Source organism: Ambystoma mexicanum, chromosome 8 (assembly GCF_040938575.1).
Source record: "Ambystoma mexicanum isolate Mex_15411 chromosome 8, UKY_AmexF1_1, whole genome shotgun sequence".
Classification (NCBI taxonomy): domain Eukaryota; kingdom Metazoa; phylum Chordata; class Amphibia; order Caudata; family Ambystomatidae; genus Ambystoma; species Ambystoma mexicanum.
This window is the reverse complement of record NC_090929.1, coordinates 754,869,704-756,023,136: the sequence shown is the minus strand read 5'-3', so window position 1 is coordinate 756,023,136 and position 1,153,433 is coordinate 754,869,704. Positions and strand designations below refer to the sequence as shown.

The following is a 1,153,433-nucleotide window of genomic DNA, read 5'->3' as shown; positions in this document are numbered from 1 at the left end:
TTTGGAGAAAGATTTCAAAAACTTTCCTCGCGGTTGAACGAAACGGACAACCGGATGTGCACAGTACCTTAAAACGGAGAGGGAGCTGTAGCTGAGGCGGACGTTCCTGGTGGTTCCTGCAGGCTCACGGTTCCTGAAGCGACTGTCGGACTGACACGAAGTAGGAAGACTGGAGGGTCCTGCGCCACCCCGGGAAGAAACCAGCAGCAGAGCAAAACAACAAATAAAAGGTGGGCTCCTTAAAACAGAAACAGGGTCCGACCTTCCTGGCTATCCGGCCCACTGTAGCTCTGTACAGCAAATCCGACCAGAGGAGGGGTCCTGGCTAGTAGTTTGGGCAAACTGGTTGGTCCCACCAGCTCAAGGGAAGAAGTTTCCTGGAGTATCTTCTCTGTTGTCGGATTCTGGCGATTCGGACCTCCAGCAGGGCTTCACCGGGCGGTTCAGTCGTGGTAGGGGTCCTCTTCTTCCAAATCCTCTTGGTTCTTTCGTTCCAGTGGCGACTCTGCTCTTCCAGTCCCAGAGACCTGCTTCTTATGAGGTTTTCCCCCATTCATACAGCCTGGCTGGCAATCACACAGCAGGGTGACTGGCCTGGCAAGGCCAGTCCCCTTAGCCAATCAGACAAGAGTGCGACTTAGGTTACCAAGGGAACCCATGGCAGGGGTCCGAAGATCCCTCCCTCACATCCTGCCTACCTAGACTATCAGGCGCCTTAAGGAGAGCTTCTGTGCAGAAGCCTGCTTAAAGACAGCGAACAAAGGAGTCAACCCCGGTTTGGCGCGCAGACAGAAACACGAAAAAGACTTTAACAAAAAGAAATGGTGAATAAACCCAGCCGGAACCAAAATAAAATGTATTTGATCAAGCGGGTTTATGTTTGAGGTTAATATAATAGCCTAAAACATTACTACGTTTATATCAGATAATCGTGGTAAAAATGTTAGGGTAGATATCACTGCCACCAGCCAAGTCTTAATGTTAAGGGAGCAAAACAAGGCTCCAAGAGGCACAGACAAAAAGGGATAGGAGTTAACCCTTTCCAATACTCCATGTAAGATGGGGTGTACTGTGTCTGTGGTTTAAAGTGACCATATAAAGTTAATGGCAACTTTATCTGTTTCTGGGGGACAGTAGTCAGCCCCAGAAAAACGGAGTATGTGGGAAGTCTCAGAGACAACCCTGTGTCACTGCACTCAGGGTGCTGTGTAACACACACAAAAAGTGGTGCACATGGAGTAGGTGAGGCTCCAGTGCCCAAGATCACACAGAAAGTAGAAATACACATAGCAAAACACATGTAACAGTGGGAAAAATGCTCACACTCTTACCAGGTGAAAACAAATAAACCCTAGAAATCCAGCAAAGCTGCTGAGGGACTCAGTAGGTAAGGGAAATTAGCCATTCTGGAGAATTCTCCCTAACAGACCTGGCTCACCAAACTTCCATAATGTGAGGGTTATATGATGTTCATGACCCCAGCTATCACTGCTACCAAAGGCCGTCCTAGCTGTGGTCTTTTGACGCTTTGGAAAATTGAGGCCAATTTCGATTATATCGAAGCCTTGTCTCCCAACAACTGGTTCCAAATATCTATACTTCAACAGAATTTAATGGAAAAGCAAGACAACTTTAAAACTAAAGAAGGATATCTACTTGCTTTATTCAACATCTATTGGAGCCCCTCTATTCTAACCAACATCGAATTCCTAGATGAGATACTGACCTCCATTGATCGTGTATACATAAAATACAAACAGCTGTATCTCATCATGTGTGGCGGCCTAAATCTCCATTTATTTCAAGCGGATGGAGTCAATATCCCGGATCCAAAAATAACCCCTAAAGCCAAGCTTTGGTCTGAAGCGATGCAGCTACGTAACCTCACTCTTCTTAATGGAAACACTGAAGGGGATAGGCCAGCAAGGCCCACATGGTATAGAGGGAATTCCAGTGCACATCTTGACTATATATACTCTTCATCTAGCTTGCTCTTTAATACCATCAAACTTGAAGTCATGGCGGACCCTCATAGAGATCATGCCAAACTCCTCACTTCCTGGAATGCCCCTCACTGTCGCATGGATAAAATGGGAAACCATCAGATCAAAATGAATGCTGGGCTAAACAGATTACGCATTCCCGATGAAAAAATGGAACGCCTTGAAGACACCTTTACAACATCTAAAATGGAGGATAAAGACAAGATCAATTATGAATGGATACTTGTCCCCTTTCTACAAAAACAACAAGGCTCCATCGGTAGAATGTGTCACGCCCGCGCTCACTTCAAGGAAATTGCATTAGCGAAGAAAGAGCTCAGGAAATCTATAAGAATAGCCAAGAAAATGAATCAATCTGAGAAAGTCAAAGACATTAAATAAATACACAGAAATTGGCTCAAAAACATCAGAGCCTCTATCGCCCAAAATGATGCAGAAACCATACTTACAGGACTAAAAAAAAAGAAACACCACTGATCTTGTGGGCCATGCTGAATCCAAACCAAGTTCTAGAAAACCATTTGATCATGGATGTGGCTGAAAACGACTGGATCAAGCATTTCCATTTGCTTTCTAATCGCACCCATGAACACGTTTGCAATACCAATACTACCAACACTGAAATCCAATCGTGGTATAATTCATGGGACTAGAATGAAATCCTTACTCACATCAGAAAGCTAAATCCCTTGCGTGCCCCCGGGCCTGCAGTCTCAGCAACAACATCATCAAAAGACAGCCGGAGGCCTGGGCTAAACTCTGCATCCAAATCTTTGATCTAATTTCTAAATACAAATGTCTACCCGATACCTGGAAAACAGCAGTCATAGTTTCTGTTTACAAGAAAGGTGAAAGAGGGTTGCCCACTAACTACCTACCGCTGGCGATGCTTGACCCAATAGGCAAAATATTCACCTCCATCCTAGCCAAAAGATTTAATGAATGGGCCAAACCTAACAACAAGCAAGATCCTCGCCAGACGGCTTCACCAGTAACGTAGGAACCAACATAAACCTTCTGATTCTCAACCTACTTAAGCATGAATCAATTAGAACCCGGACCAATGTCCACGCTATCTTTGTCTATCTTCAAATGGCGTTCAACATCATCAATCGAAATAAGCTGTGGAATAAACTTCAGCAAGAGAACTGCCCCAGCGAGCTGATGGCACCGATTAAAGCACTCTATAGCGACACTTCCATCTGAATTTGTTTGACCAACCACCAATGGTCTGAAATAAGGGTGCCCTTTGGCCACCATTCTCTTTAATTTCTACCTCCTCGACTTTGGCAGAAACGACTTTGACATTTCCACCAATCCTCTGAGACTGAATGCGATACCTGTCACATATATTTTATATGCAGACGATATCATGATTATGGATAAAACCAATGTCAGTCTCCAAAAAAAATTAAATAACCTTGACAACTATATAAAAAGAAATTATATGAAGATCAACTCAGGCAAAACTCAAGTAATGTCATTGGGCCACTGCACTAGGAATTCATCTGCTTCCCTCAAGATATACCTAGATGAGAAAAAACTTGAAGTTGTGAATGAAATCAAATACCTCGGTATAGAACTCAATCAGTCCCATGTGGAATAGAATTGGACCACATATTTGAAAAGCAAAGTTCTCAGTCTTGCAAGGCAAGGTTTGATTGTACACAGGAAATATGGCGCCTACACAATGAAACCTGTGATAGCCTTCTACAGGCAAAAGGTGACGGCCATTTTACTATATGTAAGCAAAAGCCAAATCAACATCTCTCGTAATATATGGCCACTGGTGGAAGGACTATTTTGGTGCGCAAAGTGCTTTCACTATCTCCCTCCTTTCCCTTAACAAGACTGCGATACGAATTGGGACACCAGTCTCTTGAATCTATCAGAAACTGGCACCAAGTAGACATCTATCGCAAGTTAATCAGCGATGATTGTACACCCGCAATACAGATTCTGAGGCAAACCAGGGACAAACCGATATCCCTGACGATGATCATATGGAAAGAAGCATGCCAAACCCTGCTCACCCTGAATGAAACCTAGTCTGAAACTTTGATCAATCGACCCTTGAAAGTGAAACAGAGAAGAACCACTATATGAACACCAAGAGTAGACTGGCCAAATACGCTTACGCCCCATCCTCCCTGGCCCCTCCACAGGAAGTAACAATGGCAACAGATGTCGCCGAAGCGGGGGCCGCTGCCACCAAATTGGACATTGCTGCACTGGTATGTGAGATAAAGAACATGGGCGCCAGCCTAGGTGGCAAAATCGACAGGATCACCCAAAGAATGGACAATTTTGAAGAGAGATTGGAAGGTGTCGAGAACAACCAAGCCTCGATTGACACCCTTGAAGCCCAAATGGATACGAGGATACATAACATCGAAAAGAGGGAGGAGGAGATACGCCTGAAAATGGACAAGATGGAAAACAGACAAAGAAGGAATAACCTCCGATTTTTGGGAATTCCGGAGTCCGAAGGAGAAACTGAAGACTCACTCAAAACCACAATACATAACATCATGAAAATGTTAATGGCAGATGAAGAGATAGACAAACCCAAAACTGAACGGATCCACAGGGCAGGTAGACCCCCCGGTGGTCCACATTCTGTCCTCGCAAGATTCCACCGATACCAGGACAGAAATAGGATCCTGGCGAATGCCAGAGCCGGAGACTCGCTTACAATGGGAGGAGCCCAAATTATTATCTTCCAGGACCTATCATGGCTCACGCTGGCGTTAAGGCGCCTGTGCAGTCCCCTGACGAAATGGCTCAAAGAGCAGGGCACAAGATATAGATGGGGTACCCCTTCTCCCTCATATTCGAACACGGCAGCACAAAGGTGATCCTCCGGTCCGAGGAGGAGATTAAGGACTGCATTGCGGACATTCTTGGAACAGCCCCAAGAGGAGGCGAAAGAGGCGAGAATGAACACGCCGGGATGCAGTGGGAACGTCAGGGCCCTAGACGAAAAAGAGTGAAAGGTTCAAGAAAATATAGACGCCCAAACAACACGCCTGAAAACGGAAAATGAAAAGGTGTCTCATGAACCTTGTGAATCAACGGATTGAAATCCACGATTGAAATGTTCAGAGGCAGTCACCCATCAATCCAGAGCAACATGAATGCTGTCAGGATGGCAGCGCCCGGCCGCAGAGCCCCCCCCTGAAGTAAGGGGGGAAACAAACTTCCGAAGGAAAGGCCGGAGAACGAACGTATCATTACACCTTTGTTTCTTCTTATTGTTATTGTTGAAATATATGATGTTGGGGGGGGGGCAATGGAAGAAGGGGGCTCAACTGTATGTTATGTTATACTCGAGCAGGACCGTGAGGCAACGGTCCCCACTGGTGGTCCGATACTGGACTGAACATTTTCACCAAGTCCGAGTCGGAACGCCGTCCAAGTCCTGAAAATGGCAAAACTTCAGGTCTTGGTTCACTTGAACGCCATCAACTCGGGGAGGGAGATAAAAAGGGTTGCAGGGGGGAGAAGAGAAACTTGGGAAAAGTAGTAGCACCATCTGAACAAACTTGCAACATCAACAACAATGTGAGACTGAGAGAAGAGACAATTGTCTGGCTGCTTGAAGTTGGCATTGCCTCAATGATACCCAATGATGGCACCACCTGATGAACTCAAACTGAGGGACTCACTCAGAGTGGGGACTGTCAATGTGAAGGGCCTGAACCCACCAACCAAGAGGTCATTAGTGCTCGGAGAATTTCGTAGATCCAATATTGACATACTCCTCTTGCAGGAGACCAAGTTTGCCAAAGGGGAGGAGCGAAGCATCCTGGGGAAGTGGGGAGGCCTAGAGTTTTGGGGCTCAGGCCCACTCAGGAAGGGAGGAGCCGGAATCCTACTCAGGAAAGGAATCAAATTTGAAGTAGAAAAGACATGGTCCGACGTAGGGGGTCGTACTCTCCTGATAATGGGAAAAATAGCAAAAGTAAAAGTAACTATTGCCACAGTATATGCACCCAACACTGGACAGACCGCATTCCTTGAGAAGACGATCCCTAAAATAATGTTAGAGGCCACAGGCCATATCATCCTGGGAGAAGACTTCAACCAATGGGCGGACCCGGACAAAGACTGGAAACCGGGTAAACCCAAAACGAGAACTCAATATAAGGGAGGGAGCACTGAACTGGCTGAAATAATGGAACTGTATGACATGAAGGACATTTTGGAGAATTCTGCATCCCAACGAAAGAGGATATACTTTCTTTTCGAACCCCCACCACACATTCAGGCGTATTGATTATATATATTTCACGAGCGACCTCACAACCACTACACAACATGCAGACATTATTCCGATAACCTGGTCGGACCATGATATGGTCCTAGTAGATATCACTTGGGTGGATCTTCCTGCTATGGGAGGGAAGTGGCGGTGTAACGAGACCCTTTGGAAAGACCAGGTTTTTAAAACCGTCATGGAGAAGGAAATAGATCAGTATTTTGAAATGAACAATGATGGGGAAGTTTCCAAACAAACAGTCTGCAAAGCTGGGAAGGCCACATGGAGAGGTATTTTAATACGAGAGGGGTCCTCCAATAAAAGGGAGCAGAAGATCATAGAACAAAGGCTACGGTCTGAAATACGTCAACTAGAGGGAGAGTTAAAGAAAGACCCTAAAGTAGACCCTGATAGAATGAAAACAGCCCAACAAAAAAGGGATAAATTGCGGTTGTTGGAACACGACCAAGTAGTACGCAAACTGCGGTTCCTAAAACAGAAATATTATGAAAAAGGGGATAAGGCGGACGCTCTATTAGCCGCCAGACTTAGAGAACAAAGAGCAGACGCAGGGTACACGAAATATGTGAGTAATCCACCTCCCCTGCCCATACCCCCCACACTATCCCAGAATCCTTTGCCAATTTCTATGAGAAGCTATACACCTCTGAAAGAACCCCTGGCCAGTCAGATATAAAATTCTACCTAGCTTCAATCATCATGCCCACTATAACGCAGGTAGAAACCAAGCTCCTCGACTCCCCAATTATTGAACAGGAGATCCAAGATGCAATTAAAAGGTTAAAGCTGGACAAATCCCCGGGGGAGGATGGTTACACTGCTGGTTTTTATAAAACTTTTACTAAGCAACTAACGCCTTTCCTAACGGAACTATTTAACGAAATATAATAGAGACAGGCGTAGCACCGGACTCCTTAAAAAAAACACTGATTACAATGATCCCCAAGGATGGGAGAGACCCTAAATATTGTGGATCATACCGCCCTATTTCCCTCCTTAACCATGATGCCAAAATGTACGCTAGGGTACTGGCTGCCGGACTGGAAACGCTTATGCCCCGCCTGATCCACCCGGATCAGGTCGGGTTTATACTAGGAAGACAGGGAGCTGACTCCATGCGTAAAACACTACACCTCATCCACGCGGCCCACAACCTCCCCAACGACCCTGTCCTATTGTCAATAGACGCAGAGAAGGCCTTTCATAGAGTAGAGTGGGAATTTCTGGGAGCAGTTTTACAGAAGGTTGGAGTAGGCCCAAGAACTAGGAAGGGGATACAAGCGATATACACGTCCCCCGAGGCATAGATTATTTGTAAACGGAGAATACTCCAGATGGTTCGAACTGAAACGCGGGACAAGACAGGGATGCCCCCTCTCTGCAATCCTATTTGCACGTTCATTAGAACCCCTGGCACAAAAGATAAGAGCTGACCCGTTGATAGAGGGGATGCGGCTAGGGCCAAAAGAATACAAACTAGCTCTCTATGCAGATGACATTCTCCTTCACATGACTAACCCCTCAGAGTCCATCCCTCACGCACTGAAGCTAATGGACGACTATGGCCAATTCTCCGGGTTCAAAGTAAACAGGACCAAGTCCGTTTTGTTCTCCCTCCAAGGAACGACAGAAGGGAATGACATCAAGTTTCTCCGCTGGGCCTTAAGCTTGAACATACAGCGCTGCAATACTTAGGCATACAGATCACCAAAACACTGAGTGATCTATTTCAAGCAAACTTCCCTCCACTCCTCCGGCGATTCGAAGCCGATCTCAAAAAATTGATTAAACTCACAATCTCATGGCTCGGCCGAATTAATGCAGTCAAGATGGTCTGCCTTCCCCGTTTCATGTACCCCTTCCAAATGTTACCAGTTGAGGTACCGAAAGAGTTCTTTATTGAAGCCAAGAAGACGATGGTAAAATTCATATGGCAGCGGAAGAAAGCAAGAATCCCATACAATACATTAACACTTCCTAAGAACAAAGGAGGGGTCGGGCTCCCCGACCCGAGAACTTACTATAAAGCTGCTCAGTTGCGCGTCCTAATCCCACACCTCAGAGATCATTAAAACCTCCAATGGGTCCAAATGGATAACCACTATCAGAATGGCTATGGACTCCACACAAAAAGGTACTACGGAAAATCAAAGGCCATCCCATCATGAGCACCATATGGAGTATGTGGCATACAGGCAAAGAAATGCGCAAAATCACCACCTGGCCGTCCCCGCTCAGTCATTTATGGTCGCCCGGCATAAACAATAACATACCCAATGTGGGTAGGTTTCAAACATGGTATGAGGCGGGCTTGGAGAGAGTGGGTCAGCTGCAGAAGAAAGACTCGTTCATCACTCTTCCAGAACTGACTGAAGCACTAGGTATAGGCTCCCTATCCACATTCCAGTACATCCAACTGAAAGGGGTCCTAACGAAGGCAAAATGGAAAGACAAATTGAACAGAGACCTGACCCCATTTGAGAAAATCCTAGAATCTAAATCCGAGATGAAAGGCCTCATATCCATAATGTACCAAGAATTAATAGCGGCAGGAGACAGATCCACAGAACCCCTGATATTGAGATGGGAAAAAGACTTTGGGGAGGAAATCCACCTCGACCAATGGGAAACAATGTGAAGAGCGGCCTCCAGAACGTCTATATCCAGCCAATACAAACTTCATGCAATCAAACTCTTACACAGATGGCAATACGACCCCTTTAGGCTTTCCAAAATGTCCCAAACAATGAGCCCAACATGCTGGAGGAAATGCGGAGAAATAGCCAGTTGCTGGCATATGTGGTGGGGCTGCCCGCACATTAAAGTATTCTGGAACGAGGTCCTGGGGTGGATCAAGGAAATAGAAGGCATTCAAAGAGACGCTGACCCCTACTTAATACTATTCAGCCTAGAAAGAGAGGAAGATGATTGGACCAGAGTGAAGGGTTTGACCCCCCCACTTATTATTGGGGTCCAGGGCCCTATTGGTGATCAAATGGAAATTCGCAACGGTGCCTGGAAAGAAAAAATGGTTCACTTTGGCCACAAACATTTACCTAATGGAAACAATAACTGCCTCTCTGCACGGCAAAGCCGCCCAATGTGAAGCACTATGGATGGACTTCAAAAATAAACACTTCACAACAAACCCCGAGTCCCAAACGGAGTAGCTTTGCGGATCCTGACGGAAAATGCAAAACCCAACTGACAACGGTGGAAGAGAACTCATAATAGGTGGCCACAGAGCGTCCAGACAACGGAAATATGACTAATATCTCATTGATGTTCCCACGTTTCTAGAACATTCAATACATGTGCGCTAAACCAAGAAAGGGAGGGGGGTGGGAGTGGGGAATTTTTTTTTGCGTAAGATAAACACAGCCTGAAATAAGCAATGAAACATATGCTGCGTATGTCTTTTGGCACAATGTGCCCTGTCTCTATCACGCAACCAATTGTTGGCAACAGTATATTGTATAATGTGTATTTTATCTTTCTGGTTCTCTGTTAAAACTAATAAAAGCAAATGAAAAAAAAAAGAAAGTGAAACAGAGGATTAAAGAGTATGACTGGATTAAAACAATCCAAGATAAAGCTGCATACAAAATGAATATAATCCCTGAGACCGAAAAAAGGGCCCACAGTGAACTCCTGCCTTATCAAGAAAGATTTCCATAGAAAATTATTTGAGATCTATACCTATTACTTCGTCTTAATATCTTACCAACCAGAGAATACCTTGCAGTGACCAAATAAATACCTAAGGAAGAAAATCTATGTCGATTTTGCAAACTTGACAACCAAGAAGAGACGGTCTACCATATTCTAATGGAAGCCCAATCTTAACAGAGGGCAGGATCCAATTTGCTAGCACTATGAAACATCAGTGAATGAGCCACAGTGATGACGAAATGTGGTTCCAGATAATTTCTGGAAAAAACATAAAGCTGATCATAATGGTTATTCAATTCTGGACATTCACTTTGAAGTCGGAAACTTGAGATTTGAACGACGCACTCTGCAACAGATATTTCAATTTTATAAGGAACTAAAGAAATGCAATCTCAACAGGAAATATAATGTAAAAGTTTATCACCAAACTCACACATTTAATAAAAACAAAAACCAAAAAATAAAAAAAGGTACATCAATGATTGGTAAAGGTTGCAGGGGAGTTCAAGGGGCATCTGAAAACTGGTCTTTTGGTACAGGGCACAATTAAGCACAACATTTTTCACATCAGCATAGATTCCTGGCCAATATAAACGACTTAATAATTATGCCTGTGTCTTAGCTGTTCCTAAGTGACCACCTGTTAAATGAGAATGAGCAAGTTCTAATGCCATTCTTTTGAGGCTTTTGGGCACCAGTATCTGAGATCTGGGAGTACCATAAGGACTAAGATCTCCCCCATAGAGTAGTCTGGTTTTTAGAAAAAAAATGGCCCCCCTTTCTACCTGGCCTCCTTTTCATGAAACACATGAAGGAAAGCTTGTGCAAGCAAGGGATCATTGCTTTGGGTGAAGGGTAAATCCAGAATAATCTGGGCTTCCTCCCCAAGGGCTTTAGATGGTACTGCCTCTGAAGTAGTTGGGGAATCTGTGTCTGCCTCTCCAAAGCCTTTGCTCCCCCTCTCAGTTTCTTAAGCTTTCTTAACTTGCTCAGACTTTGGAAACAAGGCCCTCTCTAGTATCCCTTCAGCTATTTTCTCAGCAGCCTTTACTTGGTATGCCTCTTTCCCACTGTTCTGAATGAGAATCTTTTTCTTGCCTCTGTAGTCAGGGTCTATGACGCCTGCTAAGATGTCTAGGCCACATCGATATTTGGGCTACTTGTTTTTGTTTACTGACATTATGAGGCTAGTTTTTTGTTTTTACTGACAATAAAAATGTCCAAAATTTGGAAGGTGCTATATATCTACACATTAACCTTTTTATATGCTCTTAAAATACTTTCCTTAGAGTTTAATCTGAGCTCATAGTGTACATACATGGGTGTTAGGACAGTTTTCCTGAAGTCCAACTAAGGGCTTAGTAAAACCATTCAACTGAGGCAGTACAAGACTCCACTGTACCACCAAGTATAGGGTAGAGTAGACAGAGCAGCCAGGCTTATCTTAGGAGGGAGAGAGGGCAGTAGACACAGTACAAGTGAAAGTGTAATACAAATGATCCAAAGAAACACTGAAACACTATGTATTGTAACAATAAAGGATTTATTTAAATACAGGTAGGCCCAGATAAATCTAGGGGTTAAGGAAGTACTAACACATTATATGAAATCACAGTATAAAAACACAACACTATACTTGAAATCCATAGACCCAAGTATAGACCTTATTTGGAACACCTAACAGTAGTTCTAGGGAAGTCAAAACCTTGTTATACACATTTAGTATAGGTCAAGCCTATTCTTTGGGAGTAAAAGACCAATGGTTACTTTCAGATTACATTCAGTAATACAAGGGCAGTAGGCCCTTCCAGTTGTACAGTGACCCTTGGAACAAATCACAAAAACAGTCAACTGGACTATATACTTTTGGTGAATAGTGAAACACTTATCCTAGGTGCAGTAAAAACCTATAACTACTTTTGTCATAACACACAGTTATACCAGGAGAGTAAAACCTAAGGATGTAATATACCATTACAGATGCTTTTGAAATCAGGGAACCCCGGATTGAGGTAAGCAATAACTCTGGTAACTTGTTTTGGATGGCACACAGCTAACACAAGGTAAGTAAAACCCCCATACTTTAACTTCACAATGAAGGGGAAAATAAAACCCAATGTCACACTTTACTGAACAGTTATTCTAGGTAGGCAGCAACCTAATGTAGACGTATTAAGGACAGGCTAGCAGCAAGTCAGGGGAAGCAAGACCCAGTTGGGGGACACTCATACAGTTATCCTAAGAGGACTAACCTGGTGGTACCAACAGTTGTAGGACACTCCTACAATTACCCTACAGGAATAATCTGGTGAAATCAACATATTACTTTTGTAAAGAGGCACAACCTAATCACAGGAGAGTAAAATACCTTCACGTCTATTTTCTATTAGACTGGCAACACAGTGGCTAAGGAAGAAAAGATGTTAACCATACTTTTGAGAATAGTGCATCACACATTCAAGATCAGTAAGAACCTTTGTAACTGTTCACTCTTGGAATTACAGTTACCAACCAACTCTTTACAAGTAAGTAAAACACTTGATTTCTTTTCTAGGCAGAAGTCCCAATCCCTTCAAAGTCTTTCCCTTATTCTTGGAGCATGAGTGTTCTCAGTTGCAGAAGGGGGGTCACTAGGACTAGTGACCAACAGGCAGTGTTAGAATAAGTTCTTTAGTAGCAAAAGTCAGAGTTCCTTAGAAAGACTGGGCAAACAGGTGAGTACTTTACTTTTAGAGTTAGAAGAGGGTCCAGGGGCTTCACAGAAGACACCCCAGCAGGATTCTAGCAGTGCGACTGGGTGCACTGGATGAGGGACCTCCCAATCACAGAAAACACCCCAGGACTACACAGAAATCCCAAAAGGCTTAAGGTAAGTATATACCCAAGCCAACACAGTACCTCAGCAATCAAGAAGAGATTGCAGCAGGAGAACTTCAGGGACTGCAGCCAAATACCCGGTCAGTGGATTCCTTGTCCGGGAGACTGAACACAACACCTCAGAAGGTGTTTTGCAGCAGGGATCGATAAAGAAGGCTCTAGGCAAGATTTCCCTCGTGGCTGAATGCGGTTCTGCAGATTTGGTGCCTTTTCAAGGAGCACAGAAGAATACAGAAAATCGTGGTGAATTCTCATTGTTTTAAAGGTCTTACTCTTGTGAGGGGACTTTTCAGACTCGATTTGTATCTCTGGAGATACACCAAGATGCCCACGAAGTTTCAGCGAGACTCAGAATACGGAAGACCATGCACCGCACAGTGGCTGGAGGTCACAGGCTATTGGGGTATTGCTAGAACATAAGGTCACAGCAACCCGTGGGATGGCGCAAAATGAAAGGTCTTCTTGAGTCTAGTGGGTTTCACCAGGCTCTGGGTTCAGGTCGTCATTTTCGGAGACCCCAGGTCGATTGGAAGGAAGGGCTGCAGCAGGCTCCGGTTACACAGCAGGCTCTCTGGTCGCTGGAAATCATCTCTGCCGCTTTTCATTTGTCATCCTCTTCGGTTTTCTGTTCCAGTGGTAGACATGACTTCAGCTTCCAGGTTTCCAGTATTTATCAGGAACTACAGCACAACCTCTGCATTCTCTCCCCGCATTTTACAAGAAAGGGGCGTCTGGTTGTCCAATCAGGACAGCCAGCCCCCCACTGGGATTTGTCCCAGTTAAAGCAAGGCATAAGACAAAGGATGGGGAAGTTTTGGACTCCTCCCCCATTTCCTGTGCTTACAGACTGACTGGAGCCTGGGCGGGGTGTCCAGGGGACTCGCGCCGAGGACAAAACTCATTCGTAGGAATTTCCCACCCTGGATGTCAGGGGAAGGAACAAGAAACGACAAGAAACACTAAAATGTCAGAAAAAGAAGACAAGGGCCATTTTGGTAAAATAAGCACCCTTAGGTGCCTTTACTGCAGCTGTGATCACAGCCCGCGGTAAAGTGCGCCGAATTAGTAAAAGGTATCACTGCCACCAGCCATTACAGGTAAGCTTGTCACTGTAACAGAATTGTTACAGTATTAGTGTGAAAGGGGATAACTGTAAAAAGGGATCCAAAGATCCTTTCTACCCTTGGGAACTGTAGTTCACTCAAGGTTAGCACAAGAAAATTAAATGGGGAGCCCCTAGGGCAACCCAGCAACAATAGGCACTTATTGCCAATAAGTTGTTAAACATGATAACTTTAAAAAGACACTATGGAGGGTCTTAAAAATGACACCCATAAAAAGAGTTAAAGATTAGGGGAGTGTGGAAAAAGGTTCCCACTCACTGAGGTATTAATGAAAAATATCCCACTAGAAAAGCAAAATGTTCTGGGGTTGAACCAGGAAAGGCAGATTTACTAGCTCTGTGGCAATCTTACCTAACAATGGGGCAATAAGCACACCTGCAACAAACAATTCATGTGTGTACATGATGATTAACTCGAATGTTATTATCATTTGTTGGTGCTGTTGTTTCTTTCTTCCTTACTTTGGTTTCCCTCTATGTGCCTATAATTTGTATGCATTGTGCATTTTTTTTTATTTGTATTTAATCGTGATTAACAATTTTTACAAACTTAGCAGTTGTTTTCCTTTGTTGTCCTGTTTCGTTTTATAATTAAGAAATGTGTCCTTGCGATACTCTGCCCTCTTCACTTAGATATTAATCTGCGGCCTTTCCGACTAAATCCAGATCGTACAAGAATTTGGCTGTCGCTAGTGTCAGCGATGTGGAATCACGCTCATCATCTGGTTCCACCAAACCTTGTCAGTTGTCGCCTGATCTTTAAGTCTATGTGGCCGAAGATAGATTGTTCTTAATTTCTCTGTTCCTGGGCAGAGAAGAAGTAGATGTCGCACTGTCTCTGTATTTTGTGTGTCTGAGCAGTAACAACATTTTTTGTTTTCAGCTTGTTTTCAGAGAAATAGAACTTCATTTGTCTTTAGGACGTTCAGACGTGCTCTTAAGAAGGTCGATCGCAAGTGTTTGTTCAGAAATTTCTTTAGGTAAGTTCTTACTTCATCTATTTTTTGTGTGTTAAATGTCAGATGTGAAGAAGATATATATTCATTTGCTTTATCCAATGTATCGATCCAATCTTGAGTTTTCAGTCTATCTTTGATTTTTCCAGGGATTCTCTCAATGTCCCATTCCGAGCACCCAATTTTTCCTGCCAGGTCAAGTTGTTTTTTATACCAGGCGGTCAGCATCTGGGTCTTTTCGCTTTCCATTTCTCTGTGCATTTTTATACGAACACAAGTGTCTGGTAAGTTTTCAATTGTTACCTATTTATTTCATGTTTAACATTACTCGAAAGTCTGATAAGATAGCATTTATTATTTCACTATCCAAAATTACCAGATTAGAAATATTGTACTTCTATGGTGCATGCTGCAGCCATTGCCTTTGTGTGTGTGTGATTACGTTCCTGTATTAGCAACAACACTCCAATATAATGTTTTGTTCATATGAGTACATTTTTCAATACATTAAGAAGCTTGTCTCCCGATCACCCATAACATCTTAGTTCCACCATTATAATTATAACCCCTTGTAGCAACTATTCATCAAAATTAATTTTAAATGTGATGTCATCAGTGATGTCAGCAATTGCACCTGTGATGCCAACTTTGATGTCCTGGGTGTTTGTTTTAGCAGTGCACGGTGGTGGCACAAGTTATGGTTGCTTAGCTTACCAAAACTAGCAAATTTCTGAGGTTTTTCGGTTTTACTTGTAACCATAATGTCCCTTTAACAAAGTTTTTTCACTGAATTTCATAGGTTTTTATCAGTGCAACTTAACCATAATGTCCCTATAACCATGTTTTTTCAGTGAATTTCATGGGTTTGTAGCATTGCATGCTAATTTCCTACAACTTACTAATATCATACTTACCCCACTATAGCAACATTTGTGTCAACTTTACAAAGTTTCACATTAAACCTCTGCCACTTCCTACCTTCTAGCACATTGTTTAACACTTGTATAAACTTTTTGCAACTTCTTCCACTGTTTTTGCATTTGTCGATGTCTGCGAACATCTGACGTCATTGCAGACTTTTCAGGCAGCGTCATGTGACCTTGCGTGCGCACCCAGCATGATGACATGTCCACAAAAGGGTCCACACTTTGCGATTGGGTCTGTGCTTCGTGAACAAATTGCAACAGCATTTTCTACTGATCTAGGAACTTTCATGCTCAAAGTCTACCCTTGCACAGCTCGTACACCTATTCTTACTCATTATCCATTAACAATCTAGCACAGAGCACATACTTGGAAGAATATTAGCAAAACTGCTATTTATCTTAAAAATTACATCAGCTATTGCCATCCCTCCTCCCCAAGAGTCACCACCACCAGGTCGAGGACCTATAAAACAAAAAAAGCGCAGTGCTTCCAAATACAATGAAGAGGACCGAGAAGATGAGGTAGAGGGAGTGCCTACCTCTAGCACCCAGAGATAATCATGGATGTGGCAGTCCTTTACAACTGTTGGAAATGTATCAAAGGCTAAAGCCACCAAAGTGATTTGCACTGAGTGCAATGTTGTACTCAGTCACAGACTACCAGGACAGTACTCCTACGGTACCAGCTCCATGCGCCGCCACACCAACTCCAACCACTGCAATGCTCTGAGAAAGGTTGCTCCTTTCGTAGCAAGTAGTAGGCTGTCTTTCTCCACCTCATCTTCCTCAACCAATACTGCATCCACACAGCCTACTTCTGTGGAACACAAAATCCCACAAGCTACCTTGCAAGCGATAAAAGAGGCTGTTGATCCATAACTTTCAAAGACAACAGTACTATGTATATACTGCAATACACCACTCTGTGGTGGGAGCAATTTCGAAGTGCTTTTGAAGCTGTAATCAAGAAGCATGAGAAACACTGCCCCCTACCTTAGATGTAACACACACCCAACATCTTCCCCTGTCCACCTTCCCCTCCATATTAGTGATTGGTGCTTTTTCACTCATTCCCCTCCCCACCTTACTTTCTGACCTCTCCTACAAAAAAAACACAATAAAAAAACGACAATTGCATTCATTATGCATTCATAACTCTTCCCCATTCAGGTTAAGAGATGCCTATATAAAATAAGATTCACACATACCTCAAGGAACAAAAGAAACACTTGGATATGATTTTTATACAGGCATGTCTGTAGTTGTATAAGAGTCACAGAAGTCACAGGGCACTCGGGAGCCAGTGACCAAGATGGCCACTGTCGTCTGAGCTCTGTACTGTGACCTGAGGAGCGTGAGGGCTGTTAGCTGCTGGTGCCCAAAAAATACGCTGCCCGAGCTGCTCAGCTGCTGCAGGAAGCATTTCTGTGCTGTGTGAGGGGGGCTGCAGTCCATGTCTGTAGTGCAGGGCTGCACTGTAGGTGCTCGTATTGCTTCCCCTCCTCGTCATCCGGCATCTTGGGCTGGTGTTCGGCAGCCGGGGGCAGTGTGAGGAGGAGCAGTGAGGCTGGGTTATGCTCCTGAAGGCTGTGGGACCCCCGCCGGCGGAAGACCTACTGAGGTGGGGAGGAGCGGCAAAGTCTGTGCCGGGGAAAGCCGGGCTCTAACTTGTGGCTTTTGGAGGCGAGTGGTGGCGTGCGCCGCCCCGGCATGTGAAGGTGAGCAGGGCGGGCATCGCCCTCGCAGCAGGAAGAGGTGACTGCGACTTTAGGCAGCTGTTGTCAGGGCAGCCAGCCACTGAGGGGGAATAGCTGCAACACCGGAGGTGAGCGGACCAGTGGGGGAGCTAAGCCAGAATCCTGTGAACGCGCAGTGTCGGGCCGCGCTCACTCATCACAGTGGAGTGTGGCACCTGCACCTAGAAGCTTTCAGAGAAGGAAGTGCAGCAGTCACTGTGCACACACCAGCTACTCCTTGAGGCTCTGCTGATTGTGCAAAAATGTATACAGCTGGATGTAGGGGATACCAATGAGGCCCAGCACATCACGGTCAACCTTATTTACATGGGACATATGAACAGATTTAAACCTCACCATCTTCAGAAACATGAAGTCAAAGAGCATAATCCGGTTCCGCCATGATTTAGTGTGCACTGATTCCATTTTTGCAGTGGGGGCTGCTGCATGCTCAGGAAGAGATTTATTTGAGTGTGGAAAAGACTGTGTGTGCAGAAATACCAGGCAGAGGCTTGGTTCTTCCTGGAGTTTTACCCACTTCCATTTACTGCTTTTTCATCAGCAAGGTTGTGTCTGGCGGTCTGAGGTGAAGTGAAGAGCTGGGCACTCATGTTGGGCTGAGGATTTAGTTGGGTCACCAGGGGCCGCTGGGCAATGGCTCTGGGTTTGGCAGGTGGTGCTCCTGTGCTTTGACCCTGTGCTGGTGCGGCCTAGTCCCTGAGGTGAGAAGAACATTGCACTAACTGGTTGGCATCATGGTGGCCGTGGTGGGGTGTGTTGCAGCTTGGGTAAGGGCAGGCACCTGCGGAGAGCACGTTTGCAGTTCCAGTGTTACACCGGGTGGCAAAGGAGAACAAAAATCAAGGCCACCTGCAATTCACTCAGAGGGAAGGCCTTGCGTAACACAAGGGCACTATGGCCTCTCCGAGACCGGGGGAAGAGGTTGTTGGAATGCTGCCTGGGACAATGAACGCACATAGTCAGGTGAGAACAGTCAGCCATCCAAGCTCAGCCTGCTTCTAGCTGAAATGAAGACTGACTTTGTGGCAGTGAACACGAAACTGGACTGAGTACAAAATGGCCAGGATACAAGAAAGTATAGGCTTTTGCTTCCATATAGTGATGAAGTGACAGCGGCCATTCGTGGTCTACAAAGGGAAGTAAAGGAAAGCTGGGAGAAGAATTAGGACCTGGAGGCACGATCCAGACGGAACAATGTTAGGGTGGTGGAGATACCGGAGTCAGTCTCGACACACAATATGGAACAATTTATGTAAGCATTTGTCAAGGAGATGCTACAGGATGCCCCATTTTCCTCCCAATTCATTTTACAGAGAGTGCATCGTTTATCAGGACAGGTCCCGTTGCCGGGCCAAAATCAACGCCCGGTTATCATGCGACTGTTCAACTACCACAACCAGGATGTCATTCTATGCAGGGCCCGGGAACTGGGGCATCTACATTACAGCGAGGCAAGTATATGCAACAAGCAAGGCTGTCATTCTTGGTGGCCAAGTGTATGTACCGTGAAAAGTCAATACAGTATGTAATGATGTACGCTTCAAAACTGAGAGTTGTCCACAACAACAAAACTATCTTTTTCACGAACACAGCAGAGCAGAAGTTGTTGCATTTTTTTAATCCTTACCTGCGCCTTGCTGCGGGCGGGGTGGTACAGTGGGTGGGGTTCTCAAGCTGTTGATCAATGGGAGTTTCTTTTGTTGGATGACTGAGCGTGAGATTGCATAGATGGGAATGCTGGCTCAAGGTTTTGTAAGTAATTACTGTAACGAAATGGGCCATTTGCTGATCATAGTGTTCTAAGAGAGCCCTCTCCCGCAAGGTGAAGAGCTGATGAGGGTCGATTAGGCTAGGTTGCTGTGTCCGGTGCCACGGGGTAGAAGCATTCAAGTTGGGTGTTGGTTGGAGGGGAGAGTTGGAGGGGGGGTATGTCACTGCTGTGAGGATATGGGCATTGTGGGTGGGAGGGAGCGAGGGTTGAGCAGAGAGGGGTGTTGGGAGTTGCAACGGTGTGGGGGGAAGGGGAGAGGTGGGGGATTTGAGGGTTATTTCTTCACAAAAACGGATTCACGCCCTTTGATGGTGGGAAGATGCAGCACTCAAAGTCAGAGACTATGGGAGGCATGCCAGATTGCGATATTATAAGCTGGAATGTGCGGGGACTGAACAACCCACGTAAAACCAGAAAGGTAATTAACTATTGTGAGTGCCATGGAGCCAAAGTGATAATGCTACAGGAGACTCACTTAGTTGGAGCGGCTAACAAAGGGATAGCCAAATCCTGGGCTACTAATAAATACTACACATCCTACTCTAATTACTCTGCAGGGATCATGACACTGATGCATAAATCTTTACGTTTCCAGCTGCTGGATAAAGTGGTGGACCCGAGAGGTAGATTTGTTATTGTGTCTGGGAGCTGGGCTCACTCTTCAGTGATGTTTGTTAATATATACAGGCCGAATGTAGACACCCAGGCTTTTTTGAATCCCTGCTCTCCAGTTAAGTACATGCACACGAATATTGTTTGGGCTGGTGATTTGAATGTCATGCTGAGAGCACAACTGGACAGGTCTGTAGGGAATGCCCACCAGTCACTCGGTTGGCAGACCTGTATGCAAGAGTATGCTGGTGTTAGGCCTGGTGGATGTGTGGTACGTGCTGCACCCAGGAGTGAAAGAGTTCTCTTACTATTCAACTGTCCATGGTACATCGTCCAGGTTGGATTACGTGTAGGCTAGCCCATGTCTGATGAGAATGACGAAATATTGTGTGCTACTACCAAGAACGTCATCAGATCATTCCCCAATTCTGTGGTCTTTGGAGATGGGGTGGGAATCGACACCCAGGCCCCAGCGGAGGTTCAAGGCATCAGCCCTGGTGGATGTAGTGTTCCGCAGTGAGGTGGTAGATGTCGTGCGCTCATATTTTGAAGAAAACGTGGGCTTGGTAGCTTCGAATGGCTAGCATCTGGGAGGCCTTTAAAATGGTACTGCGCGGTAGGTGTATGTCCCTGGAGAAAGGCATGTTGAAAACAATCAGGAGATAGTTGTTGAGCTTGGAGGGGGAACTTAAGCAAGATGAGTCTGCCCTGGTGGGCTCCAGCGATGCAAATGCAAGGGCTGAAATGCAAACGAAACTGAGCCACTTTAATGACCTAGCTGAGAGGGAGGTAAGATATTTGGCACGTCCGGTGATGGCACGACGGTATCGGGAGGCTAGTTGTCCTGGGCGGTTACTAGAGGCTATGCTGCACCTGGAAAGATGCTCCCCAGACATTGTGGCAATTCGAACGTCAGATGGGATAGTAGTGGCAGACTCTGCTGCGATTCTGGGCACATTTGCACAGTATTATGAAGGGATATGTGCGTCTAGGAGACGTGTGGCGTTGAACGAGATGAGCAAATATCTGGAAACAGCTGTATTGCCCTGATTAGATCCAGAGGCGTGCTTGGAGCTGGGTAAGCCGATCACGGAGGTGGAGATACTTGCAGCGATACAGGCTCTCTCTTTGGCTAAGGCGCCTGGGTCTGGCGGTATAGTAGCAGAATTCTATAAGGAAATGGGGCCGGTAGTAGAACACATGGTGAATAGGTGGGAGGAGGCATTGGAGTCGGTGGTAATTCTATTGCTGAAAGAGGGCAAAGACCCCCTGGATTGTGCATCGAACTGTCTGATTTCTCTTTTGAATTTGCATGCTAAGAATTTTGGTAAGGCACTGGCAGATAAATTGCTCCCTTTTGTGTCAGGCAAAATCCATAAGGCTCAATCAAGCTTTATCCCTGGGAAGTCAACCTTCCTGAATCTCCATAGACTTTTTTTGTATTTTGGCTTAGATTGACCCAAAGGAATAGCCCATAGCGGCCCTGTTGGATATGGAAAAGGCCTTTGACTTGGTTAAGTGGGGCTAATTGTTCGAGGTGTTGAGAGTCGTAGGTCTCCCAGAATACGTCCTGTCTGCCATGAGGCTATTGTACTCAGGACCGTCGGCTAGGATCGGCTTGTTTGGGAAGCATTCAGACTTGTTGACCCTGGAGAGGGGTACAAGGCAGGGTTGCTTGCTTTCTCCGCGTCTTTTCACCCTCGCTATAGAGCCCCTGGCGCCTAGGTTGCAGAGGCTTCATATCAATTGAGGACTGGCAATGGGAGGGATGAGAGAATCAGTGTCTTTATATGCAGATGACACAATATTATATTTTAAATACCCAGAGGCTTCTGGGTAAACTGGTCCAAGTCCATTTTGTTTCCCCTTAATGAGATGAAGGTGAGACCTGCAGACTTGGGAGGGTTTCGGTGGGAACAGACCACTATGAAATATCTGTGTGTGAGGGTTAGTAAGAGCCATCAGTCTCTTCTGACGGACAACCATTTATCATATATGGAGGTCATATATGGAGGTCTTGAGGCATAAGGCAGAGAAGTTGTGTTTGCTTCCCTTGTCTTTACTGGGGAGGGTTACCATTGCCAAGGTGGTGGTGCTTCCCAAAATACTGCACATGTTCCAGAATGACTTGACTGCATCCCAAACCCCCTCGGATTAGTTGGAAAACCCTTGTTCTTCCGTGGGACCAGTGGGGGCATATGTGCGCCGGATATGGAATTATATTTTCTGGCTGCGTAGCTACATTTTGCCTCATACTGGATGCTGGGCTCTCTGCAGGTGGTCATGTGCGGATAGAGAAGTGCTCTTTTCGGCCATAGGCTTTAAAGGGAGTCCTGGTGTCAAGGAAAGTGTCTGATAGGTGCAAGCTTGATCCAGTTGCCTGTATAGTGCATGCTTCGAACAGGGTCCTGGGGAGGTTAGGAGTGGACATTCCCTTCGACTCAGGACTTCACCTCTGGAGGATTGAGTGCTTTGGCCGAACGTGTGATGGTGCGATGGAGCTCGAGTGGAAGGGGCTGGGAATAGGCATCTTGGCAGATTTATACCTAGAGGGGAAGTTTGTGTCACAGGAAGTGTTTGTGTCTAAAATGGGAGGAGCCCTGCATAGGAGACTCCAGTATTTCTGTATTAGAGCAGCGTTCAAAGCATGATCCCCTTCATTTCCCGACCTACCCCCATCCCTCCTTCAGTATCTTCTTAACTTGGCTGCCGCTAGAAGCTTGGTCTCCTCCATCTATGGTTTGATCCATCGGGACTCCCCGAGAGAGCCAATGAAATGTAGGAGTGGGTGGGAGAAAGATGTGGGTTTCCAATCACTGATAGGCAGTGAGCACTGTTGTGTTTAAAATCTAATATCGAAGCATTTAACACTGGGTTACAATTGATACAGCTTAAAATTCTTCATAGAGTCTACCTGATACCCGCTCGCCATGCCCGGTTTGACCCATCTAAGAGTGACAACTGCCAGGGTTGCTGGGCAGCATTCGCAGACACACCCCATATGTCATGGTCATGCCCACAGCTGGGGAAGTATTGGAGGGGGGTGACGGACACTCCTACAGCAATGCTGAACTATTAAGTCCCCTGCCTGCTAATGTGTTGCATGTTTGGCTGGTTCTCCGGGGATCTGGGTCAGAATCTGCTGGCTACAAGTATGATAGTGGCCTGGAAATGTATATTACTGCGGTGGACTAGCTGATATCCCCCAGATGTCAATATGTGGTTAGACAGTCTGATCAGGCTGTGTGATCATGAGAAGGAGTATGTGCTCTTGTGTGGCCAGGGTCAAAGCCTAAGGACATATGGGGCCCTCTGGTGTCCTACCTTTTGGCACAGTGACCCGCTGAATAAGCAGAGGCCCCGAAGCTGTAGAGGCTCTCAGCACAATGTTAAGATCTGGTGGTCTGGTCATGCGCAAACGCTGGTCTGTATTAAATGCTTGCTTCAGAGCTATGTATAGTATTACTGCATCAACCAAAGTATAGATGTCAATGTTTTGTTTTCTGTTGTGACGTGAATCCATTTCAATAAATAAAGTTTTTTTTAAAAGAGTGACATAAGCCACAAAGTGACACTAATTTAAGAATATTACATAATTCTGCGCATATGCTTGGATTTTGTGATGCTGACATTAAGGCATTTATTATAATCCATCACTTATATGGAACTTTCGCAACGCATTTTACATAAAACACTCATATAAAATGATTACCCGGCAACCGAAGTATTCAAGGTTTAGTAGACTTTGCTAGGATTTAAACCAATGGCTCGCAGATCACTCATAGATCCCAACACTAAGCACTTAATCCACCGAATTATTGTCCCAGCCATTCATTTAAAATGTGCATAAAAGAGCGTTCAGTAATGCATTGGCTCTCGGGGTTGCATTCCTTAATAATATAATACTTATTATTACAGTGCTTAGAAGCAGGGGGAATATGTCATAGCCCACTAGTAAACATGATAATAGTAATGCTATATTCTGTTTTAAAAAGGACTGCAGGGGGCAGGAGAGGCTTATGAGTAGGTGTCCTAATAAATATTTATTTTTAACTACACAGTTGATTAAACAGCATACTGTGGCGAAATCATGTAGCTCAGGAAGTTAAAAACACAACTCTGACACGTACCTGCCTTCACTTTCAAAGTTCATATTTCAGCAGGGTGAATCAGCCCTACATTTGATAGTAATATCTCCTATCCAAATTTTTCAGCGATTAGAAGAGGGAGGAGGAGTCAGATATGAAGTGTTATACATAAAGATATGACATAATACCAACTATTTTACATAGTTACGGGCAAAATTTAGGGTATAAAAGCATGGAGCATTTTTGCATTAAGTGATAAGCCTCAGAAACATAAAACAATCACGTTGACTCGAAAAAAAAATCTCTAGGTCTGGGGCATCCAGTTTGCCTGCCCTATATAGCCAAACACTACTCTCCACTTGTGCCTTTGTGAATATAGCATATTAGAGACTGCCAAAACACTCTTAAAATAAGGACGGCTTCTGGCAAGGAGTTATTGTGATGGAGTGTCATATTGCAGATCTCATTAGTAGCAATGTGAACAGATTTTAGCTGACTAAAGTGTACAATATAGGCGTTTGGTTCATGACCCTAGATACTGGTGGAAGATGACATATGATGGACAGCCATGACATGATCTTTGAGAGATGTTCAGTCTGCAGAGTTAATTTACAAAACCTTTTGATGGAAAGTGCAATGGAGCAACAGCAAGATTTTAGCGCAGCCCTTCTGCATCCAGAGGGCCTCATCAAGAGATCTATGGCATTCATGTAAAAACTCATAGGGGGAGCTGGAGTGTTTCCTATGCCCTGCGCTGCTGGCCTAGTGCAAAAATAGCAAGTTGGTCTCACCAAATTCTTTGCCCTGGGCCTCACCCAACCCTTTGGCAGTCCTGACCCTCCACTCCCCTATGACCTCAGAAATGGAGTGTGTCACCTTTCCTAGAGTTATGCCCATTTTTTTCACTTCTGTTCCTGTCCTATGGTGCTCTCTAGTATTGTTGCTGTTGTCGATTTCCCTTGTTCTGGTTCACCCACTTCACGTTTGCTTTCTTCCTGAGGCATGTAAATCAGTCAGTCCTACCACCTGCTGCTATATCAGTGGCATTTGCCATGATGGCAAAGTCCTCTGTCTAACTCTGGTGACATCTAGTGGGGTGGCCGAGGGGTGCCTCCTCCAGCTAATGGATGATGGGCCAGGTGGTGCTATGGGGAGAATATCCACTCACACTCAGTCTTCATCTGATTACTATGTTAAATGGTTTACCTTACTGTCACCTCTCAGGAGTCAAAAGAATTGTTTTAGTACAAGCTGAAATGGAAAGACAAAATGCTAGACGTATAAAAACGCTTACAGTGATATGATGATAATGAAAACTTTATTGTTGGGTTCTTTTTTTAATGAACAGGACTTACGACGATTGAAAAAGACAAAAACTGGCCCGGGTGAATATTCCAGACACAACCAGTGCAAATGTTCTTTTTCGTAGTTCAAATGAACTAAACAGTCACACCACTAATGAGATTTCTCACAGGCATTATTTATTTGTTTGCATTTGTATAGCGCACCTACAGCCCAGAGGCATCGTGGCGCTTGTTACAAGAATTTTTATAAGCATTTTCAGTAGGCCGGGTTACATGTGACCGAGAGGTCTCTTAGTTACAGGTACATTACTCATACATTACTCATCACAGATTTTAGTAACACATAAGAAAACAGAGGATTAGTTAGATGAAGAGTTGTGTTTTGAGTGCTTTGCGGAAAGCTTGGTGGGACTGAATCATTTATAGGTTAGGTGTTAGGGCATTCCATTGTGTAGCGGCTATCGTGGGGAAACTGGATCCCATTGCAAGGGGCCTTTTTGGTTTTAGGCACAAGGATAAGGTTAGAGTACCCTTCCAAAGAGGTCTTGTGGCAGTGTGTTTGAGAATCCTGTGTACATGGATGGAGGGGCTGCATCATGGAGGCATTTGTGTGCCAGGGAGAGAGTTTTGAAGATGATTCTCTGTTTAACCGGGAGCCAGTGGACCTGTCTCCTGATTCCGGAGATGTGTTCTTTCCTAGAGGTCCCCATGGCTGCCCTGAGGGCATTGTTTTGCGCTAGTTGTAGTTTTTAAAGGTTTTTGCATTACGTCCTGGATAGTAGGGAGTTACAATAATCTAGTCTGGAGCCAATAATGGCATTGGTGAGGAAATTCTGTTGAGATAGGAATGGTCTGGCTGCGTTGATGATTTTCGCGTAGTAGGCTGATGAGGTGGAAATAGCATTCACTTGTCTGTCCATGATGAGGTTTGAGTCTAGGTAGACGCCAAGTGTTTTGACATAGTCAGATACCTTGATGGGTGTGTTGTCGATAGTGAAAGAGGAGTATTCATGACTGAGGTTACCCAGGGTAGTGGGTGAGCCGATAAGTAGGAGTTCCGTTTTTTCCCTGTTTAGGCAAAGCCAGTTGTCTGCCATCCAGGATTGGATAGTTGAGTAGATAGCCGTGAGATTAGACATGTCCGTTTTTTAGTCACCAGTGAGTGGGATTAACACCTGCGTATCATCCGCATAATTGGTGTATGAAATGCCCAGGGAATCCAGGATGCTAAACAGTGGCCTAGTGAAAACGTTATAGAGCGTTGGCGCTATGCAGGATCCTTGTGGGACTCCACATTTGAGGAGGCCGGGGTGGCAGAGGCTGATTCAGAGAAAACTTTCATAGCCCTGTCTTGGAGAAAGGAAGTAATCCAGACGCATGCTTCAGAGGAGAAGTTAGCTGCAGAGGCAAGGTGAAGGCACAGGGTGTTGTGGTCAACCAGGTCGAATGCAGCTGATAGGTCAAGGAGCAGGAGGAGTGCAGGTTTGCCTACATCTCCAATGTCATCCATTTGGTTCTTTAAATCAAGGAGGGCTGATTCAGTGCCAGGTCGTTGGCGGAAACATGATTGCCGCAGGCCTAGGCGTTGGTTCTCTTCCAGGTATTTTTGTACTTGCATATATGCAGCTTTGTTGAGAATTTTTAGCAGGAATGGGACTGTGGTGATAGGCCTATAGTTCCCGGGGATGGTGGGATCGAGTGAAGGCTTTTTTATTAGTGGGCGTACCCAGGCTTCTTTGAGATCTTTGGGAACAAGACCTGTCCTGAAGGAAGCGTTGATAAAGGCAGTGAGAAAGGGAGCCAATGTGGAAGCAGAGTGTTTGATGAGTTGGGCTGGACAGGCATCACCTTTGCAGTTGGAGGGCTTAATGGATTTGAGCAGGGTAATGGCCTCCGATTCCGTGATGTCCCTGAATTCGAAGGGGGCAGGGGAGCTGTGCAGGTGGGGTGGGCGATTTGCTGTGCTGGCTAGCTATAAGCTTTTCAAGCACTTTTTGGTGGCCAATGATTTTGGATTGAAGTATGTTGAGCTTGTCTAGCATTGCTGATTGAATGCTGTTGCACCAGTTTGCATCCTTGATGAGCGGGGGTGGAGGGTTTTTCCAATTCTCTAAAGATAGAGAATATTTCTTTGGAGTTAGATTTGGCGTCATTAATCCTTGAGTTAAATGAGAGGGCCTTAGCTTTGAAGACATTATTTTTATATGACTTGGAAAGGGTTTTGAAAGCCTCCCTGCTTTGGCGGTCACACGTGGTCTGGTGTCTGGTCATGGCATGACTTGAATATTCGGAACCAGCCTGCAGCTTCTCACTGTCCAACAAAGTTAATTCTAAGCCATGTGCAGTTTTCTTTAAGGGGGCACATTGTGATGCAACCACTTGTTTGCGATCATACATAGCGTCTGCGGGATTTGGAACCAAAACGCGACCAGCAAATGTTTTGCAGCCTCTGTTTTTGCAACAGGAGATGGGAATAATGCACATTTGGCTACTAAGAGCTCTTGTATGTAAAATGAGTCAAGTGGGAAAATCCTGATTCAGTGTGGCTGGGACAATGCAGCGTCCAGATGCAACATAAAAATGAATAATGTACATATTTAAGTGTATGAGACTTAAAAAATAAGATCTCAAAAAGAAGGCCTAAAAAGACTATTTAATGGACAACACATGTGTATCAGTACACAGTAGTCAGACAGAATGAGAGCATTAAACAAAATCAATGCAGAACAGATAGATTACTGCTTCTTTGGGTCATTGTAAGACCATGGGGCTGTACCATGTCCTGTAGTCTTGGACTGGCCTATAGGACAGTGACCGAAGAGCCTGTCCGGCTAGTTTGATGACTTTCTGTACTATTCAGCAGGTAGTCATACTGGCCCAATGTACTTTAAAATGCACAATTTACCACATGTTTTCATAAATGACACCCCATGCTCTGCTCGCCCAATTTGTTGTGGAAAGTCACAAAGTGTGATTTGGATATGTGGTCTATTTGCTGTCCCAGCCTAACCCTGATCGAAGTGTGCTACTGGTAGTAATGTCCCGTGACAAGCATGTGCAGCAACAGATAGAAGACACTAAAGTCAGCAGACAACCAGGAATGAACGTGGATTGTGTGGTCATGCATGAGTTCACATATTCCCTGCAAGTGCTTGAGAAGGAAAAACATACGTGTATTTAATGTATGTATTTATTCCGTTTTCAGGGCATTTCCCTTTCAGGAGTGTTGCAGTCCTGGAAAGGAATGCCAGTACTCTCGCCCTCTAGGAAATACACAATGCAGGTCAAATAAATAGTCCGATGCATGACTTTTCTGAAGTGCTGAGATACTTTATGATCTGTTATTTATGTAGAATACTTGTATGTACAATTATTATTAACCAACTTCAATTGGTACTCATTTAGAGACCTTAGAAAGAAGAATGGGAACGTGTGCCTTTATGGGTGTCAAACCTTCGACCTGCAGCTCCCAGCAGCAAGCACTTAACCAACTGAGCTATCTAACAAGTGATAAGCAGAACAAACATAAGTACGTAGAGCTGCATATCTCAAATCGTTGGAACATTGCTATTACAAATGTAATTTACAGATAGGAAGAGTCCGGTTCTTTCTTATTCCAGCAACATTTCCGACTATTATGCATGGAATCAAAAAAGCCGCCCCAGGGGCATTTTTCGTGACTCAGACACTGAGAAAAAACACGTTATTAGTTGTAGGTGTGCCGCACAGGGAGTGCACATATACTAAAGTTTTCAATACATTCCCAGGTCAAGCGAAGCACAGTGCACCGGACCCTTCGCCCTGATCAATTTTGTAGGATGAGAAAGCAGTGCCATGAAATGCTCGGCACGGACATTCATTGTGCCCTTGGGTCGCTGAGAACATGTTCACAATACAAGCCCTCCACTTCTATGGAGAAACGTGGATGCATGTGAAAAGAAAACGGTTGCAAAGCAAACTACAGAATGCCCAGACAGAGGCAAAACCATCAAACTTCACTGATTGTGCCAGGTAGCATACCCTGCACAACAAAGAAAATGAGAGGAAAGGACCTGTACAGGCCTACATTGAAAGCTAGGTGACACATTACATGGAAGTCATGAGTGATAATGCTGGGGTTAGGGATTTAAAGCATGTATATTTTTCATAAATATTTAAACTTGTATGTTAGTGCTATATGTAACATAAAAAAAAATTGTCAAAATGCTCTACAGAAATCCCTTCAGTGTTTTGTCTGTTTTGTATTGGCACACAATATGATAAGTAAAGTCACTTCAATGCAACCCCAATAGAGATGAGGTACGAGTCAGTCTTTCTTTCTCCTTCACTTTCACCCTGTGACTGAATTCCTCCTTCAGGTTCCCTTCGATCCCCACTCTTTTATCAGAAACTTGCCATCATGCAATCAGTCTGACACTAACTGCCCTTCACTGGAACTGGTGCTGGTGGCACATGCACCAGGCCGGAGCCCAAGTTATTTTGAAACAATTTAATGTTGTTTCAGTCACCAGAACAGCGTCTGTTGGAGGGCTTGCGCAGTTGGATGACACTGGTTATAATTACACGCATGCTGTGTTAGGTGTAAGGGGAGTCTTTCCTTGTGCGAGGGCGAAGCTCCCTATTTGTTGGAACACTGATGCCAACTGTCACGTTGACACGGGTGACAGTGCGTATCATAACATCCCATCCAACCATCACAAATGGAACAACAATTAACCCAACATATTATTAACTCAACATCTCGAGCACTGTACTTCTCATAAGGCCATCCCTATGTAGAGAAGGAGCCTTGTACCCCCCACCCAAAAGCATCTCGCTCATTTTGCCTACATGTTGGGAACGAGAGTGTGAAACACGTGCAGTACCCGTGAGAATACAGATACCAGGGAGAATCTTGGAAGCAAGGTTCCCATTGAGAAAGCCATGCCTGCATACAAGACAGTATGATGACCATTTGAATGAAATCCCAGAAAAAGCATGAAAAAAGAGCAAAAGAGCAGATTGGTGACGTAACATGTAGTAATACTGATGCACCTAGAAGAGATGCAGAGACAAGAGAATGTAGATATTCTATAAGGCATCAAGAAAGTATCAAAGATAAGTGACATCTCAGGCTCAAAATGAAGAGGCTTATACTACAGAAACGATGAAGATATGAAGTTATTTTACACCTGTACAGATGAAAGGAAATGCAAGCAGACAAAATATTCTTGAGGCTAGCTAAGTAGTGAATAAACAGCAGCAAGTGCCAACGTGTATATGTATATATATATACGAGTAAATAAAGTGTGATGATTCCACTACGTGTTATAGCAGAGCTGGACCAGAAAAGGAAGGCCTTTTCCCCAGTGTGTCGTAGTTGAAAAGCAATTGAATTACAGAAGTGAATCTTAGAAGGGCGAGGCTGGACCAGCCCCAAGAAGCCAAGGCCATGTCGGGCTGGTATGATCAGACAGTAGTTACAATCGTGTGGAAGAATGAAACTCCTGTTAAAAAAATGTGAACGAAAACAAGGAATACGTCAGAGGTTCATTAAATAATAGTATTTTATATGCACCAGAGCTAAAATTTGTGGTCTTCAGTCTATTGGAAGGAGGGAACTAGATAAACATGATGAACCAGACCTACGCAAGGAGACAGAGCGTGCCTCTAATCCCTCGTATTCTCCAGAGCAAAGAACATTTCCAAGTCCAAGTTCAAAGGCTTAATTGACCTGCAGACCACTGAGGTTATGATAGATGATATGCTAATTGGTAGGAAGCTATGGTTATGACCAGCCCACCAGCACCTGGAACGTCCAGCCTGCATGCTGCTAACGTGGGTGGAAAAGTACTGACGGATGTAAGGGTGCCAACCAATTGTAGGGGGCCACATGGTTGAGAGCCCTATAGCTTGTCTAACCAATAGGACGTCATGTATTTAGTGACGTTCATAGTGACCTGTTTCAGGGTATTGCTTAGTTGCCCCACCTGATGTTAAAGACCCTATCACTTTCTTAGACTAGTATAGAACGTATACCTAGATGTTATGATATGATATGTTATTTATAATGCGCTTAATACCCAGAGGTTTTTAAGCATGTGCCCGGGGATCGAACCCGTGTTGCTTTGTGTCGTCTTGCTTCCAAGGCAAGCACATTGCCCCTGAGCTATACTCCCATTCCCTCTAAGCCTATCACATTTGCCACTAGGTTTTTGTAGTTTGCCACATAGGATGACATGAGCAAACACGTAGGTTGACGTCGGCAATGACGAGTTTTTGCTATAAAAGTCATGTTTTTTATGAACTTCGTTGACATCCTGCTGTGAGAGGTCCTTTGATGTCATGTCCGTTGTACTCCGTTTTAGATAATTGACATTAGAACAGTCAACTTTGCCAACTTCTTGAGTCGTTTTGATTATTGATGTTTGAGTATTTTCTGCATCCCCATTCATCTGAAAATATTGCTGCCTCATCTTAAACGGCTGGGTTGGCTGTCCTGGTTCACGTGGTAGCAGAGAGATGATGGTTAAAGAACGTCGACCTAGTAAGCTTTGGGGTCCCGGTAATATCGGATGTCCTCTGTCATTCGGCTGTAAGGTTGTGAAGATCGCTGTAGATAGCGGAAATTAGTTTAAAGCAAGGCTTGCAAGCATAGGTGAGACAGGTCCCTTGTTTTCAGGCAGAATACCCTCCCAATTTCTACAGGAAGCTGAACGGATTGAAGGTTGAAAAGGCTGGCTGAAGAGGCGATGATCCAGAGAGTCGGAAGTCGAAAAAGCAAATGGTGAGTACAAACTGAGTGAGATGGCAAAATTGCAAATGGGCAGTGAGTTGAGAGAGTGATAAAGGGAAATAAGCAACAGAGGGAGGTTGGGGTAAAACAACTCGAGAAGATGAGCGTCGAGTTATTAAGTAATTGACTTGAGATGAGGATTGGCAAGCAATTGAGAAACTGTGAGACGAAGAACGTCACAGTAGAGTAAACCTAGTGTCCTGTGTCATAGCACGTATCAGAAGGAGTCATATCCAGAGTCCCAACAGCGGATGACGTAGGCCACAAACATGTTTAAAGACTGTTCAAAGGAATGACTCAAACTCCATAGGAGTATTTTTAGGGGCATCACGAAGATCGTGAATGAAGTTATAGGGCCTCATTACACAGTAGGTGCTAAGGGATTACCGGTCCCGGTAAAGTCACCGGTGCCGGTAATCCCTTAGCGCCCTACTACGAGGTCCCTCAGCGGGTCCCGTCCTTAACGCCTGGTCTGACCAGGTGTTAAGGACGGGACCCGCTAAGGGACTTCAGAGCTAATAACGGTACCGCAAATTGCGGTGCCATTATTAGCTCATACCCCATTCCCATTGAACCCTATGGGGGCTCGAATGGGAATGGGGAATGGTATTTGGCATGGGGACTTACCGGGTCCTCCAGGGTTGGAATGACCCGATAAATCCCTATACCGCCTATCCTCACCCGGTGTGCGAAAAGGGATGTTACCTCCCTTTTCGCACACCGGGTGAGGATAGGCGGTATAGGGGATGTTACCTCCCTTTTCGCACACCGGGTGAGGATAGGCGGTATAGGGACTTATCGGGTCATTCCAACCCTGGAGGACCCGGTAAGTCCCCATGCCAAATACCATTCCCCATTCCCATTCGAGCCCCCATAGGGTTCAATGGGAATGGGGTATGAGCTAATAATGGCACCGCAATTTGCGGTACCGTTATTAGCTCTGAAGTCCCTTAGCGGGTCCCGTCCTTAACACCTGGTCAGACCAGGCGTTAAGGACGGGACCCGCTGAGGGACCTCGTAGTAGGGCGCTAAGGGATTACCGGCACCGGTGACTTTACCGGGACCGGTAATCCCTTAGCGCCTACCGTGTAATGAGGCCCTATAACTTCATTCACGATCTTCGTGATGCCCCTAAAAATACTCCTATGGAGTTTGAGTCATTCCTTTGAACAGTCTTTAAACATGTTTGTGGCCTACGTCATCCGCTGTTGGGACTCTGGATATGACTCCTTCTGATACGTGCTATGACACAGGACACTAGGTTTACTCTACTGTGACGTTCTTCGTCTCACAGTTTCTCAATTGCTTGCCAATCCTCATCTCAAGTCAATTACTTAATAACTCGACGCTCATCTTCTCGAGTTGTTTTACCCCAACCTCCCTCTGTTGCTTATTTCCCTTTATCACTCTCTCAACTCACTGCCCATTTGCAATTTTGCCATCTCACTCAGTTTGTACTCACCATTTGCTTTTTCGACTTCCGACTCTCTGGTTCATCGCCTCTTCAGCCAGCCTTTTCAACCTTCAATCCGTTCAGCTTCCTGTAGAAATTGGGAGGGTATTCTGCCTGAAAACAAGGGACCTGTCTCACCTATGCTTGCAAGCCTTGCTTTAAACTAATTTCCGCTATCTACAGGGATCTTCACAACCTTACAGCCGAATGACAGAGGACATCCGATATTACCGGGACCCCAAAGCTTACTAGGTCGACGTTCTTTAACCATCATCTCTCTGCTACCACGTGAACCAGGACAGCCAACCCAGCCGTTTAAGATGAGGCAGCAATACTTTCAGATGAATGGGGATGCAGAAAATACTCAAACATCAATAATCAAAACGACTCAGGAAGTTGGCAAAGTTGACTGTTCTAATGTCAATTATCTAAAACGGAGTAAAACGGACATCAAAGGACGTCTCACAGCAGGATGTCAACGAAGTTCATAAAAAACATGACTTTTATAGCAAAAACTCGTCATTGCCTACGTCAATCTACGTGTTTGCTCATGTCATCCTATGTGGCAAACTACAAAAACCTAGTGGCAAATGTGATAGGCTTAGAGGGAATGGGAGTATAGCTCAGGGGCAATGTGCTTGCCTTGGAAGCAAGACGACACAAAGCAACACGGGTTCGATCCCCGGGCACGTGCTTAAAAACCTCTGGGTATTAAGCGCATTATAAATAACATATCATATCATAACATCTAGGTATACGTTCTATACTAGTCTAAGAAAGTGATAGGGTCTTTAACATCAGGTGGGGCAACTAAGCAATACCCTGAAACAGGTCACTATGAACGTCACTAAATACATGACGTCCTATTGGTTAGACAAGGGCTCTCAACCATGTGGCCCCCTACAATTGGTTGGCACCCTTACATCCGTCAGTACTTTTCCACCCACGTTAGCAGCATGCAGGCTGGACGTTCCAGGTGCTGGTGGGCTGGTCATAACCATAGCTTCCTACCAATTAGCATATCATCTATCATCACCTCAGTGGTCTGCAGGTCAATTAAGCCGGCGGTAAGAGCGCACATTTTCCCCATTGAGCCCAATGGGTAATGGGGCATTCCCGAATGGGCTCAATGGGGAATGAGGAATTACATTACCGCCGAACTAGTGATCCGGCGCTATTAGCGCCGGAGAGTTCGGCAGTAGGGCTAATACCGCCGGCGGTAATACCGCCGGCGTTACCGCCAAAGTCATGATCAGACCCATAGTCTCGAGGAGCGTAGACTGTGATATATGGGGGCCAGCCGAGTTTGTTAGTTTGTCCGTTTGTTTTATGTATTATATAACATGTATGTGATGCAGAAATAGTGAATAATTTAAGAGACGTAAAAAGGAAAAGCATGAGAATTGGAAGTTAATTATTTGTTTATTTAATTGAATTAATGGTGTTTAGTGAAAAAGTAGATTGTAGTAAAACGTGATATAAAAGGCTTGGAGCTGCGACGATTGGGGCACGCTCATATTGTGTTATGTTTCTGAAACCTATTTTTGAAAAGTGCAAAGAGTAAAAGGTGGGTATTTATAGTCAAGTGTGATGAGTCAAAATGGAGGATATTACTCTGCTTATACATCTATGCAAACAGTTACCAAAACACGCACCCAAGCTCAAGCAGTACAGTGCGGAATGTGTTAAAGGCACGGCAGATAAGATGTTCATGCCATGGCCACAAGGGGGATCACTATCAAAGGCAGTTTTGCAACACATGACGACATACTTGCACGCAGCATACACGGGAATACAGTTAGACATAAGGCTAGCAAGCTCAGAGCTCTGGAAAATGTACCAGGAGGAAAGGGAAGAGCCGCCTCCTGAGGACTGGATACTTAATATATGCAAAGTGGGGGGTGATGAACCTTCTGCTCACCCCGCGGCGCCTGAAGTAAATGGCAATAGTACGAAGGGTGACGGAGTGTACCCATTGAGAAAACTTAAGGCAGCGACAGAGTACAGCAATCTGGCATATGAGTTGCCTGCACATAGCAGCAACGAAAGTCCAGAAAAGATTCCTGAAAGAGAGGTAATCTCTAAAATCCTGAGGGATAAAGAGAGAAGGGGCAAGGAAAGAAGTGACCGACTGAGTACATCCTTAGATATAGACGGGAAATAAAGAGATGGAAAGGAGAGAAAGATAAGGCTGATGAGGTAGCGCTCATACAGAACGAATGGATGGTTGGTCAGTTTCTGCTCAAACTTGATGGGAAGAGCATTGAGGCAATAAAGCGATAAGAAGATCGAGAGAAACAATATAGAGAACAAGAGGAACAACTGAAAGGAGATGGGGCAAAAAAGAAGGAGAGACTAAGAGGGGGACAGTTGTATGAAGATGAACAACTGAAAAAGCAGGGAAGGGCAGAGGAGCAAACAAAATAAGATAATAGACAGAGGGCAATCGTAGAATGAGAAACACTAGAGAAAGAGAGAGAGGACGAACAGAAATTGCGAGATAAAAGAATGCAAATATATAGAGACAAAGAAATACGTAGGGCAAATGAAAGAAGAGAAATGAAAAGAAAGGAAGAAGAAAGGGTAAGAGAAGAAGCAAGGAAGCGAAGAGAGCTTGATGATGAAATAGAACATGAAAGAAGGCAGAGAGCACTAGACATTGTTTGTGTAGAAAACTAATTAATGGAGCCTAATCCAGTAGTAGCATGGGAGGATATAGAAGAATTCTTCCCGACACATGAACCCATGCTAGGTCCGTCAAGAGCAAATCTAGAGGATGAGTTTGACTCTAGGAGCATTGGAGACACAATCGATAAAGTCTATTATGATATGAGGACTAAGAAAGAACTGAAAGGAAAGGGTAAAAATTATCGACCCAAAGTACGCAGTTGTACAATAGAGAGGGCGGCTCGTGTAGTTTTGAGCCTAAAGAGTTGTCTTTAGATAGGCTAACTCTGCACAGAGACGAAAAGGAGGGAAGCCACACAAACTGGCGATAGGATATGTCTGACGAAGATAGAGAAATCTTCTGTGAAGAAAAGGGAGATAACGCATGTGGTCCTGAAGGAAGTTCTCCGATGGACAGAGAAGTGAGATGGTCAGATCTAGATCTTCCCAAATCGCGGGCGTCAGAGTCTCTGACGCAACTAGATCGACCCGGAGGGCGATCCTGTAGTGAGAAGGGAGATTTGCCACCTTACGTGAGCAAGTTAAGATCGCTACCAGGAAGAAAGCGGTGCGGATCCATTGTCCCTCCTCCGGATAGACAGATGATGGGGGACGAATGTGGGTTTGGAAACTCGCAGTTTCCCTTGTTAGAGAAAGGAGGAGCCAACCTGCAGTATATAACATGGCCACATATGGATAAGGATAATTTAAGGTGCAAACTTCTGAGTCTACCTCTGGTGCTGGGAAATGGATACATGAGTTAGAGAAAATGACAGGAAGAAAAACATTAGCTATAGGAGAGAACTGAAAGGAAAGGGTAAAAATGATCGACTCAAAAGTACGCAGTTGTACAATAGAGAGGGCGGCTCGTGTAGTTTTGAGCCTAAAGAGTTGTCTTTAGATAGGCCAACTCTGCACAGAGACAAAAAGGAGGGAAGCCACACAAGCTGGGGATAGGATATGTCTGACGAAGATAGAGAAATCTTCTGTGAAGAAAAGGGAGATAACGCATGTGGTCCTGAAGGATGTTCTACGATGGACAGGGAAGTGAGATGGTCAGATCTAGATCTTCCCAAATCGCGGGCGTCAAAGTCTCTGACGCAACTAGATCGACCCGGAGGGCGATCCTGTAGTGAGAAGGGAGATTTGCCACCTTACGTGAGCAAGTTAAGATCGCTACCAGGAAGAAAGCGGTGCAGATCCATTGTTCCTCCTCCGGATAGACAGATGATGGGGGACGAATGTGAGTTTGGAATCTCGCAGTTTCCCTTGTTAGAGAAAGGAGGAGCCAGCCTGCAGTATATACCATGGCCACATATGGATAAGGATAATTTAAGGTGCAAACTTCCGAGTCTAACTTCTGGTGCTGGGAAATGGATACATGAGTTAGAGAAAATGACAGGAAGAAAAACATTAGCTATAGGGGACATTAAGGGTCTTATAGCTGCAATTCTTGGGGAGAGAGTAGATGGCATTTGGTTGAGAGCAGGATACTCGAGTGTCACTATGCAGAATACCGCTCATGATGGAGCGCAATTTAATAAATGTAGAGCTGCGGTCTGGAAAGCACTGCGAGTACAGTATCCAAAAACATCAGATATTGGAGCCATAATGGCAAGAAAGATGGAAGGAAGGGGAGGATCTTCTTGTTTACATTCAACATTTCCAAGAGCAGTGGTCTTTGGAAATTCGTGAGCCGTGGGGGAAATCTATACCTGTATTTTATCATATACTATGCCAGGGGCTGCCAGACCCAGTGCAGAAGCAGGCCAAGATGTTAGTAGGCATAGAAGGGAAACCATGGTCGGAGATACAGCTGACCATCACTCACTATTGCAGATTATTGCACATGAAGAATCAAAAGAAAGATGGCGCTAGGAAACGCGAGGAAGCGAAATTAGTGCAGAAAAAATTGTCAAAATACACCATAGAAGGGGCGATGTTGACTAACGGAGAAGGACCAGGATCGCAGAAAGCAACAGCCATGAAACAGGTGAATAACCAAAGGCAGTTTGACCCAGGTAATAATGGATTCATACCACGAGGAAGGGTACATTTACGAGGTACAAGCTTCCAGAATAATCAGGAAAATTTCCAGAATAATCAGAGGGGGTTTCAAAACATGCAGAACGATAATCAAGGCATGCAGGGAGGGCAAATTAGGAGACCTCCTGTATGTTGGACATGTCGAATGACAGGACACATTGTACGCATGTGTGGAATTCAAGGGTTCGTGCAAAACTGGCAATTCTCAAGAGGGGGGCCACATACCTGCCCGCATAAACTTAACAAAGTGGAGAGGGGTTCGCCCAAATCAGACAGTGCAGCAAACACAAGCGCCAAGAGTGCAGCAATGTTTACGAATACAGCAGACAACAATTAATCTGCCGCAAGGGCTTTCACAGCATTCACCCATGCAGATACTGCAAGGCACAAGTATGGGACAGTTAATGACTCCTAGGATAGGTGATGTCACTGACAAGGGAGAGAATCCTTTCAAAGGTACATGGATAAGCATGTACCCACAATAGGACAGCTTACTGGGAGACTTGATGTGTTCATTTCTATCTGTGACCCCCAATCCTCAAGAGGAACCGAGGGTTGACATCACTATAGGGGGCAAATCTTTTTCTTTTTTAGTAGACACGGGGGCAACACACTCATGTATACAAGAGGGGAAATTTACATTATCTGTGAGTGCCATGAATGCTGAAGATTTCACATGGCCTACAAGTAGAGTTCCTTTCACTGAATGATTGCCAGTGTTAGACTCCAGGAATGCATTATTTAAACATGAGTGAATTTATTATGGCATTTACAGGACAAATGGCCATATGAGGAGTACCGTTAGAACCAGAGGTCTTCCACTATGGGGTAGGTATTTTGTTAACATGGCTACCAGGTTTAGTGGATAGAACTATGATAATTCCTGATGAGTGTTTATTCAGGCCAAGGATACCTATGGATAAAGAGGGAGGACGAGATGTTCCCTTTGAATTAACAGCAGCTATAGCGCGAGGGGAGTTAGCTATGCTTGATGGAGTTGATTATGAAGGCAGACAATGGAGCACAGTGATTGCCATCTGGGAGGGTTACAGATTGACTGATGTCACTGACGAGGATATGTTTATAGACCATCCGTCAGATGACGAAGTAGTATTTGAAATGAGTATCACTTTTTGGGTGAGGGCAATAAGACGTGAGGTTCCTCAGAAAATTATGTCAGCACTAAAGCATCCTGGGTTTTTTGATGAAGACATGGCAAAAGTTCCAGTTTCATTATGGACAACAGGCCCCTATGACGTAGGCCTATTGAAGGGGGCTGAAGAAGTTAAGATTAAACTGAAACCAGGAGCAATTCTTCCTCTAGCACGACAATATGCCATGTCTCGAGAGTCAGACAAAGGTATTTTTAAGACGATATCCCCCATGATGGAACAAGGTATCTTAGTGACGTCACTGTGCAATATGTCAGTGTACCCTATCATGAAATCGAAGGGGGGGGTGGTGTTTAATTCATGATTTACTGCTGATTAATCAGATTGTAGAGGCTGAGTTCCCTCTAGTTCCTAATGCAGTGATAATCTTATGTAGTATCCCTGTTGAGGTGCGATATTTTACAGTGATTGATTTGAAAAATGCATTTTTCTCAATCCCATTGCATAAGGATTCTCAACATCTGACATCATTTACGTTCAGACAGACTAAGTTTAAAAGCACGAGATTACCTCAAGGGTACTGTGAGTCTCCATCGATTTTCAATAGAGCTCTGCAGATGGACTTAAGCAATATCCATTTGCAAAGTGTTGTGTTGCAATAATAAGTAGATGATATATTAGTCTGTAGGACCTCAGAGGAACAGTGCAGACATGATTCAGTTCAGCTAACGATTATTCTCGCAGAAAAAGGATATAAAGTAGACAAGGAAACATTGCAGCATTATCAAGAAGAAGTGTTGTACATAGGTCAATTAATTTCGTATGAAGGAAAGAAAGTTACTCCTGAAAGAACTGAAGCTATTTTAAAAACAGCAAAGCCTCACACAATAAAGCACAAGCAAAGATTTTTGGGACTATCTAATTATGTGAGAGCATGGGTCTTTGATCGCAGTTCATATATAAGGCCCTTGTTGCGGGCTCTGAAGAAAGCACAGGCAACTCAAGAAAAAATTGTCTGGACTGAGGACACGGAGGAAAGATTTGATGAGTTAAAGAAGGCAATTTGCACAGCTCCAGTTTTAGGCATCCCCAATTATGCTGAGGATTTCTTCTTATTTTCGCATGCGAATGGCACAGTCATGACAGCAGTACTCGCGCATTGAACCATGTTGGAGTACAAACCTCTAGCATATTACAGTGGGATTCTGGACCCAGTGATGAGGGGTCACTTTCCTTGTGAACAATTTTTGGCAACCGCTGTGTTCACCATGGAGAAAGCTGCCAGCATAGTAATGGGGTGCTCTATGACGTTATTTGTTGAACATGCTTTGTTTGCCATTTTGGAAAAACCTAAGGGCACATTGACTTCTCAAAGTACGTCTGCCAACGAGGTTGTCATATCATATCCAGCGATTAAAATAGTCCGATGCAGAATAGTGAACCCTGCCATTTTTATAACAGGACCATTGGCAGAAGACGAGCATGCACATGATTGCTCAAACTATGAGGAATTCTATGATGAGATCCCCAGGGTGAAAGAAAATGCTTTGGCCACCAGGGAGATTCTCTTTGTTGATGGTTCTTCTAGAATCGATCAAAATGATGGGCAGAGGTATACAGGTACCGCTGTAGTGAAGCACATCGCCAATGGGGAGTTTGAAGTATTGATAAGTGCACGACTACCGTCTCACTTTTCAGCACAGGCTGCAGAATTAGTAGTGCTGATTTTCGCGCTTGAGAAAAACACGGACCAGGTAGTAACCATGTACAGTGACTCCGCCTATGTGACATCGACAATACACGCAGGGCTAGCATGTTGGAAAAGGAGGGGCTACCTCCGAGCGGACGGCACTCCAGTGCAACATGCCGCCTTATTGGACAGACTCATTAGCATACTACAGCTCCCAGTAGCCATCGCAGTTGTTAAATGTGCAGCTCACTCTAAGAGAGCAGACTTTATCTCATGCAGAAATCAAGCCTCAGATGAGGAAGCGAAACGTATTGCGTGTTCAGAAATCATTATGAAATTTGATACGTCTGAAGTGAATGAAAGCATGGTGGTGATGATGAGTGTGTCTGATAGTTTTAATAACTTGTCTAAAGTTCAGCTGATGGAAAGTCAAGGGGAAGCGCTGCAGGATGAGAAAGACCTGTGGACGTGCAGGGGGTGTTCTTTATCCCCCTCCAAAGCATTGTGGCATCAAGAAAGCACTGGTAAACTGGTGATGCCTGTAGCCTTATTAAGGGTGGCCTTGGAACAGCTGCACTACCCTGCGCATGTCACTAGAGAAAGCCTCACAGCAACTTTTGCGGAGGACTGATTAATTCCGAACTTGTTAGAACACGTTGCATTTTATGTAGTGAACTGCATATAATGTCAAATGTTTACTGCTTGGCACACACTTCGTAGAGTTAGAGGAGTTAACCCGTGATCTAATGGTCCTTTTCAGCATTTACACATCGACTCTGTTGATATGCTGCAAGTCTGTAATGGATACAGATATATGATTGTAGTGGTATGTCTCTTTTCAAGGTGGATTGAAGCAAGTCCATGAACACACCCTGATTCCACCTCCGCAGCGTACTTTTTAGTACGAGAAATATTTCCTAGATGGGGAAAATGTGAAGTATTAAGATCAGATAATGGCCCTCATTTTGTTAATGAAGTGAAATCTTTGAGCAAATAATCTTGTTGCTCAGTATAAAGCACAAGTTTTCATTGGCTTATCACCGCAAGCGAACGAAATCTGTGAGAGACTCAACGACCTGCTTAAAGAAAGGATAGCAAAATTGAAGCTTACATTGAAGAAAGGATGGTTGCATTGCCTACCACTGGCATTGTATGCGTTGAGAAATCAACCAGGTTCCGACCACCATGTTACGCCCCATGAAATAGTGACATGGAGGCGAATGAGGACACCCCTCACTCCTCCATTTAGAACTAGAAGTGATGCCCAGACGACAGCAGAATTGTTAGGAAAGGAGTTACATGCTTATTTAACGTGTATGACTACATGTATCTCTGTCATTTCAGATCAGCTCAAACGGAAGGGATGCGGGGCTCAGAACACAGATGGAGACCATTCAACAACCTGATTTAAAGAACTACGTCTTCCCAAACTTTTCCCCGGTGATCAGATCCTGATCAGGAATTTCACGAGGAAGTGGCACGAGCTGCTCTTTAACAGCCCGTTTGTCGTGGAGGACATACCGCTGTCAGCAGTGAAAGTGCTAGGAAGACGTGCGTGAATATTTCTCAGAGACGTAAATATCTATGCTGGAGAACCCCCACCGGCATGCAACAGGGCTGTTGTCTAGCTCCCTTACTGTATGCAATCGTAAATCGAACTCCTGGCAATAAAGCTTTGTCTAGATATGGAATGGACTGGGATCTGGAAAGCGGATGCGCATCATAAAGTCTGCCTATGTGTGGATTATATATTACTATATATCAGCAGGTTGCCACGCTCCCTAACCAGAATCCAAACAATATCACTATAATATGGGCCAATCGAAGTCTACCATGTTAACTGCGACAAATCTGTGGTCCTGCCGCTGTAAGCCGCTATACCATGGGATCCCGTTGGTGTAGCGCCCTTTCGGCTGCAGAGCCACCACATTAAATATCTGGGAATTAATATAAGTGCAAGTCTCTTGGACTTAGGTGACCTAAACTACCCCTCAGCACTGCAAAATATAAAAGCAGATCTTGATAGATGGTACACACTACCGGTCTCCCTCACTGGCCGATTTACGCTATGAAAATGAATTTGATGCCTAAACTTATCTATCTTGCCATCATGTTCCCCATGCCCTTGCCACAATGTCTGTACAATGACCTAGATAGATCAAACTTAAAATGTATCTGGCAAGGCTTAAACTCAAGTTTAAAGAAGTGTGTCCGCCTGGCCTCCAAGACCAACATGGACTAGCACTCCTGTTGTCCAGCGCCTACTACAGGGTGGCAAAGGTTTCACGGGCCAAGGATTGACTAAACCCTGAGGTCACGACTAGCTGGACAACCATTGAACTACAGGTATTGCTACCGTTCATGCCTCAGGAAGCTATGACCATTACGCCTAGGTGGCTTCCGGACACACTTAAGACTCATCGCATGGTAGGCACCACTATGATATGATATGATAGCTTATTTATAACGTATTTAATACACAGAGGTTTCTAAGCGCAGACACGGGGATAGTACCCATGTTGCTCCGTTTCGTCTTGCTTCCAAGGTGAGCACATTGCCGCTGAGCTATCCTTCCGAGACAATGACACAATGGCTACACGTACGCATGATAACTGGCTCCAAAGTCCATAAAATCCCACCCTGGATTAGCCTGAAAGCCCTCTTATCACTGTGGTCCCCATAGAGCTACATACCCGACAAACATCGGCCTGGAGTGACATCAGGCTAATGGACAAATGCGAGGATCAGACAGTTCTTCCATTCTCTGCCTCTAAGGGAATACTGGGCCTTGCCCACCAAGACTGGCTGGTATACCTCTCCATCCAGTTCATCATTACTAAAATCACTAAAGCAGAGTCCAGAGCTAGGGAACCATCCCTCTGCAAGAGAGAATACAGGTGGAATGTTATAGAGTTTACCAAACTACAGACATTCTAAAGGCAGAGAAGAAGGACATAAAGTCATTATGGCCCCAAGAGTGGGCCAGAGGGACAGCACCTCTTCACAGTATTTTAGTTCTTGTTTTTGGATCTCACCGTCATTGAACCTGGCTTTTCGGCATCAAACCAGGAGTCTGTGTGCTTTCAGTGCCTTGCCATGGTCGAGTCATGCAGCAGCAGCAACAGGTTCTAATGTTGTAATGCGGTTCAGCACTGACTTTGGCTTGCAGATCCAAGGCACTGGGAATAGACAGTTGTATCGGGTCTGCGGTGCTGGAATACTCAGTGACCTCTGGGAATGGGCAGTGAGCAGGCTCAGCTGGCTCAATGTGGCTTCGGGCCACTGCAGCAGAATCTGATCTGAGCTTGAAGAAGTTGGTGACCAGGAAGCAGTTTTGGGTTGGGGAAGCTAGAAGGCTTGCAGGGTCTCAGATGTGGAGACAGCAGAGATTTGGCGACAGCTTCGAGCAAACGCAGAGATGCAGAGGTGGCTGAGCGTCAAGGTCAAGCATGACTCCAACTGATCCCATGCAGCAGTTTGGATGGCACCGAAGATGCTCAAACCAGTGTTAAAGATGCATGTGCCACCAGGCATACAATTATCAGAATTTAGGTCAGAGGTGCAAACAATTTAAATGTCACACCTACGTACAGGGACTGTGTCTTCCTGTTGCTGTCAGGGCTGCACAGGGGACCTCTAAACTGGATCTGTGCCACAGCAGAGCTGGCACTATAGATGTCAGTAGACTGCTTACAGCAACGAAAATGTGTGAACTATAATTTCTGCATGGGGCACTTATGAAAGGGGGGCCTGATTAGCAGGCCGCCCATTAAGAAACCGGATTATCTGCATCATTTTATGTGCATGAAAACCAAAAAGCAGGGCTTTCACACTCTCGCAGATGGCAATGTTGTATGTACACTAAGAAAGGCAAATGTACGACACCCTAAAATAGCGATGGACGATGCAGTAATAGAGGATGTAAACCAGTTAATTTTAATAATGTTTCTAAATGAAATCATCAACTGCAGAAAAGCCTTTTGGTGCTAGCCAGATCTAGCGGGGCAAAGAAAAATAGTCCAGTCTTAGAAATGTATAATAAACTGGCCCTACCTGCAGCGGCAAATGGAGTGGAGATCTGGGATCTAAGGCCCTTAACTCAGTTGGGATGAGAAGAAAATGGCTTTCCAGAAAGTTTGATATGTCTTCCAAGAAGTGCCTCCAACATCCTGGTTCACTTTGAACTTGGTCTTCAGAATATTGAGCATATCATACAATTGGGCCAGCTTTTGTATTGGGTTCTGTCTGTACCTTTCCTGATTAAAATCGATGCTGAATTATTGGATGTGAGGAATCACCCAGGGGATAAACAATTACCATGGGCAAGATTTGGCATATTCAAAATGGATGCTAAATATTTGGGAAGACCCATCCTCAATGAATAAATGCAGTGTAAAAGATATTAAATTGGCTCACGCTATTAAGCATACTGAAATGTTTTTAGAAAAATATATCTCAGCACAATTTCATATTCAATATAAAACAGATCTGGGTTTTCAATACTTTTTTTAACCGTTTTATGCATGTATGTTATTTAATAAGTTTACTATATTTTTCCTATAGCAAATGCCATATATTCATGGAAAATGGCTAGATCAAATAATTGATTTTCCTGCTGTGATCAAATAGAGACTATACAACTTTTCTGGCCAGGTGTTTCTCATATAAGGATTTAAGAACAACAAATCTAAAACAAAGTTTACCAAAATCATGCTTTGAGAGCCTTAGCATGTATTGTATTGTATTTTATTGTTTTCAGCATTTATATAGTGTCCTTTCATCATTTATATGGCCTCAATGCGATTTGTGGTTGAAACGCCCTTGGTGACCACAGTCCATGTTTAGGAGGTTTTAAGAGTTTAAATTAAAAGATGCTTGTTTGCATTTGTGCCGGGTTAGGACATAGGTGGGATGGCTAGGCTCCAGTAAGCAGCCCGGAGGTCAGGCACGTGGGTGGGTGCTGTTGGTGGTTTAGGATACAGTGTTAGTGGTGAAGTTTCGATGTGTGCCCAGCTAGACCGAATTATTTTCGCTGGTTGTCGCTGTATACTAATGGCAGAGTTGTTGAGGTACGTCAAGGGTTTCAGTGTGGACAGCTATGTGTGCTGCTAGACCAGAATAGCATAGCCATAGCTGAATTCTGGGGTGCATTGATGGGTGACCGTGCCTGTGACCTGTGTCCGCAGACATGGTGTAAGGTATAGGTAAGGTACGCTTGGATGGAGTTCGACTGCAGTGTTCTTTTTCTTGGTCCAATGAGATTGGCTGTTCTCGCTATTCATGGTCTACCTGGAACTTAAGTCTGAGCAGTGGGAGAGAGGCCCGGAGGGATGACGGGGTGGAGGGGGGAGGATGATTGTTTGTAACTGTGTGCCTCTGAGAATGCTGCCGACATCTGTAGGGTATTGGTGGGTAGGAGTGTTGTTGTGTTTGGGGAGGACATGTTTGTCACGGTGTGCCGCTGCAAATGCTGCCGGCATCTGTGATGTATTGGTGGATAGAAGTGTTGTGTTTGGGTCAGCGTTTCTGTGCGCCTATCAAGAGTGTAGAGTGGGGGAGGGTTTCATGAGGAGGGAGAGAAAATCCAGGTTTTGAAGGCCTTTCTGAATGCCAGGCGATCATCAATTTTGCAAATGTAAAGGGGTAGGGAGTTCCAGATGATCGGACGAGAAATGGGATCCACCCAGTCTGGAGGAGTTGTAATGTGGGACAACTAGGAGAGATGCTGTGTGAGATCTGAGAGTCCTTAAGGGGTGGTAGCGAGTGATTTTGTCTTGAAGGAATTCCTGTCAGGTGTTGTTAATGGCCTGGTGGGTGATGCACATGGCTTTGAAGGTAGTGTGTCAACCAATAAGGGGCCAAATGGAGGATTCTGAGTGCAGGGGTGATATGTTCTCTGGGAGGTAGGTTAATGAGCAGGCGGGTTGCAGCGTTTTGAATTCTTTGCAGTTTCCTTAGCTGAAATGCTGGTGCGGCTAGGTAAAGACAGTTTTCGTAGTCTAAGTGGGAGAGGATGATGGAGATGATGGCAGAGAAATGGTGAGGATAGGTGAGGTAAGGGAAGATATGCCTGAGGATGCATAGGTGGGAGAAACAGGTTCTGGATACAGAGTTCATGTGTTGGGAGAGGGATAAGTCTGTGTCCAGTGTGCATCCGAGGTTTTTCACTGAGGTGGAGGTTGCTGGTGGGGGGCCTAGGGATTAAAGCCAGGGAATAGGTTAAGGGAGAAGCAATATTTTATCACAGACTAGGATTTCAGTTTTCCCAGGATTAACAATGAAGTGATTGGTCGTCATCCATTAGTCAATATCCGAGCGGCCTGATGACAGATCGGACCCTCCATTGCTATCCTCACTGCTAGGAATGTAAAATGATTGTGAATGGCTACCCGATACCCTCACCTCACTCCCTCAGTTTGTCCCAATGCCCCACACACTCTACTACCCAGGGCTCCTGCCTTCCGACCCCATTTCCTCTCAATCCACAACCACAGCTGCATGAAGCAGTTTTCCACACTATATCACCAATCTAATAAGTACATTTTTGTGAATTCATACGCTGGTGGCTTTCACCACTAGTATGATTAATTAAAGATCTGGAAGGAAGCTCCTACCCATCCTATCATGAGATAGGATATGATATGATGTTGCATTTATAACGTGCCTGTATACAAGTGTTTCTAGGCACGACAAGACAAGGACGGAGAAACAAACGGAGGACAAAATAACGATCTTACTAGGTCTTGTGTCGTTCAGCTCTTGCAAGTGCGGGGAACAGGGAAGGGGAGAAGTGCCAGGGGGAGGCGAAGGGGGAAGTGCAGGTAACTCACAAGTGCAGCCAGCAAGTGGCTCATAAGTGCAGAGAGAAGGGACTATAGAATTTCAGATACACACTCTTAAGTGCTGGGGAGCCCACTGGCATTGTGAGGGCAACTGGACATGCATGAGCTTGTGCACGAGTTGAGAGGGTGACCAGGTGACCAGTACATGGAGCAGTTAGGTGCATCAGCAGGTGAGAGGAAGAGAGAAAGCGGAAGCGAAAAGGAAGGTGTTGAGTTACACACACAGACTCGTGTGGATCAATTTGTTACAGCTCCATTGGCGCACCTGAGATACGCTATCTTGGTCAAGACTCCTTGAGAATCCAATCCCACACAGGATTTCAAGACCATTTCCTCCTCACCCCCCGTGATGAGGTAATGGATGCTATTTCTGAATGTTTTCATCTGGTACTATACTGGTGTTCTATATATGAATACCATGCCACTTCTTGGTTCCTGTACTTCCGATATTTTCCTGGCATTAGGCTTAAACAAAATTGATCATTGACAGAGTAGCACAATTGGGAAACTTATTTCTGGCTTAATCTTATTTTTAGTTTTAACGTTTGGGTTGCCCCATCCGGCAATGTCTGCATCCCCCTTGATTACTTTATGTGATACTATACCATTTCCCCACAGCCTTCATGGTCCTGGCAGTTCTTTCTTCCTCGATATCCCGTCCGCACGCACAGACATCCATAGCATATAGGCGTGGACCATTTGACCGTACAGCAATGAGTTTTTACACACTCTCTACCCTGCTCACTATCCCCTTGACTTCTCTTAATCTCTTTTCAACCCTGCACTTATCCCTCCCCACCTCCCTCTTGGAACCTAGACACAAACACTCGCTGAGGACTTCACGACAAACCTTACCACATTGATTCAATAGTTGGTATATCACTTCCCGGGTGTACCTTTAGAGATCTTCGCCTTCGAAATGGGTTAATGTTTAATTGCTCCATTTCCACCACTCTTGGGTCTTTCTCACCAAGACTGGGGTCTCTGTTCCTTGATTATGACTCCTATACGAGTGGGCATCTTTTTTTTAAATCAAATATTTTTTATTGATTTTGCACATTTAAAAATAAACAATACAACTTCTTAGGGGGATTGCCTGGATGGGTCCCTGCTCCCATCCTTTAACATCCACCATACAATGAATAAAACGCATAACACAAAGGGGTCACAACAGCAAAGATAGGCAACATTATTGTACATTGTCACAGTGTTCTTTTACACAGTCATTGCGCATCCTCAGCAACAGGCTGGATGGGCAGGTGCAGGGCGGGCTAGCGGCAGTCTTCCCATTTCTGCCAGATTTTGTTTGCCTTGTCTGGGCAACCTCTTGCTGTGTATACTCTGTGCTCCATTGCAGCGATTATATCGATATCAGTGGCCCACTGTTCGAGGCTGGGTGGTGTTTCTGATCCCCATAGTTGCGCTATGTTGCGCTTACTCACTGGCGGTTGTCAGAAATGGTTTTTCATACCGTGATAGTTCAATCTCGTCTTCCACCCCCAGCAGTAATAACTTTGGTTTCCTGGGAACTGTTTTACCCAAAGTTCTAGACAATTTGTCACAGCATGCTTGCCAGTATTGTTGAAACCTGTCGCATTCCCAGAGTATATGAAAGAAGGTGCCTTCTTCGCGTTTGCAGCGCAGGCAGTGTGGGTCCGGTGCCCTACCCCAGCGAAAGAGAGCCACCCTTGGGTAATATATTCTATGGAGGATTTTAAGTTGAATAAGTCTGAATCTGGATGAGATGGCTATCTCGCGTGGGTACATCAGAGCAACTGTCCACTCTTCAGGCTGAATTATTCCACATTCCGCTCCCATTTTGCTTTCAGGCCCGCCAGTTCGGGTGTGGCGAAAGAGGTGATGGTGCTATACATCACTGAGGTGACTTTATGTTCGGTTTTTGGGGAATTAGGTTGCGTTCCATAGGGGTATATTCAGGCATATTACTCACTGCATGAAGGTGAATCTGCAAAGCATGACTTGGTTGAGTGTAGTGATATCGTTCCGTGGGGGGAAGAGTGAAGCGGGTTGCTAACAACTCAAATTGGACCATGCTGCCCTCTTGTATTACATCCTCAATTTGTGTTATCCCCTTCATCGTCCTAAGCAGTTTGTTTACTTCTGGTAGATTCCTGTTGTTCCATAACGGCTGTATAGGTGTTAGTTTATCCTCCCATCCCATGTGTTTGTGTGTTTCCACCCATATTCTTGTCATGTGCGATATCAGGGATGGGGGAGCCGCATGGCTCAGCTTCCGATATAGGTGTTCCATGGGGACTTTTTCAGGGTCGCTCGTGTCAATCGCTCTGATATGTGGTAGTGATGTGTCTCTGTGTAGCCAGTCATTCATGACTGCCAATTGGTTGGCCCAATAATATGTTTGTAGCCTGGAAGGCCAATGCCTCCTTCCCAAATTGACCTTTGGAGTGTTGCGAGTGCAATTCGTGGGTGACCCCCACCCCATAATAGCTTCCGGAGGATGCAATCAATTTTGTGGAATTTACAGCCTGGAATATGTAGTGGAGCGTTCTGCAGTATATATAAAAAGTGCGGGAGAGCCATCATCTTGAAGAGGGCTGCCCTGCCAAGTAGGGTGAGTGGTAGGGAGGTCCAGTGTTGTACGTCCTCCATGAACCGTGCCGTGATCGGGTGCAGGTTTATAGCTGTGTAGTTTTTAAGGTCTTTCATGATTTGTATGCCAAGGTACCTGAATTGTTTCAGTTCTATATGGTATGGACAGTTTGTTGATATTGTTTCGTTTGGTGTTCCCATTGGAAAGAGTATGAACTTGGTCCAATTGACTCGTAGGCCACTGAATGCCTCATACCTCTCTAGAAGATGTGTTACAACGGGGCAGGAGTTGATCGGGTCCTTGAGGTATATTAACAGGTCGTCTGCATACAGTGAGACCTTGTCCTTCCAGTTGTCCGCCCAGCGGAAACCACTACAGGCTTCGGTGTCCCGCAGCAGTATCGCAAGGGGTTCAATTGCTATGGCAAAGATCATGGCCGATAAGGGACAGCCCTGCCTTGTTCCCTTTCCTAATGCAAAGGAGTCTGAATGCCATCTGTTCACCCTCGTCACTGCTGTTGGGAGTCTGTAGAGGAGTCTGACCCATCTCATGAATTGGGGACCAAAGCCCATGCGCTGCATTATCTCCCTGATTGCTTCCCAGTGCACTGAGTTGAATGCCTTCTCAAAATCGACAGCCAATAATGCCTTAGGGCTTCGGAGGTCGTCAGCTTTTTCTACAACTGAATGGAGTCTGTATATATTCATGCGGGTTAACCTCTGTGGCATAAAGCCGCACTGGTCTGGATGGATGAGGGACGGAATGACCTGTTGTAAGCGGTCAGCTAGCACTTTCGTCAGAATCTTAGTTTCACTGTTTATGAGGGAGATGGGCCTGTAGGAGCTGCATTGGTCAGGGGGTTTGCCTGGTTTGGGTATTACCACTATGGTGGCTTCTCTTCTCTGGTGGTAGGAGGCCTTGGTCACTGGCATTTTCGAACATGCGCAGCATATGCGGGGCTAACTCTCCTGCGCCTATCTTCTTCCACAGTTCCACGGGGAGGCCATTTGGTCCCGTGTTTTCCCCGATTGAAGACCTGACATGGCTGCTACTACCTCTTCCTCCGTGATCTCTTTTTCAAGAAGGTCTTGATCATTAACGTTTAGGGTGGGGCGAGTAATCTCTTCTAGGATAGAGATATCAGTGGGGGAGTCAGGTGCCCTGTATAGGTCTGCATAGTACGCAGCAAAGCCCTCTGCTATTTCCTGATCCGTCACCAGGGGGTCAGAGTCCCTTGGGTGGAGTTGTCTGACTTGTCTGTGCCCCTCGTCTCTTCGTTCTAACCAGGCTAGCATTTTGCTGGCCTTATCTCCGGTTTCGTACACTCTGGCTCGCATCGCCCTGTGCGCTTGCTTAGCGTTGTCCAAGGCTACATTTTGGAGGCGCTTTTGTGCGAGCAGCAGGGCGCGTTGTGTTTCTGGTTGGTCTCGGGTAAGGTGGGCTTCCTCCGCACTTCGCACCTGCCTTTTGGCTTCATTCACCGTGGAGAGGTGTTCCTTTTTATGAGCAGTGGTCCAGGAAATGATTTCGCCCCTCAACACTGCCTTATATGCTTCCCATAGTGTTCCCGGATTGTCGACTGTCCCTGTGTTTATTTCAAAGTATGTCTTCGTGGCAGTTTGGATGCTTTCCTCTAGTTCCGGGAAACCCAGGTAGTAGTTGTTAAGCCCCCATATGGTGGGGGCCTGGGCCTGGAGGTACAAAGCTCTAACACAATGGGGGAGTAATCCGAGATCCCTCTTGGGAGCAGGGATGCTTTCTGTATCTGGTGTGCCTCTACCACTGGAATAAAGAAGTAATCTATTCTTGAGAGCGAGGCATGTGCTCCTGAATTGAAGGAGTATTCTCTGTCATTGGGGTGTAGGACTCGCCAAGCGTCCCGCAGCCCCAGGGCGTCAGTGAAGGTGGCGAGTTTGGTGCGGGTGTTGGGATTCCTGCCGCGCAGGTGTGTGCGATCCATCTCTATGTCCATGACTTTGTTGAAGTTGCCTCCTATGATAGTGATGTCTCTTGTATCGTTAGTAATCAGGGGTGAAATGTCTGTGAATAGTGGGGCTAACAGGGCCGGGGGGGCATAGGTTGCTAGCATTGTGATTATTTGTTCCCATAATGTTCCTGTTATACATACATATCTGCCACTCGTGTCTTGGGTGACGGTAGACAAATGAAGAGGGAGTGCCTTGTGGATTAGTATGAGTACCCCACGTGAGCCCATGGTGAATCCAGCGTGTATTGCTGTTCGATAGTTTGTGCTTCTGAAAGGGTTACATACTGTGCCCGCAAGGTGAGTTTCAGTCAGGAAGGCTACATCCGGTTTGTGTCTATTTAGAAATTGCGTTACCAGCCGTCTTTTAATACAGATACACAGTCCATTGACATTCCATGTCATGAACCTAAGGATTCTAGTGATATTATTTTGTATTTTGTGGTACCATGGTGTTCTAGAGCTGGTGTGTCACGTGTGTGGGTATATCTTGTAGAGTAGCTCATGTTTTCCAATTTCCGTGGCCATCTGTGTGGATGTAAAGAAGCAGGGGTTTTGATTATCTGGGATGTTGCCACTGCCGATACTGTGTTCTGTAGTGTCACTGTGTCCTGATCTCAGTTCTTGTGGAGCGTCATGCCTATCTAATCCCTTATTAACAAAACTAACAAAACCCTGTTGCACCCCCCACCCTACACCCCACCCAACCCGGAGCATCTGTCGCCCGAACAACAAGTAGAGGCCGTTAACTATGCGGCTTACATATATTATAACTTTTAACTTATGCTGGTGTATTTCGAACACCTGCTGTGGTGAACAAAACAGTTAACCAAGAGTTCCACACTCAGTCGTTCCTTCGCTCCAACCTACATAAACAGTTGCAGACTGGAGCACCTGGATACCGGGGGCGGGGGAAGAGTTTCTCTTTCTCCCAAGGGCCGCTCAATGTTGATTCTATGTGTGGCGTTCGTATTTGCGTATTGTGTCTCTGTTGAGCTGGCAAGTTATTGTAGGCCAGTTTCCGGTGGGTTAGAATAGTTCCTCTTGGGGCTCTCAGCGATTGTCCATCGGCTGTGGTGGTGAGTCAGGCTCTTGCTCTATTGGTTGCAGGATAGGCAATCTCTGATCGAGCACTGGTCTGGGTCTCCTGTTATTTGCAGCCCTCCCTGCAGCCCAGTCACCATCAATGTGTTGTTCTGCCTATCTCCATGCCTCCTTTGGGTCCGTGAAATGCACTGTAGTGCCCTGGTGGGATATTTAGAGCTGTGCCAGGAAGAGAAGGCCGTATTTCACGTTCAAGGTTTGGAGGCGTTTCTTGAGTTGGTCAAAAGATTGCCTGGCCCTCTGGACCTCCCTTGTGTAATCCGGAAAAAGGCAATGCGGGATCCATTGTGTGTGATTGTTCCCTTAGTGCGGGCCACTTGAAGTAGCGCATCACGATCTCTGTAGTTTAGTAATTTCGCAATCAACATGTGTGGCGGTGCGCCTGGTTTAGGTGGTCCGGACGGCATGCGGTGGGCCCGTTCAATGGAGAAAAATTTAGAGAATGATTTGAGGTCAAAGAGGTTGGATAACCATTGTTCTAAGAATAATTCCATACACTGACCTTCTGCTTTTTCTGGCAGACCCAGTATATGGATGTTGTTGCGCCTTGATCTTCCCTCTCCCTCGTCGACTCTCTCCTCTAATGCTTTAAGTCGTGTCATGGCATGGGTCATGTGTTATTCCATGGTGTGTAGTCCATCTTCCGTTCCAGAGATGCGCTGTTCGGCTTCTCCTGTGCGTGAGGTCAGTTTTTGCAGGTTGTGTCAGAGGAGGGAGACGTCCATGCTGATGCCATCAATTTTTTGCTCCATGGATGCTCTTGAATAGGCGATTGCTGGCATAACATATTTCAGAGATAGGGTGCTCTCAGCCTCGGTCGTGTTGTGCAGCTGGTCTTGGTCTGCGTAGGGGGTCGCCGGTGTTGTCGTGTATTGGTCAATTCTGCTTTGGGTGACTGTTTTTCTTGCTTTGTCCTTACCCATCATGTATTCGTAGGACGTCTGCCCGCGCCGGGGCCGCCACCTTTATATGCGGTAGGTGGACACCACAGTGGGCAGCGAGATACGGCAGGTGTGGCTTGTACTTGGTTGTAACGCACTGGTATCCGCAATGCGAGAGCAGCAATGCAGTTGCAGGGTTTGTTTGCTTGCAGTGCCCTGGGGCCGGTTGGATCCGGGTTTCACAGCTCCTTTTTTTCTGTCTTGTTTACTGGCAGTCAATCCAGACTGAAGATATCGGCATAGAGTAGTGGATAGGTAGGGGGTGATGCCCGTGTGTTCACCATGGGTCAGTTTGTTGCCTTGTTATGGTGTTAGAATCCATATGGTGGCACTTTATCACAGTAGGGGGTGCTTATTTGCCCAGTGCATGGCTTAGAGGGGTTGCATGTGTTTTGCCAGTGCTCACCCGTGGGACTAGAGTCTAATGCCGCCTGCTATGCTGCAGAGGAGTCTGTTCACTGGGGGGCTGTAGATGTGCAGCTCTACTTTTATTTTTTAGGGGGGAGAGTTTGGTCTATTAGGCTGTTTTTGGCCGTAGAGTGCGGGAGGGGGAGGGCACCGTTCCACTCCTGCCGAGGCAACAGTTCACTGGCACTTTCTTATGCTGTTAATGCACTCTGCCCAAAGTGGGGCAATCACCGGACCAATTTATATACGGCATGCTGATGTGTTCTGTACTCCGGGTGTGCCTCCTTGTCTCGCTGTCACATTGTATGCCAGGGAACGCTGATTGTAGGGTGCCTGCGCCCCAAACCCCAGGTGGCAGGCAGGCGCAACTCGCTCCTCGCGTTATCTCCTGGGTCGTGGCCACAGGGGCATAACGCTCTCTTATGGCATCACCCGGAGGGGGGACAGACTCCCCTCTCACAGATCCACGCTACCCACACCCCACAGAGCACCGGGCCGTATTAGTTCTGTTGTGTTTCACTCACCGGAGCAGCTTGCTCCGTATCACGGTTCGCCTTCACCCCGCCGGGCATTCCGGATCAGAGCGGGTGACTATCAGGCCGGGTGTTTGCAGCTTGGCCCTTTCGGGAGACGGTAGTGACGTTACCTTCTTGATGAGCGGTCCGGGTACTCAGGATGTTCCGGGAGACAGATGCCCCCTCTTGCTGGGCGTCGTCAATGTCTCCCTGGGGCTCTCTCCTGTTTCACAGTTTAGCGATACACTGGACAGGGTGGGCGCCTCAGGGTCCGTTCATTGTTGTATCCTGCAGAGGTGGGCCACGCTCTGCGTTCATACGGAGCGATCTCTAGCAGGGGCAGTTGCGGGCTTGCACGCTCACCAGGTTCCACGCCATGTGGGCATGGCGGTTCAAGCAGCTCCCCTCCTGGGCGATTGGTTAGGTCATATGGGTGACTGCCTTGCTGGATGTAGGGATCACTCCAGTCCTGTTTTTGTGTTGTTGCTGCCTTCTAGCCTCCAGACCTCGACCGCCGTGTGCGGCGCCCAGGTTTCCCCCTCCGCACACAGGTTAGTAGTGTGGGTGAGCCAGGCAGTTCATACGGACGCAGTCGCCGTGCCGTCTCAGGTCTCACCTTGGCAGGCAGTGGGTGGTTTGGTAGCCGCAGAGCTTCTCGCCGTAGTTCGGAGCAATTCTCAGTTCCTCTGATGCAGCAGGGGTTGCAGCTCAGATGTGTCCCTCGGCTCTCTGCCCACACACAGCGTCACATGCCCTGGTCGCGGACCGCGGCTTCTTGTTTCTCGTGCGCCGTCACCTCCACAGATCTTCTCGATAGTCTAATTCACGCCGGAGGACAGTTCTGGTGTTTATTTTCTGCGCATCCACTCGTTGGGTGTGCCGCTCACAGCAGAGTTGTTTTTGTGAGCAAGTATCATGCAAATAGCAGGCTGTTTATTAGGATATGTGCGGTGGTCACGGGAGCTCCAGGGACTCATGTCCGCATTGCACAGCAGCTGGCCACGCCCCTCACAAGTGGGCATCTTGATATCACTGGATAAACTTTGCCCTATACTATGGCTTGATCGCTCTGCTCTTCACCATCGACTGAGCATCCTATTATCTACACTGTTGGAATATCGACTTACTGACATTGAAATGTACATTGTTTTCTCTGTTTCCTTGAATTGTTAAAAACAGTCCAATTTGGCCCTTTGAAGAAGAGGAAATCCTCAAAACGCTTCGGCTACTTCACAATTGGACACCGCTTTTTGCACCATTTGTTGCTGCTTCGCATTGCAGTATGTTAATTGTAACAAATCTCCCTTTTTAATTGTAAACGCCTCTGGGCATTTTTTCCATGTCAAATAAATTGTTACTTTCAAATATACATAACATTTATATGCCTATTTGTTTGAAAGCCCTTTGTGGCATCTGTAATTAGTGTGCAGGGGACGGGAGGGCCCCAATTCTGGGTCCTCTTTCCTTTCTCTTGACTAATTTAGGCTTTGTGCCAAGGCCTTTCCTATCCCGCACCTTTAAACCTTTGAACCATTGCTGGATTGTGTTCTACTTATTGAAGTTTGCTTTTATTTTTACTAGCTGTGCACCACTTATCTTCCCCTCTTGTCATGCATGAGCCTGTGCCGGAGTTCAGAGGGTGACCAGGTGACCAGTGCGTGGAGCAGCCAGTTGCATCAGCAGGTGAGAGGAAGAGAGAAAGCGGAAGTGAAAAGGAAGGTGTTGAGTTGCTTCAGGAACTGGAGGTGGGTCTGCTCAAGTTTGAGAAAAGCAGGGAGGTTATTCCAGAGGGAGACCCCAGCCGAGGAGATAGATCTGCCCCCAACTCTCTGCTTGGAGAAGCGTCTGACCCTCAGAGAGTTGGAGGTGGATGAGCAGAGAGCTCAAGAAGGAAGATATTTTGGAAGGAAAATTTGGAGGTAAAGTGGTCCCAGGCCCCAGAAAGCCTTGTGGATGACGCAGGGGGTCACCCAACCGCCTTCCTGCATTGCAACTGCTAGCTTCAGTGCAGAAAAACATTTATTTTGCTGTTGATTTAGTACCTACTATTTCAAGACTGCAAAGGTCTGCAACGTTTGGCTCACCAGAAATGTTGGACTACAACCTCATCGGTTTTAGCAAGTATAATCAGTGGTGAGTGATCATGGGAGTTGAAGTCCAAAACATCTGGAGAGCCACAGACTGCAGACCCCTGCTTTAATGAAATGTGTCAGGCGTCTGCAACTATCCGCTCACAGATCAAGGAGAGCTGCTAAAATAACTGAACACACATGTACTTTTCCAGAGGTGGATGTCTGAGTATATGCCTAGGAACATTAACAGAAAACTGCCCTTGCACCATGCTGGAAATTTCCCTTTGAAATTCTGAAAACTACAGATACAGCTACCAAGTATCAAGGAATTTCTACCTGCATCCACGCTGCTAATTGTAAGAAGAGGCAAGCCTTGAAAGATGTGAAGGCACACCTCTGAATGCTCACACCATAGAGAATGCAACCCGCTAGGGAAGAAAGGCCCAAGTCGATCTGCTAAGGATAACAAGTTGTAATCTCACATAAAAATGAGAGCAACAGCAAAGAACTCTGCTGCTAAGAATGTTCTGCTGGAAAAGGGTTCAAGCAGAAGCTCAAGAAGAGACACATTGTGATGCAATACATACAGTATAATCCTGTGCCGTTAGTTGTTGTGCGCTTATAAAGGATCCGCCTGGCCCATAAGGGATGCCAGATCATTGGTTCCAGCCCAGTCCGTCCGTCTTCCATCACGTGGGTACTGCGGAGATCATCTTCTCATCGACCAAAGTCAAAGAACAAATTAACTACACTGCAAACACTATGATACTTCATCATTATACTGTGCACCTGGCAGGCTTTAAGACTGGCACAAAGGAGTTTCTGGGGCACTGTGACCTCCTTACACACATTTCACTCACTCTCCTTTGTGCCATCCGGCTCCAAGGTCTCCACTCTTGTTTTGAACTATAATGTATCCCTCCCAGTACCTTGCAGTAAAAACCACATGATTGTATCTCACAGACATGCAATGTCCATTCTCTTTGAACATTCAAGACTTGTTACTTTAGGGGTAATGGTCGAAGGTCACCTGGTGTCATGGGATTCAGGGATCTTGAGGCTTAGTCAGATATATACGCCATAACTTGTGGTTGCCTGGGGGTGGGCCTGGTCAGACTTTGGCCAGTGCCAAATATAGCATGCACACCAGGAGCCATCTATGATTGCAGCATTGTAGGGCACATTCCTTTCGGGTAGGAAAACACCTTTGCAACACTGTTAGAACAATGAATGAACTTTATGATGGTTAGGAGTGTGGGTTGTCCTCATGGGAGCTTGGGCCTGGCTGGAGATTTCCCTCGTTTCGCAATTAGTGCCTAGTGCGTGAAATGCTGCATTTGCAGCGCAGGCCTTGTCTCCTAATCATGATTGCTAAGACCTACGCAAAATGCTCTAACAGCTACACAAAATGGCAGTCTTCTTCATGTCTTGGGCTATACTATGTGAGTTGATTATATTGGGGTGGGGTCCTACCACCATCCCCCTCCCCCCTTGCCCATCATAGTGCTTCGAAATGCAGTTTTCCATACTCTAAAGTGCTTAGAGGGGTGGGACGGGGCCACCCCCTTCCCAACATCCGCCCCTTTTGTTACGTCTGCAGTAACAAACTCCTTAATACCCCTTTGCTCCCGCTGTCTCCTCTCTGCTTCCACGTATGGCCATGTTCCCTTTATTGGCATCCAAGCCCTGCATACTGACCGCTAACTTACCCCGCTACACGTGTATTGCTCAGGTGAGCAAGTCATATAGTTGCATCCCATATCCCCAGCCAGGTCCACCCACACCTCTGTGTAGTTCTCTAAATCTGGGGGTGGAGTAATGATAGTGTGGTGTAGGTGGTCAACGTCATTTCCATAAGGGATGTGGAGCATTTCATACTTAGGGCCACTTTATGGGATATCAGTCTGTACTTCACTATCTTTTGTCTTGAAACCCCAATTGATGCCATAATTATTGTGCTATTGGGAGCCGCGTTGGCACAACATTGAAGGCCCAGTTGGCAGGTGCAGAAGATAACAAGGGTGAACACAATAATTGCCATCAACATCTTCATGATCGCTCCGAGCCAAGACGGGGCCCAGTCAAATACCAATATGAACCTGTCATTCTCCAGTAATCCTCCCTCCTTCTTCATGCGAACACCTAGGTCATGCAGCTGCAATGATGTGGCATAACAACGCGTTCTCTGCATCTTCTGAAGGCAGAAATTTGCAACAGGAATCACCAAACGTTTTGCAAACCACGCCTTCAATTGCTGTTAACACGTCCAGCACATAGTGGTTTTGTATCGTCATAAGTCTCAATGCACGCAACTCAACCTTGATCACATTGAACCCATTCTCTGTGTCATTCGTGAGCTGTACCAGCTCCCAGTGCACGATTTGCAGCCATTTGGCAATTACTATGTCCTGCGTTCCTGGCAACAATAGAGATGCGAAAAAGGATTCTGCTGAGCTGAAGAGTCGGTATTCCTCTAGTATTTCAGCAAGCAATGCAGAGGAGTCTTTGGATAGATAATTTGATCTTTTCTTCCTCTTTAGTTGTTGAAACTGTCCTTTCCCTGGCAGGATGTGATGCCCTTGCGTGGTCAATGGGTTCTCTACTTCTTTTCGAAAATGGGGGGGGCCAGTTGGTTACTTTGCAGGCAGTGTTCCCCCTTCAGGTGTTCTTCTGGGATCACTACTGGCTCTCATTGTAGCGTGGCTAGCGAACAACAGCCCCTCCATGATTGCGGGAGGTGCAAGTAAGCTTGTTGGCCACAGACCCAGTAGTAATCCATTACAGCTGCCGTTACCTTCTTCATGTCTGAAATCAGGAGAGTCTTATTGCAGCGCCCGTTCGAGCCGACAAAGACGGTACCCTTGCTGTGAAAACAAAGTCCATATACTTCTTCCCTGTGCACTCACACCAGCTTTTCCTTTGTTGCAATCCACGTCATCTTTGTGATATGATCTGTTCATATTTGTGCACAGAACGTGTCCACTCGCACTATCGCTTCCTTGCCATAGGTTACCAGTCCTTCTACCAGGCAAGGTAGCGAAGTGTCCCGCCATTTGTTATTCACAGGTTTATACCCTTTCACCATCAAATAGGGTAGCTCCACACACTCAATGTTCTTTGGATTGTTGCTGCACATCACCAGATCTGAGCCCCCATTTGCATTTGCCAACTGTGTGCCTGGAACGTTCCTTTTATTCTGCATAGCTCAAGATGAACTAGGCATTGTGCCTTTATAATTGGGACTGCTTGCGGTACTAACACCTTGGGAGCCCCTGATGAATGTGGAATGAGTGAACACACATAACAGCTTCCATTCACAACATTTCTTTCCTCAACACTCATGTTAGTATATCAGCTGTTGGTAAACACGGGATGGCGTATGTCCTCAATCACATCCAAACCCAGCCCTTGATAGGTAGCATACTTCTTTCGTGCTTCCCTTTTCATTATTCTATACACGCTCTCAGGGGTGCAAACTTTAACAGTGCTATCAAAAATATCATCATATTGGTTTGAATTATTGAACAGTCCTTGACTTGCTGGAAACAAACTCTTTACTATCACCCTCTTTACTATCACTCTTTACTCTTTACTATCACCCTCATGGCCCTAATATTATTAACATTTATATGTACTGTCCCGTTTAAATATACAGTCCCATTCTCCCACCCCTTTATAGGACCTCCCAATATAACATACTCTCCCCAATTATCCCCAACAATACCATCAATATCATACATAAACCTGCAATAACGGTTATTCCACAGTAATAGGCATAGGCCGATATATTGTCATTTGTGCATCTACACATTGGATCCCTACTCCACGAACAGTTATTTACATTGATGAGGTTCATCTTCTCTCCTGAAATGAAAGCAAAATACACAGAACAAGGAAAGAGAGGGAGAGAGAGAAAGAGCTCCCAAAAAAAGAAAAATAATTGAGCTAGCAGCTGAGCTTCTGCCCATTATAGGAGTGTGACACTGCACACTTTTGCTGTGCCTAAACAGGCCGATGAGGTGGATAGGGCGCAGGTACTACTGCCATTCCTTCAAGATAACTGAAGTGCTGACATGTTGTCTGGAGGTGCACTGTGGATGTTGGAGAGGTGGACCCAATATCGCAAGCCCAGCACATTTGGCATCCGGATGTGCACAAGGCCCTGCTTTCACCTATCTTGAGAAAGGGCAAACCACGACTATGAGATACCTGGAGCCATTGCATCACTCGCCCATGTCGGCGTAATCTATGTGTAATTCACGTAACGGCCCAGTAGGGTGGGGCAATGTACACCGTAACATCCGTAGTGTCATCCCTGTACTGAAACTGTGACATGTAGTGCAATGTACGACCATTTCTGTGATGCTCTCCTGGATGTTTGGTATAACCCAGTCCTCCTGTTTATCTGCTACGACATGCTGCTTCAAACTGTGGGATGGATGGTGTAACTGTTCAAATGTACTGCTAGCAGCTCCTGTGGCATTACTGTCTTCCCAGAGCTCTCTTGTATCCCGAATAGATATGTTGGGGATTGCTTGCATCCCCTTCGTAGCCACAATTCCTTCTCCCTTTCTGGTACCCTATCCTGTAAGTCTATTATCTGAGAGATAGGCAATCCTGTGTAAGGTGCTGGATGTTCTCTTGCTGGTGGAGTGGTCACAATACCCTCCACCTCACTAGCAATACTAAACCAGGATCACAAATTATCCTACTAGGGAATTTGAACCTTGGTTTTCACGATGTGAAGGATGCCAAGGCAACAGCCCTTGCCAACATGATCACAGAACTGGGCTTTTTGCATTGCATCTTTGAACCTACTCATAACAAAGACAAAACTCTAGACTGGCTAGCAGACTTCAATTGTGGCATTAACATCCTCGCTAACACACCATGCGCCTGGTCAGACCATCACCTTATCACATTCACGAGAAAGGAATGGAAGCAGAGCAACCACCATAACCTTGCCCCAACGATACGTATGAGGAATAATCGTAACAAAACAGTGGAGAAACTGCTACCCTTACTACAGCTGATCACTAGCACCACCACCACCAAACACTCAACCATACCTTACTCAATGCCATTGATACAATCACACCTCTAAAATTGCACAAGGCCAAACCCTGCGCGCATTTAAACTTGTGGTTCACTCCATACCTCAGATCACTACGTAAATTCAAAAGAAATGTAGAAACTCTCTGGAAGAGTCATCCAACATCCCCAACAAAGATACATTTCTTATAGCCTCCCTTAACCCAAGTACCAAAGAACTCTTCAATATACTTAGAGAGTTGGAATCTCCGGCCTCACCACCAGACACCTGCAGCAAAGACACCACATGGTGCGCTAACATTCAGAAAGCACTACTGGACAAAATAAAGATGCTACAAGACAAAATAGAATCCAAAACACTTAGCCTCTCCGCTGTGACAACCCTACCTACCTCATCAGATCCACTCCCCAAAACCCACACCCTATTTAACTTCTCTCCTCTCACGACGAAAGAGGTAGAGGACACAATCACAAAACTAAAACCATCAAGATGTCAGGGAGACATCTGCCCTACGCCCATCATTAAAGAGGCAGCCAAGGAACTGGCTCCTTTCATCACCTCCATAATCAACTCTTCATTTGAAACAGGCATAGTCCCTAACAACTTAAAAGATGCATGGGTCCTCCCACTACTAAAGAAACCAACTCTAGACCCTAATATCCCTACCAATTATAGACCAATCACCACGGTTCAATTTTTACTGAAAATTCTTGATAGAGCAGCCTACCTGCAGATTCAAGAACACCTAGAAATAAACAATCTTCTTTGCCTAAGGCAATCAGGCTTTATACTCAAACGCAGTATAGAAACGGCCTTGATTGACCTTAAAACACAAATTGAAGAATTAAAAGACAACGGCAAACTTGCCCTCCTCCAACTATTAGATCTGTCGGCTGCAAATCACAAAGTAGCATCTAACCTCAGCAGCACACTTCTCTGATAAAGCCAATACCTGGATCCAATCATTCCTTGATAACAGATCAATGAGAGTCTTTGCACCATCGGCCGCTGCTGAGCCTGCACCAGTCACGTGTGGAGTCCCACAAGGATTGTGTGTGTCCCCAACGTTATACAATGTGTTCACAAAACCTCTGTTCGATGACCTTGACTGTCTGGGTGTCACCTATACCAATTATGCGGATGACACCAAGATACTCATCCCCATTACCGAAGACTACGAAACTGACACCAAAGCACTCAATGACATCATACAGGCTTGCATGGCTAAGCACAGACTCTATCTTAATGACGATAAAACAGAGTGACTCCTCATAGTTTCCCAACCTAAACTCAACAGACTTGACAAAATGTTTGACTCTAGATGGTAACACCATATGGGTCTCCAAGGATGTGAAAACACTTGGCATCTATATTGACTCCGCTCTAACTCTATCAAGACAAATCAATGTGACAGCCTCCACTACAGCTTACACTTGTAAATTAATTACGGCCTGCAGAGCACTCCTCACCACACCCAACTGCATCTCCATAGCCAGAGCTCTAGTACTATCAAAACTAGACTACTGTAACGCTCTCTACCTAGGAACCAACCAACGGAACTTAAAAAAGATGCAAGTTATCCAAAACAACGCCATTAGGTCAGTGCTGAACATCCCTAGATCACAACAGAATCTAGACCAGAGGTCTTCAAATTGTGGGGCGCGCCCCCCCCAGGGCGGCACGGCCGCCTCCTAAGGGGGGCGCCAGAGCCCAGTATGAAATGTAAAAAAAATATATATATATTTATTTTTTTTTAGATTGGAGGAAATGGGAGGGGGCAGCTCACATGGTCATACTGGACCATAAAACGGTCTTGGCCACCAATGAAAAAATGGCCAGCAGTTGCAAATGGATATTCAGTCCTTTAGTCACAGACTGTTTGAATAGTACCCAAGGGGTTGTTTTTTGTTTAAATGTAAACAAATTGTGATATTTAAAGAATATTTATTCAGCAACAATGGTCAAAACTACTAGCTGCATAGTGAAGTAACTCCTCAAACTGGCCCACATTGTCCAAAAAAGTGGCCCATTTTGACTGGCCTACACTAGCATTTTGCATTTTTGGTATGGTCATCGCCCTATTGCCCTATAGGACAGTCCAAGCCTGCCGGCCCCTCCATAATGGGTGAGGGGGCATCCACCCACTGGATGACTGGGGCACTGCATGTATGTATGTGCGAGGGGATGCTCCTGTGCCTCCACGCACATACGGGCAGAGCAACCTGGAGCGGGGCATTTTAGCAACCACACGCAGGCCCCTACAGAAGGTACGTTTATGGTGATTTATTCTTTATTTAAATGTGTATGGATGTGTGTATGCTTGTGTTTTGGCACTGTGGTGGGAGCAGGATGGACGGCAGCACTGGGATAGTGGTGGGAGTAGGGTGGGGAGAGCCCAGGGTCTGTACTGGGAATAGGGTGCGGTGACGGCACGCAAAAGTTCATAGCGATTTCTACATACTGTCCATCTGGCACTTTTGGGGGGGCCGGGCCTGCCCAAACTTTGATCAGGGGGGGCCCAGGCCAAAAAAGTTTGAAGAACACTGATCTAGACATATCCTGAATTGGTTATCGGTCAAGTAAAGGATGACATTCAAATCCCTGTCACTCACACATAAGTGTCTTGCGAATCTAGAACCAAGATACCTGACCAATAACTTCTCACACAACACCTCTGATCGCCCTACCAGATCTGCACAGTCACATTGCCTCAAAATCCCTAGGTTCAAGTTACAGAAGGCAGGGGGTAGTAGCTTTCCTGCCCTAGCATCGAAATTGTGGAACACCCTACCCATACATTTAAGAACAGAACCTTCCTACCATCTATTCAGGAGAAATGTAAAAATCTGGCTCTTTGCCCAAGAGATTTAGACACATCCTGTCTTATGCCTTGTCACAACTTAAAACCTGCTGTATTTCACAAAAAATGTCTGTAACTATGCAACTGCTACACTTTACTTAAATATGTAACTATGTTAATGTACAGTATGTAACCTATGTATATGAAAGAAATGCGCCCAGATGCCTTCGGGCTTGGAGCGCTATACAAATAAATAAAATACAAATGTACTCATCAGGCATTTTATTTGGCAGATACGCCACCATTTTAGCTGCAGCATCGGCAGCTGGGTACCCGATTGATATTTCGGCTGTCCCGTTAGTGTGGGCAGGGCACTTGATGACCGCCACAACAGATGGCTGGGATAATGCTCCTATCAGTGTTTCTAGCAATGCCGCATGCTGCACTGGAGATCCATCCACCCTCCAAAACCCCCTCCTCTTCCAGCAGGATAGATCGGATTGCACAGTGGTCTTGACATATGGTGAGTCTGAATATATTGTGACATGGAACCCCTGGGATGCTCTCGGTGCTTCAATGAGCGCTATGACATCTGCCACCTGTGCAGAATAATGCATGGGCAATCTTTTCATAACCACTGTCTCGTACTCCCCTTCCTCAAGTCGTACCACCACCGCCCCTGCATGTCTCTGTCCATCCACATGGTCAATTGTGGATGACCCATCAACGAAGAGTATCTCACCCTCCAATCTTTTGCTTTGGGGATGTCATCCTCCTCCCCCTCGTAGTTGGCGCAGTCGTGCATCAATAGATCTTTGGCAGTGGGCATATCTGATAGGAAGGTGTCAGGAATCACTGTCTTGCATCTATCCACATGAATGTGGGGCTTTGAAATAATAATCTTGTACATCGAAGATCTTTGTGTAGTCAGGATGGATTTTGACCTTTCCAGGATGGCGAATAGAGAGTATTCCACATACAACATAACTGGGCACCCTATTACAATAGCAGAACTTTTTTCTATTGCAAATGTAGCAGCTGCTAAAGCTTGCTCGCACATGAACTGCCCTTGCATCACTGAATCCAGTGGGCTGCTCTAATAGGCCAACGGTTTATGGCCCATAGTGCTCTTCTGTGTCAATACTATGGTCATGAGCTGGCCATCGGAATGTGAAAACAAGTAGAAGTCCTGTGTGTAGTCTAGAGTGGCCAGTATTGGTGCTGAACTAGTGACTTCTTTTAGATCGTTGTACTGTTTGATCATATCTGCAGTCCACTGTAGTTTATAATCCTTTGTTTTTTGTGCTTCCTTAAGGGCTTGCAGGAGTGGTCTTGTGTATGCCACATAATCTAAGATCCATGCCCTACAGTAGTTGCACAGCCCCAAAAACCTTTGTATTTCTCTAACTGAAGCGGGTCTGGGGGTAGCGCGTACTAACGCTGCCCTATCTAGTAAAATTCTTTTACCGTTTGCTGATATGAACTACTGTCCCAGATAGAGCACCTCCTGTTGGCAATATTGCAACTTAGCCTTGTCGGCCTTGTACCCCTTATAGGCCAGCAATTGGAGGAGTGTAATGAAATCCATTCGACAGTGCTGCTCACTGTCACTACACACTAGCAGATCATCCATGTATTGGATAATCATGCTGGGTATCTGAATGTTCCCTACATCAGTGTGTAGTATTCTGTTTTAGATTCTTGGGCTCACACAGTACCCCTGAGGTAACCTAGTATGTTCAAAACGCATCTGGCCCTGTGTAAATGCTTGAGGTACCACGACTCAGGATGGAGTGGAATCGAGAAGAATGCATTTTTACAAAAAATTGAAAAGAAAAACAAATCTTAAATATATTCATCAATTTTGGTAAACCAAAGAGGCTTAACTTCCTTATACTTAAGATTTGTTATTCTTTTGTATTTTTTAATTAAATAACTGCTTGTGTTCGCTGATTGTATTGAATAATTGTTCTTTTTCTGAATGAACTGAAGTTTTGCTTTTCTCTTTTTTATTCACTAATTGTTCTTGTCTTATGAATGAACTGTGGATTTATGATATGTAGTGTTTTATCTTATTTATTGCATTGATTGTCTTGTCCTTCCGTAAAAAAAAATGCATGCCACCAATATCCTTTGAACTTGTTTTAACAATTAAGGTATATATATATATATATATATTTTTTTTTTTTTCCAGATCAAACATGACCGCGTTCATTGAGTTTTATGATACCAGATGTGACATCATGTTGCTGCACGTTCTTTCCCTTAAAAATAACTAGATATTGAACAGTGAATCATTCTGTACAGCGTGGACTATATATATACCCTTTGTGATAACATTTGACCCCCACCACGACTGCCAACAGGGGCATCCCTTTGTTGCTATATTGTCTGTATTATCAACATTGCCCCTATTGTGCACATCACAGGCGTGGAGCAAAATGTACCGCGATCTGTAAATTATATTGTCATGTTTAATTTGCTAAACTGGTCCCTGTCCAGCCAATTGACTGGGGACCTTTCAGAATATATTAAGGGAGCCCGCACCACCATCCCTCCCACCTTTACGTCCAGCTCCATAGTGTATGGAACTGTAGAAATACCCCCAGATAATCCCCGTGTGTCAAAAAATGTTCCTCATAATGGGAATTCCCCTCCATGATGCATGATTTTGTTGTACCTGAGTCCACCATAAATATGAACTGCTTGTTTCCTATCTCCGCCCCCACCAAGGGTTCCTCCTCAGGGTGGATGCTCGTTGACAAGACCGGACATGCAAGTGCTCTCTGTGGGCTGTCCTAATCAGGATAGGTATTTGTTTCAATGAACAAGAAGGGGTTACCCCCATTATTGTTGCTGCAGCAGGTGCCATACCTGTATATCATATGCTTGAAGCTGCTGTTTATATGTCTGGGGTCGCCCCTGTAGATACCCTTGATTCTGATACCCTTGGCCCTGTTGTGGATACCCTAGTCCTTGGGGCCCTTGAGGCACTTGGGGTCCGCTGGGGCCCTTGGCCCTGCTGCTGTGACCTGTAATTATACCTCATTACAGATATGCTCCTCCACTCCTTTCAAAATGCCCCACCCTCAAACAATTCCAACATTGTGAGGTCCAAACCCATCCCCTCTGGGTCCAAATCCCCCCTCTTGCTCCTTGGAAGCCCCCTCTTCGTCGCTGCGGTCTTCCTTGCTGTCACTGTGTGCTGGGATACTGTTGCCCTGCTCCACTACCCGTGTCCTCCTTCAGCCCAGAGCCCAGTAATGGTGGCGCTCATAAGCTGTTGGGTGCTCTCTGTCCCCTCCACCGGTACTGGCATCGACACAGATGGCTGGAAACAACTTTTGCCAATTTCCTTTCTACCTATTTCACTTCCTCCATTTGACATTTTCGGGCTGTTCCCCTGTCCCGCTCCTTGATTCTTTTACAACGGCGCACTATTATATTCTGTATCTCCGGCCAACCCTTTGCTTTGACACCACAATCTTATCTAACGCCTTCTGCACTTTCTTTGGCAAGACCCTCTTTACAATAAAATACAAAAATGGTATTGAACGATCCCACGGTCCTCCCGTTTCCGCTCTCCACATCTCTTGTAAATTAAGAATGAATTTTGATGGGTCCTCATCATTGCCCGTTGTACACTGCATCAGGGACTGTAAATCGGGGGTGTCTGGGAAAACCCTTCATAGCGCATCCCGCACCTGTGCTCTGATTCTGTTGAAGGATGCTCCATCGTGTGCATCGTGCCCCAGGGTTATTCCCTGATACCCAGCTTTCACCCACATATCGCCTGCCTGGTCCCCAATTATAGCGACCATCAAGCTCTTGACATCACCCACTGCCATGAGCACCCCTGCTGTTTGCTTTTCAAACTCATATATTCACTTTCTCGACCCTGCTGTGAGCTGAGCTGTGGGAGAGCCTTAATCAAGTTGTTTGTATCCACCTGGGGCCAGGGCACATATTGTGTCCTTTCTGCCCCCTTATTTATGAGGGGCATCTGCATCTTCACCCCACTTCCCACACCCTTCTTCATAATACCCTTTTCCTTGCTAACGCCATCCGGCCAACCCTATTCCTCAACCTGCCCCCTCCACAAGCCTTCTACTTGAGGGGTACTCTCTGCCGTCTCTTCAGCCCTTCCTTCTTCTTTACCCTGTCCCTCATCAAACATGCCATTGTCTTCCTCCCTCTCATCGTTTCCCAACACTGTATTCTCTTGTCCAAAGAGTGTCCACTCACCCTTACTTCACTCCTTCTCAACACATATGCTTCTTATTCCTTCATTATCCATCCTGAGCAAGAAGTCCCCATATTTCCATTCCCCTGATCCTTGTTCCGACACCCTTACATCCCCCACTTCTCTTGACGATGCCTATATGCTGTTCAGCTCTGCTAGCAACTCTGCCAACCTATCTTTGTACTCTCTCGACCTGACACTCGCGGATGCTGATACTTCAGGCGAGTGTACATGTGGGTGTGGGGGAGTGGTAGCCTGTGGTGTTGCTGATGCTGAAGTGGTCCCTATCACAGTGGGCACATATGATGGATTTGTGTACCCGACTCCGGGACACGTTGTCAAGTGATATAATACCCTGCGTTCTGCTGGCATCCCACCCTCTCCTTCTCCCCTCCGGCACTTTCCATCTTTCTGTATCTGTGCCCCCGCTCCCTCCCCTTGGTTCTCAGTGTCCTCAAACATTTGCCAGAGGTCTAGAATTTATTTTCTCTTCTGTAGCTATTTCCCTTTATACTTAGCTACGAAAAATGTGGACATGTGTTCCAAAACACTCTTACTGTGGGAGGCCTGCTCTGGCCACGGTCAGGGCAACCCCCCCTCCTCCGGTCTCTGCGATCCACTGCTTATAGTATTTCTCCACCCTGTCACGATACAGTGGCAGGGCCTTGTACATGTACTCTATTGGTGTTCCTGCCCCCATGCTGGTGATATCTATGTCTTGCTAACCCCGCAAAGCCCTGCTAATGCGCGACTCTACTGCCATTGCTTGGAACAAAAGAAGGAAAATCAACATCCACTCTTTTCTGTCCCCCTCCATCCCGCACACACACTACTTCACGCAATCATTCGATGCAACACCATGCCGCGACACACACAATTAATTCCCTCCTAGGGCCTGCTCTTCATCTAATAAAACATGATTACAATGAACTAAAATAACAAGCTAAAATAACAACCACTACTTATTCCAGGCCTACTACTTATACAAGACCACTACTTTTATTTTCATATTCCTCCTTTAAATAATATATTTTATCATGGTAGCACCTTCCCTCCTCTTCCGAGGAGGGGCTCCCTGCCTTACCTTAGCCTTACCTTTGTCTTACCTTATAATGCCTTACCAAAATAATCTCTTTACAATACAAACACCAATAAGAAATAACACAAACCATAACCATGTCACATCAATTACCTCGCTCTCCACATGTTCACACCTCTCACACTTCCCCATGCATCTGTCCCCTACTTGTTATCGCTTACAAGAGTCTACTCACATATGCGTGCTCACCCGAACTCCTCTGTCACAGGGTTCCAACATCGGCCTGCACTCTCCTCTGAGCCATGCCCCAATTCAAAGAGCAGAGAGGACTTCTCTTAAAATGGCTCCTTCTAAACCACTCAGCACACATGTTTTTTTGGGGCTGGTACCAGTAGGTGGGCGTGGATCCTCCTGGAAAAGCAGCCGGGAAGCCTCCGCAAATATGGGGGGCAATGGGATCACGTCGGGTCACCAATTGTAGGCATGCCCCTGAACGCTCACAACAGAGAGAATACAACCCGCTAGCGAAGAAAGGCACAAGTCGATCTTGTAAGGATAACAAGTTTTAATCTCACACAAAAATGACAGCAACTGCAAAGAACTCTGCTGCTAAGAAAGTTCTGCTGTAAAACTATACAAGCAGAGGCTTAAGAGGAGATACATCATCTTTGTGATGCAATACATACAGTAAAAACCCATGCGACTGGTTGGTGTGCACCAATACAGGATCCGCCTGCCACATTAAGAGATGCCAGATCATTGGTTCCAGCCCAGTCCCTCCGTCTTCACACATTTCACTCACTCCCCATTGTGCCATTCGGCTCTGAGGTCTCCACCTTCATTTCTAACTATAATGTATCCTTCCCAGCACCTCGCAATACAAATCACATGATTGTAGCTCATAGTCATGCAATGTCCGTTCTCTTTGAACATTCAAGACTTGGTACTTTAGGGGTGATGGTCGAAGGTCACCTGGTGCCATGAAATTCAGGGATCTTGGGGATTAGTCAGTTATATGGGCCATAACTCATGGTCGCCTGGGGGTGGGCCAGGTCAGGCTTTGGCCAGTGCGAGCCAACATGCACACTATGTGCCGGTCTATCATGGGGGGCACATTCCTTTCGGGTAGAAATCATCTTTGCAACACTGTTAGAACAATGAATTAACTTTATTGCGGTTGGGGGTGTGGGTTGTCCTCATGGGAGCTTGTGCATGGCTGGAAGTTTCCCTCGTGTTGCAATTAGGGCCTAGTGCATGACATGACGCATTTCCCCCGCAGGCCTTGTCTCCTAATTATGATTCCTAGCATCTATGCAAAATGCACTAACATCTACACAAAATGACAGTCTTGTTCGTGTTTCGAGCTATACTATGTGAGTTGATTATATTGGGGTGGGGTCCTACCACCGTCCCCCCTGCCCCTGGCCCATCAAAGTGCTTTGAATGCAGTTCACCTTACTCTAAAATGCTTAGGGGGGTGGGGTGCGGTCATCCCCCTTTCCAACAGATCTTGCTCATCCTATTGACTGATAGTGTTCTATTTGCATTCATAATCATTGCTAGACCAAGCAGGGACACTGTTAAATGCTTTCAAACATTAGTACGAAGATCGTAAAATTGTCTTAAGAAAGATTGGCAAACTGTTAACACCACAGACATAGTCAATATATAGGATACAGGAACTGGCAATGCTGGCGAATGTTGTGGGCTGTTTTGTGCTAGGGTGGCAACTGTGAGACTGTTTCGTGGTTTTGTGTTTTACAATATTATTTAAGGGTTCGTACTGCTTCAGCTGAATGTACTGTTCTCCAGGTTTCTCCATGATTCTATGTTTTTCTGTCAACTGGATCTCTGATGAGCGTTATCACGAAATGCTGTCTGAAACTACCCCTAGCATACCCAGTCAGCCCACAAGCAATCCCTACAACTACTACCCTTTATACTGCTATGGTGTATACTTATGAGATCAAATGGCCTAGGCCCTCTCACATGAATGACTTAATGTTATATTGTTCTGTTTTTTATATTTTACAAGCAAAGGCAAAAGGCACCAAAATCAATCAGAAGTCACACAGATGCTGAAGTAGTTAGTCTAGTCAATGAAATAGCTAATGACACATGCCCCAGGAAAGTTTCATTTTCCATTGTATTTATGTATATAAGTATGTGATTTATAAAGCGCAAACCTAGCTTGGAAGCAAAGCAGCGCTGTACAAAGAGGCTGCACCCTCGGAATTACAAGTAGTGTGCAGGGGTAGCAGAGGAGCTTTGATGGGTAGGGGAGCAGTGGATGGGGGATCTCCAGAGTGACTTGAGTGGAGTGATCAGTGATTGGAGGAATCTTATTTTAAGAGTAGGGTCTTCGGGTCCTTCCTGTAATGAAAGATGAAGGGGGCCAGTCGTATCTGCATTGGTAACTTGTTACCTTCCACTCTCTTGAAGAATAGACACAGTACCACCTCTGGTAGTTGTGAGGATAATGAAATGATGGGCCTTATAGTGTTTTGGTATCACACCTAATATATAATGATACTTGTAATGAGGCAGTATGTTCACATTAGCTCAGGAAATAATGTGTTGAAATTCTCCCAGTTTTAGCACACTGTCCAATATTCCCTCTATGATACTTTGAATGTGACGTTTTTTCAGAGTCTTACTGCTGTGGTAAGTTAGAATCAGGAGACGGATAAGGTGTCATTTTGAGTTAAACATTCTTTATTGGAACACCCAAAACCTATGCCGTCCTTATGTTTCTTGGCCATCCTCTAAAGAAAAGAAAGGAGTCAGATAGAGTGCTCGTCAGGATGTCCGAGAAAGTAAACAATGGCCAGCACCCTGAAAACTCTAACCTGATTACTGTCCCTACCACTGTGAAGAAAAAGAACTTAACTTTAACAAAAGTAGAATAAGTGCTTCTTCCCAAAAGAAAAGAATGGTAGCCATTACCGACCACAGTCAGGTGTTTCTTTATCAAAACAAAGGGGCTCCTTTCCCTGTGGCCCCATTCAAATTAGAATGCCAAATGTCTATTCAAGCTTTCTCTCCCAGAGGTGCGTGTCAGTCTTTCATTGATCTCTTTCTCCTTGGTTTTGTCAGACACGTTTTCTCAGGTTCTGATTTTCTTCTACCTTTCGAGATCGGCAGGTTCCTAAATCCACAACAGCTATTCTCCTTGGTCTGCGCATCTTCATGGCACTCTCCCCAGTGACTTTTTATCTGGGTTTTACCCCTCTCTGGGCCTCGGATAGCACACCCCACCTTGTGGGTTGGTTTCTCTCACCCCACCTTGGGGTCTGGTTTCTCTGACTCTACACTTTGGGGTCTGATTTCTCTCACACCGTCTTGGGGTCTGGTTTGGTTTTCCACTCTCCCTCCGGTTCCCTGGAGGGACTGCATACCTTCTGTCTCTGTGTGGTGTTCCTACAGGCTGGCATTCCAGTAAGCAGACACCGCTTTTCTCTCTGATGTTCCACGTCTTACAGAGCTAGTTTCCCACTGTCTCCCAGCAGGGTTTCGGCATAAATTCTTCATTGGGCTGCTCGTCTGCCATGAATGCATTCTCCACTGCTTAGAACTCTAGTGGGCCGGGCTTCTCCATTCAGTGTTTTGGCAGAGTTGCCGAGCGTTCCGCGGGCTTGACTGTGGACTAATCCACCAAGCCGGGCCTGCGCGTGCTTCCCCTTGCCATGTACTCATCTCCTCCTGTGTAGCAATGCCGATGGGGTCTTTATCCTCCACACAACTAGGGGTGGGTCTATTCTCCACTATCTCTTCTGAGAGGTGGATGGTACCTGAAAAATCCTAAGGGTATGATTCTTCCTTGGGATTCTCCTTTTCAGTTCATTCCACACAATTGATTTCACTTGACGTTGCCTGGTATACTCTCCTGCCAGGGCTTGGTCACAGTTCCAAAATGTAAGTTCCTCCCTTTGGTTTGCCTTAGGAGGAATGATCATCTTCTCCTAGTTCACTCCAAATCTTACACAGCCTGGTTCACTAGCCGCACAGTCTTTCTCTCTTCTTATTCACTCTTTCGTTCAACCATATCTTCATATCTCTCCACATTCGGGCTAGAGCCCCTTTAGTAGCAAGGCTTGTACTCGGATTCCCTTTGGCTTCTAACAAGTGAGTCCCTGAACCTTGTTTAACACTGTTTGGTCCTTCAATCTCGATGCAGCTTTCACCCATAGGTGTTGCGGTACCCCACTCGCTCTCAATGGGCTCACTGCGCAGTACGGGTGCTCCTCACATATGCCCTTACTCCTCCTTCGCTAGCTCGGTGGGCATCCAGTGAGCCAGTTGGCCTTTGCACCACCTGCCTCTGCTTTTCGCTGCTTCCTCTGCATGCAGGCATTCACCACAGTGTTTCTGTCGGCTCGGTCACCATGCTCAGTCTCAGTGAGAGCCTTTTCACTGTGTTCCCTGGTTTGCCTGTTTCCGGGATGCTGATCAGTGTCAGACTTAAGTTGTGAGGTTCTCTCCCTGGCCGCTGTATTTCTCTGCATCTCCGCCTTTCGTGTTCCTCTCAGCATTAGCATACGTTACAGAGTGTCTCTCTCTCTCACTCTCCCTCCCTTGACTGTGTCCACTTTAAACTTCCTGGCACTGCTCAATAACTTGCAAACACTAGACGATGTATTGTCTTGCCGCTTCTGGCTCTCTTCCTTACTCCATCCCTCTTGCTCATCTCAGGTACTTACAAAGTATAAGTATAGAAAGATTCTGTGAGGAGAGTTGGCAAATTGTTGAAGGGGATTGCTACAATATGCCATCATGACTTGAAGAATGGAGGGTGTATCCTAAAAAGGGAAAAGGGGATACCATGTCTCAGCTGATGATGCATGTCCCCCCCTTGAGGGCCACCTCCACTCATGAGATCCTCCCTTGCATAGCCACGCCCAGGATCAGGTAACGGCTGCCGTCCCCTGGCCACATGAGGAGAGGCTGCCTCCGGAAAGGAGTGATGACATCATCAGATTCATCACATACCTTTCCCCTAATGCTGCTGGTTCTGTCAGCATCTATTGGGAAATGGGAAAGGAAGTCTACATTGCCCCGATCTCTTCCTTTTTTGTGTTCTACTATGAAACAATAGGGCTGCATATCCCTGAACCAGCGAATGACTCGTGCATTGGTGTCTTTACAGAGGCTCATCCACGTCAATAGAGGATGGTTGATGACCAGCCTAAACTTTCTGCCAGTGAGATAGTATTTTAAGTATGAAACTGCCCACTTTATGGCTAGGGCCTCAAGCTCAATTGTGGCATAGTTCTTTTTCCTGGGCTCTCATTTCAGACTAATATACAGAATCAGATGTTCGATACCATCTTGATCTTGGGAAATAGCTCGGGAGGATAGCTCAGGGGCAACGTGCTCGCCTTGGAAGCAAGACGACACGGAGCAACACAGTTTCGATCCCCGGGTCCGCACTTAGAAATCTCTGGGTATTAAGCGCGTTATAAATAAACTATCATATCATATCAAAGAACAGCCCTTAACCCAACATGTGAGGCGTCCGTTTGTACGATAAATTCTCTGTTCCAATTAGTCACTTTTAATACTGGCTCGCTGCACAAAATTTGTTTAAGTTTGTCAAAATCTTTTTGATCTTCTGGTCTCCATTTTATCTTTTGTGGAACTGTGTTTTTAAGCTTATCATTTAGGCGAGAGGTAATAGAGGAATGAGAGGAATTACTGGGAATGAACCGTCTATAATACCCAATCAACCCTAACAAGGCTATCAGATATTTCTTTCTCTTGGATACTGGGGTTTCTTGCACAGCTTTCACCTTTTCACTTTGGGATTGAACAAGTTCATTCCCCACAAAGAAACTGAGGTACTTGCTGCTGACTGTGCCAAATGACATTTTCTTGGGTTGCCAGTAAGGTCGGCTTTTCTCAAGGCTTTGACGACTAAATACACGATGGTACATATGCTGCTTACACTTCCTACTATGTATGATTATATCATCAAAATAAGCTCCACAGAAAGAGTACTATTGCCAAATGACTTGCTCCATTAACCTTTCAAATGTGGCTGGTGCCCCATGAAGTCCAAAGGATAACACCTTCAATGGGAATAGTCCAATAGGGGTTCAGAAGGCTGTTTTCTCCTTGTCTTCCAGATTAACGGGTACTTGCCAGTAACCTTTTGTCAGATCAACCGTGGTGAGGAAAACAGTGTCTCCCAATTGATCAATCTAGACCATCTATCCTTGGCATAGGGTAACTGTCGAATTGGGATACCGTGTTCACCTACCTAAAATCAATCCAGAACCTCCATGATTGATCTGGCTTGGCAACGAGTACTATCACAGAAGACCAAGGACTCTGGAATGGTTCAATAATATCAACATCTTCTCCACTTCATGTATGACTATTCTTTTACTTGCTTCAGGGATCCGGTATGGATTTAAATGGACAACCTTCCATGGGAGTATGCAGATCTAGTGAAAAACCCCTTTTACTCTTCCTGGTTTATTTTTAAAGACATCTGGAAACTTTTCCAATAAGTATTGTGGATCTTGTTTCTGGGACTGTGGTAGATGGGAAGGAATCAAAGATGTTTCCTCAGATTTTTCTATTAAGAGAATAGTCAGCACCACTCTTGTGGTTTCTACATGATCCTCTCTCCATTCATTACTGAGGTTTACATGATAGATATGGGTTACGATTTGTATATCTAGTTGGGAGATTCGATAGTTGTATGACCCGGTTTGTTCAATCACCTTATAGGGCCCATGCCATCTAGACAACATCTTATTCTCAGATATTGGCAAGAGAACACAAACTTTCTGTCCAATAGAAAAAGACCTAAGCAGAGCTTTTTTTATCATGAGAGATATTTTGATTTTCTTGGCCGTTAGCCAGGTGAGCTTGCACTATCTCTCTTACAGTAGCCATGTGTTCTGTTCCCTATGTTATGTTATGTTATGTTATGTTATGTTATGTTATGGGATTCTATAGAGCGCAGCATTCACCAAAGAAGCATCTTGGTTCTTATCAGGAAAGAATAGGATAGACAGCCTAAAATAGATGGGTTTTTAATGCCTGATGGAAGGAATAATTAGTGGAAATTGCCTGCAGTGTACAAGGGAGAGAGTTCCACAGGGAAACTTCTGCAACAGAAAAGGAGAGTCCACCACACCAACTAGATTTGATAATATCTTACTCAACTACTGCTGGAGACTTTGCACTTTCAGGTACAGGAGGAAACGCTACCTAAAGGAGCTTAAGATCACTGCCACTCCATCCAGCCTGGGGAGTATGTTATAGTCAAAGAGCAGCAGCGGAAGTCAGCTCTGGCTCCCAGTATCAGGAACTGACACAGATTTCAGTGGTATAGATCGTACACATGACAGACCTTCCTTCTGAGAGCACTGCCTTTGTCGGTCAAGGTATACACAAGGAGAGGAGGGCTCAAGTGAAAGGTCAGGAGAAATGCGGCCCCGCTCACTCCGGGGCTGAAAAAAAAAACAGATCAATAGGTTAAACTTCCCAAAACAATCAAATAAACAGGCATACCTTTATGCTAGAATTCAGGCAGGCAGGAATTGGGGAGAGCATGAAAGGTGGACTGAAAGCACAAGCACAGCAAAAGAGCAGAGATGTGCTCCAGACAGTTCCAAGGGGAGAAAACATAGATCCAAATGAACCACAGAAATACAGCATCCAAAAAGAATGGACAACAAAGTTCCATAATACAGGCAGGGATCAAAGGTTTCAAACCAGCAGTCACAACTAGAGGGGAATCTGAAGGCAATCCACAAGGAGAGACAAATCAAAATTCCAGAAAACAGTCATAAAAAGAAAATAACAGGCAACTAAATACAATGAGGGACGAAGAAGGCAGATCATAAGTACAAAACCAAGGTCAGCAACAGGAATGCAATAACAGACACCAAAATGCACAGTTTAAACGGAGAACTACTCACAAAACAACATTGAGGAGCAGCAAGCTGTTAATCATGTAACACCGGTCTTTCCATTGAGTCCTTTCAGGCTCCCTGTGTGACCGTGTATCAGATGCGACGTGAGTTGACCGCAGCAGCATGTGAGGGAGGCTGGGAAATATAGTCCATGATGCCCACGGGCATTGTCTCTGTGACACTATGGCAGCCTCCAACACTGGGGAAGCAGCTGTCCTGACACCTGGTGATATGGCACCACCCATTATTTGCAGTTAAAAACACTGCTATAGCTGGCCACCAGGGGGCGCACAGACAGGCATGCTCTGTGCGTGAGCTCCGTTGCCACGGTCCCCCAAAGTGGATTGAGCCGCCACTAATGGTCCCGCCAAAATGAAAAATCGGACCAATGCTGTCGGAAGGCCCCCCCCCCCCCACAGGCAGCGAAGACCTGGGCTCAAAACGGCAGAGGAATCATTAAGAAACTGCCTTGCCGAGATAAGGCCAAAACAAAAGTAAAATACGCGAACTAAGGAGCATCGGCAGGCCCACTCGCAGCGACGCGCAACAGATAATTAAGAAGCCGGTGAAGAGCCTGCAGCTGAGACCCCGGGAAAAGACAACACAGAGAGTGTGCACCTCTCCACGACCAGCGATCGTCGCTGTGAGCGGGCAGACTGTGGCAAGAAGGACCCGGGAGTTGAGGCCGTGTGGTGCGACGTAACGCAGCTGGTAGAACCTGGCCTCTGAACACTGCCGCAGCTCTGGACACCGTACGAGGACCAAGCCCCAAGTGGAAATAGTGGCATAAACGGACCTGCAGATCCCTCGCGGGTAACATCCCTTTCCCCACAGACTTTAAAGAGCTTCCTGCACCCCCGGAGGGCTGCTTGCCCTGCTCTGGAGTGCCGGGGGGGGTGCGCAGCACCCCAGCCTGTTGCGGCCGCCGTCGGACGGCGGAGACTGGTGGTTACTTGCACACCGCGGCCTGTAACGGCTCCCGCCGCGGCAACGGCACACAGCCATTGCCCACCAAGTAGGTGGGAGGGGCACAGTCAATAGGGACTTGACTGCCCCCAACCCTGGTGGAAGCACGGATCACCAAAATATACTGAAGGTACACAAATAGCACTCCACCAGGGCCCCGCTCCACCTACCCAACCAAATGTGTATGACAGAATACACAATAAACCTGTAATAGACATTTACAGGGATGAGTTAAAAGACGAAAAACAGTGTTTTCCTTGCTGAAGAGAGCGCCCTCATGAAGGTGGAATCCACCTAACAGGATAATAGCCCCCATACTATAGCACACCCTCTGGGCACCCACTGGACCTGATTGACTCCCAGGTGTCCCATCACCAACAGAGAACTCAGACTCACCACCAGGGACACAACAGTCTCCATGATACTAACCCAGCTCTAAACCTGCACCGTCCCGAAGACCTCCGTGACTCCATGAGCATTAAAGAAAAACTAGCCCCTTTCGCCTATACCTCCTCGTCCTCTGGGACCACCGAAGTCAACATGGCAAACCAAACACAAACACCATGACAAGTGAATCAGCAGCTACCAAAGGAGACATTGCTGCCTTGCTAGGAGAAATAAAGAACATGGGAGCCAACATTGGATGCAAAATAGAAAAGATCACAAATAGCCTAGACACCATGGAAGAAAGGCTTGAAGGGGTGGAAAATAACAAAGCTTCCATAGATACCCTGGTGGCACAGCTCGGCCAGAGTTTGACGGAACTAGAAAGACGGGAAGAAGACTACAAACTTAAACTTGATGATTTTGAAAAGCGGGAAAGACGTAACAACATATGCATTTGTGGCATCCCGGAACGAGAGGGTGAGACAGAGACCGACCTGAGAAATACCTTGCACGACATTATTAAACTCCTGGTCCCTGACGATTCGATTGATGAACCCAAAACTGAAAATATACATAGGGCTGGGGGTCCCCAGGGTGCACCAAGATCGGTGCTTGCCTGATTCCATCGCTTCCAGGATAAAGCCAGAGTCCTTGAAAAGGCAAGAAACAGTGACTTGATCACCCTGAGGGGTGCACAGATTTCAATATACCAAGACCTATCATCCATGACGCTTGCTCTCCGGCGGATGTGCGGCCCCCTCACAAAGCACCTCAAAGAAAAAAGCATAAGATACAGATGGAGCTACCCCTTCTCCCTCTCCTTTGAATATGATGGCAACAAAATAAAGCTGAGCTCAGAGAAGGAAATCAAAACATGCATCTCCAAACTTCTCGGACCACGCTTAGCAGAAGTCAACCGGGAAGGACCACGACGAGATGACAGGGGATGGCACATACAAGGACCTAGGAGGAGACGTGTGAAGGGCTCGAGAAAATACCAAAGAGGTAACGCCTCCCCGGAGATGGACAAATGATCATCCGCGAAGACGGGTAAGATGGCATATATTCCAATATAAAAGATATAGAACTGATTGAACGCAAAACTTTCTTGTTGGTTAGCAATAAGGTCAAGACATGAACATGAAGGGGGAGGACACAGAAGGCCCAACTAAGATTGAGATGTTGTATTAAGCAAGGGGGCGTGAAGTAATGGTCCCCCAAAGGTGGTTTGATGCAGAACCAGGGTAATCAGCTGGGTGCGATTGAACGCCACCAACTCAGGGAGGGAGGGGAAGGAGTGGGAAGGGGAAGCAGATACCAGGAAAAGGTCGCAGCAGCATTGGGGTCAACTCAAAAGCCAAAAGACAATGTGGGACTTGATAAACAACCAATCTCTTGGTCATGGAATATGAACAACCGCCCAATAAAGACCAATAATGGCATTACCTAATGAACCGAAGGGGAGGGACTCTCTTAGAGTTGGGACACTCAATGTGAAAGGCCTAAATTCACCAACCAAGAGGTCACTGGCAGCTAGAGAATTCCGAAGATCCAAAATTGACATTCTTCTATTGCAGGAGACAAAATTTGCAAAGGGCGAGGAACGATGCATCCTTGGGAAGCGAGGAGGGCTGGAATTCTGGGGCTCTGGGCCACTTAGGAAGGGAGGTGTGGAAATTCTACTTAAGAAGGGAATTAACTTTGATATAGACAAGACATGGTCTGATGTGGGAGGACAAGCTCTCCTGATAGTGGGGAAAATTGCAAAGGTAAAGGTAACAATTGCTACGGTATACTCCCCCAACACTGGACAAGCCAAAATTCTTGAAAAAACAATCCCTAAAATAATGTTTGAAGCTTCAGGCCATATCATTCTGTGAGGCGACTTTAACCAATGGGCAGACCCGGCCAAAGATTGGAATCCAGGTAACCCTGAAACGAGAAACCAGAATAAAGTCAACCGCACTGTACTGTTAGACATGATGAACATGTAGGAAATGAAGGATGTATGGAGAATCTTGCACCCAAATGATAGTGGATACACTTTCTACTCTAAGCCGCACAACACACTCAACCGTATCGATTATGTATTCCTCGCAAGAGACCTTCTTGACGCCACAACGCACTCAGAAATCACTCTGATAACATGGTCAGATCATGACATGGTGCTGGCAGACATTAACTGGGTAGACCTACCTGTCATGGGAGGGAAGTGGAGGTGTAATGAGAGCCTCTGGAAAGATGCTGTTTTAAAACAGAAATGGAAACTGAACTTAATGAATATTTCAAAATAAATGATAATGGGGAGGTATCCAAGCACACAATCTGGGAAGCTGGGAAAGCCACTTGGAGGGGCATCCTGATACGTGAAGCGTCCACTAAAAAAAGGGAGCGAAAGATCATAGAGCATAGACTCAGGACTGAAATATGGGACATAAGAAAGAACCCTGGGGTAAATCCTGTCAAAATGAACACTGCACAACAGAAAAGAGAGGAATTACGACTGTTGGAACATGAACAAGTAGTGCGTAAACTATGATTCCTTAAACAGAAATTCTATGAAAAGGGGGACAAGGCTGATGCCCTATTAGCCGCCAGACTTAGAGAACAAAGAGCAGAGCGTAAGGTGGAAGAAATAAGTGAAAACGCTACCTCCACGACTCACACTCCTTATACCATCCCGGAATGTTTCGCCAATCTTTACGAGACCCTGTATACCTCGGAAACGGTACCCAGCCAACCAGACACACACTCCTACTTATCCCCAATTAATATGCCCAAAAAAACACATTCAGAATCCGAGCTCCTAGACTGCCCAATAGTTGAACAGGAAGTCCAAGATGCAATAAAAAGATTAACCTTAGGCAAATCCCCGGGGGAAGACGGATACACGGCTGGCTTTTACAAAACCTTTCAAAAGCAACTAACGCCATTTATGCCAGATGTATTTAATGAGATACTAGAAACAGGAGAAGCCCCAGATTCCTTCAAAAGAGCACTGATAACGGTAATTCCCAAAGAGGGGAGAAACCCCAAACATTGTGGATCATACCGCCCTATCTCCCTTCTCAATCTTGACGCTAAAATTTACACGAGGGTGTTAGCGGCTATATTAGAAACACTAATGCCCCACTTAATACACTCGGACCAAGTTGGGTTCATATTGGGAAGGCAAGGGGCTGACACTGTGCGCAAAACGCTCCACCTCATACATACATCGTATACCCTACCCGGCGATCCCGCCCTTGTATCAATAGACGCATAGAAAGCTTTTGACAGGGTGGAGTGGGCATTCCTGAGGGCGGTCTTGAGAAAGGTAGGAATAGGACCGAAATTTAGAAAGGGAATACAGGCAGTATATACATCCCCAAAGCATCAATATTCGTAAATGGAGAATACTCCAGATGGTTGGAATTAAAACGCGGAACCCGACAGGGCTGTCCACTCTCTGCAATTCTTTTCGCACTCTCCCTAGAACCCCTAGCACAAAAAATGACAACCGACCCCATGGTGGAAGTGATACGATTAGGTCGAAACGGAATATAAAGGGGCACTCTATGCAGATGACATACTACTACACATAACTAACCCTCTTGTATCTATCCCCCGAGCCTTCCATATATTGGAAGAGTATGGGCAACTCTCTGGGTTTAAAGTGAATAAGAATAAGTCGATCCTGTTCCCCCTTCAGGGATCCAAAGAAGAAAATGAAGACAGATTCTTCCCACTAGGCCTTAAGATTGAACATTCCACATTGAAATACCTAGGCATACAGATTACCAAAACCTTGACCCATCTATATGAGGCCAATTTCCCTCCCCTTCTCCAGAGATTTGCCGCCGACTTAAACAAGTGGAACAAACTTACGATTTCCTGGTTAGGACGGATTAATGCCGTCAATATGGTATGCCTACCCCGGTTCCTGTACCCCTTCCAGATGCTCCCCATTGAGATACCAAAAGTATTTTTCATCGAGGCCAAAAAGATCATGTTGCGGTTCCTCTGGCAGGGGAAGAAGGCGAGAATCCCTTACAGCACACTAACTCTCCCCAAAGACAAAGGTGGAGTAGGGCTCCCAGACCTACAAAATTATTATAAAGCCACACAACTCCCCATCCTAATCCCACACCTTGGAGACCACAAAAATCTCCAGTGGATTCAAATGGACAATCATTACCTGTCACCAGCTACTGTATCAGAGTGGCTATGGACCCCGTATAAAAGGCTCCAGCGTAGACTCAAAGGACATCCAATACCAAGCACTATATGGAGCATATGGCGAAAAGGCAAAGACACGCACAAGGTGACCATGTGGCCATCCCCGCTCAGCCATCTATGGTCACCTGGCATAAACAACAATATTTCCAATGTAGGAAGATTCCAATCATGGTACGAGGCGGGCCTGGAGAGGGTGGGGCAATTGCAGAAAAAAGACTAATTCATCTCACTCCCGGAGCTGAATGAGGCCCTAGGGATAGGACCACTGTCCATCTTCCAATACATACAGATAAAAGGCATCTTAACAAAACCAGAATGGAAAGATGAATTCACAAGAGACCTTCCCCCATTTGAAAAACTATTAGACTCTAAATCCGAAATGAAGGGCCTGATATCCGCAATGTACAAGGAATTTATAGAAGCAGGGGAAGGATCCGAAGACCCTCTGAGAGGCAGATGGGGAAAAAGACATGGGGGATGAGATAATCCCCGATCAGTGGGATACGATGTGTAAGGCGGCATCCAAAACGTCCATATCTAGCCAATACAAACTTCATGCCATTAAATTATTACACAGGTGGCAGTACGATCCACTTGGGCTCTCTAAGATGTCCCAAACAATGAGTCCAAGATGCTGGAGAAACTGCAGAGAAATAGCCGAATATTGGCACATGTGGTGAAGTTGCCCACATATAAAGGTTTTCTGCGATGAGGTCTTGGGTTGGATCAAAGAAATAGATGGTATACAAAGAATCCCCGATCCTCACCTGATCCTATTCGGACTGGAGAAGAACGAAGACGATTGGATCAGAATCAAAGGACTGGCCCCCCAACTGATACTTATGACTCGTGCTCTACTTGTAATGGAATGGAAATCCAGGACTGTCCCCGGCAAAAACGAGTGGATAAATATAGCTTCCAATATCTACACAATGGAAATGATCACAGCCTCCCTGCACAACAAAGCTTTGCAATGTGAGACTCTATGGATGGACTTCAAAAACAAACACCTTGCATCAACCTCCTAGTCCCAACCAGACGACCACCCATTGACATAATCCAAAATGAAGGAAACAAGGCATGACCAAAGACAACAGCGCAGATCTTTTAACTGAGAACTCACAACATCAGTAGAAACATGACCACCCTTTTTCCACACAGATGTAACTTTTGTTAGATGTCTGCTCGACCAATGGGGGAAGGGGGTGGCCGAGGGTAATGTTTTTGTTAACTGTTATATTCAGAGTATGAAGACACGTTTGACAAAATTAGAAAGTATAACACTGCTATTAGTTCTTCTCTCATAATGTAACCATGAACTATAATATATGTATTATATAATGAGAAATTTTTATTTTTTTGTTTTTTGTTTGATAAAATCAATAAAGTCAAATAAAAAAAATTAAAAAAAACACTGCTATAAAGTTCAGGGAAATATCTGTCCGGGTCCACACCACACACTATTAAAGGAGTGTGACACCCAAGAAAATAGGCCTGGTTACTAGTAGTTAGCTTCATAGTAGGACTTTTGTATTTCTCTTTGTTCTTTGAAGAAAACAAGTCTGACTGAACTAGAGTGTTTAATTAGGAGGTTAAGGAGAATTAATTTGACCAACATTATCAAAACCTCTGAAATACAAGCCTGGCCCCGGTACCACAGAAGTTTTGTCGTGCCATGGCAAGGAGGAACCTGTGGTCTGGAGAAACGAGTAAATGTGGAGTGGATATGCTCATAGGGTTTATTCTGCCACGTGTGAAGTGTAAAGAGGACAGATTGTGTACCCTTGCTAGTGTCTTCCTAACTGGCTTTCAGGTAAAGACTATGCTAAAGCAGTCACTGCAACTGAACCTCTGCCAACTGCAGCACCAATTCATTGTTCTCCCATTCATGTCATTGTTGTTGATGAGCCAACCGAAACAAATGGGTTTAGCTAGCCTAAACCATCACATATTTCTAACTTGCATCTGTATTGTGTTTCTATTTCTTAGAAAAAAATGAATCACAGAACAGTTTATTGTGTGAAAGCAAAATTACATTGTACACGTATGGGACATAACGCCTTATGTTGTACACCAATCTGAGACTGAGTGTAGATTTACCCAAAGCAGCGGACATGGTGGTCATACCAGGTTCTTGTGAAATAGATAAGGAAATAGATAATTGCAGTGGTCCCTTCTGTTATCTATTCACTCATTGACCAAAAGAGTTTGCACAAGTAGGTCAAGGCTATGTTGCTTTCACACATGTGGTTCAGATGAGTTTTCATGTTTCGTTAAATTCAATTCAATTCAAATCGGCTTTATTTTGTCTGTACACAATAAAATCAGAGCAGAAAATTATACATTCAAATAGATAGAATCACACAACATATTTTTGCACAGTTCAATCCAGTTAGCATAGATATTGGATTTCCCAGACATATCAATAGCTTAGATTTTCAACATCAAATTTGATCAATACTTGGACACAACTGTCTACACACAGAGAACCCAAAGGAACTGCCGTTTGTCCGAACAAGGACCACTTCTTTTTTAAAAGGCCCATTATCTAAAGATTGTTTAGAAATCTCTCCCTCTTTTTAAAAGCAGTAAATAAGAACATAGAGACTGCATTGAAAGATCAGGGTGTCAAACATAATTTCATAACTGCAAGAGTCTGTAGCCTAGTATTAATCACACCTGAGCTTAATAATGACTTCAACCACTTGCGTTCAAATTTGTATACAATGGACAAGAGAGCATAAAGTGCAATTCATCTTCCACTAGGGGAGAACATAGTGGACAAAACGCAGTCGATCGTTCCTCTATTGTTGCGTAAATTTGGCAAGGGGAATGATACCCAAGAAGAATTTAATAAACAGAGATTTCCTCTTCATTCCCACTTGGTAGTCTAGATGTAGTGTAGATATATCTCCATGGCCAGGTCAGATTTAAACAATAGATAATTTGCCCACAATCAACCAATGTAGCAAATATCTAGTCTGGTCTCCAGAACCCAATGATAGAATTTCCCCTCGAGAACTGCTTTTGATTGTGAATTTATGTTGGAAGGATCAGACCACAAACAATGAAGGTCCAGCACCATGAGCAGAGTTTTGACATGTTTCAGCCAGAGCAGTGTCTTTGCACCATTCATGGCGAGAGCATCTACCATGCCCTTTCTATATGTGGCAAGTTCATCCAAAGACCGGATCCTGATCAAGTACAACAAGGGCTAATTCATCACCTTATATTTGATTTCTACATCCCCTACTTCAAAGCCAATGGTGCAGAGGGAGCACTGCCAGGAAGGCACAGGAGATGCTTCAGAAATGTGTTTTCTGTTATCTGAAGAGGGAAAGATGACGTGTGTTCCCACAATTCTTCTCCATAGATTATGGCCGGAAGAGATTGGGTCAAGTATACCGTCATGGCCGAAGAAATTTGTCTACCTCCAAATCGGGCTGAGAAGCCAGCCACCACAACCACTTGCCTGGTAGCTGTTAAGTTACTTTTCTCAATCTGTTGAGCCCATTTCAAATTGTTGGCAGATGTAATTTCTAGCTACTCAAAACCCTCAACAGACGTCAGCTGAGGTTGTTCAGATAAAATGTATATTTTGCTCCTGGTGGGCAAGTTGTAGGGCGACACGTCATTACCTTCTTTTTAATTTATTTATGGTTAGGCCTTTAGAGCACAGAGTGATCCAAAGGTCATCAATGAATGTTGTAAACCTACTGGGCTCTTTGACCTACTGGGCATCATCTGGAAAAAGTAGTAGGCTCCACTTGGCGGGGCATCCAGAGATAACACAGACATGTCATTAGCTAGACTGTTAATACATAATAGAAACGTGAGAAGGGTCAATAGGCATTCCTGTCTTATGCCTTTGCTAACTGGGAATGTATTTGATAATTCACCCCCTTTGTTGCATCGAACTTGCACCTAGTTGCAGGAGTACAGAGTCTTAATCGGTTCTCTAAGAGAGGTAGGAGCCTGCAAATCGTTCAAGACCTTCCACAGTTTGTTCCTGGGTGCAGTGTCGAACGCCGCTTGGAGGTCAACAAGTTATTCAGACCTCTGTATCTCATGTCATTAACCCAGTAAAATGTGTCACCATAGCTGCTGGAAACTATAATAAATAGGTCTGAGTATAGGTATACCTTTGTTAATGCATCTTTAGGAACTATAACATTTGTATTGCCTCTATTTGCATTCCAGGTAACATCACAATTTACGAACTGCTCACAGGTATGGAAATGGCAAGTATTGATATACCAAAGGAGTATGGGGGATCTGGAGAAACACGTGTGAAAAGGAACAAATACATCCCTTGTAGATTGGAACCTGTGAAGAATCTGATGATGTCATCACTCCTTTCCCAGAGGTAGCCTCGCATCATGCGGCCAAGGACCGGCAGCCGCTATGTGATCCTAACTCTGTGGCTTGCTGAGCGAGGGAGGATCACATGAGGGGAGGCGGCCCACAGAGAGATGGACAGGCATCATCAGATGAGACATGTTATCCCCACTTTCCTTTTAGGGCTATCCCCTCCATTCCCCATGCCTTGATGGCATAAAGTGACAAACCCCTTCAAAATCCTGAAAAATCTGCTGACAGAACCTATGAACATTTTACACCTAATAAAACAACATGTTGTGAGACGAGGAAGTGGACTACCATGAGGAAGAGTGTGAACCGTAATGTGCAGTCTAGTGTTGTGAAGAATGTGATTGGTCCAAGACATTTTGGGGTTTAAATCAACTTCTGTCAGAAAATGGAGAGAGCTTTCTTTTCCAAGTGTCGGCTTGGAGACTGAGGAGAGACGCAGGTTGCAGTGCAGAGCAGATGGTGTCCCAATCTGGGAGCGATCCCAGAAGGCAGGTCATCTTCATCGTCACAGTACTTTGCCATAAAGTAACTTGGGGAAGTCCCATATCCCTTGTACTGAATGAGAAACAGAGATTGCAACATAAAGTCCGGGCAGGAGAGTATACCAGGTGTTTTGCAAGTCAGGGGCCCACACCTAAAATGTGTAAAGGAACTATACAGGAGAACCTGGCAGGAGAGCATACCAGATATTTTGCAATTCTGGGACTCGCACCCAAGTTGTGTTATCTTGGAAAGAGAATCCTAAGGAAGACTTGTGCCCTTGGGATTTGAATGGTATTAAATGTGGAGAAAGACGTGGTGAAGGGAGTAATTTCCCCTGGAGAGAATTTCAACACAAGAGGAGTGAGTTATCCTGTTGGGCTATAAAGAAGAACTTGGTTATCCTATGAACTTTTGTTTTGGTGCAGAGATTCCTGGGGATGGGAATGCCCTTTGGAACTGTGAACATTACCCATTTGGAACTTTTGTTAGAGTTATACCTTTTGTTGAACTTGAACATTTGCACACTTTCTAAGTCAAAGACAATACCCTTAACACGTTAAAGTCCGTTTTAGAATGCAAGGGCTAGTATAGGATTTCGGATACAGGATATTTTTGCTTTGAACATGTTGACACTTGACAGACCTTTAGTTCTCGTTGAGGTAGAGAAATACCTCATAGATTAGGGGATAGTGAGGCATTTTCACACCCCTTTTTTACTTAATAAAAGTGTGTGCCAATCATCAGGAGTCCTCTGTGTCCGCGTCTCATACCTGGTTCCTCACAAATCTTTATAGATTCCAGTCTCTGAGTGACTGTTTGGGTCATCTGGAAAAGGCGATTGGACTTATAACTGGGGCACAACTAACAACTTCTGTTGCAAACATTGGAGAACTGAAAGTAATCTGTGCCCTTAGCACTGTAAAAAAGGAACTGTTATCCATCTTCATTTGGAAATTCATCACAGCTGCAGCAACATTGGGATGGAACTTTGCCTGTTAGGAAGTCCAGGATCTCATTAATGCACAACTCATAATTGTCCATGATGATCTGCAATATCAAGTCTGGCCACAGAGCTCACTGCGAAATTTGGAGTGCCTGCTGAGCTGTGGACCTGGAGAATGATGTAGAAGTATGTTGTGAATGTCATTGGATGCTTTTCTCAAGCCAATGGGCCTATGGATAGAGTGTCAGGGTTCCGTTCAGCTCTTCCTCATCACGTCTTGGGCCATGTACACACAAAAGAAAACATCCCCATACCCACAGCAAATCTGCCTTTATTGCTGAGAATTTTGGACTCAAACGGCGATTACAAAGCCCTCAGAAAACACTTTCATCCAGAAGCGTACGTTCCTTCAGAGAACGCTATGGGTTGCCGTGGAAACGCTGGCTCCCACTGCATAGACGTATGCCTCCTGGATTACGGCAGCGCGTTCTGCGTGCAGTCAGCTGTTCCTAATATAAACTCCACCCAATCTGCACGGCGCTGCTTCTGAATTTGTTCTGAAAGCTTAGTTACGTCTTTGGTTACCTTGAGTTCCTGATCTGTCTTTTGGCTACTCTTGCTTCGTCTCCTGATTCTGCTTAATGTTGTTTACCTGGCCGACTCGGAACGCTTACTGGATTGTCACAGTTCTTCCTACTGTACTTCTCCTGCCTGTTGCCGACTCGGAATGCTTACTGGATTGTCACGGTTCTTCCTGCTGCACTTCTCCTGCCCGTTGCTGACTCGGAACGCTTACTGGACTGTAACGCTTATTCCTGCTGCGCTTCTCCTGCCTGTTGCCGACTCGGTACGCTTACTTGACCGTCACGCTTATCCCTGTTACGCTTCTCCTACCTGTTGCTGACTCGGAACGTTTACTGGATTATCAAGGATTTGGAACTTTCATCAGTTCATCAAATCTTGGGTCTGAATCTTTCCGCTTGGGACCTTCAAAGAACACTGGGGTCACTGGTGCAACGGCCCAAGGATCAAGTACTTTTGTTTAGGTGTCCTCGTACCGGCGGGAATAGATGAAATTTGTTACTTCCGGAACTAACACTCCTATTGCTGCAATCTTCCTCCAGGAACACCCTAAGGCGCATAACATTTGTCTATATGTAAGCAGACTGCACTGCGGCAGTGTTTGTTCTTTCATACTTTGTGTTCCCCCAGTAATTGCTACTTCTATTTTCCCTGGGTTACTCATCATACTAGTTTGGAATACATTAGTCAGGCCGCTCATTCCTTGATTGTGAGTAACAACTTCTATCACTGTTTAGCTTCATTGTTGCTCTGAAAAAATATATTAATCCTTGGTTTTTCTTTGCAGCCAGTTGTGTGTGTACCAGGGTGTACCAAATTTTCAGGCAATACTCACCTCAATCTGTCCTTTTGTACTCTTCAGGGGTATATTGTCAGAAAGACTCAATTGCTTCACGACGCATCAAGCCACCACTTCTGATTTTAGCCCTTGGGCCTAACATAGAGTCTGTGCCCTAACCAGTCAAGTTATTCCGGCCGTGTGGGCCAATGGCTCTGGGACTGGGTGAAACACACAGATATCTGGCAAGTGCAAATTCCCTGACAGCCAACCCGGTTCCTGTCTAGTGCCTGGCTTTAACTCCGTATTTGTGGGTAGGTTAGAAACATATTGGTTATTGTGGCCTCTTGAACCTCCCTAACTGCAATCTCTAAGCACTTTAGAGTAAGGTCAAGTGATTTTTAGTAGTACGCTGAATTTGTTTGGAGGCATGGGTTACAAGTACATCCATACAAGGAACCAAGTTGTTCAATGCAAACAAGTTGCATATGGGTTAGTGGGACACCCACTGTAGAATATATACGTTTTCTGCTTAGTACACGCATCAAAGTACATAACATCTTCTGGCCAGTGAAGAGATCCAGGCTGGTAAGTTTAGAATATGAAATGTCCCTAGATTTGCCAAAATTGTTTCTGCACAGGTTTGAAAAATCTTCTAGAACATTTGCCCTGTGTCTATTGTCTGGCATTAACTCTGGTTGTATGGGTAAGTTAGAAACATGGTGGTTGTTATGGCCTACTGAATCTACCCATATGCAATGTCTAAGCAAGTACGAATAAGGTCAAGTGATGTCAGTAGTAGGCATAATTTGTTTGGAGGCATGGGAGGCATGGGTAACAAGTACATCCATAGAAGGAACCAAGTTATTCAAGGCAAAACAAAGTTGTATATGGGTTAGTTAGTGGAACAACCTCTGTAGAATACATTGTTACAGCTAAGTACAGGTGCCAAGGTGCATAGGGCCTTGTTACGAGCTTGGTGGTAACTGGTGGTACTTTAGAAGTATATCTACCAAATTACCACCAAACTTAATTGCATGTATGGCCACTTTGTCCTGTGGAATTACCACGGTATTAGAAGTGGTGTAGGACTCCATGGGAATTCTTGGCGGATTTACCCCTGGTGGATTTAACATATGTTAAGTCCAACGATTATTGCAGGTAAAGTGGAGGATTTTCCTCCAGCAATGAGCTGGAGGTGAATCTGCAACTTTTCCTCTAAACAATCTGCGGATTTAACACACGGTAATACTGCCTGCAGTAATTTACCTTGAGATTTACCTTTAATAGGAATGTTATCCCACTAGATGGAACTTCTCTGATTATAAGTACTGAAAATTATGTGCACAGGTTTTAGAATTGTACTTTATTGGACTATTGTAACAGCCTCTATCTAGATCTACCTGCCTCTACACTCCGCCCCCTGCAACTTATCCAGAACAGGACTGCAAGACTTGTCCTTGGCCTCAAGCCCAGGGATCGTATCTCTCCAGGACTGAAATCTCTGCCCTGGCTCCCAGTGGCTGCGAGGATTAAGTTCAAAACCCTCTGCATTGTACACAAGGCCTTCTGGTGTCTAGGGCCACAATACCTTCAACTCTCTCTTCCTAAATATCTTCCTTCTTGAGCGCTTTGCTCATCCGCCTCCAACTCCCTCAGTGTCAGTCGCTTCTCCAAGCAGCGAGGTGGTGGAAGATTACTCTCTTCGGCTGGGACCTCTCTTTGGAACAGCCTTCCTGCCTCCCTGAAACTCGAGGAGAACCATCTCCGGTTCCGGAAGAACCTCAAAACCTTCCTCTTTTCCTCTGCTTTCTCTCCCCCTCTCCCGTGCTGATTTTCTGACTGAAACTGCTTGGGTTACCTGGCCACCCTTTCTGATCTCTGGCCCAGGCCCCGTCAATTTGCCCACTTGCACTGCCTCCCTGGAACCCCTGCACCTGGGGACCATTCTGTATCCCTACAGTCCCCCTACCAGCACTTTTTGTCTGCACATCCTTGCACTTGCCACCAGCTGGCCGTTTATTTATTCTCTGATATATTCCACTCTTTTCCATGTACTGCACTTTCCCCTTTCCCTTCCCCGTGCACTTTTCCTTTTCCCCCCTTCCATGCACTTGCGCGATCTGAATGACACTTGGCCTAGTAGGATCGTTGTCTGTCCCCCCCTTGTCCCCCCCTTCCCTCGTCGCGCCTTGAAACACTTGTGATAAGGCACGTTAACAATGCCATATCATATCATATCATTGATGTCTAGAACTTTTTTGAATCTTTTTAGAACACTACTACAGAAATCTTTTTAGGATGCTAGAGGCCATTTGATCAGTTGCAGTACCTGGGAAACGCCTTGGGGTTGCTCGCTTGTGCAGCTTGTGTTAAATACGGAATACCGTATTATATATCTCTTTTTCTTAAGGACTGGAGTAGACAAAGAAATAACCACAAGGATTCACCAATTCTCTTTCTCTCTCTCGGTTCTGCCTCGTTCCCGGCGTGATCCCGGTTAGAAGCGAGTTATAAGTAAGGAATATCCCTGGTATCCCTCCTCCACTCCCAGCGAAGACGCTCAGAAGTGAAGAGAGACTCCAGGGAAACCCTCTGGGGAAGAAAACCCTGCATTGTCGTCTGCTGGACCGCTGCTGTCAGGTGGAGACGTGCCGCAGATTGATCTTGCCGGATGTCACACAAAGGAGTGTGATCAAGAAAGTAAGAGAGAAAGGTAAGTGTTTTGAATGCAAGACTGGATAGAAAAGAGAATAGTAGAAAAGTCTACAGTTACCCTTTGAGAGGACTGGAGTTCCTACTGTGTAGTTTGTAGAGGAATGATTATCCGAAAAGCTCCCTATATAAGTGAAGGGTTCGTTAATACAGATAAAGAAGCAAGGAAAGAATGGTAGGAAGTAGGCAAGATTTATTACTTGGGGAAGGGAATGTATTGATTGAGAGGTTCCTAGGGCGGTTTTGTAAATAGGAGGATTGCTGCAATAAGTTTTCCAATCTACCACTACTGTATAAACAAAAAGATAACTGCCGAATGAATTCTCCGCCGTGAATCCCAATTTATGTAAGAGGTAAAGACTATCGTTCGTACCCGGCATTCTGGGTTGAGAGGACTGGAACGTCCGCCCAATGGGAACCCGACCGGAACCTATGTGAGTGTGTATTCGCAGAATGGATAGGGCAATCGGGGAAGGTACGCGAACCTCGTGACAGTATCTGGGGAATTCTGCAGATAGTAAATGTAGATTAGGATAAAGGTTTGGATAAAGAGAAAAGTAGAAGAAATAAGCAATCTAGGGTTTAAACTTACGAAGCGCTGATAGTACGGAGTAGCAGCGCGTCCGCGCGTTGCCGACAGGATCAGATATGCAGGACGCTGGAAAAGGGGGCGGAGCCTGCCTCTCCTTCAAGGGCTCACAAACTAGCCCGCTACCGTCAAATTCCGCCACCATCTTGGAAGGAGCAATGGATGACACATGTCTATGAGACCAACAATGCCAAAGAGACCAATGCTTTCTGAGGGGCGTGACAGTATGCCCCTTCCGAAGGGCAGAGGCACCAGGCTTCCCAGGATGACTCAGATAGAAACGGCGGATAAGAGGCAGAGCATATGCCGCTGAGGCGGGTTCCCATGAACATTCTGCCTCCGAATAACCACGTCAATCGACCAGGTATTGCAGCCGATCTTGGTGAAAGCGGGTGTCGCAAATGCCAGCCACCTCATACTCAGGACCCAATGGAGTGGAAACAGGAGGAGGACGAGCATTGCGATGTCTAGAAAAATGGTCCTTCACATCTTTCTTGAGTTGGGAGACGTGGAAGACCGGGTGAATCCGAGACCAGGATGGAGGAAGTTTAAGATGGAAGGCAGTTGTCCCCAGACATTGTAAGATAGGGAAAGGTCTGAAGTACCTTGGGGACAATTTAGAAGGTACCAGATGTCGGGGCAAAAAACGAGAGACCAACCACACTAGGTCTCCTGGTCTTAGTTGAGGAGTAGGAGTGCGGTGTCTATCAGCCATTCGTTTGACACGTTCTTGTACGTTCCGAAGTGAATCCCTAGCAGTTCGATGCCCTGCTTGAATGTCCAAGGGTAAACTGTCCACATCAGGGAATCATGAAGGCTATGTAAGACCCGTAGGGAAGCAGGTAGGGTGGTATCCGTAAGTGCAAAAGAAAGGACTGGAATTTATGGCAGAATGGTGAGAGTTATTATAGGCAAATTCGGCCAAGGGTAGTAAAGCATACCAATTGTCTTGAAATCCCGCAATATAACAGCGTAAGTACCCTTCCAGAGTCTGGTTGAGGCGTTCTGTCTGGCCATTGGTTTGGGGATGGAATCCAGAACTCAGAGCCCGGGAGATATTTAGACTCTTACAGACTTGACGCCAATATTGCGAAGTATACTGTGGCCCACGGTCCGAAACAATGGTCTCAGGGAGACCATGCAGAGTGAAAAATATCCGAGAGATAAAGATTCTAGCCATCTGGGCTGCTGTGGGGACTTGTGGAAGAGGAATGAAATGGGCCATTTTCGTAAAGTAGTCTATTGTAACCATGATCACTGTACAACCTACGGAGACAGGCAATTCCACAATAATGTCTGTCGAAATCATTTGCCAAGGGCGGACTGGGATAGGCATTGTAGCAAGGAGACCCAACGGGCCGTATGTGGAGATTTGGTTTGCAAACATATAGAACAGGCTGATACATAATCCTGGATGTCACGAACCATCTACGGCCACCAAAAATTACGTTGAACCAGTTCTCTGGTGTTAGCAATACCTCTGTGTCCGGCCATTAGTGAATCATGACAGAGTTGCAGAACAGATTTCCTTAATTCAGCAGAAGGAATGAACAGCTGTTTTCCATGATAGGCACAACCATGTGAGAGGACAAGCCCCCTTGTCTCAATGACCTTTGGATCAAGTCGTAGAAATGGTGAAGTTGCTTCTGTTACCAATTGAAGAAAGGTTGTAACCACTTGTAGGAATTGGGCTCTGGGAAATTGTAACGCTCACCTGACTCCCACGGAGGCGCTGGCCTGGTTTGGATTGCTGTGGCCTCTTCTAGGGTGATGCGCAGGACTCGGAAGATGAAATGGACCGGACCCCCAAATCTGGCTTGTCTGGCTCAAAGAAATATCCTTCTGTGTGTGAAAAGGGAGTATTAACAATCTGCGGGATAATGCGTAGGCCTCCCACTCCCCTTCTCACCCTCCACGAAACCCTTCTGTGATTCCCTGTGAAGTCTCACCTTAGGGTCTGAAAGGACAAGCTCTCCATCCTGCTTCTGATGCAGGGGCGCGTTGTTATCCAGTTACTTCACTGGATCTCGGATTGGTGAGAGTTCAAGTTCGCTTGACTTTTCCGGTAAGGTATCGTAAGAATTATGTTGCAAGTTCAAGCTTTAAATAACCATTGTCTGTTTTCTCTATTTCAGGTGCTGAATGAAGATTCCGAGTTAGGGAATGGAACCGTCGAAGGAAAATTCTGGTGAGTTTTTGATGAGTGGTTCCACTAGTGTTGTTGCATTAATGCACTAATGCTTGTGTCTTTTTCCCCTTAGGGGCAGGGGTTCGGAAATGCCGAAGATACGGCGCCGACCCGAAGTGAGAAGAGATGTCCCAATAAATATCAGGTAAGTCTTTGATGAGCGTTCCGCTAATGTCCTTGCATTCGCTCACTAATACTAATGTCTTTTTCCCCTTAAGGGCCAGGGTTCGGAAATGCCGAAGAAACGGCGCCGACCCGAAGTGAAGAGGGATTGACCCAACAGGTAAGTCTTATGGTGGAATTTAAGCCTTTCTTATTCTCTTCCCTAGCTCACCTTTGTTCTTGTCTTTTTCTCCTTTAGGCGCTGAAATGCGGCAGAAGATCCAGATGGTCGCTGATGGGCAAGAAAGCGCCTAGGAAAGGTGAGTGGAATGCTGCGCTGCAGCGAGCTATGCGATGTGCTTTTAAAAATGAATGTCTTCCCTTTAGGATCGTCAGCGAGATGACTCTGGAATGCGGATTAAGCAGGTAATGTCTCTTCTTTCTCCTGTTCTCCTCTCTTCTCCCTTTACAGGTGTTCCAGGATGCTGTCGGGCGTGGCTGGAGTCCGGATGCAGGAGCAGACACGGTGAGCGTCCAGCTGCTAGGTGCAGAACAACGCGAAGCGTGAGTTGCTGCTTGGGCGTGGCTTAAATAGCCTTCAAAGTAGTTCCAGGTATGTATTCTTCCTATAAGATATGTATTCTTCCTCTGGCCACACCCGTGTGGTAAAGTAGTCCCATAGGTAAAATAGTCCCATTCAGGCCTCTAGGTGGCCTGGATGTTGCAGCACGGTCTGCATCAGGTAAGTTCACACCAAGCACTTCTTAACACAAGTCATCCTTTATGAGCCTGGGGCCTATGGCGCCTGGACTGTTGTCCAACATGAGCCTGGCGCCAAAGGCGCCAGGACTGAGTCAAAGGGCCCCTACCTGGGGCCGCTGGGACTTCCCTCAGGAACATGATGTCTGCCTCTGGGGTTGCTGGGCCCGGTCTGGCTCCTTGGGGGTAGGCATCATGACAGAAATAGAGGTTCTGAGCGAAAGGGAGGAGAAGAGGTGTAGTATTTTCTTGATAATGCATCAGTCTTGAGTTTAACACGTTCAGGGATGAATGTGAAGACAATCTCATATGGGTAAAAAAATGGGCCCAACGAGTCTGTCTGCTATTCCGGGTCTGTGCATACTGTAATGCACGAAGATTGCTGTGATCTGTTCTAACTTCAATAGCATGCCTGGCTCCCAATAGCAGGTGTCTCCATTCCTCGAAGGCTCATTTGATAGCGAGCAATTCCTTTTTGAGGACGGTGTAGTTAATCTCGGAGGGTGAGAGCATTTTAGACATATACGCAACTGGGCATTATATCCCCTGATCATTCTCTTGAAGAAGAACTGCCCCTAGAGCGTGGTGAGATGCATCTGATTCCACTATAAATCACTTTGTCTGATCGGGAGTGAGCAATATTGGTCCGGAGACAAAGCGTCTTTTAATCTTCTCGAAGGCCTGATGGGCATCCTTTGACCATTAGAATTTCGCTTCTTTCTTGAGAAGAGCAGTCATCAGCAGTATCTCTTTGGAGTAGTTGGGAATAAAGTGGCGATAAAAATTGGCAAACCCTAAAAACCTCTTTAAATCTTTCACACATACAGGAGGAGACAATTCGATGATGGCAGAGCTTTTCCTCTGATCCATGGCTATGCCCTGGGCTGATAAGATGTACCACAAGTAGGCCACCTTTCCCTTGTGAAATTCACATTTGTCCAATTTTCAGTAGAGATGGTTAATAGACAATCTTCGAAGAACTTCTTTGACATGTTGAACATGGTCGGTAGGAGAAGTAGAGAAAACCAAAATATCATCCAGATAGACGATAACCGTGTGAAGAAGGATGTCAGAAAATATATGATCCATGAAACGCTGGAAGACGGCTGGGGCATTGGACAACCCAAAGGGCATTACTCTATATTCGTAATGCCCGAAAGGAGTACGGAAGGCCGTCTTCCATTCATCTCCAGCCTGAATACAGATAAGATGATAAGCTCCACTGAGGTCCAATTTAGTAAAGATGGTAGCTCCTTTTACTGTCTCGAGGATGTCTGGGATCAAGGGCATTGGATAACGGTCTGGAATCGTGATCTTATTCAGCTCGCAGTAATCTATACACGGTCGGAGTTCTGTCGCGTCCTTCTTCGGGATGAAAAATAATGATGCCCCTACTGGGGATGTGGATTCCGTTATGAGACCATTACAGAAGTTCTTTTGCAGATATTCCTTAAGGACTTCCTTTTCTCGGGAGGATAAAACATACATACCCCCAAAGGGAATAGGTGAATCAGGGACTAGATCTAAAGAGCAATCATCCCTCCGGTGTGGAGGTAATTCAGCAAATTCGGCATTAGAGAATATTGTATGAAAAGAGGGATAGGCATGTGGGATGTCTTGTATATTGTTAAGCACAGCTGCCTTTGTACTATTCTCCTGACATGAGGTCCTAGAATGGAAACCTAGGGCTCCGTCAGCAAGACAGTTCACCAGACAATGTTCTGAGCCCAGAAATATGGTTCCTGCCGTCCAATTGATATATGGATTATGGGCTCTGAGCCAGGGTAATCCAAGTATCAAGGGATAATGAGCAGTCCGGATGACATTGAATATGATTGTTTCTTTATGTGATGCAATGTTCATCCGAAGCGGCTGTGTTTGATCCTTGATGGGACCCGAAACCAATGGGCTTCCATCCACTGACTCTACAGGGATAGCTATAGGCTTTACCGAGCAAGGTATCCCCTGTTTAGTAATCTAGTGGGTATCGATGAAATTGCCAGCGGCCCCGCTGTCAATTAAGGCGGGAACAACTACTGGGTCAGATGAACCCCACGATAGAGTGACATGTATGACGATCATCGGGAGTTCTGGAGTCTCAGTATTTTGAGAGGACAAGTGTAATGGTGAGGAACCTTTCACTGATTCCCTATCCGCGGTTACCCGTGCGGTAGGGAGCGAGCGTTTCCCTGTCTCTTAGTAGGTGTGAGAGGGCAGTCCTGTACTGCATGATCCTTGGCCCCACAATACATGCACAACCCTTGTATGCGACATCTGTTGTGTTCTTCAGGGGTCAGCCGACCCCTTGCAGTTCCTATCTGCATCGGCTCCTCAGTCTGGGCTTTAGCTGAAGGTGGAGTGTACCCCGCCTCATATTGTGTAGTTCTAGGTCTGCGTCGTTCTCTATGTCGTTCCTGCAACCGGTAATCCATTTGCATCACCATTGTAATTAGTTCTGCCAGATTGGGCGGACGTGGGACTCTGGTAACCTCGTCTTTCAACTCCTCGTTCAATCCTCGCCGAAACAACGTTATCAGGGCATCATCCGCCCAGGATGTTCCAGCTGCAAGCTGTTTAAATATGGTGATATAAGACAGTAAATCCTGAGATCCTTGTCTGAAGTCCAACAAATGTTCTTGGGCTGATACAGTGCTCTCTTGTCTGCCAAACATGGTTCTGAGGCTATTCAAAAAAGCAGGATAATAATACAAAAGAGGATTGTTCGTAGTGACTAATGGCGTAGCCCACGCCAAGGCAGGTCCTGTTAAGTTAGATATCATATGCCCTACTTTTTCTCGATCATTATATAAAAAAGCCATCTTAAATGAGAATTGGACCGTACATGCCTCTATAAATGCTTTAAGCTTATGAGGATTTCCGTTGTATAATCCCCCCGAGTATAGGTCCAGGGGGTAATTCTGAGCAACTAGGAGCTCTCCCCACCTGTTGTCGCAGGATGGCATTTTCCTGTTTTAGAGACTGTACTTCTGCTGTTAGAGATTGGACAGCTTTAATAACTGTTTTTGTTGTGCCGGATTCATGTCTAAAATGGTAGGCTGTTCCTAAGGTAAGTGCTTAAGGTGACTTCCTAGCCTCTCCAGCCTTTCATTGGTTATTTATTTAAGGTTTTAGGCATTGCTAACTGTTAAATACTGAATACTGTATTATATATCTCTTTTTCTTAAGGACTGGAGTAGACTAAGAAATAACCACAAGGACTCAACAATCCTCTTTCTCTCTCTCGGTTCTACCTCGTTCCTGGCGTGATCCCGGTTAGAAGCGAGTCGTAAGTAAGGAATCTCCCTGGTATCCCTCCTCCACTCCCAGCGAAGACGCTCAGAAGTGAAGAGAGACTCCAGGGAAACCCTCTGGGGAAGAAAACCCTGCGTTGTCATCTGCTGGATCGCTGCTTTCAGGTGGAGACGTGCCGCGGATTGATCTTGCTGGATGTCACACAAAGGAGTCTGATCAAGAAGGTAAGAGAGAAAGGTAAGTGTTTTGAATGCAAGACTGGATAGAAAAGAGAATAGTAGAAAAGTCTACAGTTAACTTTTGAGAGGACTGGAGTTCCTACTGTGTAGTTTGTAGAGGAATGATTATCCAAAGAGCTCCCTATATAAGTGAAGGGTTCGTTAATACAGATAAAGAAGTAAGCAAAGAATGGTAGGAAGTAGGCAAGATTTATTACTTGGTGAAGGGAATGTATTGATTGAGAGGTTCTTAGGGCAGTTTTGTAAATAGAAGGAGGATCGCTGCAATAGGTTTTCCAATCCGCCACTACTGTATAAACAAAAAAATAACTGCCGAATGAATTCTCCGCCGTGAATCCCAACTTATGTAAGAGGTAAAGACTCTATTGTTCGTACCCGGCTTTCTGGGTTGAGAGGACTGGAACGTCCGCACAATCTGAACCCGACCGGAACCTATGTGAGTGTGTATTCGCAGAATGGATAGCGCAATCGGGGAAGGTACTTGAACTTCGTGGCAGTATCTGGAGAATTCTGAAGATAGTAAATGTAGATTAGGATAAAGGTTTGGATAAAGAGAAAAGTAGAAGAAATAAGCAATCTAGGGTTCGAATTTACGAAGCACTGATAGTACGGAGTAGCAATGCGTCCGCGCATTGCAGACAGGATCAGATATGCAGGGCGCTGGAAAAGGGGGCAGAGCTTGCCTCTTCTTCGAGGGCTCACAAACTAGCTCGCTAGCGTCAAATTCCGCCGCCATCTTGGAAGGAGCAATGGATGACACATGTCTCTGAGACCAACAATGCCAAAGAGACCAATGCTTTCTGAGGGGCGTGACTGCTTGATTAATTGAGCTGTGCCCGCTCTGAACTACACTTCCCAGCATATTCGTAGTTCTCTTCTCCTCTTCAAGACACATCAGGCGCGTCAGCGCCGGCGCGTCAAAGCTGGTCTGTGCCGGCTTTATAAGCTGAGGGGAACACACTTTGGAAAGATTTACCATGAATAGGAACGTTATGCCACTAGAATGAACTGCTTTGATTATATCTACTGACAATTATCTGCCCGAGTTTCAGAATTGTGTCTTATTGATGTCTAGAATGGCTTAGAAATGTTTTTGATTATCTACTACAGAGATCCTTATAGGACACTAGAGTCCATGTGATCAGTTGCAGTACCTGGGAAACGCCTTGGGGTTGCTCGTTCGTGCGGCCTGATTAATCGAGCTAGGCTCGTTCTGAACTACACTTCCAAGCATATTCGCAGTTCTCCTCTCTTCTTCAAGACACATCAGGCGCGTGAGCGCTGGTGCGTCAAAGCCAGTTTGTGCGGGTTAGTGCATGCATAGTCACAAGCTCTGCTCTCATCAGCTTCACTGCTTGTCTATGTACTTTAGGCACCAGAAACCCTCTATTTATCTGTGGGCGCTTCTACAGCTCTCACTTTGTTCACCTGCTGCATCTTACTTTCAGCTATTCAAAGGAACCGAAAGGTAAAACTCGCCGGCCTGTCAGAAGATGCTGTTTTACAACCTGCTACTCCTTTATCCCCGGTCTCAGCCTGCATTCATGAAATTAAATGATATCTTATTTATATCGCACTCATACACAAGTGTTTCAGAGCGGGACCAGACAAAGGGAGGGGAACAGGGGAGAAACAAAAACAAAAACAACGATCTTACTTGGCTCATTAACATCAAGAATGCGGAAGTGCATAGGAGAGGGAACAGGGGGAAGTGCATGCAAGGGGGAAGAAGTGGAAAGTGCAGAACAGAGGAGAGAACAGAAAAAATATTAATAAGTAAAATAAATAAATAAAGGTGATAAACAGTTGTAGTGCAGCCAGCTATCGAACGGGAAAACATATTATACCCTCTAGATCGTGTGTATATATATATATAGGCCTAGGCCAAGTGGCTCTGCGAGGAAATCCACGTTGCAAGGTCCTGACCTTAGATCTGTATAGGCCGCCATTTCAGGTTCATCCGCCATTTTCGTTTCTCTCTCTAAAGTCACCCTGTGTTCTAAGATGGTGGATAGTGTCATTTTGAATGTAACATGGCCGTCTTGACCTCTGTGTACAAGTTAATGTCTACACTGCCTGCAGGCCAAATGTTAGGGTCATGTACTGAGACCTTGTCCTTCGTTGACCTGTGTATAAAGGATTACGTGTACCAACGAGACTAATCCATGAATGTATATCGTGCACAATACTGTTTGAGCATTTTATGTGAACACTTGTTTTACTATATTGTATAAAGTTGTGTACAGATGCTCAACGCGAAATCCGAAGACTCACTGTTGCTATTGTAACTTGTTTGCGAATATGTTAAGGATAACCCCTAAATGTATAGCTGCATAAATTAGGTAACGAACTCGGCACGAACCCTAGATCCTAGATTCATTAACCTGCAAGTGGGTTGGACATCATGTTTTGGAGTGTATAAAAGGTGCGACTATTCTGATGTACACCCCCACTCACGTCCCACACCGAACGGGCTGGTTTTCACTGTGGTGAACTGAGGGCCTGATAGCTATCCGATACTCTGTTTCTTTGAAAACTGTTCAGTTACTTTGAATAAAGATCTGTGTATCTTTATAACCTGCGTTTGGTGTATTTCCTTTTGAAGGTACTCAGCCTCAATATCTTCTTTTGCTTTCACACAGCAAGTACCAAGTGCTAGGTTAGTCAGATAGGGAATATCTGATAAGTGCAGAAGAAGAGTGGGTGGGGGACTGTATGGGTACAGATACAGACCCCAGTGGAAGTGGCTGCCCTGAGGCCGTGCAGGAGGGTGGCAGGGTGAGCAGGTAGCTGGGCCCGAAGGACAGAGGGTGGCCAGGTGCACAATGGCGCGAGACAAAAAAAAGATCAGCAGGGGAGAAGAGGGGAAAAGGCAGAATCGAAGAAGAAGGTCTTGAGGTGCTTCTGGAACCGGAGATGGTTCTACTCAAGTTTCAAGGTGACAGGGAGGCTGCTCCAACGGCCCAGCCGAAGACAGAGATCTACCCCTGCACGTTTCTGTGAAAAATGGCTGACCCTCAGGGAGTTAGAAGTAGAGGAGCGAAGGACTCAGTCTAATCTGTATTGGATAAGTCTGATCTGGTGGCACACCCTCCCTGCTTACTACTGTTCCAGATAAGGTAGCTGCTTTGACTACCTTGTTGGGGGCAGAACGACTGTAGTTACCAATAATCCTTCAAATCAAAAATCTACCATGGTGTGAACGGCAGCAGTGTTAAAGTGTGTCTTACTCAATACACGTTCCCTGGTGTGTCATGCAGTCAAACTGGCTGACTCGGTTATTGAAATGAACTTAGACTTTTTGGCCAAAACTGAAACATGGCTCCATAAGGCTGCTCTTCGTGGCTATGATTTTTAATAAAAATCTTAATTTCTATATCTCAGACAAACCTCGACTTGATCACTGTGAGTCCATGCTACTCAACCTGAACATCAATCCAGTTAGCACTCTTAGTATTCTGCTACTGGATTGACCACCTATAGTGACCCCCATGTTTGAGGAACAACTCTTAGCCCTTGTCACGGTTCATGAACACGGTGTCCGCTTTCTACATAAGCGGCACCATTCCCCGAAGCGACTCCAAAGCTTCTGGTGGTTGCCGAGGCGCTTGCACCAATGCCACCATTTCACTCTACGCAATGCACATATTTATTTATTTATTTATTTATTTATTTATTTATTTTGCCATTTGTATAGCGCACCATAACCCTGCGGTATCAAGGTGCTTTAGCGTAAGAATATGGTTACAGTTACATAAAGTGCTATAGATCACAAAGTTACAATGGCAGATACATGGTGCCAGCCACATGTTGCACTGCGGCAGCTACACACATAAGCATGGTCAAAGTTAGTGGGCAAATACATGGTGCCAGCCACATGTTGCACGGCGGCAGCTACACACATAGGCATGGTCAAAGTAAGTGGGCGAATACATGGTGCCAGCCATGTGTTGCACAGCGTCAGCTACACACATAAACATGGTCAAAGTAAGTGGGCGAATACATGGTGCCAGCCACATGTTGCACGGTGGCATGGTCAAAGTAAGTGGGTGAATACATTGTGCCAGCCACATGTTGCACGGCGGCATGGTCAAAGTAAGTGGGCGTATACATTGTGCCAGCCACATGTTGCACGGCGGCATGGTCAAAGTAAGTGGGCGAATACATTGTGCCAGCCACATGTTGCACGGCGGCATGGTCAAAGTAAGTGGACGAATACATGGTGCCAGCCACATGTTGCACGGCGGCATGGTCAAAGTAAGTGGGCGAATACATGGTGCCAGCCACATGTTGCATGGCGGCATGGTCAAAGTAAGTGGGCGAAAACATGGTGCCAGCCACTTGTTGCATGGCGGCATGGTCAAAGTAAGTGGGCAAATACATGGTACCAGCCACATGTTGCACTGCGGCAGCTACACACACAAGCATGGTCAAAGTAAGTGGGCGTATAAATGGTGCTAGCCACATGTTGCACGGCGGCATGGTTAAAGTAAGTGGGCGAATACATGGTGCCAGCCACATGGTGCACGACAGCAGCTACATACATAAGCATGGACAAAGTAAATGGGTGAATACATGGTGCCAGCCACATGTTGCACGGCGGCATGGTTAAAGTAAGTGGGCAAATACATGGTACCAGCCACATGGTGCATGGCGGCAGCTACACACATAAGCATGGTCAAACTAAGTGGGCGAGTACATGGTGCCTGACACATGTTTCACGGCGGCAGCTACACGTATAAGCAGGGAAGCACATTTGTTTGTACTGGTGGGGCCTCATTACGACCCTGGCGGTAATCGCCCGTCATTACCGCCATGGCGTAATGAGCGTTTACGCCGTGGGACGATGGCGTAAAGAGCGCCACATTACGACCCATCGCGCACGAGCATTACGCCATGGCGGTAATGCAATTAACGCCATGGCGGAAAAGGCCCCTACCGGCATCGTTAAGCGAGCAAGGTGCACTTACGCCACCGTAAGTAGCGGCCACCGTAAGTAGCGGCCACCGTAAGTAGCGGCGGCCGTAATTAGCGGCGGCCGTAAAAAGTCGAACCGGAAATAGCGTCATCGCGCCGGAACGGGAAACAGCCCGTCGGCCATCTTGAAAAACACAATCCATCGCCATCCTACCAAACAACACCAGACCCAACCCTGACACCTGTCCCAACCAATCACCCACTCTACCAAGTACCCGAAAATGCCTAAATGTGTGAAAAAGGCATGTGACCGCCAGCGCCAGGAGAGATTCAGCCGGGAGGAACTCTGCATGCTTGCGGAGACCCTGCAAGACAACGCAGGTGTCGTTTTCTCCCCGGACATGACCAGGACAGCGATCGGGAAAAAGAAGGCCATCTGGGCCCAGGTGGCTGAGCGCGTCAGCGCGATGGGGACCGTATCCCGCACCTCACAGCAGTGCAGGAAGCGCTGGGATGACCTACGCATACGGGTCAGAGCCGTCATCTCAGCAAACCGCAACCTTGCCCTGGGTACCGGTGGAGGGTCGGAATCCCCCCTGAAACTCCAACCATGGGAGGAGATCTGTGCAACCACGATTGGCATGGAGTCCATTGAAGGCGTCGGAGGGATGGAAAGGGGAGCTCCGACATCAGGCGATGAAGGTAGGTGCCTCAAACAAGACATGCCATAGTCACGGCAGTCCAATCATGTGTAGCACAAGGTTGCCCTAGAGTGTAAATGCAACACATATCAACACTGCCCATAGCCACATGCGAGCACCACCCTGCATACACTGCTGGCACCCGCATACCTGCATCCACATTCCACACTAAAAGGAGACAACCTGCATGGCACTGCCTGAAATCTTCCTCATCCACTGACCACAATAATGTCAAACATTTCATTCCAAAGTCTGCAGACCCATCAATAACTCCCTCCCTCCTTTGCTCCACCACAGGCACAGATTCACACCCAGAGGACCAGGACACCCCTGCGCCAAAGAGGGCCAAGAAGGCCATCAACAACGTCCCTGCACCCTCAACCTCAGTTGCAGTGAGGCAGACCCCACAACAAGCAGGTCCCACTGCAGGCATACCGGAGGTCCCACCGGCAAGCACCCCTGTCGGCAGCAGGCCAGCAGCAGCTGCTCCACCTCCACCGACATTGCCTGCCACAGGAGGCAGGGGGTCAGCGGCCAGCAGCAACATCGGGGAGACAGCTGCAACAGCTGCATGTTCAGACTCGGACATGGAGCACGAGGTCAGAAGCCCCACTGACCTGCTACATTCCCCCTGTTTCTCAGACGCCAGCCCCCATGAGGGTCACTCACAGGGGCACACAGAGGTAGAGGAGTGGCCATCCACCCCATGCCCTGTCCACACTCCACAGGAGGGGAGCAGCCCCTCCATCACTCCACCAGCACTGGCCATGGGCCAGCACGGCCAGCAGTCCCTCCAGGACATCACTCAACGGCAGCATCAACTGTCCGCAATGCTGGATGAGCATGCCGCGGAATGTGTGGGGGCTAGGTCTAGCATTGAATAGGCCACGGAGACCCTAAGGGCCGAAGTGGCGCAGAGCACTGCCACCCTGAGGGATGCCATGCAGGCCATGTCCAGGGACATCTGTGCAGAACTTGCGGCCTTGCGTTGTGCGGTCACTGGCCTCACCCACACACAACAGGACGTGCATGCACAGGGGCAGCCAGGGACATCCTCCACTGCCAGTTCTGCGCAGAGCAGCCCCGTGCGACATTCCGGTCGTAACCTGCGCTCCACAGCCAGGGGTGCCCCGGGGGCCGGGAGAGGGGGCTTGTGACGGCCTGTGGCCACTGTCACAGGCATCTGTTGACACCTGCATGGGGTGTGTTGGGGTGTGCAGGGGGGAGGTGGGAGGGGGTGTGTTGGGGTGTGCAGGGGGGAGGTGGGAGGGGGTGTGTTGGGGTGTGCAGGGGGGAGGTGGGAGGGGGTGTGTTGGGGTGTGCAGGGGGGAGGTGGGAGGGGGTGTGTTGGGGTGTGCAGGGGGGAGGTGGGAGGGGGTGTGTTGGGGTGTGCAGGGGGGAGGTGGGAGGGGGTGTGACACGACAGTTCATAGTTTCAATACACTTTTTTCTTTCCAAAAAAGAAATGTGTGGACATTTTCATTGCGTATGTGTGCTTTATTGGTGTACAGTCCACAGTGTGCATGTCCCAGGGACACACAGTGCCCCAAGTGCAGTCTCCATGCGATAAACACCAGCCGTGTGTGCTAGAAGCAGTGGTCGATGATACTTTGGCGCATGGCACGCCCCTCCTGTGCTTCGCCTCCTCCATGGGGTGCCGCCCCATCTGCACCCTCCTCATCCTCATCGTCAGGTGGTTGCAGTTCTGCGTCAGGGGGCAGGGGCACATTCCGTCTGACGCACATATTGTGTAGCATGACACATGCCATGACGATCTTTGCCACCTTCTCATGGCCATACAGGAGTGCCCCACCAGACCTGCTGAGGCTTCGGAACCGTGCCTTCAAGAGGCCGAATGTCTGCTCTATGACCACACGAGTACGTGTATGTGCACGGTTGAAGTCCTCCTCGTGCTGGTTCTGCGGGTTCCGGACTGGTGTGAGGAGCCACCTCTTCAGGGGATAGGCTGCATCACCTGTATGTAGGCGAGAATGTATGTGTCAGTCATGTTGTCTGATCAGGAACATGATGTTCCACCATGGCTCGCATCCAACTGTTACTTTGGCTCACTTCTACATGCACTAATTGATTCACACAATGCAACCAGTATGTGCTCATGGCTCCCATGGCCTGTTTTGCATGCCATCACCCAATGTATGCAGAGGGGTTGTGTGCATTGTGAGTGCCCTTCCTCTGACTCCGTTCCCTGTGTTACTCACAGCCAGGTGGAGTATGCATCATCCCCCCCCCTTTCTGCCAGGTGGAGCATGCATCATCCCCCCCCTTTCTGCCAGGTGTAGTATGCATCATCCCCCCCCTTTCTGCCAGGTGGAGTATGCATCTCCCCCCCCTTTCTGCCAGGTGTAGTATGCATCATCCCCCCCCCCTTTCTGCCAGGTGGAGTATGCATCACCCCCCCCCTTTCTGCCAGGTGGAGTATGCATCATCCCCCCCCTTTCTGCCAGGTGTAGTATGCATCACCCCCCCCCCCTTTCTGCCAGGTGGAGTATGCATCATCCCCCCCTTTCTGCCAGGTGGAGTATGCATCATCCCCCCCTGGTACGTCATTCACCTGCCCACTTCCATGACATTGCACTCACCGAGTAGCCAGGATCTTGGCCCTGCATGTCGCTCCATGTAGCGTGGTATTGTGGAGTTCCTCCGGACCATGGAATCATGGGTTGATCCGGGGAATCGGGCACAACAATGTGTGATGATCTTGTTGGAGTCACAGACCATTTGCACGTTGATTGAGTGGAACTGTTTCCGGTTGCGGTACGGTACCTCCATGGCACGTGGAACCACCAATTCCACATGGGTGCAGTCGATGGCACCAATGCAACCGGGTATGCTGGCTAGTGCATGGAAACCCACTTTGGTGTTTGCAATCTCCTGGGCAGTCCGTGGTAATGAGATGTGGTCGTCTGTGTGCTTGAGGAGGGCAGCGAGCACTTGGATGAGTGTTCGTGAGAATAATGGTTGTGAGATGCCATGCAGGTGCCCCACTGTGTGCTGGTAGGTGCCTGTGGCCAGGAAGTGGAGTACGGCCACTACCTTCAGTAGGGGGGGATGGCGGTTGGACTTTCTATCATGCTGACGATGTCGTTGTGTGTCATGTCTACGATGGCGGTGATGGTGTCCCGGTCCAAACGGTACAGGGTGTGGATCTGCTCAGCAGTGAGGTTGAATGGATTGGCTCTGATGCGTGGGATTGGGGGCTGCCTGCGTGGTGGCACTGGCTGTGCTGGTGGGGCTTGCTGGGCCTGCCTTGCCCTCCTTCTCCTCCTGCGTCTCCTCTGTGCTGCCTGTTGTTGTTGTTGCTGTTGTAGCACATGCATTGCTATCAGGTCCTCCAGCCCCAACATTGCTAGTCGTATTGGTATCATTGTGGAGTGTGACTGGGTGTGGGAAGGGGTGGGGTGTGCTCTTTTTGTACTCCCCTGAGTCTGTATTGCCTTCACCTGTGCTGTTTCTGTGCACCTGTGGCAGCTGCATTCACTTAACATGGCCCTTTACGGTTGGTTCGCGATGGCGTTATTTGCACCATGGCGGTAAGGTACTTAACGGCCTGGGTGATGGCGTTAGGTGCATGTCCGCTTGGGTCGGCATTTGCGTACCTTTCCGCCATGGCGCTAAGTACGGTGTGGGCGGTCGCGTGCGCGCACCCTTAGCGCAGTTAGCGGCAGCGTTAACTACGATGCCGCTATTGGCTTCGTAGTTAACGGTCACGGGTCATGATCGGACCTGGCGGAAAACGATGGCGGTAACCATTTACCGCCATCGTTTTTCACTTAGCGCCAGGGTCGTAATGAGGCCCGTGGTATGGCCGGACGGTGTGCAATAGATAAGATGAGGACGTGGAATAGAGTCAGGCATAAGGTTATTATCGTAGACCAAAGGACAGGCAGATTCGGTGAGCGTAAAGGTGCAACATATAGTCATGGTGAAGAAATGATGGAAGCGAAAAGTTGCATAACAGTCTTAGCCAGGGGGGCTAAATAGGTTAATGAGTAGAAATGTACTTATTGCCGTAGCAGAGTGGAAATGTCCATTGTGTTTGGTTCGATAAGTAGCGAGAGAGAGTTCTTTGTATAGTTGGGGGAGAAATGGAAGAAGCCGAGAAAGGATTGAATGACTATTCGGCAAACAATGAGGAGGGACGGGAGCATAGATAGGTTCTGCACAGAATTTCACATTAAAACAAACCATTCATACAGGAATCCAGACAATGGGCCTCATTACGTGGTTGCCGGCACCCACGAAAGGGCAATTCACGGGTCTGGCAGGGTCAGAATACCCTGGTAATTGTGCATTTGCGGGTGCCGGACTTTCATGCCTGTATGGAGGCACCCTTGCCACTCTTACCGGCAAGGCTACCTCCAACCTCGTAATGAGGCCCATTGAGCGTGTGGACTGCAGAATGCCTGCAGCTGTGGAAATACAGATCATGCTAGGCTTACCATACGAGAGACTCGAGGGAAGCTTAGGGGAGAAGAAGGGAGGCTTTTCATGCCAGAAAGGTGTATGTAGCAGTTAGAAAGTGGGGAAGCGGAGGGAGAAGGGATATCCAGCAGAGGTGCGCCGCTTACCTGAGAGATGGCAGGGTGCTGCAGAGCGCGTGCAGGTGTCGTGCATCTTCTGAGCGTCTCCAGCATTGCTAAGGCTACGCAGCACCCAACCAATACGTGGCGCAAACATACACATCACTACGTCAGGCACAGACAACACAGAAGCATAAAGAAGCGAGAACTCCATTCTGCCAGCGCTTCTGATTAATGTAAGTCCTTTTTGTCTCCATATCCCCTATATCTATTTTCTGCCCTTACCTTACCTTACTGACCCCTGTTTTGTGAATTACGACCCGTCCTGGATTACGATTTTGTACTTTGCTGACTTCCTGATCAAACTGACACTTTTCTGCTCCACAGATTGCCTATTGGATTTTCCATTGTCGGATTTGGCTTCTTGTTATCTGCCGTACTAACAGTGTGCTCTGAACTTTGGATGCTACGCTGATTCATCAGAGTGCCTTTTGTCTAACATTAGAGGGCTCTCGTGCTGCCCGGGAAACAGGTCCTTACTAACTATATTAACTCCCTTTTACTTTCGACTAGGCCTGCCCCTGCCTTCTGTTTCCGGTTCTATGAGCGCGGTTTGGGAAACCCAACAAGAAACCTGATCCAAGTTAAGAGTTTTTTTGCCACCAGTCATCCTCCTTACATTGAAGCCCATTCCCAGTGAGACTCAGGTTAGTACCTTATCGCTTTGTTTAATTTATCTCTATAAACATACTCCAGTACTAAAACTGGGTACACAGTCTTTATAACGAAAATGTAATAAAGAATGAATACATAACGAAAAATATATAACGAAACATATTACGAAAATGTTTGTGGGGTTGGGGTAAAGGGTTAAATCTTTTGGGGAAGCAGTTGAGGTGGGTTTTTAGCCTGGGGAAACAGGGATTGGGGGGGGACCACCCAAGTAAAAAAGAAGAAAATAATTACATTTTTTGTTGTTATATATTTTTCGTTATATATTTATTCGTTATTACATAATTCATTATAAAGACATGTAATCTAAAACTGTGCTCTGTTTTCTTGCAGCCTGGTGAATACCCAGTGGTATTTGTGCTCTTTCATGTGAACCTCTGCCCTGTCCATTTTAGTTTTAATGGACAGGGTGGTGTTTCACATGGAAGGTCGCCCTCTCAGAGGAGACCCACAGTGGGCTGATCAACTGCAATTCATCCAATGTCAGATTCTTCCCTAATTTCTCGAGGATTCAGTGTTCCTACACCTTGGTAATGTAAGTATTGACAGCCCTCATTGGCCTTATTCCCAAATCACATACGCCTTTGCTGATTTTGGGAGATTTTAACCTATGGGCTAAGGATCCCTTGGACCACGATGCAGTGTCCTTATTAAGTATTTTGGAAATGATTGGCTTTAACTAACATGTTAAAATAGCTACACATTCTGGCGGCAACACCCTTGATTGGATTCTGTCCAGAAATCAGGAGCTATTTATTATCAACCACTGCACTAACCTGCACATGGTCAGATCATTACCGTCCTTTCTTTGAGCTTCCTCTCTCCTCCTGTATTATGAAATATCCCCAGCCAACTAAACAACCCACTTTTATTAGGAACTCACAGAAGTTCACCACTGAGGCCTTTGTTGTTGCTGTTGTAGCACATGCTTTGCTGACTTCCTGATCAAACTGACACTTTTCTGCTCCACAGATTGCCTATTGGATTTTCCATTGTCGGATTTGGCTTCTTGTTATCTGCCGTACTAACAGTGTGCTCTGAACTTTGGATGCTACGCTGATTCATCAGAGTGCCTTTTGTCTAACATTAGAGGGCTCTCGTGCTGCCCGGGAAACAGGTCCTTACTAACTATATTAACTCCCTTTTACTTTCGACTAGGCCTGCCCCTGCCTTCTGTTTCCGGTTCTATGAGCGCGGTTTGGGAAACCCAACAAGAAACCTGATCCAAGTTAAGAGTTTTTTTGCCACCAGTCATCCTCCTTACATTGAAGCCCATTCCCAGTGAGACTCAGGTTAGTACCTTATCGCTTTGTTTAATTTATCTCTATAAACATACTCCAGTACTAAAACTGGGTACACAGTCTTTATAACGAAAATGTAATAAAGAATGAATACATAACGAAAAATATATAACGAAACATATTACGAAAATGTTTGTGGGGTTGGGGTAAAGGGTTAAATCTTTTGGGGAAGCAGTTGAGGTGGGTTTTTAGCCTGGGGAAACAGGGATTGGGGGGGGACCACCCAAGTAAAAAAGAAGAAAATAATTACATTTTTTGTTGTTATTTATTTTTCGTTATATATTTATTCGTTATTACATAATTCATTATAAAGACATGTAATCTAAAACTGTGCTCTGTTTTCTTGCAGCCTGGTGAATACCCAGTGGTATTTGTGCTCTTTCATGTGAACCTCTGCCCTGTCCATTTTAGTTTTAATGGACAGGGTGGTGTTTCACATGGAAGGTCGCCCTCTCAGAGGAGACCCACAGTGGGCTGATCAACTGCAATTCATCCAATGTCAGATTCTTCCCTAATTTCTCGAGGATTCAGTGTTCCTACACCTTGGTAATGTAAGTATTGACAGCCCTCATTGGCCTTATTCCCAAATCACATACGCCTTTGCTGATTTTGGGAGATTTTAACCTATGGGCTAAGGATCCCTTGGACCACGATGCAGTGTCCTTATTAAGTATATTGGAAATGATTGGCTTTAACTAACATGTTAAAATAGCTACACATTCTGGCGGCAACACCCTTGATTGGATTCTGTCCAGAAATCAGGAGCTATTTATTATCAACCACTGCACTAACCTGCACATGGTCAGATCATTACCGTCCTTTCTTTGAGCTTCCTCTCTCCTCCCGTATTATGAAATATCCCCAGCCAACTAAACAACCCACTTTTATTAGGAACTCACAGAAGTTCACCACTGAGGCCTTTGCTTCTACAACTCTGCCTCTACTACCATCTTTGGAAAGAGATATTCTGCTTGCTGACCTTATCTGCTGTTTTAGGAATGCTGTCAATCAGACATATGAATCCTAGGCCCCATTGAAACATTCAAGAATAAAAAAACTGATTTCACATAATGTATGGATCTCACCGGAAGTGTTATCTGCCAGGACCGCAAAACGTAAAGATAAATGTTTTTGGCAAAAACATCCAACCGATGCATCCCTTCTGGCCTACAAAGTCACTGTGGCCTTTAAAACATTTTGTTCAAGCCAAGGAAACTAAATTTAATGCCAGAATTGAGGGGGCAAAATCTAAACCGAGGGAGCTGTTCGTAATTCTTCAAGAACTAAAAGGCAGTCTTGTGGAATCACTTCCTGTACTTAATAACAATTGGTGTCAGATGATTCATGACAGTTTTGTAAATTCATTTGCACCACCAATGCATAGCGAATCAACTTATTTCTCTACAAACCTCTGAAAATGTGATTCAGTCTACCTGTAATACAACCAGTTTTGTGTCCCCTCTTTTCGCTTTCCATGAAATATCGGAAAGAGAGGTGACTGATATAGTGCTTATGCTGAAACCAACGTCGTGCAAAGAGGACAGCCTTTCTGACACCTTGTTTCAAGTGTTTCTGAGCTTTCTCGTGCCTTGGGTGACCACTTTTATCAACCGCTCTTTCTCTGAAGCCTCCGTACCAGATAACATCAAAGAGGTATGGATTACACCTTTACTAAAAAAGAGAATTTAGATCAATTGACCCTGGAAAGTTCAGGCCGATTACAAATGTCCCCTTTGTGCTGAAAATACTTGACAAGGTGGCATACACACAATATCAAAACTTTGTAGAACAAAATAATCTCCTTGCCCCAGGACAATCCAGATTCCGTGTGAACCACAGGACCGAAACTGCACTTTTGGAACTTAAATCTAACATAGCAGGTATAATTGAACAGGGCGGCCTGGCACTGTTACTTCTCTTAGATTTGCTAGCCGCTTTTGACTTGGTCGATCCTGCTCTCTTGGCAGATAGGCTAGTCAAGGTTGGCGGCTGTACCACCTCTGCGGCATGTTGGTTCAAATAATTTCTTGGACCTAGAACTGCATATGTGACCATGGATAGTGCACAATCGCAAATGGCCTCTCTTTTGTGTGGTATGCCTCTGGTCTCTTACCTGTCACAACTTTTGTTTAACGTTTATATCAGGGCATTATGTGATTTACTATCTTCTCTAGGGGTACGGTTTGCTAAATATACAGACGATACCCAGATTGAGCTCGAACTATTAGGCAGGCACCTACAGTAAAGACCTAGACAGGATGATTAAAGTTTTCAAGGCAATACAGACCTGAATGGCCATAAACTCTCTAGCCCTAAATAACAAGAAAACTGAGCTGCTTATTTTAGGCACTCCACACAAGTTGAATCAGTTGGATGCATCATACAACAGCTTTTTTATTGCAGGTAACGACATCAAGGTGTCGGATTATGTCAAAACATTGGGGCTGTCTTTGACTCTGACTTGTCTTTTAAAAAACATGTTTCCCACCTCAAGTCTTCTTGCTCTTACTTCGTTCACTTGTTATGGCAGATTCGTCCTTATCTATCAGAGTCTAACAGGGTTATGAGCACGGCAGCCATCAATAATTCAGAATTGGACTACTGCAATAGCCTGCTGGTCGGAAGATCTCGAGCAAACCTGAAAAGCCTACAGGTGATTCAAAATGGAGCAGTACATGCTGTCTGTGGTCTCAGTTGTCGGTCCCATGTGTTTGAGACGTGCAAAAAACTACATTGGCATTCGGTTAGCCAAAGAGTTCAGTTTAAAGGAACCATTATGGTGTTCAAATGTTTGGAGGAGAAGCCCCTATATATCTCTCATCACAAGTCTCAAGGATTCCCTTCAGGAGGGAGCTATTCTCTAAAAAAGGCATCTTAATCCATCAACCCGATTTCTCCTAAAAACGATTGCTGGCTCAAACTTTAATGAATGGGCACCAAGTCTCTGGAACTCACTGCCACCTAACCTCAAAGGATGCGTGTCCACCGCTCAATTCAAGAAACATCTAAAAACTCATATTTTTACACATGTACTGTGAGAAACCTGAAGGTGTCTCCCTAGCTAGTCCCCAGGGATCTGTCATCCAGGTGGCCAGGACACAGCCATCACTATTGGATCCAGTTCTTGGGGGTGGACCAGTGAGGGAGGATCACCTGGATGGGGGGTCCTCGGGGAGTGGGACACCAATGGGTGAGACACGGTATTCCCCTTCTTTCAATAACTTTTCCAATCCTACCACATAGGATATTCCGAAACACTGCAACCCCCCACTTTTCTGAAACAGACACTTTTGCACAGCATGAAAGAGAACGACTAATACCAGAGCCGTTTATCTGACATGTCCCAATACAAGGGTCAGGCAAAGTCAAGCAATTTCCCTTCCCCACATGGATAAAAGGATGAGCACGAGAGCACAGAACGAGTAAGTCAGACCGCATGACGTGAGAGGTATCTCAGCATGGCAGTTCAAGAGGAGGCGAAAGACGGTGAATACCGAGAGGGTGATAAGGAGAGAAGAGACCTTGCCCTTTCTGATCAAGGACTGTGAAACCTCTACAGTCAGAAACATAAGTCTGTGTAAAATAGCCAGCGTGTGCTGCAGCAGATGTCTACGGTCCATGAGACCCTTCTCCGCTGATAACCAAGCCGGGGGGGGAGACACAGGTCTCTGTGGTACCAACTTTGACTCGAAGGAGAAGAAAGCCAAGCAGTTCATCACAACCGGTGAGTCAAGGGAAAAACCGATAAGAAACCAAACTGTGTTGAACGGTAAATAGCCAACGGCTAAATTGAACATTGAAAAACTAAAGAGGGGGAAAACCAGCAAAAGAGGAGGCCAGCACTGTGTGGGTGCTCAGGCAGGATTAACTCTGGGTGATTACCCAATGGTACAAACAACCACATCAAAGTGGTCATACAGGGGTCTTGTAAAATCCTCTGTGCCGTCAAAAGTCTTTGACCAACAGATGATTATGAAGCTAAGGGAAATAAGCCCCGTTTTGTGAAATGAGCATATGAACAGTGTGTTGTAAAAGTTGGCAAGAGGGAAGTCGACAAAAGGGACGAAGCCTGAAGAACTGTTTAAAAAGACGTTAAGATTCGTGAAAGTAAGGAAAGCCACAGTGAAGCCAAAAGGGAGGTGAATATCTGAAAGGGGTCCAAGCCCTAAAGAGAGTGATCCGGGGTGGAAAGTTGTCACCCAAAGTGCATCGAAAAGGAATTGTTTAATCAATTTGTTGAATACGATTTTGAGAAGGGTCTATGCCCGCAAGAGAGGGACCCAGGGGTGAAGCCACCACCCAAGGTATACGTGAAGCATATCTTTGTGTTTGTTCATTTGTTGGACACATCAAACCTCGAGGGCAAGAGACTTTTTATTGAAAAGAGACTTGGCCATCGAAGAACCTGACAGCTGATGCAGAACTGTCGGTTCGTGCTGGGAAAGCTTGAGTATGTGCTGTGCTCAGGAGATTCACTTTGTCCAGTGCTCAAAATGTGGGGAAGGGAGACCGCCTGGAAATCATATCCTGACTTATTATTTGTGAACACTTTGTTCTTTATTGAAACCCTATCCCAAATTATTTCTGTAATTAGTTGTAAAGATTTCCCAATTGTTTTTTCGAGTATACTCTCTTTTATTTGACACAACGCCGCTAGGATTGCCTTATTTTTCATTTGATGTTCGATGCTTGCTCCCATCTTAGATTTAGGTTTAGGTTAGGCTTTTTTCCACCCCGCATTCATTGTTCCATAAATACCCTTGAACTGTGATCACTTGTGTCTGTCTTTACTGTTGCCACCATGAGTTCCTTACAGTAGAGGCTAAATCACCTTCATCTCTGGTCCCGTCAATGCCTTGATTTCAGCTCTTTTTCATGTTTTTTGTTGTTTATTGTCTTGAGAGTGCCTTGAGGCCTTCCGGTGAATGGTGCGATAAAAGAAATATATAGATACATCTATAGATAGAATTACCCTGCAGTAAATCTGCCGATTTTCAGAGGTAAAGTGGAGGATTGACCTCCTGCAATAAGTTGAAGGTGAATATGCCACTTTTCCTCTGAAAATAGGTGGATTTAACACATGGTAATACCGCCGGCGATAATAAATCTGCCAAAAATAATCATTTGGCAGTGCAGAAAAAGGGACGGTGATGGGATTGCCGCCACTTTTTCCCCACACTGCCAAACTTGTAATGAGGCTCATAATGTCTTCTGGTTGATGGAGAAATCCACATTGGTACGTTTAGAATATGAAATGTCCCTAGATTGGTAAATTGCTTCGCCATAAGTATGAAAATCTTCTAGAATGTTTGCCTCACGTCCAGAGAATGACCATTCTAATGAAACAATTTCACATTTTAAAAATAGTGTTTGATGAGGAAAAGGAAGCTTACCAAGTCACACACTGGTATGCCTCTCTGTGCACTCTGTCTGATGTAATATTTATTGTAACTGAAGAGTCAAAGATAAACCTGCCATTGCTGCCGTTTGTGGCAAATAAATGGTTTTTGTTCCTTCTCTCCAAGGGTGAGTCATCCCCATTGAGACTAGGGAGGTTAGTCCACAACGTAAGACCATCCCTAGGGGTTTGGGCAAGTGGTATCTCAGTGGGAGTGACTCCCTATTAGGGGAAAAGGATTCACAGTTTTTTTTAAAAATCTCCCTCAAATCCCATTTTCTCTGCCTGTATAGGTGCCGAAGATGTTGCCAAAGTGATAAAGCCTTTTTTTCATGTCTAATGTTAATGCTGGTCGCAACTCAAGTCTGAAACTTTCTAATCAACGGAACTTCATCTCTCATTACAGAGACCAATATAAAGACCTTCCAACCTTTACCTGGAGAAGGAGACCAGCTGACGTAGTGTCAATCAGCTGAGGAGGAGATGCGCAGACCGGATGCCGCCAATATGGCACAAAATCAGCGCTGCCGATGAAATATAGGGGAGGCAAAGGTTATAAGAATCCTAGTAGCTGACCCCATACAAACCAAGGACCTGTAGATGAAAAGATATCCAAGATGGTTGTAAGCCAAGGGGCAAGAGGGCTCAGTCAAGTTGTAAGTCGAACAAGCCAGGATACAGAAAACAAGATGGGCCAGGAGGTCTCTGAGAGAAAGTGGACCATAGCACAAGACTGTCTACAAGCCTGAGAAGATGCGTTTGTGTCTCTGGAAAGGGCCCATCAAGATATATCCCAAATATTATGAAGGGGATGAGAAAAGTAACCATTTTCTGCTTCAGTGAAAGTTCTAAGTTTATAAAGCACTATAAAAGAAAAACAGCTCATTTAAAAAGGATTAGGAAGTGAATTGCATTTTCAGGAACTGCATCAAAACTGAATGGGGGTCATTCCGAGTATGGAGGTAAGGTCCAAACCATGCCGGTAATGATTTACCGGCATGGTTTTCCGCTCCATGCCATTCCAACCCCACAGACCGTAAAATACAGCACCGTAAATTACAATGCCGTAATTTACGTTCCTGGGTCACGCGCGCCCCCCACCATGGCAAAATTAACGGCATGGCGTAAACCGGAGCTGATTCCAAGTAAGGAGCACACGTAAATTACGGCCTCCTCAAGGCCGTAAAGTACCTTACCGGCATGGAGTACATACAGGCATCTCAGAGAAGGAGTAAAGAACCCTGAGCAGTGGGACCCAGAGCCACAGGTGCACACATGCAACACAGACAGAGGCAAGGAGTCTGCCACAGCAGAAAAGGAACACACCCACACACCACCCCCCTCCCACACCAAGACGACACCAATCGAACAAGCAAGGCCACAACCACACAAACCCCTACAACAACACCACGCCCCCCGACTGAGGAGACACAGGGAATAGAAGGAGGGGGGAGACAGGCCCTGCATGCAGCACCAGTGCAGCCTCCGTTACCACCCCAGCAGCCCCCATGCACACGCAGCATGTCTGGCCGCTCTAGGAGAAGTCCTACCAGATAGACACCCCTGACCACCTAGACTGTGACACCGTCACCACCATATTGCGCCACAGACACAAGAAAAGCGAGCACTATACAAATGTACAGTGCCAACCCGGCACAAGTGATGGTGTTGCCTGTGCCCCACACCCATGCCAAAGGCACCCACCAGCACACAGTGGCATGTCACAACCGTCCTTCATGCAGCCACATATACAAGTGACGTTACACCTCCCCAAGCACACAAGGGTCCACCAATCCCCAACATGGACCACCCATGAGATACACAACAGTAAAGCTGGACCTAATGCAAACGGAGGCATGCCAAATGACAATGGTGCCCCTGACAGCACCCATAGGTCGTATGTGGACCAGCTTGGCATGCACGTTGCGGATAGCAACTGCAAACAATACCACTCCCCCTACGTGCAGATGGAATGCAACGCTACCAAGAACCGCACACATGGGTGGGCCCGACACCAAACAACTACACATGACTCAAAGGGCCAGCTGATCACCACACCACCGCGCAACATGGCCCAACATGCAGGACGACCTGTCTGGCTGGCTGTTGAGTCGTCTGAGTGTGTCATGCAAGTGCACTGGTGCCACGGGGTGGGTGCCCGCATGAACCAACTGCGTTGAAACGATGAAGCCATTGTACGGTGTTCACCCCGACAACAAACCTGCCACAGAACCAGTGCAACGGCACATGTGAACAGATTCCCACTTTGCCAGAACAAGGCACCCACATCACACTACATCTCCACCAACTGACAAGGGCTAAGCAGCACACTACACCAGCACCACTCATTGGCGGACACCACAACCGTAAGCGCATATCGGAGGACACACTGTACATGCACAATGTGGCATCCCCCAGCCTTGCACCACATTGGAGACCCATCCCTGGGAGTGGAATTCACGGAGGGCAGCAGGGGTACGATAACACGTCACTGGCATGGCACCCCCATAGGAGTGTTGGGAATCACCATAGAATGGATCAGAGCAGGATGAATACCATGCTCCACAGACCACAGCCATCACACCACAATAAGAATAAACACAGTACACAGCACCACAATGATCCGACGCCAGGACAGCAGCATGCTGTCATGCCCGCGCCGCTGGTGCACGCATTTGCAACCATCATGGACTACTTGGTACTCATTTATCCTCCTAATACTCCTTGAACAACTCCTTTTCATGCCTTGGTCTTTTATTTCCATTTGCTCAACTTTGGTTCCTTCTTATTTTATTCAATTAACTACATTTACCATAATGCACCTGGCTGCAGTCCTCAATTCCTGGCTATTCTCATTCATCGTTATTGGGACCACAATCCCCAGAAGCCCTAGCGGCCAGTGCTGCTTCCACCTGCTCAGGACCAGAGAGGGAGGAGGCAGATTGTCTTCAGGTGTGCTGCTACAGGTGCTGTCAATTAGCCTGCCTCAGAACAGGGCAGGGCTGTATATAAGCAGTTGCCTGCAGGAGCACAGTGTCTTGCTTCTTGAGTTCTCCCCGCTCCTGTTTGCCTTGACGCTTTACTTTGTATGCTGTTCCTGTTGCTGCTTTATCCTGTTCCAGTGCCCTTTCCGGGCTCCCTACCTTGCAGCCGATCACGCTCCGCTGCCTTCTACCTACAGCCCTTGTCCTCTGGGCTTCCAGCCTTGCAGCCTGCACCTCTTCGCTGCCTACAGCCCTGCTCCTCTGGGCTCCCTACCTAGTGGCCCTATTCTTTTGGGCTCTCTGTCTGTCGCCTACTACTAATCTCTCTCTGTCCTGTTCTTCTGGACTCCCTGCCTTTCAGCCTACTACAGTCCTCTGCAGTCTAATACAGTTTGACTGCAGACCTGCTTCCTACTTTGCAGCCTTCTGTTTTCCTGACTGCTGCTCCTTGTTCTCTTCCTTGAGTCCGCTGTACTCCACCTTAGGTTATCTATTTCAGTCTAACTGCCTTTCCTTCATTTCCTTCTTCTAGATTGCTCATTGACTGCCTTTTCGCTGGATATATCTGTTCTTGTCTTCTCATGTGTCTTATGTAATCCCTTTGTACAGAGCTTGCCTGTTGGTTTCCGGCAGGCAACCTCTGCCCCTTCCCTTGTCCCGTTTTCAGTGTTACAGACGCCCACTGCTGTTGTTCCCAGCCATGAGCATACAGCGTGGGCCTCTGTTATAGCAATCAGTGCAGAAGGCTGGAATTTCCTATGATTCGTGGAACACTCTTTCCCATTTCGGCATACACCCCAAGAGGGAATCCAGTTTGTTTGTACCTTTGTATCTTTTGCCCCTTTTGGCTCACAGCTACTATTTCCTATTCTTCTTTTTTGTTGAACTTCCTGCTGTGTGTGCTTATCTGCTACCTCACCTCAGCACAGCCAGCCAAACCCTACCTGGGTACCCTGTGCCACTCTTGACAAAGTGCCATTCCTGACACATGCAACAAAGGAACATGTACCTCAAGATGTCCACACCATCGTTCACGGACCATCATGTAGAGACAACACCCCACTGCATTACATTTCATCGTACACATATTTGTGTCCCTGACCGTGCCCAATACATCCATGGACATGTCCAGATGGCCATCATAGAAACCCTGCCATTACATCCGAGTACTGTCCTCCACCATGACAGTCTACACACCAACCTCATTTGGCGACACATGCAGCTGTTGTTGGCTGTCCCTTGACAGCAAGCCACATGACCCCTCTCATGAACCCCCTTAACAGGGCCATGGGGCAACCAGACTATGGCCATACACGTGCATGCTTGTAGATGAAGCAGTCACCAGGCTTGCGTGATGCACATATGTGCCGGCGAACCAGGACTGGTGGCTGACCCCTCCAATGATATTTGGTGTCAAATGGGCCCATGCCATATGTGCAGATGGACAAAAAGTGCATCCCTACGTGAGCGGCTATCACCCCTGACATGGTACTGCTACAACCACAGGACGATGCGGTAAAGGCGGAGGGTGAAGTGCCAACAAAGGTCCATTGAGGCTGTGCACTTGAGGGCCATGTAATGCTCTGTACTTACAGTGGACAAGGTCTCCAGGACACAAGTCAGTAGAGGGTGTCATGACATGGGCACACAGGGCAAGGGATTCGTGCATACTTGTACACCATGCACTGGCAGTAGTCATTGAACAAATGTGCAATGATGAATGTCCACAACGGTTGAACTTTGCAACACCAATTGTGTATTGTGATAAAAAAAGGAAAACAAAATAGTGCTTCCATCAGCAACTGTCCATGCCCCCTCCCTCCTCCCCCCAACTCCAGAACAAACCATCACCCACCTCCCCCCCAACTCCAGAACAAACCATCACCCACCTCCCCCCCCCAACTCCAGTGCAGTCGTCCCATGTAGGGTGTGGGGCCCACATGTGGCAGGATTGGCGAATGGCTAATGTCTCTTGCCCCCCTTGTCTGGGGGAGGCAAATCCCGGTGACGCAAGGAACGCTGAGTGCGTCTCTCCGGGCTGCATTGCGTGGCCTCACTTGTCGCGGATGTGCCCTCCTCGGTATTGTTTCGGCCTGCCTCAAGGGCATTTGCAATGCGATTCAGGACATGCCATAGCCGGGTCGTGTTGTCCATCAGGGAGTCGCACAATCTGGTGGTGCAGTCAGTGAGGGACTGCCGCATTTGATTTAGTTCCTCATGTAGTTCAGTCCGGGCCTGGCGATTGTCCTCAATATAGTTATCAATGAGATTGCTCAACTGGCGCACTTGGTGCTGGTCATGGGAAGGGGGACCATCTGAGGATCCACTGGCACCAGCATGCCCTGCAGAGGGTGGTATGGGTGGACTTGGGGGAACGACGTCATACCCCTGCGGGTCAAGATCAACACTGTGCACAGGTGATTGTGCATCCCCGGAGTCACTGCATGACGCAAGGGTCACGGGGCATGGCTCCGGCATGTGCATGCTGCCGTGGTCGTCCTCCAACATGGGCCCCTGGATGGGTGGCGGGCTGGGCTCCCACTCATCCGGTGCGGTAGCAGCAGCCTCCCATGAGACGCTCGACAGCCATAACCTGGGGAACATTTATTTTTCAAGAACTGCTAACAGAGGAGGGGGTCAGCGCAACCCAACCCTAACAGGCGTTTATTTTAATTAGAATTTGCGTTTAGTGGTAGGACCATAGTTAGATTAGGTTTCGGATGGAGGAGAGACTTTTTATTTTGACACTACCGCCTGACGAGCACCTTAGTCTTTTCAGTTGAAGATAAGGAATGCCACTATAGCTGTAGGGCCAGGTAAGGTATTTTTTTATTTTACGTTAATAAACCCTTTTCTGTTAAATCATATCAAGTGGTCTGACACTTCTGGTTCCCCACACATTACAGGTTTAACACTTATTTCTGTTCTATTAACAGGACTGATTATTTCCTTTTTTAGATGTGTCAGTAGGAGGGGCAATGTAAGTTTCTATAAAACCAGACCTCCAGTAACTGTTGAAGGCAAGTTGTTTTATTTTGATAATAGGAAGAGATGTGTGTGAAAATGACAGTGAAGTACAAAAAGAAATTGACACCCTGGTGAATAATGAACTATAGATTGTATAGCGAGAATTAATAATGATCTGGCCACCTAGGCACAATTCTCATGAAACCCTTGACTTTTTAACAGGGTGAGCAATAGTGTAAGGGTTTTGCACATTTAGTGCAAAAGGGGGCAATGTGAAAGTGGATTTATTTTCTTTTGTTGTTCTAATTCCTTTTATGCAATTTGTTAATCAAATATTTGAAATCATCCTTATAACCCTTTCCCTCCTGGCTAGTGTTCATGGATTTAATCAAAATGATTCATTTATAATTGTATCGCTCTCCTGCCCTTAATTGTCTTTATGGACCTCTTTGTATTGCATAATCAAACATAGAAGCTACTCACCAAGCCTTTTGTGCAAAGGACTGCTTTAGGGGGTCATTTATTTATTTATTTTATTTCAATTTTTAGAAAGCGCTGCACGCCCGTGGGCCTCAGAGCGCACAAAGAAACAAAAACAGACAACAGGTATGGATCTCAGGGGTTGGCGGGGGGAAACCAAGAGGAGACAGGCACTAAGTTCAGTCAGGGTTCTGGTTGAAAAGGAGTGTTTTAATTTCTTTTTTAAAAAGAGCCAGGCTTTCAGTCATGCGTATATGTCCTGGAAGAAGATTCCATAGCAAATGTGCTTGGACATTGAAGGTGGTACCCCCAAAGTGTACACATTTATACCTGGGCTGGACGAGTGTAGAACAAGCGGAGGAGCGAAGCTCCCTACTTCCTACCTTGCGTTTTATTCTGTCAATAAGATAGATAGGACACACATGTGTTTGGCATTTAAAGGACAAGGTCAAAATCTTGTGGGTAATCCTATGTCCAACAGGTAACTAGTGAAAGGACCTTCTGGCCTCTGAGATGTGGGCACATGCGGGTAGTCCCTGTATAGCTCGGACCGTGTTGTTTTGTGCGACCTGCAGAACTTCAATATTGGCTCGCAATGTGCCTGCTAGAAGACTATTAGAGTAGTGTAACCTGGAGTTGACTAATGCGGTGGCGAGCAAGGCACAATTGTTGGTGGAAAGAAAGGAGTGAATATAATTAATTTACTTTGTGATCAGGCTGCAGGATGATCGGATAAAGATAAAGGCGACGTGGGGTCGCATAGATAGCTCATCATCTAGGATGACTCCCAACGTCTTTACTTTCTTCAATACAGGGATAATGTTTGAAGCAATAGTGAAGTTGGCATAGGTAAGGTCAAGTCTGCTCAGGCAGACTTTTGATGCCACAATTAAAAGCTCTGTTGTTTTGCAATTGAGGGCAAGCAAATTGGTGGCCATCCAGGCCTGAAAGGCTTTATAGATGGTATTAATGGCAGCCGAGTAATGCTCATAGTTACCACTCAACTGGAGGACGACTTGGGTATCATTGGCATAGTTGGTATACCGAACCCCTAGTGCGGCCAGCATGTCAAGGAGTGGGCGAATATAAATGTTAAACAATCTTGGGGGCAAACAAGACCCCTGTGGGACCAACAGCCACTTGGACAGTACAACGACCAAGAAATGATGAGATCCACTCAGAGGCGAGTGGGAAGCAGTTGGCCACCTCCCTCAAGCGTGTTACCAGGAGTGTTGACCAAATCAAAGGCCTCAGAGAGGTCCGGAAGCATCAGGAGAGTGGTATGATCATTATCCACCATGCTGGCCAAGGTGGATTTAAGGTCCAGATCTCAGTCACGAACCTAAAAAGGAAAGATCATGTGATGTGAATTGGCTGAAGTCAAAGACTTAAGTAGAAACTAATCTAAAATGATCACCATGTGTAAAGAGGATGCTAGTGATCCTGGTGTCGCCATTCAGCAGGATTTTCTAGACAGATTAATTTCAGGTGATGAACATGTAAGAGACATCTGCATCAAAGACACCCATATGGACACCTTTATGAACTTACAGTGCATGCAAAGTACAATTGTTTTGAGGTGATAGGTGTTTTGCCTGTAAGACCTATATTATGGTCTCTCAACAGATTGGTTTCTGAGTGACTTGTCCTAGAAGAGCGAGTTCACACAGAAGCAGCTTTTTCCTACAAGTTGCTATTGTCAATGCTATGATAGGTTATTTATGTGCTTAATACCGAGAGGTTTCTAAGTGGGGATCGAACTTGTGTTGCTTGTGTCGTCTTGCTTCCAAGGCGAGCACATTGCCTCTGAGCTAACCTCCCGAGACAGTATGTTCCAAAGGTTATTGATTCACCATAAGCCTATCTCTACTTAAAGAGTTCTTGCATGCATGAGCAGTTAACTGACTATTATATATATAAATAGGAAGACAGGATGTACTTACCTAAAGAAGGGAAACACTAATCCTGAAACGATTAGTATTAGCAAGAGGACACTGGACAACTCCAATGCGTTAAAGAAATACTCCAGCATGAGTACACTGTCTTATTGTATGAAGTTACAGCTGAAAGACCATTTTATTTACATTTCAATTACTAGAATATGTATAGAATATTGCTCTATTGTATTATACGGCTATGTTATGTTATGTTATGTTATTTTGCATTTGTATAGCGCCTTATGTATCATTGGTATGATCTCAAGGCGCTGGTAGGTTGAACGCCCTCGGGAACCGCAGTTCAAGTCAGTTGAGAGAGAGAGTCGTAAAGTGCATGGGCGCACCAGGTATGTGTGCAGCTGGTGTGGTTGTTGCATGATAGCTGCTTCTTAGCGGTAGGTGTGGTGCTGAGGAGATCAGTTGAATGTGTTCAGTCTGGAGGGTGGGCATCCAGACTGAGTTCTGGCTGCGTTAGGCCTGAGGAGACGCGTAAGTTAGCTGGTATGTGCTAGCTTGATAGCTGTGTTTTATTAGGATGATGGGTAGTTTGATGAGTCATGTTAGTATGAGAACAGCTTTACCGAATGTGTCATAGTTCTGCTGTGTTCTAGTTGAATGGTGGTGTATAGGAGAGAGTAAGCGTAGTAGTGTGATATTGTGGTAATCAGTAAAGTGTATGCGACCAGGCACACAATGGTGTTGGGAATACCTTCTAAATTCAACTTTAACACAGTGATGCTATTACGGAACACTTTTTAAGTTCAACTTTAGCACAGTGACGCTACTAGGGGACACTTTCTAAGTTCAACTTTAACACAGTGACGCTATTAGGCACACTTTCCAGATTCAACTTTAACACAGTGATGCTTATTAGACACACTTTCTAAGTTCAATTTAACACAGTGACGCTACTAGGGACACTTTCTAAGTTCAACTTTAACACAGTGACACTATTAGGCACACTTTCTAAGTTCAACTTTAACACAGTGACGCTATCAGGCACACTTTATAGATTCAACTTTAACACAGTGACGCTATCAGGGACACTTTCTAAGTTCAACTTTAACACAGTGACGCTATTAGCCACACTTTCTAAGTTTAACTTTAACACAGTGACGCTATCAGGGCACACTTTCTAAGTTCAACTTTAAAACAGTGACACTATTAAGCACACTTTCTAGATTCAACTTTAACAAAGTGACGCTATCAGGCACACTTTCTAGATTGACCTTTAACACAGTGACACTATCAGGGACACTTTCTAGGTTCAACTTGAACACAGTGATGCTATTAGGCACACTTTCTAAGTTCAACTTTAACACAGTCACGCTATCAGGGCACACTTTCTAAGTTCAACTTTAACACAGTGACGCTATTAGGGCACACTTCCTAAGTTCAACTTTAACACAATGACGCTATTAGGGCACACTTTCTAAGTTCAACTTTAACACAGTGACGCCATCAGGGCCCACTTTCTAAGTTCAACTTTAACACAGTGACGCTACTAGGGACACTTTCTAAGTTCAACTTTAACACAGTGACGCTATCAGGGCACACTTTCTAAGTTCAACTTTAACACAGTGACGCTATTAGGGCACATGCTTTTTATCACAATTGTGCCCAAATGTGGTACATGCTATCATTCACAAAGCACCCACGTGAGGGATGTGCTACCAGTCACAATTCCGTCTGAGTGCGATGTATGCCATTATTCACAATTCAAGCCAAGAGTGGGACATGTTAACATTGTTCCACCTGTCTCAATGTGGGTATTTTTTACTAATGTCTCTGGGGTGGCACTAGTTATTAATGCATGTATGTTAGAAGGTTATGCAGGACAACATTTACAGTGATGGTGCATTGAATTAGTGCTCGGATTTCTCTACGTGTGCATGGTGTAATTATTGGCAGTGTACGTTATGGGGAGGTAAGGTAGAGTGGCAAGGGTATTTTGGAGTAGAATAATTGCTCTACACCCCACCCATGCCACACTTACAGTTTTGCTGGTGTCTGTTCGCTGCTGGCTTCCCTTGCTGACACCTGCAGACACGTCTGGAGTCGCCAATGTAGGAGCCGCCCTTTGCCATGGGGCCCTTAGCCGCAGGGGCTGCCGGGCAGAGGGCGGCCCTGGGAGGACTGGTTATGATCAGTTGGGTGTGGCAGAGGCACAGTCAATCAGGGGTGGGGGCAGGACGGGAGGCTGACCAGGAAAGGGTGCCGGGAGATTCCCAACGCACGCTGGGCCTGGGGGCACTTATACACACGATTTAAGGCAGTAATGGGGTTGTGGGATGGCACAGGGGTCGTGGGTCACAGCTACACTCACCTGTGTCGGCAAAGGACACATCTTTTTAAAAAAAAATTAATTCAATTTGTGCCAAAATGGAGGTCGCAATGAGGGCAACACTCACCTGGGCGAGTTGCAGGCAAAGGAGGCAGGAAGGCTAGCGTGGCGCGCTACACCAAAACACTGGGAGCACACTGACCAATCAGGTCGTGGGGCGGGCTAGGGAGGCGGGAGCAAGTCGGAGGCAGGAAGCAAGGGAACGAGGGATGCGGGCAGACGGGGCTCTGGATATCTTTTTTTTTTCAATTTGGGCCAAAATGGAGGTCGCAATGAGGGCAGCACTCACCTGGGTGAGTTGCAGGCAAAGGAGGCAGTTGAATTTATGTACATTTGTGTTCATTGGTGAAATTCAGGTGATATCTTTTTTATGTAATACATGTATTGTGCATTGAACAGCACCCTATGTGGATTCATTTATTTCAATAAATACTGTATTAATCAGAGAAAGATACACAGAATTTAAAACAAAATACACTTTAGAATCTTATTTTGTTGGGGCATCCTCACAGGAGTGCTTGTGTATTTTTTTTTGTTATGTTACATGGTTATACAATAAACTTTAAGATTATGAAAGGAACAAGTTACATTTCCAATCGACAAAGAAATATATAAAACCAGTAGGGTGAGACCTCCTCCCTTAGACCTAATGGTTGTGTTTAGTTTCCTGGAAGAATCCTGGATAGTTTTGTGTGTGTCATGAGGGCTTTTCCTATAAAGGTTGAGGTCTGGTGCGTGTCCCAGTTTGTTCAGGGATTGTTTCCAAAAAGTCAGTTTATAGCTCTATTGATTGTCTTGCAAAACAATAAATATAGCTCTGTTTCTCTTGCACAGGAAGCAGATCATCATCCGAGCGGTTGTGTTGGATATGGTTAGAAGTCAATCCATAGTTTTCTGCAAATACGTGACTGTTCATTTTTATAAATGCTAATTGTTGAAGACAGGGCAACAAGAGGCTTCTCCCACAGTTATAGACAATGGTCCAGCCACAATAAAAACTCTCCCTGTCATGGTCATCAGGTGAACTGTCCAGTAGATGGGTTTTCGAAGGTTTTGCACAACACTAATGGTGGTACCAGGCGCTCACGTGGCTCTGTAAGAGACAAGAGTGGGGTGTGTTAGTGTGAATAGGGTGATAGGATAGGTTCAGAAACAGGAGGATCTGGCATCTGTGACTGTTGTCTTGCATGTGGGAATTGGTTTGAGAGACTCTGCATGTTGTAACTGTATGCGTAGGACTCAGTGCCTCGGGTGTGTGCTAGAGTTTGTGTTGGGTGTGTGTGTGTCGTATGACATTTAGGGTGGATTTTCGCAATTGTGCGCACTGGCTAGTTGTATCTGTATGGGATCCAGAGTCACGGATGACTGTTAGGTGTTGATTGTGTTGTGTAGGTATGCATTTGTGTAGTGTTGATGGATTTATGGACTATGTACGAGGGTGTTGGGTGTGAACATTAGATTAGTTCTCAGTGTGTCTGTGTGTAGTGTGGCTAGCCCCGAGTCGTGTATAGTGGCATTGGAGGAGCAGGAAAGGGGGAGATTGGTTAGTAGATAGGTTAGTTTGACAATGCCTTTGACTTGCATCTCCGGTTGCTGCTTGACGGAACTTCCAACGATCTTGGTTGTGGCCCATCGGCCAATCCCACCTCCTCTGAAAGCATGGAGGCTGGCTTCCCCTATGGGTGTGAGGGATGAGGATTGGTGGTACCAATGGCACATGGACATCTATTATTACAAATGGGTGACTACCAGTCTTACTATGGGCCGGCGTTAATTTAGGCTATTTGTCTGTTGTCTGAACAAATGTCCTTAACAGACACAATCTGTTCATAATTTCACATGCATACAAAAAAAGATAGGATAGGGAAGGACAGCTGAGCAGGAGACACTGCTTTTGTGAAATATTGCCAGTGTGTGATTGGACTTCAGAAACTTTACTTCGATCAGCTTTGTGATACACACAAAGACTACGAGTGGTCCCTCTTCCATCCCTACCATCGCTGTGTTCTGCTGAGAAAGAGGAGGGCCTTCATTTTCCTTAAATACCTGGTTCAGGCGTGAAGCGCTGCGAAGGACAGGGAAGGACAGTTGAGCAGGAGAGACTGCTCTTGTGAAATATTGCCAGTGTGGGCTTGGACTACAGAAGCTTTACTTCGATCAGCTTTGTGATATACACAGGAACTACCAGCGGTCCCTCTTCCATCTCTACCATTGAAGTATTCTGTTGAGGAAGAGGAGGTCCTTGAATGTCCTGAAATACCCGGTTCTGGCGCGAAGCAGCGCAAAGGACGGGGAAGGACAGTTGAGTAGTTGAAGCGGGGGAAGCAAAGGGCAGGCCGCATTTAAACACCGGAAGACGAAGAAGACTTTGATTGAACAACAGCTTAGTCTGGTGAGTGCGAATTTTGAAATGGAAAATATTACACTCAATATGAAATTAACTAAGCAGTTCCAAGCACTCAGAAGAAGTAAGCGCAATCACAAGGGAAATATTAGCCCCGATAAAGGAGGACAACCAGAGAGCTTTACCCACTAACAAGAAAGCTAAGCTAGGCTTAAAATAGTTGCCCCCAATGCTAAAGCAAATTTTAATTCCCTGCGTCTACTGAGAAATGCTGAACACAGCAGGCATAGCTCTTTGCTTCTAGACAATACTAACTTGCTTTTAAATGTATGTATAAGCCTACAAAGAGACTCACTTGGGGGTATGTTAATAGTGATTGAAGCAGAGGAATCTGCATAACATAATAATACTATCGGTACCACCCGGTGTTGCCCGGGTCTGTAGCGGACATGCACTTGGGGGTCTGCTATAGCCTTGTGTATGTTTTTTATTGTGTCATAACTGCCTATTCTCGAAAAATAGCATAATCAGCAATCTCCCGTAATCACCTATACTGATAGCGCACGGTCGAAGACCACTCCACCTCTGTGCAGGGCGAATGGGTGGGGTTGGTCACATTTCACTATCGCCAGTACTCCCCAGACTGGTATGCTGACCAGGGGCCAAACTTTCAGCCGACCAACTGTTATGGGGCTAGAGCCAGCCCTGAACATACAAACTTTCACAAATATATATAGAGAGAATTGGAAATAATGACAGGGAATGAAAGTGCAAACAGCATAGGCACAAATCAAACCACCAATGCTTCTAATGAAGGCTCAAACCTAACTGCTATAGCTGTTAGTGTGGAAGCAGTATTTGCATTAGTGCCCACCATGGCAAAGGATCAAAGAGATCTTAAAATAATATTAGGACATGTATTGGTTATTATACTTGCTAATAGTGATGAACAATAGGCCAAAGAATCATGTACATTCTCCTGGGATCTATTTTATCATCTGCACCAAGCTTACTTTGTTCAAGAAAGTAATACAGCGTTAGACATTACTTCTCAAGAAACAATGGCTGATACACCATTAGTTAATAAACCGCCACAATGGTGAAGGTAAATAAAGCCCCCCAAGAAGGATTATGAATAAAACAGAAAGGAAAAAGAAAACAAAGGAAATACCGAAAACGGCTAGCAATACCGCAAGCTAAGAAAAAATTAAGAAGTACAAACTGTTATATCGTGCCTGAGTGTGTTTGTAACGTTTATCAGAAAGGAAGGAGATGTGTTGTGATGTGCTTGTCTCTGCATGTGAAAGCTGGTGATGTCATGTGGAGTGTTGCCTTGTGAACGTCAGAATGTTTACCCAAGGATTCCACACCCAGCCAGTTAGAGCTCCCCAGCCTGGGTGATGGGAGCCAGTGTTATGTCCTGTCCACTTATGTATATAACTTCATGTAACTGTGACTTAAGTACTTGTAATAAACATATAAGTAATCCCAAGAAGCCTGGAAGTCACTTTATAACACAAACATTGAAAAGGGGAACTTCAAACAACCAGAATACTACACAGAAAGCAAGAAGAAAAGCAGTACTTGTGAGATCAGAGTCCATATTGGGGAGTTCCTCAGTTGGCCTGGTGATATAAGGTACATTGGAGAAATGGGTCCAATTTAAAGGGGAAGGAAAAGAAGGAAACACTAATGCACAGGGAAACATTCATACATTAGAAATTGAAGACTCCACTGAAAATCCTCATAATGGATGAGACTAGAAGACCACAAGGTCCATTAAAAGTTAAGACTGCACAAATACCATCTTTAAGTCCCATAAGGAAAAATAAATCTCAACATACAACAAATGATCTTCCGATGGGAAAATAGGTTGAATTAGTTGAACTACAGCCTACTAGGGAAAGCCTATTTATGAACAGGTGTTTCAAACTCCACTTCCTGAAGCAGATCCTGGCTCTAAAATCCATAAACACCAAGGATATTGAACATGTGGAACTACCACATATTGACTCTGAAGAAAACTGAGCACTCATAAGAGTTTGTGTCCTCATTGGTGGAGGAACTCCTATGTATAATGATTATGCCATACTTGAGAAAGGTTCTAGCATAGTGATCACCATAAGGGAGCCCATGCAGGACATATATTGGAGCGAGCTAATCGATTATCCTGTGTAGTCAAAATCATCCCAGTGGAAAGACCTATAGGGAAACAGGAAAAATGGACCCCAGAATCATTGGGGGATGAGAATCCATGATATGTCATAAAATGAAAATGTAACCTGCTATCTTGGAACTTGACGGGCTATTATTTGTTTCTGTGAAGTAAGCAAGGGCTAAATGAGCTTATAACAAAAGATATATTTGCCTTACAGGAAATGTTTCTAATTAGAGACTTTGTGATTGATGGTTATAATATAATCCAACAACCAGCTATTGAATAGATTAGAGATAGACATGTGGCAGTATTATGTATAGGAGTAAAGACCTACCTTAATGTAACTAGATTGTTGCTTGGCAAACCATGCATTTATGTCCTAGTGTTGTGGTGGATTGTCTCCCCATCTTGGGTAAAAAGGTATTGATCATAAATGTGTATGATCCCCCAGGAAGGATTAATACCAGAAATATCCAAGACAAAGTTTGAGCACTTATAACAGGTTGGCAAGCCAGAAGTAAAGCCAACAAAAACATAATTATTGTAGGTGTTTTTAATGACAACGAAATCATGAAACAGGTAAATAATTATGATGAAGAGGAGTCCCATTCTTATATGGTTTCGTCAAACCCCAATGCGGATAGGTTTGATGGAAAAAGAGAGGATGAAGTTTATAGTTGGACGGAATTGCTCTCCCCTTGGGACTTGGGTGTTATGGAAATGAAAAATGAGAAGAACAAGAATGAAGTTTAAACCTGGACCAATGCGAGGTCTAACTCCTGCTTGGACTATGTATTTGTTAGTCTTCCTATAAGAAAACTAGGCACTGTTGTTAGCAAGAGACATAATGGATTGATTGACAACGCAACATTAACTTTGAACATAGAACACGCTGGAGGAAAACATATCCCTACCTTTGAAACTAGAGTGGAAGTAAGCGCCCAAGGAAATAGAATAATATGGAGTTCCTCTAATGTGGATAGATTTAACACATATAATCTACAGTTATGGGCCCATAGCAGATCAATTTATGAAGAATGACTGGAATTTAGGTAAGCTTGTAGATACGGCTGTGATTGGATCAAGGGTGGGCAGAAATAAAACAAACATGAAAAATCAAAGACTGAGCATATTTGACATAGAAATCTCAAATAGGAAAAAAGTACTTAAAAGCGCAATTCGTAAAATATGACAATGTAAAACATTTTCAATAGAGGAAAAAACTGGAAGTATATCTCGCTTTCGTATCTTTTATAAAAATTGGGTGAGACTTCACAAAACTAGCACATCTAATGCAAATTGGAAATGTTTGTTTATCCTACTAAAATCCAATGACAGCTGTAAATTCTGGTATACTTACCGAAAATATATTACATGAAACTCCTCAGAATCGGAATTCACTGTCAGTAGAGGCATGGGCTAATTACATCACAGGAAATTATTTTATTATGGAGGACGTCTTAGACCCTAAAAATCAATATATAGCTCAAACTAATATCAATGGCTTTGAAGGGATGGACATTTGAATGGCCATCAAAAAGATTAAGTGGTCAAGGGCTCTGGAACCTGATTGTTTTAGCAAACATAGTTTTTAAGAACAATCCAGATAATGATATGATATGATAAGATATGGCATTTATAACGCGCCTCTACAAAAGTGTTTCAATGCGCGACGTGGCAAAGGAGGGGGAACAGACAACGATCCTAATAGGCCAGGTGTCATTCAGATCGTGAATAATAGGTCACAGGTGCTGACAGTATTGTTTTCAAACATTTTGAAGACCGGAAAATTGCCTATTAGTTGGCGTAAATCTATAATTATTCCGGTTTTCAAAAAATGAGACAGATCTAATCCAGGGTCCTATAGATTATTAGCGATGTTGGATTCCAGTTATAAAATCTTTGCGGGTTTAATATTGAGTACATTTAAGGTGTGGATAGAGGAGAAGGACCTGCTGACATGCTATCAAATTGGGTTCAGAAGTGGTTTTAGCACCATTGACAATATGTTGGCCATTAACTACATAAAGGCAAATATAACTTGAAATCCGGCTAGGAAACGCTATCTATGTTATGACGATTATTCTAGGGCTTTCGATAGAGTCTCCCAACCCAGACTATGGAATAAATTGGAGAGCTGGCACATAAACTCAACACTGCTTCACTTTACAAAACTACTTTAAACAAACAATACAGTATCAGTGCGTTTGGATGCTGATGGATTACTAACCAAACCCATAAGAATAAATATAGGACTAAAGCAGGGATGTGCTCTGTCTCCAGTACTCTACACAATATATACGACAGACATGGACACCAGAATGGGATCAGTGAATAATTTCCCGCTGTTAGGAAAGGTTTCTCTTTACTGCACCTTTCCTTCCATCTTTATGGAACCCCCAAACATTTTGCTTTTATTTTTTAATCTGACCTGTACTTTTTACAGTGCAGTGAAACCTTAAATTTCACAGCACTGGCTTTTGCTTATATGTCATTGGGAAACTGACACGTCCTTCAAACTGTCAGTACTGGCAAACCTTGTTTTGCTTAGTTGTGTTACTGTCTATCACTTGTGGTAACCTTTTATCATTGTACAATGCAGCTTACACTGCAGTACAATGGGATACAATTTTGTTTTGCCCTAGACTAACACTCAGAGGATTTTTGGTTACTCTATGTGTGCTAAACGGATAAGCTGGTGGCAGGAGTGACTTTTCCCACTTTTTGTGAATTTTCGTTTTTAGCCTTACCGCATTTACCGCTTTTGGCTACTAACTGTGGCTACGGGTCAAACATGGCCGTGCTACGAGATTTTTCGCTTGTTCTTGAAGTGGGAGAATGGAACAAAAGGCTCCCACCAATCCCCTCACACCCATGGCCTAGAGGATTGCGGCCCAGACACCCGCCACGAGAGGAGTTTGCCCACCTACCAGATGACCAGATACCCTGGTACAGGAACATACGGATGTGCCCACCGGCCTGCCCACCAGCCTGCCCTGCCCATGCCGACACCTGCGGCATGGATGAACTCAACTGAACCATTCAACAGTAAATGAACACATCGTTAGAGATGCCATGACGACCTAGCCAACGGTCAGCACACCCGTGCAAACATGCACACTGGACACTCCCACACCAATTCACACGAAGAACAGTGCTATGACGTAGGTGACGGACACACCCACTGATGCGCATCTTTATTATTTTTCACATAGGTTTTTCAAAATGCAGAAACACAAGACGCACAATGAACTCATCTAAAATGCTTGCTCACGCTTCTTCTAAACCCATGCATTGCAATGAGAAGTATAACGAAGACATGATACTGGGGATAAAGCAATATCATACCATAACCTAAAGCGCTGTGCATCAAACGTCTCTACCTATGCACCAGGCCCAAGTAGGCGGCAAGCAAGAGCTTCCATGAACATTGAATGAGCAAGAGTGCAGTTGCTGACCCTGCAGAATGAGCCCGGCGAGAGCAGACAGTCAAGGGCACAATGTTGCAAACTCGCATGCCGCAAGCCGACGCCAAGGTCACACCTGCAAATTAAGCCAGGCACACAGTGGAAAATGTAATATTAAATGTGCAGAATTCTGCCTCAACCACGGTCTCACCTCACGTGACCAAGCCGAACCTGACAGGGTGCCAGGCCCAGGAGGAGGGAGGCGCCTGGATCCCACGTTTCAAGACACAGGCAGATACAATTAAGCGACTCAATGGACATCTGTGGCGGTGGGAGTAGTCTGCCTTCCAGCATATGAACAAATCCTCACATTGTCTGCACATACCCATAGTGATACATTGTTGCAAATGACAGGTGCACCGCGAGCTGGGAACAGCGATGGTCCCAGACTGGGGGGCTTGCGAATGGACCAATCAGAACATGGGGCTCTTATCACTGATGCCATTAACATTAGCCAATCCTCAGGGGTCTTCATGTAACAATTTTCATGTATCAAATTGAAGGAACAACCCAAATATACCACCTGACTGACCCTCAACCACTAACAACGCTCTCTATACATATGCTATACTAACCCTACCACTCGAGGAACCAATCCAGAGTGGCGATAGGTTTTTTGCTAACTTTCCCAGGTGACGCAAGTAGCGCGTCATACTAAGGTAAAAAGGGCCTGCGTGCCCCACGATGGAAGAGAGAGTGTCAGGACAGACGCGTACGATCCTTGACCCATCCCTGCCGTTTTGTTTAATAAACAGCAGAATCACCTTGCTTCTTGCGTGTGCCTCATACTCATTTTTTGGGATACACGGGAGGAGTTGGGGCCTCCCTGCCCGGAGGTCCGCGGATGGCCCAGCCGACCCCGGGAGAATTTCCCCCCGACAAGTTGGAGGCACTGCTGAGATCTGTTTAAGGTCTGCTTTTATTTTATTTTTCCGAGTACTCCCGTTGCGAGAAGGCCCGGCGGCGCGGCCCCCTCTGCCGCTGCCCCCTTTTGAGGACTACAGGACCATCGCGAAACTGCGAGAAGACCGGACAACGCAATCCGGATATTGGCCTTCGGGAGCCGGTTTAGAAGTATCCCGCCCGCAGTTGGCGAGTGTCCAGACGTGGTCCAGACGAGGGGAGGTGGCGAGCCGCTTGGAGGGGTGCACGCAGTCGAGCGGCCCCGCATCAAGAGAACTTGGTGAGTATGCCACGCACAACAAGCAATGTGAAATTGTGAGGGACGGGGGAGGAATTGAATACGGGAGGCGGGAGGTGTTACACAGGTGCGCGGCGAAGGTTGATAAAATTAGTGTTGACGGTGAAGTGAATGGTAGCTGGACAAGTGCGAGAGCAGTCCGCTACGTTACGGAAGAGGAGGGGGCGGAGCACGAAAACATCACGTGCGGCCGCTCGTAGACACTGATTGGCCCAGGTCGCGACCACGTGTAAGGGTGTGTGTGTGTGCGACTTCCTACGATTTGGTGATTATTGATCAATGAGTAGGTGAGGATCCCTATTGATCGAGCAGGAAACTCGATAGATAGATGACGTTTCCCTGTAGGTGGTAGCTAGCTGGTTGCCTAATACGGAAGATAATTGGCTGGTTAAGCCCTCCTGTCGAGGGGCGTATCACACGCGAGGCGACGCAGCGTGCGCAGTCCGATTATATTGTTGATTACCTTGTTCCAGGCGTGACAGGAAGACAGCTGTGGGGTTAACGGGGGAAGAGTGCAAGCGTATTTCGTACTTTTAAAAACATGTAAAGAACTTACCAGTAGTTTTTGAAGAGATCGGTGACGTCACCAGTAGGGCTTTCATAGGATATTTCGAACACAAGGCATTTTTTCTTTCGGAGAGTGGTGGGGAAGAGAATTATGGTAAGGGAGTGGAGACGGAGATAAAGGGTAACGAGTTGATCGGGGAAGGGTGAAAAGGGGGAGTGGCTGCGCACGGAGAACGCCGGCAACGGCAAGTGAAGAAAGAGGAGGAGGGGTAAAAGAAAGTGGGACGGCTGTATAAGAACGTCACACGGGGCACGCAGCCGCAGGGGGCTACGTGCGCCTCGGCCGCAGGGGGCCGTAAAGGTGTTTGGTAAAGCAAGAAAAGAAAGAAAAGAGTATACAAATGCAAATGCTATATTTTTCTATTTTTCTTTAGCGGACAATCGCAAGTCCCCAAAATTACGGGGCCAGGTAAAAGATCTAAGATTGTATAGTGTACACTGTTAGCAACATAACCGCTGCCAACTAGGGGTAGGATAACAAGTGAAGTGATACTATGTCATACGGGACAGGATCGGGAGGGTGGAGGAACACCCTCACTACCCCGCTACAGCACATATGTAAAACACTGTCTCCCCATAGGGAGAAACTGATCAAATATAGCATAGAATGGACACAGGGGACGGACAACAAAATGACGACACCATGGCCGCCTAATGGCAGTTTCGATCCATATACCCAACATTCACTGTTAACTCATCTGCATAACACATACAAGGGGAAGAAGCTGATACACCACGTGGAGGTGTTTAATTTGTGGAGGATGTTTCAAGGGTCCCGACCAGGACCAAACGGAATGTTCATTATGGGGGAAGCAACGGAAGAGGAGAAGATTAAAGAGGAAGGAGAGAATGGGGAAAAGAGAGTAAAGGCACACAGAACACGGGGAACGGACGAGAGGGAGGAGAAAAGAGTAACAACCTAAACGAAAAGGAAATAAAAAAGGAACAGAGCAACGATATGCCCCTAGCGAAGGTAGTGAAAAAGGAGGAAGGGGGGGTTATATCCTTTGACAGAACTACAAGAAATAGTACAATTAAGGGCGGCCGAGGGGTACTCGAACCCGGCATACAGCCCGCCACCATATACAGCTACAGGTGGCCACACGGGAGGGGAGCAGACTAGTACGACGGGATCAGCTCGTACGAAGATGCCCGCAGGGGAGGGGAGGACTGACGAAGAGCAGGTCGCAGAAATAGGGCATGATGAGTGGATAGCTGCGCAGGTACTATTAAAATTACGAGGTTCATTAACAGGAGAAGAGAAGGAGGCAGTAAGGAAAGTGGACAAGGATAATACCAGGAAGAGTGAAATGAAAGGGGAAGAGGGGAAAAGAAAGGGGGGAGAGCTGTTAAGAGAAAAGGAAGAGATTTTGGAGGAACGATTAGCAGAATTAAGGGATGAGCAGAATGCACTGATCAAGCAGCTCGAGAGAGAGAAAAGAGAGATAGAGCACGGGAAAGGAATGAAAGCAAGAATGAGTTGGAAAAAATGAGGGAACGAACTGAGGAGCAAAAGAGAGAAGCAGAAAGGGTGAAGGCAGTAGCAGAAAGGGTATCCAGAGCAGCACTGCGTGACAAGAAAAGAGAGGAAGAAGAGAAAGAAAAGGAAATGGAAATATGGAAGAGGAGATTACTATCAGAAACGACAAGGAAATACGAAGAAGGGAGGATGATAGAGGGTATATTAGAGCGGGAAAGAGCGAGATGGGAAAGGAAGAAAGAAGAAGAAAGGATAATGGAAAAGATGAATAGTGAAGTAATAGAGGAATTGAAAAAGAAAAGAGAGGAAATTGGTAGAGAAACAGCGGAGAAAAATGAAGGGGAAAGAGAAGATAGGAGAGGGGAGAGTGAAGTAAGGAGGTATATATACAGAGACACAGAAGTAGCAACAACGTCAGCACAAAGGGGAGCAATTGGTAAAGGAGAAAAGGGAGGAACGGATCTAATAGACTTAAAAACAGTAACGATTAAGGGGAAAAAGACAGATTGGGGGTTGCCATTCCTGAATGACTTTTGCAGTGAGGAAGGAGAGGGAATGGAGAAGGAAGGAAGAAACAGTGAAAGGGAAAGTTTAGATAAATTATACATCACCCGGACAAATAGAGAATCACCATGGATCTGCAGGAGACAGGAAGGACTGGAGGGAAGTGAGGAGGAAGAGCAAGGAATGGAGGAAAGGCAGGCACGTGCAGCTACACCCTCACCACCCCGTCCAACATGCTCCACTACCTCACGCTCATTACGTGCAACATGCCCACCTAAACTTGCACCCTTCCCCCACAAACTGACACCCTATGCAGGCAGGCTTAGAGACCTCCCTGGACGCAGGCAGGGAGAACGAATACACACGCCCACATTAAATAAAGGAAATGATAAGAGAAGGGGAAGAGATGGAGGAGAAACAGTTACGAGCACGGGAAATATGGACCCAATTGACGATGTAGAAGAAACGGAAGAAGAGGAGGGGTGCACAGACTCGATTTTGTGGAACCCAGGGGGTCAAACAGGACACAACTTAATGCCGCTTCTGGAGAGGGGAGGGGTTAGACCACAATACGTCCCTTGGAAGCATGCAGACAAGGAAAATATAAAGTGCAGGCTCCCATCATTAAGTGGAGGTGCGGGAAAATGGATATATGAAATGGAAAAACACACCGCAGGACAGAAACTGGCAGTGGGGGATGTAAAGGGCCTTCTAATATCAATATTGGGGGATGCAGCAGATGACATCTGGAAGAGAGCAGGCTTCCCTGGAGTCACAATAACAAACACATCACACGATGGGGCACCATTCGCAAACTGCAGACATGCATTATGGCAAGCGCTGAGGGTACAGTACCCAGACACATCAGACATAGGAGCAATTACCTCACGCAAGATGCGTGAGAACGAAGATCCTGTTGATTATATCCAGGAAATTCAAGAGAAGTGGCGTATGGAAACTAGAGAACAATGGGACAAAACACCAGCAATATTCTATCATATACTAATACAGGGGCTCCCAGAAGCAGTTCAGAAACAACTGAAGAAGGGGGTGGGGATGGAAGCAAAAGCATGGCCAGAAATACAACTGACGATAGTACATCATTGTAGGACATGGCAAGAAAAGATGAAACAAAAGGAAGAGGAAAGAAAAGCGGAAGAGGCTAAATTGGTACAGAAAAAACTTACTAAATACACGATGGAAGGTGCATTAATAACTACACCTGCAACAATGACCCAAAACCCCACACAAGTAGTGGCTGCACAAGATCCCTCCCAAATACAATCATCACAGATTGTAACACAACAGCTGCCGCCACTCCAACCATACACGACTAACATGGGAGGAGGATACTCAACGCCAGGAGCTGGATATTATAATTACAACAGGGGAAGGGGAGGAATGATGAGGGGGAGGGGATACGGATATAACACACAACAGCAAGGGGGAGGATTTAGAAATTTCTATCCCACCGGGCAACCAGTATACCAGGACAACTCAGGAAGCTTTCCATGGCAGAACAGGGAACCACCGGTGTGTTGGATTTGTGGATTAGTAGGGCACATGTCACGCACGTGTAGAGTGAGACCATCATGGGGAGAACAGGGACAACAAGGGCCTACACAGGAACAGCAGGGCATCCAGCAACAGCAGGCATTGCAACAGGGAAATGGGCAGCAACAACTAGTAACACAACAGCCACAGACATATTCACTGCCACAACAACAGGTAGCGATAACACAACAACCCCAAGTACAGCAAGTACAGCAACCTGCCCAAATTCAAGACCATAACATAACCTCTACCAATACACAACTGCAGCAAACACAACTGGGAAGGGTGACGGTCCTGGGACACAACCCTTACACAGGAAGTGGTCAATCATTATACCCACAATAGGACAGCCCACAGACGGCCTTGGTGTGTCCCATCCTGTCGGTAACACCTAATAGTGCGGAGGAACCACGCATAGAGGTAACGATAGGAGACAAAAAATTATCATTCCTTGTTGACACCGGGGCGACCCGGTCTTGCATAAGGGAAGGTAAATTTAAGATGTCAGGTGAAGCCATGAACGCCCAAGGATTCTCTGGGGCTAGGGGGTTGGTTCCCTTTACTGATAACATTCCCTTATCAATAGGGGATTATGACATGTCAGTCCCGCTTTTATATTCTAGGGCCTCACCAGTAAACATACTGGGGAGAGATTTAATGAGCAGGCTGAATATGACGATCTCCTTTATGGAGGACGGCATAATTTGCTCCACTCCAGGAATAAACATGCTCACTGCACGACAAATTATGCAAGCATACTGTGGACAGACAGTGATTAGGGCTGAGCCGGTAGATGGTGAACTGTTCCAGTATGGGACAGACATGGCATTTGCATGGATGCCAGGGATAGAAGGAAAGATCTGGAGGAGGCCAGCAGCCTATTTGTTTAGACCAGAAACACCAGCCAATGAACAAGAAGGAAAGGTGATTTCAGTGAACATAGAGAGCATTATAGCAGCTGCTGATTACATCGCAGTACATGCCCAAGACAGAGAAGGAAGAGCATGGAGGGCAGTGATAGCCCTAGCAGAGGGATGTAGGCTCACCCAGGTGTCAGACGAGGAGCTCTTCTCAGAAGAAAAGGAAGAAGGTGAAATGGTATTTATGATGAGTGTAGAAATATGGCTAAGAGTGACATACAAACAAGTGGCACAGAAAATGGCAATGGCACTTGAAGCACCCACATCTACCCCAGTTCCCTTCTTTGAGGAGGATATGGCAAAGGTACCAACATCATTATGGACTACTAGTCCCTATGACGTGGGGTGCATAAAAAGTATAGGGGGAGTAAGAAAATTGAATTGAAAAATTGAAAAAAGGTGCAATACTCCCCAGAGTGAAGCAGTACCCACTATCAAAAGAGGCAGATGAGGGCATATATGAAACAATAACGGCCCTTATAAATAATGGCATATTGGTACCATCAGAATCACCATGTAACACAGCTGTATACCCAGTGCGCAAAGCTAAAGGGGGGTCTTGGCGCTTCATCCAGGACCTCAGGCCCTTGAACAACATAGTGGAAGCAGAATACACCATAGCAGCAAACCCGGCCACAATATTGTGTGGCATTCCAGCAAAGGCATCACGATTTACAGTGATAGACCTCAAAAATGCCTTTTTCTCAATACCCCTGCACCCAGACTCACAAGATCTGACGAGCTTCACGTACAGAAACACAAAATGGAAACACACCAGATTGCCACAAGGATACTGCGAGTCACCCTCAATTTTCAACAGAGTAATACAGATGGACTTGGGTAACATTGAAGTGGAAAGCACAGTGTTGCAGTATGTTGATGACATAAAAATTTGCAGCACAAGCGAAAAAAGATGCAGAGAGGACTCATTGAAGATGCTGACAATATTGGCTGAAAAGGGTTACAAGGTAGACAAGGAAAAGTTACAGTACTGTCAGGAACAGGTACTTTACATTGGTCAGCTCATATCCCAATACGGAAGAAAGATTGCACCACAAAGAGCACAGGCCATTTCAAAATCGCAGCTGCCCCAAACAGTGAGGGAACTGCAGCAGTTCCTGGGACTGTGCAACTACTGTAGAGCCTGGGTATTTGATTACAGCTCATACATAGGACCCCTACTTGAGGCATTAAAAGAAGCTAACAAAGGGGAGAAAAAATTGGGGTGGACAATGGAAATGAAAGAGGCCTTTGATGAACTGAAAGACACAATATCAACTGCTCCGGTACTGGCCACCCCAGATTATGAACGACAATTCTTTATATTTTCACATTGCGACTCAGCAGTAATGAAAGCAGTGTTGGCGCAAAAAACAAGCATGGGTTACAAACCAGTTGTGTTTTACAGTGGCCACTTGGATCCTGTGATGTTAGGACATTTCCCTTGCGAACAAGGTCTCGCCGCAGCTGCCTTTGCGGTAGAGAAAGCATCATCAATAACAATGGGGTGCCAAACCACGCTATTTGTGGAACATGCACTATTTGCAATATTGAACAAGCCTAAGTCCACACTAACCACGCAGAGGGCGTCGGGTTATGAGATCATCTTATCCAGACCAGAATTATCAATTGTTAGATGCAGCACAGTTAATCCTGCAAGGTTTTTAGCAGAAGTAATTGAGGAAGGAGACTATGCACATAATTGTACACTGACTACTGAAATGTACTCATGTACTAGAAAAGTTGAAGAGGACGCACTAAATGGAGGAGAGCTCTTGTTCATTGACGGGTCATCAACAATAGACCAAAGTGATGGGATAAGGAGAACTGGGGAAGCAGTGGTAAAAATGACAGAGGAACCGGTGTGTGTGGCGGTGAAATGCGTACAATTACCACAGCATTACTCCGCTCAAGCAGCTGAATTGGTTGCACTGATCTTGGCATTGAAGGAAAGCTTTGACAAAAGGGTGACTATATATTCTGACAGCGCATATGTCACGTCTACTGTCCACTCAGGATTGTCCAAATGGAGGAGAAGAGGGTTTAGGAGAGCTGACGGCACCCCAGTGCAACAAGCTCTCTTATTAGCTGAACTAATTGAAGTAATAAATGACCCCCAAGAATTAGCTTTGGTCAAATGTACCACACACACTAATGGAGAAGATCATATCTCAAAAGGAAATGCAGCAGCAGACGCACATGCGAAGTATGCTGCATATTTTGGTGAGATATGGAACCCCCCAGAGTTAGAGAGAGGGAGAGGGAGGGGGATAGCTAAAGAGATGTTGATAAGAGAGGGGTACACCCATCTCCCAGCCACACAGATAATGGAGCTACAAGCGGCTGCACCAATGGCAGAAAAAGAAATATGGGTAAAAAGAGGATGTACAATGTCACCAACTGACGCACTATGGCGCCAGGGTAACACTGGAAAGATGGTAATGCCATTGGCACTATTGAACACCGCCCTGAACCAACTCCACCACCCAGCCCACACAGGCAAGGAAGTTATTGCAGCACGAATTAGGGAAGATTGGTTCTGTCCCGAGTTAAATTCCCATGTGACAAATTTTATCAGCATTTGTCTCACATGTCAACAGTTCACGGCCGGTCACACGCTGAAAGTGATAAAAGGTACTATACCCCGGCCAGAGGGACCCTTCCTGCACATCCATATTGACTATGTTGACATGATCAACGTATGTCAAGGAAATAGGTATATGATTGTAGTAGTATTCCCATTCTCCAGGTGGATTGAGGCAGGACCCTGCTCACACCCAGATGCATTTAGAGCAGCTAAATTTCTAGTGAGGGAGGTTTTCCCCAGGTGGGGAGTGTGCGAGGTACTGCGGTCGGATAATGGCCCGCATTTCGCTAATGAAATGTTCCAGCACATCACATCCTTACTGAACATCAAGCATAAATTTGCATGTGCATATCACCCGCAGGCCAACGGTATATGCGAACGCCTGAATGGCCTACTGAAGGAGGCAATTGCAAAGATACAGCAAACTACAAAGAAGAGTTGGTTGTATTGCCTTCCGCTAGCTCTATTTGAGCTGAGGAATAGACCAGTCTCCGACCACCACCTCACTCCTCACGAGGTGGTGACCGGACGTCAAATGCGCCTTCCTCTAACGCCAACATCAAGAGCATTAACAGATTATGAAAACACTGCAACTGTTCTTGGTGATGAAATGTACCAATATGTGTCTTCTTTGATTACTAGTGTAGTGTTTGTGTCTCAACAGCTCGAGCGCACGCGCGGCGGGTCTAAGAGTGATCAACCAGAAGACGTGGATAAGGATTTGGAAAAGGAAAAACTGTGCAAAATTGCTAAAGGTGACCACGTGCTACTCCGCAATTTCAACAGAAAGTGGAACAGCCCACGCTTCACTGGCCCCCACCTGGTAGAGGAGGTATCTACGAGAGCAGTAAAGTTGCAGGACAAACATGCTTGGAATCACCTACACGACGTAAAGATCTGCAAACTCCAGACCCGCCCTAGCGTCACCGACAGGGCCATTGGAAGAACAGCAACAGCGACGCACACAGAGAAAGAGACTTCTACCACAGCTGACGACCTAAGTGTCTCCATACCCTACCACCCCCCAGATTCCCCAGAGACAACTACTGACATAGAAAGGGGTAATTCCCTTACCGCCCACCCCATGGTCACACAATCAAAGAGTAAACAGACTTCCGCCAGTTGAGCCCCTAACCCTCTGCCCTTCAACCCCCTACCCACTGCAGTAATCACACAACTGAAGGACATTGTTTTGCACATATACACATGTAAACACTTGAATGTTCTCTTTTTTTTTTCTCGCACATGCAGGTACCGCATATTATTGTATTGCTAAAGAAAACAGATAACTAACAAAGTTCATTGCCCAGGAGTAGATGCTACCCCCAGACGATAACTACCCTGAAGAGCTATCACACCAATTTGTCTATCACATAAAAAGGCCAAAGTACCTGAAAAGAAGGAGGGTGGGTGTCTACTACACAGCATTTCTCTTGGCCATAGAACAATCAATGCCCCATCTTCACCAACACTTGCCTGCCATAAGAGATAGATCGCTTAGATTGGCGTGGGAACAGCTCTTCGCCTGGGCACTGAACGACTACTTGATAGGGAGAGCTTGAAAACAACAACTAACACTAATAACAAGCATATTGAGAATTTTCAGGCGGGCAACTTTAACGTCGCAAGAATAAGCTGCCGGACTGCAGCAAGGTAAGAGCAAAATGCTGGTGAGACTAGCATCTGTAATAAAGATGATAGGGATTTTGATGATCACCGGGTTTTTGGCTGCCTCTGTATGGCAGAAAAGTTATGCTATCAATATTTTGGCTGCACCTAAACCTAATATACCCCCACCCACGGCTGCAAGAGGTGTTACGTCAGTTGGTACTTACAAAATTCCACACAAGGGAAATAGAGTTAAACGCAGCACACACTCAGATAATAAAGGTATTGACAACTACATACAAGATTCAGCACACGTCTCGAACAACATGTGGTACCAACACATGACCCAAATAGGCAAGCAGACAAAAGAAGACAGCTGCTACGTCTGCTCATTGATCCCATACGCCATGAGCGCTTCTCGAACTTTCGTTGCCACGGAAATAGATGAAAAGACAGCACGATGTATAGTATTTTTGGCACTGTTCCAAACGAGAGGGAGATTTCAAGGGACGGTGGTGCACCTGGTATGGAAAGCGCTAGACACATATCCATACGAAAACAACTTCCTCAAGACTTATTTGAGTTACCACAAGACCAGTTTGCATGCTGAAGCATTCAGATACATGACACGTGGCCCTGAAAAAGGAGAAACAAAGAAAGTAACACTACAATACCTACCATGTGATTGGTACGCCACTGAAGTTCCTAGTAAACAAGGATGTTGGGAAAGACCACTGATAACAATAACAGGGAAGGTGTACCTGGACAACAAATGGGACACAGGAGTGGTTGGCAGCAACATGGTAACGAGAGAAACTATTACAACTATTGCTGAACACAATGACAGATGTTGGATGACTTGGGTCAAGTACGTACCCATGCTAACGTGGATAGAGAAGGATGAAGACCCAATAACAATACTGCCGTTGTCTGCACCTACATTATGCTACCAACATAGAGGAGAAGTGGACGTGGGATACAACACCAACTGTGCAAGCGTGATGGAGTTACCTCAGGGGGGAGCAGGAACAGCAGTATTAATGGACCATTACTGGGCCTGCGGAGACAAGGCATACCACACACTGCCCCCTCTGTGGAATGGTGTTTGCACAATGGTACACGTTAATGTACCATCACTAGTGGTGCCCCAGAAACATGTGAATGTGGCGAACTTCCCTAAAATGGATGAAGGAAACAAGAGGAAGAAGAGATCTGTACAACCTCAGAAGGGGCCAGAGAACCAAAACAACAGCAACAACACTGTCCTGAATAGAAAGAAAAGACAAGGAGAACCTCTGACAGGAAATTACCTATGGGGAAGGTCGGAAACAGCACTCACTTCAATCCCACCAGAACACAGACTATTCAGCAGAGCAGCAATGTTCTTCTCCTCAATAATACATCCGGGACTACAAGCTTACGCAAACGCAAAATGGCTCCAGATAACTCGATGGGAACTAATGATGACAATTAATTCTACAGTAAATGGATTCAATGCAATAAAAGAGGAACTGTGAGCAGTGAGAATGGTAGCACTACAGAACAGATATGTACTGGACCTCCTCACAGCAATGGAAGGAGGAGTTTGCGCAAAGATAGGACAATCATGCTGCACATTCATTCCTGCTAACGATGCTGACAATGGTATACTGACAGAAGCAGTATCACAACTGGCCCAGATGCACTCCAAAATGGTGGATGAAAGTAAAGGAGTGAAGAAGGATGACAGCTGGTTTTCACTATTATGGTCATGGATGCCATCTTGGCTGTCGGACGGACTGAAGATTATAGTTGGATGCATAATACTGGCTGGAGCTGCACTGATCATAGTTAGATTTTGGAAGGCCCGGAAGGCACGCACCACAGATGAAATGATCGAAATGGTTGGTATGCACCCCTTGATGCCGGCAGATGATGGCCAGCACACAGGCACAATAATAAAAGAGAGAGAAAAACTGCGCAAACAGATCATCACCAACCACCTGGACCCACCATCTGTGAAGCTCGAAAACCCAAGAAACCCAAGGAGCTACATAGGGAAATGGGTATACTGCACACCTGCAGGAACCTGTGTATATATGTATTGGTCATTTGAAGACCATGTCAACCACTATGGTCATTTGGGAGGAGTAACTAAAATATGGAGAGTGAGAGGAGATAAGGAAAAGGATATGTTTGTGGTCGACAAGTCGACCAGAGGGGGGACTGAAGTGGGAGAATGGAACAAAAGGCTCCCACCAATCCCCTCACACACATGGCCTAGAGGATCGCGGCCCAGACACCCGCCACGAGAGGAGTTTTCCCACCTACCAGATGACCAGATACCCTGGTACAGGAACATACGGATGTGCCCACCAGCCTGCCCACCAGCCTGCCCTGCCCATGCCGACACCTGCGGCATGGATGAACTCGACTGAACCATTCAACAGTAAATGAACACATCGTTAGAGATGCCATGACGACCTAGCCAACGGTTAGCACACCCGTGCAAACATGCACACTGGACACTCCCACACCAATCCACACAAAGAACATATTCAGTGCTATGACGTAGGTGACGGACACACCCACTGACGCGCATCTTTATTATTTTTCACATAGGTTTTTCAAAATGCAGAAACGCAAGAAGCACAATGAACTCATCTAAAATGCTTGCTCACGCTTCTTCTAAACCCATGCATTGCAATGAGAAGTATAACGAAGACATGATACTGGGGATAAAGCAATATCATACCATAACCTAAAGCGCCGTGCATCAAACGTCTCTACCTATGCACCAGGCCCAAGTAGGCCGCAAGCAAGAGCTTCCATGAACATTGAATGAGCAAGAGTACAGTTGCTGACCCTGCAGAATGAGCGCGGCGAGAGCAGACAGTCAAGGGCACAATGTTGCAAACTCACATGCCGCAAGCCGACGCCAAGGTCACACCTGCAAATTAAGCCACGCACACAGTGGAAAATGCAATATTAAATGTGCAGAATTCTGCCTCAACCACGGTCTCACCTCACGTGACCAAGCCGAACCTGACAGGGTGCCAGGCCCAGGAGGAGGGAGGCGCCTGGATCCCACGTTTCAAGACACAGGCAGATACAATTAAGCGACTCAATGGACATCTGCGGCGGTGGGAGTAGTCTGCCTTCCAGCATATGAACAAATCCTCACATTGTCTGCATATACCCATAGTGATACATTGTTGCAAATGACAGGTGCACCGCGAGCTGGGAACAGCGATGGTCCCAGACTGGGGGGCTCGCAAATGGACCAATCAGAACATGGGGCTCTTATCACTGACGCCATTAACATTAGCCAATCCTCAGGGGTCTTCATGTAACAATTTTCATGTATCAAATTGAAGGGACAACCCAAATATACCACCTGACTGACCCTCAACCACTAACAACGCTCTCTATACGTATGCTATACTAACCCTACCACTCGAGGAACCAATCCAGAGTGGCGATAGGTTTTTTGCTAACTTTCCCAGGTGACGCAAGTAGCGCGTCATACTAAGGTAAAAAGGGCCTGTGAGCCCCACGATGGAAGAGAGAGTGTCAGGACGGACGCGTACGATCCTTGACCCATCCCTGCCATTTTGTTTAATAAACAGCAGAATCACCTTGCTTCTTGCGTGTGCCTCATACTCATTTTTTGGGATAAACGGGAGGAGTTGGGGCCTCCCTGCCCGGAGGTCCGCGGACGGCCCAGCCGACCCCGGGAGAATTTCCCCCCGACATTCTTTTGCCATCTTATTCTTTAGCCTTATTCCTGGCCTGAAAGGCCAGGAAAATCCTTATAAGGACTTGCAGTGCCTGGGAAAGCAGAAGCTTTTGGCGGGCTACTGGAGGGCTGTATGTGTTTGCTGGCAGGATGTGGGCTGGGACTGTCTGGTCCCAATACACAAACTGGTTTTGGTGTGTCTGAGTGGTATGCATGAATGGTCCCACCAGTGGTCCTGATTGGACCACTGCTGGGTGTGTGTGTGGTCTAATCCTGCTATTGGCTAGTGAGGGCAGCTGCTCTTTCCTGGCTTTTATGATAACAAGAGGTCCCCTGCACCCATTCTTCAGAGATCCTGGAGAAACCTGAAGGAGCCAAGTATCCTCTCCAGCTGGGAGACCTGCAAAGAAACTTGAGACCAGACTGAAGGAGGCCTGGCAACCAACTTCTGCTGCTGTCCTGGAGGAGACCTGTCTTGCTCGTGATCTCTAGCAGTCCTGCGAAGGAGCTGCGACCCATGGAGTGGAGGGACCATCCATTCCTTACATCTGCTTGGTGCCCTGCCAAAGGAAGCCTTACAAAGTGCCCTGAAACCGTCCTGTGACTGACCAGCTTTGTTTTTGGGCAACTGTGCTGTTGGTGTCACTTTACCGAGTTTTAGCCTGAGGGATCTGCAGCAGGCCTTACGAGACTGCCTCCTGCGGGATTTCAGCTCCCTAGCATCGAGGGGACCCGAGATAGGAGGGAAAGTATGACTGCAGCTGCTGGGTCCTTTTACGTCACCGTGCTGTGGTAACCAACGTCCGAAATAGCTTACCTGGCCCTAGTCCAGTCCTAAGAGGGGTCCTGCATCAAGTTTTGCTGCATTCTTCAATCGAGAGTCCTTGCAACAGTGAAAGACACCAACTGGAGAGCAGCTCGAACCTGCAACCCCTGTGAATCGAGGACTGTGACATTTGGTGGGAAAAGCAACAGCGGACACTCTTCCTGTGTCCTGCCAAATCTGGGGAAGAATTGGAGTATGGGGGTTAAGTTACAGGGCTTCTTACCTACCCCTATACTCCCATTATAAGTCAATGGGCGTATAATAAACCTTAATTCTAACATTATTGGCTTTGTCCTTGCTTGCTTGCGTAAGACATCTGACTGTTTGGGCTGCTTTTGGGCATTAGTCTAACTCGTACCCTAACCCTAAGAATACTTCACTGGACCCCAGAGACCCTACCTGCATTTGTTCCTACTTCATAACGTCTGTGGAGCTTTTACCTGAACTATTGGGCCAAAGGCCTCAGACAACTAAGGGCTGGACAATTTTAGTTAGGGATCCTCTCTGTGGACCATAAGTGCATAATACTATTCTAACCTTTCGTTTGCAGGAGATTCTGATGTGTATTATGCTCTATAACAAAGTGAATCTATATATGTATTTAGTTTATTAGTCTTGTGTGATACCTCTACTTGCTAGTAATCATTCTTCATAGTGTGTTTTTGGCCATAAATAAATAACTGTATTTTTATACATCCTGTCTAAGTGTAATTTGTGATTCCCATTGTGTGACCTCATTGTGGACCCTTTACAAGCTTTACCACCTCTGAAGATCTTAGCCTAGACCGCCTGTCACTGCTACCAAAACTGGTTTGGCTACAGCTTCCCAGAGTTGTTGCTGTCACAATATAGGTTGGCCTTCTATACATCTTTCCACAGGCCAGAGTATAGAAAATCAGTCCTAACAAATTGGTGTACAGCCGTGGGATGACCCTGTCCACATAACATCAGGGTGTTTTGTTAAAAGGATCTGTATTGGGTGTTTGATGGCCTTGTAGAAACAAGTCGCCTACTGTACTAGATATAATGGAAACAATCCCTTTCACCACTTTAAGTGCCTCAAAAGTGGATCAGTTAAGATTGTTGTGTACAGACAGTCTCTGGCACTAAGGCAGAGATGGTTGTGAACATTCTGGACATTGAAAGAAATAAGGTTGTGCATAACTTAGCAAATGGTCCTGATGGTGGAGCAGGGGCTGGACCCAGCACCAGTAATGTAGTCACTGCCACTGCAGTTTCAGATTTTGAGGATGAGGAGGAAGAAAGTGCATGCTCTGAACGTTTGGCTGTCACTACCTCAGATACAGAGACATTGTTCAATTCGAAAAAGTAGAAACATGAGCTCAAAGAGAAGGGGCTTGAGTTTAATGTGGCCAAATTTGAATTTGAGAGGGTTGAAAGGCAGAAAGACCAGGATAATCAGCTCAAGATATCTGACTGTTGGGTCTACTTCTGGGCATTAGTCTATCTCATACCATAACCCCAAGAACCCTTCACTGAACCCCGGAGACCCTACCTAAATTTGCTCCTGCTTCATAACTTCTATGGGACTTTTACCTGAACTATTCGGCAAAAGGTCCCAGACAACTTAGGGCTGGACAATTTTAGTTAGGGATCATCTCTGTGGATCATAGGTACATAATACAATTCTAGCCTTTCCTTTGCAGGAGTTTCTGATGGGTATTATGCTCTATAACAAAGTGAATGCATATATCTATTTAGTCAATGTATTCTCTGAGAAACCAGAAAGAGTGGAAGGCACTTATCAATACATCAGAACACCGAAAGGGAAGGTGGTCCATATGAAACCATATAGACTCCTGGAAGCTCGTAAACAGACGGTGGTTGAGGAAGTGAATAAAATGCTAAGGGCAAATATCATTGAACCCTCTTCAAGCCCATGGTCCTCCCCTATATTATTGGTCACAAATTCTGACCATTCCTGGAGGTTTTGCATAGACTTCCACTAAGTTAGTGCCATCTCCGACTTTGATGCGTATCCCATGCCACGCATCAAAGAATTAATTGATAAACTCAAAAATGCCACCTTTCTATCAACCCTAGACTTAACCAAGGGGTACTGGCAGGTCCCAGTGCATGGACCTGATAAGGAAAGACCGCTTTCTCGACACCCCTGGAACTATTCCAGTTCAAAGTCCTCCCTTTTGGCTTAGACAGGACCCCCGCCACTTTCCAAAAACTTTTGGATAGACTATTACGGGCCTACTCTGATTTCTGTGCAGCTTATATTGACGATATAGTCATTTATAGTAAAACTTGGGACAACCATCTTTTCCAACTCTTTACTATTATGAGAGCCCTCAGAGAAGCCGGCCTAACTGCCAATCCATCAAAATGCAAGCTGGCTCAATCTGCCGTGAAATACCTGTCAGACTCCGGTTCCACCTCCCCTTGCTCCTCACCTGATTCTTCGGAGGCTTGTTTCTGGAGATGGGACTTAGTCTTGGGAAGCTTCTTCTTCTTACTTGCAGTCTTGTCTTTAGGAGCATGAACCTTCTTCTCGTGTCGATAAGGTCTCTCCCCTCCGGAGGCCACCTTGACAGTGAAGGGTACATGTCTTGGGGGCCCCCAGGGGGTCAGCCTCACATTCAAGGAAAAAGCCCAAAGGCAGAAAAAACCCTGTGGATCTTGATTGTAGGAATCAGAAGTACAATCCTTAGGTTCCAAAGGTGAGTGATAGAACACCTCTTGATAGCAGGAAATCGAATGAAGACACAGAGGGTGGTTGCTGATATTCCGATGGAAACAATATGCAGGAATACAGAAGAGGACTTCTTAATAACGGCAAGGAACAAAGAACCCTTCAATACAGGGAAAAGAAACTATACAAGAGAGGCTCCTTAGAATAATAGCTAGAAGGATAAACAGCAAGTAAAACAGAAGCAGTGATAGATTAATAGTCCAAAGTACAGAAATGAGGACGACACCCAAGTGGAAGAAAGGAGAACTGGATTTAGGTGCAGAAATGGCCCTTATAGTTAAGAAGGGAAAGACGCGTTCCCAGCACCGGCAGCGCCAGCGACCGCAAGGAACGCAGAAGTAGCGGAAACGAGCCACAGAAGCCGCACACAGCAGAACGGCCACGGCAGTTGGGAAAGGAACGGCAGAGCGGCCGAGAAGGAGAATACGGCGAAGCCGAGCACCGGCTGCAGTGTCGCAGTGCGGAGCCGAAAAGGCAAGAAGATAAGCAGGTAAGGCTAGAAAGGGTCTGCGTACGGAAAAAGGAATCCGCAGGCAGAAAGGAGGAACAGCGGAGACGCAGAGACGAGGAAGTAAACAGGGCAGAAAAGACCGAAGAGGGAAAGACTACAGAAGGAAAGTGAAAGGAAACCTGCGACCGTAAAAAGGCGGCTCAGGTAGACTTCAGAAGGTGGTACAAACGGGAAAGCCCGAAGGAAAAAAAACAAGACTAGCACTGAGAGCTACGAGCATTTAGAGTGAACAAGCACAGATACAACGCACCGATTTAGGGGCGGGGTCAGCATTTATAGAATGCTCCGCCATGTTAGTTGAGGACTAGAGCGTTAAATACAACTGCTAGTACCTCCAACGGCTCCATAGCTTCCACCCCTGATTCCTGACATACCTCTGCTTCTTTGTAGGGAATGGTAGTGCCCAACCTCAATGCGAGAAAGTGAAGGCTATCCTGGATACCCCTACACCTAAAAATAAAAGAGACCTCAGAGCATTCTTAGGGTTAATCGGTTATTACCGTAGGTTTATCCCTAACTTCTCGGATAGCACAGCTAGGCTTACATACAAATCAAATACTGCTGTACCCCTGAAAATTCCTTGGAATGACGAGGATGATGTATGTTACAACAACCTAAAATAAACCCTGTGCCAAACCCGATCCTGAAGGTAGTAGATTTCTCAAAGGAGTTTGTGTTGCAAACAAACACCTCCCTTACAGGGCTAGGAGCCATCTTGTCACAAATTTGCGTCGGATTGGAACACCCTTTCCTATTCACTAGACGCAAACTCTTCCTACATGAAAGAAATTACTCTGTGCGGGAATTAGAGGTCCTTGCCATCAAGTGGGCCATTACCCACCTTAGATACTACCTTCTAGGAAGACAGTTCACACTTGTCATGGATCATTCTTCATTAGTTTGGATTAGCCAGCTGAAAGATTCTAACCCTCGAGTCACGCAATTGTTCTTAGACCTGAAACCCTACTGTTTCACTGTGGAGCACTGAAAAGGCAAAGATAAAGGAAACATAGATTTCCTTTCTCAGTTTTCTTGTGAAACAGATGCTGCTACACCGCATAGGGGAAGGGTATGTGAGAAACCTGAAGGTGTCTCACCCGCTAGTTTCAGAGGATCGGTCATCCAGGTGGCCAGGACACAGCCATTGCTTTTGGATCCAGTTCCTGGGGGTGGACCTTTGTGGGAAGATCACCTGGATGAGTGAGGGGTCTTCAGGGAGTAGGAGTGGGACACTGAATGGCGAGACGCGGTATTCCCTTCCCTGTAACACATTTACCCCATCCTACCAGATAGGATACTTAGGAACTCACTCCCCCCTTTCCCAACACAAACACTTTCTCACAGACAATTTGCTATGAGAGAAAACGGATTAAACCCCGAGCCCTATACCTGACATGTCCCAATAAAATGGTCAGGCAGGGTCAGGCAATTACTGACCATTACACACACCTGACTTTCATTACATTTCCCCACATGGATAAAAGGCAGTTTAATACGAGGTGAAAGACAGCAAAACAGAAGGGGAATTGTAGAGAGCGAAGTGCCCTTGACCTTTACAGCAAGAAACTGTTACTTTCATGAACCTTCGAGAATAGAAAGCATAAGACCAGTAAACAAGGCTGGTGAATCCTGCATTGTGTGTCGGAGGTACCCGGGGTCCTCCCGCGTCGATAGTCAAGGTGGGGAGAATCACTTGCCGTCGTGGTACTGTGCTTGGCTCCTACAACAAAGCAACGCCAGTGAAGTCAGCACAGCCGGTGAGTTGGAGAGACTGATACCAGACCACTCTGTACTGAAGCCAAGGTTGCAAGCAGCAACATTGTATGGCGAACACTGAAGCGAACAGTGTATGACGCGCATGTGATAACCAACGTGAGTAAAATTGAGCAACAGATGAGTGATTGAACTTTGAAACCAAGATACGATACCTTAGACCGAGTGGTCTGGCACTGTGTGGATGCTCATTCGACAGTCTCCGTAAGGTATCCAAATGAGATGTGGCAAAAGCAAAAGAATGACAAAGGATTGAGAATCGAAGTGGTCCTGCAATGGATAAAGCAAAATCTTGTGTACATTTGAAATTCTTCAATGTTGATAGAGTAAAGAAAGTTGATGATGAAGATGTTCCCGAGCCCGAACGAGGGAGATCAGGTGAGAGCTTTTGGATAAAGCAAGAGTATGTTAAAGTTAAACTGAAATTGGTCCAAGCCTGGCAGAGGGAGACGGATTGAACATTGTGTTGAAACAGATCTGAGTCTGCTTGAGGGAACAGTGAATCACCCGAGAAATTGGACACATGAAAATCCTATCAAGTTTGTATCAAAGGGGATCTGAGCCCGGCTGAGGGTGATCTAAGGTGAATTTTTTTTAAATGTATTTATTGCATTTGATTATACACCCAAACCCTTGGGTATCACGGTGTAGTTAACATATATCTTCGTTTTCAAATCAGTGTTACATACATTTTAAGTTGCAGAAACAAAACACTCATATATACATATAGGCAATCATATGGTGTAGAGGTAATCAAGTGGTTCTGGGGGTTACAGTCTTGGAGGAGGCGCTTAAGAAAGAGTTTTAGTACTTGTTGAACAACCAGGTTTTTAGTTTTTTCTTTTACTTAGGTAGCGTGGTTTCATTGGACAGATGGGGCGGAAGAGAGTTCCAGATGCGGGGGGCTGCAATGGCGAAGCTGGCGTTGCCTGCTCTGGTGGTAGTAAAGCGGGGGATGTGCAGCTGGGTATTAGCATTGGATCTGAGATATCTAAGTGATGCTTTGTGTGCAATGCATCTGTTGAGGTAGGTGGGAGCAGTGTCAGCTAGACATTTGTGGGTGATGGTGAGTGTTTTGTGGAGGATTCTGGCCTGGACTGGGAGCCAATGTGTGTCTCTTAGGTGTTGTGTGATGTGTTCTCTTTTCTTAATGCCCAAGGCTGCTCTGAGGGCTTTGTTTTGTAGGAGTTGGAGTTTGGTTAAATTTGTTTTTGAGGTGCCTAGCAGTAAGATGTTACAGTAGTCTATTTTTGTTAGGATGAGTGCTCTAGCGAGTGTCAAGCTATTGACAGGTGATAGGAGAGGCCTGCTTAGTGTGATGAGTTTGGCAGTATAGGCCGTTGAAGAGGCGAGGGCGCTGAAGTGACTATTCATAGTGAGATTAGAGTCAAGATACACTCCTAGTGTTTTGACTTTATGGGAGATATTGATGTAGTGTATAGCATGAGAAATTGAGTATGTGTGAAGTTCCGAGAGGAAAATAACGTATTATTTGTTTGTGTCATCAGGCCCTCTGAGAGAAGAGACTTTGAAAGGCAAAGAGACTTGGCACAGAAGACCCTTGTGCTAATGTTTGAACTGTACCCTCATTCTAGATACGCCAGAGACTGTGCTAAGCTTGAGTGTATCACCTTGTCCCATGCTGAAAACGTGTGGAAGGGAGACCAATGGCCTGAACATCCTGACATATTATTTTGTGAACACGTCTTTCTTTTTCACGTCATGGTTTCCCACACTATTTGTATTTAGAGGTAAGGATTGGCAATAGATTTATTAGTAAAAGCACTTTTATTTTGATAAGACACCACTAGGACTGCGTTATTATTATTTGATGGTCGTAGCTTGCTCCCATCAGAAGATTTAGGATTAGATAGGCATTTTTCAAACTGCTTTTGAAGTTCAATTAACACCCTTGAACTGTGGTCACTTGTGTCTGCCTTACTGTTGATACCATGCCTTCCTTAGAGTATGCAGCCACAGATTTGATTGCATTCACGTGTCTTGTTAGACAGAGTGAGGAGTGTAAATAGACCCCTAGCATCTTTAATTCTTTAGAGACTAGGATGGGGTTCCCGTCTATGACAAAGGACTTATAGCTGTTGTTAGGTAAGAACTGGTGCAGTCACACTGTGTGAGACTACATAAGACGTACCTGCTTGGTATTAGGTAACGCACCTTTTGGTAAAGGTCTGTACTACACAAGTTGGTAGTGTGACTGAGCAGCCAGTCCTATATCAGAGGGCTAAATCTGAACTTCAGAGCTGTACAGATGAAATCAGTCCCCTCAATCAATCTTGTCCCCTCGTAGGTTGTAATTTGTTGAACACCTTTACTGCTGTGAAAGGCTTAACCAGATTTCATTAGAGGATTTAAACTGTATTTGTGTTATAAGAAAGTATGTTCTAACGTTTCTATTTCACTAACCCTGCCTTCTTGAATGCCAGATACTAAAAAGTATATTGGTGTTTAAGTTAAATGCAATACTATCCTTGCTATTGAAGTCACTTCAGGGTGTAGGAGAAATGTATTAGCATACCCAAAGAGTATTCACCAATGTTATCGTCTTTGTAAAGTGATTCCAAAGTTTGCTTGACTGTTACAAACAATTGCCCTTTTTAAAGAATGCTTAACTAAAACTGATGTGTAAATAAATAAATATATATTTATAACTGAAACCTTGAGAGTGTAAGTGTTACCTGGTTCCTTGTATTGACATAATTAGTGTAGGAAACACCCTGCTCGTCCAATACGTCAAACAGGGACTTGTTGAAGATATTATACAGTATTGGGGAGACACTGGAGCCTTGGGGTACTATGCAAATTACTGGGGCTTTAGGGGCCACTGCAATATTGAAAAAAACCCTTATTGCTCTGATAGACAGGAAGGAGTCTATCCAGGTGGTTGCTTTGGGCGAGAAATAGGCTGCAAAGGAGAGGTGTCGACATGGGATTTTGTGGACCACTATGTCGAACGCCGCCAAGAGGTCAAGTAGAAGTAGGATAGCCAAATTCCCCTTGTCTGTGATTTCATCCATTTGGATCTGTAGAGGAGCAGCCGAATGCCTCTACAGGAAGTCCCACCCCTATTTTGCATATATGTTGGAAACCGGAAAATGCGACATGTGCAACTCCAGTAATTATACCTATACCGCGAAGACTCTTTGAGACAAGGTACCCGATGAGAAAACCCAATGAGAAGTAGCCCCAAAAGGCTGATGATCTCCTAAGAAAAGCACCCGAAGAAGTATGAAAAGGAGACTTTGGTGACGTCATGAAGCATGAGAATGACGCACTGAGAAGGATGACCAGAAAAGAGAATGCACAGGTGATATAGAATCTGATGGTGAAGTAAAGAATCAATAAGACTTTCATGTGCGGAATGAAGACTGCACGAGTGTGAAGAACACTGAAGAAAATGTAAGCCGTTCAATAACTGTACAGACGCTGTAACGCAAGTAGCTAAAGTATTCATAAGGCTGGCTATACATAGTATATAGACTGCAGGCAGTGCCGCCAACATACATGCATATGAAGATCTAGACATTTGATTATATATTTTAGTAAGTGAGTCTCCATGAAGGAAGATGGATTTGAAGCTATGTGTGTCACAGCAAAGAATAGACTTAAATTCGAAGCAGAATCAGAAAGGCTGTCTGGCTTGATGTCAAGGAATGGAAGCAGCCAAGAATCGGTTATCAGCATGTGAAGAACAGTACATGTGAGAAGCCAAGGCATCCCTTATTAAAGTTGCAAAGAAGTAACACCATGGATGCCAGGTTTCTTCATTAAAGATGAATAAATGCTATAATACGAGCAAATTCATGGTCTCTGATCACGTGAGTTGAGGATGAAAATAGATGAAGAGTATGGTGCTGCAGATAGCAAGTGCTCGCACTCCCATATATTCCCAGAGATGAGGAGCTACTGCAAGGCCAAGTTCAAAGACAATGTGAAAGGCAGGTGGCATGAGTGATGAGAGATGGTAGGCTAATTGGGTGGGAAGATAAGGTTGAGTCCACCCACCAGCATCTGGGGTACTAGCTTACATGCTGCTAGAGTCTCAAATGTTCCAGAAGGGTACAAGCGTGCCAACCAATTATAGAGGGATGTATAACAAAGAGCCTTATAGTTTAAGAACCAATGAAGTGTTGTGTTTATAAATATTGTTGAAGATGACTTGCACGAAGGGAGGGCATGATCGGCCCACCTGATTATAGAGACACAATCATAGTCCTATCGCCTACAGAAGTATACTTAGATGTTCCCCTTGAGCCAACCACAATCCCACGTAGGTTTTGTTAAATTGCCACATAGTATGAGGTCATGAATGTCGTGTTTTTGCTATAAAGATGTGATTTTTTGCAAAAGTTGTTGAGATCATGCTTTGCGATGTCTGTTGTACTCCCTGTTTTAGATAATTGTTAATAAAACAGTGTTATTTGCCAGCTTCCTGAGTCAGAATTTCTGCGTAGTTTGAGAAGTTATTCTAGGTCCTATTCATGGTACGTGACATGTTACCTTGAGTAAACTAAGGGGAATGGCAAATTGAGGGAATGGGATTGTGGTCAAGTTTTAAAAGTAACGGGGGATTTAGAAAACAGTGAAGAAACAGTGATGAGTGATATTTTTTGTATATGTAGATAAGAGATAAAGAGATAAGCCCAAGAGTACTGGTTCAAGAGAATTACAGAAGAAGTCATTATACACTTCAGTTGAAGTAAATTAGGCAACACAGAGGATAGATCCCTGTAAGATAATGACTTAAACCCCTATATGGGTATATTTAGGGGCAGGAATAGGGAATAGAGCACTGAGGTTTAATGTGAAAAGTTGACTGTTCTTTCTGTTTGTTTATATGTCTGATTTGAGGTGTCGAAGAGTGACGATTTTGTGAAAAAAGAGTTTAAAAAGTTAAGTAGATATCGGGCCCATTACGAGGTTGGAGGCAGCCATGGCGCTACTAGCGCCATGGCTGCCTCCAAACTCGTTCTGACTCCGCCCTGGTGAATGGAGCAATTACCGGTCCATTCCAAGGTTGGCGGGACCGGTAATTCCCCATTCACCAGGGCCAATCCCCATTCCCATTGAGACCCCATAGGGCTCAATGGGAATGGGGAAGGCGCTAATAACGGTACCGCAAATTGCAAATTGAGCTACTGTTATTAGCTCCAGAGTCCCTTTGTGGGTCCCGTCCTTAACGCCTGGAAAAACCAGGCGTTAAGGGAGTACCCGAAAGGGAACTCGTAGTAGGGCGGTAAGGGATTACCTGTGCCCTTACCGGTGCTGGTAATCCCTTACCGCCCACCTCATAATGAGGCCCGTAGTCTAGCTAAAGAAGTTGCCAGTACTGACTTATAAACTAGGCTGAGGACATTGAGAACTTGGAGGTTTTGAGTGGCAATTTGTTGGAGCATGCTCATATTTGTTGTTTTATAAATGTATTTGTTATAAAGCACTAGTAAGCATTGACAGTCAATTGACACTTGTCACAATGGAAGATGGTACTCCTTTGATGTATCTGTGCAAAACCTTGCCAAACACATGCCCAAGCTCAAAGAGTATAGTGCGGAATGGATGAAAGGCACGGCAGATAAAATGTTCATGCCATGGTCACAAGGAGGATCTTTGGCAAAGGCGGTATTGCAACACATGACCACATACTTGCATGCTGCGTACACAGGAAATAAATTAGAAAAGAGGTTAGCTATTCTAGAACTTTGGAAAATGTTTCAGGAAGAGAGAGAGGATCCGCCACCTGAAGATTGGATGCTTGATCAGTGTAAGGTGGAAGGTGTTGGGCCTTCTGCTCCACTTGCCTCGCCTCAGTTAAAAACCGTCAGTACAGAAAATGAAGGATTGTATCCATTAAAGGAACTAAAAGCGGCGACAGGTTATAGTAATCCAATATACAAACCTCCTGTCTATAACAGTGACGATAGTCCAGAGGAGGCTAGAATGAAAGAAGAGACCTTTAAGGTCGTACAAAACACGGAAGAGAGAAGTGAGCGACCGAATATATCAACAGAGATAGAACAGGAAATTAAAAGATGGGAGGGAGAAAAGGATAATGATGAGGTAACGCTCGTACAGGGCGAATGGATGGGAGGACAGATACTGCTTAAACTGGATGGGAAAAGCATCAAGGAAGTTAGTCAAAGGTAAGATCAAGATTAATAAAATAGGAAAGACAAGGAACAAGATAAAAGATTACAAGAAGATGAGAGGAAAAGCCGACAGCGGCGAGAAGAGCTGTATCAGGAAGAGCAGAAGAAGAAAGAAGAAGGGGAAGAAGAACAAAGGAAGTATGATAACAGATGCAGGGAAATAGAAGAATGGGATAGACAGGAGAGAAAGAAAGAAGAAGAAGCACAGGAATTAAGAGATTAAAGGATACAGAGACAAAAAGAAGAGGAAAAGAGAAGAGAAGAGGAAAGGAGAGACGAAATGAGAAAGAAGGAGGAAATAGTTAGATGGGAAGCAAGGAAGCGGAGAGAGGAAGACGAAGAATTAGAACGAAAAAGGAGACAGCGAGAATACGAGATTAATAGCATTCAGAATTAATTAATGGAGCCAAGACCAGTGATACAATGGAGAGATACAGAAGAGTTTCTCACATTGCAGGGAGCAATGTCAGAACCATATACAGTTATATTAGTTGAGCATTTCGATATATAAGGCGCATTGGAGATGGGATTGATAAGGCTATCAGGATTTAAGAGAAAGAGACGAATCGGTAAACCGAGGAAAGAGAGATCGATCTATACTCTCCCATTCACGAGGTGAAGAGAGAGGCTCACTCGGTTTTGAGCATAGAGCCCTGTCTTTGAGCAGGCTAACTTTAGACAAGGGTGAAAGAGAAGAAAGCTATACTAGTTGGGATCTAGACATGTCCGATGAAGAGAGAGAATCCTTCAGTGGGGAAGGAAGGAGTATGTGTGCCCCTGGAGGAGGCTTACAGGCAGACAAGGCGGTAAGATGGTCTGATTTAGAAATACCTATGGATTTGACAATAGATCCTATAGCATGCCCAGACTACCCTAAAGGACGATCGTATAGCGAAAGGGGAGAATGGCTACCTTATGTAAATTGGTTAAGGTCTCTGCCAGGAAGAAGGTGACCAGGAACTATTGTTCCTACCACGGATAGACACACGATGGGAGTGGATTGCAGAATAGGATTCCCACAATTCCCGCTGTAAGAAGAAGGAGGGCCAAGACCACAGTATATTCCATGGCCACAAATGGACAAGGATAATTTATGGTGTAAACTTCCCAGCTTAATGGCGGGTGTGGGAAAATGGATTTATGAGTTCGAAAAAAAGACAGGAGGAAACACCTTAACAATAGAGGATATTAAGGGTCTTTTAGCAGCTATTCTTGGGGAAAGAGCGGGTGACATTTGGATAAGAGCAGGCTATTTGAGTGTCACGGCACAAACCACTTGCACAATGGAGCACCATTTAATAACTGTAAGGCAGATGTTTGGAGAGCCCTTAGGGTACAATATCCTGACTTGTCAGATATGCGTGCAACTATGACACGACAAATGAAAGAGACACGACAAATGAAAGAAGATGAAGATCCGCTTGCTTACATTCAGGACATTTAAGAACGCTGGTCTCTTGAATCGCATGAGCCGTGGAGTAAAACGGTGGCAGTATTTTACCACATTTTGTGTCAAGGACTGCCTGTGCCAATACAAAGGCAGCTCAAGAAATTAGTGGTAATGGAAGCAAAGCCATGGCCTGAAATACAGTTGAATAAAAAAAGGACGATGCTAGAAAAATTGAGGAAGCCAAGTTACTTCAGAGAAAATGGTCAAAACACACCATAGAGGGAGCGGTATTGACTAGCGGAGAAAGGCTAGAAGTACAGCAAACAGTGGACACATCACAGGCAAATAGTCCACACAGAATGAATCAAGGAGGAAGGGGTTTATACCCAGAGGCAGAGGCATGGTTTACAGAAGAAAGGGTGGATTTCAGAATACTCAAAGTGGGTTTCAGAATGGGCAGAATGAGAATCAGAATGTGCAAGGAGGATTTAATCAAGGAGGGCTAATTAAACATAACCCTCCTATATGTTGGACGTGTGGAATGACAGGACACATTGCACGCACATGTGGGAGCCAAGGGTATATACAGAATGGTCAGTACTCTAGAGGGGGAGGCAGCTTACCCTCCAGCATACAGCTCACAGGCTAGGGATGAATTTGCCCAGGATCAGATAGTGTATCAGGCATAAGCATCACAAGCGCAGCAAATACAGCAACCACAGCGATCACAGCAAGCACCCTTGAACCCACCGCAAGGGCAGTCACAGCACGCCCCCATGCATATAGAGCATAACGCAAACACAGACAGTTATTGACACCTAGAATAGTGTGTGTCAAAGTAGTAGGAGGGAATCCTTTCACAGGTACAGGGGATTGTATGTATCCACAATAGGACAGACCACAGGGCGACTTTATGTGTTGAGTACTATCAGTGACACCAGACCCCCAAGAGGAACCAGGGGTTGATGTGATGATAGGAGGCAAATCCTTTTAATTTTTAGTTGACACTTGGGCTACTCTTTCGTGTATATGAGAGGGAAAATACCCAATGGCGGGAAATGCCATGAATGCTCAAGGATTCTCTGGAGCTACAAGCAGAGTTCCTTTTACTGATAAATTGTGAATCTCCATAGGAGAATATGATGTGTCTGTTCCATTATTGCATTTGCGGCAGACACCAGTTAATATTTTGGCAGGAGACTTAATGACAAGATTTAATATGACGATTTCCTTTACCGATGAGGGAATAGTGTGTTCCACTCCTGGGTTACACTATATGAACGTGGGTGAATTTATATTGGCATTTACAGGGCAGATGGCTCTGCGAGGTATGCCGATAGAACCAGAGGTTTTCCTTTATGGGGTGAACATTCTGTTAACGTGGGTACAGCTGCAGGGTACAGCTGCACGCTGACCCCCACCAGTATAATCTCCCCAGCACAGGCCGACGCGGGAGCACGTCCTTGCGGACCTGGAGGGAGAGCAGGCAGGCATAAAGACATATGCAAGGTGAGGAGGCGGTGAGGAACAGCCCTCTTTCTCCCCGGGGTGTGACTGGGGGCCCGCTCTGGCCAACTGTGGGTAGCCTCCACCTGGGGGAAGGGACGCACACCTAGGATATCAGTGGAACCCAGCTGGAGGGGGATAAAGACTGTGCAGTGAGTCATTGGGGGAACGCCTAAGCCGGGGGTCCTCGGTCTCTGGGGCTGTGGTCACCTAACAGGGCCACCCACCTAGGGGGAACATTGGGTAACACCACAGAGGATTACACGGAAGGAAGGGTGCAGGGCAAAAAAACAGCAGCCTGAGACCCAAGAGACTACATGAGAAGCTACATGATGCCCAGTGGACAATGGAGCTGAGAATGCAGCTAACCAGGAGAAACACAGCTAGTCATAACGCAGCTAGTCACAACAGGGGGTCAGGAGGCAAATAACAGAGGGACCAAACGGAAAGAGGACCTCCTACCCGAGACCCACGGGAGACGCACCAGGAATATCCACAGCTCACCAACATCTACCAGGGCATTACTTGAACAGATTCTAACCTGGAAGTGTAACAGCCTGTTTCCCCCCGTTTGGACCACACGACTACCGCGTCCCAAGAGGCTACCTTGTGCCCAAAGATCTAATGTCCTGGAACCATCTGGAGACACTCAAGCACAACTATCTCGAGAGACAACACCAAAAACTATGATCCCCCTATCGACGGAGCACAACAGCCTTCCACTAACACAAAGGCAATGCCCCCCACCCCCTCCCCTTGGTCACAGCGTGAGTGAATGTCCCCCACCCCCTCCCCTTGGTCGCCAGTGTGAGTGCATGCCCCCCTCCCCCTCCCCTTGGTCGCCAGTGTGTGTGCATGCCCCCCACCCCCTCCACCTGGTCTCAGCACAAATGAATGCCCCCAACCCCCTCCCCTTGGTCGCCAATGTGAGTGCATGCACCCCACCACCTCCCCTTGGTTGCCAGTGTGAGTGAATGCCCCCCACCCCCTTGGTCACAGCGTGAGCAAATGCCCCCCTCCCCCTGGTCTCAGCACGAATTAATGCCCCCCACCCCCGCCCCTTGGTTGCCAGTGTGAGTGAATGCCCCCACTCCCTCCCCTTGGTCACAGCGTGAGTGAATGCCCCCCACCCCCTCCCCCTGGTCTCAGCACAAATGAATGTCCCCCACCCCCTCCCCTTGGTCGCCAGTGTGAGTGTATGCCCCCACCCCCTCCCCTTGGTCGCCAGTGGGAGTGTATGCCCCCACCCCCTCCCCTTGGTCACCAGTGTGAGTGAATGCCCCCACCCCCTCCCCATGGTCGCCAGTGTGAGTGAATGCCCCAGTACGTCTCAAACTCCCCCTGCTGCCCCCTGTATGTCTTACCCCCCACCGCACCCCTCCTCTCCCCCCTTCATGTCCCCACTCTCCACCCCCCACCTGCCCATGTTGGACCCCACCCCCTTCACCTACCCACTAGTCATTCCTTCCTCCCTTCTCCTCCCACCCCAGTAAGTGTATGTAGAATGCCCGCCATTCCATGAGATTTGCTCTAGGCTAGTGCCCGTTGATTTAAACCTATGTAATAGTATGCACTTGCCACCGTCCATTAAGGGACTGGCCCCATGCTATTCTATGGGCCTCATCACGAGTTGGGCAGTACCGCCGGCGCTATTAGCGCCGGATCACGGGTTTGGCGGAACGGGAAATCCCCATTCCCCACTGAGCCCATTCGGGAATGCCCCATTCCCCATTGGGCTCAATGGGGAAATTTCGCGCTCTTACCACCGGCGGATTTCCCACCGGCGGTAACAGCGCGAAATTTCAGCGGATTTCCCCCCAGCTAAGAGCTGGGGGGAAATCAGCCGAAGCCGTGATTTGGCAGACCCTTAAATGCGGCGGTAATAGTGCTACAGTCGCATTTAAGGGTTACCGCCAAACTCGTGATGAGGCCCTATGTATGAAACCAACCACGCACCTATCTGTAGCTTTTCTCCTATGTATCTGTGCCGGTCACCATGCACTTGCCCATTGAACATGACCTCGCATTCATGAGATGCTGCTGCCATTCAACCCTTAGGTAGCACTAATGTATGCATTCTATTCTTGACCCCGCAACTGTTTGTAGCTGCCGCTATGCAACATGTGGCTGGCACCATGCTCTTGCCCACCGAAGCTGACCCTGCAACTTTATGTAGCTGCCGCCGTGTAAGATGTGGCTGGCACCTTATACTTGCCCACCATTCTATGTAATCACTGTTATGCTCTTACTGTAATTGTCTGAAGCTATCATCTATGTATGTATGCCTTCTAACTGCACTTATGTAACTAAGCAAGCATTCCTAACAGCTCCACGATGCTCAAGGGCAGTGGGCGCTTTACAAATTCAAATAAATAAATAAATGAATAAATAAATAAGGATTTGATGGGAAAAACTATGAGGATTCCTGATGAATTTTTGTTTAGTCCACAGGTACCTTTGGATGAAGAGGGAGGACAGACGATCCCCTTAGAATTAGATGCAGCTATAGCACGAAGGGAAATGGCAATGCTTGAAGGCACTGATGACGAGGGTAAACCATGGAGAACAGTAATTGCCATTAAGAAAGGGTGCAGATTGAATGATGTCACTGACAATGACATGTTTAGAGATGATCCATCAGATGCTGAAGTGGTGTTCTTTATGAGCATCACGTATTGGATCAGAATAGAGAAAAGGGAGATTCCACAGTGCATGGCAATAATGCGACAGGGCCCAGCATTTTTTGATGAAGACTTGAAGAAAGTGGCAAGTGTTTTATGGACTACAGGCCCTATGATGTAGTCCTGTTAAAAGAAGTAGGAGAGGTCAAAATAAAGCTGATAACAGGAGCAATTTTACCTCGAGTAAGGCAATATCCAAAGTCTCGAGAGGCAGATGAGGGCATTTTTGAAACTATTGTAGCATTGATGAAGCAAGGTATGCTGGTACTGTCAGAAATTAAAGGGAGGGTTGTGGATATTCATACAAGATATGAGACCGATTGTGATGCCGGAAATGCATCGGGGGGACAGGGCCTCTGTATCCTTGTCCTTTACTGCTTCTTATCGTGTGTTCTGTCGTGTTTTCCGCGCAGGAGTTCATGTGGGACTCCTGGCGGTGCAGCTCTCTTTCTTTTGGTTTGGTGAACGGACCCGTGGGATACCGTTATGGCACCCATGGGTGGGGTTACAACCCTGTGCCCCTAGTGTATGTTTTTGGGCACCTGTGGGTGGCCCACAGAGCAAGGGTATGGGCTGGTGGCAGCTTCATGCTGAATTTGACAGGTGCGCGGAGTATCCTCCATTTTGGGATACCCCGGCCCTGCCATTGGGATCAGTTGATTCCTGATGGAAAACAAGATGGCCCCGGTGGCCTCTTGCTTTCTATTAACCATTACCTTGTTTTCCCAAAGTCCTGGGAAGCCCTGACTCTGTCCCTTCCCCCTGACTGGCTCTTGGATGGAAGTGCCAAATATGGTGTTGTTGTGATGGCCCAGTCAGACTAGCTGGAGCCTTCCCGGTGATGTATGTTGTGCGTACCTCCTGTGGGTGGGACCTGGGTGAATAGAATGTGTGACGAATATACATTCTGTGTTGTGGGTGTCTAGTATCTGGTGGTTGACACAATGACTGAGACAATCCTGCCCGAAACCGGTATGAATGCAGCTTGGAGTGTTAAATGGCTCGGTACTTGTCCCAACATAACTTGTTGTGAGTGTCTGGAGAGAAGTGAATGGCCTGAATACCTCGTGTGCCTGATTGGCTGCCTGCCTGCATGAATGCCCGTAGTCGTGATTGGATGCTTGAGTGTGACCCAGCGGAATGAATGGGAGATCAACAGTATATCTGGGGACCTCTCACTGCTAGGAATCGTGTTCAGAAGCTGAAGTCCACTACGACGAGTAACTGGATTAACTGACGCTTGACCTTGAAGCCCTGCTGGACGAGAATAATTGCTGTTGCTCTCCTTCACAATCTGAAAGCTGCTATGCCTCCAAGGACTGACCCAGAGAGGACCTGGTAAGGCGCCCTCTTCCCGAGCTACGAGGGACCATCGTGCACAGCTGATCTTTGCCAACGCTCCCTGGTAGACAGACCTTCGACAGGTTGCCGACCCGATACGGGGACTGCTGCGGAACTCCAAGGAGAAGCACTAGGACTGTTGTCCGCCACTGTTGACGACTGCCGTCGCCGACCGGAGCCGCCGTGCTCCCGTTTGCCTAAGAACTTCCATTGATCATCGGACGCTCTCGTCTGCATCGTCATCCGCTTGTCTCCCGCTGGGGAAGGCCCGACCATCGACGCGCCGAGGAGCATCCACTGGTGGGTTTCCCGCCACCTACAGACCGCAGAGACGCGACGACTCGACGCCCTTGCTGGGCCACAGTCCTTCATCATCTCTTTGAGGTCCAGAACTATTGTCACCGAGGTGCCCCGCACGCCTCTTCCTTGCAGGACGCCAACGCTCTGTCGTCGACGAGCACCACTAGGAACGAAGCAGCCACTTCCCTGCCATAGTTCACCCTGTTCACCGTCGGACGTTCGACGACCCGTGACTCCTGCCTTAAAGGGAGGGCACTCAAGAAGGGCCGTCGATTCCCCAACACCGAACGCCAAGTTCCCCGACACCTCTCGACGATCCGTGGCTCCCGCCTGAAAGGGAGGCACTCAAGAAGGATCGGTTGGCGCATCGTCGGAGAACTCTACTCCACCACGTACATTGGGGGGGTAAAACCTTAACAGGAAGAAGTAAGACTATTGAACATTTGGACTGGGCTTGTACTATATATCTTTATCTACAGGTTGCCAAAGTGGGGGGATCTCCACACAGAACTGTGTCTAGGTAACGGGGCCAGCATTCTGCCTATTGTTTCAACCAGTTTACATTCCTTCCTATCTCTATTGCTGGTTTACTCGTTATTGATCTGTGTGACATTTTAACCGTACAGTTGATGCACTTTAATGAGATTTGATAACATGTCATGATCTCTGCTTCCAAAAGGTCAGGGTTTTCCCAACTCCCTTGGAAGCAGATCCATAACCCAGGTTCCGAGTGCCAACCAGTCCCAATTGGGACCTTTTGGACCCAGTCCTGGCGCCGGTGGCACCAGGCTCATAAATATGCCCAGTCCCAGCGCTGGAAGCGCCGGGCTCATAATGCTTGGGTGGATTTACCTGCAGCAGACCATGCTGCTTACTTGCCTGCCAGTTGAGCCTCTGATCCTCTTCTGTTTGGAACTACTTTTCCTGTTGGGTGGTGCAGGAGCCACTCCCTAGATTCAGAACACTGGAACTCTTCTGGAAAGCAGGAACTCTTTTCTTACCTAGGCGTGGCTGTGGAAGGAGACACCTAAGCACTACAGGAGGCTATTTAAACCACACCCGATGGATGAATCTTGCTTTGCGTTATTCTGCATCCTCTGCAGCAGAACGCTCATCGTGTCTTCTGCATCTGATCCTGGGCCTAAGGAAAAAGGCTTACCATCCTGAATCCAGTCTTCAGCAACACCTATAAAGACAAGAAAGAACAGGTTAGCATTACGGTCTTCAGTGACAGCTCTTCACTTACCTGGTCCATCGGCTGTCACCAACGCCTCGCGCTGCATTCCGGCATCTGAAAGACAAAGGCTTACCTACTCTTCGTGCGCTCCGGAGGTCTTCACACTGCATTCCGGCATCTGAAAGACAAAAGCTTACCAACTCTTCGCACGCTCCGGAGGCCTTCGGCGCTGCATCCCGCATCTGAAAGACAAAACAAGGTGCGTTTAAAGACATTGGGGAACTTTAATACTCACGTGCCATTACTCCTTTCCACATCTAACCCAGTGGGTATTCCGGCACCCTGCAGCCGCTCCGAACTTGTACCTGCAAAATAAAAAGACAGTTAGAGCACATCGTGAAGCAGGCAACAAGCGCTTACTTACGTGCTTCCAGGCGCTTCTATTCATCACACGGGCTCCATCTTCAACTCACTTCAGCCCGTCATCCGCCATCGCCGGAACCCTGCAAAACAAGAAACATCATTACTAAAGTCTTTAAAGACATTAGAATTACTCGAAACTTACCGTTCGTGCAGTAAACGACGGACAGCAGTCCTCTGAAGTCAAGAGGCCTGCTCCCCTTATCCAGTGAAGAAACGGGTTACAGCACCCTGCCCCGAGGCAGATGGAGAGCACGGCGTTCACTTACCTAAGGTGGGAGCGTTAACCTTTGGGGTTCTACAGGAGAAGAGAAAGGGAAGAAGAGAGAGACATTCAATAACCCAGTTCCTTAATCCCATATTTTCTATCTGCAGACATCTTACCCTTCGAGCCAGACATACAGTGCACAGAGGTCCAGCCCAAAGAGCCAGCCGTGTGTTACACATCACCTTTGAAGATACGGTATACGCCCAGTCAAGACTGGCGCCTCTACGGGAATCAGGTGAGCGTTACAGAATGCAAAGCCACTCACAAAACTCCCGTCCAGGCGCTATGGAAACCTCGGATACTGACCAGCTAGCCCAGTTACTTGGGGAACTAAGGGCAGAAGTGCATGCAGCCCGTCAGGAAACGAACGCTCTAAGAAGGGAACTGATTATTTCCAAGGAGCGAACAGATGATCTCGCTAGACAATTGCTACAGTCACAAGCCGGACAGACCCCGTTACCCGCATCTGGGGGAAATCTTCCTTCTACATCCTCTATGAATCCAGTGCAGATCAACCTACCTGGGAATGTACCTCTGGCTCCGCCCGAACGGTTTTCTGGTGACCCAAAGAGGTTTGCAGTATTTATCAATCAGTGCCGGTTGCATTTCTTATGCTGGCCAGCAGCCTTTCCAACTGATCAAGCTAAAGTAGCTTTCGTGCTTTCGTACCTTAGTGGCAATGCGGCAGACTGGTCGATCCCTCTAGTAAATCAAGATGATCCGGTCCTCCATGATTTTCAAGCTTTTCAGCTCAGTATGGAAAAACTGTTCGCAAGACATTCACATGGGCAGGCCTTGGACAATGAGCTTCTTTCGTTGCGACAAGGTAATCAAGATCTTTTGGCTTATATTGCGTCTTTCAACAGACTGATAGTGGAAACTCAATGGCCTGAGGACAAAAGGATTACGCTGTTTTATAGAGGTCTACGTGGAGAGCTCAAAGATGTGTTAGCCCAAGTAGTGAATCCCCCACAAGATTGTTCGGACTATATAGACTTAGTCGTTCAAATAGATCACAGACTGCAGAACAGGAAGGCCGATCATTCCAAGTTTGATGCTCGAGTATTTTCCAAACCGCCAACTCCTTCCAAAGGAGTAGACTCCGGGGAACCCATGCAAATAGGGGGTCTGAAAGGTCCTCTAACACAAAAGGAGCGGGAAAGGAGAAAACAGTTGCAATTATGCCTCTATTGCGGAAACTCAGGGCACTTTCTTCGAGACTGTCCGGTGAAACCTGCCAAGAAGGCAGTAGGAGCTGCAGTTACCAAAGTTACAAACTCTGAGCAGGGAAACGACCTCGCCCGACAAGAATAGAGGTCCTTTTGCCGAGCGTGAAAACCAGTTCCGTGACCTCGCATTTCGTGATACCTATGGTCCTCATTAGCCCTGATAATCCGGATCGATTACATGCAATTGAAGCTTACGTCGACATCAGTGCCATCGGCAATTATGTGGATCATGAAATGGTTTTGAGGATGAATCTAACTCTTTGTCCCAAGGCTGTAAAGGACGTCATTACTACGGTGGATGGTACGGAGATAGCCTCCGGGCCAGTAACGCATACCACTCAAGAGGTGACGCTAGTAAGTCAAGATGGACACCATGAGAAGATTGTGTTCGATGTGATCAAGGCCCCTCAGTTTCAGATTATTCTAGTAATACCTTGGTTAGAGAAACACAATCCTCAGATCGATTGGCGAGCAAGAACGGTCCAGTTTCCAGAATGTGTCTCTACTTGTCACCCTCCACCTGGTGTTGCACTGGCAGCAATTTCTTCAGAGACTCCCCAGTTACCTCCCGAATACCTAGAATACCAAGATGTTTTCCGGAAGGATTAGGCTAACTCTCTACCTCCTCATAGGTCTTATGACTGCCAGATAGACCTGATACCTGGATCTACTCCTCCTTGTAGTAGAATTTATGCCCTCACCGAGCCTGAGAACCTTCACCTTCGACAATACCTGGATCAATACCTGGCAAATGGGTTTATTCGTCCTTCCAAGTCCCCTGCTTCTTCAGCTTTGTTCTTCGTTCCAAAAAAGGAAGGAGACCTTAGAACTTGTATAGATTATCGCTCCCTGAACCAGATCACCGTTAAGAATAGATATCCGTTACCTTTGATCCCTGAACTCCTGGACCAAGTCAGAAAAGCGTGCATAAATACAAAGCTGGATCTTAGAGGAGCTTACCACTTGGTACGAGTAAAAGAGGGCGATGAATGGAAGACGGCCTTCCGCACCAAGTATGGGCTATTTGAATATCAGGTCATGCCCTTCGGACTTTGCAATGCCCCGGCCGCCTTTCAATATTTTATGAACGATGTCCTCAGAGAGCTCATAGATGTGTGTGTTGTTGTTTACATTGACGACATCCTCGTTTATTCTTCAACGGAATCTGAACATCGGAAACACGTGAAAATGGTCCTCGAAAGATTGCGTCAACACAAACTTTTCGCTAAGTTGGAAAAATGTGTTTTCAACGTGACTGAAGTTGAATTCTTGGGATTCATATTATCACCTGGCGGAGTGCGTATGGATTCAAAGAAGGTCGATGCAGTTCTCAAATGGCCATCACCATCCTCCCTAAAAGGTGTGCAAAGCATGTTAGGCTTCGCTAACTTTACCGCAGGTTTATCCCCGAATTCTCTCGAATAGTCCAGCCCATCACTGCCTTGTTAAAGAAAAACAAACGTTTTGAATGGTCTACCGAGGCGGAACAAGCTTTCCAGGATTTGAAGACTAAATTTATCTCTGCACCAATCTTAAAACACCCTCACCCCGAACTCCCCTACATCGTGAAAACTGATGCTTCAAGCCTTGCCATGGGGGCAGTTGTATCACAAAAGGACCCGGTAACCAATCAGTTGCATCCCGTGGCATTTTGGTCCCGCAAATTCTCGCCTCCTGAAATCAATTACACGATTACTGACAAGGAACTTCTGGCTATCAAGTCTGCCTTTAAGGCTTGGCGGCATTATCTGCTGGGGGCCCGACACACCGTTACTGTGATTACGGATCACCGAAACCTGCAATATTTGAAAACCGCAAAAGCCCAATCCTCTAGACAACTCCGTTGGGCATTATTCTTTGCCGAGTTTGACTTCATAATTACCTATCGACCTGGTACAAAGAACGGTAAAGCTGATGCCCTTTCTCGGATGGGAGTGGAAGAACACTTGATCAACCCTAAACCTGTAACAATCATTCCCGAACAAAGAATTCTGGGTGTAATCGCCACAGAATCCATAGAGGAAGTTAAGGATAAAGCCAGGCAACTTGTAACTCCAGCAGACATACAGAATTGGCATCTGCAGGGAAAGGACTTTGCAGTAAAGGACAACTTATTGTATTTCCAAGAACGATTATACCTACCCAGCACAGATTTACAGAAAAAAGTAATCTCTTGTTATCACGATTCTTTAATGGAAGGACATCCCGGTATGGCCAAGACCTCAGAAAAGATCAAGCGCTACTTCTGGTAGCCGTCTTGGAAAAAAGATATCAGAGACTTTATAATGTCCTGTGGAGTATGCGCCCAAAACAAGAGTCAAAAGGAAAGACCAGCAGGCCTCTTACGCCCTATTGACATCCCACCTCGCCCTTGGCATACGCTTTCTATGGACTTCATCACCAATCTACCTCCATGCTCCGGATACAATACGATTCTAGTAATCGTGGACTTATTCTCCAAGATGGCGCATTTCATTCCGCTCAAAGGCTTGCCAACAGCAGCAACTCTGGCCCGTGAATTGCTCGAAAACATCGTCCGACTGCACGGTTTTCCTTCGGTTCTAATTTGGGATCGAGGTAGTCAATTTATTTCTCATTTTTGGCGAAGTTGCTGTCGGTCGGCTCAAATTGATGTGAGACTATCGACCAGTCACCACCCTCAGACCGACGGACAAACCGAGAGGACCAATCAAACTCTGGAACAGTATTTACGCTGCATGCTGCAACAAACTGAAAAAACTTGGAAAGACATCCTTTGGATAGCCGAATATGCCTACAATAACTCTGTCCATTCGGGAACTGGGAAAACCCTGTTTTTTCTTTTGTACGGCAGTCACCCTCGAACCTCGGAGTTGGATCCCCTCCAAGATCTTGAAACACCAGCAGTAGACTACCTGCATTCTACAATCACCCAAGCCTTTAAGGAAGCTGTTTCTCACCTTCAAAGGGCTAAAGAACAATACAAGAAAGGAGCAGATCAACATCGGAAGGAAGCCCCTCAATATCAAGTAGGGGATCAAGTCTGGTTATCCACCAAATATATACCTCTAAAAGGGCCACGCACATTCAACCCAAGATACCTTGGTCCCTATTCCATCACTACCATAGTAAACCCAGTAGCGGTCAAGTTGGACTTGCCCCCGCACATGAAGATACATCCGGTCTTCCACGTCTCTCTATTAAAACCTGTGCAACCTCAAACCCGACTAACTAAATCTCCAAAACCTATCCTAGTTGATGGAGAACTCGAGTTTGAAGTCAAAAGCATTCTGGACTCCAAGATCTCCAAATCTAAACTATTTTACCTAATTGACTGGAAAGGCTACGGCCCCCAAGAGAGATCCTGGGAACCTGCTGAATATGTCCATGCTCCTCGCCTAATCAAAAGATTTCACCGAACATTTCCTGACAAGCCAAAACCCCCGGAGAAGCCCGGTTTGGGAGGGGCCTTGAGGGGGGGTACTGTCATGATCTCTGCTTCCAAAAGGTCAGGGTTTTCCCAACTCCCTTGGAAGCAGATCCATAACCCAGGTTCCGAGTGCCAACCAGTCCCAATTGGGACCTTTTGGACCCAGTCCTGGCGCGGTGGCACCAGGCTCATAAATATGCCCAGTCCCAGCGCTCGAAGCGCCGGGCTCATAATGCTTGGGTGGACTTACCTGCAGCAGACCATGCTGCTTACTTGCCTGCCAGTTGAGCCTCTGATCCTCTTCTGTTTGGAACTACTTTTCCTGTTGGGTGGGGAAGGAGCCACTCCCTAGATTCAGAACACTGGAACTCTTCCGGAAAGCAGGAACTCTTTTCTTACCTAGGCGTGGCTGTGGAAGGAGACACCTAAGCACTACAGGAGGCTATTTAAACCACACCCGATGGATGAATCTTGCTTTGCGTTATTCTGCATCCTCTGCAGCAGAACGCTCATCATGTCTTCTGCATCTGATCCTGGGCCTAAGGAAAAAGGCTTACCATCCTGAATCCAGTCTTCAGCAACACCTATAAAGACAAGAAAGAACAGGTTAGCATTACGGTCTTCAGTGACAGCTCTTCACTTACCTGGTCCATCGGCTGTCACCAACGCCTCGCGCTGCATTCCGGCATCTGAAAGACAAAGGCTTACCTACTCTTCGTGCGCTCCGGAGGCCTTCGGCGCTGCATCCCGCATCTGAAAGACAAAACAAGGTGCGTTTAAAGACATTGGGGAACTTTAATACTCACGTGCCATTACTCCTTTCCACATCTAACCCAGTGGGTATTCCGGCACCCTGCAGCCGCTCCGAACTTGTACCTGCAAAATAAAAAGACAGTTAGAGCGCATCGTGAAGCAGGCAACAAGCGCTTACTTACGTGCTTCCAGGCGCTTCTATTCATCACACGGGCTCCATCTTCAACTCACTTCAGCCCGTCATCCGCCATCGCCGGAACCCTGCAAAACAAGAAACATCATTACTAAAGACTTTAAAGACATTAGAATTACTCGAAACTTACCGTTCGTGCAGTAAACGACGGACAGCAGTCCTCTGAAGTCAAGAGGCCTGCTCCCCTTATCCAGTGAAGAAACTGGTTACAGCACCCTGCCCCGAGGCAGATGGAGAGCACGGAGTTCACTTACCTAAGGTGAGAGCGTTAACCTTTGGGGTTCTACAGGAGAAGAGAAAGGGAAGAAGAGAGAGACATTCAATAACCCAGTTCCTTAATCCCATATTTTCTATCTGCAGACATCTTACCCTTCGAGTCAAACATACAGTGCACAGAGGTCCAGCCCAAAGAGCCAGCCGTGTGTTACACATCACCTTTGAAGATATGGTATACGCCCAGTCAAGACCGGCGCCTCTACGGGAATCAGGTGAGCGTTACAGAACATTAGTGGTACCACTCTAGACGTGTATATATTTATCATTATTGACTTCCAAGTACAAAGTGTTTTATTTTGATCGTGTACATACCTTTGAATATTAATTATATAAAGACTGTGTTTTCAGTAATACAGTGTGTGGACATTCCTTTGTGGGGGTTCAGGGACTACACTGTACTTAAGAACCAGCCTGCATCACCTCCTGAGAAGCTATGCCTTGATTGCTCGTCCACTGCTAACGTAATAGAGAATCTCGCTGGGGTCTGCTGTGCCTCTCCTCTACCATATAGAGAGCGGAAGTACAGACACCCCCTACCGGTCTTTACACTGGTGGCAGCGGTGGGATGCTTATGGTTTTAAGAATCAGTGTATAACCGTGCCACTTACAAAATACCCACACTTTATTCGATTAAGGTTTGGGTGTGTACAAAATAACTGCATTACAAGCAATGGAGACTATTGCGAATGGTAAATTGACTCGGATGAGCTTAGAGGCTCTCCAGAGTGCTTGTGAAGCCAGGGAGTTAGACTTTGTGGATAGGTCTAGGGCTGAGCTGATAGCTGCCCTGGTGGACTACCAGACCGATGGTGAAACTCTTGATGAGGGGGGAATGCAACCAATGAGGACTCTGCCCCTGGGGTTTCTACTGAATCTGTTTCTGGGAATGCCGCCATTCCTGCTGCCTCTGTTCCGAACCCCAGCAATACCTTGGAGCTTGAGTTATTAAGGATGAAATTGGCCTTTGAATATCGCAAGTTGGAGATAGATGCTGAGCTTAAGAAGGAGGAGTTGGCTCAACAAGTGGAGCTCAAGAATAGGGATCTTGAACTCAAGAATAGGGATCTTGAACTCAAAGACAAGGACACTGAATGTCAGAGAATCCAGCTAGAGAAAGCTCGAGTGGAGACTTCAGCGAAACCCAGTGAGAGTGTCAGGTCCCCAGCCACTAAATTTATGAAGGATTTGGTTGTTGTGTTTTCGGAGGGTTCTGATATCCTCCAATGGATTGAAGCGTTTGAAATGGCTTGTGCAATTCATGATGTTGACAAAAGAGATTGGGCTAAGTGTTTGCTAAGCAGAGTGCCTCAAACTGGATATGACTGTATTCTGAAGCTGAGTGTGGAAGAACGGGGTCAGTATGAGTGTATGAAATCTGCTTTGATTGCCAAGTTTGGCAAGACACCTACCCAATACCTTAAAAGGTTCAGGGATTTTAAGAAAAGAGAGAATGTGTCTTCGGTTGACTGGGTGAGTGCTGTGCACATGAATATGATGGGGTGGATTGACGGTTACAAGATGAAAACGTTTGTTGAATTGTCCCACCTGTTGTTTTTTGAGCATTTTTCTGAAGCCTGTTCACCGGAGCAGCGTCAGTATATTGCTGACCAGAACCTTTTGGATCCCTTTAAACTGGCTAGGTTGGCTGACAAGTGGGTCTCCCACCGGGTATCCCCTAAGGACTCCAGTGGGAAGGACAAGGACAAAGAAAAGGGGGCCTCTCAGAAAGCTGAGGAGTCCCAAAAGCAGTCACAGTCGAATAAACCTCAAGCCTCCTCTCCTAAGACCCAAACATCTAGTGGGGATAAGTCATCTGTGGGTGTGAATAAGAGTAGTGGTCCACCTGCTGCAAAGCAGGCTCCTGGTGGTTCCAGTACCATACCCCGCACTCCCGGCACTTGTTGGGACTGTGGGGCTCTGGATCACAAAAGCGGTGACTCCAAGTGTAAAGGTAAGGCACTTGGAGTACAGGCTGTCAGCCTGACCTACCCTTACCCCATGTCTGAGGTGGAGGCCACTGTTTGGTACTCCCGTAGAAATTTCATTAGTGTTCCTTGGGGCCTGGGACCAGTATGCGGAAGTACTGGCGACTAGCCCACTGAACACCCATAGATTTTTGAGAAGTGTCCTCCTGAATGGCCAGCCTTCTACTGGTTTGAGAGACACTGGGGCAAGCATGACAGTGGTGGACAGGACCCTGCTCAAGCCAGAGGACTATGTAGATGCTCCTCTGAGAACCACCAGGTTAGCTGGTGGGCCTCCCAAATTATCGTCTGTAGCCCGAGTCACACTCGTAATTGGAGACAAGACAGCAAAGCTTCCTGTCCTGGTTCAGGACAACGTCCCTGCTAACATTCTGTTAGGTAACGATCTAGTCGAGTTGGGATTGATCGCGGATGGTCTTCCCATGACTGCTGCTGCGGTCACTAGGTCACAGGTGACACCGGGTCTGGCTGTGAGTCAGGTACCTGAGCCGAAGGCACGGCCTAAGGCACGACGAAGGAAGAGCAGGAAGGCCACCTCTGTGGAGGGAGCCACTTCTCTTCCTGCTGTTCCTACAGCACCCATTGGGATCCATGCTCCGGACGGGCTGGGTCCAGTGGTGAACCCCGTCTCAACTCCTGTGGGAGAAGAGCCAGAAGACTCTCCTGTGGGAGAGGTTCTCAACCCGGAGGATCATCCCGATCTTCAATGCTTGTTAGCTGAAGGGGGACCCTCCTGGGCAGACTTCTGCAAAGGACAGAGAGAGTGTCCCTCTCTCGAGGGTCTGAGGAGACAGGCCCTGTCCCTGGCACAAGGAGAAGTACCTAGGATGTTCCAGATTTATTGGGAGGGTGAGCTCCTTGTTAGTGAGCCCACTAAGCCCGAACCTGGTGCCCTCAAGAGGCTGGTGGTACCCCAGGCTTACAGGCCCTTCCTACTGCAGTTGGCTGGTCATCTTGGTACCAAGAAGCCTAAGCGAGGCTCTCTGCCCATTTCTACTGGCCCCGGATGGGAGTAGAAGTGGAGTCCCACTGCAGGACCTGCCCAACTTGTCAGTTGTCTGGCAAAACTGGAGGCAGTGTCATTGCCCTACTGCAGCCATTGCCCGTGGTGGGCACACCATTTGAGAGGGTGGGCATCGACATCGTCGGTCCCCTTGACTCTCCCATGTCAGGTTGACATCGGTTCATCCTGGTTTTGGTAGATCATGCCACCAGGTACCCTGAGGCTATACCCCTTCGGACTGTTACTGCCAAGGTGGTTGCCCGGGCCCTCCTGGGCATTTTCACCCACGTTGGATTCCCCAAGGAGGTTGCCTCTGACCGAGGATCCAACTTCATGTCTAGTTACATGAAAACCATGTGGAAAGAATGCGGGGTAACCTACAAGTTCTCCACTTCTTACCACCCTCAGACCAATGGTCTGGTTGAGAGATTTAATAAAACTCTCAAGGGTATGCTAGGTGCTTTGGAAGAGCCCCTAAGGAGGAAATGGGATCTCCTCCTGCCATGCCTGCTGTTTGCTTACCGAGAGGTACCTCAAGAGGGTGTTGGTTTGAGCCCTTTTGAGTTGCTCTTTGGACATCCCGTGAGGGGGCCCCTCGCCTTGATCAGAGAAGGCTTGGAAGCCACCCCTCCCGGTCCCGCCAAGCAAGTGGGGGACTATGTGTTAGGCCTCAGACGGAGGATGACACAGATGATGGGACAAGCAACGGCAAATCTCAAGGCCAGCCAGGAATTGAACAAATACTGGCATGACCTTAAAGCATCGCAAGTGGAGTGGACTCCGGGACAGGAGGTCCTCGTGATGGAGCCTACCCAGCCTCGGGCATTGGCAGATAAATGGACTGGACCCTTCCGGATAGTCTCCAGGATGGGCGAGGTCAATTATCTGGTTGACATGGGAATCCCAGGGGTAGCCCCTCAGGTATTCCATGTTAATAGGCTCAAGCCATTCCACAGGCGAGCAGAAGTCTCATGTCTCTTGCTAGCTTCAGAGCAAGAGGAGGATGAGAGTGAGCCCCTTCCTGATTTGCTGCATAGCAACCCTCAGGATGGCTCAGTGGAGGGACAACCGAGCAGCAGAGGGCCTGCAGGACTTTGCTCCAGCAGTATGCCTCTCTGTTTTCGCTGACGCCAGGCCTTACACTCTGGTGTAAGCACGAGATTGACACTGGTGACAGCATGCCTGTCAAGAGCAGGAGCTACCGAATGTCGGATACGGTTAAGAACCACATCCAGGCTGAGGTCGCCAAGATGTTGGATCTGGGTGTTATTGAACCCTCAACCAGTCCCTTGTCCAGTCCAGTGGTCCTTGTCCCCAAGGCAAGTTCCCAGGCCGGTACCAAGGATTGGAGGTTCTGTGTGGACTACCGAGGAGTCAATGCCGTCACCAAAACTGACGCGCACCCATTGCCCAGGGCTGATGAGCTCGTGGACACCATAGGTGCTGCCAAATTTGTGAGCACCTTTGACCTCACCTCAGGCTATTGGCAAATAGCTCTGACGGACCATGCCAAGGAAAAGACGGCGTTCTCTACACCAGAGGGACTCTACCAGTTTAGGGTCATGCCTTTTGGGTTGAAGAATGCCCCTGCCACCTTCCAGAGATTGGTCAATCATGCTCTCAGTGGGCTGGAAGCCTTTTGTGTGGCTTATTTAGACGACATTGCCGTCTACAGTTCCACTTGGGAAGAGCACTTGACACATCTGGGTAGAGTGCTGCAGGCCTTAAAGAGGGCTAACCTCACTATCAAGGCCACCAAGTGCCAGATAGCTCAGGGGAGAGTCACGTATCTTGGTCATGAGGTAGGAGGGGGTCAAATCCAACCTCTCCCGAGTAAGGTACAGGATGTACAGGACTGGGAGACTCCCACTACTCAAACCCAGGTGAGAGCCTTTTTGGGTCTCACTGGGTACTATCGCAATTTCATGGCGGACTATGGAACCATAGCTGCACCACTGACAGCTCTGACTTCATCCAAGCAGCCTAGGAAGGTCAATTGGACTGAAGACTGTCAGAGGGCCTTTAAAGGCTTGAAAGAAAGTCTGTGTCGGGCACCCGTGTTGTGTGCGCCTGACTACAGCCGACGCTTTATCGTCCAGACGGATGCCTGCGACACCGGAATTGGAGCTGTCTTGTCCCAGTTAGATGACAAAGGGAGAGAACATCCTATCATATTCATCAGTAGACAACTCAAGGGTAGAGAACTTAGGTGGGCTACTGTTGAAAAGGAATGTTTTAGTATAGTTTGGAGCCTTGGGTGTTTTAGGCCCTACCTTACGGGGTCTAACTTCAAGGTCCAAATGGATCATAAGCCCCTAAAGTGGCTTATGCAGATGAAGGGTGAGAACCCGAAACTGCTCATGTGGTCCTGCAAGGGCTAGACTTCACCATAGAGCACAGACCATGGAAGAGTCACGATAATGCAGATGGCCTTTCCAGAAGGTATGTTGACCGTCTGGATGAGGGTGTCTATCCTGTGGGAGATTAGGCACCCTCCACCTCAGTCGGGAGGGGCGACTGTGATGCTGGAAATGCATCGGAGGGACAGGGCCTCTGTATCCTTGTCCTTTACTGCTTCTTATTGTGTGTTCTGTCGTGTTTTCCGCGCAGGAGTTCATGTGGGACTCCTGGCGGTGCAGCTCTCTTTCTTTTGGTTTGGTGAACGGACACGTGGGATACCCTTATGGCACCCATGGGTGGGGTTACAACCCTGTGCCCCTAGTGTATGTTTTTGGGCACCTGTGGGTGGCCCACAGAGCAGGGTATGGGCTGGTGGCAGCTCCATGCTGAATTTGACAGGTGCGCGGAGTATCAAGTAGGGATCAAGTATCGTCTTTCTTTGATTTTCAGACACCACTATTGTGTTGATATCGCTTGACTTTTTCATACTTAGTTCAGAACTATTGAAACACACGTGGGTGAATACCAAAATATCTGAGTCGTGAGACTTCCTCTAGTTTAAATATGGCTGCCGACAAAACCCGCAGTTACGATGATAAATACGTGGCGGATTTACTGGCCCAATCCTCACTTTTTTCTCAGGACGGGGATAGTTCCCCCCTTACGAATATTAGCAATTGGGATGAATTATTTCAACTAAGAAAGAGGTCAATACGTACCGAACTCCACGGGACAATAATGTTAGAATATTTACGTAATGGTGTCCTACCACAGGGTCTAGTTGTGCGGAATGAACCGAGACTATTCCTAGATAATAAAGATTTCATTATAAGGTGGAGTTACATTGCTAATAAATGTGGATGTGACTGGCTCATCCTTATAATAGACACTGCGAAAGAAATGTCAGTTAAACAATTGGAGGAACTAAAGAAATTGGAAGAAGCTATTAAAAAACTAGTCCCCCTTGAAGTATATACTAAAAGATTGGACGAAATCATAAAAGAGATGAACGATTTCAAGGAATCTACAGTTCGCGACCGTATTAGGCACTTGAAGACAGACATTACTGATTTCTCCCATGAAAAAGCTTTTCGTTACACCCAGGAAGGGTATGTACCCGATCAACATTATGATGGGGCACAGAAACAACAGCAACAAAAAAAGAACGTAAGGTTTATAAATACATCGTTTAGTTCACATAGTTCAGACGATGACACCCAGACCAACCATTCGGGAGGTAGATATCAGAGATGTGGCAATGCCCGTGGCCGTGGTAATTCTAATAGACGCAGGCCACAGAATTCCCGCCCCTTCCAAAGAGGGAGAGGACAAACAGTAGGTTTTTTAGACCAGGACCTACAGAACTGGGACTACAAACCACCAGTGACAAGAAGCAGCAGAGCTTACTAATCAACTTGTCGAATTTTACACCTTGAGACGTTGAGATGACGGTCATTGAAAAGGGGTTCGGATTTGTCCCTACAGTCCCTTATGATCGGTTTAGCTCAAGAGTTGAGATTGAGGGTTTGTTTAGAAAGATTCATTTAAGACAGTTTTTTCATGAGAATCTGTTTAAGGTAGAAGAAACTAATAGTGGTCTACATAACCCTTCATCTTTCTCGCCTCCCATTACGAGCCATAGCCCAGAATCTGTGGTTTTCGAAAGAACGGTGTTGGCTGACTTAGCAGGTCTAGAAAAGACCCATTCCCCGCATGCATTTCAAAATTGTTCTGCAGCTCAGAAGAAACTTCGAATCACTTAAAAATAATAAATCTATAGTCATTCGAAGAGCTGATAAAGGCGGTGCCATTGTTCTTCTGAATCGCACGGATTATGTGAAAGAATGTCTACGACAATTGGCAGATACCACATTCTATAAGCCTATTACATTGGATCCTACCACCCGACTGAAGAGTCTAATATCCCTTAAAGTAGAGAAAGCTCGAGACAGAGGGTGGATCACAGGCAAAGAAGCGGATTTTCTTGTTAAACATGATCCTAGTATTCCCCTATTTTATATTCTCCCGAAAGTCCACAAAACACTGACAAATCCCCCGGGGAGACCTATTGTTTCTGGAACTAATTCTGTTCTGGAACCTCTGGCTAAATTCGCAGATTCTTTTCTTAAGGGATTTGTAAAGGAGATGCCATCTTACATTCAAGGCTCGATGTCAGTAATTAATTTAATCGAGAATTTTCCTTTCAACTCAAATGAAGATATCAAGGTGACTTTAGATATCGTCTCATTGTACACGAAGATTCCCCAAACTGCAACACTTGATGTAATAGAGGAATTACTTTATACAAAGCGAACTACAGGCATGACGCCTAACTCGTTTATTCTATGGTGCACTAAGCTCTCACTGATAGACTATTTTCAGTTTGTTGGACTCTTTTTCCAACAGGTCCATGGGACTGCTATGGGGTCGGCTGTAGCTCCTTCCCTGGCTAACCTATATGTAGATTTCGTAGAGCAAATGAGTATCTACAGTGACAACAACATCTATAAACACCATATCAAGGTATGGAAGAGATACATCGATGATGTGCTAATAATTTGGCACAGAGATGAAGTGACCCTTCTAGCTTTTTTTCAGTGGCTAAATGGAGTTAATCCCTTTCTTAAATTTACTATCAATTATCAAAAGAATTCGATAGACTTTTTGGATTTGACAATCATCTCTGATCAGTCCACTCGACGATTAACTCTTAAACCATATCATAAGGCTACAGACCGGAACTCATTATTGAGATATGATAGCTTCCACCCTAAAGAACTGAGAGACAATTTACCGTTTGGCCAATTTCTCAGACTCAAACGGAATAGTAGTAGTAAGGAAATATTCCAGTCTGAAGCACTTAGTCTGAGCCAGAATCTGATCCACAGAGGCTATCCAGCCAAAATTGTAAAGAGGTCTTTTAAAAGGGCATCGAACAACCATTGCAATGCTCTTTTGTAATATCGGCCCAAGATTGTTTCCAACAAGACTGACCCTCTAGTTTTTGTTAGTACATTCAATCATTTATCCAACCATGTGGTTAAGATAATAAAAAAAAACATTGCCATTTACTAGCACAGGCCAAAATACCTATTCCAGTCCCCCGTTGTGCCTTTAAACGGGGTTGTAATATCAAAGAACTGATCAGTAGGAATGATATTAGCATTAGAGACATTGACTAAATGACCATCACTCAACAATGGGGTATGTCTAAACCTAAAGGGCATGCACCTTGCGGGGCTTGTGTATGCTGTCAGTTCACTAGTCGAACCACAGAAGTTGACATTGGGTTACCTAGACCATGGGAACAGAAGATGTTTTCCAATTGCAATTCCCAAAATGTAATATATGCTACATGGTGCCCATGTCCGAAATTATACATCGGCAAAACAGAGCGAAAAATTAAGATTTGTATCAATGAGCATAGGAGCTGTATTAGGACTAAGAACCTTACGGCTCCTATGGTTGGTCATTTTATGATGCGTGACCACAACTGTAATGACCTAAAGTGGACTGTGCTAAAGAAATTCCCTATTACCAATAACAGATCTGCTGATAAACAAACCCCATACTGAGAGGAACTTAAACTCATCTATATGAGTAACAGTTATGTGGTTGGCCTCAATGAATTAATCAATTGGAATATTTAATATACACCATTTGAATATTTCTCTATATCTTTCTCTGAACAAGAATGACTAGATTATTATTCTCAATACGAACATTAGTCCGATATATACTAGGTTATGATACTCACCAGTTACGATATAAGGGGCTGTATATTTATGGAACGTTGTGATCCCGTTACATTGCTCGTCCGTGCCTTTGTTTCACGTGCAGGGATCGGAGTGCAGCTCGGGCCGTTTGACGATAACATTGTGGAAGGGATCGCCAATGCTCTGTTGATAATGCTAGAGAGCGTGGTTGGTCGGACACCGATGTTGGAAACGCACAAATTACCATGCATTTGTTGCCGATCCCTTATAGTAAACTACGTCTGATACGCGGTGGTCATGTGACTATACGCTAGACCATAGAGCGTATTTATAGCCCTAGTACTGACTTGCAGATGGAGCCGGCGATCCATAGAGCCACCGAATAGGGACACAACAGACGCTTATTATCGGTAAGTTTACTTACAGATTATGGAATTACTGATACTTCTGGATCGAGAATGTATGTTCATCCAGATCGATCCACAATACTTATAGTCATAGCGTTACCGGGTAATAAGTATGACTTGTAATGGAATTTAAATGTAAAATAGTTGGAGTTTGAACTTTCCAAACTAAAATACAGTTCCCGCTTTTTTGTATATACAGATTGGGTGCACACTGTTGAACGTAACATGAGGAGAATACGTCCCTTTGTTTGCTCACAACACCTAATTGTTGCGTCGACGCTCTACACAATGAAGATTGCTAGTATTGATTACTGTCAGTGATAAGGTGGGTACTTTCAAGGCCACCTTGTTAAGATTGAGAGAGAGATTGTATTAATAGTACACCCTTGCTGTACACTCTTTGAAAATGAAACTCGATACCATAAAAGGGTTCTAATGTCTTTTATGTCATTTCATTGTTATTTTATCTTTATTGTAGAGTTTGTCCATAGTATATTGGACACTCGGGACTTCCCATTACGAGGGGCCTGATAGCAGCTACATTTATTTATAAAATAGTAGACTGCGACTGACTGGTGCTCAGAGACGAAATGAAAACTTGACAGAATTGGAACTGCTCTTAAGCTGTGAGTTCCTTATGCTTTCGAAGTATGTGACACATTGTGTTTTACTATCCACCTTTTGGTTTTTTTCTAATATAGAGCCACATCCGGTGACTGGGTTATAAAATAGTTGTCTTTTCTCTCTTTCCTCAGTTTGGGTTACAACAGTGGTTATGAAAAATTATTGACACTGTTGCAGTGTGTTTAATAGAACCATATAGTCTTGGTGGTATGGTTAAGTCTGGCGGTGATCACAATCATGGTAGTATGTTAGGATTAAACCAATTGAGTTGGTCTCCTAGTCACTTTACCGTCTGGTAATAGCGACCCCTTCTGTTCAGAAGACGATATTAGAGAGGTTAGAATTACCTCTTTAGTTGTGCACTTCGCCCATTAATAGTACGAAGTTAGCATATATCAATCAGTATACTATTGCATTTTGAGCCTGATTGAACGTGTTTTTGTGTTTGTGTCCCATAGGAGAGTTATTGTTGCTGTTCGTTGGTCTACATTGAAAAATATCTCTGCTTTGAATATACTGGATATACTTAACCCCTGATGAATTTCTGCATAATAATCCGAGTACAGAAAGAAACATGTCGGGTTGGGGAAAACAATCCTGTTTTGTATATCATTGTTAGTCAGATCATATCACAACGGTAGTAATGATTTAAACCTCAGAAGGTTGCTGATATGTCAATATTTCACTATTCTGAATGATATTGAATTGTGATTGTATTTTAGACACTTGTTTTATATAAAACAATTTGATATAATTGTTTAAATTTGAATGTATTAAAAATGAGAAGGTTAGAATGTTTGAGTGTGTATGAATGAAGTATGTCTGAGGTATTCTTGCTTTGAGATATGATATTTGTGTGGTACCTAATCAGTTATTCTATCACTAACCGATTCTAGATTTGCACTGTTTGAGGTACTTCTGATGAATTTTTGAATTTTAGAACTATATAATTGATTTTTATATAGGTTTTTTATACATTGTTGATATGTGAATAAAAAATATTTATGATTGTATTGTGTCCTAGTGAATAGAATTGAATTTTTTCTCCTTACACATTGTTGTGAATTATGGACATTTGGTCTTTTCATTTAGATATAGGTAAGAAATGAAGGTTTGTTAACCAACTGCACACTTGAACTCTCCAACACAGATTCACAAGTTTTATGGTCTTTGATGTTCAAGTTAGTATAAGGTTATATACAGGCCAGACCATAGTACTGAGATACACCTGTTATCCCTTGTTACTCCTGTTAATTGTTGGCGCGGGGTATCCTCCATTTTGGGATACCCCGGCCCTGCCATTGGGATCAGTTGATTCCTGATGGAAAACAAGATGGCCCCGGTGGCCTCTTGCTTTCTATTAACCATTACCTTGTTTTCCCAAAGTCCTGGGAAGCCCTGACTCTGTCCCTTCCCCCTGACTGGCTGTTGGATGGAAGTGCCATATATGGTGTTGTTGTGAAGGCCCAGTTAGACTAGCTGGAGCCTTCCCGGTGATGTATGTTGTGCGTACCTCCTGTGGGTGGGACCTGGTTGAATAGAATGTGTGACGAATATGCATTCTGTGTTGTGGGTGTCTAGTATCTGGTGGTTGACACAATGACTGAGACAACCCTGCCCGAAACCGCTATGAATGCAACTTGGAGTGTTGAATGGCTCGGTACTTGTCCCAATACACATAACTTGTTGTGAGTGTCTGGAGAGAAGTGAATGGCCTGAATACCTTGTGTGCCTGATTGGCTGCCTGCCTGCATGAATGCCCGTAGTCGTGATTGGATGCTTGAGTGTGACCCTGCGGAATGAGTGGGAGATCAACAGTATATCTGGGGACCTCTCACTGCTAGGAATCGTGTTCAGAAGCTGAAGTCAACTACGACGAGTCCACTACGACGAGTAACTGGATTAACTGACGCTTGACCTTGAAGCCCTGCTGGACGAGAAGAATTGCTTTTGCTCTCCTTCACAATCTGAAAGCTGCTGTGCCTCCAAGGACCGACCCAGAGAGGACCTGATAAGGCGCCCTCTTCCAGAGCTAAGAGGGACCATCGTGCACAGCTGATCTTTGCCAACGCTCCCTGGTAGACAGACCTTCGACAGGCTGCCGACCCAATACGGGGACTGCTGCGGAACTCCAAGGAGAAGCACTCGGACTGGAGTAGGAGTGGGACACTGAATGGCGAGACGCGGTATTCCCTTCCCTGTAACACATTTACCCCATCCAACCAGATAGGATACTTAGGAACTCACTCCCCCCCTTTCCCAACACAAACACTTTCTCACAGACAATTTGCTATGAGAGAAAACGGATTAACACCCGAGCCCTATACCTGACATGTCCCAATGAAATGGTCAGGCAGGGTCAGGCAATTACTGACCATTACACACACCTGACTTTCATTACATTTCCCCACATGGATAAAAGGCAGTTTAATAAGAGGTGAAAGACAGCAAAACAGAAGGGGAATCGTAGAGAGCGAAGTGCCCTTGACCTTTACAGCAAGAAACTGTTACTTTCATGAACCTTCGAGAATAGAAAGCATAAGACCAGTAAACAAGGCTGGTGAATCCTGCATTGTGTGTCGGAGGTACCCGGGGTCCTCCCGCGTCGATAGTCAAGGTGGGGAGAATCACTTGCCGTCGTGGTACTGTGCTTGGCTCCTACAACAAAGCAACGCCAGTGAAGTCAGCACAGCCGGTGAGTTGGAGAGACTGATACCAGACCACTCTGTACTGAAGCCAAGGTTGCAAGCAGCAACATTGTATGGAGAACACTGAAGCGAACAGTGTATGACGCGCATGTGATAACCAACGTGAGTAAAATTGAGCAACAGATGAGTGATTGAACTTTGAAACCAAGATACGATACCTTAGACCGAGTGGTCTGGCACTGTGTGCATGCTCATTCGACAGTCTCCGTAAGGTATCCAAATGAGATGTGGCAAAAGCAAAAGAATGACAAAGGATTGAGAATCCAAGTGGTCCTGCAATGGATAAAGCAAAATCTTGTGTACATTTGAAATTCTTCAATGTTGATAGAGTAAAGAAAGTTGATGATGAAGATGTTCCCGAGCCCGAACGAGGGAGATCAGCTGAGAGCTTTTGGATAAAGCAAGAGTATGTTAAAGTTAAACTGAAATTGGTCCAAGCTTGGCAGAGGGAGACGGATTGAACATTGTGTTGAAACGGATCTGAGTCTGGCTGAGGGGGATTCGGGGTGAACAATGAATCACCCGAGAAATTGGACACATGAAAATCCTATCAAGTTTGTATCAAAGGGGATCTGAGCCCGGCTGAGGGTGATCTAAGGTGAATTTTTTTTAAATGTATTTATTGCATTTGATTATACGCCCAAACCCTTGGGTATCACGGCGTAGTTAACATATATCTTCGTTTTCAAATCAGTGTTACATACATTTTAAGTTGCAGAAACAAAACACTCATATATTCATATAGGCAATCATATGGTGTAGAGGTAATCAAGTGGTTCTGGGGGTTACAGTCTTGGAGGAGGCGATTAAGAAAGAGTTTTAGTACTTGTTGAACAACCAGGTTTTTAGTTTTTTCCTTTACTTAGGTAGCGTGGTTTCATTGGACAGATGGGGCGGAAGAGAGTTCCAGATGCGGGGGGCTGCAATGGCGAAGCTGGCGTTGCCTGCTCTGGTGGTAGTAAAGCGGGGGATGTGCAGCTGGGTATTAGCATTGGATCTGAGAGATCTAAGTGATGCTTTGCGTGCAATGCATCTGTTGAGGTAGGTGGGAGCAGTGTCAGCTAGACATTTGTGGGTGATGGTGAGTGTTTTGTGGAGGATTCTGGCCTGGACTGGGAGCCAATGTGTGTCTCTTAGGTGTTGTGTGATGTGTTCTCTTTTCTTAATGCCCAAGGCTGCTCTGAGGGCTTTGTTTTGTAGGAGTTGGAGTTTGGTTAAATTTGTTTTTGAGGTGCCTAGCAGTAAGATGTTACAGTAGTCTATTTTTGTTAGGATGAGTGCTCTAGCGAGTGTCAAGGTATTGGCAGGTGATAGGAGAGGCCTGCTTAGTGTGATGAGTTTGGCAGCATAGGCCGTTGAAGAGGCGAGGGCGCTGAAGTGACTATTCATAGTGAGATTAGAGTCAAGATACACTCCTAGTGTTTTGACTTTATGGGAGATATTTATGTAGTGTATAGCATGAGAAATTGAGTATGTGTGAAGTTCCGAGAGGAAAATAACGTATTATTTGTTTGTGTCATCAGGCCCTCTGAGAGAAGAGACTTTGAAAGGCAAAGAGACTTGGCACAGAAGACCCTTGTGCTAATGTTTGAACTGTGCCCTCATTCTAGATACGCCAGAGACTGTGCTAAGCTTGAGTGTATCACCTTGTCCCATGCTGAAAACGTGTGGAAGGGAGACCAATGGCCTGAACATCCTGACATATTATTTTGTGAACACGTCTTTCTTTTTCACGTCATGGTTTCCCACACTATTTGTATTTAGAGGTAAGGATTGGCAATAGATTTATTAGTAAAAGCACTTTTATTTTGATAAGACACCACTAGGACTGCGTTATTATTATTTGATGGTCGTAGCTTGCTCCCATCAGAAAATTTAGGATTAGATAGGCATTTTTCAAACTGCCTTTGAAGTTCAATTAACACCCTTGAACTGTGGTCACTTGTGTCTGTCTTACTGTTGATACCATGCCTTCCTTAGAGTATGCAGCCACAGATTTGATTGCATTCACGTGTCTTGTTAGAGAGAGTGAGGAGTGTAAATAGACCCCTAGCGTCTTTAATTCTTTAGAGACTAGGATGGGGTTCCCGTCTATGACAAAGGACTTATAGCTGTTGTTAGGTAAGAACTGGTGCAGTCACACTGTGTGAGACTACATAAGACGTACCTGCTTGGTATTAGGTAACGCACCTTTTGGTAAAGGTCTGTACTACACAAGTTGGTAGTGTGACTGAGCAGCCAGTCCTATATCAGAGGGCTAAATCTGAACTTCAGAGCTGTACAGATGAAATCAGTCCCCTCAATCAATCTTGTCCCCTCGTAGGTTGTAATTTGTTGAACACCTTTACTGCTGGGAAAGGCTTACCCAGATTTCATTAGAGGATTTAAACTGTATTTGTGTTATAAGAAAGTATGTTCTAACGTTTCTATTTCACTAACCCTGCCTTCTTGAATGCCAGATAATAAAAAGTATATGGGTGTTTAAGATAAATGCAATACTATCCTTGCTATTGAAGTCACTTCAGGGTGTAGGAGAAATGTATTAGCATACCCAAAGAGTATTCACCAACGTTATCGTCTTTGTAAAGTGATTCCAAAGTTTGCTTGACTGTTACAAACAATTGCCCTTTTTAAAGAATGCTTAACTAAAACTGATGTGTAAATAAATAAATATATATTTATAACTGAAACCTTGAGAGTGTAAGTGTTACCTGGTTCCTTGTATTGACATAATTAGTGTAGGAAACACCCTGCTCATCCAATACGTCAAACAGGGACTTGGTGAAGATATTATACAGTATTGGGGAGACACTGGAGCCTTGGGGTACTATGAAAGTTACTGGGGCTTTAGGGGCCACTGCAATATTGAAAAAAACCCTTATTGCTCTGATAGACAGGAAGGATTCTATCCAGGTGGTTGCTTTGGGCGAGAAGTAGGCTGCAAAGGAGAGGTGACGACATGGGATTTTGTGGACCACTAAGTCGAAGGCCGCCAAGAGGTCAAGTAGAAGTAGGATAGCCAAATTCCCCTTGTCTGTGATTTCATCCATTTGGATCTGTAGAGGAGCAGCCGAATGCCTCTACAGGAAGTCCCACCCCTATTTTGCATATATGTTGGAAACCGGAAAATGCGACACGTGCAACTCCAGTAATTATACCTATACCGCGAAGACTCTTTGAGGCAAGGTATCCGATGAGAAGACCCAATGAGAAGTAGCCCCAAAAGGCTGATGATCTCCTAAGAAAAGCACCCGAAGAAGTATGAAAAGGAGACTTTGGTGACGTCATGAAGCATGAGAATGACGCACTGAGAAGGATGACCAGAAAAGAGAATGCACAGGTGATATAGAATCTGATGGTGAAGTAAAGAATCAATAAGACTTTCATGTGCGGAATGAAGACTGCACGAGTGTGAAGAACACTGAAGAAAATGTAAGCCGTTCAATAACTGTACAGACGCTGTAACGCAGTAGCTAAAGTATTCATAAGGCTGGCTATACATACTATATGGACTGCAGGCAGTGCCGCCAACATACATGCATATGAAGATCTAGACATTTGATTATATATTTTAGTAAGTGAGTCTCCATGAAGGAAGATGGATTTGAAGCTATGTGTGTCACAGCAAAGAATAGACTTAAATTTGAAGCAGAATCAGAAAGGCTGTCTTGCTTGATGTCAAGGACTGGAAGCAGCCAAGAATCGGTTATCAGCATGTGAAGAACAGTACATGTGAGAAGCCAAGGCATCCCTTATTAAAGTTGCAAAGAAGTAACACCATGGATGCCAGGTTTCTTCATTAAAGATGAATAAATGCTATAATACGAGCAAATTCATGGTCTCTGATCACGTGAGTTGAGGATGAAAATAGATGAAGAGTATGGTGCTGCAGATAGCAAGTGCTCGCACTCCCATATATTCCCAGAGATGAGGAGCTACTGCAAGGCCAAGTTCAAAGACAATGTGAAAGGCAGGTGGCATGAGTGATGAGAGATGGTAGGCTAATTGGGTGGGAAGATAAGGTTGAGTCCACCCACCAGCATCTGGGATACTAGCTTACATGCTGCTAGAGTCTCAAATGTTCCAGAAGGGTACAAGCGTGCCAACCAATTATAGAGGGATGTATAACAAAGAGCCTTATAGTTTAAGAACCAATGAAGTGTTGTGTTTATAAATATTGTTGAAGATGACTTGCACAAAGGGAGGGCATGATCGGCCCACCTGATTATAGAGACACAATCATAGTCCTATCGCCTACAGAAGTATACTTAGATGTTCCCCTTGAGCCAACCACAATCCCACGTAGGTTTTGTTAAATTGCCACATAGTATGACGTCATGAATGTCGTGTTTTTGCTATAAAGATGTGATTTTTTGCAAAAGTTGTTGAGATCATGCTTTGCGATGTCTGTTGTACTCCCTGTTTTAGATAATTGTTAATAAAACAGTGTTATTTGCCAGCTTCCTGAGTCAGAATTTCTGCGTAGTTTGAGAAGTTATTCTAGGTCCTATTCATAGTACGTGACATGTTACCTTGAGTAAACTAAGGGGAATGGCAAATTGAGGGAATGGGATTGTGGTCAAGTTTTAAAAGTAACGGGGGATTTAGAAAACAGTGAAGAAACAGTGATGAGTGATATTTTTTGTATATGTAGATAAGAGATAAAGAGATAAGCCCAAGAGTACTGGTTCAAGAGAATTACAGAAGAAGTCATTATACACGTCAGTTGAAGTAAATAAGGCAACGCAGAGGATAGATCCCTGTAAGATAATGACTTAAACCCCTATCTGGGTATATTTAGGGGCAGGAATAGGGAATAGAGCACTGAGGTTTAATGTGAATAGTCGACTGTTCTTTCTGTTTGTTTATATGTCTGATTTGAGGTGTCGAAGAGTGACGATTTTGTGAAAAAAGAGTTTAAAAAGTTAAGGAGATATCGGGCCCCATTACGAGGTTGGAGGCAGCCATGGCGCTACTAGCGCATGGCTGCCTCCAAACTCGTTCTGACTCCGCCCTGGTGAATGGAGCAATTACCGGTCCATTCCAAGGTTGGCGGGACCGGTAATTCCCCATTCACCAGGGCCAATCCCCATTCCCATTGAGACCCCATAGGGCTCAATGGGAATGGGGAAGGCGCTAATAACGGTACCGCAAATTGAGCTACTGTTATTAGCTCCAGAGTCCCTTTGTGGGTCCCGTCCTTAACGCCTGGAAAAACCAGGCGTTAAGGGAGTACCTGAAAGGGAACTCGTAGTAGGTCGGTAAGGGATTACCTGTGCCCTTACCGGTGCTGGTAATCCCTTACCGCCCACCTCGTAATGAGGCCCGTAGTCTAGCTAAAGAAGTTGCCAGTACTGACTTATAAACTAGGCTGAGGAGATTGAGAACTTGGAGGTTTTGAGTGGCAATTTGTTGGAGCATGCTCATATTTGTTGTTTTATAAATGTATTTGTTATAAAGCACTAGTAAGCATTGACAGTCAATTGAGACTTGTCACAATGGAAGATGGTACTCCTTTGATGTATCTGTGCAAAACCTTGCCAAACACATGCCCAAGCTCAAAGAGTATAGTGCGGAATGGATGAAAGGCACGGCAGATAAAATGTTCATGCCATGGTCACAAGGAGGATCTTTGGAAAAGGCGGTATTGCAACACATGACCACATACTTGCATGCTGCGTACACAGGAAATAAATTAGAAAAGAGGTTAGCTATTCTAGAGCTTTGGAAAATGTTTCAGGAAGAGAGAGAGGATCCGCCACCTGAAGATTGGATGCTTGATCAGTGTAAGGTGGAAGGTGTTGGGCCTTCTGCTCCCCTTGCCTCGCCTCAGTTAAAAACCGTCAGTACAGAAAACGAAGGATTGTATCCATTAAAGGAACTAAAGCGGCGACAGGGTATAGTAATCCAATATACAAACCTCCTGTCTATAACAGTGACGATAGTCCAGAGGAGGCTACAACGAAAGAAGAGACCTTTAAGGTCGTACAAAACAGGGAAGAGAGAAGTGAGCGACCGAATATATCAACAGAGATAGAACAGGAAATTAAAAGATGGGAGGGAGAAAAGGATAATGATGAGGTAACGCTCGTACAGGGCGAATGGATGGGAGGACAGATACTGCTTAAACTGGATGGGAAAAGCATCAAGGAAGTTAGTCAAAGGTAAGATCAAGATTAATAAGATAGGAAAGACAAGGAACAAGATAAAAGATTACAAGAAGATGAGAGGAAAAGCTGACAGCGGCGAGAAGAGCTGTATCAGGAAGAGCAGAAGAAGAAAGAAGAAGGGGAAGAAGAACAAAGGAAGTATGGTAACAGATGCAGGGAAATAGACGAATGGGATAGACAGGAGAGAAAGAAAGAAGAAGAAGCACAGGAGAGAAAAGAAGAGGAAAAGAGAAGAGAAGAGGAAAGGAGAGACGAAATGAGAAAGAAGGAGGAAATAGTTAGATGGAAAGCAAGGAAGCGGAGATAGGAAGACGAAGAATTAGAACGAAAAAGGAGACAGCGAGAATACGAGATTAATAGCATTCAGAATTAATTAATGGAGCCAAGACCAGTGATACAATGGAGAGATACAGAAGAGTTTCTCACATTGCAGGGAGCAATGTCAGAACCATATACGGTTATATTAGTTGAGCATTTCGATATATAAGGCGCATTGGAGATGGGATTGATAAGGCTATCAGGATTTAAGAGAAAGCGACGAATCGGTAAACCGAGGAAAGAGAGATCGATCTATACTCTCCCATTCACGAGGTGAAGAGAGAGGCTCACTCGGTTTTGAGCATAGAGCCCTGTCTTTGAGCGGGCTAACTTTAGACAAGGGTGAAAGAGAAGAAAGCTATACTAGTTGGGATCTAGACATGTCCGATGAAGAGAGAATCCTTCAGTGGGGAAGGAAGGAGTATGTGTGCCCCTGGAGGAGGCTTACAGGCAGACAAGGCGGTAAGATGGTCTGATTTAGAAATACCTATGGATATGACAATAGATCCTATAGCATGCCCAGACTACCCTAAAGGACGATCGTATAGCGAAAGGGGAGAATGGCTACCTTATGTAAATTGGTTAAGGTCTCTGCCAGGAAGAAGGTGACCAGGAACTATTGTTCCTACCACGGATAGACACGCGATGGGAGTGGATTGCAGAATAGGATTCCCACAATTCCCGCTGTAAGAAGAAGGAGGGCCAAGACCACAGTATATTCCATGGCCACAGATGGACAAGGATAATTTATGGTGTAAACTTGCCAGCTTAATGGCGGGTGTGGGAAAATGGATTTATGAGTTCGAAAAAAAGACAGGAGGAAACACCTTAACAATGGAGGATATTAAGGGTCTTTTAGCAGCTATTCTTGGGGAAAGAGCGGGTGACATATGGATAAGAGCAGGCTATTTGAGTGTCACGGCACAAACCACGTGCACAATGGAGCACCATTTAATAACTGTAAGGCAGATGTTTGGAGAGCCCTTAGGGTACAATATCCTGACTTGTCAGATATGGGTGCAACTATGACACGACAAATGAAAGAAGATGAAGATCCGCTTGCTTACATTCAGGACATTTAAGAACGCTGGTCTCTTGAATCGCATGAGCCGTGGAGTAAAACGGTGGCAGTATTTTACCACATTTTGTGTCAAGGACTGCCTGTGCCAATACAAAGGCAGCTCAAGAAATTAGTGGTAATGGAAGCAAAGCCATGGCCTGAAATACAGTTGAATAAAAAAAGGACGATGCTAGAAAAATTGAGGAAGCCAAGTTACTTCAGAGAAAATGGTCAAAACACACCATAGAGGGAGCGGTATTGACTAGCGGAGAAAGGCTAGAAGTACAGCTAACAGTGGACACATCACAGGCAAATAGTCCACACAGAATGAATCAAGGAGGAAGGGGTTTATACCCAGAGGCAGAGGCATGGTTTACAGAAGAAAGTGTGGATTTCAGAATACTCAAAGTGGGTTTCAGAATGGGCAGAATGAGAATCAGAATGTGCAAGGAGGATTTAATCAAGGAGGGCTAATTAAACATAACCCTCCTATATGTTGGACGTGTGGAATGACAGGACACATTGCACGCACATGTGGGAGCCAAGGGTATATACAGAATGGTCAGTACTCTAGAGGGGGAGGCAGCTTACCCTCCAGCATATAGCTCACAGGCTAGGGATGAATTTGCCCAGGATCAGATAGTGTATCAGGCATAAGCATCACACGCGCAGCAAATACAGCAACCACAGCGATCACAGCAAGCACCCTTGAACCCACCGCAAGGGCAGTCACAGCACGCCCCCATGCATATAGAGCATAACACAAACACAGACAGTTATTGACACCTAGAATAGTGTGTGTCAAAGTAGTAGGAGGGAATCCTTTCACAGGTACAGGGGATTGTATGTATCCACAATAGGACAGATCACAGGGCGACTTTATGTGTTGAGTACTATCAGTGACACCAGACCCCCAAGAGGAACCAGGGGTTGATGTGATGATAGGAGGCAAATCCTTTTAATTTTTAGTTGACACTTGGGCTACTCTTTCGTGTATATGAGAGGGAAAATACCCAATGGCGGGAAATGCCATGAATGCTCAAGGATTCTCTGGAGCTACAAGCAGAGTTCCTTTTACTGATAAATTGTGAGTCTCCATAGGAGAATATGATGTGTCTGTTCCATTATTGCATTTGCGGCAGACACCAGTTAATATTTTGGCAAGAGACTTAATGACAAGATTTAATATGACGATTTCCTTTACCGATGAGGGAATAGTGTGTTCCACTCCTGGGATACACTATATGAACGTGGGTGAATTTATATTGGCATTTACAGGGCAGATGGCTCTGCGAGGTATGCCGATAGAACCAGAGGTTTTCCTTTATGGGGTGAACATTCTGTTAACGTGGGTACAGCTGCAGGGTACAGCTGCAGGGTGACCCCCACCAGTATAATCTCCTCAGCACAGGCCGACGCGGGAGCACGTCCTTGCGGACATGGAGGGAGAGCAGGCAGGCATAAAGACATATGCAAGGTGAGGAGGCGGTGAGGAACAGCCCTCTTTCTCCCCGGGGTGTGACTGGGGGCCCGCTCTGGCCAACTGTGGGTAGCCACCACCTGGGGGAAGGGACGCACACCTAGGATATCAGTGGAACCCAGCTGGAGGGGGAAAAAGACTGTGCAGTGAATCATTGGGGGAACGCCTAAGCCCGGGGTCCTCGGTCTCTGGGGCTGTGGTCACCTAACAGGGCCACCCCCCTAGGGGGAACATTGGGTAACACCACAGAGGATTACACGGAAGGAAGGGTGCAGGGCAAAAAAACAGCAGCCTGAGACCCAAGAGACTACATGAGAAGCTACATGATGCCCAGTGGACAATGGAGCTGAGAATGCAGCTAACCAGGAGAAACACAGCTAGTCATAACGCAGCTAGTCACAACAGGGGGTCAGGAGGCAAATAACAGAGGGACCAAACGGAAAGAGAACCTCCTACCCGAGACCCACGGGAGACGCACCAGGAATATCCACAGCTCACCAACATCTACCAGGGCATTACTTGAACAGATTCTAACCTGGAAGTGTAATGGCCTGTCTCCCCCCGTTTGGACCACACGACTACCGCGTCCCAAGAGGCTACCTTGTGCCCAAAGATCTAATGTCCTGAAACCATCTGGAGACACTCAAGCACAACTATCTCGAGAAACAACACCAAAAACTATGATCCCCCTATCGACGGAGCACAACAGCCTTCCACTAACACAAAGGCAATGCCCCCCACCCCCTCCCCTTGGTCACAGCGTGAGTGAATGTCCCCCACCCCCTCCCCTTGGTCGCCAGTGTGAGTGCATGCCCCCCTCCCCCTCCCCTTGGTCGCCAGTGTGTGTGCATGCCCCCCACCCCCTCCACCTGGTCTCAGCACAAATGAATGCCCCCAACCCCCTCCCCTTGGTCGCCAATGTGAGTGCATGCACCCCACCACCTCTCCTTGGTTGCCAGTGTGAGTGAATGCCCCCCACCCCCTTGGTCACAGCGTGAGCAAATGCCCCCCTCCCCCTGGTCTCAGCACGAATGAATGCCCCCCACCCCCGCCCCTTGGTTGCCAGTGTGAGTGAATGCCCCCACTCCCTCCCCTTGGTCACAGCGTGAGTGAATGCCCCCCACCCCCTCCCCCTGGTCTCAGCACAAATGAATGTCCCCCACCCACTCCCCTTGGTCGCCAGTGTGAGTGTATGCCCCCACCCCCTCCCCTTGGTCGCCAGTGGAGTCTATGCCCCCACCCCCTCCCCTTGGTCACCAGTGTGAGTGAATGCCCCCACCCCCTCCCCATGGTCGCCAGTGTGAGTGAATGCCCCCGTACGTCTCAAACTCCCCCTGCTGCCCCCTGTATGTCTTACCCCCACCCCTCCTCTCCCCCCTTCATGTCCCCACTCTCCACCCCCCACCTGCCCATGTTGGACCCCACCCCCTTCACCTACCCACTAGTCATTCCTTCCTCCCTTCTCCTATAACCCCAGTAAGTGTATATAGTTGCATGCCATTCCATGAGATTTGCTCTACGCTAGTGCCCGTTGATTTAAACCTATGTAATAGTATGCACTTGCCACCGTCCGTTAAGGGACTGGCCCCATGCTATTCTATGGGCCTCATCACAAGTTGGGCAGTACCGCCGGCGCTATTAGCGCCGGATCACGGGTTTGGCGGAACGGGAAATCCCCATTCCCCACTGAGCCCATTCGGGAATGCCCCATTCCCCATTGGGCTCAATGGGGACATTTCGCGCTCTTACCACCGGCGGATTTCCCATCGGCGGTAACAGCGCGAAATGTCAGCGGATTTCCCCCCAGCTAAGAGCTGGGGGGAAATCAGCCGAAGCCGTGATTTGGCAGACCCTTAAATGCGGCGGTAATAGTGCTACAGTCGCATTTAAGGGTTACCGCCAAACTTGTGATGAGGCCCTATGTATGAAACCAACCACGCACCTATCTGTAGCTTTTCTCCTATGTATCTGTGCCGGTCACCATGCACTTGCCCATTGAACATGACCTTGCATTCATGAGATGCTGCTGCCATTCAACCCTTAGGTAGCACTAATGTATGCATTCTATTCTTGACCCCGCAACTGTTTGTAGCTGCCGCTATGCAACATGTGGCTGGCACCATCCTCTTGCCCACCGAAGCTGACCCTGCAACTTTATGTAGCTGCCGCCGTGTAAGATGTGGCTGGCACCAGTAATCACTGTTATGCTCTTACTGTAATTGGGCCTCATTACGACCCTTGCGGAAATGGAAAAATGATGGCGGAAATGCAATACCGCCATCGAACACCGCTCGTTGCGATCATGACCCGTCACCGTAAAGTACGATGCCATTAGCGACACCGCAGTGAACGGCAACGCTAACTGCACCAAGTACGCGCACGCGCGCCTTGCAAAACCGGAATCACCGCCATGGCGCAACGGTACGCGAATTCTGACCCTAGCGGACATGTACTGAACGCCATCAAGCACGTCGTAAAGTACCATTCCGCCATGGCGAGAAATACGGCATCGTGAACCAACCGTAAATGGCCCACTGAGTGCCTGTACTCCACTCCCTGGCCACATTGCACAACTCCTGGCAGGCGCAATGTACCCACACTATGCAACCAGTGAAATCTACAAATCACCCATGCATGCCAACGTAGAAAAGCATGCAGGGGCTCAAAGCGCCCCGTGAGTGGGCATCCATGTACGGCATGTCACCATAGCCGTACTGACGCAGCACAGGCATGTGAAGGTACAATACATCAAAATGAAAATCAAGAACACATGACACAAAACAACAGTAGTCCCCCATCGCTTGCCACCAGCGCAAGGCAACATCCAAAACAGCATCCTGAGGGGGATTGCACCAGCCCTGTACTCTTGCCAGTAAACAAACCAACCATCAGCAGAAGCATGTACCACACAAGTTGGCAGAGTGACTGAGCAGCCAGGCTCATCCCAAGAGGGGCCGATGGGAGCTGCAGGGCACAGATGGCATCAATACAGAAGCTATTCCAATGGACATGACCCCAGTCCCCCTCCAACAAACGCACGCAAACACAGTCACCTGTGACCAGCCACATTCTGAACATCCCATCATTCCACCAATCGACCTGGCTGACAGGCACCAGTCGGCCAAAATCCAATCCCCCGCCCCTGAACAGCACATCATGTAAACAGTCACAATGGCAGCCCCTATCCGTGACCATACTGTGCTACGTAGGCAAACGCGGCCAGTACTGTACCACACAACTCAACTCAGAAGGCGGAACACAATGCAGATCATCTCGCAATACATACCGCCACAAAGCGAAAATCGCCACATCACCTGCAAAGAACAACGCAACACGACAAATATCGGAATACAATTTAAATGCACATCCAAATGACAAAGGCCCCACAGCAATTTGCAAAATAACACCAAAACAACCATCATCACCGAGGGCTGCATCTGCAATAATTGACCAGCTTCCACTTGTGTGACGCCCTGTACCATCATGGCACACAGGGCCTACATCAACGTTCCAAAAGGCAACATGGAAGCGGCAAGAACCGCAGGTCCGTCCCATGAGGCAGGCACTAGTCGAGCTGAAAGGCCGAAATGTTGCACCTAGCCACCAGTACAGCGTAAGGGCATGTGGCCCATTGGCGATCGTCCCATAAGATCGAAATGGTGCTCCACTGATTCACCCGAAGCTGCAGGAGTCGAGAGTAAAAACCATCTGGAGGAGTGGCGTAGAGATGGCATCTGCAATAGGGCAGGAGATACCTGTCACCCAAAAGAAACACAAATTAACCAATTGCATTACGGGACTCATGATGCATTACAATCTTCATTCAACACACCAAATCCACACCCATATGCATGCTAGCCCACTCCAAAGGAATATACACAACCCTAAATCAGTATCGAATCATAACGAAATCAATCGAGCTAAATACACCATTGGCAACGTCGGTTACTGTGCATGCGTCCGTCAAGATAGAACCCATGACATGGGATTAGTAACGTGCCTAGAGACAAGTGTATGAAGGCGCGTCGAGACAGGGAGGATCCGACAAGGGCAGATAGACGAATGTCCCACTATGGCAGCCTTGCATCACATAGCGCAGGGGAAGGGGAGTGATTCAAAAAACCCATGTACATGGCAGACCCTAAACGGAATCATCAGTCCATGCATCCATTCATCATTCCCTCATCCCGCAATGAAAACGCATGAATATTCACTCACATTATATGTGAAACTTCCATCGCGTCTGTGCGTAATGCAGTCCGCAAAAACCACTGTGCCCCTGGCCGGATCTGTAGTGTTGTGAAGCAAGATGGATTTGGGAACGTCCTGCCTTATCGTCCACTACGCTATTGCGCATCCCATTCAATTCATATCATTCATTGCCTGCTCGTTATGGGCCATGTCCCAAGGACATTCTACAATAGAACGTTACATTTCCAGCCAGACCTGTGGGCGTATCCTCGCCGCTACTTCAAAACCAAAAATGCTGGCCTTCGAATTCCTCACTTGCAACATTACGTCGAAAAGGCTTCTGTGAACGCTTGCATTCACAATTACATCAATGTGGTGCGGCTGTGTGTCATAATGCTAACTGGCTGCAATCACAAATGGGACGCCACGCCCGTCGGTGAAGTACGTTACTGTGCTGCATGAGGGTCGGCCATCGATCGAGCCCTACATACCACTGACTCTTCACAGGTATGTAAGCGGCTGCAATCGTAGCATGTGTAACAATGGGAGCATAGCATGAAAATCAGTCAAAGTACATCACACTGCCATCGGGATTTGATACATGATTCCAATCCCAAGATGCCATGCGGCCAAATGCAGCCTTACGTGCGGGACGTGCTCGGCCAGAAGGGATAGCATCTGCCACAGATTCATTCAATCAGCACAGGTGGAGGCCATACAGGCCGACAGCACATATATTGCAGACCCAAACCCCTCCCACAACCACTCCCACTCCAAAATGCTACCGGCAGGACTAGCGATGTTGGGCCTGGGGGACCAGATAGCACTGCAAGTGCTACAACTACAAGAAGACGACGAACAACAACAGGTACAACAACCGGGCGCACAGGGGAGACGGAGGAGAAGGAGGAGGAGGAGGGCAAGGCAGGGTCAGCAAGCCCCACAAGCACTGCCACTACCACCACGCAGGCGGCCCGCAATCCCACGCCTCCGAGCCGATCCGTTCAACCTCACTGCTGAGCAGATCCACACCCTCTACCGTTTGGACCGGGACACCATAATCGCCATTGTGGACATGACACATGCTGACCTCGTGAGCATGATAGATAGCCCAACCGCCATCCCACCCCTACTGAAGGTGGTGTCTGCACTCCACTTCCTGGCCACAGGCACCTACCAGCACACAGTGGGACAGTTGCATGGCATTTCACAGCCACTGTTCTCACGGACACTCTTCCAAGTGCACGATGCCCTCCTGAAGCACGCCGACGACCACATCACACTACCACGCACGTACCAGGAGATTACCAACGCAAAAGTGGGATTCCATGCACTTGGCGGCATCCCGGGTTGCATTGGTGCCATCGACTGCACCCATGTTGAATTGGTTGTCCCACATGCCATGGAGGTCCAGTACCGCAACCGGAAACAATTTCATTCAATCAATGTGCAAATGGTGTGTGACTCCAACAAGATATTTACGCATTGTTGTGCCAGATTTCCAGGATCTACCCATGATTCTATGGTCCTGAGGAACACAAGAATACCACGCTACATGGAGCGACACGCAGGGCACAGATCCTGGCTACTCGGTGAGTCTCATTCCATGCATGACAACGTGGCCCATTTGATGCGTCAATGACCTTGCAGGAGGGGGGGGGGGCTACTTAGCACTATCATTCCACTGACACCCTTTATTCGTCTCATACAGGTGATGCCGGGTATCCACTGAAGAGATGGCTCCTTACACCAATCCGGAACCCACAGAACGAGCATGAGGAGGACTACAACCATGCCCACTCACGTACCCGTGTGGTCATTGAACAGGCATTCGGCCTACTGAAGGCTCGTTTCCGCAGCCTCAGCAGGTCTGGCGGGGCACTCATGTACAGCCATGAGAAGGTTTCTAAGATGGTCATGGCATGTGTCATGCTGCACAACATGTGCATACGTAGGAATGTGCCCATGCCCCCTGACGCTGTACTGCATGCACCTGAAGATGATGATGATGATGAGGGTGGGGATGTGGAGGCACCTCAAGGAGTCCATGAGGCACAGGATGCACGTGCAATCCGACAGAGCATCATAGATGCATGCTTCTAGCAACCACGCATGGTGCCCATTACACGGAAAGGGGACCTGTGGCACTGTGTGTGTGTAGTACAGGCACATTGTGGACTGTACGCCTATGGAGGCCTCGTACGCAAATATCAATGTCCACACATGTCATTGGATGATTATGAGATGCTGTATTGTTAATGTGATTTGATTTATACACCCTATGGACCCGCCACCCAGTGAAGCCCAACACACCCCCTCCACCCTACTACCTCCCCCCCCAACACCAGTGTCCAAATATGCATGCTGTCCGTGGTTGGACGCTATTGCAAGCCCCCTCTACGGGTATCAGGGGCACCCCTGCCCGTGGAGCGCAGGTTCCTGCCAGATCTGCGTTGGGGGCTGCCCTGGACGGAACTTGCCACGGATGATGTCTCTGCCTGCTCGCGTCCATGCATGTCTCTGAGGGTTTGTGAGAGCTCCGAGAGCACACGGCGCACAGCAGCAAGTTCAGCACAAACGTCTTTGGACGTCGCATGCAGTTCCCCCCTCAGGCTCTCGGTGCTTTTCTCCATTTGTGCTCTCAGGCTCTCGGTGCTTTTCTCCATTTGTGCTCTCAGGCTCTCGGTGCTTTTCTCCATTTGTGCTCTCAGGCTCTCGGTGCTTCTCTCCATTTCTCCCCTGAGGCTCTCACTACTTTTCTCTATTTGTGCCCTGAGTGTCTCGGTGGATGTTTCCATGGCTGCCCTGGAACCCCCGCATTCATTTGCATGGTCCTTGAGTAGCGTGGACACTTCCTGCTGTTGCTCGATCAGCAGGTCGAGGGACTGTTGCCTCTGCTGGGCCATGGACATTTGCGGTGGTGTGACAGGGGGGCTGCTCAACACATGTTGCCTTGGCACAGGACTTGTGGGGGTTGGCCAGTCGTCGTCTTCAGGGTGCCCCTGCGTGGTTTCGTCATGGTGTAGGGGATGGGACATGCAGGGGGATTGGGAAAGGTCATGGATGGTATCTACGTCGCCAGCACTGTTTTCCGTGTCGGAGCATGCTGGCATGACAGCTGTGTCACCTATGGTGCTGCTACCACCAGAGGCAGTGCCATCAGATACGTTCTTTGGGGGGACCTGTGGTGCTGGGGTTGTGGACTTGCTGGCTGCTGGGGTGCCTGTTGCAGTCCCCTCCAGTGTGCTGCAACTTGATTCCTGCTGCTGCCGTGTCTTGATCCTTGCACCTGAGGTGGAGGCTCTTGGGACGTTGGTCCTGGCCCTCTTTGCAGGCGTGCTGGTAGGGGTGTCCTGCAGCTCGTCGTTGGTATCGGACCCTGTGGTGGAGTAAAGAGGGGCGAGCGTTAGTTATGGGTCTGTCGGATTTGGAATGGCAACGTATCAAATGCATTGGGGTGGTACATGAGGCTGATTTGGGACTGGGCCTTGGAGGTGGTCTCATTTTCGTGTGGATTGAGGATGCATTCATTTGGCTGCCTGCAGTTAAGGGGTGCATGCTGCACATGTAGGGGTTGTTTATGGCATCTTGATTGATTAGTTTATTCATTCTGACTTTTAGAGGGCGCTGTCAGGGCAAAGTATGTATTGCACTATGGGGTCACATGGTACTGCACATGTTCGTGGTTTGTGGATTTCGCATTGTTTCTCTTGGCCAACCTACCTGATTCTCCGGATGTCGGCACTCCTTTCTCCATCCCTCCGACTCCCTCTATGCTCTCCATTCCTATGGTGGAGGCGCAGATATCCTCCCAGGGGGTCAACTTGATGGGCGACTCTGATCCCCCCCCGGTAGCTGTGGCGATGTTCCTGTTCGCAGAAAGTATGCTGCGTACGCGGATCCGCAGGTCGTCCCACCGCTTGCGACATTGCTGTGGCGTGCGGGGTGTTGTCCCCACCGCACTTACGCGCTGTGCCACCAGGGCCCATATGGCCTTCTTGTTGGCAAGGGCCGTCCTGGTCATTTGACTGGAGAAGACGACGGCGGCATTTTCCTGGAGGGTCTCGGTGAGCACGGTCAGTTCCTCTCGGGAGAAGTGTACCTGCCGCTTGCGGTCACACGCTTTCTTGGCTACCTTTCCCATATTTATTTTTTTAACTGGGGTTGCTAACGGGTTGGGATGTGTGTCAGGGCCGGATTTTTAATGGTTGTGTTGGGATTCGGTTTTTATAGTTGTGCGGCGTGCTGTTTCCCGTTCCGGCCACATGCTTTTACTTCCGTTTCCGTATATTTACGGTGGCCGTAATTTGCGGTGCCCGCTCGTTACGGTGACCGCTCATTACGGTGACCGCTAAGATGGGTGGCGGTATTGCACCTGGTGCAGCGTACGGCGGCGGTAAGGGCCGTTTTGGGGTCATTTCCGCCATCGCAGCCTTTCGGATTCCGCCATGGCGTAATGCTCGTGCCCGATGGGTCGTGATTAGCCGCACTTTGCTCCTTCGTGCAATGGCGGAAACGCTATTTACGCTGTTGCGGTCCGGTCAGTCACTTTCCGCCAGGGTCGTAATGAGGCCCATTGTCTGAAGCTATCATCTATTTATATGCCTTCTAACTGCACTTATGTAACTAAGCAAGCATTCCTAACAGCTCCACGATGCTCAAGGGCAGTGGGCGCTTTACAAATTCAAATAAATAAATAAATGAATAAATAAATAAGGATTTGATGGGAAAAACTATGAGGATTCCTGATGAATTTTTGTTTAGTCCACAGGTACCTTTGGATGAAGAGGGAGGACAGACGATCCCCTTAGAATTAGATGCAGCTATAGCACGAAGGGAAATGGCAATGCTTGAAGGCACTGATGACGAGGGTAAACCATGGAGAACAGTAATTGCCATTAAGAAAGGGTGCAGATTGACTGATGTCACTGACAATGACATGTTTAGAGATGATCCATCAGATGCTGAAGTGGTGTTCTTTATGAGCATCACGTATTGGATCAGAATAGAGAAAAGGGAGATTCCACAGTGCATGGCAATAATGCGACAGGGCCCAGCATTTTTTGATGAAGACTTGAAGAAAGTGGCAAGTGTTTTATGGACTACAGGCCCTATGATGTAGTCCTGTTAAAAGAAGTAGGAGAGGTCAAAATAAAGCTGATAACAGGAGCAATTTTACCTCGAGTAAGGCAATAGCCAATGTCTCGAGAGGCAGATGAGGGCATTTTTGAAACTATTGTAGCATTGATGAAGCAAGGTATGCTGGTACTGTCAGAGTCATTGTGTAATACCGCGGTGTACATGGTGAAGAAATTAAAGGGAGGGTTGTGGATATTCATACAAGATATGAGACCGATTGTGATGGTGGAAATGCATCGGGGGGACAGGGCCTCTGTATCCTTCTCCTTTACTGCTTCTTATAGTGTGTTCTGTCGTGTTTTCCGCACAGGAGTTCATGTGGGACTCCTGGCAGTGCAGCTCTCTTTCTTTTGGTTTGGTGAACGGACCCGTGGGATACCCTTATGGCACCCATGGGTGGGGGTACAACCCTGTGCCCCTAGTGTATGTTTTTGGGCACCTGTGGGTGGCCCACAGAGCAGGGTATGGGCTGGTGGCAGCTCCATGCTGAATTTGACAGGTGCGCGGAGTATCCTCCATTTTGGGATACCCCGGCCCTGCCATTGGGATCAGTTGATTCCTGATGGAAAACAAGATGGCCCCGGTGGCCTCTTGCTTTCTATTACCCATTACCTTGTTTTCCCAAAGTCCTGGGAAGCCCTGACTCTGTCCCTTCCCCCTGACTGGCTGTTGGATGGAAGTGCCATATATGGTGTTGTTGTGATGGCCCAGTCAGACTAGCTGGAGCCTTCCCGGTGATGTATGTTGTGCGTACCTCCTGTGGGTGGGACCTGGGTGAATAGAATGTGTGACGAATATGCATTCTGTGTTGTGGGTGTCTAGTATCTGGTGGTTGACACAATGACTGAGACAATCCTGCCCGAAACCGGTATGAATGCAGCTTGGAGTGTTAAATGGCTCGGTACTTGTCCCAACATAACTTGTTGTGAGTGTCTGGAGAGAAGTGAATGGCCTGAATACCTCGTGTGCCTGATTGGCTGCCTGCCTGCATGAATGCCCGTAGTCGTGATTGGATGCTTGAGTGTGACCCAGCGGAATGAGTGGGAGATCAACAGTATATCTGGGGACCTCTCACTGCTAGGAATCGTGTTCAGAAGCTGAAGTCCACTACGACGAGTAACTGGATTAACTGACGCTTGACCTTGAAGCCCTGCTGGACGAGAAGAATTGCTGTTGCTCTCCTTCACAATCTGAAAGCTGCTATGCCTCCAAGGACTGACCCAGAGAGGACCTGGTAAGGCGCCCTCTTCCCGAGCTACGAGGGACCATCGTGCACAGCTGATCTTTGCCAACGCTCCCTGGTAGACAGACCTTCGACAGGCTGCCGACCCGATACGGGGACTGCTGCGGAACTCCAAGGAGAAGCACTCGGACTGTTGTCCGCCACTGTTGACGACGGCTGTCGCCGACCGGAGCCGCCGTGCTCCCGTTTGCCTAAGAACTTCCATTGATCATCGGACGCTCTCGTCTGCATCGTCATCCGCTTGTCTCCCGCTGGGGAAGGCCCGACCATCGACGTGCCGAGGAGCATCCACCGGTGTGTTTCCCGCCACCTACAGACCGCAGAGACGCCGACGACTCGACGCCCTTGCTGGGCCACAGTCATTCATCATCTCTTTGAGGTCCAGAACTATTGTCACCGAGGTGCCCCGCACGCCTCTTCCTTGCAGGACGCCAACGCTCTGTCGTCGACGAGCACCTCTAGGAACGAAGCAGCCACTTCCCTGCCATAGTTCACCCTGTTCACCGTCGGACGTTCGACGACCCGTGACTCCTGCCTTAAAGGGAGAGCACTCAAGAAGGGCCGTCGATTCCCCAACACCGAACGCCAAGTTCCCCGACACCTCTCGACGATCCGTGGCTCCCGCCTGAAAGGGAGGCACTCAAGAAGGATCTGTCGGCGCATCGTCGGAGAACTCTACTCCACCAGGTACATTGGGGGGGTAAAACCTTAACAGGAAGAAGTAAGACTATTGAACATTTGGACTGGGCTTGTACTATATATCTTTATCTACAGGTTGCCAAGGTGGGGGGATCTCCACACAGAACTGTGTCTAGGTAACGGGGCCAGCATTCTGCCTATTGTTTCAACCAGTTTATGTTCCTTCCTATCTCTATTGCTGGTCTACTCGTTATTGATCTGTGTGACATTTTAACCGTACAGTTGATGCACTTTAATGAGATTTGATAACATTAGTGGTACCACTCTAGACGTGTATATATTTATCATTATTGACTTCCAAGTACAAAGTGTGTTATTTTGATCGTGTACATACCTTTGAATATTAATTATATAAAGACTGTGTTTTCAGTAATACAGTGTGTGGACATTCCTTTGTGGGGGGTCAGGGACTACACTGTACTTAAGAACCAGCCTGCATCACCTCCTGAGAAGCTATGCCTTGATTGCTCGTCCACTGCTACCGTAATAGAGAATCTTGGCTGGGGTCTGCTGTGCCTCTCCTCTACCATAGAGCGGAAGTACAGACACCCCCTACCGGTCTTTACACTGGTGGCAGCGGTAGGATGCTTATGGTTTTAAGAATCAGTGTATAACCGTGCCACTTACAAAATACCCACACTTTATTCGATTAAGGTTTGGGTGTGTACAAAATAACTGCATTACAAGCAATGGAGACTATTGCGAATGGTAAATTGACTCGGATGAGCTTAGAGGCTCTCCAGAGTGCTTGTGAAGCCAGGGAGTTAGACTTTGTGGATAGGTCTAGGGCTGAGCTGATAGCTGCCCTGGTGGACTACCAGACCGATGGTGAAACTCTTGATGAGGGGGGGAATGCAACCAATGAGGACTCTGCCCCTGGGGTTTCTACTGAATCTGTTTCTGGGAATGCCGCCATTCCTGCTGCCTCTGTTCCGAACCCCAGCAATACCTTGGAGCTTGAGTTATTAAGGATGAAATTGGCCTTTGAATATCGCAAGTTGGAGATAGATGCTGAGCTTAAGAAGGAGGAGTTGGCTCAACAAGTGGAGCTCAAGAATAGGGATCTTGAACTCAAGAATAGGGATCTTGAACTCAAAGACAAGGACACTGAATGTCAGAGAATCCAGCTAGAGAAAGCTCGAGTGGAGACTTCAGCGAAACCCAGTGAGAGTGTCAGGTCCCCAGCCACTAAATTTATGAAGGATTTGGTTGGTGTGTTTTCGGAGGGTTCTGATATCCTCCAATGGATTGAAGCGTTTGAAATGGCTTGTGCAATTCATGATGTTGACAAAAGAGATTGGGCTAAGTGTTTGCTAAGCAGAGTGCCTCAAACTGGATATGACTGTATTCTGAAGCTGAGTGTGGAAGAACGGGGTCAGTATGAGTGTATGAAATCTGCTTTGATTGCCAAGTTTGGCAAGACACCTACCCAATACCTTAAAAGGTTCAGGGATTTTAAGAAAAGAGAGAATGTGTCTTGGGTTGACTGGGTGAGTGCTGCGCACATGAATATGATGGGGTGGATTGACGGTTACAAGATGAAAACGTTTGTTGAATTGTCCCACCTGTTGTTTTTTGAGCATTTTTCTGAAGCCTGTTCACCGGAGCTGCGTCAGTATATTGCTGACCAGAACCTTTTGGATCCCTTTAAACTGGCTAGGTTGGCTGACAAGTGGGTCTCCCACCGGGTGTCCCCTAAGGACTCCAGTGGGAAGCACAAGGACAAAGAAAAGGGGGCCTCTCAGAAAGCTGAGGAGTCCCAAAAGCAGTCACAGTCGAATAAACCTAAAGCCTCCTCTTCTAAGACCCAAAAATCTAGTGGGGATAAGTCATCTGTGGGTGTGAATAAGAGTAGTGGTCCACCTGCTGCAAAGCAGGCTCCTGGTGGTTCCAGTACCCTACCCCGCACTCCCGGCACTTGTTGGGACTGTGGGGCTCTGGATCACAAAAGGGGTGACTCCAAGTGTAAAGGTAAGGCACTTGGAGTACAGGCTGTCAGCCTGACCTACCCTTACCCCATGTCTGAGGTGCCACTGTCTACCCCTCCTCTACAGGGATCACCTTTGGTACTCCGGTAGAAATTTCATTAGTGTCCCTTGGGGCCTGGGACCAGTACGCGGAAGTACTGGCGACTAGCCCACTGAACACCCGTAGATTTTTGAGAAGTGTCCTCCTGAATGGCCAGCCTTCTACTGGTTTGAGAGACACTGGGGCAAGCATGACAGTGTTGGACAGGACCTTGCTCAAGCCAGAGGACTATGTAGATGCTCCTCTGAGAACCACCAGGTTAGCAAAGCTTCCTGTCCTGGTTCAGGACAACGTCCCTGCTAACATTCTGTTAGGTAACGATCTAGTCGAGTTGGGATTGATCGCGGATGGTCTTCCCATGACTGCTGCTGCGGTCACTAGGTCACAGGTGACACCGGGTCTGGCTGTGAGTCAGGTACCTGAGCCGAAGGCACGGCCTAAGGCACAACGAAGGAAGAGCAGGAAGGCCACCTCTGTGGAGGGAGCCCCTTCTCTTCCTGCTGTTCCTACAGCACCCATTGGGATCCATGCTCCGGATGGGCTGGGTCCAGTGGTGAACCCCGTCTCAACTCCTGTGGGAGAAGAGCCAGAAGACTCTCCTGTGGGAGAGGTTCTCAACCCGGAGGATCATCCCGATCTTCAATGCTTGTTAGCTGAAGGGGGACGCTCCCGGGCAGACTTCTGCAAAGGACAGAGAGAGTGTCCCTCTCTCAAGGGTCTGAGGAGACAGGCCCTGTCCCTGGCACAAGGAGAAGTACCTAGGACGTTCCAGATTTATTGGGAGGGTGAGCTCCTTGTTAGTGAGCCCACTAAGCCCGAACCTGGTGCCCTCAAGAGGCTGGTGGTACCCCAGGTTTACAGGCCCTTCCTACTGCAGTTGGCTGGTCATCTTGGTACCAAGAAGACTAAGCAGAGGCTCTCTGCCCATTTCTACTGGCCCCGGATGGGAGTAGAAGTGGAGTCCCACTGCAGGACCTGCCCAACTTGTCAGTTGTCTGGCAAAACTGGAGGCAGTGTCATTGCCCTACTGCAGCCATTGCCCGTGGTGGGCACACCATTTGAGAGGGTGGGCATCGACATCGTCGGTCCCCTTGACTCTCCCACATCAGGTGGACATCGGTTCATCCTGGTTTTGGTAGATCATGCCACCAGGTACCCTGAGGCTATACCCCTTCAGACTGTTACTGCCAAGGTGGTTGCCCGGGCCCTCCTGGGCATTTTCACCCACGTTGGATTCCCCAAGGAGGTTGCCTCTGACAGAGGATCCAACTTCATGTCTAGTTACATGAAAACCATGTGGAAAGAATGCGGGGTAACCTACAAGTTCTCCACTTCTTACCACCCTCAGACCAATGGTCTGGTTGAGAGATTTAATAAAACTCTCAAGGGTATGCTAGGTGCTTTGGAAGAGCCCCTAAGGGGGAAATGGGATCTCCTCCTGCCATGCCTGCTGTTTACTTACCGAGAGGTACCTCAAGAGGGTGTTGGTTTGAGCCCCTTTGAGTTGCTCTTTCGACATCCCGTGAGGGGGCCCCTCGCCTTGATCAGAGAAGGCTTGGAAGCCACCACTCCCGGTCCCGCCAAGCAAGTGGGGGACTATGTGTTAGGCCTCAGACGGAGGATGACACAGATGATGGGACAAGCAACGGCAAATCTCAAGGCCAGCCAGGAATTGAACAAATACTGGCATGACCTTAAAGCATCGCAAGTGGAGTGGACTCCGGGACAGGAGGTCCTCGTGATGGAGCCTCCCCACCTCGGGCATTGGCAGATAAATGGACTGGACCCTTCCGGATAGTCTCCAGGATGGGCGAGGTCAATTATCTGGTTGACATGGGAATCCCAGGGGTAGCCCCTCAGGTATTCCATGTTAATAGGCTCAAGCCATTCCACAGGCGAGCAGAAGTCTCATGTCTCTTGCTGGCTTCAGAGCAAGAGGAGGATGAGAGTGAGCCCCTTCCTGATTTGCTGCATAGCAACCCTCAGGATGGCTCAGTGGAGGGAGTACCGCTCTCTCCAGATTTGACAACCGAGCAGCAGAGGGCCTGCAGGACTTTGCTCCAGCAGTATGCCTCTCTATTTTCGCTGACGCCAGGCCTTACACTCTGGTGTAAGCACGAGATTGACACTGGTGACAGCGTGCCTGTCAAGAGCAGGAGCTACCGAATGTCGGATACGGTTAAGAACCACATCCAGGCTGAGGTCGCCAAGATGTTGGATCTGGGTGTTATTGAACCCTCAACCAGTCCCTGGTCCAGTCCAGTGGTCCTTGTCCCCAAGGCAAGTTCCCAGGCCGGTACCAAGGATTGGAGGTTCTGTGTGGACTACCGAGGAGTCAATGCCGTCACCAAAACTGACGCGCACCCATTGCCCAGGGCTGATGAGCTCGTGGACACCATAGGTGCTGCCAAATTTGTGAGCACCTTTGACCTCACCTCAGGCTATTGGCAAATAGCTCTGATGGACCATGCCAAGGAAAAGACGGCGTTCTCTACACCAGAGGGACTCTACCAGTTTAGGATCATGCCTTTTGGGTTGAAGAATGCCCCTGCCACCTTCCAGAGATTGGTCAATCATGCTCTCAGTGGGCTGGAAGCCTTTTTTGTGGCTTATTTAGATGACATTGCCGTCTACAGTTCCACTTGGGAAGAGCACTTGACACATCTGGGTAGAGTGTTGCAGGCCTTAAAGAGGGCTAACCTCACTAGCAAGGCCACCAAGTGCCAGATAGCTCAGGGGAGAGTCACGTATCTTGGTCATGAGGTAGGAGGGGGTCAAATCCAACCTCTCCCGAGTAAGGTACAGGATGTACAGGACTGGGAGACTCCCACTACTCAAACCCAGGTGAGAGCCTTTTTGGGTCTCACTGGGTACTATCGCAATTTCATGGCGGACTATGGAACCATAGCTGCACCACTGACAGCTCTGACTTCATCCAAGCAGCCTAGGAAGGTCAATTGGACTGAAGACTGTCAGAGGGCCTTTAAAGGCTTGCAAGAAAGTCTGTGTCGGGCACCCGTGTTGTGTGCGCCTGACTACAGCCGACGCTTTATCGTCCAGACGGATGCCTGCGACACCGGAATTGGAGCTTTCTTGTCCCAGTTAGATGACAAAGGGAGAGAACATCCTATCATATTCATCAGTAGACAACTCAAGGGTAGAGAACTTAGGTGGGCTACTGTTGAAAAGGAATGTTTTATTATAGTTTGGAGCCTTAGGTGTTTTAGACCCTACCTTACGGGGTCTAACTTCAAGGTCCAAATGGATCATAAGCCCCTAAAGTGGCTTATGCAGACGAAGGGTGAGAACCCGAAACTGCTCATGTGGTCCATTAGCCTGCAAGGGCTAGACTTCACCATAGAGCACAGACCAGGGAAGAGTCACGATAATGCAGATGGCCTTTCCAGAAGGTATGTTGACCGTCTGGATGAGGGTGTCTATCCCGTGGAAGATTAGGCACCCTCCGCCTCAGTCGGGGGGGGCGACTGTGATGCTGGAAATGCATCGGAGGGACAGGGCCTCTGTATCCTTGTCCTTTACTGCTTCTTATTGTGTGTTCTGTCGTGTTTTCCGCGCAGGAGTTCATGTGGGACTCCTGGCGGTGCAGCTCTCTTTCTTTTGGTTTGGTGAACGGACACGTGGGATACCCTTATGGCACCCATGGGTGGGGGTACAACCCTGTGCCCCTAGTGTATGTTTTTGGGCACCTGTGGGTGGCCCACAGAGCAGGGTATGGGCTGGTGGCAGCTCCATGCTGAATTTGACAGGTGCGCGGAGTATCAAGTAGGGATCAAGTATCGTCTTTCTTTGATTTTCAGATACCACTATTGTGTTGATATCGCTTGACTTTTTCATACTTACTTCAGAACTATTGAAGCACACCTGGGTGAATACCAAAATATCTGAGTCGTGAGACTTCCTCTAGTTTAAATATGGCTGCCGACAAAACCCGCAGTTACGATGATAAATACATGGCGGATTTACTGGCCCAATCCTCACTTTTTTCTCAGGACAGGGATAGTTCCCCCCTTACGAATATTAGCAATTGGGATGAATTATTTCAACTAAGAAAGAGGTCAATACGTACCAAACTCCACGGGACAATAATGTTAGAATATTTACGTAATGGTGTCCTACCACAGGGTCTAGTTGTTCGGAATGAACCGGGACTATTCCTAGATAATAAAGATTTCATTATAAGGTGGAGTTACATTGCTAATAAATGTGGATGTGACTGGCTCATCCTTATAATAGACACTGCGAAAGAAATGTCAGTTAAACAATTGGAGGAACTAAAGAAATTGGAAGAAGCTATTAAAAAACTAGTCCCCCTTGAAGTATATACTAAAAGATTGGACGAAATCATAAAAGAGATGAACGATTTCAAGGAATCTACAGTTCGCGACCGTATTAGGCGCTTGAAGACAGACATTACTGATTTCTCCCATGAAAAAGCTTTTCGTTACACCCAGGAAGGGTATGTACCCGATCAACATTATGATGGGGCACAGAAACAACAGCAACAAAAAAAGAACGTAAGGTTTACAAATACATCGTTTAGTTCACATAGTTCAGACGATGACACCCAGACCAACCATTCGGGAGGTAGATATCAGAGACGTGGCAATGCCCATGGCCGTGGTAATTCTAATAGACGCAGGCCACAGAACTCCCGCCCCTTCCAAAGAGGGAGAGGACAAACAGTAGGTTTTTTAGACCAGGACCTACAGAACTGGGACTACGAACCACCAGTGACAAGAAGCAGCAGAGCTTACTAATCAACTTGTCGAATTTTACACCTTGAGACGTTGAGATGACGGTCATTGAAAAGGGGTTCGGATTTGTCCCTACAGTCCCTTATGATCGGTTTAGCTCAAGAGTTGAGATTGAGGGTTTGTTTAGAAAGATTCATTTAAGACAGTTTTTTCATGAGAATCTGTTTAAGGTAGAAGAAACTAATAGTGGTCTACATAACCCTTCATCTTTCTCGCCTCCCATTACGAGCCATAGCCCAGAATCTGTGGTTTTCGAAAGAACGGTGTTGGCTGACTTAGCAGATCTAGAAAAGACCCATTCCCCGCATCCATTTCAAAATTGCTCTGCAGCTCAGAAGAAACTTCGAATCACTTAAAAATAATAAATCTATAGTCATTCGAAGAGCTGATAAAGGCGGTGCCATTGTTCTTCTGAATCGCACGGATTATGTGAAAGAATGTCTACGACAATTGGCAGATACCACATTCTATAAGCCTATTACATTGGATCCTACCACCCGACTGAAGAGTCTAATATCCCTTAAAGTAGAGAAAGCTCGCAAAAAAGCGGATTTTCTTGTTAAACATGATCCTAGTATTCCCCTATTTTATATTCTCCCGAAAGTCCACAAAACACTGACAAATCCCCGGGGAGACCTATTGTTTCTGGAACTAATTCTATTCTGGAACCTCTGGCTAAATTCGCAGATTCTTTTCTTAAGGGATTTGTAAAGGAGATGCCATCTTACATTCAAGGCTCGATGTCAGTAATTAATTTAATCGAGAATTTTCCTTTCAACTCAAATGAAGATATCAAGGTGACTTTAGATATCGTCTCATTGTACACGAAGATTCCCCAAACTGCAACACTTGATGTAATAGAGGAATTACTTTATACAAAGCGAACTACAGGCATGACGCCTAACTCGTTTATTCTATGGTGCACTAAGCTCTCACTGATAGACTATTTTCAGTTCGTTGGACTCTTTTTCCAACAGGTCCATGGGACTACTATGGGGTCGGCTGTAGCTCCTTCCCTGGCTAACCTATATGTAGATTTCGTAGAGCAAATGAGTATCTACAGTGACAACAACATCTATAAACACCATATCAAGGTATGGAAGAGATACATCGATGATGTGCTAATAATTTGGCACAGAGATGAAGTGACCCTTCTAGCTTTTTTTCAGTGGCTAAATGGAGTTAATCCCTTTCTTAAATTTACTATCAATTATCAAAAGAATTCGATAGACTTTTTGGATTTGGCAATCATCTCTGATCAGTCCACTCGACGATTAACTCTTAAACCATATCATAAGGCTACAAACCGGAACTCATTATTGAGATATGATAGCTTCCACCCTAAAGCACTGAGAGACAACTTACCGTTTGGCCAATTTCTCAGACTCAAATGGAATAGTAGTAGTAAGGAAATATTCCAGTCTGAAGCACTTAGTCTGAGCCAGAATCTGATCCACAGAGGCTATCCAGCCAAAATTGTAAAGAGGTCTTTTAAAAGGGCATCGAACAACCATTGCAATGCTCTTTTGTAATATCGGCCCAAGATTGTTTCCAACAAGACTGACCCTCTAGTTTTTGTTAGTACATTCAATCATTTATCCAACCATGTGGTTAAGATAATAAAAAAAAACATTGCCATTTACTAGCACAGGCCAAAATACCTATTCCAGTCCCCCGTTGTGCCTTTAAACAGGGTCGTAATATCAAAGAACTGATCAGTAGGAATGATATTAGCATTAGAGACAATGACTAAATGACCATCACTCAACAATGGGGTATGTCTAAACCTAAAGGGCATGCACCTTGCGGGGCTTGTGTATGCTGTCAGTTCACTAGTCGAACCACAGAAGTTGACATTGGGTTACCTAGACCATGGGAACAGAAGATGTTTTCCAATTGCAATTCCCAAAATGTAATATATGCTACATGGTGCCCATGTCCGAAATTATACATCGGCAAAACAGAGCGAAAAATTAAGATTCGTATCAATGAGCATAGGAGCTGTATTAGGACTAAGAACCTTACGGCTCCTATGGTTGGTCATTTTATGATGCGTGACCACAACTGTAATGACCTCAAGTGGACTGTGCTAAAGAAATTCCCTATTACCAATAACAGATCTGCTGATAAACAAACCCCATCCAGAGAGGAACTTAAACTCATCTATATGAGTAACAGTCATGTGGTTGGCCTCAATGAATTAATCAATTGGAATATTTAATATACACCATTTGAATATTTCTCTATATCTTTCTCTGAACAAGAATGACTAGATTATTATTCTCAATACGAACATTAGTCCGATATATACTAGGTTATGATACTCACCAGTTACGATATAAGGGGCTGTATATTTATGGAACGTTGTGATCCCGTTACATTGCTCGTTCGTGCCTTTGTTTTACGTGCAGGGATCGGAGTGCAGCTCGGGCCGTTTGACGATAACATTGTGGAAGGGATCGCCAATGCTCTGTTGATAATGCTAGAGAGCGTGGTTGGTCGGACACCGATGTTGGAAACGCATGAATTACCATGCATTTGTTGCCGATCCCTTATAGTAAACTACATCTGATACGCGGTGGTCATGTGACTATACGCTAGACCATAGAGCGTATTTATAGCCCTAGTACTGACTTGCAGATGGAGCCGGCGATCCATAGAGCCACCGAATAGGGACACAACGGACGCTTATTATCGGTAAGTTTACTTACAGATTATGGAATTACTGATACTTCTGGATCGAGAATGTATGTTCATCCAGATCGATCCACAATACTTATAGTCATAGCGTTACCGGGTAATAAGTATGACTTGTAATGGAATTTAAATGTAAAATAGTTGGAGTTTGAACTTTCCAAACTAAAATACAGTTCCCGCTTTTTTGTATATACAGATTGGGTGCACACTGTTGAACGTAACATGAGGAGAATACGTCCCTTTGTTTGCTCACGACACCTAATTGTTGCGTCGACGCTCTACACAATGAAGATTGCTAGTATTGATTACTGTCAGTGATAAGGTGGGTACTTTCAAGGCCACCTTGTTAAGATTGAGAGAGAGATTGTATTAATAGTATACCCTTGCTGTACACTCTTTGAAAATGAAACTCGATACCATAAAAGGGTTCTAATGGCTTTTATGTCATTTCATTGTTATTTTATCTTTATTGTAGAGTTTGACCATAGTATATTGGACACTCGGGACTTCCCATTACGAGGGGCCTGATAGCAGCTACATTTATTTATAAAATAGTAGACTGCGACTGACTGGTGCTCAGAGACGAAATGAAAACTTGACAGAATTGGAACTGCTCTTAAGCTGTGAGTTCCTTATGCTTTCGAAGTATGTGACACATTGTGTTTTACTATCCACCTGTTGGTTTTTTTCTAATATAGAGCCACATCCGGTGACTGGGTTATAAGATAGTTGTCTTTTCTCTCTTTCCTCAGTTTGGGTTACAACAGTGGTTATGAAAAATTATTGACACTGTTGCAGTGTGTTTAATAGAACCATATAGTCTTGGTGGTATGGTTAAGTCTGGCGGTGATCACAATCATGGTAGTATGTTAGGATTAGACCAATTGAGTTGGTCTCCTAGTCACTTTACCGTCTGGTAATAGCGACCCCTTCTGTTCAGAAGACGATATTAGAGAGGTTAGAATTACCTCTTTAGTTGTGCACTTCGCCCATTAATAGTACGAAGTTAGCATATATCAATCAGTATACTATTGCATTTTGAGCCTGATTGAACGTGTTTTTGTGTTTGTGTCCCATAGGAGAGTTATTGTTGCTGTTCGTTGGTCTACATTGAAAAATATCTCTGCTTTGAATATACTGGATATACTTAACCCCTGATGAATTTCTGCATAATAATCCAAGTACAGAAAGAAACATGTCGGGTTGGGGAAAACAATCCTGTTTTGTATATCATTGTTAATCAGATCATATCACAATGGTAGTAATGATTTAAACCTCAGAAGGTTGCTGATATGTCAATATTTCACTATTCTGAATGATATTGAATTGTGATTGTATTTTAGACACTTGTTTTATATAAAAAAAATTGATATAATTGTTTAAATTTGAATGTATTAAAAATGAGAAGGTTAGAATGTTTGAGTGTGTATGAATGAAGTATGTCTGAGGTATTCTTGCTTTGATATATGATATTTGTGTGGTACCTAATCAGTTATTCTATCACTAACCGATTCTAGATTTGCACTGTTTGAGGTACTTCTGATGAATTTTTGAATTTTAGAACTATATAATTGATTTTTATATAGGTTTTCTATACATTGTTGATATGTGAATAAAAAATATTTATGATTGTATTGTGTCCTAGTGAATAGAATTGAATTTTTTCTCCTTACACATTGTTGTGAATTATGGACATTTGGTCTTTTCATTTAGATATAGGTAAGAAATGAAGTTTTGTTAACCAACTGCACACGTGAACTCTCCAACACAGATTCACAAGTTTTATGGTCTTTGATGTTCAAGTTAGTATAAGGTTATATACAGGCCAGACCATAGTACTGAGATACACCTGTTATCCCTTGTTACTCCTGTTAATTGTTGGCGCGGGGTATCCTCCATTTTGGGATACCCCGGCCCTGCCATTGGGATCAGTTGATTCCTGATGGAAAACAAGATGGCCCCGGTGGCCTCTTGCTTTCTATTAACCATTACCTTGTTTTCCCAAAGTCCTGGGAAGCCCTGACTCTGTCCCTTCCCCCTGACTGGCTGTTGGATGGAAGTGCCATATATGGTGTTGTTGTGAAGGCCCAGTCAGACTAGCTGGAGCCTTCCCGGTGATGTATGTTGTGCGTACCTCCTGTGGGTGGGACCTGGTTGAATAGAATGTGTGACCAATATGCATTCTGTGTTGTGGGTGTCTAGTATCTGGTGGTTGACACAATGACTGAGACAACCCTGCCCAAAACCGGTATGAATGCAACTTGGAGTGTTGAATGGCTCGGTACTTGTCCCAATACACATAACTTGTTGTGAGTGTCTGGAGAGAAGTGAATGGCCTGAATACCTTGTGTGCCTGATTGGCTGCCTGCCTGCATGAATGCCCGTAGTCGTGATTGGATGCTTGAGTGTGACCCAGCGGAATGAGTGGGAGATCAACAGTATATCTGGGGACCTCTCACTGCTAGGAATCGTGTTCAGAAGCTGAAGTCCACTACGACGAGTAACTGGATTAACTGACGCTTGACCTTGAAGCCCTGCTGGACGAGAAGAATTGCTGTTGCTCTCCTTCACAATCTGAAAGCTGCTGTGCCTCCAAGGACTGACCAAGAGAGGACCTGGTAAGGCGCCCTCTTCCCGAGCTACGAGGGACCATCGTGCACAGCTGATCTTTGCCAACGCTCCCTGGTAGACAGACCTTCGACAGGCTGCCGACCCGATACGGGGACTGCTGCGGAACTCCAAGGAGAAGCACTCGGACTGTTGTCCGCCACTGTCGACGACCGCCGTCGCCGACCGGAGCCGCCGTGCTCCCGTTTGCCTAAGAACTTCCATTGATCATCGGACGCTCTCGTCTGCATTGTCATCCGCTTGTCTCCCGCTGGGGGAAGGCCCGACCATCGACGCGCCGAGGAGCATCCACCAGTGGGTTTCCCGCCACCTACAGACCACAGAGACGCCGACGACTCGACGCCCTTGCTGGGCCACAGTCCTTCATCATCTCTTTGAGGTCCAGAACTATTGTCACCGAGGTGCCCCGCACGCCTCTTCCTTGCAGGACGCCAACGCTCTGTCGTCGACGAGCACCGCTAGGAACGAAGTGGCCACTTCCCTGCCATAGTTCACCCTGTTCACTGTCGGATGTTTGACGACCCGTGACTCCTGCCTTAAAGGGAGGGCACTCAAGAAGGGCTGTCGATTCCCTGACACCGAACGCCAAGTTCCCCAACACCTCTCGACGATCCGTGGCTCCCGCCTGAAAGGGAGGCACTCAAGAAGGATCGGTCAGCGCATCGTCGGAGAACTCTACTCCACCAGGTACATTGGGGGGTAAAACCTTATCAGGAAGAAGTAAGACTATTGAACATTTGGACTGGGCGTGTACTATATATCTTTATCTACAGGTTGCCCAGGTGGGGGGATCTCCACACAGAACTGTGTCTAGGTAACAGGGCCAGCATTCTGCTTATTGTTTCAACCAGCTTACGTTCCTTCCTATCTCTATTGCTGGTCTACTCGTTATTGATCTGTGTGACATTTTAACCGTACAATTGATGCACTTTAATGAAATTTGATAACATTAGTGGTACCACTCTAGACGTGTATATATTTATCATTATTGACTTCCAAGTACAAAGTGCGTTATTGTGATCGTGTACATACCTTTGAATATTAATTATATAAAGACTGTGTTTTCAGTAATACAGTGTGTGGACATTCCTTTGTGAGGGTTCGGGGACTACACTGTACTTAAGAACCAGCCTGCATCACCTCCTGAGAAGCTAGGCCTTGATTGCTCGTCCATTGCTACCGTAATAGAGAATCTTGGCTGGGGTCTGCTGTGCCTCCCCTCTACCATATAGAGAGCGGAAGTACAGACACCCCCTACCGGTCTTTACACCGATTAACCAGATTGTAGAGGCCGAGTTTCCTTTAGTTCCAAACCTGGCACGATACTATGTAGTATCCCAGTAGAAGCGCAATATTTTACAGTGATTGATTAGAAAAATTAGTTTTTCCTCAATTCCGTTCAACAAAGACTAGCAAGACTTATCTTCCTTTACCTTTTGCCAAATTCGCCTGAAACATACTAGGCTGCCCCAAGGGTACTGTGAGTCCCCATTGATCTTTAACAGAGTCCTGCAGACGGACCTTGGCAATATTGATTTGAAAAGCACTGTGATACAGTACATGGATGACATTTTAATTTGTAGCATGACAGAAGATGAGTGTAGACAAGACTTGATTCAATTAATGAATATCCTTGCAGACAAGGGATACAAACTATTCAAGGAAAAGTTGCAGTATTGTCAAGAAGAAGGGTTGTATATAGGTCGGTTGATCTCACATGAGGGTAAAAAGGTGACACCTGAAAGGGCTGAAGCGATCATGAAAACTGTCGAACCGCAAACGATAAAGCAAATGGAATGATTCTTGGGATTGTACAATTATGTAAGAGCGTGGGTTTTTTACTACATCTCATATACAAGACTGCTTTTGAAGGCTTTGAAGGAAGCACAGGTTAATAAGGAGAAAATAGAATGGACTGAGAAAGGGGAGGAAGGATTTGAAGAGTTAAAAAAAACAATTTGTACAGCTGCTGTAGGAATTCCCAACTATGCGGAGGAATTCTTCTTATTTTCATACACTGATGGCACATTTATGACAGCAGTGCTAACACAGAGAACTACGTTAGGTTATAAACCTTTGGCATATTAAAGTGGGATTTTAGACCCAGTTATGATGGGGCATTTTCTGTGCGAACAGTCATTGGCAGCAGCCGCTTTTGCAAACGAGAAGTCTGCAAGCGTTGTAATGGGTTGTCCTATGACACTATTTGCAGAGCATGCTTTGTTTGCCATTTTGGAGAAACCTATGGGTACATTGAGATCTCAGAGGGCTTCTGTGTATGAAGTAATTATATCTAATCCAGTGATTAAAATTGCCAGATGCAAAGTGGTGAACCCTGCCACATGTGTAGCTAAACCAATGGCAGAGGGTGAGCATGTGCGTGATTGTGTGAATTATGAAGAGTATTATGATAGCATGCCACGCGTTAAAGAAAACACACTGTCAGGAGTGGAGATTCTGTTTATTGATGGTTCTTCAAAAATTGTTCAGACAAGTGGTGAATGGCATTCTTGCACTGCTGTAGTGAGGCATAGCGCAAATGATGAATTTGAGATTGTAGCAAGTGCAAGACTATGGGCCTCATTACGACCCTGGCGGTAAGGGGTTAGCGCCAGCGTTAGCTGCGCCGACCCCTTACCGCCAATTACGAGGTCCCTTAGCGCCATGGCGCTTTTAACACCTGCTTTTAGCAGGTGTTAAAATCCATGGCGCTAAGGGACCATGGAGTTAATTACGCCACCGTAATTTACGGTGGCGTAATTAACGCCTTCCCCACTCCCATTATACCCTATGGGGCAAAAATGGGAATGGGGAAGGGTAAATGGGGATTGGGGACTTACCGCCCCGCCGACCTCGGAATGGGGCGGTAAGTCCGCCAACCACCATGGCGTAAACGTAGTTTACGCCATGGTGGTAAAGTCACGGCCCAGGCGGTAACTTACCGCCTGGGTCGTAATGAGGCCCTATGTCTCACTTTTCTGCACAGGCGGCAGAATTGGTAGCGCTTATTGCAACGCTTGAAAAACACGAACGTCAGGAAGTGACGGTATACAGTGACTCTGCCTATGTGACGTCAACTGTACATGCAGGGCTAGCGCACTGGACGAGGAGGGGCTATCTACGAGCAGATGGCACTCAGTGCAACACGCATCCTTATTGGATAGGCTTATTAAGGCACTACAACTCCCAGTAGCCATAGCGGTCATTAAATGCGCAGCGCATACTAAGCAAGCTGACATTATCTCTCGCGGAAACAAAGCCGCAGATGGAAAAGCAAAAAAAGTTGCGTACGGACCAGATATTTCAAGTTTTGATGCCACAAATGTTAAGGAAAAGGTGGTTAAAATGATGGTGGTATATGAAGGGTTTAACCATCTGCCCAGAGCCCAGTTAATGGAAATTCAAGGCAGTGCGCCATAGGAAGAGCAAGAGTTGTGGAAGCAAAGGGGGTGTTCTTTATCTCCCACAGAAGCATTATGGCGGCAGGACAGTACCGGAAAGCCAGTGATGCCAGTAGCGTTATTAAAGGTAGCGCTTGAACAGCTGCACTACCCAGTGCTTGTAACTAAGGAGATTCTCGCTGCAGCTATTGCAGAAGACTGGTTTGTACTGAACCTGTTAGAGCATGTTGCAATTTATGTAGTAAATTGCATCTTTTGTCAAAGGTTTACTGCTAGACATAGACTGCGAATAATTAGAGGAGTGATTCCTCAACTGAATGGTCCATGTAAGCATTTACATATTGATAATGTTGATATGCTTCAAGTATTTAGTGGATATAGGTCCTTGTACACACCCTGACACCACTTGCACAGTGAAGTTTTTAGTACGTGAAGCCTTTCCAAGATGGGGAATGTGTGAAGTGCTGAGATCCGATAATAGGCCACGTTTTGTTAATGAAGTATTTGAACAAATAGGATTGTTATTAAATATTAAACACAAGTTTTCTTCTGCTTATTACCCGCACGCAAACAGAATATGTGAGAGACTCAACGGCCTTCTTAAGGAGAGAGTCGCTAACCTAAAATTGACACTGAAGAAGGGATGGCTGTATTGCCTGCCCTTAGCTTTATATGCCCTAAGGAATCTGCCTGGTTCAGACATCACCTCACACCCCACGCACTAGTGACTGGAAGATGAATGAGAATGCCTTTGACTCCTCCATCGAGGAGCAGAAGTGATGCCCAGAGCTCTGCAAAACTGTTAGGAAATGAATTAAATGAATATTTGACATGTATTACTGCTTGTATCTCTGTCATTTCAGATCAACTCAAGCGCAAGGGGGCCGGTCTCAGGACACAAATGAAGATCATTCAGCAGCCAAAATTTGTGAACTATTACCAGCACCAAAAAAACATTTGTTGGAGTCATTGTGCTGATTCGACATTTCACTGGGAAGTGGCACAAACCTAGGTTTGTGGGCCGTAATAATTGTGGAAAAGGTTCCTCCTACTATAGTAAAGGTTCAAGGCAGAAGAGCCTGGATTTATGTCAACGACGTTCTAATTTACAGTGGATCGGCTGACGCCCTCCCAATGATCGATCTAGAAGCAAGACAGAAAGAAGAAGTACAGCATGTGCAGATTCGATCGATGAGGAGGTGCAAATGTCCACTTGGACTCTGGCTCCCCTGAACACTCCTTATAGAAATTTTAGCAGGCATGCAAATCTATTTCTTGAGCCACATAGTTCTTTGAAAATGAACTTTAGAAAGTTGTTGACATTGTAGATCTGATTGGGCGACAACACCTAATAAGAAATTGGAAGCGTGACCAGTACGCTGATTCTTTTTTTTACAACGCAATTGTTTGGTTGAACCCATGGTTTTGACAAACGACGATGTCCATAGGATCTTACTTGCTGTTTTTGTATATATACTTCAAGCTTATCCTGCTATTATTTGGTGCAGCGTTAGCATACCTATTTATCTGCATGATCCTAAAGATGGCCCTCCGATAAGAAGGCTGCTTAAAGCAATAATTCAACAGATTCTGCAGTTACCCGACTTACCTGAATTGCCTGATTTGAAAGGTTTTTTCCTTCCTTAAAGTTAATATACAGGCATGATGAGGAAACTTGAAAATAGCACGATTTCAGAGAATGAGCAAACTCAATAAATACCGGAATTGCACCAATGGTGTGGATTAATATTCTGGAGTATAATATATGCATGTACACTGTCTATTTTTAGTTTTTCTATTTCTTCTGGTTCACACATTTTACATTATTCGTTCAGGAACAATGGAAGCTCCTTTGGTTCTCCCTACTTTAGGAACTCATGCAGACTTGTCCATTTTAGACAAGCCTGGGTCTCGAGTGCTTTCTGCCCAAAGCAGAGCTGCTTTGGAGTTGTTTCCATGAGCTGCAACCATTATGTTCGGAAGACGCAAGAGAAATGCAGAGGAAGATGATAATGGCATTAATACATATTTAGATAGTACAGCAAACTTGGGTAATAACATGTGTATAAGAACATGAAAAAGGTGGGTGAAAGAGCATCTAAGGAAGGTTGCTGCGACTGCTCTCTCGTACCTTATGCCATGAGTACTGCCCGAACTTTCATTCCTAGAGAAGTGTCAGAGTATGATGTCGGTTGTCTCGTTCCCCTTGCTGCATGCATGACCCGAGGACAGTTTCAAAGACATTGACCCACTTTGCGATGGAGATCGAAATGGGCATTTGCGTTTCAGGATGATTATATCAAGACTACACAGATTGAGAAGGAGCCTGCCTGGAAGAGCAAGATGCTAGGGCAGGACAGGATGAAGTAGTTATAGCAGAAATTAAGAGAATGGACTGTCCAGAAAAAGATGAATTGGCCTGAATGCCTGGATGCTGGGCAGATGCTAGTCTATGGACAGGTAAGGACCAAAATAGGATTGGAAGGAGGATTTATGTCCTGTGCAGCTCATTGTAAAGACATCGAGGGGGGTATCTGTACTCCTGCCCTTTATATGGCAGAATAGAAGCACAGAGCCCCCCAGCCAAGATTCTCTATTTGGTAAACGTGGGTGAGCAATCAGGGCTTAAGCTCTTAGGAGGTGATGCAGGCTGGCTCCTAAGTATAGTGTAGTCCCCAGGCACCAACAAAGGAATGTCCACACACTATGTTAGTGAAAACACAGTTCTTTATATAAATAAGGCTTTGATTATGTACACATACAATAACACACTTTGTGCTCAGGCAATTCTAAAATGGTAAATATATAGGCCCTCATTACAAGTCAGGCGTTAAGGGTTTAACGGCGCAGTTGGCGCCGTTAACCTTTAACGCCTGATTAAGAGGTCCCTGGTTTTAACGCCTGCTTTTTGCAGGCGTTAAAATCCATGCCGCAAAGTGACCTTGGTGCTAAGTACTGTGCCGCAATTTGTGGCACCGTACTTAGCGCCTTTCCCCATTCCCATTATGCCCTATGGGGCAAATATGGGAATGGGGAAGGGCAAATGGTGAATGGGGAATTACCGCCCCACTCACCTTGGAATGGGGCGGTAATTCCGCCATCCACCATGCCGGAGTCCGGCATGGACCATGGTGCTAATAGCACCATGGTCCAGCGCCAGACTTGTAATGAGGGCCATAGTCTCTATTTGGTACCACAATTACTTCTTTGATTCCATTAAAATGCATCAACTGTAGGCAGTTTCAAAATGGCATAGAAATCAATAAATAAAGTGAACCAACAATAGACTTGAGGAAGAGTCATGGCTTATGGCCATGTGAGGAGGATGCAGCTTTTGGGAGCTCCCGTGATCTGTGAGACAATAAGCTACAGAACATAAGATTATAACAACTTAAATGGTACCCTAGGGAACGCACGGACGTCTAAAGTAATAGGGCACCTCTGTGTGAAAGGACATGGCTTGCGCAAGCTGCATTTCAGGCGAATTACCGAAGGACAGCAGTGCTGAGCAAAAGGATCAAAATGGCGGTTGCCAGGATGGGACGGTGTAAGCGCTGAGAAGGGGGTGATCGTCGAGGAGCAGTGCGAGCTGCAGGATAGAAGAGGCGTCGTTCGGATTGCCTGAACTGCGGTGGCTGTGTACCCAAAGTAGAGGTGACGGTGGAACAGGCGTGGAGGAGGCTGAATACAACAATAATGAGGTAGAGGTGGATCCGCTTAGAACAAAGTAAGTGCGGCTTGGGAAGTGACACCACCACAGTATCCGAAAATAGCAGATGGCTGGCTGAGACCTGGTGGGAGCCATGTGGGATCGGAAGTAAGAAAGCACAGTGCAGTGTCTGGCCCCCGAAGTAACGCTAGACGGCAGCGAGCAGCGGACGTACAGAAGAAACCAGCTGACTATTGGAGGCTGAGTCTGGCCGGCGGGTGAGGCATGTGAAGAAGACTGAGACCTGCAGCAGACGGAAAGGAGCTGGGTGGAAGTGGGGGCCCTGCACAAACGGAGGAAGTGACTGATAACACAGCGGGTCCCCCCTTCGCTCCCAGTAAATAAGGGGGAGCCCTTGTTCCTCTCCCCCTGCACACGATCTAGCCCGTTTACGGCTCTAGGACCGGACGGACATATAAAGGACACGGCCGGCGAGTTGCAAGGCCCAGCTGGGAGGCCTGGACATAGGAAGCAGGGCAATACACAGCGGTCCGCGAGGCACAGCGTCCAACCGGCGTGCATGGTGTGGAAGGAGTCCACAGGCAGCTAGAAGGTGGAGAGTGAGGGTGTGGGGTCCCTGATGGAAATATAACGGAGCGCCTATAAATACAAAGGGCCCCCCCTGCCGCTCCCCGAGACAGTAGAAGGTTTGATCCCCTCCCAGCACATGAGCACTCAAATTAGGGCCTGGAGCAGTGCTGGGCCAGCAAATAAATAACATTACTGGTGAGAGCTGGTGGCTGGGGGAAGAACCTGGCACAGATGTCGGAGGAGCTACCGCAAGGGTGGCAGTGGATGCTGGGGGGCAGAGTCAAGCACACTGGCCGGGCACAGGCAGTGGTCACCAGAAACAAGTGGGAGCTACCCTAATGAAAGGGTACTAGCGGATGCGAGCTCGGCTCGGACGCCCCAGCACATTGTATAGCCAAGGACAGGATACAGTGTGGATCCAGGGGCAGTGGCAGGGACAGAGATGCATGACATAGCTCAATCGAGCGTCCACCCATGTAAAGCCTGATTGGGAATCAACAGCACCGAAGTACTCGCTTAGAGTGAGATGCTAAGCCATCATTGAGTCAAACACTTGGCGAGACAACAAAAGACCGGACCCCGTAAATTCTGGTGTAAAGAATTTCCACAGGACTCAGGGAGTGTGAGAACCCTACAGGCACCAGAAGGAAAATGACATCTAAAGGTGGCAAAGTAAAGAATAGGCAAACCACGATAGAAACTTTTGCATCAGGCCAAACGTCTCAGCGAGAAAAGGTTGATGACAAAACGAAGGAACAGCCATTGACCCTAGAAGAATCGGAACCGGGAAATCGGCAGATCCTGGAGGCGATTGCGTCACTACAAACTATTTTGGAGGGCAAGATAGATGCTGTGGCAATGGATTTGGCACTACTGCACCAGGATGCACGAGCAATTACGGACCGCACAAGTAAGCTGGAGGAGCAAGTAAAGGAAAACACAGAAATTAGGGCACAGACGACGAAAGATGTGGATGCCCTCATGCAGAAAGTGAAACTACTGGAAGACAGGGCGGAGGAAGCGGAGGGACGGGCCCGAAGGAACAATATACGCATCATTGGCCTGCCAGAAGGGATTGAAGGAGCGGACCCAACCACATATGTGGAAAATCTACTGCTACAGGAAATTGGGGCAGGTTAACTCTCTCAGGGGTTCACAATAGAAAGAGCGCATCACTTCTTCATCAGAAGACCGCCCCTGGGCACTCCGCCCAGGCCAGTAATAGCAAAGGTGGTCAACTATAAAGTTCGAGAAAAGATACTGGCTTTCTCCAGAGGGGTGGTGGGGGGACAATACAAAGGGACTCCGCAAAGATAGCAGTGTACCCTGACTACACGTTCCAAGTACAGAAACAGAGAGCACAGTTCATCACCACGAAAGCCAGACTACGGAAAGTGGGACTCAAGTATATGCTGATACACCCAGCGAGGTTGAAAGTGATTCATAATGGCAAGACTCTCTTCTTCGAAACTCCGGAGGAAGCGCAAGAATGGATGGAAAGGACACAGTTGCCAGACGAACTGGACCCCAACCAAGGTGCCAGACAATGCAGATAGAAGTGGTGCGAGTTGCTGTCATAACTGCAAGCAGCGAGTAGCACAGACAGGATGGGGTGCGCAACTATGCTAGTTATGGGGACAACTAAATACAATGGCTAGATATGATAAGTCAAACTGGTGGGAGTAAGACAAGGCACTGCGGAATCCTGGTAGAGGCACAGCTAAAGCAGACCCTATACCCCCTCTTAGGTAGTTAGGGGCCGATATATGAGACCTGCCCGTAGGGCACCAGGAATCTAGTCTTGCGACCAGGTTGAATGGAGCAGAAACAGGATTTTACTAGCATGCGTAGCATAGCGGAACGAGTTAGATTTGCTGTGGGTTATGTGTGTGAGGGGAGGGGGGGCAGGGAAATAAGGGGGAGCCTACCAAAGTTATTTGTAGACTGCATTAAACTCCTACGAAGGCTGACCACAGGCTGGCGTCCCCACTGATGCTCTTGGCAGGATCTATCATGGCAGATACGATCAGAATTATGACTTGGAATGTCAGGGGCCTTAACAACTATGTGAAACGCAGGAGAGTGCATATGTACATTCGGAAAAATAAGGTTGGGATAGCGCTGTTACAGGAAACACACTTAGATGCGCCGAAGCAAAAGAATCTGCAAAGAGCGTGGGGTGGGGTGCTGGTGGGCTCGACATACTAGACATATGCAAAGGGGTCCTTATCTGGATAGGCCCCAACATACCATTCAAGGTGCTGAAGCTAAAAACTGACAATGAGGGCAGGATGGTCATGGTGCATGGGCTCTAGGAGAACCGCGAAGTTTATGTTGTCAACACCTATGCCCCAAACCATGATGCCACAGTGTTTTTCAAATCGCTATACGCAAGATTAGGCCCATACAGAAGTGGCACTTTCATTTGGGGTGGGGACTTCAACTGTACGATAGACCCAGCCTGGGACAGGTCTGATACCAAACATAAACGGACATCCTCACCAGCCAAGGTGCTGAACTCGCTGGTGGAACACTTCCAATTGCATGATCTGTGGATGGCCGAGCATGTGGAAACAAGGGGGTATTCCCATTACTCAGCACCGCATAGCGTATACACCAGGATAGACACAGGAGTGGAATGCAGGGTCGAGTTCTCGGAGTCAGAGTACCTAGACAGAATATTATCGAATCACTCACCATTGGCAGTAAGATGGAGAGTGTCCGCCCCCAGAGCACCCATTCCCACGTGGAAATTGAGAAGTGAAGCGCTGCAGGATATGGCATTTGCTGAGCAAATCAGGAAAGGCACTGTGGAATACATTGAAGTAAATAAGGGAAGCATGCCAAAGGTGGGCACAGTCTGAGAAGTGTACAAAGTGGTCATTAGAGGAGTGATGATAGCGGAATCTGGAGGGGTACAGAAGGTCCTGATGAGGCAACTGAAGAAGACGCAGGGGGAATTGAAGAAGCAGGAGGGGGAGGCCTTGACAAGCAAGGAACACCTGGAGGAGATAATTACATTGAAGCAGGCGGGCTTGGCACAGTGGGACAGGTTGGGGAAGTTTAATTATGCAAAACACCTGGAGAGGAGTCATGAGCTGGGAGATAAGCCAGGGAGGGTGTTGGCGTGGCTGTGTAGGCGTGAGACCACCACAGCTCTGATTTGCTCCATCAGGAATGCAGATTTGGAGGAGGTGTGCACGCAGGCGGGGATAAACAAGGTGCTCGCGGAATATTAAAAGGCATTATATGCCGCTCTCCGAGGCGGCACTGATGAAGATATGCAGGACCGTCTTGCGCAGATAAATTTACATACATTAGATGGTCCCCAAGTGGGGTCACTAGAGGCGCCCATAACCCCGGAAAAGGTGGTGGTCACTATTAGATCCCTGCCGACGGGGAAGGCACCGGGCACACATGGGCTCCCAGTGAGTTTTACAAAGCCTATATTGACATATTGGCACCATTGATGAGCAAGGTGTATAATGAGGCTTTTACAGACAACATCCTGCCCGACTGCATGAAAGAGGCCCTGATAGTGCCGCTGCTTACACCAGATAAGATAAGCACAGATTGTGGACCCTTTAGGCCTCTATCCCTGCTAAACCAGGATGGCAAGATCCTCACAGACATTCTGGCAAAAAGACTGTGGCGGGATCAGACAGGGTATGTACCTGGGAGAAACATCTTGGAGAACCTGAGACAACTCCACCATGTGATATATAGCATAGCGGGTAGGGAAACACAATGCGCAGTTGCCTCGTTGGATGCCACTAAGGCATTGGAACTGGTTGTATGCCACAATATCAAAGATGGGAATTGCCCCATTGTTTATGAGACGAGTTGGATATACACGGAACCAATGGCTAGGGTCAAGACAAGAAGTGAGTACTCAGTGGCATGGCGTATATACAGAGCGGCTATACAGAGGCACCAGACAAGGGTGCCCGCTGTCCCCGTTGCTATACATTTTGGCGGCAGAGCCCATGGCAGCGTACTTGAGGCAGGAATATGGGGATGTGGGCATAGACATAGATGGGGTGAGACACGTGATATCTATGTACGCGGATGATATACTGTTATATGTGCGTGATCCTGAAGTGTACCTGCCATACATACTGGAGGTGCTGGATAACTCTAGCAAGTTCACGGGTATTAGAATAAATAAGAAGTCATGTTTGTTCCTGCTGTCGGCCACTGCAGGGAAGGAGGAAGAGGACTTGCCAGGACTCTCCATACTCTGGAGCAGGACCTCCTTTAGATATCTGGGGATTAACATACATCGGGACCCCACCCGAGAACATGAAGAAAACACAGTAGGTGCCAAGGCTGGGCTGGTCGCGTCTATTGGGTTCTGTAGTAAACTCTCTCAGTCGATGATGGGGAGGGCGGCATTGTTAAAGATGGTGGCCCTGCCACGGCTCATGCACTGCTTTGGGGCTGTCCCATACAACATTCCGAAGTGTTTTTTTTTTAGAACTGGAGAAGTTGTACAGAGGGTTCTTGTGGATGAATGGACGGAATAGGGTAGCCCTGTCCACACTTCAGAGGCCGCACGACCAGGTTGGGTTACGGGTACCGAACTTTGAGCTGTGTTTTTGGGCGTGCCAACTGAAGCATGTGGTGAAATGGATGGCCGATGATTTCACGATAGAGACGGCATTCCTGCAGCCCGCTCTGCGGTGCAGTCACCTGAGAGACCTGCTATGGATTCCCGCCAAAGAGCAACAGGGGAGCCCCTATCTAGTGAAACTGGGCATCCGAATCTAGCACAGAGCCTTTGGGGTGGTGGGGACGGTGGACCCGCTTTCCCCGCAGATACCAATAGCAATCCTAGAGGGCAGGAAGGTAGACAGGGCCACGATAGAATCCAGGTGGGAGATGTGTGGGGTGGCCACAGTGAGGGACCTGAGAAAAGAAGGTGGGTGTAAAACATTTGAGGAGTTGCGAGAAGGAGTAGGGATACAAGCGGGTCAGTACCTGTTGCACAACACAGTCATGAGTGTGTTGCGGAAAAGATGGCCGAATGTCACGGAGGGGGATATTGGCAACGAGGATACCGAGATGTTGCTTACAGTGGCGGAGGGTGGACACGCCATCTCAACACTTTATGAGACCCTGATAGGCTGCACCTCATGGACGGAACTGAAATGCAAGAGCAAATGGGAGCGGGAATTGGGGAAGACGTTTGAGGAGAAAGAATGGGGAGAAATAACACTATATCACAAGAATGTATCCAGGAACGCCAGATTACAGCTAATACAAATGTATATAGTCCAGAGAGCATATCTAACACCTGCAGTTAGCTCCACCTTTAAAGGGGCCGGGAGGCAAGAATGTCCCAAGTGTAGCGGGGAGGAGGATGGGCTTATGTATATGTTCTGGGGGTGCCCGGTGATACAGGGGTTTTGGCAGAAGGTAGCAGACAAAGGAGCCCAAGGAGGCATCGATTTATATGTTAAGACGCCAGGGGCATGCATGCTGGGTCGGTATAAGAAGAATGTGAAGGATAAACAACTAAATAAATTCAAATATTTGATGTACATAATGACTAAGCACAGCATAGCCATGGGGTGGAAGGACACGAGGGAACTGATTGTGATAAGATGGTGGAAGGAATTGGAGAAGTGGCGTACAGCAGAAACATGGGTGTGGGAGAATGCACTCAGAGCGCAAAATGCAGAATCAGGATTAGACATGCAAAGATGGATAGTGCTGACGAAAACATTGTTCGCTAATGTACGGGATGACGGGAGCACGCAGCAGATGGAGGAAGTTGATACAAGTAATATAACTGAGTGATTGGTTAGTAAGTAGGCTAAGTGGGGGAGTGATATGTAGAGGTAGTTCATGGAATAGATGGGATATATGTTTAAGTAAATGATGCGTATTATATCAGAGCCTGTTGCTTTGCGTTGTTGTTTATTGTTATGTCTTATAATACTTAATAAAAACGGTTTAAAAAAACAAAAAACAATAGACTTGAGGAGGAAAACAAGCTGGTTAAACAATTGGCAGAATACTGGGCCCTTGGCACAAGGCACAGTTCTGTGTGAGGATCCCCCCACCTGGGCAACCTGTAAATAATATGATAAACAAGCCCAGTCCATATACGGTTCAGTAGAGTCGTATTTCCCACTACAAAGGCTCTACTACCCCAATGTACCTGGTTGAGCAGAGTTCAACATCGGGTCGTCGACTGATCCTTCTTGAGTGAACTCCCTTTAAGGCAGGAGCGACGTATTGTCGAGATCCCTCTGAGAACAAGATGAACAATGGCATCGAGGCAGCAGCTTCGGTCCTGACGGTGCTCGTCGACATTCGGTCGTGGACGTCCTGAGACGATGAGGCATGCGGTGCACATCGACAACGATAGTTTGTTGCCACAAAGAGTCAATGAAGAACTTTGGCCCAGCAAGCGCGTCGGGTCTTCAGCGTCTTTGTGGTCTTCAGGTGGCGGGAAACCCACCAGCAGATTCTCCTCGGTTTGTCAATGTTAAGACGGATTTCTGAACTCTGCCCAGAGGTTCTGGTGCGCAGAGGTTCATAAAGCCAGCCTAGTTTCTTGGAACAGGGTAACCTTCTGGACAAGCCAGACCAATCAAGGTAGCATTGGCGGCGGTCAAGACTAGGTATCAGGAGGGGTAAGGGTGACTGAAAGACTTCAATGAGCACACAGAGTAAAGGACACTTACAAATCACTCCCAGTCAGGTCTATATATATTAAACATACAAATACATTTATTTCAAGGCCTTTGAGATTCAACACACAAATAAACTCACAGTAATACTACTGAGCCAACACAATCCTATCAATATACATATATACAAGACCAATGGGGTCTAAAGGGTCAATGCACGAAATGGGTCCACAACCTAAAAAGGGAAGGAACCAAGTAGGCCCTTCTGCATCAAACACAATCCTAACTGAAAGGCAGTCCAGTCCCTAAGAAGAGTGGAGCCTATTGCTGAAATGTACTTTCAATGCTGGCACACGCGGTAATGCAGATGGGCAAAACGGGTTCTGCTGGAGGGGCTGTACCAGCTCAAGAAGGTGGGTGAGGTGATGCAGAAAAGGTTCTCACTATTCATGGAGGGTCTCCCCAACAGGGCAGAGCAGGTTCCAAGACTTGGGAATAGTTTGCTAGTTCGCACTAGCAGTGGAAAGGAGAAGGGCCCCCAGGGGCAACTTGTGCTTAAAAATGGATGGATGCTCTAGAGGCCACTGGTTAAGATTGCAATTACTCACCGGCCCCCGGTGCACTCCGGACAAAACTTCGCCAGTCGAGTCCACTTCGGTTGCAGGTTCAAATGCAGCATTCTCGAGGCTCTGCGGCTTTCAGCGACAAAGTTACAGCGTTGATTCCCAAATGGGACAGGGGCGATTTCTCTGCTCCTGGTGGATGGAACAGGCCAGTTCCACTGTAGCAGGCTTCAGGGCACATAGGAGCACAGCTGCAATGAGTTTGCAAAGTTCATCACCACGGCTGGGTGACACGGTAACCGTGTGTACTCCGGTTCGGGCGCTCTTTCTTTACTCCAGACCTGGGAATGCCAAGTATATGAAATCCGGTGTGAGAGTGCCGTGAACACAGAGCTTGCGATGTACCAAGTTTCAAGGTCCTCCTCAAAACGGTGGCGGTATCAGGGCAAAGGTCCTGCGCAAGCTGGTCACCCCACTGGTAGGCCCAGGGACACTTCTGAAAAGGCTTACTTGCAGGTTTTGATGAAGGTGCCGAGATTAGGTGGTCCCACTATTCCAATGGGTCACAGCGTCTTCGCAGACCTTCTAGGACGACCAGATGCAGAGGGGTCCAACCGGGACGACAGCGGGATCAGGGTGCCAAACCTTCCAGTGGGTCACCAACGGTTCCTTGACTCGGCTTCTTAGTTTCAGGATACTTGGATACTATCCTTAGTCCAGTGAGAACTCCAGAGATCGACATTGTATGGGTGTTTGGAGATTTCTCTTATCCAAAATCTCCTTCGCACCAAAACGAAGGGGACCCAATGGGAGATCTGCTCAGATACAGGCATACCATTCGTGGACCAATCATAGACCAGGTTGGTCTGGTCACAGGCATTCACAGCATACCAGACTCTCTGGCACCCAGGATGTGTATTGGAACCAGACAGTCCAGCCCACATCCTGGAAGCACACATACAAGGGATGCAGAAGCCAACGAAAGCTTGCCGTTTCGACCTGGGGATTGTGAAGGGGCAAGATGGCCAAAGGACAGGACAAAGAACCTCGTGGCATGGCCATTTTGGAGCCAGGCCACCTATTTGTGCCAAATGCGGTAACTGCGGTTTACCTGGCAGCAAAGGGTTAAAAATACATGTAAAGATAAGCTGCCGCCAACCCTGTCCAAGGCACACCTGCACTTCTCCTAAAAGTCCTTTTAGAGTATCTAGGGCCTTTAGAAATGACGAGAAGACCCCAGTGCACTGTATTGTAAGGTACATGGTGCACTTGCAACATGTTGCAGAAAAGTTGCAACATTGATAAGGACTAAGGGAAACAAAGTCTCCCAGTACTGACTGTCTTTAAGGGCATGTCAGATTCCCCATAATAAAGTGAGCAAAAAGCCCAGGGGAGTGCAGCAGAAGGCTGTGCTCCTCTGGCAAAGTCAGACTATGGAGTTTAAACAAAGCAAAAAGTTGGGGGGGTACACAACTGGAGAGAAAATTACACACGCATTGGAAATCTTTCCTAACACTCGAGGCGTGCCGTGCCCCTCGATGATGATAGTTTGTTGCTGCAAAGAGTCAATGAAGAACTTTGGCCCAGCAAGGTCCCCGCTTCTGGGTAACATGGCTTCGACAGGCTTCCAGCGGTTACGGCGGTCCTCCGAACCCTGGCCGACGACGGTGGACGGATGTCCGGGCCCTTCTATTCAGTTTCCTCGGCGGCCTCCGTCTCCGGTCGACAGTCTTTCGAAGGCTGACTTCCATGGAGCCTTGGTGAAGGTTAGCTGGTGCACGATGGTCCCTCGTAGCTCGGGGAGAGGTCACCTAGCAGGGTCTCTCTTGGATCAGTCCTCGACGGCTTTTAGATTGCGTCGAAGAGAAACATTGGTTAACCTTCTTCTTCCGGCTCGGCTTCGAGATCAAGCGTCAAGTTTCGACTTCAGCTTCTGAATGATTTCCATCAGTGAGAGGTCCCCAGATACACTGTTTGGTCGCTCATTCATTCTGCTGGATCTCACTCAGGCAACCAATCATTCAGAAGGTCATTCAGGCAGGCAGGCAGCCAATCAGGCTCAGAGTGCATTCAGGCCATTCTTCTCCATTCAGGCACACACAACAAGGAATGTGGATTGGGACAAGTACCCAGCCATTCAGCACTACACACTGCATTCATACCAGTTTCGGGCTGGGCTGTCTCAGTCTTTGTGTCACATACCAGAAACCAGACACCGATCACATGAAATGCATTTTGGTCACACACTCCATTCACCCAGGTCCCACCCCAAGGGTGTACCCACAACATACAGTCATTGGAAAGGCTCCAGCCAGTCTGGCCTGGACTCCTCAACAATACCATATATGGAACTTCCAGTTAACAGCCAGTCAGGGGAGGGGACAGAGTCAGGGCTTCCCAAGAGTTTGGGAAAACAAGGTAACAGGCAATAGAAAGCAAGAGGCCACAGGGGCCATCTTGTCTCCTATCAGGAATCAACTGATTCCAGTGGCAGGGCCTGGGTATCCCCAAATGGAGGATACTCAGAGCACCTGTCAAATTCAGCATGGAGCTGCCACCAGCCCATAACCTGCTCTGTGGGCCACCCACAGGTTCCATAAACATACACTAGGGGTACAGGGTTGTACCTCCACCCATGGGTGCCATAAGGGTATCCCAAGGGTCTGTTCACCAAACCTAAACGTGGAAGAGCTGCACTGCCAGGAGTCCCCCTGGACTCCTGTGCAGAAAATAACACAGAACATACATGATAAAAGGAGTACAGGACAGGACATGGAGGCCCTATCTCTCAAATGCATTTCCAGCATCACACTCATCTTTTAAAGAAATAATATGTATGAGAAGTACAAAAGGTGAATAACAACTGTTTAAAGTCATGGGACGAACATGCCAAGCTGCTGACATGGGTAGAAGATGAATCAGGACTAATGTTTGTAATCCCATTGACGAATTCGACGTTGTGATTTCAGCTAAAAGAGAGAAGACATGTGGGAGATAACATAGGTTGCTAGACTATAGTTGATGTTTGCAGTATGGGAGCAGGAACAGCGGTTGTAATGGCTAGGTATTGGTCATGTGGACCTAGAGCTTACATGAAGTTGCCCATGGATTGGGGAGGAACGTGTTCCTTAGTGCTTGTCCATGCTCAGGGGTTGGTGATTCCGAAAAGTTACCTGAATGTTGGTGAATTTCTGAAGGCAGATGCCCATTTAAGGAGAAGGAGATCACTCGAGTTCCTCAACCGAACAAGGAGAAAGAATTACTTTTCCGCAAAATCGATTGAAGCGTTTGATGCTATTCCATATGAGCACAGGTTGTTTAGCAAGACTGCCTCAATATTCCCAACTATCTTTATGCCTGGGATCCAGAGGATGGCAAATGCCAAATGGCTACCAGATTACCAGATAGGAACTCTTGCAGACGATTAACACCACCATCAAAGAATTCAATGCGATCAAAGAAGGACTTTTTTAAAGAAAGGATGTCGAGATGTGGAAGCTGTGGAAGCTGATAAAGAAGTTGTCGATGAATCGACCAGAGAGGGTATTGTAGAGAAGCATTCGAATGCCTCTACTGGAAGTCCCACCCCTATTCTGTCTACATGTTGGAAACTGGAAAATGTGACACGTGAAAAGCCAGTAACGATACCTATATCGCAAAGACTCTTTGAGACAAGGTATCCATTGAGAAGACCCTATGAGAAGTACCCCTGAAAAGCTGATGATCTCCTGAGAAAAGTGCCTGAAGAAGTGTGAAGATGTGAAAAGGAGAAATTGGTGACGTCATTAAGGATGCGAATGACGCACTGAGAAGGATGACCAGAGAAGAGAATGCACAGGTGATATAGAATCTGATGGTGAAGTAAAGAATCAAGAAGACTATCATGTGCAGAATGAAGACTGCACAAGTGTGAAGAACACTGAAGAAAATGTAAGCCATTCAATAACTGTACAGACGCTGTAACGCAAGTAGTTAAAGTATTCATAAGGCTGGCTATATGTAGTGTATAGACTGCATGTGGTGCCCCCAACATATATGTATATAACGATCTGGACATTCGATGATATATTTTAGTAAGTTAGTCTCCATGAAGGAAGATGAATGTGAAGCTATGCGTGTCGCAGCAAAGAATAGGCTTAAATTCAAAGCAAAATCAGAAAGTCTGTCTGGTTTGCTGTCAAGGACTGGAAGCAGCCAAGAATCAGTTAGCATGCAAAGAGCAGTACACGTGAGAAGCCAGGGCATCCCTTATTAAAGTTGCAAAGAAGGAACACCATTAAAGACGAATAAATGCTATAATACGAGCGAATTCACAGTCTCTGATCACGCGAGTTGAGAATAAAAATAAATTAAGAGTATGGTGCAACCGGACTGGAGATTGCAAGTGCTCACACTCCCATATATAACCAGAGACGAGGAGCTACTGTGAGGCCAAGTTCAAGGATAATGTGAATGGCAGACTGCATGAGTGATGAGAGATGGTAGGCTAATTGGGTGGGAAGATAAGGTTGAGTCCATCCACCAGCACCTGGGGTACTAGCTCACGTGCTGCAGAGTCTTGAATGTTCCAGAAGAGTACAAGCATGCCAACCAATTATAGACGGCTGTAAAACGAAGAGCCTTATAGTTTAAGAGCCAGTTAGGTGTTGTGTTTCTAAATATTGTTGAAGATGACTTACATAAAGGGAGGGCATGAGTGGCCCATCTGATTATTGAGACCCAATCATAGTCCCAGCCCCAATAGAAGTATACTTAGATGTTCCCCTTTAGCCAACCATGAGCCCATGTAGGTTTTCTTAAATTGCCACATAGTATGACGTCATGAATGATGTATATTTGCTAGAAAGATGTGATTTTTTTGTAAAAGTTGTTGAGATCATGCTTTGCAGCGTCCATTGATGTCTCTTGCACTTCCTGTTTTAGATAATTGTTAATAAAACAGTGTTATTTGCCAACTTCCTGAGTCAGTCTTTCTGCGTAGTTTGATAAGTTATTCTCGGTCCCATCCATAGTACAACATGTTACCTTGAGTAAAAGGGCCCAAGGGTTCAGTTCTTTAAATCCAGTAGTGCGGACTCAGTTCCATGACCCGGTCAGAAGCCTGATTGGCATAAGCCCAGGAGGTTGTTAATTTCCAAGAATTTTTGTGTTTGCAGGTATGCTGCTCTATCCAGTATTTTAAGTAGGAAGGGCACTGATGTGATGGGGCCGTAATTAGTGGGGATATTCAGGTCTAGAGTAGGCTTCTTTAGGAGTGGAAGGACCCATGCATCCTTTAGGTTGGTGGGGATGTTGCCAGAGGAAAAGGAATTGGTGATGAGATATGCGATAAATGGGGCGAAATCGGCCGCACAGTCTTTAATAAGGGATGCTGGGCAGATGTCCCCTTGGCATCTAGTTGGATTTAGTCCTTTGATAAATTTTGTGACTTCTTCAGTGGAGACTGGGTTAAATTCGAATTGTTCGATGGATTGTGGGGGTGGTGGCCTGTGGTATTTCCGTTAGTGATAGCTTGTTTTTTTTGTCACAATTTTAGTTTGCAGTAAGGTGATTTTGTCCAACAGTGCATTTTGAATATTGGAACACCATGTGGTGTCTTTGTGACAGCTATCTGGGGGGGCAACAGGGGATTTGAGTTCTGGCAGGATGGCAATGTGCTCTCTGGGGCCCAAATTGGCCTTTTGTATTCGCTCATTGTAGGTTGAGCTTTTGGCTGAGATGATGGCTTGTTTGTAGGATTTGGCTGAAGAGATAAAGGCCCTCGTTACGAGTTCGGCAGTAACCATGCCGCCGAAATCGCATTGGGATCCGTGTCCTCGGAATGAGGACTTACCGGGCCATTCCGAGGTCGGAAGGCCAGTAATTCCTCCCTCCAAGGACCAGTACACCACCCCATTTCAGCCCCCATTACGAGATGGCCCGTTGTTTGCTCCCTCTTCCCCTCGCGGGACCCGGTAAGCACGCCTGATTTTCCCAGGCGTGCTTCCCGTGTCCCGCGAGGGGAACTCGTAATGCGGCGGTACGGAGTGAACGGCGCCGGCACCTGTTTACGGCGCCGTTCACTCCGTACCGCCAGGGTCGTAATGAGGCCCAAAGTGTTCTATATTGGTGGCTAACTGTGACTTTTTCCACATGGTCACAGCTGCTCGCTTAGTTGAACGTAAGGTTTTGAGATTAGGGGTGTACCAGGAGTTTAGGTGGGCTAGTGGTCTGGGTTTGCGAGTCTGCAGGGAGGCAATCTTGTCGATGGCTGGTAGGAGTGTATAGATGTATAGTTCTAACATGGATTTGGGGTCGCTGATTGAGTGCTGGAAGTTCAATATAGGTTGCAGCAATGAGAGCATGTTTGGAGGAGTGATATTGCATGCATTTCTTGAAAGGGAGGCTGAAGCCAGTTGCTGCGTAGCGCAAATTTGGTTTATCTTTCGGGATGGTAAACGAGATGACATTATGGTCCGACCTGGAGGTCTCTAGATAGTGTGAATGGTTAGTGTGATGGTGTTAAAGAGGGATAGTTTGATATATAGTAGTTCTCCCGACTGGAATGCTTATTTGTTTTTCTATTTTTTTTTTATATAGCAATACGAACCCTCAGGCATCTGAGCGCTGGTTATTAACCACAGTGTGTGGTGCTCATTTATCGACCTCGGAAGGATGAAAGGCTGAGTTTGGCACTGCCGGGATTCAAACCTGCATGGGCAGGCTCTGCACAGATGTCAGAGTCAGTGCTCTACTCGCTGTGCTATCTGACCGGCTTGGTTAGGTATTTCTCTGATAGCCATGTGATTCTTGGCTATGATGGCTACACCATATCCTTTCGAAAGCAGTCTGTCTTTCCAGAATATGGTGTAGTTGTCTGGGATGGCACAGGAGAGGAATGGTCCTGCAGATGTGTGCATCCAGGTCTCTGTGATGGCTATTAGGTCTAGGTTGTTTGTCGTGATGAGATCAGATATGTCAAGGTCATGGGCCAGGAGGCATCTAGTATAGATAATCGCTCCTCTAAGGTACATTGTGGGTGGATATAAGTCAGCCTCCTTTTTTTTTTGTAAAGTTTTTTATTAAATCCAACAAAACAATACAAACCAAACTGGCAGTGTGTATATCATCAGATCCATTATACATTTTACTTCAATTCACTGGTCCCCCTGCCCCTCCCCCCCCGTCCGAGCCTAACCATCTTCACATTTCGTAACTGCATCCTGTGGCAGTTTCTCCCCCTCTGTGGGTTCATCTGGATCCGGAATCGACCCAAACAGTTCTGCTATTAGCGATTTCCAGGCCAGCAGGGACTCTGTTCCCTCCAATCCCCCAGCACTACTTGCTTCTTACCACACCATGGTTTCTGCCTCCGCCCATTTCTGCAAGTCTTTCCACCACACCTCCACCCTCGGTCTATGACATGTCTTCCATCCCATGGCTATTCTTCTTTTTGCCAACACATATGCCAAGTCTTTCAGTTTGCTCGCATGTTTTAGTTTTTTAGATCTTGGGAACCCCCCTAACAAACAAGCCCACACCGTGTCCACTACGAACTTGACCTCCTTCTCAGCCAGTTTATGTTCCACCTCCCTCCAAAAGCGCGCAATGACCGGGCACAACCAGAACATATGTACCATGCCCGCATTCTCCTCGTCACACTTGGGGCATGCCTGCCGTCCTACATTCGCAAACCTCGATATCCTCTGAGGTGTCATATATGCCCTATGCGTGATATACAGTTGTATCTGTTTCAACCTAGCATTTCTGGACACCTTCTTATGATACCTTTGCACCCGTTCCCACATCCTGTCCTCCATCGGGGTCCCCACTTCCGTTTACCAATCCAATCTCAGTTGGGTAATCTCTTTCCCCACTTTGAGCATCAACATCTCGTATAATCTAGATATTTCGTGCCCCCCTTCCGCTATGTCGTAGATCATATCTACTATGGCATCTGGCTCTCCCTCTAGCACGGTTTCTGGCCACATTCCCCTAACCCTTTGCACCAGTCTGTAGTATGTAATATATTGACCCGGGTGCAGCCCGGACACATACCGCAACTCCTCATAGGCAACAATGGAGCCCTCTTGCCAAATATCTCCCAAGGTTGCTAGCCCTACCGGCTCCCAGTGGTTCCTGAGTATCCTCCTTAGCTGTGCATCCGTCCCCGTTAATGTAACCAATGGTATCTGTGGCGAGCATGGAGTCGAATTCTCCAACATCTTGCACGCTCTGCGCCACATCTTCCACCCCAACAACATCATCATGGGACGCCCTTTCAGTTCTGCCCTGGGTACTCACATCATTTCTTTCAAATAAAAGGGTGTGCAGTCTTGCCCAAACAACCTGGTTTCAGAGGTCTCTTCATCAGAAAGCCATTTGGCGACATACTGCAATTGGCTTGCCACATAATACACCTCGTAGTTGGGCAATTTTATCCCCCTCTTTCATGGAAGTTCTGTAACTTCCATAATGCCACTCTGTTCCGCGTGCCATGCCACAGAAAGACCCTACACATACCGTTCAGCTTGATCAAGAACTAGGTATCAGATATGGTATGTTCGCAAAATAATGCAGGAGCCTAGGCAGAACCTCCATCTTGAGCATCGCTCCCCTCCCCATCATGGCTAAGGGCAACCTCACCCAGAACCGCATGCAATTTTCAATTTTTTTTAAAGCTACCTCCGTGTTATGCCTATGCTCTTCTTCCACCGTGTGGTAAATGTCTATCCCTAAGTACCGGAACGTACCAACCGCCCATGGCACCAACAATACAGGTAACCTCTCCACCGGAATCCCTGTATACCTGCCCAACGGGAACATGCTTGACTTCTGGGGGTTCACCGCAATACCAGAAAGACCCGCATATCTATCCATTACCTCCAGAATATGTTGGAGATTTTGTTCCGGGTACCTCAAGTACAGCAACATATCATCTGCATATAGAGAAATCAGATGTTTTTCCCCTTTCACCTCAATGCCTATTGTATCATATTGTTGTCTCAGATATATCGCTAGAGGTTCCAGGGCCAGTATATAGAGCATTGGAGACCACGGACACCCCTCTCTGGTACCCAGGCTGAGTTGCCACCTTTCCGATATCACTGATCCTGTCTTAACCCTGGCCAGCAGCTCCTTATACAGTATCTGCGCCCACCGTACATATCCAGGCCCTAACCCATACCCTTCTAGGGCAGCCATCAACCAAGGCCACTTGACCGAATCAAAGGCCTTTATTGCGTCTAAGGACACTATGGTCATTTCACCTGCATGTTCGTTACTATCTTCAATAATTTGCCGGAGTTGCCTGTGATTATTAGAAATATTTCTGCTTGGGACATATCCCGTCTGATCAGGATGTATTAATCTGCTAATTACCCTTTTTAATCTATTTGCCAACACAGCCGTCAGTAGTTTACTATCTTGGTTCAGAATCGACAAGGGGCGGTATGAGCTATAGCTGTGCCCAGGCTTATTGGGTTTGGGTAGCGGTATTATAATCGCTTCTCTCAATGACTCTGGAAGGCTTCCTACCTCAAACGCTTCTTTCAACGTTTCCAACAGCGGGGGGAGGATCTCCGCCGCGTATACTTTATAAAATTCGCTCGGGAGTCCATCCGTCCCTGGAGTCTTGCTAGTAGGTAGTTGTCGCACCACCTCCCCCAGTTCCTCCAAGGTGATTGGTGCATCTAGCTCTTCTCTTTCCTCCTCACTTATCCTGGGCAACCCAATATCCTCCTGTGTTTCCATTATCAGGTCTCGGCAGCTTTCCCCATGGTATGCATATAATATCTTATAGTAGTCTACAAACTCTTGGTTGACGTCATCTTGAGTATCCGCTACACTACCATCCTCTCTTGTAATGGTCCTAATCGTAACTCTGGGGTCTTCGCTCTTATATGACCATGCCAAGAGTCGACCTGGTTTATCCCCCCCACGTGCTGCCTCTCTACATATTTTTTATAGTTCAAGTTACACAATCTGTCCCAGTGCTCCGCACATTTCTGCTGCAACGTAAGTATCAACTCCGATTTCTCATTAGTATCATCTTCCCCCCTCAAAACCTCCTCTAGTTTCTCCTCCGTCTCCTGTAGGTCAGCCAAAATGCCGCCTTGTAATCCCTTGGATTTTGCAATGGCTGCCCCTCTTATCACCACTTTAAAGGCCTCCCACAGTGTTCCCGCTGAATGCATGCTACCTGTATTTTCCTCAAAGAAATTCACAATCTCCTCCCTTATATCTTCTCTAAAGAGGGGATCTCTCAGTGCCTCCGCTCGCAGGCGCCATGTCAGAATCCTCGCTCTCAGAGAGCTATACCGCCAGTTGAGAATCAGGGGCGAGTGGCCCGAAAGAACCCTGGCTTTGTATTCTATTTGTACCAACTCCGCTAATACTTCAGACGTAGTAAGGAAATAATCCAGCCTCGTGTGAAGCTGCTGTGGGGCAGAATAATGTGAATATTGCCTCTCCCGGGGGTGACACTTTCTCCATGCGTCCACTAGCCCAAAATCATTCAACAATGTCTGTAGTGCTTTGGCCGCCGGGACAGGTCTGTCTATCTTCCCATCTGACCTATCTACCCTTGGGTCAAGGACGCAGTTGAGATCCCCCCCCCCCAAATCACAGCGCTGCCCACACACTTGCTCATGTTAGTACACAACGTCCTGATGTATGCCGCTGTGTTCTGGTTCGGGGCGTATGTATTTACTATGCTTATTTCTCTATTTTCCACCAGCCCCCTCAGAATAACCATCCTCCCATCTGCTTCCGCAACCTCCTGTAACCGTTGGAATGGGACATGCGGCGCCACCCAAATGAGCACTCCCCTAGCATAAGCAGAATATGATGAGCTCACCATCACTCCCTTCCATTTCCTAGCAATCGTATCCGCTTTCCCGCACGTCAGGTGAGTCTCCTGTACCAGTGCAATGTCAACTTTTTGCCTACGCAGGTAGAGCATGACCTTATTTCTTTTCAAGTAGCTATTTAGCCCCCTTACATTCCATGTTATAATTCTAAGGTCACCCATGGCTTCTCCAAGTGCCATTCCACATCCCACAGGTGCAGTCCAACTCTAAGGTCCATACTCTTCTACATAGGCTCGTTCTCCAATCCCAACTCCCTTTAACCATAAACACCCCAAACTCCCCACTCCACCCCCCCACCCTTCCCATTCCCCCTGTCCCTCAACAAACCACTGCACACAACCCCTTCCCTCCCCCTTCCCCATCCTACCCCAAAAAATGCCCAACTCCATCCCTGGATCTCAGGCTCCCCCGCGTTTGGACCTCCCCTGGAACCTCAGGCCAAGACCCCAGCAGGGTGTCACCACACTATTGATGACCTAACTAATACTATAAATCGGGTGGTAGTGTGCTCGCCCTGCCACTCCTGTTCGCTTCAGTTTTGCTACGCCCAGCTGCGCAGTTTACGCGTTCCTACTTATTGCCATATTTTAGCCCTCAAGGTTCATTCCAGCTAGAGGCATCTTGATAAAGTGTTGACAACACATAGGCGCATCCATGAGTGTCAAACTACAGTTATGCGTTACTGCTGTGCTCGCGCTGCGCCTAATAAGCTTGCACACAATGTACCAGTCAATTATCATGCCCTTCTTGTGTCTTCTCCGCGTCTTGTTCCGGGCAGCCCTGCAGGTCCAGCCATGCTGTAGCTTCTTCAGGCGAATCAAAAAAATATATTTTACCCTTGTGCATCACCTTCAATCTAGCGGGGTACAGAAGCATGTATTTTACGCCAGCCGCTCGTAGCCTCCTTTTGATCGGCACATAATTGTACCGCTGTCTTTGGACCAGCATCGTATAGTTAGGATACGCTGTTACCGTGCTCGAGGCCCTCTCAATCGTCCCTCCTTTTCGAAAAAACTCCAGTATTTTCTCGCGATCTCTGTAATTCAGAATTTTGGCAATAATCGGTCGGGGTGGGGCCCCGGGCCTGGGTTTCCTCATAAGGGCTCTGTGTGCGCGCTCTACTACAAATCCCTGCGAGAGTTTCTCGGCCCCTATTTCCTGCAAGAGTAGATACTCAATGTAGTCCGTCGGGTCTTGTCCTTCCTCTCCCTCCGGCAGTCCCACCACGCGAATGGTGTTCCTTCTCGCCCTTCCTTCCGCCTCCTCCGCTCGAGTCTCCAGGTTAGCTACCTGCTGCTTGAGTACGTGGATCTCCTTCGCATTGCTAGTGCTGGTGTCGGTATTGGTTTTAACCGCACTTTCCAAGTTGCTCGTCCTCTCCGCCAGCCCCCTGACGTCTTGCCTCAACAGGGTAACCTCCACACCCACTGCGTCTATTTTAGCTTCCAGGGAAGTGCGCAGGTCTGACATAGCTGTCCCCCATGAGTCTCGCAGCTCCGTTATGGCCGCCAGTACTTGATGATTGTCAGTGACTGCGACACTCTCCCCTGGCGCTGTAAAGCCTTTGGGCATTGTGGCTGCCGGAGATTGTTGCCCTTTGGCGAATGTCTCCAACGTGGGTTGCTTGTTCTTGTTTTTGGCCACGGTCCCTCGCCCCAACATCTCGCAGTCTTTCTCCTGCCCCAGGGGCCAGTTGGCCTTAGATGTACGACCTCGCCTATCTGCGTGAGCTCGACGCAGCGCACCCCCCCAGGTCTGAGGTGAGCGACCCAGAGGTGCCTCAGCGTAAGCTTCTATGTGTGAAGCCCCAAGTTCTGTACTCCTACTCATCAGGCATCACACTGCATCCTGGGGGCCACACTATGCTGGTGTGGTCACTTGACCTCCAAACTCTTTGTGCTCAGCAGCCACCGCTTGTGTTCGCAGCCAGCTGGACCCGCAGTGCGAGCCTTGCTTGCCGTGGTGGCAGCCCTCGTGCCTCTTCTGGGCCTACTGGTCACTTCCAGCAGAGCCTGTTCAAAGCCTCTATAGTGAGTTCCACAATCACTGTTGCTAGGCATCTGCCTCATTAAATATGCATTTATTCACCGTCGTGCTGCAAGCGCCACTCCTGCCAGTCATATTGAGATATGAGTCCGTAGTGTCGGGCCCGTCGACATGCAGCAGGCGAAGTGAGCCAGGAAATCCCCCCAGCCACCTGCCGCGGGTCCTCATGCAGACAGGGGCCTGCTAACTTGCTGCCCGGATCTCTGATCCTTCCTCCGTCGGCCCATTCACGCACACGAAGCCAAGGCCCCGCTGCACACGGGTGGGGGTAGCACAACCCCGTGTGCCAGCTCTCCCCGCTGCGCGCACCCTCCGCTCCCGGGCTCCCACCTTATACAGTTCGGTCCACGTCGCGGGCCAACAGCCTTCCAAGGCCGCCTGCAGCGTACCGTCGCGGGGGCCTCAGCCTCCACCCGCACGCCAGCGGCCCGCTCACAGTCACTGGGACAGCTGATCGTGTGCTGCCCAGTGCTCGCTGCCATCCACAAACTCCTGCAAACTCTACGGGGCCGCTTCGGTGGTCCTAGCTCTTCTTCCTTTGTTGGCGGCCATCTTTGATACAATGTATCACTCGGGCGCAACTCTTTCGTAATAAATACTTGCGGATAGCAGCAGCTGGATACCTTGATTGTCGCGCTGTGCACAGAGCACACGGTCCGACAGCAGTAGCGTTATTATTAAGAACCTTGAGGCAGTTTTTCAGCATAGTTTCAACGGATCATTGTGGGATCCTCCGGAGCTCCTCAGGACGCGCGTCCTACACCATGGCTGTCCAAGCCACGCCCCTCAGTCTCCTTGTTGGCAGGGTTAGGCTTGCTCTGTGCATAAGGGTGGAAGGCAGGGGCAGTTGTGATGAGTTTACTGGATGCCTTGTTGAGTGCTGTGGTGGCGGATTCTGGTGAGTATGATTCATCGGCGGGGGCAGTGGATACTCTGGCGCAAGAGGTGGGAATGGTAGCTTATATTGTGGGTGCAGCTTCTTTAAAGTAATTTACTGCAGCAGCAGTGGCGTGTATTGTGGCTTCAGCATCATGAAAATGATTTACATTGTCAATTCTAGCATATATTGTGGATGCAGCATCATGAAAGAGTTTTACAGAGGAAATGATGGCATATGTTGTCGACACATCTTAAGGAATGTGATATGAAGTGCCAATGCTGACATATTTTGTGGGCACATCTTCATGAACATGATTTACAGTGGAAATGATGGCATATATTTTGTTTGCAACATAACTAGTATGATTTACTGCCATTGTTATAGCTTCCGAGCTCTGTGGGGTGTAAGTGACTCCAATCAAGCAATCCCACTAAGTCAGTGCCTTGTGTGGGATGCCCAAGGGAAGCCTGTATTTATATATTTTTATGGCAAGTTATAATCTGGATGATGAACCCTTGTATAACACCCCTCTCTTAGAATCCCCCTGACCCCACTGAACCAAGAAGTAGATTTGTTTTGCAAATTTAAAAGGTTTATTTGAAAAATTAAACAATATATATATATATAAATATATATATATATATCACACTTCTATAAATAAATTGATAATGGATAGCACACTTGTGAATATGAGCAGTAATCAGCAATAGGTAATGCTACAGTAGCACAGTTCTTGGTTACTTATGAATAGGAAAAGAAAAATAAGGTGGTAGAGAATGCCTTTATGGTTTCAAGGACAATGCAATGATGAATGAAATGCCGTACAGAAAATAACTGGATATGGATTCAACAAAAGACAATGTAATCACTTTTCCTTGACAATTCACTCCCCCCCTTTATGCAATATAAGGAGATGGAAAGAAGAGCACATAGTTCTCAGGAATGCACTCAAATACAATACAAAATTCAGTCCCCCCCTAGCAAGCTTAGAGAAAAACAGGTATGATTTTAAAACACAGGCCCAAAATGCTTTGAATGTGGTGGCAATGAAGTGAAATGATGCTAAAATTGATTTTAATTCCCTGTAGAGGTTCAGGGTGAGTGATAGCTAGTTGGTATTAGTTCAGGCTCACTTTAGCAATGCTCTATGAGTAATTAGCAGGTTAAAAACGAATTTCAAGGATGGAAGCAAAGGTTCCAGAGTTCCAGAGATACGGACGATTTTGTGAAGGTAGTTTTTCGGATTTGAAATTTAAAAGTTCAAAATGGCAGATGACAGTTTTGGAAGCTTTAGAATGACAGAATGACACGATTTCTAGGAGGCAGTTCTAATTAGGTCAAAATAGTTTGAATTAGATTATTTTAAACTAAGAGTTTAGTTCTGGCACAGTCCTAGCTGGGTACTCACACTATATTTTTGACAGGAATGCGACTTCGTCACGGATCGGGTCAGGATTGGCTGCAGTCCTTTCGCCACTTGGACTGGTTCTGCGCACAGCACTTCACAGCGATCTGGTCTGGGTCTGCTAGCAGCACTGCACAGCTGTCTGGATCTATGGTTCTGGCAAAAGTCTTGGAAAAGAATTCAAACAGCTCGCCCGCCTGTTGAATAGTTTGGTTGGTTTTGAGGCCTGCTGAAGAGAACTCAGCTTGTGGTTTAGGCCTTTGCTTTAAGTTCTGAACTTAGAGTTCTAAGTTCTGGTCTCTGTCTTGCTTGGAAGTCTAAGTGCTGGATCTCTGGATGTGAAGTCGTCGGTCAGCGTGCTCCGCAAGGAAATGGAATTGAATGTCCCTACCTGGGTTCCAGTGGCTCTTTTTATGTGTTTAGAAAGTGGGTGGGTGCCTGGGCCTAGCTAAGCCTGCCCCTCTCACTTATCATTGGCCAAGCTTTCCTCTCTCCCATGATTGGGGGAAAGAAATGGAGTGTCAGAGTGATGCTGTAGGTTTATGGTCAGAGGATCCTCCCCTTGTCAAATTGCACACAAATCTATTTCTGATCCAAATACATATTTCCTAGATACACAATTTGTTGAAATTACATGTACATATTACAGATTCCTTATGGTCCATGCTTGTCCGACTCTGATCTTCCTGGGGGCTTGCATTAACAAATGGCAACTTAATTTCGTTTTTAGTGGGTTTTGCAACATTGGTTTTTCATCAAAAATAACACAAATGTACACCCTCCTTCTACACACATTCCAGCTATTTACTAGGTTTCTAGCATAAACCCGGTGTCTGTAATATCAATAAATAGCAGGGTTCGGTCTTAGAACACCGTAGAAATTGGAGTTTGGACTCAAATCGTGAGGGCATTTTTCATACTAAGGATCTCAAAGTTGTACATTTCTGTCATTTGGTTACAATAAGTTATCAGTGTTTCTATAAAATATGTATTTGCTGCAATAGGAATCCACACTCAAGTCTGGCCCGCCCCTCGAAGCTGGGTGGGTCAGGGATCACATGTCTCTGCTCCCAGGCAGAACTCTGTTTACAGTCAACATTCAAAATTAACATACCCCATTCAACTGAAAGAGGCTATTGTCTCTCTCCTCCAGGCTGAAGGGGAAACCCCCTCCCTCTCACTCAGAAGGGCCATGTGATATCCTGCCTCCTGTTGTGAGTCTCTGGGGTGTTAAGAGTTCTCAGGCAAGTCCACCCCTTTGAACTTTAATTAAATCAGACTCTTTTTAATCAAGGCACAGTTCTGCAAGACAGCTCTCCTGTCCGAGTATAGACCGCTAGCGCTGGCTTGTGGAAATTGTCGGTACTGCACCTATTTTTTAGGAGTTGTCTTGAATTTGACAGGAGAATGTTGCTATTGTTTTGATGGGCATCCTTACAGTAGAGTGGTGATGTGGAACCCCCCACAGGAAGGTTGAATCTTTGAGTGGTCTTGTGCCCATGATTTTAGCAACTTTTTGACATCAATAAAAACGGATTTTGAACAGAACCACCTTTCTTTGCACTGGTGGGTGGCAGATTAGGTGACCATGTTGGTGGGTGCAAACTGCGCGGTTCTCCTGGATTCTGGCGTGAATGTGGGCGGTGACAGCTCATCCCCACATCTACCCAGTCTATTGATTCAGTTTCGTTCTGGGATAGAAAGATGGGCGGCGACAGCTCAGCCCCACATCTACCCCGTCTTATAATTCAACATGGGTCAAAACCCTTGACAAGCCCCCCGCCCGACTGCGCTTTGATTTCGAGTCGAGGGGAGTCGGGTGCAAAGGATGTTTTGATCCACACGCTGGTATGTCCGCATCATCTTCTTCCAATTCCGTAGATGGCACAGTTCAGCATCTTTTCCTCCATCCGGTTGGATCGATCGGTTCTCCCGCCGGTCCTGATGGGAATATTGGGCGGTACCCCGGGCCCCTCGGATCTCTGCTCCCGGTCCCCGGTCATCCTCCTTGGTCAGTCTCCATGGTTTCATCTCTCCTAGGATGATAAAGCAAAAGCGGCAATACCTATTCATAGACATTTTTCCACCACTATTGATCTAGTGGGGCGGCATGTACATTTTACAACTCAAGAGACATAGCATTCTTATTTTGAAAAACCAGATATAATATGAAACAATTCTTTTTCCAATCATAATATTTTAGAGACTATATGTGGGATATTTTAGGATGGGAACTGAATTAATCTGGAGCGGTCCCCTCTGGTATTGCAGAGGACTCCTCCAGTTGCTGCAGAGTGTGCCTGGGATGGCAACACTTTAGCTGATTTATATGTACCCACTTGTCTTCCCCTTCCGCCAGGCTACCTTTGGGGATGCGGATCTTATAGGCTACAGGGGAGATTTTGTCTATAATTTGAAACGGTCCCTTCCACGTAGGCACACATTTTCGCTGTTTGGCCTGGTTGCTTTGGAAATTGTATAGATAGACCCGGTCCCCCACCTCGTATACTTTCCTGGTGGTTTTCAGGTCGTAGTGGGTCTTCATGCTATCAGCTGATCTTTCTAGATTCTGCTGAGCATAGGCAAAAGCATGTTGGAGGTGTTTCCTTAAATTCTCCACATACTCATGAGTTGTGGAGGCATTTATCAACGTTTGCTCTTGGGTTCTGTAGAGCAAGTGCTGGGGAAGCACCATCTTGCGTCCAGTCATCAACTCAAATGGTGACATTTTAGTTGCAGATGAAGGGTTAGATCTGATGGCCATTAGGACCAGAGGTAATCGGATATCCCAACTTGGCCCAGAATCTGCCACAAACTTTTTTAATATGCTCACAATGGTTCGGTTGTATCTCTCTACTGCTCCAGAAGAAGCTGGCCGGTAAGCAATATGTAGCTTCCTTTTGACCCCCAGTATCTCCCACATCTTTGTCATTACCTCGCTGGTGAAATGGCTACCTATGTCTGACTCAATCCTTTGAGGTAGACCAAAACGGGGGAAAAGATGTGGTTAATCATCAGGGCAGCTGCTGTTTCTGCCTTGCAGTTTGGGGCCGGGAGACATTCCACCCACTTGGTAAACAAGCATGTGACGGTCAACATGTACTTGTTTCCTCTAGACGAGCGAATTACATGGCCTACAAAGTCGATTTGCAAATCTGACCATGGCAGTGTCATTCCCCTCTTTTGGAGGGGCGCCCGGTGTGTGAGGGATGTTGGCTGAAATTGTGCACACACAAGACACCCCTTCAAGTATTGGTTGAGGTCTTGGCCCATATGTGGCCAGTATGCAATCTCTCTTAAGATTTCAAGTGTTGTATGAAACCCCCTATGACTGACGGTGGCCACATCATGGGCGTGACTTAACATCAGGCTTCGGAATGAGGTAGGAACCACCCACTGATCATGGCCAACTTGGGATTTCCTTACCAACAAACCATCTTGGATACGGAACCTTTTTGGACATTTCATCAACACTCTTAGGTCCTCTTTTCCAATGTAATCGGTATCCGTCAGGGGAAAGTTCTCAGGGTCCTCAATGTGTTGGTAAAACTTACCAATTATTGGATCCCCTTTCTGAGCTGTAATCAAATCAGCATCAGGGGTCTCCTTACTCCATTGTGCAGTTGAAAGATCATTGTGAGCATTTGTCTGGGACCTAGTGATAGCAGTGACCTGATTTCCCCCAACAGGGACTCTATTTCTATTAGATCCCCTTGGATGGCCCCGGTTTTGGCCAGCTGATCAGCTAAGTCATTTCCAGTTTTGTCTGGTCCCTCTACTTTGGAATGACCCTTGATCTTTTTCCAGTAGATGGTCATCCCATTCGATGTGACCAGATCATTAATATTTTGGATTGACTTCCCATGTTTCAGGGGTTTGTTATTAGCACATAACATGCCTCTGGTTTTCCAATTAACCAGGTGCTCCACGAACCCGTTCCGTACATAATCCGAATCTGTGATTATGACCAGTTCGTGGAGTTGATGTTGGACAGCAGTGAGGATGGCCTGATGCACATCCATCAATTCTGCCACCTGACTACTTCGGGGACCAATTTTGTATCCAGCGGAGGGTTCTGGGGACTCATTCACCCATTCATTCCCTACGCCGGCCACCATTTCTTTCTCCCCGTTGTTGTCAACATGGTAAGAGCATCCATCCACATAGACAGTGGGCATTCCCTCACACTTGTCTTCTTCGAAGACTTTGTGTGGGGAATTAAGGTATGCCTCCATGTTGTCCTTGATTTTTAGACTTTCGTCCTCGAGACAGTTTTCTCTGGCACAATCATGCAAGTCAGCCAGACCTTGCGCGAGGGGACTCTTCTTGTTTTGGCCATATCTGACCTCCACAGGAAAGCCTTGCATTGACAGAATCCAGGAAGTAATTCGGGAATTACTCACATTTCCGGCCCGGATTCTGTCACTTTGGAGATATTGCAGAGGCTGGTGTGGAGTCCCCACTATGATGTGTTCCCCCTGGATAAACGGGCGGTAATTCTTCAATGCCCACAACGTTGCCAGGAGTGCCTTCTCACAATCGTTGAATTTTTCCTCTACAGAGGATAAAGTTTTGCTGGCATAGGAGATTACTTTATTGACCTTGTCATGCTTTTGGTATAATACTGCCGTCAAGCATGTATTAGAAAACCCTGTCTCCAGGAAGAACTCCTTGTTTCTGACAGGGTAAGCTAGGCAAGGCGCTTGTGAGAGGCTTCTCTTGAGTTGTCTTACTGCCTCGGATTTTTCTGGACCCCATTCCCACTTGACCCCCCCCTTCAAGAGATGAATCAGGGGTTGGGTGATCTCTGCGTAGCCCTCAATGAACTTTCTGCTGTAATTAGTCAGTCCAAGCAGGCTCCTTAGTTCCCGCAGAGTTGTGGGATCCTTCAGTTTCTGAAGTGCTTCCACTTTCTTTTCTTGGGGACAGAGACCCTGAGGAGTAATCTCATGCCCCAAGAAATTAACACGGGTTCTACACCACTGTGCTTTCTGAAAGGAAAGTTTTGCTCCGGCGGCCCTCAACTGTGTCAGAACATAACGGATCTCTGCTATGTGTTCCTCCACAGATGAACTTTTGATGCGGACATCATCTACATAAGCCAGGTTACCCCTCGCACCCAGGTCGGGCCTGGCCTTATGTAGGAAAATGTTGAATTCATTGCCGGAGTTGAGGTATCCGAAAGGAGTTCGGGTCCATGTGTACTGCTGGCCCCCAAAGGTAAAAGTCAGTTTGTATTGGTCCTCCCTACTGATAGGCACGGTCCAGTATCCATTGGTCAGGTCTATTGCTGTGAATACCTGTGACCCCTGAATCTGGGCCAGCCCTTGGTCAATGCAGGGCAGAGGCCATCGGGAAGTATGGACCCGTTTGTTGAGCTCCCTAAGGTCGGCGCAGAGTCTCCACTGGCCGTTTGGCTTCAATATTCCCAGCACGGGATTATTGAAGGTGCTGTGTACTGGACGGATTATTCCCCGGGACTCAAGGTTCTTAATTATTTCAGTAAGGGACTCCATGGATGCGAGAGGCAAACAATATTGCTTCACAAACACTGGAGTCATTCCAGGGTCCGTGGGAATTGTTGTGGTGTGGATGTCAGTGCGACCACAGTCATATGAGTCTACCGCAAAGAGATCTTGGAAATACAAGAAAACTTGTTTCAACTTTTGCTTCTGTTCCAGAGTCACACAGGCATCAGCTAGGTTGACTCTCTCTTCCACCATCTGCCTGAAGCCTGGAAAGACTTCTGGTTTGGCTATCTCAGCGGCCTCCTCCAGCTGGGTGGAGAAGTCCCTGGTCAGAGTGCTGATTCGGACTGGAGGCTTCAGGTGGGAAAGGCAGCCCTCATGGACCCGGAAAATCACCTCATCCCTCCTGAAGTCACAAGTCACATCTTCCTTACCATAAGGGCAAGAAGTGTACACCAGGAAGTTCCCCCCATGCCGGGTGAAAATCCTGTCTGGTGTTGTATTGTCATCACTGTCACTGTCAAAACAGTCCTTGGGGATTGGTCCTAACAGTTCATTTCCTAAATCAATGGAGAAATGTAGGTCATCAACCGCCATTCCAATAATGGCGCCTGCGGCTAGAGTAATATTCTTTAAGTCGCTGTTATCCACCTCTATTGGAATGGTGTCATGTTCTATGTTGACTAATGGTGTTGGGTTTACCCCTAACCCTTGCTGTTGGAGAGAAGCATTTAGATGAATATAAGCATCAGGGTTTTTCAATTTTTGTCCTCTTTTAGCTTTCACCTCCAGGGAGAATTGTCGGGTCCTTTCCGGGATGGTGACTTCCTCTTTAAGCTGAATTTCAACTGCATAAGGTAGCAATTGAGCTGACCTAAATGCTTTTTCTTGATCATCAAAGCCCATAGGATTATCCGCTAATCGGGAACAAGCTTTGAAGTTTATTAGGTCCAAACTAATGGCGAAGCGATTGAGAATGTCACTGCCTAAGTAAAAGGCGGCAGTGACGTCTCGCACGACCCAACAATTATGGACTATGCTCTTGTTGCCAATGGAGATTCTAAGCATACACCTGCTTGGCAGGAGATGTTTGGAATTGGGTGTTTCCAGATCCATTTCCCATTTGTCTATCAGTTTGAATGTGGGAATGGCTGGATCTTTTGGGAGTTGGCGGAACATGGCTTCGCTGATGAAGCTCTTACCGTTATTCACACACAATCGAGCGAGAACAGAGTCCTTCCCATCATTTAACTGAACAGGGATGAACAACTGCTCTCCAATTTGCTGAATATCAGCCAGGCTCTGAGCTGATTTCACATCTTTCTGGACTATAGGAGTGGGAGTGTCTGATTGTGGATTGGTAAAGAATTTCAGAGTGTTTCCTTCCAGTGTAGAATACCACCTTAAACTGGAAGGAAGGTTGATTTTCAGAAATAGAGAGGACCCCTCACCACCAGTCTGTTGTCCTACTGCTATTACTGTCACGTCTGGAATTTGGTTGTTCTGGAAGTGAAATTCCACTTGGTCTGATTTTTGTTCAACCATGTGGCAGGTGCCGTTTAAACTAACATGGTTGACACTGTTTTAATTTTATTGGTCGGCTAGTCTGGGTCCAGAGGACCTTGTTTACACAATCTATTAGGGGTGACAACCTTCTCAGGAGGTCATTCCCTAGTAAACAAGGGGTGCCCTCTGGAGTCACTACTATGACCAGGTGTTTCACCTTGTGTTGCCCAATTTTGATGTCCAAGTCTGCAGTCCCCTCGACGGGAATTTCCTTCCCGTCAAAGTTCTGCAGTTGTCCAGGAAGAGAGGTGAGAGGAATGTGGTGATTCTCCCCCCTTCCTGCATTCAGTTCATCAAAGGCCCTTCTGGACAGGAAGGTAGCTTGAGATCCAGTGTCCACCAGCGCCAAGATTGTACCCTGCCCCTGTACTTGTACCGGGGCATAGTATCTTCCCTCCTTCTCCTCAAGGGGGCACAGATAATGCACATTTTTGGACAACTGGTGGGCTAACTTTCTGGTTTTTGACATGGCGAGAGAAGAGATTTGGGCAGAATTCTGTGGAGAGCCTGGGGAATCTGAAAGAAAAAGTTAGCAACTGGAAATGGTTTTGGATTCTGGGCCGCCCCCCCCCCCTTTTGGAGGCATTCATCAGGATGGGTTTGACCCATGGGATTTTGGTATTGTTGGTTCTGGGATAGAATGATGGGCAGCGACAGCTTAATCCCCACATCTACCCAGTCTATTGATGCGGTTTTAGGTTCCCCTGGTTCCGGTTCTGGGCCACCCCTGCCTTTTTGGAGGCAGTGACCAGGATGGGTTTGAACCAGGGGTTTTTGGTATTGTTGGTTCTGGGATAAGATGATGGGTGGCGACAGCTCAATCCCCACATCCACCCAGTCTGGATTGGAATCTCTTGGGACCCATTTTTCCTTGGGAGGAGTTCCCCATTCTCTGAAGGATCCCCTGAGGATCCTTCTCCCTCAAATTGGAAGACCTGTACCTCCTCCACAAAGTGGGTCTGTTTGGGTCCTTTGTTTCTCCTACCTCCTCTCTGCTCCTTGGGTGGCAGCCTTGGGTGGCAGGTAGGAGATTTTGGTTCTGCTTCCTGGTTTTCCAGGGCTGTTTACATGTTGGGAAGGAAGCTTCCTCCAAGGCTTTACACCCCCCTTCCCCTTGTGCCTCCTCCCTGGGAACCAGTGGGTTATCGGGGTGCTGCCCCGTCATTGTTCTGGAGCGCCAGGTCCAGAGTTTGGGGCATTCTGCAGTGGCATGCTCATTTAAGGGTTCTGTTGAGCCCTCAGTATGTGACCCAGATCCCGTGCCATATTTTGGACCTGGCGCTCAAGTTGGGAAACCCGCTGAGGTTGATACGGGGTTCTGTTTTCTCCCCTGGGCTGATCCCAGGAAGGGTAGCTATCCCTTCTCGGGTAATACCCCGGGTTGGGAAGATTTGGGTACCCCTCCACCCTTGGCCTTCCCTCTCCCGGATTAGGTTGTCTGGGCTCAGGGAATTGGGGAAAGAAGGATGGATGGTTTTGGGGCTGGAAACCTTGTGGATATCTGGGAAAAAAGTTCTGCCCAGTGTTTGGGGAATTTCTGCCCTCCTGTGGGAAGTTAGGAGGGAAGTTCCCTGGGTCAGGTGCTTGGCTGGATCCCCCCCTTGGGCTGGAGGAGTCCACACATAACCCAGGATTGGTCGGTTTCCCTTGTAGCGGGGACTTACATAGTCAGGGGAGCGGGGGACCCCATTGGTGGGACTACTTCCTCGACTCCCTGTCTGTGACTGGCCCGAGGGCCTTCTGGGCTGTGAATTATTTGGTGCAGGCAGGTTTTTAGGCCCCCATCTCCAAATCTAAAACGGGGGCAACCTTTACCTCTGCCACCTTGGCAGCAGCAGGGGTGCTGTTGGTTTTGGGGTTTTTCTGCGCATTACTTTTATTTTCTATGGGTTTCTGCACCTCATAGATCCGGGTAGCCTGTTCAATGACGCAGTCTAGTGACCTCTTCTCATGAAAATCTCTCACTAGCTGGGTCATGATGTATTTGGGCAAGGCATGGAAAAAAGTATTGACAAATTCTATGCTTTCCGTGAGCTCCCTTCTGGTGGTCTGCGCAAAGGCACGCTTCAATTCTCGCACAAATTCTTGTGGGGCCTGATCCTCCCCACATTGCAAATTATAGGCTGCCTTGCGAGCCTCTTGAGGATTTCTATGAAAAGAAAAATGTTTCAAGATGGCCGCCCTATATGCAGACCATCTTGAATGGTTTTGGTCCTCCAGCCCTGCAAAGAAACTGGAGTATTCTGGGGAGAATGTCCATTTGACGTACTGGATGCAGCTACTGCTGTCCTTCAAATGGAAAGTCTCCATCATTTGCTCATAGAGCTCCAAGTGTTCCCAAACAGAATACTTGGCGTTCTTATGATAAGGCGTGATGACACTCCTTATTGCCTTTATTTGTTTCAATGGGTCCTTAAGCAAGGCCCTTTTTGCCTTATTGGCCTTTTTGGTTCGGGTTACCCTGGTCCATTCATCCTCTGATTCAGAAGCACTGCTCCCAGAGGTGCCCGTCTGATCTTCCAGGTTTTCACGGAGTCTGCGAGCCTGAGAATAGCTGGCAGAATGTGGGGACCTGGTCTCCTGTGTCCTGTGATGCTCAGAGGAGTCTTCAGATCCCTCCTTGCTACCAGGATTTGATGGGTACCCCCCCCAGTGACCTAACTGGGCAGAGGTTTTTAGGATGCCCTTAGGGGGCCTAATTTCCTGGGGTTCCCCACTAAATTGCACTGTACTTAGGTGCCCATACCCCGGTGCCCGCCCATCCATTCCTGGGTGGTACTGGCCTATGAGCCCCATACTTTTGGCTGGATAGTAATCTGCCATTCCTGTGGCCCTGTGCTCATGCGCGCCAGGGGACATGGGGGTGGCAGAGTCCAGGGACTGAGAGAGATGAAGGCCTCTGGTACTAGGGCTTCTGAGGTTATGCTCAGGTGTTTCCCTTTCCCAGCGAACTTCATCTCTGTCAGCCCCTGCTCCCTGTTGCAATGCAAGAACTTGCACCTTCAGTTCCTCAGTTAAGGCCTTACTAGACTCTATCAGTCTCTCCTGCATCGCTACCTGTTGCTGGAGCCTATCATTGTGCTGGCAGAGATCCTCATTCTCTCTCTGTGCCTCCTGATTGGTCCTGGAGTACTGGGCCAGACTTTGCTGCAGGAGGGTTACCTCCTGAGTCCCATCCCTACTGGCCTGCTCCTTTCTTGCCAGAGCCTCTTCCACCCTCCTGGTGTGCTCTAACAAGTTCTGATGATCTTTTTGAAGGTCACCCAGCCCCTGGAGGGCCACGTGATTTTCTGCAGTTTTTCTTTTTAAATGGCAGTCTTCCTGGCCTAAGGTGTCCCTTTCCTGACTAAGAGTCTGCATCTGTGCCGCCAGGTCATCCCTTTGCCTTTGGAAGGCACCAGCTTTCTGGCGCTCCTGATCAAACTCTGCCTGGGTATCCTGGTCTTTCAGAATCAATGTATTGCTTTCCTCTTTCTCTCTGTCTAATCGAATTTGCAGGGTGGCTACCTGCTCTGTGCATGCTCTGTTGAAGTCCAGTTGTTGCTCCAGCTTTTTCTGGCTTTGCAATAGGGAGTCCAAACCTTCTTGGTACTCCTTCTGCAAGGCCAGAAATCTGGTATCCTGGTCAGCCATTTCCTGTTGCAGCATATCCATATCCTCCTTTATGTTAGTGATGTACTGTCTGCTGTCATTTTCTGACTCCTGGCTCCTGAGCAGCCTCTGCTCAGAAGAGTCCAGATCAGATTGGGCCTTCTCTAACGCAATCTGTCGCCTATTTGCCAGATCTTGGCCTTCAGCACATTTATCCTGCATGGCTCCCATATATAGATACAGATATGCCGCTATCCTAACAATCTTATTGTGTTCATCTTTGGCTTTAGGGGCCATATATAATTCACTCAGGGCCACATGTAATGGACCCTGATCTCTCCATACATCTGACCCTGTTTCAGTGAACTGTTGCGCGATTGCCTGCAACCAGACCGTTTGGTCCTGATGAGTCCACTCACCTCTCACAAATAGCTTATGTAAGAAGTGCTCTCTGGCTATTTTGATGTCTACCAGTGTCGTAATTCTGGAGATTTGAGTTCCTTCCTGACTTACCGAAGTTTGTATTTTATTTTGCAAAACAGACCTTTTCCTTAGAGCGTCCCTTTGAGGAGTGCTTTACAGCGTACCACAGCGTGGTGATCCGACCGGATGTATGTATCCCGTCAGTTAGCACACTGTATTAAGCTGCACAAGTGGTAATTCTAACCCAGAATTTCCCGACTACGAGCCCCCACTTTGTAAGTGACTCCAATCAAGCAATCCCACTAAGTCAGTGCCTTGTCTGGGATGCCCAAGGGAAGCCCTTATTTATATATTTTTATGGCAAGTTATAATCTGGATGATGAACCCTTGCATAACACCCCTCTCTTAGAATCCCCCTGACCCCACTGAGCCAAGAAGTAGGTTTGTTTTGCAAATTAAAAGGTTTATTTGAAAAATTAAACAAATATATATATATATCACACTTTTATGATAAATTAATATCTGATAGTACACTTAGACATATGATGTTGATCAACAATGGGTAATCTGGCACTAGCACACTTCTTTACAATCAATGAGGAATTAGTATAGGATGGATAAAGTAGCAAAAATACTTTTATGATTTCAAGGGAAAAGCAATGAGGAATAAAATGCAGTACAGAAATACTTGATATGATTTTAGCAAAAGATAAGATAATCACTTTCTCTCTGGCAATTCACCCCCCTCCCCTATGCAATGTAAGAAATGGAAGGAGATGGAAAGAGGAGCACACAGTTCTCAGGAATACAATCAAATATAATATGAAATTCAGTTCCCCCCAGCAAGCTTAGAGGAAACAGGTAGAAGTTTGAAACACAGGCCCAAAATGCTTTTTAAATGTGATGGCAATGGATGGGAAAATGTACCAACTGATTTTAATTCCCTCTAGAGATTCAGGGTGAGTGGGAGATGCGTGTTGGTATTAGTTCAGGCTCACTTTAGCTATGCTCTATGAGTTATTACCAAGTTGCAAACGGATTTTAACAAAAGAAAGAATGGAGCTGCTATTTTGACAAGTGGAGAAATTGAGCCAAAATCGCAAATCGCGGTAAATTTCGCGAGTGCGTAAATCGTGATTGCGGAAAAAGTACAAGGAGTAGGCTTGTTGGAAAGCTTAGATTCTAAGCTTTCAGAGGAAAGTTAAATCTCGTTCCTAGCCCAAACGGTTCCAGAGATACGGACGATTTAATAAAGGTAGATTTTCGGATTTAAAGTAAACTCAAAATGACAGGTGACAGCTTGCAGCTTCAGAATTGACAGGTGACAGTTGTGCAGCTTTAAAAATGACAGATGACACGATTTCTAGGAGGCAGTTCTACTTAGGTTAAAATAGTTTGGATTAGATTATTTTAACTAAGAGATTGGTTCTGCACAGTTCTGCTAGGTACTCACAATATAAATTTGAACTATGCCTCGTCACGGATCTGGTCAACACGTCCGGCTGCGGTTCTGTCTGCTCGGCGGGTCAATCAGGCACCGGTTCTGCTCACAGCGATCTGGGTCAGCTCTGCTCTGCTGGTCTAGCCTCTCTGGATTCAGCGGCCTCTGGTTCTGGATACTGCTCTGCTTTCCGGTCTGGATCAAGTGGATTCTGGATGTAACACTGCTTACTGGGTACTGGCAAGAGTTCTTGGCAAAAGAATTCAGACAGCTCGCCCGGCTGTGGAATAGTTTGCAAATGATTTTGAGGCCTGCTGACAAATACATTTGCTTGCAGTGGGCCTTCTTGGTTCAAAGTTCTCTAGTCTCTGTTTAGCTTGGAAGTCTAAGTGTTGGATCTCTGGATGTGAAGTCATCGGTCAGCAGCAAATGGAATTGAATGTCTCTACCTGTCCCAGCAGTCTCTTTTTATGTGTTTTGAAAATGGGTGTGTGCCTGGGCCTAGCTAAGCCTGCCCCTCTCTACTTGTCATTGGCCCAATTCTCCCCTCTCCCATGATTGGGGGAAGGAAATGGATTGTCATCATGATGAGGTCTGTTTATGGGTCAGAGGATCCTCCCCTGGTCAGTTTGCCCACAAATCTATATTTGATTCAAATACATCTTTCCCAGATATACAATTTGTTGAAATTACATGTACACATTATATATTCCTTATGGTCCTTATGGTCCATGATTGTCCGCCTCTGATCTTCCTGGGGGTTTGCATTCAGAAATGACAACATTTTGCGCTTTTTAACTGGTTTTGCAATATCCGACATTTACCCAAAATTACACACATGTGCGCAAGGAGTATGGACATTAATTGATGAAGTGTCAGCTTTTTAACATGCAGACATTTGGAGTGAGACCCTATTTTCCGCTAGCAACCCCCCAGAATACACCACAGGGTCCTAACGCCTCTCAAAATGTTCACAGAAAAATCACAGAAATAATGATATTACTTATATAATTCTGACAAGTCCGCACTATGAGTTATCTATCTTTTTAAAATTATGCCCTGGTCAAAAAGGGGTGTGGCTTCCCACCTCACAGGGTGGAATAACTGGTTTATCCACTTCCCCCAAGCTCAGCTGCTAGCAGAGGCACTGCCCCTCCCAGTTTCCCCTAAGAGGAAGCCACTTTACAACGCCCCCAATATAACATTTGCCTGAGTCAAGGGAGTTGCATTGTTCTGTTCCTTCCAGTTTCCAGGTGCTCCACCCCTAATCTAATCAGAGAGGTGACAACTCCTTTTGGCAAGGGGCAGCAGGATGTAGCTATGCCTGGGAAGAGAGGCTGAACAGGTTTCTCCTGTCGGGGGTAGTTGTCAGGCAGAATCCAGTTTCACTAAGCCAGGTTTCAGCTAAATGTCACTTTTTGTTCCCAGTTTTCTACATTTAAATCAAACTGACAATTTGTACCTATACATTAAATAATTACTTCCTTCAAGCCATTTCAAAATATGGTTTTACATTCTTCCACCTCTTAGCAAGTCTTTCCTTGGTCTGGTTTTGTTTCATTTGTGCAGTTTTACACAACAGTCTGGTGGTTTTAAAACGCCAGCTTTCTGATAGTGGTGAGTACTGGTAATGCAACCATTTTTGGGATTAAGAAAATGAATTCCCCACAGTTCTGAGTTGCTTTTTTGGCAATCAGCATTGCCATTCCCAATGGTTTCAGGCTACTGTGTGTGTAGCCCAATGGTGGTTTTAGGCAGTGCCCTCCTGTGCTCACAACATAGGCAAAAATGGGTGGCAGCCTATTCTTCATGTTTTCCCTGTGCACTCTCTGGGGAGTTCTGGCCATCATGATGTTTTCCATGCCAGTACTGCACAGTTTTATCGTAGGGCTTGCATGCATGGGTAAAAACATCCCACAAGCCCCCCCTCTTGCGACGGTCATTCTGTCCTTTCACTGATGGAACTCGCAAGATCTGGGATGTTCGCCTCCTCTTCTTCCAATGCCATGGATGGCACAGTTCAGCATCTTTTCCTCCCTCCAGTATAACAATCAGTTCTCCTTGCTGGTCCTGATGGGAGGATTGGGCGGTACCCTGGGCCTCTCGGGTCTCTGCTCCTGGTCCCCGGTCGTCCTCCTTGGTCAGTTTCCATGGTTTCATCTCTCCTAGGATGATAAAGCAAAGCGGCAATACACATTCCTAGACATTTTTCCACCACTATTAATGGTATGGCGAACATGTACATTTTATACATCCAAATGCATTTTGCAGTCTGATTTTAAAAACAATATATAACAGGGCACATTTGCATTACGTTACTATATTTTTAATATGTGGAATATTTTAGAGTTTGAACTGACTTACTCTGGAGCGGCCCCCTCTGGTATTGCAGAGGACTCCTCCAGTTGTTGCAGAGTGTGCCTGGGATGGCAACACCTTAGCTGATTTATATTGACCCACTTGTCTTCCCCCTCTGCCAAACCGCCTTTGGGGATGCGGATCTTGTAGGCCACAGGGGAGATTTTGTCTATAATTTCAAACGGTCCCTTCCATGTAGTCAAAAATGTTCGCTGTTTGGCCTGGTTCCTTTGGAAATTGTATAGATAGACCCGATCACCCACCTTATATTCCTTTCGAGTAGTTTTTAAATCATAGTGGGTCTTCATGCTCTCGGCTGATCTTTCTAGATTCCGCTGAGCATAGGCAAAAGCATGTTGAAGGTGTTTCCTTAAATTCTCCACATACTCATGAGTTGTGGAGGCATTTATCAGTGTCTGCTCTTGAGTCCTGTAGAGCAAATGCTGGGGAAGCACCATCTTGCGTCCAGTCATCAACTCAAATGGTGACATTTTGGTTGCAGATGAAGGGGTAGATCTGATGGCCATTAGGACCAGAGGTAATCGGATATCCCAACTTGGCCCAGAATCTGCCACAAACTTTTTTAAGATGCTCACAATGGTTTGGTTGTATCTCTCTACTGCCCCAGAAGAAGCTGGCCGGTAAGCAATATGTAGCTTTCTTTTGACCCCCAGTATCTCCCACATCTTTGTCATTACTTCACTGGTGAAGTGGCTACCTCTGTCTGACTCAATCCTTTGAGGTAGACCAAAACGGGAAAAGATGTGGTTAATCATCAGGGCAGCTGCAGTTTCTGCCTTGCAATTTGGGGCTGGGAGACATTCCACCCACTTGGTAAACAAGCATGTAACGGTCAACATGTACTTGTTTCCTCTAGACGAGCGAATCACAGGGCCTACAAAGTCAATTTGCAAATCTGACCATGGCAGTGTCATCCCCCTCTTTTGGAGAGGCGCACGGTGTGTGAGGGATGATGGCTGAAATTGTGCACACACAAGACACCCCTTCAAGTATTGGTTGAGGTCCTGCCCCATGTGTGGCCAGTATGCAACCTCTCTTAAGATTTCCAGTGTTGTGTGAAACCCCCTATGACCGGCGGTGGCCGCATCATGGGCGTGACTTAACATCAGGCTTCGGAATGAGGTAGGAACCACCCACTGATCATGACCAGCTTGGGATTTCCTTACCAACAAACCGTCTTGGATTCGGAACATTTTTGGACATTTCATCAACACTCTTAGGTCCTCTTTCCCAATGTAATCGGTAGGGGGAAAGTTCTCAGGGTTCTCAAGGTGTTGGTAAAACTTACCAATAATTGGATCCCCCTTCTGAGCTGTAATTAAATCAGCATCAGGGGTCTCCTTACTCCATTGTGCAGTTGAAAGATCATTGTGAGCATTTGTCTGGGACCTAGTGATAGCAGTGACCTGGATTTCCCCAACAGGGACTCTATTTCTATTAGATCCCCTTGGATGGCCCCGGTTTTGGACAGCTGATCAGCTAAGTCATTTCCAGTTTTGTCTGGTCCCTCTACTTTGGAATGACCCTTGATCTTTTTCCAGTAGATGGTCATCCCATTCGATGTGACCAGATCATCAATGTTTTGGATTAATTTCCCATGTTTCAAGGGTTTGTTATTAGCACATAACATGCATCTGGTTTTCCAATTAACCAGGTGCTCCACGAACCCGTTCCCTACATAATCCGAGTCTGTGATTATGACCAGTTCGTGGAGTTGATGCTGGACAGCAGTGAGGATGGCCTGATGCACAGCCATCAATTCTGCCACCTGACTACTTGGGGGACCAATTTTGTATCCAGCGGAGGGTTCTGGGAACTCCTTCACCCATGCATTCCCTACGCCGGCCACCAGTTCTTTCTCCCCGTTGTTGTCAACATGGTAAGAGCATCCATCCACATAAACAGTGGGCATTCCCTCACACTTGTCTTCTTCAAAGACTTTGTGTGGGGAATTAAGGTATGCCTCCATGTTGTCCTTGATTTTTAGACTTTCGTCCTCGAGACAGTTTTCTCTGGCACAATCATGCAAGTCAGCCAGACCTTGCGCGAGGGAACTCTTCTTGTTTTGGCCATATCTGACCTCCACAGGAAAGCCTTGCATTGACAGAATCCAGGAAGTAATTCGGGAATTACTCACATTTCCGGCCCGGATTCTGTCACTTTGGAGATATTGCAGAGGCTGGTGTGGAGTCTCCACTATGATGTGTTCCCCCTGGATAAACGGGCGGTAATTCTTCAATGCCTACACCATTGCCAGGAGTGCCTTCTCACAATCGTTGAATTTTTCCTCCACAGAGGATAAAGTTTTGCTCGCATAGGAGATTACTTTATTGACCTTGTCATGCTTTTGGTATAATACTGCTGTCAAGCATGTATTAGAGAACCCTGTCTCCAGGAAGAACTCCTTGTTTCTGACAGGGTAAGCTAGGCAAGGCGCTTGTGAGAGGCTTCTTTTGAGTTGTCTTACCGCCTCGGATTGTTCTGGACCCCATTCCCACTTGACCCCCCCCTTCAAGAGATGAATCAGGGGTCTAGTGATCTCTGCGTAGCCTTCAATGAACTTTCTGCTGTAATTAGTCAGTCCAAGGAGGCTCCTTAGTTCCCGCAGAGTTGTGGGGTCTTTCAGTTTCTGGAGTGCTTCCACTTTCTTTTCTTGGGGACAGAGACCCTGAGGAGTAATCTCATGCCCCAAGAAATTAACACGGGTTCTACACCACTGTGCTTTCTGAAAGGAAAGTTTTGCTCCGGCGGCCCTCAACTGTGTCAGAACATAACGGATCTCCACTATGTGTTCTTCCACAGATGAACTTTTGATGAGGACATCATCTACATAAGCCAGGTTACCCCTCGCACCCAGGTCGGGCATGGCCTTATGTAGGAAAATGTTGAATTCATTGCCGGAGTTGAGGTATCCGAAGGGAGTCCGGGTGTACTGCTTGCCCCCAAAGGTAAAAGCCAGTTTGTATTGGTCCTCCCTACTGACAGGCACGGTCCAGTATCCATTGGTCAGGCCAATTGCTGTGAATACCTGTGACCCCTGGACCTGGGCCAGCCCTTGGTCAATGTAGGGCAGAGGCCATCGGGAAGTATGGACCCGTTTGTTGAGCTCCCTAAGGTCGGCGCAGAGTCTCCACTGGCCGTTTGGCTTCAATATTCCCAGCACCGGATTATTGAAAGTGCTGTTGGCTGGACGGATTATTACCCGGGACTCAAGGTTGTTAATTATTTCAGTTAGGGACTCCATGGATGCGAGAGGAAAACGATATTGCTTCACAAGCACTGGAGTCATTCCAGGGTCCGTGGGAATTGTTGTTGTGTGGATGTCGGTGCGACCACAGTCATATGAGTCTACCGCAAAGAGATCTTGGAAATCCAAGAAAACTTGTTTCAACTTTTGCTTCTGTTCCAGAGTCACACAGGCATCAGCTAGGTTGACTCTCTCTTCCACCATCTGCCTGAAGCCTGGAAAGACTTCTGGTTTGGCTATCGCAGCGGCCTCCTCCAGCTGGGTGGAGAAGTCCCTGGTCAGAGTGCTGATTTGGACTGGAGGCTTCAGGTGGGAAAGGCAGCTCTCATGGACCTGGAAAATCACCTCATCCCTCCTGAAGTCACAAGTCACATCTTCCTTACCATAAGGGCAAGAAGTGTACACCAGGAAGTTCCCCCCATGCCGGGTGAAAATCCTGTCTGGTGTTGTATTGTCCTCACTGTCACTGTCAAAACAGTCCTTGGGGATTGGTCCTAACAGTTCATTTCCTAAAATCAATGGAGAAATGTCGGTCATCAATCGCCATTCCAATAATGGTGCCTGCGGCTAGAGTAATACTCTTTAAGTCGCTGTTATCCACCTCTATTGGAATGGTGTCATGTTCTATGTTGACTAATGGTGTTGGGTTTACCCCCAACCCTTGCTGTTGGAGAGAAGCATTTAGATGAATATAAGCATCAGGGTTTTTCAATTTTTGTCCTCTTTTAGCTTTCACTCCCAGGGAGAATTGTCGGGTCCTTGCTGGGATGGTGACTTCCTCTTTAATCTGAATTTCAACTGCATAAGGTAGCAATTGAGCTGACCTAAATGCTTTTTCTGGATCATCAAAGCCCATGGGATTATTCGCTAATCGGGACCAAGCTTTGAAGTTTATTAGGTCCAAACTAATGGCAAAGCGATTGAGAATGTCACTGCCTAAGTAAAAAGCGGCAGTGACGTCTCGCACGACCCAACAATTATGGACTATGCTCTTGTTGCCAATTGAGATTTTGAGCATACACCTGCTTGGCAGGAGATGTTTGGAATTAGGTGCTTCCAGGTACATTTCCCATTTGTCTAGCAGTTTGAATGTGGGAATGGCTGGATCTTTTGGGAGTTGGCAGAACATGGCTTCGCTGATGAAGCTCTTACCGTTGTTCACACACACTCGAGCGAGAACAGAGTCCTTCCCATCATTTAACTGAACAGGGATGAACAACTGCCCTCCAATTTGCTGAATATCAGCCAGGCTCTGAGCTGATTTCACATCTTTCTGGACTATAGGAGTGGGCGTTTCTGATTGTGGATTAGTAAAGAATTTCAGGGTGTTTCCTTCCAGTGTGGAATACCACCTTAAACTGGAAGGAAGGTTGATTTTCAGAAATAGAGAGGACCCCCATCACCAGTCTGTTGTCCTACTGCTATTACTGTCACGTCTGGAATCTGGTTGTTCTGGAACTGAAATTCTACTTGGTCAGATTTTTGTTCAACCATGTGGCAGGTGCCATTTAAACTAACATGGTTGACACTCTGTTTTAATTTTATTGGTCGGCTAGTCTGGGTCCAGAGGACCTTGTTTACGCAATCTACTAGGGGTGACAACCTTCTCAGGAGGTCATTCCCTAGTAAACAAGGGGTGCCCTCTGGAGTCACTACTATGACCGGGTGTTTCACCTTGTGTCGCCCAAATTTGATGTCCAAATCTGCAGTCCCCTCGACAGGAATTTCCTTCCCGTCAAAGTTCTGCAGTTGTCCAGGAAGAGAGGTGAGAGGAATACGGTAATTCTCCCCCTTCCTGCATTTAGTTCCTCAAAGGCCCTTTTGGACAGAAGGGTAGCTTGGGATCCAGTGTCCACCAGTGCCAAAATTGTACCCTGCCCCTGTACCTGTACCGGGGCATAGTATCTTCCCTCCTTCTCCTCAAGGGGGCACAGATAATGCACATTTTTGGACAACTGGTGGGCTAACTTTCTGGTTTTGGTCATTGCTAGCGAAGAGATTTGGGCAGAATTCTGTGGAGAGCCTGGGGAATCTGAAAGGAAAAGTTGGCAACTGGAAATGGTTTCGGGTTCTGGGCCACCCCCTCCTTTTTGGAGGCCGTCCTCAGGATGGGTTTGACCCACAGGATTTTGGTATTGTCGGTTCTGGGATGAGATGATGGGCTGCAGTAGCTTAGTCTCCACATCTCTCCAGTCTGAATTGGCATCCCTTGGGACCCATTTCTCCTTGGGAGGAGTTCCTCCATCTCTGAAGGAGAAGATCCTTTTCCCAGGATCTTCTGAGGATCTCTCTCCCTCAAATTGGAAGACCTGTACCTCCTCCACAAAGTGGGTCTGTTTGGGTCCTTTGTTTCTCCTACCCCCCCTCTGCTCCTTGGGAGGCAGGCTTTCAGGGGCAGGAGATTTTGTTTCTGGTTTTCCAGGGGCTGTTTACAATTTTGGAAGGAAGCTTCCTCCAAGGCTTTACACCCCCCTTCCCCTTGTGCCTCCTCCCTGGGAACCGGTGGGTTATCGGGGTTCACCCCCATCATTGTTCTGGAGCACCAGGACCAGAGTTTGGGGCATTCTGCGGTGGCATGCTCATCTGAGGGTTCTGTTGAGCCCTCAGTATGTGACCCAGATCCCGTGCCATATTTTAGACCTGGCGCTCAAGTTGTGAAACCCGCTCAGGCTGATACGGGGCTCTATTTTCTCCCCTGGGCTGATCCTGGGAAGGGTAGCTATCCCTTCTCTGGTAGTACCCCTGGTTGGGAAGATTTTGGTACCCCTCCACCCTTGGCCTCCCCTCTCCCGGATTAGGTTGTCTGGGCTCAGGGAATTGGGGAAAGAAGGATGGATGATTTTGGGGCTGGAAATTGGGTGGATACCTGGGGAAACAGTTCTGCCCAGGATTTGGTGAATTTCTGCCCTCCTGGGGGAAGTTAGGAGGGAAGTTCCCCGGGTCAGGTGCTTGGCTGGACCCCCCCCCTTGGGCTGGAGGAGTCCACACATAACCCAGGATTGGTCGGCTTCCCTTATAGCGGGGACTTATATAGTCAGGGGGGCGGGGGACCCCATTTGTGGGACTACCTCCTCGACTCCCTGTCTGTGACTGGCCAAGGTCCTTCTGGGCTGTGATTTATTTGGTGCAGGCAGGTTTTTAGGCCCCCCCATCTCCAAATCTAAAACGGGGGCAACCTTTACCTCTGCCACCTTGGCAGCAGCAGGGGTGCTGTTGGTTTTGGGGTTTTTCGGCGCATTATTTTTATTTTCGATGGGCTTCTGCACCTCATAGATCCGGGTAGCCTGTTCAATGACCCAGTCTAAAGATCTTTTCTCATGAAAATCTCTCACAAGCTGGGTCATTATGTATTTGGGTAAGGCATGGAAAAACGTATTGATAAATTCTCTGCTATCCGTGCGCACCCTTCTGGTGGTCTGCGCAAAAGCACGCTTTAATTCTTGCACAAACTCTTGTGGGGCCTGATCCTCCCCACATTGCAAATTGTAGGCTGCCTTGCGAGCCTCTTGAGGATTTCTGTGAACAGAAAAATGTTTCAAGATGGCCGCCTTATAGGTGGACCATCTTAAATGATTTTGGTCCTCCAGCCCCGCAAAGAAACTGGAGTATTCTGGGGAGAAGGTCCATTTGACGTACTGGATGCAGCTACTGCTGTCCTTCAAATGGAAAGTCTCCATCATTTGCTCATAGAGCTCCAAGTGTTCCCAAACAGAATACTTTATGATAAGGCGTGATAACACTCCTTATTGCCTTTATTTGTTTCAATGGGTCCTTAAGCAAGGCCCTTTTTGCCTTATTGGCCTTTTTGGTTCGGGTAACCCTGGTCCATTCATCCTCCGACTCAGAAGCGCTGCTCCCAGAGGTGCCCGTCTGATCTTCCAGGTTTTCCTGGATTCTGCGAGCCTGGGAATGGCTGGCAGAATGTGGGGACCTGGTCTCCTGTGTCCTGTGACGCTCAGAGGAGTCTTCAGATCCCTCCTTGCTACCAGGATTTGCTGGGTATCCCCCCACTGACCTAACTGGGCAGAGGTTTTCAGGATGCCCTTAATGGGCCTACTCTCCTGGGGTTCCCCACTAAATTGCACTGTGCTTGGGTGCCCATACCCAGATACCCGCCCATCCATTCCTGGGAGGTACTGGCCTATGAGCCCCATACTTCTAGCTGGATAGTAATCTGCCATCCCCGTGGCACTGGGCTCATGTGCGCGAGGGGACATAGGGGTGGCAGAGTCCAGGGACTGGGAGAGATGAAGGCCTCTGGTACTAGGGCTCCTGAGGTTATGCTCAGGAGTTTCTCTTTCCAGGCGAACCTCATCTCTATCCGCCCCTGCTTCGTGTTGCAATGCAAGAGCCTGCGCTTTCAGTTCCTCATTTAAGGCCTTACTAGACTCTATCAGTCTCTCTTGCATCGCTACCTGTTGCTGGAGCCTATCATTATGTTGACAGAGAGCCTCATTTTCTCTCTGTGCCTCCTGATTGGTCCTGGAGTACTGGGCCAGTCTCTGCTGCAGGAGGGTTACCTCCTGAGCTGTGTCCCTATTGGCCTGCTCCTTTCTTGCCAGAGCATCCTCCACCCTCCTGGTGTGCTCTAACAAGTTCTGGTGTTCTTTTTGGAGGTCACCCAGTCCCTGGAGGGCCAGGTGATTTTCTTCCATTTTCCTTTTTAAGTGGCAGACTTCCTGGCCTAAGGTATCCCTTTCCTGACTAAGATCCTGCATATGTGCCGCCGGGTTGTCCCTTTGCCTTTGGAAGGCACCAGCTTTTTGGCGCTCCTGATCAAACTCTGCCTGGGTATCCAGGTCCTTCAGAATCAATTTATTGCTTTCCTCTTTTTCCCTATCTAGGTGGCTTTGCAGGGTGACTACCTGCTCAGCACATGCCCTATTGAAATCTAATTGTTGCTCCAGCTTTTTCTGGCTCTGCAGTAGGGAGTCCAAACCTTCTTGGTACTCCTTCTGCAAGGCCAGAAATCCGGTATCCTGGTCAGCCTTTTCCTGTTGCAGCACATCCATATCCTCCTTTATTTTAGTGATCTACTGTCTGCTATCCTTTTCTGACTCCTGGCTCCTCTGCAGCCTCTGCTCAGAAGAGACCAGGTCAGATTGGGCCTTTTCTAACACCATCTGTTGCCTATTTGCCAGATCTTGGCCTTCAGCACATTTGTCCTGCATGGCTCCCATATATAGATACAAATATGCCGCTATCCTGGCAATCTTATTATGTTCATCTTTGGCTTTAGGGGCCATATATAGTTCACTCAGGGCCACATGTAGGGGACCCTGATCTCCCCATATATCTGACCCTGTTTTAGTGACCTGTTGCGCGATTGCCTGCAACCAGACCGTTTGGTCCTGATGAGTCCACTCACCTCTAACAAATAGCTTATGTAAGAAGTGCTTTCTGGCTATTTTCATATCTATCAAGGTCGTCATTCTGGAATTTGAGTTCCTTCCTCACTTACAGAAGTTTGTATTTTATTTTGCAAAACAGACTGTTTCCTTAGAGCGTTCCTTTGAGGAGTGCTTTACAGCGTAACACAGCGTGGTGATCCGACCGGATGTATGTCTCCCGTCAGTTAGCACACTGTATTAATCTGCACAAAATTGAATTGAAGAAATTGAGCCAAAATCGCAAATCGCGAGTGCGTATAAGGAGTAGGCTTGTTGGAAAGCTTAGATTCTAAGCTTTCAGAGGAAAGTTAAATCTCGTTCCTAGCCCAAACGGTTCCAGAGATACGGACGATTTAATAAAGGTAGATTTGCGGATTTAAAGTACACTAAAGAACTAATATGGAACAACAAAATGGGGCCTCCTGACCCGCCCATAATAGTGCAGGTGGGTCGACAGGTATGGAAAAAGGTTAGCTCTATGCTGGGACTGCAGCACCCGTACTCACCTGAGATCCCCATTCTAGCTGACATATGTAAAGTCCCCGGTGACCTTCCAATAATGAGGAGATGGGAGAACTGTGGCACCTACACGTGGGGAGACATGTTCAATGAAGGGCAATTCAGAGACTTTGAATCACTGCAAGGAAACGACGGGCTCACCCCGAGCCACTACTTATGGTACCAAAAGGTGAAATTTATCGCCAAGGAGAAATGGAATGTGTGGCCCGAGGAGCCTGAAACACACGCCCTGATCCAGGAGATACACGGAGTTAGCGACGGTTGGAAACCAACATCAAGGCTATACACCCAAATAAATGACAAGCCTAACCCAAGAAGCACACGTTTGAAAGAGAAATGGGAATCCGACTTGGGGACCGAAATCACGGAGGGAGAATGGTCTAGAGCCCTAGCATACCCGAAGGAGATACCTAGGAACGCTAGATTCAGGCTAATACAACTCAATGTCCTCTATAGGACATACATGTCCCCACATAGAGTATCCACCTTCAATGACAGAGTCAGCCCGACATGCCCATGGTGCCCCTCTGACCATGCTGACATGATCCACATGTTTTGGACCTGCACTAAATCTCAGAAACTATGGTTTGCCGCTGAACAGACCTGTAGGAAAGCTGGCCTAGAGATATATGAATGGACACCGAAAGAGTGCCTCCTAGGCACCTACCCGAGGCTGAGCAAAATCAAGCACTTGGTGAAACTAATGGACATAGCATGTGTGCTGATAAAAAGAACGATCGTAATGGCCTGGAAATCCTCAGCAGGCCCCAGGTACGAACCTTAGATCAGGGAGATGGAAAGATGGACGGTAGCAGAAACTAGAGCATGGGAGGAAGGAAGTAACCGGGGTGGGGAAGACTCGAGCACCACACTGGAGGCCTGGAAGACCCTTCTGAGAGACATGATCTTCTCGTTGACCTATAAACCCCCCTGAATCAACCTCCCACAGATGGCACAACGGCCTAATCCACGCACTGTAGCATCCATTCTACACACACTCCCCCCCGTGCACTACGAAGACCAGTCAGAGCCCAATGGAATAGAGACTGGGGTTCGCCTACATAAACAAAGACCGCAATAACTCAGAGATCAAGGACAGTCACTGTTACCACTGTTACTTGTTTTGTTTCTTTTCCCTTTCCCTTCTTGTTTGTTCTGTTTGCTATTTAATGCTAATCGTACCTTATAAGGCATAAGTGATATGTAATTCATACATCGACATAAACCATGATTGTAAGGGTTTGAAATATAACCGTAAATGCCAAATGCCAATAAAAACATTTTAAAATAAATAAATTTGAACTAGGCCTCGTCACGGATCTGGTCAACACGTCCGGCTGCGGTTCTGTCTGCTCGGCGGGTCAATCAGGCACCGGTTCTGCTCACAGAGATCTGGGTCAGCTCTGCTCTGCTGATCTAGCCTCTCTGGATTCAGCGGCCTCTGTTTCTGGATACTGCTCTGCTTTCCGGTCCGGATCAAGTGGATTCTGGATGTAACACTGCTTTCTGGGTACTGGCAAGAGTTCTTGGCAAAAGAATTCAGACAGCTCGCCCGGCTGTGGAATAGTTTTCAAATGATTTTGAGGCCTGCTGACAAATACTTTTGCTTGCAGTGGGCCTTCTTGGTTCAAAGTTCTGTAGTCTCTGTTTAGTTTGGAAGTCTAAGTGTTGGATCTCTGGATGTGAAGTCGTCGGTCAGCATGCTCTGTAGCAAATGGAATTGAATGTCTCTACCTGTCCCAGCAGTCTCTTTTTATGTGTTTTTAAAATGGGTGTGTGCCTGGGCCTAGCTAAGCCTGCCCCTCTCTACTTGTCATTGGCCCAATTCTCCCCTCTCCCATGATTGGGGAAAGGAAATGGATTGTCATCATGATGAGGTCTGTTTATGGGTCAGAGGATCCTCCCCTGGTCAGTTTGCCCACAAATCTATATTTGATTCAAATACATCTTTCCCAGATATACAATTTGTTGAAATTACATGTACACATTATATATTCCTTATGGTCCATAATTGTCCGCCTCTGATCTTCCTGGGGGCTTGTATTCAAAAATGACAACCTTTTGCGCGTTTTAACTGGTTTTGCAATATCGGACATTTACCCAAAATTACACACATGTGCGCAAGGAGTATGGACATTAATTGATAAAGTGTCCGATTTTTAACATGCAGACATTTGGAGTGAGACCCTATTTTCCGCTAGCAACCCCCCAGAATACACCACAGGGTCCTAACGCCTCTCAAAATGTTCACAGAAAAATCACAAAAATAATGATATTACTTATATAATTCTGACAAGTACGCACTATGAGTTATCTATCTTTTTAAAACTATGCCCTTGTCAAAAAGGGGTGTGGCTTCCCACATCACAGGGTGGAATAACTGGTTTATCCACTTCCCCCAAGCTCAGCTGCTAGCAGAGGCACTGCCCCTCCCAGTTTCCCCTAAGAGGAAGCCACTTTACGACACCCCCAATATAACATTTGCCTGAGTCAAGGGAGTTGCATTGTTCTGTTCCTTCCAGTTCCCAGGTGCTCCACCCCTAATCTAATCAGAGAGGTAACAACTCCTTTTGGCAAGGGGCAGCAGGATGCAGCTAGGCCTGGGAAGAGTGGCTGAACAGGTTTCTCCTGTCGGGGGTAGTTGTCAGGCAGAATCCAGTTTCACTAAGCCAGGTTTCAGCTAAATGTCACTTTTTGTTCCCAGTTTTCTACATTCAAACCAAACTGACAATTTGTACCTATACATTAAATAATTACTTCCTTCAAGTCATTTCAGAATATGGTTTTACATTCTTCCACCTCTTAGCAAGTCTTTCCTTGGTCTGGTTTTGTTTCATTTGTGCAGTTTTACACAAAAGTCTGGTGGTTTTAAAACTCCGGCTTTCTGATAGTGGTGAGTACTGGTAATGCAACCATTTTTGGGATTAAGAAAATGAATTCCCCACAGTTCTGAGTTGCTTTTTTGGCAATCAGCATTGCCATTCCCAATGGTTTCAGGCTACTGTGTGTGTAGCCCAATGGTGGTTTTAGGCAGTGCCCTCCTGTGCTCACAACATAGGCAAAAATGGGTGGCAGCCTATTCTTCATGTTTTCCCTGTGCACTCTCTGGGGAGTTCTGGCCATCATGATGTTTTCCATGCCAGTACTGCACAGTTTTATGGTAGGGCTTGTATGCATGGGTAAAAACATCCCACAAGCATCATCTGCGTAGTTAGTGTAGGTGATACCGAGATGATCCAAATCATCGAAAAGGGGCTTGGTAAATATGTTGTAAACTGTGGGGGAGACACAGGAGCTCTGAGGTACACCGCAGGTGATGGGTATGGGGTCAGCTGCCGCCATATGAGAGAAGACCCTCATGGTTCTACCGTTAAGGAAGGATCTGATCCACGTGATGTCCTCGGGGGAGAAGTGAGCTGAGGTGTGGAGGTGTGAGCATAGGACAGAATGATCGACCAAAGCAGCCTGACCATCATCTCTGAATGTGCCGATCTGTGCTTTCAAGTCAATGAGTGTGGTTTCTGCCCCGTGTTGGGGGCGGAACCCAGATTGTCTGGATCCTAGGAGGTTCTGTTCCTCTAGGTGCTTCTGTATTTGTAAATAGGCAACTTTATCCAAAACATTTTGTAAGAAGGGAACAGTCGTTATGGGTCGGTAGTTGGTCGGTATGGCTGGGTCGAGTGTGGGTTTTTTCAGTAATGGAAGTACCAGGATTGTTTTAAGTTGATGGGGATGGAACCAGTGGTGAAGGAGGCATTAATCAATTTTGTGATGAAAGGGGAGAGGTCATGGGCTATGTCTTTAATGAGCTGTGCAGGGCACAGATCTCCTTGGCAGTTAGAGGGGTTCAAAGACAGGATAATTTTTTCAACTTCAAGTGTGTTGACTTTGGAGAACTGGAAACGTGTCAGATCTGTAGTCATGGGCTTGTCCGGAGTTTTAGTTTGGAGGGTGTCGTTCAGGGAGGCTCTTTTGCTGGAGATTTTGCTTTGAAGAGTCGCGATCTTATGCGCTAAGGCGTTTTGAATTTCAGAGCACCAGTTTTTGTCTTTTGTGCAGGTGTCAATGGGTACTATGGGGGTTTCTATTTCTTTAAGGATAGTGAAGTGTTCTTTCATGTTAGATTTAGCTTCGGATATGCGGGAGTCGAAGGAGGCTTGTTTGGCTAGGTAGATTTCTTTTTTGTAAAGTGCAGCAAGTTTGGAAAGTTTGAGTTTGTTTGGGACTGAAGGTTTTTTTTCCCATATGGCCTCGCAGTTTCTTTTTTGCTGCCTTAGATTTTTAAGGAATGGTGTGTACCATTTTTTGAGGTGTGCTTTTGGTTTACTGGATCTAAGTTTCAGGGGGGCATTACGGTCAAGCGAGGAGGCCAGAATCTTGTTATATTCTTCGACCAGGGACTCTGGGTCCAGGTTGTCAGAGAGTGAGTTAAGTGTGGGGAGAAGGTTAGGGATGAGTCTTTCTGCTGTCATTTTCTTTTTATTCCTTGTAAGGGTGGGTGGGGCCTTGAAGGTCGGCGGGGGTGGAGGTCTGTCAGTAAAGAGCATGAATGATACCAGGTGGTGGTCAGTCCAAGCTAAAGGGTGAGATATTTGTGATGTTCGCTAGGCAATTGGAGTCGGCTACCAAGTCGAGTGTTCTCCCTTTCACATGCGTGGGCACCGTGCATTTCTGCGCAAAGCCTAATTTGGTAAGAGTGTTCACTATAGTGCTAGCGTGATGATCTTCCGGGTCGTTGTATCCCAGATTAAAGTCTCCCAGGGCAAGAGCTTGAGTGGAGCTTTTGAGGTTACTCGATAGAATGGAGTTGAGGTCTTCATCGACGGTGCTGATGGGGTCTGGCGGGCGGTAGATTAGGAAGATATTGAGGGTTTGGGTGTTAGTGAGCGGAATTTTAACTGCTAATCTTTCACATGATGGTCCGTCAGTGGGGGTGGCAAGTCTCATAGTAAGACTGCACTTGTGGCCGATGGCGATCCCCCCTCCTCTGGAGAGGAGGCGGTCTTGTCTTAAGAGTAGTTATCTGGGACTGCCAGCATGAGCATCGGGCCTGCTGCTGGGTGTAGCCAGATCTCAGTAATGGCAAGGAGGTTGAGGTCCTCTGAAAGGATTAGGTCTGCAATTTCTGTGGCAGGTGCTACTAACGATCTGGCATTGATCAAGGCTCCCTTGATTTTGGGGCTGTCTATATTTTTGGAGGTAGTAGTTAGGTTTTTAGAGGTAGTAGACTGTTGCTTGTCCTGAGTGTGTGCAGGAGTACCCTGGTTGGGGGGATTATGAAGTGTTGTGGGGTGGGGGTTTTGTGGGGAGTTGGTGGTTTGTGTGGAGGAGTTGGGTCGGGGCAGCAATGTTCTAGAATTCAGAGTGGTAGGCGATGAGCGGGCAAGGGGCTCGTAGATTTTAGCTAGTCTGGCTCTGAGTCCTAAGTTCCTCTCTATAGTGGTGCGAGGGAGACTAGTAGGTAGCAATAGCTGCGGAGCGTTTGAATGTAGGAATGGTGCTTGGTTGTTAAGTCTGATAGCGGCTTGCGTATTAGGTAGGTGTAGAGCCATCTTAGACGGTAATTGTTAGGCAAGATTTCGTAATTGTAGGTAATTTTCCTTCCATGTGGCAACCCCTAAACTTTTTGCTGTTGTTTTTCACCTTGTTCTCGACTTTGCCAGGGAAGTGCAGCCTTCTGCCACACTCCTCTGGGCTTTCGCTCCTTTCTTACGGGGAAACTGACATGCCCTTAAGACAGTCAGTACCGGGAAACGCTGTTTTCAGTAGTTTCTTTTATCATGTTGCGGCGTTCGTGCAACATGACACAAGAGGTCACTGTAAGCTAAGTTACACCTCTCTTGGGTCTCTAGCCTTCTACAGGCCCTAGATACTCGTTTAGGATTGTAACTGATCGGTGCAAGTGATTCACGGAAGGGAATGGTGGCAGCGATCGTTTCTTGTGTTTTGAGCTCCTTTTGGCGTTCTAAGCGCGTTTCTCGCGCTTATCCCAAAATGGTGGCCTGGCTCCCAAAATGGCCAGACCACGAGGGTCCTTTTTCTTGTCCGCTGACCGTCTTGCTCCCTTCACCTTCCCCAGGTCGAGCCGACCCGGGGCCTTCCTTATTTGGGCATGTACTTTCCTGCGAAATACGGATGCTTTCGCAGGCTTCTATATGCCTGGTGTGTGCCTCCAGGATGTGGGCTGGGATGTCTGGTCCCAATACACATCCTGGGTGCCAGAGAGTCTAGGGTGGTGTGAATGCCTGGGACCACCGTGGTCCGTGATTGGTCCACAAATGGTGTGAGTGTTGATGAGCGGATCTCCCATTGGGTCCCCTCCGTTTTGGCGCGAAGGGAACCGTGGATAAGAGGGGGCGGGAAACACCACTACCATGTCGATCTCCTGAGTTCTCACGAACGAAGGAATACAGGAGCCAAGTATCCTGCAACCAAGAGGCTGAACCGAGGAATCGCTGGTGACCCGCTGAAGGACTGCTCCTCTGCACTGCTGTCACCTTGTGAAACCCTTTTCACCTTTGATCGAACCAGAAGGCCTGTACTGGTACTTCGATCCTTGGAATAGCGGGGACAGCTATTCTCGGCATCTTCACCATCTCCTGCTAGTAAGCCTTCGGAAGCGTCTCTGGGCCATCCAGCAGACTGACCAGCTTACACCGGAGTCTTGCTCTGTAACCGCCGCCAGGTTGTGTAGTATTTCGAGTCCTTGTCACTCTCACACGCTTCGTACACTTGGCGTTCCCAGGTCTGAAGTGAGTAGTGTACATTTGGCTCAGATACACACAGCCGCTCCGTTGCCCTGCTGTGGTAACAAACTGTGCGGGTTTCTTCGTTTGGGACGTCTTTTACTGAACTCTGCTGCTGCAGACTCAACGCGACGACGAGACGCTCCCTGCTCTTCTGAACCTGCCAGCTACTGAAACTGACGCGGAGAAGCCTGGGTCTGTTTGCATCGGGGACCGGTGAGTAGCATAGCTAGGAACTGGTCGCCCTCCTGCAGGAACCCATAGCTTTTCCCCGCTGTGTCAAAACAGCACCCTTTTCCGTACTCGCGCTCTGCTTCTGCCCACAGTGGAGGCTGCGCTTGAGTCGCAGAACTTGTTCTTCTTCATTTGTGCACTAAACTGAACTGCCTGATTTCCCTCGAAGCGACTCCCCTTTTGCCGGTTGGCACCAGCGTGTGCAGGTACTTTTGAGCACAAGGCTCCACTCTTCGCAGGGCTCGGACTTCCTTTTAGTTAGGTGCCTCTGAAGGCGGACTGGGTCTAGGCATTATTTCGCACTGCCTGTTTTCCTTCCCTTTTAGGTGGACTACACATTTAGTGCATCTAACGCTTGAGACTTGTTGATTTGTATATATATTGTATTGGTATGCTATGTGTTGGTTTACTAGAGTTGTATTGTGATTTCTCGCTAAGGTCATTGTTTTAAAGGCCTTGGAATAAATGTGTATATATGTTTAATATAACACCTGTTTGGAGTAGTTTGTAAGTGTCCTTGCTTTGTGTGCTCATTGCGGGCTTTCAGTCACCCTAACCCCTCTTGAGGCCTAGTCTTGACCGCCTCGATCGCTACCTTGATTGGTCTGGCTCGTCCAGAGGTTACCCTGTTCCAAGTAATTAGGTTGGCCTTCTGAACTTCTGCGCTACCAGGACAGAGTTCAGAAATCCGTCTTAACAAATTGGTGTACAACGGTGGGATACGACTGAAGGTATCCAGTGTTGCGCACGAACTAAGGCAGTTCAAGTTATTCCTAACAGGACACGTAGTGAATTGTTATAGTATAGCTTTAAAAAGGCCATAGTCCTATCTAACAGTATGGAAACAAATACCTTGTTAACTTTAAATGCTTCCAAATCAGAAACATTGAAAAAGATGAGTGCGGAGAGAGGTGTTTCCTCTCAAGGCACGAAATTGGATATGATCCAGAGAATCGTGGCGTGGGAAGAAGCGCAGCTTGACGCTATAACTTCTGAGGACAGTGCGGAAGGAGGTGGGGCTGCTCTCACTGGTAGAACCGACGGTTCTGCCGCTGCACTGATCCACCACGACCACGAGGACAGGGAGGATGAGATGTCTAATGTTTCCTCTGCCAGTGCTGATGGGGAGGCTATGCTTGAATTCAAGAAGCAAGAGCTGCGGTTTAGGCAGAAGGAGCTTGAATTCAGCATAGCCAAACTAAAAATCGAACAGGCAGAAAAACAGAAAGACAGGGATCACCAGTTGGAACTGGCCATGCTTCAGGTTGCAAATGGGTTCAAGGGTCCTGCACATGGGTCTGGGGCTTCCTCTCTTCCACGGCTTCCGAAAGATCTGCTCAGTGTGTATGAGGAAAGGAATGACATTATGGACTGGCTGAATGCGTTTGAGTATGCATGCGAAGTTCAACAAGTTGACAATGCTGATAAGATTGCCTGGTTACTCAGCAGACTGCCCCATTCTGGCTGTAGTGCCATTATGGAAATGTCAAAGGCTGAGCGAGCTGATTTCGCAATGTTAAAGCAAACTCTCATTTTAAAGTTTGGGAAGACTCCGGCCCAATATTTGAAACGATTCAGAGAGTATAAGAAAAAGGAAGGTGGTACTTGGGTATCTTATGTCACTGAATCCTTGAAAAACTTAACTGGCTGGGTCGAAGGTTATAAGGTTTCAACCGTCGAAGGCATGATAAATCTTGTCATGCTGGAACACATTTTTCAATCTTCTTCCCCGGAGCTTAAGCAGCATTTGGCCGATTCGAAGGAGATAGATCCTAAGAAGCTGGCCATTGCAGCAGACTTATGGGTGTCACATCGAGTGTCCCATAAGGACAAAACTCATCCTGGTAAGCAGGAGGAAGGGAAAAAGTCCAAAGATAAGGAGGGTGGGGAATCTGATAAATCTTCTTCCCAAAAGGGCCACAAAAAGAAAAATAAGGGTAAGACACAAGAGAACTCACAGGGTAGTGGAGGTCAGCCTCCGAAACAGAACTCTGGTTACAATAAGCCTCCCTATGTAAACAGACCCAATGGATCTTGTTTTGCTTGTGGAGCAACTGACCACGTGAAGGGGGATCCCCGGTGTAAGGTTAGACCTTTGGGGGTCCACTCCGCTAATCTGGCCTTCTTCTCCTACGAGGAAGAAGAGATTACAGGAGCATCCTTCTCCTCAGACTCATTTCCCAGCGGGATAGAGGCTGAGGTAGTTTTAGTTTCCCTGGGTTCCTGGGAGCCTAAAGTCGCAGAGGCTTATGCTAGGATTCCAGATAATACCAAGCACTGCTTTAAAGACAGTGTGCTGATCAATGGAGTAGATACTCCAGCTCTTAGGGATAGTGGGTGCAGTCGAACTGTAGTGGATTCTACCTTGGTAGACTCAGAGGAAGTTGCCAGAGCTACTCTGATGCACACTAAGTTGGCTGACGGCCCACTCCGTATGTTCCCAGTAATACCTGTAAATCTTACTTTAAATGGTACAGCAGTCAGGATTCCAGTGAGCATTCAGAGAAACGTCCCAGGAAAGGTCTTGTTAGGTAATGATCTCAGAGCTTTAGGGCTCGTAGGAGACACTGCCGAAAGACCCTACACACGGTCTCAAGCACGGGCAGCATTGGCCAAGACCAATACGCCGCCCCAGCCGAAGGGGAAACCCAAGGCAAAAGGAGTCGACAAGTCAAGATGAGGGAAAGAGAATATTCCCCCGAGCTCGCCTATCACTGCGGTGGAGGAAGTTGGTCAATCGCCCGGGCCTGACGAGGAGGTGGCGATGCCTGAAGTATTTGACCCCAACGACCATCCTGAACTAAAAGACTTGTTAGTTGAAGGAGGTCCTGATAGGGACGAATTCAGTAAAGGCCAACGTGAGTGCCCATCTCTGGAAGGCCTAAGGAGACAGGCCTGCTCCCAGCTTGAGGGTGAACCTCCTGGGACGCATAGGATTTATTGTGAAGGTGGACTCCAGTATAGTGAGCCCACAGAGTCTACAGAAGGAGACCATAGGTTCCCCTTGCTGTAAGGCCCTTCCTCCTGCAGTTGGCGCATGAAGTGCCCCTTGCTGGTCACCTTGGTATTAAGAGGACCAAGCAAAGGTTATCCATGCACTTCTACTGGCCCAAGATGGGGGTGCAAGTAGAAAGTCACTGCAGGAGTTGTGCCTCCTGCCAGTTATCTGGTAAGGTTGGCTCGACAATCCAAGCTCCTTTGGTACCTCTCCCAGTTGTGGGGGTACCATTTGAAAGGGTAGGGATTGACATCGTTGGTCCCCTTGACCCGCAAACATCCTAGGGCAATAGGTTTATCATGGTGCTGGTCGACCATGCAACCAGATATCCTGAGGCCATCCCATTGAAAACTGTAACTGCCAAGTCAGTTGCAAAAGCTTTACTTGGCATATTTACTAGGGTTGGCTTCCCTAAAGAAGTTGTGTCGGATCGTGGCAGCAACTTTATGTCGAAGTATATGCAGGCTATGTGGAAAGAATGTGGGGTCACCTACAAGTTCTCTTCTGCATACCACCCCCAGACCAATGGTCTGGTGGAATGTTTCAACAGAACGTTAAAAAGCATGATTGGGGCTCTGGAAGAACCTCAGAGAAGAAAATGGGATCTTCTTTTACCATGCTTACTGTTTGCCTACCCAGAGGTACCACAGGAGGGTGTTGGCTTCAGCCCCTTCAAACTTCTGTTCGGTCATCCTGTACGGGGACCCTTAGCCATAGTCAAAGAGGGATGGGAGATGCCCATTCCCCCTGTTACTACCAATGTAGTTGATTATGTGCTAGGGCTCAGAAAACGGATGGTACTTCTGATGGGCTTGGCTAGTGATAAATTGAAGGCAGGACAAGCGCTGGTGAAACATTGGTACGACCAGAAAGCTTCCCTCATCAACTTTACACCTGGTCAGCAAGTCCTGATCATGAATCCCATAAGGCCTCGAGCTTTACAGGACAAATGGTCAGGCCCTTACACAGTGGTGGAGCCCCTGGGTGAGGTCAACTATTTAGTGGACCTTGGAAGGCCTGGACAGGCTCCAAAAGTGTTTCACGTGAATAGGCTGAAGGCTTTCGTCCCAAGAGTCGAAATCGCAGCACTGCTACTGGCTTCAGATGTTGAGGAAGAGGAGTCGGAACCTCTCCCTGACCTGTTCCAAAGCGGTCCTTCAGATAGCTCCTTTGAGGGTGTCCGAGTGGCCCCTCACCTGACTTCTGATCAGCAGGCTGAGGTGAAAAGTTTGCTTAGGCAGTTTTCTCCCCTGTTTTCACAGTCGCCTGGTTTGACACCTTGGTGCAAACATAACATAGACACAGGAGACAGTGTACCTACCAAAAGTAGGGGATACAGGATGTCAGACAAAGTACGGTCTTATATTAAGACCGAGGTCAACAAGATGTTAGACCTTGGGGTGATTGAACCCTCTAGTAGTCCTTGGTCCAGCCCTGTGGTTTTGGTTCCAACGGCAGGCACTTCTGAATTGAGGTTCTGCGTGGATTACAGGGCTCTGAATGCTGTCACCAAGACAGATGCACACCCCTTGCCTCGAACAGATGAGCTGGTGGATACTTTGGGTGCCTCCAAGTACCTCAGCACGTTTGACCTCACTGCTGGCTATTGGCAAATAGCTTTAGCAGAACATGCCAAGGAGAAGACAGCATTTTCTACTCAAGGCAGCCTTTACCAATTCCGGGTAATGCCGTTCGGGTTGAAGAATGCACCTGCCACTTTCCAGAGGCTTGTGAATCATGTTTTGAATGGGTTGGACGAATTCTGTCTTGCATAGCTGGACGATATAGCAGTTTTCAGTGCCACCTGGGAAGACCATGTGAAACACCTCGGGATTGTGCTCCAGGCTCTTCAGAAAGCACACTTGACCATAAAGGCTAGTAAATGCCAGATTGGACAAGGCTCAGTGGTTTACCTTGGACATGAAGTAGGTGGAGGGAGGATACAGCCTCTTCCCAGTAAAGTACAAGCAGTACAAGACTGGCCTACCCCCACTACACAAACCCAAGTGAGAGCCTTCTTAGGACTCACGGGGTGTTACCGCAATTTTGTGGCAGACTATGGCACCATAGCTGCCCCTCTGACTGCCCTCACAACTCCGAAGAAACCCAAGAAGGTAACTTGGACCGACGAGTGTGAGAAGGCCTTCAATGGCTTAAAAGACTCCTTGTGCCAGGCCCCTGTCCTCAGGGCCCCTGATTATCAAAGACCTTTTATCGTGCAGACGGACACCTCTGACACTGGGATAGGAGCTGTACTATCACGAGTAGATGAGAAGGGTAAGGAACACCCTATTGGTTTTATTAGCCGCCAGTTTAAGGACAGAGAGCTCAGATGGTCCACGGTAGAGAAAGAATGTTTCTCTGTTGTGTGGGCCCTAAGGAAGCTGAGGCCCTACCTCTATGGGACCCACTTCACTGTGCAAACTGACCATAAGCCCTTAAAGTGGCTGATGAACATGAAGGGGGAGAATCCAAAGTTGCTTAGGTGGTCCATAAGTCTACAAGGCTTCGACTTCACTATTGAGCATAGGCCAGGTGTCCAACATAGCAATGCTGATGGGTTGTCCAGAATGTTTAACCGACCTGAACAAGAGACTCATCCAGGGGTGGATTAGTTCCCCCTGTCCATAGTCTGGGAGGGGCGAATGTTAGGAAAGATTTCGTAATTGTAGGTAATTTTCCTTCCATGTGGCAACCCCTAAACTTTTTGCTGTTGTTTTTCTCCTTGTTCTCGACTTTGCCAGGGAAGTGCAGCCTTCTGCCGCACTCCTCTGGGCTTTCGCTCCTTTTTTACGGGGAAACTGACATGCCCTTAAGACATTCAGTACCGGGAAACGCTGTTTTCCGTAGTTTCTTTTATCATGTTGCGGCGTTCATGAAACATGACACAAGAGGGCACTGTAAGCTAAGTTACAGCTCTCTTGGGTCTCTAGCCTTCTACAGGCCCTAGATACTCGTTTAGGATTGTAACTGATCGCTGCAAGTGATTCACGACGGGAATGGTGGCAGCGATCGTTTCTTGTGTTTTGAGCTCCTTTTGGCGTTCTAAGCGCGTTTCTCGCGCTTAACCCAAAATGGTGGCCTGGCTCCCAAAATGGCCAGACCACGAGGCTCCTTTGTCCTGTTCGCTGACTGTCTTGCTCCCTTCACCTTCCCCAGGTCGAGCCGACCCGGGGCCTTCCTTATTTGGGCATGTACTTTCCCGCGAAACACGGATGCTTTCACGGGCTTCTACATGCCTGGTGTGTGCCTCCAGGATGTGGGCTGGGATGTCTGGTCCCAATACACATCCTGGGTGCCAGAGAGTCTAGGGTGGTGTGAATGCCTGGGACCACCGTGGTCCGTGATTGGTCCACAAATGGTGTGAGTGTTGATGAGCGGATCTCCCATTGGGTCCCCTCCGTTTTGGCTTGAAGGGAACCGTGGATAAGAGGGGGCGGGAAACACCACTACCATGTCGATCTCCTGAGTTCTCACGAACAAAGGAATACAGGAGCCAAGTATCCTGCAACCAAGAGGCTGAACCGAGAAATCGCTGGTGACCCGCTGAAGGACTGCTCCTCTGCACTGCTGTCACCTTGTGAAACCCTTTTCACCTTTGATCGAACCAGAAGGCCTGTACTGGTACTTCGATCCTTGGAATAGCGGGGACAGCTATTCTCGGCATCTTCACCATCTCCTGCTAGTAAGCCTTCGGAAGCGTCTCTGGGCCATCCAGCAGACTGACCAGCTTACACCTGAGTCTTGCTCTGTAACCGCCGCCAGGTTGTGTAGTATTTCGAGTCCTTGTCACTCTCACACGCTTCGTACACTTGGCGTTCCCAGGTATGAAGTGAGTAGTGTACATTTGGCTCAGATACACACGGCCGCTCCATTGCCCTGCTGTGGTAACAAACTGTGCGGGTTTCTTCGTTTGGGACGTCTTTTACTCAACTCTGCTGCTGCAGACTCAACGCGACGACGAGACGCTCCCTGCTCTTCTGAACCTGCCAGCTACTGAAACTGACGCGGAGAAGCCTGGGTCTGCTTGCATCGGGGACCGGTGAGTAGCATAGCTAGGAACTGGTCGCCCTCCTGCAGGAACCCATAGCTTTTCCCCGCTGTGTCAAAACAGCACCCTTTTCCGTACTCGCGCTCTGCTTCTGCCCACAGTGGAGGCTGCGCTTGAGTCGCGGAACTTGTTCTTCTTCATTTGTGCACTAAACTGAACTGCCTGATTTCCCTCGAAGAGACTCCCCTTTTGCCCGTTGGCACCAGCGTGTGCAGGTACTTTTGAGCACAAGGCTCCACTCTTCGCAGGGCTCGGACTTCCTTTTAGTTAGGTGCCTCTGAAGGCGGACTGGGTCTAAGCATTATTTTGCACTGCCTGTTTTCCTTCCCTTTTAGGTGACTACACATTTCGTGCATCTAACGCTTGAGAGTTGTTGTATTTGTATATATATTGTATTGGTATGGTATGTGTTGGTTTACTAGAGTTGTATTGTGATTTCTCGCTACGGTCATTGTTTTAAAGGCCTTGGAATAAATGTGTATATATTTTTAATATAACACCTGTTTGGAGTAGTTTGTAAGTGTCCTTGCTTTGTGTGCTCATTGCGGGCTTTCAGTCACCCTCACCCCTCTTGAGACCTAGTCTTGACCGCCGCGATCGCTACCTTGATTGGTCTGGCTCGTCCAGAGGTTACCCTGTTCCAAGTAATTAGGTTGGCCTTCTGAACTTCTGCGCCACCAGGACAGAGTTCAGAAATCTGTCTTAACAGTAATGCAGTGTAGAGGTTGAGCAGGAGGTAGGCAAGCAAGTTAATAATGAGTAGACACATACTGAGTGGTAAGGTCTATGAGGTAGTAGGAGTACTGGAAACAAGTGTAAGCAACTAGATTCGAGATGTTGCAGTTGTGCTAAAATACATGGATTCAGTATGTGAAACTTTGTCTAGAAGCAGGAGTGAGCAGCTAAATTCAAATTATGGCACTTTGACTAAAAACAAGAACATCTGAATTCAAAATAAGGCACTTTGACTAAAGACAAGAATGAGCAGCTGAATTCAAAATATGGCACTTTGACTAAAAGCAAGACTGAGCAGCCAAATTCAAAATATGGCACTTTGACTAAAAACAAGAACAGCTAAGTTCAAAATATGGCACTTTGACTAAAACAAGAACAGCTGAATTCAGAATATGGCACTTTGACTAAAAGCAGGAGTGAGCAGCTGAATTCAAGGTATGGCACTTTGACTAAAAGCAAGACTGAGCAGCTAAATTCAAAATATGGCACTTTGACTAAAAACAAGAACAGCTAAATTCAAAATATGGCACTTTAACTAAAGACAAGAACAGCTGAATTCAGAATATGGCACTTTGACTAAAAGCAAGAGTGAGCAGCTGAATTCAAAATAAGGCACTTTGACTAAAGCAAGAGTGAGCAGCTAAATTCAAATATGGCACTTTGACTAAAAACAAGAACAGCGGAATTCAAAATATGGCACTTTTACTAAAGACAAGAACAGCTAAATTCAAAATATGGCACTTTGACTAAATACAAGAACAGCTAAGTTCAAAATATGGCACTTTGACTAAAGACAAGAACAGCTGAATTCAGAATATGGCACTTCGACTAAAAGCAAGACTGAGCAGCTGAATTCAAAATAAGGCACTTTGACTAAAGCAAGAGTGAGCAGCTAAATTCAAATATGGCACTTTGACTAAAAACAAGAACAGCTGAATTCAAAATATGGCACTTTGACTTAAGACAAGAACAGCTAAATTCAGAATATGGCACTTTGACAAAATACAAGAACGGCTAAGTTCAAAATATGGCACTTTGACTAAAGACAAGAACAGCTGAATTCAGAATATGGCACTTTGACTAAAAGCAGGAGTGAGCAGCTGAATTCAAAGTATGGCACTTTGACTAAAAGCAAGACTGAGCAGCTGAATTCAAAATATGGCACTTTGACTAAAGCAAGAGTGAGCAGCTAAATTCAAATATGGCACTTTGACTAAAAACAGGAACAGCTGAATTCAAAATATGGCACTTTGACTAAAGACAAGAACAGCTAAATTCAAAATATGGCACTTTGACTAAAGACAAGAACAGCTAAGTTCAAAATATGGCACTTTGACTAAAGACAAGAACAGCTGAATTCAGAATATGGCACTTTGACTAAAAGCAGGAGTGAGCAGCTGAATTCAAAGTAGGGCACTGTGACTAAAAGCAAGACTGAGCAGCTAAATTCAAATATGGCACTTTGACTAAAAACAAGAACAGCTGAATTCAAAATATGGCACTTTGACTAAAGACTAGAACAGCTGAATTCAAAATATGGCACTTTGACTAAAAACAAGAACAGCTAAATTCAAAATATTGCACTTTGACTAAGGACAAGAACAGCTGGAGTCGAAATGTGGCAGTTGTGCTGAAATACATAGATTCAGGTTGTGGCACTTTGACTGAAAGCATAAATGAGCAACTGGGTTCATAGATGTGGTAGTTCTGGTGAATACTTAGGTGAGCAGCTACGTTCAAGTGTGGCACTTTAGCTAAGACGGGAATAGGCAACTAGATTCAGGATATGGCGCTTTAGTTAAAGACATGAGTAAGCAACTCAATTCAAAATGTGACACGTAGTTCCTAGAATGAGTTGGACAGTAGTCTGGTGCATAATACGTGGTATTACGTCGAGTCATGTTGTGGATGGGTGGTGGCCTTGGGGTGTGCTCAAGAGTTCCTAGGAAATGCAGGGGCTTCTACCTAAGCAATCACGAGGAGTGCCTCCTGCTGTTAGTCAGAGTGGATTCAGGTAAAGCTGAGACCACTGATGAGATGTCAGAGCCAGGAATTGGCTGTGTGCAGAATGAATGCTGGGGAACACACAGAGAGATTGACAACATTATCTTCCTCACCTGAGCCACACCAGACTGGCCTGTGGTGTAGAAAATAGAATGAGTGCTGCCCTTGTATGCAGTGAATTGGTAATAAAGCCACTAAAATGCAGTACGATAGAATACATTTACGGACAAGGCTCTAAAATCATACATGGCAGACTAGCTAAATCCAAGGAGACATTCACATAGCTCTCAACTCACACCCTTTTGGCGGGTGTCACCCGCCAAACCTCCTGCACGCCCATTCATTTCAATGGGCGTCTCACCCGCCAAAAAAAAAAATCGGGTGTTTTCACCCGCCTATGCGACACAAATGGTTGAGAGCTATGCATTCAACATCCAGGGAAGCTGCCCATTATAAAGACTGTATGCAGAGACTGTGTGGCACGTTAAGCAAAGGCTTTGAGGTGTTCTTGAAAACCTAGGCCAAACTATTTCCAATGGAGCAGGAGAGGGCACTCTTTCATGTATTCCACTGGTAGCAAGGCTCTGAACTGGGCTGCTTGAAAGTTCTTTTGAAAAACCTTCAGGATTTGAGGAAGGGCTTGGAAAAACATCTGGGAGTTATAGCTCCTGATTTATATGAAAGTCTTAAACAATCTCATAATTCTCAATTCACAAGCTTTTGGCGGGTGTCATGCACCATGGAATTAATTCACTTACCTGCGAAGCCCCTACCTCTCCTTTTCCTTCAATGCGCTGTGACCCATCAAAAACAAAATCCTCTATTTTCTCCCATTTAGGTGACTGAGTGGTTTATAGTCATAATGTCGACAACAAAAATGTCGACAGTCAAAAAGTCGAAAAAAAAATGTCGAAAAAAAAATGTCGACTTTTTTTTTCAATGCATTTTTTTTTCGAAATGGGGGGGTTCCCCCCCCCCAGCCTCCCTTTTTTTTATTTTTTTTTATTTTTCCCTTTTTTTTACTCCCGAACCCCTAAAATAAATATATAATTAAAAAAAACGAAAGTCGACATTTTTTTTTTCGACATTATTTTGTCGACATTTTTGTCTGTCGACATTTTTTTTCGACATTATGACTCCCCACCACTCAAAAGTTTGAGAATTACACAATCTTCCAGCAAAATATTAGGAGTGCGGAGAACCACTTTTCTTTATGGACAATCAGAAAAGGATGGTTGGCACAGATCATCTAGAGCAGTGATCCCCAACATGTAGCTCACGAGCAACATGTTGCTCTCCGGACCCTAAAATGTTGCTCGCCAGTTGCTCTGGGTCATTGTGTGGAGGCTAAGAAGATGGACATTCAGGGATGAGACAACAATGGCAGTGTACCCTGAGCCAGAACTGTACAGGAAGGCTAGCCAATCAGCCTACTCTATTTGACAGGCATGACATACTGTTAGTTGTTGAAGCTTTAGCTGTGGATGCATCAGTAGAGTGGTCTGAGTGGTGGGGCAGGCCAGGTGGGTGCAGGGAGCAAGGGGGGTGGCTACAGAAATTAATCCCTTGGGGCTTCAGATGACAGTCCCCAGTGATTGAAGAGAACCTGAAGCACAGAAACTAAGCTGGCCTGGCCATCCATGTGAATACCCATTGTAATGCTCGAAATTTCCTTCTTAAATAATTTGCTTATGACCGTTTCTTTACATGTGAAGTTTGTGTTTGCTGGCCCCATGCATCATAATTGGCACAAATGTTACATACTACTTGTATTGCAGTGCCTGATGGGAAAATTCACATTGAATGATGCTTTGCCTACATGGCATTTGACTAATGGGTTGCTAAGGGGAATGAACTACAAATTGTGCACAATTAATTAGTGTAGCTACCAATTGCAATTCACTTACGTTACTGAAAATAATTTCTTAGTGACAAAGAAATTATTTTTACTTTAGTGTTTCTTGCTAGATTCTTCCTGCTTCTAAATTCTTTAAGAACGGATAATACCCAATGTAATGTACTGAATTCATCAACCTCGAGCGATGAATGGCTAAGTCCACCCTGCCACAGGTATGAACATGCAAAATGCAAGCTGACCCCATGTCAAGAGAGTGCACTTAACAAGTGAGATATACAACCACAGACATGTGTACAATATGAAGGAAGAATCCCACCCCTTCTGTAAAGTGGTCTTCAAAAGTTCCAATTTGTGAACAATGTTACTTGCCCACTAGCATGCTTAAGAATGCACCACTTACAACTATATTTCCCAGGGGATTGCTTGGGCAAAGAGTACACAAATCCATCAGAAATAGTTTTTTTATTCCTAATCACTTGTCTTAAATGTAACAGACCTTGAGTGCTTTAAAAAGCACTATTTTACGCTAGATTTCTTAGGTGGATAACTCTCCCCTCACACAAAGCCTGGTTGAAATGTTCTTTAAATTCTACCATATTATGTCCAGTGTTACTCATCCTGTTCTCCTAAAAATACACAATTTGCCCCTAAAGATCCTGACAATCCCTTTGGAGGGATAGATGGGGCAGCACCAAAATAAGCCTTTATATTTTGGAGTAAATGCTACTGTTAAAACGTGCTTAAAAAACATTTGCTATTAAAGCGCTTGAACATTTCCTGGGAGAGAACTCCAAGCACTCAAATATTTTGTTACATCCTGCAATGTTTTTGCCTAGAAATGCACTGTTTGCCACTTAATTTACCAATTTAATGTCAAATGATGTTTAAGGCCATTATGAATTGCGTGGACTAGGCTTACACCTGGATGAGATTACTGTTAATTACTAATAATTAACAGTGCTATTAGCATTATTGAGCTTAGTACAGTTATGATGTGTTCCAATCATTTTACCACTGACTGAATGTCGATAAATTACATCAAAGTGCTGAAGTTGCTCACCATTTCATCTGACACTCAAATGTTGCTCATTGCAAACACAAGGTTGGGGACCCCTGATCTAGAGCTCACTGACCTTTCTAGTCAAAAGTACCTTAAACCAGGAAAGCAGTTTTCCATGAGACATGAGTTTCTGCTGAGGCCCTGAACCAGAGGGCTTGTACATACGAGCTGATAGATCCCTGAAAGCCCGACATGCAGTATTTAAAGTATTTTAATGACCGGATTCAAGAGTGAAAAGTTGCAAGAACCCTTAGAAAGGTAGGCACGGATTGCAGACAGGTAGGTCCTACAGGAATAGGACTTGATGCCAGTTTCTGTCAGGTGAGGGATGAATTACAGGACATCATCCATCACAAACAAATATAAAACATCTAAAACAAAACATATACATAGAATACAGAGTATTATAACAGAATATATGTAAGAATAAATAATATAAAAACTAAACAAAACCATATTAAAACGAATTAACTCTGTTTGCAGATATTATGTGAAAAGTGCCCAAATCACATACATGCCAACACTCCCGTTGTATGCGGGGGACTCCCTGTTTTTCATTTAAACGTGTGATTTTTCACTTTCTAATTCCTAAAATATCCCTAACCTCAATACGATTCAAAGGGAAAATTCAATTCGCTATCTTTCCTCAAATCCCTCTTTCCACCATAATAAAATAAATTGACACATGCCTAGAATCTTAAATAAATATGTTAAAAGGGCTACCGTAGCTATTTTATATTCACCAGCTTGAACTGAAGACAAGTAACAGGCAAATGTTTTAAATCGAAAAGAAATATGTGTTAAAGGCGTTATGATTGTCGTTTCATTTTCTCCATCTTGAATGCAAGACTCCAAGATCCATCAAGCAAAACCACGTGAGCATAAAAAGATAAAAAGCCCTTTGGGATTTTGCCACGTACTTTCAATACACAGCAACAGATACTGTGTCATAATTGTTTGATAACCCCTCAACATGGACACGTAACACCGCCGCATGAGATTGGGCTATATTTGGGCTACTTTTCAGCCCTGTTGGGCTATAAGCTGGTTTCCAGTTCTAGCAATCCTGTCATGAGGCAAGACTGAATGAAATGAAAAAAGTTCGCGCCAGTTGCGTAAGAGTCTCGCGGAAACGTTTGATCTCGCGCGGCTTTTCTGGGCAGTACGAGTTGCGTGGCGGGTAAAATAAGAGAAGAAGCTTGGTGCTGAGGGATTGTTTCGCCAAGTGTCGTTCTCTCAGAAAGACGCTGTCAGGAGGTTTCAGCCTTCTCGGTTAAGGGTGCACAACAGGTCTGCTCCGTTCTTCGCTCTCCCCCACACCCGGTGCTAACATGCCAGTTGAGCAGCCACGCAGCCCTACAGGTAAGGCGTCTCAGCCGCTGTGGTGGGAGTGCACAACGCCGTGTCAATACGTCAAGCAAGAAATCTCGGCGCGGGTGGCTTGGCATGTGTTATTTGTTATGGACTTGTCGCGTGTAAGTCTGAGTCCACTATTGAAACCTCCATTATGGGTAATGCTGCTAGGGAGGGTTTATGGAGAACTGGCCTCTCATTGGCCCGCAGGGAAGAGAAACCCGCCCTATCCCCAACCCTATGGTAGCAGCAGGCTACCACATTTTGGTAACTGATGGTGGTTGCGGTGACATGTGGTTGTCCTTTTCGACTGCAAACCGCCTCAGTTTTGTTTGCGAAGACACTGGAACCGGGTGTAGTAGGGAGACTAGCGTGACTTGGAATTTCTGATCGGAGAATAGTTTGTCTACTGCAGAGGTTCCTGAGGGTGCAAATGAAAGCACTGGTAGAAGCAACTTTTTTTTTTTTTTGGTACTTTTTAACCTTTTTTGTATTTTTTTTTTTTTTTTTTGCAACCTTGTACAAATTGCGCCCTGATGCCCCCGGGCCTGATGGAGTGCGCGTCATAAATAAATACAAAGCCCTCGTGCTGACTTTCGTAGTGTCGTGTGTTCAATTGTTTGTGCCAGTCTCACTTCACGTGAGATCATGAGTAGTTTATCTAGCGACTAACACGCACACACTACGTATGTTGCGCCCTTTAAAAAAGATGTAGTAAACTTATCTTAATGTGTTGGGAAATAAACTGTTGAGGGGGTAAAACTGAGACGTAAATTAACCACAATGCCGCTGATGGCGAAAGTGAACTCTCATGCCATTGGTATGACGGGAAGTGTCATCACAGGACCTTTGACCCTGACCTCGGAAAATTATGATCTTAGGCTCCAGTAACAGCAAACGTTGTAGTAATGCATATAATTAACTTGTTTACCACCCGTCCCTTTCTACAAAGTATATTAAACGAGGGACGATTACAAGAATAAAACTCGTACACGCTAGTCCTACTTAAGCAAATTGCGGACGCATATTAATCGGATGTTGCAATTACAGGCAAATAAAGCACCCCACGCAACAATCGTTGTTAATATGTCATTGCAAGTGTGATTGTGGAAAATGTTCAGTTTGCTTGTGCTAAGGTGACATATTCGAAAAGCTGGAGATCACTCCACTGTCAAAATCCAATGATTATTTGTGCTTTTTTCACTGACTGGCTTATCACTTTTAAGGCATGTGTGAATGGCAACGGGGCTGGAGTCACAAGGAGAATGCCAGGGATAGAGAAGCTGATGCCTCTTGACTAACACCATGGGGGTGTAAGCACTTTTTATTTTTAGTTCCTGGTTAAAGTGACAGCCAGTGTGAAAAGATAGCAGAAACAGTGGCCTTCTACCAGCTTTGATAGATGCAGCCCTATATTCCAAACTGCCTGTGACCCTCAAGCCCAATACTCAAGTTGCTCTGTTTAAATTAAACGACACCCACCAGTTCTCCAGCAGTAGGACATTCTAATGAGTATGTTGATTTATACGATTTAGTGCTAGCCGTATTGAGCCCACTCTGCACCACCACTGAATCTCCCTTTTCCTGAACTAGCCAATCTTGCCAGTGCTGCGTATTCCTGTTTAGTGTCCCCACCCAGGTTAATTTTGCATTTGTAAGACCCCTCTGTGCAATTTGTTGTCCTTGATTTGGCCCATTCTATTCACACGCTCCCTTCTCGACCCTGGGCTATTGTACTACACCCTTCCTCGGGATGCCTGTCATCTTTTTAAATTTGATATAGGTGATTTCTCAAATGGACAAGCATGTTCTTAAAGTATATCCAAATACCAACGGGCCTGATTGTTCTCACAGTCGAAAGAAAATAGAGTGCAATACCCCCGTTGTATCAGTGCTTTTTCGATTACATTACTAACAGTATTACTCAAACAAAAGCAAGGTGGTGTATACAGGCTATGATCGGGCGCTAGCTGCAAATTTGGACAAAATGTTCACCTATGCTCTGACTAAGTATATTTTCAAATGTATTTGTGTTGGCCTTGCTCATTTAAACTGATTAGTAAGCATGTGGATACAAAAAATCCTTTCTTTAGGAAAGTATTTGTGCGCCAAACAAGGTGTATTTAATTATGTACTGAAGGGCAGCAAGTTTTGATTTAGAGCTTCTCCAGGGCCTAATCAAACGTATTCTACCAAGTTTACACTGGTTCACAAATTTGATCACGGTACTGGCGTCATCTTGATGGGATTACTGCTGTTCAACTTGCTAATGGGTTATTGTTGTAATGTGTTGCAGGCGCGTGTGGAATGTTGATGGGTGTTCAGGCATTGAAACACTTGTGTGTAGGCGCGTTATATAAATGCCATATCATAACATTCAACACGGGCCAGTTGGTTTCTGGATTCCCTGGCGGCGGCTCGTCTCTAGGGTCCACACAAGAAAGACTTATACATCACTAACCCGTGTATGGATTTCATCACTGGCGACGAGGACGTGTGGACCCAATCTGTATCCACGCGTGTGGCTGCTGTGCTCCTGCTGTCTTCTTTTTCAATGAGTTGCTGAGCCGTGGTACTCTCCCATCCCTGTGAGTTTGCTCGGCTGGGCCCTCGGTCCTGGAAGGATTTCAACGTATCAAGGGTCCACGTACCTGGCAGTGTGCGGCGGCTCTGCATATCGGGGGCTCGACCTGTGCCGAAAACTTTGCTGCAGAGTATTACAGGGCTGCCGGCACTTGGTTGGGTGCTGCAACGGTCGGCGCACCCCTGCAGTCGGGAGTCTGCTGCGCTGCTCCCAGCCTTCGGCAGCTGTTAGGCCTGGCATCGGCCCTTGGGAGAGCCGAGGCTGTGCAGAGGTTGGAGGTAACCCGCAGGTGGGGCCGGCTCTCTAATCCAGTCAGCTGTTTGGTTGGTAGCGGTCCCCCGTGAGGGCCGGAGGAAGCCCGGAGGCGGGGCTGGCTCTCCTTTCCGGTTCCGCTTTGCCTGCTGTAATCTGACAGTGTGCTGCCGTCGCAGGAATCCAGGGGGCGGGGCCAGCTCCCCAGTGTGTCCACATTGGTTTAGGAAAGGAACCAGCGCCGTTTGCTGCTGACAAGTTCCTGTCAGCTGTTGAGGGCGATACCGTACAGCGATCAGCGGCTGTCCTGGGCGGCACCAAGTGTTTGGCGCTTTTCTGCAGTGGCTGCTCATTGCGGGGAGCGTGGACAGCGTTGCCGCTGTAAACTGGTAGGTTGCCTTTTCTCATTGCCATCGTCTGGGTGGTTCGCCAGGAGTATCGGAGTGATCATCTCCTTCACGGATTGCACGTTTGCGGATTGTACGCTGCAACTTGACATTGGCTGTACTGAGCTAACCTCTTCTGGTGGCGCAAATTGGATTTGGTTTTTGGGCGTTACTGTGACAAATTGACATGTATTCCATTTGAGGTACTTCTCTAGTGCCGACTACTGAGCTGGGAAGGGGATCTGGATTCTACCTTGGATTGGCATCACCGGGGATCTCTGCACACTAACGTGGGTGTGGATTGTGATACCCTGATTTGATCATGTTGCACACAGCTGCCAGGCCTCGCCCCCCCCCATCACCCACTCCCCCTTCCCCACCTTTTTGCCAAACCCAGGAGAACCTACTGCTGCAAGGGATCAGCGGGTAGACGCCTTTAAAGTGTATTTGAGGGCTGCTGGCGGGGCCAAATTCAACAGTGATGAAAAGGAGGCTGCACTTCTCAACTGCATTGGTACTGAGGGGTTGAGGGTCTTCCATCACTTGCCTGGAGAGGATGTGATGGTTCTAGGTGGCGGTGAGGGAGAGGTAGTCATAAGTGCATATGAGACTCCCTTAAAGAAATTACAGGCTCGTTTTGGCAAAAGAGTTAATGTTGTGCTGGAACGATATAAATTCTTTTCTAGGGCACATGGATCGACGGAATGTATTGATGCTTGCGTTACGTGCACTTATGGCTATGTAGGTTTTCTGGTAATTTGGATGAATACATCAGGGATCAAATTATGATGCAGACATGTAATCAGAAAATCAGAGAAAGATTGTGGATTGAAAGCGATCCACCCTTGGATAAAGTTCTGGAGATTGCAAGAGCAATTGAGGCCTCCAGGACAGGTGTACAGATAGTTACTGAGGGGGATGTGTCCAGGGATGATGATCATGCTGTGTTACCAAGGAACAAAAAAGGGATTGATGGGTCTAATAGCCAAGGGAGCAAGTGGCCTAAAGGTAAAGATGTGTGCAAGAATTGTGGTTGGTCTAGCACTCGGCTGATTCTAAAACGTGTTCCACTGGTAATGTTGAATGTAGGAAATGTAAGCACATTGGTCATTATGCACGTATGTGTAAAGTGCAGATTGTGGCTAATGTGACTCCGGACGATTCTGCGTTGATGCAAGAGGGTGCCTCTGGTGGTAAGCCTGAGCAAGGAATAATTTTGCATGTGGATGGAAGCGTGCGCAAGGGCCCTTGGGTTTCGATATTGGTTGATGATCATCCTGTGGAAATGTTGGTTGATTCAGGGTCACCCTATACCTTGGTAGCTCCAGAGGTGTATCATGGAGAGTTGGGGAAGCAGATTTCGACTTTGCTTGCATCAGACATTGTGCCTACGGGCAGAATGCTATTGATGTCCTGGGTTACGGTTGGTCAAATTTCTCGTTCAATGGTAGGCAGGCTTTAGGAAAGCTGTATGTGGCATTTAAGGGTACTAGTATCCTGTGCTGGGATGAGCAAGCAACCTTTGGCATGCAGATACAGCCTGGTAAGAACGTTCCTGTCCTCAGCATTTTGGAGGGGGGGTGAGGATAGTACCACGCTTACTCCGGCTTTGCTCATGACCAAGTTTCCGGAAGTATTTTCCGACCCTCTCGGTAAGCTCAAGGGTTTTTCTCATCGTATTGTATTCGGCAAGGGAGGGATTGGAAGCAGAGTTGAACAAATTACAAAGGGCAGGCATAATTTAACCCATTTGAGTCATCAGAATGGTTGTTCCCGGTGGTCCTGGTCAAGAAGGGTGATGGCGGTATCAGAATGTGTGTAGACCTCCGGGAACTCAACTCCAGTATTTGGGTGGATCGGCACCCCTTGCCGAAAATTAATGTGTTATTGTTGACATTGGATGAGGCAAAGTATTTTTCCACCTTTGATTTGTCCATGGCGTACCATCAAATTGATCTGCATGCACATTGAGTCCAGGCCTCTCGCATCATTTGTGACTCCTTTTGGGGCATATCGTTTGTCGCATGCCATTTGGGCTTGCTTCGGCGGTCTTTCAGCGTTTGATGCAGGAAATGTTTGGCGGGTTGCCCGTCATATCTTATTTTCAGGATGACATCTTGGTGTGCGGTGGTAGTAGGGAGCAACACGATGTCAGGGTTAGGAGTGTGATGCAAATTCTGAAGAGAGGTCTGACTGAAGCTGTCTAAATGTGAAGTGGGGGTGGATAAGGTTTTAGAACATACCCTGAGTTCGGATGGTGTCGGTCCTAAGGTTGAGTTGGTCCAGGTTATGAGAAACACACCTGTTCCAACTAACAAGGATCAGTTGAGGGCTTTCTTGGGTCTTGCAGAGTATTACGTTAAATTCATACCCAACTATGCAGAAAAGATGGTGGCTATGAGGGCCCTGATGAAGAAGTCAGCCAAATTTGTGGGGTCTGAGGAGTGTGAGGCGGAGTTTAAGAGGGATGTGGAAAATGCTCCGTGCCTGAGTTCATTTGATCCTAAGAACAAAACTATACTTACGGTGGATGCCAGCGAAGTAGGCTTGGGGGCGGTGTTGGAACAATTGTCTGAAGGGGAACGGAAGACTGTAGATTTTGCTTCAAGGACTTTGAGAGAGGTGGAGAGCAGGTACTCGGTGATCGAAAGGGAGGCCTTGGCGGTGTTGTGGGCGTCGAAGCATTTCAGGACATTCCTTTGGGGTGTTGGACCATAAACCTTTGGTTCAGGTGTTTTCTACCAGGGGTGTGGTGGAGGTATCCCCAAGGATATCGGTGGCTGGTTGAGCCACAGGATTACAATTTCAACCTGCAGTATTTTCCAGGGAAGCTCAATGTGGTGGCAGACTGTTTCCACTGCTTGCCCACAGTGGATGGTGGTGGTCATGATCAGGAGGTATCGGAGAAGGAGGACTTGCAAGGGTGTCAAGTTGCTTATATTGCATCTGCTGTGGAGAAGTCGGTGTGGGACGTTGAGAGTGAGGCTGATGTTGAATTGAAGTGGATCAGGGAAGGGCTGGCAGGCAGTTAAGGACAGACCTGAGGGAAAGGGCTATGCATGAATTGGCTGTGGGTCCTTGGGGTGTTTCTAGAGGTGTGAAGTTAATACCTCCCATCGGCCTTAGAGGTAGAATTGTGGAATTGGCGCACACTGGACGTTTGGGTCGTTCTCTGACCAAGAGGAGACTTGGGGAGGATTATTGGTGGCCGGCGATGGGCAAGGATGTTGAACAGGTAATGCAGGAGTGTCCAGCTTGTGCCATCAGCGTAAAAGCAAGGTGTTGCATCCCCAGCCAGTACCTCCTGTAGATATCCCCAAACATTTCTGGTCTAAATTGGCTTTAGACATCATCAGCCCCTAGCCCGAGTGTAGGTTTTTGTTGGTTCTAGTTGATTATACGTCTAGGTGGATTGAGGTAGCAGCATTTGGAAATGTCACTACTGATTCGGTTATTGCCTTCTTGTGGAAGGTGTTTGACAGGGGGGGGGGTTACCGGCTAGCTTAGTAACAGATAATGGCGTACAGTTCACATCCAGAGCCATGAAAGAGTTTCTGGATCAACATGCCATTGCACATCATCGTACTGCTTTTATGTAATCCGTGCGCCAATGGTCTTGTTGAGAGGGCGAATGGTACAGTTAAGGCTGCCATACAATTGACCTTGGCTAATGGTCTGGATTGGCAGGAAGTTTTGACACTATCTAGCAGCATATCGCAGGACTCCATCTGTTGTCACAGGAAGGTCCCCATTTGAATTTGAGGGGCAGAAAGGCAGGCAGGCACCATTCTGAGGACTTTGGCCTTGTGGGGTGGTGGTCCATGTGAGTTGGACTTGGAAACCATCCATTGCAGTATTTTGGCATGCCAGGAAATTATGGCTTCTTCTCAGAAGTCAAGGAAGGAGTTACAGGTTATGCCTGGGGGATACTGTGTACATAAAAATCCTAGGTTTGTTCAGAAGGGCAGCAGCACTTTTCTGCCTACCAGGAGGGTGGCAAAGACGGGTAGGGGTCATGTGCAATTGGAGGATGGCTCCATTTTGAGTAAGACGAGTGGTGGTGGATGGAGTTGCCAATCCACGTAATGGGGAAGAGGGGGAGCCTGTTGCACTAGACTTTAATCCGGTGAGTTCCCAAGTAGTGGTTCATAGGCATGAAGCTGATGTTGCTCACGCTCCAAGGGCAGGTGTGAATGTGGAGACTCGGAATGTTCCTATTCAGGAACATGAAGTGGGGCATGAGGTGCGTGTGGGGCATCCCTCTAGGCGGTGTGGGCCGCCCATAAAACTTAAGACTATTAACTTTTTACACCATTTCTAGTGCATTTCTTTGCTCTTTTTACACCATTTCTAGTGCAGTCTTTTCTTTGCTGTTTAGACTACCTTCAACAATTGTATTCGTTTTTGCATGAAATGGTGTTACCGTTTTGCTTAACTCTTCCAGCCTCAATTGAATTTTTGTTCTTTTGCATTTAGCTTGTTAATGTTTAATTGGTTATGTAATGGAAGAGGATATGTTGTAATGTGTTGCAGGCGCGTGTGGAATGTTGATGGGTGTTCAGACATCAACATTCCACACGGGCCAGTTGGTTTCTGGATTCCCTGGCGGCGTCGCCTTGTCTCTGGTGTCCACACAATAAAGACCTATACATCACTTACCTGTGTATGGATTTCATCAGTTATCCTACTCTTTGTGCTGCGTTTTGAAGTCTAAATGTTCAAGTCTTTTTATAACAAGTAATGCAACGTGTGCAACTTTATTGATTGATACAGGTAAATCTATAGCTCGCCTCCATTGCGTGTTAATTGATGCAAAAATCCCTTTTATTGGTTTGTTCCTTGCGTACCTTTTTTCTGTAAAAATCTTATTGAGCATATGATATGATTTTTATATACCATGGTGTTACCTGAGGTACTTATCAGTTTTGACTCGGTGCAACTAACAATGGTCCGTAAAGGAACACAGTATGTAATGAGCAAACCGCCATGCCTTAATGATAACTGGCCATTAATGGAAGCGGCCACAATTGTGTACCTGGGCATGTCGGTGCTTGCCAAATATCGACTGCTGATGCACAAGCCAAAACTACTGGCTTCACCAATGCTCGTTAAAAGGATTCCAGTTAAGGACATGGGTACTGCTTATAAATCAAGTGACTGAAAGCACACTTATTAAGGTTTTTTCATTACATCGGTAGTGCATTTACAGCTCAATTTAAGCCATGGGTCTGCAACCTTTGTCTTATTTACCTCAGAACGGGGTTGGGCAGCTCGGCCCCTTCTGGGTTTGGACATGTGAACATGCTTGTTCCACAGATTTGTTCCCTAGGTGGTTTGCCTCTTGAGGTATGTTGACTTCAAAAAAGATATGCTTTAAACCACTCCCGTTCTAATATTAATGCTCAATGCAAGTCAAAGAGGGACACAGTGGGATGTCGGTGCTTGTCTCTGTAGGTAAGAAAAATTAATTTTGAGTACTCTGCTTACTTTATAGTACCTGGACATGCTACTATAATCAGAATAGCAGTGTGCAGGTAATAGTATGTTGTGAGAGCTCCATTTATGCCTCACGACTGGGATAGGAGATGATACTGCAGGTCTGGATAGAGAGGTATATTGTGAGACTCTGGATGTCCCACTACTGAGACTTAGAAGAGCGTCTTGCAGGTCAGGCTAGAGGGGCATTGTGTGAGCTGTTTGAAAGACTCAGTACTGATAAAGTGGTACGTTGAAGGAGAAGCTAGAGGTGTATTGCGAGAGCCTGGTGGATGTCTGTGTGCTTGTGTAGCAGTACATGCCAGATCAAAGCAGATGCATTGTGAGAGCCCTGTGTAATCAAGTTCTGTTTACAAATACAATGTATGCTCAAGGAATCATTAACTTTGAGCACCTGTGCGGGCCTGGACAATAATGTCATTTTGCCTCTGTGGATATTCTGCAGGTTTGTCACCAAAAATGAAAACAAAAGTTGTTGGTGCTCTGCTTTTCATTCACTTGGCGGTGCAGGGTTGGCCCCTCCCTCTTGCTGGGCTGAGACTTAGTGAAGTGTTAGGAAATGTGTTCTCCTGGACCCAACAAACTGCGATGCCCATTTTGGCAGTAATTTGCACGGTAGGGGGGATAGGAGATGGCTCATTCTCAGTCCTTAAGTGGGGCTTCATATGTGAAGAGAGACAACTAGGTGTGTTCTCATGCGCCTTTTTCATGGCCCCATGCTGTCACCTACATTTGCTTTATTGTTGCACCGGCCCTCATGTAGTCCCATATCACTTAATTTGACAGGCAGATAGTCTCACCATCCATTCATACCAGAGAGCTTTGCATTGAGGACTGACTGTAGCAGGGCCAACTTTACTTTTCTGCTATATTTTTTTTAAAATCAATTCTTCCTTTAGGACTTTAAGCGCAGTCAACAAAGTATGCTTTGACCTTCATCATCCTTGTCTAAATTCTGTGACTTGGTATAGGTGCATGCCACAAAGTTAATATTCTCAGGAATTGCGACTAAGCGGAACTTTGTGTGCTCAATTATTTTTAAAACCATAACATGTTGAAATTCTCCTCCAATTACATTGCACGTGCAGTCTCAACACAAACACTTGTTGAAATCATGGATGCAGAAGTAGGCAGACCATCCAACGAAAGGCAGAAGACTTATCATTTTCATCAAAGTGGGAGACGTATTTCTTTTTCGCAAGCGTGAAAGGGAGGTGTTTAATCTGCAGCTACAGTAATGTCGAGAGGCATTTTGGGACAATGGATACAATTATAAAGAATTTTCCTAAAGGAAGCTGTCTGCGATCTCTTAAATCTCTTGGTTTTTTCCCAACCAGCAAAGAAAGCAAATGCTGCAACAGAGGCCTCCTTCAAAGTTGCAAATTATTACACAATGTACTTTAACAGATGGTGCAGTTGTGAAGGTGCGATCAGTTTTTAGACATTTTAAAAATGCCCTGAAATTGTCTGCCATTTCAGATGTGCAGTTGGGTGCGAAGGAGGATATCTGCACTACCAGCCTATGTGATGGGGCAGTTAAAAAAAAAAAAAAAAAAAGATTTGAGCATATGCATTTTTTGATTTTATTTTTTTTTCAGTTGATGCAAGTGATACTTCCCAGCTGGCACTGCTTGCTCGAATGGTGTTTGAATACTTCACCAACAAAGAGGAATTCTTGACCTTGTTGCCTATCCAGAGGTGTTATCTACAATGAGGTCAAGAATTTTTTGTCAAAACAAATTCCATTGAACAAGTTGGTGGCAATAACCACTGATGGTGCACCTGCAATGACTGGGCACCAGTCTGGATTTGTTGCATGTTGCAAAGCAGACCCCGATTCCCTCCATTATTGCACTACCGTCGCGTAATCCACCAGCAGGCAATTTGTGCAAGTGATAGGGTTTGGTAATGGCCCCTGATGTGCGAATTGTTAGTTCAATGTGTGCAAAGGCCAAACATCACAGAATGTTCAAAATATTCCGAAGAACTATCTGCTGCACATGTCTATTGCTACATATGAAAATATGATGGCTTAAAAAGGGAACATACTACGTTCTTTCACTTTTGCCAGAAATCAGACTTCATGGGGTCAAGAAATGAAGACCTCAGTCAATTAGGCGGCATTTCTGGCAGATGTTACTGAAATTAAATACCCTGAACTACTGCAAAGCAAAGGTAAAACCATTGCTGACATGATGAGCGCAATAAAGACATTTCACTTTTCAGTGAACAAATGATGATGAAAAGGAAAATGCATAATTTCCCTTCTGTAATTCAAATTCTGACTAAGAATACAGTTAGCCTGAACTCCTGAACATTGACTAATGCAGCAGTCTCCTGAGCAGACTCGAAGAGTTCAGTGACCGGTTCAGGGATTTCGAAATGATTGAACCGTGTGATGTTCATCGCAAACCCCTTCATGCAAGTTAATGTTTGTGAAGTTGCAGAAGGAAATGGAGATTGTTGGCCTACAAGGGGACATTCAGTTGAAAAGCAGAATCTCGCACCAATTTCTGGAGCCTTGTTTATTTCAAGATGTACAGTAATCTTTGCACAGCAGCATTAACCAACGTCTGTTTGGTTCCACCTATCTCTGTAAATCTGCATTTTCAGATATCCTCAAATCGAAATTTTGAACCTGGTTGACTGATGGGCATTTGAGTGACTCCATCCGAGTTGCTGTATCAAGTTATATACCCCAGCCTACAGAGCACTGGTGGATGGAATGCAGTGTCAACTTTCACACTGAATGTCACAATATTTTCCTACATTGTGAAGTCTTTGAGACAGTTTCTAATAAAAGAAATATGCAATAAAGAGGTCTTTGAACTTGTTATTGTGAAGGTGCATGTTCCCTCTATAAGGGAAAATTAACAGCAAAAAAAGTACAAGTTCGAATGTTTATGAACAGCCCCTCCACATCGCCCGCCAGTAACTCTCCACTGTTGGCCCTTCACTGAAAGTAGCTCAAGCCAATGCAAAGGTTGGAGACCCCTTCTCTAGCGTCATTATTAATGTCAACCTCCATGGTACCATCCTTTTACTTTTTAATAGGTGCTTCCCTCACCTCAGCTTCCTTCTGCAACCTCTGCTGGCCCCTCTGCCACCTTCTCCCCCTCCCCCCTTAGCTATCCCCTCGCTCCCTTGCCATCGTCCTCCCTGGCTCCCTTGCCACTCTCTGCTACTTTGGCTCCCTTGCCATCCCCTTCCCCCTACTCTGGCTTCCTTGGCTGTCCTGGCTTCCTTGCCTGATGCCGCTCTCCTGGCTACCTCGCCACCTCTCTAGCCCTGCTGCCACCCACATCTTCCTTGGCTCCTCTTCCTCCTCCCTTCCAGTGGAAACCCCTGTACTCCTCCCCAGTAGTCTTTCAAAAGTGGCAACCTGCTGTTCACTGCTTAACTGTCACTCTGCTGTCAAACACTCCCGACGTCTGCCACCTCCTTAAACGTCTAGATCTAGATGTTCTCACCCTCACCAAGACCTGGTTTAAGGCCAGCTCTGTCATGAGTTTTGACACAATTCTTCCTCGGGGGAGGGGGGCATACAAAATCCTCTGAGCCCAGGCCCAGAGGTGAGTGCTCCCGATCTTTCCTGAGCGGATTACTGTCTTCATCATTTCCACTCAAGCCTACTCCTCCTTTGGATGTCTGGTCTGCAGGCTCCATTTCTCCTGGCTCCTCTGACCTTGGTTACTTTCTACCACCCACCTGGCCAGGCCACCCTCTTCCTCTCTGAATGGGCTCACCTCACTTCTTCTCCCTTCTCCCTTCCAGCTTCCACTCCTTGGGGATCTCAACATCCACCTGGACTCTCCTGACTCTGCTTTTCCACACCCTTTGCGACTCTTTCCATGCTACCCTCTGGCCCGACTCACTCTGCCGGATACACCTTGGATGTCGGAGGTGATCCCTCACTAATCCTCTCTCCTGGACTGATCACTTGAAGCTTCCTGTTCTCCTGGCAATGGCCCACCCAGCACTGATACCATCCTTCATGGTCCTCCAACCCATGAAGGGTGTCAGTGGTAGCCTTTGCCTCCAGCTACTCCTGGACTGACCCAGCCCTCCAACTTTCACCTTTCCATCTCTAACACTCTTGACCTCATGAGGCTCCACCTGGCGCCTAACACAAAGTGTCATTCTTGATATCTGATCTGGCTGCCCTGAAATCCAAGTGCAGAGCAGCTGAACAGAAATGGAGTTTCGGGTTCACCCACAGACAAACTGGCCTGCAGCCTACTTCAAAGGCAATATAGACTTGTCTATCCTCTCTAAAAAAAAAAAAAAAAAAAAAAATTAAAAAAAAAAAAATATCTCCAAAATAAAAAAGTATACATCTCCGTGGCAAATAACACGGCCAAACTTTTTAAAATCTGCAAGAGCTGGCCAATCCTACTGCAGTATCTTCGTCTACTACACCCACAAGGCCCTCTGCTCGGCCCTGGCCTCTCATTTCACCACAAACTCTGGACATCCTGCCCTCGCTCATCTACTCCCTTACCTCTCTCAGGCCCTCCTTGGCCACCCCTTCCCCTCTTTCTCTTCCTCCTGTCGTACCTGATGAGGTTTCCAGATTGGTCTGGTCTATGAAAGTCTCATCCAAACAAGTGTCTCCCTGCCTCTCGGGAACCATTAAGGACTACATTGACTCTCGCGCCAGCCTTGGCTGATTTCTGCAACCACTCCTTCGCCACTGGAGACACACCCCCAACCCCTCTCGAGCACTCCGACTGCACCCCCTGCTCCTCCATCCTGGCAAACTATCACCCAGTTTCTATTACTCCTTTCTGGGTAAACTCCTGGAGAAATTGTCTTTCGCCCAACTAATCCTCCACACTGAAGCTGTTGTGTCCATGACCATCAGTCTGGATTCAGAGCAGCCAGAGGCCTGAAAACCGCCCTTCTGAACACCTGTGAGGACTTGCTCTCTAACCTTGATTCTAACACTCCCTCTGTCCTCGTCCTACTTTACCTTTTCTTTTGCCTTTGACACAGTGAACCACAACATCCTGATCACCTGCCTCGAGATACATCATGGATATCTGGCGTGGCTAAGGCTCTGGCGTGGCTATCTTTCCTCTTTTACCGACCTTCCCAGGTTGAGCTTGGGTCCTTGCGCTCCATGTGGTGGTCCCCAGGGATCTATCCGCTCGCCCTGGTTCTTCAATGTCTATCTGGCTCCCTTGGCCCAGCTGATCTCTAACTTTTTACTTAACTTTTAGTGTTATGCGGTTCTACCCTCTGCCTCTTCCCCTCATCCCTGACTTTTCTTTCTTTATTCAGGCATGGTGTGCTTCTAATGATCTCTGCCTTAATGCCAGTAAGCCAGAGATCCTTCTCATTGGGACCTCTGCTCCAGCCTTTCCCCTTTCATTGTGGCCAGCCTCCCTTGGCCCTGCGCCCTCACCCTCTTGTGAGGCTAAAAACCTCAGTTATAATCTACTCTCCTTCTTTCCACACATCGTAGGCGTTTCAAAGTCCCATTTTCTCTGCAGGTGCCTCCCTCTGGAATGGCCTCCCTTTCATGCTCTGCCTTGAGCCGGACCTCCTTAAATTCAGGATGCTCCTCAAGACCTTCCTTTTCTACTCTTCCTTCTGTCTGCCTTTCTCCTGCTAACCTTTCCCCACCTTCCCTTTTCTCTCGCCTTCCCCTCTGCTATCCCTCCCTTCTTTCTGCTATTGGGTTGACTGGCTGCTCCTCTGTGTCATATAGGACACCTTTCCCCCCACCCAGTCCATAGCACTTGCCTGTGGGCCCTCCTGCACTGCCACATGGCCTTCCTTGCACTTACTGGGCATGTTCCCTTGAGTCCCTGCCTTCCTGGGCTTATCCCAGGACACTGTTTCACTGGGTGCACGTCTGAACCTTCACTTCTCTACACACTTGCAGGATCTAAATGATACTAGGCCTAGTAAGATCATTTGTCTTGTCGGCCACCTGTTTTCCCGCCTTGCCTCGTTGCGCCTTGAAACACGTGTATAGGCGCATTATCAATCATTTAGTTGGGTGCTGTGAAGTGTCACTTTGTGATGGTTTTAGGTTTCTGCTACAGTTGAGGTATGTGTGATTTAGGGGGTGGGGGGGGGGGGGGGGAGTATGTATGATATCTGGAAGTATTTAGCAAAATTAGTTGGTGATGTCAACATTATGTTGATCTGGCAGGGCTCATACTCTTCAATGGTGGTTTGTGTTAAAATGCGTATTTTTTTTTTTTTGCGCTGTCCAGATTTTGGTTCATTAGGTTTTGGGTGTTTCTCTTGTGGTGTTGGCTGTGTCCCTTTGCTGCCCAGCTCCTCCCCACCCCATCCCAGTTTTTATCTTGGTTATTGAGATCCATGTTTTTAGCAATTTTAGGTGGGCTTTTGTTTGTATTTCCTTCTGGGGTCAGTTCCTGATTTTAGCTGAGATACAGGAGAATGCAGATCCATGAAATGACTTGTATAGATTTCTTTTTTTGACTGGTAGCCAATGTAGGGTTCTCAGTGCTGAGGTGATGTGTTCTTTTAGTGAGTTGAGTCTTGAGTAGTTGTCTTGCTGCTGCATTCTATATTCGTTGTAGTTTTTTGGTAATTGTCCGGCATTCCAAGATGGATGCTGTTGGTCGAGTTTGTTTTTGACATGACGAGGGAGATGATTGCGTGTGTTCTATGTGGGAAGGTGAAGAAATGTAGTGTCCACTTGAGTGCGTGTAGGTGGAAGAAGCACTTCATTACTACTGGGTTGACTTGTGGTTCGAGTTAATTAATATAGTTTTTCTGGGGGGGGGTGTAGTGTGGCCTGAGCTCACGCAGTGAGGCTGTTACTGTACAGGGCTGCCACTGCATTCCTTTCCTGATCCTTATTTGACACGGCACATGACATCAGAAGATCATCTTTCTGCAGGGGAAACAAGCGCTCTGCTACCCAGCCAGCTTTGTCCCAGCAGTATTCGGAGCTGTGAATCTGGGGAGAATTTGCTAAACTGTTCCAGGTGGATCAAGATGGCCACTGCAGCGTCTTTGTGTAACTGTCTTGTGGGCGCAGTTGGGCTGGGCTGCTTAGTGTTGGCCTACCCTATGATACTTCTCACATAGAACTGCCTGATGAGGTTGGGGCTGCTGCTGTTGTCCTGGAAGATTCTGCCACTTCTTGCCTGAGGCTGCAGGGCGCGCAGGCTGGGAAGTGTGCTCTGCCCTCGCCTGAGACGCTATGTATCCTTCACTCGCCGAAACACCATCAGACACCACTTGCCTGCAGTGTAGACTGCCGCCCTGAATCACTGTGGGCCGGAACATTGATGCACTGGGCTGTCTGGTGCAGTGTCCACGCTAAAGGCGGGCTGTCCCGACAGTCGCCTATGTACTCCTCCTGCTGCTGACTGGGTGCCAGCCGACTCGCACCCTCTGATGCTTTTGTTGCAGCATACGCTCTGGCTCTCCTCCTGTCCATGTGCCCCACCTTTCTGCTGATACACTTGGACCGTGTGTGGCTTGTGGAAGGTTTACCTATCTTTGGGCTCCCTCCCACGTGAGCGCCAGTGTGATCTCTCACTGGGACTGTACCCACTCTGCTGTTGCTTACGGAGTCTGCTTATGTAAGTTGGGCCCCACCTAATCCCTTTGTGCCAGAGAACTCCTTTTGTTGTTCCAGCAGCCTTTTTGAAGAACTCTTCCTGGCTTGTGGGGGTCCTATCTATTAGCAATGGGAGAGCTAATATGCCCTGTGTGGCTGAGGCCTAGGTACCCAATCCTTACTGTCTGTAGAATCTCTGGTCACGTGGCGAGGCATGTATTCCAGCCTGTCCTGATTGCTGCTCTCAATGTCGCCTACCAAGAATAGGGCAAATTAACCATCTTGGACTCGTTTTTGCTGGCCAAACGCAAGGCCCCTCCAGACTGTGGACACTGCACAGGCTGAGCCGTGTACCCCGGCAAAGAACCCTGAGGAGGACTAGGTGTTTGACCTCTCCAGCGAGAACCAGAAAGCAGCAAAGTTGATGTCAAGTTACTCCGGCAGGACGTTAGACAACTGGCACAGGGGGTCGCAACCAATGTTCCCTCTAAACATTTTTCTCTAAGTGCAAAACTGGTTGACTTTCGTGCACACTTTATTTTCCATGTGCACAACTGACTCACGAGGTAAGCCATTTTGTGAGCATGCATAGTTGGTGAGCTACCATCTCCGAAGAGTTTGGAAAGGAATTGCCACTGAAATTCTTACTAATCTGCATAAAAGGTACATTTTGCAATACTTTTTCCAAACACAGGTTTTAAAAATAAATATTTTAAGTGATCATAAAGAGAAAGCATCAACCAGTTCAAGACCTCAAGATATGCATAAGGAAGATGGCATAAGTACTCCTGCGCAGAGAAAAATGTGTACTTTATACCACTGGAAAAAACATGTGTAATATTGCTTTTCATAACTGATGTGGCTGTCAAAAATCAGACCGGATACAATAAAGGGCAGATGGAATAAAGGCAACTAAAAGGAATGTGTCAGAAAACAATGCCAATAGTTCATGTGTAACTTTAATGAAGTAATTCAAGGGCCTTGATAAAAAAGCCTCTCTGAATATGTGTATGATGATGATTGCATCAGAATAACTGCACCAAAGAATATGATAATCAAAATTCCCGGGCTTCTGCTTACTATCATTATGTTGTTCTGTGAGTTACTCCAAACCAGCCTTACAGCTAAGAGACATATACACCATCCATTTTTAATCCTTAAAAACTGAAATAATTGCCCAATAAAAATGGGGAAACCATGAACTCATAGGAACCAACCCCTGGCTTCTGCCCAAAAAGCTCCACTGATACGTTTCTAATCAGTGACCAGCAGAGCAGTGGCATAGGATGGAACTCTGATAATATTTCTGACCAATCTCAAGACCAATTTCTAGGGCAAAGAACATCTTTTTTTAATAAGCATGAAGTATCCCTGTTGGCAAAGCTAATAAATTTTTTTTTTTTTACTCCCTGAAATCATTTCACTCTAGTAGGAAGCGCATTCTTATTAAAGCCCTGCTTGTAACCATGACATGGGAAGTAAAATGACAGGCCACATAATAAAGCCTATAGTTTTGCTCACCCTTCCCCCACCACAGCCTAGACAAAATTCAACAAGGGATTTACTGAGGTTTCTTAGAGACCTGTTGAAGTGAATCGTATGATGTATGCCTTTTAGGTTAATGGCAATACTCAGAGGTACAACAGCTTGAGAGCCTTCTTTTGTTACTAGGCTTCCCTCTGTAATTCATCGTTATCAATTAAATGGTTTGCTTGGGGGATGCTACAGTCAGTAAACACAGAATACACCTTTAAATTAAAATGCCCTCAGCAGCTGAGCATAGAAAGAAACAAAGTGCAGTACTGTAGACTGTTATTATTATAGTTTCCTTCAGCAAACACATTGTCTACTCTGTAGATTTGTTCCTCACCCACAAGGAGTGTTCTTGTGCCCTTTCACCTGTACCCTTCCCCAGCTCCTGTGTTTGCCTCCAATACTTGTTGACAGGATATTGTAAAATATGAGATTGTAGCAGTGAAACACTCATTGGGATATTTGCATACCCATAATACTTTGTAAGCAAAACATATTTAGTGCCTCGCCATGATGTTATATTCATTTTAAGAAAATGTAATGAATCTGCAGGTAAATAATTTATTTTGCAGTGTGCACAAGATCGTTTGCAACTTATTCCACCCTTATATTGGGTAGTATTATACAACTGATAAGTGAAATCATTTTTGTATAGCATCGAGTTACAATATAATTTAAGGTCTGTGCCCAATGCAACTCTGAACACTTAGACTGCTTTTCCCACAATCTGCGTCCTTTCTGTCTGAATATCCATTGCCCTAATAATGAGTAATACCTGGCATAACCCATGCCCATTATCCCTTGCAGGCCAAGTAAATGACATTGTAGTGTTGCTCTCCACTTATAGAGTAACGTCAGTAATGCTAAAGTAGGAGACTGAGTATGACCTTGATCTTCTCAAAATCCTTAGAGGGCAAATTCATATTTGAGTTTTCTAATGTGTTTACATGTAAGGGACCACTTCAAAGTGATTGCATGACATGTGTACTAAGAATAGGAAGCCTGGGATGAGGTTATACATCCAAGTAGCCCGTTTACCTACAGTCAGTATCTGATATTTGACATGATAATTAGGTTAGATAGTGTGGGTGAGCGCAGATCTGGCTTCGGGAATCAACAGAGTACTTTCCAATTGTAGCGGGAAGAACGCAGTGAGTGAGGCAGAGAAAAAGGGAATGGGAGCAACGGGGTAGAGCAACAGAGGTTAATTTGCATCAAAGGATCTACAAGCAACCAGGGGAGGGAGACTGTGTGATGCAGATCAGAGTTTCGGGTACAGTGGGGAGTAGTGTGTGTGTGGGTGTGGACCCATGTGTCACTTTAAGAGGAAGGTCTTGAGCACTTTCCTGAACTGTAGCAGCAATGGGGTAGGTCTGATGTCGATGGTAGGAGGTTCCAGAGTCTTGGAACATAGACATAGAAGGATGTTCTCGCTTTTTCCTTCCTGCACCGTCCTTACTTCTGGTGGATTGTAGGCCTCTGGAGATGCTGAGTTTCTCAGCGAGGTCGGGGTGCCAGCCATGTAGATGATGCAACAGGATTTGAAGATGATACACGCTTGCAGCCGGAGCCAGTGCAGTTGGAGGAGGGTTGAATTTCCAGTCCTTTCATGAGTCATGCTGCAGCATGCAGGACACCCCTCTGGGTGCCACGGTATTCGCTGAAAGGCCTTCCAAATGAACATTTATAAGGCACCATGAATAAATGAAGTTCTGTATTTGAATGTTATTCAAAAACATAGTAAGGGGATGTAGGTACATGTCTGGTTGGTAACCTTTCGCAGAGCCAAGAGAGGAGTCAAGATTGTCTGGTAATATCAAAATATGTTTTGGAGTAGAGGTTGAAGTAAGCGACTGGTAGACTAGCATAGGAGTCATGGGTGGGAATAGAACAGTTAATGTGTGTAAGCATGTCTTAGATTTTTCTGTTCATGGAGCCACTTACCTCTTGTGGCTGTATTTTGTTTTTGCGGTCACGCTTGCATAGTAGGGTAACTTAAACGCGCTACACCAGAATATCACGATTAGTTATTTTAAGAGAAAAAAAGTCTAATTGCTGTGGCTTGTGCCTCATTACATTTTTGTAGCATAGGTGAGAATTGCCTGTGTGCGCTGCTAAAAATCTTCGTGGCACCCAGAAGGCAGCTGGGAAGGCACACGTGCCACAGCTTAGAGGGAACATTGGTCACAACTGCTGAACTGGGCACTACTTACGATTGTGTGGTGTGCGTCAAAGCATTGGCAATGAGAAACACCACTTTGGAATTAGGCGCAAAAGATGCTAAGGGCAGTATGCAGTGCTAACGGAAGAAACGATAACAAAATTACCACCCTCCAACATAAAGGACTCTCTGCCCTTCCCTGATCAAAAACCACCACTACCTACCGAGCCTAATACTATCCCTCCCTTCAGCTTCAAAACTATCTCCACCATTGACACAAAGTCCTCCTCTCCTTGAAACCGTCCAATTGTAAAGGCGACAGTTGCCCAGCGCAAATAATAAAGGACGCAGCTAGAGACTTAGCCCTTTTTTTTTTTTTTTTAATCATTGAAGCTCATAAACCCCCTACTCAAAAAACAAACCCTTGAGCCATCCATCCCAACTAACTACAGACCCATCACTACTGTGCCTTTCCTTCTCAAAATCATCGACAGAGTGGCTTACTTACAAATCCAGGACTATCTGGAAGCCAACCACCTGCTAGGCTCTCGACAATCAGGTTTCCGTCCCCTCCATGGTACCGAAACAGCCCTGTTAGACCTTAAGACTAAAATTGAGGAGCTGAAAGACAGTGGAAAAATGGCATTGCCACTTCTACTGGACTTGTCTGCAGCCTTCGACCTGGTGGACCACGCAGTTCTATGCAACCACCTTAGGCTCGCCGCCAATTTCCCTGGGGAAGCTATAGCATGGGTCCAATCCTTTCTTGCTAATCGAACTATGAGGGTCTTCTCAACCTGCGGTGATCCGATCCAAATAACATGTGGAGTCCCACAGGGATCTTGTGTCTCTCCCACCATGCCACTGTTTGATAAGTTGGATAGACTGGGCGTCACCTACACAAATTATGCAGATGACACCCAGATCCTCATACCTCTTTCAGGTAACTATGAAACTGACCTGGCTTTGGTGAACAAGATCCTCATTCAGGCATGGATGGCGACTCATGGCCTCTGCCTGAACGACGACAAAACTGAGATACTGCTCCTTGGATCCGACACTAACCTAAATAAACTATGCATATTTTTAACATTGACAACATCATTACAGTATGCCTGTAGTAAAAATACTAGGTTTCTATCTAGACTCCTCCCTTACCCTTAAAAAGCAAACCAGCTCCCTCGCCTCCACAGCAGCTTACACTTGCAAGCTAATCCGTGCTGCCAGACCATTCCTCTCCAGGGCCAGCTGCATCACCATAGCCAATGCTCTAATCATGTCCAGATTAGATTACTGCAACGCCCTATACTCTGGAGCCAACAAATATGTCACTGACAAACTGCAAAACAATGCCCTAAGAGCAGCGCTGAATATCCCAAATAGAGACCACATCACGAAATTCAGGAAAGAGACCATTGGCTAAAAATAAAAGACAATCTTCCTAAAAAACATCTCAATCACATCTATATGCCAACAACCTAGTTCCCTCTTACCAAGTGGATAAAATCTCGGAGAACTACAACCTGACCCACCAGATCTGCCAATTCATTAATGCTTGAAACCTCTTGATTCAATCGGACTACGGCCGGAGGAACCAGTTTCCCAGTCAAAGCAACGCAATCCTGGAACTCCTTCCCTATTGACCTCAGACGCCCACTACCGTACGTCAGATTTAGACACAATGCTATCAAGTGGCTCCGCACTAATGACCTATAATCTCCTTGTCCTGTCTCTGACACCCTACTATCACCCTATACTAAGACTATGTTCAGAGCTGATCCCGATCAGCCAGATCCTGTATTAGACACTGTATCCATATGTATGCACACTGTATGTATACCCTGTAAGACCCAATCTGGTCCTGATTTGCACCTTGACTAGCTATATCTTGTATCATATTTGTATTATACACTGTATTATATTGTATCGTTTGCACGTGTATGTACCTGCCTGTAACTAAGCTTCGAGAATTCCTGTACTGTTGCGCCCGTCTACCTAAGGGTTTGGTGCGTATTAACAAATTAAAAAAATGAATTTAATGGAATTCGAAATGATGCTTTGTCTTTAAATGTGTTTTTTTTTTAATGCTTTGTTCTGATTGTTCATTTGGTGTTCACGTATGTGTTTTGGCATTGTGGTGTAAACCGATGTTTTCTGCCATTTTTTGGGCTCCTTTCCTGGATTATAGATGTTTTTGGCTTCTTTTGTGGATTATGGGTGTTCTGATGGATTTTTTTTTTTTGGCTTTTCTGGATTAGGTTGTTTTTTTGATGGATCTTTGGGGTACGTAAACATTTGATCAATTGATACTTTGGCATGCTTTCCTGGATTATGGACTTTTTTGGGATGCATTCGGTTCTGCTGGTGTACTTTCCTGGAATTTATTTGAATTGCAGTGAACCTTTTGGCATTTAGATTTGCATTGATTAGCTTTGTTCCGTCGTCAAAACGAAGTAAATGTACATTTTATTAATCCTGCCTTTTTTTTAATTTTTTTTTTTTTTTACTACTTGCAATATCTCTGTATTTGTTGCAGTGAAATTGGGTTTTGCCTCCAGATAATGTTTAGGCGATTTGCAATTCGGTGGCTTCCATGTGAATGGTTTCACTTCCGTTTTGGCTTCTTTTTTCTACCTAGCTGGCAACCATCTGTAATGATTGGTATTATTTTGCACATTTACATAGGTATCTATGAATTTTTTATTTTGGTTTTATTAAAATTACATGCAACCGCTGAGGGCAGGTCCCGCAGGAACAATACATGTGCTGGGGTCTTCCCGAGGGGGCGCATGCCCCAGGCCCGACCTTGTACATTGAAAACCTGTCAGTACAGGAGATTGGGCCTGGCAAGCTGTCACAGGAACTTTTGTGATGGGGGGGGGGGGGGGGAAGGGATCCTGAAATATTATAGGGAGGCCGGCGAGATAGATTATACACATGCGGTCCAGAGGGCTAGAAACTAATTTGTGCCAGCCAAGGCAAGACTCTGACAACTGGGCCACAAATATAAACTCATGTACCCTGCCTGCTAGGCTAAATGGTAGGTCACACTACTTTGATAGTCCTGCTGTGGCGACCATGTGGTTGGAACACAACAATTTGGCTATCAAGGACGGAGCTGCCACTTAATCTAATTCCATCCACCCCTCTAATACTTGCAGATTCGGGGTGGTACTTGATGTGGGGTTGCAGGCTACCAGGAGATGCACGTATTGTACTCATTTGTGCCATTACATTTGGGGTGTGCCTCTGAGTGACTCTGCATTACAATGACTGGAAACCGCTTACGATGTCTTTCTTTCAGTGTGCAATGTCTAGTTAACCACTCTTAAGGCAGCTTTTAATTTAGGAGACCCACCTGGTTGGTGATGAACAGGAGGCGGATTTGAACCGTTGGGGTGGGACAGGCTATGTTGCCACATACGCCATGAATGCCAGGGGGAGTGCTTGGGTGAATGGGTGGCTGAATGGATGGTTCGCTACTGTTCCAACTGGAAAGGGACAGTATTTAATGTTACTGGGTTATCTTGACCACAAAGTCTATCGCTAACTCCTACTTTCCAAATCACAATATCCCGACCCACGTACACACCTTGTGTAACGAGATTACGTCTAGGCGCAAGGGGTTTCTTCTATGGGTGTGGGGTGACTTTAATTGCATCAGATGCTGTGCTAGACAGATCGTCCCCTCCCCATGGGGGGAGGTCCAGCTCCGGCAACTGTTGCTCTGAATACAGCGCAAACTGATCTAGGTTTGGTGGACGACTGGGGTGACCTACACCTAGATGTTAGAGGTAACTCATTTTACTCATCTCCCCACAAACTATACACTGGCATTAATTATTTTTGGTTGGGTCGGTATATGTAGCTGAACTCTGTAGTACTGAATATATGGGCCGCTTGATATCTGACAACTCCCCCTTGGTGATTGAATGGAACATTAGGAGCCCTAGACTCCACCCCACACCCCTACCCCAAACCCGACATGGCACATACTTAGCAGTGCTTTGACGGACGGCGCTTTCCAAAGAGTTGCAAACCTCTGAATTTTTAAAACATAATGTTTGGGGGGGGGGGGGGTGGGAGAGGGCAGAGAAACTTTCTGGGAAGCCATGAAGGTGGTGATCAGAGGCAAGGGTCTAGAAAGTGCCTGGGGCATTTGTTTGCCGGAGGAGGAGATCTGAACATGGGAGGCTTGTCATACAGGCCTGCGGTTGGTCAGGGGGGAAACTAGCTAGACCCGGTCCTGTTGCCTAGAGGCATGGGAGAGGTTTTCCAAATTTGATTGTCACACAAACCACTCTGGCACATGAGGAAGGGAACAAACCACAAAACGTCTAGCATGGCTTTGGAAACGTGAACACCCTAGGCCCCTAACCACGCTACTTTGTGACTAATGCGGGGCCCTATGGAGATCCCAACTTGCGATCAATTACATTTTCACTGCATACTACACTGTTAAATAGCCCTGACAAACAGGTGACGTGGCTGATCTTTCACTAATCTCACTCCTGAAGCTTACTGACGCACAGCGGGCCCTTTTAGACCAGCCCATCACAGTGGAGGAATTCAGTGAACTAATTGCCTCTACTAGTAAAACGCCCGGGAGTAACTGCCTCCCCCTGGAATTATTTGAAGCATACAGCTCTACTTTAGCTTCATTGTTGCTGAAGGTCTTTGCGAAAGCCTATGTTAAGGGTGTGATCCTGGCTAGTATGAGGGAGACCTTGTTAATGCCCATACCCAAGCCTGGGAAACTAGCAGACTGATGCGACTCATATCACTCCCTGGCTATGATAAATTATGATGTGAAAATACTCGGTGCTAGCGGTGCGACTTCGTAAAGTCCTCACTGACTTGATATATATGGACCAGTTTGTGCCAGGACATAGTACCACCATGAATTTTCATAGGCTGCAGCACATTGTTGATGAAACCAATTCCTGCGAGGAGCATTATGTAGTCGCGTCACTTGACACAATCCAGACTTTTGACTCTCTATTTGGAATGGTTGTTGCATTTTTGGAATGGAGTTTTAGTCCAGTCTTTCCCATTTCGGTAGGCCATGGAATATGCTGTTGTGTCGACTGGCCATTGGGCATATTCAAGATTATTTGGCCTTGGTTGAGTTTAAGGCTGTTGGTACTCTTCCAATGGTTTTATTTCTGTGAGGCAGTTGTTATGGGCTGGCTCTTTTTCGCGATTGGTGTTTTTGTAGATTGTGGGCGACTGTCTGCATAGTTGTAGCAAGTGAGAACCATGCCTTTTGATGAAGGATCATGTAGATGTTGGAGCTCCCCAGGTGGTTTTGCGAGGTGCTGAGTGGGGTTTAGTCATGTTTCTGTTCTTTGTGCTAGGAAATAATAGTAATGCTGTGATTTAGATCATACCAGAGTTGGAAAGGTGCCAACATTTTTTACAGGAAGTTTCTGGTTATCAGTCATTGTAAGCGCATGTCAATGACAACGGTAGTATGAAGTCTTGGGGAGAGAGAACTGCTGTCCTTTCTTATGGAGCTCGTACCCTCTAGCAGGAGGTGGGCGGGGGTGGCGGCGGCCTCCTATGGGATACTACTTACACCTATCCCCTAGGGGATGTTTACTTGGCTGGCCTACATCCCCAGTTCCAAAGGGGGGGTGGCACCCCCAACCCACCTTGTGGAGAGGGGATGAATTCCCTGGATTTAGCACTGACTACTCCTAGGCCATGCAGAATGGCGTAGGGACTCTTGCACTGTTGGGCACGAAGATTCCTTGAAGATGCAATGGCTATATTTGGGGTCTAATTTTGATCTGGCTCAAGAGTTATTCAATGCTCCGGTGGATGCAAGACACTACTCCCATCAAGACCCTCTTCTGTCTGGAGAGCAGCAGCTCAAGAGTTGTTCTTGTACCACAGTCGGTGGCCTGCAGACTTTGTCTCTAGGTCGAGTTCTGGACGGCAGCAGACCTGCTGTTGGGAGTTCTACTAAAGCCCACCTATGGTATGACTTCAGAAGACTTGCTTTTAGATGTATGGAGGTTCCAACTCTTTGGTGTGACCTCCTACCCAGAAGCGTTTGGTAGCTGTGGTCGAGCAGCCAGGTTTAGTTTAGGAAGGAGGGCTGTAGTTGAGTACAAAGACCTGAGTACACCTAGTCAAGGAAACACTTGCACACTGTAGTTATACAAATATGATTCTTATACATACACCTAATGTTAAACTCAAAATACAATTCAAGTTTCATACATGTATACAGTAGGACTTTGTCATGATCTCTGCTTCCAAAAGATCAGGGTTTTCCCAACTCCCTTGGAAGCAGATCCATAACCCAGGTTCTGAGTGCCAACCAGTCCCAATTGGGACCTTTTGGACCCAGTCCTGGCGCCAGTGGCACCAGGCACATAAATATGCCCAGTCCCAGCGCTGGAAGCGCCGGGCTCATAATGCTTGGGTGGACTTACCTGCAGCAGACCATGCTGCTTACTTGCCTGCCAGTTGAGCCTCTGATCCTCTTCTGTTTGGAACTACTTTTCCTGTTGGGTGGGGCTGGAGCCACTCCCTGGATTTAGAACACTGGAACTCTTCTGGAAGGCAAGAACTCTTTTCTTACCAGGAACTCTTTTCTTACTTAGGCGTGGCTGTGGAAGGAGACACCTAAGCACTATAGGAGGCTATTTAAACCACACCCGGTGGATGAATCTTGCTTTGCGTTATTCTGCACCCTCTGCAGCAGGACGCTCATCGTGTCTTCTGCATCCAGTCCTGGGCCTAAGGAAAAAGGCTTACCATCCTGAATCCAGTCTTCAGCAACACCTATAAAGACAAGAAAGAACAGGTTAGCATTCCGGCATCGGAAAGGCAAAGGCTTACCTACTCTTCGTGCGCTCCGGAGGTCTTCATACTGCATTCCGGCATCTCAAAGACAAAAGCTTACCAACTCTTCGCACGCTCCGGAGGCCTTCGGCGCTGCATCCGCATCTGAAAGACAAAACAAGGTGCGTTTAAAGACATTGGGGAACTTTAATACTCACGTGCCATCACTCCTTTCCACATCTAATCCAGTGGGTATTCCGGCACCCTGCAGCCGCTCCGAACTCGTACCTGCAAAATAAAAAGCCAGTTAGAGCGCATCGTGAAGCAGGCAACAAGCGCTTACTCACGTGCTTCCAGGCGCTTCTATTCATCACACGGGCTCCATCTTCAACTCACTTCAGCCCGTCATCCGCCATCGCCGGAACCCTGCAAAACAGACATCATTACTAAAGACTTTAAAAAGACATTTGAATGACTCAACTTACCGTTCGTGCAGTAAACGACGGACAGCAGTCCTCTGAAGTCAAGAGGCCTGCGCTACCTATCCAGTGCAGAAACTGGCTACAGCACCCTGCCCCGAGGCAGATGGAGAGCTCGGCATTCACTTACCTAAGGTGAGAGCGTTAACCTTTGGGGTGTACTGGAGAGGAGAAGAGGAAAGAGATGGGGACACCCCAATAACCCCAGTTCATTAACCCCATATTTTCTATCTGCAGACATCTTACTCTACACGCCAGGCATACAGTGCACAGAGGTCCAGCCCAAAGAGCCAACCGGGTGCTACACATCACCTTTGAAGATACGGTAGTCGCCCAGTCAAGACCGGCGCCTCTGCGAGAATCAGGTGAGCGTTAGACGTTTGCTGTAGCAATGGTCGCTGCAAGAGTAGACCTTTAGATGAGCAACTTAAGTATCGAGAGTAGCTTTCGGTTAGCAAATCATTCAACCAATATTTACTAAATGGCAATACTGGTACATTTTTAGTTGACTGTGTGTAGACCTGAACTTCTTATGAAATTGAGTCCAACCCTATCTGGGCAATGGGTCTCAAAAGTCAGATGGGGGGCAGTGAGGGAAACTGGTGACCTGTGGGCGGCAGAACAATGGGAAAGCAGACTCGTTGTTTGTCACGTTTATTACGCAGCACACGCAAGCCAGGGAATGCCTTCCCCTGTAATGAATGTGGCGCCCAATAAAAGGCTTTCTTTTTCTTTGTTATACTACAGATTCTCTTTGAGTAGGCCTCCAACCTGTCTCGCACCAAACCTCCACAAACACCCTGTGTCACAATGGACAAGGAACCAGGCCGGTGTTTATCAATAAGATATTTATTGTCAAAAGGAAAATCAACCAATTACCACAGCCACCAATGTTGGGGCAACACAAAATGCAATCTCTACAAAACAACCAAGTTAAGATATCCTGTTGGTTACTTTCTTTCAGAACATAAAACAATTTACCACACAAAGGTAGCACTAGTGTTAAGCACTCCCTCCATTCCCCCCCCCCCCGCCTCCGTAACGCCCAACCTTCAATTTGACTTGATTCCTTTGAATGGAAGGCAGTGGCAGGGAGTAAGAATACAGGGGGGAAAAAATCTGTTTTGGTATGGTACCCACACAATATGGGGAGCCAGCAAAGTGGGGGGGGGGACCTGTTTTTGGGGGCACCAACGGAAGAATGGGGTTTTTATTTCTCACAACTGCAAGGGGACAGAATAGAACATTCATACTATGACACTTAGACGGGCAGAGTTTTGGAGAACTAATCGGCACACCAGGGAAAATAGAAATGGTGTAGGAAAGTCTGTTTTTTGGAGAGTCAACATGTGGGCAATGAAAAAGAAAAATGCAAATGGGAATTTTTCACTGATGCTGACTATGACTGGCAAGTTCTGAGCAATGGGGAAACTCACAATAGGAACATTTTTTGTTTTGTTAAAATGACAGGTACATAACGGGTAGTCTCTGAGCAAAGGAATGGCTCACAAAAGAAGAATCTGTTTTAGGATTAAAATGACAGCAAATGGAAAATTTATCAAGGCCCACTTTAAACACAGACACATTCATTTCTCAGATCACAATGGGATTTTGGGGCAACACTTTATAACTAACTATAAAAATCCACAAAAACACTTGGAAAAAGATTGCTGGTTCATTCCACCAATCCTGATCCCATGAAATTCAATGGGGGAATTAATTGATTTAATTACAAAATACACTAAGGATTTACAGACAAATGAGGGGTTTTTCAATGGGATTTGGTAACCTAAACAGGCAAACGAGATTCTTCAATGGGGAGAGGACTGAAATGTACTGGCAATTGGGGTTTTCAATGGGGAATTTTCAGTGGGGAATTTTAATGCGTTGCTAAAAGAATTAGGGGCTTATGCAATTTTGGGCTGGGGTTATTGCTGCTTACATAGCAAGCCTTTGTTTAAGGTTCAGCTGCATCTTGGGGACCCTCTGGAAAGATATGCTAGGTGTCTGGTCACTCCACTCTCAAAGATGGTAAGTTTCAGCAGCCTTCTCTCTGTCGTCCTCCTTTTTCTGTCTCCCCGGATTTGTGTCCTAGTGCAGTCTCCCTTGTATAGCAGAATTTACAATCTAGGGGAAGTACCGTGCAATAATCCCTGCCACTAGGATTGGACAGTTACCTTCTCTCTCCAGTCGGGATTTGTTTAGGGGTTTGGAGCAACATCTGTGTCGCCATCCTTTTGTTCTCGTTCTCCTTTCATCTTTTTTGAAAAAACGAGTTATCACCACTTCATAATTGTGCTAGCCACTGCCATACGAAACTGTTTTAGCTGATCATGGGGGAATTAGACAAGCCGACCACCAAATCCGTACGATGTAGCATGGCCCTATGACACATTTTTGTCGTTTTCATAAAATGTAAAACAGTTCTGAATAATTTTATCAAGCATCCTAATTTAATTCTCCCCCTTTTCACCCAATCTCACATTTGTAACATAAGATCAGCCAGAAACCTAGTTTACTGTCCTTAGGTTCCTAGAGTCACTTGTAGATGCATTTTCTACTCCCAAAACCGCCTAGAAATTGCATGAAAAGTGCTGTAAAAATGAAATCTGGTTGCGGCACAAGGACTAAAATAAAGAAGTCTTAAATTAATTGAGTGTTCCTGGGCAGCAAAGGGGGGAGGGCTGCTTCATCCCCCCCACAACTGTCTCCCTTGGGCCAGTCTGGGACCAGAGGTTTCTGAGTCTCTTTGAAGTTAGTGGGTGCAACAAGGATTCACACCTTTAGTCATGCTCTAGCCAAGGATGTCTTTCTTTTGAAGTCCCTGCTTTCGGCAAGTCTGGAGCATACTGCAGCCCCACATTTTATTGTGGGGTCATTAGATGCTGGATGTGACATCCAGCTGGAAGTGGAGTTTTCCTTTGAAGTTTTTGCCTTCAGCCAGAACAGGTTTTTCCTTGAAGACCAAGTGTCCCTTCACATGTCATTGGAGATTTGGTGGGTGAAACCTAACATACATTGCTTTGGTCAGCCCACACCATGTTTTGCTTGCCTGGCTTCTGTGAGCAGTGATATCTTTTCCATTGGGGTTTTTAAAGCATTTTTTTATTTGCAAACCCATGTGCAGGCCATTTTTGCTTTCAATGTTAAAATCCTGTTTTCCATGTTACAGGATTCTTTGCCTCCTTTTGTAAATCAAACTGCTGCTTGCCCGTTGATAGGTAGGCCCCTTTTCCACATGGGCCACCAACTACATGAAGCAAAAGCCAGCCTGTTTTTGTTGCAAGCTTTAAATGCTTGCCATTCAGGTGATTGGGACGTCAGTTTGGGATCTTTAAATGCATCACACAAGTTGTCAAATCCAGATTATGCTTTTCGTCTCAAGTAATGCAATTTGATTCAATGGGTCATGGGGGTGGGGTCTTGGTAGGTCACCTGGGATTTCTGCCTCTTGGGCAGATGTTCTTTGGCATGGGAGAACTCAGTTGGGTTGTCCACCCCAAGTGGCTCAGGAGCAAACCGCAACACAAAACCTGCCTTGGTAAGTACCCAGGACTAAGACAGGACGAACAGCAATGTCACCGCCAGGTCCCCAAGGTAAGATGATAGCAGCTCTGGTTCGGGTCTTTGACCTTGGCAGCTGGAAGTGTAACTTTTGGCGCAAGCAGCAGCCCTGTTGCCTCCACTTGGTTGTGGAGGCTAGACATCAGTTCTGTAGCAGTGACAGTTGTCACCCGGCAGACTCATCTTCCCCTCGGTCCACAACTCGGCTGAGCGGACGTCTAGTCAGGATGGAGTCTCTGTAGGCTCAGACAGATACCCACAAGTTTGGATCTGGAACTGGGCTTGACGAGACCATGCACTACAGAAGTCCCAGGGTATTCGGGTATTGCAGGCCTGGAAGGTAGCAGTACTTCGTGGGATGGCTCAACCGGTAGCTGGTCTCGCGACTGGTTAGGACCGGTCCAAGGGAGGAGGAAGTGTGGTCTTGATCTTCCCTGTTTCAGAGAAGGTCACAGAAGAGGGCTGGAGCAACAGCAGTCGCTGGAGGCCCACGTCCTTCTTCGAAATGAATCTTCCAGTGGTTGAGTCTGACTTCAACATAAAGACCCTTGCCTTTTACGCCGGAACCCAGCCAATCGGCATGCATGCTACATTCAAACTTTGATTGGTGGCTGTCGGAACTGGTTCCATGCAGACACTCGAGAACAAAGACTTGAGGCGTTTGTGTCACCTCCCAGACACACTGGCACCTACAGGTGGGCTTCCCAATGGGAGCCTGGTGAAGACCAAGGAGTGAGCAGAACTCCCATCCAACCTTCTCTGCCAGGTCAGCATAAGGCTTAAAGGACAAGTTGTGAGTTGGCAAAAAGACTGACAATCATTGTGGTGCAAGGGTGCCCCATGTGTCCGAAAATCATTCACTGCCACCAGCCACCTTCTTGTCATTAACTAGAAAGTTACAGGAGCAGTGGAAAAAGGATACATTGTGTCTTCTCAGCACTCCACAACAAGTAGGATGAAAAGTATCCCCCTGTCCTTGGTAACCTTTATCAAAAGCTCAAGGAGCTCCCAGCAACACTGCAGAGTGCTGTGTGCTGCAATAATAAATTGCAGATGGCGTTAAGTTGGGGGAGGGGGGGGAAGCATGACTTTGAAAAAGATCAATCAAAAGGGTTGGAAAAGGTTCCCAAGGGTAGACTAAAAGGATCCCACTAACCCGGGAGAGCTGGGAAAAGTCTAGTAAGAAAGTGCTGGGGGACTTGCATGGGGAGAATTGCACCCCAAATAAGGAAATTCTTCCCAACAGATGAGGTCAGACCGCGATGGTACCAAAACCCCCTTCCGATGGTGGGGATTTGGTGCTGGGGTCCTTTTTCTTAGTCTTTCTACTTTGTTGCGTCTTTTGGAAACATTTTATCAATTCGCAAAGTATGTTACTGTACCGTGCAGTGGGGTCCAAGTCATCCACTAAGGATTTTCTGGTGATTGCATAGTGTACCTAGGAACAGACTGGTGGCAACAGACGCTCTTTCTTGTAATTTTACAACATTGTACTGAGCCATACTGTGTTTTGCTCATTGTGTCCGTCATGGCTGTGCCAGGTTGTTTCATCCATTGGCCATTTTATGCTCTCTACCCCCCCCTCTCCCCCCCGTCCTTATTTGGGCATGCAGTTGCCTGCAAAACCACCTGCTTGTTCATGCTCCGGCAGGTCATGTGTTTGGTTACCCAGGAAGGGGGTTGTGGACTGCCTGGTCCAGTCCCCACTACTGGTGCCAGGCTGTCTTTTCTGCATAAGGACATGAGAACCCCAATGGTCCCTGTTCGAACTGGTGTGTGTGGGCCAGATCTCCTCATTGGCTAACCGGATGCAAGCACTCGCCAGATGTGTAGATTTGAGGAGGGATCCTGAACGCAGTCCAGTAACTGGTCCAAACCGACTTGCAGATGGAGCAAAGTATCCGGAAGAGTTGAGCAGAAGGAGCTATCCTGAGATGTGCAGAGGAAGGTTGGAACCCTGATCCTGCTGTTGTCAGAGCCTTGCTTTGCGCTCTCTGACAACCTGCAAAGTGGTGGGAATAATCTCTGCGCTTCCTCGTTGCTGTGCAAAAGAACTTGTTTGGAAGTGTACCTGGGCCATAAAGTGGACTGTCCAGGTCAAACCTTGACTACTGTGCAGAAGTGTTTCCATGTTGCGGTTTGACTCCAAACCTTTGGGAAGCCTAACTTTCACCGTAGTGTACATTTTTCACCAAATTTGTCGCCCCAGCTGCTTTGGGCTGCGAGACAGCTGCATCAGATCGGGAGAGTTGGCTGCCCCTGCGTCGTAGGCAGCTTTCCTGCATTCCTCCTTGTGCCCTGAGACGAGCTGCATCAGCTTTTTCTTTAACTGAATCAAGAATTGCAGCTCCTGTTGCAAACCGGACCTGTATCTGCACCCGCAGCGTCTGTGCACTTTGAAGCTGAACCGAGGGTGGGAAATTGACCCTCTTACGACCCCTTCCAGACCTGCCAAGTTTGGACCTAAACTGATAGTGTGGGGAGTACTGAAACCACTTGCCCCTGACCCCTTGTTCATCCATAACATTTTACTCCTAGGGGATTCCATGTGGTTCTCTTAGGCTTGGGTAGGCTTTGCTTCCTAAAGTTTTCAAAGTTTGAATAGCTTTGTTCATTGCAGCAGTGTCTTTAAATCGGTGGTTTCCATCTGGCCCCCTGGAGGCAGGTCTCCAGCCTCCTACAAAGGGGGCTTCTAGGGCTGGACCTAATAGTGTTGTGAGTGGAGCCCAATTGGAACTGCTTGTGTGTAAGCGCTGTACAAATAAAGTGCTTCTAAGCGCTTCAAGGTGGGAAGGGAATACAGTTGGGTTTCCGAATACAAGCTAACTAGCGTACCAGGCCTGACTGCATTTCTGCTAGTGCATGAAGTACTTTAGGCGCAGCCAGATTAGGAAGTGGTGACAATGGGGGGACAATACAGAACTTACTAGGCTTAGTAAGTTCAGGTCATGCAAGTGTACAGGCTGAAGTGCAAGTGGGAGGGAGGGGAACCCGTGCTTCCAGCAGGCCCCTGGGTAAGTGCAGAGAAGTTACCCCCGCCCCTCTCTCATGAAACGTGTGCAGTAGTGCTGAACATACTGCCGATGCAAGTGCAAAGACTGGCGGGGGAGCCTGGGACTGGTGAGGCTCTGGAGGTGAGCCAGGCGACCAAATATTCCAGACTGATACAAAACGGACCGGGGCCACTGAAAAGCAAATTGAAGGACAAGCCTTCAATTTTGCTTTGGCTGTTCCTAAAGCAAACTAGGTGTGGTTTTCATATATCACCACCATCACTTTGCCCACTGAGGGCAGTCCATGACTGGTATTCTTTTCAGTTCCTCTGTCTGTAAAGTACATGTCTCTGCCTTCCATGTTTCAAAACTACATGTCAGTTGCTGGAATGTCAGTCTGGGTACATCAAAGGGGACCCATGTGCACTACGTTTCAGCATAGAGATTTAAGTAATTTATCTGTTCTCTGTCGGAGACACTTCCAGTATATTTTGTATAACAAAGCTCTGATTGCCTACTGTTAGGACTGATTTTCTATACTCTGGCCTAGGGGACAGATGTATAGATGGCCAACCTATATTGTGACTGGGACAACTCTGGGCGCTGTAGCCAAACCAGTTCAAGGTAGCAGTGATGCATGGTCTAGGCGAAGTCTCAAGAGGTGGTGAGCTTGTAAAGGGTCTACAATGAGTACACAAAATGGGGACTCTCAAATTACACTTGGAGAATGTCTATCGGGTAGAAGTATCCCACAACACTAAAAATGGAATACCTATTGTTAGGGAGAATTCTCAAATTCCTTTCTACCTTAGACCCCCAGTTCTTTTGCTGGACTTTATGACTTTTACATTTTATCCTGGAGTGAGACTCGTGCATTTGATTTGAACCCTGTTTCCTTTGGTTTTGGAGTCTGACACTCTCCATATGCATCATCTTTTTACATTGACACACTGCACCTTCAGTGCAGTGGCACAGGGAAGTCCTTTCCCAAAGGTTTAAATATCATCTTCTCTTGGTGAAACTCTTTCCAAGAGTAGTAAAGTGAAATTGACTTTACATACCTTTTTAGAACTTTGTAGACCCAGCACACACTATCTTCCATAGTGCTGGAGCGGTTACTTGGTATCCCCTTTTTGTATACTTTCTCAAGCAACATTTTTATGTTGCTCTTTCTACAATGGCTGGTGGCAGTGATTTACTTTTTCCTACAATTGTGTGTTTACCGCGTGCTGTGTTTGCAGCTGCAATATAGCACCCATGGGTGCCCATCTTGTCAAAATGGCAGTCTTCTTTTTTCTTTGCCATTTCTTGTTGTAATGGTCCTTGAGATTTACTCTGCACACCAAACCAGGTTTGGTCCCTTTGTGTTTGTCTTTGGCTGATTCACTGCTGAAGCCTGCCTCTAGCTCTGTGTTCGGGCAGGACAGGGCAGGAAGCAAGGGAGGTGCCCGACACTCCCTGTGCGCTTCGTCTCCTTGGTTACAGGAATGCACCGAAAAGGTGATTGGCTGGACAGCCACCCTGCTGTGAGTGACAGCTAGGCTGCGAATGAATGGAAATGACTTGCATAAAAAGCGGTCTTTTGCAAGGAAGGCAGTCAACCACTAGACTAGAAATCCGAAGTAGAACTTGAAGAAGCTTATTGAAGCACGGAATTCAACTCGACTAGAGAAGCCCTGCAAAGGACGACTTCTCCCCTTGGGTTGCTGGGACCAGATCAACCTGACCGGTCCGTTCCCGCCTATCCACCCCCCCTCCTCACACCCAGAAAAACCTGGCTGGAAGGCCTCCCTGCTGGCTGTACTTCCATTGCTGCTGCAGGAACCGAGTGCCAGGGGACACGAACGGCAGCCGGACCAGAGCTCCAGGAAGATCCTCTGGGCTCTCTCAAAGCAGGGCTGAGCCACCTCAACAGTGCTGGACCCCAGAAGCAAGGAAAGACCACGAGGTGGCCAAGACCCGCTGTGGTGATATTCGCAAGAAGCTGAAACAGTGAAGTGCCACTGCTCTGAATTGTGTCCATTGCTGCCACCGACCTTCGATTCGTACTGCAGGAGTCCCCAGACATCCCCCCCTGACTGAGGCCCAGGATCTGCAGGACTACAACAGGAACAGAAGTCGGCTGGAACCATTTCTTCAGACCGAAGGTACTGTGAACTAAGGGGTACTTATCTCTTGTTTTGCTTGCTCTCAGTTGAGACTTGGATTGGTTGTTCTTTGCAGAGTTGCTTGCAGCTTTGCCAATCACAAGCCTCTCAGCTTGTGGCCCAACAGTGATTTTTCTTTTTCAACAAATTCTCTAACATTGTATGTTATGTATAGCGCCTTAAATACCATTGGTATGGTCTGAAGGCGCTGGTAGGTTGAACGCCCTTGGGAACCGAAGTTCTGGTCAGAGAGTCCAAAGGTGCATGTGCAGAATTCGTGTAGTGGCTGCTTCATAGCGGTAGGTGTGGTGGTTGAGGTCAGGAGTATGTGTTCGTTCTGGCAGGATTTAGCCAGGCCGAGTGTGGCTGCGTTAGGCCTGAGGAGAACGCCTGGGTGGGGGTGTGTAACCAGCATTGTTTACATAGAGGGATGGCGTGAGCAGGAGATGTTGATATGAGAACAGTTAGTATCACTGTTTTCTAGTTGAGTGGTGGTGGTGGTGGTGGTGGTGGTGTAAGGAAGAGAGTAAGCGTGGGGTGTGGTATGATGGGATGTGTGCTCTTTCAAATGTTCTCTGCATTCCAAGGCATATTATGTACGTCACGCAATTCTATGCGATCAAGGCCGTTCTATGCACTTTTATTAGTATCGGGCGTTTCACTTGTCCGCTCTGTGTACACTTGTCCGCTCTACACGCTCATCCAATCGGATGCAGATGTCCGTGTGATGGTCACCCTTTCAGTCCACCAAAACAAAGTGGCTGGGGTTTGAATTTGAAATTCATGGAGAGAATTGTCCACAAGACTTAAGTGCCTCAGCTCCCCTATACTTTGCTCAAGTGACATTGGCTGTCCTGGCTCCCTGAAGACTCTTAACCTATGACTTTGTGTTATCTCTCCAAGTCATACAAACCTTACTTGTATAGCTGGGAAAGGGTTAATCTACATTGCATTGGGGGGGTGAGGGGAGGTTCCATTGTTTCCTTCCCTAACCTTTTCCTTTTTGCCACAACTTCAGTATTACTAGCGTGAAAAGTATTAATGTCCAGTGTCCTAACTATTCAAGTCGCCTTCAGAGTGATCTGTGTGCCACCTCAAAATGGTTACTTTATTGAACTGAAGGAGGGTATTTTGGTGTGTATTTTGATTGTTGCCAATTGCGCCCTTCTAAATTAAACTGACTGTTAAATTGATAACCCTTGAGTATAAGTGTTATTTGGCTACTTGTCACTGTGAAACTCTGTTGCAATCCTACAGCTCACATTGACCCCTCCGAGGTCAGCCTGGCTGCCCAGTCACTATACCAACTTCTGTAGTACAGACATATGCCAAAGGTTGGGTTACCTATTGCCAAGAGGACAAGGCTGGTGTCTCCCACATGGTTATTACATACAATCATACATCACACATATACAGTCACTAGAGTAGGGCAGAAAACAGATCAAACCGCTGTAAAGGAAAGTACAGATTGGATTATGCACTACAGGTCCACAACGAATTAGCCCTAGCTTCAAAAGTCCTCCCCCAAGTTGTCGGGGGCCTTATGCCCAAAAGTTCTGCAAATGTTCGTACGGTTTGTAACGCTGGAAAAAATGAAGGTATGGTCTCTGGTGTCCAGTGAATGATTCCAAGGGTTAGTCGATAAGTTATATCAAAGTATCTCCCACTAACGTAAGGCTGGTGCAAGCGAGTGTTAAAGTTTGTATAAGTTAGCAAACAGGAGTTTAGGGATCCAATAAGAACCACTGTAACTCCACCCCGCTGCACCCCCACCCCCCCTCCCCCCCCCCCTTGCCGCACCACCGTACTCTGATTCTTCATAGGACTTTGCAGGTCGATGAAAGGTCGGGTCACATTTCCCGCTGTCGACCTCCACCCTTGATTCGCATGGCTGCGGGTTCGAGCAAATCTCCGGCCAGTGTCTTTGGCTTGTGCAAGGACCCCTCTCGGGAATGTACTCAGCTGAGCGGTTTCGAAGGGAGTAGCTTGTCAGTCAGACTTCCCCTGCCTATCTCGTGTCCCCTTGATGCTAGGGCTACAAAATGTCACTGAGCTAAGTCTTAAGCTCAGGATCCCTCCCCCCCCACCCTTCCCCCTGAAGTTCCAACTCTGAGCATGGTAGCTCAAACCAGCGCTGGTCAGCCACAAGGTGGTCCTGGGGCTCTTTTTTGAAGGCTCTTCTTTGAAGGGTACTGAGTAGACCTCGGGAATCTGTTCCCTCCACGGGTCGCAGCTCAATCGTACGACCACTGGAGAGTGACGGCAAGGCTTGGCTCTTCCAGGACAGCTGCAGAAGTTGGTCACCAGGCCTCCTTCAGACGGGTCTCCAGTCTCCTCACAGGGTCTCATAGCTGGACTGGAGTCTTTGCTCCTTCAGGTTTTTCCAGGATCTCTCCAGTGGGTGAAGGGGTCCTCTTATCCCAAAAGCCAGGTAAGAGTAGTAACTCCCACTAGCAAATAGTAGAACTAGCCCCCACACCTCCACAGCAGTTATCAGATCAGGACCACTGGCGGGAACACTCATGCGTATCATACTGAAGCCTGTTTGTGGATTGGGACCAGACCATTCCAGCCCACATCCTGCCAGCAAACACACGTAACCCGCCAAGAGCCTCTGCTTTCTTGGTCACTGGAAGTCCATATAAGGATTTTTCTGTCTTCTTGGGCCAGGAAGAAGGCCAAAAGACAAGATGGCCAAATGACAAGTGAAAAACCTTGTGGCGTGGCCATGTTTGGTCACAAGCCACCATTACTAGCCAAACGCAGTAAGGCTAAAACGAAGAGCACCAAAAAATGGTACGCTGCTGCTGCCACCAGCTTGTCCCTTTAGCACACCTCGAGTAACCAAAAATTCTGAGTGATAGTTTAGGGTAATAACAAGTGCACCCCATTGTAAAATGCATTGTACATGGTAAGGTACCACAAGTGATAACCAGTTACTAAAAGTAGTAACAAGACTAAAAGCAATGTTTCCCAGTAATGACAGCCTGAAAGACATGTCGGTTATCCCATAGACAATGAGCAAGAGGCTATGTAGGGAAGCATAAAGGCTTCACTGCACAGTAAAAAGTACAGGTCTAGATCAAAAATAAAAGCAAACGGTTTGGGGGTCCATAGAAATGGAAGGTAGGGTGCACTTAACCATGCAGATGACCGTGTGATGGTGACCCTTTCGGTCCACCAAAACAAAGTGGCGGGGGTTGGATTTGAAATTCATGGCGAGAAATGTCCACAAAGTTAGCCTACACATTACATGGATTGTTTCAGTGCCCTGCCTGTACCCAATGCATGCATTTGCCGAGCCATTTAGGTACAGAAGAATTGGTGTGATGGACCACAGCACAGGTTACTTATTGTCAGAACTTATCTTGGGGCATCCAAGGGCCTTTGAGCAAAGTGGGATGAGGGGGTGAAGGAGATGAACGCCAATTAGCGTCGTGGTGGTGCGCAGTTGGCTGCTTTTTTGGACATTGGCGCTGTATTAAACCTTTTTTATACAGAAACCCTGCCCTTCCAATCTATTGGTAGATTGTTACCAACGTTTGGCTGGGTTGGCGTAACAGTTTATCTGTGGTATAAAATGTATTTTGATTAGGCTGCAAAAGTGGCAGTATGCTTGGATTGATGGGTATGTTTGCCGCAGTAGCATAACTCATCCTTTAGATCCCTGTTCCTCCGATTCGATTCTCTAGAGAATACCAGCATTCTTTGGTAATGTTTTGTTGCATTGGAATTGCTGGGGAAACAAAGGTGGGCGAATTTCGGAGGAATGTAATTTAATCTTTTATTTTTGCAGAAATGTCTGCTGCAGGAATGGACTTGCAATTGGATGAAGGGCTCATAACTCCTTCTATGGTGAAGGAGGAGGAGCAGTTGGAGAAGGCGGCAGAGGAAGAGGAGAAGCAAATGTTAGCGAAGGTAAGGTTTACAAGGCGAGTTACCATTTAATAGTATGCTAAGAATCTGTTTTGCAACATGAAACGTAGCTGGAGGGAGCAATATCTGACTTCCCTTGTATACATGAGCGGATTTGGAACCGGTCTTCCCTTGTGAAACACTTCATCGCACATTAGCTTTGACATATATTGGACGTTTTTAGAGGTTCTAATAACGCACTACAAAGGTGATGGAATCTATTTTTGAATTTAGTAATCTCTTTTGACCATGACTGCTTTATTTAACCTGTAGTGGCTCGACTTTTGTTTTTCTTCTGCCCAACGGAGCAGTTGCAAAGACCTGTTTGGAATGCAGATAGATTTTAGTTATGCTGTTACCAGTTGAGCAGCAACAACTCTGATGCATATTCTGCCATGGAACAGGCTTGCGCACACTGTGGATGCGCATGAAGTGTTGCACAGGAGTGAAATGCAATTTAGCCATCACATATGCTCATTTAGTGTTCTCAACTTTGCGCCATACTTTTGCTTAAATATGTTCACTTGGTCTTGGCTACAAACTCGATGTCTTGTAGCTTTGACACCGTTGAGACTACGTGCTGGGCTACTGAGAGTTGAGTCCAACATCTGGAGAGGCAAATGTTTCAGACCAAGAGGTCTGTTTGGCCTTCTGTGCTCAACTCTTCACACCCCCCCCCCCACCCCAACCCCTCCCTCTACTGCCACAGCTTCCTGCAGCTTCTGGAGACCCTTCGTGTCATTGGGAAGGTCCCCTGACTCTAAGGAATCCAAGCGTTTCCTTATGTTAGCCAGAGGCCTGAAATTGATGTAAATGGAAAGATTTTCTAACTTTCGCTAAATCGGGCTTTTGGGAGCTAGTTGATCCTTTGGTTGTCCCAAATAGATTCAAGCTTTATTTCTCGGAGTAGAATGCAAACCTATAATCTTGGCCATTTATGACCCAGTGTGCTTTCAAAAAGAGATGTTGGTCCCAAATGCACAGTTGAATAGATGTCTGTTTTCGGCATCCGCTGGTCTCGGGAGCCTAAAGTAGCACCTGGTAGCTGTTGGTGTGAAGCAAACTAGCCTGTTTCAGGCTTCTAGGGGGGGGCTAAAAAAACTCCAATTTTTCGAACCATGCAAATGTCACTTCATGGCCCACTCTAACCATAGGAGTACCAAGCCAAGAATACTCACGGTGCACCTGCATCTTGGATATTATTGCTGCTAGGCTAGGGCAGATTTGCTGGAAAAATGGTGCATGTAATGCGTTGCCATTTTATATGCACTAATTTAAGTTCTCTTCCAAAAAAAGCCACTAGATGTATTTGTGTGATGTGTATTTGGAGCTTGGGGGACCTGGCATCTGCACGTGCATTTGGAGGTTCTTTACTTGCATAGTCGTCATACTGGTGTGTCCCAAGGAGACTACTAGGTTCTGGATACTGTTACTACTTAAAGTGCCACCAAGCATGTGCATTAAACCGTACCTTGACACTTCTGGCTTTGCCCTACACACTTTCAGGGGGCATTTGCTTCAAGGCTCTTTAACCTACTTCAGGTTCTTTAGGTCACTAGAGTTCGTTCAAGAATAAGTTTCAGCTTGTAGCCAAAACCAATTCTACAGTAGTCTCCAAGAGCACCACAACTAGATAGTTGGTATGTGGGTGTTGGTGACCTTGCATCTGTGGATCTTGCTGCATTATGGAGAGAAGTGGCAACCGGGTGCTACACCAGAGCTGGGAAAGGTTTGCACTGGTAATGTGTATGTAGCTGGTCTCTTTATACATTGTTATCTAATCATTTTAAGACCAGATGCCTTCAGTTATCCTTAGTCCTTTTCTCTTCCGTCTGTCCTGACAACCCTGCTGCTGAAAAGGGCAAGTAGCTCAGATGGGTACTAGCCTTGCAAGCGTAAACATTGGCTAACTTGGGAGACTGTTCTCATTGTGTCTGGCCATGAGACTTTGGACTGCTAGACAGTTGGCCCTGTCCCTTTTTATTGCCCAGCCCATCAAATGGGTGACCGTCTAAAAACAGTTCCCAGAGATTACTGCTATTCAGAGCAAGCTGGGTGGGTTGGGTTAAAGGTCCCTCGAATGTAGAAACCAGTGGTACTTGCTATAATCTTATAAGGGGTGTGATTGGGTTGTCATTGGTGCATTTTTCTTTTTCATATTTTTGAATTACTTCTGAGTGTGTGATGTTTTACTTTAGGCTCGCAAATCTTGGGAAAGAGACTCTCGTGAAATACGATACAAGAGACTTCAGCACTTGCTCGAGAAAAGCAATATCTACTCTAAGTTTTTATTGACCAAAATGGAACAGCAAACGCTAGAGGTGAGTTTGTGCTGAAATTAACTGTTTTCGTTGTTTGGCACTTTTGGGATACTAACATTCCTGAAGTGAGTATAATTTTACCAAGTGTGCCAAACCATTTTCCTTGTTTCATTGGTCGTATTTTAGGTGATGTATGCATGACGTCCATAATCTTATTGGTTTATATTGTGCTTTGCATACAAAGTTCTACAACAGAGCAATTTGGGGAGGGGGTGGATGGGACAGGGAGGAGATGGTGAATATATGTAACCTGGTTTGCTTTGTGCTAGTAGGTCTAGTAATACGAGGTACTACTTGTATCATTCCCAACATTCCACTTGACATTTATGACCTCATGCCAGCCATCTGTCAGTAGTGAAGCTTTATTGGCCTGGTCCACAAGCCATACTAGGGGTTATGGATCTTGTTGAGTGCAGCAAGGGCATTTAACAAGTTTTATGGGATGACACCTGGTATGACCAGTGGGTGGAGTTAATTAAACAAGCCGTCACACTTCTATTAAAAGCCAATAAAATCGTAAAGGTGAACGGTTAGTCGCGAGATACCACCTTTGCCTTTTTGTGATAATGTGGGCCAAGGGAAGATTAAACTCTGAAGAAGGGTGTGAATGTTGTACAGTAGTAACACAAACTGCTAAGTCCAAATTAATGTCCAGTGGTCTATAAAAATATACACTATAAACACATATACAATAACTAACTAGAAAAGCACTGCTCAAAACCTGCCCCCGGAGAAAGAACAAGCAATAATAGTAGATGTAGCACTCTGGGTGTGGCTGTTGGTACAGGTACTCCCCCTAACCCCCCCCTGTCCACTGCAGCATTTTTGCGAAATGTCCCCACCTCCTGCATGACCGACACTGCCCTTGTCCTCCGTATCCTTCCCTTTGTCCCTGGTACCCACCTCTCCTCGTGTATCTTCATTGCCACTTGGGTCCCATGTATTGTTGATCTCCTCCCCACTGCTCTTGCGTGTTGGCCCATGCTGCAGCCATCCTGGCTTGTGTGGCTATGGGGTCCCTCCTGCTCCTTTTTGCTCTAAGGGGCGGCATTGTGGTTACTGCCCCGACCTTCAATAACTAGCTCTGTACCAGTTTTGGTTCTTCTGCTAATATCCTATGAGTTGTTTCCTTATCCCTCTGATCCTCCTGCAATGGTGTACTATAATGCTCTGATTTTCTGGCCAACAATTGGCTTCTATCCCAGCTATTTTATCAACTGCCTTCTCTACCTCCTTTGGGAGGCCTCTTTTAATGATAAAGTAAAATGGGGAGGTGACTTGGTCCCATGCCAGTGCGCCACATCTCCTGCACCTGAAGAATGACCTGCGCAGCATCTTCCTCATCCCCCATTGTGCATTGAATTATATCGGGGGTATCTGTGAAGGTTCTCCGCAGGGCATCCCAGACCTGTGGGCATACATTATTAAATGATGCCCATCATGTGCATCCTTTCCCGTGGTAACACCGCTTTCACCCACACCAAGTCTGCTTGGTCTCCCACTGCCGACACAAGACTTTCAATATCCACATGGCCAGAGGAACCCCTGCAGTGTTTTTTTTCAAATTTGTATATCCATTTCCCTGCACCCACTGTGAGCAGGGGGAGGGATTTGAGGTTCTTTTTAGCAATCGGTGCCCAGGGCATGTAGTAGGCCGTGCTGCTCCCTTGTGAATAAGGAACATTTGTAATTTTTACCTTTCAACGAGTTACCTTTGCTCCCTTCTTTTTTGCTAATGCTATTCTGTTCCGTAGCCTGTATTCCCTGTACAGCTCCCTCATTCTTGAAGTCGCTCCAACATTCTTCATCCCTCACTGAAGCTACCATATCATAACCTACACTTTCTGTCTCTCCCCGCTTTCCACTCGCACTGTTCGTATAGGAGCACTATCTATTCTAAAGAGTCCCCCAATTTCCATTCATCTTGTGGGAGAAGAGGGGCTTTTTATGGGCGGTAGTGGTGGGAGCCATCCCCCGGAGAGTTGAGCATAGTGCTCTTAATCATGCTAATTCTGTTTGGGTTGACATTAATGCTACTTCTAGATCTTGAGTGTATGGTCCTAGGGGAAGGGGTGGGTGGGTCGCAATTATCAGAGGGACATAAGGCAGTGGGGTTACTGTACCAGGTGGTGGTGGCCTGCTTCCCCTTGGTACATAGGCTGGGTCTGAGGATCCCTCTGCAGGTCTCGTGAGCAACTGGTATATTTTCTTGGGTTCTTCGTTCCCTTTTTCTATCTTCTCACCTTACTTTACCTCTGCAAGCACCCCCTTCCTTTCCTCTGCTATGCACAACCGGTGTTTCCTCGAACATTTTGCACAAATCTAACACCTCCTGCTTCTTCCAACACTCACATCACCTCTGGGCCTACATCCCATAATTAAACACAAAAATAAGCCAAGGCAATAAACTAAAATAACCACTACTTTTTCCCGAGCCGACTAATTATACAAGGCTTTTTTTTTTCTTTCCACTTATTATCCGAACTGGTCTGGACAGTGCACTGCAGTGCTGCCTTCTACCCCCTTTCAGAGCTAGGTTCTAGTTTCTCCTCGTTTTCAACTTGTCCTTCCTATATATATATATATATATATATATATATATGAAAATAAGCGCTCCTTTTTTTAAATGATATATATATATATATATATCATTTAAAAAAAGGAGCGCTTATTTTCACTCATCCTACTCATTTAACACTATAGCCTGCATGTTACCCTCCCTGATTATGCTCCACACTTTTTTTTTTCCCCCACTTCCTCTCATTTGGATTCTCTTGATATTAATACTCACTTGCCCGTGTTCTTTCAACAGCCTCTGTTCGCGTTCTATCCACAAATCCTGGGCCTCCCCCCTCGTGACCGCACCCGGCTCAGGCGAGCAGTTGGGTGTTTGCAAAGCCAGGACCCACAAAAACCTCTTCTGTGTACATGTGGTTCTCGCCGCAAGTGCAGGGGTCTTGAAGAATATCACGCAAGAGTGGTCACCAAATGAAGGCTCGCACGTAATATCTGAGACCAAATGGACACTCTGCCAGGGAATGAGACCAGAGATCAATTGCAAGTAAAACAAATTTATATAAGATAAATTGACCTCTGGTGCCCAAGACCGCTCTGCCAACAGATACATGGGCAGCACATTGAAAAGGCACCAAGCATCTGCTGTGATATCACATATAGATAACAAAATTAATTGGCTAGGTACGTATACTAATCACAGCTCCATATGGGATGACTGGGTTCCATTGGTTGCTGTCTCTTCATTAGTCACAGTGCACATGGTCAGCTGGGCTCATCGTTGTGGTGAGGTCAGGGCAGAGAGGCGCTACAATGCTATATAACTAAGCTAACCAGGAATGGATTGCATAAGAGTAATGACGGACATCATTGGCAGATATATTGGCATCCCGACGCCTGCACCCAGGGGTTCATAAAACACAGGGTTCCACGCCCAGGTGCCTCCCCATGTGTGTTTGATTAACCTGATGCTTCATGATATGGACATGTGTTCGTTTTGGGGAGGATATATTGGTGCATAGGATTAAGGCTATGGTGGGTGTCCTGTTATGTTTACTGCGAGGGGCCAGATGCGTATCTACATCAAAGAGAAGAGGATTGAGGGACTGGTGGACAGTGGCCTGGAGGGGAGCATGGGCAGGTTAGTGGGGGGATGAATTGGGCACATGGCCTGCTCTGGTCTCGCAGCTCAATGAGCTTATGTGACATGAAGGATACTAAACGTTGCAACAATGAATGGCTGGACTTCCGTGAGAACAAGGCTTGTGTGGAGCTGGCAGGAGGGGGCTTGGGCTGTCTCTGCCCGATGCTGGGGAAGGGAGAGCTGCGACTACTGGCAGATCCTTCTTGGGCCTAGTAAAAGATGGTGTCAAGTGTGACACAAAATGGAGTAGTTAGTCTATTACTTGGTTATTTGCCTATCCATAGGTGTGGATGGTCGTCACGGGGGTGGGGCATTTCTCTCCTTGGCTCACACGTGGTTTCTTTGCTGTAGGAATGGTGAGGGGGTGCGAAAATGGCCACCTCGCCCCAAACAATGAAATGGGATATGTACTTGTGAGCAAAAGGGTTCCAAGTGACCTAACCAGTCTGGCGGGCCCAGAGATTACCCAATGGGGCAGTTAGCAATACCTGATTTGCAGGTCTCAGTGGTTCGGCAGCGCTGAACCAGATTTCTTGGTGCTGTGTGAAGATCGGAAGAGGGCAAAAGGCAGCAGCAGGAGGTTGCTGTTGTGAACAGTGAAATGCAGTTCCATGGTGAATAACACTAGGATCCAGTCTGTCCTAGTTCTCTGGGTGCTGTGAGTTCCAATCCAGGGGCTCAAAAACAAGATTAGTAATTGTCTTGTGCTCCCAAACACTGGGGCCGCTGGCACACAACTGAGGCTTTCTTGACCCTCCGTCCACATATCCCACTCTCTCGCCATGACACTGGCTATGGGCTCTAATCACTTTCTCAATTTGGCCTTGAGTACCCGATATACTGTGATCATGGTGCTCCATTAAAGTTGGCTATGCGCTGGTACTGGGAGGGGGTGGGGGGGGTGTTTGCTAAGACACTTGGCGTTGTATGCTGCAATTGATGCTCACTGAATTGCATGGCCAGGGGCATTAGACGCTCCAGGGGCCATTGGCGGATCAGTGGCCATGGGTTTATTCACAGCAGCTGGGTCGGGGCAGTCGTCCCTCTCCAAGAAACAAGGAACCCAGTTCCACCAATTTGGTAGAGCATTCTAGGGGTGGACATCGGGGCCACTTAGCATCGGGCAGGATCAAGGGGGGGGGTACGGAGGGGGGGAAGCCTCTCCTTTCCTCTGGGCAGCTATCGACTCTAGTAGCATATCCAAACGGAATGCTCCTCCTTTTAAAAAAAAAATACATCTGACATGGACTGGGTGACCTGTACGGCTGACTCTGGAGGGGGAGGGCCTACATTTGGGTTAAGCAGAGAACTGGTCTCTGAGAACTGGTCTCTGGGTACTGCAGGTGAAGCTAGGAAGTACTTGCCTTCAGGTGCAAGCTCAGTCATAGTCTCCATGTCCACTAAATCAAAGGGGTTCTGGGGGTGCATTGCATGGGAGGACCGAGGTGTTGGTGATAATAAGGCCTACGTGGAGGGTCCTGGCAGGTGCTCTTGAAGGGGGGCATAGAAGGCATTATCAGTCTCCTGGTTTGGCAAATCCGCAAGCAGGAGTGGGCCAATGCAAGCACTGTAGTAGCCAAGAGGGAACCTTGAGTGAAGGCAGGGGGACTCTATCCGAGTGGGCTCCTGCTGGGGGAGCTGGGTTTACAGTCTGCAATTGGTAAACCTCTTTGGTCCGTCCCCTGAAAAGTTGAAGATGCTGCTGTACTTTTCCTTCTTAGCAGCAGCACAAGCTCCCTCAGCAACCGGTGGGCAAGCCCCTTGACGACTTTCCAGTGCCAGGGTTCTACGCTTGGGCTTAAGCTCCAATTGGTCTTGCGGCACAGACAGAATGTGCTGGTTACTGAGGGGGTGGCAGATGAAACAAATGGTAGCTCGGTATGAGACCACGATATCGGTTGCCACAGCTACTGTCACCGTGGTGGGGCAGGTAGAAAAAATAACAGTTTGCAGAACAGTCAACAGGCCCAGGGGAATATAGGGAACAGGCACAGATAGTCGATGGGCAGCAGCGTGCCAGCAGGGCAATGGCAGGCGGAATCCTCATTGACACCCGTCCCACCCAACCCGGGCACACTCCTCACCTCCTCCAGGATCTGTGCTTGATGCCACCCCTCCAACCCCCTCCCCCCCCAGCCCACTGAGAGGCCTGGCTCTGTATGGGTGTGCTTCTTGGTACCCGTTTCCATGCCAGCATCTTGAGTGGAATAGCTGTCCTGATGGAAAGGGCTTTACCTTCCCTCTACAAAGTAACGCCGCTTTGGTTAAAAGCGCTATATAAATAGAAGGAATACAATAAATACAACGGGAAGCAACCTCCCCAAGACTAGTCCTACTTCCACAGCTGAACTGGGCCCACGGGGCGGACATGTGCAAAACCAATGTAATCTGGCCTGAATAACGGGAGATGCTGGCCTCCATACACTGGTATTTGCAGTTTTTTTTGTGCCACCAGGGCAATAAAATGGTTTTTGGAACAGGGGTGGAGGGGTGAGAGGTGCATATTGACTTTGGTTTCATTGCTTCTGTCAGAGGGCACATTTGGCCTTCAAACCTGCATGTTCCACTGGGAGTCGGTGCTGCGAATCAAGATACTGATGCAGCAAGGCAAGTACACCGTATGCTTTTTGGCATGAAGCTTTTGAAGGGTAATCTGTTTAGCAGATTTTCCTTTTTAGGGATGGAATTACCAGCATAATTATATTTATTACACATTAAAAAGCCAGGGATTTCATGCCCTTGCCAACAGGAAGTAAATTTCTCGTGCATTTTGCCTTTCACTGCCTGCGGTAGTGGCCCCGTAGTTATGGTTAAATTGCTGAACCCATAGGAAGAGCACTTGTTGGGCAGCTTAACTTTGCCCCCACCCTCTTGGACAAATCACAAAACTTTGCAAAAAATAGTATATGGCCCCGTCGGATTGATCCTGCTAAGCTTGATGCTTCATGCGGGGGGGGGAGAAGAGGGCGGCTCCATGCAAAATAATTTCCCTAAAACCCAAACCGCTGGAATGATTTTCACTAAATTTGCGCCAGGTCCCGAAAGCGTGCTTTTGTAAATCTGTTCTTTTTTTATTTAAACAGCCAATAAGTAGGTAAAATAAAATTAGTGCTGACTGGGTTCGGTCCACGGACTCGCTGGTCTGATTGGTCCAGCGTGATGTCCGGACAGCAGACTCACCCAATGATTGGCTGGTGAACAGATTGAGGTGTGATATTTTTGGGAAATGCTAGCCATGTTGGATTCGCGGACAGCGCTGTTGGCGAGCATTGCAGTAAAAATACATTAAACAACCTCCACTTGTCAAACTAGTCTCTGGTGAGATAAGGGGTGATGGGGATATGGCCGTAACTTTTTTCTTCTTTCATCACCACATTCCGGATGTTCAGGTACAGTCCTGTGATGATCGAGAACATCGCGGATGTTTGGGGACATCATGACCATTTTTGATTTACAGGTGGGTAAAGCAGTTTTTGGATGGCTTATAACTTTGGCACCACTTGCTGGAACATTTTGCAATACCATTCTAGACCTGACCCTGAATGAAGTAGAGGATATCCCAAAATATAGGCTTAGAAATCTGGTGACATTTGACGAATCTGCAGAAGTTTTGTCAAAAGGGAGCTCAACATTTTTAGATGGCTTATAACCTTGCCATTTGACAAATCTGCACAGAAGTTTGCAGAAACATTATAGAACGATGTATGTGCAAAGTCTGAATGGATTTTGTCAAGTGGGTTATGACTATTTTAAATACGAACATTTTGACACTTATTTCAAACTACTTGAAGGAACCGAAAGCATGTGTCCACTATGTCGTAATGTAGGTACACAAAATAGTGATCTACCTTGGAGGTATAGCTTTTGGGCAGTGGCCAGATTGTTGGGTCATGGCCTCTGGTCATGACCAAAAGGGACCCGCAATGGGGTTAAAGTGGTCATGGCCCCCAGGGACCAGTTATGTGTTAGTTTTTCGGTATAGGTTTGAATGGGAAAAGTCTCCTTGTGGTTACAGCCCACGTGCTGGACAAGATTGCAGCAAACAGTCACGTGGAGCAGCAGCAAGGACCTCCAAACACGGTTTTGCTAATCTGTCCTGTGTTTTCTAAAGGGTAAAAATGGAAGTAAAAAAAGTGTAACTTTGGTGCCTGGGCAATGGGGCTGGCCCTGAGCAAGGACACGTGTACTCTGATTTGCCCATTGGGGCATGCAGCATGGCTGAAACCCGTGCCCCATGGATTGTGGGTCTGGCAATGGCTGCTAGCCATGAGCACTGGTCACATTATGCGGGCATAGTGAACATTGAACTAGGATGCAGGTTGGGTTCAGTGGATAACTGGTGTGGTTTGGGTCCTAGTCGATCCTCATGCCGAACCATGACTTGCATGCGCTGCTGAGAACTAGTATGCATTGCAAAACAATTGTTAGTTTACAGTTCTTATGTTAAGAGGAATTAAGAACTTGTATACAGTGAACATTTTTCACTCAAACGATGAAATTCACAGAAGCGCCTTGTTAAAGGGACGCTATAGTTAAGTTGTACTAACAAAACCCATGAAATCCAATGAAAAAACGTTGATGTAAGCTAAGCAACTATAACTCCAGTTCTCTGTGCTTTGTTGGGACTAACAACCAGGATATCAAAGAACCTCACAATTTTCACCAATGACCTCGCATATGGCTTTAATTTTGATAAAGGCTCTAAAAGGGGTTGTAGCTTATAATGTTAGTAACAAGATGTTGGTGATCGGGAGACCTGTCATGAACTAAATGTATTAAATAATGTACTCATCTGAACAAAACATGTTGAGTGTTAATACATAATACAGGGACCTAATTATACATGCACATCGGCAATGGCTGCAACATGCACTATATAAGTACACCATGTTTAATCTGATAATTTTGGATCGTAAAATAATGAATGGTACCTTAGAGTTTTGTGTAATGATGAACATGGAATAAATGGCTAATAATTGAAGACTTAAAACGAAGACCGCAATGCATACAAATTAGAGGCACATACAGTGAAACTCGCTGTAAGGAGGAAAAACACCACCAAAAAAGGCAGTTACAATAGACTTTATAATGAAGTACACAAATGAATTGTCTGTTTGCGGCTTGGTTATTTTCCCATGTATGTGCACCATGAACTGAGGTCAAATTTTAAGGTAAGTGCCTTAACATCATGATGGCCATCGACAAGGTGTTATTAATAATACGATCCCTAGTGTGATGTCTACTGTACCCATGGTCTTTCATGCATCGAGGTCCCTCGGTTTTCTTACATCTAATTCTGTCACAAATGCAGTGTTCCCTTCCAGGCTGATGCTTTTGATTAAATAAAGTTGCACTTGTAGACTTATTTTCTGTTCGCCTTGCCGCACAACTGCTCAACGGCTCCTGGCGAACACGCACATCGATCGACCAGACGCAGCCTTTACGGGGCTTAGCACATTACAGTAGGGAAAGAGCGGGTGGCTTCTTTATGCAGACTTCTTAGAGAATGCTTATCGCATCATCCCCTTTCTTACATTTTTACCTATCTGGTTGTTTAAAATATAATTGACAAACGCCGAGGAAAAAAAGTCCGACCCTACAAAATGACTGAAAAATGCTACCACCAAAGGTTCGAACACCAAAAGTTTGAACCTTTGGTGGTAGCATTGCAGATAAGTAAAACAGACTGCGGGGGTGTCCCCCGCAACACCCCACTCACTATACTTTACAGTATAGTGAGCAGGGATTGCAGGGGGAGGGTGGGGAAACCCCTGCAGCCCCCGTAGTGTGTTCACATGAGAAAGGTGAAAACTTTTGGTAGTTCGCATGAGAAAGGTGCGAACATTCCGGCCTTGGCAAAATCAGCCGCAGCTGGATTACTTAATCAAATTTTGCCCCGGCTGCCACTGTAAATTCCAGTGGAACGACATGTGCATCAGGCTACCGAGGGATCATGCCAAAAATCTGCTTTTCCAGCCTAAACCCCTAAATGATCGGCAGACGAAATGCTGGGCCGCTCACGCCATGTAGGCCGAGGCCTCCATAGAATTAACAGAAGACTCCGGCGAGGGCAGTTTCAGGATCATGACTGATGCCAAGGGCAAATGGGGTCTGTCGGAAACCCAAGTGCAGGCCCCTGTTTCTGAGAAGCAGGCTGGTGGTCCTGTGAGAAAGAAGACACCCGGCGGTCAGGTGGCACGCAAACAGTAAGGACGGCCGACTTTGTGACATTGTCGAGGCCCATGCGGTGACCGGGGATGAGGCCTCTGCTTACTCACTGTCCTCTGGGCCATAGCGCATGCTTTCGCTTCATGGCAGTTCCCAAAAGCGAAGGGCTGTTCGGACACCGCATATAAAAAGGCCCTCCTTTCGCGTGACGGAAGGCAATTTGGCGCCTCACAAGAAGGCAGAAAATACAAGTAATTAATAAACATGTCAGTGCTTCACTACTTGAAGCAAGGTTGCCAAAAAAGATTTGATGCCCTTGAGCTGAAGGGACACCAACAGTTGTCTAACCTCAGACACCCACTCGGGGGCTAGGCGCCATAAAGTTATCATTCTGTCCCAGCCCACCTCTGAGGATGTCACTCCCTCCCAGGCCCCTGTCACTTCGAGCTTCCCGCCCCATTACGTTTTACACTACAACTTTAATAAAGTTGTTTCATGAACTTCATGGACAAATACCCCAACCAATTAACAGTTCTTAGATGCCCCACAGCCAGGGGCATCGGCAGAGCCACCCCCTGCCAGTCTCACCTTGAGCCACAGCCAAGCACCTCTGCTCTAGGCAAACCGGCCTCTGCATTCCAAAATACCTCAATACCAAGCCCCCTCTCGGACTCATATTATGACCACCAAGCAGACCCAGGGTCTCGGCAGGTGGGGGCGGGGGGGGAAACCCTCTAGGGCCAAGACCAGTTTACAATGATGAAATTTGCATAATAGTCACCAGACTATCGGGGCCAGCCTGTAGCAGATTTGCCAGTTGATCAACTCCAGTACAACAAACTGCTACTAAAGGCGGCGCAACATTTCAATATCGACACTGAGCGAAGCACAGGTCGACAGGAGTTTGTGGAAGATAACCTGGGGACAAAGTCTGACACCCTGTTTACTTCTCCTGCATCAGTACAGAGACTTATCCAGCCATCCCTACGAACGCCTACTCTTACGAAGGTGGTCATCCCGAGAATAGAAAAGCTATTCAGACCCACGCCCACTGACCCCATGTATATTGGGGATTGGCTCAAAACACAGGTTCCCTAGTGGCTGCCACCAGAAAAAGGGCAGGCACTCCCCTGGCTACGGCAGAAGCCCTACCACACAGAGCAAGAAGATGTATACGTTTGAGAGCAAGGTTGCCTCCTCTGCAGCATAAAAATCGCTAACAATAATACACTTAGCTAGTTACGGCTGCCACAAATGGGATGAGCTGGAGTGCCAAATGGATACTGTCCCAGAACCACTAAAGGATCAACTGCTTAAAACTATCTGAGGGCAAGCAAATCTCGAACTGCACCCTGAAGAACAAGCTTGATGCAGCAGATAACCCAGGACGCATCATAGTGGAGGGAACGCTTGTTAGGTAGTTTGTATGCAGTACCCTTTGGGACCAATACACACAACTATTCACCTGGTCTATTGATATATAATATCTCATTATACTATTTAGCGCATTTACCAGTATTGTTTATCTGCTTGTACTGTATCCTCTTGTGCAGCCAACTGCTAACCTATTATGCCCTGCCACCATTTAGCCTCTGCCTGCACCACTTAGAAAATCGAATTTAGGCATTGTATTTTGTTGAATTGTGACCTGCCTCTGAACTACCTAGCACTAGTCGCACAATCCCTGTGTCATTTCTGTCACATACCAGCAGCACACACAGCCACTCTCCACGATCATGATGCCCAAGAATGCACCTCCCAATCATAGCATAGTTTCACGCTCCCTGCCACACTCCGCTCAGCCAGCCTAACCGCCATCCTTATAGCCCTCACTATAATGGCCTCTACGCCTCCCCACATATTCCAGCACACCTCACCCAGCGCCCAGAACTAAATTAACATGCTGCAGCACCAGACTACATCGCACAGTCTCTGCCGCCTAGCCTCCGCAGTCTCAGAAATCAATCACTTTCTAGGTGTTTACTCTGCTCACCCACACCCATCACGACTAGAAACACCAGATTAGGCACCCGCACTGCACCACTACCCCATACTAAGATGAGCATAGGCACTGCCCCTTGCCCCCCCATCCCAACATGCCTCTACAATACTTCGCACCAAGCCCCTCTACCGCACACCACAAGCACACTTCACCCCATACTAGTACAAACAAAAACATCAAAGGCACACAACACCCACCTCTTAAATGTGCACTACTGAACGTACGCTCCCTACCTGCACATGCCCTCGAGATAAATGATCTACTATCCACACTTAATCTGGACTTTGCATCACCGAATCCTGGCTCAATGATGCCTCCTGCCCAGCCATTGCACTAGCCCTACCCACAGGCTACACCATCCTTAGGCAAGATGGATGTGTTACGATTGGAGGGGGAGTCGCCCTTATCCACAAACTCACTATCCATCAGATTGGCAGACCATAGTACATGGGGTGGTAATGCTGATATCCTATCAGCCAAGCTTACGCTCTCCCCAATAATCTAATCGACATCCACATCCTATACAGACCTCCCGGACTCCCAGCGACTTCCAAGAGCACCTCTCCCATCGACTCAGCAACATTAAAAAGTCCTCCGATACTTCTATTAGGAGACTTAAATTTAGGATACAATGATCCTAAGGATAAATCCACTGCAACCCTAGCTAAAGAACTCGCAGACTTAGGTTTCTCCCAAAGAGCCCTCACCCCTACTCACTCCAAAGGCTGCACCCTTGACTGGGTCATGGATCACAACTGTGCATCCAACATTACATCAAACACCGCCCTTCCTTGGATGGACCACACATGCATCGAATTTCTCATCCCCACCAACCCTCAACCTAAGACTCTCACCCACGCACCAACTGCCACAATAAGCAGTTCTAAAAAAACTCAACGTAGACAACTTGCGTCCCCACCTTAGAAGCCCCTGCCTAGCACCACCTTTCTCTCAGGACCCAAATATACGATCAGCTACCTTCAGTGATACTCTCACCAATGCCATAAACGCTATACCCCGACTTGAAAGCAAGAAGGAAAAAAAATCATTTCACTGCAACTCTTGGTTCTCGGAAGAACTCCAAACCCTCTGCCAGTTTTTAAGCGACTGGCGCTTTTGAGCTCAAACGGATCCGAGTGATCTAAATAAGAGCCTCTTCAAACAAATGGCCCTCCAATATAAAAAAGCCATCTTAGCAGCAAAATCCAACTCCTTCAATGATAGGATCTCAAAGGCCAAATCCCAAGCTAAAGAACTATTCGCAATCTTAAATGAATTAGTCACTCCTCCGGCTACCGCTGACGAGATAACTGAAGACAAAGCCTGGTGTGCCAGCATTCAGTCCGCCATGCTCAACAAAATTAAACTCCTCCAGAACAAAATCCAAAACCACTGCAAAGCCCTCCCAAACAAAAAAAAAACAACCTCTACACAAGCAGCGTAGTAGTCTCAATCACGCTCAGTTCTCCTTCAGAAACGTCACTGAACCTGAGGTCCTTAATCTCATCAAAAACCTCAAACCATCCCTCTGCAAAGCAGACATTTGCCCTCCCAAAATCATCAAGGAATGTGCCAATGACCTAGCACCCCTGATTACTGCCTTCATTAATGCATCTTTCCAAACAGGAACTGTCCCAAACAATCTCAAGGAAGCCTGGGTGCGGCCACTTCTTAAAGGCCACACTTGACCCAGCGCTTCCCAATAACTACAGATCGATGACAGTCCCGTTCCTCCTAAAAATCCTGGACAAAGCAGCTCACATCCAGATCCAATCATACATAGAAGCTAACTCCATACTAGGCAAAAGACAATCTGGCTTATTAGACCTAAAAAAAATCAAATCTCACAGATCGTGGACAAAGGCAAACCTGCCTTGCTCCTCCTCGATCTATCCGCTGCTTTTGACCTGGTAGATCACCAAACACTCACCACCCACCTCACCCATGCAGCCCATTTCTCTAATCAAGCAGCATCCTGGATCACTTCCTTCCTTGAAGGAAGAGCCATGAAGGTCTACTCCGACACAGCTAACGCAGATCCTACCACTATAAACTGCGGTGTCCCCCAAGGATCTTGTACAGCCCCACCCTCTATAACCTCTTCACAAAACCCCCTCTTCGACCTACTTGACGCCATGGGTGTTGCATATTCAAACAATGCAGATGACACTCAAGTACTTTTACCCCTATCTGGACTCTATCACCAAGACGCAACGGCACTTCACAACATCTATGCCACTATACAAGCTTGGATGGCAATCAATGGCCTCTTAACAGGGAGAAGACCTTAACTGGGCCAGACAAACACATTATCGAAAATAAGCCCCCAATACAACAACGTCAACAGACAACTCAACCATCTCTGTATCATACTCTGTCAAGACTTTAGGTGTTCACATTGATGAACAAACCAGTCGGCGCCATAGCCTCTGCATCAGCACCAGCTCATCAATGCCATTAAACCATATTTATCCACCCCAACCACTTGGCCATAGCTAGAGCAACTATAGGAGCCAAACTCTTATTGCAACGCCCTTCTAGCTGGCACCTCTGCCAAAAACATTCACAGACTGCAAACCTCACAAAACAATGCCCTCAGAGCCGCCATGAGCATCCCTAGAAGAGACCATATAATCCCACGGCAGACGTGAAGCCCGGTGGCTCCAGGTGAGACAGTATTACAAAATCCTCACCATCACTCACAGGTGCATCAACAAAACCGCTCCAGCATACCTATCTGAAGCAATATCAAGGACCACATCCACTCGCCCCACCAGAGCTCAGTACACCAACCAGCTACACATACCACGCATACAGAGAGCCACAGCGGGAGGTCTAGGCTTCTCCTATATTGCACCGAAACTCGAATTCCCTCCCTGCCACCCTTAGAGCTGAAACTTCCATCTGTCTTCCGCAACAACCTCAAGGCCACTCTCCTCAACTAGCAAGTGAAGGACTGCCTCCTCCACGTCTGACATGTATATTGTAATATAACACAAGTAATATAACTATATTGTAACCTGTATATGTACTGCTAATGACCATGTAACTAAGTAAGCTTTGTACTGTAACAAGTGCCACAATGTCCTCAAGCTGTTGTGCGCTATACAAATACGAATAAAACAAACAAAACCAAGCAATGTCTACAGGTGTAGGCAAACCAACCTTTGGAATAAGTCTCTACTACATAGTTTTGGTAGTGGGGATGAGCAGCCAGGTTTCTCAAGAGGGAATCTGAGCAGTAATGATGTTACACAGGTCTACAATCACAAGTGTCCAAATAACCTTACACTCAAGGTTTCTTTGATAACTGACAGATACATTAAGTATTTATCAAACATTCATAAGAAAGCAATTATATAACACACATACCTCAATACAATTTCAGAATGCTTTTCAAGAGGAGTAAAAGACAAAGGTTATTAGAACATGAAATGTTACAATTATTCTTAGACAGTATAGCTATTGAGTTCACCAGAAGTCATTCAATAGGCTAGGCCAAAGTCAATGGGCTAAAGTCTTGGCTAGGACAAAGCTGTTTTGGTAGTTCAACTGAAAAGTTCTGCACAAGTTCTTAGAAATAGTTTGTAAAAAGAAGAATCATATGTTGGGTCACAAGCTGATTAGGCCTGCAAGTTGCACATTTTCAAGCACTTTCACCGCGAGAGGTAAGTACTCTGTCTTGTTTTACAGTACCTTACAATGCAGAACAAGATGCAGCTGATCAATTCTGTTCCTGCAGATCTCGCTGTTCCTGGGCCTCAGATGTTGGGACAACAGGGAGGACGTTGTGGGGGGGACTCCTGCACTAGGACTGGCCAAAAAGTAGCAACTGGCAAACTTCGGTTCCGGTAGCTGCAAGTAACGCACACAAACTGGCGTTACTCTCCCTGGTTATTTGGTTTCCTGCAGCACTCTGAGGAAAATGCAACCAGCTCAGAGATTGGTTTCCAGGTGGCTTACTATCAAGTTGATTGGTCCAACCAACTCCATGGGAGAAGTCGTCCTTGCAGGACTTCTCTGTCGAGATGAACTTGGCGATTCGGTCCTGCAGCAGGGCTTCACAGGGCAAACCAACAGTCCGGGAGTTGCAGCAGCTGTCCTCTTCAGACTCTCCTTTTATTCAGTTGTCTCCATTGCATTCTAGCCTAGCTGCCACTCACCCAGCAGGGTGGCTGTCCTTGCCGGACAGTCAGCCAGCCAATCACCAGAGTGCATTTGGGTCTCCTAGGAGACTAAGCACAGGGAGTTTCGGGCACCTCACGCACTTCCTGCCCACCCCAGACACCCGGGCGCCAGAGACGGTCTTCACTCCTGAAGCCTGCCAAAGGCGATGGAACAAAGGGACCAAACTAGGATTGGCGCGCAGAGAAACTCGAAGGACCTTTCCAAAAAGACTGGGACCGGTTTTTACAGATGGGGCTCAGATGCCATCTTGATAAACATGGCTCCTGTGATTTAGCATTACTGGAGCTACGGGTAGTTTGCGGTCGGGGAAAAATCATAGTAGTTTGTTTTTAAAACCACTGCCACCAGCCATTCTGAGAGGAAAGGCTAGCATTTGACTGCTACATAGGGATACTGAGTAACCCCCTCCAGCACTCTATTGTAAGATAGGGTGTGCTGGGACTAGGAATTTAAAAGACTAGTAAAGTCAATTTCACTTACTCTGGGAAACAGTAGTTTATCCCAGAGAAGGTATTTAAACCTTGGGGAAAGCCTGAAGGGCTTCCCTGTGCAACTGCACTGAGGGTGCTGTGTGACACAAATGAAAAGATGCCTATGGAGTTGTCGACTCCATACCCAAAGAAAACGCATGTGTATAAAACACATCAAAATACGAGAATGGGCAGGGGGGTGGGGGGTGGATCCATCTCTCCAGGCAAAATAAAAATTAAGTCCTCAAAATCCAGCAAAGTTGCTGAGCGTCTCTAAGGTGAAGGGAATTGGCACATATTTGAGAATTCTCCCCAACGCTCATTAAGCGGTATGCCTGGATTAGGCAGTCAAGGTTTAAGCGAGACTCAAGCAGCCCTCTGAAACATGCCAGTGGAGCCAAATGTATTCTTAGAGGACACCCTCAAGAGTGCCAAGGAGGAGTTTGACACTAATCCCTTGGGCAGTTAACTAACAAATCCTATGCCCAACGGGGTTCCACCACACTCTAGGAGATTTCAGGGCCAGGGTGCACAACGCTCCTCGGACTACTCTCGGAGGACTGTCCTCGTCCTGGGGCCAGTCACAAGGACAAGTTTCATCGTCCAACTTTCAAAGAGGGAATACAAGAGTCTGAGTTAGGGGCAGAACCTGGGAAAGGCTCCACCCTTCCCAAACAATGACCTGCCATTTCAGGTCCCCTCCCATTGCACTCCAGCAGGAGGCCGAATCTCTTAATTCACCCACTCGTGGGAGGGGGATAACCTTGGACAAGTGGGTGTTGTTCACTGTGGCAGGTGGCTATTGTATTGAGCTGGTACAAAGACCACCCTACTGCCCAGAAGAGCAAAGAATACTGCTGAAGGATATAAGAGCACTAGTCGACAAGGACACCATAGATTGTCCCAGTAAACCAGGGTATGTATTCAACGTAAAGAACTTACCATGCACTCAGTACTAGATCTGTGCCCTGCAAACAAATATGTCAAACCACAAAAGTTTTGTATGACCACGCTCCAGGAGGTGATTCCATTCCTGAACAGGGGACTACATGGCAACATTGGATATGAAAGCTGCATGCATTCATATTTCAATATACTCTGTTCAGAGTACCTGCGTTTCAGGATGGCTGGAGTACACTACTTGCTCAAATTACTCCCATTCGGCATCGCCTCACAAGAGTATTCACAAAGGTGCTTGCAGTAGTGGCTGTGCAGAAGGTCCATCACAGTATACCCTTATCTGGATGGCTGTCTAATCACCAGGGAATCTTCTCAAATGTACAAATTAAATACACCAAGAACAATCGACCTTCTCTTCAATCTGGGTTTCTCCATCAACTAGAAGAAATCGAGGCTAGTCCCCAGCCAAATAAAACCATTTTCTAGGGGCTACCTCTAACAGAAGAGGAGCTGGCTTTCACCCTGTAGAGAAACTCATTTGAGGGGGGAGGGGGGTCTGTACTCCTGCTCTCTGAGGAGAGGCACAGAGGAACCCAGCCAAGTTTCTCTATAGGGTAGCTATGGTCGAGTAAGCAAGGCCTAGCTTCTCAGGAGGTGATGCAGGCTGGTTCTAAATTACAGTGTAGTCCCCAACCACCCACAAAGGAATGTCCACACACTGTATTAGTTAAAGTCTTTATATAAATAAGGCTAACGTTATATTCACAATAATACACTTTACTCCAAAAATTCTAAAATGTTAAATCTATACAGTTCGAGGTGGTACCACAATTACTCTGATTCCATTAAAATGCATCAACTGTGCTCTGTTCAAATAGCATGAGTATCAACACAGCAAAATATCAACCATAGACTTGGTAGCAAGACAAGTTGGTTAGACAATTGGCAGAACACTGAGTCCCTACCAACCAAACACAGTTCTGTATGATTCCCCCCCCCCCTTCCAACCTGGGCAACCTGTAAATGAACCTGCACTACAAGCCCAGTCACATATTGTCTATTAGCCTTCTCTTCTATAGTTCTGCAACCCAAATGTACATGGTGTTGTAGAGTTCGTCTGGCCCTTCTTGCTGCACTCCTTTTCAGGCAGGAGCCACGGGTCGTCAAACTTCCGAGATGAAGAAAAGGAGAACGTTGTCGTTGAGGCAGCAGCTTCAGTCCTTGCGGTGCTTGTTGACGAGTGATTGAAAACGTCCTGCAACAGGGGAGCCGTGCGATGCACTTAAACGATGATGGCTCATTGCCGCAAAGAGTTCGTGAAGAACTTTGGCCAAGCAAGGGCATCGAGTTGTCAGCATCTGGCGTCTGCGAACGGGACGTGACAATGGCTGGCTTCAGTATCTTCGTCTGTGTCTTTGGGTGGCGGGAAACCCACTGGGGGATTCTCCTCAGTCATCGACAGCCTTGACTTTCTCTGGCAGGATGAAAGCGGTCGACTATGATGACGTCCTTGATCAAAATGTTCTTAGGCAAGGGGAGCACGGTGGCTCCGGTCGGTGACTGTGGACGGGTGTCGGGTGCTTCTTTGTTCTCCTCGGCTGTTCTCTTCTCGTAGGTCTGTCTACCAGGGAGCTTTGGCAAAGATCAGCTGGTGCACGATGATCCCTCATAGCTCGGGGAGAGGTCTCCTTACCAGGTCCTCTCGGATCAGTTCTTGAATACACAGCAGCTTTCAGATTACACAGAAGGGAACACTGTTTCACCTTCTTCCAGCTCGGCTTCGAGAGGAAGTATCCAGTATTCAACTTCAGCTTCTGAATGACTTCTAGCAGTGAGGCCCCCAGATATACTGTTGATCTCCCATTCATTCTGGTGGGTCACACTCGGGCAACCAATGACTCAGAAGGGCAGTCAGGCAGCCATTCTTCTCCATCCAGATACTCGCAGCACAGAATGTGGATTCAGACAAGCGCACTGTCATTCAGCACTACACTCTGCATTCATCAGGGCTGACCCGGTCATTGTGCCAACCACCAGATACTAGATGCCCATAACACAGAATGCATATTTGTCACACTCATTCACCCAGGTCCCAACCTACGGGCGTACCCACAACCTACAGTCGTTGGGAAGGCTCAAGCCAGTCTGGTAAGCACCCCCTCCTGCCCCCACTACAATATATGGACTTCCACCCTACAGTCGGGGGGGGGGGGGGGCATATAAGTCCATATATTGTGTTCCCAGGAATCCAAGCTAACAGGTGATTGAAGGCAAAGGGCCACGGGGCTAGCTTGTCCCATCAGGAATCTACTGATTCCAATGACTGTGCCAGGGCATCCCAAAATGGAGGACACTCGGGGTACTTGTCAATTCAGCACAGGGCTGCCACCAGCCCGTACCCTGCTCTGTGGGCCACAGGTGCCCAAAAACATACACTAGGAGTACAGGGACATACTGGCACCCATGGGTGCCATAAGGGTATCCCAAGGGTTGATTCACCAAACCAAATACAGGAAGAGCCGCACCGCCAGGAGTCTCACATGAACTCCTGCGCAGAAAACAAGTCAGAACACATGATAAAAAGCAATAAAGGACAAGGATTCCGAGGCCCTGTCGCTCTGATGCATTTCCAGCATCACACCCCCTCTTATGCCCACTGCCACCTTAAACGAGAGTACAAAAATATGCTGTTGCAGGTACCGCACTACAAGGTTGGTTGCCAGATAATGGTATGCAAAGCAATAAGCTTGCTTGCCTCTTGCATTAGTTTGGTCCCTCGCGCTAGTGGTTGTTTCGCTAACCCTGGTTCAGGCTCTTCGCTGGTGGTCAAAGGACTACCTGTTCAAAGGAAAACTTTTCTGCTCTCCACCAGCACAAGCGATCATAACTACAGACCCACTTGCCGGATTGAAGGGGCCAGGGGAGGTGGGGGGGGGGGGGGGAATTGTCACTTGCACCACCACACAGCCCATGGACAGTGGACAGCCGGCCAATCAGCAGTGCGTGCAATCTGGTAGCCAAGGAGACTAAGGACTGAGTTTCTGACAACTCCCTCACTTCCTGCCCTGCCAGACACTGGAGCCAGAGGCAGGTTTCAGCACTAAAGCCTGCCTAAGGCAAAACTAAACCGGGTTAAGCCTGGTTTGGCGTGCAGAGAAACCCAAGAACTCGCAAGCAAGAAATTGAGAAAGACCGGGGGCAATTTTGACAAGTCATGAGGGCAACTGAACTTTTTTTTACATGCATAATTAGGAAAAAGGGATAGTAAGTAACCCCCAGTACTTCCACATAAGATGGGGTGTACTGGATCTACATAGGAAAAACAGGCGAGTAAAGTCAATGTCACTTTACTACTCTTGGGAACAGTAGTTCACCCAAGAGAAGGTATTTAAACCTTAGGAGAAATCCAAAGGACTTCTGTGACATTGCACTGAAGGTGTTGTGTCACCAAACAAAAGTAGATGCCCATGGAGTTTGTCAGACTCCAAAAACAAAGAATACAGAATCCAAATCAGATCAAAAATACACGAGGGAGAAAAAGGTCTCTCATTCTAGGATAAAAATAAAGTCGAGCAAAAGAGCTGGGGGTCTCTAAGGTTGAAGGGAATTAGCACAGAAATGATTCTCCCTAACAATCCTCTCCTAGTGAGACCCCCTCCCCCGCACTTTTACTGGACATCTAATTTTTTTTCTTCAATTTTGAATGGGTAGAGGCTTGTTTCATTCTTGTGGGCTCAGTCTGGAACTGTTTGCATTTTTCATAAATGAAGTCTGTCTGCTCCCTAGCTCTCTATATTTACTACTCACAGCTACTTATGGCTAGTGTCGCTGGGGACCCTTATGGTCCTCTAAGATTTTTATTCTGTATCCTTGAGTAATTACAGTTGTTAAGGACAGATGCTTAGTTTATCTATCAAAACTCAATGAGAGATTGGCACTCCCCTGAAGGTGATCTGGGCACCAAAGGGATACCTAGTATTCCCCCCCCCCCCCCCCCCCCCCCTGCTCTTGTGACTTTTTTTTGTCATAGACAATCGTCTAGTTATGACTGATGGCAGTGGATGTGTTCTACCAACTATTGTGTATTTGTTTTTATTTTAATATCGTATGCTATGTCCATAGCCTTGGTTATGTACAATAGTGGCACCCAAGTACCAACTATGGCCGCTTTTTTTTTTTTTTTTGGTTTTTATTTTTTTGTTTTTGCCATTAGTGGCATATTTGTTCTTTGTTGGCCCTTCTACCATTCTGGGAGGGCAAGGTCTACGTCTGTGTTTTTCCTCTGGCAGGAACCAGTAAGTATCCCTGCCTAGGCTCTGATCAGGCAGGAAGTGGGGGAACACTCTTCACCCTGTGTGAAAAATCTATTGTAGAACTCTCAATGAATCTCCAATCTGGCTCTGTCAATACCAGGTTAAGCAGCTCACTAAAGGGTTAATTATGGCTTTCGGCTGAAGGGAATATTGACAGCTCTAATAACCATCACTGGCAGAGATTCAAGTGTTTACAACTCTTTGTTTTCCTGTCGTTGCTTGGAGGCGGAAGATCGGGAGACAGAAAACGACAGTTGTGATTGGGCTTACTGAGAGCCTTTTGAAGAAGCAGAGGTTGAAAGAATATATATAAATTAAAGTTGCGATGTTGCGCTTATCCCACGTTATTTTGCCGGTGTTTTGAAGCAATCTACCAAATAGTTGTTATTTTGAGTTCGCTGCGGCAACTATCAAGTAATTGACGTGACACCGTGAGAGGTGAGAGAAGGAAAGACGTCACGTCTGTATGGATGAAGAGAGACTGAGAAACTCCTGAAACGCTCGACCAGACGATCATGTCGGAAGCCGACAGGGGAGAGCAGCGGGAAGTTCAGAACTCGCCGCTCTTAAGCTTCTTTGTGAATGGCCAAATTCAGTCGGAGCCGCTGAGTTGAAGACAACTGAGGTGAGGGGTGGAGTTCATGCGGAGCTGCCGAGTCGCGGTTAACAGCTGAGCGGAGGAGCGGCGTTCCCTTACAGCCGCAGAGTTAAGAAATACAGCTGAAGCTGAAGGGCGGAGACCTCTGCATACGAACAAGCTGATGGGTTGGTTGAAAGAAACGCTACAAACGTAATCTGACGGCGAATACTAGAAATAAACAAAGGTACGTGTGAACGTTGGAGAGTGAAAAGACAAAGTGAGAAGGAAAGTGCAAGTCGGATTTGAGAGAGAGACTAATAGTGTTTGAACCATATACAAGATGGAACTTAATGACTAAAATTATTAAACGTGATAAAAAGATAGAAGAGGGAAAGACCAAGTAATTGAAGTATGAAGAAAAGACATTTGGATTGAGAATAAAGCACAAGTACTAGTTAGGAGGAACAGAGACCGTATAATCAAAGGAGATGAAGACATGAATAAAGTGTAGTAACAAGAAGAGTTAAAGGAGCTTAAAGAGATCTGAGCTAACAAACTGTAAGAAAGACATTGAGAAACCTTCTTAGACTTGCTTGAAAGATCCAACTGCGTTGCCTAAAATTCAAGTCGAGGTCGTCGAAAGAGTTGAAGACGTATCCTTTTACCTAAAAGCAAAGGAAGTTAAATTTAATAAGTTGTTTCTGAAACAGAATAACACCTACTTCCGGTCTCAGCATACTTATTTCATAGCATACATAGAATACATGTTTACACCTCCTCAAACCCCCCCTGGTCCTTTGTCTGTCATAGTGCCTGAATAGGTCCAGCTCCCATTGGACAGCCAAACGCCCCTATCTGTAATATGCTGAGAGATTGCAGAGGAGTGTGCTGGAACTGTATAAAACGTGAGGCTTCTGGGAGTATAAAGCAAGTTGAGCACAGGAAAACTAAGTAACCAAAGAAGACCACCAGACACCTGCAGACCTGTGTTGGGTATGAATTGATGCAGTCTCACTGAGTACACAATGCTTACCTTGGTATTAGGTAACCACCTTTTGGTATAGGTCTGAGCTACACAAGTTGTTAGCGAGCAGCCTCTGCCGATCTCAAGAGGGGTGAATGGAAGCGGTACCAAGTATTCAAGTAACACTGAAGGTTTCTGTTATAAATGGTTATTTAACATCAATTCTTGAATTGTCCTTCTTTAATAATGCAATTCGTGCAAGCATATAAATATACTTAAAATCAAGACAAGTTAGTGGCTAATCTTTGGATATGCTTCGTACACAATTCCTACAGTCTGAGTTGATTTCAATCACAAGGACAGTAATGGCATTTATATATCACACTAATTATACTTTGCAGATTCTGAGGTTGCATAAAGAAAAGGTAAAACAGGTTCTCAGTAAATGTGAGGACCACTAAATCGTCCAATGAAATCTAGACGAGCCTTTCACAGCGGTAAGTCTAGCTACCACCTATGAGGGACAAACCATATCAAAGTCAATGGGCTAGAAGGGTTTTCTGGGAGCCAGGGCAGCCAACATCAATTTGAGTCTATGGAGCTGAGGCTTAGAATCAAAGTCTTGCTCAAAGTAGAGTGTTAGAAAATCACTTGTAGGGTCACAAGCTGGTAAGCTTGTGAAAAGAGTTGGAATAAGTAAGCCACTGCGACTCTGTGTAAATGCTTGCACCTGCTTATGTGCAATTAACTCTATGGAACTGCAGGGTCCCCTGAGGGACCAGACAGCGCCATACATGACTAACCTATGGATACTATAGAACAGCACAAACCGTCTAGGAACCACGCCATGGTTCAGGCAAATCACATGTAGGCCACAACTGTCTCGGTGAAAGCTAAGCTGAATTCAGCTCAAACACCATCTCTGGACACATGACAGACCAAGCCGACGATTAACTGAAACCTAGCAGCTGGGAAAGCGAAGCAGTCTCGCAGAGCCAGTCAATGGCTTGCAACAAAATTGTTAGAAGCAGAGTATTGCATGATAACGGGCACGCTCAGTCTCTGGTGGTTCACACAAACAATCGCAGATCAGGACCCTAGGAGTGGGTAGCCATGGGCCCTGACTAATGATCGGACCCTCACACTGCAACATTGTAGAAGTAGAATTTTTGAGGGATGGTCCAGGCCTGACACCTGACATGGGAGAGACCGTCAACTAACTGCTATGGGGACTGCCATAGGGGAACTACCACTCAAAACACAAGCAACACACTTGATAGGTTTTCTGGTAAAGGGACCAGATTGTGATATCACTGACATGTCACTACAGAACTGCCCTGCGAGCCAGGAATCTGAGATGTGACTGGATTTCTACTGTGTACTGATCCCTGTTAGTGTTGGCTGTAATAAACCACAGTTGAACTCGCAATTTGTCTGGGGCTGCGTAGTGAAGGAGTTAGGCCTACCCTGTTTGCAAACTCCTAGCACTCCCTCGATCTGCCTAGGAGTTCCATCCCAACTCTTAGTGGCAAGGGCATAACGCGTTACCTATAGCCCTAAGCCCTGTTGTAGTTCAAAATCAGTATTCCCTATTCTTTGTGGTGTGTTCTCCACCCCTTCTGGTGCAGATTCTGCTCCATTTATTGTAGACCTCTACTTTTCTGTAATTGGGCATGGTGAAATCCCCAGTGCTTAATTTGTGGTTAAAAAAAAAAAAAAAAAAATTTGGCCCCAAATATTTTCGAGCACACTTTTGACACTGGGGGTGGACAGATCCCCGCCCCCCCTCCCATGACTGCTGCCACCACACATAGCTGCTCCCCAGTGTCTACATATTTGGGGTTGCATTACAGCTTGCACCTGATCATGGCAGTTGATGGATGCACTGACACGCACCACTTCATGAAGTGAGTCTGAGACAGTAGGTGCTGGGGGCTCAAAAATAAATTAAGCACTGGAAATCCATTTCTTTAATAGCCCTCCACCCCCTGCCTGAGGTGCAGTTGCTGCCTTCGCACCTCACTTGGCAAGACTTGTGGCCCAATGACTAGTGTATGGGACCTGTTTCAGGTCTCACCAGGCTACGTTCTATATCACAGATCATAAATGTATGTAATCACACAGTGCATTTATTTATAGTACTGCCATGCAATCTCATACTGCCTATTGGTCTGAAACCTCTTACATCCATTGTTGGCGAATTCTCATTTCTGTGCTAATTCCCTTTTACATTAGAGACCCCCAGCTCTTTGCTGGACTTAGAATTTTTTTATTTGAACTCTGGAGGGAGACATTTTTCTCACTCGTATTTTGTTTTCACTTTCAGTGTTTTTGGAGTCTGAAAAACTCCATAAGTATCTTTTGTATGGTTCACTGTTCTTAAAGGCACAGGTTTACCTCACTGATGCCCAACAAGACTGAAACACGTGCATGGGGTTACTGTTGGTACTCTTTCAGAGGGGAATTGCCTAGAATTTCGGCACTGGACTGCCCCTGGGCAGGACAAAGGCTGATATGTGGGGAATTGTCTTCTCTGTGAAAGGGACAGTGAGCTAAAGACTTGGTAGTCTCTCCCAGGGGTTATTCACCCAAGAACATGTCATTGGGCTGTGTGCATGCTGGTAGATTCAGACACCCTTTGTTTTGCATTATCTTTTGTATGGTGACACACAGCACCTTCAGTGCAGTGTCACTGGGAAATCCTTTTTATGTCTCATAAGGTTTAAATTCACCTTGTGTACCTCAGCGAACAGACAACTGTCTTCCAATCAGCCGGTATCGAGAGCCGCGAGGAGGCTGCTGCCGGTGCCCGTGCTTCCTGGAGGAGGCGGGGCCCGCACGAGCCACGTGACACAGCACGTGACTTTGACCCAGCATAAAGCTCCGGCCCACCCGCCCGAGGGGCGAATTGTAAGCATTCAGTGCACACCTTGTGTACCTCAGCGAACAGACAACTGTCTTCCAATCAGCCGGTATCGAGAGCCGCGAGGAGGCTGCTGCCGGTGCCCGTGCTTCCTGGAGGAGGCGGGGCCCGCACGAGCCACGTGACACAGCACGTGACTTTGACCCAGCATAAAGCTCCGGCCCATCCACCCTCGCGGCGTTAAGCCCGGTAGGAGACAAGCCCGTCTGCTGTTAGGTAGCTGTTTGGTAGAGCTGTGCGTCCGAGGGGCGAGCCAGCCTAGTACAGCCCGCTGCAGACGAGGAGTCGCAGCCGAATGGAACCCGAGGTACGCCCCCAAGAAACCACTCTAGATCTGAAGGCCCTGAGAAGGGACATATCAATCCGAAAAGACAGGCTGCAGTGGAAAACGCCCAAATCCGGACGTGGAGAGGAGAGTAGCCCAGGTAGGATAAGGAGCAAGTCATACTCGGCAGGATCAACTCAGAGCATGCCAGACACACCATTGATCCTGGAGCTCCTAGCGCCCAATGGCCAGGGGAAAGCCATTGCTATATGCGAAAGTGGCCCTGTGGTGACTTGGGGTCAAGACAAGCCAGCTACACCTCCAGCAATACAGGATTATATCGAAGCACCATCGGTGTTCCAGCCGGTCCCCGGCCCTAGGAGTATTCTAGAAGCGGAGAGGCGAGGGGAATTCCAACAAGAGGAACAACAACCGAGAGAAAGGGACCACCTAGTGGAGCTAGACAAATCGCCCCCCCACATCCATCTCTCCCGCCCCCCCTAGGGGACAGGAGAAAACATTATGGTCAGGTCGCCCCAAATAGAGAACGAGAAGCAGCATATCTTAAGGGGAGCAGGTCCGGAAGGGGGAACTTGGAGAAAGAGGGAAGAACTACCCGTAAAGGAAAACAGAGACAACAAACGCCCCACGGCACAGGCCCTCCCACAGGGTCTAGTCCCCATTTTTGAAACATGGAAAAGCGCTGCGCCCAATTGTACTATACCAAACGGAGGCACATGTGGAGGGAAAGTAAACACGGAATTATTTAAAATAAATGAAATAATGACTATCAGCGAGCAAAGCGAAACTTCCCCACAATGCTCGACATCTGAAGCCAGCAGGAGCCGTAAGGGAGAAGAGGACAAGTCGGGATCCAGGAGTACATTAAATATGGACCATCAGGTCCAGTTACCTAATTTATCCAAAATCAAGGTAATGCTACACGAGATACACGATGATGGGAAGACCTTTCCCCAAGACGAGAGCATCATTCGACCCAATTCCACAAGTAGTGTTAGGGTCCTTAAAGAAAGAGACGCAGGCATAGATTTCGGGAGCGAGTCGGAAGTCGAAGGACAGGTTACCAATCCGGAAAATCAAACGGAGGGAGATTTCGACGACTCCAACAAAGAAACTGACGGAGAACAATTGAAAACAGGAGTAGGAGGCACAAGAAAAAGAGAACTAAAACTACGTCTCTGGTTACAACGAGACCACAAGAATCAAAGAAGAGAGTAACCATGAGACCTAGAAATGCAACGGGATTGGGGGAACAAAAACCTACTAACGGCAACAAAGGAGGCCGTACTCTAAAAAGGCGGCCCATCCCACTGACATCTTGCCCGCTAAGAGCCTTCTTCACTCGTCATAATAAAAGAAAACAAAGTGTCGATACAGAAATATCAGATGCAGAGATGCTGGAATTAGTAACCGACCCACAACCGACTCAAAAACACAGGAGAACGGAGCCGGGGCTAGAACCTAAAGATACCTCACTCGCCACGGATGGGAACTCCCTAGAAATACACAATGAGCCTACAAAAGGACAACAATCTAGTGAGGAGATTGTGATAATGGTAGATGACAAAGAAGATGAAAAACAACAGAGAGCAGGGCTAAAGAGCCCAGCGAGTCAAACCCATCAATCAATAAAAAGCAAGGAGGACCGCCGGGCCTGGACCAAACCTCATCTTAACAATGGACAACAACAACCTATATCGAAACCAAAAGTGGTGCATCCCATTCTAAACACAGTTAACGAGGGGAGGGATAGTGATTCGCCCAGAATGGGTAGGAACTCCGACGGAGCCCAAGGAGAGACAGAAAAAAGTGTCAACTTTGAGGCGGTAGCCCAACTGAGAAGATCAGAGAGAATTCCAACCTCACCAAAAAAGAGAAGACTCAGTGAGATTGCAGTTGCACTACAGAACGAATCCCCCAACAAAAAACCAGAAATGATTGCTATCATGTCAGCCATGACTATCGTGTTAGCACCGTTTTGTAAATTATGAGTCAATTAAGGGGAATGTACAGGACAATTCGGCGATTCTAGCAAACACCATGGATAGGCTGACAAAGCTAGAAGCAATTCTCCTAGCGACTGAGGGAAAAAAAACACAATCTACACAACCAGTGGATAACGAAAATAGATACAATTGGAAAAAAAGTGGAAGTCATCTCTAGCCAATTGGGAAAACCACCTCAGACGCCAGCCGGACTGGGAATTCGGCAGGACCAATCAACCCAGAAGTCATTCTGGGAAAAAAAATAGAGTCTGGAAGCAAAGATCGAGCAGATGGAGAATTGGAACAAAGAGGTGCAAAAAACAGTCATAAGGGAAGAGGTGGCTCCAAAACCACAGAGAAAAGAAAACATCGTGCTGGTTTTGAACCAAGGGAATAAGGAGGACCCACAACGGTCCAAGACGCATATGCCTATGAACTCATTGAGGAAACATCCTGAAAGTAATGCCGACACAAAGAAATCTGCAAATAGGGCATCGGTTCTACCTGCGAGAACGGAGGAAGAGGAGGATCCCGAGCATAAAAATGAACCCCTCAACGTCACTCAGGTGAATTCCCCAAAAACAGTAGAGGAGTTCCTAGAATCTATGGATCTAATGAATATCTCTACATACTCGGAAATGGAGGTGCCAGAGTCCCCGGAAAAAAGTTTGGGAGACCAAGCCAAAAGGGGCGAACTAGGAAGCGAGGAACTTGTGGTCGCAAAGCCCAACAGAAAAAAAGAAGGGCATTCCAATCCCGAGGACAATAAAAAAAATGTTAAAGGTGGGGTCTGCACAAGGAGTTGACAAGGCTCCCAACCAGAGAGACTCAGTTAGAAGGACGCAGCCTACCACCCCAGTGGCTAGAGTTAAGGACAGGCAAAAAAGCCCACCTAAAGATGGCCGAAATGAAGACGAGCGAAAACATGGAAGAGAAGGCAGAAAAGACACAAGAGTATATAAATTGGAACAATTAGTGTCTGGCAAAAATCCAGTAATTCTGAACAGACCAACAGTCCTGCAACTCACAAAAAAGGTGAAAACCCTGAAGCACATCACAAGTGACTTGGTGCTTGTGGAACCGTACCACAGGGAGGACAAGGCAAAAACGTACCTCCACATGAAAGAATCAGCAAGCAAACATATGGATGATAAGGTATACGAAGAACTGGCGCAGATGGGCCTTCGTTTAACGGAAATAAAGACGAGGAGACCCAACCAAGAGAGGGTAGATGTGAAAGCTGAGATCGATAAACCTCGCCACCATTACATATCAAGAACTGAAGAACTTTACCGAGATAAGATGAGTGGGCTAATTGATCAACTCTATGCAGAATTCGAAAATATCGAACTTATTATCTGCGGGGATTTCAATGCCAAGGTTTCTGAACCACAAAAAGATCTCGAAGATTCTACTGTCCTGGAGGGAATTGAGGACCCCGCAACCAAAAGAGGGAAGGCATGGAAGAAAATCCTATCCCCACGAAACATCCAAAACGCCGCAGCCCTATTTCCAAACCAAATTAACTTACCAACGTGGGAGCGAAAGAATTCAAAAGCAACCCTGGATTATATCTTTTTATCAAACGGGCTCATAGACGAATTGGTAAGCTACAATGTTCTACAAACTATCAATAGTGACCACAACCTCTTGAAATGTGAGTGGCACACGTCCAGGGTAACACCTAACGGGTACGAGTGGCAGATGGAAGCCAACCTCCAACAGACCCGACTCCGCCTGAAGGACCAAGACATTGAGAAAATCAAATTAGGCTGGGAACTGAAAGGCGGGGATGAATCGTCGAGGAGCCCAAATCCACGCCCCAACTACTTGCCCCTGCTACTGGCCTTCCAAGTAAAGGGAATGAATAACAAAGAGAAAAAAATCCATACGTCTCACACATACGACAAGGAGCTGGTGAACAAAAGAAAATTGGTTCGCCGAGCACGAAGATTAGCGAAAAAAACCAGTACGAAGGAAGACTGGGAGAACTGGAGCAGTGAGCAAAAAAATATAAAAATTGGCTCAGACAACATAAAGCGCTCCAATATCAAAGAGATGCAGAGGAGATGTTGGCAAAACTATCTGCGAAAAAACAAAGCGAATTTTGGGCACTGATAAAAAGCGCACGCCCACAGCCACCATGCTAAATGCGGTAGCCGAAGAAAGATGGGTCGATTACTTCACGACTGAATTCGACGAAGTGCCAGGAAATAAGGAAGAAACGACTTCCACCCAGGAAACCCCGTGGGTTGATCTATCCGAGATCCAAGACATTGAAACCGCAATACGAAAGTTGAAAACTTCCAGAGCCCCAGGCCCGGACGGGCTGACCAATGCAGACTTAAAATCAGCTCCAGCGGAATGGGCGGAGTGGATCGGAAAGATATTCGCACTATGCGCCAGAACAAAGTTGGTACCAGACTCCTGGTTAAAGGCAGTCATAGTTCCTATCTATAAGAAGGGCCCCAGACAAGAACCAGCAAGCTATAGGCCCATAGCTTTGCTAGACGTCTTGGGCAAATTATTTGCCACTCGCCTCTTGGAACACTTTCGAGTCTGGGAGAAAATTAGTCCGGCACGAGATCACCTCCAAACCGGATTCCAAAAAAAGGGTTCAACAACAATCAACCTCATGGTGCTGAATATTCTGAAAGCAAGAGTCAAAGAAGGAGCACCGAAGATCTTTTTGGCTTTCGTTGACCTCTCCAAAGCCTTCGACATGATCGACCGCAATATCCTGTGGACAAAGTTACAAGGGTGGCAATGTCCGGGATCCATTTTGGAACCAATAATGGCCCTTAACAAGGACACCACTATGAGAGTAAAACTAAACCATCAAGGTGCACTGTCAGGAGAAATTCAGGTGAAAAGAGGAGTTAAACAAGGATGTCCACTGGCTCCAGCCTTGTTTAAAGCCTTTCTAGGCGATTACAAAGACACTGAAGCAAAAATGCGTGCCTTTCCCCCCAAGATCGGGAAAATGCAAATTCCGCGTCTATTATATGCAGACGACGTCATCCTGGTCGACCAGACTAAAGTGGGCCTTCAAAGGAAACTACGTAACCTCGAAACCTACATCGAGAAAAACCACCTGGCGATCAACAAGACCAAGACTAAAATCATGGTAATGGAGAAAGTAACTAGCAAACGAATTGCTAACCTAAATTTTTACCTGGACAACACAAAAATTGAAATCGTCAATTCTTTCAAATACTTGGGGATAGTGTTGGACAATTCCAAAATGGAAAACAGCCTTCTAAATCAGATATGGGAGAAAGCAAAATGTCTTACAGCCCAAACCAGAGCCATTGACCGGAAATTCAGTAAATTCTCTTTGCTCCCAGCGATTACATTCTACAAAGCCAAAGTGGTGCCGGCACTAATATATGGAACCGAGACCTCCCTCTACCTCCCTCGCAATACCTGGACCAGGCTGGAAGGGCACATATGGAAGGCCGTTTTGGGTCTTCCCAAATCTACCTCCATGCCAGCCATTAGGAGAGAACTAGGGCTATATTCCCTCGCCTCAATGGTAGACAAAAGTGCATTGCGCCTATATAGAAACATCATCCTGGACGAGGCTTTGCCGATCATGGCAGCGATGGCTGAGGAAATTGAATCGGGGAAGTGCATGGCCTTGAATCACTGGGTAAAAAGGAGAAAGGAAGATCTGACAAAGATCGCATGCTCGGAGATAGAGCTAAAAGAAAACCCAGACAGAATTAAAAAGAAGGTGGAGGATCTGGACTGGATAACAACCATCGAAAAAGCAACCGGTAACAAATTACTAGCCCACCTCCCCCCGACCTTCAATAAGGCAAAAGTCCCACTCCAGTACTGCATAAAGTTCCCGGAAAAACGGCTCAGGACGACGATCATGAGGGCAAGGCTTAACCTCCTACCCACCAGGGAGATTATAACCATCAGAGGAGACGGAAACGAGAAAAAGTGCAGATTATGCAAAAAAAGCGAGGCGACCGAATCCTTGAAACATCTGGTGATGGAATGCACTAACATGGAAACACAGAGAAACCAGTACCTCCCCTCGTTAGAGGACAACCTATGGATCTTCGATACGAATGAGCTATGGAATAGATTGATCTCCGGGGAAAACAACAAGTGGTCACAAGCCCTAGCAAAACTAATTGAAATGGCGTTTGACCAGATCAGACAATCGGATAGCAATAAGGAGCAAAGCAATTAACCCATTTCTAGCTACCGGAGACCGGGGGGAGGTTCTATAGAAACCTGCGATATCAATTTGACATGGTGTAGGATGAAAGCGTGCACCATCGTCTAGGACCCTCAGCTATTTTTGACAAAACTCAGTTTTTACCGAGTAATAGTTCAAAATAAAAAAAAAAAATACCTTTTGTGTGAACTACAGTGCCCAAGACTAGTAAAGTGAAATTGACTACTTTTTCTCTTTGTACGCCCAGCACACACCATCTTATGTGGAGTGCTGGGTGGGGGGGGGGGGGGGGAAGGCTACCTAGTAGCACCTTACCCTACATTCTCATGTACCATGGTTATGTTATCCTCACTACTTTAAATGACTGGTGGCAGTGGTTTACGTTTTCCTGCCATTGTGCTTTTCTACCAGAGGCTGAGCCCTCTGCTGCAGTACAGCAGCCATGGGTGACCATTTTGTCAAAATGGCCTGGTCGTTTTCTCTTTTTTTTTTTTTCACCAATTTCTGTTTGAAGTCTTTCTTGGGGCTGAGACAGGTTTGAGCCCTTCGCTTGTCTTGCCTTTGGCGGGCTTCAAAGCTGAAGCCCACACCTGGCTCCAGTGTGTCTGGAAGGACCGCATGTGAGGGAGGGTCCCAAAACTCACTTGTCCTTTGTCTGTAGGAATACCTGAATGCAACTGGTCCTGATTGGCCAGCTGTCCTTTCAGGACAGCCACCCTGCTGTGTGATTGACAGCTTAGGCTGTGCATGAATGGGAGAACCCTGCTTAAACAGTGAGGGTTTTGGGACAGGCAGTCGACCACTGGGAGAAACGCCAAATGAAACTATGAACAAAGTTTTCTGCAACCTCCTGGACATTTCAATTGCCCAGTGAAGCCCTGCTGCTGTGCTGAAAGCTCCGGATGGAAAGACTTCTCACCTTGGGTTAGTGGGGCCAACTAACCCTGAGACTAACTCCACTGGACCACTATCCCCGACTTGTTGTGCCTCTGTTGCTTCGGAAGCTCCATGCCAGAGGTAGTGACCATAGTCGAGTGAAAACGTCTGCCGCGGTAACAAAACCGGCTAGACTCTCCAGGAGCCTCAGAAGCAGAACCTCCAGATCGAGTCCCCTCAACAGATTGCAGGAACACAGGGGTGAAGGAAGTCCAACCGTTATCTGTCATCTGCATCCGTGCTGTTTGCTAAACATTGAAACTGTGAAGTTCGCTGAACTGAAAAGAGCCCATAGCGGCTGACTGGTATCCAGTTAATATGTCGGAAAAAAAAATTCGAATGTCAAACATGTTACTGAATTTTTTTATTTACTTTTTTGTTTGTTTCACAAGTAAAAAAAAGGGTTAAAAAGGAGGGGTTGGGGGAACCCCCATTTCAAACAAAAATAGACATTCAATTTTTTTTTTTTCTGGCATTCAAAATTATGTAGTTCGAAATATTCACTATAAAACCTGCTGACTATTTCCCAAGTGCCACCACAGGAGTCTTCCAGATGTTCTCTTGTCCCCATGTCTGAGGCTCCGGAACAAGGGTCTGTACCACTGTAGCAAGACAGAAACCAGCTGGACGACTCTTCTAACCAGAGGTACTTATGCCTCACTGCATGTAGCCGTGCTGTTCTCATTTGGGAATTGCATTGGCTTACCTTATTTTGCATTGATTCCAACTCTTTTCAGCTTGTGACCCTACGAGTGATTTTCTACCACTCTCTAACTTTGCAAGACTTTGATCTAAGAAGTGAATAAGGTCATAGACTGTCCCACATGGCTGTCCCTGAAGACTGTTCTAGTCCATCGACTTTGATACTCTTGTCCCTCATAAGTGGTAGCTTGTTGTATACTGTTACTGCTGGGAAAGGCTCATCTAGATTTCATTGGAAGTTATCTTCACATTTACAGAGAAACTGTTCTAACCTTTTTACTTCCCTAACCTTTTCCTTTCTACAACCTCAATCTGTAAATGTTTACTAGTGTGATATATAAATGCCATTGCTGTCCTTGTAACTGAAGTCACCTTGGTGTGTACGAAGCATATCCAAAGATTATCCACCAACTTGTTTTGATTCAGAAAAGTAAAATCCACTTACATTGTTACAACAAATTGCCTTTTTTAAAGTGCTCATTGAAAATTATGTATAACTGAAACCTTGAGTGGTGTTACTTGGCTACTTGTATTTATGGATTTAATTTTTATAGCTGATTTACCCCCCTCCCCCCCGGCTGCTCAGTCACACTATCAATTTATGTAGTACAGACCTATACCAAAAAGTGGGGTTACCTAATACCAAGCAGGTAAGTGTTGTGTAGTCTACACAAATTCTTACCTAACCAGTGCCCAGTGTTGGGGAAATATTCTTCTAGTGCACCTTTCCTTCCATTTCTATGGACCCCAAACATTTAAAAAAAATTTTTTTTTTTTTTTTTTTGGTGGCCTGTTCTTTTTACAGTGCAGTGAAGCCTTCCGGTTCACTGGCTTTTGCTGGTCTGTTATGGGGAAACTGATATGTCCTTCAGGCTGTCAGTACTAGGAAGCATTGGTTGCCCTGTCTTGTTACTTTGTTACTACTTTTACTAACAGGGTACCACGTGGCAGCAGTGACTTTTAACCTTTTTATTTGTGTACATTTCGTTTTAGCCTACTGTGTTTGGCTACTGACTGGCTAGTGGTCAAATATGGCCATGCCGTGAGATTTTTCGCATGTCCTTAGGCCAGGAAGAAGGCAAAGACAGATGGCCAGTCAGGCCAGGAAAATACTGATGTCCAGTTCCCAGGAAAGCAGAGGCTTTTCGCACTCTACTGGAGGACTGTTTGCTGCCAGGAAGTGGCTGGTAATTGTCTGGTACCAATCCACATGATGGTGCCTGTTGGGTAAGAATTGGTGCAGTCCAACTGGTGAGACTACACAAGACATCTCTTGGTATTAGGTAACCCATCTAATATAGTCATGTACTACACAAGTTGGTAGTGTGACTAAGCAGACAGACTTACCTTAAGAGGGGGGGTGGGGTAACGTGAGCTGTAGAGCTTTACAATTGAAATCAGAAAGTACAAGTAGCACTTTGTATACATATTTAAAATGTACACAAGGTTTAAATAAGCAGTCTTTTAAAAAGCTTTATCTACTAGTAACATTCAATAAAAGTTTGGATTTAGTTTTTAAAGACTCTTATGCTGACACATGTTCCAACACATGTAATGACTTCAGTATTGCACTTAGTCAATTTTATTGGGTTAAAGGAAGGAAAGGTTGGAATAAGATTAGAACTTAGTTTCAGCAGTTTGTAGAACAATTGCAATCTCCTAAAGGGAGGCAGGTAAGCTTTTATCTCATCAATAATAGTATCAACAATTATAACCTGAGGGAACAAGTACTGCCTAGGCCAGTATGTTCAGAGGAGTGCCTTAAGGGAGCCAGGACAGACAATGTCAATAATTCTGATACGGTTGGCAGTGCAGGGGCGTTGAGATCAACTCCGAAAGTACTTTGCAAGATGGGAAGCACATGGTATGGCTAAAAGGTGGAAACCCCAAGCCCCACAGTACCTGTGATTTGAATGTTGCAGCTGGATTTCTCCTTGCTACAGCTTGGCAGGCCCTTATTCCTGGACCTTGGTCGTGGTGACGAAAGGGAGGACATCTGGCGGGCTCCTGCAGCAGTACTTGGGAGAGGGACTCTTTAGCAATCTATTTGTTTCAGTGCCAGTTTAGTGTTTTGGCCCCTTTTCCTCGGCTTAAATGAAGAACAAACTGGTTGGAAGCAGCTGGCTCCCTCGGTCCTGGACTCTGGTGAGGGGGACTCTAGATCACGAGTTCCTGCTTCTACAGGGGTCTCTGGATGCCCACAAAGATTTGGACTGATTCAGACTTGTCAATGGTCACAGGACCCCGGGCATTGGGCTTCTGCTGCTCTGGTGAGGCACAAAGTCTGTTTCACCAAATGGAAGCTTGTCTTTAGGCTAGTTGGTCCCAATAGCCTAAGGGAGGCAGTCGTCCCGAATGGGTCTTCCCAGTTGTTATGAAAACGAGGTTGGCACAGCTTCACTGGGTACTTCGTGGTCCAGGAGTGTGCTGCTGCCTCGTTATGGCTTCTTTGGATGTTCCTCTCCAGTAGTGGACTCTGCCTCTAGTCCCAAAAATCTCACTTATTTTTGCCATTTCCCTTCACAGCATGTGCTGTCAATCGCACAGCAGGGTAGCTGTCCTTTCAGGACAGCTAGCCATTCAGGACTAGTTTCACTCGGGCACCTAGAGGGGGGGGGGGGGGAGGGCAGGGAAGTTTCGGGACCCTCCCGCACTTCATACCGTTCCAGACATACTGAAGCCTGCCAAAGGCAAAACGCAGAAAGTACTCAAACTGGTTTCAACTAACGGAGTAAAAGCCAAGAAAGAACTAGCAAACAGAAAATGGCGAACAAAGGAGACTGGGCCATTTTGGGAAAAGTGGTCACCTGTGGGTGCTGTACAACAGCTGAGGGTTCAGCCTGTGGTAGAAATGCAAGAAATGCACACGGGTAGTGAAAGTAAACCACTGCCACCAGCCATTAAGTTTGTGTTGGGAGAGGGAATTAAGTAGCACCACCGCATTCCACATAAGACTGGGGATCATCTTGCTCTTTTTGGGAACAGTAGTTCACCCAAGAAAAGTTGATTGAACATTAAGCAAAGTCCAGGGAACTTCTTGGTGGCACTGCATCTATACAACAAGCAGATGCCTATGGAGTTTGTCAGACTCCATAAAACCAAACACACCCATCCCAGTCGGAGGGGGGGGGGAGAAATACGAGGGTGAGAAAAAGGTCCCACTCACTCAGAAGTAAAAAATTTCAAGTCCCTAGTCCAGCAAAAGAGCTGGGTTGGGGGTGTAGTTTCTAAGGTTGAAGGGAATTGGCACATAAATGGAACACTGACAGTGTCTGGGTGGAATGAATGAGTTTTGCCGCAAGTGGTCCTGATTGGACCACTGCTAGGGTGTATCTGGGTGAGATATGTCATTGGCTAGTGGGGGCTGCTACTCTTGCGTGGCTTTTATAAGAGGACCCCTGCACTCACTGTAGAGATCCTGGAAGAAACGCAAGTAGACCAGACGCCTGTCCAGCTACAAAACTTGCAAGGAGACAGTGGACCCGCCTGAAGGCTTGGTGACCAACTTCTGCTGCTGCCCTGTGGAAGATCTCCAGCAATCCTGCAACCCGTGGAGGGAACATCCATTTTCGAAGTCTGCTAGGAGTCCTGCGAACCGCCCTGTGGCTGACCAGCTCTGAGTTTGGGCTACCATGCTGCAGATGTCACCGTTTCGAGGTGAGGTCTGGAACCTGGGGATACTCTGCTTGTTCAACAAGACTTACCTCTGCGAAATGTTGTGGTGCTAGCATTAAGGGGACCTGAGATGGGAGGTAAAGTATGACCGTGGCAAGTGAATCACTGCATCAGTGGCAGTCTGCAATTGTTTACCTGTCTATTCTTGTCCTGAGAGGGGCCCTGCATCGTGTTTGCTGCATTCGTCCACAGTTCTTGAACAAGCATCAGACTGACCGGAGATGTGCTCGATCCTGCAACCATTGGGGCTCCAGGCTGAGTATGACGGCGGGGGAAAAGCAACCACAGACCACCTTCACCCGATTTAAGTCTCATGAATCTAAGTATGGAGGGTGAGTTATAGGGATACTTAACCTTCTCCCCTAACTCCCTTTACAAGTTTGATCACTTTTTTATAAAACTTTCTAACACTTTGGCTTTGCCATTGCTTGTTCACACAAGCACTCTAGTTGGAAACACGTTAGTTTAACTTTTCCCCTAACCATTTGAACTGATCACTGGACCCCAGAGATCATACCTTCATTTTTTTACAGCTTCACAAACTGCAGCTTTTGGGCACAAGGCCCAGTACATCAGAAGGATAGACTTCTGAAGTTGGGGTTGCTTTTTGTGTACTTGTAGTACTAATAGTAATTTGTACCTTTCTTTTCAGGGGGTTGATATATATCAACAAGCAATTGTTCAAGTGTCTAATATTAAATATTGTATACCTGTTCTAGTCGTTAACTGTTAGCCAAAAGTCTGGTATTTTTTATAACGGATTGCCTAGCAATGTTCCTTAGCCTCTTTACTCATTGTGGAACCCTTACAAGCTCACCACCTCTTGAGACTTAGCCTACACCACTTGCCTTGCTACCTTGAACTGGTTCGACTACAGCTCCCACTATACATCGGTCCCAGGCCAGAGTGTAGAAAATCAGTCCTAGCACCCAGCTGTAAAATGCTGCATATTCAGGTACAATGGTGCACTCTGCCATGGTACATGCATGAAACTGGTAGCATATTATTGTGCAGTCAGACAGGCATTTTGTGCGTGTTCTTTGCATGTTGGACCTGCTGTAGTGACTAATCTGTAACTTGATCACCATTTAAGATCTTGGCAATTAGTAAATGAAAAATTACTATCGTACTGTAGTGTTCCATGGTAACAATCAAGTGGTAGGTTTTGGGAAGATTTATTCTCAATCTCCTCTCCTCTGGAGACCCCCAGCACTTTTAGCCAGACATTTTCTTGTTCTCCTGAATGAGTGCAGCCCCCCATCTCCTTGCCATTCAGTCTATCTTGGTCCGATCATGAGACCCCTGAACAGCCATCACCCCTCCCCCCTCCACCCTCTTCTGTCAACTAAAGGAGTTTGAAGAGGAAGTGTGAAATCCCGAGGCAGAAGAAAAGTCGACTGCTGGAAGAGAAGATCTGAAGAAGACTACCGGAGATGGTTACGGCACCTTCCATTAACCGTGAATAAATAGCTCCGAAGAGGATGACTCCTCTCCTTTGGCTGGTGGGACCAACTATCCATAAAACCACCTGCAGTATGAGCCATCCCCGATGTGGTGACCTTCCAGGGCTGCAAACCGCCGATACCAAGGGGGACCTCTGACCCAATTGCAGTGAAATATATATATATTTCTGAGGCTTGTGGAATCTGCTTAGATCACATGCTGTGCATAGGCCGACATCTAGTGGAAGCTGCGGAGTATTACAGTTTGTTTTTCGAAAGTCGAAAATGGGCGTCGACACAGGCGTGCCAGTAATACTATCCCTAGTGTGACGTCCACTGTACCCAAGATCCCTCACGCGTGTAGGATCCTCAGATTGTTTTTTTCCGCCATACTGGTCGGAAGCATCTTGCGGAGTTCCCTGGCCTTAGCCATACTTTTGCTGTTATTATAATTTTAATTCTTATTCATTCCCTTCCCCACCCCAACGTCGACCCTCAACCTCGACGACGGCTGGAGAAGTCATCGACCGTCGACTGCTGCACGACGGATCTGGGCCTCGGTAGGCCGCTGGCCTCGGCCCGGGCCTAGTAGGCCGCTGGCCTCGGCCCTTACAAGTAGGGAGAGTGGGGGGTGGTACATACTCTTCACTCTTGATATATAGTTACATTTATATATATTCCTACACTTAGCAGCCCGCTGCCTTAAGGTGCGTATGGAGGGTACCCCTTTTCAATTCTGCCCCAAGTGCAATCGCAAATACCCTTGGGTCGACAGGCACGCCACGTGCAATCTCTGCTTGCCGAGGGATCACCCCGAAGCGAACTGCAGAGCGTGTAGTAGGTTTAAACCTAAGACACTTAAGGACCGTTCGACAAAGCGTTGGGCCCACCACGCCAGGCAGGAGGCCATGGCAGCGGAGGGCGCCTTCAGCGATGGCAGCGACGCCGTACTTTCGGACGGCGAGGGCATTACGGCGTCGAAAGACAGCCGACGAGCGCAGGTCCCCGACCTCGGAAGGTCGTCCGGCAAGGCGGCTATGGGGAAGACCCCCGGCGACGCAAGCGCTACACACCTAACACACACTAAACACACTAAGACCAACCGGACCTCGACGACGTCGACTTCCCGGAAAGAGGCACAAAAAGAACGGTCCGACTCGGTGTCCTCTGGGCGCTCTCGATCGAGATCGCCTCACGACGCAAGGCAATCATCCACTCTTGCCAAGAGTGCCTCGCTACACACACTAACGGAAGTTCGATCGTCGGGAGACGAAGACGACTTCCACCCCCAGGCCGCGCTCCAAGATACCGAGACCGCGGTTAACATCAGTGAGGCCCCACGCCCGAAGCACACAGATACCTCTCCAGACCCTCGACGCCAGGCGTCGAAAGTCTCTGGGGCCCCCAAGGGACAGGGAAAACATTTTTCCACGCACGGAGAAGGGGGGAAACAGCGGAAAGCACAGCCTTCCACCCCTGTAAAGCCTAAGCAGACAAGCAAACACAAGTCTACCCTTGAAAATAAATCACCTGCTAAAGTAATACCCTGTTCCAGGGAATGGTCCAGTGAAGACATAGACAGGGTTATGTCTAGGATGTCTTCCTTGGCTGATTTTTATGATAAGAACCCAGAACACTTTCTTTCATATAACCCTCAAGGGGCCACACCCTCAGGCTCCTCCGATCCTATCCCGCTAAGTAAAGAGCCCCGGGTCGAAAGACCTGAACCCTTCAAGGTTCAGCCTTACTCCACTCCATATTCTACTCCACTCCCCAGTTATCAGGGACAAGTTTTCCCTGAAGAGGACCAGGAGTTTGCATTTATGGAAGAACAAACCGGGACAGATTACTATGCAGAGGATGAGGACCTGGAGGAGGGAGAAGATGAGCAGGAAATTTACAGAGTAGATTCCCCAGTACAAAGCGAAGCCCCAGTTACTGACTCTCCAGTTGATAACCAGCCCCTCCTTAACGAGGTTCTCGCTCGAGCAGCGGAACACTTCCACATCGACACCCACGGTGTACAGGAGGAAAGGGACTTCGCGGAGGAGTTTGTAGGAGAGAGAAGACCGGTCGCTCAGACCATCCCTATCCTCAAATCCATCCAACGAAGAATAGATCCTTCCCTGGTGAATCCTAACCTCACCAGAGCTGTCAACCCCAGAATTGAAAAGATTTTCCGGGCAGCCCAGTCTGACCCTCTGTATATAAAGGGACATCTTAAACCAGATTCCCTAGTGGTGACCAACACTAGAAAGAGGGCTGGCACGCCCTTATCTTCATCAGAAGCTCCTCCCGACAAGGAGAGCAAAAAACTTTACGGGTTTGGCAGAAAGGTAGCCTCAACGTCCGCCTACCAAGCAAGGATTGCGAATTCCACCACCCTGTTGGCTAGTTACAATTGCCATCAATGGGAAGAAGTCGCGGCGCTCATTGCCTCTGCTCCAGAACCGTTAAAGGGCCAGCTGGCTCGGATCTCGGCAGAGGGGAGAGCCGTGTCTGGTTGCATTTTAAAAGCAACTTTCGACGCCGCTGACAACGCAGGGAGATTGATAGCAGAAGGTACTGTTATCAAGAGACATGCGTGGTTACGGCAGTCGGGATTCAAGACAGAAACCCAGGCTTCTTTAATAGACAAGCCAGTGGAACCCGACCTATTGTTTGGGAAAGCGGTCGAAGACGCACTTAAAAATGCCAAAGATGAATATGAGACTCTCAAATCCCTTGGCCAGCTTACCAACAAACCCGCCCAGTATTGGACTTACGGCCTGCCAACAAATATGTCAAGCCCCAAAAATTCCGTATGACCACGCTACAAGAGGTAATCCCCCTCCTAAAAAAGGGGGATTACATGGCAACCTTGGATATGAAAGATGCTTATTTTCATATTTCCATGCTCCCAGCGCACAAAAAGTACTTGCGCTTCAAGGTGGACAGTCGCCACTACCAATTCAAGGTACTGCCCTTCGGGATAGCTTCAGCACCAAGGGTATTCACCAAGGTACTGGCGGTGGCGGCTGCACACCTACGCAGGGAAGCAATCCCGGTGTACCCTTATCTGGACGACTGGCTCATAACGGGGGAAACCCCAGGAATTTGCAGGTCAAACATTCAGAGGACTATCGACCTCCTCCACGAATTAGGCTTCTCCATCAACGAGAAAAAGTCAAGTCTGGTGCCAAGCACCTCAAAACAGTTTCTAGGAGCTATCCTAGATACTCAGAAAGGATTGACCTTCCCTTCGGAAGAGAGAATTCGGAATATACTTCTGCAAATTCCGCATTATCAGTCAGGTCAACAGATAACAGTACGCAAAGCTATGCGGTTACTGGGCATGATGGCGTCATGCATTTACCTGGTCCCCCACGCGCGTCTGCGCATGCGTCCCATGCAGGAATGGTTGGCGAAACAGTGGTCTCAGGCAAGTGGTCATTGGGACGATCTAGTGGTCGTTTCGCCAACACTCGTACAGAGCCTACACTGGTGGACAAGAGAGAATCTCGCAAAGGGGAAACCCTTTTACGATCCCGAAGTACAAGCCGTGGTGACTACAGATGCATGCCTGACTGGGTGGGGAGCTCACCATCTCCACCACACAGCTCAGGGTCTCTGGTCTCACTCAGTAGCCAAGAACCACATCAATCTGCTAGAGCTTCTGGCAGTATTCCGAGCGCTAAGGGCGTTCGAGCCCCATCTACTGAACTTGTCGGTGCAGATCAGGACGGACAGCACGACAGCCATGTTCTATCTGAACAAGCAAGGGGGGACTCGTTCGCCAAATCTGTCCAAGCTTGCCCAGAAAATATGGATATGGGCACTCAGACGGAACATCTTCCTGTCATCGCAACATGTTCCAGGGGAGCTCAATTCCCTAGCGGATGCTCTAAGCAGAAACTCCCTCCCAGAAGAACACGAATGGGTCCTTCACAGAGACGTAGTAGAAGATCTCTTCTCTCAGTGGGGTTTCCCCACTATAGACCTATTCGCCACAAGCGAAAACAAACAATGCCCAGGATTTGCATCCAGGTTCCCCCAGCCGGACTCCCAAGGGAATGCCCTGTGGATGAACTGGTCAGGGATGTTTGCGTACGCTTTTCCACCAACTCCTCTCATCAGGAAGGTGGTGTACAAGATGAACAAGGAATCTATGACGCTCATCCTAGTTGCTCCCATGTGGGCGAGACAACCATGGTTTCCACACCTACGCAGGATGGCGGTGTGCGAACCCATCAGACTCCCAGCCTGGTACAACCTACTGTCCCAGCAACAGGGTCAAACAGTGCATCAGGAACCCAACTCTATGAACCTAGCAGCATGGCTCCTGAAGTCATAGAGTTTGGACATCTCAAATTACCACAGAGGTGTATGGACATTCTAAAGGAGTCCAGGAAACCAAATACAAGGCACTGTTACTTTGATAAGTGGAAAAGATTCGTTATCTGGTGCCAGAATAAACAAATCAACCCGGTTGATTGCACTCCTTCCAACGTTGTGACATACATGCTCCACCTGCTGGATGCAGGGTTGGTTTTTAACTCGCTGAAAGTACACCTGGCAGCCCTCTCGGCTTACACCACATCCCATAACAAGGTCTCGTGGTGGAAAGTACCAGTGGTTAAAGCCTTCATGGAAGGAGTAAAGAGACTTCACCCTCCTATTTCGAACCCACCGCCAGGATGGGACCTCAACGTGGTGCTAGCTAAGCTCATGGGACCCCCATTCGAACCCATGCATAAAAGTAGTCTCAAACACCTGACTTATAAAACGGCCTTCTTAGTAGCCATTACCTCCATAAGAAGGGTCAGTGAAATTCAGGCTCTGTCAGTGCAGGATCCTTTCTTTACTATCCACAAGGACAAACTGGTTTTACGCACACACCCTAGGTTCTCACCTAAATTCATATCCAAGTTCCATGTAAACCAGTCCATCGAGCTTCCGGCTTTCTTCCAGAACCCGCAAAGCTCGGCTGAGGTGAAACTACACACCCTAGATGTGCGTAGGGCGGTCCTATACTATGTAAATAAAACCAGACCGCTAAGGAAAACAGATCAACTGTTTGTCTCCGTAGCTACAGGCAGAGAGGGGGATCGCGTCTCTAAGGGCGCTATCTCGAAGTGGATTATCAACTGTATACAGCTGTGTTACTCTCTTTCTGACAAGACTCTGCCTTTTACGCCAAGGGCCCACTCTACTAGAGGCATTGGTGCCACTCTGGCTTTCATTGCAAATGTTCCCCTCGACACCATTTGCAAAGCGGCTACTTGGAGCTCTATTCACACTTTTACTCAGCATTACTGCATTGACACTCATTCCAAGACAGATACACAAGTGGGACAAGCGGTTCTAAGACACCTGTTTGCTCATGACCCTTCTCACATCCCACCTCCTTCTTCTGGTACTGCTCGCTAATCTATGCACAGCATGTGATCTAAGCAGATTCCACAAGCCTCAGAAGGGATACATTACTCACCGTAATCGTATTTCTGATGCTTGTATCTGCTTAGATTCACATGCGACCCACCCTTCCTCCCCTCCGAGAGAAGGCGCATGATTGCTTGTAGTCTTACCTTTTCTGTCTATCTGCTTGGATTATCTGTACTCACGCTACTCCTCATGCTTCCTCATGTCAGAAAAAATACAATCTGAGGATCCTACACGCGTGAGGGATCTTGGGTACAGTGGACGTCACACTAGGGATAGTATTACTGGCACGCCTGTGTCGACGCCCATTTTCGACTTTCGAAAAACAAACTGTAATACTCCGCAGCTTCCACTAGATGTCGGCCTATGCACAGCATGTGAATCTAAGCAGATACAAGCATCAGAAATACGATTACGGTGAGTAATGTATCCCATATCTATCTCATGCTTGTACAGAGGTGTTTCAGTGCAGCGTCTTTCCACTAACTAATCCTCCCAGAACTTTGAGCTCCAGTTGGACCTCACAAGATTCCCCCTCCTTCCTTGCCAGAGTGTGCAGGGCTGCAAAATCGAGGCAGATTGGCTGGCCGGTAACACTTCATCCTTGCAGATTGTAAAAAGGCAACAAAACTACAGACCGATGTGGGAATATGAAGACCAACAAAAGCATCCTACTCACGAGTAAGTAAAGTGTGGAACTTATTGTTCTGCTGTTGTACCCTCCCCAACTGATTTTGAGGAACTCTGAACTAGTTCAGGATGGACTGCTAAACTGATCCTTCAATTATTACAAGTAATTGAAAGTAGTGGCTTACTATTGATGGTGCTAAATAACCTTTTTATTCCTACAACAGAACATTTTCTGAGTGCACATAGGAAGTGACTCTTGCAGTGAACTGTTCAGGATCTGTATTCCTTCCTATTGGGATGTTAGCGAGAATTCTCGTAGGTGCCAATTCCACCTTGGAGCCTCCATTTCATTTGCTAAACTTTGGGACTTTTAACTTTTCAAATCAATGTGTTTTCTGTGTTAAACAACTCCATAGGCATCATCTTTCATTTGTCAAACATCACCCCCAGTGCAGTGGCACAGGGAAGCCTTTCAGGCTTTCCCAAGGTTTAAATACCTTCTCTGGGATAATCTACTGTTTCCCAGAGTAAGTGAAATTGACTTTACTAGTCTTTTTAAATTCCTAGACCTGGCACACCCTAACTTGCAATAGAGTGCTGGAGGGGTTACTTAGTATCCCCTTGTCTAGATACTCATGTAGCAGTCAAATGCTACCCTTGCCTCTCAGAATGGCTGGTGGCAGTGGTTTTACAACAAACTACCATGATTTTAGCCAACCGCAAACAATCCGTAGCTCCGGTAACGTTAAATCACGGGAGCCATGTTTTTCAAGATGGCGTCTGAGCCCCCTCTGTCAAAACAGGCCCCAGTCTTTTTTGCCATCTTTGTGGAAAGATCCTTCTAGGGTTGCTCTGCGCGCCAAACCAGGTTTGGTCCCTTTGTTCATCGCCTTTGGCGGACTTCAGGAGTGACGACTGCCTCTGGCGCCAGTCTCAGGTGGGCAGGAAGTGAGGGAGGTGCCCGAAACTCCATCCTTAGTCTCCTAGGAGACTCGTTGCACTCTGTGGTGATTGGCTGACTGTCTGGCAAGGACAGCCACCCTGCTGGATGAGTGACCGCTAGGCTGGAATGAATTGGAGAGAACTGAATAAAAGTCTCTTGGCTTGGAATGCAGTGGACCACTGGAATGAAGGAACCGAAGACTAGCTGGAAGAGGACTGCTGCTGCAACTCCTGGACCGTTGGTTTGCCCGGTGAAGCCCTGCTGCAGGTTCGAATCGCCAAGTTCATCTTGACTGAGCAGCCCTGCAATGATGACTTCTCCCTTTGAGTTGGTGGGACCAATCAACTCGCCAATAAGCCACCTGCATACTTATCTCAGAGCTGGTTGTATTTTCCTCCAAGTGCTGCAGGAAACAGAATAACCAGTGAGAGGACACCTGTTTGTGTGCATTACTTACAGCTACCGGAAATGAAGTTTGCCAGTTACCACTTTGACCAGTCCCAGTGCAGGAGTCCCCGCTGTCCTCCCTCTTGTCCCCACAACTGAGGCCCAGGAACAGCGAGATATGCAGGAACAGATGTCACCAGGTACAAGTCATCAGCTTCATCTTGTTCTGCATTAAGGTAAAACAAGACAGAGTACTTGCCTCTCGCGGTGAAAGTGCTTGAAACTTTCGCAACTCGCGGGCCTATTGGCTTGTGACCCAACATATGATGATTCATTTTACAAACATCCGTTGAATTACCAGAACCGCTTTGTCCTATCCAAGACTTTAGCCCATTTACTTTGGCCTAGCCTATTGAATTGACTCTTCTGGTGAACTCAGGTCTGCACTGTCTGAATAATTGTAATCTTTCATGTTCTAATAACCTTTGCCTTTTACTCCTCTTGAAAAGTATTCTGAAATAGTATGGAAGTATTTGTGTTTATATAATTGCCTCCTTCTTATGAATGTTTCATAACTGACATACACAAGGTTTCTTCAATAAATGCATATTAGTTTAAGAGTTTATTTGAACACTTGTGATTGTAGACCTCTGACATCACTGCTCACATTCCTCTCTTGAGAAGCCTGGCTGCTCAGCTCCACTACCAAAACTGTGTGGTACAGACTTCTACCAAAGGTTGGTTTGCTTACACCTGTAGTCATAGTTGTGTGTAGTGGTCCCAAAGGGCACTGTATACAAACTCTGGATAATCACCAGAACATGCTAGTGTTCTAGTATGTTTAGTCTAAAGAGTAGTTATACACAGGCAAAGTTATATTCGGGTTAATATCAAATGCGTGTCTATTGTACTATATCTAGAAGTGTGTAGGTGTTTCTTTGGGCCTATGTATTTACTGAGTTCATTGTACTTGCCTACAACTCGCATCCTCCAGGAGGAGGATGCGAGGATGCTCTGCCATTCTCACAAACCTTTGGGGTAGTAAAGGCTTGTACTAAGAGTTTTGTGTGTCTCTGGGGGGCGGCTGTATACCAAGGGATAATTTTATAGTCTTACCTGTGGGTGGACTTTAGCAAAACTCCCTTATATGCGTTTTTCTTTCCTTATTTTTCTTTTCTTGGTTGGGGCATATAAAGTGTCAAAATTAATGGTAATTGTGTGACTTCATCCTTGATTTGGATGGAAACAAAGTTTATGGTTTTGTTGCAGAAGTATGACACTGTATTTTGAAAGATCCTTTCGCCGGACCATGATTGTATCCTGTATTAATGCTTACTGAATTAGTGCATAACGATTTGTTTGTGGTTTGCAGGAGCTGAAGAGGAAGGAGAAGCTTGAAAAAAAGAAACAGAAAATTACCAAGGAAACAAAGGTTAACCCTTGTCCGTTTTGGGCTTCACTTTTAAATGTCAGTTTATTTGCATGCAACCTTGCAAGGTTTTCTGTTACCTACAGCTGAGCTCGAAGTACACGTGTAGGCAGTGCAGTATCCTGCTTTCCTTGCCATATAGTTAACCTGGTGCCCTGTCTGTACCTTCAGCCCAGCAATAAGAAGAATGCACATACATCATGGCATGTAGCAGTGGGCAAAATGGTTTTGCCTGCAGCCATGCCCAGAGGGTCCATCTGGTGATTGTTGCTTTCACGGCTGTGCTCTGGTGTATTTCCCTACTGGTCTTTGAAGTACCCAATGACAATATCCATGTAGACCCACTCCAAGCTTCTGTGTTTTTTTTATACAAACTGCCACAATATTTATGATTTGGACTGGCCTATATAGACTCCCTCTGTATTGGCCTTTGCAATATATATATAAATCAGATATATACTGCCCTTAAGATAGACTTCCAATCTCCTAAGTTTCTGTATGGATTAAAACATTTATATGAAGGGAATCTGGCAATGTCTTTATTTTATTTTTTACTTCACACTTTGACGTTTACACTTTGGGTATCATTGTTTTTTATGTTGTCTTTGTATTTATAGGAATGCAACGCAGAAATTGTAGATTGCCTGTGACATTATCCCAGCCATGCCCTTGTCCAGGAGGAGAGGTGGTGACTTTGGGCAAAGTGCACTAGAATGTATGGTGTGCATTTGTAACATTTTATGCTGCACCAGTTTTGTATTTATAACAAGCTCTTCCATGTGCAGTAACACACTTGACATGTGCAGTGATGCCCATATAATGCACAGTTCCTCTAAAGGTAAACCTCCACAGCACAGGCTATTCAAGGTCCTCCAAAAATGCATTGCAGCACTTGGCTCTTGCTTGCGTAGCACTACAGTCTGGGTGGAGTATTTCTTGCAACACAACACACTAACCACAGGTGCATCATTTTAGCTTACTCCAATATGCACTCAGCAAAGGTCCTGCTTCACTATATCAACATCCCCGTTTACCTTTTGGTTGGGTTTCTTTTGATGTGCGCAATATTCAATTGTGCGGTGTGTTAATGGTATATCCTCTGAATTGTTATACTCCATTTGAATAAATATTCCTTCCTAGAAGGTGCTATTAAGTCACTGAGGCAGATATGAAGCTTTAGAAATGCTTAAAGGTGTCTGGCTCTTCATGTTTTGGTTCTATCAACCTGTTCAGATCCTGTTTGCTTTCAGTGACAAATTATGGTATAGTGTGCAACAGTGAAGGACTGACTATTTGCATCTGTTTTGCAGGAAGCAAAAATCGTTGAGCAAGATAAACAAGGTACTCTACATTTTTTTATGTTTAAAATTACTTTTTTATGGCAGTCTTTAAAAGACTCTAAAAAATATTCTCTTGTAGCTGTGAAAAAGAAAAGGGCAAGAGAAGATTACCAGATTTCAGATGTCATGTCAAAAGAGGTAACTTGTTATATCTTGTGTTTAATGCTAAACAATGTTTAATCTAAAGCATGATTATAGTCGTGATATGTTTGCTGATGGGGGAAATTGTGGCTAGAACGTTTATTGTAATTGTGCCATTGCTATTCCACTGTTTTTGTTTCGGGGCACTGGCTAAAATAGCTTGTGAAGCTCTTCTCTTCTGGACCTTTTCAACAATGGTCCTGTAGTCTCCATAACCTAGATGTTGGACATTTAGCAAATGGCTTTGCATATGAATTAAATTGAGATGGGTCTGTACAATATGCATAGTAATGGGTCCTTTTTCCCCCTTATGTAAATACCATTTCACCTCACAAAATGAGTCTGAAGACTGATCACAGCACATTTTAAACAACCAGAGCCATTTAATGGCTTTCACCCTTAACTGTCAAAGCCCATCTGGACTGCACGCAGTTCCCTTTTGCAAAGCTAGCAATTGCCATTTCTCTAGTAAACTCAGGTTTGATTCTCCATCCAAATGTCAGTATCCTCAATCTCCACGCTTGGCTACTGAGAGGATGGGGTGTAAACTATTGGTGTCTTCTGGAAGATGTCATGAAGGTGTTGCTTTCGGCACAAAGGCGAGCAGCAAACGCTTTTACCCCTGCCAATGGAAGACATTTTGCATCTGGCGCAGTGCCAAAGCTTTTGCTCGTTTATCATGTGACATTGCCTCAGTACTCTTTTCTGTTGCACCTTGTGAGGCAAGGAGTTCAGATGGCCACCTCCAAAGGGGTACTTGGCAGTACACTCCGTTTTTGAGAATGCCAGACCCAGGCTCTTATTTATTGTGCCTCTGATCATGTAGTTCCTGAAGGGGCTGCTAAATACTCACCTTTTATCAGAGAACTACTTTGCTCATTGCAAGTTTCTCCTCCTCTGCCATGACATTCCACATGCTACATTTTAAGGACTACAAAAACACAATTCCAACAAGGGTTAAATTAAAGTCCAATCGTAATATCTTAGTGGCCAATCATTACGCTTATATTAGCAAATTTGCATATTCTCCTGTGTTTGCACATTTGCTATTTTGCACAACCTACTCACAGCTGTTCAGGAACCTACTATTTGCATTTATGGACCATCATGCATATTTTGTACCATCTAAAGGAATTGAGCTGATAAGCTTGGTGTTGATGTTGGTCTGAAGATACATTTGTGTCCTAATTGTCAAACGAAAAGCGACCAACTCAATCGCCCCCTGTGCAAGGGCACAAAAGTTTGTTTAAATTAATCAAACCAATTGATGTTAATGTACTGATAACTGAGATTAAGTATTTGCTCTGAGTCATTGCAGCTAGCTGCAAAGTGTAATAACAGTACCGGCTGGTCAAATCCTTAAATCGAACTGTAGTATGTCATCGCATGTATTGGATTTAGTGTCCACAACCAAGGCCACTGAGGAGATTTGCAACACTGGTAGCACACGGTTTTGGGGATGCTAAATCCAAGACATGTAGACCCGTTGGAGTGTTTAGGGTTACTAATCCCCCTCCACCCCCCCCCCCCCCCACAGACCCCCATGATCGGGGTGGCGAGTACTTCTTGATCCCAGTCTCTGGTGATATTTTGGCTGTCCCATTGAATGCAACCCCGTTCCGATGTCAGCCCGACTTATTAAAGATGGCACCAAAGGGGGAGGGGTGGGGGGGGGGGGGCTCTTAGTGAAAGTACGTTCACCTGAGTTGAGCCCACTTGGGTGAAGTAGTCGCTCTGCTCGGGAAGCCCCCATTCAGGCGCATGATAAGCTAGGTGTATGTAGCCAAGATATCAGCTCAACGTCCAGTTTAAACCTCAGTGCGTTTACCCTTCCCCTCAAACAGTTTAGGGATTCTTAATAACTAGGTATTAATACAGGAGGGGATGTGGAGGAGAGGGGTTGGACTAAGGTTTGGAGAAAGGATGGGCAAGAAGGGAAAGTATGCCAACACAGTGGTTGTACAAGTCAAGCTGATGGAGCTTACGCCCACGAGCCCTTCAGGATACAGTAGCTCCACAGATGCAGCTTGTGTCTGTAAAGTTGGGGGGTATATAATGGGTGGTCTAAAAGTCAATATACAGGAATTGGTGAATCTAAAAGGTGATGTGGCAAAATTGGTGATAGCTAATAATGGGGTAATAGGTCAAATTGTAAAGGGTCATGGAAAGGGCAAAATTGCTGAGGTCGGTAAGGTAGCAGTTGACGATGGAGGCAGGTGATTAACAATTGCCAGGTGTTAGGGTGCACAATCCAAATTGACTACAGAGCATGAAGTCCTGCATCCAGCAAGGATGCCCAATGACTATCCTGGCTCCCTTAGGAGTAGTAGAGACCAAACTTATGCTGCTTTCCAGCCATTAATGACTATCCGATCAGTTGGTGTGTTTATAGGAATGAAGCAAAGTGTAGGGGTCCCGTTAGCCCACAGAGTAAGTTTAGGCAGCACCCACCTTTTTATAATAGAGGGCTACGTTTTGTCGACGCGAAGTGGTGTATAGCAAGAGATGTGTTTATGGAGGATGTTCCCCAGTTGAAGGCAAACTGCTTTGAGGATCAAGCGTTGTTGGATTGGGAGGCAGACCTAAAGGGTTGTCTGTTGGTACTGGTCAGCCCAACCCTGACTATTAAACCCCTTGAAACGGGCACAGTTGACTAGTGTCTGAAGGTGATGGGCCTTAATGGGAAGCACACGCTGATATTTAATCTACAATCGGTCCGCAGGGAGCGTTCCCCTGGATAGCCTCCTACAAATGTGTTCTGTGCTCAAGGAAAATCGAGTGCCAGCAAACCACCACCCCTTGCTATGGGAGATTCCAATGTACAGTTATAACCTATTGAACTAGAGGGTGCCTGGGATGAAGCATATACCATCCCTAGAGTGGAAACTGTTAGTCCGTGCAGGTGCCACTCTGGGGCTATTGAGGCTGCAAGGTGGATTAAGGATGGGGGGGTGTGGGGGTGAGATGTAGGACTGTGCCCCCTAAATGGGAGGGTTTCCCTGACAAACCAGCTGCTGCCAATTTTGCAGGGCACAAGGGAGATGCTTGTATAGATTACATCTTGATCAGTGCATACATTGGGAGGTGGCCGTTAGAATGAAAGTACTGAAGCGGACAGACAGCAACCACTTCCCTTTGAGTTGAATTTTGTAACTTGTGTGGGTAGTAAAGGATAATGTCCGAAGTCTGAGGGGGTAACGGGGTGATTACATTTGAAGGTAACTCAGTGATTAAATGTAGATCAGTTGACCAGAATGTCTCCTTGCCTTACATTTATGCAAGTATAGATTCCCATATAGCAGTTGTTTGATGACCTCCTCATCTCTAAATGGACTACCACATCTCTTTAAATGTGGGTGAACTGTACAGAGACATGGTGGAAACTTGTCCTTTTTAACACCAGTAAGTAGGATCAGAAGGTGCAAACCATCCCCCAAAGGGTGGTTGTTAGGGTCTGTCGGCAAAGCAAGAGTTACTTAACTACATTCAGAAAGTGACTGGTTGATTAGCTCCATTTGAGTGTTTTACGGGTTAACTACAAGGTGGTGGCTGCTCGTAAGAAGTTTGGGCTTGTTGGGGAGAATTCTCATTTCTGTGTTAATACCCTTCAACTTTATAGACCCCCGCACACCCCCACCCCCAGTTTTTTTGCTGGACCTAGACCCTTTTTAAATTTTTATTTTACATGATTTGGATTTTGTTTTTACGGTTTTGGAGTCTGACAAACTCCATAGGCTTCTGCTTTTTGTATGGTGACACACTGCACCTTTAGTGTAGTGTCGGAGAAATCCTTTTAGATTTCTCGTGAGGTGTAAATACCTTTTGTGTCAACTACAGTTCCCAAGAATAGTAAAGTGAAATTGACTTTACTTGACTTTTTCTCTTTGGTGGTCCAGCACACACAATCATATGAGTGCTGGGGGATACCTACTAGCCCCTTATCCTACTCCCTCATGTAGCATTTTTGATACCCTCACTACTTTAAATGGCTGGTGGCACTGGTTTACTTTTTCGTACAGTTCAGCTGTCAAAATGGCCCTCGTCATGTCTTTTCCCCATTTTCTGTTTTAGGTTTTTCTTGGGTTTTAATCTGACAGATTTGAGCCCCTCGACTTTCCTGCGGCGGGCTTCAGCCCTGAAGCCTCCCCCTGGCACCAGTTTGTCTGGAAGGACCGGATGTGAGGGAGAGTCCCAAAACTCCCCTGTCCTTTGTCTCTAGGAATGTCTGAATGCAACTAGTCAGATTGTCTGGCTGCCCTTTCAGGGCAGCCACCCTGTGACAGCCTAGGATGTGCATGAATGCAAGAAACCAGCTTAAAAGGCGAGGGTTTTGGGACTACAGGAGAGTTGACCACTGGGAGAAACGCCCACCGAAGAAACCGTGAACGAAAGCTTGCTGTAGGACCTTTGAATTGCCTAGTGCAGCCCTGCTGCTGTACTGAGCTCCTTTTTCACCTCCACTGAAGTTCAGGACGGAATGACTCCCCCCCCCCCCCCCCCCCCTTGGGTTAGTGGGAACAACTAACCCTGAGACTAACTCCACTGGACCGCCATCGCCGACTTGCTGTGTCTCTCTCCATTGCTTCGCAATCCCATTGCCAGGGGTCGAGTGTCTGTAGTCCAGTGCAATGTCTACTGTAGAACGAATCCGACTAGAAGCTCCAGGAGACTCCTAATGACCCTCCAGAAGCAGGACCTCCAGAGTGCAGAACCGAGGGAGCAAAGTGTCCAACCGGTATCCAAGATCTGCAACAGTGCTATTTGCTAAGCGCTGAAGTCGCAAAGTGCAGCTGAACCAAAAGAGCCCGTAGCTGCCAACCTCCCAAGTACTGCCACAGGAGCCCTTCAGACGTCCTCTCTTCTTCCCACGACTTATGCTCAGGAACAAGGGTTTGCACCACTGTAGTATGACAGATTCGAGCTGGACCACTCTGCTTCAAACCAGAGGTACTGTTTAGGCTTGGGGTTACTTACATTATTGCCATTTAGCTGCGCTCTTCTCAGTGGGAATTGCATTGGCTTACTTTATTTTTTTAGTTCAACTCTTTTCGGCAGCGTGACCCTACAAGTGATTTTTCTAAAGATTCCTTTTTGGCAAGAATTGGATGCAAGTGCATCAGATCCATAGACTATTTCCCAAATGACTGGCTGTGCTGGCTCCCTGAAGACTCCTAGTCCATTACCTTTGATACTGTTTGTCTCTCATAGGCGGTAGCTTATTACTGCTTGGAAAAGCTCATCTAGATTTCATTGGAAGATTTAGTTGTCATCACATATACTGAGAAACTAACCTTTTTCCTTTCCTTCCCTTCCCTTCCCTTTCTGCAACCTCAATCTTCAAAGTATATTGGTGAGCTATGTAAATGCCATTACTTTCCTTATGATTGAAGTCACCCCAGGGTGTAGGAATTGTCTAAGAAGCATATCCAAACATTATCCACCAACTTTTTTTGATTCTGGAAAGTAATCGAAAAGTATATTTACGTTACATGAATTGCGTGTTTTTTTTTTTTTTTTTTTAAAGAACACTTATTTAACAATTGATAATTGTGTAAGTGTTACTTGGCTACTTGTATTTACGATGTCATTTGTATCGTGAGATAGGCCTGGCTGCTCGGTCACACTACCAACTTGTGTAGTACAGACCTATACCAAAAGGTGGGTTACCTAATACCAAGTAGATGAGTGTGGTGTAGTCTGTGTTATTACATCAATTCTTACATATCCGGCCCCTCTGCTTATGCAAATGTTCGAACAGGGGATATCCCTCAGTCCTGGCGCAAAGCAATCATAATCCCATTGTATAAAAAGGATGATTACACACAGGGAAACTATAGACCAATCTCCCTGCTTGATGCAGTGGGAAAGGTCTATGCTAAGGTATTCCTGGCACGCCTTCAGTGCTGTTCTGAGGGCAATCGCCTGCATTATCTACAGGCTGGTTTTCAGGTGAGAATAGGCTTTGTGGACCAATGTGTTTGATTGCATGCAGTCCTGTCCAAATATATCACCCTCAAACAGGATCTATGCTGTATTCGTGGATCTACATGCAGCATTTGACCACAGCTTACTTCTTGAAACTCTGTTCGTGCTAAGAAGCAAGTGTGTCCCTGGGTTATTGTACATTATACAAGCACTATACTCTAAGAATGGAGCATCTGTAAGGTGGGTATTAGTGGGGAGACCACTGAAACCTTCTCGGTAGAAACAGGGGGGGGGGGTCCATCAATGCATACTGGCCCCCCTTTCATTCTGTTATGTATCCGTTTAATACTTGGAATCGATAAATCTAAGCCCTTTTTTTTTTATAGAATTTGATTCAGTGTGATCTACAACTCCCATGGGTTTAAGGTGCAATCTGAACATCTTAGTTAAAAAAAAAGTAAACCGATCAATGGAGCTGAACACATCAAAAACAAAGGTAATGGTGCTTGGCCGCAAGCATAATAAATATCTACTTCCTGCTTGTAATCGATGACTGTATTAGATCAGCTCTGTTTTTACAATTACTTGGGGTACGATTTTCAGAAGACTTAAAATGGACCGTGCATTGTACAAAGGCTGTGACTATTCCGGAAAAACAGCTGCGCAATTCGTCACTTCTTTGGTACACATGGGAGAGGTGCCAATTCTCCTGCATTAAAATTGTATCAAGCAAAGGGATGGTCGTCAACCCTTTATGGGGTCACTATGTGCTCTCAGATTAAGGTGGTTGACAACTAGTTCCTGAGGTCTTTGATTTGCAGCCTAGGAGTGTTAGGTAAGAATTGATGCAGTCCCACACCAGTTGGACTGCATCAATTCTTACCTATTTCCTGGTATTGGGTAACCCACATTTTAATATAGGCCTGTACTACACAAGTTGGTAGTGTGACTGAGCAACCAGGCTTACCTTAAGAGGGGTAACGTGAGCTGTACAATGAATCTGTAAAATCGGTTATCTGTTCGGAGACAATTCTTATTTCTGTGTTAATTCCCTTCAACCTTGGAGACCCCAGCTTTTTTGCTGGACTTAAGGACTTTTTTAATTTTAACCCTGAAGTGAGTGAACCTCACTCATGTGTTGATCTGATTTGGATTTTATATTTCCTTTTTGCAGTCAGACAAACTCTAGACATCTACTTTTTGTATGTTGACAGTGCAGTGTCACAGAGAAATCCTCTAGATTTCTCTTAAGGTTAAATACCTTTTCTTGTGCGAACTACCGTTCCCAAGAATAGTGAAGTGAAATTGACTTTACTTACTTTTTTCTCTTTGTAGGTTCAGCACACACAATCTTATGTGGAGTGCTGGGGGCGGTTACTTAGTTGCCCCTTTTCCTACTTACTCATGTAACATATGTTACCCTCCCTACTTTAAATTGCTGATGTCGGTGGTTTAATTTTCCTATCATTGTGGTTTTCTACCGCAGGCTGAATCCTCAGCTGCAGTATAGCACCCATGGGTTACCATTTTGGCAAAATGGCCCTGGTCTTCATTTTTTCACAAATTCTTGTTTGAGGTAGAGGTATTTCTTGGGTTTTACTCTGTGCGCCAAACCATGTTTGAAGGCCCTCCCCCTGTTTTGGTCTTTGGTGAACTTCATTGCTGAAACCTGCCTCTGGCTCCTGTGTCTGGAAGGGCAAGAGTCGGGGAGGTGCACAAAACTCCCCAGTCATTTGTCCCCATGGTTACCTGAATGCACCCAGTCCTGATTGGCTGGCTGTCCTTGCAGGACTGCCACCCTGCTGTGAGTGACAGCTATGCTCTGCATGAATGGGAGAAACCAGCTTAAAGGCGAGTCTTGGACTGAAGACAGTCAACCACTGGGAAGGACATCCCGACAAAGAAACCGTGGACAAAGCTTGCTGCATCCTCCTGTACCGTTGAACTGCCTGAAGCCCCGCTGAAACTCCATTTTCTGATTGACAAGAGAAGCTCCGAATGGAACAACGTCTTCACTTGGATTAGTGGGACCCACTAACCCAGAGACTAACTATGCTGGAAGCCCCCCACCCAACTGGCTTTTTCTGCTGCTTGAATAGAGTTCCAGGGGATGAGAAATCCATAGAATGCAACAGCGAAGCCCGTCAAAAGCTCCTCGTTCAAGTCACCTCACCCAAATGCTGGACTCAAAGTGAAGGAAGCCCAACTGGTGTCCAAGAGCTGCAGTGGTGCTATTTACAGAGCGCTGGAACCACAAAGTGTCGCTGACCTGATAAAAGCCTGTAGCTGCCGCCGACCATCAAACTGCTGCCCAGACGTCCCCACAACTGAGACCCAGGAACACAGGATCTGCAACACTGCAACCAGGAGGTTTGCTGGATCCTCTTCTAACCAGACAGGGGAGGGGTGGTAGTTGCCTCTTTGTAGCTTGCTCTTCTCAGATGAGACTTGCAGTAGCTGTGTTTTCTAGAGTTGATTCCAACTAACTTTCACAAGTGTAACAGCTTGTGGTTCAACAGTCATTTTCTACAACACACTCAAACTTTGCAAGACATGTTTGCTATCCATGTGCCTCAGCTTCATATACTTTGCTCCAAATTTACTTTTGCTATCCTGGCTCCCTGCAGACTCATAGATGATGCATTGTTTGTTTAATCTAATATTATTGGGAAAGGTTTTTATCTAGAATTAATTGGGAGATTTTACAAGTGCTTACATGCTCTGAGAACATGTTAAACCTTTTGCTTTTTAACCTTTCCTTTCTGGCAATCTCAGAATTTACGAATTACAAGTGATCTATAAATGCCAATACTGTCCTAGTTGGTGAAGTACCCTCTGGGTGTAGGAAGTGTGTATGAAGCATCTGTAAAGAGTATCTACTTGCTTTGCCTTGATTCTGGGAGAGTATTTTGAAGTGTGTTTTTTTTTTTTTGTTTTTTTGTTTTTTTGTTTTTTTTTTGCACATTGCCCTTTTTAAAGAGTGCTTTTAAAACTATTACTAGAAAACCTTGACCGTAATGTTTGGATACTTGTATTTGTGAATTTCGATGGTGCAGCTCTACAGCTCACATTTACTCCTTGAGGTCTGGCTGCTTAGTCGCACTAACTACTTGTGTAGCCTATACCAATAGGTGGGCTACCTAATGCCAAGAAGACGAGGGTTGTGTAGTCTCCCACAGGGTTACTACATTCATGCTTGCCTCACAGTATCCAAGTAAACACTTATACGCAATCTCTCTGCTGCCTTCAACAAGGTGAACCATACCACCCTGCTCAACCGTCTCCATGACAACCTGGGTATCACTGATCAGGCTCTGGACTGGCTGACCTCGTCCTCTCTGATCGACCCTCCCAGGTTCATCTTGGGTCCTTCCTATCATCTATCATCTCTACCTGTGGTGTTCTCCAGGGGTCTACCCTCTCGCCCTGGCTTTTCAACCAATACCTGGCAACTCTCACCCACTGCATTGCCATTTTCTTCTCAAATTTCCAGTGCTACGCTGATGACGCAACTCAATTTCAGGCTGCCCTCGGCCACCTCCTCTCCTTCCCTCATCTCTGATTGCCTAACTGCCATTTACTATTGGTGTGCCACCAATGATCTTTGTCTAAATGCCTACAAGACTGAGATCCTCCTAATCGGTACATCTTCACCATCCCCAGCACCATCCCCAGCCTTTCCTTACTCTGGCCAGCCTCCCCTGGCCCTCCCACTCCTACCTGCAAAGCTAAGAACCTCAGGATCCGCTTTGATTCCACTTCTCCACCCACATCTCTGACAACTCGAAGTCAAACTTCCTACTGCACCTCCTCAGAGGTACTCTGCCTTTCTCTCCCCTCCCTCCACCACTCCAGAAGCTCATTGTCTTTCAAGCACTGGTTATCTCTAGGTTGGGCTATTGTAACAGCCTTTCTAAATCTACCTGCCTCTACTCTCCGCCCTTTACAACTAATCCAGAACAGGACTGCAAGACTTGTCCTTGGACTCAAGCCCTGGGATCGTATCTCTAGCTCTGAAATCCCTTCATTGGCTCCCAGTGGATGCAAGGATTACATTCAAAACCCTCTGCATTGTCCAAGGCTTTCTGGGGTCTGGGTCCAAAATACCTTCAACTATCGAGTCCTTTGCTCCTGTATCTCTAGCTCCCTCAGGGGCAGTCATTTTTCAAAGAAACAAGCTGTGGGTAGACCGGTCTGCGGCTCGAACCTCTTTGGAACAGCCTCCCTGCCACTCAAACTTAGAACCATCTCTGGTTCCGGAAGCACCTCAAGACCTTCCTCTTTGCTTCTGCCTTCGCCCCACCACCCTCTCCCCTGCTGGTCTGTTTCTCTCTCGGCAGTGTGCACCTGGCAACCCTCTGTCCTCCGTGCCCAGGTACCTGCTCAACCTACCACCCTCCCGAACTGCCTCTGGTCCACCCCTGGCACTGGGGTCTGTATCTGTACCCCTCCCCAAACTCTGTTCTTTCTGCACTGATCAGACATAACCTGTCTGCTGCCTTAAACCCAGCACTTGCCACTTGCTGGCTGCACTACTATTGCCTCTATTTTATTATGATTTATCAATTTCTCCTCTGCTCCGCAGTTCTTCCCCCTTCCATGCACTTTTCCCCTTTCGCTTTCCCATGCACTTACGCGTTCTCAATGTCACTGGGCCTAGTAAGATGTTTGGTCTCCCCTTTCCCTCCTCCCCACTTGCCTTGTCATGCTCACGAGCGCGATATAAATAAAATATGATCGTATCACTTAAAGTTATAGTATAAATATTTACATAATCACAAAGATATTTAAAGCATTCTTTAAATAGCAGCAACTAATGGTAACATAAATCACAGGTCAGGATTCAATTAAAGTGAAGAATAAAGCAGGTGAGTAATTCTCTCATGTTAGACATTTTCCAGCACATAGTGACATTATTTGAGGACAGTAATAACATTCATGTTGTATCATCTTTGTAGTATTGTTATAAGTGAGGGAAGCATACTGGTAGTCTACAAAAACAATCTCCCAGAGGGATGCAGGCAGTCGTTTATCCGAGCAATAATGGTGTTCAACAATTTAAAACCTGTAAAGTCCTGATGGATTTCCAAATGGGAAGTGCAAACAGTAATGCCATTGGCCGTGTGACCGCGTTCGCGGTGTTTATCCCTAGCATCCTTTTCTACCTATTCAAGGTTATACTTATTACTCTGGCTATTCATATTGTCAAGCGTATTAATTACTGTCTGCACTTCCCATTTGGAAATCCATCAGGACCACACCAGGGAAACTAAACCACAGATGTGAACACTTTTTGAAATTTGGAACGGCTAAACCGCACCCTATTACATGGTTCGAGATTGTCATTGTATTCAACAAATACTCAATCTTGCAAGGAAACAAGACAGCAGCCTATCCGAGCTGGCCTTGAACGACCAGGTGGTCGAAACACGTGTCTGCTGTACATCACAGAAAATTAAACTCAATTTCACATTGATTTGTCAGGGATGGATACTCCCAGCATTACGTAGTTCTACAATTGCTAGTGGTTTGAGCACGAGTCACCTTCCCGGATCTCCAATTCACTGTTTTACTTTTCAGAATGGCAGAACATTTCTAAGGTAAGAACTTTTGTAACTGTTCACTCTTGGAGTTAGTTACCAACTCTTTTACAAGGAAGCAACTTTTCACCTAATCTCTTTTCTAGGCAAAAGGCCCAATCCTTTAAATCTTTCCATTCTTCTTGGAGCATGAGTTCTCGGTGGCAGAAGGTTGGGGGGTGGTCACTAGGGTCTAGTGTCCAACAGGCAGTGTTAGGATAGGTTCTTGAGTAGAAAGTCAGAGTTCCTAAAGAAGACTGTTCAAACAGGTGAGTATTTTAGTTGAGGGCCCATGGGCTTCAGACACCCCAGGAGGATTCCAGCAGTGGGCCTGGGTGAACAGGATGAGAGGACTCCCAATCACAGAAAACGCCCCAAAACTACAACAGAATCACAATTTAAGGTAAGTAAATACCCAAGCCAGCACAGCCTCGGCACAGAAGAGTTTGCAGCAGGACTTGGGATCTGCAGCCAAATACCTGGTCTGTGAAGTCCTTGTGACTGAAAACAGGACCTTGGAAGGGATTTTTGCAGCAGGGATCAACTAGGAAGGCTCTAGGCAAGATTTTCCTCGCAGCTGATTGCGGCTCTGTGGATTTGGAGCCTTTTTCGGGAGCACCGACAAAGGCAGAATATCGCTGGTTGGATTCTCATCGTTACAAAGGTCCAGCACTCTGGTGAGGGGACTCTTTGGACTTGAATTGTGTCTGCAGTACCAGCAGGACGCCCACGAAGTTAATTCGGAAGACCGTGCACCGCACAATAGCTTGAGGTCCCAGGGTATTGGCGTATTGCAGCCCTGCAAGGTCGCACCACAACATGGGATGGCTCAAAATGCAGGTCTTGAGTCTAGTGGGTCTCGCCAGCCTCTGGGTACTAGTTTTCGGGGTCCCCAGGTCGATTGGAAGGAAGGGCTACAGCAGGCCACAGGCTCCCCAGTCACTGGAAATCTAGGCTGCTTTTCCTTAATCATCCTCTTCAGTTTTGGTTCCAGCGGTCGATTTGTCTTCCACTTCGAGGTTCGGAGTATTTAACTGGAACTACAGCACATCTGCATTCACCCCTTGTTGTAAAATACAGGGAGAGGTCTGGTTATCTAATCAGACCAGCTCTCCACCCCCCCCCCCCCCCCCCACTGGGATTTGTCCCTATTCAGGCAAGGAGGAAGAAAAAGGGCTTTGGAGTTTTGGACTCCTCCCTCGCTTCCTGCCTTCAGATAGAAAAAACAGGACTGCTCGTTTTGGTAAAATGAGCTCCCTTGGGTGCCTTTTCTGCAGCTGTGAACACAGCCCACGGTAAAGGTTGACCAAATTGGGCATCGCGTCCACCAGCCATTAAAGTTAAGCGTGGCCCTGTAACAGAATTGTTTGTTTCAGTGTGAAAGGGGATACATTGCACCTCCTCAGGTGAGGGGTGCTGGGTTCATCAAATAAAATGTAAAACTGATCCAAAGAGCCCTTCTACCCTTGGGAACTGTAGTTCTGTCAAAGTTGGTCAGAGAAGGGGAGCCCCCAGGGCAACTCGGCAACAAAAGGCACTAGGAGCCAAAAAATAGAGGATCACTTTTAAAAGGCACTATGGAGAGTCTGAAAAATTACAGCGTAAAAGATTTTGTGTGGAAAAAGGTACCACTCGCAGGTATAAGGAAAACTAATCCACCAGTAAAGCAAAATGTTCTGGGGTTGACACAGGTCGGGAAGATCTATTGTTGCAATGAAAATCTTGGGAGAGAGGGAGAATTAGTGCAGTCCAACTGGTGTGGGACTACACAAGACATCTCTTGGTATTGAGGTAACACACCTTTTTAATATAGACCTGTACTACACAAGTTGGTAGTGTGACTTAACAGCCAGGCTTATCTTAAGAGGGTAATGTGAGCTGTAGAGCTGTACAATGAAATTGGTGAACTCAATTGTCCAAGTAAACATTTATAATGCATTATTTATACACATATTAAAGCAGTAATTGGCTCTAATATTAATCCCCGTTATGCACTGTTTGTATACAGTACCCTTTGGGTGCACTACAACCACTCTGACAACAGGTATAGGAAACCCAACCTTTGGTGTAAGCTTGTACTACACTGTTTTGGTAGCGTGTTGAGCAGCCAGGCTTATCTCAAGAGGGCTCAATGTGAGCTGTAGGGGAGGTAGAGATTCAGTGCCCAGTATTCAAATAAACTTACACCCAAGGTTTCTTGAATAAACAAGTGTTCAGTCAGAGTAAGCCTTCTTCAGAAGGGTGCAATATAATAGTAACACTCAATACACTTCAGAACACACACTTAGTTTCTAAATCAGTAAAGACCCTTTTGGGATGGTCCACAGACCATACCTACACCTTTGGGTGACTTGACTAGCTAGGGTGCAGGGGACATTAATATCTTACTGTTGCATTTAGAATACTTTAAGAAATTGGTTAAAGGAAAAGGTTATTTGAACAAACGAGATCACAAATATTCGTAAGCAGGCAAATACTTTTGGATCTAGTCATTCAGTATAATGGGCTAAGCCAAAGTCAATGGGCTAAAATCTTATATAGGATGAAGCACTTCTGGTAGGTAAGTAGAAGTATTTGCAGAAAAGAAGAATCAAATGTCAGGACACAAGCCGATTAGACCTGTGAGTAGTAGAAGATGCAAGCAACTCTACAATAAGAGGTAAGTTCTCCCAGACTTTACAGTACCTTTTTTATATATTGAAGAAAAAGTGCAGCAGATTTCTGTTTCTGTGCAGCTCTGCAGATCTCTGTTCCTGGGCCTCAGTCGTGGGGACAAGAGGGAGGACGTTTGGGGACTCCTGCACTGCAATGGGGCGGTCACCACTTGCAACTGGCAATCTTTCCAACAAGTGGCACTTCGGTTTCAGCTCCTCACGACTACCTCAAATGGCAACACTGCGGTTCCTGGCTATTGATGGGGACTTACCTTGCTTCTAGGGCCCTGCACTCTGTGGGTGCTCAGGCTTGGTCAGTCCTTCCTGGGAGTCCGGAGGATCTTCCTGGAGCTCTTGGCCAACTTAAAAGCAACGCACACAATCTGGTGTTCCCCTTCCTGGCTATACGGTTTCCAGCAGCAACTCTGGAAATTCAACCAGCTCCGAGAAGGATGTCCAGCTGGCTTACTTTGGAGTTGATTGGTCTCCACCAGCTCAAGGGGAGAAGTCTTCCTTGCAGGGGTTTCTGTCAATACGAATTTAGAGTTTCAGCACAGCAGCAGGGCTTCACCGGGCAAACCAACGGTCCAAGAGTTGCAGCAGGTACTCAAAGTTCTTTTTTGGTTCCTTCGTTCAGTGCTCGACTCTGTCTTCCAAGCCAAAAGCCTCGCCTTTTTATTCAGTTATCTCACATTCATTCCAGCCTAGCTGTCTGTCACCCAGCAGGGTGGCTGTCCTTGCCGGGCAGTCAGCTGGCCAATCACTAGAGTGCATTTGGGTCTGCTAGGAGACTAAGCACAGGGATTTTCGGACACCTCCCTCACTTGCCCACCCCGACACCCTGGAGCCAGAGGCAGGCTTCACTCGTGAATACCGCCAAAGTGGACAATGGGACCAAACCTGGTTTGGCGCGCAGAGTAAATCTAAATAAGGACCTTTCCACAAAGAGAAAAAAGACCAGGGCCAAGGCTAACATAAAAATGTTACATGAAAGGCTAGACAAAGGGGATACTAGGTAACCCCTCCAGCACCCGATTTTATGAGTGTGCTGGGTCTAGAAAGTTACAAATATAAGTAAAGTCAATTTCGCTTTGCTACTCTGGGAAAGTAGTTTATCCCAGAGAAGGGATTTAAACCTTTGGGAAATCTGAAAGACTTCCTTGTGTCACACAGCACCTTCAGTGCAGTGGCACAATGTAAAATATGCTGCCTATGGAGTTTGTCAGACTCCACAACCAAAAGAAACTGAGTTCAAAATCAATTAAAATAAGAGATTGGGGAAAGTCTTGCTCTCTGCAGGTTGAGAAAAATCAAGTCCTCAAAATCCAGCAAAGCTGCTGCGGGGTTTCTAAGGTGGAGGGAATTGGCACATTTCTGAGAATTCTCACTACCGCTCCCAAGGTAGGATTCCATTCAAAAAGTGAACAAGAAAGCACCCGAGTAATTAATTCATGTTACACATTTTCCAGCACTCAGAGGTGACGTCCGTATAACATTCATATTGGTAACACCTTTGTAGTATTGATTTTACGGAAGGAAAGGTTAAGGTTAGAACGGACTCGTAGGTTCTCCCAAAGGGATGCAGTCAGTCTATTCCAGCTTTGAAGTGTTCAACATTTAAAACCTGTAATGGAACAAGCACTGCCAAAGCAAATGGTTTCAGGAGGCCTTTAGGGAGCCAGGACAGCCAAAGTCAAGTTCTGACGCTCTTCGTAGGGTGTCATTGGTCAAAAGAAGTGACAGCAACTCCAGAGTCGCCGCCTTTGGCAAGCACAAGCTGCAAGGCCAGTGAAGGTAAGTTGAGATCAACTTAGTGTATGGTTAAATCGCACTCCCAAAGATATGAAGCACCCCCAAATGGCAAATATATAATGCTGCACCCCAAGCCCGCAGTACCTTTTTGAAATGCAATTGTTCCAGCTGGTTGCCTTCCCGATGCAATGCAGTAGAGCCTTGTTCTTGGTCGTGTTGACAGGAGTACGTTTGGTGGGCTCTTGCGGCAGCACTCGAGAGGTACTCTGCAGAAATAGATTTGTTGATTCAGTGGCTTTGGGGTATTGGTGGCTTTTTTTCTCGGCACCAAAGAACAGCTATGGTTAGGATTTCCTTGATCCCTCGTTCCTGGACTTTGGTGAGGGGACCCTGGGCGTGGATGTCTTGCTTCTGTAGGATCCTCTGGATGCCCCCGAAGATCTGTCTGCGTTCGGACTTCGGAAGACAATGCACTCATAGGTGGTCTAGGTACCTCGGGTATTGGGCTTCTGCAGCACTTGGAAAGATGCAGCAAGTTGGGGGATACACCAATAGTTTCTCGAGGCTAGTTGGTCCCACCAGCCTAAGGGAGAAAGTCCTTTACAGGTCTTCTGTGTCGCTCCGAAAACTGGGTCAGCACAGCGGCAGGGCTTCACCGTGCACTTTGTGGTCCTGGTGGGTGCTGCTGGTGTCGTCTCCTGCTTCGGATGTTATCCTCCAGTGGTCGACTCTGCTTAGTCCCCCAAAAAACCTTGCTTTTTATGCAAGTTCCCAGTCAGTCAATCACACAGCAGGGTGGCTGTCCTCCAGGACAGCCAGCCGACCAATAGGAACTGGTTTCACTTGGGCACACCTAGAGACAAAGGACATGGAAGGTTCAGGACCATCCATGCCTGCCTTTCTAGACATGAGCCTGGGTGGGCTTCAGGGCTGAAGCCTGCCAAAGGCAAGACACAGGACTCAAAACTGATGCAAACAAAGAGTAAACGCCCAGAAGAAACTAACCAGAAATGGCAAAAAAAGAAGACTGCCACATTTAAATAAATGAACACCCTTGGGTGCAGCACTGCAGCTGAGCTAGCCTGTAGATACACATCACTCGATAGTAAAAAAAGAAACTGCCACCTGGATGGCAGCCAATGGACTTTGTCTCGACGGAGAGAAAACCGAGATCCTTGTTGTAGGCACCAAAGAAACACTAAAACTCTTGCCACAATACAACACCTTTTAACATCGACAATACCACTATCGCAGTATCCTCAGCATTAAAAACACTAGGGGTATACTTCGACTCCTCCCTAACCATGACCCGACAGGTTAATGCCATAGCCTCGTCCTCAGCACTCACCACAAAAACCGACGCAGTCAGACCATTCCTATCTATACAAAACCGCTTATCCATTGCTAGAGCCAATGTCGGTACCAAACTGGATTACTGCAACACCCTCTTCTTGGGCACTTCTGCAAAAGACTTGCACAAACTGCAAGTGATAGAAAACAATGCCCTGAGCTGTTAAGTATCCCCAAAAGGGAACACCTATCTCAAGCAAGAAAAGACGCACTGGCTTCCAGACAGAGCGCATTGTTTTCAAAACAATGGCAATTACACACAAGTGCCTCTCACTAAATGCTCCCCTACCTCTCTGAAAGGATGACCCCCAACCCCCCTGCACATCCTCCAGACCCACCAGATCTCACCTCACCAACTGGATCTACTTCCCCTCTTTTAAAAGAGCCAAAGCGGGGGAACCAGCTTCCATCACTTGGCACCAAAAAACTGGAATGCCTTCCACACGGCCCAGATAAATTAAAAATCATACTGTGTTCAGGAAAATGCTCAAAACCAAACTGTTTAAGTACTCTGCACAACTGCCTGAACTGTTGCCAAACCACTGTTCCACTGTAACCTGAGGGGAGGAGGGGGGCGGGAGGTGTTAATCTGTACTCCTTCCCTCTATGGCAGATTAGAAGAATAGCGCACCCCATCCAGGATTCTATATATGGTAACGTTGGGCGAGCAATCGAGGCTTAAACTCTCTGGAGGTGATGCAAGCTGGTTAAGTACAATGTAGTCCCCAACCCCCCACAAAGGAATGATAACACACTACGTTGGTGATACGTTTTTTTTTAATATTAATAAGGTTCAAGTTATATACACACAATAACATACTTTGTGCTCAAGCAATACTAAATGATAAATATGTACAATATCTGTGGTACCACAATTCTCTTGATTCCATTCAAATGCACCAACTGCTGACAGTCTCAATGGCATACAAATCAAATGCTAATGTCAATAGACATAAGAGGGAAGACCAGTTGGGTTGAGCTGGCAGAATACCCGGTTCCTACCTAAGACGCAAGTTGTGTGAGGATTTCCCCCCCCCCCCCACCTGGGCAACCTGTAAATGAACAAGCACACTCGTATATTTAGTTAGTCTTGCTTCCTTCTAAAGTTCTACCCCAATGTACCTGGTTTAGCAGGTCTTTGATGGATCCGTCTTGAGTGAACGCCCTTTAAGGCAGGAGCTACGGATCATCAATTCCTCGAGGAAAGGCATTCATTAGGCAGACCCTCACAACAAGGAATGTGGATTGTGGCAAGCACCCAGCCATTCAGCACTCCACACTGCATTCATACCAGTTTCGGCCAGGGCTGTCTCATTGTGTGTCACACCCATAACATGTAATGTATATGGTCACACACTCCCTTCAACCAGGTCCCACCTGAAGGGTGTACCCACAACATAGTCACTGAGAAGGCTCCAGCCAGTCTGGCCTGTACCTCCCCACAATACCAGAAAAGGAACTTCCACCCAACAGCCAGTCGGGGGAAGGGACAGCGCTAGGGATTCCCAGGACTTTGGGAAAACAAGGTAACCGGCAAGAGGCCACAGGGGCCATCTTATCTCCCATTAGTAATCCACTGATTCCAATGTCGGGGCCTGGGTATCCTAAAATGGAGGATACTCTGAGCACCTGTCAAATTCAGCATGGAGCTGCCACCAGCCCATACCCTGCACTGTGGGGCACACAGGTGCCCAAACACACACTAGGGGTACAGGGTTGCACCCCGACCCATGGGTGCCATAAGGGTATTCCGAGGGTCTGTTCACCATAACCAAAAGGAGGAAGAGCTGCATTGCCAGGAGTCCCTAATGGACTCCTGTGCAGAAAATAAAACCGAACCCACATAAGCGTACAGGACAAAGACCTGGAGGCTATGTTCCTCCAATGCATTTCCAGCATCACACACCACATAGGGTGGGGTGTGCTGGACCCACAGAAGAAAAGGTAAGTAAGACAGGAGTCCTCTTTCTGTTCTTGGGAATAGAAGTTTACCCAAGAAAATGTAGTTCAAGATTAAAAGCTCAGTGGTACTGGACAAAATGTGGTGTCTCAATCCAAAAGCAGATGCCTATGGAGTTTACCAGACTCCATTAAACACTTAAGACACAAAAATCCTAGTCAGAAAAAACACGAGTGAGAAAAGTCCCACTCGCAAGTTAAAGCCTTGAATTCAGCAAAAGAGCCCCAATTACTTTTTTACATTTGGGAGTGTGATTTGATGCCCCTTTGTAAAATTGCAGGTATCAAACCCCTTTTGGCTCAGACTGTGGTGTACTCCAGAACTGGCAAAATATAAGGAAACTAATCCACTTACGGAATATACCTGGGGCGGGAGCTTTGCCGTGGTTAAGGAATATCCGCTCAGGATTCACAGATTTGGAGATGTTAAACCTCGGGGTGAACCCTCTAGCTCTTGCATTCGGATCAAAACAAGTGGCTGAAATAAGCTGTTAGTGATGCAATAAAAAATATGAAAAGGGCATCTGCTGCTCTAAAGACGGGTGTCTCATTCTTATTGCTGAAGCAAACGGAGGGTTTTGAACCCTATTTAGATTGTATGAGAGCGCACTGTATTTTCAGCTACGGACTTATACACTCAAGGTAGCTGCTGTCGCGGCAAGATGGACTAAATCCCTGGACCCTCTATGTAAGGTTTGTGATTAACATGAGGAAACATTAGAAAATGTCTTGCTCCTTTGCCTGGGATGTCTGTGCTTTAGGTGTTATTTGGTTCCTCTTTTGCACATAGAAGCCCTACTCCTAATGTGAATGAAGTAATTTCTTTGCAGGGCTTGGTTAAAAAGAATGACATTGACTTTTGTTGTGCAATTACATTTTATAGGAAATTTCTTTTTTAATGGTGCATTTTTATGTATGGCAGGTATTTTAATGTCTTAGTTGATGCTTTCATGGTTTTCCGACTAAAGCTTGTTTGGACACAGTAAGGCTTACACTTAGGAAGGTAGCCTTGGTGAAGAATACAATTTCTGATGCTTGTTAATCTGTTTAGGATCACATGCTGTGCATATGGTCCAACATCCAGTGGTAACCGCAGAGTATTGCATCTGGTCTTTCGGGGACCGAAAAGGGACATCGGCATAGGCGTGTCTGAAACACTATCCCTATCGTGACGTGTGTAGTACCCAAAATCCCCCACTCACCGAGGTCCCTCAGATTGGTTTTTTCCGCCCAGATCACTGGTCGCCCTATAGCGGAGCTCTTCATGAGACATTGTTTATCTTACCGAATTGTCGGTTTATCCCCGTTAAGTCACTTTGCCCATCAAGAACATCATCGACAAAGACTACGGGGGAATCGTCTACGGCTGTGGGTTCCGAAGCCTAAGATTCGACGTTCGGACTTCCATGTGGTCGCGACTTCTGGCTGACCTACACAGTAGGGATTGTGGGCTCGGGGTTTGCCATACTGTTATGTCTTACCTCTTTTCCACTGCTTTCCCTTTTGGTCTGGTCACCCTTCCCTTCTACTATGGAAAGGACTCCATTTAGATTCTGCCCTGTGTGCAGGGTTCGATATCCGTGGAAAGACGAGCACACCTCGTGTAACGCTTGTCTCCCCCTAGAGCACGACGAATGGCGGTGTTCGGCGTGTAAACTCCTTAAACCTAAGACCCTTTGGGAGTGCTGGTTAAAGCGGTGGGCCGCGTACGGCATGTCACGCGTGGAGCCTCCTTCCCCTACCGCGACACCAGCCGAAAGTGACGGGGGCACGTCGGATGACCAAACGTCCAATGCGGACGTTGTAGACCTTGAGGCGGACACTTCTATGGCCGGCACGCCCGTCCCCGACCCTTCCAGGCTCAACTCCGGTCTTGCTACAGGGAACACACCCGGCGACGGGGGCGTACAATCGCACCGCACCAAGCACACAACCCAAACGCCGTCCTCGACATCGTTGAAGAAGGCGAAAGCGCCAACGTGCCTGCCGGAAATTTCGGCAGTGCCCAAGGATCAGTCAGGTCCAAAGCCTTCCCCGCATCCGCAGCAGCGCATGACTGGGCATAACAAACATAACAAGTGCGCTACTCCCCAAACTACATGCGCCGAAGTTTCAGAACTAGAAACTTCGCCGGATTCCAAGGTTTCAAAGGCCCGTACAGGCCCGAAAACTAAGAGTAGGCCTCTACCCGAGAAGCCATCCGCTGGCCCTTCTGGAGCCGTGGAGGACATTTCCAGTGCCGACAACATCGGAGGCGTTGTCTCCCGAAGATTCGGTGACTATCCGTAAGAGTATCAATAGGATTGCTACGGCGGTGGGCCTAGTACCGGTTCCGCCCACAGTTATGGGCCAATTCGCCGAAAAATGTTTTCCACGGATTTGGAAGACGATCCCGAAGATGCTTACGAAGGTACACCTCTCAAGCACCCTGAGGAGCTCACCTCAACGCTGTAGGGCGGAGAATATGGTTCCTACTCAGCTAGGTCCATTTGGGTCATCCAAGTGGACCACGGAACAATTCGACGAGTGTATGGATCGGCTGGTGCAGTTTTTCAGGGCTTCTGATCAACCTCCGCTGAGAAAAGCTTGGGTAGACCCTAACCCTCCAACACAAGATGTCCAACACCAAGTTGACTATCAAGAAGATGTCCAGATGGACACGTATAGAGACATCTATACAGAAGAATAGTCCTCTTTTCTGGACAATTATGGGGAAGATCAAGGAGCAACGGACAACTGGGAGGACACCCAGCAGGACTATCGCAACTCTGATATCGTTTGCCTCGACTCTTCACCCCATCCACCCCGATTCGACAAGCTTCCCCGGTGGATGATCAAATGGCTTTCAACATGTTGCAAAAAGCAGCAGAATTCTTTAAAATTGCCACTCTTGAAGCCTTGCCCGAACAAGATTTCGCAGCGGACATTATTAATGAAAAGCCCCCGGCAAGCCAGTCTATCCCTCTCGAGCTCTGTAAAGAGACGATTGGCCCCTTCCTTACTCACACCCGCTCAGACTAGGGCTGTGAACCCAAGGGTCAAAACTTTTCCAACCCTCCCCCACCGACCTGCTTTATATCCAAGGACACGCAATCCCAGACTCACTGGTGGTGACCAACACTCGCAAGAGAGCAGGGGTTCCCCTTGCCACGGGAGTCACCTAAGGAGTCCAAAAGGTTGTATGCCTTAGGCAAATGGGTTACGGCGGCCTATACCGTCTGGATTGCCAATAACACGTTACTAGCAAGCTACGTCGACGCCCAATGGAACCTACTCCAGGAAGGCCTTCAAGAGGTTCCGGAACCAACCAGAGCCAAGGTTCTCACCATTGTCTCGGAGGGCTAACTTGCCAATCAGAATGTGGTAAAGCATACCCTGGACACCGCAGAGACAGCAGGCAGGTTTCTCGCAGAGGGTACTCCTAAAGTGGCACGCGTGGCTGCGCACGTCGGGCTTCAGGCCTGAGACCCAGGCATCCATTATCAACAAACCCATCGAAGAGGCTAACCTCTTCGGGAAGGCAGTAATTGATGCGTTGGAGACAGCCAAGAAGGAGCACAAGACTATTAAGTCGCTGCACCAAATTTCCCAGAAACCCTCTTCACAGAGGGGCAGTAATTCTCGGCGGTCCTTTCGAGGACAAACCCGCGCCGCTCAAAACAATTTCGGCATGGGCAACTTCAACTCAAGTCAACCTGCTGGAAGTCCCACTTACTACCCCCAGAGGGATCAGAAGCGCGGAAAGAATAGAGGCAGAGGCTCCAATTCCAGAGGAGCGTCAACTTCGGGTCAGAAATGACCACCAAGTCAGGTCCCCTTCCATGTCTCCCCGGTCGGGGGCGATTAACATCTTTCCTCAAGGCATGGCAGGGGATAACTTCAGACCAGTGGGTCATAAAGACGGTCGCCCACGGTTACTGTGTGGAATTCGCCCGTCCTCCACAGTTCAGACCGCCGAAACATCGACACCTTTCACCAGAACATCTGCAGATCCTGATCCAAGAGGTGGAAGCGCTGCTGGGGAAGGACGCCATAGAAGCCATCCCGATTCTTCAGGTAAGCAAAGGTATCTATTCAGTGTACTTCCTTGTACCCAAAAAGATCTCACCATACGTCCTGTTCTAGACCTGCACCCAGTGAACAAGTTCATAAAGCCCCAGAAGTTTCGCATTTTAACACTGCAAGAGGTGATAACATTGCTAAAACAGGGACTTCATGACAACATTGGATATGAAAGATGCATACTTTCATATTTCAATGCTGCCAGAGCACAGAAAATTCCTAAGGTTCGTGATTCAGGACAAATACTACCAGTTCAAGGTACTCCCCTTTGCATAGCCTCGGCACCAAGGGTGTTTACCAAGGTCCTGGCAGTGGCAGCGGCACACCTGCGCAGACTTTCAGTTCCAGTTTACCCTTACCTCGACGATTGGCTCATCACGGGGGACTCGTTCGTTTGTTTTTCGAACACCCAAAAAACAGACCTACTGTTCAGGCTGGGATTTTCTATCAAAGAAAAGAAATCCAGCTTAGTCCCCAGCCAAGTAAAACAGTTCCTGGGGGGTGGGGGGGCTCTAATTCGTACGGAAGACGGTCTAGTCTTCCCTTCCAGTGAGTGGGTTCAGAACATGTTCTCTCAGGTTCCTCAGTATGTAGCCAGTCAAGAGGTGACGGTACGCAAAGCTATGAATTTGCAAGGGATGATGGCGTCATGCATATACTTGGTTCCCCACGCGCGGCTGCACATGCGTCCGATGCAAGAGTGGCTCAACAACCAGTGGTGTCAGGCCAGCGGACAATGGGAAGATCTGTTAGTTGTCTCGCCAGCCCTCGTTTTCTCTCTGCAGTGGTGGTCGAGGGAGAACCTCTTGAAGGGGAAAACCTTCACCACCCCTGCAGTGGAAGCCACTCTCACGACAGACACATCTCTCTTGGTTCGCGCACCTGATGGAAATGTCCCTCTCCCCACCAGTCAAGCTGCCCTGCCCGTACAACATGTCTAGGACAGGGGGGGAGACTCTGCACCCATGCTCACAAACTCTGAACTTAGCAGCCTGGCTCCTGAGGTCATAGTTTGGACATCTGCAACTCCCTCAAAGATGCATGGACATAATGAGGGAGGCAAGAAAGCCGAACACGTTATTGCTATGCCAGCAAATGGAAACGTTTTGTCATCTGGTGCAGTTCCAAAGGTGTCAATCCCACCGATTGCTCGCCTTCACACATTGTGTTAGATATAACCCATCTGTTGGACTCTGGGTTAGTCTTCAATTCCTTAAAGGTTCACCTAGCGGCGTTGTCAGCCTACACCACGTCACAGCAGAAGGTGTCGTGGTGGAAAATACCTGCGATTAAAGTCTTTATGGAAGGGGTTAAAATGATTTATTCCCCATCACTGCCCGTGGGTGGGATCTAAATGTGGTTTTAACTAGGCTCATGGGACCACCTTTTGGGTCTATGCATAAAGCTAGTCTGAAAGACCTGACTTACAAGACAGCCTTTCCAGTAGCTATCACTTCTGTTAGAAGAGTTGCCGAACTACAGGCACTCTCGGTTTTGGACCCCTTTGTTACAGTCCACAAAGATAAGGTAGTTCTGCGCACACATTCCAGATTTGCGCCAACATTTATTTTGAAGTTCTATGTGAACCAGTCAATCGAACTACCCATGTTCTTCCAGAGACCTACTAACATGGCTGAAAGAAGCCTTCACACACTAGATGTGCGCAAGGCAGTAATGTTCTACATGGATAGAACTAAACCACTGAGGAAAACTAAACACTTCTTTGTTTCAGTGGCAGCTGGTAGAGAAGGGGACCCTGTCTCTAAATTAGCAATATCAAGGTGGATTGTCAAATGCATCACACTGTTACTCTTGCAAAGAGAGAACTGCCCTTCAAGCTTAGAGCACATTCTACTCTAGGCACTTGGGCATCCATAGCATTCATTGCAAATGTTCCCCTAGAGTCCATTTGCAAAGCGGCAACCTGGAGTTCTGTACACCTTTACAAAACACTATTGCCTAGACACTCATTCTAGGTCTGATTCTCAGGTGGGACAAGCAGTACTAAGACATTTTTTTTCTACTGTTCCTTCTCACAACCCACCTCCAACTCCGGGTACTGCTCGCTAGTCTATGCACAGCATGTGATTCTAAGCAGATTAACAAGCATCAGAAGACATGCATTACTTACCGTAAAAGCATTTCTGATTGTATCTGCTTAGATTCACATGTGCCCTCCCTGCCTCCCCGCTCGGGGTGGAAGGAACATAGACTTCTTACTACTTTCTCTCTTCATGTACTCACTCACTATAGCCTTGGGCTCCCTTATGGCAGAAAAAATACAATCGGACTGACCTCGGTGCGTGAGGGATTTTGGGTACTACACACGTCACGATATGGATAGTGTTTCAGACACGCCTATGCTGACGTCCCCTTTCGGTCCCCGAAAGACAAGATGCAATACTCTGCGGTTACCACTGGATGTTGGACCATATGCACAGCATGTGAATCTAAGCAGATACAATCATCAGAAATGCTTTTACGGTAAGTAATGCATGTCTTATGAAGGCGAGCGTCCCCAGATAGCACAACCCTCCCCGAAATGAGAGGCGAGCATGGACCCTCCCACGAATGGGATTAAGGCTAAGACCTAGTGCGGGTGAGCTTAAGGGAAGCTTTAAGTCAAAATAGGGCGTGCAAAGAACTCTAAACTCCGAGAGCGTTCTGTCTGACAATAGCAAAGACAGGCGTTTTTAGTTACAAAAAGTATCATAGGCATCTACACACTAGAGGGGGCACATGTACATGGGGATTGGGTGGCGTCGACTAACTATATGTGCAGCCGTGATGCATCTCTCCGTGGTTGGTGGACACCGCCGGGTGCCAACGTGGGATGGGCAGGTCAGCTGGCCTCATCCGGGAGGCGCTGTCCGGTCAGGCGTGGTCAGTGTCATTGTGGATGACTTTCTTGGCTTTCTGCCCCAAGGGCCAGGCACACCCCATTCATTCAATGCTGCAATGTTAGTTGTCCTGTAAATCCTACAATAGGTTATTCTAAAGGTTAATATAACACAGGAAGAATGCACATTAGGTGGGGTACTTTGGCGATACATCAATACAGGGTTGCTGTTATCCTGTTGACTAGGTATCATAGGCCACAGGGTCGGGTCTCAGGGCATGGGGTAAGCTATCCAGGCCTTGGGTCTCGTTAGAAGTCATGACGGATGCTTTTACACAATGTTGGTGCAATATTAGGTGTCTTCTTTTACAAGTGTCATTAATCTGGGGTGAACTGATGGGTTGTGGGACCTATGAGGGGGCACCTCTGGCCTCTGGTTATTGCCGTATTTTGCTGCTGGGCTGTAAATAATTCAGGTGGCTGTTCGTGGCCATGTGAGCTGCGGGGGAATCGTGAATGCCTGAAACGGCTCCAGCCGAATTGGGGGAGGTGAGGCAGTGTCGCTCGGGCCTTTGCTTTCTCTGGCAGGCTTCAATGGAAAGGGAGGAGAGGTGGCCTTGGATATGCCCACAATGATAGTCTTCTAGCAAGCTGCAAACTGTAAAACGAAGGGATTCGCATAATAAAAAATGGCTAAGGGGTGTCACATTTATAGCATTTACAATAGTATATATTCATTTCAGAATTCATTAACTATATCTACAACTCCATTAGTCACTATAGGGTAAGTATTTGCAATATTAGCAGTTTTAGCATCACACTGTAAACCTGATACGCGAGGTAGCATTAGGGTTGGTGGAGCACGCAGGAGCAACAGACCAACACGGTTGACAGCAGTAATACACATTAAACCTGTACATTTGCACTTGATGGCATTCTATGTATCTTATTTACATGAGCTCACAATACTGTTGCGCTTGTCTTCCTTTGCACTCTAGCAGCATCAGGGTAGTCATGACATAAGGACTTGGTATCATTCACTTTACATTACCCCTAAAGAGGCACATAGTAGGAGGCCAGGGACCCTGAGTGTATTGTGCATACTGAGGGGATTTGGGTATTGTGAGCATGTGGTCGCACAATGACACATTCTTCGGTTCGTACAGGGTTTGTAGATTTTTGACACGGAAGTCGTGCTTGAGGGATATCATTGGAATGCAATGTATGCATATATGTATTGAGCAGTTTCCTGGTGTGAGATTAAGGCTTTTGTTTCATCGAGGGCGGTTTAGTTATTTTCCAAGCCAGCCTCGCTGCCCAGTCACGCTGAGGATAATGATGCACTGCGGAAGGTGAAAGATAGTGTTTGCTCGAACACTAGCTCATGTCTGACTGGTCGTGGGAACGGGCTTTCAGCGGATCTGCCAGGGAGCGGAGGCAACAGGGTAGACGAGGACTCTCTAAAGGTGGGGGCCGTGCTGCAGCGCACAAGGAGTCATGTCTTAAGATGGCGTTCTAGTTTTCAAAATGGTTTCCTGGGCTTGGCCTAATACAGTATGTTTAGTCGATGTGTCGGCCAGTGGTCCACCCATCACCTGAGCCCTGGTGGCAGGGGGGCCCCTGATGAGTCATGGACATCACAAGGAGGGGACTGCAGGGGAGGGGGGGGGCATCTCTTTGACCTGTCCTCCCATACATTCCCCCCCCCTTTCGTTAGTTAAGTAACAAATACCGTAACTCCCCCCAACCTCTCACATTCTTTTTCATCAGCCACAGCCTCATCCCACGCCGGGGTGCCATTTATTGGCATCCAAGCCCTGCATACCCCCTCAGGCTCCCCCCCCCTTTTAGCATATTCGTCTGGGGTACAAGTTACATATATACAATCCCTAGTTCCCTCCAAGTCTACCCACACCTCATACCATTCCAGTTCCCGGGGTTCTCTAATTGTTGTGTGCCATAATCTATCTACTATATCCCCATTGCGGTATACCGGCACTATCTGGTATTTAGGCCCCGGCTCTTCACCTGTTTGCACTTGAGTTTCCTGCATAGCTTGCACTGTTGTGCCTCGAGCATTGCCCATTGTCACCATCATCAATGTACCATTTGGTACTGCGCCTGCACAGCATCGAAGGCCCATCTGGCGCACACACAAAATTAGAAGTAAAAACACTACTGTTGACATTAGTAGTTTAACAGTCAATCCCAGCCATGATGGGGACCCAGGAGAAGAGGTTATCGAACCACATGCTTGCTTCTGTCCCGCCTTCTGTTTTCATTCTTTCTCCAAGGTTGTGCACTGCTGCGATCACGTGGGACAATGTACCATTATCAGCGTCTTCAGAAGGTGCGAACGTGCAGCATGCACTTCCAATTTTTCGGCAAACTCCTCCGTCCATTGCTGTTAATAGGTCCAGGACATACCTATTTTGCATTGTCATTAGCCGCAGGACTCTCGATTCTACCTTGATCACGTTGAAACCTTCCTCTGTATAGTTTGCCAACTGGATCAGCTTCCAGCGTGTTATTTGGAGCCACTTAGCATTTGCCCGTGCCTGGATGCTTGGAATGAGTGATGCGAAGGTCGTCTCTGCAGAGCTAAACAATCTTATCTGTCTGGGATCTGTGCCAATAGCTCTGAAGCTGCCTTGGATATGTAGTTAGATGATCGTCTGTTTCGGGACAGCATTTCCTCCTTGTTGCCAGAGGACAAAACGTACATCTGCGGTTCTTCTGTCGGTTGGGCCTTATTTTCACGGGGGGCTTCTTGCCCCTTCCTGACCGCGCTGATGTGGCTCTCTGGTATCACCATTAGTGCTGAATGTAGTGTGGCCAGTGAGCAACTGCTGCTCCATGATTGTGGGAGATGCAAGTATGCCTGGTGGCCACACACCCAGTAGGTGTCCATGAGTGATGCTGTCGCCTTCCTCATGTCTGGGGTGGTGAGAGTCCTGTTGCAATCTTTGTTTACCCCTATTGCGGTCTTTGCTTCCCCCTGGAAGCATAGTTCATATGTTATTTCTTTCTGCAGTTTGAACGGTTTTTCAATGGCAGTCACCCACGTTAACTTTGTGATGTGCTCTTTCCAGATGGGTGTGCATGTTTCGATCCACTGCATTTTTTCAGTTGACACTACCCACCGTGCCTCTGCTTTACATGTAACTTCTTTGTCTTTCCATCGGTTGTCTGTGAATGTCCCTTTTTATTACAAAAAATGGTTCTTTCAGGCATATTACTCCTTCCACTTTCGGGTACCATGTTTTCTCGTTCTGCAGCATGCAAAGTTATTTTGTGTGCCTGAAAGGTGTTCTTAATTCTACACAGCGTAAGATGAAGGAGACATTGGGCATTTATCAGAGGCAATTCTTTTGGTAGCAACACCTTTGGTGTTCCTGAGGCATGGGGGATAAGAGAGCAGACATAGCAGCTTTCATTTGTTGTTTGTTTAGCAGTCGCGCTCATGTCTGCATACCATTTATTAGTCTGGTGAGGGTGTCTTGGGTCTTCCATCTGATCCAAGTCCAGACCATAATACTCGTCATACTTCCTACTTCCACCTCCCTTTTCCTCCTATTCCTTCCAAGATATCTCGCAGCTTCATGGGCGATGTGTGCTCTATACCCCCCCCTTTTCCTGCATCCCCTTCTGTCCATTTGTCATACAGAGATGCAAACTTTTCTGCCATCTTTTTGTTCTCTTCAGTTGTTCTATGATGTAAGGTACTGGCTACTGTAGGGGTGGTTACTTGTGTGGGCGGGGTAGTGTGGGTATTATAAAGCCACGATATGACTGAAGGGTTGCAGTCCTTTAGACTGGGGGCATTGTAGTTAGACATTTGGCAGGGGACTTATGCTAGCATTTATTTCAGCACTGCTTTTCTTTGAAAGGTTGGTTGTTTTGGGCGGTTTCGTGTTGTACCCCCACACAAGCTGTATCCGTTCCATACCAAAAAAAATCACCACCTTTTGATTTTCAGTTATATTTTCATTTGCAATATTACTTCTGTTCCCCTCATTCATCTCGACAGATCAATGCTATGAACCAATATGTGCTTATACCAAACAGTATCACAAAAAATATGATAGTCAATCCACATTCATACGAATATCTACAACTTTCTACTATAGCATTTCTATATCTCGTTATTCTATTGCTCTCCGTTGCGGGCTGCTTGTTGGTTGTCATGGTTGTTCCTATTTGAAACAAAGTGCCTTAAGTATATACATGTAAACATTTTCATTTTGTACAGTAGCCACCATACAATTATAATGTGAGAGAGGGGATGGGTGTAGGGAGAACGATGCATATTCTATCACTTTTTCCATTTTTCATTTCATCCCTTAATGTTAGTTTATTTCTTTCTTCTACCTGTAAATCAATTTCTTTGTTAGAATATTAATATACCTGATGCACTTATTTTTAGCTGCACCTTTTTCATTTAACGTTTCAATTTTTATTGTTTGCTGTTGTCTGCACCTGCTCATCCACTTCCTCCTCAACATTATTGTAGGCCCTTCGTACGTCTGTTAAATGTATCCAGTACCTCAGCCCTTTAACTTTGACTGCTGTGGGAGTACAAAAAACTACCTCGTATGGGCCATGGAATCTTGGGGCACTCGATATGCGCACAAAACCTCTAACATAAATCAAATCCCCTGGCATTAATTGTCCTTGGGGGGGCCTTGTTCCACAAATGACCGTTTGGTTTCCCTCTTCTTTTGTAAATGGAGGTGACAATTGTCTTGAGATTGCACGCGCTGCTCTAGTCAGTTTTTTCAGATAATCAGTAAACTCCTCTAATATCGTCGCGCTTCTGTGTGCATCTGAGTGTCTGCGCAGTGCAGAATGTGTTGTGTGCATTCTTCTCCCCGTCACAATCTCGTGAGGGGACAAGTGGTGGTCCTTACTTGGCTGGTTTCTCAACTCGAATAGTGCTAGGGTTAAGCAATACACCCAGTTCTTTTTGAGTGAGAAGCATAGTTTGGACAATCTTCCTTTTAATAGGCTGTTCTTCTCCACAACGCCATTGCTTTGAGGGTGATAAATCGAGCAAAGCTTGTGTTTGATCCCCAAAAATGCAGTAACTTCCTTGAACAGTTTATTCACAAAATGAGTGCCATTGTCTGAGTGAATCACGTCGCAAATTCCCCAGCGCGGGAATACTTCCCTCACTAGGAACTTTGCTGCGCACTTAGCATCTGGACGTGCACATGGACCAGCCTCAACCCATCTTGAAAATGGACATACAAATACTATCATGTAGTGTGCCCCATTACACCTTCCCCCATGTCTGCGTAGTCAATATGTAGTTCCCGGAAGGGCCCTGTTGGCTTGAATTAGTGTCCGTAATGTCATCCCAGAATTGTATATTTGACACGTTGTGCACTCCATTGCTAACTTAGATATATGTTCCTGGAGCCCTGGCAGGCACGAACCAATCTTCCTGTATCTCTGCTGCTATGTGTTTGGCATTGTGTGCTGGAAAGTGCCATTGCTGGAACGCTACCTCCATCAGTTTAATGGGCATCACCACTTTACCTGTGGTGTTTTGGCGCTATAGTAAATCTGTTGCTGACTGGCTGCAACCCCTTTTTTTCCCCACAAGGCCTTTTCTTCGCTTGCTTCCTTCTGTAACTCAAGTATGTGTGATATGGGCATGGCATTGTACCCTTCTGGTAATTCCTCACTCGCTTGTTGCTGCAACATGTACTCGCCTGTCATTTCCTTTTGGAAATGACGCCTCCTTGGCGGCAGAGTCTGCTGCCGCGTTTCCCAAAGATACAATATCTGTATTGGACGCATGTGCTTGGCACTTGACGATTGCCACCATTGTAGGTTCTTCAAGTGCCTCAATTAATTCCTGTAGCAACTCTGCATGCTGTACTGGGGTTCCATCCGCCCTGCGAAAACCCCTCCATCCCCACCGGGCCAGACCACTGTGTACCGTTGTAGTCATGTATGCTGAATCTGTATATATTGTGACTGTGCATCCCTTGGCTGCACGTAAGGCTTCAATTAGGGCAACAAGCTCTGCTGCTTGTGCAGAAAAGTGTGATGGTAGGCGATCTTGTACTAGCACTTCGTACTCACCTTCCTCTAGTCTCACTACCACCATTCCTACATGTTTTTCACCTGTATCCATGCTGATCCATCTACAAAGTACACCTCTCCTTCACTTACCACTGTGCCCTCACCCTCTTCTCCTGTGTATGTTGCACAATCGTGTTTTTGCATGTCTTCTACTGTTCATGGCTCTGATGAATGTCGCTGGATTTACTGTTCTACACCTCACTATGTGAATGTTAGCGCTGGATAATATTATCTCGTACGCTGTTGCTCGCTGTGTTGTTGGTGCGCTTTTTGATCTTTCCAGTATCCCGAAAAGCGAGTGTTACATATAATGTAACGGAGCAGCATCCCATTGCTATGGTGGCGCTTTTCTCAATGGCGAACGCGGCGGCAGTGAGAGACTGTTTGCACGCAAAGTGTCCTTGCATAACTGTGTCTAGTGTGCCACTGTAGTAAGCCAATGGCTTGTGTCCCATGGATGTCTTTTGTGTCAGAACAGCTGTCATTAGTGTTCCCTTGCATGAGACAACAGGTAAAATTTGTGCTCCTAGTCTGGGTTTGCGAGCACTGGAGCGCTTGAAATTAGTTGTTTGAGTGACGCAAATGAGTCTCCTCTTTTGACCATTTTATTTCTTTATTCTCCCGCTGGGCCTCTTTGTGCTTGTAGTAAAGGTCTTGTGTATTCTGCGTAGTCTAGTATCCATGCTCTGCAATAGTTGCACATTCCTAAACTTCTGCATTTCTTTTACCTTTTTTGGCTCTTTTACTGCTGTGATTGCCTCAACTCTGTCAGGTATTATCTTTTTGCCATCCTTTGATATCAGCTGGCCCAAGTATAATACTTCTTGTTGGCAGTATTGCAGTTTCCCTCTATCCACTTTGTACCCCTTGTGGGCTAACAGTGTTAGGAGTGTAACTGAGTCCTTCCTGCACTCTTCCTCATTCTGTGCGCAATTCATCTACGTACTGAATGATTGTACTCTCAGCAGTCAAATTTCCCAAGTCTTCATGGAGGATACGATTGAATATACTGGGGCACTCACAATAACCCTGTGGTAACCTGCAATGCTTATCTTTTCCCCCCTAGTGTAAATGCTGTCAAGTATCTGCTCTCTTCTGCCAGGGGAATGGAGAAAAATGTGTTTTTCAAATCCACTACTGTGAAATATGATGCGTTCTTTGGGGTACTGCAAAGTATTGATGCAGGGTTCGGGACTAGGGGAAACTCATGACGTCATTTAGTGGGCGTAGGTCCTGGATCATCCTCCATGCCCCTCCCTTTGCTTATTTTGATCAGGTAAATGCAAGTATTACATGGGGAATTTGAGGGTACTATTATTCCCTAGGCCAATAAGGCACTTATCGTTTCTTTTATCCCTTCCTCAGCTTCACGGGACAATGGGTACTGTTTGACTCGGGGCACGATTGCTCCTGGTTTTAGTTTTAGCGTGACTGGGTTAACTACGTGCAACAACCCTACATCATGGGGACCTGTAGTCCACAAGTTGCTTGGCACTAATTTCATGTCTTCAAAGAAGGAAGGTGGTGCTCCCACCACAGCCATTAACTGTACAGGCACTTGTCTCGTTTGTATGAAGATATCACATGGTATTGCTATTTCCATTATTATTTCTCCGTCACTTTCTGAGTCTGAAAAGAGATCCTCATCTGATAGATCACGTAAGGCAATGTCAGCATTGATGCACAACACAGTGCGCCATTCACACCCGTCTATGTCCATACCAATTACTGCAATTCTTTTGGCTGATATCTGTACTGCGTGCAAATCCAAAGATATCACTGACCCCGGTGTAATGTCTGTGCGTACTATTGGGCGGAAGATGAATTCTGCTGGTATCCTCCATTCTAACCTTTTTAGCTCAGGTACTACTCGTGCTAGAGTTTTCAACCCTTCAATGAACACGCTCCTCTACCGGCATGCCACGTATCTCTGGTGCCGTTGCTCGCGCATGTAACACTAGCATTACACGCAGCGGGCATTTTCCTGGGGTTGAGCAAACTATCCCTCCTTTCTGTGAAGGATATAGTCATATTGAGCTTGCTGAGAAGGTCCCTTCCGAGCAAGTTTATTGGGGAGTGTTCGTAATACAGTTGGGGCGTCCTCACTGTCTTACCCCCTCCCTCCCTCCCCCCCACGGTCACATCCAACTCTTCTGTGTAAGGAACTTCGATGACAGCCCCAGAGAACCCCTGCGTCTCCAACCTATGGTTAGAAAGCGGAAACTGACCCTCACGTATGCATGACTTTTCGGCTCCCGAATCCAACATAAATATGAACTGCTTGTCCCCTATCTGCGCCCCCACTAATGGTTCCTCTGCTGCATTAGGATAGGACGGGACACGCAAGTGTTGCCTGTGGGCTGTTCTATGCTGGCTGCCTCATTGCTCCCCCCCTGACTAAAAACATTGCCTGACACAACCGCCACACCGCTATAGGGGGCTGGGGCAGGTGCCCCGTTCGCAACTGTGGCGAACGGGTTTCCTGGTTTGTAGTGCATAGGTTCGTCGTTCTGTGGGTGACCCTGTGTTCTGCTGTGTTGAACGTGTCTTTGGTCTACATACCCTTGCTCCTCTGGCCTCTTTTGGGAGGCCATATGGGCTCCCTGGGTGGGGGTTACCGTATTGCTCCACATCCTGAAAACCGTGGTTTGGTCTGTTTCTACGTTCTCGTGAGAAGTGCCCCCACCTCCGGCAATTCCAGCAGCTCCCTGGTGCACCTCTGGGGTCTTGCCACCCATATCCTCCATTACCACCATACCCCTGCCCCCTCCTCTGCGACCCCTGTACCCACCTCGTCCCCCCGCGAGGGGCCCAAACCTGCCACTGCGGACCTTCGTACTGCTCCTGTCCGTTCCACTGTGCTTGTCCCGCTCCTGCCCAATTCGTTGCCATCCTCCTCTGTATTGCTACCAGCCCCTAATCCTCGTGTCCCTCCCTACTATGTAGGAGCGCCACTTCTGCTGCAGCGACCTTCACCAGTTTCGTTTGTACTAACTTGGCTTCATCTGCCAATCTTTTTTGTGCGATTTCCTTTTCTCGTTCCTTTATTCGTTTGCAGTGGTGTACTATTATACTCTGTATTTCGGGCCACCCCTTTGCTTCGATTCCTGCAATTTTGTCAAGTGCTTTTTGTACCTCTTTTTGGCAATCCTCTCTTTATTATGAAATAAAATAATGATGTTAACTGTTACCAGGGCGTGCCCTTTTCCGCTCTCCACATCTCCTGTACCTGAAAAATGTAATCCATAGCATCCTCCCTCTCGTTCACTGTGCATTGCATAACCGACTGTAAGTCTGGTGTGTCTGGAAATGTTTCTCTTAATGCGTCCCGTGCTCGTACTGTTAAAGGAAGCACCATCATGACGGTCACAATCTAATGTTATCCCCGGAAAACCGGCTTTTATCCACACTATCTGCTTGGTCCCCAACCGCTGATACTAGTAGGCTTTTTACATCCCCTACCGCCAGTGGGACCCCCGCTGTGTTCCTCGAATGCATATATCCACTTCTGATGTTTGTTAATCTGCTTAGAATCACATGCTGTGCATAGGTCCGACATCCAGTGGTCACTGCGGAGTATTGCATTTTGTTTTTCGTAGTCGAAAAGGGGACGTCGACAAGGCGTGTCTGAAACACTATCCCTATAGTGACGTGCATTGTACCCACAATCCCTCACGCGTCGAGGTCCCTCAGATTGTTTTTTTCCGCCCAGCTTCTGGTCGCCTTCACGCGGAGCTCCTCGAGAGACATTGCAACTCCTCGACCTCTGGTCGTGTTTTCTCTAATATTTATAATCCCTCCCTCGACGCAGTTGTAAGCTGTTCTCCGCCGAAAAGAATCTTCGACGGAGGGTCGAGCGGAAGAAATCCTTCGGCGCTGCCGAACACGTGGCCTGGCCTCGCAGGCCATATACAGTAGGGAGAGTGGGGTCGTGGGACATCTCTGGGTCTTTTCTGAGAATGCCTTTCCCTTTCCCCTTCCTTTCCCTTGGTGTTTATCGCGATTTATTGCCTCGGCTATGGAGAGGACACCGTTTAGGTTTTGCCCACTTTGTAAAGGCAAATTCACTTGGAAGGACAAGCACTCACGGTGTAACCGCTGCTTGCCCCTCGATCACAAGGAGGAAAGGTGCGCGGCTTGTCGGCTTCTTAAGCCTAAAACTCTAAAAGACCGAAGGGTTAAAAGGTGGGCGGCCTACGCGATGTCGAAGGCCGAAGGTTCACCCGCCGCTGCTACCACCGACAGTGACGAGGAACGCGATAACACGACCTCCGCTACGGAAGTCGAAACCCCCTCTAAGGAGCGCTTACGCGCTTCGTCGTCTGTCCCTGGCCCCGACGGGCTCGGCTCACGCCCTGCTTATGGGGATGAACACCCCGGCGACACAGACGCACACAAAGATCCACATAAACACACAACCCACGGCTCTTCTTCGACGAAGTCGAAAAGACCTTCGGCGCCCAAGGAGACGCAGGTTCCACCGGCGGCCTCCTCGGACTGTTCGGGTTCGAAGCCCCTCTCGCAACCGCAGCCGCGACCTGCGACTGGGCTTTCGGCAAATAAGGGCGCTGCCACCAAACCATCGGCCGGTGCGCATCAACAGAAAGCGCAGACCGCCGTAGAGCGTTCGATACCCATAGCGTCAAACTCAAGCTTCCGCCGACAAACGAGTCGCCGACAAGCGAGTCGCCGATAGCTTAGCAAGGATCGCTGTAGCCGACGCCCAAAAGCGTACGCCGAAGATTTCGTCGAGCGTTACGCATAAATTAAAGGATACGCCGAAAAAGCCCGAAGGGAAGCAGGGACTACCCCCTTCAGGCAGGGAGTCTCCCGACACACCAGAAGGTTTTTCGGAGGGCGACGGGACACTTTCCTCGACGCTTTGGGAGAGGTCGAGCCATTTCGAGTTAGATAACCCTATGTTTCCCCCGCCAGACCGCTCTGGGGTACCCCATGAAACTATGGAAAGACTCCACCTCTGTATGGAGAGGATGGAAAAGTTCATGAGCACCCAGGCCTCTCAAACACACAAGAGGACCAGAGAAGGGCCTCAGGACGACCCCAGGGCCAAAAATCCGAGGCTAGTCGATCCCCAGCAGGACACAGCCTCAGACTTCCAAGATGTATATGACCTCACTGGGGAGGAGCAAGACTTCGAGGAAGAAGATGATTTCATGGACAATGAAGAACAGAACCAGGAGGAATGTCTGGAAGACAGAACAGACATTATAGAAGAAGGCTTCGGGGTTAACCCAGAAGAGGGACCTTCACACCCCTGGCAATCACCATCAGTGTATTCCGACACTGATGTCCTAAACCTAACTCCTCCGGACAATTCTCCAGTTAGGAACACGTCTCCAATTGACGATCAGCCGACGTTCAATGCACTGTTGCGCAGAGCAGCAGCGCATTTCGAACTCGACACCGGGGAACTCTCTCCAGAATTGGACTTTGTAGAAAGAGTGATTTAAGGAAAAACCCCCGGTCAGCCAGACCATTCCACTCCTCGCTTCAGTGAAGAGAAGGATCATACCTTCGCTGTCCACTCCCGCTATGATCAGAGGGGTCAATCCACGGATTGAAAAACTTTTCACTCCTTCACCCTCAGACCCCCTCTACATTAGGGGACATTCCATTCCTGATTCCCTAGTGGTTTCTAATACTAGAAAGAGGGCAGGGGTACCACTTTCCACCAGTGAGGCACCCCCTGACAAGGAGGGCAAGAGGCTATATGCCCTTGCAAAAAGTTACTTCCTCGGCTGCCTTCTCAGCAAGAATTGCCAACAACAATTCCTTGCTTGCAAGCTACGCAGACGCGCAGTGGGCCAAACTGCGAAAAGACGCCGAGGAAGCACCGGAGCCTTTACGTACGCGCCTACTGTCAACTATTGGCGAAGGAACCCAAGTGAACCAGAGCATTGTTAAAAACTCTCTGGACGCGGCAGAAACAGCAGGACGTTCCTTGGTACAAGGAATACTCCTAAAGCGCCATGTATGGCTGCGCAACTCAGGCTTTAAACCAGAGACACAGGCGTCTTTGATAAATAAACCTGTCGAGGACGCTAACCTCTTCGGAAAAGCGGTAGATGAAGCCCTAGAGATGGCTAAAAAAGAGTTCGACACTATCAAGACTCTCAACCAGATCTCTAAGCCCACTACCAGGCGCGGCTATGGCAACAAACGCTTTTTTTGTGGCCAACGCCAACACCAACAACAAAATCAACATCAGCAATACCCTGCCACCAATTACCAAACCAATAGTGGGCAGTACAGCCAAAGAGGCCAACGCCGGGGCAAAGGGAGGGGTCGGGGATCCACCCCAGAGGCTCCCAAGCCCCCAACAACTCCAAGTGACGCGAAGATTCGCGTCCCCTCCCATGCAACACCGGTCGGGGGCCGGATAACATCCTTTCTTCCTGCATGGGAGGAGATAACGTCAGACCGTTGGGTACTGTCCACCGTAGCCCACGGATACTGTATCGAATTCAACAGTTCCCCATCCTACAGACCCCCGAGGGGACGTCGCATGACACCGGAACATCTTGCCATCCTTCTCCAAGAAGTACAACAACTACTGGAAAAAGGAGCCATAGAGATCGTGCCTCTATCTCAGGTAACGGAAGGTATTTATTCAGTGTACTTCCTTGTACCCAAAAAGGATCTAACCATGCGCCCTGTATTAGATCTGCGCCCAGCGAACAACTTTATCAAACCCCAAAAGTTTCGTATGGTAACCTTACAGGAAGTAATCCCACTGCTTTCTCAGGGAGATTACATGACAACATTGGACATGAAAGATGCATACTTTCATATTTTAATGTTGCCAGCGCACAGAAAATACCTCAGGTTCATGATAGAGGGCAAACACTACCAGTTCAAAGTGCTACCCTTCGGCATAGCATCAGCACCAAGGGTATTCACGAAGGTGCTGGCAGTGGCAGCGGCCCACCTGCGCAGGTTGTCCATCCCAGTTTACCCTTACCTCGACGACTGGCTCATAACAGGGGATTCTTACGAAACATGCTTCTCCAATACTCAAAAGACAGTAGACCTTTTGTTCCAGTTGGGCTTCTCCATCAACGAAAAGAAGTCCAGTTTAGACCCCAGTCAAATCAAGCAATTCCTAGGGGCTCTAATTCAAACAAAGGACGGCCTCGTCTTCCCCTCCAGAGAGAGGGTCCAAAACATGCTGTTTCAAATCCCTCAATATGTGACCGGTCGAGAGGTGACGGTACGCAAAGCAATGCGCTTGCTAGGAATGATGGCGTCGTGTATTTATTTGGTACCTCACGCGCGCCTGCGCCCAATGCAAGAGTGGCTCAACAGCCAGTGGTGTCAGGCCAGCGGACTATGGGAGGATCTAGTTGTGGTCTCGCAGGCCTTAGTTCTCTCGCTACGGTGGTGGACAAAGGAAAACATGGAAAAAGGGAAACCCTTTGCCACACCCGCGGCGGAAGCCACTCTAACCACAGACGCATCCCTCACAGGATGGGGGGCGCACCTATCCCATCAGACTGCTCACGGAGTGTGGACTCCGAACGTAGCATCCAAACACATAAATCTACTGGAGCTACTAGCTGTGTTCAAGGCGCTAAAAGCCTTCCAGGAACACCTACAAGGCAAAACAGTAATGGTCCTTACAGACAGCACCACAGCCATGTACTACATCAACAAGCAAGGGGGCACCCACTCTCCAGGCCTGTCCAAGCTGGCCCAGAATATATGGAAGTGGGCTCTCAAACAGAACATGTTCCTACTATCACTACATGTACCCGGGGAACTCAATCTGCTAGCAGACAGCCTCAGCAGAGATTTCCCCCTGCCCAAAGAGTACGAATGGCGCCTGCACGAAGACATCGTCTTCGACGTCTTCACACAATGGGGATTCCCAGAAATAGACCTGTTCGCAACCCTGGAAAACTCACAATGCCTAAGTTACGCCTCCAGGTACCCCCAGAACCAATCCAAGGGGAACGGTCTGTCGATGCAATGGTTAGGGAAATTTGTTTACGCTTTTCCCCCGACTCCCCTTCTCAACAAAGTGGTGCACAAGATGCACCAGGAACAAGTGACCATGATACTAGTGGCCCCAATGTGGGCACGACAACCATGGTTCGCTCACTTGATGGAGATGTCTCTATCCCCCCCAGTAAAACTCCCCTGCCCGTACAACATGCTGTCTCAGGACAAAGGCAGGACGCTGCATCCATGCCCCCAGAACATGAACTTAGCAGCTTGGCTCCTGAGATCATAGAGTTCGGACATCTACAACTCCCGCAAAGATGCATGGACATCCTCAGGGAAGCCCGAAAACCGAACACTCGCCACTGCTATTCTAGCAAGTGGAAAAGATTTGTCATCTGGTGCAGGAGTAAAAGCATCAACCCTATTGACTGCTCTCCCACACATGTGGTCCTATACCTCACCCACCTATTAGATTCAGGTCTAGTGTTTAACTCCATTAAAGTCCACCTAGCTGCACTTTCTGCATACACCACTTCCCAACTCAAAGTGTCGTGGTGGAGGATCCCTGTTATAAAGGCCTTCATGGAGGGAGTAAAGAGAATACACCCCCCGATAGCTGACCCAGCTCCCGGATGGGACCTTAATGTGGTACTCACCAGACTCATGGGCTCTCCATTCGAACCCATGCACAAAGCATCTCTTAAACACCTCACGCTTAAGACTGCTTTTTTAATAGCTATCACCTCCATCAGGAGAGTAAGTGAACTTCAGGCTTTCTATTCTAGACCCCTTCGTTACAGTTCACAAAGATAAAGTGGTTCTACGCACTCACCCTAGGTTTGCTCCGAAATTTATTTCTAAATTCCACGTAAACCAGTCTATAGAACTACCAACGTTCTTTCAAAATCCTTCCAATTTGGGAGAAAGGACTCTGCACACACTAGATGTACGCAGAGCGGTCATGTTCTACATGGAAAGAACCAGACCACTGAGGAAGACTAATCAGTTCTTCGTCTCGGTGGCAGCAGGAAGAGAAGGAGATGCAGTTTCAAAATCCACTATTTCTAGATGGATTGTTCAATGCATCACTCTCTGCTATACTCTTGCTAAGAGAGAACTGCCCTTTAGGCCAAGAGCACACTCTACTCGAGGCACGGGGGCATCCATAGCATTCATTGCAAATGTTCCCCTTGAGTCCATCTGCAAAGCGGCTACCTGGAGTTCTGTGCACACCTTTACAAAACACTACTGTCTAGATACACCCTCTAGATCTGACTCCCAGGTGGGACAGGCAGTATTAAGACACCTTTTCTCTACTGTTCCTTCTCATAACCCACCGCCAACTCCGGGTACTGCTCGCTAGTCTATGCACAGCATGTGATTCTAAGCAGATTAACAAACATCAGAAGAGAATGCATTACTTACCGTAAAAGCATTTCTGATGGTTGTATCTGCTTAGATTCACATGCGCCCGCCCTTCCTCCCCGCTCGGGTGGAAGGAACATAGACTTCCTTTATATATCTCTTATATATCTCTTTTCTGTACTCACTCACGTCTAGAAGGCTCCCTCAGGGCAGAAAAATACAAACGGAGGGACCTCGACGCGTGAGGGATTGTGGGTACAACGCACGTCACTATAGGGATAGTGTTTCAGACACGCCTTGTCGACGTCCCCTTTTCGACTACGAAAAACAAAATGCAATACTCCGCAGTGACCACTGGATGTCGGACCTATGCACAGCATGTGAATCTAAGCAGGTACAACCATCAGAAATGCTTTTACGGTAAGTAATGCATTCTCTTACTTGCCCCTCCAGACAGTGGTGGTAATAGTTTTAACAGATTGGCCTTATCCATTTGAGCCCAGGTATGTAGTTTGGTCTCCCTCTTCCCCTGTGTAACTTCCCCTTTGTTGCTTTGCTTGTACTCACCTTCGTTCCCTTCCTTCCTAGCGGGCCATTCTCCCTAGCCTGTTTCTTAGTCGTCCATTCCTCATCCATTGTTCTCCCCAGATGTGCACTATCCATTCTCCCACTCTCTCCTCCCAGTGCCACACTTAATCTCCCACTTTCTTCATAGTCCTCCACATCACACCACAAGTCCTCTCTTCCCCCTGTAACCAAAAGCTCATCTGCATGCTCACTTGCCCCGTCTATTTCTATTGTTCGCGTGGGCTCTTCTATTCTGAACAATATTTCCTCCTTCCTCCACCCCTCCTCAATCGTCCTGTCATTGTTTTGTGCCCTTGGTGTTTGCTCTAGTCGGGCAGCTTTCGTCCCACTTTGCTCGCAGATATTTTTAATTATAGATAATTCATCTCTGGCTAACGAGAGCCTTGAATCTAAATCCTCTTATCTTCTCTATCTACTGTGGGTGTACATATCTGTCCACCCTGTCTATGACCCTCGTATGGCGGGGGTGCAGTCGGAGCCATGTGTTTTTGTAGCTTGAGTTGAGGGCACATATGTGGGGTCACTATACCCTTCTGCGGGCACCGTTTATTAAGTATAGGGTACAACCGTGTCACTTCACCTGGTTTTTTCTTCCTCAGTCAGTTCTTTATCGCTTTTGGGTATCAATAACTGGTTGTGGTAGATGGCAAATTGGTAGTCGGCGCTATCTTTTTGATGGGAGGCACCTCTTCAAACAATTGCCAGAGATCTAATATCTCCCTCCTATTGTGGAACTGTTTCCCCTTATTTCATGAAAATGCATGTAGCCACCATGTCTAGAACATTATCAAAAGATCCTCCTCCGGGTCATATTTGGGGCAGACCTTCTCCCTTTAACTCTGTGACCCACTGATCGTGGTACTTTCTAATGCGTTCAACATATCCAGGTAAACTTAGATATGAGCCAGGGGTGTCTCTGTCCCCATTGTATGTGGTTGGCTTCTGTAACAATATATGTATAGATATGTATCTCTAAAATTCTATGCTTTTCTGACACCTTGGCAATAAGGGGGTGTGCGGTGGTGTACTTTATACTAGAAATTACTTAGGAGGCACATAAAAGAGCAAACCACCTTCTGCACACTACCAATATTTCCAGCACAAATATTCAAAAGACACAACTTAATTCATTGGGCTTACCACCTTATGTTGTTTCCTGGTCACACTTACCATGATCATGCACATTTTACAATCCACTAAAATAATCATAACGTGGCTTTGTGTCAACACATATAATGCATATACAATGATAGTCGGTACCCTGTTGGAAGGTTAACCTTTAATCTCTCCCCCCCCCCCGCTCCCTTGTTTCCCCTAACCTTTCTTTATTTGTTATGACGTCCCCCTATTTCACGCGAATCTTTGGCTTTACTAAGTATTTCGCCAAAGAAAAGCGTTTACTAATATATTCACTGTCTTCTTTTTCTACCAGACACTTTTTTTTCTTATTCTCCACTTGTTCATATATTCCCAGTACTAGACAAGATTGCACTATGCGGCGCCGCCTTCTACCCCCTTGCAGAGCTAGGTTCCCGTCTCTATCTCTTTTCACCCTTTGATCCTAATGGCCATATGCAAAGAAAAAGGAAAGAGGATAGTATTGATTCTAGTGATCCCCACTGTGTCCCCCTTTTTAAATGACCTCATTTTTTATTTTTTTTTTAATCCTGTTCCCTTCCCCTGCTCCCTGTATCCCTTATGATCACTCGCACTTAATACTCACGTGCCCGTCTTGAACCGAGAGTCTCCGAACTAGGTTCTTCTAGGCGGCACTGCCTCATGCTCAACGTCCAGCCCCAGCTCCGGCGAGCGTACTCAAAGGATTTTTTTAAATGGGATCCCGTACCCATTCTCTAATGAGTGCGCACTTCTGAGCGTACCAGTCGCCGTAGGCGGGTAGCTTTCCGGGGCAGGCGTTCCGTGCGTCTCCCCTTTCGACCGGAGATTTTCGTGCCAGAGGGGACGGAAAGGACGTACCAGGAGATGTAATCACGCAATCGGGGTCAGCACTGAAGGCGAGCGTCCCAGATAGCACGACCCTCCCCGCAATGAGAGGCAAGAATGGACCCTCCCACGAATGGGAATAAGGCTAAGACCAAGTGTGGGTGAGCCTAAGGGAAGCTTTAAGTCAAAATAGGGCATGCAAAGAACTCTGTAAACTCCGGGAACGTTCTGTCTGACAATAGCAAAGACAGGCGTTTTTATTTACAAAAAGTGTCATGGGCACCTACACACTATAGGAGGCACATGTACATGGGGATTGGGTGGCGTGGACTAACTATATGTGCAGCCTTGATGAATCTCTCCGTGGTTGGACACCGCCGGGTGCCAACGTGGGGTGGGCAGGTCAGCTGGGCTCATCCGGGAGGCACTGTCCGGTCAGGCGTGGTCAGTGTCATTGATGGATGTCTGTCTTGGCTTTCTGCCCCAAGGGCCAGGCACACCCCATTCAATGCTGCAACGTCAGTTGTCCTTTAAATCCTACAATAGGTTATTCTACAGGTTAATATAACACAGGAGGAATGCGCATTAGGTGGGGTACTTTGGCGATACATCAATACAGGGTTGCTGTTATCCTGTTGACTAGTTATCATAGGCCACGGGTTCGGGTCTCAGGGCATGGGGTAAGATGTCCAGGCTTTGGGTCTCGTTAGAAGTCATGACGGATGCTTTTACACAATGTTGGTGCAATATTGGGTGTCTTCTTTTACAAGCGTCATTAATCTGGGGTGAACTGATGGATCGAGGGGGCACCTCTGGCCTCTGGTTATGGCTGGATTTTGCTGCTGGGCTGTAAATAATTCAGGTGGCTGTTCGTGGCCATGTGAGCTGCGGGGAATCATAAATGCCTGAAACGGCTCCAGCCGAATTGGGGGAGGTGAGGCTGTGTCGCTCGGGCCTTTGCTTTCTCTGGCAGGCTTCAATGGGAAGGGAGGAGAGGTGGCCTTGGATATGCCCACAATGATAGTCTTCTAGCAAGCTGCAAAATGTAAAACGAAGGGATTCGCATAATTAAAAAAAATGGCTAAAACATCTCTAGCATTTACAGCAGTATATATTCATTTCAGAATTTAACTATATCTACAACTCCATTAGTCACTATAGGGTAAGTATTTGCAATATTAACAGGTTTAGCATCACACTGTAAACCTGATACGCGAGGTAGCATTAGGGTTGGTGGAGCACGCAGGAGCAACAGACCAACACGGTTGACAGCAGTAATACACATTAAACCTGTACATTTGCACTTGATGGCATTCTATTTATCTTATTTACACGAGCTCACAATACTGTTGCACTTGTGTTCCTTTGCACTCTAGCAGCATCAGGGTAGTCATGACATAAGGACTTGGTATCATTCACTTTACATTACCCCTAGAGAGGCACATAGTAGGAGGCCAGGGACCCTGAGTGTATTGTGCATACTGAGGGGATTTGGGTATTGTGAGCATGTGGTCGCACTATAACACATTCTTCGGTTCGTACAGGGTTTGTAGATTTTTGACACGGAGTCGTGCACGAGGGATATCATTGGAATGCAATATATGCATAGATGTATTGAGCAGTTTCCTGGTGTGAGATTAAGGCTTTTGTTTCATCGAGGGCGGTTTAGTAATTTTCCAAGCCAGCCCCGCTGCCTGGGTCACGCTGAGGATAATGATGCACTGCGGAAGGTGAAAGAGTGTTTGCTCTAACACTAGCTCATGGGAACGGGCTTTCAGCGGATCTGCCAGGAAGCTGAGGCAACAAGGTAGACAAAGACTCTCAAGGTGGGGGCCGTGCTGCAGCGCACAAAGAGTCATGTCTTAAGATGGCGTTCTGGTTTTCATAATGGTTTCCTGGGCCTAGCCTAGTACAGTATGTTTAGTCGATGTGTCGGCCAGTGGTCCACCCATCACCTGGGCCCTGGTGGCAGGGGGGCCCCTGATGAGTCATGGACATCACAAGGAGGGGACTGCGGGGAGGGAGGGGGTCCCTTTGACCTGTCCTCCCATACACTTACTAAGACCAGTGAACAATCGCTCAACCGATACAGTACACAACTCTCTCAGCTGGTTGCATCAGAAGGTAATTCAACATTTAACAAATCGACTCTTGATTTTTCGAAAGGATCCACCAATTTCACTCTAAAAATAGCAGATCATTGTAGAGCATTACTTTTGTGAGAAGGGAAGCATTCTGCACATATGACCATAGAGTGTTGGTTTTAAGGCATTGTTTTTATGCATACTAAAGTAGAGCTTAAGCCTATCCCTACTCAAGGGGCAAGCAACCACGTTTCTGGTTTAGTTCAGGTGCAGTAGATTAATAGGGGTTTAAAACAGTCCTGCCCAATACTTCATCACCGTATATGGTAGCCTTGGGCTGACTGGTGCCCCCAAATAAAGGAGTTGAGCAGGTGACTGATAAACTAGAGTGGCTTTACTCAGCCAGGTTTCCAAAACTGATAAGCAGGGGGGAGTCCATTACAATATATAATGGCATAGCCGCAACAAGAAAACATTCATTAACCTATTCAATTCCATGCGCTTAATGAGTTTACACCAAATGAGCCAAAACCACACGATTACCTGAGAAATGTATGTGACAGTTTGAGGTGGCACAAGCCAAAGATCCGGGAAACCAGCATTCTGTGATGTATATGCTCACATCCCAACACTCAGTGGTACAAGGCATGACTGGGGTCTGCAGATGTTTTGGATCACAAATTCCATCAGTCCTAGCCAACATAGTCCACAGTGTGGTCATGGGAGTCATATGCCTAAACTCCTGGAGAGGCGAAGGTTGCAGAACCCTGCAGTATGACCGCTCTGGCCTTTGAGGGATAAACACTCCTCCTTTTTGGGTTCCCAGAGGAGTCTAAAAAGAACACCCAGCTAGGCAAAAATGCTGGGCATGTGAAGGCCATTTTACACAAGGGAAATTTGATGCTAGCCTCAGCCACATGACGGAACAGGGAGAATGAATCCTCTTTAGTGGCACCTCCTGCCTTCAACTGAAGAGTCCGAAGGCAGGGCACACAGGTACAGTACTACTCCCCATAGGCTTTAGATTAAGCTTTGCTGGGAGGAAAGTAAAATCGCAGAAGCCAGCTAAAGTAAAATACTATGGGTTTGGCTAATGAACACAAAAAAAATGAATTCCTGCCTAACACCAATATTGCCACAAATCGTCCATTTGGAGCTCCAAGGATTTTCTGTATCTGCACCTAGCGTTGTCACCGCCGATCTGTGCTTGCCCATGCTAGAACATCAACCATTGGCTATATTGACAAGACACCGAAACGTATTGGTAAAAATACCACTGAATACCCTAGAGGAGCTATCACTGAGGAATCATTTGACCCAGTCAAAGGCATTTGGGGAGAAATTTAAGTGATAGTAGGTTGTGATCCAAAGGCTGCAGAGCGGTCTAGAAGAATGGCTAGGTTACCTGAGTTGCAGATAGTGTCTAGTTGAATTTTGAGGTCTAGTAGTACTGTTTCAGTGCTGTTTGGGGTGGAATCCTGATTGAGCATCACCACTTTCTAGGTACTAGGCAATGTAAAGCTGTACTTGGTAATAGGCCATGTGATCCAGGAGTTTTTAAGAAGGGTACCGTGGTGAGGGAAGGGTCCAGCCAAGGTTTGGGGATGGGTGTGACCTAGGCAGCTTTGAAGCTAGAAGGGACTGTTGGTGGCAAAGGAGGCATTGATTATCCATGATGATTGGGTGGTGGACAGGGAGAGGGGAGAGTCTGTGGTTGCAGTTTGACGATATGGGCAGAACGTGTCACCCTTGCAGTTAGAGTGTTAGGGTCAGGATAGTGTTAGGACTGATTTTCTATACGCTGGGCTGGTGGTCAGATGTATAGAAGGCCAACCTATATTGGGACCATGACAACTCTGGGGAGCTGTAGCCAAACCAGTTCAGGTAGCCGTGACGGGCTGTCTAAAATATTCTTCCTGAGGTGGTGAGCTTGTAAAGGGTCCACAATGAGCTCGCACAATGGGAATCACAGATCACACTTAGACAGGATGTTTACAAATAGTTATTTATTGGCCAAAATCCACTAAAGAAAATGGCTACTAGTAATCCCACAACACTAATAAACAATAGATGCATATATACATTCACGTATAGGGCATGATATATCTCAAACCTCTGCAAAGGAAAGTTACTGTTAATATTATGCACTCAAGGTCCACAGAGCATGATCCCCAACTGAAATTGTCGAGCCCTAAATTGTCTGTGGCCTTTGCCCAATAGTTCAGGTAAAAGTTCCACAGGATCTTTGAAGCAGGAAAAAATGATGGCAGGATCTATGGGTCCAGTGAATGAATGGTTCTTATGGTTGGAGTAAAAGTTAGACTAGCTAACAGGAGTAGCCCCAACTTTCAGAAGCCTTGCGCAAGCAATGGCTAAGTCAAACATTTTAGAATGAAGGTTTATTATAAGCCCATTGACTAGTATCTGGGTAGGTAAGAAGCTCTAGCCCCCCTCCGCCCCGTACTCTGATTCTTCCCCAGACTTGGCAGGACAAAGGAAGAGTGTCCGAGGTTGCTTTTCCCTCCGAAGTCGCAGTCCTCGATTTGCAGTGGTTGTCCTTCACTGTTGCAAGGACTCTCAATGGAAGAATGCTCTATGCAGGACTGGACTCTGGTCAGGTAAGCGATTTAGGATGGTGGTCGCCACAGCACGGTGACGCAAAGCTGCGGTCCGACTTCCCCCTCCTATGGCGGGTCCCCTTGATGCCAGGATGATGAAATTACAGAGGTTAAGTCTCGTACGGCCAGCTGAGGATTCCCCAAGTTCCAGGTCGAAACTCTGAACAGTGATTCCGGCAGTACGGTAGCCCCAATTCTGAGCTGGTCCGCCACAGGACGATCCCAGGACACTTCCGAAGGCTTTTTGTTGCAGGGTACCTAGCAGACATCGGGAATGGATGTGCAGCTGCTTTGCAGGACTGTTAAAGATCTTTAGCAAGACCAAGCTCCTCCAGGACAGCAGCAGAAGTTGGTAGCCAAGCCTTCTTCCGACAGGTCTCTGGTTTCTTTGAAGACTTTGCAGCTGGATAGGATTCTTGGCTCTTCAGGTTTCTCAGGATCTCCTGAAGAATGGGTGCAGGGGTCCTCTTATCCTAAGCCAGGTAAGTTCGGATGACCTCATTAGCCAATGACTGGACTAGCCTACACACCCCAGCAGTGGTCCAATCAGGACCACTGGCGGGAACATTCATGCATACCATTTAAACACACTGAAACCAGACAGTCCCAGCCCACATCCTGCCACCACACAGCCCTCCAAAGGATTTCCCTGGCCTCTCAGGAAAGGAAGAAGGCTAAAGAAAGATGGCAAAAGGACAAGCGAATAATCTCGTGGCATGCCCATGTTTGACCAGTAGCCAATGCGGTGAGGTTAAAACAAATTCCCCAAAAGTGGTAAAGTCACTGCTGCCACCAGCTTATCCTTTTTGCACACATATAGTAACCAAAAATCCTCTGAGTTAGTCTAGGACAAAACAAAGTGTACCCCCTTGTACTGCAGTGTAAGCTGCTTTGTACAATAAGGTACCACAAGTGATATAAAAGTAGCCAGAATAAGACAACTAGGGGAAACCAGGTTTCCCAGTACTGACACTCTGAAGGACGTGTCAGTTTCGGTGTCTAGTCAAATGGTCGACAGACAAATGGTCGACACAATTTGGTCGACAGGACAAATGATTGAATTTATTTTTTAGTTATATAGATTTTTTTTAGGTTTTCGTTTAGGGAAAAAAACGGGATTAAAAAAAATGTGAAAAACAAAAAAAAATTCTATCATTTGACCTGTCGACATTTTGGTGTCGACCATTTAGATCCAACCAGTTGACCTACAACCGTCAGTTTCACCATGACCTATGCAAGCCAGTGCGAGGACACGTCTGATTCAAAAGCAAAACGTTTTGGTCTTCCATAAAGATGGAAGAAAGGAAGAAAAGGTGCAGTACAGGGATTTCCTAATGGATGGTTTTGCAGACCTTGGCCTGGTAGACTTGGCGAAGTGAAAAGTTTGGAGGAGGGTAGTTGCTGGTGGGTGGGAGAGTAGCGGCGTTTTGCTAAGGGGGGGGGGGGTTGTTCGCAAGTTCTTTCATTGTGATTTTGTCTCTTAAGGTGACAATTTTGTTGGTAAGCGCACTTTGGATGGTTGTGCACCATGCTTTGAGCGCGCTTGGAATGTGTCTGGACAGGGTCCTCTACCTCTTTGAAGATGGCAAAGAGTTATTTGGCATTGGAGCTGGCGTTAGTAATGCAAGAATTGTAAAAGTTTGCTTTGGATATGATCAGGGCATGTTTGTGTGCGGTGGGGAGGCTATTTAAGTTGTCATGGGAAGGGTGTTTCCACAGGTGTTCATGAGCTAGCCATTTTGCGTTGTTTCAGTGTTGGCAGGCCATGCAGATCCATAATGAAGTGAAGGCTCTGATCATAGTGGTCAGACTTTGAGGGTCACTTTCAAGAGGGACCAAGGGAGTGAGTAAAGGCTGTACGGTGGGCCCAAATGTCATTTTGGTAAGTTTACTAATTAGAATGGCCATGGTTGGGGTATGCCGTGGATCACTGGATGAGGGAGAGGGAAGGTGAACTAAATCGTGGAGTGATCCGACCACAGAACTGGGTCAATGGCAAGTGTCGATTGGTGTAGCGTAACCAGTTAAGAATGAGCTTTTTTTATTATGGGTGGGAGAGGAAATGTGCTGTGAGCTATCCTTTTCGGCGAGGGCAGTAGCTTTGATGTTGGAGGGGTCATTGAAGCCCAGGTTAATGTAACTTGGGATTATGAATTTGGTTAATGGCTTGTTAAGTGACGTTAGAAGTAGAGGTAGCTCAAGCTCAGGGTGGCTTTGGTGTTTGGGTTGCTGGTAAAGCACTAGTAAGTTGTATGTGGTTAGGGGGTTGATGGAGCATTAAGTGAGGAGAAATTAACCAGGAGCCTTGTGTAGCCAGGATTCTGTGGCTAAGATGTCAAGTTGATGGTCCAGAATGCAGTCATGAATGTCTGGCGTGGGCTCTGAGGGAGCAGACTTTCAGTAGCACACACTTGTGGGATGTGTCCGGAAGGCAGGGGGATCAGTAGGGCTTCAGTAATGGGATTGGCAGAGGCGGAGGCAGGGGCGTTGGGTGTCTGATTATGCCTTGATGGGTTAAGTGAGGCATTGTTTCTCAAGAAGTTCTAGCAGTTTTAGTAGTTATTGTGCCCATGTGCAGGGCAGTGCTTTGTACGTGTCTCACAAGTTAGGGGAAGTTGGATAAGGAGTGGTGGAATGGGTGGGGAGGGAAGTCTGCCTAAGCAGGGGGAAGATGGATAGGCTAGGGGCCGGTTCACATGAGGGTACTCTAGGTAGTTTGGTGGGGTAGTAGTGGCTCAGTGTATTGGCTGGGGGTGGTAGTTGGTGCATACAATCTAGGAGGGATGCCCTGACAAGGTAGTCGTATAACCGGAAAGGTGATGATTGATGTGGAATTGAAGCATAGAGGTGACAAGAAGGTGGGGTTAGGTGGAGTAGGAAGGACGGAGTGTTGGGAGAGAGTTCTGGTTTCACTATTTTGTACTGGCCAGCACACAGTTGTGCATAGGGAGGCTCACCAGGGGATGAACTGGAGGCAGGAAGGCAGTGGGGGAGTGGAATGTGGGGAACTGGATCCGGGTGGGGATAGGTGGTTGCATAGCTGGATGCAGAGCTCTCGTTACCTTGCTGTGCGGTGTGGATCAAGCTGCTCATTCCAGCTGGAAGTGCTGGCTAATTTGAAGGTCGTGGATTGGCGAGCATAATGGAGAGAATGGGTTGGTAGGCTGGGATCGCAGCAGCGTCCTGCATGCTCTGAAAGCGGTGCCTGGCCTTCAAGTGGGCCCTTGAGTGGAAAGTCTGATTGTTGCTTACCTTAGAATTGTGTTCTCCTATTCTGAAAAAAAGTAACAGTTTAAGAGTTTATTACCAATAGGGTTTTACGCTAATTGAATTGTCGCTTTCCATTCTAAATGACTATCCGGAGTTATTACTTATCCGTGAAGTGCATGCGGCCTCTCTGAAAAGTAATTCATAAGTTCTTGCTTACCTTAGAATTGTATTCCACTTTAATGAAAAGTAATGTTGGTGTATGTTTTGCAAGTACCTACTTGTAACATTGTTGATATAACTATATTATTCCTGAAACGGATCTAACAAAGCTTATTAACAATAGGGGCTGCTTAACTTGATTTACATACTATCATTCTAAAAGTGTATTAATGTGGTTTTACTCCCCTTGTATAGCATACTGCCATTCTAAATGTCTAACACTAGGTTTTACTTATTTAGAATAGCAGAATGCAGTTCAAGTTAAGTATTGCTGGTTTTATAATTGTTTATGAATGGTACTAGTACTTCCCAAAGAGTTCTTTGCACGTCTGTATAAAAAACCAGTATTTTTACAATACATAATTGTATACATTTTTCCTTGGTCCATTTGTATACTACAGGTTCTCTGTACCCATCTACAGCCCTCTCCCGACTAAGGTGAGCCTCACTGCTCTGTCCATGCTACCAATTATGCAGTGGAGGTCTATACTAGGAGGAACTGAACCCTATCCTAACGTGCCTACAGCTGGCTTCTAGAACACTAGGGTATCCTTTTGCCTCTTAGAAATCTCATGCCCTACAATAGGGAAGGACTTTAAGGCTTCGGTCTTGCAAATCATAAAAGTGGGAAAAGTACTTTTTTGCTAAAGAAGTTAGGGTGGTCTATAATAGGCAAAGTTGCATTTCCTGATGTTTATACTCTTAAGTTGCTCCTTTAAAGTATAGAAGTGATTTTACTTACTTTGAATGGTTTCTACCCCCTTCTGAAAAGTAATAAGTAGGTACTGTTTTATCATTTCTAAAATGAGAAGTTTAAATGCTTATCAATAGGATTTACCTACTCTTGGGCAGGATTGTAAGCAGCACCCTGTGGGAGACTGCACCAGCCTGGTCCTCTTGGCAATAGCTAAGCCAACCTTTGGTAGAAGCATGTACTACACCAGTTGGTAGAGTGACCGAGCAGCCTGGCTTATCTCAAAATGGGTTACTCTCAAGGTTTCTTGATTACACATTATTTATTAATTTAACAGTCAATTGTATAAGCCTTCTTTTGAAAGGAGCAAATATATTTAACACAAATATACTTCAAAATACACTCAGTTTCTTTAAATCAGTAGAAGCCCATTTGGGATGACAGACGATTCTTCACCCTGAGGTGACTTAACTAGAACACTGTGGTCATTGATATATCACTGGCACATTTAGAGCAATACTGAGGTTGGTGTCAAAAGAGAAAGATGACGGAATAAAACCAGGGTTAACAAACAACAAATCTTCTTAAGCAGGTATGTACTCTTTTAACCCTCCAATGCAAAGTAAATTAACCCTTTCACAGCTATACAAGTTCTCTAATGTGTCTTTTGTTCAGGGATTGTTAAAGCACAAAATCCGAGGTAAGGGAGTCTTTCATGGAGCCAGGACAGCCAATGTTAGTTGAGCAAAAGAGTTGAAGCACTTTTTGCAGGTAGGTAAAGTCTTGCACAATGTTTAGAAGTATTTGTAGAAAATGAAATCACTGTTCTTCTCATTCCGGAACAAAATTAAATGCTGGTTATTCTCACATTCTAACTAATAATCACCCTGCTATATCGTGATTTACAGACCCTTTGCTACCCTCTCGACTATGCCTATAGGTTGCAGGTCCGTACCCCAGGCCCTACAGCCAGCCACTTCCCCATGCATGCTCTAATGTATGAACATGCCTTGTCTGTATGTTCTGTAAAATTTGATCATGTATATTTTTGTAAATGCCTATTGCTGTCTATATTCCAAATGTATATGTACTATCTTTTATCATATATAATTCTGTAACATGTACTTTGGCTGCTTTTCTTGTATACCTTCAGGCTTGATGCGCTATATAAGCAAATCAAACAGTAGGGCCACAAGCTGGGAGGCTTGAGGGGCAAAGCTACGAGCATCTCTGTAAAAGCAACCAAGACCAGGATCAACTGAGAGCTAGCAAGGCTACACAACAAGAGGTAAGTATCCCTTGGTTTACAGTACCTTAAGTCTGAAGAAATTGGTTCCAGTTGGCTTCTGTTCCAGTTGTAGTGTGGCAGATCCTGTTGTTCCTGGGCCTCAGTTGGGACAAGAGGGAGGACTACAGTTTGAAGGTCGGCGGCAGCAATGGGCGAACTTCAGATTTGACGGTTTCAGATTCTGGCAAATGGCACAACTGCGGTTCTTGGATACCTTATGGACTTTTCTCGCATCTGGGGTCCAGCACTCTGTTGTGGCTCACGCTGGTCAGTCCTGCTTCATGGGAGTCCGGAGGATCTTCCTGGAGTTCGGGTCTGACTTAAAGATGACACACTCGATCCTGGTGGTCCTGTCCCTGGCAATTGGTTCCTGCAGCAGCAGTGGAAGTACAGCCAGCTCCGAAAGGATGTCAAGACTAGTTTGCTTAGGGGTCGATTGGTCCCACCAACCCAAGGGAAGAAGTGGTCCTTTGCAGTGCTTCTCCAGTCGAGGTGAATTCCGAGCTGCAGCAGGGCTTCACCGGGAAAACCAACGGTCCAGTAGTTTCAGCAGGCATTGCTTCCAAGTTCTTCTTTGGATTCCTTCGGCCAGTGGTCGACTCTGCCTTCCAAGCAAAAGACCTTGCCTTTTTATGCAGGTTTCTCCCACATTCGCAGCCTAGCTGTCACTCGCACAGCAGGGTGGCTGTCCTCCAAGGACAGCCAGCTGGCCAATCACCTTTGGGTGCTTTCTTGGACCCAAGGGGATTAAGCGCTTCCTGCCCTGGCTGACACACTGGAGCCAGAGGTGTGCTTTAGCAGTGAAACTTGCCAAAGACCAAACAAACCAAGGGACCAAACCTGCTTTGGCATGCAGAGTAAATCTCAAAGACCTTTCCAATAAGAAATGTTGAAACAAACTGGGAACATTTTCACATAATGGGTGCTTTACTGCAGCTGCAATTGCAGCCCGCTCACACAATGGTAGGAAAACGTAAACCGCTGCCACCAATTGTAGAAAGGGTAATGTAAAAATGTTACATGAAAAACTGGACAAAGGGGATACGAAGTCCAGCACCCGATTGTGAGATAGTGTGTGCTGGGTCTAGTAAGTTACAATGGAAGTAGTCAATTTCACTTCTGCTCTTGGAAGCGGTAGTTTCACCAAGAGAAGGTATTTAAACCTTTGGGAAATCTGAGACTTCACTGTGTCACTGCATTAAAGGGACTGTGTGACACAATGTAGAAAGATGATGCTTATGGAGTTTGTCAGGCTCCAAAACCAAAAGACTGTTCAGATTAAAAAAAAATACACAAGCGTGGGAAAAAGAGCTCAATCTGCCAGGACAAAAATGAGTCCTAAAGTCCAAAAAAGAGCTGGGTCTCTAAGGTAGAGGGGAATTGGCACATTTCTCCCTAACACCTACCTTGAAAAAAAACAGATTCTTACAGTGTACTATTGGGATTTGCTTTCCCCAATCTGCTGAATGCATTTCTAAAACAGTCTGAGTTAATACTGAATTGCTTGTAACTCCTCTGGAAAGTCTATTGGTCCTTACTTACCCTACACCTGAAACATTTCCTTGGTATATCTATCTATTCAGTGTAGTGTTATGGTGGAAATATCAATGGGTTATACTGACCTTCAATAGCTGTTTCTCTTCTTAAACAGTAATTGGGTTATGCTTTCCCTGAAGTGCTTTAGTGCACTTAAAATACTTTACTGCGTTCATACTTATCACTGAGTTGCTTAAGGCCCTTCTAGCAAGTATGGGAGTTGCATTACCATCCCATATAAGGTAATGCACTTGCTCTGGGAAAGCCCAAGCTTTCAAGGGCTAGTGGTCCCTTTGTGTGTGGCTTAGGCAGACTGTCTGGGCCAATTCCACATCCTGGTGCCCGACTCTCGGTGTGGGACATGAGTGAAACCAACAGTGGTCCCTGATTGTCCAGCTTCTGGCTGTTTGAATGGCGAAGATCCTTACCACTGGTGGGCTTGGAATGGTTTCCAGGTTCGCTTTTGGATAGGACTGCAGGCATTTCTTCAGATCAGCATTGCAGTCAAGAATCCTGTGTAGGACAGCAGTCTGAAGATCCGAAGAAGACTCCTGAAGAGGCCCATCATCCCGTCCTACATAGCCCTGTTGGACTACCTGATCTGCAAATGCCCTGTGTGGTTTTCAACCCCTGGATTCTTGGGACCTACCCAAGGATCCAGCCGTCCTGAGTCTTCAGAAGTGTCCCTGGACCACTGGGTGGATTGACCAGCTCTTCAGTGGGCTACCTTGCTACAACCGTCGCAGTTCCACATTTGCAGCCGGTACTTCGGTGGTCGCTAGCTTGTAGTGCAAGACTTCCTGCTTATTTCAGCCTCCCCGCTTCAAGGGATCCTGTTCTTGAAGGTCAACTGTGACTGGAAAGACTCCTGCCGGCTCTGTGGTGGCCATCGCTGGAACACTTTCGTGTCACTTCACAAGACGGGAAGGTTTGCATCAGTGCTTTCTGCATTTATCAATCACCAAGGTTTGCACTCTGCTCCTGGACCCGTCTGGAAGAATCCTTAAAACCACAGCAGCTCTTGGACACATTCCCTTAGACAGTCGACCCATCTATTACTTTGGGTAACATCTGGGGTGTGTGTACGTGGGGGAGCTTGTAAGTAAATGCAAAGCATTTGTCTGCCCTGGTCCTCCATTGAGAAGTTTCTTTTGTATCCTTCATTCCACTGCGTTTTGGTTGTCCCACCTGAGCAGCTATACCCAAAAGATGAGAATACGGATTCATTTAACAATAACTTTGTTACATCTCTTCCCTTAAACATTTCACTAACACAAGCTCATCCTGCATCAGATGCATTCTAGGGAGAAGCATTGGAACTTCTGGATGCAAGCCCCACACTTCATAGGGATTGGACTTCTGCTTGAATGCATACATATTGTGCTATAATTACCCAGATGCTAAAATGGGGGTGATAAAGAAGCAGCCATGTCCTAGGAACAATATGGGCTACTGTAGGAAAGTATGAAAAAGGGTTGCATTGGTAGAGGGGGGGCTTCTACTTAAGTAGCTATGGCCACAAAAAGATGGCAAATCAGTGAAAATCAAGAGTGGATAAAACCTGCTGCCCCATTAACTAGAATAGTGGGACCATCAAGATTGGAACTCTGCCCTAACACCTGCCACCTTCAAAATGCTGCATGTCCATTAACAGCCTTACTTTGTGGAGGCATGCCAGGATTCGGCTGTGTCCTAGTGTACTCATAACTGGACCTGTGGGGACCAGATCCTGGGGTTGTAGCTAGAGCCATAATTTATTTGAGACTGATGCTCACCACCCCTTCTCTTGTGCCCCTATGTTCCTGCTACTTAACGGACGTTAACCTGACTTCAGCCCTTCCACAATGAGTATCCTCCAGAACAATAGCTAGGAATTCCTAAATTACTGTCTACAGCCCCTTCCCGAGTATGTTGGCCCTTCCCAAGTATGTTACTTTTAGTCCTAGCAAGATCCTATTCAAGTCAAGCAACCTAGGATGAGGGAGGGGGGGGGTTTGCAGGGTTATCAACTGTGATTGAGAAGGCTGGACTGCAAGTAGTGAGAATTACGGTTTAATAATTCTTACTGGTCAGTCCTTTTTAGTATGTAGTAGGAAGATCCTTGCCTGAAGGTACAAAAGATGTACAGACAATACAAATGCAATTAACACTGTTTATTGGCCCAACTGCCAACCTATGTAGAATACATTCTGAATTGCATGTAGCAACTTTCTAAATTTTACTGAAGACTCTACGCCTCAGCTAGAATGAACCTGACCTGTAGGTTATATACCACCAACCTAGTATGCAGAGCATGTCCAAATGGATTCATTGATCTGTGTCAACAATTGAGCAACCAGGCCCGTGCAGAGCATCTTTTTTGCCCTAAATTAGAGGGACCACTTCAGGTCTTAATCTAGGGTCAGGCTTAAATACATCCCTGGTCCTAGACCAATTGTTCTTTTCCTAGCCTTTTACCTGGGGATATGTCTAGCAATTTCTGTTTGCAGTTTTAGGAATTTCTTGCAGAGGTTCAGTGCAGGATTCTGTATACATTTGTAATGCCATGTAGACGTGGAGGATTGACTCTGCGATTTGTATAACTTATCACTGGAGGTACCAATTGGCAAATTGTTGGGTACTATCTTGGCCCTAAAAGAGTCCCATTGACCACTCATAGTAGATGAAAAGGTTTAGAGTACCCCCACTCCAATTTAGAAATTCTAGGATCATTTTTTGGGGGTTGACAATCTTTAACAGATTGGCACGTTGCACCATAACTGCCTGATCTTCAAAGAATACAGCCTTCTGAATTGTGCATTGCCTGGCTACCTTAAAAGAGATGCCGCAGGTTGGCTCATACTTTTCTGAGAAATCTGGTTGGTGGGGGCGGGGGGGTGGTGCAGCCGGTGACACACCACAAATGATGTGCCAAATCAAACGCCTGCAATGCCAACTTGCACAAGGACTCGTTTTTGCCAAGGAGGCTGTGCTGTCCTACAACTTGTCAATCTTATCTTGTGGAATTCACTTTCAAAGCAGCTGTTGTTGGGTGACATCATATTTTGCACTTTAAAACAGCAGTAGGCCAATATCCAGTATGTGTAAAAAGCTACCCTTACAGATGTGATATCAACCATTGAAGCCAGTAACTTGGTGAACATTAATGCCGCGGATACCAGTCAAAACTGAAGTACCTTGAACTGCCCACCAGTTGTAAGCAAAACGGAGGAAACACTAGTACTTTTGTGCATCTGGGATGTTACGTATTTGGGACAGCAACAGGTCACATGGGTATGATTGAAGGGGTTGCGAGGGTCTTATTATTTTGCCTTTGGCTGCTACCCCAGGATCTGGTCACCATGTCCACGTGGGAGACCAAAGTACACCTGGGCAGAGTAGAATCCAGGTATGCCTCCACACATTAAGAATAGGTTGTTAAATTGTGCTGTGACAGTTTTTGAAGGCGGCTGATTTTTAGGTCAATTTCACCGCACTCCATTTACCCTCCCATCCTCTGCCCCCGCCTGTCTACCTCCCACCCTCACTCGCTGCCACCTACTGTCTAGGTCACACCCTCACTACTTCCACAAAATTTCTGTTGTGGAGCTTTGGGCTTTAATTTGGCTCATGCGTGTAACCAGAGTGGGACAAAAAGCAGTTACTAAGCATGCAAAGAAAGTTTTAATGAATGTTAAAATCTAAACATTTTACATGTTTAATTTGTGCTTTTATGTGCTTTCTTTTCAGGAAATCTTGTCAGTTGCCAAGAAGAGCAAGGTAGAAACTGAGGTAATTATGTGTCTTTGTGCTGCTTGTGCATGCATTGTTAAATTGCGTGATGGGTCACCTGCACTCGCCACTAGTTAGTTCTGACACGGATTGGCCCATTGCTATGCTTTGTGTTCACATAGCTGAAAAACAAGTGAAGTATCACTTTTATTAACCCACTCCACCAAGAATACAGGCTTCTCATTTTTCTTTATAGTCCTATAAATGCTGAAAACGTGCGTGGCCTGTTTTGGCTCTATGCTCAGAACGTGACATACATCAAGACTGCATAAATGTGCTGCAGTGGGAGTGTGCAGGGTGGGGGTGGTTAAAACATTTCTCATTTGAGTTCTGGTTTGTTTTGATATTCTACCAGGTGAAGCTCCTTTGTTTAGCACCTTAAGCTATTTTTTGTCGGATTTAGGTATTTAGTGTCATTTCCTAGCCCATTCCACATCGTGTGGATATTGTGAGGGGTGTTGAACTGGGGGAAGAAAGCAGAATGTTTTCAGAAGAATAGTTATAGTTTGAATCAGATGTACATGTCCAGTGTCTTACTGGCAGGATGCTGATTGGTGACCAGCTACCACCACGCCCACTGCATCGCAGCACAGGCCTATCTGCAAACCTCTCCTGATCCGTACAATCTTTTTTTCCTGTGGAGGGTGTCTTCACTTTATCGCTTCAGCTCAGCGGTGATCTTGCCCAGATCGTTCTCTAAGAAATCCCTCGGGGAGCTACCAGATTAGGTCCGCCTTCTATATGCTGCTCACTGCTGCATTCTCCCTCCCCTCCCCCACTAGTTTGTGTATATACAATTCTTTACTTTCCTGATGGCATCAGGGAGACTCCAATTGTATGCACCGTACTTAATTTCGCAAATCTTGCAACAAAGGCTTTCTAACTAATTTCACAACTATAATTGGTTACAAAACGTGACTAATCAAGTTGTCTACATGAGGTGGGATTTTTCTGTACAAGCAACATTCTTTGATATTTGTCTTCAGCTACTTGGGCCCCAGGTGGGTAGGTACGCTGGATGCAGGATTTCCGTTGCATCAAGATTAACACTGGTGCCAAATGGGAGATTGTTTTATACAGGTATTTGGTGAGGGATGTAAAACCATGAGTGGTAAAGGTTTCAGTTTAATGGACACCAAGCACCCTTTATGCATTCTCCCTAACATGAATTCTTTACATCGTTTTTCTATTTCTTTCTTTCACATTATCAATGGAAAACCACAGGAAGTACCACACTAAAACATTCACTACTAATATATATGCATGCCCCTTTATGTGCTCTAAGGTCCCTAACCGTACTCTGAAACTGATTCCAACTGAGGTGTTTCAAATCAAGTGAATAAAGAAGTAGAACCAGGTAAGTAATCAATACTTTCAGAACTAAGGGGAATAATGGAGTTGGCAAATCCCATACAAAACCTTAGAAATGAGGTACTACTAGCCTGAACAACTCCGTTAGCAAGAAAAGAGTCCTAGTGCCTGTTGGGGAGAATTCTCTTTTCTGTGCTAATTCTCTTCAACCTTAGACCCCCCAGCTCTTTTGCTGGACTTTGACTTTATTTTCAACCTGGATTGAGTGGCTTTTTTCTCACTGTCTGACCTGATTTGGATTAGGTTTCCTGTTTTTTGGAGTCTGACAAACTCCATAGGCATCTACTTTTTGTATGGTGACACACAGCGCCTTCATCTTCTGTGGTGTGCTGGGAGGGGCGGGGGGGGAGCGAGGGGTTACCTAGTAGCACCGTATCCTACATTCTCATGTAACATTTTTGTTACAATCACGAATTTAAATGGCTGGTGGCAGTAGTTTAATTTTCCTACCATTGTGCTTTTCTAACATAGGCTGAATCCTCACTCAGCTGCAGTATAGCACCCATGGATGACCATTTTTGTCAAAATGGCCCAGTATTTTTTTTTCTCGCCATTTTCTGTTTGCCTCGACGCACAGAGTAAAACCCCAAGGAAAGACCTCCATAGAGTTGAGCCCTTTGTTTGTTTGTTTTGGCTTTGTGGGCTTCAGCCCTGAAGCCTTCCTCTAGCTCCAGTGTCGGAAAGGCAGGATGTGAGGGAGGTTCCCGACTTTGTCTCTAGGAATGCCTGAATACAGCCAGTCCTGATAGGCTGGCTGTCCTTGCAAGACATCCACCCTGCTGTGTGATTGACATGAATGGGGAAAAACCTGCTTAAAAGTAGAGGGTTTTGGGACTAGAGGCCGAGTCAACCACTGGTAGAAACACCAGGCGAAGAAACGCTGAAAGAAGCTTGCTGCATCTTACTGGACCTTTGAATAGCCTGGTGAAGCCTGTGCTGGAACTAATTTTTCTAATCGACAAGATAAGCTCCGGAAGGGACGACTTCTTCACTTGTGTTAGTGGGACCAAATAACCCAGAGACTAACTCCACTGGACCATCTTCCCTGATTGGCTGTACTAGTTCGCTGCTACAAGAACAGAGTGCCAGGGGGCTCGAGTAATCTGTATAGTGCAATGTCTGAAATGCAGCCAGAAGCTCCAGGAGTCTCCTAGGGACCCTCCAGAAGCAGGACTCCCAGTAAGTCCCCTCACCAGAGTGCAGGACCCAAGGAGTGAAGGAAGCCCAACCGGTATCCGAGATCCACGTGGTGCTGTTGACTGAGCGATGAAACCACAAGTGCTGCTGATCTGAAAAGAGCCTGTATTTGCCGACCTACAAATTGCTGCTGCAGGAGGCCTCAGACCTCCTCCCTCTTGTCGCCTTTACTGAGGCTCAGGAGCCCAGGGTCTGCACCGCTGTAACAGGACAGAATCCAGCTGGACCACTGTTCAAACCAGAGGTACTGTTTAGACTTGGGATACTTATCTCAGTGTCTTTTGAGGTGTGCTTTTCTCAGTTGAGACTTGCAATGGCTTACCTAGAGTTGATTACAATTCTGCTTTTCACAGGCTGAACAGATTGTCACCCTACAAGTGATTTCTACAAAATTCTCTAACTTTGTGAAATACTTCTATTATCTACGAAGTGCCTTGGCTCCGTAGACTGTGCTCCAATTGACTCTGTCCTGGCTTCCTGTGACTTCTAGACTATTGACTTTGCTATTTCTGTCCCTCATAGGTGGTAACTTGTGTTAGACTGTTATTGCTGGGAAAGGCTTGTCTAGACTTCATTGGAAGGTTTAATTATACTCTCATACCCTAAGAACATGTGTAACCTTTGTTTACTTCCTCTTTCCTTTCTGCAACCTCAATCTGCAAAGCATAACTAATGACACATAAATGCCATTACTGTCCTTGTGAATGAAGTCGCTGCCAGGTGTAGGAGTGTAAAAAGCATTTCCAAAGCCTATCACTAATTTATGCTGATTTTTGAAAAGTATTTGGAAGTAGATTTGATTGTTACTTATCTTGCCCTTATTAGAGAACGCTTATTTAAAAATGTATGTTAAATAACTATTTGAAACCTTGAGTGTTCCTTGGATACTTGTATTTGTGAATTTCATTGCTACAACTCACATTTACCCCTCTTGATGGGCCTGGCTGCTCGGTTACACTATTATACACCAAAGGGGTGTCTGATTAAAGTCACTGGTCCTCCAGGCGTAATATAACAATAAATCTAATATTGGACCAACAGAACAGGAAATAGCTATTCATAACATTTATTTATCAATACCAGTAAATGTTCCTTCCATTTGTTGATTTCTAAAAACATTTATTGACATATCAAAATTTCATAAAGTATAAAATCAAACATTTTCACAAAAAAATATCTGCATCACGCATTCACACTGATTCACTCCTACCACTTTCTACTTTTTGCTTTATCACCGCATATAAATCTTATTGTCTCCTGGCCTCCTTCATGGACGGCCTTTGTTTACATTGATCAAAAAAAAGGCCTCTCATGTACTATGATGGTACTATCTGCGTGTTCTCAATCACACAGACTTATGTCTACACATGTTTCGGTGTCTTTTCGGGACGTCCACATTCGTAGCCCCTTTAGTCTTGCAACCTTCTTCAGGACGGAAATTCGGGACTTATCTTATTCCCGTAAGCATCAAGTAGGGTGAGTGTCACCACCTAAAATACAATATAGAATATCAACATACCTTGCTAAAATATTGCTCCATCAATCATACATTCTATTTCATTAACAAAAGCTATTCCCTCTTATTTGTATCACAATAAATAATAAAATAATAATTTGGCATTTATATAGCGCTACAAACCCTCGGGTATCTGAGCGCTGCTTATTACCCACGGTGTGTGGTGCTCCTTTATCGACCTCGGAAGGATGAAAGGCTGAGTTTGGCCCCGCCGGGATTCGAACCTGCGTTAGCAGGCTCTGCACGGATGTCAAAGCGAGCGCTCTACTCGCTGTGCCACTTGACCGGCTATGTGTGGAAAAACGATTCTGATCAGTAATCATTATATCAATTTTTATGAGTGATAAACTCTAACACCCATTTAATTGATTCTCGGATTAATCCTATCTGCATCTCTGCAAAATGGCCACTTTACTCTGTCCACATCCAAGATGCAAATTACCCCACATTTTAACATGATTTTGTTCATGTACTTATTCAGATTAATTATGTTGCTGAATTCAAAAATCAATTGTATTCATGAATTAGTGTAATTTCTATGGACTCATTCAAGAGGAGTTCTTCATGATTGGATCCGGCCATATGATTGAAAATGGCTCTTATAGGGAGAATTGGTAATAGTATTAATATTGGCAGTTACTACATACAGGAGTAGTGGAGCTATTTGTTGCTGGTGAATAATCGGGATACTTACACCATACACCAGTAATGGCGTTGAGTATCCTGAGGGATGTTTTTATCTGTAACCACAGAATGCCGCTCTGAAAGTGATCCTACAGCGGGACCAGAAAAACAAATTGGGGACAAAAACTGACAACTTTCATCGCCAGATTTAGACCTTTCTATTATAGCCTTATACAGCCCTTCCAAGTTTTTGTTCACTACTAACTTTCATTACTAAAGGAGCCCTCCTTTGCACTCATGGTTTCAATTTTAAACTACCAAAGTCTTATCTTTAAACATCTGATATCGAACAAACTCCTTCTATTCACTATTCCACTCCTTTCTTCCCAAACTGTCATCCAGCCTCTCCTTCTTACCTTGTGTCTTTTAAGAGCCTGTCTACACGCCGTGTCGCATCTATCCACCAGCGTTGGCTCAGTGTGTTTCTCACGCGTTTATTTATACTCTCGTATCCGTCGAGCACGAAAGAGGACTGTCTCCTCTTCCGTGTGTAAACACTAAAAAGGGACTCGGTGGTAAACGACAGCGGGGGAACACCCCAGATCTGTTGACACAGAACCAGGACTACTTGTTGGTTTCTGATTTGTTTAGCAAGCTTGTCTCAAAGTGTCTTAACTCTTTCAACCTTAAATTTGGAGGCATTATAAATATCAAACTATTAGCCTCGCCTCAAAATAAATGTAATCGAACAGCCAGTTCTGTTGGTCCAATATTAGGTTTATTGCTCTGTTACACCACCAACTTGTGTAGTACAGACCGATACCAAAAGGTGGGTTACCTAATACCAAGCAGATGAGACTTGGGTAGGCTCAAAGGTTTACTACTCATTTCCTAACTAACATTGCGCTTGTAGTTACAGATTAAGTCTTTTCAGGAGTCCTTGTAGGACGTTTGAACCAGTTGTAGCTTGAGGAAGCAAGAACTGTGTTTCAAAATACAGTAAACTGTCATTAACAGACTTTTGCCAATCAAATTGGAGATCTAGGGTAGGATACCATCCAGAACACCACTGTCCAAGACTAGGCAAGGGAGAGATGGGGCTAGACACCTTTACAATTTTATGATGAGGGAGGGTGTTGGGTAAGGTTTTCCATTGTAATATTCCTGACCTTTTAACCCCAGTGCTTGCACTTGTAGTAATTTTTCTTTGTCCCAAGTGAAGGGGAATCGTTCCCCCCACCCCCCCTCACCTAGTATTTTTATGGATGACATTTTTATGTCTCTCCATAGTGTATGATTGGAGTTGGTTTCCAATAACGTAGAACTGACTGTAAAGTAGTTTGGCAGCACACTGCATTTTTAATGCAGCGGCTTCTGTTTAGTTCTAATGTACTTGGGTGAATTACTGTTCCCGTGGGGTAAAGTGGGCCTGCTGAGAAGATGCAATGTATCCCCTTGCCTACTTACCTTGTAACATTTTTGTTACAATTGCAAATTCACTTGCCTGGCTGGTTGCACTGAAACTAATTTTGACTATTACTCGGTGTCCATTCCTTCAGTCTCAAGACCAAGAACTGGATCCTGTACTTTTCTCCTAAGGTACTGTGTTGGCTTGGGTAATACTTGCCTTAAGTCTTGTGTGCATCCTGTGAGGCTGAGTGGGTGATTATCGGAGTCTGCCCATGCCACCTGCCCAGGCCTAATGCTGGAAACGCATATAGGAGCCTTCTCTGAAGTCCCCAAACACTTTAGCTAACTCTGAAGCTGCTACTTACTTGGATATCCTCTGGACCTTCGACTTTCCTGCTACTGAACCCTATCTCAACCTGCCTACAGCTGGCTCCTAGACCCCTAGGGTCCCTCTTCTGCCTCTGAAAGAACTCATGCAATCGACTAGGGAGGGACTTCTTGAGACGGATTCTGTCTTGAAAGTATAACGAGTGTAGAAGGACTTAATAAAGAGTTTGTGTTGTAACTGAATCTCTGCAATAGAAAAGTTACAAAGTGTCTAAAAGTTATTACTTACTTTTAAGTTGCTGGTTGCTCTCACATTCTAAAGTAATGAGTTGGTACTGTTTTACCATTGTTAGAGGAGATTTCCTAAAGTCCACTTGAGCGAAGACTACATAAAACTATCCCTTTTGGTATAGAGGTACCCGACTCTTAGTATGTTTGTACTACTCAAGGAACCTGAGTGGCAGAGCAGTCAGGCTTATCATAGGAAGATGTGAGATGTAGGGAAGTACACTGAGCCCAGCAAATACAATAGTCCAAAGAAACACTTGCACATAAAATGTAATGTGAAAATATATAATGTATTATTTTTACACAAAGGTAAATACTTAATTCACTAATCAGCACACAGAAATTCTTAATATTTTTCAAAGGCCATTTTTTTAATGGTAGTTGCTTGCGGTTACAATTACACTCATGACAGTTCTCCCGTATTATCGATACAACGGTGCACTTGTGTTGAGACAAAGATGTATGTTAATTGTATTTAGTTGGCAATACCAAAGGTTGGTTAATAACACAGCAGCAGAGCTTCACGTTCTAGACTCACTTTTCGGGACAAACTAACGCTTTAAAAGTCCAATCCCTAACTACATGAAAGTCAGTTGGGAGTGGATTCAAATTCTTAAGCAGTATAACAGCAAATGTTCCTCAGGATACTTTGTCTCCATAATATTATTTGAAGGTAGCGCAACAAAGGGGACCCTGCTTAAGGACACGTTAAAGGGACAGACTGGCAAGCCTGGGTCGGAGGTGGTGGACACCTTTTCACGCATTGCCCACCTCGATTGACTTCTTGGTTCAAGGTAAATTCTACCTTTCACCCCACAGTACCTTTTAAAGAAATGATTGTCTCTGGATTCTCCTCTGTGCAGCAGCGATTGACGCTGACTCCTTGGTCTGGTGACGAAAGGAAGGACTTTGAATGGGTTGTCTCAGCAGCAGTCTCGAGAGGACATTTGTGAAGTTTCCTTGGTGATTGAGATTTTTGGCACCTTTTTTCTCAGCACCTACAAAGCACTACTTGCCCGGTCATTCTTCGATTCTGGAGTCCTGCATTCTGGTGAGGGGACTTTAGATGTGTCGGATCATGTCTCTAGAGGTTCACCAAGAGCTCAGCAAAGACTTGGGTCTGATTCGTCCTTGCAAAGACCATGCGTTGCAAATGGGTTAGGGGTCGCCTGGTATTCGCAGTCTGCGTCTCTGGATAGGCACAGCACCTCGGAGATGGCTCAATTTGTAGATCACCTTGAGGCTAGTTGGTGCCACCAGCCAAAGGGAAGGAGTTGTCATCAACAGAGGAGCTCTGAAGAGTAGAAACCGGGGTCAGGACATCAGTGGTTAGATCAGTTACTGGAAGGGTCTGCAGGCGACTCTGGTCGTCTTCAGCTTCGGAACTTCTGTCCTTTGATAGACTTGCCTTCTACCTCAGGAACGTCAACTTCTCCATCATGGGGTCTGGCTTGGATTCACATGCTCATGAATATTCCCTGTCGTCGGGCTGAGGATTCCTAGGTAAAGAAAAAATCTGTTTAATTTCTGAACTGTCTTTCTCCTTACAACCAATCACTGCTCTCTGGGTCATACTGCCCCCAGCCAATGACTGCCCTCTACCTAAGCCCCTCTGGCAGCCATCTTCAGATTTTTACAGCACGTTCAAGTGTTGTTGGGGGGGGGAAGGGGGGGCGGTCGTTGTGCTATAGCGCTAGAGCTTTAACTGCGTTTTGCGTTTTCCCAAAGAGTTTACTGCCGAATTACACTTCTTGGAGGATTCCGAAGACCTTTGAGGCCTACCCCGATTTGGACATGGCCCAGGACAAAGGAGATTCAACGCCTACTGGATCCAAACTGTTAAGTAACTGCCCAGGATGTGGACTGCAGAACGTCTTTAAGGAGGAAAACCACTCCCGGTGCCTCTACTGCCTACACGCTGACTTTGCACGTGGAGGACTGTGCGTTCTGCAAGAACATGTCTGTCCGGACCATGAAGGACCGTCGTAAACGTCTTGCTGACTGGCTGGAGGCGAAGAGCCCAGCAGCAGGTGAGAAGTCTGAGTGGTCTAAGACCTTTTGAGGGTGCTCCGTGCCAAGCAGGGTGCAATAAGTGGAGTCTACTTCCGGGCCTAGAGTTTCCCTGCCACCCCGGAGGGAATCCTCTTTCCAGCCTATCAGGAAGACACCTGTGAAACCCTGGGGGGGGGGGGTGCATGGTAGTCCTAACTGACAGATACCACCTCTGAGGATGAGCTGGTTGGTGTAAAAACTATCCTGTACAAGAAGTTCGAGGCCTATGGGAAGGATCCCAATGAGGTGGACGTAGAGGGCAACGGTGGAGCCGAGGAGCAGCATGCCATGGAGGAAACGGAGGACCCCGCGCCCCAGCCGTCGCAACCAATGCCTTCAGGACAATTCGGGAGCAATCTTGATGACTTTACAGACCCTGTGTACGGAGATGAGGACAAGGTTGCCCTTACCCCCAGTGGACAATCCAGCGGCGCATGGCCCGTCGGAGCCCACCGAGCAAGCGAAGGCGAATCAATCCTCCCCCCCCTCATCTCATCCTTCATCTCCATCTCCTCCACTGAGGGATGAGACTGGAACGGAGACGGCGACGACTGGGACGGACGACTGGACGGATCTCCCATCACCCCCTGCCTCCCCTCGAAATTGTCTCCTTTCATGCCATGATTGCCAGGCCATCAGAGCTTTTCCAGCTATGCCCTGAAGAGCAGAAGGCAGGTTTCCTCTACCAACGACAGGAGGCCAAAAGGAAGACTGTCTTCTCAGTCCCATTACTGCACGACATCTGGGACGAAGGACTGCCACTGCTGATAAACCTGTCCACGGCCCCTGCGAAGAGGGACCGGTACGAGAAGTACCGGGTCCCAGACCCCGCTCCTATGTGCCTCAGGGCACAGCTGTCCCCGGATTTGGTGGTCTCCGCGGCAGCCAAGAAGAAATCGGCAGGGGCGACTGCATCAACATCCACTTCCCCACCTGACGTGAGGGGAAGAAGCTGGACTCAATGGGACGACTTATGAAGGCGGCCAACGCCCTCACAATCATGGCGCGCTATGGCAGGAAGCTGTGGTTGGATTGCTCCCCTTCTGGACTTCCTCCCAGACAAGAGGGCAGAAGCCCTTGAAATCCTGCAGGAAGGCGAGGTGGCTTCGGACCATTCCATCACGGTGGCCACGGACATCGCTGACACTGGCTTTCGCCAGATGGGCAACAGCGTTTGCCTTCGCAAGCGCTGTTGGCTCAGGGCCAGCAATTTCCGTCGGGACATGCAGACCAGGGTATTGGACATGCCCTTCGACAGGAACAACTGTTCGGCAAGGCAGTGGACGAGTCACTGCAGGCCATCCAGGCGGACACCGAGACAACCGGAGCTTTGGGTTCTCAACGGCCGTCCTTTCGGACCTCCAGAGGCAAGTCGCAAGGTGCCTTTAAAGGATTTGGCGGCAGTTCCTCGTACCGCCAGGCAGCCCGCGCCTCGTCACAGGAAGCCTATAGAGGCCGCAACAAGACCGTAGGACACCGTTGCCAAGATGGGAAGGACTCGGCCAAACAAGACTGAACTGGCTGTGACGTCTGGCCCCCACCCGAGCACCCCGGTGGGAGGCCAGCTTGCAAGTTTTGTCAGTGTGGGAGTCCATCTCCAGAATATTGGATGCTAGATGCCCTGGCCCATGGGTACCACTCTGGAGTTCGAAAGAAAGTGTCCCCGTTCACCACCCGTGGCCAGGAAGGAAAACCACGTGTCAAAACTGCTTCTGGAGGTACGAGCGATGCTAAAAAAAAGGGCATGATGGAACTCGTCCCGAAAAGAGGCTCCAGAGTGTACTCTCAGTACTTCCTTGTCCGAAAGAAGACCGGCGGCTCTCGACCCATCCTAGACCTTCGCCGCCTCAACAAATATATCAAGTCCCAGAAGTTCCGGATGGTCACCCTTCAGCACGTGCTGGGACAACTGGAGGAGGGTGACTTCCTGTCGTCATGGACTTGGAGGATGCCTAAATCCACATCCCCATACACAAAGGGCATCGAAAGTTCCTACAATTCGTGGTCCAAGGGCAGCACTACCAGTTCAAGGCCCTGCCCTTTGGGTTGAAGTCGGTGCCAAGGGTCTTCAAGTGCCTGGCACCAGTGATGGCGTGGCTGCGCCAGCAGGGGATCCACATATACCCCTACCTGGACGATTGGCTCATCCGAGCAAATTCAAGAGAACTCGCCGTCGATCACACAGCGAAGACCGTCCGCCTGCTCACGGATCTGGGATTCTTGATCAACTTCGCAAAGTCCCACTTGGTACTGTCGCAGGATGCCCTGTTCCTGGGAGCCAGACTCTGCACAGTGGCACAGTTGGCTTCGCCGTCTTGAGAGGACTAAGGCCATTCTGGGCAAAGTACAACGGTTATTGACCATGGAAGTGGCCAGGGTGAGGTCCATAAAGTCCCCGCTCGGCATGATGTCATTGTGCGTCTGTGCAGGTTGCGGATGTGGCCACTGCAGGAGTTCCTCAACGCCCGTTGGATCCAAGTGGCAGGCAGCTTCGAAGACCAGATCTCCCTCAATGAGACTTTCCGTCAAGCGATCCGGTGGTGGGAACCCGCGTGATCTTGCGGTGGGCATGGACTTCCAGACCCCAGCGTATCAGGAAACTGACGGATGCCTCCAGCGAGGGATTGGGAGCTCACACCGGAGATCTCCGCACAAGAGGCCTTTGGCTCCTAGAGGAGAGGTCCTTGCACATAAACGTCCTGGAACTCTGGGCCGTGTTCTGGGCCCTCAGATCTTTCATTCCGTCCCTCCAGGGCAAAGTGGTAAGGGTCTTCACCGACAACACCACCACAATGTTCTACATCCGGAAGCAGGGGGGCACCAGATCCCCCGCCCTATCCAAGAAAGCGCAGGATCTGTGGCACTGGGCTGTTACCCAAGGGATGTTCCTGGTACCCTTCATCTCCCAGGAATAAAGACCATCGGCGACTCACTCAGCAGGGAGCTGCGCTCTTGCCATGAGTGGGAGCTTGGACAGGATCAGGTTGATCTCCTATTCAGACGATGGGGCAATCCCCCAGATCGATCTATTTGCAACAAACACCAAGTGCCGGAGGTTCGCCAGCAGGTTTCCCCAGCTGGGGAACATGGGCGATGCATTCGCATTCCCGTGGGACGGCCTGTTCCAGTATGCGTTGCCGTGACTCATCAGTCAACTCAGACCGTCCCAGTGCAGGATGAGCCGAGGCGTGGCTGAGGCAGATTTGGTTCCTGAACCTTCTGGACATGTCGGCATACTCCCCTCCCCCCTTCTGTCCCCCCAGTCAAACTGCCGACAGATGCTGATCTTCTCGCCACGGAAGGAGGTGCCATCCTGAATCACGACCCAGGATCGCTGGACCTGCAGGCCTGGCCCCTGCAGCACTAGAGTTCGGAGGGTACGATATCCCAGTGGACTGCAAGGAGGTGCTTGCAAAGGCGAGGGCGTTGCTATTGACATAAATGGAAGAGGTTCTCTGTCTGGTGCCGTGCACAGATCAACCCTCTGCGGATCATGGGCCCTCAAGTGCTGCTGTACCTGCTGTCGCTGGCCAAGGAGGGGCTGGCTCGTGCCTCCAAGATCCATCTGCCGGCGATCTCCCGCTACACCAGAACTTCGGGGCGGTCGTTGCTGTGGTCTCATCGCCTGGTGGAGGAGTTCATGAAAGGACTGTTCAGCTTGTGCCTGCCGGTGAAGGCTGCGGCCCCAGCGTGGGAACTCAATGTGGTGCTGACCAGCCTCATGGGGCCTAAATTCAGCCGCTGTATTTGGCACCGTTGAAGTTCCTTTTGTGGAACACAGCATTTCTTGTGGCCATCACCTCCGCACGACGAGTGGGAGAGATCCAGGCCCTCACCTGTAAACCTCCATAGCTGACATTCCACGAGACAAGGGTAGTGCTGAGGACTCGCCCCCTCCTTCATGCCCAAGGTGCCGTTGGACTTCATCTCAACAAGCCCTTGGTGTTACCTGTTTTCTTCCCGTCTCCTTCGTCGCCGGCTCAGAGGACTTTGCACTTGCTGGATGTGGCTAAAGCGTTGAAGTTCAACTTGGACTGCACGAAGAGTTTTCAGAAGACATCACAGCTGTTTGTAAACTTTGGCCCTGTGAACCAAAGGAAGGCCTTCTCAAAGGCTTCCATTTCCAGATGGCTCTCCGGCTGCATCATGCACGGTCACTGGTTGGCAAACCGACCGTTGCCTGGCCGTCCTAGAGCGATCGCTGCTACGGGTTCCTGTCTGGTGTGCCCCTGCTGGAGATCTGCAGGGCTGCTACGTGGAGGTCAACATGCACCTTCACGAGATTCTACTGCGTCGACTGGGATTCCAGGGAGTAGTCCAGAGTCGGGCAGGCAGTGCTGCGCAACCTGTTCGCTTGAAGGTGAGCCTGGTGAGGAGGTAAGAGATGCTTCATGTTGAGTTTTTGAAATGCTTAATGTTGAGCCTTGCCACCTCCCGTGGTTGTGCATGTGTGTACTGCTATGTATTCTTGTATTCATGAGCATGTGAATCCATGCCAGACCCCATGCTGGAGAAGTTACAAGTTACTTACCTGTAACTGTTCTCCAGCATTGGTTGGCATAGATTCCCATGCGAACCCTCCCTCCAACCCCTCTGCAGCTCTTCTTGGTCCTACTGCAACTTTGTGCTACCAAATCTGAAGATGGCTGCCAGAGGGGCTTGGGTAGAGGGCAGTCACCAAACAGATTTTCTTTTTTTCTTTACCGAGCCCGACGGGGGAATATTCATGAGCATGTGAATCCATGCCAGACCCATGCTGGATAACGGTTACAAGTAAGTAACTTGTTCTTTACAGCACATTCAAGTGAGTCCTTGTGCTTAGCTCTCGAGCTTTTACTGCGTTTTGCGCTTTTTCAAAGTTTTTTTCGGTCAGTTAAGCTTCACCCTCAATCGATCTACCTTCTGATTAACAGATACCCATTTTTTTTTTGATTCTTAAGCACCCCTCAAGGGGCGCGTTTTGTTTTTCTTCATGGAGGATTCCAGAAGATTCTTCAAGGCCTACGCCCGCATGAAGGATTCGGCTTTTTTTTTTTTTCTGACTGCGGCTTGCGGAATGTCTTCTCGGACGACAAGCATTCCAAGTGCCTCTACTGCCTGTTGAAGGATCGGCATCAGCGGTTTAAGGAGTGACTGTAGGCCAATGCCCCTGCTCTGGGCGGGTCCCAGCAGCATGTTTCCCCTGCTACCAAGAAAACTGAGCGGTCTTCTAAGACCAAGGCGCTCCTCCCACGGGGGCCCAACAAAAGGCCAAGCACTGCAAGTCCACTGTCAACGGGAGCGCCGTTGCGATGGGCTCCTCTGCGGCCAGTGGATGCAGCGTCTCCAGCGGCTTCGATCACCAGCCAACGCTCTGGATCTTCGTCAAAGAGTAAGTCGGACCATCCGGGCAAGCTCAAGGAGAAGCCCAAGACCGGCCTGCCGGAGAAGGCCAATGGGAAGTGGGGCACTGGCATGCCCCCCTGCCCCCCCTCTAAGGAGAAGGCTCCGGGTTCGACCAAGACCATGAAGGCCCAGCCTTCCATTGAAGGGGTGGTGGCGTCACTCACGAAGACGCCATGGCGGACCCGCAGGACTCTGCCCAAAGGCGCGAGTATCCCTGCCTGCCGGGAGGGAGTACTCTTATCAGCCCATTGAGAAGACACCAGAGAAAATGCCATTCATTTCACAAAACCGTCCCCTATGGTACTGCCGTATTTACTGTCCTTGGCCAAGGCTGGACTAGCCCATGCCTCCATCGTCCATCTGGTGACTATCTCCCCCTACACCAGATCTCCGGGACGGTCGTCGCTATGGTCACACCGTCTGGTTAAGGAGTTAGTCAGAGGACTGTTTAATTCATTCCGACGTTGGGAACTCAATGTGGTTCTGACTAGGCTCATGGGGCCTCCGTTCGAGCCTATGCATCCGGCCCATTGAAGTTGTTGTGGAAAACAGCTTTTCTTGTCATCACCTCCGCAAGACAAGTGGGAGAGATCCAGGCCCTCGGTTACTTTACATTCCACGAGACGAGGGTAGTGCTACGGATGGACCCCTCGTTCATGCCCAAGGTGCCGTTGGACTTTCATCTAAACGAGCCCTTGGTGTTACCTGTATTCTCCCCGACGCCTTTGCTGGCTGAGCGGACTTTGCACTCGCTGGATTTGGCTAGAGCACTGATGTTCTATGTGGACCGCACAAAGTTCGGAAGACATCACAGCTGTTTGTGAACTTTGGCCATGTGAACCAAGGGAAGGCCCTCCAAGGCTTCCAGGTGGCTCCCCGGCTATATCACCCATTGTCACCGGTTGGCAAACCAACTGTTGGCTGGCTGTCCGAGCCCATTCGATCAGAGTGATTGCTGCAACTACGGCGTTCCTGTCTGGTATGCCTTGCTGGACATCTGCAGGGCGGCTACAAGGAGGTCGACTCACACCTTCACGAAATTCTACTGTGTAGACAAGGATTCCAGGGAGGAGTCCAGAGTCGGACAAGCAGTGCTGCGCAACATGTTTGAGGGTGAGTCTGGTGCGGTGGTAAGAGATGCTTATGTTGAGCCTTAACCCCCTCCCGTGGTTGTGCATGTGTACTGCTATGTATCCTTTATTCAGGAGCATGTGAATCCATGCCAGACCCCATGCTGTAACTGTTCTCCAGCATGGGGTCTGGCATGGGTTCACATGCAAACTCTCCCACCTACCCCTCTGCGGTTCTTCTCTTGGTCCTATTGCCACTTTACGTGCTACCAAATCTTAAGATGGCTGCCAAAGGGGCTTAGGTAGAGGGCAGTAATTGGCTGGGGTCAGTATGACCCAGAGACCAGTGATTGGTTGTTAGAAAGACAGTTCACTTTTTTTTTTTTTTTTTTTTTTTAACCAAGGATTCCCAGCCTGAATATTCATGAGCATGTGAATCCATGCCAGATCCATGCTGGAGAACAGTTTCAGGTAAGTAACTTGTTCCTTATATTCCAACTTCCCAGATCACTCCCCTGTAAACTCTCGGCATGTTTACAGAAGGGCACAGGTTGCTGTCCAATCTAGAAAGCCAACGCCCCAGTGCGAACTGGTTCCATTCAGGCACTCTAGCAGACAAAGGGTAGGGGAGTGTCAAATGCCACCCCTGCTTACTATCCTCGCAGGCACACTGGCGCCTAGGGTGGTACACCCACAGGTTTCGGCCAAAGGCAAAAACACACAGATCGCCACCTCTGAAAATGGTAGAAGGGCAAGGACAACCATGCGAGAAATGGTGAAAGAGCCAAGATGTTAGAACATAGGTGACCCTATTCTGCATAGCCGAGTGTGTGAAGGCGGACTGCAGTACAAAATGGCACAAACATTGGTAGAACACGTCCACTGCCACCAGCCAGAACTGTAGGGTTGTCACTGTGACTAGAAAGACACAGGAGCAGAGACAAGGGAATGCTATATCCCCTTAGTAGTCCACATAAGGTGGTATTTTAATCTCTCATAGTAACAGTAGTTACTTGAGGATAGTAAAAATCTTGCAGAAGAACCCAAGGGGTCCCCAGCAACACTGTCCTGCAAAAGTAACGCTGCCTTTTTGATATGGAGCAAAGCAGACTCCGTAGGAAAGGTCAAACCCAGGAAAAAGAGTTCCAAAAGTCAGAGCAAATGAGCATGAACGAGGTGGGTGGAGGGGAGGCTCTCATCATTCAGGATAAAAAGAAAAGGGTACAGAAGCCCAGCAAAAAGTACTGGGTGGCCTCACTAGGAGAGGTATACAACTTCAATCTGCCTAACATAACATACAAAACGTAAGGAAACATGTTGGAGTAATACAGGTGTACAAATGCCATTTACACTGTTGGAATTCTACCACAGAATAATGGGGACACCTTAACAGCAGGTCCAATTGAGTGAAATGCTACGTGACTTCCTCCTTATTTTATAATGTAGTTGCATAACCTTTTTGTTGCACGATTCAGCTTCAATATTTGGTAAACCTTTTCTTCATATAGGTTGAAGAAACTACTCCCAGTATACTGAGTAAAGAATATCTTGAGACAAATGGCGATTCCAACACTGCTATTAAAGACCGGCTTTCCCAAACTGTTCGTCACAATGCCAAACATTTGCTAGATCCTGTGAGAAAATTTGATGGGAAGCCTGTCCCCTATCAACAACCAAAGTACTTCACTGGAGGGATCATGCGCTGGTATCAGGTGGAGGGCATGGAATGGCTCCGGGTAAGTTTTGTCTTAACAGGGATGTTTGCAATCAATGGCTTTGGACAAAGTGGGAACGTCTGTCTACCCACATATTTGCAAAGCGACATTTAATAGGCTGTTATATAATGCACCAAATCATTACTGTAGTTTCAGAGCACCTAGGCATGCCTGGGTTGGCCTACTGTGCCATTTGCTAAGGGTATCCTTGCCTCTGGCTGCTAGAGGACAGAAAATGAGCAAGGAGAAGAAATTATGTGGAAAGTGGTAAAGAAGTGCTGAGGGGGGTGGGGCCATTGGGAAATGCCATTACATGGGTCCATGTCAGTCGTTTTAGGGTGGACCAAATGTAAGCACAAGGAGGAGGCTATGCCCTAATGTGTTGTGATAATTGGGATGTTTCTGTTTCTCCAAGGCAGGTTTGAATTATATTAAGTTGGTGCACTAAGTAATGGTGCATTCTTAAGGGGCTAGTGTGCACTCGTGGAAGTTTTGTGACTGCATATTTTTCTGAAGATGTATCCATTCCCCATCAAGGTAAACTAGCTAGTGGCCAGGGGTCTGCATGACTCTACAAATGGTCTGGACTATGACTCCCATGAGCTCACCATTTACTATGCTGGCACTAGTTAAGCTGGGAGTTGTTTCAAAAAATGTGGAATGGCAAAGGTTGCCGACCTCGGCAAGTCTGACAACTTTGAGTTTAGTTCTTTCTGCTGAGATCTAGTAGACTTGCTACTTATGGGTTTTAAACCTTGTAGGGAAGCCTGCTTTCCACCCTTCAGATTTGTGGAGTTGAATGTCAGCGTGGCTGGTGAACGACTAATGGTATTTGATAGGATGGCTGGAGTTGCATAGGCTGTTAATGCGTTATCTACTCTGCCAAGACACCACCTCACTAAGGGGTGGAAGCCGTGTATTAGGTGCAATGTGGATGGGACCTTTTTGAGATTTCCAGAAGAGACTGCTGTTAAGAAATGGACTACTTGTATGGAGAGGAGTTGGATTGGAGAGTAGCAGAGAGCAAAGCACATGGCATAAACAAAGCAGTAGATTGGCCTAGAGGTTTAGCATTCCGGGAAAGATTGTCCATTTTCAATGCATAGTCCTGTTTTTGTATTCATTACAGATTCATAAAGCTTCAATCCATGTGATGACAAAGTACATTCATGGAACAATCGGTATCTCTCATACATGATAGAGAACCAAATGTGATGAACAGAATAGTGCAGGACTTATGCTCCCTTAAGTACAGACCTTCTCCCTAGTCTACAGCATTATGGGTGGGCATCCTCTCAGTGCGGAGCTATCGGCAGAGCTGTAGTTGCACACTTCCATTTTAAAGAGCCATACATTGGGGAGCAGCTGCTGTCCATGCACTCACCCTACCTGGTTCTGCTGTTGCCAGAAGGTCCAGCAAGTCCGGCGTGGTTGGGCGAGTGCAGAGATACAAGAGCAGTTTGACACTGTGCTCTGACCCATTTGTATGTTGTCCCAATGTCTAGTGCATTGGCAGCCTTGCAGGTGAATAGCAAGCAGGATAGCAGTGAGGCTGCCACACATGGTGCTATGAGATGTGGTCCCGAATACCGGATTTTGTCTGCATACCCCCCATAAACTGTGTGGCCTTTGGTTCAGTGATAACCAGGAGGGAGTTCTGTTCCCACTTGCCTGCTCTATTTAGTATTTCTGGGGCATGGTATCCCTGTTAACTGTGGAAAACGGCCATTCAAAGTGGCATGGAGCTACTGAGCCATAGTGCTGGTCCTTCAGATTCCCCAAATCCCACATGCAGTATTTTGTCAAACTAGAAATTGAAAACTAAGCAGTATGTGGTCATTTTAAAGTTTTACATGTCAAACTGCGTTTCTTTCTTAATTTGTAGATGCTTTGGGAAAATGGTATTAATGGAATCTTGGCTGACGAAATGGGTTTAGGCAAAACAGTTCAATGTATTGCCACTATTGCAATGATGGTGGAGCGAGGAGTGCCAGGACCGTTCTTTGTGTGTGGTCCGCTGTCCACACTTCCAAATTGGGTATCTGAATTCAAAAGATTTTCTCCACAGGTATAGTATACATTTTGTTGCCTCAATTATTTATCTAACATGTAGTAGGTGTCTTGAAGATGATTGTAACTTGTCATAAATGTAAATGCGTACATTCATGCAGGAGATGCACATCTATTGGACACTATTCACTTCCCACTTACCATTGAGTATCTTGTCTTTGGTCACCCCAGACCATTACTTGCATACAGTTTAGGTGGCGTTTCTAGAAGTGATGTATTACTTTGTCCTTTGACCACTACGTATGAAACAAATGACAATAGTAATGTATCCAAGACCACAATAATGCCACCCAGTGAGCAATGCATATTGTTTTAGCTCCATAATATTGGTGTAGTTGGTCATTTAGTGGATTGGAATGTTATGCTTGTTCAGTTTTGCTTTTCTCGGGGATGTGTAATTTTTCTTTGTTTTGAGAATTGGGAATAAGCACTTGCTTCTCTTTAGATTCCCATCCTGCTGTACCATGGGGATCAACAGACACGTCGTAAACTGGCACGTAAGATTTCTAAACGCGAGGGAGTGTTGCAGACTCATCCAGTGGTGATAACCTCCTTTGAAATTGCAATGCGGGATCGACCAATACTGCAGGTACAAAGAAGTAAACCATGTAAAGGTTTTGTGCAAATATGTTTGTTTGGCGTTTTATGAACCTACAAATATTGGCACATCTACATTTGAATTGTAATGAATTATTTTAACCTGCTTGTCGATTCAAAATCCAGGAAAAGACCAGCGTGTTGGCCAAAGCTCTTTGATGACGAAGTCTAAGACTTTGTGCAGCATTATAAATTCTAGATTGGAATACACAACTACTGTGGTCTGCAGCAGATCCAGACACTGAAGAGGCTGAAACCTTGTTATTGGATGGACTGCTTCAGCGACTTAACTGTTTAGCAGTGGCAGCAAATGCATTTGCGCACAACTGGAGCTACGTGAAGGGCAACTCCCAAAACAAACTTGGGCATATTGTATTGGGAACTCTTTCCATAGGCATGTTTTGTTCACATGGATGCTTGCCCACCAATTGAAACTTTTCAGGTATGGTATCCTGGCCAACGGACCCTTTACCATAAGGCGTAACTGATGTTGCCCTTGGCATGCTTAGTGTTGGGTTACTGTAGAATCGGTCACTGTCACCTTTCTGCATACTGTTGGGGAGAATGTTCATTTCTGTGCCAAATTTTAACTTCTGAGTGAGTATCTTTTTTCTCACTCGTGTGTGGGTATTTTTATTTTCTCCCTAGGATTTGTTTCTTACTGTTTAATAGGTGTTGGGGCGAATTCTCTTCAATGGCTAATTACCCTTACCTATAGAGTCCCCCAGCAGCTTTGCTGGATTTGAGGGGATAATTTTTTTTCCCTCCTAAGAGTGACGCTTTTTTCCCACTCTTAGGCAGATTGCTACTGTGTGTTAGGCTATCTTGTGTGCTTATGGTCTATGGGGTTTTTCTCACCCTAATAGGAATCCCCTTTTTCATGTGTGGTACACAGCACCCTCCGTGCCGTACCACAGGGGTGTCGTAGCGACTCCCCCAAACATAGACTCCATACCCTGGGACTGACTACCGTCTCCCAAGGCATGTAAAGTCCCCATTGACTTTACTAGTCAAATCTTATGAACAAAACCAGTACAACCCATCTTATTATGGAGGTACTGGGAAGGGTTAATAGTTTTTCCCTGGTGTTCATTTTCGAGGGGGTACTGTACAGACCCTCTCTCAAACGTTTCTGGCTGATGGCAGTGGTTACTACCGCAAATATTTTCCTATGGGATTTTCCCATTGTTCGAGGCTACCACTTTTACTGACCGCTTCTAACATACCGCCGGTTTATTTTAATATTAACTTTACTCCGGTAGGTTTTTATTGCCAGAACTTTGATTTAATTTCTTTCTCTATAGTCCTAACCCAGGTCGGGGATCCTTTGTTCGTCCTTTTGGTGGGGTTCTGCACAGAAGCCCTCCTTTCGGCGCCACCGAGTCTGGGGTAGGCAGGATGTGTGGATGGAGAATAGGCACCTTTGGACAGCGTTGCCTACGCAACCCAAGTCTCCCTCTGCCCCGATAGGCTGGGTGGTTCTCCCTCCAGGAGAGCCACCCCACTGTGAGAGTGACAGCTAGGCTGTATGAATGGGGGGCCCTGCTGTATAAAAGCAGGGTACTGAGGACTGGAGGACAAGACATTGCCACTGGAACGAAGAAGCCGAAGAGGAGAAAAGCCAAAGACGTCTGCAACAACTGAATCACCGGTGAAGCCTCACCACTTTTCTCCAACGACTCGAGGATCTTATCCTGCAAGAGTCGTCTTCCCTTGGGCTGGTGGGGCCAACCAGTTTGCCAATCGCCTTCCTGGACCTGCTGTGGTCGAATCGCCAGTGCCAAGCACTAGGAGACCAGATAGCCAGGCGCCAGTCCACCCCGACCGAAATTTAAGGGAGCGTACCTTTTAATTTCGTTTGGCAGCACCGCGGCTGGTTACATCCCTGGGCAGTGCAGTAACTCGAACCTTCCATGACGAGAGCCTCTCTTCCTCTGCTGGATCTCCCGAACTGCAGGAACGACCGCCACCGCAGGAGCCTCTTGTACATTTTAAGGTACATTTTTCCGCCAGGCCTCCATTTCCGTTGGGTACTGCTAAAGGTGTTTTTAGTCCTTTACCTACCTACTGGGTTGGCCGCCCCTATCTAACATTGTCTTTCACCTTCTGCAACCACCTTTTCGAATCGTTTAACAAAGACTTGACTGCAACTATATTTTGCTCCTGGGCACTTTGCCCAGTATCGCTGACTCTGGCACAGGCCTATTGACTCTGGCTAAATCTGTTACAACTGCCTTCTCTAGATTGCTTCTCACCGAGAAATGGGTTTCTGCACCGGACTCTTATAACCACCTTTTCCCACTTTTTAAACTTGTGAAGTGCCATTGTGCTTGGTTTTCACCTCCAGTATTATACATGCTAAAGTACTGCCTTGCCTAACTTGTTAACAATTGAAGTGTTGCTGGTGTGTTTAAGAGTATATTCCTGTATAACTTGGCCTTTCCCTCCCTTTTGAGAAATTGATAGTGCCATTTCTGCTTGGTTTTCACTCTTGCTCAAACTTGTCTACAATTTAAATAGGGAGTTGTGTATACTTTTCTTGAATGATTTAATTTGCTTTTATAATAGTCATTTGTGTGTGAACATCAGAGTGTTTAAAATAAATACATATGTTTGATACCAAGCTTTGTGTCATGATGCCTACCTCCGGGGACCCAGACCAAGTCCAGCAACCCCTGAAGCATGCATCAAGTTATCCTAAGCAAGCCCAATAACCCCTGCTAGGGGCTATTTGGGTCCAGTCCTGGCGCCTATGGCGCCAGGCTTGTATGGAGAGTCAGGCTCATAGATTAAAACTTACCTGATTCAGACCATGCTGCAAGAGCTCCAAGCCAAAGGAGGTTTGGAAGGGACTACTTTACTTGGGGACTTTTTTTTTACTCGGGCGGGGCTGGGGAGGAATACTTATCTGCGACTATTTTGGAGGCTATTTAAACGACGCCCGAAGAGCAGCACACGCTTTGCGTTATTCTGCATCCAGCAGCGTAACGCTCACCGTGCCTGCAAGTCTGCATCCAGCCTTCTGCCACGCCCGCCTCGAGTTTGGAGCTCTTAGAAAAAGGGAGAAAGAAGGAGAAAAGGTTAGAACAAGAGCAATACCTTTGATCCTTACCTGAATTCCCGATCCATTGCGCCTTCGACCTGGAAGAAAAGTTATTTTATGCGCCTCGCCTGGTGCAGCGCCACACTCAACGGCCTTCGCAGCATCTTCACATTCCCCCGCATCCTCCTGCATGTTCCCGCTGCACTCCGGCACCTAAGAAGACAAGAACAGCAAGGTGAGCCAAGGGAATACACAGAGGAATATTAGTTATCACCATAGACTTACCTGATCTTACCACCGGGGGTACTATTCCTCTTCACGGGTCGGCGCAGCTTCCACTGCATCTTCGCCGAACCCCGGCCCCTAAAGGGAAACAAAAGGACAGCAAGGGGAAACAAAGGGACTAACAAGGGGAACCCTCCTCACCGCAATAGACTTACCTGATTTTACCGCCAGAGGTATTATTCCCTGAGACTTCATACTTTCTCTCGGCGCCTGAATAAGGGAGAAAGCAACAGGTTACATATTGACATTATTTTATCGAACTGTGTTGGAAAATACAAATCCTTACCAGAATACTACCGGTTGCCATGATGAACTCTTCATTAGGGTCCAGCTGCAACCTGCAAGGAATCGGACAAGACTGAAAGTCGGGCATTTGAACTCTTACGAACTTTATACTTGCGGCGTCTTGCCGGGAACCTCAGCGTCAATATTCGGGAACTCACCAATTCCTTCGAGCCAGTGAAGCAACTGGTTATCAACGCGCCCCAGCACTCAAAGCAGGATGGAGAGCTCATCTTTTCAAACCATCAGAAGAATATTCATACGGGCCAAGCAAACGAAGCGAGGTGGGCCAGTCCAGCCCGTCATCTCGGCCCTACGCGTCACATTGGTGGAGACCGCAGCTGTCCAGTTCTGATCAACGCCTCTGTGGGAGCCAGGTGAGCGTAACACTTTGGTCAGCGTTTCCTTATTCCATAGTATTGTAGTCCTAATGCGTAAACCCTGAATACTGCTAATCTCCCTCTTGAGATGTCTGACTGCTTAGCCACAGCTACCAATTAAATCTTTGTGGTACAGACTGATACCAAAGGGGATTTATTGCTCATACCTGTAGTCTTAATCTTCTGTAGTGCTCCCTAAGGGAACTGCACAGGATTCTGCCTAACAATGGGGTCTAGTAAACTCCATAGGCATCTGCTTTTTGCATTGTGCCACTGAAAGTCCCTTGGACTTCTCTTAATGTTTAACTACATTTTCTTGGGTGAACTACTGTTACCAAGAATGGTAAGAGGACTCCTGTCTTATTTGGCTCATCTTTTGTGGGTCCAGCACACACCACCCTATGGAGTGCTGGGGTGGGATTACATAGCTCCTTTACACCATTCCTCATGTAACATTTTGTTACACTAACTCACTTAAATGGCTGGTGGCGGTGGTTTCTTTTTTACCACCTAGTGACCTGTATCTGCAGGTTGATACCTCAGCTGCAGTGCTGCTCCCAAGGGTGACCATTTTCTCAAAATGGCCCCAATCATTTCGACATGTCCTAGGTTCCTTCTGGGCTTTAATTCTGTTTGCATCAGGTTGGAGTCCTTTTTGTATTTTTGCCTTTGGCCCAGGTTGCAGTGTGTGGGAAGGAAGTGAGCTGGCATATCCTTTGTCTCTAGGTGTGCCTGAGTGAAACCAGTTCCAATGGATGATGGCCACCTTGCTGTGTGATGAATAAATGAGAGCGTGCATAAAAAGCGAGGTCTTTGGGACTAGAGGCAGTGTACTACTGGAGGACAACATACGAAGCAGAAGACAAGAGTACGCTAGCAGCACCCTCCTGGACCGTGAACTGCCTGGTGAAGCCCTGTAGCTGTGCTGACCCCATTTTCAAATGTTCAGGGAAGACCCGTAATGGACGACTTCCTTCCTTAGGCTGGTGGGGCCAACTAGCGTTGAGATGGACTATTTTGGTGCAACCCCCGACTTGCTGTGACTATCAAAGGCTGCATAAGCCCAATATCCAGGGTACCGCGACCATCTGTGAGTGTTGTCTTCTGATTTCCGAATCTGGCCAGATGGGTATCCAGAGGACCCTACAGAAGCAAGAAATCTGCATAGAGACCCCTCACCAGAGTCCAGGATTGAGGGATCAAGGAGATCCTAACCAGAGCTTTTCGTTCTTTGGCACCACAAAGCTGCATACTCTATGGAAATCCATTGCTGCCGAGGTCACTCTCTGCAGGAGCCCACCAGATGTCCTCCCTTTCATCACCAGGAACAAGGGTCTACTGTCAAGAAGGCAACCTCCTGGAACAACTTAATTTCACAGGTACTGGGGGCTTGGCCTACATGATCCTTTTGCCATTTTGGGTGCTTCCTATCTTTGGGAGTGCGATTTAACCCTACACTAAGTTGACCTCAACTTTCCTGCGTTGACCTTACAGCTTTCCTGCGTTGACCTTACAGCTTGTCCTTTCCAAAGGGGACTCCTCTTGAGTTGCTGTGATTTCTCTTTTGAACATATGGTCAAAGAATAAGAGCACTCGAACTTTGACTTTGCCCCTTGACTTTGGCTGTCCTGACTCCCTGAAGGCCTCCCTCTGAACCTATAGGCTTTGGCAGTGCTTGTTCCCTTACAGGTTTTAAAAGTTGAATGCTTTAATGCTGGGATAATAGACTGCCTGCATCCCTTTCGGAGAATGGAGAACTTATCATTCTGTTCTAATCTAACCCTTCCTTAAGTGAATACTGCAAAGGTGATAGTATATAAATGCTATACTCCTCAAAAGACTTCCCCCTCTGGGTGCTGGAACATATTTAACATATGAATTAATTACTCACCTGCTTCTTCACTTTTTTTATTTGCTAATTGCTGCTTTTTAAAGAATGTTTTAAATATCTGTGTAAAAGTTATGTAGAGTGTGTACGTGTTTAATTGGATACTTATATTTACTGATTTCATTCTACAGCTCACATTACCCCTCTTAAGATAAGCCTGGCTGCTCAGTCACACTACCAACTTGTCTGGTACGGGCCTATATTAAAAGGTGGGTTACCTAATGTTTGTTTGTAATGCGCACCTAACCCGAGGGTAGCCGGGCGCAAGAGCAACAAGAGGATTGTAGAACTTGGGTTACATTTGGTGAAATGGATGAAGGCCAGATATGGTTACAGTACTGGACACATCCGCATCATTGAAGAGTTACAATAAAACAAATTTACAGTATGTATAATATACAAACGTTAGAAGATATAGCTGAGCATGTAGGGTAGTAGATGATAAAAGCTAGTATGTTAGTTGTCGTGTTCCTTGATCTAATATGATGTCTTGTGTACTCTCACCAGTTGGAATGCACCATTTGTTACCCAACAAACACCTTGTGCCCTTGCACCCACACTGTCTGTCAACTGACGTAACCAGTGTAACTGCAAGCGACTACTATTGAAGTAATGGCTGTTTAAGTATTGAATACTTATTCACTTATCTACCTTTTTCTGTAAATAAGAATAAATGTATATTTGAATATAACGTTTGTACTATTGTGTTTTTGTCTACAGTGCACATCCTCCTATACCCCTGACTGCTCTCCCATTTGTCAAGATCCTTTGGGTAGTACCGGCTTATACTAAGAGTTGGGGACCTGTACACCTAGGGATAGTTTTTTGAAGTCTTGTCTCAAGTGACCTCTCCACAAACTGTCTCCCCCAGCATGGACTTCCTGCGCCTGTATCTCCCCACCATCTGCAACATCCCAATTGCTCCTCTCCGCTGCCCTCATTTCATTATGGGCTCCATATGTCCATATAATTTGTCACCTAAATGTTGTACATGGATCACATGTAAGTGAGGTAGCACTCTGGAGCCAGGTAGGTACAAAAAGTTACTTCATTGCTTGAAGGTCGCAGCTAAGGATAGGTCGGAGAGCAGGGTGAATGCATCCGTCTAGCTGTCTCCCATCCCAAGTCCCCAACGGTCATACTTGACTTCAGAGGTTCCCAGATTCCACATTCTATATTGTATCACTGCTCATGCACTCAAGCAAACACAGGCAAGTACGTAAGATACAATTTTTCTAAAAAAAAGGCATTCATTTCCTGCATCGATCTGGTATATTAGGACAACACGACCCCGGCCCTGAACCACTCAAAGCCTTAACCGACCAGGGTCACACTAGATCACCTGAGAATAGATATCACCCACCCAGTCCCACACATGAAGATTTAGATTCAGACGCACCCACCAAGCCAAACTATACTCAATAGGCTACAGTTGGATCAGCGCAACACCACCAAATCGAGTCGGCCCACAAGGAACCAGCAACATCCGAATCCACAGGTATATGAGAAGTACCTCAACCAGGATACAGAGCCCACTAGCCCAACCCTCAATCTTCTGCATACTTAAACCCACACAACCACCCATCTCCCATCTCCCATCACCCACAGCACTCGAGTCCTTCATCCGATACTAGCAACAAAGCCCAGCACTCGGTGTATACCGAGCTGAAGCTGCCAACAGCACACCACTTCTCCCACTCTCCTCCTCCCCTCCTCCAGACTAACCTTACCCCACCCTTCCTTTTTACAGATCCGCCAGAGTGCCTGGGGACCAATTCCGTTGGTGACGGTGCGCTATACAAGTGCCGATAACATATTTGACAGTTATCAAATGTAAAGTAGCATGTTGTATTTAAAATGTTTGGACCACAGATGTGTAGATTTTTCTACAGGACAAATGGGTTAAAACAATTCCACGCCCCTGAAATTCTTTTAAATCTTCTCAGAAGTGAATGTATGTTGTGTGACAATAGAGGGTTTGTTGCTTGGTGTGAATCTTAAAAGGCAAACCATTTTATATTTTTGTGCTTGCCGGTCTAACTGGAATTATTGGAATGCAGGGTCTCGTTGTAGCTCTGGACAACTCGCACACACTACCGAAGTGTAAGCCTTGCTACCTATATTGGTTTGGCTAGACTTCCGTGGCTTTCTATTATAATTCGTTGGCCTCGAAATCCACCAAGGGTTGATTTCTGAAAAACTATCTTTAATGTGGTTAGTATAAATTTTAAAAATAGTATTGTTGCAAGTAGGGTTCATCCTTTGCTTACCTATTGGTCAAAGTCCCAAACAGCCACCTTTTCCCCATGCGGTTCTCCTAGACTGAAACCATCTTCTTATAAATTCATTAACACATCTATTGCGTGGTCTTTTAGGATGTGCACGTATGTAAATTAAATTGGGTAAAGTATTAAACTGGTTATGCAATGATCTATAATTTTTTCTTCCAGAATTTCTACTGGAAGTACCTGATTTTGGATGAAGGGCACCGGATTAAAAACATGAACTGCCGCCTCATCAGGGAATTGAAACAGTTCAGCTCTGACAATAAACTTTTGTTAACTGGCACTCCATTGCAGAACAATTTAGCCGAATTGTGGTCTCTGCTGAATTTCCTGTTGCCTGATGTGTTTGATGACTTGAAAAGGTATGCCTTTTTTATCATACCAAGCATGGTTTCTTATTTGATTGCATGACTAGTTGTTCCCAGATATAATTCTAAAGTGTCCAGTCCCAGTTGGATGCATTGCCCTAAGAAGCACAGCTGTGCAGATGGCGGGCTGGGCTGGTCCTCTGCTGTTCTTGGCCGGGAGTTTACATATCTTGCGTGGGGCTCAGTCTGAAATGGACAGCTGTGGGATTGGTGGCTGTTCTGTCTTGCTGTGTGGTTTCAAGCAGCCTGTGACTGGTTCCATTGGAGCTAACTGGCTTGCGCATTGCTCCCTGTCTACTACAATAGTACTTTTTGATCTCTGTATACTAGTTTGGCTTTGTACAGCATCCTCTGCTACGGTGCGTCTTGTTTCAATACTGTTCTAACATGTTGATTTATTTTTGAAGGATGGTCGGGACTGGGAATGCAGGGTTTTTCTTTGAGCTGCTCTGCCTAAATTGCACTTGCTCAGCATTCCTTGGTATCTGTATATTTGCCTAAATGTTTTTGGCTGTTCGCCTTTTTTGGTGACTTTTTCTACAGCTGGACTTTTCTGCAAGTTGGTTGATATTGGAAAAGTAGGTGGTTACTGTGGGCATAGCCATTGAGCTACTTCCTTCAAACATGTGCACCTGTGTTTTACGTGCATGCACTTTAGTACCATAGTACCTGTTTGGTAAGATCATGTTTGATCTTCATGATCTTTCAACCCAGAACCTTTTGCTTGGATTTGGGGATTATTTCTCCTTGTCCCTAGGTGAGTGGGAATCTGTCCCACCCCCCACCACACAGCCTTTTACTCTTATGGGTGACCTTTCTAGGTCTCTACATAGTGTATGATTGGAGTTGTTTTGCCCCTTTCAGCTTCCATGCACATTTCTATTAAGTGCACTTGGGTGAACTACTGTTTCCATGGTGTGAAGATGTATTTTCACCCCTTTTCCTTTTATATAGTTAGCCAGCACACCCCACCTTATGTGGAGATTTTCTTAATTAAATGTTTTACAATTGCAAGTTACTGAAGGCTTGTGGCAGTGTCAACTACATGACTTTTAGTCCTCATTACTCACAGGCTGTTAAATCAACCTTGGCAATGCACAGAAGGGCCACCATTCTGCTAGAATAGTGGGCTCCTTTTTTTGCTGTTTCTCGTGTTCTTGTTTCAGAGGTCTTCCCCCCCCCCAACCCCCACCCTGCCATTCTAGGCGGTAAAGACCTCGGTGGAAGTAGTCTTCAGAGGGAATCCTTTCAATTCCCTGCCAAGGCTCCAGAGGGTCTGCTAAGGCAGGAAGTGAGGGAGGAAACCAAAACTGTGCAGCCCTTTTGGCTAACGCCTTGCCTGAAAGGAACCATGGCTCACTTGGGAGGGGGCATTGTTTAACAGCAGGGAGAGTTTGCAGAAGTTGTGCTGTAGTTCTGATAAATACTGAGCCAGGAAACTGCTGACAAGTCGACCACTGGAGCAGAAATCAAAGTGGAAGATGAAGAAAAGACGTGTGATGTGATTTCCAGCAGTCGAGCCTGCTGTGTAACCGAACAACCCTTCCCATTGACATGGAGGTCCCTAATGCAACGACTCCTCTAGTCTCAAGAAGACATGCATTTTGAGCCCTCCCTTGACCTGCTGCCAATACCCAGTGATTTCAAGCCAGTGTGCAGTGCATGGTCTTTCAAAGTCCAAATCCTGCTGAAACTTTGGTGCACTCCTGCTGGATCTCAAGAGACACAATTTGCATCCTTTAAGTTACTCACCAGAGTGCAGGACCAGATTACTGAAGAGAATCCGACCAGTGATATTTAATCTAGTACCTGTAAAAAGGTGCCAAATACAGAGCTGTGTAGAAACCTTTGCTGGAAGCCTCCTGTGACGGCTGCTGCAAGTTCCTGTCTAGTTTGTCTCCAAGCCAAGAAACCAGGGACTGGGTCCTGTGCTGATGCATCCTGAAGGCATCCATTCCCATGCTGTTCTTTTCTCCTACGGTACACATAGGTGTGTGTGTTCTACATTAGGTGGCATGGGGAGCTAAAAGTAGCTCCTGATGCCTGTTGGTGTCCAGCTAGCCAGGCTAGACTAAGCCACAAGCTGGATCTAAATGGCTCCCAGCTCCCCGCAATGTATTGTAAAAACAGTTAATTGGTGTAGAAGTGTTTCTTTGGACCATGTGTGCTAAGTGGTGTCCCTTTCTACAACCCTCTCCCTAAAACGAGCATGGCTGCGCTGTCATTGCTACCATAATACTAGGTGGTACAGGCATGTACTGAGTTAGTTTTGCCCAAGGTGTAGTTTTTACAAAGTCTTACTTGGGTGGACTTTAGAAAAGCAAACACCTAGAACATTGTGGTCACAAGCTTGTGCCAAGTCACTGCTTCCTGCATTTTCAGCATCCCAACATAAATCAAACCTATCCTGGAGCTGCTCTTTTCACTGCGACTGGAAGGATGCTTGTAGCCTGCCAACTGTGACAATCACCGGAATTCACTGGGTATAAGGAGTGTCCTGAAGAGGGCAGCATCAGCATTTATTCAGACGCGGCTTGCATCTTGCAGTTGCGTCAAATCGAAAACATTCCAACCTGCAACACCTGGCACATCTCAACCAAACGGAGTACTATATAGTAGGAATGCTAGAATGGGGGCCGAGCATTCTCTGTGGCAGCAGCCAGATTGTGGAAAGCCCTGCCACCTGCATTAAATCAGATCGCAGCTCATCTGAAATGTAGACTGTCCCTGAAAACGTTTCTATTTTGGAGCAGAATGATGTGAACCTTATTGTGGTTTCCTAGCGCCAAGATGCCTTGTGGCGGTAGTGCGCTCTATAATTCCTTATAACGGGACTGAAGACCAGTCTCTCAGCAAAACCCAGAAAATCCATCCTGATCCGTGTGAAAATCGGAGGTTGGGGGGAGGGAGGGGGGTGTAAGTAAGTATGCCTGTCTCCTACCCCCATTGCCTCACGTCTGCCATAGGATAACATTGGCTGCAAACCCTTTGTCTATCTTACTTTTTGGGGTCAAGTATTCTACCCTTGGAGTCTGAAGAGTTTACCTGTCTTCTGATGAGAAATTGTTGCTGAATTTTGTAAAATTGTTTGAATCTCCCACGTCTGTTGCATAGAACATCTTCCTGTAAGATCTTGTATTGGCACCTGTGACGTTTAGTCCAACCCTAAAATGTAGGGGGCTGAGTGACCAAAGTATAGGGAATTTTACTAGTGACTGGTTCTAACCATTTTTCCTACAAGTATTTGCCTGTTTTATCTGCTGGTTAGTTATTTAGGGCTTTTATTGTAAGTGAACCTACTGTTGAATGTGTAATTTTTTTTTAATGTTGTGATATTACTTCCTGCTTTTCATTCCTTGTGCTCCAAGTCCTAAAATAATAAACTATTTTTAGAACTGTCTAATCTCAATTGTTAATCTGCGGACCCATTGAGGGTGCTGACCACACTCGCACTCCGGAGACTAAACCTTGACTGCGCTCCAATGCTTCCTTGATTGGGTTTTGACCAGGGTAGATGACCTCGGACCTCCAGGATTGATTTAGGAAATCTATATTTGCACTGGGAACAACTTTTCGTCCACCTGGATCGTCACTCGTCCAGGGTCAAAGTTCCTGGGTAGCAGAGCCTTAGCCCAGCTCTGCGGAAGAAACCCTGGCCTTATCACATTCTCGTGGAGTTTCCGTCAGATTACTCAATCACTGGCACATTAAGTACTTGCCTCTGGGTGGACATCATGAATTCACTACAGGGGTCCCATTGGTCCAGGAGTAGTGGTGTTGCAGGCCCGGCTCTGCCGTGGAGCACCATTGACTTGTATTACTCCGCTTGATCTGCCTTCTCCAAATGGCTCGGTTGTGAATGCGGTCTGTGTTCCCTTGGGCCGGTTGCCCTTTGGCTCTACCTGGGGGTAAAATGAGGACTTGGGGCTTCCATGTTCAATTTGTCCTGTTAAGTTATTAAGAATCTTTTTTTCTTTTAAAGGTTACTTAACTGAACTGACATTTTAGTACCTTTTGGGCCTTTTACAAAAGGCTTAGGACTTCTCACACATGGGACACAGGGCTCCAACTCTTAGTATAGGCCTGCACCACATATGTTTTGTTGGTAGCAATGTCTGAGAAGCCAGTCTTATCTTACTGCTTATTGTTTTTACTGCATGCAGCTGCAGTAAAGCAACCATTGGTGCCCCTTTTGTCAAAATGGCCCGGTCTGTTTCACCATTTCTTGTTGGAAAGGTCCTTCTTGAGATTTACTCTGCATGCCAAACCAGGTTTGGTCACTTTGTTTCGTCTTTGGCAGTGTTCACGGCTGAAGCCCGCCTCTGGCTCCAGCGTGTCTGGCAGGAAGCAAGGGAGGTGACCCCTGTGCTTAGTCTCATTGGTTTCAGGAATGCACCCAAAGGTGATTGGCCATCTGGCTGTCCTTGCAGGACAGCCACCCTGCTGTGCGAGTGAAAGGCTGCCAATGAATGGGAGAAACCTGCATAAAAGGTGAGGTCCTTTAGACGGAAGGCAGTTGACCACTGGGCGAAGGAATCCGAAGAACTTGGAAGAGACGCTTGCTGCAACTTCTGGAGCATTGATTTGCTTGGCGAAGCCCTGCTGCAGTGCTGAATTCGCCTCGACTCGAGAAGCCCTGCATAGGACAACTTCTCCCCTTGGGTTGGTGGGACCAATCGACCCCAAGACAACTCATCTGGAAATCCTCTTGGAGTCGGCTGTACTTCCATTGCTGCTGCAGGAACTGATTGCCATGGAGAGGAACACCAGAATTTAGTATCGTTTAAGTTGGACCCCCAGATCTAGGAAGATCTGCAGGACTGAGCATGCCTGAGCCACCTCAACAGTGCTGGACCCCAGAAGAAAGGAAAACTCACAAGGTATCTGAGAACCACGGTGGTGCTATTAGCGAGACGATGAAACCGCGAAATGCTGCTGGTCTGAAGTTTGTCCATTGCTGCTGCCCTTCGAATCATAGTGCAGGAGTCCCCAGACGTTCTCCTTGTCCCCATGACTGAGGCCCAGGAACACAATCTGCTATACAACCGGCATGGAAGCCAGCTGTAACCAATTTTTCATACCAGTACTTACCTCTTGTGTAGCATTGCTAGCTCTCAGTTGAGACTTGTCTGTTTTTGCAAAGTTGCTTACTGCTTTGCTCATCACAAGCCACCTAGCTTGTGACCCAAGTTATTTTCTTTTTCAACAAACGCTCTAGTAAATTGAAAGACTTACTTGCCTATTTTATTTGTATATGGTTTACATAATAAGAACAATGTCATCATTAGAAAAATACATATAAAAATGTATACTGAACATAGAAAATCAGTGCAAGAGTATACAAATTCAACATGATTAAAGATGAGAATAAATTCCAAATTCATGCAAAACGGCATTACGGGCACTCCTACTTTATAAATACAGCTTAAATAATAAGACCAATTCTCAGAATGGAGAAGCATTAGGCTGCACCCTTAAAAGGAGCATGAAGCAGTCAAATCAAGGGTGCATAAAGATCTAGAGATTTGATAAAGCCAGCAACCGCAAGGCCCTCCGACATTAGAAATTGAAAGACCTCTTGACCAAATAAACCTATCTGCCCCCAGAAGTCTCAAGGTGTTGACTTTTCCCAGGTGGAGAGCCCTAGGACCTTTCAATTCACACAATCTAGGAACAAATGGCGAGCAGTTTCAGTCACCCCTGTCATGTGGCAAAAGCGACAGAGGATATTGGTGTCTTTATAGAAGGAATGCGATTAAAAGAACTTCCTTGGTGGGAAGAATATTCCATCTAAGTTTCAGGAGGAGGGAGTGATGGCGATTAGGGAATTGTCATGAAGGACAGGGTTCCTCTCCTTGTGTTCAAATTTTAAATCACTAAGATGAGTGACATTTTTCAATTTTACTATTCCAGTTATGGGAATAGTTTTTCACCTTATCCGGATTGGTCATCAGAGTATCCCTGTCCGTGCACAAATCCAACAAAGTCCTATCACAGAGGTCTCTAAACTTTGAGAGATCTAAATTGCGAACCAAGCATCCCTGAATTTTGCCCAAATCAACATGGAGAATCCTCTTTAGGACAAAGCAAGGAACGGAAAAGGGCTAGAGCCCACCTGTGGTATTTAGCTCTGAGACACGAGGCCGAATTCGAACCTTATAGCCATGGTTGGAATAATGTTAGGGAGTTTCATGACCTTTAATCCAAAAATACCCTCTAAGGAGTCCCTTAAAGTACAGATATCCAAAAAATGGAGTTCCATGCTATATATTAGCTTCGGAACAACCTTTCCTTCAAAGAAATTTACTGGTGGCTTAAAGGAAAACCTGCCATACTTATTGTCCAGCTTACTGGTCTGGGAGATGAGCGGTAAGGCCTTATGTCTAATAGACCGTCTAAGTTCACCGACCGAAGGTTGAGCCAAAATCAAAAAACCCAGACCATTTTTTGTGCTCTAATCGGTTCCCCACCAGTTTTCCACACTTGTTTGTTCCCTTTTTTCCTTTCAAAAACACCATTGTGCGGGTTTTGCTGGGGTTAATTTTCAGGCCATTCATTGCAGCATATTGATCAAACTTCTATATTAGTCTTTGTAGACCGACTTTGGTGTGATCAAAAAGGAGAAAATCGTCAGCATAGGCCAACCCCGAGAACCTGAAATCACCCCAATTTTGCGCTCACCGACCCTGCATCCCTGAGGAATTTCCCAGTATCTGCCAAATATAGGATAGAGGCAGGGAGTCAGAGGGCAACCCTGTCTCATACTTATTTGTGTTATTATTCTTCTGGAAAGAGTCCCTTCCAAGCTAACCCTTGCATGAATCACTGTATTATCATAAATGGCCATGATGAGTTTAAGTAGACCTACAGGGAGACCCCACTTGGAAGGTTTAGCCCAGAGACGAGACCTAATGAATAAGTCAAAAGCATTTGATGGGTCAATTGGGGCAACATATAAAGTACCCCCAAATTTGCTCCATGCTGAATCTTGGAGAGCGGTTAGAATAAAGCCATTTAAGTTGGTTGAATGTCCGGCCCTGAACCCTGTAGGATATGGTTCTCTTTAATCCAATCATTCACATGTGAGAGTAGCAAGGAGGCAAATAGCTCGCAATCCGCATCGATAAGAGATCGGTCTGTAATTCTTAACAAGAGTCCGCTGACCTCTTAAAGATGGGAACTATGTGGGCAGTTTGCCAACTAATGTGTATAATGCCAGTTCTCACTACATTTTGGAAGAGCATGGAGAGTAACTAAGCCCATATTTCCGGTAAGGCTTCCACTGTGTTCGTCAAACCATTAGGTCCTGGTGCCCTTATTCTTAGCTTTGACAATTGGTCTGAATACTGTCTCGTAATCAATAGGCTCCCATAAGGTGTTATGTACAACCTCCCCAGTTGCAGGTTCTTGGAGTCCCTCTTCCCCTTGCCCATAAAGCTCAGTGAAGAAATCTACCGATTGAACCTCAGGGATAGAATTTAGTTTATCAGTAACTGAAACATTCTCTTGAGAAGAGCACCCAAAAAGCCCTGAGATCCCTTTTGACCAGGACATGGAGCATCAGCGCAGCATCGTTTCGCAGCAGTCTGCATTTTTTTTGCTAAACAGTAGTTTTTGTATCTTTGCCGTATTGATATGATAGCATTATCAGACTGGTCAGTAGCGAGATTTCGGGTATCTGTCAAACCTGTGGACATGGTCTTTTAGAATGTCACTTTCTCAAATTATCATGGACACTACTATGGAGAACTTTCAAGAATCTATCATAGTGTGGTGTGTTGAAAACCACTGGTTTCCATAAAAAAGAGGTGTGATTCAGGGAAGACAGAAGTTGGACATTGAAGAGATTAATATGTCCAGACGACCAGCGTACCCCGTGCCTTGTCCCACATTTCTCAAATTACATGGACCTCCAGTGGACACATTTTCGGTTGGGAGACTGAAACCGTTAAAGTCCCATGATCACTCCGATTATTGAAGTGTACCTGGACTTCAGAGGAAGGAGAGAATGACCCACAAAATAATAATCTATAGTAGAAGTTGAAAGACCTCCCTGCCAAGTAGGGAAAAGAGGGTGGGTGGAGTCAAAGATGTAAAGAGTGGACAACAGTAGAAACCCTTGCAGCAACAGTTTTTATACACTTAGGTCCCAGGTCAGCCATAAATGGGGCAGATGGGGTAATGGTGGACTGTGGGCAAGTAGGGCCAATTTGAATAGCATTCAGTTTCATTATCCACTTCACTAACGGGGTGCCCCCTAGTGGAGCAGCCCCTGTCACCCAAATTAAGGGCTAAAGTGGCTGCTATTCTCTTCCTGAGCATCGATAGAAATATCATGATTTCCATTGAAAATACAACTATTGTCTCACATTGTGCGTGGGGTAATGGCGAAGGTATTAAAAACCTCAATCCTACCCTGGGAATGCATTTGGGCGTGGACAACACTTTTTAGTGCTATACCTAAGGGGCAAAGATTTGGAATACTGGAGATTTTTCTGGGGAGTTCTCATCTTTGCCTAGAAGGGCAAAAAAGGGGAGGTGGGCTAAACTACCTTCCTTAGAGTATGGAATACGAGACTCATCCATAGACTTCAGGGGGTCAGAAGTAGCCACCATGGCTGACTGGCTCCTGAGACCCTTGCATGTCATTTAAGAAAGGCCACAAAAAAGACTCGAACCAAAGGAGCAAACGGAGCCCAAAGAAGATTAGCAAAGTGACGGGGGCAATAACTCACAGAAGCATAAAAATCACAGAATTCATGTACAGATAGTTAAAAAATCTTGATAAAAATGCACTGAATAAGAGAAAATAAATGGCAGAATCTGAACAAAAATATTCGTAGGCCTGCATCTATAATGTACAAATGGCGACCAGAGTCTACTGTTATAGTAGAGTACAGCTTCCTAATAGGAGGTCATAGTTAATAGTCGAGCAGAGTTGGGCACCAGATTTCCTTTATGGCAGCTGAGACGTCCAAACAAAGTTATATATTCCCAGGTTACAGGGTAAGGCATGCCCAACAGCTGAAGGAGCTGCCAGAGTCCGACCCTCCTCCCTCACCCTGTAAACCTGAAGAGAGGAAGTAATAATGGGGGATGCCCCGTAAAAAGCACTCCGATAATCGATTATCTCGGGGTACTCGCACATTCACTTCCGGGAGCATATAGTATGCTTGCGAGCCTCAAGCAGAGCAGTTTAATGAACAATGGGGCAAGTGCACAGGTCACAGCCAAACAGCGGCTCCAGCCCTTACAGCTCCAGGGCTTAACGCCGCAAGGGCGGCTGTGTGAGGAATAAGAACTTCGAGTCACATGACCTGACATGTGACCGGCAGGGGCTCCGCCTTCCACAAAGCAGCAAGAGCGGAACACTCAGTGCTGCCTGACAGCTGATCACCAAAACAGAATTAAAGTCCAAGCACGGGCATCAGAGGGACTTCAAAGTAGTGGAGCTCAACTTGCCTTCATAAGAACTCCAGCTCCCCTATCCTTTGCTAGGCTGGCTCCCTGAAGACTTTTCTAACCTCTGATTTTGTGTTTTGATCTGTCCCTCCATAAAGTCACTGACTTGTGTAGCTGGGAATGGGTTAATCTGCATTGCAGTGGGGGGGTTAAAAGTGCTTACCTGTTTGAGTAACTTGAGAAACTATTTTCTCTTAACCTTTTTCCTTTTGACAAAACTCAGTATTGTTCTAAGTGTACCAGTGATATATGAAGTCGCCTCGGGGGTTAGGAAGTGTCTGTGTGCCATCCCAAATGGGTATCTACTGATTTATTGAAACTGTTTTTGAAGTATAGCAGCTTTACATTTTTGCTCCCTTCTGAAGATTTATTCAAACTGACTGTTAAATTAATACATCATTGTCAGGCAAGATTTATGGAAGACTAGGGGAACTGAATATCTGGGTCACCCTAAACCAACTAAAAGATCCATTCCAATCAGGCTTTGTTGCAGGCATAGGTACTGTACACAACATTCTATGTCTTAAATATGGTAAAAATGCAATACGCTGCCTGAGGTCACTCTATATTTGGCCTTCATTGACTTCCGTGCCACATCTGACTCAATTGATCGGGTTCTCCAGCATGGGGTCTGGCATGGATTCACATGCTCATGAATATTCCACGTCAGGCTGGGAATCCTCAGTAAAGAATAAATTGGTATCGGTTTCATTTCTTATCTGTCTTTCTTAGTAGTAACCAACCACTGATCTCTGGGTCATACTGCCCCCCGCCAATGACTGCCATCTCCCTAAGCCCCGCCTCTGGCAGCTATCCTCAGATTTTTACTGCACGCTCAAGTGTTGGGAGTCCTCGTGCTTTAGCTCTCGAGTTTTTGCTGAGTTTTCGTGCTTTTTCAGGAGATTTTCTCATTTTTCGGTTTAATCGAGCTTCAAGCTCCACCGTTTCTACGTCCGATAATGGGGACCCGTTTCGGAATTCTTCTACGCCCCCTCAAGGGTGAAGTTTTCGACAAGTTTATGCTTCTTGGAGGATTCTGGAAGATCTGCGGTCTACCTCAACGGACATGGCCCAGGACAAGGGAAGCTTGACGCCTGGATCCAAGCTATTCAGGTGCTGCCCTGGATGCGGATTACAAAACGTTTTCAAGGAGGACGAGCATTTGCAATGTCTCTACTGCCTTCATGAGGACAAGACGCACCTGTAGAAGGACTGTGCGTTCTGCAAGAACCTTTCGGAATGGGCCAAACGGCTGAAGAAGGGCACAGCAGGTGAGAAGGCGAAAAAGTGTGAGCGGGCTTCTAGTGTGGGCGCCCCGGCGACGGGGGCCCAACAGAAGGCCAGAAAGGGCGGGCTCTTCGGCTGCCAGGCAGGGCGCATCCTCCCCGGCGCCATCAACCACGAGCCAACGCTCTGGCTCGGGTAAGAGGAAGGCCGAGCACCCGGCGAAGCTCCTGGGGGGACCCCGGTCGAGCTCGAAGGCCCCATCGGAGGGGGAGCGAGGCAGTGACCCTCCCCCCAAGGAGAAGGCGGTGAGTGCACCTCAGGTGGTGACGGCCTTAATCCATCCGGCCAAGGCCTCTATCGATACTGTCGCGGCGGCCCTGGCTCAGCCTGTGAAGGCTACACCAGTGGTGGCGACCTCGGGGCCCATTGTCTCCCTGCCACCGCGGAGGGAGTCTTCTTTCATGCCCATCGACAGGACCCCTGTGAAACCTCCGACAGAAGAAAAAGGGGGGGGGGCAGGAGGTCGTCGTGGATTCGGCCTCAACCTCTGAGGAAGAGCTGATCGAAGTCTTAAGCCACGGCGTTGGCGTGGAAGACCAGCCCGTCGGGAGGGACCCTGACTTAGGAGACGACGAGCACGTCGAGGGTGCCGACGGGGCTCCTCTCCGCCTGTCGGACTCCCCTCAACCAGTGCCGCAAGACAACTCGGCGGCCATTTTGTTGGCTATACAGTCCTTATGCTCAGAGATAAGGACGAGACTGCCGTTACCACCAACGGAGGAACCGCTCCCGACGGGGGACCCGGAGCCAGGCCCTTCTGGGAGCCCTCCCCCGAAGAGAAGGATTCATCCTCCACCTTTTCAGCCATCGCGCCCTGTTCAGCCCTCCTCCACGACACGTGGGGATGATACGGGGACTGACGATGAGGATTACGACGTGGATCTCCCGTCCTCGCCTCCCACCCGGGCTTCCCCGCCCGACGAGATTGGATCGTTTCACTCCATGATCGCCAGGGCATCCAAGCTTTTCCGGCTCTGCCCGGAAGAGAAGGAAGGTTTCCTTTACCAACGGCGCGAGGCCAAGAGGAAGACGGTCCTCACTGTACCTCTACTGGACGATATTTGGGATGAGGGCCTCGCCCTCAAGAACCCATCCACGATGCCGGCTAGAAGGGATTGGTACGAGAAGTACCGGGTCCCGGATGCGGCCCCCTTGTGCCTTCGGGCACAGCCGACCCCGGACTCAGTCGTCTCCGCGGCGGCCTGGAAGAAAGCAGGGGGGAGAGGGGGTGCGGCCTCTAAGTCGACCTCCCCGCCGGACGGCGAGGGAAAGAAATTACACACGATGGGACGCAGAGTCATCTCGTCGGCAGCGACGACGATTAAGGCGGCCAACGCCTTGGCTATCGTAGCCCGCTACGACAGGGAGTTTTGGTACAAACTGGCCCCCCTGCTGGACTTCCTGCCAGACGACAAGAGGGCGGAAGCCCTAGAGATCTTGCAGGAAGGAGAGGTGGCGTCGGACCACGCCATTATGATTGCGACGGACATCGCTGACACTGGATTTCGCCAGTTGGGCAACAGCGTGTGCCTTAGGCGGCGTGGATGGCTCAAGGCAACTGACTTCCATCAGGACGTGCAGACCAGAGTCTTGGACATGCCGTTCGACGGAAACAACCTGTTTGGGAAAACAGTGGACGATTCCCTTCAAGCCATCGAGGCGGACATGGAGACAGCCCGGGCTCTTGGGGTTCTCCAGCAACGGCGGCCGCCCTTTCGGAGCGGCGGAGGCAAACAGGGTGCCTCCAAAGGTTCCAGCGGCGGATTTTCCACCTACTGTTAAGTGGCCCGTTCGTTGTCACAGGAAGCTTACAGGGGACGAGGCAAGTCAGGCGGACCCCGCCATCGTTGCCAAGGAGGACAAGGCGGCAAAGCCTTGTCGAAGCAGGACTGAACCGGCCGTGGGGTCGGGCCCCCACCGAAGCACCCCCGTTGGGAGGCCGGCTGGCGAGCGTCGGCGTGTGGGAGTCCATCTCCACCGACCATTGGGTGCTGGACGCCCTAGCTCAGGGTCACGCGCTCGAGTTTCTAAAGAGGTGCCCACGTGTCCCCCCTGTGGCCAGGAAAGAACATCACGTCCCTCAACTTCTCTTGGAGGTAAAAGCGATGCTCAAGAAGGGCGCCATCGAGCTCGTCCCAAAGAGGTTTCGGGGCTCCGGAGTTTACTCAAGATACTTCCTCGTGAAGAAGACGGGAGGATGGCGTCCCATCCTGGACCTACGACGACTGAACAAATTCATCAAGGCACAGAAGTTCCGGATGGTCACCCTCCAACACGTCCTGGGTCAACTGGAGGAGGGCGATTTCCTGTCGTCGTTGGATTTGGAGGATGCCTACTTCCATATTCCCATCCTAAAGGGACACCGAAAGTTTCTCAGGTTCGTGGTCCAAGGGCGTCACTACCAGTTCAGAGCCCTTCCCTTCGGATTGAGGTCGGCACCCAGGGTGTTCACCAAGTGCCTCGCACCGGTGGCGGCGCAGCTGCGCCGAGAGGGGATCCACGTCTACCCCTAACTGGACGACTGGCTCATCTGAGCAAAGACAAAGGAGCTCGCCGTGGAGCACACGGCAAGGACCGTCTAACTACTCACAGACCTGGGATTCTCCATAAACTACACCAAGTCCCACCTGGTGCCCGCGCAAGATGCACGGTTTCTGGGAGCGAAGCTCGACAGTGTCGCTTCTGGCCTCTCCGTCGGAGGAAAGGACGAGGGCCATTTTGGGCAAGGTGCAGCGGATGCTGGTTGCGGACGCGGCCAGGGTGAGGTCCATCAAGTCCCTCCTCGGAATGATGGCTTCTTGCATTTATCTCATCCGCCTGTGCAGGCTCCGGATGTGCCCGTTGGAGTTCCTGGACGCGCGCTGGATCCAGACGACGGGCAGCTTCGAGGAGAGGATCACACTCGACGAGAGTTTCCGACGAGCGATCCGGTGGTGGGGCACCCGCGCGCATCTGATGGCGGGCATGGACTTCCAGACCCCCGGCCACCAGGAGACAGTGACCACGGATGCCTCCCTGGAAGGGTGGGGAGCGCACACCGAAAATCTGCACGCGAGAGGCCTTTGGCTTCCGACGGAGAAGTCCCTCCATATCAACGTCCTGGAGCTCCGTGCAGTGTTTTGGGCCCTCAGGTCCTTTCTTCCGTCCCTCAAGGGCAAGGTGGTGAGGATCTCCACCGACAACACCACCATGTTCTACATCAGGAAGCAGGGCGGAACCAGGTCCCCAGCCCAGTCCAAGGAGGCGCAGGATCTGTGGCATTGGGCCGTTGCCCAAGGGATGTTTCTGGTGCCGTTTCATCTGGCAGGGATAAAAAAACACCATCGCCGACTCGCTCAGCAGAGAGCTGCGCTCGTGCCACGAGTGGGAACTACGACGGGATCTAGTGGACCGCCTCTTCCGAGGGTGGGGCACACCCCAGATCGATCTGTTTGCGACGGCGACGAACTCCAAGTGCCGGAGGTTCGCCAGCAGGTTTCCCCAGCCGAGGAGCATGGGCGATGCTTTCTCGTTCCCCTGGGAGGGCCTGTTTCTATACGCGTTCCCTCCATTGCCATTGCTGATCCGGCTCATCAACCAGCTCAAGAGGTCACGGTGCAGGATGATCCTCGTCGCACCTGTGTGGACGAGGCAGATATGGTTCCCGGAGCTTCTGGACTTGTCAGCGTCCCCGTCAATCAAGCTGCCAGTGGACGCAGATCTTTTCTCCAGGGAAGGAGGCGCCATCCTCCATCACGACCCCAAGTCGCTGAACTTGCAGGCCTGGCTCCTGCAGCGTTAGAGTTTGGAGGATACGGCATACCGGCCGACTGCAGAGAGGTTCTTGCAAAGGCCAGGGCGTCCTCAACTCTTAAATGCTATGGACACAAATGGAAGAGGTTCTCTGTCTGGTTCCACGCACAGAAGATTAACCCTCTACGGATTACGGCTCCCCAGGTGCTGCCGTACCTCCTGACGCTGGCCAAGGCTGGACTGGCGCACGCGTCCATCAAGATTCATCTTGCTGCGATCTCCCGATACACCCGAACCACGGGGCGGACGTCTTTGTGGTCTCATCGTCTGGTGAAAGAATTCATGAAGGGACTGTTCAGATCGTTCCCGCCGGTGAAGGCTCCGGCCCCGACGTGGGAGCTCAATGTGGTGCTGACCAAGCTCATGGGACCTCCGTTCGAGCCTCTGCATTCGGCTCCGTTGAAGTTCTTGTCGTGGAAAACAGCGTTTCTTGTGGCCATCACCTCCGCACGAAGAGTGGGAGAGATCCAGGCCCTTTCCTGCAAGCCCCCGTACTTGACTTTTCACGACACGAGGGTAGTGCTCAGGACGCACCCCTCCTTCATGCCCAAGGTGCCGTCGGACTTCCACCTCAACGAACCCTTGGTGTTGCCTGTTTTCTTCCCGTCGCCTTGTCGCCGGCCGAAAGGACTTTGCACTCGCTGGATGTGGCTAGAGCGCTGAAGTTTTTTACATGTTTTCGGAAGACGTCACTTTTTGTGAACTTTGGACCTGTCAATCAGGGGAAGGCTCTCTCGAAGGCCTCCATTTCCAGATGGCTCTCCGGCTGTATCTTGTACTGTCATCGGTTGGCAAACCGACCGCTGCCTGGCCGTCCGAGAGCCCATTCCACCAGAGCGATTGCAGCTACCACGGCGTTCCTATCTGGTGTGCACTTGCTGGACATCTGCAGGGCTGCTACGTGGAGGTAGACGCACACCTTCACGAAATTCTACTGCGTCGATCGGGATTCCAGGGAGGAGTCCAGGGTCGGCCAAGCAGTGCTGCGCAATCTTTTCGCCTAAGGTGAGCCTGGTGAGGAGGTAAGAATTGCTTAATGTTGAGCCTTTGCCACCTCCCGTGGTTGTGCATGTGTGTACTGCTATGTATTCATTAGCATGTGAATCCATGCCAGACCCCATGCTGGAGAAGGAACAAGTTATTTACCTGTAACTGTTGTTCTCTAGCATGGGTCTGGCATGGATTCACATGCAAACCCTCCCGCCTACCCCTCTGCGGCTCTTCACTTGGTCATACTGCCACTTCACGTGCTACCAAATCTGAAGATGGCTGCCAGTGGCGGGGCTTAGGTAGAGGGCAGTCATTGGCTGTGGTCAGTATGACGCAGAGATCAGTGATTGGTTACTACTACGAAAGACAGATCAGAAACGAAACTGATAATGATTTTTTTCTTTACCGAGGATTCCCAGCCTGACTACGGGGAATATTCATGAGCATGTGAATCCATGCCAGACCCATGCTGGAGAACAGTTACAGGTAAGTATGGGGACGGACGACGACGCAGTGGACATCCCGTCACCCACCCCGGGGGCTTCTCCAGCCAACGAAATTGGCTCCCATAACCAGGGCATCCGAGCTCTTCCAGCTCTGCCCTGAAGAACAAAAAAAGGAAGGGTTTCTTTACCAACGATGAGAGGCCAAGAGGAAGACGGTCCTCGCGGTGCCTTTGCTCGACGACATCTGGGACGAGGGGCTTGCTGTCCTCAAGAACCCTTCCACGATACCCGCCAAGAGGGACAGGTACAAGAAGTACCAAGTCCCCGATGCCACCCCCCCTTGTGCCTCGGGGCCCAGCCCACGCCGGACTCTGTCGTCTCGGCAGCAGCTAAGAAGAAAGCAGCGGGTGCGGCGGACTCAACTTCCACTTCCCCGCCGGAGAGCGAGGGCAAGAAGTTGGACTCCATGGGACGACGAGTCATCTCGTCGGCGGCGACGACGATTGAGGCGGCCAATGCCTTAGCGATCGTGGCCCGCTACGACCGGGAGCTCTGGTTCAAGATAGCTCCCCTGCTAGACTTCCTACCCAACGAAAAGAGGGCGGAGGCCCTACAAATTCTGCAGGAAGGCGAGGTGGCGTCGGATCACGCCATAACGGTGGCAACGGACATTGCTGATACTGGATTTCGCCAACTGGGCAACGGAGTTTGCCTCCGGCGATGAGGATGGCTCAAGGCGACAGACTTTCGCCAGGACGTCCAGACCAGAGTGTTGGATATGCCGTTCGACGGCAAAAATCTCTTTGGTAAGGCGGTGGACGAGTCTCTCCAGGCCATCAAGACCGACTCAGACGGCCCGGGCCTTAGGGGTACTTCAACAACGACGGCCCTTTTGGAGCTCCGGAGGCAGACTGGGTGCCTCCAAAGGATCCAGCGGTGGCTCTTCCACATACCGCCAGGTGGCTCGCTCCTCTTCCCAGGAAGCCTACCGAGGTGGCGGCAAGCAAGGGGATCCCGCCGTCATCGCCAAGGCGGCAAGGCCGCCCCCAAGCATGACTGACCCGGCCGTGTCGTCGGGGCCCCCACCGAAGCACCCCGGTGGGAGGCCGGCTGACGAAGTTCGTCAGCGTGTGGGAGTCCATCTCCACTGACCGGTGGTTGCTGGACACCCTGGCCAACGGGCACTCGCTGGAATTCCAAAGGAAGTGCCCTTGCATTCCTCCCGTGGCCAGGAAGGAGAATCGTGTCCCCCCAACTGCTGTTGGAGGTAAGGGTGATGCTCAAGAAGGGTACCATCGAGCTCGTCCCCAAGAGGCTCCGGAGTATACTGAAGATACTTCCTCGTCAGAAAGAAGACAGGCGGTTGGTGCCCTATCCTGGACCTGCGTCGGTTGAACAGGTACATCGAGGCACCGAAATTCAGGATGGTCACCCTCCAGCGCGTGCTGGGACAGCTGGAGGAGGGCAACTTCCTGTCGTGGGACCTGGAGGATGCTTACTTCCACATCCCCATTCTAAAAGGGCACAGGAAGTTTCTCAGGTTCGTGGTTCAGGGACGCCACTACCAAGTCAGAGCCCTACCCTTCGGATTAAAGTCGGCACCCAGGGTATTCAAGTGCCTGGCACCAGTGGCAGCGCGCCCGCGCCTGCAGGGGATCCACGTCTACCCCTACCTGGACGATTGGATAATCCGGGCAAGGACAAGGGAACTCGCCATTGAAAACACTGCGAGGACCGTCCGGCTGCTCACGGAACTGGGGTTCACAATAAACAACCCCAAATCCCACCTGGTTCCGTCGCAAGTAGTACTGTTTCTGGGAGCGAAGCTCGATACGGTGGGGCAATGGGCCCCCGTCAGAGGAGAGGACGAAGACCATCCTGGGCAAGGTGCGGCGCCTGCTAGCCACGGACGTGGCCAGGGTGATGTCCATCAAGTCCCTCCTCGGGATGATGTCCTCATGCATCTATCTGGTACCACTTTGCAGACTTCGGATGCGTCCGCTACAGGAGTTCCTCAACGCCTGCTGGTTTCAGGCGACGGGCTGCTTCAAGGACCGGATCCCTCTCGAAAAGGAGTTCCGTCGGGCGATCCTATGGTGGGGTACTCGTGCTCACCTCACTACAGGCACTGACTTTCAAACCCCAGTGTTTCAGGAGACGGTGACAACGGACGCCTCTCTGGAGGGTTGGGCGGCCCACACCGGAGATCTTCACGCAAGAGGCCTTTGGCTCCCAGAGGAGAGGTCTCTCCACATCAACATTTTGGAGCTCCAAGCAGTGTTCTGGGCGCTCAAGTCGTTCCTTCCGTCCCTCAAGGACAAAGTGGTGAGGATCTTCACTGACAACACCACCACGATGTTCTACATACGGAAGCAGGGGGCACCAGATCCCCAGCCCTATCCAAGGAGGCCCAGGATCTGTGGCACTGGGCCGTTGCCCAGGGATGTTTCTGGTTCCCTTCCACTTGGCAGGAATAAAAAACACCATTGCCGACTCACTCAGCAGGGAGCTGCGCTCGTGCCACGAGTGGGAACTACGTCAGGACCAGGTGGATTGGCTCTTTCGACGATGGGGCAAACCCCAGATCGACCTTTTCACGATGAACTCCAAGTGCCAGAGGTTCGCCAGCAGGTTCCCGCAGCCGAGGAGCATGGCCGATGCTTTCTCGTTCCCCTGGGACGGCCTGTTGCTATACACATTCTCTCCGTTGCCGCTCTGCCTCATCAACCAGCACAAGAAGTCCAGGTGCAGAATGATCCTCATTGCACCGGCGTGGCCGAGGCAGATCTGGTTCCCGGACCTTCTGGACTTGTCAACGTCCCCACCAGTCAAGCTGCCGACAGACGCAGATCTTCTTCTCTCCAGAGAAGGAGGCGCCATTCTCCATCACGACCCACAGTCGCTGAACTTGCAGGCCTGGCTCCTGCAGCACTGGAGTTTGGAGGGTACGATATCCCAGCTGACTGCAGAGAGGTTCTTGCAAAAGCCAGGGCGTCCTAACTCTTATGTTATGGTCATAAGTGGAAGAGGTTCTCTGTCTGGTGCCGTGCACAGAAGATTAACCCTCTGCGGATTACGGGCCCTCAAGTACTGCCGTACCTACTGTTGCTGGCCAAAGCTGGACTGGCGCACGCCTCCATCAAAAGGCATCTAGCTGCCATTTCCCGATGGCCGGGCGTCCTTGTGGTCTCATCGCCTGGTGAAGGAATTTATGAAGGGACTATTCCAATCGTTCCCGCCGGTGAAGGCTTCTGCCCCGGCGTGGGAGCTTAATGTGGTGCTGACCAGGCTCGAAGGGGAGGGGTGGGGGGTGGGGTGGGGGGGAAGGGGGGGGGGCCCATTCGAGCCTATGCATTCGGCGCCTTTGAAGTTCCTGTCATGGAAGACAGTGTTCCTCGTGGCCATCACTTCCGCACGACGAGTGGGAGAGATCCGGCCCTATCTTGCAAGCCTCCATACTTGACTTTTCATGACACGAGGGTGGTGCTGAGGACGCATCCCTCCTTCATGCCCAAGGTGCCGTCGGACTTCCACCTCAACGAGCCCTTGGTGTTACCAGTTTTCTTCCCGTCGCCTTCGACGCCGGCCGAGAGGACTTTGCACTCGCTGGATGTAGCTAGAGCACTGAAGTTCTACGTGGACTGCACCAAGAGTTTTCGGAAGACGTCATAACTGTTTGAACTTTGGGTCTGTGAATCAAGGGAAGGCTTTCTCGAAGACTTCCATTTCCAGATGGCTCTCCGGCTGCATCATGCACTGTCACCGGTTGGCAAACGGACCGCTGCCCGGCCGTCTGAGAGCCCATTCGACCAGAGCGATCGCTGCTACCACGGCGTTCCTGTCTGGTGTGCCCCTGCTGGGCATCTGCAGGGCTGCTACATGGAGGTCGACGCACACCTTCACAAGATTCTACTGCGTCGATCGGGACTCCAGGGAGGAGTCCAGGGTCGGCCAAGCAGTGCTGCGCAACCTGTTCGCCTAAGGTGAGCCTGGTGAGGAGGTAAGAATTGCTTAATGTTGAGTTTTGGATGCAATGCTTAATGTTGAGCCTTTGCCACCTCCCGTGGTTGTGCATGTGTATAATGCTATGTATTCTTTTATTCATGAGCATGTGAATCCATGCCAGAACCCATGCTGGAGAAGGAACAAGTTACTTACCTGTAACTGTTGTTCTCCAGCATGGGTCTGGCATGGATTCACATGCGGACCCTCCCGCCTACCCCTCTGCGGCTTTTCACTTGGTCATACTGCCACTTTGCGTGCTCCCAAATCTGAGGATGGCTGCCAGAGGCGGGGCTTAGGGAGAGGGCAGTCATTGGCTGGGGGCAGTATGACCCAGAGATCAGTGATTGGTTACTACTAAGAAAGACAGATCAGAAACGAAACTGATACTGATTTTTTTTTTTTTTTCTTTACCAAGGATTCCCAGCCTGACGACGGGGAATATTCATGAGCATGTGAATCCATGCCAGACCCATGTTGGAGAACAGTTACAGGTAAGTAACTTGTTCCTTCTGCTATATGAAAAATTTAAAAAACATAACTGTCCATCGTCTCATCATTGGTGATGACGCTTTCAGAAACAATGTAAGTGCGATTAACACTTGATGGCGCCCTCCCAGCCCCAATTGATATCAAAAGGGGTGTGAAAAAAGGATGTACATTAGTATGAAAACATTTAATGGGAATGACGCTAGACTGGGGGGGGGAGAAATATTCACCAATACAGTATGCGATGCCCCTAAATTGGGAAACGGGAAAATTAGGCCTATTATATGCAGATGACCTGGGGATGTTCTCAGACGCCAACAGGATTGCAAAATATGCTACACACGTTGGATATCTATGCGAGGGGAAAACAACTATTTAATAAATACTAGCAAATCACAAGTGTTGGTATACAAAAACCACATCGAGTTTGGAAACAACGCATAGAGATGGCGGTTGCAAAATAGATTTGCCAGTCCTGGACTATAAATATTTAGGGGTACTACTGTCAAACTCCAATAACCAGAAATCTCAGAAGTGGGAATTACAATGTAAACTACAGGCCTTAACCTCACAAGCTAAAATACTCGCACACAAATTTGGCAAATATTCACTTAAATTTTTCCAAATGAAAGTAACACCAAATCAGACTTATGGCATGGAGGTGTTTTTTTTTCCCGGGAACTCCAGAGGAGTGGAACAAAATGGAGTCCAAATTTTGGAAACTGGTCTTGAATTTACCCAAATGTACTCACTTACCCATGATACGCTTAGAGTTGTGGTCATTGTCCCTGTACTCGCAGGATTTGTGGAAGATGTGCTCATTGATTTGCAAATGCTTAATGTGGGCACAAATGTCTAACAACATCCTGAGTGTAGTAGCTACTCGCCTTTTGGCCTCCACCAGCAATTTCTCTAGCAATTGGTGTAAAACCACATTTAATGCCATGGCTGATGCGTCCATAGATTGTTACGCTCACCTGGCTCCCACAGGGGCGTCGATCGGAACTGGACAGCTGTGGTTTCCATCCACGTGACGCGTAGTGCAGAGATGACAGACTGGACTGGCCCACCTAATTTTGTCTGCTTGACCCATAGAAGTATTCTGAAAGTGGAGAAAGGGAATTAGCCACCCGTGGATTTGAGTGATAAACCCCTCCCCTTCCCCCCCACTGTTCTCCCCTTAAATCACCTCTGATGTCTCCTTTTATATTCTACCCTTAAGTTTTTAAAAGATGAACTCTCCATCCTGCGTAAAATGCAGGGGCGCGTGGATAACCAGTTACTTCACTGGTCCGAAGGAATTGGAGTTCCAGAACAATATTGACTCGGAGGTTCCTGGCGAGGAGCCGTAAGTATATAGTTCGTAAGAGTTCAAAATGTCTGACTTTCACTCTTGTCCGATTCCTTGCAGCTTGACCTTAGAGAAGATTGCCTCGTGGCAGCTGGTAAAGTTCAGGTAAGAGTCTGTATTACCCAACACTGTCCGGCAAATGACACCTGTATTACAGGTGCAGAGTGAGAAATTATGGCGTCTTGAGGAATAATGCCTACGACGGTAAAATCAGGTAAGTCTATTATGGTGAAAGAGTCCCTTGGTTTGTTCCTTCGGCTCACCTGGCTGTCCTTTTTGTTCCCTTTTAGATGCCGGAGTTCAGCAAAGAAGTGATGAAGACATAGGTGGATCGTGGAGGTGCTGCGAATGCTGGTGAGTATAGTGCGGCGCTGCAACAGGCGATGCTACGCGCATCAAATAACATCTTTCTTCCTATTCGATGGTGCGATGGATCCAGAATCCAGTGAGGAATAAAAGTATTCTTGTTCTAACCTTTTTCCTTCTTCCCCCTTTTTTCTAGGAGCTCCAGACTCAAGGCGGGTGTGGCAGAAGACTGGCTGCTGACTTGCAGACACGGTGAGCGTTACGCTGCAGGATGCAGAATAACGCGAAGCGTAAGCTGCTCTTCGGGCGTGGTTTAAATAGCCTTCAAAGTAGCCCCAGGTAAGAAGTTCCCAAGACCACACCCGAGTAAGAAAATAGTCCCTGAAATAAAGTAGTCCCCTTTCAGACTTCACATTGGCTTGAATGCTGAGTAGCATGGTCTGCATGAGGTAAGTGGAAGCAAATGAGCCTGGCGCCTATGGCTCCAGGACTGTACCCAGATAGCCCCTAGCCAGGGCTGCTGGGTTTTTCCCAAGTTTCTGGATGCCTGCTCCCGGGACAGATGGACCTGGCCGGATGCCCGGGGGTAGGTATCATGACATAGATCTAGACCTCGTAATCAATCACCCAACACGAGCAAAAACTAAACTTTTTCGAAATGATTGGATAAAAAAACTACAGCCTGTGACTAGTACAAAGATTTTGATGTTCCTCTTTGGGAGGAAAAAATATCGAGTCACGGTGGAATATCTGATGAAATGTCCAGCAACCCATGTTAGAAGGCAATATAGGCGCTTCAAGCTAAATCTATGGCACACTCGAAGTGCTGTACACAAGTTCTCCAAGATCATAAGCATTGTCGTTACTGCCCAGACGAGCAACAGAATGAAACATTAAAGCATCTGTCATGTACTGGCTTGAGCTCACTCCGTTAAAAAAAAAATATTTTATCATGTCTTTGACTTGAACACTGCGCTAGATCATGAGGAAATATGGTGTCTAATCTTTTCAAGCCCGAGATTGGCTGTGAAGGCTGCCATAGTTCACTTTCTAGAAGCAACAGTGACAGAAATTGAGCCTGACGAAAAAGAAGTTAGCTGAAATAACTACAGGTTGACGCAAACCTGAACTTGTGATCCTAGCTTATTTATTTAGATTGTAACCATGGTCATTTTAAGCTTTCTTTGTGTTTCTTTTAGTTATCCATCATATGATTTTATTAGCGAAAGCTTTGTCAAATAGGCGTTATTTTATGTTTATATAATTGTTAAAATTTCTACTTGTTTTAATCCTATATTTCAACTTGAGTGAACTGAAAGAAATTAGTTTTTCTATTTTGCATGATATTTGAAAAGGTTTCTCAACTAAACAAATAAAAAAAAATACATAATTGGTTAATCAAACCTTAACAGATTCACAGTGACAGGTAGTCAAATAACACTTAAAACCCTACAGCTCACATTGACCCCTCTTGAGATGAGCCTGGCTGCTCAGTCACTCTACCAACTTGTGTAGTACATGGTTATACCAAAGGTTGGGTTCACTATTGCCAAGGGGACACTGCTGGTGCAGTGTCCCACAATGTACTGCATACAATCTTGCCTAACGGAGACCATCGCAGAATGCACTTTTCCTGGGAGCCAGACTCCCTCAGAGGAGAGTGGCGGCCATGCAGGGGAAGGTGCAGCGGCTTTCTGCACTGAGTACCACCACAGTGTGGTCCATTAAGTCACTGCTTGGCATGGTGTCGTCTTGCATTTACCTTATTCAGCTCTGCAGGTTACGGATGCGACTTCAGGAGTTCCTACACTCTAGATACAGGTGACCGGAAGCTTTGTGTCAAGAGCCCACTTGATGGAGTTCCGTTGAGCGATAAGGTGGTGAGGTTTCAAGCGGGAGCCACGGGTCGTCGAACTTCCGAGATGAAGAAAGGGTGAACATTGTCCTTGGGCATTGAGTCGTCGGCAAGCAGAACGTGACCACGGCTGGCTTTAGTAGCTTCGTCAGCATCTGAGGTCTTCGGGTGGTGGGAATACACCAGCGGATTCTCATTGGTCATCGATGACCTTGACTTTCTCCGGCAGGACAAAAGCGGTCGACTAGAATGAACGAGTCCTTGGATCAAATGTTCTTAGACAAACTGGAGCACGTCGGCTCCGGTTGGCGCTGGCGGTCGTCTACGGTGGATGGCCGTCCAGTGCTTTTCTTTGTTCCCCTCGGCGGTCCCCTTCTCTGGTCGGTAGCCTTTCGGAGGTCTGTCTACCTTGGCAAAGATCAGCTGGTGCACGATGGTCCCTTGTAGCGCGGGAAGAGGTCTCCTTACCAGGTCCTCTCTTGGATCAGTTCTTGAAGACACACAGCAGCTTTCAGATTTCACGCAAGGGACCAGCGGTTCTCCTTCCGGTTCTGCTTCGAGAGTAAGCATCAACTTCAGCTTCTGAACGATTTCTAGCAGTGAGAGGACCCCACATATACTAGTTGATCTCCCATTCGTTCTGCTAGGTCACTCGGGCAACCAATCCCTCAAAGGCATTCAGTCAGCCTATCGGGCGCACAGCGCCTTCAGGCCATTCTTCTCCATCCAGACACTCACAACAGTGTGGATTCGGACAAGTACTCTGCCATTCAGCACTACACACTGCATTCATACCAGTTTCGGGCAGGGCTGTCTCAGTCATTGTGTCAAACACCAGATACTAGACACATAACACAGAATGTGTATTCGTCTCAAACACACCATTCACTTAGGTCCCACAGGCATACCCACAACAGGTCGTTGGGGAGGCTCCTGCCAGTCTGGTCGGCACATCCCCACACTACCGTATATGAACTTCCACCCCACAGCCAGTCTGGGGGAAGGGACCGAGGCGGGGCTTCGGGAAAACCAAAGTAACGGCCGATGGAAGGCAAGAGGCCACAGGGGCCATCTTGTCAATCAGGAATCTGCTGATTCCAATGACTGGGCCTGGGCATCCCAAAATGGAGGACGCTCAGGGCACCTGTCAATTCAGCACAGAGCTGCCACCAGCATGTACCCTGCTCTGTGGGCCACACACGTGCCCAAAAACGTACACTAGGAGTACCGGGTCGTACTCTCACCCATGGGTGCCATAAGGGTATCCCAAGGGTCTGGTCACCAAACCAAGTGCAGGAAGAGCCGCACTGCCAGGTGTCCCACATGAATTCCTGCACGGACAAAGGCAGAACATGCATGATAAAGTAATAAAGGACAAGGATTCAGAGCGCATGTCTCTGGATTTCCAGTATCCCATATGCATTTTCTTTTTAGACGATATCAGTGATTTATTGGACTTTAGTAATCCCTACATTATTGGCCATAGAAATGTATTGGTGTTAACTGTCTAGTCTTGCACAGTCATCTGTGGGCCAGAAAAAATCGCTGTTTAGGCCTTGTGCTACCTACTGCCTAAAGTTCTTGGAGGGGGACAGCCTTGCCAATTGCCTGTAGTGTCTTTACCCCAATCATTCGGTGGATGCCTGTGAGATCTGTCGTGGATTTACTCAGAAAACTCTGAAAAACTGCAACCTGCCGGCTGATTTGTTGGCTCAACGAGGGCACTTGACTGGGTTTGGAGGTTTCGTCATGGAAGCAAGTCTTCGGCTCCGGTGATGAAGGCGTCTACGCAGCAGAGGGTGATGTCTGCAGAACCCCCGCCAAGAAGCAACACATGCAGGTGCCAGCGTCTGAGGTGGGGAAAGGTGGTTCCTCTGAATCTAGGTTGCATCGGTCCAAAGGTGCAAGTAGCTCTTCGCTCTCCAAGTTGGCGAGACCGGACAAGTCCAAGGGGTTGAGTGATGGGCCCGAGAAGTCGGCGAAGAAGTCTGCGTCAGTGGAGAAGGTGAGAGTCCTCTTCGAAGCACTCGTCTAAGGACCGGCATAGGTCCTCTTCCAGCCGAGACTCATCCAAGGACCGTTCTGGCACTTCAAACACGCGGACGCCAGAGAAGGCCAGGCCTGTGGAGGCCTTGGTGTCAGTGACTGGCTTGTCATCGGAGGTTCCGTCGACTATTGTGTTGCAATCCTCACTCCATTCGTCGACGAGGGTATCGATCTCTACGGCCGTGACTGTCAGTGGCCCGCAATTGCTGTCGACTCAGCTGGAGGCGGTTGGTGGGTTGTTGCCGACTGGTGATCCGTGGCAGTCTGGGGCTGGCTTCTTCGGGCTCTTGCTCCCGGTGGACATTCTTCAACAGGATCCGGCTTCGTATTCGCCTCCAGTGCGACTGACATTGCCATCACCGGTGGGGTTGGGCCTTCCGAGAAGCCTTCCAGAGGAAGGGGAGCTGGTTGATTCAGATCAGGAGATGAGGCCTTGTGACACATCCTTGTCGCCCAGGAGAGATGATACTGTTGGAACCACCTAGTAGGCCAGCCGTCTCCCCCGGACGATAATGGGGCGTTTCACACAATGATGGCGAAGGTGTGCCAAGAATTTGTCCTTGCTCTTGAGGAGGAGCAGAAAGACTTTCTTTTCGATCACATAGGGAAGCGACAGAAGGCAGTCTTCTTGGTCACCATTTTGAACCATGTGTGGCAGGAGGGCCTGCGCATGATGCACCTTCTTTTTTTGGAACCAGCCGTGAAGGGACGTGGCGCCTGATTCAACCCCCAAGTGCCTCATGTCTGTCTCAGCCCACGCCGGAGTCAGTGGTTTCGGCTGCAGCTATTCGGAAGGTGAGGAGCCAACACAGTAAGGCCAGAAAACGAGATGCTTTCGGGAAGGTCCTCGCGGTGGGCCCTACGACATTGAAGGTGACTAATTCCTTGGCCATTATGGCCAGGTATGACTGGGAGATGTGGCACTGTTGGTCCCACTCTTGGAACATCTCCCGAAACAACGCAATAAGGCTATGCTTCTGGTTCGAGAGGGAGAGGAGGCCTCCAACCACAGCATCAACACTACAGTGGACTTGGCGGAGTCAGGCTTCAAACAAATAATGGTGTTCTCTGGAGGCTGGTGTGGTTGCGCTGCACGGACTTTCGTCCAGCATAAAGTCGTGGATATGGCCTGTGAGGGGGAGCAGCTCTTTGGCGAAAAATCAATGAGGCGCTCAAGGGCATGAAGGAAGACTAAGACAGCGAAGTCCCTGTGGATCTACAACCGGCAGTCTTGTGGCCCCTTTTGGGTGTTTCGAGGGGCCTCTGTTAATGCCAGATTTGCAGCCTCCTGTGACTGAGGTTAGTCGCCCTGGTTACTCTTCCCAAGGCTTCAGGCACTCGTTCCAAGCAGCGCAGAAAAGCAAAGACTATCAGGTGCAGCTTAAGGAGAGTCCTGCCTTCTCAGCTGCTAACGGACAGCATGTTGCTGCACGTCGATTACTACGGACCGCTGGGTACTGGATACGGTTCGTCTTGGCCCCTCGGAGTTTCGCGGTTCTCAACTCCCAATTGCACGTAGTGCAGCCACACCTGCCTGTCTTGTGGCAGGAGCTCGAACTCATGTTGGCGAAAGGGGATGTCGAACCAGTCCTGTTTCGAAACTGGGCCAGGGGGTGTACGCCTCGTACTTTGGCATCCAAAAGACCAATTTCAAGTGGAGGCCTATTGTAGACCTTCGGCTGTTAAGAATCTGCAATGCCTCAGGTTGAAGATGCTTACGCTGTACGATGTGATCCCGAAGGTGCAGCCCAGAGAGTTCCTGGCATCGTTGGATTTAGAGGACGCTTACTGACACATCCCGATGAGGCCAAACCATTGCAAGTTCCTGCGCTTTCTGCTCGTCGACAATCCGGTTTGGGCTGAAGTCTTCGCCCAGAAGGTTCACAAAATGCCTGGCTCCAGTTGCTGCATCATGTGTACCCATATCTGGATGACTGGTTGGTACGGGGGCTGTCGCCGGAAAGGGTGTTCTCCAGGCGTCCATGAACCTGTTACAACGGCTAAGCTTCGCAGTAAACTTTGCAAAATCCTTTCTGGGATTCAGGGAGTTGGTTTTTCTCGGTGCACAGTTTCTCACACAGGACAGTCTGGTGTAGCTGTTGGTAGAGTGGTGAAGTTGCAGTCCAGAGCGGCTGAATGGGGCCAAGGAACGGTGGTCTCGGTCCGCAGTTACCTGTCACTGTTGGGGTCCATGGCGTCCTGCAACTGTTGCTTATTCATGCGACCAGTGCAGGAATTTCTCGCAGATGGGTGGTTGCAGAGTTGAGGGTTATGGTTGGACAAGGTGGTCCTCCAAGGGACTGGTGGAAGCCCTGAGATGGTGGGCATGCACAGACAATTTGGTACGGGGCATGCCAATGCTGGAGACTTGATTTTCAGTTCACAATAGTGTCGGACTTCCCCCCCCCCCCCCAGGTGGGTTGGTTGGGGGGGCACCCACTTCAACTAGTCGCAGGTCCACGGCCTGTGGTCTCGGGAGGAGGCAGTATTGCACATCAAATTACTGGAATTGCAAGCAGTGAACTGGGCCCTGAAATACTTTCTTCCTCGCATCCAAGGCGCAGTGGTTTGAGTGGTGACTGACAATACCACCACAATGTTCTATTTAAGGAAGTGGGGGGGGGGGCACACATTCTCTGCTCCTGTCTAGAGAGGCTCAGGAGGTGTGGCATTGCACCATTGCTCTGGGAAGTCACATTATGGCTTACCATCTGCCGGGGGTCCAGAATGTGCAGGCAGACGCTGTTGGCAGAGACTGGAGCAGTTGCACGAGTGGACGCTGAAGGAGTAGGTGATTAAGAGCTTCAGGAAGTGGGGGGTTGCTCCCCTCTTGACCTGTTTGCCATGCCAGAGAACAAGTGGTGCCCATTGTTTTCCAGCAGAGTGGCTCCTCAAGGGTCAAAAGGAGATGCGTTCTCGTTCCCATGGAAGGGTGTTAGGCAAGATTGTATGCAGTACCATTAGGGTGCACTACAACAACTTTGACCTCCTGGCAGTAGTAACCCAACCTTTGGTTTAAGTCTGTACTACACAGGTTGGTAGTGTGGTCGAGTAGCCAGGCTAGTTTCAAGAGGGGTCAATGTGAGCTGTAGGGGAGTTAGAGGTTCAAGCAGTCACTTACACAGGGTTTCTTGATAACACAATTAATTTACCAGTCAGTTAATATAAGCCTTCAGAAGGGAGCACTGTAAAACACCACACATCTACTTTAAAATTATACACACTCAAGTTCAGAATCAGGAATCAGTAAATACCCATTTGGGATGGCACACAGCGACCAATAAATAAATAAACAAACTAAACTAACCATACTCCCACAGGTGACTTCAATTGCTAGGGTGCTGTTGACATTAATGTATTACTGTTGGCATTCAGAATAGTTGAGAGCAAGTAAAAAGGCCAAGATTATTCGAGCAAACAATTTATCACAAATATTTCTGAAGCAGTCAAATACCCCCCCCCCCAATAAGCGCCATTCAGTTCAAACGGGCTCAGCCAAACTCAATAGGCAAGAGTCTAGATGAACTGAAGCACTTCTTTGAAAGTAAGTAGAAAAGTCTTTGCACAATGTTTCAAAAGTCTTTGAAGAAAGATGAATCAATGTAAGGCCACAAGCTGTTAAATTTGTGATTACTAAAAGATATTTTAGTTCTATCACGCTCGTACACAAGTGTTTCAGAGCGTGGCAAGGCAAGGAAGGGGAACGGGAGAACAAAACAGCGATCTTAATAGGCCCAGTGACATTGAGAACGCGCAAGTGCATGGGAGAGGGGAGGGGAAAAGTGCATGGAAGGGGGGGAAGTGGAAAGTGCGAAGCAGAGGAGAAACAGATGAATAACAATAAATAATAGCAACCAACGGTGGTAATGCAGCCAGCAATTTGTAAGTGCTAGGTTTAAGGCAGCAGACGGGGTAGGTCTGATAAGTGCAGGTAGGAAAAAGGGGGGGGGCTGTATGGGTACCGATAGAGACCCTAGTGCAAAGGGTGGCCCGGAGGGTGGCAGGGTGAGCAGCTACCTGGGCCCGGAGGACAGAGGGAGGCCAGGTGCACGGTGACAAGAGAACAGATCAGCAGGGGAGAGGGGAGCGAAGGCAGAAGAAAAGAGGAAGGTCTTGAGGTGCTTCCGGAAACGGAGATGTTTCTCAAGTTTTAGAGTGGCAGGGACGCTGTTCCAGAGGGAGGCCGAAGACCGATCTACCCCCAGCTCGTTTCTTTGAAAAACGTCCCTGCCACTCTAAAACTTGAGAAACATCTCCGTTTCCGGAAGCACCTCAAGACCTTCCTCTTTTCTTCTGGAGGAGCGAAGAGCTCGAGAGGGAAGGTATTTGCGGAGGGATAGCTGAAGGTATTTTGGACCCAGGCCCCAGAAAGCCTTGTGGACAATGCAGAGGGTTTTGAATTTAATCATTGCATCCACTGGGAGCCAATTGAGAGATTTCAGAGCTGGAGAGATACGATCCCAGGGCTTGAGGCCAAGGACAAGTCTCGCAGAGTAGAGGCAGGTAGATTTAGAAAGAGTGTTAGAATAATCCAAGCTAGAGAGAACCAGAGCTTGGGATACCATGAGCTTCTGGGGGAAGGAGAGGAAAGGCAGAGTACCTCTGAGGAGGTGCAGTAGGAAGTTTGACTTTTTAGAGACCGCAGATGTGGGCGGAGAAGGAAAGGATGGAGTCAAAGATGACCCTGAGGTTTTTAGCCTCGCAGGTGGGGTAGGAGGAGGGCCAAGGGAGGCCGGCCAGAGTGAGGGGAAAGGATGGTGAAGGTGTGCCGATGAGGAGGATCTCCGTCTTGCTGGCATTCAAAGATCATTGGCGGCACACCAATCTTGAATGGCAGTTAAGCAATCTGAGATGAGAGCGGGAGAGGACTTGGCAGAGGGCAGCCTGAACATGAGTAGTGTCGTCAGCGTAGCACTGGAAATTTAAGCAGAAAGTGGCAATGCAGTGGGTGAGTTTCCAGGTTGAATTGGTTGAAAAGCCAGGGCGAGAGGTTGGACCTCTGGGGAACACCACAGGTAGAGAGGAAGATGGATGAAAGGAAGGACCTAAATTGGACCTGGGAGGGTCGATCTGAGAGGAAAGAGGTCAGCCAGGCCAGAGCCTGATCAGTGATACCAGGGTTTTCATGGAGACGGTTGAGCAGGATGGTATGGTTGACCGTGTCGAATACAGAAGAGGGAGCGAGGACACATGGAATGTTAGAGTCAAGGTTGGAGAGCAGATCTTCACGGATGTTCAGGAGAGCAGTTTCTGAACTTCTGGCAGCTCTGAAGCCAGACTGGTGGTCATTGAGACAGCCAACAGAATTGGAATGAAGGTTAAGCTATCCCCAGTGGACTGGATAAACTGATTCGCTCGCCCACCCACACCCCTCACACCTTGCCCTACATTTCTTAGAAACACAAGACTAGGCTCTCGCCTCCTTCTACCCACTACCGCCTTCCTGATTGCAGCCCCCCATCAAGCTTAGACACGCGAGACTCAGCCACCGCACTCGCCCTAGCCACAAATTCGCTAGAATGATCACCAATGAGACTAAGAACCATACGCAGCATACTCCGCATATCGACCCCACAGCTAGCCATAATTCCACAACACCCCACACTCCACCAACCACGAACCCTACATCCATTTCCATTAAAGGTGCTCATCAATGCCCGCTCCCTGGTAGCCCACGCCACCGATGTTGCAGACATTATCTCTGCCAACCACCTAGACTTCATCGCTATCACTGAGACGTGGCTCCACCTAGCAGCTGGTCCTGCTTCAGCCTTAGCCATACCTGACAACTATAACCTCATCCGTGCTGACAGAAAAAACAGAATAGGAGGAGGTGTGGCATTTATTGCTAAGTCTAACCTAAAGATTAGAGAAGCAACTAACACAACCTCAGCCGAACTCCTATCTATTAAACTTCCGTTATCTAACACCCAAACCATCCTCCTATACATTATATACAGACCTCCAGGCGCCTTATCCACCTTTGAAGAGGATATCTCTCTCCTACTCGCCACAAACACTAAATCTAAATCACAAATAATCATGGGTGATTTCAACCTGGGACTCAATGACCCTAATGACAATCACACCACTTCTCTCAATGACACCATTACTCATTTAGGCCTCACTCAATACATTAAACCAACACATACAAAAGGAAGATTCTTAGACTGGCTAGCGGATGCCCACTGCAACCTCAGACATCACACCTTGTGCTTGGACCGACCATCACCTTATCACCTTCTCTCTACCCAGAACTGTACCCATAACGACACCACCTTCCAGGACACCACAAATCTCCAGAAACAATCACAACATCACTATAGAGAACCTTAGACCACTTCTCATGCCCATCACTAAAGCCAACCTTCCCTCTCAGAATGACAACACGTCCTCGCTTGTAGACCTGTACAACACACGAACTAGCTCTCAACCAGATGGCTCCACTTAAACAACGAAAAGCCAAACCCATTGCCCACACCAACACATGGTTCTCAACTTGTGTAGTACAGGCCTATATTAAAATGATGGATTACCTAATACCAAAGTCTTGGAAAGTCCCACACCAGTTGGACTCTACAAATTCTTACCTTGGTTGTTCTCACCAGCCAAAGGGAAGGAGTCCTTTTTTGGAGCTCCTCTGTCGCATGGAAAATGGGGTCAGGACAGCAGTGGTTGCTTCAGTGTTTTAAAGGGTCTGCAGGCATCTCTGGCCATCCTCTTCGCTTATTTCAGTGTCTAGTGGGCGACTTGCTTTTCCCTCCAGAAGCTTCACTTTTTATACAGTTCCAGCACACGCTCCTCTGCAATCGTTAAGCATTTTATAGAAAGGGGTGTTTTGCTGTCCAATCAGGACAGCCAGACCCCCTGTGTAAGGTGGTCCTATTCAGGCAGTCTGCCAGACAAAGGACATATGGGGGTGGGGGGGTTGGAAGACTCCTCCCAACTTCCTGCCTGCCCAGACACTGGAGCCTAGGTGAGATACCCAAGGGTTCTCACCAAAAGTGAAACGAATACACTGACCTCCCCTCCCAGAATGGTAATGGGGCGAACCAAGGTCAACCACGCTAGTAATGGCGAAAAAAGAAGGGAGGGCCCCAAGCCCTTATTGCGCACTACTGAGGCGATGGTCATGGCCTGTCGTATAAAAATGACCCAATAGTTGGTAGAACACGTCCATTGCCATCAGACATAACTAGGAGATTGTCGATGTGACTAATGTCACAGGAGTAGAGTAGGGGAATACAAAGTATCCCTTTTGGCACTCCACTAAAGGTGGGGTGTGCTAATCTCGCAATAGTTTAGTAACTGTAGTTACTTGAGGATAAAGAAAAACAATCTTAAAGGAGAACCCTAAGGTCCCCAGCAACACTACCCAAAAGGAGTTGTGTGCTGCAGTAGTAAAAACACAGATGCCTTTAAGAGCTATGGAGCAGCCAGACTCCATAGTACAGGAATACAAAGAATAGAGTTCCAAAAGACAGTCCACAAGAATGAATGAGTGCAAAAAGGCCCCACTCATTCAAGATTGCAAGAAAAAGGTCCAGAGGACCTGGTGGTCTCACTGGGAGAGGGGATGAAGCATACAAATGCTGAATCTCCACCAACAGCTGCTGTACAAGCTTTTCATAGGCTAGATGTTAATTTGAGTATACCATTAAATAATTGTCATAGGGTTGTCAAAACTGTTTTTCTTATGAAACTAATACATTTGACATGGGTGCTTACCGCAAAAATATGAAACGTGGATTGTCAAATGAAGGCCTTGTAATGGGTTTATGAAATGAAATTAATTTTGCCGCTTATTAATCTGGACTGTATGAGTTTCTTAACACAAACTAAACCCTATTGCCAGCCTATGAAAAGAACGCAACTGGACTACTGGTGTTTGCCATGCAAGAATGGAAATGTTCAAAGCCAGGTTTGAACAGACGGCCTGTTAGTTGGGGTTGAACAAAGCTCCTTCATTGAGAACATAAGTGAAAATGTGTAGGCTTTTAGTCAATGATTGTTAGGTGACCATGCCAATGTCATTATAAAATATTAGAACAATGTGTTCTGAGAAATATGCTCCAGAGGTCTTGTGATTCTGACTGTAAAAATGTTATGTTCAACTGTAGAACTTTCATAGCTGTCTAGTCTTCATAATCTGTTGGTCCCTTCTGAATGTTTCACTAAACTGTTTTTTATCTTCTGTCTAGCTTTGAGTCGTGGTTTGATATCACTGCAATTTCGCAAAATGCTGAAGGTATTGTAGCCAGTGAACGGGAGCAGAACATTCTGCACATGCTGCATCAGGTATATGCTTTCTCAAACTATTTTGAGCAACCCTTGGTACACTACTTTTGCCCACAGTCCACCATGTCTCCATGAAGGCACAGCCTTGCATGAAGGATTACTAGCTTTTAAAATTTTGCAGTGAGGACATTTATTTTTGCATTTATAGCAGCGCACCAAATCTTCAGGTATCGGGGCGCTAATTACATTAAGTGCAAATTAACACACTTCAAAGTGCATGCTTTTAGGGAGAATACTAATTTCTGTGCTAATTCCCTTAGACCCCAGCTCTTTTGCTGGTCTTTATGACTTTCTCACTCATGTGTTTTTGACCTGATTTGGATTGTTTCCACTGTTTTTGGAGTCAAACTCCATAATTGTATGGTGACATACAGCACCTTCAGTGTTGCAGAAATCCTTTACATTTCTCATAAGGTTTAAATTAGTTTTCTTGTGTGAACTACTGTTCCCAAGAATAGCACGTGAAATTGACTATCTTTACCCTTTGTAGGTCCAGCATACACCATCTTATGTGGAATGCCGGCAGGGTTACATAGTAGCCCCTTATTCTACATTAATGTAACCTTTTTTTTGTTACCCTCGATACCTTAAATGGCTGGAAGTGGTTTATTTTTCCTACCATTGTGCTTTTCTACCGCAGGCTGAATCCTCAGCTGTAATACAGCACATAAGGGTGCCCATTTCCCCAAAATGGTCCCATCTTATTTTCGCCATTTTCTGTTTTTGTGAGGTCTTTCTTGGGTTTTACTGTGCGCGTTGAGTCAGGTTCGAGCCATTTGTGTGTTTGGTGGGCTTCATCCCTGAAGCCCGTCTCTGGCTCCAGTGTCTGGAAAGGCAGGATATGAGGGAAGTTACTGAAACTCCCCTGACCTTTGTCTAAGCAAGGAATGCCTGAATGCAACCAGTCCTGATTGGCTGGCTGTCGTTTTAGGACAGCCACCCTGCTGGGTGTTTGACAGTCTAGGCTGTGCATGAATGGGAGAAACCTGCTTAAAAGGCTAGGGTTTTGGGACTAGAGGCAGTCGACCGCTGGGAGAAAACCCGGTTAACAAACCGTGAACTGAGCTTGCTGCATCCTCCTGGACCTTTGAATTGCCCGGTGAAGGGCTTGCTGCACTGCTGAAATTCACTTTACAATTCGACAGAAGCTCCGGAAGGGAAGACTTCTTCCCTTGCGTTAGTGGGACCAACTAACCCTGAGACTCCGACTGGCTGTACTACTTTGTTGCTGCAAGAACCGAGTGCAAGGGGTCGAAAAATCTGTAGTCTAGTGCAATGTTTGAAATCAGCACAGCTGCAGGGCTTCACTGGGCACTTCACGGTCCAGGAAGCTGCTGGCATTTTTGTGTCGTCTGTCCTCCTGTGGTCAACTCTGCCTCTAGTCCCAAAACACTCAAGCAAGTTCCATTCATTCACAGCCCTAGGCTGTCCATCACCCAGCAGGGTGGCTGTCCTCCCAGACAGCCAGCCGGCCAATCGGAACTGGTTTCACTCAGTCACACAAAGGACTGGGAAGTATCGAGACCAACCCTCACTACCTGCCTTTCCAGACATACTGGAGCCTGGGCGGGCCTGAAGCCCGAGGCCCACCAAAGGCAAAATACACAAAGGACTCGAACCTGATTCAAACAGAATAAAAGCCCAGACGAAAGCAACAAACAAATGGCGAATAAAGACTACAGGACAATTTTGAGGAAATGGTCACCCTTGGGTGCTCTACTGCCCCTGAGGATTCCGCCTTGCAGATACATGGCACAAGGTAGTAAAAAAGAAACTACTGCCACCAGCCATTAAAGTGAGTTAGTGTTACATAATGTACATGAGTGGGATAAAGGAGTTACTATGTAACCGCCCAGCACTCCAAATAGGGGGGTGTGCTGGACCCACAAAGGAAAAGCTAAGTAAGACAGGAGTCATCTTACTATTCTTGGGAACAGTAGTTCACCCAAGAAATTGTAGTTCAACATTGAGATCCAAGGGACTTCTCAGTGGCACTGCACAAAAGGTGCCGTCACAATGCAAAAAGCAGACGCCGATATTAGCAGACTCCATCAAACAGTAAAACACCAAAATCCTAGTCAGGATAAACTCTGAAGTAAGAGTCCCTCTCACTCAGGAGTTAAAATGTAAAAAGTCCTCCGTGGAGGGTGGTCTCTAAGGTTAAAGGGTATAGGCACAGAATTGAAAATGCCGGGAGAGAATGCAAAGGTTGTGCTGTAGTTCCTTTTTAAATACTGCAAACCTGGAAGCTGAAGAAAAGTTCACCACTGAAACCAAAGAGGTGGATGAAGGAAAAGTGGCGGAGACCATTTCCAGCGAGCAGGGAGCCTGCTGTGTAACCTGAACCTGCTGTAGTGCTTTCTTCCCATCGGCCTGGGGACTCTGAAAATGACGACCCTGAGCCTGGTGAGACCCACTAGACTCAGACCTGCATTTGAGCCATCCCACTAGTTTCTGCCACCTTGTGTTGCTGCAATACCCTGGGACCTCAAGACACTGTGCGGTTCAGTCTTCCGAATCTCGCTGAAACCTCGTGGGCATTCTGGTGGATCTCCAGAGACACGAATAGTCCAATAAGTCCCCTCACCAGAGTGCTGGATCTTTGTAACAACGAGAATTCAACTGCGCTTTTCTGTCTTCTGTGCTCCTTTAAAAAGGCGCCAAATCTGCAGAACTGCATTCAGCTGCGAGGAAAACCTTGCCTAGAGCCTTCTTCATTGATCCCTACTGCAAAGTTCCTTCTGAGGTCTTGTTTTCGGTCACCAAGACAAGGAATCCACTGGCGGGCTATTTGGCTGCAGACCCTGAAGTCCTTCTGCTGCAAAATCTTCAATGCTGGGGTACTGTTGGCTTGGGTATGTATTTACCTCATGTCTTTTAGGGTTTCTGTGTAGCTGTGGGATGTTTTCTGTGATGGGGATGCCTCTCATCCAGTGCACCTAGTCCCACTGCTAGAATCCTGCTAGGGTGTCCTCTGTGAAGCCCCTGGACCCTCTTCTTTTAAAGTACTCACCTGTTTGCCCAGCCTTCCTTAGGAACTATTACTTTTGCTACTTCTATCCTGACACTGCCTGTTGGTCCCGAGATCCTAGTGACCCTCCCACCCCCTCTTCTGCCACTGAACACTCATGCTCCAAGAATAAGGGAAAGTGTTTTGGGATTGGGACTTTTGCCAAGAAAATAAGTGTCTAAAAGTTACCTAAGTGGAGTTGGCTGCTAGCTGTAGCAAGAGTGAATAGCTTGGATGTGTGATGCACTATTCTTAAAAGTATGGTTAAAATCTTTTCTTCCTTAAACTGTTTTGTCATTCTAATAGAAGGTAGATGTGAAGGTGCTTCTTCCCAATTGGTTTCGTCAGATTAGTCCTATTAGGATAATTGTTTGTGTCCCCCAAATTGGTCTTGCTTCCCCTGACTTGCCGTTAGCCTGTCCAGAATAAGTCTAATAGTTGGTTGCCTACCTAGAATAATGGAGTCATTCAGTGAAGTGTAACATTAGGGTTTAGTTTCCCTGTGCTGTCTAACCCAGAATCTGGTTCCTACTGTCCCTTATCAGTCACTTGTATAGTGGGGAAAGATCTAACCTGGACTCCTTGCGAGATATGAAGAATATGGGGTTTTCTTAACTGGAGTTAGCTGTGTGCCATCCACAAATAAGGTACCAGAGTTACTGTTTATCTCAATCTGTGTTTCACTGATCTCAAAAGCACCTGTAGTTGAATATTACATCCTTGGTTTTACTCTAGTAGAACTGTCATTACAGGTTTATACTGTACCTGGAATAAGTATTCCACTATTCACAAAGTATATTGTCCAGCTGACTGATTTGTACTGTGAGTCACTGTACAACTGGTAGGGTCTACTGCCCTTTGCATTACTGAATGTAGTTGTGAAAGGCACCTTTTGGTTTTTACTCCCAAGAATAGGTGTGACCTATACTGAATGTGATTTTTTTTTTTTCACTTCCCTAGAATTACTGTTGGGTATTCCAAATAAGATTTATACTTTGTATCTTCAAGTATAGTGTTGTTTTATAACTGTGATTTCATGTTAGTGCTTATTTCCCCTAGATTTCTGTGCCTACCTGTATTTAAATAAATTATTTATTTTTTACATAGTGTTTCAGTGTTTCTTCGGACCATTTGTAGTACAATTTCATTTGTACTGATTCTACAGCCCTCTTTCCTTTCTAAGATAAGCCTGGCTGCTCTGTCTATGCTACCATGTACTCGGGTGGTACAGTCTTATGCTAAGAGTGGAGTCTTGTACTGCCTCATTTGAATGGTTTCGATGAAGTTGGTAGCACTTCAGAAACTGCACTAACAGCCCCAACTGCGCACAGTCTCCCTACCCCCGAGGTGGGATGCCTCGGCCAGGGTGCTGGGGAGGACACCGGAGAAGAGGCCATCGCGAAGCCCGAATCTGACCCCTCGGGAAGCAAAAAGGAGGGGTGTGGGGGGGGGTAGGAGGGGGAAGGCCGGGAAGGCCAGCGGCCTCGGCAGGCCATACTCCAAGGCACGGATGTTTCTTCTTTGGATGAGGAAGACCAGGCGTTCTTACACACGATCCACGAGGACGTGGGGGAGGACTATGGTAGAAAGTCGACTGGGATGTCGGTAGAAGGGCAGATAACGCGGGGCCTAGTAGGCCTACTGCTACAACTCTGCCGAGAGATGTATCGCTGGACATCCTTTCGACCCTGCCCACATTGGAGTTGGAAATTCAGAAAAGGATGCTGCCAGCCCCGGATCAGCCTTAGGCGAAAAAGAGGAAGCGCCACCCAACGCTCCTGCATCAACCACAACACATGCCGTCTCCTGAGAGGGACCCAGACACAGCAGATGAGGTGGGGTAGTGTCATGCCATGGTCGTCCATGCTTTTCCAGCTAACACCTGAGGAGACCAACAAGGAAGGTTTCTTTTACCTGAGGCACAAGGCTAAAAGGAAAACCATCATGGCAGTGCCTCTCCTGGACAATGTTTGGGAGGCAATCCTGGTCCTGTTGAACCCAGCCAAGCGGTATGGGCTGGAGAAAAAGTGCAGGGTGCCAGAGTCTGCATCCAGGTGTGTACGGTTGCAACCATCGCCGGACTCTGGTGTCGGTGGCTGCAAGGAAGAAGTCATCCTTGTCATCCTCAGCCCATCCAGACAGCGAGGGGAAGCGCCCGACGCACTGGCAATCCTGGCCAGGCACGACTGGGAGCCGTGGTACAAGCTGGCCCTGATTCTAGAGTTCCTACATGGTGGCCCTGGACATCCCCGACACAGGTTTCCGACAGATGGGGGGGGGGTGGGGGGGCAGCGTCTGCCTCTGTCATCGAGGCTGGCTGAGGGCCACCAACTTCTACTAGGTCCAAACAAGGCTACTGGACATGCCCTTTGGGGACAACCTCTTAGGGAAGATGTCGATGAGTCTTTACAAGCCATAAGGTATGATAGACAGCTTGGGCTCTCCAACAACACTGTTCTTCTGTTGAAGCCTCCGGCTGAAAGTCCAGCAGATGGAGGTGTTCGGTGGCGGTTCCTTATACCGTCAGTCCTTCCGTTCCACGACCCAGGAGGCCTACATTGGCCGTCCCAAGGCTTTCGGTGGAAGGGGCCAGCGCAGTCTCTCAAGGCGGAACAGTCTCCAAAGCAAGACTGAACTGACCAGGACATCGGGCCTCCACCCATGCACCCCAGTGGGAGGTCTGCTTGCAGGATTCGTCAGCGTGTGGAAGATCTACACCGACAAATGGGTGCTGAACGCCAGGGTTGGACTGGGACATGAAATAGGCCCGGACACCCAAAAAAAGTGGCCCATCCCACGGCTTAAAAAAAAAGTGGCCCTCAAACATCTGTGAATCGCGTCAATTCACGACTTTACAGAAAATGCTACATTACAACACAACTCATAGCATAACTGCATACAGTTCTCTGACCGGGTCCACAGCTCTGAGACTCAGGAGTGGCATGAACACTACCTTTCACCCCTTGACAAAACATAGTGGCATCAAATGGCATTGTTCCTAAGTACACTACGAAAAATATGGTTATGATTTCACTAATGGGATATACATTTCCTACAAGAATGGATCACCATAGGTATCAATATCTGTGTATAGATCCATATTGTCAAATTACTGTGAATGCAAGCAGATGCCCAAGACCGAATGATATGTTACTATATAGCACTTACGTGTTAAGCTTTTTTTTTTTATAGTTTCCCTGCACTTGCGTGATCTCAATGTCACCTGGCCTAGTAGGATCATTCTGTCTCCCCATGATGTGACAGTGGCAAGCATAACAATGCTTGACCATTTTCCAAAGCAATGGGACAACTATGGATAATAAATACACGCTCCTTGTCATACGTTCTCTTATTCAACCACAAAGACCTGTTTAAAATGGGGGAAACACTGCACAAAAAGAACCCGGAGGCAGAGTGACCTACCTTTTGACTCCTCCTGGCTCATGAGGCAGCTGCTCTGTGCATCCGGTCTCGCTGTCCTGCTCCATGCTGTCTTCCATCACGCTGATCGGAGGAATCATGTTTGTTCCGTTAGTCAACATTCTTGCAGATGCTCAGAAAAAAGCAGCAAAAGATACCACTTGTCACGACTGCATCCTTGTATCTCTATCAGCACAGCATGCACTAGCATTCTAATCTTAACTTAGCTATACAGAGAGGGCTACTACGCCAGTGGCACCCCGCTATTTCACTGTCTCCCAATACTCCACCACAGTCACGTATGTGCACCGGTCAGCAGGTGCGTGGGGGGGGCGGTGTGTAAGGGCTGTCACTGCCGCCTGTGCGCCTCAGGGCTGCAAAGTGCGCAGGCTGGCTGTCCTCCCATCTGATGGGAAGGAGGGAGCGGGAGCAGAAAGCCAGACCCGCTTCCACACTAGACCCAGAGGAGCCGTGTTATAAATGCCTGGGATGGCTTGCATGAGCGTGCAGTGCTGTCATCGCCAGCAGTCAATTGAAGTGCGCACTGGCAATGAATGGGAAGCCAACGACGCATACACCCTTAAATTAAGTTTCCGTAACGGGAGCAGGGCTGCCTGCATGCACCATTTATTCTATGTGGATGGCATTGGCAGTTATTGAGTTTGGGAGTTACAAAAAAACCTAAATCTGCTACCAGTTTATGTTCTAGTATACTACACTGAAAAGAACGGTTTCAACCTGACAGCGACATGTAAACTGACCTACCTGTGCTTCGAAATGTCCAACATAAACTGAAAGGCAGCAGGTCTCTGCGCCACGATCATTCCTTGCAAGGCACTGCCGTGTCTGACAGAGGCTACCCAGTGCCCACTGAGCGACAATGGATATCATCTTTGGTAAGATTAAGACTCGCAGTGGCCATGAACTCAGCATGGCAGCCGCCGTTCGTGTGTAAAGGAACCATGCCTTCTGGACAGCAGTAGTATGGCATCTTGAGGGGGCAATGCAGAGTGATTGCATCAAGAGTCTGTAATACAAAACACGGAGGGAGCAGGCCGGGCTGAGGCAGCCTCGCCCAGCCCTGCCGCTTCCTCCCAGTGTTTTGGAACACTTACTGCTGCTGGCACCAGGGTGTCGCGGACTGCAGCAGTTGGCCGCTGGCCGGCTGCATTTATCAAAGAAATGTTACCTTTCTCTGCCTCTGCGGCGGGCTGGCGGCGACGGGGCTGCAATTACTTAGTTAGATACTTGCTTACAGATCCTTTGCCTCGCTGCCGCCGGACAGGCGCAAGTTGCAGAGGCCCTGGGGGCCGGTTCCTGAAGTGTGAAGGCACAGTGAAGTCCATGCCTGGGCCGGAGACCGGCCCAGCGTGGGCTTCAGGAGCCGGCCCCCCAGGTCTCCATGATTTTGTATCAGCCATGGGCCGATTGGCCGACGGCTCAATTCAACTCTGCTGAACGCTCTCGCCCACGGATGGACCCTGGAGTTTCAGCAAGTGTCCGCGGATCCCTCCAGTGGCACGGCAGGAGCAGCACATCCCTCGGCTTCTACAGGTGGTACATGCCATGCTAGTAAAAGGGCCGATGGAGCTAGTTCCAAGACGACTCCAGGGTCTACTCCAGATACTACTTGGTCAAAAAAGACCAGGGGCTGGAGGCCATTCTAGACCTGCAGCATCACCAGTACTTAAAGACCACAAAAATTCAGGTTTGTCCCATTGCGGGACGTGCTCTTCCAACTGGAGGAAGGAGACTTCTTGATTGTCGGACGATTACTGATGGGGCGTCCACTGAACGTAGCCTGGGGCTTAGGGTTTCAACCCCCCCCCCCCCCCCAACCCCACCAACACCAGGACATGGTCACCACAGATGCTTCCCTGGAGGGTTGGGGTGTCCACAACGGACGTCTGCACGCCAGAGGCCTGTGGCTGCCGGAGGGGTAGGATCTCCACATCAATATCCTGGAGCTGCAGGCAGTGTTGTGGGCCCTAAAGTCATTCCTTTTGTCCCTGAAGGGCAAGGTGGTGAGTATCTTCACGGACAGCACCACCACAATGGTTTACATCAGGAAGCAGCGAGGCACCTAATTCACAGCACTCTCCAGAGAGTTGCAGGACTTGTGGCACTGGGCCGTCGACCAAGAGATTTCCCTAATCTCCCTTTACCTGGTGGGAGTTAAACACCATCGCAGACTCACTCAGCAGGGAGTTGCAATCCTGCTACGAGTGGGAACTTTGGCAGTATCAGGTGGACCGCATCTTCAAGTGGGGCAGACTCCAGATCGATCTGTTTGCAACGGCGGCGAACTCCAAATGCCAGTAATTTGCCAGCGGGTTCCACCAGCCGAGGAGCATGAGGGACGTGTTCTCCCACCCGTGGGAAGGCCTGTTCTTATACATGTTTCCTCTGTTTCCTCGCCTGCTGCGAGTCATCAATCAACTCAAATTGTGCCACTGCAAGATGAAATTTGTCGCCCCAGCGTGGCTGAGGCAGATATGGTACCCAGACCTTCTCAGCCTGTCGCATCGCCTGCCAGTGGTTCTGTATCTTCTCACCACAGAAGGAGGCACGACCCAGGATCGCTCAACCTGAGGGCTTGGCTCCTGCAGCCTTGAGGTTAGAGGATATGAGTTGCCTGCAGACTGACTGCAGGGTGGTCCTTGCCAAGGCCAGGGCGTCATTGACTTTGAAGTACTACAGGCCCAACTGGAAGCATTTCGCTACTTGGTGCTGGTCTCAGAAAATTACACCTGAGGGTCACGGCCCTGCAGGTCCTTCCATACTTGCTATCCTTGGCCAAGGTTGGTTAGTTGTATGCTGTTAGTTTTTTTTTTTTTTTGGTGCTAAATTCCTCCCGGGTCTTTTTGCTGAACTTTGGGACTTTGTTCATTTAATTCTGTGTTTTCTGTTCATTTTGACATTGGAGTCTGACAAACTCTATGGGCATCATCTATTTACATTGTCACCAAGCACCCTCAGTGCTGTGACACAGGAAGTGTTGGGCAGATTTTGTATGCAGTACCCTTTGGGACCACAACACACAACAATGACTACAGATGTAAGCAAACCAACCTTTGGTAAAAGTCTGTACTACAGTTTTGATACCAGAGGTGAGCAGCCAGGCTTATCTCAAGAGGGGATTGTGAGCAGTAATGTTAGAGGTCTACAATCACGTGTTCAAATAAACTTGTACTCCAGATGTCTTTCTTTATCCGTCAGTTATAAAACCTTCATAAGGAGGCAATTATAAATATACTTCATTACTATTTCAGAATACTTTTCAAGAGGAGTAAAAGGGAAAGGTTATTAGAACATGAAAGGTTACAATTATTCTTAGTGTAGATATTTCGAGTTCACCAGAATAGTCAATTAAATAGGCTATGCCAAAGTCAATGGGCTAAAGTCTTGGATAGGATAAAGCGGTTCTGGTAGTTCAACAGAAAAGTCTCTGCACAAGTTCTCAGAAGTAGTTTGTAAAAAGAATCATATGTTGGGGTCACAAGCTGATTAGACCTGCGAGTTGCAAAAGTTTCAAGCACTTACACCGTGAGAGGCAAGTACTCTGATTTCACAGTATCTTGCAATAAAGAGGCAGCTGATGACTTCTGTTCCTGGGCCTCAGTTGTGGGGACAACAAGGAGGATGTGGGGGGGAGGGGGTGCAGACACTCCTGGACTGCACTTGAACAGTCATAAGCTTGCAACTGGCAAACTTCGATTACGGTAGCTGCAAGTAAAGCACACAAACTGGTGTCCCTCTCCCTGGTTATTCGGTTTCCTGCACCACTGAGGAAAATACAACCAGCTCCGAGATTGGTATCCAGGTGGCTTACTGTCGAATTGATTGGTCCCACCAACTCAAAGGGAGAAGTTGTCCTTGCAGGGCTTCTGTCGAGGTGAACTTGGCGATTCGGACCTGCAGCAGGGCTTCACCGGGCAAATCAATGGTCCAGGAGTTGCAGCAGCCATCCTCTTCAAGCTAGTCTTCGGTTCTTTCGTTACAGTGGTCCACTCTGCCTTCCAAGCCAAGAGACTTGCATTTTACAGTTCTCTCCCATTCATTCCAGCATAGCTGCCACTCACCCAGCAGGGTGGCTGTCCTTGCCGGACAGCCAATCACCAGAGTGCATTTGGGTCTCCTAGTAAACTAAGCACAGGGAGGTTTGGGCACCTCCCTAAATTCCTGCCCACCCCAGACACTTGGGGCGCCAGAGGCGGTCTTCACTCCTGAAACCTGGTTTGGCGAGCCTAGACTAACTCTAGAAGGACCTTTCCACAAAGAAATGGTTAAAAAAAAAAGACCGGAACCGGTTTTTACAGTGGGGGCTGAGACGCCATCTTGAAAAACATGGCTCCAGCGATTTAACGTTACCAGAGCTACGAATAGTTCGCAGTCGAACAAGTATGGTAGTTCGTTGTAAAACCACTGCTACCAGCCATTCTGAGAGGAAAGGGTAGCATTTGACTGCTACACAAGTATGTCGACATGGGGGGGGGGGGGTGTGAGATACTAAGTAACGCCTCCAGCACTCTATTGTAAGATATGGTGTGCTGGGTCTAGGAATTTAAGACTAGTAAAATCAATTTCACTTTACCTTCTCTGGGATAAACTATTTCCCAGAGTAAGTATTTAAACCTTGGGAAAGCCTGAAAGGCTTCCCTGTGCCACTGAGCTGAGGGTGCGCTGTGACACAAATGAAGATGATGCCTATGGAGTTGTTTTCTTTGGTTATGGAGCTTAAATGAGTAAAATGCACATCAAAATACATGAGTGGGGAAAAAGGGTTGCTCTCTCCAGGTCCTCAAAATCCAGCAAAGTTGCTGGGGGTCTCTAAGGTGAAGGGAAATTGGCACACAGTATCTAGACCCAGCACACCCTATGTTACCATAGGGTGCTGGAGGGGTTTCTTGGTATCCCCTTTGTCTAGTGTCTCATGTAACACTTTTGTTACCCTTTCTGCAATTAGTGGCTGGTAGCAGCGGTTTACTTTTTTCTGCCTTTGTGATTCTACCGCTGGCTGCAATTGCAGCTGCAGTAAAGCACCCATGGGTGCCCATTTTGTCAAAATGGCCCTGGTCTTTTTTTCGCCATTTCTTGTTGGAAAGGTCCTTTTTGAGATTTACTGTGTAGGCCAAACCAGGTTTGGTCCCCTTTGTCCGTTTTTGTCTTTGGTGGGATTGTTGGCACTTTTATGAGAACTCTTCCTAATTCCCTTTCCTTGGAGACCCCCAGCAACTTTTCTGGATTTTGAGGACTAGATTTTTTTACATGGAAAGAGTGAGCCCTTTTTCCCACTCATGTATTTTGATGTGCATTTTACGTGTTTTCTTTGGTTATGGACCTTAAACAACTCCATAGGCGGCATCTTTTCATTTGTCACACTGCACCATCAGTGCAGCGACGCAGGGATGTCTTTAGACTTCCCAAAGGTTTAAATACCTTCTCTGGGATAAACTGTTTCCTAGAGAATGTACAATGAAATTGACTTTACTAGTCTTTCCAAATTCATAGACCCAGCACACACCATCTTACAATGGATTGCTGGAGGGGTTAAAATATTCATGTAGCAGTCAAATGCTACCCTTGCCTATTGGAAAGGCTGGTGGCAGTGGTTTTACAACAAACTACCATGATTGTTTCCCGACCGCGAACACCGGTAGCTAAAAATCACGGGAGGAATGTTTTTCAAGATGGTGCCTTAAGCCCCTTTGTTAAACTGGTCCTGGCTGTCTTTTTTCGCAGTTTCTTTTTTCGCAGTTTCTTTTTGTAAAGGTCCTTCTAGTATTTGTCTCTGCGCGCCAAACCAGGTTTGGTCCCTTTGTTTGTATGCCTTTGGCGGGCTTCAGGACTGAAGACCGCCTCTGGTGTCTGGGGTGGGCAGGAAGTGAGGGAGGTGCCCGATAGTCTCCTAGGAGACCCAAATGCACTCTGGCTTGATTGGCTGACTGCTGGGTGAGTGACAGCTAGGCTGGAATGAAAGGGAGAAAAGTGTTAAAAGACGAGTCTCTTGGACTGGAATGCAGAATAGACCTCTGGAACGAAAGAACCGAAGACTAGCTTGAAGAGGATGGCTGCTGCAACTCCTGGACCGTTTGTTTGCCTGGTGAAGCCCTGCTGCAGGTCCGAATTGCCAAACTCCATTTTACAGAGAACCTCCTTCAAGGACGGCTGCTTCCTTTTGAGTTGGTGGGACCAATTAACTCATAACGCACATGGATACTTTTCTCAAGGCTGGTTAAGATTAACCCGGGAGAGGGACACCATTTTGTGTTCTCGAATCCAGAGCTCCTGGAACTGAAGTGACTCCATCTTGTTTGCTGCCTTCAATGGTCCAGTGCAGGAGTCCCCCGACGTCCTCCCTCTTATCCCCACGACTGAGGCTCAGGAACAGCGAGATCTGCAGGACCTGCCAGGAACCACGACTTCAGCAACCTTTGTGTTCTTCGTACAAAGGTACTGTGCCAACCCGATTAAGAGAACGCCACTCTCGCGTTGCAAGTTCTTGGAACTGTCTCAACTTGCATGCCTAATCAGCTTGTGACCCGACAAATGATCCTTTTACATCTAAACTACTTCTGAGCACTTTTGCAAAGACTTTACCATTTGTAAGTGTCTACTTGAACCACTGTGATTTAAAGTCCTCTGTGTAACTAATTGTACTGCTCACATTCACTCTTGAGATGACTGGCTGCTCAGCTTGCTACCAAAACTGTGTGGTACAGACTTCTACCAAAGGTTGGTTTGGCTAATGCATGTAGTCCTAATTTTGGGTAGTGGTCCCAGAGGGTACTGCCTGCAATTCTGCCTAACGGATTCACTGGTGAAGCCTGCCTCTGGCTCCAACGTGTCTGGCAGGGCAGGAATCGAGGAGGTGCATGAAAACCTCCTTGTGTTTAATACCCTTTGTTACAGGAATGCGCCCAAAAGTGATTGGCCGGCTGGCTGTCATCAAAGGACCCTACTGTGTGATTGAGAGCTAGGCTGCGAATGAATGGGACGAAACCTGCATAAAAGGCGGTCTTTTTTGCTTGGAAGGCAGTTGACCAAAGGAAGAAGGAATCCAAAGAAAAATTTGGAAGACGCTTGCTGCAACTCCTGGACCGTTTTTTGCCCAGTGAAGCCCTGCTTCATTGCTGAAGCTCTGAATTCATCTCGACTAGAGAAGCCCTGCAACGGGTGACTTCTCCCCCTGGTTGGTGGCACCAATCAACCCCAAAGCAAACTTGTCTGGACATCCTCTGAGCGGGTTGTACTTCTGCTGCTGCAGGAACAGATTGCCAGGGAGAGAAACACCTGAATTGAGTGTCGTTTTCAAGTCTGAAAAGACCTAAAGGAAGATCCCCCGGACTCATCCAGCAGGACTGACCAAGCCTGAGCCACCTCCAGAGTGCTAGACCCAGATGCGATGTCCATAAAGTGATCTGAGAACTGCAGTGGTGCTATTTGCAAGAGCCACGAGAATTGAACCGCAAAGTGTAGCTGATCTGAAGTTTGCCCATTTCTTGCCCACCGACCTTCAATTCGTAGTGCAGGAGTCCCCAGACGTCCTCCCTCTTGTCCCCACGACTGAGGCCCAGGAACAGGATCTGCAGACCTACACAGTAACAGAAGCCAGCTGGTACCACTGTCTTCAAACCAAAGGCACTGTAAAACTAACAGGATTTTCCTCTTGTTGTGTAGCCTTGCTAGCTCTGTTTAGACTTGCCTTGGTTGCTTTTGCAGAGTTGCTTGCAGCTTTGCCCCTCACAAGTCTCCCAGCTTGTAACCCTACAGTGATTTCATTTTCTACGAAGACTTCTAAAACATTATGCAAGACTTTTTTACTTAACTGCAGGAAGTGCTTCAGCTCACAGACTTTTGTTCAATTAACTTTGGCTGACTCAATGAAAGACTTTCTTACCAATGACTTTGCTTTACCTTTCCCCCAGGAAAGGTTTAATTTACTTTGCATTCGATCGTTCAAAAATACTTGCCTGCTTAATTGTTTTATTCCCTCAAGACCCGAACATCAGTATTGCTCTAAATGTGCCAGTGATAGATCAATGTCCAGGAGAAATCGCCCAGCCAGTGCCAACCCCCTGCTACTTGACCACGCACCCTACTCCGGAGAGTTTGGTGGTGCAGGCGGCTACTGCCCCGGCAAAGCAGGCGTCGTACCCTACCATCCCTCCTGATGGGGACTACAAACGTTTTGACGGCTGGGCGAAGAAGGTATTTTCTTCTGGGGTTATGGCGTTTCAGCCTGCCAACTCCGTTTGTGCCTTGTCTTGTTTCACGCACTCTCTGAGGAATTGTATTTCCCTAGCGGATGATCATATTCCCGAAGGGGAGGAACGGGATGGTTTCCTTGGTATCGTGCAGGATGGCAAGGATGCAATGTGTGAAGCCGTTCAGTCTGGACGTGGTTGATTGCGTCAGCCGGTCCATGGCGGCGAGCACCATAATACACAGGTTTGCGTGGTTGCATAAGTCTGGTTTTGCTCCTGATGTGCAGGCCAGGCTCCTCAACATGCCCTTTGATGGTGACCATCTTTTTGGCAGCAAGGCTGAGAGTCTTGAGGTTGCTGACCTCCAAAGCGTCAGCGAAGTCGTTGGGTGCTGCAGTTCCCCAACCTCCACCTTTTCGTCCTAGGACCGGAATGGAGGGGAGGTTCCTTTTGATATTACTCGTCCTTTAGTAAATCGAGAGGAGCTGCAAGTCAAAGGGGCAACTGTAGGAGTGCCAGAGGTGGAAAACAAGGTACTCGAGGTGCCAAGGCCGCAAGAGCAGTAGCCTCTTTGCCTTCTGGCACTGCCGCAGCCACTTCAACTCAGTCATGAGGCCCATGCTTCTCCGGTTGGGGGGGGGGAAGGCCGGCGCAGCATCTTGTAGAATGGCGTGCCATTACTTCAGATGTGTGTGTTCTGGATATCATAGCCCACGGCTACTGTCTTTCCGGCAGAGGCCTCACGACAATCCACCAGGGAAACTTTTTGAAGAGTCTGGATCCGCTCCTTGCGCAGGAATTCAATCCCTGCTGGAGAAAGGTGCCATGGAACTGGTGCGTGTAGCGGAGAGGAACAAGGGATGGTATTCCCCCTTATTTTTTGATTTCGAAGAAAGACTGAGGATTGAGACCCATCATGGACTTGCGGGGTTTGAACAAGCTCCTCAGGAAGGACAAGTTCAAGATGGTTACTCTTTCTCAAGTCCTCCACGCCCTTCAACTTCAGGACTGGTTGGTGTCTCGACCTCTAGGACGCTTATTTTCATGTGCCGATCATCCAAAGCACAAGTACCTGAGGTTCGCGGTTGGCGACTCGCACTTTAAGTTTCAGGTCCTGCCGTTCAGATTGACCTCGGCCCAGAGGGTCTTCACCAAGCTCATGGTGGTTGTGGTAGCTCATCTCAGGAAAGGGGATTCGCGTCTACCCCTACCTGGATGATTGGTTGATCAGGGCACGCTCTCCCGAGCAAGTCCTGGATTATCTGTCACCTGCCACTCCCTTCACAAGCTGGGCTTCTCCCTCAACTTGAAGTCCCACTTGACGCCAACATAGCGGCTCCAGTACATCGGAGCGGTGCTTGACACATCCCTAGGACAGTGTTTCCCTCCCCAGGTAAAGGCTCTTCACATTCAGCAGATGGTGCACAAGTTTCAACTTGCCCAGACGCTCCGGGGTTCGAGTTCTTGAGGTTGCTCGGCCTCATGGCGTCCTGCATTATTCTGGTGCCAGAGGCCAGGTTGCGGATGAGATCTCTGCAATGGGCCCTCAAGCTTTCAATGGTCCCAGTCCTCCGGCAGGTTGTCGGACCTCGTTCAGATGCCGCCCTCGGTCGCCCAGGACCTTCTGTGGTGGGCCGTCAAAGGTAATCTGATGAGGGGGGGGGGGGCGGCTCCATTTTGGCTGCCCTGGCCGAAGGTGACAATTGTGATGGACGCATCCCTCACGGGATGGGGAGCTCATGCCAACGAGCTGACAGTCAGCCGTTGTTGGTCTCTGGAGTCCAGACTCCACATCAATCTATTGGAGCTGTGGGCCGTCAGGCTTGCCCTGAAGGCTTTTCTGCTGACTGAGCGAGGGAAGAATGTCCTGATTCTGACAACACAGTGGCCATGCACTACCTCAACAGAAAGGTTGGGGGGATGGGGGGCAGGAGTCACTTCCTCTGTGCAGGGAGGCGATGCAGCTCTGGTTCTCGGCCATCCAGCAGGAAATTTCGATCTCTACAGTTCATCTGGCTGGAGACGAAAACAAGACGGCAGATACTCTGAGCAGGCAGAGCGCGATCTCACAAGTGGGAGTTGGCTCAGGAGATTCTCCTGGAGATCTTCGCCCTTTGTGGGGACCCCTCTAGTGGATCTCTTAGCCTCTAGTGTCAACCGAAAGTGCGAATTCTGCTCGCTGGAATTTCCTCCAAGAGGAGCCTTGGGAGATGCGTTCGTAGTGGATTGGTCCTTCCCATTGCTGTACGCGTTTTCTCCCGTCCCAGTCATCCCGCAAGTGCTGCGGAGGTTCGGTTCCCGGATGATGCTCCTTGCTCTGGCATGGGCATCGACGACGTGGTACCCGGACCTTCTCGACTTGTCCATCTGCCCTCCACGTCGTCTTCTCTACCGAGACTATCTGCTCTCACGTGGGTAGGGGGGTGTCTGGTTCGCCATCTAGAGGTCAGATCCCCCAACCTTCACGCTTGGCTTCTGAAAGGTTGAGGTATAAGGATTGGGACCTCCCTGAAGACGTGATGGAGGTGTTGCTTACGGCCAGATGGCCGGCAACAAAGTCCCTGTACCGTTGCCGTTGGAGAAAGTTATGCGACTAGTGCAGGGTTAAGAATGTGGATCCTTTTTCATGTGACATTCCTGTGGTTGTCTTTTTTGCTTTCTTTAGCCCACAGCGGCTTGCAAGTGGGTACCATTACAGGTTACCTGGCGGCGCTGTTCATATTTTTTTTCTTTATTTTTTCCAAACTTTATTTCTTATTTTCAACAAGAAACATATAGTACAAAGCAAATGTTACTAGGCCAACAGGCTATCATCCAGGTAACAACATAAATCTGAATCAAAGAAAACAACCTCGAAATGCATATTAACCGCAACACACTTAAAAACGTAGCCATGAGCGGTGGCCTGACATTACCAAACATAACAGACAACACAAAACAAGAGAACATAACACAAGCACCCCCAAAACGTATCCATTAGGCATGATGCAAACCCATTCTATTACACAATTCCGATCAAGATGGTTTACCCATAAAAATCATTGAAATTCCCCCATTGTTCATCATAACGTGCTTCTTTGCATTGCTTATAAAACAGTCTTCCCATATTTAGATAGAACTTGCACATCTAAAATCCAATCCTCTATTGTTGGTTTCTTGTCTTCCAGACCTTTAATATCTGTTTAATAGCTACTAACACAACTTTGGCAATCCAACACGATATTACCCAATCATATTTGCAACCATTCCTTGGTAATTACAAAATGATTGCTAATGGATTCCGTGGATAGGTGATGCCCCAAACATGGTTAATCCTATCAACCCCATCTCTCCAGAAGTGTCACTCTTTCACAACTCCACAACATATGAAGCAAACTACCCCTCTTTCCCACAACCCCATGTGGCGCTGTCCATATTTAAGCGCTCGTCTGAGGAGTGTTCTTATTTTGAAATCCCTTTTTCTCAATTTCTGAAAGGGCTCACTAATGTGTTCCCTCCGTCATCTTTCCAGGTGCCCGGGTGGGATTTGAACCTTGTTCTCAAGTTTCTATTGGGAGCTCCATTTGATCCTTTACATTCTTGTCCTTTGAGACTGTTAACCCTGAAAACTATTTTTAGTTGCGGTCACTTCCGCTCCCAGAGTGAGTTACAGGCACTGTCTGTTAAGCCACCCTTCACTGTGTTTCATAAGGACAGGGTTGTCCTTGGAGTTCATCCTTTTCTTCCGAAAGTTGTTTTTCATTTGAGCCAGGTCATTCTGCCGGCATTTTATCCTCATCCTGGTAAGGACGAGGAGAGGCTCCATAGGTTAGATCCTACGAAAGCTTTGAGTTTCTCCATTTCACGCATGTCCTGGGTCAGAGTGGACGATCAGCTCTGTACGCTGGAAGGCGTTTGGGACAAGCAGACTTTGTCTAGATGGATTATCTTGGCAATTTCTGAATGTTACCACCTGGCGGGTAAGGACCCTCCAGTAGGCTTACAGGCCCATTCGACTAGGGGTATGGCTGCTTCTACTGCCCTGCAGAGGGGTGTTACTATTGGTAACATCTCTGAAGCAGCCCCTGGCGCTTTGGTGTAAAGACTGAAGGGGAGTGTCTGTACTTCTGCTCTCTATATGGTAGAGGAGAGGCACAGAGGACCCCAGCCAAGATTCTCTATTGTGGTAACAATGGATGAGCCGTCAAGGCCTAGCTTCTCAGGAGGTGATGCGGGCTGGTTCTTTAGTACAGTGTAGTCCCCGAACCCCCACAAAGGAATGTCCACACACTGTATTACTGAAAACAGTCTTTATATAATTAATATTCAAAGGTATGTACACGATCACAATAACTCACTTTGTACTCAGAAATCAACTATGATAAATATGTACAATTCTAAAGTGGTACCACCAATGTTATCAATCTCATTAAAGTGCATCAACTGTATGGTTAAAATGACACACAGATCAATAACAAGGAAACCAGCAATAGAGATAGGAAGGAAAGCAAGATGGTTGAAACAATAGGCAGAGTACTGGCCTCTACCCTTAAGCACAGTTCTGTGTGGAGATCCCCCCAACCTGGGCAACCTGTAAAATAAAGATATATAGCACAAGCCCAGTCCATATATTGTTCACTAGTCTTCTTTCCTCCTAGAATGTTTACCCCCCCCCCCCCCCCCCAGTGTACCTGGTGGAGTAGAGTTCGACGGATCCTTCTTGAGCGACTCCCTTTCAAGCAGGAGCCACAGATCGTCGAGGCGTCGAAGATGGTGAACTACGGCAGTGATGAGAAGTTCAAGGGTGCCGAGACTACGACGTCGATCCAGGCGGTGCTCGGCAGCGACGTCTGCGGGAATGAGGTGTGCAGGGCACCTCGGCGATGGATTGTTCAGGACTGCAAAGAGTTTCAGAAGAACTGTGACCCAGCAAGGGCGTCGAGTCGTCTAAGTCTTTGTGGCCTTCAGGTGGCGGGAAACCCACCGGCGGATTCTCCTCGGCGCGTTGGTCGTCCTCGACTTTCTCCGGCGGGACAAAGCGGTCGACGTTGCAGACAAGGGAGCCGTGGATTCAAATGTTCTTGGGCAAAGGAGTGGGCGGCTCCGGTCGTCGGCGGCACAGCGTCAAGCGGTCCCCCACGGCTGGGCAACAACTTCAACGGGCCTCCAGCGGTTACACAAACCTGCGAACCCTGGTTGACGGCAATAGACTTAGACAGCGGCGAAGTCCGGGTGCTTTGCTTTGTTCTCCTCAGTGGTCCCGTCTCGGCAGCCTTTCGAGGGTCTGACTTCCAGGGAGCTTCGGTGAAGGTTAGTGGTGCTCGATGGTCCCTCAGAGCACGGGAAGAGGGCGCCTTACCAGGTCCTCTCTCGGATCAGTCCTTGACGAGTTCGGCAGATTTCAGATCAGGTCGAAGCAAATGCAACAGTAAGTCTTCTTCCAGCTGGGCGTAGAGGATCAGTTCCAGTTACTCCAAGTGTAGACACAGCTTCTGAACAATTTCCAGTGGTGAGAGGTCCCCAGATATACTATCTTGTCTCTCATCCACACTGCTGGGTCACTCTCAGCAGCCAATCGTAAAGAAGGGCATTCATGCAGTCAGTCAGCCAATCAGGCACACAGTGCATTCAGGCCATCCTCCCGCCCTCTCAGACACTCGCAACAAGGAATGTGGATTGGGACAAGTACCCAGCCATTCAACACTACACACTACATTCAGGCCAGTTTCGGGCAGGGCTGTCTCAGTCTGTCTCTCATACTAGAAACCAGACAGCCACAACAAGAAGTGCATTTTGGTCACACCATTAACCCAGGTCCCACCCACAGGGCGTACCCACAACATACAGTTACTGGGAAGGCTCCAGTCAGTCTGGACTGGACTTCACAAAACCACCATATATGGAACTTCCACCCAACAGCCAGTCTGGGAGAAGGGACCGAGTCAAGGCTTCCCAGGACTTTGGGAAAACAAGGTAACAGGCAATGGAAAACAAGATGGTACCCGTGGCCTCTTGCTTTCTATCAGGAATCAACTGATGCCAATGGCAGGGCCTGGGTATCCCAAAATGGAGGATACTCTGCACACCTGTCAAATTCAGCATGGAGCTGCCACCAGCCCATACCCTGCGGGCAACCCACAGGTTCCCAAAAACATACACTAGGGGCACAGGGTTGTACTCCCACCCATGGGTGCCGTAAGGGTATCCCATGGGTCTGTTCACCAAACCAAAAGAGCTGCACCGCCAGGAGTCCCACATGAACTCATGCGCGGAAAACACGACAGAACACACAATAAAAAGGCAGTTAAGGACCAGGATACGCATTTCCAGCATCACATTTGGTCCATGCTTTTGTACGTCACTACTCCCTAGATTCTATCCATGGGCAGGATCTGGCCTTTGGCAAGGCGGTCCTTTAATCTGCAATTTGATTGGGCATTCTAAATGTGTATATTCTAAATTCTTTTCCCACCTCCTTACGTTGGTACTGCTTTGGGAGTCTGTCATAGATTACGTCGGAGGACCCAATCCCCTCGAAGAACAAGTTACTTTTACCTGGTAACGTTCTTGCGATGGGATGGTCCGACTTATTCCATATCGCTCCCTCCCTGCCTTCCCCGCTATAGAATTTCTTATGCGATTGCAGCTTACGTTTCCGCAAGGCTTTCTGTGGTCATACTGCCAGAAGATTGGTGCCACACGTTCTGGGGGAAAAAATGACAACTTGGGCTACGTGCGTCCTACTTATAACATCCGGTGACGTCTGCTCGACTCAGGCCCTCGAGGACGGCGTATTGACGCAGGTCGCAACGCCGAAAGACTTTCCGAAGCAGCACAGCTGTGGTGATTACGGTCATAGATATGGAATACGTCGTCGGACCATCCCATCGAAAGAATTTTACCAGGTAAACTTTTTCTTTCACTTAACTGATCTTGGAAACAGTAGTTTATCCAAGAGAAGGTATTTAAACTATGGGGAAATCTGAAAGACTTCCCTGTGCCACTGCACTGAAGGTGCTGTGACACAATGTAAAAGATGATGCCTATGGAGTTTGTCAGACTCCACAACCAAAGGAAAGTGTTCAAAATCATAACAAAATACATTAGAATGGGGGGAAGAAAGGGTCACGCTCTCTCCAGGTTAAAAATAATCAAGTCCTCAAAATCCAGCAAAGTTGCTGGGGTCTGTAAGGTGTAAGAATTGGCACATTTCTGAGAATTCTCCCCAACAGAAGGCCCTGGCCCCAGCATGGGATCTCTACGTGGTTCTGACGTGGCTCGTGGGGGGGGGCCCTTCGAGCTTTTGCATCAGACCTCGGTCGTTCCTTTCGTGGAAAGCGGCTTTCCTTGTGGCCATCACCTCTGCCAGGAGGGTAGGTGACATCCAGGCTCTATCTTGCAAGCAACCATACCTGACTTTCCACGAATGGAGGGTGGTGCTGCGTGTGCACCCCTCTTTCAGGCCGATGGTTCCGTTGGAATTCCACCTCAACAAGCTTTTGGTGTTACCTGTTTTTCATGAAGCTTTCGTCACCGGCTGAAAGTCCCTTGCACTTGCTGGAGGTTGCTCATGCCCTGAAGTTCTGTGACGTGCACAATTTCTTTTTTTTTTCTTTTTTTTCTTTTTGGAAGACTTCACAACTGTTTGAACTTTGGTCCTGTGAACCATGGGAAGGCCTTAGCCAAGGCTTCCATTTCAAAGTTCCTCTGGCTGCATCACGCACTGTCATTCGTTGGCGAACCAACAGCTGGCCGGCTTTTTTGCGAGCCCACTCAACCAGAGCAGTCGCTGCGACTGCGTTCCTGTCGGTTCGCCACAGCTGCAGGGCTGCGACGTGGAGGTCCGCGCACACCTTTATGAAGTACTGCTGCGTCGAAGGGATTCCAGAGAGCAGTCCAGAGTCGGTCAAGCGTTTCTACGCAACCTGTTCGCTTGACCGGAGTCTGTTCCAGAGGTAAAAGTTATTGTTTCTGTTGAGTCTTGCCCCTTTCTGTGGTTGTAATGTTGTATTGAAATGTATTCGTTATTCTTGAGCATGTGAATCCATGCCTGACCCATGCTGGAGAACAATAGTTACAGGTAAGTAACCTATGTGTAGATAGGCTGGCGTTTTAGGTTGTGTTTGTGCACACTGGCTTGTTGTATCCGTAAGGGTAGTGTCCAGTGCCTGGGGTTTTGTTGTATGCAAGTTACTTATGTTTTGGAGTCTTTGTGTGTAGTTGGCTGGCTCAAACATCGTGTATAGTACTTGGGAGGTGTTGGAGGGGAGCAGGAGCGGGGTTATTAGGACATTGGGCACTCGTTTCATCTAGGTGGCTAATCGTGGTTCTTTCTAAAAGTGATGCAGGGTTAATCTTAACATATATAAACATTCAGGTTGGGAGAGCCCTTGTCTAGGCACTACTCTGGCTATAAATGTGCGATTTTGTTTAATACTGTGCATTATCCTCTAAAGTATTTATTTGTCCTGATAGTTTTAGTTGTCTTTATTAAAATATATTTTTTTAGTAGATCAGTGCAGTGAATATTCTAGATGTGTAGACTAAAGGTAGCCCATGCAGATTTACTATTTAAGAGTTTATCCTTATTGCTCTGACCACGCTACCAGGCTTTAGTTTTGCTTCTTTCTTGTCTGGTGTTTTAGCCCTCACTCTAGGGTTGATTGAATCCTTCTCCACAGGCGATGGTAAAACTGCCTTAACAGTTGTAATAGCAAGGGTCCTCTGTACGTCCCTCTGGCCACCAAAAAGGTACACAGCTCCAAAAAGGACTCTGTTGTCCTGTACCTCTATTCGACCTACACCTTCATCTGAATATACCTTCTAATTTTGTTGTGATGGAGTTTGTATAACTGACCTCGATTATGAATTCTGAATTGTGAAATGTTTTCATTTTTAGATCTTGACCCCTTTCCTGCTGAGAAGATTAAAATCTGATGTCACACTAGAGGTGCCGCCCAAACGTGAAGTAATAGTTTATGCACCTTTGACGAAGAAACAAGAAGCCTTCTACACTGCAATACTAAACAAGACTATTGTCAAAATGCTTAAGCTGGATAAGGTTTGTGTTGTATTTTCTTCCATTTTTTTTTTATACAATGCCATGCAGATTCCAAGAACAGCGTCTACATTTTAAAAATGCTGTTGGCTTGCACATGTTTAGTTGTCCTAACTCGGCCTGTGGGCAGGTTTAGAGGCTACCCAATTAGTGAACAGGGTGTGTGACTTGTGTGTCTAGACACAATCACGGTAGTGTGTACTGAGCAGTAGAACAAACTTCAGAAGATATGGGTTTGGTGTAGAAGAATAGTGAACCACACCGAATAGGTGCAGAAGACAAGCGTACGTTTCAAAGTGCACCTCTGAGGTTTTTTATACAAAAGAATTTGAACACATATTGGTAAAACATAAGTGTTTGTCTCTTAAGAAGGTAACAATATTGTTGAATTACTAACATGTATTTTGAGCAGAACTCTTTCAGGGATATAATGAAATTATCTAGTAGTTCTAGTTCCTGATAAGAACTAACCAACTCATTTGCAGTGCGACACTTTGTACTCAACTTGAATGTGATACGCACAATGGCTTGTGATGAAACCAAACAGCTGCATTCCTTTGTTAGGGGATTTGCAGCACCAAAGGATTTCATCTTGCGTGCAGTGAGTGTTACGATAGGCTATCTCATTCAAGTTGCGCACCAGTAAATGGTGTCCCACTTGAGTTGAAAAACGGTCCAAGCAATTCAAATTAAGCATTAAACTGTGCAGTAAAAATTACAGTGCTGTTAACTCAGAATCATGCATTGCCATAGAATTATAAGACCACCTATGACGCAAGTCCTTCCCTGTGCCAATACTAAAAGGTTTCTGGTAAGTACCTGTGCAGGCAGCAGGGAGTCTTCATGCCCACCTTGAACTATCCTTTACCATTTCTTTCAATTGTCTTTAAAGTGGAGTGTGTCGAGTGCTGGGAGAAAGCAGTTGTAGGCAGACCTACTGCTCGCGAGTGTGCGTACTGAACCCGTTGTTCTCAACTGTTTCCACGGTGTATTTGATAAATAGTAACACCAGCAGCCTTTAAACACTGGCTGAGCACAGCCTTGCAGAGTGCGTCGAGTGCTGGACAAAACAGTTTGAGCCAGTTGGATGTGCTGGGGCGTCTAATGTGGTAAGATATTAGTTACGCTTACGCATCCATGTCTGTTCTCGGGAGCCTCTGCCTACTTATTCCACAGTTGAAAACGCTCCCCTTCTGGTGTTCTTTAAGGATTGATATGCTGGCTATTATGCACTGCAGTTTCAGTTTATAGCTATATTGGGCACTTTTTGTTTTTGTATGGATGGTTGGTCCGTTAATATAGTGCCATAGCCAGTGATCATCCTGTGTTTTGTTGGGGGGTGGGAGGGAGGAGGGAGGAGGGGGCAGGGAGGGGGAAATTGGCGTGTTGCTCTTTTCACAAAACCAACCGTTTTGCTGGCTTCCTGGTGGCTGTGTCTCAGGCATACGAATAACTGAGTTTACATTATGCCGCTGTTAAATTTATCATGTTTATGATTCAGTCACACGCCTAGTGAGACACAACCCCCCCACCCACCACCACTTTTTGCAGAACTTCTGGACCTTTTTCTTTCAATCCTGAATGAGGAGCATTTTTCCACTCATTCAGTCTTGTGGGCGCTCTTTTGGAACTCCATTCTTTTTTTACCTTTACTTCGGAGTCTGTCTGCTCCATAGCTCTTAAAGGCGTCTGTTTTTACAAATGCAGCACACTCCTTATGGGCAGTGTTGCTGGGGACCCTTGGGGGTGGGGAGGGTCCTCCTTTAAGATTATTTTTCTATATCCTCGAGTAACTACAGTTCTCAGGGATAGAGATACTTGGCATCTCTCCCAAAAATCTAGTCTGAGATTGGCACACACCACCTTCAGTAGAGTGCCAAAGGGATACCTCTGTTCCTGTGACTTTTTTTTTTGCTTGTATGGACAATCTCCTAGTTGTGGCTGGTGGCAGTGGACATGTTCTACCAACTACTGTGCGGTTTTTATCCCGCAGGCTATGTTCTTAGCCTCGGTCGTGCACAATAGCTGCATCCATGTACCAACTGGGGGGTGGGGGGTGGGGTAGGTACAGGGGGGTTCTTCGGCTTTACTAGAGTGGTTGTTCTTGGTTAGTCCGAGGATTCTGGTAGATGCCTGCAGACCCTTTGCAACACCATGAAGCAAACACTGCTGCTGGCCTGACTCTGTTGTCTGTGTGCCAGAGGAGCTCCGAAGAGGACTCCTTCTTCCCTTGTGCTGGTGGGAACAACCAGTCCCAAAACTAATCTTTTTAATTGAGCCAGCTCCTGAGGTCCTAGGTGTTTCCAGAGCTACAGAACCCCAATACCAGGAGACCTGCTGCCCATTTCGAGGGCATTGTCGTGGAAAGGCCGAATCTGTTTTGATATTTAAAATCATAAGGACACTCCAGAGATCCAATACAACTAACCCAGACTCCCCTCATCAGTGTGTGGGACTGCAGGAAGCGAAGATGATTGACCGGGCGAGCGTGTCATTGGTTGGTGCGGCAGAAAAGGCACAAACCGGAGAGCTAGCCAAGAAGTTGCTGAAAGTCGTGCCCCAGTTCCTCCCTCGAGACTGCTGCTGAGATACCATCCATTGTCGTCCATTCAATCAGACCAAACAATCCGGAGGTTGGGTCCAGAGCAGCAACATCACAGAACATCCAGCACAAAAAAATTCTAAGCTACTGAGGGAGGGAGGGGGGGAGGGGGGGGGGAAATGGTATTGCTTAACAGATTCCAAGAACGCTCTCCAGAGCGTTGGAGTGCACCTAGAGGTGTCCACTATCACCCCTCTTACCACACTCGAGCTGCTGCTCGTGTCCCTTCGAGTCCTTAACAGGTCTCCCTTAGTTGTTAACTTGCTGCTTCTATAACACTGGAAGAAATGTACAGGAACTTAACGTATTCTGCTTGTGTAGACTTTGTGCCCTCTCAACTGCCTTTAGCTAGGGTTGCGTTTTTGGACAAGAAAGACTTAATGGGTATAGAAAAACTCTACAAACTTGAACCAAGCTAATGTTACCCTAACCATTTTCCTCCCTTTATGTGATTTTACTTTGTGTTTGCTGATTAAATGTATTACCTTATGAACTGTTATGATCCGCAGGTGTGCATAGTAACAATACGTTAATCTTGCCTTTTACCTTTCTAACATGGCTACAAATGTAACCACAAACTAACACAAGTGAAAGTGCCCTTTGAAGTGTATTCTCAAGTATTCCATGTTTAGTGTAAACGTTGAAAGTATTTAAAGCTGTTTGTGTATATATTTCTGGAGCTTGTGGATCTGCTTAAAAAATGTAATACTCCGCGGCTACCACTAGATGTCGGCCTATGCATAGCATGTGAATCTAAGCAGATGCAAGTGTTGGAAATAAGCTTACGGTGAGTAATGTATTGTGTATTTGTAATGATTATGCAGAGAATGTGATCTAAGCAGATCCACAAGCGCCAGAAATAGTCTGACATCTAGTGTAAGTCGCAGAGGACTACCAGCGCTTTGAGGTCATACCAATGATATATAGCGCACGAAGTAACATAACATTACAAGATTTGTTTTCGAAAACATAGTAATTCCTTTAACCGGTTCCTCATGTAACATTTTGTTACTGACTTGAATGGCTGGTGGCAGTGATACTACCCAGTGACATATATGCAGGCTACATCAGCTGCTGTGCTGCACCCAATGGTGACCATTTTCTCAAAATGGCCCCTGGGTTCTTTTTTTTAACAGTTCTTCTTTAATTTCTTCTGTGCTTTTACTCTGTGTGCATCAGGTTTGAGTCCTTTGTGCGAATTGCCTTTTGCAGGCTTGAGCCCTTAAGCCCTCCCAAGCGTCGGTGTGTCTGGAAAGGCAAGGGAGTGAGCGAGTGAGGGTCCTGAAATTTCTGTGCTTTGTCTCTACGTGTGCTTGAGTTAAACCAGTTCCTATTGGCCGTCTGGCTGTCCTAGAGTACAGCCACCCTGCTGTGTTTGACAGCCTAGGGCTGTGAATGAATGGGGACTTGCATAAAAAGCTAGGTTTTTTTTTTTTGGGACTAGGAGAGTCCATCAATGGAGACAACAACCGAAGCAGAAGACTGGATGACACCAGCAGCATGCTCCTGTACCGCGAAGTTCCCGGTGAAGACCTGTAGCTGTGCTGACAGGTTCAAATCGACGCAACAGGGAAGACCTGTAAAGGACGATGTCCTCACTTGGGCTGGTGGGACCAACTAGCCTCGAGAAACACTATTTTGGTGCAACCCCCGGCTTCTGCGACTTTGCAAGGCTGCAGAAGCCCAATACCTGGGGTACCTCAACCACTTGTGAGTACATTGTCTTCCGAAGTCTGAACCCGGCCAGATCTTCGTGGGCATCCAGAGGACCCTACAGAAGCAAATCCACATCCAGGACCGAGGGATCAAGGAAATCGTAACCAGAGCTTTTAGTTCATTGGCGCTGTGAAAAAGGCACCAAAACCACAAAGAGCTGCTGAATCGATGGAAATCCATTACTGCCGAGACACTATCTAGAATGCTGCCGCAGTAGCTTGCCAGACGTCCTACCTTTCATCACCACGACCAAGGACCAGGAACAAGGATCCACTGCATTGCATCGTGAAGGCAACCAGCTGGAACAACTTCTCAATTTCAAGGTTACTGTGGGGCTTGGGGTTGATTTATCCTTTGCCATTTGGGGTGCAATTTAACCAGACACTAAGTTGACCTGCACTTACCTGCACTTGCCTTACAGCTTTTGCTTTCCAAAGGTGACTCATCTTGAGTGTATGTGATTGCTTATTTGAGCACTGACTATTTAAGGACGCATTTCTAAGAGCATCAGAACTTTGGCTTTGTCCATTGATTTTAGCTGTCCTGGTTCCCTAAAAGGACTCCTTCTGAACCTATTGGCTTTGGCAGTGGTTGTTCCTTTACAGGTCTTAAATGTTGAACACTTTAATGCTGTGATAACAGACTGCCTGCATCCCTTTGGGAGAATCGAACTGTTCTTAGAACCAATCAGTCTGTTCTAATCTTTCCTTCCTTAACTCAATATTGCAAGGATGATTTTTTTTTAATTTTATTTTTATTTTTGTCAGCACAGACCTTTAAAAAAAATCGAACATTTACAGCTCAAAGTAATTGGCATTCCATAAACAAAGATCAATGAAAAAAAAACAATAGTATAAGGATTTAAACAGGCAGTTACTACACAGCAGATCAGGAAAAAGAAAGGGAAAAAGGAAAGGAAGCCAGGAGATCGCAAAACATGGAAAGCATGCAAAGAGGGGTGTGTGGAAAGATGAGGCAAATGAGAATAGCCAAGTTGTATCTACACTGCCAACTATGCCTTAATGACTGCAGTTGCCGTTTCTTTGCTATTCCCAGTCTGTGATGATAGACCTACACATTGTTGCCCCAAGATTAGTTTGCTGCCAACCCCCAAAGTTCCTTTGCTTCCACTGTCAATTTGTGCCTGCGTTAAATCCATTTCCTGTTGGAACACTACAATTTTTACTAGAACCTGACTCACTGCTATAGTTATGGCAGTGTTATGTCCTGAAGTCATTAGGTTCCAGAAGTTTTGACATCAGCCATTCTATTTTGTCTACAAATCTATGGAAATAGTTGACTCTTGCATCCTATGTCCCTTTGCACTCCTGGAGAAGATGAAATAGGCTTTGCTTAGATGGCTCTGCACAGCTATCACATAAAGTGGTGGCTTTAGAGTGTTGTCCCTGTATACTTAAGATTTCTCCTGTATGTATTAAATTTAGGCGAGTCCTCAAAACTGTTTCGTGAGTCAATACTTGGGTGTTTTTGTAGGTATTTCGGCGGTTGCCCCAGCTTTTTGTCCATTGTGAGGAAACTATTTTTAGATTTTATTTGCCTCATTTTCGCCCCTGTTCTAATCCAGTCCAGTGTTTTTCTTTTTTTACTTTCAGGGGGTTGACATCAACACTTCTGTCGTAGTATCCACTGCCAACAGAATTTCTGAAACTTTCGCTTATAGGTAGATGCTGTATAAATGCTATACTGACCAACTGACGTCACCTGCGGGTGCTGAACATGTGTAATAAATATATGAATGAATCACTCGCCTGCTTTATTGTTCACTTTTTAAATTGAATCCTAACTTGGGATCAATGTTGCAGCTAATTACTGTTTTTTTTTTTTTTTTTAAAGAATGCTTTAAATAAATTTTTTTTATAAATAATTTAGAATAACTAAGTGTTTTTAGTTGGAAAAAGGGCTGGTGTTCCCCTCATTCCGAGGCACCTCCCAATAAGGAATGCAAGCAGCTGTATAGCCTAGCGGAGAGAATCCACTGGAGCATATATCGCATGAATTGCATAACGCACAGTGGGACAAGCTACCCAAAACATCTGTGTGCTTGAACCTATAAAGTCGCACCTTGTAATCCCCACAGAGGGAAAACCAGTAGCCCAAACATATTAAAATAATATTTTGGACTGAGTAATTGCTGAGGGGACTCTGCTTAAACGCCATTCATGACTCTGCAATTGCGTGTTTAAACCTGAAATTTAAGCAATGTTAATGAACATGCCGATTGAATATTCAGTCCTTTTTGGAAAAGCAGTGGATGATCAGCTTGACACCACAAAGGAGCACACAACTTAAATACATTAGGCCAAGTCTCAAGCCTCCTGTCCAAAGGGGCACCTTCAACTCACGGCACACTTTTCACAGCCAAGGCATTACAAGATAAATCGATCTGGATTTGGAACATCCACCCTCTTACTACTACAGTACCCAGTGACCATAGTCTTATCAATTAAACCACCAAAGAGAATTTCATAGAGGCAAAGGTTGGGCAGAGTTGCAGCCTTGAGAGGCTCAGCTGCCACTGCCAACAAATGATGCTCCAATTAATGTGCGTCCCATGACGCCCTGGTAGGGCGTCTCATATCATTCACCCGCACATGGGAGGGGATAACGTAAAATTGCTGGATGTTCATTGTTGATTTGTTTTATTCTTGATCCCCCTCTCCTAGTGAGACCCCAGCACTTTTTGCTTGACTTCTGGACCTTTTTCTTGTTCTCCTGAATGAGGAGAGCCTTTTTCCCCCTGCATTCTTTCTTTTCTGGTCCAATCATAGGAACTCGGTTTTATAGGTTTACTTCATTTTATGGAGTCTTGCGTTCCTTTTTAAAAGCATCTGTTGCACATTTGCAGCACACTGCACCCTATGTGCAGTTTACCTGGGAGCCTTTTGGGTTCACATTTTTATTTTCCTTATCCTGTTCTTAAGGATAGGGGGGGTACTGGTTATCCTGCCTATCTTTCTTTTTGAGATCGGCAGCCACCACCTTTGGAATGCTGAGCAGATACCTGGTATCCCCCTTCTCCTGTAACTTTTTGGTTAAGGTGACAACCCTATAGTTATGTCTGGCAACAGTGGATGTGTTCTACCAACTTTTGTGCAATTTTCCATCGCATGCTGTAGTCACAGGTGCGGTTATACTCAAGATGGTCAATCATGTTCCAACATGGTGGCTACTTTTATTTTTAGCCATTTCTTGTGTGGTTGTTTTTGTTAGCCCTTCTGCCATCCTGGGATCGTGAGGTCTTTATGTGAGTTTTGTTTTCGGCGGCAACCTTTTGTGTAGCCCGCTGAGTCCATTTGTCTGCGAGAACAGGAAGCATGGGAGGATCCTGAAACTCTGCTATCCTTTGCTGAAGTGCCTGAATGGAACCAGTTCCCACTGGAGGGAGGTTGGGGGGGGGGGGTAGCTGTCCTGATTGGACAGCCAACTGACCCTTTCTGTAAACTGCAGTTTGCAGAGGAATGAATGGGGAAATCCTGAGGTTCCTGAGGCAGAAGACCAATGAACCTCCAACAGAAGATCTGAAGCAGAAGTTTACCAGAGACACTGGCAGACCCTTTCAGTAACCACGAAGAGACTGCTGCTGTCCTGACCTAGTTTTCAAATCGACAGGAGCCCCGAAAGAGGATGACAGTGCTGTGGCCTTCCCGGACTAAAGACCGCCAATACCACAGGACCTCCGACCTAATTGCAGTGCATCGTCTTCCTTGAATGAATTCCCCCCCCCCCCTCCCTCCCCAGAACTTTGAGGGGGTGGGGAATCTGATCTGTGGAGGTTCAACTGGAGAATCGAGGTTGATTGACGGGGTGATAATTCACTGTCGGAGCTTGTAAAAAGGCACCAGTAACAGACCGATGTAGTACGAAGAATTCCTTACTGAGGGACCTTTCTCGTGCCTGTTGCAGCAACATCCCTTCCAGAGTCTCCTTTTGTCACCACAACCAAGGAACAGGAGACCGGGTCCATGGCTGCTGCACAGGAAAGAATCCAGCTGCATCTTTGTCCATACGGTATAGCCAGGGTTTGGGTGTTCACCCACAGCCCATGCCTAAAGCTTGTGCACCCATATGGAGTCCTTGATTAGTTTTTTTATTCCACTAAAGCTTGCAACTTGAAGTTCCTGGAACTTTGCATTTTCTGCTGCTGCACTTTACTATGCACAACGCCTCAACTGACTGAGGAACTCTGTCGGGGAGAATTTTCATTTCTGTGCCAATTCCCTTTAACCTTAGAGACCCCAACCTCTTTAGCTGGACTTTGGCCTTTTTTTTAAATGTTACTGAGTGGATGGGACTTTTTTTCCTCATTCAGTTTTCCTGACTATGATTTTATTTTTATGCTCCTTGATGGGAGTCTGGTAAACTCCATAGGTATGGCACATGTGCTGACTACATTTTTCTTGGGTGAACTAATGTTCCCAAGAATAGTTAAGATGACCCCTGTCTGTCCTAGCTTTACTTTGAGTGCAGCACGCACCACCGGATGTAGAGTGCTAGGATTACATAGTAACTCCTTTAACCCGTCCCTCATGTAACATTTTGTTAACTCACTTGAATGTCGGATGGCAGTGATTTCTTTTTTTACTACCTGGTGACATTTATCTGCAGGCTGATACCTCCGCTGCAGTGCTGCACCCAAGCGTGACCATTTTCTCAAAATGGCCCCTGTCTTCCCCACCCCCCTCCTCCAACCCCCCATTGCTTGGTTTCTACTGGGCGTTTTACGCTGCATCAGGTTTGAGTCCTTTGTGTGTTTTGCCTTGGTCAGACTTCAGCCCTGAAGCCCGCCTAGGCTCCAGTGTGTCTGGATGTTGGGCAACAATTGATGGAGTAACCCTGTGGGAGACTACCCAACCCTTGTCCTCTTGGTATTGGGTAATCCACCTTTTGGTATAGGCCTGTACTACACAAGATGGCAGTGTAATTGAGCAGCCAGGCCTATCTCAAGAGGGGTAAATGTGAGCTGTAGCAATGAAATCCAGAAATGCAAGTAGCCAAGTATCACTTGTTTTATCAAGGTTTTCATTATAAATAATTAACAGTTTTTAAGCATCATTTAAAAAAAGGGCAATATATTTAGCAATCAAATACACTTTAAAATACTTTTCCAGAACCAACACAAAGCTAGTAGATACTCATTAGAGATGCTTCTTAAACACTTGCTACACCTTGAGGTGACTTCACTAACTAGGATAGTAATGGCATTTATATATCACTAATACACTTTGTAGATTCTGCGGTTTGTAGGAAGGAATGTGGTAAGGAAAGGGACTATTTCAGATTTTCAGAACATGTGAGCACTTTAGATCTTTCATTGAAGTCTTATCCTTTTGCCATCAATAGTAGTTAAAATCCAAGTCATCACCTATGAAGGACTGCAAGTATCAAAGTCAAATGGACTAGAAGAGTCTGCAGGTTGCAGGACAGCCAAAGACAATTGGAGCTGCTGCACTGCTGCCAGTAGCATTCTTTCTGCTGGAAAAAACGAAGGCTTCTTTATTTTCAACGGCCAGCATTCAGAGCTGACCAGGGGCTTGTGCTGGTGCCCGTGTGCTTCCCGGAGGAGGCGGGGCTTGGGCTGCACACGTGTCAAGTCACGTGATTCACATCGCCTGGAAAAGGCAGACCATCCACCCTCGCGGCGTTAAGCCCGTAGGAGTCAAGCCCACTGGCTGTTGTGCGGCTGTTTGGTGGATGGTAAGGAAGCAGTCTACGGAAGCTAAGAGGTAAGGAGGCATGGATTTGCAAGCAGACCCCCCTACTTCCTAGACCTGAAAGTGTTACAGATAACTCGGAACTTTCCACCCTTTATCCCCAAGTAAAAAGCCCATCTGGTAGGGTACTGAGGAGCAAATTTCTATGCCCTGAGAAGCAGAAAGAATCCCGTAAAATTTACACGGCAAAGAAAAACCGTGGAATTAACGCTAACTCTGGCACTATGCCAGTGAAAAAAGCGCTACCTTCAGGATCCTCAGTGCCCCCCATCAAACGAACTTTAGCCACCTCGAGAACCCTCTTGAGAAAGCGTCCTGTAAGGTCGTAAGCCCTTGGACCGCTCGGAAAACATCAAATGACATTTCCTACGGTACTTTGGAGAACGCAACGAGTGAAAGCTCGGAGGAGGATTCTATTAACGTTTCCTGTGAAACATCGTATCCGGCATCGCTACCTCCCCAATCCGAGGCCGTGCACGCTGAAATAGACCCAAGTTTGGACGTTGGGAGGCCGCTGCTCAGTACGAGCCCGCCGCCATCGCCTGTCGGCAACCCGCAGGCCTCTGCTGCGGCGAGTGAGAGTGAGCCAAGCGGAGTCGTAGGACCCCACGCGGCTGATCTCAGCTTGCGGGTCGCCGCGGCGTTTGCTTGTGGCTCCCACGTCCCTCTCGCCCCATCGGTGAGGGTGATGGGGTCACCCGCTACTTTTGCCGAGAAATCAGATATCCAAGACCACCAAGTTCTTTCACAGGCAGAAGCTGTCGCTGCCAAACATCAGCCTGTGTTAGACTCGGGCGTCGCCACTGCGGAGCTTCTCTCCGCCGCCATCTCGTGGCAAAGCCAAGACTTGCAGCAACAGGCTTCCTTGCCTGTTATTGAGAATGGGTTCACGGACGCAACCCCAGATCGTCCAACCCAGGGAAATAGACAAAACGCTGTAACTGGCGAGCTCATTGCCCAGAAAAGAGAAATTGCAATGGCGCTATTAAAAAAAAAAAGAGCATCATTAAAGAGTGGAAAGGAACTGGGGGAACATTTAGAGCATAGCTCCCAGCAACTAAAAAGGAATCCAATTCAGAAACAAAAAAAATGCGACTCAGTCAAATCCACCTTTCAAAATCTTCTGACACCACACCCGCTCAAAGAATTCTTTTTTAAACAAAGAGGATACCACAGACACACACCGAACTTTCCGATGCAGAAATGCTCGATGTTCTGCTGGAATTACCTCCAGTGGCGCAACAAAGAGGGAGAATAGCGGATTCCCCCAGTAGTGCAGTTGAGGCCCAGTGTGGCAACCCCACCACCCCACTATTCAGCAGCCGAGGTGACAGGGAGGTGCAAGGAAACAGGATCAACCATTGTCGAACAAGAGCACAAACAGACAATAAATCTGCTCGATGAAGACGTCCACCCACATCATTCGGAGAGAGCCGGACAGGAGGAACATTTTCTAATACCATCAACTATTTCCCCACCAATGAAAGTAAATAACCAAAGAAAGACTTCGTTACCAATACCAGCCCAACGGGATTTGGGGAATAAGTCCCTTCCTAGAATCGTTCCACCTGTGCTGGTTACGCATGGACAAAAGATATTTCTATCTGACCCTCCACCTGGAACACAGTCTTCATACAATGACTTTCTAAAAGACACCAACACCAGTCAGAAATAGAAGACCAAGTGACATGGTGGGCCACCTTCCCAAAGAAACGCCAACAAAAAAGCCAGACTTACTTACAATCATGTCCGCCATAACAGTGGGGCTGGCACCCTTTGTAAAATTGTATGAATCAATTAATGATTCAATTTAGGATTCTTTAACTCTTGCTTCGGCCCTGAATACAAAAGTAACATTTTTGGAAGGTTTCATTACTGCCCAAAACCAACAAAACGTGGAGAAAGAGAAACAATGGGACTCAAAGCTTACCCGGCTTGAATCTTTAATTACCATACTAACTACTGCAAGAAATCTTGGGGATAACAGGCAAAACCCTCAGAACATCTTCTGTCCTTAAACACAAAGGATCCACATACACAAGGTGCAAAGGCAAATCAAGCCGTTAGAAGCCAAAGCACAAACTCTACACTTCAAAACAGAAGAAAAGCAAAGAACATCTAAAAACGCCAGCAATGTTTAAAACTCCAAAAGCAATTGCTTCGTCTCAGGAAAAGATTGCAACTATCCACGCGACACCTCAAGCCCCAGTTGGCAGTAACTCAGAAATGGAACAAACTATAATTGAACTTGACAATTCCAAACTAAATGAGCAAGGCTCAATGGGGAATTCGTCACTTCTTGACCTGACGGTCCACCTAAACGAAGAGGAAACTAACTTGGAGTTAAACGTAAATGACGGAGAAGAACCACAAATCGTGAGTAAATCCCTGCCTTCAAACACAAATAAAAAAAATTACAATGTGTAAAGAGTGAAAAACTACTAGCGGATCCATCGATCAAAAAAAGGGATGTGCGGCTAAAGCAACATGAAAAAATACCTGAAAAGACAAACTGTAAATACTACAAAGATATCAGGGGAGACAAGGCATCAGTGCGATTCTAAAGTAACATCTACCAGAGTTTATAAAATGCAACAACTCGTAGCCGGGAAAAATTTCCTCGTCTTGAACAGAAAGACGGTCCTGAAAATCTTAACCAGCATTCCGGCATTGAAATCTTTAAAAACATCAGATCTTGTATTGGTGGAGCCTTACCATAGAGACGGGAAGGCTAAAACTTACCTTCACGGGAACAATCTCGTGGACCTGGATGGTGGCGAAGATGTGAGCGCCGCCTTAATCCAATTGGGCTTCTCGATAGAGCAAGTCCCGATGTCTGAAGGTGCGGAAAAGGCTGTTCCTCTGCGAAGCAATGGGACGGTGGACCCTTCGGAACGCCACCTAAATACTACAGATCTACTGCCCACCGGCAGAAGAGTCGCTTTCAGGGAGAAACCTGAACTTAGCAGAGGGAGATTCAGATCGAGATTATACTCGTCGAACACCAACACAAATCGTCAAATTTCAACATGAAGGTAACTGGAGTTCAAATCCCAGACAGGGGAAAATCCACAAGCACTCAGAGTCCACTGACGAAACTGCTGAATGGGCCCATAATAAGCGTGAACCGTCGCGGCCTTGGAGATGGTTAAAGGTTCTGAACCCAAACCAGCAAGAATAACAACTAAATGATTCAGCAACACCTACGGGACCTCTAACATTGGAATGTTTACAACGGAACAGGAGTATCATGTGTTCTTGGAACACGAGGGGTCACGATCACCTTACTAAGCCAGATGCTTTTGACTTGAGTGACTTTGATATTATCTGCCTCCAGGAGACGTGGTTTATGGAACCACCAGTACTAGATGGATACGATATACACATCTCTTCTGCAGTTAAAGGTCTGTTTGGAAGACCATCGGGCCTCCTAACGGCAATTAAAATTGGATCGGGCATTTCTAGTAAAAAGAAAGTGGCCGAATCATATGGCATGTTAGCTCTACTAGTTGAGTGGTTCCATATAGAATCTAGATCAAGAAGCAATACGAAATCCAACCTCGGAATCATCAATGTCTATTGGAACCCGTAAAGAACAAGTAACATGAAATTTCTTGATACCATCGCGGAAATCATAGATAAATTTCTTCTTGAAGAGAAAACTGACTACATCATAATCTGTGGCGACCTTAACGCAAGAGTTGATCAAACTGCTGCAGCACCAAATCTCTGCCCCTCTGCTCTGAGAGGTGTGCTTTGGACCGATTTTATGGACTCGAGAAAATGTTATAATGTTGCACCAGCTAGAGGCCATTTACCCTGAATTCCAACTTGGGAATGTGCCGAAACATCAGCAACACTGGATCATATTTACGTCTCTTATCCGTTCCTCCCCTTTGACTATTTTGAGGTATACAGAACAAAATTCAGCGACCATAATCCTCTGATAATGACTCGAGACCGAATCGACTCCAAAGCAAATATATCCTTTTGAGGTGGAGGTAGCGCGAAAGTCGTCGCGAATCCAATTTACAGCAACAAATATCAAGGAAACCGCAGAGAAATTTGATGTACTCAGTAAAACAAAGATAGACGTAACAAGTAGACCAAATTACATGCCCTTGTTGTTGCCGTATAGGAAGGAAAAGGGTCTGTCACCGACCCAATGGAAAAGGGGTCCACGAGTATGATAAAGAACTTGCCTTGAAAAAAAAAGCAGATGCGTAAATTAAACAGTCTGGCTAAAGTCTCCAATAATCAGGTACAAAAGGACTACGCCAAAGCGGCCGCAAGATCTTACAAATCTTGGGTGAGACACCATAAAGCAGAAATGTACCAGAATGACCCAGAGCAAATGCTAAAAACTCTAACAACAAAAAATCCAAGAGAATTCTGGTCCCTGATCAAAGACAAAAACGATGTGACAACCAACTCTCGAATGCCGTCTCGGAACAGGCCTGGATAACCTTTTTCTCAGCTCAGTTTGCTTCTATCTCGCAAACCTCAAACAAATCTCTATGCTGCACAACATCACCTTGGGAAGATCTGGCAGATCGCGACGAAATTCTGGCAACTATCCTGAAATTGACCTCTAGGGCGCCTGGCCCTGATGGCTTAACCAACATCGATCTAAAGCAGCATCCAGAGGAATGGGCCGCCCTAATCACAAACATTTTTAAGCAATGTACGATCACTAGGCTAATACCTAAAACTTGGACTGAGGCGGTAATAGTTTCCATTTTTAAAAAGGGAAATGGAGAAATTCCAGCAAACTACCGCCCTATTGCCCTTCTTGACATCATGGGGGAAGATATTTGCCACCCTTCTATTAACTAGATTTCAAAACTGGGCAAGATCGGCGCCCTATCTAGATAAATTTCAAACAGGCTTTGTTAAAAACGCAAGTACCAGCATAAACATCCTGATTTTGAATATCGTAAAGGACAATGTTAACATCGGTGCGCCTCCAGTCTATATTGCGTTTATCGATTTAACACAAGCCTTTGGCAAGATCAGCCGTCAAAGGCTATGGGCGAAATTAAAAACGTGGAATTGCCCTGAAAAGATCCTATGCCCGGTGATCCCATTACACACAGATACTAAACTAAGAGTACGCTTAAATCGGCAAGGGATGTTATCGGACCAATTTTCATCATAGCGTGGTGTTAAACAGGGCTGCCCGCTCGCTCCGGCCCCATTCATCGCCTTCATGGGAGACTTCCAGCATACACAACCAGCGGTCAGAGCCTTTCCACCTAAATTGGGCAATACTGAAATCTCAAGATTGTTATATGCTGACGACTTGATCCTGATGGATCAAACCCAAATAGGTCTCCAATGCCAATTTACGAACCTGGCAAGTTAACATCAGCGATAATGACATAGAGATAAACATCCATAAGTCAAAAATTTTGACGATGGGGGGGGAAGTCGTCCAGTAACGATCCATCAAGACCACTGGTATTTAAACACAAAACTTGAATCTGTTTCTACTATAAATTACTTGGGAATCATGATAGATTCAAAAAGGTCAGAGTGCGACCATTTCAGCGCTGTGGACAAAGACCAAAACTCTGACAATCCAAATGAAATTAGTAGATCGGAAATTTGGTAAATTTTCGCTTCTTCCAGCGATCCAATACTACAAACAAAAGTTAGTTCCGTCTATAATCTACGGCATGGACGCTGCGTTGAACATCGATAACACCATATGGACCAAACTGGAAGGCTACCTATGGAAAGCTGTTAGGGCTGCCTAAATCCTCTGCAATTGCTGCTGTTTGACGTGAACTGGGCTTACTATCATTACAAGCATCAGTAGACCAAAGCAAGATGCGTCTTTTTCGGAAAATTATTCTTCCAGATACCATTCCAATTTACAAGTTGGTCCAGATAGAGCTTAACCAAGGACGTTGCAGAGCACTAAATAACTGGGCTCAAAAACTTACAAAACTAGCAGATTTGGCCTGTTCGGCAGACGATCTGATCACGAACCCCAACAGAATCAAGACAAAAATAGCGCAAGCAGATTGGGTCCAAACCGGTGAAAAAACAATAGGAAACAAACTCCTGGCTCATTTACCAGCAACAACAAATAAACTGAACCAACCTATGAGCTACTGCATAAAATTCCCCAACAAAAAATGCAGAAAACTTTTATGAAAATAAGATTCAATCAATTACCAACGCAGGAAATCATAGCAATCCGTATGAAAATGGACGCTCGTACTTGCAGATTCTGTCTGGACCCAGGAAAAGTGGAAACTCAGACACTTACTTATGACTTGCACTAGAACCTTATTTTTGCGGGAAGCCTATCTGATCCCTTTGATGTATGACGTACCACTCCGAGAGGAAAACACATGGTGGTGTCGTCTGATTGCTGGAGACAGAACTAAGTGGTCGACAGCGACAGTAAAGATTTCAGAAGCAGCATTGACTCTAAACCAGAACCTACAAACTAGTCAAGTGCAATTTAAAGAACAGTGACTTTCTTTTATGTTGAGACACAAAGTTTCTGCAGTGAAGTGCCTAGTTTTCTGGTTCCAATTATTCCTCTGTTTCTTGTTAGCCACTTTTAGTTCTATTTTTCTTTTTTATCTGCATCCAGGATATCTATTTTTACAAAACGTGCTTTTCTCTGCTTTGCGTATCCACATCTTGTAAAAATCAAATGTTTTTGATTATAAACAAGTAAATAAAAAAAAAAATTAAAAAAAAAATTGGAGCAGAGCCTATGGAGCGGACTCACTTCTTAGATTGCCAAGCCTTGCACAAAGTTTGAGTTTGTTGAAGAAAAATCACTGTAGGCTCACAAGCTATCACACTTGTGAAGGATGGAGCTGAAATCAACTCTAGCAAAGTAGCTACTGCAAGTCTTAACTGAGAAGACCAAGCTCACGACAGAGGTAAATACCCCACAACAGTACCTTGGGTTAGTAGAAAAGTCATCCAGCTGGCTTCTGTCTGGTTAGCGATGCACATCCTGTGTCGGTCGTAGGGACAAGAGGCAGGACGTCTAGAGGACTCCTGCACAGCAATTTTGGAGGCTGGTGGCAGCTACAGGCTCTTTTCAGATCAGCGGCACTTGGCGGTTTCAGCACTCTGTAGACTGCACTACCGTGGATCTTAGATACTGGTTGGGCTTCCTTCACTCCTTAAGTCCTGCACTCTGGTGAGGGGACTTGACCTCTGGTCGTCCTGCTTTGGAGGGTCCTGGGGAGACTCCTGGAGCTTTTGGTCGTATCCAGACATTGCACTCTACTACGGATGTCTCAACCCCTGGCACTCTGTTCCTGCAGTAGCAAAGAAGTACAGCCAGTTTGGGAAGATGGAGTTCATCTCTGGGTTAGTTGTTCCCACTAACCCAAGGTAAGATGTCCCTTCAGGAACTTCTTTTGTCAATTAGAAAAAGGAGATCAGCAAAGCAGCAGGGCTTCACCAGGCAATTCAAAGGTCCAGGAGGATGCAGCAAGCTTTGTTCACGGTTTCTTTGGGTTGTTCTTCCCATTGGTAGACTGTCTTCAGTCCCCAAACCCTAGTCTTTTAAGCATGTTTCTCCCATTTATGCAAAAGCCTAGCTGTCACTCCAAGACTGTCTTTAGGAATGCCTAAATGCACCCAAAGTACAGGGGAATTTCAGGAACCTCCCTTCCAGACGCACTGGAGCCAGAGGCGGGTTTCAGTACTGAAGCCCGCCAAAGGCAATACTAACAAGGGGTTGAACTCTGGGAGGTCTTTCCTCGGTTTAACTGCGTGCCAAGCCAAACAGGAAAAAAGACTGGGCCATTTTGACAACCTGGTCACTCGCTAGGCTACAGCTGAGGATTATATGGTGGCACACAGCACCTTCAGTGCAGTGTCGGAGGAATCCTTTAGATTTCTCTTAAGGTTTAAATACCTTCTCTTGGGTGAACGACTGTTCCCATGAGTAGTGAAGTGAAATTGACTTTACTTACCTTTTACTACATACATCCAGCACACCCCATCTTATGTGGAGTGCTGGGGGGTTACTTAGTAGCCCCTTTTCCTACTTCCTCATGTAAAAAATGGGTTACCCTCACTACCGTAAATGGCTGGTGACAATGGTCTAATTTTCCTACCATTGTGCTTTTCTACTGCAGGCTGAATACTCAGCTGCAGTATAGCACCCTGGGGTGACAATTGTGTCCAAATGGCCCGGTGTTCTTTTGTTGCCATTTCTTTGAAGTCTTTCTTGCGTTTTACTCTGCACGCAAAACCAGGTTTAACCCTTTTGTTAATTTTTGCCTTTGGCAGGCTTCAGTACTGAAACTTGCCCCTGGCTCCAGTGTGTCTGGCAGGGCAGGAAGCAAGGGAGGTGCCTGAAACTCCCGATCCTTGGTCTCATTGGTATCCTAAATGCACCCTGTCATTATGAGTGACAGCTAGGCTGTGCATGAACGGGAGAAACCTTCATAAAAGGCAAGGCTTCTTGAATTGACTACAGTTGTTAGGCAAGATTGTATTCAGTACCCCGTGGGAGACTGCACTAGCCTCGTCCTCTTGGCAATAGTTAAACCAACCTTTGGTATAAGCATGTACTACACAAGTTGGTAGTGACTGAGCAGTCTGGCTTATCTCAAGAGGGGGGGCAATGTGAGCTGTAGGGTTGTAACCTAGAGATTCACTTTGATAGGTATTCAAATAAACACTTGCTCTCAAGGTCTCTTGATTAAACAATTTATTAATTTAAGTCAGTTGAATAAGCCTTTAGACGGGAGCAAATATGTAACACTTTAAAGTATACTTCAGAAATGCACTCAAATCAGTAGATACTCATTTGGGATGGCACACACCCTTCCTGCACCCCGAGATGACTTAAATAACTAGGATACTGTGGACATTAATATTTCACTGGTACATTTAGAGCAATACAGAGTTTGCTGTCGAAAGGGAAAGGTTTTGAGAATAAAACAATGGTTCTCAAATATTCTTAAGCAGGTAAGTACTTTTGATTTCCTGCCCCGCCCTACCTCCCAATGCTAAGTAAATGAACCATTTCCCAGCTACACAAGTTATAGAATGACTTTGTGCTTTAACTATCACTCAACAAAAGTTAGAGGTTGAGTCTTTCAGGGAGCAAGGACAGCCAAAGTCAATTGAGCAAACATTTAGGTGAGCTGAAGCACTTCTTGAAGGTAAGTAAAAAGTCTTGAACAATGTTTTAGAAATCTTTGTAGAAAATGAAATCCCTGTTGGGCCACAAGCTGGGAGGCTTGTGAGGGGCAAAGCTGCAAGCAACTCTGCAATGGCAACCAAGAGCTAGCAAGGCTACATGACAAGAGGTAAGTACCCCTTAGTTTTACAGTAGCTTAGGTCTGAAGAAATTGGTTCCAGCTGGCATCTGTTCCAGTTGTAGTATGGCAGATCCTGATGTTCCTTGGCCTGTCGTGCAGACAAGAGGGAGGATGTCTGGGGACTCCTGCACTACGAATTGAAGGTAGGCGGCAGCAATGAAGTTCAGAACAGCAGCACTTGGCGGTTTCAGCTTCTCGTGAATAGCACCACCGTGGTTCTCTGATTCCTTATGGGCTTTCCTCACATATGGGGTCCAGCACTCTGTGGCTCAGGCTCGGTCAGTCCTTCATGGGAGTCTTGAGGATCGTCCTGGAGCTCTGGTCGACTTAGACGACACTATTCTGGTGTTCCTCTCACTTTCAATCTGTTCCTGCACCAGCAATGGAAGTACAGCCAGCTCCAAGAAGATGTCCAGATGAGTTCGTCTTGGGGTCGATTGGTCTCACCAACCCAAGTGTGAGAAGTCGTCCTTTGCAGGTCTTCTCTAATCTAGGGGGATTCGGAGCTTCAGCACTGCAGCATGCCTTCACTGGGCAAACCAACGATCGAGGAGTTGCAGCAGGTCTCTTCCAAGTTCTTCGGATTCCTTCGTCCAGTAGTCGACTCTGCCTTCCAAGCAAGACCTTGCCTTTTATGCAGATTTCTCCCATTCATTCCAAGTCTAGCTGTCACTCACATCAGGGTGGCTGTCCTCCAAAGACAGCCAGCCAAACACCTTTGGTGCAGTCTTGCAACCAAGGAGACTAAGCCAAGGCAGTTTCGGGCACCTCCCTCGCTTCCTGCCCTGCCAGACCCTCTGGACCCAGAGGCGGGCTTCAGCAGTGAATACTGCCAAAGACCAAACTAAGGGACCAAACCTGCTTTGGCGCACAGTAAATCTCAAGGACCTTTCCAACAAATGGCGAAAAAAGACCAGGGACATTTTTCACAAAAATTGGCACCCATGGGTGCTTTACTGCATCTGCAATTGCAGCCTGCGGTAAAAACCCACAATGGTAGGAAAAATAAATTGCCACTAGCCATTACTTGTAGAAACGGTAACCTAAAAATGTTACATGAGGAAGTACACAAAGGGAATTCCAAGTAACACCTCCAGCACTCTATGTAAACTAGTGTGTGCTGGGTCTACAAAGTTGCAAAAGGTAAGTCAATTTCACTTTGCTGATCTTGGAAAAAGTAGTTTAACCAAGAGAAGGTATTTAATACTTTGGGAAATCTGAGACTTCTGTGCCACTGGACTGACTGCTGTCTCGCAATGTGAAAAGATGATGCCTATGGAGTTTGTCGGACTCCAAAACCAAAAGAAAGTGTTCAAATTAAAGAAAAATACATGAGTGGGGGGGAAAAGGTCTCCCTCTCTCCAGGATAAAAATATAAGTCCTAAATTCTAGCAAAAAGCTTTGGGGCAGGTGAGGAGCATCCTCTAAGGTAGAAGGGAATTGGCACATTTCTGAGAATTCTCTCTAACAAAGCCCATAAAGTGTCTAACATCAGCGGTGGTGCTATTTGCTGGTAGCTGAAACCGCGAAGTGTCGCCAAACTGAAGACCCCTTAGCTGCTGCCAACCTTTAAACTGCAGTGCCGGAGTCCTCCAGACGTCCTCCCTCTTGTCCCCACAACTGAGGCCCACGAACCCAGGGTCTGCAACCAGAACAGAAGACTGCTGGATCCACTCTTTCTAACCTAAACTACTGTGCTGACGGAGGGGAACTTGCCTCTTTTGTCTGTAGCTTACATTATATCACTTGATACTTTAAGTAGCTGCTTTGTGAAGAGCTGATCTCTGCTCTGAGCCTCACAAGCCTAACCGCTTGGGGCCCAACAGTGATTTTGTACAGACTATCTAACTTTGCAACACTTTTGTGCCATCTAAGTGCCTCCGCTCCATTGACATTGGCTGTCCTGGCTACCTGCAGACTCTTCTGACCCATTGACTTTGATTCCAACTGTCCCTCATAGGTGATGCATTGCTTTTTAACTTGTATTGCTGGGAAAAATATTTTGTTTTCATTGGGAGATTTAGAAGTGCTCACATGCTCTGAGAACCTGTTAACCTTGTTCCTTCCCTGACCTTTACTTTCTACAACCTCAATTTTACAAAGCGAAAAGTGATATATAAATGCCAATACTGATCTAGTAATTGAAGTCCCCTCAGGGTGTAGGAAGTGTTTGAAATATCTCTAAAGGGTATCTACTTGCTTATCTTGATTCTGAGAACTCATTAAGTTTATTTCTTATTGTTGCACAGTGTCCTTTTTAAAGAATGAGCATTTAAAACTGACTGTTCATTATTGTACTAGACAACATTGAGTGGAAGTGTGATTTTGATACTTGTATTGGTGAATTTTGATGCTACAGCTCACATTTACCCCTCTTGAGAGAATTCTGGCTGCTCGGTCACTCTACCAACTTGTGTAGTACAGACCTATACCAATAGGTTGGTTACCTAATACCAAGAGGACAAGACTGGTGTAGTCTCTCAGAGGGTTACTGCATGCAAGCTTGCTTACAGCCTCTCTAGTGCTGCCGCAGGAGCCCGCCAGACGTCCGCCCTTTCGGCACCACAACCAAAGCCTACGGACTAATTGCTTAGATTTATTCGTACTACCAGGCCATTCTATTGCAGACCCAATTGTCCCCCACACTCCCTAGAGGGCGGTATAACCACAATCTGGTTTGGCCCGTTTGGCAATGGCTCCACCCAAGGCTTTGTTCAGTTCGCACCAAAGTACATTCTTCACAACTATTGTACTTATCAATTGTTGAACAGTTATTCTGTATTTCACTCGAAGCTCTTTAACAGCTAGGCCCGGTGTGCTGCACCTCACCCTTCATCCAAGGACCATGGCACTCTGAACACTTGTTTGGGGAAGCGCAATGGAGTTTAAATGGAAGGACAGTTGCTCAGGTCTTCAGCATAGTGCCATGAAAGACAGAAATCTACAACTCTGGCGATGCCTAGTTCAAAATGACAGGATTCTGGCTAATGGGGCAAGGGGCCCTTATGCTAATGGATACCAGTAACAATATATTTTGCTGCTCATCACTTCACCACATACTCTGTAGCTTAGTGAGCGCTAGAATGTGGCAAAACTAAATCCAATTGGAAAGAATTGCCTAAAATGCTGTGACAAATGACAAACACCGACATGAGGACAACCACAGCTGTGGGGCTAATGCTGCCGCCAGAGGAAAGGGAGAACCTTGATGGGTCCCTAACAGCTGCCCAGTAAGGTAATCCTTTTGGCACTAGATTGTTGAATAGAAAAGAAATGTCATCCATTTGACCGACGCAACAACAAGTAGCGCTTTTATTTGTTAAACTCAGCATTTTCATTGCTGGATTCACCTCTCGTGAAAACGTGCCTCTTGTGCATCTCGACGCATTTCTACAGCTGGCACGTCTGCCCCAACAACGAAGCATCTAATTAAAAATGGCCGCCCGGCCTTAACGCACTGGTGTGCTTCACAAACTTCTGTGTTGCTGCTCTTGGCATCGTCGCTATTGGCCACTTGCCCTACAAACACCAGCCCCCCACCAAAGGCCCACACTCAAGGCCCTGTTTGTGCTGCTGTATAGCTATGGAGCCTGGAAACCCACAGGCACGAGGCCAGGGTAAGCGCTCCACTTGCCACTTCACAAGCATGCACAGTTCACTGTCTGCGTCTGCTCGTTGTGCCACTACTTGCCATTTCAGAGGCTTCCCTGCTACCTTCACGGCTCCAGTTGAGCCACTATCCTCCACCCGTCAGCCGATACTCGGCCGCTGAATAGTCTTTATAGCAACAAAGATCATGCCTGAACTACCCGAAGTTGTCCACGTGCAAACCTACTTCCGCCTCCTCAGCGAGGAAATGTTAGACTCGCTGGACTCTTGTACACGTGCCACACTATGATGTACGTCCAGACATCCCATATCAAATTCTGTGTGCTGCAACTAGCCCCTCACTGCAAATGTTTGTGCCATACTTAGCCATTCATTGCAAATCATTGCGTGATGTATCACCTGCATTTAGCCCCTCACTGCGAATGTCTGCCTTATTTAGCCCTTTACTGCAAATTACTGCGCTGCATTTAGCCCCCGCTGCAAATGATTGCATGCCGTACTTGCCCTTCATTGCAAATCATTGCGTGACATATTGGCTGCTCTTTGCAAATCATTATGCGCCGCATTTAGCCCTATATTGCAAATCACTGACATATTAGCCCCACTGGCTTATCTTTTTGTGCCGCTTTTAGCCAATCTAGTGCTTACCTTGGTGTGTGGCAATACCCATGCACTGCCATTGAGCTTTGGCTCAAATCCAGTGCACTGCCCACGTCGCAACAGCCCAATACCCAACCATTCGGCTGCGACATGCCAACTGCACAGCCCAAAGTATGCTCACCTGCTCATCAAAGTTTTACTCTAGGCATGGCCAAAGTACTCCCTAGTTCTAACACTATTCTGCATTCATTGTTCTTCCCCCAAATGCTGCAGTTTAAAAGCTGTAAGACTCTTACCTCTAATACTACCATCAAAGTACTCCCCAATTCCAAATTAAACGTTCCTTCATCCCTAACCAAGCACAAACAGGACAACTCCATAGGAACTACTGTCGTCGCTACTTGTCAGAGAAACTAACTCTGGGACAGGACAAAAAAACTCCACCAGAAACCTAATCCAAAGTATAGCTACCCACTCTTCTGGCAGCCAAATCCACTCTAGCACATGTACAACCAACCTAGCTGTTCCAATTGCTACTGCCCAGCTGTGTCAGACCAAGAAAAATAAATTAACAGGCCCTATGAGAAAATCCTCCCTAACTAGGATGAAACTCAGTAGGGATAAAGACTATAACCCACCCACTTCAAGGGAGCCCTTAACGCCAGATCTATCCCAGAACATGCCCTGGACATATCAGATTTTATCACTGCAAATGAAAATGACTTCATTGTCATACCAGAAACTTGGCTGCATCCTGCAGCTGGCTCCTCCCTGGCCTTATCAGAGGCTATCATTAGAAAGGATAGAACCACTGCGATAGGCGGTATTGCCTACATATCCAAAACTAACCTCCACATGCGAGAAATCTCAAATTCATCCTTCCCATTGGAACTATTGTCTACCAATATTACCATCTCTGCCACTGCCTCCCTAACCCTACATCTTCTCTATAGGCCTCCAGGCCCCACATCTTCCTTTGACGAGGACATAGCCACCTTACGGGCCACAGACTTAAAACCTACATCCAAATTCCTCATCTTTGGAGATTTCAATCTAGGACTTAATGGCCACTCTGACACCCAAGCCACAACCTTAGCCAATACCATTGAAATGCAAGGCTTTACCTTTCGCTTTGCAGGCCCAGCACATGCTAAAGGCTGCATGCTTGACTGGCTCACGGACCATAATTGCACTACAAACATCAACAATCCATGCCCCTGGTCAGGCATAACACAGAATACTATTCTCAATCAATACAGACACATAAGCTTGCACCCCTCCAAGCGACCCAGACTCGCAACCACCATAACCTCACGCCTGACAACATGCTATCACTGCTCACACACTGGGAACACTGCTGATCCATCCTCCTTGGTAGCCGCCTATAACCAGACCATGGAGGCAGTAATCAACATAGTGGCACCTATGGGCAATTGCAAAGCTAAAGCCAAGTCCCAGAGCAACCATTGGGTCACCCCAGAACTCAAAGACCTACGTAACAAAGGAATGTAGTATGTGATTGTGTGGGGGTGGTCCGTCAAACAATTGGCCACACTAGCTTTTGAATACAGAGAAGTCACCCATCGAACAAAGAGTAACGCATACAACTTGCGTATAGAAAATGCCAACTCTGGCACCAAAGAGCTATTTGCAGTACTGCAAGACTTCACCATTGCAGACATCTGCAACAAGGACCAAGCCTGGTGTGAAAATATACAAAAGGCTCTTATGGACAAAATGTCATCCCTCCAACTCAAAATAAAAAAAAAAACTTACGACTCCTGCTCCACCCACAGAACATAAACCACCCAAACCGTTCCTTAAGTTTGAAATCTCACCTATTATAGAGGAGACCACAAATTGTAAAAGGCCAAAACATCACAATGTCAAGGCGACATCTGTCCTGCTACGCTAATCAAAGATTGCACAGACAACCTGGCACCTTTCACTTCACTTATAAATAATTCTCCTCTAATAAAGTACCAGATAATTTGAAGGAAGCCTGGTTACTGAAACCAACTTTAGATCCCAACGTGCCAACTAACTACAGGCCTATTGCGACAGTGCCATTCCTTCTAAAAAAAAAATACTAGACCGGGTAGCCTATGCGCAATTCCAAAACGCACAATTCCAAAACTACCTCAAAACGCACAACCTTCTGGGCCTTCACCAATCAGGCTTCTGCTCAGGCCATGGCACAAACAGCTTGGGTAGACCTAAAAACCCAAATGGATCCGATAAGAGACAGAGGCAAGCTAGCCATCCTTCTACTGGACCTCTCTACGGCATTTGACTTGGTCACCACATCTTATGCCGTCACCTAGCCAGCAATGCCCACTTCTCCAAGGATGCCATAAACTGGATTGAATCGTTCCTTTCGAACCAATCCATGAGTCTTCTCATCCACGGCAGCTGCACGCCCTACTCCGGTCACATGCAGAGTGCCTCAGGGATCATGCGTGTACCCCACGATGTACAATGCATTCACAAAACCTCTTTGATAGACTAGACAATCTGGATGTCACATATACAAAATATGCTGACGATACCAAAATGCCAATCCCCATCACAGGGGACTACGACACGCTCTAAAGCACTCAACGGTATCTAGCTTGCCATTCAAGCCTGAATGGTCCAAAACGAGCTCTGTCTTGACGATGAGACAGATCCTGATCATAGACAGCCCAGCAAAACTAGAGCCCACCACATACTACCAAACCTTTGACATAGATGGAAACTGTAGCCAAAGAAGTCAAGACGCTGGGGGTGTACCTTAACTTATCACTTACCCTCTCCCGACAAGTTCATGCCATCACCTTTGCCTCATCTTATACTGCCAAACTCATCATTGCATGCAGACCACACCTCAGTGTGGAGAACCGCATCACTTTGGCTAGAGCTCTAATCCTCTCTAGTACAGACTATTGTAATGTCATCTTCGCAGGCTCCTCCACCAAAAATATTAATATCCAGATTGTACAAAACCACACTATCAGAGGGGCACTCAATATCCTGAAGTCAGAACACATAACCACATTCTGAAGAAATATTCACTGGTTACCAGTTAAAGTCTGTGTTAAATGTAAAGTCTGTGTAATTTAAAGTACTTTCTCGGCCACAAATACCTATCTTACACTGCTCCTCGCTACCTCGTCAAACTTGATCTCCAAAATGCAACCAGCCAGACCAACCCGCTCAGCCTACCTGACGACACTAAGATACAAAAAGCAGGCGGGTCCAGCTTCCCTGTTATTGCGGCCAACTATTGGAATGCCATGCCTACTGAACTTATTTCTAGCTTATAATGCTAAAATACATTTGCTGCCCCTTCTAGTGCTAAGGCAACTAAGATATCGCTCGCCCAATAGCACTGCCTCGGAATACCAAGAAATCAAGACTCAAGAAATCAAGGGCACCAGGCCGGATGGCCTGAGTAATATAGATATCAAACAAAATGCTGACGCGTGGACAGATTTCATCAGTACGCTCTTTGAGCACTGCAGAGATGCACAAGCGATCCCGACATCATGGACAGAAGCGGTAATTGTACCGATTTTCAAACAAGGTGACAGAAGAACCGGGCAATTATCGCCCAATAGCACTCTTGGACATAATTGGCAATCTTTGCTACTATACTGTTAAGGCATTTTCAAACTTGGGCCAAAACATCACTGGCAAACGACCCCTTTCAAATGGTTTTCCTCAAGAACGGAAGCACCATAGTAAACATTTCTATGCTGAACATTATAAAAGCAAAGGTAAAGCAAGGAGCGGCACCAGTACATATGGCTTTCATATGCCTATCACAGGCATTCGACAGAGTGGACAGGGAAAGACTATGGAGCAAACTGGAAAGTCGGAAATGCCCAGGAGAGCTACTGGACCCAGTGAGGGCCCTTCACGAGAACACCAGAATAAGAGTTTGCCTGAACACCCAAGGTACGCTGACGCGTGAAATTACAGCCAACTGCGGAGTAAAGCAAGGCTGCCCATTAGCCCCGGCACTTTTTATCGCATACCTGGGTGACTTTAAAGAAACAGAACTCTCAGTAAGGTCCTTCCCGCCTAAACTAGGAAACAGCTATTTCACAGCTACTGTATGCAGACAACCTTATTCTACTGGACCAGACGGAGATAGGCCTACAGCGCCAATTAAACAACTTGGCGACATACATGGAACAAAACAACCTACAAGTAAATAAGAAAAAAACAAATATTCTGACATTAAGGCGAGATGCAAAAAAAAAAAACAGAAGTCACAAATGGTATCTGGATAAGGAAATAATCGAGGTGGTTACTGACTACAAGTACTTAGGAGTCCTGATAGATGCCTCAAACCAAGAGGACTCCAAGCAAACAACTTTGGAAAAAAGCAAAAAACCTGGCAGCACAGATGAGAACCCCTGGATGGAAAATACGGGAAATTTTCTATCACTCCGGTCATCCAATTCCACAAAGGGAAAGTAGTCCCGACCATCACCTATGGGATGGGTGCCATGTTGAATATACCGAACACCATATGGCAGAAATTGGAAGGGTACCTGTGAAACTCTGCTAGGTCTACATAATTCAGTTTCAATGGACCTTATTAGACAAGAGTTAGGCCTACTCTCTCTAGAACAATCAGTAACCTTGAGTGCCATGCAAATCCTAAGAAATACTTTACTACCAGAGGCCCCACCAACATATAAGATTATCAGATTTGAAATATCAAGTCATAAACTGACTGCCTTAAACAGCTGGATGGACAAGCTAAAAGAGAAACTGGAGGAGGTGGCATGCACAGAAGCAGACTTGCAAGCAAACCCAGAAAGAGTAAAAGACAAATTGAAGGCCCAAGACTGGATAAACACCCTGGAAAAAGCACATGGAAATAAATTGGCAAAACATCTCCCGACCTTCAATAGCCTGAATAAACCGCTACCATACTGTACAAAGTTTCCGGATAAAATATTAAGAGCATTCTACATGAGAGCACGTTTAAATCGCCTCCTGACACGAGAAATTCAGGCAATCCGACTAAAAACTGCACCTCAAGATTGCAGACTATGTGGAGAAACCGACAAACTGGAAACAATAAAACATCTGTTAATGGAGTTCCCGGAGCTAAGAAAAATACGGACCGACTTCCTCAACCTGTGCACCAGCTGGGTAGGCGTACATGGAGAGGAACAAGCCACCTGGTGGAATAGACTAATGTTGGGTGAAGAGACTCCCTGGACCTTGGCCGCAGCAAAAATTCTGGAAGCAGCCTTCCAAAAAGTAAATGAACGAACTGAACAGAGACCCACCGGTGCAGCCAAAGGCCCATTATGGAGGCAATTAACTTAATCTAATAACATTTCGTCTTCTTCCTCTTCTCTCCTGACTTCTGGGTGCCACCTTGCCACCAGGGCTTTGCTCTGCACGTCTTTTGGACTCCTGTTTGTTCGTTCTTCCTTCTTTTATGTCTGTAATTTCTTAGCTCCTAAGGATACTGCAAGAGTCTTGTAAAAATTGCTAAAGCAATTATATACGAGTAAATAAAAAAAATACTCTTAGCAGTTGGTAAAAGACAAAGGTTGTTAGAACACCAAGAGACCACAAATAATAAGCAGGTAAATACTTTTGGATCCCTTAAGAAGAGTCATGCAATTCAATAGACTAAGCCAAAGTCTGTGGGCAAGTCTGGTCTAGGATGAAGTACTTCTGGTAAGTAAATGGAAAAGTTTTGCACAAGTTCTTAGGAGTCTTTGATGAAAAGAAGTCCTATGTAGGGCCACAAGCTGATTAGACTTGTGAGTTGTAGAAGTTGCAATCACTCTACAGTAAGAGGTAAGTTCTCGGACTTTTTACAGTACCTTAGAAATTAAGAAAAGATGCAGCTGATGACTTCTGTTCCTGTGCAGCTCTGCAGATCTCACTGTTCCTGGACCTCAGTCGTGGGGACAAGACGGAGGACGTTGGAGTCTCCTGGGATGGTCAAAACTTGCAAACGTCACTTTCAGTGGCTATTCAGTGTTTCACCCCCTGGCTGTCGAGATGGAATTTCCTTGCTTCTGGGGTCCCGCACTCTGAGGGGGCTCGGTCTGTCTTCCTGGGAGTCCAGAAGATCTTCCTGAAGCTCTAGGCCAGCTTAAAAGCAACACACACAATATGATGTTCCTCTCCCTGGTTATACGGTTTCCAGCAGCAACTCTGGCAACTCAACCAGCTGCGAGATGGATGTCCTGGTGGTTTACTTTGGAGTTGATTGGTCCCACCAACTCAAGGGGAGATGTCAGAGCTTCAGCACTGCAGCAGGTCTTCACTGGGCAAACCAACGGACCAGGAGTTGGAGCAAACGTCTCTTCCAAGTTCTTTTTTATTGTATTAGTTGAATTTAATCAACCATTCAATATTATACAAAAAGATGTTATTACAATAAAATGATTCAATTTGCATTTACAGAACATAAAACCAACCTTGCAATGCTGTTACCACGACATATTGAGTACTTCAATGTTGGAAGAAAATAAAAATGCATATGTGAGAAACAAATTCACCAGAAGAAATCAACACATAGCCACAAGATACATGATACACAACAGAATACATATTGTACAGCTCATGATCTAGACACAGGCCAAAACCCAGAACCATTTATGTCGATGTTCGGCGATCGTTTGTATATTAACTACTTCACTTGCACTTCCAGGTTAGATGGTCACTGCTGTTCCAGTGTCCATTTCAAGACTATTCCAAAAATGAATGGTTGCCAATTGAAGTGGTAATTGTTCATTACTCATTGTCCAGCTGGTACTATATGGCAAATTACCCTTGAACTTGCAGTGTTTATCATAATATATTTGTATGAGATGACAAAAGGCCTCACATTGAGTAATCAAATATTCCAGGGTTTCCGGCACATCTATATCATTGCAAAATCTGCACACATTAGCTTGCGGGTCTATAAGATGTCGTTTTGCAAGACTGTTTTACAGGCCACAGATTAAATCGCAAACCTAAAATTGACAGCCTGTATTGCAGTGTCAGAGCTTTGATTAAATACACAGGCAAGGTACGCATCTTATTTCGGTGGGAACCTGCACGCATTACCATGCTTGTAGTTCACGCAGAGTTCACGTGCGGGTCTAGTCCGTATTATATAATTTTGCTTTATCTGGATTATTAATCATCAGCTCAATGCTAATATTGCTATTAGCTAGAATTTGACACTTTGTTTACCCAGTCTTCCATGAAAGTGATCCGATGTGAACATGTAAGCTGACAAGTCTCAAGATATTAACATTAGTGGAGATCAAGCATTTCCGAAATAAAGAACATCGCCAGTTGTACAAGGCATTTAAAGAAACCAGCCCAAGTTCATATCTGATCCATGCGTCTGGTACACACTGGAAGCTTTAACATTTGATTCCAGAATTTTGCCTCCCACTTATCAAATCGGAAACTAGATCTGATAGGAAAGGTTTCCAGGCCATAAAATATTGCTGGCACCACCTTCTGATTCCAATAAAACCATGCTGCTTTAATGGAAAATTTTACATACCTCCACATGATGATTTGACATTGGCATACTGCTGTGTTCAATTTCTTTCTTACACAAGTATTCTGACTCTTTGCGTTAATTGTACCCTCGAAACACGTGCCCAGATAAGTATACTGGGTCACAATTTGCAGTTGTATTTTGTTTACAATCCACAAAACGTTTTAAACCGGTTCTTGTTGGCGAGTATAGTACGACCTGTTTTTTCAGTCTTAATTCGTTTACTTGGATGTAGTTTTGCAAAGCTTTTAGTAATTTTTGCAGACCAACTTGGGTCTTGGAAATTAAGACAAGGTCGTCAGCATATAAGTTATTTTATATGTTCATTAGCTGGTTTGGGAGAGTCGGATTGAACATTTGCAAATACATGTTTAACATTGTGTATAAAGTAATTGAACACTGCGGATGCCAATAAGCATCCTTGCTTGAGTCCACGTGCTGTGTGGATGGGAGCAGAGGACACCGTTTTGTGAGACGGACAAGTATGGACGTATCAGTGTAGCGCCTGAATGATTTCAAGTAAGATTGTTGGGCATTGATATTTCCTTAATTTCTCAAATCTCATTTGATTCCATCTTGCGAGTCAAGCTGAGGCCAAATCCACAAATGCAAAGTATACTGGTTGCCCCTGGGACTGGCACTGAGCCTTGATTGCATTTAGACACATCAAATTGATGTGTTCCCATGCCTGGTACAAAGCCAGTTTGATTAGGATTGTGTAAATCATTGTCAAGTGTCCATGCATTGAAATCCTTAAGTACTAGATTTGTGAAAATCTTCCCTGGAGCATCCAATGCTATAGATCTATAACTTTGGGGTAACATGCAATCGCCCTTTTTTAAATATGGGTATGATCACAGATTTTCCAAGATTTCGGAACTTTTTGAGACAGTATTGCAAATTTGAAGATGTGAAACAAGATCAGGGCCCATTCAGGGATATTTGCTTTAAGCATGCAATTGCTAAATCCATCTGGACCGGCAGCTCTGGGCGAGCTCGCACGCCGTATTAGGTCTTCAATGTCTGCTAGGGAGAACTGCTAGGACCAGTTTGCATTAGTTGAAGAGATACTTTGCACTGTATCTAAACTCGGGTCGGCGTAAGACTAGTATACTCAATTAAGCGTAGTCAAAGAAGATAGTTGGATTGAGCATTCGCTTGAGTATAGGAGGATTAAGTATTAAGTAGCTGCCACATATCAGCAGAATTTTTATTCACCATGGCCCGTCCCATATGTTCACTATCCTGTTGGAGCATTCTATGCCTGTGAGACTTGAGCCAGTTCTTGTAAATACATTTGGCCTTATTCAAATCTTGTCGATAGGTTTTGGATCCTATAGCTAACAGACATCATCTCTGTCTCAGATAATCAGCTCCTTTAATTTGAACCTCAGTCAAATGCATGTCTGTATTTGGGGCGGTCATTCCTCATGATGGTAACAGTATTGATAAAGGGTGCTAGCAAATCGGTATACAGAGCTGGGGCATCAGAATTCACATTTCTCTCCACTGTTTGTCTATATGAAACAAGTTTAGCATCAGTTCATCTTATTCTGTTTCTTGGCACGTTGATCAACAGGCATTGATTGGCAATATCTGTTGTTGAGCGCCTGTGATTGTCGAAGACAATTTATGATCACTATATGGCAAAGTGAGCATCTCCAAGCGCTGCAAATGCCTAAATAGCATTTGATCGACATATATAGTTGATTGTGCTTGCACTGTTACGAAACCATGTTGTGCTAGCAGGGATGTCACCTTGGAGTGCCCCATTTACCATAATGAATTGTCTTTCTACCATGAAAGAGATCCAATCCTGTACCTCTTTCGTGTGACGCTTGACATTCCAACAGTCTAAATTTAGATTGCCCAATAGGATGGTAGATGTAATCTGTCAGTATGTATTAAATACAGGATGCGGCTTAAACCTGCATAAAAGGCCTTGTCTGTTGATGCTGCAGGATTACGATACAAATTAACCAAAGCCAATCTTTGCATACCACAAGCTATTTTGACCAACAAGATATGGGCACTTTCAACACCCCACTCTGCAATGGAAAAAACTATTTTTAAATTCACCGCCACTAGAAGACCGGAAGCTGGCCTCCCTCCGGTCAAACGAGCAGGAGAAAGAACAATATCATACCCATCTCATGCAGAGGGAGTTGTAAGCCATGTTTCCTGAAGGGCAATTATATGGTAATCATGTGGCAAATTTTCAATAGCAGTTTGTAGGTGTGAATGCCCTCTTGAAGTCCAACTTGCAATACACAAGTTCTGCAAAGGATCCAGCAAGGATGGTTACTGACTCGTGGTTGCTAGTCCCCTCGTCTCTGGATTCACATGCATGACTACTGATAGTTTGTTTTGTACATGAATCCCTGTGGTTTGTCAGTTGCCTTCGCACATCTTCAGCCAATAGGAAGCCCATGTCGAACAGGCGAATTTTTTTGCCTGCCATAGAAGGTTTGCGCCCACCCCCGAAGGTATCCATAATCTAATTATTGATTGCGTTGTATCTGCAATAAATTCTATTTGGTCGATGTCTTGAGATGTAATATCTTGCAGAGTACTCGCATCACTGAAGATGTTCAAGACACTCCTTCTGTTCAGGTCATATGAAGGAAGGTTTCCCCTCTACATTTTAGAATAAATGAATGGACATGACTAGCTCTCTCATGAACTTGTTTGGTCTGAGGGGTTGAATACTGACTGGAATTGGAGCTACTTGGAATTTGATTCAAAGAAGGCAACTGATGGGTTTCTCTATTAAATCTGGTCACATCTGAGAAATGTGAAGGATATGCATCTTCTAATGATGCATTTGATTTCTGAATGCCAGGCCTGATAGAAACTGGTGGCTCCATGGGTGCTTCACGAGGCGCAGCACGTTCAGACAGGTAAGTCTCATCTGTTTTATTGTTGCAATCGTCTGTGGACTGCGCTTCATGGACCACACTAGGCAGGTTATGAGACGATTGAAAGGTGATCGTTTTTGGATTTAAAGAGTTTACCACCACACAATTTGCACTCTGCGCCTCTGATTGCCTGATGGAATCTGAGTTGATTTAAAGGAGTGTGATGGAGAAGCCACCGGTGTATCTGCTTAATTTGTTGCCGCCATGCTGGTTTCCTGCACCAGGGCTACACACAATGGAATCACTAAAGAGCGGGCAAGCTAGCCGGTTTGGAACCAGCCAGTACGTTGCGTTTGTGGCGGCGGAGCAGAACCACCAATGGCTTGAAATAAAGCATTAAGAGCATTAGGCCCTCTAACGCCAGGCATATTCTTGGATTTTTTTTCGCAATAGCACGCGGGCCCTTGATCTGACTATGAATTTGTTCTCCTTGTGTAGCAGATTGCCCGCTAATTGTTGGGCTGCAGGAGACCACGGAACTACATCTGCCTCGCCAATTTTACCAGCGTCCGCCGAGAGATCGATGTACGAGGTGTCCTTAACATTGATCACCTCAGACATCGAAATCTGTATTGCTGGACGAATGCTATCAAAAGCAGGGAGCGGAGAAGCATGCACCGCTCCTCATGGCTGAGGCGGGCATTGATTGCTGGTTCTGAATGGCAAGGGTACGCACAGGGGTGCAGTAGGGCAATGGCATTTGGACATATGGTCAGAAATTAGGTCATGATTTACATTTATCCTTGACATTGTCTGTTTGAAGTATTGGATTATAGACTGGTATCTCAGTCCATACTTCTAACAGTTTGACCAATGTTACTATTGATGTATTAATGGCTGTTAAATTCCACACCATGAGGACAATTTGGCGATAGTGATGATGGAACGGATACCACTTGCTTTAGTTTAGTAGGCACTCGGGGCGTAGGATGCACAAAAGAGGGTAACGTCGAGCAAGACTGAGAGTAGAGGTCAGCTTATCCACAGATACTTTAAGTGAATTAATATCTTGCACTATTGAAATAGGGGACTTGCACTGGCTGGCATAGATAGAAATACCTGTGGATTCACCACAGTCCTTCAGAAAAGGAATCGGGGACCACACCGGCAGGACACCCTGTTTGTTAGCTGCCACACTGCCCTTTACAGAATCTAGAATGGTTTTATCCAACAAACAGCTATGCATACCAGGCACCAAGGGGGTAGAGTCCAAATCAAGATTGATTACGTTGCCTGCTAAGCGGGCTAGTGCAGGCTCCGCCATACATGACAACGGCACAGCGGACGAACGGCCCGCCAACGGTCGGATCTTAAAGGAGTCTAATGACCATGCGGTCGGGATGCACTATTTTAGGAGAGGCTGTGCAGACCGAGATCTTATCTTTATGCACCCTGTTGGGCATATTGGATTTTAGAGTTTAAATTGTAAACACGATGAAAAAGCACAAGTTCAAGCACAAGTGACGCTTTCCACACAAACAAGACTTACTAGGAGCTTCTAGATGACAAAATAAAGCAGCGCGTTAACCTCACTGAACCGTTGTGCCGCGGCCAAAGCGGTACTTAAGAGTACTTGCACGCGTGCGCTGTGCGAGAGCGGAATAGGCTAAATAGCAAAAGCAGCCTGGGAGCCTATCCCCACAATCCAAGGCAGAGCTAGGTACTGTCACTCCAAGTTCAAACAACTGGTGGTATTCCTTGCAGATTTCTTGCAGCCAAAAGTCACAAAGTCCAGCACACGGCTCTCACAGCAAAGCCATACTTAAGAGTCTCTTCCAAGTTCTTCTTCGGATTCCTTTGTCCAGTGATCGACTGCCTTTGGCCTAAAAAGACCTTGCCTTTTATGCAAGTTTCATTCGCAGCATAGCTGTCACTCACAGCAGGGTGGCTGTCCTCAAAGGACAGCCAGCCAAACACCTTTGGGTGCATTTCTGTAACCAAGGGGATTAAGCACAGGTAGTTTTCGGAAACCTACCTCTCTTACTGCCAGACACGCTGGAGCCAGAGGTGGCCTTCATCAGTGAACCCCGCCAAAAACAAAGAAAGGGACCAAACCTGCTTTGACACGCTGAAGTACCTTTCCAACAAGAAACGGCGAAAAGACTGGTGCTATTTTGACAATGGGCACCCATGAGTGCTTTACTGCAGCTGCAATTGCAGCCTTCGGTAGAAACACACTGGTAGGAAAAAGTAAACCCCTGCCACCAGTCATTGTAGAAAGGTTAACCAAAATGTTACATGAGAAACTAGACGTAGGGGATACCAAGTAACCTCTCCAGTACCCTATTGTAAGATATTGTGTGCTGGGTCTATAAAGTTACAAATGTATGTAGTCAATTTCACTTCACTGCTCTTGGAAACAGTAGTTTAACCAAGAGAAGGTATTTAAACCTTTGGGAAATCTGAAAGACTTCCCTGTGCCACAGCACTGACAGTGCTGTGTCACAATGTAAAAATAGGATGCTTAATGGAGCTTGTCAGACTCCAAAACCAAAAGAGTTCAAGTCAAAGAAAAATACGTGAGTGGGGCAAAAGGTCACTCTCTCCAGGATAAAAATTGAAAGTCCTAAAGCCCAGCGAAGAGCTGGGGGTCTTTAAGGTAGAAGGGAAGGAACAAGTTACTTACCTGTAAATGTTCTCGAGCATGGGTCTGGCATGGATTCACATGCTCATGGACATTCCCAGTCAGGCTGGGAATCCTCGGTAAAGAAAATAAATCGGTGTCACTTTTGAACTGTCTTTCTCATAACAACCAATGACTGGTCTGTGGGTCCTACTGCCCCCAGCCAATGACTGCCCTCTACCTAAGCCCCTCCTCTGGCAGCCATCTTCAGATTTGGTAGCATGTAAAGTGGCAGTAGGACAAAGAGCCGCAGAGGGGTTTGCATGTGAACCCATGCCAGACCCAAGCAGGAGAACAGTTACAGGTAAGTAACTTGTTCCTTCTCCAACATGGGGTCTGGCATGGCTTCACATGCTCATGAATAAAGAATACATAGCAGTACACACATGCACAACCACGGGAGGTGGCAAGGCTCAACATTAAACATCTCCACATTAAGCAGCTCTTACCCCTCACCAGGCTCATCTTCAAGCGAACAGATTGCGCAGCACTGCTTGGCTGACTCTGGAATACCTGTCGACACAGTAGTACTTCGTGAAGGTGTGAGTCGACCTTCACGTAGCAGGCCTGCAGATGTCAAGCACGGGCACACCAGAGAGGAACGCTGTAGTTGCAGCGATCGCTCTGGTCGAATGGGCTCTCAGACAGCCATGCAACAGTCGGTTTGCCAACCATTGACAATGGGTGATGCAGCTGGATAGCCACCTGGAAATGGAAGCCTTGGAGAGGGCCTGCCCATGGTTCACAGGGCCGAAGTTCACAAAAAGTTGCAACGTCTGCCGAAATCTTTGTGCAGTCCACATAGAACTTCAGCGCTCTAGCCACATCCAGCGAGTGCAAAGTCCTCTCAGCCAGCGACAAAGGCATCGGGAAGAATACTAGTAATGCCAAGGGCTTGTTTAGATGAAAGTCCAACGGCACCTTGGGCATGAAGGAGGGGTGACCGCAGCGCCACCCTCATCTTGTGGAATGTCAAATAGGGCGGTTTACAAGAGGGGGCCGGGATCTCTCCCACTCGTGCTGAGGTGATGGCGACAAGAAAAGCTGTTTTCCACGACAATCTTCAATGGCGCCGAATGTACAGACTCGAACGGGAGACCCATGAGCCTATTAAGCACCACATTGAGCACCCACGCCGGAGCCCTCGGCGGCGGGAACCAGCGAAAATAGTCCTTTGACGAACTCCTTGACCAAACGATGCGACCATAAGGATGATCGTCCAGGAGATATGGTGTAACGGGAGTTAGCCGCCAGATGAACCTTGATGGAAGTATGGGCAAGGCCTGCCATGGCCAACGACAACAAATACAGGAGCACCTGCGGAGCAGTGACTCGTAGAGGGTCGATCTCCACTGCAGTTGCTGCTGGACACCGTAGACCCAGGTAGAGGAACACCAGTTCGTGTGCGTTGCTTTTTAGTTGGCCAAGAGCTCCAGGAAGATCCTTCGGACTACAAGGAAGCAGGATTGACCAAGCCTGAGCCACCTCAACAGAGTGCTGGACCACAGATGCAAGGAAAGCCCATCTCAACAGCCAAGAGTTGGCAGTGGTGCTATTTACTGAGACGCGAGTAGCTGAAACCGCGTAGTACCACTGAATAGAAGTTGGTCCTTTTCTGTTGCTGACTGTCCCATTGCAGTGCAGGAGTCCTCAAATGTCCTCCCTCTTGCCCACACGACTGAGGCCCAGGAACACAGGATCTGCAGAACTCCACAGGAACAGAAGCCAGCCAAAGCCAGTTTCTTCTAACGTAACTGTAAAGTCTAAGGATCTTACCACTTGTCGTGTACCGTCACTTGTTCTCTGTGGAGGCTTGTCTTGGTTGCGTCTGTAGAGTTGCCAACAGCTTCTTTACCCCACAAGCCTAATCCGCTTGTGGCCTTACTTTGATTTCTTCCTTTCTACAAAGACTTCTAAAACATTGCAAGACTTTTTTACCTGCCTGCAAGAATTGCTTCAGCTCGCCTTGACTTTTGTCCAATTGACTTTGGCCTGGCTCCCTGAATAAAACACCTCTTCCCATTGACTGTGTTTAGCTCTCCTTCCAGGAAGGGGTAAACTGTTTTGGCATTGGGGGTTACCAAAGTACTTACTGCTTTGTGAGATCTCTTGTTTTATTCTAATCTGTTTCTTTTGACATACTTTTGTATTCTCCATGATATCCCATACAATCCTCGCCACTCCTCATCCCCATTGTAAACTCTGCATTACCCGCACGCCCACCGGAGCAGAGACCCACAACTACAGTGACTACGCTCCCGCAAGTAAGCACCGTCATGCCGTACTGCCTCGTGGTTTAAGCCATGACCGTTAAAATAACTTCCATGGGTTGCGCGTAATACCCCCGCGGCTCGCCTCACCATCACTGTACCACAATGGACACCACGCTCGGCACTCTGCCTTGCTAGACGCTTGGCCCTTACCGGTCAAGTGGGACAGCGAGTAGAGCGCTCGCTTTGACATCCGTGCAGAGCCTGCTAATGCAGGTTTGAATCCCGGCAGGGCCAAATTCAGCCTTTCATCCTTCCGAGGTCGATAAATGAGCACCAAACACTGTGGGTAATAAGCAGCGCTCAGATACCTGAGGGCTCGTAGCGCTATATAAATGCCAAATTATTATTTTAATTATTAATTAAGACTCTGCGTGCCTCACTTGTTACAATTCCAATCAAATTTGTAACACTGCTAACGTACTGCCTTCAAACCCTTGTATAGTTGATTTAAATTGCCGCATCACCTGACAGTTGACTTACCTGTTGCCTCACCTGACTAGCCCAAGATTGCCAGTTTCGAGATGATGCTAACATTCCTAATTACTATATCTGTTCTGCCTAATGCCCTATGCAGTACCCTGCACAGGAGGCCACTTCATCATGGTCAATGGTCTAGCCAGGCTAGGATGGCAGCGCCACCAACCAGTTCCTTGTCCTACCCCATTCTTCCCACCACACCCACCTTTCCCACCCACAAGCAACCACAATTATGCTACTATGCCCAGTGCCATCACTCTAGCTGAGCCCACCTCGCCTAACTTAACCCACCTACACACCCACCGGCATCAAAACCAACAACAAAACACCATCTCTGGGCACCACCAGACTCGGACTTGGAGCCGGAACCAGACGAAACCAGCCAGCACCAAGGCCCAACACAACCGCTGTCACCCCTACCTCAGCCACGCCCATGCCATACAACCACCCAATCAATACTCTTACCAACAACTATAACAAGCCAACCACAACTCAAACCAACACAACCCAGTCCTCCAACCCCAAGACCACATCACCCTCAGACCACGCTCTCAAAACCAAAGGCGCACTGATCATTGTACGATCACTCTGTGCCCACGCCATAGAAATTCATGAACTCATCTTAGACTACCAACTTGACATGCTAGTAATTATGGAATCTTGGTTGGACCCAGCTGCAGGCCCACTAACCATTACCATCCCACAAGGATATAGTATCCTCTGAACAGACAGGAACAACCTCCAAGGAGGTGGAGTGGCCATCATAGCTAGAACCCCTCTACAATCGGAGCCTGCCCCTTAGAACAAATAAACGGATACAAACTCTTATTAGTCGAACTCACCCCAACTCAAACCACTACAAACTTCCTATTAGTGTACAGATCACCCAATAAAAATACTCACCCAAACCTAGACATTCTACTATTGCTTACGCCTCGAAGCCCAAAACAGAATGCATTATCCTAAGTGATATCAACCTAGGGTTTAATGACCCGCTGATAGACGCCTCTGCCTTCCACACAGCCATGAACCTCACGCAATTGATTAAAGACCCCACACACCCCAAAGGTAGAACGGTGGACTGGATCCTTACCCTGAACTCGCAAGTCACTATCGACTCTAACTCCCCCATAGTGTGGTCAGACCTTTTCGTGATTAGCTTCACACTGGCCCATAGCCATACTGAGTTACCACTCCCGAACTACCCGAGACATTTGAAACCAGAAATATAAAAAAGTTCCCGACAGTTAGTCTAGTCCCGGTCCTGAGCACAGCTTTCGCTAACATCATCCCTAATACCAATAATCCTAATTATCAGACTGTCAACCCATTGATGTACTCTCTCCGTCGCCACTAAAACGTGGAAACCCGATAAACGTTCATGCTTCTGGTTTGATGAAGAACTAGTCTCCCTTAGACGCACTAAAAGATCTCTAGACCATATACATAGGAAAGCTAACGACCCAGATTTGGCTAAGGCCTTTGAAACAGCCAATAAAATCTATGATAATCTCACATAAAGCAAATGCCTTCAACCAGCAAATTGCTAACGCTAATTCTGACAGTAAAGAGCTATTCTCTATCCTTGGAGAACTTGAGAATCCTGACCAAGCCATATCGCCACAATTCCAGTAAAGCATGGTGCACTACTATACAAGACGCACTAGCTTCCAAAATAACGCATCTACAAAAGAAAATCGACAGTAAAAAAAAACTCCTTGCTGAAAAAACTACACCCAATATTACCTCCAGCCTCCCACCTTCCTGCATCCCTTCTATTTCTCCCCAGTTACCAACAAAAGTGCTAGACACTAAAGCAAAGCTCAAAGCCTCAAACTGCAAAGAAGACCAATTTCCATCCCATCTAGTCGAGAAGTGTGCCCCCTCTCTATCACCCATCACTGACTTTAACGCCTCCTTCAGCTCCAATACTGACCCTACCAGCATCAAAAAAGCTTGGGTAACTGCTCTCCAAAAAAACATCACTAGACCCCTCAGTACCCACCAACTACTGCCCAATAACCACTGTCCCATTCCTCCTGAAAATTATCGACAAAGTAGCTTACTCCCAGATCCAAAACCACTTAGCGCAAAACCAACTATTGAGGGACCGACGATCAGGGTTCCGCCCAACCACAGTACAGAAACCGCCTTACTCGACTTGAAGATCCAAATGGATGCTTCCAGAGAATCAAATAGGTCAAATAGCATGAGTAGGCATAACTTATCAGCGGCTTTCGACCTGGTCGACCACAACAAAGATTGCACAACCTTGGCTAATAACTTCAATCTGTCAGCTAATGCCTCCGAATGGATCAAATCTTTCCTCGCAGACAGGACCTCAAGAGTGGCCATTGGCAAAGAGTCAGCCGACCCAATACCAGTACCCTTGGGCGTCCTGTAAGGATCCAGACTATCACCCACCCTATACAACGCCTACACCAAACTTCTATTGCAGCGCTGGATGCCATGGGTGTCATCTATACTAACTTCGCTGATGACACTCAGAAGATCCTCATCCTGCTAACCGGTAACCACGAGATTGACGCACTAGTAACAATCTACTCACTTATCCAAAACTGGATGGCCAATAACAGCCTGTGTCTCAATGACAAAACGGAGCTATTAATACTAGGATCACCCAAAATAGCCTCCCTACCACCGATCTACACTTCATTCACCATTGATGGCACGACCATTCCGGTATTGAAACAAGTGAAAACACTGGAGTGTACCTTGACGCCACACTAACATGACCAAACATATCAATAGTCTATCCTCCTCTACCTCTTAAACTTCCACACTTATCTCACTCAGCTGCAAATTCCTCACACCTAACTGTTACACTAGCAAGGGCCCTCATACTCTCCAAGTTAGACTTTTGTAATATCCTCTTCCTAGGCACATCTAACACTAACTTGGCCAAACTCCAACTTGTGCAGAACAATGCCCTACGTGTGGCACTAGGCATAAGAAAATCAGACCATATCTCCAATATCAGGAGAGCCAACCATTGGCTTTCCATCAAATCAAGCATACTAATTAAAACCCTCAGCAGCACACACAAATGCATCAACAATAAAGCACCAAAATATCTCCAACAGAGTCACCAGGAAAAACCACACTAGACTCCTTTAGATCAAGCAATAGTGAAAACCTCGATCCCACGCTACAAAAGAGAAAAAGCAGGTGGAAGTAGCTTCAAAGTACTTTCTCCGACACTGGAACACCCACCCCCCAAGCCCCAACATCAAGAATGAATCCTCCTTCCCACTATTTAAAAAATCACTCAAAACCTGGTTATTCAACTTGCCCTTTGTACACGGAACCCAACTGTACACAGCCAACGCCATTGACCTTGTATATACCTGTTTTTAGAAACGCTGAACTGTGTTCATTGGAATCTTCTTTGTATTTATGTACTCTACTTTAAGAATGTATTTGCCAACTGTCTAACTACGCCGTGATACCCCAGGGCCTGGGCGTAAAACAAATGTAATAAATAATGTATTGCTCAGTGATATATTTGTCCAGTGTCATAGCTATTGAAGTAACCTGAGGGTGTAGGAAGGGTCTGTGTGCCATTCCAACTGGGTATTTACTGATACTAGGAGTGTGTATTTTGGTGTTTATTTGTGTTACCCTTATATTGCCAAGAGAAGGCTTACTCATACTGACTGTTGAATAAATTAATAATTGTTTTATCAAGAAACCTTGTGTGTAAGAGTTTATTTGAATACTTGTCACTGTGAATCTGTGTAACTCCTCCACAGCTCACATTGACCCCTCTTGAGAAGCCTGGCTGCTCAACACGCTAACCTGTGTAGTACAGATTTATACCAAAGGTTGGGTTCCTATTGCCAGGAGGTCAGGGTTGTTGTAGTGCACCCATTGTTACTTCATACAATCTTGCTTAACACTACACTAAGACCGAGGGAAGGAGGGACGGTTTGCATAGGAATCCATGTAAGACCCACGCTGGAGAACAAGAGTTAGGCAAGCAACTTCGTTAACTAGCAGCAAAAAAGCAATATTCTAACTGTGGCTTCTGTAAATGGGGCCTTTTTCTGTGGTAATATGCGACTTGACCAGTGTTCTCATTTTGAAATGCGTTTCAGGAAGAGGAACAAAAGACTCAGTTGACGCCTACTGGACGACCAAAAAGGAGAAGTCGAAGATTAGTTAATTACAGTGAACACGAGGATGATGACCCGGAACAATTTGAGACTTATATTAATCAACTAATTATGCAACAAGAAGAGCAAGAGAGGTAATTGCTGAACTAACATTTGCATCACAGTGCAGTTTAATGCCACTTGGGACTGATGCATGTTTCCTTTTAAATTGAATCTTGCCTAGACTACTATAGTGAACCCCAGTGGCATTTACTCTCATCTGGTCACTGCTCCAATATATCATATTTCTCTTGAGCCTTCCAATAACTTTCAAATCACCATAAACCAACTAGCACTTCAGTGACTTTAAAATGTGCATTGCCCTAAAATCAGCGATTCAAAAGCAATGCATTTTTATTCAATTTCTGATTAAGTTGCCAACCTTTATAGCAGCAACACGTGTAGAAGCTTTTTATTTTGAGGTGCATGCTTCAATAATCAAACTTTATGGCTAGGATGATGGAATGTGATACAAACGTATTCACTGGCATAACCCACTTCCTTATGGAAGTTGTAGATCAACTCCCCCGTGATAAATCTGGGCGACCCGAGATAAATGTGCTAAAACAAGTAACAAGAAGGTGAAATAGCCAGATTGCTTGAGCTGTTCCCAAGTGGTGGACGTGTTGGCCTGTATAATGGTAAATTGCTGCATTTCAGCACAAACCTCTTTGCCAATGTGCCCAAAATTTGGTAGGACCTTTAAACTTGGATTCACTGCTCCTTGCCTTCCATGTCCAGGGGCTAGCGAAGTCGTCCCAATTTAGTTGCATCTCTAGTTTCGGAACTGCATTTCTGGTCAGTCTCCCTTTTCCAGTTAAATGTGTGCCCCAGGCTATTTTAAGATGGTTCATTTGTTGCTGTTAGTTTTTGTTGCTTTTTAAAATGGTTTAGAAATGTGCTTAAAAGGAGATATTGCATGCTGGAAATGACTCATTGACAAATGCTTTTGTTGTAACTAGACCAGTTCTAGATGTTCATCTCCCCTGGAATTCTGAAATCAACCTGAAAATGCAAAACATAATGATGCTGCTCCGAAAATGCTGTAATCACCCATACTTAATTGAATATCCACTTGACCCAGCAACTCAAGATTTCAAGGTAGTGTAAATTTCCTGCATTTAAATTGTGTAAAGCATCGCCAAAGTTAAGATTCCTATATATTTCTAAAATATTTTGTAGTTTATTTGCCGATGCTGTTCATGGACAGATCAATTGTAGGCCCGATTTGCCAATTCACCAGAGTGATGCTTTCTTTTCTTGCTGTGTGGTCAGAACAAACGTATTCGACTTTTTTTTTTTAACATTTCTTTTCTCTGTATTTAAAATGTCTATCTCCCATTGCTCAGCAAAGGATCAAAGGATTTAACTGATTATTAGTTATGAAAATCAATACTGTGCCCCCTTTACATAATGCTGGATGTTCAGTTTTGTGGTCTCCGTGAGATCCTTTGGTTCCTCTCCTGCTTTCATGTAGCCTTTGCAAAGAATTGATTAATTTGCTTTGATGCTCCAGCATGGGGTCTGGCATGGATTCACATGCTCATGAATATTCCCTGTCACGCCAGATATCCTCAGTAAAATAAAGTTTCACTTTCTCTTACAAACTGTTTCTCCTCAAACAATCACCGCCCTCTGGGTCATACTGCCCCAGCCAATGACCGTCTTCGCCCTATGCTCCTCCTCTAACAGCCATCTTCAAATTTTTACTGTCAGTTTCAATGTTGGTGTCCTCGCGTTTTGCTCCGTGAGCCACTTATTTTCTTTGCTTTTTGACACAAAAAAAGTGTCAAAAGAGCATGTGTGATCTTCTCAATCTGCCAACAGGGATCCGTTTGTCAGTGAATTTCAGCACCCCTCAAGTCCGAGGATTGTCATTCCACACCTCCGGCCATGAGAGAAGCGGGAAGGAAGATCCCTTTTCAGGCCCTGCATCAGATGCAGGCTACAGAAACGGTTTGTAGAGGACAAACTCCTCCACTGTTTTCACCCAGACCGCATTGAAGGGAGGGTGCGAGATCTGCCTCTGCTTCTACAAGAAAATTAAGGATTGAAACGGTAGACTGGCTAAACACAAAGGCCTCTGGCCCTGACCCAAGCAGGGTCATGCTTCACCCAGGACTGACTGGCCGGTCTTAGAAGCAGGCTTTTAAGTCCTTTGAGGGTGCCCCATCTGTGGGGGCCTAAAACAAGGCCAAGCATGGCAAGCCCAGTTCAATCAGGGCCGCCGAACAAGCAGGGTCCTGTGATGGGCAGGGCCGATCAACATCACCATCCACCTCACCACCAGCAATCGAGCTCCTCAAAAGGGAAATCGGCAAAACTGCAGGAGAAGCCCGAAAAAGCCAAGGACTGAGTTAAAGGCAGCTGACCTGCCCAAGAAGGCCCAGTCGGCCCAGGAGAACTTTGTCGACGATTGAGCTGGTGGTGGCTGCTCTCTCATATTGCCATTCTGAATGCATGTCTAACTTTGGGTTTTACTTACCCTGACTTGCTGAATGCTATTCTAAATGGGGTTCTCCTTTGGTGTGTATACTTTGAGTATGAGTTGGTTTTTATGATTGTTTATATAATATGCAACAGTACTCACTGTCATCATCCACTGCCTATACATGCAAGTTAATACGAGCTGGGAAACCATTCCTTTCAGAGGACAGCTGTCTTATTCTAGCTAGAGCCCTCATTTTATCGAAACTAGATTATTGCAACGCCCTCTACATAGGGACTACCAAACAAATCATCCACAGAATCCAAGTGCTCCAAAACAATGCACTTAGAGCGGCCCTAAGTATCCCCAGAAGTGCACACATTTCAGAAATAAGACGAAAACACAAATGGCTTTCCACCCAAGAAAAAATCAACCTTAAATCTGTGTCCCTTATCCACAAATGCCTAAACAACAAAGCTCCCCGATACCTCTCAGAACGCTTCAACAGGAAAAATCCAACGAGACTCACAAGGACAGCCAGCCCCAACTGCCTCCTAGTGCCCAGATTCAAACTAGCCACCATTGGAGGTTCCAGCTTCCCAGTTAAGGCAGCACAGTTATGGAACTCCCTACCCCTTGCACTCAGATCTGACCAAACCTTCAATAACTTCAGAAAGAACACCATAAAATGGCTTATTGAGAATGCGACATAGCGTATGTCACTTTATACGTAACGTCTTCTTATAATGTTTGTACTAACCTGCTTTTACTGTTTGATCGCCATAGATTTGACTGTTTAGCTACGCCTTATCTGCACTTGCACTTGCCCTACCCTGCAGATTCGAAATGTCCACTATGCCTGTAACCTGTAACGTTAACTAATCTGTAACCTGTAAACGTTAACTAAGCTGTAAACCTCCTTGTTCTCTTGCGCCCTGCTACCCTAGGGTCTGGTGCGCACAATAAATAAATAAACAAACAAACAAACTTATCTTCCCAAAGATTTCTTTGAATGCATGTATTTATAATGAACCATTATTTTTACAATGCATAGTATTTCGGTGTTTATTTAGACCATATGTATGCTTCAATTTCTTTGTACTAATCTTTAGCCCTCTCCCTCCTAAAATGAGCCTGCATGCTGTCTTCGCTACCAAATCTTCTCAGGTGGAACAGCCTTATATAAAGAGTGGAGAATTCTGTATTGCCTCAGAAATGGTTTTTGAAGCCCTTCGTTGGACTTTAGAAACTGTCCTAACCCTTCTGAAAAGGTTGTCTTGGGGCAGGTTGTGCATAAGTGAAATTGAGGTGAAAATTGTGCTCCTGCAGAAATGCAGTCTTGTCTGTAGCTTTCTTTTTTGCTTATTTCCTGTGTGCGCACTGCCAGCCTCTCACTGAAGATCTTGAGAAATTGGGCACAGCGGACACTCGTTGTAGAGAGATGCATGTCGAGGACCATACAAGACCTGTACCATTTGTGCAAACTGACAGCAATATTCAAAGCTCAGTGGATGGCTAAGGGCAGAGTACAGTTATAAATACCGTAAAGTTTGGAAAAATAGCCTACTTGAAATTCACTTCTATTCGAAATGTATGATAATTGGAATTTTGTCTTGTTAGGTTGATGAAGAATTAGTGACGAATTCTGGCAAGTTTCTTCTGTTGGATAGAATGCTACCAGAGCTCAAAAAAAGAGGCCACAAGGTATGTAAGTCAGTTCATGATTGTATTTGATCAGGCATGGTTATAAAATGCCATGTTTGTGGCCAAAATTAAAGCTGTGTGTGAAGATTAATTTATAAGGTGTCCCCTGCAACATGATTGCTTTGTTGCCCAAATGAAAAGGTGTGGGGTAGTCTAGATCCTTGTTCTCCCCCAGTGCTTACAGGATCTGGATGCAATCTAGAAGAGAAATGTATGTGAAACTAAGTTAATTTGACAGTTGAAGTACAAGGCCGCAAGAAGTGTTGAGGTGTGTCCTCATTCTTCAGGTCCTGGGGGGGTTTTCATTCCCCATGGGGGAATTGGCTGGATGGCACACTGACCAGGAAACCTTCAATTCTTAGGATTCATCTTTGGGTCATTTTGGATATACAGCGATTTATATTTCATTTTCATTGGTCTAACCTAATGCATGGTTACACACAAGTGGCTGAGATGAAATTGGTCAAAACCTTACAACTGGGGGCTTAGAAATTGTAACATTACAGGTTGTACAGTCCCTAAACTAGTGTAATGCACAGAACCGCCAAAGGGACTTCCTCCTTATCCCCCTACCTTCTTACCTGACAAAGATGAATCTCACTCGGTGGGGTCAACATTTGTCCATAATGGTGTTGGGGAGAATGTTCATTTCTGTGCTAATTAAGGATACATTCGCCATTGGCTCTCAACTAGCATGTAAGCGCTCCCATTCTTCAATTGGCTTGCTTGTCAATCACCAAGCTCGCATGACTTCATTTTGGCAAGCATTTTTTCACTGACAAATAATCTGATAGTTTGCGTGAGACTCAACAGGCACTCATTATAAATCCTTGGATGTCTTTAAAGGAGCAGCCCCTTATCTGATTGCCGAGACCTGCCAACTTCACTTGGCAGGCTATACCATACTTTTCCTGCCAAGAAATTGTAAATATACAGACCAGACATTTTTTTTTCTGCAGAACTGACAATGAACTGCTAATATAGACTATTCCAGGTCAAAATGAGTCGGCCCTCCTGACACCTGGACTTGAAGCCATTTTGTTTCAGCATCCATCTTCGAATCTACCCCAGTCTAGATGCTCAGCCACTCTACTAAGTGGCAGACCAACCTACTTTTGTACGTAACTATTTTCGTATTCAGTTCTCAAACTAAATTTTCGATATTCATGATGTACGTGTAATACCCGAGCCACCCTCCACTGCTTGGGGCATTCTGACCCTAATAAATGTCACCCTATATGTACCTTTTGGTCTTAAAGCACTATAATTCTGATTTCTGCAATACTGGAACCATTGATCAGCCTGGCATGTTGCCTGTATGCAGTTTGGGGTTTGAGGATCTAGGACCTTGTATACACTGCTCCCTCTGGTCTTTATTGGACACCCATTTAATTCATGACCACTACCCCAGTGTCAACCCTCCCCCATATGCAGTATACATCTGCATCCCTGTCCCAATCACCTCACTTGTTGTGTTTTAACATGGGAGATATTATAAAAACATTTTTAAATCAACTGTAGTTTTGATCATAATACATTTCCCATATAACGCATGCATGCATCCTTAAAGGATACATTTGTTTGCTTCTGTTTGGATTCCACCGCTATTACTCAATGAAACATAAACTAATTATATACAACAGGCAATTACGGCCACAAGGAGAATCAAGAGAAATCATTCCTTGAGATAACCCACCAGCCCATTATTCAATTGTCTACGTGTGATTTTTACTGCACACTTTTTCCTTCCTCCCACGACAGTTCCTTGTTGCCCCTTCTCTTCCCCATGCTTATTCTTAGTGCTGGTCTTCTTTTTTTCCATTCTTCTTTCATCGACACATCTTCCACTCGATTTTTCTTTATTCTCCTTATTCCAAGTCCACTTTATTTTCTCCTTTAGGCTGCTTTGCAGCAAGTTCATGGGCCCTTCAAACATAGGCCTGTTTTTTCCAATATTTTATTTTTCTTCAGAGTACTCCGCCTTATTTCATTTATTTGAAGTCGGTCAATAGGGAGAGGCATTCAAATTCCTCTGGGGAACACGAGGATGGAGGAGTCTTTCCAGGAAAACTTTGTAAACACTCAGAGCATATAATAACTGTGACTGGGCTTCTGACTGGGTCCCGCAATGTTTCTCTGCTCGCAGGGTCTGGTGCTGCAATCTCCTGGTGTATAGGTCCCTCCTGTCCATCTGTAATATAAAACTGAACGAGCTTCCTTTGAAAAATAAGTCTCTATAGTGAGTACTTCCTCTTTAACCCCAACCCTTATGTTTCTTTCAAACATTACTGCCTCCTAAACAAGCTCCATTGCATTTTCTCTTTATCTAATATAACAAAATGGCTGCTTTTTACAAAAATCGTTGTCCATTTATATTTAAATACATATTGGGACCTGGCTATGATCTGAGTTTATACAATAAATCTCTGCCGGCTGGTATTGCCCTACTTTCTCATGGGCTTTCTTTTTTTAAACTGCATAATATGTGAAAGGAATTTTTCCCTCTATGGTTGACATTCTCGGACCAAAGAGTCAAAAAATAACAAACGACAGACAACATAACGAATTCAGATTTTTTTTCAAAAAGATGTCTTTAGTTGCTTTCCTTTGGTCTTCTTGGTGCATCCGTAGCTGAAGAATATAAGACGCTTCTTTGGATGCTTGCTCCCTGCAGAAACCGAAATAGCAGCAAAGTCATGTTGGGACTGGCAAGTGGGCAGGTATTTCCCTAGCATCGACCCTTGTTCCTTTCTCCAAACAGCTTTACTGAGATCTCTCTGGGATTCACGGCCCGCAGAACTGCAAGCTACTCTTCTGTAAAATTGAAATTTGTTGGTGCACAATCACTTAGTGTAGAAGAAATTAGGCCTGGCTTTATTTTTTCCTGTTATGCTGAAAGTTCTTCTGTGGTTTTCAAAGTCCTCTTCTGCTAGCGTAGGACTGCGTTAATCTTATCTTTTTGAGAAAATTGCCATATTTCGCTACTCTGCTTGCCCTACACTAATCTTGCCTACCCTTGTCATTTGGAACACCGCACTGTTCCTATTATACATGCAAGTGTGACATATAAGAAATGCATTGTTTTGCCTATCCTAAATAATTCTATACATTTTACCAAATGTATCCATTTGGCATGTCGCCATTTACCAGAATTTAAAAAAAGGTTACTCTGCCTTTTATCCGAAGTCTTCTGTGTCCTTGACCTTAAATATGGCCTTACTCGTATATATATGTATACTATCCTGTGCTCACTCCTGTTTGCGCCTATCTTGGGGGGGGGCGGAAATGCTATCTATTTGAATGACTGTATCCCTTACTGCCTTTTTTTTCTGTTCTCACCTGGGTCCTCTTACTCCTAATAATCAACAATGCGTTCACACACTTGCGATGTGAACCAACACTCCACTTTCTTCTCTACCTGTTCACTAAATGCTTAATTTTGTCGTCATGTCTCTTCTCATATTTGCTATTTCCTGCTAAGGCCATGTAAAAACTCCTGTGTTCAACAATAACCATATTTTTTTCATCGTTTAAACATAAATCAACATCATATTCATTAACATAATGTTTTGTTAGTTAATCTCCAATGTTCTTTCAAGTTCTACTGAAGGTTTTTCTTGTTAAATCAATATTGGCCATCCACACTCATTTGGCCTTTGATTGTTGTACTTGTATTAAAATACACTACACTAGTCAATTCATAGCCGGCACCATCCATTGTGCTTTTCGCTGCTTTAATATCCATTCATTTTTATTTATTTCACTAAATTAAGGTACATGTTTTGGTTTGAGCTCCTTACTCCTGTGCTTTCTATTTAGGACTAGCCTACATTAGTCTAGTTACAACACAAGCCTTCATGTTTCATATTATCCCTTACACAGGTGTATTTTTAGATTGATTCTTCTTTTCGTTTTAATGGACCCATGTCATAAGGGCCTATGGTTCACACAACACTTGGCACTCTCAGTCTTCTGTAATTATGCTGACGCTCCTGCATCATTTGTCATGTGATTATGAGATTTTCTTTCACTCTTTCAGTGTGATGCTCCTAAAAAAAAAAAAAAGAACACAATCTATTGAGTCCGGTCTGACTATGTTGTCATCAGTGACGTCTGAGACCCCCGGAAGATGAACTGCTGCGAGGAAAATCTTGTTCTCCAAGGCCCACTTCCACATGTTGATCGCCAGTCTGCACAGGGAAAGGGACCTGGTCCCCCCCACCCCTCCGCTTGTTGATGTAATACATACTGGTCGAGTTGTCTGTCTGGATGAGGACAACCCTTCCCTTGAGACCAGATGGCGTTCAGTTCCAGCCAATTGATGTGGTATTCTTGTTCCTGACTGGTCCACGTGCCGTGGACAGAGGTCCTCCAGGGTGGCTCGCCAGCCCTCTAGGGAGGAGTCTGTGGTAATCACCTGTGGAACGGGGGTCTGAAGGGCTTGCCGTCCGCAGGTTGCAGTCCCTGGACCACCATGTGAGGTCCGTGGTGGAGAGCGAGAGATGGGGATCCTGATAATTTCGGCCTGAGAGCCCCTCTCCTGGTTCCACGACGCTGCAAAGTGGAGCTAAATCATGAGCCTTGTGTGGGGGACGGCCAACAGTACCACTGCAAAAAGGCCCAGTAGATGCTGGTACCACCAAGCCGAAGTAGCGCTTCGGCTGAGAAAGTGGGACATGGCCCTCCCGATTGTCACGATTTTGTCCTCCGAGGGAAAGACCCTCTCAGAGCACGTGTCCCAGATGAGGCCCAGGAAGATCAGACTGCATGGTTTTCAGCTGCGACTTCATGAGATTGAGCAAAAAGCACAGGTCGCATAGTGTCCATCAGAGCCTGGGAGGAGTGGTGAACTGCATCTTGAGACGTGGTCCTGATGAGCCAGTTGGCTAGCAGGAAGAGGGCTGCCACCGCATTCATGAGTCTGGTAAAGACCCTGGGGGCCGAGTTGAGGCCAAAAGGGAGGACCTTGTACTGAAACTGGCAGCCCATGATTCTGAAGCGGAGGAAAGAACAATGGGTTGCCAGATCGGTACGTGCAGATAGGAGTCCTTCAGATCCAGGGAGCACATCTAGTCTCCCCTGCATAATTTCTCTACAATAAAAGCTGGCATCACCATCTTGAACCTCTGGAGAGGTAATGAGGGGTTGAGGGTGGAATGGTCCAGTGCAACTCTCAGGCCAGCTTGGTGCTTTTTCTGAAAGGAGAAGATCCTGGAGTAGAAGCCCGATCCTCGCTGGGAGGCTGACTTCCTCCACGGCCTGGCTCATGACGAGCGACCGAAACTCTGCCAAAAGAGTTGCTGTCCCAACTTTGAGGAGGGAGGAGAGGCAGGAATAGGTAGATGGTACCCAAAGGACACTACGGACCGGAACCAGGGGTCCGCACATTTCTGTCACCAAAAGTGTGTGTGAAGAGCAAGCCTTCCACCCCACTGGCGACCTGTGGACCAGAGTGGGTCTGTCATAACTTTTTACCTTTGGAGGCAGAGGGGGGACTCGAAAAACCCCTTGCCCCCCGCCCTTTGATGCTTGCGCAGACTAGGGGTCAGCGAGCGTTCCGGCTGTGTAGACCTCCATTCCTGGAAGATGCAGAAGCCTTGAGATGAGTGACCCTTATCCAAGCGTTGCTGAGACCGAGTACACTTTGGGTGTGGTCTTTTTCAGAATGGATTAAGACTTAGCCGTCTGAGAACTATTATTTTTGTCCAACTCTTCGTCCATGCTGGAGTGAAAGAGGTCCCTGCCCTCGAAGGGCAGGTCTAGAATACGTTCCTGGATATCTGGGTTGAACTTGGTTGCCCGGAGCCAGGCCATCCTCATGTCTGTGGCAATACAGATGGCACGTCCAGAGGTATCAATGTGTGCCAGCGTGGACTCCATGATGTCCTGAGCCACGAGCTTCGCCTTGGCTAGCCCCGCCTTGAAACGTGATCGGCTGTGGGTGGGGAGTTTCAGGAGGAAGTCACCAATTTCCCGCCATAATCTCTGGTTAGCGGCTGCCAGCATAGTGTCTGCATTGGCCTGTCGCAGGTGCAAGGAAGCATTGGAATACAGCTTCTTACTGTATGCCTTCAAAGTTTACTCCTCCTTGCCCAACAGCACTGTCGAAGATGAGGACGACTGAGGCTTGGAGTACAGTGATGCCGCAGCAATCACTGAGGAGTATGACTGAGGATGGGATGAGAGCAAGGGTGTATCCCCTTCATCTGCCTGTACTTTGCGTCCAGGCGGCAGTTGACTGGCTGGACAGAGTAAGGTTTGAGCCAGCCCTTCTTGGCAAGGGAGACTACATCGGTTTGCAGTTCTGGCCGAAGGGTGCCTCGTGAGGACTTTAGCGAGGACACCCTCTGCGGCTGTTCTACCTGGGGCTAGGGGAGGCCCAGGTATTCCGGCAGACCCGCGATCCGTTCGTGGAAGGCCCTGGCTGATGATGGCGTGTCAGGGTCCTCCTCCTCCTCATTAGTATCCTGAAGGTCTGGGGTATCCCGTGGAGGAGTATCCGGAGCCAGAGGCTGGGGCACAGGGACCGCCACTGGAGGCTGAGTAAGAGGAGGAGGCTGGTATGGAACGGCCTGCGGAGTAGGCAGAGGTGGCTGCGCTGGGGCTAAGGGCGTCAGCGGAAGAGTCTGGTGCCGCTAGCATAGTGGGAAGGACTTCCCTGACTCTATCCTTGATGATAGACCCCATATCTGGAGACTTCATGAGGCCGAGCAACCTCTCGAAGATCCGGTTCTCGCTGGCCGAGGAGGAGGGCACTGACGTGGTAGCTGGAGGAAGCTGAGACCGCTGCCGACCCTGTACATATGTGCGCAAGGGAAAACAACCTTGCACATAAGGGTAGGCCGTAGGCCATGTACCTGGTTGCCAGTCCCAACTCGATACTCGGCTGCGTTCAGGGGCCCCCCTTGGCTGTAACAGGGCGTAGCCCCTCTGCCACGATGCCGGTACAAGGGCGGAGCCCCTCAGGCACAAGCCCGGTAATAGAGCCTAGCGGCCCCTCAACCTTGGGACCAGGAGGATCCAAGGACCCCTCAGCCAGAGGGTCGGTAGCTGTGATAGCCTCGGTGCGTGTGTTGGTAGAAGGACCGGACCAGCCTTTCCCGCATAGGAGTCCCTGGGAAGAAGTCTCCCTTGCAAGGCGCGGATGAAAATGTAGGCCCTACCTCAGGCCTGGGTCAATGTTTCACGAAACACTTGAGATACTCGGAAGGAGACCTCTGGAAGAGCTCCCTCCACCTGGCTAGTATGTTCTTGAGCGCTTTCGAGGCCAGCGAGCCGCACGCCGCAGGCTTGCCAACCGTGATCTGGGCCAAGACCATGTAGGCAGAGGGTGTGGGGGTCTGAAGTTGGGAAGGGCCCGTTGCAGGATGGGCACCTGCTGAACCATGTTGAAGTAGGCATGCGCCAGGAAGGAGCTGTGGCGTCTGAGGACCGGGTACCTATTGAAAAAGACAAAAAGGAGGAAGAATCCACGCGTGGAATTACATGGCCGAAGCCAAATCCAGGAGCACTGGTGAATTTGGCCGTTCTCATCGATGCGGAAAAGGGGACTGGGGTGTGGCAGCAGAGGGTGGAGTCAGGGTAGCGCATGCTCCCAGGGCCATGCCTCCGCGCACCTCTAAATTTAGAAGGGACGAAGATTTTTCTGGTGTAAAAGGTTCCATCTCCCGTCCCTCGCGAGGGGCGCCCATGGAGTAAAGGATACGGGACGTAAGAGTATGTGGCAATGGACTAATAATTTGCAACACTGTATGCAGAAGTAAATGGCAGGCTATTCCAATTGATTGGCAACCCTAATCCAACCTTGCACATTCGGCATCTTAGCAGCGCGTACATAGAAACGAAACCCAGGTGGCTGGAGACACATCAGCTTTCCCTTTGATTCCCAATTAGGCCACCCTCTTTCAACGGTATGCCACATGCCAGGGTCCTCTTGCCAGTCTGCATTGTCTCGGGACATTCAAGGGAGTGTAGGTACACCACTATCTTAGCTCCTGATTCCTTGTTTGAGAGCTCTTTGTTACGTGTTGAAAGACAAAGAAATTGTCCATATGAATGGTGCGTTTAAGCTGGATTCATCTTTTGCTGGGTGCAGTTTTTTTAGCCTCGAGACCCGTTCACTTCATCCCATATACCTTTTTAATCATCCAATATTTGGCATTAGTAAATGATATTGTTCCTCCCAATCTTTGGAAAATGTCCTTCCATATGGTCTGCTCATACATGTCCTTTGTGCTTTTCCTTCATCTCTCGAAATAGCATCCTTGGTTCAAAGTCAATGTACTCCCCTATTTCGCAAAGAAAACGGCTTCTACATCGTCTTTCCACATTAAAACTATGGGCTCGCATTTTGAGGTAACTGGGTTGATCACATGAGGCGTCCCATCTTGTTATGATGGTAGTCCTAAACATTGAACATGTACACCTCTCGTAAGGAAGCTTCTATGCATTTATTCGACCTTGCGTTTCAGCGTATCTACAATTATTGACCAGGGAGTCACTTCATTCTTCTATGTATTCGTAAACACTGCATCATGGAGTACAGGTTTCTCTAAATGCTTCAGTTATATCGTCCATAAGCTTTTTTTCATATCGTTTCAGCATACATTCATACATCTTCGTTGAAACATTCTTTGCTGTTTAGACTAACATAAATCCATGTCACGCACCATTTTATTCATGGTTGCTTTCCGAGAACTAGGCAAAGGACGACATTCATGAAAGGTTTCCTTCACTATTTCAACATGAGGATATCTTCTGAATGGCTGCCTGAGTGCATATCGTTTCATATAGCCGACGTGGTATGGACATGTCGCATCAACTTGTGCATGGGTTCCCAGTTGTAGCTCGGTCATTCCAATAGGGTGGGGGGGTGAGAGACTTTGACTAGGGAAAATGCGGCCACTTAATCCTTTTCATTTCATTTTGTGCCTTGTAGAGGAGCAAGGCAGGCAGGGAAGGCAGACTAGCATGGGCACACCCTGGTTTACAGCAGTCTAGGTTAGTGGAAAAAGTTATGTCCAGCCATGACTCACAGGTGTTCTTGCGGGTTGCACAAAGTTCCAGGAGGTGCAAGTTCATGCAGTAACAGGCTGCATGCCTAGTAGCAGTTCCATGAGGTGTTGGAGGTGCAAGAGGGGGCCCTTCAAGTCCTCCCTGGTCCAGACAGGAGCCTACTGATGGGCCTTGCTGAAGGGGCCAGGTATCGCCTGCCAGCACACCGAAACAGTGATGCTGCATTATCAGAAGGGAGGCCTGCCAGGTCATGCATGCACTCCTCTGCACGAGGAGGAGGCAGCCATCTTGAAGCAATATTGGTGAAAAAAGGGCTTGGATAGTCCGCTGCTGCAAACAAAGGATTTCAATTTGCACAAACACGGCCCCACAAGTGCGGATCCACTAAAGCCGCTGTGGATCCTTAGATAAAATATGGTAGGTGCAGAGGGTAATGGCCTAAAATGTCACCCTCTGAATTCAGACTCCAGAAATTCGACCATTTATTTTAGACCCCCCACCCCCCTTACACCACATCTGTGTGGGGAGGGGGACATGGTATACGTGAAGGGGGGGAGGGGGTCTTCCCAACCACATGTATGTGGAGGGGGTTTAATAAAAGCCGACATTTTCATTGCGATGCATTTGAATTTGAACCCTTAATCAATATAAAAGCCCTTCAGGGCTTCACTTCCCTGCTGTAATGGCAGCGCTGCTCCTGCAAAGTTAGCAGATGGTCGGTGTGGGAGCTGAACCACAAGGCTTCCTGCCTTCCTGAGATGTAATGCTATAACATCTAGCACAATGGACGGAATAAACTTTAAAAAAAGGTGCAGCCAAAGTGTCCACTCCCAACTCTATCCAAGTGCTGCACCTAGCTAACCCTTCCAACCATCAAACCTTCACAGATCTTCTAAATGAAATGCTTGTGTTAACTATCCCAATATCTTCTAGCGCCATACCTGTGCATGTCTTCACATTTCTTAATGTGTCATTGACTTTGAAGTAACTGGTGCTAAGGTCATCTGTAAGGCTGCATTCTCTAGATTGGAACAGGGCATGCTAGATTAATACATATTGTAATAGACAAGCTTTTGTGCATGAGCTTTTAATTTCCAAATTAAAGAATATTCTGAGAGCTTGTCTGCAATCACATATCTGACACGAGAAGGGCTACCAGTAAGAGTGCTCTAGGTGTGCAGCTGAGAAGGGGTGCAAGGACGGGAACCCAGTGCATATTTTTGCCCTGAGCTGCCATCCCGATACATTTCTTTGGTAACATACCAACAGACTTCAGAGTTGTATACAGGTAGCCTGAGCGCACCAGTCAGAGCAAAGTAGGCCTAGAGAGCTCTATTGTTTGTAAACAGTGCGTAGTCTGCCGGTTTAGTGTGTAGGGCAGGCAACATCGACAACTGCTGACATCCGCCTGTGGTTTCTGTAGAAATGGAGGTCATCAGTGTTTTGATGGGTGTAAGGCGGGCTGCCGCAACAGCTGACATCCGCTGCAAACGTGAGGGAGGCTGGTGCTTGCTAAGAAGGCTGTGGTGATGGAAATAGGGTGGGGAAGGGGGTTCAGGTTGTCGGGAATAGCCACGTTGAGGGCCTTTCTGAAAGGTGGTTATCAATGCAGTAGATTTGGAGAGGAAGCTAGTTCCAGATGGCAGGGCCTTTGATGGAGAAAGATCCTCCCAATCTGGTGGAATTGTAATGGGGATAATAAGAGTAAAACCAGATCCAAGCTTCCGGGTGGGTTGATAGCATAAGATTATCCTGGAGGAATTGGGTCCCATGTTGTGGAGGGCACAGTGAGTGATGCACATGGCTTTAAAAGGTAGTCTGTCTACCGATAGGGAGCCAGTGCAGGACCAAGTCCAGGGCCAATATGTTCTCTAGGTCAGAGGCCAAGTATGAGACGGACAGCGTTTGGATTCTTTTGAGTTTCCTGAGCTGAATTACGGGAGCGCTTGATAAAGGGAGTTTGCATAGTCTGTGGGAGAGGATGATGGCAAGGATAGAGATTCGGTGTGGGTAGGTGACGTATGGCAAGATTTGCTTGAGGATGCGTAGGTGGCCGAAGCAGGTTATGGACAGTTGGTGTGTTGGGAGAATGCTAGATTAAAGTCTAGCATGCATCAGAGGTTGAGATACCGTGCACAATAATTGTCAGATGTCAGTCTTTACTTCGCCTGCATTAATTCCTGCATCCATACATGTTTACTGCTCTCGTCTTTCACTTCTATCATTCACTTAATCATAACAAGGGGTGACATCTGCCGCCCCCCACACTCCCTATTTCTACTCTATTTTTACCCCTTGATCCCAACCTTAAGCCAACCTTAACCACATCCACCTAACTCTTCACAATGTGAAGATGCACACAAAGTAAAATGGCATGAAGTAGTAAATGCATGACACATTAAATGTCTGACAAAGTAAATGTAGACAAGCTAAGTGCAGTTTCATAGGTGAAGTAAAGGGGATACCGTAATGGTCTACTATACCATTGAGTTAATCTTTTTCTGAATGCACCAGTGCCAAATCAGTTGTGCAATGCGCGCCCCTTTGCATGTGGATGAGTTTGAAATTGCCAGGAGCCATTTAGCCCCTGTTATAGTCAAGGGAGAGGAGGGGAAGGTGGGAGTATAGTAAGCTTCAAACCAACAGCTACCAGGAGCTACTTTTGACTCATGTGGCAAGTGGTGCCATACAAACCCAGCTATGTGTGATTTGGCGCTGCTTTACATGAAGGCAGTGGTTGCACTTGGTTACAGCAACGTTACAGACATAGGTGGTACATTAGTTACAGGTAATGTTTACAATGGTTATAAGCATATTTGATATGTACAAGCTTATCTAGAGCTACATTTCTGAATAGGGTAGAGGTGTCAGTGCCAAGTGGGGTTGAGTTGGGCTGTTCAGTTTAAATTGGGGGTCTTGAGAAAAGAGCAAGGTTTTGAGGCCTTTGCGGAAGGATCAGGAGTTCTCAGATCTTGGGGCTAGAGGGAGGGTGTTCCAAAGTTTAGCCGCGATCACCGGGAAGCTGCTCCCCCCTGCTTTCTGGCACCTGTATCTAGGCATGTCAAGTAAGCAATCCGGTAGATCTGGAGGATTGAACCTTGGATAATTTTCTGGACGGGTAGCTTGGGGCAGTGTTTGAGATGCTTTTGTGGGTCAATACTAGTGTTTTGAACAGGATGCGTTCTTGGACTGGGAGCCAGTGGACGTTTCGTCTGGCAGTGGAAAAGTGGTCTTTAAGGATGTTTAGAGCTGCTCTTATAGTTATTCTGAATGACCTGAAGTTTTTTTTATATTGCAGACATTGGTGCCTACTAAAAGAATTGCAGTAGATCTGAGGACTCATTTAGGCAGTGTCCGTGTTGTGCCATCCAGGCCTGGATGGTTTGGTATAATTATCTTAGTGCATTGAGTCGGTGTCAGTTGTCAGAGATGGTGTTAGGCAAGACTGTATGTAGTAAACCTGTTTGAGACTACACCAACCTGGTGCTCTTGGCAATAGGTAACACAACCTTTGGTATAGGCCTGTACTACACAAGTTGGTAGTGTGACTGAGCAGCCAGGCTTATCTCGAGGGGTCAATGTGTGCTGTAGGGTTGCAACAGAGTTTCACAGTCACAAGTAGTCAAATAACACATAATCAAGGTATTACATTTAACAATCAGTTTTAAAATAAGCCTTTAGAAGGGGGCAATTAGCAACAATAAAAATACACCTCAAAATACTCTTTCAGTTCAATAAAGTAGATACCCTTTTGGGATTGCACACAGATATTCCTAGACCCTGAGGTAACTTCAATAGTTAGGACACTGGACATTCATATATCACTTTTCACACTTAAATGGTAATACTGAAGCTGTGGCAAAAACAAAAAAGGTCAGGGAAGGAAACGATGGTTAAATGTTTCTCAAACAGGAAAGCACTTTAGAATCCCCCAATGTAAGTTAACCCTTTCTCAGCTATTCAAGTAAGGTATATATGACTTTTTGGAGGGACAGATCAACACAAAGTCAGAGGGTAAGAAGGACAGCCAATGTCAATTGAGCAAAGTCTAGGGTGAGCTGAGGCACTTCTCGAAGGTAGGTAAAATGCATTGCACAATGTTAAAGAGTTTTTTGTAAAGAAAATCACTGGGGAGCTTGTGAAGGGCAAAGCTGCAAGCAACAAAAGGAAGCCAATGCAAGTCTGCAGTGAGAGCAAGCTAGCTACACACGAGGCAAGTGGACTTTCCTTGCTTCTGGAGCCCAGCACTCTTAAGGTGGCTCAGACTTGGTTGGCCCTGCTTCGAGGGAGTCCGGAGGATCTTCCTGGAGCTCAGTTTCGGCTTCAAATGGATACACTTGATTCTTGTGTTCCTGTCCTCTGGCACTGTTTCTGCAGCAGCAATGGTATTACAGCCAGCAGAGAAGGGTTTCAGTAGAGTTCGTCTTGTGGTCAATTGGTCCCACCAACTCAAGGGGAGAAGCTGTCCTTTCTGGGCTTCTCTACTATCGAAATAGCTTCATCAGGGCTTCACTGAGGAGACCAACAGTCCAGGAGGTGCAGCAAGCTTCTCCCAGTTTTTCTTCATTCCTTAGTCCAGTGGTGGACTGCCTTCCTTACAAAAAACCTCACCTTTTGTGCAAGTCGTTCCCATTCATTTGCAGCCTAGCTGTCACACTCAGCAGGGTGGTTGTCCTCCAAGCCAATCACCTATGGGGTCATTCCTGTAACCAGCGAGACCGTTCTGGCCCTGCCAGACACACTGGAGCCAGAGGCAGGTTTCACCAGTGAACCCTGCCAAAGACAAAATGAACAAAGGGACCAAACCTTTATCCTGCTTTTGGCGCGCAGAGTAAATCTCAAACTTTCCAACAAGAAAGGGCAAAAAGAGGCCATTTTGACAAAATGGGCACCCATGGGTGCTATACTGCAGCTGTAATTGCAGCACACGAAAACGTAGGAAAAAGTAAACCACTGCTACCAGCCATTCATTGTAGAGAGGGTAACAATGTTACATGAGAAAGTAGACAAGGGGGATACCAAGTAACCCCCTAGCACTATGTAAGATGTGTGTGCTGGGTCTACAAAGTTACAAAAGGCAAGTAGAAAGTTTAACTTTACTGCTCTTGGAAACAGTTTAACAAATAGGTATTTAAACCTTTGGGAAATCTGAAAGGCTTCCCTGTGCCCCTGCACTGAAGGCAATGTAAAAAGATGACGCCTATGGAGTTTGTCAGACCAAAAGAAAGTGGTCAAATCAAAGAAAAATACGACAGTGGGAAAAGAGGTCTCTCTAGTATAAAATTAAAAGTCCCAAGGTCCAGCAAAAGAGCTGGGGGTCTCCAAGGTCAAAGGGAATTGGCAAATTTCGGTGAATTCTCCCCAACAGAAATCTTGCCTAAAGTAGGTCTTCTAGGCTAGCAGGGGATGAAGCATTGGCTATAGAGGCAGCTTTGGCCCGTACTGTGGCCGCTGTGTTAGGGTTGGCATTAGCAAGGATGGCTGGGGAAGCAGTCATGAGGGTAGCATGAGAAATGCTCAAGGCAGAATCACACTAAGGTAATGGGCACAGGGGAGAGTTTCTGCGTTGCTTATACAGTAAGTGGCTGGGAAGGGTTGATTGTTCATGCAGTGCCTGGCGTGGTGGCTCTCGAATTGAAGTGTGCATTCCTCCAAGTGATTGGCATGGTTTTTTGTGAATTACAGTTGGCATGCAGCTAGGCGAGACACTAGTCTTATTGCGATCGAGAGGACAAGGTTGACTAGGCCTTGAGTTTGGCTTATATCCAGTGTCGTGGGATGGAGGTGGTGTTAGTGGACATGCTTTGGGCAGAAAGAGTGATGAGATGTCGTGCAAGTCCGGGAGATTGACATTTTTAGGGTGAGTGTGTATTTATAGTTGGTGGCAAGCTGTGAGTTGTTGGTAGGACAGATAGTTGGATTCAGGGCGGCCATGGCGGGGTGGGGCCGGGTAGGCCCAGGCAGGGTCTAGTGAGTGGGGCTTTGATAGAGGGCAGCATGGCGCAGTGATTGTCTGGGGAGACCAGCTGGAGGGGTTGCAATAGTTTGTCGGAGTTTGGCAGTAGTGGGTTCAGCACCGATTTGGGTGTGCAATTGCACAAGGAGCAGGGCCTGAGTGGGGCTCAGAGGTGATGCCTATAGCATGCGCAGTCATTGGTTGGTTAGGGACTAGAGCATGATTGGAACAGCTGGGACCAAGCTGTAGGGGGGTGTCGGACTGGTTATGGATCAGACTTGGAATTGCTGATCAGAAAAGAGGTTCTTGGCCGTGACGCGCACGGGCAAGGAGGTGGCACTTTACAGGTGATGGCACCTACATTTTTATTTCTAGGCAGGTCTTGATAGCACAGCAATGCACTGTGGCTAAAGCCTGAAATGGCGACTAAGCCCAATTTTTAAGATCAATGTAGGCAATTCAGTATTACTGAATTTTGCAAAGTTGCATCTAAATGCAATTTTTCTAAAGCAGACATGAGCACATCAGCAAATCCAAATGCAATTTTTCTAAAAGCAAAGCGAGTACATTAACATTTCTAACTACAATGTTATGAGGGCGTATTTGAACTAGAGTTCTGAAAGCCAGGGCTAGTACATGCAGCCTTGGGCTGGTGGATGATTAGTTCAAAGGGTCATGCCGTAGAACTGGTAGTGGTTGGGTCAAAAAGGGAGGTTGGTGCGTTTGCCAGGGGGCCTTACCAGTGCAGGTGGATGTTGCCAGGTCTTTTCTTTGGTTGTGAGGCGTGGGATTGTAGAGAGATGTGCTTGCAGCTCCGGCACGCTCGGACAGCCTCAGACGGAAGCCTTAGGAGTGGGGCCTTTGGAGGGGGTGCCGGCGTTCACCTTCCGGACTGGCTGTTCTAGTATGGAGCACAAGCTAATCAGGGAAGCATCAGGTTGCAGGAGGCTAGAGCCTTATTCCTTTCCAATGGTGCAGCCATTTTGTAGAGTGTGCTGTGGTGCAATCACTATCCAAAAAACGATTTCAGCAGTAATCGTCTGTATTGCAAGTAATTGTCCAGCATTTACAAGGATGGGGCACACCCACGAGCATTGAGCCCGCAAAGGCCTACCTCGTGGTTTTATATGGCGCTGTGTGCACGGAGCCTCATAGAAATGGGGGGCTTGCAGAGAGGCCCAGACAAGTGTGTGATGGAATCGGGGAAACAAATGAATGTGCAGCCAAAAAGTGTAGTTGCTTTGCACCCTTGCAGCAGTCGGGTGTCCGCAGATACAGGGTTAATTTTGATATAGTTACATACTTGACATCTTTAGGAATCCACAATATCTAATCTGTGCAGCTCTATATATAAAAGAACACAGAAGCTTTGACTTAAGTGGGAAATTAATCTTGCTTTAAAACAGGGAACTATGCAATTGCCAATCAAGGAATTTATGGGTGTTTAAATCAAATGCACACGGACAATTCTCGAGGGGGGACAGTATATAGCTCACAAGCTAGGGAAGGGTTTGCCTAGGCTCGGGTAGTTTATCAGATATGAGCACTGAGTACAATAATGTTTGTTTATATAGCGCCTTAATTCAAAGCACATATTTACATACATCACCCAATCGAAATTGGTACTCATTTATCGACCTCGTAAGGATGAAAGGCTGAGTTGGCCTTGCCGGGATTCGAACCAGCGACCTGCTGATCATGCTCAGATCGCAGCAACGAGTGCTCAACCTGCTGAGCTAGCTCACCGGCACAATAGGCACAGTAACTAGAGCAAGTGTAAAACTGATTCACTGCAGGGGCAAGTGCAGCGAGCCCCATGCAGATTCAGTAATATGCGAACACAGGACAGGTATCGACACCCAGGATAGGAGGTGCCATTATGATGGGAGGAAGTCCTTTCACAGGACCAGGGGTATGTACGCACCCAAACTGATACTCTTTATTTTTTTAGTTTCATAAGTAACTTTACAAAATCTTCATAAAATTAACATTCACATTACATTTCATAACTCCAAATATAAAAGAGCCATCCAAATACATTACACGGTACAATACAGTGCATTAAAATTATCACCACTTTAATTACTGTTTTACTAGATGTTCAATAAATGCAATCCAATTTCTATCTTAATTCCCTTATGGTAAATATGGGCAGTCCACTGTACATCTGATGTCACATTCTTATAGCATCCAACCAATGTCTTAAGATGTAAGATACTGTATCGGTTACATCCAAAACACTTAGCCAAAAATCACTTCACCAATGCCACCTCATAAATGTAATTTGGCTTCTAATAGCTTATAGTACACATACATTTCATTGGATCATTAGCGCAAGTCGCCTTCTGGCTATTTCCCACACCTGGTAAAGGACAATGTGTATCTTTTGGTCATCAGTATTCAAACAGTATAATGAGAAATCAACTCTTAATATGATCGTAATCTGAGACATAAGTTCCTAACAGTGTCATACCAACACTGCCCATAGTTACACCCACAATATGACAGCTGACAGGACTTGATGTGTTCATAATAAAGTGATGCTAGGCCCCAAGGAGCTGAGGGTTAAGGTGGCGGTAGTAGGTGAAATCTTTACTCAATTGGTAGACACTGGGACTACACGTTCATGAACAAAGGAGGAAAAGGTGTCCATTGGTGGGAATTATCAGAAGATTTTTGTTGATGAATCACTCTTTATAGGAGAGTGTCATAACTGATGTTTGTTAGATTTGTGACGGATATCAGTTAAATATTTTGGGAAGAGACTGAATGACAAAATTTGAGATTTTAATTTACTTGATTAAGGGATAATGTGCTCCACTTTTGGGAAACAGAATTTGAAATTAAGTGAATTTATATTGGCATGCACAGGTCAAGTGGCTCTGTGAGGTGTTTTAGTAAAGCTAGAGGTATTTTGCATCGTGAGGTAAGCATTGTTAAACATGGCTATTTGGCCCAGTGGAGAAAATGGTGAGAATATTTGATGAATTCTTGTTTAGACCATGGGTACCTATGGATAGAGGGAGGACAGAATCCCTCTAGAATTAGAAGCAGCCGTAAGTGCAAAGGAAAATGGCAATGTTCAAAAGAATGAACAATGAGAGTTGACCATGGAGGACAGTGCTAGGTCTCAGGGAAGGGTCTAGGTTGTGGCTCATCAGGACCATGTCTCAAGAAGCAGTTCACCACTCCTCCCAGGCTCTGATGGACACACTACACAACCTGTGCTTTTTGCTCAATCTCAAGAAGTCACAGCTGAAAACCATGCAGTCTGATCTTCCTGGGCCTCATCTGGGACACGTGCTCTGGGAGGGTCTTTCCCTCGGAGGACAAGATCGTGACAATCTGGAGAGCCATGTCCCACTTTCTCAGCCGAAGCGCTACTTCGGCTTGGTGGTACCTGCATCTACTGGACCTTTTTTGCAGTGGTACTGTTGGCCGTCCCCCACACAAGGCTCATGATTTAGCTCCACTTTGCAGCGTCGTGGAACCAGGAGAGGGACTCTCAGGCTGAAATGATCAGGATCCCCATCTCTCGCTCTCCACCACGGACCTCACATGGTGGTCCAGGGACTGCAACCTGCGGACGGCAAGCCCTTCAGGCCCCCGTTCCATAGGTGACGATTACCACAGACTCCTCCCTAGAGGGCTGGCGAGCCACCCTGGAGGACCTCTGTCCACGGCACGTGGACCAGTCGAACAAGAATACCACATCAATTGGCTGGAACTGAACGCCATCTGGTCTCAAGGGAAGGGTTGTCCTCATCCAGACAGACGACTCGACCAGTATGTATTACATCAACAAGCGGGGGGTGGAGGGGGGAAACCAGGTCCCCTTCCCTGTGCAGACTGGCGATCAACATGTGGAAGTGGGCCTTGGAGAACAAAATTGTCCTCGCAGCAGTTCATCTTCCTGGGGAAGCCAACCGGCTCAGCAGGTTGGGAGCAGACCACTACGAGTGGCAGCTGAACGGCCTCGTTGCCCAGGAGATCTTCCACAGTTGGGACCTCCCCGAGGTCAATCTTTTCGCCACCAGGCACAAGAAGTGCTCCCAGTTCGCCTCCTGGCAGGGGCAGGGCGTAGGCTCCCTGGGCGATGCCTTTTGGAACCAGTGAACGGCATGTCGGCATACGCCTTTCGCCCACTCCACTGATTCAGAGTGCTTTGCAAGTTCTGGGAGTCTCACCAGCTCAACCTTATTCTGATAGCTCTGTGGTGGCCTGCCAGGCCATGGTTCTCTAAGCTGCTCAGCCTCGCGGCAGTCCCTAAATCATCTCCCGATTATCCCAGCACATCATCTGACTCAGCACCAGGGCAGGGTCGGCCACCCCGCCCCTCAGAAGCTGGCCCTTGCAGCATGGTTCCTGAGCAAGTGACACTCAGCCACCTCAACCTATCTCAAGTCAATCTGGAGATGATATAGGGGGCTAGGAGCAAGGCTACCAGAGCCCAGTGTAAAAGTGAAGGGTCCAGGTTCTGCCACTGGGCGCATTCCAAGGATAGCGACCCGCTGGCTTGTTCATTGGACGACGTGCTGCCATTCTCAGCACACCTCTCCAACTCGAGCGTGCAGGTGGACACCTGCCGCACATACCTGTCAGCCATTGGGGCCTACAGGAATTCGGAGGAGGGGGGGGGGGGGGGGTTTCCTCCAACCCGATCGTCAGGAGAAATTTGGGCAGGCTTGCCAGACTCTACCCGCCCATCAGGAAGCCACACCCCATGTGTGAATTGAACATAGTCTTGGGCGCCCTCGCGCACAAGCCATTTGAACCTATGGCGTCCCGACTTCACGCTGGTCACCATCAGGACGGCTCTGCTAGTGTCAGCGAGATCCAGGCCCTAGTCTCCTGAGAGCCGTACACCACCTTTCACAAGGATAAGGTGGTCCTGCAGACCCATCTCGCATTGCTATCTAAAGTGCCATCAGCCTTTCACTTAAACGAGGAGATCGTCCTTCCTACATTCTTTGCGGACCCGAAGGACAAGCCTCCGAGTTCTGCACTGCCTAGATGTCTGGCGTGCCCTGAAATTCTACCTGAACAGGACCAAGGGCTTCCGCAAGTCGGATGCCCTATTCATCACTTTTGGAGGCGTCAGGCCAGGCTACCAGTCATCCATTTCCCACTGGATGGTCTCAGCCATCAAGGAAGCTTACCAGGGCCAGCATAGACTCCTTCCGGCGAACATGCATACCCATGCGGTCAGGGCCAAGGCAACTGCCATCGCCTTTCAGCGCCATGTCCCCTGGCAGGTCATAAGCAGGGCGGCAATTTGGGCCACTACATCGCTTTCTGCAAGCGTTACTGTTTGGATGCTGGCTCCAGGTCAGATGCGGCCTTAGGACAGGCGGTTCTCTGGAACCTGTTTGCTTAAGGAGGGTCTCCTCTTCACCCTAGGGCTACATTCGGTTGTAATCGCCCATGCAGGATGTAGGAAAGGAGACGGGACGTAAGAGTAATTATAAGTTACTCACCGTAGTGACTAAAGTACTCTTAGTCCATTGTCCCCTTTCCTTTATATGTCCCACCATCCCCCCCCAAATCTGGTGTCATTAGGCAATGGTAAATCTATTGTCCATGCGTCTTTGGAGAGTGAGGTGTGGCGGTGGAGTCAGGGCAGCACATGCTCCCAGGCCTGTGCCTCTAAATTTAGAGTGGGAAGAAGATTTTTTTTGGTGAAAAAGGTTCCGTCTCTCCTCCTTCGCGAGGGAGGCCCATGCAGTATGGGGGGAAAGGGGACTATGGACTAAGAGTAAGTTAGTCACTACAGTGAGTAACTAATAATTTTTCTCCTATGACTAATACCCTAAACCATACGATTAGAAGTAGCTTTGGGTGTCTTGCAGAACAGACCACCAATGAGGGACTAACGCACACATTTTCTATATGTAGACACAATCCCACCCCTACATAGGTTTTTGCAGTTTTCCACATAGGATGTCATCATAGATGACACATCTAGAATTAAATAAGCTAGAACTAAAGATAGTGTGATCTTGCATGAATCTAATTGATGTGTTTTTAATCGCCCTGCTTTACTACTTGAGATTAAAGCAGTATTTTATTATCTACTTTGAGTCTGTCCAGTTATTGGGTCCGAAGTATTTTCTTGTATGCTTCAAGGTGCTAGAGCACAGTCTCTTGTGCAATGTCATATCCTGGTGTGCTTTATCATCTCGGCACCACCTTTTCAGTACAAAAGTGTTCCCATTGCATTTGTTTTCTTGCTCCCCTTGGTTACTAGGCTGCCTGAATCTGCTCCTACTGTGCTGTGCAGCCACCTCCATCTTCCTCCTATCTGCTGCCGCCCCTATGTCCCTCACCATCTCCCCCATCATCTTTAACTGCTATACTATAACCTATCCTCCCTTTCTCACAATGTCGAAGAAAAAAAAGCTTGGACCTCTTGATCACTAATCCTGGCCTACCCATCGCAGAAACCCATGTCTGTACAACTTCCAGACAGATTTCCAGTGATATCCTCTTTTGTCCCCTCTCCAGATCTATGGACTCCCCATCTTATCTCTCTCCCCTTTCCCATTTTCACCCATTAATGGTGGCACTAGGTGGGAAGCACTCTTGGCGGGCTTCTTCTCATTCAGGTGTATCATTAATGTATTTCACAATGGCACTTAACTAGTTCAGGGTCCTCAACCCAACCTCCTCCTTTGACCGTTGCTTGCTGTCCCGAGTCAACTTCCTTCACACACCTACTACTCCAACTCTGCCCCATCACCCCTCTACTCCTCCAATTACACCCATGTAGCCCTCCTCGGAAAAACCTCAGAGGCAGTGACCTCTCGCATCAAGCCACGCTTAATGCTCATTCTGCTATCAAATACTCTTGACATCTGTCTCCTCCTTGAAGATTCTGACCTAGATATCCTCACTCTTACCGAGATGTTTCAATGCCAGCTCAGTCACTGCTTTTGACTCGCTTCTCCCTGATGGCTAGAAGATCTCCATGCAGCGCCTCAATCGTGATGGGGTTGCCCTGATCTTCCCTGAGTGGGACTCTTCTCTCATACCCACCCGGCCTTGCAGACTTTGTCTCTCCCACTTCCTCCTGACCATTGCCACTATCTACAGGCCTCCTTGCTCTACCACCTTGTTTCCTCTCTGAATGGGCTAGTTTCTCCTACACTGTGCCACCTCTAAACTCCTTTTCCTGGAGGACTTCAACATTCACCTTGACTCCTCAATCCCAGCATCCACTCTCTTCCATGACCTGTGCACCTCTCCTTTCTCCCCTCTTGTCCTACCCAGTCGGCTGGACACTCAATACCATCATCCACACTGACCTCATGCTCTCTTCCCCACTCTCTGGTCAGACCATTCTCTCCTCACATGGGCCCTCTACCTGCCCTGTCAACCTCGTTCACGAACATCAGTCTGAAATGAGTCGGCTGCTCCTTTGCATCCACCTTCATCCCCCCCCCCCCGCACCACCCCACTGCAGACTCTACCTCTAACTTTGTTCTCAGCAACCTCCATCTTGCCATCACGAACACTCTTGCCCCAGTAATGAGTATGCGCCTGTAACATGCCTCCAAATGGAACACCTGGTACGACTTGAACTTGCAACCCTGAAACACCAGTACAGAGCTGCAGAACAGAAGTGGCAGACCTCTGGCTCGCCCTGCTTCAAAGTCAATACCGACTCAATTGCTCCAATGAAAGGGCCCACAACCAGGCTTGTCTCTGGTGCATCCGACACCACGACAGAACTCTTTAAAATCTGCAAGGAGCTAACCAGCCCTTCTGCAGTCTACCTCGCCTCTTCCCTCCAAGGCCCTCTGCAATTCACTGGCCACACACTTAACTGCAAACGCTCGGGACATCCTGAGCACCCTAGCTTCTCTTCCCACCTCCCCACCCTCCTGCCACCTATGGCGTCCCATCACCCCTCAGCCTCTCTGCTCCTTCTCTACTATAACATCTGACAAGGTCACTAGAGTCCACTTTATGAAGGTCGCCTCCAAACTGCCCCCCTCTGTTCTTCCAGAACTATTGAGGACTATTGGTCCTTTCCCCTGCACTTGCTAATTTCTGCAGTCACTCTTTTGCTACTGGGTCCCCCCCCCCCCCCCCCCCTCTTCCCTAAAGTACTCACTTGTGCTCACCCCTCCTGGGGAAAAAAACCTTCTGCAGACATGTCTTGTTCCGGGTAACTACTGCCCCATCTCGATCACCTCCTTCCTTGGGGAAACTCTAGGAGAAGCTGGTATTACTTCAACTGACCCAACATACTGAGCTTGTTGCCTTCATGACCATCAATCTGGATTACGAGAATCCAGAGGCACGGAAACCGCTTTCTGAACACCGTGAAGAACTGCTTGCATCTCTTGATTCTAAAACTCTCCTGTCATTCTACTTGATCGCTCCTCTGCATTTGACAGTCAACCACTTCATCCTCAGACTCCACAATACCCTAGGTATCCCTGAGCGGGCCCTGGACTGGCTGACCTTTTGTCACTGACCGACCGTCCCTCCCAGGTTATCCTGGGCTCTTCCTCCTCTACCACATATATCTCCACCTGTGGTGTCCTCCTCCCCCACCCAGGGCTCTGAACTTTCTCCATGGCTCTTTAACATCCATCGTGCTCCACTTGCACACGTACTCTCCCTTACTGCCAGTTTTATGCAGATGACTCAACTCCTTCAAACATCCCTCTGATGCTCTCCTTACCTCATCCATTGTTTGGTAAGAATTGGTGCAGTCACACTGTCTGAGACTACACACTTATCTGCTTGGTATTGGGTAACCCACCTTTTGGTATAGGTCAGAACTACACAAGTTGGTATTGTGACTGAGCAGCCAGACGTCTCGAGAGGGGTAAATGGGAGCTGTAGCAATGAAATTCATACTTACAACTAACACGTACACTCAAGGTTTCTGTTATAAATAGTTATTTATTGAACATCAATTTTCAAATAAACATTCTTTTTTAAAGGGCAATTTATGTAACAATCAAATATACTTTTCAAGATCAGCACAAGTTAGTGGATACTCTTTAGAGATGCTTCATACACAATTCCTACACCTGTAGGTGACTTCACAAGGACTGTAATGGCATTTATATATCACTAGTTATACTTTGCAGATTCTGAGGTTACAGAAAGAAAGGTTAAAGGACGGAAAAAAGGTTAAATGGGTTCTCTGGGCATGTGAGTATACTTGGATCTTCCAAAGAAGTCTAGACCAGCCTTGTTGGGCAGGAATGGCTGTAGTAAACCTGTGGGAGACTACACAACCCGTGTCCTCTTGGTATTAGGTAACCCACCTATTTGTATAGGTCTTTACTACACAAGTTGGTAGTGTGACCGGGCAGCCAGACTTATCTTGAGGGGTAAATGTGATCAATATGTGATCAATTCACCAATAAAAGTATTCAAGTAACACTCTTACACTCAAGGTTCTCTAGTAGAATAATTTTGTAACCTTCAGTTTTAAATAAGCTTTCTTTAAAAAGGGCAATGTGCAACAATAAAAATACAATGTACTTTCTCAGAATCAAGGCAAAGCAAGTAGATACTCTTTAGAGTTGCTTCATGCACACTTCCTACACCCAGAGCGGACTTCACTAGCTAGGACAGTAATGGCATATATGTATCACTTTTGCACTTCAATCAGGACTGGGTACATTCAGTTGGAAGGAAAGGGCCTGTGAGTTTCGGGCACCTCCCTCACTTCCTGCCCATCCAGACACTGGAGCCAGGGGTGGGTTTCAGTACTAAAGCCTGCTAAAGGCAAAATGAACAAAGGGCTTAAACCTGGTTTGGCACGCAGAGCAAAACCCAAGTAAGACCTCACAAACAAATGGTGTGAAAGGGGCCATTTTGACTCTATGGTCACCCATGGGTGCTATACTGCAGCTGAGTATTCAGCCTGCGGTAGAAAAACCCAACGGTAGGAAAAATAAACCACTGCCACCAGCCTTTTAAAGTAGTGAGGGTAACATAAAAAAGTTACAGAAGTAGGGAAAGGGGCTACTAACGGCGCAGCACTCCACATAAGATGGTGTGCGTTGGACCTACAAAGAGAAAAGGTAAGTAGTCAATTTCACTTTACTGTTCTTGAGAACAGTAGTTCTTGGGAACAGTAGTTCACCCAAGAAAAGGTGTTTAAACCTTATGAGAAATCTAAAGGATTTCTGTGACACTGCACGAAGGTGTTGTCTGTCACGATACAAAAAGCATATGCCTATGGAGTTTGTCAGACTCCAAAAAAAAGAACAGCTAATCATAAAACATAAGGATGAGCAAAAGGGCTCACTTCTCCAGGGTTAAAATGTAGTCCACCAAAAGAGCTGGGGGTCTCTAAGGTTGAAGGGAATTAGCACAGAAATTGAAATTCTCCCCAACATCCATCCATCATTCCTGACTGCCCATCTGCCATATAGTCCTGGTGTGCTTCCAATGATCCCTACCTCAATGCCAGCAAGACTGAGATCCTTCCCATTGGGAATCTTGCTCCCTTTTTCTTACCATTGGAGTCGTCTTCGAATCCTTTCTTCCCTCGCATCCAGGACCTTGCCAAGAAGGCCCACTTTCAACTCGTCTCCTCATAGGAATCCTTCCTTTCCTCACTTTTCCCCAGAAGCTCAATGTCACTAGAGCCCTCCTAACATCTCTCCACTGACTCCCGGTTGCTTCAAGGATTAAATTCAAATCGATCTGCATCATCCATAATGCTGTCTAGGGCCGGGAACCACGCTATCAGCAACTGTCTCACTAAATGCTCACTCTCAAGATCTTTATGTTCCTCCAGCACCAACTCTTTGTGTCATGTGATTCGCTAAACTGTGAGCTGGTGAACAATGTTTCCTCAGCTGGCTCCCTCCTTTGGAACAACCTCCCCCTTCCGCTGTCTTGAGCCGGATATCCTCAATTTCTGGAAGCTCCTCGAGCCTTCACTTTTCACCTCCTCCTTACCCTGCTAAAACCCCAGTCATTCAGATTGGTGCCCAGGCCATTGTGTCCACTGGGGTCCTGGCCTCCAGTGATGCTGGAAATGCATTGGAGGGACAGGGTGCCGCCATGACCTTGTCATGTAGTCCTTTTTATCATGTGTTCTTATTTTTCTGCACAGGAGTCCATGTGGGACTCCTGGCAGTGCAGCTCTTCCTCATTTGATTAACTGACCCTTGGGATACCCTTATGGCACCCGTGGGGGGGGGTACAACCCTGTACCCCTAGTGTATGTTTTTGGGCACGTGTGTCTGGCCCACAGAGCAGGGTATGGGCTGGTGGCAGCTTCATGTTGAATTTTACAGGTGCTCAGAGTATCCTCCATTTTGGGATAGCCAGACTCTGCCATTGGAATCAGTTGATTCATGATGGGAGACCAGATCGCCCCTGTGGCCTCTTGCTTTTGTTACGTTGTTTTCCCAAGTCCTGGGAAGCGCCGTCCCTTCCCCTGACCGGCTGTTGGGTGGAAGTTCCATATATGGTTTTGTGGGGGAGTCCAGGCCAGACTGGCTGGAGCCATCCCAATTACTGTATGTTGTGGGTACGCCCTTTGGGTGGGACCTGGGTGAATGGCGTGTGACCAATACATTTCATGTTATGGGTGTCTGGTTTCTGGTGTAGGAAGCAATGAATGAGACGGCCCTGCCCGAAACTGGTATGAATGCAGTGGAGTGCTGAATGGCTGGGTACTTGTCTCAATCAATCCACATTCCTTGTGAGTGTATTGATGGAGAAACATGGCCTTAATGCACTGTGACCTGGATTGCCTCCCTGCTGAATGTTTGCCTGGGTCTGGCTCAGCAGTGTGAATGAGACAGAACAGTATCTGGGTACCTTTGACCTATTGGAATTGTTCAGAAGCTGAAGTCGAAAGTTGATGCTTACCTTGAAGCCCTGCTGGAAGACAGATTTGCTTCTGCTTTCCTTCGACGCAATCGGAACGCTGTCGTGTCTCCAAGAATTGATGCAAGAGAGTACTTGGCTAGGAGACCTTTTCCCGAGCTACAAGGTAACATTGTGCACCAGCTTACCTTCACCAAGGCACCCTGGAAGTCAGTCCTTGAAAGGCTGCCGACCGGAGATGGGGACAGTCAAGAAATCTGAAGTGAAGCGCCTGGGCATTGAAGGCCATCGTCGACCGAGGTTCGGAGGACCAATGGAACCTCATCGACCGGAGCTGTGCCGCTCCATTGCATAAGACATTTCAATTAAGGACTACCTTGCTCATCACCATCGACCGCTTTGTCCTGCTGGAGAAAGTCCAGGTCGCTGCCACGTCAGTGGGTTTCCCGCCACCCGAAGTCCACAAAGATGCTGACAAAGATCCGAAAGCCAGCTGTGGTTGAGTCCCGATCACGGACGCCCTTACTGGGCCTAAGTCCTTCATTGACTTTGCGGCAATGAACTATCATCGTCTAGGTGCACCGAACGCCGACTCTTTGCAAGACCTCCTAGGAGTAGGATGTTACAGTAGTCCAGTAGTCCAGTTTTGCGCCAATTGTAGCTCTTGCAATGTTAAGGCAGTTTTTTGGTGATGGGTGAGGTTTTACTGCATTTATGATTTTAGTAGTAAGAGCAGCTGAGGATGAGATGGTACTAGTTTCTGTCTATTGATAAGGTGGAATCTAAATATACACCAAGAGTTTTTACTGCAGTGGCGGCTCTGATAATAGTTTTCAATGGTGAAGGAACTATATTTGACGTCTAGTTTTTTTAGGGATTCTTTTGGGCCTAGCAGTAGGATTTCGGTCTTTTCCCCATTTAGACAGACCATTAGCATAGGTCTTTTGGAGGGTGTCAAGATCTTGTTCATAGATTCCTGTTAGTGGGAAAAGAATTTGAGTGTGGTCTGCATAGTTGGTGAAGGCTATGCCGGAGTCTTCCAAGTCACTGAACAGAGGGAGGGTGAAAAGGTGGTATATAGTGGGGGAGGTACAGGACCCTTGTGGAACTCCGCATTCAATGGATGATGACGTGGCGGCCTGGTTGGAGAATGCCCTCATGGCTCTGCCCTCCAGGAATGAGGTGATCCATGCAGTGGCTTCTTCTGACAAGTGGGCAGTGTCAGTGAGGTGTTGACACAGGATCTTGTGGTCAACCAGGTCAAAGGCTGCCGATAGATCCAAGAATAGTAGGAGGGAAGTTTTGCCTTTGTCCATGACTTCAAGTAGTTGATTTGTGAGGTCTAGTAAGGCTGATTCCATACCATGACTGGGGCGGAAGCCGGATTGATTTTACCTAGAATGTTATGAGTTTCCAGGTAGGATTGGATCTGTAGGTAGGCAGACTTGGCCAGAATTCAGCAAAAATGGTAGTTGTGATTGGACGGTAGTTTTTAGGGGAGTCAGGGTCGAGGGTAGGTTTGTTCAGAAGCGTTCATACCTAGGCTTCTTTGAGGGCAGGCGGGATGGTGCTATTGGCGAAGGAGGCGTTGTTGAAGGTAGTGAAGGGGGCTAGGGCGGTGGCACAGTCTTTAACTATATTGGCTGGGCATGTGTCCCCTTTGCATTCAGACAAGTCACCATCCTTGAAGTCCTAAAGATCATGAAACGGACCAAACCATCTCTATGCAAACCATGTGGGCTTGTTTGTGCTCTGCGGGGTGTCTGGAGGTTGTGATGTAGCAGGGGTTTTGGTGTGGGTGGTGGAGCAGTTTGTCAAATTGGGACTTGATTTTGGTCTGAAGTGTTTTGATTTTCTTTAGCATGGCGTTCTGGATGTTACACCATGTTTCGTCTTTCTCCGTGGGTTGTGTGGAGGTGGGGGGTTGTCAGTTCGTTATAGATGGCAAATAGCTCTTTCGATTGGGAGTTTGCTTTTTCAATTCTGGAGTTGTAGGTGGTGGCTTTGGCGATGGCCAACTAGTGATTTTTAGCAACTGTGAGGCATGTGTCTCTAGTGGTGGAGGGGTTTGTTTCCCAGGATTTGAATGGGACTTTTTTTGCTGTTCAAGCATCTTTGAGTTCCTGTGTGAACCATGAGTTGGCATGAAGTGTATGTTTGGCTTTTTTTAATTCTAGTGGGCTACTGCGTCTAGAACCACTTTCAGAGTGGTGTTGTAGATTTCTACCAGCTCGTTGGGGTTATTGGATGTGGGATGTGGGATGGGCGAGCGCAGAGGCTTCATGCCGAGGGAGGATTCGTTCGGTGGTGTAGTTTTTTTGGATCTATTTATGGTGGCTGGTGCGGGTGTGTTGGGGTACCCTCCTGTTTTAGAGGGTATGAAGTGCAGTAGTTGGTGGTCAGTGCATGGGTGTGGGGTGTTGGAGCTAATGTCTACCGCGCAGTTGTGGTCAGCTATCCAGTCTAGTATACGACCTTTGGTGTGGGTAGGGTCGTTAATTAGTTGTGTAAAGCCTAAGTCTTGGATTGCTTTGGCAAGGGCTTTACCTTTTTTGTCTCTAGGGTCTTTAAATCCTATATCGAGGTCACCCAAGAGGATGGCTCTAGTGTTGGTTTTGAGGCTGTCCCCTAGGATATGGGTGAGGTTAGATTGAAAGTCGTGTGTAGGGCCTGGAGGTCGGTAGACAGTGTGTAATGTTATGGTATCCTTTGGAGTAGGAGATATTTTGGCGACCCCTCCACCTTTACTATAGTTTCTGTCTTGGTGAATGATGATGTAGCCTGGTGGTAGGGTTTGGCAGATGGCTGGGCCGGAGGCTTCCAGTAACCAAGTCTCTGTGATGGCTATAATCTAGTTCGACGACAAGGTTGTGGATCTCTATGGTATGTGCAGGCAGGGAGCGTGCTTGAATGAGTGCACAATAGAGTTGTGTTCTCAGGTTGTTCTCTGGTTTGGCTTTAGTCTGAGTGCTCGTAGTGGAGGCAGGTTTGTTATGGGTTGTTGGCCTGTGGCTAGGTGTAGGTGCCGTCTGGTGGATGAATGGTTTAGCTGGATGAATACTAGGTTGGGTTAGGAGGCGGGGTAGATCGGGAGCCTAGTCTATTTCTCTGGTGTAGGGAGAGAGTTGGGTTTTGTGGTGGTGTGGGATGGGTTTGGTAGTGATGCAGTGTAGCTTGGGGGTAGTGTGGATGGGTGCTCGTGGTGGCATTAGTGAGCGTAGAGGTGGGAGACATTTTCAGGCACGGTGCTACTGCGTGGTTAGGGGGATTGACGTAGTTCCTGTGCTAAGTGTATGTGAAGGCTTGCCACTTTTAGGGAGAGTGGCAGAGTTTACAGTAGCAGGACACAGTATCGGGACAGGCTAGATGCAGCACAGTGTCCGGGTAGGTTAAGTGTAGTACACAACAGCATACAGTATGAGGGTAGGCTAGATGCAGTACACAAATAGTGGTACACAGTATGAAGGCAGGCTAGATGAAGCCTCACTGCAACTCCGGGTGGACTGGGACCTATGAGGCCGGGGTGGTACGACCGTGTGGAAGGGGGCGTTCTCCGACCATCTCCAGTGCGTGAGGGAGCGCCTGGGCAAACTCTTCAATGTCCAGGTGTGGTGGTCTCCCTCGTCTTCTGGCCACCATACAGCAGAAAAGGGACGGAGCCGGGGCCCCCAGATGCCGAGATCGTAGCAGGGTCTTCCTCTAGGCCCTTAGGGGTTCAGCCGGTCCCCCTCCTTCCCACCCACGCTCCAGATGCCCCTTCAAAAGGTGCATGGGGACCCCACAAGGGTCTGGCCCTGTGCGGTACCTGTGTCGACTACCAGCCTCCTCACCTGCCCACCCTGGAGTGTTTTTCGTTTTCTCTGTTTTTGGGGGCTATGGCATGACCCTTTAATCGCCTCCACAGTGGGGCCTGGCCTTGCAAATATGGATGGTCTTTGGAAGGTGTAGGACGTGATTTGCCGACATCAAGCGCCCTATAGGTCTCTTGCCGTGTGTCTGCCTTTTGCTTTTGGGTTCTTGCAGTGCACGCCACTTGTCGCACTTGGTGGAGTTTCACCAAGCGTGGAGGGTTTCTGTATCCAGGCCTCAGACCCTGGGGTGACCCTGTCCACCGTGGTGGTGTCCAGTCAGTGAAGGGGCCTAGCCCTCCAAGCCCCACAGTATCTCAGCAACGCCCAGCAGGTTGCGTTCAGGGGAGTGCGGCTGTGCTTCAAGTTCCAGTTCTTGACACATTAGTGTTTGATGGGTCAGAGGGCTGCACAATGATTTTAGGATTGAGTCGGTCCTTATTTTAAATGGGCTACTTTGCCTCAGCGGGTCTATGGGCTGTGGGCAGAGCCTCCCATGTCGGCTGTGCTCCTCCTGCTGCTTGCCAGCTCTCGCAGGTGCAGGGGGACAGCGGCGGCGCTCCCGCTTTATCCCTCAGCTGCTACTGCTGTGTGGGACCTCTTCACGGACCCTGGGGCTTGCCTCTGGAGATGCCGCTCTGCTCTCTCCACCTGTGTGCGGCACCGGCCCCTCTTTCCCCCTCACCTGGTGCCATCACTGTCAGCCGTTGCTTTCTCGATCCAGGTCGGGAGTGGGCGCGCTCCCGCTATGGCCCGTGGTTGCAGCGCCATGTTGGTGGGGCCGCCTGTCCACCAGGTAACGGGGCATCGGGGTACACCTCAGGACGTTGAGGCACTCCTGTCTCCTTGTGGTGAGTAGCTGCTTCTGCCGCCGGCTAGATGTCCCCAGCTCCTCCCAGTCTCGCAGGCCCGGCACCTTCACTTCACTTCTGCTCCCTCGATGAGCAGAGCTCGGCATTGGGGGGGGGGGGGGAGGATTGCCAGCCAGCACCTAGCTGATTTTCGTGGTGCTGGTGGCGTCTTGGGTCATCGGAGCGCGACCCTCCGCTTGGCACAAAGTTCTGATACTGAAAAATCCCAGGTTAGAGGCAGGTTCGTACCTGCTCAGCTCAATGTCACCTCTTAATGCTCAGGATTAGGACGGAGCTCGAAGCTCAGGCAGCCATATTACCTGCGTCCCCTGGTGCTATGAGACCCAAGGTCTCCTTCGAGGGACCGCGACGATACGTAGCTCCTGCCGTAAAAGGAGTTCACTTAAGAAGGATCCGTCGACTAACGTTACTAACCCGGTACATTGGGTTAGTAGAAACTTTTTAGAAGGAACCAAGACAATATTAAACAGTATATGGACTGGGCTTGTTGATGTACTTGATTTACAGGTTGCCCAGTTGGGATCTGGGGGTGGTGGGGGGGGGGGGGTTTATGGGGATCCTCACACAGAACTGTCTAGGTAATGGGTCAGCAGTTGATGCATTTTAATGCAATCAAGAGTAATTGTTGTACCACATACTGTATATATTTATCATTACAGTATTGCTTTAACACAAAGTGCGTGATTGTGTATATAACTTGAACCTTATTTAGATAAAGAACTGTGCTATCATTAACAGTGTGTGGACATTCCTTTGTGGGGGCTTGGGGACTACACTGTACTTGGAATAGTTAACTCTAAAATGTTGTTGTCCCAAAAGATGGCCAATAATCAAACCTATATTAAACATCTTTAAAGAAAGTTCCTATGTTAACTTTTGAGCAAACGAGGCTCGAAGTGTTTACATGGGAGCATCCATTTTGTCATTTCAAGCAGCCTCCTCTGTTTAAGCTCTGCCCTGGCAGCACTAATCAAGCAGGAAAAGCCCCCTTCTGGGAGCTTTTGCTTACTGCAGCCAGAGCAGAGCTGAACATGGAGGAAGCTGCCTTTACTTTTATTTTATGTTTTTGGTGCTCGCCGAGCCCAGCTAATCACAGAAAACGTAAAATGAAAGGCAGAGCAATTATTAATACTTAGCCGGCTGCCAGCAGAGTTTTCATAATTGCTGCCACTTTCTTTTCTAGTTTCCCGTACGGTACTCTAGAAAAGAAATTCACAGCAATTATGAAAACTCTGCCGGCAAAGTATTCATAATTGCCTACAAGAAAATGCACGGCAATTACAAATACAACAACTTTGTATTTAAAAATGCTGCGGTTTTCTTTCCAAGTTTCCCGGGCTCCTCCAGCCCAGGAAACCTGGAAAGAAACCTGCAGCTTTTATAAAAATACAAGGTTGTGTTTATATTTGCAGTGTTTGGTTAAGAAAAAAGAAATAAGCACTTGCCTACATGCAGCCTTCCTGCCTGCATTCTCTGGTCTCCGAAAATAATGAAGCAAAAGCCACCCAGTGGTAGCTTTTGTCAATTAGAGCTGCCTGGCATTTGCTTCATTAGTGCCGCAAGGGCAGAGCTTAACAGAAGCACAGGAGGCGCTTCCATTTCACAAAATAGATGCCTCCTAGTGCTTGGAATTTGTGAGTTTCCAGCCTCATTTTCTCAACTTTACCTAGGGATTTAGTCAAAAATATATATAACATATATTTTTAAACAATGGGCAATCTTTTTAGCCAATAATATTTTGCAGTGAAATATCCCTTTTTAAGAACAAGCCTGCATCACCTCCTGAGAGCTGAGCCTTGATTACTCGTCCATTGCTACCGCTTAGAGCATCTTGGCTGGGGTGCTCTGCTTCTACTCTGCCATATAGAGGACAGGAGTACAGATACCCCCCCCCCCTCTTTACACTGGTGGCAGCTGTGGGATGCTTATGGTTTTAAGAATCAGTGTGTAACCTTGCCACTTACAAAATATCCACAATTTGTGAATATGAGGTTAGCTGAGTACTAAGATAACTACATTACAAGCAATAGAATATATTGCAAATAGTAAATTGACTGGATGAGCTTTGAGGCTCTCCAGAGTGCTTGTGAAGCCAGGGAGTTGGACTTTGAGGAGAAGTCTAGGGCTGAGCTGATGCACTACCAGACTTGATTGCAAAGCTTTTGATGGAGGCAGGGGGTGCAACCATTGAGGATCCTACCCCTGGGGTTATTGAATCTGCTTCTGGGAGTGCCACCACTCCTGCTGCCTCTATTCCAAAACCCAGCAATGTTTCTTCAGGGGATTCCTTGGAACTTGTATTGAGGATGAAATTGGCCTTTGAATATAAAAAGTTGGAAACGGAAGCTGAAGTTGGCACAGCAAGTGATACTCAAAGATGGGGATACTGACTGTCAAAGAATCCAGTTGGAGAAAGCTAGAGTGGAGACTTCAGCCAAACCAGTTGTCAGGTGCCCTGCCACCAAGTTTATGAAAGATTTGGTTGGTGTGTAGGTGGACTGCCGATATCCTCCAATGGGTTGAAGCGTTTGAAATTGCATGTGGAATCCATGATGTTGATAAAAGATATCGGGCTAAATGTTTATTTGGTAGAGTGCCTCAGTCTGGTTATGCCTGTATTCTGAAACTGCGTGTGGAAGAAGGGGGTCCGTGTGCATGACATCTGCTTTGATTGCCATGTTTGGCAAGACATCTACCCAATAACTTAAAAGATTCAGGGAATATAAGACTGGACTGACTGGGTGAGTGCTGCACATATGAACATGATGGGGTGGATTGATGGTTACAAGGTGAAACTTTTGCTGAATTGTCCCATTGTTTTTTGAGCATTTTACAGAAGCCTGTTCAGCAGATTTGTCAGTATGTTGCTGACAGAACATTTTCAATCCCTTTAAGCTGGCCAGGCTGGCTGACGAGTGGGTCTCCCACCGGGTGTCCCCTAAGAAATCCAGTGGGGAAGACGAGGACAAAGAAAAGGGGGCCTTTAGTCCCAAAAGCAGTCTGGTACATATAAAACTTCCTCTCCTAAGACCCACATATCACGTCCTATGTGGGTGGGAGTAAGAGTAGTGGTGGTCCTGCTTTAAAGCAGGCTCCCAGTGGCTTCAGTACTGTATCCCGCATTCCTGGCACTTGTTGGGCCGGTGGGGCTCTGGCCCACAAGAAGGGTGACCCCAAGTGTAAAGGTAAGGCACTTGGAGTCTGGGTTGTCAGCCTGACCTACCCTTGCTTAATGCCTGAAGTGGAGACCACTGTCCTCCCCTCTGCAGGAATCACATTCAGTGCTCCTGCAGAGTTTTCCCTAGTGTCCCTTGGGGCCTGGGACCAGTACGCAGAAGTACTGGCTACAAACAGAACACCCACCAATTTTTGAGAAGTGTCGTCCTGAATGGCCAGCCTTCTACTAGCTTGAGATACTGGGGCAAGCATGACAGTGGTGTTCCGGACGCTGCTTATGCCAGCAGACTATGTAGGTGCTCCTTAGAACTACCAGCTTTGCTTTGGTGGGACTCCCAAATTATCTCCTGTAGCCCTAGTCCCCATCATGGTTGCGGACAAGACGGTGAAGCTTCCTGTCCTGGTTCAGGACAATGTACCTGCTAACATTTTGTTGGGCAATGATCTAGTGGAGTTGGGGTTGATCTCTGATGGGCTTCCTACGACTTCTGCTGCACAGTCAAGAGGGTGCAGGTAACACTGGGTCTTACTAAGGCAGGTACCCAAGCTGAAGGGGAAACCCAAGGTAAGAAGGAAGAGCAAGAAGGCCACCTCTGCGAAGGGGGCACCTTCTTTTCCTGCTGCTTCAGCAGCACACACTGGGATTCAGGCTCCGGACGTGCTGGGTCCTGTGGTAATCTGAGACTCCACTCCCGAGGGAGAAGAGCCAGAAGACCCTCCTGCAGGAGAGGTGCTCAATTTAGAGGATCACCCTGACCTTTAATACCTGCTGGCTGAAGGGGGGGGGGGGGGTCCTCTAGGGGATTTCTGTAAGGGACCGAGTGCCACGCTCCGGTCTGCGGAAACTGGCCCAGGCACAAGGTGAAGTGCCTAGGTCTTTCAAGATTTATTGGGAGGGTGAGCTTTGTAATGAGCCCACTAAGCCTGAACCTGGTGCCATCAAAAGGTTGGTGGTACCCCATGTTACAGGCATATCCTACTGCAGTTGACTCATGAGGTGCCCTTAGCTGGTAATCCTGGGACCAAGAAGACTAAGCAGTCGCTCTACACATTTCTACTGGCCCTGGATGTGAGTAGAAGTGTAGTCCCACTGCAGGACCTGCCCCACTTGTCAGTTGTCTGGCAAGACTGGAGGCAGTGTCATTGCCCTACTGCAGCCATTGCCAGTCGTCAGCACACCATTTGAGAGGGTGGACATCGACATTGTCAGTGCCCTTGACACTCCCACTTCAGGTGGACATCGGTTCATCCTGGTCTTGGTTGATCATGCAACCAGGTACCCTGAGGCTGTACCCCATTCGGACCATTACAGCCAAGGTGGTTGCCAGGGCCCTCCTGGGCTTTTTCACCAGAGTTGGATTCCATAAAGAGGTGTCTGACAGAGGATCCAACTTCATGTCTAGGTGCATGAAAGCGCTGTGGAAAGAGTGTGGTAACCTACACATTCTCCACCTCCTACCATCCCCAGAGCAATGGTCCGGTTGAGAGATTTAATACAACTCTCGGGCATGCTAGGTGCTTTGGAAGAGCCCCTAAGGAGGAAATGGGATCGCCTCCTGCCATGCCTGCTGTTTGCTTAGAGAAGTACCGCCAAGAGGGTGTTGGTTTCAGCCCCTTTGAGTTGCTCTTTCGAAATCCCATGAGGGGGGGGGGGCCCTTGCCTTGATCAGAAGGTTTGGAAGCCGCCCCTCCAGCTCCTGCCACGCAAGTGGAGGACTACGTGTTTGGCCTCAGACGGAGGATGACACCAATCATGGGCCAGGCGACAGCAAACCTTAAGGCCAGCCAGGAATTGAACAAATACTGGCATGACCTTAAAGCATCACTGGTGGATTGGACCCAAGGACAGGAGATCCTTGTGATGGACCCTACCAAGCCTTAAGGATAATTTTCAAGATGGGCGAAGTCAATTACCTGGTTGACTTGGGAGTCCCTGGGGTAGCCCCTCAGGTAGTCTAAGGCGACAGGCTCAGCCTTACCATAGGCGAGCAGAAGTCTCATTGATATTTTATTTCTATTGCGCTCGTGCACAAGTGTTTCAGAGCGCAACAAGGCAAGGGAGGGGAACAGGGAGAACAAAACGGCGATCTTACTAGGCCCTGTGACCTTGAGAACGTGCAAGTGCATGCGAGATGGGGAGGGGAAAAGTGCATGGAAGGGGGGAGAAGTGGAAAGTGCGAAGCGGAGGAGAAACAGATAAATAACAATGAATAAAGGCAACAAACTGTGGTAGTGCAGCCAGCAATTAGCAAGTGCTAGGTTTAAGGCATCAGACAGGGTAGGTCTGATAAGTGTAGGAAAAAAAGGGGGGGCTGTATGGGTACAAAGACCCCAGCGGAAGGGGTGGCCCGGAGGCACTGCGGGAGGGTGGCAGGGTGAGCAGGTTCCTGGGCCTGGAGGACACAGGGTGGCCAGGGGCACAGTGCCAAGAGAACAGATCAGCAGGGGAGAGGGACGAAGGCAGAAGAAAAGGGAAGGTCTCATGTCTTTTGCTAGCTTCAGAGCAAGGAGAGCCCGTTGCTGATTTTCTGCATAGCAACCCTCTGGATGGTTCAGTGGAGGGAGTGCATCTCTCTCCAGATCCGACACCAGAGCAGCAGAGGACCTGCAGGGCTTTTCTTCGGCAGTATGCCCCTCTGTTCTCACCGACACCAGGCCTCGCCCCATGGTGCAGACACGAAATTGACACTGGTGACAATGTGCCTGTCAAAAGCAGGTGCTACCGAATGTCAGACACGGTTAAGATCCACATCCAGGCTGAGGTTGCTAAGATGTTGGAGCTGGGTGTTATTGAACCCTCAACCAGTCCCTGGTCCAGTCCAGTGGTCCTTGTTCCCAGGCAGGTACCAAGGATTGGCGGTTGTGTGTGGACTACACAGGGGTCCATGCTGTCACCAAAACTGAAGCACACCCATTGCCCAGGGCTGATGGGCTCGTGGATACCATGGGTGCTGCCGAATTTGTGAGCACCTTCGACCTTACCTCGGGCTATTGGCAAATAGCTCTGACGGGCCATGCCATGGATGTAACGCTCACCTGATTCTCGCAGAGGCGCCGGTCTTGACTGGGCGACTACCGTATCTTCAAAGGTGATGTGTAGCACCCGGTTGGCTCGTTGGGCTGGACCTCTGTGCACTGTATGCCTGACGTGTAGAGTAAGATGTCTGCAGATAGAAAATATGGGGTTAATGAACTGGGGTTATTGGGGTGTCCCTATCTCTTTCCTCTTCTCCTCTCCTGTAGACCCCCAAAGGTTAACGCTCTCACCTTAGGTAAGTGAATGCCGAGCTCTCCATCTGCCTCGGGGCAGGGTGCTGTAACCAGTTTCTTCACTGGATAGGTAGCGCAGGCCTCTTGACTTCAGAGGACTGCTGTCCGTCGTTTACTGCACGAACGGTAAGTTTCGAGTCATTCAAATGTCTTTAAAGTCTTTAGTAATGATGTCTCTTGTTTTGCAGGGTTCCGGCGATGGCGGATGACGGGCTGAAGTGAGTTGAAGATGGAGCCCGTGTGATGAATAGAAGCGCCTGGAAGCACGTAAGTAAGCGCTTGTTGCCTGCTTCACTATGCGCTCTGTCTTTTTATTTTGCAGGTACGAGTTCGGAGCGGCTGCAGGGTGCCGGAATACCCACTGGATTAGATGTGGAAAGGAGTAATGGCACGTGAGTATTAAAGTTCCCCAATGTCTTTAAACGCACCTTGTTTTGTCTTTCAGATGCCGGAATGCAGTGTGAAGACCTCCGGAGCGCACGAAGAGTAGGTAAGCCTTTGCCTTTCAGATGCCGGAATGCTAACCTGTTCTTTCTTGTCTTTATAGGTGTTGCTGAAGACTGGATTCAGGATGGTAAGCCTTTGCCTTTCAGATGCCGGAATGCTAACCTGTTCTTTCTTGTCTTTATAGGTGTTGCTGAAGACTGGATTCAGGATGGTAAGCCTTTTTCCTTAGGCCCAGGACCGGATGCAGAAGACACGATGAGCGTTCTGCTGCAGAGGTTGCAGAATAACGCAAAGCAAGATTCATCCACCGGGTGTGATTTAAATAGCCTCCTGTAGTGCTTAGGTGTCTCCTTCCACAGCCACGCCTAAGTAAGAAAAGAGTTCCTGGTAAGAAAAGAGTTCCTGCCTTCCAGAAGAGTTCCAGTGTTCTGAATCTAGGGAGTGGCTCCAGCCCCACCCAACAGGAAAAGTAGTTCCAAACAGAAGAGGATCAGAGGCTCAACTGGCAGGCAAGTAAGCAGCATGGTCTGCTGAAGGTAAATCCACCCAAGCATTATGAGCCCGGCGCTTCCAGCGCTGGGACTGGGCAGATTTATGAGCCTGGTGCCACTGGCGCCAGGACTGGGTCCAAAAGGTCCCAATTGGGACTGGTTGGCACTCGGAACCTGGGTTATGGATCTGCTTCCAAGGGAGTTGGGAAAACCCTGACCTTTTGGAAGCAGAGATCATGACAATGGAAAAGACTGCGTTCTCAACACCTGAGGGGGGATCTACCAGTTTAGAGTCATGCCTTTTGGGTTGAAAAACACACCTGCCACCTTCCAAAGATTAGGCAACCATGCGCTCAGTGGACTGGAGACCTTTGTGTGTCGTACTTAGACTATATTGCTATCTACAGTTCCACCTGGGAAGAGCATTTGACTCATTTAGATAAGGTGTTGCAGGCCCTCAAAGGGTTAACCTCACTATCAAGGCCACCAAGTGTCTGATAGCTCAGGGGAAAGTCGCTCATCTTGGTCATGAGGTAGGAGGGGGTCGAATCCAACCTCTCCCCAGTAATGTACAGGATGTACATGACTGGGAGACTCCCACTACTCAAACCCAGGTGTGGGCTTTTTTGGGCCTCACTGGGTATTGGCGTAACTTGATGGCGGACTATGGAACCATAGCTACCCCTCTGACAGCTCTGACTTCGCCCAAACAACCAAGCAATGTTAATTGGATGGAAGACTGTCAGAGGGCCTCTATTGGCTTGAAGGAAAGGCTGTGTAGAGCACCTGTGTTGTGTGCGCGCCTAACTACACCCAACCCTTTATAGGTCAGACTGATGCCTGCAACACCATAATTGTAGCTGTCTTGTCCCGGTTAGATAACGAAGGGAGGGAACACCCTATCCTATTCATCAGTAGGCACCTCAAGGGTACAGAACTTGGGTGGGCTACTGTTGAAAAGGAATATTTTAGCATAGTTTGGAGTCATGGGTGCGTTGGGCCTACCTTACGGGGTCTACCTTAAAGTTCCAAACAGACCATAAGCCGCTCAAATGGCTAATCCAGATGAAGGTTGAAAACCTGAAACTACTCAGGAAGTCACTTTGCCTGCAAGGGCTAGACTTCACCATTGAGCATAGGCCAGGGAAGAGTCATGATAATGCGTATGGCTTTTCCAGAAGGTATGTTGACAGTCTGGATTAGGGTTTCAATCTCTGGCATTTAGACAATCCTAACCGCAGTCTGGGGAGGAGGGTGTGGGGGAGGGGGCACTGATGCTGGAATTGCTTTGGAGGCACAGGGCCTCATGTCCTTGTCCTGTAGTCCTTTTATCATGTGTGTTCTGTTATTCCAGTCTTTACACCTCTCACCCCCAATCGCCTCCAGCCTCCGCCCACTCCCAGCACTTGCCTTACGGGCCCACTAGCCTTTGCTATCACAGGCCGGCACTTAATGGCAGTTGATCACTCCCACCAAGTGATCTCTGCCAGTCACTTAACAGTTTGCAACTTACTCCCTAGCACTTCCAGCTTGACGCCTAGCACTTGCCCCCTACTTCTCATCCCACTCGCTGTACTTGGGCGCTGAAAATGCTCACAAGGCCTAGTAGGACCACCTTTCTATTTTCATTGTTAGATTTGCCTTTCATTCCCATGCTCGCTCTTTGAAACGCAATTTACTTGATGTATAACCGTCTTAAAAATTAAATAATTATCCTTTTGAAATTAAAAATCTGTAAGTAGGCCAATGTTAGACTTGTATCCTTGATACCACACGGCCCTATGGCAGCTTGACTTGCACGCTTAGACAGTGCAAGATGGCCGGTCTGTTTGGTCTTATGGTTTACTGCCCAGAATTGGCATGAGGGTAGATTGTCTTCAGACTTTCAGATCATACAGCGAGATCAAGGATAAACTCCACCTCAGCCATGTATAAATGCAATACTTTGGACATCTGCCGCAGGCAGGGCTGTGCATCCACACTTTAGAATGCAGCTATGACTACGAGAAATTCGGTCTAGCTGGACGCGTAACGGCTTTGCCCTTGCACCAGACTTGCCTCTGCCATTAGAATACAGCTACAACAATTTTCGGTATACCTGGGTACACATCTATTCTCCTGCACTAGTACTCTGTTGTGACCTCCTTCAGCACCCACTCAAATGCCTGACCTTGTGGATTGCTTAGTGGAACCTAGCAAGCCCAGAAAAATGCACACACTTTAAGCCTTTTACTGTGAATGTTCTTACCTGGACATGGGTCCCTGAGGGCATGCCTACCCCAAAGCATGTTGAGACCATAAAAATGAGAAGGCCCTATAGACCACTACAATACAATTCCTCACCAGCAAGGTCAGAAGTTAGCCCCATATATTCAAACGAACAATCCGGATCGGAGACCCACACTTTTGAGATTTAGGATCATTTTAGTTTAATTTCTGAATTTTGGTGATATATCAATTGTTAGCATAATAACAGATGGACAGTTTTACTTTTGATATGTAGGTGTACCACTAGGTAACACCCTCAAGAGTGTGGAGGGTACAAACCTTCTGATGGTGCAAGATCTCTTGGATACACAGTTAACCAGGCTTACGACACGAGTGCATGCAGCCCAGGACCTTAGTTGGTCCATGTGTATTGTCCTAGGGGGAAAAAACACAACAGGTGTGTACAAGTATGCAAGGGGTAGAGTTGTGTCATAGATTGTACCCTGTGGCCGAAACACTACAGTGATAGACTGGACGTAGGTGACTGGGGTGGCCTTCTTCAGGATGGAGTTGAAGGGATGAAACACTGTCCGTGGGGTATCTGTGGGATTCAATGACAGAGTTTAGGAGGAGTGGGATCTCCAGAGTTAATTGGTGATTTGCGCAACTTATTAGTGACCAATTGGTGTCAGGACAGGTGCAAAGAGGTAAGCACCAGTGAACAGAAGCTTACCGTGAGCCGACAAGCGGTGCGGCGGTAAGGGCTTCTGAGAGTCTTCGACCATGCAGGAAGTCAAGTGAAGGCGGTGGCCCAGTGGCCACTGTTGCTGATGGAATTAGTCCAAAGAACCGTAGCTGGAACCGGGGTCTACAGATGGCGGTAGCGTCAATCAGTGGTGCCAGCAACTGGAAGGAAAAGGCAAGAGCTACTATTGGTCTTGTAACAGAAAAGGTTAACTAGTCAGGGGTGGTACATACCTGATCAGTGTTGAAGGAGGCTGATTCAACAGAACCAGAACGTGTGATATGTCCGGTTCGAGTGGAGGCTATAATAGCCTACATGCGCCCAGGTTGACTACAAGGCAGGAGCCTCCGTGAGGTGCAATGCGTAGGAGACGCATGGAGGGAGGTATACATTGTCGTTTATGGTGCCCGTGTGGTTGAGCTGTGGGGTCAAAGTGATCCAGAAAAAAATGACTGAGGGAGTGCAGGGTGAAGGTGCCTGTAGGTCCCAGCAATTGTCATGGTCACTGTGCAGCAGAAATGAGAGCAGTGAAATGCCAAAGTAACAGGCATGAGGTTGAAGGCTGAGTGAAATTGTGTGAGGGACGTGGAGTGTCCCGGAATAGACTATGGGCCAGCGAGTAGTTGAGAAACAATTCGCAATTCTTAAACTTACTTGGTTACCGGAGCAGAAGCGTCTAACTGTAGCGTCGCAGCGTGTGCAAATGAAAGTGAAACTAAAAAACTTCAAGTCATGGGTAGTACCCGCCCCCAGATCAGGCGGCCCAATCAACTGTCAGCAAGTGGGCCAGTGGGAGTGCCATGTGTTGGAGAGGGACAAGCCCTGTCAATCAACGTAGGCTCTGGGCAGAGGATGCTGGGAACTGTAATCTGGTGGGGTGTAGTCGAACTGGATCATCATGGTGTAAATGCACCAGAAGGCATGGTGTACTGTAAGGAGCAATGTAATGAAAGGTCAGAGCCAGTCAATAGTGACGAGACTATGTTGATACCGCAAGTGGCGGCTGTGCAGATGTGTGTGCAGCGATTCAATGCTGAACACGAGCAAGGTTATGAAAATGCAGTACAGGTGCAAGTCCATAGTGACTGACTTGGGTGGTGACTGGAGTGACAAATACAAGCACATAAATGTGGATGAGTGTCATACATTTTAATAGCCATTCGATGTTCAAAAACCAGCATGTGCATATTCAGGGTGACCGTTTGCAATTCAGTGTTCACAAACAGCATGTACATATTCCTGGTTACTAATTGGGTGACTATCAGTCCGTAGAAGAATAAGCCGAACAATTAGGGTGAATCTGTATAATATTATACTCTGTGCTTCTGTCATGGAGTGTCTAGAAATTGGGTGGCACAACATGGTCTAGGCATAGTGTTGGAAAAACGCGGCATAGTCAAAAAACACACAAAGGACACTTCCATTTGGTCATGGTCAACTCGTTGGGGATCAAAACAGCGTTATCACATGGAGGAGAGCTAACGGTGTAAACTGGTTCTAAATCGTGGAATGCAGTGAATGGACCTCTATTCGAGAGTGGAGGGTGGGATTAAAGAATCACTCGGTTGAAAGGAGACAGTGGTGGCAGTTAAGTCCTGAAATGTTTCCATTCAACGGTAATGTTGACTGTTTTTTTACTGTATTCAGTCTCTGGACCCACTTTTGCTCAAGTCGGGTGAGGGCCAAATTGATGTCACCCCCTCGTTTCTGTGGGTTAAGTTGCTCAAGGACTATCCACGTGAATTGTTCGTTGCTGTGTCCTTTTTTGTGAAAATGGTCGCCTAGAGGTTTGTCTGCCACGCAATTTTGATGCAAGACCTGTGTTCGCTGATGCGTTATTTAATTGGCCTGATAGTGTTGCCAATGTATATTAAATTGCACGGGCATTCGATGACATAGATCACGTTTGCTTTCACAATTTGTGTGGTTCTGTAGGGTCCAAATGGAAGTCATTGTGGTTTTAGTGAATTTACAGGCCACACAATGTCTGCAGCTGCAATGGCCGACCTATGGTAGGTTCCATAGGGTGTAGTCTCCTTTTCAGGCTCGAAAGGTATGGACCAAGGTGTCTCATGTTTTTGTTTTTCTTAAAGGCGAAAAGCGGTTTCTTGGCTTATGTCCCTTCACTTTTGATAAGGTGCCAGTGTTTGTTGATCGCACATTTGGTTAGGTTGCTAATAGGACTGAATGTAGTAACAGTTCTTTCCATGGGTTTCTTCTCTTTTGTGGTGAGGCACATGGTACGATCTGTGTTAGCTGCTCTCTTTTTGGCCATTTTTACGGCTTTTTTGGGGTATCCCTGACTGTCAGACATTATTGGAGTTGATGTGCATGGATCTCAAAATTCTCTCTTGTTGTAATTTCTTCTGACCCGGAGAAATTGGCCATACGGTAAATTGTATTTGAGGCCGACTGGGTGGTAGCTGGAGAAGTGTAAAAGGGTGTTCCTGTCTGTTGGTTTTCTGAACAGCTCAGTCTTGAGAATGTTGCCAGTGTGATAAATGTGCAAGTCCAGGACATCATCCATGTATCTGCGCCAAATTAAGAAGTTGAGGTAAGAATTGTTGCTGTTCAAAATGTGGTCTCAGACCCAGATCCACCTTTGTACCTCCCCTGCATACCATCCCAAGGGAATTTGCCACTTTTGAAAAAAATGGTATTAAAAACAGGTACCGAAGGACTCTCTCAAAAGAATTTCTACCAAGACAACCTGAAACAAGAAGAAAGCCTTGAAAGAACTAAAAAGAGACTGCACCATTACCATAAAACCTGCTAACAAAGGCAGCGGTATCGTTCTCATGAACACCAAAGACTAATCAAGAATGTTCCAGACTCCTGGCTGACACTACATCTTACAAAAAATCGCCAGAGACCCAACACCACGATTAAAGGAAGAAATCGCTAGTCTCTCAAAACACGCAGAGGAAGAAGGTTGGATATGCGAAGATGAGCGCAGATTCCTTAATAAAACCCACCCAAGGATACCTGCCTTCTACATACTCCCAAAGATGCATAAGAATGCTGAAAAACCACCAGGAAGACCCATAGTCTCTGCATGTGATTCTTTGCTAGAACCACTGTCACTCTACACAGACTTCTTTATGAAACCCTTCATAGGGACCATGAAATCGTATGTGAAAGACACAACGGACACCATCAAGATCCTACAGTCACTCTAAAATCGGATTGCATTTTAGTGACCATGGATGAGGAGTCCCTTTACACATAGATTCCACAAAAAGAAGGCTTAGAAGCACTCATGATTTGGCTCAACAAGAGACCAGACATCACTACCACGCCCCCCAACTTCATACTCTAATGCATACGCCTCGCCATGACAGAAAACGTTTTCCTCTTCGAAAGACAGCTGTACCAACAAGTCAAAGGGGTGAGCATGGGCGCCACCTTCGCCCCGGACGTGGCCAACTTTTATATATGGCACAATATGCAGACCACATTTTGAACAGCAACAATCCTTACCTCCACATCTTAATTTGGCGCAGATACATAGATGTCCTGCTCATCTGGCAAGGAAGTCAGACCAAACTCGTTTCTGTCCATCACTGGCTCAATCAAAGGAACCCCCACATTAGATTCACTCAAGAATGGGACCACCAGACCATCAACTTCCTGGACTTAGACATTTATCGCACTGGCAACATTCTCAAGACTGAGCTGTTCAGAAAACCAACTGACAGGAACACCCTTTGACACTTCTCCAGCTACCACCCAGTCGGCCTCAAATACAACTTACCGTATGGCCAATTTCTCTGGGTCAGAAGAAATTGCACCGAGAGAGAATTCCAAGATCCATCAACTCCAACGTCTCGCCGACAGGGGATACCCCCAAAAAGCCGTCAAAAATGGCCAAAAAGAGAGCAGCTAACACAGATCGTACCATCTGCCTCACCACAAAAGAGAAGAAACCCATGGAAAGAACTGTCTGTTACTACTTTCAGTCCTATTAGCAACCTAACCAAATGTGCGATCAACACTGGCACCTTATCAAAAATGAAAGGACATTAGCTAAAACTTCTTTTCGCCTTTAAGACAAACATACTTCCGACACCTTGGTCCATACCTTTCTCGAGCCTGAAAAGGAGACTTCCACCCTATGGAATTTACCACCCGTGGTCGGCCATTTCAGCTGCGGACATTGGCCTGTAAATTCACTAAAACCAGTAAAACCTTTGATCCCAATGACTTCCATTGGACCCTACAGATCCACACAAATTGTGAAAGCAAACATGTGATCTGTCATCGAATGCCCGTGCAATTTACTATACAATGGCAAAACTATTGGGCCAATTAAACAGCGCATCAGCGAACACAGGTCTTGCATCAAAAATGGCATGGCAGACAAACCTCTAGTTGACCATTTTCAAAAAAGACACAGCAACGAACAATTTACGTGGATGGTGCTTCAGCAACTTAACCCACAGAAACGAGGGGGTGACATCAATTTGGCCCTCACCCGACTTGACCAAAAGTGGGTCCATAGACAATACAGTAAAAAATGGTCTCAATATTACCATTGAATGGAAAAATTTCTGGACGTAACTGCCACCACTGTCTCCTTTCAACCCTGAGTGATTCTTTAAGCCCACCCTGCACTCTCGAATAGAGGTCCATTCACTGCATTCCACGATTTAGAACCAGTGTACACCGTTGGCTCTCCTCCATGTGATCACGCTAATGGTTTTGATCCCCCCAACGAGTTGACCATGACCAAATGGAATTGACCTTTGTGTGTTTTTTGGATATGCCGAGTTTTTCCAACACTATGCCTAGATCATGCCGTGCCATCCAATGTCTAGACACTCCATGGCACAAGCACCGAGTATAATATTCTACAGATTCACCCTAATTGTTCGGCTTATTATTCTACGAACTGATAGTCACCCAATTAGTAACCAGGAATATGCACATGCTGTTTTTGAACATTGAATTGCAAACGTCCCCCTGAATATGCACATGCTGGTTTTTGAACATTGAATGGCTTTTAAAAAGTATGACACGCTCATCCACATTTATATGCTTGTATTTGTCACTCCAGTCACCATGGTCTTGCACCTGTACTGTATGTTAACCTTGCTCGTGTTCAGCATTGAATCACTGCACACACATCTGCACAGCCGCCACTCGGGGCATCAACATAGTCAGTCACGTCACTATTGGACTTGCTCTGAACTTTCATTACATTGCTCCTTGCAGTACACCATGCATTCTGGTGCATTTACACCACGACCATCCAGTTTGACTACACCCCCGGACTACATTTCCCAGCATCCTCTGCCCAGAGCCTACGTTGATTGACAGGGCTTGTCCCTCTCCAACACACGGCACTCCCATTGGCCCACTTGCTGACAATTGAGTTTACTGCCTGATCTGGGGGCGGGTACTACCTGTGACTTGCAGTTTTTTAGTTTCACTTTCATTTTCACCCGCTGCGACGCTACAGCTAGACGCTTCTGCTCTGGTAACCAAGTAAGTTTTTTAAGAATTGTGAATTGTTTCTCAACTACTCTCTGGCCCATAGTCTATTCTGGGACACTCCATGTCCCTCACACAAATTCACTCAGCCTTCAACCTCATGCCCGTTACTTTTTGGCATTTCACTGCTCTCATTTCTGCTGCACAGTGACCATGACTATTGCTGGACCTACAGGCACCTTCACCCGGCACTCCCTCAGTCATTTTTTCTGGATCACTTTGATGACGCAGCTCAACCACACGGGAACCATAAACCACAATGTATGCCTACCTCCATGCGTCCCCTATGCATTGCACCTCACGGAGACTCCTGCCTTGTAGTCAACTTGGGCGAATATAGGCTATTATAGCCTCCACTCGAACCGGACATCACACACGTTCTGTTGAATCGGCCTCCTGGCTCCTTCACCCCTGATCAGGTATGTACCACCCCTGACCGGTTAACCTTTTCTGTTACAAGACCAAGACCACTAGTAGCTCTTGCCTTTTCCTTCCAGTTGCTGGCACCATTGATTGACGCTACCATCATCTGTAGACCCTGGTTCCAGATACAGTTCTTTGGACTAATTCCATCAGCAACAGTGGCCACTGGGCCACCGCCTTCACCTGACTTCCTGCATGGTCGAAGACTCTCAGAAGCCCTTACCGCCGCACCGCTTGTCGGCTCACGGTAAGTTTCTGTTCACTGGTGCTTACTCTTTGCACCTGTCCTGACACCAATTGGTCACTAATAAGTTGCGCAAATCGCCAATTCTCTGGAGATCCCACTCCTCCTAAACTATCTGTCATTGAATCCCACAGATACCCCATGGACAGTGTTTCATCCCTTCACCTCCATCCTGAAGAAGCCCATCCCAGTCACCTACGTCCAGTCTTCGTACCCTGTGGCCGACACTACAGTGTCGATCTATGACACAACTCCACCCCTGGCATACTTGTACACACCTCCCCCCCCCCCCTTATGACAATACCCATGGACCAACTGAGGTCCTGGGCTGAATTCACTTGTGTTGTAAACCCTTGTTTACTGTGTATCTAAGAGATCTTGCACCCATCAGGCTTGCACCCTCCACACTCTTGAGGGTGGTACCTAGTGGTACACCTACATATCAAAAGTACAACTGTCCGTCTGTTATTATGCTAACAATTGATATATTATATGCATCATCACCAAAATTCAGAGATTAAACTAAAATTATCCTGAATCTCAAGTGTGGGTCTCCCATCCTGATTTTTTTGTTTGAATATACGTTCACCCTCCTGGGCATATCAGGACCTAGCCAGGCGGCCTGTATTACCAGAAGTTGGCCCCAGACATGAATCTCTTTGCAATACAACGCACAGTGCCCTTTTATTCCAGGTACCAGCAATAACTGTCACTAGGCAATGTGCAATGGATAAACTGGTCAGGAAAATGTGCATATGAATTTCCACAAGCTCCCTTAATTTTCCAGTGATGGAGAAGACGCATGGAACACCTAGAGCACTCCATTTGATTGCATCCATGATGGTGAGCTACTTATGGTACCTTAATCAGCTATGTGATTGCAGAACCAATTGGTTCACCTGCAGCTGAACTACTTTCCCAAGAGCAGCAGAAGAGCGTGCATCCCAATCCACTTCCTCAACCTGGTATCCTAGCTCCCGGGTTTTGTTTACTGTCTGACCCTCCTGGTTCATTGCAGGTTTTTAGTGTATCTATTTGAACACCTGACGCCCGCCATTACGGACCTCCGTCCATAGGCCAAGAGCGCTTCAACACTGATTAGCGGTATGTTGACCAGTTTCCCCTTGCACCACTTGGAGCTCAGCCAAAAATGGCGGCACACTTACTCACTCGCCGTCTTGTTTATATTGTTTTTAGATGATGCTCTGAAAAGCACCTAATCGACCAGTACATATCTACCCCTGTGCTCCTAAAGATGACCAGTCCTGATGACAGTTCAGAATCATTCTATAAACTCCATTATTAACATCCTCTTTATAGAATCACAACAATCCGAACTTGAAACACTCAACAGTGTCGAAGAGCCTCGATATGAGCTATGTATTTGGTCATAGCTCATAAAACCAGTTCATGTATTAAACACTGAAGTCCAAAATTGTTTTTCTTGATTACTCACAAAAAATGTCAAACATTTGTCTTCCTGTCATGCTTCAATGCAGTCTACCTGTACTCTGTATACAAGACTGTGGTCGAATTTTATATACAGATGTTTTTACCTTGTCCCCCACTAGTGTAATCTAATGTTGCTACACTAGGTTCTCGAACCATGTCAATCTCTGCTTAGCTCTAATAGGGAGAGGTAGCTCTGACTCACCTTTTTTGCTTTCCCATTATGGGGCCAGGTGCTGCCACTGGGGTAAGTCATGGAGCGCCTTTGGGCATTCCAGGAAGCAGGGCCATATAGCATTTGTGCCAGTGTTACATATGGCCGTATAAGGAATATACAGAATATTGCTGGATGTTTTTAGTGAAGTTGGTAGCAGTGCTGGCCTTTTTAGGCCTGTCCTATGCCTGGAAAATACTTCACGTTTTAAGTAAATTAAAATAAACAGCACATTTTACTGGCATATGTCAGATTAAAAAATGCAACACCTGCCCAATGCTGAGCTTGCACGTCTTGCACTGAATTAAGGCTGGTGGACAGGCCATGCATAGGCTCTATCTGGCAAATGATAGACTGTGCTAATCAAATATTCTGACCGGAGGCACTGATTAAATTGTCGAGCATCGAATTCCACCACTACAGACAATTCTACATTGGTGCAGACCCTCATGGGGGGGCAGGAGGGTGGTCCTTTTGGTGACAGCCCTGTGCATGGTGAAGTATGCATGTGGTGTATAAACAGCTATCCCATGGCTGAGGTGTTTGGAGTAGGCAATCACAAGTTTTGAGTTGCTGGAGACTGTTTAGGTGATGGAGGAGCAAAGGAGGTAGCTGGGAAACTGAGCGGAAGCAGTGGTGGAGAGGAGTGTGGAGGATCTGAAGGGAGCAGGAGGGTGGTGGAGGAGGGAACAGGGTTGGGGCTAGTGGTGGAAACAGATGGTGGAGATTGTATAGAGGGAGTAGTTGGGAGAGATGTTTTTTGCTGCTTTCCTTCCTTAGAGGTCTGACATTTTCTTTTTGCTTTGTTTGGACCTCTGGCCTGATTCTTTGGCAGGAAAGTCTTTTGCTTTACTTTCCTTGTCTTATACTAATATGGGGAAACTGATTAGTCTGGAAAAGGGTGCCATTAACCGCGTGCTCTACTCTTAAGGCAAGGGCTGTTCAACTTATTTTCTGCTGCTGAAGGACAACTGGGTACTCTGTCCCATCTTGGACCTCCATCCCTTCTTGGATTGAAGGCTTCTCATTGAAATAGCTTTTATTCGACTTGGTCATTCAAGATAAAACTACATAAAAATCAATGTTATAAAAAATTGATACTAGTCATGTGCAACACAGTGCAGACAAGGAATTACTTGGTAGGAATAGCAGGTGATCATTGGGGTTCCAATAGTTAAAATATTAGTTATAAGAGTATTGAACACTTAAAATAAAGCCCCTATTGATGTTTAAAACATGAATCACTAGTTTTGTTAACCCAATTAAAACGTACTATGTTAAAAGGTCATAAGGTTGATTCAAGGCAATTTTTGTTACTCAATTGGTGGCGATTAGATAACCTGCATTGGCAGCAGTGTACGAGTAGCTTAACTAGTACGCCTTAATACACAAGGCCAACTTTCATTACTTTTGCAGACCAAGTCAATATAATTGGCTACACAGTAAACCACTTTTACTTCATCACATGTTTTAAAAAGTAGAAAGGCATGTCTTATGTGCCGTATTACAACCTGCTACTCGGTAGCTCTGGCAAAAAATAAGAAATGGTTCAGGGATTCTCTGTTTAGGCCACAGGCTGGACAGGTTTCTATTCATTACCCATTTTTGTTTTTTTTTTGGAGATGCTCGTTGCAATTGGGAAAACCTAAATTTAATATACTGGGTTTGTGCCAGAGGTGGCCTGACATATTCCAAGTATTTCTCAGAGCCCCTTGTTGTTTTACTAGACAGATATATTGTGCTCGTCACAAGTTTCATGCAGTCGTTAACCAACTCTACCTCAATTATACTCTGTGCCCTCGTTTTGGCTGTGCCTATGTCTTTGTGAATTACCTCCTGCAGGTTGTGCCATAGGTCTCCCAGCCTCTTCAGAATGTTGACTTGCTGGAACCAAGGGAGGAATCTACCACCCTCTGTCTCCATGAGTTGTGCAGTGGCCTCCCGATATACCTGCAACTCCGGCACAGACCACAATCTCAGCCAATACTGAAGTGGTCTAAAAATAATCTCAATCAAAATCGGCAAGGGGCCCAATTCCAGATAATCTGGTGCACTCTGGCATGTTTTTGGCAGACCTAATCATTGTTTCAGACAGGATCTGTCAACGTACTCACATTTTTTGGTGTCTGAGTGTCCCCAACTTTCAGCCCCATACGTTGCTGCAGCCCTAGCCTGGGCTCAATACATTGTGACAGTCTGTGTAATTTGGGCCTTGCCCATGTGAGTACAAAAACTTAGAATACCCCCTCTATTTTTTTCCAATGACTAGCAGGATTTCACCATCTGTAAGGGCCAAATTCCTTGGTCACTGTACCTCACCCCCAAGTAATCGCATTGTTGTAACTGTTCCAAGGGGCTGTTAATGGCCATCCTGTGTTTTTATTATTTTTTTTTTTAAAGTGAATTTTGGCCGAAATACCAACATTTTGTGTTTTACATATTAATCTCCAGGAGTCACTCGAAGCATATCTTTACAAAAGGCCTGCAGGGTAGTTGCGAGGCCCTTCAGAGGTGGACCATAGCACAGCATCATCTGCAAAGTGTAGGATAGGACAGGCCTCCTGGCCCAACTTGTGGCAGGGATCTAAACCCTTCGACCGGACATGTCTATATATAACCAGAAAATCAGGGGAGCTGTGCTCCGACACCCAACCAGCCCATAGTCGGGGTTTGCTCAGAAGCACTTTAAGACAAGATAGTGGCACCCGTGAGAAGGATGGGGTTGCAGATTTATTACTCCAACACCAATCAATAAAGACAACTTAAACGGTTTGGCAAAGGGAGTCCGTTTAATGAAAAGTACAAAAAACGGGGAGTTATGAATATCAGCAATGGTGCGATCTTCCTTCTCGCTTCAACTCAAACGAACTTCATCAAATTTGTAACATTTATACTAAAAACTAGTCCTCATTGATGTGTGACCTTAGTATGCAATTCTATTCTTTAGGAAAAGGTAACTTTACTATAGGTACTAGATTTGTATATGGTAACGGAGTGAGGGGATTGGGAAAACACTGTTGGGTGTGTATCTAAGCCCTTCCTTCAAAATGGACTACTGCAGACGTCACTAAAAGTACAACGTCCCATTGGTTCTAACTATAGGACCCTAGATTACTTGGTCCATTGTGATTGGGTTGGCACCAACCCCATGCATGCTTTTCCACTTTGCTTGGCAGCACGCAGAATGGTCGGCCAGGTGCAGGGTGCCCCTCAATTCACCCGGCCTTCCTCCAATCGATCATTACTTTAGTGGCTATGTCAATTTCGCAGTGGTTGGCCTCGACACTGCATCTTCTGCCTCAATATCTTCTCCTGGCTCACAGCCATGCATAGGTGTGGGGGTCTTGCTCTGTTAGTTCGGCAAGTCACGTGATTCAGACACCGTGGATTTGCCTTTTCCTCAACTCGTGGATTTGATTTTATGTTCACCCACCACCTGCCTTCGCCGTCTTATCTTGCCCCTTCAAAGCAGTATAGTCTGGTCCTTGCTTCAGTTAATTGTAGCTACTGCTCGTTCATTTTGATGGATACGACCTTGGTTCCTTAGGCACAAGTTGACTGAGTTTTGTTTCTGCTGCTTAGCTCCTGATTTAGTTGACAGTGAAACCTTTCTCGAATGGCCTTTTGTAATTTTGTTGAGTCTGCTTTTTGTGCAAAGTGGAAGTATGCTTCATATAGAGTGCTTTATTTGAGGTAGATATGTATATGGCGCTTGCAGCACTATCCTTCTACTAAGCATAGCAAGCCGCACGATTCTTAGCTTTCTTGCGGTTCCAAGTGTTTGTACACATGTAAACTGGTCAAATATCTTTGCCATGCTTACAGCTTAAGCTTCTTTCATTTGACGTTGCCTTTAAGTTCACAATATCCTTGTTCATGGCGTATTGTCTTTGTCATTCTCTGGTCGTCATTTCTTCTACATGAGTCGGTTTTAGGTTCTTGTGACGTCACCATTGGTCTTCCATTACGACCTTTTTGGTTTCTTCAGGGACTGTACTCGGACGATCTCTACTCCATTTCATGATATGGTTCATCATTCGTCACATATCCCGGTGTGAACGTTCCTGGCACTTCAAAATGGGTGATTGGAGTGCAGGCTTTATTTGGGACCTCCTCTGCAGAGCCAAGATGCATCCCTGTCTGATACCTCTGTTTACTTCAGATGGCTGGGTTGATTCCACCTCCCAACCCCCCCACCATACTGAGGCAATATTGTTTGAATACAAATGGATTATGATCTGTAGAAACCCCTGTGGATCCCTTTTTGCCCAAAGTTTGGCCCTGGAGACTGTGGTCCTGAGATCGACCAAGTCTGCAAAGATCTTCATCTTTCTCAGGGCCCCGTACTTCGACGGGGTCTAGCAAAGGGTTTCCCCACCCCATCTAAAAGAGAAATGGGTCTAAAATGTGCTGGGTCCTCCCTCTCCCCACCCCCCCTTTTATGGATCGGAATTGTCATGTTTGCAATGAAGGGGGGCGGAACCCTGTCCAAACTAAGGCAGGTATTAGAGGAGCCTTAAGATGGGCACCCATACTCCCATTTAGTCTTTAATTATGTCCATAGGCAATAGTTCTGGGCCGGGTGCTCACTCCCTTCCTCCCCTAACTTGTTATGAGATGGCCTTACATACCTCCTCCAATTCTAAAGAAAGTGGGGCTAAATCCCTTGTTCTATTCCCCACTGCAAGTAACACTCACCATCTCGGTCATTTTGTCTCCCCTTCCATACAGTTCCCTAAAGTGATTCAACCAAGTGTTTGGGCTTATGTCGATCATAACCCCTTGTTTGATCCACTCACTATCTTCCAAAATGTATGTGGGTCCCCCTAGTTGGACAGCTTCCTGCATTTGGTCCCATTCCGAGTAAACCTGTCCATCGTTTTTAGATTTTAACAAAGCTTTGTAAGCGGCCCTAAGCACTCTTAACTTGGTTTTATGTGAGCCATGTTTTTTTAGGCAGTTCAGTATGCCAGATTTCGCCAGTCTATAGTCCTTATCGAACCACAGCTGGGATTTTCACTTTTTTTAACCTTTTTACTAGGTTTGGTGACAGTTTAATAGTCGACTACTTTATTGAAGGTCCAGAGATTCTCAGTGACCCCCTCTCTTTGAGGGGCCTCCCCTGTCCTTAAAGGCATGGTCCAGTAACAAATGTTATTGTCCCTACGGGTCGGCCATGTTTTTTTAAGCCTAAGTGGCTCGATTTTAGAAAACTTTCCTATGGACCTTACCTGAGTTTTCGTCCATTAAACGCATGCGAAAACAGGCACCAGGGAGCCGCCATTTTGTGATAGGATTATCACTTGCCGCATCGCCCTTGCTGAACTGCTTCTGCGACACTAAATCAAATCCCCCGCCCCTGAGCCTGACATTATCAAAACATTCATTTTCCCCGCCTCTCTCCGTGACGTTACTGTGCTGCATAGGCAAACGCTCCCAGTTGTCTTCTACGCGACTCCACACAGAACCCGGAAACCAACACAGACCATCTCACAACACAGCGCGCCACAATTCGGAATATGAAACTGTACTTTACCAAATGTACCGTGTTGCTGTGTGATTTTAAAGTACATTTATTTGACATTAAATGTTTAGAGAATATTCAGCAATTGCCATATGAACTCCGAAAGCCTTTTTTTTATCCGTATCCGCAAATCCGGATAAGTTTATATTGAGTCACGCGCTGTTCCTTTATGGTACACAGGGTGTTGCTTTTTGTTAAGAGAAGCACTTTGAACTGCAAGGCTGTTCCATCAACTAGGCACTAGTCCATCGTAAAGGTTAATATGTTGCTTCTTGCCACTAGTACAGCGTAAGGGCATGTGGGCTCTTGGCGATCGTCCCATAATATGGTTAACGTGCTCCAGTTGTTCACACGAAGCTGCAGGTGTCTATTGAAGAATCCGTCTGCCGGTGTCTCAAACCGATGACAGTAGCAGAACGGGATCAAATACCTGTTATGAACACACAAAAAATATTTTATTACGGCCGATCAAACTATTTGCTTGCAAGGATAGTTCAATGGAGTATGTTCGGCTCTAACATCAATGCGAAAAGTAACAAAATAAATCGAGGCCAACACACAATGAGCAACGACAGTCTACATGCGTGTGGAATGATATGATGTGGCATTTGTAATGCGCCTATACACAAGTGTTTCAAGGCGCGATGAGGCAGGTGGGGAACAAGGGCAGACAGACAGCGATCCTAGTAGGCCAGGTGTCTTTCAGATTGCGCATGGCGAAGGGGAGAGGCGGGGGGTAAAAGTGCTCTACATGGTTAGTAGAATACAAGATAAATAGGGCCAGCTGGTGGCAAGTACAAGGTAAATGCCGGGAGAAGGGGCTGAAGGATACAGAGACAGTCCCGTAGTGCAGGTAGACAGTGCAGGGAAAAGTGGCTGGGCCAAGGACCGAGATCGGTGAGACCAGTGGACCTGCATGCCCATGTGCCCACTACGAACACGTTTTCCTTGCTTTTCCTAGCTCTTCATTTATTCATGCATCCATTCATTAATTCTTCATTCCGGTATAAAAGCGTCTAAAGATTTACTCACATTATATTTGAAATTTCCATTGTGTCTCTGCGTAATGCAGTCTGTAAATCGGACCGTGCTCTTGACGACAATTTTTCGTATACTGAACTAAAATGAAACTCGGTCTATTTTCTGCCTTATCGTCTTACGTTATTGCGCACCCCCTTCAAATGAAGTTCTTTCGGCATGGTCCCTGTCTCAAGGTCAAAAAACAATAGACCCTTATACTTCCAGTGAGACTTGTGGGCCTCTTCTGGGCGCGAGCTGAAAATCAAAGCCGCTGTCATTCGCATTCTTTATTTGCAACATCCCATAGTAAAGGCATCTGTGAGAACTTGAAGTTTAGAATCCCTCTATGTAGTGCGCCACAATGTGCAAATGCGAACTGGCTTCTCTCCCAAATGCCACGGCCCGCTTGGCGCGTTCTAATGCTCCCAATTTTGTACCCGTTGTCTGCGACATTTGCAGCCCAAATGGAGACATTTAATTTTTGGCGGAAGGTCAGGCAAAGTATAAAATACCACAGGAGTTGAGTTAAAAGTGAGATTTATTGTTTTATTATTTGCAATACGCAAGCCTCCCCTCCGTTAACAGTGCGCAGCATTTACATGAGATGAGACATGAGACATGAGAAAAATATATACATACGAGGTGAATAGAGAATTCAAAGATGACACCCAGCTTGTTCGCCACCCATGATGGTGAAGGTAGGGGGTTAGGGTTACAGGTACACTGTACAATAACATTTATTTACAAAAAGACAATCGTATTGCATTTATTTAAACCGGGATTTGTACTTCACAACCAGCTGTGCTTCTGGTGGACATGGCACAGTTGCAATGTTCTGTGGCAATGGATCACTGCTCTGCACAGAAACGTCCAAAATTCCATATCTGTGCTTCTCTAACACAGCAACAATAAGGCCTTTCACAAAGTCGAACTGCATTTCATCATAGACTGGTTTGATCACCCATTGCTTACTTCGTTTTGAAAACACCTTAGTGTAGCGAGGCATCCTTACGTTACCCCTAGTCCTAGATTGTTCACGTCCGACATTGCTGTTATGGGCCAAGACCGCTAGTAGAGTGCAATGTTTGATGCCCCGAAAGCTAAAATGCAAGCGCTTTGCCCTGTACTTTAGGCACATATTGTGGAACACCTCCAAATCTCCTGTGTGACAGAATTCTGTCAGTTCTCTCAAATCTCTTGATAGAGTTTTGTCAAACAATCTTCTCAATGGCTTTGTGTCGGTGAAGATGGAATCGACCACTTCTTCCTTGCCTCCTCTGGGGACAAAGGGTCATGTTCACATTGGTGGAAATGTAGGTTTTCTGACCAGCGGTGAACATTGGTACATTGGTGCATCAGTGACCGTCATTTTTCAAGTAGTATTTCCACTGACCCTTCACAAGTTTTTGAGCTTCACCAAAGATGGTTGGGGATAGACTGGGACCACTGCAAATACTTTCAAAACCTTTTTTTCCTGCAGCCGAGATTTTCTTACTGATTGATTTAGCAAGATGCCATACGTCAAATTGATTAATAAGCGGGAACTGCTCTCTCATTGTCTTGGCAATTGAAACGTGTCTGTCCGTGGCTATGAGGTCGATGTGCATTCCCCTTGATTGTAGATATTACACTGATTTTATAAATCCTAGTTTCTCCATGGCCACTGAAGATGTACATTGTGAGTTTGGTGATCGTGCAGGTAACACAATCTTCTTACTATCCATGTCCTGAAAGTGTTAGGTGCAGTACTTGGCAGAAAATCCAGGGCTGTCGCACTGTCCATCGCCGGTTAGCCTGAAACGTTTCCCTTCGAATGTACTTGCTAGAGACAATTGTTCAATTTTCCAAGCATCACTAATGGCCGGAAACAGATAATCACGTTGGTATATGTAGTACAGCGATTTAGAAATGAAATGGAGTCCCACAAACTGAAAGAAAGCCTCTAACTTTCTAAAACTGGAGCCACTGAAAAGTGATGCAGCTGCACACAGTAGATTGCCTGCTGGCATTTTCCCCAGCATCGTTTGTGCAGACCATGAGAACCTATGATTTAATCGACAGGCGGCATTTATTTTGACGTTACTGCCTTTTATTTGACGAGTTACATTAATCAATGGCTTCCCACATACTTTCCCTCTAACTGCCCACATTTCAGCATACTTATAATTTCCATCAAACAACTGTCGAATACAATGTATTTGCTCTCTTTCATTAGACTGTCATCCTGCGTCAACGTTGTTTCGGCCTGTGACGTTGCAGAGATTTCAACACATTGGAAAGTAATATCGCTGCTATCAAGTTCTGATGCGTCTATGGATGCTGCAGCTGGTTCATTCTGTTATTTCAACATCTGTTACTTCAACATTGATGGGAGAACACAACAATGTCGACATGTTTTTGGGTGGCAATTTTTTGGCGGGTGTAGATTGTGAATTGATCTGCAACTACTTCAGAGCTATCTTCAATACATTCAATATCATCTTGTGGTGGTGCGGTCGCACTGTAGCAATGGTCCAATGCAACTTTGCTGTATTCTCCAAACACAGTTAATTCATGTTCTGTCCATTGGACATGAGCATCTCGAGCCTGAACACGCCTCGCCTCAATTAGTAGTTCCTCCATAGTGTACATGGTCTGGCAAGCAACATCTCTCATTCGCTTCACTGTCTGTGTATGTATAGTTCTGACACCCACGGGTAACTAGAGGAGAGATTTCAAAAAAGGGATGTTCAGTTTAAACACAAGATAAAGTGTAGTCCAATTGACTGGAAAAAAACATACAATAGTCCCCAGCACAAACATTTTTTTTAAAGTTATGAACTGTTTGTAACCTTTTTGTTTTTTTTTCTTTGCAACTTTTTTTGGCTCGACCTTCAACATCTGCACGCTGTAGCTCCGAGTATTTTCTGTATCCGCATAGACAGCACGGAATGAGGCTCCATCGTCTCCCTGAAACATAGTACTTTCATTACTATGTATAAAAATATTGTTAGCATAAAACACACGTGAGGACGAACACACAGGTACATCTCAATAGCCAAACACGATTTAAACATCGTGTGCAACAATCAAACGTCAAGTATTCGACCTGTGATGATCTATTTCGATGGAACTCAGTATCCATACCTCTGGCTCCTCAAGGACTGCCATGAATGGTTGTATTGGAGAGGAGGCATCAGCATCTCCCTGAGTACTTGCATTAGTATGGTTTTCAATATTGGATACATAACACACACTTGGGGTCGACGGCACAGGTACATATAAAGAGATGACCACAAATGATGCATTGTCTAAAACAATCAAGGAAAATATAAATATGCAGATTTCATCGACTTATTTCTCCGATTCCTTTACATCTGCATCATCCAAATGGGATGTTGTGATTGTAGTGGAAGCTCCGTCGTCTCCCTGAAACACAGCACTTGCGTTAATAGGAAAGAAAGTATAGCAAATGGAATCACGTATGATCACGCATCACGCATGATGGAGCCGTCAGTATCCATACCTCGTGCTGCTGAAGAATATCTATGGATGTTGCAAATGTAGTGCGCACTTCCGAAAGCTGTTGCGCCGGTTCGTATACGCATGGTCCCGCTTCAATTTCCCCTGGAATTACTTGAATGCCAGGCTCCGCATCAAGTGCAGGGGTTGACGCTCCAACTGCCTGAAACATAGTACTTGCATTAGTGAGGATTACAATAGTGAAAACATAACACACACCTGGGGTCGACAGCACAGGTACATATCAACGGCTAACCACGAATGAAACATTGTGTAGAACAATCAAACAACAAGAATTCCAGCTCTGATGATGACGCTCGATGAAGCTGTCAGTATCCATACCTCCTGCTGGTGAAGAACATCTAGAAATGTTGTAGATGTGGCAGACGCGTCAGCATCTCACTGAAAGACAGTACTTGCATTAGTATGGATAACACTAATTATAACTGAAAACAAACACCAGTGGACGATAACTAAGGTGTATATGAATTGGAAAGCAGTAACCAAACATTCGGTAAAATAATTACACGATACAATAAAACTATTACTTGACATGCATAAAACAAGTCTGTAGCGGATTAGCCTAGTAAGATTACCTGATACGCGCTGGAAGTGGTTGATCACTGCGACCACGTCAAGGATGTAGAATGTTCTTGCTTCAGATTCAAGGGATAATCAAGAAGTTGTAAAGGTAAATTAATGATTGATAATGAAATGCCAATATTAAAAATAGCCATGTAAGGCGATATATTGATGAATGTAATTATTCAAAAAGCTATATACTCATATCAATATCGAAATTATTACAAGGGATAGAACACCTACAATATCAATTAATCCATTCGGCTACCTACACACTACTGCAAGGCCTAAAGCTAAATCCGGACACTTGACTCACCAGTGGCGGAATGTGGACGAATAGAGTGGGAATAGCGTTTGCGAGCAATTTCCGTGTCATTCGCCGTTTATTCTTCTTTGTTACCCAAGATGTGGTGTACATGTCCAAGGAAAAGTGCCGGCTGCAGATGCGGTATCGATCACCCCTCTTGTCCTGTAAGACTTGTTGGACTCTACTTTCCAGCTCATCCAGTGGATATCCACAATGTCTGACCCATTCTCTTATTCGATCAACAGTTTTCGGGAATACATGCATTGTAATGCCTTCAGATTTCGCATGGGTCTTCGAAGGGCAACCGCTAATCGAACAGGCAGGCATTGTTGATAAATCTGAAAAGTAAATATCAACATTATTATACAATCTTCATGAATAAAGATTTGATACGAAAGTAAATTAATCATACAATGATCAATGCAAGGTTTGTTTTGGTCGCAGGAACTATACCAGTTCATTATGTGCGGCTTAGTATTTGCATAAGTTGCAGAAATGTATAATTGATGTGACTGAAATCTGAACATGTGACTCGGTCCTTGGATGTTCTGTCTTGCACGAGAAGGAAACATGCTTACATTATAGACTGGACCCCCGAAGGATGCAATTCAATGACAATAGACAAAGATGAAAATAAATAGATCTATTGATAGCATAGCAATGGAAACTCAAGTCAATAGCAATGAGACCAATGAACATAGCACTATTGTGTACTCTACTCGTAAATAGATAGAAATTTTAAAATCTGCGAAATATGACTAGGATACATGGCCTTACCTTGACCAACAAACAGTTGGATTCAGCAAGCAGAGCAGTATGTTGCAGGAGAATAGGTGGGTGGCCACAGGTAGCACACTGATGGGTTTGCTCTAAGCGGTCACAGAAGTTCACGGATAGCACGACGACGAGCAGATTAGCGTAGATCTCAGTGGTTGCCAGGTAGCACGTTCAGGAGTTGACTTGCAAAGCACAAAGATGTTCTCATGAGACATATCAAGTGGTTTATAAAGTATTAGAAACAGGGGTGTTTGTGAATGAATGACGTATGTCGTGGTTTTAGGGGGGCGGGCCTGCTTCAAGGGGTGGCCTGGCTGGAGACACGGGGTCTGAGGAGGCTATGTGACCAAAAGGTATCCCACGCCATGGGGCCATCGAAGTGTACATGCTGTTTGGCACCTTGGCCGTTTGCGCCCGTGACAGCTCCCCAAGCCAGCGCTAATCCCCGGGTGCGAACCGCCTTTGATAGAGGGGTTGGGATGGATGGGCCTGGGGCGTGCAGATAAGGCACAGGAAGACTGCTGAATGGAGACCTACTTATGTGGATTGCAGGGGGGCGGCCTGCTTCAAGGGGAGGCCTGGCTGGAGACACTGGGTCTGAGGAGGCCATGTGACCGATGGCCCCTGGGCGTGGGATACCTTTTTGAAGTGTACATACTATTTGGCACCTTGGCCGTTTGCGCCCCAGACAGCCCCCCATGCCAGCGCTCAGCCACGGGTGCAAACTGCCTTTGATAGTATATCGTTGCTTATCAATAACAAATGCCACATACCAGAGATTCTTGTGAGCACAGACCCACACTTCAACCGGTGTATTATAGTGGTCAAGACCCTTAACCTAAGGCCTGTATAATCCAATGGTAATTGTTAGTATAGATGTGACTTTTATAGAGACATAACCTACTGAAAGACTTTGAACAAGTGTTTAGTGCATGCTAGGGGTGTCACGGTATTAGTTTTATGACTGTATGATAACTTGCTTGCCAACTGACGGTATATCATGGTTATCGTGGTATAGCAGGTGGAGTTAACCAATCTTAACATATTTTCTAAAGGTCATAAACTGTCAGATTTATGATCACAAACAAAACCAGGCACCCTGGGCCAGAATTGGGCTTTTCAACATACTTTCCACTGAAATGCCACCCCTTGCTTCCACCAAACACACGTGGAGAGGAGGAGGGGGGAGCCCAGCTGTGACTGGCAAAGCAAATTGAATAGCTTTTCTTAAGTGGTCATTTAGGCTTTTAGCTCCCCCACTGGCTACTGGTGAAGATGAACATGTTGCCATCTTTATAACCTGCATGCCACAGATCAATGAAGGCTGATGGTAGTATACGCTTGTGCGCATACACACACGCACGCTCTCTTTACGTTACAGCCTTTAGTTTACTTGTGGGCCAAAAGATGTTCAGTAATCACGGACATGTTACCCTTTGCTGTGGCAGCAGGGAATACCCACAGAGATGAGTGAATTTCGCAGTGTGACTTATTATATGTAAATTCAATGATAGAACCAGGGAAATCCCCCCATTGTCATATGTTTAGCAAATATTATCCATTATAAATATATAAACCCCAAAGCTGCCAAACCAAAGTAAACCCTTCTCCTTCTTGGCACGGTATTTATTCTTCCTATTGCTAATATATTGATTTTGTGTCAGGCACGTGTGGTTTATGGAATGGCATTAAAAACTGCTCCAACTGAAACTACTTGGCAGGTGGCACATCCAACAGTGCAAGACCAAGACTGTGCAGCACTTGCTCACTGCAGCCTTTCCAAATCAGATTGAAAAGCACACTTAACGGTATAAATGGTATACTGGTATAAACAATGTGATGGTTATTATTGTTCAATTGAGTGGTTCACAGTATGTTTAACGTTATACCGTTACATCCCTAGTGCATGCATCATCGAGAATGTTATGTTGGCTTAGATAGATAGTGACCACCCTGCTTCACAGCGACCAGACCTTCACCCATTCGGAGCACAGATGTCTGACGTCCATCCTTGAATGGAGACACTTGATTCATTTAAAAAATCGAAACAACCGTTGTCAAAATATGTGGTTTATTTTGTATCTTATTTTCATGACACAAAAATACAAGACTTTAAAGATTATACAGGTCAGGTTGCAGCACAGCGAGAGAAAATCCCCTGTACTGACCGCTGTCACTCGAACGGTTCTTTTATGGCACGAACAGCACAGGCGGGTATCACTCTTCGAACGCGGTGTCCAAGCCTCCCGTGAAGCCACCATGTCAAGGAACGATAGGCCACCAGCCTGTACCACCTGTGAAAAGGAATGAAACTAGTTTTAAATGACCAAGATAAGTTTAATAAATGGTTGTCAATGACAATTCTTGTAACTAATGGCATTCTGCACGGACAAATGCTATCTAGACAATGCACACTATTGAACGACTTTCATGCGTTACTATGATATAAATATACAATTTTGGATATAGTAGAAGAACATGAAATAGGAGTGGCATGACAAGCCGCGTATACTTACTCGTTACTCGGATTACGAGGACGAACAGTTGCTCGAAGTTCGTGCATAAGCACCATTATTCTCAACACGGCCCGTGTGAGGCAGGCTGCCCTGAAGTCTGGCAGCTCAGTGATGCATTGCGGTTGTGGCTCGCCTTCCGAAATGTAGGCCAGGCATCCCGAGTTTTCTCGGCAGCAGCAGTTCTCGTCCTCGGTTGGCATTAGCTTGCACCGATTGCATGTGCCCCACGTGGAGACGCCGTCCATGCGACTAGGCCCAGGCTCTTCATCTGTTGAATCGTCCTCCCAACTGCCGTCCGAATCCCCATCGGTTTCGCGAGCTTCCCTTTCCAGTAGTTCTTCCTCGGTATACTCGGGCTCGTACATGTAGGGCATTATTGTAGCCATTGTGTGGTAAACAAAGTAAAATAATTTACAGAGATGGTGCAGGTGTTCACACGGACTACAAGCGGCGAAGGTAGCTGACCAGAGCACAGAAACGAGTCACAGAATACTCAAAGTAAAACAGAGGCATGGAATCGAAAATCTTCTGCTGTGTTGGGAAACAGTCTGTTTATACTTATTGAGGAAAGGGGTGTCCTGCCATTTCCATGGCGACACGTCATTAGCTGAGGCTCAGCGATTGTTGACACAAGACGTGCTTTGGCTTTGGGAAATGGGCGGTACGAGTCTGCTGATGTCAGGCTCGGGGGGGATTTGATTTAGTGCCGCAGAAGCAGGTCAGCCAGGGCGATACGGCAAGTGATAGGATTATCACAAAATGGCGGCTCCCTGGTGCCTGTTTTCGCATGCGTTTAATGGACGAGAACTCTGGTAAGGTCCATAGGAAAGTTTTCTAAAATCGAGCCACTTGGGCTTAAAAAAATATGGCCGACCCGTAGGGACAATAACATTTTTTACTGGACCATGCCAGTTTGAGCTTCAGTGTCAAGGGCTTGTGGTCACTGCCCTGAGTACTCATAACTTCAAAGTTGTTTAGCTTCCCCCATAGATTAGGCGAAAGAGTAACCGATATGGGAAGTTCCATTGGGTCCTTTAAAGGTGGGTTTTGGGGGCTGGACCTTTGTAAAGCGGCCATTACAAGCTCTTAGCCCCAGAATCAATAGGCTAGTGGCACAACTAAGCCATTGGGGGAGTTCTACCCAGTGTGGGAGGGACCAAGGATGGGATGTCCCATACCTCCTCGATGTATCAGGTGCTTGATTTGGAAATTGAGATCGCCCAAGAGTATAATTTGATTAACTTTTTCCCGGCTCAATCTTGCTTCTTATCATTTCCCAATCTCCTCAATTGCATTATTTGGGATTTTGTTACCCACCCAATTGTACACGTTAGAGGGACATGGGTTGGAATTCCTGGAAACTCTTTGCCAAATACTGGGTGTTGGCGGTATCCGTCAACCTAAGTTATTTGGAAGTAGAGGGCTGTAGTGTTACAAAGGCCCACCTAGGCATCGAAATTAGTAGGATCCATGTCCCTGGTTTCCTAGAAACAGTCATGCTCCCGGACCCAGTCACACCAGTCCAGATCGGCCATGTGCTTCTTGAGGTCAGTTATATTCCAAGAGATCAATCTGATCTGTCTTGCTCTCACTGGACTAGGTTGTCTGTGCATGCATCTGTCGGTCCACTGCTTCGAAGTCCATACATTGCCCCCTACTAGACCGATTTGCCAACCTCCCCTTCATTTCAACTGGGACTCTATTAAAGGCGGGGGGGTCCATGTGGATCCAATTAGCTTTGGGTTGAGTGTTAACAGTTGGCCTTATGGAAATTCTAGAACAAGGGTTATGTTTGTGACTCTGTGGCGAATAACTCCATCAACCAATTGCTTTTTAATTTGTATTTTGTATTTTATTTATTTTATTTTTATATGCTTTAATCCAAAGCGCTTTACAGTTTAACAAACATCAAACATAGGAGCAATAAAATATACATGAATCAAACCAGAAAACAGCATGTAGAACAATTTACATAAAAGAAGGAAGAGAAGGGGGAGGGGAAGGTAAAAGGGGGTAAAGAGTAGCGGGGAAGGTGGAGATCAAAGGGGGGTGTGGGGGGCGGAAGAGTGAATGAGGAGGAGGAGGAGGAGGATGAGGAGGAAGTGGAGGTGAAGGGGTAGAGTCAGGGAGGGGAGTGAAGGAGTGATTTCAAGGAGGAACGGATGGAGGAATAGGTGGAGATGGAGCAGATAGTGAAAGGAAGGGAATTACAATGTGGGGGGGGGGGTAAGGAGCTGAAGGAAGAAACGAGAAGAGGCACAAGGAGGTGGGGAACAGAGTAAGAAGAGATCAGCAGAGGGTGAGGATTGCCTTGTGCAGCTCACTGTCACTTCTGATGGCGGATGTACAACCCCTCGTTGATCTTAGGTAGTGTTACTTTGTCTGAGGGATTCCTGCAATTCGTGGGACCCGGGAACCACTTTCCCTACGTTATGCAGTGTGACTGGGCAATTGTGCTGTCCCGTTTTCCTTACTACGGTCATAACCAACTGTCTCCGCACTGCTAATCCCCACTGGTATAGCATTTGGGTTTGTGACCCAATGGGCCGGAAAATGTAGTAGGCGTGGGATGTACCTTTTTGGGTACTGTACAACATGGCACCCTGCGGCTCCAATTCCTCTTTCGTCGGGCCTCTGTAGTTCTCACTAGGCCTGGGCAGATGTGCTGCCACAAGGTCCATGAATGGCTCCCCCTCTTATTTTGTGTTTTTGGGGGGGGGGGGGTGTGTGGGGTGGTGAGGGAGGGGCGGCCTTATAACTGGCTGGGCCTAGACGAGGGGGTCATTTGATCCTTTCTCAAAGCTATGTCCGCAGCAAGTAATTCAAAATGTTCGTTTTTTTGCCCCCAACTTTTAATCCTTCAGTTTGAGTCCCCCTTGCCCTTGATATAACCATTTTGCCATTCTTGAATCCTAGGGTTGTCTGCTGGGATCTTTATGCTATCTTCATAGGCCTATCTGAGGGCCCCAAGACTTTTATGGTGTCCATACTAAGTTTCCCATGAGTCTTCACCCAGGACCCTTCTTTCTCATCCGCTGGTAACCTGGGTACTGTATCGCCCTTCCCCTAATTGGTGGATGATATGATGGGCTGTCCTTTTCAGTAGATCTTGACAGGCCTTTAGGGGTGGGTGCCACAACACCTTTCTTATTGGGGCTTGATGGACCAGATGGGGATAGGTCTGTCGATTTGTATGCAAAATCTACTACTTGTGCTCCTTTCTCACCCATTGTGATAACTGTGAGCATAATTTCTCCCTCCTTCCTGGCCTTCAAATAGACCCACTTCATAAGCACCCATATGGTCTTTTTGTCTTTCGCGCAGCCTAAGGCTCTGTCTGCAATTGAAGTGTGGGCTTAAGGACTGGAGCTATGTTTTCGGGTAGAATTTCGCTCTCTTCTGCAGCGAGTATGCAATTGGAGGCCACCGTGATATTACTATGCCCCTCTCCTCCTGGTGTTAAGGCCCTCCATGTCATGCAAAAGACCCTCGATTCCTGTGATTAAAATATTAACCTCTTTAATGGGCTCCAAAAAACGATGTGCCCTTTTTATCCCTGCCAGGTGAAATAGGTTGGGTTGCCTTGTGTTTGGTCATACTGACAGTTGGAAGGGAAAAAGAATAATGGGGTGGGCCAGTGTTAAAAACATTAAAACCCAAAACAGTGCAATACTTGAAGGTGATTTGGGATATTAAACGTCCAGATTCCATAAATAAGAAATCACCTGCTGGGAGGTGGATAAGGGAGCGTCTCAAGCATCTAGCTCCTTGTTGTGACTGGGGGTTCGCTGAAATGGGATCAGGTAGCAAAGTTACTCTATACTTAAGCCAGGGAGGCACGCCTGACAGCTCAAGGAGCTCCTTCCCTGGGCCGCCCATTACCTTTCGGCTCGTCCTCTTTTCCAGATGAGGTGACTCCTTGCACGTAGCGTGTAGCTGGCATGTTTGTGGGTAGGCTCACTGGATCACTGTCGTTTCAGGGTTGTGCTGGGGTGATAGCCCTGCAAGTCCTTCAGAACCTGGTATAAGGAAAGGCAATTCCGGGCGAAGTGAGCTCCTCTCCATGTTCTAACTCCCAGCGGGATCAAACTCTTGCGCCCTTGATCCCCTGTGGGCTTAAGCCCTCATGGGGATGTCTGGAGATTTGATACAGGTGTGGGCAGAGCTTAGCTACGGCAGTTCGCTCTGGAAAACTGCTGCTCCCAGCGGGATCAAACTCCTGCACCCTTCATCCCTGTAGGCTTCAGCCCTCGCAGGGGATGACTGGAGATATGATGCAGGTAGCAGGTCTGCATAATAACTGGGTATCGATGATGAGAATCTGTGAGGGAGGAAACCATTAGAATAGCAATTGCCTTGCCTCTCAGTAATGTTCTTTCTCATAAATATTCCTCCCATGGACTCCTTATGGCCCTGCTTACCTCTCACTTTAGCAGATGGCTAATGCACTTCGGTTCAGCAGTACCTCTGTATCATAGAGGTAGGGGAAAAAGGGAGAAACTACAGCATGGTGCCTCTTTAACTGGCACTCACATGCCTGGCTCAAAGGAGTCAAGCGCAGCCACACTGCACATCCTGGCTTTGGAAAAGTTCCAAAAAAGTGACTGCCTTGAGCGGTGGCTTTCAAAGATTAAGAATCCATGGGAGGAACATGCATCAGAAAGAACATTACCGCAGGGTAAGTAATTTGTTCTTAACCTGGGTAAACTTGTATTTAAAGCAAAACTGGACAGCAGGTAACAATAGTTTGTAGCTGTCTACAATTATGGGCATCCTTTTGGTGGTATGCATTGTTGTGGTTGACCCCATTTTCAAGGGCCTGCCAAACTTTCAGGAAATGTAAAACTGGCGATACCTCTGGAATTTGCTCAACAAAATGTGTTGGTCTTGTGGAATTATTTTTATGCTATTTAAAAGCCTTGTGCAATTTACTTTTATGTTGGATTTCAAACCATGTTGCATTTTTGTTCCCTACAGGTTTTGATATTTTCGCAAATGACGCTGATGCTGGATATTTTGTTGGATTTCTGCTATTTTAGAAAATACAAATTCAGTCGGCTTGATGGCAGCATGAGCTATGCAGAGAGGGAAGAAAATGTAAGTCTCACAAATGATTATGAACACTCAAAATGACAAGTGAATGTCTCCCCATGTCAAGGGTACACCCTGAAATGTGACGTTTCTTTTAAACTGTTATACTGAGACTTGTAATCTTAAATTGCCCTTGTAGTATACTGGTTTCCCGGAATGCATCTTTGCTACAATGCCAGTAAGTACCAGTGCCACCCATGTGTTATGGCATTACTTGAAATGTTTGTAACTGCAAATCAAGGAAACCTAACTTGACTCTTTTAGTTTCAAAAAAGAACGTTTACACCACATGAGGTTTTTCTTTAGCTTGTGGTTAGCTGGCTCTTTGTGCAAACATATTGCTTTCAGTTATGCATGAACTGGACATTTGGCTCTCTAAGGGGGTAGGTTTGCGGGGGGGGCGGCTGATGTGGTTACTGCACGCTCTGGGAGGCAAGATTGAGGTTTTCATTTGAAAGCGGTTTCCTTGGCAGTATAAATGCAGATCACAATGCAGCTACTTGGAACAAAAGTTACTATGCAAATCTTCAAAGCAGTAAGGTCTCTTTCCTGCAACAATTGTACAATAATTAAGCATATAGTGTTTGGTTTTGAGTGGTGGGGTAGAGACTGTTTTTGATCTCTGGTAACCCATTACAAGTGCCAAGACCTTTCTTCTTGGCCCATACCATGAAGTCTGTTTTGCATCATGAAAGTTGGGGTTGCATTCTAGTTGTCGGCATGTCCATCTCGTCCATTCATACAGTACGGTGGTAGCATTGATGATTAGAGCCATGTCGAATTTGTTATTTTTAACATGCTACCAGGTTGAATGAACTGCATTTTGGCGCAGACTGTTAAAAAAAGTGGCAAGCCTGATTAAAGAAATGTCAGTTAGAACAAGGTGGGTCTTTGAAATAAGTAGGCTTTTAAAGCTTTATGAAATATTGTGTTTTGGACCTCAGAGTAAAGAATTCCACCTTTTTGAGGACTGGAAACGGAAAAGTGCCTGTCCCCTCTTTGGAAACAGCGGGAGAACGCCATCATCAATTTCTTATCCTCTGATCGAAGTATTCTCATTGGTTTATGATATTCTATTTGCTAAGGGTGATGGAGCTAGTCTATAAAAACATTTAAACATTAGACTCAAAATTTTAAACTCCATTCTTTGCCCCACTGACAGCCAATGAAGAGACTTGATTGGTTGGTACTGGGATACATTTTGAGATTTAAAAAAACAATCTGACATCTTCATTTTGAGCTACCTTCAATCGTTGCTGCTATTTGGGAATGCCCAAGTGGCTTTATCGCGTTTAGAATTTACCAGAGGGCCTACAAATACTGGTATTGTAGTTGATGTAAAAAGGGCGTTCTGATCAAAGTAGTCAAAGCATATAATAGACTGAACAATAAAGCCAAATGATTTATTTTTTTTGGTTTAATAAAAACTTTTCATAAACAGTGTGCTTAATACTTCAAACAAATATTCCAAACTCAAATTGATTCGCCACCTTATTACAATTTGATGTCCAAAACTTTGTGAATAAAATAGATTGCCACAATTAGTGTCAATTAATTATTGTTAAAATTCATATCCAAAATTCTCAATTGGAGGGCTATTCTTTATGTACAAAACACTTAGAATAACTTAAATGAATAATGCCCACTTAAATACAATTGATAAAGATTTTCAAGAGTGTTATTGTTAGGACAGTTTTTATGAAGTCCAACTACGGTTTAGTAAAACCATTCAACTGACAGTAAAAGGCTCCACTCTTAGTATAAGGCTGTACCACCCGAGTTCATGGTAGCGTATACAGAAAAGCCAAGCTTATGTATGTTGCGGAGAATTTTAATTTCGAAGGGATTGTGTCCTCCGACGTATTCCTTATCTTAGATATCTCCTTCCAGCTTTGCTGTCCTTGGAAAATATTTCTCTAGAGGGCGCTGCGCATCGACGTCGGTTGATGTCCCTCGACAGCCGCCGTGTCGACGTCATCCTGCCTATAAAGGCCGCGCGCAGCGTCCGTTGCTCAGTTCCGTTTTTCGCGCTTACTCAGTGCCTCGGAATATCGTTGCTCAGTTTCGTAGATAATTTATCCTATTTACCTCGAGATATTCGCTCCATACTCGATGGCTTCCTCGTCGGAACCGACAACCCCTCGGTCCGGCTTCAAAAAATGGCGAGACTGTGGGATAAAGATGTTGCTGACTGACCCTCAGTTTGTCTGTGGTGTTTGGGAGCTGAATACCATTGTTCGGAGTGCGAGGACTGTATGTCCATGACAGCTAAGGCCCTGAAGGAGCGTAGGGGGAAGCTGGAGTAAGGTAAGACTTCAAAAGCTTCTTCTTCCTCGACGAAGTCGAGACATTCGTCTCCTCGTCACCATTCGCGCTCCAGGTCTCGGGAGTGGGTCCCATCACTCCTCGAGATCGAAGCACTCGAAGAGGAGACGTCGAAGATCCCCTTCTCCGTCCTCCTCTTCCTCTGTTTCTCCTAAAAGAATCCCTTGCCCCACGAAACATAGTTGCCGGGCTGAATGGGAGGAATTCCGCAAAAAATATGAGCGTCTTCGAGAAAGCGGCCTCGACCCCCTCGAAGACTGCCGAGAGCGATGCTCTGGTCGAAAGGTCAAAATCGCCGCGAGTCGCAGTACCCGGCGAAGGAAGCTTCTCGAGCGCGTCACGAACCCTCGAGTAAGGCTATGACCTCAACCTTCTTCGAAGGTGCCGTCGACAAAGGTTCCGCCGAGGTCGGTGTCTTCGACGCCATTGTCGAAGGGACCTTCGACACACGGGTCTGTCGACTCGAACGCCATCTTCGACACCGGCGTCGACGCCAAGGAAAGTCATGGTTGCGACGCACCCAGTGGCTATCCCCAGGTCCTCGATGGCGTCGAGATTGTCGACTTCCTCGAGCAGAATCCCAATTCTGTCAAGGACCTCGAGGCCTCCGCCTTTGTTTTCGATGCCACGCCCGAAGCCTTCATCGGCGACATCGACGTTTTCGAGGCCAATTACAACAAGTTTAGCACCCTCTGCCTTGGAGATGGGTTTCACACCCTTTGTGAGTTTAGAACAATTGAGAACTATGTCCTCAATTATGGAAGAGGGAGAACTATCTGAACAAGAAGACACATTTGAGTTGCAGGGACCTGCAACCCCAGTTCAAGAGGAGTTATCCTCAGAAGAATGCAGGTAAAAGGATCTCCATGATTCCTTACGTGAGGCAAGTGGGTTAGACAATTCCCCTGAGGTGGAGTTCGCTAGGCCAGACCCAGGGGGGGCATGCGGAAAACCCCTATAGAGCCTTAATGGCCAGGATCACAGAATTTATGGGGTGGTGAACACCTTCACAGGCTTTCCAACAAGATGACCTTACGGATATTCTTGATAAAAGTCCACAGGAGGATCCTGTAGTGCCGTTTCATAAAGCTCTTCAGAGGAAAATCATGACGAACTGGGAAACCCCAGATGTCGTTCCGGCAGTAAATAAAAAACTGTCTACTAAATACAGGGTATCTTCTGCAGACGCAGAGTTTTTGTCAAAACACCCATCCCCAGAAAGTCTGGTGGTACAAGCAGCATCTTCTACTGATGTCAAGACTGCTTACCCTACCCTCCCTCAGGACAGGGACGATAAGAAATATGATGCTATGGCAAAAAAAGTTTTTTTTTCGGCATGTAGCATGGCGTTAAAATCTGTTAATGCTACTTGCACCCTTGCTAGATTCAGCCATACACTTTGGGAGTGTGCTTCTACAGCGGCTGACTGCATCCCGGAGGGAGAAGAAAGGGAGGCGTTCATAAATATCATACAGGACGGTAAAGACGCTATGTGCGAATCCCTCTAGACGGGCATTGATTCGGCTGACGGTATCAGCAGAGCAATGGCGGAAAGTACAACAACCTGGAGATTTGCTTGGTTGAGAGTCTGGTTTTGCCCCAGATGTGCAAGCCAGGCTCTTGAACATGCCATTCGATGGCTCTTCTTTGTTTGGGAAAAAGGCGGATGACAGTTTAGAAAAACTGCAAACATCAAAGGCAGCAGCAAAATCCCTAGGCGCTGCAATCCGTCACACCTTTTCGTCCCACAGGAACCTCTGCGAGGGGCAAGTCCTTTCGCTTCTACTCCGCATTCGGAAGAGGTAGAGGACGACTGGCTCAAAGGGGACAAAGAAGAACTACCCGAGGTGGACGGGGTAGATATTCAAAAGCCGCAGCAACAGCAGGTGCCTCTTTACCATTGGCATCTGCATCAGCCGCCCCAAAACCACTCTGAGGACTTCCCTCACAAGACACCTGTAGGAGGCAGGCTAACTCAACATCTGGCGGAATGGCAGGCTATCACGTCAGATGCTTGGGCATTGGAAACAGTTGGCCAAGGTTACTGCCTGCCTCTCCTACGCATACCTGAGTCATCCACCGGGGATCAGCTCTCAGAGCTCCAGATCCGCTCCTCTTGCAGGAAATTTTAGACCTGCTAGAGAAAGGTGCCATAGAACCGGTACCTGTAGCGGAGAGGAACAAGGGCTGGTACTCCCCTTACTTTCTCTTACTTTCTCATTCCAAAGAAAGACGGAGGACTGAGATCCATCTTGGACTTGCGAGAATTGAACAAATTCCTCAGGAAAGACAAATTCAAGATGGTAACTCTTTCTCAGATCCTTCAGGCCCTTCAGTTCCAGGACTGGTTGGTATCTCTGGACCTTCAGGGCGCTTATTTCCATGTGCCTATCCATCTCAAACACATCAAATACCCGAGGTTCGCAATTGGCAACTCTCATTATCAATTTCGAGTGCTGCCATTTGGGCTGACCTCCGCCCGAGGGTCTTCACCAAGTTAATGTCGGTAGTGGCTGCAAGTCTAAGGAGGGAAGGGATTCACGTCTACCCCTACCTGGACGATTGGTTGATCAGGGCTGTATCTTCGGAACAAGCTCAGATCCAGCTAAATCATGTTTGCCACTCCCTTCACAGACTGGGCTTCTCCCTCAATTTAAAGAAGTCACAAATGATACCATCGCAGAGACTCCAGTTCATCGGAGCGATCCTGGACACTTCCCTGGGAAAAGCCTCGCCACCAGAGGTGAGGGCTCAAGATATTCTACAGATGGTTACCAAGTTCCAAAATGCCCAACGTCTCCCAGCCTTCGACTTTTTGAGGTTGCTAGGCCTCATGGCATCCTGCATTTTCCTAGTGCCAGAGGCTCGCCTGAGAATGAGATCCCTCCAGTGGGCACTGAGGACTCGGTGGTCACAATTCTCAGGAAGAATGACAGATCTTCTTCAGGTTCCCGACGGGGTGGCTCGAGACCTTCAGTGGTGGGCCTGTCAGGAGAACATTCTGAAAGGAGAATAGTTTTGGCAACCCTGGCCGGAGATAACGGTAGTCACGGATGCCTCACTCACGGGGTGGGGAGCCCACGCCAACGACTTGACCATCAGCGGTCGTTGGTCTCCATCGGACTCCAGACTACATATCAACCTGTTAGAGCTGAGGGCCATCAGACTTGCGCTGAAGGGGTTCCTGCCAGCTGTACAAGGGAAGAATGTCCTGATAATGACGGACAACACAGTGGCCATGCATTACCTCAACAAAAGAGGAGGCGTAGGATCACTACCCCTGTGCAGAGGCGCGATGCAGCTCTGGTTTTGGGCAATCCAAGAAGGGATCTCTCTATCGGCAGTTCACCTAGCCGGAGAGAAGAACTTGACATCGGACGCTCTGAGCAGGCAGAGCACAGTCTCCCACGAGTGGGAACTAGCTCAGGAAGTCCTTCAAGAGATCTTCGCCCTTTGGGGAACCCCTCAGGTGGATCTGTTCGCCACCAGTGTCAACAGGAAGTGCGATCTGTTCTGTTCAAGGGAATTTCCCCCGAGAGGAGCTCTGGGAGACGCGTTCATAGTGGACTGGGAGTTTCCGCTTCTGTACGCGTTCCCACCGGTCCCTGTCATTCCTCAAATGATAAGGAGGTAGAGAAGATTCCGGAAAACCATGATCCTAATTGCCCCGGATTGGGCCACGAGAACGTGGTATCCGGACCTTCTAGACTTGTCCATCTGCCCTCCAATTCGACTTCTACTCAGAGAATCTACTCTTACAGAAGGGAGGTCAGGTTCTCCATCCAGACATCAAAACCCTCAACCTTCACGGTTGGCTTCTGAAAGGCTGAGGTACAAGGATTGGGACCTCCCTGATGTTATGGAGGTGTTGCTTTCGGCAAGGAGGCCAGCAACAAAGTCTTCATACCGCTGCCGTTGGAACAGATTTTGCAGCTGGTGTAGAGAAAAGAATATCGACCCTTTTTCATGTGGTACACCAATGGTTTTGTCCTTCCTACTCTATTTGGCGAATTCAGGCCTTCAAGTTGGCACCATTAAGGGCTATCTCGCAGCGCTATCCATCTTTAAGCGCACTGCGGAAGAACCATCCTATTTCAAGTTACCCTTGGTAATACAGTTTCTAAAGGGGTTAACTAACGTTTATCCCCCAAGACCATTCCAGGTTCCCCTATGGGATTTAAACTTAGTCCTAACTTTCCTGATGGGCACACCTTTCGAACCACTCCATTCTTGTTCGTTAAGATTTCTTACCCTTAAAACTGTTTTATTAATAGCACTTACATCTGCTAGAAGGGTGAGCGAGTTACAAGCTCTTTCTTGTAAACCCCCTCATACAATCTTTCACAAAGACAAAGTTGTCCTGCAAGTGAAGCCTAATTTCCTCCCAAAGGTGGTTTCTGAATTCCAGATCACTCAGAAGATTACCCTGCCATCTTTCTATCCTCCTCCTCCTCATCCGGGAAAAGAGGAAGAGCGGTTACACAGGCTGGACCCTAGAAGGGCTTTAAGTTTTTACATCAGTAGACTGGCCAGGATAAGACGAGCAGACCAGCTGTTTGTAGGCTATGCAGGTCACAAGCTGGGGTTACCGATAACTAAGCAGACCATTTCCAGGTGGATCATTCTAGCCGTTTTGGAATGTTATAAACTCGCAGGAAAAGAGCCCCCTCAAAATCTTAGGGCTCATTCGACCAGAGGTATTGCAGCTTCATCGGCCCTCAAAAGAGGAGTGCTGATTAAAGACATATGTGCGGCTGCCACATGGTCGTCCGTCCATACCTTTACACGATTTTACAACTTGGATTCCTCCTCCAGTCAAGAGACTAGTTTTGGAAGGGCAGTATTGCACTCTATTCATCAATAAAAGGAAGCATGAAGTCGGTACTCCCACCTCCAATAACAGAATACTGCTATGGGAGCCTATCTAAGATAAGGAATACGTCGGAGGACACAATCCCTTCGAAGAACAAGTTACTTCTTACCTTGTAACGTTCTTTCGATGGGATGTTCCTCCGACGTATTCCTTATCGACACTCCCATCCATCCCCGCAGTACTACTTCCCTTGTTGCAGCTTACGCTCCTTCAGGGTGATTAGTCTAGTCCACACAGAAAAACTGTGGGCTACAAAACGGAACTGAGCAACGGACGCTGAGCGCTGCCTTTATAGGCAGGATGACGTTTACGTCGATACGGCGGCTGTCGAGGGACATCGACTCGGCAGACGTCGACGCGCAGCGCCTTCTAGAGAAAAAATTTCCGAGGCCAGCAAAGCTGGAGGAGATATCTAAGATAAGGAATATGTCGGAGGAACATCCCATCAAAAGAATGTTACAAGGTAAGAAGTAACTTGTTGTTCTGTGCCAATTCCCTTCAACCCCTAGCTCTTTTGCTGGACTTCAGACCATTTAACTTTGTGAGTGTGGACTTTTTTTTTTAAACATTTTTTGGTTGTTACCCTCACTACTTCAAATGGCTTGTGGCAGTGGTTTAATTTTTCCTACCATTGTGCTTTTCTAACACAGGCTGAACCCTCAGCTGCAGTACAGCACCCATGGGTGACCCTTTTGTCAAAATGGCCCCTGTCTTCTGTTTTCCCCATTCTCTGTGATGTCTTCCTTGGCTTTTACTCTGCCTTGAGACTGGTTTGAGCCTTTTGTTTGGAGGGGCAGTTGGACAGGGGAAAATGTTGCACGTGTTATTTCTAAGGTAGGGGGCAGTGTTTCTCTTGCTCCTTGATTACAGTGGTGGTCTTGCTTGGGGAGGAGGGATGGCATTAGCTGATTCCATTTTAAGATGAATAGCAGTTTTGCTGAAAGTATGTACTGTGTACTAGATAATGGATGAGTAGGAATAGGTGTTGGAGCTGTGCAAGGGAAATTTTGTAGCTGAAAGTTCCTAGATCAGTAGAAAATGCAATTCCGAACTGTCCAAGAAGTACAGATCTTATCGTGAAGTGCGGACGGGTTCTCGGACACGTCGGCATGCCGAGCGCCAGCGTATGGTCATGTGGCACTGTCCAGGTTTTGGAATGAAGTCCAATGTTCGTAGATGTCTACGGATGCAAAACTAGTTAAAATTGTTGCAAAAAGTGAATAGAAGTGTTAAAAATTATTCTGGAATGTGGGAAATGGCAAAGTTTTAAGGTGACACTGTAAATTGGACATAAATATTGGTATATATTAGTAAGTTGTAGAAAAATAGCATGCACTGGAAAAAAACCCATGAAATTCACTGAAACTTTGTTAAAGGGACGTTATGGTTACAAGTAAAACCGAAAACCCCCTGAAATTCGCCAGTTATGGTAAGCTAAGCAACCATAACTCACGCCACTGCTGTGCACTGCTAAGAATAACCCATGACATCAAAGATGAAATCACAAATCTGATTGACATCACATGTCTGGCTTTTTTTTTTTTGTTCACTGAGATATCTAGGCCAGGTGAGTTTATTCACTGACAGCCAAAAACTTAATTCAAAAGGTATTAGATTTGTAGATGTTGCTATTCTCACATGTTCTTGCAGTACTTTTCTTAGCATTCAATCACATTTTATGATGCACATACACAGGGGAAGAAGCAGGCCTTAACCACAGCAATCATTTCTGTTATGTTACTTTGCATTTATATAGCGCCTTGTGTACCATTTGTATGATCTCAAGGCGCTGGTAGGTTGAACGCCCTCGGGAACCGTAGTTCAAGTCAGTTGGGGGGTGGGGGAGTCATAAGGTGCGTGTGAGCACCAGATGTGTGCAGCAGGTGTCACTCGTATGAGAGCTGCTTCTTAGCGGTAGGTGTGGTGGTGGTTAGGAGATCAGGAGTAGGTGTTTGTTCTGGTAGGGTGTTACCCAGACCGATTCTGGATGCGTTGGGCCTGAGGAGAACGCATAGGCTTGCGGTTGTGCAGCCAGATGTTTAGTTAGGATGCTGGGGAGTTTGTGGCAGGTGTTGGTATGAGACCAGCTATACCGAATGTGTCATAGTATCGCTGTGTTCTAGTTGAGTGGTGGTGTATAGAGGAGAGTAAGCGTGGTGATGTGATATGGTGGTTATCAGTAGATTCTTGATAGAGCGCATATCTGAACCATTTATGAAGTCTGTTTTATTTACTCAGTCTGATCAATCGGCTTTGTCTGTTCACACATTTCCCCTGTTTCTTTATTTGGTTTATTAGTCATTCCGTTCATTCTATCATTCGATCGTTCATCTACATAAGCTGTTTGGCCATCTCCATCTGTTCTATCCACTCCATCCGTTCCGTCCTCTCGATTTGATTGTTCATTCCATCCACCCCAACTGTTCCATCTGTTCCATAAACTCCATTAGTCCATCCACTCTAACCGTCCCATGCATTCCATCCGTCTCATGCACTTCATAGGTTCTATGTACTCGTCATTTCCATGCACTTTATCTGTTTCATTCCATCTGTTCCATGATCTCCCATTATATGCACTCCAGCAGTTCTATCCGTAACATCGACTCCGTTCCATGGATTCCATCCATTCCATGTACTCAGTCTGTTTCATGTACTGTCTGTTTCATGTACTTGGTCTGATCCATCCGTAGACACCATTCCGTTTGTTCCCACTATTCTGTCCGTTCGATTCTTCTATCCATTCCATCACTCTATCCGTTTCGCTACTCGAACCGTTGCGTCTACTCCATCCGTTGTCTGCACCATTCGTTATGATTACTTCATGCGTTCCATGCACTCGAACCGTCATGCATTCAATCCGTTACATGTACTCCCTCAGTTCTATGCACTCATCTGTTCATTCAGTTCATGCATTCCTTCTGAACCATGCACTTCGTCCCATCCATGCATTTCACCTGTTCCGCCCACTTCACCTGGTCCGCCCATGTCCCATGCACTACAGCCATCTCATGCACTTGATTTATCTATTCCATTTGTTCTGTTCATTTCATTCGGTCTTTCCAAGCCATCTATCTGTTCCATGCACTCTATTCCGTGCATTCCATCCGTATCATGTACTCATCCTTTCCATCCTCTCGTCTACTCTTTATTCCTCTCGTCCACTTCATTTATTTCATCCATTTCCTTAATTTCAACCACTTCACTACTTTCATCCACTTCATTCGTTCTATTCAGTTTATCCGTTTAAATTTACATTAGCACTTATTACTTTGCGATTTCCCACTCTGATCATGATGCTGGATTGTTTGATATAGCAGCTTTGGGCTAGGTAATTGAATTGCTGTTATCCAGTTTGAGTTAAGTCGATTTTAGGGGAAGAGCCATGTTTTCTGCAGTTTGCAGAAAGACATGAGGTCCTTGGTGAGTCGGATGTGGGGTGGAAGTGCGTTCCATAGAGAGGGGGCCATGGCTGAGAATGATGATCCACCTAACCTGACTGAGTTGGTTTTTGGTATGACTAGGAGGCCGGCAGAGCTTGATCTTGGAGTACCTGGAGGATGATGGGGTTTTAGTTTTTATTGAAGATATTGAAGTCCAGTTTTATGCATTGCTCAGTGAGAGATGCATAAGGTCTTGAAGGACACCCTTCGGGCAACCGTAAGCCAGTGCAGAGTTTTGAGGGCTGGAGAGATGTGATCTCTTGGGCCAAGTGCTAGTAGCAGTTTGGCTGCAGCGTTTTTGTGCTCTTTGTAGTTTAGTCAGTTGGTACGCGTGGATTCCGAGGTAGAGGGGGGTTAGCGTAGTCCAGTCTTGACATAACAATTGATTGGACCGCGGAGAGTCTGTTGGGGAAAGGAGAGGTATGGAAAAATGCGCCCAAGTTTTAAGGTGGTAGTGGCATGACTTGGAGACGTTGACTTTGAGCAAGAGTGTTAGGTCTGAGTCTAGGGTGCATCCAAGGTTTTTTACTGAATTTGAGGGTGTCAGCGAATTGCCCATGGCAGATGGCCAGGGTAGTGGGTGCGGAAGGAGTTTGGTGTTGCCCCATACCATTATTTCAATTTTGGAGGTGTTTAGCAAGAGGTGGTTTGTGGTCATCCAGTGATCTGTCGGAGCCAGGAAGCAAGGTCGGGTTGGCAGTTGGGTTTTGAATTCAGGAGTTTTAGGATTAGTTGTCATCGGCGTAGTTGTAGCACAGGATATTGTGCGAGCAGTTTATTTGTGGGAGGGTGGACATATAGAGGTTAAACAGGAGAGCTGATGGGCATGCTCTTTGTGGAACTCCAGTGTTGACTCGTCGGGCGTGGGAAGCATTGGCATAGAGTAGTTATTTGGCTCCTATTATTGAGGAAGGATGCGATCCATTTGTTAGCGTTTCCACTGATTCCCAGGTAGTGGAGGCGGTCAAGGCGGATTGAGTGGTTGATTGTGTCGAAGGCGGCGGATAGGTCAAGAAGGATTAGTGAGGCGCATCCCGCAGAATCTGCAGTGTTTTTAAGGCCAGATTGAGGTTAGGATGGTTTCGGTTCCATGTCTGGTTCTGAAGCCTGATTGAGAAGGGTTTAGGAGATTGTTGGCTTTGACAAAGGCATTTAGTTGGGAGTAGGCGTTCGGTCAATGAGTTTGGTAAGGAAACTGGTGTTTGAGATGGGGCGGTAGTTTTTGGGCTCGAGAGGGGTCAAGGGAAGGTTTTTTTTTTTTTTTTTTTTTTTGGAAGATGCTTGACATGAACAGTTTTGAACGTGTCGGGACAAATTCCTGAGGAGATGGAGTAGCTTATGATGGTTCTTGCCTGTACTCCTGTGCAGGTAGATGCAAACATTTCTTTGAGGGTTGTGGCTGGGCAGGGGTCCAGCGATAAGCCGGATGGTTTGTGGGCAGAGAATTTGAGAAATTGGTCAGTTGATATTGGAATGGAGGAGTCGAAAGTCGGTTGGGTAGTGGTCGCAGGCGGTGGGATGGCAGGGGCAGGTAGGCTGGGTGGGTTGCGTGGTGGGTGTAAGCTAGTTTGTTGGTTAGAGTTTGTTCTTTCGAGAGCCGTGGTGTAAAACTGGAGAGAGTCACAGTGATTGTGAGGGGGTGGGGGAAGGGTGGTGGTACATGATGGTTTGGTGAATTCTGTAATGATTTTGTGAAGTTCTTTGCTGGGGTTTTTACAGTTTAGGATTCAGGAGTTGTAATGGGCTTTTTTAGCTTTCTGCCTTGTACTGGCAATGGTGCCGGGCCAAGGTGGATCTGCTCAGGGCTGTCTTGTCGTTCCGCTATTTGCGTTCTAGGGATTTATATTGTTTAGTGGTCTTTAGTTCTGGTGTGAATCATCTAGGAAAAAGGCCATGGTGAGCTGATGGTTTGCAAGAGGGAGTGAGCGGGATTAGCGAGGTGTTGAGCCATGAGTCGGACGTCGGAGGTTAGGCGTTCATGCGGTAGGCGGGTAGGGGGAGGAGACTGAAGGAGTGCATCGGCTAGGTCGGGATGGATTATTTTCTTCCAGCATTTGCGTAGATTTGGGGGTTCTGGTTTGGGTAAGGGGAGCGGGTTGGGAGAGCGAATGGCGAAAGAAACAATGAAGTGATCGGAGCAGATAGGGGAGGGGCTTGAGATGTATCGGGTTGTAGGAGCTGAAGGTGGCATCAAGTGTCCTATATAGTGAGTTGGCCAGTTTATGTGGGAATGGAGGTTAATAGCGTCAAGGCTGTCAGTGGGTCATATGGTTGGTGGGGATGTCAAGCCATATGTTGAAGTCTCCTAGAAGGGTGAGGCTTCGGTGGTTTAGTTGGAGGGTGGCAATAGTCGCAGAGGTTGTTTGAGAAATGTCTGTCATAGCCAGGGGGTCTGTAGATTATTAGGAAGCTGTGGGAGAAAGTAGGGGGAGGGATAGTTTTACGAGGAGTGATTCACAGGAAGGAATGTTTGGCTGGTTGTCGATTGAAGCGTGGAAGTGAGACTTTAAAGGCCTACTCTAGTAAAAAAAAATGTATTGTCCCTATGGGTCGGCCATGTTTTTTTAAGGCTAAGTGGCTCGATTTTAGAAAACTTTCCTATGGACCTTACCCAGTCTTCTGCGCGACTCCACACAGAACCCGGAAACCAACACAGATCAACTCACAACACAGCGCGCCACAATTCGGAATATGAAACTGTACTTTACAATGAAACAGCAACACGGTACATTTGGTAAAGTACATTTATTTGACATTAAATGTTTAGAGAATATTCATATGAACTCCGGAAGACATTTATTTTCTTATCTGTATCCGCAATAACTGTTCCGTTTCATCTTGGGTCACGCGCTGTTCCATTATGGCACACAGGGTGTTCATTTTCGTAAAAAGAATCACTTTTGAAGCACCGTGAACCGCAAGGCTGTTCCATCAACTAGGCACTAGTCCAGCCTAAAGTTTGTTATGTTACTTCTAGCCACTAATACAGCGTAAGGGCATGTGGGCCCTTGGCGATCGTCCCATAATATGGTGATCGTGCTCCAGTTGTTGACACGAAGCTGCAGGTGTCTGCTGAAGAATCAGTCCGCCGGTGTCTCAAACAGGTGGCAGTTGCAGAACGGGATCAAATACCTGTTAAGAAAACAAATAAATGATAATTAGTCTCACTAGCCGAACTTCATTAATATTACTCATTTCATTCATTACGGCCGATCAGAAACTATTTGCTTGCAAGGGTAGTTCAATGGAGTATGTTCTTCTCTAACATAAATGCGAAAAGTAACGAGATAAATCTAGGGCAACACACAATGATAAACGACACTCTACATGCATGAGGAATGATATGATATGGCATTTGTAACGCGCGTATACTCAAGTGTTTCTAGGCGTGACGAGGCAGGTGGGGAACAAGGGCAGACAGACAACGATCCTAGTAAGCCAGGTGTCTTTCTGATCGCGCATGGGGATGGGCTGTACAAGGATAGTTGAATACAAATTAAATAGGGCCAGCTGGTGGCAAGTGCAAGATAAATGCCGGGACAAGGGGCTGAAGGATACAGACAGTCCCGTAGTGCAGGGAAAAGTGGCTGGGCCAAGGAGTGAGATCGGTGACACCAGTGAACCTGCATGCCCATGTGCCCACTACGAACAGTTTTAACATCTTTTACAGTCTTCATTCATTCATTTATTCCAGCATCCATTCACTAAATCTTCATTCCGGTATAAAAGCGTGTAAAGATTTACTTACATTATATTTGAAATTTCCATTGTGTCTCTTCGTAATGCAGTCTGTAAAATGGACCGTGCTCTTGACAATGATTTTTCGTATACTGACCTAAAACTGGGTCTAGTTTCTGAATTTTCTGCCTTATCGTCTCTTACGTTATTGCGCACTCCCTTCAAATGTAGTTCTTTCTGCATGGTCCCTGTCTCAAGGTCAAAAAACAATAGACCCTTATACTTCCAGTGCGACTTGTGGGCCTCATCTGTGCACTGTCCTTCGCATTCTTTATTTGCAACATCACGTAGTATAGGCATCTGTGAGAACTTGAAGTTTAGAATCCGTTTATGTAGTGCGCCTCAATGTGCAAATGCGAACTGGCTTCTCTCCCAAATGCCACGGCCTGCTTGGCTGGCGCGTTCTAAGTGCCCCAATTTTATCCCCGTTGTCTGCGAGCTTTGCAGCCCAAATTGAAACATTTAATTTTTTGCGGAAGGTCAGGGAAAGTATAAAGTACCACAGGAGTTGAGTTAAAAGTGAGATTTATTGTTTGTTTGTTTTATTTTTTGCAATACGCAAGCCTCCCCGCCATTAACAGTGCGCAGCATTTACATTTACATGAGATGAGACATGAGAAAAATATATACATACACATTTGTGAGGTGAATAGAGAGAATTCAAAGATGACACCCAGCTTCTTCGCCACCCATGATGGTGAAGTTGGGGGTTAGGTTTACTGGTACACTGTACAATAACATTTATTTACAAAAATACAATCCTATTGCAATTATTTAAACCGCGATTTGTACTTTACAATCTGCTGTGCATCGGGTGGGCATGGCACAGTCGCAATGTTTGGTGGCAATGGATCACTGCTCTGTACAGAAACGTCCAAAATTCCATATCTGTGCTTCTCTAACACAGCAACAATAAGGCCTTTCACAAAGTCGAACTGCATTTCGTCATAGACTGGTTTGATCACCCATTGCTTACTTTGTTTTGAAAACACCTTGGTGTAGCGAGGCATCCTTACTTTGCCCCTAGTCCTAGATTGTTCACGTCCGACATTGCTGTTATGGGCCAAGACGGCTAGTAGAGTGCGATGTTTCATGCCCCAAAAGCTAAAATGCAAGCGCTTTGGCCTGTACTTTAGGCACATATTGTGGAACACCTCCAAATCTTGTGTGACAGAATTCTGTCAGTCCTCTCAAATCTCTTGATAGAGTTTTGTCAAACAATCTTCTCAATGGCTTTGTGTGTCGGTGATGATGGAATCAACCACTTCTTCTTCCGTGCCTCCTCCTGGGGACAAAGGGCCATGTTCACATTGGTGGAAATGTTCATTTGCTGTCCAGCGGTTAACGTTGGTACAGTGGTGCATCAGTGACCGCCATTTTTCAAGTAGTATTTCCACTGACCCCTCGCAAGTTTTGAGCTCCACCAAAGATGGTTGGTGATAGAATGTGACCACTGCAAAATACTTTCAAAACCTTTTTTTTTCCTGCAGCCGAGATTTTCTTATTGATTGATTTAGCAAGATGCCATACGTCAAATTGATGTTTAATATGTGGGAACTGCTCTCTCATTGTCTTGGCAATTGAAACGTGTCTATCCGTGGCTATGAGCTCGATGTCCATCCCCCTCGATTGTAGATGTTCCACTGATTTTATAAATCCTAGTTTCTCCATGGCCACTGAGGATGTACATTGTGTTACCTGCACGACCTCCGAACTCACAATTTTCTTACTATCCATGTCCTGAAAGTGGTAGGTGCAGTACTTGGCAGAAAACCCAGGGCTATTGCACTGTCCATCGCCGGCTAGCCTGAATCGTTTGCCTTCGAATCTACTTGCTAGAGACAATTGTTCAATTCTCCAAACATCACTAATGGCCGGAAACAGATAATCACGTTGGTATGTGTAGTACAGCGCACTAGAAATGAAATGGAGTCCCACAAACTGAAAAAAAGCCTCTAACTTTCTAAAACTGGAGCCACTAAAAAGTGATGCAGCTGCACACAGTAGATTGCCTGCTGGCAGTTTCCCCAGCATCGGTTGTGCAGACCATGAGAACCTATGATTTAATCTACAGGCGGCATTTATTTTGACGTTGGTGCCTCATTTTACGAGTCACATTAATCAATGGCTTCCCACATACTTTCCCTCTAACGGAATGCACACATTTCAGCATACTTATAATTTCCATCAAGCAACTGTCGAATACAATACTCTTTCATTAGACTGTCATCCTGCGTCAACGTTGTTTCAGCTTTTGACGCTGTGGAGATGTCAACACATTGGAAAGTAATATCGCTGCTATCAAGTATTGTTGCGTCTATGGATGCTGCGGCTGGTTCATTCTCTCATTTCAACATCTGCTAATTCAACATTGATGCGAGAACACAACAATGTCGACATGTTTTTTGGTGGCAATTTTTTGGCTGGTGTAGATTGTGTAAATTGATCTGCAACTACTTCAGAGCTATCTCCAATACATTCAATAACATCTTCTTGTGGTGGTCCGGTCTCACAGTAGCTATGGTCCAATGCAACTTTGCTGTAGTCGCCAAACAGAGCTAATTCATGTTCTGGCCATTGGACATGAGCATCTCGAGCCTGAACACGCCTCGCCTCAATTAATAGTTCCTCCATAGTGTACATGGTCTGGCAAGCCACATCTCTCATTCGCTTCAATGTCTGTGTGTGTGTATAGTTCTGATGCCCACGGGTAACTGGAGGAGAGATTGGAAAAGGGATGTTCAGTTTAAACACAAGATGGAGTGTAGTAGAATTGACTAGAAAAAAACATAAAATAGTCCCCACCACAATTTTTTATAAAGTTATTAACTGTTTGTAACTAACTTTTTTTGTTTTTTTTCTTTGCAACTTTTTTGACTCGACCTTCAACATCTGCACGCTGTAGCTCCGATTTGTTTCCGCATGTCCTCCCTTCCTCTTGCGCTGCAACGACTATTTTCTGTATCCGCATAGACAGCAAGGAATGAGGCTCCATCGTCTCCCTGAAACATAGTACTTTCATTACTATGTATCAAAATATTGTTAGCATAAAACACGTGAGGACGAACACACAGGTACATCTCAATAGCCAAATACGATTTAAACATTGTGTGCAACAATCAAACGACAAGTATTCGACCAGTGATGATCTATTTCGATGGAACTGTCAGTATCCATACCTCCGGCTCTGCATGGACTGCCATGAATGGTTGTATTGGCGAGGAGGCATCCGCATCTCCCTGAAACACAATACTTGCATTAGTATGCTTTTCAATATTGCAAACATAACACACACTTAGGGTCGACGGCACAGGTACATATAAAGAGATAACCGCGAAAGATGCATTGTCCAAAAGAATCAAGGAAAATCCAAATATGATCACATTTCATCGACTTATTTCAACGATTCCTTTACATCTGCATCATCTAAATGAGATGTTGTGATTGGGGTGGAATCTCCGTCGTCTCCCTGAAACACAGCACTTGCGTTCATAGGGAAGAAAGTATAGCAAATGGAATCACGTTATATGATCATGCATGATGGAGCTGTCATTATCCATACCTCGTGCTGCTGAAGAATATCTGTGGATGTTGCAAATGTAGTGCGCACTTCCGAAAGCTGTTGCGCCGATTCGTATACTTGAATGTCAGGCTCTGCATCAAGTGTAGGGGTTGACGCTCCATCGACTGCCTGAAACATAGTACTTTCATTAGTGAGGATTACAATTGTGAAAACATAACATACACCTGGGGTCGACAGCACAGGTACATATCAACGGCTAACCACGAATGAAACATTGTGTAGAGCAATCAAACGACAAGAATTCCAGCTCTGATGATGATGCTCGATGGAGCTGTCAGTATCCATACCTCATGATGTTGAAAACCATCTAGAAATGTTGTAGATGTGGCGGACGCTTCAGCATCTCCCTGAAAGACACTACTTGCATTAGTATGGATAACACTAATTATAACTGAAAACAAACACCAGTGGACGATAACTAAGGTGTATATCAATTGGAAAGCAGTAACCAAACATTCGGTAAAATAATTACACGATAGAATAAAACTATTACTTGACATGCATAAAACAAGTATGTAGCGGATTAGCCTAATAAGATTACCTGATACGCGCTAGAAGTGGTTGATAACTGCGACCACGTCAATGATGTAGAATGTTCTTGCTTCAGATTCAAGGGATAGTCAAGAAGTTGTAAAGGTCAATTAATGATTGATAATGAAATGCCAATATTAAAAATAGCCATGTAAGCCGACAGAATACTTGAAAAATGCTCAATACAGCACAGTTCCCTGTCCATATATATATATATATATATACACATTGCGTTTGTGGGTTATGAAATCGAAAAAGAATATATTGATAAATGTCATTATTCAAAAAACTATACACTCATATCAATATCGAAATTATTACAAGGGATAGAACAACTACAATATCAATTAATCCATTCGGCTACACACTACCGCAAGGCCGAAAGCTAAATCCGGACACTTGACTCACCGGTGGCGGAATGTGGACGAATAGTGGGAATAGCGTTTTCGAGCAATTTCCGTGTAGTTCGCCGTTTATTCTTCTTTGTTACCCAAGAAGTTGTGTACATGTCCAAGGAAAAGTGCCGGCTGCAGATGCGGTATCGATCGCCCCTCTTGTCCTCTAAGACTTGTTGGACTCTACTTTCCAGCTCATCCAGTGGATATCCGCAATGTCTGACCCATTCTCTTATTCGATCGACAGTTTTCGGGAATACATGCATTGTAGTTCCTTCAGATTTCGCATGGGTCTTCGAAGGGCAATCGCTAATCGAACAGGCAGGCATTGTTGATAAATCTGAAAAGTAAATATCGACATTATACAATCTTCAAGAATAAAGATTTGATACAAAAGTAAATTAATCATACAATGATCAATGCAAGGTTTGTTTTGGTCGCAGGAACTGTACCAGTTCATTATGTGCAGCTTAGTATTTGCATAAATTGCAGAAATGTATAAATGATGTGACTAAAATCTGAACATGTGACTCATCCCTTGGATGTTCTGTATTGTACGAGAAGGAAACATGCTTACATCATAGACTGGATCCCCGAAGGATGCAATTCGATGACAATAGACACAGATGAAAATAAATAGATCTATTGATAGCATAGCAATGGAAACTCTCGTCAATAGCAATGAGACCAATGAACATAGCACTATTGTGTACTCTACTCGCAAATAGAAAGAAATTTAAAAATCTCCGAAATATGACTAGGATACATGGCCTTACCTTGACCAACAAACGGTCGGATTCAGCAAGCAGGGCAGTATGTTGCAGGAGAATAGGTGGGTGGCCACAGGTAGCACACTGATGGGTTTGCTCTAAGCGGTCACAGAAGTTCACGGATAGCACGACGACGACCTGATTAGAGTAGATCTCGGTGGTTGCCAGGTAACACGTTCAGGAGTTGACTTGCAAAGCACAAAGATGTTCTCATGAGACATATCAAGTGGTTTATAAAGTATTTGGAACAGGGGTGTGTTTGTGAATGAATGACGTATGTATGTCGTGGTCTTAGGGGGGCGGCCTGCTTCAAGGGGAGGCCTGGCTGGAGACACGGGGGTCTGAGGAGGCCATGTGACCGATGGCCCCTTGGCGTGGGACACCTTTTGAAGTGTACATGTTTGGCACCTTGGCCTTTCGCGCCCCGGACAGCCCCCCCATACCAGCGAGCATCCACCAGCGCGAACCGCCTTTGATAAAGGGGGGGTGGGATGGATGGGCCTGGGGCGTGCAGATAAGGCACAGGAAGACTGCTGAATGGAGACACACTTATGTGGATTGCAGGGGGGCGGCCTGCTTCAAGGAGAGGCCTGGCTGGAGACACGGGGTCTGAGGAGGCCATGTGACCGATGGCCCCTTGGCGTGGGACACCTTTTGAAGTGTACATGTAGTTTGGCACCTTGGCCTTTCGCGCCCCGGACAGCCCCCCCATGCCAGCGAGCATCCACCGGCGCGAACCGCCTTTATATCAATATACAGTATATCGCCTTTATATGAATGATAGTATATCGTTGCTCATCAATAACAAATGCCACATACCGCAGATTCTTGTGAGCACAGACCCACACTTCAACCAGTGTATTATAATGGCCAAGAGCCGAAGGTCTGTATAATCCAATGGTAATTGATAGTATAGATATGTGATTCATTTAAAAAATCGAGACAAACGTTGTTAAAATAAATGTGGTGTTTTATTTTGTATCTTATTTTCATGACACAAAAATACAAGACTTTAAAGATTATACAGGTCAGGTTGCAGCACTGCGAGAGAAAATCCCCTGTACTGACCGCTGTCACTCGGGAACGTTTCTCTAATGGCACGAACGGCACAGGCGGGTATCACTCTTCGAACGCGGTGTCCAAGCCTCCCGTGAAGCCACCATGTATAGGAACAATAGGCCACCAGCCTGTACCACCTGTGAAAAGGAATGAAACAAACTGTTTTTAAATGACCCAGATAAGTTTAATAAACGTTTGTTGTCAATGACAATTCTTGTAACTAATGGCATTTTACACGGACAAATGCTTTCTAGACAATGCACACTATTCAACGCCTTACATGCGTTACAATGATATGTAGATGTAATTTTGGATATAGAAGAACATGAAATGGGAGTGGCATGACAAGCAGAGTATACTTACTCGTTACTCGGATTACGAGGACGAACAGTTGCTCGAAGTTCGTGCATAAGCACCATCAAGATTCTCAACACGGCCCGTGTGAGGCAGGCTGCCCTGAAGTCTGGCAGCTCGGTGATGCATTGCGGTCGTGGCTCGCCTTCCGAAATGTAGGCCAGGCATCCCGAGTTTTCTCGGCAGCAGCAGTTCTCGTCCTCGGTTGGCATTAGCTCGCACCGATTGCATGTGCACCAGGTGGAGACGCCGTCCATGCGACTAGGCCCAGGCTCTTCATCTGTTGAATCGTCCTCCCAACTGCCGTCCGAATCCCCATCGTTTTCGCGTGCTTCCCCTTCCAGTAGTTCCTCCTCGGTATACTCAGGCTCGTACATGTAGGGCATTATTGTAGCCATTGTGTGGCAAACAGAGTAAAATAATTTACTGAGATGGTACAGGTGTTCACACGAGCTACAAGCGGCGAAGGTAGCTGACCAGAGCACTGAAACGAGTCACAGAATACTCAAAGTAACACAGAGGAATGGAATCGAAAATCTGCCGCTGTGTGTTGTGAAATGGTCTGTTTATACTTATTGAGGAAAGAGGCGTCCTGCCATTTCCATGGCGACACGTCATTAGCTGAAGCGCAGCGAATGTTGACACGAGGCGTGCTTTGGCGTTGGGAAATGGGCGGTACGAGTCTGCTGATGACAGGCTCAGGGGCGGGGGAATTGATTTAGTGCCGCAAAAGCAGGTGAGCCAGGGCGATCGGGGAAAAGATAGGATTATCAGAAAATGGCAGCTCCCAGGTGCTGGTTTTCGCGTGCGTTTAATGGACGAAAACTCGGGTAAGGTCCATAGGAAAGTTTTCTAAAATCGAGCCACTTAGCCTTAAAAAAACATGGCCGACCCATAGGGACAATAAAACTTTTTACTAGAGTATGCCTTTAAGCCTATTGCTACTCCGCCGCCGCCTCTAGAGGGACGGTTCAGAGGGATGAGGCAGTAGTCCGGGGGGGAAGGCTTCATTGGCGATGGGGGCGAAATCATCAGAGCCAGGTTTCTGTGATAAAGACCAGGTCTGGTATGTCAGAGGCAAGGAGGTCAAAGATGCTGGTTTTTTTTTTTGCTACAGATCGGGCATTAAAAAGGATGCACTTTACTTCGGTACAGGAGGATGATGAGGGAGTTGCAGAGGTGGGGGGGTGGGAGGCGCGAGGGGGGTGGTTGATGGTCGATGGTAAGAGTAGGCAGGCAGTTGAGTTGGCGGGTTTGGGAGGGGTGAGGGGTTGGACTGGTGTGACGTGTTGATAGGATTTCGGTTGGAGGATTTGAAGGTGGGGTGTGGGGGGGTTGGGAGTTAGTTGTCTGTGAATTCGAGGGAGAGGGGTTTAAAGTAGGGAGAGGCGGGGGAGGATAGTGATGATCGAGGATGAGGCTGTGGATCGAGACATAAGTGGTGATGAGTACTGAGAGATTGAGGGGGAACAAGTAGGTTTTCTCTTCAGTGTTTTTGTTGCGGTTGGTGGGTCAGAGGGTAGGGGGGTTGGAGGGGTAGAGGGAAGCGGCTACTGTTCTTGCCAGGACGAGGCGTGCAGTTTTTAGGGAGGGGTAGGAATGAGGTCGGAGGGGGTTGATCGTGGGAGTTGATCGTGGGAGTTGATCGTGGGAGTTGATCGTGGGAGTTGATCGTGGGAGTTGATCGTGGGAGTTGATCGTGGGAGTTGATCGTGGGAGTTGATCGTGGGAGTTGATCGTGGGAGTTGATCGTGGGAGTTGATCGTGGGAGTTGATCGTGGGAGTTGATTGTGGGAGTTGATTGTGGGAGTTGATTGTGGGAGTTGATTGTGGGAGTTGATTGTGGGAGTTGATTGTGGGAGTTGATTGTGGGAGTTGATTGTGGGAGTTGATTGTGGGAGTTGATTGTGGGAGTTGATTGTGGGAGTTGATTGTGGGAGTTGATTGTGGGAGTTGATTGTGGGAGTTGATTGTGGGAGTTGATTGTGGGAGTTGATTGTGGGAGTTGATTGTGGGAGTTGATTGTGGGAGTTGATTGTGGGAGTTGATTGTGGGAGTTGATTGTGGGAGTTGATTGTGGGAGTTGATTGTGGGAGTTGATTGTGGGAGTTGATTGTGGGAGTTGATTGTGGGAGTTGATTGTGGGAGTTGATTGTGGGAGTTGGATGAGGGGAGTGGTGGTCGGAAGGTAGCGGGGTTGGGTGTGCTTGGGAGGCTAGACAGGCTATTAGTCGGGGAACAGGTAGGATGATACTAGGCGGGTGGGGGATGGGAGGAGCATTGGTCTTCGGATGGTTGGCTCGCCATTGTGCCCCTCTGGCTTGGTGTTTGGATAGGGGATCTGGTGGAGGGCGGGATGGTTTGGTGAGGGAGAGGATGGGAGGCGGACCTCAGGGGGCTAATTTTCGGTGGACCTTGGAGGGTTGGGTGGACTCGCGATTTGGATTAGTTAGAATTGTTATAGTTGGCGTTGGATGATTTCCTTCACACCAACTATACCACCAGATGTTAATTGTACACACCCTCTGTTTAACTGTACTAATGTTTTACCACAGCGATAATTCACACTTTCTAAGTTCAACTATACCACCTGGTGAGATTATTCACATTTTTTAAGTTTAACTAAACGACAGGGTGATAGTGTTTACATAATCGAAGTTCAATAATACTGCATTATTCTCACTTACTAAGTTCAATTATACCACATTCTAAATGCAATTATACCACAGATAAGCTATTAGGCGGACTTTCTAAATGAATCTAGACCACAGAAGTGCTAATTTCGCAGACTTTCTAGATGTAACTACACCACAAGATATGCTATTTAGGCAGACTTTCTGGATGCAATTATACCACAGATATGCTATTGCGGAGACTTTCGAACTACAGCACAGATCTGCTATTAGGCAGACTTACTAGATGCACATATACCACAGATGGAAGAGATTGCAAAAGTTTAGAATCGGGGTTCAGTGGTAGGGTAGTATGGCGTGAAGTAATTGCTTCTGTCCCTGCGCTTGCCACACTTACTTAATTGGCTTCTTGCTGCTCCTGTGGATACCTGCAGATAAAACCTGGAGCCGTCTCTGTAGGAGCCGTCCTTTGCCTCAGGTCCTTAGCCGATGGGCTGCTGGGCAGAGGGCTGCCCAGGGAGGATCGGCAATGAAAGGGGGAGCTTCTCGTCAGGATCAATCGGGGGTGTTTGGCAGGACGGGAGGCGGGTAAACAGGGAAGTGGATGCAAGCAGATTGCGGGCAGGAGGGTAGCAATCGACTTTTAAAAGTCAATTTACACAAAACTAGCGACAGGACTAAATTAAGGGCCAAACACTCACCAGCAGCGCAGGATCTAAAAAAAAATGTGTAAAGATAATCATGTGGGTTATACACAGTGGCTCATGATACTGCCTCTTGTTTACTTACTTTACTCTCCCTATATAAGCCCCATATTTGTATACATTGTGGTGTCTTAATGTTTTGTGTGTAGTATTACAAGTATGTAGTAAGTGATGCATTATTACCTACTTAATGTTACTCAGTACACAAAATTGTCATACAGAAGCATTCACTGTTTTACTGTCCAACTTATGTCATGGGTGTTATTCTTAGCAGTGCACTGTGGTGGCGCGAGTTATGGTTTGCTTAGCTTACCATAACTGGCGAATTTCTGGGGGTTTTCGGTTTTAATTGTAACCATAACTTCCTAGTTTTTTCACTGAATATATCTATCCTATCTCTCTCTATCTCGGACCCTAGTGGTCTAGGAGCCAGCTGTAGGCAGAAAATGTTCAGAGTTCTAGAGGAAGACTATTCAAATAAGTAGTTCACTTTGAAAGGTAGTTGGGGTCCAGGGACTTCACAGAAGACGCCCTACACAGATTCCAGCAGTGGGTCTGGTTGAAGTCCTCTTAATCACAGAACACCCCAAAACTACACAGGAATCGCAAGAGATTTAACATAAGTAAATGCCCAGCCCAGCACCTCCACACAGATTTTGCAGCAGGACTTCTTTAGGATCTGCAGCCAAAAACCTGGTCATTAATTCCTTAATCAAGTAGACCGAAGACAAGACACTGGAAGGCCTTTTGCAGCAAGGATCACTGGGCTGTCTCTAGGCAAGATTTTCCTCGCAGCTGGATGATGCTCTGTGGATTTGGTGCCTTTTTCAGGAGCACAGAAGACAGAATATCGCTGTTCGGAATCGCGTTGTTTGCATGGTCCAGCACTCTGAGGGGATTTTTCAGTTCATGTCTCTGGAGGTCCAGCAGGATGCCCACAAAGTTTCAGCATTTAGAATTTTGAAGACCGTACACTGCACAATGGCTTCAGATCCCAGAGTATTGCAGCCCTGCAAGGTCGCAGCATGACGTGAGATGGCTAAAAAATGCAGGGTGGTCTTGAGTCTAGTGGGTCTCACCAGACCAGGCGCTGGGCCGGGGTCATCGTTTTCGGAGTCCCCAGGTCGATTGGAAGGAAGGGTAACGGTAGGCTCCGGTTATGCAGCAGGCTCTCCGGTCGCTGGAAATCATGTCGGCTGCAAATTCTTAATCTTACTCTTCGGTTTTGGTTCCAGTGGTCAACTACCTCTTCAGTTTCCATGATCGGACTTGTATGCAGGAACCAGCCAATCGAACAGCCTAGCAACATTCATACTTTGTGTTGGGGAAGTTGGGGGGCAATCCTTGCAGGACAGCCGGCCACCCTGTTTGAACAGGATTCTCACAGGCAGGCTGGAGGACAGTTGCCGTGTTTTGGACTCCTGAATCGCTTCCTTCAGACACTCTGGAGCGTGGGTGAGGCCTGGGTGGGGAATCCACAAGATTACTGGTGAAGTTAAAAATCATACCAAGGAATTTCCTGCCCTGGAGGTCGAGGGAACGAGCAAGAAAGGACAAAATGCTAAAATGGTGAAAAAAAGGACTGGTGGGCCATTTTGGCAAAATGAGCACCCATGGACAAAGAGCCCGCAGTAAAGGTGCACCACATTGATAACAATTCACTGTGCCAGCAGCCTTTGAAGGTGAGTTTGTCCTTGTAACCAAAGTTACATTTAAAATGAGAAGGGGGAGTCGCAAAATCTTTTACTCTTTTCATGGGTGTCATTTTTAAGACTCGCCATAGTGTCTTTTAAAAGTTATCCTTTCACAACTTTCTGCCAAGAAGTGGCTATTGTAGCTGGGTTGCCCTAGGCGCTCCCCTTTGAACTTTCTCTGGCTAACCTTGTGAGAACTACAGTTCCCATTGGTAGAAAGGATCTTTGGATCCCTTTTACATTGTATTTGGTGAACCCAGCACACCCCACGTTTATGTGGAGTGCTAGAGAGATGCATTGTATTCACTTTCACACTAAAATCAAATTCTGTTACAGGGACAAACTTAGTTTTTAATGGCTGGTGGCAGTATATTTGGTGCACCTTTACCACAGGCTGTGTGTTGGGTGCTCATTTTTACCAAAATGTCCCGTCTGTTGTCGCCATTAGTGTTCCTTGACCCTTCGCCTGACATCCAGGATGGGAAATTCCTTTGTTTTTTTTTTTTAAATCTTCGGCAGGAGTCCAGTGGAATCTCCACCCTGGCTCCAGAGTCTGTGATGGCAGGAAGCGAGGGGAGTAGTAAACCATTCTGTAGCCCTTTGTCTTCCAGCCTGTGTGAGATTACAGTTCATACTGTAAGCCTGGCTGTCCTGAGAAGGATTGCCAATCCCCCAAGTTTGAATGTTGCAAGGCCGTTTGATTGGCTGGTCCCTGCATAAGTCTAAACCTGGAAGGTGAAGAGGTAGTCGACCACTGGAACCAAAATCGATGAGGATGAAGGTTGAGCAGCTGAGACCATTTCCAGCGACCAGAGAGCCTGCTGTAGCCCTTCCAATCGACCTGGGACTCCAAAAACAACAAACCAGAGCTTGGTGACACCCACTAGACTCAAGGAGACCTGCCTTTAAGTTGGGTAAAGCTCCTGCAAAAAGTGTCTAGGTTTTACTTCGCTTGAGTAACTTGTCTAAAATAAATTAGTTATTGCTTCCCTTAGTCTGTGATCTGAAAAGCAACTGTAATTGAATATTACACCCCAAGGGCCAACTCCCCTAGAATAACTGTTATCCTGTTATAGGTTTATATTTGTTTTTCTAGATCGGAAAAGTATATTGCCCAGTTGATATTACTGTGATTTCCTGCTGTGCATGACAGTACAGCTGATGGGGTCTACTACCCTGATATTACTAAATGTAACTCTTGGTTTTTACTTACCTAGAACTCCTGTTAAGTGTTCATAATTAGGTTGTATGCTTTGGGCTGTGTACCTTCAAGCATAGTGTTTTTATAATTGTGGTTATTTATGTGCTAGTACTCATTTCCCCCAAGATTTATCTGGGCCTACTTGTATTTAAATAAACCATTTATTTTTTTACAATACATAGTGTTTCAAGGTTTCCTTGGACCATTTGTATTACAATTTAATTTGTACTGATTCTACAGCCTTCTCACTCCTAAAATGAGCCTGGCTGCTAAGTCTATTCTACCCTAAACTCTGATGGTACTGCCTTTATAATAAGAGGAGTCTTGTACTGACTCAATTGAATGGTTTTACAAAGTCTGCCACGAGTAGGAACTTTACCAGAGCTAAATTGTGTTTATCTCAAAGTGGGGACGCCCAGAGATTGATCTGTTTGCTGCAGTGACCAACAGGAAATGCTTCTCGTTGGGGAGGCGGTTTCACCAAGAGGGAAACCTATGGGACTCGTTCTCATTCCAATGAGACAGACTTTTCCTATATGTCCCCACTCTACGCCAAGTTGTCAGTACACTCAGAGCTGCTGCACTATTATCGTGGTGGCCCCAGTCTGGTCATGACAGATTTGGTACTCAGACCTGCTTCACTTGTCAGTGACACCCTGCATCAGGTTGCCTCCTCTCCCTGGCTTGCTGTTCCGAGACATCCGATCAGTGCTGCACCACGACCCAGTATTAGGGAGAATTCTCATTTCTGTGCTAATTTCCCTCAACCTTGGAGACCCCCAGCTCTTTTGCTGGACTTTTAATTTTAATCCTGTAGTGAGTGAGACTTTTTTTCCCCACTCTCATATTTTTGATCTGATTTGGACTCTTGTTTGCTTGGTTTTTGGAGTCTGACAAACTCGATAGGCATCTACTTTTGTATAGTGAAACACATCACCTTCAGTGCAGTGTCACAGAAGATTTGAATACCTTCTCTTGGGCGAACTACTGTTCCCAAGAGTAGTAAAGTGAAATTGAGTACCGGTTATTCATATGTAGGTCCAGTACTCCCCACCTCATGTGGAAGTACTGGGGCTTTACTTAATAGCCCCTTTTCCTATTTACTCATGTAACATTATTTTGTTACCCTCACGATTTTTAATGGCTGGAGGCAGTGGTTTAATTTTCCTACTATTGTGCGTTTCTACTGCAGACTGACTCCCCAGCTGCAGTAGTGCACCCATGGGTGCCCATTTTGTCAAAATGGCACTGTGGTCTTTTTTTCACCATGTCTTGCTTGTGAGGTCTTTCTTGGGTTTTACTCTGCGCGTCAAACCAGGTTTAACCCTTTTGTTTGTTTTGCCTTTGGTGGGCTTCAGTACTGAAACCCACCTCTGGACTCAGTGTCTGGCAGGAAGCAAGGGAGGTGCCGGAATAATCTCCTTGGTCTCCTTGGTTACCTGAATGCACCCAGTGCTGATTGGCTTCCCGCCACCCTGCTGTGAGTGACAGTTAGGCTGTGCATGAATGGGAGAAACCTGCATAAAAGGCAGGGTGTCCTGGAGTGAAGGCAGAGTCGACCACTGGACGAAACATCCGACGAAGGAATCTGGAAGAGAAGCTTGCTGTTCCCTCCTGGACCATTGGACTGCCTGGTGAAGCCCTGCTGCAGTGCTGAAGCACAAACTCCAAATCCACTAGAGAAGCTCCAGTACGGACGACTGCTTCCCTTAGGTTAGTGGGACCAATTAACCCGAAGACTAATTTTGATGGAGGACCTTCTCAAACTAGCTGTACTACTTTGCTGCTGCTGGAACCAAGTTCCAGGGATCGAAAAATCTGTAGTTGAGTGCATCGTCTTTAAGGCAGACCTGAGCTCCAGTAAGATCCTGTGACCCTCCCGAAGTAGGACAACCCAATCCGGAGTCACCTCACCAGAGTGCTGGACTCCAGAAGCAAGGGAAGCACCTCTGCTCCATAGACTTTGTTCAAATTGACTTTGGCTGTCCTGCAGACTCTTCTGACCCATTGACTTTGATTCTAACTGTCCCTCATAGGTTGTGCATAAGTTTAACTTTCTGGGAAAGATCTAATCTAGACTTCATTGGGAGATTGAAAAGTGCTCACATGCTCTGAGAACCTGTTAACCTTTTTCCTTCCCTAACCTTTTTCACAACCTCAGAATTTTACCAAGTACAAAAGTGATATATAAATGCCAATACTGTCCTAGTAATTGAAGTCACCCCAGGGTGTAGGAAGTGTGTATGAAGCATCTCTAAAGAGTATCTACTTGCTTATCTTGATTCTGGGAACGCGTTATCGTTTGCTATTGCCCTTTTTAAAGAAGGCTTACTTAAAAAACTGACAGTAAAATATGTATTTTACTAGAAAGCCTTGAGTGTTGTATACTTATATTTGTGGATTTCAATGCTACAGCTCGCATTTACCCATCTTGAGACCAGTTTGGCTGCCCAGTCACACTGGTGTGTAACTCAAACATGGATTCTTTCCACCTCCAAACTGTCCGTCTTGCCATAACTTCTGTCTTTAGCAGAAAACTGCCTGTCTGCATTTGGCAGCTGTTTCAAGCTATACGCATACCTTGCGACAGCCGCCTCCACTGTCTTAAAGATTGGTGAGTTCCTTTTTTTGTCTGCCCACCACCCCCGTCCCCGATTAAGGTTCCAGCCTGGGACATATCTTGTCCTCGCGAAACCTATGGGTCCTCCTTTTGAGCAGCTGCACAGAGCCTCGTGAAAATTGACCATGAAAAATGTCATTCCTGGTTGCCATCACTTCAGCCAGACAGCAGACTGGTTCAGCAAGCTGCAAGCCTCCCTGCTAGGGTTTTCACTAGTCTAGGAGGTGTTGCCGACTAACCATTCCTTCTTGCCAAAGGTCCCTTCTGCATTCAGCCTGCATGTTCCAGTGTTCTTTGGCTTGCTTTCTTCACCTGCAGACCAATCCTTGCATTCCCTTAATGTGTCCCAAGCCTTGGAATTCTATGTGGCTTGCAAAAAGGAGTAACAAAAATCATCCCGACTGTTGCCTTCAGACCTGTCGCCATGGGCAAAGCCCTTTCAGTATTCCATTGCAACATGGCAGTCGTGGTGTTTCCTACTGTTTTCTCAGACCTCCTTCCAGGAAGACCAAGAGCACACTCAACAAGAACCGTGGCGTCTACTACAGCTGTCCTGCGTGCTTCTGCTCAGCATCTGCAGGGCAGCCACGTGGAGGTTGATGCACACCTTCAGATGGTTTTACTGTGCCGATAGGGATTCCAGAATGGAGTCCCGAGTTGGCCAGGCAGTGCATTGCAACCTGTTTGCATGAGGTGATTTTTCCAGTGTGAGTTGGTTACTTCTGCTGAGCTATGCCTCAACCCATTTTTGGGTTGTGCATGTACTGCTGTATTCTTATTAAAGAGCATGTGAATCCATGAAAGTTCCAATCCTGGAGAAGGAATAAGTTGTGTGCAACTTGTATTCTCCAGCATTGGTAGATTTTATGTATTCACATGCGACCCTACCTCTTGACCCTCTATGGCTTTTTTTTGGTTAATACTACAGCATTACATGTGCTGCCAAATCTAAAGATGGCCTCCAGGGGCGGAGCGAAGGGGACCTCTCTAATTGGCTGTGGTCAATATGACCCAAAATGACTCTAATAGAGCACTAGCAGTTTATACTGTTTGTAATGTTACTGAGGATGCCCAGCTTGGCTGGGAATATTCAAGAGCATGTGAATCTGTGAAAGATACCAATGCTGGAGAACAGGAGTTGCAGGTAAGTAACTTTTCTGATGGTGGTTAATCTGCTTGGAGTCACATGCTGTGCATATGGTCCGACATCCAGTGGTAACTGCAAAGTATTGCATCCAGTCTTTTGGGGACCGAAAGGGGACGTCTGCATAGGTGTCTGTAACACTATCCCTATCGTGACGTGTGGTGTACCCAAAATCCCTCACGCGCCGAGGTCCCTCCAATTGTTTTTTCCGCCCAGATAACTGGTCCCCCTATAGCAGAGCTCTTCATAAGAGATGTCTTTTACTGACTTGTCTGTTATTTCCCCATAAGTCACTTCGACAGTGATTCAAGCAACTTCGGCGAAGACTGCACAAAGTTTCTACGGCGGTGGATTTCGGGGCTTAAGATCCGGCAGCTGAGTCATCCATGTGGCCGACCTACACAGTAGGGAGAGTTGGGGGTCAGGGTGGCCATATCTTTCATTATGTCTCTCCTCTTTCCCCCTCTTTGCCCTCTAGGTCTGGTCATCTTTGTCTATACCTTTCCCTATGGAAAGGACACCAGTTAGGTTCTGCCCGAAGTATAGGGTCAGGTACCCGTGGAAAGGCTAGAGCAGAATGTGTAATTCTTGTCTACCCCTAGATCATGACGAGAAGCGATGTGCAGCTTGTAAGCTCCTTCGGCCTTAGACCCTTAAGGAGCGCTGTGTAAAGCAGTGCACCGTGTATGGTGTGTTGCGGGCTGAACCCTCTTCTCGCACCGCCACACCCGCCGAAAGTGACGGGGGCACTGATGATGTCCAGACATCCTTTTTGAATGTCATGGACCTTGAGGCAGACGCTTCTAGATCCCCCCCCACACCCGTCCCTGACCCCTCTAGGACTGACGTAAGTGTCTCTGTGGGGAAAACACCCGGCGACGGGGGCGTACAGAAACGACACACTAAGCACACAACCCCACCACTGATTTAGTCTGTTCCGGCAAACGGTGAAGGCTCCAACAGGACCGCCGAAAATTTCGACGGAATCCTCTGGTGGATCAGCAGCCTTCCCCCGCATCTGCAGAAGTGCATTGCGACTGGGCACTCCAAAGCTAAGGGTGCTACCTCTAAATCTGTTTTAAACTCCAAAGCGCGATCATCCGACGCTCGGGTGGCCCCAGTAGGCCCGAAAACTACTCCTAGGCCTCCTAGCCTTTCCATAGGTGCAAAATCTACCGCTAGGCCCTCTGATGCCGCGGTAGATCTACCACTGACCAGTTTACTCACGCCGATTTGGTGGAGATTGAGGATAGTATCGCGAGGATTAGGTTGGGCTGACGCCTAAGACACCATCTGAACGCATGGATCGTGCCGTGGACCAGTCTAAAGACACGGCATGGTGCCCCAGTACTCGCAAAACTTATAAGGACAGTCAGGAGCCTCTATCCAACAACCCCTTTCGATGCCAATGAGGAAGACTGTTTTTCCACCTTGGGCCCTTCTGGCACATCTAAGTGGACCAGGGAAAAGTTTGAAGGATGCATGGACCGTGTAGAAAGGATTCTCATGTTCAGAGCATCCTTCCTCTAAGATCTTGTGGATGCCCTTTTTTGGGGATCCACTTCATGTTTCCAGGAAAATCTTGACTCTCAGCCTTCGGCTTCTGTCCACCATGAAGATGTGGTCCAGATGGACACTTACCAAGAAATCTATGACGAGGCAGGAGATCCTTCTTGCAAGACTACCCTGATGACAACTGGGAGGAAACCCAGCAAGTGGAGACAGAACCATGGACGCTCCCCATGCAAGATCAGGACACTGACCTATGCCTGGATTCTCCTCCCACCACCGCGGCCCGCCAGGCATTGACTGTAGACTATCAAATGGCCTTCAATAGGAAGACAGCAGAGCACTTTCAGATCACCACCTAGGACGCGGTACCCAAACAAGATTTTGTGGAGGACATTCTCGACTCCCAGGAGGTTCCTGAACCCGCTAGGTCCAGACTGCTCACCATCATGGCCGAGGGAAGGCAGGTAAATCAGAATATAATTAAAAACACTCTGGACACTGCTGAGACGGCAGGCAGGTCCCTGGCCCAGGGCACACTACTCAATCGGCACGCTTGGCTCCGCAACCCGGGGATTCAAGCCTGAAACACAGGCCGCTCTTATTAACAAACCCATAGAAGAGACCAATCTCTTCGGGGAAAGCAGTCTATGATGCTCTGGAGACCGCCAAGAAAGAGCATGAGACTCTTAAATCCGTGCAACAAAACTCTGAAGCCCCCCAAAAGGGGAGGCGGAGGCGGTTCTCGTTGGTCCTTTCGAGGCCAATCCTGTGCACGTCAAAACTACAACACAGGAAACTGGAACCCTGGACAAACATCCAGAAGCCCTGCCAACTACCCACCTAGTGGTCAACTACGTGACAGAGGCCCCAACCCCTGAGGAGCCACAGCCTCTGGTCAGAAATGACCAACGGATCCAGGTCCCCTCCCATGTCGCCCCTGTCGGGGTGGGGGGGGGGCGTTTAACATCTTTCCTCGCGGCATAGGAGGGAATAACTTCAGACTAGTGGGTTATAAAGATGCTCCCCCCACAGGTACTGCGTGGCATTCGCCCGACCACAGTTCAGACCGACACGTTCACGACACCTCCTGCTGGACCATCTGGAGATCCTGAAAAACAAGGTGGAAGCGCCTCTGGGAAAGGACACCATAGAAGCCATCCCTCAGGTAAACAAGGATATTTATTCAGTGTACTTCCTTGTACCCAAAAGGACCTCACAATGCGCCCTGTTCTAGACCTGCGCCCAGCAAACACATTTATAAAACCTCAAAAGTTTCATATGGTAACGCTACAGGAATTGATCTGAGAGTTGAAACAGGGGGACCACATGGCAACATTGGACATGAAAGATGCATACTTTTATATTTCCATGTTGCCAGCGCACAGGAAATATCTAAGGTTCATGATAGAGGACAGGCATTACCAATTCAAGGTGCTCCCCTTCGGCATTGCCTCGGCGCCAATGGTGTTTACAAAGGTCCTGGCAGCACACCTACGCAGCTATCCATCCCGGTTTACCATTACCTCGACGACTGGCTCATAACAGGACTCTTACGACACATGCTTTTTGAACACCCAGAAGACCGTAGACCTTCTGTTCAGTCTGGGATTCTTTATTAACGAGAAGTCCAGTCTAGCCCCCAGTCATGTAAAACAATTTCTGGGGGCTCTAATCCGGACGAAGGACGGCCTCATCTTCCCCTCCGAGAGGCTTCAGAACATGCTTTTTCAGATCCCTCAATATATAGCCAGTCTGGAGTTGATGGTACGCAAGGCCATGCGGCTGCTAGGTATGATGGCGTCATGCATATACTTGGTTACCCATGCGCGCCTGCATCCCATGCAAGAGTGGCTCAACAGCCAGTGGTGTCAGGCCAGCGGACAATGGGAGGATCTGGTAGTTGTCTCACCAGCCCTGGTTCTCTCTGCAATGTTGGTCGAGGGAAAACCTCTTGAAGGGGAAGTCCTTCACCACCGCCGCAGTGGAAGCCACTCTCACGATGCTCATCTCACGGGGTGGGAGGGCTCGCCTGGTCCCCAACCATATAAATCTGATAGAGCTATTAAGTGTTCAAGGCACTGAAAGCCTTTCAGACTCCACTACAAGGGAAGACAGTTCTGGTTCTGACAGACAGCACCACGGCCATGTATTACCTAAACAAACAAGGGGGCACACTCTCCAGGGCTATCCAAACTGTCCCAAAACATTTGGATGTGGGCTCTCAAACACAAGATGTTTCTGTTGTCCCAACATGTTCCAGGGGAACTCAATCTTCTGGCAGACATGCTCAGCAGAGATTTCCCACTGCCCGTAGAATGCGAATGGCGTCTGCACGAAGACCTAGTCTCCAACGTCTTCGCAGAATGGGGCTTGCCAGAGATCGACCTGTGGACAACTCAGGAGAAAGCCCAATTTCAAGACTGCGCCTCCAGGTACCCCCAGAACCGCTCCAAAGGGAAAAGAGACTAGATAACATGGTCTGAAATTATTTACGCTCCCCACCCACCCCCCCACGACTCCCCTTCTCAACAAGATGGTGCACAAGATGCACCAGGAACCAGTCACTGTGATATTGGTAGCCCCCATGTGGGCCCGCCAACCCTGGTTCGCTCATTTAATGGAAATGTCCCTCTCCCCGCCAGTAAAACTACCCTGCCCTTACAACATGTTTTCTCAGGACAGGGGGAGACCCTACACCCACAAACTCTGAACTTAGCAGCCTGGCTCCTGAGGTCCTAGTTTGGACACCTTCAGCTCCCACAGATGCATGGACATTCTCAGGGAAGCTAGGAAACCTAACGCCCGCTATTGCTATTCCAGTAAATGGAAACGCTTTGTCATCTGGTGTAATACTAGGGGCGTCCATCCCATCGATTGCTCACCCACACACATTGTGCTGTACCTAACCCATTTGTTAGACGCAGGACTGGTCTTCAATTCCCTAAAGGTTAATCTTGCTGCGCGCTCAGCCTACACCACGTCACAGCAGAAAGTATCACGGTGAAAAATACTGGTTATTAAGGCCTTTATGGAATGTTAAGAGAATCCATCCCCCATTTCTCACCCAGCTCCTGGATGGGATTTAAATGTGGTTTTAACCAGACTCATGGGATCTCCCTTTGAGCCAATGTAAAAGTAAAGTCTAAAAGACCTTACTTGGAAGACGGCCTTCCTAGTGTTTATCACTTCTATTAGAAGTGTTAGCGAGCTACAGGCCCTTTTTGTCCTACACCCCTTTGTTACAGTCCACAGGGATAAGGTAGTTCTGCGCACTCTTCCCAACTTTTGCACCTAAATTCATCTCGAAATTCCATGTGAACCAATCGATCGAACTACCCACTTTCTTCCAGAATCCCACAAGCATGGCTGAAAGAAGCCTGCGCACATCTAGTGTGTGCAGGTTTCTTTCAGTCATGTTCTACCTGGAAAGAACGAAACCATTGAGGAAAACCAACCAATTTTTAGTTTCAGTGGCAGCTGGTAGAGAAGGAGATCCTGTCTGTAAATCCGCTATCTCAAGGTGGATTGTCAAATGCATCCCACTGTTACACTATTGCTAAGAGGACTGCCCTTCAAGCCTAGAGCACACTCAGGGCACTGGGGCTTCCATAGCATTCATTGCAAATGTTCCCCTCGAGTCCATTTGCAAAGCGGCAACCTGGAGTTCTGTACACACCTTTACAGAACACTATTGCCTAGACACTAATTCTAGATCTGACTCTCTGGTGGGACAAGCTGTATTAAGACCTCCTTTCTCTACTGTTCCTTCTCACAAACCACCTTCAACTCCAGGTACTGCACACTAGTATATGCACAGCATGTCATTCTAAGCAGATTAACGAGCATCGGAAGACGTGCATTACTCACCGTAATAGCATTTCTGATGATTGTATCTGCTTGAATTCACGTGCGCACTCCCTGCCTCCCCACTCGGTGTGGAAGGAACATAGACTTCTTTCTACTTTCTCTTCATGTACTCGCAATAACATTGGGGCAGAAAAAAATACCCTCATGGTAGAATAAATACAATTGGAGGGACCTCGGCGTGTGTTGGATTTTGGGTACACTATACGTCTGAATAGGAATAGACACGCCTATACGAACGTCCCCTTTCGGTCCCCGAAAGACTGTGCGGTTACCACTGGATGTTGGACCATATGCACAGCATGTGAATCTAAGCGGGTACAATCATCAGAAATGCTATTACGGTGAGTAATACATGTCATTCCAATTGGTCCAAGAACAAGCAAATAATCTGGGGGCATGGCCATCTTGGGACACTAGCCAATGTCAGTAGGTAAACCCGAATGTGCATTCTAAAAATATAGCAAAAATTGTACAAATGTAACTGCTGCCACCAACTTGTCCTTAGGCACATGTGAGGAGCCAGGAACGAGACTCCGACATAAGGGAGTCCTAGTTTTGGTCAAAGGGGAAATTCCTCTGTCCCTGCTTGAAGAGGTTTGCTTACCTTAAACCAAAATTAAGGATCTGTCAATGTTGGAATGTCCAAAGCAAAACCGTTATGTCCAATTCTGGCCCTCAAATTCTCACAATTAACACCAAGTTGAAAAGGATAATGTGTTTAGCCTTGAGTGGTGTATAAATGTTCAAATAGAATGCTTAACTCAACCCAAAATGTTCCAGAAGGATGGAATTACTTATTCCAGAGGGTGGTTCACTTTCCCTGGATTTCTCTTCACTCTGCTTTATATTCAAGAATCAGTTCCTTACAGGCATTTGACTCTGTGGAATGGCCCTTCCTGTTCGCCGTACTTGCTCAGATGGGCCTAGGTGCCCGATTCATATAGTTTCCCTACTATAAAAGGACCCCCCTGGCTACCATACTGATGGGATCAGCGAGATCCTCCCCCATTAGGTTGCAACGATGCACTAGACCAGGATGTCCTCTCTGCATTAATTTTTGCCTTAATAATAGAACCAATAGCATTGAATCTACGATTCGAACAACTCCACAGGGGCCTCACCATAGGCCCACACAGGCTGATTATATCCTTATACGCCGATGATGTGGCGCTTTTCGTACGTGATCCAGCAGAGAATCTTAACCCAATTATGCATGAAGTGATCAAGTTTGGAGCAATATCAGGTTTAAAAATGAACCAATACGAAATCGATTATATTCCCACTCACTCAGCTACCAAACCATTCACTGACGATTACAACTTCGCTTGGGAGACCTCAAAGGTGCGCTACCTTGGGATACTGATGTCGTTAAACTACCACGAGTTATTCCAAGACCACTATGAAGCGGTAGCAAAAACTCTGCAAGAAAAAGTAAACCACTGGAAATCACTCCCACTGACCTTATGGGGAGAGCCTCCCTAGTCAAGATGGTGATATTGCCAAAATTACTATACCGATCCTCCAATATCCCAATTTTGATCCCACAACTGTTTATGTTAAAAATTAAAAGCATAGTTCTCGACCTACTATGGGCCGGCAAACCAGCCAGTCACCCATTCGACACTGATGCTCCCTGTATCTAGTGGTGGTCTTGCCCTTCCTGACTTGGAAAGATATTTCTGGGCAGCCCAGACACAATTCCTTAGCTTTTGGTATGCCATGCATTTCATCAGACCACACGTGCAAATGGAACGAGCACTGGCAACACCCAATCTATTAAGGGCTGTGATCATAAGTTAACTCCCAGTGCCTACTAACATGATGAATGTGGTCCTAGCGACTTTCGGGGTATGGAAATAAACTCGCACGAAAATACAATGTTCAGGTGAGATATTCGCCCCTCCTTCCAATCAAATTCATTCCAGGGATCCCCTTAACTTCTGAAAAGGTCTTCCATCAATGGGTTGAAAAGCTACAAATAAAATCACTTGGTGACCTGGTCAGTGAAGGCTCCTTTATTGCACCTCAACAAGCAACTGAAAGGGGAGGGAACACACCCCTTGATAAGTTGATCTACTTTAGAACCAGGTGTACCCTACAGGCCCCATTTCCCCACATTCCTGCAGCAACCTCCAACTTGGCAGCTACTACACAACGTGATCAAGGCCCAGGGCGAGGGCAGGCTAGTCTCTCAAATCTATAAATCATCCCATCAGACACGGTTTCCATCGATACTTGCACGAACACCAGATGGGAGAGGTCCCTTCAGCTAACAATACCAGACGAAGAATGGACACACATTCTAAAACAAACCCAAAAAATAGCCCTTAACTCTCGCCTAAAGCAAATACACTTTAACTATCTGCACCAGATGTATTTCACCCCCCCAAAAGAAGAACAAACAACAATCGGACCAATCGGCAAAATGTGAAAGCTGCGGATATGCAGCGGCAGACTTTGTCTACCTTGCCTGGGACTGCCCTAACCTTACCCCATTCTGGACACAAATCCTCCAGACCACATCAGCAATAATAGGAGAAGTGCAACCCATCCCGACGACAGCCCTGCTCGGGATGACTAAGCAACTCTCACCTGGAATAAGGAAACTGGCATGACTACCACTAACTCTGGCACAATGGAGAGTGGCCATGTCATGGGGCAGAGGACCTACACCATCAGTGGCCCTCTGGCGTAAAGACATCTTGTACTGTCAAGACGTTGAGTCTGAATTTATCAGAACACTTCCCCAACATGCGTGCCCCCTGACATTTGGGGGCCCCTAGTGTCCTTTTTAATTAATGAAACAGACTAGAACTCCTCCACGACTTCGTCAGGGAGACAGTCCCTAACATTCTGCTTTTCATACCACCGAGGTTCTGAAAATTGGCGGCTGTCTAGCCAACTCGCTAAATGATAACATTACAACATTAACTTTGGCGGTCCGGGGGAGGGTCGGCGGGGGCTTAGGAAAGGCACTGGGGTTACTCACCCTTGGTGGGGGGGTGTTCGTTCTTTAACTGTTTTTTTTTTTTGAAATCTCCAAAAATATTATTTGTTAAAAAATAATCGATTCCTTACGTTTTCGCTTCTTCCACAACAAAACTGGTATACAGAACAACTTGGCTGATAGTCTGTATTTTGCTCAGATACTTGGTGTACTATCCGGTGAGGTTTCTTCTATCCTCCAACATATTGCAGATGTATCCTTATCTGGACTTCCTTGACTACTGTAAAATACACACTGTTCAACTTGATACCTGGTGTGCTTTCCTGCGAGGGCTTTTTCATATGAATATGCTTGTGAACTGCATCTTCCTAGTATACTCTCCTGCCAGGGCTTTTCTCATGTGGGTTCTGCACACACAATCTTATGTGTCAATCTTGCACTTTTAATCTGCCTGGTGTATACTCTTCTGCCAGGATTTCTCTCATAAGTGTATTGCATACAAACTATTATTTGCCTCTGAGAAATGCTCATTTGTTCAATTTCATATTTCATTAATGTTTCTTAGTCAGGGACACGCCCTGGCGTCCACTCTTCCCTCGAGTGGATTCAATGGTTCTTGCTGGTGTATGTGGTGTGTTGCAAGGCAGAGGCCATCTCTCAGGGTTTCGTTGCTGCTCTGCTTTTCTCCAGCACCCTCTGTGTCCCTCTAGGCTTTGGCATGGAGGCTGCCTTAGAGTTCCTGAAAAACGCCCAGAAGCCATCCACTTGCTTCTGGCATTCTTGCAGCATGTTCCCTCTTGCAGTCTGCTCCCTTCTTCCTTGTCTGTGAGCTGGTTGGCCCAACAGACACCACTTCCGCCCCACAGTTCCTCTTGTCAGCAGAAGCAGCATTTCTCCAGCCAGCGTCCACGGTCGCCTGTCAGCTGGCCTTCTGGTTTAAATCTCCGTCATCAGATTTGTTCCTGTAACAACTAGAATGCAGCGTGTGCTACTTGCTTCAGTAATCTTAATTACTCTGCTCATCTTCTTAGTCACAGTACTTTCGTTTTTAGGGCAATGGTAGCTGGTTTCGAAGTCTTATTTGCAAAGTCTGAAAAGATGTTTTCAGGAATCTTGCAAGTTAAGTCTGATTTGAAGGACTGGTATCCCGAGTCTGGAAAGGTGTTTTCAGGAGTCTTAAGCAAGTTAGTGTTTAAGGACTTCTATACAGATCTTGTGAAAGTGTTTCCATTACCTTTCCTAGGTGGGTGGGGGCATTAAGGCATGGGAGTTTCCTCCGAAGAAAAAGGGATATCATCTCTCGTCACATGTCATGACCAGGAAAGTTGCCTAAAAAAAAAAGCTTTGCATGTGTGTGGAAGCATCTGCAGGGATGCAGCTATAATTCTCTGCTAGTGGTTATTGCAGGTGAATGGAGTTCAGATCTGCCTGTGGAGGAGTCCTTGAAATGTGTATTTGGGTGTGGCTGAATGGATAATGTTGAGATGTGCATGGGGGTGTCTGTGGCGGGGCATGGGCGGTAGTTTTTGCAATAGCAGTAAGACTGCAGTGATTTCAATTTCTAGGAAAACATGGTTGTCCTTTATCTGATTGGGATGTTTAAAATTAATATTGATAATCTAGACAATTGATCATAGCAAACCTCCAACCCCTAGGTCCCTCACCCACCCCGACTTGTTTTTGGCTTCCCAAATTTCGTCTGAGTGGCATTCCTGACGGTCTACTTCATTTTTACTCTGAAGGAGCAGTGATTTGGGTTTTATTGGCGATTGCACTTGATAATGTGGTTTCAATATAGTCTGGGTCCTAATAAAAAATCAAGAACCTGCTTCAATGGTCTTAAAATTGGTATGGTCACTTGCTTAGTGACACATACTTGATCTCAGTGAGAAATATTTCAGTCATCTGGTTTGTCAGTTTTTCTTTTTATTTGGCAGAAGATGTTTCCAGTGCTGGCAGGAGGGTTCCTTGATCATCCATGTTACTACTTGGAGAGTCAGGATAACATGAGAACTCCCTGTAAGCCACGCTAGTAGTTTGTAGGGGAAATAAGAACCCATGAAAAATATACCCAACAATCTAACCAATTGAAATCCTGAGTGAGTCTGAAGAAGCCTAGGGAGGGGGGAGGGAGATAGCTCAGGGGCAATGCGTTTGTCTTGGGAGCAAGACAACGCAGCACAACACAAGTTCGAATCTGATCCTGCACTTAAACTAATCTCTTGTGTTAAGCGTGACAATTATAACAGGGCAGATAGTGTAGTCCCCTTCTCTCCCACCCCTCGCCCCCAGGATGAAAGTGGCTGCCACCATCACCCCTGTATTGAAAGTGTGCGCACCCTGCTCTCAAGTTTCCTGACCAACCTAGCAGTCTGTATCCTTACTTTTGACAAACTTGGAACCTTGTTGTTGGTGCATTAACTGGAAAGCCAAACTGGGATTGGGTATGCACCAGTCTTCTGCTGCTCTAAGGAACCAAGTTGGGCTGTACTGCAGCATCTCTTCCACTGGTAGTGTTTTGGCGGAGTGCAGGAGTGCAAGGCCCAACAGTGCAGTTCCCCAAGCAGGCTTTACAATAGGACCTGATAGTACATAGTATGCTTATGAAGCACCTTCATTTCTGGACGATTGATCCAGTCTTCCACTGCTATAGGAGAATATGCGCTCTTTACCTAATGCTGCACCTTCTTACAGGCACTGGAAACTGTCAGATTCTGGCATTGTAAATTGCTTCTCGTCCCTTAACAGGCCAGGTATGCAAAAAATGATTCACTTGTACAATAATGCATGTACAAAACTGCATGCACACTGGTATGTAAACCCTAGATCAAAATGAAGCCTAGATCTTTACTAAAATGTGTTTGATTTATGGAGAGATGTATTCAATTCTTCCTCTTTTTAGATGCACAAGTTTAGCACGGATCCTGAGGTTTTTATATTTTTGGTCAGCACACGGGCAGGTGGCCTTGGTATTAACTTAACTGCTGCTGATACAGTAATCATCTACGACAGTGACTGGGTAAGTATTTGCAATGGGTTAGCACATTTGATTGTTTTACCTCCTGTACATTTTTTTAAACTTAATTAAAAACAATAATTCTGCTAAAAGACGAACATTCTATTTATATGGGCTGTTACATTTGTTCTCAATGTATTTGTAACAATGCTTTCCTGCTTATTGTTACTGTAGCTGCTTTGACTACCCAGTTACTTTATTGTATATTTTCATGCAGTGTAGATTTGGAACACTTTACAAGAGTGCATTTTCTGCATCGTTTATTCATGATTTAAGAACTTTATACACAAACACGAATGCCATCCAAATGTTTAGACGTTTTCAGTTTGATTAAGCAAAGGAAGCTTGCAGTGGCCAGATTTTCTGGAAAGATGTGGACAGGAAGTCTTTATTTTATTTATTTTAACCTGGTTTTGCAGTCTTACACAATTGTTTCTGGAACACCTTCCCAATCCAGTAAACCAACACTTGTCAGCATAATTATTTTTTCTGAAAATGTTGGTTTGTTGTATTAGGTTTGGCATTCATAGGACTGCATGTCCTTTTTACGTGAAGCTCACAGTAAGGGCTCCTTGATTACTGCAGTGAGAACAGAGAATGAAACAGTTAATACTGGTTCTTCATACAAAATAGATGCTCCAAGTCCTTTAAAAGCAGAACTTAAAGTCACATTTGCAGCTTACTTTTCATCAGAACCTTTTAGAAAAAAATCTATATTTTTAATTATGGCCAATTTCTTTTTGAGTGAACTTCCCCTTTAAAGCCCTCCATGCATCCTGGCAAAATATTTGTGTTGTGGACAGTAATTTCTGAGGCTGTGATCCATATGCCTGAGGGTGAGATCAGAGATGAGTTCAATGAGCTTTGGCTGACTGGCTCTTCAGGCCGGGCTTGATTCTGCAGACTCCGTTGGCATGTCTGAGCACTAGTTCTGTTAAAAGAACATTCTTTGCTTAGAACTTTGGATTTGCCCAGACGGAACTATTCGATATGGTTGGCCCAAACGCAGATAGTTAGTCTGAGTTATTTTTTTACTTGTTTTCAGCTGAAAGTGTCAGTCCACTCCTAGACCAGGCCAAAATGTTCTCAAGACCAGGTAGATAATGCAAGGGAGCTCAGTAAGTCTTTGCTACTGTCCCCTCGAACAATTGCAGCAAAACCCGAGATGTCGCATGTTGGGGAGAATTCGCAGAAATGTGCCAATTCCCCTCTACCGTAGAGACCCCCAGCAACTTTGCTGGATTTTGAGGACTTGTATTTTGAGTAAGACCCTTTTTCCCCACGCTGTCGTATTTTAATGCGTTTGCTCTGTTTCTTTTGGATAAACTACTGTTTCCAAGAGCAGTAAAGTGAAATTGACTTTACTTACATTTGTAACTTTACAGACCCAGCACACACCATCTTACAATAGGGTGCTGAAGGGGCTACTTAGTATGCTCGTTGTCTAGCTTCTCATGTAACAATTTTGTTACCCTTTCCTCGATGAATGACTGGTGGCAGTGGTTTACTTCTCCAGCATGGGGTCTGGCATGGATTCACATGCTCATGAATATTCCCCGTCGTCAGGCTGGGAATCCTCGGTAAAGAAAAAACCAGTATCAGTTTCGTTTCTGATCTGTCTTTCGTAGTAATAACCAATCACTGGTCTCTGCGTCATACTGACCACAGCCAATGACTGCCCTCTACCTAAGCACCGCCTCTGGCAGCCATCTTCAGATTTTTACCGCACGTTCATGTGTTGGGATCCTCGTGCTATTGCTCTCGAGCGTTAGTGCTATTTTTTTCACGTTTTTTTCAAAAACTTCGTTTTTTCGGTCAAAAGAGCCTCAAGCTCCACCGACTCTCCATCCGATCAACGGGGACCCGTGTTGGATTCGTCTGCGCCCCTCAAGGGTGAAGATTCATCGAGCTATGCTTTTGGAGGACTCCAGAAGCTTCTCAGGCCCGGACATGGCCCAGGAGAAGGGAAGCTCGACGCCCGGAAAGCTGTTCAGGATGTGCCCTGGATGCCAGCTGCAGAACGTCTTTAAGGAGGACGAACACTCCTTTTGTCTCTACTGCTTACATGAGGACAAGACGCACGTGGAGAAGGACTGTGCGTTTGGCGGCAATATGTCGGAGCGGACCATGAAGGACCGCCATCAACGTCTCGCCAACTGGCTGGAAGGGAAGAGCCCGTCAGGCGAGAAGAAGAGGAAGAAATCCGAGCGGTCTTCTAAGACCTTTGAGGACGCCCCGGCGACGGGGGTCCAACACAAGGCCAAGCACTGCGAGTCCGCTGGCACCGGGAGCGCCGAACGGTCGGGCTCTACGGGCGCCAGGCAGGGCGCACCCTCCCCGGCACCATCAGCCACGAGCCAACGCTCTGGGTCGGGTAAGAGGAAGGGCGAGCACCCGGCGAAGCTCCTGGAGAGGCCCCGGTCGAGCTCGAAGGCCCCATCGGAGGGGGAGCGAGGCAGTGTCCCCCCCCCCCCCCCAAGGATAAGGCGGTGAGCGCACCTAAGGTGGTGAAGGCCTTAATCCATCCGGCCAAGCCCTCTATCGATACTGTCGCGGCGGCCCTGGCTCAGCCTGTGGAGGCTACACCAGTGGTGGCGACCTCGGGGCGCAGTCTCCCTGCCACCTCGGAGGGAGTCCTCTTTTGTGCCCATCGATAGGACCCCCGTGAAATCCCCGGCGGGGAAGAAAAAGGGGGGGGGGCAGGGCGTCGTCGTAGATTCGGCCTCAACCTCGGAGGAAGAGCTGATCGAGGTCTTAAGCCACGGCCTTGGCGTGGATGAAGACCGGCCCGTCGGGATGGATCCCGACGCAGGTGACGACATCGTCGAGGGTGCCGACGGGGCCCCTGATCGCCTGTCGGATTCCCCTCTGCCAGCGCCGCAAGACAACTCGGCGGCCATTTTGTTGGCTATACAGTCCTTATGCTCAGAGATAAGGATGAGACTACCGTTGCCGACGGAGGAAACTCTCCCGTCGGGGGATCCTGAACCGGGACCTTCTGGTGTTCCCCCGCCCAAGAAAAGGATTCACCCTCCACCTCCTTTTCAGCCGTCGCGCCCCGTCCAGCCCTCCTCCCCGTCCACCCGAGGGGATGATACGGGGACTGACACGGCAGCGACGGGTACGGACGACGAGGTATACGACGAGGATCTACCGTCGTCACCTCCCACCAGGGCTTCTCCGCCCGACGAGATTGGATAGTTCCACTCCATGATCGCCAGGGCATCCGAGCTTTTCCAACTCTGCCCTAAGGAGAAGAAAAAGGAAGGATTCCTTTATCAACGGCGCGAGGCCAAGAGGAAGACGGTCCTCGCGGTGCCTCTACTGGACGACATTTGGGATGAGGGCCTCGCCCTCCTCAAGAACCCTTCCACGACGCCAGCTAGAAGAGACCGGTACGAGAAGAAGTACCGGGTCCCGGACGCGGCCCCCCCTGTGCCTCCGGGCGCAGCCTACCCCAGACTCCGTCGTCTCTGCGGCGGCCAGAAAGAAAGCGGGGGGGGGGTGCGGCCTCCACATCGACTTCCCCCCCCCCCCCCACCGGACGGCGAGGGAAAGAAATTGGACGCTATGGGACGCAGGGTCATCTCGTCTGCAGCGACGACGATTAAAGCGGCCAACGCCTTGGCTATCGTGGCCCGCTACGACAGGGAGCTATGGTACAAACTGGCTCCCCTGCTGGACTTCCTACCGGACAGCAAGAGGGCGGATGCCGGACATCGCCGACACTGGGTTTCGCCAGTTGGGCAACGGCATGTGCCTTAGGCGGCGTGGATGGCTCAAGGCTACGGACTTCCGTCAAGACGTACAGACCAGAGTCCTGGACATGCCGTTCGATGGGAACAACCTGTTTGGGAAAACAGTGGACGATTCCCTTCAGGCCATTAAAGCGGACACTGAGACGGCCCGGGCCCTTGGGGTTCTGCAGCAACGACGGACGCCCTTTCGGAGCAGCGGAGGCAAGGGCGCCTCCAAAGGTTCCGGCGGCGGTTTCTCCACCTACCGTCAAGCAGCCCGCTCGTCGTCTCAGGAGGCCTACAGAGGACGAGGCAAGTCTGGCGGACCCCGCCGTCGTCGTCAAGGAGGCAAAGCCTCGTCGAAACAGGATTGAACCGGCCGTGGTGGGGTCGGGCCCCCACTGAAGCACCCCGGTGGGAGGCCGGCTGGCGAGCTTCGTCAGCGTGTGGGAGTCCATCTCCACTGACCGTTGGGTGCTGGACGCCTTAGCCCGGGGCCACGCGCTCGAGTTTCAAAGAAGGTGCCCGCGCGACCCCCCCCCCCGTGGCCAGGAAAGAGCTTCACGTCCCTCAGCTTCTCCTGGAGGTAAAGGCGATGCTCAGGAAGGGCGCCATCGAACTCGTCCCAAAGAGGCTTCGGGGCTCCGGAGTTTACTCGAGATACTTCCTCGTGAAGAAGACGGGAGGATGGCGCCCCATCCTAGACCTGCGACGTCTGAACAAGTTCATCAAGGCGCAGAAGTTCCGGATGGTCACCCTCCAGCACGTCCTGGGGCAGCTGGAGGAAGGAGACTTCCTGTCGTCGTTGGATTTGGAGGATGCCTACTTCCATATTCCCATCCTAAAGGGGCACCGAAAATTCCTCAGGTTTGTGGTCCAAGGGCGTCACTACCAGTTCAAAGCCCTCCCCTTCGGACTACGGTCGGCACCCAGGGTATTCACCAAGTGCCTTGCACCGGTTGCGACGCAGCTGCGCCGCGAGGGGATCCACGTCTACCCCTACCTGGACTACTGGCTCATCCGAGCCAAGACGAGGGAGCTCGCTGTGGAGCACACGGCAAGGACCGTCCAACTTCTCACGGACCTGGGATTCTCCGTGAACTACGCCAAGTCCCACCTGGTACCCGCGGAAAACGCACTGTTTCTGGGGGCGAAGCTCGACAGTGTCCCTTCTGGCCTCCCCGTCGGAGGAAAGGACCAGGTCCATCCTGGGCAAGGTACAGCGGATGTTGGTTTCCGACGCGGCCAAGGTGAGGTCCATCAAGTCCCTCATCGGAATGATGTCTTCTTGCATCTACCTCATTCCCATGTGCAGGCTCCGGATGCGCCCGTTGCAGGAGTTCCTGGACGCGCGCTGGATCCAAACGACGGGCGGCTTTGAGGAGAGGATCACACTCGACGAGAGTTTCCGCCGAGCGGTCCGGTGGTGGGGCAACTGCGCGCATCTGACGGCGGGCATGGACTTCCAGACCCCAGACCACCAGGAGACGGTGATCACGGATGCCTCCCTGGAAGGGTGGGGTGCACACACCGAAAATCTGCACGCGAGAGGCCTTTGGCTCCCGACGGAGAAGTCCCTCCATATCAACGTCCTGGAGCTCCGTGCAGTGTTCTGGGCCCTCAGGTCCTTCCTTCCGTCCCTCAAGGGCAAGGTGGTGAGGATCTTCACCGACAACACAACCACCATGTTTTACATCAGGAAACAGGGCGGAACCAGGTCCCCAGCGCTGTCCGAGGCGCAGGACCTGTGGCATTGGGCCGTCGCCCAAAGGATGTTTCTGGTGCCGTTTCATCTGGCAGGGATAAAAAACACCATTGCCGACTCATTCAGCAGGGAGCTGTGCTCGTGCCACGAGTGGGAACTACGGCAGGATCTAGTGGATCGCCTCTTCCGACGGTGGGGCACACCCCAGATCGACCTGTTCGCGACGTCGACGAACTCCAAGTGCCAGAGGTTCGCCAGCAGGTTTCCCCAGGCGAGGAGCATGGGCGATGCTTTCTCCTTCCCCTGGGAGGGCCTGTTCCTCTACGCGTTCCCTCCTTTGCCACTGCTAATCCGGCTCGTCAACCAGCTCAAGAGGTCACGGTGCAGGATGATCCTCGTCGCACCTGCGTGGCCGAGGCAGATATGGTTCCCGGACCTTCTGGACTTGTCAGCGTCCCCGCCAATCAAGCTGCCGTTGGACGCGGATCTACTCTCCAGGGAAGGAGGCGCCATCCTCCACCACGACCCGAAATCGCTGAACTTGCAGGCCTGGCTCCTGCAGCGCTAGAGTTTGGAAGATACGACATACCGGCCGACTGCAGAGAGGTTCTTGCAAAGGCCAGGGCGTCCTCGACTCTTAAATGCTACGGACACAAATGGAAGAGTTTCTCTGTCTGGTGCCACGCACAGAAGATTAACCCTCTACGGATTACGGCTCCCCAGGTACTGCCGTATCTGCTGACGCTGGCCAAAGCTGGACTGGCACACGCGTCCATCAAGATTCATCTTGCTGCGATCTCCCGATACACCAGAACCACGGGCCAGACGTCCTTGTGGTCTCATCGTCTGGTGAAAGAGTTCATGAAGGGACTGTTGAGATCGTTCCCGCCGGTGAAGGCTCCGGCCCCGGCGTGGGAGCTCAACATGGTGCTGACCAAGCTAATGGGACCTCCGTTCAAGCCTCTGCACTCGGCCCCGTTGAAGTTTCTGTCGTGGAAAACAGCGTTTCTTGTGGCCATCACCTCCGCACGACGGGTGGGAGAGATCCAGGCCCTTTCCTGCAAGGCCCCGTACTTGACTTTTCACGACACAAGGGTAGTGCTCAGAACGCACCCCTCCTTCATGCCCAAGGTACCGTCGGACTTCCATCTCAACGAACCCTTGGTGTTGCCTGTGTTCTTCCCGTCGCCTTCGTCGCCGGCTGAGACCTGTCAATCAGGGGAAGGCTCTCTCGAAGGCTTCCATTTCCAGATGGCTCTCCGGCTGTATCATGTACTGTCATCGGTTGGCAAACCGACCGCTGTCTGGCCGTCCGAGAGCCCATTCCACCAGAGCGATCGCAGCTACCACGGCGTTCCTTTCTGGTGTGCCCCTACTGGACATATGCAGGGCTGCTACGTGGAGGTCGACGCACACCTTCACGAAATTCTACTGCGTCGATCGGGATTCCAGGGAGGAGTCCAGGGTCGGCCAAGCAGTGGTGCGCAACCTGTTCGCCTGAGGTGAGCCTGGTGAGGAGGTAAGATGCTTAATGTTGAGTTTGATGTACTGCTTAATGTTGAGCCTTTGCCACCTCCCGTGGTTGTGCATGTGTGTACTGCTATGTATTCTTTATTCATGAGCATGTGAATCCATGCCAGACCCCATGCTGGAGAAGGAACAAGTTACTTACCTGTAACTTTTGTTCTCCAGCATGGGTCTGGCATGGATTCACATGCGAACCCTCCCGCCTACCCCTCTGCGGCTCTTCACTTGGTCATACTGCCACTTCACGTGCTTCCAAATCTGAAGATGGCTGCCAGAGGCGGTGCTTAGGTAGAGGGCAGTCATTGGCTGTGGTCAGTATGACGCAGAGACCAGTGATTGGTTATTACTACGAAAGACAGATCAGAAACGAAACTGATACTGTTTTTTTCTTTACCGAGGATTCCCAGCCTGACGACGGGGAATATTCATGAGCATGTGAATCCATGCCAGACCCATGCTGGAGAACAGTTACAGGTAAGTAACTTGTTCCTTTTAACTACCGTAGCGTGCCTTTACCGCGTTCTGCGTTCGCAGCTGCAGTAAAGCACCCAAGGGTGCCATTTTTGTCTAAATGGTCCTGGTTGTCTTTTTTCACCGTTTCTTTGTGGAAATGTCCTTCTTGAGATTTACTCTGCGTGCCAAACCAGGTTTGGTCCCTTTGTTCGTTTTGTCTTTGGCGGGATTCACAAGTGAAGCCCGCCTCTGGCTCCATGGTGTCTGGATGGGGCAGGAAGCGAGGGAGGTGCCTGAAACTCCCTGTGCTTAGTCTCCTAGGAGACCAGAATGCACTCTCAGCTGATTGGCCGGCTGGCTGTCCGGCAAGGACAGCCACCCGGCTGGGTGGGTGACAGCTAGGCTGGAATGAATGGGAGAAACCTGCATAAAAGTCGACCACTGGACGAAGGAATCCGAGGAAGAACTAAGAGGACCCCTGCTGCAACTCCTGGACTGTTGGTTAGCCTGATGAAGCCCTGCTGTTGTGCTGAAACTCCATTTTCGTTTTGACTGGAGAAGCGGTGCAAGGACCAATTCTACCTTGATTTGGTGGGACAAATCAACTCCAACCAGCTGCGAGATGATGTTCAGGTGGCTTACTTTGAATTTCCACTGCAGTCGCTGCTGGAACCGAATAGCCAGGGAGAGGAACACCAGATCCTGTGCGTTTTTTTAAAAGCTAGCCAAGAACTCCAGGAAGATCCCTCGGACTCCCAGGAAGCAGGACTGACAGAGCCTGAGCCCCCTCAACAGAGTGCAGGACCCCAGATGCAAGGAAAGCATCTTGACAGCCAGGAACCGCAGTGTTGCTATTTGTGGTAGACGCGAGGAGTTGAAACACTGAAGTGCCACTTGTTTGGAGATTCCCGGTTGCGGTCGGTGACAGTCCCATTGCAGTGCAGGAGTCCCCTTGTCCCCACGACTGAGGCACAGGGATACCAGGATCGGCAGAGCTGCACAGGAACAAAAGCCACCTGCTTCACTTTTCTTCAACCTAAAGGTACTGTACAGTCAGAACTTACCTTGTGTTGTGTGTCAAGACCGGTGGGGGGGTCTGTACTTCCGCTCTCTATATGGTAGAGGAGAGGCACAGAGGACCCCAGCCAAGATTCTCTAATACGGTAGCGATGGACGAGCAATCAAGGCCTAGCTTCTCAGGAGGTGATGCAGGCTGGTTCTTAAGAACAGTGTATCCCCAAGCCCCCCACAAAGGAATGTCCACACACTGTATTACTGAAAACACAGTCTTTATATAATTAATATTCAAGGGTTATGTACACATATCACAACAACGCACTTTGTGCTCAGGAAAACCAATAATGATAAATATCTACAATTCTAAAGTGGTACCACTAATATTAGACCTCATTAAAGTGCATTCACAATACTGTAAAAATGGCACACAGATCAATAAGAAGGAAACCAGCAATAGAGAGAGGAGAGATAAAAGATGGTTGAAACAATAGGCAGAATACTGGCCCTAGCTACTGGACACAGTTCTGTGTGGAGATCCCCCCACCTGGGCAACCTGTAAAATAAAGGGATATGACACAAGCCCAGTCCATATATTGTTCAACAGTCTTATTCTCTCCTACAATGTTTTTACCCCCCCAATGTACCTGGTGGAGTCGAGTTCTTCGAAGAGGCGTCGACAGATCCTTCTTGAATGACCCCCTTTTAAGCAGGAGTCACGGATCGTCGAGAGGCGTCGAGAAACGTCAAAGACCTCGGGGTTCGGCGACGGGGAATCGACGGCCCTTCTTGAATGCCTTCCCTTTCAAGCGGGAGGCACGGGGCGTCGAACGTCCGTCGACAAACGAGGTAGAACGATGTCGAAGAGGCGGCAGCTTCGTCCGAGCGGTGCTCGTCGGCGTCCTGCAAGGCGGAGGTGTGTGGGGCACCTCGATGACAATAGTTCTGGACCGCAAAGATTGTAGAGACGGGAGCCCAGCAAGGGCGTCGAGTCGCTCGAGTCTTTGGGATCGTGAGGTGGCGGGAAACCCACCGGCGGATTCTCCTCGGCGCGTTGGTCGTCCTCGACTTTCTCCGGCAGGGCAAAAGCGGTCGACCGTGCGGACGAGGGAGTCCTTCGAGTCAAATGTTCTTAGGCAAGGAGCGGACGGCTCCGGTCGTCGGCGGCACGGCGTCAAGTGGTTCCCACGGCTGGGCAACACAACTTCGACGGGCCTCCAGCGGTTACACAGACCTGCGAACCCTGGTCGACGGCAATGGACTTAGACAGCGTCGAGGTCTGGGTGCTTCACTTCGATCTCCTCGGCGGTCCCGTCTCGGGTCGGCAGCCTTTCGAGGGTCTGACTTCCAGGGCGCTTCGGCGAAGATTCAGCGGTGCTCGATGGTCCCTCGGAGCACGGGAAGAGGGCGCCTTACCAGGTCCTCTCTCGGGTCAGTCCTCGACGATTTCGACAACCTTCAGTTCCGTCGAAGCAAATGCCACAGCAAGTCTTCTTCTTCCAGCTGGACGTCGAGGATCAGCAAATCCAGTTACTCTTGAGTGGAGACTCAGCTTCTGAATGCTTCTGAACAATTTCCAGTGGTGAGAGGTCCCCAGATATACTATTCTGTCTCTCATCCACACTGCTGGCACACACACAGCAGCCAATCACACAGAAGGGCATTCATGCAGTCAGTCAGCCAATCAGGCACACAGTGCATTCAGGCCACACTCCTCCCTTTCAGACACTCACAACAAGGAATGTGGATTGGGACAAGTACCCAGCCATTCAACACTACACACTGCATTCAGGCCAGTTTCGGGCAGGGCTGTCTCAGTCTTTGTCTCTCATGCCAGAAACCAGACAACCACAACAAGGAGTGTATATTGGTCACACACTCCATTCACCCAGGTCCCACCCACAGGAGGTACCCACAACATAGTCACTGGGAAGGCTCCAGTCAGTCTAGCTGGGCCTTCACAACAACACCATATATGGAACTTCCACCCAACAGCCAGTCAGGGGGAAGGGACAGAGTCAGGGCTTCCCAGGACTTTGGGAAAAACAAGATAACAGGCAATAGAAAGCAAGAGGCCACAGGGGCCATCTTGTTTCCTATCAGGAATCAACTGATTCCAATGGCAGGGCCTGGGTATCCCAAAATGGAGGACACCCAGAGCACCTGTCAAATTCAGCATGGAGCTGCCACCAGCCCATACCCTGCTCTGTGGGCCACCCACAGGTGCCCAAAAACATACACTAGGGGCACAGGGTTGTACCCCTACCCATGGGTGCCATAAGGGTATCCCATGGGTCTGTTCACCAAACCAAAAGAGAGCTGCACTGCCAGGAGTCACTCATGGACTCCTGGGCAGAAAACATGACAGAACACACGGTAAAAACAGAAAAAGGACAAGGATTCAGAGGCCCTGTCCCTCAGATGCATTTCCGGCATCACAGTCGCCCCCCCCAGACTGAGGTGGAGGGTGCCTAATCTCCCACGGGATAGACACCCTCATCCAGACGGTCAACATACCTTCTGGAAAGGCCATCTGCATTATCGTGACTCTTCCCTGGTCTGTGCTCTATGGTGAAGTCTAGCCCTTGTAGGCTAATTGACCACCTGAGCAATTTCGGATTCTCACCCTTCATCTGCATAAGCCACTTCAGGGGCTTATGATCTGTTTGGACCTTGAAGGTGGACCCCGTAAGGGGTAGGGCCTAAAACGCCTAAGGCTCCAAACTATACTAAAACATTCCTTTTCAACAGTAGCCCACCTAAGTTCTCTACCCTTGAGTTGTCTACTGATGAATATGATAGGATGTTCTCTCCCTTTGTCATCTAACTGGGACAAGACAGCTCCAATTCCGGTGTCGCAGGCATCCGTCTGGACGATAAAGGGTCGGCTGTAGTCAGGCGCACTCAACACAGGTGCCCTACACAGACTTTCTTTCAAGCCATCAAAGGCCCTCTGACAGTCTTCAGTCCAATTAACCTTCCTAGGCTGTTTGGGTGAAGTTAGAGCTGTCAGGGGTGCAGCTATGGTTCCATAGTCTGCCATGAAATTGCGATAGTACCCAGTGAGGCCCAAAAAGGCTCTCACCTGGGTTTGAGTAGTGGGAGTCTCCCAGTTCTGTACGTCCTGTACTTTACTGGAGAGAGGTTGGATTTGACCCCCTCCTACCTCATAACCAAGATAGGTAACTTTCCCCTGAGCTATCTGGCACTTGGTGGCCTTGATAGTGAGGTTAGCCCTTTTCAAGGCCTGCAACACCTTATCCAGATGTGTCAAATGCTCTTCCCAGGTGTAACTGTAGACGGCAATGTCGTCTAAGTAAGCCACACAAAAGGCTTCCAGCCCACTGAGCGCATGGTTGACCAATCTCTGGAAGGTGGCAGGGGCATTCTTCAACCCAAAGGGCATGACCCTAAACTGGTAGAGTCCCTCAGGTGTGGAGAATGCCGTCTTTTCCTTGGCATGGTCCGTCAGAGCTATTTGCCAATAGCCTGAGGTAAGGTCAAAGGTGCTCACAAATTTGGCAGCACCTATAGTGTCCACGAGCTCATCAGCCCTGGGCAATGGGTGCGCGTCAGTTTTGGTGACGGCATTGACTCCTCGGTAGTCCACACAGAACCTCCAATCCTTGGTACCCGCCGGGGAACTTGCCTTGGGGACAAGGACCACTGGACTGGACCAGGGACTGGTGGAGGGTTCAATAACACCCAGATCCAACATCTTGGCGACCTCACCCTGGATGTGGTTTTTGACGGTATCTGACATACGATAGCTCCTGCTTTTGACAGGCACACTGTCACCAGTGTCAATTTCGTGCTTACACCACGGTGTAAGGCCCGGTGTCAGTGAAAACAGAGGGGCATACTGCTGGAGCAAAGCCCGGCAGGCCCTCTGCTGCTCTGTTGTCAAATCGGGAGAGAGTTGTACTCCCTCCACTGAGCCATCCTGAGGGTTGCTATGCAGCAAATCAGGAAGGGGCTCACTCTCATCCTCTTCTTGCCCTGAAGCTAGCAAGAGACATGAGACCTCTGCTCGCCTGTGGAAAGGCTTGAGCCTGTTGACATGGAATACCTGGGGGGCTACCCCAGAGGCTCCCATGTCCACCAGATAATTGACTTCGCCCATCTTGGAGATGATCCTGAAGGGTCCAGTCCACTTGTCTGCCAAAGCTCTAGGCTTGGTAGGCTCCATCACAAGGATTTCCTGTCCCGGAGTCCAATCCACTTGCGAAGCTTTCAGGTCATGCCAGTACTTATTCAATTCCTGGCTGGCCTTGAGATTTGCTGTTGCCTGACCCATCATTTGTGTCATCCTCCGCCTGAGGCCTAACACATAGTCCCCCACTTGCTTGGCGGGACCTGGAGGGGTGGCTTCCAAGCCTTCTCGGATCAAGGCGAGGGGCCCCCTCACGGGATGTCCAAAGAGTAACTCAAAGGGGCTGAAACCAACACCCTCTTGAGGTACCTCTCTGTAAGCAAACAGCAGGCATGGCAGGAGGAGATCCCATTTCCTCCTTAGGGGCTCTTCCAAAGCACCTAGCATGCCCTTGAGAGTTTTGTTAAATCTCTCAACCAGACCATTGGTCTGGGGGTGGTAAGAGGTGGAGAACTTGTAGGTTACCCCGCACTCTTTCCACATGGTTTTCATGTAACTAGACATGAAGTTGGATCCTCGGTCAGAGACAACCTCCTTGGGGAATCCAACACGGGTGAAAATGCCCAGGAGAGCCCTGGCAACCACCTTGGCAGTAACAGTCCGAAGGGGTATTGCCTCAGGGTACCTGGTGGCATGATCTACCAAGACCAGGATGAACCGATGTCCACCTGAAGTGGGAGGGTCAAGGGGACCGACGATGTCGATGCCCACCCTCTCAAATGGTGTGCCAACCACTGGTAATGGCTGCAGTGGGGCAATGACCCTGCCTCCAGTCTTGCCAGACAACTGACAAGTTGGGCAGGTCCTGCAGTGGGACTCCACCTCTACTCCCATCCGTGGCCAGTAGAAATGGGCAGAGAGCCTCTGCTTAGTCTTCTTGGTCCCAAGATGACCAGCCAAGGGCACCTCATGCGCCAACTGCAGTAGGAAGGGCCTGTAAACCTGGGGTACCACCAACCTCTTGCGGGCACCAGGTTCGGGCTTAGTGGGCTCACTAACAAGGAGCTCACCCTCCCAATAAATCTTGAATGTCCTAGGCACTTCACCTTGTGCCTGGGACAGGGCCTGTTTCCTCAGGCCCTCGAGAGAGTGGCACTCTCTCTGTCCCTTACAGAAGTCTGCCCGGGAGGGTCCCCCTTCAGCTAACAAGCATTGAAGGTCGGGATGATCCTCCGGGTTGAGAACCTCTCCCACAGGAGAGTCTTCTGTCTCTTCTCCCACAGGAGTTGAGTTTGCGTTTTCCGCTGGACCCAGCCCGTCCGGAGCATGGATCCCAATGGGTGCTGTCGGAACAGCAGGAAGAGAAGGTGTTCCCTCCACCGAGGTGGCCTTCTTGGTCTTCCTTCTTCTTGCCTTAGGCCTCGCCTTTGGCTCGGGTACCTGACTCACAGCCAGACCCGGTGTCACCTGTGACCTAGTGACTGCAGCAGCAGTCATGGGAAGACCATCCGAGATCAACCCCAACTCTACTAGATCATTTCCTAACAGAATGTTAGCAGGGACATTGTCCTGAACCAGGACAGGAAGCTTTGCTGTCTTGTCTCCAATCATGAGTGTGACTAGGGCTACAGGCGATAATTTGGGAGGCCCACCAGCTAACCTGGTGGTTCTCAGAGGAGCACCTACATAGTCCTCTGGCTTGAGCAGGGTCCTGTCCACCACTGTCATGCTTGCCCCAGTGTCTCTCAAACCAGTAGAAGGCTGGCCATTCAAGAGGACACTTCTCAAAAACCTACGGGTGTTCTGCGGGATAGTTGCCAGTACTTCTGCGTACTGGTCCCAGGCCCCAAGGGACACTAAGGAAATCTCTACCGGAGCACCAAATGTGATTCCTGTAGAGGAGGGGAGGACAGTGGCCTCCACCTCAGCCACGGGGTAAGGGTAGGTCAGGCTGACAGCCTGTACTCCAAGTGCCTTACCTTTACACTTGGGGTCACCCCTTTTGTGATCCAGAGCCCCACAATCCCAACAAGTGCCAGGAGTGCGGGGTACGGTACTGGAACCACTGGGAACCTGCTTTGCAGCAGGTGGACCACTACTCTTATTCCCACCCACAGAGGACTTATCCCCACCAGATTTTTGGGTCTTAGGAGAGGAAGGTTTTGGTTTACCCGACTGTGATTGCTTTTGGGACTCCTCAGCTTTCTGAGAGGTCCCCTTTTCTTTGTCCTTGTCCTTCCCACTGGAGTCCTTAGGGGACACCCGGTGGGAGACCCACTTGTCAGCCAACCTAGCCAGCTTAAAGGGGTCCAAAATGTTCTGGTCAGCCACATACTGACGCAGCTCTGGTGAACAGGCTTCAGAAAAATGCTCAAAAAACAAGAGGTGGGACAACTCAACAAGTTTTCACCTTGTAACCTTCAATCCACCCCATCATGTTCATGTGCGCAGTACACACCCAGTCAACCCAAGACACATTCTCTCTTTTCTTAAAATCCCTGAACCTTTTAAGGTATTGGGTAGGTGTCTTGCCAAACTTGGCAATCAAAGCAGACTTCATACACTCATACTGACCCCTTTCCTCCACACTCAGTTTCAGAATACAGTCATATCCAGTTTGAGGCGCTCTGCTTAACAAACACTTAGCCCAATCTCTTTTATCTACATCATGAATTGCACAAGCCATTTCAAACGCTTCAATCCATTGGAGGATATCTGAACCCTCCACAAACACACCAACCAAATCTTTCATAAACTTGGTGGCTGGGGACCTGCCACTCTCAATTGGTCTAGCTGAAGTCTCCACTCTAGCTCTCTCTAGCTGGATTCTCTGACATTCAGTGTCCTTGTCTTTGAGCGCAAGATCCCTATTCTTGAGTTCCACTTGCTGTGCCAGCTCCTCTTTCTTAAGCTCAGCTTCTATTTCCAACTTGCGATATTCAAAGGCCAATTTCATCCTTAATAACTCAAGTTCCATGGAATTGCTGGGGTTTGGAACAGAGGCAGCAGGAATGGTGGCATTCCCAGAAACAGATTCAGCGACAACCCCAGGGGCAGAGTCCTCACTGGTTGCATCCCCCCCTTCATCAAGGGTTTCACCATCAGTCTGGTAGTCCACCAGGGCAGCTATCAGCTCAGCCCTAGACTTATCCACAAAGTCCAACTCCCTGGCTTCACAAGCACTCTGGAGAGCTTCTAAGCTCATCCGAGTCAATTTACCATTTGCAATGGGCTCCATTGCCTGTAATGCAGTTATTTGGTACACACCCAAACCTTAATCTAATAAAGTGCGGATATTTTGTAAGTGGCACGGTTATACACTGAGTCTTAAAACCATAAGCATCCCACCGCTGCCACCAGCTTGTCAAGACCGGTGGGGGGGGTCTGTACTTCCGCTCTCTATATGGTAGAGGAGAGGCACAGAGGACCCCAGCCAAGATTCTCTAATACGGTAGCGATGGACGAGCAATCAAGGCCTAGCTTCTCAGGAGGTGATGCAGGCTGGTTCTTAAGTACAGTGTATCCCCAAGCCCCCCACAAAGGAATGTCCACACACTGTATTACTGAAAACACAGTCTTTATATAATTAATATTCAAGGGTTATGTACACTTATCACAACAACGCACTTTGTGCTCAGGAAAACCAATAATGATAAATATCTACAATTCTAAAGTGGTACCACTAATATTAGACCTCATTAAAGTGCATTCACAATACTGTAAAAATGGCACACAGATCAATAAGAAGGAAACCAGCAATAGAGAGAGGAGAGATAAAAGATGGTTGAAACAATAGGCAGAATACTGGCCCTAGCTACTGGACACAGTTCTGTGTGGAGATCCCCCCACCTGGGCAACCTGTAAAATAAAGGGATATGACACAAGCCCAGTCCATATATTGTTCAACAGTCTTATTCTCTCCTACAATGTTTTTACCCCCCCAATGTACCTGGTGGAGTCGAGTTCTTCGAAGAGGCGTCGACAGATCCTTCTTGAATGACCCCCTTTTAAGCAGGAGTCACGGATCGTCGAGAGGCGTCGAGAAACGTCGAAGACCTCGGGGTTCGGCGACGGGGAATCGACGGCCCTTCTTGAATGCCTTCCCTTTCAAGCGGGAGGCACGGGGCGTCGAACGTCCGTCGACAAACGAGGTAGAACGATGTCGAAGAGGCGGCAGCTTCGTCCGAGCGGTGCTCGTCGGCGTCGGGGCGTCGGCGTCCTGCAAGGCGGAGGTGTGCGGGGCACCTCGATGACAATAGTTCTGGACCGCAAAGATTGTAGAGACGGGAGCCCAGCAAGGGCGTCGAGTCGCTCGAGTCTTTGGGATCGTGAGGTGGCGGGAAACCCACCGGCGGATTCTCCTCGGCGCGTTGGTCGTCCTCGACTTTCTCCGGCAGGGCAAAAGCGGTCGACGGTGCGGACGAGGGAGTCCTTCGAGTCAAATGTTCTTAGGCAAGGAGCGGACGGCTCCGGTCGTCGGCGGCACGGCGTCAAGTGGTTCTCACGGCTGGGCAACACAACTTCGACGGGCCTCCAGCGGTTACACAGACCTGCGAACCCTGGTCGACGGCAATGGACTTCGACAGCGTCGAGGTCCGGGTGCTTCACTTCGATCTCCTCGGCGGTCCCGTCTCGGGTCGGCAGCCTTTCGAGGGTCTGACTTCCAGGGCGCTTCGGCGAAGATTCAGCGGTGCTCGATGGTCCCTCGGAGCACGGGAAGAGGGCACCTTACCAGGTCCTCTCTCGGGTCAGTCCTCGACGATTTCGACAACCTTCAGTTCCGTCGAAGCAAATGCCACAGCAAGTCTTCTTCTTCCAGCTGGACGTCGAGGATCAGCAAATCCAGTTACTCTTGAGTGGAGACTCAGCTTCTGAATGCTTCTGAACAATTTCCAGTGGTGAGAGGTCCCCAGATATACTATTCTGTCTCTCATCCACACTGCTGGCACACACACAGCAGCCAATCACACAGAAGGGCATTCATGCAGTCAGTCAGCCAATCAGGCACACAGTGCATTCAGGCCACACTCCTCCCTTTCAGACACTCACAACAAGGAATGTGGATTGGGACAAGTACCCAGCCATTCAACACTACACACTGCATTCAGGCCAGTTTCGGGCAGGGCTGTCTCAGTCTTTGTCTCTCATGCCAGAAACCAGACAACCACAACAAGGAGTGTATATTGGTCACACACTCCATTCACCCAGGTCCCACCCACAGGAGGTACCCACAACAGTCACTGGGAAGGCTCCAGTCAGTCTAGCTGGGCCTTCACAACAACACCATATATGGAACTTCCACCCAACAGCCAGTCAGGGGGAAGGGACAGAGTCAGGGCTTCCCAGGACTTTGGGAAAAACAAGATAACAGGCAATAGAAAGCAAGAGGCCACAGGGGCCATCTTGTTTCCTATCAGGAATCAACTGATTCCAATGGCAGGGCCTGGGTATCCCAAAATGGAGGACACCCAGAGCACCTGTCAAATTCAGCATGGAGCTGCCACCAGCCCATACCCTGCTCTGTGGGCCACCCACAGGTGCCCAAAAACATACACTAGGGGCACAGGGTTGTACCCCTACCCATGGGTGCCATAAGGGTATCCCATGGGTCTGTTCACCAAACCAAAAGAGAGCTGCACTGCCAGGAGTCCCTCATGGACTCCTGGGCAGAAAACATGACAGAACACATGGTAAAAACAGAAAAAGGACAAGGATTCAGAGGCCCTGTCCCTCAGATGCATTTCCGGCATCACATTGTGCCACCTTGCTTGATCTCAGTTGAGACTTATCTCGGTTGCTCTGGTAGATTTGCTTGCATCTTCTACTACTCACAGGCCTAACAGCTTGTGACCCTACATTTGATTCTACTTTTGCCACAAAGATTTCTAAAACATTGCAAGACTTTTACTCACCTGCAAGATGTGCTTCAGTTCACCTTGACTTTTGTTAACTTAATATTGGCTGGCCTGGCTCCCTTAACTCTTCTGCTTGCGTGTTTTGCCTTCCTTCCAGGAAAGGGTTAACTGATTTTGCATTGAGGGTTATTGAAAGTACTTGCCTGGTTAAGAATAATTGTGTGAATACTGGTTTTATTCTGAAACCTTTTAGTTGGCACTCCTCTTGTATATTCTAAATGCAACAGTGATATATTACTGTATACAACACCCTAGCTATTGATGTCACCTGAGGTGTAGGTAGTGCCTGTGAGCCATTCCAAATAGGTATTTGCTGATTTCAAAAACTGTGTATTTTTGAAGTGTATGTTTGTTGCTATATATTGCTCCCTTCTGAAGGCTTACCCTAACTGACTGTAAATTAATAATTGTTTAATCAAGTAACCTTGTGTTTAAGAGTTTATTTGAATACTTTCCACTATGAATCTAACTCCCTACAGCTCACATTGACCCCTCTTAAGAGAAGCCTGGCTGCTGAGCACGCTACCAACCTGTGTAGTACAGACTTTTACCAAAGGTTGGGTTCCTATTGCCAGGAGGGCAGGGTTGTTGTAGTGCACCCAAAGGGTACGGCATACAATCTTGCTTAACATCCCACATCTCAGCAGTGGTGGGTGGACTATCCCAGCACTCTGAAGAATGGTGTTAGGCAAGATTGTATGCACTCCAATGGGGTCTTCAGCCAATAGATGAAAGTTTCCACTTGCCATATGTACTTCTCCCTCAGGGATGAAGGCTAAGGAGGCGGTGTGAACCCCTGAAGGCATATGGATAACAGCCTTGCATCTGGGATCCCCTTTCACATGTTCAGTAGACCCTCAAGCATAATGTTTACCAAATGTTTTCTGGAATGGGAGTTTCTGCTGACCTTCGGTTTCCCTAGTCTGACCTGGTTTCCCAAATAGCTTACCTTTTGTTTGTGGCCCTCTTTTGGATGGGAGGTTTTAGAGCTTCTGTCATCTTTCTTGTGCTGCTCCCCTCATTATTTTTGTGAGTGGCCCCAGAATCCTTGAGTGGCCTGGTTGGCAACCAATTTAGTGCAACCCTGAGTTTGGTGTCAAAAAGGTTGGAGGAGGAAACAATGGTTAACAAGTTTCCCAAATGGGTGAGCACGTTTAAACCAAATTCAATGTAGATTAACACTTTCCCAGCTATACAAATAAGAATGGCAGCTGCAATGGAAGTTAGCCAGCAGAGTTTCCAGTTGAGTTAGTCTTCAGGTCCATTGGTCCCAGTGGAGTAATTTTGCTGAAAATGTTGGGGGGTGGGAGGGGCATGACATCTGAAGGAAAGGTGCCCCAGCCAATTGAATGCGGACAAAATGGTGTGCCATGAAAGTTGGGACGGGGGGGGGAAATCAGACAAAGAACCCTGCCATCCCCCTAAAATTACGCCCATGATTGGTCCCACCCCCAGGAGAGAACTAGTCCTTTGCAGGGCTTCTCTAGTCGAGGCGAATTTGGAGCTTCCGCACTGCAGCTGGACTTCACCGGGCAAACCAACGGTCCAGGAGTTGCAGCAAGCTTCTCTTGCAAGTAGTTCGTATTCTTTGGTCCAGTGTTCATCTGCCTTCCTTGCACAAGAACTTTTATGCAAGTCTCTCCCATTCATTCACACAGCAGGGGGGCTGTCCTTTGGGTGCCTTGCTGTAAACCAGGAGACTAAGCACAGGGAGTTTCGGGTACCTCCCTTGCTTCCTGCCCTGCCTGATACGCTGGAGCCAGAGGCGGGCTTCAGCAGTGAACCCCGCCAGAGACCAAATGAACAAAGGGACCAAACCTGGTTTGGCGTTCAGACTAAATCTCAAGAAGGACCTTTACAACAAGAAATGGCCAAAAAAGACTGGGGCCATTTTGACAAAATGGGCACCCATAGGTGCTATACTGCAGACTTCCGGACTCAATCACCATGGTCCGCAACGGAGTGCCAATGGCATATAAATGTGTGAATTTTTGAGGTGCTGAAGTCCTTCCTTCCATTGATGCGGGACTCCAGGGTTCTGATAAACTGACAGTATGACAGCAATGTTCTATATAAACAAGCAGGGTTGAACAAGATCTCCAAACACCCCCAGATCCCCGTAACCCCACTAATATGTCCGGATTTACAGATTTGGGAAAGGGCTGTACTACATAGGATCTCTCCAGGCAGTACATTTACCTAGTACGCTCCACGAGAGCAGACCTCCTGATCTCTTGCACACTGCAACAATGAATTGGAATTGAAGGATTTAGTTCAACAGATTTTTCTGAGATGGGCTCTTCCCCAGGTAGACCTTTTTGCAACATAAAGGAATCGCAAATGTACATGGTTTGCAGCCATCGTGGGACCAGATCCAGGAGCCCTAGGGTATGCTCTCCAGATTCCCTGGGAGGGAGAAGTATGTTACATGTTCCGCCTCTGCCTCTTAGTCTGAGAATCCTCTTGAAATTCAGGAACTCCAGTCATTGCACTCAAATCTGACCAACCTGAATTTGGTACTTTGTCCCATTACTACTCAAGTCACATGGGTCTGTGGCAAGTTCTGGTGACAGCATTTTCGGTCAACATGAAAACGGGTTGTTTCACCCTCCAATGGTAGCTTAGCAACTTGCTTATTGAGCATTTGGTGTTCACCAGTCTAGGGCTTTCAGATCACAGGACTATCATGCAAACGGGCAGAAAACTGTCTAGAAGGTGTGAGGGAGAATGGACCAGATTCTGCTTTTTGATCCGAGAATCCTCTTCATCCGTCTCTGGAAAACATTGTCCTTTTTGTCTACCTGGCCTCTACAGGTGTGCACATCAATTTTTGTCGGTGGGTGGAGCTTTCGTCTCCTCTTCACATTTCTATGTCAATCCCTATTGGCAAGACATTTTGATTTTCTTCAGCTTTACCCTCCAGTGGCTAAACCCCACCTGGATCTGGGGTCTAAATATGGCTTTATAAGCTATTACAGTGAAAACCACGTCTACTGCTGATATAAATTTGGTGTCCTGCAAGTCTGCCTTTATTCATTCTCAAACTTTAAATTTTCAGCGTTATGAAAACAGCATTAGGAAAACTCCCCAGTGTACCACCAACATAAACCTGTTCTTATGCCACTCCCACCTGCTCCCTCCCCCTTCAGGCCCATACATAATCGAAATATTTCTAGAGTGGTTGGTAGCGGAATATAATCTGTCCCTATTTTGATGTTGTCTTATCATATGGGTCTCTAGTGAAGATTGTTGTCATGTATGCCGAGCAAGTTGGGTGCTCTTAGCTGTTGTGGGCATGTGAAGGGTGCGTAGCAATAGGCTTGGAACCTAGTTGGTGCTCCCCCATGTCTTTGTAAAGTCAGTGAGGTCCTCCTTGACATACTGCTGACATTTCCATGCCCAGTATGTTCGTGTCTGAGCCACCACGCCTGGATATCTGGCATCACCCCTTTTAATTCCAATGCAAGACGATTACCAACTTGGCTGCTATGAGCAGCTCTTCCTCCCCCTGCCCCCTCAACTCCCCATAGTGTACTGTGAATAGATGTTCTTAACTGGTACACCCAGGACTATTCCTGAGCCATAGGGGACATTTTGTTCATTAACCTGCAAAATATATGATCACCCTCTCCCCAAATTCAAGGCACTACAGGTTCTCCTACCGTCCATAAACATCCCGCACTGGAACCACCCAAGAGGTTTATGGGAAAATCTCAATCTTATCACGGAAACCAGCCTGAGGCAGAACTTACTCCAGAAGTCGTGCTGAAACACATCTGACCAGACCCCCGCCCCCCCCCGAACCCCCTCCCCCCACACACACTTCCACCGCACACACTTGGACCGGGGGATGGCTTGCCAACTTTGTCATAGTGCAAAAATCACCACTGACAAATGGTTGCTGTCCATCGTTCAAAAGGGCTATACCCTGGAATTTATGGGACAATTCCCCTCCATTCCTCCTGTCCCGAAGGCAGAATACCACCAATCCTTGCTGCTACAGGAGGTACAGTGCCTCCTAAAGAAGGGGCCAATTGAACTCTTACCACTGCACCTCTGGAGCACCAGAGCATACTCCAGATACTTTCTGGTAAATAGTCGGGATGCAGAACCATACCAGACCTCAGAAGGCTAAACCAATTCTTCAAGTCTCAAAGGTTTTACATGAGGATGCTCCTGGACATGCTGAAAGGGATTTCCTCTCCTCTCTAGACCTAGAGGATGCGTCCTTCCATATCCCCATTCATTGGTGGCACAGGCATGTCCTCCGATTTCAGGTCCAGGGAAAACACTACCAATTCAAGGCCCTGCCATTCGGGTTGAAGTCTGATCCAAGAGTGTTCACAAAATGCCTGGCTCCAGTGGCGGCCCACCTCCATTTAAGTTTACTCGTATCTGGACGATTGGTTGGTCTGCCCCATCTCTACCGATGGCGACCCAGCCCAGAGGATACCATCCAGTGACCGACATCTCTGGGGTTCTCTGTGAATTTTGCAAAGTCGTGCTGGCATCCTGATCAAAACTTGATGTTCTTAAGCTAATGTCGTAACATACTCGCGTGTGTTGCCACACCTTTGGAGAGGGTGAATTCAATACTGAACAAGGTCCAGCAGCTGTCGATGGCCAGACCGGTCACTCTTGGGAATGATGTCCTCATGCATCCCATATTGCAGGCTCTGAATGAGACAATTTCAAGAGTTCTTGGACACCAGTTGGCAGCAAATATTGGCGTCCTGGTGAAGACTAGATTTGCCTCACACCCTCCTGCCATTCTGCCAAACTCTCCAGTGGTGAGTCGCTGACTCAACCTCACTCGGGGTGCCGCCTTTCGCCCCATCAAGTCAATGACGATGGATGCATCCCGGGGCGAGGGACACTTACTCGAGAATTCTACGCCTGTGGTTGCCAAAAGAGAATACCCTACACCAATTATCTGGAGTTAAGGGCAGTGTTCTGGCCCCTGAAGTCTTGGAAAACACCCTGTTCTGCAACTGTGGTTTGAAACTTCTGACAACACCACCACCATGTTCAATATCTGCAAGCGCAGGGTGGGACCTGCGATGCGAGTGTCTGCAGAGGCGCAGTCGTGAACATGGGCGCTAGCGCACATGTTCCTATTTCACTTCATCTGCCAGGGATCCACAATATGATGGTGGATTTACTAGCTAGGGTAACTCTCGTCCTGCTATAAATGGAAAGTTCACCAATGTCAAGTTCTGTCTTTTCTCCAAGTGGGGGCGCCCGGAGATTGATGCAGAAAATGCATGCAGTTTGCAACCCAGTTTCCCCAAGAGGGGAGCCAGAGGGACCTGTTCTCCTTCCCATGGGAAGGACTGTCCCTTTGTGCTTTCTCCCTGCGTCCTGCTGTTAACCAGAGTTTTCAGTGCCCCCAAACAGTACAGCTGCACGATGGGTGATCACCCAGGCAAATTTGATACTTAGACCTTCTTCACACGTCTATAGCTCCCTACAGCAAGTTGTACCCCCACCTACTCTTCACATACGGTGGGTCAGTACTACACCACGACCCATCATCCCTCAACTTGATGGCCCCTGAATTGGAAGCATTCCGCTGCCTCAATGTTGAGTAAGATTTTAATATTGATGATAAATCTTCCTGACCCCTGTGAACCCCAGAACTTTTTGTTGAACTGATAGATTATTTTTCCCTATACCTTAGGGGGAAGTATTTACCCAGTCTTTTCCTTTTTATTGGTGGCATTTTTAAGACTCGCCATAGTGTTTTAAAAGTTATCCTCTGACAACAAACATGCTAATTATTGGTTCACTAATCTTCAATTGCGCTCCCTCAAGCGCACTGCGCTCACCAAATGGCAAGCCGATCCACAGACCTCCACGTTGGAGGCCTACAAAATACTTACCTCAATACAAAAAAGCCATCACTAGCCAAATCTACAGCCTATAATGCCAGAATCTCGAATGCCAAAATGGAATCAAAATAACTGTTTGCCATATTCAAGGAAATGGCCACGCCAGCCACGAACACCCAAGAACTCGTGAAAGACTTAGTTTGGTGCACCAGTGTCCAAAAAGCCATGCTCAATAAAATGGATCTCCTGCAGGAAAAAATAAATCCTGCTATAATGCCCTGCCTAAAGCCAGCTTGCCCTTTTGACCTATGACTAACCCTGACACCAAAGATAAAATGTTCTTCACCTTCAGAGAAGTAACAGACTGAAGTACTAACCATCATTAAACAAACCAAGCCCTCCAACTGCAAGGGTGAGGTTTTCCCGGCCAATCTCTCAAAAGATTGGGCAGACACACTAGACCCATTTCTCACAGCCTTTATTAATGCCTTATTCGCGTCGGGCATCGTCCCTTCCTCCCTAAAAGAGGCATGGGTCCTCCCCCCTACTAAAAGAAAAACATCCATGGACCCAGACTTACCCAACAACTATAGACCCATCACTACTGTTCCATTTCTGTAAAAGAATTCTAGACAAAGCTGCTTATTTACAAATCCAACACTTCCTTGAAGTGAACAGTATCCTTGGAAAGAGGCAACCGGGCTTCTGCCCAGGTCATGGGACAGTGTCTGCCTTTCTGGATTTGAAGAACCAACTAGGGGAAATAATGGATGAAGGCAAGCCTGCACTTCTCCTCCATGTGCATCAGAGTAGAGGATTGGGTGGTCCCTCTCAGGACAAGACTCCCAGGGTTGAAAAGTCTAAGGACGGGAGTTCCAGTCCAGAGAAGTCGGCGACGCTGTCGCACAAGTTCTCGGCGGCTGATGAGGAGAAGGCGAAGTCTCGAACATCCTCCTCGAAGCACTAGTTGTCGAAGGACCGGCACATTCCTCTTCAGGCCATGAGTCTTACAAACATCAATCCAGCTCCACGTCCAAGCAGTCCGCCTCGCCGGAGAAGGCCAGGCTGATGGTGGCCTTGGTTCTGTCTCCAAGGAGCTCATCTAAAAGTCCCTTTGTCAACAGTAGTGGTGGTGCCCTCTATTCCTTCGACCGTGGTGACAACTGCTGCGTGTCGACAGGTCTGGATTCCTAGACTACCATGGCGGCAGGTGCACCGTTGACTTCATAGGTGCCATGGCAGTCTGGTCCGTTCTTCGGCCGTTGCTCCCTTTGGAGATTCTACAGCAAGACCCGACAACGTAAGACTTAGACTCTAGTCTGGAAGAGGAAAGTCGTCATTTTTTTTTTCATCCATCGGTGTTGGATCTGCAGCCGGCAGTGCTGTCCGTTGGCAGTCCTGGGTGCTGTCCTTCAGTACCCATTGGTGAATCTGCACTTGTTGCTGTCCATCCAGGTGCTGACCACGCTGCAGTCGCTGTTGGGGCAGTTGGATGCACAGCTCCCAGTCCCTCTAAGCCCGGTGGGTCCTGTGGAGAAGGAGGTGCAGGTTGTGCCGCGACAGGATGAGGGTATGGGTGCCCCTTGGCCAGGCCTCCCACGGAAGTTGCCTATGGTTTGGCCACTGGTGTGGTCTCCAGTAGGTTTCACCACTCCCCAGACACTTCCAGAAGAAGGGGAGCTGGTGGTTTCTGATCCTGATAGCGTTTCACGTGACTCTGGCATCGTTGTTGTTAAGACGGATTTCTGAACTCTCTCCTGGTGGCGCAGAAGTTCAGAAGGCCAACCTAATTACTTGGAACAGGGTAACCTCTGGGCGAGCCAGACCAATCAAGGTAGCGATCGCGGCGGTCAAGACTAGGTCTCAAGAGGGGTGAGGGTGACTGAAAGCCCGCAATGAGCACACAAAGCAAGATCACTTACAAACTACTCCAAACAGTTGTTATATTAAAAATATATACACATTTATTTCAAGGCCTTTAAAACAATGACCGTAGCGAGAAAATCACAATATAACGATAGTAAACCAACACATACCATATGAACACAATATATATACAAATACAACAAGCCTCAAGCGTTATATGCATGAAATGTGTAGTCCACCTAAAAGGGAGGGAAAACAGGCAGTGCGCAATAATGCTTAGACCCAGTTCGCCTTCAGAGGCACCTAACTAGATGGAAGTCCGAGCCCTGCGAAGAGTGGAGCCTTGTGCTCAAAAGTACCTGCACGCGCTGGTACCAACTGGCAAAAGGAGAAGCTCTTCGAGGGGAATCAGGCAGTTCAGTTTAGTGCACAAAAGAACAAGTTCCGCGACTCAAGCGCAGCCTCCACAGTGGGCAGAAGCAGAGCGCGAGTATGGAAAAGGGTGCTGTTTGACACAGCGGGGAAAAGCAATGGGCTCCTGCAGGAGGGCGACCAGATCCTAGCTATGCTACTCACCGGTCCCCGATGCAAGCAGACCCAGGCTTCTCCGCATCCGTTTCAGTAGCTGGCAGGTTCAGAAGAGCAGGGAACGCCTCGTCGTCGTGTTGAGTAAAAAGACGTCCCAATCGAAGAAACCCGCACAGTTTGTTACCACAGCAGGGCAACGGAGCGGCCGTGTGTATCTGAGCCAAATGTACACTACTCACTTCAGACCTGGGAACGCCAAGTGTACGAAGTGTGTGAGAGTGACAAGGACTTGAAATACTACACAACCTGGCGGCGGTTACAGAGCAAGACTCCCGTGTAAGCTGGTCAGTCAACTGGATGGCCCAGAGACGCTTCCGAAGGCTTACTGGCAGGAGATGGTGAAGATGCCGAGAATAGCTGTTCCTGCTATTCCAAGGGTCGAAGTACCAGTACAGGCCTTCTGGTTCGATCAAAGGTGAAAAGGGTTTCACAAGACGACAGCAGTGCAGAGGAGAAGTCCTTCAGCGGGTCACCAGCGATTCCTCGATCCAGCCTCTTGGTTGCAGGATACTTGGCTCCTGTATTCCTTCGTTCGTGAGAACTCAGTAGATCGACATGGTAGTGGTGTTTCCAGCCCCCTCTTATCCACGGTTCCCTTCGCGCCAAAACGGAGGGGACCCAACGGGAGATCCGCTCATCAACACTCTCACCATTCGTGGACCAATCACGGACCACGGTGGTCCCAGGCATTCACACCACCCTAGACTCTCTGGCACCCAGGATGTGTATTGGGACCAGACATCCCAGCCCACATCCTGGAGGCACACACAAGACATGTAGAAGCCCGCGAAAGCATCCGTGTTTCGCGGGAAAGTACATGCCCAAATAAGGAAGGCCCCGGGTCGGCTCGACCTAGGGAAGGTGAAGGGAGCAAGACGGTCAGCGGACAGGACAAAGGAGCCTCGTGGTCTGGCCATTTTGGGAGTCAGGCCACCATTTTGGGTTAAGCGCGGAAAACACGCTTAGAACGCCAAAAGGAGCTCAAAACACAAACGATTGCTGCCACCATTCCCGTCCCTGAATCACTTGCACCGATCAGATACAATCCTAAACAAGTATCTAGGGCCTGTAGAAGGCTAGAGACCCAAGAGAGCTGTAACTTAGCTTACAGTGCCCTCTTGTGTCATGTTGCACGAAAGCCGCAACATGATAAAAGAAACTACGGGAAACGGCGTTCCCCGGTACTGACTGTCTTAAGGGCATGTCAGTTTCCCCGTAAGAAAGGAGTGAAAGCCCAGAGGAGTGCGGCAGAAGGCTGCACTTCTCTGGCAAAGTCAAGAACAAGGTGAAAAACAGCAAAAAGTTTAGGGGTTGCCACATGGAAGGAAAATTACCTACAATTACGAAATCTTTCCTAACAGTCGTCGCCCAGATGGGCGGATACCTGAGATACTGATCCAGAAGTGGATCCCCCAAGTAGCCCTGCTCAGCCCCATCTGCCGGATGATTTCCGCGCTTTTCATGCAATGATGGCCAAGGTTTGTTAAGAGTTTGAGAGGAGCGAAAGGACTGTTTTGTATTCGATCACATTGGGAAGAGGCAGAAGGTGAACTCTGTTCCCATTTTGGACCATGTGTGGCAGGAGGGTCTGCGCTTTATGCGCCTTCCATTCTGAGCCTGCGGTCAAGGGTTCAAACGGATCAACAATGGTGGTGTTTTCCGTAGGCAGGCCTGGCTGCACTGTACTGAGTTCCGGCTTGAGGTGCAACACAAAGTGGTAAACATTCCATGTGAACGGGAGCAGCTGTTTGGGGGCGGAAATTGACGAGGCGTTGAAAGGGATGAAGGAAGACTGATACAGTGAGATTGCTGGGAATGCTGCAGAGTGGATGCGCTGAGCATCAGGGAATGCCAGATTTGCCGTCGCGCCAGTTATTCCTCCCAAGGGTTCCGACGTTTTTTCCAGTCCGCACAGAGGACCAAGGACTTTCAAGTGCAGCGGAAGAGGTCTGGCGGCTTCTGCCAGTAGAGGCAGGCAGTCCAAGCCTCAACAATGACTGCCATATAGGCAGTCAACTAGGGGGCAGGGTGGCGCACCATGTCAACGAGGGGCGTTTAATTACGACTGACAGATGGGTGCTGGATGCATTACGTTATGGCCACTGGAGTTTCGGCGCCCGCAACACTGTATTCCCCCAGTGAAGGTGTCGCAGCCGCATCTATCAATCTTGCGACAGGAGGTCTGATGTTGAAAAAAGGAGCAATAGAACAGGTCCCGGTGTCGGAACAAGGACAGCGGGTGTACTACTGATATTTTTGTAGTCAAAAAGCCAAATGGAAAATGGCCCCCTAATATGGACCTTCGGCCGTTAACAAGAATCTGCAGTGCCTGCAGGTCAAGATGCTGACGTTGAAAGATGTCATAGGCGCGGTCCAGCAAGGAGAAGTCTTGCCGTTGTTGGACCTCGGACGCTTACTTACACATCCCCATGCTTCCCACACATCGCAAGTTCCTAAGGTTTGTGGTCGGCGACTATCATTACCAGTTTCGGATTCTCCCGTTTGACCAAGTTGGCTCCCAGGAAGTTCAAGTGCCTGGCTCCATTGGCTGCCTTCTTCCACAGGATGTGGAGTCTCTCCAGACATTAATGCTCCTGACATCATCCATGGTCTTGGTTTTCCTAGGGGCCCAGTTTCACACGCAGCTCAATCTGGCGAAGCAGTCGGTCGACAGAATACAGAAGCTGATCTCCAGGGTGGCCTCATGGGGGGGCCAGGGACGTCAGTCACTGTCCGAGGTTGCAGGTCTCTTAAATCCATGGCGTCCTGCATCCCTCTCATCCCAAATTGTCTGTTTATGAGGGCAGTGCAGGAGTTTCTCTGCTCCAGATGGTCGCAGAGCCTCTGTTCCTGGTCTGACAAGGTGGTCCTCTCCTGGGCTTTGGCAGAGGCCCTGCACTGGTGGACTCGCTCCAACAACATTGTGCGGGGCATGTCCCTGGTGGAGCCGGGTTCTCGGTACATGGTCATGACGGATGCGTCACAGGTGGGTTGGGCTGCGCACCTCGATCAGGTTCAGGGCTTATGGACTCTCTAGGAGGTGTCCTTGCACATCAACGTTCTGGAATTGAAAGCAGCGCACTGGGCTCCGAAGTCTTTTCTGCTTCTTGTTCAGAGTACAGTGGTCCGCATTCTGACAGACCACACCACCACAATGTTTTACCTGCGCAAGCAGGGCGGCATGCACTTACGGCTCCTGACCCGGGAGGCTCAGGTGGTCTGGCATTGGGCCACTGCTCACGGGATTCACATCACCGCTTACCATTTGCCAAGAGCGCAGAATGTTCAGGCGGATGCTCTCAGCAGGGGCACAGGTCAGTTTCACGGATGGAAACTGAAGGATGCCCAGGTGGCGAACATTTTCAGGAAATGGGTATCTCCTCTGGATTTGTTCGCCATCCCGGAAAACCAGCGGTGCCCGCTCTTTGCCAGCGGGGTGGCTCATCCAGACTTGATGGGATGGGGGTGTGTGGGCGGGGGAGGGTGTTTTTTCATTCCATGGACGGGCCTGTTCGCATACGCATTTTCTCTGATCTGGAGAACGATCCAGAAGCTGCGGGTGATCCCCCATTTTGGCCCCAGCAGACTTGGTTCTCAGATCTGCTTCACCTTGCGGTGGATGACCCGCTTGGTCTGGGGTCGGAGCCGGATGTGCGATCATAGGTTGACGGGAAGGTGTGGCATCACAATCTGGCAGTGGCTCCTGACCACTCTGAATTTTGAAATCTAGAAATCCTGCAGGATTGCCGTTGGATCTTGTCTGCGGCAAGGGTGCCATCTACCAACGTGTCGTACAGTCGAAAGAAGACTGGGTTCTGTGCCTGTTACGCAGCACAACCAGACTTACAGCCATTGGAGGTGTCACCTGCTCAGCTTCTACCATATCTTCTGCTGTTCAGGCTCTGGTCATTGACCCGCTGTATCTGAGGTTCATGAGGGACAAGGTTCTCATGTCTACTAATCCGCACTCACTAAAGTGCCGGCGAAGTTTCACAAGAACTCTGCAATTGCCTTGCCCACTTTTTTCACGAAGGCTACCACTCCTGCAGAGAAAGCGCTGCATTCCTTGGACGTTAAGAGGGCCTTGCAGTTTTATCTCCACAGACTCAAGTCTTTAGGAAGTCACAGCGGCTGTTTGTGGCATTTGACCCCTCCAACAGGGGCAGTATATTTCTAAGTAAGGAGTTTCCCATTGGATCTCCTCTGATTTCCTTTTTGCCACTGGAAGGCTGGTAAGCCTTTGCAGGCCACTTCTACCGCCCATTCTAAAAGCTTCACGGCATCAGCAGCGCTGTGGGTGGGCATACCACTCAGTGACATTTGCCAAGCAGCATCTTGGGCAGTGCTGCATACCTTCACCAGTCACTGTCTGGTGCAACATATGGAAGATGTGCAGGTGGGACATGCAGTCCTCCAGCGCTTGTTCCTATAAGGTAAGCAGCTGCCGGGATTTTGTTTGTTCAAGTGGTGTTTGTTTCTCATGCCTTTTGTTGGATTGTTTTCATTATGTTGCTTACTGTGAAGTGGGGCATGGGGTTTTGGTTGCCGGTCATGCACCAAGTTGTCATACTGCTATGTAATCTATTCACAGCATGTGAATCCATGAAAGATCAATTGCTGGAGAAGGGAGTCGTTTCTTACCTGTAACTCCATTTCTCCAGCGTTCGTATCTTTCATGGATTCGCATGCGCCTGCCAACCACCCCTGCAGGGAACCCTTGCTTCGGTTTTACTGTACTTTGGGAGGTTAATCTGAAGGGAAGCCTCGTGGGCGAGGCTATTTATACTAGACGTCCTATTGGTGCAGCCTAAAGCACCCAAAAAGACATTGATGGGACACTGTCGCAGTTTTCCATAGGAAAACGCAATGTTAATGTTACCAAGGTTTTCCCACCCTGGCGGGAAATATTCACAGCATGTGAATCCATGAAAGATGCCAACGCTGGAGAAATGGCGTTCCAGGTAAACTACTCTCTTCTCCTGAAGCTACGTCCTGGATCACCTCCTTCCTTGAAGGAAGACTTGAGTGTTCTCTGACCAGGCCTGCGCTAAACCAACTAGCCCCCCATCTACTGCAGAGTCCCACAGGGCTCTTGTATTTCACCTACATTGTACAATATATTCACTCTACCTCTAGTCAATGGCTTGGATATGTGCGGCATAGCTTACACAAACTATGCCGATGATGTTAGGCAGAATCCTGTGCAATGCCGTTAGGGACCACGACACACAATTAAGAATACAGGTGGCAATACAAGTTTTACCTTTGGTACAAGCCTGTACTACTAAGTTATAGTGGTAGCAGAGCAGCCAGGCCTATCGAGTATGAGCAGTAGCAGAGATTACACAAAGGGACCAAAATTACTGTGACTCAAGCAAACGCTGACTCAAGGTTTCAGGTAAAAAATAGAAGCACATTTATTTTTAAACCATCAGTTATAAACACAACACTTCTATTAAACTTTAAACAAAACCACACGTTAAATATACTACAACTAACCACTTCACTTTGTACAGTATGTCTCAAGGTAAGTACCCTGTGTTAAAATGAACTGGTGTTATGAACAAAACACGCTACCGCGGATACGGTTGCGATCACTTTTTGACAGTTCGGTCTACTCAATAAACGCGTATCCGTGACATGAAATGCTACCGGGGCAAAAACACACTTAGCACCTGAGATACCCAGAGGGAGTTGGAGGCAAAAATCACAGGCAATATTTAGGTTAGGCAGACAGTATCGAGAAACGCTCAAACAGGGGTTCAAAAGTCAAAGGGTCGGAGCCAGGTTTAAGTGACACCGGAGATCTGTTGCCGACGATTACACCGTTGGACAGTTCACGATTCAGCGTAGCCCAAAAGTACTTAAATATTGTCAATGTTCAGAAGCAAAAGTTATAAGAAGGTAGGACGAGCCTTGAGGATGAAGAAAAGGGATGCTCCCAGTTTCCTAGAGTAGAACACAGTACCTTATTCCACGATGCAGCTGGAGCTCTAGCAGTTGTTCCTGTTGGTTTCCCCGCAGACCCACGATTCCTGGAGCTTCGTTGTGAAGGACGACGTCTGAAGGGGGTCTGCACCACACAGGGATGAAGCAGGCAGCAGTAACAACGAATAAGATGCGCCTTAAAAAACAGGATAGGGTCAGCAGGTGGCTATCCAGACCACTACAGCAGTGTGCAGCGATTTCGACCACGGCAGAGATCTCTGGCTGAAGAAGAGCTGGTTATCCCCACCAGGCTCAGGGGAAGAAGACTCCGGATTGGATCTCTTCTTAGTCGTCGAAGGGTAGATGGCTCAGGACTGCAGCAGGGCTTCATCGGGACGGGGTAGTTGCAGCAGCCATCGTTCGCTCCGCTTCTCTTCAGTTCCTTAGAGTTCCAGAGGCGACTCTGACTTCTAGCCCAAGAGACCTGCCTTTTATGCGCAAAACCCCCATTCGCACAGCCTGGCTGTCAATCACGCAGCAGGGGGGTTGTCCAGCCGCGACAACAGCCTCAGCCAATCATGGGAAAGTTCGACTTGGGTTTCCTAGGACCCCCTGTGCAGGGGGTGACTACACGCCTCCCTCACATTCAGCCCACCTAGACACCCAGGCGCCTTGAGGAGGGCTTCTCTGCAGAAACCCGCCAAAAAAGACAGTGAACAAAGAAGGCAAACCTAGTTTGCCGCGCAAAGTAAAACACAAGAAGGACTTTAACAAAAAGAAATGGCGAATAAACCCAACCGGAGCCAAAAGAGACTATTTGGTCAAGCGGGTTTATGTTCGAGGCTAATATAATAGCCAAGAACCGTACCACGTTTAATATAATCGCGGTAGAAAAGTTAGGGTAGATACCACTGCCACCAGCCAAGTCTAAATGTTAAAAGAGCAAAACAATGCTCAGGGAGGTACAGACAGAAAAGGGGTACAGATTAGCCCTTTCCAGTACTCTATGTAAGATGGGGTGTACTGGGTCTGTGGTAAAAATGACTATGTAAAGTAAATGGCAACTTTACCTTTCTCTGGGGGACAGTAGTCAGCCCCAGTGAAATGGAGTCGGGTGGCGGGGGAGTGTTAATGGAGTCTTGAAGACAGCCCTGGGTTACTACACAGAGGGTGCAGTGTAACCCATACAAGAACAGGGGCACCTGGAGTGGTGTGCTCCAGTGCCCAAGATCACACAAGGAGTAAAAACCTAGGCCAAAACACATATGAGTGGAAAAAATGTACTCTTACCAGGTGGAAAAAAATAAACTCCAGAAATCCAACAAACCTGTTGGGGAACTCACTAGGTGAGGGGAAATTGGCCCTAGAAGGAGAATTCTCCCTAACAAATGACACGCAAGTCCTCGCCCCCCTCCACTGGCTCCTACAAACAGGATGCATCTACTGTGTTAAACGTATCCCTCCATCCAGGCCTGAATGGCAGCTAATGGTCTGTCACAGCGGGGATAAAATGGAAATCCTCTTGGTAGGCCCCAAGGAAATTCTCAACAAGCTTAACACACAATATAGCTCCTTCACTCAAGATAATACCCTAATCACTGTCTCGCCAGCAGTCAAAACCCTGGGAGTTTACATCGACTCCTCTCTCTCCATGACATACCAAGTCGGCGCCATTGCCTCTTTGGCTGGACTAGCTACCAAAATCATCAATGCTGTCAAACCCTGCCTAACGGCCAAAAACTGCATCACCCTAGCCAGAGCTACCATTGGGGCCAAATTAGATTATTGTAACATCCTGTTTATGGGAACGTCTGCCAAAAACCACCCCAGATTACAAATCGCTCAAAATAATACCCTCTGAGCTGTGCTAAGCATTCCCAAAAGGGAACACATCTCCCAGGCAAGATAGGATGCCCATTGTCAATTACACACAAGTGCCTATCACTTGCAGCCCCTCCATACCTACCAGAAAAAATTGTCTGAGCCAACTCTTTTAGACCGAAGTGATCCCACCACTCCAATCGGCTCAATGTTCCTACCTTCAAAAGAGTCAAAGCTGAAAGTTCTAGCTTGCTATTCCTAGCGCCAAAAAACTGGAATGCCCTGCCCACAACACTCAGAAATAAAACCTGCCACGCAGCCTTACATATCACTTAAAACCAAACTCTTCAACTAAATCCCACCTCAAAATAAGCATCACAAGCTTGCTAGTTCCCTGTAACCCTGGAACCATTAGGATTTAAGCCTGCATAGCATGTAAATGTCACTTATTTGGTAATTTTGCACTGGCTTGCATCTTTCTGTTGTCTTCTCTCCTGTAACTAAGTCCTCTGTAACGGCGCCACGATGCCCTAGCGCCACCTTGTGTGCTTTATAAATATAAAAATAAAAATGTTGGTAATAAGTGCCTATTGTTGCTGGGTTGCCCTAGGCGCTCCCCTTCTAAAATTGTCTGGCTAACCCTGTGAGAACTACAGTTCTCAAAGGTTGAAAGGATCTTTGGATGCATTTTACTTTTTATTAGGTGAGACACGCACCTCCCAGATTTTGTGGAGTGCTGTGGACATACTGGTTAACCCTTCTCACTTTAAATGTAACATTTGTGTTAAATGGATTAACTTAAATTTAATGGCTGATGGCAATGAACTTTTTATTAATTCGGTGCACCTTTACCATGGGCTGTTTCTACAGTAAAGGCACCCATGAATGCGAATTTTACCAAAATGGCCCAGCCTTTTTTTCACCATTTTATCACTTCTCCTGACCTCCAGGGCAGGAAATTACTTTGTGATTTTATTTTTTTTTAAATCTTTGGCACAAGTCCTCTGGACTCCTTGCAGAGGTTCCAGAGTATCTGTGAAGGCAGGAAGTGAGGGAGGAGTCCAAACCCCTGCAGCGCTTTGTCTCCCAGCGTGCTTTTGACAATACAGTTCAAACTGGGCGGCTGGCTGTCCTGAAAGGACTGCCAACTCCCCAAGTTTGAATGTTGCATGTCTGTTTGATTCGCTGGGTTTCTGCATAAGGTTGGATCCTGGAAGCTGAAGAGGTAGTCTATCACTGGAACCAAAACCGTAGAGGAAGATTAAGATACCACAGCCAAGACTATTTCCGGCGACCAGAGAGCCTGCTGTGTAACCAGAGTAGCCCTTCTTTCCAATCGACCTCCAGACTCAAACGACCACCCCGACCGAGAGCCTAGTGAGATCCACTAAAGACCTGCATTTTCAGCCATCCCACATTGTGCTGCGACCTTGCACAGCTGCCCCCAATACCCTGGCACCTCAAGCCTTTGTGGGCATCCTACAGGATCTCCAGAGGCATGATTTAGGTCTGAAATGTCCCTTCGAGGGGATTGGGTCCTCCGAAGTATTCCATATCTATGACCGTAATCACCACAGCTGTGCTGCTTCAGAAAATCTTTGGCGTCTGACGTCGATACGCTGCCCTCGAGGACCTCCTCCATTGGCTGAAGTCACTGGATGTTAGAAGTAGGATGCACGACGCCCATAGCCTCAGTTCCGTTTTTTCCACGAACGTGTTCGCTTCGGGAATCTCGACGCACCTAGACTGTTTGGGGTTTCTGTTTCTCAGTTCTTCGAGCCTGTTTGGTGTTTGTGGAGTACTTTCTTCGCAAAGATGTCTACCTCGTCTTCCAAACCGCGTCCGGGCTTTAAGTAGTGCGGGGACTGTGGGTCCAAGATGTCGGTTACCGACTTGCACGACGCCTGCCTCTGGTGCCTCGGGGAGGCCCATGACACGGATGACTGTCGACTGCCAGTCGCTCACGTCTAAAGGCTTGCGGGAGCGCAAGAAGTTATCGGTAGGTAAGGTGCCCAAGCCCCGGAAGTAGAGGTCTGCGTGGCTTTCGACGGACGACTCGAGGGGCGACTCTCTGCGTCGTCGGAAGTCCAGTGGGTCTCGGTCCCGGAGTTGCTCTCGCCACTCCTTTGCCTCTTCGAGGCACTCCCGGAAGCGCCGTCATCGGTCGCCTTCCCAGTCCTCATCCCAGGACTCCGCCCGTCGATAGGTCGCTTACCCCACCATGCATGCGACGTCAGAGGAATGTTCTTCCTTCGGGAAGAAAATGTTGGCGATTCTCGAATCGCAGGGCACTGGTCCGTCCGCGCCTCCGAGTGGGGTCGGTCGTGATCAGCCGAGACACCGCTCGCACGCCTTCGGGCTCGGGTGGTCGTCGTGATTCGCGGGAGAGGTCCCGCTCAGACAAGGGGAATCGTTCTCGTCATGCCTGCTCCAGGTCCCGGTCCTCGACGCACTCGAGACAGTGTGAACCTGTGGTGTCTTCACGGAAGACGTCGACTGACTCTTTCGAGGGCCTGCCTTCGAAGAAGTCGACGCCGTCGGCTTCCCGGCCGTCAAGGGACACGCTCGGGGCCTCGGCCTCGAGGACTGTTGGCGCCATCGATGCTGTCGACGCCGATTAACTCGACGCCTTTTGAGGCTGTGTCGATGGGGTACCCCGTGGCTCGGTGGAACCCCCTAGAAAGGCTCTGGCCAAGGTCAAGCATGGCTTTGGTTCTAGTTCTGTGCCTTCTTACCGCCATCTGGATTTTATTTCAAAGGTGGATGAGGGCTCGGATGGCATGGTGCCTGACAGTGCCAGACAAGATTCTCTCGGGCCATAGCCAATTTGAGGACCTTAAGGCAGTCCCTGCATGATGCTAGTGGGCTGGACACCTCTCCGGAGGTGGAGTTTTGTAGGCCTGAGCCTGGCACTCATGCCAACTCCTCGTACCGGCGCCTTATGTCAAGGGTCACAGAGTACTTGAGATGGTCTGCTTCCCCGGGGGAGTTTGTTCAGGATGATTTTACAGATATCCTCGACCTTGGTCCGCCAACTGACCCGGTACTACCGTTTCATATGGCTCTACAGAGGAGGGCGGCAGCGGCTTGGACTGCTCCGGAGAGTGTCCCGGCAGTGGGCAAGTCTTTGCCGTGAAAGTACAGTAACCAGTAACGACCCCTGCGACTTGTCCAAGCACCCTACTCCGGAGAGTTTGGTGGTGCTGGAGGATACGGCCCCGGCAAAGCAGGCGTCGTACCCTACCATCCCTCCTGATAGGGACGACAAGCGTTTTGACGGCTGGGTCGAAAAAGTGTTTTCTGCAGGGGGTATGGCGCTTCAGGCGGCCAACTGCATATGTGCCTTGTCACATTTCACGCACACTCTGGAACTGTTTCCTTGGTGGCTGAACATCGTCCCAAAGGGGACGAACGGGATGGTTTCCTTGCCATGGTTCAGGATGGCAAGGATACCATGTGAGGCCGTTCAGTCGGGTTTGGACATGGCAGATTGCGTCAGCTGGTCCATGGCGGCAAGCACTGTGATGCGCAGGTTTGCATGGTTGCGGAAGTCGGGATTGGCTCCTGATGTGCAGGCCCGGCTCCTCAACATGCCCTTTGAAGGGGAACATCTTTTTGGCAGCAAGGCTGACGAGAGCCTTGAGACGTTGCAGACATCAAAGGCTGCAGCAAAGTCGTTGGGTGCTGCAGTTCGACAACCTCCGACTTTTCGTCCTAGGGGATGGCAATTGAGGGGAGGTTCCTTTCGTTATTACTCATCATTTGGTAAAGCGAGAGGAGCTGCCAGTCAAAGGGGCCACCGTAGGAGTGCCAGAGGTGGAAAACAAGGTACGCGAGGTGCCAAGACCGCTCGGGCCTTTGCCGCTTCAGCTCAGTCATGAGGCCATGTCCCATGGTTCGCCGGTTGGGGAAGGCTGGTGCAGCATCTTGCAGAGTGGCGCGCCATTACTTCAGATGTGTGGGTTCTGGAGATCATAACCCACGGCTACTGTCTTCCTTTCCGGCAGAGGCCTCCAGACAATCCACCGGGGGATCTCTTTGAAGAGTCTGGATCTGCTCCTTGCGCAGGAAATTCAATCCCTGCTGGAGAAAGGAGCCATAGAACTGGTGCCTGTAGCGGGGACGAACAAGGGATGGTATTTCCCTTATTTTTTGATTTCCAAGAAAGACAGGGGATTGAGACCCATCATGGACTTGCGCCGTTTGAACAAACTCCTCAGGAAGGACAAGTTCAAGATGGTTTCTCTCGTCCTCCAGGCCCTTCAATTTCAGGACTGGTTGGTGTCTCTCGACCTCAAGGACGCTTATTTTCATGTGCCGATCCATCCAAAGCACAAGTACCTGAGGTTCGCGGTTGGTGACTCGCACTTTGTTTCGGGTCCTGCCATTCGGATTGACCTCCGCCCCGAGGGTCTTCACCAAGCTCATGGTAGTGGTGGCAGCGCACCTCGGGAAAGGGGATTCACGTCTACCCCTACCTGGACGATTGGTTGATCAGGGTGCACTCTCCCGAGCAAGTCCTGGATCATCTGTCAGTCACCTGCCACTCCCTCTACAAACTGGGCTTCTCCCTCAACTTGAAGTCCCATTTGACACCAACTCAGAGGCTCCAGTACATCGGAGCAGTGCTCGACACGTCCCTGGGGCAGTGTTTTCCTCCCCAGGTGAGGACTCCTCGCATTCAGCAGATGGTGCACAAGTTTCAACTTGCCCAGAGTCTCCCAGCGTTTCAGTTCTTAAGACTGCTCGGCCTCATGGCATCCTGCATTCTTCTGGTGCCAGAGGCCGGGTTGCGGATGAGATCTTTGCAATGGGCACTCAAGCTCCAGTGGTCTCAGTCCTCCGGCAGGATGTCGGACCCGGTTCAGGTGCTGTCCTCGGTCGCCCAGGACCTTCTGTGGTGGGCCGACAAAGGCAATTTGATGAGGGGGGGCTCCATTTTGGCTGCCCTGGCCGCAGGTGACGATCGTGAAGGACGCATCCCTCACGGGATGGGGAGCTCATGCCAATGAGTTGACAGTCAGCGGTCGTTGGTCTGTGTCAGAGTCCAGACTCCATATCAATCTGTTGGAGCTGAGGGCCGTCCGGCTAGCCCTGAAGGCTTTTCTGCCAACTGTGCGAGGAAAGAATGTCCTGATCCTGACGGACAACACGGTGGCCATGCACTACCTCAACAAAAAGGGGGGGGGGCAGGGTCACTTCCTCTGTGCAGGGAGGCGATGCAGCTCTGGTTCTGGGCAATCCAGCAGGAAGTTTCGATCTCAGCAGTTCATCTAGCAGGAGGACGAACAAGATGGCGGACGCTCTGAGCAGGCAGAGCGCGATATCTCATGAGTGGGAGTTGGCTCAGGAGAATCTCCTGGAGATCTTTGCCCTTTGGGGGACCCCCCACTTGGATCTTTTTGCCTCCAGTGTCAACCAGAAGTGCGAGAGGTTCTGCTCGTGGGAATTTCCTCCAAACGGAGCCTTAGACGCGTTCGTGGTGGAGTGGTCATTCCCACTGCTGTACGTGTTTCCTCAAGTCCCCGTCATCCCGCAAGTACTACGAGGTTCGGTTCCTGGATGATCCTCATTGCTCTGGCGTGGGCCCGGAGGACATGGTACCCGGACCTTCTCGACTTGTCCATCTGCCCTCCACGTCGTCTTCCCTACCGAGACGATCTGCTCTCATGGGATGGGGGTCCGGTTCTCCATCCAGAGGTCAGATCCCTCAACCTTCACGCTTGGTTTCTGAAAGGTTGAGGTATAAGGATTGGGACCTCCCTGAAGACGTGATGGAGGTGTCGCTCTCGGCCAGACGGCCCGTAACTAAGTCCCTGTACCATTGGCGTAAGTTCTGCGACTGGTGCAGGGTTAAGAATGTGGATCCTTTTGCATGTGACATTCCCATGGTTCTGTCTTTGTTGCTTTCTTTGGCCCACAGGGGCCTTCAAGTGGGTACCATTAAAGGTTATTGGCGGCGCTGTCCATATTTAAGCGCTCGTCTGAAGTGTGCTCCTATTTTGAAATTCCTTTAATTTCTCAGTTTCTGAAAGGGCTTACTAATGTGTTCCTTCAGTCACCTTTCCAGGTGCCCAGTTGGTATTTCAACCTTGTTCTCAAGTTTCTGATGGGTGCTCTGTTTGAGCCTTTGCATTCATGCCCTTTGAGACTATCAACTCTTAAAACTGTATATTTAGTTGCGGTCACTTCCGCTCGCAGAGTGAGTTACAGGCACTTTCAGTTAAGCCACCCTTCACTGTTTCATAAGGACAGGGTTGTCCTGAGAGTTCGTCCTTCTTTTCTTCCGAAGGTGGTGTCGGAATTTCATTTAGCCAGAAGGTTGTTCTTCCGGCATTTTATCCTCCTCCACATCCTGGTAAGGAAGAGGAGAGGCTCCATAGGCTTGATCCTAGGAGAGCATTAAGCTTTTATATTTCACGCATGTCCCGGGTCAGAGTGGACGATCAGCTCTTCATTGGTTACGCTGGAAAGCGTTTGGGACAAGCTGTGACGAAACACTTTGTCTCGCTGGATTATTTTGGCTATCTGAGTGTTACCGCTTGGTGGGTAAGGACCCACCGGTAGGCTTAAGGGCCCATTCTACCATGGTTATGGCTGCCTCTACTGCCCTGCGGAGGGGTGTTCCTATTCGTAACATCTGTGATGCAGCCACCTGGGCTTTGGTACATACTTTTGTACGTCACTACTCCCTCGATTCCATCCGGGGGCAGGATCTGGCCTTTGGCTGAACCTGATCCCACAGCTCCGCAATTTGATTGGGCATGCTAAATTTCTGTTTTCTAAATTCTTTTCCCACCTCCTTGCATTGGTACTGCTTTGGGAGTCTGTCATAGATATGGAATACGTCGGAGGACCCAATCCCCTCGAAGAACAAGTTACTCTTACCTGGTAACGTTCTTTCGATGGGATGGTCCGATGACTTATTCCATATCGCTCCCTCCCTATCTTCCCCCCCTACAGAATTTCTTATCGATTGCAGCTTACGTTTCCGCAAGGCTTTGTGCAAGACTGGCAGAAGACTGGTGGCACACGTTCTGGGGAAAAAAACTACAACTGAGGCTATGGGCGTCGTGCGTCCCACTTATAACATCCAGTGACGTCGGCCGTCTGAGGAGGTCCTCGAGGGCGGCGTATTGACGTTATCGAAGCAGACGCTGAATATTTTCCGAAGCAGCACAGCTGTGGTGATTACTGTCATAGATGTGGAATACGTCGTCGGACCATCCCATCGAAAGAATGCTACCAGGTAAGAGTAACTTGTTCTTCGCCAGAGTGCTGGACCATACAAACGATGAGAATCTGACCAGCGATATTCTGTCTTCTGTGCTCTGAAAAGGTGCCACATCAAGCCACAAGGAAACTCTTGCCTTGAGAATTCTACTGTGATGCCTGCTGCAAAGTCCTTGCTTCTGTCTTCTTGACAAAGGAATCCATCGACCAGGTTTTTGGCTGTATATCCTGAAGTCTTCTGCTGCAAGATGTTCTCCTTCTGTTCTGCGCTGAGGTACTGTTGGCTGGGGTATTTTACCTACCTTAAGCCTTTGTGATTGCTATATAGCTTTGGGGTGTTTTCTGTGATTGGGAGGCCACTCATCCAGTTCACCCAGGCCCACTGCGGAATCCTCCTAGGGTGGCTTCTCTGAAGTCTATTGACCCTCAACTAACTAAAGTGAAATACTTGTTCGAATAGTTTTCTCTGGAACTTGGACTTTGTCTGAAACTGAACCTGATCCCACAGCTGGCACATAGACCACTAGGGTCCCTCTACTTTGGAGTGAACTCATACTATAAAATAAGGGAAGGACTGGATGAGAAAAGGGGTTCTGCCTTGAAAAGAATAACAAGTGTGCAAAAGTTACTTCCTTGTAAAAAGTTGGTTGGTACTACTAGCCTTAACTCCTTCACTAACAAAAGAATTGTAGTGCATGTTGGGTAGAATTCATTTATGGGCTAATTCCCTTCAACTTCCGAGACCCCTAGCTCTTTTGCTGGACTGTAGGACTTTTTAGGTTTGACAAATTAAATAGGCATCTACTTTTTGTATGTGACACTGCACATTCAGTGCAGTGTCAGAGAAATCCCTTTATATTTCTCACAAGGTTTAAATGGTTTAAATACTCCACCCCCCCCCTTTCTTTCTGTTAATAGAATAGTTAATTGACTTGCCTTTTCTCTTTTGTAGGCCCAGCACATCCCCATTTTATGTGGAGTGCTATGCGGGTTAGCTAGTAGCCCCCTTGGCCTACATTCCCATGTAACATGTTTGTTACCCTCACTATGTTAAATGGCTGGTGGCAGTGTGTTCTTTTTTCCTACCATTGTGCTTTTCTGCAGCAGGCTAAACCCTCAGCTGCAGTACAGCACCCATGGGTGACCATTTTGTCAAAATAGCCCCCGACTACGTTTTTCGCATTTTTCGTGTTTTTGAGGTCTTTCTTGGGTTTTACTGTGTCTAAAGTTTCAAGCCCTTTGTCTTGCTTTTGGCAGGCTTCAGGGCTGAAGCATGCCTCTGGCTCCAGTGTGTCAGGAAGGACAGGATGTGAGGGAAGGTCCTGAAACGCCCCTGTCCTTTGTCTCTAGGAATGCCTGAATGCAACCAGTCCCAATTGGCTGGCTGTCCTGCTGTCTAATTGACAGCCTAGGCTGTGCATGAATGGGAGAAAGCTGCTTAAAAGGGGAGTGTTTGGGGACTAGAGGCAGAGCCAACCACTGGGAGAAACACCCGACGAAACCATGAACAAAGCTTGCTGCATCCTCCTAGACCTTTGAATTGCCCGGTGAAGCCCTTCTGTTGTGCTGAAACTCCTTTTTCAATTCGACAGAGAAGCTCCGGAAAGGACTTCTTCCCTTGGGTTAGTGGGACCAATTATTCCCGGGACTAACTTCACTGGACCATCTTCCCTGACTGGCTGTAATTCTTTGTTGCTGGAAAAACAGAATGCCAGGTGTAGAGTAATCCGTAGTAGTGAAAGGTCTGATGCGTTAACGGATCTGGCTAGAATCTCCAGGAGTCTAAGGACCCTCCAGTGCAGGACCCAAGGAGTGAAGGAAGCCCAACCAGTATACAAGATCTGCGATGGTGCTGTTTGCTAAGTGCTGAAAACGCTAAGTGCCGTTGAACCGAAAAGAGCCTGTAGCTGCCGCCTGTTGGGCAAGATTGTATGTAGTAACTCTGTGGGAGACTACACCAGCCTTGTCCTCTTGGCAATAGGGACCCCAACCTTTGGTATAGGTCTGTACTACACAAGTTGGTAGAGTGACTGAGCAGCCAGAGCTATCGCAAGAGGGGTCAATGTGAGCTGTAGAGGTGTAACATAGAGGTTCAGTGACAAGTATTCAAATAACACTTATAATAGAGGTTTCTTTTTAAAACCATTATTTATTAATGAAAGTCTGTTATAAAAGAAGCTTTCATTAGAAAGGGCAATATGCAACAATACAATACACTTCTTTTGGGATCACACACCCACCTACCCTCCGCAGGAAGCCAGGACAGCCAATTGTGTAGATAATAACCTTTGGGCTACAAGCTTGGAGGCTTATGAAAAGCAAAGCTACAAGCAAGTCTCCCTGAGAGCAAGCAAGCTACACATTAGGTAAGTACCCCTAGTTAGACAGTACCTTAGTTTTGAAGAAAAGATCCAGCTGGCTTCTGTTGCAGTCCTGCAGATCCTGTGTTCCTGGGCGTCAGTCGTACGGACAAGAGGGAGGACGTCTAGGGACTCTTTCACTGCTATTTGAAGGTTGGCAGGAGCAATGGACTTACTCAAGATCAGTGGCACTTGACTGTTTCAGCTACCGGCAAATGGCACCACTGCGGTTCTTGGACACCTTGTGGGCTCCCCTTGCTTCTGGGTCCAGCACACTGAGGTGGCTCAGGCTTGGGGTACCCTGCTTCGGGAGGGTCCTCGGGATCTTCCTGGAACTCTTGTCCAGCTTAGATGAGGCACTAGTTTCTGGTGTTACTGTCCCCTGGCACTCTGTGCCAGCCGCAGCGAAGAAGTACTGCCAGCAGGGAGAGGGCTTCCAGTCAAGTTCGTCTTGGGGTCAGTTGGTCCCATCAACCCAAGAGAAGATGTCTGTTCCGAGCTTCTCTAGCCAATGTGAAAATTGGAGCTTCAGCACTGCAGCAGGGCTTCACCGGGCAAACCAACTGTCCAGGAGGGTGCAGCAAGCTTATCTTCCAGTTTCTTCTTCGGTTCCTTCGTTCAGTGGTAGACTCTGCCTTCCTTGCGAAAGACTCACCTTTTATGCAGGTTTCTCCCATTCATTCGCAGCCTAGCTGTAACTCGCACAGCAGGGTGGCTGTCCTCCAAGGACAGGCAGCCAATCACCTTTGGGTGCATTCCTGTAACCAAGGAGACTAAGCACAGAGTTCCTGCCCTGCCAGATAGGCTGGAGCCAGAGGCGGGCTTCACTTGTGAATACCGCCAAAGACCAAACTAACAAAGGGTCCAAACCTGGTTTGGCATGCAGAGTAAATCTCAAGAAGGTCCTCACAAACAAATGGCGAAAAAAGACCATTGCCATTTTGAAAAAATGGGCACCCATGGGTGCAATACTGCAGCTGAGGATTTAGCCTGCATTAAAAAGGCACAATAGTAGGAAAATTAAACCACTGCCACCAGCCATTAAATGTAGTGAGGGTAAGATGAAATGTTATATGAGAAGGTAGACCGAGGAGATACTAGGTAACCGCCCAGTGCTCTAAAATGGGTTGTGCTGGGTCTACAAAGAGAAAAAGGTAAGTAAAGTCAATTTCACTTCACTACTCTTGGGAACAGTTTATCCAAGAGAAGGTATTTAAACCTTAACAGAAATTCAAAGGACTTCTCTGACTGCACCTTCAGTGCAGTGCGTCACAATAGAATAAAATGCCTAGGGAGTTTGTCAGACTCCAAAACCAAAAGAAACCATCCAAATCAGAGAAATACTTGAGGGTGAGAAAAATGTCTCACTCAAGGATAAAAATCAAAAGTCCTAAAGTCCAGCAAAAGAGCTGGGGAATTCTCTGTAGAACAGAATTAGCACAGAAATTGGAATTCTCCCGAAAACCGCTGACCTCCCAAGTACTGCTGCAGGAGCCCTCCAGACGTCATCCTTGTCCCCATGACTGAGGCTCAGGAATAACAGTCTGCACCGCTGCAGCAAGACAGTCCAGCTGGACTACTCTTCAAACTAGAGGCACTGTTAGGTTTGCAGTACTTAACTCATTGCTGTTTTAGATGTGCTTCTCAGTTGGTAATTGCGTTTGCTTACTTAGAGTTGAGTCAAAAAAATTTTAGTGCCAGGCTAAACTGCTTGTGACCCTACAAGTGGTGTTTTTTTTTTTTACGAACTCTCTAACTTGTGCAAGACTTTGATTCTAAGAAGTGCCTCAGCTCCATAGACTGTTTCCATTTGTTTTTGCCTGTCCCGGCTCCTTGAAGACTCTTCCAGGCCATTGACTTTGATATTGTTTGTACCTCATAGGTGGTAACTTGTTTTTAGACTTGCTGGGCAAGGCTTGTCTAGATTTCATTGGAAGATTTTAGTTGTCCTCACAATTACTGAGAACCTGTTTAAACTTTTCCTTCCCTAAACCATTCCTGTTAGGGAGAATTTTCATTTTAGTGTTTAATTCCTCCCTCCTTACAGACCCCCAATTATTTTGCTGCACTTTGGGACTTTTTAATTTTAACCTTGGAGTGAGTGCCGTTTTCTCTCACTCGGGTGGTGCTTTTATTTGATTTGAACACTTTCTTTTGCTTTTGGAGTCTGAAAAACTCTATAGGCAATATATTTTTATATTGTGACACTGCACCTTCAGTGCAGTGGCACGGGGACGTTTTTCAGATTTACCAAGGTTTAAATATCTTCTCTTGGTTAAACCTCTGTTTCCAAGAGCAGTGAAGTGAAATTGACTTTACTTCTGTAACTTTCTAGAGCCAGCGCACACTACCTTACAATAGGGTGCTATAGGGGATGCATAGTATCACCTTTGTCTAGTTTCTCATGTAACATTTATTATGTTACCCTTTCTACAATTAATGGCTGGTGGCAGTGGTTTACTTTTTTCCTACCATTGAGTTTCTACCACGGGCTGCAATTGCAGCTGCAGTAAAGCACCCATATGTAACCATTTTGTCAAAATGGTCCAGTCATCTTTTTTTTTTTTTGCACTTCTTGTTGGAAAGGTCCTTCTTGAGATTTACACTCTGCCCCAAACCAAGTTTGGTCCCTTTGTTTATTTTGAGGGAGGTGCCCAGAACTCCATGTTTAGTCTCCTAGGAGACAGGAATGCACTCTTAGGTGATTTGTTGGCTTGCTGGCTTGCTGGTTGTCTGGCAAGGACAGCCACCCTGCTGGGTGACTGACAGCTAGGCTGGAATGAATGGGAGCAAGCGGCATAAAAGGCTAGGCTTTTTGGCCTTGAAGGCAGTCGACCACTGCACAAAGGAATCCGAAGATGAATTTGAAGAGGACGCTTGCTGCAACTCCTGGACTGTTGGTTTGCCTGGTGAAGCCCTGCTGCAGTGCTGAAGCTCTGAATTTGCCTCAACTAGAGAAGCCCTGCAAAGGGCGACTGAGCTACAGGCAGATCCTCTGGACTGCCATGAAGCAGGACTAACCAAGTCTCCGCCACCTCAACGGAGTGCTGGGGTCCCAGTAGCGAGGAAAGACCATAAGGTATCCGGCCGATAAGGTATCCAAGAACAGCGGTGGTGCTATTTGCGAGAAGCTGAAACTGCGAAGTGCTGCTGATCTGAAGTTTGCCCATTGCTGCTGCCGACCGCCAAACCGTAGTTCAGGAGTTCCCAGACGTCCTCCCTCTTGTCCCATGACTGAGGCCCAGGAACTCGATCTGCCATACTAGAACTGGAACAGTAGCCAGCTGGAACCAATTTCTTCAGACCTAAGGTATTGTGATCTAAGGGGTACTTACCTCCTTGTGGTGTAGTGTGCTTGTCCTCAGTTATGGCTTGTATTTACTGCCTTTTGTGGAGTTGCTTGCAGCTCTCTTTCACAAGCCTCCCAGTTTGTGGCCAAACAATGATTTTCTTTTTCTACAAAAACTGTAACATTGTGGAAGACTTTTTACTTGCCTTCAAGAAGAACTTCAGCTCCTCTAGACTTTGCTCAATTGACTTTGGCTGTACTGGCTCCCTGATAAGACTCTTCTATCCTCTTACTTTGTGTCCCTCCAAAGAGTGAGTTTGTGCTTTGATCTGTCCCTCCAAAGAGTCACATTCTTTACTTGTGTAGCGAGGAAAGGGTTAATCCATATTGCAATAGGGGTAGGGGGTGGTGGTGGGGGGTGGAGAGTTAAAAGCGCTTACCTGTTTGAGAAACTTGTTAACCATTGTTTTCTACCTTAACCTTTCTTTTTTTAGTGTCCTAGGAATTTGTCACCTCGGGGTGTAGGAAGTGTGTGTGCCATCCCAAATGGGTATCTACTAATTTAGTGAAACTGAGTGTGTGTATTTAATGAAGTATATTTCGAGGGGATTGGGTCCTCTGACGTATTCCATATCTATGACATGTAATCACCACAGCTGTGCTGCTTCGGAAAAAGTTTTCTGCGCCGATGCGCTGTCGTCGAGGACCTCCTCCGACGTCATCTGATGTGATAAGTAGGACACCCGTAGCCTCAGTTCCGTTTTTTCCGCGAACGTGTTGCTTTGTGAATCTCGGTTAACGCCTCGACTCTTTGGAGTTCTGTTCTTCTCGGTTCTTCGAACCTGTTAGTTTTTGTGAAAATCCTTCGTGTGAAGATGTCTTCTACTTCGTCTTCGACCCCGCGTCCGGGCTTCAAGAAGTGCGGGGAGTGTGGGTCCAAGATGTCGGTGACGGACTCGCACGACACCTGCCTCTGGTGCCTCGGGCAGGCCCACGACACGGATGACTATCGACTGCCAGTCGCTCACGTCCAAAGCCTTATGCGAACGTAAGAAGTTGTCGGTAGGTCGGGTGTCCAAGCCCCGGATGTCGAAGTCTGCGGGGCTTTCGACGGATGATTCGAGGGGTGACTCTCCGCGTCGTCATCAGAAGTCTCGTGGGTCTCCTACGAGTTGGTCTCGCCACTCCTCAGCCTCTTCGAGGCATTCTCAGAAGCGCCGACGCCGGTCGTCTTCCAGGTCCTCTTCGGAGGACTCTGCCCGGCACGTCGCTTACCCCACCAGCCGTGCGACACCGGAGGAATGGGCTTCCTTCGGGAAGAAAATGCTGGCGATTCTCGAGTCGCAGGGTACTAAGCCGTCCGCGCCTCCGAGTGGGGTCGGTCGGGAGAGGTCCCGTTCGGACAAGGAGACTCGTTCTCGACGTACCCGTTCCAGGTCCTGGACGCGTTCGAGACAGTGTTCACCTGTGAGGTCTTCGAGGAAGACATCGATGTCTGAGGCGTCGACGGGCTTTCTCGAGGCTCCGGCTCCGAGGAAGTCGTCGAAGCCGTTGACGCTCAGGTCGTCGAAGGACACGCTCGGGGCTCCGGCTTCGAGGGCTGTGTCGACGCCGCCGATGCTGGTGGTGCTGCATCTGACGTCGATGCCGATCCTCTCAGCGCCGATGCCTGTTCTCTCGACGCCAGCGCCGATTCGCTTGACGCCATCAACGCCTTTCGTGTCGGAGGTACCCCGTGGCACGGGGGAACCCCCTAGGAAGGCACTGGTTAAGAGCAAGCACTCTCGGGTGCCTTCTTTTCGCCACCTGGAATATATTTCAGAGGCGGATGAGGATTCTGATGGCCTGTTTCCTAGTCAGGTTCCAGATGAAATTGTCCCGGGCCATAGTCAGTTTGACGATTTGAGGCAGTCACTGCATGATGCCAGTGGACTGGACACCTCTCCGGAGGTGGAGTTTTGTAGGCCTGAGCCTGGCTCTCATGCCGATTCCTCGTACCGGCGCCTTATGGCTAGGGTTTCTGAGTACTTGGGATGGTCTGCTCCCCCAGGGGAGTTTGTGCAGGATGATCTAACTGACATCCTTGATGTTGGTCCCCCAACTGACCCGGTACTGCCATTCCATATGGCTTTACAGAGAAGGGTGGCGGCGGCTTGGACTGCTCCGGAGAGTCTCCCGGCGGTGGGCAGATCCTTGTCGCGAATATACCGTCCAGCCAGTAGCGACCCCTGCTACTTGACCAGGCACCCCACTCCGGAGAGTTTGGTGGTGCAGGCGGCCAGGGCCCCGGCAAAGCAGGCGTCGTACCCTACCATCCCTCCTGATAGGGACGACAAACGTTTTGATGGCTGGGCGAAGAAAGTGTTTTCTTCTGGTGGTATGGCGTTTCAGGCGGCCAACTCTATTTGTGCCTTGTCTTGTTTCACACACACTCTGTGGAACTGTTGCGTTAGCGGCTGAACATATTCCCGAAGGGGACGAACGGGATGGTTTCCTTGCTATGGTCCAGGATGGTAAGGATGCCATGTGTGAGTCCGTTCAGTCGGGTTTGGACTTAGCTGAATGCGTCAGTAGGTTCATGGCGGCCAGCACCGTGATACGCAGCTTTGCGTGGTTGCGGAAGTCGGGGTTTGCTCCTGATGTGCAGTCCCGGCTCCACAACATGCCCTTTGACGGTGAACACCTTTTTGGCAGCAAGGCTGACGAGAGCCTTGAGAGGTTGCAGACCTCAAAAGCTGCAGCGAAGTCGTTGGGCGCTGCAGTTCGCCAACCTCTGCCTTTTGGTCCTAGGGGAATGCAGTGGAGGGGTGGTTCCTTTCGCTATTACTCGTCCTTCAGTAAAGCGAGAGGAGCTGGCAGTCAGGCCAACGCAGGGGTACCAGAGGTGGACGACAGGGTACCCGTGGTGCTAAGGCTGCTCGGGCAGTTGCCTCTTTGCCCTCAGGTGACGCCGCAGCCGCTCCCACTCAGTCATGAGGCCATTTCCCATGGTTCGCCGGTTGGGGGAAGGCTGGCGCAGCATCTTGTAGAGTGGTGAGCCATTACTTCAGATGTGTGGGTTCTGGAGATCATAACCCACGGCTACTGTCTTCCCTTTCGGCACAGGCCTCGCGACAATCCACCGGGGAGCCTCTTTGCAGAGTCCGGATCCGCTCCTTGCGCAGGAAATTCAAGCCCTGCTGGAGAAAGGCGCCATAGAACTGGTGCCTGTAGCGGAGGGGAACAAGGGATGGTATTCCCCTTATTTTTTGATTTCGAAGAAAGACGGGGGATTGAGACCCATCATGGACTTGCGCGGTTTGAACAAACCCCTCAGGAAGGACAAGTTCAAGATGGTTACTCTCAAGTCCTCCAGGCCCTTCAGCTTCAGGACTGGTTGGTGTCACTCGACCTCAAGGATGCTTACTTCCATGTGCCGATCCATCCCAAGCACAAGAAGTACCTGAGGTTCGCGGTTGGCGACTCGCACTTTGTCTCAGGTCCTGCCATTCGGATTGACCTCTGCCCCGAGGGTTTTCACCAAGCTCATGGTGGTGGCAGCGCATCTCAGGCAATGGGGGGATTCACGTCTACCCCTACCTGGACGATTGGTTGATCAGGGGGAGCTCTCCCGAGCAAGCCCTGGATCATCTGTCCGTCACCTGCCACTCCCTTCACAGGCTGGGCTTCTCCCTCAATTTAAAGAAATCCCATTTGACGCCAACACAGCGGCTCCAGTACATCGGAGCAGTGCTCGACACTTCCCTGGGGCAGTGTTTCCCTCCCCAGGTGAGGGCTCTTCACATTCAGCAGATGGTGCACAAGTTTCAGCATGCCCATACGCTCCCAGCGTTCGAGTTCTTGAGGTTGCTCGGCCTCATGGCATCCTGCATTCTTCTGTGCCAGAGGCTCGCCTGCGGATGAGATCTTTGCAGTGGGCACTCAAGACGCAATGGTCGCAGTCCTTCGCCAGGATGTCGGACCCGGTTCAGGTTCTACCCTCGGTCGCCCGGGACCTTCTGTGGTGGGCCGTCGAAGGCAACTTGATGAAGGGGGCTCCATTTTGGCTTCCCTGGCCGGAGGTGACGATCGTGACGGATGCATCCCTCACGGGATGGGGAGCACATGCCAACGGGCTGGCAGTCAGCGGTCGTTGGTCTCTGTCGGAGTCCAGACTCCATATCAATCTGTTGGAGCTGAGGGCCGTCAGGCTAGCCCTGAAGGCTTTTCTGCCGACTGTGCGAGGAAAGAGTGTCCTGATCCTGACGGACAACACAGTGGCCCTGCACTACCTCAACAAAAAGGTGGGGGCAGGGTCACTTCCTCTGTGCAGGGAGGTGATGCAGCTCGAGTTCTGGGCCATCCAGCAGGAAGTTTCGATCTCGGCAGTTCATCTGGCCGGAGACGAAAACGTGACGGCGGATGCTCTGAGCAGGCAGAGCGCGATCTCACGAGTGGGAGCTGGCTCAGGAGATTCTCCTGGAGATCTTCGCCCTTTGGGGGACCCCTCAAGTGGATCTCTTCGCCTCCAGTGTCAACCGGAAGTGCGAAAGGTTTTGCTCGCGGGAATTTCCTCCAAAAGGAGCCTTAGGAGATGCGTTTGTGGTGGAGTGGTCATTCCCGCTGCTGTACGCGTTTCCTCCAGTCCCTGTCATCCCGTCATCCCGCAAGTGCTGCAGAGGTTACGGAAGTTCGGTTCCCGGATGATCCTCATTGCTCCGGCGTGGGCTCGGAGGACGTGGTACCCGGACCTTCTCGACTTGTCCATCTGCCCTCCACGTCGTCTTCCCTACCGAGACGATCTGCTCTCACGGGAGGGGGGTCAGGTTCTCCATCCAGAGGTCAGATCCCTCAACCTTCACGGTTGGCTTCTGAAAGGTTGAGGTATAAGGATTGGGACCTCCCTGTAGACGTGATGGAGGTATTGCTTTCGGCCCGAAGGCCAGCAACAAAGTCTCTGTACCATTGGCGTAAGTTCTGCGACTGGTGCAGAGTTCAGAGTGTGGATCCTTTTGCATGTGACATCCCCATGGTTCTGTCCTTTTTACTTTCTTTGGCCCACAGGGGCTTGCAAGTGGGTACCATTAAAGGTTACCTGGCGGCGCTGTCCATCTTTAAGCACTCGTCTGAAGTGTTCTTACTTTAAAATCCCTTTAATTTCAGTTTCTGAAAGGGCTCACTAATGTGTTCCCTCCGTCGCCTTTCCTGGTGCCCGGTTGGGATTTAAACCTTGTTCTGTTTCTTATGGGTGCTCCGTTTGAGCCTTTACATTCTTGCCCTTTGAGGCTGTTAACTCTGAAAACTGTGTTTTTAGTTGCGGTTACTTCCGCTCGCAGAGTGAGTGAGTTACAGGCACTTTCAGTTAAGCCACCCTTCACTGTATTTCACAAGGACAGGGTTGTCCTTAGAGTTCGTCCTTTTCTTCCGAAGGTAGTGACGGAATTTAATTTGGCCCAGAAGGTTGTTCTTCCGCCATTCTATCCTCCTCCGCATCCTGGTAAGGAAGAGGAGAGGCTCCATAGGCTTGATCCTAGGAGAGCTTTAAGCTTTTATGTTTCACGCATGTCCCGGGTCAGAGTGGACGATCAACTCTTTATTGGTTACGCTGGAAAGCGTTTGGGGCAAGCTGTGACGAAACAGACTTTGTCTCGCTGGATTATTTTGGCCATCTCGGAGTGTTACCGCTTGGCGGTTAAGGATCCACCGGCTTGCGGGCCCATTCTACCAGGGGTATGGCTGCATCTACTGCCCTGCAGAGGGGTGTTCCTATTCGCAACATCTGATGCAGCCACCTGGGCTTCAGTACATACATTTGTACGTCACTATTCCCTCGATTCCATCCGAGGACAGGATCTGGCCTTTGGCAAGGCGGTCCTTTGCTCCATTTGATTGGCTAATCTAAATTTTGATTCTAAATTCTTTCCCTCCTCCTTGCTCTGGTACTGCTTTGGGAGTCTGTCATAGATATGGAATACGTCAGAGGACCAATCCCCTCGAAGAACAAGTTACTTTCTTACCTGGTAACGTTCTTTCGATGGGATGGTCCGACGACTTATTCCATATCGCTCCCGCCCTGCCTTCCCCGCTGCAGAATTTCTTTTGCGATTGCAGCTTACGTTCCGCAAGGCTTTGTGTCTGACTGGCAGTTGACTAATGTCACAAGTTCTGGGGGAAAAAACTACAACTGAGGCTACGAGCCACCCTCTTCCACACCCTGCCCCTTACCTCCGTCACTTCCCATGTTGACCCCACAAGGTCTAACTCTAAACCCAGATTGTATTTCACTTGAGAGACCGAGTTCAAGAAACTAGATGTCCAAGTTGAAACCAAACAAAAAGAGGTGTAACTAGGAGAAATGCAGCATGAAATGAAAATGATGTCCCTTGAGTCCGCTTCCCTTTCAGGGTCGTCTAGGTCTACTAATACCAAGAGGCCTCGCCTGCCTAAAGAAGCACAGAGTATGTATGAACGTAAACTTGATGTGTTGGCTTGGCTGGGTACATTTGAATACACCTAAGGTTTGCAGGGAATAAGTGGGAATGATTTGATTCCAAAGCTTACTGTCTCCCAAACTCTGGTTCTCTCTAGGTTGGACTATTGTAACAGCCTCTGTCTAAATCTACCTGCCGCTACTCTCCGCCCTCTGCAACTAATCTAGAACAGGACTGCGAGACTTGTCCTTGGCCTCAAGCCCTGGGATCGGATCTCTCAGCTCTGAAATATCTCCATTGGCTCCCAGTGGCTGCAAGGATTAAATTCAAAACCATCTGCATTGTCCACAAGGATTTCTGGGGCATGGGTCCAAAATACCTTCAGCTATCCCTCCGCAAATGCCTCCCCTCTTGAGCTCTTTGCTCCTCTTCCTCTAACTCCCTCAGTGTAGTCTTTTTTTTTTTTTCAAAGAAACGAGCTGAGGGTAGATCTGTCTTTGCCTGGGGCCTCCCTCTGGAATAGCCTCCCTGCCACTCTAAAACTTGAGTACCATCTCCGGTTCTGGAAGCGCCTCAAGACCTTCCTCTTTGCTTCTGCCTTTGCTGCCCCCTCTCCCCTGCTGATTTGCTCTTGGCATTGTGCACCTGGCCACCCTGTCCCCTGGGCCCAGGTACCTGCTCACCCTGTCACCCTCTTGCACTGCCTCCTGGCCACCCCTTGGACTGTATCTGTACCCATAGTACCCCAACACCCATTTTCTTCCTTTTCTGCACTTATCAGACTTACCCAGTGTGCTCTCGTAAACACAGCACTTGTCACTTGCTGGCTGCACTACCACTGTTTGCCTCTATTTTTATTTATTAATCTGTTCTCCTCTGCTCCACACTTTCCACTCTCCCGCTTCTTTGCACTTTCCCCTTTCCCTTTTCCCTTTCCCATGCACTTGCGCGTTCTCAATGTCACTGGGCCTAGTAAGATTGTTGTGTTCTCCCCTGTTCCCTCCGTTGTTGTGCTCTGAAAAGCGCGCGCTACAAATAAAATCTCATCGTATCATGGCTCATGTCTCGGCTTCCCCTGAATAGTTGTGATGCTGTTATGGATTTGGGGGCCACTGATAGAAAGGATTGAGTCAGTTAAGCTTGCATTAAATAGTCAGATTTGGGGAAACTCCTTCCCGGTACCTTGAGTGGTTTAGGACCCTCAAACAGACTGATGGTACCCCTTGGGCTACCTGGGTTTGTGAATGTTTGAAAAACGTAGATGGTTGGGTTAAGGGGTACATAGTACACACCTTAGATGGAATGACATCTTTCTTTGCTTGAATCTATTTTTTATGCCTGCTCTCCTGTGCTGAGGCAGCGCTTGGCTGACTAAAAAAAACTGATCCTAAAAAGCTAGCACAAGCTGCTGACTGGCTCTGTTGGCTACGTTACTCTGGGGCAGCTCACAAGAAGGAAGAGGGGAGGCAGCACAAGAAAGAGGGTAAGGAGAATTCAAATTCCCACCATCCAAAGAAGGGCCACAAACCTAGCAAGGGTAAATTCCATGGGAAACCTGGTTGGTCTAGTGGATACTCTAGTGCCAAACCAGGTGGTCAACAAACCCCCATTCCAGAGTATATTTAAAAAGATGTTTGGTATGTGTCTGTAGACCATGTGAAGGGGGTCCTCGGATGTAAGGGTAAACCTTCAGGGATACAAGCTGCTTCCTTAGCCTTCATCCCTGATGGAGAAGCACAAATGGCAAATGCACACTTTAAATTACTGGCTGAAGACCCTGAACAGGAGGTTCTTCTCAAGCTGATTTGCATATGGTCTTTCCCTTCTGTAATGGCTTGGCAGGCGAAGAACGGTGGTCTGGAGGGTTGCCCAGAGCATTGCCAGTGGTTAGGATTAATTCTAAACCTTCCAGCCATCACCTTTGTTTTTGCTATGTCACCCCGAGTGGGACGGGTATGCCCAGATGTGGGTCCCGTGCCTGCTGGGCCTAGAGACCCAAGCTACTCCTCACTGATGAGCCCCAACAAGGGCGAAACATGTTTGGGGATGCTTGTGGTCTCGTGCAGAAGGGATGTGGCCTAGCAGTTCGGGCTGGACTGCCCCTTTTGGGGTGGGGCCAACCCTGATTTGCATATGGTCTTTCCCTTCTGTAATGGCTTGGCAGGCGAAGAACGGTGGTCTGTAGGGTTGCCCAGAGCATTGCCAGTGGTTAGGATTAATTCTAAACCTTCCAGCCATCACCTCTTTGTTTTTGCTTCTCAAGCTGTATGGCATCTGAATTCATCTTGAGGCAAGCACAGGAAGAAAAGAATAGGCACCAGGGTGGTTTTCACAGCAGTCTTTTATTAGATGAGGTTACAAGACGCTTCTGGAAAAGCGCATGCCAACATTTTGCCTTCAACCTGCTTATATAGGCTTTTTTGATGATGCATCCTCATGCAAATTACTACTTTGTTAGAGCATATATTCGATCGGTCCTTTTAGCCAGAGAGAAACCCTCTGTTTTTTGATTGGATGGCTTATCTGATGCCGATCTCCAACACAGGAAAGGTTTACTTCCAGCTCTGTTTCACCAGTAGCTGATTCTACAGAATCACAGGCATATATCCTCCCTGAACATGCTAGCTACGTATCTCCTCTTGACACATGCTTATGAGTATGCCGCGTACTCTGCACATGGTAAAGGCACATCTACTTTCAGCACTTTCAGAGATATGCTGTTAGCATTTGAAGAGCAAATTTGTGTCATTTGCATGTGTAAATTGCACCTTTGCTAACAGCACATCTCTATGCACATGCTAATGGCAGACATTGTTTTCATGTATTGATAGAACATGTTCTGCTTAGCAAGCCTGATATTAGTACACGTTGACAGGACATATCTCTGCCCATAGTGACCTCCAATCGATTCTATGCACATGCTATTGGCACATCTCTTCTCGTCCGCTAATGGTGCATCTTCTCTGTGCACATACTAGTGGGACAACTCTGTACATGTGTGATAACTGTGTGCATGCACACAGATGTGCATGCTAACATGCCTTCTACGCACATGCCAATGGGACGTATCCTCTCTGCACATCCCATCCCTGCATGTACTAACTGCACGTCCTGTGCAGCGAAGGGATGTGCAGTTAGCATGTGCAAACTCCACATCCTGTCTATGCACATGCTAACTGCACATCTCTGCTCTGAATGCTAATTGTCCTTCAGTTCCATGGCACGTGCAAATGACACATCTTTACTAATTACGTACTATGGGGCCATTTCTTCTGTGAGTGCTAACGTAGCATCTCCTCTGCCCATGCTATAACAGCACATCTCCTCTCTGCCAGTCTTAACGGCAGGGCTCTCTGCTGCACACGCTAAAACATTGCATTCAAAGAAAGGGTGGAAAGCTACTGGGCAAGAGGGCAGCCTGCACTTCCCAAGTTCCAATTACGTGACGCAGCCTGGATGGGTGTGGCGCAGAGGGAGGACCTCAGAAGAGTCGCTTCTTTCTTACAAGAAATGCAATAATGAAGTATGACTGTTCACACAAGTTACTATATGTGCTGGAAATTGACAAAATGTACTGGGGCCAGATGTACCCGATTTTCCCCCACCCCCTCCTTTCCTTATTCAGCCTGACTAGAACATGTCCTCACCAGCCCCCACCACAATGCCCAACGGTGCTCCCCTGGCATTCTGCTCAGTTTTTCTGTAATAAATCAAGTACCATTAGTGCTTAAAAGCTGAAGGAATTTGCCTAAAAGCGTTATGTAAGAACACATACTCCCTTTGACCTATAGCCTCCGTACACATACAGCAGCACATCTCCTCTCTGCACATGCTAACTGAGCATCTCTTTTCTGCATGCGCCAATGGCACATTGCCTCCCTGCATGTGCTATTGGCAAATATATTCAGTTCAGGCTAATGGAACAGTTCATCCCTGCATGGGGTAATGGCCCATGCCTCGTGGTATAGCCCAACAGCAAGCGCACGTCTTACTACAGCCAGCATAACTTTATTAATTATACATTACAGAGCAGGTTTACAACAGGCAGCAAGTAAAGGAATAATTGCAGATGTTGTCTCCCGCCCCTTTATTTCAGCACTTTGAGGGGAGATGTGGGGGTGGCTTGAGAGTAAGCCAACCTACCTGACCTCTCTCCCATGCAGGGGCACAACAAAACCTACATTTCGGGGGGCAGGAGGGGAGGAATTAAGTTGTGCTGGGAGGGGCCACTTCAGAAAATAGGCAGGGCAAACTTGGAGGCTCTGCCCCCCACTGTTCTACCCAACTCCTCCCATGGTCTGGGTAACAACTATTGAATAGTATATTTTAAAGCGCAATATGCAGAGAGGTGATGGAATACTTCCTTGAAAGTAACAGCTTTAAAGTTTTACTGTTTTTGTTCAAGTACATTTTTTCTGAACACAGTAAAACTTTAACACCGCCAGTTTGGGGGAAAGACTTCCCTCACCTCCCTGCCTATCAAAATGCAAGTGTGCACATCCAGGGGCGCACCTAGGCTAAAATGTAGGCAGGGGCTAACCCTTCAAATGTTTGGAGAGGCACTAACTTCAGAGACTGTGGAGGAATGGCAAACTTACTTGTGTAGGGGCATCTAACTTTATTACTCATTGTAATAAGAAAATTCTAGTGCAGCTTCAATGTTACAATCAGTTAACTGCTCTCTCCTTTGAGTTTGAAACACCCACTTCTTGCAGAACCTGAAGGTCCTATAAAGTGTGAAAATGGCAGATGTGCAATGAAAGACTCCATATCCTAGCATAACGGGGCATTGCAGAGTGTGGGGAAGTACTCTGGACGGCCCAAGCACCTTCAGTGGCTGGGAGCAACAGGGGAGAAAATGTAATGTTGGTTCTACCACAGTCCGCTATGCTAGAATCTCTGGTGCACTGACTGGCTGGTGACACTGCCTTTCAAATCCAGTGTTACAAGAATGGGGGAGAGCCAGTGCAGCAATTATGCAATTCTATGCAGCAGTATTGGAGCCACTAGCAGAGGAACACCAGTATACACCAATGTGTCCCTACACTTATTAAAACTGTTCTTTTGTAAGTGTGTAAACTTATAAGCACTCTAATTTTTGCAATTGAAGTCAGGGTGAGATTACATTATTTGCCCAGCATCACACACTTGCGCTAAACAGCAAAGCCGGGGTTTTAACCTGCTCTTTCAATTTGTGCATGGCCACCTTCTTCTGCGCTTTACGTGGTACAAAACTTTGTTTTGGGTGTCAAGACCTGCAATAATACTGTCCTATAGAGTTTAATTGCATAGTAAAGCATCATAACATGTAAATCCTTGTAGCAGCATTTTGTGCCAAAATAATATCACTACCTTTTATTTTCCACATCCTGCATGGAAAACTAGAAGATGCAGAAGGCAAAACATCCTGGATTCACCCACTTCATTTTCAGCGCTTTAAAAACACCCCAAAAAAATAAGTTGTGCCTTAAACTTAATAAGGTTTGGAGATTCCTCACAAACTTCCAGCGTTATGTATAGTTATTAAAGAACATTCAACTAAGGACATCAAAGCAATTTTTACTCTTTGGCATATCAAGCTATTAGACGTTATGGGTATGAACACATTTTAAAAAGGGTGCATGTTGTGTTGCTCGCTTAGCGGTCACAGATTTGGTCTTTCAGTTGGAAATTCACCATCATGTGTAAGAAAGGCGGAGCAGGACGATTTGGCGCGGCCGATTCGGTGCATGACTATTTGACGCGGCCGGTGCGGCACGGGAGCTGGTTCGAGGCAGCAGCCCACGCCGAACTGGCCGCACAGAACCCACGCCGAACTGGCCTGGCCTGGCGGCACAGAACCCGCGCCGAACTGGCCGCGGGTTCATGACAATGTAATCGCTCTGCCTGCAGTGGCTCTGATCTCCAGATGCTGCTGCCTCTGAGAGGGAACTGGTGACTTCTATGCATGCACCTAATAGTGCTCCGGGAACAGTCTTCTGTTAGATAAAAATACCATAGATGTGCCTCAAGTCTTATCTGTAAAGGCTACTGTAATGGTCATGATACATGGGTCACCCCATGACATCCCAATAGTTTCCCTGAACTTGTTAATGAGTTGGATATTTGTTCTGAGGTCCCAGAGGTAGAACATATAGCGGATATAATGGACATTTCATCCACAACTTGTATGAGTATTGCGGTACACCCCGTTTCGGCACCGCCGGTTCGGCGCTGGCGTGCCAAAACATCCCAGCGCTGAACTGGCTGTGCCGAACTGGCCACGCTGAACTGGCCACGCTAAACTGGCCACAGCGAATCGGCCCGCGCCGAACCGGGGCGCCGAAACGGGGTGTACCGTAAGAAAGGCTATGCTGCTGACAAAAGAAATGCTAGTGCCATCTAGTGGTGGAAAGTATGTTTGTTTTATGAATAAATCAAAGCGTACGCAGTAGAAAATGAAATCATCCGTATTTGCCATACTTACATGCGTAAAAAGGCACGATACGCCTGCAGGGCTGGATACCAATGCCGGAGAACCAGTTACAGGTAAGTAATGTATTCCTTCTTTGATATGTCTTCTGGGAAACAATCAGCACAGCAGTTTCAGAGGATTTTCAAAATTCCACAGCAACCAGATTGTCATCCAAGTGTTTCCTCAAGCCTTCATCGTAGTTGGAGAGGATTCTCTGCCCTGCATTTATGTAGGATTCTTAGTCTATCTGGATCGCACAAGAGTAATCTGGACTTCAGATCAGCTATGAACTGTGAGTACAGTACTCTCTACCATGTTTAACTTTATCTTTAAAATTGCTATTCAAAGCACTGGCTTCTATTCTAGTTCCATTTTCCTTAGATTGTATTTTCCAGTCATGTTAAAATATGAAGTAGAGAACTAGTGGGGGTTGTTGAAAAGGCCCAATCGACCATGTTCAGCACATGGGTCTGGGCAATGTACAAAAACTCCCACTCTCTAATATGAAGTTAAGTGCAAGTGGCATGCAGTTCTAATTACGTATTTTTTATGCGGCTTACTTGTATGGCACCTAGGAAGAAATAGTGGTGATTATCCTTAACATTTAATTAGTTGCCTTTGTTTCTTAGAATCCACAGTGTGATCTTCAAGCTCAAGATAGATGCCACCGAATTGGCCAGACCAAGCCAGTTGTTGTATATCGCTTTGTGACTGCAAATACTATTGATCAGAGAATAGTGGAGAGGGCTGCACACAAACGAAAGCTGGAAAAGCTTGTCATCCATAAAAGTAAGTACAATGTAGCATTTTTGGGAACTGCCAATGTTAATCTGTCAGATTAGGCTTTTTTTTTTGCAGCCATAGAACCAGTACAGTTCTCATTTTCTCAATTTGAAGAAACCCTGTAGGCACATTTTCACATTGTCATATACTGAGGCTGCAAAGCTGTATCTCTAAAGGTTTCCATTAAATAACTTGCTTTGCACATTTGAATTGTTACCGTTCCAGTTTTTGTCATCCATTTTCCAGCTCTTTAGTCTTTCCCTACGTTAAACAGAAGCTCGTGTGAAGGGGATGTTATGTGGCATAATTGCATTTGGGGTTTGGTGGGGTTTGCATACTTTTTTGAATTTTTTTTATTTAAAAGATGCGTTTGTTGTCTCAAACCATGTGAACCGTGAAAAATGCTATATTAAATTATAAGTAAACTGCTAAGCCTTGTCATTGAAGACAATCCGAAGTACAGGAACCTCCTTACCACCTCCTACCCTAATTGGCACTGGTCTTTTTCAGACAAACATATTAAGATAAAAAACATGGAGATAAAACCATAATTTTGATAACCTCAGATAAGAATATTTAATAAAGGATATAAAGGAGTGATGTAAAGGAGTGAAGCAAATCCAAGGAACAATTTTTAAATGGCACTTTAAGGCACACTGCAGTTTCTCATCCATTAATTTTGAAGTGTGTAATTCACTCCAATGAAATCGTGTCCCAAATTCCCTGGAGACCTTTTTTCTAATCTACGAGGATCTGGTTTCTTTTCTGCTCTGGCAAATCTCACTGCATGGCTATTATAATTATAATTGTTCTTTTTATAATGTGCTTAATACCAACAAGTGGTTTCTAATTGCGGGATCAGGATTCGAACCTGTGTTGCGCTGCATCATTGTTGGGCAAGATTGGATGCAGTACCCGTGGGAGTCTGCACCAGCCTTGTCCTCTTGGCAATAGTTAACCCAACCTTTGGTATAAGCATGTACTACACAAGTTAGTAGTGACTGAGCAGCCAGGCTTATCTCAAGAGGGGTCAATGTGACCTGTAGGGTTGTAACGTAGAGATTCATCATGACAGGTATTCAAATAAACACTTAAACTCAAGCTTTCTTGAATCAACAATTATTAATTTAAGTCTGTTGAATATGCCTTCTTTAGAAGGGAGCAATTATGTGTAACACAAAAATATACTTCAAAATACACTCCGTTTCTTTAAATCAATAGATACCCATTTGGAATGGCACACAGACACTCATCCACCCTGAGGTGACGTAAATAACTAGGACACTATGGACATTAATGTGTCACTGGTACATTTAGAGCAATATTGAGGTTGGTGTCAAAAGGGAAAAGATGAGGGAATAAAACTGTCTAACCAATATTCTTAAGCAGGTAAGTACTTTTGAAACCCCCAATGCAAAGTAAATTAACCCTTTCCCAGCTACACAAGTTATATGACACTTTTGTTGATATTTAAAGCTCAAAGTCAGAGGCTAGAGTCTTTCAGGGAACACGGACAGCCAATGTTAATTGAGCAAATGTCTAGGTGAGCTGTAGCGCTTCTTGCAGGAAAGTAAAGTCTTGCACCAGGTTTTAAAAGTCTTTGTAGAAAATGAAATCACTGTTCAGCTACAAGCTGGGATGCTTATGAGGGGCAAAGCTGCAAGCAACTCTGCAAAAGGCAACCAAGACCAGTCTCGACTGAGAGCTAGCAAGGCTACATGACAAGAGGCAAGTACCCCTTAGTTTACAGTACCTTAGGTCTGAAGAAATTGGTTCCAGCTGGCTCCCGTTCCAGTTGTAGTATGGCAGATCTTGTTGTTCCTGGGCCTCAGTTGTGGGGACAAGGGCGTCTGGGGGACTCCTGCACCTTGATTTGAAGGGCGGCGGCACCAACTGGTAAACTTCAGATCAGCAGCACTTTGCGGTTTAAGCTTCTCACAAAAAGCACCACCTCAGTTCTCTGGTACTTTATGGACTTTCCTCGCATCTGGGGGCCCAGCACTCTGTTGTGGCTCAGGCTTGGTCAGTCCTACTTCATGGGAGTCCGGAGGATCTTCCTGGAGCTCGGGTCCGAAGATGAGACTCTATTCTGGTGTTCCTCTCCCTGGTAATCTGTTCCTGCAGTGGTACAGCCATTTCTGAGAGGATGTCCAGATGAGTTCGTTTTGGGGTCGATTGGTCTCACCAACCCAAGGTGAGAAGCTTTCCTTCGCAGGGCTTCTCTAGTTGTGGCGAATTCGTAACTTAGCACTGCAGCAGGGCTTCACCGGGCAAACCAACAGTTCAGGAGTTGCAGCAGGTGTCTCTTCCAAGTTCTTCTTCGGATTCCTTCGTCCAGTGGTTGACTCTGCCTTCCAAGCAAAAGGACCTCACCTTTTATGCAGATTTCTCCCATTCATTCGCAGCCTAGCTGTCTGTCACACAGCAGGGTGGCTGTCCTCCAAGGACAGCCAGCCAATCACCTTTTGGGTGTCTTCCTGTAACCAAGGGGATTAAACACACGGAGTTTCGGGCACCTCCCTCACTTCCTGCGCTGCCAGACACACTGGAGCCAGAGGCGGGCTTCAGCAGTGAACCCCGCTAAAGATAAAACTAATACATGGGCCAAACCTGGTTTGGCGCGCATTGTAAATCTCAAAGGACCTTTCCAACAAGAAATGGTGAAAAAAGACCACACCATTTTGACAAAATGGGCACCCATAGCTGCTTTACTGCAGCTGCAATTGCAGCCCGTGGTAGAAACACACAATGGTAGGAAAAAGGAAACCACTGCCACCAGCCATTAATTGTAGAAAGTGTAACATAAAAACTTTTACATGAGCAATTAGACAAAGGGGATACGAAGTAACCCCTCCAGCACCCTATTGTAATAGTGTGTGCTGGTTCTAGAACTGCAAGTAAAGTCAATTTCACTTCACTGCTCTTGGAAATAGTAGTTTAACCAAGAGAAGGTATTTGACTTGACTATTTCCAAAGCCCTCGGGGAGGCCAACCTCAGTGCTCTTTTTCCGCCTGATGTATTAGTAACAAAGGCTGAGGGTAATAGTTATAAATCTGTGCTGGGGGAGGCTGATGCAAGGAAAAGAATAGTCCTAGAGTATGGAAATAAATCTGGCCAACTCCACACGATGATCAGTAGGCCCTCTCTGATTCAACCGTATCTAACCTGGGGCTCCCACAAAAAAGATTGGTGGTTAATAACTAGGGCAAGGTTTGATTGCCTCCTTCTGCAAGGGAATACAGTAAAATGGAAAGGGTTTCCAGACTCCGCTGGCTGTCCGGTGTGTGGATATCGGCTTGAAGATCCGGCTTATGCATTACTGTTTTGCATTGGTTATGCAGGGATACGGAGAGCAAGACTGTTACCGGCCCTAAAGAAGGCAGAGATCAGCCATAATAAAGTAGCACTCATCTTTCTTTTGTGCAGACTGTTTTTACTGCTTTGGCACTGCTCTCTTTTCTGAAGAGAGCAATGTACTTCAGAAAGAAGCTGATCCATCCCGGCAGATGAAGGTCCTTAATGCAATGGTGGAATAGAGGGGAAGCGCTTTTACGGTGATAAAACATTTTTTAAGGAACAGAACAATTGGAACAGTGGTTTTGTACCTTCTTATCTTATCATGATTAGATTTACCCATGTATCTTATGGTCTTTTGTACATGATTTTTAAGGAAAAATGTATGAGTTTGGACATTTCTTGGATGTATGTAATGTTACTTTTGTGTGTTTAATGGATCTTTGAATCCAAAATAAACTTTTCCAAAATAAACTTTTTTGACTGACTGTATTTAAACCTTTGGGAAATCTGAAAGGCTGCCCTGTGCAACTGCAAGGACGGTGCTGTGTCATAATGTTAAACGTTGTTGCCTATTGAGTTTGTCAGACTCCCAAACCAAAAGAAACTGTGTTAAAATGAAAGTCCAGCAACAAGAGCTGAGGGGTCTGTAAGGTAGAAGGGAATTGGCACATTTGTGGGAATTCTCCCCAACAATTGTCTTGCTTCCAAGACAAATGTGTTGCCCCTGCACTACCCTTTGCATATGCAACAGTCTTTTTGGTTTAACATTAACATGAATTTGGGCTTCATTTCTAAAGTCAAGATCAATGGATCTTCTGTTGTACAAAAGCCCAACATTGTTTTAATAGCAGCAAGAGTGCCATTTCAGAGTTAAGGTTTGGGGTTGGAACGGTACTTGAACTGAATTTTAATACCCTGTTGATGGCATACATTCTAGGACTGGTCAGGAATTTCAGAATTTCATCTATTTAAATTATCCATGTATGGATGCAGCAACTACATAATTACTCCGTCACGCCCCTTTCCTCCATACTGTAAATAGATCCCCGCACAGGGACGGGACCAGAGCATTTTGTACTGCAAAAATAGCAGCCCCCTTAAACTTTCCAATTTCTGCATGAAGATTGGAGTGACTGCGCATGCTGACCCCTGCCCCAAGATGCCACGCCTCCATCCCTTTTTCTGCACGTCGAGAACAGATGTCTGCATTGGCTTGTTTTTTTGCTGCCACGCCCTCTTCACACAAACTTCACCTACTTCCCGATTTTTCACCTCTGCCTTTGGCACCCCCGATCCCTGGCATCTGGTACCTCTGGCTTCGGTAGGTGTGGTGTGTTGTGTGGCACTCATTATCCCACCTTGATGCCCATTCACTCTGTTTAGAGTATTTAGGCCCCGATCATAGGTGGGATTCATATGCAACGTGTTAACTCAAAGATCTCTTAACAGACTCGGAAGGTAGAGAAAGATCTTATAAAAAATTACCTCTGGATCACTTGAAGAGATGTGCACATCGGATGTCTCATGACCAGGTGAGTGAGCTTTTTATTTTTTTTTTCCTTTAAATGTACCCCAGAAAGGGGATTGGGAGGAGTTGTGAAGATCCCATTACCGGTATTGGGCCTGAGGCTCCAGCTCCCGGTGCGCTCACCAAGGGGTATGTGGATCCTACTAGGCCTAGTGCCGAGGGGCGCAAAAGCTCTACTACCGGACATTCGTCTGATGCACCGGTTGGCTCTTCCACTGAACCTTGCCGCAACGGTGTGCAGCACTACCAGCTCGTTAGCTGAGAGCTCTAGGCCTACCAGAAATATTTCCGAGTTCCAAAAGAAAACCAGTACCGTTACTGAGGGTCTAGACCAGGGTAATGCCTCCTTCAGAGTGTCATGCAGGGCATCCCTACCCAGGGCACTTAAAATTTGCCACAGGAGGCTGAAACTAACAAAATGGCAGCAATGCGGGAGCAAGCTCCGGTCTGCTCCACAGCTACTTACGGGGCGCCATATACTAGTAATTCCAGCCCATCAGAAAGGGCAACAGATGGTTCAAGGCAACAACTTCAACTAAGAGCTTCAGGTTCACAAAACGCTGTCAAGGGCAGAAAAGTCTAGTGGTGACGTTACATGGTACACCTCTTACCCTTTTGGGGTGGGGCCAAGCCTGATTTGCCTATGGTCTTTCCCCTTCTGTAATGGCGAAGAATGGTGGTCTGGAGTGTTGCCCAGAGCAATGCCATTGGTTAAGATTCATTCTAAAACTTCCAGCCATCACCTTTGTTTTTACACTTCTTATCCTATGCCATCCAACGTTCTTGGGTATTCTGAACCATTTACTCAGCAAGCCAAACAAGATCCTCGGACATTAACTAGGTCAACTTGGACACCGTCCTCGGGTGTTCCCCTAGGTGCAAGTGTCGCCAGCATGCTAGGAAAGATTTTGATGTCCCGTCCTAGTAACTGCAGCAACCACATGGCTTGCCTCCAGTTCCACAGCACTCCCAATAGCTATTCCACAACTGCCTCTTCCCCCACCCCTGCCTCTTCCAACAATTGTGACACTAAAGACTTTCCTCTTCTCTACCATGCTAGGCCAGTTCTGTTTTCCCCCCTCCTCGTCTTTATAGCACTCTGCCTAGCCGTCTGGTGTACCTCAAGTCTCACTGGTCCTCAGCATCCTTGCCAGTCTTCTTTCGCACTTGGCTCAGGGCTCTGCACCTCACCCACAATGGACTTGAGAAATGTACTGTAGAGTGCCTCACTCTGCACTTACCCCACTCTCAAATGACAGGGTGCACTTGATCCTCCCTCCCTCTGTGCACTTGCCCAATATGTGCGCGCCATGCCTGAAGATCGTATGTCTGTTCTCCCTTGTCTTCACCCCTTAATTGCACTGTTAAAACTGGAGAATCGCCACCTGGCATATTTGCTATCTCCCAAACTGATGTATGTTTTACTCACTCTGCCTGTGCAGACTAATCACCTCAATTTCAAGGGCTCTGAGCGACTTTTTTTTTCCTCCACTTGTTCCCAACCTCCTTGAGCGCTTTGAAGCACTTGCCTTTGTATAGGTGCTATATAAATTAACAATACCATACCGCAAATCATTGAGGCACAATCATCTCCCAGTATGGGCACGGTCCCTAAAGAGGGCTCCAAGAGTCGGGACACACAGGATCAATTTTGCTTTAAGACCAACAATCAAATGTCAGGACACTGATTAAACAGATTTCTCTTCATCTACCAAACATTTTCACGAAAAAAAACAGGGTTTGGCATAATTTTTAGGTGTTCCTATTCCACCAGAAGGAGGTGTTTTTGCAGAGGTTTTAGCTCTACATTCATCAAGATCAGGCCTCTCCCTTTTAGAAGAACGTATTGGAGGTTGAAAAGAATATCTGGGCAAAGCCACTCTTGCCAGGCGATCAGTAAAAAAAATGGGATGCTAGTTAGACTGTTGGGTCCAGAAGGGCCTTTGTTAGCATCACATCCACAACAGCATTTGTACGTAGTGTGGGGTCCCATTTTGCCAAACCAGCTGTGGCTGGCTCATCTGATGTGTTCACAGCTTCAGCAGTTCTCAAGGCCTTTTGGAGAAAGATCCATTTAAATTCCCTGCCAATGCGGATGCATTGTTGGCGGTGAGAAACGAACAACTTTGGAGGGAGATTTCTGAATTTACCCAAGGTCTTCCCAACATCAGGCAAACATTGTTTAAATCTGGCCTAATTGAGGCCAAGATGATTTCTCTAGACCTTCTAGAATCTCCTCTAGCTCATTTAGACACTGCCAGTAGAGGCAGGTGTAAAGTGTTGACTTGAGAAGGTCTGCTTGGATGCACAGCACAACAACATACAGGATAAGGTTTTGGACTTTCCTTTCGAGGGACATTAGCTTTTTCTTTTGTCAAATGACAATGAATTGACCAAGAAAATCACCTGGACGCAAACAGCTATATCTTTAGCTATTCCCACCAAGCCTGTTCCAAAGGGTTTTTCACAATCCACACCCAGGTTAGAGGGCAGGTCGAGATCATTTTGGGGACGGGGGACTTAGCAGCTTCCAAGAAATAACTAGGCTGCCTGATCGCCTTATGCTCACAGGCGTAAACAGCAGAGAGCTAACTCAAGGTTTATGTTGAGGCAGATCAACATGTCCACTATAGCTACTGGCCCTCCCCTGGCATAATGCTGCATAGATGAGTGTTACTAAGACAACCGTACAGCCCATATCTCAGGCAGGGACAACGAGAGAGAGGGAGGGACAACGAGAGAGCACACTGAGCTGAAGATGTCGCTGTTAGGCAGAATTGCATGCAGTTCCCTCTGGGACCACCACATACTATTAGGACTACAGGAGTCTGTACTACAGTTCTTGGTAGCGAGCTGAGCAGCCAGGCTTATCTCGAGGGAATGTGAGCAGTGAAAGGATGTTAGAGGTCTTACAATCAGTGGTTCAAGTAGACCTTTACACTCAAGGTTTCTTGGTAAAACACTTATTAATTTATTAGTCATTTAGAAAACATTCACTAGAAGGAGGTAACTTAATTTCTGATGTTTGTTAATCTGCTTAGAATCACATGCTGTGCATAGGTCCGACATCCAGTGGTCACTGCGGAGTATTGCATTTTGTTTTTCGTAGTCGAAAAGGGGACGTCGACAAGGCGTGTCTGTAACACTATCCCTTTAGTGACGTGCGTTGTACCCACAATCCCTCACGCGTCGAGGTCCCTCAGATTGTTTTTTTCCGCCCAGCTTCTGGTCGCCTTACGCGGAGCTCCTAGAGAGACATTGCAAAATACTTACTACGGACCTCGGTCCTTTAATTATATTGTTAAAGATCCCTCCACTCGACGTTAGCTGTGAAGCTGTTTCTCCGCCGAGCAAATTTTCGACGGAGGGGAAGAGACGGGGGGATCCTTCGGCGCTGCCGAACACGTGGCCTGGCCTTGCCAGCCAACATACAGTAGGGGAGAGTGGGGGTTTGAACTTTTATCTTCTCTTTGAGAATGGCTTTCTTTCTCCCCTATCTTTCCCTTGGGGTTGTTATCACCAGTTATTATTGCCTCAGCTATGGAGAGGACACCTTTTAAGTTTTGCCCACGCTGTAGGGGCAAATACACTTGGAAGGATAAACACAAGCTCTGTAATCGTTGCTTGCCCCTCGATCATAAGTAGGACAGCTGCGCGGCCTGTAAGCTCTTGAAACCAAGAACTCTTAAAGAACGAAAAGTTAAGAGGTGGGCGGACTACGCAATGTCGAAGTCAGTTTCCTCACCCGTCGCCGCTGTTACAGAAAGTGACGAGGAGGGTGATAACTCGACGTCCGTTACGGAAGTCATTAACCCCCAGAAGGAGCGCTCGCGCTCCTCGACGTCCGTCCCCGGCCCTGACGGGCTCGGCTCACGCCCTGCTTATGGGGATGAACACCCCGGCGACAAGGACGCACATAGACCCCATAGGCCTAAGCACACAACCCACGGCTCTTCTTCGTCAAAGACGAAGGACCCATCAGCGCCGAAGGGGACTCAGGGCACTCCGGCGTCTACCTCAGACCGTAAGGGTCTCAAGCCCCACCCGCAAACGCAGCCGCGACCAGCGATTGGGCTTTCATCAAACATGGGCACTACCTCAAAATCATCCGACGTAACGCTCCATAGAGCGGCCGTCGAGAAAACTCGTAACGCAGGCAACATCGACACCAGAGCCCTCTACTGACGAACTTGTTGTCGAGAGCCTGGCGAGAATTGTTTCCGAAGACAAACGTAAGCGGACGACGAAACGGACGTTGAATACCGCACAAAAAGCTATAGAAACGCCGAAAAAGCACGAGTAGCCAGGAACTGCCCCCTTCATCTAAGGGCACTTCTGAACTACTGGAGGGCTTTTCTGAGGGCGACGGAAACCTTTCGTCGATGTTGTGGGAGCGTTCTAAGCGTTTGGAAGGTGAAAACACTGATTTCCCCCCTCTAGACTATTCAGGGGTCCCCCATGAGACCCTTCAAAGACTCCATTCTTGTATGGAGAAAATGGAAAGGTTTTTGGGAAGCCAAAACCCACCCACAGACAAAAGACCAAGAGAATGGCCCCAGGATGACCCTAGGGTCAAGATCCCTAGGCTGTTTCCCCTGTCTACAGACGTATATGACCCCACTGAAGAGGAGCAATACCTCCAGGAAGATGAGGAGGGTTTGGGTGGAGAGGAAGAACATGAGGAAGAGGGGTTTGAAGAAGATCCTTACACTAGTGCAGGAGTTTTTGAAGAAGATACAGCTACCTCGCAGCCCTGGCAATCACCATCAGTGCAGCCTTGGCAATCCCCATCAGTGCACTCAGACCCGGATGCCTTTGACCCTTCTCCTCCCAAGGATTCACCCATTGGAAACACCTCTCCCATAGATGACCAACCTTCACTCAATGCACTATTGCGCAAGGCAGCAGCGCATTTTGAAATAGACACAGGGGAAACTCTTCCTGACATAGACTTTGTAGAAAAAGTTATTAAAGAAAAAGCCCCTGTTAGTCAGTCTATTCCGCTCCTGGCTTCTATAAAGAGAAGAATAACTCCTTCCCTTTCCAATCCTGCATTAGTCAGAGGGGTCAACCCTCGGATAGAAAAGCTCTTCAGCCCTTCGTCCTCTGACCCCTTGTACATCAGAGGACATTCTATTCCGGACTCCCTTGTAGTTACTAATACAAGAAAAAGAGCGGGGGTACCACTATCCACTAGTGAGGCACCACCTGACAAAGAGGGTAAGAAGCTCTATGCACTTGGGAAGAGAATCACGACTTCCGCAGCCTTCTCAACTAGGATTGCAAATAACAATTCCCTACTAGCTAGCTACGCAGATGCACAGTGGAGCAAGCTGCGCAGCGAAGCAGAGGACGCACCAGAACCCCTGCGTTCACGCCTGTTAGCTATCATCTCGGAGGGAACTCTTGTAAACCAGGGCATCGTAAAGAACTCCTTAGATGCCGCAGAGACGGCTGGCCGTTCCCTGGTTCAGGGAATACTTCTCAAACGCCATGTCTGGCTGCGCAATTCGGGATTTAAGCCGGAAACCCAGGCTTCCCTGATAAAGAAGCCCATAGAACAAACGCATCTGTTTGGGAAAGCGGTTGATGAGGCCCTAGAACATGCGAAGAAAGAGTTTGATACCATCAAGACTCTTGACCAAATTTCTAGGCCCCCTAACAGACGCGGCTATGGCAATAGACGCTCCTTTCGTGGCCAACGCCAGCAAAACCAACAGCAATTTTACTCTGCTACCAACTGGCCCTCTAGCGAGGGTAACAACCAGTTCAGTCAAAGAGGCCAACGCCGTGGCAAAGGAAGATGTCGCGGCTCCATCCCCAAAGGTTCCACGCCCAATACCAACAAATGACCCGAAGATTCGGGTCCCCTCCCAAGCATCACCGGTAGGGGGCCGGCTAACATCGTTCCTATCAGCATGGGAGGGAATATCGTCAGACCACTGGGTTTTATCCACCATAGCCCACGAATACTGCATCGAATTCAACGGTTCCCCGAAGTACAGACCCCCCCTTCAAGAAGTAGAAGAGCTACTGAAAAAAGAAGCTATAGAGGCTGTCCCCCTATCTCAGGTAACAGAAGGTATTTATTCAGTGTACTTCCTTGTACCCAAAAAGGACTTAACCATGCGCCCTGTATTAGATCTGCGCCCAGCGAACAAGTTTGTCAAACCCCAAAAGTTTCGTATGGTGACCTTGCAGGAAGTAATCCCACTGTTATCTCAAGAGGATTACATGACCACACTAGACATGAAAGATGTATACTTTCATATTTTAATGTTGCCAGCGCACAGAAAATACCTCGGGTTCAAGATAGAGAACAAGCACTACCAGTTCAGAGTACTACCCTTCGGGATAGCATCTGCACCAAGGGTATTCACGAAAGTACTGGCAGCGGCCCACCTACGCAGGTTATCCATCCCGGTATACCCTTACCTCGACGACTGGCTCATAACAGGGGATTCTTACGAAACATGCTTCTCAAATACCCAAAAGACCGTAGACCTTTTGTCCCAACTGGGCTTCTCCATCAACGAAAAGAAGTCCAGCTTAGACCTCAGCCAAATCAAACCATTCCTAGGGGCTCTAATTCGAACAAAGGATGGCCTCGTCTTCCCCTCCAACGAGAGGGTCCAAAACATGCTGTTTCAGATCCCCCATTATGTGGCAGGTCGAGAGGTGACGGTACGCAAAGCAATGCGCTTGCTAGGGATGATGGCGTCATGTATTTATTTGGTACCTCACGCGCGCCTGCGCCCAATGCAAGAGTGGCTCTACAGCCAGTGGTGTCAGGCCAGCGGACAATGGGACGATCTAGTGGTGGTCTCGCAGGCCTTGGTTCTCTCGCTACGGTGGTGGACAAAAGAAAACCTGTTATTAGGGAAGACTTTTGCCACACCCGCAGTGGAAGCCACTCTAACCACAGACGCATCCCTTACAGGATGGGGGGCCTCACCTATCCCATCAGACTGCTCACGGAGCGTGGACTCCGAGCTTTGCATCCAAGGATATAAACCTGCTGGAACTACCAGGGGTGTTCAAAGCACTGAAAGCCTTTCAGGAACACCTACAAGGAAAGACAGTGATGGCCCTCACAGACAGCACAACAGCCATGTACTACCTCAACAAGCAAGGGGGCACTCACTCTCCAGGACTGTCCAAGCTGTCCCAGAATATATGGAAGTGGGCTCTCAAACACAACATGTTTCTACTATCACAACATGTACCAGGGGAACTCAATCTGCTAGCAGACAAACTCAGCAGACACTTCCCCCTGCCCGAAGAGTACGAATGGCAATTGCACGAAGACATCGTTTTAGACGTCTTCACGCAATGGGGGTTCCCGGAAATAGACCTGTTCACAACTCTGGAGAACTCACAATGCCAAAGTTACTCCTCCAGGTACCTCCAGAACCAGTCTAAGGGGAACGGTCTGTCGATTCAATGGTCAGGGAAATTTGTTTACGCCTTTCCCCCCCGACTCCCCTTCTCAACAAAGTGGTACACAAGATGCACCAGGAGCAGGTTACCATGATACTAGTGGCCCCAATGTGGGCCCGGCAGCCATGGTTCGCTCACTTGATGGAGATGTCTCTATCTCCCCCAGTGAAACTTCCCTGCCCGTACAACATGCTGTCACAGGACAAGGGCAGGACACTGCATCCATGCCCTCAGACCATGAACTTAGCAGCCTGGCTCCTGAGATCTTAGAATTTGGACATTTACAACTCCCGCAGAGATGTATGGACATCCTCAGGGAAGCCAGAAAACCTAATACTCGCCACTGCTATTCTAGCAAGTGGAAAAGATTTGTCATCTGGTGTAGAGGTAAGAGCATCAACCCGGTTGACTGCTCTCCCACTAACATTGTTCTGTACTTGACCCATTTACTGGATTCAGGTCTAGTCTTCAATTCCATTAAAGTCCACCTAGCAGCACTTTCTGCATACACCACTTCCCAACTTAAAGTGTCGTGGTGGAAGATACCAGTTATCAAGGCCTTCATAGAGGGGGTAAAGAGAATACACCCTCCGATAGCTAACCCAGCTCCCGGATGGGACTTAAATGTGGTACTTTCTAGACTCATGGGCCCTCCTTTCGAACCCATGCACAAGGCAACTCTTAAGGACCTCACTCTTAAGACTGCATTCCTAATAGCTATCACCTCCATTAGGAGAGTAAGTGAACTACAGGCTCTTTCTGTACTAGACCCCTTCGTAACCGTTCACAAGGATAAGGTGGTTCTACGCACACACCCAAGGTTTGCACCTAAATTCATCTCGCAATTTCATGTAAACCAGTCGATAGAACTACCAATGTTCTTTCAAAACCCTTCCAGCTTGGGAGAAAAAAGTCTGCATACACTAGATGTACGCAGAGCTGTCATGTTCTACATGGAAAGAACCAGACCACTGAGAAAGACTAATCAGTTCTGTCTCTGTGGCAGCAGGAAGAGAAGGAGATGCAGTTTCAAAGTCCACTATATCTAGATGGATTGTTCAATGCATCACTCTCTGTTACACTCTTGCTAAGAGAGAACTACCCTTCAAGCCAAGAGCACATTCCACTCGAGGCACTGGGGCTTCCATAGCGTTCATTGCAAATGTTCCCCTTGAGTCCATCTGCAAAGCGGCTACCTTGAGTTCTGTGCACACCTTTACAAAACACTACTGTCTAGATGCACACTCTAGATCTGACTCCCAGGTGGGACAGGCAGTATTAAGACATCTTTTCTCTACTGTTCCTTCTCATAACCCACCGCCAACTCCCGGTACTGCTCGCTAATCTATGCACAGCATGTGATTCTAAGCAGATTAACAAACATCAGAAGACCATGCATTACTTACCGTAAAAGCATTTCTGATGGTTGTATCTGCTTAGATTCACAAGCGCCCACCCTTCCTCTCCGCTCGGATGGAAGGAGCATAGACATCCTTTTCTATATTTCTCTTTTCTGTACTTGCTCACGTCTAGAAGGCTCCCTCAGGGCAGAAAAATACAAACAGAGGGACCTCGATGGGTGAGGGATTGTGGGTACAACGCACGTCACTATAGGGATAGTGTTACAGACACGCCTTGTCGACGTCCCCTTTTCGACTACGAAAAACAAAATGCAATACTCCGCAGTGACCACTGGATGTCGGACCTATGCACAGCATGTGAATCTAAGCAGATACAACCATCAGAAATGCTTTTACGGTAAGTAATGCATTGTCATCATACACAAATACACTTCAATACCAAACCAATAAGTTCCTGAGTAAATTAGGCTCCCCTGAAATAGGAGCAAAATGGCATTTCAGTCACTTTAAATAGGAGTAAAAAGGCACAAGTTAATATACTTTCTTAAGCAAGTAAACTGGAGGGAAAACCCTAAGTATTGGGAAGGTCAGGTTAAGGGCATCAAAACTGCTGTTATACAAACAAGGAACTGACCATATCCCATCAAAAATATTACTCTTTTTACACACTGTTTTTTCGTGTGGTGCTCTACAAACAAAGGCTGAAAACTAGTACGCCTATAAAACAATAAATGTTGAACCCAAATGCTCTGGATATCTAATTAATTTGATCTCAGGCTACCCCGGAGCATCGAGTGTTACTACCTTGGAGCAAAAGAAAATATATAGAGAAAACTGCTGTGATAGCTTAGTGGCTATTTTTAATTATACAGTTATTGTTTAACAAATAAGCATGATCTCCCAAAGGAGCATTTACAAAAAAATGGTACTTTCAAAAATCGAAACCATGATCACTAAAATGCACAGTGAATTACATCAAATACTATGGAACATACATTCTGGTATTTGACAAGAAATAAACATTTTCAAACAAAAAACCATCCACACAATGTGTGATTAAATCCACAGTCTCTGATGAGTTGAAAAAACAAAATGAGGAAAATAAAACAACAAAAAGCAAAATCCCAACACATCCTGATTTTGTGTGATAGGGCAAAGCAACCAAATGCGACCCCCACCAGAGTCTGATGTATTGGTGGCCTCGGCCAAAGGACCGATTGTCAGGTCCTCGGGTTTGGAGCCCAGGGCATGTGTGGTTCCAAACTAATGCCAGAGGTCAGGTCCTCCTGATGATTTGGAGGGTCAACTGGTGGGAGTTTATCAAGAGACCAATCCTAGGTCAACCTCAGTGGTTATATTCCTGCTGATTTGAAAAATGGGCCGTATAGCAATTACGTGTCCAATAAGACGTTTCGGCGGGCAGTGAAGGCTACCTTCATCTGGACCTGCGGATGTCGCTCTACATGGGAAAACGGAGCAAAGGAAAGAAATCAGAAGGGGAGAGAGGGTAAGAACAAATCACCCCCAGCATCTCATCAGTCTATGCATGCCTAACAATGGTAGAGCACGTGAAGCACTAGTATTAACAAAAGGGGAGGGTTCGGGAAAGAAGCAGACATTAAGCTTTAAAAGGTTGCCAAAAGGAGAGAACATTTGGCACTTGTAGGCTGGCATTACCCACCTGAACAGAGAGGAGGGGGAAAGTAGAAAAAAGCTCCAATGGTCAGGGTGACCAAGGAGAGGGCCCGTGCCAAATTAGCACAGGTACTGTATGGAACCGTGGTTCCAAAAGGCTGGTGCCTCCATGGGGTCCCGGAACCAGTCAAGCGGAGGGTGAGTTAGAGACCCGATGTATCAAAGCTGGGAGGCTACAGACATGTTGTGATTCATGTCAGGATCCGGTGTGTGCGTCAATCCTAGCTAGGGTCCTTTTCTCTGATGGGAACAAGCAGCTTTTGCCCCAAGAACAGAGAATGGAGGATCTCCAGCTACACTTTGATTTCTTCTTTGGAACGATCCACTTACCTGCAAGTACAAGGTTTGACTGATTGACGCACACACCGGATCCTGACATGAATCACAACATGTCTGTAGCCTCCCAGCTTTGATACATCGGGTCTCTAACTCACCCTCCGCTCGACTGGTTCCGGGACCCCATGGAGGCACCAGCCTTTTGGAACCACGGTTCCATACAGTACCTGTGCTAATTTGGCACGGGCCCTCTCCTTGGTCACCCTGACCATTGGAGCTTTTTTCTACTTTCCCCCTCCTCTCTGTTCAGGTGGGTAATGCCAGCCTACAAGTGCCAAATGTTCTCTCCTTTTGGCAACCTTTTAAAGCTTAATGTCTGCTTCTTTCTCGAACCCTCCCCTTTTTTTAATACTAGTGCTTCACGTGCTCTACCATTGTTAGGCATGCATAGACTGATGAGATGCTGGGGGTGATTTGTTCTTACCCTCTCTCCCCTTCTGATTTCTTTCCTTTGCTCTGTTTTCCCATGTAGAGCGACATCCGCAGGTCCAGATGAAGGTAGCCTTCACTGCCCGCCGAAACGTCTTATTGGACACGTAATTGCTATACGGCCCATTTTTCAAATCAGCAGGAATATAACCACCGACGTTGACCTAGGATTGGTCTCTTGATAAACTCCCACCAGTTGACCCTCCAAGTCATCAGGAGGACCTGACCTCTGGCATTAGTTTGGAACCACACATGCCCTGGGCTCCAAACCCGAGGACCTGACAATCGGTCCTTTGGCCGAGGCCACCAATACATCAGACTCTGGTGGGGGTCGCATTTGGTTGCTTTGCCCTATCACACAAAATCAGGATGTGTTGGGATTTTGCTTTTTGTTGTTTTATTTTCCTCATTTTGTTTTTTCAACTCATCATATAGACTGTGGATTTAATCACACATTGTGTGGATGGTTTTTTGTTTGAAAATGTTTATTTCTTGTCAAATACCAGAATGTATGTTCCATAGTATTTGAAGTAATTCACTGTGCATTTTAGTGATCATGGTTTCGATTTTTGAATACCATTTTTTTGTAAATGCTCCTTTGGGAGATCATGTTTATTTGTTAAACAATAACTGTATAATTAAAAATAGCCACTAAGCTATCACAGCAGTTTTCTCTATATATTTTCTTTTGCTCCAAGGTAGTAACACTCGATGCTCCGGGGTAGCCTGAGATATCAAATTAATTAGATATCCAGAGCATTTGGGTTCAACATTTATTGTTTTATAGGCGTACTAGTTTTCAGCCTTTGTAGAGCACCACACGAAAAAACAGTGTGTGTAAAAAGAGTAATATTTTTGATGGGATATGGTCAGTTCCTTGTTTGTATAACAATATACTTTCTTAGGCAGTGCAAATAGTTTCAGTTCACTAGAGGACTCGATTCAGTTCAATAGGCCAAATTCAATGAGCTAGTGTCTTGGATAGGAAAGAACAGTTCCTGTAGTAAATGGTAAAGTCTTTGCCAAAGTTCTCATTCGTAGTTTGTACGAATAACAATTAGATGTTGTCAGAAGCTGATTAGGCCTGCAAGTTGGGAAAGTTTCACAAACGTTCACTGCAAGAGGTAAGTTCTCTCAATTTAGTTGGCACAGTACCTTAATATGAAGAAAAGATGCAGCTGGATATGTTGTTCCTGGCAGATCTTGCTGTTCCTGAGCCTGTCGTGGGGACAAGAGGGGGGACTTCAGGGGGGGGGGGGACTCCTGCACTGCACGGGGACTGGTCGAAAGGTGGCAAAATGGAAGATCTTTGTTTCGAGTAGCTGTCGTCAAGCACACAAGCTGGTGTCCTTTCTTCACCCACCCCCGGTTAATCTTAAACTAGCTCAGAATGGTATCCAGGTGGCTTATGAGTTGATTGGTCCCACCAACTCAAAGGAAGAAGTCGTCCTTTAAGGGGCTTGTCTGTCTGGACGAAATTGGCAATTCGGACCGGCAGCAGGGCTTCACCGCGGAAACTGTTATGATTAAAGAACTATTTGTCCCAGGTATGAACAGGGAAGACTCACAATACCACCTACCTGGGCTTGAGGAATGGGAAAGACTGGTGCCAGGAACTGGCCTGGTAGATGCGGGCATTCGGTACTTTCTCCATATGTTAGTAGAACTCCCCCTAAGAACACCCAGGAAGCCCGGCACAGGGGCTTGACCACCGGGAGGCTCCCAGGGAAACCCTTGTGGGGAATAAAACCCTCAAAAGAGCTGCTAGGGTGCATTGTCTCCCTGCGATGACCAGGCGTGGACGGCTGGTCTGGCTAGAAGTCGGATAGGCTTAGAAGATTTGGTCCAGGGCTGGACCGTAGAGAGATGGAAGAGGGAATATCTAGACGTTATTCCTAGTGAGCTGCCTGGGCAAAATGGGATCCTTCAATTGGATTCTGGGTTCTTACCACACGCGGGGGTAGAGAAGACTGCTTGGTAGGTAGTTGCCTTTAGAGTGTTGAGGATGAAGAGAAATACTAGGAAATAGAAAAAGACAGTGTAAATCTGTTTCTAGAGAAGCTGACAGTCTTGTTCAAAAGTAATGTTACCAGGAGTTATGACCTACCCGAATAGCTCTAAACCTCTCTGAAGCTGTTTTTGAGGATCTTTCTGTTTGCCTGTAGGATACTGATCAAGGGTCCGAACTGTGGGAATAGTATTGTGGTAAATATGGTTGTCTATTCTGTAAGGAACCTCAGTGTAGAACAAGAGGTACCTACCTAAAGGTACCCAGTGAGAGAGCGCAAAACGCGCCTTCGGTGGGCAGGATTAGGCTGACACCGATGCAGACCGCAATCTGGCGAGTCCTGCACTGTAGCGTTTATTGTCGCCGCTAAAGCCTACGTGAAACAGATGGAGGAAAAAGGTTTAAGGGTAGCAAAAGGAAACTGGTTGTGACCGTAAGAAAAACAAAGTCCTAAGTAACGAACTTGCGTAGCGTCTGCAGGCTCCTAAGAGTAGCAACATGCTGCTCCTCTGGCGTTGCCTGGTAATATGCTGGAATCGGTTGGGAATTGACCCGAGACTCGCGGTGCATCGTGGGGGTGAACAACTAGACTGGGTTATGTTGCAGCCGGGTGCCAGAGCGGCAGCCATGTTGGAATCAGGCCGGGATGGGTAATCCATATGGATAACCATCACACAAGCCAACGGCGCCTGAGTGTCTGGGATGGACGCGAAGTGAGGCAGGTGCCCGAAACTCCCTGTGCTTGGTCTCCTAGGACACCCAAATGCACTTTGGCGTGATTGGCTGGCTGACTGTCCGGAAAGGACAGCCACCCTGCTGGGTGAGTGACAGCTAGGCTGGAATTAATGGGAGAAAACTGTTTAAAAGGCGAGTCTCCAGGACTGGAAAGCAGAGTCGACCACTGGAACAAAAGTACTTAAGAGGACAGCGGCTGCAACCAGTGGACCGTTGGTTTGCCCGGTGAAGCCCTGCTGCAACCCTTAATTGCCTGATCTCCAATCGACAGAGGAGCTCCTTAAGGACTGCTTCTCCCTTTGAGTTGGTGGGACCAATCAACTCGGCAAACGCCTGGATAACCGTTCTCAGAGCTGGTTAAGGTTAACCAGGGAGAAGGACACCAGTTTGTGTTTGGAAGCCACAGCTACTTGAGCTGAAGTGCTGCCATTTTGTTTGCTCAGACGATCCCGTGCAGTGCAGGAGTCCCCAGACGTCTTCCCTCTTGTCCCCAAGACTGAGGCTCAAACAGCGAGACCTGCAGGACCTGCCAGGAACCAACGTATTCAGCTGCATCTTTTTGCTCCACTTTAAGGTACTGTGCCATCCGGTTGAGAGATCCCAACTCTCGCGGTGAAAGGTCGTGAAACCTTTCCAACTCGCAGGCCTAATCAGCTTGTGACCCAGCATATCTTTATCTGAATTACTTCTACAAACTTTTACAAAGACTTCTCCATTTGGACCAGAACTGTGCTGTCCTTTCCAAGAACACTAGAGTATTGACTTTGGCCTGGCCTAATGAATTGAACTGACCCTCCTGGTACATTAAACCTTTGCATTATCTAAAGAAGGATTTTCTAACCCTTTGTACACACCTATGCTTTTTATTCCTATTAAAAGTACTGAAGTGCCATTTGGCTCCCTTTTCAGGGGAGCTCAAAAGTTTGGTATTGTAGTATATTGTTTAATACTGAGTTGATTTCTACTAGTGAAAGTTTTCTAAATGACTGTGTAAATGAATGTTTAAGTATTTATTTTTACCAAGTGTCTACTTGAACCACTGTGATATGTCTGTTTAACTTCTACTGCTCACATTCCCTTTTGAGATAAGCCTTGCTGCTCAGCTCGCTACGAAAAGTGTGTGGTACAGACTTATACCAAAGGTTGGTTTTTGCTTACACCTGTAGTCCTAATTGTGTGTGGTGTTCCCAGAGGGTACTGCCTGCAATTCTACCTAACATACAGAATATTAATATGGTATCCATAAGACATGAAGAATACTAACATAAGCAATGTATAAAATGAATGCAGCAGGAATACCATGTGACTATAGCTCACCTAGAAACCAAATGGTAATGGGTGGCCATATTTTCCAAAATGGAAGCCACAGCATGCTTCTAAGCTAATGAATCTCTAAGACTTCATGAGAATTGAAGATGCTTAAATCGCAGAGCTCAGGGAGCAGCTGGTAATCTGAGCCTAGGTTACTGACAAATTGGGGTGAGTCTGAATGCTGCAGAAAAGGCACGAGCTAATTCCATGGGCAACTAGAATACTCCTGTCTATAGTCTGGAAGAGCACAACCGACTATTGTGAGACAGGTGCAAGCAAACCATAAACCTAAGAAGACCCTAATGTTTCCCCAGTGATTAAAGAACCAGAACACTTGAACTAATATTAGCTAAATCCCAATAAATACAGGGCTAAATAATTCCAAGCGCTGTCTATAATGACCTATAATTAAAGAACATTATTCATTATTAACGAACACCGATGGGACACCTGCCTCATGCATATTCCTAGACACAGGACGCTGTACAAGGCCAACTACAAAGAGATCACCCTGGTTTATGGCCTAGGAATAAGGGATGTTTTTTCTTTAATGGAAAGGAAAGCTCCATTGACCTCTTCTGGACCCCCCCTCAAACCCCCTCGAACTCCTGTCTGGCTCATGGCTTGACGTCCTGTCAGTTTTCCAAGGTTGGTCAGTACGGAGCCAACCAATCAAAACCCCCGTTAGGCCACTCTGTGCGTATTACTGACCAAAAATGTTGTATACATGATTATTTCCTTATCGATTTAGAGATCGTATCAGGCAGAGCCATCAGATAGTTGTCACCAATTGAAAATGTAACCTTTACAGAATGTATTTGCATTTGTCCCAATTAACACAATTCTTCACATGTAGGTTTTGGTACAGTGTGGTGCTAATTATGACAAAGTATCGACTTAAAAGCAATTGTTGATGAAAATATTGATTATGCTTTCCCTGCTTTATTTTGATATCAATAAAGCCAGGTATTGCCTTGTGTATTTCTGTTTGAGTCCAGTGTCTCTGGTTCCTGATCCTCCGCCAATGGTTTTGGTTTTCCCAGGCCGTCTTTACAGACGGTAGCCGAGGATGGTTCATTAGTGCTCGGATTGTTGGGCTCCCTGCCGTGCATGGCCCGAATACTACAGTGGTGACCTAATGGAGAGCAGAGTATCACACGACACAAGTCGACAGGAGCCCCCTTGGAGAAAATTCTTGTCTGGCCCCATAGGGCAGCTGGCTTTTAGAAGAGACTAGATACTGAAGCCCCTCAAATGTTCCATCAAAAGGAAGTATGGCAATAGGCCTGACAAAGCAGGGGGAAAGGGGTTGGTTTGTATATTGGGGGATTGTGATGAGCTGAACAGATTAGATTTTCTGGGAAGGTCCAGGAAAGATCACGTGGTACACCTAGTTATGGGTTAACGGAGGATTACCTCACCAGGAGTTTGAAAGGCGGGCCTAGTGTTTATTTGTGGAATAGGTGCTGACGCCAGCCTCATGTTGAGACCGCTTAGGTTTTGTGGAAAGTTAACTTTTTATGTTCATTGGTGTATGTTGTGGAGGATGTCAAGTTGTGGTGTGGACCAAGGGGTGTGGGAGCAGCGAGGTGGGGCTGCTCGGCGTGAGTGGTGGTTCTGCTGTCACTCTGGTTTGGAAGTGTCGGTTATCGCTACAAAGTATTGGGTAACGCATGGTCTCGTAGAAACGCTTAAACATTAAGTATATGGGAAGTGTTTCATTTTAAATGCTTTTAGTGCGCCGAAAGCCTGCAGGCATCGGGCGTATTAACATAAAACATACACACAAGACACAGTTGCAGCAAGTATTTACAAGAAAATGTACTGGGCTCAGTGTAGACTCATTTGAAAAGAGTTTTTAGAGGTTTCATAAAAGTCGGATATTTGTTTTCCAAAGGGAGACTGAGGGGTAGCTTATTCCAATGTTGTGCTGCCTGCACTGGGAATGTTCTGCCCGTTGCTCGACTAAACCGGGGCACTTTTAACCTGCCTTGCATTTCAGATCTCAGTGACCGTGTCAGACTATATCTCAAACTGTTTCTTAAGATCTGTTTGGGCAGAGCCATACAGACACCTATGCACTATGGTGAAGGATTTGGTCTTCTATCCTCAACCAGTGCAGGGCTTTCCTTCGGATACAGGCTCTATTAATCCCTTTGATACGTACTGCATTATTTTCCATAACCTGGCATCTCCATCTCCTTGGTGTCTTGGTGACCCCCTAGCAACAACGCGTTGCCATAATCCAGGCGGGGTAGGATAATGGCCCTGGCAATGGTAGCAGTGTTCTCCTCATTTAAAAACGGACGTATGGCTCTCAGTAAGCGTAGGTAATGGGCGTTATTTTTGTGTAGGAACCATCGTCCCGAGGGTTTTGACCTGAGCCATTACTGGGATAAGTATATCTTTAATGAAGGCTTTGTTATTCAGCACCTATCTTGGCTCTAGCTTGTTGCGTGCCAAATAGCCAACTGTTTTTCTACTATTCAGGCACATCCAATTGTGCTCCATCCATTTGTCTACGATGTTGTACACTGCTGCAAATTTAGTACTATCTGTGTGACGGTCTCAGTCCAGCTCGAGCACCAACACGGTGTCGTCAGTGTAATTGGTGAAAAACATGCCGACGCTTTCCAGGAGATCACATAGGCATCTCATATATAGGTTAAATAACAGGGGCGACAGACTTGCTACCTGTGGGACCCCAAAGTTGATGTGAGCAGCCTTACATTTCCCCCCAGTGTACTTTTGCTTTACGGTCAGCCAAAAATGTCAGCCATGCCAGAGCGGTCACCGAACATCCTGCCATTTTGTCCAATGCCTTTTGCAATAGTTGGTGGTTGACCAAGTCAAAAGCAGCACTTAAGTCTAAGAGCATTAAGATCGCCCCCTTCCCCCCCCCTGTCAAGAATGTCAAGCATGCATGTCTGCAAATCTAGCATGGCAATCTCCGTACTGTGTGCCGCACAGAAGCCTGATTGCTCCTCGTGGAGAATGTCCTGGACTACAATGTTGAAGTTGATTAGTGGCCATCTTATACTAAAAATTTTAAGATTAAATTAAAAATTGTTGGAAAGGTGGTGATCAAGATTTGAGATATAAATCATATTGGTAAGTTAAACTGTGACGTGTTACCATGGGAGATACTCGGGTCATTCATTTATGTAAAGCATTACCTCTGTACAAGGACAACCTCCTTTAGTACTGCACACAGCGGGAATGGCACACTGTGGGCAAAATGTTTGTGCCCTGGCCGCAGGAGGGCACTCATTTGAAGTCAGTACTGCAACACATGTGCACATAATTGCATGCTGCGTAGAAAGGAAAACCATTCCTAGAATAGACTATTCTGAAACTGTGGACAATGTATGGGGACGAGACCAAGGAGCAACCCATGGAAGAATGGATGCTGTATCACCATGACAAAGGGAACAAAGCACCCATGGCTCTTTCCCAGAGCAGTGATTCGCCTTTGGAAGCACAGGGAGTATATCCATTACGAGCATTAAAAGCAGTAGCATGCCCACATAGGTTTTCACTACTGTACATGGGTGGCACATGTGTTGAAAAAATAGACCAGTGTGTTAGTACAGTTTTTTGTTTATTTAAATACAGGTAGGCCCAGGTAAGTCTAGGGGTAAATAAGTACTATCTCACATTGTAATCACAATTATCAAAACACAACACTATGCTTGAAGTTGCACAGACCAATGCATAAACCTTATTTGGAACACCTAACAGTAGTTCTGGGGAAGTCAAACCATTTCATACACATTCTGTATAGGTCACACCTATTCTTGGGGATTAAAAACCAATGCTTCCTTTCACAATTACATTCAGTAATGCCAGGGCAGTTGATCCTACCAATTGTTTATGCGATTTGTTACTGGGAATCATTAATCGGTCAACTGGACAGTATACCTTTTGTGACTAGTCGCACTTATTCCAGGTACAGTAAAAACCTGTAACTAACTTTGTGAAGTTATACTGGGTGAGTAAAACGTAAGGGTGTAATAGTCAATGACGAGTGCTTTTGAGATCAGCGAAACACAGATTGAGATGAGAAGTAACTCTTGTAATTATTTTTGGGATGGCATACAGCTAGCTCAAAGGAAGTAAAGCCCATATACTTGTTTAACCTCACAATGAAATCCAGGTTAGATCTTGCCCAGCTATTTATTACTTTTGTTGTACGCCCAGACCCTGAGGTATTACGGCGTAGTTACAGACACAAGCAAATACAATCTTAATGTTGAGCAATGCAATACGGGCAGAAGTGCAGGTTTACATTTATATACACTTTTATATACAGTGGAAATGGGGGAATTGGTCTGAGATAGTAGGTATCTAGGTTAATAGTAATATACCTTGACATCTACTTTCTATTAGAATGGCAAAATGTTTTCTAAGGAAAAGATGTTAAACATACTTTTAAGGTTAGTAAGAACTTGTGCAACTTAATTCTTAGCGTTAGTTACCAACTAACTCTTTCAAGAAAGTAACTTTAAACACTTATTTTCTTTTCTAGCAAAAGGGCCAATCCCTTCCCTTCTTGGAGCGTGAGTGTTCTCAGTGGCAGAAAGGGGGGAGGGATTACTAGGATCTAGTGACCAACCAACAGTGCCTGTCGGAATAGGTTCTTAAGTAGCAAATGTCAGAGTTCCTTAGGAAGACTGGGCAAACAGGTGAGTATTTTGCTTCTAGAGTTAGAAGAAGGTCAGGGGGCTTCACAGAAGACACCTTGGCAGGATACTAGCAGTGGGACTGGGTGCACTGAATGAGAGGCCTCCCCATCACAGAAAACACCCCACAGCAATCCTAACCGACTTAAGGTAAGTACATATCCAAGTCAACACAGTACCTCAGCATTGAAGATTTTGCAGCAGGAGGACATAAGAATCTGCAGCCAAATACCTGGTCAGTGGATTCCTTGTTGTGGTGACTGAAAACAGGACCTTAGAAGGGACTTTGCAGCAGGGATCAATAGAGAAGTGTCTATTTTATTTGCATTTATAAAGCGCACTGGGAGCCCAGGGGCATCGAGGCGCTGTTACAAGTGACTTAGTTACAGGTTACAACATTGCTACTGGTTACATGAGGCGTAGCAGGTTTGGAGCAAGTTACACGCAGGCCAAAGTATATACACGAGTCATTTGGATAGAAAGCAGTGATACATGCAGGACAATTGAACGCATTTAGAGCCCTATGGGTGGATACTGATGGATTTCAGATGAACAGTCTTGTTTTGATTTCTTTGCGAAAGGCTAGGTGGGATGAGATCCCTTTGAGGTTGGGTGGAAGGGAGTTCCATTGGTTTGCAGCGATGAAGGGGAAGCTGGAGTCTCTCCCGCTCCTGACATTGGGCACTGAGATCAAGTTGGTGTATGGGGGTTCTGATTGGTCTATCTGTGTTTTGTCTGAACCTCTGAGCCAGGTATTGAGATGTTGCGTGGTGGATGCACTTATGGGTGAGGGATAATATTTTGAATGACTCGTTCTTTGATGGGTAACCAATGGGCTAGTTTCCTGGCAGCTGAGATGTGTTCCCTTCTACGGATACCATTGGCAGCTCAGAGTGCATTATTCTGGACAATTTGTTGTTTTTCAATTTTCTTTGGTGAGGTCCCGACAAGGAGGGTGTTGCAGTTATTGAGTCGGGCCCCAATTATAGCTCTGGCTATAGTCTGGCAGTTTTGCTTGGTGAGGAAAGGTCTAGCTGCAGTGAGGAGTTTGGAGTGGTAGGTCGTTGACGAGGCGATGGCGTTTACTTGCTTTGTGATAGAGAGGTTGGAGTCTAGGTAGTCCTTATGGCCTGGAAGACTGGGATTGGTATGTTTTCTATGGTAAAGACTGTATTGGTTGTCAAGATTCTTTGGTGTTTCTGGTGACCCAATTGGTGTCCAGTCAAAGGATCGAATGAAAAGAACCGAAATACAATTGGTCTGAGTCAAAAGGACTTAAAACAAAAAAATCGAATGCTTTTTTTTTTATTTAAATGTATTTATTTTTTGCTTGGTATAGATAAAATTTGTTTTTTGCCAAAAAACGGGGGGGGGGGGCCCAAAATAATATGTACATTCAGGGTTTTTTTTTGTCCTTTTGACTCGAACCAATTGTATTTCGGTCCTTTTGATTAGACCCTTTCACCTATAACCGACCCAATTACAAGGAGTTCCGTCTTGTCTCCATTTAGACAGAGCCACTGTCTTATCTCCAGACAGAGCCCGTTTTTTGCCATCCAGGTTTGGCTCGTGGAGTAAACTGCTTTTAGAGTTTTGGAGTCGGTCTCGTAGTCACCCGAAAGAGCTTGAAGGACCTTTGTAGCATCAGTGTAGTTTATATATGTGATGCCTAGTGAGTCAAGGATGCTGAACAGTGGTCTGGTAAAAATGTTATACAAGGTCGGTGGGATGCATGAGCCCTGGGGGACACCACATTGGATGGCGCTCGGGTGTTCACTGGCTAGGTCTGAGAAGACTTGTGACTCTACCTTGGAGGAATTAGGTGGTCCATGCTGTAGCATTGGGAGAAGTGTGCAGACTTTGAGGTGTTGGCATAGGGTTTTGTGGTTGAGATCCAAGGCCGCTGAGAGGAGGAGTAGTAGGGCTGGTTTGCCAGTCTCTAATATAGTATATTTGGTTCTTTAGGTCTAGTAAGGCTGCTTTGGTTCCGTGACCTGAGCGAAAGCGAGACTGGTGGAGACCGATAAGGTTCTTGGCTTCAAGAAACTGTTGGACTTGCAGGTAGGCTGCTTTGTCTAGAATTTGTAAGAGAAAGGCGAACAGTGGTAATGGGTCTGTAGTTATCTGGTGTGGGTTTCTTTGAGAGGGCAGACCCAAGCTTCCTTCAGGGAGGCTGGGACAAAGCCAGTTGAAAGAGTGGTTAATAACGTGATGAAGGGTCCAAGGGTGGAGGCACTTTCTTTAATGAATAGCTGGGCAAATGTCACCTTTGCAGTTTGATGGTTTGAGTTCATGGGGTGTTGGGGGGGCAGGTAGGTGTTTCTAACTCCCTGAAAATGGAGATCTCCTTGGTGTTGGAGTTAGCTGAGTCTAGCCTGGTATTGAATGAGGTGGCTTTGATGGCTAATTTGTATTCTTTTGTACATTTGTTAAACTCACTTTTAGTGGAATCGCAGGTGTTGGCTTTCGAGGTGGAGTGCTTTCCTTTTTTTGGTGTGAAATTTGATGAGATCGGGGGTGAACCAGGCATTGGAGTACTTGGCTTTCCTTGGAGTGAATGGGGCGATGGTGTCTTTGGTTTGTGCGATGATTAAGTTAAATGTCTGAACTAGCAATTCCGGATCTTTCGAGAAGGGTGGCCTGAGTGCAGGAACTGTCAGGTGAGCTAAGAGTCTATCTTAAGTGAGTTGACGGGTGCTCCAGGTAAGAGCTGGCGGGGAGGGAGGGTCGACGGTTGGTGGCCTGACTTTGCTGTGGTGATATCAAAGAGGATGAGGTGGTGGTCCGTCCGGGGGGGGGGGGAGGGGGAGGGGGGGGGAAAGAGTTTGCCTTGATGGTGACAGGGCAATTCTGGTGGCCTATCCAATCAAGGGTGCAACCCTTGATGTGGGTGGGGTCTGCAATAGCTTGCTTGAACCATAGTGTTCCTAATGCTCTTTCTAGATAGTTGTCTAGGGATGGGGATGTAAGAGGGGGGTGGGAGGGTGGTCTTTGTGGTTATTTAGTCCAAGGTTGAAGTCTTCTAGGAGGATGGCATTGGAGGATTTTATTTTTAGGTTGTCTGCGAGTAAGGGCGGCTGAAAGTCTGTTACGGGTCCTGGGGGGGTGCGGTAGACAATGTGTTCGGTGATGGTCCAACTAGGGGAGGGGTTGAGTTTGATGAGTAGGTGGTCACTGTTTTCAGTTGTCCTATCAACCTTTCTGATGGGGATAGTCTCTTGTTATGAGGGTGACACCTCTGCCTTTGGAGCGAGGGCAAGCCTGTCTAAAAATGGTGTAGCCAGGCGGAAGGGTAAGTGATAATGCTGGGCCAGTTGCTTCATGGAGCCATGTTTCACTGATTGCCAGGAGATCGAGATTGTTGGTGGTGATGAGATCTTGAATATAAAGGGCGTGGACTGTGAACGACCGGGCATTGATGAGGGCTCAGCTGAGCAGTAGGGGGAGGTGATGTGTTTGAGGTGGTTGTGTAGGGTTTTGCCTAATTGTGGCGGTCTGGGGGGCAGAAAGGTCAGTAGATTGGTTGGGCATGGAGGGGGGTTTATAGAGTAAATAAGCTGTTTGCCTATGGGTGCAAGTGCTTTAACAAGCAGGTCAACATGTGGCACAACAAACAATTCAATTGGCAGTTTATTTGCATGGGTACATGCATGTCTGGCAATGCTTATCAAGAAAGAAGTAGGTGTGAGGGTTGGACTGCAGAAGCTTCAGTAGCCTCACCAGCATTGCTAATAGATTTTTGATAGTTTGAGCCAAGAGGTGTCTGGAAGGGTGAGTGCTTACTATCATTAGTGGGGAGGGTATGTGGAGGAGCCATTTTGGAGTAAAGGTGAGTTTGAAATGCTAGTTTATTCTTCAGTGAGGTGGTGCATGAGACGGAGTAGGGTGTGGGAGGATTGCAGTTCTATTCGGATAGGGTGGTTCCTTCAGGGGAGCGCAATGGCAAGGGGGCGGGGGTCTCTTTGGGAGGAAGTGTGTTGGAGGGTGTTGTGGGTGAGTTTAGACAATCACCAACTGGTTGTATAGATGAACAAATGTTTATTAAGCTCACAGGTAAAGCAACCCCCGGCCAGGGAGCAAGCAGTCAACTGACTCCAAAGGAACTTCTCCCCTTACAGCATTCTCATTCTATGACATAAGCCACAAGTGTACCTGGAGACAGTCAGGGAAAATGCAGGGTTGCATCATCTATCAATAACTATATACACTGTGAAGAATACACTGCAATAACTATATACGTATGGGGTGCCTTGTAAATGTACAACTCTGAAATAAATGTACAGAGTCCCCACTTAACACCTCCCTTCTTTCCACGGAGGAAGTGGAAAATGAATGCTCTGGAAGGTTGTGTGACAACAGAAGACGCAAATCGCTAAACATAAATGACTCCCAACTCCTTCATGCCACACCACTCCTGATGACCGCCACCCTTTTTGTTCCACAGAGCACCTCCTTTCACAAGCACAGACCACCCCAAATCTTTCACCACCAACTTGGGCTCCGAGTAAACAGCAGCACCCTTCCGCACCTTGTTAGGTAGCTCCACTTTAATCCAATCTCCCCCCTTTACTTTGGTTAGGCAGAATCATATGCAGTACCCTTTGGGAACACCACACACAATTAAGACTACAAGTGAGAGTACAAATTCACTTTTGGTACAAGCCTGTACTACAGCAGCAGAGCAAAGCAACAAATAAAAGGTGCACTCCTTAAAACCCAAGCAGGGTCCTGTCCTCCTGGCTATCCGGTTCACTGTAGCTGTCCACAGCAAATTTGACCAGAGGGAGGCCTGGCTTGCAGTTTGGCGAACTGTTGGTCCCACCAGCTCAGGGGGAGAAGATTCCTTGCAGATCGTCCCTGTCGTCAAAGTTTGGCGATTTGGACCCGCAGCAGGGCTTCACTGGGAGGTTCAGTTGTGGTAGAGGTCCTCTTCTGTCGGCTTCTCTTCAGTTCTCTCGATCCATTGGCGACTCTGCCTTTTCAGTCCCAGAGGCCTGCTTTTTATGCAGTTTCCCCCATTCACAGAGCCTGGCTGTCAAACACACAGCAGGGTGGCTGTCCCGGCGGGACAGTCACCACAGCCAATCACACAGTGCAACATGGGTCTCCAAGGAGACCCTGTGCAGGGAGTCTCAAACCCCTCCCTCACTTCCTGTCCCCCTCAGACATTCAGGCGCCTAAGGAGGGTTTCTGTGCAGAAGCCCACCAAAGGTCGGCGAACAAAGGAATCAACCCTGGTTTGGTGCGCAGAGCAAAACACGAGCGACTTTTACAAAGAAATGGTGAATAAACCCAGCTGGAACCAAATAAAAGTAAATGTGGTCTAGCGGGTTTAAGTTTGAGGCTACTAAGATAGCCTAAAACTATACCAAGGCGATTTACAATAACCGCGGTAGGAAAAATAGGGTAGATACCACTGCCACCAGCCAAATCTTAATGAAAAGTGAACAAAATAATGTTCCACGATGAAACGGACAAAGGGATAACTAACCCTTTCCAGAACTCTATGTAAGATAGGTTGTACTGGGTCTGTGATTTTAAAAAGACTAATAGTCAATGGCAACTTCACATGTTCTGGGAGACGGTCAGTCCCACAGAATCGAGTTTAAAGTAGGAAGTCTGAAAAAGACAAACCTGTGTCACTGCACTGAAGGTGCTTTGTAACGCAAAATAAAAAGATGCCTATGGAGTAGGTGAGGCTCCAGTCTATAATCGCACACAGCAAAACACATGTAAGAGTGGGAAAAAGGCTCACACTCTTAACAGGTGAGAAAAATAAATCCTAGAAATCCAGCAAAGCTGCTGAGGATCTCAGTAAGTAAGGGAAATTAGCCATTCTGGAGAATTCTCCCTAACTACTTCCAACCTTCTGCAACTGTTTTTGTGATCATAGCACACCTTGGCTTTCATCCCACTTCCATGTATCCTCTCATCTTCCATATCTACTCACGCTTTTTGATCTCCCCATCCACCTGGACACAAATGGGTTTTTGGCTTCCTTCCATGCAGAACTTCAAACGGGGAAATGCCAGTAACGCTCCTTTCCATTAAAGTCCTGAGCCAGTCCCCCCCTTTGGCCACTGCTATTCTAATTGCTTCCATAAGTGTCCTATTGAACAGCTCGACACAACCATTCCCTTGGATGGTAAAGTGCTGTGGTGACCTGCTCTAAACCATATTTTTCAAGAAATCCCTTAAACTCCTTGGATACTAACTGTGTGCCATTTTCCGATAAACACCTTTTTGGGAAACCTTCCCTCTAGAACAACTGTTCCAAAAACTGGATAATCCTACCACTTGATATTTCCTTCAGCACACACACACACACCTCAGACCATTTGGACAGGAGATCTATCACTCCTAACAGTTATACATCCCCGGACCCACTGATGTTGTAGGGCCCTAATAGGTCAAGAGCTTCCTCATCCCAGGGTACCCTGGGACTGTCTCATACAACCATGGGAACTTTTTGAATCGTAAAACCTTTATCACAGCTACACATTCCGGACATGCCTTTACCTGCCCCTCATCCTTATCTACACCAGGCCACCAGAAATCGGCCCTTACTAGCCCATGTCAGGGAGAATTTTCAAAAGTGCGAATTTCCTTCACCTTAGAAACCCCAAGCAACGTTGCTGGATTTCGAGCACTTGATTTTTTTTTTTTTTTTACCTGGAAAGAGTGAGCCTTTTTTCCCCACTCTCATGTAGGCATCATCTTTTCAAGTGTTACACAGCACCTTCAGTGCAGTGACACAGGGATGTCTTTTTGACTTCCCATTGGTTTAAATACCTTCTCTAGGATAAACTACTGTTTCTCAGAGAATGTAAAGAGAAATGTAAAGTGAAATTGACTTTACTAGTCTTCCAAATTCAATGACCCAGCACACACCAACTTATAATGGAGTGCTGGAGGGGTTACATAGTATCCCCAGGGTCTAAATACTCGTGTAGCAGTCAAATGCTACCCCTTCCTATTGAAAAGGCTGGTGGCAGTGGTTTTACAACAAACTACCATGATTTTTCCAGACCGCAAACACTGGTAGCTAAAAATCACGGGAGCCATGTTTTTCAAGATGGTGCCTTAAACCCTTTTGTTTAAACCGGTCCTGGTGGTCTTTTTTTCACCGTTTCTTTTTGGAAAGGTCCTTCTAGTGTTTGTCTCTGTGCGCTAAACCAGGTTTGGCCCCTTTGTGTGCCTTTGGCGGGATTCAGGACTGAAGACCGCCTCTGGCGAGTTTCTGGGATGGGCAGGAAGTGAGGGAGGTGCCCAAACGCCCCGTACTTAGTCTCCTACGAGACCCAAATGCACTCTGGCGTGATTGGCTGGCTGACTGTCCGGCAAGGACAGCCACCCTGCTGGGTGAGTGACAGCTATGCTGAAATGAAACGGAGAAAACTGTTTAAAAGGCGAGTCTCGTGGACTGGAAAGGAGTCGACCACTGGAACGAAAGAACCGAAGACTAGCTGTAAGAGGACAGCTGCTGCAACTCCTGGACCGTTGGTTTGCCCAGTGAGGCCCTGCTGCAGGTCTGAATTGCCAGACTCCATGCGAAAGCTCCTTCAAGGACGGCTTCTATCTTTGAGTTGGTGGGACCAATCGGCTCAAACACCTTGATACCATTCTCAAGGCTGTTTAGGATTAACCAGGGAGAGGCACTCCAGTTTGTGTTCTTGAATCTACTGGAACTGAAGTGATCCATCTTGTTTGGTTTCTTCAACGATCCCGTGCAGGGCAGGAGTCCTCGGACGTCCTCCCTCTTGTCCCCACGACTGAGGTTCAGGAACTGCGAGAACTGCAGGTTCTGACAGGAACCACGACTTCAGCATTTTCCTTCATACAAAGGTACTGTGCCAACCAGATTGAGAGAACGCCACTCTCGCGGTGAAAGTTCATGACACTTTCACAACTTGTAGGCCTCATCAGATTGTGACCTGACAAAATGATCCTTTTTCGTCTATTCTGAGAACTTTTGCAACAACTTTACCGTTTGATACCAGAACTGCTCTTTCCTATCCAGAACACTATCCCATTGACTTTGGCCTGGCTTATTAATTGACTTGAAATGAACTCTCTGACGAACTGAAACTATTTGAACTGCCTAGAAAGTATGTGATCTATTCTACTTACTTTTGTCCTTTTTGCTCACTGAGAAGTAACTGAACTGCCATTTGGCTCCTATTTCAGGGGAGCGCAAACTGTCTCAAAAGCTTACTTTTGTATTGAAGTGTATGGGTATATAATAAGTTGCCTTCTAGTGAAATGTTTTCTAAATGATTGTGTAATAAATTACTAATTTTTTACCAAGAAACCTTGAGTATAAGTGTCTACTTGAGCCACTGTGATTCAAAGTCCTGTATGTAACTACTTGTGCTGCCCACATTGACTCTTGAGATGAGCCTGGCTGCTCAGCTCGCTACCAAAAACTGTGTGGTACAGACTTATACCGAAGATTGGTTTGGCTAACACATGTAGTCCTAATCGTGGGTGGTGGTCCCAGAGGGTACTGCCTGCAATTCTGACTAACATTCCCTTCGTTTTAGCAAGACCCAAACGACCTATGTGGGCCAAATCGATTACTGCACAACTCATCTTGACAGGGACCACCAATTGATGCCCTCTATACAAATTGTCACCCTGAACCCACAGCTTGTGTCTCACCTTGCCAAATCCCTCCATTGCTCCATCCTGTCCCTTAACATCATTCCTCCTCACCATTGTTAAAACTTTCTGGTACAACCTATCGTCCAGGCATGCAGCATCCCATTCATTTCTCTGTATGCTGCTGTGAACCTGAAAGATCTCTTACATCCTCCTCTTGGCTCATCTACACCTACCTCATTTTGCTCCACACCCCCTGACAGGGCATCTGCCACAACATTACACTCGCCATGAATGTGCACCATAGAAAATCTCAACCCTTGCATCAAACTCACCCACTTCATTATATGACAGAACACTCCTTCCTGACCCCCTTTGGAAAAATGCTGACAAACGTTTTGTGGTCATTGCTGATTACAAACTCTCTTCCCCAAAAATCTTATTAATTTTTCCACACTCCAGTGCCTCCTTTTCAACCATAGTACCTATAGTCTGCACTCTTGAGACTTCTGGATGCGAACGCTATGGTATGCAAGCCTATGTTGTCCTGCATCAGCACTCCCCCTAAACTGTAGTCACTGGCATCAACAAACGAGTCCTATTCTCTTCAAAAGCTTTAAAAATAGGTGCCTTGACCACCACCGACTTCACCTCTTCAAACTCAATCTTACATTTCTCATCCCAACAAAGTCACACCCTTGTGCATGAACCTTTGCATGTTTCTCTTTTTGTCTGCCAATCCTCTAACAAACTTAAACCTTGAAACAATCCTAAAAAGCATAACACATCTCCTTTGCTTTTATGTGCCAACATACCTTTAATCCCTTCCACTGCATCCTCTGTCTAACTCGGTTCCCCGAGATTTCATGACCAAAATAAACCACCTTGTTAGCCTTGAAAATACTTTTCTGTGGCTATTGAACCTGCATCCCTTAAAATCCTCATTACTCGCCCCAATTTCATGTCATGTTCATCCTCATCAACCCCATAGACCAGCACATCATCTTGATAGCACATCACCTACACTTCTCCCCTAAGAAGCTTGTACGTGATACTCTGGAAGACACTGACAGCGGATACCAACACAAAAGGCATCCTTACACACTTGAAGAGACCTATGGGTGTTATGAACGCTGTGAGATCCTTGGACTCCTCATGGAGTTCCACCTGATATACTACTGCCTTCAAATCTAAAATGGAAGAAAACTTGCACCATCCATTGATCTTAGATGTTCCTCATGGCAGTGCGTGAATCTGCATTTTACGGCCAACCCTCCAAGCACCGTCAAACTCCTTTATGGTTTCCCCTGACTTTTGTTCCCTGGTGGCAAATTTGTATCGCTCAAATGTTTTCCTCAACCTGAAAATGTTCATCTAATTTGGCCAGAGTTTTTTCAAAAGGACCTTCACCCCCCAAGTTTGTAGGTTCAAGCAGCTTCCTCAGGAGATCTGGACCCAGACAGTGAAAGAAAAAGGGCCTCCTTCCTTTCATTTGAATTTCCACCAAATGCAGCCAGGGCATATTTCACAATCCCTTCTTTCCAATCTGCCCATCTAATCCTGGGCTCTTGCTCCAGGTAGGAAAAACACTGGGGCTGGGATATTTGCGATGGCACCTACTGCTGAATTTCACAATGTATCACACCCGCTTGAATGTCTAGTGTTCATGAATTTCTGGGATCCCAGTGTCCAGTACACTATTCTTGGACGGCTTCCCACATTTTTCCAAAGAAGCTCACCCTGAAGTCGCTCACATAGCCAGCCACAGAACCAGCTGTTCTGTCAGATTCATTACTGTGTGCACCGAATCCACTCATCGCGTCTCATTGTCATTTCTCCTGCGCGGGACTGCTCAAAGTTCATCTCTGTCCAAATGTTGATACTTGAAGTTTGACTCCAATCCGAAAAGCTGCAGCGACGCTGGCGTGGTCACGCACGGCGGTATGCAGAGGGTGCCTTACTCTGAGGGGCTGGCCTGCGTGCAGACGCGAGCCAAATTTGGTTTCCTTTGCCCGCTCCCAGCAACGGACAGAGCGTCACCTCTAAACCGACACGCCCTCTGAATTGATGCTCAACCTCACCTGGGCCTCCCTTAATCTGTCCCGGTGTCACCACTGATCGCCTGCACTCGGTGCCTTAGTTCATGGCATACATCCAAGACCGGAATCTTCTCGGCCTTTCAGCTCGATCCGTTTTCTCTCACTGTTCCTGCAGAGACCGCCGTCTCAGATCTTCACCATCTGCTCCAACAAGAGCCGCCGCATGTTGCTCCAAATCGCCTAGACCATACTTGCCGCAAGTTTGTTGTGGGTGTGTTTTAGACACAATCACCAACTGGTTGTGTAGATGAACAAACGTTTATTAAGCTCACAGGGAAAGGAACCCCCAGCCAGGGAGCCAGCAGTCAACTGACTCCACTGGAACTTCTCACCTTACAGCATTCCCATTCATGACATAAGCCACAACACTTACACCTGGAGGCAGTAGTCAGGGAAACAGCAGGGTTGCATCATTGATCAATCACTATATACACTGTGAAGAATAAACACTGCAATAACTACATATGGTGTGCCTTGTAAATGTACAACTCTGAAATAAATGTTTATGGGTGAGTCCCCACCTAACAGGGATGTTGTATGGATCAGTGAGTACACTGGCTATTTGCAGGCTGTGTTGACTATGGTAGGCTACGGCACAATATCTAGATGCAAAAATCAGGCTAGTGCACAATCTCTAGATGCGAGATCAGGCTAGGGCACTGCACAGTAGCTAGATGCGTGCAGAGGGCAGAGTTTAAATGTCGAACGTATGTTTGACTTGGGGGCAGTGTCCACAGAGGGCATAACATGGTATCCTCAGTATGTAATCTGCACACCGTAATGCAGCAATGCATAACTAAGAAGGTGGATTCGGAACGAAAGAAACCAGCTATAACAGAACGGACAATGGAGAAAAAGCTCAATCATGTTGATTTTGTAAAGCCTGAGAAGAATTCATAAAACACTTGGTGCTGATGTGACCCAAGATGAGAGATGAAAGAACACGATGCTTAGGTCAAGAGCTAGCTAAATATCCAGCATGTACTGCAGAGGAATGGTGGAGAACAATGCATGAGGGCAAAAATAATAAGCATATATTTGCACTTTTATTCTTTCTGGACATCCTGCAAGAGATTACGAAGTAAAAATGACATGTAATTGGAGTGACATTAAGGAACTGCTTGATGTAATTGTTAGTGAACTGTGACTGTGTCAAAAAAAAGTTTGTCGGAGATTAAGAGTATTGAGAAGGAGAGGAATTCTAATTCAAATTCTACCTTGTCTCTTCTTTTTGTTTTTCGTTTAGATAAATGAATGACCTTGTGTTTTCATGCATATATAAAAATTGTGCTTCTTATTTTAAAAGCTTGTAATAAACTGAAAAAGTGGATTCCCCAGTATAGAGGCAGTTACTCATTTTATATAGCATGGTTGCTTAGGAACCAGTAAAGGCGCAGTGAGACAGGAGTCGGATAGGATTAAGCGAAGGTTGCCAATGTATTGTAAATGTTCAGTGCAGACATTCATCAAAGTTAGCAGAGCATTGCACATATGGCAGTATAGGAGAATTAAGCAGCCTGTGGCTTAACCGTGGGCGTAGAGGCATTAACGAGGTTAATTACAATGCGCGCAGCTCCCGCTGTAGAGATGCGGTCCGGTGAAGGTTCTTTAGAGGGAGAACATCTCAGTTTGTGGCCAGCCTCGTGAATAAGCGATGGGTACATGCAGCAAATTAGTTGCCATGTTGAGATGGTAAGGCATGGTCGTGAGCTTGTGCGGGTTCACGAATGAGAAAGTGGCAAGGGCAGCACAGTGTAGGGCACAATGATTACCTTAAATATATGTAGGTTGGGGGTACGTAGTTCTATGGTCTCCTCCGGTAGGCACGGACAGGCAGACCGGGGCCTTAAGCGTGGGACGGTGTTGGCCTGCCGGCTCCCGATTGACTGGCTAATGGGTGTGCAGGTAGCCAATCAACGCAGCAACCTGCTGCAGTGAAGTGTAGAGGGCACTGAAGGGGTAGATGGCGCGGCTGCCCTTTTGAGAGGGACTCTGTTATACCAGCGTGGGCACAACAAATACTCAGCAGTACAGATTCAAATGCACATTTCAATGAGCAAGGTTGTGCAGTAAAACGAGGCACACCAGTAATACTTATTTTAGAAGCTGATTTCGGTCTCCTATGACTTGCACAATTTCTTTCGTCGGCAAGCGGTTCTGCTACATTAAGCCCAGTGGGCTTACCTCCTGGTGTGCTGATGCGGTGGTCTCTAGAGATGCACCAAGAGGCCCACGAAGTTTCAGCAAGATTCAGAAGACTGTGCACTGCACAATGGCTCAAGGTCCCAGGGTATTGGGGTATTTCAGCAATGCAAGGTCGCAGCAACGCGTGGGATGGCTCAAAATGCAGGTGGTCTTGAGTCTAGTGGGTTTTACCAGGCTCTGGGTACTGTCATTTTCGGGGTGCCCAGGTTGATTGGAAGGCAGGGCTACAGCAGGCTCCGGTTACACAGACTCTGGTCGCTGGAAATGGTTTCAGCCGCTTGGCCTTCGTCATCCCCTTCGGTTCTGGTTCCAGTGTCCGACTTTCCTTCAGCTTCCAGGTTTGTAGTATTTAACAGGAACTATAGCACAACTTCTGCATTCTCGCCCTGCATTTAACAAGGAGCGGTCTGGTTGTCAATCAGGACAGCCAGCCCCCCCAGTGGGATTTGTCCACATTCAGGCAAGAAGGAAGACAAAGGACTGTGGAGTTTTGGACTCCTCCCTTGCTTCCTCCCTTCAGACTGGAGCCTGGGCGGGGGGAGTCCAGGGGACTCCCGCCAAAGAAAGAAATCACACAAAGGAATTTTCCGCCATGGATGTTGGGGGATGGAACAAGAAAGGACAAACACTAAAATGGTGAATAAAGACGACATGGGGGGGGGGGGGCATTTTGCTGAAATGAGCACTCTTGGGTGCCTTTACTGCAGCTGTGAACACAGCTCGCGGTAAAGGTGCACCAAATTAATACAAGGTATCACTGCCACCAGCAATTGAAGGTAAGTTTGTCCCTGTAACAGAATTGTTAGTTTTAGTGTGAAAGGGGATAGATTGCATCCCCCCAGCACTCCACATAAGGTGGGGTGTGCGGTTTCACCTTTCTACCCTTGAACTGTATTTCTCTCGTTTTAATACAAACTTTGTATGTTCACAACCCTTGATACGTGTGAGTTTCCTTATTCGATCTTTCTGGACAAACTATTTGGGTTACTAACTTAGGGATTTATTCCATTAGTAAAACTATACCCGGCTCCCCGATTTCCATTTGTTCCATTTATTGACTAAAATTGGGTATGAACCTGGAAGGTAGCAGTTCTATTTCCTTTTGTTTTTGGTTCACCTTAGAGCCTTACCTGTCACTGGCCACTGCCACTCTTTGCACTTGCTTCAGGCCCACTGCAGTATGTTCAGCATTACTGCACTTTCACCTTACACGCCACAAGTGAGGCAACCTCTATGCACTTTCCCAGGGCCTTGTTGGACTGGATGTTTGTGCCCCCCCTCCCGCTCCTCGCACCTCAGTCCATACGCATGCATGACCTAAATGTGCTAGGACTATTAATGTTCATCTGTCTTGTCCCCCTTCACCCCTCCTGTAGCACTTCATGCACATGCACTAGGAGAAATGCTGTCCGGTCTAGTATGCTAGTATTTTCTGTTTAGATTCATTCGGCAACTTCAAGGGCTAAGAATTATTGTATTCCTTTGTTCCCCTCCCGCTTTAAAGCACTCCACCTGTGTGTAAGTGCTCTGTAAATAAACAATTACAATGGGTTGTAGAACATCTAATGTTTAAATTAGATGGAAAAGGCATGGGCGATAAAGGTAAGTTGGAGAGAGAAGAAAAAAGGGAACAGGAGAAGGAATGAAGAATGGAAGAACCAGTAAGCAGGCCAGACCGGAATATCCCAGGCACCTGAAGGGGCGATCAAATAGTTTGGAGGAGAAAACGCTGTAGTTTAACAGACTAAGGGATTTACCAGGACTGAGGAGTATTTTAGTATGACACACACGGTGACAGACTAAGGGCACGGCTGCACTGACAGGGTGCTGGTTTTACACAATTCCATTATTGGAGAAAGAGGGAGGACTGCTGCAATAAATTACTTGGCACCAAATGTACGGAAATAATTGGAAACTGACATCAGGAGGGTGGGTAAATGGATTTATGAATTAAAAAGAATGACACCTTGGATGACCTTAGCAGTAGGTGAGAGAAGCTTTCTTGCTGTAATATAGGGGGAAGAGGGCAGATGACATTTGGACACGGGCCTGCTATCCTGGAGTGATGGCGAAACATACTGATAATGACTGAGCAAATCAGAGCGGATGAAGATCCAACGATGCATATTCTGGAACCGTGGGATAAAAACAATTATTTTTTAGCGCAGTTTATGCATAGGCCTTCCTGACGAAGTAAAAAGACGTTGAAAAAGATTGCGGGGATGTAAGCAAAGCCATGGGCAGAGATTCAATTGAAGATTGTTCACCATTGTCTGTTAAAGCAAGAGAAAATTGAGGACAGGAAGAATGAGTAAGCAAGACTAGTTAAGAAGAAACTGTTGAAATCTCAGTGGAAGAGACCATATTGACAAGTGGAGGGGAATGTTTTAAAACACAATGGGTACAGCAGAAACAGCCAGCAGCTAGCCGGAATTTTGCTGTTAGGGCATAGTATAATTATTTCAAGCAATGGCTCACACCCACCGGTAGACGATTCTGACGCAATGAGGGCAGTCTAGATTTGGGGGACGCACAGCAATGTTGGACATGCAGGAAGATGGGGCACATTTCACTTCAATGCAGGAGAGGAATGCTACAGACTTGGCAAGGAGCTGATCCAAGAGTGGAGGGGGAGGGACAGTCTACTTTGGTACGGGGGCGACTAAAACCTGTTTCCAAGAAGGGAAATTCCCAATGTCCTGCATTGCTATGAAGGCACAATTTTCTGGGGTGACAACTACAGTTAATTTTACAACTACCTATTCCTATTGGAAAACACATGCCCATGCCATCATATTCCAACAAGACACCAGTTAACTTATTAGTGAGAGATTTGATGCGCAAATTATAAATGACAATTTCTCCAGCATTGGATCTTTCATGGATTCACATGCTTAGAATATTCCCCGTCGTCAGACTGGGACCCCTCGGTACACATATAGCCTTTTCCAATAGGAAAACTTCCGACACTTTTGTGTCCTGTCTACGTCCTTTAGGACCCGCCTATGCATGCTCCGTAGGCTGTCCCCGTATAAGAGGCCCGCCCCCGCGGTTCCCCTTCAGATTTCAACCGTCTCCAAAGTAGTGGGATCTCCTCGCGTTGTCTTACTATTTTGTACAAGGTTGCATTACTGGAATTTGAGTACAGAAAATGTCCTCCGTGTCAGGAAAAGCGCTGTTCCGCAAATGCGTGACATGCGGCTTGAAGAAAGTTTACGAGGGGGACGGACATATGGATTGTATATATTGCCTCCACCCTCATCATTCGGCGGATAACTGCGACATATGCAAAGGGTTTTCTCAAAAAACCCTCAGACCGCAGTCGACGACTGGTGGCATGGCTGAATGATGGAGCGGGGGCATACCCCCCTTCGGAGGTAGGCTCCACACAATCGGCGAAAACATCACGCCGCGCTACCTCGTCGGAACCACCGGCGAAGAAATCTCGACCGATGGAAAAAGAGTTGTCTGGAAGTCACTCAACTAGAGACTCCTCGTCAAAGAAATCATCTTCATCAAAAAAGCATGAAAAGGAAATCCTCCTCTGGCTATCATCATAGATCGACCACGAGTCGAGAGTCGAGTAAAAGCAAGCCAAGTGTGGAAAAGGCGGGACCGCCAAAACCACCTGCTAAGTCACCGTCGTCGACGGCGGCCCAGTCATCGGCTTCCACCCTGCCACTTACGCAGGTGGCATCCACCGTCCCACTGACAACGACGTCGACGATGGCCTCGTCGACGGGGGTTCTACTGGAGGCCTGAAGTTTTTGATCCGATCCCCCCGGATACTTTACTACAAGAACAGTCTGTGTTGCTGTCCTCGGAGGACGAGAATGAGAGAATAGCTGGCCCAGCAGACCTAGGGCTACGAGTGGCTGACAAGTCGTCGACGAGGGGATCCGTTATACCGGTATCTGCCCCTCTTCTCAATCCTCAATCTGTTTTGTCGTTGGAAATTCTGTCCACGCTTCAGTCGTTGTTAGTCGTTTGACCAGAGACTACCTCAGGCAAACCTGCCACAGTCACCCGTCGACGAGCCGGGCCCGTCGCGTCAACAGACGCACCTACGCACGCCAATCTCAGCACTGGCACAAGAGGAACGTGAGCTGCCAGATTTGGAGTCTGACAGGGGAGCCATGTCGGATATCTCATCATCCCCCTCCAGGGATCCAACCTCGGAGTCAGAGGTGGAGTTGGAAACCCCTAGAAGCCCAGCTCACCCGTCCCCTCCGGACGACATTGCGTCATTCCATTCTATGATGGAGAAGGCATGCAAAGAATTTGGTTTGCCCCAGGAAGAACAGAAAAAGGACTGTTTTTTTTGTTCGACCACATGGGTAAGAGAAGGAGGTCTGTGTTCTCGATACCAATACTAGACCATGTATGGAAGGAGGGGTTGCAGACAATGCGTCACCCGTTTTCAGAGCCAGCAGTGAAAGGACGCCTGGAAAAAAAGTTTAAGGCTCCAGAGTCTACCCCCAAGTGTTTATCCTCCCAACCAACGCCAGACTCGGTGGTGTCGGCGGCAGCGGCGAGGAAGGCGAAGGCCCAGCACAAGTGCACGACGACTCCTGAGAACGAAGCGAGACGCCAAGATGCCTTTGGCAAAAAAGTGCTATCCGTGGGAGCGACCACAGTAAAAGGACGCAAACTCTCTGGCAATAGTTGCCAGATACGATAGGGAGATGTGGCACAGGCTAGCTCCGTTGCTTGATCATCTTCTGGAAGAGCATAGGAAGGCAGCGATGTTACTCGTCCGAGAAGGTGAGGAAGCCTCAAATCACGCAATAAACATTGCGGTGGACCTCGCAGAGTCAGGCTTCAAGCAAGTCAATAATGGGGTCGTATTACGTCGACAGTTATGGCTTAAGTGTACCTACTTCAGGCCAGAAGTACAATACAAAGTTTTAGATATGCCCTTTGAGGGAGACCTTCTTTTCGGTGAGAAGGTGGACGAAGCCCTAAAGGGAATGAAAGAGGACTCGGACACGGCACGTTCATTGGGTGCCCTACAGAGTGGCAGAAACTACAAGTCTTTTCTTCCCTTTAGAGGGGCTTCAGGTAATTCAAGATTCTCTGCATCTGGAGACAGATCCTTTGGCAGATCAGCTTACCCCTCCCAGGGATAGACGTGCCTCCCAAACGGCAAACCGTCGCCGGAACTTCCAGACTTCCAGGAAAAGACAATCATATCCGTCGTCGTCGAGAGACCAGCAAAATAAAGATCAGCAGTGACATACAACACACCGTTCTGGGGGGAAGAGTTTCAGCATATGTCGACGAATGGGAACGAATAACGACGGATCAATGGGTGCTGGATACTATAAGAAACGGACACTCTACAATTCAAACACAGCCCTCCGCAAATTCCACCTGCGTTCACCGCTCATTCCCATCTGAAGATACTGCAACAAGAGGTAACACTCATGTTAGCAAAGGGCGTGATAGAATTAGTTCCAACATCAGAGAGGTCAAGGAGTCTACTCAAGATATTTCGTCGTAAAAAAGCCGAACGGCAAATGGCGTCCCATTTTAGACTTACGCGATCTCAACAAGTCTTTAAAGAGCCTAAAATTCAAGATGCTCACTCTGCAGGAAGTGATCCGCGCCGTTCAAGAGGGGGATTTTCTAGCGTCCCTGGATTTACAGGACGCGTATTTCCATATTCCAATGTGTCGGAAACACAGGAAATTCCTAAGATTTGTAATAGGGCGGACTCGCTACCAATTCAGGTTTCTTCCTTTTGGGCTCAAGACATTCCAGAACGTTCACAAAATGCCTGGCTCCAGTAGCGGCCTGGCTAAGGAAGCAAGGCCACCATGTATACCCATACCTCGACGACTGGCTGGTAAGGGGATCCTCCCCAGCTTCGACCAACACAAGTTTACAAGCCACCATGCAGCTTCTACAACAGCTGGGATTCGCCATAAACTTCGAAAAATCCTCTCTGCAGCCATCGAGATCGCTGGTATTCCTGGGGGCACAGTTCGAGACCCAGTTAGGGCTAGTGAAACCTTCTCTCGACAGAACCTCAAGACTCAATCAACAAGCATGCCGACTACGGCGAAACGCCAAGATCTCAGTGAGAAAATACGTTTCGGTCCTAGGGGCCATGGCATCCTGCATCCATCTGGTGGAAAACTGTCACCTATTCATGAGGCCAGTCCAGGAATTCTTCCCGGACCGATGGACGCAGGCTCAAGGATCGTGGTCAGATAAGATAACCATCGACGACAAGCTGCTTCGGACCCTTCAGTGGTGGCAGAGTTTCCACAATCTGAACAACGGCGTACCCCCTACAGGAGCAGGAGTTTCAGCGAACCATAGTCACGCATTCGTCCCTAACCGGATGGGGAGCTCACATGGGTGCTCTCCAAACGCAAGGTCGCTGCTCTCCAACGGAGTCACTCCTACACATAAACGTGTTAGAACTCAGAGCAGTACGATGGGCCTTTTGAAGGCATTCCTACCACACATCAAGGGCTCGCGACCGACAATACAACGGCCATGTTTTATCTGAGGAAACAAGGAGGGACGCGATCAAGAACTCTTTCCATAGAAGCCCAGAAAACATGGCATTGGGCATTAAAGCACGAAATTTCCATCGTGGCTCATCACCTTCCAGGAGTGAGGAACTCCCTCAGCAGAAGCATGGCCCAGATACACAAGTTGGAAATGGACACAGTTCACCTGATGAAAGTGTTCGAGAAATGGGGTCACCCCCCTCTGGACGCCTTCGCGACCAAAGACAACAAGAAATGGAGCAATTCGCAAGCAGATGGCCTCAAGAGGGTTCCAGGGGGGAGGCATTCTCCTTCCCATGGACGGACATGTTCCTCTGTGATTTTCCCCCGTTCCCCCTCATACGGAGGACAATACAGTGGATACGCAGATACAATTGCCGCGTAATTCTAGTGACACCATACTGGCCAAGGCAACCGTGGTTCTCCGACCTGCTTCACCTGTCGCTGGAACATCCCATAGGGTTTCCGAAAGTCCCGAACCTACTATCCCGGGACAAAGGCACGGTGTGGCATCACGACCCGGACAGTCTCAACCTTACAGCCTGGCTCCTGACTTTTTGGAGTTCGGTGCTTTAGACGTTTCAGAGGATTGTCAAAAAAATTCTGCAGGCGGCTAGAGCCCCTTCTACAAACAAATCCTACTCCTATAAGTGGCGGAGGTTCTGTGAATGGTGTAGGGGACAACAGGGCCTACAACCGTTGTCGGTGACGCCGGAACAAGTTCTACCTTACCTGCTCCTCTTGGCGAGGGGATTATCCTTCACATCGATAAAGGTGCACCTGGCGGCCATCTCGAGGTTCACAAGGAAAAGGCAGTCTCCTCTATTTAGCGACAGACTTGTAAAACACTTCATGAGGGGTTTATTTCGAGCTTTTCCCCCGGAAAAACGTTTCCCCCCCGACTTGGAGTCTCAACACAGTGTTGGCAGGCTTAATGAAACCGCCTTTTGAGCCTATGGCCACGTCCGACATAAAATTCATTTCATGGAAGTTGGCATTCTTGATTGCTATCACATCAGCTAGAAGAATCTCGGAACTGCAAGCGCTGGTCGTAGACCCGCCATACCTAAGATTCTTTAAGGACAAAGTCGTCCTGGCAACTAATCCAATGTTCGTCGCAAAAGTTCCGACAGTGTATCACAAACACTCGTCCATTATTCTCCCTACTTTCTTCGCCACACCATCATCGGCAGCAGAAAAAGCTCTTCATAACCTGGACGTTAAGAGGGCTCTGAAATTTTACCTACATCGTACACAGGAATTCAGGTCTACTAGACAACTTTTCGTCGCATATGGTCCGTCGACGAGAGGAAAAGCAATCTCTAAACAAGGATTGGCTCGATGGGTCTCATCGACGATTGCGTTTTGTCACTCTAAGGCCGGAAGGCCACTGCAAGGACATCCTAGAGCCCATTCTACAAGATCGATGTCCTCCTCAACAGCTTTATGGGCAGGAATTCCGTTGACGGACATATGCCAAGCTGCGGCATGGTCAGTGCCCCACACGTTTACCCGCCACTACTGCCTTGCAAGGCAGCATGCGGACGAGGTGCAGATGGGAAGAGCTGTCCTGCGCCATCTGTTTCAGTAAGGTAAGCTCCACGCTGTGGAGAATCTGTTGTCTACCTTTTTAATGACAGTTTATTTTATGTGGGTAAGGTTATATGAGGTAACTTATTCCTACTGTACATATGCATTATGTAGTATGTTGAGGGTATATTACATTCTCATCGCCGTCTCAAGTGTTACTGCTATACAATCTATTCTAAGCATGTGAATCCATGAAAGATCCAATGCTGGAGAAGGGAATATTTTGTTACCTGTAACTCCATTTCTCCAGCATTGGTATCTTTCATGGATTCACATGGGCCCACCAACCTCCCCGGAATGTAATGTATTTGATAAATTTAACCCTTCCTACTTTGAAGGGGCCGAAATCTGAAGGGGAACCGCGGGGGCGGGCCTCTTATACGGGGATGGCCTACGGAGCATGCGTAGGCGGGTCCTAAAGGACGTAGATAGGACACAAGTGTCGGAAGTTTTCCTATTGGAAAAGGCTATATATGTGTACCGAGGGGTCCCAGTCTGACGACGGGGAATATTCTAAGCATGTGAATCCATGAAAGATACCAATGCTGGAGAAATGGAGTTACAGGTAAGAAACTATTCCCTTACTGACCACAGGATAATCTCTTCTACCCCAGGGATTCATTTTGTAAGTGCACAAGAATTCATAATAGCCTTTTATGGCCAGGAAGCACAAAGGGGTGTGCCATTAGACCCGGAAGTATTCCTTGGAGTACACATTGTTAGCATGGTTTCAAAGACTACAGGACAGACTATTGCGATTACCTATAGAAATTGTGCTTCGATCAGAAGTACCCATGGACCTGGTAGGGCAGATAATTAAAATTGAATTGGAAGCAGCAATTGTGAGGGAAGACAGTGATTTTACAGAGTTAATGATGAAGGGATAAACTGGAGAAAAGATGAAGCTGTTGATGAAGGCTATCAACTGGCTTAACAGATGAAGGCTTGTTTACAGATGACTAGTCAGATGATGTGATCATGTCAGTTGAAAATTGAAAATGGAGCAATACCTTGGAGAATGTCACTAATAAAGTGTAGCATCCTTTCTCCAGGAAGATTTGGCACATGTACCAAGCACATTATGGACCAGCAGTCCATACCATGTTGGTCTATTAAAAGGAGATGAGGCAGTCAAAATTAAATCCAGGTGCTATTTTACCTGGAGTGAGACAATACCCCATGTTGCAAGAAGCTGATGAAGGTATTTGACACCATTTCTGCCTTGATGTGACTGGGAATATTAGTACCATCAGAATCCCCATGTAACACGGCTGTGTATCCAGTGAAGAAAGCGACAAGGGAGTTCATTGAGATTTATCCAGACTTGCGCCCTGTGAACAATATTGTTGAGGTAGAGTTCCCATTGGTTCTGGACCCAGCCACAATAGTGTAACATTCCATCCAGAGCTAAACATTTTACAGTGATTGATTTAAAAAATGCTTTCTTTTCCATCCCACTACTCGAGTCAGTATTTGACCTTGTTTACCTACCGCAGGATTAAGTTGAGAAATGCTAGTTTGACCCAGTGGTATTGTGAGTCTCCCTTTGCAACCAAATGCTGCAGATGGACTTTGTAAACGTGCAACTTGACAATATGTAGATGACATTCTAGTGTGCAGCACGACGGAAGAAGAGTTCAGAAGGGATTAAAAAAACTGATGGCAGTACTGGCAGAGAAGGAGGGGGGTACAAGGGGGTGGAGGGGAATGTAATATTGCCCGGAAGAAATACTATACAAAAGCTAACATTAAAAGGAAGGAAAGTTGCCCCTGAAGGAGCAGAAACAATGAAAACACCCAGGCCAGAGACGCTGAAAGGATTACAGCAATTTCTAGACCTTTGTGCTTATTGCAAGGTCTTTGACTACTGCACATATGTAAGGCCACTTCTAAAAGGACTCAAGGAAGCACAGAGAAAAGTGATAGAAACCTGGATAGGCGATGATGGATGTCTTTGATGAATTATAGCTAGCCATTAACCGCTCCTGTTGGGGATCCCTGATTACAATGCAGAATTACTTTTATCTTCCCATAGTGACGACTGCTTTTCTCGTGCAGAAAACTACCATGGGGCACAAGCCACTAGCTTTCTACAGCAGGTTTTTAGACCCACTGATAATGTCCTTCTCTTTGTGAGCAAGCATTGGTGGCGGCAACCTTTGTGATTGAGACACCTGCAAGCATAACCATGGGATGCTATGTTGAGCATGCCCTATTTGCCATCCTTAAATCCCAAAAGCACGAAGAAATATCTAATCCATCAATAAAAATTGTCAGGTGTCGTGGTGAATCCAGCTAGATTTATAGCAGAACCAGTGAAGGAAGGAGACTGCACAAAGTATACTGAATACTATGATGAGATGCCACATGTCAAAGAAAATGCCCTAGGAGGTGAGGACATTTTTTTTTCCCACTAACTGGTCAGCATCCATAGTCCAGAGCACTGGCGAGCGACGCAGCGGAACAGCAGTAATGAGCAAAACTGAATGACCGCTTTGAGACAGTGACAAGTGTGAGATTGTCCTTGCATTTCCCAGCACAAGCAACAGAATTGGTAGCGCTGATTTTGGAGAGCATGAAGACAAGGCAGTAATGGTGTATTCCAACTCTGCGATGTCAAGAGTGCAACGGGACCATCACATTGGAAGAGGCATGGCTTTTTACGTGCTGGCAGCATGCAACTCCCTTGGACAGACTCCTTGACACACTCCAACTCCCACCCGCCATTGCCGTGGTAAAGTGTGCAGATTTTATTTCTTGCAATGAGGCCACAGACGGAAGCAAAAAAATAGCAGCATATTTTTTGCAATATCTGATATTGGGGCTGCACTGAGCAAACTGAAATGTGCACAACCAGGTAATAAAGGAGAGTTTTAATACACTAATCATAGCACAAATTACTGATCTACAGGGAAGGACACCACTAGAAGAACCAGTATTATGGAAACCAAAAAGGTGCTCTTTGTCCCCAACAGATGAAATGTGACGGCAGGACAGCAACGAAAAGCCAGTAATGCCTTTATGGCTGCTTAAAGTAGCATTGGACCAATTGTACCCCCAGTGTACACACAGTATATTGCAGTATTGATTTTGGAGAACTGGTTCATCCTCTTGTCAATGTGTCGTCGCCTTGAGCGCTGCTGTCTGAAATCCCGCACTCCTCCTAACCAAACCTCCCACTTTTCTTATCACTCCTTATGACTCCTGCCTTAACTCCGCCAAACGTGCATACTTTTCTAATCTCCTTCACTGCCAAGCCTCTCATCCTCGTATCTTCTGACCCTATTCCTACCCTTCTCCCTAAGATTTACCCTCCTCATTACCTACATAACCTCCTTCAACGCGCCACTTTCCCTTCTGCCTTTAAGCATACCACTATCATACCTATACTTCTTCTCGCCTCCAACTTTCATCCAATCTCACGTCTACCTTTTCTCTCTAAATTACTCGAACGCTGAGCTTATTCTCAGCTCTCAACTTTCGTCACTACCCACTCTCCTCTCCCCCCTCCTCTAAATCTGGCTTCCGCCCCAAACACTCCACTGAGTCCACTCTTACCCATGTCCTTAACTCCCACTTTACTGCTGGCTATTCTAAGCATTCCTCATCCTCCTTGACCTCTCTGCTGCCTTTGACACTGTCGATCACCTCTTACTTCTCAGCACACTTTCCTCTCTTGGTTTAAAAGGTTCTGTTCTTAACTGGCTCTCCTCTTACCTCTCCCACCGCTCTTTCGCAGTCTCTTGGGGAGGACGTACCTCTACTACCTTCCCGCTTAATTACAGCGTTCCTCAAGACTCTGTCCTGAGACTCTTCTTCTCTTTACACCTCTCTCCTTGCCTTTTATCTCTTCCTTCAGGATTTCTCAACATTTCTACGACTGACACCCAGCTGTTCCTCATTTCCTCCTTCACCTCTGACTTGCGTCTCAACCTCTCTTCATGTCTAACTGCCATTAAAGACTGGATGTTATCTCACTATCTCTCAAAGCTGACAAGACTGAAGTCCTGTTCTTTCCTTCCAACTCCCTATCTTCTCATCTCCCCCTGCATCCATCCATCCATTTTCCCCCTTCTAATCTTTCTATCTCCAACCATGCTCATAATCTAGGTTTCTCCAGCATTGGATCTTTCATAGATTCAGATGCTTGAATATTTTCCGTCAGACCGGGAATCCTCGGTGATAAATAATTATTTCCATTTTCTTTTAATATACATGTGTTGCCATTGCTACATAGATATACATGAATGTACATAGTCCATTATGGCCTATGAGCCATTCCATTGTGTAGTCCCTCCACCTCACTTTGGTCCTTTATAACCCTAACCAATGAGGTGGCAGGGCTTAAGCTCCGTCCAGGTCAGCCATCTTCAGATTTTTCACTGCAGTCTAATTGACACCGGGAATTCTCAAGCTCTGAGCTTTTTCTTTTAATATACTCTACCACATTCCCCTGGCTAGGGGCTATCTCCACTGGTTTGTGGGGTTTTCAAAAAACTTATTTTGATCCAGAATTCGTCGAGTGAACTTTGTCTTCAGATGGCTGAACTTCAGGCTACCAAGAAGCCTTCCCTATTCAGAGATTGCACGAGGTGCAGGAGAAAGGTGGTTTACATGAAAGAACCCCCCCCCCCCCCCCATGATCACTGCATATACAGTCTATATCCTCATGACATCCAGAAATGACACATTTGTATGTCTTTTTCGACTAAGACCCTACAAGACAGACATAGAAGACTTCTACATTTGGAAGCCAAAGGACTTTCTTCTGACGAGGATCTGCGAAGACAGCCCCTGTTCACTCCAGCAAACCTCTAGAAGGGCCTCTTCAATGGAAAGGAGTTCCTCTCCCAAGAGTAAGAGGAAGCTGGAAATTATACCTTGCCTCCCTCCCCATGACTCTACAAGTCATAAAATGAAGCATTATACAGCAAAAACTACTTCCAAAGGTAAGGAGGAGTTTGCACAAAATGGGGGGTGGTGGAATCGTCCACGAAGCCATCTACGAGCAGCAGTAAAGATAGAGGCCCGTTGTCCGCCAAGCCGTCGACAAACCCTCATCGACCACGCGACAAACTGCATCGTCCACGACTAAGTCCGGGTCGGCGAGGTTATCATCCACGAAGCAGTCTTCACTCATCGAGACATTCGTCCACGAAGCACTCTTAAACGGATAAGGCCAAGCTACCGTCCATGAAATCTTTGTCCACGGAACTGTCGTCAACAAGGCCGTCATCGAAATTGTCGACCATTGCTCCGTCGACGGCACCGCAAGCGTCTTTACAGACAGAAGAATTAGGGCACAAAACGCCCCTCTCTGACGCCATTGTTACGCCATCCAATGAAGACAGTCCTCCTGAGTCTATGGAAGCACTCCCTCAGTTTGTAGACGCTCTCTTGAACCACATGGAACATAATTATCTCCCTTAGGAGAAATGCCAGAGCTACCTGACATCCTACAGGAGGAGTTTTCAGACTGTGTTTGTTGTAGAACAGCATTGCCTTACACCTAAGGAACACAGCCCTTCTTGGCAACCTTCTACAGAGGTGTCTGCTGATCCTTATGACCCTGTACTCATGTTATCAATGCAAAGGATCATTGAGTAGTTCAACAGACGTCGAAAGGAAAAGAGCAAATCAGCTGTACCGAGGGAGCCAAACCTCCCGCAGAGGGATTTTTCACCTCGACAAAGCACGCCAAGACTTTCGCCTTCCAGGAGTAGGCCACAGAAAATAGTGCATTCACCGGAGCCACCGCGCAGGTCCAGGAGCAGGCCACTGAGTGCTTCACCGACAAGTGGCCCTTCTCCAACATCGTCACATAGGACAAGATCTCCAGCTAGAGATCCAACGATTGTACCATCTTCTGTCTCGGTCTCGGACTGGCAGGAAGATCCTTTCAGATAATTTTCTGAACCGGAAGAAGGCAAGATCTCGCAAGAGCCTGATACTAGCGAATGGGACGATTACACTGTCGAAAAGCCCAGAAAGAAAGATTCTCCAGGTGGCTCTTCACCGCCGGATGATCTAGTATCTTTTCATACGATCATCGGCAAAGCTGCAGAATTGTTACAGGTCACATCGGAGGAGAAGTCGGTGCTTTATGAGCACAGGGACAAACGTAGAACTGTTACTACCATTCCTTTCCTCGACACCATTTGGGAGTCTGGATCCAAGATATTGGCCACACCTTTATCCACTCCGGCTCCAGTTTCCAGGCATAATATGAAATACAAGGCTCCTGAGTCTCCACTCTTTGTCTGCGAGGTCATACAAAACCAGGCTCGGTCATCACAGTAGCAGCCAGGAAAAGTTTGACCAATCCAGCATTCCCTCTATCAGCCCCACCGGACAAGGACGGTCGCAAACTAGAGGCTATGGGCAGGAAATTGTCCGCATCGGCATCGCTTACCATAAGAACAGGTAATGCGCTGGCCATGACGGAGAGATTTGACCGCAAGCTTTGTCTCTGCATGTCCAAGCTGGCCAAACAGCTACCTGTAGAACTCCAGGAAGAAGCCAGGTCGATTATCGCCGATGGGGGAAGCAGCTTCGGATCACATGATTGACGCAGCAGTTGATGTGGTGGCATCAGGTTTCAGACAGATGGCCCACAGCACAGTGCTAAGAAGACAGGCCTGGATGAAGGCTACCAATTTCAGGCCTTGGGTCCAAGCTCCGATATTGGACATGCCCCTTTGATGGTTAAGAACTCTTTGGGGGAAAAAGATCATTGACCACCTCAAAGGAATCAAAACTGACACGGCACGTGCCATCAGCTCCTTCAAAGATAAAGACGAGGATCGCCGGTCTTTTCGTCCTTTTTGGGGTTCATCCTCCAAGTACAGAGGTTTTAACCATTCCTACGGTCAGAAGTCACAAGGTGGTTCATACCAGGACACCAAGTACCAGTCTTCCAACAAGTATGCCCAGAGAAGGAGGCGGGGCTCTGCTGAAGGGAAGTCGCAGAGCAAACAAAACTGACAGTCCAGCTCCTCCCCCTCAACGTCACACCCCGGTGGGGGAAGGGTGAGCCAGTTCTTTCATCACTGGCTGTCAATAACGTCAGACAAATGGGTGTTACAGGTGATTCGCGAGGGACACACCTTAGAATTTCTAGTCCAGCCCCCAACTCCGCACAAGGTGCACATGTTAAAGCAAGTCATGTCCGAAATCCAAAAACTGCTGCACAAAACAGCAATGGAACCAGTACCTTACTCTAAGGGGCAAGGGTTTCTACTCCCGTTTCTTCCTCATCAAAAAGAAAAATGGTCAATGGCGACCCATCTTGGACCTGAGAGTGCTGAACAAATATATCAAACGCATCAAATTCAAGATAACTTTGCAAGGAGTGCTCCCTTGGTTAAACATGCACGATTTTTTAGCCACTCTAGACTTGGAGGAAGCATACTTCCACGTACCAATCCACCCAGCACACAGAAAATTCCTCGGGTTCACTATAGGCGATCTTCATTTTCAATTTCGAGTGCTCCCGTTCGGTCTGAGATCAGCACTGAGTGTTTACAAAATGCCTGGCACCAGTAGCTGCAAAACTCAGGAGGCCCGGAACAGAAGTCTTTCCTTATCTGGACGACTGGTTGATAAGAGCAAGTTCCGCCTCAAGCACATGCTTGGCAGTTGCAAAGATGACAAATCTCCTAAGAGGGTTAGGTTTCTCCATAAACAACACAAAGTCCTGCCCAGTTCCCAGCAAGAGTTTCTATTCTGGGAGCCGAACTAGATACCAACATTCCCAGGGTGAGACCGTCGGCAGAAAGAGCAGCAGAAATTCTCTGCTTGTCCTCGTGGTTCCTAGTGAGAGAGACCATTGATGCGCTCTTACAAATCCTTCCTGGGCATGATGTCCTCATGTATATTCCTCATACCAAATTGCAGGCTTTGCATGAGGCCTGTCCAGGAGGCACTGGACCACCAATGGAAACAAGCTCTCGGGAGGACATCGTCCAGATTCCAGCGACGGTGCACAAGGCTCTTCGATGGTGGAACGCTCCACAGAACCTGTTCCAAGGGATGCAGTTTCAAGCACCAATGTCGACCCTTCTCTTGAGGGCAGACGCATCTTTCAGGCTGGGGCGCACATCTTGCGGACCTACAAACCAAGGGCTCTTGGTCAGTCAGGAGTCCAAGCTCCACATCAACGTGTTGGAACTTGGGGAGGGCCATATGACGGGCGCTGAAAGCTTTCCTTACAGTAGTAGCGGGGCAGGTACTCACTGTTCTGACACACCACGACCTCCATGCACTACACAAACCAGCAAGGAGGCATGAGGTCAGACCTTATCTCAAGAAGCTCAACTACTATGGGCATGGGCCTTGCATCAGAGGCCAAATCAAGGCGGAACGCCTTCCGGGAGTGGACAATGTCCTAGCGGACAAACTGAGCAGGGACTACACGTCATCTCTCGAGTGGGAGCTGGATGAGGAGGAAGCCCAACAGATCTTCGCCTTATGGGGCCATCCACATCTCGATCTTTTTGCCAACCGGGCCAACAAGAAATGCAGAATGTTTGCCTCCAGGTACCCGGAGAGTCGGTCAGTAGGAGACACTTTCTCAGTGGATTGCACGGGGAAATTCCTGTATGCCCCGCCATCCTCATTTCCAGGATACTACGCAGTCTGAAAGAGCAGAAGTGTTCTATGATCCTAATTGCACCAGACTGGGAACGGCAGGTCTGCTACTCGACCCTACAGCACCTATCCCGATGGTGCCCGATTTGCCTCAAAGCGCATCAATATCTATTGACTCAACAGAACCGCAAGGTCCTCCACCACGACCCAGCGAGCATGTCTCAAGGCCTGGTTCCTGAGCAGTGCAAGCTGATGAATCTTAATCTGCCTGCGGAATGCTGGGATATAATCAGGGCCTCAAGGGCTCCTTCATGCATCACCTACACTAGAAAATGGACTCATTTTTCCAAGTGGTGCGAGACGTATGCTATTGATCCCCTCATCGCTTCGGTGGAGCAAGTACTTCCTTACTTATTACACTTAGCCAGAGCAGGTCTTTCACTGTCTTCGATCAAGGTCCACCTATCGGCCATTACTGCATGCATGACGGCCCCGGAGACGCAGTCCTAGCTCTCCCTTCCGGCGGTCAAGGTCTTCCTTAAGGGACTTTTGCGTACATACCCGCCTACGCCGGTTCCAACCTGGAGCTTGAACACCGTGCTAACAGCCCTCATGGAGCCTCCTTACGAGCCCATCTACAGGTGCGACATGAAATTCTTGTCATGGAAAACGGCTTTCTTGATAGCCATTACTTCGGCCAGGAGGATCAGTGAGTTACAAGCCTTTTCTTCTGAATCTCCCTTCACATTGTTCCACAAGGACCATGTCATTTTAAGACCACACACTACGTTCCTTCCGAAGGTAGTATCGGAAATGACGCTCAAAGAACGCATTGTCCTGCCAACTTTCTTCCAGAATCATTCTTTGGAAGCAGAACGAACGTTGCATTCTCTGGACATAGAGTATTAAAGTTTTATTTGCAAAGAACTAGGGAGTTCCGTTCTTCAAATAGACTGTTCATCCCTTTCTCTGGCCACTGAAAGGGCCAGCATATTTCGAAGCAAGGTCTGGCGCGCTGGGTTTCTTCTTGCATCACCCACAGCCATCAAATGAAAGGCGACCCCTCCCATTCCGAAATTACCACCCCCCCCCCACCCTTGTCAAACCACCCATGGCGCACTCCACCAGAGGTAGAGCGGCGTTAACAGCGTTCCACGCAGGGGTGGCCTTGAAGGACATATGCAGAGCTGCCACATGGAGCACTCTGCACACGTTCGCTAATCACTACTGCCTGGCAGAAGATACTAACAACGAAACGGCAGTTGGACAGGCAGTGCTCCGCCATCGCTTTGCATAAGGTAGGACCAGCCTCCCTTTCCCTATGTATGTAACCGTTGTGTTGCTGCATGGTGAAGGTTAGATCAGCAATGTGTTCTGTATTTATGCATATATGTATATGATGGCATGTTTTTAACTGCTTGGTATTCTATTCAAGCATCTGAATCTATGAAAGATCCAATGCTGGAGAAGTCTTAGTTACCTGTAACTGTGTTTCTCCAGCATTGGTATCTTTCATAGATTCAGATGCGCCCACCCGCCTCCCGTGAGAGGCTGCTCCTACGCTCAGCTTCCATCATGCTGTAATGCCTACGGTTCAAAATCTGCAGATGGCTGACCTGGGCGGAGCTTGAGCCCTGTCACCTCATTGGTCTGGGTCATAAAGGACCAAAGTGAGGTGGAGGGACTACACAATGGAATGGCTCATAGGCCATAATGGACTATGTACATGCATTTCTATGTAACAATGCCAATGCATGTATATTTTAAAAAAAAATGAATCATTATTTTATCACTGACGATTCCCAGTCTGACCACGGGGAATATTCAAGTGTCTGAATCTATGAAAGATAACAATGCTGGAGAAATACAGTTACAGGTAAGTAACTAAGACATACTTTATCTCCCTCACTGCTCGAACTTGTCGCTATCCTCTTTCAACATCCGTAAATTGCCTCCCTCATCTTCTCTCGCCTTTTCTATTCTTCTCTCCTTCGGTCTTCCCTCTTCCCATCTTGCCCCCCTCTAATCCCTTTATCACTCTGCCATACATACTGTCTACTCTTCTCATGACTCCATTTCCAACTCACTTTCTTACCTAGGATGGCTTCCTTTCCACTTCCTTTGTCTTGTCTTTAAATCTCTTCATAACTTTGCTCCTCCTTACCTCTCATCTCATTCTATACCCCCTCTCGCTCCCTTCGTTCTGCTGATCTTACTCTGTTCCCCCACCACCATGTGCCTCTTCTCATTTCCGCTCCTTTCAGCTTCTTGCCCCCTTACACTGGAACTCCCTACCTCTATCTGCTCCTCCCCCACCTATTCCTCCTTCCGCTCCTCTTTGAAAGAACTTCATCTTCACTCCCCTCACCTATACCTTCCCCTTTTCTCTATCCCCTCCATCCTTCTATTATCCTCTCTGCTCTCCTTATCTATCTTTTCCTGTCTCTACTGTAAACCCCCTCTTTTGTTGCTCACTTCACATATTACTCTCCCTCTTGATCCTTCCCTACCCCCGCCTCTCCCTTACTTGCAAATTGTTCTAAATGCCAATTTTATGGTTTGATTCATGTTTACTGTTTTGCTTCTACTGTTCCATGTTTTATGTATTACTGGTTATCTGTAAAGCGCCTTGGATTAAGGCGCTATATAAAACAATAAAAATACATCTCGCAGGACCCTGGCGCAAATTGTCATTACCGATGCCACTCTGGAGGGTTAGGGCACCCACACGGGCCAACTATACGCCGAGAGCTATTGCTTCCAGAAGAGAAGACGTTGCAGATCAATATCCTGGGAACTGCAGCCAGTTTTCTGGGGTTTCAAGCCTCCACCTTTGGGAAAGGTGGTTGGGATCTTTACCGACAACACAACCACCATGTATTAAATGTAGCATGTCAGAACGAGATCTCCCATCCTCTCCGTGGAGGCAGAGAAGCTATGGTGCTGGGCCATTGCTCAACTTAAGTTTCTAGTCCCATTCCACTTGCCAGGTGTTCAAAACCCCATCGCAAACTCTCTCGGCAAGGAGCTGCCACGATTGGGAATGGGGCAAGCCTCAGATGGACCGGTTTGTGACAGCCAACACCAAATGCCAGTGGCTTGCCAGCAGGATCCCTCAAGCAAGGAATGTGGGGGGACAGGTACAATCCCATGGAAGGGCAGATTCCTGTATGCATTCCCCCAATACTGTTGCTATGTATGATCAACTCACAAACTATCCTGCTGCAAGATGATTCCGATTGTACTTGCTTGGCCCAGGCAGATCTCGGTGGCTCCAGCATTCGGACTGCCTCCTCTCCCAGACCTGCTCTCAAGGAAGGAGGGGACCAGCTTGCACCAAGATCCAGCATCTGAGCCTAGTGGCCTTGCTCCTGCGGTTCTAGGGTTTGGACACTGCTCGCTACACCCTGGAATGCAAGAACATTCTGGCTAAGGACAGGGCTCCATCTGTCTTTTACAGTGTGGTGCCGGTCATGGATTTCTCCATGGCGGGGGCGTGGCTGAACAACCATGCAGGACGACGCAATTCTGCTGGCTCCTGTTGATCCGTCAAAGATCCTGTCCTGAAATGGAGGGTCATGGCAGCTGTGGCACATGTTTCAGCACTGTATGCATAAAGAGAGTGAGCAGTGGAGCGCAAAGAGCTTAAAGTGCCCGAACTACAGCTCATGATCCGACTGAAGCCCGGGACCCGACCTGAACAAAGGAATGAAGATGGCGGCATGATTCAGACAAGGGTCAGCTGGGTGTCAGAAATGCTACGAAAAGACTGAGCTGAGACGGAGGAGACTCCAACAACAACCTGGTGTGAATCTGCAGCCGACCTACAACGTGGCCAAGAATGCCCCGGGACAATCGGACAGCAAAGCGCATGTGATAAGACGCTGTTGTAGGTAGAGCAACAGCGTTTGCACTTTCTGACGCAGTGGTCCTGGAGGTGCTGCAAGTAAATAAAGCACAAGCAGCAGGAATACGATCCATACCGTCTGATTATAGAAATTGCAGGGAGCCCTGTGCTGCATTCGGTGCTAGAGCGGTACAGAACTCCGGGCACATATGCGCCTATAGCTGCAGCCTGGTGTAATATAGCCGTTCTTGGAACGGTGCACATACATAAGGCGGAACTTACCATAATCACAATAAATGGGCTTTTTGAAGCCTTTGTCATGACACGTGTAAGCAAACGAAGAGGGAGCAGTTAAAAAAGCGCTTGCTGATATCCTAAACACTGACACAAACCTGTGGCTGCTTTTCTAAATGGCATCCGCCCTGCTGGAGATGGTGTGGTGGTGAGAGGAGCTGCGATAAATGAGGCAGCTGGAATAGCTGCGTGACAGTGTTTGCCCATTGTAAAGTGTGCTGCGCACCTTTGGCTGAAACATAGGAGTCCTGGTAAATGCAAGCTGAGCATAGCCCTGGTGGCTACAACGTCGTGCAGCACTGAACATACTAATAGACACCATCTGGTTGTCTGAGTGCTCAGCTGGGTACAAGCAGTAACATGTATTGGTCCTGAACGAGTGACTGCGGACAGATTGGCACTACATACGGCAGTGACGAACCCCAGCCTGTATTATCTCATATAAAGTCTGGGTAACCTTCAGTGCAGCAATCCCTTCACACTGGAGACACATGGCTGACTCTAACCCCGAATAGTGTAAAAGCTGAGCAGGAACGGAACCTGCGTTTGTACCATTACAAACGGACAACAGAGGCACAAGCGGCCGACCATTGTGTGGCTGCGACTGCTGCTCCTGGGAGTGCCTGCAACGTCTGAGTGCAGTAACCGGGGCAGTTTCCACTGTGGTCCGGCCAATGCCTATAAAGACTGATGCGGTAGGGAGTTGCACGATGGGGATTTGCATGAAAGAACTGTAGAAGTCAGATGAGACACCTGAGAATAGCAGCAGCCAGTCGGTAACCTCTGAACCTGAAAGCAGTACCACCATCGGTGGGGTGGGGTGGGGTGGGGGCAGGATACAAGTGCGCCCTGCAGAGCTTGGACAATTGACAAGTACTGCCCGGAAGCTGGAACTAAAGAGGAACCAGGCCGCTATATGCATGAGCGCTGTGGCGACTGGATGAGCGGATTAACAAGGGGCACAGACTGGTGCCAACCCACACAAACCACAGCCATGTACTGCATGAGCACTCCCTTTCTTGGCAAACTCCTGGAAAAGTTAGCCATCTCTCAGCTTAACCTTGATTCCAATTCTGTTGGCTGTCTCCATGACCACCAGTCTGGCTTCAGAGCTGCCAGAAGCACGGAAACGGCTCTCCTAAACATCCGTGAAGATCTGCTCACCAACCTTGACTCTAACATTCCATCTGTCCTCATCCTCCTCGATCTCTCTTCTGCCTTCGGCACGGTCAACCATACCATCCTGCTCAACCGTCTCCGTGAAAACCTGGGTATCACTGATCAGGCTCTGGCCTGGCTGACCGCTTTCCTCTCAGATCAACCCTCCCAGGTCCAACTTGGGTCCTTCCTTTCATCTATCTTCCGCTCTACATGTGGTGTTCCCCAGGGGTCTAACCTCTCGCCCTGGCTTTTCAACCAATACCTGGCAACTCTCGCTCACTGCATTGCCATTTTCTGCTCAGATTTCCAGTGCTACGCTGACGGCACTCAACTCATTTTCAAGCTGCCCTCTGCTGCCTCCTCTCCCATCTCTACCTAAATGCCATTTAAGATTGGTGTGCCGCCAATGATCTTTGTCTGAATGCCAGCAAGACTGAGATCCTACTCATCGGCACATCTTCACCATCCTTTCCCCTCACTCTCTGACCGGCCTTCCTTGGCCGCCCTCCTACCCCCACCTGCGAGGCTAAGAACCTCGGTCATCTTTGACTCCACCCTTTCCTTCTCCGCCGACATCTGAGGTCTCTAAAAAGTCAAATTTCCGACTGCACCTCCTCAGAGGTACTGTCTTTCCTCTCCTTCCCCCAGAAGCTCATGGTATCTCAAGCTCTGGTTCTCTCTAGCTTTGACTATTTTAACAGCCTCTTTCTAAATCTACCTGCCTCTACTCTCCGCCCTCTGCAACTAATCCAGAACAGGACTGCGAGACTTGTCCTTGGCCTCAAGCCCTGGTATCGTATCTCTCCAGCTCTGAAATCTCTCCACTGGCTCCCAGTGGATGCAAGGATTAAATTCAAAACCCTCTGCATTGTCCACAAGGCTTTCTAGGCCTGGGGCCAAAATACCTTCAGCTATCCTCCCGCAAATACCTCCCCTCTCAAGCTCTTCGCTCCTCTACCTCCAACTCACTCAGGGTCAGTCATTTTTCTAAGAAACGAGCTGGGGGTTGATCTCCGTCTTCGGTTGGGGCCTCCCTCTGGAACAGCCTCCCTGCCACTCTAAAACTTGAGGAGAACCATCTCCGGTTCCGCAAGCACCTCAAGACCTTCCTCTTTTCTTCTGCCTTCGCTCCCCCTCTCCCCTGCTGATCTGTTCTCTCTTGGCACCGTGCACCTGGCCACCCTGTCTTTTGGGCCCAGGTACCTGCTCATCCTGCCACCCTCCCGCACTGCCTCCGAGCCACCCCTTGCACTGGGGTCTGTATCTGTACCCATACAGCCCCCCCTTTTTCTTCCTGCACTTATCAGACCTACCCTGTCTGCTGCCTTAAACCTAGCACTTGCAAATTGCTGGCTGCATTACCACCGTTTGTTGCCTCTATTATTTATTGTTATCGGTTTCTCCTCTGCTTCGCACTTTCCACCTCTCCCCCTTCCATGCACTTTTCCCCTCCTCCATGCACTTGCGCGTTCTCAATGTCACTGGGCCTAGTAAGATCGCTGTTTTGTTCTCCCCTGTTCCCCTCCCTTGCCTTGTTGCGCTCTGAAACACTTGTGTACGAGCGCGCTAGAAATAAAATATCAATCCAAAAAAAACATTACCAGCTTCCTTGGCAGCACTGAAACATAACCTGGCGATCGCGCCGTTGTCTTGGGACTATATACACATCTTGGAGTTAATTTGATAAGACTAAAGGTTGCCAACGGCTAACAATGGATGGCCCCAAGTAGGCATAAGTAGCCTATTAGTGGCAAGTTGGGGCAGCATGAGTTCAAAGCAATGCGCAAGCACAAGAGGCCATCGGCATGCTTTCCTACCTCGGGCACATTTTACCAAGTTAAAATTGGGACACACCTGTGTATACGAGGGACCGCCGGCTGGTAAATAACCTAGACGTGGCGGAGGGCTGGGCGAACACGGTGGCTGAGAAAAGACTACAACCCTGACATGGAGGAGTAATCATGGTATCCAAGCCTCAGAAAAGTAAGGCCAAGCAACCTACAATGGACATCTTTACTAAGCCCACGAATGAGGCAGGAAATACCAGTTCAAGAACACCTCAAAGAGCAGACGCTCGCGAAAGGGGATCAACAGATCCTAGAAGCCATAGCATCTTTGAAAGAATCTCTCGAGGCCAAAATAGACGCTATTAGTATAGATTTGAATTTAAGACAAGATGTGAGGTTGCTGGCTGAATGTACAGGAACACTTGAAAAAGCAGTCGGAGAATACAAGTGGCCTAAAGGACACCTCTGAGAAAGTCTGGGTACAGCAACAAATGCGCTATCTGGAAGACTGGGCCGATGATGCGAAAGACAAAGCTAGATGTAGTAATTGAGAATTATTGGGCTCCCGGAAGGTGAAGACGGACAACATAAGAGACCCTGCTGCAACAAGGTCTAGGCGCCCTCACTCAAGGCTTGTTGAAATGGCACATGGGTCACTGATGAAGAAACCACCGCCCGCAGCCCCGCCGAGGACAATCGCCCAGATATTGAACTACCGGCATAGGGAAAAGATTACTTCCGCAAAGGCGGGACGATCAAACGAGCATCTGCCACGATAAATGCATACCCGGATTATACTTAGATACAGAAGCAACTAATGAACTAAATTATCTGTGAAAAGGAGACTACAAGCAGCTAATCTGAAGTACTTGCTGTTTTACCCGGCTAGACTAAAAGTAATTCACAAAGGTTGCACCATTTTCTTTGATTACTCTGGAACGCACACAAATGGATGGATGCACAGAATTTGACAACCGGACCAGAGGCTGGTCAGAGTAGCGCTGAGTAGAAACCTGCAGAAGTCCATGATGCCAACTATGCAGCAGAGCATTGTAAAAACAAGACGTAGTGGCGGTATGACCTCCCGGATGGAAGTTTCAGGAAGACGAGAGTTGCCAAATACAGGAGCCAACAATGTGGTGCTTATTTAAGATCGCACTATGCACGAGCATCCTACACCTAATATATTTGTTTGGATACTAGCAGTTATGCATCACCTACTGTTCCATACGCACCAGGACAAGTCCCTGGAGCGGTGGGAAAGCCTTAGCACAATGTAGTGAGCTGGGCATTTGTTGGGAGAGGGGAGGGCTGGGGAGTTGGGGTAGTATGTTGGGTGTTAGTCTGAGACCACACTGAATATGTTAAACTTGAACATTTGACTGCTGATATGTCAGAAATTTTGTGCGATGGGGGAATTTAGAATAGTATCCTGGAATGTTAGGGGGCCTCAGCAGTTAAATTAAACATAACAGAATTATGACTTAAGACGTAAAATAATTGATATTGCACTCATGCAGGAAACTCGCACAAGAGAAACAGATGTCTTTCTAAGAGACACAACGCTGGGTTTGCCATACTCCGCTTATGCAAGAGGTGTAATGATATGGGTGGCACTATCGATGCCTTTTGAGGGTGCTTGAGACCTTCCAAGATAATGGGGGCAGGATGAACGCAGAGAATTTTGTATCCCCAATATGCACCAAACCAAGAGACTGCGGCTTACTTCAGCTTGTTATACCCATTAAAAGTCCACACCGAGACAGCACATTCATATGGGGAGGGGACTTCAATTGTACACTTAACCCTACATTGGACAGATCGGATCAGAGGTTGTACAAGGAGACCTCATAAACCCATGAATCTGAGATGGAAGAAGCTTTGGAGCTGATAGATCTTCCAAAACTAGATGCAGAAGCGGCAGACAAGGTTGAAGCCCCCATAACCAAAGGAGTTGGTACACACCATAAAAGGATTGCAGGCAGGTAAAGCTCCAGGTGCAAACTGACTACCAAGCGAGTTCTATAAAGAATTCATGGCAGAGATTGTGCCCATATTATTGGCAATGCTGAATGAATCCCTAGATAAAAGCGTTTTGCCGCTGTCACTAAGGGAGTCCATTATAGTCCTATTACCGAAGCCTAACAAACCTGATACAAAATGCGGCTCTTGCAGACCCCTCACTCCTCAACCAGGAAGGGAAGATACTGACAGCCCTGATGGCTAACAGGATGAAGCAAGTAATTCACAAACCCAGATCAGTCAGGTTATGTCCCTGATAGGAATATGACATGTAATCTAAGACAATTGCACCATGTTATTGACCATACCAAAGACCGCACCCAGCTTACGGCTGTAACCTCGCTGGATGCAGTCCAAGCATTCGACTCGGTCAGGTGGCCATGGCTACTAGTGGTATTGAAATGTTTCGGTATGGGCCCTACATTTGTCAAGTGGGTAAAGCTACTGTATAGCATCCCAGTGGCGAGAGTCAAGACTGGCACCACCATATAAATAAAATAGATCATATCATATATATCACTATATCTGAGCAATGGGGGTTAAACCAGGGCACCAGGCAGGGGTGTCCTTGGTCTCCTGTGTTATTTATATTGGGTTTGAAGCCGTCAGCGGTATATTTACGGAATGAATGAGGCCCGCATCAGAATACGTGGCAGCACTCATTTGGTGTCCCTGTATGTGGATGACATGCTTCTTTACCTGCCGCTACCAGAGACCAATTTACAATACATATTGGAAGTGCTTGAGCGCTATGCAGACCTTTCAGGGATTACAATAAACACACAGAAATCGAGTTTATTGGAAGACCCCTGAGCATGTTACCAGATTAAATGGGGAAATTGACATTTAGATATTTAGGAGTAAACATCATCCGAAGGTAGACCATGCGCAGAACACGTTAAAGGCGGTGAATAAAGTGGAGAACTCCATGAAATTCTGGGTCAAGCTGCCACTTTCATTAATGGGAAGGGCCGCGTTTTTGAAAATGGCAGTGCTCCTGAAGCTGCTTCATTATTTTACGAATGTCCCATATAGTATACCCAAAGCCTTCTTTAAGACACTGAAGACCACTTGCCGGAGCTGCTTATGGCAGAACATGAGGTGTAGAATGTCACTGGAGACCATACGAACATGGAGGGATAAAAGTGCCAGATTTTGATGGGTACTTTGTGGTGGGTCAACTAAAGTTTGCCATGTACTGGCTAGCAGATGAGCAGACCAAGACAAGAGTTGCATGCACCCCATTCTTTCTGAAAGAGAGGGTGTAAACCAGGATATCACGGGATCCCAGGCCCCCTCTCTTGCTGAAGTTAGGCATGATGATTTGGCAAAGGGCCTACAGCTTTCTGGGCAAAAACGCCCTTCTCGCCCCAGATCCCACTGGTGGCACTAAAGAGTGAAGATGCGCAATTTAGGCTGAATGGACATGCTGGCAGCCTAGAGGAGTGTTCACATTGGGCGATATACTGAAAGAGGGATGACCCATGACCTTTTAATGAGGTTGCTTCGGAATAGGAGTACCAGAAGGGCAGCACATAACCTACGCCTCACTTTTCCATAGTGTAACATTGAAATGGCCAGGATCAAAAGGAGTACTAGTAGAAGACGAAATGATAGAAACACTCTATATCCGAAGGGGAAACACAGTATCAAGACTATACGATATTCTGATGGCGAGCCAGAGAACTATGTAATACAGATTAGACAAAGTTGGGAAGCACATTTGCAAAGGCAGCTGCTGGATGCAGCTTGGAGTAGGACAATGGGGTATCACAAAGTGTCCAGAAAGGTGAAATTACAGCTGATCCAATTCTATTACACGTAGCATATTTAACTACGAAGAAAATTGCAAAATTTAGTAAGGCAACAGAACAAGGTTGTCCGAAAATGTGGCTTGATCAACGCAGATCTGATGCATGTTCCGGGCCTGCATGGAAATATGCCGATTTTGGGAGGAAGTGGCCCAGACCCTTTATTGGATTGGCTTGTCGGCCGACTGTCTCCCCGAAGGCGTGCTTGCTAGGAATGTTTCCGAGACCAAAGCAAGCAAGACGGGTTAGTAAACTGAGAGATCTAGCATACATCTTGGTCAAGCGTAGGATAGCAATGGGGTGGAAAGCATGTAACGGTCCACGGGTGGGCATATGGTTGAGGGAAATGGTCACTGGCAGAAACTGCTGTGTCGCAGGAAGCATTTCGTTGAGGTCAAGAGGAGCAGAACATGGATGAAATGGCCTGAAAACATATGATACAAGAACTGACACGCCCCTGCACACAACGGCACCCAGACACAAATACAAGCACCAACACAATCTGCATAATAGTTATGGGGAGAATTTCAAGTAGTCTAATGCACACCTTAGGTAGAGGCAAGTGGAATAGGCTGGGGGAGGGGAGGGGGTCATACAAAGCGATGTATCATTGAAGGTTATTTGCAAAGTCTGTATGTTTGGTTGAAAATGAAATTAACTTTAAAAAAAAACAATCTCCATGGCGCACTACAGCACCATAGCTTCTCCATGCTTGATCTTGCTTATAAAAGTCTGGCCTTGGCCATGCGTCAATCAAGGTACACCTGGCTGTCATTCCGGGTACACCTGGACTCCAGGGAAGCTCTGTGATCGCATAGACTTGTCGAGGAGTTTCTCCAGGTCCTCTTCAGGACTTTTCCACCAGTGAAGGCCCCTGCTCTGGCGTGGGAGCTTAACATGGTACTTTCCAAGCTCATAGGGCTGCCGTTTGAGTCTATGCATCGGGCTCCTTTTAAGTTTCTTTCTTGGAAACCCACTTTCCTAGTGGCTATCTCCTCAGTCAGGAGAGCTGGTGAAATACAGGCTCTCAGCTGAGCCTCCATATTTGTTGTACCAACCAGCAAAGTGGTTCTAAGGACTCCTCCATCCTTTATGCCGAAGGTCTGATCAGTCTCATTTAAACAAGCCTTTGGTACTGCAAGTTTTCTTTGCAAACCATTCTTCGCCTGCTGAAAAATCTGTGCATTCGCTGGACGTGGCGCATGGCTTGAAATTGTATGTGGCACGCACAAAGGACTTTCGAAAGACTTCTCAGGTTTTTGTGAACTTTGGACCTGTGGCGCTTGGGAAGGCCCTATCTAAGGCGCCCATCTACAGTTGGCTCTCCGGCTTCACCATGCATTGCACGATGTCGTTGTCTTCTCCCGACAGTGCAGAGCACTGGGATTTCTCAGGCTGTCTGAGGTGGCCGCTAGGTGGTGCAGCTTGACTCACTTTGAGCCCTTTGCTCAGGTGGTACTCGAGGTAGCAGCATTCGCAGTCACAAGCCAGGGAGTGCTGCAAGTCATCTGGTGAGCACTGGAGCGACAGATGGATGCTTGACTTCAGCTAAGCGCTTGCCTATGGTTTGGATCAGGGCTGGACATGAGGAAAGTTGAACAGTAGAGGTGAGCGGAAGCAGAGTTTCTCTGTGGGTCCCTGTTGCCAGTGAGTTTATACAGCATCTGCGCTCTATTGTATGCTGAAGGACACCATACTGAAGTTTCCTGCTGTGCATGAATACGAGTTGACCTGTGGGCGGTGTGTTGCTGTCTCCTGCTTTAGTAAATTGGGGAATGAAAAGAGGAATTTGGCCGATTTGGGGCCCATCTTTAAATTATCCCCAGTACCAGCTGTATAGGCTCATCTGTTGTAAGGTGAGCAGGGGGTTTTCACTGGCCTCATCCCCTGCTGTATTCAGCTCACCCCTGCTATAATGCCTATAACCAGAGCAGGAATGTTGAAAACTACATTGGGTCCTGTTTGTTCCTTAGCATCATCTAAACCTTCGAACCATTGGACAATTAAAGCACCAATACCTGATGACTGTAAAATGGGATTTCCAGTACAGGCTTCTCCAACTGCCCTGTGGTATCAACCTTGGGTGATAGTCGCATGTTGGAAGTTTTGGCCAGATCACCCTGAAGGAAACGACAGCTTCAAAAGGAGAACCGAGAACTAGCGAATGATTGATGTCCCATCATAGATTCCCTGCCTATTGGCTCCGATTTAAAAATCAATGAGACTGCACCCCCCTCACCAACACCCCCCCCCCCCATGGAACCGTCGTTTGGGAGGACCATCTGATCTCCCCAAATTGACCATCCAAATCGAATTGAAGTGAGGATTTCCGAGACCCAAACTGGAAAAGTGTACTGCCAATCACTAGCAGCGAGTAAGGCAATGCGATCCCCCATCTAGCAGTATGGATAACGTTCTTGTTGAGGCTCTTGTGAAACTCTTATATGGGGGACAAGGGAATGAGTGCTGATGGAAAATGGCACGTCATCAAGGAAAGGATTCTGTGATTTGCGCCCATGTTATAACGTTGTGGACTTCCACAGTTGGGTAGACGTCTTTGAGAAGATAATACCTCCGCTGGACAGGATGGACAGAGGTTGTCAAATAGACCTCTGCCTAATACAGGCAGTATCTAGTAGGGTGGACATATGTCAAACCGACCCCTACCCGAAAGTAATTAGTAGCCCAATAGTTCACATTCATATCTCCCTCCCCGACCACCCTAAATCACAGGGTCCTGCCCTTGGCTTGATTCCGCTGTCTGTGCCTACTGCCTTTACCTGTAGTGTTGGCGTTAATCGTACGAATCTGCTAGTACCCATGCCCTTTATCGATAACATCACCCCACCCTCTTGAGGAAAGAACTGTCAATGGCTCTAAGGGCAGAGATTATGGACCCATATCGAAGAGGACTTGCGGTTAATCGAAGAAATATTGTCCTCACAAATGTGAATAAGCGGGAAAGACCTGAGCCAAGAGAAACACTTCAGAATAAAGTTCTGGTCTGGCTGTATTCAAACCCATGATCTTAGATTTCTTCGGAGGGTTCAAATTAAGGACTGGTCCTTGTCAAATGATAAGACTATTATAATTGGATGTGGTTTCAGTGATCTCATGATATTTGAGTCATTGCAACACATTTTGAAATCTGGCACCAACCACTAGTTTAAGAATCATAGATTTATTTTTTCCTCTTGGAGTAGTTATCTCTTAATTTAGGTTGTATGTATCATTATTTAAAATGTCCAATTTGTGTTGTGCATGTTGTAGCACTCTGAGGCCTATGGACGATTTGGCGCTATATAAATATAAAATAAATAAAAAAAATATAAAAATTGCCATCAGCTTGCCAACATGCTGTTGCCAGGCAGACCGAGGGCCCATTACACCAGAGCAATCACATCTACGAAGGCGTTCCTCTGGTGTCCCCCCCTGCCCCCCCCTCCCCCCCGCCCCCCTCCAAACCCCCCATGCTGGATATCTGCAAGGCTGCTACATGGAGGTCTGCTTGCACCTTCACGAGATTGTGTCAACATGGATTCCAGGGAGGAGTCTCGTGTCGGACAAGCAGTGCTTTGCAACCTGTTTTCTTGAGGTGTGTGTGTGTGCCAGGGGTAAGTCTTATTGCTTCTGTTGAGCCTTGCCACCTCCTGTGTTGTGCATATATGCACTTCTGTGTAATCTTATTCATAGCATGTGAATCCGTGTAAGACCCCCCCACCCCCCTGCCTGGAGAAGGAACCAAGTTACTTACCTGTAACATATTTTTTTATTGTATATGGTAAAATAACCTTTACAGTGTATATAATTTTCAAATCAGTTTCAGAACAAACACATCCTTTATAATACATTACTCATAAATAAAAAAAAGAATACATCACAAAACAAATGACAGAAGTAATTCTCATTTACAGAGAAAGTCTATCACTACATCTAACAATATAATAGTTCATTCATGCAAAGCAATTTCATAGCAAAAGCACAATGCATCATTAAAACCCACTAGTTTCAAAGATCAGAGAAAAAAGTAAAATCATACAACGAATATCAAGAGAAACTTTTTTCAATTGTGCTACATCTAGCAGTAGAATAGATCGATAACCAAACCAATTGCAAACCTTGATTTGTATCACCACCTAACCGAAACAGGACCCTAGCCACATTCATGTTCACTAAGGACACCTCTACATAGCTCTTCCATAATAGTTGCTCCTCAATACTTAAGAATGTCATTGGCGTACAGACAAGTTTTTGGCTCGCACCCCACATGCATCTTTCCTACAGGCTCTCTACTTAACCAGGAGAGGGAAAACATCTGGGCACAAGAGTCGCACCCCATCATTTTCGAAAAAGGAGCAGTGCAAGGTTATGTGTTTCAAGCTCATCAGACAAGTCACAGAACCTACGTTGACCAGTATTCAAAATCTTTGGCCCGGTCCCAATGTTGCAATTTTTCATTGGTCTGAATTTGATTCAAACGGAACCGCAAATAAGCTTTCCTAGCTTTATTACAGGGGAAGATCTCTAAATATCTGGCCCGATGGCCCCATTGCCTCGTAGGTTTGGCATCATTCATAATATGCCTTGCTATGACCTATTTTATCTGAGAGCAAAACACCAGTAATATCGCTGAAATGTAAGCTTACAGGTTGGGAGACCCTTGACTAGATCCTCTTTAGAGATCATTGTTGTATCTAGAATTGAGTCCATTTTAATTCTAAACTGCAAAACAGATGGTGGTCGCACCTCTTTGATCATCTCAGCCAAATCCTCATAAAGATGCTTCGAGGGGATTGGGTCCTCCGACGTATTCCATATCTATGACCGTAATCACCACAGCTGTGCTGATTACTGTCATAGATATGGAATACGTCGTCTGACCATCCCATCGAAAGAACGTTACCAGGTAAGAGTAACTTGTTCTTTCGGTGGCACAAACATCTTTCCATAACTTGATAGTAAGCGACCATGCCACTTTACCTGTAACTCTTGTTCTCCAGCATGTCGTCCATGGATTCACATTTGAACCCGCCCTCCTTCCCTAAAGTCCTACTGGCAGTAAGACTAGTAAGCTATCCCAGTAGTTTGTCTACCCCCCCCTCCCCCTTCGTATCAGTCTGTACTAGCTCTGGACCTTGGTAGAATGGCATAGCAGTCAGGCTTATCTCAAGAGGAGGATGGGAGCTGTAGGGAAGTACACTGAATCTTGGCTAGACCGGCCCTGCAAAGAAGCACTTACTCGTATAGTTATATAAAAAGTATATATTTACACCAGAAACACTTTAAATACTTCATACGTTTATTCTAGAATACTTAGGAATACTTGATAATGCACTTCAAAGGTAACGTTCACTTTTGTTTGTTCGCGGTTACATCTGTAGCAACGTTAAACCGGGAAAAGACAATGCTATGCATTATTGGTAATTGCGCACTCATGCGGTTTATACAGTAATGCATTTACTCTGCAAATACATAGTATAGAGACTGTTTCTTTCCCTAGTAAGTTTAAGTCCAAAAACACAACCCTAGCTAAAGGCAGTTTGGAGAGGGCTTCAAAGCCTTGACAAGCAGCGAATTACGAAGAGGTTCCTGTGGACGTTTTCTAGTGTTATTGAAGCGGCCCCCCCGGACCTCCCACAGTACCTTTTTAGGTTAGAAGAAAATGTTCGTGCTGGATGCTCCGATGATGCAGCTCTGAACTCGACCTCAGGATTCCTTGGTCTGATGACTAAAGGCAAGACAATGAATGTGATCTCTCAGCAGCAGTTTCGAGGGAGGACCTGTAGAATGACTTTCAACAGCTTCTGGGTTCACGCTGCAGTTTTGGTACCTTTTCTGCAGCACACCAACAAAGGACACGGATCGCCCAGTCAATCTTCTTTGCTTCCTGCAGTCCCACACTCTGGTGAGGGGGTCTGGGTGAGTTGGATCGGATCTCTGGGCGAGTTGGATCAGATCTCTGGAGTGTCCTTACGGGTTCACCAAAGATTTGCACAGATTCAGCCTTTCCATGATGATGTACTCAATGGTCTCCTGGTATTGAGGTTCTGTAGCTCTGGAAACTCCTAGGACCTTGGGAGATGGCTAGTTTCAAAGTTCATCTTGGGACTGGTTGTTCCCACCAGCCATTGGAAAGGAGTTGTCCTCAGCGGAGCTCCTGTCGCACAGAAAACTGGTTCAGGACAGAAGTGATTGCTTCATGGTGTTGCCGAGGCTCTGCAGGCGTCTCTGGTCTTCGGTTACTTCAGCTGCCAGTGGTCTACTTGCTTGTCACTCCAGAAGCCTGACCTTTAATACAGTTTCAGCCCACTCCATTCTCCTTCAGCATTTTACAGAAAGGGGCATTTGGTTGTCTAATCGGGACAGCTAGACCCCCTGTGGGAGCTAGACCTGTTCCGGCACTCTGGCAGACAAAGGAAAGGGGGGTGATAAACTCACTCCCACCCCCTTTCTGCCTGCCCAGACACTGGAGCCTAGGACGGGGATACCCAAGGGTTCCTGCCTAAGGCAAAACGCACAGAGACCTCCGCCTCCCATAATGGTAGAAGGGCTAACCAAGAACAACCACGCTACTAATGGCAAAAAAAGAAGGGAGGCCCCACGTTGGTACTCTGCTGCCCCTATTGTGCACTACTGAGGCTGTGGACAGAACCTGAGGTATAAAAATACCTCCCCATCCCTAGCTTGGTTGCAACTGTAACATTTCATGCACTTGCACTAGGAGAAATGCTTTTGGCCTAGTATGCTAATTTTTCTGTTGGATCATTCGGAAACGTCAAGTCCTAAGAATAATTACTGTGTTCCTTTGTTCCCTCCCTGCCTTGAAGCACTTTGCCTGTGTATAAGCGCTGTATAAATGAACAATTACAATAGTTGGTAGAACACGTCCACTGCCACCAGCCGTAACTAGGTGATTGTGACTAAAAGTCACAGGAGCCGAGAGAAGGATACTGGGTATCCCTTTGGCACTCCACTGAAGGTGGTGTGTGCGCCAATCTCTCATACTATAGAGTTGGGAGTGATGCGAAGTATCTCTATCCTTAAGCACTGTAGTTAGTTGAGGATACAAAAAAATAATCTTAAAGGAGGGCCCTAAGGGTCGGCAGCAACACTGCCCATAAGGAGCAGTGTGCTGCAGTTGTAAAAGCGGATGCCTTTAAGAGCTAGGGAGCCTACAGATTCCATACTACAGGTACAATACAAAGAATAGAGTTCCAAAAAAGAAGCAGCCCACAAGAATGAATGAGAGGAAAAATGCTCCACTCATTCAGGATTGAAAGTTCCAGAAGTCGAGCAGAAAGTGTTGGAGGTCTCACTAGGAGAGGGGATGAAGGACAATTATGCATCTCCCTAAAATTCACCTCTACAGCTCTTAATTGGCCCTACTGCCCCATTGCATGAGCAACCAAATCTGAAGATGGCCACCAGGGGTGGCGCTAAGGAGGACGAGTATCATTGGTTGGGCAGTATGACCCATAGTGACCGCAATAGGCTATACACGCGACAATGCAATTATTAGCTTAAATCTAAACTGCTTTATTTTATAGGCTTCCCAGCCCGACTACTGGGAATATTCATAGTATTTGAATCCATGTAATACCCATGCTGGGGAACAAGAGTTACAGGTAAGTGTTTCTTCAGAGGGGTAATTGGACATTAGTACATTTTGGCCATGTTGCATCCAGCACAGCAGCAAACCATAGAAGGCCTGTTTAGACTTGAGATCTCATACACCACCACAAAACTAATTGGAGGTTGTTTTTAAGGTTTTCTTCGACTAATCGTGAATATTAAGAAACAAAACCTTTTTCTACTAATCGCCGATTTACATGCACCACAATCTGAGAACTGATGAAGAGCGAAGCACAACACATGTAAGCTCACTCCACTTAGTTTTTCATGTGCTAAGGCACACTCTAAATGTTTTCATATGAATTTCAAATTGTTCAATCTACACAATGTGTTTGACTTGATGCACAAAATGCTATTGAATATTGTAACTTTCAATACATGACTGTTTTGGAATCACTGGACATATCCTGTTAGCCGAATTTGTGTATTGCAATAATTTGGGGGCAGCACTGCTTGTCGTTATAGGGCGCATTTTCCTTTCGGTAAGTGCAATTCTTGTTCAAGAAACCACCAAATCTCAAAATCTAACTGGACCCTTTGCTCACTGTGCCTAAGCTCCACAGCTCAGACTACCAGAATGTTTCTAGGGGTTTAATGGTGGTACAGGCTGATATGAAAATGTATGGAGTACAGTGAGCCACAATGCAGTCGTATACCCTGGAGTTGCTACTTAAAGATCAGTTTGTCAGTGTTCATTCACGGTAGAGATGTGCTCATATTTTCTTTACTTAAATTAATTATAAGGTGCTACCAAAGTGGCTCAGAGGCATACGGGCGCCGAAGATGAAACTGGCACAATGTCTAAATGGGCCAGGCTAGCCCTAGCCGACGAATCATCTAAACTTGAAACACTCCAAAGACTAGCAGTTTCTTAATACAACGGGCAGGGTATTCCACTTAAAGGGAGCAGCCACCCAGAAGGCCTTTTTTTAACTAATTCAAGGGAGCCTTTCGGTATTAACAATTTCAGACTGCTTGAGCCCAGGGAACGTGGTCCTGGTTTAAGTCTGCAGGCTATATGTTCAGGAAAAAGCCCTGCCAGTCATGTATAGGTTATCATACGTAACCTAAAATCTATCCTAGCTACAATGGTCAGCCAATGCCAACTTCTCCGCACCTCTGACCCATGAGCACACTTCTGCATCCCTATAATCTCCCTAATGGTGCTATTTTGTACTACTTTGTTTGGCCAGTTCTCTTTTACCAATACCTACTAGTAGGGAACTAAACTCATTTTTAGACAAAATAATGGCCCAGGCAACTGTTTCGCAGCCTTTTTGAGAAAGAAAGAAATGGGCGAATATGCAGAAGTAGCTGGCTGACAAGGCTATTAACCTATTATGTCATGTTTAGTGTCTGATCAAATACCACACCCAGTAGTTTTATTTTTCCTTTAGTGGGGATGTCATGCTTCACAATGCGGAACGTATCATTCCGCATTAAGCTTAAGTAGTCTAGGCCTAGAACCAACGATCAGGAGTTGCATTTTTTCGTGGTTCAAGCCCAGTACGCTTGTATCATCCACTCATGTACCAGTTCATACTTTTTTGGTCCCCATTATGGAGCCTTTCTCATAGTCACCAGACGGAGGGATAAAAGTTTGAGAATCATACGCATAATTTGAAAAACATATCCTTTTTTGCTCTTAGTTGGAAAAGTGGAGCCGTAAAGATGTTGTATAAAACAGGGGTTAAAGAAGCCCCCTGTAGGATGCCACACCACAGCGGGCCCGATCAGCTTCTGCTTGCTTACCGCAGACCTGCATAGCTCTGTTTCTGAAAAAGGACTGCAGCCACTCCCTCGCTTGATTGCTAAAGTTGGCCACCTCTAATCTGGTCAAAAGCACCTGGTGGTCCACTAAATCAAATGGACATGACATCAACAGCATGGTTTTCCCATTGTTGATATTGGCCATCATATTGGACTTCAGTTCCAATAGAGCCGATTCTGTACTAAACCGTGGCCTGATGCCCGACTGGCCCCCATTCAGAATTGGGTGATCTTTTATATGGCTCAGTAGTTCATAGTCCAGTCTATCCATTATTAATAAAAAATGGCGAGTTGGATATTGGCCGTTAATTCTGCCCTTGTTTTTTAGCAATGGGGTGATCCAGGCGCCCTTCAATCTTCTAGGCACCAATCCCTCTTTAAAGGACGTGTTAGTGTTAGGTGTCTTAGGCAAGTAAACACTTTTTCTGGTCTACTTGTATAATAGAGCAGCAACCTTCTGCTTTTTGCTTAAGTGTTCAGACACTGTAATACCTACAGAAATTTAAAACCACCAAAATCATGAAATATATGTGCAATATAATTGGCAGTTTGGTGGTTGATAGTGATTGTTTTCTAACTGGCCTTTTGGGATTTATTTTATGGAGATGGTCACTTTTAATAAGTAAAGTCTGCCTAGCAAAAATGCAACTGTGGTCCTGGAGGGAGTAGGACCCTTGCGGCTCACAAAATAAGTATTCTCTGCAGAAGTACCTCATCGATTTCACAGTTTTATATTAACAGTTATTGACTAGTTTGAGGCTTCACATGGCATATGGGGGTGACACAAACATCTGCTTATACCTTATCATAAGGGGATTTTGTTAAGCATATGATGGCTTTATTAGGGCATTTGAGGCTGTACTTGACATGACTACAAATTGCCAATGCTTATTTATATTTCCATAACTGTTTGTTCCATTTTTACAGACAAATTTAAAGGGGGCCAGGCAGGAATACAACAGTCAAAAAGCTGTTTGGATCCTCAAGAGCTAATGGACTTACTACGTTCTCGAGATTTTGAAAGGTACATTCATGCATTTTGAAGGTGGATGCAAAATTTTAATTTGTGGGCTGTAGCTAAACAAACTAAATTTGTTTCTTTGTACAGAGAGGTGAAAGGGTCTGCTGATAAGGTGATTAGCGACAAAGACCTCGAGGCACTGTTAGATAGAAGTGACCTTATTGGTAAGTAGTACTCTGAAAGAATTATTTATGTAACCTTGTGTTAGGGAGAATTCTCAAATGTGCTAATTCCCTTGACCTTAGAGACCCCCAGCAACTTTGATGGATTTTGAGGACTTGATTATTTTTTGTTTTTACCTGGAAAGAGTGAGCCTTTATCATGTATTTTGATGTTGGTTTTTACATTTGTTCTGATTATGGAGTTTTAGATAACTCCATAGGCATAATCTTTTCATGTGTTACACAGCACCCTCAGTGCAGTGACAAAGGGATGTCTTTTAGACTTCCCAAAGGTTTAGAAACCTTCTCTGGGGTGAACTACTGTTTCCCAGAGAATGTAAAGTGAAATTGACTTTACTAGTCTCTTGCAAATTCATAGCTCCAGCACACACCATCTTACAATGGAGTGCTGGAGGGGTTGCATAGTATCCCCTGTGTCTAAATACTCATGTAGCAGTCAGATTCTACCCTTTGCTTTTAAAAAGGATGGTGGCAGTGGTTCTACAATGAACTACCATGATTTTTCCCGACCGCAAACACCAGTAGCTAAAAGTCACGGAAGCCATGTTTTTCAATATGGTGCCTTAAGCCCCTTTGTTTAAACGGCTCCCGTTCTTTTTTCGCCATTTCTTTTTGGAAAGGTCCTTCTAGTGTCTCTGCGCGCCAAACCAGGTTTGGTCCCTTTGTTCGTGTGCCTTTGGCGGGCTTCAGGACTGAAGTACGCCCTTGGTGTCTGTGTCTGGGGTGGGCAGGAAGTGAGGCAGGTGCCTGAAACTCCCCGTGCTTGGTCTCCTACGAGACCCAAATGCACTCTGGCGTGATTGGCTGGCTGACTGTCTGGCAAGGATAGCCTCCCTGCTGGGTGAGTGACAGCTAGGCTGGAATGAAAGAGAACAGTGTTTAAAAGGCGAGTCTCCAGGACTGGAATGCAGTAGACCACTGGAACGAAAGAACCGAAGACGAGCTGGAAGAGGACAGCTGCTGCAACCACTGAACCGTTGGTTTGCCCGGTGAAGCCCTGCTGCAGGGCCGAATTGCCAAACTCCATTCCACAGAGAAGCTCCTTCAAGGACGGCTTCTTCTTTTGAGTTGGTGGGACCAATCGACTCATGAGACACCTGGATACCATTCTCAAGGCTGGTTAGGATTAACCAGGGAGAGGGACACCAGTTTGTGTGCTTGAAGCTACAGCTACTGAAAACTGAAGTGACTCCATTTTGTTTTCTCAACGATTCCGTGCAGTGCAGGAGTTCCCTGACGTCCTCCCTTTTGTCCCCACGACGGAGGCTCTGGAACAGCGAGATATGCCGGAACTGCCAGGAACCACGACTTGAGCAACATTTTTCTTTATACAAAGGTACTGTGCCAACCCGATTGGGAGAACGCCACTCCCACGGTGAAAGTGTGAAGCTTTCCCAACTTACAGGCCTAATCAACTTGTGATCCCACAAATGATCCTTTTTCGCCTAAACTACTTCTGAGAACTTTTGCAAAGACTTTACCGTTTGATCCCAGAACTGCTCTTTCCTGTCCAGAACACTAGCCCATTGAATTTGGCCTGGCCTATTGACTTGAATTGAACTATTCTGGTGAACTGAAACTATTTGCACTGCCTAGAAAGTATATATATAATCTATTCTACTTACACTAGTCCTTTTTGCTCACTTAAGTAACTTAACTGCCATTTGGCTCCTTTTTGAAGGGAGCTGAAACTGTCTCAAAAACTTAGTTTTGTATTGAAGTGTATTGGTCTATAATGTTAAGTTGCCTTCTTCTAGTGAAATGTTTTATAAATGATTGTGTAAATAAATTAATCAGCGTTTTACCAAGAAACCTTGAGTATAAGTGTCTACTTGAACCACTGTGATTGAAAGTCCTTTGTGTTACTACTTGTACTGCCCACATTCACTCTTGAGATGAGCCTTGCTGCTCAGCTCCCTACCAACAAACTGTGTGGTACAGACTTATACCAAAGGTTGGTCTTGCTTACACCTGTAGTCCTAATTGTGTGTGGTGGTCCCAGAGGGTACTGCATGCAATTCTGCCCAACACCTTGCAATTCTGCCTAACACCGTGTGAATGGAAAATAATGTATTTTTACAATTTGTAGTGGACAATTCTGGATTACTTCTACAGATTCCAAACATGATATTCGATCTCCAGTGCCAGTTGCCTTTGGAAACATATTGTTACCAGATGTGACACTTTGGCTTTGCTTGGCGCCTCTACACAGGAGACTGCACCATGCTGAACCTACCCAATGGTGTCCAAGGATCAGAATCGAACCGTTCAATCAGCGTTGGACTTCTGATACCCCACTCCCAAGAATACAATCTCATTGTAAACCACCTGTAAAATTTCTGAACTCTCAACCTCTTGTCCCGTAGTCCTCTAGGTATTATCAGTAGCTGCTACTAAATCATAGGAACCCGACACCTAGGAAGCACAGTAGCATGTAACCAGTGCCATAATCCCCTCCAAAGTTACCTGCACCCTCAGCCCAATCCATACGCCCGCCCACTAACGTACAATACCCCAGGACGGCCCTCCCGCTTTAATAGGATCACCATATCCAACTGACTGAACAAAGACAAACCCTCAAACCTCCAGACAGAACAACTTAAGAGGATTGGAAACAACTGACAGATCAAAATCCCACTGACCCAATACCCAACTGACTGTAAAAGACACACACTCGGAAACTATCAGACGGAACAATTGAAGATTAAAATCTACACTAGCCTAGCACGAGGAGCCACAATTGGAAACTGCCTCTATAAACCGAACACCTACACCAACTCCTCCCAACTAAGACCAAAATGACCCGACGCAGACAAAGAGAAAAGGAACAAAGTACAAGCAACACGGATACACAAGCTCAACCGGCCCCAGCAGAAGACGCCTTCAATACAGAACATACCCCGCAAAACAATACTATCAAAAGAACAAACTTCACAAGAGAAAAATCCTCATATTTTGCACTGTACCTCGCACCAACCAAAGAACCTAGATACTCCGACACTAACATTACCAGATGGATAAATAAAACACCAGAACAATGGAACAAAAGAGGACCAGAGAAGAGAATGGGATGACGCCAACCCCCTTACTCCCTACATCACAAGAACAGATGGCATTATTGATACCCACACCAAATGACAAGAGATGAAGAAACAATAGAAGTCAGCGACCCAATTATCAATCTCTGACTGATTAAACGACAAAGCCATCTTCACAGAACCTCTACAGCTCGGAGGCAACATAAATGCACACCCACTGAACACCCACAAATCAAGACTGGGAACAAAAAATGATAAACCAAATGACACCAATCGACGCAAGATTAATGTCCAAACATGCCACGGATATCTACAACCTCCTAAGTGACGGAGGCATGACATCCTTTTCGTAACCAAAACATGGCTAGATGACAACTACAAGATCACCCTCAATAACTACCTGCCCGATACCTTAAAGTGCATCCAAGTAAACCGAAAAACCAAGAGGTGGTGGACTATCAGTCATCCACAAGGAACACCTGGAAATTTTACCGGAAGACCCATTAAACATCAACAAATGTGAATCCCTAATCATAGGTCTATCAACAAATTCCAAAACAGACCTGAAATTCATACTGATATACAGACCACCAACATATGATGCAGCCTTCATAGACCACTTCATAGAAGCAATCGGCAACCTAGCCATCGAGCGTAACCATCTGATCTATCCTCTGAGACTTCAACATTTGGTTCGATGAAGAAACCACAACCTCACAAAAATCGCTTACCAGCCAACTAACAATGGAACTAAATCAGCTAGTCAAAGGAGCAACCCACATGGCAGGACATACACTAGACGCAATCTTCGCCAACAGAAAACTAAGTTACCACAGCACCACAGATTCAGATCCTCTGGAGCGACCACCTCATTGCCCTCCCCAATTAACAAGAAAAACAACCAACCATCATGAAAAGAAACTGGAGAACCATAAAAACCAACTTAACGGAACGACTGGAGATCACCAAACCACAGACGACCATGGGCGAAGCTGACCTAGACACTAAAATAGATACAAGATCGCAAAAGAAAAACCTTTAAATCCATCCCGCAAAAGAGCAACAGCAAAATGGTTCACCCCACTACTAGGTTCCATGAAAAGGAAAAAACGAAAACTAGAACTAGAATGGAGGATCAATAAAGACTGGAAAAAAAATAAACTTCAATAACATACCCGTTCATACAAAAAGGAACTATGACAACAGAATCCTCAAAGCACCAAACACCCAAAAAGAACTGTTTAAAATCATAAACGAAATTAAAAACCCACCCAGCTGCAACAACACTTCAATACCATTGAGGAAATTATGCAGTGACCTCGCAGACCACTTCAAAAATAAAATCATGACCATCCAACAGACCATACAAAACAGACCATGCAACCACTACATTGAAGACACTGACCAATGCAGGGAACACCAGAACAAACCCCAAAAGGTCCCGCCCATATCAATTATGACTTTAATGAAACTAGAAAATCAAAGCAACAAATCTGGCTCCCCCGCGGATCCCTGCCGAACACCGCCACCCCCCCCCCCCCCCGTCACATCTACAAATCAATCCTCGCACAAGGAACACCAATGGAATACTACAGCAACGTCAATCAATCTCACCAGGAAGAGTGCGTCAAGCCTTCAAATCGGCATACATCAAAACACTCCTCTGACACAACAGAAAACGTAGAGGACCTCCAACTACAGACCCATCGCCAACATCCCCTACACAGCTAAACTCCTGGAAAAGCATATACAGAACAGCCCAAGACTTCATAGAAGAACATCACCTATTAAACCAGGCACAAGTAGGCTTCCGACCGATGAGAGGAACAAACAGCATTTATTTCAATCTGGGATGATCTAAAGGCCAACGCACACTCAAACAGCACTGCTCTGATACTTCTAGACCTCTCTGCAGCATTCAACACAGTTAACCACGACATTCTCATGAGACTGGAAGAATTCGGAATCACTGACAACGCCTTACTTTGGGTCAGGTCCTTCCTTACGAATAGAACAAACAATATGGATGAAACATTACAAATCAAGCCCTCACGAATCATCATGCTGAGTCTCATAAGGATTATCCTTTTCGCCACTTCTATTCAACATCTACCTGTCGCAGCTAATTAAAATCATTGGAAGACATGGCCTCACCTGCTACAACTACGCTGACGACACACAAATCTACAAAATACAAGTCTCCCAAGACAAAGCAACTCTAGAGAACTGCCTTTGTGAAATATACAACTGGATGAACATAAACTACCTCAACCCAGGCAAAACAGAAATGATGATCATCTCAAAAAACAGAAAACTGCTACATCCCATGGCCAACTGAACTTGGTGAAACCCCAGCCCCATCAACTGTAAAAACCTGGGAGTCCGGATGGACAAACAACTCACTCTAGAGCCACACTCTAGAGCCACAAGTAAATGCCCTAATCAAGAAATCATTTCTCCTGTGATAGTTTAAAAGGATCCTAGCATTCCTCTCATTCACCAACAAAACTGCTGTCCTCGCCCTCATTTCCAGATTAGACTACGCCAACAGCCTATATCTAGGCTTCTCCAGCATGGGGTCTGGCATGGATTCACATGCTCATGAATATTCCCCGTCGTCAGGCTGGGAATCCTCGGTAAAGAAAAAATCAGTTGCAGTTTTGTTTCTGAACTGTTTCTTAGTAGTAACCAATCACTGGTCTGAGTCATTCTGCCCCCCAGCCAATGACTGCCCTCTCCCAAAGCCCCTCCCCTGGCAGCCATCCTCAGATTTTTACCGCACATTCAAGTGTTGGGAGCCCTAGTGCTATAGCTCTCGAGCTTTTACTGCATTTTTTCAAAGAGTTTAATCTCATTTTTTTCGGTCAATCGAGCCTCCAGTTCCACCGTTTCTACTTCCGATCAATGGGGACCTGTTTCGGAATTTTCTACACCCCTCAAGGGCAAAGTTCTCATCGAGTTACGCTTTTGGAGGATTCCAGAAGACCTTGAGGCCTACCTCGTGGACAAGGACAAAGGTAACTCGGCGCCCGGATCCGAGCTGTTCAGCAACTTCCCTGGATGCGGATTGCAGAATGTATTAGAGTACGAACATTCTAGATGCCTCTACTGCCTGCACGAAGACAAAACGCACGTGGAGAAGGACTGCATTTTGCAAGAACTTGTCGGAACGGACCATGAAGGATTGGCGTAGCCGCCTCACCAACTGGCTGGAAGGAGGTGAGAAGAGGTCCGAGTGGTCTTCTAAGTCCTTTGAGGGCGCTCTGGCGACGGGGGCCCAACAAAAGGCTAAGCACCGCAAGTCTGCGGGCACCAGGAACGCCGAACGGTCGGGCTCCTCGGCTGCCAGGCAGGGCGCGCTTTCACCGACGCCATCAACCACGAGCCAACGCTCTGGCACGGGAAAGAGGAAGTTGGAGAACCCGGGTAAGCTTCTGGAGAAGCCCCGGTCAATCCTGACAAACAGCCGAGGGGGAGCGAGGCGGTGATGTCCCCCCCCCCCCCCCAAGGTGAAGGCCTCAAGCGCACCGAAGGGCCCAATTTCCCCCTGCCACCACGGAGGGAATCCACTTTTCAGCCCATCTATCAGACCCCCGTGAGAACCCCGGTGGAAAGAGGAGGGGGCGGTGGCTGTCACGGACACAGATTCAGCCTCGGAGGAGCTGGCTGGGGTCGTGAAGGTCCCCAACAAGAAGTTCGAGTAGGTCCGGTCCCACGGGAGGGATCCCGACGAAGCGGATGAAGAGAGCGATGGTGGCGCCAACGAGGTTCCCGTGGAGGATTCCACTCCCCGCCCGTCGCAGCCAGTACCCGAGCCTCAGGACAACTCTGGAGCCATCTTGATGGTGATCCAGGCCTTGTGTACGGAGATGAGGACCAGGTTGCCCTTTCCCCCAACGGAAGATCCAGCGGAATCTGGCCCGTTGGGGAGCCCTCCAAGCAAGTGGAGAAGACTTCACCACCCCCAACCCGCCCTCCCAGCCTGCACGGCCCTCGCAGCCTTCATCCCGAGCAGACGACGGGGACGGATGACTGTGGTGACGACAGGATGGACCTTCCATCACCACCACCTCCTCGAGCCTTCCCGCCCAACGAAATTGGCTCCTTCCCCGCCATGATTGCCAGGGCATCTGAGCTCTTCTCGCTCTGCCCCGAAGAACAGAAGGAAGGTTTCCTTCATCAACGACGTGAGGCCAAAAGGAAGACGGTCCTCTTGGTCCCGTTACTAGACGACATCTGGGACGAGGGGCTGTCGCTCCTGAAAAACCGTCCACGACTCCTGCCAAGAGACCAGTACGAGTAGTACCGGGTCGCTGATTCCGCCCCTCTGTGCCTTGAGGCTCAACCGACCCCAGATTTGGTCTCGGTGGCGGATAAGAAGGCGGCGGCAGGGGCTACGGCTTGGTCGTCCACCTCCCCCCCCGCACTGTGAGGTGAAGAAACTGGACGCCATGGGGCGACGGGTCATCTAGTCTGCAGCGACGATTAAAGCGGCCAGCGCCTTAGCGATTGTGGCCCGTTACGACAGGGAGCGTTGGTTTAAGATGGCTCCTCTGCTGGACTTCCTCCCGGACAAGAGGGCGGAGGCCCTAGAGATCCTGCAGGAGGGCGAGGTGGCGTCGGAAAATGCCAGAACGGTGGCCAGACATTGCTGACACTGGCTTCCGCCAGTTGGGCAACAGTGTTTGTCTTCGACGGTGTGGTTGGCTCAAGGCAACAAATTTCCGCCAGGATGTGCAAACCAGAGTTTTGGACATGCCCTTCGACGGGAATAAACCTCTTTGGCAAGACAGTGGATGAAACGCTGCAGGCCATCAAGACCGACACGGAGACGGCCCGGGCCTTGGGGGTTTTGCAGCAACGACGGCCGCCCTTTCGGAACTCCGGAGGCAAGCAAGGTGCCTCCAAAGGATTCGGCGGCGGCTTCTCGAGGTACCACAAGGTGGCCCGCTCCTCTTCGCAGGAGGCCTACGGAGGACACGGCAAGTCAGATGGATCTCGTCGTCACCAGGGAGGCCAAGGCGGCAAGGCCGCTGCCAAGCTGGACTGAACCGGCTGTAGCGTCGGGCCCCCACCTGAGCACCCCAGTGGGAGGCCGGCTGGTGACGTTCGTCAGCGTGTGGGAGTCCATCTCCACCGACCGATGGGTGCTGGATGCCCTGGCCCATGGGCACACGAGTTTCTGAAGTGCCCCCGTATTCCACCTGTGGCCAGGAAGGAAAACCATGCCCCCTCCCCCCCACCCCCAACTGCTGCTGAAAGTAAGGTCAATGCTGAAGAAAGGCGCCAGTGAGCTCGTCCCAAAGATGCTCCGGGGCTTGAGTGTACTCACCGTACTTCCTCATGAGAAAGAAGACCGGCGGTTGGCAACCCATCCTGGACCTTCGGTTAAACAAGTACATCAAGGCCCATAAGTTCTGGATGGTTACCCTCCAGCACGTGCTGGGGCAGCTGGAGGAGGGCGACTTCCTATAGTCGCTGAACTTGGAGGATACCTACTTTCACATCCCCATTCTAAAAGGACATCGAAGGTTTCCCAGATTCGTAGTCCAGGGACGGCACTACCAATTCAAGGCCCTTCCCTTCGGATTGAAGTCGGCGCCCAGGGTATTCACCAAGTGCCTGGCACCGGTGGCAACGCGGCTGCGGGGATCCACGTATACCCCTACCTGGACGACTGGCTCATCCGAGCAAAGACGAGAGAACTTGCTGTCGGGCACACAGCAAAGACCATCAAACTGCTCACGAACCTGGGTTTCTCCATCAACTTCACCAAATCCCACCTGGTTCCATCGCAGGTCGCACTGTTCCTGGGAGCCAAGCTCGACACAGTGGCGCGACTGGCCTCCCCATCGGAGGAAAGGACGAAGGCCATCATGGGCGAGGTGCAACGGCTGTTGGCCATAGATATGGTCCATCAAGTCCCTTTTAGGCATGATGTCCTCGTGCATCTACCTAGTGCGCCTGTGCAGGCGCACTAGGTAAATGCGACCACAGCAAGAGTTCCTTGACGCCCAGTGGATTCAAGCGGAGGGCAGCTTCGAAGACAGGATCCTGCTCAATGAGTCCTTCCGTCAGGTGATACGGTCAGGTGATACGGTGGTGGGGCTCCCATGCGCATCTGATGGCAGGTGCAGCCTTCCAGACCCCGGCACATCAGGAAATGGTGACGACGGATGCCTCCCTGGAGGGGTGGGGAGCGCACACCAGAGATCTCCACGCAAGAGGCCTTTGGCTCCCGGAGGAGAGGCCACTGCATATCAACATCCTGGAGCTCCGAGCCGTGTTCTGTGCTCTCAGATCGTTCCTCCCATCCCTCAAGGGCAAGGTGGTGAGGATCTTCACCAACACCACCACCATGTTCTACTTCCAGAAGCAGGGAGGCACCAGATCCCCGGCCCTATACAAGGAGGCCCAGGATCTGTGGCACTGGGCCGTCGCCCAGGGGATGTTTCTGGTGCCCTTTCTCCTGGCAGGAATAAAGAACACCATTGCAGACTCGCTCAATTTGGAGCTGCGCTCGTGCCACGAGTGGGAGCTGCGGCAGGATCAAGTGGATCGGCTATTCCAACGATGGGGCAGTCCCCAGATCGACCTATTCGCGACGGCGGCGAACACCAAGTGACGGAGGTTCGCCAGCAGGTTTCTCCAGCCGGGGAGCAGGGGTGATGCCTTCTCATTCCCCTGGGACAGCCTGTTCCTGTACACGTTGTTGCCGTTGCGACTCATCCACCAACTCGAGAGGTCCCGGTGCAGGATGATCCTCGTCGCAACGGCGTGGCAGAGACAGATCTGGTTGCCGGACCTTCTGGACTTGTCAGCGTCCCCCACCCCACAACACCCCCCTCCCAGTCAAGCTACCGACGGACGCCGATCTCCTCGCCAGAGAAGGAGGCGCCATACTCCATCACGACCCAGAGTCGCTAAACTTGCAGGCCTGGCTCCTGCAGCACTAGTTTGGAGGATACGATATCTTGGCGGACTGCAAGGAGGTGCTTGCTAAGGCCAGGGCGTCCTCAACTCTCGTGCTACGGACATAAGTGGAAGAGGTTTTCTGTCTGGTGCGGCGCACAGAAGATTAACCCTCTGCGGATTACGGCCTCGCGTGCTGGTGTACTTGTCGTTGGCCAAGGCGGGGCTGGCCCATGCCTCATCAAAATCCATCTGGCGGCTATCTCCCGCTACACCAGAACTCTTGGGCGCTCACACCTGTGGTCCCATTGCCTGGTGAAGGAGTTCATGAAGGGACTGTTCCGATCGTTCCTGCCAGTGAAGGCTCCGGCCCCGGCGTGGGAGCTCAACGTGGTGCTGACCAGGCTCATGGGGCTGCCTTTCGAGCCTCTGCATTCTGCACCGTTGAAGTTCCTGTCGTGGAAGACAGCATTTCTTGTGGCCATCACCTCCGCACGACGAGTGGGAGAGATCCAGGCCCTCTCCTGTAAACCTCCATACCTGACTTTCCACGAGACAAGGGTGGTGCTGAGGACGCACCCCTCCTTCATGCCCAAGGTGCTGTCAGACTTTCATCTCAATGAGTTCTTGGTGTTAACTGTTTTCTTACCGTCGCCTTTGTCGCAGGCCGAGAGGACTTTGCACTCGCTGGATGTAGCTAGAGCGCTAAAGTTCTACGTGGACCGCACAGTTTTCGGAAGACATCACAGCTGTTGGTGAACTTTGGACCTGTGAACCAAGGGAAGGCCCTCTCGAAGGCTTCCATTTCCAGATGGCTCTCTGGCTGTATCATGCACTGTCACCGGTTGGCAAACCAACAATTGCCAGGCCATCCGAGAGCCCATTCAACCAGAGCGATCGCTGCTACCACGGTGTTCCTATCTGGTGTGCCCCTGCTGGACATCTGCAGCGCTGCTACGTGGAGGTCGACACACCTTCACAAGATTCTACTGCGTCGACCGGGATTCCAGGGAGGAGTCCAGAGTCGGCCAAGCAGTGTTGCGCAACCTGTTCGCCTGAAGGTGAGCCTGGTGATGAGGTAAGAGATGCTTAATGTTGAGTTGATGATATGCTTAATGTTGAGCCTTTCCACCTCCCGTGGTTGTGCATGTGTGTACTGCTATGTATTCTTGTATTCAAGAGCATGTGGATCCATGCCAGACCCCATGCTGGAGAAGGAACAAGTTACTTACCTGTAACTGTTGTTCTCCAGCATGGGTCTGGCATGGATTCACATGCAAACCCTCCCTCCTTCCCCTCTGCGGTTCTTCACTTGGTCCTACTGCCACTTTACCTGCTACCAAATCTGAGAATGGCTGCCAGGGGAGGGGCTTGGGGAGAGGGCAGTCATTGGCTGGGGGCAGTATGACCCAGAGAACAGTGATTGGTTACTACTAAGAAAGACAGTTCAGAAACGAAACTGCAACTGATTTTTTCTTTACAGAGGATTCCCAGCCTGACGGGGAATATTCATGAGCATGTGAATCCATGCCAGCCCCATGCTGGAGAACAACAGTTACAAGTAATTTGTTCCTTGCCTGAACGACTCCTAAATAAACTCCAACGCATACAAAATGCTGCGACCAAACTGCTCCTTAAACTACCCGAAGAGAACCCATCGCACCAGCGCTGAAAACGCTACACTGGCTACCCATCAAACAGCGGATCAAGTTCAAATCAATGTGCATAACCCACAGAGCAATCCACGACCAAGGTGCAGAGTTCATCAGAAGAAAACTGAACGTACATCACACTGCAAGGCCGCTCGGATCCAGCAGCGACATCCATTTGGAACCCAAATCAGTACAACAAGAGAATTCGGGGTACTTTTTTTTTTTTCTCACCTCGCCCCAAAAACCTGGAACAAACTACCAAAACATAAGGAACACGAGATCACCTACAATTCAGGAAACTCCTCAAATCATTGCTCTTCACCTAATAACCAGAAAGAATGCCCATAAGTACATACAGTGAGGAACTAGGCCGAGAGAAGAGCCTACCCTTAATCGCTAAATCAACCCTTATTAAATAAGGATATACGACATTGATAGTGAATGTTACGGACATGTGCCATATTCACTATCAATTAACAAACCAACCTCACCAATCATAAATAAGAACACCCTTGGATCAATCGGAAGGGAGAACAAGGTATTACCCAGCAATGGCACCTTCGAGGGCACAGGCAAAAGATAATATAACTCCACTACCTAAGCAGGATTATGCCCGCCCCCTGGGTGTACCAAGCTCAGTAACTTCCAACCTCAGCCCTGATACTAGACGGTCAGGAAAGGGAAGAGAAGCTTATGCCACCCAATAGACTAGCGACAGTAAATGGATAAAGAAGCTGGGTATTGATAATGAAACACCACTATCGATTGAAGGACAATGCTCACCGAACCTGGGGTAATATGCCAATAATTCTACTGAACCAGCCACAGTATCACCTCAAACTAGATAATCAGTAAACCTAGTGAGAGATTTACCAACCCATTATGACAACCGATACATAAACTACAGGGATTATACAACCCACTAACCAAAACCTCCAATTTCTGCTTACTTAATTCACACAAAACCCACACAGCCATCTCACTGCGAACCTCGCAGACTTTACCACACCGCAACAACAAACAACCAACACATAGATCGCAACAGCACGCACGGAACCGCTTAGATCCTATTTGCATACCCAAGCTCAGCGCACAGTGAAAACCGAACTGAAGCTGCCAACAGTACACCTCACTTTAATACGCCCTCTTCACCACCTAACCCACCCCGTCCACTGTTTACAGCTACACCTGGAGACCAACTCCATCGGTGACGGTGCGCTATATAAATACCTTTTAACATTAGTGTGTGTGTATATATATACATATATATCTGTTGCAACCCATGATGCCACTGCCTTCCTTCTAGGGTAGTTGGACTCTTTGGAGATCTGCTAAGTGTATCTTTCTACTGCATCATGCCTAAATCATGTATGGTCTTGGAGCTTCAAGCCATGTGCAGATTGCGGTAGATGCAGGTCTGTCTCCAAACACAGGATCTGTTTATACTGCCTTCACAGGGAGCACATCCTGCAGGATTGCAGGTCATGTCTATCCGTGCACCCTAATGCCTTATGCAAGCCTGCTATGAAACTCTACCTTTTTACGGAAGCAACAAAAGGACTGCTTTGAAAACTCTGGGCGTGGAGGTGAAGAGGGAAGACTGATCCCTGACTAGGTGCTTCTGCCCTTTCTGGATCAGGTACTGCTTCCCATGTGGTTCTTCAGAACACCATTTTTCTTCAAAGTACTATCACTGATTGAGGGAAGACTCGGAGGATTCAGCTGCTCAGATACGGTTTCCCACCCAATCTTCCACCCTGAAGGAATGGGAAGAATTCTGGCAAAAGATGCTTCGTCTTTGCCAAGGCCCTGGGTGCTTCAGCCTCTGTGCCGGCAGACCGATGGGGACCTCAATGCTTGGAGTAGCCGGCAGGGACCTCTTTCGAGGCTGTTTGCATGCCTTTGGGCTCGGTCCTTGCTCTGAAAAAACTCAGATCCAGACTGATGCAGGGCTGTTCTGAGTTTAGGAATCTTGCTCCAGGCATCGGCTCTCCTTCTCTTGTCCCTATCTACTGCCACTACACCTCAAGGTTACGTCAAAGATGTCTAAAATGTAAGTTTTTGAGTAGGAGTAATCCAATCCTATTTATGTTGGAACCACACTGCTCCAGAGGTAATATTTCCCAGACAAGTTCTACACTGAGGAAGAGGATCTGATGAACCTGGCCTCCGCACATTGCCACATCTGGACATTCTTGCAGCTCCAACTCTGGGGAATCTCTAAGCGTCCTTCCAGTATTGCCGCCTCTTCAACCATTCTCTTCTGGATTTGCCTGCATCAACTGGACCTATTTTATTTGAATGGACTATCTGGATGAGACTTTGAAGAGAAACATTACTGACTGACCCGATAATGGAGGCCCCATTGCTAGCGGCCCGGTAGAAACCAGCCTCTATCCTGATCATGGACAGAGCTTTTGGCCAAAGAATGTCGTCCAACTTGCTCAGACGCAGCCTCCTTATGCATGCCTCTTGAGAGAGCTTGCTGGATCAGGCTGTGACGGGAGTCTCAGGACTACCTCCTTCTCTGTGAGAGCAAATGACTGGATGGTTGGGGCCGCAAGGTATTTGCCTCGGGCAGCCTTGCCTTGAGGGCAATTAATGAGTCTTGAACATTTGGTGAAGAGGTCGACCTTATCCTACGTTATGCTGCAGCACCACGGCTATACAGCAAAGTAGACCGGGCGTTGGGCCACGATTGCTACGTAGAACAAGTCCCTGGCGGCCCGAGAAGTGCTAAAACATCTCGCTGCACAGAGCGATCATAGTCTGCACTGAGCGGAAGATACACAAGGCCTGGCCTGTCTTCCATCAAACGGTGCTGGGCATGCGGCTGTAGCAGCCCCCATAGCAACCCCATTGCGATCGGTTGGTGCAGAATCTTGACTCCGGAGCTCTGCCGAGCTACATCCTCTTCCCAACTCCTAACCCCCGATCAGGGCGGTCTTGGCGCTCCTGCCTGCCCCCCGCACCCTGCAAATCCTGATGAGCCTGGATTGAGGTCCTCGCGGCTTGGCACCAGCTGACTTTGCCGCCCTTGTGGGAGGGTGAACTGTCCCGCAATGGTGGACCCGAGCCATGGGCGCTGAACAGATTGACAATGCAAGGGTGAAGACTAATTTCTCTGGCCGACTGATGGAGGTAAGGAGCACCAATTCATCCCCCGCCACATTGCACTGTCCTTGAGCAAACTAAATGGTCACCTGGAATCCCGCTTGACCATTAACCGGCAACAACGGTGTGGTTGAAGCCCACATATGAATCCCCGTCTGGCTTTCCACCCCCTGCATAATCCTGGCCCATTATACTGCTCAATTAGCCAGCGGACGCCCCCCCCCCCCCCATCCCCCAATTAGTTGAATTGACTGGGGCCCCCTTGGGCTGTGAACTTGTCTGGGTCAGGCTGCACCCATACAGTTTGGGGGCAAACCCCCATTGTCCCTGATGAGATGTGATCCTGGGATGGAGTCAGCAACCAGAAGACACCATATTTTGACAGCTGGAGCGAGCACCACACTGGTGGCCCCCTGTACACCACTGGCCCCAGGTTGCGCCAGCTTTTTCTTTAGGGGTGGGGAGCCAGAACACATAAGTGGGTGGACTAGTGGGGTTACCTGCCACTGGGACCCTGGAAACGTCCCTTCAAACACTGGTTGCAGCCATATTGCACCCCCATGGGTATCACTACATAATATCCCCAACAAATTATCGCTGTAGATATGGCCGTTTGGGACGCCATAAGCAATATTTTTGTTGGGGATATGTGGGAGTGGGGGTGTCCCCCGCAGGGTCCATGTGTGAATTTCACTGCAGAAATATGTTAACACATGGAACCCCCTATGTGAGTAGAGATCCTATACCCCTTAGCCCTTAGGCAGGCGTGTTCCCTGATTGTACTGGCTGCCGACCCCTGGAACAAGACCCCCGTAGCCTACCATGACTAAAGGATTGGGCCGGGGGGAAAAACCTGGTGGTATGGACACATTTGCGAGGTATACTCCCAGAGGTGAGCTGGGTCAGGCTCTGATGGACCTGGCCCTCCCAGCCCCTACCCCCCACCCCCTTGCACCTGATCAGACAAGCATGATGGAAGCAATGGCGAAAGGATTTGCGGCTGTGCACAGGAAGCTTGATATTGCGGCCAATGTGGTGTCTATGCAATCCCAACTGGCTCAGCAGGACGCCCGGATCGCGTAGGCCAAAATAGGGGCCACTGAGGGCAATCTGCATTTGCTTCAGAATACCATGTCTGCTCTCGCCAAACACATGAAATATGTCAAAAACAAATGCAAAAACCTCGAATCACGCTCTCGAAGAAATAATATCCAAATAGTCTGGGTCCCTGAGGAAGCCCTAAACTGAAACATGGAACTGGCTGTTGAAAATCTATCTGCTCAAAGACCTAGTGGGGCACCCTGATCTTTCCTCCTTGTTTGCTGTGGAGCGGGCTCACCATACCCTGTCCCCAGGCCAAAACCAGTAGACTTCCCTAGACCCATCACTGTGAAAGTATTGCGTTATCGGGACATTGACCATCAACTTCGTCTGGCCTGAGAAGCCGTACTGAGACTAGGAACCCAAACCATCCGTATATTCCCTGACTTCTCTGCCCTGGTGCAACAGGAGCGCTGACAGTTTATCGGGGTAAAGGAAAATGCTCAGAGCGTAACAACCGATATGCTATTTCCGACACGATTTAAGATCCAGTTCTGGGGCAAACTTTATTTCTTAATGGTCCCAAGCGAAGCTGTGAAGTTTATTGAAACCCATATTCCCTTAAACCATCCTTTTGCTGATCCTGCTGAAGAGAATGTTCCCAATTAATGTTTATTATATCCCAGTTTCATGATCAATGATCCCAGGTTCAACATGTGGTGATGGTGTCTATTATGTACCTCCCGCCTTGTTACGCTTTATTTAATGGATGTGATATCCCAAGTGCAATGCTAAATGCCGTGTGGCAACAGTGAACCCCATTGCTCTGTGAATTGAGGGAAATCTGCCCCTAGGTCCACAGTTGGGGGGGGGAGATGCACTGCAGGGTTAGAGGGGGACAGGCCCCGGGTCCCAAGATGGGGCCTGTAAATAAAATGTTTGAGCGCCTGTTGCGCAGTTCAGAGGAATTGCCAATTTCTTCAGTTCACCCCCGCCCCTCCAATTGAGTACCCAGAGGTGTCGGTTCTACGTTACATGGCAAAGTATTATTAGTGAAAACAGTGCGCATTATTATTTAATTTATACGTTGGGACCCAACATCTGAAAATCCTATGTTGGAATATCTGGCATGGGGAATTTTTAATAAAACATTCAAGGTAATGTCCTATGTACAAAGACGCAGAACAAATGCTGAAGAAGGTATGTTGTAACATGGCCCCGTCTTGGGGGAAGAATCGGTACTTTCCTCCTACTCCTCAGTCTAGGGGAGTCGTACTTGTACACAAGTCCCTAAAATTTGTGGGGAAAAAAGTGCAGATCCTCCCTGAGGGTAGGTATGTGGTGGTTCATTGCACCCTGGAAGGTACTGAACTGGTACTTGGCAATACATATTGCCCCAACCTTTACTCCCCTGAATTATTTGATGTTATAGGTGGGATCATGTCGGGGGTACTGTGGAAATCCCTTGTGGGGGAGACATTAATTTGATCCTAGATCCTTCGCTTGACAGAACTAATGCAACACCTAGATGCCAACTCAGAGCTGCCCATCGACTGCAGTCCCTTGTATAAGGATACAATCACTTGATCTACGGGACGCATGGCACATAGCACACCCGGTCGATGGAATACACCTTTTACTGCTAGGTGCACAACATGTCCTCCCAGACCGATTTGTTCCGGGTATCCCGCTTACTAATGGGGAAAGTGCTTAATGTGGACAACAGACCTCGCACATTGTTGGACAACTCCCTGGTAATTATTTCATTGAAGATGGGTAGCAGACACACAGGTTGCATCTGGAGGTTCAAGTCAGCCGCCATGGAAGACCTAGTATTCCGTGCAGATATTAAGGCCAACATTGAGACATTCCTCACCTGCAATGCGGCTGGCTCCACCTCCCAGGGTATCGGATAGTATTAGGGGTATGTCGATATCAAGGGAGGCTGGGGTTTTTAAAACCATAAGAGACCTAGATGAATCCTAAACTGCTCTTAAAAGGCTTGAAACAGAATATTCCTGATCCTCTGATCCCCAGATGTTAGTACAAATACGTACAGAACTGGAAATATTTGAAGCACATGCCCTTAAGGAATTTCATTACTTCTCCTGCCCTCAGGCCGCCGGGAGATATGGAGAAGGTGACAGACTGCGGTAAACACTGGCGAGACTGGTTCAGTCAGGGAAAAACTTGAGACCCCTGTCGCACTAGAAGAAATTATGGCGGTCATTGCCAAATTACCTAAGGGGAAAGCTCCTGGCCCGGATGGCCTCACTTCAGAGTTTTACCAGGAATATGCGACAGAAGTTGCCCTTATTCTCCTGTTGGTATGGGAGGATGATTCGCTGCTGCCTGAGTCACTTCGAGAGGCTGTGATCACAGTACTCCTTAAACCAGACAAGCCTAGCAAAAAATGCGGATCTTATAGGCCCCTATCCCTTGCGACACCAAAATATATGGCAAGGTCCTAGCTAACTGCCTCCTTCCTTTGTTGCCACACCAGATCAAGCCGGATTCATCCCCAGAAGATCCACTGCGCTAAATATTAGACAGCTGTTCGACATTATGGCCAGGATAGACCCTGGGGCTGTGGCGGTAACTATCGATGCTCCAAAGGCCTTTGATATGGTATTGTGGGAATTCTTGCTAGTGACACTGGAAAAGATGGGGGTGGGCCTGAATATGATGCAGTATATCAAATAATTCTTGTATGCACAACCACTGACCAGTGCTACCTAACTCCTGTCTCGGGAGGATAGCTCAAAGGCAACATGCTCACCTTGGAAGCAAGACGACATGGAGCAACACAGGTTCAATCCCTGCGTCCGCGCTTAGAAACCTCTGGGTATTAGGCGCGTTATAAACAACCTATCATATCGTACATCTGAACAGTTCCATTTGCGAATAGGCACCCGAATGGGCTGTCCCCTTTCTCCTAACCTTTTTGCTCTCTCCATTGATAAAATCCGCCATATGCTCAGACAACCACGGCTAACCGTGTTCGTCTGGTTGGCCCTCCTGAGATCATATCCCTATTTGCCGATGTGATGTTACGTCAGAGACCCTCGCATTAATCTGGACCCCATTCTGCAGCACATTAAATTAATCGTTGCATTCTCCAATTTCACGATCAACTTTTCTAAATCCGAGACATTCCCACTTACAGATAATGCCCATGATAGCCGTGATGCCTTCGCTCTCCGATGGTCCCCTGATCACATAAAAATCTGGATGTGGTGGTGTCCAGAAAGCCCACCTCCTTACTTCATGACTATTATGACGCAATTGGGGCTCACGTGGAAAACAAACTTAATAGATGGGAATCTCTTCTGCTCTCTGTCGCTGCTAAACTATCCCTGATTAAAATGTCATTACTACCCAAGATGCTATACAGATTTGTAAACTTCCTGATATATGGCCAGAGAAACTATATATAGATATATATAGATATATAGATATAGTGCATTTCATGTCTTTTTGTGTAACTCATTGAGGGTTTTGTTCCAGCTTGGTAGACTCCTAATGTTCCCCTTGGTATAGATAACTTGTGTTTGTCTATTTATATAGCGCTGCGCCGAACCTGGAGGTATCTGGGCGCAGTCACAAGTTTAAATACAAGCCAATAAGATACAGGTACGAGATGTACAAAAGATTATTTACATTACATTGTAATGATTAGCACAAAAACACTATATTAACAGGATTATTAGAATATAGCTATTTACAGTATATTATGGCAATACATAATTAAATCTGATGCCATGTTTTAGAAATGTTTTCTGTTGAAAAAGTACCATCCCCATAGGAGTGCTTAGCATAAAGGGGAACACACCTGCAGTTTTTTTAATGTTAGTTGTGAAAAGCCTTAAGTGGAGGAACTTTAAATAGCTTAAACCAGTCGTAAGCGACTCTGCAGTGAGTTGACGTTCCACACAGTAGATGATCAGAGGGCCTGCTAACTGCAAAGAAATTATGGCATGCTTCGGTGAAACTTTGTGCTAGAGGTTCAGGGCATGTAGCACCACACTTGGGCATAGGAATTTAGTAGTGGACCAAAACAAGTCGGTGATATGAATTTTAGGGTGTTCTACAGGTTTGGTAGAGCTGTGCCAATCACGTTGTGCCTCGCATATAGAACAATACTGGTGATGGGAGAAGAGATTTTCAAGAAGGTACAAGTTAAGTACCTTTAACTTCAGTTCTCCAGCACTGATTTCTTTAATACATTCACATGCTGTTAGAATATTCCTAGTCAGTCTAGGATCCTGTGCAACACTAAGCAGTTTCATAGAGAACCAGGAAACTGCATTCACTTTAGTGTTCTGGGAGTTTTGGTTCATTTACCCTGTAGCCAATAGGAACTGCCTCCCTTGGCTCCAACCTTGGCGGCTATCTTCCGATTTCGTATTAACGCAAGTAAAAGTGCAAAGATGAGCCAAGCTCGGGACAGGCAGGAGGGGTTATACGTGGATCTATGAAAGAAACCAATGCTGGAGAACTGAAGGTGCAGGTCAGGAACTTATTCCTTCTCCAGCATTGGAACTTTGTTTCTCGATTCACATGCTATTGGAATAGATTACAAAACAGTGCCAAGCATGGAGATGCATCCACATGTAAAATTGGCTCCTCTCAGGTGAGCAGGCAACAAAGGACTGTTTTTACAACCTAGGATTCCTCTGTAGAATGCCTTTTGATGCAGTAAAACCTGTTGGTGTGTAGACCGACATGTGGCTGCTTTTCAGATGTCTGTCAGTTTACCCCTGCCTGGAGAGCAGTGCTGGACGAGACTGCCCTTGTAGAGTGCTTCGGGCCGAACAGGAAGCAGCCTGTTGGCAAGTTGGTCGCATAACAAAATGCAAGCAGATCCATCTGGAAATTGAAGCCGTAGAGTTCTTTACCAGCCGCAGCAGGCCCAAATGCAAAACTGCTTCGAAGACTGTCAGAAAAGTAGTGTCTGTTCAATGCAGTACGTCTGGGCCCCATGACTTCAAGGGAGTGAAGAGTGTATTAAGCAGTAGAGCCTAAAAGTTACAAGACCAGCGGCTCATTGAAATGAAGAGGATGATATCTAGGGGTTGGGCCAACGAAGGTATTTGTTCGTGCAGAAGACTAGGTAAGGCATGTGGGAGTGCCTGAATTTTGCTGCCTCTTCTGGCTGAGGTGCTTGACACCAGGAACGCCATCTTGCATGAAACAAATTTGGTAGTCGTATGCATGGGCTCAAAGGGGGGGCCCATCATTGTGCACTCGCACAGGTGGGTAGGTAAATGTCTAAAGAGTCATGTTGGAGAGGTTTCTCAAATGTGCTAATTCCCTTCTACCTTTGAGAACCCCCCAGCTCTTTTGCTGGACTTTAGGACTTTTAATTTCTAACCTCAAGAGAGTGAGCCCTTTTCCTCACCCTTTCATGTATTTGTATTGTGATTTGGACTGTGCTTTTTACTTTGGAGTCTGACAAACTCCATAGGCATCATCTTTACATTGTCACACAGCACCTTCAGTGCATTGGCAAAGGGAAGGCTCTTAGATTTCCCAAAGGTTTAAATACCTTCTCTTGGTGAAACTACTGTTTCCAAGAGCAGTGAAGTGAAATTGACTTTACTTACATTTTGTAACTTTCTAGACCCAGCACACTCTTACCATAGGGTGCTGAAGGGTTTACTTTGTATCAGTCTAGTTTCTCATGTAACATGTTTGTTACCCTTTCTGCAATTAATGGCTGGTGGCAGTGGTTTACTTTTTAGTACCTTTGTGTTTTTACCTCTGGCCTGCGTTCGTAGCTGCCGTAGCTTGGTACCTTAGTTTGGTCTTTGGCGGGATTCACAAGTGAAGCCCGCCTCGGGCTCCAGTATTTCTGGCAGGGGCATGAAGTGAGGGAGGTGCCCGAAACTCCCTGTGCTTGATCCGCTTGGTTACAGGAATGCACCCAAAGATGATTGGCCGGCTGGCTGTCCGGCAAGGAAGGCCACCCCCTGCTGTGTGATTGACATTTAGGCTGGAATGAATGGGATAAACCTGCATAAAAGGCGATGCTTTTTGGCTTGGAAAGCAGTCGACCACTGGACGAAGGCATCCGAAGAAGAACTTGGAAGAGACGCCTGATGCAACTCCGGGACTGTTGGTTTGCCCGGTGAAGCCTTGCTACTGTGCTGAAACTCCCAATTCGCCTCAACTAGAGAAGCCCTGCAAGGAGGACTTCTCCCCTTGAGTTGGTGGGACCAATGAACTCCAAATTAAGCCTGTCTGGACATCCTCTCAGAGCTGGCTGTATTTCCGCTGCTGCTGGAACCAAAGTCCCAGGGAGAGGAACACTATATTGTGTGCATTTCTTTAAAGTCTGACCCGAGCGCCAGGAAGATCCTCCGGACTTCCCTGAAGCAGGACTGACCAAGCCTGAGCCACCTTAACAGTGTGCTGGACCCCAGATGCGAGGAAAGTCCAGAGTGGTATCTGAGAACCGCAGTGTTGCTATTTGCTGTCAGACGCGAGGAGCTGAAACACTGAACCGCTGAATCGAAGTTAGCCCATTGCTGCCGCTGACCTTCCCATTGCACAGCAGGAGTCCCCAGACGTCCTACCTCTTGTCCTCGTGACTGATGCTCAGGAACAGGATCTGCAGAGCTGTACAGGAACAGAAAACAGCTGGAACCATTTCTTCTAACCAGAGGTACTGTAAAGTCTAAACGTACCCTTGCTTGCTCTCAGTTGAGACCTGTCTTGGTTACCTTGCAGTTGCTATAGCTTTGCCCCTCACAAGCCTCCCAGCTTGTCACCCTTAAAGTGTGCTATCTTATACAAATGTTTCTAAAAACATTGCAAGACTTTTTACCTACCTGCAAAGATGATCTTCAGCTCCCCTAGACATTGCATGTAACATTACATTGGCTGCCTGGCTCCCTGAGAGACTCTTTAGCTCTGACTTTGTGCTTTGGCCTGTCCCCAGGAAAGGGTTAATTTTGCTCTGCATTTAGGTTTTAAAAGTACTTACCAGTTTGTGAATTCTTTGATAACCTTTGTTTTATTCCCCTCTTCTATCTTTTACACCAAACTCTGTATAGCTCTAAATGTAGCAGTGATCAATTTCCAGTGTCCTAGCTATTTAAGTCACCTGAGGGTTTAGGATGTGTGTGCATCCTCAATGTGTATCATCTTATTTAGAGTGTTTTGAAGTGTATTAGAAGTGTTAAGTATATTGCTCCCTCCCGTGGAAGGCTTATACAACTGACTGAAATGATTGTTTTATCAAGAAACCAGTTTATTTGAATAACTAATGTGAAACTGACAAAACATTAATGCTCACATGGAACCCTCTTGAGATGAGCCTGGCTACTCAACCACACTACCAACCTGTGTGGTTCAGACTTATACCAAAGGTTGGGTGCCAGAGGTCAGGGTTATTGTAGTGCACCCAAAGGGTACTGCATACTATCTTGCCTAACGAGTCCCTTCATAAATTCCTTCACCTGTACAATGCGACCTTGACTAATGCGACAAGCGAGTGTGCATGAAGCAAGTAATGGCTGAAATATTAACATTGATGCAAGAGTGAGCAAGTCCAATGGTAGCCAGGGAGAGCAAGTATATTAAGAATTGGTGTGGTTGGAATTGAAGGGGCCCTACAATGTGACTGGAGCACCAATAGCAAATGGTTCCTTTTTTGGCATAGCAGGAAATCGTAGCTGGGGCCCATGCCTTGGCAAGGTTGTCGCTGCAGTCCTGTGGACTGACTGGTCAATTCTAAGAACGTAGGAACCAAGTTGTGAGGTTGAGCCAGGACTGGTTTGAAGTAAGATTTTCATAGCAATGATGAATCTTCCTGACCTGTGTCAATCCAGAACGTTTTGTTTTTACTGGTGGATTATTTTTCCTTATACCTCCTGTGTGGGAACCTTTTGCCGCACAATATTTTACTAATTTTTTATGGTTGTCATTTTTATGACTCTCCATAGTGTCTTTTAAAAGTTATCCTCTTTAACAATGTTTTGGCAATATGTGCCTATTGTTGCTGGGTTGCCCTAGGGAGCTCCCCTGTTAACTTTCTCTGGCTAACCCTGAGAACTACAGTTACCAAGTGTAGAAGTGATTAGACATTAGATCCCTTTTAAATTTGCTTAGGCAGGACCAGCAACCCCCCCCCCCCCCCCACTCCTATGTTGAGTGCTGGTGATACCATGTATCCCCCTTCTCATTCTAAAGTTAACATTTGTTACCAGGAAAAATGTAACTGAAATGGCTGGTGGCAGTGAACCTTTCTACAGATTCAGTGTGCCTTTACTGTGGGCTGTTTCCACAGCCCCAGTTACCAAAATGGCCTTGTATTCTTGTTTTTCACCATGTTGGTGTTTCTATTCCTTTCTTCCTAGCCCTGACCGTCAGGGCAGGAAATTCCTTTGCGGCTACTTTCTTTTTCTTCCCTTTCGGCAGGAGTCTTGTGGACTCCTTGCCCAGGCTCTGTAGTGTCTGTGAAGGCAGGAAGCGAGGGAGGAGACCAAAAGTCTGCAGCCCTTTGTCCTCCAACCTGTCTGTGAGAATCCAGTTCAAATTGGGCGGCTGAAGTCCCTGGACCCTCAACCAACTTTGAAAGTACAATACTTGTTTGAACAGTCTTCCTCTGGAACTCTGGCTTTTCCTGCAACTGAGCCCCATCTCACCCTGCCTACAGCTGGCTCCTAGACCATTAGGATCCCGCCTCTGTTTCTGATAGAACTTGTCATAGAATTGGGAAGGGCTGGGTACTTTAAAGGGTCTGCCTTAAAGTAAAACAAGTGTTGAAAAGGTGACTTACTTGCAAAAGAGTTGGTTGGTAACTGTAGCTCACAAACAGTTACAAAAGTTCTTACTAGGCTTGAAAGTATTCCGCCACTTGTAAAAGTATGTGCACAGTTATTAGTTACCTTGGATATGTTTTGACATTCTGAATAAATGTACTTAAAGTCTTACTTTCCTTAAACTGTCTCTCCATTCTAAAAGAAAGATGGGTTAATTTACTCACCTGTGAATTGGGTCACCTGCTTCCCAAAAGTAATGTTGGTTCCACTGTACTATTCCTGTTAGGATATAATTGTATAAGTGTCCCCAATTGGGTCTTTCTTCCACTGACTTGCTGTTAGCCTGACCAGAATAAGTCTGCCATAGGTTATATTGATCCTTAATTTGCTGACAGTTTCTTTTAAAAATCGAGGTTTTACCTGCCTAGAATAGCTGTGTGCCACTCTTCAAGTGTTCCTTAGGTGTAGCTGACCTTGCTATGCATGGTGCAATCTTCAATTAGTGTAAAAGTTCTTACTGATCTTAGACCGTGTTCCGCTGAGCTGACCAGTGTAATTGTATATTACACCCCAAGGTCCAAGTCCCCCAGAATAACTATCCTGAATCAGTTGCACACATTTTTACTGTTCCTAGATTAAGTGTTCCACTATTCAGAAAATATTGTCCAGTTGATGTACTATGTGATTTCTTTGAGTGTCCCGGTGCAACTGCTAGGGTCTACTACCATGTATTACAGAAAGTAATCCCAAAGTAACTTGGTTTTGACTTCCCTAGAACTGTTAGGTGTTCCAAATAAGGTTATATTTTTGGTCTGTACACCTTAAAGCATAGTGGTGTTTTTATAATTGTGGTTATATATGTGATAGTATTTCTTCCCCCAAGATTTATCTGGGCCTAGTTGTACTTAAATAAACAATTTATTTTTACAATGGTGTTTCTTTGGACCATTTGTATTAGAATGTCTTTGTACTGATTATACAGCCCTCTCTCCTAAAATAAGCCTGGATCGTTTGTCTATGCTACCCTAAACTCCGGTGGTACAGCCTTATACTAAGAGTGGAGTCTTGTACTGTCTCATTTGAATGGTTTTACTAAGCCCTTAGTTGGACTTCAGAAACACTGTCCTAACAACTGGTTGTGGTGTAAGACCTTGCCCCTGTTCCTGATTCGTACATTGACAGAAGCTTAAGGGCAGGGCTAGAAGCGCTGAGACTCAGTACTGCCTCAGCCAAGCTGGTGCCTCAAGGATCGGTCTGCATTTCTCATGTTTTGCATTGTGGAGGACTGTAGGTTTTCAGTGGAAACTGAAAAGCATACAGGAAAACTGTTCCATGGAAACGTGAAAGCTTCCCCCCACGCTGCCTGGACGAGGGAACATGCTGGGCAACGAGTCACATTTGGCATTCTTTCGTAACAGGGGGATATTGCTGGTGTCACCTAGGTCTAAAGGAGTATATCTGCTTTGTCTTGGTGGAGTTTCCATTCGTGGTAGGACTAGATTTCCCTGTTTAAAGAATCTGCTACAGAGTTGTGTATACCTGTTAGGTGGAAAAGGGATAGGAACATTCCCTGGGCCAGAGACCTTTTACATAGGGATTGGGCCTTGTTTGAGAGTATTGCATATCTGGTGCCAACTATGTTTCCGGGTGTAGAACATCATGGTGGTTTTGTCTGTGAGCACCCAGACCACTTCCCCCTTCAGATGCAGCAGTAGAGATTTGAGGTACAACCCCACCCTGAGCTGTAGACCGCTGGATCTTTTTCTTCCGCCGACCTTATGCATCGGGCGTTGATATTGTCAGAGTTGGCTCCCCAACCTTCCATGGATACATCAGTTGCTTGATGGGAATCTGACAGTGAAGGGTGCTGCCCCTTTGAGTTTGGCGGCATTAGTACACCAAAGCAGTGCTTTGTGAAAGGGCCTGTTGAGGGACAATTTGTTGGTCAAATGGCCAGAGACTTGATCCCAACGGGCATCCAGGAATTCCTGCAAGAGGTGCATGGTACAAGCCTGCATTGTTGATGAGCGGAAATGCGCAAATACATCATGCTTAAGAGGGACCAAGGCCACTCGTAACCAGGACAAAGCTTGAACCTTAAATTATAGACTTGACTGTCAGCAGACTGGGTGACAGTGGGGGGACGTGGTGTCCAGGTGTGCTCTCAAAAAGCAGTTACTGTGATGGTGTCTTGGATGATTAATCGTAATTGATAGAAACCCAATGATTTAAAACAGGCTTTCGTGGCTGCTGTGTTGCCGGCCTTGCTGGAGAGGGGGCACTTTGATCAATCATCCATATAACTGTAAATGCGGATATTGTGTTTTCTGAGGTGCGCAGTGGCCAGGGCAAGGAATTTGGTAAATAACCTTGGAGCAGATTTGAGATTGAAGAGAGGGCCCTGGATTGAAAATGGCAACCTGCCACTACAAAGCCCAGTAATTGGCGATAACTGTGGTGGATATAGTCCTCCATATCCAGGGACCTCAAAACCTCCCCTGGTTAGTTTGCAAAGGATGTTTTGCAGTGTGACCCCTAACAACGTGGAGTAGAGGATTTTTTTCGAAATCGTATGGTCTCCAGCCGCCTGACTTTTTTCACGCCAGGAAGCATCTTGTATATACACCTTGATTTTGTCTGGGAGCGTGGCACATGTTCTGTAGCCCCTCTAGAAAGGAGCGAGTGTGCTTCCAACTGAAGCTTGAGAGTTTTTTCCAGCTTTTTTGTCAGGGGTGATTGGCGGCCTTTAAACAATGGCCCTTGTCAATTAATGAAAGCACCCACCTGTTTGTAGTCCTCTTTTGAAGTAGGAAAGGAAGACCAGTGCCCTAAGAATGTTGATGGCCCCTTCAATCTGAACACCCAAATGAAGAAAAGACGTGTGCAATTCATGTCATAGGTGACCCGAGGTCGCCTGCAAAGACTGGAGTCACTCCGTTGAGGTGGTAACAGGAGATCTTCCAGGGACCAAGAAAGGAGCAAGTCTTGCATGGCTTCCATTGATGCAAGAAGGCTGACAGTGCAGGAGCTGGTGTCTTATACATGTTGAAGAGCCTCCAAGTTCCAAAGATGCACTTGGAGCGGCGATTGCTATACCGAGGTAACTCTATATGGGGCTAGTCCACCAGTTGGTCCAAGGGCACTTCCGAATGCTCAAAAGCAAGCACAGATCCTCAAGCAGGGGTACAGATTGGTTGTTTCCACTGGTCCAGAGGTCGAAGCACCAGTGGTCCTCTTGAGATACGTCTGAGTAGGGCATCACTGCGACTTCACTAGAGTTGGTGCTGGTGAGCTGTATTGGATGGCCTTCGTAGCGGACTTGGATCCCACAGCCCTCCTTTAATCCAAGATCTGGACTGAAAGCTCTACCTGGTCCACCAATGAGGATTGGCAGCATTCAAACAGTGGCTATACAATGATGGATAGCCACTGGCCACCACATCTGCCCAGCAAGACATTTATGAACCTGGATGTGCACTGGGACCAGGGAGTCCCAGTCTCCACATCTGGGATCAGACACAAACTCCCCTTTGCCTGTCAATGTGTCAGCTTTCCTTGGGGGGAAATGGAATTCCATATTTGGCATTTCCTAAACTGAGAAGGCTGGAAAAAGGCCAAAGAACAATATAGCCAAAGGCCAGGCTAAAACCTTATTGAGAGGCCATGATGGGGGATAGCCACACTTATTAGTGCAGGAGTAGAAATCATCTGCCACCAATGCGTCCTAGGCACGTTGTAAAAGAAACCAAAAAGCTGTGACAAAGTTATGCATATTCAAAGTAGCCTAACCGCACTTCACTTTAAGGTGATGTGCGTTTGTAACAATACAAGAGATTCACTTATCTCATTACAGATATTTTTACGGACTAAAGTGGTATCCCCATAAGAATGAATAAAAAGAAAAGGTAAGTAAAGCTAAAAGGCTTTAATTGCAAAAAGCAGGTCAGGCGGCCAAACAAAGCAGAAAGTGGTAATTGGAAGGACAAACAAACGGAGGCAGAGGTTGTCGAGCTAAATAATTTAGAAATGATTTAGGACCGAGATACATCAGCTTTGTTTTATGGATTAAGCTGGAGCTTTCTTGCCAAGATTTAATTTGGGTGGAGGCAAACTGAATTTGAAGTGTCTTTAGGTCCTGGACAATTTGCTAGTTGTACGTCATCTACTTGCGTATGAAAATGAACATTACAATTTTGGATGGCCATTGATGGAAGTATATAGATATTGAAAAAGGTGGAAAGGGAGAAGCCTTAAGGGGCAGTGCTTTCGGCTGGGGAGGAAACTAAAGGTCCAAGTATGCAGGTAGATTAAGTCCTTTAGTATGGAAATCTAGAGTAGAGTGGCTCTCCATGTCAAAGGCGGTAGTCTGGTACAGCATGATCATTAGTTAGTTGAACTTCATTACAATAATGTAAGGAATTGTCCTAGTCCGCTACGTAAGGTGGTTTTGTTTGAAGGAGTTTCCAGATACTATGGCAGGTGGAAGGAGATCACCACTGTCACCTGTGTTCACCAGTTTGTGGAACTGGGCGATTACCTGCCATTCCTCAGGAAGCCCCCAGATACACCACCACCTTTTCCTCTGCAGCTCGAGCCCAAGCTCCTGGAAGAATTCAGTTCCCTGCTGTTGAATATGCAGGGGAGGAGGTGCCCGCCTGGGAGAGAGATAGGGGTAGGTATTCTAGCTACTTATTGGGAGCCCCACAAAAGAGGATGGCTCCATCCCATCCTGGATCTGTCTTGGAGTGCCTTAGGAAGGACACTTAGAAATTCTCCCAGCTCTACAACCACAGGAGTGTTTAGTGCCACTAGATCAGAATTCCGATTTTCATGTAGGGATACATCAGAAACAGACTTCTGAGATGTCATTGGGGAAGCTCACTACCAGTTCATTGTTCCCTTTTGGCCTGACCTCTGCGCCCAAGTGTTCACCAGGCTGATGGCAGTGGTGGGGGCACACCTCAGGAGCACAACTTCATATTTCTGTACTTGCACGCTTGAATAGCCATGATCTCGGACACTTGCTCACTACGTCACAGCTTGGGCTTTTGTATAACTTTTCAGAAGTTGCACACAACACCAACACATAGGCTTCAGTTCACCTGAGCAGTCCTTAATGCTTGGGTGTGGGAGCCTTCCCCCCACACGCAGGGTCACCAGCCTTGGACAATTGTCACACCGTTCTGGAACCCCAGCAGTCTACCAGCATCCGCCTTTCTATGTCTTTGGGGCCTCATAGCAGCTGCCATTTTCTTCGTGTGAGGGGCCAGGCTTTGGATGTGCTCCCTTCACTGGCTTGTCGGAAGTCATCTGTCGCAATTTACAGGCAACATGACGGATGGCCTAATATAAAGGGCTGTTGCCAACAACCTGGTGTGGTGGGCCAACAGAATGTGATGGTGGGGAGCCGTTCTGGATGCCTTAGCCGGAAGCACAAGTGATCAGGCTTCCCTGAAAGCCTGGGGCACTCATTGCAGGGATTTGCAGGTGAGCAGTCTTGGTTCCATGTGGAATTCCTGTGGAAGATCAATCTTGCTGGAGCAGCGGGATCTCTGGCTAGACCGAATTGCTTTCACACAGTCCCTCCTTGGGAATAATGTCCTGATCAGGACACACAACAGTAACCATGCACTACGTCCACACAGGCTGTGTGGTTGCTGCCCCGTGAAGGAAGATGCTGCAGCTTCGTTGCTGAAGAACACAATCTTTTATCTCTGAGATTCATCTAGCAGGAACTGAGAACGGGTTGGCGGATGCTTTGAGCAGGAAGAGCACTGTCTCCTAAGGGTCAGATCTCTAAAAGGACCTCTCGGCGGATATTCGCTCTTTGAGGAACCCCAGGAGTGGGCTGGTTTGCTACCAGCGAAGTGCAAGCAATTCTGCTCGAGGGAATTTCCTGAGGGGCATTTAGTGATGCTTTCTTAGTGGAGTGGATCTTCAACCTTTACTATGCGTTCCCCCAAATCTGTTGTTGGTTCTCTGGAGGTGGAGGTTCCAGGGTCATCTTATCCCATTCATCCCCAATTGAATGTGGTACTTCTGGGGTTGGCAAATTTTCCACCTTGCCAGCTTCCTCAGGCCAAACCTTGTCCCAGCTGGAAGGACAGGTGCTTCACCTGAATCCAGAGTCACTATCTACATGTGTGGCTCTTAAGATTGAGGTATGAATGTTGGGACCTGAAAGATACGTTTTTAGAGCTGCTGCTTTTGGCTGTGCTCAGGCCTAACTGGTTCATGCGTACAGATCGAGAAGATTTGATGCTTGGTGTGAAGACAGGGCTGCAGACCCTTTGTCATGCCCCACTCAGGTGGCCAATTAATTTTTATCTCTGTTCAGGCAGGGCTGACAGATGGGCATGAAGGGTTACCTGGCTTCATCTGTGTTTGAGACCACCTGAGTAAGGTTCCTTTATTCTCGCTTCAAATTCTGGCAGTTTTTTGTAGGGCCTTTTAAATGTTTACCCCAGTGCCCAGTTCGGGACCTTAACTTGGTTTTCTCATTAATGGCGGCTCCTTTTGAGCCTTTACATTCGTTATACCGCACCATAATCCCACTGAAAAGTGTTTTTGGTGGCCATTACATTGGCTAGGCGCGTGGGTGAACTTCAGGCACTCTGGTGTAAACCACCATTTATGAAATTCTTTAACGTTTCCTGACAGGTAAGAGCCAAGTTCCTTCTAAAAGTGGTGTCATAATTCCATATTTCCAAAATTGTGGAGTTGCCAGTTTTACTTCTGCCGAACCCACCAAAGAGGGATAAAACTAGGCTGAGCCCCAAGAGGGCAATATGGTTGTATCTGGCCAGGACAGCTTCTTTCCAGTGGTGGGGACCCACTATTTGTTGCCTTCTGTTAAGTTTGGGTCGAGCAATGACTAAGCAAATCACTTGTTCGATCTCTGCATGTCAGAATGTTATGAGAATGCAGTTAACTTGATACCACCGTGTCTCCAAGTGGACTCTATCAGAGGTGTAGCAGTTTTGTTAACCTTAGAAGGGTGTACGGATTTCAGGCTGCCACACAGGCTTCATTGCACACAGAGAATTGAGGTATAGTACATGCTAGAAGTACAATCACGAACCACATCTAGAGTATCTGTGACGCAGTTGAGGCGCGAGTTGTGGAGGCTACCCGAGCCTCACTACTCTCATCCCTGCCACCCCCAGTCAGGATTTTGCCAGCATCTTGTACTGGGGGTCTGATCTATCAAGAAGAGTAACCCGTTGGACAAAAATCCATTGATGAAAGTATCCAGTAAGTAATTTTTCCCTTGAGAGGTTTCAGGACCTGATACTCTAGGGGACGCATGAAGCAGAATTTTGAGTACGTCATGAAGGAAGCGCTTGTCCCCACACCACCAGTGACACCACTACCTCAATGACTACCGAAGCATTGCCACTGCTTCTATTGGGGAACATGGGCTCTAAACCAATGTGCCCTCCCCTGCTACCAAAATATCCTTGCCTATACCTCTAACGGATGATAGCAAAGTGGACAGCCAAGATGGTTTTACACAAGACACAAAATAAGTACCAATGTCCATGAAGGCATTGTATGATGGATTGCAATTTCTTTGGAATGCTTAGGGATTCCGGTACCAGAAAGCCCAGTCTGACCAAGTAGTCCTTTTCTTGGGTCACCTCAAGGAAAGCAACGATGGTTGTGCAAGCACCTTCAGCCTGATGTGGTGGGGAAAGACAAAACAAATCAACCAGCTCCTGTGCAACTGGTCGCAATAAGGGTGGACAGAAAAGCTGTGCAATGAGCCACCCTCCATCTCATTCCACTATAGTGGCAGCTGTGTGCTTGGAAAGTTATGCATATCTACCATTTCTCAGTCTACTGCGGTCTAAGGGTCGACTCCTGGATAATGCAGGAAAGAAGCTATACCTAAATTCTGCCTTGAGCGTTACACGTGGAGTAATCTATGAAATGTGTCCCCTCACCCCAAGGGGGTGTCTCCCCCTTTGGGACTAGGGTGATGAGCTATTTACACTGATTCCTCTCCTTGGGGGACTGGGCAAGTGGTTCCCACGGTGGGTGACCTTCCCTCCCCCTCTGAAGACAGACAATCTCTAAATGGGGGATACATCTTGTCCTCCCTTATCCCAAGAATCAATGACTTTATAGGTTATATGCAAGTTAAATTATTATTTTATTTTGTGCTTAATACTGTAGACCAGTTTCTAAGCATGGGACTTACATGCTGACTTATCTTCACCCTAAGATGGTCCCCCTTATTATCTGCAAAGGAGACCAACCAGCAGTACACCAGAGGGAGAGAGTAAGTGCTGCATCTAGAGACACTGTTAATGGAGTGGTGCAGGCAAAGAGACCTCCTTCTCATTCTTTGATGTGCCAAGGGGAGAGACGAGCACACATCAGGTGTGGGGCGAGAAGCAAGCCTGTGGGGTATCGGTTCCCCTGACGAGATGCAGAGAGAAGCAGCCTGGTAGCAGAAGGGTCTCCAACTATGAGGAACCAAACGGCACATCGACTAACAAGCCTGGGGCAAGTGGGAGCGGAGTACGCTCTGGCTCACAAAACTGACTGTGGAAGTTGAAGTGGAGAAACCATGTGGCCAGACCTGAACGCCGACTTGGAAAAACACTGCAACGAAAGGTACAGGGTTGTTTCTGGCAAGCAGGCTGAGGGCAGAGAAACCACAGCAGACCCAATGTTTGGGGAGGAGAAACAGACCCCAGGCGGGGATGGGAATAGTCGGACGCCAAGCAGGGGTGAAAGCTGCAAAGACCCAAGCATGGGGGTGAGACCAAAACTACCCCAAGTGGAGGCAAGAGCCAAGAAACCTCAAGCAGGGGGTGAGAAACCTACTCCAGCCTGGGGTGAACGCAAAGGTACACCAAGCGGGGGTGAGAGCCAATAGACGGCAAGGATGGGTATAAGAGAAGCAACTCCCAAGGTGGGTTGAAAGAAACCACATCACATGGAGCACTGTAACCGGAGACCCCAGTGAGGTGGTGGAAAACAGCAATAAATTCCCCTACAGGGGCACCTGACTGGACACTTTTTGGCCTGTAGGCCCAAAAAAAGAACTACTGAGAATAGGCCAGTGTCTGGTCTTTTGAAGAGACTTGCCAAGGTCTGAGCAGTAATCCCAGGAGGGGAAGCTGGGAAAGACATTTGCTGGTTTCTTGAAGTGGCACTCTACATAGGCCTGTTAGGACAGTTTTCTAAAGTCCAACTCGGGGCTTCATAAAACCATATCTTAGGCAGTACAAGAACTCCACCCTTAGTATAAGGCTGTACCACCTGAGAACATTTGGTAATGTAGACGGAGCTGCCAGGTAGAAGCATCTGTGATCATTGCGTGGCCCACAATTTCACAAATGGAAATTCCAAATGCGAGAAGCTGTGCAGTGCTCAAATAGCACATCTGTGTGCAAGTCCCCTGTTTCCCGCCTTGTCACTGTGGGGGAGACCCCCACAAACCTCTCCTCTGATTATACCGAACAAGGGGAGCTGGGGACACCCCTGCTCCCTTCAATATAATCTGAGTTCAGTATTTTCTCTATTGCTGAATGCACAGGAAACATGCATTCAGCCTTCTTTTTCCTGTTATTTTGAGGCAATACCCTTTTAGAATACCAGAAGTAGTTCAAGGGCAGCAGACCCTATTGGTTAGAACATGCGTGTTATTAAATTGCTGAATCACTTAGACCACTGTTAAAAGTATATTTTACAACCTGTGTAACTTTCTTCTATTATGAATGGATATTGTAACCACACCATGAATGGATATAGAACACCATTGTTACTTTTAAGAACCCAGTTCAGGGGGAGTAACTGAACTCCTACTTTCTAGAGGGGCCTTAAACTACTCATGGACAAGTAAGAACCTAGTGAAACAAATTTAGAAGTGCACTAAAGCAATTCGGGAAAATCCTTACCCAATATTGGTTTGAAGAGCTACAGCTAAATGAGCTCAGTATAACCTATAGGTATATAGCTTTAACACTACATCTTAATACAGGAAAAGACAGTTGAACCAATTATACTTTTCAGAAGTGTATAATACAATTCGAGGGTAAGGACCTGTATACTTTTCAGAGGGGCTACGAGCAAAGCAACTCTAAGACAAGTATCGACTCCAAGACTGTTTTTTTAGAAATGCACGGAAGCAGATCAGGGAAAGCAAAACCCAATGGTGCACACTAAGAGCAGTTATTCAAGGTAGGCAAACCCTATTGGTAGTCTTTTACACTCATTCAATAAAACAGTACCAACACTTCGAATGGGTTGTGTCCTCCAAAGTATTACTCATCTTAGATGTATTCCATCCAGCTTTGCTGCTTTTCGGGAATTGTTTCGGCAGAGGACGCTGTGCGTCGATGTCGAGTAGATAGTCCCTCGATGGCCTCCGTTGAGGGTGACGTCAGGTGTATAAGTAGCACGCGCGGCGCCTGTTGGCCTCAGTTCCGTTTTTCCACAGTACATTGCTTCGGACATTCGGCACGCCTTGAGTTCTGTCAGGAAAATATAATATTACGAGAAGAAATCATGCCCTCGTCATCGACCCCGAGATCGGGTTTTAAGAAATACAAGTCGTGCGGCTCAAAAATGTCGATCACGGACCCGCACCGCGAGTGTTTGTGGTGTCTCAGGGGAGGCCACGACATGGAGGCCTGTTCGAAGTGTCAGGCGATGACGGGAAAGGCCTTGCGAGAGAGGAGAGGAAAGCTACAGGTAGGTCGAAAGGATCGGAAAGCCTCTAGCGTCGAGTCGAGACCCCATGGGGAAAAATCTCCTCGACGCGAAAGGCATGGATCCAGATCTCGAAGCGATTCTCATCGCTCGTCGTGTTCGTCGAAAAAGTCAAAGAAACGACGCCATAGATCTCCCTGTACCTCGTCAGACGAGTCTCCGAAAATGAAATGCCCTACAAAACATTTGTCTTCCGAAGAGTGGGAAGCGCTTTAGGGTCAAAATGATGGAGGTGTTTGAGAAAGCGAAGCTTCGGTACGCACCTTCTTCGGAAGCTTGCTGGGAGCGTCATTGCTCCGACACTTGGCGCCCTCGAGCCTGGGTAATCGTAAAAGGAAGGATAGAGAACCTTTGAGGAGGCCGAGCGAAAAACAGTCTAGTCGACCGCTCGAGGTCACCGACGCCGTCGGACCTTCCACACCTCGAAGGGAAAACTGTCGAAACTTTACGCCCTCGAAGCAGACCCTGTCGACGACCACGATGTCATCGACTCCTTTATCGACGTCGACAACTTCGGCTCCAAAGGCTCCAACCAAGCCAGGGCAGCTAGAAAAGGAGGAGAAACCTGCAAGACATGCATTTTCTTCTAAATCTAGTATTACTCCTCCTCTCCTCTCCCAGAGAAGGTTTTCAAGCCTCTCCATAGGAAGGAGTTTTTCAAATCCTTTACCTCAATGTTTGAGGATCAGGAGAGCTCCGAAGAGGAAGATGTACCTTTTGGGTTGGAATATGGCACCCAAAATGTCCCTGAATGCTTAATATCGGAAGAAAGCAGGATGAAGTCCTTACATAATGCAAGTGGCAATGACACTTCTCCTGAGAATGATTTTGGTAGACCAGATCCAGGAGAGCATGCCAGTCCATGTTATCGTCAATTAATGACAAAGGTGGTAGACTACTTGGGATGGGCTAAACCAACAGCCCAATTCATCCAGGACGATTTGACTGACATATTGGACCCATGGTCCCACTGAAGACCCAGTTTTACCTTTTCATGTAGCCTTACAAAGCAGGGTGGCCAAGAATTGGGAAACTCCGGATTCTATTCCTCCGGTGAATAAATCCCTAGCATCAAAATACCGCCCAGCCAGTAGCGACCCCGGCTATCTGTCAAAACATCCAACTCCTGAAAGTTTGGTCATACAGGCAGCCACAGCTTCCAACAAACTTGCGTACCCATCTATCCCTCCAGACAGGGACGATAAGCGTGTGGATGGTTGGGCACGGAAGGTATTTTTAGCCGGGAGCATGGCATTAGAATCTGCCAACTCCACATGTGCCTTGGCAAAATATTCGTACACTCTGTGGGAGTGCATCGCAATGGCGGCGGAGCACATACCAGAAGGGGAAGAAAGGTAAAGTTTCCTAGCCATCGTTAGAGATGGAAAGGAAGCCATGCAGGAATCCCTTCAAACTGGATTGGACACTGCGGATAGTGTAAGCAGGTCCGTGGGCACTAGCACAGTAATGCGCACGTTGCATGGTTACGGAATTCGGGTTTTGCACCGGACGTACAGAACTGCCTCCTAAACATGCCTTTTGACGGGTCTCACCTTTTTGGCAACGAGGCTGACTAGATCCTTGAGAGGTTGCAGACCTCAAAAGCAGTGGCCAAATCTTTAGGAGCTGCTATTGGGCAACCTCAGCCTTTTCGTGCGCAAGGACAATCATGGAGGGGACGATCCTATCGTTATTATACCTCATACGGGAAGACGAGAGGCATGGCCAGTCAAAGGGGCCAAAGAAAAGCCACTCGTGGTGGACGGGGAAAACGTTCTAAGCCAGCTCCAGCTGCCGCCTCTTTGCCATCAGTGGCTGCAACATCTGCCACAAAACCGCTTTGAGGACTTGCACCACAAAACGCATGTAGGAGTCTGGCTGTCGCAGCATCTGCAAGAATGGCGAGCCATTACTTCAGATGTTTGGGCTTTAGAAATAATAGCCCAAGGCTATTGCCTTCCTTTTCTAAAGTCACCTCAAAGCAATCCACCAGGGAGACACCCGTTGAACCTTTCAAATCCGCTCCTACAGCAGGAAGTTCTAACCCTGCTGGAGAAAGGTGCCATAGACCCAGTACCCACAAAGGAGAGCAACAAGGGTTGGTACTCCCCGTATTTTTTGATCCCCCAAAAAGGATGGATGACTAAGACCCATCTTGGACTTAAGAAGCTTGAACAAGTTCCTCAGGAAGGACAAGTTCAAGATGGTTACTCTTTCTCAGATCCTTCAGGCCCTTCAACTCAAGGACTGGTTGGTGTCATCGGACCTCCAGGATGCTTAGTTTCATGTGCCGATTCATTTCGAGCACAGAAAATAACTGGGGTTTGTTGTTGGCGACTCACACTATCAGTTTCGAGTCCTGCCATTCGGGTTGACCCCCGCCCCGAGGGTCTTTACCAAGTTAATGGTAGTGGTGGCAGCGCACCGCAGGAAAGGGGGATTCATGTCTACCCCTACCTGGACGACTGGCTGATCAGAGCGCGCCCTGCCGAGCAAGCTTTGGATCATCTGCAAGTCACCTGCCACTTCCTCCACAAACTGGGCTTCTCCCTCAATTTAAAGAAGTCTCAAATGACACCTTCCCAACAGCTTCAATATATAGGAGCTGTATTAGACACATCCTTGGGAAAGAGTTCGCCTCCCAAGACGAGGGATCAAGACATTCTTCAGATGGTTTCAAAATTCCAAAATCTCCAGGCTTACGACTTTCTACGGTTGCTCGGCCTCATGGCGTCCTGCATTTTTCTGGTGCCAGAGGCACGCTTGAGGATGAGATCCCTTCAATGGGCCCTAAAGACTCAGTGGTCCCAGTTCTCGGGTCAAATGACGGATCTTCAGATTCCGAACAAGGTCAGACAAGACCTTCTATGGTGGACCTGTGCAGAGAACGTCTTAAAGGGAGAACCTTTTTGGCAACCATGGCCAGAGATCACAGTAGTGACTGACGCCTCACTCCTGGGGTGGCGAGCACATGCCAACGATTTGACAAACGGCCGCTGGTCTCCATCGAGTCCAAACTACATATCAACCTTTTGGAGCTGAGGGCAATCAGACTAGCGCTGAAGGCCTTCCTGCCATCTGTCAGGGGAAAGAATGTCCTGATAATGATGGACAACACAGTGGCCATGCACTACCTAAACAAGAGGTGTGGGATCACTACCCCTGTGCAGAGAGTCAATGCAGCTCTGGTATTGGGCGATTCAAGAGGGAATCTCTAATGGCAATTTATCTAGCCGGGGAAGAGAATGAAGGCAGATGCTCTGAGCAGGCAGAGCACGGTGTCCCGCGAATGGGAATTGGCTCACGAAGTCATTCAAGAGATCTTCGCCCTTTGGGGAACCCATCGGATAGACCTATTCGCAACCAGTACCAACCGAAAATGTGAAAGGTATTGCTCAAGGGAATTTCCCCCGAGAGGAGCCCTGGGGGATGCGTTCGTGGTGGATTGGAATTTCCCGCTATTGTACGCGCTCCCTCCGATTCCATTCATTCCTCAGTTCATCAGGAGGCTGAAACTCTTCGGGAACCGCATGATCCTAATTGCTCCGGATTGGGCCAGGAGAACATGATATCCGGACCTTCTAGATATGTCCATCTGTCTTCCAGTATGTCTTCCTCAAAGAGAGAACCTTCTCTCTCAAATGGAAGGTCAGGTTCTCCACCCAGAGGTCAGAACACTCAACCTTCATGCTTGGTATCTGAAAGGCTGAGATACAGGGATTGGAACCTTCCAGATGATATGGAGGTGTTGCTTTTGGCAAGAAGGCCAGCAACAAAGTCTCTGTGCCGTTGCCGTTGGAAAAAGTTTTGCAACTGGTGCAGGGAAAATGATGTTGATCCTTTTCTATGTTCTATTACGGAAGTACTATCTTTCCTTCTGACCCTAGCACATAGAGGTCTGAATATCGAAACAATAAAAGGTTACCTTGCGGCGCTTTCCATCTTCAAGCGCTCATCGGAAGAATGCTCCTACTTCAAAATTCCTTTGATAAAACAATTCATAAAAGGTCTCACTAATGTGTTTCCTCCTCACCCATTTCAAGTACCGATTTGGGATCTAAATTTGCTATTAAAATTCTTGTGTGCCCCTTTTGAGCCTATGCATGCATGTCCATTAAGATTAACATGGAAAACAGCATTTTTAGTTGCTCTAACATCAGCAAGAAGAGTGAGCAAATTGCAGGCACTATCTTCTGGGCCACCCTATACTGTGTTCCATAAGGACAGTTGTGTTGAGGGTTAAACCATAATTTTTACCAAAGGTAATATCTGATTTTCATTTAAATCAGAAAATAGTTTTACCCTCATTCTATCCTCCACCAAAAGACTACACAGACTGGACCCAAAAAGAGCTTTAAGCTTTTACATCTCTAGGCTTTCTAGACTTAGAGTGGACAAGCAGTTGTTTATAGGCTACACTGGAAGAAAGCTGGGTCAATCAGTAACAAAACAATTTCGCGCTGGATCGTGCTTTGCATTTCAGAATGCTACAGACTAGCACAAAAAGACCCACCTGAAGGGTTAAGAGCTCATTCCTTCAAAGAGGTGTCCCTATAAGGTCCATTTACGAAGCAGCAACTTGGTCTTCGCTTCAGACCTTCTCAAAATTCTATAACCTGGATGCTTCCCAGTCTAGGGAGCTAACTTCAGGAAAAGCAGTGCTTTACTCTGCCATCTAAGGGCTTTAAAAAAAAAAAAGATCTGACCCCTCCGGAGGAGCTGTGCAAAAATACTGCTTTGGGAGCCTATCTAAGATGAGGAATACATTGGAGGACACAATCCATTCGAAGAACAAGTTACTTCTTACCTGGTAATGTTCTTTCGGTTAGATGTTCCTCCAACGAATTCCTCATCGCCCTCCCAACCTACCCCTCTGTAGATTTTTTTTCCGGGTTATTGCCATCTCAAATCTCGCAAGGCTGATGCCTGTATGCCGGCACAATATACACAATACAAGATCAGACACAAAAGAGGGGAATAACAGAACTGAGGCCAACGGGCACCGCGCGTGCTACTTATACACCCGATGACGTCACCCTCGAGGGACTATCGACTCGACGACATCGACGCACGGTTGGAGGAACATCCAATCGAAAGAGTTACCAGGTAAGAAGTAACTTGTTCATTCTACTTTTAAGAAGAGTGAAACATTTCTAAGTAAATAACTTATTTAGGTTTTAAAGTAGCAACCAGCAACTTACAGTTGAGTATAAACTTCAGTACACTTTGTAACTTATTCTATTATAGAGATAGTTACCCCACTAACCTCTAGTAAGTACTTTTCCTGCTTGCTATAATTCTCAAGACAAGAGCCTTATCTTGTGAAGTTCTTCCCTATTCTAGAGCATTTTGTTTTTTCAGAGGCAGAAGAGGAACCCTAGTGGTTTAAGAGCCAGCTGTATGCAGGTCTGAATAGGGTTCAGTTGCAGGAAAGCCCGAGTTAGATGACTCTTCAGACAAGTAAGTATTTACTTTAGAGTTAGTTGAGGGTTCTGGGACGTCACAGAAGGCTCCCTATCGGTATCGAACGGTATGGGGAAAGTCCCAAAAATACAAATCACCCACTCAGCCTCACAGGATTCACACAAGACTTAATGTAAGTATTACCCAAGCCAACACAGTGCCGCAGCAGAAAAGAGCTTCTGGGTGGATACCTTCAGGATGCAGCATCACAGGACCTGGTCCCTGGATTCTTGGTCTTGTGACGAAAGAAACTCACTTGGTGGCAACATGCAGCAGGAGTCACCAGAGGAGCCTTCCAACCAAGGATTAGTCGGGCTTCTCGCGGCTGTGTAGTTTTGGCACCCTTTTACGGAACCAGATGAACAAATATTGCAGGTCAGATTCTCTTCACACACTGTCCTGCACTCTGGTGAGGGGACTTTAGGGATTCGAATCGTGTCTCTGGAGGTCCAGCAGGAGTCCACTAAAGTTTCAGCAGGAATCGGACTTAAGACATTGCACTGCACTTGTGCTTGAGGTCCCCTGGTATTGGCGGTTTGCAGTCCAGCAAGGACCCAGCACGTCGAGGGACGGCTTGTTTAGCAGGTGGTCCGGAGACTAGTGTATCTCACGAGCCTTTGGAGTCATCTCATTCAGGACCACCAGGTCAATTGGAAGAGTTACATCAGGCTCTGGTTACAAATCGGGCTCTCTAGTTGCTGGAATTATTTGGATGTCTTTTCTTTTTATCTTCCTCTTCGGCAAATGTTGTCGACTTGTAAGCAACTTCCAGGATCAGACTACCAGGAACTACAGCATAACTTCTGCAGTTTACAGACTGGGCCGGCTGCCTGTCCAATCAGGACAGCCAGCCCCCCACTAGGAACTAGTTCCTTTAGGCAAGCTGGAAGACCAAGGGCTGCAGAGTTTTGATCTCCTACCTCGGTTCTTGACTTCACACACTCTGGAGCCTTGGCAGGTAATAAAAAGGAAACCTGCTGACAACCACTTCAACCAAGGTCTTTCCCACCTAGGACAGCAGAAGACCTCTGCTTGAATGATGAGAAGACCGTTCTTCTCCTTGTTGGATCACTTAATAATTTACAGAAACTTAGCCCGGACTACACTAACATCATTATCGATGGCAACACTATCCCCATCGCTAAAAATGTAAAAACCCTTGGTTTTTATCTTGACTCCAATACCAACCTCACAAAACAAGTAAACACGACCGCTTCAGCCACCGCCTACACCGGGAAACTAATTGGAGCTTGCAGACCTTTTTTATCCACCAGCAGCTGCCTTCCGCTGGATCTCATACAATCCAAGTTAGACTATTCTTTAAGCGCCCTTTTAACCCTGGGTCTGGAGCGCTTTATAAATAAAACAAACAAAACCTAAAACCAGCAAATGAGAAATGGCAAAAAAAGGAGCTCGCCATTCTAGCAGAACGGTGACCATCCTGCGCATTACTCTGGCAGATTTGACAGCCTGCACATAATGTCTAAATGTTCACTGCCGCCAGCCAGTCAAGTAAACTTGCAATTGTAACAAAAATGTTACCAGGAATGTGAGAGGGGATACAGTGCATCTCCCCAGCACTTCACAAAAGGTGGCACGTGCTGGCTCACTATATAAAATGTAAAGGATGGGCATCCCACTTTCCTTCTTGGGAACAGTAACTCGCCCAAGAGATGAGAGAAATTACAAAGGGAAGCCAAAAGTTAAAGGGAACTAGAAATTCATACACACACTATGGAGACACATACAGATCACCATAAAGAGTAAAAAAGACTAGGTGAGAGGGGGAAATTATAAATATGAAAATCTTACCCAACAAGGACTTGAAGTGCTTTTTTTGTTTGATTCAGAGACCTTATGATGGGGGTCAGAAATTAACCAAAATCATAATTCTATGACAAGACCGGAGGCGATCATTATGCTTATTCTTCTTTAATACTGCTTAAACACAGCCTTTCAAATCATGTTCATTTTCTTTTCTTTTTTTTTTTAAACTTAAACAACTTTATCCAACATGGATCTTCTAACCAGATCAAGCTCTCTACTACATGTCCCATGAGGCTCCAGGTAACCTGTAGTCCGAGCCTCATTGTGAACCACCAATAGGGCTCCCCCTCACAGTATAAGTCCTCCTCTGCCTAGGTGCTTTCCTCTTCTTTTTGTTGCTCACACAGCTAAGTGGATTTTCAGCTCTTAACGTTTTTCTCGTTAGAAATGTAACATTTGTGGTGTGTTTCTGTCAGAACTTCATGCTAATGGTCAGCTGCGCGCATACCTAGTTTTCACATTAGTACCTAATTAGTACCACATTAGTATTACTTTAGCAGCGCTCGTAATAGGCGCGTTTTTGAGAGAGTTTGCGTTCAGTGAAAGTTAGCGGGAGGAAGGTGGAGCCCCGCGAGTGTTCTCGCTCGCACTAGGGGCCCGCCCGCCTCCTCATCGATCTATTATATCACACTCTCCTGGAAGGCCGCGGAAGCCCGGGCCCTAGTGGCGCCGTAAACTTGCCGGCGCGTTGGAGTCGCGCATGCGCGTTGAGGAGTTTCGATCATCAACGGTCGAATTTCTTTCCGAGCGTTCGCCAGCAACATTCCTCCCTCCTAGAATCTCTTCGTCCGCGGAACCCCCACGCCGCTGAATACGTCAGCCACGTTCCAGAGGCACACTTTATAATCAGTTTTACTGGTGGCTATATTTATACAGGAGATAGACTCCTACAGACTCCCAGACCACGAGGATTCCAGACACCCTTTTTTGCCCTGCAAGATTCCAGCTATAGGGGAAGAATATTGGGAGGAATTCTATGACCAGGAGGAGGAAGTGCAAGAAGAAGAGAGATCTCTCACTTAGTTTCAAAAGAGTGCTGGGAGACTCTTTGGTCAGAGCAGTAGCTCAAGGGGTACAACCGATACAGGACAGACTCCAGGTCCTGGAGTGTCTATTAGGCACTAAAGCTGGCGGGCATGAAGATCCAGGGGAAGGTACCTCCACAAGACCTCTGGAAGATATTAATAGGGGGTGTAAGGTAGCCCGGAAGAGGAAACACTCTTATAACCCTCCCTCCCCCCCCCGGCTCTATCAGGGGACTAGATGAACAGCCCCAGGAGGCAGCTGATGCTTTTTATAGACTTAAAGAGGCTTTCTTAGCCAAATCAGCAGTGCCATGCCTCGTACACAGACCCCAGGGGCAGAAATGTGGGGATCGAAGGCGCCTCGTCGGAGGAAGGTGAAGATGAAGTGGAAGATGACGAGAGCCTTCTGGGCGCAGAAAGACCTCAAACTGCCCAAAGCAGAGAAAAGTAAAGCCAGCGCAGTGGAGGCTACCCCTGACAAAGACCTATCTGATATGTTCGAGCCGGAGTCTATAAGGCACCCGCGCTCCACCGAATGGACCCCCTCACCAAGAGTGGCGGTTTACATGGCTCAGAAGATACGTAAACCACTAGAAAAAGACACAAGGTTCAGACTCAGAGCAGAATGCCCCAGACCATTGTTAAGCGGGAAAGTCACTGAGACCCCGGAATTAGACCATTCGTTTCCAAAGTGAATAAGGATATAAGAAAGGGCATGGACCGGGCCTGGCGTTCATGCCAGGATAAAGTGCTAGACCTGACTGGGCCCTTAGCAAAAATCATGGACCTCGCTGAGGGGGCCAAAGACACTGGGGAGCCTGGCTAATTGGGCACAACGCGCCGTTTGCCTGTTAGGAAACGCAAATTCGGCAATCTCTGCGGAAAGGAGATCTACATTACTCAAGATAGACAACAAATTGGGCGATTTAGCCTCATACGAAGCTGGCGAGGGAGCGCAAGGTCTACTCTTTGGAGAGACCTTCGTTAAAGAAATGAGCAGGTTCGTTGGGACATATACTGCCCTCGAAGGCTCGGTCAGCTATCAAGGTTTTCCCCGGGCGAGTTTTTGCCGGGGCCGGTCGATTCAGGGGCCGCTCAACCGGCCGGTTTAACTCCAACAGAAGGCCACAAGGGCAGAGAGCCCAATACTGGGAATCGCGGTAGCAAGACGCCTTCTTCCCTGATAGAAGTCGAGGATTTAGAGGAAGAAGAGGAAGAGGTTACTCCAGTTACCAGTCGAACAACGCAGGTGAGTGTGCGCAGCGAGTACCCTCCAGTAAGGGGCAGAACCGCGCTTTTTATGCACAATTGGCGAAAGCTTTCCACAGATGCCTGGGTGCTTCAGGCTGCGCAGGGATACAGGTTAGACTTTGTGAGTTACCCCAAACAGAGAACACCCCCCTCCGCGCTTGCATTGTTCAGCGACGGAAGCGTCATTGCTAGACAAGGAGTTGCGAGAGTTAGCACAGAAATAAGCCATAGAGAGCACAACCGCATTCCTCAGGTTTCTTGAGCAACATGTTTTTAGTGCACAGGAAGGGCAAAGTTCGACCTGTCATAAATTTGAAGGAGCTCAACTGCTGGCTAGTCTACAAGCACTTCAAGATGGAAGGGGTCCATCTGCTGGCAGATCTGCTCAGGAAAGGAGACTGGTTAGCGCGGCTAGATCTGAAGGATGCATACCTGACAGTCCCGGTAGCCATCCAGGATCGCAAGTTTCTCCAATTTCTCTGGAAGGGCTAGAAGTGGCAGTTCAAGACACTACCTTTCGGGCTAGCGTCAGCCCCGTGGGCCTTTACGAAACTAATGAGACCTTTGGCAGCAGCCCTCAGGGACGAAGGCATACGAATGATCTATTTGGACGACATTTTTTTTAGGACAGAGAGAGACTAATAAGTCAAATCAAATGGGCAAGCAACCTGATTGCAGAGTTAGGATTTCTCATCAATATAGAAAAGTCGGAACTAGTACCCAGCAGGAGAATAGAATTTCTGGGTTTTGTGATCGACACAAGGAAAGCTTCTCTAGAGCTTCCTGTCGCCAAGATCAGATCGATAAAGAAAGATCTGAGAACGGCTCTGAAGAAGCCGGTTATATCGCTTCGCAATCTAGCCAGGATAGTGGGTCTCCTAGCAGCTTCAATACAAGCGATATTTCCAGGGCCCTTGCACTACCGGGCCCTTCAGAGGCTCAAGATTCAATTCCTACAGAAAGGATGGAGGTACCATCACCTAGTTCCTTTAGACGTAGACAGCAAGTCAGAAATTCAATGGTGGCTAAGCAACATGGAGGCCTGGAATGGCAGAGCCATCTTCGGAGACACTCCAGAGATGGTCATAGAATCCGACGCCAGCAGAACAGGCGGGCGGGCGAGATGCGGTCTTATCGAGACCGGTGGGAAATGATCAAAAGAAGAGTTAGATATGCACATAAATTGCCTAGAACTATTGGCAGGGTCGTTTGCAGTCAAAGCATTCACCAAGGAGCAGGCGAGATGCTGTATCCTCCTGCGCATGGACAATATCTCCGCAGTGAGGTACATCAACAAGCTGGGAGGCACGAAATCCAAGATGCTAGCCGAATTAGCGAAGGATTTCTGGCATGCTTGCTTGGAAAAGGAGATAGCAGTGAAAGCAGAGTATCTTCCGGGAGCAAAGAATACAGTCGCAGACTGGAACTCCCGTTACCTGACAGACTCCAGCGACTGGAAGCTGCACGAATCAGTCTTCGAGAAATTGCAGCAGAGATTGTGCCCTTTCGGTATAGATCTGTTTGCATCGAGACTGAATGCCCACCTGCCAAAATATTTTAGCTGGAGGCTGGACCTGGGAGCATCCGGGACAGACGCATTCATGCACAGCTGGAAGGGACCCATTCACTATGCCTTTCCCCCGTTCGTGATGCTGGCGAGGGTCCTAGCAAAGACTCGCAGAGAAGGAGCGGAGCTAGTGATAGTGACGCCAGAATGGAAATCGCAAGCATGGTTTCCAGTTCTGATGGAACTTTCAATGGATTTCCTGCAGAGGATTGCCCACAGGAAGGATCTCCTAGTCAGTCCGAGGGGCGAGGCACACCCGTTGATTCAGAACGAGACGCTGCAACTCTTGGCGTGCAAAAGTTTAGGCGTAGATGGTGCCTGCCAGGCCTTTCTGAACAAGCTACAGAGTTTATCAAGGTATCGTGGGCTCCATCCACGATCAGGAGCTATGATTCCGCTTGGCAGGCCTGGGACAGATGGTGCAGGGGGAGGGGTGTTTCTCCCGTTTCAGCCCCTATAGAGCATATTCTAAACTTCTTAGCAGAATTGACAGTTAGCGGTAGAGCTTTCAGAACCGTAGGTGTTTACAGGTCAGCCATTTCAGCAGGGCACGACCATATAGACTGAAAAACAGTGGGGGAACACCCAACAATAACTAGACTCATTAAGGGCGTGAAACTTACCAAACCACCTTTACCTAGATATTCAACACTATGGGACGTTAACAAGGTTTTGCAATTATTCGAACAATGGCCTCGGAATGACCTGTTATCGAATCGGCAGCTGTCAGGCAAGCTCGCCACATTATGTTTGATTTCCTGCAGGAGAGTTTCTGATGTTAAAGCTCTAGAGATAGATGGAAAGATCTTTTATCCAGAGGGCATAGCGTTTAACCTGGCGCAGCGTACCAAGACTAATTCTAAGGTAATTAATTACACTTATTTCCCAGACAACAGTAAACTTTGCGTAGCGTGATGCATTAAATGCTATGAAGCGGCAACAGCGGCAGTTGGACCCCACGGAGTCACTCAGCTCCTTATTGCGCGAAGAAAGCCTTATAAAGCCGTGGCTCCAGCTACCATTGCTAGATGGGTGAAAGAAATGATGGAACTTGCTGGCATTGATATTTCTGTATTTGGGGCTCATTCGACCAGGGGATCCATGGCTTCCGGAGCTTTTGCAGCCAGAGTTCTGCTGCAGGAGATCCTGAAGGCTGCAGACTGGTCTAGTGACTCGGTTTTCAGAGCTTTCTATTTTAAGCCGCTAGCGAACATTGCATCTGCGGTGATTGAAAGGTTTGAACAAGCATAATGATCGCCTCCGGTCTTGTCATAGAATGAAGATTGCCAAAGCGCATTGTGCAGGAAGTCTTGATTCTATTAAAGACACAGAGGCGATCATTATCCCTCCCGAAGGGAGTGTTACTCTGTAAAGTATAGAAGTCTATTCGTTTACATGAGGTTTTTTCCTTTGGAATAGGGAGCGAATTCCCCACCCTAATATATGTATTTTTTAATTTCATTTAAGGAGAGGAGATGAAGAATTCAAGAGTGATGCAATTTTCTTCCCGAGTCAGGAGAACCTCGTTAAGGAAAGACAGGAAGAAAGTTACCGTTCATTAAGGAGCAGTTTAAGACCAGATCAGGCTGAGCAACAGAAAAGAGGAAAGCACCTAGGCAGAGGAGGACTTATACTGTGAGGGGGAGCCCTATTGGTGGTTCACACTGAGGCTGGGACTACAGGTTATCTGGAGCCTCATGGGACATGTAGTAGAGACCGAGCTTGATCTGGTTAGAAGATCCATGTTGGATGAAGTTTCGAGTTTAAGTTTTAAAAAAAAAGAAGAAAATGAACAGGCTGTGTTTACGCAGTATTAAAGGCATGGTCTAGTAATTTTTTTATTTAAAAATAGGCAACATAAAAAAAATACTAGCATTCTCTTTTTTAAAACTTCCTATGTAAAATTTTGAGCTATTCAAGCTCAAAATTCGCAAAGGCAAGCACATGGGCGCATCCATTTTGTGAAATGGATGCCCTACTGTGCTGGCTTTTGCTTTTGCGGCACTAATGAAGGAAAAGCCAGCCAGATGTAGTAAACAAAAGCTACCGCTGGGTGGCTTTCCCTTCATTAGTGCTGTACGCGGAGGGCGGGGACCGTAGACCAGAGCAGGAAAGCCCAGGAGGAGAGACTCGCCGGGCAAGGCCTCACCACCGGATGATCTCGTCTCTTTCCACACCATAATAGGTAAAGCCGCAGAACTGTTTAAAATTCAGGTTTCTTCGGAGGAAAGGCAATCAGTGCTCTATGAGCACAGGGACAAACTAAGGAGGACAGTGACCACAATTCCCCTCCTCGATACCATCTGGGATTCCGGATCCAAGATCCTATCTACGCCCTTATCGACTCCGGCGTTGGTGTCCAGGCCAGAAAAGAAATATAAAGCTCCGGATTTGGCACCGCTTTGTTTAAGGGGTCATACGAAACCGGACTCAGTTATTACAGTGGCGGCCAGAAAGAAACTCGCCAACCCCTCCTCACCGTTGTCGGCACCACCGGATAAGGACGGACGTAAATTGGAAGCCATGGGCAGGAAAGTATCTTCTGCATCACTTACAATCAGAGCGGGTAATGCACTGGCCATGACCGCAAGATTCGATCGCGAGCTTTGGCTCCGCATGTCTAACTTGGCGAAACAATTACCACCGGAGCTCCAGGAGGAGGCAAAATCCATAATCGCGGATGGTGAAGCAACATCGGATCACATGATCGACGCAGCAGTTGATGTGGCCGAATCAGGCTTCAGGCAGATGGCGCACGGCACAGTGCTCAGAAGGCAGGCCTGGATGAAGGCTACTAACTTTAGACCTGAAGTTCAGGCGCAGATGCTAGACATGCCATTTGACGGCCAAGATCTCTTTGGGAAAAAGATAGACGACCATTTGAAGGCAATCAAGACAGACACTGACACAGCCAGAGCCATCAGTTCTTTAAAGGACAAAAGTAAGGACCATCGGTCTTTTCGTCCCTTTAGAGGTTCATCTTCCAAGTTCAGGGGATAGTCGTTCCTCCTATGGTCAAAAAGCACAAGGCGGCACGTACCAAGACAATAAATCAGTCATCCAACAGATACGCCCATAGAGGCAGACGTGGCTCCGCCCAAGGGAAGTCGCAAGGCAAGCAAAACTGACGACCAATTTCCCCTCCCCCTTCGCCACACCCCGGTGGGGGGAAGGGTGAGCCAGTTCTTCCAGCGCTGGCGGTCAATTACATCGGACAAATGGGTGTTACAGGTGATACGAAAGGGTCACACCTTAGAATTTCTGGACCAACCGCCTTCCCTGCCTCCAACATCTCGCAGAGTGCATATGCTAAGACAGGTCATGTCCGAAGTGGAAAAACTGCTCCAGAAGGCAGCAGTAGAACCAGTTCCTTATTCTCAGAGGGGAAAAGGTTTCTACTCCCGATTCTTCCTCGTCAGAAAGAAAAACGGTCAATGGAGACCCATCTTGGACCTGAGGGCGCTCAACAAATTCATCAAGCGCATAACATTCAAGATGGTAGCTCTACAAGGGGTGCTACCTTGGTTAAACAAGCACGACTTCTTGGCCACTTTAGACTTGGAGGATGCATACTTCCACATTCCGATCCATCCAGCACACAGGCAGTTCCTCAGGTTCACAGTGGGAGGGCTCCAGTTTCAATTTCAAGTGCTCCCGTTTGGACTAAAATCAGCGCCAAGAGTTTTCATGAAATGCCTGGCACCGGTAGCGGCAAGTCTCAGGAGAGCAGGTATGGACGTTTTTCCATACCTGGACGATTGGCTGATAAAGGCAAGTTCAGCTGCAAAGGCTCGTTCGGCAGTGTCGAGGACGGTCAACCTCCTAAAAGAGTTAGGTTTCTCCATCAACCAGACGAAGTCCTGCCTCGTTCCCAGCAAGGTAGCTCTCTTCCTAGGAGCCGATCTCGACACCAGCATTCCCAGGGTGAGACCATCCACAGAGAGAGTAGCAGCGATTCTACGCTCAACTTCCTACAGAAAGAGAAAACATCCGTACGCTCTTACAAATCCCTATTGGGCATGATGTCTTCATGCATATTCCTCATACCGAACTGCAGGCTTCGCATGAGACCGGTTCAGGAAGCTCTGGACCACCAATGGAAACAAGCTTTCGGAGGCTGGGAAGACATTGTCCAGATTCCATCGACGTTGCACAAGGCCCTTCGATGGTGCAATGCTCCGAGGAATCTTCTGCAGGGAATGCCGTTTCAAGCACCGACATCGACCCTCCTGCTGCGGACGGACGCTTCCTTATCAGGCTGGGGTGCTCATCTTGCGGACCTCCAAACCAAGGGATCTTGGTCGGCACAAGAGTCCCAGCTCCACATCAACGTGTTGGAGCTCAGGGCCGTAAGGTTGGCGTTGAAAGCTTTCCTACCGGTTATAGCTGGTCAAGTTCTTACAGTCCAGACAGACAACACGACCTCCATGCACTATAAAAACAAGCAGGGAGGCACAAGGTCTCAGATTCTGTCGCAAGAAGCCCAACAGCTATGGGCATGGGCCTTGCGCTACGGGATACAGATCAGGGCAGAGCATCTTCCAGGAGTGGACAATGTCCTAGCGGACAGACTAAGCAGAGAATACACAGCGTCACACGAGTGGGAGTTGGACGAAAGAGAAACCCAACGGATATTTGCCTTATGGGGCCATCCGCAGATCGACCTTTTTGCCACCAGGAACAACAAAAAATGCAAGAGTTTTGCTTCAAGATACCCGGAACACCAATCGCTGGGAGACGCGTGCTCAGTGGATTGGTCGGGAAAGTTCCTCTACGCCTTCCCACCCATTCCCCTCATGTCGAGGGTACTTCGCAGGGTAAAAGAACAGGATTGTTCCTTGATTCTTATTGCACCCGATTGGGCACGGCAAGTCTGGTACCCGACGCGACCTCTATCCTGCAAAATCCCGATTCGTCTCAAGTCACATCAATATCTACTGACACAACAGAACCGCAAGGTCCTCCACCACGACCCGAGGAGCCTGTCTCTCAAAGCGTGGTTCCTGAGCAGCGTAAACTGATGCACCTAAAGTTACCATCAGAATGCTGGGATATCATCAGGGCCGCTAGAGCCCCGTCCACGCGACTCACCTACACCAGGAAGTGGACCAGGTTTTCCAAATGGTGCGAGACCTCTGCGATCGATCCCCTCACGGCCTCGGTTCATCAGATGCTGCCCTACTTGTTGCACCTGGCAAAATCAGGGCTCTCACTGTCCTCTACCAAGGTCCATCTGTCAGCCATAGCGGCCTACACAGTAACCGCGGAGACTCAAGCCTTACTCTCCTTACCAGCGATTAAGATCTTCCTGAAAGGACTGTTGCGTACTTATCCGCCTACATCTACACCAGTTCCGGACTGGAGTCTCAACACCGTTTTAACAGCCCTCATGCAACCTCCCTTCGAGCCCATACATAGATGCGATATGAAATTCTTGTCCTGGAAGACATCCTTCCTGGTAGCCATCACATCGGCCAGAAGGATCAGTGAGCTGCAAGCTTTGTCTTCGGAACCTCAGTTTACCTTGTTCCAGAAGGACCGCGTCATCTTAAGGTCTCACCCGAAGTTCCTCCCCAAGGTACTTTTCGGAGATGTCGTTCACTGAGCGCATTATTTTACCAACCTTCTTCCAGAATCACGCTTCGGAAGCGGAAAGGACATTACACTCTCTAGACGTTTCTAGGGTGTTGAAGTTTTACTTGCAAAGAACCAAGGAGTTCCGCTCCTCAAACCGGCTATTCATTTCCTTCTCTGGCCGTACCAAGGGCCAACATATATCTAAACAAAGTCTGGCACGCTGGGTATCGTCCTGTATTACCCACTGCCGTCTTTTGAAAGGCGACCCTTTAACTAGACCGCCGTCTGCGCACTCCACCAGAGGAAGGGCGGCGTCAACAGCATTCCACGCAGGGGTGGCCTTGAAAGACATATGCAGAGCTGCCACGTGGAGCACTCTGCATACTTTCGCAAAACACTACTGCCTGACTGAAGATACCAACAAAGAAACTGCAGTTGGACAGGCAGTGCTCCGCCATCTCTTTGTATAAGGTAGGACCAGCCTCCTTTCCCACCTTTCCCGAAGTATGTAACCGTTGTGTTGCTGCATGGTAAAGGTTTGATCAGAAATATGTTTTCTGTATTTATGCATATCTGTTTATAATGGTGACATGTTTTAACTGCTTGGTATTCTATTCAAGCATCTGAATCTATGAAAGATCCAATGCTGGAGAAGTCTTAGTTACTTACCTGTAACTGTATTTCTCCAGCATTGGTATCTTTCATAGATTCACATGCGCCCGCCCGCCTCCCCTGAGAGGCTGCTCCTATGCTCGGCATCCATCATACTGTAATCTCTACGGTTCAAAATCTGAAGATGGCTGCCGGGGGCGGAGCTTAAGCCCTGCCACCTCATTGGCTGGGGCCATAAAGGACCAAAGTGAGGTGGAGGGACTACACAATGAAGTGGCTCATAGGCTATAATGGGCTATGTACATCGATGTACATGCACTGCTAGGTGGCTGTGTGTGTGTGTGTGTGTGTATATATATATATATATATATATATATATATATATATATATATATATATATATATATATATTAAAATTATTATTTAATTTATCACCAAGGATTCTTTGGCAATCTTCATTAAGAAATGGCTGCTGATTTTGTTTGTTCATTTAGGAAGTGATAGGGGCAGAATCTGCTTAGGGCAGGTTTCTCCCTGCTGGGCAGACTTGTAGTAGTGAAACATCGGACAAACAACTTTTTGACTTGCTCTTATTTTAAGATTCGGCTAGAGAAGTGTAGGATAGTACATGTTTGTGTTCAAATAAGTTACATTAATCAAAATGCCACCTTGTCAGTCTCCTGATTCTGACTCACTAAAACAGGCAAATGCAAACAGTCGTAGTCACCAGCTCTTTCCAGAATTTGAAGGTTGACGGTTCCCATGACAAACTCATACCCCCAGAATTTCAAGCAGCGCATCACTCTGGCTTGCCAGACGCTCACCTGGTATCCTTGGACCTCATGGAGGCCCCTAGGACTACTTAGACACAGCAATTAGGGGTACGGTCGTAGGTGCAGCAGCCACCAAATTCAACAAACGTGCATGAGCGAATTCCTGAATCTGCCGTTTCAAGGGGTGGAGCTGTTCAGCCCCAACACAGATGAGCTGGAGAGAAAAACTGTGCCCAAACAGCAGTCTTTAGCCTCCCTAACTAAAACATTTTATGTTTTAAATACTGCAATATTAGAGCCGTCTGACCTGCAAAGACAGTCCTCCAAGAAATGTGCAAGTATTAGAGGCTTCCACTATACGGAGTAGGCAAGGCAGAGATTCCGCTCCCCTGCCCTCCCCAAACGCGCCAGCACTCCATGCAAAAAACAGCAGTCCCATAATCTTGGTTGGAAGGGTATAGAATCTTTTTTCCTATTCGAATAATGTATTGTAGGAGCGCACATCAAAACATCCTGTATTATTCACTAAAAGATCTAGGACTTGCATAGGTGGCGGCGGGTCCTGCTCATTTAACATCTGTTGCTGGTAGTTTAGTTAAATGGATTGCTCCACTGTTTCCATTCTTGATTGATCTCATGAATGCTGAGAACTCTTAGCTAGCACCCATCGCTGCCGAAATTGAAATTCTAACCTTGAAAGCCTTTCACCTTTTAATAAATGTGCAATGTGTAGCTATACCCAACTTTATTCTCTAAGGGCTATTATATTGTAGCTATTGACAATTATTATTTTTTTTTATTCTCAGACCAAATGAAGACTGTTACACCACCTAAGGAAAATGAAGTTTTCAAAGTCCTGGAAAGTCAAGACTAGTATAAATCGTGCCTTTTTGCTTAGGTTTGGTTTCTTTGCACATTAATTCTGTCTGTGTGGTAATAACCAAATGTACTCATCATAGCGTGATTGAAAAATGTTAACTGGCTCGTTTGACATGCTCTGTAAAGCAATTGTGCAATCTACATTTGAAAAGCAGGAGTATGTACATTAATATAATGCAACTATTACATTCCTTACTTTGTTGAATTGCACCAAGATCGGTTTCAGTTCCCTGAACTGGGGATTGCACACAAATGTTTATTTTATATTTAGGGACGTATTTCTTTTATACCAATATTGCACTTGTTAGAATACTTCGTTCCGAATTTTAAGTACTTAAAAGTTTACAAATCTTCCTGTGGAAGTTTTACTAAAATGATTGTAATGTTATTTTGATTCAATAATACTTTATATGTAATTTGTTGGAAAACAATTTTCTGTTCACTTGTTGAAATAAAATTAAATGCAATTTTGTGTTGAATTTGATTTCAGTTACGATCCAGTGGCAAAGTTCACTTAACCACATAACAGTAGGGCATGGGAGATGTGTCACTAATTCCTACACACTTTTACTTTCACAGCAGTCCACCTCCGGCTCATTATTCACCTTGGATTCTCGGATTCACCTTGTGACCCTGCACCCTGCTGAACACGCGCTGTGTGTGTGCCTTTTTATCATTTGATCAGCTGTTTTTCTTCAGGCCTGCTGATCTTGCGCTCCTTGCACGCACCTTTAACCAGGAACATCGTCTCTCTGCAAGTCCTGTGGACCATGTGCTCTCAGGGCACCTTCTCCATGTATCAGCTGTTTCTGCATCGGCGGCTGATCTTGCGCGCACTACCGGTTCCAAATCCTTGATCAGCTGTTCATTGTTTCATCTCCACTTCCTCGTTCCTACGATGTTTATTTTATCTGGTAAGCCCAGTGGCCCCCTTTCATTGATATAGGCCCCCTATAGACTGCACCTGAGCAGTGCTTTGGTCTTGGTTTGTGGGAAAAGAAGAAAGGACACGCATTTTTGCAATCTGTTTATTTTGGGTGTTTAAACACGCAGCAGCATGTTTAGAAAAGCGCATGATTTGTACTATGTTTGCCCAGCATTTCGCTTTTTGAGATCCAGATTATCTGAATTTGCGAGCCTTTGGCCCACCATTGCAGTTGATTATACCCCTGTCTAAGATGGCTGCGTGATGTTTTAGAGCATCCTGTGCAGCTTGCCCTAGCCCCTGCTGTTGGCTGCTTCTGCTATCAATCACTGATAGTTTGCTGAGGGGGCCGGCTCATGCTCCCGGTCCAGAGGCCCACTTCTAAGGGCCCTGTCTGATCCCTTTCCGCTGCCAGGACACTACATGAAACGACTGCCACAACCTGACCCCCCCTGAGGATACTACCTCACTCAGCTATGAAACCGGATTACCAAGACTCTTCCCTCATCATGGGTTAGCCCCCTCTGTCTGCCCTTTCTCTCCCTTCTTGGTCCTTTACTCTTTTCTCTGCTTATTCTAACGGGTCTCCCTGTTATGCTCTCTAATGCACTCGTGTCAGCACTCACTTCTAACTTCTGATTCACACCTCATTTCTTTATCTACGTTGCCTTAACATTTATTTCCGAAAGTCACATTTGGGTGTGTTGTTCATTTAACTTTGGCAATTAATTGTAACCTGGTAGCCCAGTGACTGTTCCATACCGCTGTACTTGCATACTTCTCACCGCCTTCTCTCCCCACTCACCCATGGTGCTGTCTGTTTCTCCCATCTACTCCAACTGCTTCTCTCAACTATCCTTCCTCCCGAAGTCTGGCAAGAAGTTGAAAAAGGATATCTTTGCCTCCAACCCAGGTCTCCCTATCGCTGATACCTATTCCAGCGCCTCTTCCAAGCAGACACTCCCTGACATCCTCTTTGTCGTTCCTTCACCAGATCTATGGACCCCTCATATGATCTGTGTTCTGTCCTGTCTCCTCCTCTCCCATTAATGGTGGCACCCACTGGGAGGTCCCCAGTCCTTTGACTCCTCCTCAGTCATCATTGTCTACATTAATGGCACTGTCCTGGTCCAAGGCCCTCAGGCCAGTCTTCTCCTCTTCGATAGGCGGTTCCCCCGCCTCATCAACTTCCTTTCATCTCGAGCCACCTCCCCCCCCCTCCTCCCTTGGCTACCTTACCCTCTCTTCCCTCCGACCCTGCCCCACCTCGGGCTACCTCCACAGGGTGTACCTCTGATTTGTACCCCTCCCGGGAAGGTCTTTAAGGCTGGCAAACTTCATCTTGCCACCCTCAACTCTTCCGCTTCTGTCACACTCCTGACATCTGCCACCTCCTAGAAGAACTTGATTTCTCGATCTTACCGAGACATGGTTCACAGCCAGCTCTGTCACAAGCTTTGACATGCTCCTCCCTGATGGTTACAAGATCCTCTCTGCGCCCAGATCACCTGGCCTGTAGGGGGTGTAGCCCTGATCTTTCCTGAGTGTATTCCTGCCTCTATCGGACTTAATCCTCTTTCAAATGCCTTGTCTGCAGGCTCTTTCTCCTAGCCACTCTTACTGTTGCTACTCTCTAACGGCCCCCTGGCCAAATCACCTCTTTACTCTGAGTGGGCAGACCTCTCCTCCCGCCAGGCCTTAACCAATCAACTCCTCCTCCTTGGTGACTTCAACATCTCAATTCTCCCTGTTCGTCATCTGTGCTCTTTCGCGACCTCTGTGATTCACGCTCCCTTTCTATCCTCACCTCTGGTCCGATTCATTCTGCAGATCACACACTTGATGTCTTGATCTCCTCTGGCCTCCCCCTCTCTGCCCCTGACCACTCTCTCCTGGAGCGATCACTGCCTCCTCTCATCCCCTCCCCCCCAAACCTATCACCTACCTTCTCAGACATCCGGCCCATGAAGTGTCAGTTGAGGCTTTCGCTGCCAACTTCTCTCCCCCCTTCCACCCCTGGCTGACTCACACCCTGACACAGCCCTGTCCCTGCTCTACTCCTCTATCTGCTACTCTTTATGCTCTTGTCCCTGTCATGAGGATAGGTTTGAAGTCCAAAGCCAAGTGCAATTCTTGGTATGACTCCGACCTAGCTACACTTAAACTTAAGTGTAGGGTGGCTGAGAGGAAATGAAGGGCTTTTTTGTTCATTCTCTGACAAACTGGCCAGTTGCCTGCTCCAAAGGCAATACCGACTCTGTCCGCACCAAGAAGAGTCAACATTCAAGTCCGTAGCTCTACAGCATCGAACAACTCGGCTGAACTCTTTAAAATCTGCAAAGAGCAGGCCAACCCTGCTGCATTCTCAACCCAGGCTCTTTGCAATGCCTGTGCCTCGTTCTGACCCTCCTTCAGCTACCACCAACCCTTTCTCATCCTTTGCTCTTTTCTCCCCTGCTGAGGTCGCTAGACAAAGCCGACCTATGAAAGCCTCATCAAAACAGGTTCTTCCCTGTTCCTCTAAAACCATCAAGGACCACATTGATATCCTTGCTCCAGAATTTGCCGATTTTTGTAACCCCCTTTTCCTCAGTATCTTCCCCTGCCCTCTGAAGCACTCCCTTGTGCATCCTCTCCTCAAGAAACCCACAGCTGGTCTTTCTTGTCTGGCTAACTATCGCCCAATTTCCATTTCCCCCTTCTTGGGGAAACTCCTGTAAAAGCTGGCCATATCTCAGCTTAACCTTTCCGATTTTGTGCTATCTCACCATGACCACCAATCTGCCTTCAGAGCTGCCAGAAGCACGGAAACTGCTCTGCTGAACATCCGTGAAGAGCCGCTCTCCAACCTTGACTCAAACATTCCCTCTGTCCTCATCCTACTCTCTCCTGCCTTTGATACGTCAACCATATCACCCTGCTCAACAGTCTCTGACAACCTGGGTTTCACCGATCAGGCTCTGGCCTGGCTGACCTCTTTTCTCTGATCGACCCTCAGTTCCAAATGTGGTCCTTCCTATCATCCATCTCCCTCTCTACCTGATGTATTTGCCAGGTGTCTAACTTCTCGCCCTGGCTTGTCAACCAATACCTGGCAACTCTCACCTGCTGCATTGCCTTTTTCTGCTCAAATTTCAAGTGCTTAGCTGACGACACTCCTTTTCAGGCTTCCCTCGGCCACGTCCTCATTGTCTCATCTCATTTCCTACCTGCCGTTCAAGATTGGTGTGCCACCAACGATCTTTGTCGAAATGCCGAGCCTAAGAATTGTGGTTATCTTTCGACTCCACACTTGCCTTCTCCCACATCTGACGTCTTTAAAAAGTAAAATTTCCTATTGCACCACCTCAGAGGTACTCTCTTTCCTCGCCTTCCCCCAGAAGCTTTGTCGCCCAAGCTCTGGATCTCTCTAGGATGGAATACTGTAACAGCCTCTTTCTAAATCTACCTGCCTCAACTCTCTGCCCTTTACAACTAATCCAGAACAGGACAGCAAGACCTGTCCTTGGTTTAAGCCCTGGGATTGTGTAGCTCCAGCTATGTGGATGTGAGGATAACATTTTAAAACCCTGTGCAAAGTCCAAAAGGATTTCTGGGGCTTCAGTCCAAAATACCTTCAACTATCCCTCCGTAAATACCTCCCCTCTCGAGCTTTTCGCTCCTCTAACTCCGGTCAGTCGTTTTTCAAAGAAATGAACTGGGGTAGATCTGTCTTCGGCTGGGGCCTCCCTTTGGAACAGCCTCCCTGCCACTCAAACTTTAGGACAATCTCTGGTTCAGGAATCACCTCGACCTTCCTATTTGCTTCTGATTTTGCCCCCTCATACCTTGCTGATCTGTTCTCTCTCGGCACTGTGCACCTGGGCCCAGGTACCTGCTCACCCTGCCACCCTCCTGCACTTCCTCAGGGCCACCCCTTGCACTGGGGTCTATCTGTAACCACAGTCCCCCAACCTGTCTTTCTTCTGCACTTATCAGATATACCCTCTCGGCTAAACCCAGCACTTGCCACTTGCTGGCTGCACTGCCTCCGTTTATTGCCTTTATTTATTATTCTGTTTCGCCTCTGTTCTGCACTTTCCACCTCTTCCCCCCCCCCCCCCCCCACCCCTCTTGCTTGCACTTTTCCCCTTTTTCCCTTGCTTTTTCACGCTCTGAAACACTTGTGTGCGAGCGTAATATAAAGTATCATATCATTACTGCTGCCTACAAGCAGCTTCTGTAGCTTAGTAGGGTGCAGAGGCCAGTAGAAGCACTTTGCTTTTACTCTTGCAGCAATCCATTACTTTTCAGTCTGGTTGCAGGACACGAGACACCCACCAGTCCATTCTCTGGCATACCTGCTCTGGTCCAACTGGCATTTGTGGGTCTAGACGCTCATCACCCCTGCACCCCCACCCCAAATTGTCTAAGCAGTCATTGACCTGCACCACCGTTCTACTACATTTCATGGTAGGCCCTCAAAACAAGTCCACATCGTACCTCATTCATACACAGCACTCAAGACTAAGCCCATACTGTTAGCATAGATGGTGGTTTCGCACACTCTTAAATGAACCCACTTGAAAGTTATTTTGATCCAATGATTGACGTGTTATTCCTGCTCAATTCGCAAGTAGTCATATGATTGCTAATCATTGTAAACTAATCTTTTACCATTACCCAGAGAATTTGTTTAAATTTCTTCTGTATTAACAATACATCAACATGAAGTTATGGTGACTTACCACACAGCCCTGCATAACTAAACATGTTGGGTGGCCAGTGAATTGACCTAGATGCACATCTGACTAATTACTTGAGGGTGATATTTTAATGTGAATTTGAAGAATTGCTGTTTGTACTGTGTAGCATGTTTGCACTTTATGGATTTTGATGGAAGCACTTTAGGTAGAAGTGTATTGGGTGAGTGTCATCCTTAGTGGGCACTTTATTATGAATCATCAAATATTTTAAATGTGTAGAGTAGAAATTTAAAATACATTCTCAGGGTAATGCTAAGAGATTAGCTTACATGATGAGTATTCATAGGACTACTTGCTACTTGAGCAGTAATAAGTTTGTCAATCATTGGATCAGAATGACTTTTGTGGGTTTCTTTGTGTACTGTATTCCAGGGGTAATCCCGCCGAACTGTCCTCTCTGGGGTCTTTGTGTGGATGTTTGGTTTCACACTCACCAGAGCACCATGGAAGAATCTCCCTAAGGGGGAAGACTGGGTTTGAGGCATAGGATAATCCAAACTCTTATGGGTAGCAATGGCAGAGTGGTCAGGGTTCACTCACACTCAGGAGAGGAAGTGATGCTGGTGCAAAGCTGTAGCACCAAGGGAATGCATTGTACAAATATACAGAACACACAGACCCCCCACTGCCCGTGATTGGGCCATCCTGGTTTGCAGCCCCTCCACCTGCAGGGTTCAAGATGCTCCTATCATCGCAGCAGGCCTGTGAACGCAGGGCCTACTGCTCCAACCCTGGGCCTGCTGCAGGTGAGTGCTCACCCATCCAGTCGGGCCTTTGTCCCCCTTTCCTCTTGCATCCTCTTTCATTCTCTTTGCTTTTCTTTTCCATGTTTTTGTCTTTTTCTCTCCTTTTATCCTTTGTTCACCTATCCAGCCCTCTCCCGTACCTGGGTTTCTTTGGCAACCTCTGCCCTGCCCTCTTTGGCACCCCTCTTGACCCCCCACCCACTTCACTACACCACGACAACTAAACAAACCCCTCAAAGCCTCGCCCAACAGCACATGACTACCAACCGAAAAGTACACCTACACTCGGTGAACAGTGTAAACCGAACAGAAGCTGCCAACAGCACATCACAGCTCTCTTGCTCTTTTCTCCCGCTGTGTCCTACTAACTTAGCCTCCTCCCCCACCCCCCCTTGCTTTACAGATCATCCAGAGCACCAAGAAACCATGCAAGTGGCAACAGTGCACAGTATAAGAAACTTTAACATAACATACTCTATTATAGGTTTAACCACAGGACTGGCCCAGGATACCTTTAACACAAGCTCACTCCTTACCAACCCAATGGAAACCTGCAGGGCACTGCACCCCTGCTGTCATCCCCCCCCCCCATCAAATCAGCAAGAATAAAGGGGAGCCTCCTTCTCAATCCAAACTCCCAAAATCTGGAACTCATTTCCCCCGGAAGGCCCTCAAGACTTGGCATACCCCCTGGCATCCTTATGAACCAATTCCACGCTTTGAGCTCTTTAACCCCCAGTTGGGCCGAGGCAGCAATGCACCCCTCATAGAATGTACTGAGAGAATAGACTCCAGCAGACCACTGGACAGAATCCACGCCAGTTCTACAAACCAGGAAACAAGCCAGGATACACTGGTACGTATTGCACTCCATGTAAATGCTAGATGGCTGCAGGGACAGCCACCTGCACGCATCTATCATTCCGTATTTGAAGACACGTCGCACAACACCTTTGCGTCCCACAACAAAAATGTGGTCTAGCTGAACACAGCTGTCTCCAGACAATCTCGCAGCGCCCATCCACAAGACAGCGCGACACGGATCACTGGCAGTGACTTGACCACCCCTACCTACTTTTGTATTGGCCATAATGTACACACCCATTCTAAAGAATCTCCCATAGCTTGGACTTTGTTCCCCCGAGGGTGTTTGCATACAGGGTTTAGAGACTATATCAATGGATAAAGGCACCATACAATGACAAATTGCATTTCATAAGTGTGTTACCTTGAAGCGTGAAGGACCATGGGTACAGTGGACGTCACACTAGGGATAGTATTACTGGCAAGCCCTGTTGACGTCTTTTCGATTTTTGAAACTGTAATACTCTGCAGCTTCCACTAGAGGTCTGCCTATGCATAGCATGTGCATCTAAGCAGATACAAGCATCAGAAATACAATTATGGTGAGTAATGCATCGTATCTTCTGGATATGCTTAAATCACATACTCTGCATAGTTCGACGTCTAGTGATAGTTGCAGAGTAATACAAGGTTTGTTTTAGAAAAAAAGTCAACCTGACGTCGACAAGGTGTGTTAGCAATACTCTCCCTATTATGACGTGTACTGTTTCCTTGGTCGTCCTCGCGTCTAGGTCCCTCAGATTGTTTCTTTCCACCATCGTGGTCGGTCACTAGTTGCAGAGTTCTTTCTGCTTTAGCCACAGCGTCCTCCAACTGCTTGACAGACAACTCCATTGTCGACGGCTTTACTGAATCGACCAGGCACTGGCTTCACGGACCTATTCAGGCTTCGGCCCTTACAGTAGGCGAGAGGGGGGAGGTCTTTGATACTGACTCCTTTTAGAGACTGGATATTCTGCCACCCCTTTCCCTTTTTCTCGCCTAACTGCCCTTTCCATTTATGATGGAAAAACACCTTTTAAATTGTCCCCTACCTGCCATAGAAAATTCCTGTGGAAGGACATGCACCAAGTGTGCAATTCCTGTTTCCCTAGGCATCACCCTGAAAAACTTTGCAAGTCCTGCAAACCTTTCTGCCCAAAAACGCTCACTGTCTTACCAAGCTCTGGGCTGTCCACGCAATGCAGGCCGAAGCCTCCATCGATGTGACTGAGAATTCCAGCAAGGGCAGGATCAGTGTCCTTAGTAACGCCAAAGGCAACAGGGGTTCATTGAAAACCCATGTGCGGGACCCCGACTCCACTAAGCAGGCCTGCGGCTGCACGACAGACTATACTTGGCAGCCATAGCACGCACGCACGTCTAAACATTAATCACATAGCCCACAGCTGACATTCAATGAAATTGTCTTGAGTCGAGGCCCATGCAGTGTCTGTGGAAAAAGCCTGAAGATCTTCCCTGTCCTCTAGGCCATCGATTATGCTTTCACCTAATGACAGACCTCTAAAACCGGCCCCCAAAGTTGGTTCGGACACTGCGCACAAAGGTCCTCCTTTTGCGTGCTGAAAAACGTGCAGTGAAAGGCGCATTAGCGTCCCCTAAACATACTCCGAAAATGCAAGAACTAATTAAAAACATGTCCCGGTTACCTTGTTAAAGATTAGGTCATTGAAAAATTCAAAATCCTCTATGCCTTGGTCTTACCAGAGCTCTCAGGTTATGGATCCCTCCTCCCCTGTAGACAAACTCTCGGGGGCTACGCATCACAAGGATTCGGCCCCCTCCCAAGCCACTCCTACCCCTTCAGACTTCCCATCCTCCTATGACTATACCCCTGAACAATTCAACAGAATTATAAAGAGGATGTCACATGGCTTCATAGACGAGCATCCAGAAGAGTGAACGTCCCTTAGACGCCTCACTGCCAGGGGCTGCAAAACGTCAACCTGCTGCCAAAAAACTCTTGACCCACAGCCAAACACTTCTGCCCTACGTCCCCCGGCCTTCACCTACCAAGACCCCTCTCGACATGTATGCTGTTGATCTCTCAGGGTCTCAATACCCTGGCTCTCAAGGGGGCCTATACTGTTGGGACCAGTACTACAATGACATTGGTCATCCAGTCACCTGACCACCAAGATCAGCCTGTAGAAGTTTCACTTGTAGATAATTCGCTCCAATACAACAGACTGCTGCTGAAGGCTGCCCAACATTTTAGTATTGACACCCAATCGCTACAAGGAGACGAGGACATTCTTGGCGACAAAGTCCGCCACTCAGTTTATCCCACTGTTAGTCTATACAGAGACTTATACAGCCCTCCTTACTTGCACCTAATGTTACAAGGGCGGTTAACAGTGCACACAGACCCCCTGTACATTAGGGGCAGCTAAACCCTGATTCACTGGTTGTCGCCACTACCAGAGTGAGGTGTGTCACTCCTCTGGCATCGGCTGAAGCCCCGCCAGACAAAGGAAAAATAATGTACACTTTTGGAATGTAGGTTGCCTCCTCAGCGGCATATCAAGCTAGAATTGCACATAACACTACACTCCTAGCTAGCTATGGCTGCCACAAGTCGGATGACTTGGAACAACGGGTTGAACCGGTTCCAGAACCCCTAAAATCACAATTAAGCACGATCTCAGAGGGCAATTGGGTATTGAACTGCATCCGTAAGAATAATCTTGATGCAGCAGACCATGCAGGCCGCATCATTGCAGAAGGTACACATCAAGCACCACGCCTGGTTCAGTCTGGCTTAAAATTAGAGACACAGACCACCCTCTTTAACATGCCAGTGGAACCTAATCTCCTTTTTGGTAAGGCTGTCAGGCTCCCTCAAGAGCGCTAAGGAAGAGAATGACTCTTAAATCCCTCGGCCAATTAACCAACAAACCCAGAGTACACCTGGGCTCCTCAAACTCCAGAAGGTTTTGTGATCAGGGTTCACATTGCTTTTCCGGATACACCTAGGGAGACAGTCTTCAACTTGGGGCCTATTGCAAGAACAATCTTCCTCTTCTACTTTTCAAAGGGGAAATAAAAGATCCAGAGGAACAGGCAGAACCTCACCTAGGAGAGGCAGCACCCCTCCCAAATGACTCACCAATGCAGGTCCCCTCCCATGCCACCCCCAGTAGAAGGTCAAATTTCACATTTCAGCCAAGCATGTGGGAGGATAATGTCAGACAAGTGGATGTTGTCCACTGTGGCAGGAGGGTATTGCATCAAACTGTTACGCCTCACCAACCACCTGCCAATACACAAAGATGCCAGAAGAGCGGTGCATACTGTTAGAAGTAAAGACACTGCTGGAAAAGGACGCCATAGATCTTGTCCCAGCAAAACGGGTAAACGAGGGTATTAAACTTTCTTTTGCACAAGGAACTAAGAACTTTCCATGAACTCAGTACTATATCTGCACGCTAAAAACAAATGTCAAGCCCCCGAAGTTTCACATGACCACACTTCACGAGGTGGTCCCCCCCTTAAAACGGGTGGACTACATGGCAACATTGGATATGAAAGATGCATACTTTCCTATTTCAATGCCCCTGCACACAGGAAATATCTGATTCCAGATAGCTGGAGTTCACTACCAGTTCAAGGTACTCTACTTCAGAATCGCCTCACCGCCAAGAGTGTTCACAAAGGTGCTTGCAGTAGTGGCCGTACACCTACGCAGAGAATCAATCCCCCATATACCCTTATCTGAATGACTGGCTAATCACTGGGGAATCTCCTAAAATTTGCAAACAAAAGACACAATCTGGTCTAGTCCTCAGCCAAATAAAACAATTGCTGGGAGTAATTCTAAGGACAAAAGAAGAGCTGGCTTTCCCGTCAAATGAGAGAGTACAAAACATGCTGTTGCAAGTACTTCACTACAAGGCCGGTCTACAGATAACTTTACGCAAAGCAATGCTCTTGCTCGGGATGATGGCCTCATGCATTCACTTGGTTCTGCATGCACCCAATGCAGGTATGGTTGGCGAAACAATGGTCTCAGGCAAGCGGTCAGTGGGAACGATCTAGTGGTTGTTTCACTAACCCTGGTACAGGCTCTTCGACTGGTTGTCCAGGGACAACCTGCTAAAGGGAAAACCCCTCTGCGTTCCGCCAGCAGAAGCGATTCCAACTAGACACCTCACTTGCCGGATGCGGGGGGGCCCACTTCCTCCACCACACAGGCCACTGCCAGTGGACACATGCTACAGCCCAACAACGCATCAACTTCCTGGAACTTTTTGCAGTTCTCAGGCTCTTCAAGCCTTTCAGCAACGTCTTACAGGTCAAACGGTGCAAGTGCTTACAGACGGCACCACTGCAATTTTCTACATACACCAGCAGGGAGGCACACACTGTTTGTCCAAGCTATCCCAAACAATATGGAAGTGGGCACTCAAGCTGAACATGTTCCTAACCTCTCAACACGTTCCAGTGGATCGCAATGCTCTGTCATACACTAAGCAGATACCCTCTACCAGAGGAACATGAGTGGCAACTCTACAAAGATATGCTCCCAATGGGGTCATCTCCCCCATTGGATTTGTTCACCACAAGCCTAAACACGCAATGCCCAGACTTTGCCTCTAGGATTCCTCCAACAAGCCAGGGTCCAAGTGGAATGCCCTATGGAGGAACTGGTCAGGGAATTTGCTTATGCTTTTCCTCCAGTGCCACTCCTCAGCAGGATTGTGTACAGATGCACCAGGAACAAGTGACTCTATTCCTGATTGCTCCTATGTGGGCGAGACAACCTTGGTTTCTACATCTGCTCAAACTGGCCATGCGCGAACCAATCAAGCTCCAGTGTAAACACGGGGGAGTATCCCTCCACCCTCTGCCTCAATCTATGAACTTGGCAGCCTGGCTCCTGAAGTCCTAGAATTTGGCCACTTAAATCTTCCACAATGGTCTTTAGATATCCTAAAGGAGGCACGGAAACCCAACACCAGACGCTGCTATTTCAACAAGTGGAAGAGATTTGTGATGTGGTGCAGGTCACATACTTTAAACCCAATTGAATGTTCCCCAGCTAACATTTTACATTACATGCTTTACCTACTAGACTCCGGTTTAGTTTAACTCTATAAGTACACCTGGTGGCTGTCGGCTTGCACCACTTCACAAAAATTGTGTCCTGGTGGAAAGTTCCTTTAATTAAAACATTCATGGATGGAGTAAAGAGGCTATTCTCCAGCATGGGGTCTGGCATGGATTCACATGCTCATGAATATTCCTCATCAGGCTGGGAATCCTTGGTAAAATAGAAAATCTGTTTCAGTTGCGTTTCTGAACTTTCTCCTAATAACCGATCACTGGTCTCTGGGTCATTCTGCCCCCAGCCAATGACTGCCCTCTACCTAAGCCCCTCCTCAGACAGCCATCTTCAGATTTTTACCGCATGTTCAAGTGTTGGGAGTCCTCGTGCTTGGCTCTCGAGCTTTTACTGCGTTTTTTCAAAGAGTTTACTCTTTTTCGGTCAAATCGAGCCTCAAGCTCCGATTCTTCTTCCAATTAACGGGGACCTGTTTCGGAAATCTACGCCCTTCAAGGGTGAATTTTCGTAGAATTCCACTTCTTGCAGGATTCAGGAAGATCTTTGAGTCTGCATGGACATGGGCGAACGCAAAGGAGACTAGATGCCCGTTGGATCCAAGCTGTTTAGGATCTGCCCAAGATGTGGACTACAGAAAGTCTTCAAGGCAGATGAACCTGCCTATCGAAAAGACCCTCCCCGCCCCTGCTGTGAAAGCCCTGGCCAAGAAGGGGGGGCGCTATAGTCCTACCAGACTCATATCTCCTCCGAGGATGAGCTGGCGGGCATCAAGTCAGTCTTGGACAAGAGATTCGTCGGGTCCTACTGGAAGGACCATGACGAGGCGGATATGGAGAGCGACGTGGGAGCCGACTAAGAACGGCAGATCAACGAGGAACCGGACACCAAGCTGCTGCCAACGCTCCCGTCGCAACCACTGATGGACAGGTCGGATGACATCTTCCTGGCCCTGCACACCCTGTGTTCAGAGTGTTCAGAAATAAGAACGAGGATGCCTTCACCTCCAGCAGACGATCCAGCAGCGCCTGGACCATCGGGAAGCTCTTCACCCAAGCGGAGGCGAGTCCATCCACCCCCATCCTTCACCTCATAACCTCCCCTGAGGGACGAGACTGGGACGGATGACGGCAGAGACAATGGAACAGATCTCCCGTCACCCCCACCCCAGGCTTCTCCCGACGAAATTGGCTCATTTCACGCCATGATTGCTAGGGCCTCATAGCTTTTTCAGCTATGCCCCGAAGAGCAGGAGGAGGGATTCCTTTATCGGTGACGAGAGGCCAAGAGGAAGACTGTGCTCTCGGTCCTGCTGTTGGACGACATCTGGGATGAGGGGCTGGCCCTCCTGAAGAAGCCATCCTCGGCGAAGAGACTGGTACGAGAAAAGGTACCGGGTCCCAGACTCTGCACCAATGTGCCTCAGAGCACAATCGTCTCCGGACTCTGGTCTCCGCGGCTGCCAAGTAGAAATCTGCTGGACGACTTCCACTTCCCCGCCAGACGGCGATGGGAAGCTGGATACCATCGGACGTCGGGTCATTTCGTCTTCGGGGATGACCACTAAGGTGGCCAATGCTCTCGCTATCGTGGCTAATTACGTTTTTTGGTTTAAAATCACCCCCCTCCTGGACTTCCTCCCAGAAAAGAGGGCGGAGGCCCTTGAAATCTTACAGGAAGGCGGGGTGGCTGTGGACCATGCCATTACTGTGGCCACGGACATCGCCAACACCGGCTTCCACCAAATGGGCAACAGCGTTTGCCGGCGTGGCTGGCTCAGGGCCACTGACTTGTATCAGGACATTCAGACGAGGGTACTGGACATTCTTGTCGACGGGAACAACTTTTTCGGCAAGGCAGTAGACTAGTCACTGCAGGCCATCAAGGCAGACACCAAGACGGCCCGTGCCTTGGGCACGCTCCATCAACGACAACTGTCCTTTCGGGCCCTCCGGTGGCAAGTCAAAAGGTGCCTCCAAAGGATTCGGCGGCAGCTCTTCCTCATACCGTTGGGCTACCCGCTCTTTGTCGCAGGAAGCCTACAGAGGCCGAAACAATTCTGGCAGACATCGACATCGCCAAGGGGCCCAAGGCGGTAAGGTGGGTGCTGGATGCATTGGCTAACGGGCACTCTGGAGTTCCAAAGGAAGTGTCTGTTTTCCACCCGTGGCCTGGAAAGAAAACCACATTCCTAAACTACTTCTAGAGGTACGAGCAATGCTAAAAAAGGGCACGATAGAGCTTGTTCCGAAGAGGCTCCGGAGTATACTCGCAGTACTTCCTCGTTCAAAAGACCGGCGGCCCATCCTAGATCGCCGCTGCCTCAACAAATACATAAAATCCCAGTAATTCTGGATGGTCACTCTTCAGCATGTGCTTGGACAGCTGGAAGAAGGGGACTTCCTGTCGTCGCTGGACCTGGAGGATGCCTACTTCCCCATTCACAAGGGGCACAAAGTTTCTGTGCTTCGTGGTCCAAGGACGGCACTACCAGTTCAGGGCCCTCCCCTTTGGTCTGAAGTTGGCCCCAAGGGTCTTCAAGTGCCTGGCACCGGTGGTGGCGCGGCTGTGCCTGCAGGGGATCCAAGTCTACCCCTATCTGTACTGTATGGTATTTGTGATGCTTGTATCTGCTTAGATTGACATGCTCTGCATAGTTCGACATCTAGTGGTAGCCAGAAAGCATTACAAGATTTGTTTTCGAAAGTCGAAAACGCAAAAACGGACGTTAACAGGGCGGGTTAGTAATACTATATCTAGTGTGACGTGTACTGTACACATGGTCCTTCACAAGTCGAGGTCCCCGGGATTGTTTCTGACATGAGGTTGCATGAAGTGCAGCATGAGTAAAGATATGATAAAGCAGAAACAGATAAACCAGAAAAACCTATGTACCTTCGACTCCAGTAGGGGAGGAAGGGTGGGCGCATTTGAATCTAGGCAGCTACAAGCATCAGAAATATGATTACATTGAGTAATGCATCCCCTTCTGAGGCTTGTGGATCTGCTTAGATGACATGCTCTGCATAGAACAGCGAGCAGTATCTGGAGAAGGAGGTGGGATGTGATGAGGTACAGCTGCAAATGTTTTGGAACCGCTTGTCCCACTTGTCAATCTGCTTTAGTGAGTATCAATGCAATAATGCTGTGTGAAAGTAAGAATGGAACTTCATGTAGCAGCTTTGCAAATGGAGTTTACCGGGACCTTTGCAACGAAAGCTAAGGTAGCTTTGGTGTTTCAGGTAGAGTGAGCCCTGGGAGTAACAGTTAAAACTTTGGATATGGAATAGCAGCGCAGTATGAACTTAACTATCCATTTGGAGATGGTGTTTTTTTTGTATTTGATCGCCCTCTCCCCCAGGTGCTATGGAAACAAAGAGCTGGTGTATTTTCCTTAGGGGTTTAGTTTTGTTCACATAGTATAAGACCACCCTCCATACATCAAATGTATGGATGCTTCTCAGCTGACTTGGATGGATTTTGAAAAAAAAAGTAGGATGTTCTATGGATTAACACGGAACTAGGTGAAAACCTAGGCTGTGTTCCAAGGACAACCTTGTCTTTGTGGATTATGAAGGGTCTTGTACAGACCAAGCTTGTAGCTCACTGACTCGTAGAGATAATGGCTACTAGGAAGGCAGTTTGGTAAATCAAATGTTTTAGGCTGGCTTTGTGCATGGGCTCAAAGGGCGGACCCATGAGTTTGGAGAGCATGACATTGAAATCCCAACTGAATTTCACAGGTTTTTAGTAGGGCAACTTAACCATAACGTCCCTTCAACAACATTTTTTTACTGAATTTCATAGGTTTCTAGTAGTGGTACGTAACCATAATGTAAACTAACATCTGACTTCATTTTACACCTTGCGAGAGAATGCCACATATGCTGGCGCACAGCATGGTGACGTGTCAGAGAATCTGTACACAATTAACAATAAGATCTATGCCTCGTGGCCAGTGTGGAAGTACATTTTTTATCGATGTAGGGACTTCCAACTTCAACATTTCCCTTGCACAGCTCCAGCACCTATTTGTACTCAGCCATTAACAATGCAGTACACAGTGCATAGTTTCAGCAAAAGTACGATGTATCTTTAAACGACATGTGTCAAGGCCATTCACCCTCCCCAAGAAACAGCACCACTGCTGTAATGAAGTAGCATGAGAAACACTGCCCTTAGCTTACAAATAACACACGCACAACATTTTGCCCCGTCCACCTACCCCCCATATTACTGTTTGGTGCCTCTTTGCTCGTTTCCGTCCGCACCTTTCCTTCTGAGCTATAAATAAAAGCCATCCGTAAACAAAGTAAATGTTCCTTTAAGGACCACCTTTCACAGTTTAAACATATTTCTTTTTTAAAACGCATAGAATGCAACTATTTTATATTTTTCAGTAAAGGACACTTCACCCCTAAAATGGGGAATGAATGCCATTAACAATGTAGATTTGCAAAGCAGTAACGCATGCTACTGAAAGAGGATTTTTCGTTCTAATCCGGGATGCCTGTGGCGTCCAGGATTAGAAAACAAAATCCTTTTCCAAGATGGCCACCATAGAAAGGGAAGGCGGTTGTTCCATACAGGACTCCTCTTTGCTTTCCATGGCAGTCTGCAAAAAGGAAACCCTGTTAACATATTACCACAAGCACTTTTTTCTACCCTTTCAAATGTATCCTAATGTCGAACAACTTTATCACAAAGCCAGTCCCAGGTGGACATGGCCACTGTAATCCTATCTTTCCTCCCTTCTGGTCATGGCCAGTAGCCACATTGTGTGGATCATTAGCTTATACCATGACCACGACATTGTGCCCACTCCCCATGGCTGCAGCCTACCCCTCAGTCAATAAACGTATACCTCTACGTTTTTTAACAACATTACGACACTTGTATAATACGAAAGCTCTCCCACATCTCGTCACATAACCAACCCTAATGCTATTGTACACCTTTTTTGGAAGACGTTCCTCTGCAGCGTAGCCAAATGCGCCCATAAGCACCTATGTGCTGTAACGCAGAACCTGAAAATGAACATACAGCGACGTACAACGTAGCACGTTACATTTTGAAATAATAAAGTGGTTTTTCAAAGAAAACATTAACATTTTAGATTTTGTAAAGTAGTTTTATTTCACAATAAACTGTCTGAGACCATCAGAGTATTCCCATTTTCAATCAAATAGTAAGATTGTTTCTATGGGTGTCATCGAAAATGTTAATGGTTAGGCACACGTTCTTTTTGCATACACAAAGTATGCGTTTTCTATAAAGGAGCCGCTTTGGTCGCACAGTGATTTCCAAGACGTCGCCATGACCTTTGGCCTAGACCACCATAACAGATGTTATAGTTCTCCTAATAGCCACTGCAGCGTATGGACAAAGGGGTCTGGTGCGATTGTCCCAGAAAATTGTGACGGATAGGCAGCCGGTCACGAGTAGGTGCATCTGGCGTCCAAAAAAGCCATCACTTGGCATCTGGAATCCATGGCAATCACAGTAAGGCAGGATGTAGCTGGTCGGAAAGCATAAGAGAAATTACGTATCAATACCCAACCTTTAGCAAACCATTTAAAAAAAAAAAAGACAAAACGTGCAAACTGAGACACAAAGCGGTGTGGTCAAACATGACATTTTAAAGAAATATTAGCGTTGAACATGGGTGAGTCTAGTGATAGCCTACAAACGTGGAGAATCTGCACTCTCCATAAGTGAGAAAATTGACTACATAAAGATAGTACTTCAGTTACATTGTTAAAATTATTGTTCAGGTAATAAAAAATGTAAACTCGGTCCGGTCTAGAGTCATCAAAAGTAAACTTACATGATATTTACCGTCTCCATTGTCTTCGGTAAAGTCAGGCAGCAATGTACTTGCACCGAAGAATCTTCGTGAACTGATATTACATGTGCCTTACAAAAGTTTTAAAAACATAACCTTATCAAATGGTATTTTCTGCAAACTTTCACTCCCTGCATTCTAACTGAATTTTCCCTTTCGCTCAAGGTCAAAAAACAATTGACATTGAGCGATGAGTATACAATGCAAGAGGCTGTTCTACTAAAGCCTCTAAAATCTGGGGGAGGAGGGAGTGCCCTAGCACATATGGACAAAGGCCTGAATATTTGCGTAGATTGTCATGAGGATTGTTATTGGCGATACATGTATTGTTAATAATTTGAAAGTGGACATTCCGGTCCTCGAAGGTTGGTTACTGAGATTGTTACAAAACAATAAAAAATGTTTTATCAACAAAAAAAAACTATTGACCCTTATGGGTTCAGTCGGATGCATGGGCCTACTGAGCTCGCAACCAAAAAAGCAAAGCAAGTGACCTTCACTCAGAATGCAAATACATTTTCACTTTGCAACAACATATCCGAATCCATTAATGAGAACCGCTACTCCCATACACTTGCGGAACCACTGTTTCCATCAAACAGTGCAGGTGGCTGCCTCATGTCAAAGTCTAGGACGCCATTCTGACTGCAATATTATTTTAAATACATTGTAACACAGACGCAGTAATCGCCGTATATTGAGCAGCAACTTCCAATTTACTGTATGACTTTGGTGACAAGAAAACACCACTTTTTGACTTCCTGCTGCCACATCCCATCCCAGCCTCATTAACCCTCTCCTTCCGAAACAGTATTTCATAAGTTTAACAAGTGCAATGGTGTGTTTTGTGTTAGCGGCGATGTCCGCGTACACTAAAACACGAATGAAAGATGGTGGGCGCAGCGAAAGAATCTGACGCACTTCGCACTGTTCCACAACCAATCAGTGAATGCGCCACATGTCCGCGGACATGACGCTACGGATTAGCCAATCGGTATCTGGTCCGCCGGGCGAACAGGGAAGTGTGACCGCGGAGCAGACATAGATATCACACATTTTTTGAGACATACTTTTTGGTCGTTTTAAAGAAAACTACTGGACGGATTGCCACCAAATTTACAAAAGCACGCTTTCGGGACCAAGGTCGTCGTCCAGCCGCAAATTTGGTGAAAATCCATCCAGCGGTTTGGGGTGTAGGTGTGCGCAAAGTTTTTCCCCCATTCACTCTATGGGGGAAAAAGATGTTTTGGGACCCCCCCTATAACTTCTCCCGTCCCCCCTCCCCCCGGACCAAACATCACCAAACTTTGCAAAGAAAAAATCAGAGTGGAACATAGACTTTTTTTGCAAAGTTTGGTGAGGATTCGTCCTGGGTGAGCAAAGTTATAAGCCACCCAAAAAGTGCTCTTCCTATGGAAACAGCAACTTGACCATAACTACACAGCCACTAGCGTGGCTGTGTAAAATATATATTGAAAAAACGTTCTTAATTAGGCGCTATGGTTCTAAGTTAAACTGAAAAACTCCAGAAATTCACCAGTTATGGTAAACTAAGCAACCATAACTCGCGCCACCACCGTGCACTGCTAAGACCAACACCCAGGACATGAAAGATGACATCACAAATGTCATTGACATCACGGATGGCACCACATATTTAATTTTAATAAACAGTCCCTACAAGGGGTTTGCGTTTCTAATGTTAGGGATGATTGAGAGAACTATCATGAACTATTTGATGTATTAAAGAATGTTCTAATGTAAACAAATTATAGTCCAGTGTTGGTAGAGGTACCTTATCATGCATACTTGTTTGTTAAAGTGACGTTATGGTTAACTTGCACTAAGTGTTTTTAGTGAATTTCATAGATTTTTACCAGTGCATTCTAATTTTCTAAACTTACTAATATCATTCTTACCCCAATATAGCAACATTTCTGACCATTTTACAAAGTTTTAACTTTAAACTCTGCCTTTTCCCACCTTCTAGCATCATTTTCTACAAGTCTATACACTTTTTCCACTATTTTTGCATTTGTCGATGCCCTCGGACTATCCGGGCAGTGTCACATGACGTGTGCCCACCATGATGTGTTCGTGATCTAGTCTGTGCTTTTCAGACAGTTCGGAACTGCATTTTCTGCTGATCTAGAAACGTTCAATCTAAAAATGTACCTTTGCACAGCTAATACACCTGTTCATACTCCATATCCATTAACAATCTAGCATAGAGCACATACTTGGAAGAATATTAGCAAAACTGCTGTTTATCTTAAAAATGGCATCAGCTGTTGCCATCCCTCCTCCCCAAGTGACACCACCACCAGCTGGAGCACCTACACAAAGTACAGTACTTCCAAATACAATGAAGAGGGCCAAGAAGAGGTGTAGAGGAAGTGCCTACCTCTAGCATCCAGAGAGAATCATGGGTGGCAATTCTTTACCACTGGTGGAAATGTACCAAAGGCTAAAGCTACCAAAGTGAAATGCACTGAGTGGCGCAGACTACCTGGGCAATACTCCTACGGGACCACCTCCATGCGCCACCACACCAAATCCAACCATGCAATGCTCTCAAAGGTTGTTGCTTTCTTAGCAAGTAGTAGGCTTTCTTCCTCCTAATCTTCCTCAACCAATACTGTAACCACACAGCCTACTTCTGTGTGACACAAAATCCCCCAAAAAGTTCCTGTAGGAACCACATTTCACAGTTAAAAAAATATAGAACTAAATGTTCTAGACTGCATCTACTTTACATTTCTCAGTAAAGTAGATAGACTCAATAAGATTTTCCAACATTTCCGTTAGCATTTTGTGTTATGCTAATGAGTATAATGTGGCGTTCATCACTCGTTCCAAGGGCTGCAAAGGGGATAATTGCCCGGCAGCCCAAATGTATTGGCCCAAGCGAAGCAAGGGTGGATAACTAGCGCTCTGGACCGTTCTCCCCCGTTCCAGTCCCTGCAACGGGGGATGAAGGCCATTAGCATTCTGGGTTGCCAAAGTGGTAAACTGTGGTACCAAAGTGGTAAACTGGGATGCTACATTTCTTCTTCCAAGATGACCACCATGGAAGGGGACGACAGGGCTCTGTACAGATGAGGTAAATAAAAGGTTTGGGGGTAGAAAAAAAAAAAAGAAATGGCAAGGCATGTTGGGAGGAAGATGGCGGCAGAGTGCTGGCCGTCAAGTGGCTTAGAATGTGGGTTTGTACTGGCAGTTCAAGCCAGTGTTCCTAGCCACCTGATTGGATGACTCCCCCGCCCAGAGTGCGAACGTACAATTGTATATTCGAGAAAAATATAAAAGGACAAACTATTTTCTGTCCCAAATACTTTCCTCTACCATGTAATTAGGACCATAATCGATGGACCTTCATTAATATCCAGTGTACAGACCCCTTTCCACACCATGGATCATTAAAAGATCCGGCTGTCTTGTGCACACCATCGTACAGGGGCAGCCCATCTACCCTTTTTAATTTTATATTGGGAAGACTCCCTCAATGCATGCTTTCAAAGAGTCGCACATTCATCCACCAATCACTTCCAAAAGCTACGACCATATTAAGCTTCCACCCACCAACTACCACTTAATCTTTTACAAATGATTTGCATTTGCTTTTTCCTTAATACAAAGAAATTGCACACAATGCTCCTATAAATGCAGATATGCATTGTGCAGTTAGAGTGCATAAATAAAAGGGGAAGTGCTCATGAGAACCCAGTAGGGAAATGCTAAAGTGGGACACCACTGGGTAACTACTGGAGCCTAGGAGTCCCAAGGGTGGGCTGCATCTTCACCATAACATCCCTTTAACAAAGCTTTTCCTGTCAGTTTAATAGGTTATTATAAGTGAAAATGTTTGTTACATAACTGTATAGAAGTTATTAATTCCTCTTTTCATATATATGAAAGAACTATAATACTCCTTTAAACAGCATATCTTTTGCAATAAATGTGTCACTATCCGCAGCGCATGCTGGGGATGGAAATCAGCCAATTGCCTACAGCATAAGGCACCACCATGACCCCAGCCGAACCAAACCACCCTTATTTACTGCACCTACCCTGCATCCTAGCTCAGTGTCCACTATGTCCCAGTGTAACCAATGGACAGTGCTCATGGTTTGTAGCCATGGTTACACTCCAAATCCATGGGGAATAGGCTTTGGCCATGCTGCTTTCCCCAATAAGCAAATCAAATTACACATTTAAGTTTGCCGAGGGCCACGCCCCCACTACCCAGGCACCAAATGTAGATCACTAGTTTTTCAACTTACATTCTTACACTTCAGAAAATGAAAACGCAAGACATGTTTCCAAAAACATGCTTTCAGGTCCTTGCTAATACTCATTGCGCAAGTTTGTTGTAATCTAGTCCACCACTTCAGGCTGTAACTGCAAGAAAAATATTTTTTTCCCCTTCAAACCTACCACTCGCAGCATGCCCCAATAAGCAAGTTCCAGTACACATTTCCCCTTGCTAACTGCTAGGCCCATTGCCCAGACACCAATATTATCTGTGTTGTCGGCTCACATTTTACCCTTTAAAAAAAAAATGCAGAACATATTTGCAAAACCATGTTTTCCAGTTCTTGCTACCCCTTCCTGTGCATCTTTGCTGCAATCCCATCAAGCACTTCAACATGTACCCACAAGCACATTTCTTTTCCACACAGGCTATACCGCAGTCACCAAAAGTATTGCACTATTTTTATACCTACATTATGACACTTTTCAAAAAATAAAACACGGACACATTTGCAAAACCATGCTTTCAGGTACTTGCCAATGCTCCTTCGACGCGTTTGCTGCAAATCTGTCCATGTTTCATTTTTGCACAAGTGTCAAAATGTTTGTACATATGTCATAACTTGGCCCCCATTTGACAAAATCCATTCAAACTTTGTATTGACATTCAAGGTTGGTCTATAATCTTTCTGAAAACCTTTGTCCACATTTGTCAAACAGCAACAAAGTTACAAGCCATATAAAAATGTTCCTCCTCCAATTTTGCCCCCTCTTCAGAAAATCCCACCTAACTTTCCAAAAACGTTTGGTCCGCGAACGCCCTTGTGATTGGTCTAAAGGGTTATTTGAGGTCTGCGGACATTGGGCGAGCCTGCTGATTGGTCAATAAAAAACATAAGGTGCATCATATTTTCCGGAACCCCCACCATGTTGGATCTGCGGCCAGCCGCAACTGACCACGGACGAAGCGGTGGGGGGAAAAAGCATGGAAAACACATTTTACGTCATTTGGTGTTGGAAAGCGGGTCTAGGAAGGGTGGGTGAGTGGAAAAAAGATATGGGGCTCTTTGTATAGGTGGAAAAAGAGCGTACGGGCAGTTTCTGCAGACAGTCCTGGGCGGACAGCTTGAGAAACACATTTGGGGTTATTTGCTGACTGAAAGAGGGCTTGGTCAAGGTAGGGGAGTGGACTATAGATGATATGGGGATGTTTTCCTAGGTGAAAAATAGGGTTGGCGGTTGGCTGAGTTCAGGGCGAGTTGTTGAAATATTTATTCTCTGTCCTTATGTATGGTTTAATTATGCTGTGATGGTTGTGGCCAGATTCTTCCTTAGGCCATGCACCCAAGACTGGCCCCTGTCTTGAATCTCCCTTTTAGGCATAGATCTTTGTGGGCGAGATGGAGGTATCTGTATACTAGTAATACTTTGAGGCACCTTTCCAAGATGGCGCCTGCATTTTCCATACATTCTGAAGTCTCTGCACTTCCAACTTGGCGCTCTGCTGGTGGTTCGCAGCGTTGCCACGTTGCTGCATTGCATATCAACGCTTCCTGGAATGGGAACTGGGTGTCTCAACGCAAAGGTAATCTTAGCTCAGTGCTTCTCCCTGTCTTTTGGCTCCTTAGATTACTGCCCTCGTTCTTCACTCTGCTTTCCCCTTGCTGCTTGATCCTTATTCTGAGTCCTCCTTGTCTTCTGCTTACCACCGTGCTTACTTGAACTTCTTTCACCCATGACGCCTTTTCTACAGCATTGCTGCAATCTGTTTTATTTTTCACCCATCTGGGTTTTTCCTGACTGATGGTTGGCTCTCGCTGCTTCCCTGACCAAGGTGTTTATCACTGGCCAGAGTGGCTTCTGGAGACAGTTGCCCCTTTCTGCATGAGGCCCGCATCATGTAGAGCAAACAGAGTAAGAAGACTTCTCTGGACTCCGCCTCTAAAACTAAGTTAAGACAGAAAGTAAGTTCATCGTATAGTTGTGTGTTGTTCAGACCATGAATCTGACGGCTTGAGACGCCGACAGTCTCTGACATAGAACCTATGCAGGAGGTGCTCCATTCCATGCAATAACTCTCAACCGAAGTACAGTGCTTTAAAAGCTGCATTGAAACAGATGATACTTACACAGGACGTCCTCTCAGGGAAACTTTTCTTTGGGAATGGTTTTGGAAAAATATGAAGGGTCCCCAACGCTCTTCCGGCAGTTTGTTTCCTGTACCATTAATTTCACCTTTAGGCCTCTTTTCTATGCCTTAGATAGTGTAAAGGTTGGTCTTCTAGTTTTACATTCATCCGGGAATGCCCTAACATGGGCTACCCCCTTTGTCCCTGGGGGTGATCCGATATTGGATAATTATGCTGCCTTTTTGAATGCCTTCCAGGCTATGTTTGAAAGACCAGAAATGGTTTACACTGCTCAATCTCTGGATTGTCGACAAGGAGCCCAAGATATGGTGACATGTGCCTCAAAATGTAGACCACTTGCCAAGGGAACTGCCTGGCCAGAGGTGTTTTACCATCTTTCAGCGGGGCTTAAGCAAATAAATAAAAGACGAACTGGCAAGGATTGCCAGACCTGCTTCCTTCTCTGCCTTATTGTCCCTGGCTTTACAAATTGACTTTTGCATCCAGGAGTTGCGATTGGAAAAGAAAAAATATTGATCTCCAGCTCTTCGTGGTTCTTTTCCAGCTCATGCTTCTACCTCACTCTTAACCTGAACCAATGCAAATTAGCACAACACGGCCCTCTTACTCCTGAGGAAAGGGATAGAAGGACGTCGCAAGGTTTGTGCTTATACTGGTCTTCTCAGTCATTTGGTTCGGCATTGTCCAGTTTCACCACCTCGCCGATTGGGAAACTCTTCCAGGTCCTAGATGGAGCACAAGATCGGGAGAGCCTATGCTGCTCCCCCCAGTCCCAGTTGAATACTACGGTTTCTTCCTTGTTGTTGGTGGTTCTGCAGGTCACAATCAGTACAAAAATTCAAGAGCCTAGAATTACTTCTGCCTTGGATTGCGGAGCAGCTGGCTTATTCATGGACACCGCATGGGCCTTCACTCACAGCATCCCTCGTCAAGCTGAGCAAAAGACCTTAGCAGTGGAAAGGATTGATGGATGTCAGTTATCTTCCGGTCCAATCGTTGAACAGACAGAACAAGTCCGGATGCAGATCGCTCAACATGAAGAAATATTTGATTTGATCAAGGCTGTCCATTGCTCTCTTGTTCTTGGAATACCCTGGTTGCGATAACACAACCCTTATATTAATTGGTCTGCAGGGACATTATCCCCAGGGTCAGAATTGTGTGTACAACATTGTACCCTTCCACAGCCTATAACACCTGTCGATTATGAGAAATGACAGGTGTTATAGGCTGTTATAGACTGTTTGCAACGAGTATCCTCCAAGTACCGGAACTTCCAGGATGTCTTTGCTGAATCAATGGAAAGTATTTACACCCACATCGACCAGGGGACTGTCATTGGCACAATACCTGGAGCTATGGTACCTTTTGGACGAATGTTTATCCTCTCTACGTCGGAAAAACAAGCTCTTAAGGAATATTTAGATATAAACCTTCATAATGCACGGATTACAAACTCCATATCACTGGCAGGTGCTTCATTATTTTTTGTGCCCAAAAAGACACTGTGAAACTCCATCCGTGTTTGCATTATAGAGGCCTAAATCGGGTAACCCTTAAGGAGAAGTACCCTTTACCCCTGATTGCGGATATACCAGAGGCCCTCAGAGGAGCTGTTATGTTTTCCAAGCTAGATCTTGAAGGGCCTTACCACCTGTTCCGTATCTGCGAGGGTGATGAGTGGAAAACAGCCTTCAGAACACCATTTTGACACTTTTAATATTTGGTTATGCCCTTTGGCCTCATGAATGCTCCATCAATAATCCAATGCTTCACGGACAGGATATTTTCAGATCTCTTGTTTCACTGCATCATTTATTTTTTTCACATTCTGGTCTTCTAAACTGTATGAACATGTGGAACATATACGCCTGGTATTGTCACGATTAAGACATTGTTTATTGAGCAAAAGTGCCAGTTTAACCAATCCCTGCTTTCATATTTGGGTTTTATACTCTCCAAATCTGGCATAGCAATGGATCCTTGCAAAGTTCCTGCTATTTTGTACTGGCCTTCCCCGTCAACGGTTAAACAAGTGCAGAGTTTCTTGGGATTGCAAACTTCTACAGGAAGTTCATTAGTAACTTCTGTACGATTGTGCTTCCCAATTCTACATGGGTGAAGAAAGACCGATCATTTTTTTGGTCAGGAGAAGCCGCCTTCCACGAGTTAAAAGAACGTTTCACTTAAACACTCATATTGGCACAGCCAGATGTGAAAAGGCTATTTGGTGTGGAAACGGACGCCTCAGACTTCGCTATTGGTGTAGTACTTAAACAACTTCCATCAGATGCCTTAGAACACCCTTTGGCATACCTATTCAGGACATTGAATTTTAGCAAGCAGAACTATTCCATCCTCGAAAAAATAACTTTTGGCAATAAGACAGGCTTGTCTGGAGTGGAGGCACTTATTACTTGGAGCAAATCACCCCGTTCAGATACTTACTGGTCATAAGAATTTACAAACCCTGCAGTCGTTGGAATGCAGGAATAGTCGGCAGGCACGAGGGGCCTTCTTTTTTGCTCACTACCAGTTTGATCTCACTTTTGTTCCAGGGTCTCATGTACTTGCGGATACTTTGTCACGTAAACCTACCATGTCTGTCGAAAATGCTACTCCCAATACTGTGTTTCAGGACAAGAGATTCATCTACCATGTGAAGTACTAGCTGTTGTTGTATCCCTGGTGGTAATGGCACTGGATCAGACTTTTGTCACTTGTTGCAGTGATGCCCGAGTGTTTGACCCTGAATCACTTCTGGAAACAGGTTTTCATGTTGGTGTTTCGAACAGCACAGGGTTGCCTCGGTCTTGCAAGCAAGTATGTTTACATTTGCATGAGAAAAAAGCCAACCCGTATTTATACCAGGGGTCTTTATCAAGGCTGTGGTAAGATGGAAGTGTGACATTGCGTGGTGGTGAATTGCTGTGAGTTGCCAGTTGTTGGTTAAACATACAGTAGGCATTACATTTTATACGTTTCAAATTTCATAAGTACACATACAGTTGACAGTAAAGTGGTGTGTTGTGGGGTGACACAAATGCACAAATCCAATTATACACATTTAGTATAGTAAAACAGTGCCAACACAGGCGGTATGATTGACAAAGAGATGAAGCTGCACCAAGGGAGAGAGAAAAAAGAGGGGGAAGATGGTGTTGGATGAATGTGGGCGAGCGCCTAGAAATACTGGGTAGGTAATGGGAGTGGTGGGTCTTACTGGAAGAGTATAGGACCTGATGTGGTCCTTGGATAAATTGCTGTATAGTTTCTGGAAGGAAAGACCGGAAGGAATTAGTGGGGGGAGAGTCTTGTGTGTGTGTGTGTGCGCTCCCAATTGTAACCATCTGGGCGTTATCCATGATGTGAGCCCACTGTGTCGTGAATTGTGTGTCACAGGGAAGGTTGGACCAGTGTGTGCCAGCAGGCCAGTTGCCTGTAGTTGTGAGAGTGTGTGTGAATGCCTGAGCGGTAATGGTGCTCTCTGGGTCATAGCCTGACCAGTGGTGGATGGCACGGTAGCGGCGCAGGTGAGGGCGAGGCGGGAGCGATCACAATCATGTAAGCATGGTGTGGATAGTTCATCACCCAGTGGGGCGTTCACTGCAGTGTCATGTGCAATACTAGTGGTCCTGTTGCATGGCGGATGTGTGACAAAACGAAAGGGTGCTTGGTGGCATGCTGGGGGCACGTTTGCGAGGGGTGTGCGCTCTGGTGTGACATGCATGGCTGGTTGCAGCAAGAGTGCCCTGAAAAGTGGTGCGTAAGTTACTGTTACAAAGAGTGTGTGTCGGGTTACGGACTAAGGGGCTATTCAGCAGGCTCAAGCAGTTAATGTCCCCCTCAGATCAGGAGCAATATTTTAAAGGGTAGCTCGATGGGCGTGGGCTCCAGTGTAATATGCATGGATGGTTTCAGTAAGAGCACCCTGAAAGGTTGGCGTTAGGTACTGTTACCGAGAGAGGGAGTCGAGTGACCGACAGAGTAAGGTGCTGGTCAGGAGAATCCTGCAGGAAGTGTCACCGTCAGATCAGGAGCAATATTTAAAAGGGGTAGATCTATGGCTAGTTGCGAACGGACATGTAAGCATCGCTTATACAGCGTTAGGGCAGATTAGCGGCTGCTAAGGTTGTGGATTGTAGGCGAGTCTGAAGGAAGGTGCAAAAACCATTGTGTCCTGCAGTTAATCAAGTTGGAACACCATTGTGGGGAGGCAGGCTCACTTGCCGGGGTTTGTTGCGTTGCTGATGCCAATAAAGGAGTTGGGTAGAAAAGTGAGTGACCTGATTTAGAGGGGGCATGGATTGCTCCCTGTGATTGCTCCCTCCTCTATGCCGCTACCACGCCATGCTGTGCACCACTGGTCAGGCTACAACCTAGAGAGCACCACTACCACTTAGGCATTCGCACACTCAAACTACAGGCAACTGTCCCCCCTGGCACACACACTGGTCCAACCTTCCCTGTGACACACATGCAATTCACAACACTGTGGGAACACATCACGCATAACACCCACATGGTTACAATTGGGCACACACATACAAGACTTTCTCCCCCCACCCCACTAATTCCCTCCTGTCTTTCCTTTCAGAAGCTATCCAGCACTTTATCCAAGAACCTCACCCAGTCTTGTACTCTTCCGGTAAGAACCACCACTACGATTAGCTACTCCTTATTTCTAGGCACTTGCCCGCATTCATCTAACGCCATCTGCCACCCTCCTTTTTTTCTCCCCCTGCATAACCACCACACACCACCTTACTGTAAACTGTATGTGTACTTATGAAATTTGAAATGTATAAAATGTAATGCCTACCATATGTTTAACCAACAAGTGGCAACTCACGGCAATTCACCTCACCACCACCACGCATCGTTGCACTTCTACCTTATCACAGCGTTGATAAAGAACCCTGGTCAAAACGCGTGTTGCCTTTGTTCTCATGCAAATGTGAAAATACTTGCTTGCAAGATGGAGGCAACCGTGTGCCGTTATAAAAACCATTAAAAAACCAACATGAAAACCTGTTTCCAGAAGTGTCTGAGTCAAACACTCGGGCATCACTGCAACAAGTGACCACAGTCTGATCCAGTGCCATTACCACAGGGGATTCAACAACAGCTAGTATTCTTTCACAAACCTCCGGACTTCAAGAGCTCTGTCCCGTAGGACACCTGGAATGGCTGCAGGAAGTACCATACACACACGATTCAGCAAGCAGATCAGCAAAGGGATCAGTTTTTCCCTACAAGCTCCTACCTCTGTAGTATCTACCAAGTGAACATCTTTCTGGACCTTCTCAAACAAGACACAGCTACATCACCGGACTGGACATCGCTTTCCATACGTAACCTGTGGAATTTACAGAAGGGGCACTTTCTTCTCCAAGAATCATTGCATTTGTATCCTGACTAAACTGGTCAGAGACTGTCCTCAGTTTGTGTCATGATTCGCTCACCGATGGACACAGAGGGATAAATGCTACAAAAAACCTGATTCTTCGTTAATTCTGGTAGCCTGTGTTAGGAAAGATTTCTTAATTGTGGCTAATTTTCCTTCCATGTGGCAACCCCTAAACTTTTTGCTGTTGTTTTAACCATGATCTAGACTTTGCCAGAGAAGTGCAGCCTTCTGCCGCACACCTCTGGGCTTTCGCTCCATTCTTACGGGGAAACTGACATGCCCTTAAGACAGTCAGTACCGGGAAACGCTGTTTTCCGTAGTTTCTTTATCATGTTGCAGCTTTCGTGCAACATGGCACAAGAGGGCACTGTAAGCTAAGTTACTGCTCTCTTGGGTCTCTAGTCTTCTACAGGCCCTAGATACTCTCTTTGGATTGTAAATGAACGGTGCAAGTGAATCACGGACGGGATTGGTGGCAGCGATCGTTTCTTGTGTTTTTGAGCTCCTTTTGTCGTTTTAAGCGCGTTTCTCGCGCTTAGCCCAAAATGGTGGCCTGGCTCCCAAAATGGCCAGACCACGAGGCTCTTTGTCCTGTCCGCTGACCGTCTTGCCCCCTTCACCTCCCCCAGGTCGAGCCGACCCGGGCCTTCCTTATTTGGGCATGTACTTTCCCACGAAACACAGATGCTTTTGCGGGCTTCTACCGGCCTGTGTGTGCCTCCAGGATGGGGGCTGGGGTGTCTGGTCCCAATACACATCCTGGGCGCCAGAGAGTCTAGGGTGGTGAGAATGCCTGGGACCCCCGTGGTCCGTGATGAGGTCCACAGATGGTGAGTGTTTTATGAGCAGATCTCCCATTGGGTCCCCTCTGTTTTGGCGCAAAGGGAACCGTGGATAAGAGGGGGCTGGAAACGCCACTACCATGTTGATCTCCTGAGTTCTCACGAACAAAGGAATACAGGCGCCAAGTATCCTGCAACCACGAGGCTGAACCGAGGAATCGCTGGTTATCCGCTGAAGGACTGCTCCTCTGCACTGCTGTCGCTTTGTGAAACCCTTTCTACCTCTGATCGAACGAGAAGGCCTGTACTGGTACTTCGACCCTTGGAATAGTGGGAACAACTATTCTCGGCATCTTCACCATCTCGTGCACGTAAGCCTTTGGAAGTTTCTCTGGGCCATCCAGCAGACTGACCAGCCTACCCAGGAGCCTTGCTCTGTAACCGCCGTCAGGTTGTGTTGTATTACGAGTCCTTGTCACTCACACGATTCGTACACTTGGCACTCCCAGGTCTGAAGTGAGTAGTGTACATTTGGCTGAAATACACACGGCCGCTCCGTTGCCCTGCTGTGGTAACAAACTGTGCGGGTTCACTGCGTTTGGGACGTCCTCAACTTCTGCTGCTGCGGAATCTACACGACCCTGAGACGTCCCCTGCTCCTATCTGAACCTGCCAGCACTGAAACTGACGCGGAGAAGCCTGGGTCTGCTTGTATCGGGGACCGGTGAGTAGCATAGCTAGGAACTGGTCGCCCTCCTGCAGGAGCCCATAGCTCTTCCCCCGCTGTGTCAAACAGCACGCCTTTCCGTACTCGCGCTCTGCTTCTGCCCACAGTGAAGGCTGCGCTTGAGTCGCAGAGCTCTGTTCATCTTCATTTGTTCACTGAACTAAACTGCCTGATTCCCTCGAAGAGACTCCCCTTTTTGCCCGTTGGCACCAGCGTGTGCAGGTACTTTTGAGCACAAGGCTCCACTCTTCGTAGGGTTTGGACTTCCTTTTAGTTAGGTGCCTCTTGTTAGGAAAGATTTCGTAATTGTAGGTAATTTTCCTTCCATGTGGCAACCCCTAAACTTTTTGCTGTTGTTTTTCACCTTGTTCTCGACTTTGCCAGAGAAGTGCAGCCTTCTGCCGCACTCCTCTGGGCTTTCGCTCCTTTTTTACGGGGAAACTGACATGCCCTTAAGACAGTCAGTACCGGGGAACGCGGTTTCCCATAGTTTCTTTTATCATGTTGCGGCTTTCGTGCAACATGACACAAGAGGGCACTGTAAGCTAAGTTACAGCTCTCTTGGGTCTCTAGCCTTCTACAGGCCCTAGATACTCGTTTAGGATTGTAACTGATCGGTGCAAGTGATTCAGGGACGGGAATGGTGGCAGCGATCGTTTCTTGTGTTTTGAGCTCCTTTTGGCGTTCTAAGCGCGTTTTCCGCGCTAAACCCAAAATGGTGGCCTGGCTCCCAAAATGGCCAGACCACGCGGCTCCTTTGTCCTGTCCGCTGACCGTCTTGCTCCCTTCACCTTCCCCAGGTCGAGGCGACCCGGGGCCTTCCTTATTTGGGCATGTACTTTCCCGCGAAACACGGATGCCTTCGCGGGCTTCTACATGTCTTGTGTGTGCCTCCAGGATGTGGGCTGGGATGTCTGGTCCCAATACACATCCTGGGTGCCAGAGTCTAGGGTGGTGTGAATGCCTGGGACCACCGTGGTCCGTGATTGGTCCATGAATGGTGAGTGTTGATGAGCGGATCTCCCATTGGGTCCCCTCCATTTTGGCGCGAAGGGAACCGTGGATAAGAGGGGGCTGGAAACACCACTACCATGTCGATCTCCTGAGTTCTCACGAACGAAGGAATACAGGAGCCAAGTATCCTGCAACCGAGGCTGAACCGAGGAATCGCTGGTGACCCGCTGAAGGACTTCTCCTCTGCACTGCTGTCGTCTTGTGAAACCCTTTTCACCTTTGATCGAACCAGAAGGCCTGTACTGGTACTTCGACCCTTGGAATAGCGGGAACAGCTATTCTCGGCATCTTCACCATCTCCTGCCAGTAAGCCTTCGGAAGCGTCTCTGGGCCATCCAGCTGACTGACCAGCTTACACGGGAGTCTTGCTCTGTAACCGCCGCCAGGTTGTGTAGTATTTCGAGTCCTTGTCACTCTCACACGCTTCGTACACTTGGCGTTCCCAGGTCTGAAGTGAGTAGTGTACATTTGGCTCAGATACACACGGCCGCTCCGTTGCCGTGCTGTGGTAACAAACTGTGCGGGTTTCTTCGATTGGGACGTCTTTTTACTCAACACGACGACAAGGCGTTCCCTGCTCTTCTGAACCTGCCAGCTGCTGAAACTGACGCGGAGAAGCCTGGGTCTGCTTGCATCGGGGACTGGTGAGTAGCATAGCTAGGATCTGGTCGCCCTCCTGCAGGAGCCCATTGCTTTTCCCCGCTGTGTCAAAACAGCACCCTTTTCCGTACTCGCGCTCTGCTTCTGCCCACTGTGGAGGCTGTGCTTGAGTCGCGGAACTTGTTCTTCTTCTTTTGTGCACTAAACTGAACTGCCTGACTTCCTTCGAAGAGACTCCCCTTTTGCCCGTTGGCACCAGCGCGTGCAGGTACTTTTGAGCACAAGGCTCCACTCTTTGCAGGGCTCGGACTTCCATGTAGTTAGGTGCCGCTGAAGGCGGACTGGGTCTAAGCATTATTTCGCACTGCCTGTTTTCCTTCCCTTTTAGGTGGACTACACATTTTGTGCATATAATGCTTGAGACTTGTATTTGTATATATATTGTATTGATATGGTATGTGTTGGTTTACTATCGTTATATTGTGATTTTCTCGCCACGGTCATTGTTTTAAAGGCCTTGGAATAAATGTGTATATATTTTTAATATAACAACTGTTTGGAGTAGTTTGTAAGTGTCCTTGCTTTGTGTGCTCATTGCGGGCTTTCAGTCACCCTCACCCCTCTTGAGACCTAGTCTTGACCGCCATGATCGCTACCTTGATTGGTCTGGCTCGTCCAGAGGTTACCCTGTTCCAAGTAATTAGGTTGGCCTTCTGAACTTCTGCGCCACCAGGACAGAGTTCAGAAATCCGTCTAAACACCTCTGAAGGCGGACTGGGTCTAATTATTCGCACTGCCCGTTTTCCTCCCCATCTAGGTGGTCTACACATTTCGTGCGTCTAACTCGTTAGACTTGTTTGTATTTGTAAATATATTGTATTGGTCTGGTATGTGTTGGTTTACTGGAGTTTTATTGTGATTTCTCGCTACGGTCAATGTTACAAAGGCCTTGTAATAAATGTGTATATATTTTTAATATAACACCTGTTTGGAGTAATTTGTAAGTGTCCTTGCTTTGTGTGCTCATTGCGGGCTTTGTCACCCTCACCCCTCTTGAGACCTAGTCTTGACCGCCGCGATCGCTACCCTGATTGGTCTGGCTTGTCCAGAGGTTACCCTGTTCCAAGTAATTAGGTTGGCCTTCTGAACTTCTGCGCCACCAGGACAGAGTTCAGAAATCCGTCTAAACACCTCTGAAGGCGGACTGGGTCTAATTATTCGCACTGCCCGTTTTCCTCCCCATCTAGGTGGTCTACACATTTCGTGCGTCTAACTCGTTAGACTTGTTTGTATTTGTAAATATATTGTATTGGTCTGGTATGTGTTGGTTTACTGGAGTTTTATTGTGATTTCTCGCTACGGTCAATGTTACAAAGGCCTTGTAATAAATGTGTATATATTTTTAATATAACACCTGTTTGGAGTAATTTGTAAGTGTCCTTGCTTTGTGTGCTCATTGCGGGCTTTGTCACCCTCACCCCTCTTGAGACCTAGTCTTGACCGCCGCGATCGCTACCCTGATTGGTCTGGCTTGTCCAGAGGTTACCCTGTTCCAAGAAACTAGGTTGGCCTTCTGAACCTCTGCGACTCCAGGACAGGGTTCAGAAATCCGTCTTAACAGCCTGCAATGATCCCTACCATTAAACAACATATCAAGTCCTGTATTCCTTGTGCTCAAACCAAAGAACCCAAAGGCAAACCTGTTGAGCTACTCTTACAACCTGAACCTCCTTCGTGACCTTGGCAAAATATTGCCACTCTGTAACGCTCACCTGATTCTCGCAGAGGCGCCGGTCTTGACTGGGCGACTACCGTATCTTCAAAGGTGATGTGTAGCACCCGGTTGGCTCTTTGGGCTGGACCTCTGTGCACTGTATGCCTGACGTGTAGAGTAAGATGTCTGCAGATAGAAAATATGGGGTTAATGAACTGGGGTTATTGGGGTGTCCCTATCTCTTTCCTCTTCTCCTCTCCTGTAGACCCCAAAGGTTAACGCTCTCACCTTAGGTAAGTGAATGCCGAGCTCTCCATCTGCCTCGGGGCAGGGTGCTGTAGCCAGTTTCTTCACTGGATAGGTAGCGCAGGCCTCTTGACTTCAGAGGACTGCTGTCCGTCGTTTACTGCACGAACGGTAAGTTTCGAGTCATTCAAATGTCTTTTTAAAGTCTTTAGTAATGATGTCTCTTGTTTTGCAGGGTTCCGGGGATGACGGGCTGAAGTGAGTTGAAGATGGAGCCCGTGTGATGAATAGAAGCGCCTGGAAGCACGTGAGTAAGCGCTTGTTGCCTGCTTCACGATGCGCTCTAACTGTCTTTTTATTTTGCAGGTACGAGTTCGGAGCGGCTGCAGGGTGCCGGAATACCCACTGGATTAGATGTGGAAAGGAGTAATGGCACGTGAGTATTAAAGTTCCCCAATGTCTTTAAACGCACCTTGTTTTGTCTTTCAGATGCGGATGCAGCGCCGAAGGCCTCCGGAGCGTCCGAAGAGTTGGTAAGCTTTTGTCTTTCAGATGCCGGAATGCAGTATGAAGACCTCCGGAGCGCACGAAGAGTAGGTAAGCCTTTGCCTTTCCGATGCCGGAATGCTAACCTGTTCTTTCTTTTCTTTATAGGTGTTGCTGAAGACTGGATTCAGGATGGTAAGCCTTTTTCCTTAGGCCCAGGACTGGATGCAGAAGACACGATGAGCGTCCTGCTGCAGAGGGTGCAGAATAACGCAAAGCAAGATTCATCCACCGGGTGTGGTTTAAATAGCCTCCTGTAGTGCTTAGGTGTCTCCTTCCACAGCCACGCCTAAGTAAGAAAAGAGTTCCTGCCTTCCAGAAGAGTTCCAGTGTTCTAAATCTAGGGAGTGGCTCCAGCCCCACCCAACAGGAAAAGTAGTTCCAAACAGAAGAGGATCAGAGGCTCAACTGGCAGGCAAGTAAGCAGCATGGTCTGCTGCAGGTAAGTCCACCCAAGCATTATGAGCCCGGCGCTTCCAGCGCTGGGACTGGGCATATTTATGAGCCTGGTGCCACTGGCGCCAGGACTGGGTCCAAAAGGTCCCAATTGGGACTGGTTTGCACTCGGAACCTGGGTTATGGATCTGCTTCCAAGGGAGTTGGGGAAAACCCTGACCTTTTGGAAGCAGAGATCATGACAGTACCCCCCCCCTCAAGGCCCCTCCCAAACCGGGCTTCTCCGGGGGTTTTGGCTTGTCAGGAAATGTTCGGTGAAATCTTTTGATTAGGCGAGGAGGGTGGACATATTCAGCAGGTTCCCAGGATCTCTCTTGGGGGCCGTAGCCTTTCCAGTCAATTAGGTAGAATAGTTTAGATTTGGAGATCTTGGAGTCCAGAATGCTTTTGACTTCAAACTCGAGTTCTCCATCCACTAGGATAGGTTTTGGAGATTTGGTTAGTCGGGTTTGAGGTTGCACGGGTTTTAATAGAGAGACGTGGAAGACCGGATGTATCTTCATGTGCGGGGGCAAGTCCAACTTGACCGCTACTGGGTTTACTATGGTAGTGATGGAATAGGGACCAAGGTATCTTGGGTTGAATGTGCGTGGCCCTTTTAGAGATAGATATTTGGTGGATAACCAGACTTGATCCCCTACTTGATAGTGAGGGGCTTCCTTCCGATGTTGATCTGCTCCTTTCTTGTATTGTTCTTTAGCCCTTTGAAGGTGAGAAACCGCTTCCTTAAAGGCTTGGGTGATTGTAGAATGCAGGTAGTCTACTGCTGGTGTTTCAAGATCTTGGAGGGGATCCAACTCCGAGGTTCGAGGGTGACTGCCGTACAAAAGAAAAAACGGGGTTTTCCCATTTCCCGAGTGGACAGAGTTATTGTAGGCATACTCGGCTATCCAAAGGATATCTTTCCAAGTGTTTTCAGTTTGTTGCAGCATGCAGCGTAAATACTGTTCCAGAGTTTGATTGGTCCTCTCGGTTTGTCCGTCGGTCTGAGGGTGGTGACTGGTCGATAGTCTCACATCAATTTGAGCCGACCGACAGCAACTTCGCCAAAAATGAGAAATAAATTGACTACCTCGATCCGAAATTAGAACCGAAGGAAAACCGTGCAGTCGGACGATGTTTTCGAGAAATTCTCGGGCCAGAGTTGCTGCTGTTAGCAAGCCTTTGAGCGGAATGAAATGCGCCATCTTGGAGAATAAGTCCACGATTACTAGAATCATATTGTATCCGGAGCATGGAGGTAGATTGGTGATGAAGTCCATAGAAAGCGTATGCCAAGGGCGAGGTGGGATGTCAATAGGGCGTAAGAGGCCTGCTGGTCTTTCCTTTTGACTCTTGTTTTGGGCGCATACTCCACAGGACATTATAAAGTCTCTGATATCTTTTTTCCAAGACGGCCACCAGAAGTAGCGCTTGATCTTTTCTGAGGTCTTGGCTATACCGGGATGACCTTCCATTAAAGAGTCGTGATAACAAGAGATTACTTTTTTCTGTAAATCTGTGGTGGGTAGGTATAATCGTTCTTGGAAATACAATAAGTTGTCCTTTACTGCAAAGTCCTTTCCCTGCAGATGCCAATTCTGTATATCTGCTGGAGTTACAAGTTGCCTGGCTTTATCCTTAACTTCCTCTATGGATTCTGTGGCGATTACACCCAGAATTCTTTGTTCGGGAATGATTGGTACAGGTTTAGGGTTGATCAAGTGTTCTTCCACTCCCATCCGAGAAAGGGCATCGGCTTTACCGTTCTTTGTACCTGGTCGATAGGTAATTATGAAGTCAAACTCGGCAAAGAATAATGCCCAACGGAGTTGTCTAGAGGATTGGGCTTTTGCGGTTTTCAAATATTGCAGGTTTCGGTGATCTGTAATCACAGTAACGGTGTGTCGGGCCCCCAGCAGATAATGCCGCCAAGCCTTAAAGGCAGACTTGATAGCCAGAAGTTCCTTGTCAGTAATCGTGTAATTGACTTCAGGAGGCGAGAATTTGCGGGACCAAAATGCCACGGGATGCAACTGATTGGTTACCGGGTCCTTTTGTGATAGAACTGCCCCCATGGCAAGGCTTGAAGCATCAGTTTCCACGATGTAGGGGAGTTCGGGGCGAGGGTGTTTTAAGATTGGTGCAGAGATAAATTTAGTCTTCAAATCCTGGAAAGCTTGTTCCGCCTCGGTAGACCATTCAAAACGTTTGTTTTTCTTTAACAAGGCAGTGATGGGCTGGACTATTCGAGAGAACTCGGGGATAAACCTGCGGTAAAAGTTAGCGAAGCCTAACATGCTTTGCACACCGTTTACGGAGGATGGTGATGGCCATTTGAGAACTGCATCGACCTTCTTTGAATCCATACGCACCCCGCCAGGTGATAATATGAATCCCAAGAATTCAACTTCAGTCACGTTGAAAACACATTTTTCCAACTTAGCGAAAAGTTTGTGTTGACGCAATCTTTCGAGGACCATTTTCACGTGTTTCCGATGTTCAGATTCCGATGAAGAATAAACGAGGATGTTGTCAATGTAAACAACAACACATACATCTATGAGCTCTCTGAGGACATCGTTCATAAAACATTGAAAGGCGGCCGGGGCATTGCAAAGTCCGAAGGGCATGACCTGATATTCAAATAGCCCATACTTGGTGCGGAAGGCCGTCTTCCATTCATCGCCCTCTTTTACTCGTACCAAGTGGTAAGCTCCTCTAAGATCCAGCTTTGTATATATGCATGCTTTTCTGACTTGGTCCAGGAGTTCAGGGATCAAAGGTAACGGATATCTATTCTTAATGGTGATCTGGTTCAGGGAGCGATAATCGATACAAGTTCTAAGGTCTCCTTCCTTTTTTGGAACGAAGAACAAAGCTGAAGAAGCAGGGGACTTGGAAGGACGAATAAACCCATTTGCCAGGTATTGATCCAGGTATTGTCGAAGGTGAAGGTTCTCAGGCTCGGTGAGGGCATAAATTCTACTACAAGGAGGAGTAGATCCAGGTATCAGGTCTATCTGGCAGTCATAAGACCTATGAGGAGGTAGAGAGTTAGCCTGATCCTTCCGGAAAACATCTTGGTATTCTAGGTATTCGGGAGGTAACTGGGGAGTCTCTGAAGAAATTGCGGCCAGTGCAACACCAGGTGGAGGGTGACAAGTAGAGACACATTCTGGAAACTGGACCGTTCTTGCTCGCCAATCGATCAGAGGATTGTGTTTCTCTAACCAAGGTATTCCTAGAATAATCTGAAACTGAGGGGCCTTGATCACATCGAACACGATCTTCTCATGGTGTCCATCTTGACTTACTAGCGTCACTTCTTGAGTGGTATGCGTTACTGGCCCGGAGGCTAGCTCCGTACCATCCACCGTAGTAATGACGTCCTTTACAGCCTTGGGACAAAGAGTTAGATTCATCCTCAAAACCATTTCATGATCCACATAATTGCCGATGGCACCGCTGTCGACGTAAGCTTCAATTGCATGTAATCGATCCGGATTATCAGGGCTAATGAGGACCATAGGTATCACGAAATGCGAGGTCACGGAACTGGTTTTTACGCTCGGCAAGAGGACCTCTATTCTTGTCGGGCGAGGTCGTTTCCCTGCTCAGAGTTTGTAACTTTGGTAACTGCAGCTCCTACTGCCTTCTTGGCAGGTTTCACCGGACAGTCTCGAAGAAAGTGCCCTGAGTTTCCGCAATATAGGCATAATTGCAACTGTTTCCTCCTTTCCCGCTCCCGTTGTGTTAGAGGACCTCTCAGACCCCCTATTTGCATGGATTGCCCGGAGTCTACTCCTTTGGAAGGAGTTGGCGGTTTGGAAAATACTCGAGCATCAAACTTGGAACGATCGGCCTTCCTGTTCTGCAGCCTGTGATCTATTTGAACGACCAAGTCTATGTAATCCGAACAGTCTTGTGGGGGATTCACTACTTGGGCTAAAACGTCTTTGAGCTCTCCACGTAAACCTCTATAAAACAGCGTAATCCTTTTGTCCTCAGGCCATTGAGTTTCCACTATTAGTCTATTGAAAGATGCAATATAAGCCAAAAGGTCTTGATTACCCTGTCGCAACGAAAGAAGCTCATTGTCCAAGGCCTGTCCCTGTGAATGTCTTGCGAACAGTTTTTCCATACTAAGCTGAAAGGCTTGAAAATCATGGAGAACCAGATCATCTTGATGAACTAGAGGGATCGACCAGTCTGCCGCATTGCCACTAAGGTACGAAAGTACAAAAGCTACTTTAGCTTGATCAGTTGGAAAGGCTGCTGGCCGGCATAAGAAGTGCAACCGGCACTGATTGATAAATACTGCAAACCTCTTTGGGTCACCAGAAAATCGCTCGGGCGGAGCCAGAGGTACATTCCCAGGTAGGTTGATCTGCACTGGAGTCATAGAGGATGTTGAAGGAAGATTTGCCCCTGATGCGGGTAACGGGGTCTGTCCGGCTTGTGACTGTAGCACTTGTCTAGCAAGATTGTCTGTTCTCTCCTTGGAAATAATTAGTTCCCTTCTTAGAGCATTCGTTTCCTGACGAGTTGCATGCACTTCTGCCCTTAGTTCCGCAAGTAACCGGGCTAGGGGGTCAGTATCTGAGGTTTCCATAGCGCCTGGGCGAGAGTTTTGCGGTAGGCTTTGCGTTCTGTAACGCTCACCTGATTCTCGCAGAGGCGCCGGTCTTGACTCGGCGACTACCGTATCTTCAAAGGTGATGTGTAGCACCCGGTTGGCTCTTTGGGCTGGACCTCTGTGCACTGTATGCCTGACGTGTAGAGTAAGAGGTCTGCAGATAGAAAATATGGGGTTAATGAACTGGGGTTATTGGGGTGTCCCTATCTCTTTCCTCTTCTCCTCTCCTGTAGACCCCAAAGGTTAACGCTCTCACCTTAGGTAAGTGAATGCCGAGCTCTCCATCTGCCTCGGGGCAGGGTGCTGTAGCCAGTTTCTTCACTGGATAGGTAGCGCAGGCCTCTTGACTTCAGAGGACTGCTGTCTGTCGTTTACTGCACGAACGGTAAGTTTCGAGTCATTCAAATGTCTTTTTAAAGTCTTTAGTAATGATGTCTCTTGTTTTGCAGGGTTCCGGGGATGACGGGCTGAAGTGAGTTGAAGATGGAGCCCGTGTGATGAATAGAAGCGCCTGGAAGCACGTGAGTAAGCGCTTGTTGCCTGCTTCACGATGCGCTCTAACTGTCTTTTTATTTTGCAGGTACGAGTTCGGAGCGGCTGCAGGGTGCCGGAATACCCACTGGATTAGATGTGGAAAGGAGTAATGGCACGTGAGTATTAAAGTTCCCCAATGTCTTTAAACGCACCTTGTTTTGTCTTTCAGATGCGGATGCAGCGCCGAAGGCCTCCGGAGCGTGCGAAGAGTTGGTAAGCTTTTGTCTTTCAGATGCCGGAATGCAGTATGAAGACCTCCGGAGCGCACGAAGAGTAGGTAAGCCTTTGCCTTTCCGATGCCGGAATGCTAACCTGTTCTTTCTTGTCTTTATAGGTGTTGCTGAAGACTGGATTCAGGATGGTAAGCCTTTTTCCTTAGGCCCAGGACTGGATGCAGAAGACACGATGAGCGTCCTGCTGCAGAGGGTGCAGAATAACGCAAAGCAAGATTCATCCACCGGGTGTGGTTTAAATAGCCTCCTGTAGTGCTTAGGTGTCTCCTTCCACAGCCACGCCTAAGTAAGAAAAGAGTTCCTGGTAAGAAAAGAGTTCCTGACTTCCAGAAGAGTTCCAGTGTTCTAAATCTAGGGAGTGGCTCCAGCCCCACCCAACAGGAAAAGTAGTTCCAAACAGAAGAGGATCAGAGGCTCAACTGGCAGGCAAGTAAGCAGCATGGTCTGCTGCAGGTAAGTCCACCCAAGCATTATGAGCCCGGCGCTTCCAGCGCTGGGACTGGGCATATTTATGAGCCTGGTGCCACTGGCGCCAGGACTGGGTCCAAAAGGTCCCAATTGGGACTGGTTGGCACTCGGAACCTGGGTTATGGATCTGTTTCCAAGGGAGTTGGGAAAACCCTGACCTTTTGGAAGCAGAGATCATGACACACTCACTTTATCGTGCATCTTTTAGAATCGAAGGGTCACACTACCATCATGGTGATCAACTACTTTTCTAAGTTGGTCCATTTTTCACCCTTCTACAGCGGCACATATGGACGTTGTCTTCTACACTGACCTATTTTGCTTACATGAATTACTGGACACCATCATTTATCATAATTCTCAATATGTTTCTCTCTTTTGGGCAGATTTATATCGTTTGACAGGGGTAAAAAGAGCAATGTCTTCTGGATACCATCCTCTATCCAATGGAGTCACAGAAAGAGTCAACGAGACTCTTTAACAATATCTGTGTTTTGCTACTAAGGTAGATGAAGATTGGGTCACACTTCTACCTATAGCTTAGTTTTCGTTCAATATCTCAATCCATTTGAAATCCATGAAACACTTGTGTGTAGGCACTTTATAAATAGATCATATACCTCCACTAAGACAACCCCTTTTTTTTTTGTACTTGGGGTGTCCATCCTACTTCTCTTCCGGGTCCTATTTACGAACCCACTGCGCTCCCTACCATAGAGCAATGGGTTACTTTCATTCAAGACGCTCACACTGGAGGAGTTGGCATCTACTCAACAGACTACTAAACTTCACGCTGATCGGAAAAGGAAGGAGGCCGCCATCATACTCACCTGGTCAGCAGGTATGGCTTTCCACTAAATATTTGCCACAACATTTGTCCATCTAAATTGTCCCCACAATATTTCGGTCCTTTTCGGATAACCAAAAGGATGAATCCAGTTGTCTATGGCTTGCAATTCCCTCCCTCCCTGGTTTTGTATCCATTCCACTTTTCATGTTTCCTTGCTGAAGCCATATCATTCTGCCGTTCTTGCTCATAAACCCCCTCCTGCACCTACACTGGTGGATCAAGTTCCAGAGTATGACATTTCTCGTATCTGTGATTCTCGCTATTGATCTGGTTGGCTCCATTATATGATCCATTGGAAAGGGTACCCTCCGAGTGAGACGTCTTGGGGACCTGCTACCAACGTTTCTGCTCCTAGTTTGCTACAACGCTTTCATCGGTTACACCCTGGTAAACCAGACAGGTTTGGTTCTCGGAGGGGGCATACGGTCATGAATCTACCTTTTAGGCACAGATCTATTTGGGTGAGATGGAGGCATCTGTATACTTTTACCACTTTGAGGCACATTTCCAAGCCTGCATTTTCCATACATTCTGAAGCCTCTACACTTCCAACATGGCGCTCTGCTAGTGCTTCGCAGCAGTGTTACATTGCTGCATTGCATATCAACGCTTCCCGAAATGGGAACTGGACGTCTGAACGCGAAGGTAATCTTAACTCGGTGCTTCTCCCTGTCTTTTGTGCTACATTTCTTTTTTTTTAATTTGTATGTGGTTCAAAAGAACCTTTACAAAATGGCACATCAAATACATTATTACATATCACAATACAGGACAATTCATTATTAAAGAATAAAGTTAAAACTGGTTCTAAAAAAAAAACAATTTGGTCCAAATCAACAATTAAATTACTTAATAAAGAAGAGAAAAAAAAGGTTTAACACTAAAATAACAATCTCCTTTTCAATTACTTTCAGAAAATCAACTAATGCAAAGATTAATGATCATGTCCTTGCATGAGTCAATTCCAAAGAGATTCCATACAAGCTACATAATTCACATTTACATATCGTAAAAAGAGCTTAGTCCTTGCATCTCTAAAATGAGTATTCTAAAATCAAATGTTTTAAAGTTTCATTCTGTTCAGGACAATTCACAAAACGACATTTGGAAGCACCCTGATTACCATTTAAAGTTCCCTCAGTATTTTGTTCGTTCGAGAGTATGGTACTGATTTAATCTATATCTCATATAACACATTCTAGTTGCATTACATGGAAATATAGTAAGATAACCACAACAGCCATCTCTTTTATGTAGAAATGTAGCTTATTCTTTCTATGTTCTTAGTGTCTTTATTTCATCTAGGGTTTTACACCAATCGTTCTCAAATAATTTATGCTTTACATAATTCGGACGGATATATAAATCATCTAGGTCAACACCCAGATTATTCATAGTTTTTGCCATAATTTCATAGTAGCTGGTGATAGAGCTAGAGGAGCATCCCTTGCTGAATTAAAAAAGCATGATATATTGAATTATTGGGCAGTTAAGGATTTTATAGTAGTTAAATAAAGCCCGCCAAGTTAGTTTAGTAGATAGATATCAATCCCATCTCATGTCTAATAACACAGTTAGGAATTGCTGGAGACAAACGCAAAGCTTTTTTCACCAAACTACCCTGTATAGAATCCAATTGTTTATGCAGATTGCAAACACAAATATCCAATGCATATATAAGAATTGGTTCTACCTTTAAGGTAAGGAACTCAAGTAACGGTGTCACAGAAAATGTGCAGAATTTAGTCAAAATCAATTTCATTTGGCTCCTGAGAGGTCTGGCTTTTTGCTTTAAATAATCCACCCATGAATTAATAGAAGTCCCGTTTCTCAGGCGGTATCCTAGATAAACGGTTTCTTGTAATTCATGTATAGAAAAGCCCTTGATATTCAAACTATACTTAAGTTTCTTACTGGATTTAAAAATCATTATACATGTCTTAGAAGGATTAGGTTTGAGATTGTGGAAGACCGGCTGGTGTTAGATGAAAAAAAAATAAGATCTGCAAAGGGTAACCAGTGTAATCTTACTGAGCATAGCCTTGCAGGAAATGTAGCAGTGGACCCCCAAAGTTCATCTATATCTGAAATAGAGTTTAAACAGCAAAGCTGCAAAATTGCAGCCTTGCTTTAGCTGAAGATGTAGTTTCACAGGGTCGGTCAGAGAACCCCCTTGAGTTAATTGAATTCTGCATGATGTATTGGTATGGAATTTGGTAATCCGATATATAAGATGTTCAGGAATTCCCAATTTACGCATTTTAATACATAGTACATTGCAAATGACAGTGTCAAACGCAGAAGACATATTGATCGAAGCAATGTAAATGGCGCCGAGTTCCTTTTTTTTTTTTTTTTTTTTTTTTAACTCCAGCAATCAAATGTGCCATTATTGTAGCATTTAGTGTTCCCATCTGGCGTCTAAATCCCACTTGCCATTTAGAGTAGATGTTCTAGGTTGCTAGATGTTTTTCATGCTCGTAGATGACTAAAATAGAGAAGACCTTGGCTGCTGCATCTGTCAAAGAAATAGGTCTGTAATTCTCAGGTAAGCTAGAGTCACCTTTTTTATAAAGTGGGATCAGAATAAAAGTAACCCAGGACATAGGAATGATACCACTTACTAAAATGCTATCAAACTTAATTTTTAAGATCTTACTCCAAAAGAGTTTGATTGGATCAGACTTATATACAGGATGGAATCCCATCAGGGCCTGGAGCACGAGAATTGGATAATTTTTTGATGGCCCACATTGATATCAAAAGTGGACCAAGCAAATTGAGCAGTCGGAGGAGACAAATCCAAATCGTTGTCACGACCCTCAACCCTGATCCCCACTGGCAAGCCCATTGGCCGGATGGAATCAGGGCTCGGATCACTAATAAGGCCTAGCATCCACTTCTCAGGCCCTCTTGGGGCCAGTCCTGGCGCTTTTGGCGCCAGGCTCATCAGTAAGGAAAGACATCTGCTTGAGGAACTACTTTATTTAGGCTTTCATCCAACATGGAGGCATCCACACAAGCTATGCGGTCTAGTGTTTTGGGTGTGGTGGCCTAGAGACTACTTTACCTGGACTACTTTACAGTGGATATTTTAACCACACCCGAACAAGACAACATGCTTCGCGTTACTTTGCTTCTAGCAACGTGACGCTCACTGTGTCCAGCTTTCTCACGAGCCTGGTGAATTCCGGACCTGCAGAAAAACCAAGAACATAGTTAGTAGCAGAATCTTGCCTGCATTCATCACCCTTCACTGCTCGCAGCTCCTGGGCAGCTCTGTTGGTGGAGTTCACCGCCCAGATCGAAGGACCTGAGAAAAGGAGAAAGACATCATTAAAGGATGTAGTGGAGACATTACAACCACAAAGCGCTTAAAGACTTACCTGGTTGGTTGCTTTTCGGCTGGCATAGCTCCGGAACTCCATCTGTGCTGGGAACTCACTGCGACCTATGAAAAGAGAAAAGCACAGGTCAGTGAGGACAAGACATCGCTGCGCTACGCAAAGCACCTCCTTACCGCATCATAGCGCTATAGCGCGCCATCATCTCCCGGTGAGAACCAGCATATCCAGTTCTCCAAGTGGACACTCCGCGCTCCTAGGGATATAAAGAGACATTTAGAACAGAGAAAAGGCATGCAAGAATTACGCCATCAATCGCAATAAGACCTACCTGAAAGACACTACAAGGGCAGCAGTCAGTGAAGTAACTGGACCGCCCGCAAAAGACAACGCGCCCCTGCCCAGAGAGCAGGACGGAGAGCCCTCCGATTCCGACAACCAGGTGAGAAGAGAACCTGGAGGGACTGGAAACGCAAGGGAGGTGGGTGAAAACTTGCCTTGGTAGTCCAGTCCTAATATAGAGAAAACGCAATTATCAACTAACCCAATAATAAGAGTGACACAAGATCTAAGAAGCGCAAGCAATGCCTGGTACCAACAAGGATTAATTACAGATGAAGAAAAATCTCACCTCTGTGTAACAAAACCTGTTATTCCAACTATATATTTTCTTCCGAAAGGACACAAAATCTTTGATACAATTCCGGAAGGCAGGCCAATCCTAATTGGTATAGGATGGGCCACAGAACCAATGGCGGAGTATTTTGATAATGCAATAAGACCAGAAGTAGTAAAAATAAAAGCCTACTTAAAAGATACAACTGCTGTTATAAAATTACTGGAAGAAATTCACTGGCAAGACACCTATCTGCTAGCTACCCGGGATGTAAAAGCACTATATACATCAATTGGACATCAAGTGGCACTAGATACAATTGACTATACATTCAAGAATGTCTGCTTCCCATTTTAACTGTCTGCATGTTGAAAGGAATGCTCTCGGCAACCCTGGAGAATAATATTTTCATTTTTGATAATTTTACTGGCAATCCCGTGGAGTTGTGATGTGTGTGAAATACGCACCAGCATTAGCGAACCTAGTGATGGGAATGTTCGAGGATTTGTTTGTCTATCAGCTGCAAGGTTTCAAAGAAAATATGATTAAATGGTCAAGATACATTGATGATGTATTTATTGTCTGGAATGGAACATCGGAAGAACTACATTTGTTACTACAACAAGTCAATTGCAATCAATATGGGCTAGAATTTTCTGGAAAAGCAGCCGGTCAGAAATTAACTTTTTGGATCTTACCATTTATGTTTCAAACAATCAACTGAATACCAAAACATAGAAAAGAGACAGAAGTGAATTCGACACTGTTTGCGACTAGTTGTCACCATAGCCACTAAGGACATATGTCAGTGGTAGAAACCGACCCAGGTAGAGACCACTGATGTCCTGATAAATAATAACATACTTTCACCTTTAAATAAATAAATAAATGTATTTAGTTATGTTTAAATGACATCCAAACACTTAAAAATGACGTTTAGGATTTCAACTACATTTCCCACAATTCAATGCAACAAAACGTAATTCACATTTTTGCCAACAAACAAATCACACTCTTGATTAAATTTGGCAGGGTTTCATTTGAATTTCTAATGCAGGATGTGCAGAACATTCTCTTAAACTTCAATGTGTTAAACGTGTCTTCAATAGTTTTAGTAAAAACGAGTGCACACAGGAAAAAGGGACAAAGACGATCCGTTACTTAGGTAGTATGCAATTCACATCCCAAAATATGGCCGCCACCATTAATGGTGTGAAAACTGAAGAGGGACTTACAGGGAAATGAGGGCTGACTTATAATTCACGAATCCTCGGGAGAGGACGACCACGACGCTTGAAGCAGGAACTTCATAATTTGCAGGTAAGCCCTTGGTTTTAGGTGGGAAGCCTACCACCGGCATGCAGACACGTTTAATTTCGTGCTGCACGTGTAACCAGGGTTTCTAGTCAGAGACAGAAACTTTAATGTACGCCGTGCATAAGACTTGATGAACGTTAAGCTAAACAATATCCATTAAGGCATTGTAAACAGTCTATAAAATATGCTGCCTTGTTTCTGCGACCAAGTCAGGAGCAAATGACAATATAGCTAAACAGGTTTATTTTATGTGAAATATTTTAAGATGGTAAACCAAGAAGATAAGTTTTGGTTTTACAAACTAAGAAGAAATTAATGACTAAAAAGTACACACATGTGTACACACGTATTCTTCTTGAATGCTAATTATTTAATTTGGAAAGTACAAAAACGAGTGCCAAATATTTTCTAAGTGGGATTTAATTTATAACTGAGATGTAAGTCACATAACGACTAAAATACACATGTTTTCTTTCATATAGGTGGGATTGAACCCATGACTTGTTAGAACCATACATGATAGAGAATCATTTAAAGGATAAGGCGTAGCCTTAATTTGTACTTTGCAATTATTCAAAAAATAAGGAAAACTACCATCCCCTATAATCCGTATCCCTAGTTTACCCTCTCCCATCACCCCACCACACACCCCCCTCACTTCTTAACCCATGAGACAAAAACATGCTCAGAGAGAATAAAGATCACGTAAGATGCATGAAATGAGTGTGGGCTCCAAGCACAAAAAAGTCACGATTCTTTTTGATGAGGTGAATATAAAAGACAGAAGGCCTGTAACTTCTTGAACCTTATTTTGGTGTTTTGTATTTTTGTTTTCTTTTGTGAACAGCCCGGATTTGAAAAAGGCGGAACATGAGCGCCGAAACACGTGTCATCCAATAGGGCAAAAACTTGAAATTCTAAATAAAATACTTTAAAAAAAAATGGACAAAACCAACCATTTGGAATGAGAACTGTTTTTTTCATCTACTATTGGCGCAAAGTAGTGCAGGCACAAGTGTTTGTGTTTTCTCAAGGTTTACAAACGGAGTAGAGGAACTCAATGTCTCCGTATTAGCCTACACTCATGCGACAAGTGGCTACTATTAAAGAAACATAAGGAAAAAAGAAATTGAAAATTAAAGCAATAATTGTAAAATTAGGTCGCGAAGGTACCAATGTATGATATCGATACAGAAAAGTTCCTCGCAATTTAAGAACAGTCCTAATATAGTCTTCATTTCCAGGCAGAATCCCATCGACACCGAGACCACACCAGGGAATCATTGGGAAGGGCACCAACGACCAACTGGCTGGGTGGCGTCCCTGTGGATACCAGGTGAGCGTAACAGAACACGAATCCTCACATAAATAATCCACCTGGGCGCCATGGAAACATCAGAAATCGACCAATTGGCCCAATTGTTGGGGGACCTTCGTGCTGAGGTTCATTCAGCCTGGCAAGAGACTAATGCACTCCGGAGAGACCTAATAGTGACCAAGGAGCGCAACAACGAAATCAGCAGACAATTCTTGCAGGAAATCCACCGATGCAAAATACTATTTCACCATCTTATACCCCCACACCAGTACAGATCACGCTGCCTGGAACAGTTCCCCTGGCACCACCAGAAAGGTTTTCAGGCGACCCACGGAAGTATGCAGCATTCATAAATCAGTGTCGCCTTCACTTCCTTTGTCGCCCTGGGGCATTTCCAAATGAGCAAGCTCGGGTAGCTTTCATCCTATCATACTTGAGTGGAAGTGCAGCGGATTGGTCGATGCCGTTGGTAACCCATAATGATCCGTTGTTACAGGACTATGGGGGGTTCCAGAGTGAAATGAAAAAACTGTTTGCTCGCCATACCCAGGAACAAGCAATGGATAACGAACCTTTGTCCCTCCGGCAGGGGAACCAAGACTTGTTAAAATACATTGCGACTTTCAATAGACTGGTTGCTGAAGCCAGGAGCCAGAAAACAAAAGAACCACGTTATTCCATTGAGGCTTCCGAGGCGAATTAAAGGATGTCTTGGCCCAGGTAGTTGATCCTCCATCCCCTCCTCCCCAGAGACTGTACCGAATTCATAACTCTGGTCATGCAGCTAAACCATCGGGGGCCAGACAATGCCGTAGAACCCATACAGATCGGAGGGATACGAACTCCATTAACAAAACAAGAGCGGGATAAAAGAAGACAACAGCAACTTTGTTTGTATTGTGGAAAACCGGGACATTTTCTGAAAGACTGCCCAATAAAACACCCAAGGAGGACAGTTGGGGCCACAGAAAAGGATGAAGTTAAGGAACCGGAAAACTACCAAGCTCGGTAACCGTAGAGGTCAGTTTGTCGCGTGATGAGAGAGCCACTGACCTCACACTTTGCGATACCCGTGATCTTAATAAATCACCAACAATCGTCAAAGATGCATGCTGTGGAAGCGTACATCGACAGCGGAGCAGTTGGGAACTATATAGATCAAGAGTTGGCAGCAGAGATGGGGCTCCCTTTGTGTTCTAAGTCTACCAGGGACAAGGTGACTACTGTGGATGGGACACAAATCGCCTCCGGACCAATAACCCAGTGCACAGCAGTAGTAACCTTGCTGTGCCAGGATGGACATCGGGAGTGTATTTCATTTGATCTTATAAAGGCACCTCAGTTCCCGTTGATACTAGGGATGCCATGGTTGGTTGCTCACAACCCTTTGATAGACTGGCGGGCATGGAAATTAACCTTCTCCAGCAACTGCTCCCTAACTTGCTACTCTCCTGACCTGGAACCCGACTCCTGTGTCTCCAAGACTTCCAATACTAGAGCCTCTACTCTGGGAGTAACTAATACTTTGCCAGATGAATATTGTGACTTTCAGGACGTATTCCAAAAAGACCAGGCTAACACATTGCCGCCTCATAGGCCTTATGATTGTCAAATTGACTTTATTCCTGGGGCACAAATCCCTTGCGGCAGGATCTACGCTCTTACCGAACCAGAAAACCTTCACCTGAAATCCTATTTGGACCAGTACCTTGCAAACGGATTTATACGCCCATCTAAGTCCCCAGCAGCCAGTCCTTTGCTCTTCGTACTGAAAAAGGAAGGGGACTTAAGGACCTGTATTGATTACCGTGCAATAAACCAGATAACCGTGAAGAACCGCTACCCCTTGCCTCTTATCCCGGAAATGCTAAACCAAGTCAAAGATGCCCAGATCTATACCAAATTAGACCTTCGGGGAGCATACCACCTGGTCCGGGTCAGAAGCGGAGATGAATGGAAGACCGCTTTCCAAATATGGCTTGTTTGAATATCAAGTCATGCCTTTTGGCTTATGTAACGCTCCCACAGCGTTTCAATATTTCATGAATGATGTTTTGAGAGAACTGATTGACGTTTGCGCCTTTGGAGGGGCTGGAAACCCAAGGGAGGTGGGGGAAAACTTACCTTGGTAGCCCAGTCCTAATAGTCTTCATTTGCAGGCGGAATCCCATCAACACTGAGACCACACCAGGGAATCATTGGGAAGGGCACCAACGACCAACTGGCTGGGTGGTGTCCCCGTGGATACCAGGTGAGCGTAACAATCCTCTTGTAATTGAACAAAATGGGCAGGAAGCGCATATTTTTTCTTGACATAGGCTATCGATGTTCTGCGTTTATTGTAGACTTATTTTGATAAACTGGTGCATCTCCTTACTTAAGCGCGGTCCAAATATCTCGTGAATTATAACTGCAGTTGGCTTTGATCATTTCACAATTTTGTTTATTATATTGTTCAATATGTACTCCTTTAATTTTAAATTTATATTCTAGAATAATACGCTTCTTTTGTAGCAAGTATTGTTTGACTGGTAAATGCGCTATTACAAGCTTTCTTATATCTCGATTTTTTGTTCTTTTCAAAATGTTAATTTTGTAATTAGATATACGTTTATGATTAGTCGCAAAAGGAGTTTGTTTAATTCTGAATTGATCAAGAGCTTCTTTACTACAGTTATTGATAACCAGATTTAAGTACTCAGTAGGATATAAATCAGGTGTGTTGAAGTTAATACCAATTTAAGATGTTTTGATACTTGCTGAGCTAACCTCCTGCATAAAGTAGGATTCCAGCTGAGAGAAATATTATCCTTTTTGATCTCAATTGCTCATATACATTGATCGGTATGCCATTGGTTAGTATCAATAAGAGTATTGAGAGCAATGGGGGCATGGTCACTATAAGCAATATCCCCAATAATAGCAGAGTCAATGCATGATAACAATGAATCGGAGACACAGAAGAAATCAATCATGGAACTAGTGTTTCCTCTTTTCCAGGTATGAGTTTTAGAAAGTTCACTAAACTTAACAAATGACATGCCCCAGTCCTTGAAGTAGGCACAACATTCGACCCCTCTCTTAAAACTGTTTGTTTTCGATTGTTTAGAGGTATTGTGATACGCAAGCAGTCCTATACATTGAGAGCTAGTCGCCACCCACAATAGTATTTGCAGTCAAAAGCTGAGGCTTGATCAGAACAGCAATCTATATCAAGAATCTCAATCAGTTTATATTTCAGGGGATTGCAATACAAGTTAATGACTAAAAGTAATTTTTGTATCGTGCTTATTCAAGCGCAGAAATACTGCTAAGACATGAATAGATGAGTACACCAAAGTTATATTGGAAGCAACAGAATTGTTAACCGAGATTGCTAGGCCACCATAGGGCCTGCCTTCCACACAGATAGCCAGATTGGTATATTACTGAATCCACATGAATTCCATGACAGTACAATAAGTACTGTCTTCACCTTAGCTTATGATGCAGATAAGTTGGGATTTGCTGCAAATACTGTTTTTAATAGCGGTTCAATCCATGCCATTTCACTATTAGTGCGAGCAATCGTCAGTAATTGGGGAACTACAAAGTTTTTCGTTTTTAGCACTAATTGTCAAGCCACCATTCGTTCTTTGCTCAGAAGATTCAGATCTCTTATCATATAAAAATTCTCTTGCCAGCTTTTCATCATTAAATGTAATAATGAGTCCCATTTCAGATAGCTCCTTTCTGTAGGACCATATAAGTTTCAATACATGTTCAGACAACAGGTGGCATGTCATACGGTAATGATTTGTAGGAACTAGAGCAATATTGTCAATATCGCTAGACCTTGAATGCTCAATGGTGGAATTGCATAGAGAAGATCCAAGAGACATCTGTTGATTCGTGCACCACCTAAGATTTCCTGCTTTCCTTCCAACCCTAACATATTAAAAGCTTTCTTACCGTTGTCTTTAGCTGGGCAGGGCCGAGCATTAACAATTTTGCCTTGCTCAGCCAGTGAACTGCCTGTGAGGACTTTAGCAGAGTCATTTGTCCCAAATACAGGATCGTCTAGATTCAGGACATTTTTCAGATTGGTTAGGATTTCATTAAGGGGTCTATCAGCAGATTCTGATGAATTAGGTTATTTGCTCGATGAATCAGTTACAGAAGGTATTTGAGTTGTTATGCTGTGCAATAGTTGCACTTCCCAAAGCGTGTATTATATCTCAAGTGGTGGAATTCCGGCCTTTAAAGCATTAAGCATAGAATTATGCACGTTTGATACATCAATATTAATGGTCTGCAATGATTGTTTAGCTGTTTCCTGTACAACACAAGCAGGGCCATTAAGATCGCCTTGATTCTTTGGGAGTACATTTTTATTAGAATCATTGGGTAAAGTAGTAAGCTTCCCTCTCCCATTTAAAATAATAGGTGCATTTGTGGTATTAGTTACTGGATCCGTGTCAGGTTTTTTCAGTAGAGTTTCGGAATACAGTAACGGTACCACATTTGTTAGTACAGCAGAGGGCGGTTTAGATACTTTACTTCGGTCTGTGGCTTGTTTGGAAGATGGTGAGGACCTATTGGATGTATATTTCCTTCCAGCACTTTGAAAGTAGTTTGGAAGTATTTTTTGAACTTTCAATACTTCTCCTTCATCTACAATCACATTATCAGGGGCGATCTTTGAATCGTGCATTGCTGAATAATTTACGTATTCTGAATGCACTTCGGCAGTAACCATGTTTGTGTGGCAGCAAGGTTTTGATGGTAATTTGGCTTAATTTGTCTTGGTCACCTTCTCATGGTGAGTGCCAAGGTGCGATTGACATTCCACAGAAAGTTGTGCTACATCAATTACATCTTCTCCGCCACTGTCGGAGATCACCAACATTTATTTTTTTGATTTTTCTTTTTTTCATTGGCAGATCGCCACTTTTTTTCAGCACGTTTAACACAGCGTTTTAGATTTTTACCAAATCTTCTAGAAGGATAGCCTATATAATCAATTTCACTGTCAGGAGATCCGGCGTCCTGTTTTTGTTCCTACATATGTTTGATTAGGACTGAGGGAGTATAGGCAAGTAACTACCTTTTTTCTGGCAAGATATTAGAAGTCGTTGGACCAAGATTGTTTCTAAGTTCACCTATGGAGGAGTTGATAATACCTAACTCGGATAGCAGCAAGTCCATTTCTTTAGAAGGTTGATTTACAGGGCCATTGGAATTGGCTGAATAGGACTCATTGGATTGAGTACCTTGTTCATGTGTGATCTTAACTTTGGCTTTAAGGCGATTTGTTGCTCCTAAATGGAGCCCCTCTAATGCAAGAATAAATTCTTCCATCCTCGTGACTTTGGACACGATATCACTCATGGTATGTTTTATGTCCCTTAATTCCAAATTAGTGACATTGTGGCCTTTGTCTAACAAGTCCAGTATCCTTATCACCGGAAATGTAAATGGTTCTTGATCTTTAGGAGTAAGAGGCAAACTGGTTTCACTACCGTTATTCTGTGAATAGGGGACACAAAGATCAGGACTTGGTGGAGGTTCCGATTCAGAAACATTGACTGTCCCAGTGTTTGCAATTGGATTAGGCTGATTAGGACTGGACGGCATGTAAGCTCCATTGCCGTATTTATCATGCAAATCTCGATTTTTAGGTATGTGGGGGGGGGGGGGTCAGTAGACCTATAGATAGCCTGATGCGAGAATCAAGGTCAGCCAATGCGGGGCGTGGCCAAGAGGGCCATGTGAAGAGACTTGTCCCGAGGGAGCTCCTCCGATCCGGCATTGATCCTGTGGCAGAAGTGCAATAATAAATGCCTGTGTATGCCTAAAACTCCAAGGGCGGATTCATGAATAGCGCGGCCGTGCCCGCTGAAGTTTGCAGGCATAGCTGTAGAGCAGCAACGGAGGAAATTACAGAAGGAAGAATCGTGAGCCGAACGGACGAAGGAAGCAAGATGGCCGCCCGAAACCACGGACAAAGGAATCGGCTGGCCGCGGTGTGAAGGAACGACTGCAGCGGACTGGAGGGTCATGGCGGTGCCCTTGATGGGAGATTATGTGCCCGATGTGATGTGCACACTTGCAGCGTGATTAGATGCCCCGGCCAGCTCTGCGATGCTCCTGCTGCATGTGCTGATCGGGGATGTTTGAAAACACACACACACAAACTGGTGGCGGCCGGAGCGTGGGAGGCTTGCTATAACTTTCATGCGACCTGAAACGGCCAGGCGGAACAAGAGTTGTGCGCCTCTGGATGAAGGGTCGGTCCTGTGGCAAAGGAGAAGTAATGGCAGACGCCCGCAGACAAAGGTGGACACTGGGATGAGGGACTGAGCGTGGGCAGTGACCGCGGTGCAGTGAAAGCACGGCGGGCGAACTAATTCAGGAACCGCAACTGTATCCACGGCAGGGAACACTCGGGCTCTGGCTGACTTTCGAGCCACGTGTGTTGGGAGTGGTTCAGTATCGCGCGACGCAGCAGCGTTACATTGTTGCGCGCGGCAGAAAGGACTCCGGCAGGGTAAAGCCGACAAAGGAGTCATCACACCGGGCCGTTGGACACTGTATCAGAGAGTCCTGATACGCGATCTGACCCCACACCACCACCGAGACGGAGGGAATGGGAGCCCGGCACACTGGCATGAACAAACACAGGGCACAAGCCAGCGCTAGCTGGTGAAGGAGGCAAACACGCGCAACAGGAGGTCCCTGGAACACGGGGAGGCCACGGATCACCCGTACACGGGCAGTGTATTCTTGGGTGCTGCGCCGTAATAACACCCGGGGCAGCGGCCCAGGATCATGTTCAGAACTGCGCATAGTTGCCGGCATGGTATACGGAAGCATGAAACGGCGTGATTAAGCTGTTGCAGGACAATAGAGGGCACGCAGAGTAGTGTTGGGGCAATCCTGAACACAGTTGGGGCACTTTTAGGGGGCACAATTGCCTCAGCGGCACGCGGGTCTTGCCAGTGATCCGGACTAGTGTCGTAGGATACCCCCGCGGAGGACTAATTTATCTACGTGGGAGAGCACAATCCATTGCAGTACACGGAGAATAGGCTTGGGACGCTGGTGTGGGGGTCCCCTCAGACACGGATAACAGCAACGGGCCGCCCCTCTGAAACCACGCAAACATTAGTGAGTTACCACTGCATGTAGGGCAGAGGCTAAGATGGTGCTCTGCACCGTAAACTGTAATTGTAAATAGGCGTGTCTGAGACTCCAACAGGGGGAGACTAAAACATTGCATACTGGTGTGCACGAAGGCCGAATGAGCGTGGCACGCAGGAGGCTGGTGGAACGTTTGAGGTGCTGTGGCCCCCCATGCCGAGGTAGGGCATTGAACATTGGAGCGGAGCGTATGCCATTATCCCCGATTGCGGAGCGGAAGAGGTGGGTGGACCCACAACACATGACTGCTGCGCCATGTCTAATAAGCCGCTACGATAAAAAGTGAAGCGACCTACGTTGGACGAATTTGCCAGGACACTGACGGGCCCGGAAAGTGCTAGAAGTAAAGACAAGACTCCCGCAAGTGGCATGGCAGCCGCGGGTCCGAATCAAGAGGTTCTGGCTGCAATTGCGGACCTAAAAGCAGATTTGAAAGCGGCCTGGGAGGCCAAGCTCGAAATAGTTGTGGCTGAATTGAAAACTGTGTTGGACATTAAAGTCGGTGAAGTGCAGGAGGAGGTGAACTTACTCCGACAGGATGTCAGGTCCCTGTCGGAGCGCACAGAGAGCTTGGAGAAAGAAGGGAGCTCGAACACAGTGGACTGCGCCTCACACAAATCGGAATTGCATGCCCTAGTGCAAAGAGTGGGCAACCTGGAGAGCAGAGCGGAGGAAGCGGAGGGACGCGCCCGAAGGAACAACATCCGCATTGTGGGCATACCGGAGGGAACAGAGGGCCACAACCCCACGGAGTTTATCGAAAACATGTTACAGGAGATCACCGGAGGAGTTCTGTCTCAGGGATTTGCTGTGGAACGAGCGCACAGGGTTCTAACGAGGAGGCCGCCGCCAGGCAATCCGCCCAGGCCAGTGATGGCCAAGATCCTTAATTATCGGGACCGGGAAAGGATACTGGAACACTTTCGCAAAGGGGGAACAAACAAGCGTGGAGAGGAAAGCATAACAGCTTACCCGGACTATACCCTGATGGTACAGCGGAACCGAATGAACTTCGGGGCTGTTAAAAGAAGACTGAGGGAGGCGGGCCAGAAATACATGCTACTTTATCCGGCGAAATTGAAGGTTTTTCATAAGAACAAAACTTTATTTTTTGACACTCCGGAAGATGCCATGGGATGGCTTGATGCGCAGGGCTGCCCCCAGGAGCCGGACGTCCAGGCGGAGAAAGGAGACGGAAGAGATAAGTAAAGAGTGCTGGGAGCACAGTGAGATTGTGCGGCTTAAGACTATGGGACTGGATTATAGATATTGGAGTTGCCTGTTTGTAGACAGGCCTGGAGTAGTATAGATAATGCACTGTTTGCACTGCGGCTGTTGCTTTAGTAGGGAGCCCCCCAGGGCTAGTCCTCACACCCCCATTTAGTATTAATAGTTAAGTGGCCATTAGGGCGACTTCACCCTACTGAGCTCTGAGTGTACTAGACAGGGCTAGATGTGGGGGTGCCTGAGATCCAGGGATGGAGCTGGGCAACAGTTGGGGAGGGAGTTGTTGGGGTAGAGAGGGGTGGGGGAGGGGAGGGTGGCGGTGAGTTTGGTGTGTATATAGTTTTTGGGAGTTTGAGTTTACACGCAAGCCTACAGGGAACAGCCCTGGTATTGCATCTGTGTTGCGCAGGCGGATGGGGCGAGCCAAGAGGGAGGAAGCTGGGTATTGATGAGCCATGGGGGAGCTTAGAATAATGACCTGGAATGTCAGGGGACTAAATAGCTATTTAAAACGGAACAAGGTCATGCTGTACTTGAAAAGACAAAAGGTAGATATTGCATTGTTACAAGAGACGCACTTGACACGGGAAAAACTGGAGCTGGTGAGGAGAAAGTGGAAAGGTACTGTAGTGGGGTCTTCGTACTCGGCCTATGCTAGGGGTGTGCTGGTCTAGGTGGCACCGCACGTCCCGTTACAACTGATACAGGAAACGGTAGAAACTGAGGGGCGTTTGGCCATAGTGAGAGGGGTGGTGGCGAATAAAGAGGTGTGCATTGTAAACACGTACGCCCCTAATCAAAACACGGAGGGGTACTTCCGGACTATGTGCACCAGCCTGAGCTTGTGCGTGGGTGGTGCGGTGATCTGGGGAGGGGATTTCAATTGTGTGCTAAACCCCGCAGTAGACAGGTCGGATGATAAGATGGACAGGCCTGCCCCAGCAGCTAGAGCCTTACAATCGTTGCTAGATGACTTTGGGCTGGTAGATGTGTGGAGAACTAAACACCCTAATGAGAGGCAGTATTCACGTTACTCAGCCCCACAACAGCTGCACACTAGACTTGATTATATTTTTGCCACGTCGGATGTAATGATAGAGATCGCTCATATAGAATATAAGGCGAGGGTCCCGTCGGATCACTCGCCCCTGGTCGTGGGGTGGCAATACTGCACCCCTAGGGCACGGATTCCGACTTGGCGCCTCCGTGCGGAGGCGCTTAAAGATCCGGCCTTTCGGGAGGATATGAGAGACGAAATCATTAGTTATTTCGAGGTGAATACAGGCGGCGTTGACTCGGCGGGGACACTGTGGGAGGCCTTCAAGGTGGTGATACGGGGTGTGGCCATTGCTAAATCCAAAGGACTGCAGGATGGGGTTCTGGTTGATTTACAAAGAGTGGAAGGCGAATTAGAGAGAGAACTAAAAAGTGAATGCATAGATACCGAGCTGGTGCTTACGCTACAGCAACGGTGCGCGGAACACTGGGAAAGGCTCTGCAACCTCAATTACAAAAAGTACGTTGAGAGACAACATGCGGGTGGAGATGAAATGGGCCGTCTCTTGGCGTGGCTATATAAAAGTGAAACCCCAAGGCCCCCGATTAGGGCAATAACCAGAGAGGATGGGGAGGTGACAGACACCCAAGAGGGAGTCAACAGGGTATTTGCAGATTACTATAGAGAATTATATGACGACAGAGGGGGAGGCAGCCGGGAGGAAATGCTGGAAACTCTGCAGGACATTGGATTGCCTAAAATAAGCACAGAGGAAAGAGAAGAACTAGATGCTCCGATTATGTTGGAGGAGGTTGTTAGGCAGCTACCTACTAGTAAGGCCCCGGGAGCAGATGGACTACCTAGTGAATTTTATAAATCATATGGGGCGGAAGTGCTCCCCCCTGATGTTGGAAATGCCCAACGAGGCGTTTGAGGTGGGACGGTTGCCGAAGTCGCTCAGAGGTGGTCATAATACCACTCCCTAAACCTAATAAACCTGGGCATACGTGCGGATCGTACAGGCCGTTGTCGATGCTGAACCAGGACAGCAAGATATTAACGGCTGTCCTGGCGAATAGACTGCGGAAGGTAATTGGCAAACTGATACACCCAGACCAAGCGGGCTGTCTCGGACAGGAATATTACTCACAACCACAGGCGACTCCATCGGGTGATCGAATGGGGCTGTGATGTTGAAGGAGAGATGGCAATCGTTTCTTTGGATGCAGTAAAAGCTTTCGACTCAGTCAGATGGGCGTGGCTGCTGGCGGTTTTGGGGGGAGTATGGAATGGGACCGGGGTACATTAGGTGGGCGGAGATGCTGTATAGTGCGCCATTAGCCAGGGTGCGTACAGGAAAAGTGATATCAGAGAGATGGCAACTTAGCAGAGGCACCAGACAGGGGTGCCCCTGGTCCCCGATGTTATACATTCTAGCTCTGGAGCCTCTGGCTCTATATCTGAGGCAGCAATACGATGAGATGGGTATCGAGGTTGGGGGGGGGAACGGCACCTGATATCCCTGTATGCAGATGACTTGTTATTATATTTGAGATACCCGGAGGAAAACCTTCAGTATATTCTGGAGGTGATGGAAAGGTATGCAAGGTTGTCCGGTATAGCAGTGAATCCCCAAAAATCTAGCATTTTCCCGCTGGGCAGTTACAAAGGGATCCCTGTGGAAAGGTTGCCGGTGTTGCAGGTGCCGTGGACTGTGGTCTCTTTTCGCTACCTTGGGATAGATGTGTGCCACACGGCGGAGGAGGAACACAGGCGTAATACTGAGATGGCCGTTGAGAAAATCCGTAAATGTATGAGGTTTTGGGAGAAGTTGCCCTTAGCGATGATGGGGCGGGGAGCGATGCTTAAGATGGTGGTTCTGCCTAGGCTCTTACATTACTTTAGCAATATCCCGTATGATTCCTAAGAGGTTTTTTGTCCAATAGAATGGTGTGTGTAGACTTTCTGTGGCATGGTACCCGGAACAGAATAGTGCTCTGGAAGTTGCAGAACTTTCACGAAAAAGGGGGAGTCAAGCTACCTAATTTTGAGGCCTATTATATAGCAAGTCAATTACAGTTTGTGGCCAAATGGCTCCCTTACGAAGAGACCCCGGAATTTAGACTGTTCGGGCATGACTGTGCCCCGTTCTACTTGAAAGAAATTATCTGGTTGCCTGAGTCAGAAATCAAGGAGTACGCGGGGATGATGAGGCTTGGGTGGAAAATGTGGCGACGAGCATGTATAATAATGGGGGATCCGCTCCTGTGTTCCCCGCAGGTACCTCTGGTTGCTTTGGCGGGAGGAGATGAGCAACTGAGGGTGATTGTCAGAACCTATTGGGAGTCGGTGGGACTGGTAACGTTGGGTGATATATGGCAGGAGGGGACCATCAGGGAGTTTGAAGGACTTGGAGAGGAGGTGGGACTACATGGGGGCCAATATGTTACGTATCACAGGCTGGTGCGCAAGATTCGGATAACGTGGCCTGAGACGGTGCTGGCGGAGGAACCGTACGCCACTGTGGGGATGATATACGACACAACTGAGGGGGGACATGAGATTTCTAGATTGTATGAAATGGTAATGGCTAAGGTTGGGAAAGAATTGACACATTTGAGATTGGATTGGGAAACAGAAGTGGGAGCCCAAATGGAAGATGGGATGTGGGAGCGGGCCCTGGGATACCATAAGAAAGTATCTAGGAATGCCAGATTGCAGCTGTATGTAACGCATAGAGCGTATATGACTCCGCGGAGGATATCTAATTTCCGGAATGCCGGGAGACAGGCGTGCCCTAAGTGCGATGAGGAGAATGCTGATATGACGCATATGTTTTGGGCGTGCCCAGTGATCGAGGGTTTCTGGAGTGAAGTGGCGCAAAAGCTAGCAGAGAAAGGGGTCACGCTCGCCGTTGACACGGCTTGGGCCTGTCTGTTGGGAGGGTTTCCTAGGCCACGGAAGCTGAAGCATGTTGGGAAATTGAAAGACTTGGCGTACGTGCTTGCAAAGCGAAGGATAGCCATGAGTTGGAAAAAGTGTCATAAGCCACGGGTGGAGGTGTGGTGGAAAGACTTACAGAAATGGGCGGAAGCTGAAACGGTGGTGTGGCAGGAAGCGAGTAGCATGTCTTCGGAGGAAGAAGTGGGTACCCTGATGGCATGGAAAACATTTATCTGGCTTATTTGGGACAATGTTAGACCCAGAGGAATCTGATGAAAATGACGCCCAGCTATGTGCGGCAGATACTGGACGTGAAGGACAATTGGGCTTGCAGGGGGTGTGGGAACATGGGGGCAGTGAACAAAGACCAATTGATGTTATTGTAATGATTGTGGACTGCACTGCGTGTTTTGTTTGAATTGTTGGTTGTATTGAAAAACTAAAAAAAAATGTAAAAAAAAAAAAGGTCAGCCAATGCTTTGATATCGAAGTCGCTATTTGGCAAATTCGCTTCATTAGCAGAGGTTGGAGACACGACATTTAAGGCACTTGGTTTTACATTCAGTTCTAAATGACTTGCCTTAACAGTCATCACTACTTGAGGAAGGGACTGCACAATTATTGGTCTGATAGTTAAGGGTTGTAGATATCACCATACCAGAGCACTTTCCGCTTCTCAGACCACTGGCCATCTTATGTTAATGTTAAAGGACATTTGTCCCGCACACTATCACCACCGGAGTGGTCCCCTGGCGCTCTGGTGCCTCTGAAAGAGATGGGGAGGTTGAGCTGGTGGGAGGAAGCAGGAAAAGTGCAAGAGAGCAGTGATGTGCTGTTGGTGGCCTCAGCCCGGTGGGTCAGTTGGCTGGGCCTGAGGTGTTTGTGGCCGGTAGTCGTGTACTGTTGTGCGAGTCTGTGTGTTTTTGTTTTGTTGCAATGTAGTGAAGTTTTTGCGGTTTGTTGTGCTGTTAGTTTTGGTTGTTTGGTTTGGAGTTTGAGGGATGTATGCAGAAGGGGAAATTGTTAGTAGGGTTGGTTAGTTTGCGTCTCTATCTTGAATTGAGGCACTCGGCTTGCGTAGTCTCCCCTGATCTGGGTCCGACTGGCATACAAGGTTCCTTAGTCCTATGGTCCCCACCTCTGACATGCTCTCTCATAGCTCCCCTTATCCTCCCTTCATACTCCTGTGGCCAGTGCACCTGCCAATGTCAACATCTCAGGTAGTGTGGTGATTGCCAATATCTTGACAATTCCACAACACTGTGGTACCTGGCGCTAACTAAGGGGCGGGTGGAAGTGTTGGTGGAATTGTCTGGGGTAGTTGACTCTGTTTCCGTGCGTGTCACCTGTGTTCTAGTCTATCCGGTGTCACCCGTCCAGGTGCCGTGGGAGCTTCCCTGTCTGTTCGGGGTTGTCTGTGTCCTTTCCAGTTTAGTCGTCCTTTTTCCTGTTTTGGTTTTCAGATTTAGTCTGTGGTGTTGAAGAGCCAAGTTTTTAGTGATTTCCTGAATTTTAGGTGATCTTCAGTGTTTTTATTTCTTTTGGGATGTTCCAGGTTTTTGCAGCTAAGTGGTAGAAGGAGGTGCCTCCAAGTTTTTTCTTAAGGTATGGTTTGTGTTACAGGCGTATTTCGTTGCTTGATCGTAGTGGTCTCGGTTTGTAGACTGTTATTTTCTTTTGTAGGAATTCTGCTCCTTGTCCACTGATTGCCCTATGCGTTATGCACATTGTTTTGAAGGTGATGCAATGTTATACTGGGAGCCAGTGTAGTGTTTTTAGGGCTGGAGTGATGTGGTCTCTTCTGGATAGTTTGAGGAGTAGTCTTGCTGCTGCATTTTGGATCCGTTGCAGTTTCTTCAGGAGGTATTCTGGTATTCCGAGGTAGAGGGTGTTTGCATAGTCTATTTTTGACATGATTAGGGCAACGATGGTGAGTGTTTTGTGCATGAAGGAGAGAAAAGGTAGACTTCTTCTTGCCGTGTGGAGGAGGAAAAAGCATTTCTTCACTGTTGCATTTATTTGTGGTTCTAGGCTTAGCGTGTTGTTCATTAGGACTCCCAGATTTTTTACTACCTTCGATGGTGTTGGTGTGTTTCCCATTTACGTAGGCCACGGGATGGTGGTTTCGTTCTCTTGGTCTTTGAATACGATCATGATTTCTGTCTTTCCTGGGTTGATTTTCAGGTTGTTGGCATCCATCCAGTTCAAGACTTCTTTTAGACAGTCGATTAGGGTTGAATGGTCGGCATCAGTGTCTTTGATTTTGTAGATGATCTGAGTCATCTGCATAGTTGTAACATTTAATATATTTTTTGAAGATTCTGATGACCGGAGTCTGATAGATGTTGAAATATAGTGGAGATAGTGAGGATCCTTGTGGCACTCCAGTCGTTAACTCGTGGAGTGGATTTGAAAAGTTTGATCCATACGGTTTCTGTTCTGTCTGCTAGGAATTATTTGTTCCAGCGTAGTGCTGTGTCTGTTATGCCTATGTCTTCTAGTCTTTTGGTCAGGGTGTCGTGGCTAACTGTCAAAGGCTGTGGAGAGGTTGAGCAGAATAAGGGCTGAGGTAGTGTTTGAGTCTGCGTTAGTTTTGAGGTCGTCCCAGATGGATAGTAGTGCTGTTTCTGTTCCCCTCGCTGGTCTGAAACCGATTTGAGCTTGGTCCAGCAGGTGGTGTTTTTCTACGTGTTCTTGTGTTCGTTTATATAGGTAGGTTTCTAGAAGTTTTGCTGGGTAGGGGTTGTTAGAGATCAGCCTGTAGTTAGAAAGGTCATCTGCGTCACCACTTGTTTTTCAGGAGTGGCTTGATGTATGCTGATTTGAAGATCCTCGGTACAGTCCCTGTTGCTAGTGATAGATTTAGAAGGTTTCTGTAGTGTTCTGCTGGCGATCCTTGCGCGAGGATCGAATTGTCGATGTCTGGGGGACAGTGGTCCATGGGTGATCCCGCTTTCTTGCTTCGTTTTACCAGCATTGCGAATGCCTCTGCTGATATTTCAGGAAAGCTTTGTAGTTTGTGCTGTGGTTCCGTGTTAGGTTCGTTTGGTTGTATGTTGTGGTTGGTTGGTCCCTTTTGTATGGTGTCGGATGTCATTGATTATTTTTTTTGAAGTGGTCTGCCAGGTCGTGGAATCGTTTTTTTGAGGGGGTTGGGGTGTTATCGCAGCCTGGTGGGTTTCTCATTTCTTCAATGATTCTAAACATTTCTTTGTGTGTTGGTGGCATTGTTGATTCTGTCATCGTAATGTCTTCTCTTTGCCTTTTGATTTTCCCTCTTGTATGCGCGGATTTGTTTCTGGTAGTGTTTTTTTCCCTGGGTTGAATTCTTTCCTCCATTCCAATTCCATCTTTTTGTTCTCCTTTTTCATGGTATTTAATAGTGGGGTGAACCATTTTGCCATTGCTCTTTTTTTTGATGGGGTGAACGGTTTTTCTGGGGCAATCTTGTCTATTGTATCTGCAAACAATTTGTGTAGTATCTCTGCTTTCCCGTCTAGGTCAGCTAGCTCTAGTTCTGTAGTTGAGGGTTTCGTTCCAGTTGTTCGAATAGGTTGCTTTCTTTGACGTGTTTCCAGTTTCTTTTGGTGGTGGTTGTGAGTTTCTTATGTTGGATGTAGGCTTGGGTAGGCAGAGTGATCACAAATGGGATAATGAGATGGTCGCTCCACAGTATTTGTATTGGAGGTGCCGTGGTGATTTTTTCTTTGGCGAAAATTGCATCTAGGCTGTGTCCTGTCGAGTGAGTTGCTCCTTTGACTAGTTGTCGTAGTTTCATGGTGCTGAGTTGTTCAATCAGTGATTTTTGGGAGTTGGCGTGGCTGTCTTCAAACCAGATGTTGAAGTCCCCCAGGATGATTAGGTGTTCGTGGTTGATGGCTAAGTTGGTGATGGCTTCTATGAAGTTATCGACGAATGTTGCATCATGTCTCGGCGGTCTGTATACCAGGATGAATGTGATGTTAGTTTGTGGGCTCGCTGTTGGGTGTATTAACATGGTTTCGCAGTTGAGGATGTTGAGCGGTTTGCCAGTTTTTATTTTCAGGTTTTCTTTGAATGCTATAGCGATGCCTCCTCCTTTTTTGTTTTTTCTGTTTTTTTGTAGGCATTTGAAGTCGGTCAGAAGGCAGCTTTGAAGTGTGATTTTTGTAGTTGTCGTCCAGCCATGTTTCTGTGATGAGCAGGATGTCAATGCTGTTGTCGTTGAGTAGGTCGAAGATCTCTGTGTTTTGACATGGATCTTGCGTTTATTAGATTGCAGAGAAGTTTGGAGGTGTTGTTTGGTTTGGGCTTTGTCGAGGTCATCTTCTGCTTGGTGTTGAGGTTTCCTTTCTGGTCAATCACTTGTTGGGGCTGTGGGATTCGGGGTGTCAGCATCTTCGTAGAGTTCCTCTCGGTTCTGTCTTGGGTTTTTTGTTTTCATCGGGTTCGTCTTCCGGGAGTTGTGGTTGTTGATTGGAAGTTCCTCTTGCTTGGGTGATGTAGGGAGTTATTGCGTCGGTCGGTTGTTTGTGTTGTTCATCCTTTTTCTACTTGCTTGTGTTAGGTTGTTTGATGTTGCTACTTCTAACGTTCGGTTGGATTGTTGTGGTGGCCAGTTGTCAGCGAGGTATGGAGTTAGGTAGAGGGATTTGTCTCTTCTCTCAGTGTTGGTTCGGTTTGTGTTCCTGTCTGTGGGGGTCCATTCTATAGTTCTTAGTTGTTATCCTGGAGTGTTTGTTCTTTCTTCTGTCTTTTCCTTGGAATGGGTCGTTTGCGCGGCATTGTAAGATTGAGAGTTGTTTAGTCTTTGTTTTGTGATGTCTAGTTGGTCCTGTTTTGGTATGGTTGTCTTGTTGTGTACTGGCGGGTGAGGGGGTGTCTGCTACTAGTTTGGGCTCTGTCTGTAGGTGGTATTCCGGCTGAAGTTGGTGACTCGTTCAGTCGCTGTCCTAGGTGGGGAAAGGGGGGGTGGTAAGGGTTTTTTAGTTGGGTGTTATCGGTGGCTCTTTACTGGCCGTCTCCCTGAGCGCGGTACACTGTGTTGAGCAGGCTTTGTGGGTTTGGGAGGATATCTGCTGGTTGGAGAGTGGCTTGGAAAGGTGCAGCTTGGACTCGCCTTGTGATGCGAGAAGCCCTAGTCAGTGACCCTCCACCGTAATTCACGAGTGGCTTCTGTCTCACTTGAGAGTTAGCTAAATTTGCGAGTGAGCTAAATTTGAGACACCTGTATAGTGTGAGAGAGGCCTATCACATTTGAGACACCTGTATAGTGGGGGAGAGGCCTATCAATGTGATCTAAATAACACAAATGCAGTTTGGGCCCAGAGGCCCTGCTAAGTTTGACACACCTGTAGAGTGGGAGCGAGGCCCATCTATGCAGTTCGGAGATCCCACTATGCAATTTGGGCAGAGGCGCCCTGCTAAGTTTGAGACACCTGTCCAGTGCGAGAGAGGCCCATCAATGCAGTCTGAAGATCACACAATGTAATTTGGGCACAGAGGCCCTGCTAAGTTTGAGACACCCGTATAGTGGGAGAGTGGCCCATCAATGCCGTTTGGAGATCACACAATGCAATTTGGGCGCAGGGGCCCTGCTATCAATGCAGTTTGGAGATCACACTATACAATCTGGGCACAGAGGCCCCGCTAAGTTTGAGACACCTGTATAGGGCAAGAGAGGCCCATCAATGCAGTTTGGAGATCACACAATGCAATTTGGGCACAGGAGCCCTGCTAAGTTCGAGACGCCTCTATAGTGGGAGAGAGGCCCATCAATGCAGTTTGGGGCAAGTGGGGGGGTGATCACATTGATCAACATTGGTTTTGCCAAGTGGTTGGGTATCTAGCGTAGAGCTGTACCTCTCCCCAACCCAAGTCCCCCTACCTTCCTGGTCCTTGTAGTTGCTGGTTGATGGCTGGCCACTTGCTTCCCCTGCTGACACTTCCTGGAGCCGGCCTTGGCCTTGGGCTGCACGGGCAGAGGGCTGCCCTGGGAGGGCCAGTGATGAAGGGCTTGAGGCCAAATCAGAGCGGGAATGGGCGGGCCTGGCCACGGGCGTTTCTTTCCTTGTTGGGTGCCTGGGGCCTAGGGGCTGTGGGGGCCTTACCTGTGCTTGCCGAATGGCTCACGTAGGTCTATGGACCTAGAGAGACACGGCGCTAAGCTCCAATCAGGGCTCGGGGCGGGATGGGAGGCGGGAGGGCTGGGATGCAGGAAGGGGAGCTGGGCGGGTGGTGGCGAGCTGGGGAGGGGAGCGGGCCTGGCCGCGGGTGTTTATTTCCTTGTTGGGTGCCTCGGGCCTAGGGGCTGTGGGGGCCTTACCTGTGCTTGCAGGTGAGGAGTGGGCCGAGTGGCTCACGTAGGTCTATGGATCTAGACACACACAGAGCTAAACTCCAATCAGGGCTCGGGGGCGGGAGGGCTGGGATGCAGGAAGGGGAGCTGGTGAGGGGAGCGGGCCTGGCCACGGGTGTTTTTCTTTGTTGGGTGCCTGGGGCCTAGGGGCTGTGGGGCCCTTACCTGTGCTTGCAGGCGAGGAGTGGGCCGAGTGGCTCACGTACGTCTATGGACCTAGAGCATTACCTTATAAAAGTATTAGATATGTGCCAAGGCAGTCATACACAAGTTGAACCTAACAATAGCTAATTTACAGTGCTTACACAAAATAACAAGGTTTACAGTAGCAGGTCCTACCTTGATGCAAGATTGTGGTTTCCATATGGAGGGACTTGCAGACCATAAACAATTAAATTATGTCTAAGTTAGCCCATCCACACAGCCAAACAGCCTGATGCACTTCCAGGCACTTGCGGTGCATGTACACAGGTATTTTCAAAGAAATGAGCGCCAATCCCTGTGGTGAGGGGACGTGGCTGCCGGCGGCTCCGGGGATTATGGTTAATGTAGTTCGGAGACGGCACGTTGCGAGTGAATGGCACTTCCTCTTGCCGGCGGCGCTCTGAAGAATGAAGCTCAAAGTCCACAAATCCAAAGTCGAATGGGTCCAGCAGCAGCTCCAGCCAAAAAGCCTGATGCACTTCCAGGCACTTACGGTGCTACTTTATATTTCTGGCCTCGCTTCTTCGCTCTGCTTCCCCCTTGCTTGCTTGCTCCTCCTCCTCTCTTGCTCCTTATTCTGAGTCCTCCTTGTCTTCTGCTTGCCGCCCTGCTGATTTGGACTTCCTTGTTTTCTGCTCATCGCCTGCTGCTTGGATTCCCTTGTTTTCTGCTTGCCACCCTGCTTCCTCGAACTTCTTTCATCGGTGTTGCCTATTCTACAACATTGCCGCCTAGTAGCATCAGACGTGTTTTGTCACCCTTCAGGGTTTTTGACAGGCGGTTGGCTCTGGCTGCCTCCCTGACTGGGGTGTTTTATCACTGGCCAGGGTGGCGTCCAGAGGCAGTCGCCCCTTTCTACATGAGGTTTGGATCACGCAGCGAAAACTGAGCAAGAAGACTTCTCGGGACTCAGCCTCTAAGAGTAAGGTGAGACAGAAATCGAGTTCATCGGATAGTTCTGAGCGTTCATCAGACCCTGAACCTGACACACTGGCACAACTATTATAATATGGGTGTAGTAATTGAATCTAGGACCTGCTTACAAGCATTATAATGTGTATAGCAATTCTAGGTAGTGTAGGGGCAGTATTTGTAACATGGTGACATAATACAATTGAAGTGCAAATAGTACTTATGATTGCTATATACTTGAGGGTATAGGTTCAGTTTGTTGTACATGGTAATGAAGAAGTCATCTTTGCTTCTGTCTCTGTGAAAAAACTCAGTATAATGTTAGGCATGTTAGTTTAAAATGTTTCATTGGATACAATATTGCATACAATCTCACATATTCATGTACTTTTTAGACCCTCCAAGTACTATGTTTGGAACAACATTACTATGTGTTCTGCACAGTTACCGTTTGTTTGCATAATTATTGGGTCATTGGAAGAAAATCCATATAGGATTAAAAAAGACTGAGTTGGTTTGACAGCATGTTTGTTTAAAGTGTGCTGTACTTCAGGGAATGTTTAAAGTGCACAGGTAAGTGTATTTGTTACAAGCAGTGTTGGAGTAAGAATTGTGCTGGTGTATTTGAATTGAAGTGTAATGAAGGGTATTTTTGAAGTAGTTGGATACCTGTTGGCATATTCTAAATATTTTTCTTTTCAATACTATCATTGTACTATTTTTTTTTTCTAATTTATTTCTGAGGTACTTAGATACCTGTTGGCATATGTATGCTGTTTTGCATTTTAAAAGCAGCATTTCAGTACTGTAGATGTAGTTGAGTATCAGTTGGTGTAAGTTGCATTGTAGTATTCTGGATGTAGTTGGATACCAGTCGGCATATAGTTTTACAGGTCAGTGACTAAATTTAGGTTTAAGGAATTTTAAGTAGGCATTTGTTAGATTTGCTGGTAATCTGTTTTAGAGTAACAGAAGTGTTGTTGCATTCAAACTAACAACTTATTTTTTTAATGTATGCAGTATAGGGACCTGCAGTGTTTGTGGCACCAGTGTGGTAGATTATGCCTGCTGTTCTGAAGATTTTCTTGCCAAGATATACTTGCATGTGTCTGAAGCTAGTAAGCTTGCAGTTGTTTTTGGTACCATCTGTGTTGTACCTTTATAACATTGGTATCAGATATTGGCCATGTGAGTTTATGTGCAAAGAGGAACGATTGAATTTTAAAAAGTGCATAATATGGCATGATTTCCATTTTGCACCAGCTGATGGAATGGATTCACAATTTGGTATAGATGCATACACATCATTCATTAGGGATGTGCTCTTGTGAAACATGGTTGCAGAGACGGCATGGAAGATTTCATCCAGTACTTGCAGTAAGTACATTAGAAATTTGTGTGGATCTTCCTGTGTATTTATTGTGAATTTTACCATTCCTGCATAGTAGTCACATTCTTGCATTATTCCTGAGACACTAATGTTAGGATTATTTGTGGCATTTCTATGAAGGACAAGAATTTGCAAACATAGCTGGTCTGAGCCGTTCAAGTAAATGTTTTGAACACTTGGTGGCAATTGGCAGAGAAGATTGATTGCTACATTCACACCAGTTGTGTATGAAAATGTAAATGGACCAGAGAGTTCTGCCTGTCATTTGCTGGAACTCCACTTGTTTTGTAGAAGAAATATTTATCTTTATCTTCTGATGGATGTGCAGTTCTGTTTGCACTAGACAGTTTTGTGGTTCAACTGCATGATGGAAAAGCATTTTTGTTGTTTCTTTGGTATTGTTGGGAGATCTTTTAAACATTCTGTTTGCATTCATTTTCTTTTTTAAACTTTAGCTTTTTGAGAAACAGGGTACATATCTAGATGGGATGTGTAAAGTTTATGTGGTCTGTTATACTCTAGGATGCTAGGAATATCAGCCTTGACTTTGTTTGCATCATAATTGACTGGGAATAGTCCTTTGGCTGTACGTAGATGTGGAAGTACTGCATAACTCATGCTTTCTTTAAAGACTGTGCTGCCAATGTTTGATCTAGGGTTAGACCATGCAATTTGTGAATAGTGATGGAATATGCAAGAAACAGAATTGTTCTCTGTGTACATGCATGTCTTTGAAAAGAAGGAACCGTGCTGTTGAGCGCCCTATTTTAATTTCTGAAAGTTTGTCAAAGTGGATGCTGACAAACTGAATCTGATATGTCGGGAAGCCAGCAACTGTACCAATTTATCCATTGACTAAACCTTGTTCTGCGTCAAGGTTATGTTCAAGAATCATTCTGCAGTTTAGACAGTCAAAATTTTCTCCAAACCAGCTGTTTTGGAGATAGATTTTTCTAAGCTCTTTAGTCGTGCTGTTGCTTGTTGACACATAAGGAGTGTGATGCAGTGTACTTCCAGTTTGTCTGTGGAGTCAATATGCAGTATGGGTTGCATTTCTTTAACACTGCCTCGTTGAATTGACTACAGCTTGCTAAGGTTGGCATTAAGGACATGCATTTTATATTTTGTTGCTTTAATTGTTCTATGACATCAGGAGCAGATGTTATGCCCATATAGCTCATGGATTAGTCTACTATTTAAGATCAATGTTGCATCTTTAGTAAACAACCAGTTCAAATGATTTTTAAAATATTAGCATAGGTGAGGTCTGCAGACTGACACATGTTTTGAGTTAGTTCTTTATACTGAAAATGTTGCCAGAGATTTAAGTTTCCTATGCTGCTGGGTGTGTTGTGGCATTGTTTGTCCTAATGTTTTGAAAATAGGTTCACCTTTTACTGGTGTTTACTGTAGGAGATCTCCGAAAACAATAACGTGTTTTCCTGCAAACAGTTTTCCGTAGTGTTTATACGATTTCTTGCTTTCTGAAGTAAATTAAAGCAAACATGAGGTTGGAAATCATGCTTACATCATCTATTAGGAGCACTTTCATTTGTTTCAGAATTCTGCGTAATCCAGTAGCAGCTTCTGCTGATAATTTGTAGTATTCTAATTTGTTTTGGTGTTCTACTGGAAGGAGCAGTAGTTGGTGTAAAGTTACACCCCCTATGTTGTAGGCAGCTAAACCTGTGGGGGTTGTTACAACAGCCCAAAGGTTAAGTTTTGTAAAAATGTGCTGATTTTTAATTAAGAATGTTTTTCCAGAAACAGCTTCCCCACTGCCATAGTGAAGTTTATAATTTTTACATCTACAAGTTTTAGTTCCATGTTTAAAACCATGTTCATTTTCTTCAGTGACGTGCAGATAAATGGTGAGTTGCTCATCATTTAGTTGTGATTTCAGCACTGATAAGTCTTCTGATTGTTTATATTGATACATTGTATGTTCTACTTCAATCATGGCTATTTCTGCTTCATTTAGAATGAGTGGTTCTCCAAGCGCTTCTTGGCTTCCTGTAAGGGAAGGCTGACTGCCTTCAGGGATGTCTTTATCTAGTTCAGCTTCAATGTCTTCCTCTTGTTGGCATTCATTGTCAACATTTTCTTTGTATTGTTTGAAATTGATATTTGTTATCCTGCTTTCATTTGCATTTAATGCATTTTCAAATGAGTCATGGTTACCTAATAATTCTTCTTCTTTTCTCCATGGTTTAAAAAGCTGTAGCAGGGCCATGTAATAAAGTTCCCAATGTTGTAGAGTTTTAAATAATTTTGTGATTAATTAGGCTGGGTTTTGTAAGTTTGACTAGGCGTTCTTCACAAATTGAGACTACATATTTGCCAGTTGTCTCATCTGGTTTGACATTTTTGTAGTAGTAGTAGTTTTGGGCTTTGTGGTACAGGCACATGTTTTCCAAAGCAGTTCTGTTTGGATAGTGTGTCCAGTAAAATTGTTTTTTAAAATGTCCTGGCTGTTGGGCTCATTTGTGGCTATTATTTCTATCTTTTGGTAGGATTTGAGTACTCTTTTTCTGGAAGAAGCTGGACCAAGGTTTAGCCAGACAATGTGCTCAGATTTGCCATCTAAAGCTGTACCTGTTAAATGGTCTGCAGCTTCGTAGCAACCGCATTCTCTATGGGAGAGCATTTTTATACCGAAGCTGTACAATTTTTGTGACAGTGTTTTATCAGATATGTCTTTTAGCTCGGTTTTCTCAGCTTTGGTGAGATAGGCTGTGACATATCTTGCAACAGCAGGCGAAATGTCTGCAATGTATTGCATCTCTATTTACATTCCACAAGAGGGCAATGATAGCATTGTAATCAATGATCTACTTGGATGCTTTGTTCCTTTTAATGCTGTATGTGTTTTTAAGTGGTTTGCCTTTTACACTGTAAAAGAGGACATGAAGCTATTTACTTGTCCTTTTGCGCAAACTGGTCTAGGGAAGCCAAAGAAAGATTTGGTATAGTATTTCCCTTAGTTTTTAACTGCCAGTAGTATTTGTCACTTATTTTTTTGGAAGTATAAGATTTGTGTACATAGGGCGCTGTGTGGTTTCTGAAGGGATATTGCAGGTTATGTATTTTTCTATAAACTGTAAAACTGCATCACTTTCATGGCCAAATCTCAGAGCATATTTTATCAACAAAGACATGGCTGTGTGGTGCTCCTCTAGATAGATATTCTTTTCTCCAAAAGTAGTGTTGTACATCTTCGATTGGAGGGGTACTTCTATTGCAGAAGAAGTGCTGCATGGCAATAAAACAATGGTGAAAATACCTTGACACATTGACTGGGTCAAGAGAACAGAGTTCTCCTAGTGTTTTTAAATCTATTCCTTCTTTATTTTGGTTTGCTATGTGTAAGAAGATAGATGTGCAAAACATCCCATGCATATTCTGCACAACTAAATGTAAAAAACAATGTCGGTGGGCCTAGGTTTCTTAGTATACAACGTACATCAGCGTGATGTCGGAACCAGTATTCTTTTGTACCATGCATGTTTGCCAAGAGATTGTTTTATACTTGACTGCTAAAATCTTTGTCTTTTATCTTTTGGAGCAGTTGGGTAGCAGACATGTTTAAAAAAATGGAGCCTGCTATTAATGTGTGTGCACCTCTATAACAGAGTTCTCTTTCAAACAGGAGGTGGAAAATGTATTCTATGTTTTGTCTGAATCTGGGGTTTTCAGAATACATTCAAAAAGGGCGATATTCTGATGCACTAATTTGTGAGAATCTTCCATCATATCTTCCTCCTTTTCCTGTAGGAAAGAGTAGAGGAAAAGAACATGCTTCGATACTTTTCTCCCATTTGCTCATTGGAGATCCTTTGGCTTGACGCATTTGATATGTTTCTAATGCATAGTATATGGTTTCTTAGGAGTGCAGTGGGTGAACTGTATACTAGTCCAAAATGGTGGCTGCAGTAATAGGATCTACATGTTCAAATTGGCCATTTGGTGGTGAATCCTCAATTGGATGTTTGCTATTAAGTTCTCTATATCTTTGTAGTATTCATTGTTTTCTTTAAGATATCGTAGGGCTTGTCTTACCTTGTTTAAGTTGACTAGTTGCTGGATTATTTTGTCTTTTGTTGGTACACCATTAACTAGGATAATCGAAGATTGATCTATTGGCCATTGTATTCCCAGAGTTTATACATTTTCTTTAAGATATAATGGCAAATATAGTACTTTGCCACAAATTCCTTTTAGTAACTCAGGAGGTGGCAATTTAGCTGTTTTGGGTTGAAGACGTATTCTAGCTTGAAATTGGTGTACTGTTTGGATATAATGCTCTCATACAAGTTAAGTTGTCGGAGAGTCTTTGGAAGTTATTAGCGACAGCGTTTTGTTATTGTCAAGCTTTGTATCGCAGTATGTGCAAACTATTGAGGGGTCAGTTAGCTTTATATTTAACAGAAAATAAATACAAAATAATTGGAACCATTTGGATTTCTCATTGTCTATTTTGTAGGCCATATCTAGTATTTTTGTGCTAATTCTTCTGCGACAACAGACACATACTTGATCTGGTATTTCAGCAGATGTGTTTTGAAACTTTGCTATTTCTTTTTTGTATGTGTTAGGAGGTTTTCACTGTAACGCTCACCTGATTCCCGTAGAGGCGCCGGTCTTGACTGGGCGTAACCCGTATCTTCAAAGGTGATGTGTAACACACGGCTGGCTCTTTGGGCTGGACCTCTGTGCACTGTATGTCTGGCTCGAAGGGTAAGATGTCTGCAGATAGAAAATGTGGGATTAATGAACTGGGTTATTGAATGTCTCTCTCTTCTTCCCTTTCTCTTCTCCTGTAGAACCCCAAAGGTTAACGCTCTCACCTTAGGTAAGTGAACGCCGTGCTCTCCATCTGCCTCGAGGCAGGGTGCTGTAACCAGTTTCTTCACTGGATAAGGGGAGCAGGCCTCTTGACTTCAGAGGACTGCTGTCCGTCGTTTACTGCACGAACGGTAAGTTTCGAGTAATTCTAATGTCTTTAAAGTCTTTAGTAATGATGTCTCTTGTTTTGCAGGGTTCCGGCGATGGCGGATGGCGGGCTGAAGTGAGTTGAAGATGGAGCCCGTGTGATGAATAGAAGCGCCTGGAAGCACGTAAGTAAGCGCTTGTTGCCTGCTTCACGATGCGCTCTAACTGTCTTTTTATTTTGCAGGTACAAGTTCGGGGCAGCTGCAGGGTGCCGGAATACCCACTGGGTTAGATGTGGAAAGGAGTAATGGCACGTGAGTATTAAAGTTCCCCAATGTCTTTAAACGCACCTTGTTTTGTCTTTCAGATGCGGGATACAGCGCCGAAGGCCTCCGGAGCGTGCGAAGAGTTGGTAAGCTTTTGTCTTTCAGATGCCGGAATGCAGTGTGAAGACCTCCGGAGCGCACGAAGAGTAGGTAAGCCTTTGTCTTTCAGACGCCGGAATGCAGCGCGAGGCGTTGGTGACAGCCAATGGACCAGGTAAGTGAAGAGCTGTCACTGAAGACCGTAATGCTAACCTGTTCTTTCTTGTCTTTATAGGTGTTGCTGAAGACTGGATTCAGAATGGTAAGCCTTTTTCCTTAGGCCCAGGATCAGATGCAGAAGACACGATGAGCGTTCTGCTGCTGAGGATGCAGAATAACGCAAAGCAAGATTCATCCATCGGGTGTGGTTTAAATAGCCTCCTGTAGTGCTTAGGTGTCTCCTTCCACAGCCACGCCTAGGTAAGAAAAGAGTTCCTGCTTTCCAGAAGAGTTCCAGTGTTCTGAATCTAGGGAGTGGCTCCTGCCCCACCCAACAGGAAAAGTAGTTCCAAACAGAAGAGGATCAGAGACTCAACTGGCAGGCAAGTAAGCAGCATGGTCTGCTGCAGGTAAGTCCACCCAAGCATTATGAGCCCGGCGCTTCCAGCGCTGGGACTGGGCATATTTATGAGCCTGGTGCCACTGGCGCCAGGACTGGGTCCAAAAGGTCCCAATTGGGACTGGTTGGCACTCGGAACCTGGGTTATGGATCTGCTTCCAAGGGAGTTGGGAAAACCCTGACCTTTTGGAAGCAGAGATCATGACATTCACTCATGGTTTCTAAAGTTACTGAATTTTCTAAGTGATATTCCCCTCCAAAATATTTACTTTGGATGTGCGGTATTTGTTGAATGAGTTCTTTTGGCTGTTCCATGTAGGAGTATGTTATTTAAATGCTGCAGTTGTAAAACAGGACTCATAGCATAGTCTCTGCACAAGATTCTGTATAGTGGAATGGTGTGTTGCTAACATGTTGATTTGGTGGAAGGTGCTTTTGCAAGCAGTTCCTGAAATGTAGGCTAATGAATGTCCTTGCATTCCAGTGTAGTTGCACACTGGACAGGAGTCCAGTTTGTAAAAGATGTAATCCTATTTTATAGTCTTTTACATACTGATTGAACAATTGTGGTAAAGATTTGAATGATTGTTGGCGGATGTTACACATTGAGCTGCATGCCCATTTGTACACTGGATGGATTGTTTGGGCGAAAGGAACAGTTGGTTGAAAGTTTGGCGATGTTTTTTCTAGAAAGGTTTTTTTTGTGCCATAATCGTCTCCTACCATTTCATACCCTCGGCCATTACTGTGTATGGCAATTGAGTTTTTTGTTCTGGTTTATAAGCCTCTTCATTGAAATACAGTTCTGTGCTGCTTGTGTGAATCCATTCACCTGCACAGAAGTTTGAAAAGGTATCTATATTGACCTTGTGCATGTTTGGAAGTACTGTCTGTAATTTACTGATTAATTTAGTGGTTTAATGTTTAAAAATAATATAAACCTTCTTTTTATCAGAAATGCGCTGTCAATTAGAGCTTCATGGATTAGTCTTTAGTGGTCATTTGTAAGGGTAGAACGTGACATCAGCTGTTTTCATAAGATTGTGATGTACTCTATGGTGGAACATTTGTTGTAAAATGAATATTATGGAATGCTTTACTATGTTACCATTATTAGATATAGTGTTGGGTTTATTTGTAGGTGTGATTTTGTTTATACATTTTTTAGTGGTTGCTGGATTAGTTTTGTTGTGATAGCAGTTTTGTTTGAATATGTTCTTTAAATTGTTTTAGAGGTGGATGAATATAAGGCTTGTGTTTATTCTTATCTGCTATTTTTCTTTGTTTTCTATGGAGTTGCTTTTTAGTAGGCATTCTGTTTTGTCTGTTGGAAAGAGTGGGTTGGAAAGTTGTGGAATATATATGGATGTATTGTGAATGGGTGTGTGAATGTGATAGTAGCAATGAATTACAGGCCTGTGTGATTGTGTAATGGGACGAGAGTTCTGGATGGGAAGATTGTAAGAGTTACTGTGTGTATAGAGGTGTGAAGGACGGGGTAGTGAGTAAGAGTGGTGGTGTGAATATGTAGGGACATTATTTTCATTACGTTTTGAGGAGAGTAGTGGGTATTATAATGTTTAGATGAGAATGGAGAGTGCATACTGAAATGTAATGAGTAAGAGTGAAATAAATGATTTCGAAGGAATACTCTAGGGGCATATATATATATATATATATAAATCAAAGGTGCATTGGTACCATAATAAAGAGATACATAGTATAGTAATGTACGTACTTTGTGGGAGGTGAAGAGTAATCTTCTGTTTGGTGTCTTCAGTAATTTTTCTTTTTCCTGTAATTATAAAAGAAGGTTAATGGGTATATATGGTAATGTACTTTCAGTAACAGATTATTTATGAATGTAGGAGGAGCAGTTGGGAAACAGTTAATAAAGTTGTGTTTTGGATAGTCTAGTGAAGCATGTGAACTGTTAGAACAATTGAAGTATGAGTAGTGCTGTCTGGGAGATTAGAAGGAAAGGGGAACAATGGGTATAAGGAAAAGGTGTATGTTTAGGTTAGTTTAATGCTGCTGAGTTTAATGAAAAAAGTGCGGTTTGTGGTGCAATTTATTTGTAATTTGTTGCAATATAATTAACAAATAGGGAAACTGTGGCCTAGTTTGTTGTTGGAGCAGTGTTTGGTGGCTTATAGTAGAGGTTGGAAAAGAAGAGTACTTTATATGTAAGGAAGTGTCATATATAGATACTTTGGCAGTACATGCATATGTGTAAGCAGGTTGAGAATGGTGCCAGTGCAAGGTTTGTAATAAATGAGGTTGGAAAGTGGTCCATTAATATGGAATGGAAAATGACCATGTAAAAAGGTTTGTTTTAGGAGCATTTTTATGAAAGATAAAAAATGCATATGAGCATTTATAGCAGCACTGTGTAACTGTTTTGTAAAAGAAAAGTGGAGGTTAAAGATTTGTAGAACATGTTTAAGGGGTGTACTTGGTGTGTGGAGGTTTTAATATGTTGGCAGTGGATGCATACTTGCAAACATGATTCGTTGCAATATGTAGGTGCTTATGAGGTAGTTTTTTTACTTTGCATTCTGGGAGTTGTAGTTGCAGTTTTTCATTCGAAAAGTTGGACTAGAAGTCCTAAATACTAGAGAAAAAATAGGACTGGGAAAGCACCTGTAGATTGGAATGGGTTAGGTTAGCAGGTATGCATGTACTGTCAAGATATTAAATATGCACGCACTAAGTGGCACATAAAAATGTTGTGGACATCTTTTGCATCTACTTTTTGTTTTCTAGAGAAGTTATACACAGTGATGTTTGAAAGGCGCATATGCATTTTTCAATTTTCATTGAAGTGGTCCAAAAAAGAAAACATTTAAACACACACAATTTTCCATTCCATATAAATGTTATACTTTTGAATCGTCTAGTGTAATTCTTGGTATTTTTAGTTTACATTCTGGGAGTTGGAGTGCAACATGTGCAATGGCAGAAGTGGTATTACAAGTCACAATTTCACTATTCAACATAGGAAGATTATGAATATTGCACCTCCATCATGTACGCTGCACACAATGCTTATGTTTATACATGAGTAGCTTATTATACTGTAAAGAACTTCGTAATAGAATGCTATTTATATCAATGCATTGCTTAATGCACTACATAGCTCATGACATCTCTTCCAATGATCCTTGACACTTTTTTTGTCAACATTATAAGAATCCCTTGTACAGACTTTTCATGAAAAGTAAATGCACATGTGATGTCATCAGTGATGTCATCAATGACATTTGTGATGTCTTCTTTGATGTCCTGGGTGTTAGTCTTAGGAATGCATGGTGGTGGCATGAGTTATGGTTGCTTAGCTTACCATAACTAGCGAATTTCAGGGGGTTTTCGGTTTTACTTGGAACCATAATGTCCCTTTAACGTTTTTGTACTGAATTGCATAGGTTTTTAATAGCGCAACTTAACCATAACCTCCCTTTTATCCGTTTTTTTTTTTACTGAATATACATATACATAGTGTGAATTTCATAGATGTTTACTAGGATTTTTATATACATGTAACATAGAATATACTGAACCCCTTGCTAGTGATTTTGATGTCTGCGGACAACATCGTTATCCAAAAAATCAGGGGGTATCTTAGATTATTCTATTATGCCATATAAACACTGAACAAGTTCAAAAAGCAGCACATGAACACATTATATGTAATAATAAATAAGTGGAACCTATATATGTAACACAACTGTCCATTTAAATAGCATGTGTACTCGAATGGAATGTACCAAAACAAAAAAGATATGCCTCCAACATAATTACCCAAAGAAACTGCACAGCAAGAAGCAACAGCAGACCTACACAACAGTAAAAACAAAACTTACCAGAAACTAGTAAGTAAACTTCATTTTTCTTATATATGTCTAAACTTTCTGTATTAGGTACACTAAAAGTAAAACTTTTTTTTTACACAGAAATGTCCAGTACTTTGGAATGGCTTGAAGAAAATTTCCCACGTGAGCAAATGAGTGAAGACAATGATACTAATGGTAGACACTTCTCTATACAAGCAAATTAATAATCATTACTTTGTGTACTTAACACTTTTTTTAACATACCATACAAACAGTGAAACTAATATAGCAAAAGAGACATTAGAAAATGCTCTGCAACGCATGGAACAAAAAATGGATATGCTTATGGAAAAGTTCAATCTTTTGAAACATTTTGTGGAGGACCACATAAAAGAAAAAATTAAATATCATTGTCCCACATGTACCTGTTCCCCCTCTCCATGTCCCAGTCAACTATCTCCAAACCCTCACTACCAAGAAAAACGTTATGAGACTTCCATCCTTTCATCCCCTCCCTCCCATCCATCCTCTCCAAACCCCTAATTCCCCTGTATTTGTCAGTTTCTGCTTCCCCCTCTTTCATAAATTTTATATTTGTATATAATAAAAAATGTGTGTTTTAATTCAGTCCTCTGTGTCTTTCTTTTTTTTTTTTTAAAGGCAGTTGAGGTTTCTGCGGACAGTGCGGGTGTCTGGAATGTCCACAATTGACCAAAATGGAGGTGTTCTAAGGACACTATACCTGTCCGTACTGTCGGCAATCAAGATGGAACTGATTGCACAGTTGGTGCACAGTTGGTGTCCCTGCACAGTTGGTGTCCTGCGGACAGCCGTCCCATTCGCGATTGTGTCCAACGTCATCATGTGACCGCACCCACGTTGAGCGTGTGTCCTGATTTGCGGACACTGTCCGGGTCCCCGAACATTTTAAAAGTACTTTTTTGGACAATCCAAAGTATTTTACAGTAAAAGGTCACCATAACACATGTCCCAAACAATGTCCCTGCCGATCTACATACTTTTTGGAACTTTTTGAGTGTTCGAAGTGTCCGCGGACATCCATGGTGTTCGCGGAGTGTGCACCAGCACCACTATAAAAGGCCACACCCTAGAATTGCTCCCAATTGTGCTTCTGGCTACCTGACAGAGCATTTCTGCAGACCTGCATTGACTACCTGCATTGCAAGTGATTGCTGCATGCTGTCTCCCAGATGGCGACCATGGCTGCTTCACCTGCATCAGCACCCCCACCTCCTCCTCCACCACCACCACGTCCCTAAGGGCATGAAGAGGGGAACAGGAGTGAGAATGTAGATAAAACGGATGAAGAGGATGAGGTAGTGGAAGTACCTACTACCAATACTCGCCAAGAGTCTTGGGTATGGCGGTTGTTTACCACTCTTGGAGTGCCAAAAGCGCATGTGAATAAGGTCACCTGCAACCAGTGCAAAATGGTGCTGAGTCGTGGGAAGCCTGGTTCGTACAGCTTTGGTACGACATCAATGAAGCAACACCTAAAGTTGTTCCACGGTGGGGCTATTTGCAAGGTTGTACCTTGTGATAAACGTAGTAGGTTGAGTTCCTCTACAACATCCTCCGTTTCTGCTCCTGTCACCACAAGAGACACTCCTGTGGGACAGCACATCCCTCCAGCTGCCTCACAGGCCATTCATGATGCTGTTGACCCTTACCTTTCGAGGGTCACAATATTGTGTATGTACGCAGTAATCTGCAGGGGAAGAATCTTCAGAGTGTTTTCGAGACTGCGGTCCAGGAGCATGAGAAGGTCTGCTACCTACCTAAATAAGGCCCACCCTATATCTTCCTCTCTTTATCTGCCTTTCTTATTCCCGTGGTTGGTGTCCCTTCCCCTCCTTTCCTTGTGTCGTGTTTAAAAAAAAAGGCTCTTTTCAGAGCCACCTTTCACAGTTTAAAAATAGAGGTGACAAGTAGTGCAGGGCCCTGTGCATTTTCTTAGTCTGCGGACATTTATTTTTTTGGGGTGCTGCCCTATCAGAACCATTTCACTTTTTATGGGAGGAAGTGGTGGCTCTGAAAAGAGCCTTTTGGTCGTGTTTTTTTGTTTGAAAAACTTCAAATGGTCAACACCTACTGCAAAATGGATTGCTGTAATTCCAAAAAATGTTGCAATGCATGTTGTACATTTCTCAGAAAAATCTGATTGCCGGCATAAGATGGACTCCATCTCTGCGACAAATGCATGTGCTACAAAACATATTTTCATTGTGAAAAGAGGACATGCCAACATCTCTTAAAAAGGCACAAACAGCCTTATTGACACTTCACCTTGCTTTCTCCATTTGTGGACCAAATGAAGAACGCAGCCACATTTGTGTCTGCGCAATACGAGAAAAAATTACTTGGGAATTTGGAAACATGTCCATGACCTTCCCAAGTCCTTCTTTCATTGCAAATTGCAAAGAAATTCCAGACACATGTCCTAAACTGGTCCCTCCACAATGAATTATAATTATGCCTGGATGATGCTGCATCTCCAAAGTAGCACAGAGAGGTACCAAGTCCAGCCACTTCATTCCGTGCACTCCATGCCACTGCACTTCCACATGAGGGAATCCAAGATGTGCAGCTACTCCACAGCGTTCTTCATGCAACTCCAACCAATGTATCCATGAGTCTCACAAAATCCAGATAATCTGTTTTCTGAAACATGCAGCCATAGTTATCTGTTCTTCTCTCAGGAAAAAGACTTTCTGACAAACTCTCTCCTTACACAACACACCCAGTAAACTTTATTGACCAATTCCTTGATTTACTCATTCTCATTTGCATGCCTCTCCCCCCCAAAATCCCTGTATGTAATACACGGTGTCCGCGGACAACCACCTTATCCTCTGACATATCGAAAATATGAGCGTGATGAATTTAAATTTAAATAATGTACCACATTTTCCCTTTTAGGTTGGCTCTGAAAAGAGCAATTTTTTGTTTTTTTGCAGATGCTTGACAGACACCTGTGTTGTATTTTTTTTCCTTACTTTACTTACTTTTTACTTACTTTAAAATCTTCACATAAGCTTCTCCAAAGCAATCCTTACGTTCCAAAACAGCATGGCATTTCCCATAAAAGATAAAGAAATACCATCTTTAAAATAAACAGCATTACTGGAATCAAAATTCTCATTATTACAGAAGAACATACCAGCTCTAAGCATGAAAGCAAACATGCCTCGGTTGATTGCACACCTAGCAATGTTTTGCTGAGGACTAAAAACATAACTATTGTCCCATATTGCCCTAGGTATTAAACCAGAAAAAAATAACTTTGCCATTTGGAAGGACATTCATTACTGCTTGAACCAAGTGTTCCAAATCTGCCAACAAAGTAGGGGCACTGACATAGCCCAAATGCAAAGCACCACAGTGCAAAATGACCACATGGGGACTGTTCATCCTACCCATATCTTCACAAACTTGTACAATTCCCTGTACATTGCAATCAGGCACAGTGCTCCACACCACCTCCACTCCTTTAACATCAAAATTGTTTGCCACATTCCTGCATTGAGCATACTGCTGTAAACCATGCACAAACATATGTCCAACCACCAACACCCTGACTTTCTCCACCTCTGCCATCTTCACTACACACAGCCTCTTTCAACACAAATCCACAACCTCAGCACCTGATTGGCTAATTCCTACAGTCCCTTTTCCATGCTGGATTTGCTGGAAAACCCCGGATGTGGCACGCCCTGTCTGCGGACAGCCGCGGTGTCTGCATAACTCTTAGACAGTCCTTCTACCATTTCCACTTCACTCTGTGCCATTCCCTCATTGGATACAGCTAAGCAGTCACACAACCATCCACCAATCACATCCAAGACCTCTACATCTAACTCCATCCTCAGAGTTCGGCACTTCAAATGTACTGTTGATCACTCTGAGTACAAGTCTCATATCATTGGAAACCACCTACTACAAAAACTACTGTACAAGTCTCCAAGATTTCTACTTGCAGCTGCATGCATATCCACATGCATGGATACAAACTACAGGTATGCATATTTTTGAACAGTACATGTACAACTCTTATTAATGCATATAAAGAGAGTAACTGCCACTTAACCTGTATAACCTATAAAATGAACTGTTATTGTCCCCATCTGCTATAATCAACTGTCACTTCCAAAGCTGTCTGCCATCTAAATAATTTTTTTACACACAGCTATCTAAAAAAGTGTAATTTCTTTTTATTTTATTAATATAGTGTTATAGTTAAAAAAAGGAACTTTTCACACTTAGAAATTCAAATTCATCTACATCATTTAAAGTGTATCAGCACGTCTTATGAACCAAAAGTATAAAATAGCTCAAACTTATACAGCAGTGATATTTAACATAACCACATAAAATACAAACATTAAAAATTGACCTAATTCTTACATTAAAATATTTACACCAAAGATCCAACAAACTTCTGTCATTAGTAGATGATAATACACTTTTTCTAAACCAATTAGTGACAAACACAGAAAATACTTTGACCGCACTAGATGTTCATTTTGTGGCAATATCAGAGTCGTTCATTTTTCGAAGAAGTTCATCTTCAATTTTAACTAATAATCTAACGAGGGCACACATAAAGGCAATGTGAGGGTTACTCATACATTTTCGCCACAGCATTTCCCGACAAACAGAATTTCCAACATTTTTGTCTCCCAAATACCTAATTCTGTCGTCTTCAAAATAACTGCAATAAATGACCAAGTGTTTATGGTTTCTTTTTGTGGATCTAATTCACAAAATCGGCAAATATCAGTTTCAAAATGCAACTATTGACCTATGCGTTCTTTAGAGTGTAATTGGTTTAGATGAAAACGCATATACATATCCCGTACTTTACAGACTGGAAACACTCTCTATACATTAGTCTCAATTTTTTATGTGAATGGGAGGCAAATTCTTTGTACAACCGATATGTTCCAACCATCTCCTGTGAGTCAACCCAGTCCATTTGGTACAGCATTTTTTTTACAATATCCCACTCTAACCACTAGATCTTCTTTTGTGATGTGAATCTGCAGTAAAGCTGATTCCATATTTAGTTTAAACATTACCATGGATAGTGGTTTTTCTAATAAGAAAATGTTCGCAAACTCAACGTACATTGGATTTCTAGGCGGATTTTGAATTTTAGCATATGCAGATATTTGACGCCACAGAAAACGAGAGACTAGACTTGATTAAACCCAATTCAACACGTATACATGCGTTAGGAATTGAGTTTGCCAAGCCCATTACCTGCTTCCACATACGGCCCTGAACAGAGTTCAATAAGTCATCAACATTGTGCAAACACAGATCCAAGTTATACAAAATTATAGGTTCAATCTTCAACTGGTAGAACTGAAGAGCGGGATTTAATGAAAATTTACAATACTTCCTATATATTATTTTTAGAAGTGAGATCAAAGGCCTAACTTTCTTTATCACTTGAAACCAATTTTTTTGGGAAAAATCATTAGAGATGTCAAAACCTAAATATGTATCATAGTAACTCTCTCCAATTTCAGACTAAGCATCCAGACATATCGTGTAATCTTTTTTGAGCCTGACAAAATGAGTATCTTGGACTTATCTACATTTGCACATAGATTGTGTTCACTAGCAAATGCAGAGAACGCTCCAAGTTTATTTTGAAGCCCAAGGGGAGTTTTATCAATAATTATGATACTGGCATAGACTAGCCAGTGAATCCTGAGGTGCCCCAGATGCACCGGTTAGCACAGAAATGTTTTCCAGATTGCCCCAATATCAACCAAGTACAAGTTGAAGTGAGTCGCAGCCAGACTACAGCCCTGCTTCACCCCGATGTAAGTGGGAATGCTGTTCGTAACATCACCCTGTCTGTTTATTCTTATCCTGAAGAATGTATCCGAGCTTAATAGGGCGAGTAATTGAACAATATTCTCAGGAAATCCCAACTTTCTTAATTTGCACCACAGTTTGTCACATACAACACAATCAAAAGCAGAGCGCATATCAAGGGATGTCATATAGATGTTACCTGTTTTTTTTTTTTACACAAATGTAGCATATGAGATAAAATCGCCACATTGATCGACGTTCCCATTTGTTTCCGAAAGCCGGTTTGACTTTGGGACAGAATGTCATGTGATTCCATAAATTGCTCTATATGATATAGGAGTAGAATAGTAAAGACTTTGTATGAACAGTCCATTAAGGCAATTGGCCTGTAATTATTTGGGTCCGCAGAATTGCCTTTCTTATAGATGGGCACAATCATAGCTATATGCCACGAATGAGGAATAGACCCCGTCAGAAAAATGTTCTTAAACTTTAAATACAATATTTTTGCCCAGAATGTCGGATCAGTTTTGAAGACATAAGCTGGTATACCATCGGGCCCAGAAGCCATAGAAAAATTCAGCTTCCCAATGGCCCAGATGATATCTTCAACTGACCACTCGAAACAGGGCAGAGAGTTTAATCTTTTCATTGTGAAAGATTTCACTGCAAACGATGCTGGCAATTTAAAGTTGTCACCAACAAATGTTTCCCATCTATCTGCAGAAACTACATTTGGTAAAGCGATTTCAGTTACTCTGTTTTGACTTATTAAACATCTGCCAGATAGATTTGGTATTATGTCTACACAGGTATCTGATGATCTCCTGATTATACTTTAAGTGGAGGGATTGACGATAACTTCTACAGTTTTTACTAAATGAACGTAAGATTTGCTTTTTGCTGTTCAAATATCAATCTAAATCAAGATTTAAGGTTTTAAGATGTCTTGATTTGCAGTGTTTTTGTTTTTTTAACACTGCTATATGAGGATCATAATGGTGGGGATGAGATTTCTGCTTCATCAAGTTGCTTTTAAAAAGTCGATTTAGTGACTCAAGTATAATAGTATTACCAGATTCGATATCATAAAGATCTTGAACTGTATATTCAATCTCAGGGTTATAACTGGTTAAGCTGTTTACATTTTCAACCAATGTTAAGCACAAATGCCTATTCCAACGAATAGTACCCGACAGACGCTCTATTTCTATTGGGGCCAATTCGGGGGAATTTAACAAACCCATCCATGGAAGATCTATTTTAATTGAGATAATAGTGATCACTCAAACCCACATCAATGGAGTGGGTTGAGGAACTTAAATTTAGCAGATTTTCAGATAGCACAAAGAAATCAATTGTAGATACACTACAATATACGTGGCATAGGGAGAAGTCTGTATCTGGATGTAATCTAACAAATCTCATATTCCATGGACGGAAAAAGTCCTTCCACCTTATGCCAATTTTAACAGATTTTTTTTGATTGAAAGAGGCGACACATGCTTGCATATCATTCATCTGACCTAGCCAACTTGCATTAAAGTCCCCACCAATGATTATGCCTTCATACTTATTATTCACAGCAGCACCTTCAAAGATTGCATCAACAATATTCATAGATTCTTCAATCTCCTGTGTTTGGGGGTTAAAATACATATTTATAAACAAGAACATTTCCTTCTTCCCTGCAATTAGTGCGATGTCAACAGCCAAAATGTTAGTTTATGAATAAGATTCATTATAATGTATGTTCATCCTATTATTGATCAAAATTGCGAGGCCACCAGCGGGGCGGCCCGTCCCACGACTACTCGCAGGACTAGATATCACACAATATCCATCAACTAACATATGTTTACAAAGCATCGTCTCCTGTAACATAATTGAAGGTTCAGTAAATATGTAATTTAACGTTAATGCTGAGAGAAAATTGCGATAACCGCATACATTCCTGGAAAATACCTGGATAGAATTTCAGCTACCGTGACAGATTTACCGAATTACTGTGAGTTACAGCATTTACCAAATTACCTATCCAGGACCAGTCCTTTATGTTAGATGCAATAGTTGCTATTTGGGCAATAGCATCAGACATCAAGATGGGAGAGATACTCTCCCCATTGGCGGCACCAAAGATAATCTCATGTTGAGGAGCCACATAATTAAGGTACTGAAGAGCCTTTTTCTCATTATGTAATCGATTTAAATGAACCCCCAAATGAGTGAAATCATCTTTAAAGTCCCATATCTGTTTTAGAATGATAGAGGAAGGTACTTTACATAACATTCTTCCATTATTTTCGTTTGCCAACTTAACCCATTCTACATCATTTGAGTTCAAAAGTCTAATCATCGGGATTTTATAAAAGGTTCTAAAGATGAATTCTCTATTCAACCTAGTATTTCCATATATTTTAGGGTCACTACACCATCCCACTACAGTACCAGGGTTCTGTATTGCTAATTCCTCTTCCTCGAGTGAATAGAGCACACCTTCGCATTCTCCCTCATGTACTAAATCATGAGTATTTCTTTCTCTACTTAAAGGAGGATCAGATGTGTGCGCAAAATCATTTGAGTTATTATGCTCGCTCTCCTTTAGGGAGTGCGATTTTGCCAATCCAGTCGGATGGGTTGACTCTTCCACCAGCGAATACTTGGAGGGCAATATACCTGATCTTTACTTCCCTGTTTCTTTGCGGCAGGATTGGATCCATGCATTCGATTCAGAGATTTAGTGGAAATCTTCCTAATAGGATAGATGGAAGAAAGTTGTTTGCTTACTCCCTATAATTCATCACCTGTATGAATGAAAGGTAGTTTGGTTGCTTTTCTTTCTTCCGTAGAACCTTCACTCTGAGTTTGCTTATCTTGATGTTGATTGATTAAATTTCTTATTGTTTTTTTTAGGACATTCTGTGATTTCAATAACATGAGGGAGCTGTAGAGCAAGTTTGCTTTCAGCATTTAACTGTTCTAAATCAACAACAGCATCCTCCAAGATCTGACCATCAATCGGTTCATCGTTGGAAATAATATCTTTTAGTTTTTTTGTTTTTTTTGATTTTTTTCATTTTGCAGACCCGAAAGAATTTGTCTTTTGGGTGCGTTTTATAGCCCTTATATGTAGACGCCTCCGTTTGCGGGACATGAAAGGTAGTTTCTTTGAACTCAGATCTTCTATATCAGATCCACTTTCCACACTAACATTCTGTAGAACTTCTTCCACCTTCAGCTTACATTCAAGCATTTGGACAAGTGGGGTAGGACTATCCATCAAATTTGCAATTTGTGACTCATTATTTTGAGGTATAATCTGCTCTATTTGACTGGACAGGCATGTTATATCATTAGTGATTTTGTAGAGCATTTCCTTAATTCCAATCGACTGTTCATCTAGCTGGTTTTGATTTTGACTACTGGTGCCAGTTTCACTGGTTGGCATCACGTCTTTCAGGCCCAATACCGCTTGCGAAAATGATCGCGTCAAGCACATGACTGTAGGACCGCCAATTTCTGTTTGTGAACCCTTTGTCAAGGTTTCCAGGCGGGTTGTTTGAGATGCACAGTCTCGCACTAATACTTCAGATGGTGTATTAGTCAAAGGCGTTTTACTTAACGAGCCATATAACAGTCCTTCAATTTTGCAAATACTTGCACGTATTTACATATTTGATAGCTTCAGCGCTCTTATTTCTAAATGAGTCAGCTCGTGTCCTTTATCTAATAGATTAAGGATTCTACTCATAACAGGAAATTGAGACTCCATATTTCCTGAAGAATGTATACCAGGAGATGTTCCCATGAGAGTGTTAAGTGCAGGTTCATAGGTTAACCTAGGTGGAGAAGTTAAGTCAACTGGGCTAGAGCACCCCCTATTTACTTGATTATTTCTAGCTGGAGTTGTATGTTCATCCACCCCATGCAAATCCATTTGGAACATAGCCATCCTAAATGCTTTTAGCTGTTGAAGGACTCATGTTCGCAGTGTCAGTTACATCAATATCGTCCGATTTGGACTCTATGGGCATCTTATTTGCGTGAACTTCCCTCTCACTGGGAATATGTAAATGAACATGTTCTAATGCCCCAGTTCTACATGTAACAGGTGTAGATGAACCAAGTGAGAGACGGGCGTGTTTAGATAATTCAGTGATAACTCTAGCCCCCATCATAGATATATCTGAGAAGGGGTTACAAGAGGGATTAGTGCTGGACCCTGCTGGTATACCAGCATTACGGACACTTAGGAAACTATGTTGTATAGATAGTTCACCATCCTACATTTCTTTAATTTTGTAACATTATTTTCTTTTCTTTTATTAAGGGTATTCATTTCTTCATTAGTGCAAATGCCATCACTATCAACTAGTTTTTCAGCAGTTAATATATCACTGTTTACTTGGGGCACACTAGAGAAAGCTTCAATGTCTTTCTGGTTATTTTCTGCATGATTCCGAGTGGAATCCACGTCTTCTTTAGTATGAAGTGTTGGATTCTCTACAAATTTAAATGCCCCTTCCTTAATCATAGAAGTAGTAAGTTTATTTTGTTTGCCACTGCGAGTATTACTTGCCATGATGTAAAAATTCAAAGGCCGCTAAATAGCAGAAACGCTGTTTATTAGAACTTTTCAACATCCCCTATTAACAAGTTTACACAATATGAACACTCTCCTTATCTGGTGCTGCAGCAGACAGTGATATTTCACTCCTCAACAATTCAAATATGCAGTGTCCCACGCAACTCAAAACAGGCACAATTGACTTGCTTATACACTGCTTGCAAAGCGCACCAGAAACGCTCTCCTTATCAGGTGCGACAGCAAACAGTGTTATTTCTCTCCTCAACAATTTAAATATGCAGTGTACCGAGCAACTCGAAACAGGCACAATTGACTCGCTTATGCACTGCTTGCACTGTGCACCTGAGACACTCTCCTCATTAGGTGCTACAGCAAACAGTGATATTTCTTCTAAAAAATTCAGCAGCAGTCGAATCCAACACAAGGTCAAAGCTGTCTGTTTTACCCTTCGGTTGCTACGTAATCTTTCTAACTGAATGAATAAATCAAATGGAGGCTCGCAAGAAAAAAATAAATGCAACTATCAATGTTTAGACGAAATACACTCTACCTCCACGAAGATTTCAAAATACGTAAACCTCACCGGCTGCACTGCTGTGCTGCTGTGCTGCGAGCAGCAGACAGCCACTTCTGGACCACTTCCTCGGAGTGCGCGCGCAGGAGCGCGTGCTCTGGTGGATATACATTTTTTTTTTCTAAAGTGGGCGTGGCCTACAAAAAAGAATGTAAATATATATTTAGAGTCTATATTTACTCTGGAAACTTGTAAAATATATTAGAAATGAATTACAGTATTCTATATACAGTCGTACTTCTAAACAAAGTCCTTTGCAGTAGTCTCTTGGTAGGCAGCGTTAGGCAGAGTTCCACAGTAGACAGCCACTTCCGGACCACTTCCTCGGAGCGCAGTGTAAATTCATATTAAAAGATGGGAGAAATAACAGTATAATTGAAGGAAAATACTTAGTGTATTATAAAATTACACACAGCCAGGATAGGTTCATGCATCTGTATACACTCACACAGATAGACACTATCATTGAAAAGCTCCGAGCTGAAATAACACCACTCTCTGTGCATCACATCCTTCTGCTTTATTACCCACACCTTCACAAATGCATACATTCCATGCTTTTCTATACAGACCTTCCAGGATTTCGCGGCATGAAATGGCAAATTTTGCGGCAAGAAATGGCAAATTTTGCGGCACAAACCTTTATTTATTGCGGCATTTTTGCTGGACATTTTGTATTAACTGCAGGGTGTAACATTGCCACATTGCAGGAAATAGGCAGAGTGCAAAGCTGCAAGAGAGTCAGGGTATCATTATGTATCTTTTGTATTAATTTAATAGGAAGAGTCCCAGATGTCTCTGGCTTGGCAGAACAGTGTTTGATTTGGCTACATTTTTGGTTTAATGTGCATGCCTATTTAATAGTATTAACAAAATTGAGCATTATCAGTTGTAATGCTGAAAATATTCCCCTTCTATGTTCTCCAATCCCCCAAACACCCACACACCTCTCACCAACTCCCCATCACAACTTGCATTCCTTAACCTCTCACTCTGTCATACAAATACTCACGTGCTATGTCCCACTGTCAAGTCACAATTTGCACTGCCCAGCCCCTGCCACACTCCAAATCATACTCCCAACTCACACCTTACACTCTACAATTCCTCCCGCAATATACAGTCCTTCATTCTTTTGTGCTGCTTCTGCATCTTGCATCCTTTCTCCCATTCTATCACACTCTTCCCTCATCCTTTTTCACAATCTGCAGCTCACTGCCTCTTTCTGGCCAACTGCTTCCTCTCTGCTTTCTGGCTCACTGACCACACGCTGCCTCTACTTTCTGTACCTCTGTTCACTCTCAGATTTCTGGCGCACCGCATCAATACTTCCTCTACTCTCTTGTGCAGCGCTTCCTCCTCTGACCCACTGCTCTACCTCTGCTTTCTCGCCTATCACTTCACATCTCACCCATCACCCTCCCTCTCTATCATAGTGTAACCACTTTTTTTTTTAATGTAGATTTTGACCCAGATACTCAAAAAATGGGGCATTTAAAAAAAGAACAGAGGATATGCTATTTTTAGACAACCCATTTTTGGAAATGAGCAGGTCACCTTATTCTCAAAGGTGACCGGCGCATTTCCACAGGCTTGAGCTGTAGTGCAAATTGTGCGCTGGCCAGCTGCCTTGAATGGTGTTCTGGGTTGTTTGACCGAAGTGTCATTATTTGCGGTGGAATTGACCGTAGTCAATTTCGCTGTGAATTGGTTTGCACTTCAGCCAAACACCCCGGAATGTACCTTTCACCACCACCCCACCTCCTCCGCTACTTGACTGCTTGGTCGCTGCCGCTTCCCCTGCAACCCTGCGGTGCCAGATCCGTACCTCTAACGTGTGTAGGATCCAACTCCGCAGGGTCCCTTTTTTGTTTTCTTTTTTTTCTGTCCCCGCCTCCAATTTTGAGGAAAAAGGGGAAAACACTTCTGCAACCACCCTAGACCAGAAATACTGAACATGGGGAGTGGGTGACATCCCCGCAACACATGTTCGATATTTATAAAAATCGATCGAATAGTACTGGATGAAATAGGTCAAATTGAACCATTCGATCGATTTTTGTCATCAAAATGGGCAGTACCTTGAATAAAATCGCTCTCCCGACAGTGTTCTGCAAGTTCCCAGTGCCTTTCACAGGGACAGGCCCTCCAGGGGCCTGCCACTGTAAAATGCGACCCCAAAAAATGCATTTTTATCCTGTTGAAGGAACAGAAATGCAAGTGACACAGCAGCGGTTCATAGCTTAAAAGAAATGCATGACAGGGTCAGGAAAGACCCTGTCATGCAGTGGCAGCCCCACATCCTGTGCGCGTAGGGTTGCCTACAATTTCTGCACATTTAAAAGTGGATCTTGCTTGGAAATGAGGGATGTGCTTTTAAATTGGCAGAAACGCCACTTTATTTGATCAAGGAGGTGAAAAAGGCCATCTGAATGGGCGCGCATATAAAATGTGACAAATTCATGTCTCGTGTGGATCGGGCTGCACTTTTTTGGGGTGCAAGTGATGAGATGTTTTAGCGCATTTCGTTTTTTGTGTAAAAAAAAAAAAGTTGAGAACCTGGCACCCTGAGTATTTAATTTTTTTAAGAGGAATTTTTGAAATGACTTTTTTTCAATTTTTTTTTGTAAATATGCTGTTTTTGCACAAAACGTTTGTTTTCGCTGCATTTTGTGCAAAAAGGCCGTTTTCGCTGCATTTTGCAGGATCGCAAAATCGCTATAAACTGGAGGGTCTGTCTATACAGTTTCTTCCATTTACCCTATAAAAATAGCGAAATAAGTATATTATTATTTCTTCTATCTCCTAACATCCAATAAAACAGCCTTAAGAAATCAAGTGAGTTTCATACGCTTAGTATTATACTCATTTGCAAAGCATGTTGAACTAACAGATTGTAAGTAAAATATAAAGGCTGCACATAGTCAAAGGAAACTGCATGTACACACTATGTTCAGTTATCAAACAACAATACTACTACAAAAACATAAAAATCAATGTCTAAATTAACAGTGCTATAAACACACAAAATTACTAACTTATTTCTTTTACAATCACAGTGAAGACCTCTCTCCTGAAAAGCAGCAGCATCTGAAGTACAAACAACTCAGAAGAAACCTGCTCATTCCAAACATAAAAGTAAGTACAATACTACCATAATGTTCTAACTGTTACTCATGTTCTCACATTGGGATTTGGGCAATTTTATTTGTAATGGTTTCTTAAAAAACAAAGGTTTTTTCATACTTTTGTTGTTTGTCATAAAAGGCTGTCCTCAAGGTGAAGCAATATAGACTTTAATGGGGTTCACTTGAGGGCAGGGTTTTCTTAGAAGACCCCCACTAATCCCTAGTTGAAGTCTTCACTGGGGGGTGGGTACGTTTACTACGTCTAGGACCTTGGGTCCTTGCGTCAGTTTTTTTCTTCTTTTGTATTTTTCTTTTTCCTCCTTCTGCTTGATGTAAGTAATATGGAGGGTTTTTCTCCATACCTCTGTGTATTAGGTACACAATGGTGATCCTTGATCAGTCCTTGTTTTCATTAAGGTTGACCAAACTGTATTCTAGCATATTGTGTTCGATTGTGCAGATACAGTATTGCTATGAGCCGACCGGTTTCAGTGGTAAAAGACCACTTTCATCAGGGCTAGGACAGCTGACCATCAATGATGCTGTGAGATTTGGGAGTGGCTAGGTTTAGCTTCTTCAATTGCGGATGGACCAATCCTCAGCTTGCATGTCTTTTCTCCTAGAGGAAGGTCCTAGGTGTGAGACTGTAAGATTTCAGTCCCACTGCAGTTGCCAGGCAAGTTTAGACTTCTGCACCAAGTACCCGTGTTTGTTCACAAGTTGAGACTTGTAAATTTCGATTTTAAACGAAAATCTGTGTTCAACACAGAGATTTTCGTTTAGGAGCCGTTGAATGGATCGAAATTTATGGAGAAGAAAGTTGTTTGCTTACTCCCTATAATTCATCACCTGTATGAATGAAAGGTAGTTTGGTTGCTTTTCTTTCTTCCGTAGAACCTTCATTCTCAGTTTGCTTATCTTGATGTTGATTGATTAAATTTCTTATTGTTTTTTTTAGGACATTCTGTGATTTCAATAACATGAGGGAGCTGTAGAGCAAGTTTGCTTTCAGCATTTAACTGTTCTAAATCAACAACAGCATCCTCCAAGATCTGACCATCAATCGGTTCATCGTTGGAAATAATATCTTTTAGTTTTTTTGTTTTTTTTGATTTTTTTCATTTTGCAGACCCGAAAGAATTTGTCTTTTGGGTGCGTTTTATAGCCCTTATATGTAGACGCCTCCGTTTGCGGGACATGAAAGGTAGTTTCTTTGAACTCAGATCTTCTATATCAGATCCACTTTCCACACTAACATTCTGTAGAACTTCTTCCACCTTCAGCTTACATTCAAGCATTTGGACAAGTGGGGTAGGACTATCCATCAAATTTGCAATTTGTGACTCATTATTTTGAGGTATAATCTGCTCTATTTGACTGGACGGCATGTTATATCATTAGTGATTTTGTAGAGCATTTCCTTAATTCCAATCGACTGTTCATCTAGCTGGTTTTGATTTTGACTACTGGTGCCAGTTTCACTGGTTGGCATCACGTCTTTCAGGCCCAATACCGCTTGCGAAAATGATCGTGTCAAGCACATGACTGTAGGACCGCCAATTTCTGTTTGTGAACCCTTTGTCAAGGTTTCCAGGCGGGTTGTTTGAGATGCACAGTCTCGCACTAATACTTCAGATGGTGTATTAGTCAAAGGCGTTTTACTTAACGAGCCATATAACAGTCCTTCAATTTTGCAAATACTTGCACGTATTTACATATTTGATAGCTTCAGCGCTCTTATTTCTAAATGAGTCAGCTCGTGTCCTTTATCTAATAGATTAAGGATTCTACTCATAACAGGAAATTGAGACTCCATATTTCCTGAAGAATGTATACCAGGAGATGTTCCCATGAGAGTGTTAAGTGCAGGTTCATAGGTTAACCTAGGTGGAGAAGTTAAGTCAACTGGGCTAGAGCACCCCCTATTTACTTGATTATTTCTAGCTGGAGTTGTATGTTCATCCACCCCATGCAAATCCATTTGGAACATAGCCATCCTAAATGCTTTTAGCTGTTGAAGGACTCATGTTCGCAGTGTCAGTTACATCAATATCGTCCGATTTGGACTCTATGGGCATCTTATTTGCGTGAACTTCCCTCTCACTGGGAATATGTAAATGAACATGTTCTAATGCCCCAGTTCTACATGTAACAGGTGTAGATGAACCAAGTGAGAGACGGGCGTGTTTAGATAATTCAGTGATAACTCTAGCCCCCATCATAGATATATCTGAGAAGGGGTTACAAGAGGGATTAGTGCTGGACCCTGCTGGTATACCAGCATTACGGACACTTAGGAAACTATGTTGTATAGATAGTTCACCATCCTACATTTCTTTAATTTTGTAACATTCTTTTCTTTTCTTTTATTAAGGGTATTCATTTCTTCATTAGTGCAAATGCCATCACTATCAACTAGTTTTTCAGCAGTTAATATATCACTGTTTACTTGGGGCACACTAGAGAAAGCTTCAATGTCTTTCTGGTTATTTTCTGCATGATTCCGAGTGGAATCCACGTCTTCTTTAGTATGAAGTGTTGGATTCTCTACAAATTTAAATGCCCCTTCCTTAATCATAGAAGTAGTAAGTTTATTTTGTTTGCCACTGCGAGTATTACTTGCCATGATGTAAAAATTCAAAGGCCGCTAAATAGCAGAAACGCTGTTTATTAGAACTTTTCAACATCCCCTATTAACAAGTTTACACAATATGAACACTCTCCTTATCTGGTGCTGCAGCAGACAGTGATATTTCACTCCTCAACAATTCAAATATGCAGTGTCCCACGCAACTCAAAACAGGCACAATTGACTTGCTTATACACTGCTTGCAAAGCGCACCAGAAACGCTCTCCTTATCAGGTCCGACAGCAAACAGTGTTATTTCTCTCCTCAACAATTTAAATATGCAGTGTACCGAGCAACTCGAAACAGGCACAATTGACTCGCTTATGCACTGCTTGCACTGTGCACCTGAGACACTCTCCTCATTAGGTGCTACAGCAAACAGTGATATTTCTTCTAAAAAATTCAGCAGCAGTCGAATCCAACACAAGGTCAAAGCTGTCTGTTTTACCCTTCGGTTGCTACGTAATCTTTCTAACTGAATGAATAAATCAAATGGAGGCTCGCAAGAAAAAAATAAATGCAACTATCAATGTTTAGACGAAATACACTCTACCTCCACGAAGATTTCAAAATACGTAAACCTCACCGGCTGCACTGCTGTGCTGCTGTGCTGCGAGCAGCAGACAGCCACTTCTGGACCACTTCCTCGGAGTGCGCGCGCAGGAGCGCGTGCTCTGGTGGATATACATTTTTTTTTCTAAAGTGGGCGTGGCCTACAAAAAAGAATGTAAATATATATTTAGAGTCTATTTAGAGTCAAGACATGCAAATTTACAAGTCTCAACTTGTGAACAAACACGGGTACTTGGTGCAGAAGTCTAAATTTGCCTGGCAACTGCAGTGGGACTGAAATCTTAGTCTCACACCTAGGACCTTCCTCAAGGAGAAAAGACGTGGAAGCTGAGGATTGGTCCATCCGCAATTGAAGAAGCTAAACCTAGCCACTCCCAAATCTCACAGCGTCATTGATGGTCAGCTGTCCTAGCCCTGATGAGTGGTCTTTTAAAACTGAAACCGATCGGCTCTTTGCAATACTGTATCTGCACAATCGAACGCAATATGCTAGAAAATAGTTTGGTCAACCTTAATGAAAACAAGGACTGATCAAGGATCACCATTGTGTACCTAATACACAGATATAGAGAAAAACGCTCCATATTACTAACATCAAGCAAAAGGAGGAAAAAGAAAAATATGAAGGAAGAAAAAGAAACTGATGCAAGGACCCAAGTTCCTAGACGTAGTAAATGTACCCACCCCCCCAGTGAAGACTTCAACTAGGGATTAGTGGGGGTCTTTTAAGAACAACCTGCCCTCAAGGGAACCCCATTAAAGTCTATATTGCTTCACCTTGAGGACAGCCTTTTATGACAAACAACAAAAGTATGATAAAACCTTATTGTTTTCTAAGAAACCATTACAAATAAAATTGCCCAAATCCCAATGTGATAACATGATAACCAAGGGAAGGTTTGGGTACTAGACCACCCTTAAAAGTCCAGTATGTGGATACACCCCTAACTGTTACTCAAACACACTGTGGGTTTGATTTATGGAATGTGTGCCGAAAAACTGGGATTTGTGTCCTTTCTGCCCACAAATCCCCATTTGTTAAATGGGGCTTTGCGGGCAGAATGGCACACAAATCCCTGTTTTTTCGGTGCACAAATTCCATAAATCGGCCCCTAGAATGTTAGTATTGCTGAACAAAGAACTGTTTTAATTCTATACCATTAGATTTAGTATTCGTGCTTCTCCTCACCACTAGCTTACTTTGTATTGTCATCTGAACCCCAGTATAGTAACACACAAATACAAGAATAGCCTTCCCAAGTAGTTGTAGCTGCCCATTGCACACACACCTCCACATACATCCTTACCATCATACTCACACTCATGCACACATACATTACAGAACAGTCAAACCCATACCTTCTTTTTTTTCAAAAAGACCCCAAAGAATGCCTACCAAAAAGCAAGTCCGTAGAAAGCAGCGCAGTAGAGAAAATGAAAATAAGTGTCCAAAATAACCATTCACCTCTAGCAGAATTTGTACAAAAAGTTCAAACAAGCGATATAGTCACTAAGCGAAACAAAACAAACTTCCAGTACAAAAACTTTGCCTCCTCTTTCAAAATGTAAAACGAAACAGAAAGTGATTAACAAGAATTCAGCTACCACTACTGCTAACATTGCTCCTATAAGTCTTGATGTAGTGGCTAGTAACCATACCAAAAAAAGTATTTTACAAAAGAATTTCCGCCACAGTCCTTCAGAATCTTATAAAAACAGGAGAGAAATCATGCACAACCCTTAAAACCTACTGTAGAAAATGAATCTTAGAAGCTCTAATACAGTGCAAACCTTCTCAAAATGAAGTTATTTTAGTGTTAAACAGAATGAAACCACTAACAAAATGAACTACTAAACTACAAAAAAGACTTCTCAATAAACGGAATATCAACAAAAATAACTTCTTAAATATCTGTGGAGGTGAATGGAGTCACACCATGAGCACAGAACTATATTTCAATGACGAAGCATACAAACAAAAGCAAACAAACCAAATTGCCTTACATACCAGTGGATGAGGGTATGAAAAGGTTAACAATACCATCATTGAACAAGAAACGCAGCTCACAAAAATATCCCCAGCAAATTTAGCATCAAGTCTCCATTCCACCGAACCAGTAAGTCCAGTCTACAAATGGCCGTTCACATCAATGTGTAACGTACGCAAAAAAGCTTTCACATCTTTATGCCATTTCCTCAATCAGTATGTGAAAGGCAAAGACAAATTTAAAAATAAAACTATAGCAAACTATGGGCTCCTGTCCAGTTCGCAAATGCACAGAACTACGAGGACTTTAATTAGCCTGCATTTCTGGACCTACTTGCAAAAGCACCTTCCATCATACCAAAATGTTAGGAACATGCCATTCAACTATAAGAAATCCTGTTCATAAACTGAACTATGCCAATAGTCCTGCTTTAGCACTGGGCAATTTAAATAACATTCTTCTACATGGTACAGCCAGAGAACTACTCAAAGAAATAGAGCCCATCCAGAAAATATTTTGGAAGTGAAACCCACTTACAAAATTCATTATCTTTAGAACAGACTAGCAACAGCTTTACAGATGGCAACCTTCTACTACACACATACAAAAAAGAAATACTAAACATCTGCTGAAGTACCAAACCGTGTGTGTGTGTGTGTTGCCGCAGGACTTTTTTTTTTTTTAAATAGCACAAAAACTGTAGACATAATGTATAAAAAAGAAGACCATGAAGAATCCAACTGGTTCCAATTAGTTCTCTTTCTTATAGCAGAAAACAAATACGAAATTACTAACCCCTGAATACTTTGCAGATACTGCACTGCAAAACATGACAACAACCAAATACCTTCACGTGCTAGAACTAATAACTTGGAAATATTCCCACTGCCAAAACCACTGCAACAACTTAACTTGTATGAGAGCATTATTATTCAAACAGTGCACCCATTTCAAGCAATAATACGCCTTCAACCAAAAACAGCAAATACCTCCCTCTGAATTACTGAAAGGCATTTGTGGCAAAGTAGTTTATTTGCCATAAGTTCTCAAAGAAAATGTAAACGCAACGGCCAATAGATGAATATTTGATTATCCTAGTGAATGGCGTACTTACAAAAGACAAAAGAATTTGGCAGCAACTAGTGGACTTGCATACAGTTAGAGAAGCCCTGCAATATCTAAAAGACAACAATGAATACTACAAAGAAATAAACATTGAAGAAAACCTGAGCGAAACCACCAAAATAATTCAAGACTACTCAGGAACTGACCAATTTAAACTTCTAGATCCTACTACAGCATCCAATATTTTAGACCATTATACAATTCACCCACTGCACTCCAAAGACCATAGATGATGCACTGGAAACTTACCAAATGCAGCAAGCCAAAGGATCTCCAATTAGCATATGGAGAAAAAAAGTGTAGAGGCACAAGCCTTTCTTCTACTCTTTTCTACTGGAAAAGGAGAAAGGTATGATGAAAGACCCACACAAATAACAGCATCAGAATAACGCTCTTTACGAATGTATTCTGAAGTCCCCAGATTCAGACAAAACATTGAAAACCTATTCCACCTACTCTTTGAAAGTGAACTAGCAACTCTGCTACAGAGTTGCGCACACATTGAAATCGGGTACCAATTTTCAAAATGTCTGCTATGCAATTACTACAAAAGGTGGGAGAAAAAGATGAAGTTTTGGATTCAAGCGTTACAAATCCTTTAGCAGACATGTGTGGTACAAAAGAAAACTAGTTCTGACGACACGCAGAAGTACGCTGTATGATAAGAAACCTTGACGCACCCACATTGTCTGTATCCTTAAGTTGTGCATGGGAAGATTTGCACGATTTCCTACGCATAGCAAACAATAACAAAACAAATATAGACATAAAAACACCAAGAGAATCCTGCTCTCTTGATCCTGTAAATGTATCAAGATACTTCCATCATCACTTTATTGCCATGCTACACTTCATTTGTAATAAAACAGTTCCTCCCCTCAGAAGTGCAACACTTCTTTTGGAGAAAAGAATACCAAGCACCACACAGCCACATGCTTTTGTGGATTAAAGATGCTCCTAAATTTGGTCAGGACAATGATGCCACCGTTTTGCAGTTCATTCAGAAATATGTCACTTGTGAAATCCCTTCGCAAACTACATACAGCCACCTACATGCACACATTTTACAATTTCAAAGACACAAGTGTGGCAAGTATTGTCGGCGCAAATATAAAAACAAAGGGAAATACTACACCAAATGCCACTTTGGTTTCCCTAGACCAGTTTCAACAACAGGACAAGTTAACAACTTCATGTCTTCACTTCGACATAGTGTCAAAGGCAAATCACCTAAGAACACATATCAAGGTACATCAATGATTACAATGCAATCCTTGCCCTCCTATGGAATGCAAATATAGATGTGTAGTACATTGCATACAATTCCACTGCAGTTGCACAATATGTCACATCCTACTTAACCAAAGTAGAGAAAACCGATCTTAAAGACCTCTGGGATGACATATCTGACAAAACACTGTCACAAAAACTGTACAGCTTTGCCTTGTATGGGAAATCTGAAAACATACTATGGCTAAGCTTTGGTCCTGCTAAATCCAGAAAGAGTTCTCAAATCATATGAAGACATAGAAACAATAGCCAAAAAATTATCCCAACATCCAAGACATTTTAAAAAACAACTTCCTAGACACATAGTAGTAGTAGACACAACTCACTGTCTCCAGAGCTCTGGTTCTCTCTAGGCTGGAATATTGCAACAGACAGCCCCTTTCTAAATCTGCCTGCTTCTACTCTCCGCAACTCACCCAGAACAGGACTGTGAGACTTGTCCTTGGCCTCAAGCCCAGGGATCGTATCTCTCTGGGACTGAAATCTCTGCACTGGCTCCCAGTGGCTGCGAGGATTAAGTTCAAAACCCTCTCCCTTGTCCACAAGGCCTTCTGGGGCTTGGGGCCTCAATACCTTCAACTCTCTCTTCCTAAATATCTTCCTTCTCGAGCTCTTCGCTCTTCTGCGTCCAACTTCCTCAGGGTCAGTCGCTTCTTCAAGCAACAAGTTGGAGGTAGATCTCTTTCTTCGCCTGGGACCTCCCTCTGGAACAGCCCCCCTGAAACTTGAGGTGAATCATCTCCGGTTCCGGAAGCACCTCAAAACCTTTTTTCTTTGCTTCTGCTTTTTCTCCTCCTCTCCCCTGCTGACTTCCTGGCTGAAAGCGAAACTGCACTGGTTACCTGGCCACCCTCTGATCTCGGGCCCAGGTCCCCTCACCTGCCAGTTGCACACCTGCACTGCCTTGCTGGCAACCCCCGCAATTGTGGACTGTTTTCTGTATCCCTACAGTCCCACTTCCAGCACTTGACACATGTCTGCACTTACCTAGCCATCTGCTGGCCGTATTTATTGTTATTTATTCTTTTATCCCATGTACTGCACTGTCTCCTCTCCCTTCCCCATGCACTCTTCCCCCTTCCCCTTTCCCATGCACTTGTGCGATCTGAATGACACCTGGCCTAGTAGGATTGTTGTCTGACTTCCCTCTGTTCCCCCTTCCTTGCCTCATCGCGCCTTGAAGCACTTGTGTATAGCCGCGTTATAAATGCCATATCATATGATACTACCTAAACCGGAGTACCGCTTTGGAAACCATGGGCCTCATTACGAGTTTGGAGGCAGCCATGGAGCTATTAGCTCCATGGCTGCCTCCAAACCGGGCTCCATTATCGGGTTCCTGCAATGGGGACTTACTGGGTCATTCCGACATAGGAGGACCCGGTAAATCCTCCTTGCAGGAACCATTCCCCATTCCCATTTGAGACCCCATTGGGCTCAATGGGAATGGGGAGGGCAATAACAACGGGCACGTTACAAGTGTCCTGTTGTTACCTCCATCTACCCTCTCGGGACCCGGGAAAAGACGTCTGGTTTTACCAGACGTCTGATTCGGGTCCCGCAAAGGGAAACTCGTAATAGGCACTCCCGTAATGAAGGGGCTGGTCCCGTACCGGCCCCCTTCATTACGGGAGCGCCAGGGTCATAATGAGGCCCCATGTGCCTATACCACATAGCGCAAAACTTCACATACAAAAATATCAAACCAAATGAGAAGAAAGGTAGAAACAGAGTTGAAAACTGTGAAGGCAGCCTAGTGAAACTTACCAAACGCAGCCTAATTAATCATATGAAATTGTCATTCAAAACTCAACATGAAGAACTGTATTACATGGCCCTACTACAACTTTTTAAACCATGGAGAAAAGATTTATTAGATCCCAATGTGTCCTATGTAGATGATTTCAAAGCAAATGAAAGCACTATAACAGATACATATTTTATGCAGTACAAAACCATGTTAGAGTATGATCAGCAACAAGAACTACTACTCCTGGCACAACTAAATATAGACACTCCTGACAGCAGTCAACCTTCTGGAACGAGAAGCCAAGAACCACTTGGACAGCTACTGGTAGCAAATGAGGCAGAATTAGCCATGACTGAAGTAGAAAATACTGTGTGCCAGTATGGAGGGTCTGCAGAAGACTTTGCTATACTCCAATCACAATTAAACAACGAACAGTGTAGCATTTTCCTAGAAGTAACTAAATAAATTGAACATGGTATGCAGCACGAAACTAAAACTTGTACCTGTCGAGTACAAACCTATACTGCTATATGTGAGTGGTTAAGCTGGTTCAGGGAAAACATTCTTAATAAAAATCATCAGCAAGTTCCTCCAACAATTGACAAACAAACTGTCAGCTGTTGTAACTGCCCCCACAGGTTTAGCTGCCTACAACATAGGCAGTGTCACTTTATACCTATTACTACTCCTTCCAGTAGAACACCAAAACAAATTAGACTACTACAAACTTTCACAAGAAGCTGCAATGGAACTACGCAGAGTTTTAAACAAATGAAAATGCTCATATAGATGAGGTGAGCATGGTCTCCAACCTAATGTGTTGGCTTTGATTCACCTCAGATTACAAGAGGTCCTCAAAACAGACTACGAAGAACTCTTTGGTGGAAAACACATTGTTTTCAGAGATCTTCTTCAATTAACACCAGTGAAAGGTGAACCTATTTTTAAAACCTTAGGGCACAAACTGTGCCGTAAAACTCTTGGCAGCATAGGAAATGTACATCTTTGGCAACATTTCCAGTACAAAAAATTAACTGAAAACCTGTGTCAGTCTGCAGACCTCACCTACGCCAACATTTTGAAAAGTATTAGAATTGGTGTACTATCTAAAGAAGCACAATCTATATTGAATACCAGACACATCCATGCACTCTAGGGGCATAGCTCATGTGCTAATGATGTCATGGAACAATTAGCACACAAAAATGTGAACTGTATGTCCTTGATGCCAACTCTTGCAAGCTGTGCACAATTCAATGAAACAATGTTGAAAAAAATGCAACCAATAGTTCAAATTGACTCAACAGAGAAACTGGATGTGCACGGTAGGACAATGCCCGTGTGTGAACAAGCCACAGCACGACTGAATAGCTTAGAAAACTCTAGCTCTTGCACAGCTGGTTTAGAGAAAATATTAACATTGTCTCTAAACTGTAGAGTAATGCTGAAACATAACCTTGATATTGAGCAAGGACTACTTAATGGAGCACTTAGTTGTTGGCTTTCAAACATACCCACTTGACAACATTCAATTTGTCAATATTCACTTTCACAAACTGTCAGAAGTTAAAAGGAGAGGATGCTCAACAGCCAGATTCCTTCTTTTCAAAGACATGTATGTACGCAGAGAGCATTTTTCTCTATCTCTAGTATACGCAGTCACCATTCATAAATCACAAGGTCTTACCCTAGATCAAGCATTGATGGATATTGGCAGCACAGTGTTTAAAGAAGAAGGCATGAACTATGTAGCACTGTCACGCCTATGTACACTTGAAGGACTATTTCTAGTCAATTTTGATGCAAGTAAAGTAAACACTGATATTCCTTGTATTGTAGAACACAATAGACTATGTGCACTCTACGCACCCCATCTCAAAACCTACCCTGTTCCTCAAAAAGCAAAACTTTGTAAAAGAAAACTAGTTCAGACTCAAATTATACAGCATCTCACAACAATACCTCCAAAGAAATTAAAAGCATCTGATCCTTCTTTGGTTGTGGTAATTGATGAAGTATCTACTGCACAAACAAAAGCAACTACCTCCTCAAAGAAAAAACGTGCACTTCCATCAAATGACTTGGACACAGAACTGTCTGGTCATTCAAATTTTCTAATACAACTGGTGTATTTGTATGCAAATGTAGCAATCAATATTCTATTCCAATTGCCACCAACTGTTGAAAACATTTACTTAAACGGGACAGACCAATTATGTATGCAAATGTTAGTCCTTCACAGAAATGCAACAAACAATCCTGACAACACTTAGTGTTTTTGGAATAAGGCAGGATTTGGACTACTGTGCTGGAATGGTCAGATTCACTATAAACACACAAGAGGATCCACAAGAATTTCTAATGTATTTACTACAAGTACTGGTAAACAAAAACATACCTATAAATGAAATCTTCCAGATTTCATTCATGTGGAAACATACATGCACTCTCTGCAGCCATATGGCACAGGAGCAAGTCCCTAATGAATTATTTGTGTATGTATCTATGCCTAACTGTGAATCCATTCCATTTCAGCAGCTTGTACAAAATGCAAAAATGGCATATTATGTACTACTTGGAATTCCAATAATTGTTCCACCTTACAAATACAGTCACATAGTGAATACATAATCGTAATGCTTTTGCGTTACCATGCAGATGGTACCAAAAACAACTGCAAACTGACTGGATTCACACATGGACAAGTATAACTTGGCAAGAAAACCTTCACAACAGTAGGCATAATTGACCACGCAGGAGCCACAACCAATGCAGGTCACTACACTGCATACATAAAAAAGAAATGTGGATGGTTCAAATGTAATGATACTTCCATTACTCTAAAACAGAGTTTACCAGCAAATCTTGTACACGCTTACTTAATAGTGAGGTTTGGTGCAGGGTGGGCAAAGTTATAGGGGGGTCCCAAAATTTATTTTTTCCCCATAGAGTGAATGGGGGAAAAACTTTGCTCACGCCTACAGCTCAAACCGCTGGATGGATTTGCACCAAATTTGTGGCAGGCGCAGCGGCTTGGTCCCGAAAGCGTGCCTTTGTAAATTTGGTGGAAATCCGTCCAGTAGTTTTTTTTTTAAAACAACCAAAAAGTGGGTCTAAAAAAATTTGGGATATCTATGTCCGCTCCGCAGACACATTTGCCTGTTCGCTCCGCGGACATGACACCAATTGGCTAATCGGCTTGGGTCATGTCTGTGGTCATGTGGCGTGTTCGCTGATTGGCTGGGGTGAAGTGTGAGGTTCGTCACATTGTTTTGATGCGCCCGCCATCTTGGATCCGCGGACTGCGCGGTGTTGAATGGGAGAAAAATAGAATTTCTGGGAGTGTGTTGGTGTGTAAGAGTGCTGAGATGGGTCACATACTGTGTTTGTTTAGGTGGCAGGTGCCCCTGATGTGTTTGCCATGTCCACGGTCTTCACGGCTGTCCGCGGACATAATAAATGCACTACTAGCTATTTTACTTTAGTATGATGTTGGTTTTGGGTTGTTGGTAGAGCATTGATAGTAATTAATATCCCCTATAAGAAGGCCATATACCACAGTTAAAATGTGTGATTCTATGGGTGTGTTATGCTGCGGTGGTTGTGGCCAGGGCCTAGAGTCTTGGGTGCATGGCCGAAGGCCTTTGGCCATGCACCCAAGACTCTAGGCCCTGGCCACAACCGCTGCAGCATAACACACCCATAGAATCAAACATCCACCAAATATCCACAAATCAAAAGTTTGTGTACTGTTTGATTTGTAGAGTTTATATGTGAAGTTTTGGCTACGTCATGGAATTAAGATCATAGAGTTTGGTAACAAGCACTGCAGTATAAGATATCCATGGAAGTAAACATTTTGGATTGTGGTGTATGGTTAGATGTTTGCTTGAATGGTTGTGTTATGCTTATGCAGCAGTATTTGTGAGTTGAATTATTATATACTTACCGTTTGACTTTTTGTGATTGGATGTATTTTTTTCATGACTTGGGTAACTAGAGCAGATATTCTTTTTCAATCTCTGTGATAAAAGAAAATATCATATGTTAGTGTAGGTAGTTCATAATGAGTTATTGCATAAGACATTTCTGCATTATTTTGACCCTCATATTTAGTACTTTAGAAGTACTATATTTCAAACCAGTGTATTGTGCAATTTGCTCAGTCTGTGTTTCTTTATTAAATCATTGGGTCTGTGGGGAAAAAAATCCATGGTGAATTAAAAAAAAAACTTTTTTATGGTACAATATATTTCTTTTGTTTTTAGTGCTTATTTGTTGTTTCTGGCTAATCTTCTATCCGTTGGCTTGTTGCAAATTTGGGGCAGTTAGATACCTGTTGGCGTATTCTAACTCGTTATAGCTTTTTATTTATACTTTCAAGTTATTCATCTATCTCTTGGGTTGTTGCAGTTTTTTGGGGCAGTTGGATACCTTTTGGCGTATTGTGTTTATTTCTTGTTATATTTTAGTGGTATTGATTATCTGTTTGGTTTTTGCAGAATCTTGGGGCAGTTGGATACATGTTGCCATGTTCTAACTGTTTATAGTTTTCTAATTGAAGTTTTGTTAATGTTTATGCACAGATTAGTTATAAAATTTTGGTTTTAAGAATATTAAATACCGGTTTATAAGATTTGCTGGTAATCTCTGCTTTAGAGTAATGGTACTATCATTACATTCGAACCATCCACAATTCTTTTTTATATATGCAGTGTAGTGGCCTGCAATGGTTGTGGCTCTTGCCTGGTAGATTAAACCTATTGTTGTGAAGGTTTTCTTACCAAGTGATACTTGACCATGTGTGAATCCAGTCAGCTTGCAGTTGTTTTTGGTACCATCTGCATTGTAACGTAAAAGCATTACTATTACGTATTTACTATGTGTCTGTGTTTGTAAGGTGGAGCGATTATCTGAATTTCAGGTAGTACATAATCTGCCATGGTTTGCATTATGTACAAGTTGCTGAAATGGAATTTATTCACAGTTAGGTATGGGTATATACATGAAGCGTTCATTAGGGATTTGTTCCTGTGCCACATGGCTGCAGAGAGTGCATGTATGAAATCTGGAAGATTTCATTTATAGGTATGTTTTTGTTTTCCAGTACTTGTAGTAAGTACATTAGAAATTCTTATGGATCTTCTTGTGAGTTTATAGTGAATTTGACCATTCCAGCACAGTAGTCCAATTCTTGTCTTATTCCATGAACACTGTAGGTGTTGTCAGGATTGTTGGTTGCATTTCTATGAAGGGCTAACATTTGCAAACACAATTGATCTGTATTGTGTAAGTAAATGTTGTCAATAATTGGTGGCAATTGGAATACAATATTTATTGCTACATTTGCGTAGCGATTTACCAGTTATATTTGAAAATTTGAATGGACCTTATTGTTCAGTGTGGGTTGCTTCTTTGAAGAAGTACTTGAGTGACTTTGAGCAGTAGATTCTTCTTTGGTTGTGGTAATAGATGGAGTATTAGCTTCTTTTACTTTCTTTGGATGAATTGCAGTGAGATCCTGTATCGTTTCTATTTGAAGTAGTTTTCTTTTACAACGTTTTGCTTTTTGTGGAACAGGATAGGTTTTTAGATGGGGGTGTACAGTGAACGTAGTCTATTGTATTCTAGAATGCAAGGAATATCAGCATTTACTTTACATGCATCAAAGTTGATTAGAAATAGTCTGTCAAGTGTACTTAAGCGTGATAGTGCTACATAGCTCATGCCTTCTTTAAATACTGCTCTCAATATCTATCAATGCTTTATCTAGGGTAATACCTTATTTGTGAATGGTGACTGTGTATGCTAGAGTTAGAGAAAATTGTTCTCTGCGTACATACATGTCTTTGAAAAGAAGGGAGCAGGCTGTTGAGCATCCTATCCTTAACTTCTGATAGTTTGTCAAAGAGAATATTGACAAACTGAATGTTGTTGTCACATAGGTATTTTTGAAAACCAACAACTGTACCAAGTGCTCCATTAACTGGTCTTTGCTCTACGTCAAGGTTACGTTTAAGCATTACTCTACAATTTTTAAGCATTTACAGTTTAAAGATAATTTTAATATTTTCTCCAAACCAGCTGTGTTGGAGATAGTTTTCTAAGGTATTTAGTCTTGTTGTGGCTTCTTGACACATGGGTAGTGTCATAGCATGTACGTCCAGTATGTCTGTGGAGCAAATTTCAATTATTGGTTGCATTTCTTTTTTCAACATTGTTTCATTGAATTTTGAACAGCTTTCAAGAGTTGGCATCAAGGACATTCAATTGAGATTTCTCTGTGCTAATTTTTCCATGACATTAGTAGCACATGAGTTATGGCCATAGAGTGCATGGATGGGCCGGGTTTTTAATATTGCTTGTGCTTCTTGAGATAGTACAACAACTTATATACTTTTTAAAATGTTGGCGTATGTGAGGTCTGCAGACTGGGGCATATTTTCTGTAAATTCTCCGTACTGGAAATGTATGTTTGACATTTCCTATGCTGCCAACAGTTTTACGGCAGAGTTTGTGCCCTAAGGTTTTAAAAATAGGTTCACCTTTCACTGGTGTTAATTGAAGAAGATCTCCGAAAACAATGCTTTCCTCTAAAGAGCTCTTCGTAGTCTGTTTTGAGTACCTCTTGTAATCTGAGGTGAATCAAAGCCAACATTAGGTTGGAGACCATGCTCATCTCATCTATTAGCAGCATTTTCATTTGTTTCAAAACCTTGCGTAGTTCCATTGCAGCTTCTGTAGAAAGTTTGTAATAATCTAATTTGTTTTGGTGTTCTACTGGAAGGAGTAGTAATCGGTGTAAAGTGACACTGTCTATGTTGTAGGCAGCTAAACCTGGGGGGGCAGTTACAACAGCTGACAGTTTGTTTGTGAATTGTTGAAGGAACCTGCTGATGATTTTGATTAAGACTGTTTTTCCTGAACCAGCTTGACCACTGACGTAGAGCAGTATAGGTTTGTAGTTTTGGTAGGTACAGTTTTTATTTTCATGTTGTACACCATGTTCAATTTGTTTTGTTACTTCTTGGAAAATGCTCCACTGATTTCAGTACAGTTAAGTCTTCTGGATCTTGTTCATAGTGACACATGGTGTTTCCTACTTCTGTCATGGCTAATTCTGCCTCATTTGCTATTAGTGGCTGTCCCAGTTGTTCTTGGCTTCCTGTTTCAGAAGGTTGACTACTGTCGGGAGTGTCCTCATCTAGTTGGTCCTGGAGTTCTTTGTGTTGCTGTTCATAGTGCAACATTGTTTTGTACTGTGTAAAGTTACATCTGTTATAGTACTTTCTTTAGCTTTGAAAGCGTCTTCATAGGAGTCATAGATATCTAGTAACTTCGTTTCTCCATGGTTTAAAAAGTTGTAGCAGGGACATGTAATATAGTCATTTATGTTGAGGAGTTTTTAATGACAATTTGATATGATTAAGCTTTGTTTGTTAAGTTTCACTAAGCTGCCTTCACAATTTGTCACTCTGTATCTACCTTTGTTTTCATCTGGTTTTATATAATTTTTTTATGTGAATTTTTGGGCTATATGGTATAGACACATAGTTTCCAAAGTGGTACTCCTGTTTGGGTAGTATGTGTCTAGTAAATTGTTTTTCAAAATGTCTTGGCTGTTGGGATAATTTTAGGCTATTGTTTGTATGTCCTCATATGATTTCAGAACTCTTTTCCTACATTTAGCAGGACCAAGATTTAGCCATCATTATATTTTCTTATTTTCCATACAAGGAAGTACCGGTTAAACGGTCTGCAGCTTCATAGCAGCCACATTCTCTGAGAGAGCATTTGTATGCCTAAGCTGTACAATTTCTGTGACAGTGTTTTGTCAGATAAGTCATCCCAGAGGTCTTGAAGCTCTGTTTTTTCTGCTTTGATTAAGTAGGCTGTGACATATCGTGCAGCTGCAGTGGAATTGTCTGCAGTGTACTGCACATCTATGTTTGCATTCCATAAAAGGGCAATGATTGCATTGTAAACGTTGATGTATTCTATGTCTAACTGAAGACATGAAGTTGTTTACTTGACCTGTTGGAACTGGTCTAGGGAAATCAAAGTGGCATTTGGTGTAGAATTTCCATTTGTTTTAATATTTGCAAAGGCAATATATCCCACATTTGTGTCTTTGAGATTGTAAAGTTTGTGCATGAAGGTCACTATTTGTTTGTGAAGGAATTTCACAAGTGGCATATTTTTTGATAAATTGTACAACAGTGGCATCACTGTCTTGACCAAATTTAGGAGCATCTTTAATCCATAAAACCATGTGGATATGTGGTGCTCCTCTGGCTTAGTATTCTTTTCTCCAAAAGAAGTGTTGCACTTCTCCGAGGGGGGAACAGTTTTATTACAAATAAAGTGTAGCATAGCAATGAAGCAATGATGGAAATATCTTGAAACATTAACAGGATCTAGAGAACAGAGTTCTCCAGGTGTTATGTTAAATGTTAAAGGTATTTGTACCGCGCACCAGCACCAACAGAATTGGTCCCCAAGCGCTCAGGCGGATCTGTAAATGATAAAGGTGGGATGGGTTAGTAAGGTGAAGAAGGGAGTAGGATAGTGAGAGGAGTGGTGTTCTGTTGGCAACTTCAACTCAGTATACACCGGGTGCTGAGCTTTGGTGCGGGTATCGGATCGGAGTCGGTCCGCGTGTGCTGTTCCGGCTTATGTGTTGTTGCAGTGTTGTGAAGTGCGTGCGGCTTGTTGTGCGAGAGATGGTTGTGTGAGTTTGAGTGAGATAAGTATGCAGAGTTTGAGCTTATATTGGTTAGTGGGTTACCTGACCTTTACCATGCTAACATTCACAGTTCTGTCTGAGTGTGGCACTTGTTAGCCTTCACATTCCCATATAGACACGGTGCAGTCCAGGGTTTAGGACTCCCTCCAGGTGCGGTCATGCCAACATTCACACTTTTATCTATATGCGGCGCAGGCTAGAGTTTAGAGATCCGTCCAGGTGTGGGCATGCTAACATTCACAACTCCATCCGAACGCCACGCAGGCTGGTATTCACAACTCTAAGTGTGGCACACGCTAGCATTCACATTTTTCTAGGCACGTGCATGTTATCTTTCAGTCAATCCTATCCAGATGTGACGCAGGCCAACGTCTATCTAGGTGCGTCTGCCGGTCTGGATATGTTTGTCCGGTGCGTACGAGTGGGGAGAGTCATTTGAGGGCTTTCGGCTGGGTCTAGGTATGTGGTCAGTCTCTGTAGCCTTCTTATGTGGCTATTTTCCATGAGATCTTATGCTATGTCGAGTGGTTGGTTCTTTGGTTTGAGTTTGTCCAATTGGAGAGTGGCCGAGGTTGGAGATATTTGCGTCATTATTTTAATGTTTGGGCATTCTAGTGCGTCTCCGTTGTGGTTATGCTTTGAAGAGCCATGATTTGAGGAGTTTCCTGAATGCTAAGTGGTTTGTTGTAGTCCGTATATTCTTAGATAGGTAATTCCAGGTTTTGGGTGCCTGGTGAGAGACAGACGATCCTCCGAGTTTTTTTCTGTTGTAGGGTTTTGGTTCCAGGCGTATGTCGGTGCTTGATCTTAGCGTTTTTGTCAGTTGATGTAGGCGTAGTTTGTCGCTTAGGGATTCTGCGCCTTGTTTGTGTATTGCTCTGTGTGTGATGCACATGGCCTTGAACTTTATTCGTTGTTTCAGTGGTAGCCAGTGTAGTATTTTTAGCGCAGGTGTGATGTGTTCTCTTCTGGGTAGCTTGAGGAGGAGTCTGGCTGCTGCATTTTGTATGCGTTGCAGTTTTTTTTAGAAGTCGTTCGGGCATGCCCAGGTATAGGCTATTGGCATAGTCTACTCTGGACATGATCAGGGCGATGATGGTAACTGTTTTGTTGGTGAACGACAGGAATGGTAGGATCCTTTTTGCTGCTCGCAGGAGGAAGAAACATTTCTTGATTACCGAGTTTACTTGTGGCTCCAGAGTGAGATTGTTATCCATCGGGACTCCTAGGTTTTTTACAGTTGATGATGGTTCTGGTGTGGTGCTGAGCTCTCTTGGCCAAGGGATGTAGTTGATGTCTCCTCCCTTTTTTGAAACGATCATTATCTCTGTTTTGCATGGGTTGATTTTGAGATGGTTGAGGTTCATCCAGTTGAATGTCACAAAGGCAATTCTCTAGTGTGGTGTTTCCTTCTCTAGTGTGGTGAAGATTGCGTCTTCGCCAACAAGGATCTTCACCAACAAGGATCTCATCACCCCAGCACCCCCAATTCAAATACTTTGGAGCAACCACCTCATCATTCCATTCATAATCACAACGCCCAATCCAACAAAAAAGCAACAAGAAAAACAACCCATCACGATGAAAAGAAATTGGAGAACCATAAAAAACTCCAACCTAACCGAGCTCCTTAACTCAGCAAACCACAAGCATCAACCATGGTAGAAGCAGACCTAGACACAAAAGTTGCCCTACTTCATACATGGTTCACAACAACCCTTGACGACATCACCAAGGAAAAGCCCTTCTCCCCATCACGCAAGAAAACTACAGCAAAATGGTTCACCCCACTACTCAACGCCATGCAAAGAAGAAACCGAAAACTAGAATCTGAATGGAGGACTAACAACACCACCGCAAACAAATTGAAATTCCTACAACAGATCCGCAAATATAAAAAGGAAATACAAAAAGCGAAGAGGAAACATTACGACAACTGAATCTTCAGAGCACCAAACGCTCAAAAAGATCTATTCAAAATCATAAACGAGATAAAAAACCCACCGGCCTGCAAAAAAACGCCAATCCCATCGACGAAACTCTGCGAGGACCTCGGAGACCACTTCAAAAACAAAATAACCTCCATCCAACACACCATACAAAACAGACCAAGCGTTCACAGCTCAAACCCCACCGACAAGGAACATGCAAACGAGCTACAAAATCTCCCAGAAATTCAGTTGAGGCTTTTGTCAAACTGGTAAACCAAAGCAACAAATCGGGCTCTCCTGAAGACCCTTTCCCCCCAGACATATACAAAACAATTCTCAAACAAGGAACCCCCATGGAATACCACAGGAACCTCCTCAATCTCTCAATCTCAACAGGTAAAGTACCGTAGGCCTTCAAATCAGCTTACATCAAGCCGCTACTCAAAGACACAACAGGAAACATAGAGGACTTAACTAACTACAGACCCATCTCCAACATACCCTACATAGCCAAACTGCTAGAAACGTATGTCTACCAAATAACCCAAGAATTCATAGAAGAGCATTGCCTACTAGACTAGGCACACATTGGCTTCAGACCTATGAGAGGAACAGAATTGGCTCTCTTCTCAATATGGGACGACCTAAAAACAAACTCAGACAACAGCACCGCCCTGATTCTCCTTGATCTGTCTACAGCCTTCGACACTGTCAACCACGCCATCCTCATAAAGAGACTAGAAGGACTAGGGATAACAGACACTGCCCTGCTATGGATCAGATCCTTCCTAACAAACAGAACAGAAATAATATGGATGAAACCTTGTAAATCCAAACCCAGAGTCTCCACGTGCGGAGTACCACAAGGATCATCCTTCTCTCCGCTTCTATTCAACATCTATATGTACCTATTAATCAAACTCATCAAAAAACACGGCCTCACATGCTACAATTACGCCGACGATACTCAAATCTTCAACATACAAGACACCCGAGAAGGAACTGCTGAGTGGAAACTGCTGAGTGGGTTGCTCCTTTGACTAGTTGTTGTAGGTTCATGGCTGCTATTTGGGCGGTTAGGGATTTTTGTGTGGTTGTGGTTTCTTCGTCGAACCAGATGTTGAAATCTCCGAGGATGATCAAATGATTGTACCTGATGGCTAGGGTAGTGAGTGCTTCTGTGAAAGCGTCTATGAAAGTCGCACCGTAGGTTGGTGGTCTGCATATCAGTATGAATTTCAGGTTGGTTTTGGGGTTTACTGAAAGTCGTAGTATTAAGGATTCGCATTTATCGATGTTTAGTGGGTCTTACATTTTGCTGGCCAGTTGTTCCTTGTGGATGATCACTAGTCCCCCCCTCTTTTGGATTTTCTGTTTGTTTGGATGCATTTGAAGTCTTAAGGCAGGCAGTTGTTGAGGGTGATCTTGTAGTTGTCATCCAGCCATGTTTCGGTTACAAATAGGATGTCTATGCCTCCTTCTGACAGGAGGTCGTATATTTCCGTTGCGTGTTTGGACATTGACCTTGCTTTTATTAGGTTACAGTGGATTCTCTGGGTGAGATTTTGTTTTGAGGTTATTTGTTGTTCGAGTTTGTAATTGTCTGTTCGTGAAGTTTCCGCATTGATGTCGGTAGGGTGAAGAACGGTGACAACTACTTCTTCATTGAAGCGGTCTAATAAGTTGATAACAGGGCTGATTAGTCTTGGTGTTTCTGCTGTGATGCTACTCGGATGAAGATCAGCAGTGGTTTCTTCATTGGATCCGATTGTTGGGTGGGAGGTGTCGTTGTTGGTTGTTGGTGATTCGCCGTATTGTGCGAGATGTAGTGGAAATCGATGTTGCCCCTCTGTTCTTGTAATGTAAGGGGTAATGGGGTCGGAGCCCTCCCACTCTTGTTGAGTGCCCCCATCTTTTTTCCATGTGTGTCAGGAAATTCTTTGCATGTTTCGAGGTTTTCGTGTTGGGGTGTCGGTGTACCGTGATTGTTGTGAGGTAAGGTGTGAGGTATAAGGATTTTTCTCTTGTGGATTTTGTTCTGTTTGTGGCTGTTTTAGGCGTGTTTTCTTCCAATGGGGCTGTTTCGAGGGGATTGGGTCCTCCGACATATTCCATATCTATGACAGATAATGTCCACAGCTGTGCTGCTTCGGAAAATATTTGGCTCCTGCGTCGATGACGTCGATGCGCCGTCCCCGAGGACCTCCTCCGATGGCCGACGTCACCCGATGTGATAAGTAGGACGCACGACGCCCCTAGCCTCAGTTCCGTTTTTTCGGCGAACTTGTTCGCTTCGTGAATCTCGGTACGCCTCGACTCGTTGGAGTTTGCTGTTTTCTAGTCTCGGTTCGTTGAACCTGTTCGGTTTGTTGTGAAGACCTGTTTGTGGCGATGTCTCTCATCTTCGACCCCGCGTCCGGGCTTCAAGAACTGCGGGGACTGTGGGTCCAAGATGTCGGTCACAGACTCGCACAACGCTTGCCTCTGGTGCCTCGGGGAGGCCCACGGTACGGACGACTGTGTCGACTGCCAGTCGCTCACTGTAAAGGCCTTGCGGGAACGCAAGAAGAAGCTGTCGGTAGGCCGGGTGTCTAAGCCCCGGAAGTCGAGGTCTGCAGGGCTTTCGACCGATGACTCGAGGGGTGACTCCGCGTCGTCGTCGGAAGTCCGGTGGGTCTCCTTCCAGGAGTCGGTCTCGCCACTCCTCTGCCTCTTCTAGGCATTCCAGGAAGCGCCGGAATAGGTCGCCTTCTCCGTCCTCTTCCGAGGACTACGCCCGTCGGCAGGTCGCTTATCCCTCCATGCAAGCGACACTGGAGGAATGGGCTTCCTTCGGGAAGCAGATGCTAGCAATTCTGGAATCGCAGGGCACCGGTCCGTCCACGCCTCCGAGTGGGGTCGGTCGGCACCGGTCGAGAGACAACGCCCGTACGCCTTCGGGCGCGGGTGTTTAGCACGGCTCGCGGGAGAGGTCCCGCTCGGGCAAGGGTAGCCGTTCTCGCCATGCCCGTTCCAGGTCCTGGTCCTCGACGCGCTCGAGGCCGCGTGATCCTGTGCCGTCTTCGAAGAAGACATCGATGCCTGTGGCGCCGAGGTCGTCGACGATTTCTCTCGAGGCTCTGCCTCCGAGGGGGTCGTCGACACCGTCGGCGCCCAGGTTGTCGAGAGACACGCTTGGAGCTCCGGCTTCGAGGACTGTGTCGACGCCGCAGATGCTGGAGGTGTTGCAGCTGACATCGGTTCGCTCAACGTCGGCGCCTTTTCTGTCGGCTCCGACTCGTTCGCCGCCCTCGATGCTTTTTCTGTCGACACCGGCGCCGACACGTTCGGCGCCCTCGATGCCTTTCGAGGCGGTGGTGTCGGAGGGGCCCTGTGGCACGGGGTTTGCCCCTAGAAAGGCTATGGCTAAGGTCCGGCACTGCTTTGGTCCGCAGAGGTCTTCCTCTCCCCGCCTGGAGTACATTTCAGAGGGTGATGAAGTCTCTGATGGCGGCCTGGTTCCGGTTACGGTTCCAGATGACCTTATCTCGGGCCATAGCCAGTTTGATGACCTGAGGCAGTCGCTGCATGATGCCAGTGGACTGGACACCTCTCCGGAGGTGAAGTTTTGTCGGCCGGAGCCTGGCACTCATGCCGATTCTTCATATCGGCGCCTTATGTCTCGGGTTACTGAGTACTTGGGTTGGTCAGCTCCCCCGGGGGAGTTCGTTCAGGATGATCTCATGGACATCCTTGATCTCGGTCCACCCACTGACCCGGTTTTGCCTTTTCATATGGCTCTGCAGAGAAGGGTGGCGGTGGCTTGGACTACTCCGGAGAGTCTCCCGGCAGTGGGCAAGTCTTTGTCGCTAAAATACCGTCCAGCCAGTAGCGACCCCTGCTACTTGTCTAGGCACCCCACCCCGGAGAGTTTGGTGGTGCAGGTGGCTACGGCCCCGGCAAAGCAGGCGTCGTATCCTACCATCCCTCCGGATACAGACGACAAACGTTTTGACGGCTGGGCGAAGAAAGTGTTTTCTTCTGGGGGTGTGGCACTTCAGGCGGCCAACTCCATATGTGCCTTGTCTCGTTTCACACACTCTGTGGAACTGTGTTGCATTAGCGGCTGAACATATTCCCGAAGGGGACGAATGGGATGGTTTCCTTGCTATGGTTCAGGATGGCAAGGATGCTATGTGTGAGGCCGTTCAGTCTGGTTTGGACTTGGCGGATTGTGTCAGCCGGTCCATGGCGGCGAGCACCGTAATGCGCAGGTTTGCGTGGTTGTGGAAGTCTGGGTTCGCTCCTGATGTGCAGTCCTGGCTCCTCAACATGCCCTTTGAATGTGAACACCTTTTTGGCAGCAAGGCTGACGAGAGCCTTGAGAGGTTGCAGACCTCAAAAGCTGCAGCGAAGTCGTTGGGCGCTGCAGTTCGCCATCCTCCACCTTTTCGTCCTAGGGGACAGCAATGGAGGGAGGGGAGGTTCCTTTCGCTATTACTCGTCCTTCAGTAAAGCGAGGGGAGCTAGCAGTCAAAGAGGCCATCGTAGGAGTGCCAGAGGTGGAAATAAAGGTACTCGAGGTGCCAAGGCCGCTCGGGCAGTTGCCTCTGCCCTCGGGCAACGCCGCAGCCACTACCACTCAGTCATGAGGCCAGGTCCCATGGTTCGCCGGTTGGGGGAAGGCTGGCGCAGCATCTTGTAGAGTGGCATGCCATTACATCGGATGTGTGGGTTCTGGAGATCATAACCCACGGCTACTGTCTTCCTTTTCGGCAGAGGCCTCACGACAATCCACCAGGGAGCCTCTTTGAAGAGTCCGGATCCGCTCCTTGCGCAGGAAATTCAATCCCTGCTGGAGAAAGGCGCCATAGAACTGGTGCCTGTAGCGGAGAGGGTCAAGAGATGGTATTCCCCTTATTTTTTGATATCGAAGAAAGACGGGGGATTGAGACCCATCATGGACTTGCGCGGTTTGAACAAACACCTCAGAAAGGACAAGTTCAAGATGGTGACTCTTTCTCAAGTCCTCCAGGCCCTTCAGCTTCAGGACTGGTTGGTGTCTCTCGACCTCAAGGATGCTTACTTCCATGTGCCGATTCATCCCAAGCACAAGAAGTACCTGAGGTTCGTGGTTGGCAACTCACTTTCAGTTTCGGGTCCTGCCGTTCGGATTGACCTCCGGCCCGAGGGTTTTCACCAAGCTCGTGGTGGTGTCAGTGCATCTCAGGAAAGGGGGGATTCACGTCTACCCCTACCTGAACGATTGGTTGATCAGGGGGAGCTCTCCCGAGCAAGTCCTGGATCATCTGTCCGTCACCTGCCACTCCCTTCACAGGCTGGGCTTCTCCCTCAATTTAAAGAAGTCCCATTTGACACCAACGCAGCGGCTCCAGTACATCAGAGCAGTGCTCGACACGTCCCTGGGGCAGTGTTTTCCTCCTCAGGTGAGGGCTCTTCACATTCAGCAGATGGTGCACAAGTTTCAGTTTGCCCAGAATCTCCCAGCGTCTGAGTTCTTGAGACTGCTCGGCCTCATGGCATCCTGCATTCTTCTGGTGTCAGAGGCTCGTCTGCAGATGAGATCTTTGCAGTGGGCGCTCAAGCTCCAGTGGTCTCAGTCCTCCGGCAGGCTGTTGGACCCTGTTCAGGTGCCGCCCTCGGTAGCCCGGGACCTTCTGTGGTGGGCCGTCGAGGGCAATCTGATGAAGGGGGCCCCATTTTGGCTGCCCTGGCCGGAGGTGACGATCGTGACGGACGCATCCCTCACGGGATGGGGAGCTCATGCCAACGAGTTGACAGTCAGCGGTCGTTGGTCTCCGTCGGAGTCCAGACTCCATATCAATCTTTTGGAGCCGAGGGCTGTCAGGCTAGCCCTGAAGGCTTTTCTGCCGACTGTGTGCGGAAAGAGTGTCCGGATTCTAACGGACAACACGGTGGCCATGCACTACCTCAACAAAAAGGGGGGGGCAGGGTCACTCCCGCTGTGCAAGGAGGCGATGCAGCTCGAGTTCTGGGCCATCCAGCAGGAAGTTTCGATCTCGGCGGTTCATCTGGCCGGAGACGACAACGAGGAGACGGACGCTCTGAGCAGGCAGAGCACAATCTCTCACGAGTGGGAGCTGGCTGAGGAGATTCTCCTGGAGATCTTCGCCCTTTGGGGGACCCCTCAAGTGGATCTCTTCGCCTCCAGTGTCAACCGGAAGTGCGAAAGGTTTTGCTCGCGGGAATTTCCTCCAAAAGGAGCCTTAGGAGACGCGTTCATGGTGGAGTGGTCATTCCCATTGCTGTACACGTTTCCTCCAGTCCCCGTCATCCCGCAAGTGCTGCGGAGGTTACGGAGGTTCGGTTCCCGGATGATCCTCATTGTTCCGGCGTGGGCCCGGAGGACGTGGTACCCGGACCTTCTAGACTGGTCCATGTGCCCTCCATGTTGTCTTCCCTACCGAGACGATCTGCTCTCATGGGAGGGGGATCAGGTTCTCCATCCAGAGGTCAGATCCCTCAATCTTCACGCTTGGCTTCTGAAAGGTTGAGGTATAAGGATTGGGACCTCCCTGAAGACGTGATGGAGGTGTTGCTCTCGGCCAGGCGGCCGGCAACAAAGTCTCTGTACCGTTGCCGTTGGAAAAAGTTCTGCGACTGGTGCACAGTTCAGAATGTGGATCCTTTTGAATGTGACATTCCCATGGTTTTGTCTTTTTTGCTTTCTTTGGCCCACAGTGGCTTGCAAGTGGGGACCATTAAAGGTTACCTGGCGGCGCTGTCCATATTTAAGCGCTCGTCTGAAGTGTTCCTATTTTAAGACTCCTTTGATTTCGCAGTTTTTGAAAGGGCTCACTAATGTGTTCCCTCCGTCACCTTTTTTGGTGCCAGATTGAGATTTGAACCTTGTTAAGTTTCTTATGGGTTCTCCGTTTGAGCCTTTACATTCTTGCCCTTTGAGGCTGTTGACTCTGAAAACTGTTTTTGGTTGCGGTTACTTCCGCTCGCAGAGTGAGTGAGTTACAGGCACTTTCAGTTAAGCCACCCTTCACTGTGTTTCATAAGGACAGGGTTGTCCTTAGAGTTCGTCCTTCTTTTCTTCCGAAGGTGGTTTCGGAATTTCATTTGAGCCAGAAGGTTGTTCTTCCGGCGTTCTATCCTCCTCCACATCCTGGTAAGGAAGAGGAGAGGCTCCATAGGCTTGATCCTCGGAGAGCGTTGAGTTTTTATATTTTGCGCATGTCCCAGGTCAGAGTGGACGATCAACTTTTCATTGGTTACGCTGGAAAGCGTTTGGGACAAGCTGTGACGAAACAGACTTTGTCTCGTTGGATTATTTTAGCTATCTCTGAGTGTTACCGCTTGGCGGGTAAGGACCCTCCGGCTGGCTTGCGGGCCCATTCGACCAGAGGAGTGGCTGCGTCTACTGCTCTGCAGAGGGGAGTTCCTATTCGTCACATCTGTGATGCAGCAACCTGAGCTTCAGTTTATACTTTTGTACGTCACTATTCCCTCGATTCCATCAGAGGGCAAGATCTGGCCTTTGGCAAGGCAGTTCTCTATTCCGCAATTTGATTGGGCATGCTAAATTTGTATTCTAAATTCTTTCCCACCTCCTTGCTTGGTACTGCTTTGGGAGTCTGTCATAGATATGGAATACGTCGGAGGACCCAATCCCCTTGAAGAACAAGTTACTTTCTTACCTGCTAACGTTCTTTCGATGGGATGGTCTGACGACGTACTCCATATGGCTCCCTCCCTGCCTTCCCCGCTGCAGAATTTCTTTTGCGATTGCAGCTTGCGTTCCGCAAGGCCTTGTGTGTCTGACTGGCAGAAAACTGGTGGCACACGTTCTGGGAAAAAAACTATAACTGAGGCTAGGGGCGTCGTGCGTCCTACTTATCACATCGGGTGACGTCGGCCGTCGGAGGAGGTCCTCGGGGACGGCGCATCGACGTCATTGACGCAGGACGCAGACGCCAAAGATTTTCCAAGCAGCACAGCTGTGGACATTATCTATCATAGATATGGAATACGTCGTCAGACCATCCCATTGAAAGAACGTTACCAGGTAAGAAAGTAACTTGTTCTTCTTGTGGGTTCTGTCAGTGTTGTGTGTTCGCGTCTCTTGGTGCACGATCTTGTTCTTTCTCTGCGTCCTTTTCTGGTACGGGCCATTTTCCAGTCTAGGTGCAGGCGTAGTATGGTAGTTGGTCCCCTATGCTGTACGGTCGCAGTGACCTCGGTTTTCCTTCTTTGGATACGCTGGGGTGTGCTCTGGCTCAGTGTTGCTTTCTGTCGGTGGGTAGGGTGTGTTTCCTAAGGGTGCGCTGTCGGGGGGGGGGTTAGGGTGTTAACTGTCTGCTGGTATGGGATTTAATTGAGTTAGGTGGTGGTAGGTTTCCGGGATTGGTAGAGTACTGAACTAAGCGCAGTTAGATTATTTGAGAGACCTGTTTAGTGGGTGAGGGTCCTATCAGTGCAATCTAGGCATCACACAGTGCCGTTCGGCGAAAAGGCCCCTGCTGAGTCTGAGACCTGCACAGTGGGAGAGACGCCCACCGGCGCAACCTAAACACCACACAGCGTAGTTTGGAGACGGAGCCCTCGCTAAACTTGAGGGACCCGCGCAATTGGAGAGAGGCCTATCAGTACGATCTAAACATCCTACACAGCAATTTGGGGAGAGAGCCCCTGCTGAATTTGAGAGACCTGTATAGTGGGAGAGAGGCCTATCAGTGCAACCTAAATGTCACCCAATGCAATTTGGAGACAGAACCCCTGCTAAACTCGAGAGACCCGCGCAGTGGGAGATTGGCCCATTAGTGCAATCTAAACATCCTACACGGCAATTTGGGGAGAGAGCCCCTGCTAAATTTGAGAGACCAGTATGGTGGGAGAGAGGCCTATCAGTGCAGCCTAAACATCATACAATGCAATTATGGAGACAGAACCCCTGCTAAATTTGAGAGACTCGCATAGTGAGAGGGAGGCCTATCAGTGCAATCTAAACATCATATAATGCAGTTTGGGGACAGAGCCCCTGCTAAATTTGAGAGACCTGTATAGTGGGAGCAAGGCCTATCAGTGCAACCTAAACGTCATACAATGCAGTTTGTGGACGGAGCCCCTGATACATTTGAGACCTGTTTAGTGGGGGGAGAGGCCTATCAGTGCAATCTAAACATCATATAATGCAGTTTGGGAACGGAGCCCCTGCTAAATTTAAGAGGTCCACACAGTGGGAGAGAGGCCTATCAGTGCAACGTAAACATCATACAATACAATTTGGGGTCAGAGCCCCTGATAAATTTGAGAGACCTGTATAGTGGGAGTTAGGCCCATCAGTGCAATCTAAACATCATGTAATGCCGTTTGGGGATGGAGCCCCTGCTAAATTTTAGAGACCCGCACAGTGGGAGAGAGGCTTATCAGTGCAACGTAAACATCATACAATGCAATTTGGGGTCAGAGCCCCTGATAAATTTGAGAGACCTGTATAGTGGGAGTTAGGCCCATCAGTGCAATCTAAACATCATACAATGCAGTTTGGGGGCAGAGCCCCTGCTAAATTTGAGAGACCCGCACAGTGGGAGAGAGGGCTATCAGTGCAATTTAAACATCATGAGTTTGGGTTTGGTAAGTGGCTCGGAGTCTGGGGTAGAGTAGTTGCTCTAATCCTGAGCCAGGCCACTCCTACCTTACTGGTCCTTGTGGATGATAGTTGACGGCTGGCCACTACTTCCCCATGCAGACACCGGCTGACACTTCTGGGATCCGCCTCTGGGGAACCAGGAAGGGGTGCAGGGAGGGAGGGGATGCAAGGGCCTGCTCCTGGGCATGGACCCACGGACTACTGGCCAAAATCAAACACCAGGTGGGTGTTTCTTCCGGGCGCACACTCCCCGCGCTAGGGGGGCTGGGGGCTCACCTGCACGGCCTGGATGGCAGTGGTGTGCAAGTCGAGGTGGGGATGATGCACGGGGAGGGAAGTGGCCTATCGGGGATAGTGGGAGGGAGTGAGTGAGGGCGGGCACTGGGGACATCGGGAAGGACGCGGCCTGCGCTGGTGGGACACGTGGGGGGCTCGGGGGGGGGGGCTCTGATGGAAGCAGAGCTGCGGCTCGAGGCCTAGGGGGAGCTGGGGGCTCACCCACTCACCTGCACGGCCCGGATGGCAGTGGCATGCAGGTCGAGGTGGGGATGATGCACGGGGAGGGAAGCGGCCTATCAGGGATGGTGGGAGGGAGCGAGGGCGGGCACTGGGGAGATCGGGAAGGACTTGGCCTGCGCTGGTGGGACACGCGGGGGGCTGGGGGGGGCTCTGATGGAAGCGGAGCTGAGGCTCGAGGCCTAGGGGGGCTGGGGGCTCACCCACTCACCTGCACGGCCCGGATGGCAGTGGCGTGCAAGTCGAGGTGGGGATGATGCACGGGGAGGGAAGCGGCCTATCAGGGATGGTGGGAGGGAGCGCGGGCGGGCACTGGGGAGATCGGGAAGGACGCGGCCTGCGCTGGGGGGACACACGGGGGGCTAGGGGGTCTCTGATGGAAGCACAGCTGAGGCTCGAGGCCTAGGGGGGTTGGGGACTCATCTCTGACACGTCGGAACCAGTATTCTTTTGTACCACACATGTTTGCTAAAAGATTTGTAATGCTTGATTGTAGAACCTCATCTTTTTCTTGCACTTTTTGTAGTAATTGCGTAGCTGACATTTTGAAAATGGGTACCTGATTTCAATGTGTGCGCAACTCCGTAGCATAGAGTTGCTAGTTCACTTTCAGAAAGTAGGTTGAATATGTATTCCCAGATTTAGACAAAATGTGGATCTTCAGAATACATTTGTAAAGAGCGGTATTCTGATGCTGTTATCTGAGTGGGTCTGTCATCGTACCGTCCTCCTTTCTCAGTAGGAAAGAGTTGAAGAAAGGCACGTGCTTCTGTACTTTTTGCCCATATGCTGATTGGTGATCCTTTGGTTTGTCGCATTTGGTAAGTTTCCAGTGCATCATCTATGGTGCCTTTAGAGTGTAATGGATGAATTGTATAATGGTCTAAAATAATGGATACTGTAGCAGGATGTAGAAGTTGAAATTGACCAGTTTATGGTGACTCTTGAATTATTTTGGTGGTTTCTCTCAGGTTTTCTTCAATATTAATTTCTTTGAGTTATTCATTATGGTCTTTTAGATATTGCAAGGCTTGTCTAATTTTATGTAAATCCAGGAGTTGTTGCCACATTTTTTTGTCTTTTGCAGGTACACCATTTACTAAGACAATTAAATATTGATCTGTTGAACGTTGCACTCCCAGTGTGTGTACATTTTCTTTCAGATCTAATGGTAAACTACTTTGCCATGAATGCCTTTCACTAACTCAGAGGGATGTAATTTTGCTGTTTTTGGTTGAAGGCGTATTATTGCTTGAAATGGGTGCACTGTTTGAATTAGGATGCTCTCATATAAATTGAGTTGTTGCAGGGGTTTTGGTAGTGGGAATAGTTATTTGTGATAGCATGTGAAGGGGTTTCGTTGTTGTCAAGTTTTGCAGTGCAGTATCTGCAAAGTATAAAGGGGTCAGCAATTTCGTATTTGTTTTCTGCTATAAGGTAGAGAGCTAATTCAAACCATTTGGAATCTTGATTGTCTTCTATTTTGTATGTAATATCTACAGTTTTTGTGCTACTTTCATAAAAGGTTCTGCGGCAACACACATATACATGGTTTGGTACTTCGGCAGATGTACTTTAAAGTTTTATTATTTCTTTTTTGTATGTGTGTAGTAGAAGGTTGCCATCTGTACTAATGTTACTAGTGTGTTGTAAAGATAATGCATTTAGTAAGTGGCTTTCACTTCCAAAATATTTTCTCTGGATATGCTCTGTTTCTTCGACTAAGTCTTTGGCTGTACCATGTAGAAGATTATTTTAATTGGCTGGCGCTAAAGCAGGACTTTAAGCATAGTAGAGTTTATGGACCAGATTTCTTATAGTTGAATGATGTGTTGATATCATTTTGATATGATAGAAGGTGCTTTTGCAAATAGGTCCTGAAATGCAGGCTAATGAATGTCCTTGTAGTCCTGTGTATTTGCGCACTGGACAGGTATCCATATTTTATAGTAGTTTCATTTTGAATTTCTCTTAGCCTTTCACATACTGATTGAGGAACCAGCGTAAAGATTTGAAAGATTTTTTGGCAATGTTACACATTGGCGTGCACAGCCATTTCTACACTGCATGTTTTGGTTCAGTGGAATGGAGAGGTGATACTGAGTTTTCTGAGGATATTTTTGTAAGCAGCATTTCTTGTTCCACTATGGTATTATTACGTTTTTCATACCCTAGTTCACTGCTATGTATGGCAATTTTTTGTTCGCTTTTGTTTGTATGCTTCTTCATTTAAATATGGTGCTGTGCTCGTGGTGTGACTCCATTCACCTCCACAGATATTTAAGAAGTTATTTTTGTTGACATTCCATTTATTTAGAAGTCTTTTTTTGTAGTTTAGTTTTGTTAGTGGTTTCATTCTGTTTAAAACTAAAATAAATAACTTCCTTTTGAGAAGATTAATTTTCTACAGTAGGTTTTAAGGGTTGTGCATGATTTCTCGCCTGTTTTTATAAGGTTCTGAAGGACTCTGGCAGAAATTTTTTTGTAAAATACTTTTTTTGCCTATGGTTACTTGCTACTACATCAAGATTTATAGGAGCAGTGTTAGCAGTAGTGGAAGCTGAATTCTTGTTAATCACTTTGTTTCGTTTTACATTTTGAAAGAGGAGGCAAAGTTTCTGTATTGGAAGCTTGTTTTGTTTCGCTTAATGACTGTATTAGCTGTTTTGTTTGAACTTTTTGTACAAATTCTGCTAGAGATGGATGCTTATTTTGGACACTTATTTTCATTTTCTCTACTTCTACGTTGCTTTCTACGGACTTGCTTTTTGGTAGGCATTTTTTGGGGTCTGTTGAAAAAAAAAGAAAGTGTTGGTTGGGCTGTTGTGCAATGTATGTGTGCTGTGTGTCTGAGTATGATGCTAAGGATGTATGTGGAGGTGTGATTGTGCAATGGCCAGCTACAACAAGTTGGGAAGGCTATTCTTGTATTTGTGTGGTACTATACTGGGGTTCAGATGACAATACAAAGTACGCTAGTGGTTAGGGGAAGCACTAGTACTAAATCTAATGGTATAGAATTAAAACAGTTATTTGTTCTGCAATACTAACATTTTAGAGTAACAGTTAGAATGTTATGGTAGTATTGTACCTACTTTTTGTATGGAAAGAGTAGGTTTCTTCTGAGTTGTTCCTACTTCAGATGCTGCTGCTTTTCAGGAGAGTGGTCTTCTCTGCAATTGTAAAAGAAAGAAGTAAATTTGTGTGTTTATAGCACTGTTAATTTAGACGTTGATTTTTGTTTTTGTAGTACTAGTGCTTTTTGATAACTGAATATAGTGTTTACATGCAGTTTCCTTTGCCTATGTGTAGCCTGCCTATTTTACTTAGTTGAACATGCTTTGCAAATGAGTATAAAACTAAGCGTATGAAACACAGTTGGCTTTTTAAGGCTGTGTTATTGGATGTTAGGAGATACAAGAAATAATCATATACTTATTTTGCTATTTTAATAGGGTAAATGGCAGAAACTCTATAGAAAAGCATGGAATGTATGCATTTGTGAAGGTGTGGGTAATAAAGCAGAAGGATGTGATGTAGAGGCGGTGCTTTTATTTCAGCTTGGAACCTTTCTAATGATAGTTTATATCTGTGCGAGTGTATAAAGATGCATGAACTCATCCTGGCTGCGTGTAATTTTATAATACACTAGAAAGTGTTTTTCTACAATTATACTGTTATTTCTCCCAGCTTTTAATATGAAATTACACTTTTTTAGATAGCTGTGTGTGTAAAAAAAAAAAATATGGAGAGCAGACAGGTTTGCAAGTAAGTTGATTATAGCAGATGGTAAAAATGACAGTAAGTTCATTTTGTAGGTTATACAGGTTAAGTTGCAGTTACTCTGTTTATATGCATTTGTACAAGAGCTGTACATGTACTGTGCAGAAAATATGTATACCTGTAGTTTGTATTCATGCATGTGGATATGCATGAAGCTGCAAGTAGAAATCTTGGAGACTTGTACAGTAGTTTTTGTAGTAGGTGCTTTCCAATGACATGAGACTTGTACTCCGAGTGATCAACAGTACATCTGAAGTGCTGAACTATGATGATTGAGTTAGATGTAGAGTTCTTGGATGTGATTGGTGGATGGTTGTGTGACTGCTTAGCTGTAGCCAATGAAGGAATGGTACAGAGAGTGAAGTGGAAAGGGTAGAAGGGCTGCCCAAGAGTTACATGCTCTGCAGACTCCACGGCTGTCCACGGACAGGGCGTGCCACATACGGGACTTCTGAACATATTTGGCATGGAAATAGGACTGTAGGGATTAGCCAATCAGGTGTTGAGGTTGCGGATTTGCGTTGAAAGAGGCTGTGTGTAGTGAAGATGGCAGAGGTGGAGAAAGTCAGGGTGTTGGTGGTTGGAGATATGTTTGTTGATGGTTTGGAGCAGTATGCTAAATGCAGGAATGTGGCAAACAATTTTGATGTTAAAGGAGTGGAGGTGGTGTGGAGCACTGTGCCTGATTTCAATGTGCATGCAAGTGTACAAGCTTGTGAAGATATGGGCAGGGTGAACAAGTCCCCATGTGGTAGTTTTGCACTGTGGTGCTTTGCATTTGGGCTATGTTAGTGCCCCTACTTTGTTGGCAGATGTGGAACACTTGGTTCAAACAGTAATGAAACTCCTTCCAAATGGCAAAGTAATAGGTAAGAGGTATGTTTGCTTCCATGCTTGGAGCTCGTATGTTCTTTTGTAATAATGAGAACATTGATTCTGGTAATGCTGTTAAGAAGATGGCATTTCTTTATCTTTTATGGGAAATACCATGCTGTTTTAGAACAATAAGGGTTGCTTTGGAGAAGCTAATGTGAAGATTTTAGGAGTAAAATAAGAAGAAAAATAAAAGGTGTCTCGTACATCTGCAAAAAACCCCAAAAAAAGGCTCTCTTTAGAGCCAACCTCAAAGGGTAATGGGGCACACCATTTAAATTTACATTCATCACGCTCAGATTTTCTGATTTGTCCGTGGACAACACGTATTACATATGGGGATTTTGGGGTTGAGAGGCATGCAAATGAGATTGAGCAGAGCCAGGGATTGGTCAATAAGGTTTACTGGGTGTGTTGTGTAAGGAGAGAGTATGTAAAAGTCTTTCCTGAGAGAAGAAGAGATAGCTATGGCTGTGTGTTTCAGAAAACAGATGATCTGGATTTTGGGAGACTCATGGATAAATTGGTTGGCGGTGCATGCAGAACGCTCTGGAGTGGCTGCACATCTTGGATTCCCTCATGTGGAAGTGCACTGGCATGGAGTGCGTGGAATGAAGTGACTGGATTTGGTGCTACTTTGGTGACAGTGTCATCCAGACATTATTATTCATTGTGGAGGGAACAGTTTACGACATGTGTCTGGAATTTCTTTGCAATTTGCAATGAAAGAAGGACTTGGGATGGTCATGGACATGTTTCCAAATTCCCAAGTAATTTTTTCCCGTATTGCGCAGAGACAAATGTGGCTGCGTTCTTCTTCATTTGGTCCACAAATGGAGAAAGCGAGGCACAATGTCAATAAGGCTGTTTGTGCCTTTTTAAGAGATGTTGGCATGTCTTCTTTTTTACAATGAAAATCTTATGTTTCGTAGCACATACATTTTTTCGCAGAGATGGAGTACATCTTAATTATGCTGGCAATCAGATTTTTCTGCGAAATATACAAAATGCATTTGCAACCTTTTTTGGAATTACATTAATACATTTTGCAGTAGGTGTTAATCATTTGAAGTTTTTGAAATGCAAAAAAAACACCAAAAGGCTCTTTTCAGAACCACCACTTCCTCCCATAGAAATGTGCAATGGTTCTGATAGGGCAGCACCCCCAAACATTAAATGTCTGCGGACTGTCCGCAGACTTCTAAAAAATGCACGGGGCCCTATACTATTTATTTGTCACTTCTATTTTTAAACTGTGAAAGGCGGCTCTCAAAAAAGGCTTTTTTTTTGTTTTTGCTGTTTTATATTTTTTTTGGTCTTTTAAACACGACACTCAAGGAAAGGAGGGTAAGGAAGGGACACCAACCATGGGGATAAGAAAGGGCAGGTGGAGAGAGGAAGATGTAGGGTGGGCCTTATTCATGTAGTGGGCAGTTCTTCTCGTGATCCTTGACCGCAGTCTCGAAAGCACTTCGAAGATTCTCCCCCCCCCTGCAGAGTACTGCATCGCAGTACGTGCACAATATTGTGACCCTCGAAAGATAAGGGTCAACAGTATCATGAATGGCCTGCGAGGCAGCTGGAGAGAAGTGTCTCTTGTGGTGGCAGGAGCGGAAACGGAGGATGCTGCTGAGGAACTCAACCTTGTATGTTTATCGCTAGGTACAACCTTACGAATCGCCCCACCGTGGAACGACCTCAGGTGTCGCTTCATTGATGTCTTAACAAAGCTATACGAACCAGGCCTTCCACAACTCAGCACCATGTGGCATTGATTGCAGATCACCTTATTCGCACAAGCTCTTGGCACTTCATCAAGAGTGGTAACTAACCGCCACACCCAAGACACTCAGCGAGTGCTGGTAGTAGGGACTTCCACTACCTCATCCTCTTCATCTTCCTGCACCCTCACACCTGTTCCCCTCTGCAGTCCCTTGGGGAGGTGGGGGTGGTGGTGGTGGAGGAGGTGATGAAGCTGAAGCAGCCATGGTCGCCATCTGGAGGACAGCAGGCAGAAGTCAGCAGCAAGGCAGTGAATGCAGGTCAGAAGCAATGCTCTGTAAGGTAGCCAGAAGCACAATGAGGAGCAATTCTAGGGTGTGGCCTTTTATAGGGGCGCTGGTGCGCGCTTTGCGGACAGTCGCGCCGTCCGCAGACAGATCGAACACCAAAAAAAGGCTCAAAATGTATGTAGATCGCCAGGGACATTGTCTGGGGCATGTGCAATGGTGAGCTTTTACTGTAAATTACCTTGGATTGTCCAATAAAGCACTTTTAAAATGTTCGGGGACCCAGACAGTGTCTGCCAACAAGGGGACACGCTCAGCACGGGTGCGGTCACATGACATCGCGGACACGTTTGCTAATGGGAAGGCTGTCCGCAGGATACCAAATGTTCATGTTCAGTTATGCTCATGCGTGCGGGTGTTCTAGGGACAGTCTTCTAGTACCCAAACTAATTAAAAGTGCGACACATGTGCGATGGACAGTTACGGACAGGCGTGATGTTTGTATGACCCATGGTTGTGGTGCGCATGTGCGTAGATCTTCTACGGACAGTGTCGAAGACCTCGAATATAATGAATGTGCGTCATAACATTGCGGACAGGCAGACGCGATAAGTGTTCTATGGACATATCCATTCTGGTTGCGGACATTGCAAACAGGGGGATGTTCTTAGGACACTTTAATTTAAATAATTACTGACATGCGTATGGATGTCGTGTCCTGCGGACACTCCCATTTTCATTGCGGTCAATACGGACAGGTATAGTGTCCTTAGGACACCTCCATTTTGGTTACTTACGGACTTTGTGGACACCCGTGCTGTCTGCGGACACCTTAACTGCTTTTTTTTTTTTAAAGTAAGGCACAGAGGAATAAAGTAACAAAAGACATATTTTATTATTGTATACAAATATAAAATTTATGAAAGAGAGGGGGAAGCAGAAACTGACACAAATACAGGGGTATTAGGGGTTTGGAGATGATGGATGGGAGGGGATGAAGGCATGGAAGTCTCATCATAACGTTTTTCTTGGTGTGGAGGGTTTGAGGATAGTTGACTGGGATATGGAGAGGGGGAACAGGTACATGTGGGACAGTGGTATTTAATGTTTTCTTTTATGTGGTCCTCCACAAAATGTTTTAAAAGATTGACATTTTTCATTAGCATATCCATTTTTTGTTCCATTCGCTGCAAAGCATTTTCTAATGTCTCTCTTGGTATATTATTTTCACTGTTTGTATGGCCTGTTAAAAAAATGTGTTAAGTACACATAAAGTAATGGTTATTAATTGGCTTATATAGAGAAGTGTTGTGTCTACCATTAGTATCTCTAGTTTTTCACTCATTTCATCACGTGGGAAATTTTCTTCCAGCCAAAGTACTGGATATTTCTGTGTAAAAAAAAAGAATACTTTTAGTGTACCAAATATAGAAAGTTTAGAAATATATAAGAAAAATGAAGTTTACTGACTAGTTGTTGGTAAGTTTTGTTGTTACTGTTGTGTAGGTCTGCTGTTGCTTTTTGCTGTGCAGTTTGTGAGGTAATTATTTTGGAGGCATTTTTGTTTTGGTACATTCCATTCTGCTGCATATGCTATTTAAATGGGCGGTTGATGTCTTACATATATAGGTTCCACTTCTTATTTATTATTGCACATAATGTGTTCATGTGCTGCTTTTTTAACTTGTTCGGTGTTTATATTGCATGATACAACAATGTAAGATACCCCCTAAGTTTTTGGATAGTGTTGATGTTGACCGCGTCTGTCCGCGGACATACGCACTGTCCGCGGACATCAACATCACTAGCTGGGGGTTCAGTATGTTCTATGTTACATGTATATAAACTAAGGGAATCCTAGTAAACACCTATCAAATTCATACTGTTATCTATAGTCAGTAAAAACAACTTTGTTAAAGGGACGTTATGGTACGGTAATCAATAGCATTTGTGATGTCATCTTTGATGTCTTGGGTGTTAGTCTTAGCAGTGCACGGTGGTGGCGCGAATTTATGGTTGCTTAGCTTACCATAACTGGTGGATTTCTGGGGTTTTTCGTTTTTACTTGGAACCATAATGTCCCTTTAACAAAGTTTTTTCACTGAATATATATATATATATATATGTGTTGAACAAAATTACGAAACACTTGTGTACGAGCGCGATACAAATAAAATATCATATCATACTTATTGGCATACCTGTACTATGTTGTTTTAGATGCCGATCTTGTTGAATCTGGAATTTGAAATCTTGGACCATTTCACAGTAGTTTTTGATGCAGATTCCTTTCATTAACGGGAGATATGTACTCAGAGTTCAAGTGTACAGTTGAAGTGAGGTGATAGGGTTAGGTGTAGAGGTTTTGGATGAGATTGGTGGATGGATGCGAGACTCTCTGACTCTTTGAAAGCAGCCAATGAAGGAGTGTTGAGAACATGAAAGGGTAGAAGTTCTGCCCCTGTGTTACGAGGTCCACAGACTGCACGTGCCACATCCGGGTCTTTTGTGGATGTCTGGCATGGAAAGGGGACTGTGGGGATCAGCCAATCAGGTTTGCTGGGTGTGGTGTACAGAAAGAGAGGGTAGTTTTGTTTACAGGAGTTGAGAGTATTAATTATGGTTATGTGTTTCAGAATGCACTCTCTGTGGACTCTTCAATGGCCCCCAGACTATGCGCACTGGGCAAAACCACCACAGTGGTAATATGTGTATAGTAATTGTAGGTAATGTAGTGGGAGTACAAAGTGTTTGTAATATGAAGGAATTATGTAATTGAACTGGATGTAGTTGGACACGCGGGAAAGTAGGTACAATGATAAGTGGCTGCAGATTGCAATACACCAAATGTTTGTGACAGTGTTGGTCAACATTGAAAAAGCAGGCAAAGGAATTTGTATTGCCAATGTGCATTATGAACATGTGACTGTGGCCTTTGCACATTTACATCTTCCTGTGGAGGGCAACGAGAGGCATGTGCATGAATGCAGAAATGGGTATGATTATGGGAATAGATGTACAGAGAAGCTAATAAGCCTGCACGCCACTGTTTGTGTATCTACACTTTTACGTGATTAGTGTACTTGTTATGTACGTTACTATTATTCGTTCAGGTTCCAGCATTTATGGCAAAGTGTTTCGTGGTTGGTTTAAGAATGAAAGTCAAGACCATTGCATTATCCATAAGGCTGTGAGGTTTGGGAACACACCATCTGAAGATCTTTTTGACAAACTACTTTTCTTCACGATACCTTAGATCCTGTCGCTGCAAGTCTCTGCTGGGGGAAATACTTCTCATATCAGAAAGCAGGGGGAAGATTATTATTGATGTGTAGGGAAATCCGTGCCTGTGGTTATTTTTTAAAGAAAACGTAAGTGTGTTAGGAATAGGTGCGTTGATGGTGGTAGAATCGAAGTACATATTGTACTATGTGGTTTACTTCAAATATTTTGATTTTCAATAAACTAATTGCCAGTAATATTGTTCATTTTTGTGGCATGCATGTTTAAAAACTAAACTGGCTTGGGCATGCTGTGAATGGCACATGAAGAGTCTCATTGTCATGTGTCCTTGAATACACTGCACTAAGCATTTGAAGGCGGAAATGTGTCAAAAATCCACAAAGAAATAAGATTCAATACATTGAAAGCTGATATCGAAAAGTAATTTCTATTTCGGTAAACTGCTTTGAAGTGGTTGGTTGTCCGCTACATTGGAATAATGGTTTCGCAAAATGCTATGCAAGCAAAATTTTAATAATATTTTTGCAGTGTGGATTGAAAGTGTACTGTGTGCTATATGATGAATGTGTAGAGCAGGTTCTAGACTCCTACCTCCTCAAACTGAATACAGGTAACATGCCAGGCTTATCAATGGTTCCAGTATCACAAAAATCAGAATTATAGTGTTTTTTAAAGACATGAAATACATAAAGGGTGACATATATTTTTTGGGGTCAGAATGACCCAGGAAGTAAAGGGTGTCTTAGGTAATACACGCACATCATGAATATTTAAAAATATAGTCTGAAAACTGGACAGAAAATGAGTTATGTATAAAAGCAGATTGGTTCGCCGTTTGGCAGCTGAACAGAATATTCAGGCTGAACAGGCTTAGACAGATTCTAAGATGGATGCCAGAAACAAAATGGCTTTGGTACCAGATGTCAAAAGCCCTTATTCATGCAGATGATGGAATATTATTGGCAGCAGTTCACTGTAGATAAGTATGGCTGGGATTGATATATTTAGAATTTCTTAGCTGGAAAAGCAGACAATGATTGATAGCAGGTCAGATAAGCGAATGGGAAACTACCAGTTACATGGATCAGCTACTTACTTGGCAACAAATAAATATTAGCTCATGGAGGCTTTCGCGGTATAGCCTGCCAAGTGAATTTGGCAGGTCTCGACAATCAGATAAGGGACTGCTCCTTGGCAGACATCTAAGGATTTATAATGAGGTCTGGCAGAGTCTCACCCAAGCATATCAGATTGTGTCAGTCAAATAAGGCTTGCCAAGTTGAAGTCATGCAGGCTTGGTGTTTGATAAGCAAGCTAGCCAATTGGAGAGTAGGAGGGCTTATATGCTAGTTAAGAGAACCAACTGGGAATGTTGCCCGAGTTGCATGAAAACATGAGGCCGTTGAAATATGTCTATAAAAGCATGATTTTGGGAGCTCAGTGTGCTGCTGCTTCTGGTGTCTTGTGAACCTGTATTAAAGATGGCTTTGAACCAACTGCCTGGAAGTCCGTTTCCAGCTGTCTTTGTCCTGTCGCCAGTGCCTGAGTCTGCAGATGTCAAAGTTCATGGAGGGGATGCAGAGGGTCCTCCTGTTCAAATGTCCTGACGGATGAATGTTCAATTTGATGCACAGAATAGACATTGTACGTATAAAGTGGAACTTAAGTGTATAGCCATAATAAGAATGTACTGCGGGTATTTAACTGTAAAGTGGTTGCTGAAATATGTTTTTGCCTTCTTGATTCTATAGCATATGCCATGGGTACTGCCTACCGGCAGATGGTTTTTTCAACATTATTTGCACATAATTATCAGCAACTGATGTGTAATAACAATCATCTGGGACGACCACCAGACGACAATCTGTCCATTTGTGGTTGCAGTAACATGGAGCAACATGGGAGTGTATAGGTTCTTGAAACATGCGGATGGGAAAGTGTTGCTTTTATTTCCATTTTAAAGCACTACTTTCTCCTCTGTAATGGAGCACCATGTGTGTGTACATTACTGTTTGGTCATGGAAGATCATTTTTGGTGAAGAGTGCAAAGACTTGCATTAATGGATTGCTGATCGGATTTGGCATTACAGGATCACCGTTGAGAGTTTCACTCAAAATGAGAATGATACAGAGTGCGGTAGCTATGAACTGTATTAGAAAAAGTTAACCAAGTTTTCATGGACATAATTGTTTTTTTCGTTGTCTTAAAATGAAAAGTACTTGTGGTGGTCCCGACTTTTCTTCAAAATAAAATAATTCTATCATTTTTGTAAAAATAAAAAGTTTTGCCTTTGTTGATATGTGTGCTTAATTTACTTGTTTTGGGTTAAATAATAGGGGTGTACCTGTAGTATGCCCCTGGCTTCACAGCATAATATAAACAGTAATTCATCAATAAAGATAACACACCACTTTTGGGAGTAAACAGAATGCATTTTAATATAATTTTACAGCACTAATGACGGGGACCCAATAGTTCTTATACATCTTGCATCATTGGTGTCCATGACCTCACCTCCTAGCAGCCCTGCCGACCACCAGATGCCTGTTGGCCTACTTGCTAGCCAAGCTGCTCTCGGGTTACTTGTATGAAATCCAATGTCCAGCCAGACAGTGCAATAAGAATCCACCCAATGGGCAACCCGAGGGGCCACCCCCACTGTACTTGTCTGCTTGGCTTATTTGACGCAAGTGGACCCCTCACCCACACCCGTGTAGCAAATGCATGCCGCCTGTTCATGCAACATTTTGGTCATGGTCCGAGCATTTCATATAATCCATTGTGTAGGTCCCCATCCACAGCGCCCCATCCATAACCTACAACAGAAAATACATCTCATTTACACACAACCACTAGTACGGTAAAGAGGGTTCGGTGGGATAGCTTTTTGTGATTGCTCATGGTCAGGAAAGGCTTGGGAGGATGAATGTGGTGGGAAAGCATGAGGAGGATTCCCAGGGGCGGACCCACTATGTACCTGGTTCCCCACCGGATAAGGACTCAACCAGGCGCCCATGAGGCCACGCCCCATCCCTCACCCTGGAAATCTAAACAAAACATTATATTGGAGTGTTTAATACAGGAACCAAATCATACATATACATAGGCAATGGCTGCAGCATGCACAATAGAAATATAACATTTTTAATATGGTCATTTTGGATAGCAACATAAGGAATGCTACCTTATCAGAGTTTTGAGTAATGTTAAACATGGAACCAATAGCTAATAATTCAATACTTACTGCATACCTGTGTTGGTACAAACAATACATATGAAGACCCTCAATGCATACAAATCAGAGGCACATACAGGGAAGATAAAGTAAGGAAGAAAGAAACATCACCAGAAAATGTCAACATTAAACTTCATTATCATGTATACAACTGAATTGTGTGTTTGAGGCCTGCGTATTGCCCATATATGTGCACCATGAGCGGAGACCAAACCCAAAGTAAAATACCTTAACATAGGACAAGGTTAACGTCTACATATATATCACTTTTAGATTTTTAAGTCTCACTGTCAGTGGACATAAACAACTGGACTAAATATGTCAGTGAACAAAAACAAGTGGCCCACAATATGTGATGTCATCAGTGATGTTTGGGTATTAGTCTTAGTGCACAGTGGTGGTGCAAGTTAAGGGTGTTTAACTTACCATAACTGGTGAATTTGAGGTTTTTTGGTTTTATTTGTGAAAAAAAATATATATCTTTCAGTATATGCTTAATAACACCAGAGGTAGCAACTGCCTGATGTGTAGATGTAAACAGAAGTATTTTTCCAAGGAGCACATTAACATGGAGCCAAGCAAAGTTACAACGTAGATTTTTTAATAATGACATACTTAATCCTAATGTTAATATATGGTTGTATACAAACACCTATGCTTTTTTTGTGTAGGTGGGATTGAACCCAGGACTTAAAAGTCACTAATAGGACGGCAAAGTTACTTTACAGTGAAAAAGGGTAAGAAATGTGACTATATAGTGCAATGAATGTTAGGTAACAAAGTGATAACCTTTCTGTTACTTTACAAAGAGTAAGACACAGATAGAATATTGTTAAATGGCATATAGGTCAACATTAAAACAACGATAAAAGAACTCTATTTCCACCCCCCCCCTTCCTTGGCTCCGCAGCACTGACACACGCACATAATATTTTTTCCCTGAACTGCACGAGGTGTCATGTTTTCGCATAAGCATGGTTTCTGGAGATTCATGGTGTGGGGTTAAAACACAAGGAAGTAGCATCTTTTATTATGTGTGAAATAACAGAGCTGTTAGTCACATTTGTACTTTATTTCTTCTTTTTTGTTTTCATTTTATCACTTGTATCAATATGAACAGCCTGGATTTGAGAAAGGCGCAGTCGCCGAAACACGCATCATCCAAAAAGGGCCTAACCTTTATCAAAGCAAAAAATAAAAATAAACAAAGAATAATTTTTATCAGAAACAGATTTTTTGGAATCTTTCATTTATTCATTTTGGCGCAAAGAAGTGCAGGCATTTTTGTGCTTTTTCTCAAAACTTGCAGACGGAGTAGAGGAACTCTGTGTCTCCGTAGCCTACACTCATGCGACAAGTCTCAAAATAATAGACAAACGAATATAATACAAAAGGCAAACGAATATAATACACAAGGAACACAATAATAGGTCGCGAAGGTACAAGCATAGGATATTTGTTCCAAAAAAGTTCCTCAATGTCAAACTGATATATATATGTCACTTAATACCAAAGAGTTTTCTAAGCATGGACCCTGGATTGGAACCTGTTGCGCAGCGTCGTCTTGCTTCTAAAATGAGCGCGTTGCCACTGGGCTATACTACCCATGCCAAACACATCTAATTCAAATGAATACTCTAGTTGTACATTAAATGGTATGTTTTCATAAATGAGTAAAGGGTCTGGACAGACATTTCCCACTCCTCTAGTTAAATACATGACATACACCTGGTGGTAAACTGGTACATGAGAATGCTTAGAGTGTGAATAAAAGGGATCCCTAGACCTTCAACAAAATATTAGAGTTCTGTTCAGAGTCGATAATGCCAATCAAGGAATACCCTGTTATCCCACAACACTTGTACATAATTAAATGATTACACATGCAGACCATATGCTCAGTATAGTAAAATGAGTTAGAAGGGATTAACATCTTTAACCCCTTAAGTGCTAAGGATGAGTATGCTCGTCCTTTTTCCATAGACTTGATTAAAGTTCAGCAGTTAAAGTTCCAAAGGGCACACATCCAGAATCCAATATGACTAAAATGAACAGACCTATGTGGTCTTATTCCATTCCTTGAAATGGAAGGATACAGGGTCCAACTCTTACATTTTATCCAAACACATTTCTGTGGCAGCAATGCAGTCTAGTGGTTTAATACATTTAATTTTGCAGGAATTCAATCGTTTTTTGTGTAAATCTCTTGGGACCCAGGGTGACCCACAAAACAGTGTTATCATCCAGATGAGTAATCTGTCTTTTGATGGATGCTTACAGTTCAAAAGGATCCCCTGGCAATCAGTTGGAAATAGTCCATCGACAATGCCACGGTTATGGGTAAAAGCCAGTACGTACCTACTCTTTCCCAATAGTTGTTGGAAAAGGAGCAACTAGCCCAAAGGGATGCCTGAGGAGATACCCATAAAGAGCACCATTCCAATAATCACAGGCACAGCCAACCAGCGCAGGAAAGAAAACGGAGTATGATACGTGCCAATGTAAGTCAGTGGCAGAGGCAGGGGTCCTACAGAACCGCACCACTCTAAGGCCTAGTGGACATCTGAAGAGGATTCTGAAGAATAACTACGGACCCAGAAATGGGAAGTCCAGATGCCAGTCGCTCAAGATTCAGTTTGAAAGCGAGAACCAAATAAGTACAGGGATTCGTCCACAGGGAAGGAGACAGAATCAGGTCTAATACCAGTAATGACCTAGACGAAGCAAAGGAAGAATAACTAATGTACCCAGGACAGATACCCACTATTCAGAAGTCAAAGCTGCAACTAGAAGACACCAGGAGGATGTTGGAACAGACAAGAGATTTGGGCATCTCAATAGATGAAACTAAGCAAGCAGGCATCCAACAAAGAACAGTCCCAGTTCTGTGTTCAAGTATGGAACTTTGGTGGTTGCCAGCATGTGCCACAATTCATCTTCTCTAAAATGCCAGCTTCCCACCTTCAAGGGAAAACATGTAAAAATAGTACTGCTACCACCAGCTTGTCTTTGGCCACATAAAAAGTAACAATAAAATCCTAAATGTAAAAGGTTAGGGAGATACAAAAGTATCCCCTCTGAACTGTAAGGTGCTGTGTGCAATGTAAAAATACAAATATTCAAAAGAGAGAGGTCTCTCAGTACTGACAGTCTAAGGTTAGTCTGTTTCCCTATAACAAATTAGCAAAAAGGAGGTGACACTGAAGGCTTTACTTTGCTTAAAAAGTCTGATCAGGATCAAACAATGTGATTCCTCACTATGGAAGGAAAGTTGCAAAAAGACCAAACCACATGTATATCCAATACTTCCTGTGCCAAAGACAGAAGTAGATGTATTGAAGATCCAGGGACATTACACAGTCCTGTAGATTGATGGTTTGAAGGATCTGGGCCAGGGTGACCATCTTCAACCTGCCCTTGCCCACCTACAAATTCAAGAGCCTCAGATCTAGGATGGGATGCAGGCCCCAGTCCTCCTTCAGAACTAGTTGGAGCCTAACAGCCTCTGGCTCGTTCAGTTTGAGGCACTGGCTTAATTGCTCCCTTCAGCAGAAGCTGAAGAACCTCTTCAACAGGAGATGGCCCAGAGGCAATGAGGGTTTGGTAGCAAATGGTCTACAGAGCACTGAAGAAGAGGAAAGTGCCATGGCCATGCAGAGCACCACACCAGACTCTCGAGGGGAGCTCTGTGAGCCATCTGGATAATGTAGGCCCACCACAGTCTCGCAAACTCACCAAATCTTCCTCAATCCGGGGCCCTAAACCCATATCTGACCCTTGCATGTAATGTGGCTCTTACATCTTTCTCAGCTGTCCCTGCTGCTGGGCTTTGATCGACTGCTGGATCCTCATGACAATTCGAGATGCGACCACTTCTGTGTTCGGATTGTGGAGTGATCCATGATGAATTCTGTGGGTCTTTGTCATTATAAACTCTCCTGCAATGTCCCCCCATCACTCCCTTCTGATTGATGGATGTGCAAAATGAGTCAGCGGCTGAATTGGAGGTGTTGAAGCTTGGCGCCTAAGCATCTAGGTCTAGCACACTTGTTGTGAGGCAGGCACACCAGTGATCACCTCAGATGCATCACTACTACCCTGCTGGGTCAGTCACACCTGGATCTAATTGGGAAACCCTCTCTCCTTTCTGTGACAAACTCTACTGTTTATGCTCCTATTTCAGCCTGCCACACACTGGTGGGACTCATTGTTCACTGCTGTCCTTCCCTGACTGCCTTCCCCTATCTGGAATGGTGGCCCTAAAGACTCCCAAAACTAGCAGGGACAGTGATGTTCTCACGCTAATTCATGGTGCGGAAAGAGGCAAGAAATCCAACCTTCCCATAGTTGCGCAGAGCTTAGGCAGTGGTGGAGCATGCAGGTTCTCACCCCAAGCCACCACCAGGTTGGTGCACATCAAAACCGGTGAAGGTGATCTGGTCACATTGAGAGGACTGAACCTGAAGATGGTTGAAATCCGTAACAAGGCGATCGCTGCCTAATCTCATATTGATGAACTGGAAAATGGGTTTGAGAGTCTTCCTATAAGCACTCCCAGCTGACCAGTAGAGTAGAGGAGCTTGAGTCACATAACAGCCTACTACAGCTGAAACAGGAGTATTTGAAGAACAGGTCAGAAGGAACATTATCCTTTTGAGGTGTGTCCTGACGCAGGTTCAAGAGGAAGACTTGAAATCCTATGTTCTGGATTTGTTTAGGTCCCTTCTGCAATGGCCCGATGACCGGGATCTAGGGCTGGGTTTCTGATGTGCTGACCATAGTGCATCACTGTTGCATCAAGGAAGACAGTGACGGCCTAAAGAGCTAACCCCAACTTCGTTTTTGGCTCCGTCCACCTTGGCCAAGAGGTGAGAAATTGTGATTACAAGAGAAGGGCCTGAAATATGTCTGTGCTGTCTTCTGCACCCTTAACAGAGAGTGTGATGCAAGAAGCCATGCAGCTTACAGATCTTCTTGCCCTTCGCCCTCTTAATTGACTCCGGCAGAAGACCAACTAAGTTCAAGGCCACTTAAATTGTCTGTCTGGTCCAAGGTTGTTGCAGAAGGCTGACTGGTATTCGGGAGTCTCCTTGTGCAGGTATCATGCCTGTTCCCAGCAAAAACAGTTGGAGCCACCCAGGACAAGCCAAGGCTGAGCTGGAGCAAAATAATGGTGACCAACTCTTATGGGAGATTGAATGTCCCTACCTCGAGCCGATTGATCCAAGAGGTCTTTGCGTGGAAGCAACACTTTCCTGTGCTGGGACCGTTGCTGGGTCACTGAACCCGATGCATCCAGAAGCGAGTACTGAGAGGATGAGTAAAATCCCAGAAGGATGTGCAGCAGCCAAAAAAAAAAAAATTTGGGCAAGGACAAAGGATCCAAATCCCAGACCGTGTGGCCAACCTATTCCTAGAATTTAAACATCCCATATTTGCAAATCTGCCAGTAATTCAGGTAAGAATGCACTGATCTGAGAAATGCACATGGGCTCTCCTAGATATGCACATTCACTCGTGGGCTGGCCCAAGGCAGTCCTCAATCGCACATCAGCCAGATGCGCACATTTTGGTGGCCAGACAATAAGGCTGGCCTGAAACTGCCATACTCTCCTGGTCCACCCACACTGTTTGTATACTGGGGCTGTCTGGGGCAGGTAAACCAGGCTAAACCAGCTTGAAACACCAATAAAAGGGTGCATGAATGGGTTATAATCGAGCTCCTGTATGCCATATCCTATGGCGGGTGTTGCTGAAAAATGCAAGGTAGCAAAGTAGCCATTTTAGGCCTGATCTGTTGCCCTCACAGACAACTGGAATGCCAGAAATAAAATGGCCTGGATTAAGGATTATAAAATGCTTTCGTACTACATGGGCATTTTATTGGTATGTCGGACTGCTAATGCAGTAAAATATTCTGCACCCCTGGTGAAGCCAAAACTGAATTACAGCAGCCAAAAGCCTGCAATACATGTAGTGATCTAATCGCCCTCGAAAGGATTTGTGCTCATAGAATAGAGCTGCTTTTCAAGCACATCAAAATGGGTTTCACAGGGACACGGAACGAATGAAGTGGATGGAACGGACGAAGTCGATGTAACGGTTCGAAAAGATGGAGTGGATAGATAGATGGAGCGGATGGAGTAGATGAATGGATGGAACGGATGAAGTGGCTGGAATCGGACGAAGTGGATGGAACGGATGAAGCGGATGGCGCGACTATGTACCTATATACCCATGTTACCCTATCCATCCTGTCGCTTTATATACGTATGCCGCTATGTACGCCTCTTGTCCTGCTCTCGTGCCTGGCCGCAAGCGCTTCACTGATAAACCACCATATCACACTACTACGCTTACTCTCTCCTATACTCACCATCATTCAACTAGAACACAGCTATGCTATGACACATTCGGCCTACCTGTTCCCATACTAACATGACCCCACAAACACCTCATCATTCTAATAAAACACAGCTAGCTGAGCACATTCCGGCTAGGTTAGGCATCTCCTCAGGCCTAAAGCAGCCATAACGCAGTCTGAGTGTCCACCCTCCAGACTGAACACATCCAACTGATTTCCTTAGCACCACACCTACCGCTAAGAAGCAGCTATCATGCAACAACCACACCAGCTGCACACATATCCGGTGCACCCACGCACCATACAACACTCCCTCTCTACTGACCTGAACTGCGGTTCCTGAGGGCGTTCAACCTAACAGCGCTTTGAGGTCATACCAATGATACATAAGGCACTATATAAATGCCAAGTAACATAAATAGAATTCCACCTGACCCCATTAATAAGGTCAGAGCCATGAAAAAGCAAAATGTCTAGGAGTCCCATAAAATGGGAAAACAGAACCCCACCTCCCTCAAATGGGATTCTATCCAAACCCCTCCATTCTAGCAATACATTCAAACCAGTCCAGCAATCTGACCAACTACACCACTGATGTGCCACTTGCACGTCACCTCAGAACACATAAAGCAACACAAAAGCACAACAGTTGGCAATAATTATGGACCCTCGACTACCACAACAGGACCCATGCACCCCTAATTCTAACACCCGATGAGCACAGCAACACAAGGTATGGATCATACCAATAACTCCTTTTCAATGTATTCCTTCCTCCTGTGGATTCCTCACCTGATATATCTGCAGTGCAGCTGTCTTTTGAACATTTCTTTGCCACTAGGGACCGAAACGTGCCATGCCCCATGACCTCCATTTCTTTTTGCAGCCCACTATACACTTCCGGAATGCCATATCAATAAACATACCTTGTAATGGATTCTGTGAGGTTGGCATCATGGAAGGCGACGCAGACAACAGATTCAAAGTTGAACAATGTTTTATTAAATAAATCAGGATGGATTAAGGCCTAACTTGCCGTATACTAAGGTGGGATTGCCCTACCTAACGAAACTAAGGAACGTCCGTGTCAGTAAGTTCAGCATAAAAATCTGTATGGCTAAATCCTGTACTTGCCCTCACAACTAATACAAAACCCTTGCAGTAAAAAGGCTGCATTGTTCTGCAATGCAGGATATGATGCCTGTTGATATGTAGCACGTTTCACTACGTCCATGCAGCCAAACCTTTAAGAACCGAGGATGGATACCTCTGCGGCAAAGCCTTTGCAGGACAAGGCTGCAGTGTTGTGCAACGCAGAAGACGCTGCCCATCGATACGTAGCATGTTGCGCTACATCTACCCCTACCCATCCAAACCTTTAAGAACCGATGATGGACCCTCTGCGGCAAAGCCCTTGCAGGACAAGGCTGCAGTGTTGTGCGAAACAGGACCGCAGGAGGCACTCCCCGCCGATACATAGCATGTTGTTCTATGTCCACACATCCATTCCTTTAAGAACCAAGGATCGGACCCTCTGCGAAGCGGGTGTTTGGCAACAAAGGGGTCGAACGCAGAGTGCGAGCATGAAGCGCAGCTGTCGACCAGCAGCGACCGCAAGGTAAGACCGGTGCGGCTGGGGACGCAGCCATTACTGCATCTTACTAAACTGCCCTACCTCGCGCTAGCCTCCATTTCAATGTGAATCTCACCCTGCACTGTCTCTACGCATCCATTGGGCTGTCCCTCTCATGGGTAGCCGTACTTTGGTTTCTGTTTCTTTGCAACTGTGTCTCTGTATTTCTTTTGCACCTTCCACATGTTTTCCCATCTAGCTGAATATATTGCCCTCTATCACTGTTCTTTGCCTTCCTCCTGCATTCTCTGCATCTCCCCTCTAGGCGAATAATGTTCCTGGGTGTGCTTGCACATGGCTTGCTGTGCCCACTAGGCATTTCTCCTCTTTTCTAGGTTCCCTCTTATGCTGTGATCACTGCTGTTGCCCTCCTGGCCTTTTTTTCCCCTCTCCTGGTTGAGCTGAGCCTGGTTGACTCCCACTGCTTTCTCCACTCGCTGCCTTTTGCTGCGCTTGCTTACTTGTCTCAGTCTCCACTCTGCTATTGTCCGTTGTTCCCTCTGTTTACCACCCTTTTTCACAAATCCCTCCTTGTGCACCCTGTGGGGCATAGCTCTGTGAAGTGTTTCCTTTTCTTTGTCTCGCCTTCCTTCCTCTTACCTCTATCACACCCACTATGGTGCTCTCAATTTCCCCCATCTTTTCTAACTGCTTTTCTATCTCCTATCCTACTCTTCTTTCTAAGACTGGAAGGAAGAAACTCAAGAGGTACACCCTGGTTTCCATTCCAGGCCATCCCATTGCTGATGCCCATGTTTGTGCTTCCTCCAGACACACTCACCGACATCCTCTGTTGTTCTTTCGCCCGACCTATGGACCCTTCATATGGTTGCACTTCTCTCTCATTCCTCCTATTCTCCCATTAATGGTGGCACACAGTTGGAGGTCCTCTTGGCCCCCTTTCAGTCCTCCGTCGTCATTAATGTCTATCTAAACGGCACTGTCCTGTTCCAGGGCCTGCAGCCCAATCTCCTACTATTTGATAGGCACCTCTCTTGCCTCATCAACTACCTTCCTTCTCCTGCTAGTCCTTCTACCACTTCTCTGGCTCCTCTGCCACCTCCTTCTTCTGCTCTGGCATCTCTGCCATCTACTACCATTCTGGCTCCTCGACCACCTCTGTCCTCCACCTTTCTGGCTCCCTTGCCATCCACTATCTCTCTGGGCTCCTCTGCCACTTCTGATGGGCACTCCTCTCCTCTGTACCGTCGCCCCCGGAGGTCTTTCAAAAGTGGCAACCTGCTCTATGTGGCTACGCTCCGCTCTCGCTATGCAGTCAAACACTCCTCTGACATCTGCCACCTCCTTGAACTCCTGGAGGTTCTCGCTCTTACCAGTTTTAACACACTCCTCCCCCGAGGACTACAAGATCATCTCTGAGCCCAGGCTGAATATGCCTGGAAGCGGAGTGGCCCTGATCTTTCCTGAGTGGATCCCTGCATCCATCATCCCCACTCAGACCTATTCCTCCTTTGAATAGCTGGTCTGCAGGCTCTCTATCTCTCCTGGCCTGTTTCCGACCTTGACCACCATCTACAGGCCACCTGGCCAGGTCACCGTCTTCCTCTCTGAATGGGCTGACCTCATTGCCCCTCTCTTCTCCTTTCCTCTACCTCCACCTCCTTGGGGCTCTTGACATCCACCTGGACTCCCCAGACTCTTCTGGGCTTATTCGCAACCTATGTGACTCTTTACCTCTCCATTCTACCCTCTAGTCGAACTCACTCTGCCGGGCACATCTTGGATGTTCTCATCTCTTCAGACATCCCCCCTCTGTAATCCTCTCACCTGGACTGACCACTTTCTGCTCACTTGAAGCTTCCTGTTCCCTTGACAAAGGCCCACCCAGCACTGCCACCTTCCTTCAAAGTCATTCAACCTATGATGTGAGTGGCCACCTTTGCCTCCACTTTCTCTGCCCCACCTACTTCTCTGGCTGACTCTCAGCCTAACACAGGCCTTTCCAACCTTCACCTTTCCATCTCTAACGCTCTGGAAATCCTTGCCCCTGTTATGAGGATCCACCTGGAGCCTGCCACCAAGTGCAATTCTTGGTAAGACCCTGATCTGGCCACTCTGAAACACAAGTGCAGAATAACTGAACGGAAGTGGGGTGCTTTGGGTGCAACCTCTGACAACTGGCCTGCCGCCTGCTCCAAAGGCAATACAGACTCCATCTTCTCTAAGAAGAGGGTCCATATTCAAGCCTGCATCTCTGTGGCCTGTAACACTGCTTAACTTTTCAGAATCTGCACGGAGCTGGCCAATCCTACTGCAGTATCTACCTCTCTACACCTACCCTCCCTCATCTCTGACTGCCTAACTGCCATTCAAGATTGGTGTGCCGCCAATGATATTTGTCTGAATGCCAGCAAGACTGAGATGCTCCTCATTGGCACACCATCTCCATCCTTTTCTCTCGCCCTTTGGCCGGCCTCCCATGGCCCTCCTATCCATACCTGCGAGGCAAAGAACCTCGGGTCATCTTTGACTCCACACTTCCCTTCTCTGCCCATATCGCTGAGGTCTCTAAAATGTCAAACTTCCTACTGCACCTCCTCAGAGGTACTCTGCCTTTCCTCTCCTTCCCTCAGAAGCTCACTCTCTCCCAAGCTCTGGTTCTCTCTAGGTTGGACTATTGTAACAGCCTCTTTCTAAATCTACCTGCCTCTTCTCTCCACCCTCTTCAACTTATCCAGAACAGGACTGCAAGACTTGTCCTTGGCCTCAAACCCCGGGATCATATCTCTCCAGCTCTGAAATCTCTCCATTGGCTCCCAGTGGATGCAAGGATTAAACCAGCCAAAGTACTGGATATTTCTGTGTAAAAAAAAAGAATACTTTTAGTGTACCTAATATAGAAAGTTTAGAAATATATAAGAAAAATGAAGTTTACTGACTAGTTGTTGGTAAGTTTTGTTGTTACTGTTGTGTAGGTCTGCTGTTGCTTTTTGCTGTGCAGTTTGTGAGGTAATTATTTTGGAGGCATTTTTGTTTTGGAACATTCCATTCTGCTGCATATGCTATTTAAATGGGCGGTTGATGTCTTACATATATAGGTTCCACTTCTTATTTATTATTGCACATAATGTGTTCATGTGCTGCTTTTTTAACTTGTTCGGTGTTTATATTGCATGATACAACAATGTAAGATACCCCCTACGTTTTTGGATAGTGTTGATGTTGACCGCGTCTGTCCGCGGACATACGCACTGTCCGCGGACATCAACATCACTAGCTGGGGGTTCAGTATGTTCTATGTTACATGTATATAAACTAAGGGAATCCTAGTAAACACCTATCAAATTCACACTGTTATCTATAGTCAGTAAAAACAACTTTGTTAAAGGGACGTTATGGTACGGTAATCAATAGCATTTGTGATGTCATCTTTGATGTCTTGGGTGTTAGTCTTAGCAGTGCACGGTGGTGGCGCGAATTTATGGTTGCTTAGCTTACCATAACTGGTGGATTTCTGGGGTTTTTCGATTTTACTTGGAACCATAATGTCCCTTTAACAAAGTTTTTTCACTGAATATATATATATATATATATGTGTTGAACAAAATTACGAAACACTTGTGTACGAGCGCGATACAAATAAAATATCATATCATACTTATTGGCATACCTGTACTATGTTGTTTTAGATGCCGATCTTGTTGAATCTGGAATTTGAAATCTTGGACCATTTCACAGTAGTTTTTGATGCAGATTCCTTTCATTAACGGGAGATATGTACTCAGAGTTCAAGTGTACAGTTGAAGTGAGGTGATAGGGTTAGGTGTAGAGGTTTTGGATGAGATTGGTGGATGGATGCGAGACTCTCTGACTCTTTGAAAGCAGCCAATGAAGGAGTGTTGAGAACATGAAAGGGTAGAAGTTCTGCCCCTGTGTTACGAGGTCCACAGACTGCACGTGCCACATCCGGGTCTTTTGTGGATGTCTGGCATGGAAAGGGGACTGTGGGGATCAGCCAATCAGGTTTGCTGGGTGTGGTGTACAGAAAGAGAGGGTAGTTTTGTTTACAGGAGTTGAGAGTATTAATTATGGTTATGTGTTTCAGAATGCACTCTCTGTGGACTCTTCAATGGCCCCCAGAATATGCGCACTGGGCAAAACCACCACAGTGGTAATATGTGTATAGTAATTGTAGGTAATGTAGTGGGAGTACAAAGTGTTTGTAATATGAAGGAATTATGTAATTGAACTGGATGTAGTTGGACACGCGGGAAAGTAGGTACAATGATAAGTGGCTGCAGATTGCAATACACCAAATGTTTGTGACAGTGTTGGTCAACATTGAAAAAGCAGGCAAAGGAATTTGTATTGCCAATGTGCATTATGAACATGTGACTGTGGCCTTTGCACATTTACATCTTCCTGTGGAGGGCAACGAGAGGCATGTGCATGAATGCAGAAATGGGTATGATTATGGGAATAGATGTACAGAGAAGCTAATAAGCCTGCACGCCACTGTTTGTGTATCTACACTTTTACGTGATTAGTGTACTTGTTATGTACGTTACTATTATTCGTTCAGGTTCCAGCATTTATGGCAAAGTGTTTCGTGGTTGGTTTAAGAATGAAAGTCAAGACCATTGCATTATCCATAAGGCTGTGAGGTTTGGGAACACACCATCTGAAGATCTTTTTGACAAACTACTTTTCTTCACGATACCTTAGATCCTGTCGCTGCAAGTCTCTGCTGGGGGAAATACTTCTCATATCAGAAAGCAGGGGGAAGATTATTATTGATGTGTAGGGAAATCCGTGCCTGTGGTTATTTTTTAAAGAAAACGTAAGTGTGTTAGGAATAGGTGCGTTGATGGTGGTAGAATCGAAGTACATATTGTACTATGTGGTTTACTTCAAATATTTTGATTTTCAATAAACTAATTGCCAGTAATATTGTTCATTTTTGTGGCATGCATGTTTAAAAACTAAACTGGCTTGGGCATGCTGTGAATGGCACATGAAGAGTCTCATTGTCATGTGTCCTTGAATACACTGCACTAAGCATTTGAAGGCGGAAATGTGTCAAAAATCCACAAAGAAATAAGATTCAATACATTGAAAGCTGATATCGAAAAGTAATTTCTATTTCGGTAAACTGCTTTGAAGTGGTTGGTTGTCCGCTACATTGGAATAATGGTTTCGCAAAATGCTATGCAAGCAAAATTTTAATAATATTTTTGCAGTGTGGATTGAAAATGTACTGTGTGCTATATGATGAATGTGTAGAGCAGGTCCTACACTCCTACCTCCTCAAACTGAATACAGGTAACATGCCAGGCTTATCAATGGTTCCAGTATCACAAAAATCAGAATTATAGTGTTTTTTAAAGACATGAAATACATAAAGGGTGACATATATTTTTTGGGGTCAGAATGACCCAGGAAGTAAAGGGTGTCTTAGGTAATACACGCACATCATGAATATTTAAAAATATAGTCTGAAAACTGGACAGAAAATTAGTTATGTATAAAAGCAGATTGGTTCGCCGTTTGGCAGCTGAACAGAATATTCAGGCTGAACAGGCTTAGACAGATTCTAAGATGGATGCCAGAAACAAAATGGCTTTGGTACCAGATGTCAAAAGCCCTTATTCATGCAGATGATGGAATATTATTGGCAGCAGTTCACTGTAGATAAGTATGGCTGGGATTGATATATTTAGAATTTCTTAGCTGGAAAAGCAGACAATGATTGATAGCAGGTCAGATAAGCGAATGGGAAACTACCAGTTACATGGATCAGCTACTTACTTGGCAACAAATAAATATTAGCTCATGGAGGCTTTCGCGGTATAGCCTGCCAAGTGAATTTGGCAGGTCTCGACAATCAGATAAGGGGCTGCTCCTTGGCAGACATCTAAGGATTTATAATGAGGTCTGGCTGAGTCTCACCCAAGCATATCAGATTGTGTCAGTCAAATAAGGCTTGCCAAGTTGAAGTCATGCAGGCTTGGTGTTTGATAAGCAAGCTAGCCAATTGGAGAGTCGGAGGGCTTATATGCTAGTTAAGAGAACCAACTGAGAATGTTGCCCGAGTTGCATGAAAACATGAGGCCGTTGAAATATGTCTATAAAAGCATGATTTTGGGAGCTCAGTGTGCTGCTGCTTCTGGTGTCTTGTGAACCTGTATTAAAGATGGCTTTGAACCAACTGCCCGGAAGTCCGTTTCCAGCTGTCTTTGTCCTGTCGCCAGTGCCTGAGTCTGCAGATGTCAAAGTTCATGGAGGGGATGCAGAGGGTCCTCCTGTTCAAATGTCCTGACGGATGAATGTTCAATTTGATGCACAGAATAGACATTGTACGTATAAAGTGGAACTTAAGTGTATAGCCATAATAAGAATGTACTGCGGGTATTTAACTGTAAAGTGGTTGCTGAAATATGTTTTTGCCTTCTTGATTCTATAGTTATATAATCCTGATGTGCATATGTCATGGGTACTGCCTACCGGCAGATGGTTTTTTCAACATTATTTGCACATAATTATCAGCAACTGATGTGTAATAACAATCATCTGGGACGACCACCAGACGACAATCTGTCCATTTGTGGTTGCAGTAACATGGAGCAACATGGGAGTGTATAGGTTCTTGAAACATGCGGATGGGAAAGTGTTGCTTTTATTTCCATTTTAAAGCACTACTTTCTCCTCTGTAATGGAGCACCATGTGTGTGTACATTACTGTTTGGTCATGGAAGATCATTTTTGGTGAAGAGTGCAAAGACTTGCATTAATGGATTGCTGATCGGATTTGGCATTACAGGATCACCGTTGAGAGTTTCACTCAAAATGAGAATGATACAGAGTGCGGTAGCTATGAACTGTATTAGAAAAAGTTAACCAAGTTTTCATGGACATAATTGTTTTTTTCGTTGTCTTAAAATGAAAAGTACTTGTGGTGGTCCCGACTTTTCTTCAAAATAAAATAATTCTATCATTTTTGTAAAAATAAAAAGTTTTGCCTTTGTTGATATGTGTGCTTAATTTACTTGTTTTGGGTTAGATAATAGGGGTGTACCTGTAGTATGCCCCTGGCTTCACAGCATAATATAAACAGTAATTCATCAATAAAGATAACACACCACTTTTGGGAGTAAACAGACTGCATTTTAATATAATTTTACAGCACTAATGACGGGGACCCAATAGTTCTTATACATCTTGCATCATTGGTGTCCATGACCTCACCTCCTAGCAGCCCTGCCGACCACCAGATGCCTGTTGGCCTACTTGCTAGCCAAGCTGCTCTCGGGTTACTTGTATGAAATCCAATGTCCAGCCAGACAGTGCAATAAGAATCCACCCAATGGGCAACCCGAGGGGCCACCCCCACTGTACTTGTCTACTTGGCTTATTTGACGCAAGTGGACCCCTCACCCACACCCGTGTAGCAAATGCATGCCGCCTGTTCATGCAACATTTTGGTCATGGTCCGAGCATTTCATATAATCCATTGTGTAGGTCCCCATCCACAGCGCCCCATCCATAACCTACAACAGAAAATACATCTCATTTACACACAACCACTAGTACGGTAAAGAGGGTTCGGTGGGATAGCTTTTTGTGATTGCTCATGGTCAGGAAAGGCTTGGGAGGATGAATGTGGTGGGAAAGCATGAGGAGGATTCCCAGGGGCGGACCCACTATGTACCTGGTTCCCCACCGGATAAGGACTCAACCAGGCGCCCATGTGGCCACGCCCCATCCCTCACCCTGGAAATCTAAACAAAACATTATATTGGAGTGTTTAATACAGGAACCAAACATACATATACATAGGCAATGGCTGCAGCATGCACAATAGAAATATAACATTTTTAATATGGTCATTTTGGATAGCAACATAAGGAATGCTACCTTATCAGAGTTTTGAGTAATGTTAAACATGGAACCAATAGCTAATAATTCAATACTTACTGCATACCTGTGTTGGTACAAACAATACATATGAAGACCCTCAATGCATACAAATCAGAGGCACATACAGGGAAGATAAAGTAAGGAAGAAAGAAACATCACCAGAAAATGTCAACATTAAACTTCATTATCATGTATACAACTGAATTTTGTGTTTGAGGCCTGCGTATTGCCCATATATGTGCACCATGAGCGGAGACCAAACCCAAAGTAAAATACCTTAACATAGGACAAGGTTAACGTCTACATATATATCACTTTTAGATTTTTAAGTCTCACTGTCAGTGGACATAAACAACTGGACTAAATATGTCAGTGAACAAAAACAAGTAGCCCACAATATGTGATGTCATCAGTGATGTTTGGGTATTAGTCTTAGTGCACAGTGGTGGTGCAAGTTAAGCGTGTTTAACTTACCATAACTGGTGAATTTGAGGTTTTTTGGTTTTATTTGTGAAAAAAAATATATATCTTTCAGTATATGCTTAATAACACCAGAGGTAGCAACTGCCTGATGTGTAGATGTAAACAGAAGTATTTTTCCAAGGAGCACATTAACATGGAGCCAAGCAAAGTTACAACGTAGATTTTTTAATAATGACATACTTAATCCTAATGTTAATATATGGTTGTATACAAACACCTATGCTTTTTTTGTGTAGGTGGGATTGAACCCAGGACTTAAAAGTCACTAATAGGACGGCAAAGTTACTTTACAGTGAAAAAGGGTAAGAAATGTGACTATATAGTGCAATGAATGTTAGGTAACAAAGTGATAACCTTTCTGTTACTTTACAAAGAGTAAGACACAGATAGAATATTGTTAAATGGCATATAGGTCAACATTAAAACAACGATAAAAGAACTCTATTTCCACCCCCCCCCTTCCTTGGCTCCGCAGCACTGACACACGCACATAATATTTTTTCCCTGAACTGCACGAGGTGTCATGTTTTCGCATAAGCATGGTTTCTGGAGATTCATGGTGTGGGGTTAAAACACAAGGAAGTAGCATCTTTTATTATGTGTGAAATAACAGAGCTGTTAGTCACATTTGTACTTTATTTCTTCTTTTTTGTTTTCATTTTATCACTTGTATCAATCAATATGAACAGCCTGGATTTGAGAAAGGCGCAGTCGCCGAAACACGCATCATCCAAAAAGGGCCTAACCTTTATCAAAGCAAAAAATAAAAATAAACAAAGAATAATTTTTATCAGAAACAGATTTGTTGGAATCTTTCATTTATTCATTTTGGCGCAAAGAAGTGCAGGCATTTTTGTGCTTTTTCTCAAAACTTGCAGACGGAGTAGAGGAACTCTGTGTCTCCGTAGCCACACTCATGCGACAAGTCTCAAAATAATAGACAAACGAATATAATACACAAGGCAAACGAATATAATACAAAAGGCAAACGAATATAATACACAAGGAACACACAATAATAGGTCGCGAAGGTACAAGCATAGGATATTTGTTCCAAAAAAGTTCCTCAATGTCAAAAAACTGATATATATATGTCACTTAATACCAAAGAGTTTTCTAAGCATGGACCCTGGATTGGAACCTGTTGCGCAGCGTCGTCTTGCTTCTAAGATGAGCGCGTTGCCACTGGGCTATACTACCCATGCCAAACACATCTAATTCAAATGAATACTCTAGTTGTACATTAAATGGTATGTTTTCATAAATGAGTAAAGGGTCTGGACAGACATTTCCCACTCCTCTAGTTAAATACATGACATACACCTGGTGGTAAACTGGTACATGAGAATGCTTAGAGTGTGAATAAAAGGGATCCCTAGACCTTCAACAAAATATTAGAGTTCTGTTCAGAGTCGATAATGCCAATCAAGGAATACCCTGTTATCCCACAACACTTGTACATAATTAAATGATTACACATGCAGACCATATGCTCAGTATAGTAAAATGAGTTAGAAGGGATTAACATCTTTAACCCCTTAAGTGCTAAGGATGAGTATGCTCGTCCTTTTTCCATAGACTTGATTAAAGTTCAGCAGTTAAAGTTCCAAAGGGCACACATCCAGAATCCAATATGACTAAAATGAACAGACCTATGTGGTCTTATTCCATTCCTTGAAATGGAAGGATACAGGGTCCAACTCTTACATTTTATCCAAACACATTTCTGTGGCAGCAATGCAGTCTAGTGGTTTAATACATTTAATTTTGCAGGAATTCAATCGTTTTTTGTGTAAATCTCTTGGGACCCAGGGTGACCCACAAAACAGTGTTATCATCCAGATGAGTAATCTGTCTTTTGATGGATGCTTACAGTTCAAAAGGATCCCCTGGCAATCAGTTGGAAATAGTCCATCGACAATGCCACGGTTATGGGTAAAAGCCAGTACGTACCTACTCTTTCCCAATAGTTGTTGGAAAAGGAGCAACTAGCCCAAAGGGATGCCTGAGGAGATACCCATAAAGAGCACCATTCCAATAATCACAGGCACAGCCAACCAGCGCAGGAAAGAAAACGGAGTATGATACGTGCCAATGTAAGTCAGTGGCAGAGGCAGGGGTCCTACAGAACCGCACCACTCTAAGGCCTAGTGGACATCTGAAGAGGATTCTGAAGAATAACTACGGACCCAGAAATGGGAAGTCCAGATGCCAGTCACTCAAGATTCAGTTTGAAAGCGAGAACCAAATAAGTACAGGGATTCGTCCACAGGGAAGGAGACAGAATCAGGTCTAATACCAGTAATGACCTAGACGAAGCAAAGGAAGAATAACTAATGTACCCAGGACAGATACCCACTATTCAGAAGTCAAAGCTGCAACTAGAAGACACCAGGAGGATGTTGGAACAGACAAGAGATTCGGGCATCTCAATAGATGAAACTAAGCAAGCAGGCATCCAACAAAGAACAGTCCCAGTTCTGTGTTCAAGTATGGAACTTTGGTGGTTGCCAGCATGTGCCATAATTCATCTTCTCTAAAATGCCAGCTTCCCACCTTCAAGGGAAAACATGTAAAAATAGTACTGCTACCACCAGCTTGTCTTTGGCCACATAAAAAGTAACAAAATCCTAAATGTAAAAGGTTAGGGAGATACAAAAGTATCCCCTCTGAACTGTAAGGTGCTGTGTGCAATGTAAAAATACAAATATTCAAAAGAGAGAGGTCTCTCAGTACTGACAGTCTAAGATTAGTCTGTTTCCCTATAACAAATTAGCAAAAAGGAGGTGACACTGAAGGCTTTACTTTGCTTAAAAAGTCTGATCAGGATCAAAAAATGTGATTCCTCACTATGGAAGGAAAGTTGCAAAAAGACCAAACCACATGTATATCCAATACTTCCTGTGCCCAAGACAGAAGTAGATGTATTGAAGATCCAGGGACATTACACAGTCCTGTAGATTGATGGTTTGAAGGATCTGGGCCAGGGTGACCATCTTCAACCTGCCCTTGCCCACCTACAAATTCAAGAGCCTCAGATCTAGGATGGGATGCAGGCCCCAGTCCTCCTTCAGAACTAGTTGGAGCCTAACAGCCTCTGGCTCGTTCAGTTTGAGGCACTGGCTTAATTGCTCCCTTCAGCAGAAGCTGAAGAACCTCTTCAACAGGAGATGGCCCAGAGGCAATGAGGGTTTGGTAGCAAATGGTCTACAGAGCACTGAAGAAGAGGAAAGTGCCATGGCCATGGAGAGCACCACACCAGACTCTCGAGGGGAGCTCTGTGAGCCATCTGGATAATGTAGGCCCACCACAGTCTCGCAAACTCACCAAATCTTCCTCAATCCGGGGCCCTAAACCCATATCTGACCCTTGCATGTAATGTGGCTCTTACATCTTTCTCAGCTGTCCCTGCTGCTGGGCTTTGATCGACTGCTGGATCCTCATGACAATTCGAGATGCGACCACTTCTGTGTTCGGATTGTGGAGTGATCCATGATGAATTCTGTGGGTCATTGTCATTATAAACTCTCCTGCAATGTCCCCCCATCACTCCCTTCTGATTGATGGATGTGCAAAATGAGTCAGCGGCTGAATTGGAGGTGTTGAAGCTTGGCGCCTAAGCATCTAGGTCTAGCACACTTGTTGTGAGGCAGGCACACCAGTGATCACCTCAGATGCATCACTACTATCCTGCTGGGTCAGTCACACCCGGATCTAATTGGGAAACCCTCTCTCCTTTCTGTGACAAACTCTACTGTTTATGCTCCTATTTCAGCCTGCCACACACTGGTGGGACTCATTGTTCACTGCTGTCCTTCCCTGACTGCCTTCCCCTATCTGGAATGGTGGCCCTAAAGACTCCCAAAACTAGCAGGGACAGTGATGTTCTCATGCTAATTCATGGTGCGGAAAGAGGCAAGAAATCCAACCTTCCCATAGTTGCGCAGAGCTTAGGCAGTGGTGGAGCATGCAGGTTCTCACCCCAAGCCACCACCAGGTTGGTGCACATCAAAACCGGTGAAGGTGATCTGGTCACATTGAGAGGACTGAACCTGAAGATGGTTGAAATCCGTAACAAGGCGATCACTGCCTAATCTCATATTGATGAACTGGAAAATGGGTTTGAGAGTCTTCCTATAAGCACTCCCAGCTGACCAGTAGAGTAGAGGAGCTTGAGTCACATAACAGCCTACTACAGCTGAAACAGGAGTATTTGAAGAACAGGTCAGAAGGAACATTATCCTTTTGAGGTGTGTCCTGACGCAGGTTCAAGAGGAAGACTTGAAATCCTATGTTCTGGATTTGTTTAGGTCCCTTCTGCAATGGCCCGATGACCGGGATCTAGGGCTGGGTTTCTGATGTGCTGACCATAGTGCATCACTGTTGCATCAAGGAAGACAGTGACGGCCTAAAGAGCTAACCCCAACTTCGTTTTTGGCTCCGTCCACCTTGGCCAAGAGGTGAGAAATTGTGATTACAAGAGAAGGGCCTGAAATATGTCTGTGCTGTCTTCTGCACCCTTAACAGAGAGTGTGATGCAAGAAGCCATGCAGCTTACAGATCTTCTTGCCCTTCGCCCTCTTAATTGACTCCGGCAGAAGACCAACTAAGTTCAAGGCCACTTAAATTGTCTGTCTGGTCCAAGGTTGTTGCAGAAGGCTGACTGGTATTCGGGAGTCTCCTTGTGCAGGTATCATGCCTGTTCCCAGCAAAAACAGTTGGAGCCACCCAGGACAAGCCAAGGCTGAGCTGGAGCAAAATAATGGTGACCAACTCTTATGGGAGATTGAATGTCCCTACCTCGAGCCGATTGATCCAAGAGGTCTTTGCGTGGAAGCAACACTTTCCTGTGCTGGGACCGTTGCTGGGTCACTGAACCCGATGCATCCAGAAGCGAGTACTGAGAGGATGAGTAAAATCCCAGAAGGATGTGCAGCAGCCAAAAAAAAAAAAATTTGGGCAAGGACAAAGGATCCAAATCCCAGACCGTGTGGCCAACCTATTCCTAGAATTTAAACATCCCATATTTGCAAATCTGCCAGTAATTCAGGTAAGAATGCACTGATCTGAGAAATGCACATGGGCTCTCCTAGATATGCACATTCACTCGTGGGCTGGCCCAAGGCAGTCCTCAATCGCACATCAGCCAGATGCGCACATTTTGGTGGCCAGACAATAAGGCTGGCCTGAAACTGCCATACTCCCCTGGTCCACCCACACTGTTTGTATACTGGGGCTGTCTGGGGCAGGTAAACCAGGCTAAACCAGCTTGAAACACCAATAAAAGGGTGCATGAATGGGTTATAATCGAGCTCAGCTCCTGTATGCCATATCCTATGGCGGGTGTTGCTGAAAAATGCAAGGTAGCAAAGTAGCCATTTTAGGCCTGATCTGTTGCCCTCACAGACAACTGGAATGCCAGAAATAAAATGGCCTGGATTAAGGATTATAAAATGCTTTCGTACTACATGGGCATTTTATTGGTATGTCGGACTGCTAATGCAGTAAAATATTCTGCACCCCTGGTGAAGCCAAAACTGAATTACAGCAGCCAAAAGCCTGCAATACATGTAGTGATCTAATCGCCCTCGAAAGGATTTGTGCTCATAGAATAGAGCTGCTTTGCAAGCACATCAAAATGGGTTTCACAGGGACACGGAACGAATGAAGTGGATGGAACGGACGAAGTCGATGTAACGGTTCGAAAAGATGGAGTGGATAGATAGATGGAGCGGATGGAGTAGATGAATGGATGGAACGGATGAAGTGGCTGGAATCGGACGAAGTGGATGGAACGGATGAAGCGGATGGCGCGACTATGTACCTATATACCCATGTTACCCTATCCATCCTGTCGCTTTATATACGTATGCCGCTATGTACGCCTCTTGTCCTGCTCTCGTGCCTGGCCGCAAGCGCTTCACTGATAAACCACCATATCACACTACTACGCTTACTCTCTCCTATACTCACCATCATTCAACTAGAACACAGCTATGCTATGACACATTCGGCCTACCTGTTCCCATACTAACATGACCCCACAAACACCTCATCATTCTAATAAAACACAGCTAGCTGAGCACATTCCGGCTAGGTTAGGCATCTCCTCAGGCCTAAAGCAGCCATAACGCAGTCTGAGTGTCCACCCTCCAGACTGAACACATCCAACTGATTTCCTTAGCACCACACCTACCGCTAAGAAGCAGCTATCATGCAACAACCACACCAGCTGCACACATATCCGGTGCACCCACGCACCATACAACACTCCCTCTCTACTGACCTGAACTGCGGTTCCTGAGGGCGTTCAACCTAACAGCGCTTTGAGGTCATACCAATGATACATAAGGCACTATATAAATGCCAAGTAACATAAATAGAATTCCACCTGACCCCATTAATAAGGTCAGAGCCATGAAAAAGCAAAATGTCTAGGAGTCCCATAAAATGGGAAAACAGAACCCCACCTCCCTCAAATGGGATTCTATCCAAACCCCTCCATTCTAGCAATACATTCAAACCAGTCCAGCAATCTGACCAACTACACCACTGATGTGCCACTTGCACGTCACCTCAGAACACATAAAGCAACACAAAAGCACAACAGTTGGCAATAATTATGGACCCTCGACTACCACAACAGGACCCATGCACCCCTAATTCTAACACCCGATGAGCACAGCAACACAAGGTATGGATCATACCAATAACTCCTTTTCAATGTATTCCTTCCTCCTGTGGATTCCTCACCTGATATATCTGCAGTGCAGCTGTCTTTTGAACATTTCTTTGCCACTAGGGACCGAAACGTGCCATGCCCCATGACCTCCATTTCTTTTTGCAGCCCACTATACACTTCCGGAATGCCATATCAATAAACATACCTTGTAATGGATTCTGTGAGGTTGGCATCATGGAAGGCGACGCAGACAACAGATTCAAAGTTGAACAATGTTTTATTAAATAAATCAGGATGGATTAAGGCCTAACTTGCCGTATACTAAGGTGGGATTGCCCTATCTAACGAAACTAAGGAACGTCCGTGTCAGTAATTTCAGCATAAAAATCTGTATGGCTAAATCCTGTACTTGCCCTCACAACTAATACAAAACCCTTGCAGTAAAAAGGCTGCATTGTTCTGCAATGCAGGATATGATGCCTGTTGATATGTAGCACGTTTCACTACGTCCATGCAGCCAAACCTTTAAGAACCGAGGATGGATACCTCTGCGGCAAAGCCTTTGCAGGACAAGGCTGCAGTGTTGTGCAACGCAGAAGACGCTGCCCATCGATACGTAGCATGTTGCGCTACATCTACCCCTACCCATCCAAACCTTTAAGAACCGATGATGGACCCTCTGCGGCAAAGCCCTTGCAGGACAAGGCTGCAGTGTTGTGCGAAACAGGACCGCAGGAGGCGCTGCCCGCCGATACATAGCATGTTGTTCTATGTCCACACATCCATTCCTTTAAGAACCAAGGATCGGACCCTCTGCGAAGCGGGTGTTTGGCAACAAAGGGGTCGAACGCAGAGTGCGAGCATGAAGCGCAGCTGTCGACCAGCAGCGACCGCAAGGTAAGACCGGTGCGGCTGGGGACGCAGCCATTACTGCATCTTACTAAACTGCCCTACCTCGCGCTAGCCTCCATTTCAATGTGAATCTCACCCTGCACTGTCTCTACGCATCCATTGGGCTATCCCTCTCATGGGTAGCCGTACTTTGGTTTCTGTTTCTTTGCAACTGTGTCTCTGTATTTCTTTTGCACCTTCCACATGTTTTCCCATCTAGCTGAATATATTGCCCTCTATCACTGTTCTTTGCCTTCCTCCTGCATTCTCTGCATCTCCCCTCTAGGCGAATAATGTTCCTGGGTGTGCTTGCACATGGCTTGCTGTGCCCACTAGGCATTTCTCCTCTTTTCTAGGTTCCCTCTTATGCTGTGATCACTGCTGTTGCCCTCCTGGCCTTTTTTTCCCCTCTCCTGGTTGAGCTGAGCCTGGTTGACTCCCACTGCTTTCTCCACTCGCTGCCTTTTGCTGCGCTTGCTTACTTGTCTCAGTCTCCACTCTGCTATTGTCCGTTGTTCCCTCTGTTTACCACCCTTTTTCACAAATCCCTCCTTGTGCACCCTGTGGGGCATAGCTCTGTGAAGTGTTTCCTTTTCTTTGTCTCGCCTTCCTTCCTTCCTCTTACCTCTATCACACCCACTATGGTGCTCTCAATTTCCCCCATCTTTTCTAACTGCTTTTCTATCTCCTATCCTACTCTTCTTTCTAAGACTGGAAGGAAGAAACTCAAGAGGTACACCCTGGTTTCCATTCCAGGCCATCCCATTGCTGATGCCCATGTCTGTGCTTCCTCCAGACACACTCACCGACATCCTCTGTTGTTCTTTCGCCCGACCTATGGACCCTTCATATGGTTGCACTTCTCTCTCATTCCTACTATTCTCCCATTAATGGTGGCACACAGTTGGAGGTCCTCTTGGCCCCCTTTCAGTCCTCCGTCGTCATTAATGTCTATCTAAACGGCACTGTTCTGTTCCAGGGCCTGCAGCCCAATCTCCTACTATTTGATAGGCACCTCTCTTGCCTCATCAACTACCTTCCTTCTCCTGCTAGTCCTTCTACCACTTCTCTGGCTCCTCTGCCACCTCCTTCTTCTGCTCTGGCATCTATGCCATCTACTACCATTCTGGCTCCTCGACCACCTCTGTCCTCCACCTTTCTGGCTCCCTTGCCATCCACTATCTCTCTGGGCTCCTCTGCCACTTCTGATGGGCACTCCTCTCCTCTGTACCGTCGCCCCCGGAGGTCTTTCAAAAGTGGCAACCTGCTCTATGTGGCTACGCTCCGCTCTCGCTATGCAGTCAAACACTCCTCTGACATCTGCCACCTCCTTGAACTCCTGGAGGTTCTCGCTCTTACCAGTTTTAACACACTCCTCCCCCGAGGACTACAAGATCATCTCTGAGCCCAGGCTGAATATGCCTGGAAGCGGAGTGGCCCTGATCTTTCCTGAGTGGATCCCTGCATCCATCATCCCCACTCAGACCTATTCCTCCTTTGAATAGCTGGTCTGCAGGCTCTCTATCTCTCCTGGCCTGTTTCCGACCTTGACCACCATCTACAGGCCACCTGGCCAGGTCACCCTCTTCCTCTCTGAATGGGCTGACCTCATTGCCCCTCTCTTCTCCTTTCCTCTACCTCCACCTCCTTGGGGCTCTTGACATCCACCTGGACTCCCCAGACTCTTCTGGGCTTATTCGCAACCTATGTGACTCTTTACCTCTCCATTCTACCCTCTAGTCGGACTCACTCTGCCGGGCACATCTTGGATGTTCTCATCTCTTCAGACATCCCCCCTCTGTAATCCTCTCACCTGGACTGACCACTTTCTGCTCACTTGAAGCTTCCTGTTCCCTTGACAAAGGCCCACCCAGCACTGCCACCTTCCTTCAAAGTCATTCAACCTATGATGTGAGTGGCCACCTTTGCCTCCACTTTCTCTGCCCCACCTACTTCTCTGGCTGACTCTCATCCTAACACAGGCCTTTCCAATCTTCACCTTTCCATCTCTAACGCTCTGGAAATCCTTACCCCTGTTATGAGGATCCACCTGGAGCCTGCCACCAAGTGCAATTCTTGGTAAGACCCTGATCTGCCCACTCTGAAACACAAGTGCAGAATAACTGAACGGAAGTGGGGTGCTTTGGGTGCAACCTCTGACAACTGGCCTGCCGCCTGCTCCAAAGGCAATACAGACTCCATCTTCTCTAAGAAGAGGGTCCATATTCAAGCCTGCATCTCTGTGGCCTGTAACACTGCTTAACTTTTCAGAATCTGCACGGAGCTGGCCAATCCTACTGCAGTATCTACCTCTCTACACCTACCCTCCCTCATCTCTGACTGCCTAACTGCCATTCAAGATTGGTGTGCCGCCAATGATATTTGTCTGAATGCCAGCAAGACTGAGATGCTCCTCATTGGCAAACCATCTCCATCCGTTTCTCTCGCCCTTTGGCCGGCCTCCCATGGCCCTCCTATCCATACCTGCAAGGCAAAGAACCTCGGGTCATCTTTGACTCCACACTTCCCTTCTCTGCCCATTTCGCTGAGGTCTCTAAAATGTCAAACTTCCTACTGCACCTCCTCAGAGGTACTCTCCTTTCCTCTCCTTCCCTCAGAAGCTCACTCTCTCCCAAGCTCTGGTTCTCTCTAGGTTGGACTATTGTAACAGCCTCTTTCTAAATCTACCTGCCTCTTCTCTCCACCCTCTTCAACTTATCCAGAACAGGACTGCAAGACTTGTCCTTGGCCTCAAACCCCGGGATCATATCTCTCCAGCTCCGAAATCTCTCCATTGGCTCCCAGTGGATGCAAGGATTAAATTCAAAACCCTCTGCATTGTCCACAAGGCTTTCTGGGCCTGGGTCCAAAATACCTTCAGCTATCCCTCCGCAAATACCTCCCCTCTCTAGCTCTTTGCTCTCCTCTACCTCTAACTCCCTCCGGGTCAATAGTTTTTCAAAGAAACGAGCTGGGGGTAGGTCTCTATCTTCGGCTGGGGTCTCCCTCTGGAAGAGCCTCCCTGCCACTCTAAAACTTGAGGAGAACATCTCTGGTTGCGGAAGCACCTCAAGACCTTCTTTTTTGCTTCTGCCTTCGCTCCCCCTCTCCCCTGCTGATCGGCTCTCTCTTGGCACAGTGCATCTTGCCAACCTCTGTCCCCTAGGCCCAGGTGCCTGGTCACTCTGCCACCCTCCTGCAGTGCCTCCTGGGACTGTATCTGTACCCATACAGCTCCCCCATTTTTCTTCTTTTTCTGCACTTATCAGACTTACCCAGTCTGCTGCCTTAAACGCAGCACTTGCCACCTGCTGGCTGCACTACCACTGTTTATTGCCTCCATTTTCTACTCATTTTTATTATTATTTATCTGCTCTCCTGCTCCGCACTTTCCACTCTCCACCTTCCATGCACTTTTCTCCTTCTCCCTTTCCCATGCACTTGCGTGTTCGCAATGTCACTGAGCCTTGTAAGATTGTTGTTGTATTGTGTTCTCCCCTGTTCCCCTCCCTTGCCTGGTCACGCTCTGAAACACTTGCGTACGAGCGAGATACAAATAAAATATCATATATCATACCCAGGCCCTCTGCACAGCTCTGGCTTCTCATTTGGCCATTAAAACCCAGGACATCCTGTCCTCACTCCCCTCCTCTTCTCTCTCCCTCCACCTCTTGCAGGCCCTGCTTGGCTGCCCCCTCCTTCTCTCCTGTAACACCTGATGTTTCCAGACAAGTCCGGTCTATGAAAGTCTCGTCCAAACAGGTGACCCCCTGCTCCTTCAGAACCTTAAGGACAACATTGGTTCTCACGCTCCAGCTCTGGCCGATTTCAGTAATCACTCCGCCATTGGATCTTTCCCCTCTCTTCTCAAGCACTCCCTTGTGCATGCTCTACTAAAAATGCCTTCTGCCGACCCCTCCATTCTGGCAAATTATCGGCCAATCTTTATCACTGCTTTCCTGGGCAAACTCCTGGAGAAGGCAATCTCCCAACTAACACTGCACACTGAATCTGTTGGTTATCTCCAGGACCAACAGTCTGGCTTTGGAGCATCCAGAGGCAAAGAAACTGCACTCCTGAACACCTGTGACGATCTGCTCACTAATCTTGACAGTAGCTCTCCCTCTGTTCTCATTCTCCTCTACCTTTCCTCTGGTGTGGCTGACCTCCTTCCTCCTGGACCGACCTTCCCAGGTTCAGCTTGTCCTTTCTCTCCACCACCTCGCTCTCCACATGTGGTGTTCCCCAGGGCTCTATCTTCTCCCCCTGGCTCTTCAATGTCCATCTGGCCCCTTTGGCCCTCCTCCTCCTGATCTCTACCTTTTCCTCTAACTTTCAGTGTTATGCTGATGACATGGAGCTGCCTTTCAGGCTACCCTTACCCTTTGCCGCCTCCTTACTCCTCCCTGACTGACTGCTATTCAGGAATGGTGCACCTCGAACGATCTCTGCCTTAATGCCAGTAATATAGAGATCCTTCTCATTGGGACCCCTGCTCCAGCACTTTTCCTCTCTCTCTGGCTGCCCTCCTTAGACCCTCTGCCCACGCCCTCTTGTGAGGCAACAAAAACTTGGGGTTATCTTCGACTCCACTCACTCCTTCTCTCCAAGAAGGCCCATTTCCAGCTGTTCCTCCTCAGAGGTATTCACTTTTCTCACCTTCCCCTAGATGCTCACTGCCGCCAGAGCCCTGGTTCTCTCTAGGGTGGACTACTGCAACAGCCTTTCTCAATCTGCCTATCTCTACTCTTCGCCCTCTTCAACTCATCCAGAACAGGACCGTGAGATAAGCCCATGGACTGCATGTCTCGGGCCATAAAATCCCTCCGATGGCTCCCAGTGCCTGGAAGGATCAAGCTGAAGACCATCTGCATTGTCCACAAGGATTTCTGGGCTGTGGCCCTCACTAAATTCTCTCTTCCCAAGTACCTTCCGCCCTTTGCTCGTCTACTTCTAACTCTCTGTGGGTGAGTCGCTTCTCCAACCAGAGAATGGGGGGGTAGATCTCTCTGCAGGTGCCTCCCTCTGGAATGGATTCCCTGCCTCTCTCTGCCTTGAGGAGCCGGATCTCCTCAAGTTCCATAGCTCTTAAAACCTCCCTTTTCTCATTCCCTCTCCCCTGCTAACCTTCCCTTGCTCTTGTTCCATCTGCTGACTGGCTGCTTGGTGTTCTGAGTCTTACAGGAGACCAGTTCCCCCCCTCCCCCTGACTAGCCCCCCTGCACTTGCTCCCTGGCCCAACTTGCACTACCAGGCTGGGATTGCCCCTGTAGTCCCAGCCTTCTTTGCACTTCATTCAGGGCCCTGCTGCTCTGGGTGCACTTATCCCTGAACAATCCCCCCGCACTTGTTGCGCACTTGCACGACCTCAATGACATGAGGCCTACTAAGATTGTGTCTTGTTCTCCCTTTGTTCCCCCTCCCTTGGTATGCCTTGAAACACTTGTGTATAGGCGCATAATAAATAACAAATCAATCAACCATGTGTAGGTACATCAGCCATAACTCAAGTAGTGTTCCAAAACATAGTTCCGAGCTACTTCCAGCTGTGGCTTACTTGTCAGCCTTCTGTATTGCATGTCATTAACTTCACAACAAAATTCAATTTATCATCCTTTGAATATTAGAGGAAATACAGTTTTATTAAATTTAGTGTGTCCTTCCCCACGTTCAACACAGTTCCAAATAAACGCAGTTTCAGGAACCAACACGGAGGGTTACCTCCCCAAGCTTAATGTCGATATCAAAAGTAAATATTTTGAAGCTTTTAGTCTTTCAACTGGACTGCACAATTCAGGGTTCCCTTCCCCAAGTCTGCTGGTTATCAAGAGTTGTTTTCCTGCTTTCACACAGCAAGGCAAGCTTCCTTGTTGACATAAAGGAGTTCTCTGGTCAAGGCGCAGTTTCAGACCAAAGGGTCCGCCCATTACAGGTCACGCAACCAGGGACTTTCAGGTTAACTTCAAAGTACAATATTGGACTTCATGGCCAGTTTCTTAAAGTGCAGTTTCACAATTTTGACACACTTGTATCTTTCCTTCAGTTTAGCTTCCTTTTGTTTTTTACTTCAGTGTTCATCATGGCTGGTTCATCTTCTACCATTTCATTCAGATAAATAGTTCAGTTTATCTGTGCTGCTTTCAATACATTAAATATCTCTTGGCTTTTGCCTTTCAGTTCTGTAGTCAAAATAAAGGTCCGCTTACTTGCTGTATTTCCAAATAGTGTTCAATAAATGTAGTTTTTGCAATAAATGTCGCTTTTGTTCAGTTCATTCAATATGGTATTCAGTTCTTTTCACTTGTTTTATTCGATTCACTCTTCTATATGAACAAAGTGGTCCTTTTCTTTCATTGTGATCTGTTTCATTCAATGCGGGGTGTTACTTTTACTCAGTTTGTTTGATTCGGTCATAATGCATTGACTGCTATTATCTTTACTGCCTCTTTTGAGCACCCCGGGTATTATAATTGTCCTTGACATTTACCCATTCTCAGCAGCTCCTCTGGCAGCTCCTTCTCTTTGCTTCTTCCTCTCAAGGGGCTTCCAAATAACCAGGTGCTTCTCTTCGCACTTTCCGGCTAGTGTATTGAGCTTCACCTCCACCTTCATTCAGCGCCTGCTGCTCGCTTCCCCATGGGTGGGATTTCCGACCTGCGTTCACAGTCCAGCGGGAGGACACTGATTTCCTCTGGCATCTCGGCTTCTCTCCTTCGGCTTCCCCTCTGATTCTCCTGCTGTGAATCTGACCCGTGTTCCCGTTCTTGATCTCTGTTCTGCCTGTAGCCACTGCTTTTACACACCAATGTTCGCTTAACAGGATACAGGTGGTTTTAAGGGTTATCCTGTTACAAAAAAACAAGGCTGGCCTTCCGAACCTCTGACCACCAGATCAGAGTTCAGAAATCCATCTTAACAAATTGGCATACAGCAGTGGGATAGCACTGAAGGTATCCAGTGTTGCACACTAGTGAATGCATTTCAGATTACCCCTACCCAGGACACATAGTGACTTAGTAGTGATAACTGTAAAGTCAATAGACCTATCTAGAATGATAGAAACAATTACCAATATAACCTTGAATGCTTCAGAATCTGAAACATTGAGAATGATGTGTACTGAGAGAGGCTTGCCTGCTCAAGCTACACAATTGGAAATTATTCAAAGAATTATGGAATGGCAAGAGGTGCAACTCAATTCCATAACCTCTGATAAGAGTGCAGAAGGAGGTGAAGCTGATTCCACTGACAGAACTGACAGTTCTGTCGCTGCCCTCATTCATGGTGCCCATGATGACAGGGATGATGTGATGTCCCAAGTTTCCTCTGCCAGCTCTGATGCTGATTCCATGTTGGTATTCAAGAAGCTTGAATTTCACATGGCTAAGCTGAAGATAGAGCAGGTAGAAAAATGTGAGGACAGGGATCACCAGTTGGAACTGGCCAAGCTTTAGGTTTCCAATGGATCCAAGGGATCTGGACATGGGTCTGGATCCTCCTCTCATCGAAGATTTCATAAAGATCTGCTCAGTGTGCATGATAAGAAGAATGACATATGGACTGGCTGAATGCATTGGTGTATGCATGTGAGGTTCAAGAGGTTGTAAATGCTGATAACATTGCATGGTTGCTCAGCAGACTACCCCATTCTGGCTGCAGTGCTATTATGGAGATTTCAAAAGCTGAAAGAGTAGATTTTGCAATGTTGAAGCAAACTATAATTTTAAAGTTTGGGAAGACTCCTGCCCAATACTTGAAGAGGTTTAGAGAGTACAAAAAGAAAGAAGGTAATACTTGGGTGTCATATGGGACTGATTCTTCAAAGAACTTGATTGGTTGGGCTGAAGGCTATAAGGCCTCAACCTTTGAGGGTATGATATGTCTTGTTTTTTTGCTTGAACATATTTTTGCATCTTGGTCCCCTGAGATTAAGCAGAATTTGGCATATTCAAAAGAGTTAGATCCTAAGAAACTGCCCATAGCAGATTTCTGGGTGTCACATAGAGTGTTGCATAAGGACAAGACTCATCCTGGTAGGCAGGAGGCGGGGACAAAGTCCAAAGATAGAGGGTGGGAAGTCTGATAAAACTTCCTCCCATAAGAGCCAGAAAAAGAAATGTAAGGGTAAGTCACAGGAAAATGCACAGGGCAGTGGAAGTTATCCTTTCAAACAGAACTCTGGTTACAGTAAGCCTCCCTATGTCCCAATACCCAGTGGATCTTGTGTGGCTTGTGCAAAGGGGGACCTCAGATGTAAGGTCAGAACGTTGGGGGTCCACTCTGCGAATCTGGCCTTCTCCTCCTAGGAGGAAGAAGAGATCACATGGGCATCCTTCTCCTCACACTCATTCCCCAGTGGGATAGTCTGAGGTCATTTTAGTTTCCCTGGGTTCCTGGGAGCCTAAAGTCTCAGAGGCTTATGCTAGAATTCCTGATAATACCAAGCACTATTTAAGGACAGTGTGCTGATCAATGAAGTTGACACTCCTGGACTAAGGGATAATGGGTGCACCAGAACTGTAGTGGACTCTACCTTGGTAGACCCAAAGGAAGTTGCCAGATTGCCTGTTGCCCACTAAGTTAGCTGATGCCCCCCCTCTCAAGTTCCCAGTTATGCCTGTAAATCTTACTATAAATGGTACAGTATTCAGGATTCCAGTGAGCATTCAGAGAGATGTCCCAGGAAAGGTCCTGCTGGGAAATGATCTCAGAGCTTTAGGGCTTGTGGGTGACACAGCAGAGAGACCATGCACAAAGTTACAAACCAGTGCTTCACTGGCCAAGCCCACTGCACAGCCCATGCCAAAGGGGAAACCCAAGGCTAAAGTAGTCAAAAAAGACAAAAGAGGGAAATAAAATATTCCCCTAGCTCACCTACCACTGAGGTGGAGGTAGTTGGTCAGACACCTGAACCTGACGAGGAAGAGGTGTTGCCTGAAATTCTAAATCCCATGACCATCCTTAACTACAGGGTCTGTTATCGGAAGGTAGTCCTTAGAGGGTTGAGTTCAGTAAGGGCCAATGTGAGTGCCCATCTTTGGAAGGCCTAAGGAGACAGGCCTGCTCCCAGCTTGAGGGTGAACCTCCTGGGATGCATAGGATTTATTGGGAAGGTGAGCTCCTCTACAGTGAGCCTACAGAGTCTACAGAAGGAGACCATAGGAGGTTGATGGTTCCCCTTGCTGTAATACCCTTCCTCTTGCAGCTGGCGCATAAAGTCCCCCTTGCTGGTCACCTTAACATCAAGAGAACCAAGCAAAGATTATCCATGCACTTCTACTGGCCCAAGGTGGGGGTGCAGGTAGAAAGCCACTGCAGGAGTTGTGCCACATGCCAGTTATCTGGGAAAAGTGGCACAACAATCCAAGCTCCATTGGTACCACTCCCAGTTGTGGGGGTACCATTTGAGAGGATAGGGATCGACATTGTTGGTCCCCATGTCCCCCAAGCATCCCCAGGCAATAGCTTTATCATGGTGTTGGTCGACCATGCCACCATGAATCCTGAGGCCATCCCATGAAAGACTGTGACGGCCAAGTCAGTTGCAAAAGATTTACTTGGCATATTTACTAGGGTTGGCTTCCCTAAAGAAGTTGTGTCTGATAGAGGCAGCAACTTTATGTCAACGTTCTCAATCAGTGTCCCTTCCCCCTTTCGTTCTGCTCCTGTCTCTATCAACTGTGGGGTCCCCCAAGGCTCTGTGCTGTCGCCCATTTTATTTAATGTCTACATTAGACTTCTGGTGATTCTCCTTCAGTCACACGGCTTTCGATTTTATTCCTATGCTGACGACACCCAGATTCTGGTGCACCTGCATTTATCTCAATCGGATACTGCAGCCCATTTAAGGAACTGCCTGGAGGAGCTAGGAGGTTGGATGACCTCCAATTGGCTCAAGCTGAATGCCAGAAAAACAGAGGTTCTAGTTGTAGGCACGGCTTCCCCTCATTTGTACTAGACCAACGACTTCTGGCCATCCTCATTGGGCCCTCTTCCAACGCCTGTTGCATCAGTAAGAAACCTGGGCATAAAAATAGCTGCCTCTTTGACTATGGCAGACCAGGTAGCAGCGGTGTGTAAAACTGGTCACTTCAAACTATGTACTTTAAGAAAAGTCCTTCCTTTCATTCCAACCACTTCCCAAGCACCTGTGGTAGCTGCCCTGGTTTTAAGCGGAATTGATTACTACAATTCACTCTACTTAGGCCAGCCCTTGTACTTGCGGCTACAACTTCTTCAAAATGCTGCAGCAAGATTGGTTCTTCGCCCTTCTTTTGGTACACACATGTCACCATTACTTAGACAACTCAATTGGCTTCCTGTTGAGGCTAGGATTATGTTTAAGTCTATGTGTATGGTTCACCGGGCTTTTTACGACATTGGTGCTGAGTATTTTCAAGCTAAGTTTGTTCACTATACTCCTACTCGCACTCTTCGTTCCCAATCCGCTCATCTCCTAATTGTCCCCCGGTTCAGGTGCATTCGCACTGGCGGGCGCGCCCTTTCTGTTGTGGCAGCAAAGGCTTGGAATAAACTTCCTCTTGACCTTCGAAAGACTGTTGACTACCTCCTCTTTCGACAGACATTAAAAACACTGCTATTCTAGAACTTTCTTCTGATGTTCTCTACTATCTTGGTTCCTCATAGCACCGTGATGCCCTCGGGCGTGCATGCGCTTTACAAATTCTACTAACATCACAAACATAAGGTATGTGCATGCCATGTGGAGGGAATGTGGTGTAACCTATACATTTTCATCTGCATACCACCCACAAACTAATGGTCTAGTTGATTGGCTTGTCAGGACCCTTAAAAGCATGATTAGGCTGTGGAAGAGCCCCAAAGAAGAGAATGGGATCTTCTATTGCCATGCTTACTGTTTGCCTACAGAGAGGTACCTCAGGAGGGTGTTGGCTTCATCCCCTTCAAGCTCCTTTTTGGTCACACTGTGAGATGACCTTTAGCAATAGTCAAGGAGGAGTGGGAGATGCCCACTCCCCTGGTCACTACCAATGTAGCAGACTATGTGCTAGTGCTCAGAAAAAGGATGGTACTCCTGATGGGTCTGGCTAGTGAGAATGGTCATTAGATCTTGTGTGGGGAGGATCTGTTCTTTCTTCTCTCCTCATTTGTACACCCTCGATATGCTGGTTCTAGCCGCCTACGTTCGTGCAGTCGAGGGTGTACAAGTGAGGAGAGAAGAAAGAACAGATCCTCCCCACACAAGATCTAGCGACCAAGACTTCTAGATGCAGTAGAAACCAATCACGGCATACAGCGCATTACATGCTTTAGGATTTTGCCACAGAGGATCAGGAATTGCTCCACCTTATCCAGTTTGGACCCTAGAAGACACCCTCAAATACTTCACAGTGCTGAAGATATTTTTGAGAATACAAGAATTGAAAAATTGTATTCACCCTGAAGAAAGCGGCTACTTGAGAATCCAGCTGAAACCGGTTGACTGTGTAATTGTTCTGGTTGATAACCCAGACTTCAATTCCCTTAGAAAGAAAAAAAGAGGGCTTGTTAAAAAGAAATTAAATTTGTTATCCATACGTATTTTCTCACTGCTGAATTTTGGTGGAGAAATATTGTTTTTAAACTCATTCTATTGAACATCGGCCATAGAAATATATATATAGTTTTTTTTGTTTCTTTTTTTGTTTTTATGATGAGACACACGCCATGGGGGCAACAAATTGAACATAAGAATACCGACCTCCATGCTGTGTGCACGTACTAGACATCAGGAAAGTGTTTTAGAGAGAATAGGGACAGGATCTCGACATCATTTGTAGTCGGCGCAGCAGCACCAACTAGGGCCCACATCTAATTGATACGAGATCATTCACATATAGGGACAGTTAGTCAAAGGGTCTGTAAAGCGAAAGAAAATGCATGGTGTGCTGAAACAAACAGGACGCAAACGGCAAGGATGATAATAAATCTCCTTGCTAGCTATAGTCTATATTCACTCGCTAGATAGATGAAGGAATTTTCCTAAGAGCTCAATTCTGTGTAACAGACTTTCTCAGACAACACGAGCTAAGAGTTCAAAAGTTGAAGGTACCAAAATCCCTCACTATGTATAGAGGTCAAAATGCGCCCCATTGACTCCTAAAACCAGGATTGGAATTTTTCCATTTTATTAGCTGTGATTTTGTCAGCGAGATTAAATATATGTAAGCCAGGCCTAGAGTCCACAGACAGCAGTTTTTTTTTAATGGTGTGAGCCTCGCTGGGGACTGGGAAAACAGTTAAGATGGGGAAGGAAAGGACTTACCCTAGGGCTGTGTTTCCTTTTAACGCAAATTGTTATGTTAAAGTTATTTGTACCGTGTACCATCGTCACTGGAGATGGTCCCTAGGTGCTCTGGCGGATCTGAAAGAGGAGGGGTGGGTGGTTAGTAGAGTGTAGAGGGAGTAGGAGGAGAAGAGAGAGATGTAGTGTCCTGTTGGCAGCTTCAGTTTGGTTTTCACCGTGCGCTGAGCTGGAGTGCAGATATCGGGTCCGAGAGACTGCCCATGTGCTGTTATGTGTTGTTGTTCTGTTTTTGGGGTGTGAAGTACATCTGGTTTGCTGTACGGACAAGTGGTTGTGTGGGTTTTTGTGTGAGAAGTGTATGTCCAGAGTTTGAGGTTTTTGTTAGTAGAGGGTTAGTTTGTTCTTGTTCAATTTTTGTTTGGTTTTCTTATCGCTTAGTTTTGCGTCGTCTTGTCTTTCTTCTCCTCCCCTCATAGGGCCTCTGTTTCCCTGGTCCTGATCTGCATTTCCTCTATGGTGCTGCGGTATGCGCTAACGTTATCCCATTCCCTGCTTCAGCGGGGGAAATGTAAGATATGATGCCTGGGGACTGGGTTTCCTTTCAGGGACTGTTTCCTTTTTATTAGTTCCCTGGTGATTTTATTCTGGTTCTGTGGCAAAGAGCCAGGTTTTGAGTAATTTTCTGAATTGAAGGTGGTCTCCTGTGTTGTGTATCTTTTTTGGTAAATTATTCCAGGTTTTTGGTACTAGGTGGGAGAAGGACGATCCGCCAAACATTTTGTTGTTGTATGGTTTTGGTTTGAGGTGGATGTCATTGCTTGAGCTGAGTGGTCTTGTTGGGTGGTAGACGTTTATTTTCTTTTTTATGAACTCAGCTCCTTGGCCGTGGATTGCTCTGTGTCTGATGCACATTGCTTTGAACCTTATTCACTGTTTTATTGGTAGCCAGTGCAGCATTTGTAGAGCTGGTGTAATGTGTTCTCTTTGTGGTATTTTCTGGCTGCTACGTTTTGATTCCTTTTTCTGTTTTTTGTAACCGTTCCGGCATTACAAGGTAAAGTCTGTTGGCGTAGTCTACTCTGGACGTGATGAGCATGATGATGATGAGCGTTTTGTGGGTGAAAGAGCGATATGGTAGGATTCTTTTAACTGCACGTAGGAGGAAGAAGCATTTCTTGATTACAGCATTTACTTGTGGTTGTAGTGTTAGTTTGTTGTCCATCAAAACTCCCAGGTTCTTTACTATCTTCAAAGGGATAGGCGCTGTACCAAGTTCCGTCAGCCATGGGATGTGGTGGTTATTCTCTCCTCATTCTGACACAAGAGGGCCCCCTTGATTTAATAATACAATTATCTTTATCATACATTTGCTTTAGCTTTTCACCGCGATACGCCATGAGTACAATGTTAATCCCTTGCCGACTCTGATCAGAGTCCGTCTAGACAACTCATTCTGAGTTATAAGACTCCTACATCCATTGTGGGTGAGTTACCCATTGTGCGAATCTTTGGAAAAACAGTCTACTTATTTGTAATTCTGTGTGTACCATTGCCAACTTACGTGGGTGACTGATAGTCCCCTATTATTTTGTACAGTTACCTGGCCCACATGCTTTGAACACATGAAGTGATGAAATGGCATAATGAGCATTTACCGATCCCAGGCCGCAGAAGATGGTTTATGTTGCCTCAAGTTGAAGGCGATACCGCAAGGGCTGTGAGTTGATGACTAACTTTCAACAACATTTTGTTACATACATTAGATGTCTCCATTAGGTTTAGAGCGATGTAGATGCGGAAATGGATATAACACTTTGACCAGTATGACTAGGAGGTACTTTCTTCCTCTCCAGATGGTGACACTACACAGCATTAACTTTGAATTTTGATGGAAGACAATGCAAGTAGCCTTGATTGACAAGAGACATTTCTCGACTACAAGGAGAGGTACCTTTTTTGACATATATGACTCAATATATGTAGCCCAATTAATGTTTAGCATTATAGCTATGATACTTCATAGTCCTTCTATGAATTTTTTCCTGAATATTGTGCCTAGTCTCACCACTTGTGAACGGCATACAATTGTTTCCTGAATATTGTTCCTAGTCTGACCACTTGTGAACTGTGGATCCCTAGGGTGACTCGAACATCCATGCTAAATGATTATTGTATTCACTTTCAATTCACCTAATATTCAGATATTAATTGAAACATAACTTGGTATAATGGTTTGGCTCGCAGATTACTTAAAATAAAGACAGGCCATTTGGCGGGTCATTTTAAAACCACCTTTCTTTGTAACTGCACTTTGTATTTGACCTATGGATATGACAAACATTACACTTATAGTTTCCTTTCATGTGATATTTTTCCACAGTCCAATTAGTCTTTTGAAGAAGAGGATTTTCTCTCGAAACGCGTTAGACGGTTATATTGGACGACTTGATAGCTTTGCTGAAAAACACTTAATCATTAAATTGTCAATACTTTTATATAAAGGGTCAGAATGTTTGTGTTATGCTTACTGATTGAAACTTGCAGTACACAGAATTTCTTTAATAGAATCCTGAACTGTCACTTGACGGTAATATATGGTGTGCAGGGGACGGGAGGGTTCCAATTTTGGATCCTCTTTTTCTGTTCTAAGGTGAAAGTAGCCCTGATCTCTAGGGCTTCTGGGGATTGTGGTTCCAACACGGATGCATATGAATAACCTTGAAAGGAGAACTGCTGCAAGGTGCATTATGGGAATTGAAGTCCATGTTTTCAGAAATACAGATTTAGGAAAGGAAATGTCAAATAATGATTTAGGGGCTTCTCTGAAGATGGTAGAAAACACCCTGCGGGTCCATAGACAGCGCCACCCAGAGGCAGAGATGCAGAAGCATGACAATTACCTCCACTTCAAGTGGTTACGGACAAACCAAATCCCTGAGATTCCAACCAGACAAAGATGGAAGAACTCTTCTCGGCCCTGTTTGATGACTACCTGGCCATCAGTTGATAGCATCAAAATACTTTATCAGCCTTGAAAGCGGTATTGAAAGAACGACGGGAGCAACCAACGGTCCCTCCCACCGTATTACAAAAACTGGGAATGGGTAAAGACACAGCTGCCTACTTTGCGAACTTTGAAAGAGTGACAGAAATAGCAGTAGGTCACTGGGATCGCTGGGCTAGCTATGTTACCCCTTTGCTAACTGAGAGGCCCAACAAGCCTTTCAGGTTCTCAAACCAAATGGGTGTACACATTTTGTAGAATTCAAACGAGGTATCATGGAGCGGTTGAGATAGGATTGAGAACACTATCGGTTTTGGCTGACACACCTACGACTAATGGAAGGAGAAACTTCCCAACAACTTGCCTATAGGGTGATAACCCTACTCAACAAGTGGTTGGTAAGGAAAACATATGAAGGGGCCAAGGAAATACTGGTACTGGAACAATTCATTGACACCATAACCAAATATTTGCAGAAAGTAATCTGCCTGTTTTGTGAACCCCACCCTGGAAAAAACTATACAAACAGCCAAAGCATACCAGAGGGCTATGTATGCTCAAAAGGCTAGTGGGGGACCAAAGACGCCAGAGGATGTATGACCGACAAGAAGTGGGAGGGAACAAAGGCCCACTCCCAGAGACCTAAACCCACCATCCTGCTCCTCCCCAAGAATAAAACCCAGACCCCTCCCATCGAATGGGGGAACTTTTGAACCCTACCACATTCATAAGTCCTAAGATGCTATGCCTCTGGTAAGCCGGGAAACTTGGCATGGTTCTGTCCCAAATAAGCAAAGGTGGAGCCAGTGGAAATTTGGCTCCTCCACATAGGAAGAAATCTAGATCCCGATTTCAAAGCATGCATCCATTAGCCCGAAGAAGATGCAGACCCTGAATTCCTCACAGATCGATTTTTAGAAAAAGAGGAAAACCCCACATCGGCGGGTGCCTGAGCTGTCTGTATCACAGAGAAACCAACCCAAAATTCCAAGTTCCCTTCAAAATCCAAGGTCTTCCAGTAAAATCCCTCCTAGAGTCTGGAAGTAAGAAGACAGCCACCAGGGATGACTCGGTTGCTATGGAAGACCTGAATATCGGAGACCCGACCCAAATTATTTGTGTACATGGGGACATCTATCTCTAATCCCAAGCAAGCCTAACATAGCGGGGCCTAAACCAAGAGACGAATTCCTACTTGCTACAGATTTCCCATTCTGCCTGTGACTCAGGGAAGTCGAGGGGTCAAGAAAATTCTTTGTTGGGTGAGGGGTTGGCGTGGGGAAATCAGCCTTCCGCAATGAGGGATAGGGGGAAGTTGATGGAAAAAGTGGAGTTGTGCGATAAGGCAAGTATGCTGGCCTTGTCTAGAGGGGATGAGAGCCCCTCAGCTAAGGTTGAGAGATCTACAGAGAAGCCTAGAGCCAGTCCTGAATCTGGTGGCACTGGAAGAGAGGGCCCAAAGTCCTGCTCCCTCCCCCTTGTGCCAGCATGTCTTATTGCAGGCCACTGTTATCTCCACACTGGACTCCATTAGCTGATACTTGACAGTGTCTTTCTCTTAATTTCAGAGCCCCAGCACAAACCTAAAGCTACATGCCGCAGAGCAACATGAGGTACCAGCTAACCACTATGGGGAGCTCCTGTGAAGAGGGAGAGAGAGCCTCCTTGAAGGGAAAAGAAAGAAAATAACTGCACCATATACAATGGCGCTACACAAAAGACTATGAGAAGCTTAGTGCATATGCAGCAGCACAGAGAATGTCACAGAGATGCCCAATGGAGCAGGCAAGCCTACGCACTATAGCAAAGAAGCCCTGTAGACCACCGGGGACCAATAAGAGAGAAGGGCCCACCATCTCAGGGTGAACTTGCCCGGAGAACGCACAAAGCCGGGTCCTGAAACATGAACATAGATCTTCCTGGGCCGCTGTCAACATTATGCTACAAGCCAGTGTGTAGGAAACTGGTGGGGCTTATGCCAATTCTCATGACTTTCTGATCCAATCCCCCCCCACCAAGGTGTGGGGAGACTGAATTGGACAGGGAGAGCTATCCAATCCTTGCAAATAACAAGGGATATAAACAAGCGCCAGAAAGTAGGAAGTGTAGGTTTTTCAGCTAAGGTCAAAGGCAGAGGATTGCCTAACAGGAGAGAGGAAGGAGAGGCGACTTGTGAAGATGGTTTGTGGAGCAGGTGTGACATTGGCTTAGTAGTAAAAGTGGTTCTGCAGTGTAAGTGTGTGTTTGTGATGAGTGTGTAGGTAAAGCAGTGTAAAGAGTGACTGTGAAGCAGATGATACTGAGTGGAAGGAGGGTGATTGAGTAGTGGTGTGTAGGGGAGGGTAGTATTGTTAAGGAGGGAGTAGTAGTGTGGAGGAAAGCTGTAGGGTTGTGGAGGAGGGAGAATTAACGGGATGAGAATGTAGTAGTGTGCAGGAGGGAGTAGTAGTGAGGAGAGAGTAGTAGTGTGAAAGGTGGGAGTTGTAGTATAGAAGAAGCAGGAAGGGAGGAGAAGTAACATCAAACATCGGAGGCGAGAGCTAGAAGGGTGCAACATCGGAAATCCAGGAGATAAGAAGAGGGTGAGAGAGAGTAGGAGGACAGAAGTGAGAGTGGGCATGTTAGAACCAATCTGAACCCAACAGGGTAATTGCAAGGCATCGTTCCAAAGTCCCATGAACACTAACCGTAAAATAGAGTAGGGACAGTTAGGAAGTCCTTGAAAGAGCTTAGATAACCAGCTGTTTCTCCATCATCATAGCACAAAATAGAGATTTAGAGAGTAGGTGTCAAAATCCGATAACACTAACCAGGGTTTACTGTTCACGGGAGGAGGGTCATATATCAAGACAACAGAGAGAAGGACAGCCTTAGGGCCTACAACAAAGAATAAAACCCCTTACACAATCTCTACAACTCAAATGATTCTTATGCTATCTGTGACATTTGCTAGATGTAAAATAAATCTCTTTTTTCAATATAAAATAGTAATTAAATTAGCAGATAGGTAAAGTGAAGGAACAACACATATGCTTGTATTGTTTCAGTCATAGTTTTAAGATTGCTAGCACCATTATTTTTTAATTTGGGAAGTATTAGCATTCATGGCTGGTGGGAGAGTCAGCCAGCTTGCTCGTTTCCTGGGCTGAAACTAGCAAGTGAAGCCTGCACTCCGAGCAAGCCAAGTACTCGATGCACCTACCCGCATTGCCAGTCTACAGTCTCTATGCCCTCCAGTCTAGTTTTGGACCTCACTGCTGTCTACCATACTCTCATGCACCCACCTCCTTACATTTTTTTGCTGATTTCTCCTCGGCTGTCATCCTAGTCTCCTGTAGTTTGCTGCTTCCTCCTTCCTTGCAGTTTCCATCTCCAACGGTTATAGAAATGGAAGAGGGGTGTAGAGGAGCAGCTGCATGCCTCTGCAGGAAATCCTGCACCCCTGCCTCCTATATGTTAGAAATCGGAGACTGTGCCATGTTTGACACCAGCAGTTGTGCCAATACCGTAGCGAGTATTTGAGAAAAGGCATCCACTGAGAAAACCCTATCTAATGTATCCCCAAAGAGACGATAACCTGAAGGAGGAACTCCCTGAAGGAATAAGAGAATTTAGTGACATCACAACAAGAGACAAGCGTGACGCACTGAGAATACTTGCTAAAGAGAATGTATGGATCTTACAGAAACGAATGACGAAGTTAAGAATAGAGTAAACTTTCATATGTAGAAAAGAAGAATTGCACGCATGCAAAGTGCTACAGAAATGCAATCATACAATAAGTCTACAGATGCTCAAATGCAAGTAGTGTAAGTGATCATAGAAGCTGGCTAAACGTAGTGAATATACTGCAGGTGAAACCGCCATTGTATAGAAGCTGGACATCACTGTCATGAATTTAGTAAGCTGAGACCCATGAAGAAGAAAGGCCAAGAATTGTGTTGCAGCAAGAATAAGCTGAGATCGTGGAAGAGCCTAGCGAGGCTGTCTGGCCTGGCATCAAAACAGAAGCAACCAAGGTTGGTTATCTATTCTGGAAAGCAATAGACGTTAGAACGATGAATCATCCCATATCGAGGGGCAAGGAAAGAACACAGAGTGACAGGTTCTATTCATTTAAGACATTTAAATGTTGCAGAATAGACTAAATCATGGTCTATTGTCACGTGAGCTGAGGATGAAAATAGAGTTGAGCTTGACGTGCTAGTACAACGATAGTGAAAGCCTGTACTCCCATACATTCCCACAGACAAGGATACTTTGCAAGGCCAAGTTCAAAGACAATCCGCATGGCAGAAGGCATGGGTGATGAGAGATGTTGGGCTAATTGGGTAGAGAGGTAAAGTCAAGTCCACCTCCTAGCACCTGCATATGAGCTTACGTGCTGCTAAGTGAACCGAATGTTCCAGACATGACATGAGTGTGCCAACCAATTGTAGAGGGCCGTATAATGAAGGGCCTTATAGTTTGAGAGCCAATGATAAACTGTGTACTTAACAGTGTTGAATATGACATGTTTTAGAGGTAGGCATAAGTTGTCCACCTGACAGTATACTTTCTATAAGGACTGGGATTGTGATTGGTTGTCTACTAAGATGTTCCCCTTGAACCAATTATAATCGGCTGTAGGTTTTTCTTATTGGCCACTTAGTATGACGTCACTGCTGACGTATTTTTAGTATAAAGTGTGTTTTATGGGAAATTTGTTGAGAACTGTACAAATGTCAGTTGATGTCCGTTGTAACCTCCTTGTTTTATATAATTGTTAATAAAACAGCAACCTCTGCAACCTTCCTGAGTTGATTTGATTATTTGGACTCAGTTATTCTGCGAACCCCATCCATTGTATGCATGATACTAAAGAACCATAAGTTCACATGGTAGCGGTGTGGATGGTGTGAAAAGATCCAAACCAGTGTGTCCCCAGTCTTTCAGACGATTGAGTATCCTCTGCCATTAGCAGGAAGATCGCAGGATTTCCTGTGGAGAGCGGCCGATAGAAATAAACTTGCAAGAAGAACCGAGACGGTGGGCAGGTAACCCTTTGATGAAATCCCTGCCCTGTTTCCACGGGCACTCTGTGGACGGAAGGTGAAGTGGCCGGATTGGAGGAAGAGCCGATACCGAAGGCCTCGAGTTGATTAACGAACGAATGGTAAGTAGACTAAGGGGAATGGCAAATGAAGGGGATGGGATTGTAATCATTTTTAAGTAATGGGAAATATTGTGTGAAGAGAAAAGGTAGCGCCTAGGAGGCCTGGCTCAAGGGAGTTTCAGAAGGAGATGTCTCAAATCCCAACAGGGGTAGAGCAGAAACATATAACACGTAAACAGGTTTACGTAAGGTGACGTCTCAAACCCTACATAGGGTATAAAGTAAAGGCAAGAGAGAAAAAGGTAATCAGAGTGTTTATTAATGTGTAAAGTCGACTAGTCTGTTTGTTTGTTGAGTAAAAATATTGAAGAGCGATAGAAGAAATTGAAAAGGTTGAGGAGAAACATTGATTGAGCACAGCCAAGTGATTGGCACCAATCAAGAGAATAGATAGCCAATCAAAAGAATAGATAGCTAATCAAGAGATTAGAAGCTTGAGCAGCGATTGATGGTGCATGTTCATATGTGTTGTTTTAAGTGGTGATTTAAGCAAAAGTATAAAAGTTATTTAATAAGTCTGGTAAGTATTGACAGTCAATTGAGACTTGTCATTATGGGAGATACTCCTCTGATGCACTCATGTAAAACATTACCAAAGCACATGCCCAAGCTCTAACTGTATAGTGCGAAATGGGTAAAAGGCACGGCAGATAAAATGGTTATGCCATGGCGACGAGGGGATCATTGTCAAAAGCGGTATTGCAACACATGACCACATACTTGCATGCTGCGTACACGGGGAAGAAATTAGAGAAAAGATTAGCGATTTTGGAGCTCTGGAAAATGTACCATGAAGAAAGGGAAGACCCTCTACCTGGGGAGTGGATGCTTAGTCAGCAAAAGGAAGGTGTTGAGCCTTCAGCTCCCCTTACCTCACCCGAAGTAAAAGGCGCTAGCAGGGACGAGATTGGGTTGTACCCTTTAAAGGAGTTTAAAGCGGCGACAGGGTATAGTAATCAACATACGAACACCTAGCTTACAATAGTGACGATAGTCCAGAGGAGAATAAGAGAAAAGAAGAGATCTATAAGATCATACAAGACAAAGAAGAAATTAGTGAGCAGTTGAAATTGTCGACAGAAATAGACAGGGAAATTAAGAGATGGAAAAGAGAGAAGAATAAAGCTGGTGAGATAGTGCTCGTACAGAACAAAAGGAAGGGAGGACAGATCTTACTTAAAATAGATGGGAAAAGTATAGAAGAAGTTAGGCAAAGAGAAGACAACGATTAACAAAAAAGAAAGGATAAAGAACGAGAGAAGAGATTGAGAGGAGATGAGCAGAAAAGGAGTAGCAGAGAGCGACGAGAAGAGATATATCAGGAGGAGCAAGAGAGTAAAGAAGAACAGGCAGAAGGACAAAAAGTAGGACAATAGACAGAGTTCAATATTTGTTGGGTATTGGGACAGGTCCATTGGGTCGGCGGTGTAGTTAGTGTTGTATAGTTTCTGGTAGTACCCACAGAAGGTTTTGTCAATTTCTTCCTCGGTATACACCAGGTTGCCATCTTGGTCGCGGACTCTTTCTACTACGGTTGATTTTCTTTCGGGTACTACTAGTCATGCCAGGAGGGCTCCGGGTCTCTGTCCTTTGCCATATTAACGTACTTTGTGGGCTCTTGTTAGAAATTTCACTTCTCTCTCGGCTACGGATCTGAAGTTCTCTAGCTCTACCTTGAGCACTGTCTGGGATTGAGAGTTGTTCGATATTGTGCATTCGTGCTCGAGCTCTTTCAGCGGGGATTCACTTGTAGTCAACTCTCTCCTGATCAGCTTCAGTATCCTGTTCTCTTTCGCCAGGCATATCCCCTGATGTAACATTTCAGCGTTTCCCAAAGAGTGCCAGCCGACGAAACAGAGCCCTGGTTTGATTCAACAAAGGATAATATCTCAGCTTGGAGTTCGTCTGCGAAAACCTGGTCTTGTAGGGCTCCTGGTTTGAATCTCCAGTGCCGACTGCCCTTTTTGTTGCCTGGTATGGTGCACTCAAGAGTCACAGTGGAGTGGTCCGATAGAGTCCTCGGCAGGATTTGGCTCTGCCCCCAGTGGAACTGACTTTGGGAGGACACAGTAGGTAGTCGAGTCGCAAGCTTGTGTTATGGACCCATGAGTGAAAGGATTATTCACAGGTCTCCCAGTGGTTGTGCCTCCAAATGTCTGAGGTTGTAGGCGTTACAAATTTCAGTAATCTGAAGACTAGCCTTGGAGGGGGGACTGTTGGGCCGTGAGATTTGCCTTTCTTGGGATCTAGCAATGTGTTTAGTTCTGAACCCTAGATGATCGTGGCTGATCCTGCGGTTTCCAGGTGCGTCATCACCCAATAAAAATGATTTGGTCCGTCTGCGTTTGGGCCATAGGAATTCACTAGGATGATTTATTTTCCTTCTAGGTTCCCTCGTACAAGGAGTGTTCTGCCTTCCGAGTCTTTTTCAGTTGAGATTAGTCTGAACTTTGCCTTTTTGTCAATTAAGATTGCGAAGGAGGAGTATGAAGAGAAATATCTATGGCAGCCCCAGTCATGGGCCCAGGTATTCTCAGAGCTGGGGAGAAGGTGTGTTTCTTGAATCAGGGCTACGTAGATATTGGGTTATTTTACGAGTTTTGGTCGGCTTATTGCGCACCCTAATGTTCCACGTAGCTAGATTGAACGTGATGGTTGATGCTTGTCACTCTGTCTGAGTTTCTGGTATTCTCTGCGTTTGTGGTTAGATTGTGGAGTCATCCTGTCGACTGCAGGTTGGTGGCGATTAGTTAATCTGCTGTGGGATGGGATTTTTGGGTTATGGCGGGGTCGGACGTTGGGTGATGGAACTTCGATCGGTGCATTCCCAAAACTGTGTGCCTCCTTTACCTGAGCAACCCCCAACTTGCCCTTGTTCTCCCCTCCTTCGCACCGGCAACCCTCAACTTGCCCGTAATTCTACCCTCCCTTGGAACGAAGTAGTTCACTTTTGCTGCGCTTGGGGCGCTAGTGTCCCTCCAAGAATTGAGGCTCCCTTTCAGCTTTGTGGTTTTATATTCCATTGTGTGGTGTCGAATCTTGAGGAGTGGAGCGAGCCAGGGTACAGTGTGGTATCATGGTAGGTTCCTCTTTGAGCGATCTCTCCTGGGTGGCCGCGGGTTATTGTCTACAGCTGACCCAATCTAGGACGGAGTTTGCATCTTCTGGTGAATTAAAGAATTGTGCTTTTCCATCATACTGAATGTGTAGTTTGGCCGGAAACAGCATGGAGTAGAGTAGTTGGTTATCTTGCAACCTGCGTTTCACTCCTGCAAAGGATCTTCTTTGGGCTTGAACCGCCGGAGAAAAAATCAGGAAACAGCTGGATATTGTCGCCGTCGTATTGGAGTTCGCCTTTATCTCTGGCCAGGCGTAAAATGGTGTTGCGGTCTTTGTAATTGAGGAGCCTGGCGATGATCAGTCTCGGTGCGGCTCCAGCGATGGGTCCGGTAGCAAGGATCCTGTGGGCTCTTTCGACTACAAATAGTTGTGATAGAGCTGATGCTCTGAATAGCTCTTTACAAACATTTTCTACAAAGTCTTCCATCTTTTTCGGGTGTTGTTGCTCCCTGACCCCGACCAGCTTAATTTTGGTACGTCGAGAGTGTCCCCCCAGATCTTCATTTTTTGCAGCGACGGCCTTCATCTTTTCCTCTAGTGCAGAGACTCTCGCCGTAAGTGAAGCTGAGCTGTCATCGAGGTCTGAGGCACGTTGCTCCACCGTGTCCAGCCTTGCTTGTCCAAGCGATGTTGCAATTGGTCAACTTTGGAGGACAGGGTATCCAATTTGTTATCAAGATTGCCGATGCCTGCTTTCAATTCAAGCAGGATTTCTCTTATGTCTGTGTTCAGGGATGGCTCTTCGCCGTCCTCTGCTACATTGGCAGGGGACTCTGGCTGGTCGCTGGACCTAGGGATCCTGGCTGCCGTCCCCACTTCGAAGTTAAGTTTCCGTTGGGATTTATCAGTTTTTCCCATGTTAGGTGGCCTGTGATTGCTACGGGAAGTTAGCAGTGGTGAGATATCTCCCTGGAAGCTAGCTTATAGGGCAGGAGATTGAAGGGCTGTACTTTATGACGTAGAGCTGGTGGTAGGGACCGTGGCAATAATTGTACTGTTAACTGAGGATTTGTTGATTCTCTTGGGATAATTGTGTGATTAAAACACAAATCTTTTACAGCATATTTTCGAATGAGTATGTTTGGAACATCTGATCATTGAAGCAAATAAACTAGCAATATTATAATTGAACATTGAAGCAAAGATATTACAAACAAAAGCTTTTAATTTTGGAACTTGAGAACAAATGAACTGAGCTCCTTTTGAGGAGCAACAAGGAGCACCAGGCTTTACAGGGTATATCCCACTCTGTTTTTCTTTTGATGCTATGTTTTTGTTTTAGTCCTGGTGTCATTCGCGCTATTCCTAACCTGGTAGCTCCATATATGAGAAGCAAATTACTGCAAACGCAATAAACACGCCACTTGATCCAAATTTTGAACTTATAGTGGTGCCCACCTCTCCGCCGTTTTTTTTTTATAATTGCTGAATGCACCACAGCCGTGTTATGTTGCTGTGACAGTGCAATGAAGGCAGTCCAGGGTCTCCCGTTTGGGACCTGGGCAGCTTGGTCGTGTTGAGACGCTGCCAGCACAGAGCGATCCTCTTAGCGTGGTGGAGCAGCTGGAGCAAGGTTGGTTGCGGCTGGCTGTGGGGCAAGGTTTACGCAGTTTCCCTTATTGGTAAAAGGGGAGCAAGACCACAGAATATTCCATGGCTGCAGATGGAAAAGGACAATTTAAGGTGCAGGCTCCCGAGTTTGACGTCGGGCGCTGGGAAATGGATATACAAATTAGAAAAAATGACAGGAGAAAATACGTTGGCCATAGGGAACATGAAAGGCCTCCTGGCATCTATTCTTGGGGAGAGAGCTGATGACCTAAGGAGAAGAGTGGGGTATTCAAGTGTGACCGTACAAAATACAGCGCATGAGGGAGTGCCGTTTAATAATTGTAGAGCAGATGTTTGGAGAGCACTCAGGGTACAGTATCCTGACACATCAGATATGGGTGCAATTATGACACATAAGATGAGGTAAAATGAAGGCCCTATTGCTTACACTCAGGATATTCAGGAGAAACGACAGCTTGAAACCCGCAAGCCGTGGGACACGACAGTGGCATTATTTTACCTCATTTTATGTTGGAGGTTGCCCGAGCCAGTACAGAGACAGATGAAGAAACAAGTGGGGATGGAAGCGATGCCTTGGGCTGAGGTACAGTTGACAATACTACACCATTGTCGGTTATTATAAGAGAAAAATAAGAAGAAAGATGAGAAATGGAAAATTGAGGAAGCCAAGTTAGTTCAGAAAAAATTGTGAACATTTACCATAGAATGGGCCTCATTACGACCCCGGCGCTAAACCATGGTGCTATTAGCACCATGGTCCATGCCGGGGTCCGCCATGGTGAATGGTGGAATTACCGCCCCATTCCAAGGTTGGCGGGGCGGTAATTCCCCATTCACCATGGGCCCTTCCCATTTTTGCCCCATAGGGCTCAATGGGAATGGGGAAGGCGCTAAGTACGGTGCCGCAAATTGCGGCACCGTACTTAGCACCAAGGTCCCTTTGCGGGTTGGATTTTAACGCCTGCAAAAAGCAGGCGTTAAAATCGCCAACCCGCAAAGGGACCTCGTAATCAGGCGTTAATGGGTTAACAGCGCTGCCACCTTTTGCGGCGCCATTAACCCCTTAACGGCCCAATGTGCGGTATGAACAAGCGGAGAAGGATTGGGAATTAAGGAAGCAGTGGATACATCGCAAGTGAATAATCTGTGCCTGATGGATCAACGAGGATATGGGTTTGTGCCACGAGGCAGAGGTATAGGCTATAGAGGAAGAAGCAGAGGATTTCTAAATAATCAAGGTGGGTTTTAAGGCACACAGAATGCGAACCCGAGCACTCAAGGAGGGCTTGTCAGATGGGCACCTCCAGTATGTTGGACTTGTGGGATGATAGGGCACATTGCATGCATATGTGGGAGCCAAGCGAATGTACAGAATGGCCAATTTCCAAGGGGGAACAGCTTATCCTCTTCCATAGAGAACACAGACTAGAAAAGGGTTTGCCCAAGATCAGGCATTGTATCAGACACAAGCGCCGCAAGCGCAGCAGGTGCAACAGCAAGAACAAGTGCAAATGAATCCACTGCAAGGGCAATCACAGACCCCATGCAGACACAGCAGTATGCAAATACAGGACAAGTACTAACAGCCAGGATAGGCGGTGTCACTGTGGTAGGAGGGAATCCTTTCACAGGACGGGGATGAGCCTAAACCCCCAAAAGGACAGCTCACAGGGTGACTTTGTGTGTTCAGTACTATCTGTGACACCAGACTCCCAAGAGGAACCAAGGGTCGATGTGATGATAGATGGCACATCTTTTTCTTTCCTAGTAGACACTGGAGCTACTCCTTCATGCATACACAAGGGAAAATATCCAATGCCCGGAATTGCCATGAATGCTCAAGGGTTCTCTGGAGCTATGAGTCGAGTTCCTTTTACAAATTAATTACCAGTCGCTATAGGAGAGTGTGACATGTCTGTTCCTTTGTTATATTCACGACGGACACTGGTTAACATTTTGGGAAGAGATTTAATGACAAAACGTAATCTGACAATTTCATTCACTGATCAAGGAATAGTGTGTTCCACTCCAAGAATACACTATTTAAACGTGGGAGAATGTATACTCGCTTTCACAGGGCAAGTGGCTCCGCAAGACATTCCAGTAGACCCAGAGATTTCTTTGTATGGAGTGAGCATTTTTCTGACATGGCCACCTAGCTTGGTGAACAAATTGTGAGGATACCTGACAAGTTTTTGTTTAGACCAGAAATACCTATGGAGGAAGAGGGGGGGGGCAGACTATGCCTATAGAATTGGAAGCAGCCATAGTACGAAAGGAAAGGGCAATGCTTGAGGGAGTAGATGATGAGGGTATACCATGGAGAACAGTAATAGCTCTTGAGGAAGGGTACAGATTGACTGACATCACTGATGACAACATGTTCAGGGAAGACCAAACAGATGATTAAGTAGTGTTCTTCATGAGCATTAAAAAATGGATAAGAAAAGATAAAAAGTTCCACAGCGAATGGCGATAATGCGGCAACGTCCAGCATTTTTTCAGGAAGTCTAGGAAAAGGTGCCAAGCGTCCTTTGTACCACAGGCCCTTATGACGTAGGTTTATTTAAAGGAATAGGGGAGGTTAAAATAAAGCTTAATCAAAGCAGTACCCCATGTCTCAAGAAGCTGATGAGATATATTTGAGACTCAGCACTGATGAAACAGGGAATTCTGGTGCCATCGGAATCGTTGTGTAATACAGCAGTGTATCCTATTAAGAAATCTAAAGTAGGGTCATGGAGATTTATACAAGATCTGAGACCAATTAACCAGATTGTAGATGCAGAGTTTCTTTTGGTTCCTAATCCGGCGACGATACTATGTAGTATCCCGGTGGAAGCTCGATATTTCACGGTGATTGATTTGAAGAAGTTTTTCTCGATCCCCTTGCACACGGACTCACAAGACTTTTTATGTCATTTACGTTCCGCCAAACCCGACTGAAACATACTTGTTTGCCTCAAGGGTACTGTGAGTCCCCATCAATCTTTAATAGAGTCCTACAGATGGATTTAGGAAATATTGATCTTAAGAGTGCTGTGATACAGTACGTAGATGACATTTTAATTTGTAGCACCACAGCATATTAGGTAGACAATGAGAAATTGCAATACTGTCAGGAAGAGGTGTTATACATAGGTCAATTGATTTCACACGAGGGAAGGAAAGTGACACCTGAAAGAGCTGAGGCGATTACAAAAATGCCAAAACCAAACACAGTGGAACAGATGCAAAGGTTCTTGGGATTATGCAACTATGTTAGAGCCTGGGTGTTTGATTACAGTACGTATACAAGACCACTTCTAATAGTTTTAACGAAAGCACAGGTGGAAAAAGTAAAAATAGAATCGACTGTAGACATGGAGGAAGGATTTGAGGAACTGAAAAAAGCTATTTTTACAGCCCCTGTTTCGGGAATTCCCAATTATACTGGGGGTTGCATATTCCCCAGACATTTCAAGAAGGTTTTAATAAATTATGGATAACGCAACTAATGGAGATTAAAGGGAGTGCACCGCAGGAAGAGCAGGAATTATGGAAACTAAGGGGGTATTTTTTATCCCCCACAGATGCATTATGGGGACAAGACAGCACCGGAAAGCCGGTGATGCCAGTGGCATTATTGAAGGCCGAGCTTGAGCAGTTGCATTACCCCATCCATGTAACTAGGGAAAGTCTTGCTGCTACGATTGCGGAAGACTGGTTCATTCCGAATTTGTTGGAACATGTTGCATTACTTATGGTAAACTGCATCGTGTGTCAAACGTTTACTGCTGGGAATACACTAAGAAGGATTAGATGGGTGACACCTCGACCGAATGGTCCGTTTCAGCGTTTAAATATTGACTATGTTGATATGCTGCAGGTGTGTTATGGATATAGGTTTCTATTAGTGGTTGTGTGTCCCTTTCCTAGGTGCATCAAGGCAGGTCCGTGTACACACCCCGATGCCACTTACGCAGCAAAGTTTTTAGTATGCGTAGTCTTCCCAAGATGGGGTATGCATGAAATGCTGAGATCTGACAATGTGCCACAATTTGTTAATGAGCTATTTGAACACCTGGGGCTTTTATTGAACATTAAACATACGTTTTTATACTGCTCATCACCGCAACTGAACTGGATATGTGAGAGACTCAACGTCCTCCTTAAGGAAAGGATTGCCAAGATTAAAATGACTTTGAAGAAAGGATGGCTATATGGCCTACCCCTAGCCTTATAAGCCCTTAGGAATCAGCCAGGATCAGACAATTACCTCACCTCTCATGAACTAGTGACAGGACGTCGAATGAGAATGCCCCTTACACCTCCATCTAGGAGTAGAAGTGATGCCCAGAGTGTAGCTAAAACTTTAGGTGATGAGATGCAAAACTATTTGACATGTATTACCTCAAGCATTTCTCTCATTTTAGATCAATTCAAGTGCAAGGGGGTTTGGTCTCAGAACACAGAAGAAGACAATTCAACAACCAACCCAATTCAATTACTATCGGCACCTAAGTTATATGTTCAGTCCTAGACTTAATTATGAACTTTATTCGAAGGTGGCATGAGCCACGTTTTAATGGTCCCTTTTGCATTGAGAATATAATTCCTTCAGCTGTGAAAAGTACAAGATAGACTAGCTTGGCTTCATTTAGGGAATGTAAAGGTCTACAAAAATGAGACTCACCCTCCCACCGTTGCCGATCCAGAATCAAAACAGGAAGAAAAATTTCAGGGTGTGCAGACTCGATCAATGATGATGAAGGATGATAAAGCAACCAGTGGTTAACACAGATTTATTGTGGACTGAAATTCAAGTGGACACTTCTTATAGATATTTTAGCAGTGAGTGAAAAGACTTTGAAGCATTTGAGTTATGCCTAAATGTCAGTTCTTGATTAGAAATTGGAAACGAGATCAGTATCTAGATTCATTTCATGGAGAATACTTGTTATAAGCAGTTAATCATATGGTGCTTACCGATAGTGACATTCATTGACTTTTGCTGGCTGTATTTGTGTTTATACTTCAAGCTTACCCTGCTCTTGTGAGAAGAAACGTTGATGTTCACACTTTCTAACGGGATTGTATAAATGGATCAGTGATAAGGAGGCTCCTAATTTCCATTATCAAGCAGAGTTTACGGTTACAAGTGTAAATAATTTGATGATTGTATTAAAAATATTTCAAGAGGAAAGATACACGGTTCAAGGCGAAGAACAAGTGCAATGAGTAGTAGGATGGCGCAAGATATGGATGCCTAAATTCTTGTGCATAATATACACTTGCATGGATGTTCTTTGTCTTTCTCTTCCTCATCTTTCACACTCTCTATAATGTTAGTACTTCTGCTGAGGGCGAGGTCCCCACTATGAGATCTGCTTTGGATTTGATTTGCTTCATGAGTATTACACAACCTTTGGGAGACATAGGAGAAATGCAGAGAAAGATAGTGAGGGGATAAATACCTATTTAGATAATACAGCACTTTTGGGGAATAACATGTGGTATCAGTGCATGGGAAAAGTGGGAGAAAGAATATCTAAGGAGAGTTGTTTGTTTGTTTGTTTGTTTATTTATTGTGCGCACCGGACCCTAGGGTAGCAGGGCGCAAGAGAACAAGGAAGTTTACAGCTTGGTTACATACATTACAAGTTACAGGTTACAGAGCATGTGGAGTGGCCATTACTTGACTTTACAAGGTAAAACAAGTGCAGACAATCAATCAAATCCAAGGCGAGCGAGCAATATAGCAGGTCGGTAGTGAACGAGCAATATAGCAGGTCATTGCGTGTCAGGTGAAATGTGAAGTACATGTGGAAGTGCAAGGGTAGAGAGTCATTTAAATCTCATTCTCAGTAAGCCATTTTATGGAGTTCTTTCTGAAGTTGTTGAACGTTTGGTTAGCTCTGAGTGCATGAGGTAGGGCGTTCCATAGTTGCGCTGCCTTGACTGGGAGGCTGGATCCTCCAATAGTGGCTAGTTTAAATCTGGCACTAGTAGGCAGTTAGGGCTGACTGTCCTTGTAAGTCTAGTGGGATTTTTTCTGTTGAAGCGTTCTGAGAGGTAGCGGGGGGCTTTGTTGTTTAAGCATTTGTGGATAAGGGAGGCAGATTTGAGGTTGATTTTTTCTTGGGTGGATAACCATTTGTGTTTACGTCTTATTTCTGAGATATGTACTCTTCTGGGATACTTAGTGCCGCTCTAAGTGCATTGTTTTGGAGCACTTGGATTCTATTGATGATTTGTTTGGTTGTCCCTATGTAAAGGGCGTTGTAATAGTCTAATTTTGATAAGATGAGAGCTCTAGCTAGGATAAGATAGCTGTCATCTGATAGGAATTGTTTCCCAGCTCGTATTAGTTTGCATGTATAAGCCGTGGATGAGGCCAATGCGTTCACCTGTTTGGTAAAAGATAGTGTCGCATCAAGGTAAAAACCTAGGGTTTTTACTTCTCTAGCGACTTTGATGGTGTTACCATCGATGATGAAGGCTGAGTAATTTTGGTTGAGTTTGGAAATGCGGGCTGCCGTACCTAGGATGATGAGCTCTGTTTTGTCATCGTTCAAGCATAGGCCATGGTTGGCCATCCAAGCTTGAACGATGCTGTAGACTCTGTTCACCAAAGCCAGATCTTCAACGTAATCCCCAGTGAGTGGTAGGAGAATCTGGGTATCGTCTGCGTAGTTGGTATAGGTGATACCCAGATTATCAAGATCGTCGAAGAGTGGCTTAGTGAAGATATTATAGAGTGTCGGCGAGACACAGGATCCCTGGGGCACTCCGCAGGTGATGGGAATCGGGTCTGCTGCCGCTGCGGGGGAGAACACCCTCATGGTCCTGTCACTAAGGAATGACTGTATCCAGACTATAGCCTCCCCTGAGAAATGGGCCGCCGAATCCAGGTGATTGCATAGGACTCTGTGGTCCACCAAATCAAAGGCGGCAGATAGGTCTAGGAGGAGGAGGAGAGCTAATTTGCCCTGGTCTCTGAGTGAGTCTATTTGGGCCTTTAAGTCGATAAGGGCAGTTTCTGTGCCGTGTTGTGGACGGAAACTGGATTGGCGGGTGCCAAGGAGATGGTTCATCTCAAGGAAGTTCTGGATTTGGGTGTATGCTATCTTGTCTAATATTTTTAGTAAGAAAGGCACCGTGGTGATGGGTCTATAATTTGTAGGAATGTTGGGGTCCAATGTTTGCTTTTTTAGAAGGTGGAGTACCCAGGATTCCTTTAGATTACGAGGGATGGTGCCCGTAGTGAAGGAGGCATTAATAAGTTTTGTAATGAAGGGGGCTAGATCTCTAGCTGCGTCCTTGATCAGTTGTGCAGGGCATTGGTCACCTTTGCAATTAGAGGGTTTAAGAGTCAGGATGGTCTTCTCTACCTCAATTACCGAGACCTTGGAGAAGCGGAATAGGGTAGATTCTTTGGGTGTGGGAATTTTGTCCAACGGAGGTTGAGTTGGTAAAGAGGCTTTCTTTAGGGCAATTTTGGTTTGGAGGTTGGCCACTTTGTTGGTTAGTGCCAGTTGTATGTCTGTACACCAGGTTTTATCTTTGATGGAGTCATCCTGTACTGCGATAGGGGTTTCCAATTCTTTTAAGATGGAGAATAGCTCCTTCATACTGGAGTTGGCTTGGGTGATCCTGTTATTGTAAGTTTCTTGTTTGGCCAGGATAATATCTTTTTTGTATTGCGAAGAGATGTTTATTAGGTTGGTTTTATTTTCAGCGGTCGGGTGCCGGTTCCATGCTGTTTCGCATTTTCTCTTCTGTAGTCTTAAGTTTTTTAGGTGGGGTGTAAACCAGGGGTTCAGGTGCTTTTTTGGTTTACTGTTCCTAAGTTTGAACGGAGCAACTCTGTCAAGAGCAGAGGACATGGCATTATTGAATTCATCCACTAGGGTGTCTGGGTCAGTGTGATCGGGAAGAGAATTCAGTTTGGGTAGGATATAGGGCAGAATATTAACAGCTGTGATGTTTTTCTTGTTTCTGGTTAAGGTGGGTATGGCGGGCGTGGGTGTAGAAACTGTGGGTCTTTTAGTATTGAGGGTAAAGGAGATAAGATGATGGTCTGACCATGTTTGGGGGGCAATGGCTGTTATAGAAGGGTTACAGTTGTGACTGGCAATCCAGTCAAGGGTTTTTCCTTTGGTGTGTGTGGGAATATTCACGATCTGCGTGAAACCTAGTTCCGAGAGGGTATTGGCTACAGCAGTAGCCTGGTGGTCATTGAAATCGTTGAACCCTAGGTTGAAGTCACCTAACACTAAGGTTTGAGAGGAATTTTTTAGCTTCTCAGAGATAACAGTGGTGATATCTTCATTGAAAGTGCTGATGGGGCCAGGGGGTCTATAGAGGAGGTAGATATTTAGTGTTTGAGAGTTGGCGGTGGGTAGTTTGATGGCGAGAAGCTCACAGGATTTAAGGGAAGGTGTGGAGGTGATTCTCATAGAGAGATCAGATTTGGCGATAATTGCTATTCCTCCACCACGTGCGTCTGGTCTGTCAGCTCTGAGGATGGTGTAGTTTTCTGGGACTGCCAGAGTGAGTGCCGGACCTGCTGCCTCGTGAAGCCATGATTCGGTAATGGCGATGAAGTCAAGGTCATTTTCCCGTATGGCATCTGCTATGTCGATAGCATGAGCGACTAATGATCTGGCATTGATTAAGGCAGCTTTTAATTCAGGTTCTGGCAGCAATGAGAGAGGGAGATTGGCAGTAGGTTTGTGAGTTTTATGGTAGAGTTGGCTACTGGGAGGGGCGGTGGCTGCCAAAGGTCGAAGTAGTTTGGGACGAAGGTGTTCCAGGTTGATATTATATTTAATGATAGGTTCGAATATTTTGGGTAGTCGAGCACGGAGTCTAAGGTTCCTCTGTGCTAGGTTGCAAGGTTTGGAGATAGGTTGTATGTAGGCTCCTGGGCCCTCTGTGGGCAGAGGTGTTGGCATGGTCATATAGATAATGGTGAGTATGACTGTCAGATTGGTGAGCGATGCTTGGTGGGCTGGGTTAGGCAGGAAGGAGTACATAATGTTGCTACTAGATAAACTAGGGAGACTAGACTTGGATGCCGTAGTTGGATGCTGGGCAGAGTGGGCTAAGTGCAGTCATCAGATACTAGATACAAGTCTAGGGCAGCAGTCAAATACTAAATGAAGATAAGGCTAAATACAGTGATAGGAGTATTTGTGCTAAGTGCGTCAATTGGGAGTGGAAAGTGTGCTAGCAAAGGATGACTTGGCCCTTTCAGCGTTACGGTAGTCTCTATGCGACCATAGGGGACGACGCAAAAGTACAGTGATCTCTAGGCGACCATAAGGCACAATGCAATAGTACAGTGATCTCTAGGCGACCATAAGGCACAATGCAATAGTACAGTGGTCTCTAGGCGACCATTAGGCACAATGCAATAGTACAATGGTCTCTAGGCGACCATAAGGCTCAGCGCAATAGTACAGGGGTCTCTAGGCGACCATAAGACACAATGCAATAGTACAGTGGTCTCTAGGCGATCATAAGGCACAATGCAATAGTACAGTGGTCTCTAGGCGACCATAAGGCACAACGCAATAGTACAGGGGTCTCTAGGCGTCCATAAGGCACAATGCAATAGTACAGTGGTCTCTAGGCGTCCATAAGGCACAATGCAATAGTACAGTGGTCTCTAGGCGACCATAAGGCACAATGGAATAGTACAGGGGTCTCTAGGCGACCATAAGGCACAATGCAATGGGACAGTGGGCTCTGGGCAACCCGAATGGTTGAGGCAAGACAAAGTGGCTCCGTATGGGCAGCAATGGCTGGGCATGGGCAACAAAAGAGCTAGAGATCCGTTTTATAAACAGTACAGAGAAGCAGAAAGCACAGGCATTAGATCGATAAGTGGTTATGTTATACAGCAATAAGTGGGGAGAGTAAGATGGATTGGATCGCCAAGTGGTACCAAGTGGGATATTCGTAGGCGGGCCGCAGGGACAATAATAAGCACGCTGGGAGGTTGCGTTGGGGAAGAGAGCACAGACGGTAGGGGACACGTGTATTACGAGTGCTCGCCAAGTTACAGCTAGGTAACGCAGTGTCAATGTCTAAAGGTCAGTAAGTCATATGCATTGAGAGAGTAGCTAATAGTATGACTATGGCATTTTTGGCGGCACATATGAAAATAACATGCATGTCTGGGGATGGTGTAGGATTGGATATAGCCCGCAGGCTTACCCCAAAGGACAAAGAGTCTCAGTGTTGCTACGTCTGCTCCCTCAGACCCAATGCCATGAATACAGTGCAAACTTTCATTGCCAGAGAAGTTCCAGAACACGATTCTAGGTGCCTCAGCCATCTTGCAGTATGCATGACCAGAGGACAATTTCAAGGAAAGTGGGCCACTTTGTGATGGAGATTGAAATGGTCGTTTCCATACCAGGATGACTACATCAAGACTACAAAGAATTAAAAGGAATGTGGATGGAAGAGCAAGATGCTTGTGTATCCGGCAAAGGGACAGGATGAGGTGGTCATTTAAGGAATAAAGAAAATGAACTGCCCTGATGTGACAGAAATAGCTGGATCGCCTGGATGTTTGGAACAAACTCAAGTCTTAGTCTATGGACGAGTGAAATCCAAGAAGGGATGAGTAGAAGGGCTGATGTCCTGTGCAGCTCATCTACTAAAGCCAGAATATGTACAAGAGGCACAGAGAGTAAATGATGGGTGTGTGAAATCATGGGCTAAGCATCCTAGATTGCTGACATGGGTAGAAGATGAATCGGCCCCATGGCTGCAATCCCTTTGGCTAATGCGACATTGTTCTTCTGGAGATATGGAAAGAATCATGTGGGAGACAACAAGGACTGCAGAACTACAGTTGACGTTTCCAGGATGAGAGCAGGGACAGTCGTCTTGATGTATCGATATTGGGCTTGTGGGCCTAGGGTCTACATGAAGCTGCCCAAGGATTGGGGAGGAGCATGCTCCTTGGTGCTCATTCATGTTCCATGCATTAGTGATTCCTCAGAATTTCCAAAAGCAGATGCCCATTTGAGAAGATCGCTTGAGTTTCTCAATCGGACCAGAAGAGAGAATTATTTCTCAGCTAAATCAATAGAAGCATATGATGCCATTCCTTATGAACAAAGGTTCTTCAGGAAAACTACTTCAATCTTCACGACTATCTTCATGCTTGGGATCCAAACGAAAGCCAATGCCAAGTGGTTGCAGATCACAAAATGGGAGCTCCTGCAGACGATCAATACCACCATAAAGGGATTCAACACTATCAAGGAAGAGCTGCGGCCATACGATTAATGGCCCTGCAAAACAAATATGTCCTTGACATGATTACAGTGATGAAAGGAGGAGTTTGCGCCAAAATCGGGTCTTCATGGTGCACATTCATACCTTCTCATGATGACGAGAATGGGACCCTGACAGAGGCCATAAAGTTGTTACACCTGCATACCAAGATGGAAGACGAGACTTAGAACATTACGGATTACAGTTGATTTGCCTCCATATTCACATGGATTCTGCAGTGGTTGGCAAACATATTCAAGATCATTGGAGCAATAATGGTCATGGTGATGTTTGGATTATGTGTGATCAGGGTAATAATTGCACAATGCAAGAAGACAGCAAAGAAGGCAGTAGGAAGGAAGATCATGATCGATGTTGAATCAGAGTTTGGACCCAAGGAATTGACGGATAAAGATGTCCAAAAATACATACAGGCCAGCATTGTAGCACTCGAGGGAACAAAGTTCCTGTATCCCAAGAATCAAAAGAATATGTGGGACAATGGGTCTATTATAATCCAAATGGAAAGTGCAACTACATGACCTGGAGTGTAGACGAACATGTTAAATCAGCCAGCTCCCTGAGATGGGTGATGATGATTTGAACTCCGAAGAAGCACTTCTTCAAAATAAAATACCAAGATGTGGAGACTATTGAAGAGGTGGTCGAGAACTCGACCACAGGGGGAAATGTAGAGGAGCAGCTGCATGCCTCTGCAGGAAATCCCACCCCCCTGCCTCCTATGTGTTGGAAATCAGAGATTGTCCCATGCTAGACACCAGCAGTTGTGCCAATGCCACAGTGAGTATTTGAGAAAAGGTATCCACTGAGAAAACCCTATTGAATGTATCCCAAAGAGATGATAATCTGAGAGAGGAACTGCCTGAAGGAATATGAAAAGGAGTAAAAGAGAAGTTAGTGACGTCACAAGAGACGAGCATGACGCACTGAGAATACTGGCTGAAGAAAATGTATGGATCTTACAGAAACTGATGACGAAGTTAAGAATTGAGTAAACTTTCATATGTAGAAAAGATTACACGCACACAAAGTGCTGCAGAAATGCAACTGTTCAATAAGTGTACAGACGCTTAAGCGCAAGTAGACTAAGTGATCATAGAAGCTGGCTACACATAGTGAATAGACTTCCGCCAAAGCTGCCATTGTATAGAAGCTGGACATCGGTGTCATGAATTTAGTAAGCTGAGACCCATGAAGAAGAAAGGCCAAGAATTGTGTTGCAGCAAGAATAAGCTAAGATCGCGGAAGAGCCTGGCGAGGCGGTCTGACCTGCCATCAAAACAGAAGCAGCCAAGGTCGGTTATCTATTCTTGAAAGCAATAAACGCTAGAAGGAGGAATCATCCCTTATCGAGGGGCAAGGAAAGAACATCAAGAGTGGCAAGTTCTATTCATTTAAGACATTTAAATGTTGCAGAATAGACCTAATTGTGGTCTCTTGTCACGTGAGCTGAGGAATGAAATAGAGTTGAGCGTGGAGTCCTAGAACAACGATAGTGGAAGCCTGTAATCCCATATTTTCCTACAGACAAGGATACTATGCAAGGCCAAGTTCAAAGACAATCTGCTTGACAGAAGGCATGGGTGATGAGAGATGTTGGGCTAATTGGGCGGAGAGGTAAAGTCAAGTCCACCACCTGGCACCTGGATATGAGCTTACGTGCTGCTGTGTCAACCGAATGTTCCAGACATGGCACGAGCGTGACAACCAAATGTAGAGTGCTGTATAATGAAGGGCCTTATAGTTTGAGAGCCAATGATAAACTGTGTACTTAACAGTGTTGAAGATGACACGTTTTAGAGGTAGGCATAAATTGTCCACCTGACAGTAGACAGTCAATCACAATCCCAGTTTTTATAGACAGTATACTTAGATGTTCCCCTTGAACCAATTATAATCGGCTGTAGATTTTTCTTATTTGCCACCTAGTATGACTAGCTGACGTATTTTTAGTATAAAGGATATGTTTTATGGGACATTTGTCATGAACTGAGCGAACATCCGTTGATGTCCGTTGTAATCTCCCTGTTTTAGATAATTGTTAATAAAACAGTAATCTTTTTCATCTTCCTGAGTTGGTTCGATTATTTGGACCATTTGCGAACCCCATCCATTGCATGCATGATCCTAAAGAACCATACGTTCAGGGGCTCCATTCTGAGGGCCTTCCATGTACATGCCAACAATACCCTGCACGAGCCACGTTCTTGCTGTGGCCAAAACACACTAATAGCAACTTGACGTTTGGCTTTGGGGTGATAATAGCAATAACGGGCATGACGTCGGCTAGATAAGGTTATAACAATACCAGGGCCATGCAATAAAGCCTTCATTATGTTTACACCTATAAATTCGACCTTAGGCCATAGGCAGCTGATCCAGCCCGACACAGCAGGTATTATTGCTTATTAGAAAATTATTTAAAATATACATTTTTAAGACTGTATTTTTGCTATTAAGCGATTAGCATTTGGCAATACATGCATTGCTTCACTGATAAATACGAAGATGCAATGGGGACTTTAATAAAATAGCAGTTCTTGATATTAATCTGTTCTGCTTTGTAGCTTCCATTTTAGTATTTAATACTAAACAGGTTCATCAATGTATACACAAAGAGCTTTGTTGAAATAATGAATGGCACTCTTGACAAGGTTTGTCTAGGCTAATGTCTGGCAGACACTGGTCGAAACTTGGTTTCTTCCCTTCTGCGCTAATAATATTTAAACGCTTACTGATGCTATCACTTAGACTGAGGTAGTCTGACTGCATGGTGGTGAGTTCTTTTTTCAGAACATCTCTTTCCCTCTCCAAACCATGAGCTACCTTCCCCAACTTCTCGAGTTCTTTGCAACATTTGCTTTTTTCTGCAGCTATGTAACTTTTCTCTTTCAGTTGGTCATGGAGTTCTCCTCTAAGCAGATTCTTATCCTCTTTAAGATCAGAAACCATTTTAGATAGAGCTTTGCATTCATTTTGCAGTGACTTAATGTGTTTGTCTGCAGATTGGTTTCTGGCTGTTGATTCCAAGGAATGATATTCTATTTCTTGTTGTAATTGTATTTTTTCTAACTTGATCTGTTCAATTTGAAAAGACAGGGTTCTTGTTTCTACTTCATATTCACTGACATTTATTTCAAGTGTTTTCAGATCATCCATTGCATCTCTTAACTTTGTTATTAGCATTTTTATTTGCAAATCCTTTGTTGACATCACTCTATTTGTTCTTTCATTCTCTGTATCGGCATATTGAATGTGTTTTTCTAATTCTTGGTTTTTTTCTTGTAGCTCCTTAATACATTCCTCTAGCATCTGCTTTTCCTCTATGAGTCTGAACATATTTTGCTTAAGATAATGAATTTGTTTGTTGGACACCTCTGATGATTTAACAAGAGCTTCATTTTCTTTTTGGAGGGCGTTACACTCATTGACAATGTTGATGTTTTCAATATCTACTTTTCTCTTCATTTCCATCATATTTTCCTTTATATGTGCATTAAGATGTCTTTCCACCTCGAGGAGTCGTGCATGGTTTTTAAGGTTACTGTATTTCCGTTTGAGTAGTTTAAGTTCATTAACACATGCTTTGCTGTTTTCCTCCATAAGTAAGAGTGTGTCCTTCACATCACCATACTTCTTTTCCAGACAATGTATTTCTTCTTGCTTTGTTGCTAGTTCTTTTAAGTGCTGAAGTAAGCTAGAATGTATTGCTTCATTTTGCATTAATTGGACCTCTTCTTTCTGTAAAAGGTTATTGTCAGTGAATCCATGTAAATCCATGTGAATGTGTGGAGTTTCATTTCCTTTCAGTTGCTGTTTGTTCGTTAACATGCATAATTCACCTTTGTTTCCGTTTATTTCCTCTATTTCTTTTGTTGGATTCCTGGTTACCAATTCAAATATTTTATTGTCTATACCTTGTAGTGTATATATCTTTTCTTTGTTCTCAATAACTAAGGCAAGGCTCAGCGGTTTTGTATGAATGTTTTCAGTTTTTTCATTTGGATGGATGATCTTCAAACATTTTTCTGCAGTTACTGTTGTGCTATTTTCAATATGAAATGTTTCTGTTGAGATGGTCGCCCTGAAGTCCTTTTCAGCTGTATTGCTGTACACGTGTTGTTTATGTAAATCAAGGGGTTTTTCAGCCTCAGCAATGGTCTGAGCACAATCACCAGGGGTTTCAAGTCCCAAATCAGGACTGGTACAGTAGTTGCATCCATTCAGCTGGACCAATATATTGTCTGCTAAGAGGTTTGATTCTCCGGATAGGCAAAAGGACATCCTAGCTTTAGTTTCCTCTTCTAATTTTGGAGAATGAATACTGGGTCTAGATTCTCGTTCAAACCTTGTTCCTTGTTGGTGTGATTTTTCAGAATCCTGCTGAAGGAAATTTTCTACTAAATTTATTTCGTCTACTATTTGTGAGAGGCCATTTTTGCAAACCTCTCCTTGGGTTAATTGGTCATCCAGATCCTGCATACATGATATTGTGAATGATCCTGCATGAGTCACACTTCCCACTGATGGACTTGGTTGATATTGCTCACCCCTTATATATTTGTTGTATGAAGAGTGAATCTTGTTCCATGTCAAAACCGTTGCATATTCTGAACGTTCGTATTGTGTATGCAAAGAGAAACCAATATGTGGTTTGTCAATGACTTTCCTGCTCCCCTATAGATAGTGGTTCATTTTCTTGTGACATTACTATACTTTATGGTGAATTCAGAAGCAGTGGTCGATGTCTTTAGAACGTTAAAACCTGTTGATACCTGAAAGGTAATTGGACATATTTAGAAGATGTTCATGGATTAACATAATCAATATTATCTAGAAATCTAGTTCATAGGATTTTGTGCAAACATTGAACTGCTTATTGAAAATAAATTACAAAAATGTAATCCTTTCTTAACCCTTTAGAAATCTGTGCAATTAACGCTATACATAGAATAAACAATCCTAGAATGTCATGTGTAATTGATAGTGGATGCTAATAAACAGCTCAATTCTGGATCTATAATTGGGTATGTAGGGTGGGTGGGTGGGGGGGGGGGGGGGGGGGGGGGGGGGGGGGGGGGGTGTGTGTGTGTGTGTGTGTGTGTGTGTGTGTGTGTGTGTGTGTGTGTGTGTGTGTGTGTGTGTGTGTGTGTGTGTGTGTGTGTGTGTGTGTGTGTGTGTGTGTGTGTGTGTGTGTGTGTGTGTGTGTGTGTGTGTGTGTGTGTGTGTGTGTGTGTGTGTGTGTGTGTGTGTGTGTGTGTGTGTGTGTGTGTGTGTGTGTGTGTGTGTGTGTGTGTGTGTGTGTGTGTGTATTTTTATACTACGCAAATTCAATATCCTTAAGTTTACATTGCCCTGCTACAAAGCTGTGACAGAATGCTGAGGTAGTATCAAAATCATGCAGTTAATTCTGCCCTCGGCATCACTGACCGGCGCTGGAGTGGCTGACCACTTTTCTCACTAATCACTCTTTCCAGTTGCAACTGGGCCCTTTCTCCTACACCACCTCACACTCTACCTATTGTGTCCCCCGCGGCTCTATCCTATCGTCTTGGCTCTTCAATATCTATCTTGCTCATCTGATTTCCTCCTTCTCTCCTAATTTCCAGTGTTATGCTGATGACACACAGCTTTCCTTCAAACTTCCCTTTATTACCTCCTCTTCCTCCTCTCTTATCCCTGACTGCCTGTCTGCCATTGAGGTATGGTGTGCAGCCAACGATCTCTGCCTTAATGCCAGTAAGATGGAGATCCTTCTGATTGGAACACCTTTGCCCTTTTTTCCTTCTACCCTCTGGCCACCCTTTTTGTGCCCTCTACCCGCACCATCTTGTAAGGCCACAAACCTCAGGGTCATCTCCGATTCCGCTCTCTCCTTTATCCCTCACATCATGGACCTTACTAAGAAGTCCCATTTCCAACTCCACTTTTTCAGAGGCATTCTTCTTTTCCTCACCTTCCCTCAGAAGCTCAATGTCTCCATAGCTATGGTCCTCTCCATGCTGGACTACTGCAACAGCTCCTTATGAATCTCTTTATTTCCTACGCCCCCCTCTTGGACCATGCTATCTCCAACTTTCCCTCCCTAAATACTCCCCTGCTAGAGCTGTACGAACTCTAACTCTTTGTAGTATCAAGTTCACACATATAAACAGGAAGCAGGAAGGACTCTGGAAGCCGGTAGGTACAAATATGAATAAGCTTTATTCAGTTACAGGGATTAAGTAAGAAGGGATGTAGGACCTATGATAGACACATCCTTCTATGTTTCATCTCCCATCCTGTTTGTCCCAACCGTCACTCCTGGAACCTTGAGGTTCTATGGCTTGCATTGTGTACATCAAGCATTGTGTACATTGGCGCACCGTGAAATACTCTAAGTACTGTTTACTGGTGCGGCGGGCTGACCATCATTGCGCTGGATCCCGAACATCGATTCTTCACATTTCTGCTTTGCCGTGCCCTGCTCGTGGTGCATGTGAACGTCCGCCTGGAGGACGTCTTTCAAAGCAACACCTCTTTGCCTGGCCCATTGACACTAAAGAAGGTGACTTTTGTTGGCTCGCTGTGCACCTCTTTATTGAGAATTAGAGGACCCCCTTAGAATTGTGACCATTTACTGAACAGATTTCTTTTTGATTTATTTTAAGGTCCTGTTTCCTGATTGAATCTCCCCCTTGCTGCCTGCGCCCGCCTCTAGCCAGCTATATCGCCCAGAAGACAGCGCACCCGCGTGCGCACCGTGAAGTACTCTAAGTACTTTTTACTGTTTGCGCGGTGTTAGGAAAGATTTCTTAATTGTGGGTAATTTTCCTTCCATGTGGCAACCCCTAAACTTTTTGCTGTTGTTTTCACCCTGATCTAGACTTTGCCAGAGAAGCGCAGCCTTCCGCCGCACTCCTCTGGGCTTTCGCTCCATTCTTACGGGGAAACGGACATGCCCTTAAGACAGTCAGTACCGGGAAACATTGTTTTCCGTAGTTCTTTTATCATGTTGCAGCTTTTGCGCAACATGACACAAGAGGGCACTGTAAGCTAAGTTACTGCTCTCTTGGGTCTCTAGTCTTCTACAGGCCCTAAATACTCTCTTTGGATTGTTAATGAACGGTGCAAGTGAATCACGGACGGGACTGGTGGCAGCGATAGTTTCTTTGTGTTTTTGAGCTCCTTTTGGCGTTTAAGCGCGTTTCTCGCGCTTAGCCCAAAATGGTGGCCTGGCTCCCAAAATGGCCAGACCACAAGGCTCTTTGTCCTGCCCGCTGACCGTCTTGCCCCCTTCACCTCCCCCAGGTCGAGCCGGCCCGGGGCCTACCTTATTTGGGCATGTACGTTCCCGCGAAACACAGATGCTTTCGCGGGCTTCTACAGGCCTTCTGTGTGCCTCCAGGATGTGGGCTGGGATGTTTGGTCCCAATACACATCCAGGGTGCCAGAGAGTCTAGTGTGTCGTGAATGCCTGGGACCACCGTGGTCCGTGATAGGTCCACGTATGGTGTGAGTGTTTTGTGAGCAGATCTCCCATTGGGTCCCCTCTGTTTTGGCGCGAAGGGACCCGTGGATAAGAGGAGGCTGGAAACACCACTACCATGTCGATCTCCTGAGTTCTCACGGGCAAAGGAATACAGGAGCCAAGTATCCTGCAACTACGAGGCTGAACCGAGGAATCACTGGTGACCCGCTGAAGGACTGCTCCTCTGCACTGCTGTCGCTTTGTGAAACCCTTTCTACCTCTGATCGAACGAGAAGGCCTCTACTGGTACTTCAACCCCTTGGAATAGTGGGAACAAGTATTCTCGGCATCTTCACCATCTCCTGCACATAAGCCTTAGGAAGTGTCTCTGGGCCATCCAGTGGACTGACCAGCCTACCCAGGAGTCTTGCTCTGTAACCGCCGTCAGGTTGTGTTGTATTACGAGTCCTTGCCACTCTCACACGATTCGTACACTTGGCATTCCCAGGTCTGACGTGAGAAGTGCTCATTGGGCTGAAATACACACGGCCGCTCCGTCGCCCTGCTGTGGTGACAATCTGTGCGGGTTCACTGCGTTTGGGGCATCCTCAACTCTAACTTCTGCTGCTGAGGAATCTACATGACGCCGAGACGTCCCCTGCTCGTATCTGAACCTGCCAGCACTGAAACTGACGCGGATAAGCCTGGGTCTGCCTGCATCGGGGACTGGTGAGTAGCATCGCTAGGAACTGGTCGCCCTCCTGCAGTAGCCCATAGCTTTTCCCCGCTGTGTCAAACAGCACGCCTTTCTGTACTCGCGCTCTGCTTCTGCCCAGAGTGGAGGCTGTGCTTGAGTTGCGGAGCTCTGTTCATCTTATCACCGAACTGAACTGCCTGATTCCCTCGAGGAGACTCCCCTTTGCCCGTTGGCACCCGCGTGTGCAGGTACTTTTGAGCACAAGGCTCCACTCTTCGTAGGGCTCGGACTTCCTTCTAGTTTGGTGCCTCTGAAGGCGGACTGGGTCTAACTATTATTCGCACTGCCTGTTTTCCTCCCCATCTAGGTGGTCTGCACATTTCGTGCGTCTAACTCGTTAGACTCGTTGGTAATTGTATATATATTGTATTTGATTGTGATGTGTTGGTTTACTTGAGTTTTATTGTGATTTCTCGCTATGGTCAATGTTACAAAGGCCTCGTAATAAATGTGTCTATATTTTTAATATAACACCTGCTTGGAGTAATTTGTAAGTGTCCTTGCTTTGTGTGCTCATTGCGGGCTTTCAGTCACCCTCACCCCTCTTGAGACCTAGTCTTGACTGCCGCGATCGCTACCTTGATTGGTCTGGCTTGTCCAGAGGTTACCCTGTTCCAAGAAACTAGGCTGGCCTTCTGAACCTCTGCCCCTCCAGGACAGAGTTCAGAAATCCATCTTAACACGCGGCGTGGGGCACTAGGGTAGAGTTGTACAAGATTTTTCAATTACACGGCAGATAGCTGTGTAGCTACTCTGTCGTAGACCTGAAATTGAGCCAAGGGTGTACCCTGCTTCCTCAAATCTGGTAAGGTTAGAGATACGTAGACAAAGCTGGTAGGTTATTTTATTTAATCTTGATCTATCACCTGAAGCGCGAGGGGTGATCTTACTCCATTCTGATCCAACCCCTCCTTTGTAATATCAAAGACGAGTCTTCTACAATCCTTTTTGATTTGTTCTCAAATAGTGCTTTCCATGGAGTCTACCCTCCGGAATGGTAAAAAGCAGAAGGACTGCTCATCTACATCCCAACCCCCAATGGAATCCCCAAAAAATGCTAATAAAAAAAAAAGCCCTTCTCTCTCCCTAAATGGTAAACCCTCTTTTCTATCTGTCTTCTTCTTACTCAGAGGAAATTATACCTACCACTGAGAAGAGCAACATTCCGGAAACACATGATTCCAATTCATCTTTAAAAGAAATTTGCTCTATAAAAAAAGCAAACAATGACATTACAAGAGATCCATTTGCGGCAGATGACAACCTACACAGGGATCAAAAGACTGTTGCAGAGATACATGAAAATAAATGTTCTCCTGTGGCCGACATCTCCATGCTTGCCCCTGTAATCATGGCAGATCTCGACAAGAGAGTGTGATTATCTCTGGGTCCCTCAACACCTGTAGCACCAATGGGATGTATCGAGAACACGTACACTTTCATAATTCTAACATAAAGGAGGCATTGAGACCCATACATAGTCACAATCAAAAAGAGTATCAATTTGCGCAAAAACTGCAATTTCCTTCCACCAGCTCTACTACTGCAAAATATTCAACAGAACCAACTCCTAAGAAGCTAATTCCATCACAAAGCAATGCGAATGCTTCCATCCCAATATTTAATTTTTCAAATCTTCCTGATGTGCCGCTTTCCCAAGAAAATCATGAAGAAGAACTCATTGATCACAACATCAATGACCTGCCGATCTTTATGAGAATTCTAAATTTATTAGATCGAGGTCACGAATACACTCATCTGCTATTGCAGGAGATAAAAAAGGACTTGACCACGAACACATTGCAAACAGCAAAAATAGAAGGTTACGTTTTAGCTCAGGAGGCCTCTTATAAACATCACCTTGATTGTCACGAAAGAGCCGCTCTAATTGTAAAAAAAGAGCTCTTAATCAGCACTCCGCTTGTGGAAGAAAAACACGTGGGATCACAACCATTGGCTGATCCCCTACTTCTAAAAGGAGTGCCTGTGACTTTTACGCAAATAATCCAGCGTAAAGAAGAAACATTGAAGGTTAACAGCTTACCTTTGAGCGAGACAATTGATTATCTAAAGGTTGCAAAATCTCAACATGAAAGACTTCTACAGGTCGAACAAGTTCTAGTGCAGATGAATTCCAAAGAAAAATTCTTGAGATACTTGCTATGGCAGAAGCAGCTGATCCCATTTTGAACACGAATGTTGAGACTACAGATAGTCCAACGATACTTATCAATATCATTGAAAAGGACAGCTGCCGTGAAACGCAAAACGAAGAAATAATCCCAAGAGAGAACTTCTACTTTACATCAAGAAGGGCGAAAAAGTACCACCAGAAAGCCATAAAAAGAAGGCATAAAAACAAAGTGGGCTCTTTACGAGTCGAGAAAGTAGCAAAAGAGATATCCTCTGAAACCTCCAATTCCACAAAGTCCCAAGCAAATACAGGTAAAGGCTCTGAAAATGCTCCACCTTCTGACCAAATCCTAAATTTGAGTGAGCTGCATGAAGAAAACAAAAGAGTTTTACAGATTAGCTCAGTAACCACTCAGGAAACAATTTCTAAACAAACAACAAACTTACTCCAAATCGACATCTCATGAGTCAACAAATCTTGATAAAAAGCCAAAATCTTCAATACAAGCAGATACAACTCTAAGCAAACCCTTGTTGATACAACCAAATCTCACTTCATTCTTTACCGACATCACATTGAAAAAATCTGATGGTTTCGTGAGAAACGAAAAAAACTAAGAAAAAGAGGGAATTGTGGGGAAAAAGTCTCCTCCCCAAGTTACTGAGGCGAAATGCTTGAATCCGAAGACATCGGTTGAAATTGCTAAAAATATTTCCCCACCTCAGGAACCATGCTCCAATTGTGCCGTCGCTGGGACAGAGAACCACGGTAAGCAAGAACAGGTACCTGAACATAGTTCCAATCATATTGCATCGCCTCAACCATCGTCGGAGCTTCCTAAAACACCCCCTGAGGAGGTCACAGGGCATCAGTCGAATTCACAGTCTATAAAAAAGGCTCAAGAAGAGCATGAAACAGGAAATGTACCACACAAGACTCCTGTGAGATTGGTAGAAGAGAGTAACAAAGACATTAAAGATGAAGAGGAGCCGGACACGTACTCTGTGGATGCCAACCAGATTCCTTCCCGTAACGTTCACTCAATTCCGAATGAGATGAAGAACATCATCGGATGGAAGAGCGACGCTAACATCAATGGAGCTGTTCGGATTGATCGCTCTTTCTTAATGAATGCTCTCTTTAAGATTCCCTCACTCCAAAGCCTAGTGACAAATGATATTGAATGGATTTGGCTCCCAAATGGGAATAACAACCGTATGCTGTCTAAGATGTTTTCACCAATAATTGCGAAATTGATATGGGAACATCAAAGCGATCTAGAGATTCTTGATCTTAATATGCTTGTCTTCCCGAATATCAAAGATGCAATGGACTTCTTAGAATTTCAACCACCTCCAGTTATAGCTGCTGTCAGTAACGGCAAAAATCCAACTTGCCATAATGATTCCTCTAAAAACATGATGGAACAACTATCAGCAATCACGAACGCCATGAATGGGCTAAAATGGCTTGAACCGCTAATTAAAACAGCTGCTAATACAATCACTCCTCATGCACCATCATATATTCATGACCTCAAGGTTGCTTCGTGGAATTGTTGTGGCTTCTCGAATCTAATGAAATGGAGGAGGCAGTTAAACCTAGAATTCCTTCCTTACATTTTGTCAGTTCAAGAAACCATGGCCGTAGCTAACATCAAATTGGATGGTTTCGTTTCTTGTGTACATCCCACCACTAGAGGTTCAGAGGGTAGACTAGCAGGTGGGTTGGCTATTCTGATTAACACCAAACTGAATTTCACAATTAATCATGTATATGCCTCCGACCTGTTCTTATTGGTGGATATAAAAATCGATTCCCTATATAGTGGAAATCTATTTGTAATTTGCACTATATTGGAACTCTTGCTGATATCCAATTGAAACAGTGTGTGAAATTCTAAATGACATCCTCATTAAGGCTTACCACAGTTCACCCTTTGCTGAAATCCTTATTGGTGGGTACTTTAATACATCATTTTGGACAATGAATCGTAAAATTTCCCTCAGTTCAGCATACTTCCAGACTGCTATACAAAAGGGGAATGTTTGGAGCAAGTTTCTAAAATTTTGGGATGCTCTTCTATTGCAACCTGAATGTAATCACGTGACGTTCACATGGAAACGTGGGGACCGACAATCGTGGATTGACCATATGTTTTCTTCGAAATGCCTATCAGGTATGCTTTCAAAAGTAAGCACTATTGAAACTCACTTGGGCGATCACTTAATGATTGCCACTTCCATTGTAGACTACTTGAAATCTCGACAGTCAGAATCTCATTTACCCCTCATCCAGATCGATAGACCTAGAGTATCGATTAACTGGTCCCCCTCTACCTATCGAAAATTCACTGCTCTTGTAAACAGAGATCTATGGAAGAGCAAAGGGAAAAATTGTCATGAAAATGAAGTTATCCTACAGTGGAATTTTCAGATGATTGCCTCACATCTTCTAAAAATGTCCCACATGTGTGACGGTCATAACACAATTAAAAATGAGGATGTGCATTATTCTCAAGAAATTGCCTCAATCAAACGGAAAAGAATGCTGACCTTAGAGAGGCGAGGAAGTCCAGGTTGAGTAACACTACTTCTGAGTATATAACGAGGAAAAAAAAATCATATTCAACTATAAATGCGCTTTAAGTCAAATTTGTGCCTTGAATAGGCTAAAGCTAAATCAAAAAATAGTTAATGTATTATGTAATCGTAAGACTAAAGACATTTGGAAAATCATTAGATCAATAGACAAGGAACAACCCCATGAATCCGACTCGGGAATTGCTAGCTCAACCTGGACTGCATTTTTTCTATCTAAATTTGCTCTTCCAGATAGATTTAGATCATTTGAACATCCCCCTGATTGTCATCTAATTCCAAATTGTTGTCCATAGGGACCCACAGATATACTTCATGCAATTTCCAAATTGAAGGGATCCAAATGTGCAGGTCCAGATGGTTTACCCCCTTGTTTGATCAAAGATGATCCGTTGTTCTGGTCTGCGATCTTTAACACCATGTTCCAAGAAATCTTTAGTTCAAAAAAGATTCCGATCTCCTGGCTCACATCAATTATTATTCCACTTCACAAAAGGGGTCTATATCCGATCCTAATAATTATAGACCTGTGGCAATAATTGATTTAGCAGCGAAAATCTTTGCATCTCTAATCCTGCAAGAGCTGGAGTTATTCACTCGTAACAACACTTGTCTATGCACTGCACAAGTAGGGTTTAGAAAGGGTATGGGCACCCCTCTTAACGCCTGCATTCTTGCCCGCACTATTACTTATGCTAATTGTTCTGACAATAGTCTCATTTGTGTTATAAGAGGCAAACTATGGCAAAAAATGAGCAAAATTACCCTCAGTACCTGATCACTTTAGTAGAAATGCTCCTCTTTAACACGAACTTTAGAGTGCAAATCAATCGTGCAGGATTCCTTACTGAGGCTATACCAAGCTGGACTGGTGTCAAACAAGGCTGCAATCTTGCAGCCATCCTTTTCAACCTATATTTGGCTGACATAGACGAGATATGGAACCGTGATAAATCTTTTGCCGCTCGAATAGGGTCTCTTACCCTATCTTGGTTAGCATATGCGGATGATATCCTGTTGTTTGATCAAACTCAAGCAGGACTTCAGATGAAATTGGAAAATTTTCTTCAGTATTGCAATACTAACAATTTAACCATAAACCCTCAGAAATCAAACATAATTGTATTTTGTAACAAGAAAAAAGTTTGGCACTTCCCTTGGACAATTGATGCCTTACCAATAGCTGTATACATAAATCTACCCTATTGAGGGCTAATTTTGACGAATAACATGTCTTATAAAAGAATGAAAGAACTTCTCATGGTAAAATTGCTTCCTCTGAAGGGCCAAATAAAAATCCTGCTTTACAAAATTTGCAGGTTTTCACTAATCCCTTTATTGGAATTTTATCAGAAAAAGTTGAGGCAATTATGCTTTATGGAGAGGAATTGTTTCTTTACGATCTTGGCCCCCTTCTAGATCAAATCCAAGGTTCCATCTGGAAGTATGCTTTGGGACTACCTACATCTATGCCAAATGCAATTCTTAGGCACGAATTAGGCCTCAATTCACTATCGGTTAGATATAATTGGCGCCTACTGTCCAATTTCTCCAAAATGATGTTTCCTCCTAAAAATTCTGTGTACATGGGCCTGCATCACATGCTTGTCAGTAATACCCTCCCCTCTCTGGTACAGTACAAAGGGTGTATGCTGTCCTTGTTGGAAAAAATCAATATGTCTGTTGAAGATCTAGAACTGTTTCAAGCAAAGGTCAAGAAAATAATATTTGAATACGACTGGGCAGATAGTTGCTTGCAAATGCAAAGATATCCTTCATTTGCAGAATATTCTAAATTCTGCCATAAGCAATCCCCCTGCCTTGCTTATATAACATTGTGTCCTTGTTCACAGGTCCATAGAACATACATGTTGTTCAGACTAGATTTGCTCCACACAAAGGTGAGAATGAAACATTGGGATAAAAACAAATCGGACAGGAGAGATGATATATGCAGATTCTGTAAACTAACTCAGGAATCGCTCAAACATCTTTTTATCTTTTGTACATATTTTGAAAATGATCGCTGTAGAATGAGGAATTCATTTTTACAGGCCAATTCCGTCTTAGCCAGAAATTGGATTTGGATAATATGTATGTGGGGAACTACTAATGCTTCCATACTTAAGACTGTAAGGTTGGTAATTATGTTTCATATGTTAAGTTGAACAGGCTATTTCTGGTTTCGTTCAGGCTATAAGCCTGTTGAAAATCTATTACAGGAGTTGGTTATTCTGTCAGACGTTTTTAATTGTATTTTCTTTTTAATTATTTGTAAAGGTCTTTGTACTAAAAACTAAGAATTAAAAAAAAAACAAGCCCAATGCTACACATCCGCCTTCTTTATAAAGGGAACACACACTCACAACAACACACACCATGTTTTATCTCCCAACCGGCAGCGCGCCCATTACACACTTCATAGTAATAATAAAACATCTCTGCAGTATCTTCGTAGTGATTAATTCGTATTGTGGGATGTATTGACCCGCTCTGCTATGCGGAATCCCTTGCCAGTTATGGGGAAAGAATCAGCAACAATGGTGGCAAAACCCTTGTGCGCGCCAAAAACCTACAAAAACCTCCCAAAACCATGTGCTTCAGCACACAAAAAGAGGGATGCACAGAGAAGTTACTAATGAAACTTTAAAAATGACCTAAAAATCAATAGTCTGCTGAATTAGCAAACATAAACAGGATTGTTGACAAAAAGGAATACAGATTTTAGTTGTGTTTTTGATTCCACAGATTTTAAGGCCAAGAAAGAAATGTATTTGTATGTGATGCAACAGATGTGGTTTTTGCTAAGTTTAAAAGTTAATTAGCTTGGCTGAAGCTGCAAAGAACTGGAAAAGCAGGGCTTTTTTCCCCCAGAAAGAGGGCCTTCCTCTCAGCAGAGGAGGTGTTAATTGCTGGGTAGCCCAGACTTGTGTCTACAGAGAGCAAAGGGACAATGACAAAGTTGCAGCCCAGGAAATTGAAAGTTTGAAAAGGGGTCGTAAATGGCCTCTGGAAGGAGCAAGCAAGTGGGGGATGCCTTGGACTGCAGGGAGACAAAAAGAGTTGGAGCCAAGCAACCATCTGTTGCTAAACATGAACAAAGAACACATTTTAAAAGATTTATAACTTGCTATTCAAAATGGTGAAAAATATAAAAATGACAGTTTTTAATTTAATTTCTGGCTGCACGTGTGAAGAGGCGGCAGAACTGTGTTACATGTTCTGGGCAGGAATGGCAAGATATGTGGTTTTATGCAAAAGGTATTACTGTTAGAATTGTGAAAATGTACATGCATGTCCCCATGTTAAACACGCATATTTGTGGAAATGTGTAAAAAAATTGGAAAGTGTGTTCATAGCGAAAAGGACAAAATTCTGTAGAAAGTTAAAACAAGATCCCACAGCTGCAAGATTTTGATGAAAAGATGCTACACAAAATATGGCAGCTTTGTGTGTAATTTGTATAAAAGCGACTAATGTAGAAATGTGTGTTTAATGTAAAATCCGATTTTGAGACCGGTGGCTAAAGGAGAGGTCTCTGAGGACTGTAAAGCAAATAATAAAATGTGACATCAGCCGGCCTTGATCCAATCACCCCAAATGCAAGGTGGAGATGAAGTGTTGACCCTATCCCAGTTCAAAGGGTCAAGCTTAGCTAAGCCAGCCCATACACCCCTTTGTGATGTCATTTTTAAAGGATAAATAGAGACAGCTGACAACACACAGGGACACACAGATCCCTCACTCTCCTGACTGCTGGCGGAGCGCCCTGCTGCTGAAATCTACATCTTCCTTGTTCCAGACTCCAGAAACTTGGCAAAGCAAAGGCCTATTACATAGCTGAATCATTCTCAGCTAGGCCTCAAATTCTAGAACAGAACCCCAAAAGTCTAGGGGAAGCATCATAATACAGCCGGGCATCCTGTTAATGCTTGCCTGCTGAATTGAAATATCCTCTGAACCAAGAAGGGCAGATCCTGTGCCGTGCTGTTACCAGAGCGCCTTGCTGACCTTGTCCAGTCCGATGTGCCCAGCTGTCAGTCCCTGATAGACCCGATTCAATGGTCCAGAATCCTGACGGTCCAGAATCCTGACGGTCCAAAATCTTAGATCAATTTTGTTTTGTGAGTATTAACAGGAAGCTAGAAACTGTTGATTCCTGTGCATTATCTTGTCCCCTCCTAACCTCTGAACTATCCTTACTTCCATAATCAGTAATATTGTTTAAATCCATAGTGAAATCTTATTCTGTCTATCTGTAAAAGTATCCTTTTCCTAGTCATTTTGTCAACTTTGATCTATTAATTTCATCCAAGTGACCAGCCTAGCGCTCCAAAGTGGACCGCGAGGAACCAGGACTGAGTCGCGAATCACTCCTGACTCTTACGTTATGCCATCCAGGTGGCTTATGTTGGATGCTCTAGTCCATAGTCAATATTTTCTGATTTTAAAACTGAAGCCTCTTTCCATTCTCGCGCCTATCTCGCAAAAACGACCTTTACTAAAACCACTATAACTCCCTCAGTTTTTGTGATAGGTACAAGTAGAAGTTGGAATTCCGTTTCTAACATCCATAGCTATCCATAGAACCCAAAAGCATTTCAAAACCGTGCGGTTCTCCCGTTATCGCGAATACCGTGCACAGAAAAGTTTGCTGCGATTTTAAAATCCTGAGAAATTTGACATGTGTAAAATAGATTTAAACTGCTTCCGACTTGGATTTTAAGATTGCAAATGTTTTCTGCTGACTAAATCATTGCTTATGCTTGTGTGCAACTGTTCGAAGCGGCTCCCATAAATATTTACAACAATTTAAGCATTTTTCCACACATTTAGAGTTCTTGCTCAGCCACTTTTAAAGTCATCCTGACAGTTGAAAAGCCCACTTCATTTTTCTCTTTCTGTGCAAGGGGGCAAGGGGGAAGTGAGACACCGTGATCTGTACTATTTCTGAATACCTGCTATCTCCTCACATTTATTTAAATTTGCTTATTGGTGGGTTGAGGGGTGTTGCAGGGGAAATTTCTAACCATTGTGCTATCTGATCTGAAACCAACACAAAGGTATTATTTTCTGTCCTGAAATTGTTTTGCTCATTACTTAGTCCTAGTGTATTAAAGAAATCATTCTGTGTTGTGTCGCCCCATTGGTGATTGTTGTTTACCTATTAATATATGTATTGTGATTTTGATCTTAAATAAATAATACCTTTTACAAACCCGCCTGATTCCTGGTCCAGCGTTACCCGGGTATTCTTAAAAAAGGGTGTAATATGAGTGGTACATCTTTCAAATAATTGAATCTATATATCAAATACATTTTTCCATTGCACTGTACACTAGGTCGAGAGCAGAGTGAATCGCCTGATTGAAATCCTTAACTGTATTGTAAGTTGACGGCGGCATTGCACTGCTTAACAAGAGACTTCCATGCAGATAACTCACAGCCAGTATCCCCCTTTATTTGAAGAAATTTAATGTAACACCACCTTAAATGTCACAGCACAAACATTGTTAAGTGCGTAACACTTCCTTATAAAGGGTACACACACTAACAACAACATGAACCAAACCCGACAAGACAAGCTCTCACATCAAACATACTCCACGTAACTAACATTGTAATCCACCAAATAACAAACAACTTACTACCCAGGACTGCCACTCCCAGGTCTCACAGCCGCCATCTGTGAGCACAAACCACACACTGGCACATACACAACTATCCAAGCGTACTCTCCTTTCTCCCTGCCTGCCATACCGGGTCTCGGGCCTGGCACGCCCAAGGCACTATCGCAACCATCCAAATAATAATCACAACTAACCTGCTGTAACCACACTATAGTCTCTCTCTCTCTCTCTCTCTCTCTCTCTCTCTCTCTCTCTCTCTCTCTCTCTCTCTCTCTTCTCCCTCCTTCCCCCCCCAGTTCTGGTGCTTCCGTCAAGTCGGTGAGCGGCTGCCGTCCTGCCTGCCCGGTCTGACCTTGTGGGCAGGACAGCAGCTGCTCACAGAGCTCGGAGTGTGCAGGTCTGGTAACAATGGTGCCGGTATGCTTACCGGCACCGTTGTTACCGGAACGGCACACTCAGTCTCAACAACGTCGTGTGATGGCTTGGAATGGGGTTGGTGGCATTCTGTTACTCACCAGTTCAGGTTTCTGGCGAATGAGTTGAATGGTCCTAGCAATCTTGCCCTGGGCTTTCAAGTTGGGGTGGTAGGTGGCCACATAAGCATTGCTCTCTTTCTGTATGTATTCCAGCAGTTCATTTCATGGTACTATTATTGCTCTGAATCTTGTTATACATGATCCGGTCACTGTAGCCATGATTTACGAGTTCCCTCCAAAGCGTAGTAGTTTGTCAGTCGCATTCAGATGTATAAGAGAATTTGGAAGAGAGGGTCCCTAGAATAGCCCTCATGTCCCCTAGGTGAATGTCAACCCACAGAATGAAGAATGAACGGTGTAACTCGTCGTCCAGCCAGCCACCAGGTGCACCAATGTACCAAAGATATGACAAGAGATATTCTTTCAGACAACCATTTAAACCGTTTCCAGTTGATGGGTTTGAGGATACATGGGTGTCATCAATGGACCAGGTTGACTGACAGCAAAACCAAGCAGTGATGACGTCATTAGAGACATCACAACATAGCAGCGTTAGTCAAGAAGCAAATCAACACTCATGCATGAAGTAACGCAGACATACACTAGTTTCTATTACTTGTAGACATGAAAAACATGCTTATGACTCCCGTAGGTAGAGGACGGATACACTTACATAATGGCAAAAACCTATTCTTTCTTTCGCCAAAGCAGTAATGCAAGACAGCAAAGTATACGTGAACCAAGCTTGCATGTGCTTTATTGCAACTAACCTTAGGGAGCTATAGAAACACATAGGGAACTTGTAGGGTGACTAAAGTGAATAAGGCTGAATCACAGCCCTCAGATCCATGGAAGGGGAGACATGGGTCCTGCAGCACGAGGCGCACAGCTGGCGTTCACTGCCAACGACAGTGGCGGGTGGAAAATTCCTGGTTCCCGAGGCAGCAAGTCGCTGTGAAAGAATTCAGAATAAAATCCTCATAATTGCAGACAGAAGAGTTTGGATTTGTCATCTCTTCACATGTGACCCAGAAGAGCAGGACAATGCACATTGACTCATAGTGAGAAGAGATGCTGTTCACAGCAAAGCAGAGTGAAATATTACACGTGTTGCCCACCAAAACTGTAACCTGCAGGCACTCTCCTCGGCTAGGTGATCAGACCAGTAGCAACAATCCGGAACACACAGCACTCCATAGCCATTCCCATTACCTTGAAAAGGTACACTGAGCTCTGTGAACAGAAAAGGGTCCGAGGCCTGGGAGGATCCACTCTAGCCAATCCAGAAGCTCCATTTGTAAGATGATATAATATTTTGCATGGACCAATGGTCTTCCTGCGACAATGTAGTGGGGACCTTTTGGGGGCAGTCTCAGGCAGACATGGCGACCCAATGGGATAGATTCATATATGAGACCTCTATAGATGATTAATACAAAATAACCAATGGTGATACCTCGTAGGTGTTTGGGGTGGACCTGTTTTTTGTTATGTCACTCGTGAATAAAAATGTGCGACACAGGTTCGGGAGCTGAGATTGCTGGAGAATTTTGTTTTCCTGTATGATCCCTGTGCATTCGAGAAATAAAGAGAGTAAACTTTGCCCCATGGCTAAGTCTTCCATTTTTGAATTTGGGAGGTTTGATGAGCCTACGTTACTCTGTTGATTCGGTTATTGTTATTAAGAACCCCCGATTCCTCCAACATACTTCAATTGGTAGCAGAGGACAGTTCACTATGATCGCTTGGAAAGAGGCCGTCTCCTCCTGCAGCACGCCTGGAAGGCTGTGAGGTGACCCACGGGAGCTGAGAGTACATGGAGAGTATGCACCATGAAGCAGTCCTCATGAACCGCCTTGGAGAAATTCCTGCCCGCTTTCCGTGGGACACCCAGCAGACCGGAAAGGCATTGTGGAAGGTTGGGGGAGAGTCAGGGTCCAAACGACTTCAGCAGATCACAGAGTGCATGTATAGACAACTCGTGGAGGGGTGGATCAGTGTTGATTGGCGTAGGTGTTGGAGCATTAGATGTGACAAGAAGTGTTGGTTGATTTGTCGTAAGGGAATATTCGGTCTTGGGGCAATCAGTTTTGCCAGTCAGCTCAGAAGATTGACTTGAGGATACGGATGGCAGAATGTCACGCTCACCTGATTCCCACGGAGGCGCAGGTCTGCTTTGAGTGCTGATGCTTCTTCAATGGTGAAGCGCAGGACTCTGATGATGGACAGGAAGGGCCCCTCTACTCTGGCTTTTCTGGCTCGCATGAATATTCCCCTGTGCGTGAAAAGGGAGTATTACCTACTGACGGAATTATGCTCAAGCCTCCCACTCCCTTCCAACCCTCCACAATACCCTTCCACGATTCCCCGTGAAGTCTCACCTTAGGGTCTGGAAGGATGAGTTCTCCTTCCTGCTTCTGATGCAGGGGCGCGTTGAAACCCAGTTACTTCACTGGATTGAGGTTTGATGGGAGTTCAAAATAAGCTTGACTATTCAGGTGAGGCGCTGTAAGAGTTCTGTTGCAAGTTCAAAAGTTCTAGCTTAATAATAATGTTCATTGTCTTATTGCAGCAAGCGCTAATGCTTATGTCTTTTTCCCCTTAGGGGCCGGGGTTCGGAATGCCGGAGATATGGCGCCAACCCGAAGTGAAACGGGCAGTTCCAGTAAATAACAGGTAAGTTCTGGATGAGCGTTCAGGTAATGTCTTTGCATTCGCTCATTCAATGTCTTTGTCTTTTTTCCCCATAGGGGCCGGGGTCCGGAATGCCAGGAAGCGGCAGGACCCGAAATGAAATGTGAATGACCCAACAGGTAAGTCTTAGAAGGAAACTGAGCTTTTCCTATTTCCCTTCCTTCTCTCACCTTGTTTTCTTGTCTTTTCTCTCTAGGCTCTGGGAAGTGGGTGCGGATCCGGATGATCGCTGCTGAAGATGGAGGCGCCCAGGAAAGGTGAGTGAAATGCAGCGCTGCAGCGATCGAAGCGAAATGCTTTTAAAATGGTGTCTTCTCTTTCAGGATCGTCGGTGTGATGTCTCCGTGATGCAGCTTTAGCAGGTAAGGTCTTCTTTCTCTCCAATTCTCTCTTATCTCCCTTTGCAGGCGACCCAGGATGCTGACAGGCGTGGCTGAAGTCCAGATGCAGGAGCTGACACGGTGAGCGTCCAGCTGCGAGGAGCAGAACAAAGCGAAGCGTGAGTTGCTGATCGGGCGTGGTTTAAATAGCTTTGGAAGAAGTTCCAGGTATGTATCCTTCCACCGATCAGGTATGTATCCTTCCCCGACCACACCCAGGTGGAAAGTAGTCCCACAGGTAAAGTAGTTCCATTCTTGGTTGTACTGGCTTCAAAAGTGATGCATGAAAAACTGGATGAATACACATGTTAGACGGTAAATCCAGTTTAAAGGCCACAGGATTGATTATAGCCTTGATGGAATATGGTCCTATGAATCTGGGATTGAAGGTTTGTGGGCCCTAGAGCGGTAAATGTTTCGTTGCTAGCCATACCTGGTCTCCTACTTGGTAAGGAGGAGTTTTACTTCGGTGCAAATCAGCGTTTTCTTTATACTTTTTCTTGGCTTGCTGTAAATGAGTTGCAGCTTCTTTGAAGGCTCGGGTTATTGAGGAATGCAGATGATTTACTGCGGGCATTTCCAAGGTCAGAGGTGGATCTAGGTCAGAGGTCCGAGGATGGTGACCATACAAAGTATAAAAAGGAGTTTGTCCGGTTCCAGAATGCACTGAATTGTTGTATGCATATTCTGCGATCCAAAGGATGTCTTTCCAATTTAACTCGGATTGGTGTAACATGCACCGAAGATATTGCTCGAGAGTCTGATTGGTTCTCTCGGTTTGTCCGTCGGTCTGGGGGTGGTGCTGGTGGATAACCGCACATCTATTTGTGCTAGTTGGCAACACTTCTTCCAAAAATGGGAGATAAATTGACTTCCACGATCCTAGACTAATATGGAAGGAAAACCATGTATGCGAACTATATTCTCCAGAAATTCCTTGGCCAAGGTGGAAGCTGAAGGCAAACCTTTTAAAGGGATAAAGTGGGCCATTTTGGAGAATAGATCCACAATTACAAGGATAGTGTTGTAACCAGCACAAGGAGGCAGGTCAGTTATAAAGTCCATTGACAAGGTGTGCCATGGTGCCGGTGGAATATCCAAGGGCTGAAGTAGGCCGGCTGGCCTTTTCTTTTGACCCTTGTTTTGGGCGCAAATTCTGCAAGACAATACAAAAGACTCTATGTCTTTTCTCCAAGAAGGCCACCAGAAGTGGCGTTTGATTTTTTCCTCCGTTTTAGCGATACCAGGGTGTCCTTCCATTAATGATTCATGATGATGGACAATAACAAGTTCTTGCAATTCTTTACTTGGCAGAAACAACCGCTCCTGGAAGTAGGGTAAATCATCCTTAACGGTGTAATGAGGACCCTTTTGACTCCATTCCAGTAAGGCTGAAGAATCTAGAAGTTGTTTTACTTGCGTTTGGATGTCCTCAATAGTTTGCAATGAAGTTAGGCCTAAGATTCTTTGTTCAGGTATGATTGGCACAGGTTCTAAACTTGAAATGTGTTCTTCCATGCCAATGCGGGATAAGGCGTCCGCTTTACCATTCTTGCAGCCAGGGCGATAGGTAATTACGAAATCAAATTCCGCAAAGAATAGAGCCCATCGGAGTTGTTGTGAAGATTGAGCTTTGGCCGTCTTTAAATACTGTAAATTTCTGTGGTCCGTAATTACGGTGATGGTGTGTCTTGCCCTGAGAAGGTAGTGACGCCAAGCGTTGAAAGCAGATTTAATAGCCAGTAACTCCTTGTCGGTAATTGCGTAGTTGATTTCAGGAGGAGAAAATTTCCTGGACCAAAAGGCCACAGGGTGTAGTTGGTTAGTTTCTGGGTCTCTTTGCGACAGGACAGCTCCCATGGCCGAACTGGATGCGTCGGTTTCCACAATGTAAGGGAGATCTGGGTGCGGGTGCTTCAATACAGGTGCAGAGGTGAATTTGGTTTTCAGGTCCTGAAAGGCTTGTTCGGCCTCAGGAGTCCATTCAAAGCGTTTGTTTTTCTTTAGGAGAGCTGTGATGGGTTGGACTGTTCGGGAAAATTCCGGAATGAATCTTCGATAGAAATTGGCGAAGCCGAGCATGCTCTGAACTCCCTTCACCGAGCTAGGAGATGGCCATTTGAGGATGGCGTCCACCTTTCGCGAGTCAATTCGGACTCCTTGAGGTGTCAGGATGAATCCGAGAAACTCAACTTCTGTGGTATGAAAAACACATTTTTCGAGCTTTGCAAATAGTCTGTGCTGGCGCAATTGCTCAAGAACTGCCCTAACATGTTTTCTGTGATCGGATTCTGAAGAAGAGTACACCAGGATGTCGTCAATATAAACAATGACACAGACATCGATAAGTTCCCGAAGAACATCATTCATACAGTACTGAAAGGCGGCAGGTGCATTGCACAAACCAAAGGGGATCACCTGATATTCGAAGAGCCCAAATTTGGTGCGGAATGCAGTCTTCCATTCATCGCCTTCTTTTATACGCACCAGGTGATAAGCTCCTCAGAGATCTAACTTGGTGTACACACAAGCGTCTTTCACCTGGTCGATAAGCTCAGGGATCAGGGGCAGAGGATAACGATTCTTAATCGTTATTTGATTTAGGGCGCGATAGTCTATACACGTTCTAAGGTCGCCCTCTTTTTTCGACACGAAGAACAGAGCTGAGGAGACAAGAAACTTGGAGGGGCGAATAAAACCATTGGCTAGGTACTGATCTAAATACTGACGCAAATGCAGGTTCTCAGGTTCCGTAAGAGCATAAATCCTACTACAAGGTAGTTGAGCATTGGGTACCAGATCGATTTGGCAATCATAAGAAGGATGGGGAAGTAACGTGTTAGCCTGTTCCTTCTGAAAAACGTCTTGGAAATCTTGGTATTCTGACGGTAGCTGTACAGGGGTGGAAGTAGCTGAGGCTAGACCCATAACTGAATTTCTTGGATAACAAGTTGGTTCACAATCAGGAAAACTTATCTTCTTTGCTCGCCAGTCGATTCTGGGATTATGTGTTTCTAACCAAGGAATTCCAAGAATTACTTGAAATTGTGGGGCCTTGATCACATCAAACACGATTGCTTCCCGATGTCCATCCTGACCCACCAGTGTCATTTCAACAGTGGAATGCGTTACAGGCCCTGAGGCTATTTCGGTTCCATCTACTGTAGTAATGACATCTTGGGTTACTTTCGAGCGGAGAGGGAGCTTAATCCTGGAAGCCAATTCACGGTCTATGTAATTTCCAATAGCTCCACTGTCGATGTATGCTTTTACAGCATGCAACTGCTGAGGCTGTTTTGGGTCCACGAGCACCATTGGCATGACAAAATGCGAGGTCAAAGAGTTTGTTTTCAAGCTCGGCAAGCGGACCCCTACGCTTGTCGGGCTAGGTCGTTTCCCGAATCAGGTGTCAATAAATCGTTATCAGTGGCTCCAACCACCTTCTTAGGTGGTTTAACCGGACAATTTCGAAGAAAGTGACCGGAAGTCCCGCAATACAGACAAAGTTGCATTTGCCGCCTTCTCTCTCGTTCCTTCTGCGTTAATGGTCCTTTAACACTGCCGATTTGCATAGGTTTGGATACGTCGGTACTCTTGGAGTTTGCGTGGGTTTTGATCGGTACTCGGGTTTCGTACTTGAACCGATCTGCTTTTCTATTTTGAAGTCTGTGATCAAGTTGAACCACCAAGTCTATGTAGTCTGCGCAGACCTGGGGTGGATCTACTATCTGAGCTAGAACATCCTTAAGCTCTCCACGCAGGCCTCGATGAAACAATGTGATCCTTTTGTTTTCTGGCCATCCAGTTTCCACAACCAGTCTATTAAAGGTGGAAACGTAGGACAGGAGATCCTGATTACCTTGTCGTAAGGATAGCAGTTCGTTATCAAGGGCCTGTCCTTGCGAGTGTCGAGCAAACAATCTTTCCATGCTGGCCTGGAAGCCCTGAAAATCCTGGAGAATGGGATCATCCTGATTTACCAATGGAATAGACCAATCGGCAGCACTGCCACTGAGGTAAGATAGTATAAAGGCTACCTTGGTCTCGTCGTTAGGGAAGGGCCCGGGTCTGCATAGAAAGTGTAAACGACATTGGTTCGTAAAGACGGCATATTTCTTGGGATCCCCCGCAAAACGTTCAGGCGGGGCCAAAGGCATGTGTCCAGGTAGATTGATTTGTACCGGGTTATTCAAACCCATTGATGTGGAAGTACCTCCGGAATTAGGTAAAGGAGTGTGCCCTGCCTGTGCCTGCAATAACCTTTTGGCCAGGTCATCAGTTCTTTCTTTGGATAGGATCAGTTCCCTTTTGAGAGCGTTAGTCTCCTGGCGGGCTGAGTGCACTTCTGCCCGTAATTCCCCCAAAAGCTGGGCCAGCTGATCTGTCTCGGAAGTCTCCATAGCGCCCGGGTGGGAAATTGTGGGTAGTCTTCGCGTTCTGCCACGCTCACCTGATTCCCACAGAGGCACAGGTCTGGCTTCGAGTGCTGATGCTTCTTCAATGGTGAAGCGCAGGACTCTGATGATGGACAGGAAGGGCCCCTCTACTCTGGCTTTTCTGGCTCGCAGGAATATTCCCCTGTGCGTGAAAAGGGAGTATTACCTACTGATGGAATTATGCTCAAGCCTCCCACTCCCTTCCAACCCTCCACGATACCTTTCCACGATTCCCCGTGAAGTCTCACCTTAGGGTCTGGAAGGATGAGTTCTCCATCCTGCTTCTGATGCAGGGGCGCGTTGAAACCCAGTTACTTCACTGGATTGAGGTTTGATGGGAGTTCAAAATAAGCTTGACTATTCAGGTGAGGCGCTGTAAGAGTTCTGTTGCAAGTTCAAAAGTTCTATCTTAATAATAATGTTCATTGTCTTATTGCAGCAAGCGCTAATGCTTATGTCTTTTTTCCCTTAGGGGCCGGGGTTCGGAATGCCGGAGATATGGCGCCGACCCGAAGTGAAACGTGCAGTTCCAGTAAATAACAGGTAAGTTCTGGATGAGCGTTCAGGTAATGTCTTTGCATTCGCTCATTCAATGTCTTTGGGCCTCATTACGACCCAGGCGGTAAGTTACCGCCTGGGCCGTGACTTTACCACCATGGCGTAAACTACGTTTACGCCATGGTGGTTGGCGGACTTACCGCCCCATTCCGAGGTCGGCGGGGCGGTAAGTCCCCAATCCCCATTTACCCTTCCCCATTCCCATTTTTGCCCCATAGGGCATAATGGGAGTGGGGAAGGCGTTAATTACGCCACCGTAAATTACGGTTGCGTAATTAACTCCATGGTCCCTTAGCGCCATGGATTTTAACACCTGCTAAAAGCAGGTGTTAAAAGCGCCATGGCGCTAAGGGACCTCGTAATTGGCGGTAAGGGGTCGGCGCAGCTAACGCTGGCGTTAACCCCTTACCGCCAGGGTCGTAATGAGGCCCTTTGTCTTTTTTCCCCATAGGGGCCGGGGTCCGGAATGCCAGGAAGCGGCAGGACCCGAAATGAAATGGGAATGACCCAACAGGTAAGTCTTAGAAGGAAACTGAGCTTTTCCTATTTCCCTTCCTTCTCTCACCTTGTTTTCTTGTCTTTTCTCTCTAGGCTCTGGGAAGTGGGTGCGGATCCGGATGATCGCTGCTGAAGATGGAGGCGCCCAGGAAAGGTGAGTGAAATGCAGCGCTGCAGCGATCGAAGCGAAATGCTTTTAAAATGATGTCTTCCCTTTCAGGATCGTCGGTGTGATGTCTCCGTGATGCAGCTTTAGCAGGTAAGGTCTTCTTTCTCTCCAATTCCCTCTTATCTCCCTTTGCAGGTGACCCAGGATGCTGACAGGCGTGGCTGAAGTCCAGATGCAGGAGCTGACACGGTGAGCGTCCAGCTGCGAGGAGCAGAACAACACGAAGCGTGAGTTGCTGATCGGGCGTGGTTTAAATAGCTTTGGTAGAAGTTCCAGGTATGTATCCTTCCACCGATCAGGTATGTATCCTTCCCCGACCACACCCGGGTGGAAAGTAGTCCCACAGGTAAAGTAGTTCCATTCAGGCCTCAAGAGGACCTGGATGTAGCAGCATGGTCTGCATCAGGTAAGTGCACATTAAAACACTTGAACACATGTCTAGCTTTATGAGCCTGGCGCCTAAGGCGCCAGGACTGTGTTCAAAGGGCCCCAGCTTGGGCCCGCTGGCACTTCCCTGGGGGGAATGATGCCTGCCTCTGGGGTTGGTGGGTCGGACCTGGCTCCTTGGAGGTAGGCATCATGACACAGAAGTTATGTAAATATCGGATTTCCTGTGGGTTGGGAGTTGTAGCTCGGGTCATGGATGAAGGTATCCCTGTGGAATAAAGCTTAGCAGATGTTCTAGCTTGTATTGCGGAAGGTGTTCTGCTTAAGTCTCGCTCAGGTGTTTTATCTACAAGGCGACGCTGCAGGTACAGGCAGATCACATGAATGATTGGAATTCCTTGTTAGAAGGGCAGGATGACGACCATTTATATGTTTTTGTTCTGTCAAGTTTGTTGTTTTGGTTGGGGAGTTTTTATGTGGACATATCGACGGGGCGGATATTAGCGATTTCTTTTACTACTTACTGTAGAGGTGACATCACCAGTTAGGGTGCTGTATAGGACTTAAGGTGCGGAGCGTCTTTTGGTGGTTTGTGAACAATAATGGAGCTTTGAAACAGTGATCGCGCATTTGGGGTGGAGCGTGGACAGTGCATGAACAGAGTTGTCAGTTGAGCCTCTAAAGCAGAGAATTGCAGAAGGGCGGTGCACGGAGCACACCCCTGGTATTGGTCGAGAGGCTGAGATTAATGTGGCGATTGTATGGTCAATAAGAGATATTTGTTAACTGCATATTTGAACTGTGGATGTGTCAAAATCCCGAGTCAGGGTAAAGCAAGTATTGATATATAATTACTGAGGTAAAATCATGAGGGACACACACCTAGAGCACATTTGTAGGTCCCTTCCATGGTATAGGGCAAACTCTGTCAGTATAGCGTGGAATGGACTTACAGCACAGAGGGCAAATTGGCAAAGCCCTGGCCAAAAGAAGGGAGCTTCTCCAAATTTGTGCAGCAACCATTTCACCCATATATGCACATGGCTTACAAGCGGAAGATGTTAAGCAAACAATGGCTATATTAGAATTATGGAAGATCTTTCAGGACAAGGAAGGGGATCTGGCACGGCAACAGTGGATGCTGAGCCAGTGAGAGGCGGAGAGAGAATCGCCCTTCCCTCCTCAAACAGAGAGTGAAGAAGCAGCAGCGTGGACCAAGGAATTATACCCCCAATTATACCCCCAAGGGAACTAAAAGCAGCGGCAGGGTACACCAATACCACTTTTGCAACTCCGGCTTATGTTATGTTACTTTGCATTTATATAGCATCTTATGTATCATTGGTATGATCTCAAAGCGCTGGTAGGTTGAACGCCCTCGGGAACCGTAGTTCAAGTCAGTTGAGAGAGAGAGATGGTCATAAGGTGTGTGGGTGCACCGGATGTGTGTGCAGTGGTGTGGCAGTTGCGTGATAGCTGCTTCATAGCGGTAGGTGTGGTGGTTGGGAGGTCAGGTATATGTGTTAATTCTGGGGGGTTGACACCCAGGCTGATTTCTGGCGGCGTTAGGCCTGAGGAGAACGCTTAAGCTGCCTGTGTGTGCTCAGCTTGCTGTGTTTAATTAGGATGATGAGGTGGGTGTTAGTATGAGAACAGCTATACCAAATGTGTCATAGTATCGCTGTGTTCTATTTCAGTGGTGGTGTATAGGAGAGAGTAAACATGGTATTGTGATATGGTGGTTATGGTGGTGATATGGTGGTTCCAGCCTCTCATCCGCTCCATCCGCTCCTTCTATTCCTTCCACTCTTTCCCTTCCATCCAACTCATCTGTTCCATCCACTTCATCCGTTCCGCCTACCGCATCCGTTCTATCTACTCCTTTTGTTCTATCTACTCCTTTCGTTCTATCTACTCCTTTCGTTCTATCTACTCCTTTCGTTCCATCTACTCCTTCCGTACTGTTCATTCCTTCCATTCCATCCACTCCATCTGTTCATCCACTCGATAAGTTCTATCCACTTCATCTGTTCCATCCGTTCCATCCACTCCATCCGCTCCATATGTTCCATCTGCTCAGTTCAATTCACTCCATTCGTTCAATCCACTCCATTCGTTCCATCCACTCTACGTGTTTCATCCATTTTATCTGTTTTATCTACTGCATCTGTTCTATCCACTACGTCTATTCTATCCATTTTATCCATACCATCCATTTCACCTGTTCAGTCACTTCGTCATTTCTATCCACTTCAATTTTTGTTTTTTCTCTTCTTCCGTTCTATGCAAATTCTTCTTCTATTCCAATCTGATTTTTCGGTTCTATCAATTCTTTTCAGGTTCTATTCGCTTCTTCCGGTTCATCCACTTCATTCCGGTTCATCCACTTCATTTGGTTCCATTCATTTAATTCCGGGTTCCATCTACTTCTTCCATTCCATCCACTTCTTCCGTTCCATCCACTACTTCCACTCCACCCGCTTCATCCGCTCCACCCACTTCATCCGCTCCACCCACTTCATCCGCTCCAACCACTTCATCCGCTCCACCCACTTCATCCGCTCCACCCATCTCATCCGTTCGATGCACTTCATCCGTTCTATGTACCTCATCCATTCCATCCACTACATCCGTTCCATCCACTTCATCTGTTCTATATACTTCACCCGCTTCATCCGCTCCGTCTACTTTATCCGCTCTGTCTACTTTATCCGCTCCGTCTACTTCATCCGCTCCGTCTACTTCATCCGCTCCGTCCACTTCATCTGCTCCATGCACTTCATCCACTCCAGGTACTTCATCCGCTCCATCTGCCTCATCCACTCCATCTACTTCATCCGCTCCACCCACTTCATCTTCTCCACCCACTTCATCCGTTCCATCCGTTCCATCCACTTCATCCGTTCCATCCGTTCCATCCGTTCCATCCGTTCCATCCACTTCATCCGTTCCATCTACTTCATCCGTTCCATCTACTTCATCCGCTCCATGCACTTCATCCGCTCCATGCACTTCATCCGCTCCATGCACTTCATCCGCTCCATGCACTTCATCCGCTCCACGTACTTCACCCGTTCCATCCAATTCATCCACTCCACGTACTTAACCCGTTCCATCCACTTCATCCGCTCCACGTACTTCACCCGTTCCATCCACTTCATCCATTCCATCCACCTCATCCGTTCCATCCACTTCATCCTTTCTATATACTTCATCCGCTCCATCCATTTCATCTGCTCCATCCGCTCCATCCACTTTATCCGCTCCATCCGCTCCATCGGCTCTATCCACTTCACTCGTTCTATCCGTTCCATGCACTTCATCTGTTCCATGCACTTCATCTGTTCCATGCACTTCATCTGTTCCATGCACTTCATCTGTTCCATGCACTTCATCCGTTTCGTCTGCTTCATCCGCTCCATCCGCTTCATCCGCTCCATCCGTTCCATCCGTTCCATCCGTTCCATCCGCTCCATCCGCTTCATCCGCTTCATCCGCTTCATCCGTTCCATCCGTTCCATCCACTTTATCCATTCCAACCACTTCATCCTTTTGATCCACTGCATCCGTTTCATCCATTTCATTCCTTTATTGACACTGGCAGTTTTAGTTTTTCATTTTCTCGATTGGGTCACTATGTTGGATTGTTACTTTTTGATTCAGCAACCTAGGGTTTCTGCTTATTGTGGCAGTTTATACTGTTTGTCCTAAGCGTCGATTTTTAAGGAAAAAGCCACGTTTTCAGTAATTTGCGGAAAGACATGAGGTCTTTGGTGAGTCGGATGTGGGGTGGAAGTGAGTTCCACAGAGTGGGGGCCAAGGCTGAGAATGATAATCCACCTAACCTGACAGTGTTGGTTTTTTGTATCACTAGGAGGCAGGCAGAGCTTGATCTTAGAGTGCGCAGTGGATGGTAAGGTTTTAGTTTGTTCTGAAAGTATTGAGGTCCGGTTTTATGCATTGCTCGGTGAGAGATGCATAGGGTTTTGAAGGTCACCCTTCAAGCAACCGGCAGCCCGTGCAGAGTTTTGAGAGCTGGGGAGGTGTGATCCGTTGGGCCAAGTGCTAGTAGCAGTTTGGCTGCAGCATTTTGTGCTCTTTGTAGTTTAGTCAGGTGGTATGCTTGGACTCCGAGGTAAAGGGGGTTAGCATAGTCCAGTCGTGACATTACAATTGATTGGACCGCGGCGAGTCTGTTGGGAAAGGAAAAGTATGGAAAGATGTACCTAAGAATTTTAAGGTGGTGGTGGCAGGACTTAGAGACGTCATTGACTTGGTGCGAGAGGGTATGGTCAGAGTCGAGAGTGCATCCAAGTTTTTTTTACTGAGGATGAGGTTGTCGGGGAGTTGCCCATGGATGACGGCCAGGGTAAAGGGTGCGGGAGAAGTTTGGTGTTGCCACACACCATGATTTCGGTTTTGGTGGGGTTTAAAAGGAGGTGGTTTGTGGTCATCCAGTGATCGATGTCAAGGAGGCAGGCGGCATGGTCAGGCTGGCAGCTGGGTATTGAGTTATGGAGTTTTAGGATTAGTTGGGTGTCGTTGGCGTAGTTGTAGCACAAGATATTGTGCCAGCGGAACTATTTGTGGGAGGGTGGACATGTAGCGGTTGAACAGGAGGGCTGATAGGCATGCTCCTTGTGGAACTCTGGTATTGACTGGTCGTGGGGGGGAAGCGAAGGAGGAGAGTAGGGTTATTTGGTTCCTATTGTTGAGGAAGGATGCTCTCCACTTGAGAGCGTTTCCACTGATTCCTATGGAGTCGAGGAAGATTGAGTGGTTGATTGTGTCGAAGGTGGCGGATAGGTCAAGAAGGATTAGTGCAGCGCATCCCGCAGAGTCTGCAGTGTTTTAAGGTCATCAAATGCCTCCTAGGCCCACCCGCAGAAAGTGGGGGCCCCTCCATGTTGGGCTGGCTGAAGGAATGGATGGAGGGGCAAAGTGAGGCAGAGCAGGGAACTAAGGCAACACAAAGCACAGGTGACAAAGAGGAGTGCAGCAAGATCCAGGTGAGGTTAAAGGAAAATTACTTGGGGAAAGAAGGAAACCTTGAGGGGCGGGGATCCCATAGTCCCGAACAAATGGGTAGGTGGACAGATATTGCTTAAACTAGATGGGAAGGTCTCAGTAGAGACAGTAGGCATAAACAGAAAAGTTGTAGGCAACAAAGACACAGAGGAGACAATAGAATGGGCAGCGATAATGGAAGAAGTAGAAAGACGGGAAAGGGAAGAGAAAGAAGAGAACGAAAGAGTGTGCAGAGAGAAACAGAAGGCAGGAGAGAGAGGAGCAGGACGTGAGAAGACAGAGCTTGAGGACATAGCGAGGAGAAAGGAGGAGGAAGAGAGGGAAAGACAATTGAAGAGCGTGGAGAAAGACGGAGGAAGAGAGGGAAAGACAAGTGAGGATAAAGAAGGAGAAGAGCAAGTTAGAAGTAGAGTGGCTCCTTAAGGAGCGCCGACGAAAGGAGGAGGAGGGACGGGCTCTAAGGGAAGTGCAAGTAAAGATGGATTTGGCATGTTTTAGTGACAATGAGGAAAGAGAGACTCAAGGGAGAGGGGAACGAGACAGAAGTGGGAAGAGCCGCAGGTTACCCCGTGGATAGACAAAGATGAGATTGATCTCCCCATGAGGGGGGAGTGTGGAAGTATGGGTGAAACAGGAGGAAAGCAGCATGGAAGCATCGCAGAGTTACTGCAGAAAACCCTGTGGTGCAACGTAAATCCATCTATATTTTGCAGAATTATAAACGACCGCCATAGTGGTCCGCGGTAACTCCGCATGCGGAAATTCGTTGTCACTATAAAAGGAAGTTCCACAGCAGCCACTTTGAAAAACACAATTCATCAAATATCTCAAGATATGAGTGCCATCCAGACACCCAGCTAAGGGCAAACCCCTGTGCTCTCTACTCACACCAACCCTAGCCCCACTCTCTCCACCCCTACCCTCCCACCCTTCCCCCACTCTCTCTCTACCCCACCCACTCTATCCCACTCTCTCTACCCCCACCCACCCTATCCCTACTGGCTTTACGCCCACCTAACCACCCAGCCTAAAATCTCTCTACCCCACCCTGTGCTCCCTACCCCCACCCTGCCCTCCCTAACCCACTATCTATCTCCACCATGCCCTCCCTACCCACATTCTCTATCTCTACCCCACCCACCCTACCCCCACTATCACTACGCACATCCACCCTCCAATCTCTTTAGTCCCACGCATGCTACCCCCATCCTTTAGCCACCATGCCACTGCCACTCTTTACCCCCATCCTCCCCACTCTCTCTACCCTCACCCATCTCTCCCCCACTCACCCTACCCCCTGCTCTCTACCCCATCCACCCTTCCCTCCTCTCTCTCTACCCAACCCTACCCACTCTACCCAACCCTACCCACTCTACCATTACCCCCACCCACACACCCTACGCTAATGCAAATGTTTCTCTGCCTAGAATCATTTTTTTGACTTACTCTCAAGTTTTTCAAGCTCCCCAGATAGCGCTTTGACTTGGTTCTTTAGGGGTGAGTCCCTTCCTTCCCTCTTAGACATCCTCCCTGCGAGGCTTCAGTTCTATTATGCAAGGCCAACTGAAGCTCCTCGGCTTTAGCGAGAGTCTTTCCAATCTGATTTATCAGCGGTCATCTGAGTTACCATGGGCATCAGCATATCCTATGTCCCAGTGGGCTGGCCCTGCCCCTTTAGACCTGGGCATCTTTCACAGGGGACTGGGTGGGCATCCTGAGGAAATGGGAAGGGTAGTCTCTCCTAAGTTTGTTTCAGTTGGTGGCGAGAGACAGGGGCTCAGCTCTCATGATGCTGCCTCCATCGCTGAGTTTTACTATTACCATCTTGCAAAGTAATGGGGAAAATGAACAAATCTAATCTGGGTTTCAGTTTTACTATCAAGCTGCACAGTGTCACACTGAAACAAAATGCACTACACGATCACCTGCTAAGCAAAGACCAATCGCAGCACAGCTCCTCTGAGCTTGGAATGTAGTCTTGCGGGGTGGGGCAGCCAATCAGCGCAGGTACAGCGTTTGGCGCCTCAGCGTGGGCCTTTGCTTTGCTTAATTGGGAACCCGGAGAGACCATGTTTTCTAGTTTCAGAATCTGGGGTAACACTGCCAGTTTCCAGCAGTCAGGGTGGGTACGTTTTCAAAGAAATACTTATTTTGTGACATTTGGAAACATACATAAAAATGTTAAAAAAAATGGATGGACAAGTGAGTTACGAGACTGAGAACGATCATCTCGAATAACATCTCGAAAACGAATAATGTAGTAGCCCGTAAAGCCCAACCAAGTAGAGCCTTTTGGGCCAAATATTTAACTCGAGAACGGAAAGATATAAGTATGTTAACTATGGCAGCGCCTAATCTTATAAAACAAAATCAATACCAAAGAGAAAACAATAAGGTAATAGGTAACGGACAAGCAGGATCCTGTGGCAAGGAATGGCTCCCTGGCAAAAGAGATACTTACATATTCTGGACCTGCAACCAAATGCAAATAAGCTAACAGACATAGAGGGCATAGGGAATTGTGCAGTTCTGGATAATAATACGAAGAATAATAATAGCAGGGTTCAATCTTGTGCTTCATGCTGGATTCCTCCCGCCTCTAAGCACTGTAATAATACATGCAATTATTGCGTCAATTTATCAAACTCGGAAGAAGGTAGGGCGCAGTTGACCATATTGACTATTAAACCTGCAAAGTGCAGGATATCCTCTTGCCAGTGGCCATCGCTCTTACACCTTGACCTAGCCACTTGGCAGCACGGAGGAAGAGGCATATGATGAGTTAATCAAATTAATGGTAAAAATGCTATTGGGACTCCATGAATGAGAACCATTATAAACGTATATCTGCAAAGTTAATAAATAAGTCAATATGTGATAGGACATCGGTTAAATGCTACTCATGTATATAATTTGATTGGATAGTTCCTATGTCAGTGATTGTTAAGAACAACATTGGGAAGCAAAGTTGTCTAAAGCAGTGCTACCGAGAACAAGCAGCAGGACTGGGAGGAGGAACTAGGAATATGACTGGGAGAAAAGACTATGAGTAGAACTGAGATGAGGGACTGGGATGAAGTCTAGAAGCAGGAGGAGGGCTGGGACAAATGGCTGTGACGAGGAACGAAGACTGGGGCTCAGACGCCATCCATTATTGGGCCTTAGAACGATTGGAAGAAGTAAGTATGACGAGCAGCAGGGCACACAAAATAACAATAGCATTGCCAGTTCTCATAACCAATTATTCTGCCTCTCAACCACTCCTTCCCTTCTCTCTTCTCTGTAGCATTGTTGTGGGCACAAGTTGCCACCATGTGGCAACATAAACTCATTAGTTGTGGCTACTAGCTGGCACGTAAGCACCACTTGTAAGCGAAAACCTCAGCATTGGACTACAGAGAGGCGGGAGAAGGTATGTGAATATGGACGCACAGCTGTTGGGTTTGGTTATTTACCCACCCATTAATGGCCCATGGCTTGCTAATTTCCTAGTACTATTCCCACCCATCCCTAATCCTACCTCCGAAAAAAATAATCCTCCTAGGATCTCTATGAGCTAGCTCTATCAGGGTGTAACATCAAACGTTGTGCTTTAAATGCCCTACTTATGTTGTTTGAAAGCAGTGTTCTGAGAGTTAATGGCTTATCTGCAGCTTTAAATGCTCTGTTGGTGTAATAAAATTGTCTTAAACAAGTGTGCCTTCATATTGTGATCTATGGCTTTTGTTAGAAAAGTGTCTGAATCACATTTTGATGTGCTTTTTTAACTGCAAAATGTGTGAAGAAGCCCTCACCCCCACGCTCACCCCCTTCTATATACCCACCCCACCATCAATATTTTTTGCAGTTAAAAAATAAATTATTAAATGAAGCAAAATGTGATTCGACCTGTTTCAAAGTTGAAAAAGCAGAGAATACCATATATGGGTGCTGCACCTGTTCTTTGCAACGAATTTCCGTTCAAAACAAGCATTTGTATGTATGAATGTATGGGCTCCGTAAAGTGCAAACCCAGCTGGGAAGCAGGAAACACACCCAGGGGCGCATTTAATAAGAATGGGGGTGCTGATGGGAAAGCATCAGCACCCTATTGAGATGATTACCTCCCGCTCCGACACGGGAGCGAGGTGGTTTTCATTAGAATTGGGGGCTTATGCTGATGCATGAGCCCCCCTATTCCAGTGATGAACTCTCTGCTCAGGTGCTGGAGAGGGAAGTAAAAATGACCCCCCTCCAACCCCCATTGACCAGGGGTGCGAGGGGACGGGGGAGGCTACATCGTTCTTAAACCACCCTGGGCGTTACCGCCGCCAAGGCCGGCACTGGCCTACAGGTTCATCCTCAAGTGTACAATGGAGGGGAACAGTCTTGTTGGTGTTGGTAAAGCAAACGCTTTGGCTTGCATATAGATGATAGGCATTTGCCGGGCACTACCTTAATACGCCCAGGTACTAACACCATTGTCCAGCTCTTGCCGTTTTATGGCCAGGTAGTACCATAATGGCATTGTCTCACAAAAGCCAAAACCGCTGGCTTTGCCAATGCTTGCTTCCACAATAGTTTTGAAAGAACACCCAATCCCCCCACAGGCAACCCTAAAGTATTTACACTCGTGTCCCTAGTTCCCTGGAAGAACATGCGTCTAGAATCTGCGCGTGCATGCATTTCAGCAGCTGCTTGCATGCCAAGGTTTCACGCTTTCATTCTTACCTATGACGCAATCCACACCCGCTAGTGTACTTATCAGAGGAACCCATTAGCACAAACACCATTGTGTCATGTTGGAAACCTACCCAGGTATTATCGCCAATATTGGAAGGACATTTTTGTAACACATAGAACAGCAAGAGGTGGGACGCTTGCGTAATGCAGTGCAAAAGCACATAGACCCCGACCCAACTAACGACACTGTCCGTGAACAAGTAGGAAACGCAGCACCGTCTCCCATTAAAGCACTTACCTCTAGCCGCAGGGATTTCTACTCACATTGTCGTCTTTGGTTTCTCTGAAAGATTGCTTGGCCTTGTGAAGCAAAATTGCTGTGCTGCATTACAGCGAGGAAGCCAGAAATCTCAATACATTGTGCAGGCTGTGATGCTTCCACGTAATCGTGCTTCCGCGCAGCTTGTTCGTGTCCTCGCACGCGCCTCCTGTGCTTCTCATAGCAAAGCCTTTGTACTTTAAGTTTACGCCGTTTTGCCCCAGGTCAAATGCAGTTTTTTCTGGTTGTCTTAATTTCTGTAAACATCATTCATTCGGTTGCTAGGAAACAGCCAACTGCCATTGCTTTAGGGCGCTTTCAAAACAAATCTGTCCTGCCTTTTTTATTATTATTATTATTATTATTATATGCCGTTTCTCTTAAAGATCGACATTGGTGTGCGTTTGTCTGGTTATGTAAGAGAAATGTAAAGTTTGACATTTTGAATCCAACTGAAGTTAAAAAGAATGCAAACAAAAAGCATAAAATGTACCTTAATTGAAAACCACAACGTTGTTATGCAGATTAAAGAGGATACAAGATGGATGCTATATTTTAAGGCAGAGATGTCAATTACTTCTTTTCAGAAAGACAATGAGCTCACGTATCAAACATTAGCAGTCACTATTTTAAACTGAAATTAGCATTTAAGCTGAAGAAGTGTAGGAACACAATCGCACAACACAAGCACATGCTGGTGAGAGCCTAGAACCAGCCCAGTCACGTCAGTAGTACCTTAGGAGTTCTAGAGAACTCTTGAAAACGGGCAATCAAACTTTCTGGACATGTGTCTCTCTCTCCCTCTGAAGAATCTGAATGGATGGGTGAATCTCAAGAAAGGCGACACATTTGAAAGAATGTAGAATTTGTGTCATACTTTAAGAATATGTTAGAGTGTGACAAGCTACACCAGCATCTAATGGACTAGAGTATCACAGAGCTTATGGGGACTGCCAAAGCTGCTCACTGGTAGGTGAGTCCTTGTGTCCAGAAACGCTCTGGTGAGCACACCCAAATCAGAAGAGAAGACTTCTAAGAGAAATAAAATGCACAAAAAGGGTAAGGACAAAGGCTCTCCCTCTTCTTCCACGAATAGTCCACAAAAAACGAAGAGGAATCCCAGTCATATGAATCGTCGGCCTCCACCGAAGAGTGATGATGCCTCTAAAACTGGGTCACCAACACCCTTAACACATAGCAGATGTTTTCTTTGGGGAGACTTAACCAATAGAAAGGAAGATCTGGCCTGCAAGGCAAACCCAAACAGGCCGGTCTCGTGGAAAAGGCAATAGTCCTTGTGGTCTTCCTAGTGGATGAATTCCTACTAGGCCATGTTGTATCCGAATGTTGTCTGTTAGCGTTGAGTTGTAACGGTACTAGGTACTCAGAGGATTTTTGGAGGATGTCTTCGTCAACGGAAACAGAACTCCTGTGTTTTGTGGCAAAGATGTCGGCAAAAAGGGACAGCCTGTCACAAGACCAGATTGCAAGTCAGAGCAGGGGTGTTGCTAGGTCTGCAAAAGATCCAGGGCTATGCTAATTTCGGGACTGTCGGGACTCAGGGCTAGCTATCCTTTTGGTTGTAGCACCTGAGCTTCTATCCGGAGCTATAACCTAAAGACCTAGGGCTATATCCCCCCAGCCCACCCTAGCGATGCCTTTGAGTCAGAGGAATTGATGGCCTCAGCGAATGCCCATCGGCAATGCTATAGTTTAGTTGGAGTGGGAACCCCCCTGTGTGCTGCACAGCAGTCTAAGACTACACTCCAGAAGGGTGTTTGTTAGGCAACAACCTTCCTGATCCATAAATAGTTACAGCAGTTACTTGGACAAAATGGTCTTCAAGGAGTTGGTGACTATGCTCCTGTGGCCCTACGCCAGTGGTCTTCAAACTTTTTTGGCCTGGGATCCCTCTGAGCAAAATGTGCGCAGGCTGGCCCCCCCCAAAAATGCCAAATGAACAGTAAGTCCAAGTGGCTATGAACTATAGCGCTGTCACCGCACCTTACTCCCAGTATAGTTCCTGGGCTCCCGACCTGCTCCAACCACAGTCTCTGGGTTCCCTCATCCCACCCCTAGCCCAGTCCCTGGGCTCTCCCCATCCTGCTCCCACCACTATCCCATGGGTCCCCCCAACTCAGGCAACTCAGTCCAGGGTGCCTAAACCCCCTCCTACACCCCCTTTGGTACCCAGACACAGTGGCACCACTTTTGGAGGCTTCTGTGGAGAAGCCCGCCAAAAAGTGGAACAAAGAGCTCGACTTGGGTTGGAATCACAGAAGCGAACACAAACGCCATTTTGGAACCAAGTTTCGGCAAAAAATACCAACCGGTGAATTTATATTCATTAAATAAACCGGCGGTATGTTTGAGGCTATTTTAAAAAGTGGTAGCCTCAGGGGTATGTCTATCTCCCGGGAGGCTGGGGTGTTGAAAGCCATTAGAGCCGCCCTTGGGCGATCTGAGGCCAAACTGAAAAGACTGGAGCAGTGTTGCTCCACCGGTACTGACCCCCGCATTCTTGCCCAAATCTCGGATGAACTCCAAGTATATAACACACTAGCTACCAGCGAAGTTCAATATTTCAGCCGCCCGCAGGTCGCCAGGAAATATGAAGGGGGAGACAGACCTGGGAAAACGCTAGCGACACTTGTGAGTTGGGCCGAACGCAGATCATTTCCATCAAAGATCGATATGGTGACGCTCAGTGGGCGGACCAACAAATACTGGATATATTTACTGAATTCTACAGATCCCTTCACTCCCAGCCCGTAGAGCATACCGAGCAACATATGCGAGAACTCCTTGATCAGATCCCCACTACGGAAATTTCCCCACAGACCCGGGACCAGTTGGATGCCCCGTTTACGCTAGACGAGATAGTAACGGCTATCTCGGACTTACCCAAAGGCAAGGCGCTGGGTCCTGACGGGCTCACTGCAGACTTCTACCAAGAGCACATAGCTATTCTAGCCCCCCGGCTGTTTGCAGTCTGGAATGAGGCACTCCGTACCTCCATCCTTCCCCCTTCCATGCGTGAAACGGTCATCACGGTGCTGCTCAAGCCGGGTAAACCTGATGACGAGTGCGGGTTCTATAGACCTCTCTCCCTCATGAATCTCGACACAAAGATCTTTGCTAAGAACATTGCTAATCACTTTCTGCCTATTATGACGCACTTGGTGCAAGAAGACCAAGCAGGCTTTGTTCCTGGCAGGTCCACCTCCCATAATATCAGGAGATTGTTCAATGTCATATCCCGTATAGATCAAGACGTCCAGGCCGTAGCGGTTACGTTGGACGCTCAGAAGGCCTTTGATATGGTCTCTTGGAAATACATGTGGCTGGTCCTCGAAAAAATGGGCATTGGCCCAAACATGATGGGGTTCATCAAACTATTATACACCTCCCCTGTTGCGCGAGTATGAGTTAACTCACTAACATCCGAGGTTTTCACGCTATTCAGAGGCACCAGACAGGGTTGCCCCTTATCCCTGATCCTTTTCGCGTTGGTGATAGAACCAATGGCGGACTTTGTCCGTGCACGACACTCGCGTAAAGGAATAAGACTGGTAGATGATCCTGAAATTATATCCCTATATGCTGACGATGTCCTACTATACGTCACAGATCCCACAACCCACCTAGATCCCATACTGAGAGATATCACCCGTATCGGCACCCACTCCGGATTTACGATTAACTATTCCAAATCGGAGATCTTCCCACTCACTAAAGCTACCCTACAGCCCACCACCGAATATCCCCTGCGCTGGGCCCCGGAGGGTGGTAGATACCTGGGGGTACAGATATTCCTCACTAAACCCACCTTGCTTGCCGATAATTACTCAGCTGTAGCACGAACAGTTGAGACCAAACTCTCACGATGGCGCTCTCTTCTGTTATCCGTTGCTGGCCGACTATCTCTTATTAAAATGATTTTGCTCCCCAAGCTCTTATACACCTTTTGTAATATACCCATATGGCCTGGGAGGGCATACTTCACTAAATTGCATACGCTTTGTGCACAATTCCTTTGGCACTCTGGTGCAGTGCGCAAGAAGTGGACTGACATGGCACTTTCATACAAACGGGGTGGTATTGCTGCTCCGGACCAAGCACTATACTGGATTGCGGCTCAGGCCCAGCATGCTACTCATTGGTACCCTGGCTCCCCAGTGCGCCCACATGTCAAACTGGAGCGGCTTGCGTCTGCTGGTATCAACTTAATGTCCTTAATACTACATCGACACTATGCACCGGATTCCCCCATCGACCCCATTGCTGCAACCCTGTATGCCTGGTCACGCCTGCTATGCTCGACAAGTGGGCCCTCCCCATATTACAAATGGCTTCCGGTATGGGCCTTTCCTGGCCTGGAGCCCATGCTGGATACCGCTTTGGCCCGACACTGGGGTGCACTGGGGTATCGGGCACTATCCGACTTCTATCCTGAAGGCAAATTCATAGATCCCCAAACTTGGAGACCGGGGCACACCAGATCCCCCTAGAGACTCTTCAATACTACAGGCTCCGCGCCGCGTTCCGCACCATATGACCCTCCTTTCCTGATGAGCCCCCAGATAACCCGGCAATAGCATACATCGCTAACTTGGGCGGTGCACGGGGCGTCGTCTCTTCTTTGTATCAAATCCTACAAGACATCATCCCCACTCCGGCTCTCGGGGCACGCAACGGATGGGCGGCTGAACTGGGCCTAGAAATACCTGATGAATTGTGGGAGGATATGTGCCTTCACACCCAAAAAGTCTCCCTCAACTTCCGTTTTCGTGCCATGCAATATAAACTTCTTAACAGGCTCTACTACACTCCACGCAGGACTTCGGGGTTTGCTCGCTCTGAGGTGCACCTATGCCCGCGTTGCAAGGCAGTGGATGCCGATCATTTACATATGTTCTGGACCTGTAACAAATTGTCTGATTTTTGGGATGGTGTTCTAAATACACTCAGCGCAGTAACTGAAACTGTAATTGATTTTGATCCTTTGGCAGTTCTGTTTGGGGTCTGGAGGACTGACGAAACTAAGCGCCTGAAAAAGTTTTTGAATATAAGTTGTATAATTGCCAAAAAATGTATACTCCAGAGCTGGAAGTGCTCCTCCCCACCGGTCTCTCAGAAATGGCTGGGTATGCTCACATGGTCACAAAACTGTGAGGAGGAATACTTGACTATGCTGCATGCCCAATCTTGCCCCAGGAACATTTGGAGCGAATTTAATACGTATCTCAACAACCAAAGTAAGAGCACGTCCGGATCTGGCTTGTCTCCAGTCTCCATCCATGCATCGTGATCTCTTTTGTGTCCTTCTCTATTTGGTGATGCTCTGAAACCACTGTTGGAACTAAGATATTGTAATCATTATGATGCTCTACGTTATGCCTGGTTTATATGCTTGTTGCCTTGTGACCCTCTGGCGAGAAAAATAAAAGTAAAAAAAAAAAAAGTGGTAGCCTCGAACAATGGGAAAATCCCATAGGAATATATTTGCGGTCGAATATAAAAAGTAGTATCCACTGCCACCAGCCAAAACTCAGTCGGGGGGGACTGAACAGTGCCCCCTAGAACAACAGACCCGGGGCAATCGAATTGCCCCGACCAGTACGTCCGCAATATGATGGTTTTTACTGGTTCTGTTCACAATTTAAGACTAGTCAAGCCAATGGTGACTTTACATGCCCTGGGAGACAGTAGTCAGTCCCAGGTTATGTAGTCTATGTTTGGGGGTCGCTACTACACCCCTGGGTTACTGCACGGAGGGTGCTGTGTAACCCACATATTAAAAACACATGAAGCCCTATGGGGTAAAGGACCCCATAGCCCATAGAACACATACAAAGTCAAAGGAACACCTCAAATCATGTCTAAGAGTGGGAGAAAAAGAGTCTCACTCTTAGCAGGAGAAAAAAATAAACCCCAAAAATCCAGCAAAGCTGCTGGGGGACTCACTAGGTTTGGGAAATTAGCCTTTACAGAGAATTCTCCCTAACAGCATCCACACTGTCTCTCTAAGAAAATATGGGACTGAGTCGCCCCGCAAAAGCCTGGCTTCCGCCGAGTCCTCCGCACACAGCCACCTGGCTACATACAAGAGCTGTCCCGCCAAATGATACAATTCAAAGTTTGGCAGGTTTATGCCCCCCCCTTATCGCAAGTGTTCTGCAGCTTCCAGAGGGCCATCGTATTCCTGGAGTTGCCCCATATAAAGCCCCTGCACATACCATGGAGTCTCACAAAGAAGTGTCTGGGGATCAAGTATGGGACATTCACAAAAAAGTGCAAGAGTCTGGGCAGAACAACCATTTTGAGCAGAGCTGCTCTCCCCATCATGGCCAGGGGTAACCTAGACCAGAACACCATGCTATTCTTAATACCCTCAATCGCTTTCACTGTATTATGTTTGTGTTCCATCTCTATCTTATGATAAATATTCACACCCAGATACTTGAATGTCACGGCCTGCCAGGGTATCCGCAGGACAGGTAGCCCCGCCGATGGGGTGCCTCTATACCTTCCCAAGGGGAACAAGCTAGACTTCCCGGGGTTCACCGATATGCCCGAGAGGGTGGCATAACGATCCATCACCTCCGGCACATATTGCAGGTTTTCTTCCGGGTAACGCAGGTAGAGAAGCATATCGTCTGCATACAATGATATCAGGTGCGTGCCCCCCGTCGTGCGAATCCCAACCTCCCCGTATTGTTGCCACAGGCATATTGCGAGCGGTTCTAATGCCAAGATGTATAACATAGGTGACCAGGGGCAACCCTGTCTGGTCCCCCTGCTGAGATGCCATTTGTCTGAAATTGTGTGACCAGTTTTAACTCTCGCAATCGGGTAACTGTATAGCAACTGGACCCATCTAGTATATACAGGTCCCATTCCGTACCCTTTCAGGGTCGCCTTTAACCACGGCCACCTCACTGAATCAAAGGCTTTCACCGCGTCCAGCGACACAATGGCCATCTCTCCTGAGTCTTCTTAGTTTGATCAATAATATGGTGCAGCCTCCTGTGGTTATCTGTGATGTTTCTACCTGGGACATAACCCGTTTGGTCTGGGTGTATCAGCTTGCCGATAACCCTCTTTAGTCTGTTGGCTAGCACTGCTCTGAGTATTTTGCTATCCTGGTTAAGCATCGACAAGGGCCTATAGGACCCGCATTCCGTGTCCGGCTTACCTGGTTTCAGGAGCGGGACAATCACCGCCTTGCGGAGGGACGCCAGCAGTTCCCCCTGCTCATAGGCTTTATTAAACATAGCCAGCAGCGGCTGGAGTAGCTCCTGCTTGCATAATCAAAGTGATTATGTTTGCCTGCAAGGCCTGGGGGGCCCAGGGGAAAGCATGGTATTTTTTTTACTGGACATCTATGATCAATGTCCAGTAAAGAAAATACCATCCCTGTCCCTTGGACTCCACGGCACCTCAGAAGCAGAGCTGGTTTTTGAAAGGTGGGTAGGGGGATTGTGCAACAAAGTGATTTTTAAAATGCATTTGTTGTACAACTCTCCTCCCTGCCCCCCATTCACCAAAATTAGTTCCACAGACCAACAAAAACACACATTCAAAAAGCATTCATGCAGCAAGTACTCCATCATTCACATGAGCACCCATCATCATACACTCACTCATAGCACAAGCATACACACATCCATACACATAAATAAATAAAACATACATGAACATAAACTTACCTTCTGCCCCAGTATTGAAGTTACATCCTAAGCGCTCCAGCTCCTGAATCATGAACAGGAATCGAAAAGCAAGAGCTTTCTGGTTCCTGCAAATGCGTGCAGGGGCCCGATTGTGGGTGCTGAAATGCCCTGCTCCAGCCTGCTCTGTCTGTATGTGCAATGAGGTGCAGCAGCTCCCCCTCGCACATACAGCCATGCAGTTCCCCAGCCAGCATTTCCAATGAGCTATGCAAGGCTGGCGAAGCAAAGCGCCCTCAGCCTTGCATGCCCATTGAGCATGTGCCGCTGGCGAACTAAACTGCCAAAGGGAAATAATGTTTCCCTTTAACACTTCAGCTAGCCCAGGGGAGCTCCCTCAGCTGTGAAAAGCAGCTGAGGGAGCGCTCAGTGTTTCACTGGGCTGGCTACTGCGCTCCTCCATAATGGGTGAGAGGGCCACTGGGTCAATGCTCCTGACGCATTATGGATGAGCCACACCTGCCCAGGGGTTCCTCCTGCCCCTCTTTTTTTCCTTCCTTGAAAAAAAAACATTTTTTAAAAACATTTTAGGCTATAAATGCCCCACCGGTTGAATACCTCTGCCCTAGGTGCTGAGGTTTTTTCTGCTGGAGAAAGCAAGGAAATGGTCACACCAGTAGCTCCAAGTTCAGATCCTACCTACATCTGGTTGCGCTCTTACAGGAGAGGGACCCGTGGCCAATGATGTGCAGGCTACAGTAGAAAATGAATCTTCAGTGATCTCAGGGTGGCCCACTGATGTCAAAAGGAGCCTGAAATGGAGGACACAGTCTCCTTAGACCTTAGCCGTCTCCAAGATCTGAGCGAGTTTTCCTCAGCTGGTGACCCAAGTGAGACTGGCTTTTGCTAGGCACAGAGATACTGTCCTACTCTTGTGGGTCTGTGGAAACACACAGCAGAGCAAGCTCAGCCTGAAACCTTTGGGTTGTTCAAAGGGTAATAGAAGTGACCCCTGTACAGTGAACCAAAAAATTCTCTGGCAGTCTGCAACCAGAGATGGTTTGTCCCCCAGTGCCACAGGAGGTTCCTGCTGGACATTGCCATGGAATACCATTGGCTGTTCACTTAGGAGCAACTAAGGTATCTGACTGGTTGTCATCTCCTTTCTAATGATCCCAGATGGATGTAATATTAAAGGAATTTGTATGCTCCTGCCCAACTTGCCAAACTTCTGGCAAGTCAAGCGGGGCAACAAAGGCTGCCTTATTTCTACTACCAGTGTTTGGGCGGGCTTTTTAGAGGATAGGCATTCATATTGTGGGTCCTTTGTATCCCCAAATCAACTCCGGGTATGAGTACATTTTTAGTGATGGTAAACAATGCCACACGGCATGGTCCCAATTGGGAAAAAAACCTCTTTTTTTTTTTGTTGTTTTTTTTTGTTTATTAACCTGTTTAAGGTTTTTTTACAAATCTGTGCTGTGGTGAACTGTGTTTGTGCTACTTCTAAGAAATTAGACCCAGAACTTATGACACCACTCTCAAATTTCCTTGAAAACTCTTTTGTTGTCCCTGTATGTTTTCCCTGGGTCCTATTGATGTACAGGGCATACTTCTGTACCAATAAATTTACGGTACCCCGAGGAGCATGAAAGCCCCATTGCTGGTGAAAGCTCTCATTGAGATATTCTCTCATATGTGTTTCCCTATGGAAGTCAATTCCGGCAGGGGATCCAACTTCACATCTACATATATGAAGACATGTAGATGTAGTGTGGAGTTACACACACATTCTCTAATGCTTTCCATCCCTAAACCAATGGGCTTGTGTGTGGAGAAATTCAACAAGACAATGAAAGGCATGTTGGGTGGCTTGGAAGAGCACCTGAAGAAAAAGTGGGATATTCTTCTGCAGTGCCTATTGTTCACCTTCCGGTACGGGCTACCTGTTAAGATGGATTTCTGAACTCTGTCTTGGAGGGGCAGAGGCTCAGAAGGCCAGCCTAGTTTCTTGGAACAGGGTAACCTCTGGACAAGCCAGACCAATCAAGGTAGCGATCGTGGCGGTCAAGACTAGGTCTCAAGAGGGGTGAGGGTGACTGAAAGCCCGCAATGAGCACACAAAGCAAGGACGCTTACAAATTACTCCAAGCAGGTGTTATATTAAAAATATAGACACATTTATTACAAGGCCTTTGTAATATTGACCATAGCAAAGAATCATGATAAAACTCAAGTAAACCAACACATCACCATCAAATACAATATATACACAATTACCCAAGGGTCTAAAGAGTTCGAAGCACGAAATATGCAGACCACCTAGATGGGGAGGAAAACTGGCAGTGCAAGTAATCGTTAGACCCAGTTCTCCTTCAGAGGCCACCTAACTAGAAGGAAGTCCGAGCCCTACGAAGAGTGTTGCCTTGTGCTCAAAAGTACCTGCACACGCTGGTGCCGATGGGCCAAGGGGAGTCTCTTTAAGGAAGTCAGGCAGTTCAGAGTGGTGAACAAAGGAGGGCGAACAGATCTCCGCTACTCAAGCGCAGCCTCCACTTGCGGGCAGAGCGCGAGTGCGAAAAAGGTGTGCTGTTTAACACAGCGAGGAAAAGCTACGGGCTACTGCAGGAGGGCGACCAGTTCCTAGCGTTGCTACTCACCGGTCCCCGATGCAGGCAGATCCAGGCTTGTCAGCGTCAGTTTCAGTGCTGGCAGGTTCAGATACGAGCAGGGGACGTCTCGGCGTCATGTAGATTCTGCGGCAGCAGAAGTTAGAGTTGAGGATGTCCCAAACGCAGTGAACCCGCACAGATTGTTACCACAGCAGGGCAACGAAGCGGCTGTGTGTATTTCAGCCCAATGTACACTTCTCACTTCAGACCTGGGAATGCCAAGTGTATGAATCGTGTGAGAGTGTCAAGGACTCGGAATACAGCAGCAACCTGACAGCGGTTACAGAGCAAGACTCCTGGGTAAACTGGTCAGTCCACTGGATGGCCCAGAGACGCTTGCGAAGGCTTACGTGCAGGAGATGATGAAGATGCCGAGAATCGTTCCCACTATTCCAAAGGGTCGAAGTACCAGTACAGGCCTTCTCGTTCGATCAGAGTCAGAATGGTTTCACTGGGCGACAGCACTGCAGAGGAGCAGCCCTTCAGCGGGTCACCAGCGATTCCTCGGTTCAGCCTCTTAGTTGCAGGATACTTGGCTCCTGTATCCGTCGTTCGTGAGAACTCAGGAGATCGACATGTTAATGGTGTTTCCAGCCTCCTCTTATCCAGAGTTCCCTTCGCGCCAAAACGGAGAGGACACAATGGGAGATCTGCTCACAAAACACTCACACCATACGTGGACCTATCACGGACCACTGTGGTCCCAGGCATTCAAGACACACTAGACTCTCTGGCACCCAGGATGTGTATTGGGACCAGACATCCCAGCCCACATCCTGGAGGCGCACACAAGGCCTGTAGAAGCCCGCGAAAGCATCTGCGTTTCGCGGGAAAATACATGCCCAAATAAAGAAGGCCCCGGGCCGGCTCGACCTGGGGAAGGTGAAGGGGCAAGACGGTCAACGGACAGGACAAAGAACCTCGTGGCATGGCCATTTTGGAAGCCAGGCCACCCATTTTGGCCAAACGCGAGAAGCGCTGTTAACAGGGCAAAAGGGAGTTCAAAAACACAACAAAACGATCGCTGCCACCAGTCCCGTCCGTGACATACTTGCACAGTTCGTTATAAATCCATCGAGAGTTTCTAGGGCCTGTAGAATGACTAGAGACCCAAGAGCGCGGTAATGTAAGTTACGGTGCACTCTTGTGTCATGTTGCGTGAAAGCTGCAACATGCAAAAAGAACTACGGAAAACAACGTTTCCCGGTACTGACTGTCTTAAGGGCATGTCAGTTTCCCCGTAAGAATGGAGCGAAAGCCCAGAGGAGTGCGGCGGAAGGCTGCGCTTCTCTGGCAAAGTCTAGATCAGGGTGAAAACAACAGCAAAAAGTTTAGGGGTTGCCACATGGAAGGAAAATTACCTACAATTAAGGAATCTTTCCTAACACTACCAAACAGAGTAGGATTAAGTCCCTTCAAACTGCTTTCTGGTCACATGTTAGACTGTAAGGCAACCTTAACATGGTACACTCCAGGACAGTTAGTTGGGGTTGTTTAACCTGTCAAATCCCACACAGTTAAGGATAAGTGGACTGGGACGTAAACAGTGCTTCAAAGGATCATTGAGGTTAACTAGATCATTGACACAAAGATTCCTAGGCAAATGCATGGAGTCTTTCATGTCAACTGGCTGAAGTCTCATTACAGCAGGGATGGCTAAGCACTGCTGGCTGTGGTGGTTGACGGTAAATCTGAGGAGGAGACTTATCCCCTTACTGACTTGCTAAACACTGAAGCCACAGAAGGGTCTATAGTGGGGGTGCAAATCTCCTGCATGGAAAGAACACAAACTGCAAGGCTGTCAGAGCCTTCTAAGCCAGTTTGCCGGGTTGCTTTCACTGACTACAGGTTGCACAGACTGGTGCGTCTATGACATTGACAAAGGAGATAGTAAGCCAGCAAAAAGCATAATTCACCCAAGTCTGATAAAGTAAGGGACACATCAAGGAGGAAGTCTCTCAGTTGCTGTCCCCCAGGGTCATTGTGGCATTACCTAGCCCATCGGTTAGCCTAGCGGTCCTTGTACTTAAAGGTCCAGCAATGGGAGCACTTAAATCCGCTTTTATGTGTACTACAGAGAGCTCAACTCTGTGACAAAGATAGATGCATACCCCATTCCCAGAGCAGATGAGGTCATTGATAAGTTGGGCATTGCCAAATAGTTGAGTATGGTTGACCTCATGGCTGGGTACTGGCAGGTCGGCTTGACTGACAAAGAAAAAGAGTGGTCAGCATGTTCTACCCTGGAAGGGCACAACCAGTTTATGGTTATACCTCTTCAGTGAAAAATGCCTTCTGCCACCTTTCAGATGATGGTGAACCAAGTCCTATCAAAGGCTGAAAGACTAGTGCATCTGGAATTTTTACCCGTGCTTTCAGATATATGTCTGAGGTATAGTTATGTTGCTTACCGTGCACATGCTTAGAGGCGATGGTGGCAGACACTGCAGGCATTTAAGCTTTTAGTTTCTCTGTTGGAATTCAATGTAAATGCGTCTGTATTATAAGAGTGAAAATCTTGGCACTAGGAGGGCAATAATTGATTAATTTTAGAAACTATTTTGGGAAGAAGCAATTATGTCATGTTTCTGTAGTGATTACAATGGCATCCAGTGCAGAGTTTTACATAGGTAGTGGTTATAGTGGCATCCACTACAGATATTTGCAGATGTACCCGCTATGGTAGCATGCCGTACAGATATATGCATGCGTAGTGATGGTGCCTAGAATGGCACACACTGCAGTTATGCATGCGAGTAGTGTCTATTGTGAGACACATTGCGTATATGTTTAAAAATAGCCCAGCTACTAGATGCAATACAAGGAGTTAGGGGGATTTTTCCACAGCCCTCTGATAATGAGCGTGAAACCATCTATCAACAGGGTAAGACAGGGATCCAACCAAAAGATAGACCAACCTCTGTTTATGAGTAGCTCCCGCAGAGCAGTCAGTCTTCAGTTAGAGGAGGGGAGAAGGCTGGTGGATCGGTAAAGTAAATCCCAATCGATTATCCAAGGGAGTACATTAAAGAGGTATACTGAAAAATAGACACTCTATTACAGAATTACACATAAAGCAAATATTAGTTCAAATAAGTACTTTTCGTTAGGCACAACACCAGTAAAACACAGTGGCCCTCATTACAACCTTGGCGGAGGACCATGGTGCTATTAGCACCATGGTCCATGCCGCTAAGGTTACGATTCCGCCATGGTGGATGGCGGAATTACCGCCCCATTACAAGGTGAGTGGGGCGGTAATTCCCCATTCACCAATGGCCCCTTCCCCATTCCCATTTTTGCCCCATAGGGCATAATGGGAATGGGGAAGGCGATAATTACGGCACCGTAAATTACGGTCGCCGTAATTATAGCCAAGGTCCCTAAGCGGGTTGGTTTTTAACGCCTGCAAAAAGCAGGCGTTAAAGTCACCATCCCGCTAAGGGACCTTGTAATCAGGCGGTAAGTGTTTAACGGCGCCGATCCTCTTTACGGCGCCGTTAAACACTTACCGCCTGGGTTGTGATGAGGGCCAGTATGTAGAAAAAGTGTAAACCGGTCTTAGAGCAGACCGTTGCCACTTCTTTAAATAATGCAAGACCTATACCTAGTGCTAGATTCTTCACATCATACCAACTAAGGGGAGAAAAGGTCTCGGCCTACAGGTAAAATCATACAGGTACCTTGGAATCACCATGCCAGTATATAGGTTAAACAATTATTCTCCACAACATCAAATACATTATAGAACACTCATATATTTGTAAAACATCCTTTCCTTTTCGATATAAATGGTATCCAGTTAAAATGTTGAAAAAAACATTTCGAATGCAAAAATGACGAAAAAAAGAAGCGGGAAAAAAAAATTCAAATGTGTTTTTTTTTTTTTTTTTTTTTTTTTTTTTTTTTTTTGGGTTTAGCTAATAAAAATACATTGTAAATAAAATAAATACAGGGGGTTGGGGAGGACCACCCATTAAAAAATAAATAAATAAATAATTATTTATTTTGCCATTTTTTTCAACATTATTGCATTCGAAAATATGTCATTCGACATATTAAATATAAACCATTATCTGTACAAAATCCTGGAAATAATGTTCTTCTTACAGGCTAGTTATGACATCACAACTGCTCTGTAATTAGTTATGCTTCAGTTGTGACATCACAATGCCCCCTGCTTGAGCCAGTAGAGAGAATGTCAGCTGTAACTGCAGCACTTCAAGCTGTGAAAAGCTTTTCAAATTCCTTGCTTGCAGATTAGTTTTTTGTGACACATCGCAGCCGATAATTGACAAGAAACTGTTTATGGTAGAATGTTTAATTTGTGTACTGCTGGAGTTTTACTCATGAGAGCAATAATCTGCATGTTTTTACTTTAAAGCACAACATGAACGTTTATTTCAATACATTTTATTAAACTGCTTGAACTATTTTTCTGCAACGCATTAGGAGCTGCATTTTTGCTTTTTTAAATCCAAACAGATCCTATATTGATTATATGGATCAGCAAATTGAAGATCTCTTACATTATGTTCAGCAAGAGACGAGGTATTAAAGGGAATGACAGCATGTAGCCATGCATTATAATGGAATAAAATACCCCCTAATATACATACAAAAGATATTGCAAGAGACCTTGGAGTCTTAACTGGGATATGGGAAGCACACCTTAATTCAAAATGGTATTTTTGTCACACAACTTTAAATGTTAGTCAAGAGTAGGTAGAGTCAATTAAGGGTGCACTGGAGAACAACGTGACTCTGACATAGGAAGTCACATTTGAAAGTAGCGACAGTAAGTGTCCAAAACTAAAGGACACTCCTGCCATATCCCAGTCACGTCTCTGTATATCACAACTCTGTTGGAGTGGCATTACCAATTGGTTAGCACCCAACACCCACCAAATAATCATTATCTTAGCTATGTCATTCTCTAAAATCAGCCTCCTTACAACCAAACATGCTGCAACCCTAGCTTCAATCAAGAAGAAGCAATATGAATCTTAGGCCTTATATAGAAGACACAGAAAGGTCTACTCCCTCAGCTGAGAACCCAGAAAGATTAGTTAATAATTTAAGATTGATCAGAAAAGAAATCGCACAGAAACTACATGCCTCCACCCTAGCACAGTACTACAAAGCACAAAGGATCCCACACAGCCTCAGAGTATATTTAAGACCCTGTGCAAATAAAACAGAGAATTTGTACAAAAGTGGGAACGCATCTTAAACAAATGCTCACTAGACCTCATATTATTAACCATAGAAGAACTGGCTACATCACTCACCAAAATAGATTCAGAAATCACTGAAATGAAAGTCCAACTGACGAGCATCCTCTCACAAGAAGAATTAAAGAAAATACTAGAGGACCCCAATACGAAACTGGATTCTTACAAAAGAGAGAAAGAACAGAAAAATCTGAAAATTCCATTGAGATACACCTGATTATTCATGAGACATAGTATATACTTGGCAAGAATACTATCAACAGAATCAACAACAATACAGAAACAATCCACCCAACAAACCACCAAGAACAAATAGCAAAACCACGGATCCAACAAGTGACACCTCAAGCAGCGGTAAAGAATCTGTCCCAACTATACTGGACACTTTGCATCACCCACACTGAATATTCTGACCACAGAATCAGTAACTCAACCAAACAAAGAAATACATCCTTTTTTAGAAGGAGGAAGGTCAGGCGAGGAAATAAGAAGACTCCGAAGGAAAAAGAAACCAACAACCTAGTGATTAATATCTCAACTAAAATCCTGTCCAAACAACAAATAGACCTCCTTAGTCTGGGGCTTACTTTCGTACCCACGAACAACTCAAACATCTTCAATGAAGAAATTAATATAGCAAAATTGACAAGAAAGATGAGATTGAAACTCTTTTTTGATTTCATTCCACCAATGGAAGAAAGATCTTCAACATTTGACTCATTGAAAATGTGAGCTAAGAGTACATTCAATCCAACTATTAGGAAATCAGCTTTAGAACTTTTTCAGACCAAAATGATAAAAGATCAGAAATCCATTAAATTCTTCGACATACGGGGCCAGAACATGCGAAAGCACCAACACAAATTACTAAAACAACTGTCCAAAGATAGAACCATCAAAATCAAACCAGCTGACAAAGAGGGAGCTATAGTCATCATGGACTGAGTTCTACAACAGAGGCTGCTTACAACTACTAAATGACCAGGACACCTATATAATTTTGGGAAATGATCCAACTACTAACATCCAATTGATGATAGATCAAGTCCTCAACAAAGCATTTTTAGAAGATTGGATCACGGAAAAAACTAAGGATTACTTGATGAACAAATTTCCAATCACACCTGTGTTTTATGGCCTCCCCAAAATACATACAAATTGCATGAATCCACCTTTTAGACCAATAGTAGTTGCAACAGAAAACATCTTTGACCCTACAGAAAAATATATTGATAGACTGCCACACCCACTGGTACAAAAAACCTTGACTTACTTAAAAGACACCACCCACTTCTTGAACATACTAAAGGAAATTAACACTATTGAACAAGATTGGACACTGTTCACCCTTGACGTCCCGAGTCTGTATACTTCTATACCACATGGTGAAGGCCTAGATGCAGCAGAGTGGCTGTTACTACAGGAAAAATACTTTCAATCTAACAACATTTTTGCAATAGAACTCACAAGGATGATTCTCTATAAAAACTTCTTTAGATACAACAACCGGTTCGATCTTCAGATTTCCGAAAACCTCAATGGGCTCGGCTATGGCGCCAGCCTACGTGAACATCTTTATGTTCGCCTTTGAATCGAACACATACTTAAACATACCATATGTTCCAGGAAGCTGGCAACATGGAAAAGGTACACTGATGACTTCTTTGGCATATGGAAAGGGCCCAAAGAAGAACTACCCACTTTCCTCAATTACCTAAATGTATGCAACCCCAGGATTCAATTCACACTAGAAAATGGAACTCCAAACATACATTTTCTATATGTCAACATTGTACCAACTAACAACGTCCTGAATACCACAATATATTGAAAGCCAACAAATGTCAGCAATAGACTTCATTATACTTGCTATCACCCACAACACCTAACGAATAACCTCCCATTGAGCCAACAACTAAGATTGAGAAGAATCATATCAGATGATACTCAATAGAGCAATGCTGCAACTGAGCAAACACAAAGATTCAAACAAAAGAGGCTTTCCGGACAATGTTCTAAGTAACGTAATTGTTAAGATCAACTCCCAAGACAGAGCCAGCCTACTGATGAAGAAAAAAGAAAAGAATGAAGATCCCCCTTCGATATACCTCACTAAATTAAATTCTTGAAGCAGAGCATGCAGATTAATTGCATACTCAAAAAGAACTGGAAGATCACAAGACTGGACCCTCAACTTTGTAAACTATCTCCCCCCTCCCTCCCCCCACTGCATACACTAGAGGACGTAACATAAAAGATGTCTAGTCAAAGCAGAAAGGATTGATAACTGCAAACAACTTTTTTTGAACAAGCCTAAATATGGCACCTACCCTTGCCTTCTCTGCTGCCATTGCAGCCATGTACAACAGGATGAAAAAATCAGACACCCATGTACAGGCCAAAAGATTAAGTTTAGATATTACGCCACTTGTGATACCAAGTTTGTGATATATGGCCTTATCTGCCCTTGTGGCAAATATTATGTGGGCCAGACCACCAGGAAAATGAAAGAATGTCAGAACATAAAACCAATATCAGGACCAAGAACCCCAAGTCACCAGTATCCAGACATATTGAACTCAACACACACACCATAGCGCAACTTAAATTTGTAATCCTGGAAATTATCACCAAACCCCCACGAGGAGGCAATATAGCCGAGTTAATCACACAGAGAGAAATATTCTGGATCCATAAACTCGATTCACTAGAACCATCAGGTATGAAAGAAGAATTTGCCCTTTCATCATTTCTATGATCTCACCCACACTGGACAACCAGACAGTCCTCCTGTTAACCATTATCAATAGTGAAGTCACGTATTACCATCATTACAAGTTGATTGCTCTTTTACTATAATTGTCTAGCAAGATTGAAAGCTTGAATGGTTGACGATTAATCTGGAATGTATATCTTTGAAGTATAAGTAGAGCCACAACATCACATCACTATCTTTGTGAACAAATTGATGAACTAGGAACTGACTATGACTACCACCTCAAAACCCTTAGGCGCATCTTTCCATATCTCTCATTTCCCAACAGACTCTCCGCGGTTCAATCAATCGTTATATCAAGACTCGACTACGCAAACCCCCTATACCTCGGACTCCATGCGTACCAACTAAATAAACTACAAAGGGCTCAAAACGCGGCAGCCAAAATGCTACTTGCACTCGGCCCAAGAGATCACATCTCCCAAGCTCTTAAGACACTACACTGGCTTCCGGTAGCACGAAGAGTGGCTTTCAAAACCTTATGCATCTCCCATCGAGCACTGCTTAAAACCGGCCCTCGATATCTTCAAGACAAGCTAAAACTCTATCACCCCGCACCCACCCTAAGATCAAGCTCAGCTGGTCTACTAGTCATACCTAAGACAAACTCAGTCAGATTAGGCGGATCGTCATTCTCAGCCTGGGCCCCCACGCTGTGGAACTCACTCCCACCCCACATTCGCCTAACTGAGGATTTAATGTCCTTCCGCAAACTGCTGAAAACCTGGCTCTTCCCCTAAAACCAACCCGTACCAAGCTAACCCAACAGACCAACAGCATCCCAATGACACAAATCCAACAAACTACCTGATGCAAGAAATGGACAGCTAATAGCCCATAATCTAAACTAGAAGGACAAACAGAATTAAAAACGAGAAAAGTTGATCAATGCAGTGAAATGGCTAATAAGAATAAATCATACGGAAACAATAAAGAGATTTAAACTCCTCAAATGGACTTAATGCACAAGGAGTGAACAAAGTGAATGGCGTGGATGAAATAGATAAAACTGATGAAACCTGTTGAACAGATGAATGCGCTGAGTGTAAGAATGCATAAGTGGAAGAACAGATAACTATATAGTTCAGACGAGTGTGTAAATCGAATGAGTGAATAGATCGGATGAGTGTATAGAATAGATGATCAAACTGAGCGGATAAGTGTGTAAAATGGTTGGGTGTATAGAGCGGACGAGCGAATAGAGCAGATGACTGCGTAAATAACAGAGAAGCGAGTAAAAAACAGGAGTGCATAGAACTGATGAATGTACAGAACGGAAGAGCGTAAACCAGATTAATGTGTGGAACAGATTAGTATGTAGAGCGGATGAGTATGCAGAGCGCATGAGTGTGGATAGCGGATGAATACGGATGATTACGGATGAATACCGAAGTGCGGAGAGTGTGCAGATCGCTGTGGCAGATAAATGTACAGACCTGGCAAATGTATAGAACGGATGAATGGATGGGGCGGACGAGTGGATGGGGCGGGTGAGTGTATGGAGCGGGTGAGTGTAAAGAGCAGATGAATACACAGAACAGGATTACTGAATATCAGCGATTGACCTTATTGCTGTTGAATGAGTAGAAAACAAGAGTGCATAAAATGGATGAGTACACAAAACAGATGAGTGCGGGGAGCGGATGAGTGCGTAGGAGGGGTTGGGTGCGTAGAGGGGATGAGTGCGTAGAGATGCTGAGTGGATAAAGCAGAGGGAATGAGTGAAGAATGTAGATGGAGTCTATATGGATAGAACAAATGATACATGTGAATGGAACTGATCGCATATACGGACTGAACGGGTGCCGGATGTTAATAGAACGGGCGATGCACGTTGACGGAACAACACCGATGAATTGGGTGCCATAGGTGGATGATCGGGTGCAGTATACAGACTAAACGAGTGACGTACATGGGTGAAACATATAACATAGGTGGTTGGAAAGAATGAAACATGAGGATGCTACGAATGGAAAAATAAGGATGGAGTGCTTAAAACAACTTGGAACACCCGAAACGGTTCGGGGTAAATAGAGCGCATTTGACTGTGTGTGGCAGAGAAGAGTGCATTTGACGTAAAGGAGTGCTTGCACGAGACTGTCTGGAGTGCATGCTTGGAGCTGACTGGAGTGCATGCCTGGAGTGCATGCATGGGACAGACAAGAGTACATGCACGGAGCAGACAAGTGTGCATGCGTGGGGCAGGCTGGAGTACGTAGGGCTGACTCGAGTGCATGAGCACGTCAAGCGGGCTGGAGGATGTAGAGCCAACTGGAGTGCACGAAGGTGATAGAAACGCGTGACGTATATAGTACTGTCTGGAATGCAGTGAACGTTCAAAAGAGCTTATATCACATCATAACACACCACCACGCTTACTCTCTCCTTACACCATCACTCAACTAGATCACAGAGATACTATGACACCATTCAGTATAACTGTTCTCATACTAACTCTGCCTCATACTCCCCATCACTCTAAATAAAGACTGCTGGTTACCCACCCCCCAGCAAGGCGTTCTCTTCAGGCCTAACGCAGCCACAATCGATCTGGATGAATTCTGCCAGAACGAACACATACTCCTGACCTCTCAACCACCACACCTATCGCTAAAAAGCAGCTATTACACGAATACCGCACCAGCTGCACACATATCCGGTGCTCACACGCACCTTGAATCTCTCTACTCTCTCTATTGACCTGAACTTCGGTTCCCAAGGGCGTTCAACCTACCAGCGCCTTCAGACCATACCAATGGTATATAAGGCGCTATATAAATGCAAAGTAACATAACATATGTGTCCTATCTACTTTAATGTATAATTAGTGACAGAACATAGTATCACTTTACTGTTGAAAAATGACTTGTGCTTTATACTTATGAAGCCTAAATAGAGAAAGAATGTAAACATCTCCTTTCACTAAATTGCTATCGATTGTTAATGAATAGTGTTATTAGAATACACACCATATTGTGCCAGACTAGATACACCTACCTAATTCTCTACCATGACATAACACCATGAAGTCATAGTCACTACCCAGTAGTTTCTACTGGCTATATACTGCCCCTGTAAGGGACCATGTAGCATCCAGACATGATGCATTTATTTATGGGATCAATATTACTTAAATCAAACGGAACATCTCGACATGTGCCACTCCTATATACCAACATGGAGCCACGATATTAAAGAAGAAGTACAAGTTCCAATGTACTGGCACAGCACTACTGTTATGATATTACACTCACAACTACACATATATCTACCAGACAATATCTAAGTGCAAGTGGCGAATCCTTACGAGGTTGACTCCATTTTCCCCTCATATAACCATTTGAATCTCGTTATACACACCTCCTGAGAAACTGCAAGTCATTTACATCTAGTCACTATCATAACTTAGAACTACAAGCTCCAAGGAACCTACACGGCATGCCTGTGACGACATTACACTCACCATAACACACATTGTTACTAAGCAACCAGGGAACGCAAAGTTTGATTTACGATCTAACACTGACGAGGCAATTGCTAAGTTCCAACTTTTGACTTCAATCGCCTATTAAGACCTACACGACTGAATCGTAAGTTAAGACTATAAACCCTTTTTGATCGGATGCTATTCTCGCATCAATATGAAGGTAATAGGCAACCATCTTACACTCCCCGTGTATATACTCTTTAACAGGACCCATTCCTGACTAAAATACTGACTTAGCTCAGTATAACTAAGAAATGTCCGCTGTACGTATCAACATTATAATCTTTAACTATAATTAACGTACCTCCAAATAGTTTGGCTGAGGTTATTCTCAGTTTAATATGTGTGCATGGGAAGGGAGTTTCCTTGAGTTGTGGACACTAACTGTTGCTAAGTCACTCTGGAGTTCCATGACCTTATAAAGGAACTCAGCCTTCGGGCTCGATGGTTACGAAAATCCTCGGGTGACTTGCAATATCTTTCTTATGTACGGTAGGTAGTACATTATCCCATATATAATTCTTTACGAAAAGGAATTACAGGATTACATAAAGACACAATTACAAAACAGGCCTAGAGGGCAACCCAAAAATACAGTGAAATTATATAATATGTGCTGGCCTATCTAGGTCCCAGCTAACCTATGTATATACGTAGAAACAAAGCAAAACAAATTGTAATTAAATGGTCAATGATAACCTATGGGTAAAGTAATGAACAGCACTACTTTATATATTAAATCAACTAATAAATCACTAGTATTTCCTAAAGTCACTGTGTTTGTCAGAGACGCCCAGGGATCTAAGGTGGAACCATGAAAAATACCAAAGTCTGGGTAAGTATTAGTTGTCAGTAGTTTGTAGAATTTCAAAAGTTTGTAAAAAGTTGTGTTCGTAGAAAAAAATGGGACAAACCCCATATACAAAACTTAAAGGTAGGTAGTAGTTCTACCCTGCAGAAGCAACCAACCCCAGGGAACCCCAGAGGAGACCGCTTTGCAGAACTCCAGCTGCAGGTTTGAAACAAAGCCAGTGAGAGAAAAATAGAAGCAAAGCAGGATTCAGGCCAACACATGTCAGAGACTCACAATAGACAGGGGTCTGCAGAAACACCCCTACTCATAGACCGAGATGACCCCAAATAGGATTCTGAAGAATATATCGGGACACCAGGACCTGGAAACAAGCACCAGTCAGTGAGGATTCAGCGTGAAAATGGCTGGAGATTGAGAACCCCGCGCGTAGAGGGCTACTTTTACAGGGCTGGAACAAATTTCTGGTACCCAGGGACTTGAACCCCAAACAAGTGAACAGAATATGAATTTGTGTTTTATGGAGGGTGACTCAACGAGCAGAAACAGCAATGGAGAAGGCACCAAGATGATGGACGAAACCAACCAAGGGTATCTGGGGAAGACGGGGCAGCCAGCCAACAAAGAATAACTCCACGATGGGAGCAACAGATGGAGGTGATCCAGGATGGCCTAAGTCAGAGCTGAGCTGGGGTAGTGGTGACCCACTACTCTTCTAGGCCAGTGAGACTCCGTTCCTCGAGGTGCTTGGTACTCTGCAGGGAGAGTGTATAGTAGCGACGCAGCAGCCGTCCCAGACTGAGACAGTCAGTCCAGCCAGCAAGGAGAACGAGGTGGACGAGGACAAGGGTTCCATACCTCTAGTTCATTGTTCATGAACAGGTCTTTCCCATTCATTAAAGACATTGAAGTTCCCTTGATCCCCAGTTCCACCCCAACCAACTTCCTCGAAGGTGGATCCCAACCTTCATGCCCCATCAGCTCCGTCAAACTCCCATGAACTGTGGTTCCATGCCTTTCATCACCCCATCCTGCCCTGCACCACAAAACTGTCAGACCCACACTTACCTCAGTATGGTCCGCTTCCTCACATGCCATCCCTTCATCTCCCTGCCGCTCTAAATGCCCTTTACCCACCTAAAGACATGCCAACAGGAAAAGGCCAGTAAGGGATTCCAGAAGTCATAAAAAAAAAGAGCTGGGGTAAAGTGTCCAGTATCCAGCCAGTATGGCAAACTCTGGTCAGCAGCAGCAGCAGCCGCCCTTCTTCATGGCAATCCTCCAGCAATTCAGGCAAGTATCTGAGGAATGGACTCAGTGATGTCATGTCACCAAAATGCCAGGGGTAGTGGAAGTGACATCACATGACCCTTCTGCTCCCAGATGACATCACATGAAGTGATGTAATTTGAACTCACCCCCAAGTGACATCACAGGAAGTGGTGTTATGTCATTTGACCCCACCCCAAAAATGTCACACGACCTTTCACCACTTGACATCACAGAAAGTCATCACAGGAAGTGGCATCACATAGCATTGCCCCTCAGTACACTAAGACAAAAATGGTTATATCACCACTGTGATGTGATATACATTCCATACAAGAATGGATAATCATATGTAGCATTATTGGTATTACCCAAATCGACCTTTTACAATTGACCTTTTGCACAATTGATCTAATTATAGTGGTCCTAATTGACCTTCTGCACAATTGACCTTTATTATTTTAGTTATTTTATATATGTATCGGGTTGGTTTTGGATTATAAATAATATAAGGAGATTGGGTTGGGGGTTGCAGGGGTTTTTGGATTTGGTGGGAGGTTGCGGGGGGTTTCCCCCCCGCATATATGTTCTAATTGACCTTCTAAATTAGGTCAGTTCTCCCGAGGTCAATTCTCCCGAGGTCAATTGTGAAAACGTCAATTAGTATACAACCGCATTATTATCAGTGTGTCAAGGCTCATATTAACACGGGAAGTGTATGAACCCAAATCCCCTCTTTATGTGGAGCCGCCCTGCTATTTCTACATTACTAGAGAGCAAAATCGCATTCTGGAGTGACGGGTGGACGGGCATTTATAAGAATAGGGGAAAACTAGGATAAAAGGAGAGAGAGAGAATATTTCACCAAAGAACATATGCTCTTATGGTTGATGGGACACAAAATACAGTCTTCAACGATTTGGGAAGTTACCTTTTGCATTCTATACTGATTCGGCAATTTACCTTCAGGGTAACCTCTCAGTAGGATGTGTTGTGTTGTGATGTACTGTTTGCGGTTGTTTCATGGACTACATTATTTCTGCAAAAAAAAACAGCCAGACATCGGCAATATTTATTTACTTCAGAACTTAAAATGGGTTTGATTAGTGCCTTGGAAAATACTGATAGTTGATCATATTCCTTCTAAGTGCTTGCATACCTCAAGAGGAACAAAGCATTTCAAGTTCTTATTTTTACACATTACTAGTATTGCTCTCTTACAGTTTTAATCAAGTATCATTTGTCAACTCCATGTACACATCGTACCATACATGGTCTGTAGAGGTTTGGTGTGTTACAAAACCAGATTACAAATATTGAAAACCTGTAACTCTACTTATGAATAGAGTGCTTCTCCATTGCCATTTTAGTGCTGTATCCTTACCCAAACTCTAAAAAGGAGAGTACTTGCAGTGATATGCCTGCAAACCTGTCATGTCAAGCACACATGGCAAGGATGGGTAGGTGAACAACAAAAAAGGTCAGATGATACTATAAGAAAATATGTCAAAGCTGGCTCTGCCAATATATGTCAGCAACCCCACAAAACATGCCCCTGTTGGCTCTGCCAGTAAAAATACAATGCCATAATAAGAACACATGTCCAAACTGGCTCCAATGTAGGCCAGTCTCGACACATATGAACACTTATGCTTGATTCTTTTTTTTTTTTAAATGAAAACAATTTAATTGATTTTCCTCAAGTGTGATTCCAATTAGTATATTTCTTAATTCAATATACCAGTCAAATGTTTGAAATCTTCCCCCACCGCCCTCCTCCCACCGGTTTACAAATAGCACAGCTGCAGGTATAACCAGAAAACGAAAAGCAAATTGCAGGGAGAGTCTCCTGTTGCCAGCAACTTCCTATTTGCATATCTCCTTTCTCTGTTTAGGTTGACACTATTAAGTTGAGCACGCGCAAACGAACTGGGCAGGCTGACCCATTATATTCATTTTTCATATATTCAACAAAAGGGGACCATACTGTCGCAAATGTCAATGCCATATCTTTGAGGTTGGCAGTGAGTTTATCCATTGCTAGGATGTACTGAATATTGTCCCACCAGAGGTCAGTCATAGGAGGTATCGGTTGTTTCTATCTCTGTAGGATAGTTAGATCAGCCCCAGCAAAAGGTGCGCAATGAGCTTGGATGTATCTGAGTCGCGTAGGTGTCTATGTGTCCCCAGTGCTCCAATACACAAACAATTGGGTCCATCGGGATTTACACCTACACCATGGCTTTATTTCTAGACCTCACTTCGAGACAAAAGCCCTGTATTAATGGACAGCCCCAAAGGATGTTTAGTAAAGTGCCTTGCCTTCTGCATCCTCTCTAGCATTTATCCGTCAGATTTGGAGCCCCTAGATGTAGTCTAGCCGGTGTCTGATCCTATCTAGTCAATATTTTAATTTGAGTTTCGGCTAGGTCTGAACTAAAGTATGTATTCTTAAACCTGAATGCTTCTTCCCACACCTCAGGAACTAGGATTTCCCCTATTTCCTTTTCCCACATCTTACAGCAAGATCTACTGGCAGGCATTTGCTGCTTTGTATAGTTTGGAAATTAATCCCTTAGATTCGGCAGAGAGCTGGAATATTGCTTCAAGAGGGGTAAACTTCCTATTTGCCACTTATCTGTCTGGAGGGTGTAGCGCCCAGTGGCGAACCTGGAAATACCGAAATCGGTCTGCTTCCGCCAGGCCCATTTCCTGCTTGCAATTCTCAAAGGATCGTATATTCCCCTGGAGAAGAGGTCTCCTATTTTACTGAAACCCTTTGCAGCCCAATCGGTATAATCTTTGTCAAGTGAATCCAGTATGAAGTCCTCATTATGAAGTAATGGTGTGAATGGCGAGGGGTAGGAGGTTGAACCCTTCAATTTTGTGATTCCATCCCAAGCGTCTAGGGTAGACTTTGTGATCATATTGGAGTAAAGTCTTCATGTTCTCTGAGGTTTAGGTACCCAGCTTTGTGTCCCGAGGTGCCAGCTTGCTACCTCCTGTTGCATCTGGACCCATATTTTACCCGACTTTCTGAAGTGTGGGCAATGATTACAGTAGACGAGGTAAACTTTGGGTGAAGTATTTATTAGTAGAAGTATAACTTGTAGAGTCATTAAAATGGGAAAAGGAGATGTTATGCTGAGCCCCACCAACTGGCAGCTGTTGTTATTTGAATGGCTCGCATTCCCCAGTCACGAGCACGTCTCCTGCATTCCAGAGCTGGCTCTCGTGCAGCCTCATCTCGTGACTGGCTTGTTGGCAGCACAGCGAAGTATTCACATTTTGTGCATACTACACATCTCCCCTCCTTAAACTCCTTCGAACAGTAAGTAATCTACATTGCAGTCTTTCTGCATGTTCCACGTTCCCACACAAAGTCCTTCATGAGGTGAGGATTGTAAATGATTCTTCCTCTCTTTGATATGCGCGAAGAATCTGATTTGGGTTTTGGCAAGGAAATCTTTGACAAGCTTTTCCCATGCTTCACATCTCTGCCACGCTCTTCACCATCTCCAACACCCTCACCGCTACCCATCTCTTTGGGATCTCCATGACCATGATGTTTTAACATACTCACTCCAAGTGGTTTCACCACACATACTCTCTCCATATTCCAGATTCTTCCATCCTCAACCCTCACTGCATGTCTAAAGACTTCAACCACGCCAACAGGTTTGGACCATTTGCACGGACCATCCCTCAAAACAGTTGGAAGTTTGATCCTCACAAATCCTCCAACTGTTGGTTGTACTCCCTTAACGTTACCATTTGTAGATTTGTCGTAAGCTCTTTTGTTCTTTAACTGCATTGCCCTAATGTTCTCACAAGCATCCCCAAAATCTTTCTTTACAACAGTCATTCTCTTCATCCACGAAGGAGTTAACTTGGTGTTAGCCTTGCGACCTCTGCTCATTTCAAAAGGGGATAACCCTGTTGTGCAATGTGTTGTGAAACGGTGAGCATTTATTTTCTGCTTGACTGCTTCTTCCCATTTCAACCCATTTGCCCATGCCCATTTTATGGCATCTTTCAGTACTCTGTTGAAACGCTCAACTACCCCATTGGTCTGTGGGTGATATATGGCACTTTTCTTATGTATAATGGAATTCTCTGCGCAGAATTCTGCATTTCCTTTGAACGGAATTGAACCCCATTATCCGTCAATATACTCTTCGGTAAACCTTCCCTTCCACAAATTTCAGATAGAAATTCAACAACCATTTTAGCAGTCATACATGGTTTAATCATAACCTCCACCCACCTTGTTAAAAGATCAATAATTACTAAGCAATAGTGTTGCTTACCATCACTGTAAATCGGACCTAATATATCCATACCAATATCATCCCATATATTTCCTGGAATATCTGTGACCACCATAGGATATTTCGCATTCACACAACCTCTATCACTCTCCTTGCAAAGGATACAATCTCGTATAACTCTCTCGATCTGCAGATCACATCCTGGCCACCAGAATTCGTCACATATCCTTTGCTTCGTCTTCACTATTCCTTGGTGGCCCTCATGGCCCAACTCGATGATTCTTTGGCGCAGACTTGCAGGTGGAATAATTCTGTCGCTCCTCATAACTCTATTGTTTTCTACTTTGAGTTCATTAGCAACCTCCCAATATTCTGTAAGTTCATTCTCCTCATATTTGATCTTCATTAGGGAACTTCCATTCAGAATGATCTGTTTCAAACGTGTTAACATGCTGTCTGACTCTTCTGCTTCCTCCCATTCTTTCTCCGATATGGAAAAGGCATCAATATTCAGCACAACTTCAGACTCTATTTCATCATCATCATCTATCTCGGAGACATTGGTAAGTCGTGAAAGACAGTCAGCAGCTCGATTCCTTGTACCTGGCACATATCTCACTACACAGTTATATTCTTGCAGGAGTATGACCCATCTTTTTATACGATTTGAGACATTATCTAGACCTTTGTTCATAATGACATGGACCAACGGTTTATGGTCCGTACGAAATTCTACTTCCGCACCCCAGATAAAGTTTCGGAACTTCTGTGCGGCCCACTTGATGGCCAATGTCTCTTTTTCGATGGCAGCATATGATTTTTCTGCCCCTTTCAAAAGTCTAGATGCAAAGGCGATCAGCCTCTCGTTGCCATCAATCTCCTGCGTGACTACTGCTCCAAGACCCACATTACTGGCATCTGTCGTGACCACGGTTTTCTCGCCACTCTTGAAATTTCTCAAAGATGGTGCCTTATTCAATTCACGCTTTATCCACATAAATTCTTCTTCACATTCCATGTCCCATGCAAATGTTTTCCTTTTTAACAGTTCCCGTAGGGGAATAGTGTGCGTGGCAAAGTCTCGCATGAATTTTGAGTAATATTCAGCCATGCCAATGAAGGTACGCACTTCTTCTTTAGATTTAGGTCTTGGCATATTCTCTATAGTATCCAGTAGTTGTTTCTTTGGCTGTACACCTTCAGCTGATATTGTATGTCCCAGGTACTCAATTTCACGACAATCAATTTTGCATTTCTCTCTACTTAAAGTCATGCCTGCCTCATATAATTTGCCGCACACGTATTGCAGTCTTTCATCATGTGTTCTCTGATCAACGGCATGCACCAAGATGTCATCTTGGAATCAGATGATGCCCTGGTCTCCTTCAAACAATGTATGCATAATCTTCTGAAAGACGGAGGCGGCAGATATAAGTCCAAAAGGTAATCTTTTATATTGGTACAGCCCATCTGGCGTAATGAACGCCGTCATAATCCTAGATTCCTTATGTAACTTCACTTGGTGGTACGCTGAGGTTAAATCGAGGGTGGAGAAATGTTTAGAAGGACCAATAGTAGACACTATCTCCTGGATATTAGGGAGCGGGTGTCTGTCTGGGATCACACACTTATTGAGCTCCCGCATGTCAACACATATTCTTAATTTCCCAGATTTCTTCCTTAGGACAACTAAAGGAGATACCCATTCACTGGCGTCAATACTCTCTATGACACCCTGTTCTTCTAAATTCTTTATCTCCTTTTTTGCTTCCTCCCTCATAGAGAGGGGAATATTTCGCAATTTCTGTGCCACTGGAACATATCCCGGTTTCATTTTGATTTTATGTACAAAACCACGCAGACACCCAATTTCATCCTTGAAAACGCCTTTCATTATTTCCTCGATTTTCTCTGCGCCTTTTTTTTTCATCTGGGGTCTTGTGTTATTACTTTCAATATTCATTACTGACTCATCGGCACTGGCATCCAATTTTACTTTAAGCTTACTTTGATGCGTCCAACTCAACAGAGGAATCCTTCCAGCTCTCGTGATGTATATTTTGCCATTTGCTCTCCTATCTTTGAATTTTAGAGTGCCCCAAAACCAGCCGATGACATCTATTTTAACTCCACCATAGGCCCTGGGCCTTATGTCGGGTTCATGTAGGTACTCATGTTTTCTTTTGTCCCACATATTTTGCGGTACAAGAGTGTATTTGGCACCTGAGTCAATCATCATGCGTATATTGACTCCATCTACACATACTGTAGCTTTCGGACTCTCCATTTCTTCTTCATGTTCCTCATCAGATATTACAA

At 46.4% G+C, this 1,153,433-nt stretch overlaps 2 protein-coding genes across 2 annotated transcripts; one reads left to right on the top strand and one right to left on the bottom strand.

Moving 5' to 3' along the window:
* Nucleotides 1-298,602: 298,602 nt before the first annotated feature.
* HELLS (helicase, lymphoid specific) lies at nt 298,603-887,146 on the top strand. The gene is made up of 22 exons (XM_069610592.1): nt 298,603-298,905; nt 338,635-338,756; nt 340,952-341,074; nt 389,215-389,274; nt 390,582-390,612; nt 390,691-390,749; nt 450,206-450,247; nt 466,996-467,223; nt 469,088-469,270; nt 469,718-469,861; nt 478,198-478,394; nt 512,628-512,724; nt 536,240-536,401; nt 579,909-580,060; nt 580,928-581,066; nt 584,014-584,097; nt 652,971-653,090; nt 695,377-695,493; nt 756,344-756,503; nt 832,180-832,276; nt 832,361-832,437; nt 886,607-887,146. Exons 1-22 carry the CDS (start codon nt 298,875-298,877, stop codon nt 886,672-886,674), a joined length of 2,493 nt encoding a protein of 830 aa, XP_069466693.1. The 5' UTR covers nt 298,603-298,874; the 3' UTR covers nt 886,675-887,146.
* A 199,977-nt stretch (nt 887,147-1,087,123) lies between these two features.
* LOC138473666 (coiled-coil domain-containing protein 110-like) lies at nt 1,087,124-1,123,018 on the bottom strand. Its single transcript, XM_069612182.1, has 2 exons — nt 1,122,904-1,123,018; nt 1,087,124-1,089,521 (listed from the first exon to the last, which is right to left on the bottom strand). Exon 2 carries the CDS (start codon nt 1,089,226-1,089,228, stop codon nt 1,087,348-1,087,350), a length of 1,881 nt encoding a protein of 626 aa, XP_069468283.1. The 5' UTR covers nt 1,089,229-1,089,521; nt 1,122,904-1,123,018; the 3' UTR covers nt 1,087,124-1,087,347.
* Nucleotides 1,123,019-1,153,433: the final 30,415 nt, after the last annotated feature.

Bases quoted from the DNA above. Each gene is read 5' to 3' on its own strand.
- HELLS (XM_069610592.1), top strand. From the start codon at position 298,875: ATGCCAGTTGAGCAGCCACGCAGCCCTACAG. The intron at 390,750-450,205 runs GTAACTTGTTAT...CTTTCTTTTCAG, and splicing joins CAGATGTCATGTCAAAAGAG to GAAATCTTGTCAGTTGCCAA. The intron at 450,248-466,995 runs GTAATTATGTGT...TTCTTCATATAG, and splicing joins AGAGCAAGGTAGAAACTGAG to GTTGAAGAAACTACTCCCAG.
- LOC138473666 (XM_069612182.1), bottom strand. From the start codon at position 1,089,228: ATGCAGGATCTGGATGACCAATTAACCCAAGGAGAGGTTTGCAAAAAT.